At 44.8% G+C, this 988,110-nt stretch overlaps 2 protein-coding genes and 1 long non-coding RNA gene across 5 annotated transcripts; all 3 read right to left on the bottom strand.

Annotated features, from left to right (window-relative positions):
• Window positions 1-122,424: 122,424 nt before the first annotated feature.
• MTNR1B (melatonin receptor 1B) lies at window positions 122,425-157,684 on the bottom strand. The gene is made up of 2 exons (XM_074981502.1): window positions 157,474-157,684; window positions 122,425-123,506 (listed from the first exon to the last, which is right to left on the bottom strand). Exons 1-2 carry the CDS (start codon window positions 157,682-157,684, stop codon window positions 122,638-122,640), a joined length of 1,080 nt encoding a protein of 359 aa, XP_074837603.1. The 3' UTR covers window positions 122,425-122,637.
• A 29,937-nt stretch (window positions 157,685-187,621) lies between these two features.
• LOC142006893 (uncharacterized) lies at window positions 187,622-189,164 on the bottom strand. Its single transcript, XR_012643847.1, has 3 exons — window positions 189,150-189,164; window positions 188,104-188,159; window positions 187,622-187,744 (listed from the first exon to the last, which is right to left on the bottom strand). It is a non-coding gene; the product is annotated as an uncharacterized LOC142006893 (long non-coding RNA).
• Window positions 189,165-297,717: 108,553 nt separating this feature from the next.
• FAT3 (FAT atypical cadherin 3) lies at window positions 297,718-968,562 on the bottom strand. 3 transcript variants are annotated; one of them, XM_074984005.1, is made up of 28 exons: window positions 968,496-968,562; window positions 820,480-823,788; window positions 662,389-662,703; window positions 526,072-526,133; window positions 494,751-495,065; window positions 490,372-490,582; window positions 478,552-478,691; window positions 461,012-461,287; window positions 458,383-458,593; window positions 444,531-448,604; window positions 430,144-430,340; window positions 423,513-423,666; window positions 421,694-421,927; window positions 388,613-389,002; window positions 386,226-386,440; window positions 381,493-381,630; window positions 378,825-378,968; window positions 377,125-377,322; window positions 373,832-374,630; window positions 362,691-362,825; window positions 361,740-361,897; window positions 346,305-346,773; window positions 326,233-326,386; window positions 324,422-325,077; window positions 322,172-322,285; window positions 306,999-307,058; window positions 303,884-303,919; window positions 297,718-303,254 (listed from the first exon to the last, which is right to left on the bottom strand). In XM_074984005.1, exons 2-28 carry the CDS (start codon window positions 823,769-823,771, stop codon window positions 302,635-302,637), a joined length of 13,767 nt encoding a protein of 4,588 aa, XP_074840106.1. In that variant the 5' UTR covers window positions 823,772-823,788; window positions 968,496-968,562; the 3' UTR covers window positions 297,718-302,634. The 3 variants fall into 3 exon arrangements, with proteins under 3 accessions (XP_074840106.1, XP_074840113.1, XP_074840121.1); XM_074984020.1 differs by lacking the exon at window positions 306,999-307,058 and adding an exon at window positions 307,386-307,458 and having other exon boundaries at window positions 303,100-303,254; XM_074984012.1 differs by lacking the exon at window positions 306,999-307,058.
• Between the last annotated feature and the right edge of the window lie 19,548 nt (window positions 968,563-988,110).

The following is a 988,110-nucleotide window of genomic DNA, read 5'->3' as shown; positions in this document are numbered from 1 at the left end:
CCACCTCCCTGGTGCTTGGTGAGCTCCCAGAAAATGTGATGTGCAGAAGCCTTCAGCCCACACAGGCCAGGGCATGCTACTGTCTGAAAGCATGGTCCACACTGCACAGCAGGTGGGTGGGGCGGGGGCCAGCCTGCCAGCCACGTGGCGCCTGTGGGGGAGGAGGGTTGCCCCATACAAATGTGAAGCATACAAAAGAAGTTTTTCAAACTTTCCTGCTAAATCCTGTGCAGGGAGGAAGCCTTCAGTCCATGCAGGGCAGGACATGCCACCCAGCTGTCTCATGTGCTGCTGCCTGTTCCAAATAGCCAAGCCACCATATGGTGTGGTGGTGTGGGGTGTAGCCTACCAGCCAAAATGAGACCCTGGCTCTCCTGATGGCTCCATGCTGGGGTGCTCTTTCATGGCTAAATGTACTCGCCATGCTGAGCATAAAGAAGTTGATTCAAACTGCCGGGCTTCCTTTTCCCTACTTCCAGCACAGCTGGAGAGCAGGGGAGGTTGAAAGCAGCCAGAAAGTACACATTCTGGGCATTGTGGATATGTCCGGAGGCCAATAAAATCAATGTAAAGAAATGTTGTTTCTACATTAATCTGACCTTTTAAATTCAAACTTGGCATTATGCTGCATTGGATGGTGGACACAAGACTGTCGACCTTAGCACGCTTTAAAAATTGACCTAATAGGATTTGCAGCGAAGCCAGTCACATTATAAAAGCAAGCTAAGTGCTTTAAAATCAACTTTCTGCTCAAATGTAGACATAGCCATAGTAGGACCCGTATTGTTCAAAGGGATGCAAGAAAAGGCAAGATAAAGGCTCAGCTGTCTGAGAACCCAAAGACTGTCGGCAGAGCTGTCAGTTTAAACAAGTGGAGCTAAGTAGGGTAAAATTCAATAAGCACAGACCCTGACAATGGCATATTTATGCAGTCACTATGCAAAACAAACTAGGTTTTAAAGATACAGGGTTTCAGGTGGAGGGTGGGGTGTGGTCCCCTTGTAAAACCCTCTGGAGACAATGCAGAGGAATCACCATATCACACAGTTGCTAAACTGACAGGGCCAGAGTCTTAGCCCGTGTAAGCAGGCATAGCTCCAGTGAACTCACTGCTTCTGTGCTCCAGTTGAGACTCTGGCCTGCAATATTTAAAGAAACTGATAAGTAGACGCCAAAAGAGATGGCTCAGTAGCAGATGGGAATGATGAAGTCATCCAGAAGGCTAGAAGAGATGAGATTCCATCTGGGAGAGTTACAGGCCCCCAAGACAGAGCCAGCTCAGCGCCAAAGCAGCATGCCTGATCTTTCAACCAGAACATGTTTTTGCTTCTATTCTCCTAATAAATTCCCTGGAGTCACAGATCTCCACTTGGAGAATGACAGCCAGCCAGCACAAGGCTCCAAGGATTTTTCCATTGATGTGTACATGATTTTCAGCGCAACAGATATTTTAAAAACAGCTAAAAATCAACATCAGAGATGTTTGTTCAGCCTCTGGTCTTTTATTTTGTCAGATTAAACAAATGTCCTAGCTGATGTATAATTTTTGTGATGACCCTCAGATACTCTAGAAGAGTCATGAACATCTTCAGTTTATCTCTTTAGACCTAGGAAATACTGAACTAGAGTGAACATATTTCCCTCTGCAGAATATGGGACGTCTGGTAAAATAACTCATATTCAAGCAAGTTCAATAGCAATTAGAACTGTGCAGCATAAATGTTCGAATTAAAATCAAATTGGCTGATCCCTAGTTAAAAAAAACCCTGTGTAGTTGAAACAAAAAGCAGTCAAGTAGCACTTTAAAGACTAGCAAAATGGTTTATTAGATGAGCTTTCGTGGGACAGACCCACTTCTTCAGACCATATCCAGACCAGAACAGACTCAATATTTATGGCACAGAAAACCAAAAACAGTAAGCAAGAAGGACAGATCAGAAAAAGATAATCAAGGTGAGCAAATCAGAGAGTGGAGGTGGGGGGGAAGGTCAAGAATTAGATTGAGCCAAGTCTGCAGACGAGCCCCTATAAGCTGTGTCTACACGTGCACGCTACTTCGAAGTAGCGGCACTAACTTCGAAATAGCGCCCGTCGCGGCTACATGCTTCGGGCGCTATTTCAAAGTTAACTTCGACCTTAGGTGGCGAGACGTCAAAGTCGCTAACCTCATGAGGGGATCGGAATAGCGCCCTACTTCGACGTTCAACGTCGAAGTAGGGACCGTGTAGACGATCCGCGTCCCGCAACGTCGAAATTGCCAGGTCCTCCATGGCGGCCATCAGCTGGGGGGTTGAGAGATGCTCTCTCTCCAGCCCCTGCGGGGCTCTATGGTCACCGTGGGCAGCAGCCCTTAGCCCAGGGCTTCTGGCTGCTTCTGCGGCAGCTGGGGATCCATGCTGCAGGCACAGGGTCTGCAACCAGTTGTTAGCTCTGTGTATCTTGTGTTGTTTAGTGCAACTGTGTCTGGGAGGGGCCCTTTAAGGGAGCGGCTGGCTGTTGAGTCTGCCCTGTGACCCTGTCTGCAGCAGTGCCTGGCACCCTTATTTCGATGTGTGCTACTGTGGCATGTAGACGTTCCCTTGCTGCGCCTATTTCGATGTGGTGCCGCGCAACGTCAAAGTTGAACATCGACGTTGCCAGCCCTGGAGGACGTGTAGACGTTATTCATCGAAATAGCCTATTTCGATGTTGCTACATCGAAATAAGCTATTTCGATGTTGGCTTCACGTGTAGACGTAGCCATAGTGACTCAGAAAATTCCCATCACGATTTAAACTTTCTAAGTCACTATAGGGGCTCGTCTGCATACTTGGTTCAATCTAATTCTTGACCTTCCCCCCCACCCCTCCACTCTCTGATTTGCTCACCTTGATTATCTTTTTCTGATTTGTCCTCCTTGCTTACTGTTTTTGGTTCTCTGTGTCTTAACTATTGAGTCTGTTCTGGTCTGGCTATGGTCTGAAGAAGTGGGTCTGTCCCACGAAAGCTCACCTAATAAACTATTTTGCTAGTCTTTAAAGTGCTACTTGACTGTTTTTTGTTTTGATAGTGTATAGACTAGCACGGCTTCCTCTCTGTTACTATTCAACCTTTGTAGTTGGATTCTTTTATTTTTCCCTCTTATCTTTAAGGCTTTGGGCTTCACATGGGAAGGCATAAGCCACCCTCCCCTCAACCCTACATACACACAAGGGGTGTGGGGTAACTATCTTCTCTCATCCCTCTCTGGCATTCTCCAGCCTTCCTGCCTGGCAGGCCCCCAGGATGGGTCCACTTCACCTGGTATCTGGCAAAGTGTCTTCCTGAGGCAACACATGGGGGAGAATGCAAGGTCGCATCCCCCCACTAACAAGATCCCTGGAGTGCAGCCTGGGTCAATGGGACCACTGTGCTCCCTTCACTCTTTAGCTCGAGCTGTCTCACAATGCTTTGCTAGTGGCAAACCTCTTCAGGAGCTGTTCTCACCCAGCACAACCTCATGGAACCCCCACAGCCAGCTACATCACACGAATGCTCTCAAGCACCACTCATGACTCACATAGAGAAAAGCACCTGCCAAATTCCGCCCCCCCTCCCCCGCACTGTACCTCAGGAATATAACATCTTGCCCTGCTCAAGATGAGTTGTGCAAGTTTATTAATTGGTTCACCACTTCTTCAGTGGAAAGTGGATATACTCCAGCCTTTGTAAAGCTGAGCATATTTCCCAAGCAGTTTAGGCAAATTCCTCAGCAAAGATAAATAGTAAAACAAGTTTATCACCTGCAAACGATAGCTACGTCTACACGTGTATGCTACATCGAAATAGCTTATTTCGATGTAGCGACATCGAAATAAGCTATTTCGATGAATAGCATCTACACGTCCTCTAGGGCTGGTGCCATCGACATCCAACATCGACATTGGGCAGTACCACATCGAAGTAGGCGCTGCAGGGGAGTGTCTACACGCCAAAGCGGCCCACATCGAAATAAGGGTGCCAGGAACAGCTGCAGACAGGGTCACAGGGCGGACTAGCACTTCCTGGGCAACAGCTAGCCATTCCCTTAAAGGGCCCCTCCCAGACACACTTGCACTAAACAGCACAAGATCCACAGAGCCGACAACTGGTTGCAGACCCTGTGCATGCAGCATGGATCCCCAGCTGCAGCAGCAGCAGCCAGAAGCCCTGGGCTAAGGGCTGCTACACAGGGTGACCATAGAGCCCCGCAGGGGCTGGACAGAGTGTCTCTCAACCCCTCAGCTGATGGCTGCCATGGCGGACCCCACTCTTTCAATGTTGTGGGATGCGGATCGGCTACACGTGCCCTACTTGGACGTTCAATGTCAAAGTATGGCGCTATTCCCATCTCCTGATGGGGATACCGACTTCGACGTCTCGCCGCCTTATGTCGATTTCAACTTCGAAATAGCGCTCGCCACGTGTAGATGTGGCGGGCGCTATTTCGAAGTTGGCACGGCTACTTCGAAGTAGCCGGCACGTGTAGACGCGGCAGATAAAATATAAGTGATTATAGTTGAGATACAAAAAGTCAGTGTTACCAAAAGGAAGTAAAATGTAAGCATGCCGTCTAAAATCTCAGCCCAGTTACACTGGGCAGAATCTAGAGCAAGCAGTTCTTCTCACCCCACTGGTTGTTGCAGTCAACAGTACACAGGTTTCACTCTTGAAATCTGGGCCAGTCTCCTCTGTTGGAATGTAACAGAGAGAAAGCTGTGCTAGTCTATATACTATCAAAACAAAAAAAACAGTCCAGTAGCACTTTAAAGACTAACAAAATCATTTATTAGGTGATGAGCTTTCGTGGGACACACCCACTTCTTCAAGTGGGTCTGTCCCACGAAAGCTCATCACCCTAATAAATGATTTTGTTAGTCTTTAAAGTGCTACTGGACTGCTTCTCTGTTGGAATATTTAGTCATGTTGGTGTCCTTCTTGCTTGCAGCATAGGCAGGGGAGGAAGAGAGGCCCAGTATGGGGCTCTAGTGTTGTGTTTTGTACCCTTAGTCCATGCGCTGGACCACAAATCCAGGTGTGTCTGGTGAGCATTGCTGAGCCCAAGGTAAGCAATGCTCCTGGTTTGTCTCCTGTATGTGAGTCATTGAATTGTAACTCCTCTGCTGGCCATTGGCTGGGGAGCTCCGTACTGCGTCCGCCCAGGCATTAATCATCTCCCTTGTTGTTGTCTCTGGAGCTCTAGTAACTGGGCATTTCCCAAACTCACAGCATATGCTAGTGAAAACCATACACCACACTTTTTATACTTTTATGTGCACGAATGGCTCACGTGCTTGATGGGAGTGTGGATTTCAGCAGCTCATAACCTTTCCCATGATACCTCACATGCCAGCTTTTATGTGCAATATCAGTTATCTGTAAATGGGGAATATGGGGGTTACAGGGTACTCCTCCAAGATCCACACACGCCTCCCCAGATTTGTGTCAGGGATACTACCGGCATGTGGCCAGCCTCAGTTTTCTATCGCTGTGCAGGAGGGAAAGGCTGAGAGCTGCTTTGAGCCACAGAGGAAAGGAGGGGGAATGACCAGGCCTGTGTGCTGCCAGAGCTCATTTCTCCCCCACACCCAGTCCCTTGTGGCTGGAAGCAGTTTCTCCCATCCTGCTTGCAAGGTGTGAAAGGCAGCTGACACATCCAGATTACTGTTGGCCACTGATGTAACCCAGCCATCTCCTGTGCCCTGGCTACAGAATGGAGAGGAAGGGGTTAAGCCCTCAGGATGCACTGTGCCCCAGGGCCCAGGGAATGTTCGCAGTGTGACAGCTCAATGTGTGTGTGTGTGTGTGTCCTGTCAGTCGACCCACAGCTTGGCCTGCTCTGGCGCTGTATGATAGACTGACAGAAGGCGCTGAGGGGACCCCAGCCAGTCAGTCAGAGAGTCCCTCACCCACAATAGGAACACAGCCAGCTGGTGTTTACACCCCTCTTTTAAATGGGTCTAACTGCCCAAAGAGTGGAGAGCAGCCAGCGTCAGGCCATTCATCTGGACACTGGAGCAAAGATACTACTGAGCAATATGGAAGAGGGCCCAACGCTCCATAGTGAATGTGGGGGCTCCCCTGAACCAGCCGGTGGTGACTGACACTGAAAATATTTCAACACAGCCCACAGAAGTGAGCCTCCCAGCCTGGGAGGACAGACTCAGGTTTGTGCTGGTGTCTGAAAAGAGCCAGCTAGAGAGTACGGCCAAGCTGGCGCTCAGGCTCTGGAGCTAGGGGCGAGGCCAAAGATGCTATGCTGAAGGATGAGAGCTTTCCCACTGGCGTATTACGACTGTCTCTGAGTCAGCAGGATATGGTCTCCCATGATCACAGGACTGCCTGCACTGGTGTAAGGTTGGTGCTTGCGGGCTGGCGTATTTACACCCTGACTGATATAAGCTAAAGTGACATAATCTGTCTTGTAGACAAGCGCTAAAACCGAGAGTTCACCTCCTGTAACTTAGCAGAAAAGCAGCTCTAACTTAGCTTGCATTGAGGTGTCAGCCTGGAGGAGACCAAGTAGGTCTGTACGCTGTTTGTTGTTGTGAAACTCTGTTTTTGTAATGCTTTGTTCCAGTGGCTCAGTGATAGAGGTTTAAGAAGGCTGTGGACCTCCCAGTATCAATGCTTCAAAAGGAGGCTCAACCAGGTGCCCAGGGTAAGCCAAGCACATGTGGTAAGAAGCCCTCAAGTGCTGGGCTAAGAGTGGAAGAATGGCAAGATTCCACCCTAAAACAGCTAAGACGGGGAGGGCAACTATGGCCCACAGCCTAAATCCAGCCCTCCAAGCCTTTTAAGACAGCCCATGGCCACAGAGTGGGGAGAGCTTCGGGTGTTGTCCCTGCCCCCAACAAAGTCTTTCAGTGCCCATTGGCTGACGTCGTGTTCTGCCTCTACCCCCAGCAAAATCTCTCAGCTCCTATTAGCTGGAAACTGGCCAGTGGGAGCTGAGCGATTTTGCTAGGGGTGGGGAAGTGCAGCATAATTTCTTCACTCCCATTGGCTGGTTTCTGGCCAATAGGAGCTCAGAGAGTTTTCTGAGGGTCTCCCAGCCTGAGCCTGCCTCTGGTAGTGAACCCCAACTCCCTCCCACACCTTGCACATCATCCTGTACCTCTGCTCCCAGATCAGAATCCTCTCCTGAACCCATACCCTCCCCCAGAACCTGGATGCTCTGCCCCGGGTCACCACCCAAGCCTGTGCACCCTCCTCTCCTGTGCTCCAGTTGACAACTCCCTCTCAGACTCTGCACCTGCTCCTACACCTCTCCTCCAGGTACAACTCTTTTCCTGCACCATATCCCTTCCCAGACCCTGCACCCCAATGCCCTATCCCAGCTTCAACCAAACTCCCTCTCAGACTCCACACCCTATCCTACACCCAAGTAAAGTACCTTACCCAAGCTCCCTTCTGCACTCAACCTGCATCCTAGACCCAGGCCCCATCTATGAAACAATGCAGCCCTTGACTGACCACTTAAAATATCTGGGAATGCCCCCGCAACAAAATTTATTGCCCAGTTTTGATTTAGCTTATCCATCTGCCAGCAAGACATTTTTGCCTGAGAATGTGTTTGCCAGTGCTTTGTCCAGTTTAGTTTTAAATATCATAAGCAATAAAACTCCCAATTTCCTTGAGGGACCTAGAAAAATGTATTAGACTGTGTGTCAGAATGTTGATCCAGATTAAGGCTGATTGAATTAGTCATTGCAAATAATATTTTACTGATGAATTGAGCCTTCCCTATGCCTACTTCTTCTGAATTATCCAGTGTCAATGAACAATGCTTCTATCGACAGCATTCTAGGTGGCATGTTCATTGTGTTAATGCAAGTAGAACTGCTATGTTAAATCTCTCCTGCAGGAATAATTTTTGTATTGAGTTGTAATGCTTACAGCTCTCCAATCTACTATGGATTTTAAACTTTTCTATCAAGTCAATTTAGATTACATTTACAACCTGCATAGGTACAAAATACATACCGCCTGTGAGAAATGTTATGTCTCAGAATGCCAGCATAGTGTTTCATAAAAGCTTACAGACAATATGGAAAGAAACCTCTTAGAAATATATTTCGGGAAAATGCTATGTAAACATCTAGCAAATATTCTTCTGCTTAGTTGCTTTCAGATCATACCTTGTGGGGCTCGAAGGACACCAGCAAGAAGATACAGAAATATTACCCATAAAGCACTTACTTATTAGTCGATTTTTGCCAACCACTGAAGTGCAAATGGATTGTATAAATAAAACATGCTTTGCTTGGAATAAAGCTAGGTAAATCGTTTGCATTCCTTCTCAGCTTAGCTGGAGAATGAAACAAGTAAGAGGATGCCTTTAAAAGCTTTAAAACAGAAAGAGGTAATAGATTCAGAGCTTTAAGTCAGAACTTTAAGCTTTAAGTCATTGCACAAGCAAATCTGACCTCCTGTATATCACAGGCCATTAAATGTCATCTAGTTACTCCAGCATAGAGTTCCCAAAATTGCATTTCACTAAAATCTATGTTCCAGAAAGGTATCTCATTTTGATGTGAAGACACCAAAATCTGCTGAATACACCACGTCCTATTACAGCTTTTTTCAAAGATTAATCACCTTCACTGTTAAAAAAACATGCCTTATTTCTAATTTGAATTTGTCTGGCTTCAGCTTCCCAGTTCTCATTAGATTAAAGAGCCTTTTATTACCTAGTATTTTCTCCACCTTACAGTATTCTGTAACTAAATCACTTCTCAGTCTTCTTTTGGGCAAACTAAACAGACTGAGCTCATTGGAAGGCTTTTTTTCCAGTCCTTGAATCAGTTTTATGGCTCTTCTCTGCACCATCCCCAATTTTATCAACCCTTTAAAAATGCAGAGACATCCATAGACAGTTAAAATCACCTTACCACCCTAATGTAAGCATCTAAAGGTCTTACTAGCACAAGGTGCCCACCGTTAGGTTTTTGTTTCTGCTGGTGGTGCCCCTTTGCACATGACTCAGAGCACATAAAAATTTATTCTGCACATGGATGAAAAAAATCCATACATGGCTGGGAAAGATTAGAGGGAATATTGCATGTCACTTAATATTTTCTCGCTGGTGGTGGTTTCATCCAGAACTTTCCAATATTTTAGAAGTGGCTATCAGCATTGAAAACTGGGCTGTGATTCCCTTATTTTACTTTGTGCATTTGACTGCACTGTATAAATAGTGTCACTGCTCTCTTCACCAAGCTGTGTCCCTGATGTACTGACAGTTTGGTCTGTTGTTTCCATGTGAGAGACCTATACAAATGAAGGAGACAGGAACACTTGAAAATATGAAAAGGCAGTTGTAAAGCTATAAACATTGGTGAGGGTAGGGGGACAGAATCAAATGTACATAGTACCAGTATTATAACTCCTCATTTTTTCCATCCATGGGCAGAATAAATTTTGTTATGTGTAACACCAATAGAAACACACGCTGCTGGCTCTGGGAGGCCGCAGGTGCTCTGCTAATCAGCTGGGCAGCACCTGAATCTCTGTTGGGCAGCTGCTCAAGTGCTCAGCTTATAGGGAATATTGTAGGGTTCCTGAAAATTCTTTTATCTATATCTTAAAAAAAATGTCTAGCTCTGCTGATGGTGCCCCTTGAACAATTTTTGAGGGAGATTTTTTTTCTGAATTGCAAGTGTGAAGTAAATGAATTATTTTACTCCATTCAGTTTCACACAACTGGTACAGAGAGGTTCCAGCGTTCCTTCTACTAATATAGAATTTGAAAAACATTTCTATCAGCGCCATAACTGCAACACAAAGTTGTGGAGTATCTCTGAAGCTGTCCCTTTGACTGCAATGCTCAGGCCTTTGAGCTTTTGGAAGGCTTGCAGTTATCTCATTACAGGGCAGTCAGCGTATTAATTGATTTATTTTTAGAGAACTACATCATTCACGTACTATGTGGGCAGTCAGAGAGCAAATATATTCAACCCCATGACCTGGCAGGCAGTGTCATCTCAGATTTAAATTCTGTGGCACTTATTAATTTTTTAGAAATAGGGAGTTTCACACTACATCTATCTTCTTAGGAGCAAAAGGAGGAAAAAGCAATTCAGAAATGTGGTATGGCTTAGAAGCCTTTCATTCATGGATGATAGTCATTCCTTAATATTGTGAAATGGGAACTGGCATTCTCAGACGTGTAGGAATGGTCTGCGAGTGAAGGACAGCTCACCAATTGTTTTCCGAACTACTTCTGCAAACATGTCATGTACGAAAAAGAAAAATCTCTTCTGCTGGGATTCATATACCACAAAAGTGATACATTGCATGAGATCTAATTTATTGCATTGATTTAATTTTTATTTTATTTGCAGAGGCTGAAGCTGGCTTGCATCTTAATGAACACTGATGCACTCTGGCTGGATAAGGAGGAAAACAAGGGAATGGAGATAAGTTGGTGCTAGGGTATTCAGCATTCACTGGCTTGCTCTTTTTCTTTGTCCTCCTTGTCTCTAATCAAGATGGTGTTTATACCTCTTGGTCTTGTAATAAATGTATTCTTCAAAGCTGCAGCTATAACTGATTTCACCCTTTCCTAGCTGTTGCTCTAGAATTTCCTTCAGATAACATTCCTGCACAGGCTGCATGCCTACGAGCCCTCCCTACTTTCTCCCTTGCTCCCCGCTACACCTGGATTAAAGTCCCCCGGCTTATTAATTTAAGTAAGTTTATTAGGGTAGTGCATAACAGCCTTTTGATGTCATCGTCAGACACAATGGACTACCTATATATGTGCACAAGAGCCAATTGAGAATGTGGTCCCAGTTTTCTTCTTCTTCGTGGTCACTCGATAACAAGTAGGACGTCTTCATGTCACCCTCCTATCTGTGATTCCTTTGATGGCTGATCAGCCCAGTTCTGGAGCCACAGATCTTATCACAGAAGAGGCAGGTGTTAGTAGCTGTTGGAGGGGTGCGAGGCAGTTTTTGACAAACTTTTCTTCTTCCCTGTCTCTCCTCAGCTGCACTGCCGTGGGACCTCTCAAATTGTGCCACCCCATCATGGATTACTGTTCTCCACTGGGGACAGTCTTGGGCAAGGTTCTCCAAAGTGTCAACACCAATGCTACACTTTTTCATGTGTGCCTTCAGAATGTCCTTACATTGCTTCTGCTGGCCCCCAACACACCTCAGTCCTTCCTCCAATTTGGAAAAATAGAGTCTGTTTTGGGATGCACTGATCAGACATCTGAACAACATGACCAGTCCAACAAAGGTGTAGATGAATAATAATAGCTTCAATTATGGTCATGTTTGACTATTCCAGGATATTAGTGTTCATGCACCTATCCTTCCAAAAGATATGTAGGATTCTTCTGAGGCAGCGATGATGATATTCTTCAAGTGCCGTCAAATGACGGTTGTATGTTGTTCAGGTTTTACATGCCTATAGTAGTGTTGGAACAACCACTGCACAGTATACAAGGAGCTTTGTCTTGGTATAGATGTCCCATTCTCAAAGACCCTTTGTCTCAAGTGGGTGAAAGCACAGCTTGCATGGCTCAGATGATGAATTTCCGCATCAGTGCTGACTTTAGCAGAAAAATGACTTTCAAGGTATGGAAGTGCTCCACATTTTCCAGCAGTTCTCCATTGACTTCAGTAAAAGGTACATGAGATTTTTCTAGGTTTTGTAGACACTGGACAAATATGGAACAAGGAAAGGCTCTGCCCTAAAGAACTTACCTTCTAAATAAATAATACAAAGGCCTAACAAGAGACTTAACAAGATGTCGATGTTACATAAACTTCTGAAAAATTTTCAAATTATACATTTTCATTACTATTTATGAAGCTAAGTAGTAAAGTAAGCGAAATGCAGCTTGAGAACTTAGAAGATGATTCAAGACTATTTACTTGGCATATATTTGACATGTGATATTGATGTTTTGTTTTTTAATTATTATAAAACTTTGACTCTCCAACCTTTAATATCCGATCCCCCAGTAGTTTTCCGTAGCTGTGAAAATGCAAATTGATAAAATTGAAAAAAATGCTTGAAATAACCTAATATTATGTGTCAAGTGACATACATTTAAGAATTCTGCCAGGCCTCAGTATAAAATGCCAGTAGAGTGAACAATGTGATGGTATCATATCAACTCCGATTGTTTTCCTATTTAGCTCTTGAGGTTATTTTGGAAGATGAGTAACTAGCTGGAAAGACAAAGTAACTGCTGGGAAGCTCTGGAGAATCAGGTAGGAGGGAGTTACAGCAAACAGCCAATCAGCTCATGGCAAAGAATGTTTAGAGTGAAGTCCTGCTGACATCATCAATGTCTCTTGATCCCTGCATTTCCAGCAGCTGGGCTGTTTTCATTCCAGCAGGCTTCCCCTCAAGGTGTCTTTGGCTGAGTCTCTGCTCGCTGTAGAAGATCAAATGCTTAGGTTCAATCTTCTGGGGGGCAGTTTCACGCAAGTGCGAAATGGCATGTTCCGGGGTCGGTGTCAACCCTAGAACTCCTTGCTAGCTGGCAACGATTAAGAAATGCCAATGGGAGGAGCACTCCCATCGGCATTCTGAAGTGAGGACAGGGATGAATATTGACGGCTGCTAAATCGATTTTTGGCACGCAATTGGCGTATCTAAAATTGCATAGCAGCCATCAATATTCAAGGTAGGGGTAGACACAGCCCTTTTCGAAAACAAAACATGTCAAACCAGCCTAACAGGTTTTTCTGATAGAGTAACAAACCTTGGGGATGGTAGCTCTGATATGTCTGACTTTAGTAGGATTTTGATACTGTCTTGCAAGACTCATTCATAAATAAATTAGGTAACTATAGCCTAGATGCAGCTACTATATGTGAGTGAATAAGTGTTTGGAAAACTGTTCCCACAGAGTAGGTATGGTGGGTCACAGTCAAGCTGGTGGGGCATATTGAGTGAGGTCCTGGAGGGATTAATCCTGGGTATGGCTTTGGTCAACATCTTCATCAGTTATTTAGCAAATAGGATGGATGGTACGCATACTTTGCAGACGATACCAAGGCAAGTGCTTCGGAGGGTAGGCTTAATATTCAAAATGATCTGAACAAAATAATACTCTGAAATAAATAGGATGAAGTTAAATGACAACAAATGCCAAGTCAGCTGCTTCAGGAGGAACAGAGTTGTGATTTGCAGTTTCTATAGACATCTCCTGAACTAATTCTATCTAGATAGCTTGGGTACCGGAACTGTGAAATGGCAGCACAGTACAGCAAGGTCATGACATTCATGACACCGTAGTGGCGCTGCTGTTGCCACTGCACGGCACGAGGCGCTGAAGCCGCCCGTGCGGTACTTCTGGAGCTGCCATGAGGTGCTGTAGCCACGTGTGTGGTGAGCCCAGATATTCGTGAGGTTCAACATTCATGAGGGTTAACACTGAACCTTTGTGAATGTTGCAACCCTACTGTATAGCCACCCAGAGTAATTACCCGAGGTTCTAAGCAGGTAGTCCAGCCTGTGCTGCCATAGCTGGTCCCATCAGATACCCATGCTAACCAAAGCAGCTACAATCTGGTTATATCTACAAGAGCTGTGTTTTCATCTAATGACTGCTGTACAGATGTATCCTGAGTCTTCAGAGTCTGAAGCAATTTCTCCAAGAGGTGTTAAATGTCCCATTCACCTGAACTGCTGCTACTCCTAAGCAAGGCACAGAAGTGGGGCCATGAGGCACTCCATCTGGGTTGGGTCTAGAGTGCTGTATTGCCTTGTTTTTGCCCACGCAGGGCCTGAGCTTGGTTGGGACACTCAATGTGCAAAGTACTGTATGTAAGCACAGAAGCAGTCCCTGCTCTTAAGAGATTACTGGCTAGGAACCTTTTATCTTGCAAGATAAGAACAGGGTTCTGTGGAGAGTCAGCAGTGCACCTACATGCACCAAATTGCAGAGTCAGACCTAAGTAGACCAGGCAGGAGAGAAAGTATCATTCCTGTCTTACTGGTGGGGAACTGAGGTAGAAGTACGTCCCTGATCTTGCAAAGAAGCACACAAGCAGCCCCCTCAGTTTCAGTGCAACTTCTCATGCACTTGATATTCAGTACTTTTTGTGCTTTCCCAGATCTGAGCATAAAAGTCTTAGTGGAGGTCACAGTGGTAGTCAGAGGCAGAGCTGAGAATGAACTGAGGTCTTCAGGCTCGCATTCTAGTGCTTAATGTACAAAAATCCCCTTTTCTCTAATGTCTGATCACACAGGTACATTGGCTAAATGCTATTGATGTTTGGATTGTCCAGTGTTCAAGAGCTCGTTAATAAAGGATTATCCACATTTCAGCTACAGTTGTTGGTTCAAATCTCATGCAACAGCCATGTTTAATAATCGTAATAGAACAGGTTATTGTTCTTTCATATTCTGTAGTGGGAGATAAGTAAATGAATGGGGCTGCCTGTCTGCAGGCATTAAGAGGCATTTCCCTCTCCCTTCATCTGACTATGGATGAGGCAGGAAATTCAGAATTTAGTGATATTGGCAGGCACTGTATGGAGGCAGGTACCAGACAGTATGGAGCGATGAGAATGCAGCATGGCAAATGTTACATTTTTTCTTGAAGAAAAACTTTAAAAATAATATTTTATTCTCTTTGTGTAGCCAGAGCAACTCCATTTACTTATATCCTGCCAGGATAACAGAAGCCTGAGCAATAAATTGCATGAGATTATGAAGGCTAAAGCTTCCCAGATTAATGATACCTTTTAAAAGAATGGCCAAATTAATCACTGAAAGCAAATTTATAGTGGTAGTATATTTGGATATTAGCAAACCATTTAGTTAAGCACTGAGCATGAGATAGTGTCATAAAATTTTACATTCAAAAATAATTCAGATCATTTTAAATATAAGCAATAATGTGAATGAAAAAAGAATAAAGGACATAAAAGGTTAGACCAAAAGGGAGCATAATGGAGCAGAGGGAGATGTTCAGCCAGGACTTCTATACCTTCTGATGTCATTTAATGTCTACATTTGTGACCTAGAAGAGAAGGGCGCATGCGCATTTAATGAGATTGTCAGATGGTAGTAAGGTGAGAGCAGTTGTCCATGCTGGAAAGACGGAGGTAGTGCCAACAGCCAGCAAGCACTCACAAAATAAAACAATTTCCTTTGGATGCACGTACATCTGGAGAAAAGCAGAGCATTAATATGGATGTTTAGTGGGAGGGGAAAAACTTGTAATACTCGAATCCTCGCTCCCAATTAGCGTGATGCAGTAGACACAAGGCCAGTGCCATTTGGGGCTGTACACAATGGCAGTGTACCACAGAGCAAAGAGACAACCACTCTGGCTACATCTACACAAGAGGCTTTTCCTGGCAAAACTGGGCTTTTGTCAGGAAAAGCCACAGAGAGTCTACACACAAAATACGCTTTGTCGACAAAACCCGGCACATCCGCTGGCAGCGTTGTACCTCTTCCTGTTAGGGTATAACACCTCTCTCAACAGTGTTCTGTCAACAAAACAGCTGTGTAGATGCTCCGGGGCCCTTCTGTGGACAGCGAGGGCTTCTACTTCACCAGGCAGCCCTGTTTGCAAAGCTTCCGGTCAGCCATTGTGTCGAGAGGGGCCAGGCAGTCTGACTTCTCTCTGTTGACAGAGTGGATTGCTCTTTCGATCTGCTTTTATGGGTAGACACAATCTGTCGACAGAAGTTTTGCCGGGAAATCCCTTCTGACAGTGACTTCTGTCGACAGAGGCTTCTCATGTAGACGTAGCCTCTGTGTATTGTTCTGGGGCAAACGCTCCTGGAACACTGAGTTAATTTCTGGGCAATAATTATCTGAAAGATGTTCAAAAGTTTGGAAAACAACAATGACTGAGTCTGTAGAGGTTTAGGGTTACGAGGTCTGATATTTGAAAAATGTGAACCCTGAGCAAGGAGAGGAAGGAGGAGCTTGTGGTTCATTTAGTGGCCTGATGCGTGAGACCTAGCATCTGGCTTTGCTACAGTCTGCCTGGGTGATCTTGGGCAAATCCCTTAACTGTGTACCTCAGTTTCCTTGTCTAGGATTATTTGTTTTTAATTCCCACCTGGTGGTGTGAGCCTAAATTCATTGTTAATAGACTGGGGCCCTATAACCCTAGCTCAATAGTGAGCAACCTGTGGCCCAAAGCCCACCGGTGGCCCCTTGAGGTTTTGCGTGTGGCCTACAAAACCGTTTGTTTACTGTTGCCCATGCGCAGGGTTGCCAGATTCCTCTGGTTTTCATCTGTGTTGTTCTATTTCCTACCTGTGTTAGTTAAGTGACACACACGGAGCAAGGGCATGTGAAGTGAGGTGTGCGTTGATTGCACACAACACTGACTGGAAGAGTGGTGTGCTCCTTGTCTGTCCCATCAAAGCATTATTATTCTTCAGTTGGTTCATCCAGCAAATGTCAGGTACACAAGTGCAGTTAGCAAAACTACCCTGTCCCAGGAGACCATCTTGATTACGACAATACTGCCACCCACTGAGATGGAGGGCCACTCATGCGGCCCACTCACCAGCCTAGGTTGCCTCTCACTGCCCTAGCCCCTATGTAAAGTTGCAGAAACACTGATGAACAGCCACTGCCTCACTGAATTCGTACTCTAAATACTTTGGTCTAATTTCCCTTGTTGGGTTTGGGTGTAGGTTTTGCATGGGCTGGGTGGCCTGTGATATGCAGGAGGTTGGACTGCAGGGTCTGGTCTTCCCTTCAATACTTTATCCAAAGTTAGCACATTGTAGAGCAAGCCAAAGGCCAAGCTGGGATTCTGTCCTGGATAATGGGAAGGATGAGAGTGGAGCCTGCGAGCTGGGACATAGCTTCTTGTGCTGCCACAGAGCTGCTTCCTCCCCCTGCTAAATGGAGTCTGCAGGCCGGATGCAGCTGGCAGCTTGCCTTGATCTGACCCATGAGGCTCAGGACCACGGGGAAGAGGAGCAAACATGCTGCCAAGTGTGCTCTGCTTCCTTGTGGCTCCTGACACCACAGGAAGTGCAGGGGGCCCTGACCACTGTTAACACCCCACCTCAGGCCTTGCCTGTAATGCCTGATGCTGCACCCCTGGGGGACAGAGCGCCATGGGTGGGAGGGAGTGAGGTGGTGGCAGGAAGAGGCGGGGTTTGGGAGATGATGACAGACAGGCCTACACCGCACAACTGCTCTGCTCGGGGATGGCCTGGGCTGGGCGTCTGAGACCTCTACACTAGAGTATTCCCAGGGCAGAAATGCCAGTCCCATGAGGTGGAAATAGAGAATGTGTATCGTATGTAAATAAGTGTTATGCTTTTGGGAGGAGAAGGTGCCAGGGAAGTGGAGGTAGGTATAGAACTTTCTGTACCTGCAGTAAAGGGGAGTATGGCAGCCAATGTCTCCATGTTTTTTTGCTTCATAAGCTGACATTTTTCCCGCTATATTTCTTGCCAAAGAAGCAGCAGTTGCTGCTGGTTAGTTCATTTAACATCCATTGTCCTAGGTACTCCAGCTGATTTCAGCAGGTGCTTGAGGAGGCGCTGTCTCCTGCGTACCCTAGTAATAAAACTAAAGGGGTTTGTCTGTGCCCAGGCAAGCTCCAGGAAGCCGTAATTCCTGCCCCATGGCTGTGCAGTTCCCTGGTTAGGCAACGGGATAACACAGAATGGAGTTTGACCCACTGGGTTTGCACAAGGTATAAATCAGGTCAGAAGTGAGTGTAAGACTGCGGTGGGCCACTTGCGGGAGACACTTTGTTCACCATTGCCAGTGCATGGGGTTGCCAGATTCCTCTGGTTTTCGTCCACAGAATTTTTTTTTCATAACACAATCACTGAAGTGACATGAACGTAGAACCAGGGCACTTGAGGTGAGGTGCATGCTCATTACACACAACAACGACTGTGAGAGCCACATGCTTCCCTCTGCATCTAATTAAAGCATTACTACAGCTCAGTAGATGCAACCTGCAAATTCCAGGTAAGCAAGTGCAGTTAGCAAAACTACCCCATCCCAGCAGACCACCTTGATTACAACAATCTTGCAGCTCACTGAGCCAAAAGAGGGTCACTCAGGCAGCCCACTTTCTAGCCTAGTTGCCTCCCACTGGTCTAAGGTGTCCAACATCCATTCAGATTTGCCAACGGTTCTTAACCAGAGCCATTCAATTTATCCAAAAGTGTCCATCAACCCGATTTGAATGGAATTCCACTTTTATCTTGCATCATTTTGAACCAAGCAGGGGTTAAAGATAATTTGCTTTTTGGGCAAATTAAAATAATTCTCTCTTGTGATGACACAGCATACTCAAAAACCTTTGCTCCCTCCTTCCATTTTTCCCCATTCTTCCATTATAATTCACCCTCCTACATCTTTTTTCACATTTGTCCATGAATAATTTCCCTTTATCTGCATCAGCTGAATTTAATGCTTCGTAAATGCTGGAAACGGCTTCTTTTATACTGTAGATGATATTAATAACCCTTGTTATGGTTGACAATTCTCTGTTCCATTTGTTCTAATTTTCCCCTTGTGCAATGTAATGTTTAATTTGTAGAAAATGGAAGAGAGATTAATCAGGGACTTTTGTACTTTGCCATAACTCGAGGGAGACTTCAGATACACCCTTTGTTCTGCCAGTTATTGGAAGGAGTAGATTTGAGCCACATGCCCTTTCTTGAAGTGACTTCCCACGTATTGAGAGGGATAAAGTTTTGCATTCTGCCTTTTCTTTAGCAAAACATATTTTCCCAGGCTCTGGATTGGGGATGGTCCTTCCATGCAACATTTATTTGTCTAAATTTGGAGCCTAACCTGAAAGAGCTTTCTTCAGTCCCCATCAGTAGTAGATGTGGGAGAAGGCTAGTGTTGTTGGCCTTTGCCTTTGCCTTGTGCACAACCATACATAGGTGCTGGACTCCCTGGCTTGGAGAGGTTTCTGTCATATAGAGGGTTTACAGTTTGGTTAAATGGCTCTCAGCACCCTCATTGTAGAATTTGTTCCAGCACTCCTGCAATCAGTATTACCCGGATGAAATGATACAGGCTCTAAATGGCCCAAATAGCAATGTTCAGTAAACATACACTGCATCTCAGGCCTGTCTATGTATACACAGCACTGCTCTGGCTGGCTTCCAAAACATAGAGCACACTGAATATCGGAGGGCTAACTAATTCTTTAAAGGGAGTCAACCTACTTGCTATTCCCCATAGTGAGGCATCCCCCTCCTGAAATAGACTGTGTTCTTCCCATCCACTTGTTTTTCTTATGTCTCAAGAAAACACTTTGGACTTTCTCACATTATCTCTCCCACAGGAATATGGCCTGCTTCTGTCTTACTCTCTGAACGAAACTGACACATTCCACACTTCGTCTGAGAGCATATCGACCATGGAGAACATCCGAGGGTGCACAGACCATTTCTTGGCCATGGACCTCTTTCAGCTATACTTCCACATCCTGTGAGACACCTTAGCTGGTTCCTACCCCAGCATGGAATGAAAAGACAGACTGACTGAACTAACTTTCCTTTGGATTGTCAGCTGGTGTCCGTTGGAGGCAGGGGTGCGGTGGGGTGAAGGAATTCTACACATTCCCCTTCTGCTGGGCCCCAGCCTCTCTTCACCCCATGCACTGATGTCCCCCACACTGATGAGGTCCTAGGCAAGGGGGAAATAGAGCCATTAAGGTGGAGGTGATGCACGTAACCCACAATAGTATGATCCATGCATTAGTTAGAGTGTTCTGGGATTGTTTAAGATGGTCGCAAATCTCCATTAATCTTATTTGTTAACCTGAAATAGTACATCCAATTGGAAGTCCTCTCTGCTGCTGAATACACCTCCAAGCATTTCAAGGGACTAGAAAACTCTATAGAAAATTAAGGGCCAGATCATGAAAATGAGTGAAAAGCCTGAATACAGAACACGTACATTTGTGCTCTCTGGCAGGAGCAGCCGCTCCTCTGAGATGGCACAGACATTCTGTGTCTAAACTGTAGCCATGGCTTTGCCCTGGTTCCTGAGGCTCTGGCATCCCTGCAGCATATGAGGTACTAACTGGTGACTCCACATAGGGGCAGAACCTTTGGCCCTCTGCTTCCCCCAGACCCTGTCTCTTTAATGTGATCATAGCTAGGAAACCTGGAGTGCTTGCTTCTGCTATGTGCAGGGGAAGCCTAACTGAACCTCATATCGCCTCCTGGCTCTCATGGACTGTGAGCTGCATTAGTTCTGCTGAGTCTGGGGTCTTCCACTTACAGAAGCAAGGAAGGTGGTTATCTTTAAATGTATATAAACCATGTGTTGCATGTCCTACTCCTGCAAACTATTCAAAGTTTGTAAGAAATGCAGCTGACCTAGAGCAAGGACAAACTGCAAACCCCACAGTGTATGAAGAGTCACATAGCCAGCCCCTCTCTCCTGACTGTTTCACACGAGTGTTCTGTCAGGGCTTGACTGTATAGAACTTCCAGGGAGATACCAATCAACCTTAACTCCTAATGATGTCACTGAGTGCTGAGGGTGCTCAGTCTTCTGCCTCAAGAGGTGTCTGTTTTCATGCAAAAGTGAGCCCATCGGAGCCATTGAACAAAGATTGTCATCGAATTCTGTGGGGGTTGATTTGGGCCCTTCATGAGAAAGGAAGGAAAAGATCCACTCAACAGGAGACAAAAGAAGCAGAAGTTGCTTTCCAATTTCTCTCCACTTCTCCTCCTGTACAGGAAAGCTAAAAATCAGCAGGGGCATTCGGCTGCCGACTGGAGTCCCAGGTGAAGAAGATAAGCAGTGCTACACTGCTGATTGTTCAGTAGTATTGAAGCAACGACAACAGAAAGGAAAAGGCTGTTACTGTAATAATTACAGGTTTTTTTGCTATAGTGAAAAGTTTATTTTAAATTGGAGGTTCCTGAAAATCTATTTTTATCATAAAATTGTTGCAACATAAGTTATGGCTGATAATGTTAAATCATCTATAGGGTATGTGGTGACCCACTTGGCACATTGCCTTTAAACATTAATGTCAGATGTTTGCTAATAATATAATTATCTGGGCTAGGACCAAACTGATGTGCCCTTAAAAACCTGCTGAACCCTCAAGGAGAAAGGAGATATAAGGATTGCCCTTTGTTTCAGGGGATTTCCTGTGCAACCTTGGGTCAATCACTTCTTAAGCTCTTGGTGCCTCAGTTCACTATCTGTAATCTGGGGATACTAATAATTAGGCCTCAGCTACAGCATATTTTCATAGAATCATAGAAGCATAGAACACTAGGACCGGAAGGGTCCTCGAGAGGCCATCGAGTCCAGTCCCCTGCCCTGACGGCAGGACCGACCACTATCTACACCATCCCTGATAGACATCTATCTAATCTGTTCTTAAATATCTCCAGCGAGGGAGATTCCACAACCTCCCTTGGCAACTTATTCCAATACTTGACCACCCTGACAGTTAGGAACTTTTTCCTAATGACCAACCTAAACTTCCCTTGCTGCAGCTTAAGTCCATTGCCTCTTGTTCTCTCCTCAGAGGCCAAGAAGAACAAGTTTTCTCCCTCCTCCTTATGACACCCTTTAAGATATCTGAAAACCACTATCATGTCCCCCCTCAATCTTCTTTTTTCCAAGCTAAACAAACCCAATTCTTTCAGCCTTTCTTCATAAATCATGTTCTCCAGAACTTTTATCATTCTAGTTGCTCTTCCCTGGACCTTCTCCAATTTCTCCACATCTTTCCTGAATTGGGGTGCCCAGAACTGGACACAATATTCCAGCTGAGGCCTAACCAGCACAGAGTAGAGCAGTAGAATGATTTCCCGTGTCTTGTTCACAACACACCTGCTAATGCATCCCAGAATCATGTTAGCTTTTTTTGCAACAGCATCACACTGTTGACTCATATTTAACTTGTGATCTACTAGAACCCCTAGATCCCTTTCTGCTGTACTCCTTCCTAGACAGTCTTTTCCCATTCTGTATGTGTGAAACAGATTATTCCTTCCTAAGTGCAGCACCTTACATTTATCTTTATTAAACCTCATCCTGTTTACTTCAGACCATTTGTCCAATTTATCTAGATCATTCTGAATTTTGACCCTATCCTCCAAGGTAGTTGCAACCCCTCCCAGCTTGGTATCATCTGCAAACTTAATAAGCGTACTTTCTATGCCAATATCCAAATCATTAATGAAGATATTGAACAGAACTGGTCCCAAAACAGACCCCTGCGGAACCCCACTTGTTATGCTTTTCCAGCAGGATTGAGCACCATTAACAACTACTCTCTGGGTACGGATAGCCAGCCAGTTATGCACCCACCTTATTGCAGCCCCATTTACGTTGTACTTGCCAAGTTTGTCGATAAGAATATTATGCGAGACCGTATCAAATGCTTTACTAAAGTCTAGGTATACCACATCCACTGCTTCTCCCTTACCTATGAGTCTCGTTATCGTGTCAAAAAAAGCTATCAGGTTGGTTTAACATGATTTGTTTTTTACAAAACCATGCTGGCTGTTCCCTATCACTTTACTACCTTCCAAGTGCTTGCAGATGACTTCCTTAACTACCTGCTCCATTACCTTTCCTGGCACAGACTGACTGACTGACTGTAGTTTCCTGGGTTGTTCTTGTTCCCCTTTTTGTAGATGGGCACTATATTTGCCCTCTTCCATTCTTCTGGAATCTCTCCTGTCTCCCATGACTTTCCAAAAATGAGAGCTAACGGCTCAGCTACCTCTTCTATCAGCTCCTTGAGGATTCTAGGATGCATTTCATCAGGCCCTGGTGACTTGCAGACATCTAATTTTTCCAAATGGTTTTTAACTTGTTCTTTTTTTATTTCAAAAACTAACTCTACCCCTTTTCCACCAGCATTCACTATGTCAGGCATTCCTTCAGACTTCTCTGTGAAGACCGAAACAAAGAAGTCATTAAGCATCTCTGCCATTTCCAAGTTCCCCGTTACTGTTTCTCCCTCCTCACTGAGCAATGGCCCTACCCTGTCCTTGGTCTTCCTCTTGTTTCTAATATATTTGTAAAAGGCCTTCTTGTTACCCTTTATGCCTGTAGCTAGTTGGAGCTCATTTTGTGCCTTAGTCTTTCTAATTTTACTCCTGCATTCCTGTGTTATTTGCCTATGTTCATTCTTTGTAATTTGTCCTAGTTTCCATTTTTTATAGGATTCCTTTTTTAGTTTGAGATCATGCAGGATCTCCTTGTTAAGCCAAGGCGGTCTTTGCCCATATTTACTATCTTTCCTACATAGGGGAATAGCTTGTTTTTGGGCCCTTAATAACGTCTCTTTGAAAAACTGCCAACTCTCCTCAGTTGTTTTTCCCCTCAGTTTTTCCTCCCATGGGATCTTACCTACCAGCTCTCTGAGTTTACCAAAATCTGCCTTCCTGAAATCCATCATCTTTATTTTGCTATTTTCCCTCCTATCAGTCCTTAGAATGTGAATTCTATGATTTCATGATCACTTTCACCCAAGCAGCCTCCCACATTCAAATTCTTGAACAAGTCCTCCTTATTTGTTAAAATCAAATCCAGAACAGTTTCTCCCCTGGTGGCTTTATCAACTTTTTGGAATAAAAAATTGTCTTCAATGCAGTCTAAGAACTTACTGGATAGTCTGTGCCCCGCTGTATTAGTGTCCCAGCATATATCTGGATAGTTAAAGTCCCCCATCACCACCAAATCCTGGGCTCTGGATGATTTTGTTAGTTGTTTAAAAAAAGCATCATCCACCTCTTCCACCTGGTTAGGTGGCCTGTAGTAGACTCCTAACAGGACATCACCCTTGTTTTTTACCCCTCTTAAACTAACCCACAGACTCTCAACACGTCCATCTCCTATGTCCATCTCCACCTAAGTCCAAGTGTGTACATTTTTAATATATAAGGCAACACCTCCCCCCTTTTTTCCCTGTCTATCTTTCCTAACCAGGTTGTACTCTTAAGTACCAATATTCCAATCATGTGTATTATCCCACCAAGTTTCTGTGATGCCAATGATATCATAGTTGTACTTATTTATTAGCACTTCCAGTTCTTCCTGCTTATTACCCATACTTCTTGCATTGGTATATAGGCATCTTAGATATTGATTTGAACTTTCCCCCCCGTTTTTTCCTGGCTCTCTTTTTACTCTGACATTGTTGCCCATGCTCCCTCCTACTTCCGACCCATCTCCCAGGTTTCCATGTTCTCCACTTACCTGCGGGCTTTGCTCCCCTGTCCCCGGCAAACCTAGTTTAAAGCCCTCCTTTTTTATTCTAAATATGTGGGATATTTGTACAGAAAAGAGGATGTTCACTTCTAAGAACTCCCTTGTAATGAGTGGGATGATGTTGCAAATGGAGTGGTATGCCAAATGATCGAGGAACAGGAACCAACAGAATCTAAAACACAGGTGTGAAGATCCAGAGGTTCGGTTGATTGAGAGTGGTCTGTTAGTCATGACTGGTCAGCAGCCTATTGTAACTGCCTACAGGTAGACTCAAACCTGGGACCTCTAGAGCTTAGTTCAGGTGCTTCTGTAATTTGAGCTGAAAACCAGCTGTTGCTCAGATTAGGCTATAGAGAACACTTATTTGTGCTCTGTGAAGTGGTCTAACTGTGACCGCATGGGACAGTGAGGGTTACACTATGAAAAGGGCTGATGGCCAATATCTAGATCAGAGGTGGGCTTTTGTATTAAATGGAACAGCTGCCTTGGGCTATTCAGTGGTGAAATCCTCTACTACCCAATATATTTCTTTCCCTTCTGGGCTGGGTGGGGCCTGGGATCCATCCGCATATATCCATGGCCATCTCAGTGAATGCTTCCTTGATTCCTGGTTACAGATGCAGTGGCAACCTTAAGGGCCTTTTCTGCCCAAACCTTTCTCTGCTTTGGACAAAAGTCATCAGACCTGCAATATTTCTTTACTTGATACTGAATATTTGACCCATAAACATTCTTCTTTAACCTCTCACACATTCTCTTTAATGCCAAGGGCTCTGCAAAAAGACAATCATAGGCTAACAACACTAATAACAAGCAACTGACTACATAGGTGCTGCAGCTAGGGATGCAGGTATATGTGTGGGCTGCAGCACCCTGACTTAACAGGTGTCCATTATACAGCACCCCAGCATTATAAAAATTGTTGCAGCACCTCTGACTGACTGTGCCCGCAAAGGTTCACCTGAACTTTGATTTTCACCGCCCCCCCGCCATGGGCCTCTCCATACGTTGTTCTCCACTGATATAACCTTCACCTGTTTTCCTTATTTGAATCCTTGTTGATGGTGTGTCTGCCCCTACCTAAGGCAGAGCAGATTCAATTAGGCTGATTAATCTGATAAGCTACGTATGGGGGATGAATCCCTTCTGGCCTGGGGCAGGTAAAGTGTATATAAAAACAGCTAGGCCCTAGATGTAGGAGAGAGAAGGTTTTCAACTTACCAACCTTTTCATCCTGTTTTTTGGGAAGTAGCAGAAGAATTTATTAGAGAGGGAGACTATAAAACTAGGGAGACAAGACTAGAAGCAGAATCAGGTAATAGCAGCAAAATAGGGAAAGCTTGGGAAGAAATAAACCAAAACATCATCCTTGTAGCAAAAGCATTGTCAAAAAGGGCATCAGTTCATGGAAGAGAGTTAATGAAATTACACTTTTAATAAGGGCAGATGGCTATACATAGAGCAGGAGCTCAGATCCCAGTGCGTGTTGAGCTAACAGAGAAAGAAATGGCAGTCAAAGCAGCTGAAAACACTGTAAGAAATGGAGGATTGACATAGAGCTAACCTGGAGGAAACAGGAATTCAAACACCTAATACAACTAAGGGAAAGTAAAATAATGAAAAAAGAGGAAGACGTGTTTTGTTTTGTTTTTTGTTTTTTTAAATTATGCCCTAGAATTGTGAATGACAATGTATATTAGCCTGGCTGAGACTAGTGAAGTGTTTTTGTGAAGAGTACTAACTGACCATTGTGACTTAAACGATAATAGACTATGCACACTCTGTAAGGTAGAAGGAAGAGCTGGTCTGCTTTTATGCCTTAAAATAAGCAAGTTGATATAAAGAGTACTTTGAGTAAACAGAATTTCAAAACTTTGGTTGAGAGAGTACGTGAGAAAGAATGGGGACTGCCATGGACTAATGATTTAACGGTAATTCATATTTGCAAAACAAGCACAAAGAAAGGGTGCGTGATACCTGCAAAGCCCGTGAAACATCTAACCATCTGCCATAGCAATGCAGGGAGAATTGCACAGGAAGAGAGAGAGTATAGTGAACTGAGACTGCACAAAGTGAAAGAATATAGTTAGAAAGGATTGGTGAGACTAGTGGTAATGTGGGGTTGCGTTAAAAAAAATTGCTTATTTTTTTTTTAAAAGGCTACAGACTTAGAACTGGAAATGATTTCAAGAAGTCACTGAGCCCAGTCCCCCACACTGGGGCCTATCACCATCCCTGGCAGATGTTTATTCCAGGTTTATCTGGAAGCTTGTTTGAGGCCCTAACAAGGATTGAACTCACAACTCTCAGTTTACAAGACCAGTGTGCTAAGCTTTCTTATGTGAAAGCTGGGGGAGGCAGCAGTTACAACCTCACATGCTCAGGCTGCTGCATCCTAAAACTGCAGGAGAAGAAAAATAACAGAAAGGAGCTGTAGGGGAAGTAGTCTGCAGTCAGTCTTGTGGAGAAGGGAGTTTGAGCTGGTAAACCCAGAGAAGTGCGTGACAGGGAGAGGGGAGACCAGAAGAATTAGTAGCGAATTAGAAAGGAGTCCAGGGAAATTGCAACAGGGTCTAGGAAAAAGCAGACCACGTATACTGAACGTAGCTCTCTGGACTGGAAATCAGCATAGTGGGTGGGTCTGGGTTCACCTGCTACCAGTTGCTGGGGATGTGGCACCTTGGACTGGAAGGCTGTCTATTGTGGCAGGATGAGAGTTGATCCTGTGGGATGCTAATAGCCCAGAAAGAGAGACAAGGCCAGAGCACACTGGGGAATGTCCAGATTCTCAAGTGGTTCTGTCAACAGTAAATTGATAGAATGCAGAACTTTTGTGGACAGTGTTCTGCTGTTCTCCCAGGAAGCAGAACACCTCTGTCGACAGAGATCTGTTGAGAGAAAGCCAGTCTGTATGTTCTGGGGAGTCCTCAGTCAACACACAGGGCTTCTGGGACCCCAGGCAGTCCCGTCTGCTGTACTTCCAGTTGGCCATTTTGTCAAGAGAGCAGCCAGGCAGTTCGGCCACTCTCTGTTGACAGAGTGGATTGCTCTTTTGATCCACTTTGCAGTCTGGCTGCTATCTGTTGGCAGAAGTTTTGTCAGATATCTTCAGACAAAAACTTCTGTTGACAAATCACTGTAATCTAGATATAGCCAAAGAGAGAGAGGGCACTGTGAGTCCCAGAGAGCCACAGGGGATGTGGAGTGAGCAACTGCAAGAAGGAAGCACCAGACCTAAGTGGTGGTAATTCCACAAGGCAAAAGTGAATTATACTGCAAGCTCCTGGCTTCTGCTAGCAGGGACTATGGTCTCAGGGTTGGGAGGGGTGACTCCTCACTCTCATCTCTGAGAAACATATTGCTATTTTCTGCTGAACAATGGGTAAAGAGGTTCTCTTCCTTATCAATTGCTTTTCTCTCCCCACAGGTCACTTGTGGGAGTTCAAAGCCACCTTTCTTTTTTACTGTAGGTCCCACATTAACAGCTCTGTATAGATAGCAAATCATTACCAATGAACACACGTCAGCAGAATGCTATTCGTCATGCCAACATTTAAAGTACCTTTTAGACTTGCCTATTCTGCTTCTGTTTGAGCTAGAGGCACTGTCTCAGAGAGGTAGCTGTGTTAGTCTGTATGGAGGACTGCTTGCTTTGCAGAGGCACCGTAGTTTCCAATTTTCTGACTGTACATCTTCACCAGGGACCATATGGCTTCCCTAGTCATGCCTGTTTTGACCACAGAACTCTGGACTCCTGGCATACTTTGTGATGTAGACTGACAATTTATTAAACTCTTTATCAACCTCCAAAGGGTCAGACCCTACAAATGTCCAGGGGTACTGTCCCTCTGGATCCTGAAATCAAAGTAGTCTCTTTAGGTTGGACTGGATCTAGGTTTGTATTTGTATTTGCTTTGCTTAGGGCAGTCACTTCTCGTGGTTCAGCAGAGCTAGACGAAGAACACTTTCTTGGTTGTGTGATAGAGATCTATAATTATGATTGAGTAAGAGGAGGCACACAGTGGTGGGTGCCTGGACTCTATCCCTTAACTCACAAGCTTAAAGTAACTTGGACTTCACAGAATGGATCATATTTTTATTCTCTGTGCAAGGCTTATTAAATACAAGGTTTTTGGTGTATAGTAAAAAGTGTGTACATGCACACAGCCACGTAAGGTCTAAGCAACTGCTTAAGGCCCCCAGCAGCTCAAGGCAACCCCCATTCATTTTTTTATTACAACTTATCTGCTTTTAGTATACTATGTGGTGAGGACCCCCATAAATATTCCAGGCTGGGACCCCCAATGGGCTCTGTGTATACACCTAACAAGTTAAAGGTATAAGATTAGACTTACCCCATGTATAAAGATGGAACCTCTCAAGCTGATACTGAAACATCTTTAAGAGGAAAATAGATAAGAAAGCATGTACCTTTCAGTGTTTATACAGGATTTCTCTCAACTTTATTGTTGTGTTACATCCTGTATCCCCTTTCACACACACACAAACTCCATTCTTACTCACACACAGATTGACACTTCCAAAAGCTATGACTACTTTTACCACACTTCCAATTTGCCAATGGACTCTTTGTCTGAGAACTGGAAAATGTTCTCATTAAGGCTATGTCTACACTAGGACACTACATCAAAGTAGTCTATTTTGAAGTACCAACATTGAAGTAGGCTACTTCGACACTTAGTAGGCATCCTTCAATCTGCATAGACTATGGATTGCGCCCTTTAAAGTTTCAATTGAGGACTTAATTTACAGCATCTATTGTGACTATGAAGACCCACATGAGAGTGACAGTCCTTGCTGCATCTTTTGCAGATATAGTGGGTGTCTGGCAAGTCCTTAGTGTGCTTTCTGTGCGCTCGCTTCTCCTCTGCTAGCTGTCTGATCTTCATCTCGCCCTTCTGAAGGCCTTTGTGTAACCCGTCTCCATCTGCTGCTGTCGTCTGCTAGTTCTTCCCAGTTGTCCAGCTCGATGTCTACCTCTCTGAGGTCTCTCTTGCAGACATCTTTGTAGCGCAACTGGGGGCATCCGGGAGGTCTTTTGCCAGAGGCTAGCTCGCCATACAGGATGTCTTTTGGAATCCTTCCATCACTCATCCTGTGGACGTGGCCAAGCCAGCGGAGCCGACGCTGCATGAGGATGGTGTGCATAGTTGGGATTTCAGCCTGGCCTGGGTCAGGTCAATGAAGACTATGTAGAGTGGCTTTCTCTGCTCCCTGCACTTCTCCTGCAGCTGCATTAGAGAGAAGACTTCGACACGTATCGTCCACACATCCTCTGGGGCTGCTGCTGTCGATGTTCAGTGTCGAAGTAGCAATTGGGAACGTTGGAAGGAGCTGCCCTGGAAGGAAATGTGGAGCATCCACACACACAAGTGCTCCCTGTCGAAATAAGGGACCAGAAAAGCCCGCGGATGGGGTCACAGGCTGGACTAGTCCTTCCAGAGCAACAGCAAGCCGCTCCTTTGAAGGGCCCCTCTCAGACACACCCAGCCTATACAGCATGAGTTCTGCAGAGCGCAGTTACAGAGGGAGAGGTGTAGGTTGCATATTAGGAAAAACTATTTCTCAGGGAGGGTGGTGAAGCTCTGGAATGCTTTACCTAGGCTACGTCTACATGTGCCCCAAACTTCGAAATGGCCAAATGGCCATTTCGAAGTTTACTAATGAAGCGCTGAAATGCATATTCAGCGCTTCATTAGCATGCGGGCTGCCGTGGCGCTTCGAAATTGACGTGCCTCCTTTTTGAAAGGACGCCGCCTACTTCAAAGTCCCCTTTTTCTCATGAGCTCATGGGAATAAGCAGACTTTGAAGTAGGTGGGGTCCTTTCGAAAAGGAGCCCCGTCTGGACGCGCCGCATGGCGGCAAGACGCGTCAATTTCGAAGCGCCGCGGCTGCCTGCATGCTAATGAAGCACTGAATATGCATTTCAGCGCTTCATTTGTAAACTTCGAAATGGCCATTTGCGTGGCCATTTCGAAGTTTGGGGCACGTGTAGACATGGCCCTAGTGAAATAGTGGAATCTCCATCCCTAGAAGTTTTCAAGACCCAGCTTGACAAAGTCCTGCCTGGGATGATTCAGTTGGGGTTGATCCTGCTTTAGGCAGTGGGATGGAGTCGATGACGACCTGAGGTCCTTTCCAGCTCTATGAGTCTGTGATTGTTATTCTTCAGACAATCCCATTGCAAAACACTATGGCCTAAATTTCTGAAAAATCTTGTATTGGACTCTGGGTGAAATCAACTGAAAAACTGACATTGATTTGAATAAGTCTAAGATTTGCTCCATAACATTGTTTTATATTATAGATTCAGCAAATGAGCTTCCATGCACGATTTTAAAATTCAGGACCTAAAATTAACTCTGAGTCCTCATCAGGCAACAAATAGCTGTCTGATTTTTGAAAGTCCTGAACAACCAAGAGCTCCAATGAATTCATAAACCTTATCTCAGACACCTACTTTGGATAACCTTAGACTTGTTGTCCACAATTTCCACAAATGCCTCTCCAGCACATCATCAGTGATCTATAACCCATTCTGGACAATGATCCTTCACTCTCACAGACCTTGGGAGTCATGCCCGTCATCACCTACATACAGCCTGCTAACCTTAAACAAATTCTCACCAGCAACTATAGACCACAATACAGTAACTGTAAACCTGGAACCAAACCCTGCAACAAACCTCGCTGCCAACTCTGCTCATGTGTTTACACCAGCGATATCATCACAGGACCTAATATCAACCATACTATTGGGGCTTTTTCACCTGCACATCTACTAATGTAATATATGCCATCATGTACCAGCAATGCCCCACTGCAATTTACAGTGGCCAAACTGGACACTCTCTACATAAAAGAATAAATGGACATAAATCAGACATCAGGAACGGTAACATACCAAAACCTGCAGGTGAACACCTTCAATCTCCCTGGACACTCAGTAAAAGATTTAAAAGTAGCAGTCCTAGAGCAAAAAAAAATTCCAAAAATAAACTGCAAAGAGTAATTTCAGAGCTGCAATTCATTTGCAAATTTGACTCCATCAACTAAGGATTGAACAGAGACTGGGAGTGGTTGGCCCATTACATAAGCAGTTTCTCTGGTCTTAATGTTCACACCTCCACATTAGCAACTGACAATGGGCCCCATCCCCCTGACTGAACTGTCCTTATTTCTCCTCTCTTGATGTTCACAACTCCACCTTAACTGCTGATAATGGGCCACACCCACCCTGACTGAATAGACCTTGTCAGCTGTGGCCGTTCCCTTTACTGAGACTTCCTCTTTAAATCCTCCTCTGAAAGCCCCCCACTCATGCATCTGACAAAGTGGGTCTTTGCCCATGAAAGCTTATGCTCCAAAATATCTGTTAGTCTATAAGAACATTTTGTTGTTTCTAATTTTTAAATGGATTTGATCAGAAAACATAAGCACTTGCATTCTTGGGAACAATATTAAACCAAAAACAATTACCCTCACTTGCTTCAGGCATTCAACCACTTACAATAGTAAATAGCTGTCAGAGTCTAGTACTTTAATTATCATACCATTAATCTTGCTCAAATGTATCCTGTGCAATGTCTGGTGGCCATAGCAGTAGCTTTTTGTGTATGTTATTTTTCATCATACAATACGAAATATACTGATCAGTGGCATACATTTGCACTGTAAAAGGCCAGAACAGTTGTTGCACAATGGTTGACTTCAGGCAAACCTTACCAATATCTCACCTTCTGAAGGACATCACTCATTTTAGTCTTAGAATTGCCTATGTTCCACACATCTGGTGTTCCATCATTACTGATGTAGTAAACTTGACATTAGGTAATGTATAAGAATGAGATATTATCTCTTCAACAGTCTGAAAGACCTAGAATGATGCTCACTCTGTCCTAAATTTTAGAAGCTAGGAGAAACAAGTCAGAATCTATAGGTTAGACATTACAGACGAGTGTGTCTACGTGTGCATATTTAGTAAACATGGTTCTTTGGGACCCAGCTGTGCCTATATGTTTTTTTGTGTGTATTTATGTTGTGCAAAGAGCAAAAGATATTAGAATCAGTAATAATCATTGCATTGACATTACAATGTTATTTATTATTACTGAAGGTAAAATTACCATGACATTTTATGTTTCCTGCAAGAGTCATTTTTGTGTCCTTGTCTCACACTGTCCAATTTGGGATTTGGCAGCATAAAAGATGTAGATTTTAACCACACTCATATTGTTTAAATTTGATTGTCATCTGTTTCCACAGCATTTGAGTGAGTGACTTCCAAACATTTGAACATAGAAATGACAGTTAAACACTTCTGGTTCCTCTGTAGCCCGAAGGGCTTTTTATAGGAAACATTTTGTTCTTTTCAAAAAATTGGGGGGATGGTAGTGCTGTTTGAAGGGGCAAAAAAAAAAAAAAAGCGCACGCACACGCGCGCACACACACGCCCCTAACTCTAAATCCTTCCAACTTCTGCTCCAAACCAAGCCATATAGCAAGCCGTAGTTCTTCTTTTCACCTTCACTTGCCTCCGATGTCGCCTATGTATATTTAAGGGGAAAAGAAAGCAGCTTTTTTGACCACCCTAAATTGCAAAATAGTTTTATACGTAACAGAAAGTTGATCCAACTGTAACACAGAATCACCGAATCCTGGGGCTAGAAGAGCCCTCAGGAGGGCATCAAGCCCAGCCCCCTGCCCAAAGCAGGATCAACCCTAAAAAGGAAAGAAATAAAATAGATCAAATGACATAAATAAAGGCACCAAGACAGCCCTTGTCAAAGAACTCACCCACTACCAGATTGTAATCACTGGTATCACAGAGGCTCAACTGCTGCAAATTGAACAAGTCACGGTCCTCTACTGTCCTCAACTTTCCTCCACTCTGATAGTTCACACCAAACTTTGGTTGTGACACTTATTATCAGACAGCCTCTTGCATAGACTTTAACCCCATGGAACCACATCTCTCTATGGCATCCCCATGCTTTGCTTCAGCAGCATCATAAGCACGTATCTGTCACTGTGGTCTACCTGCCCATGAAAGTTGTCACCTGTGGAAAAGTAAGTATTCTCCCACCAGCTAGAACCAAGAATCCAATCAACACTGCCACATGCTGTACGTTAGTGCTCAGAGATTTCAGTACCATAGCTGTCTGCGATCAAATGCAGAGTGATACCATAATGAAAATCTTTAGCTTCAGGTTTCCCAATGACCCCACCACTTGACTTTTGACACTGTGCAGTGGAGAGTTTGCCTGTCATGGGCTTCTTGTTCCAGCATCTGGGTAACTTCTGCAGGATCTGGATTTCAAACACTGTGCCATGAAAAAAATTCACCACATCCTCCTCATAAATCACTCTGTAATGAAATCTCGACAGGTCTTCAGCAGTGCAGAAGAACCAGTAAATTCAGACTACAGACAACTTTTTGCTCAGCTCTGGCTTAATTTCGAATTACTCGTAAAGCAGACAGCTGTGAACAGACGAGTCTCTAGCATCTTGCTGAGGATTCTGCTGATGCTGTGAAATACATACAGGCCATCAAAGATCATACACAAGCTCTCTCTGGCAATGTGGAGATCGTCTGAAGAGGTATATGTAATGCTGCCTCACATACCACTACTGAAATGATCCACTTCAGATGATCATGCAGAAAAACAGGGCTTTCTGAAGAAGCCTGTGGTACACTAGGAAAAAAGACATAAGCACGAAACAGGAATATGCCTATGAAATTAATTGGCTGAAACATGACTGAAATCTGCATGGACTTTCTGGTCAACAAAGCAGAGGAGGGCCAAAGGCACAACAGTCTGCCTGCGCTGCTGTCATACACTGGCCAGGTAGTCATAAAGAGCTTTCCGTCATTCCCATCACAAAACCAAATGGCTCTCCCAGTTCACCAACAGAGGTGGTCCTGTACAAATAGAAAACACATAATGGAAACTGACCGAACCATTCATTTGCTGATGACTGAGCAGAGCTACATTACATGGCAAGCCATGAAATTTTAGACGCAGGGATAAAAATTGATCCTTTGTCACTTAACAGAGCATGAAAGGCATTCTGAAAATCACAGAATGGATGACCAGCTTTGTAGTATGCAGCTGCTGCTTAATAGACCTTATCATTTGCAGCAATCAGGTTTCATCACTGGGACATGGGCAATGGACATCATCCTTAATCTCTGGCTTCTGGCTGAGTTGCACAGAATATTTAATGCCTGCCGTTAGGGTTGATCCCCACTCTGACACTTGTAACCTCTCTCTTAGGAGAGAACATGGAATCAAAGAGAAGAAATTAAGCTGCCGTCTGACAGCTGGTCCTTCAGTTTTAGGCATAGATATACACTGACGTTTCTCTAAGACATGGTAATCAAGTCTTGCCTTAAAAAAGTAATTGATTAACAAAAGATGCCCAGAAAATGATAAACCATACTTGATTGCCATTATTATGAAGCAATTAAAAAAATCAAGGTTAGAGCACAGAGAATTACTTCCCTGGGATTCAGTTTAGCCATTACAGAGTAGAGGGGAAACATCAACCAGCCTAAAAAGTTCCATGCCAAACCTAAAATGAAAATAACCTGATTGCACTTAACTAAATGCTTCCTTTCTACTTACATCTCTGCATGCCTAGATTAGGTTGTGGGCAGGATATCTACTGGATTCATTAGCCCTGTTTAGGATTAAGCATTTTGGACACTCTCTCTCTCTCTCTGCTCTGGCCAGAAAAAAAAGACACTTCAGCAGGCAACTGCTTCAATTCCTCTCTGTTCCCATTGGCTCATCGTTTTAGCAAAGCAGCTCCACATGCTGCACAGCAGCGTAGAGCTCATCACTAGATGCTGGGGACAGGGGGTGATCTCTGCTTATATCTAGAGCCAGCAGTGGATTCACCCCAGGCCAAAGGGTCCCATGCCGAAGAGACCCTGGACAACTGAGGGTCCCCCCTGTCTTGACCCACTCTGCTACCCTTGCACTCCTGCCAGTGAGCAGAGTCAGGGAATGGGAGCTCTTCCCACTCCACCTGCCTGCCAGGGTGTGGGGCAAGAGCACTGGGTTGGCTGAGCAAGACAAGCCCTTGTGTCCTGACCCCATTTCCCCAGCAGAAGCACCCAGGGAGATGTGTGTGTGTGGGTGGGGGGATTTCAGATGGAAGGAAAACCAAACTGCCAGCCCTATGGTTATTTGCTTGTATGGTATTCCATCCAGATTGGTGGACCTCAGTTTTTATATCTGTAAAAGGCGGGTAGTAACGTTTACTGGTGTGAAGCTTAATTAAGCTTCCTAAAGCACTGTCAGATCTTTGAATAGCAGGTGCTTTATAAGTATAAAATGGGCCTTGCAGAAGTGCTCAGTGTTGATCTAACTATGGCCATGAAAGTCAATGGAAATTTTGCCATTGGTTTGAGTGGGAACTCATTCTGAGTGCTTCTCAAAATCCCAAAATCTCAACCACAAATGTTAATTGGATCAGCACTTAAAGGGCCATTAATTACCATTATGGTAGAAATTGCACTTTATGGACAACATTGTTTGAGCAATAAAAATATTGCGTGTAGCTGGAGATTAGAACCCATGGCAGAAATCTCTTTAAATATGAATGATGCCTACCGACTGCCAGGCACACATTCTAATAGGTGGCATTCTACGACTGCCTTAGGGCAATATTAGGGTATAGTCATGATCAGGAGTAAAGGGGTTGCTGCTGTGAGGTAAAGGAGCTGCTCCAAGTCTCTTGGCATCCTGTGGAGAGAAATGACTGAATACTTCCTCTTCCCAAGCCCTGCATTCATGCAGTAAGGGGGTAGGACTGTCACTAGTCATGCCCCTCCCTCTTTCTCCCCAGAGACACTTTTCTGGGAATGAGTTGTACAGCAGGAACAGAAGCAAAAATAGGATGAAAGGGAGGTTTTGTGTTGCCTTATTCCTGTGTGCGGTACAAGGGGACTCAATGAGCAGCCACAGAGCTCTCATTTCACAAGGCGAGGGATCTAGAAGCAAATAAAAATACAATGGGAAAGAATGAATGTTTGTGGTACCTTGGCTCAGTGAAAAGCTAAACTTAGCTCTGTCTACATTTTGTGCTATTTGTTTTGTTTTATTTTAGCCTTTGGTAATGTGTGGGCTCCCTAAATAGCATTATTTACTTATTAAGAAAAGTGAATTGTATCACTCATCAAGATAACTTGGATGCCTATTGGCATTAAGATAAATCCATTTTAAAATAACAAAATATTAAGTCTTTCAATTTACAAGCTCAATTAAGATTCATTTTGATTAATAGGAAGTGAAACTTTCCTAATTACTGAGCTAAGCTAGAGGCCAATAAACAGCTTGTCTGGACAAATAACTCTTGCAGTATGGCCTGATGGATGGTACTTGAGCTCTGGAGTGAGTAGTTTCCCATGGCCTGTTCACTCTAATGTGCAGTTTCTGTCCCCCAGCTATTAAGAGTTTAAAGTAATGAGCCAAAGAGAGCAATTCACCAGACTGTGACCTAGCACGCTCGTTGCAGGAAGACAGACAGAACTCAGGAAATGGGGTGTTCGTATAGGCACGGGGTAATAGTTCTGCTACAGAGGGTGCCTCATGGCCTGTTCCCACTGCAACCTCCTCCCCCTCTGTCCTTTCTCTCCAGACTCTTTAGCTGTGTCTACACTAGAGAGTTCTGTCGACAGAAGTCACTGTCAACAGATATTTCTTGACAGAACTTCTGTCTACAGAACACATCCATACCTAATAGAGGCTCCCCGCTGCCAAGGCCTTTTGTCAACGGAGCAGCCAACCAGAAGCTCTGCAAACAAGGCAGCCTGGTGAAGTGGAAACCCTCTGTGTGCATCTACATTAGCATGTACATTCGAAATTCAGATTGGAAGACCAAGTTCTTTCAAAAGAACCCGCAGAGTGTCGACACTGACACGGTGCTCTTTTGAAACCAACTTAGAAAGAACTCCCCAGTTCTTGTGAAGTTGGTCCTCCATGCCCAGGATGGGAAAAATGCCCTTTTTTGAAAGATTATTTCGAAAGAGAGCAAGTGTAGATGTTCCGCGGCCCACTCTTTTGAAAGAGCACGTCCTCCGTGGCCGCGATCTGTTGGCAGGCAACGGCATCACTCACAGCACAAGTGGAGCTCTATGGCTCCAGCGTCCAGCTGCATTTCAGCACGCAGGCCCAGAAGCCCTCAGGCAGGAAGCTGAGAGTGTGCAGGGAACCCACGCTGCCGCTCAGCCCACTGCCAGCCGCGAGGCCCCAGCCAGCCCGCCTTGCTCTCGGGGGAAGCCTCAACACCTCCGGCACCATGGCCAGCAGCTGGGACTCTCGCCCACCACAGGGGCCATCTAGGGACTGGGGGGAGTCCTCCCAGGAGGGGAGCCAGCCCTGCAAGTGCCGGGCCCCCTCCTGGACAGAGGCCAAGCTTCAGGACCTCCTCACCCTGTGTGAAGGTGAGGAGGTCCTGCAGCAGACAGGGGTCCGACTCTGGAATGCTGCGGGGATTGAGCACCTGGCCAAGGGCCTCACCGGCTGGGATCATCCCTCACGGACCCTGGACCAGGTGAGGTCCAAGGTCAAGGAGCTCTGGCAGGCCTACTGCTGGGCTCAGGACTTGGCCGGGCGGTCAGGGCAGCACCCATTAGCCGCCCCTACTTTAAAGAACTTGACTGCCTCTTGGGCCCAAGGAGGCGGGACCCCCGGCTGTGTACCTAGACACTGCCAACCCCCTGACCGAGCCGGAGCTGGAGGAGACAGGGACCAAAGGGGAGGACCACCCTGAACCACCAGCCACTCACAGGTGCCCCCAATGGATTCAGGCCAGCAGCAATGATGAAGGCTCCAGCGAGGGGGCCCTCATCATTGACATCTGGTCTGGGTCATCCAGCCTGGCACCCTCTGACAGCGCCTCGCCCAAGTTCCTAGAGGAACCCACAGGTAGGTACCATGCACTCCAGTGGATGTGGGGCCAGGGGAGGGGGTGTGCAGTCCTGCACAGCTGCAGCACACCCACAGGGATATCAGCCCCAGGACATGGGCAGGCCAGATGGCACCAGAACCCCAGTCCCCAAGGGCTGATGTGTGGCACCCAGCATCATATAGGCTGGACAGCACCATGGGCCACCAGGCTGCGGAGGGACTGAGGGAGGCGGAGGGGAACTAGCGCTCCCGCAACCCTGGGGGGAACCCTGGATGTGGTCCATGCGGGGCCCCTGGAATTGGGTGGGAGGGACGGGGGAGCTCAAGGGGTCCCTCACTGGGACTAATGGCCTGTTCCTGTCCCCTTTTGTCTCCAAAGCTCCAGCAGCCGAACCAGCCCAGGGACAGGCCTGGGGAGCCCGACCACTGGGGAAGCGGAGGAGTGTCCCAGGCCTCAGACGGGGCCAGCGCGGGGCCACCACCTGTCCCTCCACCAGCCTCACCAGGGCAGGGAGGAGGAGGCAGGAGACATGGCCCCATGGCCGCCTTGAGGGAGCTGACAGGCATTGTGTGGGAGTGGCTTGCCATGGAGGCGTCCAACCTGGACACCCTCACTCAGGCTGTGGTCGGTCACCTGGCCTCTGCTGAAGCTCCATTGCGGGTCAGTCCTGCACCCATACCCCCCAATTGCCCAGCGGTTTTCCCCTCCACCCCCATCCCCCTGCCTCCCCTACAATGGCCCCCCTGAGGAGGCCGACTTCGAGGTCCTGCTCCCTCCCCACCTCCCCCCCGGCCAGCCTTGTCCACCTGGCCCACATCTTGCTGGCCAGGGCTGGCCAGATGACAGCCAAGCCCCTAGACCCCACTTCCCCCATGCTGAGCCTGGCACAGGCGTGGGGACTGTGCCCGAGCCACACCCCTACCTCCCTGTGCTGCCAGCTTCAGCCCAAGGAAGGGGCTGGCATGGGTGATGGGGCTACGGGATATCAAGCCCTGTGGAGGGGTGAGGCCCCACACCCCGGTTCCCATTTCACCCTCTCCCCACACATATATATAGTTCCCCCCCTAGAAAATGAGGGGCACAGTTTTGTCCAAGTAAATAGTTTATTTTTATGGTTTACCCTTTGTCCCGCATGCTGGTGGGTGTGCATGTTTGTGCAGGGTGCAGGTGAGGGGCTGTGTGTGAAGGGTAGGGTGGGGTTACCATGGCCCCTGCTCAAAGGCCTGGCACAGGGCCTCACTTACATGCACCCCATCCTGCTGGGCCTGGTGGCAGGGAGCTGTTTGTACCAGTGCCCTGCCTTGGCGGCCCACCCCTGCATGCAGGGCTCGTGTTTCACCTCCACCAGGGTATGGAGGGTGCAGCAGGCCCTGACCACTGCTGGGACATTGGGGAGGCCCAACTCCAGCCTGGTGCAGAGGCATCTAAAACGCCCCTTGAGGCAGATGAACGCCCACTCCACGGTGTTTCAGGCGTGGTTCAGCTCCTCATTAAAAAGGTCCTGGCTCAGGTGCGTGTGGCTGGTATATGGCTGCATCAGCCAGGCCTGCAGGGTGTAGGCCACATCTGCTGCGATGCAGGGTGGCATCGTAGTGTCCCCAATGGGGAGCTCCCACGGGGGGGGTGAACGTCCCCTTGGCCATACGACGTCCCAGCCCTGAGTTCCGGAAGACCCTTGCATTGTGTGTGTGGCCGGACCAGCCCACACAGATGTCCTGGAACTGGCTGTTGGTGTCAACCAGGGCCTGCAGGACCACCAAGTGGTAGCCCTTGCGATTTACATAGGCCCCGTGGCTGTGCTCCAGGGCCTGGATGGTGACGTGGGTGCCATCCAGGGCCCCAGAGCAGTTGGGAAAACCAAGCTCCTGGAACCCCCAGATGGCATTGTCCAGGTCTCCGACATGCACCAGCTGCCTCAGGAGCACCTTGTTGATGCCCAGACGACCTGCAGGGCATAGAGGGGTGTGCTTGTGGGTGTGGGGTGGGGTGTGGCTTGCCTGCCCATACCTGTCCCCATCCCCGCCCCTGTCCCGGGGGTTCCTGCCCGTGCCCATCCCTGCCCCGTCTGTAGGGTGCCCGCCTGTCCCCATCCCAGCCCCTGGGGTGCCTGCCCTTCTCCCGACAGTGCCCGCCACCAGGCTGCCCTCTGCCTCCTTGCATGCAGTTTAGGTGTGAGCTGGGCACGGATTACCCTGATGATGATGGCCCTGATGGTGGCTTTGCCCACCCCGAACTGGTGGCCGATGTATCAGTAACTGTCCGGGGTGGCCAGCTTCCCCAGGGCAATGGCCACCCTTTTGTGCAGGGGGAGCTCCGGCCTCAGGTGTGTGTCCCAGTGCTGGAGGACTGGGGCTAGCCAGTGGCATAGCTCCAGGAATGTCCCCTTGGTCATCCTGAAGCCTGTAGCCACCAGTCATTGACCCAGTTCTCCAGCACCAGCCGGTCCCACCAGTCGCTGCTTGTGAGGAAGTTCCACAGGCAATGGATGACCCAGGGGACTGTCTGGGGAAGTTGTGCCCTGAGGATGGCATCCAGGAGCATGGCTATTGTGCTGGCCACCCAGAGCCGCTGCAGCACTGCAGCCAAGACTGTGGCTAGGGCGCTAGCCACGGCTGCGATGGAGGGGGGATGCTGCTCCGGGTCCATGGGGGAACGATATGCCACCTCCGATGTGTCTCTCTCTTGCTCTTGCTCTGCCTGGGGACAGGGTTGCTGACCCTCATGTATGCAGGCTGAAGCAAGGAGGGGCCCTTTAAGGGGATGGCAGGCAGTAGCCCCAGAAGGTCTCATCCACCATGCTACCCTGCCCGTCGCACATCCTGCCCCTGCTCTTTGGAAAGAACACCCTGATGTGTGCGGATGCTCTCTTTCGAAATTGCGCTTGGGGCCTTTCGAAAGGACAGACCAAACCTTCAGTCCCCGCTGGTGTGTGTGAACGCTCTGTTTCGAAAGAGCAGCTTTCGATGTTCTCTTTCGAAAGACATTCTTTCAAACCAGAACTCTAGTGCAGACGCAACCTCTCTGTTGACAGAGGGGCCTCCAGAGCATCTACGCTATTTTTGTTGACAGAATCTGTTGACAGAGGCCCTATACCTTATACGGTCAAGACAGAACTCTGCCAGGAAAACTGCTGCGTTCTGTTGACAGCTGCTTGACAGAACGCATTTGTAGTGTGGACACTCCCTAGTTTTGTTGACAGAAGGCCTTTTCTGCCACTTTTGTCCGCAGAGCTCTGTAGTGTACCCACCATCCAGTTGGGACTGCAGGCTCTTCCACATACTCCTTCATGTCTCAAAGATAACATTCAGCATTGCAGCCCAAAGGAGGGATTGCATGTGCCTCTGGCTCTTTGGCCATCCACACAGAGCTCTTCTGCCAGCATCAGTTCTTTGCAGTCACCTCTCCTGGTCATTTCTATCTGGAGCTCAGCCATTCAGGCACAGCTTCTCTTCTGTTCTTTTCATAGTGCAGCAAACTTGACTGGATACCAGAACTTCTCATAGTGTTGGTTGGGACTCCAAAATGGGTCATGATCCCATTTAATGGGGTCAGTATAGCTGTTGTTGGCCGCGGATCCCAGCCCAAGCCCTACGGCCTAAGACTAAGGTTGTGAGCCTGCTTCCCAGGGCAGCAGTCTCTGGGCTTCAGATTTGCTGCACTCTAATCAAGGAAGGGGCATTCGAGTACTGGGGCTCGGGCAGGCTTGGTTTTTGATCCCGTGCCCCCCACTTGGGGTCATGTATAAGGGTTGTGGGTTTTTTCTGTTTTGTTCTGGGTTTTTTTTTTTTGTCTTGTCAGAAGGGAATCATAGTGCAGTGAAGTCTGAGAACTAACAGAATAGTCGACAGCCATCACCAACTATAATTTCTAAATGTCTATTCATTTCTATTCTTTCATTCTACACTGTGCCTTTCTGGCAATGTAACACAACTGTTCTGGCACTGCCCCACTTCCATAATAATTTTACTAAATAGCAAAAAGTATGTTTCATTTCCTTACACCATCTGTTCTCAAACTTCAACAATCTGGGAAAGTCCCATTTTGATTTTTTAATTTTTCATGAACCCTCAAGCCTACTGATGTCTAAAGAAAAAAATTCCATGTTTGTGAAAATCTGTTAATTTTTTTAGTTATAAACTGTGATACCATTAACATTGCTATTTATTTTGTTGTTGTTTATTTTTGACAGAGGCACCTCAATATATCTGGTAAGGAATTATTCTTTACTTTTTATTATCCTAAAACCTAAACATCTAGACACTCCATAAAAAGGACTACAGGCCACTGATGCGAAAATGTTATCGATTTGCCTGAACATGTTTGGCACATATTCTTAGCTCTGGTTCCACGTTCAGTTGTGGGAAACACACTAAATACTTAAACGTTTTGGTTGACAGTTCAGCATAATCAGTTCTCAGATATAACCAAAAGTCTGCCAGACTGCACTGGCTGAAAATCAATTTCAAAGAGGTATCACACTATAGAGCCACAACACTATTTTCTACAGATGAAGTTACCTTTTTGGTGGCATTGATATCTATGCTGAATGGATTCCTGATCCAATTGTTACCAGAACTGGGAAGACGAAAATAATCCCTGCAGTTTTGTATCAAATCATACAACTTTCAATGAAAAGCTCTACGGTGAACTATGAAACTTTCTCATTAGACATTTCGAGATCATTATTCAACATTGGAAATCATTCATACATACAGTTCTAAAGATAATTTCACCATAAGCCTCATTTTTAATGACTGCTTACACTTTGTCTTCAACTTTAAATATAGTTAGAGCTACCCCTTCAGGGCTCATATTTAGTCCTTTCAAATAATTGGCTAAGTATGCTACCATAACTAAGCAGAAAATATCATCAAAATGCTCACTCAGTTGAAACATCATACCTGAAAAATAAGAACATAAGAATGGCCATACTGAGTCAGACCAAAATACATCTAACCCAACATCCTGTCCTCTGATAGTGGCCCAGGTGAGGTGCCCCAAAGGGAAAGAACAGAATGGGAATCATTGAGTAAGTCAGCCCTTGTTGCTGAGTCACAGTTTCCGACAAACAGAGGATAAGGACACCATTCTTGCCCATCTTTCTTGAACTGTGGCACTAAGTGTTACACAGTTAGTTCATATTTAGCTTTTCGTCCATGACCCCCAGATTCCTTTCTCCTTTACTCCTTCCTATGACATCATTTCCCATTTTATATGTGTGCAACAGATTGTTCCTTCCTACAGGGAATATTTTTCCTTTGTCCTTATTGAATTTCATCCTGTTTACTACAGACAATCTCTCCAGTTTTTCCACATCATTTTGAATTTAAATCCTATCCTCATCTCCCACTCAGCATAGACACTGGCAGCCAAGTTTTCAGGCTTTGCGGGTGAATGGAACTGAGAGAAACAATGGCATCATGGACCTGGGGAAATCTTTGTGGGTGCTACCTGAATGCACACAGATGAACGGCCAACAGACAGTTTGAGAAGCCCCCGTTCTAGAAATATGAGTAATATTGAATTAAAACTTGTAGTTCAATGGACACCACTTGAAAATCAGATGTTTATTCTCTTCTCTAGTTACTTTCCCCATTGTATGTATCCAGTAGCCTGTCAATACTCTGATAAGAGTAAAAACAATGGCCAATATTGTACTGTTTCCTTTCATGCCACTGTCTGTCTGTATCCATATCTCGTGTTCTGTCTTAAAATAAGATTCTAAGCTCTCTTTGGAGTAGAGATTATCTTTTTGTTCAGTGTTTGTACAGAGCCTAGCATGGTGAAGACCTTGTCCATAACCCTTAGTGGTATGGTAATAATAATTAATACAAAAATTAAAGTAATTTTCAACGGTATCCTAGGTGAGTTGATAAAAATTTACATATGCCCATTTTCACAAATAACTTTACTAAATATTTGTTTAGATGTGAGACTTTATCCTTTGCATTTATGGGTTAATGCAGTAATCTGACATGTTTTTTTTTTCCATTTCCAACTCCTATGATCCTACATAATAACCAAAATCAGTTTTTACATTTCCTTGGGGGTTTTTATTCAGACAGTTACCAGATGCTGCTGTACAACAGAGCCAACAAATTGTTGTTGTTGTTTTGTTAAAAAAAAACTTTACAATAAAGTTTTAGCTGTGTTATATCCTTATAAGCCTAATTGGTAAAGTACGTCAACAAGATTGACAAACTGAGTTATCATTCTAAAACACACTGGTCCCAAGATGCCCTCTATGTTTACAGGGACCTTAATCTTCCACAGGTAATTTGGACAAGTTTCTACTGTGTATTCCTATTGAAAACAAAATGTAGCTTCTAATTTATTTTCTACAAATAAGTTGCTTAAAATGTTGACAACTGTTATAATGTCACCTTCTTGAGATGTCCACTGTGTATAGCGAAAATATGGGAAATTTCTTTATATAAGTTTTCAACTTCTAAATAATAATCCTAACTCCATGGAGGTATCTTAGCAAACATATGTTGTTGTTGTTGTTGGTCATGGTGACAGTGGTGTTTTTTTTCAAATATGTTACTGCGTCAAAACTTTTCTTAATTAAATAGTATTGGCAAGAATCCAGTCATAACAAGAACATCGGCACACACTCCCATGTAAGTGGGAGAATGGGCAGTCAAGATGCCAAGGGCCTATTTCAATGTTCTGTAAGTTCTTAACGTTAATTAAAAATCAGCAAATTCCATTTTAAGTTTTTGCTGCAAATCTTTCTTGTACTAAGACTGTACGCATGAGGCCTAATAAAATTATTGCCATGTCACTGGAATTCAGTGAACAAGCCAACATTGTTTTCTGTTGATATGTAAGCCTAGACTTGTAACTTTGTACCAAGAGTAACAGGCCACTCTTTATCTATTTTACCATAGGTGTTGCTCCTCCATGCCCACAAAACTGTGTAATTGCTAAGGCTGAAAAACTATTTGTGTACATATTAACTCTCTTCCAGTCAACATAGGATCTTCCAGTTCCCTACCTTCCTTTCGTGGTGACATTTTGAGATACTTCATTTCCTTCATTGAGCTACATTATTTCCACACATTTGTAGCATTCAGTTTATAGCCCTTGTGAATTCTGTTGTATGATATAAAGCCTGAAATTAAAGATGTTAAAATTACCTGTATGAGATGGTGACTGTCTTTTAAATACATCTAACTTACATCTACAGTGAATCACAGAGCAGGGTCAGCAATAGAGCAATGAAAAGAAGCCAGGTATTGCAACTCCTGATTCAATAGTGACATAGTCATTTGTCCTTGCTGCTCTATACCTGTGAACGTCTCAGTTATTAACCTTCTGTCTCTAGTCTGGAGGCATGGCAGGGGTGGGAGCAAATCATAGATTTGAAAGTCATGGCATTTTTATGCAAAGAATATCTGATACTGACACAAGACTGGATATTGCTCCTTTTGGACCAGTGTAATTTCAGGCTGTGAATTCTACACTTCTCTACAAAAGCTTGTTTTGCTTCAAATTACATTTTTTAAAAAAATGCATTTCCTCTTTGAAGTTATTCAGAGGTTTGGAATGTTAAGACTAAATCCAGATGAGAGGAGTTAGTGAGTGCTAAGTGAAGTAAATGAAGGAGCACATAAATACAATTTACTATATATAGCTTTGTGATGCCCTTTCAGCTTGACAATGAACTAGTGAGAACCACTTTCTGGGAATGGTTGTCGAACAAGTTATGCACTCCGTTCTAATAACTATGTTGTATTTTTCCAGCTTGTTTATCAGAAAGTCATGTGAGACAGCATCAAATGCCTTACTAACATAAAGATGTATCACGTCTATCACTTCCTCCCATCTAGGTTTGTTATCTTATCCAAGAAAGCCATTCGGTTGGTTTGACATGCTGTGTTCTTAACAAATCCAGGCTCAATTACTTTTCACCTTATTAATTTATTAGGTATTTGAAAATTGATTGCTTAATTATTTGTTCCATTTTTCTTTCCAGGTACTGCAGTTAAGCTGACTGGTCTGTAATTTCTTGCTTCTCCTTATTCCCCTTTTGACAGATGGGCACCATAACTATCTTTTTCCAGTCCCCAGGAATTTCTCCTAGTTTCCATGACTTATCACAGTATTTTAGGATGTATATTATCATGCCCTGGTGATTTGAAGATATCTAACTTGCCTAATAATTTTTAATTTGTTCTTCTACTATTTTAACTTTTGAACCTGCCTCATTTTTTTCAGCATTCGATATATCAGACAACCAATCACCAGCAACCTTCTTGGTCGAAACCAAAAAAAAAGATGAAATTAAGTACCTCTGATATTTCCACAGTTTCTATTATTGCGATTCCCCCCCGCCCCAATTGAATAATTGTTCCACCCTGTCCTTGATCATCTTCTTGTCGCTAATATGTTTGTAGAACATTTTCTTGTTACCCTCTATATCTCTAGCTCGTGTAGTCTCATTTTGTGACCTGGCTTTTCTACTTTGCCCCCCATACTTGGGTTATTTGTTTATCCTTTCTAATTTAACTTATTTTCCACTTTCTGTAGGATTCTTTTTTGATATTTAGGTCAGTGAAGATCTCCTGCATAAGCCAGAGCGACCTCCTGCTATACTTCCTATCTTTCTTGTGCAGTAGGATAGCTTTCTCTTGTGCCTGTGATAATGGCCCTTTGAAGAATTGACAAATCTCTTGATGTGTTTTTCCCCTTAAACTTGCTTCCCATGGGATTTTACCTACCAGACCTCTGAGGTTATACCTACACAGCCAAGTTATTTTGAAACAACAGGAGTTGTTTCAAAATAACTTTGGCAGGGTCTAACTGATGCACATGCTATTTCAAAATAAAATCAAAATAGCAAGTACATTATTCCAAGTATGGTAAACCTCATTCTTTGAGGAATAACAGATATTCTGAAATTGCTATTTCAAAATAGGTGCTATGAAGACATGGAATAGCGCTATCGCAAAATAAGCCATAATGTGCTCTAATGGAACTATTTCAAAATAGTGCTATGTGTCCAAAAATGCTATTTTGAAATAGCTGGGTGCTATTTTGAAATGCATTTTGTGTGTGGTTGTGTTATTTCAAAATAAGATATTTCAAAACAGACATTCAAGATATCTTATTCCAAAATAAGGCTGTTACGTAGACATAGCCTGAGTGTACTAACGTGTGTTTCCTTAAAATCTAATATCTTTATTGAGCTGTTTTCTCTACTACCGGTGCTTAGAATCATGAGCTTCTCATTTCCTGATTACTTTAACCTCAGATGCTTTCAATTTCAAATCCTCAGCCAGTTCCTCTCTATTAATCACAATCAAATCTAGTACAGCCTCTCCCCAAACTAGCTCTTCCCACCTTCTGAAATAGAAAATTGTTTCCAATACATAACTCCGCCATGAAGCTTCTAGGGGTTCCATGCCAGTCCCAAGCCTGGATAAAGGAGGAGGATTGGTCAGATGAGTGACAGTGCACTGATTGTAAAACAACATGAATGAAATCTAATGCCAGTATGACTCTGATCTTCCCACATACTTTGTGCCACCCACATCTGATACTGGGCCCTGTGCTGCCTGTAGCTGGGGCTGTCCCTTCCCAGAGCTCTGTACTCCCTGGAGCTGAGGATAACCTCTCCCTGAAAGTTCTTTGGAACACTATGCCACCTACCTTTGGGCTGAGCCCCTGAGCTCCCCACTGCCCATGGCTGGGCTCTCCCCACCTCCAGTCCTGTGCCACCCATGGCTAAGTCTGGCAGCCTCACCCCCTGCTACCCACAGCTGAGGCTAATCACCCACTATCCCCTGCAAGTTCTGTGTCTCCCTGGGCTGAGGCTGATCCCCCTCGCCCTCCGTCCTGTGCTGTGCGCCTCTCCCAGCTGAGGCTGATCCCAACACCTCTGAGCTCTGCATCTTCCCCGGCTGAGGCTGATCCCTCCCACATTCAAACCCCCATCTCGTGCTCTGTGCCTCTCCCAGCTGAGGCTGGTCACCCCACCCCTGCTTTGGACCACCCTAGGGAGAGGGGTTAGATCTGAATCCACTGTTGCTCGCCAGCAGCAATTCTTTCTGCTTTCCTGCTAACAGGACCACATTCTGCTCTGCCTTGCAGTCAGGCAAATGCCCAGTTGTGACTATTTGTAGATCCAGCTGGGACAGAGCTAACCAGAGGAAAGGATAGCTTGGTGGTTTGAGTATTGGCCTGCTAGACCTAGGGTTGTGAGCTCAATCTTTGAGGGGGCCATTTAGAGATCTGGGGCAAATAGGAGAAAAAGGGATGGTGCTTGGTCCTGCCAAAAGGCAGGAGCCTGGACTCAGTGACCTCCCGAGGTCCCTTCCAGCTCTGTGAGATGTGTGTCTCCGTATACCCTGGCAAGCTGGGATAAATAACTACCATAGCCAGCCTGTGCTCTATTGTTGTCAGCTGGGACTAACTCCAGTGCATCAAGTGCCATTATCCCAGCCAGCTGCTTTCTCTGGGGGTACCCCATGGAGAACATGTGACTGGCAAGCTCAGTATCCCCAGATCAGCCTCTCCTCACCTGTGGTATATGTCCCTGAGATAAAATCCACCCACCCTTGCAAAGAAGAGCTCACTCAGCCGAAAGGAGCCCCTCTAACTTCCCTTCCTGCAAGGCAGACTGCAAAGAGATGGAAGAAATCAGCTCTATGTTACTGTAGTTCAGAAAAATGATGACATCTGGTTTGATGTTTACAAGAACAATTTCCAGCTGAGAACAGTTTTGCACTTCTCCTGCAGTCTCAGCAGGTAGGTTGATTCCCCATAACTCACCTGATAAAGATGCTGCTTGGCTTAACCACTCAAGCTCACAGAGTGTACAGTGAGCAAACCCGGAGAGGACTGACATGCTGCTAATTGGTTAAATTCTTTCCAGTGGCCTGGACACTGGCCAGCACAGAGGATGTATTAATTGGTAATGCAGGGAGAATCACATGCAGGCCTGAAAGACAATAACTAGTGATAGTAACAGAGAGGAAGCCGTGCTAGTCTGTACACTATCAAAACAAAAAGCAGTCAAGTAACACTTTAAAGACTAGCAAAATAATAGCAATAAATACATAAAATAAAATATTTTGCTAGTCTTTAAAGTGCTACTTGACTGTTTTTTGTTTTAATAACTAATGATGTGTGTGAACCAATTTCCAGCTGAAAGAAATTTGGTACAGATCCTGAACTGCCTCTACATAGGGGATGTGTTTCCATTTAGTTCTCCTATCAGAGCTGCTATCGGTGGACCAAGGAGTTGTAGCACTAAACATCGGCTGCATTGGTTTGCAGCTCACAAAGACGGTGGGTCTGATGGGGCAGTGATATAAGTGAAGAGGAGTTCCACTGCTGTCTGTGTGCAACAGCAAATCACCCCACAGGGCAGACCAAGACCCCTTTTAAGTCTGATGGTGAAGAGGGGATACAGAGGAGCTGGAGCCTGGTTGGCAGATGGAGCTGGTTCAGAAATCTTTGTTCTTTCCTATTGTAGTTTGACAGATTTACTGCCATTGTGTCCTCGTGGGTCTTTGTCTCCGTTGATGATAACCAGAAGGCTGCTCGCACGCATGTTCAATTATATGGAACCAGTAAGCTCAGCAGACCCTGCGAGGTTCCCCAAAGACCTTAGACCAGGTAAGGATCAAAGGCACTCGGCCAGGGTTTGTTGCTAGTCAAGGCACAAATAACAGTTGTTAGGTACAGTGTACTGTACTGATACCTGTACAATGGACTGACACAAACAGTGGGAATTCCACTGCCCCCCTAGGTCATACAAAGATGATCCCCTCCAAGACCACTTTATATACAGGTACAAACAAAACACAGTCTACTGCTGACATTTGTCAGGTTTCAGAGAGGTAGCCCTGTTAGTCTGTACCTTCGAAAACAACAAGAAGTCCTGTGGCACCTTATAGACTAACAGATATTTTGGAGCATAAGCTTTCATGGGCAAAGACCCACTTCATCAGATGCATGAATGGGGGGCTCGGGTCCAGAGGGGTATTTAAAGAGTGGGGTCCCAGTAAAAGGGACGGCCAGAGCTGGCAAGGTCTGTTCAGCAAGGTGGAAATGGCCCATTATCAGTAGTATGTATCAAAAGAGGAAAAAATAAGTTAGATCAGATGGGGATATGGCCCATTGGCAGAGTCTAATGGGGAGATATTAACACCCAGGGCAGAGAAGCTGCTTTTGTAAGGGGCCAGCCACATCCAGTCTCTGTTCAATCCTTGGTTGATGGAGTCAAATTTGCAAATAAATTGCAGCTTGGAGATTTCTCTCTCCGTTTGATTTTTGAAATTTCTTTGTTTTAAGACAGCTACTTTTAAATTTGTAACTGAGTGTCCAGGGAGATTGAAGTGCTCTCCCACAGGCTTCTGTACATTATTGTTCCTGGTGTCCGATGTATGTCCATTTATTCTTTTACAAAGACGTCAGGTTGCCACCCGCTAACATTATCAGGTTGCCACCCATCTCCCTGTACCTCGTGGTTTGGTTAGATCATCTCTATCCATCATTCTGTCATTTTAGACCCCTTCCTGAACCTGGATCTGTATCTATGAGGAGTTGGTATCAAGGTATTTTTAATGAGCTGGTGAGACCTTGTGATTTCAACTTATACTATTTATTGTTCTGCACCTGGACCAATTACCAATCAGTGTTTTGTACTGTCAGTCCTGTCTGTGTCAAGTTTTGTTAGCAGGGGCCTGCCATGTTTTGCTTTGCTTTGCTTTCAGCCATGTTTTGTCCATTGTCACTAGGGCTCACATCAGGCCTGTGTTGTATGGGCTTAGGCCTACCATCTTACTACACCTATTAAAAAGTTTAGCTATCAACACAACAAAGAAACAAAAGTAGTAGAGATTTGTCTTTGGCATTTTTTTGGAGTGGGGGGGTTCATTGAAAGACCAAAAATTTTGGTCAAAACTGGGCACTTCCATTTCAATAACAAAGCTGTTTTTCCTGAAAAAAAGAAAAAAAAGATGGAAATTTTTGAGCAGCTCTGTCAGTGGATATAATTTTCCTGAATAATTCATGACTGAACAAAGCTCCTGGAAATGTTGAATGAGCAGCATTTTTCTGCAAATATTCATTCGAATTGAAAACAAATCTCTATTCCGGCAGTCTGTGAACCAGCTCGTGTTTAAATATTCACTGTAATCAACTTTCGGCACAGGTCTGAATGCTGCTGCATAGCTGGAGCCAGTGGTTGTTGGCACAGCACCTGGCTGTCTGCTGTACTGTTCTTCTGGCCTCTCTAAGTGCTTGCTGGATACTCTGGCTTGGTGAGCATTTGTACTCCAGGGCTACGTCTACACGTGCAGCCAACATCGAAATAGCTTATTTCGATGTTGCGACATCAAAATAGTCTATTTCGATGAATAACGTCTACACGTCCTCCAGGGCCGGCAACGTCGATGTTCAACTTCGACGTTGCTCAGCCCAACATCGAAATAGGCGCAGCGAGGGAACGTCTACACGTCAAAGTAGCACACATCGAAATAGGGATGCCAGGCACAGCTGCAGACAGGGTCACAGGGCGGACTCAACAGCCAGCCGCTCCCTTAAAGGGCCCCTCCCAGACATAGTTGCACTAAACAACACAAGATACACAGAGCTGACAACTGGTTGCAGACCCTGTGCCTGCAGCATAGATCCCCAGCTGCCGCAGAAGCAGCCAGAAGCCCTGGGCTAAGGGCTGCTGCCCACGGTGACCATAGAGCCCCGCAGGGGCTGGAGAGAGAGCATCTCTCAACCCCCCAGCTGATGGCCGCCATGGAGGACCCAGCAATTTCGACGTTGCGGGACGCGGATCGTCTACACGGTCCCTACTTCGACGTTGAACGTCGAAGTAGGGCGCTATTCCTATCTCCTCATGAGGTTAGCGACTTCGACGTCTCACCGCCTAACGTCGAAGTTAACTTCGAAATAGCGCCCGACGCGTGTAGACGCGACGGGCGCTATTTCGAAGTTGGTGCCGCTACTTCGAAGTAGCGTGCACGTGTAGACGCAGCTCAGGAGTGCAGCGCGCTTCTTTTCAATGACTGGAATCATCTCATCGGAGTTAGCTTCGAACCAGTCGTTCGTGTTTCTAGCTCTTCTTCCAAACACCGACAAGGCCGTGTTGTAAACTGTATCCCTCAGATGTTGCCATTTGGATGTTGAATCGACGCCCCCAGGGCCGCTGCGCAGATTTTCCTGGAGGGTCTCTCTGAACTTTTCAGCTTTCTCCAAGTTTGCCGTCTTTCTAGCATCAATGCGGGGCCTTCCAGCAGGTTTAGAGCGGTACGGCTTCTTGGGTCTCAGCTTGAACTTGGAGCAAACTAGCGAGTGATCTGTATCACAGTCAGCACTATGATAGCTGCGTGTCAGAAGGACGTTTTTGAGGTTATTACGCCTAGTGATGACCACGTCTAGTTGAAGCCAGTGCTTCGAGCGTGGGTGTCTCCACGACACTCTGTGCTGTGGCTTCGTTTGGAAGAATGTGTTTGTGATGCACAGATTGTGGTACATGCACAGTTCAAGGAGACGCTGTCCATTGCCATTCATTTTTCCCACACTGAAGTGTCCTAAGCACAAAGGCCATGAGGCCCAATCAGCTCCATCTCTTGCATTGAAGTCACCCAAGATGTACAGTTGTTCATGAGCAGGTATTTGTGCTACAGAAGCACTAAGCACATCATAGAACTTGTCTTTTACTTCTGGTGTGGCATACAGGGTTGGGGCATAAGCGCTGATCAGGTGGACAGGACCGGCGCAAGTTTGAAGCGTGATCCGAAGAAGTCTTTCTGATCTGCCCATGACTAAATCCACCATTTGTAGAAGGGTGTTTCTGACAGCAAAGCCAACACCATGCTCTCTGGGTTCTTCTTGGGCTTTACCCTGCCAGAAAAAGGTGTAGTCCTTTTCCTTTAGAGATCCCGAATCTGCGAGTCGCGTCTCTTGCAGTGCAGCAATATCAACTCTGAGCCTCTTCAGTTCCTTGTTGATGACAGTGGTCTTTCGGGTGTCACTGATGGCCTGAAGATTTTCAGTCAAGCCGGTCAGCATGGTCCGCACATTCCAGCAAGCAAGCTTGACTTGTTGATGTTTCTCATTTCTTGTTGATTTTCTTATTGGCTTGCCTGGTGCCCAAATTTCAGTCACTTGTCAGGTTCAGGAACATCTGTTAAAGTCATCGCTGACAAAGCCAAACAGATGGAGCGCTGGGTTGAGCACTACTCCGAGCTGTACTCACGTGAGAATGTTGTGGTTGACGCAGCCCTCGATGCCGTCGAGCTCCTACCAGTAATGGACGAACTGGACCAAGAGCCGACTGTGGATGAACTGAAGACAGCCATCGACAGCACTGCAGCTGGAAAGGCCCCTGGTCAGGATGGTATACCACCAGAGGTAATCAAATGTGCTGCGGACATACTCCTGGAACCCCTGCATGAGCTACTGTGCCTGTGCTGGAAAGAGGGTGAGGTTCCACAGCATATGCGTGACGCTAACATTGTAACGTTGTATAAGAACAAAGGAGACAGAAGTGACTGCAACAACTACCGTGGAATCTCCCTCCTAAGCGTCACTGGTAAACTGTTTGCTCACATCATCCTTGGCAGACTCCAGAAGATTGCTGAGAGGGTGTACCCCAAATCGCAGTGTGGATTCCGTGCAGAGAGGTCTACCGTTGATATGGTCTTCTCTCTAAGGCAGCTGCAGGAGAAGTGCAGGGAGCAGAGAAAGCCACTCTACATAGCCTTCATCGACTTGACCAAGGCTTTTGACTTGGTCAGCAGGGATGGTCTGTTCAAACTGCTCCACAAGATAGGCTGTCCTCCACGGTTGCTGAAGATGATCCAGTCGTTCCACGAAAACATGAGAGGAACCATCCAATATGACAGCGCATTATCGGATGCATTCAGAATCAGGAGCGGCGTCAAACAAGGATGTGTGCTTGCTCCGACATTGTTCGGGATCTTCTTCGCACTCCTCCTGAAGCACGCCTTTGGATCTTCAACAGAGGGCATCTTGCTGCACACAAGATCCGATGGGAAACTGTTTAACCTTGCAAGGCTGAAAGCTAAATCTAAGGTGTGAGAAGTCCTCATCAGAGACATGCTGTTCGCAGAAGATGCTGCTGTAGTGTCTCACACAGAAGACCAGCTTCAAAAACTGCTGGATCGGTTCTCCAAAGCGTGCAAGGACTTTGGGGTTACCATCAGCCTAAAGAAGACGAACGTACTCGGTCAGGATGTTGCTGAATCCCCATCAATCAGCATTGACAACTATACGTTAGAGGTTGTCCACGAGTTTGTTTACCTAGGGTCCACCATCACCGACACCCTGTCATTGGACACTGAGCTAAATAGGAGGATCGGAAAAGCGGCCACAACTCTGTCCAGACTCAGCAAGAGAGTGTGGAATAACAACAAGCTGTACACTCACACCAAAATGCAAGTCTACAGAGCCTGCATCCTCAGCACCCTCCTTTATGGCAGTGAGACTTGGACCCTGTATGCCCGCCAGGAAAAGAGGCTGAACGTCTTCCACTTGCGCTGCCTCAGGCGCATCCTTGGAATATCATGGAAGGACAGAGTGACCAACACTGCCGTCCTCAAGCAAGCTGAAATCCCAACCATGCACACCCTCCTCAGGCAGCGTCGGCTCCGCTGGCTTGGCCACGTCCACAGGATGAGTGATGGAAGGATTCCAAAAGACATCCTGTATGGTGAGCTAGCCTCTGGCAAAAGATCTCCCGGACGCCCCCAGTTGCGTTACAAAGATGTCTGCAAGAGAGACCTCAGAGAGGTAGACATCGAGCTGGACAACTGGGAAGATCTAGCAGACGACCGCAGCAGATGGAGACAGGGGTTACACAAAGGCCTTCAGAAGGGCGAGATGAAGATCAGACAGCTAGCAGAGGAGAAGCGAGCGCACAGAAAGCACAATAAGGACTTGCCAGACACCCACTACATCTGCAAGTGATGCAGCAAGGACTGTCACTCTCGTGTGGGTCTTTATAGTCACAATAGACGCTGTAAATGAAGTCCTCAATTGAAACTTTAAAGGGTGCGATCCATTGTCTGTGCAGACTGAAGGATGCCTACTAATCAACTTTAACTTGTATATTCAGGAGAAGAATTCATTCTTGTGGGTATGGAGCAAACGTCTTCACAGACCTGGCAGGCATGGCTAGCCCAGAGTGACTTCGTCAAAGAGGAACAGAAATGCAGAAGATAGGTCTAGGGCAAGGGTGTGCAGGGCATATGTAGCTACATGCTGCAATGAAAAGCAGACGGAGGTAGGTGCAGCAGTGAAAGGCTTCGGCCATGAGAAAAGGCTGTAGTGAGGGGGAGGGGCAGAGCAGAGCATTTTCTTACTGCCACCCTATGCTAGAGCCTGTCTCTCTTGCAAGGAGAAACTTTGGCTGCAGAAAGGCGGCAGAACAGTATGCTAAAAATAGCATGGCTGATGGGGGAGGGAAACATGGACATGCAGGGAAACATGCAGTGTACATACTCTAAAGGTTTGGGCTGGTTTCTACTCATCTAACCAGGGCCTCTCCACCTAAGCTGCAAATAAGAACTGTTTGGGGAGCTGTGTCATTTACGTACTCGACACACCATTGACGGAAGTATGCAATGGAGACAAACTCAGGGAATTAGGGCCCAATGCTTGCCATCTTGGAAGAGAAGGTTAGAGGACTTGAGGCGCAAATATCAACCCTCCGGTCCATCAGAGATGGTGAAGAGTTCCTTGACAGAAGGGAGCATTTAGTACCACAGGCACAGCAGGCTGAGCAGCCAGTGAAGGCAGTGCTAAATAAGGAAGAAAGTTGGAAGCCTGTAACCTCCAGGAGAAGAAAGCCAGTTCAGGTATTTCCAATTCAGTGAAGGTAAGCAACTGCTTTCAAGCTCTCTGCATGGGTGATAAGGTGGAGAATGCTGTGGCAGAGACCTCTTAGAGAAGAGACCTGAAGAAGACCCCACTGACTGGAATACATGGGATGCGTAGTCTTAGGGATGGCAGTTCTGTGACCATCACCCCCAAGAGAAGAAGACAGGTGGTGGTGGTCAGGGACTCCCTCCTAAGAGGGACTGAGTTATCAATCTTCCATCCAGACCTGGAATCCTGGGAAGTTTGATGCTTACCAGGAGCTAGAATCCAGGATGTGACAGAGTCTTTTCAAAAAATAATAGAACCTGCAGATTATTACCCCTTCCTCCTACTCCATGTAGGAACCAATGGCACAGCCAAGAATGACCTTGAGCAGATTGCTGCAAATTATGTAACTCTGGGAAGAAGGATCAAGGAATATGGAGTGCAAGTGCTGTTTTCATCCATCCTTCCTGTTGAAGGAAGGGGTCCAGGTAGAAATTGTCAAATCGTGGAGGCAAATGCGTGATTGCACAGGTGGTGTCAGAGAGAGGGCTTTGGTTTCTTCGACCATGGGATTCTGTTTCAGGAACAGGGATTTCTAGGAAGAGATGAGCTCCACCTAACAAAGAGAGGAGAGAGCATGTTTGTGGGCAGACTTGCAAACATAGTGAGGAGGGTTTTCAATTAGGGTCGTTGAGGGACAATGACACAAGCCCTGAGGCAAGTGGGAAAGGAGGAAGCAACAAAAAAGGAAAATGCCTGATTTGAAAGGAGAATGTAGGCCAATCAGCTTATTATCTAAGGTGTTTGTATACAAATACAAGAAGCTTGGGTAGCAAACAAGAAGAATTAGCATCCCTGGCACAGTCAAAAAAAGTATGAGGTGGCTGGAATAACAGAGACTTGGTGGGATGACTCGCATAACTGGAGTGCAGTCATGGAAGGGTATAAACTGTTCAGGAAGGACAGGTAGAGGAAAAGAGGTGGAGGAGGAGTTGTGCTGTATGTGAGTGAGCAGTATGGTTGCTCAGAACTCTAATACATGGAGGAAGAAAAGCCAGTTGAGAGTCTTTGGGTTTAGCTTAGAGCAGAAACAACAGAGGTAATGTTGTGGTTGGTGTCTGCTATAGACCACCAGATCAGGTAGATGAGGATTTCTTCAGACACCTAAGAGAAGCTTCCAAATCACAGGCCATGTTTCTCATGAGGGACTTTAATCACTCAGCCATGTGCTGGGAAACCAATACAACAGCACGTAGACAATCCAGGAAGCTCTTGGAGAATGTTGGGGATAACTTCCTGGTACAAGTGCTGAAGGAACTGATCAGGAAATGTGCAGCTTGACCTACTCCACACAAACAGGGAAGAACTACCAGGAGACATAGAAGTGAGTGGTATGTAGAAGTGACCAAGAGATGGTAAATTTCAGGATCCTGACAAAAGGAAGAAAGGTGAGCAGTAAAACACAGATTCTGCTACTTAGAAAAGTTAGATGTACACACATCCATGGGTCTGGATCTAATGCATACAAGGGTATTGTGGGATTTGGCAGATGTCATTGCTGAACCTTTGCCCATTATCTTTGAAAACTCGTGGAGATCAGGAGAGATCCCAGATGACTGGGAAAAGGCAAATGCGGTGCCCATCCTTAAAAAAGGAAAGATGGACTATGCAGGGATCTATAGACTGGTCAGCCTCACCTCAGTCTCTGGAAAAAATCATGGAGGGGATCCTTAAGGAATTCATTTTGAAGCACTTGGAAAAGGAGAAAATGATCGAGAGTATTCATCTTGGATTCAACAAGGGCGAGTCACGCCTGACCAATCTAATTAGCATGTGTGATAAGGTAACTGGCTCTGTGGACATGGGGAAGTCAGTGGATACAGTCTTCCACAACATTCTTGCCCCTAAGTTAAGGAAATATGGACTGAATACATGGACTGTAAGGTGGATAGAAAGCTGGCTTGACAGACAGGCCCAATGGCTAGTGGTCAGTGGCTCAATGTCTAGTTGGCAGCCGGTTTCAAGTAGTGTGCCCCAAGGATCAGTTCCAAGGCCAGTACTGTTCACTATCTTTATTAATGACCTGAGTGCACCCTCAGCAAACTTGACAATGACACTAACCTGGGGGGAGAGGTAGACACACTGGATGGTAGGGATGGGTCCAGAGTGACCTAGACAAATTGGAGGATTGGGCTGAAAGAAATCTGATGACGTTGAGCAAGGAGAAGTGCACAGACCTGCACTTGTGATGGACAAATCCCAAGCATTATTTCAGGCTGGGTATTGACTGGCTAAGTAGCAGTGCAACAGAAAAGGACGTGGGGATTACAGTGGATGAGAGCCTGGATATGAGTCAACAGTGTGCTCTTGTAGCCAAGAAGGATAATGGCGTATTGGGGTACATTAGGAGAAGCATTTCCAGCAGATCTAGGGAAGTTATTATTCCCCTCTACTCGGCACTGGTGAGGCCACATCTAGAGTATTGCATCCAGTTCTGGGCTTTTCAGTATAGAAAGGATGTGGACACATTGAAGTAGGTAAGGGCCTGGAGCACAAGACTTATGAGGATAGGCTGAGGGATTTGGTTTAATTTAGTTTTCAGAAGAGAAGACTGAGGGGCGATTTGATAGCAGCCTTCAACTTTCTGAAAGGGGGCTCTAAAGAGGATGGAGAGAGGCTGTTCTCAGTAGTGATGGATGGCAGAACAAGGAGCAATGGTCTGAAGTTACAGAGGGAGAGGTGTAGGTTGGTTGTTAGGAAAAACTCTTTCACCAGGAGGGTGGTGAAGCGCTGGAATGCATTACCAAGGGAGGTGGTGGGATCTCCCTCCATAGAGGTTTTTAAGTCCCATCTTGACATGGTCCTGGCTGGGATGATTTAGTTGGGGTTGATCCTGCTTTAGGCAGTGGGCTGGACTAGATGACCTCCTGAGGTCCCTTCCAGCCCTAGAATTCCATGAATGCTGCATTCCTCATCCATGCAAAGAATCCTATTGAAAACAAGGACCCATCCCGAGCGTCTTGCCTAATGTAACACAGTAAGTCTGTGACAAAGCACAGTGTAGAACCCAGCTCTCATGACTCCTGGCTCTTTAGTTATTGATCATGTTCCCCATTTTTGTTGTCTTAGAACCTGAGAGGGAGCAAGGTGTTTAGAGAGATAATTCAGGGTCACACATAGGACAACAGTATTTTATTGATCCCTGTATTCAACAGCTGTCTAGAATATAATAATAATGAGGAAGAGACAGAGAGAATTCTCCTCTCATTCTGCCCTGCAAATTTATTTCTTAAAACAAATTTAAAAACATATTATGATAGCAATAAGATACTCCAGAGCACATTTTAAGGTGCATTAGTACTATATGCTTTGGAGCCTTAAAATGATCAAGACCACACAATGCAGCTGAGTCTGTATTAATTAAAATAAAACATGACTACCTGTGTCTGATAGCTTAATTGAATGCTACATAAGCTACTGACATACAGAGAAGTCACTGCAGAGAATTTAAACAAGAGGATAGAACAGGAAACTATCAGCCCAAACCAGCTGTCACAGGCCATGGATCAGCTGACTTTTTTTTTCCAGCTGATGGGAACTTGAATAAAGGATGAATGGGGAAAGAAGAGTCTAGCTGAAAGATACAAAAGCAATGTGCCTGCTAATCCTTCCGCCTATGTGCAGATCTTTTCTATTCATAATTTTATGTGCCCTGAGTTATGTGCGAATGTGCACCCCAAGTAGAAACACACAGCCAAGCTCTGAGCACTCTGCTAGTCAGCTGGGTGGCATGAATTTTGTCTGAATGTCTGCACCAGTACCTTTTTTGTGGCAGTCCCTGTTGGTACTGAGTACAAACGCCTCTGCCATAATAAATCAATGTTCCCCTGGTCAGTGATCCCACAGCTGGTGCTGCTGGCAGGGCCCTGCACCCCAGCCAGTTCCCAGCCACAGGGCTGCCCAGGTCCCCTCAACCCCTGGCCAAGGTTCCTTTGGCTGGGGCTGCTGGTGGGGCTCCACATGCCAGCCAGCTCCCAGCTGCAGAAGTGCCAGAGCCCTGTGCTCTCCGGCTTAGGTTCCTGCAATTAGTGGGGCTCTGTGCTCCAGCCAGCTCCCAGCCGTGGGGCTGTCTGGGTCTCCCCATCCCCCAGCAAAAGAGCCCACTGACAGCCCCAGCCATAAGAACCCCAGTGTCGGGGGAGGGCAGGAGGATGGGGAGTTGGCTGAGTACTGGCTCCTCTTTTTTGACAAAGAAAGAAACAAGCCACAGCTTACAAGGAACCCTGAAAAAAGCAGTAGGTTTTGGTGGTTTCTTAAATGCAGGAATATTCTGCTGTAGAGAATCCTTTCTGTGCCAAAAAGAGGTTATTTCCAAAACAGATCAGTCTCAACAAGGAAAAATCCTTTGCATATGAAAAAGGTCAGCGAAGTACTTAAGCCTGTGTAAGGTCCCATTTACTTCAACGTAACTGAGCCCTGTACGTACCCTACAGAATTGGGATTTAAGGGAGGCTCTTTTGCAATGTGCTGAACTGTCAGAGACAGATTGTGACGGAGAAGATCATACACTGCTGCTGCTTCTGGATGGACTGCTGAAGTCAGCTTTGGTAGCAGAGAGTACAACTTGTCAGTGCCGCAGTCATCCTTATTGTTTAGAAACAAAGACTACAGGCTCAGTTTAGTAATAAAGGCATGTGGCCAGGTTTATTTCAAGGTACTAGTGCCCTAAAGAAGCTATATGAGCTTGTACCATGCCAGGGACAAGGTACAAGCTCAGTTGGGACACCGGGACCATGGCCCCTGACCTAGCACAAAGATACCCCTCCTATGACTTCTCCTTTCACACGGATACAAACAAGTTATGTATTACACTCCAGGTTTTAGTCACAACAAGAAGTCCTGTGGCATCTTATAGATTAACAGATATTTTGGAGCATAAGATTTTGTGGGCAGAGACCCGATTTGTCAGATGCACCCTTATCCTTGTATCTGGCAGCTCTAACAAAATAGCTTCACTCACAGCAGGGCCAACAACTACTGCAGGCCCCACGGCAAAGTGGGAGAGGGACCAGCTCCACACCCTGGAAAGGGTAGGGCCAAGAGTGGAAAGGGCAGGGCCAAGGGCAGTTGCCCTTAGTGCACTGGGCTCCCCCAGAGCCATGTGGAGCAGCAGAGTAGCACTACCAGCACTTCAAAGGGGCCCAGCACTCCAGCTGCCACTGCTGCAACTGCGCCCTTTGATTGCTGCCTCAGTGGGCCTGCTCGTCTATCATCCTGTCATCTCAGCCTTGTCTCATGAGGGATCATGGAATTATAGAATGCTAGGACGGGAGGGGACCTTGAGAGGTCATTGTGTCCAGCCCCCTGCCCTCATGGCAGGACCAAGCACTGCCTAGACCATCCCTGATAGCCATTTATCTAACCTGTTGTTAAATATCTCCAGAGATGGAGATTCCACAACCTCCCTAGGCAATTTATTCCAATGTTTGACCACCCTGACAGTTAGGAACTTTTCCCTAATGTCCAACCTAAACCTCCCTTGCTGCAGTTTAAGCCCATTGCTTCTTGTTCTATCCTCAGAGGCCAAGAACAAGTTTTCTCCCTCTTCCTTATGACACTCTTTTAAATACCTGAAAACGGCTATCATGTCCCCCCTCAATCTTCTTTTTTCCAAACTAAACAAGCCCAATTTTTTCAGCCTTTCTTCATAAGTCATGTTCTCTAGACCTTTGATTATTATTGTTGCTCTTTTCTGGACCCTTTCCAGCTTCTCCACATCTTTCTTGAAATGCGGCACCCAGAACTGGACACAAAACTCCAACTGGGACCTAACCATCAATGTGCCCTTGTGCCATCTCTTCAGAATGTGTTTCCATAGTTACTTGAGAGAGCTGTGTGTCTTTGAACCATCCACTCTAGTGAGGAAAGTGCTTTCTTGGGATGTGTCCTCATTATGTACTAGATCGATAGGCAGTGATCGATCCAGCTGTGATCAATTTAAATCAACTGCCAAGTGCTCTCCCATCAATTCTGGCACTCCACTAAAATGACTTCAGTTTCTAGCTGACAGAGGAAATAGGGGCATCTGTTTGTGGCTAATCAGTAGTGTTTTGGCCTCTGACCAGAATACAGGCTACTGAATACATAATCTCACTGACTTTATCTAGGAAGCACTGCAATACATCTTCTTTCTAGATAAAGCATATCACAATTCAGATGTCATGAAACTGTGCAGACATCCCTTGAGAATGAAGTGGAAATTCAGACAGGAAAAATAAAGTAGTTAAAGTCTGATGGTGCTAAGCTGGAGAAGAAACCTGATGCATGCTCTAAGGGAGCAGGAAGGATTTATAACGTGTATAGCACAAGGCCACTGAGCCCAGAGCAGGAAAAGCTCATTGAGGGTGAGCCACTTCAAAATGACTTTGCCAGCAGAAGAGTGTGCTGGCTCTCTGGGGTTTGAGAATTGGCCACCAGAGAGTCAGTCTTTGGAGGAGGATGTACATTGACCCTTCCTGCACAGGTCCATTGAGAAGAGAAGCTGATAGACAGAACAAAGCCTGGGATAGTGTTAGTTGGATGCATGAGTGGAAAAACCTGTAAATGCTGCCAGGGAAAAAAGGTGCATTCTATCTCCTGAAAATGGGCTCCTCTTTCTCTGACCTCTGCTGAGTATTAGGCAGAGGAAAGGAAATGAATATCATTAAACAGCATTTCCCCAGTGTCAGAACAGTCACTGCAGCCACTGTCTTCTCACAAAAGCCTGGTGTTGTCTGTGAAGGCCAGAATGATCTGTTCTGGAACACTGACTTTGTAAAAGCCTCTTTACTAGAAAAAGTTGGGACAGATGAGAATAGAAATAAATCTAAAGCAAGGCAGCTGGGAACACAAGGCTTCAGATAACTGTTAGGGCAGTGTATGACAAATGATTCTTCATAGCGTGAGTTCAGTTCACATTATCTCTGACATAATTTTATTCTCTTTAGAGGCTTTGTGTGTGAGTCTTTTGTTTGTTTGTGATACAATGAAGATTTATTATTTCTTATGAGCTCAGGTATAATGAGAAACAATAAGTGGCTTATTACAACATCCCTCATTATCACTGAACAAGTACAGACTGTACATTTCATTGCTCTCTTCACCCCATCCCCCAAGGAGAAGACTAACTGTATAATAGATTGGTATTCTAGTGCAGTAGTTCCCAGCCTTTTTAGTAACCCAGCATGCTTCAATGAGACAAACAATCCCACGGCAAGCCCACTTTTCTCAGCTGAATCAATTGCTCATAAATGTCACATTTACTTACATTTACTATGGTTACAGTCTTACTAGACACATTTGCAACATAGTAGCACATACAACAAGCTAACCAGGATCAAATGGGATGTAGAGTAACTGAGTTACTGCTGAAATTGTCAAAGTTACTCAATGGCTATGTCTACCCAGCATGCTGCTGCCAGCAGGGTCATGCAAATGAGGGTGCTTAACAATGCAAATGAGGCAGTAATTTATAAAACATGTCCCTCATTTGCTTACTCTCGCATGATCTCTGTCCCAGCAGAGGCTTCTGTTGCCACAAAACAAGGCGTGTAGATGGAGTTCTGTTGACCAAACCCCTCCTTGTTGACAGCCCCTTGTCCCTGAGGGCTGTTGACAAGAGGTATTTTGCTGACAGGATCCAGCTCCCTGTACTCACGGGAGACAGGAAACTGACCAGCGCTGATGCTAGTCATTTTCCTGGTTCCTACAAATAGAGTGAAGCCAGGAGCCAGGCTGGTCAGTTTCCTGGCTCTCACAGTGAGCTGGGGAGCCAAGAATCAGGCGGCAGCCTGGATCCTGGTTCCTCTCCACTGGTGGGAGCCAGGAAATAGACCAGCTCATTGCCGGTCAGTTTCTCAGCCCCTGCCAGTGGAGGGGAGCCAGGATTGAGGCTGCTGCCTTGTTCCTGGGAATCAGGAAACTGCTCCTGTCTTGGGTGGCAGCCTGACTCTTGGCTGCCACCACAAACAGGAGTGGAAAATCCAAGATACGTGCAACTCGAGTGTGTGTATCTCAGTGTTTTACTGTATAACTAACAAATGAATAGCCAGTTTTTACTACATCACTGAAAATCCCTTCAGCAGCTGAGGGGTTCTCATGCAGGCCACATCTGAGGGTTCTTATATCAGCCCTGTATGTACTAAAGGAGTTTAAAAATAAAAAGTCAGCTGAACCATTCTGACTTTCCTTAACATTTGCTCCCAGACAAATTGTCAAATTCAGAAGTAAATTATTGAAAATGTCAGTTGCAGCTAAAAGTGAACCTTAAAATGGAGGCACTTGTATTATTTTAGCTATAGGCATTCTTCCATATATGTACTTCTGTGTTGTAGTAATAGGTTTGTATTAGAAAGGAAAGAAGCAGAGATCACTGTTATTATTGTAGTGACTAGGGCTATGTTTACACTGTGCACTTAACTCGAAATAAGATATGCAATTTCGAGTTAAGTTTGAAGTAGGCTAATTTCAGCATTTGGCACTGTCTACTCAGTGCCAAATGTTGAAATACTGCACTATTTCGAGGCATCCCTTACTCCTCCTGCAACAAGGATGCTGAAATGGCATGCCTGGTATTTTGAAAAATATTTCTAAATACTGGGCATGTTTCATAGCTGCAGAGTAGCTGTTTTGGGATACCTCAGTATCCTGAAATAGCTCTGCAGTGTAAACATAGCCTAGGGGTCCTAGTCACATACCAGGACCCTACTATAGTAGGCCCTGTACAGATATGGCTGGTGGAGAAGGTTTCTGCCTCAGGAAGTCTATAATCTAAATTTGGTCAAATTAGGAGGGGTTCCTCTTAAATTCTATCGTACTAAAGAATGAATTTTAGTGAAACCGTCTTTGGCATCCAGGAGTAAGATGGAGCCTGGATAGGGATTTCAAATTTTTAGTCCCTTCAGCTGTGTCTACGCATGCATGCTACTTCAAAGTAGTGGCACTAACTTCAAAATAGCGCCTGTCATGGCTACATGTGTTGGGCGCTATTTCGATGTTAACATCGACGTTAGGTGGCGAGACGTCGAAGCCGCTAACCCCATGAGGGGATAGGAATAGCGCCCTACTTCGACGTTCAATGTCGAAGTAGGGACTGTGTAGTTTTTGCGCGTCCCGCAACATCGAAATTGCGGGGTCCTCCATGGCGGCCATCAGCTGAGGGGTTGAGAGACGCTCTCTCTCCAGCCCCTGCGGGGCTCTATGGTCACCGTGTGCAGCAGCCCTTAGCCCAGGGCTTCTGGCTGCTGCTGCTGCAGCTGGGGATCCATGCTGCATGCACAGGGTCTGCAACCAGTTGTCAGCTCTGTGGATCTTGTGTTGTTTAGTGCAAGTGTGTCTGGGAGGGGCCCTTTAAGGGAGCGGCTTGCTGTTGAGTCCGCCCTGTGACCCTGTCTGCAGCTGTGCCTGGCACCCTTATTTCGATGTGTGCTACTTTGGCGTGTAGAAGTTCCCTCACAGCACCTATTTCGATGTGGTGCTGCTCAGCGTCGAAGTTGAACATCGACATTGCCAGCCCTGGAGGACGTGTAGACGTTATTCATCGAAATAGCCTATTTCGATGTCACTACATCGAAATAAGCTATTTTGATGTAGCATTCACGTGTAGACGTAGCCTTCATGTTTCTGTCGTTGCAAGTAATTTCCTGTTATATTTTAATCTTGCCTTATAAGATTTCCTAATTCCCTCTGTTTATATGCACCATAACTAAAAAAGGTATTGCCTGAGAGCAGTAATTTGGACTAGCAGTCTCACTGGTAAAGAGCTGCCTGAATGCAGAATTTTATTACATAATTCATTATAAAGATATACCTCTGATATTAAGAAAGTGATAAATTTTAGGTTTGGTATGATTACACAAATATGATATTTACTCCCTCCTAGTGTCATGAGCAACTAGGTATGATTTAAGCCATGGGAGGTTAATTTTAGGAGAGCATGCAGTCAGTGGGATTTTTATTTTCATTATTGTTTCCAGGCCAGCTACAGATATAAGGAGTATTGACACCTGAGCTGTGTCTACACGTGCACGCTACTTCGAAGTAGCGGCACTAACTTCGAAATAGCGCCCGTCGCGGCTACGCGCGTCAGGCGCTATTTCGAAGTTAACTTTGACGTTAGGCGGCGAGACGTCGAAGTCGCTAACCTCATGAGGGGATCGGAATAGCGCCCTACTTCGACGTTCAACGTCGAAGTAGGGACCGTGTAGACGATCCGCGTCCCGCAACATCGAAATTGTGGGGTCCTCCATGGCAGCCATCAGCTGGGGGGTTGAGAGACGCTGTCTCTCCAGCCCGTGTGGGGCTCTATGGTCACCGTGTGCAGCAGCCCTTAGCCCAGGGCTTCTGGCTGCTGCTGCTGCAGCGGGGGATTCATGCTGCATGCACAGGGTCTGCAACTCATTGTCGGCTCTGTGTATCTTGTGCTGTTTAGTGCAAGTGTGTCCGGGAGGGGCCCTTTAAGGGAGCGGCTTGCTGTTGAGTCCGCCCTGTGACCCTGTCTGCAGCTGTGCCTGGCACCCTTATTTCGATGTGTGCTACTGTGGCGTGTAGACGTTCCCTCGCTGCGCCTATTTCGATGTGGTGCTGCGCAACGTCGATGTTGAACATCGACGTTGGCAGCCCTGGAGGACGTATAGACGTTATTCATCGAAATAGCCTATTTCGATGTCGCCACATCGAAATAGGCTACTTCGATGTAGGCTTCACGTGTAGACGTAGCACTGCAGAGCTGTTTGTGCCTTTAAGATAGCTAGCTTTATTTTGTAAGTTAAGTTAATGAGAAAGAGGATTTCAGAAGACAGGCAGATTATAGTAAAGACAAACAATCTGTTGAAGAGAAAAAAAAATCACCTTGCTGCATTACATTCAGGACATAGAGATGGGCATTTCATATGTGACCAGTCCAGGCATTTTTGTTGTTTTTTAATCTTGTTGCATTTATGCAATTTGAACAGCTACTAATCATCAGATGCTAAAAATTGGTAAAAATCAACCAGTAATAAAAATATGTAATAAGCTCCCCTACTCTCTGATGGACCGTCAGCACTTAGCTTTTGCCTTGAACAGATTAGGTCTGGAAACTCTTATTTCGCTGGGAACTGGAGGAGTAGAGCAGACGGGGCTGGGTTGCTCTATTTCCTGCTGCCAGTGAGTGTGGGGGACCTGATCCCTGCAGCTTACACCAAGCTTCCTGCTAATCCTCCAGGCCGTATCACTGGCAGGCGGAGCTTGGAAGAAGGGGTGGCGAAAAAAGTTTTCAGATATTAAAGTTGATAGACAGGGACTCTGGAGATCTAGGTTCATCTTCTAGTTTTGTCACAGGCTTTCTGTGTGGCCTTAGACAAATTAATTAACCTCTCTGATGATACTTCCTTCTATCTTGGGTTTTGTGGGACTTCCTTTATGAATGTTTCTCAGGTATGATAAACTGAATACCATGAAAAAATCTATACAATTAAATTCAGCATTTGGATTCTAGTCTGACAACTTTAATTTGCTCCTCCTTTAATTTATTCATTGTGCTCCATAGCCGTGTCTACACATGCAAAAACCTTCGAAAAAAGAGGCCCTTTTTCAAAAGAGTGGATGGAGTGTCTACACGTACAAACCCGTCTTTTGAAAGAAAATTGAAAGAATGGGGCTCCGAAATCGAAATCCAAACCCCAATCCCGTATCAGGAAGATCTCTCCCTTTCGAAATAATAAATCGAAAGAGTACACATGTAGATGCTCCACAGCCCACTCTTTCGAAAGACAGGTCTGCCATGGCGCCAATCAGCTGGAGCGCAGGGCTGCTCCAGCCGGCAGCAGTGGGACTCTATGGTCCCTGCTTTCGGCTGCCTTAAAGCCCCACGCACACAGGAAGCCTGTGGCAGGAAGCTGAGAGCGTGCTCGGAGCAGGCTGTACACGTGCTCCAGCCACACGCTCCAGCTAGCCAGCTCCCTGCGAGCCCCATGGCCCCTGCTCCGAGCCCTCCACAGCCTCCCAGGGCTCCCAGGGGAAAAAAACAAGCCCCCTCCTGGATGGAGTGGTAGCTGCGGGACCTTCTCGGCCTCTGGCAGGATGAGGTGGTCCTCCGGCACATGGGGGGGGGAGCAGCAAAATGCCTTCACCCCCCACCTCAGGCCTATTCTGCCTCCCTCCCATCCGGCCCCTGGCCTGTGCAGGCCCCCCCATCTGGCCCCTTGCAGGGAAGGGTTCTCCTTGCCCCAGCCCCCGCAACCCCTCCGGCTCCACCTTACCTCCATAAGGACAGCCCTGACAGTGGCCTTGCCCACCCCGAATTGCTGTTCCACAGAGCGGTAGGAGTCTGGGGTGGCCAGCTTCCAGATGGCGATAGTGACCCATTTCTGCAGGGTGAGGGCTGGCTGCATGGAGGTGTCCTGGTGTCGGAGTGCGGGGGCGAGCCAGTGGCAGATCTCCTCGAAGGTCTGCCTCGACATGCGGAAGTTCTGCAGCCACCTTTCCTCGCCCCACTCTCGTAGCACCACGCGCTCCCACCAGTCGGTGCTGCTGGGGTGGGTCCAGAGGCGTCGGGGCACCCCGGGGGGGCGTGTGGCAGTGGCCCGGGGGGGGAAAGCCCCATGGTGCCGGAGGGGACCTTGCAGCTGCTCGATGAGCTTGGGTGCAGCTGCGGCGAGGGTGCACAGCACTGCCAGCAGGGCGTCCACAATGATACCATCCGCTGGCAGGAGCTGTCGCTGGGCTTCCATGAGCACGAGTGAGTGGGCTGTGCTGGGCAGGAACACGCTGGGCAGCACTCGGCTCGTGTGGAGGGGAGGGCGGAGGGAGGGGCCCTTTAAATGAGGCGGCTGGCTGCTGCCCCGGAAGGGCTTGACGGCCATCGGACCCTGTCCGCGGCGTTTCTTGCCTCCCTTCTGTCGAGAGAGAGCTTGGAGCCGTGGTGTAGACGTGCTCTTTCGAAAGACCAGGACGGCACTTCGAAAGAGCGGATCGGAACACCGATCTGAAACATGGCGGCGGGGGCTGCCTTTCAATCGCCTCTTTTTCGAAAAATGAACTTCGATTTTTGCCCATTTGAAAGGGTGCTTACGTGTAGACGCAGCTTATGTGATTCTATAGACTGGAAACTCTTCAGGGTAAAGACTGTCTTTACTTTTGTATGTTTTTGGAACAAATCAGAATACTATCATCTGCTCTAAATATAATTGGCTGGTTTGTAGAAGCTTAGAAATGTAGGTCTGGAAGAGACCTGGAAAGATCAATACTCTTCCCTGGTGCTCTGAGACTGTTCCAGGAATTCATTGATCACTTGAACAGGTGTTTATCTAATCTGGTTTAAAAAAGTCTCAGGTGACAGCGACACGACTACTGCCTTTGGTAACCTTATCCACTGCTTATTATCGTTAGAGTTAGCAAGCTTTTCCTAATATCAAACCTAAATCTCACTGGTGCAGATTAAGCCCATTAATTCATATCACTCATTCAGTGGACATGGCAAATGATTGATGTCTTTGTAACAGACCTCAGCATATCTGAAGACAGACATCAACCGTCAGATTCCCTCTCCCGAGTCTTCGTTTCTTGAGACTAAACATGCCCAATTCTTTTAACTTTTCCTCATCTTTTGTTCTTATACTTTCATCTGAGAGCCGGCCAATAGGCAGGTCCCAAGGTGGCATACTGGCATTGGGATCCAGCCATTGGTTGGAGGATCTATAATCAATTGAAGTGTGAGGCCCTGCAGGTGCAGGGATCAAGGCAAACAGGGATCAAGGCAACTATCTTGTTTGCCTTACCCAAAGGCCTGGCCTGGTTGATCTCTATCCAGTTTGTTCACATCTTTCTTAGAGTGTGGCACCCAGAACTGAACACAGTACTGCAGCTGGGATTTCACTAGTACCAAGTTGAGTGGAACAACTCCTGTCTGTGTCTTGTGCATCTATTGTGGTGTGCCAACCCCACACTGGGCAAGAAGAGGTTAACCATATATTGTGGCAAAGAAAGCTCCCCACTCACTATTGCTGGCCAGATTGCAACTGGAGCCTCAGTGTACAAGGGAGCAGCCCAGATGAGTTGGGGTGGTGAACAAAGAGAGAGGATATAATTTGCAAGCTCCGTCCCAGGATCAGCCAGAACTCCAAATAGCAGAGGCCAAGCATGTCACGACCTTGGTGGATACCCAGTTGCCTGTGGAATCCTGAGAGTGGATGGAGTAGCTGGGTGTTACACATGCCGATGGCCCCAGAAGCCTGGGAGACCTGTAGACAGCACTGCAGAAAAACAGAGCAGGCAGTAACCCATTGAAATGAGACATTGATCCTGTTGTGGAAGAGGCACAAAGGCCGTGTGTTTTAGATGGATCCTGGCTGACCTAGTGGTGAATCTGTTCACTGCTTTTAGGGGCCCTGGGCTGGGACTGGTGGAGTGGGGCGGCCTGGGTCCACACTCCTGGCCACCACCCGCTCCAGCCATTAAGCCACACAGCCTTGACTAGTAGGGTAGTCATATTGACCCTTGCAATTAGGCAATGCAGCCCACCTTATTGACCCTGAGCATTAGACTACACTGCCCTAAAACTACAGGCAATTACCCCAGTACAACCTTGGTTGTATAACACCCTGCCAGCTACTCAAAGGGTGATGGGGTGTTCCAGGACCACGACAATGCATCTCTCTTAATTTGTGGTTGAGAAATGCGCTACACAGTCACAAAAGGTTGCCTTCTGTTGGAGCCCCTTGCACATCTGGACATATCACACAATGGCTTTTGATAACTCATTCACTGGTACTTCAACAACTCAGAGACCTTACAGGTTTGAAGCCTATCCACACCACCTCTTCTCGCTGCCCCAGGAAGGTGTGTACCCAATCTGGCTGAGTTCAGGAGAGGGACCTACAAAGAAGTTGCTGGGAAGAACCCAGAGGGAGAGGCGCAGTGTCTGCAGGGAAGCTGATGAAACCTTAGGCCTCAGAAGAGGGCATATCCAGAATAAGTTAGAGCTGGGATAGGTTTTGGAGGAAACACTAAACTCTAGTTGAAATAACGCATGTGAGGGTTCCTGTGTTGTTTTAATGCTTTTTTCAGATTGCTCTGTTCCTATGCATAAATATCACTTTGTGGCTACGTCTACACGTGCAGCCAACATCGAAATAGCTTATTTCGATGTTGCGACATCGAAATAGTCTATTTCGATGAATAACGTCTACACGTCCTCCAGGGCCGGCAACGTCGATGTTCAACTTCGATGTTGCTCAGCCCAACATCGAAATAGGCGCAGCGAGGGAACGTCTACACGTCAAAGTAGCACACATCGAAATAGGGATGCCAGGCACAGCTGCAGACAGGGTCACAGGGCGGACTCAACAGCAAGCCGCTCCCTTAAAGGGCCCCTCCCAGACACAGTTGCACGAAACAACACAAGATACACAGAGCTGACAACTGGTTGCAGACCCTGTGCCTGCAGCATAGATCCCCAGCTGCCGCAGAAGCAGCCAGAAGCCCTGGGCTAAGGGCTGCTGCCCACGGTGACCATAGAGCCCCGCAGGGGCTGGAGAGAGAGCATCTCTCAACCCCCCAGCTGATGGCCGCCATGGAGGACCCAGCAATTTCGACGTTGCGGGACGCGGATCGTCTACACGGTCCCTACTTCGACGTTGAACGTCGAAGTAGGGCGCTATTCCTATCTCCTCATGAGGTTAGCGACTTCAACGTCTCGCCGCCTAATGTCGAAGTTAACTTCAAAATAGCACCCGACGCGTGTAGACGCGACGGGCACTATTTCGAAGTTGGTGCCGCTACTTCGAAGTAGCGTGCACGTGTAGACGCAGCTTGTTTTGGTTGAACTGTTCTCTGACACTGCAATTCAGCCCCTCATTAGTAATCTTCAAAATGGCCATTTGCATGGCCATTTCGAAGTTTTGGCCAACTGTGACCACAGCCAAAGAGAACAATGCAATTCCTTCCATAGGGGAAAGGTATAAAGGGACCCTGGAGTTCCTTCATCTTTTGTCTCCAGCCTGGCCAACACACCTTAAGGAAAATATGCTAACTTTACTGGAGGCCCAGGTTAGGAGAAAATAATTTCTGACCTGAAGATTTTACTTGATATAAAAGCTACTGTTTAGGGTAAGATTTCATAAGTAACTAGAATTCTAATGAGGTGCTGAATATTCAGTTCAGCACTTCATTAGTAATCTTCAAAATGGCCATTTCCATTTCCAAAATGGCCTTTGTGTAACAGGATACTCCAACATGGAGACAGTCACATGAGCAGGTCACCTGCCCAAGTCCTTTTTAGGCAATCAGCCATTGTTTGTTTGCTGGATTGCATGTTCACAGCCATTCTCTATTTCTTCCTCACCTATCCTCACCACATCTTTTCTTTTCTTAAAGTGTGTCTTATACTTTCTCTTGAATTTCATCTGGATGTTTGCGATAACTAGACTGTGGTCTGAGTCTATATGCACTCCTTGGAAAGTTCAGCACCGCTGTAGTTATGTTACCTATCTTCTTCTTATCAAGATCATATCTATCATATTCTTGGACTTCCTATCATTCCATTGCCATGTGCACTTCCTACAGTCCTTTTGTTGGACTTTCATGTTTCAGATCACCATCAACTGCTCTGTACCAAATTCTAGTAGTTTCTCGCCTTGTTCATTTCTTTCTCTATATCCAAAACTTCTCATGACTCTGTCCCAATCGTTGTTGTCTGTTCCAACCTTCACATTCCAATCTCCTCTGATGATCAACACATCTCTTTTTGGTATCTTCTCCAGCAGCTTTGTCAAATCTGAATAGACTAGAATAGCTCAATCTCTTCTTCCATACTGTCCGACGTGGGTGCATACACGTGAACGACCAAGATGTTGAACTGTTTTGCTTTGCATCTCACTATTACCATTCTTGCACTCACTGGTTTGTATCCTAACAATGCTCCTGTAGCTCTTTTGCTAAGGGGGAATCTGACTCCTGCCTCATGCTTCATTTCATTCCCTAATCACATGATCTTACAGTCGCACATCTCTTCTGATGCCATCCAATGCATCTCTACTAGTCCAATTATATCACATCTGTATCTCTCCATCTTCTGCTGAAACAGCTCTAACTTTCCAGTCACCCACAGTGTTTGAACATTCCACATTCCAATTGATAGTATGTGTGTCAGTTGTAATTTTCTTTCAGTATCCAACTTATCAACCCAAGCCCACTCGCTTCATTGGTATTGCAGACCTTGTTTATCCAGGCAATGTCTGAGCTAGCATCTTTTATCAGTTAGTCATACTGATCAAATTTCAGTCATATTTTTGTTTTACAACCAGCACGTCATCATTCATCTGACCAACCCTCCTTTATCCAGGCTTGGGACTGGCATGGAACCCATAAAGGCTTCATGGCAGAGAGGAAATATAAGACACAGTTTAAGAAAAGAAGAGATTGGTGAGGCTAGGTGAGGAAGAAATAGGGAATGCATATAAAGCAATGCGCGGACAGAAGATCGGGAATGCAGCCACAGAGAAATACCTAGATCAGAGAGTCGAAAAGATAACCACAGCGATAGAAGAGGCAATTGAGTAGATGGTTTCCAGACGAAGAGAAGATCATTAACAGGTGGATTGCACAGGAGATACTGAAGCTGGTCCAAGAGAAGAACACACTGAAGATCAGAAAGTGTGGAACAGCAATATAGAATGAAATGCAATGAGATAAGGAAAGCGGCCAGATTGAATAAGGTGAAATGGTTAGAGGAGCAAAGTGGAGATATAGAGAGGTGTTATGGTGAGTGTAAGACCAAGGAGGTGTATAAAATGATTACAAATATTAATAGGAAGTGGCAGCTGAAGCAGATGGAGATCAAAGATGAGAACAATGAGGTGCTCATGAACAAGGAAAAGGTTGTGCAATGGTGGATGAGATATTTCACCAATCTGTCCAAAGCACAGTTGGATCCGAGTGTCTCAGAGAGACTGATCAAAGAACTACAAGAGCTATCTCTGCTGAGCATTGAGAGCGAGACTGATATTTTGAAGGAGGAAGTAGTAACAGCAGTGAGATGATTAAGGAAAAACAAGAGCCCTGGAAATCATAAGATCATGGGAGAGATGACGAAATACAGCAGAGAAAGCATGGTTCAGGAAATACACTGAATATATCATATAGCATGGGAAGAAGGGAAGGAACCTCAGGAATGGACAAAATCCATACTAGTCACAATACGCAAGAAAGGAAGCATGCTAGAGTGCAGGAACTAAGAATGATTGCCCTAATGAGTCATCTAGTCAAGGTGCTGACGATGATACTGATGGATAGATTAGATCACAGATACAAGACCATCCAATGGATGAGCAAGTGGGATTCAGGGAAGGTAGACATACCATACAGCAGATATTGGCACTAAGATTGATAGCAGAGAAAGCTCGAGGAAAGAACAAGAACATCTACATTTGCTTTGTCAATTTTCAGAAGGCATTTAACAGTATAGATCAGAAAGTGACTTGGACGGTATTGGAGTCGTACGGAGTGGATAGCAGACTGATGCGGTTGTTGAAAGATATCAGTGAAAATGTGGAGGCAGTGATGAGAACGTGCAGAGACTTGGGAAGCTGGTTTAGAATGAGTAGAGGTATGAGAAAAGAAGACCTGATGTTGCTGAATATCTTCATCATGCACTTAAAGGCTACGTCTACACGTGAAGCCTACTTCGAAGTAGCCTATTTCGATGTGGAGAATAACGTCTACACGTCCTCCAGGGCTGGCAACGTCGATGTTCAACATCGACGTTGCGCAGCACCACATCGAAATAGGCACTGCGAGGGAATGTCTACATGCCACAGTAGCACACATCGAAATAAGGGTGCCAGGAACAGCTGCAGACAGGGTCACAGGGCGGACTCAACAGCAAGCCGCTCCCTTAAAGGGCCCCTCCCAGACACAGTTGCACTAAACAGCACAAGATACACAGAGCCAACAACGAGTTGCAGACCCTGTGCCTGCAGCATGGATCCCCAGCTGCAGCAGCAGCAGCCAGAAGCCCTGGGCTAAGGTCTGCTGCCCACGGTGACCATAGAGCCCCGCAGGGGCTGGAGAGAGAGCATCTCTCAACCCCCCAGCTGATGGCCGCCATGGAGGACCCAGCAATTTCGACGTTGCGGGACGCAGATTGTCTACACGGTCCCTACTTCGACGTTGAACGTCGAAGTAGGGCGCTATTCCGATCCCCTGATGAGGTTAGCGACTTCGACGTCTCGCTGCCTAACGTCGAAGTTAACTTCGAAATAGCGCCCGACGTGTGTAGCCGCGATGGGCGCTATTTCGAAGTTAGTGCCGCTACTTCGAAGTAGCATGCACTTGTAGACACAGCTAAAGAGAGTGATAGACAAGATCAAGAAGGAGGTAGAAGAGATATCGGTGCCTGTGATAAGAATTAACAACTTGAGGTTTGCGGATATCATCAGGGAAAAAGAAGAGAAGCTAGCGAGAATGGTGCAGTGCTAAACAAGGAAGGGAAGCGGTGCAGACTGATTCTGAACATCGATAAAATGAAAACAAAGACATTTGGAGATAAGGAAATGGGAAGGAAGATCAGTGTAGATGGGCTCGAACTAGAGAATGTAGAGAAGTCCATATATCTGGGGAGCAACATGATGTATGATCTAGACTGTAAGAAGGAATAGTGACTAGAATAGTAAAAGCAAGAGTGAGTTTGAAGGCAATGATAAGATCTGGAAAAGCAAAGCGATTAGCTTAGGAATGAAGCTGAATATCCTGAAAACGTGTGTATTCAGCAACATGTTGTGCAAACGTGAGACATGGATGATAACAACAGATTTGAAGAGAAGGATATTGGCGCTTGAGGGAACTTATTATAAAAAGATCATGAGAATAAGATGGATGCAGAAGGTCATCAGCAAGAAATTATATAGGAAGATGCAGATGAAAAAGAACCTACTGCAGAAGATTATACAAAGGAATTTACAGCTATTTGGGCATATCTACAGAATGAACGATGAATGAAAAGCCAAGACCCTGGTATTCAGTATTATAGACAGTTCAAATACAAGAGGCAGACCCCACAGAGAATGGGTAGATGATACAGTAGATTAATGCAGAGCTAGTCTACAGAAACTGAGCCACTCCGCAATGGACAGGGAACGATGGAAGGAAATAGCGAGAGAGGCACTGGACACCCATGGGGGCTGAGCCCATGGTTGTTGATGATAATATTCAAAGACAAGCTCCTCAGATGTAGATTGATATCCATTAAGTGACCAAGTACTGGTATATCCTCCCAAGCCTTACTCTTTCAACAGGGTAGCCACACCTCCTGCTGAGGTTTTTTCAGAGGTAAACATTTGGAATACAAATACGTATGAACAAAAATAGGTTTGCCAGATCCAGCAGGTTATGCCATTAAAAGTGATAGGTCACAAGCCATCTTTTGTTTAAAGCATTTCTGAGTTATGCGTATTTATATTCATAACCCATTTTCCATAAAGCACAGGGAGATCCGTCACACCCGTCTGAAATTCACAGATATTGTCTTCTCCCAGATTTTCTATGTGTAGTATAGTGAAATGGTTTGTCCTTCACATTTCAGCTTTACTTTTTTTGAATGGTGCTATCATGTAACATATTAATATTGAAAAATATTTGGTGGAATTTGTATTTTGCTTGGTGATTTCATATAACAATGCAAACCACACAGCTCCACATGCATTTATCTTGGGGAAAGAGAGAACCTTAAGGGCCTCTGTAGTAATGAAAACAGTGTGTGCTGATCTATAAATGAGATAGTAGGAGAATGGGTACAACTAGCACTGCTTCTGTGTGGATCAGTATATAGTATGTAAGAAGAAATTGTGTTGCAAATGAGAGGATGAGAAGAAACCTCAGCAAACTGGATGCTGTAATAACTGCTTTATGATTTCTTTTGTGGCTCTTTTGTTTCATTGGGTCAAATCCTCAGCTTGAGTAGCTGGACCAGGGGCTAAAGGGGAGTAATTGTCCACCTAAGCAACAGAAGCTACAGAACAGGCTGTGGTTTGGATAAAGACCAGAGGCAGAAACAGTCCTTATGGCACTGTTTGTTCTGAGAGGCTTGAATCTATTAAATATAGATGAAATAAAGCACCCAAAGAGACAGAGGTTGACACCACAGTTACCCAACATTAAGCAGGGGTGAATGGGGTTTGACATACAGGTTGTGTCTATGCTTGCATTCCTCTTTCGGAAGAGGCATACAAATGAGGGAAGTCAAAAATGCAAATGAGGCACAGATTTACATATCTGGTGCCTCATTTGCATATTTTTCTTTCAAAAGAGCTTCTTTCAAAGGAAGAAAAGCGGTGTAGATGTGGCTTTTTCAAAAATAAATCCCACGTTCAAAAGAATCCTTCCCTTTTTTTAATGGGAAGAAGGGTTCTTTCAAAGATGGGGTTTACTTTTGAAAGAGCTGTGTCTACACTGTTTTTCTTCTTCCGAAAGAAGCTCTTTTGAAGGAAGAACATGCAAATGAGGCACCAGATATGTAAATCTGTGCCTCATTTGCATTTTCAATTTCCCTCATTTGCATGCCTCTTTTGAAAGAGGAATGCAAGTGTAGATGCAGACACAGAGACTTCAGCACCATGGCAAATACTACACAATTCACGTCAGGTTAGAAAGTTACTGATTTAAAACACACAAAAAGAAAAGAAATAAACCAGGGCAAAAAGGATTGAAACTGAAATGGAGGGCTGATACAAACGGTGGAGCAAGTGGGCTGGTACGCCATATGGACAAGTCATTTGTAGCTGGTATGGCATATCAGACAGACTCCTTGCTCGCCATCCCCGGTTGCTCTACTAGCTGCCATATATCTGTGTACAAGCCTGGGGCCAAGGGAACTGGGAGCACTACGACAGTGGGAGGAGCAGAACAGCCAGAACTGCCCTCCAGCCCTGTACGTGGATGCACCAGCTCCATGGAGGGCCAGGTGGGTGGGGACAGCTGTTTTGCTTCTTTCCTGCTGGGGAAGGGAGTGGGAAAAGCACCAGAACTGCTGGCAGCTTCTTTGGCTACAGCACCACCCCCAGCCCCTCAGGTAACCAGGGAAGGAGTGAGGAGAGGAAGAACGTCAGGGTCCCAGGCAGGGGTGGCTTTGTATTTGCACATTAGATAAAACCCCTGTTGTAATACAAGTCACCTATTTTGTCTTTAAATGGTTTTCCCCCTTACCCCAAGCCCAAGCGGGAATCCACAGTTTCACAGCTAGCTTCACAAGTAAAGGCTGCCCAGAGTTTCTGATTTAAAAACTTCAGTTCCTAGCCTACCTTTTTAAAAAGCTTTCCTCCTGCCCTCTCCTCTTCTTTTTCCTCTCAGAACCTGGTGACTCCTGGTTACTCAGAGCAGCAGGAAATTCCCCTTTGAAGGCTGGGATGGCTAAATGTGTTCCCATTACCTATAATAGCTCAACATAGCTGGGATTTTTTTCCCAGACTGGACAATGGGTTTTTACTTGGAACTGGTGTTTATAAACACTTATCTTGGAAGGAACAAGAAGTCCTGTGGCACCTTATAGACTAACAGATATTTTGGAGCATAGGCTTTTGGGGGCAAAGACCCGCTTCATCATATGCAGCTGATGAAGTGGGTCTTTGCCCATGAAAGCTTATGCTCCAAAATATGTTAGTCTATAAGGTGCTACAGGACTTCTTGTTGTTTTTGAAGATACAGACTAACATGACTACCTCTCTGATATTTATCTTGGAAGGAGCTGCTTAACTGCTCACACCCTGTTGTGAGGTGTAGCTGAATATATCAGCACAAATTGTGCTCCATATACATACTGCATAATGCCCATTAAGTTCTGAACAATAAAAGCTTTATAAAAGATCTTACTGGTGTACTTTTATAGTGCAATAGTGCAGTATGCAATCAGTTGGTTCATCTGCTTAGTCTGTAGCATGTAAACACCTTGTGCTGTCTGGTCTGTAGTTGTCATAGTGGAGGAGACAGATCTGAACAATCAAACTAAGCCTGAGTGGAAAAAGATAGTTACTATAAGGTGTTCATCAAAGCTGACAATGTGAAAAAGAGGGTAGAAATATGGCTTTTGTTGATAGTCTTAGGATAAGGTCAGGCATGGGTGGATGCTTTAAGCTGGCACACTGGCCACAACAGCTGTTGATTTGGACCCCAGCTTGGCTTCCCTCCTCCACCTCTCCTCTCCCCTGCCCCTGGTTAGTACGGATCCCACTCCTTCGCTGGTCCATCTCCAGCAGAGCTGGGTGGGTTACCTCAGTACACCATGTTGGTGCTATGCAGTACTTTAGAATTCAGGGTAAGGTAAAATACAGAGCAAGGCCAAGAAGAAGGTAGCGAGGAATGAAAAGAGGCACATGAAGGAGGTAATGCGAAGCAGGGTCTTGCATTTACAAGGCTGGGGTCCTCACTGATATAGCAATGACAGTTAAGAATTCCTATGGGCATGTCAAGTCTGATGTCCTGGCATCATTCCATGTGCTACAGGGTCAATCAAGCATCTTTTTTAAAGGCCCCCAAAAGAGTAGTGGGAAGAATGACCATCATCTCGTAGGTTTGCCTGTCAATTTGGCTTAATTTCCAAGGCACCAGTTTTGCTCAGTTGATTCCCTATTCCTCTTGGCTCCCAGTCACAACTCAAGGACTGTGTTAAGATTTTATCAGTAAACCCTCCTATTTTAAATGAACTGTCTCCTTCTAATATATTTCCTTAAACAAGTGTGCATAGCTGGTCAATTGCAGTTCATGGACCGCTACCTATTTTCCATGGGTTAGACTCACAGTTATTATAACAGTGCTTGCTGCAGAAGTGTCCCTGACAGCCTGGTGTGTAATTGCACTTCAGTGCATCCCTGCCTCAGTTTCCCCTATGGTCTTTCAATGCAACTTTTATGTTGTGAACAGTAACACTTCAATGGTCTCATTTATTTAACCAAAGACCAAAGCATGGTAGACAATTTTACCCCAGTTAAGGGCTACGTCTACACTAGTGAGTTTTTTCAAAAAAGTCTGGGCTCTTTCAAAAAATCCCACAGAACACCTATACAAGAAATGTGTTGTTTCAATATTAACTTGGAAGAATGCAGCACTTTTTCTGGCAGCCCTTTTCTGCTCTTGGATGAGGAACAGCACCATTTTCCGAAACATTCTTTCAGAATATATGTGTGTAGATGCCCCAAGGGCCCTTTTTTCAAAAAAGCAGTCTTCCATAGTGCCATAATATTTGATCTGCAGCATTTCCTGGCCCATTCTTTTGAAAGAGTACCTGAGGTGTGGCCGCTGTCTGTTGAAAGGGCAGATAGATTTTTCAATCTGCTTTTCCATATGTGGTTGCAATCCATCAAAAGAAGATTTTTCAGAAGAGATCTTCCAAAAGAACTTCTTTCAAAGGACCGCAGTAGTGTAGCCCTAGCCCATGTGACCAGATTTCTTGATTCTATAGGGACAGTTCTGATATGTGTGGCTTAGTTTTATATATGGACCAATTACCCCACCATACCACCAGTCACAATTTTTCACACTTCTACATGCATGTGAAACCTGAACAACATACAGGCGTCACTTGAACAATATCATCAACGCTGCCTCAGAAGAATCCTAAATATTTCTTGGGAGGACAGATGCACAAACACTAGCGTCCTGGAAGAGTCAAACATGACCAGCATTGAAGCCATTGTCATTCACCAACAATTTTGATGTCACCAACATCACATGGTTTGGATGTCTGATCAGTGTCTCCCAAAACAGATTCTGTTTTTGGAATTGGAAGAAGGACTGAGGAGCGTTGAGGGCCAGCAGAAGCGACATAAGGACATGCTGAAGGCACACATGAAAAAGTGAAGCATTGGTGTTAACACTTAGGAGAACCTTGCCCAAGACTGTCCCCAGTGGAGAAAGGTAATCTGTGAGGGAGTGGCACAATCTGAGAGGTCCCACTGCAGTGAAGTTGAGGACAGGAGGAAAAGAAGAAAAGAACATCAAAAACTGGCCTAGGGCCCTCCAACAACTACTAGCATCAGCCCCTTCTGTGATAAGATTTGTGGCTCCAGAACTGGGCTGATCAGCCATCAATGGACTCACAAATAGAAGGGTGACAAGAAGACGTCCTACTTGTTATTGAGTGACAGCCAAAGGACTGTGTAGACAAACCATTAGTCTGTAGGCCTCAATTGCGTCCTGCCTCCTCCATCCAGGATGTGCAGCTCCACATAGGTCAAATCACTGCAACTCTTTAATGTTTACTTTTATTATCTGTATGATCTTCTGCTGTCTGCTAAGGGCTTCTGGCAAGGGCCAGGTCTTGCTATGGCCGTGGCATTCACTGTTCTGTTTTGGAATCTCTTCCCTCTTAAGTTTCCTTTCTTGGTAGGCTCCCTTCTAGCTCCCCTAATAAGTCCCTTGGCTCAGGAGTTTTCTCTGAGTTATGGATTTTTGAAAGAGCCCTTGTTACTCTATTATTTTATTAGGCTCTGGTGTTTCTTGGCTAACTGCTGTGCAGCTGCCTAGATGGGTTCATTCAGAAGTGGATGTGAGTTGGTGCATTATCCTAGGTGCAACCTCTCACAAGAAGGCTATGTGCCTATATCCTGGGCCAGCTAACCTGAGACAGTCATATGTCCTCCTCCTAATGGGAGAGAGAATACCAATGCTCTCTGGGCCTGCCTGGCCTCCAGTGCACCAGTGCAAAATCAGGTATTGAGAAGCTGAGCTCTGTGCACCACTAGAGAGGGTCCACTACTTTGAGCACAGCAGAACTCCACCACTTCTACTCTCCAGAATCTGCTTCTGGCCATGAGGTAAGGATGGGTTTTTCCCCACAGGAAACACTTTCTAATTACATCAGTCTCCCATCCCTCATACAATGAACAAAAGTGCCAATTGGTTGAATTAACTGACAAAAGGGGCTTTTGGAAGGACTTAGGAAAGGAAACACAGCAATCTCCAAAATCAGTGTCTCATGTCATGAAACTGCCACTGGGTGCAGCCCATTAGTCTGATTGGGCCTACAAGTCATCTCCATGTTGCATCTGTATAATAAGCTTCCAGTGGTGTTACTCTGAAGTGTAAGAAGTCTGGTCCATGTCAAGTAATGGAAACAGATCCAAGTATGGCAGGAAGTTCTTTGTTTGAAATGCCACTGGACCCAATGAAAACAGGGTGCAGTGGTGGAGTCTCAAGGTTTGTTGGCAGTTGGAACTTGACAGTTGGTCAGAAAAGGTGGGAGTAACAGCTACATTGGGAAAAAGGAGGTGGTCGTGCCTCCAGCCAAGAGGCAGCTCTATATATAAGCTCCAAACACACAAACCTGTCAGCCTGCACTTTAAAGGAGTGGGCCATTCTGTTGATGAACTGAAAGTCTGTATTTTACTGAAAAGGAACTTTAACGACCATTTGCAGAGGGAATTCTCAGAGCTGTCATTTATATTCAAATTTGACACATTAACATGTGGTTTGAACCTGGACAGCAATTACCTGGCCCATTATAAGGATTTTTTTTACTTACTTTGATGTTCTATCTAACTCTTAACTTTCCCATCCCACATCCCCTTCCCACTGCCCCTCTGCTTTTCTGATTTGCCAACCTTGATAACAATTTTTGGACCCTGTGCTTTATATATTGTGTCTGTTCTGGTAAGGCTATAATCTGAAGAAGTGGGTCTGTCCCACAAAAGCTCATCACCTAATACATTATTTTGTTAGTCTTTAAAGTGCTACAAGACTGCTTTTTGGTTTTGGTAGCCCTAACTATATGTGTACAATCATGGGGTCTGAATTTGCTGTTGGTACTCAAGAAAGAGATGTTGGAGTCATTGTGGATAGGTCTCTGTGAACATCTCACTATGCAGCAGCAGTGAAAAAAAACAAATAGAATATTGGGAATCATTAAGAAAAGGATAGATTATAAAACAGAAAATATTATATTACCTCTATAGAAAGCCATGTAACATCAATACGTTGAATACTGCATACAGATGTTGTTCCCTCATCTCAAAGAAATACACTGTAATTGAAAAAGGCTGAGAAAAGGGCCAACGAAAAGGTTAGGGGTATGGAATGGCTGCCATCAGAGGAGCGATTAAGGAGACAATGACTTTTCAGCTTAGGAAAGAGATGACTAAGGGGGAGATATGATAGAGGTTTGTAAAATTATGAGTGGTGTGCAGGAAGTAAATAAGGAAGTGCTATTTTTTCCTTGTGCTAACACACACATTGGGGGGGTCATGAAATGACATTGATAGTCAGCAGGTTTAAAACAAACAAAAGGAAGTTTTGTTTGGTTTTGTTTTGTTTTCACAGAACTCACAGTCCGCTGGTCGAACTCTTTGCTAGAGGATGTTGTAAAGGCCAAGGCTTTTACTCAAAAAAGGTTTAGTTCATGGCGGATGAAACATTAGTCAGGATGGGCATGGTTGGTGTTCCTAACCTCTCTTGTCCCAAAAGCTAGGATTGAGTAACAAGACATGGATTACTGAATGATTAGCTGTTCTGTTCAATCCCTCAGGGGCAGCTGACATTTGCCCTTGCCAGAAGAGAGGGTGCTGGGCTAGATGGACTGAACCAGTATGGCCGTTCCTATGTTCTCCTAGCAATACATAGCATGGAAACAAGAGTCCCATTTTATCTTACGCATACATGTCACTTTATGAATTACACCAATCTGAGAGAATAGGGTTTCAGTGACCAACAAAGAATACCATTGGCTCTCATGCATACCTGGATCATTGTGTACAGTAGTGTTCCAGAGCTTATGTATGGTTCTGGCAGATCCAGCTCCTTAACAAACTCATAGATTTATAGAATTTAAGGCAAAAATGAAGTGTAGTTCGACCTTTTGAATTTCTCCCTTCTACTCTCCCCGAGTCCCATATGTTTAACTAAAGCATGTCTCTCAGAAGGGGGTAGCCAATCTTGACTTCAGAAGATGGAGAATACACCATCTCCTTTGGTAGTTTGTATGGTGCATCTACTTTTGATATACTCTTCCCTCCCTCTTCCATGCACGCTTGGCCCTGGGAAATAATAGACTGAAGATGTGATCTAGGAGAATCATGTCACATGTTAAGTCAGCAGCAAAGCTGGGAATAGAATCAAAATCTCTTGATTTCCATTCCAGTGAATTATTCACTAGAATGTGTTTCCATGTAGATCATTTAAGAAGGAATCAGAGAGAAGGCAAGACATCATATGCTGTAAAATAACTCATCAGCTATAAGTTCTTTGGTTAGAAAATGGATAATTAGGCAGTTTACACCCAGCAGACTAGGGAAGTCCTTTCAGTTTTGCTTTGTTATTTATTACAATAGTGCAAAAGGACTGGCCAAGACGGGGTCCCACTGTGCCACACACTGTACAAATACAGAGTGAAACAAGTACCCGCCCAATATTTTAAGATCTAAACAGATAAGGTAGGCAAGGGCATGGGGTAGGGATGCTCAACCATTGTCAAATTCAGCAGTGACTTTGTACGATCCTGTTCGTGGTCCACAGGGCAATATGGTTAAGTATCATCCCTTGAGTCCTCACTTACACACTCTGCATTTTACTGTTAAATACACACAACAATTGGAAATTAAAATGAATACATTGAACAGCATAATTTGATAATTCCACAAAAGATAATTTATCATTTGTTCTTTTTTTTTCCATTGTGGAGATGTATTAATCACTTTTAACAGATTACAGAGATATCTGACACAGACAGCAAAGGACGTGTGCCTCTGTGGTAATGATATATAATGATTATTGTAATCCAATTAACTGCAGCAATTATATCCCTCTTCAATAAGGAAGCAGAAGGTGTTTGACTTAACAGCATCAGGTGACAGGTTTTTATTTAAAATTTATTATGCCATGAAATTAAATCATTGGAGGTGGGGTAGAGAAAAGATTATGAAAACAAAAGGAATCTGAGAACTGAATGAAATACTACATGGAGAGTTATTGTGTAAATCGTGTGTAAATTGCACAGGAAACCAAAGAATAATAATTTTGCATAAAAATGAACAATATTGCTAGTAGTGTCTCAGGGTCTGATTCTTTCATCTTTACTCACTGTGAGTAGTACTCTGATTGGTTTCAATACAACTACATTCCCTTGCTTACTATGTTATTCCACTTTCAATCAGGAGTATGTTTTATCAATTCTTTCTTTTCTGGCTGACCAGAATGCCCTTTACGTGTACATCTATCTATCTCACAGAGCTGGAAGGGACCTGGAGAGGTCATCAAATCCAGTCCCCTGCACTCACAACAGGAGCTATCAACATCCCTGACACATTTTTTTTTCAAATCTAACCTGCCCCAGAACCTTGAAATTCCCCCCTCAAGGCTGAACTCATAGCCTTGGATTTGCAAAGACAATGTGCTAACCTCTGAACTATCCCTGCCTCCTTTAAACTAATGGAAATAACATTTGGGCAAGGCCAACAGACCTGAGTCATCAGCATAAGCCATTTACCCTGCAACCACATGGGCTAAAACCCTGTGCTCCACCACATGAGCTAAGAGCCTTGGAACCCAAGGAATCATTAGCATAGCTATTACACTTGCCATTAGCTTTTAATAGACTGATAAGCGAAGTGCAAAGTAAGCAGAGAAAGAGTAGCAGAATCAGGTTCTGAGTAAGGCCTTCTCCAGTCATAATGTTTTTTACATTAATCTTCTTCCCTTTGTAGACTGTTCCTAATGAAGATCTCCATAAGCAGAATAACAAGAATTCCTGTGGCACCTTAGAGACTAACAGATATTTTGGATAGTAACAGAGAGAAAGCCTGTTCTGGTCTGGCTATGGTCTGAAGAAGTGGTTCTGTCCCACAAAAGCTCACTTAATAAACTATTTTGTTAGTCTTTAAAGTGCTACTTGAGAGATATTTTGGAGCATAAGCTTTCTTGGGCAAAGACCCAAAGCAGGTCTTTGCCCACGGAAGCTTATGCTCCAAAATATCTGTTAGTCTACATGGTGCCACAGGACTTCTTGTTGTTCTAGAAGATACAGACTAACACGGCTGCCTCTCTGATATAAGCAAAATAAGTATTTTAAAACCGTTTGATTTAAGGAGCTCATCGTGACAGCTAGGTAGTGGAGACTCATGCTCTACGCACCCATGGTTTTACATCTCCAAGTTCTGGGGTGCAAATTAGGTAACTGAGTTGGACTGTAATTAGCAGCCTCAGTGTGCATGATGTACTGATTTATCACAAATACTTCAAAGACCTCAGTCGCCATCTTTTTGTACATTATTGTATTTCACCAAATAAGCCGCAATTCCTGTCAGGCCACTAGGTGGCACGTGACAGTGAATAATTGAAAAAAAAAAAGTGAAATCCTAGTTACAATGTATGCAATAGAGAAATTTATATGAGCCATTTCACAATACAGAATTGCCAGTTACTCCATTGCCATCTGTCTTTCATTTATTTGATCAATAGTTTGGACAAAACATTCTTAAATAGGGAGTTCAAAATACTTACCCTGGGAATTAAATACAGATTGCACCTCCCTGGTCCACTATCCTCAAGACCTGAGTGATCCCAAATGAGGGATTTTGCTGGACCAGAGGAGTTAAATGTCCCCCACCCCCAGCACCAATCCCTGTGCCTGACTACCATTGCTGTCTCCCTGGCCCTGGCACACAGCTGATGAGAGATGCTCTCCAGCCCCAGCCCAGGATCCGTTATAGCTGCTGTGGGACGCTGGTGCTCTGGCCCCAACCCCCTCATAGGGTGGCTGAGACACCAGCTCCAACTTGCCCGCCTGCCCTGGCTCTCAGGTCCAGGAGCATCCCTGGTCTGTCAGGACTAGGATGTTGCTGGACCAGAGAATGCAGGCTTTAGGAGCTGCAACCTGTAAAACATTTCAAAGTAGGTAACAGATATATTGAACTAAATATTGGACCCGTCCATTGCACACAGTGCATTGTCCATTCAGAATGCAGCTGCCAGCATCCTCTCTTCTGCACACAGACATGTCACTTTACTCCTTGAGACCTAAATTAAGCAAGGTACTTATACACGGGCTTAAATCCATCCCTGTTCAGCAAAGCACTTATCCATTAAGCTGGTAGAGGAATGAGTGGCTTGAGGGGAGGAGCCAAGGTTGGGTTTGGGGAGCAGCCTGCCAGCCAGGGACGGGCTGGACAGGAAGAGTCCAAGCTGTAGGCAACAAGCGAGGGAACCCTAAACCCCTTGCAGCGCCCCCCCCGGATACAGCATCCTGAGCATGGGCCCAGTTTGCTGAGCCCTAAGGCCAGCACTGCTCCCTCCTGGGCAGATCCCACACTTCAGCCCACTCTTGCACCTTGCTTTCTACCCAGACCCTGTACAACCCTGATGCTTCTACACTCTTTCTCCACCCAGACCCCTTAAGCCTGGCCCACGACTGCATGCTGCCTCCTGCACAGATCCCAAAACCCCACCCTGCTCACACATTCTACCTCCTGCCCTGACCCTGAAACCCCACCCTAGCCCATTCCTGCACCCTGCCTCCCTCCCAGACCCCTCACCCCCAGCCCACTTCCCAGCAGCCCTCTCCTGCACACTGAAATGCTTATTTTTGGTCCCACCTCAGAGCCCGAGGAGGGGTGTTTATTTATTTGTTTATTTATTTAGCTACTTAGTTAGTTATGCTTCTCATTTGTGTGCGGCTCCTGACTGGATTTTCTGTGGATAAATGGCCCCTGATCCAAAAGTTTCCCCAGTCCTGACTTAAATACTAGCTTCTAACGTGGTTTGCAGCTAAGTAAGCTTAATGCATGCAGCAGCTCCCACTCATTTCAGAGTGCAAACCCAAAACGCTGCCTTAACTTTACATCTGTTTTTAGAAAGCTAACTTTAGTTGAGTCAGACTGGTTTCCTGCTGCGCCTGGGCATGAGCTGGTACCTCCTCTGACAGCATCACAACAGGCCTGAAGTGTCTAAATATTAAGTGTCAGGATAAAGGCAGGAGTTTATTCATTGGAACTACCTGAAAGCTATTGTGTCAGTGACTTTACTTGCCATTGTCATTTGTAGGCAGATGCTTTAAAAGAACCCGCACTGTATTCTGGAAGCTTACACTTCCATTCATGTTAGATTATGTGTGGGGCTTGGCTGGAGGGTGGGAGACTCTAATTTTAATTACTTATACTATTTGACCAGTAATAAGTAAATGCCTGTAAGTCCTGACAGTGAGTCTGCGCTGGCAATCGGGGGAAGGTGCTATACCATTTCCAGCCACCCACCTCCCTGCAAAGACGCCACAGGAAATCTCGATGTATCCAGTGGAAACCCTCAGGAGAACAACTGTACTCAAGGTAATTTGGGATTTTACCTTTTATGTCAATTATCATTGTTCTATGCTGGAGGTTATAAGAGCCTGGAATCAGTGGTATTACATGGACTCTGGATGAGGATATTATCAAACTGCTGCTGTTCAGTGAAATATGCAGGTATGTATCTGCTCCCACATTACATCCCCCCAGTTTCTCATAGGACCTCCTAGAAGGAGCAAACCAAAGCCCCATTTTGGGACAGTATAGTGATTCTTCTGCTTGCTGATTTGGGGCTTGGAACCGCCGTTCAAGTCAATGGAAATACTCCCATGGATTGGAATGGTGCAGGAGACAGAGCCAGAACCCCATACCCTGTCCGAAGTGGTCATGGGGCAGTAGCCAGAGGTACAGGCTATGGTTACGTCTACACTTACAAAAAACTTCAAAATGGCTTTGCTAATGGCCAAATCGAGGAATCCTAATGAGGTGCTGAACTGAATACTCTGCACTTCATTACCATGCCACTGGCCATGGCACCTCGAAAGTGCCGTAGTTTGCTTGCCCAGGGCTCGAAGGGGATTTTGACGTTGGCGGGGTCCTTTTGAAAGGGACCCCCCATGTAGACAAGCCACAGGTGAGCAAACCGTGGCACTTTCGAAGTGCCACGGCTGGTGGCATGGTAATGAAGTGCTGAATATTCATTTTAGCGCCTCATTAGTATTCTTCGATTGGGCCATTAGCAAGGCCATTTTGAAATTTTTTGTAAGTATAGACACGGCCTATGTGCCTCAATGAGTTTCTGCATAGCGCTGTAAGAAGGAAAATGTATCTCCTGAATGGGCCTATGCAGCCAGATTCTGGCTCATGATAACTTCATGTCAGCACGTGGCAGGTGTTGAGAATAAATTCCTGAGTACCCTATGGCCTGATTGAATAGCTGGAAGCATTGGCCGCCATGGACCCTTAGTATTTTAATATACAAATTGTTTGGAAAGGCAAAAGTCTTAAATTCTTACAGGAAACATAGAAGTTACCTGTCAAATGTATTTTTCTCCCAGACTATATTCATTACCAAAACTGTTATCTATTTCCCCATTTTGCCCACTGATTTTGGACAATACAGGCTGTATAAAGAAAGTTATTCCATTTTTTAAAATTGGAGAATGTCTTCTTATAGTTCAGGTGCACTTTCAAATGGATCAAAGTGGGAGCATAAATTTGCATGTTTCACTGAATAAGATCTAGAGGGTTATCATCCCATGCTGCTTATCTTGGATTTCATTGTATGCATAGTAGTCAAGCAAACATAACTTTGTTATATATCTTTTTTCAGGAAGTGTGTACTTTTGATCCATTTGACATGGCATTACTTGGCAAGATGTTACATTGATTTTTTCTCCATTCTAGATCAGAATGTCAGTGCTAGGCTAAATCCATCACGATCAAAACTTGAGTCCTTGGATCCTTACGCTAAAGAGCCTGAAAGGGATTCTGTTGACGTTATAGAAGCAAGTATTTGATGTATGATGGAAGTTGATAGATAAACTATCCTCTCTCGTCTTTTTTTCCCTCAGCCTATCATGTATTATCATAATCTCTAATTTCCTAAATCATTAAATCAGAAGTCATTCTTACTTTCACTGAATATTCTTCTCTCTACCTACTTACCACCCACCCAGGTGGAGAAGTTTAAAAGAGAACCAGTTTCCTAATGGAAGCTATTCGCTTTATCATTTGTGGGTTAAAAAAACAACCAACCAACCAAACAAACAAACAAAAAATGCCTGCCACTTTCCTTGCATTTTTATGATTCCATTCTACTAGTTCAGGAAGTGTTGTGTTTAAGGTCATGGTCTGAGTTATAGACAACCTAGATTCAGTTTTTTCCTTGGCCACAAATTGTCTGTGTAATCTTAGTCAGGTTTCTTTGCCTTGTTGTGCTTCAGTTTCCCCTTCTGTAATAATAATTATACTTCCCATCTGTCTGGTCAATGTAGATGTATTCAGATTTTTCAGGACAGAGATCATCTCTCACTATACATTTATACAGCACCCAATGCAATGATAATTTTCGAGGGACTGCTGAGTTCTTATTTTAGCTGTGCACAACATTTCCTAGGTTTATTATACCACCTACAACATTCAAACTGAAAAACTAAGCCATCTGGGTGGGTGGGGAATGATGAGTGGTGAATGAAGGGTATTCTCAGTTCCTGGGGACTGTTCCACACTACATTGTTATGTCAACAGCTGACTTTAGTTGACAAAACTGGAGGCAGACACACACCAGTTCTCCTCCTGTGACTTAATTTTCCTGCTATTCTAACATAATGAAGCAACTGAGATGAGGGGCATAGAGCTTTTTGCAATGAAGTTAGAAAAACACAGTGTCAGTGGAGACACTGCACTTGCTTACATTGCCCTAATCCTGTTTCCACACTATCACGAAAGATTGATCTGTTCAGAGTCGATCTTCTGTGGTTTTGTTTCATGCACGCATGAAAAGGTGCTTTCCGGGGTCATTGTCAACCCTGGAACTCCTTGCAAGTAACGAAGATTGAGGAATGGCGATGGGAGCATTTCTCCCATCAACCTTCTTAAGCGAGGACAGCTCTAGCAGTTGACCACTGATAAGTTAATTTTAGCTACACAATTGGCGTAGCTAAAATTGCATATCAGCGGTCCACTGTTATATCTAGTATAGACATAGCCTCAGTCATCTCTGGGAGGTGTCCCACAATGCTTATCACGACCACTCTGGTCAGCAGTTTTAACTTGGTTGCCCTGCAGCCAGGAACCCAGGCATATGTCTTCCCCCTTTAAAGCCCTGGGAGTTTTCAAGATTCCACTTCCTGTTTCCTGAGTGTGCTGCATTTACATTGCATCTTCCCAGCTGACCATGTTGACTTTTTGCAGCAAAAGTACTCCTGCCTGGAGTACATCAGAGTTGTTGGATCTAGCCAGCCTGTATCCAGCTATAGCACTTTGATACCTAGAGGGAGATTGCTCAGAGGACGGAGGAGGAAAGGTATGAAAGGGACCATGGTAAGATCAAGCTGCTGAGGCAGGGGCACCACAGGCCAACAGATGCTCTGGTGCAGCACCAAAGGCATGCTGCTTTTACAGGTACCTACACACCCTCCTTGGCAGCATCCTCACATCCTCTGCCAAGCATTTCATGGATACTGTGGAGGAACTGGGGTAAGCAACCACTGAAGTCAATCCTGAGGACAAAGTCGTAGATCAAGCAGTCAGATTGGAAGAGCAGGTGGCAGGATCATCTGACGCCATGGTGAGCCAAGATCTGTTTGTGTCTCTGAAGGGGTCTAGCCAGTCCCAGTCCTCTGGTGCACCTGAGGCAGGAGAGCGGAGCTCTGCTAAGGACTCATTTTGCTTTGATACTGCACAGGGACATGTGATCAAAGTCTCCTTAATTTTGTTACATGGTGCAAATAGGAGAAAAGATAGAAACTACACATCTTCCTGCCCTCCCAGCAGGCTATCAGGTGGTCATGTCCAGCGAGGAGGCTTTTTATGAGTTTGTGACAAGAGTCAGATGGACCCACAGTGAGTTCCCAGTGTGTTTAAAATCAACCTTACCCAATGTTCAGGGTTACAATCTTTGTGGTCCCTTAGCATAGTGTGCACAATTATTTTCTATAGTGCAAGGCTTTACCATATCCCATTCTCCTTGCAACTTTAACCCTTTAACTCTGAACACATCACTTTTGTATGCTAGCAAAGAACCAGCAATAGAATTATCCAAAAGTGAAATAATTGTCTCTTTTTGAAGTTGCATATCTCATACATTTAAAAGAGAAAATATCTCTTATTGTGTAATTAAAACTGTGGTTGAAATTGACTTTACCAGGGCATGTTTGTTAAAGATTGAACTATGGAGTAGCTACTAAAGCTTCATGTATCAGGAAACACAGTTTTGAAAAAATATACACAGATGCCTCTGTGCCTACACATTACTATTTATTTCTGTACTTCTTTTGAGTAACAGGTTATGTTGTATACAAGCCCTTGGTACAAAATGTTGGAAGCCTCTTGTTCCCTATTTTAGAGCTTGGCCAACCATACTCTATTTCCACAGTCTGAAATTGACCTTGGCTCAGCCTTTTTCATAATTAATTGTATTGCTGTACATAATTATTGCTGTCCAAAGCAGTTATTCAATTACAAAACATGTTTAATTCCAGAATCAAATATTTATTTGAAATCAGTGTTGTGAACTTTAGAGCTATGGAAAGAATGAGTTTTAGCATATAAAATTCTGGAGTGTCATCTTATGAAGGGAACAACCAATGATGAGGGGTCTCAGTAGATGGAGTTCTGCTTGTGTGGATTTAGTAACCATCAATAATGCTAGATTCACTGCCTCAGAGACTGAAACTACTTCAGAAAAAGTAGTTCTACAAGCTTCCCCATTTGCCTCACTCTTCTGCCTTAAGGGACAGTCTTGATGTCTAGATATATGAGGGTAGTTTACTCTGTTCCTACCCAGCCATTAGGTTCTTTAGTTAGTATCTGCCATGTTTTGAACATCTGCCACTAGGAAATAGACTGAGACAACCATTGAAGTGGTCACTGAACAACCATAAGATGGCATTGTCTCTCAGCCTTTGCTAGTCTAAGCCACATGTGTATATTTCTGTGTATATGCTACAACACAGACACATTACAAAATGTTATGTAAAATATGCTTATTAAAAGCCAAGCTGTATAGCTCCAGTACACCCGTAGATCTCATTAGAGAAAAGGCTATCTTCTCCGAAGCCCCAGCACCAACTCCCTTCAGTTACTCCTAACCAGGTTGCACTTGTCATCACAAAGATAAAGCCTTGGAAAACAGGTGCGTATGAAAGTCTGTAAGTTGGGTCTGTCAGACAAAGAAAGGAAGCTAGTCCCAAAGTGAAAGACTCCTGACTAAGGCGGGGTCTATCTTAAAGGGGAAAGTTGAATTAAGATATGCAATTAAAACTACATTAATTGCATAGCTGAAGTCAATATACCATATTTCAAGCTTCTGTGCCACCTCCACTGCAAGAGCAGGGGTACTGGCACCAATGGGGGAACCGTCTGAGTTCAATTTAGTATGGGCCTACCAGGCATGCTAAATCAAACTCTAGAAGATCAACCATGGCAGCATTGATCTTCCATGCTGATCTTCCACTTAGTGAGGCTGTACCCTAAGAATATTCTGTGACCATCTCCCTTTGGTGAAAACTAGTCTGGGGCTGTTAGCATGAGAGGCTGAAGGTAGCATGCACTAATGGGTGTGTGTGACAGTAAACAGGGGATTAGTTAAACCTGTGAACCCCAAGTGGGGCATAGGTCATCCACAAGGCTCCTCCACCTGGTTCTATCTTGGGCAATGGCTTCAATCTGGCCGCCTGAATATCCCAGTTCTTGTGCTTCTGTGACCGTAGAGCTGTGTCTACACGTGCACGCTACTTCGAAGTAGCGGCACTAACTTCGAAATAGCGCCCGTCGCGGCTACACGCGTCGGACGCTATTTCGAAGTTAACTTCAACGTTAGGCGGCGAGACGTCGAAGTCGCTAACCTCATGAGGGGATCGGAATAGCGCCCTACTTCGACGTTCGACGTCGAAGTAGGGACCGTGTAGACGATCCGCGTCCCGCAACGTCGAAATCGCTGGGTCCTCCATGGCGGCCATCAGCTGGGGGGTTGAGAGATGCTCTCTCTCCAGCCCCTGCGGGGCTGTATGGTCACCGTGGGCTGCAGCCCTTAGCCCAGGGCTTCTGGCTGCTGCTGCGGCAGCTGGGGATCCATGCTGCAGGCACAGGGTCTGCAACCAGTTGTCAGCTCTGTGTATCTTGTGTTGTTTAGTGCAACTGTGTCTGGGAGGGGCCCTTTAAGGGAGCGGCTTGCTGTTGAGTCCGCCCTGTGACCCTGTCTGCAGCTGTGCCTGGCACCCTTATTTCGATGTGTGCTACTTTGGCATGTAGACGTACCCTCGCAGCGCCTATTTCGATGTGGTGCCGCGCAACGTCGAAGTTGAACATCGACGTTGCCAGCCCTGGAGGACGTGTAGACGTTATTCATCGAAATAGCCTATTTCGATGTTGCTACATCGAAATAAGCTATTTTGATGTTGGCTTCACGTGTAGACGTAGCCTAGATCTCCATGTTATTTGGGGTCTTCCTCGGCTGCGTGTCCCCTGAGGATTCCATTTTAGGGCATGTCGAACAATGCTGGATGGGGATTTCCTCCAAGTATGTCCCAGCCATCCCCATTTTCTCCTTTTTATTTGGATCCCCACTGGCTCTTGGCCTGTTCGTGTCCACAGATGTTCATTTGTGACTTTGTCTTGCCATCTTATTTGTAATATGTATCTCAGGCACCTGTTCAAAAACGTCTGCAGTTTGTGTGTTGAGGACTTTGTGGTGCGCCATGATTCACAGGCATACAGCAGGACGGACTTTACATTTGAATTGAAGATTCTCAGCTTTGTTTCAACAGAGATGATGGGTGATCTCCGTACTGGCCACAGAGTTTGAAATGCTGCTGTGGCTTTGCCAGTCCTGGATTAGATGTCTAGGTCAATACCACCATCTTTATTCACAATACTACTGAGATAAGTAAATTGTTTGACGTCTTCGAGGGTCTCTCCCCCTAAAGTGGTGTTGTCTTGTTTAGTGTGGTTGACCCTCATAGTTCTAGTTTTACATATACTGATTTTCAGGCCTGCCTTTGAGGCAGTGTTATCCAGTGCTGCAAATTTGCTGTCCGTATGCTCATGCCAATGTGCCAGGAGAGCAATGTCATCAGCAAAATCGATATCCTTTAATCGACGAGAGACAGTCCACTGAATACCTCTCTGGTGTCCACTTGTTGTTTTTAGCATAATCCAATCCATAACTATAGAATCATAGAATCATAGAATAACTATAAGAAAAAAGAATGGTGAGAGTAGACATCCCTGTCTCACACCTGTTCGGACAGTGAAAGATTCCGTCAGAGTGCCATTATGTACAACCTGGCAAGTGGAGGGTTCGTAATTGGCTCGAATGAGATTAATGATCTTCTGGGGAATGCCATGATACTGCAAGTCTCCACAGTGTATTTCTGTCTACACTATCAAAGGCCTGTTCAAGGTCTATGGAAGTTATATACAGTGGGGAGTTCCATTCCAACGACTGTTCTATGATGATCCTCAAGGTCATTATCTGGTCTACACATGACCTCTCGCTCTGAAAACCAGTTTGTTCATCCCTCAACAGCCTGTCAGTCTCTGCTTTCATTCTCTCCAACAGGATCCTGTTAAAGACTTTCCCAGGAATAGACAGCAGGGGGTAGTGATGCCAAATCCAAGTAAAAGTCAGCATAGGTACAGATAGGTGTTTCTCTCTGGGGCTGCGTCTGCACTATGAGATAAATTCGATTTTTAATAAATTCGATTATTTAACCTCGATATTATGAATTCGAATTAAGTGTCTACAAAGCTTCTTGAAATTCAGCCCACCTTTTCTCTGTGTTGAGTCTCCACATCCCCATTGTCCCATGCAAGTTTGACAGCTTGAGCAGTGCACAATGCCTTAGCCTGCTTTGCTTTTGGGTGTTTCATGTTTGAATCCTAGAATTCCAAGCACTGTCTCAGATTTCACAGCAACAGTAACCATGCAAAAAACAAACTGGAGATTGTACAATTTCCTGCTGCAGCATTCCAGTGCAAGCATGGATCCCCAAATGCTCCAACTCACAGCACACATCGTTTTGGCAACTACACTGGCTGTTGCGCAACTTTTCCTTTAATTACAAAGCTCAGTGACGGTTCAGTATCATGATAGTGCAGATGATGACAAAAATGTTTTGAAAGAGCAAATGTCCCAACTGCAGTCCAAGAACTCACAGCTGCTGGCTGCCGTGAATACATTGCTGATAATGGATCTGTGGTTTTAGACTTGTGAGACTAGCACACACTGGTGGGACCACATCATTTTGGAGTCCTGGGATGACCCACAGTGGGTGCAGAACTTTCACATGCCCAAGTCCACTTTTATGGAACTTTGTGATGTGCTGATGTCCACCCTGAAGCACAGCAACACAAAAATGTGGCCAGTTTTAATGGTTCAGAAATGAGTGGCAATCAAACTATGGAAGTCTGCAATGCATGACAGTTATTGGTCAGTGAGAAATCAGTTTGGGGTGGGCTACAGAGGTGTCTGTGGTGGTGGAGCTGTCACATGCAATCTGGTGACATCTCCTCAGGAAGACCATGACCCTGGGAGATATACAGACAATAGTGGATGGCTTTGCTGCCTAGGGTTTCCTAACTGTGGTGGGGCAATTGATGGCACACACATCACCTTCATGGCCTCGGACTATCTGGGCTCAGAGTATATAAACAGAAAAGGGTATGTCTCCATGGTAGAGTAGGGGTTGGTAGATCACAAAGGTCATTTCACTGACATCAACACTGGCTGGTCAGGGAGGGTTTACAATGCATGCATCTTCCAAAATTCTGGACTGTACTGAAAGCTCCTGGATGGGACCTTTTTCCCTGATCATAAAATCAAGGTTGGCAAAGTGGAGATGCCTATTGTTATACTGGGTGACCCTGCTTACGCTCCCTTGCCTTTTGAAGCCCTACACAGGAGCCCTGGACCCCAGCAAGGAAAACTTTAATCATAGACGCAGCAGGTGCAGAATGGTGGTGGAATGCACCTTTGGCCATTTCAAAGCAAGGTTCAGATGTTTATTGACATGTTTGGACCTTTCTGAATGTAATGTCCGCACCAGGATTACCGTGTACACTATTTTGCACATTTGTGAATCCAGGTGGGAAATTTTCCTGTCAATCTGGAATCCCGAAGCTGAGGCCATGGGCAGGTGCTTCCACAGCCATCCACCAGTAGCCACGCTGAGGCAGCAGCAATAAGAATCGCTTAAAAAATAGCTTCAAGAATGATCTGAAACACACATGCTACCCATATTTTTCTGTGACATAATGCCAGAAAATCTGTGACATAATGCCAGCAAATCATACCACATCTTAATGAATGAATGCTTTTACTTGGTGGGAGGGGTCAAGTTGCAGTGAGTAGAATGCATGTGGCAGGCAGCTGTGCCTTCAGCCTTCTCCCAACCTGCCCGGTTCTCCCAGCTGCACTCCTGCTGCAGACCAGTGGGCAGACATGCCTTCAGCTCTCCCCCAGCTGCTCAGTTTGATTTGTGTTTCCCCCCAACTCCTGCACCCCATGAAATCACACCAACCTTAAAGGAATGATTTTGTTTTTTGGGGGAGGAGACATTTAAGTTGCTGGGAAAATAAACCTTATCAAGGGTGCTTGAACAGCCTTTTGCAGTGACCTTTGGGGCTGGAACAGCAGGCTGTCCTTGCCCTCCCTCCCCGCGTGCAGGGACTGTGATGACAGGGTTGAGCGACTTCTCCTCAGGGGACTCCAGCCAGCACATATCAGCTGCTGCACTGCTGGGTTGGGAGTTCCTCTGCAGCTGCAGCAGGGAGCGCAGGACCTCCATTTGCTCTGTTACTGCCGTTATGAGCTTTGCCGTGGCCTCACTCTGCTTTGCCACTTGCTGCTGCTGGAGGTCAATCATTCTCTGGTTAAACTCTGCTTGACTGTGATGCCACTCAGCTGTATTATGATACCATTGAGCAGCATCCTCTGTCAGCTTGGTTTGCTCTACCTCAGTCTTTTCCATATGCTGCAGGATAAGCTCTTATTTGCATTTCTTTCATCTTTGGTTCTCCTCTGCTATGCTGGACATTGGCTCTGAAAAATGAAGGTCAAAATTAAGATACAGTTCAAGTAATGTTCTTTGAAGTGCAATGAATGGGTCTCTGTGTCTACTATCAGGGAAAGTTAACTTTTTGAAGGACATTCATGGCTTATTAAGGATGGCACAGTAAGCGTGCATTTTCCTATACATCACTTGCCCACCTATCCAGCACTTTTCTTTGCAGATATGGTAAGCTATGAGCAATTGTCAACTTTTCAGGGGAAGGGGAGGGCTGCAAACCAGGAGAAGCCTCCAGGTGTCCTGGCCAGGTGTCTTAGGGGGTGTACTGTGGAAGGGAAAAAAAATTGGCCATTCCTTGAGCAGTCCTCCCCAACAATCAAACCACATGTAGGGGATGGTGGGGAAAGCTTTGATTATAGCCACATGGATGGAGGGATTTGATGTACAATGAAAGAAATGTAAAGAAAAATAAAATAAATAATTCAAGGAGAGGCTGGATGTAAAGGAACATGGGAGAGGAAATGCCCAGCAGCTCTCTGAAGTTGCTTGGCTCTGGGGAGTCCTGAAAAAGAAAAGCAGTGCTGTGGGAAAAGGACATGGGAGGGGAAAAACCCAGCAGAGCACAGCAACCTTGTGGTGCTGGGGAGTCCTGAAAAGCAAAAAGAAATGCTGGGGGAAAAGGGACTAGCAGGGGAAATGCCCAGCTGAGCCTGGCAGCTGCATGGCACCAGGGAGTCCTGAAAATCAAAAGAAATGCTGGGGGAAAGGGACATGGGATGGGAAATGCCCAGCAAAGCACAGCATCAGCGGGGTGCAGGGGAGTCCTGAAAAATGAAAAAAAATGCTAGTTGGAAAGGGACATGCCGGGGGGGAGGAAGCCCTGCTGAGTCTGCAAACCGCATTGAGGGGTGGGGAATGGAGTGCCCACAGGTTGCTGCAGACAAAACTAAAGGGGCAGGAAGCATGTTAAAAAAATAAATAAAAAACAGATGCAAATTCCTGTTCTTCTGCAGGTTGCCAAAGAAGACATCACCGTGCTAAAACTAACAGATGTGGAGAAAGAACAGCTACTCCTGCTGTGTGACCAAAAGCCTGGAAAATTTGCTAAAATGCTGTGTGGCACTGTGACACTAGATCACTCTCAGGTTGCCTGACATGTGCTACCATGGAAGCTGCAACAAGTCAGGCCAACCCAAGTACATAATGAAAAAAAATACAAAAGTGCCTGGATGAGGCCTTTGAGGAGATCTTCAAAAAGGAGAAGTGCCCCATCCCAAGAACATTAACATGCTGTTCTGAGAGGCACAGAATCACAGCTAGCAAACCTGTACCCATACATAACACTCACCCGAACCGCTTGCTCGTAGACGATCTGAGTCCCGCAACATCGAAATAGCGGGGTCCGCCATGGCGGCCATCAGCTGAGGGGTTGAGAGACGCTCTCTCTCCAGCCCCTGCAGGATTCTATGGTCACCCGTGTGCAGCAGCCCTTAGCCCAGGGCTTCTGGCTGCTGCTGCTGCAGCTGGGGATCCATGCTGCATGCACAGGGTCTGCAACCAGTTGTCGGCTCTGTGGATCTTGTGCTGTTTAGTGCAACTGTGTCTGGGAGGGGCCCTTTAAGGGAGTGGCTTGCTGTTGCCCTAGAAGTGCTAGTCCGCCCTGAGACCCTTTCTGCAGCTGTTCCTGGCACCCTTATTTCGATGTGGGCCACTTTGGTGTGTAGACGCTCCCCTGCAGCGCCTACTTCGATGTAGTGCTGCCCAATGTCAACGTTGAACGTCGACGGCACCAGCCCTGGAGGACATGTAGACGCTATTCATCGAAATAGCTTATTTCAATTTCGCTACATCGAAATAAGCTATTTCGATGTAGCATACCTGTGTAGATGTAGTTAGTAAGATCCAGAATCTCCGGGTGCATCCAAGCTGGGGCTTTCTTGGAAGTCTGAGAAGTGCTATGCAGATCACTACCCTGAGTGCTCACAATTGTAGTAGAGGGCCACTGATAATTGCTTCCAGTGCAGGCAATGGCTACCAATAAGTGCGATGCAATGGGCAAAGGAATTTTTTCATAATGGCAGCCCTTTATATTTGCAGGCGAGGCTGCTGAATTCCAATTCCAGTTCAAATCCCAATTCAAATTCAAATTCAATCAAACCTTTGCAGGCTTCCTTTGACCTTCTTCCTGCACATCTGGATGGAGAGCAGCACACAACAAAGCGGCCAGGCATGGAGGGTCACCGTGTAGCTTTGTGGGATACATATGAGATACTTCTGGAGGCTAATACATTCAAATGAAGGACATGGTGCTTCCACGCTAGCCTTGATTTGAGAGTTTAAATTCGAATTTGATGCTATACCTGTCCTGTAATATCGATATTTTGTAACCAGGATTATGGCTCAATAAATAGAGACAATAGTATTACCTGTGAAGACAGTGACATTTTAATATCAAGCTCATGCCTTGAAATTCGATTTTATCTTGTACTGAAGATGCAGCCTTGAACATAGCCTTAATCTCTCCTTAGATGGCAGCTGTTCCATACCCCTAATAATTTTTGTTGCCCTGCTCTGTGCCTTTTCCAATTCTAATATATCTTTTCTTAGATGAGGCAACCCCATCCGCACATATACAGAAGCTATATGATATTTTCTGTCTTCTTATCTATCCTAGTCAGATATGGGCTTCTTCAGCATAGTTACGGTGCAGTAAAAAATAGTTGATGGCTTGGAGACATGTAGCAAGATGTGCCTGTGGAACGAGATCCTGGACCCACTAGACAGTGACCCCTAACATAAGGTAGAGATATATGCTTTGTTATTTTTGGTGTTTTTCTTTAAAGCCCCCACTTCTGGAGTCAGGTGATTACAGCAGATTCTCAGTTTTCTTTTTCTTTAAAGTAAGTTTTTAGCCCTGTGGAGGAAAGCTGGAAAGTATGAACTCTAAAGACACAAAACCAAGAGGCAAATAAAAAAAGAACTCTAAATATTATGATTTTTAAGCCAAACTCATGACTTTTGGGATCTGATTTACGGTTTTTAAATGCTTGAAGGCTGGCTACTCTTGCATGACCTTTTGTAGCCCCAAACCACATCAAGTGGAATTAATAGCCACTGACTCCCATGACTACTGGCACCCTCCCCTATTCTGATTGTTCTCTGGTGCCATGTGGATCCTACTTCATTCCTCCTCTTTTTTTTGTCTGCAGAGAGATGGAGGGGGCAAAGCTGGGATTCAGGCTGTGTTCCACATGCAGCACAGAACAGGCAGTTGAGAGGTATCTGTTGCACCATGCTCCATGTCCCCCAAGCTGCAGAACTGCCAGGTGAAAAGAGAAGACACAATTTATGCAGGAGCAAGCTTTTAGAGAGTTAGGGCAGACTAGACACTTCCCCACTTGCCAGATATTTGCCATGTCAGTGAGTTTGAAAGACAAAACAGTCTCTTTTTTTCCTTGCTGCAATCCGTAATAATGACAGTGGTGATTTTGAAGCTTGCAGTTCCTGGGTGCGTCACTGAAGGTTTTATTTAAAAGTGAGGGGTGACAGTTGCAGGAGACTATTTGATCTTCTCAATTGCTGCAGTGGGAGGGAAGTTCAGTTTTGTCTGGTTTGAAAGCTCATAATATGTGAGAGGATACTCTGGCTTATGGATATAGTCAGGCAAGATAAGGGAGATGCACATAAAGTGGCATTTTTGTTTGAAGGAATCTAGGCTGAATGTCCCCAAATCCAGCCATCTTCAGGAAATGGAATAATATTATGACACTTCATATAATTTCTAGTGGCAGAATTTCAGGCTGCTGACTCGTGGAGTTGAATCACATCCATAGACCACATGAGTTAGCGGTTGAGTGCTTAAAAGCCGGTTCAAGTTCTCAGTAGCACCAATCACTGTGAAGGAGCACATTACTGATTACATTGCCTTTTCATTCTTGTCACATTTTAGGGGCATCAAGGGCCTTTTGGAGGAAATAGAGAGAGGTGAGAAGAGATGGGCAGCAACAACAGCAGCTAATGAGGGTATAAGAGGACATAAATTAAAATAGCTTGTCCCCTACTTTAACTCGTAGCCTCTTGAATGTTCTTCTGCTTAGCTCCTGACCCCATCCCCAGCCTCAGCTCATGGAGCAACTGTTAGATGGGCTAGATTTGCCAGGCATATCCCTGAGCATGGTTGTTCCCACTGAGCTACTGGGGTCTGGCTTTGTGTCAGGCTGTGCCAAAGATCACCCCCCCCCCCGGCTCTGATTCTAAAGAGTTCCCTTTTTGTCCATCAGGAGGAGAGCTTCATCTCCACCTTAGCCTGAACTGGGGAGGAAGAAAGGGACAGTAATTTTTGTCACCCACTGCAGCATGGTTTTTCCCTCCCATCCTGCCATGTGCTATGGGGGAGGGTTTTTCCAGAGAAGATTATACTGGTGTTTGATGGATGGATGGTGGATGATGATGACTAAATATTATGTTTCCCTTGGGTCACACAAGAATCCTACCCAGGTGTCCCATCATTATTTTTGTCTGTTATTTGTATCACACTTCAGTCTGTTACAACTCTGGGGCTGACACAGACTCTGCAGAGGTACCTTTATTAGGGCCTTTGGTTCACAGACAGAAGGGTCTTATATCTCTCAGGGCAGTGGGATTTACAGTGCAGCTGGGACAGAGTACACTCAGCCAGTAGTAGAGGCTGCCTTGGTGTCTGTCTCAGTGGCACCCCGACACTCTCTCTGGGTGTGGAATATGGCTTGTGAAACAAGCAGGCTGGTCAATGGGGAGGTGGGCAAGGGGGCAATTGCCCTGGGCCTGGTGATTCTAGAGGGCCCAATGCTCCTAACCACCACTACTGCTACTGGGCAGCATATTCCAGCACCCAGCAGCGTGTGCTCCAAGAGGCTTTGAGGGTCAGTGCAGGAGGGGTGATGGTGCAATCTGGGTGGCACTAAGAGGTGGCTGCTCCAGCACCCTCACCCCCCGCCGCCCTTCCAACCAAGGCCATGTCCCTTCCAGGAATGTGGAGCCAGAATACCCCCTCCACTCCGCACACATGCACATTGCCTGGGGAGGGCCAGTAATCCTGTCAGCCCCTTGGGAACAAGACACATGTACAGGCCTGGATCATCTGCATGCTGTTGGAAGCTGGATAGCAATTTGGCCCTGACATCTACCAACTGCAATGGGTATTGTATTCATCCTCCAACTGAGCAGCTGCAGCCACCCTTTTGCTGCTACATTCACTTTCCTCCTTTATTTCTTTACATTTTTTGCTCATTTAATAAAGTTGCAGCCACAAATGCCACCAATTTTTCCTTTGTTTATGAGGTTCCCTTTGGGGATCCCCAAGGCAGTGGTTCTTCAGCATGTGAGACTTCCTTACACAGCAGAAAGTGGTTGTGAGTATGCTGTGTGAGATAGTCTAGTTTCCACCACTTCGTGCATGGCCCTGGATTTAGTTCAGATGCTTCTGAGGGACATTTGGATGTCAAGCAATGGAATATATTTTGCAAATGCTTATCTCTGAGCATTTGCCAGGGTGTTGAGCTGTTTTATTTTTGGCAGTATAGCTAAGATCCCCATTCCTCTTTGATTTTATGGTTATGTAAGTGTTAAGCATTACTAATTTAACCCTACAGTGATTGCCAGTTTAATATGTGTTCTCAGTAACACAGGGCATCTGAGATCAGTTATAATTTTGCTCAGTTTTGATACTAAATTAGATGAAATGTCAGGCAGAATTCTGCTGTTTTCCAATATGCATTTCACAATGAAACTCCAACAGAAATTTATGATCCATGAACTCCCATCACCTGGAAACTAAATTAATATAATTACAGGAATCTCTGAGCTATAGCTTCCAAATGTGCATGAACCTACAAGTCCTGCTGCAGGTGCTCAATCCTGTGAGATACTCAACACCTGACATTTAGGACAGAAACTACATTGGTGGTTTTTTTTAAAACAGTCCTTAGGGAAATGATAATTTAACTGAAAGTGAATGAGCTATGGAATAGTTATTAACTAACACAACCTAACAGTCTATATCTTTGTAACAGAGAGGGAGCCGTGCTAGTATATATACTATCAAAACACAAAAAGCAGTCAAGTAGCATTTTAAAGACTAACAAAATAGTTTATTAGGTGAGCTTTCGTGGGACAGACCCACTTCTTCAGACCATAGCCAGATCAGAACAGACTCAATATTTAAGACATAGAGAACCAAAAACAGTAATCAAGTTGACAAGTCAGCAAAAAGTTATCAAGGTGAGCAAATCAGAGAGCAGAGGGGCGGGGCGGGGTGGGGCAGGGTGGGGTGGGGAGTCAAGAACAGATTAAGCCAAGTATGCCAAAGAGACCCTATAATGTCCCAGAAAATTCATATCCCGGTTCAAACCACATGTTAATGTGTCAAATTTGAATATGAAAGAGTTCAGCAGTTTCTCTTTCCAGAGGAGACTGAAAATTCTTCTTCAATAAGACACAAACTCTTGAGTCATTAACAGAATGGCCCACATCTTTTAAATACTGCCAGTTCTCCTAAACTCCTTTCCCGTTCATATTAGTTTCTTATGGGATCCTGCCCACCAGTTCTCTCAGTTGTCTGTTTCATACCCTCCCTCCCAGGGCTCTGCCCTGTGCCCATTCCGGTCCTGCTCTGGGATCCCAACAACTACACAGGGTCCTGTTGTGTACCCCCCACCCCTGCATGCTTTTAAATGGGGCGACACTGTCTGCCTTCATGCTTGGCTGGGATTATGTCTAGATTACAGGGATTTGCCGACAGAAGTTTTTGTCAGAATATAACTTCTGTTGACAGAATGTGGCCAAACTGCCAAGCAGATCACAATAGTGACCCACTCTTTTAACAGAGTGCAGCTGGACTGCCTGGCCACTCTGTCAACAAAACGGGCAACTAGAAGCACAGCAGATCAACCTGCCTGATGTCATGGAAGCCCTGTCTGTTGACAGAGGGGCCCCCTGGAATGTCCAGACTGGCTTTGTTGACAGAGGCATTATTCCTTGTGGGGAACAGGTTACAGCTGTTGACGAAAGTGCTGCATTGTGTCAATTTACTGCCAACTGAACCCCTTGGGAATATGAATGCTCTGCAGTTTGTGGGTCAGCAAAGTTGTCATTTGCTGACAAAGCCCTCTAGTGCAGACATAGCCTGGGTGTGAGTGGGGCATGGAGGATCACAAGCTGAATATGTGTTTAGGGAAGTCAGGTGAGTAGCAGGGTCACAGTGCAATAGCTTGAAACTCTTGTAAACTGGTTGTGAGTTAGCGTTCATCTTTCTAAATATGAAATAACTCCTTTCCAAAAGAAATTTTGCATGCTCTAATGTAGGTATTTTCTTGCTTTTAAACACATTCACCCAGTTCCTCCTTCAGTATAAATTGTTTATTGCTTTGGAGCAGTGCTAAATTCCATCAGCTGAGGATCTGACTTTTGGGTAAAACCCCATGACACCACTGAAATCATTAATAATTTTGGCTTTTTTGGGGTCAGGATTTCATCCTGTGGGGATTTTCATTCTGAAATCCTTAAGCAAAATGCCCATTAAGATCAGTGATAGTTATGACTTAATTGGAAATTCTTTTTTGTAGAAATCCCAGATATTTTAAGATATTTAAAAAACCCAGATGGAGATTTAAAGACTGAAATGGTAAAGCTCTGCATCTTAGTTTATTAATTAAGTTGTTGTGGGTAGGACTATTATTGACTTTAAAAAGCATCACCAACACTTGGACTGTACATGGAGGTCAAAAGGTCAAATTTCAGCACTCCACTTCAGGAAAATTGCTGACACCTGATCTAAATCATCCCTGTTAGATATTTATCTAACCTATTCTTAAATACCTCCAATAACGGAGATTCTGTACAACCACCCTAGGAAATTTTATTTCAGTGTTTAACCACCATGATGGTTAGGAAATTTTTCCTAATGTCCAACCTAATCCTCTCTGCTGCAATTTAAGCCCCTTGCTTCTTGTCCTATCATCAGAGGCCAAGGAGAATAATTTTTCTCCCTCTTTCTTGTACCACCCCTTTAGGTATTTGAAAGCTTTCAACATTTTCCCTTCTGAGCCTTCTCTTTTCCAAACCAAACAACCTCAATGCTTTTTATCTTCTGTCATAGGACATATTTTCTAGACCTTTAATCATTTCAGTTGCTCTTTTCTGGACCCTCTCCAATTTCCCCACATTGTTCCTAAACTGTGGGGCCCAGAGCTGGACACAGTTACCCAAGGTTTAATCAGGTCTAATCTGTACAGAGTAGAGCAGAAGAATGACTTTCTCGTGTCTTGCTCACAACACTTCTGTTAATGTATCCCAGAATCTTGTTTGCTTTTTTATTTTTTTTGTAAAAGTATCACACTTTTGACTATACTGTACTTCTGCTGGTGCCCCTGTAGCTCAGGCTTCCCTCTTATCTTGTCAATATCCTGCTACCTTGACCCTGAGGTTCTGTCTTTAGTGATGAGTGTTCTATTGGTGAGTTCCATTTCTATGCCCCTTCAGTCCTTTTCTGAGCTGGCCAACAAGGTTTCTCATTAATGTAAATTGCAATGTGATTTATTGTGAAATGAACACTTGACAAATAGGGACTTGAAAAAAGTCCTTCATATGTCACCTTTGAGCCATCAGATGAAAAATAGCTTTAAGAGCAGGTACTTAGTGCTTGCATAGTACCAAAGTAAAGTATTTACTGCAAGTTATATTGTAAGAATCTTGAACTTCTCAGTTTGTACAGTTTCATTCTTCTTGAGTTTAATTTATTTCACTAATACAAATTCTGTGGGGCAATTTGATAGGAACCTTCAACATCCTGAAAGGGGGCTCTGAAGAGGATGGAGAGAGACTGGTCTCAGTGGTGACAGATAGCAGAATAAGGAGCAACAGTCTGAAGTTACAGAGGGAGAGGTGTAGGGTGGATATTAGGAAAAACTATTTCACAAGGAGGGTGGTGAAGCACTGGAATGTGTTACTGAGAGAGGTAGTGGAGTTTCCATCCCCAGAGGTTTTTAAGTCCTGGCTTGACATAGTCATGGCTGGGATGATTTAGTAGGAGCTGACCCTGCTTTAGGCAGGGGCTGGGCTAGATGACCTCCTGAGGTCCTTTCCAGCCCTAGAATTCTATGATTTGTTCTCTGGTGTACATCAGGGATCTTCAGGCTTGCACTGATGTCCCTTACTTAGTGCATGGAGTACCAGGGTTGACGGCTAGTGTTGGGAACTAACAGAAATTATATGAGGACATGCTGAAGGCACATATGAAAAAGTTTCGCATTGGTGCTGACACTTGGGAGAACCTTGCCCAGGACCATACCCAGTGGAGAACAGTAATCTGTGAGGAGGTGATGCAATTTGAGAAGTCCTGTCACAGCACAGATGAGGAGAGGCAGAAAAAAAGAGCATTAAAAACTGCCCCATGCCCTTCCAACAGCAACCAACACCGGCCCCTTCTGTGATAAGATCCGCAGCTCCAGAACTGGGCTGATCAGCCATCTATGGACTCACAAATCAGAGGGTGTCGTGGAGACGTCCTACTCATTGTCAAGTGACCGCCGGGAGAGAAATATGCTCAGAACACTTGACAGGCAGGTTTCTCATGTTTGCAGAAATCAAAATAAATAAATTAAATGAAAAAAAATAACCAAGAAGACCGCAGGCAATTTTGTGTTTATTTACTGAGAAAATAAGAGCAAGATCAATTCACAAGCGGTTCTAGTATATTTAATTGTGGGACTGCATGGCAAAGTACCATCACACATTTCTACATATTTCATTCAGACTCCAAAATACAATATCACTTATTTCAAATAACTTGAAATTGCCTCAGGCTTCCACAATTACAGGCCTGGTCAGATGTTTTCAACTCCTTTTTGTTCCTCTAGTAAAAAAAGATTTTGCATCTCCCTGAACATACATTATATTCTATTTTCTCAAAGGGGTCTGATACGAACTTACTGACACTTATGTAACTGTACTGGCTTCAGTGGGATGCCTCCTTTTACTCTGGTATAAGTTAGGACAATGTCAGCTTCATTGATCAGAAAAGAGTATGAGAGTTGTAAGTGCCATTCTTATTTCTATCCCTGACTTGTTTTGTGACTGTAAGCAAATTACTTGACTTATCTTTGCTTCTGGTTACACATAAATAAAATGGTTGTAATAGTGAGGTAAAAAATTGTTCCATCAGAGATTTCCTGTGTGACCTCAGCCACATCACTTAGTCTCTCTGTTCCTCAGTTCCCCATCTGTAAAATGGGGATAATAGCACTGTCCTGCCTCAAAGGCTACACCTACACGTGCCCCAAACTTTGAAATGGCCACAAAAATGGCCATTTCAAAGTTTACTAATGAAGCGCTGAAATGCATATTCAGCACTTCATTAGCATGCGGGCGGCCACGGCACTTCGAAATTGATGCGCCTCGCCACCACGCGTCTCGTCCAGACGGGGCTCCTTTTCGAAAGGACTTAATTTATGTCTTTGGGATGGGGTGGATCGAATTTCCATAAGGGCCAATGGTAAGGCCGCTGGCCAGCTTAACCCTATACAGTCACAAATTTTTGCAAGCTTATTTTTTAGCACGCCATTTTGTCTTTCAACTGCACCTGCGCTCTGTGGGTGGTAGGGACAGTGCAACAGGTGTGTGATGTGTAATACACGATCCAGGTGCTGAACAAATTGTCTGGTAAAATGTGTACCCCGGTCACTGGACAGAGTGGCAGGAATTCCTTTGGCAGGCATAATATGATTTAACAAACCTTTGGCGACAGACAGTGAATCAGCTTTGCGACAAGGAAAGGCTTCAATACAACCCGAAAATAAGCATACCATAACCAAAATGAATTCATATAGTTGACACTTAGGCATTTGTACAAAATCAAGCTTCCAATGCAAGAACGGTGTTTGGGGCAGGCCCTGGAACCCTTGAGCTACCTTTACAGGTTTGCCAACATTGTAGCTTTGGCAAATGGTACAGGTGGCATAGTGGTGGGCTGCAAAAGAGCTAAAATGGGGGGGCCCACCATCCTGCCTTAGTTACAGCAGAGACCATCCCCTCCTTTCTGAAATGCAAAACATCGTGTAGTAGGGTGGCCAGAGACGGGTAGAGTGAAAACGGGGCCACAAAAGCAACAGTTGGCGAGTGCCAAATCCAGGAGTCTTTTTCTGCTTCTGAGGCAGAGTCTTGGGGCAGGATGAGGTCAGAAAGGGACAGTGGTGGTACAAAAACAGAAAGGGAACTGAGAAACGCATCTGGGGAAGGCTCTATGGCATCAGCAAATGCATTACCCTTAGCAACTTCAGTATCTGCTGTCAAGTGACCAGGGCAATTAACAATAGCTAAGGCAGATGGGAGTAAAACTGCATACAGGAGAGCAGCAATGTAGGGGTCATTCTTGACAGGGGTACCAGCAGAGGTAAGGAAACCCTGAGCTAGCCAGAGGGTGCCAAAGTCATTCTCAACCCCAAAAGCGTACTGGGAGTCAGTGCAAATGGTGGTGGAGCGTCCCTCAGCCAGAAAGCAAGCGCGGGTTAGGGCTACTAGTTCAGTGACTTGCGTTGAGGTCACAGAAGGTAAAGGTGCAGCTTCTAGGGTTTCGGAGAGTGACACCACAGCATATCCTGCAAGGAGACGACCTCGGTTGTCTCAAAAACAGGAAGCGTCAGTGAACAACACAAGGTCGGAATTAGGGAGAGGGACATCAGAAAGGTCGGGGTGTGGGATGGTGACAGCAGAGATGGTGACAGCAGACAGCAGATTGGTGCGGGGGAGCACCTGGATCGGACGGAGACTTCTCTTACACGAGGCTCGATAGACAGGGATTCCCTAGAAGTTAGTCAGATAGGGAACGTGGGAAATAATATATGGGCAAGATCAGATGTGAAACAATCGTGCATAAAAAAATCCACCACGTCTGTGAAAGGCGGACATATAAATAGTGGTAGTTTTCTAACATGCTTTTACACTAATGCTAGGAGTCTGTCTAATAAGATGGGTGAACTGGAGTACCTCATATCAAAGGAGGAAGTTGACATAATAGGCATCTCAGAAACATGGTGGAATGAGGACAATCAGTGGGACACTATCATACCGGGATATAAATTATATCGGAAAGACAGAACAGGTCGTGCGGGTGGCGGAGTGGTACTATATGTGAAGGATAATATAGAATCAAATGAAGTAAAAATCCTAAAGGAATCAAAATGTTCCATAGAATCATTATGGATAACAATTCATTCCTCTAATATGAATATGGCATTAGGAATATATTACCGACCACCTAACCAGGACAGTGATAGTGATGCTGAAATGTTAAGGGAGATTAGAGAGGCTATCAAAATAAAAAACACAGTAATAATAGGAGATTTCAATTATCCCCATATTGATTGGGTGCATGTCACCTCAGGACGGGATTCAGAGATTAAATTTCTTGATGCCTTAAATGACTGCTTCTTGGAGCAGCTAGTACAGGAACCCACAAGGGGAGAGTCGATTCTCGATCTAGTCTTGACTGGAACGCAGGATCTGGTCCAAGAGGTAACTGTTACTGGACCGCTTGGAAATAGTGACCACAATATAATAACTTTTAATATTCCTGTGTTGGGAAGAACACCGCAGCGGTCAAACACTCTGGCATTTAATTTCAAAAAGGGGAATTACACTAAAATGAGGAAGCTAGTTAAACAGAAACTAAAAGGTAGAGTAATTAAACTAAAATCCCTGGAAGCTGCATGGAAACTGTTTAAAGACACCATACTAGAGGCCCAACTTAAATGTATACCCCAAATAAAAAAACACAGTAAGAGACCTAACAAAGAACCACCATGGCTAAACAGCCATGTTAAAAAGGCAGTGAGAGAGAAAAGGGCAGCTTTTAAAAAGTGGAAGTCAAATTCTAGTGAGGAAAATAGAAAGGAACATAAACACTCCCAAATTAACTGTCATAATGTAGTAAGAAAAGCCAAAAAAGAGTTTGAGGAACAGCTAGCCAAAAATTCAAAAAACAATAGTAAAATGTTTTTTAAATACATTAGAAGCAGGAAGCCTGCTAAAAAAGCAGTGGGGCCCTTGGATGATAAAGGTATAAAAGGAGCGATCAAGGAAGACAGTGCCATTGCGGAGCGATTAAATGATTTCTTTGCTTCAGTCTTCACGGCTGAAGATGTTACAGAGGTTCCTAAATCTGAGCCAGCCTTTTTAGGCGACAAATCTGAGGAACTCACTCAGATTGAAGTGACATTAGAGGAGGTTTTGGAATTAATTGATAAGCTGAATAGTAACAAGTCTCCAGGACCAGACGGCATTCACCCAAGGGTTCTGAAAGAACTCAAATGTGAAATTGCGGAGTTATTAACAGTGGTTTGTAACCTATCCTTTAAATCCACTTTGGTACCAAATGACTGGAAGACGGCCAATATAACACCAATATTTAAAAAAGGCTCTAGAGGAGATCCTGGCAATTATAGACCGATAAGTTTAACATCAGTACCAGGTAAATTAGTAGAAACACTAGTAAAGAGTAAAATTGCAAGGCACATAGAAGAGCACGAATTGTTGGGCAAAAGTCAGCATGGTTTCTGCAGAGGGAAGTCGTGTCTGTCTAATCTATTAGAATTCTTTGAAGGGGTTAATAAACATGCGGACAAGGGGCACCCAGTGGACATAATATACCTAGATTTCCAGAAAGCCTTTGACACGGTCCCACACCAAAGGCTTTTATGTAAATTAGGTGGTCATGGGATAGGAGGAAAGGTCCTTTCATGGATCGGGAATTGGTTAAAAGACAGAAAACAAAGGGTGGGAATAAATGGTAAATTTTCACAATGGAGGGGGGTAACTAGTGGTGTTCCCCAGGGCTCAGTCCTGGGACCGATCCTGTTCAACTTGTTCATCAATGATCTAGAAAATGAGGTAAGCAGTGAGGTGGCAAAGTTTGCAGATGACACCAAGTTGTTCAGGACAGTCAAAAGCAAAAGGGATTGTGAAGAACTACAAAAAGATCTCAGCAAACTGAGTGATTGGGCAGCAAAATGGCAAATGAAATTTAATGTGGGTAAGTGTAAGGTAATGCATGTTGGAAAAAATAACCCAAATTACACGTACTACATGATGGGGTCAAATTTAGCTACGACAGATCAGGAAAGGGATCTTGGGGTTATAGTGGATAGTTCTCTGAAGACATCCACGCAGTGTGCAGCGGCAGTTAGTAAGGCAAATAGGATGTTAGGAATTATTAAAAAAGGGATCGATAATAAGACAAAAGATATCATACTTCCCCTATATAAAACTATGGTACGCCCACATCTCGAGTACTGCGTGCAGATGTGGTCTCCTCACCTCAAAAAAGATATATTGGCATTAGAAAAGGTTCAGAAAAGGGCGACTAAGATGATTAGGGGCTTGGAAAGGGTCCCATATGGGGAGAGGCTAGAGAGACTGGGACTTTTCAGTTTGGAAAAGAGGCGATTGAGGGGCGATATGATAGAGGTATATAAAATCATGAATGGTGTGGAGAAAGTGAATATAGAAAAATTATTTACCTTTTCCCATAATACAAGAACTAGGGGACACCAAATGAAATTGATGGGTAGTAGGTTCAAAACTAATAAAAGGAAATTTTTCTTCACACAGCGCACAGTCAACCTGTGGAACTCCTTGCCCGAGGAGGCTGTGAAGGCCAGGACTCTATTAGGGTTTAAAAAAGAGCTTGATAAATTTTTGCAGGTCAGGTCCATAAATGGCTATTAGCCAGGGATAAAGTATGGTGCCCTAGCCTTCATAACAAGGGCAGGAGATGGATGGCAGGAGATAAATCACTTGTCTTCTGTTCTCCTTCTCTGGGGCACCTGGCATTGGCCACCGTCGGCAGATGGGATGCTGGGCTTGATGGACCTTTGGTCTGACCCAGTATGGCCATTCTTATGTTCTTATGTTCTTATGTTCAGAGACAGTTGCAAGGCAGTTGTGGGGTTCACCGTCATCAGACAAAGGAAGGAGAGTGGCAAGGTTCAACTGAGAACAGCGCTTTATGGTGATATGCGAAGCCAAAATCAGTAAAGGTTTGTACCTAGTGAGGTGGGTGGAGGAAAGGTGAGCTGTATTATGTTGTAGCAGGAGAGTTTCTACAGAGTGAGGGACCATGAGAGTAAGAGGAGAGCAGAGCACAATGGACTCAGACATTTCGAAGAGACGTGCCACAGCAGCCACAGCACGTGGGCAGGGGGTAAACCCTGGGCAACAGGAGCCAAGATGGCAGAGAAATAAACCACTGGATGATTTCTGTCACTGTGCTCCTGAGTAAGAACCCCAAGTGCACAGGTTGCTCATGGCAGAGAAGGGTAAAAGGCTTACAATAGTCAGGTAACCCTAAGGTGGGGGCAGAAGCTAAACTCTGTTTGAGAGAAATAAAAGCAGAGTCGGCCTTTGGGGGCCACGGCATGGGGTCAGGTACAGAGAACTGAGTGAGTTCCTGGAGCAGTTTAGCAAGAGAAGCATATTGGGGAATACATTGTCTGCAAAAACCTGCCATGCCCAAGAATTTTCTGCCCTAGCGTGGAGAGCGAGGTCAGGGAAAGCTAAGGATGGCTTGGACGTGGGTGGGAGAAAGCGTACGGAAACCCTAGGAGAGAAGAAAGCCAAGGTATGTGATGGAGGCTTGGCAGAGCTGTAGCTTAGAGTGACAAGCCTTGTGGCCTTTGTTTTCTAGGGCAGTGAGGAGCACTAAAGAGTCAGTTTCTGAGGCAGAGAATGAAGGGGAACAGAGGAGTAGGTCATCTACATATTGGACCAGCATGGACCCTGATGGGAAAACCAGGTCAGTGAGGTCTCTGGCTTATGCTTGGGAAAAGTAAGATGGGCTTTCTGTATACCCCTGGGGAAGCGTGGTCCCTTCGTAGTGCTGCCCCTTGTAAGAAAAGGCAAAAAGATACTGGGACTTAGGGTGCACCGGGACAGAAAAGAAAGCAGAGCACAAATCCACAACAATAAAATGAGTTGCATCTGGCAGGATAGAAGCCAGAAGAGTAGCTGGGTTAGGGACTACAGGAAAGGTGGGTATGACAATGCGGTTAATGCCTCAAAGATCCTGAACAAACTGCCACGATTTACCATCAGCTTTTCGAACTGGGAGGATGGGGTGTTACAGTGGCTGGAACAGGGGACAATAATGCCTTGTTCCTGCAGTGTGGTTATGACCAGAGCAATGGCAGCCTCTGCTTCAGGGTTTAGAGGGTACTGGGACAGGTAAGGCAGGGGTTTGGAGTTATCAACAGTAATGTGAATGGGGTCAGTATTTAAACGGCTCACTTCAGATGGGTTTGATGGCCATAGAGAGGATGGGACCTGCAAAATTAGATGTCCAAGGGATGGGACCAATGGGTAACAGGGAATCGGAGTGGAAAGGGAAGTTTCAGACAGCAGGGACGCTGCAAAATCACACAGGGAGCACTGGGGAATTTGTAGGCAGACACCATCCCGGGGAACAGTAGATGGTATAGCCAAGTTTACATAACAGATCCCTACCCAAACCATTTATCGGAGTGGAGTCAGAGAGAAAGAATGCATGATCCGCGGAAAGGGGACCATCCTGGACCGGTAGAGATTTTGAAAGGGGATAAGGGGTTGGGATTCCCGTAATGCCCAGAGCGAACACGGTTTTTCCAGAGCAGGGAACCGCAGGCAGGTCGGTAGTATGGACTGTAGAGAGCAAAGCTCCAGTATCAATGAGGAAAGGGAGAGAAAGATCATTGATAGTTAGGACACATTCCCCAGCGGGGGAGGGAGGTAGTAAGGGAGCTAAAATTTCCTGAGGTTCCCCGGCATCCCACTATTGTTGCAGTGCAGAGTAAGGCTGGGGACCATCCAGCAGGGCTGGCAGAGAGTCTATCTGATTGCGTGCAAGGTTATTAGGTCAGTGCGGGCACTCGTTCTTCCAGTGTCCAGGCTGCTTACAGTAATTACAAACACCTCCAAAACCTGAAAATCCAGTTCCACAGCCTCCCCCCCCCCGACCACATCCCCATCCTTGGAACCCTCCCTGTCCCCGGTACTGTCTGCACTGCCCTGAGTAATACTGTATTTGCAGAGCCATTAACTTTTGGGAGGACTGTTCCTCTTTCCCTTTTAGAGTGCGGTGGCAATGCTCTGCCACTGCTTGCAATTTGTTCATAGACCATCAACAAACGCCTGCGCCAGGGCCCCCTGTCCATTTTCATTGGGCTGTTGTATTCCTGAATGTTGTAAGAAAATGTCAGTTAGCTGAGTTCGATAATCTCCCGGACTCTCCCCTTGTCTTTGTTTACAACAGTGTATGGTGGCCCAGTTCTGTTTTGGGGACCACACTTGGGGAATGGCTTCATGTAGGCATCGCCAAATAACCCTACACTGGTCTCTATACGTGGTGTCAGGGCCAGTATCGTTCATGGTCGAATGGCGTGCCGCAGCTGGCCAATTTGCTGCAGTCAGCCACTTTTCATACTGGCTGGTACAGACTAACAGTTTATACAACTGGAAGAGGTCTGTCTCAGAGGGTTCATAGGTTTCACAGACCAGCAAAAATTCCTCAGCAAATTTAGTAGGATTTTCCTGTGGTTTAGGAAAACCTTTAATTACTGACAAAAGTTCTGCATGAGTCCAGGGTTTATGACTCCAAGTGGGGCCACCCCCTTCCATCTTAAGGGCCTGCAAGAGTGCCAGAAGAGGTTCATCACGGTTCTTTTCCCACCTTCCATCAGGGGTTCTTCTCCAGAAAGAGGAGGGAAGAGTGCAAGAGAGTGACGGTGAGATCATTAAATTGGGAGTATCTCCCTGGTTATCTCAATTACTTCCTGTCTAACATCTAATGTTCCTTTTTCTGTTATCCCAGACACACCTGGCTCCACTCTGATCCATCCTGCATACCTACAAACAACGTTAACATAGTCTTCTTGTTCCTGTTTAGGGACAAACAGTATTCCTTGAATACTATTATTACAGTATAATTCATCTTTCTCTTACAATATAGTTCTTTCTACTTTCACAATAGATTTAAATCAGGATCAAAATCTTAAATTACAGATCATTTCAATCTTGTGCCATATGTGTTCAGTATAACTCAGACTATGGCACTGTCTGCCATGTAGGTTTCATGCAGTGTATTAAATCGCCATTTGGATATTCACATTTTTGTGGGGGTGGAGGGAGGTCTGGTTCTGTCTTTTTTAATCTCAACATTTAAAATCAATTCAATTAAAAAGAAGCTGATGGACTCGTCAATCCATGATTATGATGCAATTTTAATTGTGTTTAATAAGGCAAACAATACTAAAGCTTAAAATAATTTTTCCCTTGTTCAAAGAGACTAAGCACATAAGATAGAAACTGGAAAACATTACAGAAGTGATAGACAGATTTAACAAAACAGTGGATGAAAGCAAACTTGTAACGAAGTATTGGTTCTTTACTTTTGAATGAAATGTTGTGACAGTCATGCACTGAACTCTTACAAATAATACCACTGACAGGCTTCAATTAAACCCAGGAATCTTTATTTGTGCAGGTTTAGTTCATTGAATAGAACAAGTTATTCAACAAGTAGAAGTACCTGTAGAAAAATAGATGGAGAAGGAGATACAGCATTTAACGAATTAACTCACTGAGCACATTTCAGGATTGCTATACCTTTGTCCCCATAAGTGATATGGCACTTGTGGCGGTATGACTGGTTGTACATAACGGCTGCATCTACGCTACATTCCCCTTTCGGAAGGAGAATGCAAATGTGGCCAATCAGAAATGCAAATAAAGTGGTAGTTTAAATATCACATGCTTCATTTACATAATGGTGGCCACTCCCTGCGCTGGAAGTGCTGTTTTTGGCAAAAAAAACAGTGTAGATGGGTTTCATTTGAAAGAAAACCCCACTTTCGAAAGCACCCTTCTTTATATTTTCCAGAAAGAAGAGTGCTTTCAAAAGTAGGGTTTCCTTTCAAATGAACCAGGTCTACACTGCTTGATTTTTTTTTTTTCCAAAAACAGCACTTCTGGAACAGTGAGCGCCTACCAGTATGCAAATGAGACATTAGATAAGAAAACCAGTGCCTAATCTGCATATTTGTTCACTCTCATTTGCATTCCACTTTCGAAAGGGGATGTAGTGTAGATGCTGCCTACTTGCTATAACCAATGGCACTAGACTATTCAGATCCCATAGGCTCAGGAGCTTTTCAGTGGTTCTTAGCTGCTAATTGTGCAAAATATTCAACAGCATTGACCATGTCCTTGAAATTCTGCAATGTGGCTGGCTTTCATTGTACTTCAAGAGTGACACATTGTTTTGGATTAGTTCCACTTTAGATTGAAGTGGTGGAGAGCGAATTTGATGCTATATTTTAACTACGTTAATCTTCCATGTACTTTAGTGTAAAGCACTGAGGAACATAAGCGTAATTAAACTTTCATGTGGCACACTCCTGCTAAAGGGTCCGATCCTAGCTAAGTTCAGCAAAAACCCATGCCGACTACAGCTGCTACAGTGATAAACCACTGCATAAATACCTTGATAGAAAAGACAGATTAGATAGGATTATGGTTTCAATTTTAAAAAGCATTTGGATTATTAACAAGTGATTGTATGGGATATACAGCATCAGCTAGGGCAGTGTTTCTTAAACATTTTTGAGACCATGGAGTAATTTTTTATGTGGGCCACCTAGGAATATGTTCCTAAAGAAATTGTAGTCAAACCAAAACAAACAAGCAAACATCAACATATAAAGCAAAAACAAAATGAAATAATTTAATCAGGTATCACAGCAATGATGAAGCAACATTGTGTCTGGTTTTAATAATAGACTGTATATACCGTCAGTGTATTTTCCCAAATTCTTGAGGCACCCTGGCAAGTTGCTCACAGTATACCAGTGTTCCACAGAACAGTTGAAGAAACACTGAGCTGGGGCATGTGGGTCTAGTAAACACATTGCATTTTGGGAAACCTAATGTTATATCTGAAATAATGCCTGATTAATTACATTTTAATCAAGGGGATAAGAGAAACTGTTCAAAAACAGATTTGCAACAATAACTTTTGGCAGTCAGGCTGTAAGTGAAACAGGACACAAGAGCCCCTGCTTGCCCCAGAGCAGTTGAAAGGGAAACTCTGACTGGCCCTCTTTTATGGAGACCATTTAGAGGAGGATATAAAAAGTGTGGCTGAGATGAGGGCCAGGAACAATTTCAGTCTCTTGACTCAGAAGTATAGGGACTGTTTCCTTCCTAGTCCCATGGGATGCATTGCACCCTGAAGTGGGCAAATATGAGGCTGAGCTATGCTTCCTCCCCATCATTGTACAACATTTAGTTGCGGGAGGAGTATGAGTAGTGTAACTCAGAGATGCGTAGTAGTACATACACAGCCTCCACATACCCTAGAGCTGTGGGGATAATGAGCCAGTGGTTGGCAGCTGCATAACAATTTTTCTATGGGGTGTAACTAATTGGTACAATCTACTCCATTGCAATCTGACTGGGAACAACTCAGGAAGAATTTTGCAAGCTCAGACTATACGTAACTGGATAGTCTGGTAGCAAGGGTGCCAATACCTGAAATGACAGGGTATCTGGGGTTTCCAGGTTTGTGGATTTTGGGAAGTAAATAGAATGATCCAGGTTGGGGCTCAGATGGTGTGTCTGAGTGAATAAGGCCCTGAGTAGCAGCAGGGAGTTCCTTAAGTAGTTGTAATTTCTTTTGGAATTCCAAAGTGGGATCAGAGGAGAGAGGTCTGTAAAATGTGGTGTTGGAGAGTTGTCTGGCTGCCTCCTGTTCATAGTCTGACTTAGTCATGATGACAAAAGCACCCCCTTTGTCAGCTGCTTTGATTATAATGTCTGGGTTATTTTTGAGACTCTGGACAGCATAGCATTCAGCGTAGCTGAGATTGTGTTTCATTTGGTATTGTTTGCATATAATATCAGTCTGTGCAGGGTTGCGGAAGCATTGTACATAGAAATGCAGACTTTCATATGGCCAGCAGTGGGAGTCCACAGAGTTCTTCTTGTTTTGGTGGTGGTGGGGGGCGAAGGTGGAGCTGATGTTCAAACATGTATTGGAAGAATTCCTTTAGACGGAGACAGCGTGGCCATGCCAGAACAGACTCAGTGTGTGGGGCATGGAGGTCTGGGAATTGTTGTCAGGGTTGACAAATCAGAGAACCTATTGTTGGGGTAACAACACTAGTGTAACACCACTAGTTACCCCCCTCCATTGTGAAAATTTACCATTTATTCCAACCCTTTGTTTTCTGTCTTTTAACCAATTCCCGATCCATGAAAGGATCTTTCCTCCTATCCCATGACCGCCTAATTTACATAAAAGCCTTTGGTGTGGAACCGTGTCAAAGGCTTTCTGGAAATCTAGGTATATTATGTCCACTGGCTGCCCCCTGTCCGCATGTTTATTAACCCCTTCAAAGAATTCTAATAGATTAGTTAGACACAACTTCCCTCTGCAGAAACCATGCTGACTTTTGCCCAACAATTCGTGCTCTTCTACGTGCCTTGCAATTTTATTCTTTACTACTGTTTCTACTAATTTGCCTGGGACTGACGTTAGACTGATCGGTCTATAATTGCCAGGGTCTCCTCTGGAGCCTTTTTTAAATATTGGCATTATATTGGCCGTCTTCCAGTCATTGGGTACCGAAGCGGATTTAAAGGATAGGTTACAAACCACTGTTAATAACTCCGCAATTTCACATTTGAGTTCTTTCAGAACCCTTGGGTGAATACCGTCTGGTCCTGGAGACTTGTTACTATTCAGCTTATCAATTAACTCCAAAACCTCCTCTAATGTCACTTCAATCTGGGAGAGTTCCTCAGATTTGTTACCTAAAAAGGCTGGCTCAGATTTAGGAACCTCTGTAACATCCTCAGCTGTGAAGACTGAAGTAAAGAAATCATTTAATCGCTCCGCAATGGCACTGTCTTCCTTGATCACTCCTTTTATATCTTTATCGTCCAAGGGCCCCACTGCTTTTTTAGCGGGCTTCCTGCTTCTAATGTATTTAAAAAACATTTTACTATCATTTTTTGAATTTTTGGCTAGCTGTTCCTCAAAATCCTTTTTGGCTTTTCTTACTACATTATGACAGTTAATTTGGGAGTGTTTATGTTCCCTTCTATTTTCCTCTCTAGGATTTGACTTCCACTTTTTAAAAGCTGCCCTTTTCTCTCTCACTGCCTTTTTAACATGGCTGTTTAGCCATGGTGGTTCTTTGTTAGGTCTCTTACTGTGTTTTTTTATTTGGGGGTATACATTTAAGTTGGGCCTCTAGTATGGTGTCTTTAAACAGTTTCCATGCAGCTTCCAGGGATTTTAGTTTAGTTAGTCTACCTTTTAGTTTCTGTTTAACTAGCTTCCTCATTTTAATGTAATTCCCCTTTTTGAAATTAAATGCCAGAGTGTTTGACCGCTGCAGTGCTCTTCCCAACACAGGAATATTAAAAGTTATTATATTGTGGTCACTATTTCCAAGCAGTCCAGTAACAGTTACCTCTTGGACCAGATCCTGCGTTCCAGTCAGGACTAGATCGAGAATTGACTTTCCCCTTGTGGGTTCCTGTACTAGCTGCTCCAAGAAGCAGTCATTTAAGGCATCAAGAAATTTAATCTCTGAATCCCGTCCTGAGGTGACATGTACCCAATCAATATGGGGATAATTGAAATCTCCTATTATTACTGTGTTTTTTATTGTGATAGCCTCTTTAATCTCCCTTAACATTTCAGCATCACTATCACTGTCCTGGTTAGGTGGTCGGTAATATATTCCTAATGCCATATTCATATTAGAGGAATGAATTGTTATCCATAATGATTCTATGGAACATTTTGATTCTTTTAGCATTTTTGTTTCATTTGATTCTATATTATCCTTCAGATCTAGTACCACTCCGCCACCCGCATGACCTGTTCTGTCTTTCCGATATAATTTATATGCTGGTATGATAGTGTCCCACTGATTTTCTTCATTCCACCATGTTTCTGTGATGCCTATTATGTCAACTTCCTCCTTTGATATGAGGTACTCCAGTTCACCCATCTTATTAGACAGACTCCTAGCATTTGTGTAAAGGCACTTTAAAAAACTGCCACTATTTATATGTCCGCCTTTCACAGACGCCTTGGATTTTTTTATATGCAATTGTTTCACATCTGATCGTGCCCATATATTATTTCCCACGTTCCCTATCTGACTAACTTCTAGGGAATTCCTATCTATGGAGCCTCGTGTAGGAGAAGTCTCCGTCCGATCCACGTGCTTCCCTGCACCAATCGGCTTCCCCCCACCTCTTAGTTTAAAAACTGCTCTACGACCTTTTTAATGTTTAATGCCAGCAGTCTGGATCCACCTTGATTTAGGTGGAGCCCATCATTCCTGTATGGGCTCCCCCTACCCCAAAAGTGTCCCCAGTTCCTAATAAATCTAAACCCCGCTTCCCTACACCATCATCTCATCCACGCATTGAGACTCTGAAGTTCTGCCTGTCTATCTGGCCCTGCACATGGAACTGGAAGCATTTTAGAGAATGCCACCATAGATGTTCTGGATTTCAGTCTCTTTCCTAGTAACCTAAATTTGTCCTCGCTGAAGTCAGAGGGAATCAATAAAGCAAATGAGAGTTTTACCCCTGACTTCAATGGAAGCAGAGTTAGGTCAATGCTGAGCACTTTTGAAAAGTGACATCATTAGCGACTCCCCTTCATTTTGCCTTATTCTATTTGGAATTCATTGTTCCATATAGTTTTTGGAGCATCCAGCTCTAGCATGAATTATGTATACACAACAAAATTTAGAAGGCAACAGTTATACTATACATTTTATATCTATTATTCCTGTACAGTTATTATGTATCTATTGCCCTTCAGTATACACACAACATCACCTAGTATTAATGGGAATTCTGAGCACATAAGAAGAATCCTTAAATGAATACAAATGTGTAAACAATTGACCAGTTACATTATATCATCCAAAGGAGGGGGTGGGGCAGAACATATACAGAAGACAAATGGAATAAGTAAACTGAAGTGGATGTATATGAAAATCTCTGTCAGGAAATGGATTAGTGTTAAAAATTTCTTGCAGGACAAAATTCTCGTCTTCAGTACACAAGGAAAATATATTTCTGTATCAGTATATGCACAGAAATGCCAAGTTTGGCATACAGAGGGAAAGCCAAATACCTACCTCAATCTTCATGTATAGATATGACAGGAAATATTTGCCCACAGCCTTAACTTCTAAGCCTCAAAGAAAATATAATGAATGCACTTGCTACGAGTCAAATTCTGACATTGGATAACTGCATGACTCCCACTGAAATCAGTTGAGTGCCTCACCCATATTTGAAGGGCAGGATTAGTTTTTCAGACATAAAGCAGCTGGCGTTCATGTTCTACTTTAATTCTGAAGCTCATTTCAAATTGGTATCTTATATAAACTATGAATTTAGAAGAGCAGTGTGTTTTATCAAGATGACAGGATTCCAATCACTATGTCAATAAAATAAAAAGCCACAGAAAAGAAAGCAAGAATGACTAATCTTATAACGACACCATTGAAGTCCTCAATGGCACTCCTTTGACTTCACCATAACACATTTAGAGGGTATCAGTTTTGACTTGGTCATTGTTATTTAAAGCAGGAGAAGGCCTGCTCTTCTGACCTTCAGTCCCTCCTTTGGACGTGTCCTGAAAGAAAAGCCTTGGCATCCACAGTGACATTAGGATTCGTTTATATTCCTTCCGAAAATTCTGGTTAAAAAGTCCATATATTATTGCATTAAGGCAGCTGTTGAAGTAGGCCATGAAATAGCTTACAACAAACAACCACTCAGGAATTTTTTGAGCCATTTCCAAAGGACTGATAGCTACAGCAAGTCCAATGAAGTTCAGCGGTGCCCAACAAAAGGCAAAGATTACAAAAACCACAAACATGGTAAGAAAGTTTCTGAAGTCACTTGGCTTCAGTCTTGGTTTTATTTCTGATTTGACTCTTCTTCTTACTTGAATTACTAAGATCCAAATCCGAAAGTAGCAGAAGCTCACAATAGTGATAGGTACTATGAAATGAATTATGACAACAGCAACGGTGTAATAGGAGCTAGCAGTCTGAACAAACGTGCATGAATAAATACGTGGATCATACTCTAAAGAGCCAATGAAAAAATTTGGAACAGTTGCAACAACTGTTAACAGCCAAATTAGGCAGACGTACATCATTGTGTTCCAACAGGTATAAACTTTGTCATAAGCAAAGCTGTGGCATATGTAACAGTATCTGTTTATTGCAATTGCAGCAATGTTGAAGATGGAGCCTATTACACTTAGTCCCATCACAAAGCCACTCAGTTTACAGTGCACTTCACCCAAGGACCATCCATTGCGGAAAATGGCCGAAAGCACTAGTGGATACGGATACAGGGCCACCATCAGGTCTGCCAAAGCCAGGCTAACCACAAATGCATTACCTACAAAAAGAAAAAAAAGAAGCAATTAAGTATAGTCACACGTAGGAAAGTAAAGAAAATAATTTTAAACATTTGTAACACATGGGTTCAAGGTACCAGCAAAAAGCAACTATTTCAACAGCAACCTGTCTGTACATAAGATCTAGCTTTTTATCATACAGAATAAGCTATCATTCAAATGCCAGCTGCTGAGCAGCTGTTTATTGTCTTATAGCTATTAGTGACTATGCTATTAGTGACAGGTCAACCTTTCTTACAGTAAATACGCTACTGCCAGCATCAATTTACTACTCTATCACCATTTATAAATGTAAACATCAATAGTGAATTATATATAAATTAAGTCAGTAAAGTACAACTGACAGTTGTTAGAGAGAACCTGGTGAAAAAATGGAATTGAAAAAGCAGCTGGGTAAGTACATACTTATGTAAAGGATCATTACAAGCTGCCACTGACACACCGAGCGGTTTAACAAACAGCAAAGGGAAAAATGACAAAATGAGCAGGACTGATGTTAGCAGGATGATGCAGCATAGATTTATTTCAAGTAGCTACACAACAAGGTGAACTACAAATTTTTTTGTTTGGATATATTATCTACCCTTTTCCAGCTATTTTGCCAAATAACCAAAAGTGAAACACCTCCACCATCTGCTATACAAAAGCATACCAAACTATGCAAAATCAAAAATACAGGAATACTTTGGAAAGAAAAAGTACTTAAATGTACACAGGTTTAGATTCTTTTCTACTGTTGATGTTAAAAGAAATTTCAGCAATAAAAGTGAGGCTTATTTTCTCTCTTTAAATAATAGTCTTTTCCACTATTTGATATTTCTGGACTGTATCTATAAAGTTGTTCTGTATAAAACAGTAGGATATCAACATTTATATTTCAAAAGAGATACAATACTTACAGTCAATAGTGGTTACACTGATTTGTGGGAAGAATACCAAACGTCTTCACAGCATCTTCCCAAAAATAATATAACAGGAGAGTCACTAATATTAGGTTTCTGGCATTCAAGAAACAAAAAAATTTTTTAAAGCTTGATTGTGTTGTTTGCTTGTTTTTTTATTGGTGACAAGTATTAGAGGGGTAGCCATGTTAGTCTGTAAATGCAAACACAATGAGAAGTCCTGTGGCACCTGTGATATGGTTAGTCTCATTTCTAGGCTCCAGGACTCTATTCAGTTCACTGGCCCCACAGCAAGGACACCGTTGCTCTTGTTGGGACAGGGTGGTGGTGGTCTGGGGAGAACCCAGGCCCCATCCACTCATTCCAGGTTCCAGCTCAGGAACCCTGTGTGGCTGCTACTGGCGGGGAATGTCGCCCCTCACCCTTGATACCAGAGTTCTTCTCCCTGGGCCACTTCCCCAGATGATCCCCCTGGTACCTCCTCCAGGTCATGGCAGCAGCAGCATGTCCTCTTGAGGTCCCCTCCAGCCCTATGACTCTATGTCTGCCCTCCTTGATTGGCTCCACTGGTGATCAGTTCTATCCAGCCTCCAGTTGAGTCTCAGGGTCACCCAGCCAAAAGGGACCCAGCCCCTTGCTGCTGAAGCTCCTTGCCTCCTCTGCTGTTCCTAAAACTCTTCTTGCCTCTCTACTTACCTCCTATGCTCTCCTCAAATCACCTCTCACACTCTTCCTGCCCCACTGGGGAAAGGGCTTTTAAAGGCAGTCTTAAGTGGGCCCAGCTGGCCCCAGTTGATTTAGGGCATCCTTCTCCCCAGCTGCTTCCACGCTGTCTGATTGTCAGTTCAAACAGCCATGCTTTTCCCTCTTGTACTTTCTCTTCTGGCCTCACTCTGTCACACACCTTGTACACCAAGGGTGCGGCTACACTAGCTGGCTACTCTGAAGTAGCCAGCACAACGTCGAAATAGCATGCTTCGTGTCTACATGCACCATGTGCTATTTCGATGTTGAAATCGACGTTAGGCGGCTAGACATTGAAATCACTATTCCCTTCCGAAGATGGGAATAGTGCCCTACTTTGACGTTGAGCGTCGAAGTAGGGCGTGTATAGATGATCCGTGTCCCACTACTTCGAAATAGTGGGGTCCTCCATGGCGGCCATCAGCTGAGGGGTTGAGAGACACTCTGTCCAGCCCCTGCAGGGCTCTATGGTCACTGCACACAGCAGCCCTTAGCCCAGGGCTTCTGGCTGCTGCAGCAGCAGCTGGGGGTCCATGCTGTGTGCACAGGGTCTGCAACCGGTTGTTAGCTCTGTAGATATCATTCTGTGCAGGCTGAGTCTGTCTGGGAGGGGCCCTTTAAGGGAGCAGCTTGGGGCTTCGCTGGCCCCTTATTTCGATGGGGAGCACTTGTGTGTGTGGATGCTCCGCATTTCCTTCCAGAGCGGCTCCTTTTGACGATCTCCATCGCTACTTCAATGTTAATGTCAACGGCACCAGCCCTGGAGGACATGTAGACAATATGTGTCGAAGTAGCCTATTTCGATGTTCTTACGTCGAAACAGGCTACTTCGATGTAGTGTGCTAGTGTAGATGTAGCCTAACAGATATTTTTGGAACATAAGTGGGTCTTTGCCCACGAACGCTTATGTTAGTCTATAAGGTGCTGCAGGACATCTCTTTCTTGTTTCTATTGAAATCCATATTGTGCTATGAAAAAAATCCTTTATACTGTGAACATAATTGTAAAAAAGACCAGTGAGCGATCACTCAGGAGCATAGGCCTGGGACTGGATGCACAAGCTTTGTATCCAGGGAACAGAGCATGCCCCATCCCCAGAACAGCTCCCAAAAGGGGAACTAACAGTGCTAAACTACAGCTAACTATCCAACTATTTACAGGTACGTAACAAACAAAGAACTATTTAGAAGTGGCAGAAATGTAGCACTTTAAAGGCTAACAAAATGATTTATTCTGTGATGATCTTTCCTGTGACAGACCCACTTCTCCAGAAAGCTCATCACCTAATAAATCATTTTGTTAGTCTTTAAAGTACTACATTTCTGCCGCTTTGTTTTGTTGGAGTACAGCCTAACATGGCTACCTCTCTGTCACTATTTAGACTTGAAAAAGGAAGGAGGTCTATTCTGAGACTAAAGCCTAACCTGAGCATACAGTTCCAGGCACCCTCACTGACTGCAAGAAAGGACTGAGGAGGCAGGAGGCACCCTGTATGTATGTAGGTAGTCTGTTGTGTCCAACGATGATGTCTTAAGCTTGCACAGGCTCATCGGTTGAGGACTTGCATGTGGCTGAGGAGTCCAAGCTTTGAACGGCATGGGCGTTCACGGTGGGGGCAAGGAAAACGTCCTGGCTCTGTTGGTGCAGCTGCAGCTGTTGCTTTTTTCCTCTCACAAGCATCAATGAAGCGTACGCATCGCTGCTCCTCAAAGTTGTCATATGCATGTCGTACGAGAGCACACCAGCCTGTTTGGTCTTTTGCATGCTGCTCTAGCTGATCTGGTTTTAAACCAGCATGAGCAATGTTGGCCTTCACACAGTTTTTATATCTCTTGCGAGGCCTACCTTGATTCCTTTTGCCCTGGGAGAGTTCACCGTAGAGGAGTTGCTTAGGGATTCTTGACTCCTCCATTCATATGACGTGCCCTGTCCAGCAAAGCTGGGCTTTCAGAATCATGGCTTCAATTCTCGTGGTTCCTGCTCTGTCCAGGACTTCCAGCTTTGTAACTCTGTCCTGCCATTGAATGTGCACTATTGACCTCAGGCTGCATGTGTGGAAGCACTCCAGCAGTTTTATGTGTTTTCTGTACAAGGTCCAGGTTTCACAGCCTTACAGGAGACTGGTCAGGACTACAGCCTTGTACACTTTCAGTTTAGTGGACTGTTGGATATTGTGCTGATTCAACACTTGCACTCTCAGACATCCTGGTGCCCAGCTGGCCTGTTAGATTCTGGCATTGATTTCTTTGTTAAGGGAGCCATCATCGGCTATCACACTGCCAAGGTACTTGAACTCCTCTATTGTTTTTAACTCTGTTCCTTCAATAAAGATTGAAGCGGGGAGAGCAGCAGATCCTTCTGGCACTTGTGCACGTGGCAAGCACACACGCCTATGTTGGATGGACATGCATAATCATTCAAGAAGAATTACCTAAATTAGGCCAACAATCATGAAAATCAGATGGAAGAACTCCAATTGACTTCAGTGGGCAACGGATCAGACCATTAATAAACAGAAGTGATAAAGGGCACTTATTCTCACAGTACTTGCAACCTGACCTAAAGCAGATAGAACAGGAAATCTTACTAGCAAAATCTGGCAATTTCCTGCCACGTTTCGCAGCTAAAGAGTTCCAGGAAAGCACCTGAACTCCAGAATTGCATAGAATTGAGATTCACTAATTTAAGGGAATGAGACTTTCACCAGCAAAATGCACAGTAACAAATGGGTTTAGGGAATTTTAACAGGCTCTTACTTCAGTGAATACTGCTAAATCTTTAATAAGACTGTGAAAAACTGAAAACATATGGCATAGTTAACATGCACTAAATTGAGAAAATCAAGCCATGTGCATAAAGATGTAAACAAACAAAGAAAAATTCCAACACATAGTTTCTATCCAATCAAAAGTTTCTACATTTTTTTTCTATATTTTTTTAAAAAATATACCTCTCCTCAAAATAGAGCAAAAGAGTAACCCAAGAGCAACCTTGGGTACAGAAAAACAGATTCGACAGATTTTGTTGACAAAAAAGCTGTGTGGATGCTCTAGAGGGGCCTTCTCAGCAGACAGGGCATTCTGAACAATGGTCAGCCCTGCCTGCTGCACTTCTGGGTGCCTGCTTTGTTGAGAGAACAGCCAGGCAGTCTGGTTGCATGGTCAACAGAGTGGAGCATTCTTCCAACTGGTTTGTGTGTGTGTCTGGACTCTAACAGTTTTGTCAGGAAATCTCTTCCGACAAGGACTTCTGTCAACAGATCACTGTAGTGTAGCCATAGCCACTGACTGCAGTAAGAGCAGTGCTCCTGTGTTTTGATGGTCTTCCGAAATGCTTATTAACTCACAGAAGGGTGACCTGCTTCTAAAGAAATGTATGCTTGTCTGGCACTGGTTTGTAAACATATGCAGTATGAGTCAAAGTTTGTGACAGGTGGATCTCAGAATACTGATTCAGCACTTTATTTTAGAATGGGGTCCCCAAAAGGAGATTCTTATTGTCATGACATTTACCGTTAGGCAGGGACATTGCCAAAATGGCCAGTAATGCAGGTTGTCTTGAGGAAACTAGAGTAGTTTAAATCTACGGTTACCATATTTGAACTTTCAAAAAAGAGGACACTCCTGAGAGGGAGTGTGTTTGTATCCATACCTACCAACTCACATTGTTTTAATGTCAAAAACAAAAAAAGCAGTCAAGTAGCACTTTAAAGACTAAGACAACAATTTATTAGGTGAGCTTTTGTGGGACAGACCCACTTCTTCAGACCATAGCCATACCAGAGACCATGGTATGGCTATGGTCTGAAGAAGTGGGTCTGTCCCACAAAAGCTCACCTAATAAATTGTTGTCTTAGTCTTTAAAGTGCTACTTGACTGCTTTTTTGTTTTGATAGTACATAGACTAGCACGGCTTTCTCTCTGTTACTATTGTATTACATATATAACACATTCATACAATACTTTTTTCAAACTTCAAATATGGTAACCCTATTAAATCTATAAAAACACAAAGCAGTCAAGTAGCACTGTAACGACTAGCAAAATAATTTATTAGGTGAGCTTTCATGGGACAGACCCACTTCTTCAGACCATAGCCATACCAGAACAGTCTCAATATTGAAGGCACAGAGAACCAAAAACAGTAATCAAGGAGGACAAATCAGAAAAAAATGATCAAGGTGAGCAAATCAGAGAGTGAAGGGGCGGCGGGGGGGAAGGTCAAGAATTAGAGTAAGCCAAGTACGCAAACGAGCCCCTGTAGTGACTCAGAAAATTCCCATCCCAGTTCAAACCATGTGTTAATGTGCCGAATTTGAATATAAAAGACAGCTCGGCTGTTTCCCTTTGAATAGTGGTGCGAAAATTTTTCTCCAGTAACACGCATACTCTTAAGTCATTAACAGAATGGCCCACTCCATTAAAATGTTGACTAACTGGTTTGTGGATCTGAAGTGTTTTGATGTCTGTTTTGTGCCCATTAACCCTTTGTCCAAGGGAGTTAGAAGTCTGTCCAATATACAAAGCATCTGGGCATTGTTGACACATGATGGCATATATGATGTTATTTGAGGAGCATGAGAATGTGCCCGTGATTCTGTGAATAACCTGGTTAGGTCCAGTGATGGTATTTCCAGAGGAGATATGTGGACAAAGCTGGCAGCAGGCTTTGTTGCAAGGAAAGGTTCCAGGACTGGTATTCCTGGGGTATAGACTGTGACTGTTGGTGAGGATCCGCATAAGGTTGGGAGGTTGTCTGTAGGAGAGAACAGACATGTCACCTAGGGCCTTCTGGAGTGTGGCATCCCGAGTAAGGATAGGTTGTGGGTCTTTAATAATTCCTTGCAGTGGTTTGAGTTGGAGGCTGTAGGTGATGATCAGTGGTCTGTTCTTGGCTTTCTTGGGCCAATCTTGGAGTAGCTGGTCTCTGGGTATTTGTCTGGCCCTGTCAATTTGTTTTTTTTTTACTTATCCTGGTGGGTAATTCAGGTTTATGAATATTTGGTAAAGATCTTGTAGTTTTTGGGTCTCGGTCAGTTGGATCAGAACAAATGTGATTGTATCTAAGAGCTTGACTCTAAACAATGGATCTAGTTATGTGCGCAGGATGGAAGCTAGAAGGGTGTAGGTAAGTAACGTGATCAGTATAGTGATCCTCATAGGCCATGCGCAAACCACACATAGTGGTTTCTGGCATGGCCCAGCCATAAGCGAGCCACCCAGAGCAGCTCCTCAGGCAGCATTCCCCCACCCGAGAGCAAAGGTGATGTTCTGGCAGAAAAAGAGCCCTGCTCAGGAATACCATGTGTGTAAATACATACGGTTATTGTATTTTTGTCTGTCCTTTGCTTCCCCCTGCCCACAAAAATATACATGCTTTCATGTGCTCAAGGACTCCAGAATGCTTGCAAATGGGGAAGACCAATTTAGGAAGATGGCCACGGAGGTTATGATTTAATTTCCCAGGGCCAGATATAGTGATACAGCTCTGGTTGGGGACTTGTTGCTTTTCAGAAAGAACCTGTTCACAGCTATTATGTCTGCCCTTGGCACCTGGCAGAAGGGTTACACTTTATCTGAACAGACCACCAATATTCATAATCTTGATGACTCAACTAGATCCTGAGTTACCAAAGGTTCTGCAATAGGGCTCAGTCATGAAACTATTTGTGTAAGGTGCTTTCTTGCCCTTGTCTATGCCAGGTTGACAGACCAAACCACAATACATGGCCCTGTTTTTGTTTTATTTTTCAGTGCATTAAAGATGATAAACCATGGCAGCTGTGTTGAGGAAAACTACAGTTTGAGTAAGAAAAAAAGACAGCAAGATTGGCCCCAATCTGTCAGGAGAGAGTAGAATTAGATGTTTCATACTTCACAATTTAGATTATTGTTGTTTAAAGTGGATATATCATGGAACAATAACTAAGGTATTTGGAGCTATTCTGGACATGAATTAATCTTTATGTTACGTAATACAGTGTGAATACAAGAGTTGGCAAATCCTCTGAGCAAGCAACTGTCTCCTGCTCATAATATATGTTTAACGGTGAAACAGCAGAAGACTGATCCTTATGTAAAGTGACCATCTAGATATTTTCACTAGGAAAGCTGCATCACACCTGAGCCTTTGTGAATCAATAACAAACCCTCCAGGATATTTCAAAATTAAGACAGAGGTCTTTGTCCTTGATCCATGGACTACTGAGGGTATTTACTGTTAGTAGAAGCATGTCCTGAGAAGAAAATGCAAAAACTTGGGGAGCATAACTCTTCCTTTGATCTCTCCATTGAAATCCCTCTGATACAGCTGGTAGTTCTGTGTGCAGAACAAGGGAGTAAGCAGGGAATAGTTCTCTGAGAACTGATATTGCATTTGTTATTTATCATCTTAACTGCTTCAGTGGGAGTTTTGCATTTATGAGGAGCACTGGACTGGATCTTTAATGTTTTGAAAGCCTACCTATGACACAGAGACAACCTTACAGCATTTTTAATATGATTGGCTGAGCAGAGTTCCTGCTCTAACCTTAATTACAGAAAGTGAATACAGTACTATAGGTGGGAGTTGTTTGTCCATGCTGGTTGTCATGTCCATGACATTTTTATAATGTACCTCAGGTATAAATAAAAACCTTCTATGCTGCTCCATTGCTAAAAAGCTAATCAGGCACAAGATATGTGCCCCACTTAATGTACAAGATCACCTGGATGCGGTGCCCCATAGTGAAATCAGTCAGTATTAATAATGAATGTGACTCTCTATTGCCACCTTGTGTTTCAGCTAAAAAGGGCATTATACATGGTACTAACTGAAAAACAAACACATTTAAGTATTAGAGAGGGAGCCGTGCTAGTCTATATAATATCAAAACAAAAAAGCAGTCAAGTAGCACTTTAAAGACTAACAAAATAATTTATTAGGTGAACTTTCGTGGGACAGACCCACTTTTTCAGACCATAGCCATACCAGAACAGACTCAATATGTAAGGCATAGAGAACCAAAAACAGTAATCAAAGTTGACAAATCAGAGAAAAATTATCAAGGTGAGCAAATCAGAGAGCAGAGGGGTTGGTCGGGGTGGGGTGAAGTCAAGAATTAGATTAAGCCAAGTATGCCAAAGAGCCCCTATAATGTCCCAGAAAATTTGCATCCCGGTTCAAACCACATGTTAATGTGTCAAATTTGAATATGAAAGAGAGTTCAGCAGTTTCTCTTTCCAGAGCAGACTGAAAACTCTTCTTCAATAAGATGCAAACTCTTAGCCACAGTCTACACCACAGGAATACTAGTCCTGGGACATTTCCTTGCAACAAAGCCCACTGCCAGCTTGGCCACATATCTATTCTGGCAATACCATCACTGTACCTAACCAGGTTATTCACAGAATCACAGGCACATTCTCAAGTTCCTCAACTAACATCACACATGCCATCATGTGCCAACAATGGCCAGATGCTTTGTATATTGGACAGACTTGAAACTCTCTCAGACAAAGAGTTAATGGGCAGAAAACAGACATCAAAACATTCCTGATCCACAAACCAGTTAGTCAACATTTTAATAGAGTGGGCCATTCTGTTAATGACTTAAGAGTTTGCGTCTTATTGAAGAATAATTTTCAGTCTGCTTTGGAAAGAGAAACTGCTGAACTATCTTTCATATTCAAATTCGACACATTAACACGTGGTTTGAACCGGGATGCAAATTTTCTGGGACACTATAGAGGCTCTTTGGCATACTCTGCTTAATCTAATTCTTGACTCCCCCCCACCCCTCTGCTCTCTGATTTGCTCACCTTGATAATTTTTTTCTGATTTGTCAACTTTGATTACTGTTTTTGGTTCTCTGTGCCTTAAATATTGAGTCTGTTCTGGTCTGGCTATGGTCTGAAGAAGCAGGTCTGTCCCACGAAAGCTCACCTAATAAATTATTTTGTTAGTCTTTAAAGTGCTACTTGACTGCTTTTTTGTTTTGACATTTAAGTATGAGGTGTTTTGTGTTTCCAGGACAGGCAAGCAACAATCTGATCTAATCCTGAGAGGTAAAGGGTTTCCACATCTCTCAATGCCACTGAAAATTTAGGACACACCCAAGAGGTGTGAATAAATTTATTCAAGCCAAGTTTAATACAAGAATCTTTAATATATTTATTGTTATTGTTTTGTAGAAATTCAGTTTATAAGCACGTAATCATTCTTGGTCTAATTCCACAACCTTAAGTCATGTAGAACAACTGTTACTCATGAGCTGTAGGAACTCTTGTTGGAATAAGTGTCACTCAACATGATTAAGAGTGATAGAATTGGGCTCATAGAGACACATTATGTCCATTTGTCTCCATCTAAATGAAACAATAATTGTTGCAGGACCTGCTTATATTTAGCTGTATTATTATCTATTATTTAGCATTTTTCTTCGGTACATCTCAAAACAGATTCCTTTGCCCTCCTGGCCCTGGCCATTTTATAAATGAGAAGCAGAGGCATGGAGATGGAGTGGTTTTTCTCAAGTTCACCCAGCAGGCCTGTGGTAGACCTGGGAATTGTACTCTGGTCTCCTGCACATTTTTGCCATCTCCAAACATTCCAGTGTCAGGCCCCAAAAAGTCACAAGATTTTTTTTTTAAATAAAAATGTTTGGTTTTGCTTTCCAATCTTTAGGGTACACATGGGTCACATTTTCAAGATTTTTCCCCTCATCCGGGTGAGCTAGAAACCTAGGCCTGGTCTACACTAGGAAATTAAGTTGAATTTAAGGGTCCAAGTTCGATTTTGTAAACTATACTTTCACACCTCATCACTCAACATGTCAATTTTAAGGGTCTCTAAGGCTGAGTTTTTTAATGCTGACTTCGCCCCAAAGTAACTTGAGAAGTCAAATTTGCAAAGTAGAACTATACAAGTGGAGATAGCAGCATTATTTAAATCAATTTTATTAGCCTTTAAACTGTCCCAGAATGCCCCTCAAGGGTTCTTTCCAGCCATTGCTCCACCTCTGAGTTGTGGCTCAGGCTTTGATGCCCGGCAGATCACTAGGCTTCAGACACCTAGTGGTAACATCTGGTCAGTCATCTTTGGCACAGTAACCCAAGCCCAGTAAATTCAAATCTGTCAATCCGGGCTAAGAGGCTCACGGCTGCAGGTTCTGTAAACATACCAATATATTAAGACTTCATTATTTTCACATGGTATATTACAGAACATTGACTCCAAAGCACTGCAATAAATAATTAAAACCAAAACACTTGTTCAAATATATGAAAACAATGCATTATCCATGTTTTCCTATTGTGTTGGTTTGCTTACTTGTTAATTCAACAAACTAACTAATGCAAAACGGGTTTCCCAGCAATGTGAATTAGCAAGATTCAGTTATAATACAGAGTGCATAAAGATGATCTGGCTAATTTTGTATTAGAGATTATTTTCTCAAACCACCTCATGGTGTCGGCCTCGCCCCACGTGGAGACTACATGCGGGTGTTGGAGTGGGTGGTGGGGCCCGCGGCCGTGGTGGCAGCCTCTTGAATATTTGGGAAGATCATCTTCTTCCTGGCATCGGAGGCCGCCTCGCAGGAGGCGGTGAAGAGGGGCTTGGCAGTCGGGGGCATCTATGTGCTCCTGGAGCTGCTTGAGGACCTGGGCCTGCGGGTGGTTTTCTCCTCTGTCCCTCCCATCCTTCCCAATTCTGCCCTTCTGCATTTCCTCACCTCCCTGAGCCGACCCTTGTCGGTCCTGAGTCCCCTCCCTCTTGGCTGCAAAGACCCCGCCCTACGGCACGTGCTCTCCTTCCGCTGGCAGGTGCGAATCCAACTGCCGCCGGGGGCAGCACAGGGTGGGGTGGCCCAGGAGGGGACTATACTGGTGCCTCATCAAGGGGCCCAGTACCGGGTCTTTTACACCTTGGGGAAGGCCCAGTGCTTCGTGTGTCGGGCGGCGGGGCATGTCCGGAGGGATTGCCCCCTGGCCCGGCACGAAAGAGAAGAGCCCGGGACCTCCTCCGACCCGGGAGGTGCCAGCCACACGACCGGCGACACCCTGACCGTGACAGGCCCTGGGATCGCCCCTCCTTTTCCTGTCCCAGAAGGAACCATCACTGCTCGGATGTCGGAGGATGCCCAGGCACATGGTGAGGGGCAAGAAGAAGCAGGCGCCGGCGCCCAAGCAGGCATTCAAGCCAGGTCTGTGGAGGACAGAGAGGCAGGGCCGGCGGCAGGACCCGGACAGGGCCCACCCCAGGGCGGGCCGTCCCTTTCCCTCGCTGTCCCGTCCTCCTTCTCCTTCCCTCCCTCCTCGTTGCCTCCATCCCCTGGTCCTTCCTCCTCTACCACTGAACCCACCTCTCTGGAGGACTGGGTATTGATAAGGGGGAAGCGCAAGAAAAGAAGTGCACGCGCCCAGCACTCCACCCTGTCGGAGGACAGGGTGGATGTGCCACACAAGGCATTAAAGAGAGCCACCAGCCCTGATCCATCTGTGGATCCCCTGGCTACTGACCATCTGCCGGGGGTGACTGAGGCCGCCGCGGCGGCAATGGAGAATATCGCCCCTCCTGTCCCAGATCCTGAGCCCAAAGGGACAGAGAGGGCTTGTCCTGAGCCTGTGCCCTCCCCCGACACCCCTCCAGCCGCTGCCAAGACCACTGTCGCAGGGTGCCCGGAGGAGATGAGCCTTGGCCTCGCCCTCCTCTCGCAGGAGGTCGAGGCCCTAGGCCTTACGCTGGCTGCTCTGGACATAGGGGGTCTGCTGCTAGAGGCCTGTGGGCCAGCCACCCACACCCAGCCACCCCCCTCACCTTCTCTCTCCCCACCTGCCAGTGATCCCCCAACCATTATCCTCCCTTGTTCTGCGACATCACAGGGTGCAACCGCCCCCACAGCTGAGGATCACCTCCCAGCTGTAGCTGTCCTGTCCCCCGATATCCCAGAGGGATTTGTGTTCCCCTCGTACCCTGCCCCCTCCCCTGGATCAAAAACCCCAGCGCCGACCCCTCCACCTCACTGGTGCCTGCGGTTAGATGCAAGGGCACCTCGCCCTTATCTCCCCCTCCCCTCTTGCTGCCTGGAAAAGCCCCCCGTCCCCACACCCCTCTTACTCATACCCCCACTTCCACCCACTCTTCCAGTCAAAGTCCCGTCCCAGAAACTGCACCCCAAACCCCTCCTCCTCCTCTCTCTCCCCCACCCCCTCTCCTTCTGCCTTCCCCTTCTCTCCACAACACTCCCCTCCCCGCAATTCATTCATCACCTTTGCCCCATTTCCATCCTTCCTGCACCTCCCCTCGACCCTCGTCTGCTCATAACTGCTCCCGAGGCCGCAGTCCCTTGGGAGGCCCCCTTTGTCTCACCCTCTCCCAGCACCTCTGGGATTGCTCTCCCTCTTCCACCCCTAGTCCTCCCAAAACCAAGCCCCAGCCACTGCATGACCTTCCCTGCCGGCCGCGGAGCCCAAAGAATACGAGGCCGAGGGGCACTCAGGACCCCAAGGCCTTGGCAACCCACGTGCTGGCGGACGAGATGCGCAAGTTCTTGGAGGATGTTCGCAGCTCCAAGAACAAAGTAGCTCTCACCCTCCAGTGCTGGGGTGACTTCCATCTCATCCTTGAGTCCGTGAGGGCCCTTCTGAAGGAGGGCAAGGGGACCAGGAGGAGGGACGCCACGGCCTACCAACGGGCCCGCAGCTTCCGTGATGCCCTAATCACTTATGGCGTTGGCCACAGCTTGCTGCGCGGCCCCACAGGTACCGCTGGCGTTCCCTCCGGCGAGGATCCTCCCCAGCCCTCTAAATGCCGCCGATCATCTTTGCCACCTTGAACACCAGGGGCTGCGGGTCGGGTCTCCGCAGGTGCCGGGTGCTCTGCTTCCTCCAAGAGGCGGGGTACTTGGTCACCTTCCTCCAGGAGACCCACACTACTCCAGCCACCAAAGCCAGCTGGCGGCTGGAGGGGGGAGATGGGTCCACCTTAGTCAGCTCTCGGCCCATTGGGCTGGGGTGGCAACCCTGTTCTCCCCAGACCAGCAGCCCGAGGTGCTGGGGAGTGTCGAGGTTGTGCCAGGCTTTCTGCTGTATCTCCGGGTACAGGTGGAGGGGCTGGAGAGAACATCCTTCTTCCAGCAGGCGGCGGCCTTCCTTGACTCCATCGATCCTCACGAGTGCCTGGTCCTTGGTAGGGATTTCAACTGCACCCTTGAGGAATGGGACCATACGGGGACGGAGCAGTGCCTGGCCACTGCGGACGTCCTCAGGGAGCTTATCAATCATCGTTCCCTGGTGGACGTCTGGCGCAGCCACCACCCGGATGAGGACACCGTCTTTACCTACGTCCAGGTGGTGGGCCACAAATCCATGCGCTCCCAGTTGGACTGCATCTACATCTCTCACCACCATCTCTCGCGGGCCCACTCCTCCAGCGTGCGGCCGGCCCCCTTCTCGGACCACCACTTAGTGGCCATGAAGGCTTCCCTCTCACCGGAGAAGCGGGGGTCGACCTACTGGCATTTTAATAACAAGCTGCTGGAGGATGTGGGCTTTGTGGCATCCTTCCGGGAGTTCTGGCTGGCCTGGCATGGGCAACAGTGTGCCTTTCCCTCGGCGCGGCAGTGGTGGGATCTGGGAAAGGTGCGCGTGCGGCTCTTCTGCCGTGACTATACCCGGGGGGGCCAGCCAGCGGCAGGATGCATTGATAGGACAGCTGGAGCAGGAGGTTCTTGAGCTGGAGAGGCACCTGGCCGCCAGCCCCGGAGATCCATCCCTCTGCAGCATGTACCAGGAGAAGCAGGACGAGCTCAGGGACCTCGACGCCCTCCGGGCACAGGGGGCCTTTGTGAGGTCGTGGATCCAGCTCCTTCAGGAGATGGACCGCGGCTCCTGCTTCTTCTATGCCCTGGAGAAAAAGAAGGGTGCCAAGAAACATATCCTCTGCCTTCTTGCGGAGGATGGCACCCCTCTTAAGGATCCGGCGGAGATGCGCAAGAGGGCTCGCGCCTTCCGCGCCACCCTTTTCTCCCCGGATCCAACTGACGCCGACGCCTGCAGAGTGCTTTGGGACCAACTCCCTTCGGTCAGCACGGGCGACCGGGACCGGCTACAGCTTCCTTTTACTCTGGCTGAGCTCTCGGAAGCCCTCCGTCTCATGCCCACCAACAAGTCCCCGGGCACGGATGGGCTGACCGTGGAGTTCTACCGCGTGTTTTGGGACGTCCTCAGTCCAGACCTGCTCAGCATCTGGGCCAAGTCCTTGCAAAGCAGGGTCCTCCCCTTGTCGTGCAGGCGGGCCATCCTCACCCTGCTGCCCAAAAAGGGGGACCCCTGCGACCTTTGGAACTGGCGTCCCATCTCACTCCTCAGCATGGACTACAAGATTATCGCTAAACCCATCTGCCATCATTTGGACCACGTCCTGCAGCACGAACCCCACCCCAACCAGACCTACACCATCCCAGGCCATACCATCTTTGACAACCTCTATCTGGTCCGGGATCTCTTGGAGCTCGGGTGTAGGGATGGTCTGTCGTTCGCTCCCCTGTCCCTGGATCAGGAGAAGGCGTTCGACAGGGTAGACCACGGGTATCTCCAGGGCACTCTGCGGGCCTTCGGCTTCGGACCCCGTTTCATCGGGTTTCTCCGGGTGCTGTACACTGCCTCAGAGTGTTTGGTCAAGCTCAACTGGATCCTGACCGCTTCGGTCAGCTTCGGGCGAGGGGTGCGTCAAGGCTGCCCGCTGTCAGGCCAGCTCTACGCTCTGGCCATCGAGCCCTTCCTCTGTCTCCTTTGACGAAGGTTGATGGGGTTGGTGCTCGGAGAGCCAGAGCTGCGGCTGGTTTTGTCAGCATACAGCGACGATGTACTCCTCGTGGTCCAGGACCCGGGATACCTGGTGCAGTTGGAGGCCTGCCAAGCCGTTTACTTGGCAGCCTCCTCTGCCCGGGTCAACTGGGTCAAGAGCTCTGGCCTGGTGGTTAGGGCTGGGTGGCAGGTGGGCCACCTCCCACCCGCGCTTCAGGCCATTCGGTGGAGCGCAGGTCTGCTATCCTATCTAGGCATCTTTCTATCTGCCACGCATCCCTCTCTGCTGGAAAACTGGCAGGGTTTAGAGGGCAGGGTGGCTGAGCGGTTGTGGAGGTGGGCAGGGCTGCTCCAGTGCCTCTCCCTATGGGGGAGGGCACTGGTGCTTAACCTACTAGTCCTGTCCGTGCTCTGGAACCTTCTCAACACCCTTGTCCCACCCCCAGGTTTCCTGGCCGCCATCCAGAAGGTAGTTCTGGAGTTCTTTTGGCCAGGACTGCACTGGCTCCCTGCGGGAGTTCTTCATCTCCCCCCGGAGGAGGGAGGGCAGGGCCTGACCTGCCTACGCACTCAGGTCCATGTCTTCTGCCTCCGGGCCCTGCAGGGACTCCTTAACAGCAATAGTGCAGATAGTCCGGCTTGGAGCACGCTGGCGCACGCTTTCCTCCTTTGCTTCTGAGGGCTCTGATATGACTGGCAGCTCCTTTATTTGCCTTTGAGAGGCCATCTGCGAGACCTCTCAGAGCTGCCGGCCTTCCACCAGGACCTCCTCCGCACCTGGCGGCTGCTGTCAGTCTCCAGGTCTTTAGGGGCCGCCGCAGGGGAAGACCTCCTAGCGGAGCCCCTGCTACACAACCCGTACCTCCGTGTGCAGGCAGCAGAGTCCCCCACAGTGTGCCGGAGGCTGGTCCTCGGTGGAATCACCAGGGTCAGAGACCTCCTGGACTATGGCCAGGGAGACTGGATGGAGGCCCCAGCGCTCGCCCAGCACATGGGGCTCTCCACCCTACATTCTCCCCAGCGCGTACTCAAGGAGGTGAAGGCCGCCTTGCCACCTGCTGCTCACATCTACCTGCGCTGGGTCTTGCAAGAGGGTGCACCCCGCCCCTCTCTCACTCCTGGCCCTCCAGATCTCCCCGTGGGCCCCCGGGTCCATGGGCCTTCCCGCCCCCCTCCCCTGCATCATCCCAGCCGGCCGCACGCCTTGCAGCCGGTACCCTTTCAAACCACGCCCAGACATCATCTGTACACGCTCGTGCTTCACACGCTCCACTATCCCACTTACACAAGACAAGGGATATTAAGATTTTAATGGCTGGGTCTACACTAGAGAGTTTTGTTGACAGAAGGGACCCTTCTGTTAACAGAGAGGGCATCTGGTTGCAGGACAGCCCTCTTTGCAGATCTGCCATTAGAAGGCAGTGCAGTCTGGCAGTTCTCTGACAGACCAAGTTGTGCGTAGATGCAATCTTTTGACAGAGGTTCTGTCGAGATTTCCCTCTCGACAACAACTTCTGTTAACAGATGCTTCTAGTGCAGACATAGCCAATATCATCTTCTCCCTTTATTGTAACTTTACCTTCAGATTTATTCATTAAAAAGGAACATCTGTATCCAGGAAAGGTAATATTAGTTGCTTAGGAAGTCTGCTTAAGAACGTCAAGCACTGGGATAATAATACTATTATTGGGTTGGCCAAAGGGAAATTCCCGTTTGACTCCTCTGGGAAAGCCATAGCTTATATATGTGACTTTATCCTGATAATATTTTACTCAAACAAAATTTTTCCCACTGATATTGCTATAGCTAAAACTGAAATTGTTACTTGTTTGGGCCCCATCTTTGTAATACTGTCTTTATGAATCTCTTGAAGAGACTTGTTTAAACTATACATTGGGAGATAGACTCTCCAAATGGCTGAATTGACTCTAGCATTCAACACTACTTTACAAAAACTTTAGTTGAAATCTTGATTCCAATGAAGCTGGTATCCAACCCTTTTTTTTTTTTTTGAGCAGTGTCTAGAGCTCTCTGCTGTCTACTCCAGTCTGCTAAGGTTATATTGCCAAGAGCAGGAGGTTGACTGGCAGAGCAGAACTCTACTGTACCCTTAAACCTTACGCCAGTGGTAAAAGTTAAACACAGTTCTTGGTGCTCTAGTTTGGACTGGTAACAAGTGGCTTTGACTGAAGGGGCTGCAACTGTTGCCCTGTAGCTGCCCTTTTTGTCTATCCCCATAGTGAGTGAGCTCAATCTTAGTGGAGATTCAGAGCTTAGATTATTGTTATTGCTCAACCAGCCAGAATATTTTCAGTTTCCCTGAACACCTCTGGAGATCTAATATTCTAAGATCTAGAGTGGATTTTACACAGAAATATAAAAGAATAAGCATACTAGGTCAGACAAAAGGTCCATCTAACCAGTATCCTGCTTGCCAACAGTGGCCAATGCCAGGTGCTGCAGAGGGAATGAACAAAACAGGAAGTCATCATTATCAATCTCCTCTTGACCATGCCCAGCTTCTGACAGAGGCTAGGGACACCATTTCTGTCCATCCTGAAAAACAGTTATAAATCAGAACGGCCAAGACTGTTATAGCAAAACCTATTTCTACATATGATGACAAGTTACACATTCTGCTCCTAATTGCAAAAGGGAAACATGGCAATCAATGCAGGAAACAATGTCTGTCAAGGTGTTCACCATTTGTAATTATGAGGGCATTTTTGCAATGACTCTAGCATACACTGTGTGTCGTAATCTGCCTTTCACAGAATGTTCTACAGTTTAGAATCATTACCAAAGACTGTCTGTCACATGAACTAGCTCATGGCAGGACCAAGCACCATCTAGACCACACTGATAGATGTCTATATAACCTGCTCTTAAATATCACCAACGATGGAGATTCCATAGCCTCTCTAGGCAATTTATTCCAAGGTTTAACCACACTGGCAGTTAGGAAGCTTTCCTTATGTCCAACCTAAACCTCACTTCTCTTTTCTAAGCTAAAGAAGCCGATTTTATTTCAGTCTTTCCTCATAGCTCATATTCGATAGACCTTTAATCATTCTTGTTGCTCTTCTCTAGACCTTCTCCAATTTTGACAGATGCTAGTGTAGATATAGCCAATATCTTCCTGAAATGTGGCACCCAGAACCGGACACAATACTCCAGCTGAGGCCTAATCAATGCTGAGTAGAACATAAGAATGACTTCTTGTGTTTTGCTCACAGCACTCCTGTTAATACATCCCAGAATCATGTTTGCTTTTTTTGCAACAGCATCACACTGTTGACTCATATTTAGCTTGTGGTCCACTACGATCCCTCAGTCTTTCTGCAGTAATCCTTCCTAGACAGTCACGTCCCATTCTGTATGTATGAAACTGATTGTTCCTTCCTAAGTGAAGTACTTTGCATTTATCCTTATTAAACTTCATTCTATTTACCTCAGAACATTTCTCCAGTTTGTCCAGATCATTTTGAATTGTGACCCTATCCTTCAAAACAGTTGCAACTCCTCCCACTCCACTAATTTACAATGTAATACTAGGTCATTGGCTTAATAATGAATCATTAAGAGTAATACCTACTCTTCATCGCAGGGAAGAGTAATGTTAATAGCTTGTTGTACAGAATCCTGCATTTTCCTTAGCTGTCACCTATCTACACACTGATCAAGCCTAATCATGGTAGTGAATCAAAGGCATGAAACTACTATTTAAAGTTTCTTCTAATCCAACGAATGGAGGAATTATAGTTGACACTAGCACTTTACCTTTAACTGGCACCATCATGGTATTGCAAGACTGCCCACTATTGTGTGACCATTTCCAATATATAAACAAAATAGATTAGATTTCAGGGGCTAAAATGACCTGTTAGTTTTAGACAGCCTTGGCAGCAGCTCTAAGTTATGGCATCCTCCTAGTGCTGTCTGTCCTTTGTGCCAGAAGACAAACATTATAGCTGCATTAACAGTCGCTCTACCACTTTAGTTCCTCGAATTGGTGCTCACAGGATCCATTGCAAGCCCACTCACAATGGTTCAACGGTGCCTGCACCCAGGGAATTCTCTTTCAATCCACGCAGACTATTTACAAGCTCTTATATTCTGCCTGAGCAACATATAGGAGCAGAGTCTTTCCCAATTACGTGCAACATCATTGCTTTAAATGGAATTACATTTAGGATGAAGTTGAGTATTATTTTATTATTCATATGGATCTCAGGCAAGATGTTTAGTATTTCGCTCCCCTCCTCCCCATCCTTTGCCCCCTTTCAGTCCTATGCATCTGATTGGTCAGTTTTTATTTCAACATTTTTTGGATCTCTGTGTTATAAAACTGTCAGTGCTCTACTACGTATCTCCAGGTCTGAAGAAGTGGATCTGCCCCATGAAAGCTCATCACCTAATAAGTTATTTTGTTGAACTTTAAGGTGCTACGTGACTGCTTATTTGCTTTGTTAGACTTTAGTATGTGCATCAAATACTGCCAAAACTAGTCTTGAAGGACAGAAAGACCAAGCCCCAAAAGCATCAGTTCTGTCAATGCCCCACACTTTCCTCACTTTCCTCTTTTGAGGAACGTGAATACCAACCCACACTTTTCTATATAAAAGCTAATGGGATGTTTTATTTCACTCAATCCTGCAAGCACCACATTATATGAAGGCTGGGAAGCAGAATTGCTTTTGATCATGCCTTAATTGTATTACTGATGATTCATAATTAAATAATTTGTAATTATCAGATACTAGTATAAAACCTGAGACAGAACAGTGTGTCTAAATCTGGGGGATATGACAATGATGCTCTGATTCCTAAAGAGATTTTAATATTAAAATAATTAAGATTTTGATTTTGCCCCCTAAAACTCTGTCATCACACAAGAGCTCACCTGCTTCTTTAGAAGGAATATAGTCAAGATCCGGAGTAGTCCCTCTGCTTCATAGAATTATAGGGTAGGTCTACACAACAAAGTTATTTCGAAACAGCGGTTGGCTTATTTCAAAATTGGTAAACATCATTCTGGCTGTGGCCACACTACCCCTCCCTTTCAGAAAGGACATGTAAATGCAGCCATTTGAAAATGAACATAAGGTACATATATGAATATTCAGCACTTCATTTGCATAACCACCACCACCTGGCCTGTTGAAAGTGCTAATTTCTAAATAAAAATAGCTGTGTACCTTCTAAAGGAAACCTCAATTTCGAAAGCACCCTTCTGCCCAAAGACATTGGGACAGACCTCCTGACTTCAAAAGCCCCTTCTTCCTATTTGGTTTTAGGAAGAAGGAGCTTTCAAAGTCGAGGGGTGCTTTTGAAAGGCACCCATCTACACGGGCAGTGTGCATTCTGAAAGCAGCACTTTCGAATCATGCACGACTGATATTATGCCAATGAGGTTCTGCATATTCATGTCAGTGCTTCATTAGCATCTTCTGAACTGCCTCATTAACATGCCCCCTCCAAAAGCAGGGGGCATGTGTAGACACGGCCTCTATGAGGCCATTTCTACACAGGCCACTTTCTTCAAAAGTGGCATGGTAATACACGACCTGTAATATGCTAGAGGCATGGATGCACATTCCTTATGCCTCATTAGCATATAGCCATGTGATTTGGAGTCCGGAAGACCGTTCTTCCAGACTCCAAAATGCTGTTTAGAAGTGAGGCCCCTGGGGGGTCTTCCAGCTTCTAAACGGCATTTTGGAGTCTGGAAGAATGGTCTTCTGGACTCCAAATCACGTGGCCATATGCTAATGAGGCATAAGGAATTTGCATCTGTGCCTCATTAGCATATTACAGGCCATGTATTACCATGCCACTTTTGAAGAAAGTGGCCTGTGTAGAAAAGACCTGAGGAATAAAACCTATTTCAAAATAGGTATTTTGAGATGATGCTGTTAGGATAGGCAATAGAGCCTATTTTGAAATAAGCAACAGTGCATCCAATGGCTGTATTTCGAAATATGTTGTGTGTGTGTACATGCTGTATTTTGAAATAGTTAAGTGTTATTTCAAAATGTATTTTTGTGTTTAGCTGTGTTATGTTCCAAAATAACTTATTTTGAAATAGCTGATCTCTTCTGGAAGATCATCTTTTGAAAGAGCATGTCGACATTTAAAAGGCCTATCTGCTCTTTCAAAACAGAGCCTCCACACTGCCGCTGCTCTTTCAAAAGAATGGCCATGGTAAAATCCAGCATCATGAGGACCGCTCTTTCGAACAAAGCATCACCTGAGTGTCTCTATGCTTTTTTCAGAAAGAATCTTTCAGAAAAAAGCATCGTTCCTCATTTGGAGAGGAAGAGGGCCTCCAGAAGAAACACTGTGTTCCTTTGACAGGAATTGAAAAGAGGGCATTTTGTGTGTGGAGGCTCCACTTGTTCTTTCGAAAGAGGGCCGGATTTTCCAAAAGGAGTTGCTAGTGTAGACATGGCCATAGGGTGAGTTGTGCCATAAGGGTACTTCTAGTCTAACTCCCTGACAAGATGCAAGATTTGTTATGTCTAAGCCATCCAGGACAGCTGTTTATTGAGCATCTCTTTGAAAACCTCCAAGCTCAGACTACACTTAAGTTTCTATTTCGGGGAACATTTTTATCCCAAAATAGAAACCCTGAGGCCAAACAATGCACTTGAAATAGCAGGGCTATTTAGATTGTGGCATTTCATTCCTGCTACCCCTCATTGTGAGAGGGACATGGGACATTTGAAATAGGCACTTATTTCAAACTTCGGTGCCATGTAACCAGCACCAAATTTGAAATAAGTTACCTAAAAATAACTTAAGCCATTTGCACAACACAAAGTTCTTACATAAGTTATTGAGATAGAGCTTTATTGTAGCCCTAGCCCCAGTGCAAAAACTTTCACAACTTCTCTAGGCAATTTATTCCATTATTCCACTGTTTTTACAGTTAGGATATTTCCAGGGATTTTACATAAATCTGCTATGCCATAGTTTGAGCCCATCGCATCTAGTCCTGCCCCGTGTGGCAAGAGAAGCATTTTTCTGCATTGTTAAGGCAGCCTTTCAAGTATTTGAAGACGGCTATCGTGTCCTCCATTAATCCCTTTTCCAAACTAACTATACCATTGTCCTTCAGCCTTTGCTCATTTGGCTTGCTCATTTCATCCCATTGATCATCTTTGTTGCTTACTTCTGAATCCTTTCCAGTTTCTCTGCATTCTTCCTATAAATTGGTGACCAAAATTCATCCAATTCATTCAGTTTCCTCTCCCCTATCATCATCTCCTCTCCCATGTCACCGAAACCAAAGTTTTGGCCTTCTCTCCTCTCCTAAACCTTTTACTGTCCCAGTGAGCCCTGTCCCCTCTTGTCTGTCACCTCCCTCTTGATGCGCCTCAATATCTGACTTTCCTCTGCCTTTTCCCAATTACAGACATGCTCAAGATGACATTCAATAAAGACACACGCAAAGTACTACATTTTGGAAGGAAAAAAAAATCAAATGCATGACCATAACATGGGGTGGTTAGGTAGTAGTACTTCTGAAAGCAGGAGCTGGGAGTTGTAGTGGATTACTAATGAATATGCATTAATGTGATTGTGAATAGTTTGCACCTGGGCCCAGGTGGCCTAGTGGCTAGGCCCCCTGGCCAGGGCCTGTTGGGTGCATCCGCAGCCCCCAGCCAAGCATCTATGGGTTGAGTCTGGGGCGTGGCCCCAAGCATCTAGTTCCCTCTTTTGGCAGGAGTGGGGTTCCCCAGGGAGGGGCTGCTGCTCCCCTTATCCTGGGCTGCATCCTCTGGCAGCTAACCCTGTGGCAGCTCTGGCCTGGGGCCTCCTGCCTCTTCGCTGGTCAGCCCCAAACTGAGCTGGCTTCCCTCCCTTTATACCGCTCCAAGCCTGACACTGGCCACAGGTGAACCAGGGTGGGGCTGATTGGGCTACCAGGCCTTGTTAAACCCTTTCCTTGCCTGGCCTCCCTCTTACACATCCCCCCACTCAAGACCCCCCACAGGGGTCTGCCCCTCCCCCAACTGTGTTCCTTCTCCCCTGGAAAAGAAGTCTGCATTTGCGTGATCCTTTCCTGCCTGATGCTGAATCTGGAAGGAGAAGGGTTGGAGGGATGGGTACCAGCTTATGATTCTGGTGTTTGTCTCTTTCATTGCCTGTAGCCAGAGCAGGGGCGGCGTGGTCAGTGAAGGGGGTAAAGTGTCTTCCCAGTAGGTAGTATTGAAGGGAGTCTATGGCCCATTTGACTACAAGGGCCTCTTTCTCTATTACTGAGCCAGCCTTCTCCCTTGGGAAGAGCTTACAGCTGATATAAAGAATTGGGTGCTCCTTGCCTCCCACGATTTGGGAGAGCACCACTCCCACCCTGATATCTGAGGCATCCGTCTGCAGCAGGAACTCCTTTGAGAAGTTGGGGCTGTAGAGGACCGGTTTGACAGAGCTGGGCCTTTAGGGCCTGGAAAGCTTCCTTGCAAGCTGGGGTCCATGGGACATGGTTGGGAACCTCTTTCTTTCCTGAGGAGGTTGGTAAGAGGAGCAGCAATGGAGGAGAAGCCCAGGATGAAGCGACAGTGGTACCCTGCTAACTCCAGGAACTGGCATATCTGTCTTTGAGGATGGAGGGGTGTACTGCTGGAGGGCTTGGAGCTTCCCACTAGGCGGCATACCATGCCCTTCCCCAAGGTGTACCCTAAGTAGGTGGTCTCATCCCTTCCGAGGCAGCATTTTGCTGGGTTCACCATCAGTCCCGCTTCCTGGAGGAACTGCAATACGACAGACACATGTTGTAGGTGAGTCTGCCAATCGCGGCTATAGATCACTATGGCTACGTCTACACATGAAGCCTACATCGAAGTAGCCTATTTCGATGTGGTGACATCGAAATAGGCTATTTCGATGAATAACGTCTACACGTCCTCCAGGGCTGGCAACGTCGACGTTCAGCATCGACGTTGCGCAGCACCACATCGAAATAGGCACTGTGAGGGAACGTCTACACACCAAAGTAGCACACATCGAAATAAGGGTGCCAGGCACAACTGCAGACAGGGTCACAGGGCGGACTCAACAGCAAGCCGGTCCCTTAAAGGGCCCCTCCCAGACACAGTTGCACTAAACAACACAAGATCCACAGAGCCGACAACTGGTTGCAGACCCTGTGCATGCAGCATGGATCCCCAGCTGCAGCAGCAGCAGCAGCCAGAAGCCCTGGGCTAAGGGCTGCTGCACACAGTGACCATAGAGCCCCGCAGGGGCTGGAGAGAGAGAGTCTCTCAACCCCTCAGCTGATGGCCGCCATGGCAGACCCCGCAATTTCGAAGTTGCGGGACGCGCAACGACTACACGGTCCCTACTTTGACGTTGAACATCGCAGTAGGGCGCTATTCCCATCCCCTCATGGGGTTAGCGGCTTCGACGTCTCGCCGCCTAACGTCTATGTTAACATCGAAATAGCGCCCAACACGTGTAGCCGTGACGGGCGCTATTTCGAAGTTAGTGCCGCTACTTTGAAGTAGCGTGCACGTGTAGACACAGCTTATATCATCTAAATATGCTGCAGTGTATTGGCTATGGGGATGTAAAAGCCGATCCATCAGGTGCTGGAATGTTGCTGGGGCACTGTGAAGCCCAAAGGGCATGGTACAGAACTGGAGGAGTCCAAAGGGAGTGCAGAAAGCTGTCTTCTTGTTGGACTCAGGTGTGAGGGGGATTTGCAATCTTTGCGAGTTTGATTGGCACCGGCGCTGGCAGCCCATCCAGGGTTCGGGGTTGTATCAGGGAAGTTACTCGCTGCATCAGCTGTTGCTGGTGGGCTGCTACTTCCCCAGTAAGTTGCTGCTGCTGCTGAGCCATCTGTTGGCTGCTGCTGCTGCTTGCTGGCCTGTTGCTCCACCTTAAGTACTTGGGGGAGGGTCCTGGGCTGCACCCTCTGGTGGCTAACTGTGTGGCAGCTCTGGCCTGGGGTGATGCAATAGTGAAAAGGGCTTACATCAATCTGGATTTTATGAACAGGTCTGTTGTATATAGGACACAGGAGGCAACTGTTCCACTCTACTGGCCCTAGTGAGGGAACAACTGGAGTACTGCCTCCAGTTCTGGTCAAACTTTCAGATAGATGTGGACAAATTAGAGCAAGACCACAAAAGAGCAACAAAAATAGAAACCCTGACTTGTAATGAAGATTAAAAACAATAGGCACATTTAGACGTGAGACAAGAAGATAGGGGAGGAGTGTTGTGAAGAGTCTTAATACATTTATGGCTGCTCTCTGCAAGGAAATTGCAAAAGAAGACTACCTTGGACATTGTGGAGAAGATCTAATGAGACTTAAAGACAACTTGGATACTCCTGGGGTCAGCTAGAAGTTTCATCCTGAGATAAAGTGAGGAGGAGGAGCCTTGTAGATGCTGTATGCTCCATCCGGAGTACAAGGATTTGAAGTAGACAAAGAGGATAGTAACAGAGGTAGCTGTGTCACTCTACATTCTAACAAACCAAAACCAAAACAGCAGTCATGCAGCACTTCAAAGACCATCAAAATGATTTATTAGGTGATGAGCTTTCGTGAGACAGATCCACTTACCCAGAGCTACAGAATTTCTAAGAGGATTGTGATCAATTGTTCTCCATGTCCACTGTGCTGCAGTCTCTTCAAAAAGTCACTTCTTGACCAACCTGCCTTTCCAACTCCTGCGTCTTCTCTTCTTTGCTTTACCTCCAAAGTCATTCGTCCTTAGCATTCTTCATCTTCTCCACCTCCATTATTAGTGCTGGTCTTGAATGCCCATCTTCACATCTTCTTCCACTCTGCATTCTACCCATGTAAACCCCTGAATTAACCTATAAGCCTGTAGCTAGTTCAAGCTCCTAGAAGGGCTCCTCCCCTTCCAGGTCACTGGGCAGCCATCTTGCCTCACTGCCATAAGTACTAAACAACAACCCCTAAGTCAACAATTTGGGGATTCCCACCTTGCCTCAGGTGTGAGAGAGGCAACAGTTCAGGGGTACAGCCTTACCTCAGATGGGCTCTGGGGAAATTAACTCAAGGCAGGGCAGTGCACACGTTCTCCAAATGTGCCCGGGACCTACCTGAGAGCAGGGCAGCAAAAAACTCAGTCTCAGAAAAGCTGGGCCCTTGCTCAGGGCAGCAGCAAACCACCAGTCAATGAGCCCCAGCCCTAGCTCAGGGAGAGAACACACACAGTTCAGCTGGAGAAATTAGCACAAGTCTTTCAGAAGTGAGCCAGATCCGGGTGGCACAGCACACAAGCAGTCTCAGATGGCCCAGGCCCTAGCTCAGGGCAGGATTGCCAACATTCAGCCTTAGATGTCCCTCGGCCCTAGCTCAGGGTGGGCAACAAACACACAAGACAGCCCAGACCCTGGGCCAGGGCAGGGCAGCAAACATGTTAGAAAATAGCCCGAGCCCCGATGCACAGTAGGGCAAGCCCAGGCCCTGGCACAGGGTGGGGCAACACACAGACACAGTCTTAGGAGCCCAGGCCCTAACTCAGGGCAGTACACATTTGAGAGCGTCCAAGCCCTGGAACAAGGCAGGGCAGACCCAGGCCCTAACTCAGGGCAGGACAAACACACACTCAGGAGAGCCAAAGCCCTAGCTCAGGGCATGGCAACAACCCAGTTCACAGTTCCCACCAGGCACAGACACTTAGCTTATGTTGGCCAGTGAGGGGGGAGACTTCCACCTGTGAAGTGGGTGGGTGGGGGGGATGTGGGGACCACCCACTCCACCACATCCCTGCCCAAGGCCCCTGGTCATAGCAGCGTGTTCTGCTGCACAGGTCAGCAGGGAATCTGGACAGCAACACACTAACCTGAGGTCCTTCACCAGTCCCCTCTACGCCCTGGGCTATGTGCTGGCAGATACCATGTCCAGTTGACCTTCTTGGGCTCAAAGGGTTCCAGGTCCAGCTGGGGTCTGGGTGACCTAAGGGTTTTCCAGCCTCAGGTTAGCATGGGGTGCAGGCTGAAGCTGGTTCTCCCACTGTCTCAGTCTGGCTCAGGGTGCAGGCTGAGGCCAGTCCACAGGTCAGTCCTCCAGGGCCAGCAGGTCTTCTACAGGCCCATTCCACTGGGGTCCACAGGGCATCAGGATCACCAAGGGCCCAGGTAGACCAACCCAGGCCTCAGCCCCCCTCAGCCAGTCCTCAACCTCCCATGCAGGGACCCCAAAGCTGGCCTCTGGCAAAGTCCTCAGGCTGGGCTTTTATAGCCCTGGCCCCACCTTCCTGACTTCTGGTCAGGTGACTGGGAGGGGTCAGACTCCACACAAAATGGCTGCCAGAAGGGTTCTTCCCCTTTCAGGTAATGGGTGGGGGCCACTCTACCTCATTATAAGCCACTTTCTCCCCCCCCAAAAAAAAAATCCATCCTGAAGAGTTATTTTTCCATGATGCCTACAAATGAATTTGTGAGACAGTCATCTGCAGATATTTAAGGTTAAGAGGAGAATATGAATATTAAAAATAACTTATTGTGTCCCTCTCCCTGTTCTTCAGCATGTTGCTTGGTCTCATGAACTGTACACTGTGGCTAGCACATTGTGGGCACTATTGGATCTAATAATGCACTTTAATGATTCTATTATGAAATGATACTTGTCACTGGTGACATCTTATGATACTATCATGCACTTGAATAATTAAATTTAAGTTTATTCTCACTATCCTATCAGCTAGTACCTTTTCTCCCTTGTAAAATGAATGAAGCAAAATATATCTGCCTATCTAGACAGTCTTAATCATGCTTCCTCCACTATGATTTGATACCTCTGTTCATGTGAGCTTTTCAAAGATGAATAAACAAAAAGTCCATTCATTTTCATCAATCAATAGGAACTAATCACACCAGGGTACACCCAAACCCCCAGGGCTTATTCACAGCAGAACTGATACAGTCTTTGGGTCATGCAGAGCTATAGTGATTCATATATATATAGGGTTTGGTAAGTGAAAGACCTATTTTTCTGAGGATTTGTAGGTTGTTATGATTTTTTGCCTCCCCACCCACCTCATTTGCATGTCAGCAGAGGTGCAGGTGCCCTCAGTGTAATAAGAGAAATTTTTAAAATATGGAGGATTGTCATCTTTTTTTCTAATTTGAGTTCCACCTGGATTAAAGTCCAACAAAAGCATATTGTTTTAACTACACTTATATAAAGGAAAACACAAAAGAGGAAAACCTCAGTCAACATGGAAAAGGTCTACTGACATTGAAGAGCAACAACTGGGGTACTCCTGGAATCAGCTAGAACATGGTTTCCCAAACTGGGGGGTGTGCCCCGCTGGGGGAGCATAAAGAAATTCCATTGGAGGCATGAGGTGATCCAGCCCCCACCTGAAGAAAGAGCCAGCCTTTGCTTCTGACTCTCAGCTCCTGACATTTTATATGGGTGACCTGGCAGAATCTCTACAAAAAGCAGGCAGCTGGTGAAGACCCATGTGGAGCTAACTGCCTCCTGCAAAGGAGAGTGAGTGTGGGTTGCGGGGGGAGGAGGAGGAGGATGGGGTTAGATGGAGGTGGGGGGTGCCTGGCTTGGGTGAGGTGGGGACGGAATAAGAGCGGAGGGCTGGTGGTGCCTGGCTTTGGAGGAGGGGCTTGGGTGGGTGGCTCAGAGGACTTGTGGGGCTTGGGTGGCTGGCTGGCTTATGGGACTTGTGGGGCTTGGGTGTCTGGCCCTGGCATTGCAGGGTTCAGGTGGCTTGGGGTACAGGTGGGCAGACAGCCCCAGTAGTGGAGGGGCGGGGGTTGGGTGGCTCAGGATGGCAGGCAGGCAGCTGGCCCTGGCAGTGTGGGGCTTGGGCAGGCAGCTTAGGACGCTGGCCCATGGCTATGGTGGGTGGTTGGTAGATGAGCAGCTGGTCCCAGCAGCACAGGGTTCAGGTGGCTGGTGGTTGGGCAGCCCACTGGCGGTGCAGGTCTCAGGTGAGCAGGCAGCTCTAACAGCTGGAAGTCTGGGGTGCACCAGTTACCCACAAGGGGCCAAGAAAAAACTATTTGTGCTCATTTTTAATTTTAAATAATATTTTTATATCAAGTTATGTTTATTTTAAATTACTAATTGAATTTTTTGTTAAAAGGGGAGTTGGATGATGGTAAACAAGTGCTGGGGGGCATGAGAGTTTCTCAAAACTCAAAAGGGGGGCACAATGCCAAAAAGCTTGGGAACTGCTGAGCTAGAAGTTTTTCTGGAGACAGAGTGAAGTGGAGGAGACTTGTAGATGACCTATGCTCCACTCAGAGTACAAAGGTTAAGTAGTAGTAGTAGCAATATATTGTACAATCTTCTAAGCTGCATCTTGCTTTTAAAACGCAAGACCAAGTTTTTAAGTTAGGAAGCAATTGAGGGCTAAACACGATCATTTGCTAAAATAAAACTGCTTTTAAATGAAAACTCAAAATAATCCTGTTTCAGTTAAATACCTTCTTTCATTCCCATATTTTTCATTGTTCTGTTCCTTTGACTTGTTTGTGCGCTGAAACTGATAAAGGCTAGAATTGGGGTTTTTTATTACAATAGTATCTAAATATTGACCAAATGGTAACAGAAGAGTAATTATAGTAATTTTATCCTTTCCAACTTCATTTATCTCAGCGTTTCTAGAGAAGCATTTATCTTTGAAAAGCAAAAGTAGATTGTAACCTAGTTCTCAGCTCCTCCTACTGTTAAATTCAAGCCCAATTAGTATATATGTTTGTAGAAGTCTCAGGCTTCAGCTGAACTATTAGACATATACTTTGTAACCAGGTATTTTAATAAACAAAATAAAGAGATATTTCAGCCTTTCTTGTAGCAGATGAAATCTCCATCTTAATGTATTTCACTCTCAGCTGAGAAAGGCTTATAGATAATTAAAGCACCAGTAATAAACATTTACAAAAGGGTGTCCTATCTCTTTATGCACTACTTCACCTTTTGTAGATTTCTATTTTAATACGGGGACTGAATTTTCCTTGAGCCAGCCTTTTTTCCTAAATCTGAGCCAGCCTTTTTAGGTGACAAATCTGAGGAACTCTCCCAGATTGAAGTGACATTAGAGGAGGTTTTGGAGTTAATTGATAAGCTGAATAGTAACAAGTCTCCAGGACCAGACGGTATTCACCCAAGGGTTCTGAAAGAACTCAAATGCGAAATTGCGGAGTTATTAACAGTGGTTTGTAACCTATCCTTTAAATCCGCTTCGGTACCCAATGACTGGAAGACGGCCAATATAACGCCAATATTTAAAAAAGGCTCCAGAGGAGACCCTGGCAATTATAGACCGATAAATTTAACATCAGTCCCAGGCAAATTAGTAGAAACAATAGTAAAGAATAAAATTGCAAGGCACGTAGAAGAGCACGAATTGTTGGGCAAAAGTCAGCATGGTTTCTGCAGAGGGAAGTTGTGTCTAACTAATCTATTAGAATTCTTTGAAGGGGTTAATAAACATGCGGACAGGGGGCAGCCAGTGGACATAATATACCTAGATTTCCAGAAAGCCTTTGACACGGTCCCACACCAAAGGCTTTTATGTAAATTAGGCGGTCATGGGATAGGAGGAAAGATCCTTTCATGGATCGGGAATTGGTTAAAAGACAGAAAACAAAGGGTTGGAATAAACGGTAAATTTTCACAATGGAGGGGGGTAACTAGTGGTGTTCCCCAGGGGTCAGTCCTGGGACCGATCCTGTTCAACTTGTTCATCAATGATCTAGAAAATGAGGTAAGCAGTGAGGTGGCAAAGTTTGCAGATGACACCAAGTTGTTCAGGACACTCAAAACCAAAAGGGATTGTGAAGAACTACAAAAAGATCTCAGCAAACTGAGTGATTGGGCAGCAAAATGGCAAATGAAATTTAATGTGGGTAAGTGTAAGGTAATGCACATTGGAAAAAATAACCCAAATTACACATACAACATGATGGGGTCAAATTTAGCTACGACAGATCAGGAAAAGGATCTCGGAGTTATAGTGGATAGTTCTCTGAAGACATCCACACAGTGTGCAGCGGCAGTTAGTAAAGCAAATAGGATGTTAGGAATTATTAAAAAAGGGATAGATAAGAAGACAAAAGATATCATACTTCCCCTATATAAAACTATGGTACTCCCACATCTTGAGTACTGCGTGCAGATGTGGTCTCCTCACCTCAAAAAAGATATATTGGCATTAGAAAAGGTTCAGAAAAGGGCGACTAAGACGATTAGGGGTTTGGAACGGGTCCCATATGGGGAGAGGCTAGAGAGACTGGGACTTTTCAGTCTGGAAAAGAGGCGATTGAGGGGTGATATGATAGAGGTATATAAAATCATGAATGGTGTGGAGAAAGTGAACATAGAAAAATTATTTACCTTTTCCCATAATACAAGAACTAGGGGACACCAAATGAAATTGATGGGTAGTAGGTTCAAAACTAATAAAAGGAAATTTTTCTTCACACAGCGCACAGTCAACCTGTGGAACTCCTTGCCAGAGGAGGCTGTGAAGGCCAGGACTCTATTAGGGTTTAAAAGAGAGATCGATAAATTTTTGCAGGTTAGGTCCATAAATGGCTATTTGCCAGGGGTAAAGTATGGTGCCCTAGCCTTCAGTACCAGATAAATCACTTGATCATTGTCTTCTGTTCTCCTTCTCTGGGGCACCTGGCATTGGCCACTGTCGGCAGACGGGATACTGGGCTGGATGGACCTTTGGTCTGACCCAGTATGGCCGTTCTTATTCTTATGTTCGATTCCCTTGACTTCGAGATCTGTCCGCAATGAATGTGAAAGAAGAAAATACAGAAATAAAGAAAAGTTGTGCAAAAAAAGCGAATCTCGGTGAAATATCCCTCCATTCTTAAAGTACATAAATAATTATACGTTGCTGAGTGTATTTTATTAACATAGGGCGGATTCGTAATGAGATTTCCAATGTAGCTCTTTGATCTAAAATTCGTCCGAAATCTTCCAGCAGCAAAGTAATCTCTCACTTAACATAGGTATGTTATGGGACATTCTGCATCTAACTTAGAACTGCTCTTGATTAAGTTTTGTGATTTTGGACTGTGTTCCTTCATGTCATAAAAGGATACTACTGAAGCTCTGAAGTAACAGTTCAATTCCGAGGACTGCTTGTAATGGAAACTCTGACGAGCTCGCCACTACTCCTCGCTTCGCTGCAGTTAGTGGGTGTAATCGCACCTCCCGTTAGCTCCAAATGCCTAACAGTCCACTGCTGAGTGCAAATATCCTATAAACAATCTTACTTTTTAGTGCCTTATTAAGGAACAGCTGCTCGGTTGAATCAGGCAGCAGGAAGCCCTATAGCTGGCATAACAAAAGTCTACACAACAGAGAGTGTAATACAGCAACGGGAACCACTTCTTCAAGATGCATGGACAGCAGTCCCATCTGAGTACAGTACCACCTATTTTGTCACCCTCTAGGGCAAACAGATCTCTAGCCACCTGGATCTTGTGGCCAACCCCAAACTGAGAGGCAAATCGAAAGTTGATCCCTTACACAGCCTCAAGACACACGCATGCGACTGGACAATGAACTTCTGGTTTGTTTCCTGGTATAAAAATGACACATCGTTTTACAAAAGCGAAGACTACTGCGAATTTGAGAAAGCTGCGGACAGTGAACTAAGTCTGTCACGCATATCTGTCAAAAGTACCCTTGGGCCCATATGGATCTCTCCAAAGAGACTTCCCTCCTGCTCAGCGTTGGGGAAAGCCTTAAGGTAACCGCTCAGAGGGGTAACCTGGTTAGTTTGTAGCGTCACAAATACAAGCAGTCCTGTAGCACCTTACAGGCGAACACATTCATTAGGCAATGACCTTTGCGGGGTAAGACCTGTGGAAATGGGTCTTACCCACGAAAGCTCATTACCTAATAAAGTTGTTAGTCTTTAAGGTGCCGCAGCTCTGCTTGCTATTTGTTCAGGTAATCAGGACACTCTATTGTAGTAGCCCGCATCCTCAGAACATACACCGCTGCACGGAAGCTCCCCCGTGCCAAGAGGCTCCCGGGCAGGGTTTTGCACGGCTTGCGGGTTGAGTGTAGTGCTAGCGTGCAACCTCGGCACTGGCCAGGTGCGGGGGCCAGCAAGAGGCAGGGTTTAGCATCGCTGTGGGACTGAGTGTAGCGCTAGCGCTGTGCGGGGCGGAGGGGAGGGGTTGGGCTCAGCACGGGACGGGGTTAGCATCGCTGTGGGGATGAGTGTAGCGCTAGCGCTGAGTGGGGGGCCGGGCTGGGCTCAGCACGGGACGGGGTTAGCATCGCTGCGGGCAGAGTACAGGGCCCGGCGTAGCTCTAGCGCGCAGCCTCGGGACTGGCCCAGGTGTGGGGCTCGGGCCGCGCCGGGCCAAGCGTCCAGCACTGGGCTGCAGGTGCAGCGCCCAGCGGCGGGCTGAGCACTGGGCTGCCCCCAGCCGGAGCGCTGGGCGGCTTTCTGGGCACGCCCCGCGGGGCGGGACGGGGCTGCGGAGCGGGAACGCGCCCCTCCGCGGCCGGCGCCGGCCCTCGCCCCTACCTGAGTTCCGGAGCTTGCGGTTCTTGAAGACGGAGGTGACGACCAGCAGGTTGCCCACGATGTCCACCACGGTGGTGAAGATCAGGACGCTGGAGAGCGCCGGCACCACCCAGGCCGGCCGCCGCGCCGCCGCCTCGCCCAGCGCCGCCAAGCCGAAGCGCCCGCGGCCGCCCAGCTCGCAGCAGTTCCTCAGGGAGCCATTCTCCAGCATCGCGGCCGCCCGGCCGGCCCGCCAGCTCCGGGCATTCCCGCCTGCCCCGTGCCCGGCTCTGCCGACTAGCCCCGCTCAGCGGCGGGCCGGCCTTTAACCGGCGCCTCTCCCCCGCCCCGCGCGCACTCCCCCGCTGCCTCCCCGGCAGAAGGCGCTGCGGGGCGGCGGGCGGGCGGGGCTGCCGGAAAAGCTCCACACCCCCCATCTCCCGCCCGGCCCCGGCCGGCAGCCCGCAGGGGGAAAGGGTCGGCGCGGGCGAAGCGGGGAGGAGACTCGGAGCCGCTGGCCGGTCCCGCCCCTCTCTCTTCCCCCCCGCATCCAGCGCTGACAAACTTTCCCGCGCGCCGCGAGCCGCCGTGGCTGGGGGAGGGAGCTGAGAGCAGCCCGCGCTCCGGGGAGCTCCGCTGTGGGGAAGCGCGTCGGCGGGGGAGCGGGGACGCACTGCGACCGTGGGGGAGTCAGGAGCGACTGAGCGTGGGGACGGGGCAGCCGGCGCTGCAGGCGAGAGGCGGAGGAGCTGGCGTGAGGAAACTGGATCCCCGAAGTGGGAGGGGAGAGTCGCAGAAGAGGGGAGGTGAAGTGTGCATGGGGGGGGGGGCGGGAAAAATCACAGAACGGGGGAGGGGCCGCATCCATGGAGGAGGGGGGTCGCTGCGGGGGGTATATGCCCAGTGAGGGGGATTGCTGAGGGGGTATATGCCCAGTGAGGGGGATCGCTGGGGGGTATATGCCCAGTGAGGGGGATCGCTGAGGGGGGTATGTGCCCGGGAGAGGTGGAATTGCTGAGGGGTAAATGCATGGGGGAGGGGGATCACAAGGGGGTATATGCCCAGTGAGGGGAATCACTGGGGGGTATATGCCCAGTGAGGGGGATTGCTGAGGGGGTATATGCCCAATGAGGGGGATCGCTGAGGGGTATATGCCCAATGAGGGGGATCGCTGAGGGGTATATGCCCAGTGAGGGGGATTGCTGAGGGGGTATATGCCCAGTGAGGGGGATCGCTGGGGGGTATATGCCCAGTGAGGGGGATCGCTGAGGGGTATATGCCCAGTGAGGGGAATCGCTGGGGGGTATATGCCCAGTGAGGGGAATCGCTGGGGGGTATATGCCCAGTGAGGGGGATCGCTGAGGGAGATATATGCACAGGGGAGGAGGAATCGCTGAGGGGGGTATATGCCCAGTGAGGGGAATCGCCGGGGGGGTATATGCCCAGTGAGGGGAATCGCTGGGGGGGTATATGCCTGGGAGAGGTGGAATTGCCGAGGGGTAAATGCATGGGGGAGAGGGATCACGAGGCGGGTATATGCACAGGGGAGGAGGAATCGCTGGGAGGGAAATCACCGAGGCGGGTATGTGCCCGGGGAGGGGGATTGCTGAGGTGCGTATATGCCTGGGGAAGGAGATCGCTGAGGGGGGTATATACACAGGGGACCGGGAATTTCTGTGGGGGGTAAATGCATGGGAAAGGGGGATTACTGAAGGGGGAGGTGCACAGGCGAGGGGATCACAGAGTAAAGTGTCACAGAGCAAGTCAGTAGACACAGGGGAGGCATATCATGGGAAGGGGTACACACAGAGGAGGGGAATTACAAGGGGGAGGGAGCATACAAAGGGGAGAGGGCCTCAGGGAGGGTCCTGCATGTGGAAGAGGGCTCACAAGGGGCCATGCATAGGAGAGAGGATCACAGGGAGAATGTGTATGCCTGGGGATGGGTATCACAGGGGGAGAGGGGCCATACATAGGGGAGGGAGATCACAGAAAAGGGCATGCATAGTAAATGGGAATCACAGTGGGGAGGGGTCATGGTTAGGGCAGTGGTTGCGAACTTTTTTATTTGTGAACCCCTAAGATACATCAACTGGAAATGTAGACAGACCCCTTTGGAAATCTTGGACATAGTCTGCAGACCCTTATAGTTTCACAGAACACAAGCTGGAAACCCCTGGTGTAGAGGAATGGGGGCTATGGATAAGGGGCAGAGAGTGCCAGAGAGTGTGAATAAAGGAGGCATCAAGCAAGACAGACTGGCATACTGTAGAGTAGTAACACACAGCTGGGCACAGGGGACTGCATGTCACAGGATTGGCACAGGAATCGTGGCCATGGCCATGTTAGGAGTGCAGGGGATGCTGCTCCTGTAAGTGGGGCAGGCCGGGGTCACTACCGCTACAAGGGATCCACTTCTGTTGCCATGGCTGCCTGAGGTCTGCTAGCAGTGGTCTCACCAAGCACTAAGCTCACCTTTGCCAAGGGAGGTTTTCAGTTTGCAGAGCTCATCTTTTGACTCAGATCCAGAGTCCTTGCTGCAAAGAAGTAGAGTAGGGCAGCGGGGCCAACAGCTGCCATGGGTCCTGAAATAAGGTGGTGGGAGGGCATGCTCTGTGTCCCAAAAGGGACTGGCACAAGACCAGAAGGGGCATTCAGCTCTGAGTGCCACTGGGACTGTGGTACTGAGCCACCCACACAGTTCCTCACAGCCGCAGGCAGTGGGACAGCAATGCTGCCGCAGCACTTTAAACAAGCCTGGACATCCAGCCACTGCCAAAGTAAGAGGGGCAGTGGCTGTATCTCCTGGCCCCTTTTGAAATGACAGACCCAGGGGGCAACAGTACCCTTTACCTCCTCCATCTTCCCGTTGGCAGGCCTCGTGAAGTGCCAGATCTCTCATGCAAGTCCTGGGTCCTACACTGGAGCAGAGTTAACTTAATGTTCTGCTCTGTACCTGACAAGTAATGGCTGCAGGGAAAGGGACAAGACCTGAGGAGGGTCCATGACCACTCACTCACTGCAGGTAGAAGAGAAGGAGTTTAATGATTGTACTTTTCAGCAATAAATCCCAGAGGTGTGGATGTCTATGCCTCTTTTCTGGCAAAGTGCTCTAACTGCATGGTACCAGTCAGAAATCTGAACTCAGATATTAGGAGACACCAGCTGTGATCCATAGGCTTCCAAAAGACTCCCAAGAAGAGGGACGGCAAAAGGAGCTTAGCTGCTTAGGGAGCAGCTCCTCCTTGATTTCACTGCCTTTGACTCACTGTTTGAATTACCTGACTAACCAAGATAAGGTAATTAAGGAGAGCAAACAACTCTTGATTTCCTTAAAAAAAAGGCAGAGCTTCGGTTTTAGAGTTTAGCTTAATTAAGAGGTCTGTGTAATCCAGCTCTATCTAGCTGAACAATCTCAGGCTTGGAGTTTTAGAACTGATTTGGGAGGAGGTGATTTTCTAAAGCAAGTCTTCCTAATATAAGTCAATAACTATGCACTCAGGGGGAGAACTTTGTTTTCCTCAGGATCAGACTAACAGCTACAGTGAGTGCTTGGCGATCTCTCAATAACAACTAGGACATATTTATGTCACCTTCCTATTTGTGAGTCCATTGAGGGCTGATCAGCCCAATTCTGGAACTGCAGACCTTATTACAGAAGGAGCAGGTGTTGGTAGCTGCAGGAACAGCACAGGGCACTTTCTGACCCTGTTTACTTCTACTCAGCCTCTCCTTGTCTGCAGTAGGGTAGGACCTCTCAAATTTGCATCAGTCCCTCACGCATTACCATTTTCCACTGGGGATGGTCCTGGACAATGTTCTCCCAAGAGTCAACACAGATGCTGCACTTTTTCATGTGTGGCTTCAGTATGTCCTTATAACACTTCCACTGGTCCCCAACATTCCTCTGTAATTCTTCCATCTCAGTAAACAGAATCTGTTCTCCGAGGCGTTGATCAGACATCCGGACCATGTGACCAGTCCAACAAATGATGAATGGTAATATCTTCAATGATGGTCATGTTTGACTCTTCCAGGGCGCTAGTGTTCATGTGCCTATCCTCCCAAGAGATATTTAGGAGTCTGCTGAGGTAGTGTTGATATTGCTCAAGTGCTTTCAAATGACACTTGTATTTTGTCCAGATTTCACATGCATAGCACTGGAATAACCACTGTGTGGCATACAGGGAGCTTTGTCTTGGGTTAGATGTCCCTGTTCTTGAAGACCCTTTGTCTCAGGCAGGTGAAAGCAGAGGCTGCACAGCTGAGATGATGCTGGATTTCTGCATCAATGTCATCTTTAGTGGAAAGGTGACTTCCAAGGTTTTCCAGCAGTTCTCGATTGACTTCATTGAAAGATACATGAGCTCATCCTGGCTGTGAGGGTTTGTGGAGCACTTTGGGTTTTTTGGTGACAAATACCAGACAGGTAGCTATGTTAGTCTGTATTCACAAAAACCAGTGAGAAGTCCTATGGCACCTTAAGTATTAATAGATTTTTTTGGCACATAAGATTTTGTGGGCAAAGACCCGCTTCATCGGATGCATCTGATGAAGCAGGTCTTTGCCCATGAAAGCTTATGCTCCAAAATATATCTGTTAATCTATAAGGTGCTACAGGACTTCCTGGGTTTGTTTGTTTTTTGTTTTGTTTTTTGTTTTTTGTTTTGGTCTTTTTGATGTTCAGTGTGAGGCCAAGATTCATGCATGTGAATTAGTAAATTTGGTAAATAGTAAAGCTAATTAAGATGATCTGAAGGACTGTGGGAGAAAGAACAGCAACCATGTTGTCATCGATGTACTGGAGCTCCATAATTGAGGTAATGGAAGTTTTGCTTTTAGCCTTCAGTTTCCTGAGATTGAAAAGCTCCCTGTTCATTCTATAGACAATCTTCACGCCATCTGGAAGCTTGCCATCAAAGAAGTGAAGGGTCATCATGGTGAAGATGAAGAACAGTGATGGGGCAGCCTTCTTTGCCTCCTGTTTTGACCTCACTTTGGGAGCTGTTGCTGCTTAGTACTCTGGCAGTCATATTGTCATGAAGTAGCCTCAAAATTCTAATGAATTTTTTGGGCAACTGATCTTACAATTTACACGTGTGTAAGCAGACAATGCTACACATAGAAACACCGTATTTCAATACATATAAATCAAGCTGAACTTAAAATATAAATCAATACATCTGACTTAAAGATTTACTAAAATATATAAAATCTGTTTGGTCCATATGGGGTTGTGCACAGGTTTATGTGGACCTCCTGTATAATAGGGTTGGGTACCACTGACCCTGATCATTTGCTAAACATAATACAGTATACTATTCATTATTATTTGTGTTACATTTGTTCCTAGAGGCACCATCTCTGAGCAGGGCCTCATTTTGCTTGGTGCTGCACATACATTAGTGCTCCCAAAGACCTTACCACCTCCAGTTGGCTCACAGAGCATATAGTGACAATTACTGCTGTTCACATCAGATGTAATACAAAAGGATCAGGGGCCCACTTTACATCATTTTCTGTCAGGATCCTGACACAGGTCCCTGTCTGCTTGTGTTCTTGCTCCACTAAGGAGAATTTTTGTAGGGCGGGGTGACAGCTGTACAGTGTAGGGAAACTATCTGTGTCATATTTCTCTTCTGAATGTCTCTTTTAAGCTCCTTTACATGTGATTAAGGGTTGCATAGTAAAGGGAGCATACAGCCCATATATTTTTTCCCATACTTCACTGAGCAGCGAGTCTAGGGTTAGCATTGCAGTAGTCAACTGGTATTAACAGGCAAACTCACGAAAAAGAAGATGCAGATTTCTGGCCATTCCAACAACAAAATGGTAATTTCTCCCTTATGGCCTGTTGCCTTTTTGAGGCACTATCACCACAGAAACTTGTACTGATTAAACTAGTGCACGGCCCTCCTACTTCTGCTTTTTAGTGCGCTCTTGGTTTAGTTATGTTCCTAATCAACTTACAATTAATTGAAATAAGGCTAGTTTAAATTCAACTGTCCATTCAGCTTTTTGCATTAATTTAACAAAATAAGTTTTAAAAAATCTTGCAGTAAATTAAAGTGGGCAACTTTGTATTTAGACAATCTCTAAGGCAGGCTAATCATAAATATCCGTTGCAAACTGCTCATAAAAGAATGTCTCAAAATCTTGATACAGGTTGAACACCACTTGTCCAGCACCCTGAGAAACTGACTGGTGCCAAATGAGAGAATTTGTCAAACTATGGGAAATTAACATTACTAACACTTCCACTACTTATTGGGCTCTTAGAAAATATTTAGGGGCAAATGAGAACTAAATAATGGCATAGAGCACTGAGAGCCAGGACTGGTGGCTGTAAACAAACTTTATGGGACCATGGGAAACTTGGCCACACCCATGATAAGTGGACATCTGGCTAACTAATAAAATCATATGAGACTATGGATGTTGCCGGATGAGAGTCTGCTGGACTAGAGAGGGTCAGTCTGAATTTTGAACTAATCCATGATACCCAATAGGAGTTCCGCCCACAAACGTATCACTACTGAGTGGACTTTCCTTAACTCCTCTAAAATAAAGGAGCATTTTATCTGTGAGATTCAAGACGACCACAAGTACAACTTTTCTTTCACTTTACCACCGATGAACAAGTAATGATACATTTAAAATGAAATTATCTTTCTTCAGGTATTTATTTTTAAAAAGTAGTAACAAGGATAAGCTGTTCCTGAACATAAACATGATGTTTGAAGATGTTTGGCTTCTGGTATTCCTGCTGGCCAACCAACCAATAGAAATGTTTTTCCTGCTAAATACACTCTGTTATTAATTAATTGTTATTATTAACCTTCATACAGCTCCTAAAATAGTGTTCCATATCTTGAAACTGGCCCAAATTATGGCTTTATCACAGGGAACTGTGAAGAGCAGGCTCTTTATCTCAGTTGTGTCCCCAGGCCCTTCATTCATGTCATAGACTCACAGAAATGTAGGGCTGGAAGAGACCTCAAAAAGCCATCGGCTGTGGCCACACTAGAGAGTGATTTCGAAATGGCTTATCCCTATCCGTTATTTCAAAACAAGCCATTTCTGAATAAGTGGCATGGAAATGACTACACATGAAATGCAGATCGACATTGCAATCTGCAACATCGAAATGACTCCCAGTCATTGCAAAATGGAGTGGCTACACAGCCACAGCTTCATTTCAAAATAACAGGGCAGGGAATAGTGAGGGCAGGGTCAAATGGCTGACAAGCCCTTCCTGGAGCACAGGCAAGCCAACCCCTGAAAGGGCTCCTCCCAAACACATCCCCTGTGCACATGCTGAGGACCTTGACTGTTTGCAGCATGCAACCTCCAGTACAGCACTTGGCAGAGCCTTAGTTAGCCACCACACCACTGCCTGCCATGGACCCACAGCACTTCACTGAAGGGGACACTTTGGACATCGTGGCCAGCCTGATGGCCATTCTGACAGCATGCCATATGAGACTACATGCTGCCCGACATGTGGCCAACTTCCTGCAGGCTGCCCCCATGGTGCATCCAGAGCACCCCCTGTTCCAGCTCCGCCATCGCGTCTGGTGGTACCCCACCAGTGGAGAATGGTGGGACAACATCGTCCTAGGAGAGTGGGACGATGACCAGTGGGTATGCAACTTCTTGATGACTCGGGCCACCTTCATGGCATTCTGCCATTGGCTGGCATCAGCACTTCGCCACCAGGATACCCACATGTGGCCCGCACTCCCACTGGAGAAACAAGTGGCCATCACTCTGTGGAAGTTGGCCACCAATTCGGGGTGGGGAAGGCCACTGTTGGGGTCATCCTCCTTGAGGTAAGGCACCCAGGGCCACACACCCACAGTGGGTTCCTGAGGAGGGGATCCCAAGGTGTAAGGCTCCAGGGAGTGGAGTCCCAGGGAATGGGGTCCCTGGGAGGTGGTTCTCAGGGAGCAGAGCCCTGGGGAACAGGGCCCCCACATGCTACCACACACTCATGGGCGCCTGTGCCCTCTACCCTACAGGTTGTCACCTCCATCAACAGAATCCTGCACTGCCTGATCCGCCTTGGGGACGTGGATGCTGCCATGGCCAGCTTCCAACAGCTGGGATTCCCCAACTGCATCAGTGCATTGGGTAGCACCACATTGCCATCCAGGCCCCACCACACAGCTGGGGAAGGTACATCAACCACAAGGGCTACCATTCCGTTGTCCTCCAGGCCCTCATGGATGCCCGAGGACATTTCACTGATGTCTGAGTGGGCTGGCTGGACAGCGTCCATGATGCCCGCATCATGCAGAACTTGTGGCTTGGCCGCAGGATGGCGGAGGGCACCTATATCCCCCCACATGAGCTGCCAGTGGGGGATGTGACCATGTCCCCATGTATTGTTGCCAATGCTGCCTACACACTCCAGCCCTGACTAATGCGCCCCTACACGGGACACACCAGTGAGAGCCAGGACCTCTTCAATGCCTGCCTCAACCACACCAAGAACACCGTGGAGCTGGCATTCAGCCATCTGAAGGCACGTTTCCGGTGCCTCCTGATGCACCTGGAGGTAGGTCTGCCCAGCGTGCCTGCAGTCGTGGGCACCTGCTGTGCACTGCACAATCTTGTGGAAAGCAAGCAGGAGCTCTTTGTGGCACACTGGGCAGCTGAGGCCTTGCTGCACTATGAGGGCCAGGTGCGGTCCTGTGTCACCAGGTGAACCGGGATGCGGTGCGTGTGCGGGAGGCCCTCTGGGAGACCTTTGCCCAGGCGCCCCCATGACCTGGCCCCGTTCACTCCATGCAATCTCCAAGGCTGTTCTCTGTGGACTGTTCTTTTTTCCCCCTGAAAATGTGTGGCTGATTCCTGAAGATACATCCATGTTCCTGTTTTCTGTGTTGTGTTGAGTTTTTTTAAAAAAGGGATTTCTTTAACTTGTTGTCAAAAGCGTACACTCTTCACAAACATGAATGTAATTTTAGAAGACAGAAGTTGCTACTGCTGGCCCCTAAATTTTCAGTTTCCTATTAGAAGAAAAGAAAAGAAAAATAACTCGCAGCACATTTGTTATGTTATCATGTGTCTCTGTAAGTTTTACAGTGCAATTTGAACTAGAACACACTGTCTCTTTTAACTGTCAATGGTGTAAATTTCATGGTAATTTCAACTCTGCATATCCAGGTAGAAGCCAGAATCTGGGCTGCTGTCCTACTTGAAATATGATCCAGGTTTAAATCTTTCAAAAAAATGCTGTACTTACCTTTCAGTCAAATCAAGCCAAAATAACAATGTTTATATGAAAGCTTCTTCTGCACGTCACTGCTTTTCTATCTGTTAAGAAACAGCACAAAACGCACTATCTCCTTGCAGAAAAAAAAGGCTGTACCATCCCAGAAATAGAGTTGGTTGACTGACCGACCTTTTCCTACTTGAGCAGCCTATATTTTGCTCTCACAGTACAAGAAGGTACTTACCTAGTAATCAAAACCACTATTTTAACTTTGTTATGTATTATTCCAGCTTTTGAAAATGGCTTTTATTTTCCCTTAGAACCATATATACAAGTCAGTGGGATCTTTCAAAGAGGTGACTGCCAGTCAACTTCCCACCACAAGAACAGATATAATTATTATTTACTTGTATTAAAGAGTCCTAAGGTTCCTCAATCCCACTGACAGTAAATATGAATGGGACATCTTCTAACTGTCCTTAGTGCCATTGACAAACCTTTGTTACTGCTAGCGTATGGTGAATTGAATGCTCAAAAAGGGACCTAGTGTCTTGAGCACAGCAAAGTGTCAGGTGACAGTTCCATGCACATTCCTGCTGATGTACCCCAGTCCTAACCTTAGACCCTCCTATGCTAGGCCATTCTTGAGTGTCTGCTGCTGGTTTGTGCAGAATAGGGGGTCCCCGTTATACGTCCAGGTTACTTTCCTAAATAATGCAACTTATAGGCCGCGTCTACACGAGCCCCAAACTTCGAAATGGCCATGCAAATGGCCATTTCGAAGTTTACTAATGAAGCGCTGAAATGCATATTCAGCACTTCATTAGCACGTGGGCGGCTGCGGCACTTCGAAATTGACACGCCTCGCCGCCGCGCGTCTCGTCCCGACGGGGCTCCTTTTCGAAAGGACCCCTCCTACTTCGAAGCTGGGAATAAGGGGACTTCGAAGTAGGTGGGGTCCTTTCGAAAAGGAGCCCCGTCGGGATGAGACGCGCGGCGGCGAGGCGCGTCAATTTCGAAGTGCCGCAGCCGCCCGCATGCTAATGAAGCACTGAATATGCATTTCAGCGCTTCATTAGTAAACTTTGAAATGGCCATTTGCGTGGCCATTTCAAAGTTTGGGGCTCGTGTAGATGTAGCCATTGTGATACGCTTTTTAAAGAGGAATTAATATCCATAAGGAAAAAGGTAATTAGCTTGAGATACGTTCCTCCCTTCAACCTGGCATGCAGCCTGCTCCTGCCTCCAGCTGTCTTTGCTGGGCAGTGCAGCTGTCTCCTCTGCCTCCCCCTCCACTGCCTGGCGACACTTTGCACAGCACACTACCTATACAGGTTGTACGTCTCTTATTCGGAACCATCGGGACCTGACCTGAGCCAGGTAAGAGAATTTTCTGAATGGGGGAAAGTCACCGTCCCTCAGCCCCGCACCTCAACCCCCAGCTCGGTCCTGAATGATCGTACATCCTGGCAGCTAGTTCCTAGCTTTTTACTGCTCCTGGGTCCTAGCAGCTGTCATCCATTGTGGCTCCCCAGTGCCCACAGATCCAGACAGCCTGCAGCTTTCACAGCCACCAGCCTGGCTCCCCACTGCCCCAGCTTTCCACATCTCCCTGCAGCACCCTGAAATTCCCCCCCCAGCTTTCTGTGACTTCCTGCTGCCCCTACCCCCGGCCTCCTGCAGCTCCTTGCCAGTTCCCACCAACTCCCTGGGCTCCCTATCATTCCCCTGCTGGCTCCCTACAGCTCTCTGCTGCCCTTTGGCTTCCTGAAACTCCAAACTGCTGTCCCAGCTTCTCATGGCTCCCTGTCAGTCCCCACTGGCTTCCCTGCCTGTACCCCTGGTCCCACCTGACTCCCTGAAGCTCCCCCCACCAGTTTCCCACTGGCTCCCCACAGCTGCCCCCACCTGCAGCTTCCCCTACCTTCCTTCAACTCCCTGCCAGTCCCACCGACTTCAGAGCTTTCTTCCAGGGCCCCTGCACTGCAGTGCCTGCCACCTGGCCACCACACACCACAGCTACATTCCTAGCTTTTGATCCTTAGGCCCCCCAAATGTTGCAAGTGTGGATCAGTGCAACATACAATGAATTTACTTTCCTGAATTAATTAACAATGTGAAATAACTTATAGTGAGGCAACTTATAATGAGGACCCACTGTACTTTCATGGCATTTATAAACCCAAGGCTGAAATTAAATAAACTCATGACCTAAACTAAGATTTGAGCTTGCATTCCAACAGGTGAAAGGTGAATTCCATTACACCACATAACCCCATAACTAAGTGCATTTAACATGGAAAGCAGAGAAACAGAGCTCATAGCTTTATATTGAGTGACCATAATGCCCTGCTCATGTAGCATTCAGGTGCTGTTATCTCTGCGTGTCAGCTTGTACTAAAAGCAATTGTTAATTTTATCACAGCTAGAAAGGCGGAATAGGCTGGGAGGAGTGACCGGTGAGTGGTAAGTTAGCTATCCCCACACACAACCTTGGGTAAGTCATTTCACTGTCTGAATTGCTCTGATGCTAAAATGGAAAAAAAACCTGCCCATTTGCCTCTTAAGTGCATAGTGAGGATTAATTAGTTAATATGATTAAGATGGAATTTAATTTTACCTATGCCACGACGCTAATAATGTTTAGGTTCAGTGCCCACAAGAGATACACAAATAGATTAATGGCTATAACACATTCTGTAATCCTCTGCCACAACCAAATACTTCCACAGTATCTCTGAAAAATTCTCTGCATTGAGGTCAGTGTGGTTGACTGTGAAACTGAGAGAAGAATTGCGTCCAGTAGGTGGAACAGGGCACAGGTGTGTGCTAGCTAATGGTTAAAACAATCTTTGAAATAAGCCAGGGGCTTGAATTTTCTCCTTGACAGCTTGATGCCCCAGGCCACAGTGACAATCCAGAGCAAGAATAGCTTGTGGAAGCTTGAGTCCTGTCATACCGGAGCAGGAAAGGTAGAGTACATGACAAGATTGCGGCATCTAACATTGGCCTCACTGGCTACACCTGCCAACTCATCTTGGGTTAGCAGACAGTGACCCTGCCTTCTCATCTTGTGCTGCTGAATATAGGACAGGTGGCTAATGTAATTGCCATACAAGATGTAGAATATGGATGGGGACTCTTACTTTGCATGTATAACTGAAACCCAGCCGGTCAATGCTGTAGGCTTAGATGATCCTAATCAAGGACTTGGTTCAACCTAAGCCAAGAGTTGGAGAGGTGGTGAGACTGTGAGAAACCGAATAACAAAATGTACACTAGACATCTTCATATAAACTACAGGCCTGGCTGCAGCACCACTTGTAAGCGAAATCTGGGCTTGAAGAAAGTTCTAGAGAGAAACCTGTTGTAATACAAATCCAAAGTGTATGGCTGGGGCAGGAGCGCCGTTGGGGGGAGGGATGGGGCTGGTACAGTGCTGGGTGGGGGATTCATTCGGGTGGGTCAGGGCTAGGCCCTGCACTGGGTGGGAGAAGGCTTGGCATGATGTGTGAGGGCCTCTGTTGGGGGGACTGGCATGGGCCCCATGTTGGTTGGAGAAGGATTGGGTCTGGCACAGTACAGGGAGTGGGAGGGTGCAACATGGTAGAACCTTGCCTGGACAAACAGATATACGGACACAGTAAAAATAATATATATGATGGTGCATAGGTTGCAAATCTCAGATAAATTTAACCATGGGGATGAAATAACAAGGGAAAAAATGTACCCAGCTTGTGTTCAATATTCAGGATTTACACTCAGGAATGTAGACCAAATATTGGCATTCCAGGCTGCCTAATGCTGTCAGCAATAATGATAGAAGTGCAGGGCATTTCCTGAAGATTAAGGCTGTCTGAGAATTGAAGGCCTAAACTGCACCAAGGGACATTTGCCCAGTCTGGCTATTAATCCCCAGGAAACGCTCTGCACCTCAATCATTATTGCTTAAAATTAATATGCAGCCTTGGACGCTACATCTATGTTCCTGAAGATAAAATAAAAAAAAAAGAACAAAAACAAAACCATGATGCATGGCTTTTTTAAAAAAATGCCATTTCAGCTGGCACCATGTGTACAGGGCATTTCTAGAGAACTATTGGCCTGGAGTTTACCCAAACAAATTCCTTAAATCATCTGTCAACATCATTACATGAAATTATACTGTAGAATAGAACATCAGTAAAGAACTGTAGAAATAGGGGAGCTGAAGGCTCAATATGATGAGTAGATACACCACTTGCCACTCTGGTTATTCATAGAATCCTAGAATATAACAATGCTTGGGATTCTTCCATACCAAGTGCAGGACTCCTGCACTTTTTCTTGTTGAACTTCATCAGATTTCTTTTGGTCCAATCCTCCAATTTATCTAGGTCACTGTTGACCCTATTCCTACCCTCCACTATATGTACTAGACCTCCTAGCTTAGCGTCATCTGTAAATTTGCTGAGAGTGCAATCCATCTCCTCATCCAGGTCATTAATAAAGATGCTGAACAATCCTAGTCCTAGGACTGATCCTTAGGGAATCCCACTTGAAACTGACCACCAACTAGACATTGAACTATTGATGATTATGGTCTATGCATCCAATCCATACTGCCTTAACTTAGGGGCATGAATGTTGTGGGATACTGTATCAAAAGCTTTGCTAAAGTCAGGGTATATTACATCCATTGACTTCCCCATGTCCACAGAGCCAGTTACCTCATCACAGAAGCTAATCAGATTGGTGAGACATGACTTACCCTTGGTGAATACATATTGACTACTCTTGATCTCTTTCCCCTCTTCTAAGTGCTTCAAAATGGATTCCTTGAGGATCCCCTCCATGATTTTTCCAGAACTGAGGTACAGCAGACCAGTCTATTGTTCCCTGGATTGTCCTTATTTCATTTTTTAAAGATGGGCACTATATTTGCCTTTTTCCAATCATCCAGGACCTCTCTGCATCTCCATGAGTTTTCAAAGATAATAGCCAAAGGCTCTGCAATGACTTCTGCCAATTCCCTCATATGCTTGGATGCATTACATCCTGACCCAGGGCTTTGTGTGAATCTAGCCTTTCTAAATAGCTTCTAACCTGTTCTTTCCCCACCGAGGGCTGTCCACCTCCTTCCCATACTGCATTGCCCTGAAGAAAGGGGCAAAAAATCATTGAGTACTTCAGCTTTTCCCACATAATCTGTCACCAGGTTACCTCCCTCATCCAGTAATGGCCCCACACCCTCCATGATAACCATCTTATTGTTAATATGCCTGTGGAAACCGTTCTTGTTACTCTTCACATTTCTTGCTAGCTGCAGTTCCAATTGTGCTTTCACCTTCATAATTACTCCCCAGTATTCTCCAGCTATATATTTATATTCCTCCTCAGTCATCTGTCCAAGTTTCCACTTCTTATATGCATCCTTTCTGAATTTAAGTTCATCAAGGATTTCCCTGGTAAGCCAAGCTGGTTGCCTACCCTATTTGCTTTTCTTACTGTTCATCAGGATGATTTGTTCCTGTGCTTTCAATGTCTTCTTTAAAATACAGCTGGTTCTCCTGAACTTGTTTCCCCTTCATATTAGCTTCCCAGGAGATCCTGTCCATCACTTCTTTCAGGGAGTCCAAGTCTGAGTGGTGGCTGGAATTGCAGGAGCGGGCACTGGCCTGGCGCCAGGAGGCATGGGGGCCTTTACGCACACTTTTGAGTGCATAGCGGACGACTTGGCTCCCCATATGTGCCGGTCCATCCGTACCCCAGCCAGCCCCAGCCAGGGCTGAGGCCGAGGCGCGGGTCGCGGCCGCCCACCCCCAGCGCTGGACATTAGGGGGTGCGGGGCCCAGGACATGCCCCCCCATACATATCCCCTTTTACTTGTGTTGTATATAGTTTGTATTAGACCCGTTATTTTATGATACCTGACCCCCCGTGTAAATAGTTCTCCCCTTCCTCATGTTCCACTGTTTTTTGCTTATCATAATCATATAATATATAATATTTATGTTTGTTGTAAATAATATAATAATCAGAATTCAACGTTTGGTGGTTTCATGAACAACAGGTCTATTTTTATTTGCAAGAAAATTGCGGGGGGTGTGCTCTTGAGTGCTCTGTGGTGTGGGCGTAGGGGCAGGGAGTGTTGTGGAGGATGGGGGGGTGCAGTGGGGGGCCTGCCAGCATTCACCCCGTAGCCTCGTCGAAATGGGCCCCACCCTTCTGCCTCTCATCAGCTACCATCACCCCCAGATCTTCCCTCCCTGTCCCCTTTTCCCCCATCCACTCCCATGTCTCCCGACTGCACCACACTGCCCTCTATCAGTTCTCGTTGCCCCCAGGTCCCCCTTCCCCTGGCCTCTCTGCACCTGGCCACGCACTGCTGAAGCCCCATGTCCTCCAGGAAGGCGCCGATCTCACAGCCCAGCCGCACCCTGGGTCCCAGCCAAAGCTACCAACTCTTCATCTGGCTACGGCTGTCCCTGGAGCCCCACAGATCTGGTGCGGTGCGTGTATGCAGGGAGCGCAGGACTGGGCCTGGAAGCCATGCAATCTGGGTCAGCACGCCGCAAGCAGCCTGTGTGGGTGCTGCCATCCTCACAGCCGTACCAGACGCCCCCAAACCACTTGCCCACCACTGACATCCCTTGATCTCGCCCCCCGCCCCACTCCTCAAGCTGCAGCGGGTCCCTTAACTCTCTCTAAGCTCCGCTCTCAAAACTCCCTCCTGTTAGCAACCACCCCGGTCGCATGGTCCCTGGTCGCTTGCCAGCAGGGCTTTAGAGCTCTGGCCTACCTGAGTGAGCCTCTCCCTCTGACTACCGTTCAGCCAATCGGCACGCAGCCTGAGCACATGGCCTTTCAAACAAACAAACAAACAGACAGCTCAGCACTCAAACACCAAATAAACAGACAAACCCAGGCCCAGAACCCCCAAACCCAGGCACCCACACACTCCAATGAATAATGATGAATTTACAGCTAAGGAAACTCAGACCCAGTTTCTTAGTCAGTCATTAAAAGAGCTAATGTTTCCATCTATGCTTTAGCACTTGACGGTGCCAATGGGAGAAAGCTGGTAGTGGCAAATCTGCATCAAATGGTCTAGGGCAGTCCTTACACCCATGAGATCTCAAGAGAAGGAAATATTTCCCTTTATTTTCTGCGGCCTAACAGAAGCAATACAGCAGCACGTACACAGTGAAACGACAATCATTTCTGGGGACATATTTACTTCATGTGAAAATGGGCACGAGGCTGCCAAAATACATTTAGAATGCTATCATTTTATTTTTTTCATATTAGACCTCTGACGCTTGATAATCAGAATAATTATGGATGAATGATGTTATGTCCAAAAAACCAACAACAATGTAAATACACAAATGGAATGGTGCTGAACTAAAAATATGTACAGCCAGAAATAAAAGTTATGCTGTGGGAAATGAGGAGATCCATAAAGTTCACTATCATTTAGTTTACAAAAGCAACGAGGGGTCCTGTGGCACCTTATAGACTAACAGAAATTTATGAGCATAAGCTTTCGTGGGCAAAGACCCACTTCGTCAGATGCAGGAAGTGGGTCTTTACCACGAAAGCTTATGCTCATACATTTCTGTTAGTCTATAAGGTGCCACAGGACCCCTCGTTGCTTTTGCTAATCCAGACTAACACGGCTACCCCTCTGATATTTTGTACAGTCTCTCTCTTCTAGCTACTCTAGCAATATAATAATAAGTAAGTTATATTATCTCTATAGAAATCTATGGCACTTCCACATCTTCAATACTGTGTTCAGATGTGATCACACCAGGTATGTGTAGCAGCCTTATTTCAAAATAAGCTATTCTGGAAGAGATCTTCTGGAATATCTTATTTGAAAATACACAGCTACAAACAAAATGCATTTTGCAATAGCTGAATACTATTTTGAAATAGTACATCTACACACAATAGAGCCTATTTGAAGAAGAGACATTGGACGCACTATGGCTTATTTTGAGATCGGCTCTATTCCCTGTCTACACAGGCCCTAACAGCTATTTCAAAATAGGCGCTATTTCTCATGGAATGAGGTTTACCGATTTCAAAATTAGCCAACCGCTATTTCAAAATAACGTTTACTTTGTGTAGACACTAGCAAAGTTACTTTGAAATAAAGTAAAGTAAAGCAAATAAGGAAGTGTTATTTAATACAGTGGTTCTCAACCAGGGCTATGTCTAGATATTTGCCTAGTTTTACTAGACTGCATAAAAAGCACTAGTAAAGTCAATGCAAACTGAAATTTCACAAACATGGATTATTTTAAACCACTCATTGAAATGTAAGCACAATAAATGAAATAAGCCATAGCACATCTAATGGCTCTATTTCAAAATGGCTCTATTGTGTGTAGACATTCTATTTCCAAATAGTGCTCCTGGAAAACAGAGCCTAGGGACACTGTCTTGGCTAACAGCCATTGATGGATCCATCCTCCAAGAATTTATCTAGTTCTTTTTTGAACTCTGTTATAGTCTTGGAATTCACAAAATTCACCTGCCCAATGATCTACTGAAGACCAGTAGATGAGCTGACTACATTCCATTAAGTTTCACTTTGCTGCTTGAATGCTATGGCAAGCAATAGCCAGGCCTTACTCCTCTACTGCTACTAATGGGTGGAAGGCTCTCTAGGCCAGTGTTTCTTAAACTATGTTCTGCGGAACATTGGTGGTCCCCGAACAACTCTCGCGCGCGGTGAGCATCTGACACATTTTTTGGTATCAAACACTGATGGTCTATATTTTCTGTTATTAAAACCAGATACAATGTTACTTCTTCATTGCTATGATACCTGATTAAATTACTTCATTTTGTTTTTGCTGTATATGTTGCTATTTTTTTCCCCTTTTGGTCTGACAGCAACTTCTTTTGGAAGAAAATTTTCATAGGTGTTCTACATAAAAAATATTATAGTTTGGTGTTCTGTGATCTCAAAAAATTCAAGAAACACTGCTCTGGATCCACTCCTTCTTTGCCCAGCAGCAAGAGCCGCTTACAAGAAACTTATGAGAGTCTTCCCTGTCTCACAGCTGTTGCTCAGGAGATATTAGGAAGGAATGAAACTACGCAGATCCTTGTCCATTTGACTCCACTACTAAAACCTCCCATGTACTAGCCAGACAGATCTGCTGACTTGCCACTAGCAAGTGCCTTTTTTCAATGATATTACACATGATTTGTATTATTGCAGTGCCAAGGACCAGCCATGGACCAGGACTCCATCAGGCTGTGTACTTAACATCCCCCTCCCCCACCCTTCAGTCCTATGTACTTGATTTGTCAGTTTTTATTGCAATTTTTGTGGACCTCTGTACTTATAGATGTCACTCTGTACTGGTAATGCAACTGATCTGATGAATTGGGTCTGTCTCACGAAAGCTCAACACCGAATAAATCATTTTGTTAGTCTTCAGAGTGCTACATTTCTGCTTTTAGCTGTGTGTGTTGTACACGTTAAGAAGACAGAGTTGTACATGAAAGGAATGATCTTACCCCTTTGACAGAGAAGCCATAGTTTTCTTCCCTAAAGAGTGAAACACCTATTATAGAAATGATACAAACTCAAATACTGAAGTTTTTACCTCTGTATTAGATTTCAGTGGTTATAACTTAGCAATGAGAATTGATATGATGATAAAACACACTGGCCAAAATATACAATTTTATGATCAATCTCCTCATTCTGACAAGTATCAGAGAGGCAGCCGTGTAAGTCTGTAGCTTCAAGAACAACAAGTAGTCTTGTGGCACCTTATAGACTAACAGATATTTGGAGCATAAGCTTTCTTTGCCCACAAAAGTTTATGCTCCAAAATATCTATTAGTCTATAAGGTGCCACAAGACTTCTTGTTCTTCTCATTCTGGACTGCCGTATGTCTCCCTTCCTCTGCCTGCCTGGAACAGTTGGCTGTGGCTTCCTCTCTACACCTTCCTCCCAGTGACTCAAGCATGGAATGAAGTGTGTGGCCTCCTTCAAGGGAGCCATCAATGGCATTTCACAGGTAGACTGGCAAAGAACAAAGAATGCTGCTGACTCTGACCTTCAAGCTTATAAGCGAAAAGGATCTGTAGCGCTCAAACATAAAGGCTACGTCTACACGTGAAGCCTACATCGAAGTAGCCTATTTCAATGTGGTGACATCGAAATAGTCTATTTCGATGAATAACGTCTACACGTCCTCCAGGGCCGGCAACGTCGATGTTGAACATCGACGTTGTGCAGCACCACATCGAAATAGGCGCTGCGAGGGAACGTCTACACGCCAAAGTAGCACACATTGAAATAAGGGTGCCAGGCACAGCTGCAGACAAGGTCACAGGGCGGACTCAACAGCAAGCCGCTCCCTTAAAGGGCCCCTCCCAGACACACTTGCACTAAACACCACAAGATCCACAGAGCCGACAACTGGTTGCAGGCCCTGTGCATGCAGCATGGATCCCCAGCTGCAGCAGCAGCAGCCAGAAGCCCTGGGCTAAGGGCTGCTGCCCACGGTGACCATAGAGCCCCGCAGGGGTTGGAGAGAGAGCGTCTCTCAACCCCTCAGCTGATGGCTGCCATGGCGGACCCCGCTATTTCAAAGTTGCGGGACGCGCAACGACTACACGGTCCCTACTTTGACGTTGAACGTCGAAGTAGGGCGCTATTCCCATCCCCTCATGGGGTTAGCGGCTTCGACGTCTCACTGCCTAACATCGATGTTAACATCGAAATAGCGCCCAACACGTGTAGCCATGACGGGCGCTATTTCGAAGTTAGTGCCGCTACTTCGAAGTAGCGTGCACGTGTAGACACGGCTAAAAAGACACTAAAGAGTCAAACAGGGAATGAAATGAACAAACAGAAATGATTTTCAGGAAAAAAAAAAAGACTGATGTTACCTGAAGCTCACAGTCTGTCTCAAAGTCCTGATTGACTCTGGGAACAGAAAACCCTGTGGTAAAATGGGAGTGGTAATTTTGTACAAATAGGAAATATTAATATACTAATGACAAAGAACAAGGAGGAATGTTGGTTTTGTTTTCTGCTTTCTAATAAAGTGCATTGTTTACAAACACTAATAGCCTCGTAATGGAGTGTGACTCACTGCTGCAGCACCTCCTGTGGGTTACCCTGGGAATGAGCTCAATCACCTGCAGAGCACTTCCTCCCCCTGCCTTATGGCCAGTGTGTCACTTGTTTGTCACTCCATGCTCTCTCCATGCTCTGTTATGGACCTGCACACTCCTAGGATCACGTTATCCTCTTCTGGATACAGTCGTCCAGCAGTGCCTGCTACAGTCCTTTCCCCCTTCCAGGGAGTCCTCCATCTGCATCCATCTGCATACCTCAGCCTCAGTCTAGCCCCTCACCACAGCCACTCTTAGGTGTGGCATGGTCCAAGAGGGAAGGGAAGGGAAGGGATGGGACCCAGGCCTGCCCACTACTCTGGGTCCCAGCACAGGGAACCTTTGAGACCAGCCTTGTCCTGCCCTCTTTCTCTTCACCCCATTACTGCTTCTTATTCCCTGGGCCACTTACCCTGTGACCCCTTACACTTTACTGGCCTTTGAATCAGCAGTCTGTCAGCTGTCAGGCTGGAGCCTCTCCCTAGCTCCCCTTAGCCTGCCCAGCACTGCTCTAGCTAAAGTGCTCTTTGCCTGTGGAGAAACCAGTCCTACACCATCCCTGGTCAGGACCCCTACTGACTCTGCTCTGCTGAGCAGCTCCTGATATACAGGGTGGCCCCTGCAAGATGCCCTCTGATTGGCTGTTCATAAGCCTCTCTTCAATTGGTGGGGCACTCCACAGCCTACTTTAACCCCTTCCCTGCAGGAGTTGGACAGCCGTTCCACTACAACTTCATAAGAATTGATACTGATCTGCCAGTGTATTTAGATCCCTAGCAGAGTATGACATTGCACATTTTAAATTCTGATTGTTAATTTCACCCTCTTGTTTTTCCCCTTATTTTAAATCAGGCACAATTTTAATGCCTTAAAAAAGGCTAGAGACAGAGGGTATTACTTTATCCCATTTGAAGGCACAGAGTCCCACATATTCAGATGGCATAAAACTTTAGATTACAACTCTAGTGGCACTTTGGGCCTAGGACTGCACTATTGAATTTAATGGGAATTTTGCCATTGATTTTAATATTATTATTCATATCTTATATAGTATACTCCGAGTTATCCAACTAGCTTGGGGATAAACAGATTTTATTCAGATAATTCCAGGGCACCAGGGCTGCAGAGGGCTCCCTGCACTGACTCTTCTGCCTTTTCAATTATTGGAGGCACAAGGTGCAGGGCTGGAGGTGGTAGTCCTGGTGGGGCAGAGAAGAGGGGACCCGAGAAGACATACTGACCTCAGGTTTTCCACCAAATCCCCAAATCAGCTTCTACTATTCTATAACCAGCCCATTTGTTAGGCCGTTGCTCGCTACAACTCCCTAGAAAGGGGTTTCCTGACACTTTAAGCTTAAAGGGACCAGGACACCCTGTTACACCGCATTTTACAGATGGATAACAGATCCTTGGTCTACACTATGGGGTGACATCAGTCTACTTCAGCTATGCTATTATTTACTGCTAGCATCATTAGGAGCGAGCTCGGAGATTGATTTTTCATGTCTACATCAGATGCATTAAATTACTGGGTGGTGGGTCAATCATGGTAGGGTCAATCCCTGTCTTAGTGTAGACAAACCCAGTGAGAGATTAAGTGACTTGCCCAAAGGGGGACAGGAAATGCACTGTGCTGCAGCCACAAGATCACTCTTATTTTCCTAGGGTGCATGGTTACTGCACTGTTAGCTGACAAGTGACATAGACAAGGCAGAAAGACTGGGATGGAAAACAGAAGCACAGAGGTTTGCTCACAATCACCCAATAAGCTCATGGCAATAACAAAACCCAAATTTCACAACATATAGCCTAGCATACTACTTCCCCTCTCTCCTATAAGGCTTCCATTTAAGGTAAATCTGCTAACTGAAACATTTCTGCTACCACCACTGATTGAGATTAGCACTCTCTCCATGATTATTGGTGGGGGAGGGGTTGTATCCTATGGCTATTCAATAAGCCTTCACTACAGCCTTTGACATTAATGCTATATCTTCATTGTCCATGATGTATTCCAGTAGGAAGTCGTGAGTTTAAATGTTTTGATTTAAGGTTAGACACATTTGCCAGGTTCCATTCCTTTTTTAATTACTAGTCATATTGTTTTATACATTGTGTTACAATCAAGCCAAATACTTACACTGTGAGTGGCTATGTAGACATGCGTTGCTGGATTTAGGGATTTGGGGCATGATCCATCCAACACAGAGATATGCTTTGTGTCAGCTGACTGAAAAGTTGATTTCCAAGGTAGCTAAACACAGGGGTACTAATACTCCTTTCCAGAATGTGCATTTTCTACTCTTATTGCTGTACTTTTACCAGACTCAAACCAATTAAGAGTTTAGAAATAAGAAGCTGGTTCCATGAGAACCAGACTATCCAGTCTAATCAAATATCCACTTTGTTTCAGTAATATGGGAAAAACAGCAACTGAAGCAAAAAAAGTGATGATGGAAGCGAGATTAGGAGACAGAATGACTGACTCTCCCATAGGGAAGCATGTTAGTAATTTTCAAATTGCATTTCCCACTTTAGTTTTCGGACACACATCTTCTGATCAAGTCATTAGAAACAGGATCTTTCAGAAAAAAAACAAAAAACCCACCACTCTGAGCCCCTCATTCACCATTGTAAAAAAAAAGAGCAAAAGGCAGCAACAGCAAAGGGGAGCCACACAAGATGCATCCTTTAAGCAGAGGGTACATTGATTGCTTGATCACAAGTTAGACTGATGGTACCTTCCACTTGTGACAGAATCAGCTAGCCATGGGTAGAAGTGGAAGGAAGAACAAAGCTGGGAGAAAAGGATAAAGTGTATGATTGAAGGCCCAATGGAATCAGTGAAAAGGGTCCCTTTTAAGGGCTTTGGATGAGACCCAAAATCTTGCTCATTATAGGTATCTTTCCAAATAGAAACTCTTCAGTCACAAAGGAAAATGAGAACTTTATCCTCACAACAATTAACGGAGAGGAAAGGAAGCAGAATTATTCATTATTGTCCCTCTTTTACAGATGTGGATAAAGGTGCAGAGAAATGAGGCTGAAGACAACACAAAGTCCATGGCAGAGCCAGTAATTTAATCAGGTTTGAGCCCCAGTTCAGTGCCTTAAGCAAAAGACCATAACTCAAAACACAGATACTCAGGAATGTGGCTAATCATTGTGTTGCCCTATCGTGCATTCAGAGGACACCAGATTTAAAATCATATTTAAAAAAAAAGAAAATTTCTTTACTTGTGGTGCTTAAATTATAATTGAATTTTTTAATTTCTGTTTCACCATTGCTGCTGGCTGTTCACTAGTGCACTTTGCTGTATTTGGCCAATGGGCATACATTAGTACAAGGTTTCACTTTCAGTATAGTCAGTTTCTCTTTATAGCGTTCACGCACCAGCTTGATGGTGTAGTATGATTAAGTAGTGCATGAATTGGAGGGAAACCTGGGACAACAATGGGTGCCCAAAGTTGGAGCTGCACTGTCCATTAGGGAAGTAGGAACAGGACCAGATAATTTGGTGGGGTGGAGGGGGGATTGCTCTGCCACTCAGCTGAGGTTTTGGGAGCAGGTTGTAGTGGGGTTCCCTCTCCGCTCTGATTGTCTGGCTGCTTTGGTTTTACCGATTGACTTTTGGCTGGCCCTTTGGTTGGTTGGCTGTTCAGGGGTCAGAGGATACCAAAAAGGGAGCACCACGACCATTTTCTGCCCTAACCTACAAAACAGCTCAGGCCGTTCCTGGTTAAGGGGGAAATTATGCTTCAGGAAAGCAGCGTCTAAAATGAAGGCCTCCAAATCACTGGTCAGTTCTGAAAGTTTCAGTTTGTGGGACTCATTTATCAGCATCACTGAGCTCTCACTACTCCCACTGATTTCAGCAAAATGGTAGGTGTTCAGATCCTCTGAAAAATCCCACTCCAGGTTACCATTATCATGCTGAAGTTTCTTGCTTGCTGTAGTCTTAAGTGCCTAAGAATTGGTGTCTGCAGAGATAGGCAGCCATACTGGCAAACAGAACTGCTGCAGACAGGCATCTGTATTGAGGTTACTGAACAAATAGAGACACCAACTCTGCCTCTCTCTCTGGCTTGCAGACTGAGGCAAACAGAATCTGCTGAACAGGATTACTGTATGTCAGCTGCCTAAACCAGCTTGGAGCAGAGAATGGTTTGCTGACCTCAATACCAAGTTTACACTGAGTTCACTCATGGAGAATTTACCGTTATGTCTTATCATGTTCCTTAGTCTAAAATAAGCATCTCTGGGCAAGTCTGCACAAGACCTGAAAGTCAGAACTAGACAGCAATTTCAGCTAAGACAGAGGGGAAGCTGGAATCACCGTATCTACAATCAACTTATCTGGCCATCCTCACGAAGGGAGATCGACAAGAGACCCCCTCATTACTCCTTGTGATACTGAGTATAGAGGTCAAGTGTCAAGCCCTGATAGTTCAATTGTTCATGTCCCCATGAATGCAAGCCCCCAAAGACTGATCCAGACCAGGCTGATTTCTCAGTCAGTGTAGATCAACCCTCTGAAACTGAGGGTATATAGTTGTTGTTTGTGCTTGGAAAAGTAACATCATTAGTATAACTGAAAGCAGAGTTTGGTCCACAATTGTCTGTGCTCTACTTGAGTTTGGTTTTGAACTGTGACTGTTTCATTTCAGAGTGAGGGATCCACCTATATTTAAAGTTAACTTAAATTTCTGTGAGTCGGCTGTCACCGATTAGCTCTTTGGTACATGGATTATGGTTGCAGATGTTTGTATCACACATAAGACACTGAGATTCTGCTTTTGATTGGGACGCCTGGATGCTACTTTAATCTAAATAGTAACTAATTATACAGTTAAGCCTCTAATGCTTTGATATATATCTGGACCGGGCAGTTTGCAATAGCAATTACAAAATATTTGATTTTTCTTTGCTGAATGGAGTCAAAGTATAGACAAGCCAGTTAATCAGAATACATGTAAACTCACTTTGTTCATGGACAGGTTGAGGTTAATGCTGCATCTCAATACACTCAGCAAGCTCAGTGACTAACAATTTTTTTTCTGGTGTTCGAATTGTACCCATTGGCTAGATGGATATGATGCATTTTGCAGATGTATGCTTCCATTGCCCATGAAATGGAAGTGACTCACTGATGCGTGGGCTGACCAACGCAGCTGAGTCTTCTAGCACCGAACCATTTCTTAACTGACTTTGACAAGACCATATATCTCTTTTCCTATAACATTAGGTAGGTTATTTTCCTTTGTGTAACTATTTACTGCTATACATTTTAAACAGGAATAAAATAGCTTAGCCTAGAAGCCACTTAAGACCAGAGTTATGTAAGTAAGATTTTATTCTGTGCTAAATAACTAAAACCAGGACTAACCAAATTACTAGCATCACTTCTTAATTGCAAAGCTGGTCAAATATTTTTCCACAGCTCTCTTGTAGGGGGTATCTTATTGGCTAGAGAAGTCATCAGGCATATGGATATGAAACAGCCAGTTTTGTGTAGGTCATTTTTCTGTCATGCATGGGTGCCCTCAACTTTACAGAATAATTTATCTGTTAAGACTGTTAAAACTTGGTGACACTGGAGCTTTGTAGCAAAAATCAAAATGATGATTTAAAAATAAAGTTTTGTTTATTAGTAGAATACACCCTTTTAAGGGAATTGCATATGCTAACTAGCCAGAGCATTATTTAAGAACAATTCTTCTGATTTTCCTGTTGATAGCATCACAGGAAAAGTCAGTTAATGGTAACTATAACCCATTCTCTGCTTAAACATCATCTGTTCTGGATTGTGGTCAGCATTAAATCTGGTACATGGAGTGGCATGCCAGTCACAATCATTAATCACTGGGCATGTCAGACACCTCTCCACTTATATCTCACTTAAGTCTCTTGTGCTCCTTTTTTGTTCTGTGTTTGCACCTAGCCCAGCTGGGCTGTGCTCCATGACTGGCACTCCCAGGTGCTAGGCAATCTAAATAATAAATAAATTGCTCTCCCTTTGTGTGGGTTAGCTATACCCATTGTTGCTCTTCAGTGCTGTTGGCTGAACAGTAAAATAATGTCTTACACTAACAGATAATGTAATTAGCTTGTGCAGGAGTAAGCAGATGAAGTAGACAGATATTTGAAGACTTGAATCAAGCTGGAAGAAATCATTAGGTGTATGTAGTTCTGCAGAAGAATACAAGAGGGAGAATTTCCATCATTTGTAGCACCATTTACATGCAGGAAATTTTCAGCCTCTGAAGCCTCACACTGACTTCCTCTCTAGCTAGGGGTTGCTTAACCCACCCTGTCCATGCCAAGCCCTTCCCCCACCCCATCCTTTCCCCTGACCACCTGCCCCATCCGACCTCTTCCTGCCCTTGTTCTGCCTTCATCCCATTCCACCCTTACACCCTCCGTGCCCCAATCCTGCTTCTTTCCAGCCTGCACCTGCACTACTTTCCCATTCTTCTCCCTCACAGAGCTTCCTGGAGGCCACAAATCAGCTCTTTGTGGCACTCTAGATGCAATGGGAGGGTGAAGGAGGAGTTGCTCAGCAGGACCACCAGCAAATGAACGGCATTGGGGGAGGAATGAGACTCAGGGAAGCTTGGCTACCAGTGCGTGCTCAGCAACCAATAATTTTTCTCTGTGGATGCTCCAGCCCTGAAGCACCCATGGAGTCAGCAGCTTAAGAAATGAAACCCACATAAACATTTCATTAGCATGAAGTTATCCCTCATGCAAACAAATGTAAAAGTTCAGTGGCACCACAGAGAGATTTGTAAGCATGTACCAGAGCTGTCTCATCCATAGGATGATTCATGGCAGCTGCCTCAGGCCCAGCACTTTGGGGAGCCCAGTGGTGGCCAGCTCCACCCTGTGGACAGGATCCAGGGGATTATCTCGGAACCTTCTGCAGGTCCCACTCCAACCCCTCCCACACACACTCTTTCTGATGGGGTCGGGGGGATCAGGAGTGACACAGCAGCCTGCTCCACTCTAACCCACTACCCTCCCCCAGCCCATCGTGTTCAGCTTCTCCATGGCAGCAGGAAACAGTGTGCCTTGGCCCAGCCACCCTGGTGAGTCCAGTGGGGGCACCCTGCTGACCCCCTGCACCAGGCCCCCAGCTAACCCCCCAGGCTGCATTGCTCAGGTGATGGAATGAGGGGGTGGAGCGGGGGGGTGGGAAGACACTTCTTCAAGGCAAGGAGCACATCTCCGGACTGAGCTTTAGACCAAGTATGTGATTTAGGAAAAGAAAGGGGGCAGGGAAAATTCCTTCAGCCAAGAGTGCCAGCTTGGATCCCTAGGTTATTAAAAAGTCATATGGGACCACAGAGCTACGTCTACCCTGGTATGCTACATCGAAATAGCTTATTTCGATGTAGCGAAATCAAAATAAGCTATTTCGATGAATAGCGTCTACACGTCCTCCAGGGCTGGTGCCGTCGACGTTGGGCAGCACTACATCGAAGTAGGCGCTGCAGGGGAGTGTCTACACACCAAAGCGGCCCACATCGAAATAAGGGTGCCAGGAACAGCTGCAGACAGGGTACAGGGCGGACTAGCACTACCGGGGCAACAGGAAGCCGCTCCCTTAAAGGGCCTCTCCCAGACACACTCAGCCTGCACAGCACGCGGTCTGCAGAGCCACAGGCACGCACACCCCATGGAAGCAGCATGGACCCCTAGCAGCAGCAGCCAGAGGCCCACACACCCACCCCTGGAGGAGCAGTGGATGCCCTGCTCAGTGCTATGCAGGAGGCAGCTGACCATCTTTTATTTCAGGAAGATGAGCTGTCCTCAGGGGATGAGGAAGCAGCCCCAGACCTGGCTGCCCTCCCAGCACACCCGACCCCACCGCACACACCACCGGCTGTGGAGATACCCCACTAGCACAGACTGGTGGGAGCGGCTGGTGCTCGGCGAGTGGAACAATGACCGCTGGCTCCGGAACTTCCGAATGAGCCGGCAGACATTCCTGGAGCTGTGCCAGTGGCTCACCCCTGCCTTACGGCACCAGGACACCCCCATGAGACGTGCCCTCACCGTTGAGAAATGGGTTGGCATCGCTGTCTGGAAGCTGGCCACTCCAGACAGCTACCGATCTGTAGGGCAGCAGTTTGGCGTGGGTAAGGCCACTGTCGGGGCTGTCCTCATGGAGGTAAGAGGACCCAGGGGGAGGGGGGGGAGCCTGGGGGGTAGGCCGGGGGAGAGCCCGGGGGGGCCCTGGGTGGGAGTGGGGGAGCCCGGGCGGGGGGGAGAGGGCCAGACACACCCTGCACACCCCTCACCGGTGCTCTCTCATGTCCTTCCCCTGCAGGTAGTCCGCGCAATCAACGTCCTGCTCCTCCACAGGCTCGTGCGGCTTGGGGACCCGGATACTGCCATTGGAGGGTTTGCCAGCCTGGGATTCCCAAATTGCTTTGGGGCTCTGGATGGGACCCATATCCCCATCCGTGCCCCGGAGCACAGCGGAGGACACTTCCTCAATAGGAAGGGATACCATTCCGTGGTCCTCCAGGCCTTGGTGGACAGCCGGGTCCGCCTCTTGGACATTTATGTTGGCTGGCCTGCCAGCACCCATGATGCCAGGTTTTCAGAAATTCGGGCTTGTGCCACCGGCTGGAGGTGGGGACCTACTTCCCCCAGGGGGAGATCTCTGTGGGGGACACCACCATGCCCCTCTGCGTCGTCGCAGACGTGGCATACCCCCTCCGGCCCTAGCTAATGCACCCTTACACGGGCCATGTCACAGCCAGCCAGGAGCGGTTCAACACGCACTTGAACCATGCGCGCCAGGTGGTCGAGCGCACCTTCGGCCACCTCAAAGGGTGCTGGAGGGGTCTCCTCACCCACCTGGATGCGGGCCTCACCAACATCCCCCAGGTTGTGGGCGCGTGCAGCGCACTCCACAGCCTGGTGGAGAGCAAGGGAGAGGCCTTCTTCCAGGGCTGGGCTGTGGAGGCTGGCAGGGCCGATGTCCAGCCACCCGCTGCCCCCAGTCGCCAGGTCGACCCTGAGGGGATCCGGGTCCAGGAGGCCCTGCGGGCCCATTTTGACCAGGCAGTGGGGTGAAAGCTGGCAGGGCCAGCTGCGGGTGAGCCACCCACTGCACCACCCCCATCCTCCACAACACTTCCTGCCCCCACACCCACACCACAGAGAACCCGAGAGCACACCCCCCCCCACACTTCTGTGCAATAAAAAAATGGAATTTTTTTAAACAAAACCCTGCAACCCTTTGTATTATTAATAATATGAAAAACAGAAGAATAAGGGGGGGAACTATGTACATGGGGGGCAGTTACAAAACAGGGGTAGAACAAAAACTATTTACACAAACATGGGGGGAATGAGTCCAAAGGAGGGGGCTTTGGGGGGCAACATCCTCGGCCATGCACCCCTATTGTCCTGCGCCTGGTGTTGGGGGGCGCGACCCATGTCTCGGCCGGAGGCCTGGTCGAGGCTGCATGGGGTCCGGGAGAACCGGCAGGTACGTCCAGGCAGTGTCCGGAGGCCCATGGTCCCCTTCGGTGGCAGGCCCCAGGACAGCCGATGGTGGAGGGATGGCAGGCGGAGCGGTGGGTGGAGCAGCTGGGGGGGGGGGCCAAGTGCTGCGTGATGGCATCGAACGTGCGCATGAACACCCCTCAAGCCTCCTGGCGCCAGGCCAGCGCTCGCTCCTGGAGGTTGAGCCGCCGCTCCTCCACCTGCAGGCGCTGCTCGGACACCTCCAGCTGACGCCGGAGGGTCGCGAGCAGCTGGGGGTCCGTGGATGCCTGCAGATGGCCCCACCGCTGTTGGGCTCGTCCTGGGGCTGGTCCGTGCTCCGCCGAGGGGCTGGCCTGGTGGGATGGCCCCGGTGGGCTCTCCGGGATGACAGATGCTGCACAGGTGCTCTCCGGGCCCTCCGACGGTGCAGCTGCGGAACAGAGGGGGGAAGAAGAGTGGAGACAGTCATTAGTCTGGGCCCTGACCTGTGGCCCTTGTCCCCCCACCCGTCTGCTGCTGGTTCCCCATCCCCATCACCCGGAGATGCTGCTGCTGCTGCTGATGGGTGTCCAACTCGCCACCCCCGGGGGGACCCTAGGTTCCGCTCCCTCCATCCCCAGGGATGGGGCATGGCGCTGTCCTGCTGGGGGGCAGGGGCTTATGGACTCTTCTGAGGGACATGCCACTGCTGTCCTCGGGGTGATGGTCATCTGGGTGTGTGGAGGGCCCTGGTCATGTCTCTTGTCCCCGCCCCTTAACCCCGGGGGTGTGCACCGGGGGGGTACATACCTGATGCTCCGCTCCCACTGTCGGAGGACAGCCATCGGGCGGAAGCCCTGGTGGAGCTGCGGGAGGAGAGGGAGATCTGGAGCCCCTCGTCACTGGAGGCCTCCTCCTCCTCCTCTGGTGTCCCAGGGGTGGGCTCCTGGGGGGCCCCTGGGGTGCAGGGCTGGCCTCTGGGGTGGACTCCATCTCCGGGGCCTGCTGGGGCTCGTCGGCTGAGGTGTCAAGGGTGGCCGGGGGAGGAGGTGTACTGGGGGCCCAGGATTTCCCTGAGCTCCCTGTAAAAGGGGCAAGCAGCAGGGGCGGCCCCAGATCGGCTGGCCGTGTCCTGGGCCTGGGCATAACCCTGCCGCAGCTCCTTCACCTTACTTCTGACGTGGTCAGGAGTGTGGGCAGGGTGACCCTGGGCAGCCAGACCCTCGGCTAGCTGAGCGAACGCATCTGTGTTCCGCCTCTTGCTCCCTATTACCTGGAGCACCTCCTCCTCGCCCCAGAGCCCCAGCAGGTCCCAGATCTTGGCCTCCATCCAGGAGGGGCCCCACTGCCTCTTCCCCCTCTGGCTGACAGGCTGGGAGCCCTGGGTCCCCTGGGGGGGGTGCCCTGTGGGCGCTGGGGGGGCTGGCTGGCTCCCATGGGGTGCAGGATGGTGGGTTGGGGCTGCAGAGAGACGTGCAGGTTGTGCTCGTGGCTGTGCTGCTGCCTGCATGAGCTCTCAGCTTCCTGCACAGGAAATAAGGGGGCGGGGAGCTTTAAGGGGCTGCTGCACGTGGCGACCATAGAGCTCAGGGGCTGGAGAGAGCATCTCTCAACCCCTCAGCTGATGGCCGCCATGGAGGACCCCACTATTTCGATGTTGCAGGACGTGGATCGTCTACATGTACCCTACTTCGACGCTGAACGTCGAAGTAGGGCGCTATTCCCATCTCCTCATGAGGATAGCAACTTCGACGTCTCGCTGCCTTACGTCGATTTCAACTTCGAAATAGCCGGCTAGTGTAGACACAGCTCAGATGTGTTTGACATTGCAAACAACAAAAAAAGCCAATGGTTACCTGGGCTGAAGTGTTTCCATTGTAAGGCCCTGATTCTGCCAGGAGCTCTGTGCAGATGGACCCTATACCTGTACAGCTCCAAGACCTAAATTCAACACAGTTTGTAAAATGTAGAGTTCACGAGATCTCAGCAACAAAGAGTTTTCAAAGGCTAGTTTCCCAAGTACTTAGTCCAGGTCTACACTAGACATTAAAGGCGATTGTAGATACACAGTTCTAGTCTGATGAGGTGGGTCTTTGCATATGAAAGCTTATTCTCCAATAAATCTGTTAATCTACAAGGTTCCAAAGGATTTCTTTGTTTTTGCAGATACAAACTAACATGGCTACCCCTCTGATACAATTCTAGTCTACACTATATGAACTTCACTCTGGCTGCCTGTGAACTATTCAGATCCTGAAAGACGCTTCCACCCATTCCTCTAATGAGCTTGAATAATGTTTTCAAATGACATTTTTACATATAGTTCACCTAATTGGAACCTAGTAGATTTGATGACTTGCAATTACTAGAATAGCCTCATCTGCTGGTTTCCACTGGCACTAAACAAACTACTTCAGCCACATGAACTGCTATATAACACATTTCAAGCCGGTCTTTTAGTTGGTGAATACTCACATAACACTATGGAAGTGTGCCTTCAAACACAGCTTCACCAAGCCATAAGTTTGCTTCTATGCAGTGTTGAAGATTTAAGGTCTTCCATGAAGCTAGCCTTGCTCAGGAACGAATAAAATAACTTGTTCTGAAAATGTAAATAATGACATTTTATTCAAAAATAGCAATATAAGAGTTTGTGGCTGTATATCATGTGATCAGCACTGCCCTTTGCTATTGTGAGTCCATCTTGATTCTAGAAAGATTGTTTACAGTATTGTAAACAGTGTCATTTAAACACGCTACAAGCATGATGCTCAGAGAGCAATGCAGAGACATTTTACTGAAGCAGCTCATATTGATTTGTGTTTATTTTAGTCACAATAAGGTGGCCATGAAATGGTTTATTTCTTTTTCTTGTACCTCTTTAAATATATTGAGTAATTAAGGCCCAGATCAACTAGAGAGGATTTTCTGGGCAATTTGGTGGTGAAAAATGTAGCCCGAACTAAAACTGAGACTTAATGGTCCCTTTGCCCTCCAGGAAATACCATTGGCATACAGGGATTTTCTGACTGGCACAGAGTCAGAATAAAAGTTCTAGGCCACCTTGAAGCCCCAGACGTACCTGGTATAACAGGGAACATCTGAGGTCAAGAGGATAGCCCCCTTGGAACAGCAAATTTGGAGCTATTGGCAGGCAAGTGTAATTTACAGCAGCTCTAATTTAATCCCCAAATCAGCATGAGAATGCAGGACTGAACTAGCTGGGTTGTAAAGATGTTAATAAGGGCAGAATTTGGCATTTCATCTCTAACTTTTCATTGGTTACTTCCTTCCAAGGTCACGCTCCTGACCATTCACAGGCATTAGAGGGCCTCTGGCAATGTAATAAGGTACCACTAACTCTGAGGACACATCCTCTTGGATGCTCTAGGAATTAGCTCTTTCCTACACCATTAGCAGTAGCCCCTGTGTACTCATTGCCCTTGCAACTCAGGGAGATCCTTTTAGCCTGGTCTACACTAGGGGATAAAATTGAATTTAAGGGACTTAGGTCGATTTTATAAGGTATCAGTCTTCACTGCGGGGCTCATTAGGTCAATTTTAAGGGGCTCTTAAGTCAACTTTTGTAAACCTCCTTTTCACGAGGAGTAATGCCAAAATCAAATTTACAAAGTCAAATTAAGGCCAGTGTAGATGCAGGATTATTAAAATAGATTTTATTGGCCTCCAGAAGAATGCCCACATTGGCTACGTCTATTCTACAGTGATCTGTACTGTTACTGTCCAGCAAAACTTCCGTCAACAGACCATGCCCACACACTAAAGCAGATTGGAAAAGTGATCTGCACCATCAACAGAGAGAGTCCAGACTGCCTGGCCACTCTCTCGATAGAATGGCCAACCAGAAGCTCAGCAAACAGTACTGCCCCATGCACTGGAAGCCCTGTCTGTTGACAGAGAGCCCATGGGAGCATCTACATAGCTTCCATGAAACCTCTATAAATTCTGCTCTCATTTATACTGCTATGAATCCTGAGTGACTCCATCAAACTCTGTGCACGGGCTCAAGATTTACACTAATGTGAATAAGAGGAGAATTTGACAGCTATAAAAAAAAAACATTGTGGTTAAAAAAGCATCTTTGAATGAAAGCTGCTGTATAAATGCTGTCAATTGTTAGACTTATTATTTTCATTACTATAATGTCAACAGTTCTATTACCATACAATAAGAAATCCTAGGGCCAATCTATGGGAATTTATACTATCTGATGGCCTGGCCCAAGTTTCTTTTGAGTTATCTTTATAAGGGAAGCTTTGTCGTTGAATAGAACGACCATCTGTCCAGTTTTTACCCAGACAGTCCCTTATTTACGCTGTCTCACAGGTGTCCCAACTTTAAGAAAATAGACAAATTGTCCAGTATTTTGCAGGGCTTCTGTTCCCTGGCAGCCTGTGTCTTGGGCTGGCAGCCTCTCCTGCCAGGAGTTCCTCCATTCAGTGAGTGTCCTGCTCCCCAGAGCTCTGCACATTGTGGCAGCAGCTTCTGCTGCAGGGAAGCTCCTCTGGGGGCAGCTGCCCCATTCTCTGGCACCCCATGGTGACAGCCCCCGCAGTCAGTGAACTCCAGAATGGGGTGGCTGCCTCGTTCCCTGGTGCCCTACACTGAGGGGAGGCGGCTCCTGCTTCATTCCCTGCCCCCTCCCACCCATGGGAGGCTTTGGAACTGCCACCCATTAGGGAGTTCTGGTGCCCCCATCCTCCACTCCCCTTCATCCCCGTAGGTTCCCCATTGGAGGTTGCAGAGCTCCCATCGCTGGTGACTCACCCTGCAGCAGCCCCCATTGCCAAGGAGCCCTGACATGGGACACCAGCATCACCCGCATCCTCGGAGGCCAGTGTCCTGTATTTGCCATAGGGTAACCACATTCCCCTATCTTTCAAACACTCATGTCTCCAAATATTTGTTCCACCCTTGGAGGTGCAGCTGATAGCCAAATTTGGTCAGTGTCCTCTTTGCAATACGCAAAACATGTGAATTCTCTGTGTGCATGTGATCATTTCCCTGTTTGTTGTAATGACATCTATGAAATATACCATATTTTCATAAAGATTATTTTAAAAATGAATTTCCAAAAAGGGGTGAATGCATAGAGGGATGACAAATAAAGTCTTTGAGATGTTCAAGCCATTTCCCAACTCAGTGTACTTTTTTCTCAAAATTCATCATTCTCACTGAAGTGTCAAGATAAATTATTATTAGGTGTTCACCTGTTACTGTTTGACTTCTTCAGTGCTGAGGTTGTTTCATGACCTAAACATGAGTCAGGGCATTCACTGACCAGTCACTCCAGCGGGAATGATCACCTTGCCTCTCCTTCAAAGGGCAGATTAAATTCCTCACACATGCATGTTACTGGCCTTTCAACTGGGTAAAGTAATTAGTCAGCCTTCTACAGAACCCAACAGCACTGTTTAATTCCTTAAAGGTACAGAATCAGCATGCTGTTTGCAGAACAATATTAAAATGTGGGCATTATGAATTCAAGCTTAAAATATGAGCTTGAGAAATATTTAACTAGTTTCTTATTTATGTATGTCTTCTATAGGCACTTTCTTATTCAGACTGGAATACTTCCCGCAGCCCATAACAACACATGACACTGTATATAAACACCACTCCATAGCTCAAGCCAAGTAACTAATTTTATGCTAAGTTCTGTGGTCTACAGAATTTACCTGCCCACACCTTTTATGTGCCTCTCTTGAAATATTACCTATTCTAGTCAGGTCTGTAAGCACATCCTTCGCTGTAGTCTCTGCCTGGTCAGTATAACCCTTGTATCAATGTTCATAGCCACCTGATCCAGGAAATAAGGCAATGGAAAAGCCAGCCTCAGACCTATCTCCCTTGGGCTACGTCTACACGTGCATGCTACATCGAAATAGCTTATTTCGATGTAGCAACATCGAAATAAGCTATTTCGATGAATAACGTCTACACGTCCTCCAGGGCTGGCAACGTCAACGTTCAACTTCGACGTTGGGCAGCACCACATCGAAATAGGTGCTGCGAGGGAACGTCTACACGCCAAAGTAGCACACATCAAAATAAGGGTGCCAGGAACAGCTGCAGACAGGGTCACAGGGCGGACTCAACAGCAAGCCGCTCCCTTAAAGGGCCCCTCCCAGACACAGTTGAACTAAACAACACAAGATCCACAGAGCTGACAACTGGTTGCAGACCCTGTGCCTGCAGCATGGATCCCCAGCTGCCGCAGCAGCAGCCAGAAGCCCTGGGCTAAGGGCTGCTGCCCACGATGACCATAGAGCCCCGCAGGGGCTGGAGAGAGAGCGTCTCTCAACCCCTCAGCTGATGGCTGCCATGGCGGACCCCGCTATTTCGATGTTGCGGGACGCAGATCGTCTACACGGTCCCTACTTCGACGTTCAACTTCGAAGTAGGGCGCTATTCCCATCCCCTCATGGGGTTAGCGACTTCGACGTCTCGCCACCTAACGTCGATTTCAACTTTGAAATAGCGCCCGACGCGTGTAGCCGTGACGGGCGCTATTTCGAAGTTGGCGCCGCTACTGCGAAGTAGCGTGCACGTGTAGACATGGCCCTGCTTTCCTTAAGAAGAGAAAGGGGCATGATTTGACTAATTAGAATGGTTGTCATTTAAAGTTACAAAGGTTTATTAAATTGCTGGCTGTGGTCTGCTGGAAGTTGTACAACATGTGCTGGAAATCAGACATTCTCTCAGCTACCTAGGGAGCCTACTGTCATTTTAAATGTCAAAAGGGCTCATTTAAAAGGCAATTGGCTCTTTTTAAGTATGCCTAAGTATTTTCTGTATTCACATAGAACTTATAGATGCCCATATACAATATATTTAGGTCAAAATTAGAATAAACAGATGCTCAATCTGAGAAGACTTGAGCCTGATTTCAGAAGAGCTGAGCACCCATAACTCTTGATGAACTCAGCAGGAGCTGCAAATGTAGCTCTGGATATGAGCTCCAAGTGGGTCAAAATTGGGCATTCAGAACCAGTGTCCTCTTTTGAAAATATTGGCCTGTATATACATGTGTGATGTTGGCCTGGACATGAGCACCAAAGCTGAACCTCTTCAAACAACTGAGGAAGTTTGGATCCATGGCCAGACCTCTCTCTGCCAAGCCTAGAAGAGAACCTCACATCCAAACCCTTGGAATTCTGTGGAAACATGGATTAATACCTTAGCCCCATGTCTGGAATAAATTCAGATATTCATCATAAACCAGGGGTGTACAATAATTTTACAGGGGGAAGCACCTCAAGTACATTGGTAAGTGATCATGAGCTGCACATTTCTGTTATATTAATGGAGGAGATGCAAGGCCTGGGAGCCAGATAGGGTGCATGGGAGCTTGGGACAGGGACTGGGGTGCAGGAGGGTGATGCAGGCTCAAGGAGGGAGTTTGGATGCAGGAGGGGTTCTGACCTGGGGCAGAGGTGGGGCAGGGGGGTGCTGTGTCTGGGAAGGAGTTTGGGTCCAGGAGGGGGTTCTGACCTGGGGCAGAGAGTTGGAGTGCAGAAGGGCTACCGGGTACAGACTTTGGCCCTGGCTGGGAGGTGCTTGCCATAGACAGGTAAGGTGTCTGCAGGCCATCATAACCCCAGGCTGCTCAAAGTGGCCATGCCACTGGCAAGTGTCTGCACACTCCTGGGAGGGAGAGGGGCAGCAGGTCTCTGCACACTGCCCCTCTATCCCCCAGGGGGTGCACTGAGACATACTTGTCAGAGGCAGGTGTCTGCTTGCAGAAGTAGCATGGCTGAAGCACAGGTAGGCAGGGAGATTGCCTGAGAGCCCTGCTTGGCCACGGGTCATTTTGCTCTGGCCATGGCCCAGAGGATCAGTGTGGGCTGGAGGAAGACATATGGTGGGGGATGTATTATGCCCATCCCTGTCATGAACCCTGCTCTACTTCCTGGCCTGAGCACCTGATCTCAAATTTTATTGATTGAGACAGACTAACAAAATGCACAAGTTGACTGAAAACAGGTGACTACAGGTCACCCTTTCAAGAAGAGGGACTATCCCATGGCCTGCAGCTCTCAGTGGCTGCAAAGACCAAGGCTAGATATACAATTAAAACATTCAAACATTGCCATGGCAGTGCTTTAAAGTGAAAATATGGCCACAGCACCAGCTTCTGGAGAAAGCCTTTTCAGAGCCCTATATAAACTCCAGGCATGGTATAATTCCCGACTCTGGGAGCCTGTTTACACAGTCACTTTACAGCACTCTAACGTACTGCACCCAGGGTGGGTAGGAAGTGTTTTTGAAGCCCTGAATGAGAAAGTTGCAGCACAGTAAAGTTCTCAGTGCAGTGAAGACACAATCTAAGAGGGATTATGTGATTCTTGGCTGCATATATGAGAGAATACCAAGACAGAGGTAGTGTTCTCTGGTATACTATTAGTGAGATCACTGTTGGAATACTGTGTCAAGTTCTGGTGTGCATCCTTCACAAAGAACTTGGAAGCTTGGTAAGGATTCAGAAGAGATCTGCAAGAATGATTCAAGTTTGGGAATGCCTGTTTTATGGTGAGAAACTAAATTAATTATGTTTAGTCTATCTACTAGAAGCTTAAGAGATACCAACCATGGTCAACAAGAACCTACATATGGAAAACATATCTAACAGTAGAGGGTGATTTACTCAAGTAGACAAAAGCATAACAAGAAAGACTGGAAGCTAAAGCTGGATACATTCACATTAGAAATAAGGAGCAAATTTTTGATGGAGATGAGGTTATTTAATCATTGGAACCACACAGAATCTCCAGTACTTGAGAATTTTAAAATCAAGATTGCTGGTCTTTCTACTTCAGCCACAAGATGCAACTGGGGCTCTTGCAAACAGGGTGACTGCTAACAGGAGAGAGTTTTGAGAGGGGCTCTCCTGGTGAAGGAGGGGGCAAACTACAGCACCTTCAGGGAAGTGGCTGTCTAGAGTGTGTGGGTGTTTGTGTTTGGGGGTTCTGGGCTTGTGTTTGTCTGTTTGTTTGGAGTTTGGAGTGCTGAGCTGTCTGTCTGATAGGCCACGTGCTCAGGCTGGCAGTTGGAAGCTGTGAGCCTTGATTAGGTTTGAAACCAAAAACCTCTGTGCTGACTGGCTGAGCTGTAGCCAGAGGGAGGGGCTATCAGGAAGGCCAGAGCCTTTAAAACCCTGATGGCAAGCGACCAGGGGAGTTTAGAGGGGCAGCTTAGAGGGAGCTAGTTACTTCTAATATCCTTAAATCTTTTATAACATCCCCATCTGAAACTTTTACTTAAAAACCCCACATAGAATTAAATTAAATTAGAGGAGGAAATGGAGGCAGAAGACCAGCAGCAGAGTGAGGGCTATCCTGTTTATTGCGTCGAGTGTAATATGTATGATTACCTACCCTGTGGGCGGGTGGCATATGTGTGCACTCGATGCAAGGAGCTCCTGGCCCTCAGAGACTGAGTGCGATCTTTGGAGACCAGGGTGGCTGAACTGGAGGAGCTAAGGGAGGCAGAGAGCTATGTTGATGAGGCTTTCCGGGATGTAGTAGGGCTGTCCCACCTCCAATCTGACAGCCCCGATGCTGTTAAGGAGGATGAAAGGCTCAGGGAAGGAAAGCAGTCAATGGGGGCAGAGGGAAACCATCCCATAGTTAGGACCCTCCTTCCAGAGGGTGCTATGGTATCCTCTCGTGCCAAGGATACCTCTCCGGGGGAGGGAACACCAGTTGTTAGGAAGAGGCAGGTGTTAGTAGTGGGAGATTCGATCATTAGAAATATAGATAGTTGGGTTTGGGATGACCGGGAGAACCATATGGTGACTTGCCTGCCTGGTGTGAAGGTTGCGGAACTTTCAAGGCATCTAGGCAGACTTATATGAAGTAGTGGGCAGAAGCCGGTGATCGTGGTACATGTAGGTACCAATGACATACGGAAGGGTAGGAGAGATGTCCTGGAGGCCAAATTTAGGTTGCTAGGAAGGAGACTGAAATCCAGGACCTCTATGGTGGCATTCTCAGAAATGCTTCCAGTTCCATGCGCAGGGCCAGGTAGGCAGGCAGACCTTCAGAGTCTCAATGCGTGGATGAGACGATGGTGCAGGAAAGAAGGGTTTAGATTTATTAGGAACTGGGCACACTTTTGGGGTAGAGGGAGCCTGTACAGGAAGGATGGTCTCCAAGTAAACCAAGGTGGATCCAGACTGCTGGCATTAAACATTAAAAAGGTCGTAGAGCAGTGTTTAAACTAAGAGATGGGGGAAAGCCGATTGGTGAGGAGAAACACATGGATCGGACGGAGACTTCTCTTAGGCGAGACTCCATTGATAGAGATTCTCTAGACTTCAGTCAGAAAGAAAAGAAGGGAGATGATAAAGTATGGGCGAGATCAGATGAGAAACAATCACATATAAAAGAATCCAATACATCAGGGAAGGGCAGGCATATGAATAGTGATAGTTTTTTAAAGTGCTTTTACACAAATGCTAGAAGTCTGTCAAATAAGATGGGTGAATTAGAGTATCTCATATCAAAGGAGGAGATTGACATAATAGGCATCATGGAAACCTGGTGAAATGACAATCAGTGGGACACAATCATAACAGGATATAAAATATATTGGAAGGACAGATTGGGTCGAGCGGGTGGCAGAGTGGAGCTATATGTGAAAGACAATATAGAATCAAATGAAATAAAAATCCTAAACGAATCAAAATGTTCCATAGAATCACTATGGATAGCAGTTCCTTCCTCTGATGGGAATATAGCACTAGGGATATATTATCGACCACCTGACCAGGACAGTGACAGTGATGCTGAAATGCTAAGGGAGATTAGAGAGGCTATCAAATAAAACACTCACAAATAATGGGGGATTTCAATTATCCCCATATTGACTGGGTACATGTCACCTCAGGAAGGGATCCAGAGAGAAAATTTCTTGATGCCTTAAATGACTGCCTCTTGGAGCAGCTGGTACAGGAACCCACAAGGGGAGAGGCAATTCTTGATTTAGTACTGAGTGGAACACAGGATCTGGTCCAAGAGGTAACTATTACAGGACCACTTGGAAACAGCGACCATAACATAACAACATTTAATATTCCTGTGTTGGGAAGAACACCGCAACAATCCAACACTCTGGTATTTAAGTTCAAAAACGGGAATTACACAAAAATGAGGAGGTTAGTTAAACAGAAATTAAAAGGTAGAGTAACTAGAGAAAAATCCCTGCAAGCTGCATGGAAACTTTTCAAAGACACCATATTAGAGGCCCACCTTAAATGTATACCCCAAATTAAAAAACACAGTAAGAGACCTAAAAAAGAGCCACCATGGCTAAACAACCATGTAAAAGAAGCAGTGAGAGATAAAAAAGCATCTTTTAAAAAGTGGAAGTCAAATCCTAGTGACAAAAATAGAAAGGAACATAAACACTGCCAAATTAAATGTAAAAAAGTAATAAGAAAAGCCAAAAAAGATTTTGAGGAACAGTTAGCAACAAATTCAAAAAACAAGAGTAAAATGTTTTTTAAGTACATTAGAAGCAGGAAGCCTGCTAAAAAAAGCAGTGGGGCCCCTGGATGATAGAGACATAAAAGGAGCAATCGAGGAAGATAATGGCATTGCAGAAAAACTAAATGCTTTCTTTGCTTCAGTCTTCATGGCTGAGGATGTTAGAGAGATTCCCAAATCTGAGCCATCCTTTACAGGTGATAAATCTGAGGAACTGTCCCAGACTGAAGTATCATTAGAGGAGGTTTTGGAACTAATTGATAAGCTAAACAGTCACATGTCTCCAGGACCAGATGGTATTCACCCAAGGGTTCTGAAAGAACTCAAATGTGAAATTGCGGAACTATTAACGGTGGTTTGTAACCTATCCTTTAAATCAGCTTCGGTACCCAATGATTGGAAGACAGCTAATATAACACCAATATTTAAAAAGGGCTCTAAAGGAGACCCTAGCAATTACAGACCGGTAAGTCTAACGTCAGTACCGGGCAAATTAGTAGAAACAATAGTAAAGAATAAAATTGTCAGACATGTAGAGGAACATGATTTGTTGAGCAAAAGTCAACATGGTTTCTGTAAAGAGAAGTCGTGCCTTACTAATCTATTAGAGTTCTTTGAAGGGGTTAACAAGCATGAGGACAGGGGGGATCCAGTAGACATAGTATACTTAGATTTCCAGAAAGCCTTTGACATGGTCCCTCACCAAAGGCTCTTATGTAAATTAGGTGGTCATGGGATAGGAGGAAAGATCCTTTCATGGATTGGGAACTGTTAAAAGACAGGAAACAAAGGGTAGGAATAAATGGTAAACTTTTACAATGGAACAGGGTAACTAGTGGCGTTCCCCAAGGGTCAGTCCTGGGACCAATCTTGTTCAACTTATTCGTCAATGATCTAGAGAAAGGGGTAAGCAGTGAGGTGGCAAAGTTTGCAGATGACACCAAACTGTTCAGGATAGTCAAAACCAAAGCAGACTGTGAAAAACTTCAAAAAGATCTCAGCAAACTGAGTGATTGGGCCGCAAAATGGCAAATGAAATTTAATGTGGGTGAGTGTAAGGTAACGCACGTTGGGAAAAATAACCTCAATTACACATACAATATGATGGGGGCAAATTTAGCTACAACAGATCAGGAAAGGGATGTTGGAATTATAGTGGATAGTTCTCTGAAAACATCCACGCAGTGTGCAGCGGCAGTCAGTAAAGCAAATAGGATGTTAGGAATAATTAAAAAAGGGATAGGAAATCAGATGAAGAATATCTTACTTTCCCTATATAAAACTATGGTATGCCCACATCTTGAGTAGATGTGGTCTCCTCACCTCAAAAAAGCATATTGGTGCTAGAAAAGGTTCAGAAAAGGGCAATTAAAATGATTAAGGGTTTGGAATGGGTCCCATATGAGGAGGCTGGAGAGACTAGGACTTTTCAGTCTAGAAAAGAGGAGACTGAGGGGCGATATGATAGAGGTATATAAAATCATGAATGGTGTGGAGAAAGTGAATACAGAAAAGTTATTTACTTGTTTCCAAAATATAAGAACTAGGGGACACCAAATGAAATTAATGGGTAGCAGGTTCCAAACTAATAAAAGAAAGTTTTTCTTCACACAGTGCACAGTCAACCTGTGGAACTCCTTACCAGAGGATGCTGTGAAGGCCAGGACTCTAACAGAGTTTAAAAAAGAGCTCGATAAATGTTTGGAGGTTAGGTCCATAGATGGCTATTAGCAAGGGGTAAGGTATGGTGACTAGCCTTTTGTCAAAGGCGAGAGATAGATGGCAGGAAGCAAATCGCTTGATCATTGTCTTCGGTTCACCTTCTCTGGGGCACCTGGCATTGGCTAATGTTGGCAGACAGGATACTGGGCTAGATGGACCTTTGGTCTGACCCAGTATGGCCGTTCTAGTGTTCTTATACAGGTGTAGTACCCAGAGGTACTGAGACCTCATCTGGGGTGAGTGAAGTCCCTGTGCTACAGCTTCAGCTGAGAGCTAGCTGGCCTTTAGCTTATGTGGCTGAGTGCAGGGCTTTACACCCTATGCTTGCAGGTTCTATCCACGGGGCCAGCAACCCAGGTCTGTCAGCATTACACAGGCTTGATGCAGAAATTACAGGGCAGACTGCTGTGACCTTTTTTGTGCAGGTCAGACTCAGTCTAGCCATGAGGTCTCCCCTCTCCCAAAGCAGCAGTGGTCTCTGCAGGGCATGTGTGGGGGTAATGGTGTCCTCAGGCATCTTTTGAAGAAGGGCTCTGGGAAGCTCCAGGACTTGTCGTTTCCTTATGATGGGAGGCTGCAGCTCAAAACTCAGAACATTTGGCATTGATTCTTGCCACAACTAGCATCACTCCAAACTAGCATCCAGGGGCTGAGCATGAGCTCTGAGAACATAGATTTTTTTTCCTCTGGTGAGGCTCTTAGTGCTCAAGGGCCCTACTCATTTACCGCGAGGGCCAGAGTAAGTCCCCTTGATGTCAGCAATGCCCCTGGAGCCAGTTGTACTGTGCATCAGAAGAAGACAGTTATGGGTATCTGCCATGGACCTTATCCCTGCTAACAGAACAGTTTATTGCCCTGTGTGTCAGGTGGGTGCTTTCCATGAATTAGCAAGTGGGCTCTGCACACTCATTATTGCAGATTATGCCCTTGTTTGACAGCAAGTCTACAAGGCATTAAAATAAGCTTCTCAAGATTACAGCAAAGATACAGTTTGCACAAAACCCCTTCTGGTGTTTTAGCAGTTCTTTATTTCCAGAATTTTAATTAAGAACATTGCGAAATATAACGCCCACCTCAAAGGGCAAAAGACCAGGCATTCAGAACAGCATAATGTCGATAGGAGCATAATGAGTAACACTACTCAGAATTCTTCAGTGTCACCTAAATGTAAGAGGAACTTCAAGCAATTGGAACAAGCAGAGTCCCAGTTTCCCAATAAGGGACACAGCCTTCGTTCTAGCCATAAGAGGTCCCAAGATATTTATCCTTGAACCACAAGCATTTTTAGAGGCAAAATGCATTTAAAATTGTTTCTAGAATTTTTTGATGGTTCCCTCTGAGCCCTATATTGATGGATTAATAAGGTACCTGTCCATAGCTGTGTCTACACGTGCACGCTACTTCGAAGTAGTGGCACTAACTTCAAAATAGCGCCCGTCGCGGCTACACGCGTCGGGCGCTATTTCGAAGTTAACTTCGACGTTAGGCGGCGAGACGTCGAAGTCGCTTACCTCATGAGGGGATAGGAATAGTGCCCTGCTTCGACGTTCAACGTCGAAGTAGGGACCGTGTAGACGATCTGCGTCCCGCAACGTCGAAATTGCCGGGTCCTCCATGGCGGCCATCAGCTGGGGGGTTGAGAGATGCTCTCTCTCCAGCCCCTGCGGGGCTCTATGGTCACCGTGGGCAGCAGCCCTTAGCCCAGGGCTTCTGGCTGCTGCTGCGGCAGCTGGGGATCCATGCTGCAGGCACAGGGTCTGCAACCAGTTGTCGGCTCTGTGGATCTTGTGTTGTTTAGTTCAACTGTGTCTGGGAGGGGCCCTTTAAGGGAGCGGCTTGCTGTTGAGTCCGCCCTGTGACCCTGTCTGCAGCTGTGCCTGGCACCCTTATTTCGATGTGTGCTACTTTGGAGTGTAGACGTTCCCTCGCTGCGCCTATTTCGATGTGGTGCCGCGCAACGTCGAAGTTGAACATCGACGTTGCCAGCCCTGGAGGACGTGTAGACGTTATTCATCGAAATAGCCTATTTTGATGTTGCTACATCGAAATAAGCTATTTCGATGTTGGCTTCACGTGTAGACGTAGCCCATATGGTTAGGGGGATGCAAGAATAACCTCAATTTTTTTTGAACAAAAAAAAAAAAAACACAACACACACACTCTGGAACATCCCAAACCATTTTTGTTTAACATATCAGACTATATGATTGTGGGATTTCTCATAAAGTTAGTTAGCAATTCAGGATTCAATCCAGAGATTACAAAACATTGTCTCTGAAATTATTAAAGGACAGAATTCTAGTACTAGTATTAGTTAGAACTTTCAGTAACTCCAGTTAGAATCTTGCCTGAGAAAAGATTGCTGGAGTTGACTCATGGATTTTAATTGTTCCATGCCTAAAGGAAAATGAAACAAGCAGATGTGGTAGTCTCTGCTAAATCATGAGTTTAGGTTAGATAATGCAGAGAAATCTCTGGTTCAGATCTTAATGTAAACAGCTTGTGTGACAGCATATGGAAAATAGTCAAGAATGCCAGACTGCCAAGATCATGCCTTCTCCCTGGTCCATTCCATCATGATCAGGGCACTTTTGAAAGAGACGAATTTCTGCATGTTTTGTTTTTAGTCATAAATACAAGACAGGATTAACTTCCCTGGACATTTTCTAGAGGAGAATCTTTCCACCATGCCTTGGGAAATCAGGTAATAAATAACTCCTGTCCAAACCACACTATGAAAAAAGCAGCTACTTGCTGGAATTGTAATGGTACAAGTTTGTGACTGTATGAATAGCAGGATTCAGATGATTAGATAAACTTGATTCCCATGAATAGTGACAGAGAGATAGTCATGTTAGTCTGTATCCTACAAAACTAAAAAGCAGTCATGTAATACTTTAAAGACTAACAAAATAAATTTATTAGGTGATGAGCTTCTGTGGGACAGACCCACTTCTTCAGATCATAGCCACACCAGAACAGACTCTATATATAAAGCACAGAGATCCAAAAATTGTTAGAGGTTGACAGATCAGAATTTTTTTTGCCAAGGTTGGTGAATCAGAAGAGCAGAGGGATGGGGGGTGTGGGGGGGAAGTTAAGAGTTAGAAAAAACATCAAAGTATGTAAAAGAAGAGTCCTTATAATAAGTCAGATAATTGCTGTCTCTGTACAAGCCATGTGTTAATGTGTCAAATTTGAAGAAGATGAATGTTAATTCTGAGTATTGCCTCTGTAGACTGTTGTTAAAGTCCCTTTTCATTAGAACACAAACTTTCAGATCTTTAACAGAATGGCCCATTACTAGACCTAACCAGGTTAATTACAGAATCACGGGCACATTCTCCTCTTCCTCAGCTAACATTCATTTATGCCATCATGTGCCAACAATGCCCACACACCATGTATATAGGACAGACTGCGAACACTCTTTGACAAAGAATGAATGGGCATAGAACAGACATCAAATTACTCCAAATACACAAATCTGTCAGCCAGCACTTTAATGAAGTGCGCCATTCTGTTAAAGACCTGAAAGTTCGTGTTCTAATGAAAAAGGACTTTAACAACAGTCTACAGAGGGAATGCTCAGAACTAATATTCTTATTCAAATTTGACACAACACGTGTGTTGAACAGGGACAGCAATCACCTGACCCATTATAAGGACTCTTTTACATACTTTGATGTTTTATCTCACTCTTAACTTCCCCACCCCCCGCCACATACCATCCCTCTGCTGTTCTGATTTGCCAACCTTGCCAATAATTTTTCTGATTTCTTAATCTTGATAACAATTTTTGGACCTCTGATTTATATATTAAGTCTGTTCTTGTAAGGCTATGATGAAGTGGGTCTGTCCCATGAAAGCTCATCACCTAATAAATTATTTTGTTAGTCTTTAAAGTGCTACATGACTGCTTTTTTGGTCTGATTCCTACAATGTTTCTAAACTATTTCCATCCATCCATCCATTGCATACTATTGCTGTTGGCACATCTCTGAACAAAAACATAGTAACTTAATAGGCTCATGATAAAAATCAAGGCATCTCCCTAGAAAGCAAGTGTCCCTACAGGGCCATCTGCTCAATCTTCTGTTCTGAGCGTAAACCAGGTAGTTCTACAGTCAGGCAACATGTTGCTAGGATTTCAATATCAGAAGCTGCCTGCCTTCTGTGATGCCAGACAGACTTCTGTCTGTTCAGTTCACTGAGCCTGCAGAAGTGTATAAAGAGAAAAGAGTATTCAGCTGGTGCTGCACCTGCTGCGTTCCTAAATGCTGAATAGCTCTGTAGACAACCACTGTGTTCTAAATCCCAAATCATTCGCAAAAATGATGCAGTAAAACTGACAAGCCTAGTTTGTCCCAAACTCTTCAGGGTCCCAGTTAAACGCACCTGAAAAACAAGCTGGGAAAGATATTGTGAGTTTAGTGCTTAGCGCAGAAGATTGGGAACCTGGTGACTGTTCTAGTCCCACCTTCAGCAGATATGGCTAGATTCCCTGCTGCAGGGCAATGGACTTACTAGACCCCTCAGGACGGAGCGAAGGGTGGCTTGGGGTGTTCAGAAGGAGCAGGCCACAAGGGGCAGGCCTTGGGCAGCCAGCTCCCAGCCCCACCTGGACCACACCATGCCCCCTAGTTCCTCAGGACTGCCCAGAGCTAATCATGTGGTGCTCCAGAAGCAATTTAAAGGGCCCAGGTCTCCAAGCACTGCCACAGTAATAGCAGCAGATGGGAGTCCCAGGCCCTTTTGAATTGTTGGGCCCTAGGGCAGCTGCACCATTCACCCTCCCCCCTCTGTGTGCCTGCCTCCTTATCTTATGTCATATGGGTGGGAAGCCAGGTTCAGTGAGTGTCAGTACAAAGCTGGTCTTGGGGAAACCAAGCAACATGGTCCTCTTCTGCCAGCTGATTTTGGAAAATAGCCGGGGATATTGACTTCACTCTGTGTGCACACAGGGACAAGCACAGCAGAGTCCCCAGGGAGAAAGCGATCCTTATTTAATCAAGGCCATTGATTAACTGGATTTGGTGAAACAGGGCATAGGTGACCCGACTGTTTGGAAAGCAAATTACTGGCTTGGAAACCTGGTTCCTTGTTCAGTCACTAGGCATGTTCTGCCTTCAAAATTCTATGTTTCTCTGCAGCAGTTAGCAGAGAGGACCTGACCCATTGACTGCACTGGGAGCTGCAAGTACTTCTGGGCAGAATTTCATACACATCATGAAATGAGGTTCCTGCTACTTAGTCGTTTTTCATTGTTAGTTGTTAATAGTGCTGTCAATGCCTCCAAAAGAAACCAGCACACTGACCTCAAGTCATCACAACAGGTAAAATACTCTTCAGTTCACCTTTCTTTTTGCCCCACAAGTTATACAAACGTTGTAAACCAGAACCTCAATAACAGGTCTGATTTTTTAAAAAATATTAGCATGCAGTGGCATACCAAATTTGCATGTACACTTACCATTATTGGACATGCACATCAGATAGTCAGAAATGCCCCCTTCTGGCCCAATGGTCCTAGCTGTCCTGGGGCACATCTCTGGATCCTTGCTGCTGCCCATGGTCATGCTGAAATATAACTGTCCCTCCTAATCAGGCCCCCCCCACCCCACTTTCCACTGTATGAGAAACAATCGAATTCCAGGCACAACCAAACTTTTGCTTTGCTTTAAGTTATGGTAAGAGGAAGCAGCATAGCAAATTTGATGGTCCTAGCTCTTATTGTTTAGGAGCAGTTTTTGAACAAACAGACTCATGGACAAATAGATGCACAATGTTTCTAAAATATATTGTAGATAATATGGCTGCACATAATCTCTTCCCTTTTCCAGTGGAAGACATTTGTGTTCAATCCTCTTAGCCATACACCGCCAGCATTCGCAGCTATTCAATCCCAGAGACTTCAGCTGGGCTCCGCAAGAGTAACTGATGGCAAAATTTGAGGCACAGTGCCAAGTTTCCCTTCCTCCAGTACAGAATTACAGCTCTCCTTCAGCATTTAATTTCTTGTAATGGCATTTAGTCAGCACCTGGATGACATCGTGTGCTCTCCTTTCTTTTTGTTCATTAGCTTGTGCATGGACAAATCTTCCCTGCTTCATGCCAAGTGGTCTTAGATGAGCCTGGCAAGCCTCCTCCCTCACTTCCTGTTCCACTAGATTAACAAAAGTTCTCTTTGTTGTTTTTCTGATCTAATTTTGTTTTACAAAAATGGCAACAGTTAATTGCAAGTCACACTTCACTCACCAAGTTACACAGTTTTGTATTGCAGCTGTAGGAATGAATGGGTGTTAACCAGGCTGGGAAGCAGCTCCTCTGCGTTTCCCCAACCACAGCAGAAACATGGAAAGAATGACAACTACAAAATCAGACAGTTTATTTTGCCTTTTGCTCCTTCAATTACCCAATGGGATGCTGAGTGTAGTGGGGAATCTCACTCACCATTGGTGCTTCTCCTCATGTCTAGACCTGGGGAAGTAGCTCATTACAGGATGAACCTCACTCCTGCTGTCAGCTCCCTCTCCAAGTATCTGTCTTTTGTTAGTGTGGTCAAGTCCCCATTTTGTTCACCTTGTGGAGTGAAGATGGCTGACAGAACCCATTACATTCTCCAGATGGCTTTCAGCCCCAGCTAGCTGCTTTGTGCCACTATACCATCAGCTGGCAGGTGAGCCTTGGCGTGCCTCCTGTTCTGGGGCTTGGGACAGAGACGGGCACCTAGCAGTCTAGGTCTCTTCTATCCCCAGCCCCGGTGCTCTTTTCCTGGGCTGCTTCCTACTCGGCCTTTTATTTCCCTTTCCAGTTTCTGGGTTTCCCACCGCACGCAATTCCCTATGGCTACTCCACTCCCTCCTAGCCTCTTACTAGACTTCTTGCTCCAGACAGGCTGTCAAGATTTACTCTCCTCCTGGACTTCCTCCTTCTTTCTGGCCTCTACCCTCACCTCTAGGGTAGACAACAGCCACTTTGCACTGCAACCCTTTGGCTTTGAGCTTCAGGGCAGGCTTCATAGGGCTGACCCAGTCATTCCCCAGCTGGGCATTGTTCTACATTAATCCCAGCCTTTCCTTTCGCAGAGATGCCCCAATGAGTCCCAATAGTACTCTGGAAAATGGTTAAAAGGAAGTGACATTTTACTGGCACAGGCACAAGGTGGAAGGTTGCAAATACCAATTTGCCATGTGGCCACTGCTTCCACAAAATGAAGTTGCTTCCTCTTCAGATTTCTGCTCCTTCCCATAGCAGCCAGAGAAGAGGGAAATTTCACCTGTCCACCTGGAGGGTTGTGGGTCAGTGGGGAGGGGGTTAATGGGAATGGTAGTTTTCTGCTTAGCAGATCATCCCACCATTCTTTCTTGTGTATCTTCTGTGGTGTTTAGTAAGTTCCAGTCTGTGCATCTGTACAGAAGGCAACCGGTCTCACTGAAAATAGCATCTGGCCTGCCTGACCTTTATTATTGTCAACAGTACACGGGAAGGTAAGAACCCAGTTTGACCTTCAGATCTTAAGATGAATTTGCAGGGCTGACAGTTAAGAAAAATAAATATTTGAATTCATAGAGTGAGTTTATTTGGGACAAACTTAGATCCCAGTAATCTTCTCTCAGTTGCAACAATTAACTACTATTATTAATCATTTGGATTGTGGTAGCATCTAGACACACCCATTGGTTCAGCTCCCCTTGTACTATTGCTTGACAAACATTGTAAATAATATGCTTCTCTCATAGAGCTGGAAGGGACCTTGAGAAGGTCATCAAGTCCAGACTGGGTTCTTACCTCACTATCATTCACATTTGTTTGTTTTATCTATTTGCCCCAGACCCTGAAATGGCCTTGCAGGCTACTTGCTTTGAGGAGCAGCCAGTCCTGCCCCTTATACAGTCCAGACCTGGTGCTCAGTGCAGGCCTCAGTGGGCCCAAGCTGGCTCCCAGGAAGGCAACACCGTGAGTCCAATCCCAGAGTCAAAAGGGCCTAAGCCCTGGTGCAGGGTGGGGGCAACAAACAAAGAGTCACTACAAAGTTCAGAATATACACCGAGGCCCTGGCACAGGGCAGGGTGGCAAACAAGTGGGGACAATAAAGTCAATAAACCCAGGCCCTAGTGCAAGGCAGGGCAGCAAACAGTCAATATAAAGTGGGACCTGGTACAGGCTGGAGCAGCAAACAAACAGCAACAGTCAGTATAAAGTAAGTCCTGGCCCTCACAAGCCGAGAGAGGGCTAAGCACCCCAGATGTACTCCTGGACTAGTGAGAGGGGGGGAGACTGCCACCCACAGGTTAGGGGTGGCCGGGGTGGGCACACAGGCCTACACACTCCACTGTACCCCAGCCCAGGGCTCTTTACCAGCAGCAGACTGCCACCAGCATCAGCACAGATCCACGACATGCTGACCCTGTTATCCCTGGGCCACATCCATAACCCCTTCTCTTCATACCTGGTGTAATGCTGGTCGGGGCTTCTCTGTGTCTGGTGGGGTGAGTAGTTCCTCCTTGGGATCATCTAGCAGGGGTACCAGTGGTCCAGGGCAGTCCTCAGCCTTCTGAAGCAAGGGAGCCTCCTCCCAGCCTGAGTACTCAGAGCCTATGACCAGCTTCTCTGGTGGCTGGGCCCCCACTGAGCTCTGGGCTGGGAGTTTTATACTGGTAGCCCCACCCCTTGCCTTCCAGTCAGGTAAGAGGCTGGAGCTAAATTCCAGCCACTAAGGTGTAGGGAGGGGTTCTTCCCCTTCTAGGTCAGGGAGTAGCCACTCCTGTTCCTTATAGGCCCCCTCAGGAATTGAGCTCATAGCCCTGGGTTTACAGGGCCAGTGCCCTAACCACTGAGGTATGTCTCCTATCGCAGAGACCTTGCCAAGTAAAATATAAGGTGTCGGGGGGGTGATGAGGCAAACAAGCAAGATGAGGAAAATGAAGACCTGCAGAGTGAGAAAATATTTAGGATATTTTTGCACCAACCACATGCCTCATACTTAGCCCAGCAGTGGCAATAGCAACAACAAACTACCTGCTAACCCTCTGTACGGCTGTCTGCCTGAATTTTTTCTTTCCATTTTACTCCGCAAGTCCTGGCCATGAGTTTTCAGTTTCATCCATACCTTGGCTTCAGCAGCATTAATCATTCTTGCAAGACACTGCCAATTTTGCTCAATTTTTCATTTCTACCCCCTTCTTCTTCTCAAATCATTTCCATTGTGTCGGGTGTTTTTTTCCGCCCGTAACTATTTCATTCTCATGAGTAAAATGTGATTTTACTCCCTTGGACAGTAGTGCTTTCCCTTATTATATGCGGCAATATCACTTCAAAATGTACATGAATGATTTAGCCCATATATTGCAATTGAATGAGCAAGTCTGTGAATAACATGAATTTTTCTGCCTTTAACTGTTCCACTTTCTGACCTCAGCAATTCAAATGGACTGAGATATGCAGTGCAAAAAGGAAAGCAACAATCACGAAAGGTGGGGGAGAGGGGCGTTGCAAACACCCAATTCAAAGCCCATTTCATTTAAGGCCAGTTTTAACATCTACTATTTACCTTATGAGCAGAGAGCTGCTAACTTTATATAAAGGTCCAGAGACTCTGCTGTGCAAAGCACCAAGGACCATCATCAAACCAGTTACAGGTCCTTGATTGTATGCCCAATCACGGGTGCAGGTTGCAGTATCCTTGGGGCTGCTCTGCTGTCCACCAGTTAGCTGCTAATGCGTAAGGGACAATCCTGTAGCTGGGAACTGCCCTCCAGGTATCCCCTATCCCTTCTGACACCAGGCAAACTTCCTGCTCTGAGAAATATGGTGGGAAGAGAACTGTTGGAATCAACTCTGCTGCCTGGGTACTGGTAGAGTCCATGCAACTAAGCAATCCCCACACTGGCCTTGCAGCCTGTCTGTTCTTGAATGGTTCAAAGGAAGAGGAGCAGGGCAGATACTTTATCCAGAAAGCTATGAAAGTCCCTTGTATTCCTGTATCATTTAAAACACCATGTACACCTTAACTGAGAGCTGTGAGTCCCAGTCTGGCTAGAAAGTCAATGTACATGTAGCAGCACAAGGAGGTGGCTTGAGCTAGCCATCTGAGCCCAGGCCTGCTGAAACCCCTGGATCAAAACATGGGTGGCTAGACAGAGCTGCACCCCTGATGTTTTAAAGAGCACACAGTTATTTTAACTACATTAGCTTGAACAGAGCTAGCATGTGTCTGTCTATCCACACTGGAAATCACACCTCCCAGCCACAATCTAGACATTCCTGTAGGCCTTGCTGGAGCCCTCAGCTTAGCTAACAGTGTGAACCAAAGGCAGTGAACCAGGGCAGGCCCGGCCTTGGCAAAATAACAACACACTGTGTCTTAGCTAACACCACAAAAGCTGACTGGAAAAGAGAGTCCAACACCACAAATATCTCTCAAATAGTCACGTACAGATCTTAAGGGGTGGCACAGGAACATCTTTATCCATTGTCCTGTTCTAGCCTTATCTTCTGAGGGCTCAGACTGAGGATGTTCTGTTTAGCAGGCAGAGACATAAGGGTAGTAGCCAGCCATGTCTACAGTATAATATTTAACTTGTTGCCATCAGTGTATAAAAGTAAAAGTCGTAGGAGGAGCATTTTTGGCCAGCCAAGCACTTTGGTTTGCTGAATGAGCTGACACCATCATTTCAGGCATACGTGGCAGTGTATTTGCTCCCATTGTGCATAAGTGCTGTGCTTTGTCAACAATAAACTTGGAGGGGACCTTCACCACAGAGCCAGGCCTGTTGTCTGTCTTGTGAATAACACTGAGGTCCTGCTGAATCAGCAAGCTGTGTCCTCTTATCAGGCAGCTAACACTGGAACAGCAGCAACTATTTGGCAGCAGTAATAATATTCTCAGCTCTAAACAATTACCAGACTGTGTAAATCTTTCTGCAGACCTAGCCAGTTCTTCCACCCATGTGCAAGCTGTCTCATTTACTTTACCTCTTCCCGACTCACCATGATGGCTACGGTAACAGGAGACCTGGTTGCATCCCCTTCCCTCCCTGGCCATTTCAGAGGACATATGAACACGTAATGCCCTTAGGAGCCTATAAAAGTCCCATCCCTAGAGGGTAAAGGAAGCCATAAAAATATCAGGCACCTACAAGTGCCAGAGGGAGGGTTATGGAAAATGACAAATGACCCACAGACAAAATGTGTACCTTATTTCCTTGTAATAGTCGACATACCCAGAAGGTAACAACCTACTACCACTATCGGTTATTATGTTAGCTGAAGTCGCAGAGGACTGTGCTATGGACCTGGCTATATAAGTCTGGCTGATGAACCACGTGGGAATCAATATGGGTTCATGTGATCAAATGGCTACTTTTTCAGTTAGCTTTTATACAATCCTGGGAAATCACAGAGAAAAAGTACATTAAAAGAAGATCAGGTTTGTAAATTCAAAAATTCCAGAGACAGGAAACACCAGATTTAAAGTTACCTTGGGTACAAATGCAAAAATGTGCAACATTGCACTGAAATATCTCAGACCTTCTTAACCTAGCTTCATAACCACAAATCTGTTGAAGTGTGATAGGGTGTTTACCTCACACTTGCCCGGAAGGGGTTAATGGTGAGTGAGAAGGGAGCTAATTAATTCAACAAATCACAGTTGTGGGGACCCTGACTGAATGAGGAAGCCCAGCTGAGGAGGAGTGAGCTAGGCTGGGACTATAAACACAAAAATCTGGAAGCAGAAAGGGGCTGATGGAAAAAGCTTCAGTCACTCTCTGGGAGAAAGGAGTTGTCTTTGGAAGCTGTAGGAACAGAGAGTCCACAGTTACTCCCTGGGGGCACCAGCTGGCAAGGAAGTGGGTCAGGGAAAAGTAACAAGGTCTCAAAAGCTACGTCTACACAGGGATGCTACATCGAAATAGCTTATTTCGATATAGCGACATCGAAATAAGGTATTTCGATGAATAGCGTCTACACGTCCTCCAGGGCTGGTGCTGTCGACGTTCAACATCGACGTTGGGCAGCACTACATCGAAGTAGGCACTGCAGGGGAGTGTCTACACACCAAAGCGGCCCACATTGAAATAAGGGTGCCAGGAACAGCTGCAGACAGGGTCACAGGGCAGACTAGCACTTCTGGGGCAACACAAAGCTGCTCCCTTAAAGGGCCCCTCCCAGACACACGCAGTCTGCACAGCACATGGTCTGCAGAGCCACAAGCATGCACACCCCGTGGAAGCAGCATGGACCCCCAGCAGCAGCAGCAGCAGCAGCAGCAGCAGCAGCAGCCAGAGGTCCACACACCTCCGCCCCTGGAGGAGCAGTGCTTGCCCTGCTTAGTGCCATGCAGGAGGCAGCTGATCATCTTTTATTTGTGGAAGAGGAGCTGCCCCCAGGGGATGAGGAAGCAGCCCCAGACCTTGCTGCCCTCCAACCCCCCGCCCACCACACACACTGCCAGCTGTGGAGATACCCCATGAGCATGGACTGGTGGGAGTGGCTGGTGCTCGGTGAGTGGGACAACGACCGCGGGCTCCAGAATTTCCGCATGAGCCGGCAGACATTCCTGGAGCTCTGCCAGTGGCTCACCCCTGCCTTATGGCACCAGGACACCCCCATGCGGCGTGCCCTCACCGTCGAGAAACAGGTCGGCATCGCTGTCTGGAAGCTGGCCACTCCAGACAGCTACCGATCCATAGGGCAGCAGTTCAGCGTGGGCAAGGCCACCGTCGGGGCTGTCCTCATGGAGGTAAAAGGACCCGGGGGGAGGCCTGGGGGGGAGCCCTGCGGGGTGCCGGGGGGGGGAGCCCGGGGGTGGAGGGCCAGACACAGCCTGCACACCCCTCACTGGTGCTTTCTCATGTCCTTCCCCTGCAGGTCATCCGTGCAATCAATGCCCTGCTCCTCCACAGGCTCGTGCAGCTTGGGGACCCGGATGCTGCCATCACGGGGTTTGGTAGCCTGGGCTTCCCAAATTGCTTTGGGGCTCTGGATGGGACCCATATCCCCATCTGTGCCCCGGAGCATAGCAGAGGATGCTTCCTCAATAGGAAGGGCTACAATTCCATGGTCCTCCAGGCCTTGGTGGACAGCCGGGGCCAATTCCTGGACATTTATGTTTGCCTCTGGGCAAAGTGTCCTAGAGGAGTTTGGGTGAGTGTGGGATTTGGGGGGCTGTGTGGTGAGCTGGTGGGTGAATGTCTGTCTGTCTGCAGCTTGATCAGCTGCCTAGGTACCTGAGCTTGTACTGTGCAGAGAAGAGCAGTTTGCAAGGTGTGAATTGGAGGAGTTCCCTGCCAGGTGAGCTTTCAAGGGCTGATTAGACTAGAGGCAAGGCTTTGAGCCAGGCCTGACCGGCTGGGAGCTCTCCCTATAAGAAGGGAGCTCCCAGCGAACAAGGGGCAGCAGCTAACAGGGAAGGGAGTTTGCCTCTGGGAGTTCGCCGAGGGAGGAGCACCGTGTTTGTCCTTTTCAGGTATGGTGTTCCCCTGTGCCCTGCAAGGCAGCACTACCAGGAAAAGGAGTCTCTGAAGAGAAGAGCCTGAAGAGTGATGGGGGAAGGTGGACCTGGGGATGCTGAGAGCAGCTGAGGGCAGAGGGGCCAGTGCAGTGAGGAGGGCGGACATGGGAGCAGATGGGGGTAGTGGGTTGGGGAGAGTCCTATGGTGATGGTAGCTGGGGGTAGGGACAGTGAAAGGTGGGGAGGAGGGTCCTGGGGATATGAGGCCATTGCTCTGCAGGGAGCTATGGTGACTCGTGGTAACAGGGAGGCATGAAGTAATTGGATCCTTAACCACATTCTCCACACCCCACTGCCTTGCGGGTTATCCTGGAAAGGAGAGAGGCTAAGGGAGTAAACCCTGACAGAAAATCCGGAGTGGAGTCCAAAGGCAGTTCGGTGTCAACTTCTGGCACTGTCCCGGCAACTCCTGCAGCTGAGCTGGTACCAGACGTGGAGGTTATCCTCTCCTTTGGACTATATTGGTAAAGCTGAGAGGGGGACACTGGTGTCTGGGCAGCCCAGCGTCTCCATAATAAGTGCCCAGGCTCGCGCCCGGAGAGGTACTCCGGCATCGCTGAACAGCGTTGCATTAACACGGGAGGCAACAGATACCGGTTATAAGCTCTTGCTCAATTGGCGTAGAGAACGAGCGCCAGGGGTTGCCTTCGACAGTGGGAGAGATCCTCGCATCTCACTGGACAGTCACTGCCCGCCTTAAGCTGGGCAGCCCCCAGCCAATAGGGTACTGTCCCGCCACAGTTCACCTGCCTCGCTGGGTGCGTGAGGCTTAAGGTTCCTGAACATGACAAGTGACTGAAATTTGGGCACCAGGCAAAACAATAAGAAAATCAACAAGAAATGAGAAACATCAACAATTTAAGCTTGCTTGCTGGAATGTGCGGACCATGCTGACCGGCTTGACTGAAGATCTTCAGGCCATCAGTGACACCCGAAAGACCGCTGTCATCAACGAGGAAGTGAAGAGGCTCCGAGTTGATATCACTGCACTGCAAGAGATGTGACTCGCAGATTCGGGATCTCTAAAGGAAAAGGACTACACCTTTTTCTGGCAGGGTAAAGCCCAAGAAGAACCCAGAGAGCATGGTGTTGGCTTTGCTGTCAGAAACACCCTTCTACAAATGGTGGATTTAGTCATGGGCGGATCAGAAAGACTTCTTCGGATCACGTTTCAAACTTGCGCCGGTCCCGTCCACCTGATCAGCGCTTATGCCCCAACCCTGTATGCCACACCAGAAGTAAAAGACAAGTTCTATGATGTGCTTAGTGCTTCTGTAGCGCAAATACTTGCTCATGAACAACTGTACATCTTGGGTGACTTCAAGGCAAGAGTTGGAGCTGATTGGGCCTCATGGCCTTTGTGCTTAGGACACTTCGGTGTGGGAAAAATGAATGACAATGGACAGCGTCTCCTTGAACTGTGCACGTACCACAATCTGTGCATCACAAACACCTTCTTCCAAACGAAGCCACAGCACAGAGTGTCGTGGAGACACTCACGCTCGAAGCACTGGCATCAACTAGATGTGGTCATCACTAGGCGTAATAACCTCAAAAACGTCCTTCTGACACGCAGCTATCATAGTGCTGACTGTGATACAGATCACTCGCTAGTTTGCTCCAAGCTCAAGCTGAGACCCAAGAAGTTGTACTGCTCTAAACCTGCTGGAAGGCCCCGCATTGACGCCAGAAAGACGGCAAACTGTTCACTTGCGTCATCCTTGGCAGACTCCAGAAGATTGCTGAGAGGGTGTATCCCGAATCACAGTGCGGATTCCGCGCAGAGAGATCTACCGTTGACATGGTCATCTCTCTAAGGCAGCTGCAGGAGAAGTGCAGGGAGCAGAGAAAGCCACTCTACATAGCCTTCATCGACCTGACCAAGGCCTTTGACTTGGTCAGCAGGGATGGTCTGTTCAAACTGCTCCACAAGATAGGCTGTCCTCCACGGTTACTCAAGATGATCCAGTCGTTCCACGAAGACATGGGAGGAACCATCCAATATGACGGCGCATTATCGGATGCTTTCAGAATCAGGAGCAGCGTCAAACAAGGATGCGTGCTTGCTCCAACATTGTTTGGGATCTTGTAAGCACTCCTCCTGAAGCATGCCTTTGGATCTTCAACAGAGGGCATCTTGCTGCACACAAGATCTGATGGGAAACTGTTTAACCTTGCAAGGCTGAAAGCTAAGTTTAAGGTGCGAGAAGTCCTCATCAGAGACATGCTGTTTGCAGACGATGCTGTTGTAGTGTCTCACATAGAAGACCAGCTTCAAAAACTACTGGATCAGTTCTCTAAAGCATGCAAGGACTTTGGGCTTACCATCAGCCTAAAGAAGACAAACGTACTCGGTCAGGATGTTGCTGAATCCCCATCAATCAGCATTTACAACTATACGTTAGAGGTCGTCCACGCGTTCGTTTACCTCGGGTCCACCATCACTGGCACCCTGTCGTTGCACACTGAGCTAAATAGGAGGATTGGAAAAGCAGCCACAACTCTGTCCAGACTCAGCAAGAGAGTGTGGAATAACAACAAGCTGTACACTCACACCAAAACGCAAGTCTACAGAGCCTGCATCCTCAGCACCCTCCTTTATGGCAGCGAGACTTGGACCCTGTATGCCCACCAGGAAAAGAGGCTGAATGTCTTCCACTTGCGCTGCCTCAGGCGCATCCTTGGAATATCATGGAAGGACAGAGTGACCAACACCGCCGTCCTCGAGCAAGCTGGAATCCCAACCATGCACACCCTCCTCAGGCAACGTCGACTCCGCTGGCTTGGCCACGTCCACAGGATGAATGATGGAAGGATTCCAAAAGACATCCTGTATGTTGAGCTAGCCTCTGGCAAAGACCTCCCGGACGCCCCCAGTTGCGCTACAAAGATGTCTGCAAGAGAGACCTCAGAGAGGTAGACATCGAGCTGGACAACTGGGAAGAACTAGCAGATGACCACAGCAGATGGAGGCAGGGTTACACAAGGGCCTTCAGAAGGGCGAGATGAAGATCAGACAGCTAGCAGAGGAGAAGCGAGCGCACAGAAAGCACAATAAGGACTTGCCAGACACCCACTACATCTGCAAGGGATGCAACAAGGACTGTCACTGTCATGTGGGTCTTCATAGTCACAACAGACACTGTAAATGAAGTCCTCAATTGAAACTTTAAAGGATGCGATCCATTGTCTATGCAGACTGAAAGATGCCTATGTTGGCTGGCCTGGCAGCACCCACAACGCCCGGGTGTTCAGAAATTCGGGCCTGTGCTGTCGGCTGGAGGCGGGGACCTACATCCCCCAGTGGGAGATCCCTGTGGGGGACACCACCATGCCCTTCTACGTCGTCGCAGACACGGCGTACCCCCTCCGGCCCTGGCTCATGCACCTTTACCCTTGGCCATGTCACAGCCAGCCAGGAGCGGTTCAACACGTGCCTGAACCATGCGCGCCAGGTGGTCGAGCGCATTTTCGGCCACCTTAAAGGGCGTTGGAGGGGTCTCCTCACCCGCCTGGATGCAGGCCTCACCAACATCCCCCAGGTTGTGGGCGCGTGCAGCGCACTCCACAATCTGGTGGAGACCAAGGGAGAGGCCTTTTTCCAGGGCAGGCCCATTTTGACCAGGCAGCGGGGTGAATGCTGGCAGGGCCAGCTGTGGGCGAGCCACCCACTGCACCCCGCCCCATCCTCCACAACACTCCCTGCCCCCACGCCCACACCACAGAGCACCCGAGAACACACACTCCCCCACTTTTCTTTGAAATAAATGGAAATGTTGTTTCAAACCAAACAGTGCAACCTCTTATTACTAACATAGAAAAAAAGGGGGGAACTATTTACATGGGGGGCAGGTAGCAAAACAGGGGTCCAACAAAAACCATATACAAGTGGGGGATATGTACAAAGGGTGGGGGGGCACGTCCTTGGCCCCGCACTCTAATGTCCAGCGCCCGGTGTTGGAGGGCGTGACCCTCACCTCGGCCGGAGCCCTGGTCGAGGCTGGGTGGGGGCCAGGAGAACCGGCAAATATGGCTGGCCGGTGTCCGCAGGCCCATGGTCCCCCTCGGCAGCAGGCGCCAGGGTGGCTGATGGTGGAGGGCCAGCAGGTGCAGTGGCAGGCAGAGCGGCGGGCGCCACGGCGGGGCGGGCCAGGTGTTGCGCTATGTGCTCAAAGGTGTGCATGAAGGCCCCCCAAGCCTCCTGGCACCAGGCCAGCGCTCGCTCTTGGAGCTCCAGCCACCGCTCCTCCACCCGCAGGCGCCGCTCCGACACCTCCAGCTGACGTCAGAGGGTCGCGAGCAGCTGGGGATCCGTGGCTGTCCGCAGTTGGCTCCACCGTCGGTCTCGTCCTGGGGCCGGTTGGTGCTCCGCCGAGGGGCTGGCCTGCTGGGATGGCCCTGGTGGGCTCTCTGGGACGACGGACACCTCGCCGGCGCTCTCCGGGCCCTCTGATAGTGCAGCTGCAGAACACAGGGGGGAAGAAGAGTGGAGGCAGCCGTTAGTGTGAGCCCTGACCCGTGGCCCTTGTCCCCACACGCCTCTGCTGCTGGTTCCCCATCCCCATCCCCGGGACATGCTGCTGCTGCTGATGGGTGTCCCCCCTGCCACAGGGGACCCTAGGTTCCGCTCTCCCCATCCCCAGGGATGGGGCATGGCACTGTCCTGCTGGGGGCAGGGGCTGATGCACTCTTCTGAGGGACATTCCACTGCTGTCCTCAGGGCCATGGTCATCTGGGGATGTGGAGGGCCCTGGTCATGTCTCTTGTCCCTGCCCCTTAACCCCGGGGGTGTGCACCGGGGGGGTACATACATGACGGTCCTCTCCTACTGTCGGGGGACACCCACTGGGCGGACGCCCTGCTGGAGCTCCGGGATGGGAGGGCAATGCGGAGCCCCCCCCGTCGCTGGAGGAGTCCCCCTCCTCCTCCTCCTCCAGCGTCCCAGGGGTGGGTTCCTGGGGGGGGCCCTGGGGTGCAGGGCTTGCCTCAGGGGCAGACTCTGTCTCTGGGGCTTGCTGGGGCTCGTCGGCCGATGTGTCAAGAGTGGCTGGGTGGGGGAGGAGGTGTACCGGGGGCCCAGGATGGCCCTGAGCTTCCTGTAAAAGGGGCAAGTAGTGGGGGTGGCCCCAGATCGGCTGGCCGCATCCCGGGCCTGGACGTAACCCTGCCGCAGCTCCTTAACCTTACTCCTGATGTGGTCAGGAGTGCAGGCAGGGTGACCCCGGGCAGCCAGGCCCTCGGCCAGCCGAACGAATGCATCCGCGTTCCGCCTCTTGCTCCCCATTACCTGGAGCACCTCCTCCTCGCCCCAGAGCCCCAGCAGGTCCTGGATCTCGGCCTCCCTCCAGGAGGGGCCCCCCTGCCTCTTCCCCGTCTGGCTGCCAGCCTGGAAACCCTGGCTGTCCTTGGGTGGGGTGCCCTGGGGGCGCTTGGGGGACTGGCTGGCTGCCTTCGAATCAGGGTGTTGGGCTGCGGCTGCTGCGGGCGTGCAGGCTGAGCGCGTGGCAGTGCTGCTGCCTGCACGCGCTCTCAGCTTCCTCCACAGGAATGCAGGGGGCGGGGAACTTTAAGGGGCTGCTGCACGTGGCGACCATAGAGCTCAGGGGCTGGAGAGAGCATCTCTCAACCCCTCAGCTGATGGCTGCCATGGCGGACCCCGCTATTTTGATGTTGCGGGACATGGATCGTCTACACATGCCCTACTTCGATGTTCAACGTCGAAGTAGGGCGCTATTCCTATCTCCTGTTGGGGATAGCGACTTCGACGTCTCGCCGCCTTACATCGATTTCAACTTCGAAATAGCGCTCGCCACACGTAGACATGGCGGGCGCTATTTCAAAGTTGGTGCGGCTACTTCGAAGTAGCCGGCTCGTGTAGACGTGGCTAAAGTGAACAGACCTTGACTGCTGGCTTGAGCCGTGTCTACACGTGCACGCTACTTCGAAGTAGCAGCACTAACTTCGAAATAGCGTCCGTCATGGCTACACGTATTGGGCGCTATTTCGATGTTAACATCGACGTTAGGTGGTGAGACGTCGAAGCCGCTAACCCCATGAGGGGATGGGAATAGCGCCCTACTTCGAAGTTGAACGTTGAAGTAGGGCACGTGTAGACGATCCGCGTCCCGCAACATCAAAATAGCAGGGTCCGCCATGGTGGCCATCAGCTGAGGGGTTGAGAGACGCTCTCTCTCCAGCCCCTGCGGGGCTCTATGGTCACCGTGCGCAGCAGCCCTTAGCCCAGGGCTTCTGGCTGCTGCTGCTGCAGCTGGGGATCCATGCTGCATGCACAGGGTCTGCAACCAGTTGTCGGCTCTGTGGATCTTGTGTTGTTTAGTTCAACTGTGTCTGGGAGGGGCCCTTTAAGGGAGCGGCTTGCTGTTGAGTCCGCCCTCTGACCCTGTCTGCAGCTGTGCCTGGCACCCTTATTTCGATGTGTGCTACTTTGGCATGTAGACGTTCCCTTGCAGCGCCTATTTCGATGTGGTGCTGCGCAACGTCGATGTTGAACGTCGACATTGCCAGCCCTGAAGGGCTACGTCTACACGTGCACCCAACTTCGAAATAGCTGATTTCGATGTTGCGACATCGAAATAGACTATTTCGATGAATAACGTCTACACGTCCTCCAGGGCTGGCAACGTCGATGTTCAACTTCGACGTTGCTCAGCCCAACATCGAAATAGGCACAGCGAGGGAACGTCTACACGCCAAAGTAGCACACATCGAAATAAGGGAGCCAGGCACAGCTGCAGACAGGGTCACGGGGCGGACTCAACAGCAAGTCGCTCCCTTAAAGGGCCCCTCCCAGACACACTTTCATTAAACAGTGCAAGATACACAGAGCCAACAACTAGTTGCAGACCCTGTATATGCAGCACGGACCCCCAGCTGCAGCAGCAGCAGCCAGAAGCCCTGGGCTAAGGGCTGCTGCCCACGGTGACCACAGAGCCCCGCAAGGGCTGGAGAGAGAGTATCTCTCAACCCCCCAGCTGATGGCCGCCATGGAGGACCCCGCTATTTCGATGTTGCGGGACACGGATCGTCTACACGTCCCTACTTCGATGTTGAACGTCGAAGTAGGGCGCTATTCCCATCCGCTCATGGGGTTAGCGACTTCGACGTCTCGCCGCCTAACGTCGATTTCAACTTCGAAATAGCGCCCAACACGTGTAGACGTGACGGGCGCTATTTCGAAGTTGGTGCCGCTACTTCGAAGTAGCGTGCACGTGTAGACGCAGCCAAGGACGTGTAGACGTTATTCATCGAAATAGCCTATTTTGATGTCGCTACATCGAAATAAGCTACTTCGATGTAGGTTTCACGTGTAGACGTAGCTTTGATGGTCCTGAGCCAGGACCCAGGATGGGCCTGGGTTCCCCCGCTAGCCTCAACAGGAGTGGCAATATGAGACAGTGAACGGGAAGACCATCGGAAAGGAAAGGTTGATACTCTGGAAGGAGTCAATGCAGCTAGTGACCAGGCAAGAGGACTGTCACAGAGGCCAGAACAGCTCCTGAAGCAAGAGAAGGTCTGAAGACAGACAGAGGTGGAGGGAGAGTTTTCAACTGTGAGGAGAGGTGAGAGCTATTCCCCAAATGGCTAAATGACAGCACCAACCCTACAGTGAGTAAAGCCCTATCACACGAGAAAATTTCAATCATCCTCAGGATGGCATATAATCTGAGGATGGAAGTAGGTGAAATTCCTATTCTGTGCCTACCAAAGCCCCGGTACACCCCTTCTCTTCCACACGTGCGAATACATAGACACACACACTGGACATGTCATTTCAATCTTAGTTAAAAATCATACACTTCAGGCTGAGTTCCCAATTGAACTTGGTTTTTCCTAGTTCCTTCTCTGTTCCTACTACTTGATGCCTCTGGGCGACACTGAAACCTTTTATACTGCTGTGGCAAGGTCACTCCAACTCCTGGGCCCCAGCCTCCGTTCAGTCTTACAGATAATTTAGGTGCTGGGATGCAAGTCCTACTTGCCCTTGCCAGGTTTGGACTTCCATCCTGCAGTTAATAGGACATTCGGGTAGGCACCCCTTGGTGCTCTTCTGCTATAATGTTCTTACTCCAGCCTCATCTTCCACTCTCTACCCCCTCCCTACTGGGGGCAAAAGCTTTTCAAAAGGCCCTGTGGTAGCCTCAAGTGATTCATAGCAGCCCCATCCCCACTTGTGCCCAGTTTGCCTGTGATAACTCCTGATTATCTGGGGTGGTTTCTGCTTTTCAGAGCTGCCTCTCTCCCCTTCTAAGCTAGTCCTTTGGTCTAACCCAGTCACACTTCTGAGACCGAGCTAATAAAAGCCATATGGAATGTGTATACCTGTCAGTGGGAAAGGATCTTTAGAGATGCAAATAGGAAGAGTTGTGTGGATGTGAACATGTAAATATAATTTGGGGGGGGTATATATATAAATTGCTTGTTCTGCTTTTTCCCGCTACTTGGCAGTTTTTGCAATTGTGTTTTGCCTCATGTAAACGACATCTTTTTGTAAAGACACAAATTAAGCAATCACCCAGTGTAGGAATTGTGGAATATCACCAATGCTTTAAATTATTGTGAGGGTACAGGGCACTCATCATTCATATTTAGCCACCACTGTGGAACCCACAGGGCTCCCATCAGCAGAGCCCTGTGAAGTAGAAGAGTATAGGTGACACTGATTAAACCAGCTGGTTGGGAGCCTTTTGGCTATACAGTCATAAATCTGGTTTGGCTTAGTCCCTGCCCTCCCCTGCAGCATTGTTCAAAGATAGAACTAAACCTGTAGTTATTTTGTGAGAGTCCATCCTGGCGGATATTGAGATTCTGTGGCCAAGCCCAGAGGTGAGGCCTCAGAGTTTTGCCTAGAGCCAAACCCACAAAGCTGCAGACAAGCAGCCAGCAGAATGCAGCAGACAGGGGCTGGTGGAGCACAGCAGATGGCAGGGTGCCCGTGGAGCGCGATGGATGGATGGATGGCTGACAGGAGCAGTGGATGAGTGGCTGGCAGGTGATCTTGCCCCTTTGGGGCAAGCAACTCCATGCAGATGTACCTGTGAACTGTGGATTTGTATGGACCAGACCATGCTGTGAGAGGTACACTCTATAAGTGGGGATGTATGGGTAAAGAACTCCCAGCAAGAGACTTTGTGGACAGTGCCTTGCTTACTGGGGTTCTCCTTTCCTTTGTTTAGCAATATTGCATGTATCACTGTGTAAATTTATGTTAGGCGACTGTTATTAAACAAGCTGTGTCTGTCTCAAACTCTGTGCTTACAAGAGGGGAAGAACTGCCTTACAGGCACTCAGCAGGTGGGGTGAGATTGTCCTAGGTTACTGGGTAGGGGTTCAAGACAGTTAGGGTTGATGGAATCCCTAAGAACTGAACCCGGCCCTTCTGGCGGTCACATGCCATTGATAGAAGGGTTATACCTGTCCTGAGGAATATTTTACCTTTGAAATTTTGGTTGGGTTTAAAATTATTTTCCATGCTTCCTAAATAGAGTTTAGAAGTACCTAAATTGCAGTCTCTGATGGGAGTGTATAAAAAAGAAAATCACTCTGATAGATGTGAGGACTAATAAGCTGAGGGAAAATTTGCTATCAAATGTATTTTCCCTCCAAGATTTTTTTCTTAGGTTTGAGAAAGGCTACATCAGCTGTGAATTTGGTAACTGATATAGAAAAACTGTGGGCAATTTTAGAGTCTGATCCTGAATTTAGGCCCGTATGGTTAAAGGAAACCTTGTGGGAGCGAGAATTGCTATCTTTCTCATTTGATAGTAAAAGATTTCTTGGTAATGGCTGAAGAAATCTGGGATGTGCTCAAGCTGTGGCACCATGGCCCACCAAAGGACTTAAATGCCTATTCTCACTTTAGGCACCTGAGGCCAAATTTTAGGCACCACTGAGAACCTCAAAACCTCTGCTCTTCTGTCTCAGAATCATAGAATCCTAGGGCTAGAAAAGACCTCAGGAGATCAAGTCCAACCCCCTGCCTAAAGCAGGACCAACCCTTCTTGTAACTCTGGAGGCATCTACAATCCTTTGTTGCCTGAATCTGTGTCATTCAAGTCCCCAGGGCACCTAAGAATATCTCTATATAACAGCTGAGAGGTTTAATTCCCAGCTCAGGTGGCTGTACACCTGCTACCTAGGCTTGAGCTTGCATCTAAAAATATCAGTGAGGCACAGGCTACATCCTAGTGCATTCCCAAGGTGTCAGGTGGGACTGGAATCAAGTAGCTAGCCTTGGGCACTGCAGCCCTACTCTTGTTTGTAGCACACTAATTGGAGCTGAGCTAGCCTGTGTATGTCTACCCAAGCTAAAAACACGCCTCCATTTTGCTGCAGGACCTACCCTAAATTTCTGCCTCTGTCTTGATGCCCAAGTCCTAGTGAGGTCCTCCAACTCAGTAAAGCTAAGCATTGTCTCACCTATCTCGCCTGCGGAGAAGGCCCTTTCAAGCTTGAGTTCTGTGGTTATGGTACTTACCTAGGGCATAGAAGACATGAATCCATCCCCCAGTGTTGAACTGCAGGAATTGACCCAGAAGAGTGCCATAACCACTGGGTTACAGAGCTTTGTCAAGCGCTTCCTAAACTAATCCACAGTGAATTATTTATACTCAGTGGAACAGCTTTATTCGGAGAAACTGACAGAAACGGACCCAGGATATCCCGCCAGGTGGTGATTATGGTACCCACCTCTGAGGTGAGAAATGCAAGTTTAAATCCCTGCTCCTCATCAAGCAGCAGGAGGAACTGAACAAGAGTCCCTCACACCCTGGGTGAGTTCTTCAATCACAGGGTTAAAGGTGACAAGGAAAGTGGTCTGCTATTTTGTGTGGTCTTAAGTACCGGAGGCCAGGAGAGAGTTCCCAGCTGCATGTGCCAAACAGAGATAGGCACCTAACTCCTGAGAAGTCTGGGGCTTAAGACACACCCCATCCTTGTGTCTGTTATTGGGTACCACCCCTGGCTTCCTTAGACGCCTCTAACTCTCCCCATACACTGTACAGGGAGCCCAGGCCACCCCAGGGTTGTGGATTCCGCTGCGTGTCCAGCTGGCTAAAAATCAGGCTCTGTCTTCCTGAGCGTTTGCAATATTGAAGTCCCTTTCTGGATTTGGCTCTGGGAGACCAGAGTTATGCAGGAGTTGGGGATAGCAAAGCTTTGTCGTCATCAGTGATAAGCCATTTGTTATGTGCCACAGCATGCTCAGCAAAGCTCTGCACACGTCTGTGTCCCAGTGCTTGTTGTTGAAATCAGGTTGTATTCTTCAGGCAGTGAAGAACTGATGCATTGTATTCTCTGATTGGAAGCTGAGTGGGATTCAAGGTAAAGACATGGGCTTTGTGTGGGAAGAAGTCTAGGTACTGATAGAATCACCTCCTACACTTTGGCTGATGCATGTCATATTTTGAAAAGGGTATTAAACCTTAAGCAAGGCAACACATAAACCTTTTAGTCAGACATTTTATTCTGTTCTGACTGCATTACCTATGTTCATCTACGTGCTTTCTCCTAACTGCTCCTTTTGGACAAAATTCCACTGGCTGTTCAATCTTCCACTCACTTCAGAGAAGTTACTGCAGATTTATATGGGGGTAATTGAAAGCAAGAATTGACCTAACACATTTCCTCCTCCTTTTATCTTTCATTCAGATTTCACACTTCGGACAGCCTGCAACTTCTCATACATCAACCACTCTCTCTCCTTTCAAATCTCCACTCAATGCCCGTGTTTTATCCAGGCTTCTCTTACGTCTCCCCCAACAATGTCTGAATAGTAACAGAGAGGAAGCCGTGCTAGTCTATATGTTATCAAAACAAAAAGCAGTCAAGTAGCCCTTTAAAGACTAGCAACATAGTTTATTAGGTGAGCTTTCGTGGGACAGACCCACTTCTTCAGACCATAGCCAGACCAGAACAGACTCCCCCCACCCCTCCACTCTCTGATTTGCTCACCTTGATTATCTTTTTCTGATCTGTCCTCCTTGCTTACTGTTTTTGGTTCTCTGTGCCTTAAATATTGAGTCTGTTCTGGTCTGGCTATGGTCTGAAGAAGTGGGTCTGTCCCACAAAAGCTCACCTAATAAACTATTTTGCTAGTCTTTAAAGTGCTACTTGACTGCTTTTTGTTTTCCAGCAATGTCTGTGCATCTCCTTCTGCCTGAGCCATTGACCTGTGTAGCTCTCCAGAGCACACACCTTGTCTCTTCATATATTCTGTAATGCAACAGACATGTTTAAAGTGCTTTGTAAAACAGTCTTATTCACAGGGAATAAGTTTTACTACCCCACTCTACAGATGAGCAAACTGAAGCACAGAGAATTTAAGTGACTTGCCCAAGATCACATGGCAAGTCAGTGGCTGAGCTAGGTGGTGGGGACAAGAATCCTACCTCCCAGTCACCTGCTCTCACTACTAGATAACTGTGCCCTCAGTCTAATGGAAAGAACTGTGGAAGTTCTACAATTCTAATTGGTCCCTTTTCTTTTTAATGAGAGTCCCTTGTGGTAATCAAGACGGACCAGCATACCATAGACCATGGAATTTTACACAAGTTGCTAGATGGAGACCAATATCTTTAACTATTCAACATGCAAACAATATTATTTGACCTTCTACTTCTCTTCTGTGCCCCAAATCCCCTGAGACTGGCTAATACCCTCTGCTGCACTGGACAGAGATGTTAGTGACACTTCTTTTAATTATACTAATAGAAAATGCTTTGAAAAAGTAGAATACACCATTTAAACTGCAATGATTATATGGCATCCAGCTTTTCCCATCTTTTCCTACCAACACAATGTAGCCTGCACAAACAGCCATCTGGGGAGCTAATATCCAAAGGGTCAAATCTTCAATTGATGTAAATGAATACAGAGGCCATGTCTGCACTAAACCCAGAAATCGGTTTAAATTACACTAGTTAAACTATGTAACTTAATTTGATGTGACTTGGACCAACTTGCAGAGCTGTCTGCATCGTGCTGTGTCAGCTGGAGATGCCCTTTTGTCAAGACAGCTTCTGCCTCTTTCATTGACTTATCGTGTCTTCACTAAACCTGCTAAACTGATGCCCACTGCAGTGATTTCAGCAGCACTCATTTAGTGCAGAGCCGCTCGAAGTCACTGAAGCTTCACTGATGTAAAGCGGCTAAGAATCTGGGTCTAAGCACTTTCAAATGACTATAGTGAGGGAATTAAGACTCGGTGGGCCATTCATTAGAACACACTCTCAAAATACTGTAGATCAATTCATTTTAGAGCAAATTTAGTTCTAGTGCAGTTCCTTTACTGTACAAATGTCATAGGAATTTTCTTATGTCAGGTGAACAAGATAATCCTCCAGCAAAGGAAAATCTCATGTAATCACTTTGTCTCAGATTGGCGAACAATTCATTACACATAGTTCACGTGGGCTCCCCATGCACTGAAGTGCAGCCAGAGGCAGGGTTATGCAGATGACTAACCTGACCTGGAGGACAGAATGTAGTACACTGTCATAAATATGTCCATTGTGAGTGTAATATCACTCAAGAGCCGTGTCTACACGTGCACGCTACTTCAAAGTAGCGGCACTAACTTCGAAATAGCGCCCGTCACGGCTACACGCGCCGGGCACTATTTCGAAGTTAACTTCGACCTTAGGCGGCGAGACGTCGAAGTCGCTAACCCCATGAGGGGATAGGAATAGTGCCCTACTTCGACGTTCAACGTCGAAGTAGGGACCGTGTAGACGATCCGCGTCCCGCAACTTCGAAATAGCGGGGTCCGCCATGGCGGCCATCAGCTGAGGGGTTGAGAGATGCTCTCTCTCCAGCCCCTGCGGGGCTCTATGGTCACCGTGGGCAGCAGCCCTTAGCCCAGGGCTTCTGGCTGCTGCTGCAGCAGCTGGGGATCCATGCTGCAGGCACAGGGTCTGCAACCAGTTGTAGGCTCTGTGTATCTTGTGTTGTTTCGTGCAACTGTGTCTGGGAGGGGCCCTTTAAGGGAGCGGCTTGCTGTTGAGTCCGCCCTGTGACCCTGTCTGCAGCTGTGCCTAGCACCCTGATTTCGATGTGTGCTACTTTGGCGTGTAGACGTTCCCTCGCAGCGCCTATTTCGATGTGGTGCCGCGCAACGTCGAAGTTGAACATCGACGTTGCCAGCCCTGGAGGACGTGTAGACGTTACTCATCGAAATAGCCTATTTCGATGTTGGCTTCACGTGTAGACGTAGCCAAGGAGGCCAACAATCATGTCCTCTAATGACAAAATGCTGATTTTTGACACTGCCTAATACTGCCATGCTGAATTGGACCAGTCAAGTTCTCTGCTTTCCACAATGATATCAAACAAAAGACAGATTCTATAAAGTGTTAACAAATTTGCTCTCTGGGCTTGGCAAATGATAACGAATCGCACCATGGTTACAGTTGCTGTGAGAGGTAACTCTGCAGCTGAGTGGGGGGTAGAAATAGTTCAGTAATTTGAGTATTAGTCAGCTACAGCTAGGGTTGCAAGCTCAATCCTTGAGTGGAACACTTAGGAATCTAGGGCAAAATACATTAAAAGCCAAGCAGGGGGCTGGACTCAATGACCTTTCAAGGCCCCTTCCAGTCATAGTATTCTATGACCTCATTAGTCCCATTTCTGCAAGCAGTAGAGCACTGACCTCAGTGGGGCAGCCCAGGAAGTCACTGAGAGGCTCATAGGGGGAAATAGCAGCTTCATCCCCTTTTGGGACTCTGAAAGAGACCCCTTGCAACAGCAGTTCCCAGCAATGGTCAAGCTTTCTACTGCCACTGACCTATCACTTGGTGCAGCAGCAGAGGTTTCTTTGTCAAAGTCCCACAAAAGTATGGATGCCCAGGCCCAGCCATGCTTAGCACATGAAATCTTTACAACTGCCAGGTTAACTGCAGAATAATACATGTCTTTTGCAATGGATTAAAAGAGTTCAGTCACTCACGTGACCGCATCCAGACATTCCTCCATGTTCTCTGCAGTTCGAGTCTCCCTTGTGAGTTTGATGAACTAGTGTCTGTCGCAGCCAATGTACTTTCCCTAATGCTGCTGCTTTCTGTCAGACCTACAATGTTCTATCAGCAATGATACCACGCTGGGTGGGAAAACTGTCAAACACAGCTTTGATAGAGAAAATAACTACATTAGGACAATATTAGCAATAGAGTGAGGAAAAATATATTGATGGGCGACACGAAATCACTATCATCATCGATAACCATGGGCTCAGCGCCCTTTGGTGTCTGATGCCTCTCTCGCTATTTCCTTCCATCTTTCCCTGTCCAGTGTGGAGTGGCTTAGTTTCTGTAGACTAGCTCCACACCAATCTACTATAGCATCTATCCATTCTCTGTGGGGTCTGCCTCTCCTATTTGAACCATCCATTATGCTGAATACCAGGGTCTTGATTTTTTGTTCATCATTCATTCTGCAAATATGTCCAAATAGTTGTAGCTTCCGTTTTATAACCTTCTGCAGCAAGTTCTCTTTCGGCTGTATCTTCCTATATAATTCCTCATTGGTGACCACCTGCATCCATCCTATTCTCAGAATCTTTCTATAACAACTCCTTTTGAACACCAATATTCTTCTTTTTGAATCTTTCGTTATCACCCATGTCTCACATCCATGCAACATGCTGCTGAATACACACATTTTCAGGATGCCCAGCTTCGTTCCTAAGCTAATTGCTTTGCTTTTCCAAATCATATCCATTGCTTTCAAACTCGCTCTTGCTTTCGCTATTCTAGTCGCCATTTCCTTCTTACAATCTAGATCATACATCATGTTGCTCCCCAGATATGTGAACTTCTCTGCGTTCTCTAGTTCAATACCATCGACAATGATCTTCCTTCCTATTTCCTTATCTCCAAATACTACTGTTTTTGTTTTATCGATGTTCATAATCAGTCCGTACTGCTTCCCTTCTTCATTCAACACCCACACCGTTTTCGCTAGCTTCTCCTCATCTTCCTCAATAATAACTATATCATCTGCGAACCTCAAGTTGTTAATTCTTTTCCCGTGCATAGATATCCCTTCTACCTCTTCCTTGATCTTGTCCATCGCTCTCTCCAGATGTGTGATGAAGATACTTGGTGATATTGGATCTCCTTATCTCGTACCTCTACTTGTTTTAAACCAACTTCCCAACTCCCGACATATTCTCACCGCTGCCTCTGCATTATCATTGATATCTTTCAACAACCGTATCAGTCTGCTATCCACTGTGTATGACACCAACACCGCCCAAGTCACCTTCTGATATATACTGTCAAATGCCTTTTGAATGCATTAAATTAGTTGTGATGTAATGCAGCACAGACCCTAGAGATCAGGTCAATTGACCTGTGTCATGCAGGTGGTTGGCTCTTTCAAACCTCCGACCAATGTAGCTGGAGCACCCTAATTTTTATTTTTTTAGCATAGACCAGGTCTTACATGGTGACCTGGTGCACAGCACATGCAGATTGGCTGTGTCTACACGGCAGTTCAATTTCAAAAGGCAAACTTTCAAAAGCCACCTTTCAAAAGCTGGGCTTTTGAATCATGTGTCCACACACCAAAAACGGATCAAGACTGAGATCCGCCATTTTGAAAGACTGTTCCCCTCTTTCAAAAGGGAGCATCCACATGTTCCAGGGTGCTCTTTTGAAAGAAAGGGCCAGGAAACACCGTGGATGGTGTCGCATGGTGGACAAACCTTTCCAGGGGCTGCAGCCCATTGATCCTTTAAAGGCCGTCTCCCTGACACCCTCATTCTGCACATGCTAAGGGCTGGCTTGCCACCCAGAGCAATGCAGACCCTGACCATGCAGAGAAGCCACTTTGGGGCACACAATGGACCCCCAGCAGTTCCCCGAACCCTACCCCTCGAGGCCATGGGCAGCCTGCTGGCCATGCTACTACCTATTATCCTCCAGTGGCTCCAGGTGGCTACCATGACGGCCCCCCCAGTATCAGCTGCCCTTGTGGGGTGACACCTGCACCTTCTCTCCCTGGGAAGTCCAGTGCCTGTGGGGCTATCCCACCAGCAGTGAGTGGTGGGACAAGCTGGTGCTGGGGGGCCTGGGACAATGACTGCTGGCTCCAGAATTTTTGCATGACAAGGAGGATGCTTCTGGAGCTATGTCACTGGCTCACCCCAGCCCTCCAACACCATGACACACTCACTCCTCCTGCAGAAGAGGACAGCCATTGCAATATGAAGGCTGGCCACCCCATACAGCCACCAGTCAGTTGGCCACCAGTTTGGGTTGGGCAAGGCCACTGTCGGGAGCCATCCTCATGGAAGTAAGGCATGCTCGGATCACTCACCCACCATGGGGATAGTGGGGGTCTCCTGGGCAAGAGGGACCCTTGGAGAATGGGACAGAGTGAGTGGGAGAGGGGATGGGGTGACAAGGGAGGGGATAAGGGAGGGGGGACAAGGGAGAGAGGAGGGCATGGAGAAAAGGGGGACAGGGGACAGAGAAGTGAGAGGGAAGGGGGACACAGAAGCAGTGCGGGGGCTGGGGCCAAGTGGTGGGGGAGGGGACAGGGATGCATGGAGCACCCTGCCATGCACTTGGGCGTGTTCTGCCCCCAGCCCCTGCAGGTTGTTCGGGCAATCAAGGATGTCCTCCTTCACCAGGTCATCCTTCTCAGGGACCTCAGCATTGCCCTCATGGTGTTAAAGGAGCTGTCCTTCCCTAGCTGTTCTGGGGCTCTGGATGGGATCCACATCACAATCCAGGCTCTGGAGAACAGCTCAGGACCCTTCATAAATTGCATGGGGTAACACTCCATAGTGTTCCAGTCCCCTGTGGACCCAAAGGAGTGGTTTGTGGATATGTGGGGGAGGGGGTCTGGGTGAGCCCATGATGCCCGCATCTTCCACAACAAATGGCTTGGCTGCAGGATGCAGAAGGGGGCATACACACCCCCACAGGAGCTCCTGACTGCAGACACTACCATGGCACCTGCATTGTGGCCAATGCTGTATACCCGCTGCACCCATGGCAAATGCAGCCATGGGACAGACTGGGCCTAGCCAGGATGTTTTCAATGAGCACCTAAACCGGGCTCACAATTCCATTGAGTGAGCGTTCGGGCAGCTGAAGGGGCACTTCCGCTTCCTCCTCACCAGGCTGTAGGTCAGTCTCCTCATGCTGGATGTGGTGAGTGCATGCTGTACCCCCCACAATATTGTGGAAGTGAAGCATGAGCCCATCATGCACGGGTGGGCTGCTGAGACCTGTCATGGTTTTACAAGCAGCTGGCTAATGCCCTGTGCCACCAGGTGCAGGGGAATGGGGTGTGAGTCAGGAAGGCCTTCTGGGAGGCATTCACCCACTAGCTCCTGTGACCCACACACATCTACGTCAACCACCACAACCCCTTCCACACCCACCCCTCACTGCTCCGCCACCATGAACCCACTCCCAAACCCCCATGCCGTACCACCCCACTAACATACACCAGGGACATGGGAGTGGTGACAAATAAACTGTTTACTAGAATGATAGCAAATGAATCCAAACTGTTTAAACTGAATAATAAACTATTTACAATGGGGATGGGGCAAATATATACAATGGAGTCCTGGGGAGGGGGTGGGGGCCATGGAATTTGGAAGAGGTCTTGAGGAGTGGGTGGAGGCCTTACTTCTCCACTGGGGTGGAGGGCCAGGACTTGCACTGGGCACAGGATCCCTTACCACCCCAGGTCTGGTATCCCTGTTGGGACTGGGATGGGGCTGGGACCACAGGGAGGTAGGGGCATGGGAGGGATCCAACAGGCTCGGGCTCACTGGGGGCACAGAGAGGGGCAGAGGTAGGAGGGGGAGCCGGCTTGCCTTGGCCAGCACTGGTCATCAACCACTGGGCCAGCATCAATCAGTCAGGAGGCTGGGGAGAGGTTGGGTGGGAGCATGGCAGCAAGGTCCAGGACCATGGGGGGAGGTGTGGGAGAGTTGCCGGGGGGCTGCAGGAGTGGCTGCAAGGGAGCAGGAGGCTGGGACAGGCTGTTGGTCACATCCTGGGCAAGGGTGTCCAGGCTGCCCACCACTCAATCCCAGGCCTCCTGCTCCATCACCAGCTAGTCCCACATGATAGTGGTCATGTTCCGCAGGGCAGTGGCATCCTCCTCCCCATGATGCTGCCAGCACGCACCCTAGTAGTGGCCCCATGTGGGCACTGGTAGGGGTGCAGTCCTGGAAGGTTCTACTCCAGGATCAAGTGGTAAAAGTCTAAACTGCTATGACAGGTCTGGAGATAGAGAAGTGAGCTGCCTGTTGACTTAAGCCCACACTTAACAATAGATTTGTTCTAGATTTAGATAATTGTTTCATAGGTTCTAAGGCCAGAATGGCCCACTTCGATCCTCTAGTCCAGCAGTTCCCAACCTTTTCAAGACGGCAAGCCATTTTAACAATTCAGAAAGACTTTGTGACCCAAGGTAATTCAAAAGCGGGGCTGAGGTTCCCCCTGGGAAAAAAATATAAATCTTGATTCGGCTCCCCCCACACCCCCATACTTACCCTCACAGCCCAAAAACGCTCCTCCACACCTATCTCACACAAGTGCTGCTGCTGCACCCCACTGCTCCTTCAGTGGACCACCACTGCTGCCTGCTCTGCACAGCTCCCAGCTCTCCTACTCCCTTCTCCAAACTGCAGCACAGTCGTTTCCCTGCCCTGTCACTCTAAAATGGTTTAATGGCCAGATCCCTCCTGCTAGATGTTAAAACAATTAAATTGAGCTCCATTTCAGTGCAGCAGGGCAAGGACTGGGTGCCAGAGGACTGAGTGGTAGCAATGGCAGGAGCCACAAATGGCTCCTTAATGAGTCACATGCAGCTCAGAGCTGCTCAGCTGGTGACCCTTAGAAAATCTAATGGCAACCTATGTTTGGGTCCCAACCCATAGGTTGGGAACCCCTGATCTAGTCTGACTGCATAGATAACACAGGCCAAAGGACTTACCTGAAATAATTCCTGACTGGACTGCAGCATATTATTCTTTTGCCATGTGCTAGTGTCTGGGGATGACAGCTATTTTGAATCATTATCCTCTGCGGTAATGTCCTCATTAAAGAAAGGCAAAGTCTTGTAACAGCAAACAGCAGTATTCAGTCAGTCCAAAACCACCATATGTCACTGAGTGACTTGAAATGACAGCATGTGCCTGGCAGAGCGTTCCTAACCTGAACTTTCAAATATTCTTCATGTTCACAGGTTAGTAAATGAGCTTGGCAACTATAAATATCCATAACAATCCCTACCCTCCTCAGTTTTCTCATCACATTTCTCAGTCTCCTCCAGCATGAGGCATTAAAACAGATAAAACTGGGTTCAAAACAATCTAATGAGATTAGATCACATCAATTTACCTTGAGATTTAATGTACAGTCCAGTATTTTGGTTAAAAAAAACAATAATCCGGTGCTGGAGAATTTTCTCAGAACATTTTTGATCATTAGTGGAGCCTGTGAAGGAGCTTTTCAGAATCACAGGTAATCAGCAGGGTTCTCCAGGGTGAGAAGTATTTGGATTCTGTTCTACTGAACAAGAATACAAATGTTCTGAGGCCACCTACTGTTAATTTTAAGGGCCTACACATTAAGCTTTAGTACAATATCCAAGAGATCTGACATTTCTTAATGATTGAAAAGTAGGCCTCATAATTTATTTATGAAGTCAGAAAACAGAAGCCGCATGAGACTCACCTGCATTGCTTTATGCAATCACTAGTTCATAGATAACATTTTTCAGAGGAGATACCCAGCTCTGTTTATTTCACTTTGTCATAATGAATGCAACATATGTTCTGGGGGCAGGCAGAACCTTGATAAGGATAAAGTGAACAAAGCTCGGAGTCTCCCAAATATTCCACTTTCAAACATTCCTTCCACCCTGCTCTACAGCATTCTCAAGACATGGGCTGAAAGCTGGGGGCCCATTGTAGTCAGTGGGAATTTTCATCTCAACTCTAATGGGGCCAGGATTTCACCCATGCTTTTTCTTCCCCATCAGTTCAACAGTGCCTGAATTTGCTGACTTCCGGGTCATACTGCAAAGACCACTTGTTCTCCCAGCCTTTTGCAATGGGGAAAGCTGATCCAAGAATGAAGAAATGATGGCTGCAGTGATTCACACCACTTCAGAAACTGTTCTGGACAGAAAGCCTCAGGTCACTCACAAGCCAACCGAAGCTGCATTTGAACACCTGTCTGCTCTGCAGCACAAATAAAATTGAACCAGAAACTCCAGCGCAGCATGATCTAACCCTTCTGCCAAGTATACTTAGCAGTAGCAAGGACTAGGCTCAATATAATGCTTAAGGATTCCTTTTAAATAAACTCTTGGTTCAATCCTCCCCATTCACAAGACACTAGAACTGGGGTCAGCAACCTTTCCGAGGCAGAGTGCAGAAATTTGACCTTTTGACCTCTACATATGGTCTGAGTGCTGGTGATACTTTTTAAAGTCACTAATAGTCCTACTTAAAACAAGTTTATTAATAATTAAAAATTAAGATGCTGTGCTAAACCATTTAGGTGGTGGTGAGTACTATTAGCTTATCTTTTGTTAATCCACAGGCGGCATGGCTTTGACCAGCCTCCCAGTTGCATGGGGAAGAACCTTCCACATCCCCCATATTAATATGTTTCTGTTGCCACCACTGCGGAGGTAACAAAAGAGAAACATGATTACTTGTATTTAAGTAAAATCATCTCCACCAGCTCTGCTATGGTAAATCCTAGCTCCAGAGAGTCAGTTCTACCAGATGTTGTGCATCAGGCCTATTTGTGTAGTGTCATCTGTGCTATGGTGGTACAAATTACAAAAAGAGTTATAGGAGCAACAAGAGGGAAATCTGCTCAATGAGTGAGATGTCTACATAGAAATGCAAGAAGTATGTGGAATAAACAGCAGACCGGCAAGTATTACTACATAAGCTAAATTATTAATGAATTGGCATCACAGACTCTTGGTGGGAAAAGTCCATTAACTGGACTACCAATATAGATGGTGTAACAGGGTAAGCCTGAGGGTGTGATGAGTACAGGAGGGAAAAGCAGAGCTGGCAAACAAGCAGAGTGTGAGCAGCTGGGGAAAAAGCTGCCCTGGGCCAGTTGGGGCCAGCTGGTCCCACGTAAGGCTTCCTTTAAAAGAACCCTTTGCCCAGTGGGAGGGGTGAGAGTGATACAGGAGAGTATAGGCGGCCAGAGGAGAGAAGCAAGGGGAGTTTTGCGAAACAGCAGAGGAGGGGAGGAGTACTCACCAGCAAAAGGCTATAGCCCCTATCCAGGCAGCCCTAAGATTCAGCGGGAGGCCGGAACAGACTGATTGCACGGTGGGAGCCAGTCCAGGAGGGGGAAAGTGCTGCTGCTACTGCTGCTGACACTACCTGGAGGAGGTACGGTGGTGGGAATCCTCTGGGGAAGAGGCCCAGGGAGAAGAGCTCTGGTGCCCATGGTGGGGGAACCCTTCCCCACAAGTAGTAGCCACACTGGGTCCCTGGACTGGAACCCAGAATGAGTGGGTGGGGTGGGTTCCACCCAGACCACCATCCCCCATCCCCCATCTCAAGAAGGCCAACGGTGTCCTGGCTGTGGGGCTAGTGAACTGAACAGAGGCCCGGAGCCCAAGAATGAGATTATCCATACCACAATGGCAACAGCTTTCTCTAGGAGGACTAAAATAATAAAGATGGAGGAGTTTTTGCATTATACATCAAGAATATATACATTTGTTCTGAGATCCTGAAGAGAGTGAGAGGAAGGTCATGTGTTTTGGATATTTCTGTTGTTTATTCTGTTAGGAATGCCCCATTCACCTATTCTCATTTGGTCTATAGTAAACCAGTACTATGTCACCACTATTTTTTATCTCTTTGATCTTTCACCAGAGACTTTAGAAAAGTAATATGGCACATCACAAAATTTCCAATAAGTTCTTGGAGTGTATTGGGCTCAACTTCTTGTTTCAAAGAGTGGAAGATGTAAGGAGGGTGACAACCATTTTAGACTTTATTCTGACCAATGGGATGGAATTAGTCATCGATCCAAAGGCGGAAAGCAGTTTGGATGAAATCGACCATGAAATGACAGAGTTTATGATTCTCACGAAAGGAAGATATTGGGAGAGCCAAATAAGGTCAATGAACTTTAAAAAGCAGACTAACACACTCAGAGAATGGGTAAGTAATGTCCCATGAGACAAAAATCTCAAGGAAGAGGAGTTTAGGAGACATGGCAGTTTCTCAAGGAGACAATATTAAAAATACAATGGCAAACTATCCAATACTAAGGAATGATAGAAAAGAAATAAGAAGTGAGTATGACTTCACCAGGAAACCTTTAGTGATCTGAAAATTAAAAGGCAACCTCACAAAAAGTGGAAACATCTAAATTGCTAAAGTGGAGTACATAAATTAATACAAACAAATAGGAACAAAATTAGGAAAGCTAAAACACACAATAAGTTACCGCTTAGGGAACATAAAAGGTAATAAGAAGAGGTTCTTTAAATACATTAGGAGCAAGAGAAAGATGAAGGATAATGTATGTCCTCTACTTAATGTTAATTAAGTAGTAGTAGTGGAATACCATAATAACACAAAAAAATTAAAAGTGCTGATATTGTGCCAATATTCAAAAAGGACAGATGGGATTATCTGATTTTTTTTTCCTTGAAATCCTTTTATATTTTAAATACTTGTATCCTGTGTAATTCAAAGCAAATGTCTGATGCTGCCCTTCAAGAATATTATGTATAAAAATGCCCTAGCCAGTCCTTATATTTTACAGCTCAATCTATACTAAATTCATAATATTCAAATCTGGACCTCAAGTTGCCCAAAAAGTGATGGAGTGTGCTTCTGAATTTGACAAAACATCTTTCTGGCTGTGGCCACACTTGGTCAAAACTTTGAAATGGCCGTGCTAATGACCAAATTGAAGAATACTAATGAGGCTCTGAACTGAATATTCAGCGCCTCATTAGCATTCACATGCTGCCCTCCGCAGTGCTTCAAAAGCACTGCTTTGGAATGCGCGCAGCTCGGCTCGGCTCAGCTACACGGGGGTCCTTTTCAAAAGGACTCCGCACATTTTGAAATCTCCTTGTCAGCTGAGGCATCCCCTTATTCCTCTCAGCTTTCACTTAAAGACTGAACTCCCAAACTCCCAAACCTGGGTTTACAAGGCCAATGGTTTAACACTGAGCTAACATCATCATCAATAACCATGGGCTCAGCGCCCGTTGGTGTCTGATGCTTCTCTTACTATTTCTTTCCATCTTTCCCTATCCAGTGTGGAGTGGCTTTGTTTCCATAGGCTAGCTCCGCACCAGTGTACTATATCATCTAGCCATTTTCTGTGGGGTCTGCCTCTCCTATTTGAACCATCCATCATGCCAAATACCAGGGTCTTGACTGTTCGCTCTTCATTCATTCTGCAGATATACCCAAATAGCTGCAACTTCCATTGTATAACCTTCTGCAGTAGGTTCTCTTTCGGCTGTGTGTTCCTATACAATTCTTCATTAGTGACTTTCTGTATCCATCCTATTCTCAGGATCTTTCTATGACAGATCCTCTCAAATGCCAATATCCTTCTCTTTGAGTCTTTCATTATCACCCATATCTCACATCCATACAACATGTTGCTGAATACACACGTTTTCTAGTTGCTCAGCTTCATTCCTCAGCTAATCACTTTGCTTTTCCAGATTTTATCCATCACCTTCAAATTTGCTGTTGCTTTTGCTATTCTACTCGCTATTTCCTTCTTACATTCTAGATCATACTTCATGTTGTTCCCCAGATACGTGAACTTCTCTACATTCGGTAGTTCAATTCCATCTATGCTAATCTTCCTTCCTATTTCCTTATTGCCAAATAACAGTCTTTGTTTTATTGATGTTCATAATCCGTCTGTACCACTTCCCTTCCTCATTTATTATCTTCACCTTTCTTGCTATCTTCTCCTCATCTTCCTCAATGATAACTATATATATAGTTATATAACTACACTTATATGCTCAAATCTCAACTTGTTAATTCTCATCCAGTGCATCAATCTCCCTTCTATCTCTTCCTTGATCTTGTCCATTGCTCTTTCTAGGTGTGTGATGAAGATACTCGGTCATATTGGATCTCCCTATCTCATACCTCTATTCGTTCTAAACCAACTTCCCCATTCTCCACACATTCTCTCCAGTGCCTCCGCATTGTCATTGATATCCCTCAACAACTGTATCAGTCTGCTATCCACTCCATACAACACAACACTACCCAAGTCACTTTCTGATATATGCTGTCAAATGCCTTTTGAAAATCAACGAAGCAATTGCAGATGTTCTTGTACTTTCATTGAGTTTTCTCCACTATCAGGCAGTGCCAATATCTGCTGTATGGTACTTCTATCTTTCCTGAATCCTGCTTGCTCATCCACTAGATGTTCTTTTATTTGTGATCTCAGTCTGTACAGTATCATCATCAGAACCTTGCCTAGATGACTTGTTAGGGCAGTAGTTCTGTAGTTCTTGCACTCCAAAGTGCTTCGTTTCTTATGCATTTCCACTAGCATGGATATTGTCCATTCCTTCGGTGCCTTCCCTTCTTTCCACACTATTTCACAAGGTTGGGGTATTTCCTGACTCATGCTTTCTCTGCAATATTTGATCATCTCTCCCATGATCTTATCATTTCCAGGGCTCTTTTTGTTCTTTAGTCATATCACTTTTTCTACTTCCTCCTTTAAAATATCAGTCTCACTCTCAATGCTCGATGGTGATATTTCTTTCAGTTCTTTGATCAGTCTCTCTGAGACACTCAGGTCCAACTGTGCTTCGTACAGATCAGTGCAATATCTTGCCCTTTGCTGCAAAACCTTTTCCTTGTTAATGGGCACCTCATTGTTCTTGTCTTTGATCGCCATCTGCTTTGGCTGCCACTTCCTATTAATGTTCCTGATCATCTTATACACCCACTGGTCTTACATTCACTGTAATACCTTTCTATAGCTTCACACTGCTCCTCTAAGCATTTCACCTTATCCATTCTGGCTGCTTTCCTTGCCTCAATGCATTTCACTCTAGTTTGCTGTTCTGCCCTCTCGGACACATCCCTTCTGATTTTCAGTGCTCTCTTCTCTTGGAGCACCTTCAGTATCTCCTGCCTAATCCACTTCTTATTGATCTCTTCTAGAACCATCTGCTCAAGTGCCTTTTCTAACACCATGGCTATCCCTTAAGCTCTCTTAGCTAAGTCTTTCTCTGCGCACACATTCCTGATCTTCTCTTTGAGCACTGCTCTGTACGCATTCCCTATTCCTTCCTCGCCTAACCTCGCCACATCTCTTTGTTCCTTGAACTGTGTCTTATACTTTTTCTTGAGTTCCATCTCGATGTTCGCAATCACTAGACTGTGGTCCGAGTCCATATCCACTCCTTGGAAAGTTTGGCATTCATGTACTGGTGTTACCCATCTTCTTCTTATCAAAATCCTATCTATCATGTTCTTGGACTTCCTTTCATTTGGTCACCATGTCCGCTTCCTATAGTCCTTTAGTTGGAACTTTGTGCTGCAGATCACCATCTTATGCTCTGTAGTAAATTCTAGTAGTTTCTCACCTTTTTTGTTTCTTTCTCCATATCCAAGTCTTCCCATGACTGTCTTCCAACCTTCATTATCCATTCAGACCTTTGAGTTCCCATCTCCTCCTATGATCGACATATCTCTCATCGGTATCTCCTCCAGCATCTTTGTAAAGTCTTTATAGAATAGCTTGATCTCTTCCTCCGTACTGTCCGACGTGGGTGCATACACCTGCACAACCAAGATATTGAACGGTTTTGCCTTGAATCTTGCTACCCTCATTCTCACACTCACTGGTTTGTATCCTAATAATGCTCCTGTAGCTCTTTTGCTCCTGCCTCATGCTTTGTTTCATTCCTTGACCAAATGACTTCGCAACCACACATCTCTCCCAATGCCATCCAACGCATCTCCATCAGTCTAAGTATATCACATCAGTATCTCTCCATCGCCTTTTGAAGAAGCTCTGACTTTCCAGTCACCCACAATGTTCAGACATTCCACATTCCGATTGATATATGTTAGTTGTAATTTTCTTTTGGTAGCCAACTTATTGATCCAACCCTGATCACTCAATTGGTATCACTGACCTTGTTTATCCGGGCTACATCTGAGCCAGCATCTTTTATCAGTTAATCGTACTGGCATCAGATTTCATTTGTATTGTTGTTTTAGGCTTAGCGCATTGACGCGCATCTGAGCAACCCTCCTCCTTTATCCAGGCTTGGGATAGTATGGAACCACTAGAGGCTTCATGGCAGAATTAAAAGCTTATTATCTAACTACAGATTGAGACTGTGATAAAGGAACAGGGAAGCATGAGCTAGAAGAGAGATAAGAAATGATGAATGGGTGGCAGCATGCAAGGGTTATCCTGTGCCATGGAATGCCAGAGTTATAATTAATTTTCATCCAGCCCTAATCCCTGCTTTATCAGGAAGTGTGAGGCACATCCACAGAGGTAGCATGGGAGTGCAAGAAATGTCTCTGTCCCCAGGTGACATACATGTGATCCTGGGGAAGAACTGTAAGTTATAGTGCTATTGGGAGTAAAATGTTGTTTACTGCAATTCCAAGAAGTGGTGTGTGCACAGGCTCACGGTGATGCAGGAGTCATCAGTGAGAGCTGGAATGTGAAAATGGGAGTTTGAACAGCAGGTAATAGCTTCATTTGCAATGTATTTCATCTTCAAATGCAAGCAGCACATAGAGTAGAAGAGACAACTTTTGCTGATAAGTAACTGAAACAAAATAGGTGAGGATGTGTCCTACAATGATCAGTATCGTGAGATCGTAGGGAAAACCCAGAAGGAATCCCCTTTCTCTGCATAAAATCTTAGAACTCAAAATATTCTCTTTATGGCAAAATTCCCTTCTGTGGAGAGGGCTAGCACAAGACATAGGCACAGCTTTAATCCTACTTACATCCATTAAGACATCTGGCTAAATACACCAGAATCAGCAAAAACATAATGAAAATGTACAAACTCATCTGCATCACCCTGATTGCAAAAGCCAGAGCTCTTAACTTCTTCAGGATGTCAGAAGGTTCCTAGCTCTGTGATGGAAAGAACAAGCTGAACAGTGACAGAGCTGTAAAAAAACAGAATGGGTTCATTTAAGATGAGTTTGGCATAAAGGACATGCTGCCTCTGTGCATTTCCTCTGGCAGCTAATTATAGATAGACCAGACGGGAGGATATTTTGACAAAAACTTTTTGTTGTTCAAAAAGTCAGATTTGGCATGACTGAAACATGTCACACATTCATGTTGATTTCAGTGAACTGTTTCTACCATGCAACAATTGGAAATTTTGCAACAGTTTGTTTTGACAACAAAATATTTCAGTTCTTCAGGCTAGATTCACAAAGGAGCCTCCGTGGCCATCTCCTCACCTCCATTGAGCAGTTGTTGGTCTCTGTGAAAAATAAGCCTCAGCCTATAAGACCAAGCCACTGCACCCACATTTGCTTTGCAAACAGCTAAAGAGGAAAGATTAGTATTAAGACAAGCTTTATGGGACCAGTGAGGTAAGAATAATGCAGCCACCATGAGCTAGTACACTGAGCACAAGCTTATGCTTCCGTAGCATCTCAGCTGTTGTCCCATATTTGGTTGGAGTCATTGGGCAAATCACCCATCACAGTGGACTTTCACTTTGCACAACTTCAGTTTATGAGATCCCAAATGTAGACATTCAGAGCTGCTAAATTCATGAAACCCACTGAGCTTATCTGGGATTATATACACTCAGCAACACTGAAAACCAAACTCTACAGTAAGTATCCAAAGAATGCCCCTCACCTCACCCCACCCTACCCCACCCCACCCAACACCACCTCCACAGAAGTACTCAAAACTATAAGCCTCTTTTGAAAAGCTAGGCTTTAACTTCTCTGTTTTTGCTTTTGCTTTCAGTAAAATGGACATGATACTTATTTGCCTCCTTGGGGTATCATGAGGGTTTATCAATTAGGCTGAGTCTACACTACAGCATGATTTCACAAGGCAAACTTCCAAAAGCCACCTTTCAAAAGATTGCCTTTCGAAAGTGCGCGTCCACGCGCAAAAAGTGGATCAAGATTGTGATCTGCTCTTTTGAAAGACCGATCCCCTCTTTTGAAAGGGAGCATCCACATGACTTTGGGTGCTCCTTTGAAAGGAAGGGCTGGGAAATGCCACGGGTGGGGTCACATGGTGGACAAGCCCTTGCAAGAAAAGGGGATGGGGAGCGGGGAGACAGGGGAGACAGGACAGGGGGAGCGGGGACCAGGGAGAGGGAACAGGGAAGAGGGGATCAGGGAAGGGGGTAGCGGGGTAGGATGGGGGATGGGGCTTCCTCAGGGGGAGGGGAGGAGATCTTGTGGAGCACCCCATCACGCACTCATGGTTGTGTTCTCCCTCCAGCCCATGCAGGTTGTCTGGGCAACCAATGACGTCTTACTTTTCTGGGTCATCCGCATTGGAGAGCTTGACATTGCCCTCATGGTGTTCAAGGAGATGGCTCCCCCGACTGCTTCAGAGCTCTGGATGGGACCCACATCACTATCCGGACCCTGGAGCACAGCACAGGTGCTGTCATAAACTGCAAGGGGTACCACTCGGTGGTGCTCCAGGCCCTTGTGGACACCAAGGGGTGGTTTATGGACACATACGTGGCTGGTCTGGGTGAGCCCACAATGCCCACATCTTTCGGAATGCATGGCTTGGCCCAAGATGCAGGAGGGGACCTACATCCCCCAACCAGAGGTCCTAATCAAGGACACCATCATGTCCCCCTGCCTCGTGGCCCATGCTGTGTCCCTCCTGCACCTGTGGCTGATGCAGCCCTACATGAGACATACCGAGCCCAGCCAGGACAATTTTAATAAGTGCCTGAACCAGGCTCACAACACTGCTGAGCAGGTGTTCAGGTGTCTGAAGGGGAACTTTCACTGCCTCCTCATGCAAATGGCATGTGCTGGACATGGTGGGTGCATGCTGCCTCCTCCACAATATTGTGGCAGCAAAACATGAGTCCCTCATGCAGGGGTTGGCTGCCGAGGCAAGCCACAGCTACAAGCAGCCAGCTGCTTCCCTGTGCTGCCGGGGGCAGTGGGACAGGGTGCTGGTCAGGGAGGACCTTTGGGAGGCCTTTGCCAGGGGGCCCCCTGTGACCCCCCCTTCCACAACTACAGCCTCCCTTTCACACACCCACCCCTCATTGCTCCCCCACCACAACCCCCTCCCACACCCCCATACCCCCACAGCATACACCAGGGACATGGGAGTGGTGACAAATAAACTATTTACTTGAACCATGGCAAAAGATGACAAACTGTGTAAACAGAACATAAACTATTTACAAGGGGGATTGGGGTGAACTATATACAATGTGGTCCCGGGGTGGGGGTGGGGACAATGGAACTCAGAGGGAGTCCTGGAGTGGGGGTGGGGGTTTTACTCCTCCACTGGAGTGCAGGGCCGGGACCTGCGCCACATGTCTGAGCCCCTACCATCCAGGGTCCCTGTCGGGGCTGGCATGGGTGAGGGAGGGGTCCAGCAGGCTCAGGCTTGGACTCACTAGTGGGACACAGGGAGGAAGGGGGGGCGGGGGAGAAGAGGGCGACAGCTCACCCTGGCCGGCAGTAGCCATCAGCCACTGGGCCAGTGCCAGTCAAGAGGCTGGGGTGGTCAGTTGGGAGCAGGACAGCAAGGTCAAGGACTGCGGGTGGAGCTGCATGGGGGCTGTGGGGTGGCTGGTGAGGGAGTGGGAGGCTGGGTCAGGTGGGCAGGCACAGCCTGGGTGCGGGTACCCAGCTTCCTGCCACCCTATCCCAGGCCTCCCACTCCTTTGCCAGCCACTCCCACAGGATGGCGGTCATGTCCTGCAGGGCGGCAGTGTGGGTGGCAGTGGCTTCCTCCTCCTCCCTACGGTGATGCCAGTGCATGCCCCGGTGACAGCCCCGCGTGGGTGCTGGTAGAGGTGCAGTCCTGGCCCCCTCACCTTCCAGTGCAGGGCTCCCCAGTTCATGCACAGGACTCATCCAGCCCCTGGATTGTGCAGCTGTGGAGACAGAAGGGGACGGAGGGACAGGTCATCAATACCACAACTTAACCCCAGGGGCCATGCTCCCCCCTTCCCATGTCCCCCCACTCCTGTATCTGGTGGCCCAGGGCCTTTGGGGATCCTGGGCACTGGCAGTCCCTGCAAGAGTGGGGCATGCTCCCCCTGGGCACACATCCTGCAGTGCTGTCCATGGGGGCAGATGCTGAGTGCTGCACACAGCCCCTGCTGAGGCCCAGGGAGTGCAGCCATCCAGGGTGCATCTTGACTGGAGCTGGCGGCCCTGTGAGTGGCCCGCTGCCAGCTGTGGCAGAAGCAGGCACCATCTCCCCACATGCAAGGGCATCCAGAACTCATGGGAGGTACCCGGGGGTCCCTCCAGAAGCTCAGGGGAGGCCCAGGTGGAGGGGGCCCAGCTGGAGATCATTGAGGACAGATCGATGATAAGGGTTTCATTGCTGGAACCCCTGTAATCACTCTGAGCTGCGGTTTCCATGCCCATTGGGCGTAGGATGCTGCCTGCCGCAAGGCCGAACACCTCCTTGGCCCACTGTCAGGCTCCGTGTTTGGCCCAGAGGTGTCCAGAACATGGCTGGGCAGGGCTGCCTCTTTGAGCCCCAGGAGGAAGTTGAGCTCCTGGGAGTGGGGGCAGGTAGTAGCTGCTGCCCCCAAGTGGCTGGATGCATCACAGGCCCAGCAATAGGCCTGCCTTATCTCCTTCACCTTGGAGCACATTCGTTCTGCTGCGAGGACTGGGTGGCCCCAGGAGATCAGGCCAGTCAACAGGCAGCTGAAAGCTGCGGCATTCCAGTGCCAGCCGGTCAAGTGGAGAAGCAGTTCCTCATCCTTCCAGAGCATCAGCAAATCCTTGACCTTGGTTTTGCTCCAGAAGGGGGACCTCTTCTTTGGCCCCTGGCTGGGTTCCAGGGACCCCCACAGATGGGTTTGAGGAAAGTTCTGGGAGGGAGGACATGTGGTTCCTGGGTGCTGGCCATGACTTCACTGGATTGAGTCAGGAAGCCATAGGGTGCGCTGGAGGGCATGCTGGTGGGAGCTTGTGCTGTCGCTGTTGCCAGCACATTCTGAGATTTCTGCCACAGGATTTCTGGGTCCCTGCATCTTTAAACACGGCCAGATGCAGAGCCCATAGAGCCCCAAGGGTGATGGCAGGGGCACCGCTGTGCTCCGGCTGGCTGGCTCCATGGAGGAGCTCCTCTTTTGAAAGAGCTATCTGTGAAGCATTTTTCTTCCCACAGCGCACAGTCAACCTGTGGAACTCCTTGCCAGAGGAGGCTGTGAAGGCCAGTACTGTAACGGACTTTAAAAAAGAGCTTGATAAATTTTTGGAGGTTAGGTCCATAAATGGCTATTAGCCAAGGGTAATGTATGGTGCCCCTAGCCTTTAGTCAAAGGCTGCAGACAGATGGCAGGAGACAAATCGCTTGATCATTGTCTTCGGTTCACCTCCTCTGAGGCACCTGGCACTGGCCACTGTCGGCAGACAGGATACTGGTCTGGATGAACCTTTGGTCTGACCCAGTATGGCTGTTCTTATGTTCTTATGTACTTGTTCTCTTGTGACAGAAGGTGCTTTTCCGGAAATGGAAAGGAAGAAGTGATTTAGAAAGGAGTGCTGTAGTCTTTCAGAATTCCTTTTGAAAGACCTTTTTTTGTGTGTAGATGCTCCACAGGATTGTGGAAAGAGCCCCCTCCTTTTGAAAATCATTTTGAAAGCGCACGCTAGTGTAGACACGCCTTTGTGTCTGTGCAACACTTTCAAAATATAACATTGTAAAGTGTTAAATGTTATAGAGAGAAAATACTTTGCATTACAAACCTGATTTTGAATCCCTCCACCCAAGATCCAGCCAATCAGGCTGAAATTTTTCACACAGGGGCTACGTCTACAAGTGAAGCCAACATCAAAATAGCTTATTTTGATGTAGCAACATCGAAATAGGCTATTTCAATGAGTAACATCTACACGTCCTCCAGGGCTGGCAACGTCGATGTTCAACTTCGACGTTGCGCGGCACCACATCGAAATAGGCGCTGCGAGGGAACGTCTACACGCCAAAGTAGCACACATCGAAATAAGGGTGCCAGGCACAGCTGCAGACAGGGTCACAGGGCGTACTCAACAGCAAGCCGCTTCCTTAAAGGGCCCCTCCCAGACACAGTTGCACTAAACAACACAAGATACACAGAGCCGACAACTGGTTGCAGACCCTGTGCCTGCAGCATGGATCCCCAGCTGCCGCAGCAGCAGCCAGAAGCCCTGGGCTAAGGGCTGCTGCCCACGGTGACCATAGAGCCCTGCAGGGGCTGGAGAGAGAGCATCTCTCAACCCCTCAGCTGATGGCCGCCATGGCGGACCCCGCTATTTCGAAGTTGCGGGACGCACAACGACTACACGGTCCCTACTTCGACGTTGAATGTCGAAGTAGGGCGCTATTCCTATCCCCTCATGGGGTTAGCGACTTCGACGTCTCGCCACCTAACGTCGAAGTTAACTTCGAAATAGCGCCCAGCGCGTGTAGCTGTGACGGGCGCTATTTCAAAGTTAGTGCCGCTACTTCGAAGTAGCGTGCACGTGTAGACACGGCTAGGATGTCCTTCCAGTGGAGACTTTCTTGGGGTGAATAAGACAAGGCTTCTAGCATTACCTGGTGTCCTAGGGCTGAAGATTACCAAAGGCCTGTGATCTCAGAAGCACAGCAGAAATTATGTTACAAGAGTGTCTGCAGTCCTGGAGCTTCTGGAACACTTGAGGTAGGATGTGAAGTTCTGTCACTAGAAGATGGTTGGCCACAAGGAAGTAACAGGACAATAGATACTAGTGACTTCCTGAGGAAATTATGAAACATTGATAAGTTCCTGACAACATCATTCTTGCCACCATGGATGGAGAGGCTCTGTACGCTAATATTCCACACGAAGACAGATTACAAGTGATCAGGAATACTATCGCTGATGTCACTACAGCAATTCTGATGTCTGACCTCTGTAACTTTGTTCTCATCCACAATTATTTCCGATTTGGGGACAATTTATACCTCCAGATTAGTGGAACTGCTATGGGCACCCGCATGGCCCCACAGTATGCTAATGTATTTATGGCTGACTTGGAACAATGATTCCTCAGGTCTTGTCCCCTATTACCCCTCATCTACCTACGATACATCAGTGACACCTTTATGATTTGGACCCACGGTATAGAGACTAGAAGAATTCCACAGAGACTTTAACAATCTGCACCCCACCATCAACTTATGCCTTGACTACTCCACGCAAGAGATACATTTTCTGGACACTACAGTACAAATCAAGGGTGGCCTGATCAGTACCACACTCTACCGGAAACCCACTGATCACTATACTTACCTACACGCTTCTAGCTTCCATCCTGCACACATAACTAGATCCATTGTTTACAGTCAAGCCCTTAGGTACAATTGCATTTGCTCTGATCCTCCTGACAGAGACCGAAAACTACAAGATCTTTACCAAATATTCATAAACCTGAATTAGCCACCAGGAGAAATAAAAAAGCCAAGAACAGAACACCACTGGTCATTACCTACAGCCCCCAACTCAAACTACTGCAACGAATTATTAAAGACTTACAACCTATCCTTAATCAGGATGCCACACTCCAGAAGGCCCTAGGTGACAGGCCTGTTCTCTCCTATAGACAACCTCCCAACCTTACGAGGATTCTAACCAATAGCCACAGTCTATACCACAAGAATAGCAGTCCTGGGACTTTTCCTTGCAACAAAGCCCGCTGCCAGCTTTGTCCACATATCTATTCTGGAGATACCATCACTGGACCTAACCAGGTTATTCACAGAATCATGGGCACATTCTCATGTTTCTCAACTAACATCATATATGCCATCATGTGCCGACAATGCCCACATGCTTTGTATATTGGACAGACTTCAAACTCTCTTAGACAAAGGGCTAATGGGCATAAAACAGACATAAAAACACTCCTGATTCACAAACCTGTCAGCCAGCACTTTAATGGAGTGGGCCATTCTGTTAATGACCTGAAAGTCTGTGCTTTACTGAAGAGGAATTTTCACAGCAGATTGGAAAGAGAGGCTGCTGAACTCTCTTTTATATTCAAATTTGACACATTAACACATGTTTTGAACCAGGACAGCAATTTTCTAGCTCATTATAGGGTCTCTTTTACATACTTTGCTTTATCTAATTCTTGACTCTCCCCCACCCCTTCTGCCCCTCTGCTCTCTGATTTGCTCACCTTGATAATATTTTTCTGATTTGCTAACCTTGGTTACTATTTTGGTTCTCTGTGCCTTAAATATTGAGTCTGTTCTGATATGGCTATGGTCTGAAGAAGTGGGTCTGTCCTACAAAAGCTCATCATCTAATAAATTATTTTCTTATTCTTTAAAGTGCTACTGGACTGCTTTTTTTTTTTGATAGTAAATAGACTAGCACTGCTATCTCTCTGTTACTATTTTGCAGGAAGGTAATACTTCTCCCACACTGGAAAATAAATGGCTAATCATCTGACACATTCATAGCAGTAGGTGATAACTTTTTTAGTTCTTGTCAGTTCTTTTCTCAGATGAACTGAGATTCAGTAACACTAGAAATCAATGGAACCTCCTGAGTGATCCAAAAGAAGTATCCCTGCAGCTTTATATTCTTTCATGTTTTATTTTGTTTTCAAGTTCCTCTTAAAACTGTTTGTTCCGTTTTTTTCAATTCTCCCTTAATGGAGCTCTTAGCAAGGCTTCTCTGTCACTCCTTGTTTAGAAGACACAGGGGTTCCAGTGGTATGAAATGCACAGATGGGGGAGCATCGCCTCCTGGCACAACTCAAAAGGGTTTTAATAACTGGGAAGTTGGAGGGATGGGAAAAAGCCTGCATCTTTGCTTTCCCTGTTTTCCCCCCTCTCTCCCTTCCAGGGTCTGCCGACACCAAAACCACTGCAATCCACCCTTCTCTTACTAATATCCTTAAAACCTTAGCTTCTGCTGGGTGCTGGTACTATCATAGTATCCTGTATCTGGAGCTTTCTGAATAAGGATGGAACTGATTTCAAACCTTCAGTCTAGATCTGAGGGTCACACTGCGATAACAGGTTGCACGCTGAACACATAACTAGTGCTCTGAACAGACCCAGTCTGGAGTTCAAGCCACAGCTTGGGATCCACGCTTTCCTAAATAATATCAGAGAGGGAGCCACACTAGTCTATACACCATCAAAACAAAAAAGCAGTCAAGTAGCATGTTAAAGACTAGCAAAATAATTTATTAGGTGAGCTTTCGTGGGACAGACCCACTTCTTCAGACCATAGCCAGGCCAGAACAGACTCAACATTTAAGGCACAGAGAACCAAAAACAGTAATCAAGGTGGACAAATCAGAAAAAAATTGATCAAGGTGAGCAAATCAGAGAGTAGAGGGGTGGGGGGCAGGAGGTCAAGAATTAGATTAAGCCAAGTATGCAAACAAGCCCTATAGACATGCCTCCTGCTGCCAGACCAGGTCAGCCTGATCCAGCACCAGCCACTCCACTGCCAGGTCATTCTGGGAGTGGAGGGTGGCAGTGTACGTGGCAGCTTCTGCATCCCAGCCATAGCAACAGTTCCTCTGGCCTTGGGCCCCCTGAGCACTGGTGGTGGGGGTGGCTTAACCCTCTCTTCCGGTGTTTCTAGACTTCCTAGATCCGGTCCCTGGACAGGGCTGGCCATCCCCGGGGTGTGCTGGGGCTTGCCCAGCCCTCGGATGGCACAGCTCTAAGGATGGAAGGGGAGAGACTCCCACAGCCCAGCCCTGAGGCTCGTGCCCCCCAACCACTGTAAGAATCAGTCCCCACCCCTGGGCCAAGGTTCGGGGATATCCTGGGAGTGGTGGTATGTGTGCCCTGAAGGGCGGGCCCTGTCACACCAGAGCTCTGCAGTGCCTTGGGGATGGGGCTGACTGTTGCAGGCCCCCCTCCCCATACTGCCCCCCCCCGCGAGGAACGGGCTAGCAGGCAAAGAGGGTGTCTGGGCACAGAGAGGTCCCTGCATGTGTGGCAGGTGAGCTGGGTGCAGCCTGGCCCTCCCCAGCCCCCCCCTGAAGGAGTTTTGCCTTCTCCCTCCTACACGTTTCCCAGGCCTGGCTTGGCTCTTGGCATCTAGACGGAACACCTGCTCTCGTGTAGGCAAGCCGCCGGGAGCTGTGTTGTTTTGATTAGGTGTTTTTGAGAGTCCATGTTCAAGGACTGGGAGGATTGATGTGGCTTTTTTAGAGATAGAAGTGCTGAGCCAGTTATTGTAGCTGATTGTAGCTGACTGCTTTTCTCATAATAATGTGCTCTCACTTGGTTATAAAAGCTGTGAGAATAATAAACTCAGGGCCTTCAGACTATAGAACTGTTGGCCCCCTGCTGTCTATGTTCGTCTTTGTCTTTCATCCCTCGCGGTATCGCACCTCTGGGACCTGTCACTAAAAAGAAATACAACATCTGGCGCCCGAACAGGGACACGGAGGTGAGAAGCGTCCATGCGGCGAGGAAGGTGTATCAATACCGGAGGGACCGAAGAGAATTTCTAGACCGGGTGAGTCAGACCTTCGGGATTTGGGCAGGGTTAAGATGGGGAATTCTCCATCTTCTTACTCCTCTTATATTGAATTGCCTCAGACCTTACTGAGAAGCTCAGGAGTAAAAGTAAAACAAAGTACATTTCAGAAATTTTTTGATCTTATTTGTAAGCATTGTTACTGGTTTACCCCAAGTGGGACAAATGCTTTGAATTTGAAACAGTGGAGATTGATTATGAGAGCCCTGCGTCGAGCGCACCAAAAGGGGGAAGTTATCCCGCTCCCCGTTTGGTCTCTTTGTAATCTTGTAGTCCGCGCCTTAGAGCCGTTGCAGTCTGGCTCTGAAGAGGGTTGTTCCCTCCCCCCGGACTCTTTAGCAGAAAGAGGAGCCAGACGCAGGGTTCCCAAGGGAGATGAGGCCTTATCGGAGGAATCAGAAGATTCCAGTGAGGAGGGCCAAGAGGGTCAGCCTATTATAGGAGATGAAAAGACAGGGAACTCTGAACAACAGAAAAATTATACTGCCCGTGAAACATCATCGGGCTTTTTCCCTGTTAGTGTTTGTGTGGCTCGGCCGGAGCCCGATCTTCCTCCCCCCGCGCCTTCCCCACTTTCACCACCTACCAAGGAGGAAGGCCCCAATGGGGCTTTATCAGAGGAATTATGGTTGCAGCTCTGTAAGCAGAGAACTGATTGTAAACTAAAAGAGAAAAAGGAATATTGGAGCAGTTGTATCTGGCTGTTAGAAACAGCTCCTTGGACAAAAGCCCAGATTATAAGACCTTGAAGAAACTGCCCAAGTTTGAAAGCTTTAGTTCAAGTCCTTAACTCTTTGTGGTATAAAGTGTAGTTGTGTAAACATTTATGTTGTGGTGTATGTGTATGTGTCATGGAGTTTTGTTCACATTAATTGTTTTGCTAACACGTGTTTGTGTTTTGTTATGGAGTTTTGTTCAATGTTGTCTGTCTGTTTGTCTGTTTGTCCTGTTGGTGCATCCAGAAGGAGGGGACGCCTTCCGATATGGGCACCTTTCAATTTAGGTATAAAGGATCTAAATCCCTTTAGTAATACTTAAAATGGTAATATCCAATAACATGTCACTTTGGAAAATAAGCATGTGATTTGAGGTTAAGAGTAAATGAGTAAGTCCTTAACTCTAAAGGGTCTGGAGAAAATTCAGAGTGACTAACTTGCAGAGTTTAGAAAGAACTAAGCATATTTGTAAATGGAATATTCCAATATGCAACCTGCCACCCCAAAGGGGGTAGAAAAGTATTCTTTTGTCTTTCAGAGACACAGAGAAAAGCTGGTAGTTACTGAAGAACAACTTAAACATCATGAATCTCTTTTTAAAATGAAGAATGTGGTTTTGTATTTTATGTTTGTGCTTATCTTATTAATAGTATTATCAAATTGTTTATGTGGGTAAGCTAAAATATACATGGGCTTATGAAAGCAACATGGTCTGTATATTGCTGCCTTATTAAATGCCTTGGCTGACACAGCAGCTAAAGCTGCAGACCTTTCCCCCCCTTGGGCCGCTTCACTGTTTCCCATTTTTATAGATTTCCAGTCTCCTATTGTAACCCTTATTGATATTGTATTATTTTAAGATCAGGCCCTAAATTCAGAAGAAACTATTTGGAGACTGGGTGAATGTCTTTTGCATCTTGAACACCTTCGGTGCTCCCCGGACGGCCGCCTGGTTGCACCCAAGGTCCTTCTCCTTTATTTTGCTTGCATGCATTACAGCCTGACTCATGTAAGCGAAGCAGGGAAATGATTATTGTTGTTTAAGCAAATTGGTTTGCTTCTAAATTCTTTTAAGTGGCCCAAACAACTGTCTGGCTTGCCCTGTCTGCCAAGCCCATGACATGGGCAAACCTGTAAAGACAGTTTTGGCAACCAGATTTTTGCCTTTAGGACTGTTTTTGAAGTTATAAATGAGCTTCATTTAGCTACCCAAATGTAAATCTTTTAAAAGTTGTGCTGGTTATTGTTTGTTTGTTCTCGGGATGGGTAGAGAAATGTCCATGCTGGAAAGCTGATACCGCATAGAACTCCACCTTAATTAAGGAATCCCTATGGAAGGTGGGAATGCCTAGTGAGTACCACCATGCCACCGAGCAACCCCTAAGTAGAGGGCATGCGTTAGCCCAGCAAAAGAATAACACCCCGGCTGCACAGCTAAATAACCTGGCAGATGCAGCAGCCCAGATCTCTGCCACCCAAGTAAATTGGAAACGTTTGTATCTATGGCTATAAGAGACCCTGGGGCATACAGGGAGTGATGAGCTGGTATGGCAAGCACATTTCAGGGGGTGGCCTATCACCCACCAACAGGCTAGAGACCTGTTGCAAGTCTGTACTATCTGTGCTATAAACCTGAAAACACACAGCTGAAGGACAGCGATTTGCCAGACTAAGAGATGGGAAAACACTATGGGCAACCTGGCAGGTTAATTACATTGGTACACTTCCTACTACCAGGCACAGGTGTAAGCACCTCTTGACTGGAATGGAAGTTGTTTCAGAAATTGGTTTGCATACCCTGCCCCATTGGCAACAGGACTGTTTACAATTATGGGACTAAACTGCTTAACAGCAATTGTCCCAGCACCCCATGAAATCCAGTCTGACAACAGCTCACATTTTAAAAACAAACCCCCTATCCAATAGCATAGTCAAGCGCTGGAATGGGCTATTAAAAAGCCACTTGAGGCCCACGGCTGGCACTTGGGAAAACAGGCTGGATAAGGTGGTACAGCGACTAAACAACGAGCAGACCCTTATGGGCAGTCCAATCAGCAGAGGATTTTTCCCTACTGGGAGAAATTTCTCAACTTCGGCTGTGCCACTCAAGAACTCCAAATCTAATCCTGGAGATACTATTGTAATTAAACACCCTAGCCTGGGAACACAGACTCATGTACTGCACTCATACAAAGGTGGGGGTGTAGACTGCTTTAGACTCTAAAAGGGAACCAATAACCATTACCAAGGCTTGGATCACATCCAAGACCGGCTGACCTTGTGTTTTCTCTCCAGAAAAGAAGGAACCACCTGGAATGCACATTTCCCTGGGAGGAAGCAAGGCAATGGCCACCTGTAACATCAGTACACACCAAAGAATTTTAATGTATATAATATATGCATGTTGCTAGATGCCATATTAATATTAATAGACTTTTAGTAATTGTTATAGATCTAGTTGTGTTGTAGCTATTTTTAACTCAGATGACAGCATTGCACCTGAACTTTTCCTCATCTTCCTGACTACCTTGCTGACTTTTGCCACGCTCCAGGAAAACCCTGATCTCAACAGTCTTCAAAAATTGTCCATTGAAGCAGAGGCTGAACTTAAATGGGTGGAACAACAAATCCACTCAGCGCAATTACAACGCGTGCAGCCAACGCAGCCGGTTATATTGTTAGTTTTTCCCACTCCTCACAGTTCATCAGGAGTTTTGGCCCAACAAGATGCTATATTAGAATGGATTTTTTTTTTTTTTTTTTTTTGCCAAGCAAGGTGGCAAAAACTTTATCCACCTATTTGAATAAGATTGCTGACATAATCTATCGAGGCCGCTCCCGCTGTAAACAGCTCACAGGATGGGACCCTCATTCGATTACAGTCCCTCTCACCTCAAATCAGGTTAACCAAAGCTTTGAGAACAATATGCAATGGCAAATTAGCCTGTCTAATTATGTGGGAGAAATTGGTAATCATTATCCTCACGCCAAGCTGTTTGCCTTTCTTAAAAGGACCCCGTTTATTTTATCTACCATAGTCAGGCACCAACCCCTTGTTAATGCTGCAACATTTTTTACTGATGCTAGTGGGCCTGGCAAGGCCGGTTATACCGGCCCAATTACCAAGGTATGGCAAACCCCTTATAATTCCGTATAAAAGGCTGAACTTGCTGCTGTTATGCAGCTGCTTATTGATTATTTGCACCCTGTCAATATAGTCACTGATTCCCAATATGTTGAATTTACTGTCCGACAGATAGAAACAGTTACCATTTTATCTTGTTTTGAATTGCATGAAATGTTTTTGCAATTGCAATCCCTTGTTAGATTTTGCATGCACCCTATCTTTATTATATATGTTCGTGCTCATTCTAGCCTACCGGGACCAATAGCTGCAGGAAACCAGAGCATTGATCAGCTATTGGTAGGCACCATCCAGCAAGCAAAGGATTACCATTCCTTAACTCACATTAACACATCTGGCTTGACTCGTAAGTTTCATATCACCAAAAGTCAAGCACAGCAAATTGTGGGCCCATTACTGCCCCTACCTTTCCCCCGGGAGTAAATCCCCGAGGATTCAATGCAAATGATTTGTGGCAGATGGATGTTACACACATCCCCTCTTTTGGGAAATTAAGCTTTGTACATGCATCCATTGACACGTATTCTGGATTTTTATGGGCCACCCCGCTAGCAGGGGAGACCACAAATCATGTGATTTCAGCATTTATTAGAGACGTTCAATATTTTGGGCGTCCCCAAACACATTAAAACAGATAATGGACCAGCTTACACCTCACAGCGGTTTGCCGCATTTTTAACACAATGGGCCATTCAGCATACCACAGGTATTCCTTATAACCCTCAGGGTCAAGCAATTATTGAAAGGGCCCATAGAACACTTAAAAACATGCTAGAAAAACAAAAAGGGGGAGTATGGACATCACATTTAGGAAAAATAACACCCAGACAGCAATTACATATGGCTCTCTTTATTTTTAATTTTTTAAATAGTTCCACTATAAATGATGTGTCCGCTGCAGAAAAACATTGGTCTATAAACAAAAGAAGGAACCTGAATCAACCCATATACTGGAAAAATGATGAAGGACAGTGGGTCCCAGGAACGGTTAGGATCTGGGGCAGAGGGTTTGCTTGTATCTTTACAGATCTTGGAGAAACACACTGGGTACCGGCTCGACACATCAAGCCAAGATATGACAACCCCCAAGCGAGCGAGGATGGTGCCCCTGTTTGATATCGTTCCCCCCGTGGAAGAAATGAGAGCGCTGAACGTGGGAGAACGCGTTCGAACCCCACTGGCTCGAACGCGTCGGACAACCCCACCTACCTGGGGACAGATCAAGAAACTTTCTCAAGAAGCCGAGAAGGTACTGATTGAGATCCAGAAGCCTAAGACAGCTGCTTCGCTGTTTCTGGCCATGCTGGCGGTACTGACCATAACCGTAAGTGCATCAACACAAAATTTCACATACTGAACATATGTGCCTAACCCTCCCCTTAACCGTGCTATTTATTGATTGGAGCCCTGTTGGCTCGGCTCGGCGAAAGAATATCGTGTTGGACCTCAAATGGCATAAGGCAAATAATAGTATATATACAAGTGCCCAGGGAAATATTGTTTGGCATTGGAGGTGGTATGTCCCCTCCAGCCCCTTATTTACCTTTTGGCCCCATCCATGACTCATTATGGAAATTAGCCACAGCCCTATGACCTGTGCGAGCATGGAGAGGGATGTATATCCAAGGAAAAAATAATACCTTTTCAAACGTCACATTTCATCTTAACTCTACCCATCATATCCAGGCTTGCGTTCGCATGCCGTATTTGATAATGATTGGCCCTGCCATATGGAATGAGAGCGATTTTTTTGTTAGTTGCTATAACTGTTCTTTTTATACATGTATTAACCATTTTATTCCCTTTAACCATTCACGAGATAGGATGTATTTACTAAAAGCACGGACTGAAGTATGGATTCCTGTTCGAATGCCTCGGTCTTGGCAGCAATCTCCTGAGATGTATCTTATCAACCAAGCCCTGAGCAGAATTTTTAAAAGAGCCAAACGATTTGTTGGTCTGCTAATTGCCGTGATTATGGGACTTATTGCCGTCACCGCCACAGCAGCAGTAGCTGGAGCGGCTTTACATCAAACGATTCAAACCACCGAGTTCATACAAGAATGGCATGCTAATACAGATGGACTTTGGACTTCTCAACGCCAAGTTGATAGCCAGCTAGCCTCTCAAATGGCTGATCTCCAACAGGCTGTCATAATGCTTGGCGATTAAATAGTTAGCCTGTAGAAATAACTAAGAATGCAATGTGATTGGAATGTATCTTCTTACTGTGTTACCCCTTTACCTTATAATGATACCCACTTTCCGTGGGCAAATGTGAAAAAACACTTGCTGGGTCAAGGAAATTTGTCAATTGAAATACAACATCTGCAGAACCTAATCTTTACCACTTTTGATAAAAAATTAGAACTATTCTCTGGATCGAAATTGTTGGACGGCCTAGTGGATGGCCTGAGTTCTTTGAATCCACTCAAACATATTAAGCTGTTAGGGGGCTCAGCGCGAGTATTGTTAGGCCTGATTTTGATTCTTTTGCTTTTGCTCTGTGTTATTTGGAGGAGAAGCAGAAACCTATCCTCCAATTGCAAGCAGCAAGCTGCTGGTTTTTTTTTCTGATGTTGCATAGAGTAGCTAGAAAACAAAAAGGGGGAGATGAAGGAGTTTTGCCTTCTCCCTCCTACACGTTTCCCAGGCCTGGCTTGGCTCTTGGCATCTAGACGGAACACCTGCTCTCGTGTAGGCAAGCCGCCGGGAGCTGTGTTGTTTTGATTAGGTGTTTTTGAGAGTCCATGTTCAAGGACTGGGAGGATTGATGTGGCTTTTTTAGAGATAGAAGTGCTGAGCCAGTTATTGTAGCTGATTGTAGCTGACTGCTTTTCTCATAATAATGTGCTCTCACTTGGTTATAAAAGCTGTGAGAATAATAAACTCAGGGCCTTCAGACTATAGAACTGTTGGCCCCCTGCTGTCTATGTTCGTCTTTGTCTTTCATCCCTCGCGGTATCGCACCTCTGGGACCTGTCACTAAAAAGAAATACAACACCCCCCCACACACACATGTGTGGCCCATAGCACCATCCACAGGGTGAGTGCTGACTGTCGCCTGTGGGTGTGCCTGCATGCCTGGGGCGTACTCCTCAGTTGGGCATGTAGGGACAGACCGTCACCCATGTGACTGGCCTGCCTCAGGCCATGGCAGGGGCCAGCACCCCTCCCCATGCCTCAGGCTTGTGACGTGCTGGGTACTTACTTAAGGGTCCCTCAAAGACATCAGGGATGCCTGGCTGCAGGTGGTACAGCTTGACAAGCACAAGGGCACTGCTATCACGAGGGTCCCATCCATCAAGTCGTCCTCAGACGAAGCTTCTGACTCCAGCACTGGCACACTGACCTGGCTGGATGGACCAAGCTGATCCCTCTCTGGACCTGGCTCATTCTCAGGTGTAGTGGGGGCACCTCGGCTCTTTTGTTGAGGACAGCATGAGATGGGAAGCTGTCCTCACCAGCAAGGAGGCCATGCAGCTCCCTGTAGAAGGAACAGGTGGCCGGCTCTGCCTCTGCATGTCTGGTGGCATCCATGGCCCAGATACACCTCTGGTGTAGTTCTTTTACCTTGGAGTGCACCTGCTCCAAGGTCTGGGTGGGGTGGCCTCAGGTGGCAAGGCCAGTGGCCAGCTGGCTGTACACAGGGGTATTCCGCCTCTTTCCTGTTGTGGTCCTGAGGATGCCCACCTGGTGCCAGATGCCCAGCAGATTCTGGCTCCATTCATGAGGGCTCCCTCCTTTTTCTGTCCAGAGTGGGCTCCTGGGACCCCCTAAGCTGGTTCCTATGTGGGCCACTGGGACTCGCACAGCAGCTGGCTGGTCACCATGGGGCATATCTCAGCTGCAGTGGGTGGCCACGAGAGTGCGGTGCTGCTCAGGGTCTGCGTCACTGCTTCCATTGTCTCAGCTTCCTGCCACAGGATCTCCATGCGCCTTTAAGGCTGCCGGACACAGGGAGCATAGAACTCCATGAGCGCTGCTCAGGGTATCTCCATACTCCAACTGGCTGTCACCATGGAGAAACCACTTTCAAAAAAAAAGGGCCTGTGGTGTGTCTACACATGCTTTTTTTTTTACAGGTACTGTTGAAAAACGTGCTGTTCCTGATCCAGGAGTGGAAGAGGGCCACTGGAAGAAGAGCCACTCTCTTTTGATTTCACATCAAAAGAGCATTTGGTGTGTAGACACTTTTGTAGACCTGGGTTTTTCAAAAGAACTTGCTAGTGCAGACACAGCCCATGGGACAGAAAAAACTAGGGTTGAGCTTGACAGGAAAAGTGAAGGAAATTTCCAGCCCGGAAAGCCTTCCCTGGTTTTGGTAAGCAGAGGTCTGGCCAGAAAGTTTGTGTGGCCCAAGGCAGAGTGCTGACAGCCAGGTACATCTGGTTGGAGCACAAGGCCCTGAAGGCACAGGGTTCAAGGCAACTGCCTTGCTTACCCTGCTATAAGGCCAGGCCTGGGTAGGTACAGCCCCTGCATCATTCCCCTCTAAGGAACCTGGGTTTTGAAGAAATAATAGTTACCTATATTGCTGTTGATATTCTCATTTTTCCCCTCAAGGTTAGTCCCAGTACCTTTGTGTTTTCAAACATCTCGAACCCTAGTGTAAACAAGCCTGAGTGTTCCAGGGCAACCCAAGCAACAATAAAAATGAGTCCTACATAATACAAAAATTCCTAATTTGGTACAAGTTGAGCCCCTGTAATCCATTGCCCTTGGGACCTAACTGGTGCCAAAATGAGAGATTTTGCCAAACCACAGTGGGTCAATATTCTCTAGTGCATTACCAACACTTCCACTGCTTACTGGGCTCTTAGGAGACATTAAGGGGTAAATCGGAGCTAAATAACAGCACAGAACACTGAGAGCCAAGACTGGTGGCTGTAAACAAACTTTATGGGACCATGGGATACTTGGTCACACCCATGATGAGCGTACATCCAGCTGAATAAAATCATGACGGATGACGGATGTTGCTGGGTGAGAAAGTACCAGAGGAGAGAGATGTTCAACCTATGCTTAAAAGTTAGACTCAGGCTGATTTCCGCATTGTTTCCAAAATGCTTCCCACCTTTCTCAAGGAGTTAATTGTTTTTTAGGCTGCTTGGATAACTGTCCTTAAATTAGATCCAAATCTCTCTCTCTCTCTCTCTCTCCATCTCTCATGCACACATCGCCTAGTGCAAAGTCAGGGTGTACAGAGCATTGCATTGTAAACAACACCTGTAGAATTAGCCAGTAGATAATGCAATCTTCCAGGGTATAAAAATCACCATTTACTATAGCAGCAGCTGTAACATACAGTTTGTTCCCTCATGCAAGTGTTTCGGCTGCTGTGTGAGTGCAAGTAAAGGCTGAGACTATTAATTTCATATGAAATGAAATGAATGAATACAATAAAATTCTTCTCAGGCAGTATAGACCTGAGCAGAATTCAAAACAATGATATAGTGACATTGGTTGCGTCTGCAAATTTACAAGTGAGATTTATTTTATGGCACAATTCCCTGTATATTAACCTCCACTATCAAATTGAGGTTTGTGCTTCCTGTGCTTGCGGGAGGCTTTGCATTTTTAAAGTTAAATTGACTAATAAGGACTCCCGCTGATTGATAGGGTATCACTGGGAGAGATAATGAGTTTACCTTACATCTATGAGCAGGAAGCATAGTTCTGACAGCATTCATCTAAGTATTTAGGTCAGCCTTCTGACATTTAACTATTCGTCAGGTGTTTGGAAAGCACAGAAGTTTGCCATCCTAAGAATCACCTGACTAATTTTCCTGCTATCAAGAGAGGAAATAATCCTATTGCACTCCAACCCCTTCAGTAACACAGGTATTAATGAATGCCTGTCCATAGAGGCATGCACATTCTGCCACTCAGTAAAAGATCTCCCCTACCACAATAACAGGAACTACAGTAAAAAGCAGCCCAGGGGAAATTGATAGGGGCTACTTAGTGAATGGGAATTTAGTCAACGTGCTTTGGTTGGAATCCCCTCCCCCTGCTGATTCAGTAGCATGTGCCCCAGCCACCACCAGGACCCTGGACTGGGGTCTGGTGGAGAGGACAACCCACCCCTATCCTACCCTACCCAGGCTGCTAGTCCCCTTTTTTGTGTATGGTAGTCTGCTTCCCAACTGACTCTGGCTGCCAAATCTTACTGTCTGGTTGACTGACATGGGCGAATTTATCAACCTTGGCCACTAAGTATTGCTGCCCCACTGACAATGGCAAATCTATTGACTCTGGCCATTGGGCAGTATTGCCCTGTCTCATGGGGTGACTTTTCTAACTGTGGCTGCTGTGCTTTACTGCCCTGCCAACTCAGGCAAACTGATTAACTCTGACCATTAGCCCATACTGCCCAGCTATTAGAGATGAGTATATTGACTTTGGCTATTAGTCCTCATTGCTCTCTTAAGAAGGGCAACTATAGACAAAGGATATATCTGCCGCATCCTCTATATTCTACAAGAGACAGGGTGCATTCATGCCATATGGGGTGGAGTTTTCCCCAACTTCTTACAAGTGCCTGGCACTGGTTACTATCAGAAGACAAGATACTTGGTTAGATGGATCTTTGTTCTGACCCAGTATGGCCATTCATATGGGAGAAAAATATGATATAAAATAGAAAATGGTAAACCAGGAGGAGTCTGAACAAGCTAATTTTATGCCTTTCTGCCACCTTTTGGCTGTGTCTCCACTAGTTCCCTACTTCGAAGGGAGCAAGGGAAGTAGGGAGTTGCAAGATTATTAGTGAAGTGATATGATTAAACTTCGAAGTTGCCGTGGGGGAGAATTAGCTTAATGAAGTGCTGCATATGCACCACATCACTTCTTTAATAATCTCCCTCCACCCTACTTACCATGCTACCTTCAAAGCAGGGAGCTAGTGTAGACACAGCCTTTGTCTTTTCTATTTACGACTCAGTTGTAAATGGCCTAAAATGTTCATGCAGGGGAGTAGAGGGCAAAAATTGCCCTCTTGTTCTTCTAGTTGGGCTATATATGTTACTGCTCGATACACTTGGGGGATTACAGATGTCATCAAATTCCTGCTATTTCCATATGTGGGGGAGGGTAGTAAATCTGGGCAGGAAAGGACATTTCTGACCATGGGAAGTATGAGATTTTAGGAAGATTTATCTTCTCAAATGGAAAGGAAAAATCAAAATTGCTAACATTTTCAGGAACCCAAAATCCAGAAAAGACTTTGGTTCAGACCAACCAAAAGGTTCCATTTTGGTCATTTCAAATTACTGTGCTGTGATTTGGACCTTTTGAAAAATCTTTTTTTCAATTCAATTAGCTTACATTTGTAAATGAAACCATTTCTAAATATCTCAAATAAAAATGAACTTTTCATTTCAAACATGTTTTGAAACATATTTTTTAAAATTTGTTAAAAGTGGCCCTTTCCCACAGAAACATGGGGTTTGGCAGCTCAGCATTTTCTGCCCCCCCAAAAAAAAGGTTGTTGAAAAATTCCCAACCAGCTGCAGGGGTGAGACAGCAGAACCCTGGTTCCATTCAGTTTTCCCTTCCTACAATGCACTGTGCACTACTCCTGCACCAGTACAGCTGCTTGTTAATCCTCACATGGGGTTGGCTGTACAATTATGATTTATCCCTTTTGGCTGGGTCTACACTTGCCCCCAACTTCGAAGGAGGCATGGTAATCAGGGCCACAGGAGACTACTAATGAAGTGCTGTGGTAATTTTCCCTTGCGGCAACTTCAATGCATCAAACTTCGAAGTGTAAGCATGCTTCAAAGCTGCTGCAGGGGAAAATTAGCCTAATGAAGTGCTGCATACTCACCTCAACACGTCATTAGCAATCTCCCATGGCCCTGATTACCACGCCCCTTTTGAAGTTGGGGGCAAGTGTAGACAAGCCCTTAGATTGTCTAGTCTTTGGGACAGAGATGGCCTTTTAGTTCATGTTTGCACAGTGCCAACCATATTGAAGTCCTGATCTCAGTTTGGGTCACTAGACCCTACTGACGTAAAAATAATAAACTGACAAAGAACAAAAGCAAATAAATAAATAAATAAAAATCTGTGGAGTCAGTGGCATTTTCCTGTCTGTTACAGTAGTCTCTGGATGGAAAATTTTGAAAAAAAAAAGCTACTCAGAAGAAGTCCCAACCACATAGAATAACTAACCATTGCAACAAAACCTCCTGTATGGGCTATGAACGAGGAATGTCGACCAAAAAAGCAACAGATTCTACTTGAAGACATGCCCATGAGAAGTATACTTGCTATTAGCCAAATTGGTCAACTCTTCTCTATCCAAACATGGTTTCTGCCACACCTCCACCACACCAACTTTTTTAGAAGCTTTCATTTTTGATAAAATTGGACACAACATCAAGAGGTGGAGAAGGAGACAAAGCTCATGACAGTGAGTCTCACATCCCCAGTCAACTGAATTGGGCTCACACGACAGGCTAAGAGTAGACATTCTTGCCTGGACAAGAACCCAGTCTCTGAAACACAGCAAGAGGTGGGAGTCTCAGAAGGAGCAGCTGCAATCACTGCTTTTAGCATCTGCCAATAGCCTGATTCAAAGGACCTGAGTGCTGAGCTGTTTTTGATTTTTTGCCATGTAGATGCACCCAAAGAGACAATCGTGATGCAGGTATGAGTACAGTCAAAGAAGGATGAACTCTGGTGTGATTTGAAGACAAGTAGGAGAAGCTCTGTCTTGCTGTAGAAGATGGCACTGCAGGAGTTAACAACAGACGGGATCTTGCTAAGCACTGAGTGCCCTCACATCCCCTTGACTTCAGGAAATGTGGAACGTCAAGCCTTTTGTTGACATGACAGAAGGGGAAGCTCAGAGAGCTATGTACTGCATGGGTATTGGTACTTCTTTTCATTGCAGGCATGAGAGTCCCCCATCTGGGGAGGCCAGCCCCCCTGCCTGAACCTTTTCCCTCTCCTTCTGCACCACCTTGCTCACCACAGCTGGGGGAGACCCCAGCCCCAAATGCGGCAGGAGGAGCCCCAGCATGGCCACTGGCTCAAGCCCCAGCCATCCTGAGACCCCTCAAGAACCACACTCAAGCCTCCCCAGACTCCAGCCCAGATGCTCAGCAGTGCAGTCTACCTGCTGGCTGTCACCCCAGTTGCCCTGACCCTCAGCCCTCTGGCCTGCCCAAACCCTTGCTGACCTGAGCCATGCCAGCTCCCAGCTCACTGGCCAGGCTGAGTCACCCCAAAGTTCAGCCCAAGCCACTCTACCCACCCCGAGTTCCAGGCTGCTGGCTGGCCCTTGCCCTAGCCACTGGTTGCCCTGGCCACCAACCAAGCTAGGCTCCACTTGTGGGAAGAGCAGCCTTTGGATAGAGCATGGGCAGGGATGCAGCCTGGCTGTTCAGGTGCTTTATCCTGCCTGGCCCAATATACCCACTGCCTGTGCTTCTTTTCAGCCTTTGCTTAAAATTCACAAGAATAAATTCAACATAGTATCTCCAGTTACTGTTTTTTCTAAATCTCAAGCTCCCATGTCCTTAAAGTTCATTTCACCCCAGTATGAACTCTCTTGGGAAAACTGAAAAAATAACTGCTGAGGGCATCTTAGTCACATCATTATTATTGTCCACACTAATGGTATAAAGGGTGATTGCATTTCCATCACAGTACATTGGGCAATTTTTCTTTCCCAGCATCAGGAAACACACAGCACAGCACTACGCTTGGAACCAAAGCACACAGTGCTACAGAAGTTGCAACACGTAGCTGGCTTATCTCCATTTTCTAAGGCATGGGCTGTGCACAAAGCTATGCCAGTGCAAGCAGAGGTGTGATTTTATGCCAGTTACACTAAATCAGTGCACATTTCATGTGTGGACTCTTAGATGTGTTTAAAACTGGCTGTAATGGTTTAGTTTGCACTTGTACAGTTTTAAACCAGTATGAAAGAGAGAAAAGTTTCATCTGTTTACCTAACCTGATGTAAATTAAATCAGTGCAACTTTTGGTGCACAGACAACATCTTAGGCCTCATCTACAGAAGGAGTTATTTATGAATAGCTGCTGCACTTTAAATTCACACCCTACCTGAAGCAGAATTAACTTTCAATCATAAGCACCACCTTAGTATGATGTTTTTGTCATCTGTGCAAAGACTGACCTCAGAACTGAGAGAAAACAAGGAGCCCATTGAATAGGGGGAGGGATAGCTCAGTGGTTTGAGCACTAGCCTGCTAAACCCAGGGTTGGTGAGCTCAATCCTTGAAGAGGCCATTTAGGGAGTGGGGCAAATAGATGCCAAGGATGGTGCTTGGCCCTGCGAAGAGGGCAGGAGACTGGAATAGATGACTTCTCAAAGTCCCTTCCAGCTCTAGGACATGCATATCTCCATAAACCAAAACCTCCCACAAAAGAAGAGCAAGGTGCAGGCACCTGGTAGGACCATGTTGCATGTGGGGGGGGATCTCTGTTCCCAGAGATATGTTGTAGGGAGAAAAAAATGCAAACTCACTGCCGTACACTGCTCGTCAGCTAATCCATTCACAACACCTCGGCTAGCTAAAAGAGTCCCCCTGCCTGACACTCCACACTCTACTACTACAGATTTTCAGCAAACAGATGCATTTTTCTGGGTTGAGCTGTATTCTCTGTTGGTGAAATCCACCTGGGCAGATGGCTAGAGCAAGCCCCATGCACCATCTAAATCAGGTTTACATGGGGATGTAAGCCACAAGCAGGACTTCTCTTGGCCTCCATCAGGGACAAATTCGTGCCTAGGAGGTGAAGCATTCTGGTTAAAAATGGCAACATCTGAGCAAATCCCCAACAGCAAAGAGATTTTCAAACAGCGGTGTGGCCCTCAGGGACCCTGCAGGCACACCCACTTTGGCAGTGTACACACTGTGAACCACAAGCAGCAGGGATTTATCCTAAATGGTGGGTCAATAACACAACCCCTCCTTTACAAAATTTCTGCAGGAAGAAAAAGCCAGAAAACCCCAGAAATGGGCAGATACAATTTCTAAGAGAAAATTGTCAAAATAAATGCTAAAGGACTTAATACTAGTCCCATTGCAGCCAATGGCAAAACACCTTTTGGCTCCATTATTTCTCCTTCTTTCTCTTTGTAGTTTGCAAAGGCCCTTGACTTGACTGTACTTCCACTGGCATAAACCTGCTGTATGTCCACACCTAGAAAGCATATGAAGCCCATCACTGACCATATTCAGTGGAGAACTGCTAGAAAATGTGAAGCATTTGCCATACCTTAGAAGCCTTCTTTCTGTTAAAGTTAACATTGATGAAGGAAATCCAGTATCGTCTGAGCTGTATAAGTTCTGTTTTTGCCTGCCTGAGACAAAGGGCCTTCAAAAACTGGGACATCTGTACCAAGACGAAGCTCCTTGTATACCATACAGTAGTTACTCCAACGCTACTGTACACATGTGAAACCTGGACAACACACAAGCATCATTTGAAGACACTTGAACAATATCATCAACACTGCCTCAGAAGAATCCCAAATATCTCTTGGGAGGATAGGCGCACAAACACTAGCATCCTGGAAGACTCCAACATGACCAGCATTGAAGCCATTATCAATCACTAACAACTTAATTGGACTGGTCATGTGGTTCAGATGTTTGATCAGCGCCTCCCAAAACAGAATCTGTTTTCTGAGTTGAAGGAAGAACGGAGGAGCATTGGGGGCCAGAGGAAGTGGCTCAGGACATGCTGAAGGCACACATGAAATAGTACAGCATCAGTGTTAACACTTGGGAAAACGTTGCCAAAAACCATCTGCAGTGGAGTGGTAATCTGTAAAGGGGAGTGTAGCGAGGTGCCGTGACCTCCCCCGACTCAGAGGTGGAGGAGGCTGCTCAGAAACCCTGGTGGGTGGGCCCAGAGCAGGAACACCTGTGCCCCGCCCCTTAGAGTGCAGCACCTGGGGCCAGAAGAGCCAGGGGTGGGGCTCGAGGCTCATTAAAGGCCTGGCCTCCAAGCAGGGCAGAGTGCTCTGACCAGGCTCCTGGGCATCAGGACCGGGGGACCTGCCACCTACCGGCCCGCCTGCGAGAGCTGCCCCCCAGTAGCCCAGACCAGCCTGGGCAGCCGCAGCCAAGCCTGCCACTGGGCCACTGCCCTCACTTCCCGGATCTATCGGGGCCCTCATGCTGGTGGGGGGCCCCCTCCCCAAAGGCCCTGCCAGGACCAGAGAGAGACTGCCTTTGGCTAGTTACCCTGGGGCTCCAGAAGACCACAGTCCCGGAGTCCTGCCTGACACCTGAAGTGCTGAGGCCCCCAACTGTCCAGAGCCCATGGTCCTGTCACCGGTGGACTACCTGAACGACATGGAGATGTCTGACTGGCCGGACCTACTGAGGGTGATCTACCCAGAGGAGACCCACCAGCCTGGACCAGTGGACCAAGCCAACTGATATCCAGTGCCAATGGAGGTTGAGGCAGGAAGTGGCCTGGGGAATGCTCCCCCTGAGCCCATGGTGGTGTGTTGCAGTGTGAATCCCCACTACCGAGCTCAGGGTGTGAGCGATCAGTAGGGTCCCAGGCCAGGACACAGTGGAGTGGGAGGACCTGCATACCACTACCCCACCTCCCTGGAGGGGCAACCCCCTCGCCTCTCCCAAGCCACCCGTTTGGTAGATCACTGCTTACCTGCTGCCCCGCCCTGAACTGAGAGCTGTGCTCCCAAACTGTTGCTTGTCTGTTGTCCTGCCCTGAACTGAAGGCTGGGCTTTCTACCTGTAGGCTTGCCTCCAGCCATCCTTTAAAGGAGACAAGGCCCCAGGGTTCGCCATACACGGAGGGGTGAGCTGTGTTGGCCTGCGCTGCATAAAGGAGGCGACTGCCACGGGCCAAGGCTGTTACAGGGAGGCACAGTTGGAGAAGACCTGCCACAGTGCAAATAAGTAGAGATGGAGATGAAGAAAAACAATGGCAAAAACTGCCACGTACCCCTCCAACAGTTATCAACACCTGCCCCTTTTGTGATAAGATCCTTGGATCCAGAATTGGGCTGATCAGCCATCAATGGACTCACAAAATAGGAGGGTGAGCTGAAGACATCCTACTCATTATTGACAGACTGCCAAGAAGACATCCTACTTGTTATTGAGTGACCGTCAATATGTGGGGGCGGGGAATGACACATAAGTGATTTTTAGTCAGCTGTGGATTCAGTTTTCTACTGGCCACAGGTACATATGGAAGATAAGGAACTTCTGAATTTGACTGACCTGTTCACTCTCTGCCTCTCTCCAAGCCCAGAGCCCTCCAATATACAGTTTTTATCCTTTCTTGTGAATTTAGGAGAGAAAAACCAGATTAGCAATATACTGATTTTTAGACCATGAACTGAACATTCCCAGGGGACAATAGCTGTTCAACTCAGTGCATCTGAGCACCTGAATGGAGAATCAATGAGCTAAACTCATGGGAATAGCAACATTTTTGCTGCCATTCTCTGAACCCTAAACATTATACATTCTGGCCATGTTTACACTTAGGAAAAACTTCAAAATGGCCATGCTAATGGCCAAATCGAAGGATACTAATGAGGCACTGAAAGGAATATTCAGCACCTCATTAGCATGCTGCCGGCCGCGGCACTTCAAAAGTGATGCGTTTCGCTCATGCATGGCTTATCTACACAGGGCTCCTTTTTTAAAGGACCCTGCAAACATCGAAATCCCTTTATTCCTATCAGCTGAAGGGATTTCAATGTTTGCAAGGTCCTTTCGAAAAAGACCCCTGTGTAGACGAGGCATACGTGATCGAAACACAGCATTTTCTAAGTGCTGCAGCCAGAAGCATGCTAATGAGGTGCTGAATATTCCTTTCAGCTCCTCATTAGTATTCTTCGATTTGGTCATTAGCATGGCCATTTCGAAGTTTTTCCTAAGTGTAGATGTAACCTCTTTGTGTCCAAGAATTGGCAGCAAAACCTCACTCCATTTTGCAAGATTCAGCTCAGCTCTCTGACAGATGCTGAGAACAATGGGAGTTTCTGGATGCTGAGCAGAATTGAAAAATCTGGCTGCACTTATGTACATTGCAGTATGTATTGTCCTTTGAACTAAAAGAGAAGGCCATTCCTTGGCTAACTATGAGGGTGGCAGTGTTTCCTGTAAGCTGTGCACTTGGGTGGCCACCCACTAGTGATTCAAATGCCACTCAGCTTATTAGCAGATTGCCCAAAACCACCCAAAGGCTCCCGCAGCTGGCAGGCTGTGTTTCTGCTGGAGCTACACATCTGCACATTTCCATACACATAACCTTTTTTTTTCTACACATGGATGGAAAACATTAGAGGGAATGCTTAATGGGGATGCAGTTTAGCTAAGGGAAGAGCATATACAGGTTAAAGTGTAGGAGCGTGTGTATGTATCGGAGAGGTAGCTGTGTTAGTCTGTATCTGCAAAAACAACAAGAAGTCCTGTGGCACCTTATAGACTAACAGATATTTTGGAACATAAGCTTTCATGGACAAAGACCCGCTTCATCAGATGCATGAGATGAAGCGGGTCTTTGCCCATGAAAGCTTACGCTCCAAAATATCTGTTATTCTATAAGGTGCCACAGGCCTTCGTGTTGTTTTTGTGCATGTGTGGGAAGCAATCCTTCATGGATTTACCCTCAGGAAAAAGGGTTCCAAGTGTTAGGATGCACAGAGGGCTGGTTGCAAGAGCAAGAAGCCTTTGCCCAGGGTATTGGGACAGCGGCTCTGAATCCCCAGGATCCAGGTTAGATTTTTTCTTTCTCCAGCTTCTCTTCAGATATGAAAAAAACAAAACAAAACAAAACAAAACCTGAGTCTCCTAATCAAACCAGCTAGGGAGAAAGCCAAGCTTTAGGTCATATGAGATACAGCCCATTAAAAGGACATATAAACAAAGCCCTACAGGGCACTAAGAGTAGGAAGGAGACTAGCATTATAATGAAGCTGTTTAATTCAGACAACACCGCTGTTCAGGCACCAGTCTGAAACAAACCCATACGCTCCTGACATCAGCCACACTATTAGTAGACAAATCCCACATGTACCTAGCAACATGGGCTAAAATGGTGGTCTTTCAGTTTCAAAAAGGCGGACTGCTAAGCTAGAGGGGAACATGCCTAGATAATACTGTGCTCTGCAGAATGGGGAGTGCTGGAAATTAATGACTCCAAACAGTGATCGCAAATAAGCAAATGAGCATGAGCTCCTGGTGGGATGCTGGGACCAAAGGGGCTACTGAGGTCCTGAGGTATATAAAGAAGGGACTAGGTGCAAGGAGGTGACTTTACTTCTGTGAATATTGTTGTTGAGACCAATATTAATTTGAACACTGCAACTGATTCTGGTATCTGCCTTCTAAAACGAGGCTGAAAATTGCAAGAGGGGCAAAAAGCAGTGCAAAAAAAATTCAAAGAAAATACCTTACTGTGTGGCTGTGGCTACACTATAGCCAGGGTGCTGCAGTGGTGTCACTGTAGCGCTGTTGTGTAAATGCTTCCTACAGCAATGGGAAAAGTTGTTCCATCCGTGCAGTTAATACACGTCTTAGAGGCAACAGCTTGGTTAGCCAAAGAGTTTTGCCTCCAACTAGCCAGGTCTCCAGTGAGGGCTAGGGTTAATTTAACACTATTGCACAGCTTGCAACATTTTTCACAGGCTTGGCCACTGTAGCTATTACCCTAACTTTTAGGTATTGACCAGGTCTGGTTGATTTAAAGAAGTTGATCTGTTTAGCTTGTCAAAAAAGAGGACTGAGAGGTGACTGGATTACAGTTTTTAAGTGAGGGTGATTAATCACTGAAAGCAATTCTCAAGAGAAGTGGTGGATGCTCCATCTCTTAATACCCTCACATCAAGACTGCACACCTTTATGGAAGACATGCTTTAGTCAAAAACAAGTGATTGGGTCAATACAGAGACAAGTTGGTAACAAAATCTTACATACAGGAGGTCAGACTAGATGATGTTGGTCCCACATATCACTTAAACATCATGAAATCATTTAGTTATACACACATTGAGATGTAGGATCCATGGCACTATCTTACAAGGTTCTTAACAGAAATATAACATTGTGCTTAGACACTGGCCACTGGTAGTTTGGGGACCTTAATATTAACTGGAGTTACTGGAGTTTACTAATAAATCTAATTCTTCTACTCAAAACAAATAAGGTTGGAGTAGTGTGTCCATTAATGGGTGCCACATTTCGGGGAAGTTGTAGACAAATTGGAGACCAGGACAGCTATAAAAATGATTCAAGGTCTAGAAAACATGACCTATGATGGAAGATTGAAACACTTGGCTTTGTTAATCTGGAGAAAAGAAGACTGAGGAGGGACATGATAACAGTTTTCATGTACACAAAAAGAGTGTTAGAAGGGAAAAAATATTCTTGTTGAGCTCTGAGAATAGGACAAGAATCAATGGGCTGACAATGTAGCAAGAAAAATTTAAGTTGAACATTAGGAAAATCTTCCTGTCAGGAGGGTTCAGCTTTGGAATACATTGTTGAGACAAGTTGCGTGCAATCTCCCTTACTGAAGATTTTTTACTAGCCAAACACATTAGGGATGGTTTAATATTTAGTCCTACCTTGAGTGCTCAGGACTGCAACAGAAGACTTCTATAAGTCTTCTACAACTGAGGGCTTGATTTCCTGAGCTCTTCATGAACACTGATTGAAATATGTCTGTGTAATTATACTGCTCACACACACACCTTTCAGAGTGGCACACTGAAGCATGAATATATATTTAGCAATTACATTTACTCTTTGATATTTCAACTGCTCCTGTCAAATAGTTTCGGTCTAAACTTAAAGTTTTGTGACAAGTCTTTTGATAGAATTGGTTGTTGTGATTGTATGTGTGTGAGGTTTAAAAATGAGCCATTCTAAGTAACAAACACTTTTGCTATGAGTCCATGACTGAGGGGGGAGAAAGTCAAGGCAAAAAAAGAACGAACACGTTCAAGAACATATTGTAAACAACTGCATGGAATAAATAGTTTTTTCAGAGCATGCAGCATTCACTGACGCACGCCGTCTCTGTAAGCCCACTTATTACCCATAATATGGTGTATTTCCAAGGGGAAAATAAAACAGTGTATCTCTGCCCTCAGAAACCCACTGCAGTTAACGACATCTAATCAGTGCAGTTGCCTGAAAGCAAACATTTATACAGAAGAGGGGCTTTCTTTCCAAACTGGTCACTGCTATAATAGAACCCGGATAGCTCACTTTGTCTTTCTTGCTGGTTCCTGCTCTTTTGTCATAGAAATAAGTAGCCAGCTCCTTTGAAAAATAAAACATTTTGGCTATATCTACACTAGCCCCAGAACTTTGAAAGGGACACGATAATGAACCAAATTAAATATGCTAATGAGACACTTTCTTGAATATGCAGTGCCTCATTAGCATAATGGTGGCCACAGCACTTCTAAAGTGCCGCTTTCTATCGCGTGCAGCTCATCTACACGGTGCTTTTCGAGAGGACCCCCGCACACTTCGAAATCCCCTTATTCCTATAACCAAATAGGAATAAGGGGATTTCGAAGTGTGTGGGTTCCTTTCAGAAAGGACCCTGTGTAGATGAGCTGCACATGATCGAAAGCGGCACTTTCAAAGTGCCATGGCTGCCATTATGCTAATGAGGCACTTCATATTCAAGAGAGTGTCTCATTAGCATATTTAATTTGGGTCATTATCATGTCCCTTACAAGTTCTGGGACTAGTGTAAACATAGACTTTTTGTCTTCTTCTCTTCACCTACCCCTTATGCAGGAGTGTGTAGCTTTTGACTCAAAACTTGGGGCATGTGTGCACAATGGAGTTAACATAAGGCAGCTCATATCAACCAAACACGGAGGTGTAAACTATTGAGGTGTTCATTTTGGAAGTGTGCACCACTTTAACTGGCCTCTTACACCAAACCAGTAAAACGACCCAGATGAAAGGCCTGGAGCTTTTAGTGACATAGGCCTTGGCTATACTTACTGGAAGATCAGAGTTGCAGAGATTGATCCCCTCGGGCGGGGGTAGGGGGGAGTCGATTTAGCAGCTCTATTAAAGATGAACTAAATCAACTGCTGATTGCAGTCTTGTCCACTCCAGTACTCCACCAGAACAAGAAGCATGAGAGGAAGCTATAGGAGAATTTCTTTTGTCAACCACCCACAGTGGAGATGCCATGGTGATTCAATGTATGATACAGTGACTCCAGCTACGGTATTCACGCCCCTACAATTGCAGACCTTAGTTAAATATTGCCCCCTAGTGTAAATCTGGCCATATTATAGTGATGCAGAGTCAGTGTAGACACTGTGTTGCTTACTTTGCTATAAGTGGCATCCAGGAGCGGTCGCTGTTTTGAATTCTTCTGCCTTCCAAGAGAATTGTATGCACATGCTGAATTCATGCCCCCCCCAGGTTTCCTTGCGTCCCTTGAGAAAAATAACATTCTGACTGGGAAGCAAAGGGAAACCATAAGAGCATCATGCAGCCCTCCACAGAATGGATGCATCATTTCAGGTACCTGGAGCAGCAACCAGAGAGATAAATAACCTGGGGGTGGGCAGTGAGGTTGGGGATGCCAGAGCCAGGCTCAGCTGCTAGTCCCAGCTGGGGAGCTGGGGTGCAGGTGGGACAGGACGGAACTTCCTTTTCCCCTCCAAGGAGCAGTCAGAGCTGGAGCCAGATCACATCCATCCTAAGAAATCCCCCCACCCACCCACTGCAGGAAGCTCTGGAGCCCTCCTCACTCCCTGTCCCATTCGTCTTCAGCTACAGAGATGTCTATTCTGTTGCCTGCCCAACTACCCATGCATCCAGGACCACCTTACCTAGAGGCCCCATGGGAGATTTTTTTAAGATCCTGTTATACAATCTCCCTAAGCAATTTATTCCAGTGCTTAACCATCCAAACAATTAAGAAGTTTATCCTAATATCCAACCTAAAACTTCCTCGCAATTTAGGCCCAGTTTTCTTGTACATAAAATGTTCCTTCAAGAAGAAGGAAGAAAAATTGTTCTTATTAAACTCTGAGGATGGAGCTATACCTATCTCATAGACCTGGATGGGACCTTGAGAGGTCATCAAGTCCAGTCTGCTGCACTATGATCATCCCTGACAGTTTTTTTTTCTATTTGTCCCAATCCCCTACATAGCTGCCTCAAGGATAGTGGGTTTACCAACCAATGCTCTGACGACTGAGCTCTCCGTCCCCCACCCAAGGTTTGTGGGGATAGGACAAGAAACAGGCTTTTCTCCTCCGAACTAAACAAATCCCTTTGTTTTTCAGTCTTTCCTCATGAGTCACATTTTTATAGACCTTTAATCATTTTTGTTGCACTTCTCTGGACCTTTTCCAATTGTCTGTATCATTCCTGAACTCTGGCATCCAGAACTGGACACAACACTCCAACTGAGGCCTAATCACCACGTAATAGAATGGAAGAATTCCTTCTTGGCTGGCTCTACATGAAGGAGTATTGCTGGCAGCTTCATGCTAATGAGCAGTCTCGCTATTGCAAATGTCCAGTCATTAGCATCAGGGGCTGGAGACAGAGGCACATCTACATGGCCTGTTTCCTGCCAGCAGCAGCTTCTGCCAGCAGGGAGATCTTGCACAGCTATGTTAATTAGCCATGCAATTATGCTAATGAGCTGCCATTTGCAATTGCAAGACTATTTATTAGCATGAAGCTGGAGGCAATACACCTCCATGTAGATCCCGCTCTTGTGTCTTGCTCAGAATACCGTTAATACATCTTGAAATGAGGTTTGCTTTTTTCTGTTGTGTTGGTGTTACAGTTGGCTCATATTTTTTGTGTGTGATCCACTGTGACTCGCAGATTATCATACAGTGCTCCTTCCTGGTCAGTGTGTGTTACACTTAGTGACTGCAACTCCTGGATCTGCACCCAACAATTTTGCAGTAGCAGTCATTGTAGACCAGGGGGCATTGCTCTACTCTGAAAAGTTACTGGAAGAGTGACATAGTGAAATCCTAAGTTTACTGTTGCTCAATGATTTCAATATTTCCTGTGCTTAGTTTACAAGTCTAGCAGCAGATGACTGCTAGCCTTGTAAAGTCATACTTGGCTTTTAAAAGAATCTGTGTTCTTTCAGTCTTCTGTCTCATCAGACAGCAAAACAGAGCTGGATTAACACTTCTGGGGACCTGGGATTAGTACATTTTTGTGGGACCCACCTAGGCTCTGGGATGGGGCCAAAAAAGAGGGGTTCAATATGTGGGAGAAGGCTGCCAAGAAGCATGCTGGGGAGTGGGTATAGGGTCTCTGTGCAGAAGGTAGAAGAGTGGGCTGAGATGTGGGTGCAGGGCCAGGGTGGGAGGTGAATGTGCAGGAGCAGGCTGGGTATGGGGGGCCTGGGAGGTAGTGGCAGGGAATTGGGGAGCTTACCTGGCACAGCTCCCTTTTGGTAGTGGGGAACGGGTGGTTCCACAACAACCTGCACTTGCAGGCACCATTCACCAGTGCTCCCATTGGCTGTAATTCCTGACCAATGGGAGCAGCAGAGGAAAAGCCCACAGGCAAGTGCAAGGGCAGAGAGCTTCCCTATGCTCACTGTGATGTGACTCCAACCAAGTGAGGAGAGGGAATGACAGTGTGCAGAGCCCCCTCCCCCACCCCCACCCCCCCACACACACCAGGCAGAGCTGTCCAGGAATGTTCTTCTCGGGGCCATGCAGGTACTATATATTTTGTGCTGAGGCAAGCTACACAACACAGAGAGAGAGCTGCATATGTGGGCCACAGTGGTAAATAGGCTGAGAACCATTGGCCTAGAGTCAACCAAGACCTCCACAGGACTTCAGCCCAGCAGAGAACTCTGTCCCCGTCCCCCCCGCCACATCCAAGGGAGAGTACACAGTAAGGGAACCCCTTTCTTTTTGCTTAAACCAGCCAACATTCACAGCACTGCAGAACTCATCATGGGACTTATCCACTGCCTGGAATGGTGCTAAAGGAGGAGGTGGGTGTTGGTGTGCAAGGGTGAATGCAGGGAAGTGGGGAACTTGGTACATTGGTGATGTTTTCATACCCTCATTTAATCTTACTCCTGTCCTTCTGTAGCACCTGGGTTTCCTGTTCCCTGTAGTATTGCCTGTGTTGTACTGCTCTTTTGAGTGTGGTTTTTCATCTATTAGGGCTGTATTAATACATTATGGCTACACTAGCCTCAGAACTTCAAAAGGGGCTTGATAATGAACGTAATCAAAAGATGCTAACGAGGCACTGCTATGAATATGCAGTGCCTCATTATCATAATGGCACCCGCGGCACTTTGAAAGTGCCACTTCCAATCATGTGTGGCTTGTCTGCACAGGGACCTTTTCAAGAGGACCCCGCACACTTCGAAATCTCCTTATTCCTATAGACATAGCCAATATGTTTGTATTCCATAAAAACTGAGTATTTGGCCTTGTTATCTTCCCAATGGACAGTGATCACGGCAGGTGGGGGAGGGTGGAAGTACCAGGCACCAAAATAAAGAACCCAGAGCCCAACCTATGTAATGAAGAGGAAGTAGTCACTCCAGCAAGCAAGTACCGGAGAGTAGACTTAAGCTTGCAGCTCCATGCACAGCTGTTCCTTCTCTTCAAGAGTGGAAATTATCTTAAGAACCATCTTCATCAGCTCCTTATCACAGTGTGACCTGTGCAGCCGATTGTATGTACTCCATCCATTTTATTTATATACAACATATCTTTTTCAACAGGAAGATAGATGGGGGAGTGGGGAAGCTTTCATTTTTGGACCAGAAAAACGGCACTGCTTTTGATAAAACCATTGTTTTGTTTCCCAGGGAAGCACACACACTTTTGTACTTTTCTCTCTCTGGAACAAAGAGATGGGGGGGTGAGGGAGGAAAGTAAGTTAAAAAAGAGAGTTTTATGTTGCCCCTCATCAAAGATCTAGTCACTCTGCAGCACCCCGCTGGGGACTGAGAAGCTCTTGCACCTTTCTCAGGCTCACCTCTGTTTCGGGGCAGTCAGCAGCCACAGCCGCCAAAGAGCAGAAACTGGTGTCTCCAGTTGAATCCCTCGAGTTTACCACTTCCAAGGTTCAGATGAAACAAAAATAAAGGTGAGGGCGGGGAAGGAAAGAAACAAACAGTTTCAAAAGAGGCAGCAGCTGCTCTTCCTTCTGGTGGGCTTTGGGTAACCTCCAGTCCACCTCAATGGCCTTTGGTCCACCCCCATACAGGGTTTCAAGGTGATTGTATGTATTCCAGCCCAGTTTTCTTTCAGGGTGCTGAGAAGTTCGTAGGCAAAGGAGAAGGCTGTGCCAGCCATCAGGTCTCCTCCAGGGAGATGGGAGAACTAGAGAGCTGTCGCACTCCCACAGTGGCCGCTGCTGAGCTGGCTTTCTTCCTGTCTGAATTCTTGCTCCAGTCCTGGCTCATTAGGCAAAAGAGGCAGAGTTCCTCAGGCTTGTGGCAACTACTTACTCTTTCTGTCTGTTGTGGGTTCTGTGCACCCTGTCACATTTACACACACACACACACGCACACACCCCTGAACAACTGTCTTCGTTGAAAAACATTGGTCCATTCTTCTTCTTCCCCACCACACCCAACAACCCTTCTGGTTCACTCCCAGGCTTCTTCCCAACAATTACTTCTCTCTCCCTCAGATCCTCCTTTATCCCTGGAACTCCCCATGAATCTTCATTAATTAGTGGCGGGAGGGAATAGGTTGAATAGGTTTCTATAGAGATATTGTAGTTTAAATTAATTCTACCTCAAAGACCTGTATTAATAATAATGAATTAATAATAATTAATATGCCATGTTTGGCCAAAAAAAATGGCATAAATCTTTGGCATTGTCTGTATTGTTACAGACATACTTACTGGCAGGTATCTGAAAATAAATTACCAAAATAATTGAAACTGGTGAGATTCTACTGTGTTATTTTGACAAATAAAAGATGAAGACTTCTAAAGAACTGTTAAATTTTTGACACAGAATATTTAACTATTTAATTATTTGACACAGAATTCCCTTAGGGCTATACAGTAGTCCCTCGAGTTATGCAAGGGTTGCATTCCCACACACCCTCGCATAACTTGAATTTCACTTAAGCAGGGGGGTGGCTTTTTTCTTGGGCGGAACACATGTTCTGCAGCCAGGTAAGCAGCAGGAGCACCTGAAGCTTCTTTTGAAAGGTTGGTCCTGGGGTTGGGGGTCGGGGAGAGAAACTGGGGAGGGTTAAGCCTGGCCGTGGGCTGCGAGCTTGGGAGGGGGTGCTTGGGGCTTGGGTGCATTAGGGCTGCAGGAGGAGGATGGGGAGTGGAGTTGAGCTTGAGTTGGGCCCCAGGGGTAGTGAGCCAGAGCGATGTTTGGGGGGGGCGTTGAGCTGGAGCCACTCGGGAGAGGTGAGCCACGGCCAGGCTGAAGGAGCTGGAGCCATGGGGGGTGGGGTTGAGCCAGAGCTGTTGGCGGCGGGAGTTGGGCTGGGCTGCAGGAGGTTGGACCAGGGCTGGTGGGGGTTGTTGAACCGGGGCCACATGGGGTGGGGGTGGGAGTTGGGCCAGGGCTGGGAGAGCCGGATTTTGAGTTGCACTTAACTTGCATTAATACGAGTTAAACACCTCTCAAACTCATGTACTTTGAGGGTTTACAGTGCATACACATGCAACCTGCTGTGCTAATTTAGTTGCAGTGTAAATTCTTTTTTATTTTTCTTAATACATTAGACTCAGAACAGCCAAATCCCAGTGTAGAGAGGAAAATTATCGCAGACCAATATTTTTGTTGCAAGAAACAATCATAACATAAAAGCAAAAGACACCACTATTACCTCTGTGACTAACCTCTTAAAACCAACTGTCTGAGGCAGCACCATACTGAGGCACTGCTTGACACCAGCTGTGCTTGGGCAATAGCTTTCCCTTGTGCAGCAAAACTTCTTCACATGTCAAATTAACCAAATAAGGCTTTCAGGTCTCTTTGTATGGAGTGTTTTTTATAACAACAGAAACGTCTTAATGGTTAAGACAGAGAATACTGTGTGTCTGAGATTTACCTCTGACTGGTGCTCTGCTCCTTGACGTGCACAGAAGCAGCAAAGTGCTGCTGATTCAGCAATACTACAAGGTGCCCAGCAAATCAAACTGCACAAAGTCCTCAAGGGCAAAGCACAAGGAGAAGAAATGGCACTGTTGTAGCCAAACTCCTTTCCGTCGTATTGGACTCATGAGGGCACTGTCCCAGAGAGAGTTTGGTGTACAGCCATTTGCAGCCAGCTTTCCTCGGCAGTGTGTGTCCCTCAGAGTAGAATGTGTTCCTATATCAAGACGACAGGGAAAGGTGAACTATTAAAGCCCTCAATTTCCAAAATGTGTTCTCTATGAAAATAGTTCTGCCAGTTCCAGGGCAAAAAGCCAGCAGGTCCTAACCTATCACGGGCACATGTACCATGACGGCTGCTCTCTCCCAGCCTCACATACAATCTTGCAGGGCTGCAATAATGCACAGTGGGAGAAGCTTCCGACAAGTTATGATTCTGGTGTGATCAGAGTAGGAATCTTCTGTAATATTTTTATGACCAATATGCATGTCAGTGGACCCATTTGGCCTGGTATTGCTCTGCATTGGGACAGAATGGGACAACTGCTTATCCTTCAGGAGAGGGAAGACATGAGGCATTCAGCGTGTTCTGAATGAGCCATCAATACATGGAATTGTCACAGGTCAATGGAGGGCCCAGAAAAAAACACTGGTGCCACAAATGAGCATCGCTAAAAAGGGAGCCTCAGGCAGATTGAATGTGCGACTTTAGCATGTTTTGGGAACAGAACAATGGACCATAGGTATTGGGAACCTGTGGTAAGATCTGGGTACACAGACACTCAGCAGCTCTCACTTGGGACTGAGAGAAAAGCTAAAGAAGTGCTCACTTATCTTTCTCACCAACAGTGGCAGCTCCAATAGCAGATATTACCTCATCCACTTTGTCTCTCTAATAGCCTGGGGCCTACATGGCTACAACCCTGCACAGATCAGAGCTAGTATTAGGATTACTGTTTCCCCAGACTTGACTTTTCTTCTGTCCTCTTTGTTTACATAGTCTTTTGTTTATTTCAAACGAGCAGGAGGGCTAAGGCTAGTCATAACACACACACATGGAGCCAGCAAATAAAGCAGGGACTGACACAGGCTCCATCTGCCCAGGCGAAGGAGATGGGAAAACTGAGGAGGGAATCGGGTGAGTAGGCTGATGTCTTTGCATTGGACAAAGCTGACAGTTCTTCCTGCCTCATTTCTTCCTGGTAGGCAGAGACGTGCTGCTCCCTGTCAGGACTGCTGCGCTCCCTGGTGGGATGAGAAGCAGCTCATGACAGAGAAGGAAGCTAGCACACCTCAAGGATTCAATTCATAGTGACTAAGGGAAGGGAACCCTTCCAGCACTCTTTGGGAGCCAAAACCTCCATCCACACCTTCATTTCCAGACATCCCACCTAGTGTATTGCCCAGACATCCATCCCTGAATATGGCGAATGTCTGTATGAACACCTGAGGGAAGATCAGAAATCAGCCGGGAGTACAATACCAGCAATGTTGCACAGGTGAAGGTTAACTGTTACCTACACATCAGGGGCTAAACGCAATGGTGGGCACCACGTTAAGAATCACAGTCAGTCAGACAAAAACAGATGGCAACTGGTTTCATATTCGGAGGCAATTTAAAAGTGTCAAATAGCGGCATTGAGGGGTGTTGGGGGCCCAGGGGCAAGGACAAGGGTGGAAGAGGTGGAGCTCAGTACAGTTGGCCCTGCCTCTGCCCCTGCCTCATGCTCCCTCTGAGCCACCTGCAGAGCAGTGCACAGCTCCAGACCCCTTTGAAACGCCGGGCCAGGGGGAAATGCTTTTGGAACAGAACAATGGACTGTTGGTGTCGGGAACCTGTGGTAAGGTCTGAGCACACAGACACTCAGCGGCTGTCACTTGGGACTGAGACTTTGTCAGCGTCAGTATCTGGAGCCCTGGACCCTTTTGAAATGCTGCAGCAGTGGTGTTTTGGCTCTGTGCAGCTGTGAGGAAGTGTGGGGTGAGCACCACAGTCCTGGTGATGCTGAGGGATGACTGCCCTTGGCCCTGCTCCTTCCACTCTTGGCCCCTCCCCCTCGGGGCCTCCCGGCAGCTGTCAGCACAGCTGATCATGCCTGAAATCTCTTCTTTATATAAGGTTTTTATGGACTCCTAGCACCAAAATGCACTGAAATTCAATGGGACTCCCCTAGCAACTTTGTCAGTCTCAGCCTTGGGCTCTCTACTGTTAAAGGAAATTAGATAGTAAGTGATTATAGAATCATGGAACCATAGGTCTAGATGTACTACAAGGGTCATCTAATTTAACCCTCTGACAAGTTGCAATATTTGTTATATCCCATCCAGCTAAGACAGATGATTAGCCTGCCTCCTTTTGAAAACATCTTGTGAGGCAGTTTCCACACCTTTCCAAGGCAGTTTGTAGCTACTCAAGTGTCTTACTGTGTGTTGTAGAGCAGTAAATACAGTGGGGCCCCACACCAGACTAGGACATCCGGGTACCATCATAGTACAAATAATACTAATAGTAGAGTTTTAAATACCACCAGTTTCAACACAACTTTTTTTCAATATTCAAACACCTCCCCCCCCCCACCCAGTTGTATAGCTAAAGCTAAAAACACCACATTGAAACTCGTTGGTTAACCTGTGCAGTTCCAGGAGTCTAAATGTTATTCCATTTTTGAGTGACTTACCTGTGTATACAAATATGGCAAAGCTACTTTCTGGGGTGAAAAGCATGACAGGTTTCAGCGCCTTTTGAATCAATTCTTTTGACAATTCAAAGTTTTTGTTCTTCCCTGAGTTACCATGATTAATTTTCCTCCTGCAGAAAAATTCCATTATCTTTCCCTCTTTAAAATAAGTATCCTCTGCAGAAATCACGTCACAACCTCTCAGGTTCAAAGTGAAAAAAACAAGCCACCTTCCCCAACAATTTAGAGAAGAGTTTCGTTCAAGCTGCCAAAAGCACGATGAGTAATTCCATTGTGAATACTAAATCCTCTCAAAAAGCATTTTAGAATAATGTTTTTGAATAAATGCAATGAATAACATGGGAGTATCACACATTATAAACTAGCACTCACAATCAGAAACAAAGTTAGCGTCACTTACGAACACCAGATTATTAAAATGATCCTTTCAAAGTGCTCTCATGCAAAGGCACAGTCCTGGGCAATGTTTGTGGGAGTGGCCACAGTGCAGTCTACGGGTCGGGAACATATCACATGGGGTTATACATTTGTGTCAGTCCCCATCATTAATATCAAAATTTCACATCCATATTACACTGATAGATTCATAAATGTTTAGGCTAGAAGGGACCATTATGATCATATAGCCTAACCAACTACATAATACAGGCCAATCATCTAGTCATTTCTGCATCAAACCAATACTTTCTATTTGATCTAATCCATCTATTTAAAACAAAAATCCAGAATTTAAAGACTTAAAGTGATGGAGCATCAACCATGTCCTCAAGTAAGTGGTTCCAATGGGTTGAATGGGTTCAATTATTCATGCCTTGATACAAATTTGCACTTTATGTCTATTTTGAATTTGTCTAGTGGTAGCTTCCAATCATTGGCTTGTATTGTGTTTTTTTATTTCCAAATTAAAGAGCTATCTGCTATCAGAAACCCATCTCCAGGTAGTTATATGTAGACTACAATGAAGTCAAATCTTAACTCTGTCTTGGATAAAGTAAATAGATTCAAATTATTAAATCTCTCACTATGGCCCTGTCTACACTGGCACAAATCTTCGAAATAGCCATGCAAATGACCATTTCGAAGATTACTAACGAGGCACTAAAATGCATATTCAGCGTCTCATTAGCATGCCGCCAGCTGCAGCTCTTCGAAATTGCCACATTTCACTCCCGCGTGGCCTGTCCAGATGGTGGTCCTTTTCAAAAAGGAACTTCTGAGAATCTGTATATTTGTCTTAACATAGTAAAATCTGCTAGCCTAAAATACAATTTTTAGTACTTCTAAAAATAATAACCCTTTCTTAGCAATTCTTGTACAAGTTGGCAGATCATTTCTGAGCAATTTGCAGACAAGCCCCTTCTGGTCACTCTTGGAGTTTAGCTCATAAGCATGCAATATGCCTTAGAAAAGTCTGGCCTAGAGGTCAGTAATTCTCAGCACCTGCAACTCCCACTGAAGTGAATGACTTGTGATTCCAGTGGGAGTTGTGGCTGGTCAGCATCTCCTCTGAGGATCTGATAAACACCCTATTAATTATTGATTTCTTCTTCAGCAGGAAGTTGGTGAGTTAATTGCCACAGGTCTTGGTTGTGGTTGGTGTATGGCCAGTGGATCTAGAGATGTTTATCAATAGCTGCCTCCATAAAATCCTCGGGATCCACTGGCAATACACCATCAACAACCAAGACCTGTAGCAACTGACTCACCAACTTCCTGCCAGAAAAGAAATGAGGAAGAGAAGATGGTGATGGATTGGATGTATCCTCAGAAAAACCAACCACCAATATCACAAGGCAAGCCTTAAGTTGGAACCCACAAGGAAAAAGGAAAAGAGGGTGGCCCAAGAAACACCTGGCATAGAGACCTGAAGGCAGACACTAAAAAGACAGGATACAGCTGGTCAGAACTGGAAAAGATCACCCAGGATAGGAGAAGCTGGTGATTGGTCATCACTGGCCTATGCTCCAAGAAGTTGGCGTGGACGTGGCTTACTGTTAAAGTGACATACACATGTTCATTGCAGGTGAGCTACTGACCATGATTTCTTTCCATGATAAACACCCGTGAGATTTTCAGATGAAACCCATTAGAGGATTGTGTGGCTTTTTGTGTTTAACAGCAGCATTTTGAGTGATCAAAAGCAGTTTGTCTCTGAGACAATTACAACAATGAGCAATGGGATTGGCAGTTGAGTGCAGTTCTGGCTATATAAACAGCTTGCAAAAAGTATCAGCTTGTCATAAAAGAAATCAATGCTTGTTTTTAAAAATGCCCTTTTTTTCTCTAAATACACGGCTATAAGTTCTTGTCTTTAATGCGTCTGTTTTAGGGTTGAAGGGCGATTATCAGAAGGCAATAAATGAGCGTAATTTTATTCTATTGATCATAACAATGCTCACATGCTGATCACAACAGGTAATGTTGTAACCAATAGCAAACCCATTGATCACCCTTGTACATTTCTGTAGCCATTAGCTTACCTTCTGCTTAATGTAGGAAGCCATGTATGCTGTTGTAAGCTGACCAGAAGAAGGCATTGTAAATAATTATAAGCATCCTGTAGATCTAGTAGGCTCTAACAATTTATTAGTGCTTATTAAAACATCTATTAATTCTGTATTAACCCTTTACAACATATAACATAAAAAGTGCCCAAACCAAGATTTCTTTTTTTCTAATTCGGCACAAATATACAAAAGAGCCATTCAGTTTAAGTGGAGATTTGTGCAAATCAACCCATAGATGTGTAAGAACATAAAAGGTTAACAGTTCAGAATTATGTCCAGCTGTAAATGTTTTGTCCAGAGTATTTTACCTAAATGTAGAAGCCTCCTGTTCTTACATATCAGTGTTTAGAAATGATATATGCATTTGCTCCTGTAAAATATTGTAAGTTGCCTTATCTTCTAAATTGCAGAGGCTTCACTTCTAGAGGTCTGGCTTTTTAAACCATCAACCCATCTCTTCAGTGCAAATGATTAGGTACATCAGTTCCAAGCACAGAATGTAACCAAATAATTTGTATAAGTGGTTCTCAAGCATTTGCGTAAGCCATGTCTATTCTAGGAAAAAATGGATTGCTCCATAACAGTTAGTCCATTGTAAATCCTAGCCTGAGTGACGTTAATGACAAAACTCCTTTTGACGACAGTGGCTAGGATTTCACCCTAGTATAGACTTGGTAAGTTTTAATCACTGCAGCTATTAAAGTAAATTTCAGGGGGGAAGTCTAGTGTTGATTTTAACAAATTATATTGAGGTAGACTTATAGCTCACCTCATCAACACTACTCTACCCGGTTATAAAATCTCATCTTCTTCCCAAGTGCATGTGATTAGATTGTGGACCACATCTTAGGAGGTAGATTGTCTTGTGGAAGTTCACTTTCAAGGTCATCGAAGCTATCTCCCCTCTCATCTGTGATCACATGAGGGAGGCTGACAAAAGTGTCATCCCCCTGGGTAAGCTGGAGAGCCCCAGCTTCACAATCCTGACAGGGGTTGAATTTTGGGGACACAGAGTTGGGGATAACCAGCTCTCAGCATCACCTGGACTGCACCGTGCCCCCTGAGCCAGCCCTTGGCAACCCCCAGAGCACGCCACATGGGGTTCTGCCAATGGTCTAAAGGGCTCAAGCTAACTCCACTGCTCCAGTAGAGGTGGCAGCAGCCAGGAACTCCAGGGTCTTTTAAATCACTGGGCCCTGGGATATCCGCCCCCTTTGTTCTCCCGTTGGCAGCCTGATCACATGGCATCCCAAATGCTACATGACATTGGCAACTACAGCAAATGCTGACTTGTGAAAATAACATCAGGAAATTATTTAATGATTCTTTAAACAAAATTGAGCAGATGGAGACAACGTGACAAGCACATACTTCATGAGTCACCAACAGGTGCTCCACAATCCAGAGATTTGAGGCCAACTGTTCTATGTGCTATTACACTAAACAGAATCTTCCACTTTGCAAAGTCAAATACTCAAAAATTAGGAATTTTGATTGTCCCGGTAACCCATAGCTCAGCCTCAGAATTGTTCATTACCTGGTCATGTGCTGTTTGCAACACAGGAGCCCAGACTCAGAAGGGGTGGTTTTGTCAAGTTTTGTAGACAGACGCCTGCAGTCTAAACATAGCCTGAGAGACCTTGGAGGACAGGGAGTCAGATCCTGAGGTGAGTAAATCAAAACAGAGGGAATTTGGTAGTGGCTTTTCATTTTCAGTATTTTAGGGCTTGCTTCTGCTCTCCCTTACACCAGTGTGAATAAGAAGGGACTCCTCTGAAAACAACAGAGGATTGAGAGTTATCCTATCAGGATTCTATGTTTGGCCCACAAGCCATTTTGTTTACTGTTGCCCATATTCAGGGTTCCTAGATTCCGCTGGTTTCCATCTATGTAGTTTGTTTTTCTCCTACCAGTATTACTAAAGGGACACACGGGTAAAGCAAGGGCACGTGAAGTGAGGTGCATGCTGATTGCACACAACATTGACTTTGAGAGCCATGTGCACCCTCTGCATCCACTCAAAGCTCTGCTATGGTTCAGTCATCACACCTCACGAATTATAGGTAGGTAAACACAGTTAGCAAACTACCCTATCCGGGAAGACCGTCTTGGTCACAATGCTCTTGTGGCCCACTGAGATGAAGGAGGGCCACTCATGCATCCTACTCACTAACCTAGGTGGCCCATCACCACTATAACATCTAATTGAACAGGACATCTCAGCCATGAAACTACTGGGAAAGCCAGAAGTACACTCTCCTGGTCTCTTACAATGAACCATTGTACCATATTGGTCTCTGATTCTTAGACGAGATGCAGCTGATGAAGCGAGTCTTTGCCCCCAAAAGCTTATGCTTCAAAATATCTGTTAGTCTATAAGGTGCCACAGGACTTCTTGTTGGTTTTGAAAATACAGACTAACACAGCTATCTCTCTGATTCCTAGCGCAGATGGAATTTAAAGTAGGCTCCTATCCCACGATGAACTCCACATATCAAGACTGAATGTTTTTGTAAATGATATACTCTAGCACAACCAGGAATTTTGGGTTTGATGAAGGAATCACTTGGTGAAATTTTATGGCTTATATAAAATGGCGATCAGATCAGGTTATCCTCTATTGTTTTCAGTGGAGTCCCTCCTGATTTACACAGGTATAAGGGGCACAAGCAAGCCCTAAAATATTGGAAATGAAAATCCACTATCAAATTCTGTCTGAGAAATGGAAGGAGTTGGTATCAGCAGACATATGCTGTCCAGGAAACTGCAAGTGAGAGAGAGGCCTTCTCATGTCAGGGGAGAAAATACGACCCCGGAGAGCTGAACTACTGTAGAAACTAGTCATAAATGAAGCTGTTTTGTCCCGCTTCTGTTAGGCTGTTCTTTCCTTCCTGGCCCCATGGATTCTGCTCCCTGTGGTTTGTAGCCCTTATTTATGAGAGAAGAACTGGGGCTCAGAAGTCTATCTTCCATACAGCATCTAACCACTGGTAAAGAGCAAGCAGGGGGCTTCTGAAGTACTCTTCCCATGCTGCAGAGCGAGTCCCAGTTACAGGAGTAATTTATTTTAACAGCTGGGGGCAGGGGGAGAGGGGAAGAGAAGCAGGAAATGATGCTATCAGGAGTGGCAAGTCTTCAGTTTGAAAATTGGGACACTTATATAAGTTTAATGACCTTCAAGCCTCTATCTTTTCACTACTCTTAGAGACAACAGAGTTTTCTGTGGGGAGCAATCAGTGGGATACTACTGATACTACAGCCATGGAGGCCAGAAGAGCATTGTTAGCTACACAGCTACTCTTGCTGAAAAGTAATTCTTACTCTCGCTGTAACTATTGTTCCTTCAGGGTGCATTGTGCTTGTTCATTCCAATCAGGTGTGTGTGTGTGTGCGTGCCCACATGTGCACAGAAGCCAGAAGATCTTTAGCAGCGATCTGTAGGGTTGGTCTGGGCAACCCCTGAAGTTGTGCCCCCATGGTAATCTATATAGAGCTCTGCTGAGCATTCCCTCTTCCCTGCCACATTCCTTCTTGCCAGCTATTCCAACAAAGAGGTGTGTGTGTGTGGCGGGGCGGGGCGGGGCGGGGCGGGGTTGGGGAGATACAGGAATGGATGTGAACAACACATCTCCAAGAACAAGGTGAGTAACCATTTTTATTCTTCGAGTGCTAGACATGTGCATTCCAATCAGGTGACTCACAAGCTGATGTTTAGATGGTGGAGTCAGTGTTTCACTGACTGGAGAACAGCTTGTCCAAACGCTGGGTCATCCACACACAGCCTGGTAGGTCATTGTTTATTGTGTGCAGGTTGTGTGAATGGAAGACCAGGTTGCTGATCTGGTTTTGTTCTCTTGATGTAAAAGGCCAGTACCCTGCAAACATCCAGGCAGTGGCATTCCTGGCTACTAGCGTGTGACTTGGGCAGGATACCAGAAGGAAAATATCTTGGTTAATGTGGAACTGGAACACCACTTTGGTGGGGGGTGGGGTAAGAAACAGGTGGGGTTACAGCTGCACTTTGTCCTTACAGCGTACAGTAGTGGGGGGCTCTGATGTTAGGACCCTCAGCGGAGATACTCTTCTGGCCAAAATTATGGCAACCAGGAATGTCACCTTGTAAGAGAGCTAGAACAGGCAGCATGTGGTTCAAATGGCAGTTCCATCAGTTTAGGGAGGACTAGGTCGAAGTCCCAAGCAGTGATAGGCTGACAGACCTGAGGGCAGAGTCTGTGGATACCTTTTAAGAATTGGGTGGTTTGTGAACATCAAACAGCCCCGTGAGCCCAGGTGGAAACCTGATATAGTATCTAGATGAACCCTTGCTGATGAGACAAAGTTCTTGCTGCTTCAGATAGATGAGGTAGTCCAGAATAAGTGGCACTGAAGCCAATGTTGGGAATGAGCTGTCTTGCACTGATCAGATCAAAAAATCTCTTCCACTTAATAAGGTAGGGGGCTCTCTTAGAGGGTTTCCTGCTGCCAAGGAGGATTTGCTGACCTGGTCTGAGCATGAATGCTCCATTGGGTTCAGCCATGGAGTATCCACAGTGTGTGGTAAAGTCAGTTGAAGTTCAGATGTTGGAAACACTCATGGTCTTGTGTCAGACGGTCTGGGAAGAGTGGTTAGGCAACTGGTACTTAAGGGGCTAGGCTGGTGCTATAAGTATGAACTGAGCTCTTTCTGGACCTTGAGAGTGCTTTGTCATGAATTCCCCATGGGAGGAGAAATGTCTCTGTGCTGGAGCTTGGGCTATGGTTCTGGAAGGAGCAGAATTGCTGGCACTTTCTGTGTCTATCTTAGGAAAGCCCCACCTGGGGAAGATTGAATTTATGATACCCAAGTAGAGGGGTCACTTGTGGCCATGAAATAAATTGCTGAAATGGTCCACAGCTTGTTCTGTACCCCGGGGAGATACAATGCTTGCAGGCACATGGAATGTGCTACACAGAAGTCCCACAGCACATGGGCTTCTTGACATAGAGGAAAGAAGTGTGCACCCCCTCTATTTGTTGACATAGTACATTGCTGTTGTATTGTCATGACTGATACAGAATACCCCATTAGGTGTTTCCAGAAGGTCTGGCACTCCAGGCGTACCATGCTCAGTTCTCTGATGTTCATGTGGAGAGTCAGGTTGGCCTGAGAACAAAGGCCTGGAGTCCTGAGGTCCCACAGATGAGCTCCCCAGCCCAAGTTTGATGTGACAGTTGCAGAGCAGTGAAGGGGACCCCTGAGCAAACTTTCTGCGGGTTTAATCACCACAGAAGGGAGTTAAATAGCATGAAAGTCATGGTCATAATCTTAAAATGTTTTGGGTTGGGCAATACACTAACACCAGCCAAACCTGCAGTGGTTGTGGTAGTGAGAAAGTGTCCGAGCCCTTGAATAATATTGACTTGGGCCTGAAATCTTGCTTCCATCTTGAAGGTCGTGGCTTGTATCAAGTCCATTACTGTCCTTACAAACCCATTCATCAGGTCAAGAGTTGTACAACACTCTGCTGGACACAGAGAGGGGACATAGAAGACAAGGAGTCCATCCAGAATTTGAACTGCTTTATAAACATGTTGAGTTCTTGCAGGTCTAAAATGGGTTTGAGGCCACTCTGGGCTTTTGATATTAGGAAATACCAGGATATTAGGAAATACCAGGAATAAAAGTCCTTGTCCCTGTGCTCCTGAGAAACCTCCTCCAAGTTGCTCATGAGAAGGGTCCCTGAAAAGGAATGGGGAAAGCGGGTGAATGGGTGGGAAAACTGAATGAAGTATCCCCTCTTGAGCATGTGGAGCTCTCGTTTTGAAGTGATGCAGGATAACAAGCCTCATCTCGTAGCAACCCCTGTGAATAAGACTCACTTGTAGCCACCCCTGCTGATGACCTCGAGATCAGTCAGCTCTCCTTGACCAGAGCTGGGAACTAAGTGTGTGAGTCCAGGGGATCAGTGCTGCAAACAGTCATCACCAAACAGGTACTGGATGCATAGAAGCTGATGGTGGCCTGCTGATTAGAGATGCAAAGCTGCTGGCCTCCCATGGAATAGGTTTTTCACCCAAAATAGGCACAGCTTTATCATGTCCCTATTCTTGTTTGCATTTATTACTTTTGAGGGAGCAGGATATTACTATTCCCTATGAACAGCTGCTTACATGCAACTGACAGTGGTATAGTAGAAAACTTGGAGCTATGACTCCCCTGATGTTATTTATTTATTTAGTTAGTTATTTATTTATTTGGAAACCCTGCCTCTCCCTCTGGTTTGAAGCATTCACCACTAAGGAACCAGACTGTGGGTGGATATAAAGATGCTCATAGCCCTTAGAGGGTAAAAAGCATGTGTGCTTCGTGCTGGGAGACTGGGGTCTGCCACAAAGGCTTGGTCATGTCCAAAATTGTTTTAATAGGGTAGAACAATAAGAGAGGGGTGCGGGGACAATAGGATGTCTCCCAGGGTGCCTGCATCTTCTGCAATCTCCTCTGCATTGATCCCAAGACCTTGGAGCACTGTGCGCAGTAGTTGTTACAGTACCCCAAAATCCTCCAGGATTGAGGCAAAGGTACAGCCCGCTAACACCTCATTCAGGAAAGATGAGGAAGAGGCCGTCAATGGGGGTGGACACTCCTTTCCGTCTCTGTTGGAAGGGTCATACTGGCCAGTGGGGATGACAATTGGGTGTGGTGCTGAAGGAGGCGCTGGTAGGGGTGTCAATGTTGGGCTCCACATCAGTGTTGAAAGTGCCATCAGCTGATGAATCTGCACTGAGGCAGAGGTCAGTGCTGGTGTGGGTGCTGAAGTTGGTGCTGGTGTTGTGTTTGGTGCTGTAGACTGAACTGATGGAGGCAGCGCCCAACTGCCTTTGTTTGTTGAGAAATCGAAGGCTCTGGAGCAGAATGTGGCAGTAAGGCAGGTGCAACCATTGGCCATGGACATGGATGCTGGTATCAGTGCAGGAGGCATCTGCTAGGTTGACAGGATAAAAGTGTCCGACCCCACCGAAGCGCAGTAAGAGCCCTGGCTATACCTAACCTCTTCTTTTTTCTCCCTGGAGTATATTATATTTATAGTCAGTGGAAACTCTGGTATGGTCACATTTATAGGAAGGTTTTCACAAGTTCAGAAGGCACATGCAGAAAGGTCAATTTTACTCACACATGCTGCTTGTTGGCAAAGCACAAGGAAGAAATAAAGAAGTTATTTTTGTCACAGGATGATATCACTTCCATTATATCATCTTTAACATTGACTGCATGAGACTATTACCCCATTTGCCACCTACCCTGCATACTGTTTTTTTTTTCTCCCTGCCAGAACAATTCAGCTCACATTTCAGACCCACTGGAAGTTAGGGATGGACAAGAGCTTTCAGTTCATTTCATCCAGTGGTTCTCAACAAGGAGTACGAGTACCTGTGGAGATGCTGTAACCATGTGGCACTCATCTCCTGTGAGTGCCCCCCATCTGGCCAAGTGCATGTGCCTGCATTTGCTCAGTCTTTTTTGGCCACTCATCTCTCTGGCTGGCTAACACTTCATGAGTCTTCAAATCCCTTCCGGGGTCCACGGTTAGCAGGGGGCCCCCCTGTTGCCCTCTCTAAAGCCTCACTGGTTGTTTCCTCACTAATAGAGAATAGTGCCTCAAGGGCTTCCTCTCCTGGAGCCAGGTCCTGGCCCCCAGCTCAGGGCCTGACCCTCTGTTCACCATTTCTCATTCCACTTCCCACTATGGACTGAGTGGTGCCTCCAGGGCTTCCCCTCCTGGACCAGTGTCCCAAGGCCCTTCTACTTCCAGCCCTCTGGCTGTGTCACTAGTAACCAGTTCTTTCAAGATCAAGGTGATGTCCTTCCAGGGACTACTGATAGGGTACTGGGGAGAGTTGCAGGGTGTGTGTGTGTGGGGGGAGGTCCTGCCCTTGACTCCAGGTGCCAGCCTAGGGACCCTATAGAGGTCAGCTATATGTCAAGTCCAATTTTACACCTATAAAAATCTATCATCTATTGACAATCCTCAGTGTCTCCCCTTCCCTCAACATGAAACTCTCTGAAGTGCTGCTTCGGCTCCAGCAGTTAGTCTCATCGGTCCTCTCTCCTAGAGGACTTCCACCACACTAAGCTGGCACTGGTGCTGCTGCTCTTCTTATAGGGCATGCCTGATCCCTGATTGGTTGCTTCCTCTGGTCAACACACTAGCGTCCCTTGGAGGACTTCTCTATGGTCACTGGGCTTAGGTGTGGCAAGACCTCAAGCCTCTAGCTTCAGGGCCCAGTCCACCCTGTCACAGGTACATAGAGATCTTCCAGCAGGTACATCAACTTATCTAGATGTTTGCCTAGTAACAGAGAGAAAGCCGTGCTAGTCTATATACTATCAAAACAAAAAGCAGTCAAGTAGCACTCTAAAGACTAGCAAAATAACTTATTGGGTGAGCTTTTGTGGGACAGACCCACTTCTTCAGACCATAGCCAGACCAGAACAGACTCAATATTTAAGGCACAGAGAACCAAAAATAGTAATCAAGGTTGACAAATCAGAAGAAAAATTATCAAGGTGAGCAAATCAGAGAGTAGAGGACAGAAGGCTGGGGGGACTCAAGAATTAGATTAAGCCACAATCTAATTACTTGGCTTAATCTAATTCTTAACTCTTCCCCGCCCCCACACCCCGACCCCTCTACTCTCTGATTTGCTCACCTTGATAATTTTTTTCTGATTTGTCAACCTTGATTACTATTTTTGGTTCTCTATGACTTAAATATTGAGTCTGTTCTGGTCTGGCTATGGTCTGAAGAAGTGGGTCTGTCCCACAAAATCTCACCGAATAAATTATTTTGTCAGTCTTTAAAGTGCTACTTGACAGATGTTTGCCTAGTTTTACAACAGACTACATAAAAACACTAGTGAAATCAGTACAAACTAAAATTTCATACAGAAGCCTGTATTGCATATGTACACCATGCTACGTACTATACACTGGAATAAAGTACAATATTTATATTCCAACTGATTCATTTTATGTGCTTAAAAAGGAGTAATTCAGCAATTTCAGAAATGATGTGCTGTGACACTTTCAATGTTAGGTCTGATTTTGTAAGCACGTCATTTTTAAGTGAGGGGACACGTGTGCAAAGGAAAAATCAGACTTCTGAAAGGGGTACGGTAGTGTGGAAAGGTTGAGAGCCAGTCCTTTGGTCAGTCTAGCCAGAGTCATGTCCCACTACCTAATTGGGATACTATTTTGTACTGTAACAGAGCTATCAGGAAGATTTTTGGCCACTATTGGAAGACAGGATACTGGTTTAGATGGACCTTTAATCTGATCCAGTATGGCCATTCTTACATTCTTATTTTCCTCACATTCTTTACCCTCATCTCATTGCTCATCCTTATAGCCATAGTTTTATTGTCCCACATCCCTTAGTGATTTAAAATTAAATGTCTACCAAGTCCTGAGGCACCCATTCGGGCAGCATAATGGAAATAAAGAACCAGGAGTTTAAACCAGAAAACTGAATGGAATAAAGATCTGTTTGCTACGTTTGGGGAATAGAATTTTACTTGAAGAGTGATTCTTAAAAAGCACTCTCTGTATTAGCATTTTTAAACTGCAAGTGATTTGTTTTGCCTGAAAATATTTGCCAGAATCTTCCCAAATGTGTTGCACATCCTACATTTCCAAACAGGCAGATGGATCTTCTAATGACTGAATTTTTGTCTTGGAGTCTTGTGAGCAGCTTGCCCACTTGTGCTCCAGTTCTAGAGTATTCATATCTGTTTACGCTACAACTGGGTCTACACTACAAAGTTCTGTTTACAGAAGTCACTGCTGACAGAGTTTTGCCAACAGAACCTCTGTCTACAGAACACATCCACACCTAATAAGGTCTCTCCCATCAATGCACTCTGTCGACAGAGAGCAGCCACACTTTTCGTCTTCTGTCGGCAGAACAGCCAACTGGGAGCTCTGAAAACAGGGCTGCCAGGTGAACTGGAAGCCCTCTATGTTGAGAGAGGGCCCCCCCCCCAGAGTGTCTAGACTATTTTTCTGTTGTCAAAATCTGTCTACACAGGCACTATGCCTCAAATTTTCAAGACATAACTCTGCTGGGAAAAAGGCTGTGTTCTGTTGACAGATTCTTGACAGACTGCATTTGTAGTGTGGACGCTCCCTAGTTTTGTTGACAGAAGCCTCTTCTGTAGACAAAACTTTGTAGTGTAGATGCAGCTTACCTGTTTGGGGAAGCAGTGTCCTTCTACTCCCAGAACAAGGAAGATGTGAACTGAAAAAAAATTAATATGATTCAAATGAAGGCCTTGAACTCTAATAAAAACTTTGTGCCATTGAAATATACGGACACTTTGTTTTCTCACTGTGCAATTTTAAATTTATGTTTCAAGGAGGCCAAGGAATACATCTGAATTCTGATTAATGGGTTTATTTCAAAGATTGTTCTAAGTCTCCTAGGCTATGGTTATGCTACAGGGCTCTGTTGACAGAAGCCACGGTCAGAAGAGATTCATAGAATCATAGAATACTAGGACTGGAAGGGACCTTGAGAGGTCATCGAGTCCAGCCCCCTGCCCTTATGGCAGGACCAAGTACTGTCTAAACCATCCCTGACAGATATTTATGTAACCTGTTCTTAAATATCTCCAGAGCTGGTGATTCCACAACCTCCCTTGGCAATTTATTGCACAGTTTGATCACCCTGACAGTTGGGAACTTTTTCCTAATGTCCAACCTAAACCTCCCTTGCTACAGTTTTAGCCCATTGCTTCTTGCTCTATCCTCGGAGGCCAAGAAGAATAAGTTTTCTCCCTCCTTCTTATGAAACCCTTTTAGCTACCTAAAAACCACTATCATGTCCCCTCTCAATCTTCTTTTTTCCAGACTAAACAAGACCAGTTCTTTCATAGATCACGTTCTCGAGACTTTTGATCATTCTTGTTGCTCTTTTCTGGACCCTTTCCAATTTCTCCATATCTTTATTGAAATGCAGTGCCCACAACTGGACACAATACTCCAACTGAGGCCTAACCAGTGCACAGTAGAGCAGAAGAATGACTTCTTGTGTCTTGTTCACAGCACACCTGTTAATGCATCCCAGAAACTTGCTTGCTTTTTTGCAACAGCATCACACTGTTGCCATACTTAACTTGTGGTCCACTATAGCCCCTAGATCCCTTTCTGCCATACTCCTTCCTAGACAGTCGCTTCCCATTCTGTATGTGTGCAACTGATTGTTTCTTCATAAGTGGAGCACTTTGCATTTGTCTTTATTAAACTTCATCCTGTTTACCTCAGACCATTTCTCCAATTTGTCCAGATCATTTTGACTTTTGACCTTAACCTCCAAAGCAGTTGCAACCCCTCCTAGCGTGGTACTGTCTGCAAACTTACTAAGTGTACTTTCTATGCCAATATCTAAATTGTTGATGAAGACATTGAACAGAACTGGTCCCAAAACACACGACTGCAGAACCCCACTTGTTATACCTTTCCAGCAGGATTGAGAACCATTAATAACTACTCCCTGAGTGTGGTTATCCAGACAGTTTTGCACACCCCTTATGGTAGCCCCATCTAAGTTGTATTTGCCTAGTTTATTGATAAGAATATCATGCAAGACCATATCAAATGCCTTACTGAAGTCTGAGTATACCACATCTACTGCTTCTCCCTGACCCATAAGGCTCATTATCCTATCAAAGAAAGCTATCAGATTGGTTTGACATGATTTGTTCTTTACAAACCATGCTGGCTGTTCCCTATCACATTACCAACTTCCAAGTGTTTGCAGATGATTTCCTTAATTACTGGTTCCATTATCTTTTCTGGCACAGAAGTTAAACTGGCTGGTCTGTAGTTGTTACAGACCAGTCAGGATTTCCTGACGAAACTTCTGTTGATAGGGCGCAAAAGCAAATCAGAAGAGCACTCCACTCTGTCAACAGAGAAGCTGGACTGCCTGGCTGCTCTCAACAAAACAGGCACCCGGAAGCACAGCAGACAGGTCTGCCCATTGTTGTAGATGCCCTGTCTGGTGAGAGACAGCCCCCCAGCGTGCCCACACAGCTTTTCATTATGCCTTATGCCTGACAGGCAGAATGCTGATGGCAAAAGTGCTGAGTTTTGTCAACAAACTGCACTTGTGTGCGGACATTCCAACAGTTTTGTTGACAAAACTGGGGGTTTGTCAGCAAAACTCACTAGTGTAACTGTAGCCATTTAGTTTTAATGTGATACCATTCTGTAAACATCACCACTCCTCCAAACTGTTGGTGTGAGTGGTCCAAATGCATTCTGCAAACAGTTTTGTATGGGAGTTACTTTTTAAAAAACGGCCTGCTTGTGTGAATTAAACATGATTAAAATGTGTTTGAAGGGCTCTGAAATAGTCTCCCTCCTTATTTCGAGCTGGTGTTTCTTCTCAGCGCCTGGGGGTGGGGAAGGGGTCTGATCTGAGCAAACGTGTCTAGAGTCAAGTGAATGTTTTGGGTGGAAGAATCCTTTGAATTCTTCTGTGGTGAACACCAGTACACAAAACATAGAGTAGCACATTGCCTGCTACAATGTGGTCTCAGTCTGTTATTGTACTGTAACAACATCTGAAGAACTGGAAGAGTGAAGGGCAGTAAACTCTACTGTACATGGCAATGTGAATTTTCCCTAATCCGAATCCTTCTTCTCAAAATGTGTCCTAATGAAAAAACAATAAATAGTAAACACAGGTAAGGTTTTTTGTTTTTTACTTAAACTTGTTTTAACCATCAACTTTAGCAAATTTTGGCAGTTACAAACCTGTACACTTTTTTTTTTCTTTTTTATAGCAAAAGAACACAAGACAATACTGCCAACAGCAATTATGAAGGAACAATTAATCTTCAGACGGGGGCTGAGATCCATGCAAAGTGACTACCTTCTCCTTTGCATAAGTTTTTTTTTGTCAGTGAAGAAATGATGCCTCTTAACAGCTACATAATATGGCATAAAAGTCATTTCTCTAAGTCTTTGTGCAAAACACACCGATTTAAAAAAAGTCAATAAAACATCTTCTTAAAAAGCAAAAAAGTTAAATGAAAAGAGCTGAACCAAAAGGACAGTTACAGTACATTTGAAATGATTAAAAAGTACCTTTTTTTCAAATCTAAAACTTTTTTTGTTTTTTCTTTTTGTTTTATCGTTACCTTAAAAGTTTAAACCAAATTGGATGACTCACTTTTAATTAAATCAAACAAAATTTTAAAGTGACCTGACTGGCATCAAATATCTACAAAAGCCTGGTAACTTGAAATCATTATATACATTATTTTATAAACTTCTTTTTAAACACCAAAACTTACATCTTTTACAAACCAGCCTGCTTGTAACAGGTAAAATTTACAAGACAATCCTTCTGATACAGTGCTTTAAAGAGAACTGCTTCCGTTTCCCAAATGCATTTGTCACTTCCTGAAAAGCAGTAGTATGGGCTCATAAAATTGTTAATTAGTAGCAATTCAGGTATTCATATGCCAGAAGAATAATTACAGTACTGAGGCTTCCAATCTCTTTCCCACAATCAAGTGCATCCTTAACACTGGAAAAGATAAGTTATGGCCTTTGTGTAATTCTACATAGTTGTAATTATTGCTTTTTCTTATTACATAAAGAAATAAGTTTTTATTCTTTCCCCATCCACCCACCTGTTCCTCCCCTATGAGATGTGTCTAAAAGTAAATTAATGACCTTTCTCTTAATGGGTAACTTTATAGGTCTAGTTTACAGAATATAGGCTCAAGGCAATAATAATAATGTGAATACTGTTAATTTCTAGGGCTTGTACAACTGACGTGTACCGAGAGGACAGAGAAGCAAACTGGCAAAAATGAAGAGAACTATAGAACATCATCATGAACCTAAAGAAATCTCTCTCCCATTTAGAATCTTTCAATTTCCATAATTACTCATGCAATAATTTAAAAAAAGGCTAAAATGGTAATATTGATCTAACAAAGATTCATTTCCTCTACTGATTTCAAACAGCTGTTTTCCTTAATTAGTAATGATGCCATCTTTTTAAAGAAATCCTGGCAGGAATCAACAGTAATGCACAGGCTCACCAACTGGGGGAGCAAAGAGAGCAATTTCCCAACAATTCAAAAGGATGGGGGCTTCTGGCCATCACTGCCGCTACTGCAGAAGCAGTGACAGTTGGAGCTCTGAGACCTTTAAATTGCTGCTGGAGCATCGGAGCTGAGGTCCAGGCTGAACTGAGGGCTGGCTTACCCCAAACCTACCCCTTCTGCCAGAGAGCCTGCCCCTTCCGGAAGCGTGGAACCAAGCCTCTCCCCCATCTTGCCCAGAGGCCTAGCAAGTCTGTCAGTCCCCTGGTAATAGTCCACCACAGCTTTAGTGACTCCTACATTGGTGAGTTAAAATTCATGTCATGATTTTAGGAATATAACAAGCCACACAAACACACATGCACACACTTACAGCATTCCTTCTGAACCTGTCTTTCCTCCTGGAACTTGTATAGAGACACAACAACGTTCAGGTAACATCTCAAAGGTTTCAGAATGGGCTAGAATTTTTTTTTTTTTTTTGTTGAGGACCAACATTTAACAACCCTAAGAAACATACTGCATTTGGATTCTGCACTGTATCTCTGTAAGGTGCAGCCCAGCTAGAGCTGGGAACTCTACAGCACCTTGTGTCTCCTTGACCATGAGCTGCTCCCAATGGCATGTTTTCCCAACCTTTCCTCGAGAAAGGACCCTTGGAAGGGCAGCAGCCTTCTGTGTCTCTGCCGTGCTTGTGCCAAGTGAATCCTCCCCTACCTGTATGTGGGACTTTTAGGGCTCCTACACACCAATTTGGCCTTTTTATTCAGTATAAAGGAGCCAGAGCACTTGAAGTCTTTTCCCTCAGATGTTCAGAACCTGGTGGCATAATAATAATAATTAAGAAAAACAGTCTGGCCAGATTGTCCTTAATGCTAAGGCCACTTTCCAGGGTTCTGGAAGTGTAAATAGCATTGACATCAATGCTAAGATCCAAAAAGGAGCATTGGTGTAAATCAGAGTGTGACCACTTATTAAAAATACAAAATACGCATCATGGAAACGAAACCAATGAACATGTTGGAAGTGTAAGACATTCTGATAAAGATATGAGTCTATTTCCTGACCAGATGCTGCATTTTTTTAACAAATAAAAAGCAAAGAGGGTGTTCATCATTGCCAACTGTGGTTTTGCCTTGGAATGTCATCCTCTGATAGCCCAATACATTTGGTGGAAATCCTCTATAGAGGAAGCCAAAGGGAAATATCATATAGTGGAGCTGTCTACTGGAATGTGAACTGTGATACTGCACAAGCACAAATGACAATTAAGTCAAGACTAGCAGGGATTCTGAGAAAAGGCCTAACTATGCAGTTGAGGAGACAGTGACTGGAAAAACCCCATCACAGGACAGAGTAATATGCATCAGATGAAACAGTGCAAACAACCTACATGTGCACTCAGTTAGTTGACTGTAACTTTCCAGGTGAAAAAAAAAACAGGGTTAATCAAAGTACACCATTAACTAAAAAAGCAAATAAGATACTGAGTTGTATTACCTAAAGCAAAATTGTTATTGCATGCTGTAATGCTTGGGAAGGCTGTCACCTTGAGATCTGCATTCAGGTTTGGTCACTGAAAAGAACTGGAAGTGAACCAGAAAGGCCACAAAAGTGGGACTAGCCATGGAGGGACTTCTGTTTGAGGAGAGATTGAATACAGGACACATATTCAGTTGAAGAGGAGGAGATGTTGAGGTATATAAAATCATGAATGATATGGAAAACATTAACAGGTATTCCTATATCCCCTCCTCATAGCACATTAACAAATTGGTGCTTGATTAAATGAAATGGCAACAAAATTGAAGAAAGAGAAAAGGAAGTATCTATTGAAGTTATGTGTATTTTACCAGCGAAACTTGCTGCCCAGAAGGAATTGTTGAGGGAACAAACTTAGTAAGTACCATTGGTCTCTCCTAGTATGGCAATTACTATGTTACCAATTATGTTTCTCTTTGTGACACTTTTGATACGTCCTTGCAAGGAAAATAAGCACAGATTACAGGTGTCTCAAGGATCCATTACCCAAAGTTTTTTTTTCTTGCAGAAGATGATCGTCGGGCAAAAAAGAGTTAATTGCATAATAGTGCAAAATGCAGGAGTTCACAGCTGACTTGAAGCAAACCCCATGTATTTCACAGCCATGTGTTAAATGTATTAAATCATAGAAATTCGTATCAATATTGAAACTTTTGCAAGAGAGCTAAAGTTGCAGCTTTTATATTTAAAAAAAAATCAAATATTCCTGTCCTTGAAGTAGCACTAATCTATTCCTTGCAACCACTTTTCTTCAATGTAAACTTTATGAGCAAGTCATAGTCATGCTGCATAACTGAATCTGTGCCTTGGACTTAGCCAAACTATTTTCCTGGGTTGCAGGGAAATCCCTCATTTTCCTTGCAATCGCGAAAGAGTTAAAATCTGAATTTTTTAAATGGTGGGAGAATGGGAGGGAAAAGGGATCAAAATGTACCATGAACATACTTAGAACATATCACTCTTACAGAAACATGTCTACTATAAGGAGACCAAGTGACATTCTTAAATTCAATGAACAGAAACTATATGCAGGCATGTACTTCATAATACTCGTATATGTGCAGTGCATTCTCTTGCCTGGAAGTCCACTTTATTTATTCATGTACCTCTACATACCGTAACTGGATTGTTTTCTAATGATGAACTGTTGCATGATCCAAAGTAAACCAATCTTCCACCAATATAAGATATTCTGGAGGGAAGCACTGAAACATCCAGTTTATACTGCACATTTTAGAGATCATGTTTTATTAAAAGTGTCACAAGCTTAACAACTATTTAAGTCACATTGTCAATAACCTATTTTCTTTTGGGGCAACATGTGAACAATCATCAGTTGGATGATAAGAAATAGCCAGCGACTGGCTTATGACAACCCAATGGTAAAATTCAATTCAGTGAAGAATCTCTCTTCCCAAAAGCTATCCAGTTAATTTATTTCACCAAGAAACAGGATAAGGCAGCAGCGTGGGAAACCTGTTGGAGCATCCATTCATCCAGAATTCCTACTATTGAGGAAACTTTCAGAATGACTGATAAGTTGACTTTTAAGTGCCTCTTTCTATAAAATCAGGGATCAATACTTTTTGCCCTTTAGATGACCTAAAATGTCATGCAACAGTACCTCTTGCAATAATCCTCCCATTTGTTAACGATGCAGGGAGAGATGGTAACACTTTTAATAATACAATACCATAGAAAATAGCAGGTGAAGAAAGGGAACGTAAAAGGTGAAATTGTTTCCTCCCTCAGAAGCTCTGTGAGCGTACTCTTGGTAATAAATAGAAGGTACATACTCTTCAGATTGTCTGTAACATTTCTGTGGTATAGAGCTTAACACAGAGGATCTCTTAAAAGTTGCGTCTGCACATACGGTATCAGTTCTGAACAAGTTAATAGGTTATACTGTACTTCTGCCTTGCCCAATATACATAGATAAGATCTTTAGCAAAATGTCTTCTCAGTATTTACGACTGTTAATTGGACCAAATGACCACACACAAAAAAAGTCTCCTTTACACTTGCGTCTGATGCTGGCTCTCCACAAATGGAATGTGAACATTGTCGAGGATGAGCTCCTCCACGCTTTCAAAGTCACTCATGGCTATTTCAGAATCATCAAAGCCACAGCTGGCGGAGACGTCAGATGAGGAGGCATCCAGGGAGTTGTGCAAAGATAAGGACATCTTACCTGCACTAACATTTTCTGCGCTCTGGCCCGGGGCAACAGCAAAAGTACTAAAGTCATTCACAGTCTGAGACCCAGCAGTGTCCGTCTCATTGGGGAACTGATGAGGAGGGAGGTATTGGCTAGGGTGGAACTGTGGCCGCCGTCTGCAGTCTGAGCTGAGGGTGCTAGCCATTGAAACTGGCTGTGATGGCGGAAGGGTTTCATATTGGTCTGGATAATCCTCTGGGAGAGGGGGCGGTAACTGGTCCTGACTTAAAAACTCCTCTTCATGGGGAGGAGGATAGTCACTGTCAACATCATAGCCGCCAAGGTAGTAATCTGTTTCCAGCTCCCTGTTACTTCCATGATGCACTGATCCACCATCTGCTGTTTCGTAATTGGGCACTTCCTCAATGTCAGACAAACGAGTGCTTGGCATCCAGTCAGAGGTGTCCCAATGATAAGCTGCAAGGGGGAACAAACTCTTTAGCATGGAAAGAAACTTGTAAGAACAAAACCTATTGCATGCACCAGCTACAGAGCAAACCCTCTATAGTGACAGCAATTTTCAGCCAGATGCAAATATAATCAGCATGCTCCACAGCCCGCTAAAACCCACCGGTCATGCTCTCCCCTGAGGGGGAAAACCAACTTTATATCATGATGCCAACACAAAGATTACAGGAAAAAAAACAAGACTGTCAGAAAGAGTTTCACACAGAAGGATGCAAGTAAGTGTATTAGAAATTATGAGTCTAAGAAACCAAAATGCTAGAAATCTGTGAACAAATATTTCTCGTGAGGGATTAAAAACAATTCAGCATGCTCAAAATAGCACATCTGTCAGCACCCAGTTTTATTTCTGGAGAGAAAATATACAGGACACACAAAGTGAATGCCTGAGGGACAGAAATGTATCAACGGCCCCTGAAGTAAATGCTGGATGGCAAAATTCCTACACATGCAGAATCTGAATATAGCATAATCCAGAAGAGGGAAAACAGATGAAGCATATCAATACTGAGAAAACACAAACCAATGCCCTCCCCTCCCTGACACAGTCCAACAGGCAGAAAGCATCTCAGAAAAGTCACCTCTGTTGTAGTTCTGTCCTTGATCCATAACAGACACTGTCAGATATAAAGTGAAAAATAAAAGCTGGTAATTCAAAGCTTGCTACCAGCACAGTGTTACAGGTGAATATACAACTCTCAGCATGCCTGTGTCTGAAACATACCTGGCTGTACATGGTTTCAATAGCATTTCTTAATTAACCCTTAGTTTAACATAGCAGGTAAATTTGGCCAATCAAACACAGGTGTACATGGAAACATTTTGTTACTTGTATCAGTAAGTCATATTCCTTTACTTTCATCTTCTCACTGCTCTATACTCCCACAACAAATATGGAATTGAATTAAAGCTGGAATTCTTAATATGGAAGGACCACCCAAGGTCTGAAAGGTTTATAACTATATAAACCTTATCTCTTTCTCTCTCTCTCTGCCTGACTTTGAAAAAGAAAAATGAAAATCTACCATGCTCAGGGTCAGTTCAAACTAATCTGGTCCACCTGAGCTCAGATACCAGGGTGATGGGCACAGTATAAGAACCTGAATAGAACAGATAGCCACTCAGTGGGGTCAGCAGCTAACCCCATCACGTGTTTCTCAATCTCACATGCTTGATCCTCAAGCTCAGAATAAATCATCATAAATCTGGCCTTACCATTTATTGATCTATGGGAGGCAGGGCTGAGATAAAGTGTGTGCACATATGTGGGGATGGTGGTGGTGGTGGACCATCACACACTCCCTGGGGGTTCAATTTATTAATATCACACAGAGCTCTCAGTCAGCTCCAAGGCATTGGTCCAGTTGACTTAGCAATGTAGTACGGTTAGTAAACAACATGCTAAATTTCCAGCTAGGTCTGATAATGCCAGGCTGGCTGGGGACATGCTTGCCCTGCCTGAACAACACCTAGCCATCCAAATATTGTCCAAAAAGAGGTTGCCATGGTCCCCAAACTTTTTACCTCGTGGCTTCCACCCCAAACAGGGCTGAGAGCAAGGCTGGGGCTCTTGGAGGTGAAGGTCACAGATGGGGTTGGGGGCTGAGGCTGGGACCATAGCTTGGAGTGGGGCTAGGAGCAGAGCCAGCAGCCAGGTCCAGGAGTGGAGCTAAATGGTGCTCCCTCCTCACCTCTGTGGGGGCTGGCCTGGGCCCAGCTGCATCCCCTCAAATGTTGTTCCAGAGGTGTCCCCCACAGTTTGAGGACTTCTGGATTACACCAACAACATTCTTTGTTTTGAACCAGTGTTATGCTCTCCCACCAGCTGTCTTCAGTCAGTGCAGTTTTACTGTACCCACCACATACCAGGTACCTTAGCAGCTGCATCTTTGCACTACCTGCTAGAACCTCAATAATTTGCTGACTTGGATCACCCACAATTCCCACATGAAATAGTGATCTCTGCTTCGCTGGCTTCCCAGCAGGGAGGTAGCAGCACCTGTTGTTGTGAGCTATCATGTGACTAAGAATCCGTTGCTTTTACCAACACCACCACAGAACATGTTGGTTTCACATCAGAGGTTTGGAGGTGGGCAAAACATTTGCAGTGGAGGCTTGCGAAATTGACTTCTCTATTGGCTTGAATCAACTGACCTTTAGGGCATGGTGTGCAGCTAGTTTGTTTTTCAAGTTTTTGTCTTGGGACGCTGAGGTATTGGCATATTTTCTTGTTTTCTTAATTGGGAACACAGCCTATTTCATTAGCTAACATTGATTATCTCATTGTATTGGTTTTATAATATGACAAATGTTAGACAACTGTTATGCATATATCTTTAGATCTGAAGAAATAAGTAAGTGTACAAGTACAGGTTGCACCTCTCTAATCCGGCACTCTCAGGGCCTGACCAGAGCCAGATGACAGAATTTGCTGGACCATAGGTCAATATTACCTAGCAGTATGACCAACACTTCTGCTGCTTACTGGGCTCTTAGAAGACAGTTAGAGGCAAATTAGAGCTAACTAATAGCACCAATCACTAAGAGCCAGCACTGGTAAGTAGAAACAAACTTTTTGGGATCATAGGAAACTTGGCCACACCCATGACAAATGGTCATCCAGCTAACTAAAATCCTGCCAGGTTACAGATGTTGCCAGATGTCAGGGTTTCAGATTAGAGAGGTGCAACCTGTGCAGTTAAGTATATGTCATAAAAAATTCAAGCTAAATGAACCCTCAAAAACTGCCATGAAAATATACTAGCCTGGGCACACAATCAACTAGCTCACCATTGACTGCCATTATAATGAAGACACCAGTATTTTATTTGCCCTTCCTTAAACATTACTAAAACTGGACTAGCAGCAATCTGTAAGGCTGGATCGAACTATATGTGACAAATAAGGATGAAATCCTGAGCAAGCTAGATTTGATGGACTTTACAAATCAACAATAAAGCCCAGCTTTTACACAGCTCTGCAATTCATTAGACCTTTGTTTCACAAAGGCGGAGAATAAAATTATCTCCATTTTACAGGTGGGGAAACTGAGGTGACATGACTTGCCCAGCAAGCCAGTGTTCCAGCTGGGAACAGAACCCAATTGTCCTGAGTCCCAGTCCAGTGCTTTATTCAATGGAGAATGAGGAAACCATTACTCTAATTGAAAGCCAGGACATGTTTCTGTAATAAGATCCATGGCTTTCTGCACAAACCCATTGCTGGCATTGAATCATTTGGGATCATCTTGCTATGCCCATGCTTACCTTTGGACCCTACCCCTTCTTCTCCCAATGTGATGAAGTGCAGAGCTGCAGGACTTAGCTCTATTGTGATCAGGGGTTAAACGATCCCCATGCGTGTTCCCTGAGCATCTACTTGTAAGATAGCCACAGCAGTTTGGCTGCATTGTGATCTCAATCCTGCTCTGATTCAAGTCAACAGAATAACTCCTATTGACTTGAATGGCACATGTGTCTTTCTGTATCCTGGATATCACCCAGAATTACCAAAGTATATTTTGTTATGCATCACCCTAGCTCTTATCTGCTGCGTGTGTTTGTGACTTTGCTAATTTGAAAAGCTGTCATCTGTAGTGGGTTTTCCAGTCAATAAAGATTAGTGAGGTTCAACTGTAGTGTTTCAACAAAGAACAAAGAAGGTAATTTGCAGAATAATAATAAAAAAAATAAATACCTTCATTTTCTATAGTGTCAACTACATTGTTGACAAGCTGTATGACAGTCACTATGGAAGCTTGTGGAAAAGGGAGAACAGAAAGAAAGGGAGGGGAAGGACAGCTTCAGGTTAGTATTTAAAAACACATATAATATGTTACCACACATTAAAATTTCTCAGACAGAATTGGCGTGAAAAAGGCTGCCAAACAATTCATGAATTATGCAGTGGCTTGCAACACATTTCATTTCAGACAATCCTGTATGTTTTTGAATGGAAAAGCACAAGGCGATAAATTCCAACGCAGCACTTCGAAAAAGGCACATGCAATGATGAATGTTCACTCAGAAATTCAAACAGGACTGTCCAGCTGATTCAATTAACCAAAGTAATATCTGGTTTTACCTGACACTAATCTGTAATAATTCTTGCTCAAAGGCCTCCAGAGACACTGCGGTGTGTTCCAAGGAATCATTATCTTTGGGGCAATCACACAGATATGAAATGATGTTAAGCCTTCAACTTAATCTATTTCCTAATAAAGATATTTTACTTATTTACTGTGTGAACCCTGCAGTATAGTACCTCAAGAAAATTAAGCAGAGCTGCTGTAATTAGGACTCTGTCAAATAGTTTTAATCCAAATTTTGACATGATTTAAATAAACTACTATGTTGAATATCCTGCAGGTTTGACAAGTTTTACCAGTAATTAATTAAGAACAATCAACTTTAAATACAGGACGAAACAGCATTGTACAGCACAGACGTCTTGACAGTAGCAATGAGTGGAGTCCAAAAGGTCCGCGATTTTGGATGAGCTACCCCAAGTTCAGACGCTCATCTGAACTGTCACCAGATCTCACAGGCTGGGAAAACAAGCCTTGGCATTCATTGAGCATAAGCTTTTAGAGGAGGTTTCTGAGTGTGCAGCATTATTTTGATTAATATCCCATTCCTTTCCTGCTGAGAGGCTATGCCCCTGCACTTAAGGCCTGATCGAAAGCCCACTGAAGTCAGTGGAAAGACTTCCATTAAAATGGTGCCACATTAGGCCCTTCATAACTAATAGTCCTTCCTATCTCTAATTGCCACCACTCAACTGAATGCTCCTGGGAGGGCGCCCCCGTACTGAGCCAGAAATACCCATCTCTTACGGGCAGTCATTTAGCAGAGGGAGTCCTGGTTAACCAAATACACCATATGCTTCAGCTGTGCTGACCTCACAGAGGGCACCAATGATATGGATTATACTCGTATGAACATGCAAGTGTCACATCTGTTAATGAACCACGAGGAACAGAAAACTCCTCCATGACCGTAAACCCTCACTTCAATGGACCCTGATATAACGGACTTCAGAAATAACAGACGCTGTCTGCCAGCCCCTTGACCTCACCCCAAATAAATGCGGAGACTCACCAGAGTCACCGTCACGGCTGGAGGAGCTGCCGGAGTGACTAGGGCTGCTGGGGCTGGAGGGGCCACCACAGCAGCTGGGGCCACTGGCTTCAGAGGAGCCGGGGGGGGCCTGCAGCGGGGCACAGGAGCTCTCCTCCCCTCGACCTGTGTGCATGGAGCATGTGGCTACCCCGCCACCGCTGCCTGCAATGGTGCTGAGCAAACAGGGTGTCAGAGCCCACTGCCCACTGGGGCAGCCATGCTCTACCTTCACATGGGTGACTTGCAGGCATGAGCTGGAGGAGCTGCAGTGCTGAGAGCTGCAGGAGTGGAAGGAGCCAGGCCGGCATTCAGCTCCTCCCCTGGGCTGGGTATACACATGCCCCTTCCTTTTGAAAGGGGAATGTTAATGAGCAGGTTTGAAATATGCTAATGAGGTGCTGCAATGAATATGCAGCACTTCATTAGCATAATGGCAGTCGTGGCGATTCGAAAGTGAGGCTTTTCTAATCGCGCGCCGCCTGTGGAGACGGGACCTTCCAAAAGGACCCCCCCCAGTTTTCAGAAGCCCTTTTTCCTATCTGTGATCGGAAGAAGGGCTTTCGAAAACTGTGGGGGGTCCTTTCGGAAGGTCCCATCTCCATGGGCAGTGCGCGATTAGAAAAGTCGCACTTTGGAATCGCCACGACTGCCAGTATGCTAATGAGGCACTGCATATTCATTACAGCACCTCATTAGCATATTTCAAACCTGCTCATTAACATGCCCCTTTTGAAAGGAAGGGGCACGTGTAGACTGAGCCTGGGTAACTGGCAGAGGGAGACGAAGGTATGAGGGGAAGAACGGGGCAAGAGCGAGGAAGGAAGGGGGCAAAGGACAGGAGTGAATGATAGGCTGGGAAGGTCAGTGCATCATCATACAATGTAACCCTTGGTATAACAGACTTTCAGCATTAACGGACACCCCTTCCCCCATTAGTCTGTTACATCGAGGGTTTACTGTATATAGTTAGCTACCGCATTACTGGGGAAGGAAGCATTGACCAGAGGCCTTTCCAGAGACAGAGACTCTCCAGTTAGCCCAGCACTGCCGACTAGACCAAGATTTGGTCATACAGAAGTTGGGAACATACAAAATCGTGTCCACCCTGCTGCTGATGCAAATGCTTGCCAACCAAAACAAAGGCAAAAGCTGAAGAGAATGTGAAGCTGGCATGAAGCATCTGTGAGCCAAGACTGAGGTGAAAAGAACTGGTTAAAAACAAGGGTCAGCCCAGCACGGCAGTGGGAGGAATTACTCTTCCCGTAGGATGTGAGTTTGGGGTCTAGAACCCAAAAGCAACCGGGACTGTTTGCAGAGACTGTACAGTGTGCTCTTAGGCTGGGCCGAAGGGAATCCCTCTGACTGATTCACTAAGACAGCTTTTGTGGAGAAAACCAGTGATCCTGTGAATGGTGCCTCTGCAGTTCATCCACTCGAGGCCCCACAATACAATAGTAACGTGACGGTAATGTAACAGTGTCCATCTTAAATTTGCTTTTCTGCCTGTCCATTGAAAATTCCTTCTCACAGGAAACAGTGACTTGCCTTCTATGTGCATTCTCAAAACCCTTGTGCTGAGAGCAGGCATTCTCTTCCCATTAAGACTAATACCAAATTTTAAGACCTCATTTGCCTTTTAGTCACAAAAAATAATGTAAATTATTCTGCTCTCAGCAAACTGAAACAAGCAGTTTAAACGCATTGAAAACGACTTGAAGACATCTTTAACAAAGCCAATCACAGGAAATGTTCTCAATAAAAAGCATTCAGAAGAAATATTAGAGTTGTTAGGTGAACCCACCAGAGCTATGGAAATCCACAGAGTGGGCCCCCAACCAACACACAGGGGGAAATAAATGGTGCCTACCAATGGACTGCTACAAAGCAAACAAACAATGTGATGTCTCTTAGGGGGAAGCAGCACTGCCTTGTGTTTGTAATGGTACTTTTAAGGGGTCTATTCCCAACTCCAGCAAGATAAGCTCTGTTGCTTGTATATGCTGAATAAGCTTCCGAAGTCAGTGGAAAATGAAAACCCTATATGCTTTTGCTAATCATTTTCACAACACAATGCAACACATTGCCAAGTCCTAGAACAGGATGGTCAGTGTTGCAGCAAGGATCCTTTGTGAGCTTGATGGGAAGGAGTACAATAATGACTCCTCCTTCATCTCTCTTTGAAGACATGGCCAGTGAGCAGCTATTCAGGTTCAGGGGTAACACCTTTGACCCCTGCAGGACTGATTCATGCACTAGCTTTAGCACGGAACAACAGTGGGGGTAATGTGAGAGGATGAGTCATCCCAGAACTGCAGCCTGCTTGATTAAGCCACTCACAGTGATGAGTCATTCTTCTGTTAGGCTCCAGTCAATGCACAAGCTACCAGGTGCTCTGGTGACAATCAGGTCACTTATCTAAGCCTTACAAGACAGACTAACTCAGTCTGCCTAATGTCACCTTATGTCATGGAATGCTCCTGGCCCTGATAGTAGTGATGGGCCCCACAGGCCCTGCTCATGCTCCAGCCTTGTTTCCAGTCACAAACGTGCAATTCAGCTCCCAATAGGAATTTTGTACAATTGACTTAAAGGATCAGGCACCTCTTGGAGGAACACTTAATTGCTTTAAAAGGAGAGTGTCTCCTTATCCCTGTGTCCATGTATGTCTGCCTCTTTGGGCATCTATGTGGGGTGTGAGGAAATCACAAATACCAGGACACGCAACCCTCCACTGACCTCTGTGGGATAACTCAGGTGATTTAAAGGGCCTATCTGTTGTCTCAGAAGCTCTCTGAGCCTCGTTTATAGTAGATACTGAATTAGAATTCTTATATTTAAGGGACATATTTTAAATACGGCTTCCATAAAATTTGTGCACACACACAATCCACCTCCCAATAGGAATTGTTACTATTGTATTAAAGGACCAGGCACCTGAAAAGCCTGCATGTAACACTAGTTAGAAGTTGGCTAGTGTAAAATGTAATTGCTTGTACATACAAATGCTTGATTTGCAGATGCAACAGAAGTGCATCAAATAATGCAGGATGTTGTGAAATTTTAGTGTTAGAATCATAGAGTTGGAAGAGGTCTCAGGAGGTCATCAAGTCTCACCCCCCGCTAAAAGCAGAATCAACCCTGACTAAATCTTTCTTGCCAGGGCTTTGTGAATCCAGAACTTAAAACCTCCAGGGATGGAGAGTCTCCCACCTCCCTAAGTAACCCATTACTCTACTTCAGCACCCTCCTGGTGATAAAGCTTTTCTAATCATAGAATCATAGAACACTAGCACCAGAAGGGGCCTCGAGAGGCCATCGAGTCCAGTCCCCTGCCCCGACGGCAGGACCGACCACGATCTACACCATCCCTGATAGACATCTATCTAATCTGTTCTTAAATATCTCCAGCGAGGGAGATTCCACAACCTCCCTTGGCAACTTATTCCAGTACTTGACCACCCTGACAGTTAGGAACTTTTTCCTAATGTCCAACCTAAACTTCCCTTGCTGCAGCTTAAGTCCATTGCCTCTTGTTCTCTCCTCAGAGGCCAAGAAGAACAAGTTTTCTCCCTATATTTAATATCCAACGTAGATCTCCCATGCTGCAACTTAACTCCATTGCTCCTTATTCTGTAATCCATCACCTTTAGAACAGCTTCTCTCACTCCTCTTTGGAACCCCCATTCAGGTAGCTGAAGGCTGCTATCAAATCTCCCTATGTCTTCTCTTCTATAGACTAAAGGAGTCCAAATCCCTCAGCCTCTCCTCATAGGGCATGAGCTCCAGCTCCCTAACCACTTTTATTGCCTTCCACTGGAGTCTCTCCAGTGCATTCACATCCTTTCTATTACATCTAGAGTAGGCCTGTATGGAAGCTTGGCCTTCTTAACTTCAAGGAAACTCAATCGTTGCTCTTTCTGTTTTAAATGACAAGGTGCTTCCTTTTTTCTTCTTCTTTTACTTATTTTGAGAGGAAAGAAACAAATGATCAATTGGACAAGAACATCTGAATGTGTTCCATTTATTCAGCTACAAAGGAAAAGGAAAACAATCACTTGCTTGATAGGTACTGTTCAGCGACAGTCAGGTTTTTTTCTTTTTTTGGAACCTTCAAATTAAAAAGAGAGTCAAATTGCTATCCTGTCTGTGAAAGGAAATAAAAATTCTCCCCTTCATTCCATGATTCAGACATTATACACTGCACATGCATTCCATACTGGGGTTCGGATTGAAGAGGAGAATTTCATAATGTATGGGAAACATAGAAATAAATCTCTAACAAAGGTGCTTTACAGAAGTCTGGGGATGTGGGCATACCACTCAAAGAGATGGCCTAGTTGTTGTTTGTGCTCTGGTAGAATGAGCTCTTATCCCATATGCAGGGAGAGGAGAGAGGTTCAAAGGCTGACAGAATCAAATGCAGCAAGATATCCGTTTGGTGACTCACTGGTGAAGATAGCATGCATGACCTGTGTCTTTTTCTGCTATAGTGATGAACCTTCCTGAGGACTTCCAGATTGGTTTTGTTCTCTGCAGGTAAAAAGAAAAGGCCCACTGAACATCTAGGGAGTGGAGTCTTTGTTTCTCCATGCAAATTTGAGGTTTTGGGAAGAACACAAATGAGAGAATGGATTGGTTAAGGTAAAATTCCAAACCATTTTAGGAGTGAATTTGGAGTGTAGACATAAAGAAGCCTATAACTATGGAATATACCATACGGAGGATCTGCCATAATTTTGCTGTCTGTTAACCCTTCTCAATGAGGTGATATCTACAAAACAAGCGACTGCCCAGGAAAGGAGGTATATGGAGCAAATAGGTAACAGCTCAAAGGACAGGCTTCTGAGTACTGAGAAAACACAACTCAGGTTCCACTGGGAGGTAGGCTTTGAGGACATGGTAAGATCCTAATTAGGTCTTTCCAGAATCTACTGGTCAGTGACTGTGCGAAGACCGAGCAGCTCTAAGAGGTGGATGGCATGTACTGACTGCTGCCAAATGGACACATGAGGAGCTGATGGACAAACCTGATGTCTTCAAACATAGGAGACAGTCCAAGATGAGAGGAATGCCTGTAGTCTCTGGAAGAACACCTCTTTTTTTGCCTAAGAAGACAACATTTTCTAGTAGAGTGCTTTCTTCTGTTAGAGAGGATGTTATGACTGTATAGCATGAACTTTCTAAGGATGATGCCTATTCAAATACCAAGCCCTCAAGTGGAGTGTACGCAGATGGGTATGACTGATCACTGTTCCACTGGATCAGAAGCTTGGGGAACAGTGGAAGATGATTGGTGGTTGGAGTGCTATGTGTAGGAGGCTGAAGAGGAGACATATTCTGTGTAAGGGATGGGTGATAAGCTCTTTCCACTAGTCAGTTCTGTCAGAGGTGATATTGTTTCCCTGGAGACTGATGTGCCTGATGGAGGAGGGGACCTAGACCCAGGAAATGTCCTCTGGGGCAGCAACAGATTCACATCTCCCCAGTGGGAGAAGGGTCCTGCTTGTCAGGGTATTTGGAGCCGGTGAGGAGGTGGCATCTGAGGTTGGTTGTGATGCCAAAGGATCGCAGAGTTTGGGAGGAGCTGAGGTTGACAGTACGAAGAGAACAGAGTCTGATACCAGTGGAGCCCAATGTTTATGGACTTTCTAGAGCACGGGTTCCCAAAATGTGGGGCACACCCCCGGGGGGGCATGAAGAAATTCTAGGGGGGGGCAAGGCAACTCAGCCTCCCCCCCTTCATCCCTCCCACCCCAAGAAAGAGCCTGCTCTCAACCACAGACTCAGTTGGTTAACCACCAATTAAGTCATTCTTCCTTCAGCACACAGGGGCGCTGTGAGCAGCCCCTGCTGTTTTATGTGGGTGACCCTGCGGCCACTATAAAAAGGAGGTGGCTGTGAAGACCCACATGGAGTGCCCTCCTACAAACCTGAGTGAATGAGTGTGGGTGGGGGAAAGGGACGGAGGAAAGGAGAGGATGATGGGGGGCTTGGGATGTCTGGCTGGGTGGGTTGGTGGTGCCTGGCTTGGGGATAGGCTCTGGCAGCTGGACCATGGACCAGGTGGCTCACTCAGCGGGGGTGGAGGGAGACTCTGGCAGCTTGCACTTGGCCCAGGGTCACTGGCTCAGGTGGCTCACGGGGGGACGCTCTGGCTTGGGTGGCTCGTGTGGCTCAGGCAGCTAGCCCCAGCAGGGGGTGGACTGTGGCTTGGGCAGGTGGCTGGCCCACGGCTCGGGAAGCTGGCCTGTGGCTTGCAAGATTCCGGTGGCTCAGGCCAGAGACTCGTGGGGCTCAGGAGGTGGGTCCATGGCTTGAGTGGGGGGGCCCACAGCTGGTGGGGCTCAGGTGGCAGGCCTGTGGCACGGGCGAGGGGGCCTACGACTGGTATAGTTTGGGCAGTGGGCCTGCGGCTGGCGTGGCTTGGGCCTGCGTGTCAGGTGGTAGGCCTGCAACTGGCAGGGATTGGGCCCGTGGACCCATGTCTTGTGGGGCTCAGGCGTTGGGCCTGTGGCTCAGGCGGCTGCCTGGGACTCCAGCAGCGGGCCCGTGGCTAGGTCAGCTGGCTGGGTCTCCAGCGGCTCAGGCCTGCAGCTGGCAGGTCTCCGGTGGCTGGCTTGAGGGGCTTGGGCCCATGACTGGCAGGGCTCGGGCTGGGGTCCTGCAACTTGGGTGGCTGGCTGGGGATCATCATTCTTCACATTAAGTTAATTTTGTTTCTGCTGTTTCTGATATTAAATTACATTTGCATTAAATTTTTGGGCCAAGAAAACCCATTTGTGTTTATTTTTTTTTAAATAAAATTTTTTATCAATTTTTGTGTTTATTTTAAACTATGAATTGAATTTTTTGTCAAAAAGGGGATGGATGATGATAAAGAAGAGGTGGGTGGCATGAGGGTTTCTCAAGCATCAAAAGCGGGGCATGATGCCAAAAAGTTTGGGAACCTCTGTTCTAGAGGCTCTGGGGTATAGGGCACACTAAATCCTCAGGAGCTGACCTGGTGGGCTTGCTTATAGCAGTTTTTAGGTGGACTTAGAGAAAGACTTAGGATAGAGCTACAAAGTGAAGTTATTTAGAAATAACATCTGTTATTTCAAAATAACTATTCTAGCATGTACACAATGCAAACACTATTTTGAAAGAGATGAAATAGCAGTTGACTTATTTTGAAATTGGTAATCCTCATTCTATGAGGAATAGTGCTTATTTCAAAATAGCTATTTTGAAATAGGTGCTGTTAAGACAGCAAATAGAGCCTATTTCAAAATAAGCCAGAGGGCATCCAATGGCTCTATTTCAAAATAGGCTCTATGTGTTTAGGGCTACATCTACACTAGCCCCTTCTTTTCGAAAGGGGTATGGTAATGACATATTTTGATTATCTAAGTGCTATTTCAAAATGCATTTTTGTGTGTAGCAGTGTTATTTCAAAATAAGATATTTCGGAATAGCTATTCTGGAATAGCTTATTTCTGAATAAGGCTGCTGTGTGTACACACTCTTAGGCTACGTTTACTCTACGAGATAAATTCAACTTTTAATACATTTGATTTTTTTAACCTCATTCTTATGAATTCAAATTTAAGGGTCCACAAACCTTCTGTAAATTTGACCCTCTGCTTCTCCATGTCGAGTTACCCTGTTCCCATTGAATTATCCAAGTTCAACTGTCTGAGCAACGCATTGTGGGTACCTTAGCCCCGGTTGATTGTGGGTGTTTGATGTCACTATCCCAGAATGCAAAGCATTGTCCCAGAATTCAGGGCACCCAGTAACCGTGCAAAAATGAATGGGAGATCATGTCACTTTTTCCATCACTGTGCTAGTGCAATCATAGATCCTCAAATGCTTCAATTATTGGACACACCGTTATGACAACTTCTTGGACTGTCGTGCAATTTTTCTTTCGATTAAAAAGTACGACGGTTGTTGAGTAAGATGATGATCAAGTTTTTGAAGAGGAAATCCTTCTACTGTGGTTCAAGAACTCACAGCTCCTGGATGCCCTGAATGTACTGCTGACAGTGGAATGGTGGTTTTGGACTCACAAGATCAGCACACACTGGTGGAACCACATCCTTTTGGAGTCCTGGGATGACGAGCAGTGGCTGCAGAACTTTCGCATGTGCAAGTCCACTTTTATGGAACTTTGTCATGTGCTGACCCCCCACACTGAAGCACAGCACTGCAAGACTGAGGCTGGCTTTAACAGTTCAGAAATGTGTGGCAATCACTAATTTGCAACACCCAACAGTTACTGGTCAGCAGCAAATCAATTTGGGCTTGGCAGATCTACAGTGGGGGCCATGGTCATGCAGATAGCCAATGCAATCTGTTGGTGTCTCCTCAGGAAGACTGTGACCCTGGGAGATGTACAGGTCATAGTGGATGGCTTTGCTGGCCAGGGGCTTCTTAAATGCAGTGGAGCAATAGATGACTTGCAATCCCCATGATGGCCCCGGCCCACCTGGCCTCTGAGTATATAACAAAAAGGGGTACTTCTCCATGGTTTTGCAGGCACTGGTAGATTCACAAAGGTCTTTACACCACCATCAATGTGGGATGGTTGGGGAAGGTTCATGATGCACACATATTCAGAAATTCTGGGCTATACAGAAAGCTCATGGATGGGACTTTTTCCCCATATGGGAAAATCAAGATTGGTGACGTGGAAATGCCTATTGTAATATTGGGCAACGCTTCATACCCTCTGCACCTTTGCCTTATGAAGCCCGATATGGTAGCCCTGGACCACAGCAAGGAAAACTTCAATCAAAGATTCAGCAAGTGCGGAATGGCGGTTGAATGCACCTTTGGCCATTTAAAAGCAAGGTTCAGATAGCTATTGACCTGTTTGGACCTTTATGAAACTAATGTCCCCACCATGATTATAGCATGCATTGTTCTGCATAACATTTGTGAATCCAGGTGGTAGAATTTCCTGAATGCCTGGAATACTGAGGCTGAGGTCATGGGCAGGGCTTACTCGCAGCCACCTACATTGCCATTCACCGATAACCACGTGGAGGCAGCCACAATCAGGGAGTCTTTAAAAATAGCTTCATGAATGATCTGCTACAAGCATAATAGCAATGTATTCGTATGTTGTAATAACAACCCACCCCCAATCACCAAACTGATTTGTGCTCCCTACCAAATGTGAAGCAATACATCAGACCGGGTTTTACATTAGTGCTTTTACTTGGTGAGAGGGGATTAAGTTGCAGGCAGAACAATGGATGTGGAGGGAGGGTTATTTTCCTAAAAAAAGGGCAGCTGTGGTATTGGCCGTCTCCATGCCCACCCAGGTCCCTGCAATGATTTGTGCACCCCACTACTGGTGCATGTCATGAAAATCACACCAAGCTCAAAAGAATAAGTTTATTTTTGGGGCGAGGACAGGTTTAAGTGGCAGGGAAAAGAAGTCTAGTCAAGGGTGGTGGAATAGCCTTTTGCAGTGGCCCTTCGGACATAGTGGCAAGCTGTACTTGCCATCCCTTCCCGTGTTTGGGGACCACAATAATGGGGCGCGGGCATTCTGTCTTCAGGGGACTCCCAGCTACTGCATTTGGAGCGCCTCTGCAGCTTCAGCATGCAGCGCAGGACCTCCGTTTGGTTCCTCACTGCCGGTATGAGTTTTGATGCATCCTCCCTCCAGTTTGCTGCTTGTTCTATCTGGAAGTTAAGCACATTCTGCCACCACTGTGCTGTACTCTGCTGCCACTGTGCTGTCTCCTTTTTCATGTCACTGGTTTCTGCTTCAGACAGCTCCATGTGCTGCAGGTTCAGATGTTGCTTGGACCTTTTGCACTTCCTCACCCTGTCTCCCACGCTGGCCATGACAGCTGGAAAGTGATGGTCAAAACTGAGATACAATTCACACTAAGCTCTTACAAATGAATGAATGGGTCTCTGTCTCCACTACCACAGAAGATTTTTTTTTTGCAAGGCTGCTTAAGGCTTATTAAGGATGAGATTCAAAGCGTGTATTGCACAAGCCATCATTTACCAACATTTATCCAGAACATTTCATTGTGGACATGGTCAGCTATTGTCCACTTTCAGGGGTGAGGGGTGGGCCGCATAGAAGGGTAAGCCATCTGGTATCCTGAAACAGGGAAAAAACCTTTTTTCATCCTTTCCTGGAGCAATCCTCTGCAAGGCCCAAGGCCCACAGAGACCGGCAGCTGCACAGCAAGTGCCAAGTGTGGGGAAGCGTTCAAATCCAGCTGCATGGATGGCTGGGTGCAGAGGGATCCCTGTAAATTGAAAAAAAAAAAAGCTGGGGAGGGGGTTTCCAGCTATCTGATGGGTTGAAGTAAAAAAGTTTCTTGGCAATCACCAGAGAAGCCCTCCTCAGTGAAAAACAGCCATGCAGGTTTGCGGTAGCAGCGTCTGCAGAGCCTGGCAGCCATGCAGTGATGGGGAAGGGTGGAGAAGGGTTCAATTCTAGCCACACAAATGGCTGGGTGCAGAGGGATCCCTGTAAACTGAAAAAAATGCGGGGTGGGGGGGAGCGGGCATTAGGGAAATGGAAGGGGAGAAGGCTCAGAAAGCCTGCCAGCCTTGTCGAGAGGGGGAGATGGAGCGTGTACCAGCCACATAGTGCGGCTATGCACTCCGGGGAAATGGAAAGTGCAGGAAGCGTTGCAAAATAAATCCAATCCAAATTTCCGTGCTTCATTAGGTTACCAAAGAAGACATCACCATTCTAAAATTAATAGATATTGACAAAGAAGAGCAGCTCATCCTGTACGACTACAAGTCTGGAAAATTTGCAAAAATGCTGTGTAACACCATGACACCAGATTGTTATCTGGTTGCCTGACATGGCAAGGTGCGCTACCATGGAAGCTGCAAAAAGTCAGGCTTGCCCAAACACCTGATGCAAAAAAATACAAGAGTGCCTGGATGAGGTCTCTGAGGAGATCTCCAAAGAGGATAAGCACTCCATCCCCAGAAATATTTACACACTGTTCTGAGGAGCACAGATCCACAGAAAACCTATACCCATACCTATACTCACCCACAACACACTTCTAGCATTCAGAAAAAAATACTCACCAGAACAGCTTGGTCCCAGGGGTTCAGCAGGGGGAACCAGTTCCAGCTCGAGGACAAAGAGCTCCAAGCTGTCAGGAAGAGCTTCATTGGTCCCCTGCTGGATTCTCCCATCCTCCTCTCCATTGGCCTCTTCCTCCTGCCCCTCCAGCTCCTATTGGCTCAAATCAGACTCCCAACCAGGGCCTCCACAACTGTTGTAATGAAGCATGGGCAACATGGCAGGGACCCCCCAAGAAACAGTTGCAGATGTTCATAATAGCGGCAGGTCTGTGTAGATGACCTGGACCATTGGTTGGCTTCCTGGACTCTGTGATAGTCCTGCAGGAGTTTTTTCACCTTCACCCAGCATTGTATAGAGCCCTGGGAGTAACCTCTGGCAATCAACATCTCTGAGATCTTTTCATAGATGTTCACATTTCTCTTAGACATCCAAAGTCTGCTCATCACTGATTCCTCTCCCAAAACTGCAAGAAGATGCATAATCTTCCGATGGCTCCAAGCTGGAGCTCTCTTGCAGCTACGAGGCAGACCACTACCCTGAGTGCTCATGACTGAAGGAGACGGCTACTGATGCAGTGTGATGGCTGCCATTGCAGTGCAATGTGATGGGTAAAAGAATTTTTTCATTATGGACATCCTTTATATTTCCAGGCCTGAGTGCTGATTAATTCAAATTCACGGGCTTCCTGTGACTTCCTTCCTGTGCACCTGAAGAGCAGTGGAAGAGGAAGCAGCTATACCTGGCAGGTTACCACGTAGCTTTCTGGGATACATATGGGACACTTCTGGAGGCTAATAAATTTGATTTTAAGACATGGCACTTCCACACTGGCCTTTATTCAAAATTTTAAATTCGAACTTTACGGTACACCCAGCCAGTTCCAACAATATTATACTGATATTAATGATCCCTAATTTGAACTAATCATATTTACAGTAAGAAAAGTGGTGCTTCAATATCGATTTAACTGCCTTAAATTGGAATTTATCTTGTATAGTAGATGTAGCTTTAGTCTCATGCTTCTGAGTGCTTATTAGCTTTCCAACAAGACCTCATTGTAGGGTCTGTGAAGGGAGATTCTCCCATATCAGAGACAGACTTTGCAGAAGGAAATGCAAGCTTGCTGTATCAGGTCAGTGCATTGAGGGGATGGTCCTGGGCCTGGGTCCACCCAAGGCCTCATGGTCTCCAGGAGGTATGTGAAGAAATGAATTTCCCGTCCTTCTTAGGTAGGGCTGGGAACAATCAGCAGATATTGCATTTGGTCCAATGTGAGCTTCCCCAAGGCAACATAGGCATGCTGGTGGTTGCTGCTGACTAAGAACTGTGGTGAGCAGGAAACAGTGTTTGAAGCCTGGAGGCCTGGGCACAGTCCAGTACCCAAATGGGGTGGGTTAGTAGTTTTACACATTTTAAAAACTATTATGACTATGAGAATGGTTACACTATTTACAAACTAGATGATTCTTATTTTGTAGAAAGAAACTGAAACCATGGACACTCAAGTTTCCTACTTGTGCATGGGGGTGGTGGGTGAGAGGAGGCTGGTGAGCGGATCACTTCACCCCATCCTCTATCCCGTGGGATGGAAACACAAGCTGAGCAAATGTGCATTCATAGACCAGTGGGCACCGCTTTCAAATTCTATGGCTCAGGGTGCATGGTGTGTGCATCTAACCCACAGTGGAACAGAGTAGGGACCATCTCTCAAAGAAGAATCTGTGTGACTAATGAGAAAATTCTTTCCCCTAGGAAAAACACTTACGAGCACAACAAAACTAAGTGCTGTTCTGCTTGTCAGTAAATGGCCACACCTTAACTAAAAGGAGCTGTGAGGGCATTTCACTTGAGGTGCTTTTTCTAATATTTAAGAGCGTTTAAAAAGTTATATAAAAAGACTGGGGAACTAAATCTTCAGATGATTCATTCATTATTGTTAAAGATTGTAAGAACAATTTTGTTGTGATATCCATCTGAATGTATTTGAATAAGGCATCTACTTTCATGGCAGAAGTCTCCAGTCTTTTTTGAGACCACTGCTTAACATACCCAGTCCTTACAAACAGAGATTTGATCACCTGCTTAATTTTAGATCCCCTATATTTATCCCTTGCATAACCTTATGTCAACCACCAACTCAATATCTGACGACATGAGATCAGGCAACTAACTTCTCTGAGTTTGGATATAATGGCTTTGATCATTCATCCAATAAGTGTCATTATTAGCGTAACAGTCACAGGACTGTCCACTAAAGGTAGTACAGTGTTTTTTTTGTCAGGAATCCTAAATGAGACTTTGCAAACCTTATAGGATTTCCCTTTAAACTGACTCATGAGACATGAAAAAGATTGCTCCAAGTCTGAAAGATGCTGCTGCTTTTGAGTGGTAGAAATTCTATACCCAGCTCCATTAACCTCCTTGTATTCTGGACCTCTGGCTCCTTTGTGAAGCTAGGTCCCCCAAAGAACAACTCAGGGCACCAAGATTTTAATTATCCTTCCTTCAATTTAAAAGAAAAAAAAAGAAGACTGTACTCAGACTTCCACAGGTCTTCCACCAGATGCCAGCTTTCTGTATTGGCTGTGGATGAGCTGACAAGAGGTGGAAGTAACTGAAAGTGGTGGGGACCTCCACTGCTCATTCATTTCCTGTACAATAATGCTTGAATCAGTTCTTACCATTATCATCACCTGAGTCTGACTGGAAGGAGCTGAGTGACTGAACTTCAGAGTTGCTGCCTTTATTGCTTCCTGCAAAACAGGTCATCTCTTCAGCGTCATCAACTTCTTTACCTTCATTGACAGCAAAAAACAAAGCAAAATGGTACTGTGTAGATATGTACATGTCTAGTTATACCACTGCAGACTGAGTTCAATGTTGGAAACAAATAGTTCCGTCTTGCTTTTGTTGGAATACATTTATTTACTTAAACTGTAGGAAATGACCTAACCTATTGGTCAAGAGGAGAGCCAATCAAGACATATAAATCAGGCTTTTGAAACAACTGACCAATACTAAACAAATTTTGAAAGGTCTAATGACAGCACAATCAACAAAGTAGCAGCTGTTTTAAAATTTCCCATTTGAATGCTGTGTGGGATCAGATACAGTTAAAATCATGATTTAGAACAGTCCTATACACATCTTATACAACAGATCACTGATATTTACTATTCCCTGTCATGGGGCAGAATCACATGCAGGGCTTGCTCCAAAGCCACTAAAGTTAATAGGAGTCCTTCCATTGACTTTAATGGCCTTTGAATAAGGGTCTAATTGCGCTGCCCTTGGACAGTAATATCAGTGATGACAGTTTCCACTTACAGAGCCTTTGCTCCAAGGATCTTCAAGCACTTGATATTTTTTCCTAACTGTTGAACTGTTCAAAAACGTACTTAATTTAACTGATTAGCTATATCCTCTTTCCTCCATGTAAAAGTACAAACACACCACAAGCACAGACAAATATATATATATTACAGAATGTAATTATGACACTTCTTATAATGGCCCAGATGATAGCTGTTTGAGTGTATATGCGTATATATATATATATATACACACACACACTCAAACAACTATCATCTGAGCCATTATAAGAAGTGTCATAATTACATTCTGTAATAACGATATTTAGCTCTGTATTCTTTTGATAAATGAAACCATGTTTGTAGGTAAGAAAATATCTGTATCTGTACAAGCTGTTGTCCAGAATATTAGTGGCAAGTGGAAATTAAAATACTACCAGAAAGTTTGAGAATTACATCCTGAGTAAACAAAGGTTATTCTTGTGCAATGCTAGACATGTATTTGGGCAAAATTCTGATCTCATATACACCACCCTATTGAACTTAAAAGGGTTACAACACAGGTGTAAGTAGTTCTGAATATGCCCCTTTGCTCTCAATTAATAAATACCAAGCTAATGGACCTTCCTATCTCAAGAGAGAGGTTGTAGTATAGTCTCTTTCCTTTGGGAGATTTAGTTTAATCTACACAACATGGGGGTTTCAAGAGGCAACACAATAAAAAAGATTAGATTATTCAGAAGAAAAAATGATAAGAAACAAAACTTTGAGGCCAGGCCCTCATACAAAGCACCTGTCAAGAACTGCCTTGAGATAAAAGCAGAAGGACATATAGCCTAACATATGAACCTTGGAAACTGCTATTTCTAGATGTAATACCTGTATTATATCCCTAAGTCTGGAGAGATTGTGCAGAAACAGATGTGCTTTGCTATCAGGGAAAAGGTAAGAGAAGCAATGTGAGCACAAATGGTTTAAATATGAAGATAACAGATTGTACATGGTTTTAACATTTAAAGAAAACGAGAAATAGATTGAAAATGTGGTTATAAGAGCAGCCTGCATTCCTTCAATTAGCACTATAAATATCAGAGATAAGGAATACTTATTAATTAATTTCCAGGCATTAATTTTAAGTGGTTTGTCTAGTCTAGTTCTAAATACCTCTTATGTGATTGATTGCCCAAGCTAAAAGAGCTCACAGTTGGGAAACGTAGCCTAGAATTTTCCTTTCCAGTAGAAACACACTGCATTATGCAACAGGAATTCTCAGACCAGTCTTCCTCAATAAACTTTCTGAACTTATTTAAAAAGTAGGTGGTTACTCATATTTTGATGTATCTAAATAGTGCACTTTTATACCTATTCTCATCCTTAGTACATCCTTTCAGAACTAACCTGAATCACCGTCTCTGTGAAATGTACCAATTATGACGTCTGCAGTGCTTTCAACAATGTTCATTAAATGTTTCCCATCAAACGTACATTGTGTTAACCAGACAGCCTACCCCGGTTCATTCTGTCCCTGTGAGCTCATGTAACTGCTGTAGTCTGACAAGAGCTGTTAGAATATGCAGCAGAAAATGAACGTAACACCCTGCATCACACGGCACTACTCACTTTCAGGACCGGCGTCCCAGGTGCTCTTTCTGATGGAGTCACAGTCAGATCGGCAGGGAGACACTGCTGGCAGGTTGGGAGCCACACTGCATACTACCACCCCTCGCCTTGCTGTTAGTATCCTAGGAGACTCTGGATGAAACGTTGTCATTTCCTGATGCTCAACTCCAAGTCCATCTGCTATCTTGTCTAAATTATTCCGCGACTCACTCTGGAAGCAAGGGGTGTAGGCCATGGGCCTCACAGGGACCTGAGGTGGTCCTACCTCCTGGTAGATATTGCGACTGTCCCCACTGTTCCTCATGTTCTTGAACTGGATCCCATTGCTCTTGTTGAGCAGAGCGGCAGTAGCCGGGTCCTGAACCAGGGTGATATTGTTGCGTGAATAATTTTTCCTGAACACTTTTTTGCGGAAAACTATAAATAGGATGATCAACACAAAGATGACAAAAAGGACAACTGCTATTCCGATGAGCTCTTCTTTGCCGACATAGGAATGTCCAGCTTGTATGTTGGGTACCACCACAGGCCTGAGGCCACAATACTGCCCCACATATCCAGGAGTGCAGTTACAGAGAAATGAGCCAAATATGTTGACACAAGAGCCACCATTTTCACATTCCTCTCTTTCACATTCATTGACATCATCTTCACACCTTAAGAGAGCAAGACATAGATATACATTTCAGAGGAGAAACCTCAACAATTATTTATTTAGGCAGTCCAAGCAGCAATTGTGTTTTGTACTCTGCCAGTGATTGGCAAATGATCATATTATTATCCAGCCATGTTACAACATTTAAAATCTTCTGAAGACGGAAACAAGTTCTGCTGCTTTTAAGTCAATGACATACTGGAAAAAAAATTGATCAATCTAGTCCTACTCTTCAGGAAAAGACTGATTGAACTTTGCGTAACTCCAAAGTTTTATGGTGGTGCAATCAACTGATTTCAGTGGAGTGAAACCGGTACAAAATTCAACCAATGCAGTGATGACTCAGGCTCACAGACTAATAAAAAAGTTAACTTTTATGTAAGCATTTAGGCCCATCACAGGAGACTCAATACCGATTCATATCCTTGCTGTACAATTCCACAGAATAGTACAAATAACCTCTGAAAAGGTCATCGCTGACTACTAAGTTCCAAAGTATGTTAGATGGCTTGGAAAGAAAAAGAGAATGCAAATAGCAGAGAATAAATATGGGGAGAGGAGATGCCAAAATTGTACTAATATGTGAAAGGAGTCAGTAATGGGGAGGATAAAAAGTCATTTAGGACTGAAGACAGAATTAGCAAATGTTAGAGAAAGCTGGAGAATTTGGAACCAGAATCTTAAAAACAGATGGGAATTGGTAATCAGTGAAGCTGAAAGAATTATAATATGAGAACGGACAGATAGTATGGGCAGAAAACTGAGGCGCAGGCTGGGAGATTTTTCTGTTCAAAAAATGAATGTATTGAGTTAGGCTTCTAGGTCAAGACTTAGCTGTCTACGTAATCTTCCTAATTTTCAAAACTGATGAGCACCCAATAGCTTCCGCTGCATTAATGGGATTTTCGTAGGAGTGTATGGGATTTAGGCACTCAAATTCCACTGATATCTCAGCTCCAAACAACTTAGGGAACTAACCTCAAATATTCACTTTTGAAAATCTGGCCTCATGGATTTCTAGGATTATGTTAATTTGGCCTCTTGGTAAACCATGTGATTTGGCTATACTTTGTTAAGTAACCAGAGGGTTTTGAGTACAGGATGTCCTATGCAAAATGATTGAAAAATGACAATTTCCCACTGGTAGCTCACTTACGTGACTCCTGTCAGTCCATTTCTGCAATTGCAGATGAAGGTGTTGCCTATTGGGTCACACGACCCTCCATTCCGACATGGATTTGGAAAGCAGGCTGTAATCTCTGATTCACAATTTCTTCCTGTGAATTGAGAGACGCAACTACACTGATAACCTGAGAAAGTAAAAACAAAAGCAACAGGAACCTATAAATACAACTGCAAAAACAGGGTACAATCTGATAATATAAGTGGTGGTTGGGTAAATTGGAAGAGAGTCACTCAGGAAGGAGTACTGCATAGGAATTCTGGCATGCATGAGTGACCCACATTAACAGTTATCTGGCCTTTGGCTGGTGTCCAGACTTTATAAGAAGCTTATACATCTGCAACTGACTGTGCCTAATGGAGCCGATCTTTTTGCCCAAGGAGTGCAGCCACATGCTCTTATATCTAGAGCCTTGGTTCAATCCCACCAAAGAAATCAGTGACAGTCAGTAACCTATCCTTAACTTTCAGATATCACAAACTGGCCTCTGCATGAGCCTTTTTAAAAACAACAAGAAGTCTTGTGGCACCTTATAGACTAACAGATATTTTGGAGCTTAAGCTTTCGAGGGCAAAAACCCGCTTCATCAGATGCATGAGTGGGGGGTTGGTTTCAGAGGGGTACTTAAAGAGTGGGGTCCCAGTAAGGGGTGGGGGCAGAGCTGACAAGGTCCATTCATCAAGGTGGAAATGGCACAGTATCAACAGCACTTATCAAAAGAGGAAAAAACAAGTCAGATCAGACAGGGGAATTCTACCTACATCATTGCAGCATTTCTTACTCTTTGGAAAGAGACTGCATGCAAAAAGAAACGCTCACATTTCTCTGAGGGCTTTGATGCCGAATGTGTCCAGGCTTTTAGAAAATATTTTTAATTCAGCCATTTACAAGGATGGAACAACAAAGTTTACTAATCTCATCACTAGACTGGAAAACTGCATCCCACTAAATTAATAATAGACCAAAGGGTGCTTAACATAGCTATATAACTTGTCATACAAGAGACTTTGTTTGCTTTTCAAACAGCACCTGACCCACATAATGCTTAAGTGTGGTGGAAAAACACTACGGATGGGTCTACACGAGCCCCTTCCTTTTGGAAGGGGCATGCTAACGAGCAAGTTCAAAAGATGCTAATGAGATGCTTCCGTGAATATGCAGTGCCTCATTAGCATAATGGCGGCTGCAGCGACGTGTGCCACCTGTGAAGATGGAGACCTTCCAAAAGGACCCCACGGTTTTTGAAAGCCCTTTCTTCCTATCTGGTGTTAGGAAGAAGGGGCTTTCGAAAACTGGGGGGTCCTTTTGGAAGGCTTCCTTCTCCACAGGTGGCACACAATTCGAAAGCTGCACTTTCAAATCGCCGCGGCCGCCATTATGCTAATGATGAGATACATATTCATGGCAGTGCCTCATTAGCATCTTTCAAACCCGCTTATTAACATGCCCCTTCTGAAAGGAAGGGGCTTGTGTAGACACAGGGTATGCATGCATCTACACTTGCATTACTCTTTCAAAAGAGGTATGCAAATGAGGTAAATCCACACTGCAAATGAGGTATTAATCTGCATATTTGGCCCTCATTTGTATATTCTAATTTCGAAAGAGCTTCTTTCGAAAGAGGAAAGCCAGTGTAGATGCTGCTCTTTCGAAAGTAAACCCCATCTTTGAAAGAATCCTTCTTCCCATTAAATAAAGGGAAGAAGGATTCTTTCGAAGATGGGGTTTACTTTCGAAAGAGCAGTGTCTACATTGGCTTTCCTCTTTCAAAAGAAGCTCTTTCGAAATTAGTATATGGAAATGAGGTACCAAATATACAAATCCACATCTCATTTGCATTTTTGATTGGCCTCATTTGCATAACTCTTTCGAAAGAGGAATGCAAGTGTAAACGCACCCTAGGACACCTAAACTCCTAGATAACCTGGAACAGCATATGGTCAACAACCTGAATAATCACACCTAGATATAATTCAGGATTTACATCACTGAAATTGATGGAACAGTGTGGATATACCATACACCTCAACTTTCCTCCTCAGTCTCAAATAGAAGGTCAAAGGCAGTCAAAAATTATATCTAGCACTTTCTAGGTCTTCCAATTCTCCTGCACAAATCTAGTGGTGTTAATGACTTTGTTAGGCCTGTTAGACAACTGTAGGGCTGTGTTTACACTTGCATTTCTCTTTTGAAAGAGGTATGCAAATGAGGTAAATTGAATTTGCAAATATGGCACATATTTGACACCTCATTTGCATACTCTTATTTCAAAATCGCTTCTTCTGAAAGAAGAAAACCACTGTAGACACTGCTTTTTCAAAAGTAAACCCCATCTTCAAAAGACTCCTTCCTCCCATAAAAAAGTGGAAGAAGGATTCTTTCGAAGATGGGGCTTACTTTCCAAAAAGCAGAGTCTACACTGGTTGCCTTTCAAAAGAAGCAATTTCAAAATAATAATATACAGATGAGGTGCCAGATATTTGCATTTTCGATTTACTTCATTTGCATACCTCTTCTGAAAGAAGAATGCAAGTGTAGACCCAGCCTAGGTGTCACAGAATCACACATTTTCTGTGTTATAGTGTCAGTACTGTATGTGGAAGGGGAAGTGGTGGTGGGTTCTCTTTTGTTTCAATTCTGTCATTTTGAACGACTTTCCGAGCATTTAAAGATTTGGATACACACACGGTGGCCTGAAGAGATGCAAAATTGACAATGCCATTGGAATTGTATCACAATAACAGGCATTGAGGAAGATTTTTTTTGTTAGCTGGAAAAGGTACATGCTTACAAATAGTTTGGAAAGGAATCATTGCCAGTCAACAAGATTTTGTCAGTATTCTATTCTGTGACTCAATAGTGACATCTATTGACCAAAGCACTACAGCATATCTGCTTTCAGATGAAGCATTATAATTTGTGTATTTAACTTAACCAAAATATTTAATACAAAACATCTTATCCAGAAAGTTGTCATGTGACAATTGCTGAACTCATCTTTTCAGTAGACTCCTGTCCGAATCGTCATCAGACTGTGAAACTAAATACAATTTTTTTATATATAAATTAAGTTGTGATGTTAGGATTCCTAAATCACAGAGTTTCATCTGTCTCTCACTGAAGGACAGAGCAAGGGTGAAAAGGTCAGTTCATGGCCACATGATTAAAGCAGCCTGTTGCTCCTGGTGTAACTCTCACGAGTGTTCTGAGAAACACCTAGATCATGGGTTAATGTCTCTAAAATGAATCAAAGTTTAAAACAAAAAAACAGTCAAGTAGCACTTTAAAGACTAACAAAATAATTTATTAGGTGATGAGCTTTCGTGGGACAGACCCACTTCTTCAGACCACAGCCTTACCAGAAAAGACTCAATATTTAAGGCACAGAGAACCAAAAATAGTAATCAAGGCGGACAAATCAGAAAAAAAATAATCAAGGTGAGCAAATCAGAGAGTAGAGGGGCAGACGGGGTGGCGGGAGTCAAGAATTAGATCAATCCAAGTATGCGAACGAGCCCCTATAATGACCCAGAAAATTCCCATCCTGGTTCAAACCACGTGTTAATGTGTCAAATTTGAAAATAAAAGAGTGTTCAGCAGCCTCTCTTTCAAGACTGTTGTGAAAATTCCTCTTCATTAAGATGCAAACATTTAAGTCATTAACCGAATGGCCCACTCCATTAAAATGCTGGCTGACCGGCTTGTGGATCAGGAGTGTTTTTATGTCTGTTTTGTGCCCATTAACTCTTTGTCTAAGAGAGTTTGAAGTCTGTCCAATATACAAAGCGTCTGGGCATTGTTGGCACATGATGGCATACATGATGTTAGCTGAGGAACATGAGAATGTGCCCGTGATTCTGTGAATTCTCTCCTATAGACAACCTCCCAGCCTTATGAGGATTCTTACCCACACTCCCAGTCTATACTGCAGGAACACCAGTCCTGGAACTTTTCCTTGCAACAAAGCCCGCTGCCAGCTTTGTCCACATATCTATTCTGGAGATACCATCACTGGACCTAACCAGATTATTCACAGAATCACGGGCACTTTCTCATGTTCCTCAACCTAACATCATATATGCCATAATGTGCCAACAATGCCCAGATGCTTTGTATATTGGACAGACTTCAAACTCTCCTAGACAAAGAGTTAATGGGCACAAAACAGACATAAAAACACTCCTGATCCACAAGCCGGTCAGCCAGCATTTTAATGGAGTGGGCCATTCGGTTAATGACTTAAAAGTTTGCATCTTAATGAAGAGGAATTTTCACAACAGTCTTGAAAGAGAGGCTGCTGAACTCTTTTATTTTCAAATTCGACACATTAACACGTGGTTTGAACCAGGATGGGAATTTTCTGGGTCATTATAGGGGCTTCTTTGCATACTTGACTTAATCTAATTCTTGACCACCCTGCCCCCGTTTTCTGCCTCTCTACTCTCTGATTTGCTCACCTTGATATTTTTTTTTCTGATTTGTCTACCTTGATTACTATTTTTGGTTCTCTGTGCCTTAAATATTGAGTCTTTTCTGGTCTGGCTATGGTCTGAAGAAGTGGGTCTGTCCCACGAAAGCTCATCACGTAACAAATTATTTTGTTAGTCTTTAAAGTGCTACTTGACTGCTTTTTTGTTTTGATAGTATATAGACTGGAACGGCTACGTCTCTGTTACTATTCAAAGTTTAAAAGTATAATATAAATCAGGGGTGGGCAAGATATTGAGTGCCAAGGCTTTTAATCTGGCCCATGGCCTGCTCTTGTGGCCTGCGTTAGGCGGGTACCTACTCTCTGTGGCACTCTGTGCTGCGGGTGAGAGAAAGGCTTCGCATGTTGCCCACATCCCCTGCAAAATCTCTCAGATCCTGTTTTCAGTGGCTTATATTTTTTATCAAACTGCAGTGGTTTGGGCTGAAATTTTCCATGCTGAAAGTCTGCCTCAGACTGATTATCTGAGGAAACATTCAACTGAGACAGTGCTTCCACCCCTCACCTTACCCCTCCCTCCACTCGCACAGGCTCAGGAAGAATACATTGTTTTTAGCCCGTTAAACTTTTCCGACGATTGTTCTTTGAACAGCCCCGCTGTCATCATAGTTTGAAGCAGAGACTTGAAATTTGAGAGGAGAGACCTTTGTGTCAGGGATGTGCATTTTGTGATCCCTGTGAAAATTCAACCAGTCATGGACTGGTTATATGCCATAGAATAACTGGAGTTTGCACATGCTCAGTAGATAAGATGACCAGACAGGAAGAGTGAAAAAATGGAAGAGAAGGTGAGGCGGACGGGGTAATAGGCACCTTTAAAAAAGAGAGCCTCAGATATTGGGACTATCCCTATAAAATTGGAGCAGAGCATCTAAGGAGCTAAAAATCTCATAAGATTTTGTCTTTTATTAAATGTGTGCCACCTCCTCATAGCTTAGCGCTCACCAAAGTGTGCATGTCCTGTTTCCATGGATCATGGCCCTTTCAGCCCAAGGCTACGGGACTTCTGTGTAAGAGCTGCTCTGGGCTGGGGTCAGTCCAGGCACTGGACTTGAGAGTGGGGTGCCTGTATCTTCTATGCTCTCAGTGTTTTTCTATCCCAATGACTCCAAGACAGCATGGAGGAAGAAACCGTCTGATCTGAATGCGAAGGGTGATAAGCTGGTATGGGGAAAGGGAAAGGAGTAGATTGGGACAAGGAATCTGCTCAGACTGGAGTGGGGGTCATTAGGACTATCAAGGCAAGGAGAGTGATACTGAGAAGTGGGGAGACAAGGCTGGGACTGTCTGGGCAAGGAGCCTAGTAACTGGGAGGTAGGGACCCCAGGAAATGGTGAGGGAAAGAAATGCATGGGAGAAATGGGAGTGATTTAGCTAGGGAGTGGAGTGCTGAGACTGAATGAGCAGCTGGGGAGAGGGGAGTGCAAATTCAGGATGTTAGTGATTAACCGGTTACCCTGTAAGCTGCACCCTAAATGGATGAGGCTTACTGGTTATGGTTAACTGGTGGGAGGTCCAGTCTCTGGGGGCCTGCCATGAGTGGGGGTTGCCCCAGCATGGCCTCAGCAGCCTTTGTGCATGGCAGGCCCAGCCTGGGAGCACTGCAGGCAGGGATGCTTCAACCCACACAGAACATCTTGGGTCTGCGGCAGACTGGTGCGCTCCGTGGGATGGGGCTTTCAGCCTGGTCGGAACAGCCCCTGGTCTATGGCGGAGTGGGAGGGTTGCTCCAGTGGCAGAGCTGGTACCCCGCCCCACCTCAGCCACCCCCCACCATTTAATTGGTTAACCAGTTAAGCTTAATATTTAACTGGTTAGCTCATTAAATGGGATTCTACACCCCCAGAGGAAAGTGGGAGAAAGATACAGGAACTAGGAATCAGCGTAGGGAATAGACTCTGGTCTGACAAGGAGCTAAAATGGGAAAACTGGGACTGGCTGGGTGAAGACACAGGTATAAGGAGGGCAGGGAGGGAAAAATCTGGGGTAAGGATCTAGAGGAAGAGGTTGGATCAGAGCTCAGAGAGAGAGACTGGAACTGAGACACATTGGGCAAGAGCGGAAAGACAGACTGGAGGAGGAGGCAGGAGTAGGACAGCTAGGACAGGGTGGGGAATGGGACTGGGTCAGGGACATGTAGAAGTTGGGACTAAAGGATTCAAGCTTGGGGGAAATGGGCACAAGAGTCTGTGTCAATTACAGATCTCTCCCCCCAGAACATGGAAAGGAACCAAACAGTCCTCACCATATCTCATCATGTCTCTGCTGTCAGATCCACTGGAAAAGTCTCCAGTCTTCCTCGAGTCCCAGTCTACATAGCAGTGGTAGGTAGTTATCCATTATCAGCTACTCTATTAGTGCGCATGGCAGAAGTCTGTGTGGTAGATATAAGGGTTCCAAGCACGCTCGTGAGAATCTGGCCTTTTTTTAAAAAATATAATCTGGGAAATTTCTCTCTCTTTCTCCATTCCCAAACCCATCAATAAAAGAATATTACAATTGCAAAGTGAAACACTCATAATTTAGGAAATGCCAGAATGATTTAATTTAGCCATCTTGTACTTATGCATTATGATAGTATCTTTAATGAGATGACCACGGGCTACTTTCTTCCATAGGATCCTTGCTTCATTCAGTTCATAGGATAACCCCGCACTGGGGACCAATCAGAATGGTGTAACAAAGAATTACTGTTGTGTGCGGGATCCCTGCATTTTTTGTGTACTAATGAGATAGAGCTGCAGGAAGAGAAAGGCAGGTTTCATAGTTAAGGCAGCAGAATGGTTCCATGGAGAACTGGATTATCTTTGCCACAGAATTCCTATGTGTATCTAGGCAAAGCATATAAGCCACTTTTTAGGGACCGTCACTGAGCATGTATTCCTCATTTTCTGAACACCTGACCTAAGACTCTAGAGTCTGAACTGGGGAAAATAGGGATGTAAAATCCTGTTTAATTGGATAACTAGTTACACACGATGTTTAAGAGGTTAATTGGTTAAAGGGGGAGTGAGTGGGTGCAGGAGAAGGGGCTCACTGGTGACAGAGGCTGCCACAGCTGCCCAGAGCACCGCCCATCCTTGGCGGGCCCCATGAGGCTGGATGCTTCAGCCCCTATCGATTAACCGTACTCAGTAAGCATCAGCCATTAAGGGTGATGCTTACTGGTTAATCCTTCACATTCCTAGCGGAAATGTGGAGCTGCCCATCAGCTGTGTTTTGAACATATATACACAGCGTGATACATAATGCTAAGTACTCTGGCAAATGAGGTCATAGGTGTCTGAAATCGGGCACTCGGAATTAATGGAAACTTTTGACCTTAATTTCTCTGTGCCTCACTTCCCCATTTGTAAAATGGGGACAATACCACCTCTTGACCTCACACGGGTTTTGTGACAACAAATTAATGTATGTAGAAAACCCATCTACTCTAGATTCATAGACAAGGCCAGAAAGGAGCTTTGGGATCATCTGTTCCAACCCACTGCATAACACAGGCCAGATAACTTCTCTGAATCAATTCCTGTCTGAATTAGGAAAACCCCCACACAATATTGATTTAAAAAATTAACATTTTATTTCCAATCTCAATTTGTCTTGCTCCAGCTTCCTGGCACTGTCTCTTTATTTACTTGTCTGCTATATGTGATGTATGGAACAGAAATGCAATGAGGAAATGAGTAATTTTGTATTTAGAAGAGGGTTTGAATACACAGTGTGCAGTAAATAAGGCATGCAGTCACATGCTGAACAAAGAGAAAACGAAAACAAAATACTGAATAGCGGCTAATTAAGTGAGCAGTATCTAACCTGTGCACTCAATGAGCCAGGAATCCTGTGGAAAATATAGCATGTGATCACGTATTTAAAGACTTATGATAATATACATGCACAAGGGAACCAAACTGAGGTTCCAGAGCCAATCTTTCTGAGTGTTTGGCTTTGCATTTTAATAACGTTATTATGTTGTTTTTGGAGTATAGGTCAACACCACTGCAGTCTCTCTGAAACATTAATTGAATCTACCCTCATAATGCCCCTGGGAAGTGTTGTTATTGCCATTTATTTAAACTGTTGGGAAACTGAGGTTTGGGGAAAGTGAAAGTAGGCCTACACTGCAGCTGCGAGTAAGCCTCCCAGTCTAACACCTACTAACTTTGCTTAAAATAGTGTACTAAAAATAGCGTACTAAAAATAGCGGTGTGGACAGTGATCTATGGTAGGCTGCACGGCCTAAAGGTCTCAGCAGAAGGCTAGACACCCCTAGCTCTGTAGCCAGGTATCTCCCCTGCCCATGCCACATTGTCCATTCTGCTATTTTCCAACATGATAGCGTGAGAAAAGCTAGTGCAGGGGTCTGCAACCTGTGGCTGTGGAGCCATATGCAGGTCTTTAGGGACTTGTGGCTCCCAGTGTGAAATTGCAAAGTGGAAAAAAAAACCCATAAAAAGAAAAATACCTCATTTGATAAATGATAAATGTCTGAAAGTCCAAACCTGAACAATTCATATATAAACAGAAAGTGATATGTGATCTTGAAACATTGGATAACTCCCCTTTAATCTGAGCAGTGCATTCTGGGATATGATTCTGTATCTGTGTTTTGATCATTTTGCTAATAAAGTGTTGATTTTGAAAAGGAAAAAGAAGCTTGTGGCATTCCTAATATACAGGGTAACATGCATTTTAAGGAAGAAAACTGAAATTCAGCATAAAGGAAACCTGGCATAATTAAAATAAGTTTGAGAGTGAAAGTCCAGAAGATAGTGGTACAAATGCACAATACAAAGTGTGAGGAAACAGAATATGGAAAAAGTTTGTGAGCATCCTGCAAGAAACATGTATCGCATTACAAATCATTGTGTGTGAGCTGTTCTTAAAAAGAGAAGTTACTCACCGTAGTAACGATGGTTCTTCGAGATGTGTCCCCGTGGGTGCTCCACGTTAGGTGTCGGGCTCGCCCCGGCGCCGCAGGTCGGATCTTTCCAGCAGTTTCTGCCGGACCGCGCATGCGCCGGCGTGTGCCGCTCCCTTGCGCGCTCCCGGCCACGTGCGCGATCCGGTCCCCGCCAGTTCCTTGACCAACCGCCTCGGATGCTCCTGAAAAATACTAAACAGAGATCCGAAGCGGGGAGGATGGGCGGGTGGTGGAGCACCCACGGGGACACATCTCGAAGAACCATCGTTACTATGGTGAGTAACTTCTCTTTCTTCCTCGAGTGTCCCCATGGGTGCTCCACGATAGGTGACTACCCAGCAGTAACCCAAGATAGGAGGTGGGTAATCGGTTTATGTGCAGCTTGTCCCCGAGAGGACCGCTGTCGAGAGACGGGTATCCTCTTGGAATACCCTGTGAAGGGCATAATGCTTGGCGAAGGTGTCATAGGATGACCAGGTTGCCGCTCTGCAAATGTCTTTTAGCGCAATGCCCTTGAAAAAGGCTGTTGATGCCGCCACCGCCCTAGTGGAGTGAGCCCTAGGTGGGGCCAGTAAAGGAGTCTTTCTAAGTTCGTAGCACATTTTTATGCAGGATACGATGTGCTTCGAGATTCTCTGCGAAGAGAGACCTTCTCCTTTTGATTTGGGAGCGAGAGAGACTAGGAGTCTATCCATTTTCCGGAAGGACTTAGTCCTGTCTATATAGAAAGCCAGCGCCCTCCTCACGTCCAGGAGGTGTAGGCACGCCTCTTTGTTGGAGTTATGAGGCTTTGGATAAACTAGGGTAAAACTATAGGTTCGTTAATATGAAACTCTAAAGAAACTTTCGGAACAAAGGCTGGATGCAGCCGTAAGGTTACCGCCTCCTTGGAAAATACTGTGCAGGGTGGCGTTGCCATAACTGCTGCAAGCTTGCTCACCCTGTGAGCTGACGTGATTGCAAGAAGGAAGGTCGTCTTTATCGTAAGGAGATGGAGGGAAACCGTGGCTAAGGGCTGAAACAGTGGTCCCGTTAGCGCATTAAGCACCAGGTCCAAGCTCCACGAAGGTGGAAGCGGTTTCTGAGGGGGGTATAGGTTTACCAGCCCTTTGAGGAACCTGGTAACCATGGGATGGGCAAACACCGTGTGCCCTTCCTCTTCATGTCTGAAAGCCGATATAGCAGCAAGGTGGACCTTCAACGAGGATAGGGAGAGTCCGCCTCTCTTGAGGTCCAGTAAATACTCTAGTATTACAGGTATAGGCGCAGCAAGGGGGGCTAATTGCTTGGTAGAACACCATGCAGTGAATCGAGTCCATTTTTGCTTATAGGTCTTCCTGGTGGAAGTCCTCCTGCTACTTTCTAGGACTTGTTGCACTCCCTCTGTACACATGCTCTCAAGGGAGCTGAGCCATGGATTAACCATGCTTGCAGTCGCAGGCCTCGGGGGTGTGGATGCACTATGGACCCCTGGGCTTGCGTGAGCAGATCCGGCGCCACCGGGAGGGGCATCGGTGGACGGTCCGACATGCGCAGGAGTAAGGGGAACCATTGCTGTCGATCCCACATTGGGACTACTAGGATCATTCGGGCTCTCTCTCTCCTGGCTTTCTGCAAGACTTTGTGGATAAGCACTGTGGAAGGAAATGCGTAGAGCAGGGGGCCCCTCCACGAGATCGCGAATGCGTCCCCCAGGGACCCCCGTCCCAGTCCTGCCCTGGAGCAGTATTGTGGGCACTTCTTGTTGTGTTGAGTGGCAAACAGGTCTATCTGGGGAAATCCCCATGTGTGAAAAAACGGTCATAGCAGATTGGAATGGATCTGCCACTCGTGTGTGAATGCGAAGCGCCTGCTCAGCTGGTCTGCCTTCACATTGTGAGCGCCTGGTAAATACGAGGCTTTCAAGGTTATATTGTTGGCAATGCACCAGTTCCACAATCGGACTGCTTCCGCACATAAGGCACGGGACCGAGATCCTCCTTGCCGATTTATATGAAACATGGTGGAGGTATTGTCTGTACTGATCCTGACTACTTTGCCTTGTATATGGTCTCAAAAGTGTTTGCAGGCATTGAACACTGCTCTGAGCTCCAGTATATTTATGTGCAGTGACTGTTCCGTGGAGGACCACAGTCCTTGCGTCACCTTTTCGCCTATGTGTGCTCCCCACCCTATGTGGGAGGCGGCGGTAGTGAGAAAAAAAGATATTTGTGGTTGGTGAAAGGGCACCCCTGTTAGCATGTTCTTGGGATTCACCCACCATTGCAGGGATCTGCGCACCTCTGTCATGGGCGACACCACCCTGTGGATGGTGTGTGCTGCCGGTTTGTAGACGCTCGCTAGCCAGTGCTGCATGCTGCGCATATGCAATCGGGTGTTCTGTACCACAACTGTTGCTGCTGCCATGTGGCCCAGCAGCTGTGAGCACGTCAGAACTGGCACCGTAGGGCTGAAGGTGATGACTTGCACAAGGGAACCAATGGCGCGAAAGTGGGCATCTGGTAGATAAACCCTTGCTGTGATGGAATTTATACGTGCCCCTATGAACTCCATGTCCTGTGCGGGGTCTATCTTTGATTTTGCCAGATTGATGACCAGGCCCAGCGAAGAGAATGTGTCTGCTGTGACGTGTATCATGCGAAGTACCTCCTCCTTCGAGGCTCCTTTCAGTAGGCAGTCGTCCAGATATGGGAATATAAACACCCCCTGTCTGTGCAGGTAGGCTGACACCACTGCCAAGGTCTTGGTGAAGACTCTGGGGGCCGAGGAGAGGCCGAACCTTGTACTGAGAATGTTCTTTGCCTACCATCAACCGGAGAAAACGCCTGTGAACCAGGTGAATAGTTATGCGGAAATACACGTCTTGTAAGTTGAGGGCTGCGAACCAATCTCCATCGTCCAGTGCCGTAAGTATAGAGGCGACTGTGATCATCCGAAAGCGTTGCTTCCGCAAATACCGGTTGAGGCCTCGAAGATCTAGGATGGGCCTCCAGCCTCCTGTCTTTTTCTCTGTGAGGAAGTATCTTGAGTAGAACCCTTTCCCTCGGAGTTGCTCCGGCACTCTTTCCACTGCCCCTATAAGCATAAGATGGCCTACCTCCTGCTTGAGTCTCGCTTCGTGGGAGGCGTCCTTTAGGTGGGAGTGACTGGCAGGGAATCGCGTAACCCGTGGCTATGATCTCCAGTACCCATTTGTCTGTGGTGACCTTTTGCCACTCGTCGTAGAATGGTTGGAGGAGATGGTGGAATAGTAGCTTCGGATGACATTGCGCGATGGTAGTGATAGCGCAGCCTTCGATCTGTGTGTCAAACTTGTGGCCTTTGGCCCTGCCCCGAGGATGCACGGCTCTGTTGAGAACGTCACCTGGGAGTTCTGTACTGTTGGTGCTGTTGATGTCGCCCTTGCTTGTAGCCCCTGTGGTACTGGGGACGCTGTGGCTGATACTACAAACAGCTTCTGTGTGTCAAAGGGGAGATCAACGATCTTCGCCTGCAGATCCCTTGGGATACCCAATGTCTGGAGCCAGGACTCCCTGCGCATGACCACTGCCGTAGCTGTTGAGCGTGCTGCCGTATCCGCAACGTCTAGGGCAATCTGAACTCCTGTCCTCGAGGCTGCGTAGCCTTCCTGCACGATGGCCTTGAGCACCGGCTTCGTGTCCTCTGGAAGCGAGTCCATGAGGGAAGTCAGCCTGGAGTAGTTGTCGAAATTATGGTTCGCTAGATGCACTGCGTAATTCGCCATTCTCAACAGTAGGGTAGAGGAGGAGTAGACCTTTCTGCCAAACACCGCTAGTTTCTTGGCATCTTGTCCGTTCCCCCTGTCTTGTACTGAGAAGTTATCGACCTCTGTTGAGACGATTCCACCACCAGAGAATTTGGTTGCGGGTGGCTGAACAGGAACTCCATGCCCTTTGTCAGGACAAAGTACTTCTTATCCGCTCTCTTGTTTATAGGCGGAGTGGACGCAGGGGTCTGCCATATTGCGGTGGCGGACTCCATGATTGCTTCATCAGCAGAATAGCTATTTTGGAAGAGGCCAGAGGTCTCAGGTTTTTAAGGAGCTTATGGTGTTTCTCCTGCACCTCTGCTGTTTGGATGCCTTGCGTGAAGGCCACCCTTTTAAATAGCTCTTGGAACTGTTTGAGATCGTCCGGAGGATGGACGTCCCCTGGGGCCGTGACCTCATCAGGGGAAGATAGCGAGGAACCGCTAGGGTAAGCCTCTCTGGACCCCTCTGGGTCCTGTTGACGGTGATACATCCTCTCGCTAGATACTTGTGAAGGAAAATCTCGGGGTTCCAGAATCAACTCCCCCGAGATATCTGCGTTTCCTTCCCTGTCCGCGATTGCCCTCGGGGATATTGAACCATCTGGGGGGATCTGTCCCTGGGAGTATGCCTATGGTGTCTATGGCCCGTGTGATAGGGGCGACCATGGCAACACGGGCACTGTTCCGGAGATGGAGACCTGGACCACTCTGGAGGCGCATACCCCCTGCATCTGGGGGAGCGAGATTGTCTGGGTGATTGAGATAATGGAGAGACTGATTTGTGGCAGTACTCCAGGGGTTCAAAGCCCAGGAAGGGCGATGGTGGTCCGAGCCATGGTGATGCTGGCTGTAGGAACGGGGACGGAGGCTCAGGGTATACTGGAGGTGACCCCTGCTGCCTCGTTGGAGTCCGCAGCATAAGTGGAGGGCTTAGAGCGAGTAGCCCTGCAGCCCTGTCTGGAGAAGGGCTGCGGTGCTGGGTTTTCTGTGCTGCCTTTCCCCTCCCCTGTGGGGCTGGCTCCGCCCCTTTCCGCGTCGGGGATCTCGGCCCTGCTGTCTGCGCCGCGCTCGGCACGCTCCGCTGCAGTGCCGCGCGGGTGGTCTCCCCTGGTGCCTGCAGGCTGCGTGCCTGCGAGCTCTGCACCGCCGGTTCCCCGGGGGTCGGTGCCACTAGCTGCGGTGCTGCTGGTTCCGGCGCTTGCCTGGCCGCCACCCTGCCCGCGGTGCGGGGTGGCTGTTTGATTATCGGAGGCTCAGCCTCTGCCACGTGCGTCTCTGCGCCGCCGCCGCTCAGCTGTGACTGTGGCTGGGGGCTATGTGCTCCACCCGTCCCGCTCGCTGTGGCTGCCGGCAGGGATCGGGGTGGTGAAAGCTTCCTCCGTTTTTGCGCTGATGGGGTTAGGGAAGCAGCTTTCCTTTTATGGGCCCCTGCAGGTCCCTCCTGCTGAGGCCGCTCCCGCGTGTCTGGCTGGAGGGCCTTGTCAAAGAGCAGCATTTTCAGCCGCATCTCTCTGTCCTTCCTTGCTCTGGCTGTGAGAGCAGAAGGAGCATTTCTGGGTGACATGAAATTCCCCGAGGCACCTAATGCACTGACTGTGCCCATCGGAGGCCGGCATCACTTCGCGACATGACTCACACTTTTTGAATCCTGAAGAGGACATTGTGGTGAGTCTTTGAGTTGTTAATAGGGTACTTAGCACCTTCTCTGTGCCTGTTCCCCTCTCGGACTCAGCCTGCCGTGGCAGGAGGCCTAATGGCCTTACGTCCCCGGGCCTCCGCTGCTCCGCTTGCTACTAAGGCTGTAAAACTTTACTTTTTACTCTCTTTTATTTATTTTTTTTTTTTTGAAAACAATAACAAGCTAACTTAAGCTAAAAGACTGAAAAAGAAACTCTAAACACTTTAAAAACATTAAATACGCTAACTCTGGCCGTAGCCTGAGCGGATTCCGTCTGCAGCCGATGGCGGTTAAAGAGGAACTGGCAGGGACCGGATTGCACACGTGGCCGGGAGCGTGCAAGGGACCGGCACGTGCCAGCGCATGCGCGGTCCGGCAGAAACTGCTGAAAAGATCCAACCTGCGGCACCGGGGCGAGCCCGACACCTATCGTGGAGCACCCACGGGGACAGTCGAGGAAGAATGGGGGTTACAAAATGTATGGTTTGACGTTATTTAAGTATCCTCTTGTATTCACATATGTTGTGGCTCTTGAATTACTGAGTTTTTACCACATCTGAGAAAAATGGCTCTTCTTGCTATTTTGGTTATCGACCCCTGAACTAGTGTTCATCTGTCTGCCTAGGAGGCACACTCCTGACTGCAGTGGACATGCTGCCTAAAAGGCATGTAAGAGGGCAGGCATCAATTCGCAGCAAAGCCAGGAATTTAACTGAGGGCTCCTGAGTCCCAGTCCAGCTCTTTACCATGAGCCATCTTTTCTCCTTGCCATGATCAACGTAGCTGATCATACTCCTGTGTGAGCCATTGCTTTGGCTCCTGGTACCTTATGTCAAGGACTTGATGTTCAGGTTCTAAATTCTTTTGCAGAGGTAGTAAGAACTTTCCTGGTTAGCATGATCCTATGGACCATCTGCCTATCCTCCATGCATTAGCAGAAAGCCCACGCAAGTCAACCAGAAGCAGTTCCCTGTATTGCTGGAAGTCCCAGATGTGAACAACATGTGGTCTCTTCAGTTTCTGAGCTGCTCACATTGTACAGTTCTGTCTTTAGGGTCCTCCTTACTTCAATTTGGAGAACCCCTTGCAAAAGGCCACTGGTCTCAACCCCCTCTGTACCTTAGCAATGAACTCTGATCTGTGGGAAATTATATTTTTTCTCTTCAGACGCATCATCTCTCTCTCTTAAGGGTGCCCAAAGAATGACCTGAGTTTCACTGCAGCTTGTCAAGTCCTACCATGCCTCTACAGCTGTAATGGCAAGGGGAAGCCAAAGATAACTAAACGCAGCAGTGAACAGAAATAACCAGAAACTTCTATTCAAAAAAGAAGGTATCAGCTCAAGGATAGCATTATGGATGTTTGCATTTATTTTACATAATTTATGGAAATTATATGTAAATCAGGTTTGGCCCACAGAGCTCCTGATATATTGCTGATGACTCTCTGACACTACAATATTTGGTTGTAGCTATAAATCTGAGCTCTCTTGTTTTCCTTTTAATTTCATTGTAAATCATAGCAGGATTATCATCAGAAAAGGGACCTTACAGTTGTACGCAGGCTACTCTGGAAAATTCATATTCAAAATGTATCAACCTTAATTCTGCTCTTATGATGAACTCTGCAAACTTTGGGACAGACTCCCATGCTCTTGCTCGTAGCAGTTGCTGTTACCTCTGTAGTCCTTGACTAAACAGGACCAGCTTTGGGCCCCTTTATCAGTAAAATATATTTTTGTGTGTTTTTCTCCCAAACAAAAGCTGCCATCTCCTCTCCTAAGATAAAAATGAAGCTCTGTTTTATTTTAAATCCATTGTGGGTTCTACCATCTGCATCAACAAGCACCATGTTCTGCTATCCTTAGAACCATGTTATAATTTGTGGTTACATAACTAACATTTGACATGCTGTAGGGTTCTCCTTTCAACTCAGTTTAATTATATGCTCTTTTTATATCCTGAGGATGGCTTAAGAGTAACAAGATTGTTTTGCCTAGTGGAAAAAAATGACCATGATTTGTCATAGCGGGCTGGTTTATAGAGTCATTGATGTATAGTTAGGGCCCACTGGTTTGAAATTATGGTACTATAACAATCCTTTATTTACATATATTGCTGAAACGGGACAAAAAAAAATCCAAAACCACACAGATTTCTTAACTAGAGACAGCTGAAATATCCCCTCTGGGCACTTGCCTCCTCATTCAGACAACGTATGCAAGTCTAAATAACTTCACTCCCTGGTTTCCAGAAGTAAATTATCTTGCCTTGAACCATTTATGTTATTCTAATAATAAAATGGACTCAACATGTGCAGCCGCATGCATTGCCCCACATAAATTGGCAATACATAAAGGGCTGGGAAAAAGAATTACTATGAAGTAATTCGTTAGGTAGATTTCAATTTCCTCACCATGCAACTGCAAAGCAATTCCCTAAACAGATACAAACAAAATCAATACAAGGCGCAGATCTGACGCTTCCCATCTTGCTTAGCTGGTGAATACTTGACCTATTTTATTGTATCTGAAATCAAAATTCCAGTTTCATCTTTACAACCTGGGAATTTAAATAATCTTGTTTAGTCGTTTCTCAAAAGCCACTGTGCCTCTTTTTGACTCTGAATTATTTTCTTTCCCACTTGCTCCTTATTGTCCGCTGTTGATTTTCTTTCCTTACAGTCACAGGCAAAGACCTTACGTGTGCATAGGAGCTGCAAAGTTTGTCTGGCTACGTCTACACTAGCCAAAAACTTTGAAATGACAATGCGAATGGCCATTTCAAAGTTTACTAATGAAGCGCTGAAATACATATTCAGCACTTCATTAGCATGTGGGAGGCTGCGGCACTTCGAAATTGACGCGGCTCGCCGCTGTGCCGCTCGTCCAGACGGGGCTCCTTTTCGAAGGGACCCTGGCTACTTCGAAGTCCCCTTATTCCCATCTGCTCATAGGAATAAGGGGACTTCGAAGTAGGCGGGGTCCTTTCGAAAAGGAGCCCCGTCTGGACGAGCTGCGTGGTGGTGAGCCGTGTCAATTTTGAAGTGCCGTGGCCGCCCACATGCTAATGAGGCGCTGAATATGTATTTCAGCGCTTCATTAGTAAACTTCGAAATGGCCATTTGCATGGCAATTTTGAAGTTTTTGGCTAGTGTAGACACGGCCTCTATGTGCTGCACCTCCAAGGTCAATTGCCATGCTAGGTGTTAATGTAAATGCAGGGGATTCTTTTCTTTTAGTTATCTTTGCACTTTTTTCTACTGACCATAGGTCTATAGCTTCCCCAACTCAGCCTTGACCTTACTTGCTGAAAATCCAGGAAACTAGGATTAATTATGAAAATACTGGGATGTCAGCTAGGTGCTGTGGGTCAAATTAAAACTCCCATGAGCAGAGCTGTGAAGAAGGTACCTTGCACAAGCAAGGCCATTAAGTGTGCCTCTTGCTCATGCCCATGGAGCATAGACATACCCATTATAGCTGCCTTCTGCACAAGAGCTCTATGGAAAGAGCTTATGCAATTTTTCCCTGTGAAAGCCAAAACCTCGCTCCAGGTTTTTCTTGCAATACTGCTGAAGAACAAACTGGTTTTTATAGCGAGAAGGACAGTTTGCAAATTTCCTGTATCTTTCCTTCCATTTCTAAATGTGCAGTTTAGTTGAGTTGAACTATTTAATATCTGTGCAGGGCTGGACATAACATTGTTACTTGCAGGTGCTTGGGGAAGATGCCAGACTAATAATCTTCATCAGAGATCACAAAGACAATGAAGGGTTCACTCTCTCATCTGAGGGAGGTGCCAGTGAACTTTGAGGTCGATTGATTAAGGGAAAAAATGAAAAAGCAAGGACAGGTGTGCAGGTTAGAGGATCAAAACCAGGGCTCCTGAAAGGGCTGTCAAGCAGAGGACCTCAGGAGACACCCACATTTCCAAGGACTCCAAGTGGATGCTGCACAGACAAACCCTGCTTAGGTGTCTGAATGGATGAAAGACTGGAAATAAGGCCCATAATCTGACAGAGCCATATGGATAATGCCAGGAGGAGAATGATGAGAAGGTCCTGGGACTTTGTAAGGCCACAGACAGGGCAAGCGCAGAGGTGCTGACCTGACAGATACGGAAAACGAAGCACTGAATTGGGCACAGCAGAAAAATAAGCTTCCTCGTTCCTGGGAGGCAAACTCTGATTGGGAGGGCCCAGCATTAGAAATGGGGCAGACAGCTCTATCTTCATTCCCATGCAACACTCTCTCTCACTGACAGGACTGGTAATGCTTCCTGTGTTTTGTGATTTGGGCAACAGCTCATTAGGAATTAGCTTGATACTATGAAACTCACTTCAGACAAGCTGTCAAACTGCCACAAGACGAGAACAGTCACCTCCAATACAGGTAAGAGTCAAAAAAATGACATAATGGCTCTGCCCCATATCAAAACCCTAACGTGTTTGGTTCCCTGGAGGACTATAATGCACATGGGTTTTGTCTGTAGTTTTATAATGCTATGTACCCACAATTTAATAATACATACGCAATTAAATTATATACTTAATAGTGGAAATCTACGTAACAATCTGCGTCGTCGTACGCAGAGGACAATTGCACCGTTCAATCAGTGATGGATATTAGGTATTACCATTTTTTTTTTAGAGCTTCTCTTGCTGTAAATGGATTTTGGATGGCTCAGCTGAGCACTTCAGTAATTATTATGCTGTAGGTGTCTCTATAAACAGGATTACAGTAACACCTAGTAAAAGACAATCTCCTCCTTGAATACTAACACAGTCTGAGTGGGTGAATGCCATTTAGGTGTTGTTTATGAAGCAGCTTTTATTAACTTTGACAAACATAAAAGGCTTTTATAGAGTTTATGAAACTTTTCCCAACACGTTTCTACATTGAAAGACTTGCAACGCAGACTAAACAAGAGACAAGGCGGGTGAAATAGTATGTTGTATGGGATTAATTTCTGCTGGAGAAAGAAACAAGCTTTCGAACTTTTCTTTAGCTCTGTGTAGTACAACAGCTTGTTTCTTTCACCAGCAAAAGTTGGCTTAATAAAATATATTACCTCACCTACTGTGGCTCTCTAACATACTGGGATGAAAGACACGGCAATAGACTGAATGCGACACAGATACTGTCCGCTCTCCCCAAACTGTAAAATGTAATTTAAGACAGTTACCACCAGATGGCAAAGTAGTACAGCTCCCTCCATTCTGGCATGGATTCCTCTCACAGGCATCAGGGTAGAGAACACAGCCAAGCTTTAATTCAGTCAGGCCAACCACTTCTGCAAAGCTGCTGCGCTTGTTCTGGAGCGGCAGTTCGTTGTTATTCAGGACCACAGAATCCAGGCAGCCCTGAAAACCACTCAAGACCTGGGTTGTCCTCTTGTCCGTTAGGCTCCGGACATTATCCACCTGCACCTGGGCTCCAAAGTAGACAGAGCTGTCTGTACTCAGAGTCTGGAAGTAGAGGGGAGCTTTACGCCGCTCCACGTAACTATCATCAAGCGACAAGCTTGTGAAATTCCGATTCAGCTCCAGGAAGACCGAGTGCCAGTTCCCATCATTAACAGTCCTGCCCGAAATTCCCAGGATTCCCGGGCCACTCCCACAGTCCAACTGGAACCACAATTTGCCCTCAACAACCTGTGAGGGTAAAAGTAAAAAACAAATGGCTTAAAACATTGATCTTACAACCCTTCTCTAATGTGAGCCCTTTAAACTGGTTTGACACATTACGCGCATTATGGTACACTATAGCAACCTCTCACCCCAGCACAAGGCCACAAGGACATACAGTGTTACTACACATTAGTGGTAGAAGTACAAATAAATTTCACACTCTCCCCTCCTGAGGGTCACGAGGAGAGAGAGAGAGAGAGAGAGAGAGAGAGGGTGTAAGCCAGAGAATAAGGCAATAGGCATGGACACCTGGCTTCTATTCCTAGCTTGTCACGTGACTTTGGGGAAGTCACCTTCTCTCTCTTTTCCTAGGTCTCCTCCCATCATGTGTCTATTTTGACTGGCAACTCTTTGGGGCAAGGCCTGTCTTGCACTGCATGGTAGTACTTTGCCTGTGCTGAGGACAATGGTGCTCCAATATCAGCAGGAGACTCTGCGTGCTAATACAAACAAACACGATGAATGGGTCTGTTAAATCTCAGGAAGTGGGTCTTACCTATGAAAGCTCATTACTTGGTAAATAAATTTGCTAGTCGTTAAGGCGCTACAGGACTGCTTGCTTTGTTCTGTGAGGATACAGACTAACACGGCTACCCCTCTGAGGACTAATGGAGTTTACTTTAGTCGGGTGTCAGATTCTGCTCCCTTGTAGCTTTCAGGGAGGAATAGTGTTTCTGTTGTTTTGCCTAATGTCACAAGTTCACTCCCTTCTATCAACAGTGAAATCCTGGTTAACCTGAAGTCAGTGGTGTCCTATGACATTTCCTTCCCTACACTCCACCTCCCACATGGAAAATACAAGACAGAGACTTTATACTTCTTTCTTTCCCTCATATTTGTACAGAGCTCATCACTGCGGTGTCTGAACCTTTAATTTAAACACTGTCAACATCACAACGTAAAGGTCACACCTGGGTCTTCCCTCCTCCCTCCTCCCCGGAAGCAGCTGGGGATTCATTGATGGTGCTTGTTATTATTTATTACCATTCCTCTTGCTCCTTGTCTAGCTTCCTGAAGATGAATGGAGGTGCCAGCTAGACTACATTAATGTTTAGGGATGAAGGATAAGGGTGGACAGGAGACATGATGAGAACTCAAGAAACCTGGGTTTGATTCCTCCCTCAGATTCCCTTTGTGACACAGGAGAAGTCACTTGATCCACCCTGTACCTGAGGTCTCCACGTGTAAATTGGAGTTAATGCTCCACCTATGACAGGGTTGTGAAGACTGTGAGACGGCCAGTGCAAGTACAATCTGTAAGTCTATACTTATCAGGTGATTGACCCATTCAGGGTCGATCTTCTAGAGTTTGATTTTGCTTGTCTGGTAAAGATGTGTGAAATCGATCTCTCTGGGGTCGGCAGTTGATACCCTGCACCCCTCTTATTATGAGGAGTAAGGGAGGTCGATGGGAGAAATGTTGACCTCCCTCAGTGAGGACAGACCTCACAGTCAACTGCAAATACATCAATTCTAGCTACACAATTGCTGTAGCTTGTATTGCATATCTGCAGTTGACTGTAAGGTCTAGGGCAGCCCAAGCCACAGTCACATGTGGAAACTTATACCCGGGTTTCCCTGCACCTAATGCTCTATGAGGAGAGAGTCATTACCAGCAGTGTATAAAAGGCAAAGTTCTTGATCCACCAAATGCAGAACATGAAGACTGGCTTCCTGGAGTACCTGTTTACCTAAAGGTTGTAAGTGTCACCAGAGGACCCTTCATGGCTGACAGATTTGGGGATCATCCACATGCTTTTAAAACCCTTGTAATTATTTTCTTTCTTGATACTTTTTGTCCTCAAGGGCACAATCTTTTAGTTTGTGAGAGGACAGGCCCACCCTCCATCTGGAGCACAATGACTGACACAAGTGACAATCCAGCCTCTGATTTAACTGCTGCCAGTATTTTACTTCTTCCCTTAAAAGCCACACAAAATGGGCACACATGATAGAGATGTCTCAGCTTTCAGCTATAGTGTAGCACAATGAAAGGAAAATGGATATCGGGTCTTAACTAATGCAGCATCAGGTATGAAACAGACATTTTGGTAAAATGAGGGTGGTAAGAGCTATTTTTTTAGCCCTAGAAAACTACATTAGAATACTGGTGAACATAAGTTTTGAGGTTTCTACTGGTCATAGAATCATAGGGCTGGAAGGGACCTCAGGAGGTCATCTAGTCCAGCCACCTGCTTCAAGCAGGATCAACCCCTACTAAGTCATCCCAGCCAGGACCTTGTCAAGACCTGGTCCTTATTTTGTGTGTTGTAGATTTTTTTAATAACATCTGCACTGTGACCTGCTCTTAAATATCTCCAGCGATGGAGATTCCACAAATGTGTTATCACATTCTCAAAGTAGTATTTATCCCACTAGTCCCATTTTGGAACAGTTCTGTCCCAGGGTTTATCCCCTACGTAACATGCAGATCCTCCATACTTCCACAACATTCCATGCAGCGGATGTTCAACTGAGGGGACTTTTCGTGTCAATTTACACTGGCAGAAGTTGGCATCAGCCCAGGTTATATCTAGTCCATATATCTGGCCCATTATATCTATTTTATACCTGGGGTAAACTGAGCAAAATAACTAGCTGGGTTGCCAAAGGTCCCACTGCAAACCAGGGCAGAACATTGACTTCAGGTTATCTGCTCTACGCTTTCCCAAACCCTGGTCTGTGCAGCTCATGCCAGAGAGCTGGCAAGTCACGTGTTGTTGGTGCTGCCTCCTTGGGTCCAGTCACTTCAGCAGGGCTATTATTAGGAAGAAGAGCACAGAAGCCTTTGAAAACAAGATGGGAGGATAGTTAATATGATGCCAATTTTTAAACAAGACTCCAGAGGCAATCCTAGAAATTAGAGGCCAGTAAGCCTAACTATATGACCAGACAAACAGTTTGAAAGAAGAGAATCATCAGCCACACAGGTGAACTGCTGATTTGTTGGGAAAGGATCACAACATCTTTTCTAAAGGGAAATCATTTATTATAATTCTTTGAGGGGATCAACAAACATGTGGACAAAAGGGTAATTCAGCAGATAGTTACTTAGACTTCCACAAAACTTTTGATCAGGTCCTTCATCAAAGGCTTTTAAGCAATGTATGTTGTCATGGGATAGGAGGGAAGATTCTCTCATAGCTCAGTAACTGATTAAAACACAGGCAGGAAAAGGTTAGGAATAAATGATTAGTCTTCAGAATGGAAAGGTAAATAGTCGTGTCCGCTAGAGACCTGTAAAGGGATGGTGCTGTTCAAAATATTCATAAATTATATGGAAAAGCTGGTGAACAGTGAGGTGGTAAAATTTGCAGATGACACAAAATTATTCAAGATTTCTTTCTTCTCTGGACTTAGCTAAGAGTTATAAGGAGATTTCACAAAACTGTGGGTGACTGGGCAACAGAAAGGCAGATGAAATTCAATGCTGACAAATGCAAAATAATGCACACTGGAAAACATAATCCCAACTATGCATACAAAATCTGAGGGTCTAAATTAGCTGTTCGAACTAGAGAAAGTGATCTCAGAGTCACTATGGATAACTCTTTGAAAATAGCCAGTAACTGTGCAGTAGAACCCTTGCAAAACACCAAACCAAACCAAAACCAAAACCAAAACCAAAAAACAAAAAAACCAACCCCCCAAAACCACACACCTAACAATGTTAGGAATCAATAGGAAAGGAATAGATAGGCAGAAAACATCACAGTGCCTCTATATAACTCCATAGCACAACTATATTTGAACACTGCATCCAGTTCTGTCACCTCATCTCAAAAGAGATATATTGGAATTGTAAAAGGTACTAATAAGGACAAAAATAATGGGGGGGGGGGGTAGGGAACAGCTTCCATATGTGTATAGATTAAAAAAACAGTGACTTTTCAGCATGGAAAAGAGACAACCAAGAGGAATATGACAGCAATCTATATAATCATGACTTGTGTGGAGACAGAGAATAAGGAAATATTATTTAGCCTTTCACATAACCCAAGAACCAGGGATCACCCAATGAAATTAATAGACATCTGTTTTAAAACAAACAAAAGAAAGTGCTGCATCACACAATGCACAGTCACCAGTGGATCCCACTGGTGTGGGGTGTGAAAGCCAACACTGTAATAGGATTCAAAAAAATTAGGCAAATTAATGGAGGTTAGGTCCATCAATAGCTATTAGTTAAGATGGTCAGGATGCAGCCCCATGGTCTGAGTCTCCATAGCCTCTATCAGCTAGAAGCTAGGACCGAAGTACAACCAGGTTAAAAAAAAAAAAAGAATTGGATAAGTTCATGGAAACAAGGTTCATCAATGGATAGCAGCCAAGGTGGCCAGGGATTCAACACTATGCTCTGAGTGCCCTAAGTCACTAACTGCCAGAAACTGGGAATGTATGGCTTGGGACAGATCACTTGAAAATCGCCCTGCTCCATTCAGTCCCTATGAAGCACCTGGCCCCGGCCATAGGTAGAAGATGGGGTATTGGGATAGATAAACCATTGGCCTGACTTCGAGCAGCTGTCCTTTTGTTATGTCCCTGTTCTGCTACAGACATCCTGTGTCACCACAGTGCCTACGTTGGCCATCTGGGAAATGGGGATAATAACCCTACCTTCAATGCACTAAAGACTGAGTTGGCCAGATATAACAGGAATAGGGGCCAAAACCACATTAGAAAGGCAAACACACACAGATAGGTACAGCCTGCAAGGAAGGCAATGTGTCCTGCTCAAATTGAGACTTCAGCTGCAGTGGACGGAACAGGAGCTACATGCCATGATGAAGTGGGTATACAGAGACTGAGAGCAGGAGGAAGCCTAACCCCACTCATTCCACTTGCTGGCTATAGGAGCTAAGTAGACGCACGGGGGTGCATCTACACTAGCAAGCACATTCGAAATCCAGATCGAAAGAGCGAGTTCTTTTGAAAGAACCCGCAGAGCATCTACACACACACGGCGCTCTTTCGAAATTAACTTCAAAGGAACTCCCCCGTTCTTTCAAAGTCGGTCCTCCCATCCCAGGATGGGTAGAGCGCCCTCCTTTGAAAGAGCTCAAGTGTAGACGCTCCGCAGCCCGCTTTTTCGAAAGAGCGGGTCCTCCATGGCCGCGATCAGCTGGCAGGCGGCGGCACCGCTCACAGCACAATCGCAGCTCTATGGCTCCAGCGTCTGGCCACATTTCAGCACACAGGCTCCCAGAAGCCATCAGGCAGGAAGCTGAGAGCATGCAGGCAGTAGGGAGCCCACACTGCTGCACAGCCTGCTCCCTGTCATGATGCTCCAGCCAGTCCAGAGCCCTCCTCGGCACCATGGCCAGCGCCCCCAACTCCCCCCACCCCAGGGGCCCCTCAAAGAAACTCGGGAGCCCTCCCAGGAGGGGAGCCAGCTCCCAAGTGCCGGGCCCCCTCCTGGACCTACGCTGAGGTGAAGGACCTGCTTGCCCTCTGGGCAGACAGTGAGGTCCTGCAACAGACGGGGGTCCGGCGCAGGAACGCGGTGGCATTCCAGTGCCTCACCAAGGGCCTCACCAGCCGGGGTCACCCCACCCAGACCCTGGACCAGGTGAGGGCTAAGGTGAAGGAGCTGCGCCAGGGATACTGCAGGGCCCGGGATATGGCCAGGCAGTCAGGGACAGCGCCCACCAGCTGCCCCTACTATAAAGACCTGGACCGCCTCCTTGGCTCCAAGGAGGCGGGACCCCCGACTGTGCTGCTCAACCCAATGGTCCTGGCGTCAGAGCGGGAGCCCGAGATGGCGACAGAGGGGGAGGAACGTCCTGGACCTGCACCCAGCACAAGGCACCAACAGAGGCTGGACACCACCAGCGATGACGAGGGCTCGAGCAAGGAGGGCCCTCACCATTGACGTCCCATCTGGGCTGTCCAGCTGGGCCCCATCCATCCGCACCTCGCCTGACTTCCTGGAGGGACCCACAGGTAGGTTGCCCACACACCAGCCACCTTGGGACTGAGAAGGAAGCATCCGGTCTCGCCCAGGGTTGCCGCAGCCCCTCCATGTGCCTGCCACCCTGGAGCTTGTGAACTCCAGACAGCCGTGTTCTCCAGGCCCGGACCGGGGATCAACACGCGGCGCTCAGCACCACATGGGTGAGACAGCACCACAGACCTGTGGCTATGGAGGGACCGGGAGGGGCAACATGGGGCAGCCCATGCCCTTGTCACCCATGCAGGGAACCTCGGGACATGGGCATCACAGGGCACCTGGTTGGCGGGGCATAAGGTTCAGTGCTTGGGACTCATGGCCCCTCCTGCTCTCCCCTTTTGTCTCCACAGCTCCTGGAGCCAGCGGTTGGGCCAGCCCCACCACCGAGGGCGAGGGGGAGCTACCTGGACCCCGCGCTGTCCCTGCGTGGGCCTGCCACCGGGCTGTCCACCGGCACCACCTGGTGGGAAGGCATGGGGAGGCTGCCCACACCGCAGCACTGTGGGACCTTTCCAGCGTGCTGCAGGAGTGGCTGGAGATGGAAGCGGCAGGCCTGGGACTGGGAGGTGGCTAATCTCAACACCCTGACCCAGGCCATGGCTGGCCGCCCAGCCCTGACCGCCACCCCATCGCCACCCACTCCCACAGCCACCCCTCCTGCCCCCACCCCACCATCCCCTGTCTGCCCATTACCCACTCCCCCACCATCTCCCTTCTTACCTCCCCTGTCCCCCGCTTGGCCTCCCACCTTCCAACCTCCCCTCACTCCCCAGTCTGCCCTCTGACCCCACCACCTGCAGTGAACCCCCCCAAATGCCTGACCTCGCTGCCCTGGTCCTGACTCACCTGCCCCGGCTGACCTCGACCAGCTTGCCCACATGCTGCTGGCGAGGGCTGGCCGGGGGAGGCCACAGCTCCCACCCCCTGCTACCACTGCACTGACCCCACATAGCCCACAGAGGCCTTGCCCCAGGTGTGTCCCTACCTGTCCATGGCACCAGCCCCAGCCTGGTCCTGAGGGGGCCCCCAGACATGGGGGGGACGGGCAGGGCATGGGCAACAGGGATCATGCCTGTCGAGCCCCAGGAGCACTAAGCTGCATCCCTCCTGGGAGCCCGCCCGGGGCCTCTCCACCTGTAAATAGTTACTCCCTGCCCCCATCACCCATTCTGCCCCACCTGTAAATAGTTGTCAAGAAGACTTATGCTTTGTTATTTATATAAAATGTTTATTTTTGTGTTCTACCCTGCGTCCCCTGTGCATGTGTGTGGGGGGGGGAGTGTGCGGTGTGGTGCTCTGTGTGCCTGTGTTTGTGCGCATGTGCAGGATGGTGGTGTATGTGTGCAGGGTGAGGGGGCACACCATGCGTCGCGCTCAAAGGCCTGGCACAGGGCCTCCCGGATCCGCACCTTGTCCTGCTGGGCCAGGCGGCACGGGGGACAGGGGGCTGTTTGTACCCATGCCCCAGCTGGGCAGCCCACCCCTGTATGTAGGGTTTGTTCTTGGCCTCAGTGAGGTTATGCAGGGTGCAGCGGACCCCGACTACTGTCGGGACATTGACCAGGCCCACCTCCAGCCTCGTGTGGAGGCACCTGAAGCGGCCCTACAGGCAGATGAATGCCTGCTCCGTGGTATTGTGGGCCCGGTTCAGTCGCTCATTAAAACGTTCTTGGCTTGGCTGGATGTGCCCCGTGTATGGCCTCGTGAGCTAGGCCTGCAGACGGCAGGCTGCATCTGCCATGATACATGGCGGCATTGTCATGTCCCCGATGGGCAGCTCCCGCTGGGAGAGGAAGGTCACCTCAGCCATGCTGAATCCCAGTCCTGAGTTCCAGAAAACCCTGGCATCATGGGTGCAGCCGGACCAACCCACACAGATGTCTTGGAACCGGCTGTTGGCATCGATGAGTGCCTGCAGGACCACTGAGTGGTAGCCCTTCTGATTCACATAAGCCCCATGACTGTGCTCTGGGGCCCTGATGGCGATGTGGGTGCTGTCCAGGGCCCTTAAGCAGTTGGGGAAGCCCAGCTCTTGGAAGCTCTGCATGATGTCGTCCAGGTTCCTGACGCGGATCAACTGCCGCAGGAGCACCTTGTTGATGGCACAGATGATCTGGGGGGTGGTGAGGGGGGCACACTCATGAGTGTGGCCTGGGCTACATCCTGCACACTCAGCCCCCACCACTCCCCACCCCTGTCCCCGGCAGGGGATGCCCCACCACTCCCCTATAGGGCCCCTTGCTGGGGCGCAGCCTGCCCCCTGCTCCCTGCATGCAGTGTGGATGTGACCCGGTCACACCTTACCTCGATGAAGATGGCCCTGATGGTGGCCTTGCCCATCTCGAACTGGTGGCCGACAGATCAGAAACTGTCCGGGGTGGCCAGCTTCCATAGGGTGATGGCCACTCTTTTCTGTAGGGGGAGCGCCGGCCTCATGAGGGTGTCCTGGTGCTGGAGGAGTGGAGCAAGTCAGTGGCGCAGCTCCAGGAATGTCCCCTTGGTCATCCTGAAGTTCTGTCACCACTGGTCGTCGCCCCAGTCCTCCAGCACCAGCCGGTCCCACCAGTTGCTGCTTGTGGGGAAGCTCCACAGGCAGTGGGTGACCCAGGGGACTGGCTGGGGACATCGTGCCCTGAGGACAGCCTCTGGGAGGGCGGCTAGCAGAGTGGCCACCTAGAGCTGCTGGAGCACCCCGGCCAGGACCGCAGCCAGTGAGCTGGCCACGGCTTCAATGCTGGAGTGCTGCTGCTCAGGGTCCACGGGAGCCCGGGATGCCTGCTCTGCGCTCTTTCTCTCTCTCTATTCTCTGCCTGGGGACAGGCCTGTGGGAGGGGCCCATTAAGGGGACAGCGGGTGGCAGCTCTGGAAGGGCTCATCTGCCATGTGACCCTGCCTGTGACGCTTCCTGCCCGTGACGCTTCCTGCCCCTGCTCTTTCGAAAGAGTGCCCTGGTGTGTGTGGGCACTCTCTTTCAAATTGCGCTGGGGGCCTTTTGAAATAACGGATCGAAACTTCGGTCCCCGCTGGCGTGTGTGGACGCTCTGTTTTGAAGGGGTATCTTTCAATGTTCTGTTTCGAAAGATGTTCTTTCAAAACAGAGCTGTAGTATAGATGCACCCAGGGAGGAGTGAAGTGGCTCCACAAAAGCAGGTGAAGCAAGTTTCTCCTGCCCCCAGAGCAGGCTCTGAGTACAGGAGAAATTGTGACTCATTGGCTACGTCTACATGAGCCCCAAACTTCGAAATAGCCACGCAAATGGTCATTTTGAAGTTTACTAATGAAGCGCTGAAATGCATATTCAATGCTTCATTAGCATGCGGGCAGCCGCGGCGCTTCGAAATTGATGCGCCTCACCGCCGCGAGTCTCCTCCAGATGGGGCTCCTTTTTGAAAGGACCCCGCCTACTTCAAAGTCCCCTTATTCCCATCAGCTCATGGGAATAAAGGGACTTCGAAGTAGGCGGGGTCCTTTCGAAAAGGAGCCCCGTCGGGACGAGCCGTGCGGCGGTGAGGCGCATCAATTTCGAAGTGCCGCGGCCGCCCGCATGCTAATGAAGCATTGAATATGCATTTCAGCGCTTCATTAGTAAACTTCGAAATGACCATTTGCGTGGCCATTTCGAAGTCTGGGGCTCGTGTAGACACGGCCACTGAGTCACAATTCAGCTGTGCTCTCCCCCTGGGCTAGTGAAGCTAGGTGCTGTCTCTTACTTAGGACAAGCTGCCAAGTCAGAATCTAATTTCTGGTACTGCATTGAGATAGATGAGGAAAAGTTAAAATTTTATCTGAAGACAGTAAAAGGTAGCAAATGTTATGACAGTCAAATTAAAAGCTAGTTCTCAAGTCCAGGTTCTGCCAAGTCCCATGGCAATAGTCTTTACAACTTTGGACATGACGGGATGACTTTGGCTCAGATCTGAGCCTCTGGTGCTATTTGTACCCAAACAGTCAGGTATAAGATGTCCCATCTCATAGTAGAACCCCCTGGGATAGCCCAGTGGAGACAAATTAAAAGGTGATGCTATAGATTTATGGCAGGGCAGGCAGGGTTTCTTCAATTGGTTAATTCCTGAACAGCTGAGTGTTTCCTACCTTAGAACACAACTTCACTCACAGCCTCTCTCCTCACAGCTGCTGCATAGGCTGCATGTAAATATATATTTGGATTCACATGTTTGCCATAGCATACAAATATATACAACTCAAGACATATCGGAAAGGAGCAGAGAGGTGTAGAGGTGCTTCCCAAGGGTGAGGCAAATTGGCATGCTTCAATTGTTCCATTCAGTAAGCAAAATGAGCAGAATTAATTTTGTATATTACATTAAAATATTAGCCTCATGGGGGGTGAAGAGGGGTGGCAGGGAAGGCTGAACAGCATCCACATTTGTACATCAATACAGTAATAAAATGATCAAATGGTTCTTCTGGGACCATTGCAGGTTTCCACTGGTCTTTTGCAATTGCATACCCTGCATACAACATGGTGATTACTGATCTGTCCTGGGAAATGCTTTGTTACTGGGGTTACATTTCAGGTTCTTGTGAGTAAATGGGACAGTTGATACTCAGATTTGACTTGTTTCAACTCTAGCAACACTTGGAATTGCACCCCAAGCTTGAATCTTGTTCTATATAAGGCAATGTTGTAATAATATGTTGTTATATAAATTCACTTAACTAAGCTATGCAAAGTTTCACATTAACTGCCTAGATTGAAAAACATATGATTGCCTTGTACAATTCAACAGCTATATTTATTGCATGATAGGAACATCTGTATTTTGGGGTCTTTTAATCTTAGATTTTATAAACCAGGTAGGACTTACATGAGGATTCCCATCCAAAATGCTTTAATATTGATTAACCTCATTAGCCTTCACTAATGCTATACAAGACAAAAGAATGCATTATACAGTTCTCTGCATGAGTAATAATTCCCAGAACATAAGCAAGTCCATAACTGGGTCAGACCAAAGGTCCAGCTAACCCAGTATTCTGTCGTCCGACAGTGACCAGCGTCAGGTGCCTCAGTGGGGGTTAACTGAACAGGTAACCATCAAGTGATTCATTCCCTGTTGCTAGGGCAAATGCAACTGAACAACATCTCATTCTGCTCCCTTATCTTAAAATCAGGACGCACAGATCTGAAAGCATTTACTTTTGTAATGGCTCTCCTCTCTAAATCAAGGGATATATTGCTTCATTTGAAGCAACAAAATAAATAACACCTCTTTTATATTAATGTATTATAACTGGTAAGCTTGGATCAGGATCTCAGATAAGCACTTTGTTCAATTAAATTGCTTATTCAGTGAATAAAGACCCTGTGTAATGACTATGAAGAATTTCCATCCCTGAGATTATCGTAAGTGTATGAGTTTCTAAAATTAAGCTGGTCATTTAAACATGAAAGACCATACAGTGCTCTCATTTTTAGCAGTGGTGGTGGAAGGCCTGTTTAAAAATCAATGGTATGATATGCCTTAATTATCTTTTTTTGTGGCCTCAACAGAGTTTCATACAAAGCCTTAAAATTGGTAGCCTCAATACTGCTCCATTTTGGACACTCATATAGGGCTTGATTCTGTGATGTGCCGAGCACTCTGTCTCTTATCTAGCAAAGCACTGGAGCCTGTGCTGAAAACTAAGCATATATATAGTCTCAATGACTTCATATACATGAAAACAAGCAAATATTTCAATCCATCCTCCAAGAAGATGAAGCTAGACTATTCTCACTGGTGGCGCATGACAGAACAAAAAGCAATGGTCTCAAGATAGGAAAAAAAGCAATGGGTTTAAATTGCAGCATGGGAGGTTTAGGTTGGACATTAGGAAAAGCTTCCTAAATGTCAGCGTAGTTAAGCAGTGGAATAAATTGCCTAGGAAGGTCATGGAATCATTAAGAACAGGTTAGATAAACATCTTTCAGGGATGATATAGATGATGCTTGGTTCTGCCGTGAGTGCAGGGGACTGGACTTAAGGACCTCTTGAGGCCCCTTCCTGATTTAGTTTTCTGTGGTTCTGTAAGTTGCAGCAGGGTAGGTTTAGGTTGGGTATTAGGAGAAACTATTTCACTTGGAGGGTAGTGAAGCACTGGAATGGCTTGCATATGGAGGTAGTGGAATCTCCATCCCTATAAGCTTTTAAGGTGAGGCTTAACAAAGCCCTGGCTGTGATAATGTGTTTGAGGTTGGTCATGCATCGAGCAAGGTTTGGATTAGATGACTTCCTGAGGTTTCTTCCAACCCTAATCAACCGTGATTCTATATTTATTACAAATGGGGCTGGTAGAGCCAACTACTGTTAAGGTTGCCCAAAACTTCTCATCATAACATCCTATTTTCATTTTCTTATAAACATTACCAAAAGCCCTTCGTCCCGAACTCTAACTCAGAGCATGCACTCCCAGCTGGAGCACCCTCACCCCATCTCACACCCCAGCCTTCGGGCCACACCTGGAGCACCCCCTCCCATATTCTGAACCCATTATTTTTCTGCTCACCCTAGATCCTACAGGGCCCCACAAAATCTAATAGTCCTGACCTCCAGAAAAGTTAATCCAGCCCTCCTCCATGACTCACCTTCCTTGTGCCCTTCTTGTTCCCTTCTTCCTGCTTCTGCTCCCTCCTGAGCCCTGTCCCCCATCTTTCAAACCCATGATCCATCATGTAACCCCTGGCCTTGGTCAAACTGCCCTTTACTTCAGAGACTTGCCTGTTCATGCTACCTGTGGGCTACCAAGCTAAGTGCAACCCCCCAGCAGCTGTCAACATTTCCTCTGAGTGGCTGCCCCCCTCAACTCCCCTTCATAGGGCCCTGCCTTCTGTATTCCAATCCTATCACCTGCCAGCAGTACTGGCGGATGTGTGTGTGTGTGTGTGTGTGAAATATGTGAGTCACACCCTCTCCTGTCTTTCTCAGGCAGTGTGAGCAGAGTGCACAAGCAGCCACACAGACCGACCCCTTGCCCCTCTTCCATCCCCTGCTCCAACACCCTGGGGGCTGCTGGCAACAGTGTGTTTAAACAACCTGTTTAAAGAGCCCATGCAACTCCTCCATCCTCTTCAAGCAGCTCTTTAAACAGATGCTGCCTGATGCTTAAAGTGCTGTCTCTTTAAAATTCAGGTTCCTGTTTTGCAACATAGGGGACAATTAGCTTGTGTTTTAAAAAAGTTGGGATGCTTTCCAGGGTGCTAAAACAGGGGAGAGTCCCAGCTAACATGGGATGGATGGTCACCTTGTACAGTCATTATGAACTTCTTATGAACTATATCACTATGGAAAAAATAGAACAGGAAGAAAAAAGAATTGTGCATCCAATTCAAACTTCAAAGCTATTCTTGTTCAGTTAAACACATCTGATATTGACATATGGACAATGTCTTTGGACATTGTCCATATGGACACTAACTTCATGTCATTACTCTATGAAGATTGCGAGGCAATTTTAAATAACTGCATCAATCATACAATTTCACATATTTTTTGCTGGACACAATTTAAGCTTAACTTATTAAAACAGGTCCAAATTTATATGCTAGTCATTATTTTACAGAATCCAAAAATGTGGTAGGTCTCTTGTAAAACAAACATTAGGGCCTGTTCTATGTTACACTACTAGAATGACACCTTCAACAAAGCGCAAACTACAGCCTTATCCCACCAAAGTGAGTGCCCTACAGCACAAACATCATAACTCCAGTTGCACAAGACAGTGTAAGAGTTATCTTAGGCTACGTCTATACTACCAGATAAATTCGATTTTATTAAATTTTATGTTATAACACTGGGTTTTATAAATATCTAGATGAACTAATGTACCCCTAGAAGATACTTGGTGTACCCTCCCCCAGGGTACTTATACGCCTGGCTGAAAATCACAGCTCTATAACATGCAACACCCATGCATGCGACAGGCAACCATGATGATGAATTCAGACCAGGTCTTCCAAGCTTCATTTTTGTTGGACAAAGGACACATTTGAAAGTTCAAGTAATGGCTATGATTACATCACCAAAGGCTTAGGACTCAATTAGGTCTCACACAAGTCTGAGCTGTATTAATATTTCCCTACTCTCCCTGCCCCACACATGGCACAATACTCCTGAGTGGTTTTTTTATTAATTAAGCGTAACAGCTAACAATATATTTGTTGTACATTTAAAATTGCTATAGTTGTTTTAAAATTACCTGAACATTCACTCAACATAATTAAAAATTGCAACCACAAATAGAAAAGGTTTTGTATCATTCCTTCAACAGCTGAGTTACAGTACGTGGAAAAGACACAATCAATCACACCATTTTCATTCAAAGCCTTGAGGATTCCAGTAGCAATATTATCCACAGAAGCCGCAGAAACTGTTTATTCTTCTCACACAAGCAGCCCAACATAAATCTGGCCATTCCGTAAAACCACTTTTTAATTTAGGCAGTTCACCAAAAAAGTCAAAAGTCATGGAGACGTCATTAAATATAATAGGTGTCTCCACATAGTTCCAGACTTGTAAAAGAACAAACCTAACTTACTGATTACAGGAGCAACCAGATTCAACCATAGCAGTGCTTTTTTTTTTTTTTATTACATTAAATGTGAGTCAGGGCTGTGAGGGCGTATTTTCCAATCATACAGCTGCAAGGGGAAACTAGCCATTTCAACAAGCGTGGTTTAGAATATATGAATGGTGAGGTCTTACATCTCAAGTAGATTAGCTACAGCACCTTGTGATATATAAGACACACAATGTTCATATAAGACACAGTTCCCAATAGATCTTATCTACAACACTTATCAAGTTGCTTTTTGTTTATTGTTTTTGTTGAAATGGCTGTTCTCCCTTGTTATCACAAAACAGCTCAATCTTCATCTTCTCAACCAGAACTGAAATAAGAATAACATTCCCCAAATCAAGAGCCCAACGAGAAGCATATAATCAAAACATGAATGTGGGAAAGAGAACATTTTAATTACCTTCAGAATTATACAGGGATTTGCTCTGGTGTACATTATAATCCCATTGCTTTGCAAGGTTCGCAGACGTAGAGCCAGCTTAAATTCTTCTTTCTTGCTGTTCTCAGAAACCCGGTATTTGATGTAACTATTCCCAGCAAAGCTAAGGGAAGTGTGTCCTGAAATAGAAGATACATATTTGTTTAATGTTCTGAAATGAGCAGAGACACTTGAAATTATCCTACAATTGCAAATGAAGTTAATTACAGAATATATCCAGCTAGTGAAGAACCTTTTGAATGAAATCCATCTCTGAATGATTAAAAATTTGTCTCCATTGCAAACCACACACCTCAGATTTGGGGGGAATAATTGTCTAACACAGGGGAAAATTCAGCTCACCCTTTTCACAGAAGAAGCCCTTTTGAGTTCATTAGAACTATCGACAGGTACCAGGTGAGAAGGATTTAGCTCTAACAAAGCACTAAAAAAAATCAGAGTTCCTTATAAATCAGCAACTTCTGGTTTGAGTTTGCTTCAGGACCCTGGTTTCTGGGTGGTTACAATAAATTGAACAAAATTTACACAGTTGCAGAAACATGCCATTCAAGATAGTATGGTATTCTTATCACAAAAATTCCAAACTTCATGAATGCTACTAAGAAGCAAAACCTTAAGGTAATAGCCTATGTCTTGTAACGGATCCCAAAGAGCTTTGCTGCTAGCAGGGCCATAGCCAATGATAACAGTTCTCTAGAAAGAACTGACTTCTCAAATGCCACCTGGTTTGGGGCATCATCCTGATGAGATTCACCCCAATGAGAGTTGCGTTTGCAGAATCCTGAGAGAAGCTGTGCATATACAGCTCCCATTGAGTTCAACAGCAACTCTCTGTATGACGATACCACAGAGACACTCCTCATATAAAAAATCACATTTTTTTCCTGGTTACTCCTCTGGCAGAATCTGCACCTGAACATTCTCCAAGCTTCCCTGGTGGGCACTGGCAGATGAACGGCCTTCGACTAGCTTCATATCCCACGCACTGCATGTCCCCTGGACATGGCTTCTCCATACAGGGATCGTTGGACCCAGGGCACAGCCCTCCTATGATCAGTTAAAACACACAGTTAAGAATACCATGGAAAACACATGCTTTGGCAACAAGAAGCAAAAAGAGACTTAAAAATTGTTAAATAAATATAAACCCAGACTGTAAACTTCCTGTGACATGGATGTCCTTTGAATAAGCATATGTAATACGGCTTGCACCATGGGGTGCAGGTCCTTCACTGGAAACTTCAGTGTTGCCCTAAGACAAATCACTAAACAATAATAAACAATTATGACCAATACAAGTCTATTACATTACTTGTATCACAATGGCTTTGACAATGTTTTCATTCCAAGCTCCCTCTCTGGCGAGGATCCAGAGATGACCCATCAAATACATTACATCTTCCTTCTGCCTTGCCTAAAGTCTGAGCTGTGCTTTGGGCATGGAGAGTTCTAGGCCCGAAGGATGAAATAGCCACCCGCAGGGAGCCGTGCAAGGAGAGCCCCTTGTGCAGCTGATAATGATGTATCCTCACACTTCAAACTAGCAAACTGATCACGGAGCAGAGGACCCATTTGCTGAGATTCCATTGTTCTTCCTCTATCTCCTAGAGGCTACCAGAAATGGAAAGCAATCCCAATAAGATGGATTCTGCATACACTGCCAGCAACCACAGATCCTGCTCCCTCTTCCTCCCAAATGTGGCTGCATAAATTCCACTACATCTGGGATCCTGGACATACAAGGAGGAGTGGACAGGATTTTCTGTCTTTGAAGTTAAACATTATCCTGAAAAAGATTCAGGGTGCAGAAATTTTTTAAATTAAAAATAATCAGATGCGCTAATTTAAATTATGTATTTTTTAAGACAGGAGGCATTTAACATTCTGAATAGTTCGCTTCAACTTACACACTTAAACTGGTCAAAATAATCTTTAAAATATTCAAACTGCATTTAATACTTAGAGAAGTGTAAATGGCTCACAATTATTTAAACTTTGAAAAGTCATGACAGCTGGTGCTCAACAGTACTTTCATAAGGTTTTGACCAGGTTTGCCAACATGGGACATAATTTTCATCTGACCTGTACCCATGAAAGTCTCCTGCTGACGGCAGGGGTGAGTTTGGAGGCAGAAATGAGCCCATGATTTCTAAGCCTTGCTTAAAATATTTTTGTACAACACAGGCACTGCAAGTACATCAAAAAAAAAATCCCTAAATATATGAAACAAACTCAGATGGCTACTAAGGGCTTGATTTAAAGCTGATGGAAATCAGTGGAAAGATCCAGTTGAATTTAATGTATTTTGGATCACAGCTTTATTTTAAATTCTTTTTAACAGCCCTTACACTCATATATATTTAGATTATCTCAGTCTGATAAGGCCTATAAACCAAATGCAAATAACCAGCTACCCTTTCAGCCCATTTTATCAACCCTCAAATACTTCTAGAAAATGACACTTTCTTTTTTAGTAACCCCACAGAAATGCAAAGGGAATTAATATACACTGGGCAAGCTCTGCCCTTGGATGAGTTTCTGGGACGTTCTAGGGGAATACATGTGGTTGTGCAGAGTTGTAAAACAGCATGTCTGCCTATGCTTTGATTTCTTTGCTTCCGTTGATTTGTATCCAGGGTTTGAACAAAGAGGGCCAGTGGTGGGGGATGGATCAGCACTTTCTTTTCTGACAAAACATATGTTAACGCCTGTCAGAGCAGATTTAAGAACAGAAGAGTCCCCTTTTACTACATTTTTGCTTTTCCTGCTTTGTGTCCCAACCTTAATGACATTTGTACATGTGTATCATTACTGAGCATATTTTTTGTAGAGTGGATAAAGAAAGTAAAGAATTTGTAATAAGGCAATCCTACCTCTAGCAGTTATGAAAGAGACTATATTACAGCTAATATGCTTCTGTAGAAGCCAAGCACAGCTCAGACTAAGCACAGCTCAGATTACCTGGGACTGTAGGTATTTTTGGGAAACAGAAAAATTATTACTGTTGTTTTTGAAGCAGATATAATCGCCTATAAATATGGCAAAGTCTATGCTTGAAGTGCAACACAGCCAGTTTAGTCTTAATATTTCCCCTTCCTTTGTCAAATATTTGTTTGACAGATGTATGCAGTAAATGATATAAAATGATGCATCTTTATTAATCAGTGTAATGCAAAATAATAAAGAAAACATCTGTGTAAGCAGGGAAGTGCCTTCTTCACCACCAAACTGGTTAAATAAAAAATATTATTTTGCCTACCTAGTCTCTGAGGCATAATAATAGTAATATATTATCACTTTCCAGCTCCTATAGACACCAATAGGGAGGAAATCAACAGGCTTCCTGGAAATTTAATTTAATAGAGTTTTACAGAAAATATTGTAAAATTACAGAATTTAACTGAAAACACAATGTTTTCCACAGGCGCTTTTATTTTCTTAAATAATGATCTTATAGAATTTTAAAGAAGAGACATAATTCTCTAGAGAGAATGGTTTTATAGAAAGATAATAATTTACTGTTCAATTCCCTCAGCTATTTCAATTCTTGCTAATGATTCTTGTTAGTGTGTGCTCAATATGCACAGTATACCTGTTTTTTGAATACACACAAACCTTACAGAAGGCAGTAATTTAAGTGGCCCTCTCTGTAGCTGACAAATAGACAAGTAATTTGGGTAAAAGCTCCAGAGCTTATGAACATGCTGAGCTCCTGAGATTTCAGAATGTGGCACTGTACATTTTCTCAAACCTTTAACCTTTGATTAAAATCTCTGACATTAAGCAATAAATCAATACTTGGCTTCTCTATCAGTCTTTGCTGCTTTTTAGCTGATTCTAACTCTTGATTTGTAGCTAAGATTCATCATTCCACCATCCAAAGGTATATGGAAAGAATCCAATATATTTACCACCACTGTAAGGACGTAAGCTTACCCTGGCAGACCAAGAATGGTTCTTTTAGGTAAACTACAAGCAAATCAACTTTGTATTCATTCCACCATCCAAAGGTATATGGAAAGAATCCAATATATTTACCACCACTGTAGGGGCGTAAGCTTACCCTGGCAGACCAAGAATGGTTCTTTTAGGTAAACTACAAGCAAATCAACTTTGTATTCATTCCACTGCAGGTGGATTTCATAGCTCTGACAGAAGTTTTAAAATATTCAAACCTGGGAGAATAACTATTTTATGCCTATCTCTATGGTTATAGTGCCTTGAGCTACAAATAGTGCACTATTACATTGCTTTAGCTAACATGAATTTTCAGGAAGATTAAATAACCACAGAGTAAAACTGTAAAATAATTCAAAGATATGATATTCACTGTCAAAGATTTACAGCCAGAGTTGAAATACCATAATTTAGATAGATGGGACATTTCCACTCTCAAGTCCAGCATTTTTACTATTCTTTATAATCTTTCCAAAAGGGATTCAACAACATGTGTTAGGATTGATTCCCCCCCACCCCAACTTGGCAAATCCCCAAAATCCACAGCATTCCTGTTGAACTCTTGCTGGTATTCTAAAGCTGTTTCCAAGAAGATATTTTACAAATATGTGAGGCTAAGGTAAACCAGTGAATGTCAGGAAATTTTGGGAAAGGTCTGCTTGATTTTGACTGATGATCTCTGTTTATTGATCTAGAAAGAGAAAAAAAATCTATTCCTGAACCCCTGCCTGTATGATGAAAAAGAAAATACTTTCGTGCTCCTAAATGAAGCAATCCCTTCATCCCTGTACATCTAAGCAAGAATCAGCCCAGACCACACATCCCCTTTGCAGTGTTGCCAGACGTCCGTGTTTGGTGTTATTTTAAAATTCCAGATCCTGGAGGGATACACAGGCTTACCTAACAATCTCAGATTTCATTTTAAAAAAGTAAGTGTTTAAGTCTCTTAGTTGCAGAGGAAAATCTGAATGTGACTCCTCACGGCTGCAAGTACCAGAAGGCAACTAAAAGCCCTTCATGACTTAAGGCAATCTCATGACTTTGGGGGTGGCGAGTGTCTGACATGTTGAATGTTTAGGCATGGCCATACTGCAGTTGTACACTTGGATTAGGGTGACCACGTTGCTTTGTCTTTTCTAACATAACTGGGAATTAGTCCCACTGTGACTAGAACTAGCTGGGATGTCTGACTACATCTGCCTGCTCCAAATTTTCTCCCGCTCCTTCCAGTCTGCAGCAATTTCAATTCTACCTGTCCTTATTTGCCTCACACACCTTTGTGCTTCATTCCTCATGTTGTAAACCAACTCTCTGCAACATCCCCACCTCAATGCCCCGAGAATCAACAGCAGCGTCTATTCATTCATACCCATCATATGACACATACGAATCGATATCTCCTATAGCAATATTTCCCAAGTTTATTTGGCCATGGAACCCTTTTTAACTCAAAAGAACTTCTAATAACAGTCTTATATATGGCTTAGCCCTTCTCAGCCCCAAACCCGCCTCCCCCCCATGATTAACCTGCCCCGGACCCAAACCAGGCCCTGGGACTAACCCACCCACCCAAAAAGGCCCCCAGCCTAACTCCTCCTGAACAAACTCCGTCCAAGTTAGTTCCTCCTGTTAGCTCATCCAGCATGGCGGATGAACCTATCTTAGTCCCAGCTGCTCCTCCGACTCAACTCCTGAGGGCCCGACTTCATTGTCTGCCCTATGGCAAAGCGAGAGGCCATCTGCAGCCAATAAAAGGCGAGGACAACTCAGGAACTGCAGGACCTGTGTGGCTCCACTTCCAAATGGTCTTTGGCTCCCCTTACCCTGCCCCCACTGTGCAAGTGCTGGCTACTTTGTGAGTGAGGGGCTCTCTGCGGCTCCCTGCCCTGCTGTTGCTAAAATAATAGAACTATGTTCAGTTGGTTTAACAGCCAAATCCCTCCAGCCACCCTACCAGCTGTCAAACTAATTAAATTTAGTTTTACTGTTTCAGTGGGGACAGGGCAGCAGCCACAGAGGAATCAGTGGTGGCAATGCCCGGAGCCACAAATGACTCCTTAGAGCCACATGTGACTCTGGAGCTGCAGGTTGCTGACCTCTGATCATTTTCTTGCAGAACCCTTATTTTCACTTATGGAACCCTGGGGTTCTGCAGAACACCATTTGGGAAACACCGTCCTACAGCATACAACCAAGTGACAATTCCTTTCTTCCTCTTAAAATCATGCCCCTTTTGTTCCACAGATAAATCTTTCTCATACTATATCTCTCCTATAGTTTGATTCTTCTGATACCTTGAGCGTCACAGAATTCTGAAAGGTGACTCTTCCTGATCCAGGAGTGGAAGAAGGCTTCCAGAAGAAGAGCTGTATTCTTTCATTTTTGGATCAAAAGACCACATTTGTGTGGATGTGCTGTGTGTTCTTTCAAAAAAGAGCCTGGTCTTTTGAAAGGAATGGCTAGTGTAGACACGGCCCAAGAAACACCTCTTAAAATACTATTACAAGAATCAACAATAATTTTTACCTTATTTAAGCTGCAAAAAACTTTCTAAGATTGGAGAACTGAAAACTTTTAAATGAAGAGGAGTGCTTGGATTTTAAAAACAATTTCATATTCCATCAAACTGTAATGAAGTTGAAAGAATATTTTAGAAAATGGATCAAATAAAAAGAAACAGCTAAAGCCAGCTTTGAAAATTATCTGATGCTTTCATCCACAAAAACGAAAAAGGCAATGAAAGAAATGTTGCATATTCATTAAACAGATTATATATTCAGGAGCTGAAGGTGTTACTTAAGCCAACCCTGAAGGATTCTAGACAATGAAAGGGTGACAGCAACTAACTCTGAATCTAAACAAGGCAGTGTTTTCCAGTAAATTCATAAAAATAGGACGTAGAGGCATATAAAGAGACTTCAGAGTGATACCCCTCACATGCAAACCCCTCATCTGTGTAATTTTATCTAAAACTTTGCTCTTCTGTCTTTAATAGTAAAATTACCATAATTAACATATGTGCTTATTTTGGTTGGTCTTGTTCATGGTGTCCCCTCAGATACCTAAAAGAACTTATCTGACTTAGCAGTGGGAGTCACAACTGTAGCATGGTAATCAGAGAAAAAATTAGCAAGAGCTAGCTTACCGTTTCTCTAAAATAAGTATTTCTGGTAATGTTTAAAATAAAATTATGTGACCTCCAATGGTGACCCCCACCGTGTACCACACAATGTGTTCTGCTCCTTGGAAAAATCAGACAACTTTTATTTAATATCTAGGTGCAGATGGAATGGGAAGATATTATCAGCTTCTCTCATTCAGTCTTCTTAGCTGTAATACCAGGATGGCTTAACAAGGGGCAGAATCTGTGGGATGCATGGGAGCGAGGGGGGTCTTGTGAAGGAATGTGAATGACCAGAGAGTGGGAATCTGGAAACTTTGATATGCGGATTTGACTTCAATGGGTGTAGGACTGGACCCAGCTGACCCAACATGAGAGGCACTGAGCACCTCTTAGCAAGTGCAGTGTGCTCTCAACTCAATGGGACCTGAAGGGGCAAAGGCCCTCCCAAAATTGGGCCCTTTTATTTATTAGTGGCAGAGGATCTCAATACATTATATTACGTCTGTCTTCCTTCAGGGTGTCAGCAGAATGGACAGTGCGTAGCTCCTACAAGACCTCAAACCTGGATTCTTTCTTTCCTTCCAAACATTTAGATTTTGGTACACGACAGAAGAATCTATTCCTGCCTCTTCATAGATGCAGCTGATATAGACATGAGACTTTGCACTTCAACAGAACTCTTTTGGGCACAGTGTTTGCAGGCTTTCTGAGCGTTAAGTCAGAACCATATTCAATCCTCTCCCTAACAGAAATATGTTTGTAACCCACAGTTGCAAAAACTGCCTACTAAAATGCAAAGTGTGCCTCTCTTGACAGTTCCTTAATTAGGAACAAGAAACGGGATTGTGAACAAGATGTTAATGGAGAAATTGGTTCTAACAAAACTAACTCAGCTTCCCCCTAAAATTAAATCCAAACCAAATCTTTTCTTTTTTTTTTTTTTAATGGATAATGTCACACACGTTAAAATTTTTGCTTCTGAAACCCATCAAAAGATCACGGGAATGGTGGTCATCCCAGTCTTTTCCACATGACTTGAAGCAAAAATGCCAGCAATCTCGGAAGCTAGCTTGTTAGTGCAAGATTTTTTTAATTATTGACTCTAAAATTTCAGACTGAAACAGATGAACTTTTGGACTTTATGCTACCTGAACTGAGCTGCTAATGTTTAAAAGGTCACAAATTACCTGCTTTAATAGTCTCTCAGCATATTGATGTTAGATAGCTCAGTTTGCTCATAAAGGTAAACTACATTATGCACAGCTGGCATGCATAATTTGTGCAGATTTGTGACATCTGCCAGTGGGAATCACATTCCAAGTCTGATACATATTTCAAGAATGTGTGAATTATCTCAAAGTCAGGCTTTCTGAGTTATAACTGAATCTGATCAGTAAAAACATATGCATTATTTTAATGGGTTTGTCATGTTTCAATCTATCAATATTTATTGGCCTAGATCATTAAACTGCTCTGGAAATAAATATAATACAACACTCATTCTGCTGAATGTATCTTGCCAAAGTGATCATGTTAAAGGAACCATGAGGAAATTCATCCCAGTATTTTGTGTGCTATTTTTTCACTTGCTGTATTTATATGCAAATAAATATGCAGACACGCACATTATGCTTTACCATCCAGAACACATGCATAAGGAAAGAGTAATTAAAAGAGCTATTTACAGTTTGCTTTAACCTAAAAAGAATGAAGCAGGTTCATTTTCTTCAAGTATCTGAAGGAAGCAAATGCCCCTGAAATTAAAAGTTAGCTGCTTGGGGTGGTAAACGAGGGGTATGGTTAGCAATAATGGAATGAAATTAAGAATAGGAAAGCAAACTATCAGGAGAAAATTCCTGTCAGTGACATCTATCAGTCTCCCAAGATAGGTATGGATTCCCCTATTGATTGGTACAATTAAAACTAGACTTGACAAAGAGAGTTTCAAGATAGTACTGAAACTACTCTAGCTCAGGAGTCGGCAACAAAGTAGCAAGAAGAGCCATTTTTTTCCAATTCAATAAAAAACTCAATACTTCAAGAGTCACAATGCATGTAAATATGTCCTTAATAGTCCTTAATAAATAACATCAATAACAATACTTTTTGTAATCTCTGTTTTAAGAACAGCGCGCACAATGATTTGTAACGTGATTCATGTTTACTGCAGGATGTTCACATTTTACATATTTCTACTTCCACACAATTTACATGTGTGCTTGTACCACTATCTTCCTGACTTTCACTCCTGAACATTCTCTCTCTCTGGAGGACATTGACGGAGTTATACAGTGTTTTAAGATTCCACATTATTTGTTATTATAGATATAAGTTGTTTGGTTTTGGGCTTTTAGACATTCACAGTTTATCAAAAATAATCAGGAGTTTTTTTGTTTTTTTTTAACTTTGCAATTACAGTGTTGACAGCCGCAAAGAATTCCTTAAAGAGCCACATGCCCTCCGGAGCCGTGGGTTGCAGATCCCTGCTCTAGATCAGCTACAACATAGCTTCCTATTAAATCCAGGGCTAAAGCAGGGAAAGATCTCTCCACAAGCCCTGAAGTTGCTGGGAATGGTGGGGAGGAGGGTTGGGAAGGGTTGCCTCTCCCCACTGGCCCCAGCACAGAGCTGCCATGGTTGGCAGATGGGAGACCCTCCCTGCTGACCTCAGCATGGAGCTGCCAGGGATGGGTGGGGCCGGCCACAGCATGGAGCTGCTGCAGCCAGTGGTGGGGGTGTCTCCCTCACTGGTCTCAGCAGGGAGCTGCCCAGGTGAGCCCATGCCCCAGCCCCTGTCCCACCTTGAGCCTTACCCCCAGCTCTGAGCCCTCATCAGTGGCCCTACCCAAAACCCCACACACCCAGTCCAGAGCTTCTACCTTCTTTTGCACCCCAAACCCAAGCCTGGAGCCTGTACCTCCAGCCAGAGCCATTGCACCCCGACCTCTGTCCCAATCCTGAGCCCCTCAACCATAGCCCCACCCCAAATCTGCACCCCCAGCCAGAGCCATTGCACCCCTACCCTCTGTCCCAATTCTGAGCTCCTCAATGCAAGACCAAACTAGAGCCCACACCATCACTGCAGCCCTCAGACCCCTACATCCCAACCCTCTGCTCTAGGCCTGAGCCCCGTCAGGCACTCAGCACCCTTTAGCCCCACTCCCACCACATGACTTTTGTTAGGAGAACCAACATGAAGGCGATGTTTCGCACATCTCTTCTGTGTCACACATCACCCCCATACTGCTGCGCATTACAAAATTCATTGTGCTCAGGGGTGGGAAATAGAGGGAACATTGGTCAGTGGCTGTCAAATTGTACCTTGAGACCCCAAAGTGTGGTTAATAGGGTTGGCTCAGACCTGCTGCAGCCTGGGTCAGAAGCCAAAGCCCTACCACTGAAGTCAGAGTCAGTTTACAGGCCACCCCGCATCTAAAGCTGAAGGCTCTGGCATTCAGCTGTGCCCCACCCATGGCAGCAGGGCTTATGGGGCCTCAGACCTGTCCTGTCCTGAGTTGTGTAGCAATTTTTATTATCAGAAGGGGGGGGTCCTGGGTCATGGTTGAATGAAGTCTGAGATTCCCTGATATAGGTAACAGTCTTGCACTAGCGTGGGGTGTGGGCTAGAAGATATTGTAGCACTGTTTCAGTCTATTCTATTAAAGTCTTGACTGCACAGCTTTGTATAGCTGCTAAGAGCAGGGACTGCCGCAACACGCATCTAAAGCCGTTTCCAGCACTTAACATGATCATTTAACAATCAGCCAGGCAAATATTTGGCCCTTAAATGGGTATAAAAGATTTTATCACTGGCACTTTACTTACAAGCCCTATTATCTCCCCTCTGCAGGACTCATGCCGCTTGGCTCAAGTTCCAGGCACTGGGGCCTTCTCACCTTCCCTGTGAAGTCCAAGGTAAGATACTCATTGACAGTTAATGGGAGGAAGAGCAAACCCTTAAGGAGCCCAGACTGCTGGACTGAAGATTTTCCCTATAGGTCTAAGGATAAATGTGGTACACAGTCATTACAGGCCACTTTCTTTGCTAATCTGTTGCAGCTCCTTGATTTCACAAGAGTTTTGTCCATTAACAGTAGCAGAAGGTCCTGTATGGCGTACGTGTGTGTGGGGGGGGGGGTGTCAAAACTCCTTTCTTGTCATGTATTGATTTTTACAGGAGTTTTTATTTCACTCTTGAACCAAGTGGAATGAGGAAATAACTGGGCAAACAGAAGGAACGATCTATTATTATAACTGCTTGAGGTTTTTTTTACCTAGTATACAGAAGCAGAAGGAAAATGTGGAACCTAGTGAATATGTTGTATGTTCCTGTTTGAAATCCCTTCCTAACTGTGGAACAATTTCATGAACCAAGCTCACAGAGGTTAAAACAAAAACTAACCACACAAAAAAAAATGCTTACACCTGGATGTCTGAAAGTAGGTCAACAGGTCAGAAGAACTACTTGCTCCCAATTACTTAATGAAATACTTGATTGGTTTTCATTCCCTTCACCCACCCATCTACTCTCCCTCCCTTCCCCCACCCCTAAAGAAAAAGGCTCTGCCACCTTTGTCAGTTAAGTCAGAGATCATCCTCACTTGTAAAATGCTTTGCACAGTCTGTAAAGCCTCACCGGGCAGCTTCTAACATGACCACACTTCATGTACATTTTAAGTGCTGTCACAGATTGGGTGGAAAAACATTGCTGAAGGTTTGTTGATGGGTCTGATTTCTATGCCTCCAGAAAAGTGGTCCTTATCACAGCAGGTGAAAGTTCACCATGTTCCATTTACAACAATAAATATGAACAATTCTTAACCAGACTCAGAAATCAATTCCCGCCGTGCATTTGCCAAATGCTCCTTAACTAAATGAATTGAACTGCTCCTTCCAATCTGCATCAGAGAAATAAAAACTACCCTAACTCATAAGGTGGGACGACTGAGGGTGACGAGGAAGTAGCACTCACCATTACATGTGCAGCGTACATTTCTGTAGAAACGGGGACACACAAAACTAATTCGTGCTGTGCTATAGGTCATCAAGGAATGGGAATCAATAGACAGGCTTTGTTCACAGTGCTGCTCCTGACAATCCAGTCCAGAACAATTCTTCTCCACAATAGCCAAGATGTGAATCGCATTTTCTAAGTGTCTCCTTGCATTGCTAAGCTTCTGAATCAAATAAGCAGGCTTGTAGAATCCACTGTTGTGCATCTGAACCGCGAACAGCATGTCGAGCTGACTGGTCCCAGCTACAGGCTGAATACTGATAATGTGCAGGCTGTCTTGTTTCTGTGAGACTACGGCGTTTCGCAAGGTGCGCCTGAAACCATGCATGTGGAGCCCCACAAAATCTTCAGGGGAAACGTTCTCAAATCGGATGGTGACTGTGTTCTGCAGCATTTCTTGTACCAGCTGCTCCACATGGACTATGACATCGATGGGCACTTGGAACCGGCCATCGCTGACTGAAACATTTAGTATGTACTTGCCATTATCTAGCCCTCCCAGGGCAATGATCTTGCCATCATGGCTGTTCACCTTGAACAGACTTTTCTGCTCTGACTTCAGGGTGTAAGTGAGAACATCATACACATCTTGATCTGTGGCATGAATCTTCCCAATGACACCACCGGGAAAGTCATCTTCCATGGTGACTATAAAGATCTCCAGTGGAATGGCTGTGGGTTTGTGAATGCTTTCTTCTATAACACGCACTTGAATGTAAGCATGGGACACCTGTTGAGGCTTCCCTGAATCTTTTGCCTATTTAATTGGGAAAGAACAAGTAAACACGTAAATCACAGTTAATAATAGCAAATCCTCACTCTTTCTCCTTCTTCCTACTAGTATATTAATATTGTCTTGCATCTTGAGACTTTTACAAAGAACTTCACAAGCATATTTACTGCTATATATATACACAGGAACAACTTGCACCCACACTGCAGTGCTGCCATATCTGATGTGGAATATAAATGAAGGGAAATGAAGAAAACTACATGTACGTGAACAGCTGGGGAAATACACAGGAAGACTCAAATGAAACCAGAATACCACCAATAGAACTCTAGTATGCAATGAGCTGTTTAATTACCACAAATGGTCATTTTTCTTTTAATTTTAATCCTACTCCCATTTGAATGATGGCTACTTCTGAGCATATAATGGAGTTTTGTTTCAGTACTAAGTGAAAGACAGTGCCACCCAGGGAATCTTCAAGAGCATTTTCTGCAGCGGCTGGGCATGCTTCAGAAGTTCCCAATCCACCTTGACCCTGCTTAGCATATAGGGATCTTCAACAGTTAGGGCATTTTTAACATTGTTTTCTGTATTGCTTTATCTAAATCACTCAAAAAACATGCTTGAAATAGCGAAATTTTATCACCCTCCGAAAATGAAATAAGATGCATGGTCTATTTCTAACAAAAAAATATTAGAGCAGAACTGAGTTTCAACAGCTGAGTCTGTGACCCAGAGCACATATGATAACATCATTTGCACTTTTTATGGAGCGTATTAGAGCAGGTTTGACAAAAAACTCAAGGCCCTCCTGACAAAAGGCTCTGCAAACTTGGATCAATGTCACTTTCCTGCAGTAATAAAAATGTTCCCTTCAACTTTGCTATTAAGATTTACTACTCATTCTAAAGGGGAACAGAACAAAAGAACACAGATCTGCCACTTGATCTGAAGCTCTTTATTGGAGAATTGAATGTGGTTGTAAAAATCAACAAGGAAAAAGAAAAAATACAAACTGCTAATAAGAATTACGTTTATATTTTTAAACAGAGGAGTGGATGTGGAGCGCCTCTGCAAATTACTTCTTCTTACCCCGAATAAGGCTGTAAAACCAAGAAGATAATTTTGTTCACCTGTACTGCCTCCAAATTTAATTTAAAAAAGAAAACAACAAAGGGAGACTAGTTGTAGAGGGGAGAGACAGGCTCTTCCCAAGGGTGCCCTGACATGTCAGACATGCTGATGAGGTTCAAACACTCCAACATTAAATAATGGTTTAATTGTAGAATCCTTTAAATAAGAAAGGAATGGAAAGGATCTATAAAGCCTTCAAAAGTCAGCCTTCATATTTTTCTACACATTCTGATATGTTTTGCACTGCGATGCTGGTGTTTTATTCCATTTACATCACTGTGAGTGGTATGCAGCTAAAATTGCAGCCATGTTTCAACTGTATACACTATTTATGACCACAGCACAACTTTGCTTTGAAAACTTCTTTTGGCCTGAAAACTGGAAGTTTTATAATGGAGGTTGAGGAAAGGGTTTATTTTTTCCCTAAAAGGCTCAAATATAATTGGTTTCAGTGCTTATGAGTTTTCGGTCATTAAAACAATAACCACCACCATCACCACACAGCTTGTAATTTTAACTGTCATAAGATTACTTTGAGTTCTTTTAGCTCAGAGCTAACACAACCCCTTAAGACTTTCCATAGCATCACATCTCCTTACATAGGCTATATTTAAAGAAATTAAATAGAACAAGTCCGGGGCAGAAGCCTGTATTTTTGGAGTTATGGAACTAGATTCTTTTTCCATTGCTGTCTGTGTGGGTCAGACTTGTGCATTTGTTACAATGATTTGCTGTAGAATGACACCCAACTTTTTCCCCATGAAGAGAAACAGACAATATACTAGAATTAGATGTTGCAAAAATCACTCTGATTAAGAATCAGAGGGGTAGCCGTGTTAAGAAGCTTCTCAGTAATGACTTCTAATATTAGTTCTGGGTTCACCTCCCTTATAAACTAAACAAACCTAGAAAATGTTCATGAATTCTCGGTCTGTTTCTGCCAATGTATTGCTGCATTTATGGACTTTGGAACTGATGTGATTTCCTTCCCCACAATCATATTTTGTTGTTGCTCTTTTTGCTATTTGTTTATACATGCAGAAAGTAGTTTTTTCTCCTGGATAGTCTATTCCTCTACTTTTCTTCTTTAGCTTTATAAAAACAAATGAAAATCTTCACGTATAGGCTTGCAAGTCACAAATCCCATTCCATACAAATACAATCAGTAAGGTGGCTGGTTCCTGATTTATACAAAATTGGGTTTGTGAGCAGTGAAGGAAATGTGCTGTTTTGTGCATTGTATACTGCAATGCATTATATTGACTCATTGAATAAAATCACTTAAAACCAAAACCAAGAGGCAACATAAAAATGGGCAAAAATGAGATGACACTAAGAGAGTTTTCTTGGCTTGTGCTGAGGTGCAATAATAATAAAGCCATACCTGCACGCAGAGCACATATTCAGTTGCTACCATGTGCTTGAAGATAACTGCAGATCTCAAAACTCCATGTGGGTCCAGCATAAATTCCTCCTCTTCATTGCCAGTCAGAATAGTGAAGGTAAAGGGGGGGCCATTGTGAAAAGAATCGTTGTCTGTCACTACCAGCTGCAAAATGCTTGTGCCCACTGGTTTATTCTCCTTTATGCATATACACCATGTATAAAGAGAGATTACAGTGATATATCTTAACAATGTTACAACTGCAGTTATCTATTTTAAAAATGATATTGTTAAAATAACATTAAAAATACACCAGCAAATGGATTTACATTCCTGCACACTGTGCTCCTGATGCAACACAAGTGACTTGGTGGGAAGCACAAATGTGACTGAGAGCAAAATTTGACACAGCTTCTCTACTGAGGTGTCCAGGCTTGGTTCTGGTTTTTAACCACTATTGTATCTATTTCACATTACCATGTACACATTGAATAGCGGAAGAAAACTTTAAACTCTTGTCTGCTCATCATCTAGCTTAGGTTTGGACTACCACAGCTGGATTTGGCAGGATCAGCTTGCATGCACCATGGTGATGTTGTGCTCTGCTAGCCAGAACATTTAACTACCCCCAGTACCATTAAGGTAATCCTATCACAATGCTGCTTTAGGTAATGTGGGAACATCACAGATTTAGATCCTCTCCCAACTCCTCCCTGCAAAAACCTACCCCAAAGAGAGCTCTGAAACTGTAAAGGGAGACATGCCAGAGACTCCACGAGGTTCACAGGGGATTTTCCCTTAAAATTAAGACAGTTTCAGATGGGCATCTGTGGTAGTCTGTTGCTAGGTCTTACCCACAAATGCTCACAACCTAATAAATTTGTTAGTCTTTAAGGTGCTAGAAGACTGCTTGTTATTTATAAAATCAAGAGTAATTCCAAACGCACAGAGGTAGCACGGACCTGCTGGTAGGGGCAGGGGTCGGGCAAGGGTGCAACTGCCCCAAGGCCAGGTGATTCAAAGTAACCTGTGACTTCCAGCCACTGCAGCACGAAAGGTGGGCTGGCAGTGGGGAGGGTGTGGTGCTGAGGGCTGAATGTTGCAGCCCTGTCTTTCCCTCCCAAAGTCCCACACCTTCTGGGAGCATTACACTGACTCTCCCCCACCTAGTCCAGGGGCTGGACAATTCTGTCAGCCCCCCAAGACAGATGAATCTGTCTTCACCATACCAGCCAAGGGAATATATTAGTAAGGTTGAAGAAACATATTGGAAATAAAAATTCCAGAACTTCTTCCATTTTCTTCTCTCCTCCTCTCCAAAGACTCCAACCTTTCTGATCAAGGGGGGCTTGATGTCTTTGTTTATAATGTGAGCTAATTCTTTGTCTAGCTGTGGGACAGGCAGAAAAGACACAAGACAGGAGCTGGAAGAACTATATTTGCAGAAACAGTATAAGAAGGACTTCTAAGAAAAGGGGAATTTGTTTGTAGCGCTCAGATAAATGCTAAAATTTGTGGCAGAATCTGAGGAATCTCAGCAAACATGGAGTCCTGTCAAAGAGTTAAGAAAAACAGGCTTAGCCTGTGCTGGAATGGAGACAGCCCCTCAGGCCGATAAATCACCAAAAGTAACTTAACGATAACCCAATGCTTTCATGCTTAAAGGTCAGATAAGTTTTTCATGTGTAGGATAAACTTACTTGAATTACAGCTGTATAGTTGGCGGGTGTAAATACAGGGCTATTGTCGTTCACATCAGATATGTCTATGTTGACCGTTACAGACGATGACAATGGAGGGTTGCCACTGTCACTTGCCTGAATAACTAATGAATAACCAGATACCTGCATAAAGGTGAAAACATTAAATCAGTGCAAAAGGGGTTCTAAATTACAGATGTCATTCCTTCTGCCTGTGTGCCACATTCTGTGGAAAGTTGTCTGGCCTAATTACTCTTCTTGCCCTTTGTATAACATTTCCCGTTTTACCATTTCACTGTGCCCCAAGCTCCACTTTATAGGGCTATCAATAATCTGAATGGCTTCACCATATTAAAATAAATTCAACGGACAACGCATACTGCAGACTATGGCACACTTTGAAAACAAGCTGCATGGTACCTTGTGTATAATATGCAAAATTGGCCATTACAACTTTAACTTACAAGCATGCAGAGAAAATACTTCGAGTTTCTTAGGTTAGCTGCAACACTGTACCCAGATTCCAATCACACTGGAATTTTAGGAATGGTTTCCAAGATACTTCTGAGAGCATGTCTGGTTTTCTATTCAATATGAAGCATTTCTAACAGAGCATTTGGAAAGTACCCAGGTGAGTCTCATAGAGAGATGACCTAAATGTTTTGAAAAACACTTTGGATGGCTAATAACACTGGTGTCTCTGTACCCTGAGCTCAAAGAGGTAGCTTGCAGGTGGGTATGGTACAAATGCCACCAAGAAGGACAGATTTTTCTGGGTACATATTAGAAACGGCTATAAAATACCTGTCATTAGAGGAGCGGTTATATTTATGCTTCTGGGACATGGCTTTACCTTAGACTATAGCACAGGTTACAAGGTGCTTTTAAACATGACAACAGCACTGGGTGAATGGCCTTTCTTATTTCTCTCTACCCTATGACAGGTTTAGGCTGATTTAGAGTTGGTTGCTGTCTTCAGGCTTCTTCCAACAATATAATACTGTATCGTATTGTATTGTATTGTATAAGAGATGATCTATTATATTTTATTGTTTTGTCTTCGTATACCCTCTCTTATTCACCTTGGATTTAATTACTGAATCTGTCTGTATGTGTGAAATGAACACTGTTTCTCCTTCCAAAATTTTATCCAATACTTTCTTTTTGTAGAAGAGGACGCCCTACCCTGATGTCCTAGAGCACCCTACATTCTATACATTTCAGAGTTGGGCTTGCTGTATTGTCTCCAAAGAACATCAGAGCCAATGGGACAAATTCATTACAGTCGGGTGGCAACATTTGCGAAAGTTCGGTGTTCAGAATCCTCGTGTGTGTTCATTTCTGGGAATAGCAGCGGGGGGGTGTGTGTGTGTCTCAGAGCCTTGGGGAAGCTGCAGCAGCTCCCAGTGATTCCCACTTGGACCCCAGGAAAGCCACAGCAGCTGCTGGCGCTCCCCGGCTGGAGCCCTGGGGAAGCAGCAGTCGCCACTGGAACTCCTGGCCATGAAGCCCCGAGGAAGCCGCAGCAGCCACTCGTGCTTCCGGCCCTGGAGAAGCTGCAGCAGCCACTCGTGCTTCCAGCCTCGGAGAAGCCGCAGCAGCCGCTGGTGCTCCTGGTCGCAGAGCCCCAGGAAGCTGCTGCTGCCGGCGCTTCTGCCTGGGTCCCCAGGAAGCGGTGTGTGTGCTCCCCGCCCTGGAGCCGATTGCGAATAATTGAATTTGCAAACATTAACTTTGTGAATGTAGGGACCTTACAGTACTGATGTAAGCAGGTGCAACTCTGCTCACATTATGGAGTTGCTTCTTCTTGTACCAGTGGTGAATTTAGCTCTATATACATGCTTATAAAGTGTGTGTGTGTGTGTGTGTCCTTTGACACTACAGTAAACACAGACATTGAGTTAATGCAAATTCAGATATTATGTACAGTTAAAACATACAGCACCTAGCTAGCCTACAGACCACAGCATGTCAAAGAACAAACACAGGCACTGACCTCATGACTTCTCTGTTTTTAGCATTCTTAGGGCTATCTGCACTGTTTGCGCTGTAAGAGAAGCATAACTTTTTCCTATGCTCACATTAACACTAAGCAAACAACCTTTGATTGTCAGGTGCTGTTATTTGAGAGGCATGTGAAGTGGTGATAAGTCATCTTTGGTGAATATGTTTGCTGGGCTAAAGGAAACAATGAAGTCTGTCAAATACACCTTCCCAACTTTACCTGTATAACTTGGCCCTACCACAACATATCCTTGCTAATAATCTTTTTCACACATTCCCACTTCAAAGTGGAGGTCTTGGTTCTGTGTGTGGTGTTACTAGCTATAGGGTGTTATAATCATTGTTGTGTGTGTTTGTGTATGATCAAACAGGATGGCAACTATTAACACGAGAGCTTTCTGTGTTGTCACAAGTTTGTTTCTTTGATCTGTCTATACCAGTTTAGAAAGGGGAACCTTTCAATATCAGCTTGCTTGAAGACAGGCCTGGGGTAGAAGGAGTGGATTGACCAACATTAGAAATAGATGACAGTCTATTTTGTTGTTCTTATTACAGACTACATATACGAGAAGCCTGCAGTCTTGCAGAAGCCAGCAGACAGCTGAGTTATTATACAAATGCAATTTCTAGTAAGTTTAGAAGAAAGTTCAGGACATGTTCTTACCCTTTCTCTGTCCAATTTCTTTTTCACCTTTATAATTCCCAGAACAGGATTGACTGAAAATTCATTGTCCCGATCACCATTCACAATAGAAAAATGAATCTGGCCATTGGTAGGACTATCCTGGTCTTCTGCTATCAACTTTTTGAGAGAAAAATAAAATTAGCTCTACAGATTAGGAAATATTTCTATGGCACAATAAGATATCATGACTGCAGACGAATAAATTTACATTATGTTAGGCTAGTAGAAATAACTTAACTGGACATTGATATTGATCTAAAGTTTTCTTACTGTGAGTTTGGAATGGGATGATTATCTGTAAGGGTCACACCTGTTTGTTACGTAAGTCATATGAAACAAATAACCCTGAGAACCTCCATATTGCTACATTTTGTTTGGGCCACATAGAATTGTAAGCTGTGTCTACACTAGGAACTAACTATGAAGTTAACTTCACAGTTAGGCACTAATTCAAAGTAGCCAGCAGAGAGTCCACACACATTTTCCTTTACTCTGACGTTAACTTCGAAGTAGGGAGCCCAACTTCAAAGTCCTTACTCCATTCCCAGGAATGGAGTAGTGCCCTACTTCAAAATTTAACTTTGAAGTAGGGTGTGTGTAGACACTAAACTTTGAGGTTGCTTACCTTGAAGTTGTACTTTGAAGTAAGCAACTTCAAAGTTGTTTTTGTAGTGTAGACATAGCCATAGCATTAGAAAGGACTTCAAGGATCATCTTATCAAACTGCCTGCCAACATGAAGGATTTGTTATGTCTAAACCGCCCAAGACAGATGGCTAGCAACATTTTAGAGAGAAGTTACCTTAGAAAATTTCACAAAGAACAAACATCCTGTTACCCATGAAAGCTCGCTGCCTAATACATAAATCTGTTAGTCTTTAAGGTGCTACAGGACTACTTGTTCCTTTTTTCAGGAAATCTGTTGACAATCTAGATTAGGATTTTCATAGGCATCATCATCACCATCATCAACAACAACCATAGGCTCATTGCGTGCTGGTGTCTGGTGCTTCCCTCTCTATTTCCTTCCATCTTTCCCTGTTCAGAGTGAAGTGGCTTACTTTCTGTAGACTAGCTCTGGACCAATCCACCATATCATCTACCCATTCTCTGTGGGGTCTGCCTCTCCTATTCGAACAGTCCATTATGCCGAATACCAGGGTCTTGATTTTTCGTTCGTTGTTCATGCTGAAGATATGCCCAAATAACTGTAACTTGTGGGCTACGTCTACAATAGCCAAAACCTTCAAAATGGCCATGCAAATGGCCATTTCAAAGTTTACTAATGAAGCGCTGAAATACATATTCAGCTTCTCATTAGCATGCGGGTGGCCACGGCACTTCAAAATTGATGTGGCTCGCCGCCGCGCGGCTCATCCAGACAGAGCTCCTTTTCAAAAGGACCCCGCCTACTTCGAAGTCCCCTTATTCCCATCTGCTCATAGGAATAAGGGGACTTTGAAGTAGGCATCCTTTCGAAAAGGAGCCCTGTGTGGACGAGCTGTGCGGCAGCGAGCCGCATCAATTTCGAAGTTCCACGGCCGCCCGCATGCTAATGAGGTGCTGAATATGTATTTCAGCGCTTCATTAGTAAACTTCGAAATGGCCATTTGGATGGCCATTTCGAAGTTTTTGGCTAGTGTAGACACGGCTGTGATGTATAACCTTCTGCAGTAGAGAACAACAAGAAGTCTTGTGGCACCTTATAGACGAACAAATATTTTGGAGCATAAGCTTTCATGGGCAAAGACCCGCTTCATCAGACTTTTTGTTGTTCTCAAAGCTACAGACTAACACGGCTACCTCTCTGATACTTCTGCATTAGGTTCTCTTTCAGCTGTATCCTCCTTTATAATTCCTCATTGGTAACCTTCTGCATCCACCCTATTCTCAGGATCTTTCTAGAACAACTCCTCTCAAATACCAATACCCTTCTCACATCCATACAACTTGCTGCTGAATACACATGTTTACCAGGTGATCAGCTTCATTCCTAAGCTAATTGCTTTGCTTTTCCAGATCTCAGCATGGACATTAGGTGACTGTTAATGTGAGCTGGATACCTAACACCCTTAGGAGTCTTTGAAACTCTCAGCCTTAAAATCTTTCCATGCAACTGGTACATGTAGCCATTCCCTACTAAAGCCAGATGTCTCAAGATACAACAGAATGTGGGGTGATTCTGAGGTATGCTACACTGCACACCAGCGTGGCTAAATTCCAACACGTTTCGTTTGATTGGAAAACCATAAATTCTGCCTCAACAACAAGACACTGTACTTTTTTCTAGCTCTGATGAGCAGTGACACATGTGATGTTACCTACCACTGGTCTAGGGCAAAATTATACCTAGAGTGGAGTGCAATATTGAGAGGGAAAAAGAAAGCATTTTGTCTAGTGCAGTAGTCTGCAACTTGCGGCTTTGGAGCCACACGCGACTCTTTAAGGACTTCTTTGTGGCTCCCAATGCTATAATTTCAAAGTAAACAAAAAAACTTCTCCTAATTATTTTCAATATTTTCACAGAATCACAGGGCTGGAAGGGACCTCAGGAGGTCATCTAGTCCAGCCCCCTGCTTCAAGCAGGATCAACCCCAACTAAGTCATCCCAGCCAGGACCTTGTCCAGCCGGGTCTTAAAAACCTCAAGGGATGGAGACTTCACCACCTCTCTAGGCAATGCATTCCAATGCTTCACCACCCGCCTGGTGAAGTAGTTTTTCCTAATATCTAACCTACACCTTTCCCTCTTCAACTTTTGACCATTACACCTTGTTCTGCCATCTGACACCACTGAGAACAGTTTCTCACACGCCTTTTTAGAGCTCCCCTTCAGGAAGTTGAAGGCTGCTATTAAATCACCCCTAAATCTTCTCTTCTGTAAACTAAACAAGCCCAAATCCCGCAGCCTATCCTCATAGGTCTTGTGCTCCAGACCCTTAATCATTTTTGTTGCCCTGTGCTGGACCTTCTCCAGCAAATCCACATAGTTTTTATACTGGGGGGCCCAAAACTGGACACAATATTCCAGATGTGGCCTCACTAGTGCCGAATAAAGAGGAATAACTACTTCTCTAGATCTACTCGAAATGCTCCTCCTAATGCACCCTAGTATGCCGTTAGCCTTCTTGGCTACAAGGGCACACTGTTTACTCATATCCAGCCTTTCATCCACCATAACCCCTAGGTCCCTTTCCATCATACTACTGCTGAGCCAGTCGGTCCCCAGCCTGTCACAATGTTTGGGATTATTCTGCCCCAGGTGCAGGACTCTACACTTCTCCTTACTGAACCTCATCAGATTTCTTTTGGCCCAGTCCTCCAATGTATCCAGGTCACTCTGGATTCTCTCTCTACCCTCCAACGTATCTACCTGTCCCCCTAGTTTTGTGTCATCCGCAAACTTGCTGAGGGTGCAATCCAGTCCCTCATCCAGGTCATTAATAAAAATGTTGAATAACACCGGCCCCAGAACTGAGCCTTGTGGCACTCTGCTTGAAACAGACCGCCATCCAGATATTGAGCCATTGACCACTACCCGTTGGGCCCAACCATCAAGCCAGCTTTATATCCATCTTATAGTCCAAGGATCCAATCCATATTTCCTTAACTTATGGACAAGAATGTTGTGGGAGACCGTATCAAAAGCGTTGCAGAAGTCAAGAGCCTTGCTGAAGTCAAGGTATATCACATCCACTGACTTCCCCATGTCCACAGAGCTTGTTACCTCATCATAGAGGCTAATCAGATTGGTCAGGCAGCACTTGGCCCTGGTGAATCCATGTTGGCTATTTTTGATCACTTTCCCCTCTTCCAGGTGCTCCAAAATGGATTCCTTGAGGATTCCCTCCATTATTTTCCCAGGGATTGAGGTAAAGCTGATGGGTCTATAGTTTCCTGAATTGTCCTTCTTTCCTTTCTTACAGATGGGCACTACGTTTGCCTTCTTCCAGTCATCTGGTATCTCCCCTGATCTCCAAGAGCCTTCAAGGATAACGGCAAAAGGTTCAGCAATGACCTCTGCCAATTCCCTCAGTACCCTGGGGTTCATTAAATCCAGACTGCTGGACTTGTGCACATCTAGTTCTTCTAGATAGCTCAGAACTTGTTCCTTCCCCACAGATGGCTGCCCTCCACCTTCCCATTTTGATGAACGTCAAAAGCTGAACAATGAAGAATTCACAGCTAAATAGCAAAAAATATATGATCTTGAAACACTGAATAACTCTCCCTTTAATATGTACGGTTCAGTGCATTGTGGGATATGTGTGCGCAGTTCTTAAAATAGGGGGTTACAAAGAGTATGGTTTGACTTTATCTATTCAGGACTGCCTCACAGTCACATGCATTGCAGCTCTTGAATTACTGAGTCTTTTACCAAATTTTGGAAAAAAAAAAAAAAAAAGCTCTCGCTCTTTTAGCTGCTGACCCCTGGTCTTGTGGGTTCTCTCTCTCTCTCTCTCTTTTTTTTTTTTGGGTGGGTGGGGGAATAGCAGTTGCTTTGAGAGTGGTTTAGCAATTTGGAACAATAATAGTACTTCTAGAAGACGGAAAACCAGATGTACTGGTGAGCTGGGCAAATGTGCAGCAGGTACTACAGTTTTTCATCTGCACAGCCACAGAACAATTTTTTATTATATACTTATACAAATAGAGTTATTTATTACAACACCTTGTCTCAATTTTCTGTCTGAAATCATAAATATACACTTACTATAATCACAGAATCACCAACTGCAGCATCTTCACTGATGACTGCATTGTAGGTCTCTTGAGTAAATTTTGGTGCATTGTCATTAACATCCGTTACATTTATGTTCACTGTAGTAATGGCACTTAGGGCAGGTGTACCACCATCTTTTGCTTCCAGTATTAGGTAAAAGTCCTTACAAGTTTCATAGTCCAGAGCTTCAAGTACAGAAATGGAGCCTTTGAAAGAAGAGAGAGAAGATTAAGTATAAAGAAGCAAACTCTGTGAACAGTAACATTAACATTAATGAAAGCTGAAAAATTTTGTAATAAAATACGTTATTTAGCACCATAACAAAATACCACATAAGGATACTCAAATGAAAATGAAAGTAAATCCAAGGGTACAATTAGACATCTGCTTTTCTTCTTGTACAAATATAAGAAAGCTACAGTAACTTGAGCTTATACATCACTTTTCAAGATAGGACTTTCAAGTAGTTTGGAAAGATTAATAGCCCCACTTAAAGGTAGCTTTTATTACCCTAGTGCTATAGAGGGTAAACTGAGGCAGTATAGTTTAATGACTTGCTTGGGCTCACAGGAAGTCAGTAGCAGAGCTGGAAGAAGACTCCAGAAATCTTGATTCACAGGTCAGTGTTCTGAACCCAGTCAAAATTCCGGCCAACATTTTCAAACCTACAGGGCCAAAGACACCTAAAACTATCTTTAGGAGCTTAAATATAATTGATCTGATTTTTCCAGAGCATTACATACCCACCAACTCCACCTGAAGTGGGAACTGTTGAGTGATCAAAAGCCTTGAAAATCAGGCTATTTTTATTTATGTACCCAAATATGAATTTAGGAGCCTAACTTCAGGCAACTAGACATAACAATGCTGACCTCTATCTCACAACAATGCAGGAGGTGGGTTTTTTTTGTCCAAGTGTTTGAATACATTTACATCTTATTAACTTCATGGCCAATAATACCTTTGGTAGACACTCACTTTAAATACAAGCCATTGGCTAGAAGTTAGTTTGCAAAGAGTAAAGGGGGCTTCATTGCTACCCCTGCCAGATCAGCATTACCACCCCTTTGTCCTGACTTGATGAGAGCAGGAGCACTTGAAAATTACTGGTGGAGAAGCTCCCACTGATAAATGGCATGACCAAAGGGAGCTATTTTTCGAGTCCTGATCGGCATGTAACATCAGTACATGGTTGTTCGGAATCTTGGCTCCTGCATCTAAACTGTTGATAATGAAGCCGTCACACATTAATGAATAATGAATGCCTTTTTTTCCTTCCTTCTGTCTTTTATTGATTTCTGTCCTGGACTCATTGTCACATGTAAATTTCACAATAAAGTATCTCTTTCCATGGTGCTTATGTATAAATTCAGCTATTCCTTGCTGAAATAAACAGCTGTTAAAACAAACTCTCATTAGTTATTTTTAAAAGGCTCTGTAACCGTAAGTGAAGAATTTCCGTGGAGAGAAGGGGAATTTATTACACAGAACAGCGTCAATGAGATAACACGTCATTCTGAGACTTTCTAGGTAACTGGCTATGTTTACAGCTGTCCCTAAACAACTGTTTCTTTCAGCTCTCACATGACAGATCAATCAGGCAAGAAGCTCAGGTGGCAAATCCATATGGTTCCTCCTGAACACTGCAGGATGAGGGAATCCTAACTGGGAAACGTACACAAAGAGATGACAGCTCACTTCTGTTACTGAATGGGGATGAGGAATAGATCTCAACCAGGAAACTGAAACAGCAGAAGCCTTTTGGAATACCCTGAGTTTCTGGGTATTTCTTTGCAAAACCCAAGCCACCTGTATTTTTTTAAAAATGTGACATAATAAAAGCATAAAGGGTCTAAACCTACTTTTGCAGAGCTATAAATAAGGAGCAAGCTCACTGAAGCCAGTACAGTTCTATTAATTGCAATGCCAGAGACAGGCCCTTAAGTGCAGGTACTTCTCTGTCCACTGATCAACCTTCTCCCAATTTACTGAGCATCATCAGCAAGTCACATTTGGGTAGAGCATCATGTACAGGCTAGCAGAGCCTGGCCACTTGAGCTGCTCTACTGCAAATAAATATTTGTGCATGAGAGTAAGGGTTGCACAGTTGGGCCCCAAGGACTAGGTTCAGCTTTCTTCATTAAGAGTCTACAATACCCTAGGCCAATGATTCATGGAGAAAGGTACGATCCACATAAGTACCAATGGCTTAATCTGGCCCTAAATCACACCGTTCCTTTTCATATGGAATTTGTTGGAAACTGATTCCATGGTGAAATGATCTATAGAGCTGTCTTTGTAACTCATTAAGTTCGACAGATTACCCCAATGCACTGACTTAATTAGAGAGACTCTTTGTGTGGTGTTGTATTGCAAACCTGTCTTTGAATTGATCCTGAACTTCCCTTTCTCGTTTCCAGACCTGATGAGGTAGGTTATCTCTGCATTGGTACCAACATCTTTGCTTGTTGCAAAAACAGACAGAACTTTGGTGCCAGGTGAGGTATCTTCAGGTACTGTAACAAGATAGTCTCTTCTCTCAAACACAGGAGGATTGTCATTAATATCGAGTACTGTAATGGTAACTGTAGCAAATGAAGACTGGGTCAACACCATGCTCTGGTCTGATGCTTTTACAGTGATGTTATAAGAAGACTGCAGCTCTCTGTCAAGCGCGTGCTCCAAAATAATGATCCCTGATGACCTATCCACAGAGAAGTAACCATCTGCAGAGTCCACTAGGGAATAAACCACCTTTCTGTTCACACCTGAAAAAGAAGCAAAGATGAATTTACAACAAATGCTTGAAAACAAAGCGGTTGAAATCTTGTTTTCTTTTTCCAGCCGTCTGTTGGATGTGATGGTTGGGGAGGGGAACAGAACAGCTTTTTTTATTTCAAATATCCCTGGTGAGCAATCTGTGAAATCCTTTACATGACCATAGGGGGCTGATTTAAAACCCCTTTTGCATAACCAATGGGCAATGCAGTCTAAAAGCAAGACCCAGAACGGAGAACCAGTGACTCCCAAGATCTAACCCATTCTCTGGTGTTGACCCATTCTCTGTGGCCTTCAACAAGTACATAACATTTCCATCTCGTTCTCTATTAGTATAATCGTGATACTAATACTTGCTGCCATCACTGGCCTTGAGGGATTAGCTAAATATTTGTACAGAACACTGAAATGTTAAAAGTGATGAGAAAAGAAGATTTTGTCATACTGCTATGATAAATCTTTAAGGACCAGTCCTTACTAAGGTCACCTCAACATGAGCTTTGCCTGAGTAAGGATGGGACCTTATGCTGGGCATAGTAGATTTCCCATGAATAACAACAGGAACTGTTGTGAAATCTCTCTCCCCTTTTATTCCATGCTGTTAGCACACTATTCCAGTAGCAACTACTTAAATCAAGACTAGGATCTTTGCTTTCTGCTATCTTTTGTACGAACCTTGGGAGACTTAGTTGTGCCCTGAAGACTTCATAATTCAAACAGGTAAGACAGACAGAACAGTGCATTGGCTGAGAGAACACTGTGAAGAAACTGCAGTGTACAAATGGAAGAAAAAATACAGCAGCACCCTTTAGCCTTATTGAATTGGGACTGGGGCCCAAATGGATAATCAACAATCTATATATGCTTAAGCAGGGTCAGGCAAACTACAGCCTGCGGCTGCACCCAGCCCATCAATGCTTTTAATCAGGCCTTTAAGATTACCACTGCGGCTGCACAGGGGGCTAAGGCAGGCAATGCCCTTTGCCACTTCTGGAAGTGCCTGGCTTGTTAACTGCTGCTTTTAGGAGGGGAGTGCAGCAGAGGGCTCTGCATACTGGCTTAGCCAGCAGGTGCCATCCCTGCAGCTTCCATTGGCTGGGAACAGGGAATCATGGCCAATGGAAGCTGCGGGGGTAGTGCCTATAGGCAAGAAACACTTGCTGCATTACCCATGAGCTACTGTTAGACATGCTGGCTGCTTCCCGGAGTGACATGGGGCCAGAGCAGATGGGAGGAGAGACAGCTTTTAGTTTCCTTGCACCACTGCCCAGAAATCACCTAGGCTAAGCAGTGCTTGGCTGGAGCCTGCACCCTAAACCCACTCTTGTGGCCTAAACCCCTGTCCCAATCCTATTCTAAGCCCCCTCCAGCAACTCTCCTGAACCCCAACCCTCTGCCATGAGCCCCTCCTGCACCCCAACTTCTTGCCCATCCCTTCATTCATGTCACGCTACATTCTTTCACTACCAACTTTGCCTTGATTCCATTGTGCACACAGTATGAAAGTTAAAAATGCGTGCTGAGGAACAAAACACTGTCTCTATGGGTTGAAATCAGTCAGATGGAATAGTTACAACATGTAGTTCCAGCAACAAGTCTTTTTTCAGGTTGAGAACAGTCACGGAATTGTGCAATGATGTCTTTTATTTTTCAAACCCTAACAGAGAGGTACCTGTGTTAGTCTGTATTCTAACAAAACAAAACAGCAGTCACATAGCACTTTAAAGACTAACAAAATAATGCATAAGCTAATGAGTTTTCGTGGGACAGACCCACTTCCTCAGATCTATAGAATTTCCAGTCCAGACCCAGATATATAGTACAGTGGTCCACAAAAATTGCAATAAAAACAGACAAATCAAATATATGACCTGAAGGAGAGGGGCAAGGGATGGGGGATGTTAAGTGTGTTGCCTGAGATCATTACGAACATCAAAGGAAAGGAAGCTGTCCTTGTAATGCATGAGATAATTGCTGTCTTTGTCCATACCAAGTGTTAATGTATCAAATTGGAATATGAAGCCCAGTTCACAAACCTTCCTATGTAATCTGTTTTTAAAGTCTCTTTGCTGCAGGATGCATATTCTCAGGTCTTTAAGAAAATGTCCCACTCCACTGAAATCCTCGCTGACCAGCTTATATGTACTGAAATTCCTGATCTCTGCTCTGTGTCCAGTCATTCTTTTCAAAGTGTTTGCCGGGTTTGTCCAATGTACATTGTAGAGGGGCATTGATGACACATGTCATTATGTGATTTGTAAACGCTTGCCAACCAGTGCTGCAGGCTTCGCATATGCAGCCTGGCATTCTGTACCACGAACGTGGCTGCCACCATGTGCCCCAACAGTTGCAGACATGTTAGGATTGGCACCGTGGGGCTGTACATCATAACTTGTACCAGGGATTAGATCGTGCGGAAACGGGCATCAGGTAGGTATACTCTTGCTGTAATAGAGTCTATGCGTGCCCCTATGAATTCTATATTCTGTGTGGGCTCTGTCTTTGATTTTGCGAGGTTGATAACCAGGCCCAACGAGGTGAATGTGCTCGTGGTGACATGTATCACGCGTAGGACCTCTGCTTTCGAGGCCCCTTTTAGTAGGCAGTCGTCCAGATATGGAAAAATGAATACACCCTGCCTGTGCAGGTACGCTGATATCACCGCCAGGGTTTTGGTAAAAACTCTGGGTGCTGAAGAAAGACCGAACGGAAGGACTCTGTATTGAAAATGCTCTTCGCCAACCTTGAAACAAAGGAAACGCCTGTGTGCCGGGTGGATCGTTATATGAAAATAAGCGTTCTGTAAGTCGAGGGCTGCAACCCAATCTCCATCGTCCAGTGCCGTAACTATGGAGGCAATTGTAGTCATCCTGAAGCGCTGTTTGCGCAAATACCGGTTGAGGGCCCGTAAGTCCAAAATTGGCCTCCAGCCTCCTGTTTTCTTCTCTGTTAGGAAGTATCGTGAGTAGAACCCCTTCCCTTGGAATTGTTCCGGTACTCTCTCTACCGCTCCTATGAACATGAGATGATTCACCTCCTGTTTCAGCCTGGTCTTGTGGGAAAGGTTCGTGAGAGAGGACTGGGTGGGAGGTTTCGGTGGGGGGGAATGACTGGAAGGGGATCGCAAAACCCATGGCTATGATTTCCAGTACCCATTTGTCTGTCGTGATGTTTTGCCATCAGGAATAAAATGGTTTGAGGTGATGATGGAACATGTGTTGAGAGTGGTATTGGGAGATGGTCTTGATATTGCAGTCCTCGACATAGCCGTCAAACCTGATGTCTTGGGGCTTGCCCCGAGGTTGCGCGAGTTTGTTGAGGACGTCGGCTGGGGGCCTTATACTGCTGCTGCTGATGGTGGCGCCCATGGTCGTAGCTTCGTTGATATTGTGCATGCTGCAGTTGATAGGCGTAGCGCCTTTGCTGGGGATAGAACTTTTTCCTCCTGTATGGGGAGGTATATATACCCAAGGTCCTAAGTGTGGCCCTCGAGTCCCTGCTGGAGTGTAGGACTGAATCGGTTGATTCTGCAAATAGCTTTTGCTTATCAAATGGAAGGTCCACAATTTTTGTTTGTAGATCTCTGGGAACGCCGGACGTCTGGAGCCAGGATTCTCTGCGCATGACCACTGCTGTGGCCGTTGAGCGTGCCGCTGTGTCCACCACGTCCAGGGTGATTTAAACTCCCACTCGCGAGGCTGCATAGCCCTCCTGAACAATTGCCTTCAGCACTGGTTTCTTATCCTCTGGGAGGAAGTCCATAAGCGGGGTCAGTCTGGAGTAATTGTCGAAATTGTGGTTGGACAGGTGCGCCGCATAGTTCGCCGTTCTTAGTAATAAGGTAGAGGAGGAGTAGACCTCTTTGCCAAACAGGTCTAATTTCCTTGCGTCCTTGTCTAATCCTCCTGATTTATATTGGGGTGTCTTACACTTATGCTGTGATGATTCGACCACCAAAGAATTTGGTTGTGGGTGACTAAACAGGAATTCCATTCCTTTGGCTGGAACAAAGTATTTCTTATCCGCCCTTTTATTTGTAGGCAGGATGGAGGCTGGGATCTGCCATATGTTGGTGGCTGATCCCATAATGGCTTCGTCTAGCGGAATGGCTTTTTTGGATGAAGCCGGGGGTCTCAGATTTTTCAGGAGTTTATGATGTTTCTCCTGCACCTCTGCTATTCAAATGTCCTGTGTGAATGCTACGCTCTTGAACAGCTCCTGGAATTGCTTAAGGTCGTCCGAAGGAGAGATGTCCCCAGGGACACCTGCCTCATCCAGAGAGGACGAGGAGGCACTGCTGCGGTATACCTCCTCTACTTCTTCTGACCCTTGAGTTTGTTGGTATACCTGCTCTTTTGCGGGTTGTGAAGGAAGGTCCCTGGACTCTAGACCAGTGTCTGTCTGGGGAAGCTGTGTTCCTCCCACGGAGCGGGACTGTATGAGGGGGTGTCAGCGGGGTGTGAGTGGGGATCTGCCCCTGGATCTGGACCCTGGATGCCGGTGTTCAGTATGATAAGGGCGGCCATGGCAACATGGGCAAGGGCCCGGAGATGGAGATCGGGACCACGATTGGGATGTGTACATATGGTGTCTGGAAGAGTATGATCTCTGTGATGACACTGAAAACGGCGGAGATGACCTGTGATAGTATTCGTAGGGGCCCACGCTGGAAAAAGGTGAAGGTTGTCTGAGCCATGGTGATGGTGGCTGAAGGAACAGGGAGGGAAGTCCGAAACAGGCTGTTGGAGTGGCTGCCCAGTGTGGCGTGTGTATCTTGGGGGGTGGGGCTGGGCGATAACAGCAGTGCAATGACGTCCAGAGCCGGACTGCAGTGCTGGGTTTTTGTCTTTGCCTTCCCCCGCCCCTGCGGAGCAGGCGCTGCTCCCTCCGGTGCCGGGGTCCTCGATGCTGCTGTCGGTGCCATGCTCAGTGCTGCTGCACACGGTGCCGCGCGGATAGCTGCCTCCAGCACTCTTTGGCTCCATTCCGGGTGCCCCTCCTCCAGTGGCATCGGTGCCGCAAGGGGTGGTGCTGCGTGAGTCTGCGCCGCCGGCTCCAGCGCGTGTCGCTTTGGCGCCTGCGGCACCCTCGTTGCTGACTGCTGATCAGTCGGAGGCCCAAGCACGCTCCTATGCGCTGCTGTATCCCCGCTATGAGCAGCCAGGGGGTCAGGGCCCTGTGTTTCGCTCGTCCTGCTCACTGGTGTTACCGGCAAGGATCGAGCTGGAGAGAGCTTCCTTTTCTTTTGCACCGAGGAGGTTAGGGAGGCCACCTTCCTCTTGTGCAATCCTGAGGGCCCCTCTTTCTGGGGCTTCTCCGGTGGTTCAGGCTGGAGGGCCTTATCAAACAGGATCATTTTTAGTCTCATTTCCCTGTTTTTCCTGGCCCTGGCTGTAAGCCTAGTGCAATGAGAGGACTTCTGAGTAACGTGAGCCTCTCCAAGACAATGAATGCACTCGCTATGCCCGTCTGAGGCAGGCATGGTCTCACGGCATGATGCACACCTCTTAAAGCCCTGCGAAGACATCTCCGCCGCGGCTTGTAAGTCTTTAAATGTTAATAGAGTACTTATCGGTTAATGAAGTCTTTAACCAAATAACGTTCACGGCCTCCAGGGGTAGAGGACCGCCAAAGGCAGCCGCCTGTGTCCGCTCTTCTCCCCTTTGTTCCTGTAGCCAGACAAAGTCTCCCCCCCACCGAGGAGCACACAGGGCACGGAAATGGTTGCTGACAGCACAGTCTTTGATGCCCTCATTGAGGCCCAGATATGCTAGCTTATCGTGACCCTGAGAAGCAGAAAGTACAGATGGAAGGCTAACAGGCCAGACTGTCAACATGAGGGGGGGGGGACCCTCAGAAATCACCCCAGCTGGCATTGATCGATATGATGCACACACACAATCACCCCAGAAGGGGAAGTGCCCCGCCCACACAAAAAGAATGTCCTGTACTCCTAAATTGCTTATCTCTTGTCTTACAAGTGCAAACTAAGTAAGAAATGCCCTTGTAACAAACTGGCGTCACAAAGACAGACCAGTATGATCTGGCACCATAGATAAGAAAGAGAATACGTAACCCAAAGGGGTATAAAAGATGGGCCCAGCAGAACTCTAACTTTGAGTGCATTCCACCAACTACCTGCTGGTCGGGTCAGGTGATTGCCTCCCGAGGTCCACTACTGGGGACGCCCAACCTCATATTCGTCTTTCCGCGGAATTGAGTGACCGATCCGGCTTGGCTACGCTGGTATCGAGAGACGCAGAGAGGGTAAGATACACCCATGCTAGGTCTCCGACTTTTTTGTGCACAGCTAAAGAATTAGAGCTCTGTGCCAAGATATCATTGTGTTAGATGGTAACAGATATCTTTGTATTGGATTGTAACATAACTTGTTAACACCTGTACTTTGCTAGCATATAAGAAGTAAACAATAGCCTTTGTAACCGCACGCTTATAACTGTAGCTTAATAAACTTGTAACTAGTTAAGATCCAAGCCTAACCATTTTGTTAACCCTTTTGTCACTGCAACGCAGCTGGCACAACAAAAGAACTTTAACCGTTTGGTTACTACAGCCTGGCCGTGGGTGAGAGTGCTAGGAGCTGCCTGCTCTAACAGTAAAAAACTGGGTTGCTTAGGACCCAGGGGAGTACCTCACCGCACATTACCCAGCCACCGGCTAACAGTTCCTCCCTTCTTCTTCTTTTTCTTTTCTTTTTTTTTTTTGCACAATGGTTTGAACAGTGAGAACACAACTAACTACTAACAACTAATAACTATCAACAACAACAACCACAGTTTCTCTTTTTTTTGTCTCAGGAGTTGGAGCCGGAGCAAATTCCATCTGCAGCCACTGGTGGTTGAGAAGGAACTGGCGGCGACCGGATTGCGCACGTCGCCGAGAGTGTGCCGGGGAGCGGCGTGCATCAGCGCATGCGCAACCCGACAGACAGTGCTAGAAGTTTCCAATCTGAGGCGCCGGGGCGAGCCCGACACCTACAGTGGAGCACCCACGGGGACCACTCGAAGAAGAAACAGTTTTCTTCTTCATTCTTTCAGTAACAACAACAATTTAGGGGCACTGTTCTGTGAAGATAGCAGGCAAAAGCCCTGCACATATCCAGGGACTGGAGTATTGTCTTCTCTGTGCTTTGGTGAGGCTTAGGGTAAAACACTGGAAGGTGAACAGTCTGCTTTAGATGGCACTCAGAAGGAACTTTAAAAGTGAACGTAGTTACAACAAAACCTTCTTCTTATGAAAAACTGTACTACGCAGATTTACCTAAAAGGGCTTGAGATTCCCAAACCTTCCAGCACAGTTGATCATCGTTAAGAAGGCCACTTACAGAGGTGCAAGAAAGAATGGGAGGTGGAAGGTTCAAAAGAGTGTTCTCTTGTGAAAAGAAGGGACAAGGTTCAGATCAAGCCACGTGTTGAGTGACAGAAAATACTCCAGTATGAGGGGACTTCCTGGAATCTCAGCATTAAACAGGTGATACTGGCATCAAAGGCTTGGTCTACACTACGGAACAATTAGTGTAGCTAGAATCAATGTATCAGAATCGACTTTCTGCCCTGGTGTTGATTGAGGCTATTAGGGATCATGCCAATGTAACAGCATGAAGTACTAGGGTTGACAGCCAAGCCCAGAGAGATCACTTTTGCTTCGTCTTCACACACATGGCAAAATTGACTCTGGATGATTGATCACAGACATACCCAAAGAAACAATTCTATTCCACTTAGTGGATTAACGTATGAACACAAATGTCTTCAGCCGTAACTGAGGAACTCTTTGAGAGGAGTCTCTCTGTATGTCTGTTGTCCATCCAATACTCATGCTGTCAGAAGAAGGGATGCTGGCCTGAGGTGGTTCTTCTTGGCTATGATCTGGGACAGCAGGCCCAGGAATGGTTGCAGATGGATGGATAGTGTGAAACTTGGTATAGAATCATTGTAAACAAAATTTGCCTCAGACACTCACATGCTACCAGGATTGCTGTTGTTCCATCAAATTTGAGCTGCCTCAGTAAGCAAGAAAGCAGAGAGGTGGGTGATTAAGCATATGTCAGGGGTTCCAACCTCTTCCCCAGGAAGGCATCCCCTCTGGAGTGGAGGTCTTGGGCAGCACAGGAGCAGTATCTGGGCACTTGTATTGCTAAGTAATAAGGAGATCCCAAGATGGGATCCCCTTCTGGTGCTGGAAGATGGGTGGAATTCCTTCTGGTGGTCTTCATGTAAATGCCTGCTGAAGGTGTCTGCCAGGAAATTTATCAGCCCAGGATGTGTAGGGTGATTCTGTGCCTAACACACCTGAACTGTTGCTCTGCAGAGTTTTAAGGATCTTGCTGCTCTCTGCTGGTTTATATGGTACAAGGTGGTCATGTTGTCTGCTCTGACCTCGGTGTGTGTGGACCAAATGATGGGTATAAATGACTGACACATCTTGCCTACGTCTACACGTGAAGCCTACATCGAAGTAGCCTATTTCGATGTGGCGACATCAAAATAGGCTATTTCGATGAATAACGTCTACACGTCCTCCAGGGCTGGCAACGTCGATGTTCAACATCGACGTTGCGCAGCACCACATCGAAATAGGCGCAGCGAGGGAACGTCTACACGCCACAGTAGCACACATCGAAATAAGGGTGCCAGGCACAGCTGCAGACAGGTCACACGGCGGACTCAACAGCCAGCTGCTCCCTTAAAGGGCCCCTCCCAGACACACTTACACTAAACACCACAAGATCCACAGAGCCGACAACGAGTTGCAGAACCTGTGCATGCAGCATGAATCCCCCGCTGCAGCAGCAGCAGCCAGAAGCCCTGGGCTAAGGGCTGCTGCACACGGTGACCATAGAGCCCCGCACGGGCTGGAGAGACAGCGTCTTTCAACCCCCCAGCTGATGGCTGCCATGGAGGACCCCACAATTTCGACGTTGCGGGATGCGGATCGTCTACACGTTCCCTACTTTGACGTTGAACGTCGAAGTAGGGCGTTATTCCGATCCCCTCATGAGGTTAGCGACTTCGACGTCTCGCCGCCTAACGTCGAAGTTAACTTCGAAATAGCGCCCGACGTGTGTAGCCACGACAGGCGCTATTTCGAAGTTAGTGCTGCTACTTCGAAGTAGCATGCACGTGTAGACACAGCTCTTGTGAACTGTCTGAACGCCTAATAGGTTGAGATGTACCCTGGATTCCTATGGTGACCAGAAGTTGTGGACTGCCTGTTTGTCCAGTGTCTTTGTAAGTGGGGTAGGGACAACAACTTCCTTCCCCTCCCCCCCCAGTCACACATAATGTGTCTCTGCTCTGTCATTAGGTGAGAGATGTCAGCATGCCCTGAGGAAGAGAGACCTTCTTGTCCAATGGATCCCTGGTTGGAGCTTAGCCTGACTGTAATCAGATTTGAAGGGATTGTAGATACAGTTACATAAATGGAGAGATATAGGTGCATTCTACCATGTGGCCTTACAAGACTAAGAAGGATTGGGCAGGAATCTGATGGCTGAGCTGAAGCTCGTTCATGAGATCCCTAGTGGCAAGGAGTTAGTCTTCAGGCAGAGTAGGGTCTTAACGTGACTAAGCTCAGATCTATCCCAAGAAAGTGTATGGTCTGTGTGAGCCTGAATGTGTCTGAACTGACTAAGAAACTGAAGGAATTTAAGAGGTGGAGTTGGGTGGTGGCTGTTGTTTGTACCCCCGGTATATGACAGCAGGACCAACAGCCACTATGGGCCCCAGGAAAAGGTGGGAGGCAGGCCCATCTCCATGCCCCCTACTAGGGGGTGGAGGCTTATGGCAGTCAGTCCTCAGCACCACTCAAAATGCAGCACTGGGCTTCTCTACCACATGTGCACAGCTGCACCGCATGGCAGAGCAGCACTCCCCCAGCAGTTCAAGGGGGCTGGAGCTCCGGCCCCTTTGAAATGCCCAGCCCCTGTGCAACTGCCTCCTTTGCCCTCTCCCTGTCAGCAGGCCTAATGCAATAATTTTGTGAATACCCTCAGGGTCATGGAGAGGCCAAAGGGGAGCATCCTGTATAGAAAGTGTCCTTGGCTGACTCTGAAGCCCAGGAACCTTCTGACAGCAGGGTGAGTGTTCAAAAGAAAACATGTGTCTTTTAAACTGAGGACCACAAAGCAATCACTTGAGTTGAGGAAGGACATTATAGATTTCAGAGCAGTTTGGCTGAACTTTTAACATCAGATGAATTATTATCTGAGGTCCAGAATGGGTCTCCAGGTCCCCTATATTTTTTTAGTGGGGGAGTAGAAGTACATTGAGTACAAACCCTGACCTCCAGGAGAAGTCAGTTGGGGCTCTATTGCTCCCAGTTAGGGAAGTGAGTCTGCTGTTTTGTTAAGAATCCTCTGGTGAGAGAGGCCCCTGAAAAAGGCTAGGATGTGGTGGGCGGAAGACAATTTCCAGCATGGAGACTTCTGACAGAAATGTACAGAACCCATTTGTCTACTGTGAAAATGACCCAAGTGGCCACTGAAGGAAGTACAGTGTTGAGGTAGCCAAGGTGTGTAACATTATGCTCCACTGGCAAGATCCTAAGACTAACTTTTCTTCTTCCAGGATGGCTTGAGGATCTTGAGGTAATGCTGACATTTTGATGTAATTCAGTATCTAACCATCACAGAATGCTACCAGTGGAAGGAACCTCAAGTAGTCATCAAGTCCAGTCCATTGTGCTCACAGAAGTCCATTGTGCTCACCCAAGCACCCTCTCAAATGATAGGTGTTTGAATAACCTGCTCTGAAAAATCTCCAGTCATGGAGATTTCACAACATCCAGAGGCAATTTATTGCAGTGCTTAACCACACCACCCTGAAGGGTTGCTAATTTATCCCAATGTCCAAACTGAACCTGCAGTGTAAGTCCATTGATTCTTGTCCTATCATCAGAGGTTAAGGAGAGTAATTTTTCTCCCTCCTCCTTTTAACATTTTAGGCACTTGAAAGCTGTGATCATGTGCTCTCTAAAGCTGCGTCTACACGTGCACGCTACTTCGAAGTAGTGGCACCAACTTCGAAATAGCGCCCGTCGCGTCTACACGCGTCGGGCGCTATTTCGAAGTTAACTTCGACGTTAGGCGGCGAGACGTCGAAGTCGCTAACCTCATGAGGAGATAGGAATAGCGCCCTACTTCGACGTTCAACGTCAAAGTAGGGACCGTGTAGACGATCCGCGTCCCACAACGTCGAAATTGCCGGGTCCTCCATGGCGGCCATCAGCTGGGGGGTTGAGAGATGCTCTCTCTCCAGCCCCTGCGGGGCTCTATGGTCACCGTGGGCAGCAGCCCTTAGCCCAGGGCTTCTGGCTGCTTCTGCGGCAGCTGGGGATCTATGCTGCAGGCACAGGGTCTGCAACCAGTTGTCAGCTCTGTGTATCTTGTGTTGTTTAGTGCAACTGTGTCTGGGAGGGGCCCTTTAAGGGAGCGGCTGGCTGTTGAGTCCACCCTGTGACCCTGTCTGCAGCTGTGCCTGGCATCCCTATTTCGATGTGTGCTACTTTGATGTGTAGACGTTCCCTCGCTGCGCCTATTTCGATGTTGGGCTGAGCAACGTCGAAGTTGAACATCGACGTTGCCGGCCCTGGAGGACGTGTAGACGTTATTCATCGAAATAGACTATTTCGATGTCGCAACATCGATATAAGCTATTTCGATGTTGGCTGCACATGTAGATGTAGCCTAAGTCTTCTCTAAACAAACCTAATACTTTCAATCTTTGCTCATAGGTAATGTTTTCTGGACTGTTAATCATTTTTGTGGCTTTTCCCTAGACCACCTTCAATTTCTCCACATTTTTCCTGAAACGTGGCACCCAGAACTGGACACAGTAACTCCAGTTGAGGCCTATTCACTGCAGAAAGGAGAAAAAGAATTATTTCTCATGTGTTGCAACACTTCTGCAAATACAACCCAAAATGATGTTTTGCTTTTTTTTTGCACAATGTTGTACTGTTGACTGATATTTTATATGTGGTCCACAATGATCCCTAGATCCTTTTCTGAGGTACTCTTTCCCAGACAGTCATTTTCTGTTTTATATGTGCATAACGGATTGTTCCTTCCTAAGTGGCATACTTTGCATTTGTCCTTATTGAATTTCATCCTATTTACCTTTGACCATTTCTCCAGTTTGTCCAGATCATTTTGAATACCTTCCAAAGCACTTGCAACCTCTCCCAGCTTCGTATCATCCACAAATTTTATAAGCATGCTCTCTATGCCATTATCTAAACTTTTGATGAAGATATTGAAAATAACAGGTCCTAAAACTGATCTCTGCAGACCTCCACTTATTATGCCCTTCCAGCATGACTGTGAAACATTGATAACTATTCCAACCTTATAGTAGCCCCATCTAGGTTGTACTTCTCTAGGTTATTTATAGGAAGCTCATACGAGACTGTATGAAATGCTTTACTAAAGTCTAGGTATACCACATTTACTGCTTCCTCCTTATTCGTAAGACTTGTTATCCTGTTAAAGAAAACTATCAGGTCTGTTTCACATGATTTGTTCTTTAAAAGTTCATGCTGACTATTACCTATCACTTTATTATCTTTCAGATATTTGCAACTGGATTCCTTATTTATTTGCTTCATTATTTTTCCTGGCACAGTAGTTAAGCTGACTGGCTTGTAGTTTCCTGGGTTGTCCTTATTTCCCTTTTTTATAGATGGGCACTGTATTTGCTCTTTTCAGTCTTCCGGATTACCTCTGGTCTTCCATCACTTTTCAAACATGATAGCTAATGGCTAAGATACCTCCTCTGTCAGCTCCATGCCCATAATAGATGGTGGAAATGATGGGGGAAACCCTCATCTCCAGTTCCTAGCTCCCTCACTATCACTACAAGCCAAACTAACTATCCAAATTAAAAGTGCAAGCTACAATATTTAGAAATCTGATAAAGGAATTCGCCCAAGAGCATAAATGGACACAGAAATGGAGGTTCTGTCCTAGACTATGTGTGGTAGAAACGTAATTGGAGAGGCACGTGGTCTGGACCATCCTTTAGATTTTAAGTTGGGTGTACAATGGGGGGATATGGTATGGCCCAGTGGAGACTGCTGTTAAGGAATTTCTCTTCCCGGGCACTCTTATGCAGCCACAGTGAATATCCTTAGGGAACAGCACTAAAACATCACAGAGATGTGTTTGCTAAAGTTGTCTGCAGTAACGAAGTCAGAAGGGAAGGTGCCATATGGTTGCCTGTTCTTCCTACAGTTTAACAGGATAGCTATTTGAAATCTTTGTAAAAATGAATGGAGAAAGAAGCCCACACACATTTCCCTGGCTGCTGATTTATTCTATGTCCAGGTCCTAGGAATTCCAACCAGAGATTATTATTATTAAAACACAAAGATCCACTAAGTTGGCAATTCCACCTGTGTAGCATTTCTCAGCTGAGCGTATGTTGCCCTTACTGTCTGAGAACCTTACAAGCCTGACTTTAATCGAACACACAAGAGCTACTGATCCTTCTAGGCATATTTTGTTAATTAAAAATTTATGATAGTATTATTCTGCTTTACCTCAGCAGCAAAAGCATTATACAAATGACTGATCAAAACCCACGCAAATCACATCTGTTTTCCACTTGACATACCAGGAGCACGGTATTCACACCAGGGGGAGCTGAGGGACTCTGTTTGCTCCAAAGTAGGCTAACATAAAAACAACAGCAAGAACAAAAGCTGTCCCTATTTAAATTGCATGAGGATCAGATGGCTCTCCAGAGAATTAGTTTTTCTGCATTGTGTTTTAAACATTCAAATGTAATTAAAAATAGACATTTAATTGCCAAAATTATAATTGTTATTGTTTTTGTGTTACTGTATCCTCTAGGTGCTCCACAGTAGTAAACCCCACTCAACACCTGAGATTAGAGCCCTATTATGGAAGACAAAGTACAAAACCAATCCTCACCCCATCTAAACAGACACATTGTGTTTTCCTTGCTGACTTGAGTTCCTCATCTGTAAAATGCAGATAATACTGCTTTTCTTCCACAGAGGCACTTGCTAAAAATCACACAAGATATGTGTTCTGAACCTAGAACTGAACACAGATCACCTGCCAAAGTTCCAGTCAGTGTTTTATACACAACATACATGGTTTAAACAGTAAACTCCTTGTGGCATGGAATATACTATATATATTTGTGTATGCATAGCACCTAGCACAACAAGATCCTGATTTTAGGCACTATGGCCAAATGTGGCCCATCAGCCATCTTAATCTGGTTCTTGAGTTGCCACTGGGGTGCAGGGTTGGGAGCTTACCATGTGCTGTGCTTGCTGTGGCTTCATGCACTTCCTGGAAGATGCAGCATATCCCTCCTCTGGCTACTGCATCTAGGGGCAAAGTCAGGGGACTGCACATTCTATCCCTGGACCAAGTACTGCCTCTACAGCTCCCACTGGCTAGGAACCACAGTCAATAGGAGATGCTGTGGTAGTACTTGCAAATGGAGTAGGGTGGTTCCTGCAGATGGAGTAGAGTGCAGAACTGCTTGTCAAAGCCTGCACATTGGAGCTGGGGGGATATGTAGCTGCCTTTGAGCACCAACTGACGTAAGTGCTGCCTGTAGGCCTGAGCTCCCCTTCCCCACACAGACCCTTGTGCCAGCCCTGTTCCCCCTCCCACACGCTCCAAACTTCCAGTCCAGTCGAGTCCAGTCCTTCTCTGACACTCCAAACCTCTCATCCCCAGGCCCAACCCAGAGCCCTCACCCCAAGCCATCCTTCCCTGACATTTCCCGCCTTCGGCCTGATCCCCCTCTCACCCTTCAAAGCCCTCAGCCCCAGCTCAGAATGCCTTCCATAGCTTAAAGTGGACCTTGGGCCAAAAAGGTTGCCCAGCTATGGCAATACAAATAAAAAAATGCAACAACAACAATTAGACGAACGCGAAAAACAATTCCACTGTGCACTAATGTGCTAAGACCTTCTGATCAACCAAATTGTAAGACGACAAAAAAAGGGAGGATACTGTATGCATAGGGAAAATGAGATTGTACTTATAAAAAGGATGGACAGAGAGATGATTTTACGTGTTTTATAATTGTAGCCAATTGCAGGCAAAACATTAAGGCTGCGTCTACACGTGCACGCTACTTCGAAGTAGCGGCAGTAACTTCGAAATAGCACCCGTCACGTCTACACGTGTTGGGCGCTATTTCGAAGTTGAAATCGACGTTAGGCGGCGAGACGTCGAAGTCGCTAACCCCATGAGCGGATGGGAATAGCGCCCTACTTCGACGTTCAACATCGAAGTAGGGACGTGTAGACGATCCGCGTCCCGCAACATCGAAATAGCGGGGTCCTCCATGGCGGCCATCAGCTGGGGGGTTGAGAGATACTCTCTCTCCAGCCCTTGCGGGGCTCTGTGGTCACCGTGGGCAGCAGCCCTTAGCCCAGGGCTTCTGGCTGCTGCTGCTGCAGCTGGGGGTCCGTGCTGCATATACAGGGTCTGCAACTAGTTGTTGGCTCTGTGTATCTTGCACTGTTTAATGAAAGTGTGTCTGGGAGGGGCCCTTTAAGGGAGCGACTTGCTGTTGAGTCCGCCCCGTGACCCTGTCTGCAGCTGTGCCTGGCTCCCTTATTTCGATGTGTGCTACTTTGGCGTGTAGACGTTCCCTCGCTGTGCCTATTTCGATGTTGGGCTGAGCAACGTCGAAGTTGAACATCGACGTTGCCAGCCCTGGAGGACGTGTAGACGTTATTCATCGAAATAGTCTATTTCGATGTCGCAACATCGAAATAAGCTATTTCGAAGTTGGGTGCACGTGTAGACGTAGCCTAAAAGTGGCGAATTACAGAGCCAGCAATGGTCTCTAAAGTTCTAGATCACTCAAGCTGGGTCTACCCATGCCCCCTCCTTTCAGAGGGGGCATGTTAATGAGGCAGTTTGGAAGATGCTATTAAGGCACTGACATGAATATGCAGCACCTCATTAGCATAATGGCAGCTGTGCACAATTCAAAAGTACCACTTTCGGAATGCTGCCACCCCTGTAGATGGGTCCTTTTGAAAGGGCCCCCTGTCTTCAAAAGCCCCTTTTAAAGAGCACCCTCTAAACGTGTGCCATGCATACCGAAAGTGGCACTTTCGAATCACGTTCAGCCACCATTATACTAATGAGGTGCTGAATATTCATGTCAGCACCTATTAGCATCTTCCAAACTGTCTTGTTAACATGCCCGCTCTGAAAGAAGAGGGCACGTGTAGACCCAGCTTAAGTGTTCCAGATAACTGTGATGGGTGAGAGACAGAGAGGTGGTCCCAACAGTAGCTTGGCCAGAAGTCATTTAGAAATTTGTTGATTTTAAACGGTACCTGTAACATTACCAAAAATTTGCAGGCAACTAACACAGAATAAGGACAGTTAGAATACACCCTTGTTCTCCCACGAAGCAGACTGGCAACCTAGAAATCCAGCACTTGCTGATATTTCTTAATGGCTTTTGTGACTAGCTCTAGTCTAGAAGTATTTTGCAAAGGCATGGAGAAGCAAAGTAAGATCTCCATTATGGGTGACACACTCCAATCTTTTGGAAAGTTGAAGATCGAAATGGGGATTTCTGGTCACTGGCTATTTTGGAGTCTAGAAGCAGAGATGTACTTAGTGAGATCGCAACTTTCTTTGACAGATTGAAGAGACAATCTTAATTTATGAGGTGATTATATAGATCCTGTACCCCAATTCCCTGCCCCAGGTCAGAACCCTGTCTTGCACCCAAACTCCCTCCCAGAGACAAACCCCTCCCTCTCCCTCTCCTGCATCTCAATACCCTGCACTAGGCCAGAGCTTTGTGTGTGATGTGTCTCTCAATTATTTTGTTTGCAGTCAAAACAAAATGACTCTTTGTCTTTGAAAAGTGGCCAACTGCTCAATTAGCCACAGAAGAACATATTGAGGGTCCAGAGAAGGCTTGTACTTGGATATCTAGCCCATGCCACTGATTTTTTGGCAAGCTTGATTAAAAGCTAGCTTGAGTAGGCTTATCTGTGGAACAAACCTCCCAAATGCAGGATAGACATACCCCCAGGTGCATGTCATGGGAAGAAGTGGGTATGGCCACTGCTAAATACGAGGGGAGATGATGCCTAAGTGCTGATGGAAGGAGTGATGACTTTCTGAGAGGAGAAGCCCTTCAAAATTTTTCTGGAAAATAAGAGAAGAACCTGAAAATCCAAATCGTATTAAATTTTAGCGGCAGATTCCCTGGGTTCTTCTGGCATTAACTAATGGTATCTGTGTCCCTTCTCTGCAGTGTAAGACAAAGGTGATCCCATGAAGACGTGCTAGTGTTGCATGAGAAGATACTGCAGAACTGCTGTTTGTGGAAAGCAGACCAGATGACAGTCAGGCTGCCAGATTGCAACAGCAGGATTGCATTATAAGGCACAGAAATCCAAGTAGAACACTGATGGATACTGTTCCTTGGTGGGTCTCAGCCCACATGTACACGCAGAACAAAAGGAGCCTGCAAGCAGTGTACTTGCAGCCCTTCTGCCTCATCTCTTCCGTGGATCCAGATCTTGATGCTTGATTTTGTGAGGAAAATAAACGTAAAGAGAAGCTGCTGCACAAACAGAAAAAAATATGGACCATGAAGAAAGTTTCACAAAGTGCAATAGAGGCTGACTCAAACTGGTTTCCAGTCTGAGGCAGTAAACCCACTGGATGGGGTATGGGCAAAAAACGGGTGAGAGATCTGTTGACACGGTTCATATTTCTAATGCCCTTAGCACCATTGTACATAAACTACTGGAACATAGAAGGCTCTGCAAGTGTTATTACTACAATGAGAGGATTCCACTGTGTTTTTTAATAAAGGAATAAGCCAAGACATTTTATACTTAGATTTTGTACTAGCATGTGATGGACTATAGCCTTTTGCTATGTGAACACAAACCAAGTCTCTAGAGTGGAGACTTGGTGTAATATACAGCCTTTTCATACATCAAATGTCATCCTTTAAGTGGTTATTCTTTCCTTCTCTACAGCACTGAAATAAAGTAGCATATAGCTGAATGCTGCTTATGTTGTTGGTCACTAATCATTGCATTAAGGACAGACACAAGAAACATTCCACTGTAAAACCCCAGGGTTCCGAGTGTGACTTCTGTTATGGGACATGCTCCCATTGCCCTGACTGAAAAACTAGCAAACATCCTTGCACTCAGGCAACACCAGTTAGGAGCATCTGCAGACCATATTTCACCTGGAAAAGGGACACCAAAAAGGGTGACAGTCTCCACAGCAAAGGGCAGAAATATGCATTGCAGCAGAGTTCGTTAGGGAGGACCAATGAGCACCAGTTGCAAACCAGACTGGGGAATGATACAGCATTGGAAGGTATTGCCAATATGGAGGAGGACGGGAATAGGATATTGGAAGATCTGGATGACTCTGAAAATGGCAACAAGCAAGATCATGCACTGAGGGACTTAAGAAGAATTTTTGCTATAAATTGGGGATGTAGCAGTTGAGAAGTGAGAAAGGAAGGAAAAGACTTGGGTGCGTCATTTGCTCACAAGATGACTTATAAGTTATTAATGTGATGCAGCTGTAAAAAGAGCTAATGCAACCCTAAGATACATCAGGTAAGGTATCAGCATTAAAGGTATGGAAGTGTTATTAGCACTGTATAAGGCTCTGGAGAGCTCTCCTCTGGATTACTGTTTGCAATCCCGGTCTCCCCTGTTTTAGAAAAATGAATTCAAACTGCAAGAGGTAAAGAAAAGGGCTACTAGGATGATCATGGGAATGGAGAATCTATCTTACGAGAGGAGACTTAAGTAGTGTCAATTGTTGATGGGAGAAAGGCCTGCTCTCTCTAAATTCATCAGAGCGGGGATCAGAATGATTAAAGTTATGGGACGGTGTTTGAGCAAGAACAACATAAACTGGGCATCAACAAGTTTAGGTTTGAAATCAGATGACGATTTCTAATCCTCACAGGAGAGAAGTCTTGGAACAACTTTCAGAGGGGAAGGATGATATGACAAGGTAGCATAGAATTGCATGCTACAAATATCACAAATGTTATTACCAAATATCTCCAAAAGCCACAGATGGGACACTAGATGGGAATGACTCTGAGCTACTACACAACCTTCTTTCCCAGGTGTCAGGCTAGTGTGTTTCACCCACATTCTTGGTTCCATGATTGCCAAATTTGAATCAGGAAGTCATTTTCCCTCAGGCCAGACTGGTAGAGACCCTGCAGTGTGGGATACAAACCACTTTCAGTTTGACCTAAAATAAATGGTGGATTTTCTGTAATTAGAATTCTTTAAGTAAGGGTCTGAGGACTTCTATAAATCAGCCAGAAGTCAGGAATCTATTACCGGAGTAAGTGGCTGAAGTTCTGTGGCCTGCAATGTGCAGGAGGTGAAACCATAAGAACATAAGAACCAGAGGATTGTGATGGTCCCTTCTGGTCTTAAACCTTCTGAATGAAAACAGTATGACACAACTTTTAGGTATGCCTTTGGAGAAGGGGCTTACGTGAATAATGATGCAATGGACCCCCAGCACCTGAGACAGTCTACCCCCACCTTATGCTAGGGAAAGAGCCACTCTACAGAGTTAAGCAAAACTCAAAGTTGGGAGTAGTAGGAAGTCAGTTACTCATCTCCCAAAAGTACCCGCAATGCAGCTAGTTCATTATATTCCTTGGATGGGGCATCTAGGTCGGGAGAAGACTTTGGAGTTGTTACTGGCTCTGTTTTTCTGCTCAGGGGCACACCATGAGGTTAGGAAATCTTGCTGTTCCTGCACTGTGCGTATGTATTCAGCAGCTAAGAATGTCCTGAAGGCCCACTGGTACCATTGCCATTAGCGGAAGCCCCATAAGAAAGAACAGGGGCCTCTAGAAAAGGGTAATTGAGAAACCACTATTTACTTTGAGTGGTGGACTATGCCACGCGCTACCTGGAAGCCAGACTGTTGTTTTCAGCTAAGGTGACAGTCATCACTTCTGAGCTGATGAGATGTTTTGCCTGGACAGGTTTCCCACAGGAAATGTTGACTGATCAGGTCTCCAAGTTCATATCTCAGGTGATGCAGAAACTATGTTACCTCCTCAAAATCCAGGCTCTGAGAACATCAATGTATCATCTGCAAATGGCCTCACTGGAAAATGTAACAAAACTTTGAAGAAAATGTTGAAGCAGATTATTGGGATGAAACTTAGTTAATGGGACCAATTGCTCCCACTCCTGCTATTTACCTTGTGGGAAGAACCCGTGGATTCCTCAAGGTTCTTGCCCTACGAATTGTTACACAGATTCCTGCTCTGGCAAATCTTATGAGAAGGTGGGAAGGCAAGAGGCAAACCCACCTGGCACAACCTGCTGAATCACACACCTACTGCAGCATTATGAGACACTGAACACGTCTATAAAAAAATCACAACTGCAGAGCTCCCTCTCACGTTTTATGTCCATGCACGGAAGGAATTTCATTATGTACATCAACCTGGAGATAATGTGCAAAACATCTCCTCCATGTTGGTGCACATAACAAAATTCATTCTACGTACGAACGATCAGTGTTGGGGAAGGAAACGAGAATTTTGGATTGAGGCTTGGGGAGGGAGTGAGGGCTCTGGGGTGGGGCTAAGGATGAGGCATCTGAGGTGTAGGGAAAGGGCTCCAGGCTGAGGCCAAGGGGTTTGGAGTATGGGAGTGACTCAGGGCAGGAGGCTGGTGTGGGAGTGCCAGGTCTGGGTGGTTCAGAGTTGGTGTATACGACCTAGGAGGGAGCTAGACTCGGTGAGTAGCCTCAGGGCTGGGGTGCAAGGTCTGGGAGGGAAGTAGGAAGTTAGGGTGCTGGAAGGGATGCAAGGCTGGGGTCAGGACTGGGCTGCAGGGCCACAGCTCCTGTTTGGCGGTGATCAGGACCATGTGGATACATAGAGTCCATGCTGCCCCATTCTCACCTGCAGGCACTGCTCACCAACTGCTTCCATTGGGCATGATTCCTGGCCAGGGAGAGTTGTGGGGATGAGGGTAGCCTCAGACAAGAGTTTCCTGGCCCTTACAGTAATGTGGCTCCAGCTGGGGTGCAGCCACCTTCCCCTTGCTGCTAGGAAGAGCTGGCTGAAAGCATATGGGTTTATGAGCGGCAACCCCTAAAGCTCCTTTTGTAATCCAGCCCTGCTACTGCAGCTGGAGGAATGTGCTTCTGCACAGGGAACTTCTGCAGTGGGGTAAGAGGTGTGTTCCTCTGACCTCAGCAGGGACCTGTCATGGCTTGGGGAGAGGAGGCTGCAGCACCTCTCTGCACAGCAGCCCTGAGCCATTGCACGGGGTTTATTAGGCAGCTGCACAGATGCGCAGCTTAGAGGGGATCCCGACTGGGACTGGCCTGAAGCTTGAGTTTAAAAAAGGCCCCAGAAGGAAGGGGAACAGCAAGTCTTCCCTTTCCGCTCCCACCACACTTGGGGGCAGACAGACATCTCAAGCCTGATATACAGAAAGGCCATGAAAGGCTGCTACAAGCCAACAACCAGTAGCTGCCCCAGGGGAGCTCTGCCAGCTGTGAAGTGACTGAACTCAAAAAGGACCCAGGGAATGAGCTGAACTCCTGCCAGGAACACTGTGATTACGCATGCACGGTGGGCTCCCATAGGGATTCAGGGGCAAGAAACTGAGAGAGATTATAGATGAGCTCAGGTTGAGGGACTACCAGCGTCAAGAGAGCTATATGTAGGATTGACCTGGACCAAAATCAGTGAGGAGAGATTATCAAATAATGTCTTGAGCAGGTTGCTTTCTGGAAAGGACATTGATCGGCTTTCCCGCCGCTCACAATGTCTGCTGATGACACCACACAACCATTTTCTTTTTAAATATCAAAAATTTGCAGCATGTTTCTCTTCCTGGTTTTCTCCAGATAAGTTAATTTACTTTAGTTTAATAATTGCTCAGTCTCGGCTGGCTGAACGCCACTTGTCCCTCTAAGAAGCTGCGTACAAAGGGCAGGGACAAGTTTAATTGAAATTTTAAAAGAGTTCTTCGCTTTCTTGCTAGTGGTTTTTCTTGTTAAATAAATGAGACTGCAAAAGAAAATAAAAAAGAGGGTTGAAATATTTTCTTTACCACATTAAAAAAAATGACACTGCTAAAGCTTGGCAAAGAGACATGGCAGCCCGAAGAAGAAAACTACTCTATGGATGTGAAAAAATAAAGAAAGCTGTGATATGAGGAGATCTGTGAAATTAGTGGTGCCTTTTCAAGTTACCAATTACATGTAAGCAAACGAAATTTTGTAATGGTTAACTGTACAATGTCTCCTCCGGCCTTTCCTGCTCACTCACATTTTAATCAAGATCAGAAGCAACGCACAGGAAAAGGGGGTCATATAGGGTCATGTGCCCTTCTCCCAGATTTGTGCCGTCCATCTAGCGACGGCTTCTTCCCCATCATTTTCAACCTGTATGATGCGCCCCCTTGTGTGTGTGTTGGGGGGACAGGACAGAGGAGTATTGGAAGGGTGAGAAGGAATGTCCTACAGCTTAGGGAGGGAGTGCCCCCTCCACACTCTGATTCACCACCATCGGCCACCCAGCCTCAGTGAGCTGGGTGAGGAGGGTACAACCAAGAACTGAAACTCAAAGGAAAGGTTGAGCTCAAAAAGTTTGTAAGCATACTCTACAATCTGAAATGGCACAGATTGGAGAAAGACACCATTCAAGTAAAATGGATGGTGGGGGAGTGATTGACATTCATCTCGTTAACTTAATTCTTTAAACACACACACAGAAATGCATTCTTCCCCCACCCCACCCTTCTGCTCTCTGATTTGCTCATCGTGATGATTATTTTTTTTCTGATTTGTCAATCTTGATTACTATTTTTGGTTCTCTATGCCTTAAATATTGAGTCTGTTTTGATACAGCTATAGTCTGAAGAAGTGGATCTGTCCCACGAAAGCTCATCACCTAATAAATTATTTGTTAGTCTTTAAAATGTTACTTTGCTGCTTTTTTGTTTTGATAGATATGCGTCTTATTAACATAATTCTTTATCCGTGTACACACACACAAACATCAGAGATATACAGATAACTACATGTACAAATTTAACATATCTAAACAAAGAAAACAATAGATAATAAACTTGATTCATTCTGTTTGCACAAGCTGAGTCAAATGTGTGAACAGTGTTGGCATGCCAACTTCAAGAGGGCAGCTATGACTTACACAAAAGGGTCTATGGGATGCCCAGCTAAAAGTGCCTGTGTGAAAGAGATGTGCTGAATTTAATGCATTCTCTGAGCTACTTGGACACCCTGCCTTATGAGCACTGCTCACTTTTTGACAGCTGGAAGCACACTAATGCTGCTTTAAGCCAACATAGGCAACAGTTACGGTTGCCAGCCCCCTTCTGCAGAGTGCCATGGTAATATTCAGCCAAAATCTTAAATGAATCAAACCTAGGATACAGAATCTGAATATAAGTAAATCAGATACCAGAGAATGTTGAGCCACAGGAGTCATACAAGATGCAGAGAAATAAAAGTCATAATACAAAATATTCCACTGGATAGATATAATCTTGAATCTGACAGATACATCTCAGAGCATTCTGCGCTTCAAAAAGCAGGAGAGATCTGCAACTAAAATCACCCCTTCACAAACTGAAAGGGATATTTGAAAATGTACCGCAGAGCTTATTCATTGTATGCATTGCTTTATCATTATACAAAACTTTTCTTTATGTTCGCAGAATTCCTTCCCAAAATTGCACTTACACTCTACCTATGAAGTTTCATCCATCCCAGCACAGACCATTCTTAGACTTGTCTTTACCTCAGAGGAGAGGGACATATGCTCATGGTACAATTTGTTCTGCATACTCCCAGACCACATGCTACCTGAATCCTTTTCAGAGTCTCTGCTGTCTGCATATAGCCTCCAACTCTGTAGTTCTCAGCTGAACTTTTGTTCCTAGATGCCGAACTCAGCATTCAGGTGTATTAAAACACATTGGTTTTGCATGGGTCCAGTTTATCAAGTGATTCGGATTACTCAGATGATTGCCCTGTCCTCATCATTATTTACCACTCCACCACTCTTTAAGTCATCCATATATTGTATAAATTGAAACGATCGAAAATGAATGAAAATGAAACTAGTAGAAGAGCTGCACTTTGTCGATGACATTGTGCAACTGAGTGATACCCTTCCAAAGAAACAAAGAGAGTCAATCTGGCAAATGCACCAGGCCATATAAGGCTCAAATTCACTTACGCTTAAACAAACATACTAGAAACCGTAACAGCAATGAACGGTCCTGTGGCACCTTATAGACTAACAGAAAAGTTTTGAGCATGAGCTTTCGTGAGCACAAACTCACTTCATCAGATGCTGGTCTTGGAAATCAGATTTCCAAGACCAGCATCTGATGAAGTGAGTCTGTGCTCACAAAAGCTCATGCTCAAAACTTTTCTGTTAGTCTGTAAGGTGCCACAGGACCCTTTGTTGCTGTTACAGATCCAGACTGACACGGCTATCCCTCCGATACTTGAAACTAGAAACCAAGAGTCATCAAGCAGTAACATCACAATAGATGGCAGAAATATCAAGGAAGTAGAACAGCTTCCCTACCAGGGCAGCACCATAGTGGCCAGAGACCTCAAGAAGAAAGGACATCTAATATACAAATGACATTTACTGTAGGACTCAGCAACATATGGAAATCAATGCTATCCAGCATCAAACCAAATCTGTTTTGGTTTTGGGAAGAAGGGGCTTTTGAAGTCCGGTGGGTTCTTTCAAAAGGCCCCATCTATATGGGTGGCATGCATTTCGGAAGCAGCATTTTTGAATCATGTGCGACCGCCATTATGCTAATGAAGCACTGCATACTCATGGTGGTGCCTCATTAGCATCTGCTGAAATCCATCATTACCATGCCCCTTCCAAAAGGAGGGGGCTAGTGTAGATGCGTCCCCTTTGTATCAGAGGTCTGTTTTGATGCAGGACGTGCTCATAGAGTCTAGCAAGAATGGGGCTGATATTGAAGAAATACACACTCAGAAGAAGTGCTATTAATAGAATACTCACACTAGTATGTCCTGCTATCAAGTGGTACCAGAATTTCCTGATATCAGTCATGGTACAAAAACATCCCCCAAGGATAACAGGAACATGGTGACACGCCATGATCAGGAAGAAAATACATTATAGACAAAACAAAAAAGCAGACACTTTAAAGCACTTTAAAGACAAACAAAATAATTTATTAGGTGATGAGTTTTTGTGGGACAGACCCACTTTTCCGGATCTGGAATGAAAGTTCATCACCTAATAAATTAATTTGTTAGACTTTAAAGTGCCACATAACTGTGTTTTTGGTTTTGTGATGATACAGACTAACACACCTACCTCTCTGTGACTATTCACCATATCTTATAGAGATGTTTTAATTGACACAAGATGTACAAAATGACATTGGGGCAGCAGCTAATGACATCAGAGGGCCAGTACTAACTTGTCTGTATCTGGGTATAAAGATATATCTCAAACGGAGTATCTTTGTCCAGATGAGCAAGGAACAGACAGTCCTACCATTCACTGCCCTGCAACCATTATCAGGAGAATATATATCTTAGTGTCGTGGTAGAATCTGCCAGGTGTTATTGCCATGCCTCATTGATATTCATTGATAATAAATCTGGCCTGGTGCCTTCATCCCTTAATGAACCTTTGGATGGATTGCTTGAGGCCTGCTGTGCCAGCTTTCTGCATGAGGCTGGGGTGGCATACAGAGGTAACACACACACACACACACAGACAAACATCTATGAGTATCTCACCACACTGATATAACCCACAATTGCTGATCTGGCAAGTAAACAAGATCAGCTCTTCTGTAGGAATTACAATCTAATGTGACAAAAAAAGCACAAGCTACAGAACTCTCTTATCTTCCTCCCTGCAAGTCTCCACAGATGCATGCCATGGTGCTTTCAAATAACTGATATTTTCAAGGACGAGCTAGGAGAAGGGAGAACTCCATTGGTTGGAGTGTTAGCAGTTCTAGAAGTATTAAAAGGATAAAACCCAAACTAAAACAATTATTGGTATTCTAATTATGTTTAAAAAGCTACCATCTTTGTAAACATAATCATAGAGCCAGTTCTTAATCCATTTAAGATGTGCTTTATTGATATGGTATAGTCTGAATTTTTGATCATAATGAGGGCTTTTGAGCTATTAAAAATTGTTCAAAGATTTTTGGATGTTTTCTACAATTTTCAAATATATTGACTTCAATAATAACACAGAACACCATGTTTTCAATTGATATTCTATTGTTTAAAAGTGTGATTAAAACCGCAATTAATTATCATTGGCTACGTCTACACTAGCCCCAAACTTCGAAATGGCCATGCAAATGGCCATTTCGAAGTTTACTAATGAAGCGCTGAAATGCATATTCAGCGCTTCATTAGCACGCGGGTGGCCGCAGCACTTTGAAATTGACACGCCTCGCCGCTGTGTGGCTCGTCCCAAAGGGGCTCCTTTTCAAAAAGACCCCACCTACTTCGAAGTCCCCTTATTCCTATGAGCAAATGGGAATAAGGGGACTTCGAAGTAGGCAGGGTCCTTTCAAAAAGGAGCCCTGTTGGGATGAGCCATGCGGCCGCGAGGCGCATCAATGTCAAAATGCCGCGGCCGCCCGCATGCTAATGAAGCGCTGAATATGCATTTCGTCGCTTCATTAGTAAACTTCGAAATGGCCATTTGCGTGGCCATTTCGAAGTTTGGGGCTAGTGTAGACACGGCCATTCATGTTTTTATCATGATTACTTTTTTAAAGATAGTTGTGTGAGTTAACTGAGTGGCAGCCTTAATCAGAATACTGCACAGTCATAAGTTAAATGCCTTACAGATGTCTTATCAACCAAACTTGTAATCTCACCAAAGAATTAAACCAGGTTTGTTTAACATTGCCTATGTTTCATAAACCATGTTGGCAGTAATTATATTATTTTAGTTCTTAATCAAGTAAGTTACTTATCTTTTCCATTATTTTGCCCAGGATATAAAGGTCAACTGCCCTATAGGTTACTAAGCCATGCTGCATGCCCATTTTGAATAATGGCACAATATTAGCATTCTTACAGTTTTCTGGCCTTCCCTTGATATTCGAGATTTAATAAAACTTAACTTCAGCAGGCCAGAGATGCTGTCAGAAAACTCCTTTAATGATCTTAGTTGTTCTGGTCTGCTGAGTTCAAAGTGTTTACCCCAGTAGAGGTTGTTTGATATCTTCCTATGTTAGTGATGGACTGGAAAAGTATGTCGTAGCTCTCATTTGATACCAGAACATCATCTGCCTTCTTTTCAAATACAGAACAGAAATATTTATGGATCACTTCTGCCTAATCTGCACCATTATTAACAGTCACCTATCCATTAATGGGCTGCAATGTTATTAGGATTTCTTTTGCTCCTAACATACTTAAAAAAAAAAAAAAAAAACACCCGCTCACTGTCCTTAGTCCTGGCAGCTACAGGCATTTCCCTGATGTATTTAGTTTCCCTTATGATTTTTTGCTCTTCATTATTTCTAATTTATATGATTTCCATTATTCTCCTTTTGTACTTTTAGCTGCCGTTTTTATTGCTAATTATTGTCTTTGCCACTGATCTGGGATGGGTTCTAGGAAAAGTCATCTTCTTTTTTGATTGTGGAAACAGCTTTTCTAAACATTTAACATATTCTTCTAAAATACTTTGAATTTTCATATCTGTATTTTTTATCTCAATGAATTATTTTCAGCTTGCAGAAATTAGCCCTTTTGAAGCACCAATTGTTTATTTTACTTATTGGGACTGTCTTCTACTTCTCCATATTCAGTGTTATCCAGTCACGACCACCACGCCCTCTGCACTTATTAACCTCCAGTCCCGTGATTAATTCATCTTTGCCCATCACATGTAGTTACCCTGTATTGGGTACAATATCATTTGTGTTGGAAAATCATCATGTGCAATTTTTAGAAACTGTAATGATGGCTGAATGGTACCCCTACCATATGTCTCCCATGATGGATTGAACAAATAAAAGAGTGACTAAAAGGAGCTTACCAGTCTTCAATAAGTTGCCAAAACCACTAATACTGGGTAAAGGAAATGGAGAGCTGTCTCAGCCACCTGTCCACCACAAGTGTTAAAGCTCTAGGGGCCAGAATTCTAAAGGGTGTAGGCACCTTAAGATGAAGACAAGTGCCTGCCTAACTGGAAGAAGTAGATTTTTTGAAAGCTTCCAGGAACCTAATTCCCATTGGACTTATGCACCAGATCTCCCTGTTAGGGTAGGTTTTGATCAGCAGACTTCATATGTGAAATTGCTGTGGTATCCCTGGGAGTCTCTCCGGCACACTGTACAACCAGCTTGAGTCCCAGACCCTCTATACTCTATAGCAGTGGGATGGTGGGTTATTTCATTAGCTTGCAGGACACAGGGGACCTCTGTGAAAAATCAGGACTTGCCAGTAAATGTAGCAAGGATTCAATGTGATATGGTTGTCTTTTAAACAAATCAGTAATTTTAGTGTAGAAAGGAAGTTGTGTAGCCCCTTCCCTTTCTTTCAGATGCCCATGTAATTCAGTTTAGACCATCCATCTTTGCAGAGGTATATGTCAATTGAGCCATGCACTGCATTTGAATATGCACCTGGTTATCCAAAGCAATTCTCTTTGACTGAAAGTTGTGAAATTGCAAAGCAAAGACCTCCCCCTCCTGTCCCTCTCTAGCCTGTGTGTGTGCAGAGTACAGTTCATAAAATCATAGAATACTAGAACTGTAAGGAACCTCAAGAGGTCATCAAGTCCAGTTGCTTGCCTGCACAGCAGAACCAAGCACCATCTAGAATACTCATCCTTGTTAGATATTTATCCAAATTGTTCTTAAATAACTCCAGTGATGGAGATTCCACTACAATCGTAGGCAATTTATTCCACTAATTAACCGCCCCGACAGTCAGGAAATTTTTCCTAATATGCAACCTAAATCTCCCTTGTTGCAATTTAAGCCCATTGCTTTTTGTCCATTGTGAGCTACCAGCTGTGTACCAAAGAGTTCAGAAGAACAACAGAGGTTTGATTAGCTCATTATCATGCTTTCAGACCCAGCCATGTGAAACAAAAGCAATGAATGTGTTACACATAAGTTAGACAATTTAGGTTCAAATCCTGCATAGTGCTGAACACCCTCGGTGATTCTTTCAAGCAGGTTGCCAGCTCTAAACAAGGCAACAGGTTATTTCACTCGCATGCTAATAGAAATCAAAGGAGTGTGAAAAGGCATTCTAACATGGTCAGGCCAATTCTCTTGTGTGCTGGCACAATTAAAAAAGGAAATAAGATGGTGTGGTCTTCATTTACCTGTTGAATGCTATTTTATTTTATATTATATATCACTGAATTTAATTAATCCTAGATGAAAGCATGTATTAGCGTTTAGATGAGAATTTACTTAATGGGTAAAACTGCATAAAAACCAAAGGAATGTTTCAGGCTAGCCCATTGTTCATGAAAACTAACGAAAGATTGGCTGGATGGCTCTAACTAAATGCAGGATGTCTGCCTCTGTAACTGAACTCCTTATTCACCAGGACTGGAGCCTTAGAACTGTAAATGAAAAACATACTAATTTCAAAGCATGGGCCCTGCATCGAACAAAGGGAAATCTATGGACCCATTCTGTGATGGGAACACATGCAGACAGCTTTCTGAGGAAAACAGCTACTTAAAATCCACCTTGGGAGCAAGGGGGTCAACAGATTTAGAGGAGGAGGGGCCAATCCAGCTGCAAGCGACACAAGGGCTGGAGCCAGTGTCCAAGGCCAGGGGAGGGGAGCTACTCTGGTCCCAGAAGTGGCAAGGCCTTGTGTGGAAGGAGAAGGGACAGTGGCTAGATTTCCCCAGACAGCCCTCAGCTCTGCCTGGAGCACACCATGGGGGGCTCCTGTGGCTATTTAAAGGATCTGGGGCTCCAGTCATTGCCACTACTGCTACTGTAGTGGCAACAGATGAGAGCCCCAGGCCCTTTGACTTGCCAGGCCTCAGGTAAGTTGCCTCCTTTGCCCTGTCTGTTCTCCTGCATTTGGCAGGCCTGCTTGGGACCAATCCTGTATCCCTGAACTGTTTGAACGCTTTCAGGAAGCATTCCAGATACAAAACAGAGATACCCAGCATTGTTTTGGGTAATCCTGACAGACTTACAAAAAACCGAAGGAGATTAGTATGCCTCTGCTGAGCATTTGGACTCACAATCTCTGACTCACTTGGAATATATTTTACCTATATTAACCTCTCAATAACTCTCACTTCTTTTTCTTAGATAATACATCTCTAGGTAGTTTACTAGAGAAATTGGCTACAGTATTGTCTTTGGTTCGAGACAAGAGAATCCTTTGACCCAGGGTAAGTGACTGGCCCTTTGGGATCAGGAGCGTGAGGTGGTTTTTGGTTTTAATAACCTTTCCTCATTTAGTCCAGTTTCTTGGGGTAGCAAGGTGCATTAGAGAGACTAAGGAGACTAAGGAGTCTTTTGTTCCACAGTACAGTTAATCGAGCAATGCCCAGTTGGCACTGGCTTGGTGAAATCTGGAGTATACTACCAGTTTGGGGTTGGCACTCTGTTTTTTAACAGGGTGAGCTAAGACTGGCACTCTCAGTTGTGAGCTACTCCAGACAGCATGACACCCTCAACTCCCATAGACTTCAAAAGGCCTCTTAGGAAATGCTCAGCACAATTCATGACCAGGCCCTTAACAAGCAACCAAAGGCACATCCCTGTTTTAAATAAGTTATTGAGCCGCAGGTACTAGACAACAAAAGCCTTCAGTAACTTGAGGGTGGCACTGAATCTTCCTACTGACTGGAAATTGCCCTACCTATTCCACGAGTATCTGACCAACCAGGTATTCATTTTTATGCCAGTTCCCCGCTTTGCTTTATTACATTTAGTGGGAAGAGTTCTTGGAGCTCACAACATGGCTTGCTTTTGAAATCTCTGTGTTTTCCATCCTGGCAGTCCTTTCTTCATTCTTCTGAAAAGTCTGTAGAGTACAAGCTCTCTAAGTCAGTGTTTCTCAACCCAACATTTTGAGGAGTAAAGGGACTTTGAAGCTGCCCGGGCACTTTGAAGTACCAGCAGGTGAGCCACGGCTAGACGTGTGCCGGTACTTCAAATTTTAAAACTCCCAAGTTGCCATGGGGGGGAATTTGCTTAATAAAGTTCTGTGAATGCAGCGCAGCACTTCTTTAGTAAACTTCCAACACCCTCATTACCATCCTTCCTTTGAAGGAGGGTGGTAATGTAGACAAGCCCATTATGTGAAGCTGATTTTTAGCACAACTTTTATTCTTAATTGCTTGGTGTCTTTTGTTTTTAAATGACACTTCATAAATGAGAAAAATGTGAATTAAAACAGCAGTGGAAAATAAAAGCATTGGGTTTGCAACACATGCAGTGGCTTACTAACAGTAATTGAGTTTTTCACTGTAGGACAGTACAATGAACTCTAACTGTGACTTTTCCACCAAGGAGCATACCATGTTCTTTATAGATATAGTAATGAATGTTTGCAGCTCAATCTTTAACTTTACTGAATGCAACACATTTAAACTAGAAACCTTAACAACAGAGAACACTACCAGCACCTATTATCAAAAAAAAACATGAACAGAAAGCATTTTTCATTCAGTGGAAGAACTTGATTTGCATGTAACATCATTCATGCCATGATTTCATAAAACATCTTCCAAAAATAAAGCGGGGGGGAAAGGTCAGATTTCATATTTACCTACCTGAAACAAATCAGATGAAAAATAGCAAGACAAAAGATTTGTGTCCAGATTTAATTAAGTTCCTCACATAACTAAACTACAAATAAAAAAGATCAGTAAAAAAGTAACCAGAGTATCTCTAGTGTGTGTAAAGACCAACCATAGTTTCATGCTGGGAAAAAAACAGGTATTACAGAAGAATACAATTATAACCCAGCTGTGATATATCAAGCTAATGTTCCCTGTAAGTTGAGAGCTCGGGTGGCCATCCAGGAGAGATTCAGGTGCTACCTAATTGATTAGCAGAGCGCCCACAGCTGCCGAAAGTATGAGTTTCTACTGGCAGTGCACATCTGCACGTCTTAATGTACATAACAATATCTACTCTGCCCATGGATGGAAAAATAAGTAGACGGAACACTGATCAAGACCTGTATTTCTCTACCCAAGTACAGATTTCTACAGGCATATAGCTACACAGCTTGCATACTATCAAAGCAGGCATAAGGACTTCAGTGCTAAAAGAACTCGAGACTCTTGTAGCACAAAAGTTTACACTTCACCCTAAATTCATTGAAACAACTACCAAAAATCTCAACAACAAGGGTATGGTGACTACAGTCTTCCCTGGCCACTGCACTACTTATACGGGTGTGATACCATCTCACACTCACCAAGGGGCAGCAGCAAATGGGGTTACAAAAAGGAGAGGAAGGAAGAGCAGAAAAGGTGAAAAGGGGATGGGGGGAAGGAGGCATCATCTTTGTCACAGTTCCACTCTGCATTTGCCCTGAGTATTAGTTTTTCTTAGTAACATTGCTCACTTACCTACATCAGGATCCATGGCCTGGACTCTTGTTAACAAAGCTTTTGTGGCTGTATTCTCATAGACGCATGCAGTGTAATGATCAGTTGAAAATATTGGTGGATTATCATTAACATCTTCAAGAATAAGGTGGATTTCTGACTGGCAGAACCTGCCCCCTCCATCTGTTGCCCTGGCAATCAAGTTGTACACAGAGATTTTCTCTCTGTCTAAAAGGGCCAAGGTTTTCAGCTCACCTAAAATGGGGTAAAAGCAGCAATCATCATTATTAACATAACAAAACATCAATTTTTAGATATTCAAAGTACTGTAAAGAGCACATATTTTTCAGGAATTAAGATTTAAAGAAAAAGGGAATAAACAAATAATAGTATCCAGCATCAAACGAAAGATAACAGCCTGTAAGTTTCATTATTATTTCTGTTTATCCACCATAGTTAACTGCCAGTACAAATGCAGATGGGTAAGCCAATCTGGATGACCTTCAAAGCCCCACAATTTCACCCCAGCTGAGAGTATGATAAACAGTATTTTTCACGTCTGCCTTCTGGTTACTCTCAATCTCCATGGCTCTCCAGATTTTTAAACACATAAATGCACCATAAATCTACTGATGACAGCAGAGATAATCAAATGTAAAGGTTCATAATGCTGATCTTTGCCAACAAACAGCTCAGAGTCTCAGTGGGTGCCTCAGCCTTCCAGTTTAGATCTGACCTCTCATTCTCAGATATACCCACACACCCACATTATAAGCCAAAGAAAGGACAAAGATCTGACCATGAGCACCAAGAGCAAACCCAAGGTAGCTTGTCCATACTCCACAAATTTTAAATATTTTCTACCTCTTATAAAGCAGAATAAATAGTCTTCAGCCAGTAACATATCAGCAAAACATCCGATGCCAATTAACAGGACTGATTTAGTCTTTTATATGCCAGATCCCATATTTAAATGAATTACACTTTGCTCTGATAGAGGACAATAGCCCTTTTTAACACACTAAAAACACCTTCCACCGCTTCGATCTCTGTCCTTTATGGTGTCAAATAGCATCACCAGATGCAGTGCTTCCTGGTAGGGAGAAACAGCACTGTTTAAGAAAGGAGTTGGTTTAGTGTGATACAAGCCAAGAGCCTATTAATAAAAAGGGGCTGGGAACCAGTATTAGTAAGTAATTTTGTACCTCTCATAGGTCAAGAAATGATCCTGGACTTCAAAAAAGTCAAATTAAGAAGCATTTTAAAAAGTCAAATAAAAAAAGACCAACAATTTCCCACAAACCACATACCAAATCAGCAATACCACATAATACTCCAACATGCTAATAAATGTACTATCCCTGCCTCTTCCTCCCCAAAAGCCTGTGTATAAAGATAGCCCCTGATACATGTCCTGAAGATAAACACGTTCAGGCTACTTCAGACCCTGGTGGAGGAAATTATTTTCAAAGCAGAAGGCCCTGTAAACATTCAGCTGGCGGCTTCCTCTTTCATACCCAGTGGGCTGCAGTTCAAAGCCTCTGATGCCCACAACTGGTTTGAAAGCCTTGCTGGGAAATGGGAAGGTTAAATTTCCCCCACTGCATTGAATATCCATCATAGCTATCAAAGGGATTCCTTCCTCTCTACTGTCCTACCACCATCATCTTCAGAGTGGACACAGAAGCCTGCAATAATACAAATAGACAGCAGGAGTTCAGATGTGAGTATGCGGCACTTCAGTGGAAAATGCATTAGCAGTAATTGTTCAGAACTTTGGCCTTGACAGGAGGGCTGGGGTTAGCAATCTCATTTGAACACAAAAATTTTGTCCCCTTACCGCTTTCTGGATCTAAAAAAAATTTATTGTTCCCAGGACCAAACAGCGAATAGCGAATTTCACCATTGGACCCGATGTCTGCATCTTTTGCGCTGATTTGAAGGATGACTTTGTTTGATGGAATGTCCTCAGGAAATAATGAGGTGTATACAAACTGGGGACGGAAGCAAAAAAACACATGGGATACAAGAACAGCAGTTTCTCTTATTCTTGCAGAATATCATTTTGCATCATTACTCTCTAAGACTATGTCTAGATTACAGGATTTTGTCAACAAAACCCATAGAGCGTGCAGGTTGTGAAGTGCATTGTGTTGACAGTAAGTTGACAGAAGACAGCACTTTTGTTCACAGCTGTACACCATGCACCATGAAGAAACGCCGCTGTAAACAGAGATATGTCGACAAAATGTAGGTGTGGATATACCGGGGGGCCCTCTGTCAACAGAAAAGACCTTCGGGATGCTCCGCAGGGGCAACCAGCACTCTATGGCTCCTGCTTCTGACCATTCTTAAAGCTGCAGGGAGTCCAGGAAACTGAAGCCGCGTCTACACATGCACACTACTTCGAAATAGCGGAACCAACTTCGAAATAGCGCCCGTCACGGCTACACGTGTTGGGTGCTATTTTGAAGTTAACTTCGACGTTAGGCAGTGAGACGTCAAAGTCGCTAACCCCATGAGGGGATGGGAATAGCGCCCTACTTCGATGTTCAACGTCGAAGTAGGGAACGTGTAGACGATCCGCGTCCCGCAACATCGAAATAGCGGGGTCCTCCATGGTGGCCATCAGCTGAAGGGTTGAGAGACGCTCTCTCTCCAGCCTCTGCGGGGCTCTATGGTCACCGTGTGCAGCAGCCCTTAGCCCAGGGCTTCTGGCTGCTGCTGCTGCAGCTGGGGATCCATGCTGCAGGCACAGGGTCTGCAACTAGTTGTCGGCTCTGTGTATCTTGTGCTGTTTAGTGCAAGTGTGTCTGGGAGGGGCCCTTTAAGGGAGCGGCTTGCTGTTGAGTCCACCCTGTGACCCTGTCTGCAGCTGTTCCTGGCACCCTTATTTCGATGTGTGCTACTTTGGCGTGTAGACGTTCCCTCGCAGCGCCTTTTTCGATGTGGTGCTGCCCAATGTCAACGTTGAACGTCGACGTTGCCAGCCCTGGAGGATGTGTAGACGTTATTCATCGAAATAGCTTATTTCGATGTAGCATGCAGGTGTAGACGTAGCCTGAGAGTATTCAAGCAGCAGAGTTACCATCTGCGGTCTCACAGCTGCACCTCTGTGAGAGCACTGCCAAATGGCAGAATGCCAGGCACCCTGAGATCCCCCAGGCCCTCAAGGAAGCAGCCTGAGAGTTCCCAGGATCCACCTCTGAACTGCAGAGGCAGGCCTCTCCTGGAGTGGGGCTGAGGTCCAGTTCCTTTTGGACCTGTGGGGAGAGGAGAAAACCCTCCAGGACCCCAAGGCCAGGCAACAGAATGCCAAAATATATGGCAGGATAGCCACTGCCCTGACCAAACAGAGCCACCACCATTGCAGCATGGAGCAGGTCCAGGCCAAAGAAGTTTCACAACGGTGAGGTCTAGGCTTGGGATGCTGCCCATCGGTCTGGGGCAGGATCATTCAGGAGTTCCATGACATCATGGTGGTGGACACATACCCCCAACAACGCAACATCAACACAGCGCTCAAGGCCCCTTCACCACAGTGGGTGCCCCCTGCAGAAGAAAGAGGAGGAGGAGCCTTTCCAGCCACAAGCCACACAAGGGCTAGAGCCAGAGTCCAACTTGGAGAGCCAGCAGCCTTATGCTGGTCTTGGACCTGGTCCCTGGCAGCCAGGCCACCAGACATCCTTGGAGCTGGGCGCAGGTTCCCCCGGTGAGTACCCCACATGTTACACACCCCAGAATGCAGTTTGGGCAAGACTGTGTGCTGACGTCCCATCATGTGGAACCATGTACAGTGTGAGTGAGTGCCACCCGGACGCAGGAGACAGTTCCCAGACATGGGCGGCACCCTGCTGCCAGCCTCATGAGAGCCCCAGTCACCCTGGAGGGCGGGGCCCTCCCAGCACCTTCCATGGCTGGAAGTTGGCTAGCCACAAGGGCATCGGCCTGACCACAGACACACTGAGGAGTGCAGCACCTGGCATAGGGGCATACCCCCAGGCGAGAGGCAGCATCTGCTCCTGCAGATAGTACTGCAAGCAGCAGGTGTGTGAGTGGGCCCCAGAGAGGGCCATGCTACTTCTGGCTCACCTTCCACCCTCTGTGGCCAAACACCGTCCCCCTTTGCCACTATCCCATTGCCCAGGGGGATCTGCAGTGGTCAGCATGGTCACAGAAGCACCGTGGCACCCTCCATATGGCAGAGACCATTATGTAGGCAACACATGGCTTTCCTCTTGGGACATCTGTGTCTCTTGGCCTGGCAGGTGTTGGCAGCTGCTCATGGTGGGGGCATGGCCTTAAGGGGGCTGTGTTGCATGAAAGACTCACCATTTCTCTTCCTTGTCTTACAGCTGGAACCACACTGACTGACAGACAATCCACCCCCTTATTGCCATCAGGCTGAGCCTGCAGCTGGAGGGGCCACTGGCTGGTGTATGAGGATCTGCAGCACAACCACAATGATACCCTGTGGGCCATGCAGGGGATGATGGAACACCAGTTCAGGGCTGACATGGATGGCGGTCATGGGCCTGGGACCAGCACATATCCCACTTAGATGCCATCTCTGGTATCTGTCAAGACATGATGGCCCAGGCACCCCTGGCCAGCCCCACCCCACATCAGCCCTCTCTCAGGGCATCCTGGACCCCCATCTGCTCCAATGGTGATGGCCATGGCCACCCAGACTCTGCTGCAGACAACACTTCCCACCCAGACTCCACTTCAGCACCCCTGACTCTGCTGCAACCTCTCCCCCCTCAGCCTCTCCCACCTAGTCCTGGCCTCAGCACAGCCCCAATGAGGGCCCCTAACCTGTGGTGGGAAGGGATCCCAAAGCCAATGCTGCTGGAGGTCTCACTCTCCCTTGGGTTCATGGCCTCCCAACACCCCATGGTCTGAGGCCCCCAACCTCTTGTTCCAAGGCCCCCATCCAAGTTCTGAGACCCCCCCACCCTTCCTCCCCAACCCTCCCCCAAATGTAAATAGTTATGCACGTCACTTCCCTGTAAATAATTTGGAATGGCATTGTATCTGCACACATTTTGTTTTGAGTAAAATCCATTTATTTGTTCACCACACCTGCGTCTGAGTGCAGGAGTTGGGGAGGGATGAAAGGAGGGGTCGTGGTGGGAATGGGGTAGGGCAGTAGGCCTGAGGCTTTCACTGGGGGTGCACTGGGCAGACTTATAGGGCTGTGGGAGAAGCTCTCTCTCAGGGACTCATGGATCTGCAGCCCATCCTGATAGGACTGGCTGAAGGCAGCGATGGCTGGCTACTCATACGCACATCTCTCATGGGTGGCAGCCATTCCTCACCCCAGGAGGAAGGCCTCCCGCTTTCCCTCCACAAAGTTGGGCAGGACGCAATATGCGGCAACATCTTGGTGGATGTTGTGCTCCCCCACATCGAGATGGTTGAGTAGGCACCTGAAACGTGCCTTGAAGCAGCCAAAGGCGCACTAGGCCTGCATGCTAGCAGATGTAGCATTTCATCAGCCAGGGAATGAGGGAGTAGGCAGCATCCCCCATGATGAAGAATGGCATCTGACCACCAGCTCATGGCAGGGGACAAATGTGTCCGCCTCTAGCCTCTGGCACAGGCCACAGTCACAGAACTCAGTGGCATCATGTGTCCAGCTTGCCCACCTGACATAAATGTCCATAAACTGTCCATGGTGGTTAACCAGGGCCTGCAGCACCATGGAAAAGTAATCCTTGTGGTTAATGTACTTGGCCACTCTCTGCTCTGAGACACAGATTGGGATGTGGGTCCCACTGATGGTCCTGACACAGATCGGGAACCCCAGGGTGGCAAATCTGGCTATGATCACAGTAAGGTGTCTCATATAGATGACCCTCCACAGCAGCAAGATCAAGCATCATGACCTGCAGAGGGAAGCAACCAAATACACATGTTGGGGACTGAGTGGGGGAGTATCTGGGCCCTGGGGGTGGGGTCCTTGGCTCCCTCCTGAGCTCTCCAGGAGCCCCTCTGTGAGACTACCCCCCAAGCATCAGGGCTCTGTGAGGGTGGGATGGCATGGTCACCCAAGGACATGGCTTCCCCCCACACCACAAATCCACCCCTTGCATCCCTGACCCCACTTCCCAAGGGCCCCCCTTTGACATGACACCTCCCCATGCAGAGACTGGAGCCCAAGAGTGTGTTACCTCTATGAGGAGGGCCCCGGTGGACTTCCCCATGCCAAACTGGTTGCCCATTGACTGCTAGCTGTCAGGCGTGGAAAACTTTCACATGGGAACTGCAACCTGATTCTCCACAGGGATGGCGGGCCGCAGCTGGGTGTCCTGTCTCTGGAGGGTAGGGGCAAGCCAGGTACAAAGCTCCAGGAAGCTGGCCTTCTGCATTCTAATATTCTGGAGTCACTGTTGGTTGTCCCAGTGCCCCTTAACCAGCCAGTTCCACCAGTTGGAATAGGTGTAGTGCCTCCAGAGCCACCTGTGCATTGCAGCAGGGGTGCACATGTGAACATCCTTTAGCCATGGTGACATCATTGCAGGTGGTCTCAGCCTCACCCTCCATGCGGAAGAGGAAGACAACCGTCAAGAAGTTCTGCAGCTGATGCAGCATTTTGGTGTGGGGCCACTGCAATCCCAGGGGTACTTTGGCAGCATGGCTCCCAGCGACCAGCTGTGTCACCCATCAAGACACAAAGCCCTTTGCTAGCTGTGCTGTCTCTTGAGTCATGCTCTCAGCAGAGGCAAGGACTGGGTGTCTGGGGGTGTCCCCTTAAGGGGGCATCTTGCTTTGGCTCCTGGAAGGAACTGGTGACCTGTGACCCTCTCTGACAGCGTTCCAGGTGGGCGTTTGCTGATAGATTGGCCGGGCAGTCCAGCCACTCTCTGTTGACAGAGCAGATCACTCTTTCAATCCGCCTTGTGGTCTGGACACGCTCTGTTGACAGAAGTTTTGTTGCAAGGTACCTTCTGACACAAACTTCTGCTGATATCCCTGCTGAAATCCCTGTAATCTAGACATAGCCAATGGTGCATGCACTTACAAGTATCTTCAACATTTCTGTACAAAAAGAAACCTTTTCTTAAGGATCTTTTAAGTCATTAGTACAACTTCTTAAGTTTTTAAGTAACATAACAAGAACACAAATTAATAACATTAATAGGGCTTCAAAGGTGTCAGGAATAAAATGTTGATACACCTTATACTTTGTCTTCCTTACTTTTCTTTAAACTCTCCCCTCATTTCACTGCTATAGCAGTACAACTGCTCTCTTGAACGTGAGTGCACAAGGACAGGGCACAGGTAACTTTATCATTTCATCATCTGTGCTTGCAGTAGTTCTGGCCGGGGGTGGCCAGCATGTGGCCCATGGGCCAGATTCTGGCCCATGAAGCCTTTTCGCCCAGCCTGCAAAGCCTTTTCATCTGGTGTGCGAAGCCAGCAGCAGCAGCATTTTATCCAAGCCCCCCAAAGTGAGTGTGGGGCATGACGTTGGCAACCTGTGGCTCCAGAGTTGTATGTGGCTCTTTAAGGAGATATTTGCAGCTCTGAACACTGCCATCACTGACTTCTCCTCCAGCTGCCTACCCTGCCACGCTGGAATAATGGAACTCAATTGAATTGGTGTAATGTCCAGCAGGGCGGCAGCAGAGATCTGGCTGTTAGACCAATTCAACTGAGTTCCATTATTTCAGTGTGGCAGGACTGGGAGCTGCCCATGCTATATGTGGGGGAAGGGAGTAGGAGAGCTGGTGTGGGGGAGCCAGGAAGCTGCATTGAGGAGGAGGTGGTGGTAGTGGCCATCGTGAAGGAGCAGCAGGGGGCGGGGGTAGCAGTGGCAGCTCATTGTCTGAGGTAGGTTAATCTTGGGTTTAGGGCTGAGAGGGTTTAAGCCTGAGGGTCATGGGCAATTTGGGGCTGAGAGAGATTAAGCCTGAGGGTGGGTTTGGGGCTGAGAGGGGTTAAGCCTGGGGCAGGGTGTTGTGGCTGAGAAGGGTTAAGCCTGGGGAGGTGGGGTGTTGGGGCAATTTTGTGTTCAGCTCCCAGAACATGTAAAAAATTGCCATGTGCCCCCCCAATGAAAAAAGGTTGGCCATCCTTTGGCTAGACATCACTGTCATTAAAATGCCAGTGACTACCTGTGCCCTGTCTATATCAATCCCTTCCGTTGTTACCTGTAGATGAGTTGCACCAACAATAACCCAACCTCACTGCACTATCATAAAATTACCGGTGTGCAGAAGATTTAGTTTCTGTTGTTCCACTGCTGTGTTCTCTAAAACACTATCCTTTCATTTGCTTTAGTGAAACTGACTCCCATCAGTGCCTCCCAGAACACTTCAGGCTACTGAACTAAAGAGCTTACTGTAAATGAAGGCAACAAATGAAAAGAAATGAAACAGGAACCCAATGGTAAATAACAGTGAACTTCACAGGAAAACTTAATGTCCAGTTAAATATTATACAAATGAAATTTGTTGGCTAACCTTATCACAGACAGGACTATTATCATTAACATCAGTGACTGTCACTTCCACAGCAGCTTGAGTTACAAAGAGACCATCAGTAGCAGTGATGTTCAGAAAATAAATATCTTGTTCTTCCCGATCTAGTGGTCTCTTCACATAAACCTTCCATTCATTCTGAACCAATCCCAAAGCAAACTTCCCTTTGGGATTCCCTCCTACAAAGAAGCAAGCAACAAGAAATGGTTTATGGAGACCTTTCAGAGCTTTGCACTCATTCAGTCATAAACACATATACAGCTTAAAGGTGCCACAAGTAAGCAACTACCATTTCTCCTCAGAGAATAATATAACTTCTTTCAAACTAGCAAACATTTGGAAATCTATAATAAGATTATGCTGCCAAGCATTTGCAGTCCCTTGTATGCAAGTAAAATCATAATATTCAAACAAAACAACAGCGTGTTTAGTTCTCCTTCAGGATAATCAAATTCAAACTGGGAACAATCAATAGTCTTCTCAGGATGGTACAATTGTCTTTCCACTAAATCTCAGGAGAGGATGTAATACACTGTAGCTCTTGTTACTACGACAATTTCATTAGCTGTTGATTATGCAATCAAGGAATGGCAGTAGGTTCTATTAAGGAATTCTTTAATGAACACTTTATCATACAGTTGGGCTGTTGTTACACTCATTAGGAATCTAGCTTAAAAAAAAGTTTACATGACACAGGAAGACACATTAGTATTAAATAGCCCTAACGAGGGGTCATTTAAGGAGCAGTTCAAAGATAAGAATTACAATTAGATCAAATTTATCAGAGAGTGAAAGCTAGCAAAAAGCAGTTAGGAGTGAAGGAGATGAAGCAGAACAGCTTTTTATTATGCTGAAACACTGACACTGAACCTGGCAATATTTTCCGCATCATTAAATTGCATGGAGACAAAAAACAGCTTGTAGAGAGAAAAACACGTCCCTATCATCCTCAGAGAGGGAAATAATGTCATTGCACACTCTGAAGGCTATAAAGAATTAAAAGTGACGTGAAAAAGGGCATGATTCTTTGTCAATAACATTTCTAATAAGTATTTACACCTGCATTTGAAAAGGAACAATCCCCTAACTCTTGTATAAAAAAGATCACTTTCAATTACCTTCCTTTCTTGTAGCCTGTTCTCCAACCTTTGCCTTTATGTTGTCAGACGACACTAGAAATTCTACAGATCAGGTTATCATGACTTCCTATTTGTGCACACAGCCCCTAGAACATCTCTGGTCTGTAAAACTAGATGTATACATTTACAATGTTCAGGAAAAATGGCATCTGTCTACAATAAACTCAGACACTACATGAACTGAAGGAGGAGATGGAAAAACCCTACACTGTTTTAATGAGTAAATTAAAACTTAGGCTCTCTCTGTATTTAAGCTTTTCCCACTAAGCTAAGTTTGATACTGTTCTCTTAAAGGAAAGGCTGCAAAGATTTTTTTAAAAAGCGGGGTACTTCTTTCTGATTTACAAAAACAGCTCAAATGGTGGGTTTTTTTCATTTTTTTCTCCTTATCAATATCAAGAATATAAAATCTGACGTTCCTCGGCTTTGCTGGAGGGCTCACTCAGTATCTTACATATGTGCTATGAGATCTCGTGGTCCCCTAGTAAGAAAGGTAGGTTTTTAATTTTTTTCTCCTAACCACTTATGTGCAGTATTTAAGTAAATAGGTATTAACAAAGACACAGAACAGAGAAAAAGTTATGAACAGCCTGGTTTAAAAAAAAAATCTCCCCCATGATCACACCACTTAATTAGTTAGGATTACCTAGCATCTTGGATACCATAATTCTGCTAAAAAAATAATTTATTAGGTGAGCTTTCGTGGGACAGACCCACTTCTTCAGACCATAGCCATGGTCTGAAGAAGTGGGTCTGTCCCACGAAAGCTCACCTAATAAATTATTTTGTTAGTCTTTAAAGTGCTACTGGACTGCTTTTTTGTTTTGATACTACATAGACTAACACGGCTCCTTCTCTGTTATAATTCTGCTAGTTCTCCACAAAGTTTTTTGGGGGCCTGGCCTACCCCAGGAAATCAGGATGGTATAACTACATTGCTCAGGGATGTGAAATAGTCACACCCCTGAGTTACATACTTTGGCTGACATAACCGCCTGAGTAAACAGGCTAGGTTGACAGCAGAGTTCTCTCACTGACCTAACTAGTACAGCTTGGGGAGGAGATACAGTAAATCCTTGAGATACATACAATCAAGTTGCGCATGTCTTGGGTTAACATGACTGCCGCCCGATAGGAGTGGTTTCCTGATCCTGTCAGGGGAGGCAGCTGCTCCTGTCAAGGGCAGCAGCCACAAGTCAGGCTGCCGTCCTTGACAGGAGCGGTTTCCCTGTCCCCAGAGTGGTGGGGACCCGGGGAACCAGGCAGCAGCCTGTCTCCCAAATCCCCACGGCTTTCAGTGCCGAGAAATTGAGCAGGGAAGCAGCCCTGGTTAATTTCCTGGCTCCAAGGAGCAGAGGGGAGGTGGGTGCCAGGCTGCACCTGGTTCCTGGCTCCCCTCTACTGGCTGCAGCCAGGAAACTGACCAAGGCTGCTGTCCTGCTCAGTTTCCCCTCTCTGAAAGTGGAGGGGAGCCGGGAGCCAGGCTGCTAACTGGTTCCCAGCTCCCAGCTGCTTGCAGGACCCAGGAAACTAAGCTGTAGTTCTTGGGTTCTGCAAGCAGCAAGGAGACAGAAACCAGGCTGCCCCCTGGTTCCTGGCTTCCTGCCACTCTGGGAGCCAGAAAACTGACCAGCCCTCAACTTACACAAAAGTCTGAGTTATGTGTGGGTTGCAGAAATGCAACCCCCATGTAACTCGAGGGTCTACTGTGTACCTATGCTGACAAAGTTTTCCTATTGGCACAGGCAGCATCTTCACTGAAGTACTACAGCAGCACAGCATTTCACATGTACACAGGCCTACGAAAAGAGGGCAGATGCGGAAACATTTAACACATATGTTAAGTCTCATGTGCATATCAGACATTATAAAAGGAGGAGACACACAGTCCCAGCACCCTTTTGTCTTAAATATCAAAGACTTAGGTACCCAAGCTTTGGCCAGTCCATTATCATTAATGGAGTGAGGTCTGGCCCTAAGTTTTTATTGATAGATAAAAGTATTTGCATCAATCGGTTATAGATTTGAGAAAGAATTTTGTGACTTAAAAGTTGCTCAGCTTATTAATCAGTCACATATTTTTAAAACCTGTGGGTGGAGTGACTGTTCATTTACAAGTATAAAATTGAAACCCTTCAGCATTTTCTGTTTATAGCGCAGCATTGTCTGAAGGTTCCAATCCTGCAGGATCCTCAACTCCCAGTGACTTCTCTGAGAAGCTGAAGCAGCGTGGTGACAAAAAATGGACTTCCCCAAAGGAGAATCCATTGTATTTCATTGTGCAACATGGGCTGGATGCAAAGTCTTGTCAAGTCACTGACAGTGTGTCTACACAGCAAAGTTATTTTGTAATAATGGCTGCAATTCTGAAACAACTTTGGGAATGTTTACACAGCAAAACCACTATTTTGAAAAAAAATTCAAAATAGTAGACAGATTATTCAAATTCTGTAAACCGCATTCTAACAGGAATAGTGCCTATTTCAAAATAGGTATTTTGGAATAGGAGTAGTGTAGATAGAGAATAGGGGGCTATTTTGAAATAAGCTATAGTGCCTCCAGGGGCAATAAACCAAAATAGGCTCTCTTGTGCATGAATGCTCCATTTTGAAATAGCTGAGTGCTATTTTGATAATCATTTTCCCTGTGTCTATACATGCCCTTTCCTGTCGAAAGGGGCATGTTAATGAGTGGGTTCGAAAGATGCTAATGAGGTGCTGCAACGAATATGCAGCACCTCATTAGCATAATGGCGGCCATGGCGATTCAAAGGTGCGGCTTTTTGAATCGTGCGCCACTGGTGGAAACGGGACCTGCTGAAAGGTCCCCCCCCGGGGTTTCGAAAGCCCTTCTTTGGAAGGTCCCGTCTCCATGGGCGGTGCGTGATTTGAAAAGCTGCACTTTTGAATCGCCGTGGTTGCCATTATACTAATGAGGTGCTGCATATTCATTGCCGCACCTCACTAGCATCTTTTGAACCCACTCATTAACATGCCTTTCAAAAGGAAGGGGCACATGTAGACTCAGCCTTTGTGTGCAGATGCAATATTTCAAAATATCTCTTCCGGAATAGCTTATTCTGAAATAATGCTCCTGTGTCGAAACAGACTGAGAGACTGTTCACTGATGGGTCAGAACTATGAAGCACATCCTAACTGAGCCATCAAGAAAGGCAGGCACATATTGGTTAATATTAAAAGATCACCATTTAAGTACAGCATTAGGGTAAAGAAGATTTTTTTTTCCCACAGCTGGTTGAGAACCAGCCATAGCAAGAATTCTGTTTAATATAACAAGACATCCTTAAATAAATGTGTGCAACTTTCATGGTCGCTTTCAATTATTTTCTGCACTATACTGGAGAATTTTTTGGTTCAAGAAAATGATTTATAAACTTCAGTTAACATGAAGCACAATAACCAAAACATGTATATCTCATTGCTAAGTAAAGAGGAGAGGTAAAATCTTTAATCATTTGGGTGGCTGGTACTGCTAGTAATAACATCAGCCTTGTACTGTACAATCATTACCCCTGTATTGTTCATGAAATAACTTTATATCATGCACTGAAAATTACGATAGCACATATGAGATTTTCGAGTCTTTAAGAGCCCACATTTGTTTTCCTAATGCTAGAAGACTCATCTGAGTGACCAGCAAAACCTCAGTGATAAACAGAAAACATACAAAACAAAGGGTTGATTCATACATCTCTTCCTTTTTTGTTATCATTATCCTTCCTTTCACCCTGGCTGAGCACTGGTGCTACATTTTGCAGATGAAAGACTGAAGGCATATGATAAAGTGTTTCAGAAATAATGAGATGTAAACAGTAAAAGGCTGTCAGGGAAATAGTCTTAAAAGGGGAGAATAAAAAGCTGTGGAACAGGGAACCATTGCTAGCACTCATATGCATGCCCTACTACAGATCTCATTCTGCAATGATTAATTAACTTTTCCTCTAACATATTTAAGCAGATTCTGTGTCCTAAGGGTATTCTAATTAATTAGTTTTTCACTCTGAATAATATAGAATTTCTAAATGGAAGCCTCCTGACTATGAGTTTTAATGGATTCTTTAAAATCTGTTGGCAGTCTTCTTATGTTCTGCTTTCAATGTCACAACACTGAAGTGTTAGCTACAAATAAAACCAACTTTTTAGAATGACTTTGAGGCTAAACAAAATCTGCATTATCTTTCATCTTTTGTTATTTGAAGTTTGACTAATGCTCTGTTCCCCCATCCTCCAGTCAACAAATGATACAAAACCAGCTTGGGCTCACGTTTAATGAAAGTGGGAAGAAAAACAGCTCGACACAATTAATTCCCCAGACGTGTTGATCCAAACTAATTTTGATACACATCAATATTAAAATGCACCTCCAAAAGCTGTAACTAAAAGGCCAGCTGAAAACCAAAGGCTGACCATGTGAGTTTCCATTGTGCTTTCCCCATCCATAGCGCAAACTCAAGTGTTTATTTTGTTTCTTTCTTTCGAGTTCATATTTATTTATTTCAAATTTTTCAGTGCCTATTTAGAACTGTGAGTGTTTTATGCAACAGTGTTTACAAAAAAATTAAGGCAGTGCACATAGTTATTGAGCAGCCCAAATAATAAAGACAACCCTTGATGTCATAGAATCATAAAACAATAGAGCTGGAAGAGACCTAAAAAAGCCATCAAGTCCAGTCCCCTGCTCTAAGCAGGAACAAACCCATCAGATCAGCCCCGCCAGGGCTTTGTCGAGGTGAGACTTAAACACCTCCAGGGATGGAGACTCCACTACTTTCCTGGGTAGACCATTCCAATGCTTCACCACCCTCCCAGTGAAAAAGTTTTTCCTAATGTTTAACCTGGACATTTCCAACAACAACTTGAGACCATTGTTCCGTGTTCTGCCATCCATGACCGCTGTGAACAGCCTCTCTCCAGCCTCTTTGCAGCCTTCCTTCAGTAAGTTGAAGGCTGTTATCAAGTCCCCCCTCAGTCTTCTCTTCTGCAGACTAAACAGTCCCAGTTCCCTCAACCTTTCTTCATAAGTCATATGCTCCAGCACCCTAATTATTTTGGTTGCCCTCCACTGGACCCTCTCCAGTGTATCCACATCCTTCCTATAAATGGGGACCCAGAAGTGGAGACAGTACTCCAGATGCGGCCTCACCAAAGCTGAATAAAGAGGAATAATCACTTCTCTGGATCTACTGGCAATGCTCCTCTTGATGCAACCTAATATGCCATTAGCTTTCTTGGCTGCAATAGCACACTGTTGACTCATGCCCAGCTTTTCACCCACTACAACTCCCAGATCCTTTTCTGCAAAACTACTACCGAGCCAGTCGGACCCAGCCTCTAACAATGCTTGGGATTCTTCTGGCCCACTTGCTGGACTCTGCACTTGCCCTTATTGAACCTCATCAGATTTCTTGCAGCCCAGTCTTCCAGTTTGTCTAAGTCAGTCTGGAACCTGTCCCTACCCTCCAGCATATCTACCTCTCCCCCTAGCTTAGTGTCATCTGCAAACTTGCTGAGCGTGCAATCCAACCTCTCATCCAGGTCACTGATAAATATGTTGAACAGAACAGGACCCAGAATCGAACCTTGGGGCACTCCACTAGACACCAACCGCCATCCCGACATCGAGCCATTGATCACTGCCCTCTGGGCCCAACCTTCTAGCCAGCTTCCTATCCATCTTACAATCCACTTATCCAATTCACATTCTTTTAACTTGCTGACAAGAATACTGTGGGAGACCATATCAAAAGCTTTGCTAAAGTCAAGATGAATCACATTCATTGATTTTCCCCTATCCACAGAGCCAGTTATCTCATCGTAGAAACTAATCAGATTGGTCAGGCATGACTTGCCCTTCATGAATCTATGCTGACTATTCCTGATCACTCTCCCGTCCTCCAAGTGCCTCAAAATGACTTCCTTGAGGAGCCCCACCATGATTTTTCCAGGGACTGATGTAAGACTGACCAGCCTATAGTTCTCTAGATCATCCTTCCTCCCTTTTTTAAAGATGGGCACTACATTTGCCTTTTTCCAATCATCTGGGATCTCTCCCGATCTCCATGACTTTTCAAAGATAACGGCCAAGGGCTCGTCAACAACATACGCCAACTCCCTCAGAACCCTAGGATGAATTAGGTCCGGGCCCATCAATTTATGTACATTTAGCATTTTTAGGTAGCTCCTAACATGTTCTTTCCCCACCAAAGGCTGTCCACCTTCATCCCACAATTCATCACTTATCGCATTACTCCAGGAGCTGTCTTTGTCCATGAAGACAGAGGCAAAGAAAGCATTAAGCACTTCAGCTTTCCCTACATCATCTGTCACTGGGTTATCTCCCTCATCCATTTGGGGCCCCACGTCCTCTCTGATCACCTTCTTCTTGGTAACATGCCTGTAGAAACTTTTCTTGTTATCCTTCACCTTCCTCATGAGTCGCAATTCCAGTTGCGCTTTCGCCTTCCTGATAACTGCCCTACATTCTCGAGCTATACGTTTATACCCCTCCCTAGACATCTGTCCCAGTTTCCACTTTTTGTAAGCTCCCTTTTTGTGCCTAAGTTTTCCAAGGATTTCCCCATTAAGCCAGTCTGGTCTCCTACCATATTTACCTCTCTTGCTGCGCATCAGGACAGTTTCTTTCTGCGCCTTCCATAGGGCTTCCTTAAAATACTGCCAGTTTTCCTGAACTTCTTTTCCCTTCATGGTAGCATCCCAGGGGATTCTGCCCATCAGGTTCCTGAAGGAGTCAAAGTCTGCTTTTCTGAAGTCCAAGGTGTGTAATTTTCTGCTCTCTTTCCTTCCTTTGGTCAGGATCCCAAAGTCTACCATCTCATGATCACTGTTTCCCAGGTTGTCCCCCACCTCTACCTTCCCTATTAGTTCTTCCCTGTTTGTAAGCAGCAGGTCAAGCTGTGCATGACCTCTGGTCAGGTCCTTCAGCACTTGTACCAAGAAGTGATCCCCAACATTCTCCAGAAATTTCCTGGATTGCTTGTGTAACGCCGTATTGGTCTCCCAACAGATGTCAGGGTAACTGAAGTCCCCCATGATAACGAGAGCCCGCGATCTGGAAACTTCTCTCAGTTCTCTAAAAAAAGCCTCATCTACCTCATCATCCTGATTTGGCGGCCTGTAGTACACACCAACCACCACATCTTCAGTGCTGCCTACACCACTAAGCTTGACCCATAGATTCTCAACAGGCTTTTCTCCCTCTATGTACTGGAGTTTTGAGCAATCATAGTGCTCTCTTACATACAGTGCAACCCCTCCTCCTTTTCTCCCTTGCCTGTTTTTCCTGAACAGTTTATACCCTTTCATGGGAGCACTCCAGTCATGCGAGTCATCCCACCAAATCTCTGTTATTCCAATCAAGTCATAGTTCTTGGACTGAGCCAGGGCTTCTAGCTCTTTGTGCTTGTTACCCAGGCTTCTGGCATTGGTGTACAAACACCTTAGATAACCAGTCAATCTCCCCGCGCTCACTATTCAAACCAAGGGTCCACTTTTGTTGTACATTCCTCTTTGCATTTCTTCCTGGCCTCCAAGTTCCTTTCTACACACAGGGTTTCAGTCACCTTCCCCCAGCAATCCTTGTTTAAAGCTCTCCTCACTAAGTTTGCAAGCCTACTTGCAAAAATGCTCCTTCCTCTTTTGGTTAGGTGGACCCCATCTCTTCCCAATAAACCTTGTGCCTGGAACAGCGTCCCATGATCAAAGAATCCAAAGCCCTCTCTCCAACACCAGCTGCATAACCATTCATTTACTTCCTCAATTCGACAGTCCCTACCTAGCCCTTTCTCTTCGACAGGAAGGATGGATGAGAACACCACTTGCACTCCAAATTCTTTGACCCTTCTTCCCAGCACCACATAATCTGCAGTAACCTGCTAAAGGTCATTCTTGGCTGTATCATTAGTTCCCACATGCAGAAGTAGGAAGATGTAGTATTCCGAAGGCTTGAGCAGTTTTGTAAGGCTCTCAGTCACACCCTGAATTCGAACTCCCAGTAAACAGCACACCTCACAAGATTGCAGGTCTGGTTGGCAGATGGATAGTTCAGTCCCTCTTAGGAGGGAGTCCCATACCACCACCACCCGTCTTTTTCTTCTAGGGGTGGTGGTCATTGAACTCCCACCCCGAGGACTACATATCCTCTGTCCTGCAGTAGAAGCAGTTCTCTTGTGATTTTCTTCCTGTGAGGCTCCTTCCAAAGCATTCACCACCACAGAATGAGTGGAGAGTGCCTGAAAGCGATTACTTATCTCTATATCAATGGGGGACTCATGTACCGGCCTTCTTTTTCTTCTAGAAGTTACATGCTGCCAGTTCTCTGCTTCATCCCTTACCACCCTCCCCAGTTCTTCCACCTGCTGTGCTTGCAAGATTAAATGCTCCCTTCTGTCAAGGAAATCTTCATCCTCCCTGACTGAGTGTAGGGTCAACACTTGAGCCTCCAGCCCTCTATTTTTTTCTTCTAAAATGGAGAACAGCTTGCACTTAGTGCAGGCGAAATCCCTTCTTTCCTCAGGGAGGAAAACACACAGGGTGCATCCCAAACAGGTAACAGCAGCAGACCTGTCACTATCCATGCCTGCCATCCTAGAACAGTGATTTAAAAGAAAGGCAAGGGTCCCTGGCCCCTTCCACTCCCTTCCAAACTCCCTCTCCAAACTCCCTGTTTGCAGTCCCCTGTTAACTCCCTCTCCAAACTCCCTGTTTGCAGTCCCCTGTTAACTCCCTCTCCAAACTCCCTGTTTGCAGTCCCCTGTTAACTCCCTCTCCAAACTCCCTCTTTGCAGTCCCCTGTTAACTCCCTCTCCAAACTCCCTCTTTGCAGTCCCCTATTCGCAAGCTCACCTGTTCGCTAGGACACTGCTTTATAAAGCCCTGAACTGCCTCAAAGTCCCTCCCCTTACTGAGGCTCAGCCAATCAGCAGAGGCTTCTAGATAACAAGCTTATTTAGAAGCCAACAGATTCCAACTGCCAGTCCCAGTCCACCCTCCATGGAGGCAGGGAAAAAAAACAAAAAAAACAACCAACAACCACACGCCACAGAGCAGAAAAACACCACAGCCACAGCCAGAAGCCCCAGACACAACACACACCCAGACAACCTCTTACTTAAGAATCCTGTTTTCAGTGGACATCTCAGATGCCTAAGCTTAAACATAGTGACTCAAGTGTTGTGCATGCTCCTAACAACCTCAAACCATGGTTATGTCCAGTTATTCTAGTCCACATCCACAGGGGAACACTCAGGAAAGTTAAGATGGTTCAAACCAGAGGTGTGATGTAAATGAACATGGTGTGAGGTGCTCTCATTAAAGAGTAAAGTGGCCTTAATTTACAGTAGCTTAATCTGCCTTAAAAAGCAGTCCAGTAGCACTTTACAGACTAACGGAATGATTTATTAGGTGATGAGCTTTCATGGAACAGACCCACGAAAGCTCATCACCTAATAAATTATTCTGTTAGTCTTTAAAGTGCTACTGGACTGCTTTTTTGTTTTGACAGTATATAGACTAGCATGGCTTTCTCTTCATTATTAATCTGCCTTGAATCAGCCCCCAGCCTCTCCATCTTGAAGGTGACTTCACACCTTTTCATTGATTTGCCTTAATTTTCCTGAGTTTCTCTGAGCAGACATGGTCTCAGATATCTAAATACTTTCACAGGACCTGCAATATTTGCACTAACAAGGGCATTCCCCTACAGTAATTACGTGGTGATGTAGGGGATATTGCAAACACCAGAAAATCTTACTTATTTTGTAAAACAATCCTGACAAGCAGCATTCCCTCTAAGATGAGCATGCAGTGGCTGCCCAGGGGAGATACAAGTGCTGCCAGCCGATAAGCAGAGCACCACAGCAGAGAACATGTGTTTCTAATGGTGATACACCTGCACATGCCTCTGTGCAGAAAACAACTTTTATTCTGCACATGGATGGAAAAAATTAGAGAGAAAACTGCTAAGTCTTCGCTAACCCACAGAAAAGGACTCCCATGGTTTAGTGCATGCAACTGGCAGAAAGTATGGTCTCCCACGCAAAATGGCACTGCTGCTCACATATCCAGCTATCACTGCCAGGAACATGCTGATATTTAACCGCCAGCTCTTTTATTGTACATTTTACTGGTATGGATCCCAAATTTTTTATTACAAGCAGTGTCAACAAATGGACACACAGGCATCACTTCATAAAACAGTGACATGCAGATGGCTCTGGGTTAGAAACTTGCAGGTGTTTACCAGCACACAACAAGCTTAAAAAGCAGATTTGAACTGAAGAACTGTACTGAAGTTAAACTACAAGTGAGAGGGGTATGTTAGTAAGACAGGGTGTTATTATCCATATTAGAAGTTGGACAGAACCCTGAGAATAATGACTATTATTGGAAAAAGTACCATGGGATCTTTAGTCATCGTAAGAGGCTAGAGCTTTGACTTATGCCTCATCTAAAAGGCGATTTTTCAACACATTCTGTGTGTTGATGTCCTCAGGGGCAGGTATGAAAGGCTGTTCTGAGTGCAATGAATGTCATTTACTTTCTTTTCCCTTTAATACAGTGATCCATACTTGTTGCAAGTGTGTAGTGATCGGCTCAGGTGTGACTATTTACAGAACAATATTCTGGATTTCAAAACATCTTCAAAATGAGACAGTCACTGAAAAAAATCTCTAGCTAATTTAATCTCATGAAATGTGCAGGTCCACTAACTGAGCTCATTTTGACTTCAAGGTATGAAATAAATGTTTCATTAGTGAAAATGCAATTGTATTTTAATGTTTGTTTTTTGCCTATGCAGTTTACCTTTTTCTGGGTGACTTTCATTCTACAATTTCCCATGTGTAAGAGGATGTCTTAAAAAATTGACATTACAAAGCTTCATTGCTATTATGTTCTAGCATTTGTAATGGTATCAGATATGCCTTTTAAACCTGTTATTTTTAAAGTAGCCGCATTTTAGAATTTACTATGACAGCTTGAAATCAGAAAAGAATAGTTTTGAAACTTTTAGACCTTATGGGAAGAGACTGCTCTTTAACTGGTATATTTTTGTCAAATAGTGAATGTGGATACCTAATACATCTGTATGTACATTAGAATAAGAGATTTAAAACTCCAGGACGTTTTACACAAATGGAAAAATATGCTCGTTCAGTGTCCTAAACTGCTCCTAATTTCAATATTACTGATTTGCTGTTCTACAGCACTTTCAATCTGAGCACCTCAACGCTCCGTACAGACAATAATTAAGGTTTCAAATACCATCTAATAGGCTGGCATAATTAGTCCACTTTTACAAGCAGGGACAATGAAGCACATAGAGCTGAAGTGTCTGACCCAAGCTCACACAGGAAGTGTGCAGCAGGGTCAGGAATAGAACTCCCGTCTTCCAGTTTTTTTCCGCACTCACAAAAGATCCTGCATCTCCTGTCCTTTATACATTGTTGTATGATGCCCTGTTAATATACTAGTTTACACAGGTTTGGAAGAATTTACTCTAAATCTAAAAAACAACTTTTTCCAAAGGTGCAAAATTAATTAACAAATTACTTGAAACCTGTGATATTTTGAAAGTACTCTATATGATGACAAATCTGTGGTAACTGAGACTTCACAATTGGTACAATATCATATGCCAAAGCCATTCTGCATGTGACAGCAAAAGCAGGGACAGATTTCAGATCCTCCAGCTCCAGATACAGAAACCCCTGTGTCACTTGACTAAATGAGACTTTTTATTTCTACCTATTACTTGTTAGCTGTATTGAGTTTTTGATAAACCTCTGAGTAGTTCTGATTCTATCCAGAGCAGATAATGGTGCACATCCACAATAACCAGGTGATTACAATATATTAGCAGTTCTGGCAGGACGTGAGCTAGGGAGACCAAAACTTTACTCACAAAATGGACTGGAAACTGCAGACAACAGACATAGACATAGACATTGACAAAATAACCACACCCATTTCCCCCTCCACCTTCCCCAACATACACACTCATCTAACTCTGCTCTGGAGAAAACAATGACACATATTGTATGACAGGAATAATACTACCACCTTTGGAAAAATATTAGTAATGAAATAACGTTTTCATCATACTATATGTAGCTACTGCACATCAGTGAGGAGGGTTACTGACTTCCTGCTTTGTGATATGATGTTTCTGGTAAGGGGGAAAAGTATAGTATTCTCTCCCCTCTCCCCACCCCCAAATTAGAGTGCACATAATTTTTCCATGGGTAGAGATTTTTTGAATTGATTTTTAAATGAAATTTCCTATCTAGAAGGGGAAGAGTTTAATTTAAAAAACTGCTTGGAAAGGTAAGGTTTTCCTTCTGAGAATAAATGCTGTTAATTTCCCCTGGTTGATGCATTAAGCTCTGATCCTTCCTATGCTGACACATCAGTCATGATGGCTATGTCTACACTAGCCAAAAACTTCGAAATGGCCATGCAAATGGCCACTTCATGTTTTACTAATGAAGCAATGAAATACATATTCAGTGCCTCATTAGCATGCAGGCGGCTGCGGCACTTCAAAATTGACGCGGCTCGTCCAGACAGGGCTCCTTTTCGAAAGGACCCCGCCTACTTCGAAGTCCCCTTATTCCCATCTGCTCATAGGAATAAGGGGACTTTGAAGTAGGTGGGGTCCTTTCGAAAAGGAGTCCCATCTGGACGAGCTGTGCGGTGGTGAGCCACGTCAATTTCGAAGAGCTGCAGCCGTCTGCGTGCTAATGAGGCGCTGAATATGTGTTTCAGCGCTTCATTAGTAAACTTCGAAATGGCTATTTGCATGGCCATTTCGAAGTTTTGGGCTAGCGTAGACACGGCCAATGGGTTACATTTTGTTATGCTGCAGCACAGCATGGTGTAGGGCTGGGAAATTGAGGGTACCTGGTGGAAGGGGATGGTGACAGGGGAGAGACGCACACATCTCTCTCTCTCTTTATACCCACCCCCCATCTAAGCTTCACTAGCTGCTGCAAAATTCTGGTCAAATTAAGAACCATACATCCAGGAGAACAAAGTCAAGAGAAATGCAACTGACTTGCTTGCAAGCTTATGATGTACCTGAAATCCTACTAAATCTCTAAATCTTTCTTGCTGAAATCCTGATAATCTGTACTAAATCTTAGTTCTTAGATAATGGAAAGCTTCAGGAAGAAAAGGGTTTGCAGTTTCTTACCTGTGATATGGTAGCTAACCTGCCGGTTGACTTCAGATGTGTCCTCATCCCATGTGCTGAGAACTGCCACAACTTCCCCTGGAGGGTCACTCTCTTTTACAGATCCTCTGTACACCACATGTTCAAAGATTGGTGCATTGTCATTTATGTCTGTGACAGTGACAGAGACCATGGCAGTAGATGAGAAGGAGAAAACTTCTCCCAGGTCTGAAGCCACCACTGCAAAAGTAAAAGTGGGATTCTTTTCATGATCTAGATCCTTCAGTGTGCTGATCCACCCACTGTTGCTATCAATTGTGAATGTTTCCATGATTTTCTCCAGCTCCGATTCAGCTGAAAGAGTATATGTGACTTGCCCATTTGCACCTGAGTCTGCATCAATTGCTTTAACCTGGATAAGGTTAATCCCTATTGGCATCCCTTCCATTATTACAGCTTCATAGTTGGCAGCTTCAAACACAGGCTTGTTGTCGTTCACATCCAAAACTTTAACCTCTACATCCACAGTTAATACAATGTCCACTTTGTCCAGAGGTATGGTGGCTGCAGCTTTAAAGTGAAAAGCAGGATTTGTCTCATGGTCAAGTCTCTTGTCTAGCTTAATAGTTCCAGTGTCTTGATCTATGATGAAAATCCCTTCTTTGTTGTTTTCAGCCAATTCACCGTTAACGGTGCTATACACAGCATCTTGGCTTGGTAAAACATGCAAAATGTCAAGGGTTTTTCCTATGAGAGCATCTTCTGTTAAGGTAAAAGAATACTGGGGTTGGGTAAAGGAAGGTAAAACAGCTTCTGAAGGTAAAACATGGATATAGACAGGAATAAGGGAATGCTTCATGGGAATGCCACCATCTACGGCTTTGACGAAGAATGACAGAACAGTGTTCTTCAACTGGTTAAAGTTACCTTTGGTGACCATCCATCCATTGTCAGGATCAATTTCAAGCAGATCTGCCACTGAAACAGAGGCTTCACTATACAATGAATAGGTGATCCTTGAATTTGTTCCATCGTCTGGATCTAATGCTTGCACTTGGGTGACCAAATGACCTTTTCCAACATCGGCTTTGACACTAGCTCTATATTCTACTGCCATAAACTGTGGAGTATTGTCATTTTCATCCACTACAATCACTCTCACTGTGCAAAAAGTCATCCTCCCACCTCCATCAAGAGCCCTCAAAAATATACTAATATCCCCTTCCAAAGGATTCTCTCGGTCCAATTTCTCAGTAGTTACGATCTGTCCATTGTTATCAATTAAGAATCGGTCCCTGGCAAAATCATTTATTATGGAATAATTTATTTGGCCATATATACCAGAATCTCCATCTGTTGCTTTTACATGGATTACCTTAGTTCTAGGGGCAGTATTTTCTCTAACCTCAGCCACATAAATACTCTGTGAAAACACAGGGTTATAGAGGTTAGCCCCAAGGACCCGGATATGCACCTGAGCTGTGCTAGTGAACAGCCCATCAGACACAGAGACATTTAAGCTATACATTGGCTCCATCCTCTGTTTCCGATGGTTAGACAGCGTTATAATGCCACTCTTGCTGTCCATTACAAAGCTAGTTCGATCATTTCCAGAGAGGATACTGTACTCCAGTCTGTCAAAATCGGAGCTGTCAGCATCAGAGGCTTGGACACAAGTCACAAAATGACCCCGAGGGGCCAGTTCGCTCACATACGATTCATATATTAATTGGTTAAAAACCGGTGGATTGTCATTCATATCTGTCACATAAATACTAACAAGAACTTCACTGCTCAGGGGTGGGAATCCATTATCAGTTGCTCTGACTTTTAAGCTGCACTGCTGTAACACTTCATGATCCAACAAACGCGCAGTTAGGATTAGGCCGCTTGTGCTATCTATGTGAAAATAATCAGTGCTGTTAAAGGAATCCTGGACAATCTGATACTGTATCATTTTGTTATTGTCAGAGTCTGCGTCAGCAGCAACAACCTGCAGCACAGGAGTCCCAATCAAAGATGCTTCGGATAAGGTGGCATCATAGGCAGAGTGATCGAAAATGGGAGGATTGTCATTGACATCATTAATGATTAAGTCCACAGTGACCTCAGCCCGAGCACCAGTAAGAGCATCGCTGGCTCGTACTGTCAGTTTAAAAACCGAATTTACTTCATAGTCCAATGGGCTGATGACACTCAGAACACCAGTATCAAACTCAATATTAAATTGGTTGTAGGGATCTCCATCGACAATGATATAAATGATACCCTGGCCCTCTGGGCTGGTTGCATTTATGCTAAGAACTGGGGTGTGCATCTCTATGTCTTCATTTATAGAAGCTGTATAAAAGGGTTTGTCAAATACAGGCATTGCTTTATTAACAATAGTAATAGGCAGTTCTACTGAAGCAGACAATGATGGATTACCACCATCTTTTGCAAGGATGATAACTAAATATTCTATATTAGATAAGTCAGAGTTGAAGGCTTCTCTTAAAGTGACACTACCTGTTTGTCTGTCAATTTCAAAATGCCCATAGTCTTCTTTCAGCAGATAGGAGACTTCTCCATTTGCACCCTTATCTTTATCAATGGCTGTCACTCGATATATTAGGGCACCGGGCTCAGCATCAACTTGTACGGCAGCATAATAAGGCAGCCCTATAAACACTGGAGCATTGTCATTGATGTCCTCGATGTTCACTCTTACAACTACCCTGGCCACACGCAGATGATCTAGTTCACGACTTGCCTCAACAACTAGCTCATATAGCTCTTGTTTTTCTCTGTCAAAGGGGATGCCGGTTGTTTCAATGACTCCTGAGGTGGACTTGATTTTGAACTTGTTCCCTGGGTTTAATATACTATACTTCAAGGGCTCATTGAGCCGGTTTCCAACAGCATTCACAACAGCTACCTTTGTGATATTAGTGCTATTCTCCGAGATGGAAGTTGAGTAAAAGCTTTGCGTGAAATGAAGCCCGCTATCCATGGCTTCTTTCACCATTATGGTCACCATAGCAGTGCTATGAAATTTCCCATCAGATACTCTTACCATAAGCATATAATGATCTTTGGAAAGGGTGTTATTTTTTATGGTGAGTACTCCAGTACTTGAATCAACCAAAAAATGGTCAACGTTGCCTTCAATCAGACTGTATGTTAGCTCAGGTGGAACCTCTGAATCTGGGTCTGTAGCCTTGACCTTAAGAACCTCTACCCCAACGTAAGTGGGCAGAAGCAAGACTGTCTCAAACACAGCCTGACTAAAGACAGGAGGATTGTCATTGACGTCAGTGACTTCAATGGTAACTTCAACTGGACTCTCCGCTGTGAGCTGTGGATTTCCACTGTCCCTAACGTGCACGTGAAAATGGAAGTGGGCTATGGTTTCATGGTCTAAATTTGCAATCGTTCTGATTGCACCAGTGCTGGAATCTACAGTGAAATATTTCTTAGCAGTAGATTCAACAATCTGATAGACCAGCAAGGCATTCTGATTACTGTCAGCATCTGTGGCTCGTATGACCAGTGGGTTGTTGGCTGAGTTCCGAACAATGCTGTTTACAGGAGCAGCTTCACTTATGCTGCCTGAGTATTGGGAGAAGAGAAAAACTGGCAGGTTGTCATTTTCATCAACAATCTGAATGTTGACAGTGGCATTTGATGCCATGCCTGCCATGTTAGTTGCTTGAACAATGAGATGGTAAGAGGAAGTGTGTTCATAATCAAGTGTCTTTTGACTGGTGATGACTCCAGAATATGGGTTTATTGTAAAGGCTCCATCCACATTCCCATCCTTGACCTCATAAACTAATGTAGACTGACTGATTGCAGAGATCAAAATGACTGAAGTTCCAAAATCAACATTTTCATTAACTTCTGCTTGGTACTCCTTGTGTGAGAACTTCGGATGGGAATTATCAGACATGGTCACAGAAATGCGTACAATTGCTGTTGCAGACAGTGGTGGGGAACCCTGATCAGTAACTTTGACTGACAAAACAAACTGCCCCATTGTTGTCAAGTCTGGTTCCTTTAAAACTGTGATGATGCCTAAAACTGGTTCGATCTTGAAGGTGTTCCCAGTGTTCCCTGAAACATAAATGTTGGAAGATATATTAGAAGTGAAATCTTGAAAATTCAGAAAATTATATATTAGAAAACTAATTTATGATGCTGTCACATTAAACCACAAGTGGTTGTCAGTAATACTAATGACTGTATAGAATAAAAATCCATGTGCCTAAATCTGTGCTCTTTAATCTATATTTAGACACTCAAATAAGTAGCCAGATTTTCAGAAGTGCTGAGCATCCAGCAATTTCCACTTATTTCTGAAAACTGGATGACTTATTCAGGTGCCTAAATATGGCCCTAAGAGCCCCTTTTGGAAAATCTTAGTCTACACATTTATTTCATATTGATTAAAACAAAATCTTTGTCTTTAAAGAATTAAAAGTGTCATACCCAGTTATTGCAGGCATTCAATACTTCTGAAATTCACAATATTTCTGTCTAGGTGTCTGCACATGAATTTAAGAACCTAACTTTAAGATCCCAGGTTTAAATACCTGGGCAATGTCCAGCATGCAAAAGTAAATTGTGGGAAAATACATCACATTATTATGGAATTAGATAGTCAAATATTTGCATACCTGAGACACAAAAAAAGGATCAAAGGATAACAAGTCAATTCCAGAGGATAAAAAAATCACACCTTGATATAAATAGGCTATTAAGCAACTACACAGTAAATTACTGTAGCTCTATGCTACAAAGAACAGAATATAGAGTGTTAGTATAGCATTTAGAAAAATTACAAGGAACAATAAAATAAAATAGATAAAAGTATCCTGTGGCAGAGATGTTTATTATTTGATCTCTGGGGAAAGAAAAATCTATATTAATTGGATTTTGTAGAAAGTGTTTTGAGATCAGCATTGGAATGTGTATACAGAGAGGTCACTGACTGCATACAGGAGTAAATAATGTGCTTGGATCACAAGGGTTTATTTGAACTAATATATGATATACTCAAGGCTGTTCTTCTGGAAACATGCAAAACTTTAAGGTCAGTGCAAGGTTTTACTTTTTATTACAGGTCACCTGTATTAGGTAATATTTTTGTGCGGCATCTTAAGTGATTGCTTAAGATGTTGTTGTGTGTGTGTGTGTGTGTGTGTGTGTGTGTGTGCGCGCACACACATATAAGCTTTTAGCCCCTTTTTCTCATTTTCATTCCAAAGCCAAACAGCCCATATTGATCTGTATGATTCTCATCTTCATTTTCAACCCATTTTTGCTAGCACAGTGGAGTATCATTGAGACTATTCCCAGGATCTTCTTGACAGAGTTAAGGCCCCATGACCTTTGTAAGAGCATTTGTAATACACAACTGCATCCATTGGTAAACAGAGGTGCAGCATGTGTGAAAATTCTACTGGGAGAACGAAGTATGTGGCTACCCCAGAAGTAAATAAATACAGATTTGCTGAAAGATATAACTGACTGCTAAGACTACCAGTACTTGCTCCAGGTTCTGAGACATGGAGGCTAGTCCAAACACTAGGGCTCAGTATGATAGTGGCTCTCTTTTTAGACAGATATCATCTATACATACAGAGGGGGCCTTGTTATAAGTCACTTCGCTATAAGTTGTTTCATATATATGTCGTTAATTCAGGAATGCAGATTCATTGTAAAGTCACTCTGATCAACACTTACGTCATTTAGGGGCTGAGGGACCAAAAGCCAGCAACAGAGCAGAGCTTTGTGGTGCCTGGGCAGCAGGCGCTGCAGTGCAGGAGCCCTGGAAGTGAGCCCTGAAGTCATGCGGGACTGGCAGGGAGCTGTGGGGAGCCAAGAGGAGTCAAGGGGAGCTGGCAGGTACGCAGGGGAGCAGCCAGGAACTGGTGGGGAGCTGCAGGGACAGACAGGAAGCTGCAGGGACAGACGGGGAGGTAGGCAAAGAGCTGGCAGGAAGTTGGTGGGGAGCCATGGGGACAGGTGAAGACAAGGCATGCAGCTGTGAGGATAGGATGGGAGCCATTGGGGACAGGCAGGGAGCCAGCAGGAGCTATAGGGACAGACCAGGAGCTGGCGGGGACAGGTGGGGAGCTGGTGGACTGCTGTCAGGGAGCCACGGGGAGCTGCAGGGACAGGCAGGGAGCTAGCGGGGATAGGCAGGGAGCAGGCAGGAAGCCGGCAAGCTGTGGGGAGCTGACAGGGAGATGGAGGGCAGCCGGGAGGGACTGGTGGGGAGCTGGTGAGCTGCAGGGAGCTGGCAGGAACTGGCGGGGAGCCAGTGGGGACTAGCAGGGAACTGGCTCACCTTTTTCTATTTATTTATTTATCTATATTATTATTATTATTATTGGATTAATGTTTATCTATTTATTTATTCTATTTACTTATTTCTACTCTATTTCTATTTATTGTTTTTGTGGGTTATAGGTAGACTATACGTACCACACGTATGTGAACTATATATGTTGGGAACGTATCTCAAGCTAATTACATTACTCCTTATGGATATTAATTCCCCTTTATAAGTCATTTCATTAGAATTTGCATTAGTTAGGAACATACCTTGGACTTATAATGAGTACATCCATGTGAGTTACAGAGGCTAAAGGCTGTGCTAGCTAAACCAAACTTTGTACTGCTCACTGAGATACCATGCGTGTTGATGACAAACATTGTTTATGATGGAGCAGTTTTATTTTGTTACTCTTTCCTAGCAGGGATTGGTTTCGGTCACAGATTGATCCAGGTAGGGTTTTGGAGGCAGTGAGGTGTGAGGAGTTGTTTTTCACCATTAGAACTACAGCAACTGCAGCCTGAATATTCATATATCTAGGATTGGAACACCTGTAGATAATGAAACCACAGAAGTTCACAATTTTGTAGTAAACAGAGGCTTAATGCCTGTAATAGCACACCAAGCTCATGATGAAACAGAAACAGGCAGCGATAGAAGACAAACACTTTGCAAGACAGAGCTAAAATTCGAAGAGATCTTGACAAATTGCAGAAGTTGGCTACTGATAAAATAAAATTCCACAATTACAAGTGTAAGGTGCTACATTGAGAGAAAAATAACCAAAATGCACAAACATAGACTGGCTTGGCAGCAGCACAGCTGAGAAAGATCTGGGGGGATATGGGGTATTAACGTAAGTCAACAATGAGATAGCAAATGTAATTTTGGGTTGCATTAACAGAGGCATAGCATGCAAGTCACAGGAAGTGACAGTGTCGCTCTCCTCAGCATTAGGTAGGCCTCAGCTGGAGTACTGTGTGCAGTTTTGGTCACTGCTCTATAGAAAGTATGTAGAGAAATTGGAAAGGGTTCAGAGATGAGAGATGAAGGTAGTCAAAAGGATGGAATGTAAGTCATATGAATAAAGGCTGGAAGAACTGAGTATGTTTAGTTTGAGAAAGAGGAGACTAAGAGGGGACACAATAGTGGCCCTCAGATACTTGAAAGGCTGTGTGACGGAGTGTAGTTGCCCTGTATTGAAGAAGGAGCAACCCCATGTTTTTTGTGGAGGAAGCCAGACCCCTTTGCCACTGCTGGGCATGTTCCAGCTGGAGCTTCAGTGTAAAAGGGAGCAGCCCACCTCAATTAGGGCTGACCTCTGAGAAGAGAGGATATGCACTACAGGCACCCTCCCAGGAGCTGCTGGAGCCACTGACTGTGGAGGCCAAATGTGGCAAGACCCAGGAAGACACCCAACTGCACACAGAAACCCAAGAGAGCATAGCGCTGATGACCTGAGATGCTTAGGAGGCTTGTAGACAGCAACCTTGGAAAACAGGGTAGGAAGTAATCCAGGAGAAGTAGAGATTGGTGTGTTGGCTGGATCCTTGTTGACTTGGTAGCAAATCCATTTTCTGCTATCAGGGCCTTGGTTTGGGACCCACTGGAGCAGGGAATGGTTGGATCCCTCTACCCTGGCCAGCACCCCTCCAGGTAGCCACCCCACTTCCCCACTGGCCAGTCGCTGGCACAGCCTTGATTAAGAGGTCAGCCATATTGACTCTGGCCAGAAGGTCACATAGCCCTGTTAAGGAGGGCTTCCAATACTGACTCCAGTGATTAGGCAATACTGCCCTGAGGTTCAGGGTCATCAAAGGGACTTAGCTGCAGGGCTGTAATGCCCTTCCTGCACCCCAAAGGTTGCACTGGCCCCACAACAAGCTGCCACAAATATTATGGAGAAAAATTGTTCCTACAGAAGGCGGACCAAGAAGCAAAGCATTCAAACTACTGCATATCTGATTTAGATTAGTAGTAGTAGTAGGCATCCTTCAGTCTGCATAGACTATGGATCGCGCCCTTTAAAGTTTCAATTGAGGACTTCATTTACAGTGTCTGTTGTGACTATAAAGACCCACACGAGAGTGACAGTCCTTGCTGCATCTCTTGCAGATGTAGTGGGTGTCTGGCAAGTCCTTATTGTGCTTTCTGTGTGCTCGCTTCTCCTCTGCTAGCTGTCTGATCTTCAACTCGCCCTTCTGAAGGCCCTTGTGTAACCCCTGCCTCCATCTGCTGCGGTTGTCTGCTAGATCTTCCCAGTTGTCCAGCTCGATGTCTACCTCTCTGAGGTCTCTCTTGCAGACATCTTTGTAACGCAACTGGGGGTGTCCGGGAGGTCTTTTGCCAGAGGCTAGCTCACCATACAGGATGTCTTTTGGAATCCTTCCATCGTTCATCCTGTGGACGTGGCCAAGCCAGCGGAGTCGACGCTGCCTGAGGAGGGTGTGCATGGTTGGGATTCCAGCTTGCTCGAGGACGGCAGTGTTGGTCACTCTGTCCTTCCATGATATTCCAAGGATGCGCCTGAGGCAGCGCAAGTGGAAGACGTTCAGCCTCTTTTCCTGGCGGGCATACAGGGTCCAAGTCTCGCTGCCATAAAGGAGGGTGCTGAGGATGCAGGCTCTGTAGACTTGCATTTTGGTGTGAGTTTACAGCTTGTTGTTATTCCACACTCTCTTGCTGAGTCTGGACAGAGTTGTGGCCGCTTTTCTGATCCTCCTATTTAGCTCAGTGTCCAACGACAGGGTGTCAGTGATGGTGGACCCTAGGTAAACGAACTCGTGGACAACCTCTAACGTATAGTTGTCAATGCTGATTGATGGGGATTCAGCAACATCCTGACCGAGTACGTTCATCTTCAATAGGCTGATGGTAAGCCCAAAGTCCTTGCACGCTTTGGAGAACCGATCCAGCAGTTTTTGAAGCTGGTCTTCTGTGTGAGACACTACAGCAGCATCGTCTGAGAACAGCATGTCTCTGATGAGGACTTCTTGCACCTTAGACTTAGCTTTCAGCCTTGCAAGGTTAAACAGTTTCCCATCGGATCTTGTGTGCAGCAAGATGCCCTCTGTTGAAGATCCAAAGGCATGCTTCAGGAGGAGTGCGAAGAAGATCCCAAACAATGTCGGAACAAGCACGCATCCTTGTTTTGACGCCGCTCCTGATTCTGAAAGCATCCGATAATGCGCCGTCATATTGGATGGTTCCTCTCATGTTTTCGTGGAATGACTGGATCATCTTGAGTAACCGTGGAGGACATCCTATCTTGTGGAGCAGTTTGAACAGACCATCCCTGCTGACCAAGTCAAAAGCCTTGGTCAAGTCAATGAAGGCTATGTAGAGTGGCTTTCTCTGCTCCCTGCACTTCTCCTGCAGCTGCCTTAGAGAGAAGACCAAATCAACGGTAGACCTCTCTGCGCGAAATCCGCACTGCGATTCGGGGTACACCCTCTCAGCAATCTTCTGGAGTCTGCCAAGGATGATGCGAGCGAACAGTTTACCAGTGACGCTTAGGAGGGAGATTCCATGGTAGTTGTTGCAGTCACTTCTGTCTCCTTTGTTCTTATACAACATTACAATGTTAGCGTCACACGTATCCTGTGGAACCTCACCTTCTTTCCAGCACAGGCACAGTAGCTCATGCAGGGGTTCCAGGAGTGTGTCCGCGGCACATTTGATTACCTCTGGTGGTATACCATCCTGACCAGGGGCCTTTCCAGCTGCAATGCTGTCGATGGCTGTCTTCAGTTCATCCACAGTTGGCTCTTGGTCCAGTTCGTCCATTACTGGTAGGAGCTTGACGGCATCAAGGGCTGCGTCAACCACAACATTCTCGTGTGAGTACAGCTCGGAGTAGTGCTCAACCCAGTGCTCCATCTGTTTGGCTTTGTCAGTGATGACTTCAACAGATTTGGATTTCAGAGGTGCCATCTTGTTCTGGGTGGGTCCTAATACCTTCTTCATACCCTCGTACATTCCTCTGAGATTACCAAAGTCAGCACAGGTCTGAATGCCAGCCAGCAGTTCTCCCTATAAGAAGGGAGCTCCCAGAGAACAAGGGGAGAGCAGCAAACAGGGGGCAGCAGCTAACAGGGAAGGGAGTTTGCCTCTGGGAGTTCGCCGAGGGAGGAGCCCCGTGTTTGTTTGTCCTTTTCAGGTATGGTGTTCCACCTGCGCCCTGCAAGGCAGCACTATCAGGAAAAGAAGTCTCTGAAGAAAAGAGCCTGAAGAGTGATGGGGGAAGGTGGACCTGGGGGCACTGAGAGCAGCTGGGGGGAGAGGGGCCAGTGCAGTGAGGAGGGCGGACATGGGAGCAGATGGGGGTAGTGGGTTGGGGAGGGTCCTATGGTGATGGTAGCTGGGGGGGGGGCGAAAGTTAGGGAGGAGGGTCCCGGGGATATGAGGTCATGGCTCCACAGGGAGCTATGGTGACGTGGTGACAGGGAGGTATGAAGTAGTAGGATCCTTAACCACATTCTCCACACCCCACTGCCTTGTGGGTTATCCTGGGAAGGAGAGAGGCTAAGGGAGTAAACCCTGACAGAAAATCTGGAGTGGAGTCCGAAGGCGGTTCGGTGTCAACTTCTGGCACTGTCCCAGCAACTCCTGCAGCTGAGCTGGTACCAGACGTGGAGGTTATCCTCTCTTTTGGACTATATCAGTAAAGCCGAGAGGGGGACACTGGTGTCTGGGCAGCCCAGAGTCTCCATAACAAATGCCCAGGCTCGCGCCTGGAGAGGTACTCCGGCATCGCTGAACAGTGTTGCATCAACACGGGAGGCAACAGTTACCGGTTATAAGCTCTTGCTCGATTGGCGTAGAGAATGAGCACCAGGGGTTGCCTTCGACGGTGGGAGGGATCTTCGCATCTCACTGGACAGTCACCGCCCGCCTCAAGCTGGGCAGCCCCCAGCCAATAGGGTACTGTCTCGCCACATTTCACTTGCCTCGCTGGGTGCGTGAGGCTTAAGGTTCCTGAACCTGACAAGTGACTGAAATTTGGGCACCAGGCAAACCAATAAGAAAATCAACAAGAAATGAGAAACATCAACAATTCAAGCTTGCTTGCTGGAATATGCGGACCATGCTGACCGGCTTGACTGAAGATCTTCAGGCCATCAGTGACACCCGAAAGACCGCTGTCATCAACGAGGAACTGAAGAGGCTCAGAGTTGATATCGCTGCACTGCAAGAGACGCAACTCGCAGATACGGGACCTCTAAAGGAAAAGGACTACACCTTTTTCTGGCACAGTAAAGCTCAAGAAGAACCCAGAGAGTGTGGTGTTGGCTTTGCTGTCAGAAACACCCTTCTACAAATGGTGGATTTAGTGATGGGCGGATCAGAAAGACTTCTTCAGATCACACTTCAAACTTGCGCCGGTCCTGTCCACCTGATAAGCGCTTATGTCCCAACCCTGTATGCCACACCAGAAGTAAAAGACAAGTTCTATGATGTGCTTAGTGCTGCTGTAGCGCAAATACCTGCTCGTGAACAACTGTACATCTTGGGTGACTTCAATGCAAGAGTTGGAGCTGATTGGGCCTCATGGCCTTCCTGCTTAGGACACTTCAGTGTGGGGAAAAATGAATGACAATGGACAGTGTCTCCTTGAACTGTGCACATACCACAATCTGTGCATCACAAACACATTCTTCCAAACAAAGCCACAGCACAGAGTGTCCTGATTTAGATTAAATCACACGAAAACTTCCTGACAGTAAGAACTGTAGGACAATGGAAACAGTGCCTAGGAAGTTAATGGAATCTCCTTCCCTGGCTGCTTTCAAGAGGCTGGATAACCATTTGTCTTGGATGGTTTAGATATAACAAATCCAGCATCTCAGTAAGCGGTTACACTAGATGGCTACGGTTACACTAGCGAGTTTGGCTGGCAGAATTCTGCCTCTCAGCCATGAGGCCTAACATAGCTGTCAACAGATTCTGTCAACAGAAAAGTTATGTGGATGCTCTGAAGAGGGCAAGTATCTTCTCTCAACAGCCAGGACTTCCAGAACAATGGGGAGGCCTGTCCTCTGTGCTTCTCGATGCCGATTTTGTCAAGAGAGTGGCCGGGCAGTCCAACTGCTCTGTAAACAGTGATTTCCAACAGTGACTTCTGTCAACAGATTGCTGTAGCATAGCCATAGCCAATGACCCTCGAAAGTCCCTCCTAACCTTAAGGTTCTATACTTCTGACCTATAACATATAAAAAGAAGGAAATCATACAACCTAAAAAGGGTCATGTAATAACTTTTAAGCATCAATCCTAATCATCGTATTTGCCATCTCCGTTATGTACTATATTCTGAACCATGGGTTAATAGGTATGCTTAGCGTTTGTTTATTAACCTGTTCATGCTACTAACAATAATGGGCAAGATCCCTGGCTACTGTAAATTGGCATGACTCCATTGAAATTAGTGGGTTTTGGGGAAAGTGTAAGTGTCACCTGCATCGATCAACCTGTGAGAATAAGACAATGTATCACGTCTGTGTCTTGATTAATCATTGGGACCATCACAGAGTACGGAATTCCTCCTCTTCATGATGCACAGTCGGGAAGTGTGATATTATTGCAAAGTGCAAGAATAACACAAAAGCAATCAAAAAGATACCATTTTCTATTTTCTCACTTTTTCCAATTATCTCTATTGAATGCATATTTCCAGCTTTGAAAACTGCTTCTAAACTCAAAAAGCAATCAAATATTCACTTCTTACATATATATGCATTCACACAGAACTGCATTAGTGAAATTAAATCATGAAAAATATATGACTGACAGCCTTGGCATGTCACAATCACTATTCGTCCTCAGCAGCAGCACAGAATGAAAAAAGGCAACGCAAGTTTTCAAAGTCTTGCTCAGCCCAAGCAATATTTAACATTTTTGCCAATATTGATATGCCAGCAAACCTTTCCCAGTGTGAACATATTTTATTTGCATAATAAAATGGTATTGCTGGGGTAGCGTATACCATTTCATGGAAAGAGAAAAACTGTTTCAGCCAAACCACTTTTATCACTTCCTAAGGTGCCTCCATACTTGGGCCTGTCCATGCTCAGAATATCATACCCTATCCTAGCAAAAGAGGTCTCAGTCTCTCAGATCCTCTCATTAAAACATCAAAGATGCCAGTTAGCATCAGCTGTCACTGTGCTAGTTTATGATGAAGCCATCCTATCTACTGTACTAGAACAAAGGCAGGAAAACAAAAAAACTAAAGCAACAAAAAATAGATGTCAGCTGGAACAACTTTCAGTCACTGATTTGTGGGTGACTTGAACCAACTACCTAGGTATAAAGTAGGTTCCATAGTCTTCTAATTAAATAGAAGTCAGCTCTCTCTGACCAGTATTAAAATGTTGAAAACAGCAGACAAAAATGAATACTCTTTGTCCACTTTCATCTGTGGACAGCAAGGATTAAGAACTCAGAAAGATTTCCTAGTGTTACCCTATCTCTGAAATAAAGCCAACATAATCCCTCGTTTTGGTTTTCAGAATGTTTTATGTACCAGCCTTTTCAGCCCCTGTGCTCTAACCTGCTTCTATAGTGTAGATAAGCTCTGCATTTTCTCCTTTGTCTTTGTCCAAAGCCGTGACCTGCAAAACAGCAGATCCAACAGCTGCTGATTCATACACTGAGGCTTCGTACAAAGGACTGGTGAAGTAGGGACTGTGATCATTGGAATCTTCCACATTTATGATGACTCTGGCCAGGTTTCGTCTGTAAGGAAACTCCTGATCTCGAACCTGTAGGAAAAAAAAAAAAAGGATAAAGATCTTGAAATATCTTTATTAGCAGTAATAATAATTATCTGAGAGCGAACAATGTGCTCATTGCTGTACAAGACATAAAATACAGATTTTTTCCCCACTCTAAAAGCCAGAAAATCTGACAAACAGAAGAGGTGGCACAAAGGGACAAATCGAGAGGAGAAAAGGACTTGGACGGTTTTATTTTTATTTAACTCATTTTAAATTTATTCCTGGTGCCCCAGCACTAAAGATGTGGATTTTAAACTCTCAAAAAATGTCCTAATATCTCATTTGACATTTGGTTTTGTGTTTGTGCCAAAGGCTCTCCAATGTTGACAAACACAATATAAAGGGTAACATACAGTGAATCTCGCTGTTACCATGGTGTGGGGACAAAGCTGCAGCATGTAGAGTGCACATCGCCTTAACTTTGTTCCTTTGTTTCTGATAATGTATGTGATGCACACACAATAAATGGTTATGTGGCTGTCTAATCATTTGCATGTAAAAACCTGACTCGGGCATACAGGTGTATGTGAATTTTTGTACCAGCAAATATGTGCATAGCTTTCTGAAGACCACAGTACCCATGGCGAATGGAAACCTGAGCACTTTTCACTTAGGCTGCGTCTATGCTCTCATTCCCCGTTGGAGGTGCCAATTTAATGAGGCAATTGGAAGCAGGCTAATGAGACACTAACATGCATATTTAGTGCCTCCTTAGCATAATGGCAGCCACACAAATTTCAAAGTGCAGACTTCGAATTGCAGATTGACAGCGTAGATGGGCGCAGCTTCAAAATAAGTGCCCCACTTCGACATTCCCTTACTCCCACAAAACTAGATTGGAGTAAGGGAATGCCAAAGTGGGGAGCTTATTTCAAAGCTGCCCCATTTACACTATCAATCTGCAATTTAAAGTATGAACTTTGAAATTTGTGCAGCTGCTGTTATGCTAATGAGGTGCTGAATGTGCACATTGGTGCCTTATTAGCATGCTTTGAATTGCCTCATTATCATGTCACCTCCGATGGGAGAGTGAGAGTGTAGAAGCAGTCTTAGACTGCTATCAGTGGGAACTGATCAAACCTCGCATGAGGGACTCACTACACACACCTAGGCCTATCATTTACTTCTGTAGCTTCTTCCACTCCCACATGCAAAAACTCAGCACTGACTAGACTGAAGGCCCTACTGTCAGACACAAGACAACCCTGGATATTTTGGTTATTCTCAAATAAAACAAGCAAACTTCAAATCACATGGAGGCCAACCACACAGTCCCAGCAATGATTTTCATACCCATTTCTCTATTGCTATATCTGCACTTAGCTTCTCTCACATCCTACCATCACAAGCCTGCCTTCTCCTTGGGCTCTGCTCTCCTGAAATGAGCAGAAGTATACAGGGTAGTTCCTGAAGACATGCCTATACTTACCGGAAGATCAACACACGGAGGTTGATCCTCCGGAGTTCAATTTTGTGTGTCTGGAGAAGACAAGGCAAAATCGACCTCTCTGGGCTCAGTCGTTGACCTCTGTATCACATGGAGTAAGGGATGTCATGAGACTCTAAAGGCTCGAACCTCACTCTGAAAATAAGTTGATTCTGATATGTCGAGTCTACCTATACAAGTGTCCTAGCTAGCATTACGTGCCTGATACCGACTTTTTTCTCATGTACAGACTTACCCTAAGTTGTTTCCTCCTAAAGCTTGCTTTCCATCTAACTAGCTACAAGTGGCGTTTCAATGGGCTTATCGTTCAGGGCTCTTAAGATCGCTAAAGAAAATTAGGAGATTAATGTGTTTAAACTAATTGAGGTTTTCATTTTGAAATTAACCTGTACTTCATAATATTCAACCTTCACATCAAAACAGAGCAACTTCAGGTCTACAATTTAAGCACATTGAACACACAAACCAACCATTATTTTTTTTCTCTGCCTATTCCAATGTCTGGAAATGTACCTGAAAGCTATTTGGTATATGACTATCTACTCCTGTGAAATAAACTCATATAAGTAAACAATAAATCATGCTGCCATGCTTCCACAGGCTGCAGTATTGTGAATGTCAAGAAAGCTATTCTTCTGTGCCTGACTTCTCAAACAACTTCTTTGCTTCTCTTCAGGATCTCTAAAAATTGTCTCAAATGATGTTGAGACAAAACTTTTCTTGCCTGTTCACCCTCAAGATAGAAAATTATTTCATGTTAGATAAAATGATTTGGTAATAAGTCTTGCAGAGCTTACATTAAAAATATAAAATCAATGCATATCAGCGCAGGAAAAGATTACATTAATTACATCTTAACAGACCAAAAGTTCTTTGCTTATCCAAAGACTAAAGCAAACAAAGAGTTTAAACAGCATGATTGTGTTCTAGGAACCCCGCTTATATTCCGTTCTTACCATTACATTAAGGATGTGCTTATCTTGAGCTTCATGGTCTAATCTCTCAGCCGTGTATAGTACTCCTGTGCTGGGATCAATTCTGAATTTTCTCATGCTGACTGCATCAATGCTGCTGTGAATAGTGTAGCTCAACTTGTGTTTCTCATCTCTGTCTATAGCTTCAACCTGCAGTATCTCTGTATCAGGGAGAATGTCCTCTGAGATTGTGACATCATAATTTGGGTGAGAGAATTCCGGGCCATTATCGTTGTTATCCAATACTTTGATAAGTACCTACAGTCAATATGAAATAAATAAATCAATAAAGCATCTGTGACAAACAGCTGTTGAAGTAAAGTCAGTTCACTAAACAGGCACCCAGAAATATATTTTGCTTTACAGAAATGTACATGCTAGGAAGAGAATTCCAGAGGCATTATTTGATGTTAAAATCACCTCCACAATCAAAATAAATAGTAGGTGCATCTATGGGAAAGCAATTTGATCTTAACTAAAATGATCTACCCTAGAGAGGATCATTCGTGGTGTAAACAAGAGATCCACAACATCTAGGTTTCTGGCAGTAATTGGAATGACTTAGTATTTTTGAATTTGGGATTTCTATAAAGACCTTAGCTTCGTGGATGTTACCAGAAAGTTTGATTTCACACACCTGATGGAGCAAAATCAACTTATCAGGGTTGTCAGTCAGTGACAGCGAGGAATACAAGAGATGGACAGCACAAACTCTCCCGACCTTCCTTAGTGAGAACACCCAGGTAAGTTGACACCAGATAAGGCGATTACAGTGACACAACTCCTATAGTTAGAATTGTGTATCTGCAATCGACTTACCTGCATAGTGTAGACCAAGTCTCATGCTTTTTGTTTTAGTGGAAGAAAAATTACTTCATCTATTACACCAGTGTAACATGAAAAGATGTTGGGCTGAGAGGGATATGAAACTTTAGATTTCCACATTTGGAAGCAATGCTTTACCAGACGGAACACAAGCAATTGCAAACTCCAGTCACAATGAACTAGCTGGGGACTAAAAAGCAGTTGTGATGCATTGGTCTACAACTTAAAGCAGGGATGAGCAACCTGAGGGGGTAAGAGCATGAAATTTCATAAGGGGAAGTGCAGCACGATTGGCTATGTGTCAGACTCATTCATCTCATTATACATGTTGCAATATATTACTGTTTATTTATTTATTTATTTAATTTATTTATATATTAATAAAGTTTTTATATTCTACAGACTTATTTTCTTACACTTGCCAAAAAATGTTTTGTTTTTTTTTCATATGAACATGACTGAAATTTCCACAGGTTTGGATTGCATTAGACAGATGCTGGTGGTGGTGTGTTGGGGGGAGCTGTTAATTGCAGGGACCAAAAGCGGAGCCCAATGTAAAAAGTTTGTTGACCCCTGACTTAAAGCTTTTAGAAAGGATTTAGCATGTGATCATGTATTTGGGAAAGTTCAATCTTTGATAGATTATGGAGATATGAAGATGTATTATGTTATTTGTTGGTGGGTGAGAGAGAGAGAGAACTATAGTAGGGGTAACATATGGAATGAGACCTACAACGATGACAAATCTCCCATACTCATCACAGTTTTATTTTTGTTAACATACATGATATATCGGGGTATGTTTCTAACCTTACCGAGATAAATGAATCCTTAAAAATGATGTAGCACTTAGGGGTTTTAGATGTCTTAAAGCACGGGAAAACGTTTGGAATTTAAAAAAAAAAACAAAAGATGTGTTCCCAAGTTCTGCTACACACACACATACACACACAGTATAAGGTTAGCTGCCCAAAACTTACTCCTTTTTTTTTAGCAAAGAGACACTGAAGCAACTTGAATGTAGAAGAAGATAATGGGAAAATGATCTTCACCGTCTAACACTTAATATGAAAACTATTCAAATAGAACATTCTAACAACCATGACACTTCAACCTTTAACACATTCTACTGCAAAGCAGCATAATTATATTATGGTGCAATGTTAACACAGACTATAAGGAAAAGTGATTTATTTTGATACTGATTTAATTAGTGGGCAAGAGATTTGTCATACTTCTGTAAGGAATGTGCCAGCAGGAACTCAATGCTGTTGAAGGTTGGGAGGAATGTGTCTCCCAGAGATCATTTGCATGAGAATGCAAAGGTGTGCATATGTGATACCTTGCAAACAAAGCCTGATGGGTAGCAAGGAAGCAATGGAATTTTGTCTATTGTAAACACATTGTTGTAAAATCACAATTTATGCTAATACTCAGCATAAGAATTGTGAAATCTCACCAATGCTCAAAGTCATTGTGGGAGACAGGGCAGTCATCATAACTGCATAACACATGGATTGTACAGGGCTCCCCTGGTCTAAAGCTTTGCAAAGCAGAGTGTGTGCCTGCCTGATTTGATTAGCCTTCTCTTGCTGCTAAAATGATAGAGTTAGATGCTAGTGTTTGTATTTTTTGTGAGACTCTACTTCCATAGATGCTGAGAGCTGAAATTGCAGGATGGTATCTGAGGCCTATAGGAGCTGAAATCACAGGGTTTTGCCTCAGGCCAAATCTACAGCAGAGAGTGTGACTGGTGGCTGGCTGGTAGGAGCAGCAGCAAGTGGCTAGCAGTTGGTGGGAAGCTGTGGACAGGCAGCCAGTAGGTGGCAGTCATCATGAGGCAGCCAGCGGGAAGCTGTGGACAGCTAGCACTGCCATGGTGATGTACCTGTGGACTCTGGAGCTGTGTCTACACGTGCACACTACTTCGAAGTAGCGGCACTAACTTCGAAATAGCGCCCGTCGCGGCTACACGCGTCGGGCGCTATTTCGAAGTTAACTTCGACGTTAGGCGGCGAGACGTCGAAGTCGCTAACCTCATGAGGGGATCGGAATAGCGCCCTACTTCGACGTTCAACGTCGAAGTAGGGACCGTGTAGACGATCTGCGTCCCGCAAAGTCGAAATTGCCGGGTCCTCCATGGCGGCCATCAGCTGGGGGGTTGAGAGATGCTCTCTCTCCAGCCCCTGCGGGGCTCTATGGTCACCATGGGCAGCAGCCCTTAGCCCAGGGCTTCTGGCTGCTGCTGCGGCAGCTGGGGATCCATGCTGCAGGCACAGGGTCTGCAACCAGTTGTAGGCTCTGTGTATCTTGTGTTGTATAGTGCAACTGTGTCTGGGAGGGGCCCTTTAAGGGAGCGGCTTGCTGTTGAGTCCGCCCTGTGACCCTGTCTGCAGCTGTGCCTGGCACCCTTATTTCGATGTGTGCTACTTTGGCGTGTAGACGTTCCCTCGCTGCGCCTATTTCGATGTGGTGCCACGCAACGTCAAAGTTGAACACCGACATTGCCAGCCCTGGAGGACGTGTAGACGTTATTCATCGAAATAGCCTATTTCGATGTTGCTACATCGAAATAAGCTATTTTGATGTAGGCTTCACGTGTAGACGTAGCCTGGGTCTTGGACTGCACTGTGAGAGGTATGCCCTATACGTGTGTGTGGGGCAGAGGCAAAGAGCCCTCAGCAAAAGACTTGTTTCTAGAAAGTATTGGGATGGTACCTTGTTAAAAGGGTTTCTCTCTCCTTTGTTTAGACATATTGTGTCACTGTATGCGTCACTGTGTAAACTTGGGATAGGCTATTGTTATTAAACATGCTGTTTCTGTCTCAGACTCTGTGCTTGTGAGAGGGGAAGAACTGCCTTACAGGCACCCAGCAAGTGGGGTGAGATTGTCCCAGGTCACTGGGTGGGGGCTCGAGCCGACTAGTTGCATCATTGACAGAAAACCCCTAAGAACTGAACCTGGCCCTTCTGGCAGGCACCTGACATTAACAGAAGGGTTACACTTCAGTAACGTTAGACATTCTAATTGACAAGCAAATACTTTTCAAACGTTAAACAGAATTTCAATGAAATGTTGACTGTATCAGATTGCACAGCTATTATTACAGCACAGATTACATTAATTTTGGGATCTCTGCATGTTGCCGTTTGAGTATATTTTGTAATAAGGCTACAGTTTGTTAGCTCACTCCATACTCTCTGTTGGAAACAATGGTTATGTAAATGTGGTTAACAGCACTGAATTTATTTGCTACAATAGGGATATTAACCACTAATACCATTGTGACTATGTTGTATAACAGGGGTCAGCAACGTTTCCAAGGGAGAATGCTGAAATTTAACCTTTTGAGCCCTATGTACAGTCAGAGTGCTGATGATACTTTAGAGGACCACTAACAGTCCTCCTTACAACTGCTTCATTGGTAAATGAAGTAAGGTGCAGAGCTTTACCATTTGGGTGGTGGTTGGTATTATTACCTGGTCTTTTGTTTATGCACAGGCTGCATGACTTTGAGCAAGTTCCTGGCTGCACGGGGAGGCAGGGCAGGACTGAGCTCCCACCTCATGTGCCAACGAAAATTTTCTCATGTGCTACCATGACACCCATGCCAGGGGTTGCTGACCCCTGTTATATAAGATTATACAATACGTATGGTTATTTCCCACTCAGCATTTATGTGCAGGATTTCTGATTCCACTGAGGTGAAAGTGGTTGTGATATCCCAGTCCAATGATGTGTACATGCCTTTGTTCACCACCTTGATTGTAGAATTACAACTCTCTGATCTCTCTCAGTCTCATAAACTAAGCAGTGCTGAGCTGGATCAATATCAAAAGAATAAAATGGAAACCAAGATGCTACAGTAAATCATAGCAGTGATTTATTCAGTCACATTTTCTCTAATACAGCAATGAACCAATGATCCAGCACACTGTTAGGAAGCATTGACGTGATTGCCTTGGCTAAGAAATAAAACTAAGATCCTAATTAGCTGTGGTCATTAAAAGTCCCATGAATTTTTTCACTTCAAATGTTCATGGTAGTTTTATGGATAAGCTGGTTGTCTTTTCACTTTCTGCCCTGAACTGTTATGAAATCTTGATAGTTGGCATTTAATTGTTGCCATCCTCTTACCTAGAGATGGCTGCATTTTAACAGTGTGTTAAGTGATCCATAGTGCAATAGGTATTTATTATTATGTACTTTGTATTCCTATACACCTTCCCATCTGGAGAGCTTAAAGTGTATTACCAACATTAATGACTGAAGACGACATAATTTACTTGAAATTTAGTCTATTAAAATGGAGTTAAAATAAATTTTGAGTATTATCATCTGCCCCTTTATATACCTGCCAAGGTACTGTGGATTTATAATCAATTGTTCCTACATTATTTAAAATCATATTATCTCCCACATTGCTGTGTGAAAGTCCTCTCCCCACCCAAATAAAAACAGCGGAAACTCACTATGCAAGGGAAAAATTGTTATACACAACGGCTAGATCTACATTTGCCTCCTTCTTCAAAGGGGGCACGGTAATCAGGGTGATTGGAGATTACTAATCATGCGCTGCGATGCATATGAAGCACTTCATTACTCAAATTTGCCCCCGCAGCAACTCTGAAGTGTCAAACTTTGAAGCACTGGCATGACGTGTAGCTGCGGGCACTTTGAAGTGCCTTTACTCCTCAAAATGTTGGTAGTTTGACTTTGCCACAGGGGAGAATTAGCCTAATGAAGTGCTGCATATGCACTGCAGCACTTGATTAGTAATCTCCCATCACCCTGATTACCATGCCCCCGTCTAAGAAGGGGGCAAGTGTAGACACAGTCAAAGAGTTTACCTGATCCCCACATGGGACAAGCTATAAAATGTTTTTTTCCAAATTCTTTACATTCTAGTAATCTTTGGAGTTACTTATTAAAACCACATATTATGATACTTAAACTGACGGTACCCCATTAAGCCTCACAAAACTTCTGGGGGGTAGATAACTAATATTAAACTCATTCTACAGATGGGAAAAAACAGCAGGTAGAAGGGTAGTGTGCTGTGGTATGATCATTTATATAATTAATATTGCCACGGTTAAACCACTGCAAGAATTCATGTTCCAAGTATGTTATGTGGAAAAGTTGCAATCTATCAAATATGATTATCCTGTTAGTATGCATGCATCATCTTTGTATATAAAGTTATGAATATTGACTTTGTACCAGTATTTCAAGTATGTTTGATCCCGGGGCAACACCCACAAAACAATTAACACTCAGTAGCCGTGTCTACACGTGCACGCTACTTTGAAGTAGCGGCACTAACTTCGAAATAGCGCCCATCACGGCTACACGCGCCGGGCGCTATTTCGAAGTTAACTTCGACGTTAGGCGGCGAGACGTCGAAGTCGCTAACCTCATGAGGGGATAGGAATAGCGCCCTACTTCGACGTTCAACATCGAAGTAGGGACCGTGTAGTCGTTGCGCGTCCCGCAACTTCGAAATAGCGGGGTCCACCATGGCGACCATCAGCTGAGGGGTTGAGAGACGCTCTCTCTCCAGCCCCTGCGGGGCTCTATGGTCACCGTGGGCAGCAGCCCTTAGCCCAGGGCTTCTGGCTGCTGCTGCGGCAGCTGGGGATCCATGCTGCAGGCACAGGGTCTGCAACCAGTTGTCAGCTCTGTGTATTTTGTGTTGTTTAGTGCAACTGTGTCTGGGAGGGTCCCTTTAAGGGAGCGGCTTGCTGTTGAGTCCGCCCTGTGACCCTGTCTGCAGCTGTGCCTGGCACCTTTATTTTGATGTGTGCTACTTTGGCATGTAGACGTTCCCTCGCAGCGCCTATTTCGATGTGGTGCCGCGCAACGTCAAAGTTGAACATCGAGGTTGCCAGCCCTGGAGGACGTGTAGACGTTATTCATCGAAATAGCCTATTTCGATGTAGGCTTCACGTGTAGACGTAGCCAGTGCAGCCATAAAATTATGAATAAATCTTTTTGGCCATAAAACAAGCTTTTCCCCACCCAGTGAGCTTTCCTTTAGATCATGGGTGTCCAACCTTTTGGCTTGCCTGGCCTGCACTGAGTGAAGAGGAATTGTCTTGGGCTGCATATAAAATATATAATATAGTTAATGTATATAAATCACATAACAATGTTAAAAGTTTACGATCTTGTGGGGCCGCATTACTAGCTGTCCAGGGCCACATGCGGCCCGCAGGCTGGACACGCCTGCTTTAGATAGTCTAGCCAGAATATTGGTAATGGCTACTCCTATGAGTCATCAAAGCAAGCAAGGACTTGACTTGTGACTTGCTCATGTGACCCTGTATCCATCTGGTGCCTGTAACTTTCCACAAACTAAGACTAGGAACAGTTCTTCCTACTAGGAAAATGGTATAAAGGATCCTAGAAGCATCTCCATTTTGACCTAGACTTCTACAACTATGGAGCATCCCAATCAATGGTTTGAGAACCTTCCAATGTGCTGGAAGCTGCCAGGGACTTTACCAGCCAGCAGTTGTAATATCACTGCTACAAACCTGATCCAAGAACTTTAACTATGTTCACTCTCTCCTCTTTCTTTTTTTCTTATAAATATTAGGTAGTACAGGATTGGCAATAGCATAGTTATTAGATAAGATCTGAGTTTTATCTGGATCTGGCTATGAGACCATATTCATTATTATAAGACAGATTAAAAGGACCCTTTGAGGAAACTGGTTTTAAACAACTCATCCTCATAAAGTCTACTGTCTGGGTAGTGAAATGAGTGCTGGAATGTCTTAGCAAACTACAGTCTGGACTTCTTATTAACCAGTGAGGTGAGACAGAAATTTACTTTTGTTACTTGCTTGGTATGTGTGATGGAAAAATAACCACCAGACCGAGGTATCTGCCCTGTATCTCAGCTGTTCATCCGGAATGTGACATCTTCAACTATGACCCATTGAGGCATGGAACAGGCTGTTAAATTACTTATTCATTATCATACAAGGGACCTGGGGCAGGGTTGGGAACAGAATCCAGATCATTCAACTCTGAGGTCTATTTTTGACTCAGTTCCTTATTACTCCTGTCTCTGTATAACGTTCTTTCCTGGCAGATTTCCGGCTATTCTGGGTGAATTTTATAGAATAAAAATTAGTTGGGCACGGGGAGGAATCCTTTTGAAGAACGGAGAAATGTTAAGGTGACATGAACACCGCATATACACAACGGGTTCTTGATTATACATATGTGGATAACATGAAATGAGCTGAACTGAATTCAATCAGCATACTTGTGTGAGTAAAGTTACTCAAATACACTGGTATTTCCAGAATTGCGTTGAAGTCGAGGAGTGAAATCATGACCTTGCTGACAAACCTCCCATTGACTTCAATGCAGCCAGGATTTCATTTTTGAAACCTGAAATCCTAACCATCTTGCAGTAAGGGAAGTGTCTTGTATTTTTATAAGAATTAAGTCTTAAGTCTTACCAACAGAATTGGATCCAAGGCTAAACCTGTGTGTGTGTGTTTGTGTGTATGTCTGTGTTTCGAAACCTTTTATTTTTTTCCAAACTGAAAATCTGACATGAATAAATCTCTCATTCATTACTTTCACTTCATGGGTCAAGGAAGATGGTAGTCAGACAAACATTCCCTGGTACACATCAGGTCTGGCTTTTAAAAACATGTATATACTAGCAGCAGTTGCCCAAAGCTGTTGTCAGTTTGGAAGGAGGTAAACGTTAATGCTGTAGGTATTGTGCAGTCACAATACCTATTATCTAAAATGAAAGTCTGATTTTCAAAGTTCTATGTTCCATCTTCTCAGTGAGAGGCAATGAAAATGTTTAATGCTTGCTTTCTGTTAAGCAGTGATGGCCTCAGGCACTCCTCTTTACTGAGATCACCAGTAAAAACTCTTCTCATATGCAAACATTAGCTGGAAGACTTTATCCCCCCTCATAAAACAAACTTCCAGCATAGCGATCCTTGCCCAGATACCCTTGACAGCTAATATCTTTTCCAATATGTAACAGGCTCTACAAAAGCCTGCCCGTTTCTGGCCACATTGTCTGCTGTCTCATTGACAGTCTGAACAAGCGTCTTGCAATAAAAGATCTCCTTCTCCTTCCTCACTTCCTATTTCCCACAGTTAAAGCAAATTTCAAATAAAGGACCTTGCAGAGCTCCAAGCTTATAAATTAGGCAAAGTAACTCTCAGAGCATTACCAGAGACTTTGTATTCAAAATGGCAAGTGACAAGCCCAGAGAAATACAATCAAATCAAAGCTGAACAAAGCCCAATGCAGGAAGTCTCTCTAAAGCTGTTTTTAATGTTGCCCATCACAAATACTACTGGTCGAAGCAAAACATAGCTGAATAAAAACTGGACATATGCCAGGAGCTGCTTTGCAGATATTTGAGGCTGGAAGAATCCTCTTGGGCTAATTTGCTTGGTCAGGGCACTATGTTGTTGTACAACCTATTAAGTGCTTGAATTGCTTCAACTCAGCTTATGCTTTTGTAAGTGTTTCGAGAACCTACTTTGATTTAATATTGCTTTCAAGAGTGTTACCACACAGGTTTATTTGCTACATCCTGAAAAGCACCCCTCCCCCTTTTCTAAACTTTTCATACAACAACAAGCACTTCCTCTGCCATCCTCCATGGCCAGTCATTCTCACTCTAACATGTCTCTGAATTTATGTTGAAATGGAAAAAACAAATCACACGCAGGCTCCACTTTATAGACTGACATGAGACAAGTTAATGCTGGGGTTGTGGCATGAGAAGGTTGGTGATTCTGGGGACTGTCACACTCAGAAATATAAAGAAATGCATTAAAACAAAACAGTTGCCTCTTGGATCTGTATACTACTCATAGCTACTAACTTAACAGCACAGCTAAGTCTTCCGGAACTGTGATTCATATGGGAAAACCTCTGACTGTGATTTCGACTATGCACCACCCATGCCATTAGGAGACAGCGAGAAAAAGGGATTTAAATAAAGGCTCAGTTTGTTTAAAAAACTGGCACTCTGATAGCAGTCTGAAAGACATTTTAAGAAAGTCTCTAATTAATGTGAACATGCAGAGCTATAGAGTGATGATGCCTCCCCTACCTTTTGACCCAGAGCCACTGCCGGTTGAAGGCAACCCTTTCACCATTTTGCCGCTACAACCTCCTTCTTGCGTGAAAGAGCACTATGATTTATTAGGCATTTGCTTCAGAAAAACTATTTCCTAAAATAAACATGTGCCCTGCACAAAGAGAAGTTCTACATCCTGAAGGTGCCATCTAAAGGATTCTAATGAGCAGAAAAATTCCAAGGCTTTCTGCAGAGAGGAGGGAAAAGACCATGAACAACAGCTCTGCCGAGGCTCATTCAACCAGCAGACAATTTGGCTGGACTAGGCAAAAGTGTTTTTGACAGGAACTACAAATATTGAGCAAAGAAAACCGTGTAGAATAAGGAAACTGTAGTTTTGCCAGCCCATAAACTTTCTGAACCAAGCCCCTAAACAAAGTCTGAACCAAACCACCCAAAATCATGACATTGTTATATAAATAAAGTGATTTATTATTTTAAAAAAATATAGACTTTTTTCCTGTACTGTTGGGTTTTTGACCCTTCTGAGTTTTCATTGTTCTACGAATCACAAGAATAAAACTTTCATTACAAATACCAAAATGAAGCTGTGTTTCTGAAATGCCAGCAAGCTGCAAGGAAATGGCTTAAAACCACCGCACCAGAGGCTCAAACTAAATATATGCCGTCCCAAAAAAGTAAGAGGACCCCAAAATGTCACCATGGTTAAACAGGAGGGCAAAAGAGGTAGTATGGAACAAAAAGGCAACCCTTAAAAATTAGAAGTCAATTCATTCTGAGGAAAATAGAAAGGAACATAAACTCTGGCAAGTCAAGTGTAGAAGTATAATTAAGCAAGCCAAAAAACAAGAGGAGCAACTAGCAAAAGGGACAAAAACTAAAAGCAATGTCATAAGAACACAGGAACAGCCATATTGGGTCAGACCAAAGGTCCATCCAGCCTAGTATTCTGTCTGCCAACAGTGGCCAAAACCAGGTACCCCAGAGGGAGTGGACCTTGCTTCATTCATACCTGCTATCTCTCTCCTGCCATCCATCTCCAGCTTCTGACAAAGAGAGGCTAGGGACACCATTCTTTATACATCCTGGCTAACAGCCATTAATGGACCTAACCTCCATGAATTTATCTAGTTCTTTTTTAAACCCTTTTGTAGTTCTAGCTTGCACAGCCTCCTCTGGCAAAGAGTTCCACAGGTTGACTGTGCTGTGTGAAGAACTTACTTGTTTTGTTTTAAACCTGATGCCCACCAACTTCATTTGGTGTCCTCTAGTTCTGATATTATGAGAACAAGTAAATAATTTTCCTTGTTCACTTTTTCCACACCACTCATAATTTTATATACTGCTACCATGCCCCACCTTAGTCTCCTCTCTTCTAAGCTGAAGAGTCCTAGTCTCTTTAATCTCTCTTCATATGGGACCTGTTCCAAACCCCTAATCATTTTAACTGCCCTTTACTGAACCTTTTCTAATGCCAATATATCTTTTTTGAGATGAGGAGACCACATCTTTATGCAGGATTCAACATATGGGAACACGTTGGTGTTATATAAGGGCAATAAGATATTCTGTTTTATTCCCTATCCCTTTCTTAATGATTCCTAACATCCTGCTTTCTTTTTTGACTGCTGCTGCACACTGCGTGGATGTTTCAGAGAACTATCCACGATGACTACAAAAACTCTTTCCTGGTGAGTTATAGCTAAATTAGTCCACGTCATACTGCATTTGTAGTTGGGGTTATTTTTTTCCAATGTTCATTACTTTACATTTATCCACATTACATTTCATTTTCCATTTTGTTGCCCAATAACTCAGTATTGTGAGATCCTTTTGAAGTTCTTCACAATCTACTTTGGTCTTAACTTTCTTTAACTATCTTTATTAGGCCAATTCCCCCCATGGCAACTTCAAAGCATCAAACTTGGAAGTGCCCGCATGGCTTGGTTTGTGGTGACAGAAGCCGCTGCTGGGACAGCGAAAACATAAGAGTATGAAAATGAGGTGCACGATTTGTAAATAAGTGCCTCATTTGCACTCTTGAGTGCCCCCATTTGCATGACCTTGCCGGCAGCAGCATGCTATATAGATGTAGCCATAGATATTAGCATCTTAAGGGAGATCTGACAATAGATTTGCTACCCGAAATATTGGAGAAGTGTGATTCCTGATTAGATTTTTATAAATCTAAGTGATTTTCTGATAGATTTTTACAGTTTAGAAAGTTTTGTTGGAAAACGAGGCTCTCTGGCTACTTGCAGTGCCTGAAAGGTTTCCAGAAGGGCAACCAGGCTGGGCACCCTGATTCTAGTCTCTCCCCAGGGGGCCTCTGTTACCAGAATCTATAGCGCTTCATACCCTGTACTGCAGGAGAAATAAATAGGGAGGCTGAGCTCCCCCTTTCTTTGCTTCTGCAGCATTTGGGTTGTATGGTTCTTGTACAATTCACAAGACATTTCTAGGTAGGTAGCCAAAAACCATAACCTTTCTTCTTTAGTTCTAAAATTATTTTTTTCTCAAAATCCCTGATTAAAAAATACCCCCAGAAATAAAAAAAACTGAACAAATAAAAACAGGAAACAAAGGGAAAAAAACCTGACATTTTGTTCTGATCTCTGATGTTTTTTTTTAGATGCCAAATTTTTCATGGGAAAGAATTTCTGTTTTCCGGCCTGCTCTATTTCATCACAACTTGTCATTACTGAGAATGAAGTTGGGAAGAGGGTACATTAAATTGATACCCTGCCAGCAGAAGCCCCTCTTTGTTCAGCGGTGGGCAATATATTCTCCATTATCAAGATTAAATCTTATGACCTATGTCTGAAGCAGAGTCTAAGGGTCATGGCTTCCTGGTTTCATCCAAGTGTGGGGACAGCAGATGTTCCACAAGGACCAGTGACCAGGCAATACCTTCAATAAGCCCATTTCTCATGAACTCAGGCATGATGTACAACGTCAGATTTAATAAATTATCTCACCGCCTTCAGCAATGATGTTTAAAGCAGAGTTTAAAAAAAAACAACCAAAAACAAATCTCCTCCCTGGCTTTGCCTTCCCAGAAGTTAATCAATCTAATATGTACCACCTAGTCACAGTCCAATACTATATCAAGTAAATCAATATTCCTCCCTCACAACTACTGTGGCCACAATGCTCAGATGGTAGCAAGAATGAATTAAAATAGATCTTTACTGCCATAAAATGTGGAGGTTGCAGCCTTGATGAAGGGGCAACATGGTTACTCGGAACAGTATATTAACACAAATAGTGTCTCACTCACAAACATACATGGATTTCTGTAACTTGACATCATTTCCCCCTCCTCCCACAAACATCCTTTAATTTTATGTGGGAAGCTTTCAGCTCTTCTTGGATTTTTAAGTGCTTTCTCTCGCCTCCACAAAGACTAATCTATAACACAAAACAGATTTTTCCCCACCCTCTTACTAGGCTGCTACACACAGTGTGCAGAGAAATGGGTTGAAAAAAGTCAGAATAGTTTATCCAAACTTAATAAATGCATGGTACTACTACTGAACAAACTGAAGCTGTTATGCAGGTCTTCATTCCTGACCATATTACTGAACTGAAAATCTTTGGTATTTTTACAATGTCTTTTACCATTTCTGACAGTGTAACACACCAAATGTAAGAAAGATAAAGGAAGAACAACTACTGTGGAATAAAAGGAAATATGGTTCCATTAAGCATGATGAAAATCATCATCAGTCCCTTGACCGAGGTCATTTGGGCGTCTTCATGACAATGTTCCTTACAGTGTCTCTAAATCTTTGGTGGTCAAGTGCCAATTCTTGAGTTGCAGCAAAGCTCATCCCTGTCCATTCTTTAATATTGTCTATCCATTGCTTTTTTCTGTCTGCCACATCTCCAGAAGTTTTGTACTAAACCACAACACGACTGGGATGAATGGGTGGTGGAAGTTTCCTGTACAGTAGACCCCTGAGTTATGCAGAGTTTACATTCCTTGCAACCCTTGCTTAATTCAAATTTTGCACAAGCTGGGGGAGACTGGAACCAGGCTGGTCAGTTTCCTGGTTCCTAGAATGGCGGGGAGCAGGAACCAGGCAGGAACCATGTGCTAGTCAGCTTCCTGGGTCCTGCAAGTGATGGGGAGGTAGAAACAAAGCAGCAGCTTGGCTGCCAGCTCCCCGCCTCTGGCAGGAGCCAGGTGTGGCTTCTCCCTGGCTGCCCCAGCTGCAGCAGCTCTCTCCCCACCAAGATCCCCCACCGGGAGCGGGCGGAGGGGGGGCTGGGCGGGTAGAGAGATGTGTTGGTGTGGTTTCTCCCAGCTGGGAGAAAGTTCACTCTAGAAGCTGTCTGCCCTCTTGGATCCCCCAGCTGGGGGACGCCGGGGGAACACACAGCCATGGTTGGTGTGGCTTCTCTCCAGCTGGGGAAAACTGGGGAGAAGCCCCACTGCAGCAGCTGTCTTCAGCTTCTCCCCTGCTTCCCCCAGAAGGGGGAATGCAGTGTTTTTGATTTGCACTTAACTTGTGTTAATGTGAGTTAAGTGCAAATCAAAATCGTGTATACTGGGGGATTACTCTATCTTTTTTTTAAATGAAGTGAAGGGTTTTCTAAATGCTTACCTCCTCCCCACTTCTTCCAGAAAATATATATATATATATATATTTAAGTCACATTAAAACCCAAGTGGTTCTATTGCTATAATGTAATGTCCTGGGGTCTCAGAATAAGACTTCTGAGAACTCTGAGTAGTTTTTATTATTAATACTTTTTATGAGATATATTTGACTTAACACATGGGACTTGTTTTGTTCAATAACCAAAGGGGAGTTATATAGCGCAGATCTTTTTATCAGTTTTATGTTTGCAAATTCAAACTTTTAAAACAGATAAAAACCCTCACACCAGTTTATTTATGAGAATTATAGAACGTTACTGTATGGAACATTCTTCAGTTTTTCTCCTATTATAAAGACATATTCTTACTTCTAACATTATTCCACACCGTCTAAGAGAAAACAATTTTTATGGTTTTAATTCCTATGTTTACGCATGAAAACATAACTTCTGGGGAAAAAACAGTTAACATTATATATCACACAGGATATTACAGTTATTGCTCTATCTTATATCGTTCCTGTCAATGTAGTATCTGAACACCTCACAATGTTTAAACTTATCCTCATAACATACCTGTGATTTAAGGAAGTTCTACTATCCCTGATTTATAGATGGAAAACTGTGGAATAGAGAAGATAAGTGACTTGCCCAAGATCACACAGGAAGCCTGTGGCACAGCAGAGATTTTAGTCAAGGGCACCCATTCATTATTAGTATTATTGTTATTATTTGTATTACTGTAGCACCTAGGAGTCCCAGTCACAGACCAGAACTATGCTATGTTAGGCACCGTACAAGAACAGAAAAAAAATTAAAAAACTGATCTTGCCCCATGATGTTTACCAAGACCAATGTTCTAACTACTCAGCCATACATCCTGCATATTAAACCAGGGGTTTAGTTGGACAGCCACTCAGAAGCACAGTTTACATTGTGTGAAGCAGTTTTGTTTGTGTTTCTTGGTTGTTTTGGTTATTTATCATGCATTTTAATAACCTACTGTTCTATATCTAAATCAAATCACAGAAACAGCATAAGTGATTGCATTGGGAATATAATGTGACATGTCTGGCCTGCAGAGATTATGGTTATATTTAGGGTTGGGATAAAGAACTAGCCAATATAGGTACAAAATTCAGTCTGCTTCCTAGAAGCCTCTATCAAAGCTTCTGTTTAACTGTCACCGAAGGGTCCAGATATAAATCAAAAAGTACAAACTGGAAATATTGTAAATGGTGAGGGTTAAACAGCTCATAATTCTTGGAAGCTTGAGGCTTTGATTAGCTTTCCAAATAAGGCTGAGAGTGCTCCAAAACTATATACGACTCAACCAACCAAAATCAGACATTTGTGATAATGGTAAGATTAAAAAAAAATTAAAAAATCTGCCATGACATCTATTTGCATTCTGAAGACACAACACTACAAACCTAATTTTTTTTCATTCCCTCTGCAGGTTACCTTTAATCTGGATGGTGCTGTATAGAATAATTCCTCTTGTGTAAATTTCATCCTAACAGTTAAAATGTAGGCTTTGCGCACACTTCACTCTTGCTGTTGTTCTGAGCTTAAGGCACTTAATTAGTTCATACCTCTCATCTATACCTCACGTTGCCAGACATCTCTCCTTTTACTCCCAAAGTTGTCTCTGCTTCACACAATTCATCCCCTTACTTTTATTTTTGCAAATTACTGACATTAGAAATAAAGATACAGAGAACTGAGGTTAGACTGTCATTGGCAGTAAAAGAAGGACTCCCACAGCACAAGATTCCTGCTTGAATAATTTGTGCATATCCCACATTAGGGCTCTTTATCACATACTAGCTGCGTCTACACGTGCACGCTACTTCGAAGTAGCGGCACCAACTTCGAAATAGCGCCTGTCGCGGCTACACGCGTCAGGCGCTATTTCGAAGTTAACTTCGACGTTAGGCGGCGAGACATTGAAGTCGCTAACCTCATGAGGGGATCGGAATAGCGCCCTACTTCGACGTTCAACGTCGAAGTAGGGACCGTGTAGACGATCCGCATCCCGCAACATCGAAATTGTGGGGTCCTCCATGGCAGCCATCAGCTGGGGGGTTGAGAGACGCTGTCTCTCCAGCCCATGTGGGGCTCTATGGTCACCGTGGGCAGCAGCCCTTAGCCCAGGGCTTCTGGCTGCTGCTGCTGCAGCGGGGGATTCATGCTGCATGCACAGGGTCTGCAACTCGTTGTCGGCTCTGTGTATCTTGTGCTGTTTAGTGCAAGTGTGTCTGGGAGGGGCCCTTTAAGGGAGTGGCTTGCTGTTGAGTCCGCCCTGTGACCCTGTCTGCAGCTGTGCCTGGCACCCTTATTTCGATGTGTGCTACTGTGGCGTGTAGACGTTCCCTCGCTGCACCTATTTCGATGTGGTGCTGCACAACGTCGATGTTCAACATCGACGTTGGCAGCCCTGGAGGACGTGTAGACGTTATTCATCGAAATAGCCTATTTCGATGTCGCCACATCGAAATAGGCTACTTCGATGTAGGCTTCACGTGTAGACGTAGCCACTATGTTCCATAGTTAGGCCTTGATAGGTTGAGAGGTATGAAGTACATTTAAAAAAAAGAAAGAAAAGGAAAAGAAAAAAAGAAAAGAAACAGCAAATACTCCACAGCATTCCACAATAATATCTACGCAAATGGAAGAAACACTGTTGTAAGTAGAAGTCTTCTGGACCATTTCTCTATGATACGGATCTGTGCTGTCAACATCTGTGCCTATTTCCCATCTGATATGGGAAACCTCAGGCCTGGGACAGAATTTTGGTTGCAGTATTAAATATTCGTATCTCTGCAAAGCAAGTGGAAATATGTTTCGAAATATTAATCAAATGCCAAATCATTTAACTTGTCCCTCGCTGGGCATTCTTTTAATGTGGATGGCACAGTTATTTTATAAAATTGCACAAATTCCACAAGCAAATTAAAAACATGTACATAAAGAACATGATTGAGTACCTGAGTAGTGGCAACATTTGTTCCATCGGTGACCTCCACAGTCATGTTATATATCGACCTCTGCTCTGCATCCAAGGGCTTTGCAATGACAATAGTACCTGCGCCCTTCTCGGCGTCGAAAGAACTATCGAAATTCCCTCCTAATCGTCCACAAAAACACAATCAAATTAGCTATCTCTGGAAACATTCCACAGACGACCTGTCTAGAGGTAGGCGCATCTGTGCATTGACAACTGTGTTTAGAGCCTTCTTTATGCATACCCAGTCAATTTAAGTGATACTTTTTGTTCCAAAATAATTTCTTTTTTAAAGCATAGTTATGTACACTGTAAAAGAAATATTTATAAAAAATATCCTGTAAGCAAAAGCTCTAACAGTATATTTAAGTGAAGCATAATTAACTGAATTTGTAAAAAGAATGTATGGGTTATAAACCCACAAGAGATGTGTGCCCATAATTCCTGGAATGAGCAAGCATAAGTTTTGGTTTAATATATTTATTTTATGGGGCAGAGGGTTAGCTGCACACATTTTTATGTCAAAGGTGCAAGCATTAGTCTGGTCTTTCAGAAGGAGTATGGCCTATTACAAATTGTGGAAAAAACAATTAGAGAAAAGTACTGCTAATTTCAAAGACATGTAACTATCTGTCAGAAGAGGTCAAATAATATCTGTCTTTCAGAAATAATTTAACAGATTTGATAAGAGAGACATCAAAAACATTCTCAAACCAAAATAAATCTCTAAAATTTGTCTTTGTATTTTACATCAGAGTTGTCCCCAATACAGACAACCAGTAAACTATCCTGCTAAACCAAATTACCTACAGCAGTGCAAAAAATATTCCAGCAGCTCATAAAAAAACAAAAAAAAAATAAAATAAAATAAAGAAAAGCCATAAAGAGCTGAAGCTAAAAGGTTTACCAAGAATATTCTACCACAGCTACGCTACTTAAGTTAGGACTGCACAAAGGCGTCTGATTGCCGGAACTGCAGCTGTGCTTTCCCCCTGTTAAGGTGACCATTTTAAATATCCCAATTTCATAGGGACAGTCTCCATATTTGGGGCCTTGTCTGGTACCCATGCCCATTACTCCCCAGTTTGCCTTCTAGACATCGTGCTCAGTTATACAGAGGAGTTTATTATTGTTCCAACTCTGATATTTTCTGGGGCCTGGGGTGAGGGAGGAAGAGGAATAAGATGAGGCTGAGAAAGAACTCTAAAGCTATTCTAGTTAAGTGTCAGTAACTGCCATTCTAAGAGTGCCGCACAGTAGTGAGATCCAAAGAAACCTGTCTCCTGTCCTGTTCCACCAGAGAACTGAGCCTAAGAGGCACACCCTTTCTGCCTAGCTGAACCAGCTACTGTTCCCAGCCATTATGGATACTTAATACTTTTTAACTGCTAGTGGAAGATTACCTGTCCTTGACATTTAATTAAAAATTATGGTGTTATCAAGTTATTTGAAAATGGCTATAAGATCTTAACTTTGTGGGTATTTTTAAGCTAACCCAAAAAAAGAGAGAGGTCATCTCCCAATTAAAGTTTTGAATTGATTTACTTGGTAAAAACGGTGGAAAAAAAAAGTCACGCATGGGGAAAAAAATCTTTTGAAGAAGTGAATTTACAGACAGTTTCCAGGAACCTGTGCTGAAGAGAAGCTTGCCTTGGGACAGTCTGCACTTTTCAAAGGCAAGGTTTCACGGTGATAACCATGAGAAATAAAATGAAAGATTTTAATTTAAAATGTTTAATAATGATCTTAATGAGCAATCAAAAATCATCTGTTATCAGCACACACTTCCAAGGAAACTCTGCCTCAAATGCTTCAAAGAAGTTAAAACTATGAGATTAACAATAATGCCCTTTCCTTGCTTGCTAAATATAGTGTTGAGGATGACGACAATGCAGACTGCTCAATGCTGCGCCACAAATAACACCCATCTCTCCTTGGTCTATGAGTCACAGACAACTTTGACCAGCTCCATAATCGTAACCCTAAAATTAAGAATTTTAATTCAACTGGATTAATAGCAAGGGCTCCAATATGGCTTTCTATATTTCTCTCCAGCTGGATCTACATAATGAGATAAATGTGAATTTAAGGCACTTAGCTCGATATTACCACGTAACTGTCTTTACTGTAAATACCCTTAGCTCGATTTAGGGAGCACTCATACCGATATTACAATATCATTGGTAAGTGCTGGGTGCAGTGTCAAGCTCGAATTCAACAGTTTGATTAAAGGCCAGTGTGGACACACCACAGGTTAAAATCAAATTTACTAGCCTCCAGAGGTGTCCCGGATGTAACCCACAATGCCCCACAGTGCTCTGCTCTGGCCGCTGCTCTCCAGGTGTGCAGCAATTAGGTAACAGGACGACCAAGAATTTCAAAATGGGACCAGTAAGCCTGTGGCTGTGGGCTTATGTTTGTATGAGAGCCTGAGCAATGTCTTTCTTTCTTTGCTATCAGTGCTGTGAGCACATCTACCCATCACAAATAGCCCCTGCAGGGAGTTTGTGGTTCTGTCCCTACACATGGTATTTTTTTCTGCACTGCCTGGTGACAGCCGCTGCCCTGCCACCCCACATGGCAACAAGGCTGTTGTGGAAGTTGTGCTTGCATATCAGGCCGAGAAACTTCTCAGTGGTTTACATTTGTGTGCGAACCTCTCTCCCTTCTCCACAGGTGCCACACAGTCGGGGTCTTTCCTGAGCTCAGTCACATCACAGGTGTAGCCCTGGACCAAATAAAAGGACGTGCCTGCCATTCAAGGCTGACCATACTGCCAGGCAGCACCACGTCCTGGCTTGCATGAGGATTAGGGCTCCAAGGGTGGGGAAGAATTTCAGGGGCCTGCAGCCGCAGGGGGGAAGTCTCTCCCGGAGGCTAAGAAAGATTGGTGGGGGGACTACTTCAATTGGCCCTCATCCTAAATATACATTCGGGGCTTTTCCGAGGCACAGGGGGACTACTCCAACTGACACCCTGCCAAAAATACTGTCTGGACCTCTCTGCCACCAGGGGGAAGTCTGTCCCAGTGGCTAAGATCTTTGGGGGCTTGATACCAATGGGGGAAGTGTCTTCCAGCGACTCAGATATTCAGGAACTTGCAGCCACCGGTGGTGGGAGGGCTGGGGGAGGTCTCCCCTGGTAGCTGGTATACTCGAGGGCTTGCAGCTGCTGGGGGAGATGCTCCCTTGGCAACTAAGATATTCAGGGGCCTGCAGCCACCAGGAGGAAGTCTCTCCCAATGGCTAAGACGTCCAGGGACTTGATGCCGACAGAGGGAAGTCTTCCCCAGTGGCTAAGATATTTCGGGACTTGCTGCTGATGGGGGCTGGGGGAGTAGTGTCTCCCAGTGGCTAACATACCCAGGGGCTTGCTGCTGCAGGAGGGAAGTCTTCCCCGGTGGCTAAGATAGTAAGGGGACTACTTCAACATTTTAACCGGCTCTGCAGCCGCAGACCACATCCCCACTTCCAAAAATAGTTTTGGGGGCTTGCTGTCCATTGCAGACACCTGCTGGTTTGATAGTGCTGTTATAACACCTTTTTCCTAACATTTTCTGTCTTCATGCTTTGACACCCTAGAAACACAGGGAGGAAGGCCAGTTGACGTTCTTGTTTCTGTTGTAAGTTCAGTGTATGAGATTTTGCTGCCATCCCCCGTGCTGGCAATGTCTGTGCAGTGAAGAGGGAAGACAATAATATTTTTTCCTACCCTTTTCTATCCTCTTTCTTCTAACTTTGTGAATACAGTCTGCCCCATGTTATTTTCAGGGATCGGATGCAATCCTGGGAGGGGTGATGGTCAGCGGATGGCCAGTTGAGAACACGTGCACAGAAGCCTTATAGTGCACTGGAAAGGCCAAGACCCTCCCCCTCATCAACTCTCTTTTCTCAAAAACCTTCCTATCATCTCTTTCTTCTCAGGGTTCCTGTGTTATTTGCAGGGATTGGATGCAATTATGGAAGGCCAGTTGAGAGTTAAGTTACAGAAGAGATTTCTATGAACTTTTTGCCATCTCTCTGGAGGCCCTACTTTTCCTTCCTTCTGACTGGAAAAAAATGGACATTTGCTTAACACAGGAGGGGACAACGCAAGGTGGGAAGATGATGTCAAAGATCAGCAAACATACTCAGAATGCTATGGGGACGAGGGACCTGTGGGATAGGCTCCCACATTGCAGTACTGCAACTGTCGATGTTTGCTAATTGAGGGTGGCATCAATAAGTCGACTTTGTAAGGAGCGCGTGGGGAGGTGAAGATAGTCAAAATCAAATTTATAAATTCCAGAGTTACAAAATCAGTATTAATATATTCAATTTTATCTCATTTAGTGTAGATGCAGCCTCCCTCTCTCTCTTTCTCCTGTCCCTCCCACCACAGGCTGGGCTGTGTTTAAAAGTTTGATATGAAATAGTGTGCTACTGAGGTCCAAGAGTTTGGTCAAAGAACTGAGTTTGCATTTTGGCATGAGGTTTGCTATCAACCAAATCTCTGGTGGGTTTGAGGGCCAGATTTAAGATTGTTTGTATTTAGCATCAGCTGTAGGCAGTGGAGAATTTGTCACTTGATTATTTAATTTATGGGAATGACCTCTAGGTAGCCCTGATAATTTTGAGATGTTCCTCTCTTCTTGCATACACCAGGGGCAAATCAGATTAGTCTCAGAGAGTTTTAGGGCTTGGCTGCCCTGCAAACAATGAGGTGTTTCCAAAAGTGTATTGAAATGCTGAAGCCTTCCTAGTAAAATAGACCCTATATTCTTAATTGTAACAGCTTGTGTAAACATATTGACTGCATAGACAGACTCCCAGGAGGCAATGACAGATGAATCCAACAGGGAACAGGTGTTTCCCAAAATCAAAATCATATCAAGATTTTTACTGCTGGAACCTGCCTCTCCCCAGTCCAAGACATTAGGGACATAGAAAGCAAAGCGGAAGTGATGCAAAAACTAGGGAAAGAAGGGATAAAAAATTAATGGAATTAAATTATTTTGTGACAAGTGCTTGTACCAACTTCCTTCCAAAGGATACTTTGAGAGCTGGGGGGTGGAGGGGAGAGAGGCAGGACCCTAGACATGCAGAGGGGGACGGAGCTTCAAGCGCTGCCCCTGCCCACTTAGGAAATTTTCTGTGTCTATTGGCTGGAAACTGGTCAATGGGAGCTGAGAAATTGGACTGGACTGTCCCACACCCAGGGAACTCTCTCAGCTCCTGTTGGCTGGATGCACAAAACTGACCAATGGAAACGGAGAGATTTTGCTGGGGGTGGGGGCAGGGCAGAACAATTTCTCAGCTCCCATTGACAGGTTTGTGGCCTAGCCACAGACAGATTTTGCTAGGGGTGGGAGCAGGAACCCCTCCCTGCCAGGACAGAGAGCCACATGGAAGCCTGTCCGAGAGTGCTGCTGACCAGGAGCTGCAAAGTGCCTTCTGGCCAGAGTCTGCTTCTGGCACCTCACCCCAACTTCCTCCCAGATTCTGCACCCCCTATTATTCTCCCAGCCCAGAATCCTCTCCTGCACCCATACCCTCTCCTGGAGCCTGCACCCCCATACCCTGCCGCAGGTCAAAACCTCCTCCTTCATCCAAACTTACTCTCTGACCTTCCACTCTCTCTTGCACCCCAGTCTTCTACCACGAGCTCCCTTCTGCACCCAACCTCCCTTCGGTGCCCAGCCTCTGTCCTGTGCTATAAAAATGTGCAGCCCTTGACCACTTATCAAAATCTTGTCATACTCCCCGGCATCAAAAATTGTTTGCCCACCCCTGCTTTAGAGGATGGCTAAGGAGGTGCAGAGTTCGTATGTGGTCTCCCTGCAAGCTGCTGGTGTAGAATGTACTTAAAGGGCTATTTTATTTGCACCTGTGTAAGCTTCTGTAATGCAGAGTTTCACACACAGCTGAAGGATATTTGGAAGGTTTCAAGAAGGGTGATTAAGGATGAAAGGAGTTGAGCAAGAATGACATCTGCTTCAGCACTTCAGTTCTATTACAAGACACCACTAAGCACGTGGGGGTAGGGGGAGCCACACACTGCTAAGGTCCTGGAACAGCTGGTTTACTCTGGCTGTACCTGGTTCTGGCAAATTAGAACTCAAGCTTTTGGTGGCCTTTTGCTGCTTTTTACTTCACCTTCTCTGACTGCACCAGGAAATGGCTCTTTTCTCACTTGGCCCCTGAAGCGCAGTAGGGTCAGCCTGACCATTTCTATCTCTAGGGAGCCTGTGTCTGTGAAACTCTCTGACTTTGTCCCTGATCCTTGTGTACTGTGGTTCCCTTAGACTGGGGTGGCAGAATCCTCCTATCACATAGGCTGCTTGTCTCAATTGCAGGTCCAAATCTTTAAGGTCCTGGATTGTGTCCTTCTCCTGCTGCAAACTCTTTTATGAGGAAACGGGAAGTGTGAGTTTTGTGAAATTTTGCACATGGGGTAACCTCTGTGTGGGAGACTAGAAGACATAGGAGATACATTTAAATCTGGATATGTGACACTTAGTTCTGACACTCTTGGAGACTGGCTCCTGAATCTTGCTGAATGAGACTCTCTTGTATCTGGAAGACTGACCACGCCCCTCATATCTCTTTTGAAACCTTGCTACTTGATCATGTATGAGAGAATTGGGGACATTTTTAAACTGATGCATGGAGGGGAACTTCTGGGTTGCTGGCTTCTTGTCATGGTGCTCCTACACTAAGAACAGACACATGTAACTTTCTCGATGGAATTAGCCTGGCTAATGGCCTCATCAAAACCATCATAAACACTCTTGAGGCAGGCTGACCAAAAGAATTTATAGTACTAGAGATAATTTCTAAAGCTGAACATGAGAAAAAATGCCCATTGCAGGGCCCAGTGGATCTGTATACTCTGGTGCTGGTGAGGAAATATGGCATGCTTTCTGTCTTCTCTTTTACATTCTTCCTCTGATTCTGTTCTGAAGTTTTACTTTCTGTTTAGAGCGTAAAAGTGCAGTCAAGCCCCAGGCAAGAAAGAAGACTACAGTGAATTTAAGAAGGTCTCTACAGATGACATCTGGCTGAAGAGGGCACATTTCTTAGCTCTTTCCCCTGGCACCCACAGGTTGAATGTGCCAAATTCAGCTACTTGGCAGGTCTCCTCAGAGATGGTGCAACTCTGAGTGTCCAGGTTTGCCATGTTTGTGAGGGAAATAGAAAAGGAGTTTGGTAGTTGCTTCTGTTTTGAGGAGCAGAACCCCAAATCAATATTTGTCCTGAAAGGACAGGGAGGGGAAAATCTTGCTTGGTCCTGCCTCAAAATGAGTTAAAATCCTAGGAGGCTAATAGAAAAAAACAGGATGACTGAACCACTGCTCTGAGGCACAATAATGGAAAGGGAATTGACAGATTCCCAGGCACAAAGGAAGAATCCAAACTGCATCTGGCATTTTAGAGAGAGGCCACCCAAATTACTGAGACATGGGGAGAGGTTGGGATGAGAAATTTATCTTTCTAGTATTGATGGATCTACAATAAATCTATATGCTTCCAAAACAGGTACCAAGTATCTGATTTCAACTGCAATATTCAGTTAAAACATTGCTTATGTTAGAAATATTAGTAACATAACATGCAAAGCAAGACTTCGTATGTAGCACATTATCTTAGAGAGAAAAGGACACTGCAGAGATATTTTGAAATTTTAACAAAGTAACTGTTAGTAGCAAATTCAAGCCTGTGATTCTACTGAGAACCTGAGAAGGGGTGGTGGGGAAAAGATGTAGGGGAAAATATTAAGAAATATTTTACACAATTCTCATAGCAGATGATTCAAAAGAGGCTGGGGAATCACATGTTTTTGGCGTTCAGCGAAAATTGGTGCAATGAGTTTTAAAAGAAAGGAAAGGAGTATATATTATTATTAGCCAGGGATCCTGTTATTTAAGTACAGTGGGGAAGGCAGGTCCTGCTCTAGTTATAAAAGGTATCTGTCTTTTTAAAAGTGTACCATAAGGAGTAGAAGGAAGGGATGGAGAGAGACCTATTGGGAGAGTGCTGGAAGGGTTTTGTGCAACATGCTACTCAGGCAACAATCAGCACCGTGCAGCTCAGCTAACGCAATTAAAGCAGCATCCTAAATAGTGTACAACTCCCTTCCCCAGTACTAAGGAGTGAAAGGACAGAGAGAGGGCTCAGTTTAAGTCAGAACCAAAAAGAACCTCAACTTTCTTGGAGCTTCTATTCCACTGAAAACAAATTCCTTCTCAAACAGTGATTAAATATAACACAAATTGAGAAAATGGGCTCTTGGGTACAGGGCCTTTCCAATGCAGTGCTGTGGGCTCTGTATGACCTGACTGACATATTGAATACATGCTGAAAGCAGAAATCAGGTTTCACTTTTCAACACTTATTGATCAGAAGGCAGCCTCACAAATTAAACAAACAGGCAAGTGGATATCAGAAAGAATAATAAAGGGAAACCATTACCCAGGGACATTGTGCTTCTCAGTTGTTTTATGAAGTCCATAAACATAAAGGTTGAACTCCAAACTCTGGGTTAAATCAGGAACTTCTAGAAGCATCCAGGACTCCATGAGACATTCATGGAGTTACAAGTGCCAAATTCGGTTCAGGGCCTGGTAGCTGCTATCTTTTAGTATTGCTCATAAGCAGCTGTCTGGAGCCATCAGTCCCTCAGCGCTTCCCGTATGGTAACTGACATGCATTACAAGCAGCTAAAATAATCTAATGTAAATTACATGGATTGTTAGCTCTTTGTGGAAGGGACTTTCTTTTGTTCTTAGTTTGCACAGCACCTAGCACATTGGAGGTCCTGGTTCATGCCTGGTGCTACTAGGTACTACTGCAGTACCACTAAAGTAGATGGCCATAGATGCAGAGTAGGGAATGATCCTGCAATGCACTGAGAAGAACTGAGTGCCACAACTCCCATTAAAGTCAACAAAAGTTAGGAACTCAACACCTCTTGACACTGGCTCAACATCTTCCAGCATCAAACCCACGAGCAGTTAGAGACAATGTTACAGTGATGTGCTTTTTTGTTTTTTGGGTTTTTTGTTTTGTTTCAGGAGGGAAAAGGGAATGAACTAAAACCTATTTAAAAAGTATTTAAGTGATTCTAGCTTTAGGTACCATATTAAATTACAAACTTAGGGCTCTAATTACCATGCATGCTCTTCATCAGCCTCTGAGCAGGAAACTTGTTGAGCACCATTCCGAGTAGGTGCTGGAGGAAAGGAAAAGTTATAACAATGCATAAGAATGTAGCTGGAAAGCAGCGGCCTTCTCTCAGACTTAAACTTGGGAGCATTATAATGGCAGAATTCACTGAGCCAAAGACAAAGTGTGATAAAGGGCAGAGTTCAACAAGAAGTCTGAATTCAAAAAGTGGCAATAAAATCCATGATGGGGAGGCTAGGGGGTCTTCCCTGGGGACTATAACTAAGGTCAGCAAGAGGAAAGGAATGTAAACATGATGCTGATATGAAGTATCCATACTGTGCTAAAACTATCACAGAATGCTAGTAAAACATGTCTTTTACTCCTCCCAAAGGGCTAACAGGAACCTCAGAGCACAATGACAGCACTGTGTTTAACTTTTAGGATGTCTGGCATCTCAAGAACAATGAGAAGTCCCATGGCACCTAAAATACTAACAAACTTATTAGGGCATAAGCTTTTGGAGGCTGCAGCTCATGTAATCAGATGCATGAAGTGAAAGCTTTGGTTGGCAGGTGTTTACATATACATACAAAGATGGGAGAGTTACATCACTGCTAGTGAGGCTAATTCAATAAGAATGGATGTGACCCACTTACAGTAGGGATAAGAAGGTGAGACTATCTAAAGGGAAAATTATTTGTAATGAGCTACCCATATGCAGTGTGTATTCAGACTCATATAGTGTTAATATTGCATATGAATTCCAGCTCTGCAGTTGCACACTGCAGTCTTTTTTTAAAAACAAGAGCCCTGTGGCACCTTATAGGCTAACAGATATTTTGGGGCATAAGCTTTTGTTGGCAAAGACCCACTGTCTGATGAAGTGGCTCTTTGCCCATGAAAGCTTATTCTCCAAAATATCTGTTAGTCTATAAGGTGCCACAGGACTCTTGTTCTTTTTGAAGATACAGACTAACTCAGCCACCCCTCTGATATGAGTCTTTAGTTGTTGTTGTTGTTGTTGCTCAAATATGGTAACTTTCAAGCCTGTAATTGTATGTCCAAGGAAGTTAAAGTGCTCTCCTACTGGTTTTTGTATGTCACCATCCTTGGTGTCTGATTTTTGTGTCTATTTATTCTTTTGTGTAGAGACAGTCTGGTTTTCCAATGTACGTGGCAGAGGGGCATTGCTGGCGCATGATGGTATATAACACATTAGTAGAAATTCAGGTGAATGAGCCCTTGATGTTATGGGTGGTGCGGCTAGGTCCTATGATGGTGTCATTAGAGTAGACGTGGACAGAGTTGGCATTGGGGTTTGTTGCAGAGATTGGTTCCTGGGTTACTGTTTCTGTTGTGTGGTGCATACTTGGTGGTGAGTATCTGTGGCAGATTGGGGGCCTGTCTGTGAGGGAAGACTGGCCTGCATCCCAAGGATTGTGAGAGCGAGGGATCATCATCTAGGATACCTTGTCAATCCTTGACGATATTTACCACAGAGACACCATCGGAAGATGTAACTACATCAGCTGTACTATCAAGGGCTCATTCACATGATATACGCCACCATGTGCCAGCAAGGTTACAAATATGTTAAATGAGTTGTCCAAACCCAGAAAATAAATCAGTGGCAGAGCCATGAACACACCTCAGGAATGCTGATCCCTATTCCTCTGTTCCAACTACTGAGCAATATGCCTCTGTCCCTCATTTTCTGATATCCACAGATCTACTTCATTTACTGTTGTTACCATGCTTGCCTTCTATTCCCCTACCTTTATAAAACAAACTACGGAAAGCAAACGAGGCAATTTTGTGCTTGAAATCTCACATCTAAACTTATTTCTCTTTTTCAGCCTGCATTCAAAATGATCATTTTGGTGGCTCCATTTGCAACCCGCATGCCAATGCCACTCACACCATTTTTTTTCCTCATTCCCCATTTTAAATGGACAGCATTGAACTGTAAAACATTAGAATTCTCTTTTTGTACTAAACTGTGAAAATCTGTGAATACAGGGATAATAATTGGATATGATAAAAGCTGTCAGGAAAAAAAGAGTGTTTCATGTCCATCCTGTCACAGGCACTTAAGAAAAATGTAATATAATTTGCTTCAAAGAACTTGTTAAAAAAAGGCAGCTTGGATAGTTGTATTTTAGCAAATGTGTTTGCACTAAGGGTACCTTCTGTTGAACAGTTCTGCCCACAAGCTGTCTGTAGAATATAGAACATCTCTCGAGCATGCTTGCCACCTTGAAGCAGGGCAGTCGGAAGCAGAAAAAAAAGAACAGAATGCAGAAAAAAGGTGAAGAAAAGAGAAATGAGGGACAGCAAGTCTAAGTACCATAAATACATTTAGAAATGAGATTAGCAAAGTATGACAATAGAATTTAAATGACAGACAACATTAAAATTGCAGTAAATAACATACTATGAAAAAAAAAACGATCCAGCCATACAGCGCTTTCTTTTCAGCTTAGCTAAGGAGTCATAACCAAAGCATGAGTATTATTATTCTATCAAATTAGGCATCTTCAATGCAGCATTTCACATTTTTAAGTTGGGGGATAATTCACTACTAGTTTTCTCACTCTCAAAACCACACATTATGAGGTGTTTTTCTTCATATGTCATAACACTCATTTCAAACTTACCAACTACATCAAACCACAAAGGTATATTGGAGGGTTGCACCGAGACCACGCCCACAATTTCTGTCACTCTATCGCTTTCCATGACAGTGAAGTTGTAGAAGGGCTCATCGAAAGTCAGTGATACTGGCGAGGGTACAGGTTTCTTAATCCACTCAATATGGAGGCGCGCAGTTGAAGACTTCTGGGGCCGTCCATTATCTACTGCTTTTATCTGTTACACACAGAGAGAACACATACATTGGCTAAACCTGCTGCTCTGCCGAGGCACCTTGAAGATGTCAACCCAGAGTAAAGATGGGTGTATTTCTGTGAAACCTTTCAACAAATCTATCTATCTATCTATCTATATACATACACATATATATTTGGTAAAAAATATTATTGTAAAAGTTCTGATCTTTCAGTGAAAATCTGAACACTTGGAAAAGCTGCTGGCCTCCTGGGAATTGTATTCTGAGGCTCTCACGCTCCCTATTCTCCAATTTCGTCCATGCAACAACCCCCAGCTGGCAGCACAGTTATTCCTCCTGGGGAGGGAGCAGTTGGACCATCAGAGCCCTGATGAATGATGGGGGGAGATAACCCTGTCATGGGAGGACTAGGGGAACATGAGGAAACTGAACAACTGTTCCTGAGAAACTGTCACAGGATATCCAACTCAAAGTATTTCAGTTTTAGCCTAAATATGTAAGCTTGCTACAGTTCCGTAGCGTTGTGGCCCAAAGGGACCTCCTGTGCGTTTAAAGCCAATAAATGCCACACACACCCCACACCTGCCTGCAAGCAGATACTTTTCACTTACCAAAGTTTCATTTAGTTATAAACTTAATTGACTACAGGTTGTACCACCCTTATCTGGCATGCTTGGGACCTGACAGGTCCTGAACAAAAGAATTTGCTGGATGAGGGGAGATCCAGAACTTCTGCACCCTGACAGCCCTGCACTCCAGGGCTACTGGCTTTCCAGCCTTCCTCCCCTGGGACTTCAGCCCCAGCCTGGGTTCCCTGGGGCTGCCAAGGGCCTCCAGCTCCCAGCCCTACCCTGCTGTGAAACAGGAGGGAACTGTGGCTGCATGTCCTGTGCTGCTGTGGCATAGGCAGGGGCTCTGGCTTCTGGCCCCCACACTGCTGTAGGGCAGGCAGGGTCTCCGCTCCCAGCCCCACTGGGGCTCCTGCACTGGTCCGGTACTCTCTTGCCCAGGAACATCTGATATTGCTGGATTGGGAGAGTACCAGATTTGAGAGGTGCACCCTGTACCAATTTTTGTGTTAAATTAATATACGTGACCCTAATCTCTGAGACAGACTTTAACTCTGAAGGGGTTGTCACTGCTTATTGGTCTTCTCTGCAGTTCTGAGACAGATAAAATTGTGTCAGGGGTTTGAAGAGATCCTTTTTATGCAAACGAGGTAGAAACCACTACAAATGGCACTGCCAGATAACCTCTGCAATGCTGTAGGGAGGTATGACCTCACAAAATACATACTGAATACAGAGGGATTTCAAAATGATAGATCAGTACCCACTCTGCCCCACAGCTTAACTCCATAGACTTTACATACGCCGCAATTTTGTGATATTGGGCATTACTATTTTGTCATTCAAACATGAGAAAAAAGCAAGAAGGCTTTTACATTAAAGAGATGTAAAGATCTATATTTGCTTGTCAGGCCATGTTAAGAAGATATGCTACAAGCAACAGACAGGTAAGAATCTCAGCTTTCAAACTATGTCACTTGTTTCCAGTCAAATAATTCATCATTTTAACCTGTTAATGGCACTGTCTAGAATTGGAGTAATGTAATTCTCATTATCTTCTCCAGATGACCTGGGTTCTGTGCCTGGCTTTGCCACTAACCTACCAGGTGACTTTTGGCAAGTCACATCACCACTCTATGACTCATTTTCCACATCTCTGAAATGGAGATACTGTAATGATATTTACCTTAGCACTCTGAGACCTGCTGATGAGAAATGTTACATGGGGTAAGTATTATTAAAAATCTTCTCAAAATTTCCCTTAATTTCACCCAATTATTCCTATTTCCAGTTGAAATAATTTCTGTATTTTGGTGTTTACACTGTTGTTATTTTCTTAATTATTTGTATCACTGTAGTCCTACTCAGAGGGCCCAACTGAGATAGCAGACCTACTGTGGCAGGCACTGTACAAACACAGATGTGATATGACACATATGTGGACACAAGTTACGTTGCCCTATTTTGCTATCATACTAGAATGGCAAAAATGTTAACTTTTCTGTACGCTACCACCCTTCAGTCTCTTAGACTGTGTCTCCACTTGCATTCCTCTTTTGAAAGAGGCATGCAAATGAGGGAAATCAAAAATGCAAATGAGGTGCCAGATTTACACATCTGGTACTTCAGTTGCATATTCTTATTTCGAAACAGCTTCTTTCGAAAGAAGAAAACCATGGTAGACACTGCTCTTTCGAAAGTAAACCCCATCTTTGAAAGGATCCTCCTTCCCACAAAAAAGGGAAGAAGGATTCTTTCAAAGATGGGGTTTACTTTCGAAACAGCAGTGTTTAAACGACTTTTCTTCTTTTGAAAGAAGCTATTTCAAAATAGGAATACGCAAATGAGGTGCCAGATATGTAAATCTGGCAGCTCCTTTGTATTTTTGATTTCCCTCACTTGCATGCCTCTTTTGAAAGAGGCATGAAAGTGGAGACACAGCCTTACAGTATTGTTTTGGGTTTTTTCAGCCCATTTTCCAAACAATTACTACCTTCCTTCACTTCAGTTTCTCTAGATTTATTTATATTGTTTATCTGCCCTCAGTGTTCTTACTTCCTCCCAATTTAGCGTTATTGGTTCTTATTATTTATATTATACTACGAATAGGTGTGGTTACAATCTAAGGGCTGGTCTATCTCAAAAGGTAGTGTGTGACAAACTGGAGCATAAATGTACAGCACTCTAGCCTGCTATGCACGAACTGGCTGTGTTGCAACTGCTGCTGCGCACTAAAAGTTCCATCTACATTTTGATCTTCTGCTGTTTCAAACTGCAGTAGGTCAAAGCATATTGCAGAACTGCTAGTGGTTGGCAGCTGGGTTCATGTGGTGTCTTAGTGTGCAGCAGCCATCTAGAGGGATGTTGATTTATAGCTCAGTTTAGTGCACAGTAGCTCTCCAGGCAGACAAGCCCTATGTGCAGGAAAAGACATGGGAGAACAAATATCTGGGTTAGAGAAGGGAGGGTGGGGGTTACAAATACAATTTCATGTGAGTGCTTTGGTCATTTATGCCAACAGCCTGAGAGTTTGGTTAATGTTCCTTTATTTTACTGTGTTTTCTAGTTATACACTATAGGAGACATTCATATATGACTAGCACATAAATTAATGGGAGTAACACACTTTTTAAAAACGTTGGCAGTATTTGCCTGTCATGTTAGCCAGTGTTGATCTTGCTGGGAAACAGATAAAGGTGGTCTGGTGAACTGTAACAAGTGGCTTGTTTTTCTGCTTGGTTGAGCAGTCTTGGGGTATGAATCTTAGTGGGAAGGTGGCCTGGGGAGAAGACTTGAACTGAACTTTACATCACAGTATTTTATTATTAATAAAGACAGCTCCTAGGAAGTGAGAGAAACCTTGCTTGCAAGACGCATTGTGAGATCTGAAAGGCACCTGGTCACAGTGCTGTTTATACTGAGACCCAGATCCCTGATGAAGATGTGAAATAAAACAGGATAAAACATCAATACTAGCAGACACCTGCACCCACTCAAAACTTTGCTGCTTATCATTATCTTTTGTTGAAGTGCCTACCACAAATTGTTTCTATCACATAAGACTGTTTCAATACATATGGATTTATAGAGTTCATATGCCTGTACATCTGATTCTGTCAATAATACCAGACATCTGCATGCAGTTTTTGTTCCCCATAAATAGTTCAGTGAGGGCCATGTTTTTTTTTACTGAAATAATTATTTCAGTGGAACACGTAGTGGGATGAAGTTACATCAGTGTAAAAGTGGTTTATACTACCTACCACAGATTATTCACTTTCACTTAGAAGCATAAACAGAGGTAGCACAATTGTGTGTATAGACAAGATGTCAGTCTGCATTTTTCCCTTGTGCATTGAAAAGACCAACTGATGCTCTGAAGAGCTACCAATCGAGCAAGCTGAACAGAACTCACTGTGCTACAGAATGCAAACATTCAGGGGAAAAAGAGCTCAATTCTTTTTATAGTTATGTCTAAAGACAGAATTTCCTAATGGGTTAAAATTTGGCTTGTAACTCCTAAATTAGGTAAATCTCATATGGGATTATTTATGCTAACTTAAAAAATATTCTTGATACATCAGATGCTGTGTGTTTATTCTGGTTAATGAATCCTTACTGTTAAGATGTCATAATTCCCTGCTGTGAATTGTTTTCTGGAAGAAACCATCCCGGTTTTCGGGTCAATAAAAAATTTCCCATCATCATTTCCATCCACGATGCTGTAAGATATTTCTGCATTCGGTCCTTCATCTTTGTCAAATGCAAAAGCTCTGTAGATTGGCTCCCCTCTTTTCTTGCGGTCCCTCTCAGGCAATTTGATCTGGTAGACTTTCTCTGGAAACTGAGGCTTATTGTCATTTTCATCCAGGACTTGAACCACCACCCAAACAGTAGATTGCTTGGGAGAGACGCCACCATCTGAGACTATCACCTGGATCAAACAAATGTAAGAAAAAGAATTATGGAATCTAAAACTAATAAAACGTTATAAATACATGAAATGATCCAAAACAAAATAATTCTTTTGCAATCAACAAGGTCCTTTAAGGAGGAATGTTCATGATAACAAATCCAACAAGTTCATGTAAGCAAAAAAGGGTACACACCAAATTCCCCAGTTGAGGGGTCAACTCAGTATTGAGCCCCACATGTAGAAATCTATTACCTGTTTTCCAAACATATTCTCCTTCTTTGTCTCTCAAACAGTGATGCCAAAAGAGACAGAAATGGAATTGGAATTAACCACTTGTTCATCAGGGGATCATGTAAGGCCTTTGCACCATTGCAATTTTTTGCTAAGAATTTTCTAGATTCATAAACGGAAGAAGATATGTTGCTTTATAGCATTTATGACAAATTGAACACATTTCTTCTTAAATTCTGAAAGGATAGCTGTCATTTTTTCATTCATTACCCAGAATCTGGCAGCTCATTAATCCCATGATTTGTATAGCTGCAGTGGAAACAGAGATACATATATCAACATAACAAAGCCAGAGACATACTTAGTCAAAACTTCTGGTGCATTGTGTAAACTGTACAGCAAGCTGACAGTAATAAATAAGCACCGTAATCTGAGGGGGAAGAAGAGTTAATTAGGAAGCTGACAGAGACTTAAAACAGAATTAATGATAATTTAAATTATGAAATATTGTGAAAATGAAATGATCCATGATCAGCTAGAACTAAAATAAAAAATCTGTAATATGGCTAGCTTTCTAGAAAAACCTATACACTTTTCAAGCCTTCCCCCTATCTTTCAAGTACAATTTTAACAAGTTAAGTAATAAGGCAGAAAGAGACTTCTGCTGGCATAAAAGAAACTTGGATTTGCTTTCAATTAACTTTGATAACATGCCAATTCCCAAAGTAGCAATTTTTGAGGGTGGACAGCCAAGATATTACATGCTTTCTAGTCTGGCTGTAGTGACCATTAGTGGTGATGGCTCTGGCGGTTAACTGCTCAGCGGATTATCTTTGTCTCACTGGTTCTCTTTTTATTTTTCTCCACAGAAAACGAAGTCCCATCTCCCAATCCTCAAAGAAAGCAAAGTTGTTCTCGAAACCCTATTCCCTGACATGGCTCACTCCCTGCAATTATTTCGCATCCCAGATTTACAGTAAATGATGAAGTGGCCTTGGGATCAGCAACAGAAGCACAGTGTTTTCTAGCAAGGAGGCAAGCTGGGGTTTTTTAACCACAGTTTTAAAGACTGAAACCATGGAAAGTGCTGAACTAGTAGCTGTGGAGTCACAACCCTCTATTTACAGGCAACAACTGGTAGAGCAGCACACATACATCAGCAATATAAAACTGTCTGCGTCATGCAATTGACTCATTTGAGGAATGGGACCTGCTCTAATCAGAGATGATCAGCCCTGGGCCTCTCTCTTCAGAGGCTGTCAACATGGGTGCCAATTAGCACTGGTTGGGAATGTAGTGTTATGATGTGCACTCTTGTATGCTGAGAAATGGACTGAGACCATCATATTTTTCACAGGCCACTAGACCACGATCTATCGGTCTCTAGTGGAGCAACAAGCAACTTAGCGATGAAAGACACTGCTCATTGCTGTTCAGCTCAGCCAAACAGTTCCTCAACACCACACTTTTAAAACAGCTATTTATCATTTTAAAAAGGTGGCACGAGTGGTAGCTGGTCTTTCCCTCCCATCCTGTGAAGTCAGTACCTCTGGAAGGAGCAGTTTCTCTCCTCAATAAATCCATGAATGCAAGACAATTTTTAAACAGAAAGCAATAACCTAATCTATCACTAACATAAAGTAAGAAAAAAATCTGCCATCATTAAGGATGATCCCACCCTACTTCTGCTTTTTCGCTGCAGAGCAAGACAGGCAGTCGGTGTGAGCACAATTTAAAGAAATCCTCTTGCAGGACTTCTGCTGTTAGTTAAGATAAAATAATCTACAATACTGGCAGTACAGCAAGAGTTTAGTATACCAAAACGAAAATGAGACATGCTAATTTCAACCCCAATCAAAATACAATGCAACGCTGTTTCTTATTTCCACAGCATCTCTAATAGACTGAAAATGCCAGACTGAGGGGAGAAATGTCTGCATAATGAAATATGACACTACTACCAAGGAAAGATACATTTTCCAAATCTCTAGAGGAGCACTGCAAACAAGGCAGAATAAAAATAGTATCATAGATGTTATTGTATCTTGTTTTCTCTGCTAATGACTTTGCTACACTTTAATTGTTTGGGCTGAAGTTTGCCATGACAGGTGTCTGTCTCAGGTGTTGGGGCTGGAGTTTTTTGTTTCATTTGGGTTTTCTGGGCAGTTTCAGCCAAAATGGTGCAGCAGTTTCTGAGAACATGGCTGGGTTGGGGCACATATGTCGTTTTGCCCATTTCAAAACATTCTGGGGCTCTTTTCTGAGATCGGCTCTCGTGCTTTGGAGCAGGGATACAACATGTGGCAGAAGTATACCCTTTGCATCAGGGATGGACCTTGTGCTGGCTCCATGAAAACCTGCCACATTTGGCTAGGTTTATTCGGGCTATGTCTACACTACAAGACACATTCAAATTTATTAAAATTGATTCTATAATGCCGTTTTTTTAAATTTGATTCTGAGTATCCTCACTTCCCACACGCTCCCAACAAATTCAACATATTGCTTCCACACTAAAATCACCAGGCATCAACTGTTGCAGCAGTGCATTGTGGGAACCTATCCCACAGTTCCCTCAGCCCCAGATTTGAGCCAGGAGCCAGATGCAGCAGCGCTGTCAATTTCCTGCGTCTGGCATCTTGGGGTACCCGGAAACTGACAGTGCAGCAGCCCTGGTCAGTTTGCCGGCTCCTGCTAGTACAGTAAACCCTCCCTTTAATGGAGTAATTGGGTGGAAGGGGTGTCTGTTCCTTCCAATAGTCTCTTAAATGTGAATGTTTGCTCCCTCTCCCCACTGACTTCCCCTGCCCCAGTCCCATTCCCACCCTAACTTCCCCTCCCCCCAAAAAAACACCCAGAAACACTCCCCTGCCCCGAAACCCCTCTCCAAAAAAAACCCACAGCCTGCCACTCACTGGCTCTGGTGGAAAAGCTGCTGCATCCCACTGCTGGGGGCACCTGGTCACAGTTGGCCAAGGGCGCCTGTGGGGTGGGAGCCTGCCCATGGGCATCTGGCCCCCTGTGGCAGGAGCCACATGGTTGCGGGATGCCTGGCCCCGCGCCACAGGAGTGCAGCAGCCCTGGTCAGTTTCCCAGCTCCTGCAAGCAGTGGGGAGCTGGGAGCCAGGTGCAGTGCACAGCTTTGTGGGATACATAGGGGACATTTATGGAGGTTAATAAATTCGATTTTAAGACATGGCACTTCCACAATGGCCTTTAATTGAAGTTCTGAGTTCAAGCTTGACTCTATACCTGTCAGGTAACTGTAATATTGTAATCTCAATATTAGTGTTCCCAAAATCAAGCTAATGGATGGTATTTATAGTGAAGACAGTCATGGTAATATCGAGCTAACTGCCTTAAATTCAAATTTATTTCATAGTGCAGACACAGCCTAAATCTTTGAAAAATTACAGTTCACACTTGCTCAGCAGAGGCTTAGATTTTAGCAGATAACTACTCAGAAGGATCCATGCACACAGGGTAGATTCAAGGGTGGGGAATAAAATGACTTTCTCTGTAACTGCAACAGGCTGTGATGTCTCTAAGCAAAGGCTCTTGAATGCGATCTTGGAAAACTGGCTTCTACCTCAGCCTCTGCCACACAGTCCCCATGTGCTGCCATCAGGTCACTCAATCCAAACTCTTTGTAAATGTTAATTAATTGTATGGTCCTCCTTTTCTGGGTGACTGACTTGAGACCTTGAGGAGGATCTGCAGAAGCAATGAACCACTGAAGTCAATAGGAGCTGTGTTTTGAACATGTAAAGTGCCATATAATCAGGCCCTGTGCTTTTCCCATCAGGCACCCCAAATTAGTGGATACAGTACTTTTGACTTTCATCTTTTTGTGTCTCTGATTCTAGGAAAACGGGGATGATAATATCCCCTCATTTCACAGAAGTATTGTAAAAATAAATCCATTAATCTGTGTGAAGAACTCAAGTTAAATAATAATGAGACCTACAGAAAGACCTCAAGAAAATTAGTGAGTCTGTCTTTAGAAGAGGCTTTGAAAAGCGTGCAGTCAACCAGGCATGGGGCCACACATTGACCAAAAAGAGGAGAACAAAATTCTGAATAGCTGCTCATTAAGGGAACGCCACCCAGGCTGCATTTCATGAAGCAGGAGTCCTGAGATAAAAATAGTGTATGATCACATAAGCAAGGCTGTCAAAATGAATATGCACAAGGGCACCAAATGCTGGTATTTTCTAACTTTTCAGAGCTTAACTTTGCAACCTGCTCATGTTCTATTCATGTAGGGAGATTTTGTGCACATAGACAGATCTAGATACAGATGAAGGTGCCCTTTATACCAGAAAGCAGTGATTATGAGCTCAAGTCTATCTTTTGGAGTTGATACAAAATTCAAGTTTTTCACTCCCTATATTTTTTTTAATAAAAAAGAGAATTTTCCAGTTGCTTAAATTTACTAACCTAGCTTTCTCCTATTGTGAAGGTTCTCAACAGTGAATTAAAATCCTTTATTTTTCTTTTTACTGACTGAATTTAGGCTCCAAACTTGGAACAAAAACTTTTCAAAGTCAAATTGAATTTTCCATGAAATATTTGCACTAAAATATCAAATGTATGGAGATATACTTATCTCATCTGTAACTCAATACAGAAACCTTTTTAGAATACTCCGTTTCTGAATTCTGGAATTCTTTTGAAGAGACTATTTTTAAAATCCATATAACAGAAGAACCAGATAATATGGGCTTCACATTTTACTAATGTGGAGCAAGTTGCAGAACTGGACTCCATCTCATTTTCAGGGTATTTTAGACACAGTCTACATACTGGGGCATGTAATGCATACATTTAAAAGTTTTTTCTAAAATTTGTGGGAACCAAATCTATTCTGCCAATGGCAGCTGACACTTATGACAAATTACAAGGAACCCCTACCAGCCTCATGGCTAACGTGCTCATGGAAATTCCTAACACAGAAGTCCCCTACCAGCTGTGTGAGTTCAAGAGGGCGCAAAACCATTAATAGGTGCCCGTGGATGGTGTAAGGCTGGTAGTGGCCCCCAGTGTGCCGGTACCAGGTCTTCTTGGAGTTGGGTTGCTTGGGAATGCAGCCCAAGGTGGGTGGCAAACTCCATCTGGGGCTAAATACTGGCATGAGACCAACAGGCATTTAGATTACCAGGTACCGTAAGGGAAAGTTGAAAAGAACTTTACTACAGATTGTATGTAAAGCTTCCCTCTTGTACTTACACCCAACATAGCTTTAAATAGTATAACACTTTTAATAATATCATAAATATTTAGTCTAGATATTGTGATGGAATGCACCTCTATATTTACACCATACCCTACAACATATACCTTGTAGGGAATCATTTAAAAATGAGTATGTCACTAGGCAATAATATTATGATGAAATGTGTGTAGCTATAGTCTATGCAAACTTATAAACATACCCTGAAATTAGATCTGAAATGTGTTTACCAGATATGCCTGGGCAAATCAGTATCTCAAAGACAGAAGACAAGCTGATGCCCCTAGTCAGGTCTGATCAAAGTTGATGGGCAAATCACCTGTCACATGGCCCTTCCTTGATATGGGGAGGAGGCAAGAACAAACATCGCTGTGTCTTAGCAACAATAGCATGGAACCTCCTTTGTCACAAGACTCTACAACTCCAATCTCACAATGGGAATGAACTTTATGTAAAGGTAAACCTCAGGAAAGTGCTTTCTAAAGGGGGACTAGACTATAAAGTGAGGGTAAAAATATCCCAAGATCTCTCTCAAACCATCTCTCTGTTTCACCTAAGATCAAATAAACAACCTTTGGAAGTGGATCCTGGCCTGAGAATTTAGTCAGCAATATTATTGGAAACATATTTTAGGGGACTTTACCTTGAACCAACTCTAGTTTCTTAAGTTTCAGTACTAAAAAACATTTTATTTTCATTTCTCTTGTAACCGTAGCTGGCTTTAATGCTTTGTACTTGCACTTACTTCTATCTTCTTGAAGTTAATTAAAGTTGCTTTATTCTCTAATTAAAAATAACCCAGTGTTATCTTTCATGTGAACTGGGTGGGAACTTCTATTTATGGTCAGAAATTGTTCTACATTGATCCCCGTAGAGGGGCAATTGCACTAACATGTGTGGACTGCCAAATGTTGAACATGTGTCTGGAGAAAAACCAAGGACTCAGAGTGTGCTGGACACCAAGGCCGGAGGAAGCCTGAATGTGACTCTTGTAGAGTTGGCAGGCTGCAGCTATACACAGAAACTCAGGGCAGGACCTGCATGCTGTCTAGCTCTTTGAGAGTCTGAAGTGAGTTATACAGCAGAGCGTTTTGAGGCACAAGCTTGCAGGGCAAGGGTGCCACAGTCCCTTACTGGTCTGACTGCAATCTGGAATATCATAGAAACGGAGTTCTGGAAATGCTTCTGGAAGGGCCAGTTTTAATTATGAAAATGCTCAATAGCACATAATTTATTAGCCAGGGATAAACCCAATAATCAAAATAAAAAACAGCAGCTGTGCTATTGGTCACAGTAGGAATCATATCTTTAAGATGTGCACCAAACCTTATGTGGACATGTGGTACTGCGGAGCACTCATCCTGGATGTGAGAACTCTGGATTCAAATCATCTCTTTGCCTACTGCAGTGCAGAAGTTGAACCCAAGTATCCAACCTCCCAGTGGAATCTTGGCCATGTCTGTGTGTCACCCTACCCTCCTCTCTCTCTCCTGTTGAGGCTGTTCTGCTTTGTACAAAATATTTAAATGGACATTGGGTCAGAGGGAGAATGAGACAGGGTTTATATACAAACTGCACACAATTTTGTTGACCTTTTATATGATCTCTTATATTATTACCCTTGAAGAAATGTTCAGGCTTTACACACTTATGTTTAGTGCAAAGGCTCCCTGCCAGTCCAGCAGTTCTTTCCCTAATGGAATATCTACTTTAGCCATTTGTGATTCTTCCTTGTCACAGGCTGAGGCAGACTTATGACCATAGAATAATAGAACACTAGGGCTGTGTCTACACTACAAAAGTAACTTCAAAGGTGCTTACTTTGAGATACAACTTCAAAGTAAGCAACTTCGAAGATAAGCATGTACACACACCCCACTGCGAAGCTGAACTTCGAAGTAGGGCACTACTCCACTCCTGGGAATGGAGTAAGGACTTTGAAGTTGGGCTCCCTAATTCAAAGTTAACTGTGAAATAAGGGAAAATGTGTGTAGACTCTCTGCTGGCTACTTCGAAGTCGTGCCTAACTTTGAAGTTAACTTCGAAGCTTGTTCCTAGTGTAGACACACCCTAGAACTGGATGAGCTTTCGTGGGACAGACCCACTTCTTCAGACCATATCCAGACCAGAACATCTGGATATGGTCTGAAGAAGTGGGTCTGTCCCACGAAAGCTCACCTAATAAACTATTTTGAAGTCTTTAAAGTGCTACTTGACTGCTTTTTGTTTTGATAGTGTATAGACTAGCACGGCTTACTCTCTGTTACTACCTAGAACTGGAAGGGACCTCAAGAGGTCATAGAGCCCAGTTCCCTGACCCCTTGCCAGGACCAAACACCATCTAGATCATCCCCAATAGGTGTCTGTCTAACCTGCTCTTAAATATCTCCAGCGATGGAGATTCCACAACCTCCCTAGGTAACTTATTCCAGTGTTTAATCACTCTGACAGCTATGAAGATTTTCCTAATGTCTATTCTAAACCTCCCTTGCTGCAGTTTAAGCCCACTGCTCCTTGTCCTATCCTCAGAGGCCAAGGAGAACAATTTTTCTCTCTCTGCCTTCTAACCCTCTTTGAAGTACTTGAAAACTGCTATAATTTCCCCTCTATATCGTCTCTTTTCTAAACTAAACAAGCCAAGTTCTTTCAGTCTTCCCTCATAGCTCATGTTCTCTAAACCTTTAATCATTCTTGTTGTTCTTTTCTGGACCTGTTCCAATTTCTCCGCATCTTCCTTGAAACGCAGTTCCCAGAACTGAACACAATACTCCAATTGAGGCTTGCAGAGCGCTGAGTAGAGTGGAAGAATGACTTCTCGTGTCTTGCTCACAACACTCCTGTTAATACATCCCAGAATCATGTTTGCTTTTTTGGCAACAGCATCACGCTGTTGACTCATATTTAGGTTGTTGTGCACTATGGACCTTAAGTCCATTTCTGCAGTACTCCTTCCTAGACAGTTGTTTCCCATTCTATATGTATGAAGCTGATTGTTTCTTCCTAAGTGGAGCACTTTGCATTTGTCCTTATTAAACTTCATCTTATTTACCTGACCATTTCTCCAATTTGTCCAGATCATTCTGAATTATGAGCCTATCCTCCAAAGCAGTTGCAACCGCTCCCATTTTGATATCATCTGCAAACTGGTATCTGATCAAATATTGATATTGAGAGCTGTTCTTCTGCACCCTTGACTAGTTCCACTTTTGCAGATAATAGTCTCCTTCAAAACTCTTATTGTTAAACCTCAGAAAATCAAAATAGTTCTCAAGCTGACACTTCTTAAGGTCCTCATGCCTGCAGAGAGGTATGCATCAGCTACTAAATTCATCACATTACCATTCTCACAGAGATTCAGCTACCCTTCATTTTCTGTTCAGAAAGCTTCCTTGATTCCAGTCTTCACTATCAGCAGGAGTTAAACACCTTTTTCAAAGTTTCCCTAAAATTATGATTGCTATTCAATTCTAATCTCCTCCCTTTCACAGAGGCTAGCTCAATCTCTCTCATCATGTGAGCTATTTAGAACAATTGTGCCATGAACAAAGACACAAGATGTTATTACTGCTGCAAAAGAGTGTTCATCCCCCACACTAGTCCTGAAAGGGCTAACAGAAGCAAGGGAGGCCAATTAGCCACAAGCTGCACCTGCAGGAGATGTAGACTGCAACTGGGATAAAGCTATAAAGCCAGGGAGCTGCAGTCACAATCGCTGATACAATGGGAGAATGTAGGGGCCTGTAATATGAGTGCACAGAGGTGAAAGCAAGTGGGGGCACCCTTGTGCGCAGCTCTGGCAAGAGCTGGCTGAACTGCAACAAAAGCCAGCTGGGAGCTATTTAAAGAGCTGGCAGGGACCCAGGGTGCAATAGGACAGTACCTGTAGGAGATTTTAAGTTATTTTCACCGCAGGAGTGCAGGAAGCAGTCCGGGGAAGAGCAGTAAGGGCTGGGAGAACAGACACGAACTACATATTCAAGAGCACGTGGACTTGAACCCAGGGTAAAGAATAATGGACCCAGCTTCCCCTACAAGTCACTGCCAGCGTGGCGTGGTCATTGCAGTGCAGATGGAGACTGCCAGAGACTGTGTGGAGAGACTCTGGTGAGACCCTAGAAGGGGAGGAAGACAGGGAGTGGGATGGTGGGCTAAGCCATAAAGGAGACCTGCCACTGCTCCTTATTGGCAAGAGAATGGCTGGTGAGTGAGAAAGCAGGCTGAGTGACTGCTGATGGGAAATTTTCCAGGTGGGCCACTAGGAGGCACCAGAGCAGTGTAGAGAGCAGTGCTCTGTCACAGCTGCTATCAACAAATTGCCTCAGCTGCAGTTTGTTTTATGCTTTACTGGCCTCCACACAGGAAGTGTTCAAAATATGATTCAATGCACCAGCTGGTGGCAGTTAGGGGCTGGAGGTCTGGAGACAGGGGACCTTCCTTCTTCAGGCAAATTCCCTCATTCGGGACTGGTCAGATCTCAAGGGTGCTGGATGAGGGGGATGCAACTTCTGCTGCAATTAGCGAACAGTTGCCACCTCTCACTTCAGAAATAATTGCATTCTAAAATGGAAGATGCAACCTTGTCTGTTATGGATCCTCTGACATTTAAAATGAAGCTGCTAAAGATTTTATGTAAAAAAAAATCTGCCAGATAAAATGATTTATCAACATACAAATTAAAATGGAAAAGGCCTCTCAGGTCCTTAGTCCATTCCCAGGAGAGGTCAGAATTGTTACCTCTAGCTCCAGTTACCTCTACTTGTCTATGTCCTAACTGGATGCAGAGTTGTGTTACAATATTTTGGAGACTATTCCAAAACCTACAGCACCCAAATCTTCAGAGTTTCCCCTGCAATTCAGTTTATTCACTTTCTCAATTGTATTCTATCACTTTAAAATAAATATTATTCAAGAGGAATGAGGGAAAATCCCTACATGTAATCTATACTATTCTGGATCATTGTACAAACTGGTGGTCAATTTTACTAGATTATTTCAAAATCAGCATGGTGTTGGTAGTAGACAGGACAATTTTTTTTAACTCCTTTAAATCTGAGGTGCTCATCTTGAAAACCCAGCCTGGGAAATGAAAGGCAAACTGTGTCTTTTCTGGCCTGCCTGGTGTGCCCAGCACAAAGATTCTGCAACCAGAACTCCATTTACAATTCTGTGGATGCCAGCATGAAAGCCAGCTTTTCTTTCCCGTAGTGCATCAGCTCTCCAGCTCTCACCTGAAGTAGCAAAATCATATATTTTTTTCATTATAGTGAGTAGATGTGGCTCTGAATACATTTAGGAACCAACACACTGTTGCCCTGAATCATGTGCAGTCATTTTATTTAGTTTTTATCTGAGCATCCTAGATATGGTAAGATGTATGGGCTGCCAGTAGTATACAGAGAGAGGTGACAGGTTAGCACACACTTCCCTGCTGAACCAAGTTGTCTAATGAACCAGATTTATCGCAAGCCACTCAGTGGAGGAGAACTATATCAGATGTGAAGTCCAGGCCCTTTGAAGGTGGTGGAATTTTTACAACTGATTTCAGTGGGGCTAGGATTTCATCTCTAGAATTTACTAACTTTACTAGAGCACAGACATAGCTTTTCCCTAACCTTAGGCTCCAGGCTGCACACCAGGCCTTACAAAAGCCTGAGGGATCCAGGTCTTTGTCTAAAGGAATGGATACAAAAGATGTATAGCACTGCCTACATACAGCAGAGCAGGAGAGGGACAACATAATATTTACACTGCTTGAAAAAGCACCTCTTTTCTGAAGAAAAAAAATATGTATTTCTTTTATACAACATCAGTGATTTGTGATTAATTAGCTATGCCTGCTGGCTCATTCCTCCCTCTTACAGGAACTTGCAAGTAGTTATGTGTGCAAGTGACTTTCAGCATGTGTCCAGTCTGATGCTACTTACACACAAATGTGTGGGATCAGATCCTCTTTTTTGTTTTACTAATACAGGCAATACTGTCCTAAAGCCTTAAAATTCCAAGTGTCATGCAAGAGATTTCATGTCCTGAAGGAAATGTCTTTAAGGTCACATAAAAACAGGGATCAGGACAGGAGGTTATAAGTACACTCCAGTGCAGAGTGCTCAGGAACGGCATCTTTATAAACCTGAAATATAAAGAAGGAATGACCCAGCTCGCCAGCAGGAGAGGTGGATTTTAAGAAGACAGAGCTAGAAATCTTTGGATTTTTGTAATCCCCTTATATTTGTACACCTTGGTTCTATAGTGGGGTTTTGTCAGTTATTATATTTACAAGGATGACTAAGACTTAAGTAGTGCGTCATCAATGTAATGTGTTAGCCCTCTGGAGAGAGGTGAAATAAGCCCATAATGATGTAAATATCCATTTACTGCCTGACCTGTAACCATTGATGCCAATAGTAAAGCATCCGCTGACTTCAGTGGAGCAGGAACAAGTCCTTCCCATCTATAGTTATACTGGTTCACTGCCTAGCAATCAAGATATGTAAATTCTCAGTAGGTATCTGCACTTGTCTGACTTCACTAAATCAGCACTTTTCAACTATGGAGAAAATAATTCCATTCTGGGATATTAGCAAATACATAAAGTGCTCAAGATTCACTCCTGTAGTTTATGGAGTCGCTATAATCCTGTGATGGACTTATATGGCCTCATCATTCGGCTGTCTAGTCTCCCTCCAGTGTGCCAATAGGAGAAGCTGGTTACACATGGGACACCAGTAGGGGATAGTCAGAAAGATCAGCCAAGGTGAGTGGTAATTGGATTCCAAAAGTCATAGGATGTGGCTGATGTGTAGGGAGTATCATTCCACCTCAGCGTTTCCCTCTTGTGAAATGAAAGTTAGGAGCAGAACCATTTACATGTAGCTCTGATTTATAAGAGGAGGCTGGAGGGCCATAGTGAGCAGCACCCCAATTATCTTTTTAGTACAAGCATCTAATGCTGTCAGTAAAAGACTGGATCTTACAATGATGAGGAGAAATGTCAGACAGAGACAACTTCATCATGCTATTAGCCTTTTGAAAGACTGCCATCAAGCACATGCGATCCAAGGAGCAATAAAATACTGCCTGAGAGAGTGTCCCTAATTTGATAATGCAGCACTGACACAAGGGAGAAGAATCAAAATGTACCTTGACTCATTTTAAGGGCATCCAATTAATTTTTTAACAGGACGAAGAGAGAGAATGGTCAGGGCAGAATTAATCACTCGGAAATGAGTTGGTGCATTTTTTAGCATGATAATTTATAGAAGAAAACATTCCAGCTGAGAATCTTCATGACAGTCTCTGTTGGCAGAGCCTGGGCAGCAACCCCCTTCACTAGGTATTTGGGTCATAGGCAGGAGGTGCTAAGCCAGAGCTCCACTACCTGGCACTAGATATTGCTTATGAAGCACCTTATGTCAGAGATTCAACAAAACTTTGTAGCTGGAGTTGGCCTTCAGAATCAAGGAACTTTAACTGCCTCCCTGTTCTCCCTGTCCCACCTGCTGTGTATAACAGAGTGCTGGCACAAGAGTACAGTAAAACACATAGGCTACGTCTACACGTGCCCCAAACTTTGAAATGGCCATTTCGAAGTTTACTAATGAAGTGCTGAAATGCATATTCAGCGCTTGATTAGCATGAGGGCTGCTGCGGCGCTTCGAAATTGACGCGCCTCCTTTTCGAAAGGACCCCGCCTACTTCGAAGTCCCCTTATTCTCATGAGCTCATGGGAATAAGGGGACTTTGAAGTAGGCGGGGTCCTTTCGAAAAGGAGCCCCGTCTGGACACGCCGCGCGGCGGTGAGGCGCGTCAATTTCGAAGCGCCGCAGCAGCCCGCATGCTAATGAAGCGCTGAATATGCATTTCAGTGCTTCATTAGTAAACTTCGAAATGGCCATTTGCGTGGCCATTTCGAAGTTTGGGGCACGTGTAGACACGGCCATAGGCACATATTTGGGTCTGCATAACTATTATTGAGTGTTTAATATCACAGGCCAATGTGATGTCCGCTTTCAAAAAGAGGCCTTCATCCATGGACTACTGAACAGGTAGACTACAACAGTCTCTTGGGGTTGTGTTCCATGCCACCCTCGCATATCCCGAATTTCAGGGAAGTTGTGGCGGGGGAGGGGGCTGGGTGGTGGGTTGGGGCCGAGGTGTTAAGCCTGGGGTGGGAGGGTGGAGTTGAGCCAGAGCGTGCGGGGGTTGGAGCCAAGTCTTCAGAGGTTGGAGCAGGGTTTGTGGGACTAGTTGGGGGGGAGGGGAGGTCAGAGCCCTGTGTGGGGGCTGTAGTGCACCGGGGGCTAGGAGCCCCATGCACAGGTTGGGGCTAGAAGCTGCCTGCACAGGTTGGAGCTCAGCTGGGACCGTGGCGGGGGAGCTGATTCTGGAGGGGCCAAGTGGGTTTTAGCCCACCTCGGGCCACGCTGGGAAGGCAGGGAAGGGGCTCTTAGCCTGCCTAGCTGCCTGCAGCTGCGGGAAGATAGGCAGGTTCACAGCCACGCATCTTCAAGCTGTGTGAAACTCACCTTCATGTGAGTTTCACGCACCCTGAAGACACGTAAAGCGAGAGTTTACTGTGTTTAAATCTCATTCAGAGACAATACAGTAAAAGATAGGTTGTGCAAGTCAAGGAGAGTTTAAATGATCTGCCGCAAGGGAGAGCCAGCTTAGAGATTATGAAAAACTTTTAAAATGTCTAACTATACCAGTAGTTAAGTACTGGAATAGGTTAGGAAGGAGGGCTGTGAAATCCCTGTCATTGAAAGTATTGAAGAAAGGGCTGGACAAACATCTGGCCTAAATATACATTGAATTGTGTCCACATGGGAGAGCAGGCAGACTAGATGACTTCTTGCAGTCACTTCCAGCCCTTCGTTTCTATGAGTTTATGAATATTCACATTTCAGTTCTCATGCATGGTGAATGTGTGTGCTAAAAATGCTTGGGAAACAGCGCAGAAATCTGCATTTTAAATCAGCCATTTAAATACCCCAAGGCAAGACTATATTCTGAAAGGCAAAAGGCAGAAATATACCCCAATTACCAAGTGAGAATGTAGATTTGTGTTACTGCCAAGATTAAAGGATAAAGATACAATGTTACAGTTGTCTTCTCCACAACAATGCACATTCAAACTCCTCCCCTCAGAAACCAACAAATCTCCTTGGATTAAAAAGCACAATAAAACATCATTCTTTTTAACCCTTTATTTCCAACACCTCCCCCTGCCCTTCTTCCCTTCCCTCCCAATAAACAAACAGTCAAAAAAAAAACAAAACAAAACATGGACATTTGATTTGATCCCTTCATAGCCAGGCAGATTTTCCAGGAAAATGGATACCTGAGGATAACAAATTAAGACCAATTTTATTTTATTATTTTTAAATGGTACTCCTTTGCTCATACTTGGCCTCTCAGAGTGAAGTGAATTTGTACAGTCTCATAGCTAGAAGCTTGTAACAGAAATCTGGAAAGATCCTTAACTACAGCAGGACCCAGTAAATGTCACTGGTATATGCAGAGAAGACACACTATGCTTGGCTTTGGGTATGGCATTAAATTCCACAAAGAAATCATTACACTCAGCTCATAGCACTGTGGAGAGTTCTTTGCTTGTGATGATTAGTCCATGATCAGAGGTGAAAAAACGGGGGTCTCACCCGTTTATGTCCTTTGTCCATCTCCAGAAACACAGCAGATGCCACCTCCCTTCCTGGCCATACCCAAAGAAGTAACAAGGAGCAGCCTTGCACCCATTATCTGCATGGAAAATAACGGGCTAAGAGATCCTGTTTCCCCACCCAAGAGGAAAGCCCTGGCTGGAGTCCTCATGCTGTGAGCTGGTGAGGGGGGTAGCACTTTCTTAAGCGTGTATCTCCAGTGGGGCAGGAGCAGGAAGAGGATGCCTGGAGACCAGACTTCAGGGCTTTCCATGGGGACTGAAGGTGCTGAGAGCCTGTGCTGATGATCTCTGCCTTGGCAGTGGGCTCAGCGTGTCCCAGCATTTCCTTCTTTGCCTGCACTTTGCTATGCCCTCTGCAAGCCATGTGCCAAGTTCAGCCAGGCCCACACGCCAACGAGTACCCCACTTTCTTTCCCCAGGGAGACACACCCTATTGGTTTGCTCCCTGGGAGCCCTCCAGAAAAATTCTGGTCACATCTCTGCTCAAGACAACATGGTATTTGAGCTGCCAGGGGATGGAGGAGAGAGCACTAATACTCGGTAATATTTGAACTTACTGGTTTTACACTTTGGGCTCATCTTTCATCCTGAAAAAGAGCAAATTAATCCAAAAGCCTTGAGTCTCTCCCTCAGTCAACAGTTTTATCACGGAACTCATGCCATACTCCACTTTTTAATGCACCACAGAATAAAACACATGTTCGCACCTCTGCAAAAGGGTGCAGAATGCCAAAGATGCAATTTCATGGGAATTATTATTTGTAGGATATTTTTGCAATGAATAAAGCCATGATTTTTTTTAAATGTGTGCCCACTGCAACACCACATTTTCAGTTACTTTATGTTTGTTGTTTTTTTCTTTAAAATTCAAAAAATACTTGTTGTGGCAAAACAGGCTAGGTGCTCAATGACTAATGTGATGATTTTGAAATTATCTGAAAAAGATGGGGGAAGAAAATAGAATACAATGGGAAAATAGAGATGTTTGAGACTATGGAAGAAAGTATTAAAATCCTCACTGGTGAATTAATTAGAGATAAAATGCTGTTTCCATAGAAAATAAGAAGCTGTAAAGTACTCGACCAAGATGTTTAATGTTCACATCTGAAGTTTTCCTGTATTATTTGAGGGAAAGAAACTGATTAAATCTGCAATGACATTTTGCAAATACTTAGCTATGTTAATACATTCCTTCAATTACTTGTATTCCAAATAAGTATGTTGGACTTGTTTATTTACAGAACATCTCTAGTTTGGCAGAGTTGGGACGTTCTTGGTGGTGAATCAGAGAATTTGCCAGACCAAGGGAGGTCAACATTGCCAGCAGTATTACCAACATTTCCATGGCTTATGGGGCTCCTAAAAGATATTTAGGGGTAAATTAAAACTAAATAAAAGCACAGAACACTGAGAGCCAGGACTGGTAGTTGTAAACAAACTATGAGAGCACAAGAAACTTGGCCACATCCATGATAAGCAGGTTATCTGACCCACGAAAATCATGCCAGGTTATGGCTGCTGCTAGACGGGAGAGTTCTGAATTAGAGAGGTTCATCCTGTATTTCTCTTTGCCAAATCCTTCCATAAAACCCTCTCTACAAACTAACAGGGTAGCATTTTCAATATCTCTAGATGATGAGAGATTTCCAAACAGCACTATTATGTTTTAAAAGGAAAAGATTCAGCTACTTCTTGACAACTCAGAAGTCTTCTGGCTAGCAGAAAGAAATTATTTTCAAGTTAGATTTCATAGCACTTGATGCTTTAGGGCTTCTGTACTTTTCCACCTAAATTATATTTCAAGAAAGGCCACTGTTTGCTCTATGATTATGATCAAGATAAAGATTTTTTTATCCTTTCTGATGATGAATAACCATGACAATGAAGTAGATACCAAAGATAAATTAACCCACAAATTTTGATTTTTCCATAATTTCTCAAGTCTGTAGCATATAACTGTTTTAGAGATAATCCATTATGTCAGAGATAGCAAGGCAATAGGATTCTTATACCTCAGGGTAGTAAGTTTAGGGCAAAATACTTGTATCTAGTATATTTATTAAACTGTGACTCCCGAGATGATTAGATGTCTTCTTCTACCCAAGCTTCTAGTACATACTTTATTTGTGTCATGTTACAAATTATGCTTGCTATCAGACTCTTGTCAGTGAAAGGTGTATTTCTTTGACATGATAAATTATTTCTTTTTTAAACTAAGAGAGAAATAAATCTTGTAGGATCCTAGGGTATTATGTGATGTATTCTACCTTTTCTTGTATGTCTTGTCTATGTCTACTTACTTCATAGTACACTGGCAGGAGAGCTGGTAGTTTTGTAAGGTAAAAGAACAGACAAGTAGGGAGGGGCTTAGCTGTGAAAGAACTCACAGGCAAGGACCTGTTGTGATGGAGAAGGGGGAGTCATGTTTGATAGGTGAGGAAGTGGAGCTGGGTCAATGACAGAGTCCCAGGGAACATCCAAAGGATGTAGGATAGAGAGAGTCCCCCCCATGAAAAGGGGGAGGAGAGCAAAGCGTTTAAGGGGACCAAGAAGAGGGCAGTATTGCAAAAGCCAAGAGGTGATTTCAAGGGGTATGATACAATAGATGGTGCTTGGTCCTGCTGTGAAGGAAGGGGACTGGACTTTATGACCTCTTGAGGTGCCTTCCAGTTCTACTATTCTATGATCAGTGGCTTCAATAGCAGTTAAGGAGGCTGTGGATGGAGGCAGAGGTGCTGAGACTGAACTATGAAGAGGTCACTTGAGGCTTCAGGGAGAATTGTCTCTGTAGAGTAGACGACAGAAAGCAGAAAGGGCCAAGGGTGGCACTGAGGCTAGAGTCACACTATAGAAGAAGATCAACCTGCTCAGGGTCGATCTTCCAGGGTTTCATTTCACACATGTGTGAAATGATGGTCCCCGGGGTCAATGCTGAGCCCTGTACTCCTCGCAAGAAGTAAGGAATAAGGAAGGCTGAAGGAAGGTTGACCTTGTGCCATGTGGACAGACTTGGAAGCTGACCACAGATAAATCAATTTCAGGTACAAAATTGAAGACATAGCCTGCAAGAGAGACATTTGTGACAACAGTTTTCAGTACCACACTCAGTGAGTTAAGAGGTGAAGTGGAGAAGGGAAGCGTGTGGTACATGGAGAGAAAGGTGGTGTTGCTGTAGTATCTGGAATGTCACGGAACGACATGCCATCCAAGAATGAAATTATCTTTTATACAAAATCCTTATGATACCTGTACACTGACTTTTCCCAGGAAAAAGTGTTCCCAAGTAAGAGTGAAACAGAAGTGCCCACAGAGAAGACAGTGGTCTCCTAAGCTGTTCAGGTGGCAGAGAGAAGCTCGGGAAATGTAAGCAGTGGCTGTCATTGCTAAGGACAGCCTAGAGTTCCACCCGCTCAGAGAACAAAGATGATGTCCATTTTGAAAGAAGGAAATTCTTTGTGTGGTTCTCTGACAGGGAACATCAGTGAAAACATTATTGTCTAGTCACAAGAGAAAAACTTCCAGTTCCCCAAGGTGCAGGTGTTAATGAGGTTTGTGGATGCAAGGGGTATATTAAACCTAACAAACCTTCACAAAATATATCTATTGCAGCAGATTTATTCAAGACTGATCTCTCTACCAATTCTGAATTGAATTTAAGGGCTTGAGCCAAAATCAGGAAAAGAAATGCCTTCAAACTGAGTGCTACAATTCTGAAGGAGCCCATTTTAAAATTAAATGATTAAAAGCTTTACTTGTAAATTTTCAGAAAACTGATTGTGTACTCATCAAGTAAGTGCGGTAATTTTCAGGAGGACACAGAGTATTTCTCATACATAATAAGGAAGTGGAATCCATGATTTAAGTGGAATTCTCAACTCAACCTTAACTATGAAGCTGAAGTTGGAAACCTCCACAATGACTGCATGTCTGTCTGTGTATTATACACAGTCTCAGATCAGGAATCCCTGGCAGCAGTTAGGTACTACAAATGGTACAAAAACATGACATAAGACTAACACAGATGTGTTTCAAATAACACAAAGATGCTGTACATTCAAATAGATTGAAATCATGTGAAAGATTCCTTGCGATTTCTGTAGAAGATTAAACCATTGATACATGGTTTATAGAAACAAATATGAAGATTTAGTAGACCAGTATGTCCTTCACAAGGGCTTTTTGTTTAGTAAAGCATGGAGTGCGGCAAGAGGTTCTGGAGGATACCTAGTAAGGGGGAAAAAAAAATCAAACCAATGTAAGCCTCGTGGGTGGGCCCCAATCAATAAAACAGAATGGCACATCTTCAGAAATGTACAACAAAATAAAAACCTATGAACTCTGAAGTAATCTCTGAGCTAATTCATCAAAATGAAAGCTACAGCAGACAGGACTCCAAAATTACGACAGAGAACAAGATATAAATGAACTACAGAATTTGCCTACATAAACTTACTGTCAAGAAAACATTTAAAATATGCAGAAGGAACAAAAACATTATAGAATGTTCCTTTTCATTTTATCATGCATTTAACACACACCTAACAGACTCATTTGCATAAGGACACAGCAATGTTGGGTGTTTAAATAATAAAATGCCCACCCAGTCTGTTTACAGTAAGGTAATCCCATGATCTCTAAGTTCTCCAAACACAAGGGATGACATAGGACTTGTCCATGCCAGGATAAAAGATATATTTTAAAAATGCGTTAGTGAATACATGTACAACCCTAACATTAGGGTGACCACACTGCCCTGTGGCAAATACGGGGCATCGGGCTCTGGTGATGCAGGGCTGCTGTCCATGTCAGGGCTGCTCAGTGATGGGGGCTGCTGTCCCATCATGAGGCACTGGGGATGGGGGCTTCATAGCCTCTCGATGAGAAGGAGAAGAGGATGGGGACTCTGCAACCTCCTGGCGGGGGCAGTGGTACTGGGAATATGGGCTCTACAGCCTCCTGGCAGGGTATGTGGGATCAAAGAATGTGGCAGCTGCCCTGCACCAGGGTTCCTTGTAGTGAGGGCTGCTGTGCCAGGAAATGGGGCAGCCACCTCATGGAGGGGATTTCCTGCAGCAGGAGCTGCCTCCCTGAGGCACAAGATCCTAGGGAACAAGGCAGCCACACCATGGAGGGGCTTCCTAGCAGTGGGAGCTGCCTTCCCCAAGTGTGGGGTGCCAGGGAATGACGCATCCACCCCCAATGGAGCTTGCCGGAAGTGTGGGCTGCTGCCATGGGGTGCTGGAGAATGGGACAGCTGCCTCACAAAGGAGCTCCCCTGCAGCAGAAGCTGCTGCCCCAAGGTGCAGGATGCCTAGGAACAGGGCAGCCGTTCTGTGGAGCAGCTCCCTGGCATCAGGGGGCTGCTCCCCTGAGGCAGGAGGCACTGGGGAACCGGGCAGCTGTTCTGCAGTGGGGCTCCCTGGTAGTGGAGGTTGCCACCTTGAGACACTAGGTGCTGGGGAAGAGGAGCTCTGTAAAATATGGGACGATTTGCCCATTTTCTTAAAAAAGTCAGGACACTTGTGAGACAGCTTAAATAAGGGACTGTCTCAGTAAAAACGGGATGGATGGTCATCCGACGTAACATGGACAGCCGGCCAAGATAAACTCAAGAGGGGATTTTAGGCTACAGCACAACTGACTAATACATGTGTAAAATACAGCTTGCCCCATGTAGCTAGTCAGGTTAACTAATAAGTGCTAGAAGCCAAACTCTTCCCCCTACTGTGCATAAGCCCACACTCACTGATGAGCGGAGAGCGTGTGAGCTCTCAAAATATATATCAGAAATACAAATGGAACTGCTGCGTGTTCCTACCTCATACCATGGAAATGCAGGAATAATGGAGATCAATGGATTTAAAACTGGCCTCAGTGGTCCAGCGTTAGTTAGCAAATTAGGTTGCGTGACCTAATTTGACCCGCTGACGTTATGATAAATGTGAATTGGACCTAACTACAGCACCTGTATTATTCAACGTGACAGTTAATGGAAAGGTCACATTCCCACCCTATCTCGTTCAGTAAGATCCGAATCCAGCTCCAGGTGATGCTCGAAATGTCACAAAACCAGACTCCTCACTTTTATAAAGCTACAGGGGCACTCTCATTAGAAATGTGACCAAACTTACAGCATTATTAGTATATGAAATCTGATAAGCGTTTCTGAATCAAACACAGTTTGCAAATGAGGCCCCTAGTCAGATAACACAGCCAGTCATAAGGGCAATTAAAACAAACATATATCTACCAAAACAAGACACTCCACTGCCCATGCTTATCCCCCTGGGGACTGGAGAACAAATGAAACTTGACATATGTTAGTTGCATTGCTTAATGCATCACAGAAAGGAATGCTGACAGCATGATAATGAGCATGGGATGAGAACCTATGTAGGATAGAAAAAGACTGCTGTATGTATTAAAGAGGCATCTGAACAAAAATGCTGGACCCGAATTACCTTGATCGTTGGAAGGTGGTGGGAAGGGGTATTCCAAATCTGAACCCAGATTAATATTTTGCAAATGACCCATGTCTTTATAATGGGTCATTCTGAACAACTAGACCTGATGTCCACCGGTCATCTCATAGTATCAATTCTGGATCAGAATATTTTGGTCTGAGTTCATTTCCCAGAGTCTTGTTGCCTGGTGAAATTTGATTTAATGGAAACGCACTAAAGCTAATATTCCACTGAGGAAGTGAAACCCAGGGATCTCTTGACATCAACCATCAGAGGACACGAGGAGGTGCATAAGGTTTTACAATCCCTCCTGGGCCAGAGATATGATCAAAGGATGGTACATAAGGGTTCTACTGAGAACCAGCAGCCCATTGGTCTTGATAATCAACACAAAATGTAAGTATAGACAACGTAAGTGTTATTTTTAGAAAAATACATATTCTTAAGGACTCAGAGTTAAAGCAGGTCACCTGGAGGTGACATACCTCAGAGATGCTTCTTTCAGGCCGGAGGTAACACACACTAGTGTCTCTGCTCATTTGTGCATGGTATGCTTCACAACACACCTCTATATGCATTCAGAGTTACAGGCTAAAGAAGTTGTGAAGTTGAGAAGGAAGGACACCTACAAGATGAAACAAAGAGCAGAAGGGTGTCCTGTTTCTGAATAAAGACAAAGGATTATTCTGACCTGCCCTGAGATGCCAGAAAACACCAGCGTCCTACACCTCAGAAGCCAGGTGAGAGCATGCTTGTCTCACAAAAGGAGGATCACCGCCCAGTCTGGCTGTAAAGCATTTTGCAAGGATTTTAGGTGAGCACTCTTTAATTATGCAAGAGAGCATCTTGTTAATTAAGTCTAGATTCTAGAATGCATGTAATGATTTTGCTTTATATGAAACTATTTGCTTCCAACACCACTTCTTGTTGCAGCATGAATATCTGTAAATATCTGTTTTGTTAAATAATTGTATAAAAAATTAAAATCCAGCACAGACAAACCATAAATGAAGTAACTGGTATCTACTTTAAAATTAAAGATTAAGATCTGCAAAAGACATGAATGAAATAAAATTCCTCTGAGGCACCCCAATTCCACAATTTATGAAAATATCACACACAAGCATATTTAGGGTTTATGGGCTTTCTCATCTAATTGATACTGGCTAGCTAATCTGTAATCCACTGTGGATCACAGTCCACCTCCTAAAACAGGGGTCAGCAACCTTTCTGAGGCACAATGCTGAAATCTGGGCTTTGGACCACCGTGTACGGTCCGAGCGTGGGTGATACTTTTTAAAGTCACTAATAGTCCTACTTATAACAGCTTCATTAATAAATAAATAAAGATGCAGAGCTTTACCATTTACTTGGTGGTTGTTGGAATTAACTGGTCTTTTGTTAACCTACAGGCAGCATGGCTTTGAGTAAACTCAGACTCCCAGCTGTGTGGGGAAGAGGGGTGGGACGGAGCTCCCTCTTCATGTGCCAATGAAAATTGACTCATGTGCCACTCTTGGCACCTGTGCCGGGGGTTGCTGCCCCCATCCTAAAAGATACACATACAGTCTCTTCCTGGCTGGGATAAAAATTATACCCTGAGCAATGTGCACACACCTCCCACTGACTATGTTCATGATCCACAGGAGCCTAAAAAAGGCTGTTCATTTTTAGAAATAGTCACATTCATTTACATTTTCACACTTTTTTTCCTTAAAAAAAACATTGCCTTGTCTAGTCTTCCTGCTACTTTGGTCTCATATACAGTCTAACTTCTCCAGTCTTTCTGTAAGGGGATCACAACAGTTAGAAGCCACTGAAAGTTGCAGTAATCAAGGAAAAAGAAAAATATCTGCAACAATGCCATGTCTTACTAGTTTGCAGTTTTAAGTTCTTGTACAGCTCTTTTGGACAGATCCCACTTGGTTAGAAAATGAAACAATGTTTCCAATCAAGCACTTGATAACTCCTTGTGTTATCTGGTGGCATTAGTAAGAGATGATGCTGTAGTCTGTCTAGGAGCCACTTATCATGGCAGACAGATGTAATCGCAGCCAGATTTCTTTCACATTCTGCTCTGTGACATTTTATGCCTCAATACTTCTGAGAAGTAGTGTCCAATGTCATATGTAAACCTGGCTCCAGTGCAATGATTTTAACCTCCAAAGCCAGTCCCTGTCTTTGGAAAATTCGTTGACTTTTGATAACGGGATCTTTACAGAAATGGAATTTTTAAGTGTGTGCTACATTTTGATGCTATTCAGTCTTCTGTAAAGGTTCAAATTTAATTCCTTAATCATGGGGCGTGCACATATCAGCAATTTATGATGATGATGATGATGATGATGCCTGGGAGCACCATTCATTGATCAGCACCCATTGTAGTTGGCACTCTACAAACACAGAACAAAAAGATAGCCCCTGCCCCAAAGGGTATACAGTCTAAGCATAAGACAAAAGTCAACAGATGGAAGGACAGGACAGTACAAGGAAATAATGTGACAATAATGATCAGCATAATAGGCTGTGACCTCAGCACACAAGGAACCCTGCAACTTCCTCTAAGCTGCTTGGCAGCTTGGACAAGCATACTACATGCTGGGAGCTGTAGTCTTAATGAGCTGTACTACTACATCGTAAGTACTAGCGTTTGAAATCTGCTCCGCTGCACATAAATAAAGCTGGCAGACCTGCAAAGTGATCCACCTGCAGAGAGACTCTCCGGGATCTGAATGTGGTATGCCACTTCCCAAGAATTAAACTACTGGCTGGGGAAAGTCTGGGACATCCTCTTGTCAGTTTCATAAGCACAACTCAAAAACACATTTCAGACTCGTTAACATTACCTTCTGTCCATTTTGAAGCATTTTGTGCAATGCTGACACTATAAAGCCGCTCTTATGACCTTTTTAATAGGGACTCTTGAACTTATTTTGCTGTCCGGATGATTTTAGCACATTCTAGCAATAACCAAAATCAGCCCACTACATTTCTCTCTCTTTCTCTCTCTCTTCCTTATGGCAAACACAGCAAAACCATTCCAGACAACTGTTGACTAAACACTTTAAGCTGTAAGTAGTAGTTTGCCTTCCCATATTACTAGTTTCTCTTGCATCATCTAATGGTCTTCCTTTTCAAAAAGGGAAAGGCATGTGCCCTCTTAGCAATATTTAAACCTCAGACTAAAAAAACTGAATTAGATATATTGCTTAGTTTATACTCCCAGTCACTAGTATGCCACCAAGAAATTATACAGCACTTCTTCATCAAAAGTGGACACAGCTAAAGATACATTAATAATAAATATTTACACAAATTCATGATTTAGGATTTAAATAATAAATCTTCTTGATGATATTAGCTGCATCTAAGAACCTAAGTAGGGTTTAGGTGTGTAAGTATATGGATGGGAGGCTTCTAAGGAAACCCAAGGAAACTTGAGAAAGTAGTGTTAGTGAGATGAGATTTTTCCATATAGATCTGTAACCAGCCAAGCTCTGGCCTGGTGCTAGGAGAACACTGTGCTATTTTAAGTGCCATCTTTCTAATCGGATGTCAAAAAGCAAGATGCTTACCTGTTGTGGACATTAAGCTCCAATAACACTCTTCCCCAACTTGATAGTCAGGACAAATTTCAAACTAGACAACATTCCAAACATCAAAATTCCCCTTAAGGCTTCAACTTTCCATTATGGATAAAAACTAACTTTTTAGGAGGATGTATTTCTGACTGAATTGCAGGGGCAATTATGCTTCCCTCTGATTACTGCACATAAATACACACTATGTAACACAGATTATAGAGTGCTCTTTGCTACTGTACTCACAGTAAATGGTAACCGACACGTTTCACTGGACCCTGAATTTTTGGCATTTACATCAGATCTGCCAATTTATCTTCATTACAGCTTCTTGCACTGTTACTGACATCCTCGTCAGAACTATACTAAAGGAGCACAGGAGCAAGATTGATGAGGCTGGCATTTCTACAAAAGCAAGGCATTTCAGAGGTCCTGTTACAACACTCTGATTGAACGAAGTTGGATAAAAATAAGCATGGAGTCAGCCATGGCACTCTTTTCCCTTTATGAATAATGACCTTGAACTGAAACTCCAAGGGCCAAGCCTGTCACAACAGCTTGTTATAAAACCATTAAGTTACAGTTAAACTTTTCAGAGAGTTTACATTTCATCCAGGCTTATCTGAAATGGCAATAAGCCGCCATTTTTTGTTCTTTATGGAGACTTCACTGAAACGAGTTTTTGATCAATCTTTTAGTTAAAAAAAGTACTATTGACCAAGAGAAGAAACTAGAGTCCTTGTCAAGAATTTCACTGTGGAAAGACCGTAGGTAACTTTCTAAAAGTGACTGAGAGCATGTCCACCCTGAGTGGAAAACGCCACAGCACTGTGACTCAGACTAGGGGTTCAGTGACTCAGGTTTAAGGATTTGGTCTGTGGGACTAGAAATAGCAGCCCAGGGGCTCCTCCTTGGGTTGGATTCTGGTCTTTGAAACCTGGCAAATTGGAAGGTTCTGGGGGCCTGACCTCTACTCAAAGCAGAATGTTCTCTGCTGCAATTTTTAGCCCCCACAGCCCAAAGGCCAAGTCAACTGACTCAGGCACTGAGACATACAATCACAGAATCACAGAATTATAGAATAGGAAAATAGAGATGGAAGGAGCTTGAGAGGTCATTGAGTTCAGTCCCCTGCCCTCACTGCAGGACCAAGTACTATCTAGACCATCCCTGATGGATGTCCGTCTAACCTACTCTTAAATATCTCCAGCGATGGAGATTCCAGAACCTCTCTAGGCAATTTATTCCAGCATTTAACCAACCTGACAGTTAGGAAGCTTTTCCTAATGTCCAACCTAAACCTCCCTCGCTTCAGTTTAAGCCCATTGGTTCTTATCCTATCCTCAGAGGCCAAGAAGAATAATTTTTCTTGCTCCTTCTTGTAACCCTTTTAGGTACCTGTAAAACACTATTATGTCCCCTCTCAGTCTTCTCTTTTCCAACCTAAACAGCCCAATTCTTGCAGTCTTCCCTCATAGCTCACATTCTCTTGAATGGACCCTAAGTGTTTAGGAAACTCCTGGCCATTTTCAAAATTGTCTGAGCTACTCAGGCACTTTTGAAACTGCATTCTGTAACTACTAGTAAGGCAAAGGGAGGAAACAATGTTTTACTACAGATTGTGTCACGCTTCAAATCATGAAGTTCTCAGGTTTTGGAGCACCTACTGAGAACTGGACACTGAAACCTGAATCTTCTCTACAAAAAAAAAAAAAGGGGGGGGGGGGTTCCCCTTGTTAGATGCAGTGCTTCCAGGCCAAGAGAGTCCTAGCAAAAAAAAAAAAAAAATTCGGGAACATGTAAATTTCACAGATGCCTGCTGAGAATGGGTTGAACTAACATTTGTAAGAGCTCGCTTTGAAACCACTGAAATTGAGAACATATCTCTATTTAACAGAATGAAAGTGCAACTCAATGAGCTGTAACCTGGATTCAGCAATCTCCCATCAAGCTACATATGTACACAACAGAGCAGAACAAGAATTATTTATATGCTGGGTGTTTCAGAGCAAACTGCAAAGAACAAGACTGTAGAGCCTTAATAAAATTGTTTACTTTCAGCCTCTTCCTGATCCAGGAGCAGAAGATGGCTTCTGCAAGAAGAGCCACATTCTTTTGATCCCAGATCGAAAGAGCGCATTTTGTGTATGGATACTCTGCTTGTTTTTTCAGAAAAGGGCCTATTTTCCAAAATAACTTACTAGTATAGACAAGGCCAAAATGTGTATCGAGATAGCACTCAACTAGTCTGAAATAGAACTTCCAGACACAACAGAGCCTAATTTGGATTAAAGCCCCTGGAAGCTCTACAGCTTATTTCAAAACAGCCCCTATTCCCTGTCTACGCAGCCCCTATTCTGAAATATCTATTTTGGAATAGGTGCTATTCCTCATAAAATTAAGTTTACCAAACTAAAAATAAGCCATCTGCTGTTTCAAAATTATTTTGAAATAGCAGTTGCGTTGTGTAGATGCTCACAAATTTATTTCAGAACAGTTGCTGTTATTCTGCAATTACTTTGCTGTGTAGCCATACCCTTAGAAAATAATGTAAGAAGTTGATAATTTCCCCCCCCTTAAATTACAACCATCCCATTAGCAAGTATACTGAAAAATCATAAACCATGCAGTCTGTGATCCACTGAAGTTTATTTACACTGGCCACAAAAAAATGCTACTAGACAGTTGCCATGTAAAAGCACCTAGACCCTAAAATTATTACATAACTTTACAAAGCATGTCAAAGTCATTATACCTTTATTTTTCTTTACCTGTAAGATTTAAGAGGCAACTCTTTTCAAAGAAAAAACAAATGTACCTCCTAAAATTGCAAACAATTTGAATATTTTAGTCAGGAAGCTAGATAAGAATTCAGGAAGAGTAAAGTCTATTACAAAAGCAGGGTCTGAAAGTTAATGTCTTCCTTTGAGTGTATTATTTGACTTGTGCAGAATCCTCAGGCATGGGTGTCCATTACAAAAAGACAAACACTGAAATACAGATAATTAAAAAAGGCTCAGGATACAAAAGGAGCATACTAGGTGGGGTTTGGAAGTTCTGAGTTCAATATCTGATGCTACCTCTGACTATGGGTGTGACTTGGGCAAGTCACTTCATGCTTCAGCTCCCCATCTGGACAATGGGGATCATAACAAATAGCCTCATGTCTCACAAGTTCTTGAGAAGATCAACTGGCTAAATATCGTGAGGGACAAAACTCTGGTATGAATCAGGAGACATTTAATTACCTAAATTAGCTTTACAATGGGCAGGTGTGGCAGAGTGGAACAAGGATGATTACTGGAATTAGAAAGCCAACACCTACCAGTAACTTACTCCACTTTGGGCAAGTTACACCTTAGGCAAGTTACTTGACCACTTTGTGCCCCATTTGCTCTGCCTGTAAAGCATCAGCATGAAGCACTTGGAGAGCTCTGAAAGAAAATGTGCTACAATACTGTGAAGTATCACAACAACGAGTCCCCACAATCTCATTTTGCCTTGTTTCATTAAGAGCTATTGTGAACAGGGCGGAGACAGACCTTTTTACCAACGGAATTTGTTCTGTACCTATGTTGTTGTCTTCAGCCAACGTCCCAATCCAATTCAAGCTGAGAAAAAGGCACAACTATTTAAAAATAATTAAGAGGCGTTCTAAACAGGAAACGTCTGTCAATGCCTCATACATGCACCGTGCAAGCGGAAACAAGAGTTTGCTAGGTCAAGTTCTAATAAGATCCTTTCAGAAGGAGCCAGTTCTACTCTTTTTTTATGCCCGACAGCCTCTCTTGGAGAGAGGGTGTGAAACAAAGCCGGAAGGGTAATCATCATACTACTGGGAGACCATGGTAATCTTGGCAATTAAGGACTCCCTAGGAGGTTAATTAAACACACTGAGAGTCAAACATTTCACAAAATGCTTCAAGTGTGTCATAAAATGTGTCCACCTCAGACAGCTCGGTTCTGAACCATCAACAGCCAATTTATTTTTACCATGTTGAACTTGCCTCCAAGTATGCTGGAGACATGGCAAATGTTAACTTTTCATTAACAAATGAAAAAGACCTATTGGGTCATCTAGTTGCCAATACATGTTTCTCTTCCTGACAGCAAATTTTTGCCCATTTGGCCCAGTTTAGTTTAAAAGTCTCAAGTGACAGGACTCCTCCAGTCTCTCCAAGAGGCTGCTTCAGACTTCGCTGTTTGCATTTCTACTTCCCTGATTGCCTACATTTTTCTTGGCTCAGTTTCATCCGATTAATCCCAATTCTAAACCTTCTGGCTCAGCCTAAACACTTCATCTCATTTCTTTACATATGTACCCTTCAAAAACTTGGTAGGCCCATCAATATCTTTCAAACTGGACAAAATCTGAGTAAAAGCATCCAGCCCTGAGGGCTAAAACCTAACTTTTATATAATATGAGAGCATTTTCCTCTGCCCTCAACCATTAAAGATGTATAAGGCTTCCTTTTTCAGGGGTGAATCCTTTGGAAAATTGGCATCTGGTGTGTTTCATTCAGATCTCCAGAGAACACAGGTGAAGCGAAGACTTACAGACCTGTCAAATCTGTTGAATAAAAGATATTACCTCACACACCTTGTCTAAAACCCAAGCTTCTCATTAATATATGCACTTCAAAATCTGGACCAAATTCATTTCTGCTGGCTATCGCCCTCAACAATAAAAGCTAAAAAATCTCTAGTTATCAGAACAAAGAATTACTTAGCTATCATTCCAACAGAAGAAGTCCCCCTAAGGAGGAAAAAAATCCCTTCATTCTTTTTTCATTTATTTCTAACCTCGGATGTTTGGGATTGTATAGAAATGTACAGAGGGAAAAAAATTAGAATGTCAGGTATGAAATTAACCCTTGGTCCTTGTTGCTCTGCACTAAACCCAGTGCTCTGGAATTTCCCTCAAGCAGAACTAACAAAGGGAAGGAATATCTGAAGGCAGAGATTATTACACTCTTCTGCCAATAATGATTGTAACAAAAAACAATTCTGTTCTTATAAGAGTGCTTATTATGTCCAGACATTCTTTAGTTCACAATGCTGTGACAAGGGTTTCTGAAAACATTATATGGATGGCTGTGTATAGTGCGTGATTTTACACAGGGACCCTGGTTTTCCACTTGCACCGAAATGAAGCAGAAGTAACTTCAATAAAGTCCAGAGTGTTACAACACGGTAAACTACAGAGTCAAACCCAGTATGTTAAAAAGGATGGAAAACATCTGATCATATGCTTTTTAAGTGATGAGGTACAAACCACATGTAGGACTATAGACTGGTACAGTTTTTGGAGAGTTATGTATCTTAGAGATACCTATTCAGATGAGAGGACACATATTATGGAGAAATAATCATAATAATCACAGGGTCCAAATTATTCATGTGCTGAAGTCTTTGCAGAATTCAGGGCCTTAAAAATAATTAGAAGTTCATTAAAGGAAGACAGCCAACTGAAATATCAAAGTCTTCACTAAAATATTTTAACTTGTTATTACAAGCAACAAAATAATACTATTATTGAAAGAGATTAGATTGTCTATTTCTACCGTTTGATTGTTTTGTGAATTGCTGACTTAATTACTTCCCCTGTATAGCTAATTGAGTTTCTCCTTTCTGCAACTCTTTTGGACAACAATTGAGGGTAAAGCTTTGCCTTAGAAATGCAGGGTGCGGGGGGGGAACTGATTTTACTAAGTGTTGACAGGAAAATTAGACAATGGGTGTGGTACCAGAAACAAACTTTAAACACATTACTTGAAATTGGTAAGATTTGAAGACAGAGGTCCCCCTGTAATATATATTCTTAGTTAGAATTTACCTCAAGAAAATGTTCTGACTGCTGCTCTCGATCCAATTTTCTTGATGTTGTTGTAATCAGACCTGTGGAGGGAAAGAAGAATATTTGATTGTCAATATCTGATGGAGCTACATAAGTCTCTCCACTGACCATAACAAATTCATTTGCTGAATTTTCCAGAAGTGGAGGTAGTGGTGGGAGATGATTTGGAACAATATCATGCCTAGTTTTCTTGATGTCTGTCAGATACCACAATCCATATTTGCCAGAAAATAAATCTGTAATGGGAAAAAGTGTACAATATAAAAATTGGAAATTGGTTACGATTGTGGCTACACAGTTAAGTGTGATAAATTCAAAAGCCTCAGTAAAGAATCAATAGCTATCTTGCAATTAGGAATTCCAATAATTTGCATATGAGTGAAATCTTACAGTAAGAACCTCATTAAAGATTTTACACTTCTTGAACGATTGATGGGAGAGGCAAGATTTAGACGAAGCAAAGAAAAAAGACACTCACAGGCTTTCCAAGATTCATTAAGCTTGCTATTTTGTTAAAAAACAATTAGAGCTTTTATGTTTCCTCATTAGCAATTAAAAGGTTCCACTTCTACCTCACACAAAGTGGGGTTTTTTTTGAATAGCAGGATATACTGTGTTATGTCTCGGATGTAGAGACCAGAATCACAGAGGCATACATTGTCAGAGCTATATATTTTATTGAAGATAAAAGTACCATGTACTTTGTAAGAATTCTTTCTTCATGTTTCCTAGAAAAACAGGAGCAGTAATGTCCCATTACTGAGCTAAAAGACTCACCTGTTTTATATGAGAACTTCCCCCTCATGATGACCTTGATTTTTTCATAATAATAGCAATGATTATAACCATTACATCCTACATTTATATAGTGCCTTTAATCTCAATACATTCTAAAGCCCTTTATGCGCTGTCATTTTCTACTTAGGAGGAATCACTTCACTTACCGCTAAAAAGGGGGTTAGACGTAGGAATAATGGGATTGAACATAGGAGTTTTTCCTTATATTTCAGAGTAACTGCCAGATCTAGTAGACTGAAAAATAGGCTCCAAGTGTAAATGACATAAACTATGCTAGATTTGACAAAGCAAAAGAACAAACTGTACACTGTTGTTATTGGGAATAATCCTGTGCTGGCAATGGGATGAAAAGGAAAACTGCAACAGACCAAAAGGTTACCTACCTTTTGTAACTGTTGTTCTTTCCTATGTGTTGCTTACGTCCATTCCGACGGGTGCATGTGCCGCATGCATGATCTTTGAAATGTTTTCCCTAGCAGTACCCAGTGGATCAGCTGTGGAGCACCCTGGAGTAGCACTGGTATAGCAGTATATATATGCCGCTGCCAACCTGCCTGTTCAGTTTCTTCTTGCTGGATCATGCCAACAAAGGGGAGGTGGGCAGGATTTGGAATGGGCATGAGCAACTCATCTTGAATGAGTTACAAAGGGTAGGTAGCTGTTCTTCTTCTTCTAGTGCTTGCTGAGGTCCATTCCTATAGTTGACTCTGAAGCAGTTCTCCTGGAGGAGCGGTCAGAGTTCAGCAGGTTGCTTATTGCAGGACTGCTCTACGGAAGGCAGCAGCATCCCTAGGATGCTGGGTGATGGTGTAGTGGGCTGCAAAGGTGTGGAGGACCACACTGGTACCCTGAAGCTGCCCTGAACAGGGATGTGCACAAGCAAAGCTGCTGATGAGGTGTGAGCTCTCATGGAATGTGCCATCAGCGGCAGAGGAGGGACATTCACCAAGTCATAACATGACCATACACAGGATAAGATCCATGCTGAGATGTGCTGTGGGGATATGGGAAGACCCCTCATCCTCTCAGTCATGATAACAGAGCGTTCAGGAGATTTATGGAATGGCTTTGTGCATTCAATATAGAAAGCCAGGGTGCATCTGACATCTCGGGAATAAGGCACTTGGTTTCTGTTGTTCGCATGGGGTTTCAGGAAGAATACAGGGAGGAAAATGTCCTGATCACCATGGAATTGGGAAACCACTTTTGGGAAGGAGAGTGCGGTGAGGGCACAGCTGGGTCTCATCTTTGTAAAATTTGGTATACAGGGGCTCAGAAATAAGTGTCCCTAGCTCAGAAATTCTCCTAGTGAAAGTTATAGCTACCAAGAAGACAATCTTTCAGGGCAGGGAGGTGAGAGGGCAGGGTTCAAATGGAGGGCCCAAAAGTTTGGATAAGACCCATCAAGGTTCCACTGGGGAAAGGGCCGTTGTATCTGCAGGCAAAGACCATATAATCCCTTCAGGAAGCCGCTGACCACCAGGTTAGCAAATACTGACCCTCCCCCGATGCCTGGGTGACAAGTGGAGACAGCTGCCAGGTGTACTTGCACAGATGATGTTGCTAGGCCTTGTTGTTTGAGGGACAGTAGGCAATCCAGGATCGTGGGTATGTGTGCCTGTTGTGAAAGGTCCCTGATGAGGGACAGGGAAGAGAGGTGGGAGGATAGGTGGGTACAGAACTGGGTAGAACATGCCAGTTCCACCCTACTCAGAACCTAATGATCAGATGTAGTCTGGGTCCAAGCATGGTAAAATTGGGACAATCAGTTCATGAAAGGGTAAGGACCTGGGTAAGTAAGTGGTACACCACCCTCAGAAGCACTCTCAAAAATTGGGTTTTGAACCATGTGTTAGCTTAGTGCAACTCTGCCCCGGCAGGAGGATGAATAACATAGCCTCTTCCTGCAATACCTGCCTCTACACCAACTGCTGTCCTGTCCAGGTGGGCCAGCATAAAACAGGGACAGGGTTGTGGCTTAAACTGTTTCCTCAGGGGTGCAAGTGTATGAATCCTCAGAGAGTTGAGAGTTAACCTTGAGTCCTTCAAACTGTGTAAGTGGGAATCCTTACTTGCCATGAACAGTCTTGCATGGTCCAGGGGCAAGACCTTTATCATATGCTGGACTTTGGGGGGCTGAGGAGTGGGGGTGTCCAACAATTGTAACCACGCACCGCGGCACATGAAAATGCCAGAGGCCATGGTACGGTCTGCAGAGTCCAACACTGCCCTGAGTACTGGGTCCTCCTGGTCCTCCAACTCCTGCACACCTGACCCTGGTTACGTTTCTGGATTAGGGTCTATGGGCTGCACGGGCATGCACACACAACTATCAGAGTGGACCTGGACAACACATCTTGAAGAAGTTTTTAATCTCTGGAATGTAGAAGGACTGAAGTTGTATGGGTTTAGTAATGCATCACTGTGGAAGATGGGTTTGTGGTATGCCTGAAACTCTGTTCTGTGTGAATGTTGATCATCATACATGAGCACAAGGAAGAAGTCACTACAAGCACATGCTTGTTTGCAGCAATGCTTTGTAAAAGCATCCACCCCTCAAGGAGCAACATTTCTGCTGGTAACATGATCCCTACTGTGACTTATAGACATGTCCCAGAACAGCAACAACTGGTTAGGAGCAGAATAGCAAAAGGGCACTGATATGTGGGCACTAATGAGTGTCTACGGTATTTAAAAAACATTTAAGTACCAAGTGGAGTTCATTAAGTCCTTTTGTGGCATTAAGACACCTCTACAGAAACTTGTGCTCAGCAAGAGCATGTGTCAATGGAGCTCACACCGTTGCTGAGGATATGACTCATCTCTTTATATGCCTTCCACTCTCTTTTTGCTGAAGTACTGCTTATAAAGGGTACCCAACTTCTTTGTCAGCCAGAAGTGCACCTGTACAAAATGTATGGCCCAAAGGTCAGAAAGTCAAATGCACCCTCCCCAAACGGTTTTGCTTTCACGTATGCTGTACCACCAGTCATTACAATGAGTGATACAGGTTTGCCAGCTTTCTAAACACACAAAATCCAATGCCCTTGCCCTGTCCCTCTTCCCTTCACCCCCCTCCCTCTGTCGCTCACAGTCACCCACTCACACTCACTTTAACTGGGCTGAGGATTGAGGTACAGGAGAGGGTAAGGGATCTAGCTAGAAATGCAGGGTCTGGGGTGGGGCTGAGGGGTTCAGAGTGCAGGAGGGGGTTAAGGAGCAGGACAGAGTGTGGGTTCTGTTGAGGGAGTCTGGGTGTGGAAAGACTGGGGGTTCACGTATGGGCTGGGTGTGAGGGGGTTCCAACCTGCGACGGAGGGTTGAGGTGCAGGATGCTCTGTGGGGTCTGGCAACTCCCAGTCTGTGTCACAGCAGGGCTAACGCAGGCCCACTGCCTGCCCTGGCTCCACGAGGTTCCTGGAAGTGGCAGCATGTCTCCCCTCTGGCTTATAGGCAAACGGGTCAGGGGGCTCTGTACACTGCCCACATCCACAGGCCCCATCACCACATTTCCCATTGGCTGCAGTTCCTGGCCAATGAGAATTGTAAAGTCAGCAGTCGGAGCAGGGGCAGCGCGCGGAGTCCTGTGGCGACCCTGGTGCCTAGGCACCAGACATGCTGGCCAGAGGAGCCATGCAGAGTCTGGGCCAAAAGGGAGCATGTCTAACCCCTGCTGTGCCACCAACTGGACTTTGAGTGGCTCAGTCAGCACTGCTGACCAAAGCAACCAGGGCTTCTCTGCCGGGTATTCCAGTTTTCAACGTGGACATGTGGCAACCAAGACAAGATTTCTGCCTCAACAGCCCGAAAGGCAGAGCACATCGTACTCCCCTTTGAAATGAAAGAGTCACAATGACTATTCAAACTGAAGCTTTCAGTCTGTAGAACACCGCAGCACCTGCCAAGGGACAGGCAAAATTGCCCGTCACTGTGAGCAATTCTCACAAGTTTGCTTTTGTAAGGTTGTTGGGTGTTTGTTTTTTCATTTCTTTAAGCTACAGATATTTGTATTCTAGTTCTACCCAGAGGCCCCAAACACATCTGGCTCTCATTCTGCTACATGTTCTTCAGAGCAGGACCCTTTATGTCTTTGCTCCATTCTTGGCTGGTGCACAGGCACTACTGTAATAATAATGATTGATGATATAATAATAAATACTAATGCATAGCAAGACCTTACTTCACAAATGGTTCATATGATTTCAAAGGAATGGCTGCAGAAAGAGAATAGCTGCCATCTGACTCCATATGGAGCCAGGCCGAGTATAGGCTCTTCAATCAAATAATCTTCTGACATGGAGATGGTTATAAATGTTCCCTGTAAAGATTGTTGATGTTCAGCTAGTTACCTCAGCCCCACGAACGACTTCAGCTGAATTTCATGGGCTTTACTTAGAGCAGAATTCAGTCAATGGTGTTGTAACATTTTTCCCTTGCTACGTATATTAATGTAATAAATAAGTGAAAGTAAAAGCACTCAGCACATGACACTTTAAATGTTTCAAGCACCGTACACACACAAACCAGTCAAGCCATCTGTACAACGTCTCAGTGAGTGTCATCCTTATTTGATTGGGATTCGGGTAGACTGATGTAACTTGACCAATGCCATTCAACAGGCCAGTTGTAGATGTGACATTAAAGCTGTATCTGTTGATGGCTGGTGAGGCTGGAGGGTTTAGGGCTGATGCCGTGCTCCCCCTCCCACACATCCAGAGGATAAGGAGCTTTGGGTAGATAATTTGCTGCTTTGTCCAAAGGTCAGCCCCATTTCTCAGCTGTTAATTGTTCAGTTCAGACTCTCCCAGGCCATCTGTCAGTAAAGGAGGATGCTGTTCCTGATGTGGAGATGTCAAGAGGAGTCATCATAACCCTCCCCCCCCGCCGGACAGGGAGAAGGTCCCCTCCTCAGGTTTGGAGAGTGCTTTGTAATCACAGAAATCTGTTGGACCAGCCAGCTTCAGAGGCTCAGCAAGGGTCTTGGCTATACATGAGCATGGGCAATGCCGTGAGATTTCCTGCTTCCATTCAAACCAGCCAAGAAAATCTCATCAACTGATCTTCTCGCACATCTGATCCCAGACAGGTGCTGAAAGTGAGGAGTCAGCTAAACTCTTCTGAATGTCCAAAGAGTAACTTGACTTCATGTCTGCTGTTCTAACCACTGAACAATGGTACCTTTTTTGAACAGTTCATTAACTTTTGGTGTTAATGGCTACGTCTACACGTGCAGCCAACATCGAAATAGGCTATTTCGATGAATAACGTCTACACGTCCTCCAGGGCCGGCAACGTCGATGTTCAACTTCGACGTTGCTCAGGCCAACATCGAAATAGGTGCAGCGAGGGAACGTCTACACGTCAAAGTAGCACACATCGAAATAGGGATGCCAGGCACAGCTGCAGACAGGGTCACAGGGCGGACTCAACAGCAAGCCGCTCCCTTAAAGGGCCCCTCCCAGACACAGTTGCACTAAACAACACAAGATACACAGAGCTGACAACTGGTTGCAGACCCTGTGCCTGCAGCATAGATCCCCAGCTGCCGCAGAAGCAGCCAGAAGCCCTGGGCTAAGGGCTGCTGCCCACGGTGACCATAGAGCCCCGCAGGGGCTGGAGAGAGAGCATCTCTCAACCCCCCAGCTGATGGCCGCCATGGAGGACCCAGCAATTTCAACGTTGCGGGACGCGGATCGTCTACACGGTCCCTACTTCGACGTTGAACGTCGAAGTAGGGCGCTATTCCGATCCCCTCATGAGGTTAGCGACTTCGACGTCTCGCCGCCTAACGTCGAAGTTGGTGCCGCTACTTCGAAGTAGCGTGCACGTGTAGACGCAGCTAATATGTACATACAACATAGTGAACACATAAGCCTAGAAACAGTTAAGACCTCAACAAGGAGTCTAAAACTGTGCAATGGTAATGTATGGAACTGAACTAACTAACTAACAATACAATGAGCAGGCAACAGAGTGTCACAAACAGCCTTTTAGCTTTTTCTTTTGGCTGATTTATGTCATCTTGGGTATTTTTGTGATATGCAAAAAATAGGTTTCTTTTTGACATAAAATGATTCCTTTGCAATTTGATTGTTTTAAAACAGTAGTTTTGCCTGGGTGATTTATCGTGTGTTTATGCTGCTTTTTATTGGTACCTGGGGAAATACATGTACTTATTTGCTTTATGGCCTGATGCCAGGTAGGTTTCAAGACAGAAAGCTAAATTTGCAGCTGGTGTAAATCAGTGTAGCTCCAGTGAAGTCAAAGAAGCCACATCAACTTATGGTAGCTAAGGATATAGCTGAGACAATATCTGTTCACTTTAAGCATGAGTACAAGAAACCCCCACTGTAAATCATTATTTATTGTGTAATAAGAAAAACATATTTTTAATAAATTTAGTCAAAAGTCAATCTAGGCAAAATATCAAAGGCCACCTCCAAGCTCAGTATCCCTTATTTTATTTGTATGCCCAACACAGGTGTCATTTCTGCAGAGCTTGGGAGGAGGGTGACTACAACTGTGCATACCAGGAAGCTGCTAGCTCTTCTTCCCATTCCCCTCACTGGCAGGGATCAAGAGGAAAGCACACAGCATGTGTCACATACTCCTCTGCCCCCTCCCCTCATCAACTGGGAGTGACAGAAATGCAGGCAAGCTGAGCACTTGTCCCTCTCAATCAGATCGTGAGGGAAAGGGCAAGAAGAGCAAGCAGTGTCCCGACACGCGGTAGTCTCCCCCCACACCTACGCCCTCCTGAGCTGGCGCCCTTGCTGTCCAAGTTGTGGTTTCTTCGAATACATTAATTCTCACTTAACTTCTACCAAAGTTGCAAATCTAAATCAAGATCTGCCAGTTTTGCCAACCTTTCTGATGGTTTACCATGTACAGACCTGGAAATGTAAGCATGTTTTCTAAGCTAGTGCTATGCTAACACAAAGTGTGTGTCTTTTGGCAGCTTATGTGATTAACTTGTTGAGGGATGTGGGTCTGACATGTAGGCTGAGAGACTATCCTGAGTAAAAGCAGACTGATAACGGGGAAGCCAACACATGACTTTTCACTCACACCGAATGTACCCTGTTAAGTCTCAAATGGAACTGATGCTAATTAAAATAGAAGATGAGAAATAAGCAAATGAGGAAATAATACTACCACTGCACTCTTGGAAGATGTTATCCCAGAGTTCCACATTTAATGGGCAAAGTAATTAAATATGGGTCCTAAAAAGTATCATCCACAGCAGACAGGCTATTGTGCTGGGTACAGGTATTCCTGACTTGCACTCTTGGAAAGCCCAGCTGTTCCTAACTAGTAACATCTGCGTTGTATAGTTCAGTATTTCCATACCTCTTAAAACACAATTACTTTGTTGTACCAAGAAGTCGGGAACAGGCTATGCAGGATTTGTGATGAGAAGTACATATGGAATTATTCTTCCTACATCTACCGTCTGACGCAACTCAGTTGTAAACTAGGTGCAATTGCAGCACAGCACTAGTATTACAAAAACAAAGCCAAACAAACAAAAAGCACAGGGACAATCAGACTAGCTTAACAGGATTTGAGAAACCAAACTGCAAAGCAGTAAGTTATTTGTTTCCATCATCCTCCTACTACATCAGCCTGGGCAAATGGACATTTCAGAGCAGTTGTTCAACAGCAACATAAGTGATGTGCATGTCCTGCTTTTCATCTTGGCAGCCAGCAGCACCGATTTTCCAAAAATGTTTTGGTACCTGCTGTGACAAAGTCAGGCCAGAGGGCTGCAATAAGAGTGGGAAAAGGCAGCCATAGAAGAGTAAAGAGGCCTACTCCCCTATGAACTAGAAGTGGATTTTACTGCAGGTCAATCAGGATCAGCTAAAAGGGGCACAGATATTTTTTCACACAGAATATCTGAGTTTTCCTAATAGGTTTAATTCCAGTATTAATCCTGGGGAGCTCAAAAGTGTCTTCCAGTGGAATTATATTATTTTGATTCTAACTGTAGGGCTAGGTTCTGATAACCTTATTCAAGCTGAGCATCAATTGACTCCACTTGATGTTTCTGATTTCAACGGACCACTTCTCTCAGTAAGTTACTACTCAACATGAATAAGGTGTCAGAACCTGGCCCAGAGAAAGAGTATACAACAATATCACGTTGCTGTCCCTGGAAGCTGAGCAGATTTTTAAATGATCTGAAATAAAAGACAGAAACTGCAATCTAGTTATTTGGTTAGCTTCTCTCTCCAAATGGTTTAGTTAGGAATATGCAAAAGCCATGTGCAAGGCAACAAGCCAAGCAGGACAAAAGAAGGGCAAGTAGCAGCATGCTCCTATATCTCTAAGCAGAAGGCAGCTCTATTTTGACTTTCAATAACTGATAAGGCATTCAAATGTGTTTGCTTCAAAATAAGATAAACAGATTACAATACAGATGTGAAGTTGGTTGAATAGAAAACTGTCAGGCAACAATTTATTTCCAGTTGTATCATCTACTTTTAAAACTCATGCATGTTGAGTAGTAACAGAGAGATAGCCACATTAAACTGTATTGTATCAAAACAAAAAATCAGGCATGTAGCACTTTAATGAGTAACAAAATTATTAATAAATCATCAATAAATACATAATAAACAATAATAAATTAATAAACTAATAAATTATTTTGTTAATCTTTAAAGTGTTACATGACTTCTTTTTTGTTTCTTTAAAACCCATGTTCTTCTCCCATCACATATGTTAAAATCCCATGCATGTAATTTAAAAAAAAAAAAATCCTTGCAACTTCATGATGGTTAGAAATATGAACAAAGAGCTTGTGGTAGGTTTCGTAGGTTTAACTTGTGGTATGTTTACTCAAAGGTACAAGCAATACATTCTCAAGGGTTCTTTGAACTTGCAACATAAAGAATCTTCACCAGAACACAAAGCCAGACACAATTAATACTGAATTGCAAAACCTGCATGACAAAGCCACAGGTACAGATACTATATGGATCATAGTTGAGGTCTTGGCCCCAAAGCTCTGCTATTCCCTTGTTATCGAGGAAAGCATTCCTCTCACTAAGGTACTGATTCTGACCTGCAAACAAGTTGACTTAGAAATGATACCCAAGTATAAAACTAGGAAGCTTTTGTCAGAGTTCTTGCCCATCCATGCTTGTCTAGGAATCTTCACCCCTTACATGTCACAAATGCTATATTCTCATATTTTTAACTGTTGGTCTCAGGTGCTGCAATGAACAGGAGTAGAAATAGAGGAGAGCTCACAGGTTAATGATGCAAGCTCCAGAGGGTAGCTTTCAAAGACTAAGTCCAGGCCCCAGCAATCAGATGCCAAATGGCTCTATGCCTAAGCAAAATAGTGAAGCTGACCCACAGTTTGAGAGCAAGAGGAAATGGACAACATATGAAGAAGTGGGTCTTACACATGAAAGCTCATGATGGAACAAATTTGTTAGGTTTTAAGATGCTCCAGGACTGCTTGTTATTTGTGAAGCTACAGAGGAACACGGCTACAGCTCTGAGATGATAGGCTCCAATTTTCATATCGATCCATACGTGGGGTAGGATTCTGACTGACTAGGACAGAAACTGTTTGGGCGAAGTGACACTAATTCCTGCCTGCTCTAGAGAATCATATTTCTTATTCCAGAAAACTTCCTCAGCTAAAAGAAAACCGGAAAACAGATCCTACCATAAAGGGAGAGTAATTAAGGATATTTTAGCTGTGTTAACAGCTGACCAAATTCTGAGACACTTATTTCCCAGGGCCAAAACGAAACTACAATCTCTTCTGTCTGAGAGAGCATTTAGCTTTAAACAGTTTTGACGCAGAATCTGTACATTAGTACACCCCTATTTGTTCTTTGCTCAGAAGAAGGGCACTCTGGAAAAGTTCAGGTATCCTTCCTAGGACCTCCTAGCCAAGCAGAAAATCATTTTTTTTTAAATTTTCCCAATGGCCTCTCAAATACATGCACGTTGTCCCCTTCTTCAGGGAGGAATGGCCAACCCTATGGACATCTTTTTTCAAAAGGGCTTGAACTCTCTTGATTGAGAGTGAAATGTCTAAAAGTGCCTAAGCCCCTTCCAATGGCAATTGTGCTTCTAAATCACTTACACGCTTGTGAACTGGTCAGTCTCAGTTCAAGAATAAAGTTTACCCTGGCTATTGGAGATCTGTCGCTCCTAACAAAACAAAACAAAACAAAACAATTCAAAGGTCCATCATAGATAAGGTGACCATCCATCCCGTATTTGATGGGATGGTTCCACATTTGACATGCCAGAAAGGCATCCCTACTTATTTTATAAAAGGGACTAATCGTCTTGTATTTGGGCCCTCCCCCTGCTAACCTTTTTTGAGGCGAGCAGAGGGAGCATGGGTGGCTGCCACGTCCCTGCCACTTCCCTGGGGCTCCCAGGGAGTGCCAGCAGGTGCTGCTTCCCCAGGGCTCCCAGGGACCACTGGTGGCTGTCACCGCCTTCCCAGCCCCCTTAAACTTAGTGGACCCAGAAGGAGCTGCCCCATGCACCCATATCTCTCTGTCCTTTATCTGGGACAGGGAGATATGGTCACCCTACTGATAGGAGACTGAAATAACTCTCTTCATCTATGTACACCCCAAAGTCCTGAGGAGTCTCATTTTATGGAACCTAATCTCTAGTTGATCACAGAGCTCGATTCTCCTTCACAGGATATGAGTATTCTGCCTCTGACTTCTTTAAGGTAGTTCAAACGTGAACACTAGACCAGGATCCAAGCTCTGACCTGTAAAAAGAGTGTACCCAAAGGCATCTGAAGTCTTCAACACTGGACTCTCAATCATCAATGAAACTGAGTTTCAGAGAGCTCACAACTTATATCCTGTAGCCCAGGAAAGCCTTTATTTTAACCTGCCCCCTACATGTGAGATGTCAAAATCTGTCTGGCCATTTAAGGCTAAAGGAACTACCCAAGTTCTGCTAGGTTGGCATCTACAGCAAAAGTTGCTGCGGATTTAGCCATTTGTGAAATTGTCCCAACATAATCCATCTAGCAGGAAAGATGCTTCATTAAAGAAAAAATCACCTTTTTTAAAAAAGTGTTCTGAGGATGTTCTAAATAATTCAAGGTAAGATGTTCTTAATAAGCAGGAACCAACACTTGTTGGCCAGCTCCTATTGGGCACTGGTTCCTAAAAGATGTGACAAGCGCCTGAAAATATCTGGCATAGCTTATCTGGAGATTTCAGCTGAAAAGTGAAATAGAAGAAAAAACTGAAGAAACTAATGCTTGCATTGAGGACCATCCTTACTATTTACGGTGCCTTATGCAGCACTATTAAAATGATGACCCTATTGCCCGATGGCAGCCAGGGATGGAGGATATGACAATTTTTAAGAGATGTGATTTTATAATATCCAGCAACACACTAATGACATTTTTAAAGGAAAGTTTAAACTAAGACCCTGTAAACAAACAAAGCAAATTCAGAAACTGACAGTATATACCTGGGGTTGGCAAATACCTGTCAAATGGCTTTACTGACTCCTGAATAAATCTTTCACAGGTTCACTGTCTGTTACTAGGTCTGGCAGCTTCTTCCTTTTAAGTTTACTAGGTCCTGTCTGGAGGAAGCTGAGCCATAGAACAGGGATAAGAAGAAGCAGTTGGGTGGAAATTAAGACCCAGTGGTGCCCCAGATTTTCAGGCACGCTATGCAGATGCATATTCTGCATAGGGGTAAGCATGACTCTGCTTGTGTTCCCAAGAAAAGTGTTCCTGACTGAATAAAGTCAACAAAGAGGTAATATATATTGCCAATAAACAGGAGCTCACTAATTCAAATGATCAGAAACTTATTTCTCAAAAAGATGACCATGGGCTTCTAGAAGGGCCACATATAGAGCCATTTTACTCACAAGTCAGCACTGGAATTTCTCTCCAGAGCTGTATGCTGGAAATGGTATAAAGAGACAAGATACTTCAGTTCTGAAGTACAGCTATCACCTGTAAACATTCTTTTTTTCCCCGACAGCACAGAATTAAACTACAAACATAGGTTGATACAGGAGGTCACAAGAATACGTTATGACTTTGAAGAGTGTATGCTGGAATATAAAATTGCCCACAATCCATGCAGTGGAAAAGCAAAAATGGACAGCAATAATCATGGCATTTTTATTAACCACAATGAGTGACAGGCATTTTAAGCACTCTACAGCTCATTCATGTAGCATCATAAATTAGCGATTGACATAGTGAAACTGCATATCAAAGATAAATAAGAGAATATAATTTAAATTTGACTTGGAGATATAAACAAACATATCATTTAATATAATTACACACGTAAACCTCTAATTTAGAGAGAATGTATTCTGATCCTGAATGAATGGTACCATATAAAAGAAAATATTAGGAAGAACATACAATTACTTTAAAGATCATTGCATTAGTGGTTTTGCTGAGATGGCAATGAGAATGCAATGACCTCTCAAATATAAAATGCTAGCATTTTCAGAACATTTAATTTTTCTTTTTAGCATGTGCTTATATTAAAAAAAGAAAATGAAAAAAACAAAAGAAAAAAAACCTGAACAATTGACTAGTACCTTTTCCTTTTGCTTACCAGTCCCTGATGCCTTTCTTGGGCCGTAATTCTTGGTTTTATTGACAAAAATAGATCAAATTGACAGTCCTTCCAATATTTATTAAGAGACAGAATTTGGCTTTTTTTTTTTTTAACTATTGTCAGAACTGTGGTGCCTACGTGGTTATGGAACAGTGTTCTATTTTCCCTTGTGCTTCACCTGTAAACTTTCCAGTCATATTCTCATCCCACAATTCTCATAACAGCTCGTGGTTGGGGGAAAAGAGATACTTTTAATTTTTGACTCACCAGCTTCTGCTTGTCATGCTGGCAGCTTGAAAAATTCACAAACTGAACAATATTGATATGGACGTTACTGATGGAGATTAACTATGCAAAATCAAGATGTGTCTGTGAGAAAGAATTCTATTACCATAATATTCTGAAGTGTGGAAATAAAATTTACAACTGTTTTATAGTTACACAGCCTAGAATCTAAATTGTACTTTTTTCAGAGCAGAGACTGTCTTTTGTTCTGTGTTGGTAGACCACCGCGGACAATGGTTTCCTGGTTTATGTCTAGTGCTCTTAGGTGCTGCTACAATATTAAAACTAATATTAATATTACTTTTACGCATACTACTCTCAGATTCTAGGCAAATACCAATTAGTTTAATTATGATGTTTATTTAAGTCCATTATGCAGTTTCAAATGAATATGGTATTACTATTTGACTATTTCTTGTTAGCCGTGTCTACACGTGCACGCTACTTCGAAGTAGTGGCACTAACTTCGAAATAGCACCCGTCACGGCTATATGCGTTGGGCGCTATTTTGAAGTTAACTTCGACGTTAGGCGGCGAGACGTCTAAGTTGCTAACCCCATGAGGGGATAGGAATAGCGCCCTACTTCGACGTTCAACGTCGAAGTAGGGACCGTGTAGTCGTTGTGCGTCCCGCAACGTCGAAATTGCGGGGTCCTCCATGGCGGCCATCAGCTGAGGGGTTGAGAGACGCTCTCTCCAGCCCCTCAGCTCAATGGTGGCCGCATGGAGCGGCCCCAAAAAGGTCCCCTCCCCCTCCCTTCCTGTGCAGGAAGCTGAGGGAACGTGCAGGCGGCAGCCCAGACACGCGGCCAGCCTGCACGTCCCTCAGCCAGCACAGCCACCCCCCCAGCTGCGATGGCTGCCCGGTAGCCCCCCCAGCGGACCCCCCCAAGGGGAGCCAGAACAGCCAGCCCAGCCAGGCGGGCAGCCAGGCTGGCAAGCGGCAGTGGGGCCCCTCCTGCACAGAGGCCGAGCTGCGGGACCTGCTGGGGCTCTGGAGCGAGGAGGAGGTGCTCCAGGTAATGGGGAGCAAGAGGCGGAACGCAGAAGCGTTTGCTCAGCTGGCCGACGGCCTGGCTGCCCGGGGTCACCCTGCCCGCACTCCTGATCACGTCAGGAGTAAGGTGAAGGAGCTGCGGCAGGGTTACTCCCGGGCCTGGGATGCGGCCAGCCGATCTGTGGCCGCCCCCAGATCACTTGCCCCTTTCACAGGGAGCTCACGGACATCCTGGGCCCCCGGCACACCTCCTCCCCTCCGGCCACCCTTGATACTTCGGCCGACGAGCCCCAGCAGGCCCTGCAGCCGGAGTCCGCCCCGGAGGCAAGCCCCGCACCCCGGGGGCCCCCCCTGGAGCCCACCCCCGGGACATCGCGGCAGGAGGAGGAGGAGGAGGAGGAGGGGAGCTCCTCCTCTGCAGAATCCGGGCTGCAGATCCTCCTCCTGCCATCCTGGAGCAGCAGCCGGGTCTATGTCCCCCCGGGATCTCCAGACCGTGGGAGTGGACCGACAGGTATGTACCCCCCTCTGGTGTACACCCCTGGGCTTGATGGGCGGGGGGTAATAGATATGTATCCAGGGCCCCCCACATGCTCACATGGCCATGGCCCCAAGGACAGCAGGGCCATGTCCCTCACAGCAGTGCATCAGCCCCTGCCCCCCCCCACCCCGCACAACAGTGCCATGCCCCATCCCCGGGGCAGGGGGGAGCGGAACCTCGAGGGGCCCCCGGGAGGAGGGGGTGGGACACCCAGCAGCAGCAGCAGCAGCAGCATGTGATGGAGTGGGGGGAGTGCAAAAGGGAGACTCAGGCTACATATGAGCAACAAGAGCCGAATAGCTCCCGGGGGCAAAGGATGATCCTGGGGCTACAGCTGGCAGGTGACACCTCTGCCCTGAACAAACAGGAGGGAGAAGCCGAGCTGGCTTGGAATTGGGGTGGGGAGGGCGGGGGCCACAGGTAGAGGCTAGGGGAAGGGAGAGCTGGAAGGCAGCCAGCCTGAGAAGGGGGAAAGCTGCATCCCAGAGGGGCACCCCTTGGGGTCTTCTCCCCACGACGGGTTGGAAGGACTGTCTCTTCCGACAGCTGGTGCTGTCACTCCTGGGAGAAACTGCGCATCTGTGGCCTAAGAAACCTCTCCTGCTGTCAGACCCTGCGGAGTGAAGTGAGAGTCACTCCCACCAGGGGACGGGGTGCAGGGCAGGGGGACCCCTGAACCCCATCCATCACAGCAGCATCTCCCGGGGACGGGGATGGGGAACCTGCAGCACAGGGCTGGGGGGACAAAGGCCACGGCTCGGGGCCCACACTAACGCCTGTCTCCATTCTTCTTCCCCCCCTCCTCTCCTGTGTCCCGCACCTGCACCATCAGAAGGACCGGAAGAGAGCGCCAGCGAGGCGTCAGTGGTCCCGGAGAGCCCTCCGGGACCATCGCTCCAGGCCAGCCCCTCGGCTGAGGACCGACCGGTCCCACGGCGGGCTAGACGGCGAACCCCGCGCCACCACCGGCCGACGGCGACGGACCCCCAGCTGCTGGCCATCCACTGTCGGCAGCTGGAGGTCGCGGAGCAGCACCTGCAGCTGCAGGAGCGGGCGCTGGCCTGGCGCCAAGAGGCATGGGGGGCCTACATGGACACTTTCAACTGCCTGGTGGACTACCTGGCCCCCCATGCTGTGCCGGCCGCAACATCGCCCGCCCTGCCTACTCCACCAGCCGCACCACCAGCTGCTCCGCCCGTCGCCGTCCTGTCCGCCGTCGCCCCGCCACCCACCGCCGAGGGCCGGAGCGTCGAGAGACCCCTGGAGCCACCTGAGACTCGCCGGGCATATCTTCCGGTCCGGCCTGCCCCCAGCCAGCCCCGGACAGGGCTGCGACCGCGGCGGGGCTCCCGGCCGGCCACGCCCAGTGCCGGACTGTAGGGGCGAGGGGCCCAGGACGTGGCCCCCCCCCTTGTATATAGTTGGGACTTATTATTTGGTGCCCCCCGTTTGCCCCGTCCCCCCCATGTAAATAGTTCTCCCCTTTATCCTCCCTGGTTTTCTTTTTATTAATGAGGACACTTGTTTCTTAGTATTGTTTTATTTGTACATATTAGTTTGTTTCCACATGTTGTATATAGTTTGTTCTTGTTTTATATATTTACAGTTAAAAAAAAAAGTTGTCAAAGAAAAACCAGTCTAAGTTCAGCCACAAGTGCGTGCTGTCATTTGTCCAGGAAAAGTGGGAGTGGGGTGCGGTGGGGTGCTTCATGGTGTGGGCGTTGGGGCAGGAGTGTGGTGGAGGAAGGGGCGGGCAGTGGGGGGCCTGGGCAGAGTTCACCCCGCGGCCTCATCATTGAAGTGGGCCCACAGGGCCTCCCGGACCCGGGTCCCTTAGGGGTCCACCTGCCGACTGGGGGCAGCAGGTGGCTGGAAGTCTGCCCTGCCGGCCTCCACAGCCCAGCCCTGGAAAAAGGTCTCCCCCTTGCTCTCCACCAAATTGTGCAGGGCGCAGCAGGCACCCACAATCTGGGGGATGTTGTTGGGGCCCGCATCCAGGCGAGTCAGGAGACATCTCCAGCGTCCCTTCAGGCGGCCAAATGAGCGCTCCACCACCTGGCGCACGTGGTTCAGGCGCTCGTTGAAGCGCTCCTGGCTAGCGGAGAGATGGCCCGTGTACGGGTGCATGAGCCACGGGCGGAGGGGGTATGCCGCACCTGCAATGACGCAGAAGGGCATGGTGGTGTCCCCCAGAGGGATCTCCCGCTGGGGGATGTAGGTCCCCGCCTCCAGCCAGCGGCACAGGCCCGAGTTCCGGAAAACCCGGGCGTCGTGGGTGCTGCCAGGCCAGCCCACATAAATGTCCTGGAAATGTCCCCGGCTGTCCACCAAGGCCTGGAGGACGACAGAATGGTAGCCCTTGCGATTCAGGTATCGTCCTGCACTGTGATGTGGGGCGCGGATGGGGATGTGAGTCCCATCCAGAGCCCCGAAGCAGTTGGGGAAGCCCAGGGTGGCAAAGGCCGCGATGGTGGCATGTGGGTTCCCCAGCCTCACGAGCTTGTGCAGGAGCATGGCGTTGATGGCACGCACAACCTGCAGAGAAAGCACATGGGACAGCACCAATGAGGGGTGAGCAGGGTGTGCGTGGCCCTGCCCTGCCCTACCCTCCTCTGCCCGGGCTCCTCCCCTGCCCTGCCCTTCTCTGCCCTCCCCCGCCCTGGCCTCCCCTCCCCTCCCCTCTCCTGCCCTGGCCTCCCCTCCCCTCCCCTGCCCTCCTCTGCCCGGGCCCCGCTCCCCTGCCCTGCCCTCCCCCCGTGGGTTCTCTTACCTCCATGAGGACAGCCCCGACGGTGGCCTTGCCGACACCAAACTGCTGTCCCACGGATCGGTAGCTGTCGGGAGTGGCCAGCTTCCAGACAGCGATGCCGACCCGTTTCTGCACTGTGAGGGCACGCCGCATGGGGTGCTGCAGGGTTAGGGTTTGAGCCCTGCTGCCCTGGGGGCAGCTCTTCCTCCGGGGTAGCAAGGAGGTGCTCAGCTGCCTCCCGCATGGCATGGAGCAGAGCAAGCCCTGCTCCTGCCGGGAGGGCTGGGTGGACCTCTGGCTGCTGCTGCTGCTGCTGCTGCTGCTGCTGCTGGGGGTCCATGACTGCGGCGCCCGGGGTCTGTGTGCCTATGGCTCCTCAGACCGCGTGCTGTGCAGGCTGAGTGTGTCTGGGTCTGGGAGGGGCCCTTTAAGGGAGCGGCTAACTGTTGCCCCGGAAGCGCTAGTCCGCCCTGTGACCCTGTCTGCAGCTGTGCCTGGCATCGCTATCTCTGGAGGACGTGTAGACGTTATTCATCGAAATAGCCTATTTCGATGTAGCGTGCACATGTAGACGTAGCCGTTATGTCATGTACTATTACTATGTATTGTTAAAGAATTTTATCATCCGACCCCAAAGACATCAACATTTATTATTAGCGCTTTCCAAGTTCCTCAGAGGGTGCAAGGAACTTAAGAAAACATGAAAAAGGCAGGTTCCAAGAACAAAGGGAGAAAAATCAAAATTCTAGAGTTAGGGAGGCGAAGTGTGAGGATGGACAATACAGGTTTACACTTTCAGCACATTTGTTACTTGATGGTATTGCTTCTCTATTTCTGTGGAGGTCATGACATCTGTGTGTGTAGAGTCAGGACCAAGTTTTCAAAGGCAGATGCCTGATTTCTACTAACAAAGTCGACACATACACCCATTCTTTGTACAATGCCTGCAATTGACACACAAGTCTGATATGTCCACGATTCCCTGTTTACACAACCAACTGCAGTTTTTTACAGGCAGCAAGGATTGAAAATTTGGCCCCTGTAGTTTGAGATATTTCAGGAAGCCAGTTAGCATAAAAATGACAGTTACTGGGAGGTGCTGTGGCAAAAATTACCGTTTGGGCTCTTCAAAATCCTAACAGTATGCAACTTGTATAGAAAATAGTGGTTTTTCATATTTCATGCTGGGGCTTGTGATGTGCATCATTAATTAAGATTAAAGGAAGGAGAATGGATGCATGCTACCATATTCACTGTCTATTCTGTATGCATTGTACTAACTCTAACTTTTAAAAAAGGCACAAATTATTTCACTTTAAAATATGTACCACTTATCCAGGCCAAACATATACACTATTTTGCCCTAGAAACTCTGAACTGAAACAAGCCAACCCTTTTTTCTCTAACACAATCAGCAATATTCCTCACTTTCAATATCAGCATGTTATATGTCCACCACCACCACTTAACTGCAGCTCTGAACACCAAATTCAAAAGATACATCTATAACTGTTTAAAAAAAGGTCTGCAAAAAGATATTTACCTGACAGTGCAGAAATTTTACTGAGAATACTAACATATACTGCACAGATGGACTTTGGAGTCATCTCAGCTTCTGGTAGAACTATATTCTGACATTACAAAATAATCTTGGAGCATAAGAACAGTAGGAGGAGATAAATAATAAGGTAAATAATAACTACCTCTGTAATAAGTGGTCTAGCAGTCAATCTTGCCTTTTCAAGAGAGAAAAAAAAATTGAGGAGGGTTGTGAATACCAGGCCATTGCTTGTATACTAAAGTGTTGTCTGAATTATACAGGTATAACAGAGCAGAATATGACTTTTATCTACATAAACTGACTCCCAGTATTATTTCTCATTCTTCTCCTTGATGTCTTGGATGATAAACCTGACATTTAGAAAATGATATGCAAAAGGAAACACATTACAGATTGAACCTCTCTAATCTGGCACCCTTGGGATCTGAGCAGTGCCGAACCAGAGAATTTGACAGACCACAGGTGGTCATACTTCTAGCAGCACTGACAACACTTAAACCACTTACTAGGCTCTTAGAAGACATTTCAGGGTAAACTGCAGTTAAATAACAGCACAGAACACTGAGATCCAGAACTAGGGGCTGGAAGAAACTTTATGGGACCATGGGAAACTCGAACACGCCCATGATAAATGGTCATCAAGCTAACTAAAATCATGCCAGATTACGGATGGTGCCAGTTGAGAGAGTTCTAGATTAGAGACGTTCAATCTGTACCAATATTCTACTAATGAACTCTAACATCCTCATATACTGCCAACATTTGTCTACTGTTCTATTTGGGATCTTACATTTATTTATGTCTGGTACTTATGTTTTCCCCATTCCTGCAGTAACTGGGCATCTCACAATGTATTTATACTTACAGCACCCCTGTGAGGTAAGAAACTGCAACGAGTCCCATTGTACAGACTGAAACATAGAAAAGCTAAGTCACTTGCTCAAGGTCACAGAGAAGTTTGTGGTACAGCAGGGAACCGACTAATGGCATCCCAAGGTCCCGGCTATCAGCTAGCTAGTGGATCATCCCTTTTTTCATCAGTCTAATAACCAAGAGAGTTCCAAGAATTATAAGGGAGTGGTAGCAATGTCATAGTTCAGGTTGCCTCAGAGATCTGTATTTACTTAAACTATGAAAACAGTAATATACCCTTTTTTTCCTTCCTTTCCAGTTAGTAAGAGCTTCAATTCACTGTCAGCAAGAAGTCCTGTGGCACCTTATAGACTAACAGATATTTTGGAGCATAATTCATTGTGTGTGTTTTGTGCACAGAAGAGAAAGACCAGATCCTACTGAGAGCCAGTTAGTTCCACATGGTGTGAAGTTTATAGTTAGCCTGATTTCTTCTAAGCATGAGCTCAGTTTGGTTCAGCTTGGAAGCCAGGGCCAACCTCATGGATGGTTCTGAGCACTGGGGGAGAGACTTTGATATGGACTCCCTGTTCCACAAGAAGCAAGAAGGACTTGTTAGTTGCTTTGTTTTGCACCACTTAAAACCTTTTCCATGATATTCCTTCCTAGTTTTGAGCTGCAACTAACAAGCATGGACATCATACATGCATGGATCACGGGGGGTAAGTGCAGAATCCAGTAGAAATGTTTTAATTACTTATATACATAAGAGGACAGTGAGGTTTTTTAATCGTCTCTCTCCCACCCTCTCCATGGCTGGCTGGCCCTCCATTTAGTATTGTTACTAAATAATATGTATATATAACATAAGACCCCATAGATCCCAGTTAGACTGGCGGCCCTCTTGCGCTATGTATTTATGCACACAGTCCCTATCACAAACAGCTTACATTCTAAGGAGATAATTGACACATGAGGGGTAGGGAAGTAGAATATTAATCAAATACATATAATTAATCTGGTTATATCTCACTAAGTTAATTAGCCGCCGCTACATTGTTTCACCTTTTCCCCTCCTCTTCTTGGCCTGTGGCCCACCACAGTTTAATCTCCAGAGAGCTGTAATACTTTGGTTTAATTCTGGTGGTTTGGCTTGACCTGGCAGTGCTTAATGCCCTGTGACATACAGGAGTGCTGGTGAGCACTGCCAGCCTACAACTCTATGATACTATACAGAATTTGCATGTGCAATAGCAATATTAAAATTATAAACGTACATTGTAAGTGTCAAAATCTCCTTGGCCTCTCACCTCACCACGCCATCATTAACAGATGATTTCTTATAGGTGTTAAAGCATTCAGTAGCTCAAAGGAGGCCATAGCAAGGAAGGACTCAACAAGCACCCTAGGAAGTGTGGGGGCTGTCATACGGGATGCAAGTTCGTAGCAACGCTTCCCCCACAGCCACTCTCAGGTTAAAGGTTTTACAAGTTCCTCATTTAAAGATAAATAAATAAATAAATTAGAATAGAAACATTTGTCTCCGTTGTGGTTTCCCTTCAGAAAAAGAAAAAAAATCAGTGCCCCCTAAAGAACTAATTGTTAATACGATGGCGTCAGTACAGATTTTAACAGCTCCCTAGGTCACTCTTTCATTTTCAATGAGAAATTACCGCTTTCCATTCTGGTTGTAATTAGCATCTAATTAGCGCTCACAGAAGTAGCTATAAATATATCTAACTCCTGGCTAGTTTAGTATCCAATACACATGGTCATTACATAATTTCCTATAATTTTTCTATACACAAAGGCCTGCTAATTTTGTAGAAAACTGACCGAGTCTCGCTAGCCCATGGTGCTAATTTATGCCAATCAGTTTCACGCATTTTGGGGGGGCAGAGGGGAACGGGGGGAAGCAAACTTGCATAACATGAAAGACAGGAAAGGGGTGGTGGTAATGTTCTCAGCAGCAAGGGGGTGTACAGATAATCCACATGCCACGCTGTTTAATTTATTACCAACCATGGCTTGATTTTCGTTTCTAACACATGATGACGCTATAAGAAGGGTGGGGGATTAAGTCCTCAGTCACTGCTTTTGTTATCCGTATACATAGGTCCCAGCATGGTGAAGCCTTGGGATTTTCTTTTATCAATTGTAGGGGAGGAGTAGACAGTTCATTCCCTAACAAACAGAGTTGTCGCTTCTGCCTCCTAATCCAGACTCTTTTGTCACCTTTTAAAGGAAAGTGATTTTACATTTTTCCACCCACATTATGACTGAGCACTATACTTGACAATGGGTAAACACCTCCCCCTTCTCCCAACTGTGATGAGAAGAAAGGGATTGATTCCCTATTACAAGCAGCTGTCTGCATCCTAGCAAAGCCAAGGTTTATCTGGGCTGCAAAGCACCATGTTAGCTGTGCCCTTTGCTGACCGCTATTATTAGGATCAGGTAAATCCCATCTTCTTCTCTAATAAAAATGCTTCCTTGATGGTGTCAGCTTCCCTGAGACAGACGCATAAAGCAAAGTTGCAGAATGAAGCCTCTTATCAAGATTTATGGTCTTATTTCATGACATATTTATCTCAGGAACAGACCTAATACCCTGGAGCTGTGATGCTCTTACCATTCACAAAGTGGTTCATGGGCTAGTGAGCAACACAGGGAGACCCAGGTTTCCTTGTCGATGCTGCCACTGTCCTACTCTGTGACCGTACAATGAGTCACTTTGTGTTTCTGTGCCTCAGCTTCTCCTACTGTAAAAGGGGGTTAACAATATTCTTCTTTAAAAAGTGCCTTAAAACCTATAAAGAAAAAGCACTGTGTGAGAGCTAGATATTATTACCTAACAGTCCTGAAGAGCACCAACGTAATCTGCACTATTTGTTCTCTAAAATAAATTGTTAAATGGCTGGGGGAGCGGGGGGAGAGAAGTTTAAAAAAACTCCTACAATTACTGTTTTTTTTTTCTTTTCCAGGGGTTTCTGCATTCACTTGTCTAACACAGTAACTTCTCCAATGACACAAACTTATTTCAACCTATTTTATCATACCATCCCAGATGTCTCGATAAATAATAAAAAAACATAATTGAATTTGAACATGAACAGCAGCAGCAGGAAACAGACTCTCCCCTTAAACTTAGCATGTCCTCATCAAAGGTCCTACAAAAAAGTCAATTTCCACCCCATCCAAATGAAAATCCCCCGCCTCAGCCTTTCCAGACCGCTAGTCAAATGAGTGAACCCTCCCAAGTGCCTACAGGTCAACATATTATGGGGAGGGTGCAAAAAGCAGAGGTAAATTAAGGAGAGATAGTTATTGTGTCCCAAACTCCAACAGGGTGGGGGAGACAGATGAAGTACATCCACACTATAAGAAAGGGAGATAACAGCATGACCCTTTGTCCACACAGCCTTTCCCTCAGCACTCAATGTCAGACAGGGTAAGAATGTTCTCTGGTCAGTGGTGCAAACACAGTAGTGGGGGGCAGGCGAATATAGGTAAGTGGGTGAGAGAAGGGCAACTAGGCCTCCCTTTCCCTTGCCCACCTGGGCTTGATCCATGGTGCCAGGTGTACCCTGAGGCTTCCTTAAGCTGTTAAGTTTGATATATCGCTTACCCAGTATGAGAAATTACCAAAGGGAAGAGGAAATAAGAAACTGAATGAGGGAGGTGGAAGGGATGGAGAAATGAGATATGTGCAAAGGGAGTAAACGTGAACAGAGGGTGGGGAGCAAGGAACAGGAAGAAGTAAGGATCAAGAGGATTCAAATTCATAAATGTTAATGCCAGAAAGGACCATTAGATCATTTATGCTGATCTCCAGTGAAACATGGGCGGCTGGTGGAGGTGAATGCAGTGTTGCCTGTGATGGTAGTGCAGGAATGTCTTCAAGCTGAGCTAGAATGCTGCTGGGGGCTGCTGCAGTGACAAGGACACACCTCTCTCCCTCTTCTTTATAGTCTCTTCTCTGGCAGCCCATCACCATTACTTTCAGCCGTCTCTTTTACAGAGCCTAAATAGATTTCCTTTCCCTGCCTCCTTCTTGGCCCTCCTTCTTTTTTGTTTAAGATCCTCCCCCACCCTTTGACCTCTTCACCCTGTCATGGTCACACGTAATGATCACCTCCATGTGGAGGAGATGAACATGGTTCTCACCGGAATTCATCGATGCTGCTCTTTCAGGCAGACAGCAGAGCCATGATGTGCCCTCCTGTGCACTGCACTGTTCCCATCCCAAGAACCAAGTGTCATTTCTATAAGCTGTGATTACTTCACCCATATTCCTTTTTCCATTCTCTCTAGCTGTGCAATTATCTATCTTGTTCAATTATCTGTCTCCCTCACTTCTCTCCTAACTCTGTTTTGATTCCAGTGAGGTGCAGCTGCTTGTGCATTTTTTTAAAGTATAAATGACCCTCACCTTCAAACCTTATGGCGATGGCAAGCTCAAAATCAGCATCAACAACACTTGTTGCCCAACTAGTCTGGGTAAAACATATTCAGACTCATTTGCAATACGTCTTACTGAGCTACTAGATACAATGATTCTGAGGCAAAGTGGGATGCTTAGTTTACTCATCTGCATCTCATTACCCAGCATCCTCTTCTTCCTCAAAGCTATTTTCATAGCACCATTGTTGTCTAAGCCCTGTGAACAAGCAGAAAGATTTGGGCATGCTTTTGGATTCACAGAGTTCTTTTCTGCATGCTTTGCTTCCCCTTAGCAATTAAAGGCTTTGCACAGTGGTCAACATAATCCAAATTTTCCATATTACAGTCTGTGGGGTTTTTTTTTTTTCAGTAGTTTCAATTATCAGGAACACATCTTGAAGAAGAAAAAAAATTACAGGTATATGAGCCTAATATTCCTCTTTGTGAGGTGCTCAGGCCAGAAGGTTTTGCTCAGCTAGTAAGAAATAAGTTTAAATTCCATAAGATTTCAGTTAGTTTGTATGAAGAACACATTCCAGCAAAATGGGATCGCAAGCCTCTTACTTAGCAAAGGCAAATATCTTCAATTATAAACACATTACATACTTCAACAGTCAGCACGGAACATATCTGCTCCTGCCACTATCTACTTCGAAAGACTGAAATGATTTCTGTCTGTCCATTTCATTTCCAAGTGTGTAGCTACGAATTAGAAGTTTACCATTTCTGCTAGTATGAGATTCTACAGTTTGAGCTACTGCAGTAAGTTTCTGCTTTCTGCCGGTATTACAGTATCAAAAAGTTTATTTAAGACCAGCTAAGCACTATTAAAATCCCATGTCAAACATAACAAAAGTGCATCAGACGTAGGACTCAAATCAGCTCATAAATCACTTAAATTCTTTATCATTTTCAATATCCTAGAAACTTGGACATAAAATTCCACTTGTGACTGTTTTGTACCTTTTCAATTAACACTTTGAACAAAGAAAAGAATAAAAAAAACAGACACATCAGTTCTGTCCACTTGGATAGAACCTCTCACATAAAGATCACACAGCACTTCATAATTGTTAACGGGCCTCAACATCCCCTCTGAGGCACATATCTTCCCCATTTCCTAGAAGGAAAAAGCTCGGGCACAGAGGTAATGACACAGAACATTTCTGCCAGACCCAACATTAAATCCTGTATCTTCAGACTCCAAGGCTTGCACTTTCAACACAAGCTTGGGACCAAACTTGTTCTTTCAAAATAGAGATACATAGATAATGTGGGTTATAATTATATGCAGCAAGTTGCAGAATCTGTGGAAACACAAGACTCTTGCTGCTGTGAATCAGTTCCCCCTTAAAATCTTCAGACTGACAATTCCTCAGGCCTTATGGAACATGCCTCTCCAAAACAGCGCCACGGGACCGTGCTCAGGAAATTGTTGTCTTTATATCCTTCAAACAATTATACTGTCCCAAACATCCATATTCTTCTTTTTTCTAGCAGTATATCCATTCTGAAGCAGTAATATGGTCCTACTGTAGGGCTTTTTCCATGGCAGGCCAGCAACTGGCACACTAGGATAAAAATACAAGACCAAAGGTCCATCTAGCCTAGTATCCTGTCTTCTGACAGAGGCCAATGCCTGATGCCCCAAAGGGAGTGAACAGAACAGGTAATCACCAAAGCGGTCCCTCTCCTGACATCCATTTCCAACCTCTGATGGAGGCTAGGGCCACCATCCCTACCTATCCTGGCTACTATCCATTAATGGACCGAACCTCCATTAGTTTATCTAGTTCTTCTTTGTGCCCTATTAAAGTCCTGGTCTTCACAAAGAAAGCTATCAGACTGGTTTGATATGATTTGTTCTGTACAAATCTATGCTGGCTGTTCCCTATCACCTTACCACCTTCCAAGTGTTTGCAGCTGATTTCCTTAATTACTTGTTCCATTATCTTTCCTGGCACAGAAGTTAAACTAACTGGTCTGTAGTTTCCTGTATTGTTCTTATTCCGCTTTCTACAGATGGGCACTATACTTGCCCTTTTCCAGACTTCTGGAATCTCTCCTGTCTCCCATGATTTTCCAATGATGATAGCTAAAGGCTCAGCTACCTTCTCTATCAGCTCCTTGAGTATTCTAGGATGTATTTCTTCAGGCCCTGGTGACTTGCAGACATCTAATTTTTCTAAGTGTTTTTACTTCTTCTTTTTTTATTTTATCATCTAAACCTACTCCTTTCCCACTAGCATTCACTATGTTAGGCATTCCTTCTTCAGAGCTCTCAGTGAAGACCAAAACAAAGAAATCATTCAGCATCTCTGCCATTTCCAAGTTTCCTGTTACTGTTTCTCCCTCCTCATTGAGAAATGGGCCTATCCCATCCTTGGTCTTCCTCTTGCTTCTAATGTATTTATAAAAAAAGTCTTCTTTTTCCCCTTTATGCCTATAGTTAGTTTGAGCTCATTTTGTGCCTTTGCCTTTCTAATCTTGACCCTGCATTGCTGTGTTGTTTGCCTATATTCATCCTTTGTAATTTGTCCTAGTTTCCATTTTTATATGATTCCTTTTTTATTTGAGATCATGCAAGATCGCCTGGTTAAGCCAAGGAGGTCTTTTGCCATATTTTCCATCTTTCCTACACAGCAGAATAACTTGCTTTTGGGCCCTTAATAACGCCCCTTTGAAAAACTGCCAACTCTCCTCAGCTGTTTTTCCCCTTAGTCCTGCTTGCCCTGGGACTTTACCTAACAGCTCTCTGAGTTTACCAAAATCTACCTTCCAAATCCATTGTCTCTATTTTGCTGTTCTCCCTTCCTCCCTTCCTTAGAATTGTGAACTCTATCATTTCCTGATCACTTTCACCCAAGCTGCCATCCACTTTCAAATTCTCAATCAGTTCCTCCCCATTTGTTAAAACCAAATCTAAGACAGCTTCCCCCAAGTAGCTTGTTCAACCTTCTGAAATAAAAAGTTGTCTTCAATGCAGTTCAAGAACTTATTGAATAGTCTGCGACCCACTGTGTTAGTTTCCCAACATAAATCTGGATAGTTGAAGTCCCCCATCACCACCAAATCCTGGACCCTAGAAGATTCTGTTAGTTGTTTAAAAAAAGCCTCATCCACGTCTTCGCCTGGGTAGGTGGCCTGTAGTAGACCCCTAGCAGGACATCACCCTTGTTTTTTACCCCTTTTAGCCTAACCCAGAGACTCTCAACACATCCATTTCCTATGTCCATCTCCACCTCAGTCCAAGTGTTTAGATTTTTAATATATAATGCAACATCTCCTTCCTTTTTCCCCTGTCTATCCTTCCTGAGCAAGCTGTACCCTTCAATATCAACATTCCAATCATGCGTATTATCCCGCCAAGTTTCTGTGATGCCAACGATGTCATAGTTGTACTTATTTATTAGCCTTTCCAGTGCTTCCTGCTTATTACCCATACTTCTTTCATTTGTATAAAGGCATCTAAGATATTCATTTGATCTTGCCTCCCAGTTTTGCCTTGACCCTCCTTTTACTGTGCCCCTATAGCCCGTGCTCCCTCCCATTACTGACCCATCTCCCAGGTCTCCATGTTCTTCACTTACCCATGGCCTTTGCTCCATTGCCCCCGTCGAACCTAGTTTAAAGCTCTTTTCACTAGGTTAGCCAGTCTGTGTCCAAACAGGGTCTTCCCTCTCCTCAAAATGTGAACGCCATCTCTGCCTAGCATTCCTGCCTGGAATAGCATCCCAGGGTCAAGGAAGCCAAAGCCCTCCTGCCTGAAGGCTCACATCCCCTACCATACAGAGCAAGCTGCATCCACACTGGAGTTGGTGGAGCTGGGAGTACAGGTCCAGGGGGTGGGGGTGGAAGAGGTTATGCAGAAACACTGGAAGGGATTTCTTGGAGGCTGGTCCATGATGTGGAATCCTCATGCAGCTGAAATCAGGATGATGACAAATTTTCCCACTTTCAGAATAAACACATTTTTCTCTCTAAGTATAATGGCATAATGATGGAGTGATAGGATAGGAAATGCAACCCTGCACATTGCAGTTTTATGTAATTTTGTCTGTGCCCAGATACATCAGTGATGGTCCCAATAGCTACATCTCTCTCTGTTGTACACTTCTGACATTGTCCAGCCCTCTAAACTTACAATAGCCATGAGGGATCAGAGCAGTGGTCCATCCAGATCAGAATTTTGTTTTTTGATGGTGCCCAACGTCAAAAGCTTGAGAGTGAATGAACAGAGATCTGTCCCCTGTCATCCAGTCCCACCCACAGGCAGTCAGAGGTTTAGGGACACCCAGAGTTTTCATGACAGACCAGAAACTGGAAGATGGGTCAGAGACCCAGAGGGTTGCATCCCTGACCATCTTGGCTAACAGTCATTGCTGGTCCAATCTTGTATTAATTTTTCTAATTCTTTTTAGGTTCTGGCCTGTGCAACATCCCCTGGAAACAAGTTCCACAGGCGGACAAAGCATTGTGTGAAGATACTTTTTTTTTTTTATGAAGGCTCATGTGGAATATGCCATGCACTGCACTTCTATTTCAAACTAGCAGTGTATTTAGTATCAAACAAAGCTGGCAAGAAAAAAAAACTGTAAAGCTACTGTTAAGAGGTATGTGAACGCATTATGCTATTTAATATGCAAACAAACTCTTTGCAGAAGCTGGGTAAGCTCACGATTCAACCAATTGCTCATGCATTCAGGCAATTCCAGCAATGTTCTACTGAACACCTTTCCTTGTGCTTCATTTGTGAGGAAGCACTGAAGAGTGCTGCAGATGTAGGCCTTACGAAGAATCCTGTTTCACTGGCAAGATGAAGGCACCAAGTCAAGAGTGAATGACAGACAGGCAAGGTAACAGTGTAACAGTTAACAAAGCAATTAATGTTCACCCATCTACTCACTGTCTGTGTTACATCTTAAAACTCAAACTATTATTTTTGTCCATCAAGGAAATTAAAATCAAATGTATTTCTTTTCCAAAAGGGAAATATTTAGCTACCTACAAATCTTAGCCAAGATTAATAGATGGGGTAAATTTCCCCTGAAGTCCCACCAGTGCAAATCATTGGGTATCACTGGATCAACAGAGCGCAGAAAAGAGCCTTAGGAGACTTGGCTGTGAATCCTAGTGGGTACAGTACAGAGGATGCAGCCTAGGGGAAGGAAGAGAATACCAAGGAAGCTGTGTGCAGTCTGAGGTCTCACTATATTTTGGGCAATTGCAGTCAGTAAGACCTCGGGCATAAATCACATCAGTCCCTGGGTCAGCCATGGGCTGACAGAGCAGCTCAGATTCTCTGGTAGCAGGTTACACATCCCCTCCTGCTGTCACCACCCCACCTTGTCCCTCTTCTGGCATCTGCCACATGCCAAGCCCTTTCCGTGGCCCTCTGTGAACCATAGCCTCTTGCAACTTTCTTATCCAGTATCTAGGGCTAGAGCTGAGGCGGAAGAGGTCAGAAGTGGTTCCTGTATCTTCAGCCACAACAGTGTAAATTATACATACAATTCCATTTATACATACGCAAGCCTGATAAAAATATTAATAAAAAAGTCTGAAAGTTTCCATGCCACATTTTAGGCTTTACTGACATAAAATTTGTACCAGTATAACTATGTCAGTTAGGTGTGTGACTTACAAAAAATAGTTATACTGGGACAGCCCCTAATGCACGCAAATCTATTGGCATAAAGGTAGCTCTTCCAGTTATAGATTGTCAGAAACAGTTATACAAGTGCAAACATGTTATACTACATTCACACTAGGGGGGGTTGTACTGCTTTAAATAGGCCAGTGTCATTAAAGCGGTACCACTTCTGTGTACAGATAGTATCTTAGCCTAATGGTAATTAACACTGACATTGTCAACTACCATGAAGAGCTGAGGCTTACAATGGAAAGAGCCACTGACCTGTAACAATTTGCCGGACTGTCAGAAGCCTCTACAAAACAACTCCACTTCCAACTGGTTTTGCCACATTTGCAGGGAAAACAGTTTACATGCTATTATTCCCCATTTAGCATGAGGTCCCAAGAGGTAAAAGTTGCTTGTGATTTTTCTGTTAGAACTCTGCATTTGGACAGCAAAACAAAAAATAATTAATCGATTCAGCCAATGACGTTTCTAATGAAAGGGCTAAGCCAACAAAAAGGCGCCGATAAAAGCGGCAGTTAACCTCTCGGTAGCCTTATTGTTCTTTATTCACAAACACTGAACTCTTGAGCAACACCAGGAGAGAGAGAAGGAGGAGGTCTCCCATCTGTTGCTAGGGGTGACATCACCCCTGTTCGCTCAGCCATTTCTTTTCAGGATTCTGTCTGCATCATTAATCAGTACCGTGCTGAGGCTCCCCTTTTCAGTCAGGCCTAAACTGTCAGCACTTGAGCTCTTTGGTTCAAAAGGGATCTGCCAGAATGCTTGGCGTCATTTTAAAGAGACTTGGACTCACATCAGGATTACTGTGGAGAGTGTACTCGTCAACTAGTATTTGGTAGAAATATTGCATCTGATGGTGTGTAATCTGAAGGATAAAGTGATCCAGGATTAAAGCCACCACCAAAATATATCAAACTATCTATTGGTTTTCTTCTGTGACTTGGGTAACCAAGAACAGTGCTAAGTGCACAATAAAAAGATCTGCACCCATTCTAGTTACCTTTATGCTATGAGTGTTTGTAGCTTTCCAGATATGCATGCTCTTGATAGCATGTCTTTTTGCAAAATATTAGAACCCTTTGACTTGCATGATTTGGTGGGCTTCTCTAGATCTGGCGGCCCCTGAATTAAGCTTGGAAAATGGCCTGCTACTCACTTGAGTCTCCAGGACCAGACGGCATTCACTCAAGGGTTCTGAAAGAACTCAAATGTGAAATTGCGGAGTTATTAACAGTGGTTTGTAACCTATCCTTTAAATCCATTTTGGTACCAAATGACTGGAAGATGGCCAATATAACACCAATATTTAAAAAAGGCTCTAGAGGAGATCCTGGCAATTATAGACCGATAAGTTTAACATCAGTACCAGGCAAATTAGTAGAAACACTAGTAAAGAGTAAAATTGCAAGGCACATAGAAGAGCACGAATTGTTGGGCAAAAGTCAGCATGGTTTCTGCAGAGGGAAGTCGTGTCTAACTAATCTATTAGAATTCTTTGAAGGGGTTAATAAACATGCGGACAAGGGGCACCCAGTGGACATAATATACCTAGATTTCCAGAAAGCCTTTGACACGGTCCCACACCAAAGGCTTTTATGTAAATTAGGTGGTCATGGGATAGAAGGAAAGGTCCTTTCATGGATCGGGAATTGGTTAAAAGGCGGAAAAAAAAGGGTGGGAATAAATGGTAAATTTTCACAATGGAGGAGGGTAACTAGTGGTGTTCCCCAGGGGTCAGTCCTGGGACCGATCCTGTTCAACTTGTTCATCAATGATCTAGAAAATGAGGTAAGCAGTGAGGTGGCAAAGTTTGCAGATGACACCAAGTTGTTCAGGACAGTCAAAACCAAAAGGGATTGTGAAGAACTACAAAAACATCTCAGCAAACTGAGTGATTGGGCAGCAAAATGGCAAATGAAATTTAATGTGGGTAAGTGTAAGGTAATGCATGTTGGAAAAAATAACCCAAATTACACGTTCTACATGATGGGGTCAAATTTAGCTACGACAGATCAGGAAAGGGATCTTGGAGTTATAGTGGATAGTTCTCTGAAGACATCCACGCAGTGTGCAGCGGCAGTTAGTAAGGCAAATAGGATGTTAGGAATTATTAAAAAAGGGATCGATAATAAGACAAAAGATATCATACTTCCCCTATATAAAACTATGGTACGCCCACATCTCGAGTACTGCGTGCAGATGTGGTCTCCTCACCTCAAAAAAGATATACTGGCATTAGAAAAGGTTCAGAAAAGGGCAACTAAGATGATTAGGGGCTTGGAAAGGGTCCCATATGGGGAGAGGCTAGAGAGTGGGACTTTTCAGTTTGGAAAAAAGGCGATTGAGGGGCGATATGATAGAGGTATATAAAATCATGAATGGTGTGGAGAAAGTGAATATAGAAAAATTATTTACCTTTTCCCATAATACAAGAACTAGGGGACACCAAATGAAATTGATGGGTAGTAGGTTCAAAACTAATAAAAGGCAATTTTTCTTCACACAGCGCACAATCAACCTGTGGAACTCCTTGCCCGAGGAGGCTGTGAAGGCCAGGACTCTATTAGGGTTTAAAAAAGAGCTTGATAAATTTTTGCAGGTTAGGTCCATAAATGGCTATTAGCCAGGGATAAAGTATGGTGCCCTAGCCTTCAGAACAAGGGCAGGAGATGGATGGCAGGAGATAAATCACTTGATCATTGTCTTCTGTTCTCCTTCTCTGGGGCACCTGGCATTGGCCACCGTCGGCAGATGGGATGCTGGGCTCGATGGACCTTTGGTCTGACACAGTATGGCCATTCTTATGTTCTTATGTTCTTGATCCAGAGAACCCCATCAAATCATTCAAGTCAAGGGGTTCTAATCTTTTAGTCTGTTTCAAAAATACTCATGAGACAGCTCAAACTATCAAGGGCATGAATATCTGGACAGCCACTAAGTACTTTAAGGATGTGACCCTAAAAAGCTTTATATTATAAGTCTGTCTCTGCAACCTACAAGGAAAAATCCATATGGGAGTCATGGGAAACTTCTTGTACAGAAAACTCCAGCTCTGAAAAGAAAGTAGAGAATCCACTCATTTATTAGGGAATTCTGCCTTTTTAAAAAGTTAACTTATCATAATTGGGTAAAAGAAGAAGAATCCCCCTAACCTTTGGAACAGTCAGTAAACCCAATCTCCCATACTGTGATCTTTCACGTTACCATTGAGTATTTTGGTAGCACGTCAGAGTCAGAGTTGTTAACTAGGAGCACATTTGAAAAAACAAATCTTTCTAACATCGTACTTATGGCACACTGTCCCAGTTATTTCAGTACCTAAGTAGGTCTCAAACGAATGTATTTATCCACAGAAAGTAATTTTATTCCCACTTTACAGATATGAGCTGAAGCCCAAGGAAGCTAAGGCCAGGTCTACATTAGACCTTAAAGTCAATTGTAAATAAGCAATTGCAGTTACGGCTCTCCTGTCAACCTCCCTTATTCCTCACAATATTGAGGAGAAGTACAGGGGTCAACTATCTACTCCCGATAGTTCGGCTTTACGTGTCCCAACCAGGTGTGAAAAATCAAACCCTGGAAGATCGACCCTGACTGGGTGTATCTTCTGGGTAGTGAAGACATACCTTAAGTGATACGCCCAATGTCACACAGGAAGTTTGTGACACAGTAGGGACTTGAAATGATGTCCACCTAGCTCTAGGCTAGTGCCCTAGCCAACAGACCATTCTTCCAGAAATATTTTTATGTCATGAAAATTGTTAACATTAGATATATAAACAGTAATAAGAAGGATAGTCCCTAAAGGACATTTATGAAATGACACTTTATGAATCTGGTCTATTAGAAGTCAGTATTTGGGGCTGGTAAAAATAAATGAATAAATTACCCATAACATTGGTTTATTTTTCCCCACAAACTTTCTCAAAGGTAAAACAAATTCTCCTGACTCCCACAATCTTTGTGGTTCCAGCCACAGTATTGTGCTGTGATCAGTGTTATTTCTCTGTCAATTCCTCCTGTGTGACCAATGCCTAGAGTTCCAGGATTCACAGAAACACAAATAACGTTGCCACAGAAGTGGAGAGAGTGAAGTTGCCAGAATCGTGCATGCAAGAAGGAAGAGACAGCATTTTTTTTTCTGAATCAGCTGAGAAAGAGGAATTTAGTGTAGGCAAAAACAATTTCAGAGGAAAAAGCAGCAAATCAATAAATGATTTGACGGTTGGTCAATTTCTATCCTAATTTCTGGACTCATTGTCAGGGCGTTGATTTTGGCCAAGTGTATCATCAGGCAAAGTGTATCATATGGCCATGCAGGGAGGATGGCATGGTTTCATTATATACAGGATTATCGTCAACTTGGAAATGGCATTCAGAACAAGGAAACAGAAAGGGAGAAAATTTCAGGCCTCACTCTGAATGTGGGATTCATTAAAACACATTTAAAGAAGAAAATGATTTTAGATTTCTGAAGGTCTTCTGTGGTCCACATCAGTGCACTATCTGACTGCCAGATAACTGTTTGCCTCCCAGTATTCCTGTGAGATAAAGTACTATTATTTTCACTATACAGATGCCTGCCTGTACCACCCTTCTATGCCTGTGGAAAGAATTTGATTACAGAGGCTAAAAGGAAGAGAAGAAAAGTTTACTTATAAGGATCACAGAAATTGTTTCAAACTATAGAAAAATAAGAAAAAAAACATATATAATGAGAAGCTGTTGGCAAACCTTGGTTTATGGCATATGCAGAATCCCCAAGTTTTCTGTTTGTGAAATTGAAGAAAGCACAATATTTTTGCACTGTTTAGTTATAAAAAGGTTAAGAATATTGAGAATAGAAGTGTTAGGGTATTCGCTGAGCAATTCCAGATATGAAACATTATTGCACAATTCCCAAGCTTGCTTCAGTTCTTACACAGCTATGCAACTGCCAGTGTCCAAGGAGGTATAGAAAAGCAAGCTTGTTAGCTTAAAAAAAATCGCGCCTTCACAAAGGAAACAACAGATATATATTTAAAGAATTTCCATATTTAATATGACTAGTGCAAGTGGCACTTCTATGACAAAACCTGTCACAGAGATTGGAATTGGAGATTCCTCATTGAAAAATAGCCCAGTCCCAGTTTGATTTACCATAAGCTGCTTACAGTCTGGTACAGACTGTCCTCAAGAGGTAGTAAAAATATGCCAATTCACACTTTACTATTCTGCCCTCCAAAAATGGCAGCCTGCTTTCCACATCTCAGCAGAAATTTCATATCATAAAAATCTTGTCATCAGTATGGCTGGTTGAAAATTATGCATCAGTACTCTTTCAATTGACAACTGGGTTTTACGTCTATTTTTTGTTGAAAATCTGCTTTCCAAAAAAAAAAAAACTTGAAAAGTTTTCATTTTCAATCCAAAATACGTCAATCAAAAACAAAAATGTTTAGATTTGGATATCTGAGTATCCATGGAATCTCATGGGAGCTGTAGTTTGGTTTCCTCTTTGCCTCATTTGCCTATATGGGTCAGTCCTTCCAGATGGAATACTTTGCTTGTGCTGCCCCACAGCTGGGCACTTCCATGTTTCAACCACCCTTCCCTACCCATGAGAGGATACTGTGGCATATCGTAGAAGATGTAGCCCAATCATTGGGCTCAACATACAGAAAGGAAAGGGAGCATAAGATGCTAAACAGCAGCTCCCATGAGGCACCACGTAGCAGCATTCCCAAAACAAAATATTTCACTTTTCAATTTTTCAGTGAAAATTTCAGAAAAAAAACCATGTAGGGACAGAGTCTCAATCTTAGTGCCAACCCTTCTGTATCACCTGAGTGGTGCAAAGAGGACATACTTTGGCTCTGTGTGGCAGCTCAGAATTCACCTGGCAGAGGGAAATCCTGCTGTTACAGGCAGCACCATCATACCATTCCCCACCTAAACGTAAGAAGCTCAGAAGTAGAGCCCTGTGTGGATATAAAATTTGTATCCACATCTGCTTCTGTTTCCACAAAAGCGAGTCACAGATACCGGCACAGACACCTGCGGATGTGGATACCCACAAACATGAAGCAGATATCTGCAGATTTGCAGGGTTCTAGATACAAAAATTGGATCCGCCTCTGTATCAAAAAAAAAATACAAATATCTGCATCCGCATCCACATCCACAGGTGAGTTTTCCATTCCTTGGTTCATCCTAGTTGCTTTTCTCCGCACCTGTTCCAGTTTGAGTTAATCTTTCTTAAACATGGGATACCAGAACTGCACAAAGTATTCCAGATGGGGTCTCAGCAGTGCTAGGTGTAATGGGTCTTACACTTTTCTGTCTCTATTGGAAACATCTCACTTGATGCATTCTGGGCTGCATTTGCCTTTTTCACAGCTGCATCACACTGGCGACTCATAGTCATCCTGTGACCAACAAATACACTCAGATCTTTCCCCTCCACTCTCTCTTTCAACTGCTAAGTTCCACGCTTATAGTGAAGATTCCTGTAGTTAGTCCCTAAATGTATGATCTTGCACGTTACACTATTAAATACATAAGGAAAAATATTCTTAAAAACAATCTCTAATGAGGTTTCAAGCACCATTTTCTCTCACTTGGCCTAGCCGCAAATTTCAGTTACTACTGACAGAAATATTATTTGTTGATCTGTGTGTGGATAGTGAAATTGACATATAACAACTTTAACCAAAATAAGCCACTCCTTCCAAGCCTAGCTGTATAGCACGGAGCTATTTTTTGCTATTTGGAGCAAACAGCTTTTTTGGAAACTGTGGAAAAGAGCCCATGCAAGCTACCATCACTCAGACACAGTAAAATACACAAAGCCACCCACTGGGTCCTATTCTTCATCCCTCATTTCCACTTCACTCGACTCCCACAAAACATCCATGTGCACCCGCACATCGGTATTCACAATTCTTTTCTTTTGGCAATGGTGTCCTGAAGTTTTACTGTTTACAAAATCAGACAATGATTATTACTGCTGGTGTGAAAACATAGGCATCTGTGGCTCTGATTGTGGCTAAATTCAGTTTGCAACCTCAGCTGTCGACAGTTTAATGCCTCTAAACAGCAGCCTCTAATTATAGAAGAATTATTTTGAAACACGTCTGGAAAATGTGCACTGGACCTTTCCAGTCGGCAGTACTTCTCCATGACCTTCCTGCTGCCCAAAAAGCAGTGAAGCAGAAATAACTGGGAAATTCCTTTCTATGTCACTTCTCAGATTGCGCTTGCTGCTTCTCAAACCTGTCATCACCCTCATGCCTTCTTGCAGTAATAGCTCCTGGCACGGAGTGTTCTCATCTCATACTGCAATATTTGCCAGCTGTCAGATACTGGCAATTTGGAGTCTAAGTACCAACAGAGACAGAGATGAAGGTAATAATGTTGTTAGTTAGGGACACATTATTTGACTTCTCGTGCAAACCTATACCCCACCTTCTCCTCAAAAGTCTAAGTCTGCATATGTTTTTTCAATCAAGCACAGAAATTGTGGTTATGAGACAAACACCATCTGATTTTAAGAATTTGTTTGCAAAGATCCTTAATGTGACCACAGTACATTTCAGATAGATTGCTATGGCCTGGATTTTTAAAGGTATTTAGGTGCCTAACCTGCATGGATTTAAATGGGATCTAGATGACTGCATACCATTAAAAATCTATGCCTACGTCTTTAATTGGTCATTAACTTCACAAGAAAGGGATCTTGTCTAATCTATACCACAGAAGGGATAATACAGGATTCATTGTGACTCACAAATACACCTCAGTTACAACTGCACCCCAGCTTCTTGCTTGCTTCCAGAGATGAGTAACTTACTGTTGGTCTATGCCAGTAGTAAACTACTACACAAGTCCCTTCCCCAGCTCCCCAGTGTGGCTATCATGGACAGCAAATGGAAGGGGCAGAGCAAAGGTCCCACTCATATGCTGCCCGCTTGCTGCAAGGATTGGGTATGTGGGTAAATAGGTCTGCTTATTTTGTCATGCCCAGATCCAAGTTTTTGGTAACCTGCTCAGAGACACAATGGAAGGAGGGGAAGCATTCCTTGTGCGAACATGTACTGTGAGCCACCGTCTAGCCCTAACTCAGTTTAATCCACATTTACCATCTACCACCTAATCATCAGAGGGCTCAGGGTGCACAGCAGCCTGACAATACAAGCTATGGGACAAACAATTTAATGTGTAAGAGAAAGACGGACAAATTTAGAAATGTGATTGCATGATAGTGGTGTCTTTGATGGTGGAGGACAGGGCTCAACAACCCTGAGCGCTCCTGATCATTATCAGATGTTTCCAAAACCTCATACATTCAGAGCTCCAGCCAGTCACCTGCAGAGATCAGGAAGGAATTCTCCTCCTCCCCTCCAGCAAATATATTTTGAGTTTTTCTTTTGTTTGTATTCTTCCTCGGAAGCATCAGAGATGTCTATAGCTGGAGGTGGGACAATAGATGGGATAGGTCAGGGGTCTGACAAGGTACTGTGCACTTTCTCATGTGTTGGGCTATGTGGTTCTAATTTGCATGCTCAGGGTCTAACTGATCACCACATGTGGGGTTGGAAAGGAATTTTCCCTTGGGTCAGACTGCCAGAGGTGTTGGTATACCCCTGCCAGCTCACATACACATCCTCTGCTTCCTAGGTTATTTACCAGATCATCTATCTATCTATCTAATCTATGAAATCAATTCCCTGCCATTGCCTCAGGCACTGGTGCATCTTACTCACTCCTGTTCTCTGCCTGTAGCACATTACCTAGTCTCCTGTGGGCTGTAATACTTTGGATTCATTTTAGGTGTTTGGTTTCAGGTGAGTGTGCTGGGTGGTGTTGGTGTTCTGTGATAAACAGGAAGTCAGATTGATGATTTGATGGTTTCTTCTGCCCTCAAGTCCTATGACTTTATTGTCCTCTCAGTTCCTCAGACCACTATTCTCTCTGCATGCAAATGCCACCTGTAAGAGTCTTTTCCCACAAAAGTCAGGCATTGGTAAAAATCTATTTCAAAAGAAAAAAATCAAGCTATTCCCTCCCACGAACTTCTCAACATACCATGCTTTCTTTGCTCATCTTGATTTGCTAATAAGCTCCTCAGGGCTGTGAAAATTCTTTGACTTTACACATGAACTGTCATGACAATGCTATATGAAACAAAAAAATGAAAAAGCACTCCTGTAGCCCTTTAAAGACTAACAAAATAATTTATTAGGTGATGAGCTTTTGTGGGGCAGACCCAATTCTTCAGACCTAGAAAATTCTGATAAATGAAAACTGAAACAAAGGGAATTTAACAGAAATATAGGAAAAAAAATCAAATAAAAATTGACAAATCAGCTTGATAGGACAGAAAGGGCACATCTACACTACCCCACTTCTTCGAAGAGGGAATGTAAATGAGCCAGTCTGGGGAGTAGAATGAGGTGTGTGCTGCATATGCAGCACCTAAATAGCCTAATTCCTGCCATGTGAATGTCAAAGCTCCAGCAAGCTGTGTAGCCGCCGGCACTTCGAAGTATCCGCACAACTTCCAAGTGCCCTTACTCCCAAAACATTTTGTGAGTAAGGGCACTTTGAAGTTGTGTGGGTACTTCAAAGTGCCCACAGCTACATGGAGTGCCGGAGCTTCGAAATTGCTAACTTTGAAGTTCACATGGCAGGAATTTGGCTAATGAGGTGCTGCATATTCAGCACAGCACCTCATTGCTATTCCCCAATGTGGCTTGTTTACATGCCCCTTTCGAAGGAGGGGGCTAGTGTAGACAAGTTCAAGCAGTGGGGGGAGGGTGAAGAAAAGTACTGCAAGTGTCTATTAAGTTAAGTGGGCTACCTGGGATCACTAGGAATATTAAAGATGGGGTAACTGTCTTTGTAATGTGTAAGGTACTTGATATCTTTGTTGAGTCCAAAGTGTAAAGTGTCAAACTTGATAATGAGCTCCAATTCAGATGCCTCCCTTTGGCCATGTCTACACAAGCACAAATCTTCAAAATGGCCATGCAAATGGCCATTTCAAAGATTACTAATGAGGCGCTGAAATGCTCTTCAAATGTCACATGTCCATACAGTGCCTATCACATGAGTCTCAACTCGCTTGTGCCCTTTAGACAGCACTGCAATCAATTTAGGCAGTTCTACAATTCCTATCGATAGGAATAAGGGGATTTCGAAGTTCCCGGGGTCCTTTCGAAAAGGACCCACATCTGGCCGAGCCACATGAGAGCGAAATGTAGCAATTTTGAAGAGCCATGACTGGCAGCATTCTAATGAGGTGCTGAATATGCATTTCAATGCCTCATTAGTAATCTTCGAAATGGCCATTTGCAGGGCCATTTTGAAGATTTGTGCTAGTGTAGACGTAGCCTTTGTAATCTGGTGTTAACGTCTCTTTGTTTTAGAATGTAGGTTTTTAAGTTTTGAATGCTATGACCTGCTAGGTTGAAATGCTCACTGACAGCTTTTTGTATGTGAAGATTCCTAATGTTTGATTTGTGTGCATTCATTCTTTGGTGAAGTGATTGTCAAGTTACTTGACTGTCCAAAATATTTAGCTCCCAAACTCCCCCATAACTACAAAATTAATTTCCAAAATTTCCCCTCCAATAATTATTGTTCAAGGAAGTGAATGCCAGATGTTTGGTTTGATGTGGTCCAATACCCCAGAGTTGGGTGCATTTCATTTGCATTGTATAAGCAGAGTGTGTAATTTGTTTTGTAATTTTTCAAAATGAGATGTGCTTAATTAAAAACAAAATAATTCCTATTATTCTTTTCTTGGAAGGCTGATTGTGTGATTCATTTCTATAGTAACATGTCTCAGAAAATCTGAAGGTAATCTGAGTAACTCAGACATGTATTTCTTGGGCATGTGAACTTTCTGCTTAAACTGATGGACAATACCTGTTTTGAAGAGAACAAACAAAAACCACAGTCTTCCAACTGGTACTTACAGAGCTAAACCTAGATGGAACTGTCCTCTCAAGCCACTACCAAATAATCAAACACTTGAATAACAGTTGAAAAAATTGATTGCAATACTGCCTAAAGGGCACAAGTGAGTTGAGACCCATGTGATAGGCACTGTATGGACATGTGAGAAATGATCATCTCTGTCCCAGTGAATGTATGTATGTATCTCTAATTGCTGAGCAAAGAAATTGGGAACAAGCTGTTGCCGGTACAACTGACCGCTGCCAAAATCCCACACCTTTGCAAATTGGACTTCAACCAGAGTCATGGCCCACTAGCAGCACTAGTTGCATCAGCAGGTAATCCAAGGACAATGGCTAAACATCTGCACCAATGTATATGTACCTCTGTGAAGCACACAGCACAGGCAGTAACAAAATATTAGTGGCATGCCTCAGAGAGCTAGCAGGAATAAGATTCAATGTGTCAACGTGGTACTAATCTAGTGATACTCAGACAGAGTTGCCAGATGTCCTCCATAAAAATATTGTACACCAGCAGCCAGGGTGGGAGGAGGGGTAAAAAAGTGTATTTTCTTCATTACTTGCGAATCAGTTCATTAGCTGCTTTATAAAATCAGTTAATTATACAGATAAATAACACTTTAACTGGAAAATAATATTGCAACCGATTTACAAATAACCTTGAAAACTTTTCGGTATTAATGAAACCTACTTGATCTGCGTTTAACTTTTATTCGAACAAAATTACATAACATGCACAAAATTCCAACCAATTCAGCGCTGTGAAACAATCCAATTTTTTACCAGATCACAATAGGAAAATGTGTAAAATAATTATTGACTTTAAAAAAAACAACAGAAATTATGGATGTTCTTCCATCAGCGTACCACTAGTCTTGGGAACTCCTCGCTGGAGGGCGCTGTGAAGAGCAAGTCTTTATCAGGGGCCACAACAGAGCTAGATCAGTCTCTGGAGGATAGGTTCCTCCGTGGCCATCAGCCAGGTTAGGCAAGAGTGGTGTCCCAGTTGCTGTGTGCCAGAAGCTGAGAATGGGCGACAGATGGGATCACTGCCCTATGTTCATGTCTTTCTCTGTCACACAGCTGAGGAGCCACTGTAAATGGCCCAGGCACTACAGAAGGTGAAGACTGAGGTGAACAAAAGTGGCATGAAAGCCTTGTCTGCCACAGGTAAGAGTCCCTGGCCTCCTGGGGGGCGCAGGATGCAGGGGTTTGCTGGAACTGGCCTCTGGAGGTGCACTGGGGCTTGGCTGGAGAGCCCCTCCTCTGCTTGAGAACTTAGAATAAAATTAAAATACCGGACATTTACATCCCCAATATTCTTTGGTTTTTCTTAACTGAACAAAAAGCCCAAATACTGGACTGTCTGTTTCAATACTGGACACATGGCAACCCTATACTCAGACCCTGGAAGTTCAGAAGTCCCCCAAACTTCAGTCCGAAAATGACTGCTCTAACACATCCTCCCTGACCTAAGACATGATGGTCAATTATCAGCAGCCAGGGCTCCCAGCTGTTGGATTGGATGGAGAAGATGCAGTTCAATGAAGTTCAACATTTAGATCAAACCACTGATGGAGAGGGCAGGAGGTGCCTCGCGTTGAATACCAGTGATCTGATAATGACACACAGCTCCATATCACAGTCACATCAAATGCAAATACCACCACACCATAGAGAATGTATCACCTGGATAAATCAGCAACTTAATGAGAGCAGATAACTAAAGCTCTACCTGAGAAGAAAGTGGCAGTACTGGTGAGGCTAGTAATACATGATCTAGGACCTATATTAGGACCTCAGGTGCATTCTTGGAATATCATGGAAGGACAGAGTGCCAAACAATGCCGTCCTCGAGCAAGCTGGAATTCCTACCATGCACACCCTCCTCAGGCAGCAGCAGCTCCGCTGTCTTGGCCATGTCCACAGGATGAATGATGGAAGGATCCCAAAAGACATCCTGTACAGAGAGCTAGCCTCTGGCAAAAGACCTCCCGGACGCCCCCAACTGCACTACAAAGACTTCTGTAAGAGGGACCTCAAGGAGGTAGACATCAACCCAGATAGTTGGGAAAAGCTGGCAGACGACCACAGCAGATGGAAGCAGGAACTACACAAGGGCCTTCAGAAGGGTGAGATGAAGAACTGACGGCTGGCAGAGGAGAAACGAGCCCGTAGAAAGGACAGCAAGGACCTAACAGACACCCACTACATATGCAGCAGATGTAGCAAGGACTGTCACTCTTGTGTAGGCCTCCACAGTCACACTCAACACTGTCAATGACAATATTAAATGGAGTTATGAAGGGCGTGATCCATAGTCTAAACGCAGAGTGAAGGATGCCTAGGACTAGGATCAGGACCTGTATTTGCAATAGGAATCAATGATGTTGAGATTTGTCCATTTTTGGGTTCCCCACTTAAGGGACTTTAAAGGGGTCTGGTTTTCAAAAAGTGGGGGATCAACATTTTCTGAAAGTAAATTACTAAATTACATTTTATATATGGAAATTTAGTGCTTGTGTTGACAGCCCTAGTCAGTTAAGTCCTTTCTTTATCTTCTGGGCAGAAGCTGTCATTATCTGTGCTGTCCACACGTCCCCACGCTGCTCCAGGAGTACATTCGCTTAATAGGCTTTGGGCTAGTGCCTCTAGCTGTGAGGGTCACATTGTGAAGTCACAGTGACAGGATCACAGACAGTCTGGAGACCATGAGCAGAGACTGTCTGCTGCCTCAGACCATCGGCATCTCTGGCTGGGCAGGGCTACTGCCCTATTGCTGAACTGCCTGCCACCTCTGCTGTGAGTACTTCATGTGCATGTCCACACGGGGCTGCTATAGTTCCCCACAGAGTCCCAAGGGTTCCATCCAGCTCATGGCTGCTACTCTTTGAATGTCACAGGAAGAAAAGTGCCTTGAGTGTGCCACCCTGATGCTTGCTTTACATATGACCAGGCAGGGAGAAGAACTGTCGGTTTCCACTCTTTAGGCAGCTTAGGAGGTGGGTAAGATGGGCTGGGGTCTTGTTGTCATACCTACTGTTCCTCTTTGGGCAGCAAGGAGGGGAATCTAGCCAAGATAAATATGAACAGAACTGGTAATTGTACTTGGAATACTGTATCTTCCAAACAGCAATGAAGGGTCCTGTGGCACCTTACAGACTAACAGAAAAGTTATGAGCATGAGCTTTCGGGAGCACAGACTTGCTTCATCAGATTTCCAAGACCAGCATCTGATGAAGCGAGTCTGTGCTGAGGAAAGCTCATGCTCAAAACTTTTCTGTTAGTCTAGAAGGTGCCACAGGACCCTTCATTGCTGTTACAGATCCAGACTAACACGGCTACCCCTCCAATACTTGTATCTTCCAAAGGCAGCTTAGCGGTCATAACCTTCATTCAGCCTTGCTGACAGGCACTGGACTTCAGCTGAACAGCAATGGGAAGACAGCACCTTCATTCTATAGTGACAGGTGCTGCATCTATGCCACAGGAAGATGATAAATTAGCTACACCTTCCAGGCTCTTCCTGCAAGTGTCAGTTAAGAAGATGTTGTAACATACCTACCAGATAGAGCTGTCAGAACGTAAAGCATCCAGATACTCAGTGATTAGACTGACAACTGTATCAGCTTGTCTTTTGCCTGGCTAGCTCCAGAGATGAATCAAAGACTCTGTCATCCAGCAGCCATCATTAAAATTTTGTGATAACGAACATCTTTAGTCAATAGCTTCACAGTCATCCCTTTGAGTTCCCGCTTCTATACCAAGGAAGCCAAAGTATCAGTCACATTTTTCTTTTGACAAATTTACCAGAGGCTTGGATTAGTGCTCACCCATTTGCTCTGACGACAGTTTTGAGCATCCTTCATGGTCTCCACACCACTAACACAGTTCCGGCTCATTTAACAAAGCGTATGTTAAGCTGCAAGCACCGAATGAGCCAATTTGCTTGCTCTCTCACAAAAAAGGGATTTTATAGCAACTTGGTTGTTCCTATAAGGATGCTAAACTCTTCTTTCTCAGGTCAAAAGTAGTAAAAGGCTGCAAAAAATTCCATGGCATAAATGCACACTCACTAGCTAAATGGCTCTATGCATACACATCCAACAGCAAATCAAATGGGTAAGTCACTGAGTGAACCTCCTACCCCATAATGTTAGAACACCACTCCAACAGAGCTGGGTCCCACGGGTCAGTGCTTGGCTGCTAGAAAAGGACAGTTTGAACAGAAAGCCGATCAAAAGTCTACTCCCTATTCTTGATTACCCATTCCAAATTTGCTGCCCTTTTTTTTTCATGTGAGGTGCAATTTGCATTACTGAGCAGAACAACCTAGTATGTATTAATGTACATTAAGAGACGCTGTGAACTGCATTTTGCATATAGGTACACAATTTGACCTACCAATACATAAAAATAAAGAGGCAATATTTTAACATTCAGAATGCACGTCTGCAGGTGGGGGAGGGGGAGCAGCAGGGGAGGGGAAATTCACTGCAGAATCTGTATTCTGTATTTCCATGGTATTTCAAGTACATCATTTTTCAATCTTAATGCTGCACAAAGATTTGCATGGAAAACATGCATTCAAATGCAGCAACATGGCCTGTGTTTCCAACAATGATTCTGGAGGCCTCACTTTCTGAGTTCCATACTCAAGACACTCAAAAATGTCTGGCCTTCACTGAACCTCAGCCCCCTGCTTAAAAGTTGTTTCAAAGAAGCATGGGAATTCTCCATGCTCCTTTAAGCAGCTTACTGCTCCATGTAGCTCTCTATGCTGGCCCCCAAAGCGGACAGGGTGGCTTTGGATGTGGTCCCTGCCCCCACAGCAAAACCTCTCGGCTCCCATTGGCCTGTTTCTGGTTTCTGACCAATAGGAGCTCATAGTAGTGGCATCATTTTGAAGGGGAAAAGGGGGACAGCAGGCCCCCCAGGAACCCTGCCACTGCAGGACATTGACTCCTACCTCCCCTCTAACCAGGAGTGTGAGGGCACTTTATGCATCTCTGGCTCTGCTGTTTCTCGGAGGCTCCCCACCTGCCCCCAGCCACACTAATGAAAAGCTTGTTCACTCTTCTCTCCTCCTGCTCTCCCTGGGCTGGCTAGTCTTTGCTCTATCACCTAAGAACCTTTCACTGTAAGAGCAGGAGAGCTGAATAATGACCACCTACAGGGATCTTTCCCTGCTGTCACACCACAAACATTGCTTACATTACACTTAAAACTTTACTATTTTTTTCCAAATCTCCAATGGTGGGGGAGGCATGCCACCAGCCTTCTCAGAGCTGGGGGCTCCATGCTGCCCCACCACCTATGTTGGTGGGGAGGGAAAGGACACCTATGGTTACCATGAAAAAAAGGGAACACCCCACAGGGGAGTGTCTCTGTATCAGTATCTACCCAACTTGCATTTTATCAGTGTGCAATGGTACATATAGTAGAATAGAATGTAATGGAAGTATATGCCTCTGAGGACTGGAAGGTCATCTAGTCCAGTCCCCTGCCCTCTTGGAAGGACCAAGCCCTATCCCTGACATCTATTTGCCCCCATACCTAAATGATCCCCTCAAGGATTGAGCCTACAATGCTGGGTTTAACAGTCCAATGCTCAAAGCAGTGAGCTATCCCTCCCCACCATTAATGCAATGTGAGCTGTTAGATCCTGATACAGAGACGCTCTGTCTCGGGGTGTCCTCTTTTTGAAAGGTCAAATATGTTAACCCTTGGGGCACCCATCCCCATGCCGTCTGCCTCTCTCCATGCTCCCTTCTCCTATGCTCAGGGAGGAGGGAAGAAGCTGGGGTCACATGTCTCCCACTAGGGAAGATGGCCTGCCCTTTAATCTTGGGGGGAGCATGGCTCATATAGGGCCCTGGGTGGCAGGGATGGGGCCTTGGTAAGAAGGGGCAAGGTGAGGTCTTGCCACCCCCAGTCATAGGTTCACCCACCACCCATGGACCTGAGGGCAAACTGTATAGGTCAGTCACAATCTGAGCATATAGAATGACTATCTCTGACAGCAGTGTGATCCTTTCAGCACAGGACTGAGGCTCAGTGCGGGAGTAGTATGGGGCAGGGGAGTAGGAATGCTATGCTAATACAGGCTATCCTCTCCCTATAGTTGGGACAGGAGGATTTGTTCTCTAGAGCTGTCTTTGCAGCAGAAAGAGAGAAATTCTGCTCAAAACATATTTGAAAAGGCTCTATAGGCTATCTCAGTCTTAACAGACTGAAACAACTTGCCTTAAAGAAGCAAATGCACCAGTTTTGCCACCTGGCTTCAGAAAATGGGCTTCACAGATTCTGTTACCTGATTTAGATAAGTGAATGCAGGCATGTAAGATCAGCTTTCCAATATTCCTCTGTTTCCAGGCTTGCGGTGACCAGAGACAGATACTTACACCTAGTTTTACTTTATCAGCATCTGATTATTGCTCTAGCCAACAAATCACAGAATAATACATAGCACCTTCTAGTCCACCCCCGCTTCACTTAGGATCAAGTATGCTTAGATTATCCAGTGCTGCATAGACAAAAAATAGTATACTATGGATGGGCTCTGAGAACACACTTAGAACAGCGTCCTTTCCACAGATCGTCAGACTTGCTGTTGTCATCTCTCCATACCCACTCCGTTACAATATTAAATAAATAATTATCTATATAAATGAGCTCCCCTTCCCCCAGAGCCAGACACTCCCAGCCCCCCCTAAATAAATGTATTCTCCCTCCCCGAGAGCCAGGCACCCCTAGCCCTCCCCCATGCCCTAAATGAATAGAAAAGGGTAGGGAAAAAGATCATTGTCTTCCCTCTATAGTACACAGAAATTGCTAACACGGGGGAACAGCAGCAATGCCCCACAAATCTTAGCTGCCAGGGGAGACTTCCCCCCAGTGGCAGCTAGTCTCCCAGGTCCTTCTGGGGCAGGGGTGGAGGGGCTTAGTGGGGGGCCAGTTGAAGTAGTCCTCCCATGTTGCAGAAAGGTCCTGAAAATCTTGGCCATCAGGGGAGACTCCCCACCCCCCACGGGCAGCTAGCCCCCTAGGTCGTTGTGCAGGTGTGGGGTGGTACGGTGGTTTCAGTAGGGGCAGCCAGTTGAAGTATTCCCACCCCGCCATGCATCAGAAAGTCCCCGAAAATCTTAGCCGTTGGGGGGAGACTTCTCCCCAGCAGCTGCAAGTCCCTGAAATTCTTTCCCACCCTTGGAGAACTAACTACGTGCAAGCCAGGACATGGTGCTGTCTGGCAACATGATCCGCACCAAACGGCAGGCACATCTTTTTATTCAGTCGGGGGCTACCCACATGATGAGGTTGAGAGCGGAAAAGACCAAGACTGAGTGTTGCTTTTGGGGGAGGATGGGGGGTGTGTGCACAAATTTAAACAACTGAGAAGTTTCTAGGCCTCTTAGGCAAGCATGACCCCCACAACAGCCTTGCTGCCTCATAGTGTGGCAGCCAGCAGCTGGCGTCAGGCAGTGCAGAAAATATACCAAGTGTAGAGAAAGAACCATGAACTCTGTGCTGGAGCTATTTGTAATGGGTAGATGCACTCACAGCACTAATAGCAAAAATAGAAAGATATTTTTCAGGCTCTCATACAAACATGAGCCCACAGTCACAGGCTTCTTGGTACCGTTTTGAAATTCATGGTCCTCCTGTTACCTAATTCCTGCACATCTGGAAAGTAGTGGCCAGAGCCAAGTACTGTGGGTTACATATGGGAGACTTCTGGAGACTAATGAATTTGATTTTAAGACATGGTGCTTCCACACTGGCCTCTATATGAACTTTTAAATTTGAACTTGACACTACACCCAGCAGGTTCTGACAATATTACAATATCAACATTAGTGGTCCCTAAACTGAGTTCATGGTATTTACAGTGAAGGCAGTTACATGGTAATATCGAGCTAACTGCCTTAAATTCAAATTCATCTCGTAGTGTAAATGTAGCCTCAGTCTCTTTCACATGCATCAGCACTTTCAAAACTCATCTCAAGCAGTTTCACACAAACAGCTCTAACCCATCCCAACCCCAGAAGTGAACCATAAAATGATTTCACATAAACTCCCCAAAACAATTTTAGTTAATAACATAGTGTTATTTTCTGGCAGTCATATATTAGGGATTAAATTCACACATTTTCTTGTAGGCTTTTCTTGATTATCTTAAGTTTTGGGATGCCATACTCTTTGCTATGGCCCAAGGCAATTTATTTTCTTTAGACAGGATAAGATTGCCAGATGCTTATAAACCATAAAATGCAGCTTCACTGTATATATTGTTTTACCTTCCTTCCAGGGAGACTTTAAAAGGCACAGGTTCACCAGTACAACCTGGTAGTTCTGCAGTGATGCAGAGCTGCTGCAAACCCTATTTCACTGACCTGCTAAACAAGGTTTACAGCAGTTATGCATGACCAGAACGACACAAAGCAGCTGGAGAGAGAAGTTACTCACCATAGTAACGGTGGTTCTTCGAGGTGTGTCCCTGTGGGTGCTCCACGTTAGGTGTTGGGCTCGCCCCGGCGCCGCAGGTCGGATCTTCCAAGCAGTTTCTGTCGGACCACGCATGCGCCGGTGCACGCCGCTCCCTTGCGTGCTCCCGGCCACGTGTGCGATTCAGTCCCCACCAGTTCCTTGACCAACCGCCTCGGATGCTCCTGCAAAAGACTAAACAGGGATCCGAAGCGGGGAGGATGGGCGGGTGGTGGAGCACCCACGGGGACACACCTCGAAGAACCACCGTTACTACGGTGAGTAACTTCTCTTTCTTCTTCGAGTGTCCCCGTGGGTGCTCCAAGTTAGGTGACTACCCAGCAATAACCCAAAATAGAAGGTGGGTAATCAGATCATGTGCAGCTTGTCCCCGAGAGGACCGCTGTCGAGAGCTGGGTATCCTCTTGGAATACCCTGTGAAGGGCGTAGTGCTTGGCGAAGGTGTCATAGGATGACCAGGTCGCCGCTCTGCAAATGTCTTTTAGCGCAATGCCCTTGAAAAAGGCTGTTGATGCCGCCACCGCCCTAGTGGAGTGAGCCCTAGGCGGGGCCAGTAAAGGAGTCTTTCTAAGTTCGTAGCACATTTTTATGCAGGATACAATGTGCTTCGAGATTCTCTGCGAAGAGAGACCTTCCCCTTTTGATTTGGGAGTGAGAGAGACTAGGAGTCTATCCGTTTTCTGGAAGGACTTAGTCCTGTCTATATAGAAAGCCAGCGCCCTCCTCATGTCCAGGAGGTGTAGGCATGCCTCTTTGTTGTAGTTATGAGGCTTTGGATAACGAGGGTAAAACTATAGGTTCGTTAATATGAAACTCTGAAGAAACATTGGGAACAGAGGCTGGATGCAGCGGTAAGGTTACCGCCTCCTTGGAAATTACTGTGCAGGGTGGCGTTGCCATGACTGCCGCAAGCTCGCTCACCCTGTGAGCTGACGTGATTGCAAGAAGAAAGGTTGTCTTTATCGTAACGAGATGGAGGGAAACCGTGGCTAAGGGTTCAAACAGTGGTCCCGTTAGCGCATTAAGCACCAGGTCCAAGCTCCACGAAGGTGGAAGCGGTTTCCGAGGGGGGTATAGGTTTACCAGCCCTTTGAGGAACCTGGTAACCATGGGATGGGCAAACATCGTGTGCCCTTCCTCTTCATGTCTGAAAGCCGACATAGCGGCAAGGTGGACCCTTCAACGAGGATAGGGAGAGTCCGCCTCTCTTGAGGTCCAGTAAATACTCTAGTATTACAGGTATATGTGCAGCAAGGGGGGCTAATCGCTTGGTAGAACACCATGCAGTGAATCGAGTCCATTTTTGCTTATAGGGCTTCCTGGTGGAAGTCCTCCTGCTACTTTCTAGGACTTGTTGCACTCCCTCCGTACGCGTGCTCTCTAGGGAGCTGAGCCATGGATTAACTATGCTTGCAGTCGCAGGCCTCGGGGGTGTGGATGCACTATGGACCCCTGGGCTGCGTGAGCAGATCTGGCGCCACCGGGAGGGGCATCAGTGGACAGTCCGACATGCGCAGGAGTAAGGGGAACCATTGCTGTCGATCCCACATTGGGACTACTAGGATCATTCAGGCTTTCTCTCTCCTGGCTTTCTGCAAGACTTTGTGGATAAGCACTGTGGGAGTAAAGGCGTAGAGCAGGGGGCCCCTCCACAAGATCGCAAATGCGTCCCCCAGGGACCCCCGTCCCAGTCCTGCCCTGGAGCAGTATTGTGGGCACTTCTTGTTGTGTTGAGTGGCAAACAGGTCTACCTGGGGAAAACCCCATGTGTGAAAAATTGGTCGTAGCAGATCGGAACGGATCTGCCACTTGTGTGTGAGTGTGAAGCGCCTGCTCAGCTGGTCTGCCTTCACATTGTGAGCGCCTGGTAAATACGAGGCTTTCAAGGTTATATTGTTGGCGATGCACCAGTTCCACAATCGGACTGCTTCCGCACATAAGGCACGGGACCGAGATCCTCCTTGCCGATTTATATAAAACATGGTGGAGGTATTGTCTGTACTGATCCCGACTACTTGCCTTGTATATGGTCTCGAAAGTGTTTGCAGGCGTTGAACACCGCTCTGAGCTCCGGTATATTTATGTGCAGTGACTGTTCCGTGGAGGACCACAGTCTTTGCGTCACCTTTTCGCCCATGTGTGCTCCCCACCCTATGTGGGAGGTGTCGGTAGTGAGAAAAACAGATATTTGTGGTTGGTGAAAGGGCACCCCTGTTAGCATGGTCTTGGGGTTCACCCACCATTGCAGGGATCTGCGCACCTCTGTCGTGGGCGACACCACCCTGTGGACGGTGTGTGCTGCCTGTTTGTAGACGCTCGCCAGCCAGTGCTGCATGCTGCGCCTATGCAATCAGGCATTCTGTACCACAAACGTTGCTGCTGCCATGTGGCCCAGCAGCTGTAAGCACGTCAGAACCGGCACCGTAGGGCTGAAGGTGATGACTTGCACGAGGGAACCAATGGCGCGAAAGCGGGCATCTGGTAGGTAAACCCTTGCTGTGATGGAATTTATACGTGCCCCTATGAACTCTATGTTCTGTGCTGGGTCTATCTTTGATTTTGCCAGATTGATGACCAGGCCCAGCGAAGAGAACGTGTCTGCTGTGACGCGCATTATGCGAAGTACCTCCTCCTTCGAGGCCCCTTCCAGTAGGCAGTCATCCAGATATGGGAATATAAACACCCCCTGTCTGTACAGGTAGGCTGACACCACTGCCAAGGTCTTGGTGAAGACTCTGGGGGCCGAGGAGAGGCCGAACGGCAGAACCTTGTACTGAAAATGTTCTTTGCCTACCATAACCTGGAGAAAACGCCTGTGAGCCAGGTGAATAGTTATGTGGAAATACGCGTCTTGTAAGTCGAGGGCTGCGAACCAATCTCCATCGTCCGGTGCCGTAAGTATAGAGGCGACTGTGATCATCCGAAAGCGTTGCTTCCGCAAGTACCGGTTGAGGCCTCGAAGATCTAGGATGGGCCTCCAGCCTCCTGTCTTTTTCTCTGTGAGGAAGTATCTTGAGTAGAACCCTTTCCCTCGGAGTTGCTCCGGCACTCTTTCCACTGCCCCTATAAGCATAAGATGGCCTACTTCCTGCTTGAGTCTCACTTCGTGGGAGGCATCCTTTAGGTGGGGTCTGGGTGGAGGTCGTGGCGGTGGGAGCGACTGGAAGGGAATCGCGTAACCCATGGCCATGATCTCCAGTACGCTTTTGTCTGTGGTGATCTTTTGCCAGTGGTCGTAGAATGGTCGGAGGCGATGGTGGAACAGTAGCTTCGGATGACATTGCACGATGGTAGCGATAGTGCAGCCCTCGATCTATGTGTCAAACTCGTGGCCTTTGGCCCTGCCCCAAGGATGCACGGCTCTGTTGAGAACGTCGCCTGGGAGTTCTGTACTTTTGGTGCTGTTGATGTCGCCCTTGCTTGTAGCCCCTGTGGTACTGGGGATGCTGTGGTTGATACTGCAAACAGCTTCTGCGTGTCAAAGGGGCGATCAATGATCTTCGCCTGCATATCCCTCGGGATACCCGATGTCTGGAGCCAGGACTCCCTGCTCATGACTGCTGCCGTAGCTGTTGAGTGTGCTGCCGTATCCGCTACGACTAGGGTGATCTGAACTCCCGTCCTCGAGGCCGCGTAGCCTTGTTGCACAATAGCTTTGAGCACCAGCTTCTTGTCCTCTGGAAGCGAGTCCATGAGGGAGGTTAAGCTAGAGTAGTTGTCGAAATTGTGGTTCGCTAGATGCGCTGCGTAATTCGCCATTCTCAACAGTAGGGTGGAGGAGGAGTAGACCTTTCTGCCGAACAGCTCTAGTTTCTTGGCATCTTTGTCCGTTCCCCCTGTTTTGAACTGAGACGTTTTTGATCTCTGTTGAGACGATTCTACCACCAGAGAATTTGGCTGTGGGTGGCTGAATAGGAAATCCATGCCCTTCGCCGGCATGAAGTATTTCTTGTCTGCTCTCTTGTGGACAGGCGGAATAGTCGCAGGGGTCTGCCATATTGTGGTGGCGGATTCCAAGATTGCTTCGTCAAGCGGTATGGCTATTTTAGAGGAGGCCGGAGGTCTCAGATTTTTAAGGAGCTTATGGTGCTTCTCTTGCACCTCTGCTGTCTGGATGCCTTGCGTGAAGGCCACCCTTTTAAACAGCTCTTGGAACTGTTTGAGATCGTCCGGAGGATGGATGTCCCCCAGGGCCATAGCCTCATCCGAGGAGGACAACGAGGAACCGCTGGGGTACGTCTCTCTGGACCCCTCTGGGTCCTGTTGACGGTGGTACATCCGCTCGCTAGAAGCTTGCGAGGGAAAATCCCGGGGTTCCAGAACCAACTCCCCCTGAGATATCTGAGTCTCTGTCCCCGTTCGCGATTGCCCTCGGGGATATGGAACCGTCTGTGGGGATCTGTCCCTGGTAGTATGCCTATGGTGTCTATGCCCCGCATGATAGGGGCGACCATGGCAACACGGGCACTGCTCCTGGGATGGTGACCTGGACCACTCCCTTGGTGCATACCCCTACGTCTGGGGGAGCGAGATCTTCTGGAGACCTGGAACGCTGGAGAGACCGATTTGTGATAGTACTCAAGTGGCTCGAAGCCCAAGAAGGGTGAAGGTGGTCCAAGCCATGGGGAGGCTGGCTGTAGAAATGGAGATGGGGGCTCCAGATAGGCTAGGGGTGACCCCTGCCTTCTCGTTGGAGTCCGCAGCACGAGCGGAGGTCTCAGAGAAAGCAGCTCTGCAGCCCTGTATGGAGAGGGACTGCGGTGCCGTGTTTTCTGTGCTGCCTTTCCCCTCCCCTGTTGGGGTGGCTCCGCCCCCTGACGCGTCGGGGATCTCGGCCCCGTAGTCTGCACCATGCTCGGCACGCTCCTCAGCGGTGCCGTGCGGGCGGTCTCCCCCGGTGCCTGCAGGCCGCGTGCCTGTGCGCTCTGCGCCACTGGTTCCCCAGGGGTCGGTGCCGCTGTTTGCGGTGCTGCCAGTTCCAGCGCTTGCTTGGCCGCCGCCCGGCCCGCGGTGCGGGGCGGCTGTTTGATCATCGGAGGCTGAACCTCCACCACGTGCGTCTCCGCGCCACCGCCGATCAGCTGTAGCTGCGGCTGGGGGCTGTGCGCTTCACCCGTCCCACTCGCTGTTGCTGCCGGCAGGGATTGGGTTGGGGAGATTTTCCTCCATTTTTGCGCTGATGGGGTTAGGGACGCGGCTCTCCTTTTATGGGCCCCAGAGGGCCCCTCCTGCTGCAGCCGCTCTGGCACGTCTGGCTGGAGGGCCTTGTCGAACAGCAGCATTTTCAGCCGCATTTCCCTGTCCTTCCGTGCTCTGGCTGTTAACTTGGAGCAGAAGGAACATTTCTGAGTGACATGGGATTCCCCCAAGCACCTTATGCACTGACTGTGCCCATCAGATGCTGGCATCGCCTCGCGGCACGACTCACACTTCTTGAATCCTGAAGAGGACATTGTGGTGAGTCTTTGAGTTGTTAATAGGGTACTTAGCACCTTCTCTGTGCTTGTTCCCCTCTCAGATAAAGCCTGCCACGGCAGGAGGGCTAATGGCCCTAGGCTCCTGGCCTCCGGTGCTCCGCTTGTTACTAGGATTGGAAGCTTTGAATTCCTTTCCTTTCTTTGTTTTTTTTTTTTTTTTTTTTTTTTGAAAACAACAGCCGACTAACTTAATCTAAGACTGAAGAAACTTTAAAACAATTAAAAACGTTAAATACGCTAACTCTGGCCGTAGCCTGAGCGGATTCCGTCTGCAGCTGATGGCGGTTAAAGAGGAACTGGTGGGGACCGGATTGCGCGTGTGGCCGGGAGCGCGCAAGGGAGCGGCGCGCACCGGCGCATGCGCGGTCCAGCAGAAACTGCTTGGAAGATCCGACCTGCGGCGCCAGGGCGAGCCCGACACCTAACATGGAGCACCCACGGGGACACTCGAAGAAGAACTTCTCAATACAGTTGGCCCATGGGAATCAACATTCCATAGGAAAATGTTATGAGATTTACTGTTGTTCCATCAAGGGCACCATCAGCTTTTTGAAAGCACGAACTACAACAATAACACCACTTAGCACCTTAAATAAGTAGATCTTGTAGTAGTGAAGAGTTGCTCAAATTACTACACCTACCTAAATCCTCCTGCCACATGTTCTGCTTTTTCAGACACATTTTTTAAAATATTTCCCCCACTTCCTACTGCATGAAAGATGTGCACAAAAAGACCACCACACCACAGATAGCAGGCTTGTATGATTGCTTTCCCCCGGTTGGTATGATATTTTTTTCCAGATAAACCTATCATCCTCAAGTGCACTTCGCATTTATGCTGTAACTGAAAAAAGCAACGAGAAGTACGGTGGCACTTTAGAGGCCAACAGACATTTTGGAGCATAAGCTTTCTTGGGCAAATGCTCCCTGTTTCTGTCTTTTTATGCTGGAAGGCCAATGAAGTAGAATCAGTCCTTTGTGATATGCTTTTGTGATATGTTAGGGGCAGCTAACAGAGCCCCTAATCCTGATCCATTCCATGGTTCCCCACTGCAATAAAAAACAATGAAACTGCACTTGCAAGTACAGGAGATGTTAAATCCCATCCTTTAAAATTAGTGAACATTTTGTGGAATAAAAACTACTCCTCTTCACAATCAGTGAAAAAAATCAGTATTTGGCATTGGAATGCCATTTATAAGAGCTGTCTCCTTAAGCAGCACTGGTTGGTTTAGAATAAACATTAAATAACTTTTTAATATGACAAGAATTTGATGGATGTAAACACAAAGATGTTTAAGTTAGTCAACGTATAAAAAGTAATAAGATGAAGTCAAAGAAAAGAAACATTTGGCGAAATCAGAAGGATTTTCTTAATACTGATTAGGCCCAGTCACTCAAAACTGAACTAAACAGAGCACTGAATAAATGGCAGGGAACAATCCTGTCCTGACTGTGGGGAGTGGGAAGGGGGAAGTAATAAATGACCTAATATAATCCTTTCAACTCCAACTGCAGAGGGCAAATCTTGAAGTCCCTACTTTGGCCCCCTTCCTGCAACTGCATTCACAGAGGTGAATTCTTGCACCCAAAAGTCTCCTTGACTTTTCTTGGGCTCCCAGAGATCACAGATTTAATCCCTGTTCAACCATTACTGAGGAAGCTCTCGCTAAGTAAGTGCCTCAATGAGAACCTTCTTGAATTATGGTCTGCCTAAGCACGAGATCTTGTTCTAATGGAAAGAATTTCAAAAAGGAAGGAAACTGCATGAGATTTCCCTTGTTGAATTTTCTTCAGACTCTGATCTGGAAATGGAAGAGTTTCCATGCTACCTTTCCAACAAATCAGCTGAAGGCTTTAACTCTAGAAACTGCCAAAAACTTCAAGAACCGTTTGTCTCTGCGATGATTCCAGAATCGTTTTCTGCACTTTATTGTTTATTATCCTATCCACTACTGCTGATGGATCTTCCCTGCCCCTAAGGGTAATTTATTATACGATCAAGGACTCTTGCTGCCAACTGGCAGAGAAGTTCACAGGTGTACACAGATTCCATAAATTCACCATAAGAGGTTATGTAAGGGTTCTACTGGAAGCCTGTGTTGCACTGGTCAGGATCATTTCTGAGAGATGCACTGTATGTACAGAAATTATGTGAGGAGTTTTGTGTTCATACTAAAAATCACGTTGTCTATGTTGGTAGTGAAAAGGTCACAAAGTTAGAGTGTCTTGAAAAAAAAAGTCTCTAGGCCACGGTGGAAAACTTCTCTCTCCAGTGGGTCATTGTGTATTTTCTGTCATAGAACAGAAGTCTATTAGTGTACTAAGCCAAATGCTGGCAGAGACTTCAGGAGATCATTAACAGGAAGAGGTAAATGATGAGGAAGAAGGGGAAACCTATTTTCGGGTGAAGGTCTGTTCTGTTATATTTGGATGTCCAGAGATACAGCTTTGTCATCCTTCCCTCTATGAAGACAAGCTGCTAGTGACCTTAATCTTATGAATGGATCTCCGTGAATCTGGTTTACAACACTGGGAAAAGGACACAGGGTCAGCTATCCTGTAGACTACAAGGGAATCTCTTATTAGGTTAATTCAAGTTGTAGAAAGCATGGCATGATTTTGTTTTTATGAAACCATTTGTTTCCATTATAGTTTTACTTACCATCACTTGAGTCTCTGTTCTTTGATAATAAAGTTATTCTAGCTTTCACTGCAAACATCGCAAAGTACTGTGTGTCGAGCAGAGGGATGATCCAGAAGTGAAACTGGTGTGTAATTTTCCTTTGCAACTTAAAGAATCCGAGTTCTGTGAGTGGTCAGTGGCACAGAGGCTGGGCAACTTGTAGGGTTATTTGAGGATTGTGGAGGTTAGTATGTACCGATCACTAAACTCTACAGAGTGAGCAAGAATTGAGAATGGGGATGGTGGTGTTTTTGTTGCCATAGGCTGGCAGAGTCAAGAACTAATCCACAGCAGAATAAACAAGGCTTCCTCAGGCTAAGGGCATGTGGTAGTCAAGTGCAATACACAATCCTGGGAGCCCTGGTTAGTCTGAAAGACACTGAGAGAAAAGTTTCAGCTAAAATGCTGCTTCCTTAGAATTCAGTAGATTCTCAGCAGGATTGGTGTCGGCAGTGCTTTTTTCTAGAAAAAAGGGTGCCGGAACTCAAGTCTGATGATTCCTCATAGGGGTTAGGCTCTTCAGTTTTAATAAAAATATACTGAACCCTCCATTTAATGGACTAATGGGGGGAGGGGTCTCCATTAAAGCCAAAAGTCCATTAAATAGAGGGTTTACTGCCTACCACCCCTGCCAGGCTCCCCCAACCGCAGTCCCCTCCTCCCAAATTGGGAGGAGCCACCAAAGGAGCCACCGCTGCTGGTGGAGCCACCAGAGCCCACTGCCACCAGAGAAGTCACTGCAGCATACCGCTGCACAGCTGGGGGAACCCTGCCACGGCGGGGACTGCACAGTACCTGGGGGGAGCCCTCTGAGTGCGTCTGGGAAAACAAGATGTTGGCACTCCATTCTGGTGCAGTCTGCCAGAAAAAAAAGCCCTGGATAGGGAGGGGACACATGACAAACTTCTGCCAGCCCCCCAGCTTATGTGTGGCTCTCCCTAGAAAGTAGGATGGATGCCACAGACACAGGAGTAAATGCACACGCATAAAGTCATGCTCCAGTCCTGGATAAGGACTGCAGAGCCACTTCCTATAATTCTAAGCAAAATCTCAAAGACTTTAAAACTCTTTTAAGGCTGGACAAACCCTGCCTCACGTATTTAGAAATATTTGATTAATGTTAGAGTATTGCAGAGCCCCAGCTAGAACTCAGTTGACACAAACAGTTGTGTTCAGTTAAGAATAATGCCTGGTCTGAAGATCAAAATATTAAAATACATATGTACTTCAAACAAAATACAGACTCTTCCATAACACATGTAGACCCAGCCAACACCTTGAAAAATTAAAAGAAAACATCCAACAGAGCTTTCCAGCAGGACAGGTTATTCCCTAACCAGGACTGGATGGATTGCACTATAAAATGTCAACATCAAAACAATATCACAAAAATAATTACAGACAGTGTTAGTGTTGTAAGCTGATAAGGACCAGATGGTCTTTTGTATTTATGCTTTGCCTTGTGCATACAAATGCTTTTGGGATCTAATTAGCCTCCTACAAAACTCAAACTGGGTAATTACTATCATTATCCCCTTTTCAAATAAATATGAAGTCTAAACTGCAATTAAGTTTTTTTATCTTACAATTCATATCCACAGATTTTACGAATTATTCTTTTCACAAAATGTCTTTCAGTGACTGATGTAAACAAAGTGCAAAAACTTAAAATACAGTTTTAAAAATGGGCTATATTTTGTACTAGGGAAGATTGGGTATATGACTGAAGTGCCTTCTAAATAAGTGCAGCATTAATGGTGGAGACACCTGATTCTGCCAATCATTACTCATGGGGATCGATATTTTACTCTTATTGGTAAAATCCAGAATCAGGTTGTAAGTTATGTACTGTTTTTAAGTGCTGTAAGGGAAAGCTGCTGAAGAATGTATATGGAGAGCCATATAAATTACTTATACACATGGTACAATAATCCTTTACAAGAGATGAAGTGGCAGTGACTGTAATTAACTTTTGACTCTGCCCCAAAAGGCAACACACAGGTTGATGACAGGCAATGAAAGAGTACTGGTGCAAATAATAAGCAAAGAATATTACTTTTATTGGTTTCTTGCCCTCAGGACAGCTAATCACATGACAAAGGTATCATACTACAGAAAAGCTCGACATTGTAATAATATGCACCAATGAACTCACTGCACAGCAAATTAATCAAAATCTGTCCAAAATAGATAGTAGATAAGATGACAATATTAGAAGTTAATCACATAAAATTATTACAGGTCACTGAGGGGTCTGAATCCTTCCTTTTGCCTGGCCAAAAACCAGCAAGGGGTAATCATCAGAAGCAGTTGTTCTGGCCACTAACGTGATCAGGCATTTTCATAGCCACAAAGTATTTTGCTTTTGCTGCTGAAACATATACACTTTACACTTCTGCTGCTGCAAAGAGCATTTGCAGTCTGAATGCTGAAATCAACCAGAACACTGAGCTAAAGTGATACCATATGGTTCACTTTACCGTACCCTTTCTTCTCACATTAGCCGTTATTATAACCGTTTCCTTAGCGTCTGAGTTTTTGTGTGCATTCTCCTTTCTCCTATTTTGAGGGTGTATGTTAGAATTATTTTTTTTTTGTTCCTGGGGAAGGGAACTTCTTTTAAATATTATTTCTTATCTGTTAAGTGCTGACAGCATACATGGTGTCAACATGGAGCAATTTAAATCAAAACAATTTAAAATAATTAAAAAAATCTTTATGTGCGCTGTTGTCACATTAGATTCAACTATATACCAAACTAAGTTATAATTGCTGTGTTTTTTCAAATGCTACTAATAGACTGCAGTATCTTATTTGAATTTCACACACCTACCATAGTCAAAAACCAAAATACTTAAAATTAAGCCCCTGATCAAAAAAAACAAAACAAAACAAAACAAAACAAAAACAAAAACAACACTTAAAGCAGATACCTGAGTTTATACATATGAATGACCCCATTCGCTTCAACTCCTGGTTAAGGGTAGTTAAGCTATGGAATAGGCTTCCAAGGGAAGTTGTTGAGCCAACACCTCTGGACGTTTTGCAGACCAGGCAGAGAAACACCTGTCTGGGATGGTCTAGGTCTAGGTTTATTTGGTTCTGCAGTTAATGACTTTTGGTGGTCCCGTCAAGTCCTACAATTCTATGAGCTGCTGTATGAGCAGTAGATACAACTGTATTTGTATTGATGTTTTCCCTTAGTGTCATAAAAGCTTTGACACTTCAAAACAAAATTCTGTTAGTGTTAACAGGGAAAGTTAATAAGACTTTGAGCTCTGTGTCAAAGTTATTGGGAATTTTTCCATTTTCTTTCTTTTTTTCTTTTTTTGTAATGCGTATAGGCCATTTAAAGAGCCCCTAAATCCACATTTAAGGCATCTATGGGTGAGAAAGCACCTTGATGATGTACGAGCACAAGTACCCCAGTCTTCAACTAGAAACCCTGCTTAGGGAGGACAGCCTGGTCAAAACATTTCAGCTTTCCTAGCTTGTGAGAATTCAGTTTTTGGATGAGGTGTTTGATTAGGGAGGTTAATGGTTAACCGGTTGACCAGTAGGGGCTGGAGCAACTTCCTGCTTGAGACAAGCAGGAGGTAGCTTCAGCCCCATGGGGCTGCCATGGATCAGGGCCACTCGGGCTGGGCTGGAGTGCTCCCCGCTGCAGCATACCTGAGGCACTAGGAACCGGGCTGGAGCTCTTTCACATGCAGCGCACTGGGGCCTTTTGCTGTTCTGGCCATGCTGGAGTGCCCCCAGCTTGCAGCAGCACCATGGGCAGGGAAGCCTCCAGCCGGGCCAGAGCAGCCCAGGTCCTCAGCTCACCACAGGGAAGGGGAGGGTAAAACCCAGCCAGAGCAGCCCTAGTCACTGGTGTGCCACAAGCCGGGGGATGGCTTGGGAGGCCTCCCCAGCTGCCCACGCTCTTTAGCTGGTTAACTGGTTAAATGGTAGCCTACCAGTTAACCAATAAATGGGATTTTACATCCCTATTGTTGCTGCAAATGTAGCACATGGTGTTTCCTTATCACTGTGTGTCGGTTTGTACTCTTCTCACAGTAAGAAGGTTAATGAAAACCTTGAACTTACCTTTGTCATCAGTGATGAGCATTTAAGTGTGAAAATTCTTAGGTGAAGAAATCTATATCCAATATATAAAACAATAAAATAAGCCTAAAAAGAAGCAGCAGTAACAGCCTGCACCCAAGGAACCAGAATCTCTGAACTCAGCAGACAACATCCCCTATTGCTCAGCAGCAACAGAAACTCCTTCTATGTGCCAACAGGTCTTTTCCTGTATTGTGAGGAGGAAAAAATACATGTTGCTGTCTACCAGTGCATCATGCATCTTGCTTTCTTGATGTTTTTGGAGGGTGAGGGAATTTCTTTCTACGTAAAAAGGGATTTCTTGTTATTGGAAATTTGTAGCTGAAAATCTTTTTTTTTTTTATAACATCAAACTCACCTGCCTTGACAGTGGCATGGCTTGCAGCCGGCACTACAACTGAGCTGTGCCTAGAACAATAATTGACTTGACAGTCCATTTTTTAACTGGGGGTTAAAATATCAAATTGGTTCAGCTATTAGTGCTGATGCTGCAGCATTCTGCCAGCTCTGCCCGCTTCTTTGGATGACGGGGATTTGTGATCATACGCGTGTTAATCAGGGCCTCAGCTGCTGCAAGAGATTGCCTGTGTCATGGATTCAGGAACTTGTGCTTCAGATAATAATGCAGTATAAGAGGGAAAAAAATGGGTCAAAAAGACAAGTGTCAGAACAAGGAATGACAGGTGCTCTTCTTCAAAGATCAGAGCTTTACCACTTTCACAGATTCAGTTATCCAAAAATCCCTGCCTTAACTCTCCATTCAAACTGTTGCTGCTGCTGAACTTCAGATACGTAGCTATTGAGAACTGGAGCATTAAAAGGACATGCCTTTCATGAGGTTACATTTGACTTAATAATAAAGATTACATTTAACTGATAGTTTTTCATCTAGAAGAGTCCAAAATGTGTTTAGGCCTTGAATCAGAAAAACAGCACACATACCGAAGTCCATCCACAGACAGCAAAGCTGTCTAAATATTAAATGCTAAATGTTTCACCAAAGAGCTTTCTGAAGAGTGGCTTAGACTGACAGAAGCAAATAGGAGTAGCTATTACTTAATGTTGCAGTTCTCCTACTAAGGGGTGATTAGACAAAGAACATGTTACATAGGATATGTTAGATATCAGCAAGTTCCAGGATACAGCTTAAGGAGTCATGCTTCACCTTGTAAAGCCATATATGGGTTAGATCCCAATTGCTTGAGATACTACTTCTCTCATACGGTACTTCAATTCTATAATCTGAAGCAACTGCAGGACCAACCCGAAATAAATCATCCCAGAGTTTTGTCAAGCCTTGCCTTAAAATCTTCTGGGGTGGAAATTACTCCACCTCCTTAGGTAACCCATTGCATTACCTCACCATCCTACTTGAAAAATAGTGCTTCCTAATATCCCACCTAGACCTTACCTGCTGCAACTTTAGACCATTGTTCCTTGTCCTGTCAACTTCCATCACTGAGAACAGCCTGTCTCCATCCTCTTTGGAACACTCTTCAAGTAGTTGAAGGCTGCTATCAAATCCCCACTCCCTTCATTTTTCTCTTATGAAGACTAAATAAGCCCAATTCCCTCAGCCTTTGCTCAAAAATTACACATCCCAGCTCCCTAATCATTTGGATAGGAGATTTATTTTTAGATTGAGTTGTGTGAACATGATAGGATGTTGGTCATTCTGCAGAGGGGGTGCTATTTTTTCAGAACTTTTCCCCTTATCTGTTTTAAACCTGGTGTTGAATACTGCTTTCGTAATGCATCTAAAGAACATGTTACATAGGATATGTTGGATATGATGGGTACCTGTGGGAGAAAAAATTAAGAATTCTTCCAAATAAAAGTAGCTTTGTAGTTTGTCATTAATAATTCTAAATCATTAATGAAATTATTAGTACATGTATGTGTTATCAACAATACCGCCTAACAATTTAGAAGTAATGAGGAATGCTCTAATCAGTAAAACGTAAGTGGGGAGTTTTAGGATGGCAACACAATTACCCACAAGATACAAAAGACACTTCAGCAACCTTTTTCCTGAAAAATATAACACAGGATGTTTCATGATCATGTGTGGGAAGACTGTTATGTATAACTTTCATGTAAACTGGAGAGGTAGAGACTGAGTCCGATGGATTCTATTCCCTCAATTATTATTATTGTTATTATCATAGTATCTAGCACTTGATTCTACAAGATCCTACCATGCATCATTTTTCTTCAGCTGGACAGTGCTGACTGACTTATGAAATGGGACAGAATCAATGAATGGACAAAATAAAGAAGTACTATTTACTCCTTCCCATAACAAAAGAACTAAGGGACCACCAAATGAAATTAATACACAGCAGATTTAAAATTAACAAAAGGAGGTATCTCCTCACGCAATGCTCAGTTAACCTGTAGAACTCTGCCAGAGGATTTTGTGAAGGCCAAAATTCTAATAGGGTGCAAAAAAGTAGTAGATAAATTCATGGATAGTAGTAGATAAATCCTATTAGCCAAGATGGACAGGACTGGTGTCCCTATCCCCTATTTCCCAGAACCTGGAAATGGGTGACAGGAGACCCATCTCTTGACAATTATCTGCTCTATTCATTACCTCTGGGGCACCTGGCATTGACCACTAATAGAAGACAGGATACTGCGCTAGATGGACTTTTGGTCTGACCCAGTATGGCCCTTCTTATTATGACTATTGTAACTCTTTAGGAAAAACTTGGTCTTGTGTTCCATAGTGATGACATTTACAGGGCTGACAAAGTTTGCAACCATGCAACATAGATGTCCTGATAGGACTGACAGTGGGCAAAAGAAAGGTGCCACAGGACTTCTTCTTGTTTCATCAACTGATATTTTCTGAGTTTTCCCTGTTAGAGGTAGTCCACGAGTTCATTTACCTCGGGCCCACCATCACTGACACCCTGTCCTTGGAGACTGAGCTAAATAGAAGGATCGGTAAAGCAGCCACAACTCTGTCCAGCCTCAGCGAGAGAGTGTGGAATAACTACAAGCTGTACACTCACACCAAAATGCAAGTCTACAGAGCCTGCATCCTCAGCACCCTCCTTTACGGCAGCGAGACTTGGACCCTGTACGCCCGCCAGGAAAAGAGGCTGAACGTCTTCCACTTGCACTGCCTCAGGCGCATCCTTGGAATATCGTGGAAGGACAGAGTGTCCAACACTACCATCCTTGAGCAAGCTGGAATCCCAGATATGCACACCCTCCTCAGGCAGCGGCGGCTCCGCTAGCTTGGCCATGTCCACAGGATGAATGATGGAAGGATCCCAAAAGACATCCTGTATGGTGAGCTAGCCTCTGGCAAAAGACCTCCCGGATGCCCACAGCTGCGCTACGAAGATGTTTGCAAGAGAGACCTCAGGGAAGTAGACATCAAGCCAGACAGCTGGGAGGAGCTGGCCGACAATTGCAGCAGATGGAGGCAGGAACTATACAAGGGTCTTCAGAAGGGTGAGTTGAGGATCACACAGCTAGCAAAGGAGAAGCGAGCCCACAGAAAGCACAGCAAGGACCTGCCAGACACCCATTACATATGCAACAGATGCAGCAAGGACTGTCACTCTCGTGTGGATCTTCACAGTCACAGCCAACGCTGCAAATGAGGATGCCAAACGGAATTACGAAGGGCGCGATCCACAGTCTACGTAGACTGAAGGATGCTACTACTATTTTCTGACTTTTAATATATGGCGACTTTATTTTCTCCATGTCTGTTTCTTTGCTCCTTCCAGATAAGACACTCAATAATATATAACTCAATTTATTGCTTCTTTTGTTATGGTTCATTTGCCTAATAGAGGAAACTAAATCATCTAAAACTGAGTACTTGGAGTGAGCAGATGGTCCAGATGGACTAATAACAAATCAAGGATTTACTCTGGAGTGGGAGCAGGCAAAATACAGACCGTTGGCCGATTACAGTCCATCAAACATTTGGATCCAGCTCACCACAGCCCAGCAGGACCCTCAGGCAGACTTCCTTGCTGAGCTGATGTGTGCCTACACGCTGTTCATGGCAGCTGGCTGCTGGGGCCAGCATGTGTGTCTCTGCACAGGGCATGCCCCTTTGTCTGAGAGAGGTCTCTGCCCATCCCCAGCACCATCTCTTACGTTCCTATTGGCCACAAGGACAGTGGTTGTGGCTGTATGCAGCATGCAGAGACCCGCTGCTCCCCTCCCCTAAAGGGGTACGCAGCACAGAAACACACACACTGGTCACAGCCCACCCTCCACCCCACCATTAATATCACAGAAAAGTGCAGTGCGTGAGCACTTACCAAATTATTGGGAATGCTCCCTCCAATCACAAATTATTGCCCATCCATGCTCTGAAAAAACCTGTGAGTTAGTTATCCTGTCAGAAAACTCAGTAACAAATGTTTTAAACTATCATCAGCTAGTAGTGAAGCCTGTCACCTAAATCTCAGAACCACACAACTGAGCTCTGCCTAGATGCGCCCCTGGATGTTGAGAGAATCAGTAATGAATAAATATAATTTGCTTAAAAACTTCTCTGGTCCCTGCCACTTCCACACGATGCGTTGTCCCCTCTGGGACGCAGATCTGGGCTCCCCGCACCTTGCCCGAGGCCCTGTGGAAGTTGTTGGCTCCCCGATCATCTCTAGCCTGCCAAGTAATGGCCTAATGTGAAGTAAAAATGTGGACTGAGGACCACAGTGCAACCTTGTGAATTTCATGGGTTGGTTGGAACCTGGGCCAGGAACACTCATGGAGTGCATCATTGGCACAGGGAGAGATACTTTCATCAGACTGTAGCATGTCTGGATGCATAATGTAACCATGATGAAATTGTTTGAGAGGAGAGTGAAAGCCCCTTTATTCTGTCTGCAACTGTGATTAACAGTGGAGTGGATTTTCAAAAGGGCTGGGTCTATTCGATATAGAAGGCTAATTAATTCCCAGTGAACCTCCAAGTAGAGTGTTTGTTCCCAGATGTTTGCAAGCAGCTTTTGATAACAAAACAAAACAAACTGGAAGAAATATCCTGATTAACCTGAACCTGTGAGATAATCTTCAGGTAGGAAGCCAGGGGCAGCTGAAGCTGAACCTTGTCTTCATAAACCACTTTGTAAGGAGGCTCAGATATTAAGGTCTTGCGTTCAGAAACCCTCCTGGCAGATATTATTGCCACCAGCATTTCTGCCTTCCATGAGAGACAGAGCAAAGAGTGTGCCATAAATGGTACAAAGGGGTGCCCCATTAGTTTGGAAAGAACTAGGTTAAGGTCCCAGGCCAGGATTGTCTGTCATACTTCATGTTATAGCCTGCCAAGTCCTTTAACAAAGTGTCCAGCTAGTGGGTGGGTGAAAATCAACCATCCCACCATGATTGGGTAAAAGGTGGAAATGGCAGCCAAGTGGACTTTTATGATGCCATAGAAAGCCCTTGCTGCTTCAAGTGTAAAAGGTAATCCAAGGTAAAGGTATTATTGAGAGTGTAAAACACGTTTCTACGATGGCAAAATTATGAATCTGTTCCATTTGTCTAGGTCGGTGTCCCTGCTACAGGTTGAACCCCTCTCCCCCGACACCCTCAGGACCTGACAGGTGCTTCATGAGACAATTTGCTGGATGATGGAAGGTCAATATTTTCTAGCACATTACCAACACTTCCACTGCTTACGGGGCTCTTAGAAGACATCAGGGGTAAATTACAGCAAAATAACAGCACAGAACACTGAGCCAGGACTGGTGAGTGTAAACAAACTTGATGAAACTTGGCCACACAGGAATCATGGCTACATCCATGATAAATGGTCATCCAGCTAACTAAATCATGCCAGATTACAAAATTTGCTGGTGAGCGAGAATGGAACATGGCCTCCATCCGAAAGATCTTACAGTGTTGGTCCCTGTCTTTTTCCCTACAGATCTTGCAATGGTCCTAATCCGATTCCCCCCAGACACTTGAAGCAAGAAGTGTGAGGGTCACTTCTTGTTTGGGCATGGGCTTGTTACAAGCTGTGCAAGTTTTAAGCCTCAAGGACTGCGGCATGTCCCAGCACCAAGGGAGGTGGAGGAGGAGGAGGAGTGGGGAATGCTGGATACCCCCAGAAAAATTCCTTACTGTAATTCTAACTACATAATGACTAACTATATCTACTAACTACCGATCTAACTACAGGAAAAAAACAACCAACCAGCCTGCAAACTACTAAAGGAGAAGGCTTGCTGAAGGGAAAGAAAACAAGTGTTTTGGCTAACATCACAGGCAATGAGAAAGAAATTAAGGGGCAGTGGGTCAGCCAAGCCTCACATATGGCACCTCAGCCAGTTTGACTCCAAGGGATGTCTAAGCTGATCCAACGGGTTCTTCAGTGGGAAGAACTATCTGCCTACTGTGCACGTGGCACACATACATCTAATGGGAATCAATATGAGCAAATACCCAAAGAATATATAATTCTGCAAAGAAAATAATCCCGTTCTCCACAGTTATTCTGCTATCACCCTTTGTGCAGTTACTCATGGTGTGAGAGCACCTGGCCATTACTTCCACTACCCATTCATATTTATTTTACGTAAACAATTAAATAATTTGCAGCATTGTTGATGACCTGCCAACAATGGCCTGATTGCCAAAGGCCTGGACACAGACTTGCAATAGTCAGAGTTTCTGACTTCTCCATTTCTTTACAGATTGTTGCATGGAAAGAATCAAGTGAGAGCAAGCCAAATGACCAAGAGACTAGTAATGCGGGTGCTCTGTGCAATATTTTCCACTAGACAATGCCTAACAGCATTTACTCAGGCTCAGGGCACTAAAACACCAATGCACACTTCAAACATGAAGGCATATGATCAGATGTTCACCCAGGAAATGCTGGAATACTTGCACTTTTCTTGGAAGTGTTTGTTTACAAAATCATATGTACCAGGGAATGCAGGTGCTCAGTGTTTCCATCATAACAAGGATTTCTGAAAAATCATTGGTTCACATTTGTGAGTGTGTGCTTTGTCTAACTGTACTGTTTAATTAGTTCTCAACAAGTATAAGGCAATGGAGCCTCACAGTTACAAGGATGAGAAGCAGATATAATTACGAAAATATGAACTGCACTCTAGAGAGCAGTGAGCAGACAAGGTCCTGACCTGAGGGGTTTATACTCTGATACAATGAACACTGCTATCCAAGAACGGCATTAATTATACCACTTACACTTTGTGCATTTTGTCACAAAGCTAACATTCTTCTGAAATGGATTTCACTAAGCAGCAAAAGTTCCACCAACGCTTACATAGTGCACACGTTGTATCAAAACACTCTTTTAAATTCAAATTAACAGCTAAGTACCATCTGAAACCATTACCTTCACAGGGTTTACTAGTTGCCAGATGAGCAAAACCAACCTAGTTCTCATAGTTCAGAATGTGGGTGGTGTTAGAAACAGAAAGGATTGAACGTTTATGGACATACATCTAAGGCTACGTCTACACGTGAACGCTACATCGAAATAGATTATTTCGATGTAGTGACATCGAAATAGGCTATTTCGATGAATAACGTCTACACGTCCTCCAGGGCTGGCAACGTCGACGTTCAACATCGACGTTGCGCAGCCCCACATCGAAATAGGCGCTGCGAGGGAACGTCTACACGCCACAGTAGCACACATCGAAATAAGGGTGCCATGCACAGCTGCAGACAGGGTCACAGGGCAGACTCAACAGCAAGCCGCTCCTTTAAAGGGCCCCTCCCAGACACAGTTGCACTAAACAACACAAGATCCACAGAGCTGACAACTGGTTGCAGACCCTGTGCATGCAGCATGGATCCCCAGCTGCAGCAGCAGCAGCCAGAAGCCCTGGGCTAAGGGCTGCTGCCCACGGTGACCATAGAGCCCCGCAGGGGCTGGAGAGAGCGTCTCTCAACCCCTCAGCTGATGGCCGCCATGGAGGACCCCGTAATTTCGATGTTGCGGGACGCGCAACGACTACACGGTCCCTATTTCGATGTTGAACGTCGAAGTAGGGCGCTATTCCTATCCCCTCATGGGGTTAGCGGCTTCGACGTCTCGCCGCCTAACGGCGATGTTAACATCGAAATAGTGCCCAACACGTGTAGCCGTGACGGGCACTATTTTGAAGTTAGTGCCGCTACTTCGAAGTAGCGTGCACATGTAGACACGGTCTAACACTGGTATGTCACCCATTTCTGTCGTATCTGAGATCCTCACAATCTTTTTAATGTATTTATCCACAGGAGTAGTATTATACCTAGATTACAGATGGAGTACTGGAGATAATACAAGAACATAAGAATGGTCATACTTGGTGAGACCTAGGGTCCATCTAGCTCAATGTCCTGTTTTCCAGTAGTGGCTAACGTCAGATGCCCCAGAGGAAATGAACACAACAGGTAGCTAGCAAATGATCCATCATCTACTGCTCGTTCCCATCTGCTGACAAACATAGGCTAGGATACCTTTCTTTTTTTTTCTTTTTTTTTCTTTTTTTCCTTTGGCCCCTGTTAAAGTCCTGGCCTTCACAGCATCCTGTGGCAAGGAGTTCAAAGGCTGACTATGCATCATGTAAGACAATACTTCCTTTTCTTTGTTTTAAACTTATCAATTAATTGCATTTGGTGACTCCCAGTTCTTGTGTTATAGGAACAAGTAAATAACTTCTCCTTAGTTACGTTCTCCACACCAGTCATGATTTTATAGACCTCTATCATATCCCCTCTTAGTCTTTTCTTTTCTAACCTGAAAAATCTCAGTATTATTAATCTGTCCTCATATGACAGTCATTCCACACCCATAATAATTTTGGTTGCCCTTTTTCAACTTTTTTCCCAATGCAAAGGCATCTTTTTGAGATGAGGCGATCACATGCACATTGCAGTCAAGATGTGGGCACACCATGGATTTATACAGAGGCAATATGATATTCCCTGTTCCCTTTTAAATGTTTCCTAATATTCTGTTTGCTTTTTTGACTGCTGCAGAACATTAACTGGATGTTTACAGAAAACTATCCATTATGACTCCAAGATCCCTCTCTTGAGTAGTAACTCCTAATTTAGTCCCCATCATGTTATACATATACTGATGATTATATTTTCCAATATGCACATTACTCTGCATTTATTAATATTGAAATGCATCTGTCATTTTGTTACCCAGTCACCTAGTTTTGTGAGATCCCTTTGAGGCTCTTCACAATCTGCTATGGACTTAACTACTTAGAGCAGCTTTATATTATCTGCAAATTTTGCCAGCTCCCTGTTTACTCATTTCTCCAGATCGTTTGTAAATATGTTAAATAGGATTGCTACTAGTATGGACTGCTGCAGGACACCACTAATTACCTCTCTCCATTCTGAAAAACTCAGCATTCATTCCTCTCTTTGTTTCCTGTCTTTTAACCATTTATCAGTCCATGCAAGGACCTTCCCTCCTATCTCATGACAGCTTACTTTGCTTAATAGCCTGTGGTAAAAGACACTGTAAAAGGCTTTCTGGAAATCAAAGAACACTGTATCCATTGGATTTCCTTTGTCCACATGTTTTTGACCCCCTTCTCTCCCTCCCCACGCCCAAGAATTCTAGATGATTGATGAGGCATGATCTCCTATTACAGAAACTGTGTTGACTTTTCCCCAACAAATTACCTTCATCCATGTGTCTGACAATTCTGTTGTTTACTGTAGTTTCAACCAATTTGGTCAGTATTGAAGTTAGACTTATCAGCCTGTAACCGCCAGGACCATCTCTAGAACCCTTTTTTAAAAATCTGGTGTCATATCAGCTATCCTCCAGTCATTTGGTACAGAAGATAAATTAAAGGATAGGTTACAAACCAAAGTTAGCAGCTCCACAATTTCATATTTGAGTTCTTTCAGAACTCCTGGGTGAATGCTATCTGGTCTTGGTAACTTTTTACTGTTTAGTTCATCAATTTGTTCCCAAACCTCCTCTAATGACACCTCAATATGGGGCAGTTCCTCATGTTTGCCACCTAAAAAAGAACAGCTCAGGTTTGGGAATCACCCTCACATCCTCACCTGTTAACATTAATTCAAAAATTTTACTTCATTTCTCCTCAACAACTTTATCATCTCCTGTAGCACTTCCATTGTCCAGTGGTCTCCCTGGTTATCTAGCAGTCTTCCTGCTTCTCATGTACTTTAAAAATGGCTATTAATATTTAGTTTTTGGCTAGCTGTTCTGCAAATTCCTTTTTGGCTTTCCTAATGAAATTTTTTTATACTTCATTCAACAGAGTTTATGCTCCTTTCTATTCTCCTCACTAGGATTTAACTTCTGCTTTTGAAAATCATGTCTTTTTACCTCTCACTGATTCTTGATTAAGCCATAATGGCAATTTTTTGGTTCTCCAACTGTGTTTTTTAATTTGCAGTATATTTTTAACTTGAGTCTCTATTATGGTGTCTTTAAAAATTTTCCATTCGTCTTTTAGATATTTGACTTTTGGCACAGTACCTTTTAATTTCCAGTAACAGAGAGGTAGCTGTGTTAGTTTGTATTGTAACAAAATTTTAATTTCTGTTTAACTAACCTCCTCATTTTTGTGTACTCCCCATTTTAAATTAATTGCCATAATGTTGGGCTGTTGTTGTGTTTTTCCTGCCACAGGGACGTTACATTTAATGATAATATGATCACTATTTCCAAACAGTCCAGCTATATTCACCTCTTGGACTAGATCCCATGCTCCACTTAGGACTATATCAAGAATTGCTTCTCCTTGTGGGTGCCAGAACAAGCTGCTCCAAGAAGCAGTCATTTAAGGTACCAACAAACTTTTTATCTCTGCACACCCTCCTGAGGTGAGGTGTTCCCAGTCAATATGGGGATAGTTGAAATCCCCCATTATTACTGAGTTTTTTTTATTTTTATATCCGCCCTAATTTCCTTTAGCATTTCACAGTCACTACCATCATCCTGCTCAGTGGGTCTGTGATACCTCCCTACCGCTATCTTCATATTATTAGAGCATAGAATTACTAACCATAAAGAATCTATGGAACAGTTTGGTTCATTTACGATTTTTACTTCATCTGATTGTACACTTTCATTCACATATAGTGCCACTCCCATACCAGTATAACCTGTTCTGGCCTTCTGACATATTTTGTACCCTGGTATTACCGTGACTCATTGATTATCCTCATTTCACCAGATTTCTGTGATGCCTATTATATCTATGTCCTCATTCAGTACAAGGCACTGTGGTTCACACATATTATTCAGACTTCTAGTATTTGTGTATAAACACATTATAAAAACTTAAAGTGGTGAAGAGGTAAAATGCCCTGGGTTACACAGGAAGTCTGACAAAGCAGAGAATGGAATCCAGGTCTCTCAAGTCCTGCAGTTATGGTCTAACAACTGGGTCATTATTCCTCTTCAGTCTACATGATCCTTCCTATTAGAGGTTGTTTCTTTCCTGGTCAGTGCTGAAGCCCATTGGCAAGGCAACATGGTGAAACCTCACTTTATTGCAATTCGTGCTGTACATTTTCTGTGAATTTACAGAAAGCTTAATTTTCCCAGGAATACCAATCTGGCACCTATTACAAGTATTACATATTTACTCAGAATAAACCAAACTGAATCCAGTGTTAGAAGATCTGTCCGCCACCAAGAACAGATGCAACAACAATGATTTGGATAGTCATTAAAGCTGCCTCCTCTGCTTGAGTGAAACACACTCTTTTGAAGGGAAAATTAAGTATTATTTTCCCCCATACTTAAAAAAATATTCACCTATAATTTGAGCAGCCAAGACCACTTATCCTTCCTTGGAACGATTCACACCAAGTAAAAAGGCAACTGATGCTTTTACAGCAAAGAGGGGCATAATCATCTGCTTCATGCTGCCTCCTATAACAACACAACCTCAGGATCATCCACCCCAACCTAAAAAACACCTTAAACAAACAAACAAAAAACAACAACTCTGTCCCTGCTTACAAGCACCACTGTAGAAATTAGCATACTATTGTGGGCAATCCCACAAAGGTTACCAATGTTGATCTTACTGAGGTTGTCATTTTTAATGCTGCACTGATTTTGTTTGCATGTAACTGTGATCATCTTTGCTCAATGATAATTCTTTACAAATGCCCAGAGGAGGTGGATCAGAGCAGCTACAGTAAAAGAGTTCAAATAAAATATTGATCAGCTTCTACATTTAATAGACCTTGTTTCTTTTTTGTCTGCTGCTAATTAGGTGATGATAATCTCATACAAAGTGGTAGCAAACAAAAGCATTTGCAATTCTGCATTACATTTTATTTAACAGGTGGGTTAAGAATTAGCATTCTTCTTACTTTTTGAATAAAGAACTGTGAGCCAACCCGTAGTCCTCTTCACAATTGCCTGTCAAAATGTAATCGTTTTTCATTTTTCCAAATGTTTCATAGTGCACAGAGGGCAAGGTAGCAATGAAATAATCCTCTGGAGTTTTGTTCTTAGCCGGTTTTTGCAACTCTGCATAATTTAGTTATGTTGAAAATAATATAGACACTTGCCCCTGACAGATTTAGTTGGGGCTGTAAAAGGGCGTCCATTTTACAAAACCTATAATCATCACTTCAGTACACATATTGCTACCATTAATTAAGTCCAGAGATGTTAAAAGAGAGTAAGCATCATCTTGCAATTGCTATAGAAAAGACAACAGCAAGCAACACAGTGGTGGTTGAGTTAAACAGCAGCTCTATGTCCAGAAAGTTAACCATGTCACATGTTAGACAGAAAGCAGCAGGCACTCCTCAGTTTCACGTATTGAAGAAATTGCTTCAAAATGATGCAGGGTCAAAAATCCTTTAAAATACAATTCAGCCTAGCTTGGAATTTAAAACTTCTTGCATGCTGTATATAGACAACTGTGAAGCAATGCTGAAGTCATGCTATATATAGACATAATGGAGTGCTGGAATCCTATAGCATAGTGCATCATTTTACAGTGTTTTGCTTTATTATGCTTTTTGGCTTTGTGCTTTGGCTGAGTCCCATTTACACATTCTCTGGTCACTATTTCACCTGTTTCCTGGTACACATCTCACTTCCTGCCTCCCACCATAACACACTTCTCTCTCTCATTTTATTTATTTATTTATTTTTAAGATGGGGAATCATTACAGAATGAACAATCAGTTTAATGCCCACCACATCTTCAACTATATGGTCACAAAAAACTGGAACAATGTTGCTGCCTAACAGTATGTGATCAGAATCTCTATCCTTACATATAGGATTCTCATAGTAATAAATGATTGCCCTACTGGATCAAAATTAAGGCCCATACAGGCTCTGGTGACCAGACAGCAAATGTGAAAAAGCCAGGCAGAGGATGGCAGGGATGTAATAAACACCTACATTAGAAAAAGCCACAAATACCAGGACTCTCCTTATAAAATCTGGATATTTGGTCATCCTAATGTAGTTCACCCAGACTGCCTCCAACAGTGACCAGTACTAGCTGTTTGTGAAGGAGTTCCAAGCAGTCACAAAGGTCATCCAAAGTAGATTTTTTTTTCAGAACCATCACCCGTTAGTTGACTTGAAGCACGAGGGTTTATAGCGCTAGCAAATAAATATTTGACCCTCTCTAATGCCACAAATTTAGGTAATCTCATTAACAACATCAGTGTCTAATCCTTTTTTTTAAAATACTCCTGAATTCAATACCTTGTGGCAATGAGTTGCACATGTTCTTTATGGGTTATTGTTTCTAATGCCCACTGTGTATTGCTTGAAAAAATAAATAAATAAACAACAAAACAATATAAACAATTTTATGTGGTTTGATCTTGTGTGATTCCTCCAGCCAAGTGCTAACCTCCATCAGCTTCTATGGAAATAAGGGCCTCTCCATAACACCTTGTACTTAGCACCCATCGTATAATAAACCCTACACTGAGGAACTACTCCAACATGTAGAATCAGAGAACCATATAATTCTAGGGCTGGAAGGGACCTCAGCAGGTCATCGAGTCCAAGTCCTTCCTAAAGCAGGATCAACCCTCTCTAAATCATCCCAGCCAGGACTTTGTGAAGCCAGGACTTAAAAACCTCTAGGGATGGAGACTCCACCACCTCTCTAGATAACACATTCTAGAGCTTCACCACCCGCCCAGTGAAACAGTTTTTCCTAATATCCAACCTACACCTCTCCCTCCACAACTTGAGACCACTGCTCCTTGTTCTGCCATCCCTCACTGAGAACAGCCTCCCTCTTATGTTTCCATGTTCCCCAAATCTCCATTAAATATTTATGTGGATAAAACTTCTAGCCCAACAGTTCATGGAACATATTTCAACTTTTAAAATATTAATATCCTTTGTTCCACTCTTTTTACTTTTTTGTTTCCCCCAATAGAGCAGCAATTTTAAACCATGCATCAGACCCAATGAGGAACAAGTTGATTTGCATTGAAAATGCTCTGTTTCACAACAAAAATGATGAGCTCACTTTCTGAACTGACAAATTGTAAGTAACTGTGATGAAATATTTAATAACCACAGATTTCTTGCAGTTCACTTTTAAAGTCACTGACTCCTTTGAGAAAACTGTGGAAAACATACTAAAAATTTCTGCTGATACAGTATATACTCGGATTTTTTTTTCTTCCTCTGTTTTCATTTCTAAGGAGGTTAGCATGAAAAATCGATTGGTGTTGCATAGAAAGTCATTTGCTTCTGTTGCTTAGCCCTCTCATGCAGGCAGCCATGGGCCTATGCTAGTGACTTCATAATGACCTCCATAACATTTTAAGTAGAAGCCCTGGCTGGAAACTAATTGGGGATTGAGGAGTTCATGAAGGTGAGCATTTCAAAATAACAGTAGGAATTCTGCATACATTGCAGTATGATGCACAGAATCCCTTTCTCCCTATCCATAAAACAACTGCAAACATACTTCCAGAAGATTGAAGGCATTGGAATGAAAGAGATTGTGAACTGGTTCTTCATCAGCATCACTTTCACAATAGGATTGTTTGTTTTCCTTAGGGATAAATGGCTTGTATAAGTCAGGGTTTCCAAACCCTGGCCTGCAGGCCATCCACAGCCAGAACAATTGTGCAATCCAACCCAGGACTCCTGTTCTATACCAGGTCCTGAGCCTGGTCCTTTCCTGCCACTGCCCCACCCTCTGCCCTTCTGGCATCCCATGGCACTAACTCGGGCAGCAGTACAATTATATGAAGAGGTAGAGCACAGGTAGAGTCCTAAGATGAGCAGAAAAGGCAAGATGGAGATAAGAAGGAGGATGAGAGTTCCTGGAAGTAGACTGGCCTAAGGGCATGAAGGGTTTTATTTAAACAAGAATTCTAAAAAGAAGAGAGAGCCTGTGAAGCTTATGATGGATGACTGAAAAATCACACTTGTACTGTATGTGCATTCAATGTTTCCAACCGCACACATTTTCCAGATGTCAGTGGGTCTTTAGAAGTAACATATCCTCATTATGTGAATACTCACATACTCAATCTCAAACACTAGTGAGTGCAACCTACTGCTGAAAAGCTTCACCACAAATTATTAGACATGTTTACATAAATATGGGACACCTGGAACCCAACTGCACATCAGTAATACTGCACAGTCCAGTTTCAACACCCTGCATGCACTAGATGCTAACAACAATCCTTAATGAAAGTCTAGGCCAAATGCTCACAGGCAAGCAGCTCTTCACACACATTCAGTTAATGCATACATCCTATAAACACAGTTTCAGTAACCATTTCTCTACGACTGTGTCTACACATCCTCCTCTAATAAGGCAGTTCAGAAGATGCTAATGGGGTGATGACATGAATATGCTGCACCTCGTTAGCATAATGGCGGCCGCACACGATTCATAAGTGCCGCTTCCAGAACGCACACTGCCCATGTAGATGGGGGCCTTTCAAAAGGACCCCTCTGACTTCGAAAGCCCCTTTTTCCTATTTGGTTTTAGGAAGAAGAGATTTTTAAAGCAGGGGGTTGTTTCAAAAGGCCCCCATCTACCTGGGTGGTGCGCATTCCAAAAGCGACACTTTTGAATCGCATGCGGCCACAATTATGCTAATGAGGCACTGCACATTCATGTCAGTGCCTCATTAGCATCTTCCAAACTGCCTCATTAACATGCCCCCTCCCAAGGAGGGGGCTTGTGTAGATACAGCCTACAGGCTTAACTTCTCTAATACAACAACATCTGTAATCCATCATGATTTTAGTTAGCTGGACAACCACGTATCATGGGTGTGGCTAAGTTTCCCATGGTCTGGTTCCATACAGTTTGTTTACAGCCATCAGTCCTGGCTGTCATGGTTCTGTGCTCTTATTTAGCTCCAATTTACCTCTAAATGTCTTCTAAAAGCCCAGTAAGCAGTGGCAGTGTTGGTAATGCTGCTAGACAATACTGACCTCCCATGGTTCAGCAAAGTCTTTTGTTCTGCACCAGTCAGGTCCCAAATGTGCTGGACTAGAGAAGGTCAACCTGTTTTGTGATTCTGTCAATGCCTTCTAAATGAATCTGATTTACATAGCTGTTCCTATTGTTCCATGCTGCCTTCATACTCAGAGCATACAGTGTGTTTACCAGAACTCTTTTATCAACAACTATAATACGACATTTTTATCAGAAAATGTGCTGATTCTTGCCTGCTGACCACATTTGGATGGGTGGGTGTAAACTAGGGTCCATAGGTGAGCAGCTCTCCTGAAGCATGTTAATGTTACAAGTCCAAACAAAATCTAAAGCTGAAATGAATGGAATAAAGGAACACAGAATTACAGATTCCTAGAACTGGAAGAGACCTCAGGAAATCATCAAGTCCAGACCCCTGCCCAAAGCAGGACCAAACCTAACATAAATCATCTCAGCCAGGACTTCAGCAATCTGGGATTTAAAAACCAGTAGGGATGGAGATTCTACCACCTCCCTGTGTAACACATTCCATCCAGTGCTTCACCACCCTCAAAGGCTATGTCTACACTGTGGTATCCCAAAATAGCTACTCCACATCTCTGAAACATGCCTCGTATTTCTAAACAGTTTTCGAAATAGTGCATGTGCTATTTTGGCATCGCTGTACACCTCATTGCAGGAGGAATAAGGGATGCCACAAAATAGCACAATATTTCAGCATTTGGTGCAGTGGAGACAGTGCCAAATGCTGAAACAGGCTATTTCAAAATAAACTCAGATGGGACATGCAATCTGTACAGCACAAATTGCGTTTTTTTTTTTTTTCTTAAGTTTAGGGCACAGTGCTGCTGAGGGCCTGGTGAAATAAGGAAAAGCAGAGGGAAAGCACAGAGGAACTACCTGAAAGGACTACAAGAGTCTGGCAGGCACAATGCCCCCTTTGCAAAGGGGTAAGTGGGATTAGCAAAAGCTCTGTTTTCTTGTCTTCCTCTGCTGGAAGGAATTATACATGACCCACGGTCTTCACTGCAAGAGGGAGGAGAAAGGATATGCACTAATAATGAGAGGTCCACACTGGAGACAGTACAAAGAGTTCATGAGAAGCAAAAAAGAGCCAAGCTCAGTAGCTAAGAAAGGCAATAGTGCAGAATGAATCCACCCTGACAGTTCTAATAATAGCAGTCTTACATATGTTCTGTACTTTATCTGTTAACCGTTTATTTGAACAATAGAACCAAGCGTCTTAAAAATCACAGGACTTGTGCTATAGGACATCTGCCAAAAAAGCTGTTGTGACAATATTTTTAATTTGCCTCCACCAAAATGTGGTATCTCAAACAGCTCTCTCAGAGATCGAAATAGAATGCCTTTTTATGTGAACCTGCTGCCCAAGAATGTATGTTCTTAAGGGATCTGACAGTCATTTCAGGGACTGCAAGAACTAAGAGAACCTGAAAGCTTGACACAGAAATAATTCACAAAAAGACTGGCTTCCAAGTCAGAAAGAACGCGGCTCTTGCTCATGGTCATTGTAGAGCTGGGAGGTGAGATGGTGCTGCCTTTCTGCTTCCAGCTTGGAACTTGCATTAAGAGAGAAAAAAAATTAAACATCTTCCGATTGTCACTTTTCCAAGAAACTGCTGACTTAGCAACAGGCATGTTGTGTGACTGTGAATGAAAAGGGCAACGTGTCCACAGGCCAACACTCTATTAAAACGTGTTCCACCTAATTACAAAGAGAATTGGGAATTAATGACAGATTTTTTTTTGTCTGGAAAACAACCTGCAGGGGGGTACTGTGAGGCAGCAGCAGTTGTTCTCCAAAGGGAGATGCAATCATTGACAATAGTTGCAGTAAAAGAAAAATAAGAGTGAGTACGGTATCTAAGTGCATTTATCTTCTACATTTGACAGGAACAGCTCTGCTCTCAGTCTGAGACTTATGAGGGCTCAAGTTGACAACATGATGGTGGCAAGTTTCAAGATACTTACTTCACTAGCCTCAGGTGTCATTTGTGGTGATGACAGCAGCTGTCTTGGAGGGTGGGTGGGAGAAGGTTAAGACACAAATGTCAACATCACTGACTTATTGTGTGGTGCTAACAGAGAGCAAGTGCTGGCAGACAAAGCGTATGAATAGGCTCCAGACAGCCACCTCACTGTAAACGCTGACAACATAATGTGCCAATAACAGAGGCTGAAACTATGATGCAGAACATAGTAAGAGAGAAATCATAAAGATCAGTGAAATGACTATTGATTCTATAACTCTCTAAAGAAGATCTACACCTCCATTCCACCTTGGTTTATAATCCAGAGACTCCAGTGGGCTTGTATGTTGCATATGCCAGAAAAGCATCTGCCCCTGATGTTCTTGGAATGAAATTCTCCAGGAAGAGAGCCCCTTTCAAACCTACCTGGACTGTGCAAATGAGGGGTCTGCATCGGGATGAGAGAAGCAACACAGGGAATTTCTACCTGTTCTGTGTAGGGTAGTGTCTCTGAATACAGTGATGGGAAAGGGACCACTGTGGTAGATCAAGAGAGAAGGACCAAGATCTGCCTTTAGGCCCAGATGGTGAGCAGCTCTCATGAGACTGTACAAAGGCAGATGGCTGAGCAAGAGGCTTCCCACTGTCTCTTCCCCAGAGAAACACGTAGGACATTCACAAAAGCAGTCCCTGAATTTGCAGGGACCAGAGAAACTGATAAATCATGTTCTCGCTACCCCCACCACGCCCCAGGGACTAGGACACTCGACAGGAAGTGAAGAGGTGAGATCATGACCAGTTCCCACACTGGGACACAGAGTAAGCCAGTATGCTAGGGGAAGTGCTCTGTATGACAGTAATGGCCGGGTCACAATTACTCCTGGGGAGAATGACGCATTGCTCCATGTGCACAGAATTCATGTTTCTCACTGACTTTGCTTTCCCTACAGGAAAATTACTTCTGACAGGGAAGCGAAGGGAAGTCACAAGAGCAGTCATGCACCCCATCCTGGCAGCATGCTGAGGTTGGTTTTGGTGCCTGGGGCAGCCAGTAGAGATGTAATAAATCATATCAAGGGGGTTGAGGATGGGCAGTCCTCCGTGCGTGAGAGAGAGAAGCAACCCATCCCTCTCACTCACTACTGTGGTATACTTGGTGGGGATGGGGCAGGATTTTGAGGTGCTTCTGTAGACGTAGGCATAGAGCAGTATGTAGTAGCTTGTCTGCTTAGTGCGGTTTTTCACACTATCTCTGTGAATTCCCCAAAGAGTATGAAACAAGTGTAAGACTCCTAAGGCTCCTTTACATCGCCAGAGTGGTTTAAAGTACTTTATGGTCTTATAAATGTTTGTGGTGATTGAGTGACAAGAAGTGGTTAAAAATTTCAGACTGAAGAAAATTTCCTATTAAAATGTGCTCCATGAGCTGTCTGCTAGAGATGGTCAATAGCCAATATAAACTGTGAGTTTGCTTCCTCAGCCCTCTTTGCTGTTCATTTGCTTATAAGTTAGCATTGAGTTTATGGCTGTATGCATTTGTTGACTAATGACTAGAAATAAAGGGTCAGATCAACCACACTATCATTAAGGCAAAAGGGATTGGGGATTTTTCCTGTGCTCTCCACTCCCATCCTTCATCCATCGAATTGCAGAGTAAACAAATTACCAAACTAATTGAAACCAGTGGGATTATACTGCATTATTTTGAGAAATTTTAAAATCGTGTATGAAGAATTTTTAATTTTTGGCACAGAAGTCATACAGGATTACACGATGTCACTTGCGCAGAAAGGGTAATATCTTCCCTGGCAAAAAGGTGTACTTACCAGATGACAGCTAATACGTAAAAGCTATCCCACTGTAAACTTACAGCAGAGACGTAGCACTTCAGTGGGAAGTGGGGGAGAAAGGGAAAGAGTGCTGAGCTCATCTACTACTGTGGCTTAAGCACTGCAAGCACCTTGTCTCCCCTCACTGTGTTAGTGAGACAACTGATGTGACAATTATCTTGCTCTTAAAACCAACACACCTCCATATTAGTGAAGACAAAGTGTGGGTCTCTTTTGTGGTCTTGCTGATTCACTGTGGCTCTGCACCAGGGATTGTGTCTAAATGCTCCAGTCCTCCCCTTCCTTTTACTGTGACCCTGTATCAGCAAAGCAGTTAAGCACACATTTAAGCCTTTCCCATTCATGCCACTTCTCCACTCTTTACATAAGGATGTACATAATTCAAGAGCCAATTCCCAAAACTGAGATTTGACTATAATCTTTAAATACTCTTTTATATTCAGTAACTGACTTTCCTACAAGTCCACACTCTGCAAGCTTTCGAGGTCTGACAGGAAAAGTACTACATACCGAGCACCAAAGAATTCTGCTAGCATTTAATACCAGGAGGGTTATTTTTAAGATATAAATTTCTTTTGAAACATTTCTACTTTCTTCAGAGCCACAAAGCTAACCTTTAGCAAATTAGCACTAGCATAGTGCCTGAGATTGCACCCTTTATTAATCCTAGTTTGTTACATGCAAATAAAACACAGCAAGGTTGCCTCACGGATATCATTACTGTGGACTATATAGATGACAGCACAGCAGATCTTTAAAGGTAGATAAACAGACTGATCAGATTCCATGTCTACTGAAAGGAAGAAACTTGGAAGTTCTATGCCTTTCCTATTGAGAGCTGTAAAAAGGTACCTTGTCACTGCCAACTGTGAGCAGCTGAGTGATTATCCAAGGTTTCAGATGATCACAAATGCCACGAGTGACCTACCATTATGGGGAACAAATGATGCCGTGATTGTTACGGACTGACAATTGCCTTTTGCTCAAAAAATAACAGTTAACTCCTCAAAACGCTATGGGACATGCTGTCTGATACCCATTTACGTTTAGTCAGCATGCTCTGGCTTTAAATTCTATTCTCACTAAGGCCTGACCAGAAGTAGGCTTTTCAGCCACCGACAGAGCTACAGCTGTGCAAACTTCTAAAGCAGGGGTCAGCAACCACTCCCAGGCAGAGTGCAGAAATTTGACCTTTTGCCCTCTATGAAAGCTCTGAGTGCCAGTGATACTTTTAGAAGTCACAAACAGTCCTACTTACAACAGTTTCATTAATAAATAAATGAAGATGCAGAGCTTTATGGTTTAGGTGGTACTTGGTAGAATTAGCTGGTCTTTTGTTCATCTGCAGGCAGTGTGGCTTTCACAAGCTCCCAGCTGCATGGGGAAGGAGGGTCAGGGCTGAGCTCCTGCCCCACATGCCAATGAAAATTGGTTTGTGTGCCTGTCTTGGCACCCATGCTCGGGATTGCTGATCCCTTCCTAAAGTGAAATCCTGATATTATTGGAGCCAATGGGCGCTTTGGCATAGACTTCAATAGCACCAGTATTTCACCCTAAAGCAGACACTTTACATCAGTGTACACCTTGATTTACTCCAATGCTGCACTCCTATAACGGCTATTGGCAGTGGTCCAGTTACTCGAGTATAACTGCATCAGTGGCTAAAACCCCAGTCTAGACTGGCCCTAACAATGGTATAAAATCCAAGAATCTCAGTGCAATCACACCTGATTTACACCAGCATACGTGAAAAGAAATTCCAGGCTTCCCTGCCAAGCTACTTTTAACAAACCTGAAACTTCCGATGCAGATATTACGAATGCACTGCCAACCGTGCTCATTGCCTCTCTCTCTCTCTATATATATATATTGTGCTGAGATTTTGGTGTGTTAAGAAACAACTTCTGAACTCTCTCACTTGACCTTGGTGGTCACTTGATAATGAGTAGGAAATATCGATGTCACCCTCCTATCTGAGTCTTTTGACAGCTGATCAGCCAGATTCTGCTCTAACCACTAAGCCCATGTATTCTGCTACCCTGTACCTTGCATTATCACTTACATAGGTTCCAACTAGGATAAATCATCACATGCACTGGAATCAGTGCAATTCAGAGGAATAAGAGCCCCACAGTTACACATTTGGGACACATGGAGTGGATGGCAGCATTGCAGTCCTGTTGGTCCCTTGTGGTTATAGAAATGCTGGTTTAAAGGGTCACTGTCAGTTTTAATAATAAAACCACTCCGTTGTCTGAACAGAGTTTAGTCCATTCAAGTAATGCCTAAGATTATTATAAATGTATTTTTCTTCTGATATCTTTCAGTTTAGTAATCTCAGTTGTTAGCTGAAACAATACCATGCAACAATGCTGCAGACATACAAGTGAATCATAAGCATTCCAGTAGGGACACACTAAAATGAACTTGTCTGCGTCAGCACCAGTTCTCCCACCCCTTGTTAGGAGCAAGGGAAGTCGATGGGACCTCCCTTAGTGGAGACAGCGTAAAAGCTTGAATTAAGGTATTTTGGCTCCAGCTATGTAATTAATGTAGCTGGAATTGCATACCTTTGTTCAACCTTCTGCTGTAGGGTAAACCTGTCATACATATAATCTTTTGAAAAGTGCCTAAGTCATTGAGAAGCCAGTATCTCAAAGATTCACATCTGGAGCTCAATGAAGTAAGCTACAGTGGAAACGTGCAATGTGGTCTTATGGTGATCTCTCACTAACCAAAAGAAATGGATCACAGATCTGTCATGGAAAATGATGAAAGAATGAAAGGTACTCAAACAACAAGCCAACCAAACACAAACAAGAGGCCAGAAACAAACTGCATCATACAGACACCACGAAAGCACTGGGGAAGTAAAGAAAAGTTTTTGCAGGGATAAGAGAAATTTCATAAATTAGACTGCAGAAAAAGCAGAAGTAGCATCTAAACAAGGGGACTCGAAAACCCTGTACAATACAACTCGAGTATTGTGTAAAAGGAAAAAAAACCCAAACACATGGTCAAAAACAAAGACGGTCAACTACTTACCTCAGACGATGAGCAGCAAGACAGATGGAAGGAGCATTTTGAACAAGTGTTAAACAGACCTCCACCAATAAACCCACCACAACTAGAGGCAGAAGAACCCCTAGACATCAACAGTGAAGCAATTACAAAAGAGGAAGTCTGCCAGGCAAGAAGGAATCTGAAGAATGGCAAAGCAGCAGGACCTGATAATATGACGAGAGCTAGAATAGGAATGAGGAGAGTTTGCCACTAATGAGGTGAAGACTCAGATTGAAAACCCAATGGGCTTGTCTACACTACCTTCCTTCGAAGGAAGGATGGTAATTAGGGTGTTGGGAGTTTACTAATGAAGTGCTGCCATGCATAGGCAGCACTTCATTAAGCAAATTCCCCCATGCAGCAACTTTGAAGTTTTAAACTTCGATGTACTGGCACGAGTCTAGCCACGGCTCACCCACCGGTACTTCAAAGTGCTGCAGCAACTTCACACGCCGGTACTTTGAAGTTTAAAACTTCAGAGTTGCCACGGGGGGGAATGTGCTTAATGAAGTGCTGTATATGCATGGCAGCACTTCATTAGTAAACTCCCAACATCCTAATTACCATCCTGCCTTCAAAGGAAGGTGGTAGTGTAGACAAGCCCAATGTGTAGCAAGTCCCCATTGCCCCGATTGTTTTAAACACAGCAACCCAAGGGAAGTGTCGTTCTATTTCACGTACCTATATGGTCCCAAATGGAGAACTTTGCAATCTTTTCTAAATGCATATTTTCTCAGATAGAGCTAACTGTTTAGTTGACATGCCCATGTCCAAAGCCCTAACCACGATCATTATCAAAATGGATTGAACTGTTTCTCCAGCTACAGCTAAATGTTACTTTGATAACTCCAGAAAGAGCTATATTAGGAAGGAACTAATCACTGACATGATCAAGTGTAATGGGGCACACCAGGACTAATACGGTTCCCTGCTAGGCTCAAAGACGAGCTGCCACATATAGGTTCATGAACCCAGAGAACAGACCAATTCATTTTAGTTGTAGTTTGCTTAATTTGTTCATTTGACCAGCTAACATGCTTCTAATAGGCAGTGTAAATCGGTGGACTACGAGCAAAACCAAAATGCAACTAGAAGAGAAGAGCCTGCATGGCAGGAGGGAAAACTCAAACTAAACAAGGTTACATAAGCAAAAAGCATTCCTCCTCTGTGCATTGACCCAGTCTTACAGTGTCCAGCAGGGATTTGTCCTCCTTCTGCCTCTTCAGCAACCCCTCTGACTACTCACCTCTTAAGCACTTGAGTAAGGGGAACTTCACAGGTTGGCAGCTGGAATTAAGCCCTAGGGAGTGCTTCAGCGCTATGCTACAACCTGTTTTAAGTCACCAAAATTTGTGAGTCCCTGCATCATTCTTTTTCCGACAGGTCCTCCTTTAAATGCTTTGGTGCAGATATGGGCTTTCTGAAAAGATTCAGTGTTTTACAGAGAACCAGCATTATCTCCCTTAATTTATGGTTTGCCAGCTACCTACATTAAACATGAAGCAGGAAATAATTGCCCAACTAACACAGACAGATCAGAGGAATGGATCAAAGATAAGTTCCACTACAGCCAGTCAGATCAGATTCTAGATGGGCATCTCACAGAATTTGTACCTACAACTAAAATTTTTAAGGAGCCTGGAACTTCACTGTTGGGGCTAGTGTGAACAAGGCCTTTGTATAAATGTTAAACATGAAGTCGTTCTTCAATTTGTCAGAACCTATCCAAAGAACAGACATGACATTACCATTCCTGACTTTTGAAAACTATTAAGAGCCTGTCTTATTAAAGGTGACCTACAGAAGCTCAGAAGACAATCCAACAGCTTGAGAATCGTACACTCAACATCCTGAGTAGCAAGGCTAAGAGGGAAGTCAGCCCATGAAATATATGTGCAGCTATTTTTTTTCCTTTGTCACTCTGAAGGTTCAAAATGTCACACCTTTCCTAGAACCTGACTACAGACTAGACATCACTATGACGAGGAATGGAAAAATACTGCAAGGAGGATAGACATGCCAGGGCAGAGAAAGAGGGGTGGATGAAGGCCGAGTGAGAAAAAGAAGGCAGCCTTGAAGGAAAGCTTATCAGAAAGCAGCCTGAGAAAGATGCGCTTAGCTCAGCATGACAATGTAACTGCAAGACTGGTTTAAGCCAGAAAATTCAGGTTTCCGTATCTGTGTAACCCATAACAGAACAATTGTATGGGGTATATAAGGAAGTCTGTTTTTGTTGAGAACTGGTTGCCCCTTGCCTTTTCTCCTGTGGCCATGCAATGAAAGCACTTCTGTTAGCCAAACGATGATCCTGTCTGAATTTCTACATCAACTACAAGTTCATGGAAGAATGTAAACTTTTTTTTTGATGTTTTAATACAATAGTATGTAGCTAACTGATTTTGTAAAATCACTGAAATTTTAGAACTATTATTTTCATATCATCCTTAAAATATTTAGACTACAACACTAAATAAATAAATAAATAAATAAAATAAATTAGTTTTCATCCTGATGAAATCCAATTACTTCAAAGCTATATTCAGCCCTCAAACCTTCAAATTCCATCTGTTTTATATGAAAAAGTGTTCTGTCACATGTCGTTATTATTCTCAGTTATTATTCTCAGGAACTCTCTGTCATTCAATGGAATTTATACAGCAGGAGAGGTATTACCCTGAAGAAAAATTATTATTTGAAAGCTCCAGTACAGGGTAGAAGGCAGTAAACAGAACATCTTATACATGGTGAAATATTGTGCTAAGTGGCTTGGCAAATTCCAACTATTAGAGAAAAATACAACGGACTCAAATGTCCGTAAAGATCATGCAGAGTTTTCATTTTTAAAATCTCATCTGAAAAGGAAAACACCAAAAGGTATGTGGTCTGCAATTAATTTGCCAACAAATGAAAAAAAAGGATCAAGTTGATTGTGCCAAGATCAAACCTGTGGTTGCAGAGAATCAAAGCATTTTTATTCTAATGCTTAGACCACTAATTGATCTCTCCTGGCTATTCGTGTGTCATCCTAAAGTACTCCAAAGCATCTGAAGTATGCAGATCATGGCACTGAAGTGCAGCCACTACTGCACAATTAATGGTTCATTGGCAATACAGGCAACAGCCTCTTTATTTTTGTCATTCACCTTCCTTCTTCCTATTAAGTATATGCACAATCATTCCAGTTCCATCCATGAGGACCACTTATTATGTACATGTTGTAAAATATTTTATAATAAAATAAATTTTATATTTATTTTGCTGGAGAGTTCCAAACAGATAAGTGAATCCAAATCTGGCCTTTGGAGTCAAATAGCCATCTTTGTCTTGCTAGTGCTACAGGTAACAATCAGAATGAAGGCAGATACTGAGATTGGTGGTTGCGGGAGAAGAGAGAACAAGACTTCTGTCGATGATAGATCAGAATGAGCTTTACCGAATCCCTGTGACTTGTTTCTATCTCAGGAAGAAGATAGCTTCTCCGATAAAACTATCAGAAAAGGGATTGTGATCATCCAAAAGGATTAAAAAATATAATTCCTTTGACGGAAATGCTTGCTATTTCACTAACTATGGCTTTTGTGACCTCGATGTCTGGTACGTTCCACAAATATTGCTAGACCAGATCCAAAACCAATGTGAATGGGGACACAGACAATGAACTCCAGAATAAATTATAAATCTTGCATTCCAAATCATGTATATTTTTATTCATTCACATATTCATGTCCTTCATCAATTTCTTATTAGTTGCCCTCCTTTGATGGAGAATATCTCCCCAGCGTCACTGTTTAGAGGATAAGAATCTCTCTTTCTCTATAAAATATCTTTCCTCTCAGGCAACATAATGACATCAGCACGACACCCCAGCTCCCCAGGAACAGATGGGGGATGTTGAGCATAGCGAGCAGAGGCTGCAGCCCCCTAATAGCTTTGAAATATTGAAATAAACAAGTGGTTCATTTATAGTTATTCAGTATGTCTCCACTGTCAATGTGGGATGCTTCCTAAATAGGCATAAACCCCTTAAAATGTACCCATCTGTGCAATACTAGACATCTGGGAGGAAAATTTCAAGGGTAAAATGTTTCCCTCTCCTTCCCCCCCAAAATAAAGATATGTATCCCTTATAACTTGTGTATAAAAAACATCTGTGCAATTCTTATTAATATTTGTGTCGTCTTTGTTGTTGTTGAGAAATAGGTGTCTCATACAATACCAGGTCTTCTGAATTTGGCTTCTTGGCCAATAGGGAGCTCTAGCGATGTAGCCCCTTACCTCAGCTGGGGAAGCTACACCTTAAAGTAGAGATGATTAAGCAGTGCTACTGTAAAGCTGAGCCAATGCTCTGCTACTCTCCAGTAAGGGAAGACAGAAACCAGCAATCTCTGTTCTGTAAAGCAAAGGCAAAAATAACACTCTGGGGCTGTGCCTCCAATTTCTCTATGTCACATTTGCTCAGTTTACAAGTGAAAAGGGGAGTTTTTAACTGCCAGTCCTATAAATCTACCTGGGTCATGCAATGGCGCCAGGAATGAAGAGCATGTGGGTCATGTTTTGCCCTCAAAATATGTGTCTGAAATCCTGCTCTCTGGAACAGGACTGCCAGGCTGTAAGTGAGGGAAGAATCTGCCTCCCAAACCAAGTAACATTAATGTGAAAAGAGAAGATTTTGGCTATACAAATGGAATTTAAAGCCAGATCTATAGAAGAAGTCCAATGGCATCATGACTGAATTCTTACTCAACAATTCCGTCAACGAAGCCGAAACCACAACTGAATCTTATTATAATGTGCAAGTAAGAAACAACAGAAACCTGCCTTTGGAAAATGAATTTTTCCTTTAAACTGTTTCTTTTTTAACTTGCTCTTTTAGTCAGAGACCATGTCTACACCTGGGCGTTTGTGCAACAGGGATCTGACACTGACTGAGGTTTCTAGGCATTACCATACAGTACTGTAAGTAATCCATAATAACCTTGAGATGCTACAGTACCGAGGAGCTTATAGATCAATTTATTTCTGAGTCTTGCTGGAAAAGGCCTGAAGAGAGAGAAAGCAGAATATCTAATATTCTCCTTGCCTTTCATGCAAATAAAGGGGAAGTCAGCTCACAAATTTAACACTATACTTGGCAGGTTGCAGGTAGTTTAACATTGTAATAAGTCTATGACTACTATGGGATGATTGGCTGTCCCTCTGCCACACACAGTTGCCCTTTGTAACTTCATGGTGGCAATGAACATATATTTTAGAGGCCTGTTTGCTTTTTTTGAGCCCTCCATATGAAGGGATAGAGACACTAGCAAACACTACTGGGCTGAGGCCACCTGGCTCTCCTTGCCTGAGTCTTGCATGGTCCCTTGCCAGCAACAGTCTGTGTGGATGGACATTTCTTTTTTTTTTTTTTCAGAATAGGCAAATCACTTCACTATGGGAAGAGAAGTTTTTTTACCTAGGTAGTACATCTGCCTGGCTCTGAGAGGAGCTTCAGTTGTGGCTGCACCTCACTAGTACAGAGAAGAGTGTTGTATCATAGTCCAAAGAGCTAAGAAGGTTGATTACATGGGTCAGACAGATCTGTTGATTTAACCAATTCATAAATCTGACAATTTCTTAATTAATTAAGAATTTATCTGGAGCCAGAAGGCCTGCAGCTGAGCGAAGAGGATGTCACAGGAGTGGTCCTCAGTAGCTGGGTCATTCTCACTCTGCCCCTATGAAATCTAGCTCCACTTTATAAATGTAAGTATGTGAAAGGCTCTCCCTGCAGAGAAAACACTGACATTTACCTGCACTGAGAGCTGACAATATAGTACTAGTAGAGGAGACTGCCCATTGCATGCTATTGTAACTCTGTTGGGACAGTTTCATGCTTTGAAAACACTAAGATGCACTCTCTGAGTTAATCACCCATTAGAAGCAGATCTCCTTTTATTGCCTACATCTAAGACCTAAGCCGCAACATAGCATCAGGAAAGTCGCTGTGAGGAGGCTGTATGCACTTCATCTGCTCAAACTCGTCGAGCTGGCTTCTTGAGCAAGATTGATTTCTTTTATTTATGCATCCTTGCATGACAAATTATTTTCAGCAGTGGAGCTAATGGAAATGTGAATGGCCCCTGTTAAAAGATTCTAACCAATGTCGCCTCTTTATTTCTGAAATGTGAAGAAATTCCTTAAACTAGACAAAGGATGACTAAATTTCTTCAAGCACTTTAAAGTGAAAGCCTGACTACTATGTGGATCTGCTTCGTTAAATCAGAAACCCTCTTTGGCAATAACAACTTATTTTAAACTCTGTGGATTTGTCAAGGCTGCCTCCTGACTCCGATACTACAAGTGCGGAAAGTGGGGGCCCACAAAAACCTAAAAATTACCTTGTCTTTACAGATTTCGTTTAAAAAAAAACCACTCTCCAAAGTCACAGATTCCCTGACCCTAGGAGATAATTGCCACCACAAACAAATGATAAAGGACCCTGGAAGACCCTGGAAGACATACTTGGATGGGATAACCCCCAGGCTTCACCCTTTCCTTAGGAGATAGCTTGGAAACAAAGAGCTGTAATCTGAAAGCTGGCCTTGTTTAGGCAGACATTTACACAGATACTTCTCTAGGACACAGAAAATCAAATCATTTCCTTACAAAGGTAATTTATTCACAAAACTAAAGATGGAAAAATACTAAGTAAATTACTTCATTGCTATATGTAATCAAAGCACTTAAATATTAGTAATACAGTGGGGTTGCAACATTCGTGAGGGTTCTGTGTTCAACACCCTCGCAAATGTTGAATTTTGTGAATAGGGCAAATAGCCCGGAGTCCCAGGGAAGCGGAGGCAGCCACCAGCACTCCCCATCCAGAGCCCTGCGGAAGCAACGGCAGCTGCTGGCACTCCTGACCCCGGAGCAGCAAGGCTGTTTGCGAATAACTTAATTGGCGAATGTGGCACTTGCGAACGTCGCAACCTTGCTGTATTAGAGCACACAGAGAATTACTTCCATGGGATTCATCAAAACAGAGTACAGGGGAAAAAATATCATCAAACAGCCTGAGAAATTCCACATCAAACCCAAAATAAAAATAGCCTGATTGCATCTAAATGAACATTTCCTTTCTACTTACATGTCCATGCTCTGATTATAATGTGGCCAGAATATTTACTGGATTTACCAGCTTTTTTTGGTCTCTCCCTGTTCCAGTCCCAGAACTCAAACGAAAAACCCCTTAGCCTGCAATTTTTCCCATTCAAAAAACGGATTTCTCTCCCCCTATTGGCTTACCTGGCTATCCCCCACTGAGATGCCTCTTAGGGTTAACTCTTTACAGGCATTCATGCATGACATGTTTTGAAAGTTTTTTTTTTTTTTTAATTATTTTGCCTACATAGCCCCACTTTTTGCTTATAGAGACTAGACCTTATCTATGTCAGGTCTATAGAAAGTCACCACTACCATAGTAATGATGAGTCATGATTTTCAAATATATTTTTTCCCCTTACAACACTCTTGTAAGGTAGGGGAGTGCCCCTGTATTACCCACAGTGGGGTGGTGAAGCAGAGAGATATTATGTGACTTGCCGAAGGTTGCCGAACAAGCATCTGCAGAACAGAAAACAAACTATCATGCCACCCACAGAGCCACCCTTTCACTATATCCTGTTCAGCCAGTAAGTTGGGGCCAAGATTGCAGTTCTAACAAGGGCAGTTAGTTGCAGCTATGGGGACCTGAAACCTGCAACCTCTTCCACAGGAAGATCCAGATCCTCTGAGGCTCTAGTGCTGTTCGCTCTAGAGCATGGGTGTCCAACATTTTGGCTTGCCTGGGCTGCACTGAGTGAAGAGGAATTGTCTTGGGCCGCATATAAAATATATAATATAGTTAATGTATATAAATCACACAATAATGTTAAAAGTTTACGATCTTGTGGGGCCGCATTACTAGCTGTCCGGGGCCGCATGCAGCCCGTGGGCTGTGGGTTGGACACGCCTGCTCTAGAGAATCCACAGCATATCCTGCAACAAACTTAGAGAGCACCCAAACAGCATGGCTTACGACTGGCTGCATATGAAAAAACAAACAAACAAACATACAAACAACCAACCCCCCTCCCCAATTCTTTAAAACCTAGAAGCCATTATTTTCTGGGGGATCCAAACTGTGGCTTGTGAGCTTCACGCAGCTTATTTACAGTTAAAGGTGCAGCTCACAAAGCCGTCTCAACACACCCCCATTCTCCACCTATCAGATTGTGGGGAGAAGTAGGGACCTTTGCTTTCCAAGTGGAGTAGAGGCCTCTGCCCATTAGGAAGAGAAGTCTCAGGACTTCAGCTCCATAGGGAGCATCTGTCCGGGCTTGAGGCTTCTGGAGAACTGTGGCTAAAGGGCCAAGTTCCAGGAGGTATATCCTGAAGAGCTGAAGCCCCAGCCCTGGTAGTCGTGCCTCTGCTCTTGAACCTCTGAAAATTGTCCTATGTAGCTCGGAGGGTCAGTAATGTTGGACAGCCCTGTATTACCCTATAGCTACGTCTACACGTGAAGCGTACATCGAATACCTTATTTCGATGTAGCGACATCGAAATAGGCTATTTCGATGAATAACGTCTACACATCCTCCAGGGCTGGCAACGTCGACATTCAACATCGACGTTGCGCAGCCCCACATCGAAATAGGCGCTGCAAGGGAATGTCTACATGCCAAAGTAGCACACATCGAAATAAGGGTGCCAGGCATAGCTGCAGACAGAGTCACAGGGCGGACTCAACAGCAAGCCGCTCCCTTAAAGGGCCCCTCCCAGACACAGTTGCACTAAACAACACAAGATCCACAGAGCCGACAACTGGTTGCAGACCCTGTGCATGCAGCATGGATCCCCAGCTGCAGCAGCAGCAGCCAGAAGCCCTGGGCTAAGGGCTGCTGCACACAGTGACCATAGAGCCCCGCAGGGGCTGGAGAGAGCGTCTCTCAACCCCTCAGCTGATGGCCACCATGGCGGACGGTGCTATTTTGATGTTGCGGGACGTGGATCATCTACACGTGCCCTACTTCGACGTTCAACTTCGAAGTAGGGCGCTATTCCCATCCCCTCATGGGGTTAGCGGCTTCGACGTCTCGCCGCCTAACGGCAATGTTAACATCGAAATAGTGCCCAACACGTGTAGCCGTGACGGGCGCTATTTCAAAGTTAGTGCCGCTACTTCAAAGTAGCGTGCATGTGTAGACACGGCTTATCTGATACCTACTTGGAGGACTTGGTTAAGTTCTCAGTAATTTTGTCACTACATCACAAAATTAACCACTGTCAAGTTTCTTTCTGGCAGAGAGCAAAGCAAGAAGAGACTGAAGGGACACAGTGAGTTTACTCTTGCTCCTAGGGGTGGGTTCCTCCACATTTCAGCAATTAGGCAACTGGATTCTGTACAGGTAAGAAACCTTATAGTACCACTGTCTGCCAAACCTATTCTGTGGGAAAAGGAATCTCTGGGACCGTTGCAGCTGGAACCTGTCACCAGCACTAAATTTATATCAAGCAGAGTGAAAAAAATTCTGATTTAAAAGTGAGATTTAGCTGCAACTGTAGAGTACAAAATTGACTCTTTAAAGAAAATAAAGTGGGAACAACACATCACCTATTACTCTGTTCATGCTTCCTTTGCATTATGCATGACCCACTTTTACTTACTAGGTGAAGTATGTACTTTCAAAACAAATAAATAACCCTGAATGTCTAACTGGACAGAATCTATGTGTTGTCTTACATTTTTAAAGTCTGCAAAAAGCTTACCACACCAGCTCTCCCAAGAGACAAGTGACAAATACACAAGAAAAGAAAAAAGAAAAAAAAAACCTTTGTGATCTCTTCTATATTCTGCAGATGCACAGTAGAGATTAATGTAAGGAATGTATTGTAATTTCTAGAGTCTTCTCTATGCAATGAGTAAAATGATAATCTTCTTATGTAACTGAACTCCTTAAGCACAACTGAACAAAACAGAATCTCAAATCACACACAACCAGTTCCACCACACTTACTAACACTGAGCAGGAATCAGCGTGAAAATGTTTAGAACCATTTGCTGTGAAAGGTACTACTTGGTGTGAGTAAGGGCAACATTTAGGCCTGGAAGAAGTATACTAGTTGAAAAGCTGTGTAGGAGGGAGAAAAATATAACTGTGTAAATTGAAGAACTATTCCTGAGAAAATACCAATAATATATGCTATTACATACATGTACTTTGTTTAAAAGGAAGTGAGAAGGTACTGGCATGGGGAGGACAAAGCACAAATGTAATTTCTGGCTTTACATATAAGCAATACTCATTCAGAAAGTGTGAACAAGACCTTCTTAAAGGAATGTGACAGATTTGTGTGGAATTTATTCTCTGGTGACCAGAATGATGATAAAGTAGAATTAGAATAAGTGGAAATCCATGTCTGAATCTTAACAATTCACCCTGGGTATTGGGCTCATTTCCCATCACATCTACTGCCTTCCCATCAGAGAAAGAGATTGCTTCTCCAGCTCAGAGCATGTCAATGATGCTTGGGAAAATAACTGAAAATGTCTTATGTTTAAAAGGCACCTGTCTCTTTCACTTTCTTGCAGTAGGAGAGCTGGATCAGGTGCAGCACTCCTAGCTCAATAGCCTGAGAACAAGGCACATTTTGGGTCTCAAACCTCTATGCATACTTTAAGGATAGATAAAGTCGTCTTGCCTAATTTCAAATCTATTGAAATCTCATGGATTTGACAGTCCAGCTCCAACACAAATCATCCAAGAGACACTGCAAAGAAATGAGCACCAAGCTCAGTTTATAATATGAATTTGAATTTCTGGAATTCATGGCACTGTCACAGCAATAAAGGAAAAAGCAGTCAAGTAGCACTTTAAAGACTAGCAAAATAGTTTATTAGGTGAGCTTCCGTGGGACAGACCCACTTCTTCAGACCATAGCTATGGCCTGGAGAAGTGGATCTGTCCCACGAAAGCTCACCTAATAAACTATTTTGCTAGTCTTTAAAGTGCTACTTGACTGCTTTTTGTTTTGATAGTGTATAGACTAGCACGGCTCCCTCTCTGTTACTATTCAGCAACAAAGGAATTTGTTAGTGCTATATCACTGCTTCTCATTCATAAATGTGCACACAAAGAAATAATCTTTTAAGCACTTCTGATGTAGCTGGTGTTGTACAGATAGAAAAAGATCGCACGCATATCCCAAGAAACATTCAAAACTATCCCAATCCTAAATCAGACAGACAAAGTTCTTACACACTGCAACACACCAAAGGCCAGATACAGGTCCATTGTCAAAAACAGTGAAGATATCCTTCAATATCATCTTTGACTTCCTTCACTTTGGTAGATGGCCACTGAAAAGTTTTGTGGAAGAAACAATGGGGTGCTGATAAATTCAGAGTAGTTAATTTTGTATAAGCAAATTGCCATTTTTCAGCAGGTCTTCAGTAAGAGTAAAAATAAAAACGCCTTTTGTTCCAATTTCGCCACATCTAAGTGTTTTCTGAAATGTACCAGCCCAAAAGTGTAATGAAAATAAATGAATGAATGAATGAACGAATAAATAAATAAATAATGTAGATTAGCAGTGTTACTTAATGAAACATGGTAGTTTAATTTGAAAATGTACAGAACAAGTTCAACCTACTTAGCATTTGATACTCCAATTCTGGGTACCCAGCAAATGTAACCAGTGAAATATAGGTGAAACAATGGAGTTGTCACACAGATTTTATCCTCCTTTTAATATATGCCACTGAACAAATGTTATCTAATTAATACTACTAAAAGAATTATCTGCTTCATTATGAAAAAGCGTACTACTTTTCTTTCACTCATTCCCTCAAGTTAGGGAATATTAAATGGATGTTCTATGTTTGTGTTAGGGTTTTAGTGGATTATGTGAGTAGGCAAGGAATCAACATAGCTCTAAATCCATTAACAAAAAAAGATACAAAAATACAAAATATGGCTTACCATAAGCTATTGCAGAGAAAACAACTGACATACGGAAAAAAACCCACAACCATAATAACGAAGGGATTTAACAAACTGATGTTCCAAGATAGAGCCTACTGAGAATTCAGATCTATTCCATTGTAGAGTTACCCTTGACAGTCAAGACTAGCCAACTTCATGGAAGCAAACCTGTGGAAGATCTATTTGCAATACAGATTTTATGGAGCATTACACTTATTAGTTTAGTCCCATATATCCTGGAGCAGGGGAAATTGGCAGGCACAGATCACACTGTGACTTTTAAAAACCCGTCTCACTGACAGCTCCTGCTGCAATGCCGTCCATTTCAGAAGACATATGGCTTTTTGTTGATCACAGTATCTCTCTTCTCACCATCATTCCAACCCCCCAAAAGGCTTTTACAGGAGCAGTAACTTTGAATGACCCTTTCCTATTTTTGCTATCTCATTCTCCATGTGGAGCCATTTTGGTGACATAACTCTACCAGACCAAACTTTTGCACTGATTCCAAAATATGAAAAGCCAAAAGGAAGGAACTGTGCTGTGTGAGAAAATAAAAGTTTAACACCATTGACAAAATGAGTCATTAGATAACATATTCAGTGCAGCTTAAAATGTGATTGAATCACTTACTCCATTCCCCATCAGAAACACCATCTACGTTAAAGAAAAAAAAATGAAATCCTGCTTCACCTGATTAGCTCATACAGTTTAAAACCTGATTTCAAGGCTGCTGGTTAGGAATGGATGATAAAAGTAAAAGTGTAATAACTAATTTACATTTAATTTAGAGGAACTGACTAAGGAATAAAAGAATTCCCAGTATCTGACACTTTCCCAGTCCCTATTTTTAGTAGAACACCTGCATTCATAAATGCTGGAATTTATGATGCAACGTTGCTGTAGCACCCCTGGCTTGAAATGGTTTCCATTATATCCAGTGTTTACATGTGGGTTCAATGGATCTCGGCACCCCCACTATAAAAAATGTTCCAGCACCCTGGCCTGCATCATCCAAATGACAGGTTTTCATTTTCCAATCCCTTTGAAATTCATCGGCAGTATTTGGGTGTATTTAATTTCAGTTAGCAACTTAACACTGACACAAACTGCTGACCTATATCAGGTAGGAAAATCGCCAATATGTGTCTTTCCCAATATCTGTTTTATTATCATTTTGTGCTTCTAGCTAAAACTAGAAAGAAGTAAATTGCACATAGGATAAATTTATCTTTTTTCTCTCTTTAATAGTCAGTCCTTAGCAATGTAAAGGGCAAATTCTGTAAAGATTTATAGCACATCTGAGCTAAACTGAATCAATGAAGTTATAATGAACGCCAGTATGGATGTAATTTGGCTCCCTGGCACTGAAGTCAGAATTTATTTTACACCTTCTCTTTGCAAATCTCTGTCCCAAAACGTAAAAAGCATGGGAGTGGGGGGAAGTGGTTAAACTAGAAAAACTGTCCATACACATCCAGCCACTTTCCACAGAGAGTATTTTGCTTTCCACGCTGGGTAGAGTTACAGCTTTCTCTGGAAAGTATCTTGGATATTGTGGTCATTTGGTTTTTTACACACTAACAGATATTTTGGAGCGTAAGCTTTCATGGGCAAAGACCTGCTTGCATCCCAGTATCCTGCCTGCTGTCAGTGACCAATACCAGGTGCTTCAAGAGAGAGAGAAATAAACAGGTCATGATCAAGCATCTTCTCTTCTGCCATCCATCTCCAGGCTCTGACAAAGAGGCTAGGGACACCATTCCAAAAGGCTTTGGAACACGCTGTCTGCTCTCATAACTTCACTGAATGCAACAGAGTTATGCCAACAGAGAAGGCCCCTTGACTCATTCTGAAGTGAGCTTTGGCTTTCAGTATGACTTTTTGAATCGGAGCAAGCACAACTGTGGTAGAAGAACTTTATTTCCATTAATGTTTTCATAAAGTCAAGAATTTTAAAAAATATGAGTTGCCATTCTGAAGCTGTTTCTCTTTTTATTGATAAATTTCCAGAATTAATGAATGGAGATAGAAAAAAAACTGAACAAACAAGGATTGGGTGAGGTAACAGCTAAAGGTTTTATTGGATTCCCTACTCTAATTGTTACAGAGGTAAAAGTAGGATAGATTTTTCCTGTTTCCAATAACTACAACTGTAAGGTGTGTCTCCAGGACATATATTTCAGACAAAAACACTCCCAAAATCAAGCAAAAATAGTCTTAACTAACCAAGATAGGTTCTTTCAATATAAAAATAGTATATTTAAAAGACAATTGCCTCATAAGAATAAGTTTCATCTTTTTTTTTCAATCATACATGCCATCTGCGTTAACCTGATAAATTCTTTAAAATCTAGGATGGGTCCAGGAGGAATCAAATACATATTACATTAACAATAAAATATACAAGAAGGCAATAATCCAAATAAACTCCCCCACTCCCCCAATAAAATCCATGGCTAAACCACTAGGCTACTAAAAAGTGAGCAAACATAATGCATCCAAAATAATGCACTTCCAGGCTTGTGTCAGGTATTGCAAAGACACCTCTTGACATATAACGAATATCTAAGCATCAGTCAGAACTTTGGTTGACTACTGTAAGTGGGCTGGCAGCCCTGACACTTCCCACTATAGGCACCCTGCTTTCAGCTGCTTATGCTTTTGCCAAACTTTAACAACTTGGGCTGAAATTTAATGCACCAGGTGTCTGCCTTAGGCTGACTTTTTGAGAGAGTGGGAAAGGATTTCAGATGAACAGGTTCAACTGTTTCTGAAAATGAGGCTATGCTAAAACATGTTCATAGAGAGGTAGCCGTGTTAGTCTGTACCCTCACAAAACAAAACAAAACAAAAAAACCAGTCCTATAGCACTTTAAAGGCTAACAAAATAATTTATTAGATGATGAGCTTTCGTGCAGCTGATCCAGTTCTTCAGATCTGGAAAATTCTGATCAATGTAAACTGACATAAGAGAATTGAACTGAAAGATAGAAAAAAAATTAAATGAAAACTGACAAATCAGCTACATAGGACAGAGGGGGGTGGAAGGTAGGGAAAAGAAAATTACTTACTGCACAGTGTCTATTAAGTGAGCTGCATGAGATCACTATAAATCCCATTGCCAACTCTGTCCACATATTGACTCTGGAGACTCTATGACTGGACCTAACCATGTAAGTTACACAATCGGGGGCGCATATTCCCGTATGTCCACCAATGTGATATATTGGACACTCATTCCACCAAAGAAAGAATGGACACTAATCAGACATTCGGAATCTGAACACACACACACCTGCCAGTAAGCATTTCAACCTTGTGGGTCATAGCATTCAAGACTTGAAAGCCTGCATTCCAAAACAAAGGGACTTTCACACAAGATTACAAAGGCAGACATTTGAATTGGAGTTCATTCTGAAGTGTTATACTTTACACCTTGGTCTCAACGAAGATATCAATTACCTCATGCATTACAAGGACAGTTTCCCCATCTTTGATATTCACATATATCTCAGGCAGCCCACTTAACTTAATATTCCTCTCAAAGGCCGTGCCTATATATGCCCCTCCCTTTTGGAAGGAGCATGTTAATGAGGCACTTTGTAACAGGTTAATGAGGCACTGATATGCACATTCAGCACCTCATTAGCATAATGGCAGCCAGTTGTGCTTTGAAAGTGCTGCTTTCAAAATGCAGACTAGCTGTATAGACACAGATGCTTCGAAATAAGGGCCACATTTAGGAATTCCCTTATTCCCAGAACAAATTGGGAATAAGGAAATTTCAAAGTATGGGGTTTATTTCGAAGTGCCCACGTCTATACAGCCTTTCTGCATTTTGAAAACAGCACTTTTGAAGCACAACTGGCTGCCATTATGCTAATGAGGCAGCCAATATGTATGTCAGTGCCTCATTAACATGTTATGATGTGCCTCATTAACATGCCCCTTCCGAAAGGGAGGGGCATGCGTAGACACAGTTACCCCATATTTATTTAAAAATAAAAGACACATTAGCCTCCATGTGAAACTCTTTGGCCGTTTCTACACAGGCCACTTCCTTCAGAATACAGGGAGCAAAATATGCCAATGAGGTGTGGATGCAAATTCCCCATGCCTCATTAGCATAACATCATGTGATTTGCAGTCCGGAAGACCGTTCTTCTGGACTCCAAAACGCGGTGTAGAAGCACAGCCGCCAGGGGGGCTTCCAGAAGAAAGTCCTTCTTCTGGAGGCCCCTTCTTTCGCAAATTTTTCGGAAGAAGGGGCCTCTACAAGGAGGACTTCCTTCCAGAAGCCCCCCTGGGGCCACGCTTCTACACGGCATTTTGGAGGCCGGAAGAATGGTCTTCCAGACTCCAAATCACGTGATGAGGCACGAGGAATTTGCATCTGCGCCTCATTCACATCTTTCGCTCCCTGTATCAGCATGCCACTTCCAAAGGTAGTGACCTGTGTAGAAACAGCCTTTGGGAATAGCATAAATGACAATGTACAATACCAAAACAAAAAGCAGTCAAGTAGCACTTTAAAAACGAGCAAAATAGTTTATTAAGTGAGCTTTCGTGGGACAGACCCACTTCTTCAGACCATATCCAGACCAGAACAGACTCAATATTTAAGACACAGAGAACCAAAAACAGTAAGCAAGGATGACAGTTGATTACTGTTTTTGGTTCTCTGTGCCTTAAATATTGAGTCTGTTCTGGTCTGGCTACGGTATGAAGAAGTGAGTCTGTCCCACGAAAGCTCACCTAATAAACTATTTTGCTAGTGTTTAAAGTGCTACTTGACTGCTTTTTGTTTTGATAGTGTATAGACTAGCATGGCTCCCTCTCTGTTACTAATGTACAATACATACTTTCTACCTTATCTCTTACTAAAAGAAGTTTCCAGGATTGGTAATTAAGCAGAATCTACATCCTTTGGTATATGATCATAATGTCTGAGTTTCTTAAGCAGTATTACCTCACATGAAAACTTGTCTGGGCAGAATTGAGACTCAAATATCGGCTTCAAGACTCTTTTCTAAAGAACTAAAGTTAATCATAACAATAGTGTCCAGGTGACTTTCCCTGCTATTTCAGTCGTATCAAAACAAAATTATCCTTTCATTCTGCTCCACCTTCCTCTCAAGTATATACTTGCTCATCTCTGACAAGAGCAGAGTTAAAATAGCTGTGCACATTTATATTGTATCTACTTCCTCATTTAAAATTCTTTGGTATTTTCCATGTTCTCTTGCATATGGAATATTTTTTCAAAAGCCTCAGGCAAACCTGTCTCTAAGATTTACACATTCATTTTATATTAAAAGCCACGTGTCTCTTTTTCAGCACTTCAGCTGCAGTATAAGTTGTGTCTTTCATTTGCTATTTCTTAGCAATTCTCAGAAGTCAAATACAAAAACCTTAATATAAATATGAGCTTCAGAATTAAGAAACAGCCAGAGACAGAGAGAGAGAAAGAGAGAGAGAGTGGGAAATGGGAAAATAGCAGGTCTACGTTTCCCCTACATGGCTGTATCTACACCACAGCACTCTTTAGAAAGGTGATCTTCTGAAAGGCATCCTTTGAAATATTGGACTTCAAAACCGCAGGCATACCCACAAAAGTGGATCGACCTTCCAATCCATCCCTTTGAAAGAGCGAGGCGTTCTTTCAAAAGGGAATGTCCACACAGCAACAGGTGCCCTTTCGAAAGAACGAGCCAGGAAATTCCACAGACAGGCTCACACGGCGGATAAGCCTTTCCGGGCCCCACAGCCAGCTGCTCCCTGAAAGGGCCCCTACCAAACATCCCCATCCTGCACACACTGATGGCTGCCCTGCAAGATACAGCACTGCAGACCCTGTGTTGAAGCTAAGCCAGGATCCTGAAGACCCCCGTGGATTCCCTTCAGCTCCCCAACGGGGATGCCACCAACGACCAGGTCAGACTGCTGGCCACGATCATCACTGCCATCCTCTACCTCCTCCAGGGGTTGACCCACCCCACCTCTGCTCCTTCAGGCCCTGGCCGTGAGGCATCAACGAGGCCCTATCCTCCGTGCCATCCGGCCCTTGTGGCGCTACCCCACCAGTGCCGAGTGGTGGAACAAGTTGGCGTTGCTGGAGTGGGACGATGAGTGATGGCTCCAGAACCCTCAGCACCAGGATATGTGGATGGGAAGGAGGGCCTTGGAGGGGACAGGGATGGAGACAGGGGAAGGGGGCCCAGTGGGATGGGGGAGGGCATGGGGGTGGGAGCGGGGGCCAGGGATAGGGGGTTCCAGGGCATCCCACCCTCACGCACAGTGTGCATGCACTCCACTTCATGCAGGTTATCCAAGCAATCAGTGCCATCCTCCTGTGAAGGGTCATCCAAGTCAGGGACCTCGATGCTGCCATCGAGGGTATTTGCCACTGGGCTTCCCCAATTGCTTTGGGGCCCTGGATGGGACTCATATCCCCATCTGGGCCCCGGACCACAGTGCAGGGTGATATATCTCTAGAAAGGGGTACCACTCCATAGTAATCCAGGTGCTCATGGATGCTCAGGGCCAATTCATGGATGTCTGCATGGGATGGTCCAGGCAAACTCTCAATGCCTGGGTTTTCTGGAACTCCTGGCTCGGTCACAGGATGCAGGAAGAGACCTACGTCCCCCCGTGGGAGCTTCCTGTCACGAACACCACCATGTACCCCTGCATTGTTGCCATTACTGCCTATCCGTGGCTGCAGGTCAGCCTCAGGAACATGCCCACAGTGATGGTGGTTTGCTGTGCTCTCTACTATATTGTGGAGAATAAGCATGAGCAATTTGTGCAGGGGTGGGCCACCAAGGCTGTGGCCGGATCTGAGCAGATGGCCCATGCCCCGTGCCATCAGGCACACTGGGATGGGGTGAGGGTCAGGGAGGCCCTCAGGGCAGCCTTCACCATGGGCCTCCAATGACCCTCCCCACTAGCAACCCACATACCCAGCCACCCCTCCCATTGCACAGGGCATGAGGGTGTTTGTAAATAAACTTGTTAACTGTGAAAATGAACCTCCCCTGAACAACAACACGAATAATGCAGGGGCTATATACAGAGGTGAATGGGGGGAATTATTGGTGGGAAGGGTTGGAGGTACCTGAACCTGGAGGTGGGAGGGGGTGGAGGCCTCAGTCTTCTGCAGCAGTGGGGCCCATTAGCCACGCTGGCCATGGGCGCCTCTAACATCCCAGGTCCAGGGTCCCCACTGGGGCTGGGATGGGGCTAGAGGAGTGGCGGGTGTGCTGTGGCCACAGGCTCGGCAGCAGGGGCCAGGGGAGCTGGCTCAGCATGGCCTGCCCCAGCCATGAGCTGCTGGGCCAGGTCCAGCAGGAGGGAGGTCAGCCAGGCGGGATCAGGGCAGGAAGTTAGGGGGCATAAGGGGTGGTCGTGGGTGATGCGGCAGAGGGGGGTGGATCCTCAACAATGGCTTGGATGAGGGCCTCAAGGACAACAGCAACCTCACCCCAGACCTCCTGCTGCCACCCCATGTCTATCTCCTCCAGCTCTACCCACTGCCAAGGTATGCCAGCCTCCTTGTCCTCCTCCTCCTCCTCCTCACTGAGGTGACAGGGCACAGCATCTGGGCACGGGCCTGCCCAGGCACAGGGGAGTGAGGTGCCCTGGCCCCCTCAGCACTTGGCTGGGGGCTCACCTGCCCCTGTAGAGCACTTGCCTGGCCCTGGCCAGCAGTGCTGTGGAGACAGAAGGGGAGAGGGGCCAACTCATCAGCCCCATGATCTGGCCTCGGCGGCTATGCCCCCTACCTCCTGTGACAACCCCCCCACCCAATGGCCCAGAGGCTCTGGGGGATCCTGGGCACCATGGGATCCCTGCATGCATGAACCACGCATTGGGTGCCGTCCCTCACCCTGATTCTCCTCCATGGGCTTGTGGGTTGTGGTGCTGTCCATGGCAGGGGGTGCTGAGTGCCGTGTGCGGGCCGCTCTGTGGCCCAGGGTCCATAGCCAGCTGGGATGCTTCAGTATGGGGCTGGGGGCCATGCAGCTGGCCCACTGCTGGCTGTGCTGGGGCAGCTTCACCCTTGCCCCGGAGTGTCCTAATGGATGGTTACCTACCTGAGGGTCCCTTGAGGACTTTGGGGGTGGCTGGGTGGAGGGGGCCTGGCTTGAGGAGCTGGAGGGTATGGCTAGCACTATGGCCCCCTCCTCATCTGAGGACGTCTCCAGCTCCGGGTCCCGGGTCTTCGCTGTGGCTCCTGACCAGTCATCCAGCAACAGTTGGGGCTCTGCCTCTGGCACTGCCATGTCCAGCACAGTCTCTGGCTTGGCTGCATCTTTCAGACCCAGTAGCTGACCGAGGGCCTTGCAGAGGGTGAAGCTGGTGGGCGCTGCCCCCGAGCGGCTTGCTGTGTCCCGGGCCCAGGTGTATACCTGCCGCAGCACCTTTTCCTTTCACCTAACCTGGTCACCCATGGGGGGGGGAGGGGTGATGCCCCCAGATCACGAGTCCCTCTGACATCTGGACAAAGGCTGTGGTGTTCTTGCACCAGCCACCGGTGTGGAGGAGCACCTCCTCATCCCCCCACAGTCCCAGCAAGTCCTTTATCTCCCCCTCACTCCATAAGGGGGCTCTGTTCTTCCACCCCTAGCTGGCCTCCTGGGATCCCTCTGGTGCATGGGTGGGGGACCACTGGGGGGCATGGGAGTCTTGCGAGCAGGCCAGCTAGGGACCGAAGAAGAGGTTCTCCTTCTGGAGTGAGAGGGAGATAAAGGACTTGCTGGGACTGTGGGGGGATGAGGAGGTGCTCCTCCTGGTGCACCTTGCTGGGCTCTGGCATCACTGGTTAAGTGTGCTGCTGGAGGCTCATGGGGTTCCTGCAGCCATGACACTCTCAGCATCCTGCCATGGGGTTTCTGGGTCCCTGTATCTTTAAATGCAGCTGGATGCACCAACCACAGAAAGCCGCTTGTGCTGGCAGGGGCGTCTCTGCACACCAGCTGGCCGGTGCCATAAAGGAGTGCTCTTTCGAAAGAGCAGTCTGTGGAGCATCTACACATGCTTTCTTTCGAAAGAAGATTTCAAAAGAAGAGGCTCTTCCAGAAATGGGACTAGATGAGCAATTTCAAAAGGAGTGCTGTGTTCTTTTAAAATTATTTTCAAAGAATGTGTTTTGTATGTAGATGGTCTGCAGATCTTTCGAAAGGGGCCCTCTTTTCACAAACTATTTCAAAAGAACATGCTAGTTCTAGTGTAGAGGCAGCCTACATCCTAGTGTAGAGGCAGCCTACAGACGGCTAATATGACACAGTTCTGAGGCACTGGATGCTGAATTTCACAAAGATTTCTTGAAGACGACATTTACAAAGTCAAAAGCTCTTCCATAGTGACCTTCTACAGCCCCTCCCCACACATTATCAGGTTAAATTTAATTTGAAACAATTACTCCCTTTCTTTTATCATTCAATATGCCTACAAAAACCCAACAATGAGAATATATCACAGTTTAATGCCTGACATCTTCTGTGGAGGTTGCAATAATCAACCAATAAGTCTTTTCTGTTTCTAGTTTCTATGGTCCTAGCATATTATTATTTAAGCACTTTAGACATAGTAGGCTCCACATAAGCCACAAAGCACAGTTTAAGTGAATGTTGTATCACTGACTCTTTGTTTTTGAATATCCCCAAATCAACGTCTTTTAAAACCAGAATCTTTCATGTGCTCTCACCCAAAGGCAGTGCCAAAAGACTATCCAAAAGGGAAGAATCTGAGTTGCAGTCACTTGCAAGTTTATTTGTCATCCTCTTACAAAGTGCAAGTGATGGGAAATTGTTTGAACTCCCCATTCATGTGGTAGCTGCCACAAGAAAGGAACAATGAAACCACCATAACAGTACTTTGCACACTTCAAACCAAGCAAATGCATTTTTATTTCCAGATATTCTCTAAGTATGCAAACTCAACCATGTATTTAACTAGGAACTCACAAGGTGAGAATGCCCTGAACAATGAGTATGTATGTTTCCATACCATGTCATAATGGTACAATGACAAGCAGTCTCACCTTCTGCTAAACCTCCTTCAGCTTGTCAGACAGACATAAACCAGATTTTCTTCTTCTTCTTCAAGGACCTTTGATCAAGCTCAATTTTGTGAAGATGAGAAATTTGCTCTTCTGTTAAACTTGCCTTGAGAGACGTCTTCCCCAATTATATCTAGAGATTATTTGGGAAAATTCTACTGTATGTGGTTTGTGGTAAGGTACTTGATAGCACGGACAAATGACTGATAACTGCAAGTGACTCCTTTTCACCGTATCATTATGTCCTAGTTTAAAGTACTATGCAGAGCTACAACTCCACATCATCAGTCCGGTTTTTAACAGAACAGCCAGGCTAGTAGGGAGGTAAGGAAAACTGCAGGGGGCACTCAGGTGTCATACTAGCAGTGCTTCATGCGCACAGACTAGATGTGATTAAACAGAGGTGTGATTTAATATCTGAGTTCAGGTTCTAGGCACACCTTTTGGATTTTAACACCACGCAAAAGTGTGATGTTGGCACGTAGCGAATCAGTGGAAAAATCCATCATGTTCTCTAGCCAGTGTTATCAGTACTGCCAACACAGTTCAAAAATTAGACATTTCAAAACCATGAGACTGGCATAAAGATCTTGAGTTTTTGGTTTTGCTGGTGTTTAATTGGAGGGAAGAAATCAGGTTAGTCTGTCTTTTTAACTATGTCAGGCTACTGGTCCTTATTGCCCAGCTCCCAATTCCTTAGAAGACTCCAACAGCTATCTCCTATGTCCAGCTATGGCTTCCTCTGGTGTTGTGCCTCTGTTAACTCCCTCTTCCTACACAATGATGGAGGATGAGGCTCTCCCACACTGTGCCTGCTCTTACACTCTGCCCAGCTTAGAGTGCACCAGGCCAACCAGCGATATCTGCAGATGTTATAGACACAGACAACTCTGTGCAGGCAACTTAGCCCATACCAAAATCAGTGCAATACTATTACGTTTGCTGGATGATGTCTGAAAATTCTAGGATCAAAATGTGCCCATTTAATCAGATTCCGCATTCTTGCCCATACTGATATTTCATTGCTCACTGTCCAACCAAAACATGACTTAAAACTTTATAGATTCATCTATATATATGTCCCATGTAGGTGGAAGGATATGCCTTTATTTAAATTTGTGGCAATGGAGTTTTGGGGAGGTAACCAGAATTTGCCCAATAAATATAAGACACAGCACTTAAATATTTGCTTTAAGCATATGCTAGCTTGAGACAGAACAGGCAAAGATGAGGAGGAGACTCAAGGCAACTGAGAAGCAAGAATATGCTGGGATTTCTACCAGAGTACTTTCAGGGGGCTCAGCCGGAGGAGGGCAATTTTTCTTTTACACGGTATCAGGATCTGGTTAGGAAAGCTGTGAAGGTCTGCCTTATAATAATTAGCTACCATAAAAGTGAAGGAGATTTAGTATCACTTCTCCAAAGCCTCATGGCTATTGCAAGGAGGAAACAATGGATGCTCCCTGCTACTCCATTCCTTCCCAGGCTTTTGACTGTTTTATTGGGAAGGAGCACAAGGTTTCTGAGATACCTCTCTCTTAGCCTCCTGGCTCCTGCAAAGAATGGGGCTGGGAGTAAGTCTCTAAGTTTATGGCTATCCCTCTCAGACTTCCCATTATTTAGGTCATTCAAAAAGAAGGAGCCTCCAGAACCTATTGTATTATTGCTCATAATCTTACATGCAGCAAAATCATGAAGGTGATAGAATCCTGGATGGTTTCGCAGCCATCTGGAATACTGGAGAGCAGAAATGAAACTGAGCATAGTGTTAAGAACTCTCTCAGTCTGCTCTGAACTCATCAATGCTGCCATCTGCAGCAGAAGCACCTGTATTGAACATGTGCAGAATTGGGAAGGCCGCATAATTTCAATTTGCATTCAGCCACATTTCAGAAGCTTACAATGCCTGTAAGAGTCACATTAAAAATGAAACCTTTAACTAATAGTTTAAGTCCCCATGCTGGTTGAGAGAGCTCATCATTTGTCACTCATGACGAGTGATGAATGTAACTTTCAAGCATGGATAATATATACATACGAGTTGAGAGCAAGAGTAAAAAAAATACTGAGTTTAAAAGTGCACTTTCAATGACAAAGTTACCTGCATTAATGCATGAGATTCTAAATCTCTGCGCTTGATTAATAACTGCAGGTCACTTTTCAGGCCAACGGGCAATAGTTTTTTGCTCTAAAACCAGAGGGCAAAACTCAGTTCTCAAATACATGCAGTGACTCTCAACAATAATACTCTGTTTTATCTACACACTTTAATCTCCTGTTTCCACTGCCCTGTGAGTAGAGCACATGGAGAGAACAAAATACCACAGAGCATTAAGATGTGGATTTAAATGGAAAATTTTGGACTGAGATGGCACTTCCACTATTTTACTAGATTCATTAAAAAGAAAGGGAGAAATAGTAAAGCACTGTTCTCTTCTGGCTCTGCCTCCCTTCAGTTATTAAACCTAATCACTAGATTTCAGCTGGCACAATTTATTTCTGGGCACTATCCCTTGAAAGGCGGAGTTAAAATAATAATTGTATTTGCTGTATTAATTAAATCTTGGTAAGTCATACACATCTTTTTTCATGTAACCTCTTCAGAGAGACATTCTCCACGTTACATTTTCATTAACCTGAAACAGTATAGAGGTGGAAAGGTTAAAGATGTTTAACTGCTATTACGTGTCAATCAGCATAAAAATGATATGCTACCATATCAATGCTGACAAAGATATTCTGTTTTCAAATACAGGCCTGTATACGCTCCTTTTTTTCAATTAAGCTACATTCACATGTGTCACATGGCATATATTAGGGATGTCAACCTTTAACTTGTTATCTCATTAACAGGTAAGCCTCATCCTAAATGGGGCTGGAGCACCTCCACTCTTGGCACACCAGGGACGGGGCTATTCCAGCCTGGCTGGAGCATCCCTGCCCATGACACTCCTGACCATAGTGCTTCCGAGCCAGGCCACTACAGACAGGGGCTGCTGCGACTGCACCAGAGTGCCCCCATCCACTGTGGCACCACAGGTGAAGACACTCCAGCCAGGCTGAAGCAGCCCCAGTCACCAGCACACTGCAAGCAGAAGCACTTCAGCCCTGCTGGAGCAGCCTCTGTCCATGGCCTCCCCAGCTGTCCTCCCCCCACATTTAATCAGTTAATCAACTAAACATCAGATTTAACCAGTTAACTAATTTAACGTGATTTTACATCACTAGCATATATACCTAAGATTTAAAGAATAGAATTTATTATTATTCCTATAGACAAGATAAGAAGCAGCCCAAACAAACGCAGTAGTTCGGGATTGTTGCCTACAGACAATATACCCAATACCAGGTACGTACTCAAGTGGCCGTCTCAGCCAAATGGTCCCTCTCCTGAATACACTTGCTCGAGCAGAGCTAGCACATGTCTGCCTACCCCAATGGGCACTGGAGCTAAAGGTACTGGGGAGCAGGCAGTGTCCCCTCACTTAAAGCAGTAGTAACAACCAAATGCCTGGCTTCCTTCATATACCGCATATAGCATTTCATTCAATGGCTCTCTGTACCCCCCCTATAAAAATTGCTTGAGTACTCCTGCTACTCAGGTTGGGACTCATACCTCCCAGCTCCTGTGTAGCTATGTGATTCATATAGGGAATGTGTATGCTGTGTAGACAGGCAGCTCATGAAGAGGGGAGGGCTAGCTCAGTGGTTTGTGCATTGGCCTACTAAACCCAGGGTTGTGAGCTCAATCCTTGAGGAGACCATTCAGGGAGTGGGGCAAATAGATGTTGGGATGATGCTTGGTCCTGCCAAGAAGGCAGGGGCTGGGCTGGATGACCTCCTAACGTGCCTTCCAGCTTTAGGAGATGTGTATCTCCATTATTTAATTTAATCTCTCTGGGTCTCAGTTCCCCAGCTGTAAAATGGAGGACAATAGCACAGCCCTAGAGGTGTTGTGAGGAGAAATGCATGAATACCATGAGACAATCACATACTTCACTATAGTAAGGGTACCAGATAAGTATCATGGAGGAGAAGTGTGTGTAGTGATGGCAGGGCTGGACTGACCATCAAAGATTAACATATGTGGCCAAGCTTCTAATAATCACCCAGACTGCAGGAACTGAATCAAAATGACTGCCATAATACCCGAGGTTAGCCTAAGGCTGTTTCTGATGCTGACAGAACTGGGTTCTATGAGAGTAAATGCTGAAAATTAATTAGGATCCTAGGCAAAAAGAACTTTGGGACTCCCTCTCCACTATGGGGCCTTGTCCCCTGTTCTTCCCTTGTTCCAAGGCCTGTCTGATATCCTGGCGAGAAGCTGAAGAGTGGTAAGACCTGCCCAGAAAGCCTGGGCCACTGTAGCAAGTCCTGGATCCTCCATCTCCCTGAGAGGTAGGGATACAGACCAGCGGCTGTTTTCAGACACCTTGGTCCCCTGTCCAGTGCAGGTGTAAGGTCATGGGCTCCCTGGATGGTCCTTAACACAACCTAGGCCAGTAGTTCCCAAACTGTAGAGGTGAACCCCAGTAGGGGGAAAGATATGGTGGGGCCCAGGTCAGCACCTACAGGGGGTGGTAAGGAAGCACCACCCAGCCCTGCTCTGCCTCCAAATCAGTTCTGGCACCATCACAGCCTTGCCTCCAGCTCCAGACATGGCTTGGCTCTCTGGGTGTGCCCCAGCTGCATCTCCAGCCCCACTCATGGATATGGTCCCATGCCAGCCCTCCCTCTGCCATAGTCTCACTGCAACCCATGCTTCTCACTCTGAGCTCTGGCCACAGCCCCGGTGGGTAGCAGGAGTGGACCAGATAAGGGAGGGAGGGCGAGACAATCAAAGAAGTCTGGGGACCCTGGCCACGGGTAACCATACATCTCATTTTAGTCTCAGACGTCCTAACTGTTTTGGCAAAATTGGGCATTTGTGCAGTTTGCTCTCGTGACAGTTGGAGGAGGGGGCTTGAGTAAGTGTTTCAGGCTGGCTTTACATCGCAGTAGGGAGAAGGGAAAGAGGGCTCAGATCAACACCACACAGGGAACATTGGGGGAAATCTTACCCTTACACTGGCTTTGTCCAGCTGGTCTGGCCAGGGATGGGGCCTCCAGGGAAAAAGAGCAGCATAATGCAGGAGCAGAGATGAAGGGTGGGGAGGAAGAGTGACAGGGAGGGAAGTGGAACGCTGGTGCACCTGCAAAGCCCCCAGAATGGCCAGGACCCCTAGGATAATCTGCCACCAGAAACTGTAACTGTGGAAGAGGTGGAGGAAGGAAAAAGTGATTGAAGGAGAAAGCAAGAGTGAGGCCTCCGCTGAACGTGGAAGTGGAATGACTAGAAAGACTTCAGCTATGAACTGTCGGGTCCTGTGAAAGTAAAAAAAAAAAAAATATTTATTGAGGCTGGTGCCCTGCAGAACGGTCCCAATCAATGGATAGCTACAGAAAATGACACACCCTTCTCCCTCTAAAATCCCTGCCTAACTGGCTTCAGACTGCATTTCGAATAGTGTCTTCTTTAAATGCTAATTAGATGGTGAGTTTTTTAGGTCAGTGACTGTCTCCATAGGCCCCAGTCTTGCTCAGGTGTGGAGCAGTAGAATATTAATAATTATGCATAGCAAGCAAATACCTGCCTAGAAGTGCTATTTAATGCACCCCTGAAAGGCGTTCAGGTGGCACAGTGACAGGTATGGGATAAAAACTTGAAAAGAATTTCTAAAGTGCCCATCATCACAGCATCTGAGGCACAAATTTAGCAACACATTTCACTTGTGAATAAATCTAATTGTCTCTGGAACTGACAAATGCCTCACAGTATATCTTGCAATCTGCCCAGCATGTAGGGGTAGAGAAAGGGAATTCCTCTTTCTCCCTTCAAGGCTGGGGAGGAGCAGTCCCAGGGGATGCACTGCTCTGTTCCAGCACAGGTATTGCACAGAAGGAAGAGGGAGTTACCCAGAAGTTGTCCCATCCTTGTGCTCAGAGGTCAGGAAGGGAGCAGAGAACCTACCCGTCTCTCTCTCCGCAACCCCAATCCAGTGAGAATGGTTTCAAGCTGCAGAAGGCAAGCAATATCTCTGCCTACAGCCACTCTCAACTTTTTCTGATACAAGAGAAGATCACAGAGCCACTCAGTCAAAGGGGGTTCTCTCCAGCAGGGCTCAAATTCATCGGATGTTGGATCTCCTCATGTCACTGTCAGACCAGGCTCCACTCCTGGGCAAAACCCTCTCTCTTGAGAAACAACTGTGAGCTGAGAGCACTGTGCCTCTGCCTGAAGGTGCAAGCATTTAGAATGGAGGTGGGAACATATGGTCCATGGACCAGATATGACGCACTGCTTAAGTTCACCCAGCTCACAGCAAGTCTCTGTGCTGCAGGCTGGAAGCCCTGAGCCTGCACACCTGCCTGCGGACGAGGGGAAACTAGGGTTGACGAACTCTTGAAATGCTAGTCGGCTTTCTGCAGCCACATGTCCCGGCTGCTGCTAGGGGCAGGGCTAACTGGGGAAGCTATGTGTTCTGCCCCCTGCTGCAGCGCTGGCTGCACAGCTGTCAATGACCAGGAAATGCAGGCGCGATTGATTTTTTTTTTCTGTGAGTCAAAGGTGCTGTCAGAAAAAAGATTCCCCACACTGGTTTAGTAAAGGGTTTCAGCATGAAACAGAGACAGAGAATGCCTCCTGCAGTCATTGATCCTGATCCTCCTCTCTCATTGACACCATTTTTAATGCTGGTTGTAAGATCATTGACTGATGTTAACGAACAACCCAGGGCAGCGTTTTCCAGTGATATCAGCACTATTCTACAACAGTTGCCTGGTTTAGTGTCTGCAGCAACAGCAGCAACCTGGAACCTGATTCACTGAGTTTTACGCTGGAAGGAACCATTAGGTCAGCTAGTCAGTGAAACACAGACATAGACTCTCACCCATATAATACCTAAAATTTCAATTTTTCTTTCATTTTAATGATTCCAGTGGTACTGAATCCCAACCATGCACACCCTCCTCAGGCAGCATCGACTCCGCTGGCTTGGCCACGTCCACAGGATGAATGATGGAAGGATTCCAAAAGACATCCTGTATGGTGAGCTAGCCTCTGGCAAAAGACCTCCCAGTTGCGCTACAAAGATGTCTGCAAGAGAGACCTCAGAGAGGTAGACATCGAGCTGGACAACTGGGAAGAACTAGCAGACGACCGCGGCAGATGGAGGCAGGGGTTACACAAGGGCCTTCAGAAGGGTGAGATGAAGATCAGACAGCTAGCAGAGGAGAAGCGAGTGCACAGAAAGCACAATAAGGACTTGCCAGACACCCACTACATCTGCAAGAGATGCAGCAAGGACTGTCACTCTCGTGTGGGTCTTCATAGTCACAATAGACGCTGTAAATGAAGTCCTCAATGGAAACTTTAAAGGGCGCAATCCATAGTCTATGCAGACTGAAGGATGCCTACTAGTAGTAGGGGAAAAGACAACTATTTTAATGTACCACTTTTAAGTCTACAGCATCGCTTTAAGAAAACCTTTGGAAGAGAACTGAAACAAAGTTTGTGGTAAGTTAGACAGGGCTTACAGCATAAAAATCAGAAAATCCCCCTTCACTTATTAGTGCAAACAAAAAAGCATAAGTATTTTGAAAACGTATATACAATATTTCCATCTTAACCACTCATATACTGGGGGAAAAATATTATTCTACACTTCTGTCTTTCCCAATTTTGTAGACCACCATACCATTAAACACATAACAGGCTGCACTCCAAAGGCAGCAGCATTTCACAAATAAGGCAGATATTTAGTCATGGGTATTTTTAGTAAAAGTCATGGACAGATCAGTCCGTAAACAAAAATTCAAAGCCAATGAATTCAAAAGCTGGGAGTCTTTGCTTATTGATTGTGACATTTCCATGACTTTTACTACAGACACCCAAGACAAAATCCCTGGTGCTTTGGGGGCATGTTGGGGGGCACTATTCATGCTCTGGAGGGGGCAGTTCAAGGGTGTTGCTGGTGCTAAGGGGTGAGGGAACCCACCACGGCAGCTCCTGGGGTGTTGGGATGTCCCAGGATGTTTGCTGCTGTGGGTGAGAGTGTGGCCCAGTCCCTGAGGTCAGCTGCTGCAGAAGTTACAGAGTTTCTGGAATGCCACAGAATCTGTGATTTCTGTAATGGACTGTCAGTGATATTCATGAGTAAACAAAGCGTTCCTTAGGGATCATATGTGCAAACTTTTATTGTTTGGAAAGTGCTTTTAGGAATCTTTTGCATTAACATGATTGAGTACACTAATAAGCGATCAGCATCAGCAGTGCTGATCGCAGAGGTAACACCCTGAACACCATACTGTAAGCAAAAGGGAACTAATCCACTATTTAAAAGAACTAGCATCAGCAGCCCCCATGGTTAAACTCTGACAGCTAGCCACATGACCACAGGATCAAGGAGACAGATTAGACTAGATTGGACTATTCCTTTTTGTGCATACAACATTACTCATCAATTATGACTCAGTAACAATTGTGTTGCTTTGCATTGTACATAGGTCTGCAACTCACTGGCAGTGGGGGGGGGGGCATATATTCTCTCAGAGTCTACCTTGCAGTTATAGAACAATACAAAAATTCAAACTACCAGAAGAATGGGTTTGATCCATTCTTTGGTAGCCCGAGAGAGGAGAGAAGTCTGGAACCTTACATCAAATGGCTCAAAGTTGATGTCCCCAAAGTACTGGCTATTATTGTTCATTTAGACAAGGCATTAATCTTCCTTGGCTTTTCCCAGTAATAGCAGCAATTGATAGTGAAAGTCCATGCAGGATGACAAATCATTAAGCCAAACGCACCCATACTTTGAAATGAAATAAAGTGTCCAATCAGTTCAGTTTGGGACACATGGTCACCTCATCTGGACAAACGCAATCATTCACATGTTCTATAACTCTTTGGGTTTTCTCTGTCTGGATATCAGCCATTAGTGAAGGAATTATGGAGAGGCTGCAAAACCATTATAGAGTTCTTGGTCCTCCACAGTTCCCAGTGATGGCCAGGAGGACACACGGGTTGTGTCTACATTCTGAGATAAAATCAAAATTATTAATACTGATTTTGTAACTCTGGAATTTACAAATTCAATTTTGACTGTCCTCACCTCTCCATGTGCTGCTCACAAAGTCGACTTATTGCTGCCTCACTAAATTGGCAAACATCGACAGTTTCAGTAGTGCATTGAGGGAACCTATCCCACAGTTCCCTCATCCCCGTAACATTCTGCGTATGTTTGGTGGTCTTTGATATCATCTTCCCACATTACATTTTCCACATTAAATTTTCCTCATTCCCCTCCCGTGTTAAGCAAACATTCATTTTTCCAATGAGAAGAAGGAAAAGTAGGGCATCCACAGAGATGGCAAAGTTAACAGAAATGTCTTTCTTCTGTAACTGAATTATCAAGGATTAAAAAAAAAATCAGCAAGCGTGTCTCTTCTCAACTGGCCATTCACTGACTGTCCCCATTCCTCTCATGGCATCCAGTACCTGAATAACACAGGGACCCTGAAAAGCTTGAAGAAATAGTTGATAGTGAAGTTCTGGAAAAAAGAGAGTTGCTGAGGGGAAGTTATTTGGCTTTCCACTGCACTATATGGCTTCTATGCACAGTCTGTGTTCTCAACTGGTCCATTGCTGGAATATGGAGGGGGTTCAGTGAGGGGCCAGTTGGAGGAGTCCTCCCGAATATCTTAAATGCTGGGGCAGACTTCCTCCCAGTGGCAGAAAGGCCCCAAAATAGTTTTGCTGGGGGGGGCCAGTTGAAGTAGTCCCCCTAAATATCTTAGCCACCAGAGGATACCTCTGTCTGGCAGCTGCAAGCACCCAAAATTCCCTTCTGCCTTGGAGCCTAACCAAGCACAAGCCAGGACATGGTGCTGCCTGATAGAACGGTCAGCACCAAACAGCAGGCACATCCTTTTATTGGGTCAGGGGTTAACCACGTGATGTGGCTGAGAGCAGGAAAGACCCCGAATGCATGGCATGTGCGTGTGGGGAGATGCACAAATGTAAACCCCTGAGAAGAAGTTACTCGGCCTCTTATGCAAACATGACCCCCACAACAGCCTTGCTGCTACATGGTGTGGTAGGGCAGCAGCTGTCGCCAGGCAGCACATAAAAAAATACCAAGTGTAGAGAGAGAACCACAAACTCCGTGCTGCGGCTATTTGTAATGGGTAAATGCATGCACGGCACTAATAGCAAAGAAAAAAAAGACATTTCTCAGGCATTCATATAAACACGCCCCCCACAGCCACAGGTTTCCTGGTCCCGATTAGAAATTAATGGTCTTCCTGTTACCTAATTCCTGCACACAAGGAGAGCAGCAGCCAGAGTAGAGCACTGTGGGGCATTGGGAGTTACATATGGGATGCCTCTGGAGGCTAATAAATTCAATTTTAAGACACTGACACATTCACACTTGCCTTTAATCGAACTTTTGAACTCAAGCTTGATGCTACACCTATTAGGTACCAACCATATTATTATATCCATATTAGATGGGGCTACTATAAGGTGGGTGAACAACTGGCTGGATAACCGTACCCAGAGAGTAGTTATTAATGGCTTTCAATCCTGCTGGAAAAGTATAACTAGTGGGGTTCTGCAGGGTTCTGTTTTAGGACGGGTTCTGTTCAATATCTTCATTAACGATTTAGATATTGACATAGAAAGTACACTTATTAAGTTTGCAGATGATACCAAGCTGGGAGGGGTTGCAACTTCTTTGGAGGATAGGGTCATAATTCAAAAGGATCTGGATAAACTGGAGAAATGGGCTGAGGTAAACAGGATGAAGTTTAATAAGGACAAATGCAAAGTGCTCCACTTAGGAAGGAACAATCAGTGTCACACATACAGAATGGGAAAGGACTGCCTAGGAATGAGTACAGCAGAAAGGGATCTAGGGGTTATAGTGGACCACAAGCTAAATATGAGTCAACAGTGTGACGCTGTTGCAAAAAAAGCAAACATGATTCTAGGATGCATTAACTGGTGTGTTGTGAACAAGACACGAGAAGTCATTCTTCCACTCTACTCTGCGCTGGTTAGGCCTCAGCTGGAGTATTGTGTCCAGTTCTGGGCACCGCAGTTCAGGAAGGATGTGGAGAAATTGGAGAGGGTCCAGAGGAGAGCAACGAGAATGATCAAAGATCTAGAGAACATGACCTATGAAGAAAGGCTGAAAGAATTGGGCTTGTTTAGTTTGGAAAAGAGAAGATTGATGGGGGACATGATAGCAGTTTTCAGGTATCTAAAAGGGCAGAGGGAGGGAACTTGTTCTTCCTTGCCTCTGAGGATAGAACAAGAGGCAATGGACTTAAATTGCAGCAGGGGAGGTTCAGGTTGGACATCAGGAAAAAGTTCCTAACTGTCAGGGTGATCAAACACTGGAATGAATTGCCAAGGGAGGTGGTAGAGTCTCCATCACTGGAGATATTTAAGAAGAGGTTAGATAGATGGCTTTCAGGGATGGTCTAGAAAGTGCTTGGTCCTGCCATGAGGGCAGGGGGCTGGACTCGATGGCCTCTCGAGGTCCCTTCCAGTCCTACTCTTCCATGATTCTATGATTCTATAAATCAAGCTAATGGTATTTACAGTGAAGACGGTCACAGGGTTGTATCATGCTAAGTGCCTTAAATTCAAATTTATCTCACAGCTTAATAAAGGAAGTGACTGTCTAATCGCATGGTGTACAAAACTCTTGCCACTAGCCAGATGTGGTATTTGGCCAGATGAGTGTGACTAGTTGGCTTGAATAATAAATATACATTTTTTAGAATAATGTGTCTAGATTGCTATAGTAGCTACTGCTTGACAACTGTTTGGGCACCATGGGTCTAGTCTTCGTGTTTATTGCATCACACTAGGGAGAGGTGCTTTGGCAGCCTTATTCCTCCACAAGCAAGTTGGACCCTTGTCCTTCATGTCTTGGAAAGGCCAATAGGAAATTACTTGGGTTTACAGCAATGTAATCGTCATTTCTTGCTCTGAGGAGGCAAAATGATCTACATGTTGAAACTCTCTAATTCAGCACTCTTGGGACCTGTCCGGTGCTGAATCAGACAAGTTGCCCAACCATGAGACATCAATAATGTCTATCAGCATTACCAAAACTTGCCCTATTTACTGGGCTCTTAGAAGATAATTAAAGGTAAATTAGAGCTAAATAACATTCCAGAACACTGAGAGGCAGGACCAGTGGCTGTAAACAAACTTTTGGGACCACGGGAAACTTGGCCAAACAAAGTGCATCTTGGGCTAACTAAAATCATGCTGGATTATGGATGTTGCTGGATGACTGTGCACCAGACTAGAGAGGTTCAATCTGTAGTGCTTCATATCTAGAGATCACTTGTGGTCTGGCTCCATTTAACATTGGTGTGGCTTTCTCTATCCTCTGCTTGACAGTCAAACATTGTACCCTATGTAATGGGTTAACTCTGCTGGCTCCACTACAATGTCCAAGTTCTTTCAAGGGCAGAAATTATCTGGTACTAAAAGGTTCTTTAATCTATCAGAGAAAGGTTTAACCAGATGCAATAAATGGAAGTTAAAACCAGGACAAATGCAAATGGGAAACGCAGTACAAATATCCCTATGCTGAAATAGGCCCAATTAGCCTGGTGCAGTCTACATGTATTTATCACTGACAAAGTGCTGCATGGTTTCCAGTGGCATGGAATTACATGGAATTACATGCTAGCCACTTCTCAGGAAGAAAAAAAACAAAACCAGAATGAGTATCTACATCACACAGTTATGTACGGTATGTTAACATTATGATGCCAAATATTCGGGGGGAGGAAAATCCTTTTTAACTTTCTGTTAATAAAATCAGTTTGCAAGTGCTGGAAGCAGTGAATTTGTGACTTTTATAAAGGCAGCTAAATATTTTAAATTAACTTTTGTATTTTAAGGGTAATTTCTAATTACATGCACAATTACTCATCCATCTGTTTACTACATACTGTAAATATCTGTGGTTACACATGCTTGAATAATTATTGAAAATGCAATATTGTGAAGAGTCAAATTAATTTCTCTGAGCATAGCAAATCACAGGATGGCTGCAAGCTGATAAAATGTTGTGTGCCCCACAAAAAAGAACAAGCTGGTCTTATCACACAACTCATGACATGTATCAACAGATGTTTTGTACCTGATAAGGAACTTTTAATTCCAAATTTGTAACAAGATTCAATACATTCTGCTACCACTGAAAAAACGATTTAAAAATACTGCCTGCAAATGTTTCAGTATCACAACAGAAACCACTGTGTTCCCACATGAGGTAACTTGTCATTAAGACTTTTCTGTTCTTGTTCAAGCAGAAACATCAGAGACACCATTCTAAAAAAGTTATGAATGCATATTTGCCCAGTGGCAATGTAATTCTATATTAAAGAAAATCATTATTTGCATGAATGAGATGTTAAGCACAATGAATGATATAAAATGAAGAGCATGCCGCATGCATCATTGATTTACACATTTCTAAGGCCTGAAAGGACCATTACAATCATCTGGTTTGACCACCCACAGAAAACAAATGGTGGAGTTTCACCAGATTGTTCTGGTATCAATCTGACATCTCAGTGAGCTAGAACAGAGAATCATAGAACTGGCAGGAACCTCGAAAGGTAATCAAGTCCAGTCCCCTGCACTCATGGCAGGAACAAGCATCATCTAGACCTGCAGTGTCCAATATGTTTGCTACTCACCACATGTGGTGAACAGGACACTGCGTTGTGGCGAATCCATACATTCCTAACTCGTAAGGGCAATGTCTACACTTGCCCTCAAAATCGAAGGGGGCATGTGTAGATGTAGTCAAGAAATAATAATTCTTCAAATCCATCTCATCTGCTCAAGACAATTAGCTCAGCCAGAGGGGATTCCCTGTGGGCACTGACGACGCCCCTGTTGAATGGAAGCATTTCAGAGCATGGCAAGGATAGGGACTTAGTATCACACCCTCCAATGCGTGGGGCAGTGCTGCTGTCTGTGCGCTGCTTGCAGAGAACAGCGGGAGCCACGCCACCCCCAAGCCGTGCCAGGGGCTGATTGTTATAGGCTACACAGAGTTCAAAGCCTTTCCACAGTTAGCCATTCTTTGCTGCAATGAGATGTGTTGCCTCACTTTTGTCTGAGATTACTATGTCATCTCACAGTTTCATGAGAATTCAATGGCCAGAAGGTATTTAGTTTTCTAATATTATTCATAAAGTTTTGTATAATATACTGTGGCGAATATGGAATGACGACAACCGTAATTGTGGGCAGCTTTGAATTCCTATTGAGCCTGCTGATCTAGACCATCTCTGACAAGTATTTATCTAACCTGCTCTTAAAAATCTCCAATGATGGCAATTCCACAACATCCCTAAGCAATTTTATTCCAGTGCTTAACACTCCTGACAGCTCCAAACTTTTTCCTACTGTCCAACCTAAACCTCCCTTGCTGCAATTTAAGGCTATTGGTTACTGTCCTGTTTTCAGAGCTTAAGGAGAAACATTTTTCTCTCTCCTCCTTGTAACAAACGTTCAGGTACTTGAATGCTGTTATCATGTCCCTCTTCATTTTCCTTTTTTTCCAGACTAAGCAAAACCAATTGTTTCAATCTTTCATTGTGTAGCTGGAATCAACTTATCTAAAATCAATTTTTGCCATGATCCACAGAGTGGGATATCAACAGTAGAAACTCTAACGTCCACATCCCTTCCTCCTCACAAGCCCCAGGAGTAATGGGGTCAACAGTGGTGTCATGACAGTTCAATTTAGTGTGTCCCCACTAGGCAAGCTGAACTGAACTCTGGAAAATCGACTGCCAGCAAGTCAATCTTCCTGTAAGTGTAAACATATCCAAAGAAAGCTATCTGGTTCATTTGACTTGTTCTTTACAAATCCAAGCTGACTACTATATAGCACCTTATTATCTTCTAGATGCTTGGAAAGTGATCCCTCAGTTATTTGCGCCCTTATCCTTCCTTGCACAGAAGTTAAGCAGACAGGACTGCAGTTTCCTCAGTTGTCCCTATTTCCGCCTCAATAGATGGACACTATACTTGCCCTCCTCCAGTCTTCAGGAATCTCTCCTGTCTTCCATGACCCTCCAAAGACAATACCCAATGGCCATAGTATCTCCTCAGTCAGCTCCTGGAATGCATTTCATCAGGCCCTAGTGACCTGAAGACATCTAACTTTTCCTAAGTAATTTTTAACTACAGTAGTACTTTCCTTATTTAAACTTCTGAAATTACTTCATTTTACCCAGCTTTCACTATTCTAGGTATCCAAGTGCTACCAACCTTCTTGGTGAAAACCAAAATGAACAAGTCACTAAACATCTCTAACATTTCCATATTTCTTGTTATTGTTTTTCCCTTCTCATTGAGTAATGGTCCTATGCTGTCCTGGGTCTTCCTCTTCCTTCTAACATATCTGTAGAGTGTTTCCCTGTTATTCTTTATGTCTCTAGCTAGTTTGAGCTTTCAGGAAGACAGTTGGCCTAGCTAAATTAATGGTTAATCAACAACACTGTTAAAGAGGAGGATCCTTTTTTTCTAGACTAAATTTGCCTACCTTCCACTTCAACCCATTGAGTTTTGTGTCTCTTTCCACTAGTAAAAGGCTCCAATGCTACCACAGGTTTTTTTTTGACCATGAAGGTAATTGTAAGACCATACAGACAGCCCCAGCCAATCCCATGGCTGGGGCTGCCGAAGTGCCGGTATCCAGTACCAGCAAGTACCTGCACAAAAAAAGCACTACTTTTATCATATGCCTTCTCAGTCACCTTATTTTCAAAACTGAACAACCCTAACCATTTCAGTCTTTCCTTGTACAGCAGCTGTTTCATATCACTGATTGTCTTTTCTCTCCTTCCCTGAACTTTTTCTATTTCCAACGTAACTTTTCTGAGATGGAGTCACCAGAACTGGACACAATATTCAGGTATGTGGGCCCATCATGGATTTATCAAGTGGCATTGTGCTATTTCTTTTCTCATGTATCTACACCTTTCCCAACAGTTCCTAACATCCATTTAGCCTTTTTGACTGCTACTGCTCACTGAGCTGAATTTTCAGAGGTCTACCCCTATGCATTTGAGATCTCTTCTTTAGTAGTAAGAGAGAATTTAGAACCCATCCAGTTGGGATTAATTTTTCAAATGAGCTTTACCTTGCACTTTTCAATGTTGAATTTCATCTACCATTCTCTTACCCAGTCAACCCAGTTTTGCAAGATCTAGAGATGCAAAATCACATTTAATCGGTTAAGCAGTTGAATGACAGGTTGAACTGGTTGGCTGTGTCTACACTAGCCCCAAACTTCAAAATGGCCACGCAAATGGCCATTTTGAAGTTTACTAATGAAGTGCTGAAATACATATTCAGCACCTCATTAGCATGCAGGCGGCCGTGGCACTTCGAAATTGATGCGGCTCATCCCGACGGGGCTCCTTTTCGAAAGGACCCCACCTAGTTCGAAGTCCCCTTATTCCTGTGAGCAGGTGGGAATAAGGGGACTTCGAAGTAGGTGGAGTCCTTTCGAAAAGGAGCCCCATCAGGACGAGCTTCGCGGCGGCGAGCCACATCGATTTCGAAGTGCTGCAGCCGCCCTCATGCTAATGAGGTGCTAAATATGTATTTCAGCGCTTCATTAGTAAACTTCAAAATGGCCATTTACATGGCCATTTCGAAGTTTGGGGCAAGTGTAGACACGGCTGTTAAGCAGTTAAACGGGTGGGAAGCAGCTGGGTAGGCTGCTCCAGCTCAGCTGGCCTGGAGCAGAAACCCTGCCAGTAGACAGGAGCTGCTCTGACCAGGCTGGAGCATCCCTGCCCATGGCGCTGATGCAGGTTGGGGGCACTCCAGTTGTGCCAGAGCAGTCCCCATCTGAAGTAGACACAGCAGGGGCACTCCAGCCAGGTCAAAGCAGTCCCAGTCCCAGTGCATTGCAGGCAGGGGTGCTCCTGACCATGGCCTCCCCAGTCACCCTGGGGCTGCCACAAATGGGGCTACTCTTTGACAGCTGGAGTTCCCTAGCCCACAGTGGCCCTGCAGGACTCAAGCAACTATAGCCCATACAGATTAACTGGTTAACCTTTAACATCCCTAGTGTGATCCCTTTGGAACTCTTCACAGTCTGCTTTGCATTTAACTACCTAAAATAATTTTGTATCATCTGCCATTCACTGTTTTCCACCTAGCTTCCGTATGCCAGAGGCTGGTCCTGCCACCAGCTCCACCAGCCCATGTCCTAAACTCCAGGCAGCTCCTCCAGGGTCCCCATGTCCCCAGGTCCCACCCTCCAGGAATCTTCTCTAGGGCCCCACTGGCCTCGCCAGCTTCAATACCACATGGGGTTCCACTGCCCATGTCCTCATGGGTTCTGCAGCCCACTGTCACTGGTCCTGAATGCTGTGATGCGGCTACAGGTCCTACCACCAGCCAAAGGCTCTGCAGCATTCTCTAGCTACAGCTAGGTTGCCAATAGTTTAGTGGTTTGAGCATTAGCCTACTAAATCCACAACTGTGAGCTCAATCCTTGAGGGGGCTGTTTAGGGATCTGAGGCAAACAGATTTTTTTTTTTTTTTAAAAAAAGAAAGTCTGTCAGGGATGGTGCTTGGTCCTGCTGTGATTGCAGGGGACTGGACTCAAGGACCTGTCAAGGTCCCTTCCAGCTCTATGAGGAAGGTAGATCTCCCACATGGGATACCATTTGGGGCAATGGTGTCTGTTCCATCCAGTCTGGGAGACTTGGCACCCCAGGCTGGGGCAGTGAATGGTGAAAAAGGGTATGGGGAGGGTGTAGTTCAGCATGCCCACCTTAGCAATATCTCCGGCACTACTGTGGCTCAAGCTTTTTAATCCCTCCTAAAGCAACTTCAGAAACTGGGGAAATACACTTTTCTAGCTTGTTCCTGCACCAGAATGAGAACACTTGGCAGCCTCTGCAGCATACGAAAGAAGTTGCATTATTCAGGAACATAGAAGAATATATCCAGGTGCTTGTTTGAGAAATCTAGCCTTGATAGGAGGATCCCTCCTAAACTAGACACAAATTTGGATGCATTGTTAGGAAGAGCTGGGACTGAGTACAGAAGGCTTGAACTTTTTTGGAGAAGGAAGTGTTCATTCTTTATTTTAATCAGAAATTTACTGCTTTTGTTTTAATATTTTTGGATTTTTCAACAAAACAGGCATTTCATTTCAGCTGAATTTCTATTACTCAAATCAAACATAAGTACTTTGTTGTTGTTTATCTGTTAAGTGATTCCTCCTTCTCCTTCCTAATGACAAAAGGGAAGAAAGTTGGAACAGGTTGAGGGAGTGGACAAATAAAATGTGTCATTCAGCATTCAGTAGATTTGAATTGACACAACACTGAATTGTAAATTATTTTGTTGAAAAAAAAATCTTTTAAAAGGTCAGACAAAACAAAATCCTTTTGGTGGACAGCAATTCCCATTCTTTTAACCAGTCTTAAAGAAAAAAAAAAAAAAAGGAGAGAAGCCTGTAGGCATACCTCTGCTGCTAGCTCAGGCAGCAGACTAATGAGAAGCTGACACCCAGGGAGAAAGAGAAAGGGGATGGTAGGCAAGAATATACTTATAGGATACAGCGTATCTGCTTTCTAAATAATTATCATTACAACATATATATCTATATATACACACACACACACACACACACACACCGATTGACCTAAAAGGCACTGAAGAAGAAGTGGTTCTGGGAGATAAAGATGCAGCAAGGTAACACAAGACATTAGCCAAGCCCTACAGCCTTCAAGCAGCCAAAGAAAACAGCAGCATCCTCCCAGCTTGTGATGCCTTCCTCCAAATATTTGCACTTTTCTAACAATCTACGTTAGAGGTCAAAATGGTCAAATCTGGGTGCCTAAAGTTCAACTTCAATGAATACATAAGCGCCGCAGTTCCACAAGATATTTCAGCACATGGCTAACTTTAAGCACGTGAAAATGTGCCACTGAGATAAACAGATTGACGCATATGCTTAAAGTTAGGTACATTCTTAAGTACTTTACAAAATCAGGGATGCAGACCCAGAAACAGAATAGGACTTACTTCAAAATTTGCTGTGAGACCCCAGCTCCAAACTAAATGCTGAGGAGCTACGTGCTCAGCAGCTCTGAAAAGGAGACCACTTTCAACTTGGACAGACACATTTGGAATTGGGAGCCCAACAGTGAAAGTATAACTTTGGCCCAAGCTTAAAAATACTAATTTCAATTTTGATAAATGTTGCTATACCATGACCACAGGTAGCGACAGAAACATCCAACTTCAGCATTGTCTCTTCCGCCAACATCATTTGTCTGGAAGGACCACAGAACTTGCAGGATAGAGAGTCCTGGGGCTGGGAGTAGGAGAGACCAGCAAGATGAGAGGCAGGAGCCCAGGGCAGGGTAGTCACAGTGGCAGGTGGCAGGGCATGGGGGGAAGGGCAGCAGCATCCAGGGAGCCTGGGCCAGGAGCAGCAGCAGGGAGCAGGGCCCAGGCTGGTAAGCTGGCAGGCCAGGCTGAGGAGCAGCAGCTCACAGCAGCTCATCCACGGGGCCGGGCAAGAAGCCGTGTCCCTGGGAAGCCACAGCCCCAGCCCCAGGAAGGTGCAGCTAGGGAGGGATGGATGGGGCTGGGGAGCCTAAGGGGGAGGACAGGGGGTCGGGAAGACATGAGCAGGGAACCCAGGAGCAGGGGCTAAGGCCAGCAGAGGCGCAGAAGTGACCACCCCAGTCTGGCAAAATCCATGGTCCAGGAGCACTCTGGTCCCAAGGGTGCCGGACCAGGAAGGCTGAACCTGTGCTAAAAGGCAAGATAGCAACTAAGAAAATAACCAAAGTGGAGTTGAAAGGGAGACAGATTCTAGCTCACTAACCCTTTGAACAGGACAAAGCAATTGACATCCTGTACAATATTTACATTCGTAGGGAACTAGTGTGAAAACTTCACATCCTAATGGCTCTAAGATACCAGTTCTGTATGGGCAGGAGGACAGAAGGGAATTATTTACCTGTGGGGGAGTATGTGGAGCGTGTCCCAGTATTCAGAGCACTGCTCTTCCTTCCTGGAAGGGACTGCTCCAAAGTCCCACAGCAGTCAATAGAAACATACTCACTGACGCAGTGAGAGCTGGCAATAAAGGTCTGATTCTACCAACCTTGTTCCTACTGAACTGCATCATCTTGTGGAAGCAGCATCAGCCCACTGGGCCATATTATACCAGGCTTTTTGAGCTGAGTTCCCCTCTGAAGCAATATTCTGCCTGAAAGCGGATGGTACAATTAATGAATGATGGCACAAAGATGCAATGAAATCAATAAGAGTGCTCATGGAGTTTACTGCTACCTAACAGGAACAAAAGTGGCATCGTTGAGGCTTAAATGAATGTAAAATGTTCTGTGAGCCTGTTAAAATGTGCTGATTACAGAAAAAGAGAGCTGGCAATTACAATGAGTAACAGCAGAGCTGTCGGTAAAAAAAATTTGAAAGAGAGACTCCTGCTATCTGGAACTTCCAGCAAGCTGAACTGCCTTTGATGTTTAACAAAACAAAACTCAGTCAGCAGAAACTACTCTAATCAGAGGAGATGGAAATGTTTTATTTATGACTGTATTAAAAGCAGTATTACATTAGCACCACCTGAGATCAGGACAGCCCTGTACTCGGTGTTACACACACACAGAAGCCCTGCATGCCCTGGAGAGATTTCAGTCAATAGATAAACGGAGGCAGGGATTTTAGTCAATAGATAAAGTGAAGTGTCTTGGCCAAGAATCATACGGGAGGTGGAAAGTCAAATTGAGAACAGAACCCCAGACTCATAACTCCTGCTCCCGTGCCCTTGCTACTAGACTACACTGATTCACTCTAGTGAGGCTTGAGGTGCATCTTGCTGCCTCAGCAAACAGCCACTTTTTTATTTTTATTAGCTGTCATTTAGGTAGCAATGTTCACCTTCCGAGCATTCCATGGGGATTGTCTGACCACAGTCACAGGAGGTATGTAAACACCATTCCTGTTTTGGGTAATAGAGAAGTTACATGGCTGACTCCAAACCAAAATCTGGATTGGCCTGGAGGACACAAATGGAAATGTATATATAATCTGCGTCAGTCTAGAGATGGGCTTGATGCCTTGTGTCTTTTCCATTTGCTATGTTCACAGGTGTAGGCTGCAAATGTCTCAAAACAGGGCCTGTGCCTTGTACAGTGTCTCCAGGAGTTACTACAGCAACAAATAATACTGATCTAAGGATATTATACTATAGAAAAATATCTTACTGTTCCATGCAATATGCATACTTTGGACTAGACTGTGAAGCCCTTAGTCATGCTGATGAGCAGTTAGACAAACAGCTTCAGTGGCTGGAAGAGGAAGGACAGCCCTCTGCTTTGGGCACTAGCCAGAGACCTAGATTCAATTCCCTGAGCAAGCACAGATTTCTTGGGTGATTGAGGACAAGTCATTTAATCTCAGTACCTCAGTTTCCCATTCTGAATGTAGCAATCAAACAGCTGCACAGACATTTTCCCCTCTTGGTGGGAGATGGGGTTAGAGTTGCTAATACTCACAAGCCAAAGAAATGAGCCTTAAATGTAGCAAAATATGTTCATTCCTGAGACTTATAACATGCAAGCTTTATAAAAGAGTGGTTTACTTGAAAATCTAATGGAATACAGAATGTCTCTTCTTCTTTCAGATTGGATTGATGAAGAAACTTATAAATGTTTATTATGTCACAAAGAGAAAATGCAAGAGCCTTATTCTTGCAGAAATGGTGGACATATGAAATAACTTCCAAAAAATCAAGAGCAACAAAAGCACCAAAATAATTAAAACCTGCCTTAGGCATTATTGATCCAGTGTTCATTAGAAAAGAAAAGCAGGTCTGTGTAAAAATAACTTTCTGTAAACAGTTTCATCACTTGTAATTGTTCCACAGGATAGGGAATTTTAAAATGAATTGCACCAAACATTTACTGGATGCTGCCACAATGCAATAGTCTAGTCCTACCCAGGCCAAACAGGGACTGACTCTCCAAGGTTTAGAATGCTTCCTGGTTGGAGCTGAGGGCCCTCTACTCCCAATGACATGAGAACTTCTCAGCACCGTTGAAACAAGGCCCACTTCCCCGAGCAGTTCTGTATGACTCTCAGAGGATTTCCACTAGCTGTAGACTGAAACAGCGATGACATGCTCTGGAAGGCTCCACACACAATCATGGAAAAGCCATCATAATGCTGGGTTATCCAGGGGCAAGCAAAGAAAATTACAATTTACTCAAGAATCTCAAGAGAAAGCTTCACTGACTGCACATCTTGGAATGACTCACCATACAAATGCCACCTCTTCTGGGTCAAAATGAGGCAATCCTTGAAAAGCATCAAGCTGCACTGCACAGGCACTTAGGACATAGGCAGCATACCATATTCAACTCAAATTAGGGGGGAATTTATGTCGACAGAATTTAGAAAATGTGGGCGTGTAGAGAAGAAAGGGTGGTTTGGCAGAAGAAACTCTCCCATCAACTTACCTTTTGCATCTTCTTCTAGTAAGAATACTGGCGTCAACAGGAACACATTCAACAGTCAATGTAGCAGGTCCCCAACAGACCGCTAAATTGACCCAGTGGACCGATCACAGCATCAATCCCCCTGGTGGTGGAGATGGGCCCTTAATCTTGTAAAACACCTTACCACTTGCCCAAAACTCTTCCTGGTTGGTTGGAAACATTTTATCTTGAACCCAGCAATTAGTTTATGGCCTTCATTAACACTATGCTATCTTGCATAGTCATGAAATTAACCAAACTTTCTTAAAGCTCTCAGCAGTATTTGAAAAGCCAGGTAGTTTCATATCGAAGAAGAACTAAGCTAAAACAAACACTGGGTTACATGTCTTGTTTCCAATTATGTTAATGAATCTACTGTTACAATGTAAGGACACATTACCTTGGGAGCCTTGTTGTTCAGACATTGTTAAATTAAGTAGAAGACAATAAACTACTGCTAACACACCAGGCAAGCTTAGGCCAAATTTAACTCAGACACATCAGTATTAATCTGGAGTGATTTTGTTAAAATCAATAGTTAATTTTGATTTGCACTAGTGTAAATGACAACGGACTTTGCCTGTAATCTGTTAGTCAAAATATGTCTTAATATAATCCATATTACACTGAACAGAAGCCTATTATGGTTTTCAAATGTATCTGGAACCACTCCTGCCCCCATCTTTCACCCCCCAAAAAAAGTAATGGTTTGAATTAAATTTCAGTATTTCCTTTGGAGGACTAAAACATAATAAATCAGTGTAGTAAATTACTGCTATGCTGTGCTGTGAAATTAACACCTACATACATGATATAAAAATAAGAATTTATGGCCCCAATCAATCATTTTTTATAACTCCATTGTCTGACTTATTTATCACCCTCTACCTTCCCCCTCCAGATAATTGATAGTAGCTTCAGTGCTAAATCTTTAGCATGGACACAGAATTTCCAACAGGCTTGACAATTCATGGAGCACTAAGATTCTTCTCTGTTTTCATCTCCCCCACCCCACGATTTTATATCCATATATATATATATATATATATATATATATATATATATATATATATATATATATATAAACAATCTGTCCATGCAATTTATTGAGCTGCTCCACATTCAGTGTCAGGGTAAGACTGAGTTCTCCTGTTGGCAGGGAGGTCAAGTGAAGAAGAAAACCTGCACCAGGGTGTGATAAATCTAGCCTTGAAAAAGGATGACACTATGAGTATTTTTTTAAAGTGCTTGAGTGTCATAGAAGCCTAAGTCCCCTAGCAGTTCAGAACCTTAATGCTTCAGAAACAAATTTACCAGTGCACTTAACTTAAATTGACAGGTTTTACCACCACTTCTACCTGCATTTTTAGAGGCGTTAATACCTATAATAAGTTTGGCCCTTTGTCACTTCTGAAAATAAGACTAAGGGACTGAAATTGGAATAAATTGGAATAACGTGCTGAGGTGCTTTTGAAACTTTTACTTTACATCATCTTCATCATACATATGCGATCGCCCTGGATGGGCAGCACTAATAATGGAAACATATCTGTTGTCACTTTAAATAGAGTAGGTGTCTAAAAAACAAACTGTAAACCGAGATTTTCTTATTGTGGCTATACCCACACTGCAGCCGCCATTTGTTCTTTCTTATTTGAAGTGCACGTCTGTCCATAATAGAAAAGGTCAATTTTGAATTTAAACACGCCTTCCATAATAAATCAGTAAAACTCAGAGATGTCTTGTTAGACTTGCTAAATTAAGAAAACACTATTCATTGTTCTACAAGAAAAGGCAACCTTTCGTAGCCCCCTGAAAGAGAGCACAGATGATTTATGGTTTCATATGCACTCATGTACTACGTTATCTGCTCGCTTCCTGTACTCATGAATATCTGCTCAACACAGCCGAATGGCTGCCACTTAGCTATACAATATAACAAAATCTAGGACACGAAAGTAGGAGTATACATATGAGGAAGCATTTTTCCCACGTCTGTTGTCCTAGAAAGCTCAAGGATGCTAGTAGTGTGTTTTTGACAGTTTCTCTTGTCTTTCTCCTCTCAGGTTTTGAAACAAGGGGAGCCAGCTATGACATCCACATAAAAACACAGTCTGGAGCAAGGACCTGGAAGAAGCAAGTTTTCATGGTCAACATTCTCCCTTCATCATCCTCAGTCAGAGCAGAATCTAGACAAGGAAAGAAAGGGTTGTGTCTCATGCACCAATACCAGAAAATCTTAACCTAGGAAACGAAGGCACTAATGGTTTCCTATATTGCCAGTATCATCCGGATGGATTCTTCAGACTGGAATTCTTGCTGTGATGGACATTTCCTCATCGAGGGACTGAAAGAATCATTTTAAAGTGAACTGAACTTATAGTATTTGTTATTTGTACTTCATTAGCACCTACAGCCAAGAGAAGAGCCCCATTTTGCAGGGCAGTGCCTATAAACTTAAGAAGAGATAGCTTTTGCCTTAAAGTGCTACTGCTCTACAGAAACATGGGAGACAATGGGAATACTATCACGAAGTAAGGATTAAGGATTAAATATTAAAGATATCAAGGCACCTAAGGATGCAGATAGGCAAGGCACAGGATATTCAGAAATGCCTGAGCCCTAACTCACATTGATTTCAATAGGAGTGAAGAGCCTAGGCACTTGGAAAATCTCTTTAGTAACTATCTGCATATTGAGGCAGCACCAAAATACCCCTTAAAAAGTCTCACCTTAAGTCATATGCCAAAAGTCTGGGGCACAGTCAGGAATCCAACTGAGTTCTCCAGTGGCCCAGTGGTGTACCCTGACCAGAGGGTGATACATTCTGGTGATGAGTATGTGATCTTAAAACATGCATAGGTAATGAAGCTCTCAGAGAGTTTGGATGGCTCTGGAGGGAAATGGCTGAAGCCTCCAACCCAGCCATATAACAGTTTTGTCTCGTAAAACTAAGCAAAGCCAGCTTCAAAATGCACTCCCTTCTGAAAAGAAAGGAGGCACAGCTATTTTGATTACTTTTTGTACTAGTGTAGCCCTGTTGCTGAACCTGAATGTCCCTGTACGTGTTGTCATCTAAACAAAGGACAAAAAGATGGACAATGCTCCTAGGAGCTTGACATTGGAGGGAGTGCAGTTCGCCTGAACCAGCTAGGCTGGAAGATTTGGGGAGCCAGTGCAGGTGAAGCTCACCCATCATCACAACCCAACTCAGCTGAGGCTCCTTTCACAATGGGAATAGGGCTGGAGGATTAATCCTCTCCTTCCATCTCTTATCATGGGCAACAGTGTGATTTGGGCTTTAGGCTGTGGATCTGGAGCTGATTCAGTGACAGTTCAGTCTGCTGGGCTATGCCAGAAAAGAACTCGGCCAATTCTTTTACTACATATAGTAGCTGGGCTGCCTAGCCAAATACTGTAAGTTATTTACTGCCTGTTATTACCCACAACTGTTTGCATTTACATTTTACTTCATACACCTTCTCTTTTTCCTTCAGTTCTATTTAAAGCTAACAGCTATAAGTTTTTTTTACAGTGAGGTTTATTTAAAAGCTAACAGCTGTAACTCTTGTAGAATGAGGTTTATTTAAAAGCAGTGCAAGAGGCATTAGAATGAATGGGGGAATGGACAGGGAGGTGGAGGTGTGAAAGGCCCACACTGCTTTGTAAGATCTCTACCTAGTGCTTTGAAACGTCCCACCACCTACTTGGCTACAGAACGTGCTGTCAAGTGGATGTCATGTTGATGAGGTTTGCAAGGCAAATAATAGATGGTAGACAATTTGATAAACACAGTACCATGGCCATCCTGCAGCAGTACACAGGTATGCATGCAGGATACAGGTATGCATGCAGGATAACCTACGCAGTCAGACTCAACCACTCTTTACAATTCCCAGGTGTTAATTCTTGATCTTCCAATGAACGTATGGTGCTTATAACACCTTGCACTCAGCAAAGCTTTAAAACACATACATAGGCCGGCTGAAGTTGATGTGTATGTGCTTAAGTGCTCTTCTCAACTGGGGCCCAGGCAAGTTAACAGGTAATTGCAGTGAAAATCAGAAGACTAGCCAGACAGCATATCTGTAACATGTCACACACATGCCCATAACTCCAGCTGGTATAAATCTGTCTAAATTCAGTTTAAGGCCCCAGAAATCATTAGATCAGATAGTCTGAGCTATTATATACGTCATAAAACTGCATCCAGTTAATTCTTGCATTAAGCAAAATAACTTGCACTTGACAAATTTTGAGTCCGCAAGTCTACATGCTATAGGAATTTGTCCCATAAATAGTAGTGCCCTATGCAAATATACAGTTTGTATCCTTATCCACATCTGTATCTGGAAAAATGAGCTGCAGATATTCACATCCATGTCCACAGATACAGCTACCTGTGGATATAAAGTGGATATCAGCAAATTTGTAGAGTTTTAGATATAAAATTTGTATCCACCTCCATATATGCAAAAATGAACCATGAACTTCTGCATCCATATTTGTGGATGCAGATACCTGCAGCTATAAAGCAGATATCTGTGAATTTGCAGGACTCTACCCATGAATTACAACAGCTCTAATCCAGTAGTAAATCTTCCTGTAGTGAGTCAGTATGGCCTCCTGCTGACTCAGAGGCAGAGGAGGCTGCATAGAGGGCCTGGTGGACGGGCCCAGAGCTAGAACACCAGTGGCCCGCCCCTCAGAGGGCAGGGCCTAGGGCTAGAAGGGCCAAGGGCAGGGCTCAGGACTCATTAAAGCCTGGGCCTCCGGGCAGGGAGGAAGGGCCTGCGCGAGCTCCCTAGTGCCAGGGGCAGAGGGCCTGCCACTGCCTGGCCGAGCCGGAGGAGCAAGCCCCCAGCGGCCCAGAGCAACCCCAGATCCAGATGCCCCAGGGGGACTACCCAGACTTCCCAGACCTGCCAGGACCCTCACGCCAGTGGAGACCCCCCACCTTGGAGGAAACCCCGGACGCGGCCAGACCGGCGACGGTGAGCGACCACGAGACCCCAGGAGCGGCCTGGCCCGGAGTCCCGGCGGACCCCTGCAACCCCCAGGTCCAGGATCGCCTCGGGCCCACCGTGCTACCGCCGCCAGACTACCCCAATGACGTCGACATGAGCGACTGGCTGGAGCCCCCAAAGGTGGACGATCTGGAGGGGGCCAACCCCGCGGGACCCCCTGACCAGATGGACTGGGACCTTCCTCCGGTGGAGGTAGAGGTAGGAAGTGGCCCGGGGAACGACGCTCCTGAACCCATGGCGGTGTGTTGCGGCCTGGATCCCCACCACTGTGGTCGTGTGTGAGCGACCCCCAGGGCCCCGGGCCGGGTCACAGTGGAGGGGGAGGGCCTGCGACCCCCTACCCCTCCCTGACGGGGAAAGCCCATGCTGGGCCTGTGCTCAAACCCTTGTGCTGCTGCCCCGCCCCAAACTGAGGGCTGGGCCTGTGCTCAAACCCTTGTGCTGCTGCCCCACCCTGAACTGAGGGCTGGGCATGTACTGTGTTACAACTGTGAACTGCTGCCCCGCCCCGAACTGGAGGCTGGCTGATGCTATAACCCTTTCTTTTGGTTGCCGCCCTGCCCTGGGCCAAGGGCTGGGCGTCCTCGGACTCCTACACTTCCCTATCAGCATTAAGTATATTTTGTCCAGCAAAGCCCCATCCCTTCAGCCAAAATTGATGGGTTAATACTGAAAAGCTATGAAAAGATGAGCAAGAGAAAGATCATCATGAAGGCACACAGAATACACTATGTTGCATCTTCTGTCAGTGCAGTTGTTTATGGGCACAAAGGTGTACACAACAATATCATGATCCTTACACAGAGGCTATGGGCACTGTCATGCTATTTAATCAGCTGTGAAATTGAAACTTGAGGGTCAGAAAAAAAACAGTCCACAATTTTCCCAAAACATTCAAAAACAATGTCTGCAGAGACCAATGCAAGAGATACACAAAGAAAAATGGCCCTGTACAGAAGATGAATCAATCAAGAAACAAAAAGTAGTTGGAGCTCATTACCTGTTTTCAGATTCATAGCAAAGAAGTTCTGAGGGTTTCCACTTGTAATCCTATATGTCAGTTTCTCACTGGTGCTGGAGTCAGGATCTTGGGCCTGGATCTGAATGACAGATATATCCTTCGGGGAGTTTTCCATGACAACCGGATAATAAATAGGTTCAGAGGTCAGAGGGGCATTGTCATTCACATCTTCGACTTCAATATAGACCTCAATGGTAGCATAGAGTGGAACGACACCACGATCAGTTGCATAAACTGTTAACCAATAGGATTTGGTTGTCTCTCGATCAAGGACATCTGCAGTATAGATAACTCCTGCAGGAAAGAAAATAAAAATGGTATTGTATGTTACTTAAAGATAACAAGGTGCATCTTTTCAGTGGGTGTTTACTAACTCATTAAACATGCATATGGATACTACGACACCAGGATTCTATCCTTAGCCATATCCTTGCTCTAAGAAAAACCTGGGAAAATAGATGGATTTAGCAGATTTGGGTAGGGGATGTTTCAGAGTAAATAACATCACCAAAAATGCCGTTGTCAACCACTGCATCTTCTTTAAACCTTGGGACTTAACTATACCTCAGGCCCGACTGCATTCACAATCATGAAAAACAAGACATGAGCTGCGTCTACACGTGCACGCTACTTCGAAGTAGCGGCACCAACTTCGAAATAGCGCCCGTCGCGTCTACACGCGTCGGGCGCTATTTCGAAGTTAACTTCGACGTTAGGCGGCGAGACGTCGAAGTCGCTAACCTCATGAGGAGATAGGAATAGCGCCCTACTTCGACGTTCAACGTCGAAGTAGGGACCGTGTAGACGATCCGCGTCCCACAACGTCGAAATTGCTGGGTCTTCCATGGCGGCCATCAGCTGGGGGGTTGAGAGATGCTCTCTCTCCAGCCCGTGCGGGGCTCTATGGTCACCGTGGGCAGCAGCCCTTAGCCCAGGGCTTCTGGCTGCTTCTGCGGCAGCTGGGGATCTATGCTGCAGGCACAGGGTCTGCAACCAGTTGTCAGCTCTGTGTATCTTGTGTTGTTTAGTGCAACTGTGTCTGGGAGGGGCCCTTTAAGGGAGCGGCTGGCTGTTGAGTCCGCCCTGTGACCCTGTCTGCAGCTGTGCCTGGCATCCCTATTTCGATGTGTGCTACTTTGACGTGTAGACGTTCCCTTGCTGCGCCTATTTCGATGTTGGCTGCACGTGTAGATGTAGCCATGGACTGTAAAATCTGCTCTCTTCCCATTAAATCTGGTCTTTTGTGCGCTTCATCCCTTGTACAATATATTTCATGGGGAAGACCAGCATTTCTCATGTTTGGAGTTCTGATCCAAAAGGAAGTTGCCAGGTGGGGTGGGGTGCAACATTATTTTTGTGGGGCAACAGTATTGCCACCTTTACTTCAGCACAGCATTCAGAGCTGGGTGGCCAGAGATCATTGCTTGGTGGACAGGTGCCCAGCCCTGAAGGTGGTGCCCCATCAGCAGCAGTGCAGAAATAAGGGTGGCTATACTGTATCATGCCATGCTTAATCTGTGGTGCTGCTGGCATAGCTCTGCCATCAGAGCTTGTTTTACAGCCAGCAACTGCCACTCTCCAGCTGCCCAGCTCTGAAGGCAGTACTGTCACCAGCAGCAGCACAGAAGTAAGGGTAGCAATACTGCAACACCTTTACAATAACTTTTACACTCCTCAACAACTCCCTCTTGGGTCAGGACCCCTACAGATACACAGCTAAATTTTAGATTGAAAAAGCTGAAATCATGAAATTTATGATCTGTAAAATCATATGAATGTGAAATTGATCAAAATGTACAGTGAATTCGGTAGGACCCTAACTACACTCCAGACAAACCCTTCTCCCAAAGCCATCCACCCACCTTAAATCAGCCTAAAGTGATGCATGGACCCATCCTTCTCCCAGTGAAATCAACAGCAAACACCACACTGACTTCTGCAACAGCATCACATGGCCCTTAAATCGTACAGTCCTTGCGTCACAGAAAATTTCTTACATAGGTCCATTTCTAATTTCAAAATTTAAGTTTCTATTGATTTCAGAGCAGACTCTGTGTTTGAAGACTGAAAAACGTACAGTAACAGTGCACAAGTAGCAATAATACCAAAATAAATGCATGTGTCTGTTTTTCCCACCACTTTGGAATGTATAGAGAGCCAATTCAATGACCCTAACCTAATGCTAAAATTTTGGCAGAAACACCAATACAGCTGAACTCAAGGATGAGCCATATTAACGCAGACAGTCTGGAGAAAGGGAAGTCAGGCTGCTAAACAGAGATAAATTAATGAAGAAGCTGTAGGGCAGGATCGTAACACAAGAAACTTGGATTTAGCCATAGATGCATTTTGCACAAGATAAAGAGTTCAAATGCATCAATTTATCATCCAGGAGGCAGATCTGCTCATCAGCCAGCACTAATGGGCTATTTTTATTATATCATACAGCACAGGATTCTTCCACGGCAGCTCAAAGTCTTACAAAACCTTTAAGCTTATCAGAATAGAGATGAGTCCTCCTTTATAAATCCAGGGCTGTACTTGTGCTTCAGAGGCCAAGGCAGCCATTTGGGATGGGTGGTCCAGCGGAAGCCTGGAGTTAAAGACTGGCTCAGCCAATTTTCCTGCCTCTCACAGTGAGATATCTATAAATCCATTTAAATGGGTTATATCCAGCTCCCCAGTTCTCACTCTAATGTCTTGTGTAGAATGGGGCAAATCCATGGTCCCACCCTCACACCATTCTGGATAGACTAGCATTGTGGCAAAGAAGTAGTTCTGCTCACCCACTTCATTGTGTGTGGTGCTTGAGGAGGGGAATAAGAGTGGGGGAGCAGAGAGAAATTTCAGGTGTATGAATAGCTTAGGTACCAAAGCAAGCCTGGGATTGTATGTACTCCACAGCAATTATCACCACTTCCTCATGTAGTGGAATCAGCAGTCAACGACTCAGGTGAATCACTCATAACACCTCCAGAGAGGTCCCATCTCCTGAGAAGGCTGACATATTCTGATTCTAACTGGATTATCCAGAGAACAAAAGACAAATACCTTTTGTATAAATAGGTTAGGTGTAAACTGACTCAGAGCCTTCATTCTGGTTCCTGACTGAGATGAACTGGCAAGCATAGGCAAAACCCAGTTGTGGGGTATGCAGAAATGTCACTTACCAGAGCCCTATGCTGGAGTTGAGGGTGATGTCAAATAATCTTTCTAATATGCGCACAGGTTCTTAATTGCTTTTATATACTTTCTAAGTAATGCTTTTACCTTAAGAATAAATGTGCTTGATTAGATGCATCTGTGTGGTAACTTGTAACAGTAAGCAATACACTCGTCATTGCCCCTAGAGAAAACAAAATGTAGGCACTGGGCTTTTTGGTAGATTGGTCTGCTGGACATATCACTGTAGATCTGAGAACTGGGCAGCCTTAAAATCCCTGGTCAGGAGGGAACCAAAAAAAAAAAAGAAGCAGAAAGCAGTCCTGTAGCACTTTAAAGACTAACAATAAGACTAATAATATGTTTTTTTAGGTGATGAGCTTTCATGGGGCAGACCCACTTCTTCAGATCTGGAAAATTCAGATAAATGATAACTAAGACAAAGAGAATTTAACAGAAAGATAGAAAAAATAAATAAAAAACTGACAAATCAGCTAGATAGGACAAAAGGAAGGGGGAAAGGGGAAAGAAAAATAGTTTTTGCAAGTGTCTTTTAATTTAAGTGGGCAGCCTGGGATCACTAAGAATATCAAGGGTGGGGAAACTGTCCTTGTAATGTGTAAGTTGATTGATATCTTTGTCGAGTCCAAGGTGAAAAGTACCAAACTTGAGAAAGAACTCCAATTCAGATGTCTCCCTTTGTAATGTGGTATGAAAGTCTGTTTGTTTTAGAATGCAGACTTTTAAGTTTTGAATGCTATGACCTGTTAAATTAAAATGCTCACTGACAGGTTTATGTATATTCAGATTCTTAATGTCTGATTTGTGTCCATTCATTCTTTGGCAAAGTGATTGTCCAGTTTGTCCAATATACATAGCAGAGTGGCACTGCTGGCATAGGATGGCATATATTCTATTGGTGAAAGTGCAGGAATATGAGCCTCTGGTCATGGAACTGACAATGTCATGACGATGTCATGATGCAGCACTCTCACAGGACCTGGTGACAGACTTGTCATTTCCTACAGACAACCGCCTAGCCTCAGAAAAATTCTCACTAGCAACCACAGGTCACATCACAGAAATACCAATCACAGAACATTTCCTTGCGACAAACGCCCTTGCCAACTCTGTCCACATGTTTACACTGAAGGCACCATCACTGGAGCTAACCATGTCAGTTACACAATCAAAGTTATAATTTATCAGAATTTTCCAGATCTGGAGAAGTGGGTCTGTCCAACAAAAGCTCATCACCTAATAAATTATGTTGTTAGTCTTTAAAGTGTTTAATAGACACTCAGATGGAAATACAGTTGCGGGTAACCTGATATGGCAAGAGAAGTCATATCCTGCACCCTCCCCATTGATTTCTACTCAGCATTGCAGAGAATGTAGCGCCTAAGCAGTCAATTAGCAGAGGCTTTCAAAATATTTACACTTATGCACTAGGAAGTATAGTAAGGCTACCTACTCATATAAAAGCAAAAAAAAATCTCTTCTCATGTGACCAGTGTATATGATCGGCACTCCCATGCACTACAATCCAAAGCACAGAGGCAAAGCTGGTAAGGGAGCAAATGGCATGCATTCCAGCAATATAAAACTTTTTGCAGCAACATCAAGTCCATATACTTCCTGGTCAGATATATTAGTCATCTAACACAGGGCAGAAACACAATGCTTTAGGACAAAGTGAAAGTGTATTCTAAACATCCCTGGTCAGCAGGCTCTGCCGCAGAATGGCTTTCAGTAGAGACATGCATGAAATACATAGCAAAGAGTGATGAAAATCCATAGAAGCCAAGAAGAGAAATGACTTACTGAGAATGAAAAGAGCCAACAATAAACAATGTAGTCTGTTAATAAATACATAAATCCAACCAGGAATGGATAACTCAAAGAGATGTAGAATAAATAGCTACAGATATGCTAATTTATCAAAAAGTCAAGAGGAACTATTTTAGATACCGATTTTTTTCCTTCCCAGGGAGAACATGGAATGTTCTGGGAAATTAACAGCTGTTTATGACGCTGAATTCCACTAGTATTGAACTGACAATAAATATATGTTCTCAGATTTCATTTTATGACTGCTGGCAACAGTTACTTTGCACTTCTGCACTTTGGAGGAACAGGATCACAAAACAAGTGTTGGCGCCTGCCAACAGGTCTTTCACAATGGATTTTAAAAATGATTTATTAAGATGCTCAAGTTACAGATTAATTTCCCTTACTCGGTATTTATTGTCATGTCACCCATCATGAAACAAAAACTTGATAAACAATTAAAATTTTATCTACTTTCATTTGGATGTTCTCTAAACAGGGCTCTTCCCCACATATTCTGCTAACATAGGTTTTTGGAACCCTCTACAAGAGTGCTCCTGAGTGAAGCACAATAATTGTGTCCACATTCGTTTATTATTGCCATACAGCAGGGGTCTCAAATTCATTTTACCATAGAGCCAGTGCCAATCCTCAAATCCTGCTGGGATTTGGGCCACCAGGTACCCCTCTCTGGCACGGCTCCAGTGAGGGTTGTCTCTGAGCATCCTCCCCTCCCCCTTGTATCTGCCTTTCCCCCTTGCCAGGCCACACACTTATCCCCACCGCCCCCGATGTGTCCCCTGTTTGGTGTCCTAGGTGATTTAAAAAACAATCGGGGGGTCCCTGCCACCATCACTGGCAATACACTGGTGCTAGAGCAGCTTCCGGCTGCTAGCTCTGTGCCATTGCTGGCACATCCCTGTGGCCTGGAGGAATTCAGTGCTGAACTATCCTGCACATAGTCTGTTTGTTGCTGCTGCCTGGGCCCCTGCAGTGGCTGACTCACCTATGGAAGGGACAGTCCCCATACTCATGGTAGCCAGCAGGACCCTGGGCAGGCTGGCACTGGCAGCAGGGACTGCCCCTGCTCCCCCATAGCAGCAGGAGCCACAGAGAAGTGGCACCGTGCAGCAGCCCCTGCTCTGCTCTGCTGCCATCTCACAAGCAGGCTCACGCTGGGTCTCAGATGCTCTGCTTCCATCACCATGAAGCGCACAGCCAAGCTGGCCTGGAGATGGCAGCTGAGCAGAGCAGAGACTGCCATGTCATTCTGCTTCCCTGGGACTTCCGCTGCTAAAGTGAGTGGGGGAGACCCAACCCCTGCTGCCACCTCACATCAGGCTCCCTCATAACTCCTGAAGCCACACCCCTTGTGGAAGGGGCTTGCAGGAAGGGGTGTAAAGAGGGGAAGAGGGCAGAGCAGGGGTGGGAAGAGGTAGACTTGGGGAAGGGCATGGACAGCCCCCTCGGCAGGGCTGCAGAGACTCACCTGCCAGCTTCCATGCATGGGCCAGATTGGGGAACTGCTAGAGCTGCAGATGGCTGTGTATTTGAGACCCCGATCTTACAGGATCAACTACTATCTGATCCAAAGGCCAATGAAGTCACTGTGAGCCCTTTGACTGATTTCACTGGGCTTTGGATCAGGGCCTTAGCTAACAACCAACAGACCATCTGATTTTTCCTGAACTCTCTTGGTGCCCTCTCCCACTCCAGCTTTCAAGGTTGTGAAAACATATCATATGTGAATGAATGCTTCATTGTCTAACTGAATATCTAGATTGAACTCCTCTTAAGAAAGGTCTTAGACATCCTCATTCCAGGGGTGAGCAATTGTTTTACATTGGACCCCACTTCTTGGCCCTGCAATTAGTTGGGACTCCCCCCAACCTGTGGGAGGACCACAGGAAGGGGGTGGGATGCTCAGGAAGGACGTGCTGAAGGTCTTCGGGGAGGGGCAAAAGGAGGACCCCAGGAGGGTATATGGGGGATTCAAGGGGTGCCACAAAGGGGGGGATGGTGCTCGGGGGGATGTCTCAAAGGGAGGACCCTGGGGGCTCAACTGCATCACCACCTCCACCTCATAGGTGTTGCCCTTGCTGAGCTGATGATCATAGAGCTTGGTGCTGCTGTAGAGCAGGGAGGTGGTGACCTCAGGCTGCACTGTGTTGACGAGCGGTGGCAGCACCAGGCTGAAGGAGGACTTGCACCCCCAGAGGCAGCACTCACTCTACACCAGCATCTCAGCAGGTTCCTGAGGACCAGCGTGATACAGGCTGAGAGGATCAATGCAACTGTGCCTTAGCGAGCAGGGAACTCACTGGCTGCCCAGGCCAGCTGGCTCAGGGCTTCTGAACGTTCCAACTGGCCCAGGGGCAGGACAGTGTTCCCTTGGCAACAGCAGCAGTGGAGGCCACAGGGGAGAAAGCTGAGGGCTAGGGAGGCAGGAGAAGCCATGGGGGGAAGGGGGTGAGCCAATCGCGCTACGCCCCCCCCTTACAAAATGTTGTGTACCCCACTTTGTGCACCCCTGCTCTAGTCACTCAGAAGGCTCAAACCTCAGCACAATGAGGTGTTAGTTCTGAAACCTCGTGACGGCATTTCACCACCAATCCCTGCTGTACATCTCATTGGCATGCAATCAATGTATATATCACAAAGCGGCTGACATAATATCATCGCAGACATTAGGGCAAGGAAAAGATTTTATTAGATAATCCACACTCTGTCTTAAATATATCCCTGTAGCAGCTGTGTATCAGTGAGAATGAATAAGGAAGGAGAGTAGAGAATGCGTGTGAATACAGGATAACCAGAGGTTCAAGAAAGACTCTACCCTCTTCAAAGCAGTAGCCAATATTTTACTGCCAAGTAACAAAATATGTTAAAGGTAGTTACAACTGTGAAAGTACTGTATTTACAGAATAAAAGAACCTTACTTGCAGCTGCCCCAAAAATAGTCAAGATACAATTTCAGCTGCAAACTTTTTCACGGATGTAGAACTACCTTCTTCCTGTCTGAGCTGGCAATGAATTTCAAGAAGAATACAAGTGAGACAGTCATCCCAGTTGTGAGCAACTCAAGAAATATCAAAGATCATCATCAGTAATTCAGAACCTTTTCTTTTTGGTGGGGGAAGGGACAAAGTTCCGAGTTATTTCCAGACCCTTTCACAGCTGAACATGAAAAACATGTTGATGTACAATGTTCCAATCTATTGTCACCATATTTTATGAAAGACCCTTAGTACATTTCTACAAGTGAGACAAGGTTTCCAGATAGGCATTATATAAGAAGGCTGTTCCTCTCACCCTCTGTGGAAGGATTCAGATTTGCAACCAAATTTTTCCTAAAATGCTTGTATAGAAATCAAAACTCTGAAACCCCCTAAACGCCTGAAATTTACATTCCCTAGTGCATGTTGCAGCTGCAGAGAGAAAAATCTCAGCTATCAAGAAACTAGTCAGAAAAATACCGCCTTTATCTACCTTCCACTACAGCTCTCAAAGAACATTTGGCCTGTGTGATTTGCAAATCGCTATGTGCACTAACTTTATAAATGAAAAACAACAACAGTGTGTATTTGTCTCGATTAAAATCCTGCACACATTTTGCTGTAAATTAAACACAGCCCTTGGGCTCCTGGCAATATGCCAGTGAAGCCGTCAGAGCTACAAATATTATGTGCAACTTTCCTCTACGCTCTGGCTAAACTACAGACAAACGTCGGAAAAAGATACACAAATGGCGCACCACAATTTTCTGCTTTTCTCTTGGGAAGGACTTTTCCGAAATTTGCCCTGTCTACACAGTGCCAAATTTCAGAAAAACCTCCTCTTTTGGGCCATCCCTTCATGCTCATAGAACAAAGTTTACAGGGATGGCAATAGAATGCGTTCCCACACTCCCTGTCAATACCTGGCCCAAGCCAGGGAAGCAAATGATCCAAGCATTGGACCACATTTGGTGATGGATCTTGGTCATCTGCTGCCTGCGGCACATATGCTAAGAAGGGCCATACAAGCTACGGTAAAAAGAAATCTGATGGGTAGACAGACAGACAGGGAATAGCAGTGAACAATGTGAACATATGGTCAACATGAGAAGCAGCAGTTTCAGCAGACCAGCAGCCTAACCACTGTCAAGATCTTTGAAGCCGTCACAGCAAAAAAGAGTTTTAATGAAGGATGCAAAGGCAGATAATGAAGTCGCTTTGCAGATTTTTCTCATGAGATTCACAAATACAATCCCAAAGGTCAGGTCCGGCTCCTATGCCTGGCATTAAACAATTATACTATTTTTAGAGGACTGGAAAGTAAAGGTTAGGTTGAAAAAATATTACAAGGTGCCTTACTCTTTAAAAAAGTAAAGAGTAACATAATTTGTAGATATGATTTTTCTTTTAAAGATTAAGGAAGAAAATGTAGGGTTTTAAAGAGAACTAATATTATGCCCAACCTGTGTACTTTTGGCTTGGGTAGGCCTTGATGTTTATAAAGATAGGATCAACACCACCTTCAGTAGATGTTTGAGTATTTCCATTACAGATAAACTGTCAATATGACATAAAAGAGTAAATAATTTCAGTCCAATTAATATGCTGACTGTTCTCAATAACCAGTGCAAGAGCTGGTTTGCATGTTTGGGGACTCATTCAAAACCCCTTGAATTCAGTGGGCTCAGGGTACTTCTTGAACTGTATCCCACCCCTCTTAGGCCTCTTCAAGTCATGAATCCCTAGCTACTCCTCTGAATGCCAGTAAGGTCACTGCATTCACAGAACCAAACCTGAGCATACAGGTGGCTTATAGCAAGCAACAGCTACCACTCTCATTTCAGCAACTTTGAATATCACGCCACTTATTTAGGTGCTTAAAGAGGAACTGAATTCTCTAGGCCTAGGCTCCTGGCTGACAATCTGCCCTCCCCCCATTTTTTAATAAACCACATCTTCTGTAAAAGTTACTGTAAATTAAAATGTCAACACATCTGTCACAGAAATGAATGAAGAAAATTCCCTTAGATTTAAACAGGAGTCAGATAATGCCAAGGAATGGTTCCAAAAGCAACTTTACCTCCATGCAGTCACACATGAAGAATTTTCTAAGGCTATTTTTCTGTTTAAATGCAGAACTTACTACTTCATTAGTAACAGAGAGTAAGCCGTGCTAGTCTAGATACTATCAAAACAAAAAGCAGTCAAGTAGCACTTTAAAGACTAGCAAAATAGTTTATTAGGTGAGCTTTCGTGGGACAGACCCACTTCTTCAGACCATAGCCAGACCAGAACAGACTCAATATTTAAGACACAGAGAACCAAAAACAGTAAGCAAGGAGGACAAATCAGAAAAAGATAATCAAGGTGAGCAAATCAGAGAGAGTGGAGCGGTGGGGGGGAAGATCAAGAATTAGAGTGAGTTAAGTATGCAGACAAGCCCCTATAGTGACCAAGGAAGTTCCCATCAAGATTCAAACCATGTGTTAATGTTCCGAATTTGAATATAAATGTCAATTCGTCCGATTCTCTTTCAACAGAGGAGCGATAATGTCTTTTCAGTAACACATATACTTTGAGGTCGTTGACAGAATGACCCATTCCATTAAAATGTTGACTAACTGGTTTGTGGATCTGAAGTGTTCTGATGTCTGTTTTGTGCCCGTCTGCACACTTAACTCAATCTAATTCTTGATCTTCCCCCCCACCCCTTCACTCTCTCTGATTTGCTCACCTTGATTATCTTTTTCCGATTTGTCCTCCTTGCTTACTGTTTTTGGTTCTCTGTGTCTTAAATATTGAGTCTGTTCTGGTCTGGCTATGGTCTGAAGAAGTGGGTCTGTCCCACGAAAGCTCACCTAATAAACTATTTTGCTAGTCTTTAAAGTGCTACTTGACTGCTTTTTGTTTTACTATTTCATTGTTTATAATGTAAAATCACCATCATCATCATCATCAACAATAACCATGGGCTCAGCACCCGTTGGTGTCTGATGCCTCCCTCACTAATTCCTACTATCTTTCCCTGTCCAGTTCAGAGTGGCTTAGTTTCTGTAGATTAGCTCTGCACCAATCCACTGTATCATCTACCCATTGTCTGTGGGGTCTGCCTCTCTTATTCAAACCATCCATTATGCCGAATACCAGGGTCTTGATTTTTTGTTCATTGTTCATTCTGTAGATATGCCCAAATAGCTGTAACTTCTGTTGTATAATCTTCTGCAGTAGGTTCTCTTTTGGCTGTACCTTCCTATATAATTTGTCATAGGTGACCAGCATCCATCCTATTCTCAGGATCTTTCTACACCAGCTCCTCTCGAATGCCAATATTCTTCTCTTCAGATCTTTAGTTATCACCCACGCTGCTGAATGCACGTTTTCAAGATGCTCAGCTTCATACTTATGCTAATTGTTTTTGTTTACCCATCACCTTCAAACTCGCTTTCGCTTTGGCTCTTCCAGTCACTATTTCCTTCTTACAATCTAGCTCATACATTACGTTGCTCCCCAGATACGTGAACTTCTCTATGTTCTCTAGTTCAATCCCATCTACACTGATCTTCCTTCCTGTTTCCTTATCTCCAAATAACATTGGTTTTGTTTTATCGACGTTCATAACAGTCCATACTGCTTCCCTTCCTTGTTTAGCACCTGCACCATTCTCGCTAGCTTCTCTTCATCTTCTTCAATGATAACTATATCATCTGCGAACTTCAAGTTGTTGATTCTCTTCCCATGCAGAGATATCCCTTTTACCTCTTCCCTGATCTTGTCCACCATTCTCTCCACGTGTGTGATGAATATAATCGGTGAGATCAGAGCTCCTTGTCTTGTACCGCTACCTGTTGTAAACCAACTTTCCAACTCTCTGCACATTGTCACTTCTGCCTCCATGCTGTCACTTATATCCTTCAAGAACCTTATCAGTCTGCTACCCATTCTATATGACTCCAACACAACCCAAGTCACTTTCTGATCTATACTGTCAAATAGCTTCTGAAAATTGATGAAGCAATTGTAGATGTTCTTTTCTTTCATCAGCTTTTCTCCGCTAACAATTTTAGTGTCAATACCTACTCTATGGTACTGCTACTATTTCTGAATCCATGCACAATAATTTTTGATGGAAGACCACTCCAAAAAGTTGGTAAGTGGTCAAGGGCTGCACTCTTCCATGAAGTGCGGGTTCTGGGATGGAGGTTGGGTGCAGAGTCTTGTAGGGGGTGTGGGTGCAGGAGCTGGAGTGCAGAGGGTTTAGATTGTGACTGGGACAGGGGTGCAGAAGGGGGATCAGAGGATTGGGGGAAGAAAGAGCTCTCTCTGGCCAGAAGGCACTTACTGATGCTGCTGCCAGCCAGCAGCCCAGAGGGATCTGGACTTGCAGCACAGTTGAACTGTAGTACACTGCCCACCTGGCTATATGTCTAACTGGTCAGACAAGTCAGTTATTCAGCTCTTAAGCTGAAGCTCGCAACTCTTAAGCCCAGTAGTAGCAGAAGCTTCAGTTGTTGCTGTGGTAGCTCCCATGTCTGCTTATTCCCACAATTGCACCCCACGTGGCCCACTCCACACAGCCAAGAGTTAGAACTGGGATAATTTCCTGACCTCTGACTCCAGCTCTCCTGTTCTAAACAGCAGACAGGATTCTTGTTGTGACCATTGGGGGGAACACCTGATTCATACTCCGACCACTAGACATCACTGCCTATGCACCAGTCTTGTGACAACAGCAGAAATTAGACAGATGAAATACAATCATTAGGATGAAATTTGTCCCAGACATAATAGTCAGCTCATTCTATCAATAAATAGATAAGTTCCCATGGGCTCTTTAAGGATCAGATCAGATGAGAACCCCAGCTTCATGTTTTAACTGAATGAGAGAACCTCCAATAACTGTGTGCTCTCTGGAATCATGCATTGGCTTAGCACAGATTCAACACTGCAACTGTCTCACAGTGAATCAACAATGCCGTTTCCTGCAGGATCTGGGTTTCCCTGAGGCTCTCCCACTGAATTACTGGGCCCAATTATAATTAATTTGGGAGGTCTCATTACAAAACACCAAGGTTGCATGGCTGCTGATACTAATTATTAACTTTACTGAGGAAGTTTCATTTTTGTAACATTTGAAAAATTGTGTGTATCCTTCTGAAGCCAAATTAGGTTTTCTACTTTCCAAGGTTAAATATATTCCTAACTAACATCCCATCCTTCATTATCCTCAAATAACTCAATTGTGAAATTATCAATTCCCAAGCCTTGGCTTTATCTTGTTGTACATATATGAAACAATTTCAAATCAAAATTAAGTAACATTTGAAAATGACAAATGCAAAGTCACATACACATCAATTCCAAAGCAATTTTCCAAGCACGTTGTCAACACATTGAATCAGACGCTCAAGTCAAATAATTTTTTTTGTTTTCTTCCCTGTATGGATGAAACTAGATGATTTTTGCCAGTGAGAAGATTTGCCAATGTTTTCACCTCACTGTAGTTTTTCATCGTTGCTATATTTACCATCACAGTCCCCTACACAAGGAAATTCTCATTATCAACTTGCCTTAACGCAAATAGCAATTTCTTGAGGCTCACTGGAAAGAAACAAACAGAATTTTATCTGGATCGATCAATTGCCTCTTTCTTAAAGCACATTTGATTCTGAGAGCCAGGCAAGAAAAAACCAAAGTAGCTTTACTAAGATCAACTTGAATGTAGCTCTAAACTATATCAGCACCAGTGCATGAATAATCTATTCCAAATGTAAAACAGCAGAAATGTAGCACTTTAAAGACTAACAATATCATTTATTTGGTGATGAACTTTCATGGGACAGACCCACTTCATCACCTAATAAATCATTTTGTTAGTCTTTAAAGTGCTACATTTCTGCTATTTTGTTTTGTGGAAGTACAGACTAACATGGCTACCTCTCTGTCACTATTCCAAAAGTGGCAACCCAGCACACTTCCTCAGCACTCCGAAGTACAGCAAAAATTGTAAAGCCTCCATCAGAGAGGACACCAGGGTAATTCTTAAATGCTAACACCCACTATTTCTTCCTCAATATTCTTGGTTAGTGAACAAGCAATTGTAAAACTACCCTGACAAATCTGATGTGTAACCAGACTGCACTGCCATAGTCATAACACCATATTGCTTAACCTGTAGAGCCAAAGATCATTACTGTCTCCACTTCCAAGCAGACCTATTTCTCTTCATCATTTTCATACCCTGCTCAGTGACAACATAAATACTTGCTTTATGACACCTATTTATTTATGATCAACTTTACACTATTTGCTGAAGACTGCTAGGCTGAAATTTGTAGCCAAAATGACTGATAGGAGGAAGCAGGGGAGGACCTGCCGTTTCAGAAACTATTTATCTGGAATTTAGGAGCAACATAATGTACAACTTCTTAGGGGAAATTCAGCCTGGTGGAACAGAAGTATAAAATAAACAAACAAACATAGCTAGTTTTCTAATTTGATGTCAATTGTATATATGTATTGTTAGCACCCGTGTAAGCCATATTTTAAGTATTTCCTCTTTTATCTGACATTCAGAGATGTTGGTAGGTTCCTAAAACCACGGTGACAATGTCAAGCAAGTCCCCGACCAAGAGACATGTGTATCCATGTGTCTGTGTGTGTTCTCTCTCTCTTTCTCTCTCCAAATAATTAAACATGGTTCAACAGAGTTGACGTAAAACAAATATTAACCTAGAGATGAATTCTAACACTGCAAAAGCAGTGATTGTGAAAGAATTTATGGGCTGTGGGCCTAACCAATGCAAAACCTTAGAACCGATAAGTCAAAATACGAAGGAGCAAACAACCTTTTAGCATACCTGGCTCAAAAAATACCTTGCAAAGCTGACTACAGTAGTGCCACATGAACATCTGTTTTCACTTCCAGGTGAGATTGTACATAAAAAGTGAGTAATTTTATCTCTTGTAAATGTAAACAAACTTGCCTGTATTCACAATTAGCTGAACAAGAAGTGGGTATGAGTGGACATTTAGGCTCTAAAACAGAGGGTCAGCGACCCCTGGCATATGGCATGCAAGCTGATTTTCATTAACAGATAAGGCGGAGCTCAGCCCTGTCCCTCCTCCCCTATGCAGCCACGAGCTTGCTCAAAGCCATGCCACCTGTGGATTAAGAAAAGACAAGCTAATGCTACCAACCATTCTGCATTTTCATTTATTTATTTACAAAACTTTTGTAAATAAGACTATAAGGCTACATCTGCACTTAGGAAAAACTTCGAAATGGCCATGCTAATGGACAAATCGAAGAATACTAATGAGAAACTGAAATGAATATTCAGCACCTCATTAGTGGGCCGCATTTTGCTCATGCGTGGCTCATCTACATGGGGGATCATTTAGGAAAGGACCCCCATGTAGACGAGCCACGTATGAGTGAAACGCGGCACTTTCAAAGTGCCATGGCTGGCGGCATGCTTAAGAGGCGCTGAAATGAATATTCAGCGCCTCACTAGTATTCTTTGATTTGGCCATTAGAATGGTCATTTTGAAGTTTTTCCTAAGTGTAGACGTAGTCTTAGTGACTTTAAAAAGTATTGCCAGCACTTGTGTCACACATAGAGGTCAAAAGGTCCAATTTCAGACCTTAGAAAGGTTGTTGACCCCTGCTCTGAAGTTTTCCTTTGTTTTGTTTTTGAGTATAGTTATGTAACAAAAAAATCTACATTTGTAAGTATACTTCCATAGTGTATTACAGCCCTTGTACCAAGCGAATTAAAAAATATTCCTTTTTGTTGATTTCTTTACAGTGAATTTATTTGTAATCAAAATCAATAAAACAAAGTGAGCACTGTACACTTCTTATTTTCTGTTGTATTTTAAATCAATGCATTTGAAAAATACAGAAAAACCTCCAAAATATTAGTGATAAAGTCTAACTGGAATTATGTTACTGTTCAACGATACAAATAAACATACGGTTGAACTTTGACTTTAATTTAGTTAATCTGTTTTGCATTAATCACTGTTTACTGACAGCCCTAATTTACATGCTTCATACAGAAGGACTGTTTGCAAAGAGAACACTTAGAAACACAATTAACAAAATAGCACTGGATACCTAAATTGCTCCAATGAATGGGAGGGGTACTTTGTTATACTTAAACCACTATCAAATGTAGAATGGAAACACTGGAGTCTGAAGTTCTTTTCAGACAATTTTCAGCTTCTCTTCAATGCTAGACAGCTAAAATTATTTCCCTATATCATTTTGTGGATGGAGCATGGATAAAAGAGTCTGCAATGTCCTGCATGTTAATAAATGTGACTCTCAAAATTAAAGTGAAGAAAACCTGCTTTGAATCAGGGTTGCCAGGCTTCTCTTTTCTGACTGAAGACAGGAGGGATTTCATATATGTGAAGTACACGTTGATGGTGCTGTCAGAGGAAAAGATTCTTAGATTTGAGGGACAACCTGAGATTCTACTGAGAACCAGACAAGTAGAGAAATTTGTAGATTGCCAGCCCAGTACCAGGAACCACAGTAGTGCAAGTTCAAGGAAGAATGGAACAGTCCAGGAAGGAATCAAAGAGTGAGAAAGATGGATAGGAGGCCTGGTGGTACTCTACACAGCTGGAGAAAAATGAGAAGAGCCACCAGAGAGGAGAAGACCAAGAGAAATTCCACACCTTTAGAAGCTTTAAACAGATACCAGGTCCTCAACATGGAGTCTTGGAAGAAACTTCCCAAGATCCAGCATGTCCAAGGGAAGACAGATATACTTGAAATATGTGTGGACAGTGTTGTTTTAAGTCCCCACTATGTCTAGAACAATGCAGATGTATGTCCTGTAACTTTCAGCCATTGCTGGTTTTAAACCCTGTAACTTTCTGTAAGCTTTGTTTTGTAGCAACTACTAGGTCTATATTAAGTTAGTAAGAAATTGTCTGCAGATACCATAAATCTGTAAAAAATCCTGCCTCTTCCTTTGCAAAAGAAATTGCTGCATCTGAAGTGAGCTTTCCTTTGCATGAGTGGGGAAGGTGTGAACATGTGTGTGTGTGCAATGGAATGAGTCAGTCCCGGAAACCAGCATGCCTGGATGGCCAGAAAACAGGAGCTGAGCCCTGCAAAAGACCCACCCAAGAAAGAGAAAGAGGCGCCATGAAGAGAAGATCAAAGTCTCACTTGCTATCATACATTTTATTGGAGCAGTGTGACAGAATATGAAACATGGACTGGAACATATAAAAACATAAGTGCAAAGCTATAGGGCAGTTCTTCCTGACATCACCACACTACAGAAGTTAGTCTCAGCTGGCTGCAGAGGCAGGAGGAGATGCAGGGCCCAGGCCCTCGCAACACCCCCTCTCCCAGGATGCATAGTACTGATTGCTCCTGAGTACTACACTGACAAGAGAGAGAAAGCTGAGCAGGGGGTCTCACAATCAGCTCGCTGCACTAGATTCATGACTGCAAAAAGACACAATATGCCTTGGCGTCCTCCACTGTCTATATGCCACTCTTCACCTTCATGAGTTTGCTTGTGTAAGTACATGAGCGCAGGAGGATATAAGTGTGTGTGGGTGTGTGCTTGAAAGCTAGTTCCTTTTTCCTTCAATCCAACAGGAGCGTTTAATGAAATACATATGAGTGTAACCCTGGGGTGGTCTCTAGTGAAAGTACAGAACAGACAGCAGCTCAGTACAATCTGAAAGAAAACAGAGCTTGCTCACAAAGAGTTTTCCAACCATCCAAGGAAGATGGATTGTTCTTGCTCGAGAGTTAATACTCACAGAAACTCAAACAATGAAATGCAAGGAGCGTTCAAACAACAGGACAATGTGATGCTTTTCCAGAGCCAAGATGTATCACTCTAAGGCTGGATAGGCTCTTGAAATTAACAGGCAGTGACTATGTCTTGTGGGAAATCTCAAAGTGAGTAGATGATTCCATGGAACTTGGAAACACGTTGAGGGAGAACATCCAAGCAATTTTCTCTGAGATCCCTCTTGTCCCTCAAATGTACAAACACAGAAGATTCTGGAAGTGAACTTCTGGTTGTACAAGTGGTGTAGAATGGAGGGGTTTGGTTTTATGGAACACTGATACACCTTTCAAAGAGAGTGGGGGCACTATAATTTGGTCCCACTTCTTCTGAGGCGAAGACCATCAAATCTCCTCAGAAACTGGTTGGCTGAACTAGTCAGAAGGGAGTAGAATTAATAATAAAAGATGAGGGCAAAAAGAGGAGAGATATGAGCACTCTGCACATAACTGAGATGATGAGAACAGAAACAACCAAGGAACCAAAAAAAACAAAAACAAAAACAAAAACAAAAAACAATGGAAGAAATTCTTAAGCTGCCTATAAGCTAATATTGAGAGCCTGGGTAACAAACAAGGAATTGGAATTTCTCATTCAAGAGCATACATTCGGCCTATCTAGTACAACTGAAACCTGGTGGGATGATATGAATGACTGGAATGGAGGTTGACCACCCATCCTGTACTGGGCAAGAGAGTCCTGTATTTAGGAGCCAGAAAGGCATCCTGACTTATTTTTTAAATGGGATTAAGTGTCCTGTATTTGGCCCTCCCCCTTCCTGTGCTGGCCAGAGACTCACAGAGCTTTTTTTTTCCAGCCACCGCCATTTTAAAATATAGCTCTCTGGCTGCTGCCCCACTGGGACGCCACTGCCAGCCCCAGCCTTGCTCAGGTGCGTGGTTGGGCTGGGGACAGAGCTGGGGGGGCGGGAAAGTGGGGGCTGGAGCCGGGGAGCTGGGGCTGTCACAGTGCAGGGCCATTGTCAGAGCTCCCTTTACCCCCAGTCCCCATTGCGCGGCTGTGGTGGAGCCATAGCCCTACTGCAGCCCGAGCCCTCCACAGCATGGGTGCAAAGTGCACCCCCCCCGAGCACCTGCCACATCATGGGGCCAGACCTGGAGCCCTGTATGGTGTGGGGCCAAGGCCCCCCTGGACCTTCCGCAGGGCTGAAGCCCCCTTCCTGGAGTCCCACCACAGGACTAGGGCTGGAGCTGGGGCCGGAGCCCTACTGGGGCAGCCCCAGCTACAGACCTGGGGTCAGAGCTCTGTGTGGTGTGAGGGCAGAGCCACCTCCCTCTCAGCCCTCACCACGTCACAGGGCCAGGGATGGAGCCTTGTACTGTGTGGGGCACAGGTCCCTCCAGATGTCCTGGAAGGCTGGAGCCCCAGGCCGTGGAACCTCTGTGTGGCATGGGGCTAGGGCCAGAGCCCCCCTGGAGTCTGCAGCACTGAGCCCTGAAAAACCTGCTGCAGGTTTGTTTGCAGGGTGTGTGGGGTCTGGATGGGAGGGAGGATGAAGGATTAGGCTGGCGTTTGGGTGGGAGGTAAAGTGCAGCAGGTGGGCGGGGAGTTCAGAAGAGGTCTGGGCGGAAAGACGGTTGCAGCCATCGCTCGACCAAGGTGACCATCTGTCCCGTTTTAGCCAGGACACCCCATGCCCCCAGGGTGTCCCATATTTAGGCTAGGGGAATGTGGTCACCCTACTGGAATGGTAAAATTAATGTTATTACTAATTCCTGAAGGCTCAAGTGGGCAAAAGGAGAAAAGAAATGGCACTCCACGTTTCTACCTATTTCCAAGTCACTGATAAATCAGACAAAATTGATCACGAATGCTTATAGATCAATGTTTTAATAGATCAAGCACAAAGTGGAATATTTACCAGTGTCTGCTAGAGATCACCAAATCACAACAGGGAACGGAATGACCATCGCCAAATGCATCAATCTATAACATGTAGACTTACGAAACGAGCATGGAACAATCCTAAGTTTACAGTGAAAACAAAGATACTAATATACCAGGCATGTGTACTGAATATTCTACAATATGGATCTGAGACATGGACCACCTACTCGAACCAGGAAAAAAAAACTACAGCTTCCATCTTCGCTGCCTCTGCTGAAATATGAATACCAACTGGTAAGATAAAATTTCAAATATGTATGTCCTGTCAAAATCTGGCATACCCAGCCTCATAGCAATCCACAACAGCAGAAGACTACTATGGCTTGGTTATGGGAGAAGAACAGGTAACAAATGGCTTCCCAGAGAAATCCTCTTTGGTGAACTGTCATGTGGGTTGAGAACAAGAGGAAGACCAAAGCTAAGATTCAAAGATACATGCAAAAACGCCGCAAAAAAATTCAACATCAGTCTGAAATCCTGGGAATCTACATCATCAGCTCAAAATACCTGGCAACGATTGCTACGACAGGGCACATCATCCTTTGATTGTACATCTGATAGTCATGCAAAAGATCTTCATCTTAGAAGAAAAAGCTCTCAGGCTTAAAATTATGGAAATAGACTGACAGGCCGTTACTGCAATTGACGGCACAACCAGGGCTGGGTTCAACATCTAGGGGTTCCTTTTCATCCATCCTACACAGAACCATCTCAAGCCCCCACCCAGTAGCCTGGGAAATTCACATACCCCTGGGCGCCTCTGAGAGGCAACGCTTCCCCACTCACAAGCACAGAGTCTGAGTGAAGAAAAGAACTTTCATGAAAGAGGCAGAAAGATCAATTGGCATAAGCTTGGAAAAATACCACACCCAGAGTTCATAACCAATCCTCAAGTAACTGCCCCAGCTCAAATGGACTGAGCAGTGTCCTGGGCTTTTCAGGCTCACCAGTCCAATACTGTAAACAGCCAATCCACACACCCAACTTTCTCTGTACCCCCACTTCAAGTGTCCCACTTACAACTCAGTCCAGTCCTTGCAGGCCCTGACACCTCACACTGATGCATTCCCTTATGGAACCTGAGCAATGCCACCTTTGCCCTGGTCCAGCATTCTGCTTGCTCCCTGCCAGCTGCCATGCTGGCCATCTGCCAGTCACAGTGTCTGCCTGCCACCAGTCTTACCAGCTATCCACCAGTCACACTATCTGCTGTGGGTTTGGCCTGAGGCAAAGCCCTGCAATTTCAGCTCTAAGGGGCCTTAGCTGCCAGCCAGTGATTTCAGCTTGTCACATCTACCAAAGTAGAGTCTCATACAAACACTAGTACCCAGCTCTATCTTTTAACAAGTGAGGAGGTCCAGTTGAACCACACTTAAAGCTATATAGCCAAGCCTTCAGGAGAGCCAAGGCACTCAGCTAGCTAGATAAACCAATATCCCTCCCCTTCTGCTTTACAATGCTTTAGACCAGGAAGCCCTGTGTAATCCATGTCTTATGCAGCTATGATGATTGCCCTGTCCCGCACAACAACTTGGCGCATTGGTGAAATTTCACAATTCTTATACTGAGTGTTACCATAAATTGTGATTTTACAACGTGTTTACAATAGACAAAACGTCATTGCTTCCTTGCTTCCCATCAGGCTTTGTTTGCAAGGTATCACATATGCACACCTTTGCATTCCCATGCAAATTATTTGGGAGACACATTCCTCCCAACCTTCAGCAGCATGGAGTTCCTGCTGGCACACTCCTTACACAATATTGGACAGAAAAGCCATGAGAGAAGCTGAAGACTCAAACACTGCCCATAGATCCTCACTGCTGCCACTAACCACCATCTCTCGAGATGAAAAGGGAGCCAATACCATAATGTGTAGGAAAAAACCTGAGTGATCACAGGGAATTTCAATTTGAATGATATATGCCGGAGGTCTTTTGCTTCCAGTACTAAAACAGCCTTATAATTTCTAAACTTTATAGAGGAGTGTGTCCTAACTTGACAACTGTTGCAGCCAACATGGCAAAATCCTTTAATAGATCTTGTCCTAACACATAAAGAAACTGACCAGAGGACTAAAAATTAACGGTAGCTTAGGTACAAATGAGCATGACTTGATCACATTTGTAAGTTGCCAGCAGAATGAAGTCCTGACCACTAATAGACATACTGTACGTGGTGCACCGTTAACGGAACAATTTCAACAAATCAAGTGGGAAGAAGAATTTCATCCAAAATGTAAATGGTAATGGGGAATCATTTAAGAACATGTTAGCAGCAACCCCAAAAGCCATAGTCGCATAAATGATGAAGAAGGCTGCTTTGGTAAACAAAGCTATAGTCTGTTTTAGAGTACAAGTGAATGCAGCTATAAAAATAAGAGAATACAAATGGAAAAGCAGAAAACCAATAGTAAAACACACCAATAGAACTTAGAAATTATAGAAAAAGTGATGAGGAAAGCCCAGGGGCACAAAGAGAAAATTATAACCAGCAGAGTTAAGGAGAACAAAAAAGTTGGTTTCTTTTTGCTTTAAAAACAAAGGCTACTATCAGTCCATTAGTAGATGCAAATGGCAGAATTATCGATAATAATGCAAAAAAAGACAGAAGTGTTCAACTCTGTAGATAGTATTTTGTGCATTTGGGGGAAAAAAACATATGACACAGAACTATTCTATGGCAACGATAACACTTTCCAAACCACTACTATCCCCGAAGTATGCTAAACAGAAGCCACTAAAGTCAGACATTTTTAAATCAAGAGGTCCAGATAACTTGCATCTGAGAGTTAAAAAAAGCTAGCTGAGGATGTCACTAGACCATTAATGCTGATTCTCAGTAAGTGTTAGAGAAAACTGGGGAATTTCCAGAGGACTGGAAGAAAGCTAATGTTGTGTCATTTTTTAAAAGGACAAACAGGAGAACCGAGGATATTACAAACTTGTCAGTCAGAGATTGGCCCAGCGCAAGATAATGCATCAGCTGGTACAGGACTTGTTTAATAAAGAATTAAAGGAAGTTAACATAATTAATGACAATCAATATGGACTTCAGGAAAACAAATTCTGCTAAACTGATTGGATTTTTTCTTATTTATGAGATTACCTGATAGAGCCTTGTCCTTCATCCCAAGCTCATCTGCACCCTTCCCCACCAAAAAACCCATTCCCCCTACCTCAGCTCAGAGACCCTTCCTACACTGCAAACTTTTAGTTAACCAGAATATTTGACTAACTGGCTCCCTTCCCATGCCCCAAACATAACAAATAACAAAGCTTTTACTGTATACGGAAATAGTGCTGGGTTCTTGTATTGAGTTAATCTGGTGGGTTTCTGCATGGAGGACTAAAAAGGTATATAAATGTAGAACCGAAATCTCCCTGAGAAAAGAGAATTAGAGATGTAAATTTGTCATTGGGAAGGTAAATTTTTAATCAATCTAAAATGTTGTTACTAAACTGCATAGACCTCAATGCCTCTTACAACATTCTTTCCCTTCTCTATCTTCTGAAGAGATATGTGAAAGACATCTCACCTTTAATGCATTACATTAGACCTCCACTGGTGATTTATATTGCTCTGACCTGAAGCTCTTGTGGCTGCAGAGGGAAATGACTCAACTGGAGGGTAAAAGTGGGTTCGGTGGTGTGAAGGAAATAACATCTCCACACACATAACAGTTATAAGTATGTGCATCCATCCACTTCAGTAGGATTAAAGTTCTCTTGGGCTCATGCTAGTCAAAAGCTTAAGAATACAGTGGTTTTCTAGACTCATTTCTGAACCTAGGCAAAAGGGATGAGCCATATTTTCCTTCAATTGCAGTCAGGGACCCCTCCTTGTGTACCTGTTATTTTGTGCAGGGATCATGAATCCCTCATCATTCATTATAGAGATCATCTGATAGAGTCCTCAATACACTCCAGCCGGTAGAGCCACAGTTTTGGGATAAACTGTCTCCACTTACCTCCACACAGGGCGTCTCTAACAGGAGTTCTTACAGGGGTGATGGGGCCACAGTAATAGGACACAAGACAGACCTTACTGAGTAGCATTTGGCAAGCTACTCACTCCTGTCTGAGTTGGCAGCCATACTGGCTGCTGGGGAAAAAAAAAACTGGCTTCAGTCTTTTCATTAACTAACTGTTGGATCTGCAGCGATATAGTTAGTTAGAAGGCACAGGGCCAAATGCCACTCTTGGTTTCACACATGTGCCTTGGCTGGCGCCCTGCATATGTACCAGCAAAAGTGGGTCTTTCACTTACAGCCAAAAAGATGGTGATATCGGTGCCTGCTTAAAGCTTGTCAGGCCCCTAAGCCCCTTTTTCAGCAGCCTTGCTGGCCTAAGAATACTATCAAGAATAACATTTTGAATATTTTAAGCACTTAGATCTTTTTATAAATGTCATTTTAGAAATACATAATTTCATGTGGGAGAAAAGAGTGACCTGTGAACCTCCTTTTATCACTTCCAACAGCCTTATCCCCAGTATGTATCCTCCCACTAAAAAGTGACAAAAACACTTGAGAAACATCCTACAACGTACCTGAAAGTAATATCCACTTCCCCTGAGTATCACAACAAATAAGCAATTCAGCATTTTCTAATGATGATGGCTTACATTTATAAGCCTCCTTCTCCCAGAAAGGCCACAAGATTGATTTACAGACTTTACACAGGAACTACTTCATCTATCATAGAGAAGCAGTAACCTCTATGATTGGTGGAAAGTTAGAGAAGTATGCAATTATCGCAATTGGAAGTTGGCCAATACACTGCTGGCTACCATACATATTCCTGGCGAAAAATGGTATGGGACCTATAAAGTCATGAAACTTTGGCTGGTACAAGCAGCAATTTAATTGTATTTCTCTTTCACTCCCAACAGTCTCTCTAATTCATGGAAATAACTGGAAGGTTCAGGAAGACAAGGCATAAGAAAGTTTACGGAGGCAGTGTTCATTTTATCTTCTTACAGCTTTGCTTTGGATATTTGCTCTGATAATATCCTACCATCAAGATAATACTCCCAGACACTCTACAAACAAGAGTATGCAAAGAAACACAAAGATGAGAGACAGAACGAACAGTGGCAAATAAGAACATAATGCCCATGACATGCACAAGCATATGCTGTGATCATCCAAGATCTCAAATCCTAAAATAGGGAATGCAGAGGTGAGAGTAGGCTAGTAAAAACACAGTGAAACAGCAAGAGGTATCACTGACTCAGTAGGCTGTACGCTTCCTTCTGACTCAGAAGGGAACAAATCAAATAATTGCACCCTTGCACTTAGTTGCACTGTGTTGTTGGAGGCTCCACCTTTACAGGAGATGCCTAAACAAGTCCATGACCTTTTATACACCTTCAAGATCCAATGGTAATTTTTGGTAGTTCTCTTTAAAGAACACTTACAGGCAATCACACAACACAAATTTCACTTTGGCTAGAGAAGTCACTTCCTTGCAGAGATTGTGGCTTTACCTAAGTACTCCCAGTAGCACAGAGCATGCTGTAGGATCTGAAAGCTCCAGAGAAGCTTAAGTGCAAGTGGCTACTGCTTCTTTACTTTGACCAATGCCCAATGTAGCAAGACAGCAGGAAAATAAAAAGTATTACATTCCCCATAGTCATTCTCTCCCTCTCTCTCTCTCTCTCTCTCACACACACACAGCCCTGTCCGTACTGTAATTTCTTGGGTCAAGAGAGCAAATGGAGCAGCACAGCTTGGCAGCTTGGAGCTGCCTCGCAGGGGTTGTTTCTTTGTTTTGTTTTGTTTTGTTTTGTTTTGTTTTGTTTTTTTAAAGAGAAAAGCCCAAGCCACTCGGGGGGGTGGGTCTCAAGAGCTCAAAGGGTTCTAGGCAGTTAAAGTGGGATGAACTCATACCTAGGACCTCCACCTCTCCCAGACAGATCTTTCTGAAAGACATGGCATCTATGACATCTCAAAAGTAAATAATGAAATGTGGCGGTACGAATACTCATTGTATTATTCCTAGAGAGTGGCTGTGAGGGCCAATGAGAAATAAACCACAAAAAGGAGGCTTTCCACCATGGACGCCCAGATGTGCTGCTGCATATGCTGTTCAGTGGCTTTTGTGGGTGTACAATGCTTATCTGTGTCAGTGAATTTGTATAGACACAGGTGTGTAAATTTTACACAGATGCAGACTCACATACTAAATAAAAGGGGGAAAAAAGAAAGTCAAAATCAAAGAAAAAACAATGGCCAGTGCACACACAAGTCCGCACTTCTCTTCCCTACATGGGTTGTCTTACAAACTCTTATTCCTATTTAGGATGACGCTTGGACAAACACCTGGCATTAGAATTTGAATTCTAGAATACTTCAACTTTTAACAGCTTCTTGTATTTTGTTCTTCACAACCCAAAACACTATTGCTTGCGCTCGGCCAAGGACTAAACTAAAGGCCACATTTAAACCAGCAAAACAATGGTATTGGCAATTTGCACAGTATTTTAGGTGAGAGTTTCTTTTTGTAAAAGGAAAGGAAATATGAGAAAACCATAGCATGCCATTAAATGTTATTTTATTGTTTCATTTCAAAATGCAACTTTGCCCACTACAGTAGCAATAAAAAAGGCAAGAAATTATCCCAAATCCAAGAGCAAGAGAAAGCATGGTTTCCTCCGAGTTTCCTCCATTCTTATCTCCTATAGATCCCATAGATTGTTTTCCAATTTCATTTCCATTTCTTCCATTAAATGGCTCTAACCTATGACCTCCATTTACCACTACACATTTATCTTCTGTTCTTAATTGAGAGGTAATGTGTCCACTTCTCCAGTTCTGAGCACCAGAGACTCTGACAACAGCTTGATAAATACTAACTCAATTCAGAAAGTTCACTTTGACAAGGTGAAATGCCAAGCTATAGTCTTGTGTAGTTTTGTTCCTTTAAAACATAATTTATCTTAAAGACCTACCAAGCAGAAGATCAAAAAAACAATCAGTTACGAGAAAAGGCAGTTATCACTGGAAGATTTTTTTTTCTTTGCTTTATTGGTGAACCATGGAGGTACATTATTTTTATTGCTGTCGAGAGAGGAGTTCGTATTAGTAAAATAGTACAGCCCGTTCATTTATATTTTTATGCTGAACCATTACAAATTTCAATTTTGTGGATATATTTCAGAAATTGCAAACAAAACTTCTGCCTCCCTGTGAGGTTTTACTTTACAGTAAGTGATGCAATTTATATCTTTAATCAGAAATAACATTTTGAATTTACACCTATCATTCCTTCCATCCAGTGATCTTGTACCCTTTTACAAATGTTCATTAAACCCACAAGAAGTGTGCATTAGTGAGCCCACTTAATAACTGGGCACTTCTGTGGCAGAGTCCGAAATACAAGAATTTCTGAGTTCCCTTCTTTGTCTTCTAAAACTTTGTCTGACAAAGATAAATGGAATATTTTATGTGAAGCAAGATTTTATGAAGTTGGAGCAATATAGTTAATTTAATATATGGTACCCTATTCAATAGTGAATTCCTATGTGTGTACAAAACATATGGTAGCCAGGCATTCAACCCTGCCAAGTAAGTAAATAAATTGCTGCACGGTTTTTATAAAAGGCTCTATTTATGACAACGGTACTAAGTGAAACAGGAATGTATATGCATCCTGAGGGCCAGAGCCTATACGAAACCTTTTATTCAAACCTTGTGCACCACAATTTTGTGCATCTATGGTTCTCCCCCCGCCCAAAAAAAAAGTCAGAATGGTGGTCTCCAACCATTTCAAGCACAAGAACACCTTTTGAATTTAAGTCAATCCAGAATCTATCTCAAACCCACATACCCATACCCCAGCTCCTTCCGAGCCTCTTCTCTGAATTCTGCACAGATAGAGTACAGGGCTGATGAGAGGGGGACAGCATAATATCAGTGCTCACCTCCTTTGTCTCCCCCTCCCTGTAGAGGAAGCATTAGGCTATTGGGAGGCAGCTCCAAGGCAGAGGGAAAGAGAAGCATAAGAAAGTGCTGCATTTCACAGCCTGCTGCCAAAACTAATCAGGATGAAATTGTCAGGCTCCACCATCTATCTGTGTGGGTCTTGATCTACTGGTTGGTGACCACTAGGCTAAAAGGTTCTGCAGTGAAATCACCTGAATGTAGTCTCACTTTCCTGGCCAAACAACATTGGGAGTATAGAGACAATATTCTTAGCTCCAGAGCAGAGAAAGAAAGGGAGGGCACAGCTTCAGACAGCACTGTGTTGTTGCTTTGCCGTAATTGGTTCCAGAACATATCTTGTGCCTGTTCTTCAAAGCCACAGTGATGGAACCAGCATTGTGCACGTAAGATGTCTGGTTACAAGCCCCGTCAAAAATGTAACATGGTGGACAGATTAGGGAGAATTGGAGAACAAATGACAACCCTGAGATGACAGGTCTTTGGACTACTGACTAGCATGGTAATGAGCGAATACCGGTAAGAGGTCTCCAATGCAGAACTGAACTTCCCCATCTAAACGCAATCAAAATGTAATCCACCAGGTAAGGGCCCAAATATAATGCAGACTACCAAAAAGGAAACAGCAGTTATGAGACAACATCACGGCAGGCAGCAATGGTACTAAAGAGAACAATGCCATTCTCAGCATGAGTGCTTTTTAACATGCGCAGTAACAAACAAGCATCTGCTGCCACCTAATTAAAGCATCAGTTCTGTTCAGTGACATCAAGCAACATGAATCAAATGAAACATCTGCTAAGTCTTCCAAGAGGCAGCCAGAACAAGTTGAAAAAGACAACAAACACAGACACACACAGAGACACACACTTACATGGCTAACTTTGGCACAGAGAACTTGCAAAACGCAAGATTCTGATATCATTAACCTAGTTGTCACATTGTATCTGACGGGGTAAATGTGACTCCAACTTTTGCTTGTGGTCCTGCAAATAAAATGAGAAAAGTTCTGCAAAACTAGGTAAAGACATAACATCACACAGCAGTGGAATTTACCAGTGGGCAAACCTCCCACAAGTTCATAGGATAGAGAGAGCAAAAGCATGCAGTACTATTCATAGAAATGGTTACAGCACTAGAGAAGGCAGAAATCTCAATATATGCATGTCCCATAATAGCAAAGCACACGGTGTGTTTTCCCCCCCCCAAGGACAAACATCTGCTTTATTTTTATTTCCACTATAAATAATTGTTTTACTTTAATAGGTAAAGATAATCAGGCATGTACATGGTTTCCTGCTGAGCTGCAATATTAAACCACTATGTTGCAGCCATTCATAAACTGATCGCATGCCTGGAATTGCTTTTTGCCGTCCTCATTATCAAACCCGCACTGCAACAGTAAAATGATGAGACTCAGAAGCACTTTTGGAACTCTAAGTACTGCCATACCAGGCTTGTAAAGCATTTAAAGGATTCAGATCTACTCTTTCGGATGGCTGCTGCGTTATGGAAGCTGAAATGGTTACAATTAATGCATCTGATTCTGGTCTCAAACCACATCTATTTTACAGTCATGAAATTTCATTCTCTTCAACAGATTTATCTTCCAACATTCATAGCCAGCACCCAATATGCCAAGGGCACATGATATTGCAAGTAAAAACAAGATCCCAGTCCCACAGAGATTACATTCTGATCTGAGTAAGAGAGAACCAGAGCATAGGAGGCAAATAACCATATGGCAAAGAGGAAGGAGTATATTCATAAAGCCATGGAGTGAGAAGCTAACCCATCATGCAGCATGTAATTTTTTTCTTTTAAAAATGCATTTGTCATTATCAGAGGGAATACTGGCAAAGGGGAGCTTTGTGTGGGGATCTGAAGTATAGGGCCACTACAAGGTGTTCAGACACAATGAGGTAATTCCAGATGCAGAGGTTAGCACAGAAGAAAGCACTGAGATACTTGTGCAAGGAAACAACAAAGCAGGTGTGTAAGAAAAGGAAACTGGAGGCTCACAGGCTTAATATGTAATCTTATTGCTGTTTCCTTCCTCCCTACTTCCACTTCCCTCCTAGTTCTCATTACACTTGTTACCTGTTGTCTTAAATCATAGTGAAAGCAATTAAGGGAAGAGACTACAATCAGTCCCCACTACAACTGTGATCTCTTTGTATTTCTAGAGTACAAATTATAAAAAGGTGGGGAAGATGGACTGTGCAGGTATGTTCTTAAACTGAAATAGGCGAATAACAGGCAAAAAGATGGAGGTTTCTGTAGTCTATCTGGGGCACATTTTGGCACAAGGATGGATATCACAGAATGAATTTTGGAGTTAGTGCAGAAGCACAACAACCAGCCTGCAAGAGATAACAGACAGAGAACTCATCGGGGACTTATACTGTAGGTCCAGGTAACAGGAAAGAAAGCAGAGTTACCTACTGTTACGGAAAAGTAATGTAAGAGTTGGGGAGGGCACAAACTGACACAGAATGTTTCCATAATATTGAGAACAAGCTGATGGAAGGGCATTTAGGAGCAGAAGTAGGCTGGTACAAAGAGGAAAGGTTCAGTGTGTGAGAGAGAGAGCTGTGTAAGTAATAAGTAGAGATACAGCAGCTGATGCCATAAATGCAGATAAGGACACTCTGGTACAAGAGAGTAAATAAAAAGAGAAAAAGAAGGAGAACAAGGATGGCCCCTGTGGGATAAAAGCAGAGCGGGAAGGAACAGGAAATGAGGCAGTCCAGGGAAGCTCTGAATAACAGGTGGAAAGATAGGAGACAAATTAAACATGGACTTACAAAGTCCTAAAGAAAAGAAAGCAATGAAGAAGGAGGCATTGATTGCACTGGAAGAAAAAGACCAGCCACAGATGATGATGGGAAAGATGATCTGGGATATATGGCCAGGAAACAACTGTTAGTGATTTATTTAATTTAATCTCAGTGGACTAAAGGTGGCAGAAACCAGACTGGAAAGGAGAGAGCTACGGGGGCAGCAGGAGTAGCAAGCAAGCATACAGAACTTGGACCAGAGGATGAGTATAAGATGGGGTCATAGCCCGAGACTTAGGAAGGCTTCAGGGCAGATTTCCTTTTTCCAGGATTGGGAGACATTTGAAAAGAGATGAAGAAAATAAGGGTCACAGGGAGGGACAACAGGAAGAATGAGGGAGATGAAAAGACATGTAGGGAAGAACGCAAGAGGAGCAGGAAAAGGATCTGGAGAGTAGGAAGAATTCTTCTGTATCAGGATCACTTATAGCTCTGCAGAGAACACTTGGTGCGTACCACTTTGGGCCTGATAAAGGGTTTAACATGCCCTGCGACTAGACCCTGGAGCCACTGAGAGACTTATCTGACACACCACCTGTATAGGAAACCGGGATCAACATTTGTCAAATCACTTTCCACCCTACCTACAGTTTTCAAAGATAAATGGTATCTGTGGTCAGTTCCCTTCTATGAACAAAACTTGAACGAATTAAATAAATCATCCAGATAAAACCAAGATGGTATATCTATTTCTCACATTTTAGCACTATCTATGGTTAGAAACTGGACAGGCAAGGAGGAGCTAGAAGACTGGGAAGATTTCACCTACACAAACTATAGTTACAGCACTTCCTTACCTTTCACTGTGACCACCATTCAATTCTCCTGTCCTGAATTTCTGTCCTAGAAATAGCAACTAGCCTGTCTGTGCTCTATATTACACTTTGGATACAATCTTGACCCAACTGAAGTCAACGCCAAAACTCCTACTAACTAAAAAGCAATCAGGATGTCTTCCTTTATTTTTAAAACTCACCTACATCATAAAGAAAAGACCTCACCAGATGTGTACTGCTGAAAATTTCTAGAACATTTCTATGACATTCATGCATCAGTCAGTTTGTTTCCTGACTCCATATATATTAACAATCTCCCTTAGGACACCACTAGTTACAGAATAGAACATGATTTCCCAACAGTTTCTCGTTATTAACTGGAAAAAGGTGCTTTATGAATGTATGAGAAAGACAGTGTCTCAGCCACAATTAAATTACATGTGCTGACCTTGAAGTGAACAAAGGAAGTGTTGGGGGGAAACTCCATATAATGTTTTATGTTCTGAACTAATTAACCATCACACTCCCCAAACAGCCAGCTAGCAAAAATGAGCAGCACCTCAAGATGAAGAATTCCTATTTTGATGTTTCTGTAATGAGCACAGCCTCAAAGGAGCAAGTCAATAAAATGCATCTCCTATCTGGAGGATGTTGAATGAAATTTGGACTTTTCTTAATTTAAGAGCAATTCCTTATTGCATCATTGCAACCTCCTGCAATAGCCTCAGTTCAATTTTTCTATAATGAATTTGGAGACACAAAAAAATAAATAATTCTGTCTCATTTTAGTCTGCTAAATTCTTTTCCTTCACTTAGTGCTGAAAATGATAAAGAACAAAATGTCAATAATACACCTCTGCATGCATTTTAAATTTAATTTATTAACTTGAGAATATCACAACCAGACAGTAGAACAAAAATACCTTTTATTTTGTTATTAAATTAATGTTACACAGAATGCCCCGGGCACATCGCATTGTTGCTCAATTGCCAAGAGATAAATAAAAGTGATCTTTCCTCTTCCTCCTCCCCTTCTCCCATTTCCAACCCTTTGTGAACATTGTGCTTCAGGCAAAGAGATTATACTATTGCCTTCTGCAAAACATCATACCTGAATCTCCTATAGCACATATGGCTTTCCTTAATTACATCATTCAGGAAAGAGATCACTTTTCATAAAGAAACAGATCCAGTTAGAATCACTGAGCTAGGATATTTGCCTAATTATCTGAACAAAAGCAGAAATCATTAACATTTCCAGCCAGATTGTGGCAAATTAAGCTTTGACCCAGATTCAGGGGGAAGAGAGATCAAAATGAACTCCAAGAGAAATTCTGACTAACTTAGGAGTTACTAGCTGGCAAGAGGTAGTTACAGTAATAAGAATAAGTGGGATAATGGGGAGAAGGAAGACAAACTGGGAACAAAGAACAAACTCTGAAAGACTATAGAGGACTACGTTTAAAAGAGGCTTCAAGATTTCTTCTAGTCAAACTCTCTGCTCCAAACAGGACCAACTTTAACTGAATCATGCCTGCCAATGCTTTCTTAAGCCTGGCTTTACAAAGGTCTACAAATGGAGATTTTACCACCTCCCTAAGAAATCCATTCATTCCACTGCTTCACCACTCTCCCAGTTAAGTAGTTTTTTCCATATATTCAACCTATTCTTCCCACATTGCAACTTGAGGACCTTGCTTCTTGTTCTGCCATCTGCCACCGCTGAAAACAGCATAGCTTGTCCCCTCTGAATCCCCACTTCAGGTAGCTGAAGGCCGCTACCAAATTTCCCCGTATTCTTCTCTTCCAAAAACTAAGCCCAGTTCCCTCAGCCTCTCCTAAGAACTCATGGACAGGACAGAGACGGACACAAGATCTGATTTCTCTAGTCATCTCTCTACTAAGTCTCTGGGTACTGCTACGGAAGAATAAGTAAAGAACTGAATGAAACTGCAGAAATGTAGCACTTCGAAGACTAATTAAATGATTAAATCATGTTGTTAGTCTTTAAAGTGCTACATTTCTGCTGTTTTCTTTTGTAGGAATGCAGACTAACATAGCTACCTCTCTGTTACTAAAGAACTGAAGAAAAATTAGATTTCTTTCTTTCAGTGATGCTTTAGATTTTCTGCAGCTGAAAGAAAGATAAACTATAAACATAGACAAAATCTGAATTAGCTTAGTTAGGCTACAGCTATACTATAGTCCCCTTTTGGAGGAGGAATACAAATGAGGGAGATCAAAAATGCAAATGAAGTGGTGATTTGCAAATCTCACTTTTCATTTGCATAAGCTCATGCAATTTAGTTTCTGGAAGAGACTTATCCAAAAGCAAAAACAGCCATGTAGACGGGGTTCCTTAAGTTAAGGTATTACGGATTGGATACATGGACTATAAGATGGATAAAAAGCTGGATTGACCGTCAGGTCCAACGGGCAGTGGTCAATGGCTCAATATCTGGATGGCGGTCAGTTTCAAGTGGAGTGCCACAAGGCTTGGTTCTGAGGCCCGTGTTGCTCAATATCTTTATTAATGACCTGGATGAGGGACTGAATTGCACCCTCAGCAAGTTTGTGGATGACACTAAGCTAGGAGGAGAGGTAGATAAATTGGAGGGTAGCCTAGGATCCAGAGTGACCTGGATAAATTGGAGGACTGGGCCAAAAGAAATCTGATGTGGTTCAACAAGGAGAAATGTAGAGTCCTGCATGTGGGGCAGAAGACTCCCAAGCATTGGTACAGGCTGGGGACAGACTGGCTAAGCAGCATTTCAGTGGAAAGAGACCTAGGGATTATAGTGGTTGAAAGGCTGGATATGAGTAAACACTGTGCCCTTGTAGCCAAGAAGGCTAATGGCATACTTGGGTGCATTAGGAGGACCATTTTGAGCAGATCTACAGAATTTATTGTTCCCCTTTATTTAGCACTGGTGAGGCCACATATGGAGTATTGTGTCCAGTTTTGGGCCCCTGCAGTATAGAAAGGATGCAGATGTGCTCGAGCAAGTTCAGTGGAGGGCAACAAAAATGATTAAGGGGCTGGAGGACATGACCTATGAGGAGAGGCTGAGGGACTTGGGCTTATTTAGCTTGCAGAAGAGAAGACTGAGGGTGATTTGGTAGCAGTCTTCGGCTTCCTGAAGGGGAGCTCTAAAGAGGATGGAGAGAAAGTGTTCTCAGCGGTGACACACAGCAGAACAAAGAACAATGGTATGAAGATACAGAAGGACAGAAGTAGGTTAGATATTAGGAAAAACTACTTCCCCAGGAAGGTGGTGAAGCACTGGAATGCGTTGCCTGGAGGGGTGGTGGACTCTCCGGCTACGTCTACACGTGAAGCCAACATCGAAATAGCTTATTTTGATGTAGCAACATCGAAATAGGCTATTTCGATGAATAACGTCTATACGTCCTCCAGGGCTGGCAACGTCGACGTTCAACTTCGACGTTGCGCGGCACCACATCGAAATAGGCGCTGCGAGGGTACGTCTACACGCCAAAGTAGCACACATCGAAATAAGGGTGCCAGGCACAGCTGCAGACAGGGTCACAGGGTGGACTCAACAGCAAGCCGCTCCCTTAAAGGGCCCCTCCCAGACACAGTTGCACTAAACAACACAAGATACACAGAGCTGACAACTGGTTGCAGACCCTGTGCCTGCAGCATGGATCCCCAGCTGCCGCAGCAGCAGCCAGAAGCCCTGGGCTAAGGGCTGCTGCCCACGGTGACCATAGAGCCCCGCAGGGGCTGGAGAGAGAGCATCTCTCAACCCCCCAGCTGATGGCCACCATGGAGGACCCAGCAATTTCGATGTTGCGGGACGCAGATCGTCTACACGGTCCCTACTTCGACGTTGAACGTCGAAGTAGGGCGCTATTCTGATCCCCTCATGAGGTTAGCGACTTCGACGCCTCGCTGCCTAACGTCGAAGTTAACTTCGAAATAGCGCCCGACGCGTGTAGCCGCGATGGGCGCTATTTTGAAGTTAGTGCCGCTACTTCGAAGTAGCGTGCACGTGTAGACACAGCTTCCATCCCCAGAGGTTTTTAAATTCCTGCTTGACAAAGTCCTCGATGGGATGATTTAGTTGGGGTTAATCCTGCTTGAAGCAAAGGGCTGGACTGGATGACCTCTTGAGTTCCCTTCTGGCCCTACGATTCTGTGATCTCCAGACTGAACACCAGAGTTACTGCTGGAGAGTGAGTTTGTAGGGCTGGTGGTTAGTGGGGGGAAAACACAAAAACTGAATCCAAGTTTACACTTATAAACTGTGTTTATTTGAAAGGGGAATGCACTCAGTTAAAGTGGAAAACCACACAGCTACTCTTACAAAGTCAGTTTTTCCAACAAAAGAATTCGTAACAGTGTTTTCAGATATGTGGATGTGAACACCCACAGCAACAAAGTTTTGTACTGGCTAAATGATGCTCAAAGCCTGCTTTTAAGATTGTATGTGAACTCTGTTGGTTGTTATCCCATAACCAAAAATGACTGTCCTACAGCTTTCATAAGGAAAAAAACAGAAGTGAAAGAAATAACCAGCAGTTTCCTCACTCCCATCAACAAGACACCTAAATTCATTTTATCATTTTATGACTCCACAGACTCTCGATAATCTCTATTATGCAGGGTGGATAAAAATAGACTATTTACAATAAAATAAAATACTGATTTTATTTACACTGGATCTTTTTATTTAAACTGTAACAGTTGTTTTTTTTAAATAAACTATTTAAACTGCAATTCTGAATGTAATACAAAGTACGCTGAAGTCTAAGTTATTATGACCTCTTAAAATATTTAAATAAATGCTGAATAATTTAAATAAATATGCTGAATTCATGAGCCTCTATTAAAAACTTTGAGTTAAAGGCTGCTTTTCTTTATAAAGAAAATTTGCAGAAAACCATTTAACTTTTGAGATCAAGCTTTATAAATATGACACAATAGCTCATACACTGTATTACATTTTATGTGATGTTTTCTGTGTATAAATTCCAGTTATGATCTTAATGCAGCTTGACACAAAGAAGCCGTGTCTACACGTGCATGCTACTTCAAAGTAGCGGCACTAACTTCGAAATAGCACCCGTCACGGCTACATGCGTCGGGCGCTATTTCGAAGTTAACTTCGACGTTAGGCGGCGAGACGTCGAAGTCGCTATCCTCATCAGGAGATGGGGATAGCACCCTACTTCAACGTTCAACGTCGAAGTAGGGACCATGTAGTCATTGCGCGTCCCGCAACTTCGAAATAGCGGGGTCCGCCATGGTGGCCATCAGCTGAGGGGTTGAGAGACGCTCTCTCTCGAGCCCCTGCGGGCCTCTATGGTCACCGTGGGCAGCAGCCCTTAGCCCAGGGCTTCTGGCTGCTGCTGCGGCAGCTGGGGATCCATGCTGCAGGCACAGGGTCTGCAACCAGTTGTCAGCTCTGTGGATCTTGTGTTATTTAGTGCAACTGTGTCTGGGAGGGGCCCTTTAAGGGAACGGCTTGCTGTTGAGTCCGCCCTGTGACCCTGTCTGCAGCTGTGCCTGGCACCCTTATTTCGATGTGTGCTACTTTGGCGTGTAGACGTTCCCTCGCAGCGCCTATTTCGATGTGGTGCTGCGCAACATCGAAGTCGAACATTGACGTTGCCAGCCCTGGAGGACGTGTAGACATTATTCATCGAAATAGCCTATTTCGATGTTGCTACATCGATGTTGCTACATCGAAATAAGCTATTTCGTTGTAGGCTTCACGCGTAGACGTAGCCAGAATGAACAAAAAGCCTAATCATCTGGTAAATAAGCAGTATTAATAAGGACCATTTTCTAACATACTAAAAATGTACAATTACTTCATAAGAATCTCAACATATTAAGCACTTAAACAAACGTATATAGGTATAATGCCTTGGTAGGAAAACAATTTACAAACTCTAGTATAAAGACACTATTAAGTTGTAAACCAATATTTCAATAGTTATGGCAACCAAATGAGAATGCATCGCTTGCTAGAAAATAATTGAAGTACAAATGGAAGAAGTTCATAAAACTGATTATTAAATTGAGGATTTCTACTTGGGGGTTTAAATGATTTAAATCATATCAATTTAAGTCAATCCATCCTGCCACCAAGGCTCGTCGTATGAGGAAAAGACAAAAGGAAAGAAAAAAGAAAAGCAAAGAAAAGGACACACACACACACACACACACAAATAAAACTTCTCTTGCCTGGCTGCAGCTGTGAAAAGCTAAGGCATTATTTTACAAAAGTGAAAAAACTGGTAACTGTAACTTTATATGGTACTAGCAGTCTTTCCCTTCAAGCTGACAATTTTGTCTTCCTTCTCCCACAGAGTGTGTGTTTCTCCTCTACGGATCACTAAACTAAATAGCCATCTGACTATTACAATGTCTGAAATAAGAAACAAACATCTACTCTAAATATAAAACCAAAATTCAAGATGATTATCCTCTAAATACAGGTTACCTAAGAATTAACAGTGAACTCAAAAAGCTGGCCTTTCATCCAAAACTGATTAATTAAATTCCTAAGAAATGAATTTATAGCTGCCAAATCAGATGGAGGAATCAACAAGGGTATACATATACGTCTTCCATAACTGCGCTCAAAATTCTAATTAAGACCAGAAACATAAAAGTGATTATGCAAGGAAGGGTTATAGAAGATGAAGAAATCTCGAGAGAAATCATGCCAGATTTTCTATCCCTAGTTTTTGCTACTCACTTTTAACTCCATATGCAAAAACACGCAACATATACTTTTTAGCATAAATAACAAAGATGCAAAACCATGTATGTGCATCCCCCCAAGACGTATAAGACACAAAGTAGTTTTGTAATCCCTATTCCTTACTGGTAGTCAATAATCAGATCTGTCAGCAAGCTTTCATCCCTGGCCTGGTTGAGGGAAAAGATAAATAATAAATTCCATAATCATTATTTAACTGAGCATGCAACCTTCCACCTAAACACCCTGATGCCAAGTGGTTAAAATCCATGTGAAAGACTAAAGGTAAGCATGCTGGTGGCAAACAAGGAGTTAACACTGGTTAAGCTTTCAGTTTCCTTTTGAAGAGATGCTCAGGAAAAGAGCTATACATAGGCTAGCTCTGGTGAAAAGGAATTCTTACGGCAACACAGCTCAAATTCTCACATCTCAATTATTATCTTTACCCATCCCTCTAGAGGCAGGAGGACTAGGTATGGGGATCTTTTTACTGAGCTCCAGAGTCCTGAATTCCACTAATTTTAAGTCTTCAGAAGATCTTCAAAACTTGAACTGAGCATAACCAATGTTACATAACCTCATCCCTCTCAGACATGTTCCACTAAACCATGCATGACCAGAAGGTATCATCCAGGCACCACTCTCAGGCTATGGCCCACTCCCTTTTCGCAAGTATCTCTTTCTCTCTCTCTCTCTATCTCTCTCTCTCCCTGCACCCTTATCTCTCTCCAGAAGCATAAATGAGCCCTAAGCTCACTGCACATCTCCAGATAATTAAAATAATACTTGTTTCATTTGTCTCTTCTTGAAAATTCTAATTCCATTTATATACAGATCAACTACTGCACAGGTCTAGCAAGCTGATTGAGATGGGTTTATGGTTTTAGGCAGAGATGTTTTGAGGGGTGCATGTTCAGGACTATTTTATATTTGCCTCCTTCTGGGTTAATGGAAAAGGTTCCATCCTTTCTTGTAGAAGGTAAACTGAACCTTTGCAGATCAAATAATTAAACAGCCTCTGTCTGCATTATGTTTAATTTAAACCCAGTAAAACTGATAAATTGTTGTCATTGGCTTCAACCCATAATAACATTTAAATCAGTAGATTTTCATTCCAAGGTTGTAATGAAGGGCTTGTTCCCAGGTTTTAAAGTAATTTTTCAATTTACATCCATTCCTCTTTCCTCTCTCTTGCAGATGTGTGCCTTTTTAGGGTTTCATCTTTACAACCCTATTTCCTTCTATTGGTGTATTGCAAGTTGGTTTTCTAGATAACACAGATATTCATTTGTCACCTACTGGCCTTACCAAATTCAGTGTCTATTATAGGCGTTCATTTTCTTTCTAACACTAGTCTACTTTATTGACGACAAAATCCCCTGTTCCAGAAATTTGACCAAAAAGCAACCATGTGTCCAGTTTAAGGGGGAAAGCTCATGTCGTTGCTCTTCATCATGAGCTCTCCTCCTGAACAAAATATTGTTAATGAAACACATTGCGAATGACTTAAAAATTTCACTTCTGTGATCACAAATATTAAGACCTTATAAGATCACAGAATCACACAATACTAGAACTGGCAGGGCCCTCGAGAGGTCATTGAGTCCAGTCTTTGGTCCTCATGGCAGGATCAAGCACCATAGACCTGATAGATATTTATCTAACCCACTCTTAAATATGTCCAGTGATGGAGATTCCACTACCTCTCTAGGCAATTTATTCCAGTGTTTAACTGCACTGACAGGAAGTTTTCCCTAATGTCCAAACCATACCTCCCTGGATGCAGTTTAAGCCCACTGCTTCTTGTCCTATCCTCAGAGGACAAGGAGAACATTTTTTCTCCCTCTTCCTTGTAACCCTCTTTTAGGTACTTGAAAACCTCTATTATGTCCCCTTCAGTCTTCTCTTTCTAAACTAAACAACTCCAGGGCTTTCAGTCTTCCCTTATAGCTTGTGTTCTCTAGACCTTTAATCATTCGTGTTGCTCTTCTCTGGACCTTCTTCAATTTCTCCACATCTTTCTTGATTTGTGATGCCCAGAACTGGACACAATACTCCAATTGTAAAATCAGCATTTAATTAGGAGGTTGACCAAATCCTGCAATGACAGGAGTTATTTTTTTCTTTATTCTTGGTATTCTCTTAAAAAACTGAAGCACTGGAAAAACTCAAGTTTTAAGTAGAGGATTAAAAAATTGGCATATCTGATAATGGTTGGTGGGGAAAAATCTGTTAAAATTCAGTGTTTGACCAAACGATTTTTCCCCAAAATGCTTCTTTTTATGAAAATTTCCATTTCATATAGGAAAAAAGTGAATTCTCAAAAGCTAAAATTTCTTGCCAAACATGTACACTTTTAATTCATAGCTGCTACAGTGTTTTCTCATTTCCTCAGTCTCTTCTATCAGCCAGCATCCTCACCTAGATTTTATCTTTCCTAGTTCATACACTTCTTCTAAGCATAAGAACAGACTGTGGTGCAGCCCGGAGATGCAGTCTGACAACTACACCTGGTACCAAGAGGACAATGGAAGGATTAGGTGCTGTGGCAGCATTTCAGAATCTTAAGTATTTCACTGAAATATTTTGCTGAAAAAATCACAATTTTTCCACTGGGACAGGGAGAAGAATATTTTCTCACCAGTTCCCACCTTTCAAAAAAACAGCACTTAATGAACATCGTATCCTACTCTGTGTCTTGACCTTGAAGAGCTTTGGATCAGACCTTAAACCCTTCTTGCAATTTCCTTCACACAATGCTACACACATTCCAAACAGCAATGTAAAGACATATGGTAAACTAGAATCAGCCAATACCCTTAATAAAGACACCTCTGCAAAAAACAGACCCACACAATTAAACACATTCCCTCTCACACTGGTGTATTTTTTCTTTTGTTTGACAAATGTTGACTCTAAACTTATGGGGTGCGTCCACACTAGCCGGCTACTTTGAAGTAGCCAGCACAATGTCGAAATAGCACCCATCGCGTCTACATGTGCCAGGTGCTATTTCGATGTTGAAATTGATGTTAGGCGGCGAAACGTTGAAGTCACTATTCCCATCCTTGGATGGGAATAGCACCCTACTTCGACGTTCAACGTCGAAGTAGGGTGTGTGTAGACGATCCGCATCCCGCTACTTTGAAATTGTGGGGTCCTCCATGGCGGCCATCAGCTTAGGGGTTGAGAGACACTCTGTCCAGCCCCTGAGGGGCTCTATGGTCCCCACGCGCAGCAGCCTTAAAGGCACCATGGACCCGGATTTCCTTTGGCAGGAAGCTGAGAGAGTGCAGGCAGCAGCACAGGCACATGCTAGCCCTGCACGCTTCTCAGAGGCCCCGATCCCCACTGCCTTCATCCATGGCCTCAAGCCAGCCCCCTGAGCACCTCCAGGGCTCCCCTCCTGAGGGGACCCAGGCACCCCCAGCAGCCAGACGGGTGGCCAAAAGGATGCAGGGCCCCTCCTGGTTGGAGGCTGAGCTCCGAGACCTGCTGGGGCTCTGGGGCGAGGAGGAGGTGCTCCACGTGATGGTGAGCAAGCGGCGGAATGCAGAAGCGTGCACCCGACTGGCTGAGGGCCTGGCCTCCGGGGGTCACCCTGCCCGCATTCCGGAACACGTCCGGAGTAAGGTGAAGGAGCTGCGGGAGGGGTACGCCCGGGCCTGGGACTCGTCCAGCCAGTCTGGGGCTGCCCCCACCACTTGCCCCTATTACAGGGAGCTCAGGGCCATCCTGGGCCCCCAGGACACCTCCTCCCGCCCAGTCACCCTTGACACCACAGCTGATGAGCCCCAGCAGGCCTCGGAGCCGGAGTCCGGCCCGGAAGCCAGCCCCACACCCCAGGCCCCACTAGAGGAGCCCCCCCTTGGGACAACGGAGGAGGGGTCCAGCAGCGGGGGGGGGGGCTCCTCATTGACCTCCCCTCCCGGAGCACTAGCCGGGCATCCACCCACCAGGCTTCCCCTGACCATGGCAATGGATGGTCAGGTACATACCCCACAGAGCACACACCCATGGGACACTGGGTGGGGGCACCAGCCACTCCCGGGAGCCTCACACACCCCCAGCGGACCCCAACCCGTGAATGCCCAGCCACAGTACAGTCCCAGGACAGCGGCACGGCCATCAGCGCCCATCAGCACCTGTACCCATGGACAGAACTCAGTCTTGACCCCGGGTCGGGGGGACAATGCCATAGCAACAGCCAACAGGGACATCAAACCCACCGACAGGGACAGAGACCCAGCACCCAAGAGGGAGCGGGGAGAACGGGCCATGGGCCAGGGCACTGTACTAACAGCCTTCCCCTCCCTCTCTCCCTCTCTCCAGCTGCAGCATCTGATGCCCCAGGCAGCCAGGCACCCTCTGTTGTCCCCGACAGCCCACCGGAGGCCAGCCACCGCCAGCTCCCGGAGACACCCCCAAGGCCAGCGGGACGGTCCCGCCACTGCCAGACTCTGGGGATGGCCCCGGTGGACCCTCAGCTCCTGGCAGCTCTCCAGCGGCAGATGGAGGTGGTGGAGGAAAGACTCCATTTCGAGCGGGAGGAGTCCACCCAGCGGTAGGTGGTATAGGAGGACTTTATGGGAGTTTTCAGGGACATAGCCAGGTCGATCCGGGAGGCCGTCGCCCGGCTCCCGCCCCCGCAGTGCCCTCCGGGCCGCCCTCCCCACCGCCCCACCCGCCTCCCCACCTGCTGCCCCAACCGCTTCACCGCCTGCTGCCCCACCTGCCGCTCCACCCTCCTCACCACCTGCTGCCCCGCCTGCCGCCCCACCCGCCTCACCACCGGCAAGCTCCACAGAGCCCACTGGGGCTGAAGACCGGCCAGTGGAGGCATCCCAGACATACTTGCTGGTCCTCCCAGCCCCCAGCCAGCCACACCGGGGACCGCAGACACGGGGAGGGGGGTTGCGAGCCGTACCCACCAGGGCTCGCGCCCCTCTACCCCCACCCCGGACTGATGGGGGCCCGGCGGATGGTTCGGCTGTTGGCCCATGTACATAGTTGTTCCCCTTTTTGTATATAGTTGTCCCCCTTTGTGTAGATTAGTTGCAGTTTCTTTGTTGAATCAAACAAGTTATCCGGTTAAAAAAAAAAGTTTTATTTTCCAAAAAGCTGGAGGCATGTTCTGTTGCGGGGGTGGCGTGAGGGTGTTGGAGGCAGTGTGCGGGCACTGAGGGCTGTGTGTGGGGGGGGTCTTCTGGGGAAGGCCACAGAGCTGCTCAGGGGTCTTCCTGATTGAAGTGGGCCTGCAGGGCATCGCGGACCCGTACCCCCTCATGGTGGGCCTGGTGGCTGGGTGCAGCGGCCAGCGGGGGGAAGCCCATGCCGGCGTCAACTGCCCACCCCTGGATGTAACCCTCCGCCTTGCTCTCAACGATGTTGTGAAGCATGCAGCACGCGCCCATAACCTGGGGGATGTTCTGGAGGCTGACCTCCAGTCGGGCAAGGAGGCACCACCAGCGGCCCTTCAGATGGACAAATGTTCTCTTCACTACCTGGCGGGCGTGGTTCAGGCGGGCATTGAACTGCTCCTGGCTGGCGTTAAGGTGGCTGTTGTATGGGCGCATGAGCCAGGGCTGGAGGGGGTAGGCTGTGTCCACCATAAGGCAGAGGGGCACAGTGGTGTCCCCCAGAGGGATCTCCCTCTGGCGGATGTAGGTCCCCGCCTCCAGCCGGTGGCACAGACCTGAGTTCCTAAAAACATGGGCATCATGTGTGCAGCCAGGCCAGCCCGCGTACACTTCCTGGAAGTGGCCCCGACTGTCCACCATGGCCTGCAGGACCATGGAGTGGTAGCCTCTGCGGTTGATGTATCTTCCTCCGCTGTGGTCCGGGGCACGAATGGGGATGTGGGTCCCGTCCAGGACCCCGAGGCAGTTCGGGAACCCCATGGAGGCGAATCCAGCGATGGCTGCGTCCAGGTCCCAGAGTCGGACGACCCTCTGGAACAACATGGCGTTAAGCGCATGGACCACCTGTTGGGAGGGAACACAGGTGCCCATGAGGCTGTGCAGGGTGACCCAGGGCCCTTCCCCCAGGCCCCCCTCCCAGGCACCTCCCCAGTATCCTTCCCTTTCCAGCCCCACACCTGGCCCCTCCCTCCCTCCCCAAGCCCACACCTGGCCCCCCCGCCACCCAGTGGGTGCGTGCCCGGGCCTCCTTACCTCCATGACGATGGCCCCGACCGTGGCCTTTCCCACTCCAAACTGGTGTCCCACAGAGCGATAGCTGTCTGGAGTGGCCAGCTTCCAGACGGCTATTGCGACCCTCCTCTCGACGGGGAGGGCGTGCTGCATCCGGGTGTTGTGGTGCCTCAGTGCTGGGGTGAGCCACTGGCAGAGCTCGAGAAAGGTTTGCCAGTGCACGCAGAAGTTCTGGAGCCATATATCATCGTCCCAGTCCCGTATGACGAGCTGCTCCCACCACTCGGAGCTGGTGGGGTAGCTCCAGAGGCGGGGCAGCAGCCGGTGAGGGAGGAAGAGGGGAACCCGGTGGTCAGGGGCGTCCCTGTCTGCCTCTGGGGTGGGCTCCTCTGGCAGGAGCCACTGGACAGCCTCCCGGGCAGCACCTAGCAGGGCGCTTGCCCCCTGGATGACTACCTGGAGGACCTCTGCTTCCTGCTGCTGCTGCTGCAGCTGCTGCTGGGTGTCCGTATCTGCTGTGACTTGGTCTGCGAGAGAGTGGGTACTGCTCTGCAGACCTCGTGCTGGGCAGGCTGGGTGTGTCTGGGAGGGGCCCTTTAAAGGAGCGGCTTGCAGCTGCTCCAGAAGGGCTAGTGTGCTCTGTGACCCGGTCTGTGGTCTTTCCTGGACCCTTATTTCGAAAGAGGGTGCTTGTGTGTGTGGACGCTCTGCATATCCTTCCAGGGCAGCTCCCTTCGACGTTGGAACATCGACGTTGCCAGCCCTGAAGGACGTGTAGACGATAATCATCGAAGTAGCCTATTTTGATGTTCTTACTTCGAAATAGGCTACTTCGACGTAATGTGTAATTGTAGACGTAGCCATGGTGCATGTCTTTTTGTGATTAGTTTTACTGAAGATGATTCTTGTCTGCATTACAACAGTGACCCATTTTCCTACCTGCCTGTGTATAAGCATAACATAGAACCATAGAACTCTAGAACTGGAAGAGATGTGGAGAGGTCATCGAGTCCAGTTCCCTGCGCTCTAGCAGGACCAAACACCGTCCAGACCATCTCTGATAGGTATTTAACCTGCTCTTAAAAATTTACAGTGATGGAGATTCCACAACCTCCCTAGGTAATTTATTCCAGTGTTTAACCATCCTGACTATTAGGAAGATTTCCCTAATGTTCAAACTAAATCTCCCTTGAGTTAGTTTAAGGCCATTGCTCCTTGTCCTATCCTCAGAGGACAAGGAACACAATTTTTCTCCCTCTTCCTTGCAACCCTCTTGAAGGTACTTGAAAACTGCTATCATGTCCCCTCAAGTCTTCTCTTTTCTAAACTAAACAAGCCCAGTTCTTTCAGTATTCCCTCATATCTCATGTTCACTAGACCTTTAATCATTCTTGTTGCTCTTCTCTGGGCCTTCTAAAATTTCTCTACATCCTTTTTGAAATGTGGTGCCCACAACTGTACACAATACTCCAATTGAGGCCGAATCACAAAAGGCTGTACAAGAGCTGCAGAGCTCAGAGCCTAATAGACAAAACAAACAGAGGAGGAAAAAGGCTGTGTCTATACTACAGTGATCTGTTGAAAGAAGTCACATACTCATCAGGATGCCACACTCCAGAAGGCCCTAGGTGACATGCCTGTTCTCTCTTACAGACAACTTCCCAGCCTTATGAGGATTCTAACCAATAGGCACAGTTTATACCGCAGGAATACCAGTCCTGGGACTTTTCCTTGCAACAAAGCCCGCTGCCAGCTTTGTTCACATATCTGTTCTGGCGACACCATCACTGGACCTAACCAGGTTAGTCACAGAATCACGGGCACATTCTCATGTTCCTCAGCTAACATCATATATGTCATCATGTGCCAACAATGCCCAGATGCTTTGTATATTGGACAGACTTCAAACTCTCTCAGACAAAGAGTTAATGGGCACAAAATAGACATCAAAGCATTCCATATCCACAAACCAGTTAGTCTACATTTTAATGGAGTGGGCCATTCTGTTAATGACTTAAGAGTTTGCATCTTATTGAAAAAGCATTCTCAGTCTGCTCTGGAAAGAGAAACTGCTGAACTCTCTTTCATATTCAAATTCAACATATTAACATGTGGTTTGAACCAGGATGCAAATTTTCTGGGACATTATAGGGGCTCTTTGGCATACTTGGCTTAATCTAACTCTTGACTCCACCCCCCCCCGCCCCCTGCTCTCTGATTGCTCACCTTGGTAATTTTTTTTCTGATTTGTCCACCTTGATTACTGTTTTTGGTTCTCTATGCCTTAAATATTGAGTTTGTTCTGGTCTGGATATGGTCTGAAGAAGTGGGTCTGTCCCATGAAAGCTCACCTAATAAATTATTTTATTAGCCTTTAAAGTGCTACTTGACTGCTTTTTTGTTTTGATAGTACATAGACTAGCACGGCTATCTCTCTATTACTATCCAAACTTATGTAGGTCCTGATCCTGAACAGTTGAAGTCAATGGGAGCATTACCATTTGCAACAATGAAAGACATTCAAGTAACTTCACGTCACCCCTTAGGAATCATTTGCCAAATTGATTTAGGGCAGTGATGGGTAACCTAGGCTAAAGAGCGAGCCACATGAGGGGCCCTTCATCATTTCAGTGGCCCACAAGTTGGTCATAACCAAGAGAGTCTCCTGGGATAGGGTAGTGTTGCTAACTGTGCTTGCCTATCTATAATTAGTAGTGCATGCGAACTGAACCATAGAGTGGCCTTTGGATGCAGAAGAAGCACACAGCTCTCACAGTCAGTGTTGTGTGCAATAAGTATGCACCACACTTCATGTGCCCTGGCTGTGTGTGTGTGTGTGTGTGTGTGTGTGTGTGTGTGTGTGTGCGCGCGAGTGTATGACTTTAGTAATACCATTAGGCAACAAACTATGCAAATGGCAACTAGTGTAATCTGATAACCCTGAACATGGGTAACAGTAAGCAAAATGCCTCATGGACCAGAAACAGAACCTCAGTGGGCTGCTGGTTGCCCACCACTGATTTAGGGTGTCAGAGAGGAGAGCATTGAAACAGCAGTCTGGTATATGGCTTTTGTCCTTTTCTCTACCATAAATGCCAAAATGAAGTATCCCTCATCACAACTGTCTGAAACAACACAAAAAGCCCACTCGCTGGTCAGAGTAGCTTAATGTTTCTTCTCCAGCTTGGCATTAGAAAGCCAGTTAAAATAAGACTTATTTTGATTAACCCCCTTCTGTTGCTTTCTCATCAGGGAGTCACATACACACACTCTGCAAGGCTGGAAAGAAATCGCTTTTATTAAATCACATTCAATTACAAGAGTATTTATTAAAACCAATAACTGCAAATGGTAAGAATCCCCTCGTGCTTGTTTCTTGGTATTTAAATTCCGTTAAATGCACAATAAACTTTGCATCATTTGAATTTACATGACCCCAGTGTCTTTCGATATCCCAAAGGAAAGATTTGCATACCGATAAACTGCTATTAAATATGAACATATGGTGGACCAGGATGTCCTCCACCCCACACCACTCTTGTAGGAGTGCTGCAAATGGCCTTGCTGCCTCTAAACTCAGCCTAACACAAAGGACAAAATCATCCTGCAGGTCAATAATGGGGCTTTAGTTCCAGCAATGAATCAAATGAACAACTCATAAACCATTGTCTGCATAAGGAGGGTTCAGCCTCTCATGTGCCAGCCCAGGATTCTGATAACACTCATCACCTCTCAGGAACCAGAATTTCTCACACAGGTGGAGTCATAAATTTCACAGCCAGGTGACACTGTGTTAATCTAATGTGACCTGCTGTATGACGAAGGTCATGTAAGTTCACCAAGTGGCGTAGATGCCAAGGGAGTACAGTGATTAGTTTAAGGAATACAATTCCTCTATCTGCAGAATATTTCCTAACAAAGTCCTCTTGTAATTTCTTTGTAAGTAATGAGTAATAAGGCTTGAGACACAACACTGGACTAGATGTGCCACCAGAGTGATTGAGTGGGGCATGCTCTGCAAAGGAGACCTTCTCTCTTGTTTTATTGTTTCCCTATGGAAAAAAAAAAACAGAAAGAAAAAAACTGAACCCATTAAGACAGATAGGTTATTAATATTAACAGATTTCTTATTTATGGATCACTTCTGCCACCCCCTTCAATCCTGCTGTCAACACTCACTATCTTTAACCTTCGTTTAGCTCTTTACCAGCTTGCATCCTTCAATTATACAATCCATCTGGCAGCACACATTCACAATGATAAATGGTCACCAGGAACTGCAGTCTATCTTCTGGTGCCTGGAAACATAGCTGTGCACTTTGGTGCCCTTCTTCACATTGGCTGTTTCTACACAGTCCACTTCCTTTGGAAGTGGCATGTTAATACACGGAGTGAAAGATGCTAATGAGGCGTGGATGCAAATTCCCTGCACCTCATTAGCATAACATAATGTGATCTGGAGTCCGGAAGACCATTCTGCTGGACTCCAGAATGCCGGGTAGAAGCATGGCCCCTTCTTCCCAAAAACTTCCAGGAAGAAGGGGCCTCTGGAAGAAGAACTTCCTTCTGGAAGTTTTCCCCTGGGGCCGCGCTTCTACATGGCATTTTGGAGTCCGGAAGAATGGTCTTCCGGACTCCAAATCATGTGACGTTATGCTAATGAGGCATGGGGAATTTGCACCTGCACCTCATTATCATCTTTCGCTCCATGTATTAGCATGCCATTTCCGAAGGAAGTGGCCTGCGTAGAAACGGTCATTGAGTCCAGTGAAATAGTGTTCCATATGCTAACATTTTTTCTGGACATCCAAGACTCAGTTTATCTTGTGTACCAAGATTCACAGAGGGCATATGTACCTTGTGGTACATTGTCCTCCCAGCTGACTGCTAACTCAGTCAGTCTCCATTGTTTCTCTCACTAATTACTATGATATTGTGATGTTCACCTTTAAGACAAAAAAGGAGGGATACAATTCCACTGCTGCATCTTGCCACTGCCTCCTAGCTCCATCTGCACGCCAAAGCTGGAAACTTCATCTTCTTTATGAAGAAAGCACCTCCTCTGTTTCACTTGTCACCATCTGTTTTCTTACTCTGGCTCCTGATACGACAAACACCTCCATTGGATCTCTTCTTGTATCACTAAAAGCTGCTGTTACCTGCTAGAAGTCTTATTTTACCTTTCTTGGATCAGTCCAATTCCAACCTTTCTTTTCTCACTAAAGCACCCGTTTTCCCTCACTGCTTCTTCCAGCACAATCTCACTAAATGCTTTTAAATCTGCCATCTGCCATTGTACATTTCCTACAATACCTTTCCAGAGGTGTCCAACAACTAATTCATCACCACAATCATGAAGTCCTTCTTGTTCTCCATATGGCTTCGCACTCTGTCTCTGTATCCTTCTCCAGTGAGAAACAAGAAGCTGATGCCTGCTGCATGTGGTTCTCTTTGTTTACATTTAAGCTATCAAAGCACTGAACTCCACCATGAAGCCTCTAGGGGGCTCCATGCCAGTCCCAAGCCTGGATGAAGGAGGAGTATTGGTCAGGTGAGTGGTGATGCACTGACTGTGAAACAACAATACGAATGAAATCTGCTGCCAGTAGGATTAACTGATAGAAGATGTCAACTCGGACGTCACTCAGATAAAAAAGGTCCATGATACCAATTGGGTGATTCGGGTTGGGTTGATAATTTTGGCTACTGAAAGAAAATTAGAACTCACACACTGTCAATTGGACATCATCCAAACACCGTGGGCAACTGGAAAATTAGACCTGCTATGGAAGAAGATGGAGAGATACTGATAAAATATACTTGGACTGGCAGAGATGCATTGGACGTGATCAGGACAGATGTACAGTTGCAAAGTCATTTGGTCAGGGAATGAAGCAAAGCATGAGGCAGGAAAGAAGATTCCTTCTTAGCAAAAGAGTTGGAGGAGCACTGTTAAGACACAAATCGGCGAGTGCAAGAATGATGGTAGTAAGATTCAAAGCAAAACATCTCAGTCATTCAGATGCATGCACCCACGTTGGACAGCACGGAGGAAAAGACTGAGCTATTCTATAAAGACTTGACAAAGACTCTGGAGGAGATACCGAAGAGAGATGTGTTGATCATCAGAGGAGACTGGAACACGAAGGTCGGAAGAGATAATGAAGATTGGGAGAAAGTCATGGGAAGGTTTGCATACAGAGAAAGTAATGAACAAGGTGAGAAACTACTCAAGTTTGCAACAGATCATGAGATGGTGGTCTGCAACACAAGAATCCAACAACAGGACTGTAGGAAGCAGACATGGCGATTGAATGACGGGAAGTCCAAGAACATGATAGGTGTGATTTTGATAAAAGATGGGTAACATCAGTACATCAGCACCAAACTTTCCAAGGTGTGGATATAGACTCGGAAGACAGTCTAGTGATTACAAACATCAAGATGAACCTCAGGAGAAAAATGCAAGACACAGTTTCAGAAAAGACATGGCGAGGCTAGGTGAGGAAGAAATAGGGAATGTGTACAGAGCAGAGCTTGAAGAGAAGATTAGGAACATGGCCACAGAGAAAGACCTAGATAAGAGAGTCAAAGGGATAGCCATGCCAATAGAAGAGGCAATTGAGCAGACTGTTCCAGAAGTAGAGAAGATCAATAAGAAGTGGATTACGCAGGAGACACTGAAGTTGGTCCAAGAGAAGAAAGTGTTGAAGATCAGAAGGGATGTTGCTGTGAGGGTGGAACAGCAATATAGTATGAAATGCAATGAGGTAAGGAAAGCGGCCAGAAAGGATAAGGTGAAATAGTTAGAGGAGCAGTGTGAAAATATGGAGAAATATTACGACAAATGTAAGACCAGAGAGGAGTATTAATAGGAAGTGGCAGCCAAACCAGATGGTAATCAAACACGAGAATGAAGAGGTGTTCTACAGCAAGGATAAGATTGTGCGGCGATGGATGAGATATTGCACCGATCTATACAAAGCACAGTTGGACACAAGCGTCTCAGAGAGACTGATTGAAAAATTGAAAGAGATATCTTGGGTGAGCATTGAGACCATAACCGATATTTTGAAGGAGGAAGTAGAAAGAGCAGTGAAATTACTAAAGAACTAAAAGAGTCATGGGAAGGATAAGATCACCGACAAGATGGTTAAATATAGTGGAGAGGGTACAATTCAGGAAATACACTGGCTACGTAATATAGCATGGAAAGAAGGGAAGGCACCTAAGGAATGGACAAGATCAGTGCTAGTGACAATACACAAGAAAGGAAGTACATTGGAGTGCAAGAACTACAGAACAATTGCCCTAATGAATCATCTAGGCAAAGTGCTGCTGATGATACTGACACAGAGCCTAAGATCGCAGATAGAAGAAAATCTAGCGGATGAGCAATTGGGGTTCAGGAAAGATAGAAACACCAAACAACAGATATTGGCACTAAGAACAATAGCAGAGACAGCTCGATGAAAGAACAAGAACATCTACAGTTGCTTCCTCAATTTTCAGAAGGCATCTGACAGTATACATCTGATTTGGGCAATGTTGGAGTCACATGGAGTGCATAGCAGACTGATAACGGTTGTTGAATGACAATGCAGAGGCAGCAGTGAGAATGTGTACAGAGTTGGGAAGTTGGTTTAGAACTAGTAGATGTACAAGACAAAGAGATCCAATATTGCCGAGTGTTTTCATCAAGCATCTAGAGAGAGTGATGGACAAGATCAAGGAAGAGGTAGAAGGGATAGCTGTGCACAAGATAAGAATTAACAACTTGAGGTTTGCAGATGATATAATTATCATTGAGGAAGATGAGGAGAAAATATTGAAAACAGTGTACCTGCCAAACGAGGAAGGGAAGTGGTATGGACTGATTATGAATATCGATAAAACAAAACCAATGGTATTTGGAGATAAGGAAATAGGAAGGAAGATCAGTGTACAGGGGATTGAACTAGAGAATGTAGAGAAGTTCACATATCTGGGGAGCAACATAACATATGATCTAGACTGTAAGATGGAAATAGTGACTAGAATAGCAAAAGCAAGAATGAATTTAAAGGTGAGGGATAAAATCTGGAAGAAGCAAAGCTGAGCGTTTTGAAAACATGTATTCAGCAGCATGCTGTACAGATGTGAGCCATGGGTGATAATGAAAGATTTGAAGAGAATAATATTGGCATTCCAGAAGCAGTGTTATAGAAAGATCCTTAGAATAGGATGGATGTAGAAGGTCACCAATGAAGAATTATCTCAGAAGATACAGCTGAAGGACAGCCTGCTGCAGAAGGTTATACAAGACAAGTTACAGCTACTCAGGCATATTTGCAGAATGAATGAAAAACGAAAAATCAAAACAATGGTATTCAGCATAATGGACAGTTCGAATAGTGGAGGCAGACCTCACAGAGATTGGTTAGATGATATAGTAGATTGGAGCTAGTCTTCAGAAACTAAGGCACTCCACACTGGACAGGGAAAGATGGAAAGAAACAGTTAGAGAAGCATCAGACACCAACAGGCACTGAGCCCATGGTTGATAATGATTATATCAAAGCATTTGTTTCTCACTCTGCGTGGATGTATATCATTTCTACCAATGCCATTGTCCCTGCATGACTCTCCTCTTCTTTACATCTTTCTTATCCCTTTGGAATTTTAACACTAGATTCAACCTTGGACATCAATTCTGTGTAGACACCCAACCCTGCATGTTAATCTAATCATTCTATCACTAACACGACTGCCAAGATCAGATATTTTGAAGTCATCTTTAACATCAGGCTTTGGGTTTGGCTTTTTTTTATTTTTACACATTTCCTACCAGTCACTGTTTCTCTGCATAAGGTTGAGATTTGCATGTCAAAAAGATTCAACAGCTTTGTCACATGGGAAAAAACAGCATATCCTTCCCACAATTCCAACTCCTAGTCTTTGAATATAGAATGGATTTTCTGAGACTTTATAAATAGGGCCATTACACATATGAGTTGAAATTAATCCAAACTGAGTCATTTAAAATTCCGTGCCTGACCATAAACTATATCACCTCCGTGTAGAGACATCATGAGAGAAACCAATCAGTGGTCTTTAAATGTCAGTTTATTCTAATGTGTAACTAAAATAATTATTATTGCCTAATCATAATTATACAGTTATTACATGGGGTACTCCAGGGCAAGCTTCCAGTTGTTTGCATGCATTAATTATACATTTACATACCTTAATGTGTTTGAATTTCTTTGAAGGTTAATGTTAACTCTGAATATACAGGGTTTTACTATGGTTGCTTCAAGGATAATTCCAATATCCTGGTAATAAGTCTTATTCTAAATTCCAGATATATACTCTCAAATTTATTCCATCTTAGCGTTGTTTTTATCTGGTGCCCCAATTGGAATGAATCATCTGAGCCAAAGTATGATTTTTTTTTGTCAAAAATAGAAGTTCAGAGAAAATTTTCAGAGGAAATCACAACCAATTTTCCACAGCAGCCATCAACCCACAATATTTTGTTTCTGCTTATTAATTTTAATGGCATTTCCAATTGATCCATGCCAAACAATAAAGTGCTTATGCTACACACAGGCTATCTGCTTCCTGTATGAAGTGGTTAATGGCATAAATTCAGTCCAAAAGGAGCGATTAGATCGTCTAATCTAAATTCCAGTATATTACAGATGTGACTGGCACCTTGAGTCAACTTTGAGATGCTGCCTCCAAGCAGGGGGACTCTTTCTTGTGGTAATGGCATCAGGTCCTTGACACCAGCAGCCCATCAACAACTCATACCCTTTCCTCTGGGCTATGCCAGCCTTCCATTGCCTTGCATGTTAAAACAGCACCCCAGTCCCTGCAACCTTTTGAATCATCCCTTTGCACCAACCCCACCAGATCTGGCTGCCGACACTGGTTATTTACATAAATTCCAGAACCTGTGCATCCAAAGGTGCAGTGTGCCCCAGTTTATCAGCTTTACCTTAAACCAACACTTCTGTCAGTTATACAACACCTACAGGAACTTATAGTAAAATATAGGTAGATTTAGTTAAAAAAGAATAAAAAGATTGAAAAAGAAACAAAAGAGAGTGAAGGAAGCAAGTGGAAACAAAACAAAATCATGAAATTTTTGCAGTTACTTCTCCTATATAATAAAGTAGACAGAAGCTTCTTGCAGACCTACCTGGTTTCTCGATAACCAGGATCCAAAACACTCATGAAATACTCTTTCTCTCTTTCTCTCTGATAGTTCCCATTGATCCTTTTGGGAGTGAAAAGGTTTGTTCAGCAAAGTCCTGTATTACATTCCAGGCTGATTCAGGAGCCATGACAACTTCCTCTTGCTCAGATATACCAGCTCCAGGCCCACTATGTCTCAATTAATTTCTACTCCAAATTCCAGAAAGCAGACTTTCAAGATGCATACATTGTTGCTTAAATAGAACCTGTACATACATCTGTGACGGGGTATATCAACCTGGCACTGGGCTTGAAGGGGTTAACCTAGCTTACCCTGTTGAGGAAGCTCCATACTCAGAATCCTGCTGTGTTGGTTCCTGGTGGAAGATGGCTACAAAACTCTGCGGAGCTGCTCGGTCAGGGCTGACTGCCACAGGCAAAGAAGGTTCTGCAGCAGCTCCAGGAGAGGGAGCGTGGATGGACCAATCCAGGAGAGCCAGCCCATGGGAGACAGACAAAGAGGTCCCAGACTGGAGCAAAGAGATGGAGAGGACTACTCCAGGAGACTGCTAGGAAGCCACCCAGGGCAGGGAATTGTAACCCTGGGAGCTCAATGTGTTGCTGTGAGATTCCCCACCAAGACAGCAGTGGACCGCTCCACTGTTGACAGGGCCCTGAGCTGGAACTGATGGAGAGGGAGGGCCCAGGTCCTCCTACCCCATCTTCATCAACCCCATATGGGGATTTACACTTACCGGTTGTTTGCTGAACACTAGGCCATACAACCTGAGGCTGCAGAGGGAACTGAGTTAATGGACTCTGGTCATTGGGCTGAACTGCCCAATGGGTTGGGGGAGAGTTGACAGACTCTGGCCATTGGGCCACACTATCCCATGGACTAGAGGCGGTGCGAGTTGATTGACTCTGGCCATTGGATAGCACTGCCTCAAGAACGGGGGGTGAGTTTACAGGCTCTGGCTGGTGGCCTGCACTACCTGATGAATGAAGGCAAATTTACTCATTCTGCCCATTGGGATACACTGCCCTGCAGACTGGGGATGATTTGACGGGCTCTGGCTATTGGGTTGCAGTACCCCATGAATGATGGTGTATTTACTGACTCTGCCCATTGGGCAACACTGCCCCGCAGACCGTGGAAAAACTGACAGACTCTGGCTATTGGGCCACACTGCTCCATGGAGTGGGGAAAAGTCACCTGCCCCAGCCAGTGGGCCACAAAGCCCTGAGAGGAAAGCAGTGAATAGAGTGAGAAGGGCAGCAGAGGACAAGGTGCCCTTCTACTTCTCTCAAAAATGTGAGTCATGACAAGTTGTAAGTTTTCTATAGATATCTAACTGTATTTATTATGCAGAAATGCCCTGCCAGATGTACATTTGGCGTAATTAATTCGTCAGGTCTGACCTAAGGACTCTTGGCAATCCTTGGCCAGAATATCTGTGTGTCACAACAGGCCCCTCAATTTCACTCAGTTACTCCTACATTGAGCCCAATAATTTATTTGACTAAAACCTACATTGCATCCGCCATGACATGAAGACGTTGTAAGATGGAGAATCCAATACTTCTTTGGTAATTTGTTGTCACGAATAATCACACTCATTGTGTCATGGGCATTCCCCATTCTGGCTGTATCTAACTCTGCAATTTATAAATTCAATTTTGACTATCCTCACCTTCTCACATGCTCCTCAGAAAGTCGACTTATTGCTGCCCAACACAACTCGCAAATATCAACTGTTGCAGCAGTGCATTGTGGGAACCTATCCCACGGTTCCCTCATCCCCGTAGCATTCTGGATATGTTCACTGGTTTTTCGCATCATGTTCCCGCATTGCATTGTTGTCATTCCCCTCCCATGCTAAGCAAACATCCCTTTTTCTACTCGGAAAGAAGGAAAAGTAGGGCATCCACGAAGATGGCAAATTTAACAGAAATCCCTTTCTTCTGTAACTGAATTATCAAAGATTTCATAAAAATCAGCAAGTGGGTGTCTTCTCACCTGGCCATTCACTGATTCTCCCCCCTCCCGTGATTGCATGTGATCCCTGAAAATAACACAGGGACAATGAAAAGCATGAAGAAAGAGTTGACAGTAAAGTTTTGAAAAAGAGAGAGCGGCTGAGAGGAGGGTGTTTGGCTTCCCAGTTCATTATACAGCTTCTGTGCAGTCTGTATTCTCAGTTGGCCCTCCACCCACTCTTGCCTGAGTGAATGAGTGCAAAGTTAGAAGAATTAGGATATAAAAAGCTAAGAAAAAAAGATTTTAGTCTTCCCTCTTCACTATACAGACATTGCCAGCTTGTAGGATAGCAGTGAAACAGGAAATGGAAAAAGGAATCTCAACTGGCCTCTTGCCTGTGTTTTGGGGAGGTCAAGGCATGAAGAAACAGAACAGGAAAGGTTCGGAAAAAGATGTTATAAATGAAATATGAAAGATTTTGCAAAAAGCAGCAGATGTCTGCAATGGGCTGCAAACCCTCAAAAATATGTTTAGTGGGGGGCCAGTTGAAATAGTGCCCCCTTGCAGCAAAAAGCCACTGAAAATATTATACACCGGGGAGACTTCCCCCCAGCAGCTGCAAGCCCCTGAAATTCTTTCCCACCCTGGGAGCCCTAACCACTTGCAAGCCAGGACATGGTACTGCCTAGCAGCACAGTCAGCACTGAACATCAGGCACATCCTTTAATTGGGCCAGGGACTAGCCACGTGATCTGGCTGAGAGTGGGAAAGACACAGACTGCATGGAGCCTGGGGGGGAGTGAGGGGAGGGGGGCGCACAAATGTAAATGGCTGAGAAGAAGTTTCTCAGCCTCTTATGCAAGCATGACCCCCACAACAGCCTTGCTGCCTTGTGGTGCAGCAGGGCAGTGGCTGGCGCCAGGCAGCACAGAAAAAATATTAAGTGCAGAGACAGAACCACAAACTCAATGCTGGGGCTATTTGTAATGGGTAGATGTGCTCACAGAGCTAATAGCAAAGAAAGAAAGACATTTCTCAGGCTCTCATACAAACGTGAGCCCACAGCCACAGGCTTCCTGGTCTCGATTTGAAATTCTTAGTCTTCCTGTTACCTAATTCCTGCACACCTGATGTGCAACAGCCAGAGCAGAGCACTGTGGGGCATTGTGGGTTACATAAGGGACATCTCTGGAGGCAAATGCAGTCAATTTTAAGATGTCACACTTCCACACTGGCCTTTAATCGAACTTTTGAATTCGAGGTCGATGCTACACCCAGCAGGTACCAACAATATTGTAATATCGATATTAGTGCTCATTAAATCAAGCTAATGGTATTTACAGTGAAGACATTCACAGGGTAATATCAAGCTAACTGCCTTAAATTTGAATTTATCTCGTAGCATAGATGCAGCCTCTGAGTGCAGAAAGTGGGGGCCCACAAGAGAGCTTTAAAATTCCTTGCTTCTGTAGGCTTCTTCTTAAAGGCTTCCCCAGGTCACAGATTCCCCATCCTTGGGAGGTAGCTGCACCACTCAAGTAAGAAATCCCCCTCTTTAGAACCCAAGAAGACACACTTGGGATGTCTCTCTGTGGGGTAACCCCATGCTTTTAACCCTCCCTTAGGAAAGAGCTTGGAAAAAAAAAACAAAGAACTGCATTCTCTGATACCTGATCGTTCAGTCTTTCTTATGCATACACACACACAACCCCTTCTCTAGGACACCAGAATCAAAACATTGCTCTGAAAAAGGTGATTTTTAACAAAACAGAAAGATATATGTAATAAAGCACACTTGGTTGTGAGATGTTACAGAGCAACCAAAGAAAAAGGTAGATTAAACACAGAGAATTACTTCCCTGAGATTTCAGTTTAAAAATTACAGTGTACAGGAGGTACATCAGACAGCCTAAAAAGTTCCATACCAAATAAGAAGAAGAAGAAGAACATAAGAACATAAGAATGGCCATACTGGGTCAGACCAAACGTCCATCCAGCCCAGCATCCCATCTGCCGATGGTGGCCAATGCCAGGTGCCCCAGAGAAGGAGAACAGAAGACAATGATCAAGTGATTTATCTCCTGCCATCCATCTCCTGCCCTTGTTCTGAAGGCTAGGGCACCATACTTTATCCCTGGCTAATAGCCATTTATGGATCTAACCTGCAAAAATTTATCAAGCTCTTTTTCAAACCCTAATAGAGTCCTGGCCTTCAGAGCCTCCTCCGGCAAGGAGTTCCACAGGTTGACTGTGCGCTGTGTGAAGAAAAATTTCCTTTTATTAGTTTTGAACCTACTACCCATCAATTTCATTTGGTGTCCCCTAGTTCTTGTATTATGGGAAAAGGTAAATCATTTTTCTATATTCACTTTCTCCACACCATTCATGATTTTATATACCTCTGTCATATCGCCCCTCAATTGCCTCTTTTCCAAACTGAAAAGTCCCAGTCTCTCTAGCCTCTCCCCATATGGGACCCGTTCCAAGCCCCTAATCATCTTAGTCGCCCTTTTCTGAACCTTTTCTAATGCCAATATATCTTTTTTGAGGTGAGGAGACCACATCTGCACGCAGTACTCAAGATGTGGGCGTACCATAGTTTTATATAGGGGAAGTATGATATCTTTTGTCTTATTATCGATCCCTTTTTTAATAATTCCTAACATCCTATTTGCCTTACTAACTGCCGCTGCACACTGCGTGGATGTCTTCAGAGAACTATCCACTATAACTCCAAGATCCCTTTCCTGATCTGTCGTAGCTAAATTTGACCCCATCATGTAGTACGTGTAATTTGGGTTATGTTTTCCAACATGCATTACCTTACACTTACCCACATTAAATTTCATTTGCCATTTTGCTGCCCAATCACTCAGTTTGCTGAGATCTTTTTGTAGTTCTTCACAATCTGTTTTGGTTTTGACTGTCCTGAACAACTTGGTGTCATCTGCAAACTTTGCCACCTCACTGCTTACCTCATTTTCTAGATCATTGATGAACAAGTTGAACAGGATCGGTCCCAGGACTGACCTCTGGGGAACACCACTAGCTACCCTCCTCCATTGTGAAAATTTACCATTTATTCCAACCCTTTGTTTTCTGTCTTTTAACCAATTCCCGATCCATGAAAGGATCTTTCCTCCTATCCCATGACCACCTAATTTACATAAAAGCCTTTGGTGTCGGACCGTGTCAAAGGCTTTCTGGAAATCTAGGTATATTATGTCCACTGGGTGCCCCCTGTCCGCATGTTTATTAACCCCTTCAAAGAATTCTAATAGATTAGTTAGACATGACTTCCCTCTGCAGAAACCATGCTGACTTTTGCCCAACAATTCGTGCTCTTCTACGTGCCTTGCAATTTTATTCTTTACTAGTGTTTCTACTAATTTGCCTGGTACTGATGTTAAACTTATCGGTCTATAATTGCCAGGGTCTCCTCTAGAGCCTTTTTTAAATATTGGCGTTATATTGGCCGTCTTCCAGTCATTTGGTACCAAAGTGGATTTAAAGGATAGGTTACAAACCACGGTTAATAACTCCGCAATTTCACATTTGAGTTCTTTCAGAACCCTTGGGTGAATACCGTCTGGTCCTGGAGACTTGTTACTATTCAGCTTATCAATTAACTCCAAAACCTCCTCTAATGTCACTTCAATCTGAGTGAGTTCCTCAGATTTGTCACCTAAAAAGGCTGGCTCAGATTTAGGAACCTCTGTAACATCCTCAGCCGTGAAGACTGAAGCAAAGAAATCATTTAATCGCTCCGCAATGGCACTGTCTTCCTTGATCGCTCCTTTTATATCTTTATCATCCAAGGGCCCCACTGCTTTTTTAGCGGGCTTCCTGCTTCTAATGTATTTAGAAAACATTTTACTATCGTTTTTTGAATTTTTGGCTAGCTGTTCCTCAAAATCTTTTTTGGCTTTTCTTACTACATTATGACACTTAATTTGGGAGTGTTTATGTTCCTTTCTATTTTCCTCACTAGGATTTGACTTCCACTTTTTAAAAGCTGCCCTTTTCTCTCTCACTGCATTTTTAACATGGCTGTTTAGCCATGGTGGTTCTTTGTTAGGTCTCTTACTGTGTTTTTTTATTTGGGGTATATCATCATCATAATAATCATCATCATCATCATCATAAATCACCATGACCTGATCACATCTGATTGAACATTTCCTTTCTACTTGAATATCTGTATTCCCAGAATTTTTATAAGGCCTGAATATTTATTGAAATCCTCCAAGCCTGCTTCAGACTTAAACCACCTCTGTGTTTTCCCCTCTGGCCACACAAAAGACTCACCCAGAAAGTAACTGCTTCAATTCAAAAATCTCTGTCTCTTCCCATGGGCTCACCTGGCTTCTGGCTAACACAAAACCTATCATCTCTGAGTTTAACCCTTTACAGGAATTCATTCTGAAAAACTTTTACTTCCAGCCATGTTTCTTATTACATAGTTCTCTGCAAGATTGAACACTTTAATATTTGATATTTTCTCCCTATGCAGATATTTATAAACTGTGATCAGCCACTTCTCATTCATTCTTTTGATACACTTAACAGGCTGAGTTCTTTTAAGCCTCCCACTGAAAGGCATTTTCTGTAGCCCTTAAGTCAATTCAGGTATTTTTACCATTTTCTTCTCATCCAGGCAAAGGACTCCAAATTTCTTCTGGGAACTCCCTACTGCCCCCACATCTGGATAAAATCACTAAAGACTCTCTTGTCATCTCTATTCTGGTTGTTTAACTAAAGAGGATTAAACCTAAGACCTGTAATATCCATATGTCTTCCAAGGAGCATTAAACAAATAAAAATAACACTATACTATAAAAAAATCAGTGGGATTTACCAGTGGTAGAAAAAGGATATTAAAATCTAGCTAAACAGAACACTGCATCCCTCCTTACAACATACGGTGCATGTATCAGCCCATGACCCTTCATGCTTGTAAACCTCATTTTCCTGTTTGGCTCTTTATCACCAATGTCTTGGCATACCGAGTACATGCAGCAAAATGCAGAAAAAGAAGCACCGCTATTTGCTTTGGATGACCCTACCCACCATAAAAACAGAAAGATGCCCAAGAAGTTTGCCTCCTGTAACAACAATAGTTAGGACAAAACTTCCCTGAAAAATCAAAAGAAGGAAAAGTTGGACCAAAGCTAAAATAGACTATTTAAAAAAAAAGAAAAAAAAAAGCTTGAAACATCCCAAACTGTTGGACTTGTTCTTTGTTTCATAAAATTGGTAAAGCTCATGAAGCAGAGCAAGGGAGAGAGATACCAAAGTACCCATTTCAGAGGGAAGGATACAGTGACAACAGTTGGCATTAAAATCGGAAACGTTGTGGCACAGTTGCTAGAACAAATGATTGCACCAGAAAAAATAATCATTTGATGTGTCAGTGCTTTTCATAACTTACAGACACACACCAAATTTCAGAAAACAACTACGGTTAGCAAATGGTGACTGGTCAGCAGAGACGTTACTCCTAAAGACTTCTCAGCCCTCCTATTTAGAAGAGGAAAGTCATGGGGTTATTCAGGAGGAAGAAAACATACTCAGTTAAAGAACTGGATTGGGACTAAGGAGATCTCGGCTCAATCACTGACTAATATCACACACTTCCACATGAGCTTTTGCAATTCAATTAGGGCTAAAATTTTAAAGGTATTCATGCATCTAACTCCCATTGATTGCAGCAGAACTTAGATGTCTGAATACTTTTAAAACAATCTAGCCTTGCATGTCTCAGTGCTTCAGCTTACCATCTGGGTTGGTGTTTCTGGTTTGTTATCAATTAAGATTGAGCTTGAAAGACACCATTTAAATTGTATGAATTAGAAGCACCTTTCATGTCTCCTCACAAGGTAAGAAATCAGCATCCAGTGTCACATTCAGGGATTGGTCTGCTGAGGACCATCTCTTGTCACACACAGACTTTCCTGTCTCTTCCAAAATGCACATTCAAGCTCAAGAAAGATAAATATTTTATATGCTTCTTCTTCCTAGGCAGAGAATTTATTTTTTCCTTCTCTTGTGCATAGTAAGCCTCTTTCTGGAAAATTAACTTGCTTTTGGATAGAAGCAAAAGAAACAAGACTAGCAGTCCTTTAGCACTTTGAAGACTAACAAAATGATTTATTAGTTGAGGAGCTTTCATGGGACACACCCAGAATTTCTAGATTTGAAGAACTGGGTCTGTCCCATGAAAGCTCCTCACCCAATAAATCATTTTGTTAGTCTTTAAAGTCCTACAGGACTGCTTTTTTTGTTTTGTGAAGATACACACTAATACAGCTACCTCTCTGTGACCAGAAGGACTACTGTCTATCTGATGCCTCCTTCTACTGGTTAGGTGAGCATAGCCAACCTAGTCCAAAGGTGGGGGGTTTGCTTTCTTTGAGTTTAGGACAGAAAACTTAAGGGCCCATCTACTTTCTTGTCTGGTCTTAGCTGGTTCAGAGATATCCCATGCACATCAGTGAGAGGACATCTGCAGTTGATAAAACACAATGAAAACTAGAGTACAAATGTTCCTTTTTTCTTTTTTTCCTAGCTATCTCCTTCTATGTTCTTTCTTTTTACTTCCATAAGCCAGAGTGGCTGCTAGAAATGGTTGGCCAACACTAAGGGCAGATGAAAATCATGTCCAATCATACGAGAAATGGCCCAGGGCTCTGCTGAACTGGTGAATCTCAAGGGCAAAATCAACGAAGTTAAACTGGTGGAAGTTTTAATCACAAACACACCCAAACACACTTTGGCTATGGTTACAGTACAGCGATCTGTCAACAGAAGTCACTGTCAGAAGAGATTTCCCAACAAAACGTCTGTTGATAGAGTGTGGCCACACAAAAAAGACAACTGGAAGAGCACTCCGCTCTGTGGACAGAGTGGCCCGATTGCCCAGCTACTCTCTCAACAAAACAGGCACCCAGAAGCTGCCCATTGTTCTGAACGCCCTGTCTGCCGAGAGAAGTTCCCACCCCCTAAACATACACACAGCTTTTCTGTGGACAGAATCTGTTGACAGCATTAAGCCTTATGGCTGAGAGGCAGAATACTGTCAGCAAAACTGCTGAGTTTTGTCAACAAACCACATTTTGTGTGTGGGCCTTCCACCAGTTTTGTCGAAGAATAATGGGGTTTTGTTGGCAAAACTTGCTAGTGTAACTGTAGCCTTTGTGTTTGCTGACTGGAGTTTAAAAAAATGAGAAAAGTTTTCACTGCCGGAACAAAATATAAACTCCGTGAACTAGATGGAGGGCAGAAATGCTGAGAAATGACATTTAGGTAGATGTTGCAGAATTTAAACTAAACAGCTTTACTAAATAATACTTTGGAAAACTGGCTAAAAACTTCTCACTGAGCATAGGACAGACAGGACCTCCAGATACTGACTCTGGCCTCCCACTATTTCAGGCTACCCCTTCACATGCCAGGCCTAAATTAACCAAGGCCTTCCTTAAAAAGAGTTAGGGTGTTACCCCCATTACTCCTATTGGGAAGATATTCCAGAACCTCTAACCTCCCCTGGTTAGAAACCCTATAATTTCCAGCCTAAATTTATTCATGGTCAGTTTATACCCATTTGTTTTTGTGCCAGTAATGTCCCATTATCTTAAACAGCTCTTCACCCTACCTTGTGTTTACCTCCTGCTGTATTTACAGATACTTTATATTTACGTTGCATCAATCAGAATAGTGCCTAGGCACACAAGTTATTTCGGAATATCAAGCATCGTTACATTAAGATTGAAGTATAATAGCATGCTTGGTAAAGTGACCCTGAATCAGTAATGGTTATTCATTAATTTCATGCTGCAAAAATTGAGTGTTGTTCTTTCTCCCAATTAAAATCAAAACACAAAACATATTACTAATGCAAATGAGAAATAAATGAAAACTAGGTATTTCATTTAAAAAGTAATGATTTTTTTGTAAAAAAGATGTACTATACTTTTTGAGAGTTATGTAGATTTTTCTAGGATGATGGCACCTGCCTCATTCAGGAATTTTTAAGTACAAAACACTTTCAGAGAGTTTGCAGAAGGTTTCATTTAGTATTATAAAATGCCTTGTGAGGAATTCTCAAACACATGGTCACTAGTAATTACAACTGCCCCGACTCATGCAAAATATACAATTAATATTTCCTAAAATCTTATAGTACAAATTCTTCTTTCCTCTGTTTTGGCAAAGACAGACAGATGGCAAGTCAGCTTAAAACAAAGCAAAAAATTCATCAGGAAAAATAAGTGCACAGTACTCTGCTTTATAAACAAGCGATTTTAAAGAGTTTTCATTTTTATCAGGTTATTTAGAAGCAATCTTTTTTTTCCTATTATCTCTATAAACTATAAATAGGAATAATTTAGAAGGTCCCAAAGTTTTGGTAGGTATTCTTCCCTTTCCAAAATGTGCATAAAGTTGCATCATTTTAATGAGTGCACTGATATTGATGAATTAATGTGAAAATAAATAATTCTTAAATATTCACACACATGTGTATACACATAATATTACAGACTGAGAAGGCCAGGTCACCTAAAGTTAAGGTTGCCTGACACATCCATTGTAAATTGAGCCCAACCAAATTCGCAGCTGTGCAAAGAAAGACATGGACCATGAAAGCTGGTCTCCTTCATGAAATATGACTATTATTGTGGGCAGCAGGTCATGGTACTGCCACGTTCAGTTCTGTGCTGCCTTCCAAGCTCTGTGTGCAGAATGCAGCAGCTACCAGCACCACCACCAGCAGCACAGATGGGTAGCCTGGAATATACTGTATGGAGACAGCTGCAAAATTTGCCATTTATGCTGTGACCAACATGTGAAAAAATGTATGATTTCTCTGCGATTTAAGTAGATCTTTGCTTGTAAGACCCTTTTTCTGTTCAGGATGACATTTTTTATGCAGGATTCCTGCTTCAGACTGAGGGTTGGTATTTTTGGGAGGGAGGGGGTAACTTGTTTTGAAAGGTCAGCAAAAAGGCTTCAGCCATTTATCAGAACTCAATTAGAGAACAATATGTAGTTTTGTTCCTGTGCGTAGACTAATGTCAGGTTCCACATGCTTAGGCGATAACTTGGTAGTGTTCTGCATCTCCATTCTCTGAAGACTCTATCAGCTTTGAGTATGCTTTATCCAGGGCTGCATGAACTGAGCAGGATCCTTCCAACAGCAGCTCTGCCCAGGTACTGTGGGCCACTGTGCTGAACACAGGAAAAGAAAACAGGAAGTTGCTCCTCTACTCTCAAAAGTCTCCCTACTACTGCCCGGGCAGCATGGTGGAGAAAGTCACCAAACAGTCAGCTTTGACAGCAGGCTGAGACAATGGCCCCAGGAGTATGGGAGATTCTGGGATGAGGAGCTGGGCAGACAGGAGGTAAGAGAGACAGGATGGGGACAAAGACAGGCCAGAGGAGGCAAAGGAAGAGGGCAGTGACCTCTAGAACACACTCTTCTCCACTCCCCAAATATCTTGGGTCTCACCACCCCCCTTCTACCATCACATTTCTATGAAGCCCACAAGCAAAGAATGTGTGTCATCCCCTCAAAGTGCTCGTCCACCCAGAGTATGACAACCTAGATTAAGTGGCTGTGGATCTGAAGATTCCAGCCCTGCTGACGAACCACATGGGTCTCTTCATAGCAGCATATAATAATTTTTTCCCCATTGTGCTTTTAAAGTTATAGGAAATTACATATAAAAACTGTACTAAAGAACATTAACAGTTGCAAAGTATAGCGTACAAAGGTTATGTAATACCAGAATAATGCATTCTTATTTTAAGAGCCTCATTTTACTAACAGGGGTTTTAAAAGATTGATTTGTGTCTTAACACACAATTCATACAAGCAATCCACATGAGCAAACCCCCTGCATTTGTTTGAAGCCCTACTGACTATTACTATGGGAAGACCTCTTCCCCAACTTCCCAACACACACACAGGCGCATGTGTAGCTGCCCACAGGCACACTCAAACCTTGGACCTCTGGAGCTTCATGCAGGTGCCTCTACAGTTTGAGCTAAAAGCCAGCTGGCGCTCAGCCTAGGCTGCAGAGGGCACTCATTGTACCTCCGTGAAGTGGTCTGGATGCCACTACATGAGACAGTGAACCACACCTAGATGTGTGTGTTACACATACACACACAAAACAACAAACATGAAGTTAAATATCCAAAACACAGTGAAGTATTTTAGAAAATACATGACAATTAGCAGATTTGAGTAAAAGGGTGCTGAACCACTGGAATGGGTTACCGAGGGAAGTGGTAGACTCTCCATAGAATCACATGGCTTGAAGGGACCTCAGGATCCCCTCCATCCCTATTAGTTTTTAAGTTCCCACTTGACAAAGTCCAGGCTGTGATGATTTACTTGGGGATGCTCCAGCTCTGGCCATCGGGTTGGAACTTGATGACCTCCTGAGGTCTCTTCCAGCCCTGAGAGTCTATGACCTTCCAGTCAAGATTTGCAAAGACTTCCAATCACAATGTGCACTGAAGCAGCTCTTGATGCATGTAATACCTGAGGAGATGATATGTGGGATATGCACACAGATGGTAATAATCAAAAGTGAGATAATGAAAGGAACTGATAACCTTGTGCTCCACTCAACAGTATTTAATAACCTAAGCTTGTGCCTATTTCAACTCCACAGTTTTACTCTATTTTTATATGCCTCATACTCAGTGCAACCCTGGCCTCTGGGCTTAGCATAGTGCAAATAATAATAATTTAGAAACCCATAAAACCCAACAATTCAAACATGGCCTCCTTTTGAAAATGCATCAGCATTACATCTTAAGTATGTCGCAATATTTGTCTGATGTTCAACAAAGAGTACTGACACCCATGCAAAAAAAGCATGACAGCAGCTTACCCATAGGAATCAGCTGCACGCTGAGAATTTAACAAAGAGAAACCAACAAAAAATCTTAGAGAAACAGCATCAAAGAAAGATTTCTCCTATTGCTTTGCAACTTCAATCCATCCGTTTTTGTTTTAATTCCTTTCTTCCATCTGCATTTATTTTAGGAGCTATACTGTAAAATGCTTCTGTGTGCTGTGGTAGGAAACTAATGTTTCTTTAAAAAATCCTCAGCACATTCCTAGTTTTACTTGGTTTTTTGGCATAAAGCAAATGGGGGGTCTCTCAAGACTTTCAACAGCAAGTATAATTTCATTAGTTTTCAATCAATAGTTTGTACACGTACAAGCAAAATAAATTGATTTAGCACCTTAGTCCTGTGATACTGAAGTCTAAATGGTGGGGGGTTTCTCTCTTTATTGTATCCTGTCCGCAAATATTAGTTACCATCATGGAATATCACGGAAATCAAATAACGGACTCTTTTTTTCATAATCACACCAGCAGCTGCAGTGGCATGTTTCAATGGCTATCCACTGGAACTCATTAAGAAAGCATTATGTATAGTAAATTAAAATGCAGGGTCTATGATCTGCAGACAAAAGAATGACAAATCTTATCAAATGTATGCCTCTTAGAGCAGGTGACTGTGCTCTAGGATATTTCTGATTGCAATGAGCAGACTAGAGCCAGAAAATCTGTATCTGACTTTAAGGAAATTGCTCTAAAAATGCTGCATTCTGTAATCCAGTGAAACAAAGATTTAGGTTGGGGCTGAACAGAATTTTAGAACACCTAGGCTATGTTTACACTAGCCCCAAATTTCAAAATGGCCACGCAAATGGCCATTTCAAAGTTTACTAATGAAGCGCTGAAATGCATAGTCAGCGCTTCATTAGCATGCGGGCGGCCATGGCACTTCGAAATTGACACGCCTCACCGCTGCGTGGCTCATCCCGACGGGGCTCCTTTTCGAAAGGACCCCACCTACTTTGAAGTCCCCTTATTCCCATGAGCTGATGGGAATAAAGGGACTTCGAAGTAGGCGGGGTCCTTTCAAAAAGGAGCCCTGTCGGGACGAGCCGCGCGGCGGCGAGGCACGTCAATTTCGAAGTGCAGCGGCTGCCTGCATGCTAATGAAGCGCTGAATATGCATTTCAGCGCTTCATTAGTAAACTTCAAAATGGCCATTTGCATGGCCATTTCGAAGTTTGGGGCTAGTGTAGACGCGGCCCTAGACAGTGTCTTCAAGGCACATAAAATACAGAACAATAAATCACAATGGCAATATTTGTGGTAATGTAAAGTTAGCAGTTGTAATAAACACCTGATTTTGCAAAACCCATGTTGATTTCAGTGAAGTGTACCCAGTTTAAGGAAAGCAAATGTGGAGACAACAGGCCAGAGAGCCTGTTCCCACTGAAGTGAATGAAAAACCTCTGATGGCTTCAAACTGTTACTTCTCGCATTTACAGTGCTGTACACCTAAGGAGAATTTTCCCTTGCACATCTGCTTTATGAAAGGGCTGTCTCTCCCTTGTCTAAAGAGCTTCACATTCAAGAGTAGGCTACACTACAGCAACCGGACGGGTCAGGGGGAGGTGTTAACAGCCTCCACCAGACCCTAGGCAAAGTCTGAGTGGAGGCTGGCTCCATCATCAAAGGGGCAGGGCCTTGGGTGGAAGGGGCCGAGCAGCCAGCCCTCCACATCACCCTTACCCTAAGAGATGCAAAGAATTCCAGCAATAATTTAAAGGACTCAGGGCTCTGGCTACCATCCATTTGAATCACCAGGCCCTGGAGCAACTGCCCCCTTTGCCCTTCTATCATGAATGAATGCAGGGAAGGGGTTAATCTCGTGAGATAACCTGAATCCCAGTTGAGCCAATGGGAGTGAAATAGCTTTGTTTAAACTGAGAACAATTGCAGTTTTGGGGGCTTTCGTTTTCCACTGACCAGCAGAGAGGAGGACCTGAGGAAGATGTCTCCCAGGCATTCAGAAATATTCAGCCCGTCGCAAAATCAGCCATAGAGGTGTAAGTAAAAGGGAAATGTATAGTTACAGGTGATCAGGTTATGGTTATTTTGAATTTGGTTGGACTAGATGTTCTGTTTTTCTTGTTTGTGTTGTTGTTTGACTTGATGTTTTACAAACTTGGGGCATTCACCAGTGCAGCTACCTGGGTTAAAGGGGTCTCCAAGAACTGCGGTGGTGGCAGCTATCTTCCACAGTCAAGGGGATCTATGACCCTGGAGAAGTTTTAAAGTCAAGCCTGTGTACAGGCAAGGTGTTTTAAGTCTCTGCGAGGCCCCACTTCCTGCACACTGAGTGTCAGAGTCAGGGGAGGATCCCTGACATCCTCTTTCTCCCTCCCTCCGCAGGCCTGACAAAAGCATAGATGAACTGGTACAATTCTCTGTTTATTGGAAAAAGCTCTTCCATCAGCATAATAAAACCACCTTCACAAGCTCTGTGGCTGACACAGCGCTGTCCACGTGGACACTTAGTTCAGTGAACTTACATTGCTAAGGGGAGTGGCTTATCCCCACCCCTGAACATCATAAACGGCTAATCAGGAACACAACATTCAATCACTACAGAATAAATCTTTGTTATCATTCAAATGAATGAAGACTTGAACAACACTAGAGTAATGGACAGATGCAAGAGGCTTCCAAAGCAACAAAAAAAAGTTAGCAATATATTCTGTCCATACATGAAGCCCCACACTCATCTTACCAACTGCCAGTTCAGTTTAACAAGTCATGACAGTGTGTGTCCTTTGTTTTTTATGTTATGGATTATTTCTAGGTATATGACATGATAAAAGGCTATTGTAAAAACAATTTGAAATCCAAAGCCAAGGACATAAATTGTCGCAAGCTAACAGAGGAACACACGGACACGGAGCATTCATCAGATGGTTTCAGATGTATAATTAGCCTCGCTGAAAAGCTTCGCTTTTGTGCTGAACTTGCACTGAACATGGCACAGTTACGCGCCAGTAGATCTTTGATTTTCCAGCGTCAGCTCCCATCCAATATCATCACTCATTTACAGCAAAATAAAAATAAATCAAGAAACAGCCCAGAACTAGAAAGCCGCTTAACTATTTACCGTCTCTCTAATGCAACTATGGTGTCAATGTTTATGCTCTTTCTCTAACCTGTGAAAGGAAAATACAAAAATCTCTGCCCCGCTTTATAAACTGTTATCTAAAAATTAATTTGGTCCTGAAAATCCACATGTGGCAAAATGTAGACAGGACATAACGACCAGGGCACAGAAATTTGGATGCTTCCCTCCTCTATTTCTCTTCCTTCTGAGTCCTTTCCTTTTCTGCATTTCTTTTCCTGGAGCAATCCCAGTTTCATTTCCTAGTCGGGTTCACTTCCACCCCTTTTCCTTCCACTGAAATAATCAGCAGTAAAATAATGGTGACATTGAAATGTCCTCATTGTTCTTTAGAGTTGACAGTCTAATGTAGGGGCATTTACACCATGCCCCAGCTCCAAAAGGCTCCCTCCCTCCCTCTTGCCACAGCAGAGAGTGGGTGCAGGCTTCCTGCCTGCTCATTCAGGCTGCAAAGAAGTGTTTCACCTGCCTCCTGGTGCAAAGAGGGATCTGTGGGGTTGACATTTCCTCTCATTGTGGCTCTGCAAAGAACCACAGCAAAGGCAAATTGATGAAATTTCATGGTACCCAGAATGCGTCTGACAAAGCGGGTCTTTGCCCACGAAAGCTTATGCTCCAAAAAATCTGTTAGTCTCTAAGGTACCATAGGACTTCTCGCTGTTTTTGCGGATATAGACTAACACAGCTACCCCTCTGCTACAGTACACTTGGATAGTTCTCCTGGCACACCGGTTGAAAACCACTGCATGAGAGTCAGTAATTTAGTTAGGGTTTGTCCTGCTTTGGGAAGGAGGCTGGACTCGATGCCTGTCTGAGGTCTCTTCCAGCCCTTGGATTCTATGAACACACTCAAGTGAGTACCTGCGCTGCTCTCAAAATGCACCCAGGCTCCATGTAACTACTCAGAATGCTGCAGCCTAACGTTCTCTGTGTTCCAGAGACTAGACAGTGCACAATGACAGTCTCGGTAATTCTGAATATTATCAGAGTCTTACTGAGATTCATTCTTCTGGAAAACACTGGTACATTGTAAGAGAATGCGTTACACAGCTTGTCAGTAAAAATTAGCCACATAGGGAAAGTATGCCACACTCAACCACACTGGCCATTTACACCAATTACGTTCTGTTTGATCTTCCTCAGGCCGACAAAGTCTAGCTCTCCTATTCTTCCTGACAGGACTTAATGTTTAGAATTTATTTTGCTCTCTTCTCGACCTCCCACTGTGAGAATTAGCAGCCCTCTAAAGTGAATAAACTTGACAGAGTGAAGCAAATAGCCTAGTACATGAAAAGTAAAATGATGCTTTCAGTTACTGGGCGCTGCTAGGAGAGCGAACTTTGAGTAAACCATTATAGTTTTTTATGCAACCACCAACTACAGAATTACATTTCAAATAGGTAACTCAGTTTTTAAATGCTCATACAATAGCATTTATTATTGGCTGAGCTCAGACCGGGGTGAGCAGGGAAGCCTATAGAATGATGAGACAGCTGGAACCTGTTGTAAAGAAACATGCAGTCTAATGCCCTGATCCTGCAAATTGTAACCACATACAACTATTTATGACAGAGGTGGGCAACCTATGGCCCATGGGCCACATGCAACCCACTGGGCTTTTATGTGTGGCTCATGAGATATTTTGTTTACCATTGCCCATAGGCAGGTTTCCAGATTCTGCTGACTTTCATCGACATGCGGGTTTTTTTGCTACCAGTATTACAAAAGTGATATGCTCCTCTTACAAGGCAATGGAAAGAGAGGTGTGTGATGACTGAACACAATATTGGACAAGCCATGAGCTCCTTCTGCATCCAGCTGAAGAGAGGGTTACTCTCCTGTGCAGAAACTGAGGTCATGTGAGATGAGTGTCCCTTGGGTGCTCCACACAAGGGTGTTTTCAGGGCCTTGTGTTTATGATTGGAGATTTTTCAGCAGCAGTGCTCCCAGCAGAGGTGCACGCACAGTATGCGGTTCATGCCTGTGCCACCGGCTATCCCTCAGGTCCTTCTCTATCTCAGAAATTATCTAAGTTTTAGCTATGTGGGAAGTTTGAATACTCTGTACTATTTCATTATCATCATTTGGGGTCCTCAAAATAAAGGGGGTTTAAAGAGCTGCATTTTTTAAAGGACCCATTTTTCAAATTTAATTTTAGTTCAGAGCAGTGAAGAGGGTTACCAAAATTCTCAGAAACGTCACTGTGCACTCAAGTAGCACATACTGTCATTTTGGCTAGAGAACGTTCTTTCCTTTACACAGAATAAAAAACCCTGCGTTACTTGGAAAACTCAGATCTAAATACGTGCTATGTTCAGCACCTCCACACTTTGCTTTCACTCTCTCTCACACACACGCGTGTACAAACACAAAGAGCAATTCAGTGCAATCTCCAGTCAAAAAGGACATATTCTTCAAAATAAGCAAAATCCTGCTGTGCATATCTCCTTGGGTACTCTGTTTATTTACATTTATTTTTCCAGTCACAGTCTGCAAATTATTTAGATTGGAAGGGATTTTTTTTCCCCTGGAAAGTAGTTTACTACTGAAAGCTGTCGGGAAGCCACAACTGTTTGAGTCTCTTGGAAAGGCAGAAACAGGCAATTGTTACTCAGAAATATCTTTGTCATTTATCACTCCCTTGTCCATCCCAAAAATATTTACACAGCTTGGGGAGATTTATTTTTCAGGAAATTAAATCTCTTTAACACCCTCATCTCATTAGCACACGTGCCAGTTACTCCCTCCTTCTGACTCCAAAGATAAGCAGTGCTCAGAGAAACAAAACGAATATATTAAGTTTGGCAAAGCTTTGAGTGTCTACTGTAACCAAAAGTCCATTACTACCTCCTCTGTGGTAAGTGAAATCCACTATGTGAAGAAACATTTCTCTTGCATGAACATCGCCTGCTGGGGTGATGGGTATTGCCGATCTAGTTTTATTACTATCTTTCTAGATGGTTTGAGAAGTAAAGATGCCAGAGAGACTCTTGAGATAGAAATACTGTACTTCATCCCCCTTATCCTACAGAGAGGGTATAGTACAGGCCGCAGTAATGCTTCCCTATTTCCCTGACAGGGCCTTTCAGTGCTTACTGGGACAGACCTCTCTTAGAAGCTTGAGAGCATTACTGTTCCTATGTTTTATTTGGTCCTTGTCTTCACTGTAGAGCAGCGGTCAGCAGCCTTGGCATGCAAGGCAATTTTCTGTGGCATGCAGTGGGAACTTAGCCCCTCCCCTCATCCCCCTATGCACCTCCACACAGCCTCCCAGCCTTGCGGCAGCTCTGCACCCCTGGTCAATGGATCATGTGTTGGCTACACTCTGCCTGGCCACCAGGGCTCCGAGCCCAGGGCTGCCAGCGGCTCCGGGCGTGAGGCTGCTAGGGCTCCCCAGCCAGGGGCACCAGTAGCTCAGCACCCCAGGCTGCCTGGGCTCCCTGCCCAGGGCCACCAGTGGCTTTAGTCCCAGCCAGTGGAGTTGTCTGCCAAACTGGCTGAGCCCTTAGCCCCGAGCAACCTCTGTGGCTGGGACTCCCTGGTTCGACAACATCCTGCAATACCACAGATGTTGCCAAAGCAGAGAATCAAGGATGAGAAAGGTTCAACCTGCATTAAAATCCCACACATTTTCATATATTTAAAAAACCTGGCCAGATAGAGATTTAAAGACTGAAGCAGTAAAGCTCTGCATCCTAATTCATTTATTAATGAAGCTGTTGTAAGTAGGGCTATTAGTGACTTTTGAAAGTCTCAAGGGCACTCGGACCATACACAGAGATTAAAAAGTCAAATTTCAGCACTCTACCTCAGAAAGGTTGGTGACCCCTGCAATAGAAGGTGCCAAGGAGGGGGTCCACTCAGCCCAACTCCGGCCCATTCCAGAGAAATGAAAGCGCATACGGAATCCCCTTGCAGCTTTTTTGGACTGGGCCACTGGGTCACGGATCGAGTCCCACAGAAGTATCCAGAGCGAAACAGTGTTCCAAGGGACCAATTAGGTTCAAAACATCTCCCCAGGCACCTAGTGCACTGGAGTATTCCTGCTAATTGCTTGGCCTGGTTTCATTTGTCACATGGCCCAGAAGTTCCTCTGCTGCCAAAGAGACAACAGTAATGTCCTTGGCCAGTAATTGTTTCCTGGCCCGTGTGGTTTCTGTTGATGGTCATGCAAGGAGTGCTTGGCTCTCCCCTTTAGTCTCCCTCAGTTTGTGCATGCAATTCTTTTCCAAGGCTCTTCAGAAAAGCCTGTTAATGGCTATTAAGCACATAAATCCCCCAACCCTTCCAGAATGGAACAGCCTCTTGAATATGAATGACACGTTAGTACAGGAGCAGCTCTGGAGGACAACTGAGCTGCTGACAATATCCTGAAGCCAACAGGCTGTAGCCACTGCAAAAAGGGCAAGTGCAATTAAGCAGTACATTCAGCATATGACCACCCCATTGCAGCCAGCATGCCAAGAAGCAGCTGCATTTGCCAAGTTTGTTTTGTCAAGAAGCAAATCTCATGACAAGGGAAATGCTTAGTGGATTCACAAAGAGAGGTTGATCATTTCATCTCGTGGCTGCTGGTGACAAAAACCACCACACCAGAAATGGCATTGTAAATGCTGAGAGAATACAAAGAATGAAACTTCCCTGTGTCAGGGCTGGAACCTTGTGAGGAGAATGCGCTATCACTATTAGGCCTGGATCTGTTCCAGGGACAAATGGGGACTTCAGTCTTTAGGGCTGTCAATCCAGCACTTTTCACATGCACTGAAATTTATTCATTTTCATTATTTTAAATATAAGCCAAAAAAAGAAAAAAAAAAGAACTTTCACTAAGAAGCAACCCTCAAAGCTACTCATCCAATATGCAGATATGCTTTGCCAGAACGGATTTTTTGCACTGATTTCCTACAAAAAAACATGATTTGTCATCCCCATTTCAGGTGTTACAAGAAAACTTCCAACGGACCTCACAGTCTTGGACAGCATTCCTCTACGACAGTGTTTCCCAAAGTGCGGTACGTGTACCACTGGTGGTTCATGAAAGGATTTCAAGCGGTGTGCAACAGAAAATAAATTACTAAAGATCAGGAGATAAGCAATTATTAGCCAGTCATCTGCTAGTGGTGGTCATCACTGAGGTCTTGTACCCAATTTGCCATGTATGCTCCAATCACACACGTCACAGCAGACATGGGAACTGCTTATACCACAATAAAAATGAACACTTTATCCAAGACATCTCTTTCCGTTTGAAAGGACCTAAAATTTGGATGCTGTTTTTAAACAGATGTTATTAAAAGAGTAGGTTCTAGGGCAAACAAATCTGTCAAAATGTGAATTCGCTAATAAATAATAGACTAATAGTAATATTTTAATTTTCCAGTCCACAGACAAATTGAAAAAAAAGTGAGGTTAGATGTTTGAGCTGAAGCTAAAAGTTTTTCATCACAAACAAGCTGTAATTATTTTACCAACTGCTCACTTGGCAAAAGGAGATTCATAAGTCTTGCTGGAAGCTGCTGAAATGCCCAGAATTTCTTCTAATTTAATTGCTTTGAAAGGCTGGTGGCCACTATCACTAAAAAGCTACATTAGTTCAAAGATGAGAAAGGTTTGGTGGCTTTGGTCATTAAAATATTTTAAAATACTAGTATTTTGCAGGGGGTAGCGTAATTGAGAACAGATTTTGTCTCAGGCTTCGTAACTCTAGCGCTGATCAATTCATCTGCATATAAAGCATGCAACTGCACAGATCAGTGGTTAACTGAAATTTGTATCCATCTCCTTATTCCCATAAGTGAGAAGACTTTTTCTTTCAATGGAAAGAAGGCTGTCAAATGATGCTTGCATAACAGTCTCAGCCCAGAATCCCTGACCCTCTTTACCTGGAATAGAAAGACAGCACTAAAGAACAATTCAGTCCTATACCAACTGCTATGTTTGGCCCATGGGAAATAAAAGAATACACAATACACTTATTCTAGAGATACAGGGCCAGATTCTCATCTTAATCAAATTCCGGTAGCTCCAGAAACCAATGGAGTTAGTGGAGTCATTGGACACTTGTCAAATAATCCACCCCAGGCTTAAGCCCACTGCCCCCCATGGTCTCAACCCACCACCTGGCTTAACCCTCCCCAACTGCCCCCCACAACCAATCCCAGGACTTACCTATCAAAGGGAGCCCCCAAGTGCTCCTGCTGCTTTCCCGACTGCAGAACATAAGCTCTGCAGGGGAAAAAAGCCACCCCCCGCAACTTACATACTTACATGAAATTTGATTATACGATGGTACAGGGGAACGGAACCCTCACATAACTCAAGGGACTTCTGTATTTGGATCTTTAAAGAATTTCTGAACTTCTTTCAGAAATACTTGCAAAATATTAAGGGGCATATTTTTGAAAGACAATCCCTATGCTGTAAATGGTAAATATGTACACATGGGTAAAAGCTGCTAATTTTACAATTATCTAATTTGTACATGCAGCTACTTCATTTACTTATTCTATTTCTTGTTTGAACACTCCTACGCATATCTGTGCATCTATGGGTATGGCTATACAGCAGCTTTAAATTGAAAAAAGTGATTCCAGAATAGCTAACTTTGAATTAACGCAGCTACACAAAAAATGCATTTTGAAACACCACTTAACTATTTTGAAATACAGCATCTACACACATGGAGCCTATCTGAAAATTGATCCACTGGATGCATAATGGCTTATTTCAAAATAGGCTCTGTTTCCTGTCTTAGCAGCACCTATTTTTAAGTAGGCACTATTTATTCCTCATGCCCTGTGTCGACACGTGCCCCTTCCTTTTGAAAGGGGCATGTTAATGAGCCTGTTCAAAAGATGCTAATGAGGCACTGCAATGAAAACGCAGCAACTCATTAGCATAATGGCAGCCGCGGTGATTCGAAAGTGCGGCTTTTAGAATCGCGCGCCGACCGTGGAGACGGGACCTTCCGAAAGGACCCCCCCAGTTTTCGAAAGCCCTTCTTCCTATCTGGTGATTGGAAGAAGGGCTTTCGAAACTGGGGGGGTCCTTTCGGAAGGTCCCATCTCCACGGGTGGTGCGCGATTCGAAATTCCGCACTTTCGAATCACTGCGGCCGCCATTATGCTAATGAGGCACTGCGTTTTCATTGCAGTGCCTCATTAGCATCTTTTGAACAGGCTCATTAACATGCCCCTTTCGAAAGGAAGGGGCACGTGTCGACACAGCCATGAAGTGAGGTTTACCTATTTTGAAATAATGCAATTACTATTTCAAAATAATTTCAAAATAGAAGATATTTTGAAATAACTTTGCTGTGTAGACTTACTCTATGTTTTTTAAAATAAGTTCCTAAATTAAAGAAGAAAATCAAAACATGAGAACATATATTTATTAATTCTTATATAACCATTATTTTAAACAAATTGAGATTGTGCATGTGTGCATGCATGGACATGTGCAGGCAGGCATGTGCATATTTCTATTATGCTATGCTGGAGGCAGCTTTTTCTAATATACTTTCTTTTGGTGAAGGATATTATACTCTTGCTATATTTGTTCTTCAATTATTTATATTTCTCCTGATTTACTGTAAAAATCATGCTTCACATTAGACATCTCGGCGTAGGATATGAATGTTTTAATAAATTTTCCTAGAAATTCAATAACAAAAATCTAATCTTGTAATTTACATACTACAGCTATTAAAAAAAAACAGTGACCCACTTTGATAGAATACAGACTAACACAGCAATCGCTCTGTCACCACTTTGAATATCTCGCAGGATAATTACCTTACCTGCTTTAATTTAATGCATATGTGTCCTACACAATACAATGCATTTTTCAATCTGTGCCAATGCTGGAGAGAAGGCAGCGTACCGCAAGATATGAGGGATGCTAACATCGTTACTATCTACAAGAACAAGGGTGACAAAAGCGATTGTAACAACTATCGCGGCATCTCCCTTCTCAGTACGGTGGGGAAGCTATTTGCACGTGTTTTTCTGAAGAGGCTCAATGTTCTTGCGGAGGGAGTCTACCCTGAGTCTCAGTGTGGGTTCAGAGCTGAATGGTCCACCATAGACATGGTTTTCTCTGTTAGGCAACTACAAGAAAAGTGCACGGAGCAGAACAAATCTCTGTATATTGCCTTCATCGACCTGACCAAGGCATTTGACCTCGTCAGCAGAACAGGTCTGTTTGCGATTCTGGCTAAGATCGGCTGTCCCCCAACTCTGCTCAGCATTATTAGGGCCTTCCATGAAGGCATGAAGGGGACCGTCGTATACGACGGATCCACATCCGAACCCTTTGAGATTATCAGCGGAGTGAAGCAGGGGTCTGTGCTGGCTCCAACACTGTTCAGCATCTTCTTTGCAGTTTTGCTCAAATATGCCTTCGGAACTGCTACAGAGGGCATCTCTCTCTGCACGAGAACAGACGGCAACCTCTTCAAACTGTCAAGGCTTAAAGCGAAGACCAGGGTGCTTATGAAGCGTCTAAGGGAGTTCCTTTTTGATGACAATGCAGCTATTGCTGCTCACACTCAGCAGGAACTGCAGTCACTCATAACTCGCTTTGCTGATGCAGGTATGGAATTTGGCCTCACAATCAGCTTAAAGAAGACCCAGGTGATGGGCCAAAACGTGGGTAATGAACCATCTATCAACGTGCTAGACTACGAACTGGAAGTCATCCATGAGTTTGTGTACCTAGGCTCGATGATCTCGGACAACTTGTCACTTGATAGCAAGATCAACAAGCACATTGGAAAAGCCACCACAACATTCTCCAGGCTGACGAAGAGAGTATGGGCTAACAATAAGCTCACTGTACACACCAAGGTGCAGGTCTACACAGCCTGTGTTTTAAGCACACTGCTGTACGCCAGTGAAACATGGACTTTGCGCTCAAAACAAGAGCAGCGGCTCAACACATTCCATGTGCGCTGCCTTAGGCGCATATTCGGTATCTCATGGCAGGACAAGGTCCCCAATAGCGCAGTGCTTGAAAGGGCAGGCACTGCCTCCATGTTCACCCTTCTCAAACAGAGATGTATGCACTGGCTGGGCCATGTCTCACGCATGACAGATGGCCGACTACCGAAGGACCTCCTCTTTGGCAAACTGGCATGTGGAAAGAGGCCGAAAGGGCGACCTAAATTGCACTACAAGGACACGTGCAAGCATGACCTCAGTTCTCTCTCTATCAGTGTGAACACCTGGCATTCGCTCGCCTCAGACAGGCATGCCTGGAAACAGGAAGTGAAGGAAGCTCGTGTTATGTATGAAACTACCTTGGTGAAGGAAGCGGAAGGCAGGACAGCCCTCAGGAAGATCCGTGCCTGTGATACCAGAGCGACATCTGCCTACTGCTGCTCACAGTGCGGAAAGGACTGCCACTCCCAGATTGGTTTGCACAGCCACAGAAGACACTGCTCGAATCAGTCCAACTGGGGCGCAAATCCATGATCCCTCAGGATCGAAGGATGCCTACTACTATTCATTCCCAAGCAGTTAATCAATGGTCTATGTTCTTAAACTGCTGCGTATTTAGCACTAACAATGCATATACTGGAAATAGACCAAGATACAACAATAGCATTAATAGTCCATGGTGTTGCCTACACTTGCCCCCAACATCGAAGGGGGCATGGTAATCAGGGTGATGGGTGATTACTACTGAAGTGCTTCTCTGAATATGCAGCACTTCATTGGGCTAATTCTCTCCCACAGCAACTTCGAAGTGTCAAACTTCGAAGTGTCGGCAGGTGTGTAGTCATGGGCACGAACACTACTTTGAAGTGATTTTACTCCCTTTGGGAGAAGGAGGAGAATTAGCCTAATGAAGTGCTGCATATTCACGGCAGCACTTCATTAGTAATCTCCCATCACCCTGATTACCATGCCCCCTTTGAAGTTGGGGCAAGTGTAGACCCTTCTTATGACAACTACTTACACAGTGAAAGACAACCAAGTAGGTAAAATTAAGAGAATATTAAAAGCTCAAATATAGCAGCACCATAATTTAAAAAACAAAGTTAAAAGAATGCAAAATCCTATCACTGAATGCCATCTTACATTATGACTGGATTTAATTGTGGTTGAATGTGTGATGATTAGGAAATCTATAGATTAAACTCACTGTTAAGTAACAGATAGAGCAAACTGTAGAGTATATGGCAGGAAGCTTGGTTCTCTTTACCATGTTTTTCTATCAACACATCTCAAGTTCTTACCAGCAGCAATCCAGTCTTTGGTCACCTATGAGAAGATGCTGCTGATTGCAAAGAGCTGTGTAAGATTTGTGACAGGGAGAAAAAGACCGGCTAATAACTTGGCTAAGGTGTCCAAATTTCCTTAAACCTTTTTAATTTCATTCACATATGAAAACAGTGAAAACCACAGTGCAAGTGCTCTACCTCTAAAGGTCTCAGACAAAGCCCACTGAAGTCAACATGAGTCATTCCATCATCTTCAGTTGACAGTGGATCAAGATCCTTAGCAAACCGCAACGGTCCTATTTGTTCTGTATGCATGCACCAATCCCATAACACATTCCCTAGAAAAATTTCCTCTGGTATTTCAGCAGTCAGCTGACTTTTCCCATGATTATTCTAGCCAATCACCCATGACCTACCAGGGCTTGTGTAGCCTAGGCTATATTTCTGCTACATCAGGCTATTTCTGTTTAAAATCATTTGGCTAATGTGTTATCTACTCCTCCATTGTTCCAATTTTCCATTATCTTAAAAGCTAGATTTAAATTCTCCTGCTGGTAACATCTAGCTGTGTAAGTTGTCTGACTACAATGCATGAGCCATAAACATTCACTAGAACAACACAGCATTCATTTTCAAAGGCAGCAAAGTGTGTGCTTGGGGAATTTCAGTTACTGACATCTTCTGAAGGGTACCTGACAGACAGGCTAAATCAGGAAGGTTATTTTAAGGAATGAAAAAATTGTTATTCCTCATGTTGTTACTAAATCTTATAATCAGATATTGGTTTGTGTGTGTGTGTGTTTAAAGAAAAATACTGCTTATACAAAACCTATTTACTTATTACCTGTTTTCAATATAAGTTTCCCTGACAGAATATTGTAAGTTTTGGTGCAGTAAATACATGCCTCTCCATGCGAGCTTGTATACAATTGCAGTGAGTTCCATTTAAGGGATGTTTGCTACACAAGAGCTATTTACCTTTACTACAGTATTTGTGGTAGTTCCTCCACCTGAAATGGGAAAAACACAATCTTTACAGCAAATGCAGTATTTATCAGCGTCTCCCACACAGACAAAGAATGTTGACAGCTTTCCCAAAATCATATTCATATTTGCATCTCATGAAGCAGATCAGAGGCACCCTTCCGATGAGGGTGCAACACACAAAGGCAATAGGCAGTAACTGTGAAGCAATGGATTAAATAAAAGAGTGCACAATGGGAACTGCATAGTGCACCCCTCTGTTTTGTCTGTGGAGCACATTTTAGAAACCTGCTAGACAGAGATCTTATTTAGGTCAATTCTGATTCAGGTTTGAGTGCAATTCACATTTGACACTAGTAAACACTCTTTTAAAGTGTTCCATTCCTCAGCAATGATTTCCTACTTTTGATTATCAATCTTTCATTACCATCAAAAGAGAGGTTACGATGTTTCAGAGGCAACTGCTCATATTAATCTCTCAAACACATGCTCAGAGTAAAGCTGTCAGTGAGAGAAATTGATGTCATTCCAGCTGCCAAATAGCTATGGAAACAAGTAAAGATTCATTAAAGGTAAATACCTCCCCATAAGATAGGCTACAGAAAGGGAGAAATATGGCCAGCCAAGAAGATTTCAGAATAACAGCCAAGACATACAGATGGGGCCAAGATTCATTGGCCATATTACATTCATTTCATTTACAAAGGAAAACACTTAAAAGAAATAAAACAATATCAACACTTCATACAACAACAGTAAATACAGGGATTTTAAAACAGGGTATTTTTAGCCCTCAACCTTCCCATACCTCCGAGCCTAATAAAGAACAATAATCAAGATGTGGTAAATTAGATAAACTAGATCAAAAATTACTTCAGTGAGGGACAAAAGGGGGTTTAGCTGCTAAATATGGAACTGTAAGATGTATGGAGCCACAGTGTAGTGGGGTGTGTAACTTTATCTTCTACAAACCAGTTTCTGAATAAAGAGATCTGTTTCTTAAGGAGTTCAATTTCGGAATGTTTCTTCTCTTTTGGAAGTGGGAGGTAGGAGGAGGAGATCAGATAAACTGTAACTTCTCACTAGAAATCACACTGCATGATAATATCCTTTCCTTGCAGGGAAGAACCTAAAATGTTTGATTCGTTATTTTGAGATATTTTGCAAATCCAGCACAGTCGTGCTTATTAATAGTAACTGGAACGGAAGGCATGATGTGCCAGATGGAGAAATACAGCCTTGCAGGGAGCCCAGCATGCTGGACACCGAAATGAAATAAAATTTATGCATATATTACTTTTACTTAAATTAACAGGCAAGATGGTTCCTTGTCCTGTTGCAAAGCAATTCAGGAGTTTATATATGCCTAAATATGGATCCCAAGGATTTCCAGCCATTTTTCTTCTAAAAAACAAAAAACAAAACAAACAAACAAAAAAGAAAGAAAAAACTTTCATTGATTTACAACTGAAGTTAGAATATATATTACAGCGGTGATGGTGACATCATTAGAAGGGATATAAGAACACACAAAAATACTTCTTCTTTCTAAACCACTCTGTATTTTTTAAGCACATCATAAACAGGAAGCCTGCCAAAAAATCAGTGGGAACAGCAGATGATCACGGTGTTAAACAAGCATTCAAGGAAGACAAAGACATTGTAGAGAAGCTGAATAAATTCTTTACACGTCTTCACCACAGAGGATGTGAGGGAGATTCCCACATCTGAACCATTCTTTCTAGGTGACAAATATGAAGAACTGTCCCAGACTGAGGTATTGATAGAAGTGGTTTTGGAACAACTTGATAAATAAATAAGAACAACTCACGAGGACCAGATGGTATTTACCCAAGAGTTGTGAAGGAACTCAAATATGAATGTGCAGAACTACTAATAATGGTATGCAATCTATCAGTTAAGTCAGCTTTTGTACCACATGACTGAAGGATTCCTAATGTAATGCCAGTTTTTAAACAAGGCTCCAGAGATGATCCTGACAATTACAAGACAGTAAGCCTATATGCAATACTAAGCAAAATGACTGAAGCTATAAAAAAGAACAGAATTGTCAGACACTTAGATGAACATAATTTTTTAGAGACAAGTCTGCACATCTTTTGTAAAAGGAAATCACGCCTCATCAATCTATTAGAATTCTTTGAAGGTGTCAATATATATGCTGACAAGAGTGATCGAGCGGATATAGTAATGTTCTTGAACTTTCAAAAAACTTTTGCAAAATCTCTTCAGCAAAGTAAACAGTAATGGGATAAGAGGGAAGGTCTTTTCATGGATCAGTAACTGGTTAAAATATAAGGAAGGGTAGAAATAAATTGATAGATTTCAGAGTGAAGAAAGGTAAACAGTGATGTCCCCTAGAGATCTGTACTGGGACCAGTGTTGTTCAACATATTCATATATGATCTGCAGCAAACAGTGAGGTGGCAAAATGTGGAGAGACAGAAAACTACTCAAGAGAGTTATGTCCAAAGTAGACCATGAAGAGTTCCAAAGGGATCTCACAAAACTGGGTGATTGGGCAACAAATTGTCAGATGAAATTCAATGTTCATAAATGCAAAGTAATGCACATGGGAATATATAATCCCATTTATACATGCAGAATTATGGGATTTAAATTAATTTTTAATACTCAGGAAAGATTGTGGCGTCACTGTGGATATTTCTCTGAAACATCTTCTGGAAGTGCAGGGGTAGTTAAAAAGCCAGCAGAAAGTCAGGAATCATGATGAAATGGAGAACTAGTAAAATAAAGGCTGAATTTCTCTCGTCCAGCACCGTCAGGACCTGACCGATGCAGGACAAGAGAATTTGCTGGATGGGGGGTGGGAGCGGGGGTGGGGGAGCTGTCAATATTTTCTAGCACATTACCAACACTTCCACTGCTTACTGGGCTCTTAGGAGACATTTAGGGGTAAATTACAGCTAAACAACCTCAGAAAATGCTGAGAGCCAGGTCTGGTGGCTATAAACAAACTAGATGCGATCACAAGAAACTTTGCCACACTAATGATAAGTGGCCATCTGGTTAACTAAAATCATGCTGGATTATGGAGTTTGCCAAACAAGAGCATTCTGGATTAGAGAGATTCAACATGTAGTAAATATTATAATACCACTATATAAAAACACTGTTATACCCTCATCTCGAATACTGTATGCAGTTCTGGTTATCCCATCTCAAAAATAATATATTTCAATTGGAAAAGATACAGAGAAGGCCAATAAAAATGGTTAAGGACACGGAACAGTTTCCATATGAGGAGAAATTAAAAAGAGTGGAAATATTCAGTTTGGAAAGGAGATGGGTAAGGGTGGATATCATACACATCTACTAAATTGTGAATGGAGGGTGGAAGATGAATTCAGAAATGTTGTTTATCCCTTCACATAACACAAGACACAGGGATCACCCAATGGAATTAATAGGTTGCAGATTTAAAACAATCAAAAGGGAGTTTTTCTTCACACAATGCACAGTTAACCTGTGGAACTTGTTCCAGATGATGTTATGAAGGCCAAAAGTATAACTGGAATATTAAAAACTAATTAGATAAATTCATTAAGGATAGGTCCATCAATGCCTATTAGCCATAATGGGCAGGGATGAAACCCCATCACCTAGTTGTCCCTAAGCCTCTGCCTGCCAGAACCTTTTGAAGCACCTGATATTGCCCACCTTAAGAAGACCAGATACTGGGATAGAAGTACCATTAGTCTGACCCAGTATGGCTGTTCTTATGATGTGCCATTCCTGCAAAGACTGGCTTTCATCTTTTTCTAATTATAGGTCTGTACAGACTTGACACATTTGTCTCTCCCAGATGTCCTTAATACCAGACTCTCCTCTGAACCCATAGGAATAACAAACAGGAGATGAAAAATCCACTTTCCTACTTACCAAAGCCATCTGTAGAGTTTAAACTTTCATTTAAACATAAAAAAATATGCTTCTAGCATTTAAAGGTTGCAAAGATAACCTTGTGCCCATTAAGTGATCCAGAGCCTGCCTTCCACATCTGCCAAGAGATTACTCCCCTGTCCAGCTTCTATTGACAGTGTTAACTTTCCCACAGTCAAAGGTAAAGGGACTAATCTTTAGCCAGTTTCATAAGTAATATCCAGAACCCTCTGGCCTTGAGTGAAATTGACACAAATGGTGTCATTTTTCTCCCTGCCACATCATGAAAAGGAGATGCATCACAGCAAAGGCAGGCTTTGAGTATTCACAGGGGAAGAGAACAGAAACTGCAGGAAGAGGCACAGCAGCAGTCAGGACATTGTGACAGAAGACATCCCTCACAACACACATTACCAGCAATGAAGTCAATGGTGGGCAACAGAAATTAACCTCTGCCAGACAATCGGTAGGCTCTGGTGTGAAGGAGGAAGGAGGTGATGAGGAGAGTGAGATCCCCAATGTATCAATTATTCATTACACAGCAGACTCTGGGAAAGATGTAGCCCTGAAGAGGCTGGAAAGAGGGAGAATTCGAGTAGGAATCCCTAAGAGGACACACCTCTAAATAATATATTCTGGCTAGTAGGTATAGTCTTCTGGCCAGTTAATCACTGTGACATAGAGGGACACTGATGACAAAGGGGAAAGCATTCACTCTCTATTTTTTTTTTTTTTTAACAAGACACTTGTGACTCAGACTCGACAGACTCACAATGCTTAATACACCAATTTCAGGGTCTTTATCCAGGAGCAGTAATGTGTGGGGTCTGCACTGAAAGCTTGTAGTTCATTGACATACATAATCACTGTGATACGTGCATGTAGGTAACATACGGAATAATGTAACTACACTGAAAATTACACTCTTACTGTCTTGAAGTATAAGAGATTCACCATGAAATCATGTGTCTCAGTGACCATTAATGCAAGCTGAAAGGGCTCTCGCCCCTTCCTGTCTAGACAGCTATGTAACTTATCACTCAATTGTCCATCACTGCACCAACAGGGAAAAGTCAATAGAAAACTATCCAAATAAACAGTAAACATTTGGAGGTACAGTAAACCCCTGAGATACGTACAGTCAAGTTGTGCGTGTCTTGGGTTAATGCAACTGCCGCCTGACAGGAGTGGGAAACCGCTCTTCTCAGGGGTGGCAGCCGAGAGTCAGGCTGCTGTCCCTGACAGGAGTGGGGAAACTGCTCCTGTCAGGGGATGCAGCTTGACCCTTGGCTGCCATTCCTGACAGGAGCAGTTTCCCGGTCCCGGGAGTGGATGGGAGATGGGAACCAAGCGGCAGACTTGAGCTGGTCAGTTTCCCAGGTCCTGAAAGCAGCAAGGAGATGGGAACCAGGCTGCCCACAGGTTCCTGTCTCACGCCCCCGACTTGGACAAAAAATCTGAGTTACACAGGGTTTGCAGGAACACAGCCCCCACATACCTCGAGGGTTTACTGAATAAAAGAACATTGATACAGACAGAAGATTGGCTTGACTGTGAATAATGAGACAAAGACTGAATCAGCATATCACAGAATGAAATAAAAAGCAGTCTACATCTTTTCACAGAGAAGCCACCCTGTTGAATAAGACCGTGTTATGAAAAAAATCTCAGGGTGTAGGGGGTGTCCAGGGAGGGGTAGCACCTCTGGTGTGGGGACCTCTCATGTCTCTTCGGGGCAGTTCGTGCACCTTTGGTCCCCACCTGGCACCCAGCTCTCACCTGTGGCTCCAAGAACCTGTAGCATGCAGCGGCCACAACCCGATAAACCGCTTCGACAGGACGGCCAAACCAGGTGAGGGTAGCCAGCAGGTCTGAAACCTGCAGTGAGATAGGGAATTGCCTATCCCAGCATGCAAAGTCAGCCCTGGTGGACTGGGTGGATGAGATCAACAGCAAGATCCAACGACCAGGAAGGCAGTTCTGCAACGCTCTGTGGAGAACGAAGGGCAGGACAAGGCACCAAAGACAACGTGGCCATCCACTGCAGCCTAGGAAGTCCCAGGCGTGACTATTTTTTGTACCACTGGAACCAGGCTTCTGAGGTTGAGAGCGTGGAACTGCCCCTGTGCAACGACTTTTTCACTTCAAACATTCTCCCACACAGGTTCTTTGCACATTCTCTTCACTTCTGTCTACCTCAAAGTCCTATGGCGATGGCGGAGGGGGTGAAGCGACAGGTGGAGACGATCATGGGAGTCATAGCTCCAAACCTGAACGCAGGTGGGCTGTGGATGTTGGTCGCTCGACCCTGGGATGACAGAGGAGTTCAGCAGCATCCCAGAAGACTGAGCAGGCCTTTTTAGGAACAGCACTGATCACCCTCAAAATGAGGAAGGGGACTAGAAAAGGTGTCCCAAAAATGGCTTGTCCCAACCAAAGAGGCCAGCATGCCACAGCTGGCAGTTTTACCCTCACAGTGGTGGAAAAATAGTGAAAAGAAAGATGATATTTGCAGCATGGAACATTCGCACCCTCTTGGACAGAGAGAATGTTATGAGGCCCAAAAGAAGAACAGCCCTCATAGCAAGAGAACTGGAACGTTATAACATTGACATAGCTGCCCTGAGCGAGAGCAGACTGGCAGAGGAAGGATCCATCTGTGAACCAAAAGGAGGTTACACCTTCTGCTGGAAAGGCAGGCCAGAAAATGAAGACAGAATCCACGGGGTGGGATTTGCCATCAAGACATCACTTCTGCACCAGCTTCCTGACCTACCAACGTGCATCAGTGAGCATCTGATCAAGCTCCATTTTCCCCTCAACAACTCTTGCCATGTTACAGTCATCAGTGCTTACGCCCCCCCACTGACTAGCAGTGAAGAAGCAAAAGGAAGTTTCTATGAGGACTTTGACCATCTTGAGAAAGCAACTCCTCCTAGTGACAAACTTCTCCTGTTGGGTGACTTCAACGCCAGGGTCAGCAAGGACTGTTGGACCTGGAAAGGGGTGCTGGGTCATCATGGTGTTCGTAACATGAATGCCAATGGTCGCCTTCTGCTGACCTTGTGTGCAGAAAACAACCTGACGATTACCAACACTCTCTTCAGGCAAGCTGATAAATACAAGAACACACGGATGCATTCAATATCAAAACAGTGGCACCTGACTGACTATGTCATCAGTCGCAGATGTTAAGATCACCAGGGCAGGGCCATGAGGGGAGCTGAGTGCTGGACTGATCATAGACTTGTCAGATCTGTCCTTATGTTGCACTGCACACCACTGCACTGCAAGAAGCTCAAGGTTGTCAGACCCTCCTTCAACATCGGAAAGCTGCAACATACTGGTCATTGTGAGAAATTCGCAGCCTGCCTTGACAAAGTGCTGACATCCCATGGACCTCTGACTGGAGACCTAACACAAAAGTGGGACCAGTTCAGAACCCTGGTGACAGAGTTAGCCAAGTCAACACTAGGATTGAAAAAGAGGGTTCACAAAGACAGGTTTGATGAAAATGACGAAACTATCATGAAGATTTTAGAGGAAAAACAGAACGCATTTCTGCTATGACAAAAGGATCAGTCCTCAGTCTCCAAACTTGATAGTTTCAAACACCTTCAGAGCCAGGTGCAAACGGTACTTCGCAAGATGAGTGGTGGGAGAGTAAAGCTGTTGTAGTTCAATACTACACTGACACCAAGAACTCCAAGATGTTCTTCAGTGCTATCAAAGCTATATATGGACCTTTCAAGCCAAGAACTAGACCTCTCCTGTCTTCAGATGGCATGACCCTTTTGAGGGAGAAGAACAGCATCAACAATAGGTAGAGAGAGGACTTCAACAACCTTCTCAACAGACCCTCCATTGTCAACCCTGTGGCTCTAGACCAGATCCCTCAGAAACCCACAACAGACAGTCTTGAGCTGCCCCCTACAATGGATGAGGTCAAAAAGGCAATCAGCCAGACCAGCCCTGGCAAAGCCCCTGGGATGGACGGTGTCCCTGCTGAAATTTTCAAAGTGGCAGGACCAGTGTCACTTGAAGCCTTTCACGACATCTTGATCAGCATCTGGGAAGAAGAAATTTCAAAAATCAAATGGAGAGAGAAATCATAGAATCATAGAACACTAGGACTGGAAGGGGCCTCGAGAGGCCATCGAGTCCAGTCCCCTGCCCCGACGGCAGGACCGACCACTATCTACACCATCCCTGATAGACATCTATCTAATCTGTTCTTAAATATCTCCAGCGAGGGAGATTCCACAACCTCCCTTGGCAACTTATTCCAGTACTTGACCACCCTGACAGTTAGGAACTTTTTCCTAATGTCCAACCTAAACTTCCCTTGCTGCAGCTTAAGTCCATTGCCTCTTGTTCTCTCCTCAGAGGCCAAGAAGAACAAGTTTTCTCCCTCCTCCTTATGACATCCTTTAAGATATCTGAAAACTGCTATCATGTCCCCCCTCAATCTTCTCTTTTCCAAGCTAAACAAGCCCAATTCTTTCAGCCTTTCTTCATAAGTCATGTTCTCCAGACCTTTTATCATTCTAGTTGCTCTTCTCTGGACCTTCTCTAATTTCTCCACATCTTTCTTGAATTGGGGTGCCCAGAACTGGACACAATATTCCAGCTGAGGTCTAACCAGCGCAGAGTAGAGCGGAAGAATGATTTCTCGTGTCTTGTTCACAACACACCTGCTAATGCATCCCAGAATCATGTTTGCTTTTTTTGCAACAGCATCACACTGTTGACTCATATTTAACTTGTGATCTACTAGAACCCCTAGGTCCCTTTCTGCTGTACTCCTTCCTAGACAGTCTTTTCCCATTCTGTATGTGTGAAACAGATTATTCGTTCCTAAGTGCAACACCTTACATTTATCTTTATTAAACTTCATCCTGTTTACTTCAGACAATTTCTCCAATTTATCTAGATCATTCTGAATTATGACCCTATCCTCCAAGGTAGTTGCAACCCCTCCCAGCTTGGTATCATCTGCAAACTTAATAAGCATACTTTCTATGCCAATATCCAAATCATTAATGAAGATATTGAACAGAACTGGTCCCAAAACAGACCCCTGCGGAACCCCACTTGTTATGCTTTTCCAGCAGGATTGAGCACCATTAACAACTACTCTCTGGGTACGATTAGCCAGACAGTTATGCACCCACCTTATTGCAGCCCCATTTAAGTTGGACTTGCCTAGTTTGTCGATAAGAATATTATGCGAGACCGTATCAAATGCTTTACTAAATCTCTGAGCTGCAATCTATTTGCAAATTTGACTCCATTAACCAAGGATTAAACAAAGAGTGGGAGTGGCTCGCAGCTTACAAAAACAGCTTCTTTGCCCTGGGTGTTAATAACTCCCCATTAGAGTCTGACAAAGGCTCACATCCCCCTTCCTGATCTAACTTGTTTTTTCCTCTTTCGATAAGTACTACTGATACTGGACCATTTCCACCTTTCTGAATAGACCTTGTCAGCTCTGGCCCTCCCTTTAACTGGGACTCTGCTCTTTAACTACCCCTCTGAAACTGTCCCCCGCCACTCATGCATCTGATGAAGCAGGTCTTTGCCCACGAAAGCTTATGCGCCAAAATATCTGTTAGTTTCTAAGGTGCTACAAGACTTCTTGTTGTTCTAGAGGAGTTCAAGTACCTTGGCAGTGTGATAGCCAATGATGGCTCCCTTGACAAAGAAATCAATGCCAGAATCTAACAAGCCAAACGGGCACTAGGACGCCTGAGAGCATGGGTGTTGAATTAGCACAATACCTGACAGTCCACTAAACTGAAAGTGTACAAGGCTGTAGTCCTGACCAGTCTCCTGTATGGCTGTGAAACCTGGGCCTTCTACAGAAAACATATAAAACTGCTGGTGTGCTTCCACCCACACAGCCTGAGGTCAATACTGCACATTCGATGGCAGGACAGAGTTACGAACCTGGAAGTCCTGGACAGAGCAGGAACCACAAGCCTCGAAGCCAAGATTCTGAAAGCCCAGCTTTGCTGGACAGGGCATGTCATACAAATGGAGGAGTCAAGAATCCCTAAGCAACTCCTCTACGGTGAACTCTCCCAGGGCAAAAAGAGTCAAGGCAGGCCTTGAAAGAGGTATAAAGACTGCGTGAAGGCCAACATTGCTCATGTTGGTTAAAAACCAGATCAGCTAGAGCAGCATGCAAAAGACCGAACAGGCTGGCATGCTCTCATACGACGTGTATGACAACTTTGAAAAGCAGTGACACGTATGCCTCATTGATGCTCATGAGAGGAAGAAAGCAACAGCAGCAGCCTCACCAACAGAGCCAGGACAATTCCCTGGCCTGCACTGTAAATGCCCATTCCGTTCAAAGCTTGGAGTCCTCAGCCACATGACAGTCCACAACCTATGAAACTGTGCAAGCTCAAGACATCATCATCGGACACAACGGACTACCTACATGAAAAAACTCCTAAGTATTATGCATAACACTGGAGTTGTGATTTAATGTAAAACTGGGTAAACTGGAGCACACTTTTCCTTTGGGAGTGGATGGATATCAGAAAAATGCTCATGAGGGACTTGGTATCAGGCCTGGCCTCTGATGATCAGGCCTAGGTGATAGAACATGACTCAAAAGCGTAGACCCGGTCCAAGGGTGATTGTCCTAGATTAAAGATCCAGGGCAGGGTTAATACTGAGATCAGAGTCCATAGTCAACCTAGAATCAGAACCATAGCCAGAGTCCAGGTGCAGGACAGAGGTTGAAGTCAAATGCTCTGAGTCTAGACATAACCCAAACTGATACTGAGGCTGGAGTCCAGATTCCCACTGAAGGGCTAAACTGGACAAGGAGAGTCTGAGCACGTTAGGGTGGGAGGAATCAAGAGGCAGAGGTAATGTTGAACTGAGTTGGTGACAAGGCTGGCATAGGGTAAGGACAATACTTGGACAGGACTCAGGCCAGCCTGTTATCAGCATTTGTACAGACCGGGACATTAAAACACATCAGGGTTAATATCCTTGCCCAAAATCACAGAGGCCCTGGAGGAGACCTTATGGGTGATTGAGTACAGTCTCCAGCTATGAGCAACAACCCCCTCATATAATCCAGTGTTAATGACATCACCAAGCTGTAGCAAACTGAGTAATTGGGCAGCAAAATGGCAAATGAAATTTAATGTGGGTAAGTGTAAGGTAATGCACATTGGGAAAAATAACAAATAATAAAAAAAAAACCCTAATTATACATATAATACGATGGGGCAAATTTAGCTACAACAGATCAGGAAAGGGATCTTGCAATTATAGTGGATAGTTCTCTGAAGACATCCACGCAGTGTGCAGCGGTAGTCAGTAAAGCAAATAGGATGTTAGCAATAATTAAAAAAGGGATAGAAAATAAGACAAAAGATATCATACTTCCCCTATAAAAAACTATGGTACGCCCACATCTTGAGTACTGTGTGCAGATGTGGTCTCCTCACCTCAAAAAAGATGTACTGGAGTTAGAAAAGGTTGAGAAAAGGGCAGCTAAGATGATTAGGGGTTTGGAACGGGTCCCATATGAGGAGGCTAGAGAGACTGGGACTTTTCAGTCTAGAAAAGAGGAGACTGAGGGGCGATATGATAGAGGTATATAAAATCATGAATGGTGTGGAGAAAGTGAATACAGAAAAGTTATTTACTTGTTCCCATAATATAAGAACTAGAGGACACCAAATGTAATTAATGGGTAGCAGGTTCAAAACTAATAAAAGAAAGTTTTTCTTCACACAGAGCACAGTCAACCTGTGGAACTCCTTACCAGAGGACGCTGTGAAGGCCAGGACTCTAACAGAGTTTAAAAAAGAGCTCGATAAATATTTGGAGGTCAGGTCCATAGATGGATATTAGCAAGGGGTAAGGTATGGTGACTAGCCTTTTGTCGAAGGCGGGAGATGGATGGCAGGAAACAAATCGCTTGATCATTGCCTTCGGTTCACCTCCTCTGGGGCACCAGGCATTGGCTACTGTCGGCAGACAGGATACTGGGCTAGATGGACCTTTGGTCTGACCCAGTATGGCCATTCTTATGTTAGCTTAAGAGAATTTTGTCCCCACTCATCCCACTGAAAGAGTGTTACAAAACCTCACTTCTCCAAGGGCTAGAGATCATCTGATTTCTCACTTAAATTTATTCCAAACTATTTTTTGATACGCTCTTGTTCTTTGCCTTAAACTGTTCTCCCTCCCTCCCTGGTGTTTATCCCCACTGATGTATACAGTTCTTTACTTGACATTTAAAGCTGCTGTTCTCTTTCCAAAGCCTCTCTCATTCCAAATTTCTTCATACCTAAGTTCTTTTCACACACAAGAGTCCAGAAGAAACCGCACAGGAACCAGGGATTCCTTATTTCCTCTCCCCACCACATCTGTATATGGTAACTCATGCATTTGATGAAGCAGGTCTTTGCTTACGAAAGCTTATGCTCCAAAGTATCCGTTAGTCTATAAGGTGCCACAGGACTTCTTGTTGTTTTTGAAGATGCAAACTAACTTGGCTACCCCTCTGATAATGATAACTCTGTGTTATTTTACTACTAACGTATGTATTACTTACTTAGGGAAGATTATATGAACTGCACAAACAGAGAGAGATTACGTTCCCTATCCCAGTTTGCATTGCAAAATGAACAAATAATATGGCCTTCACAACTAAGTCAGAGTGTCTCTAGTTAGGTACCCCAAATCCCTAGTCAGCCACCTAAAGAGGTGTCCTGATTTTCACAGTCAAGTGGAGATGGGAACATCTTTAAAAATCATGTCTGTTTATGCATTTAGGTACCCGCTAACGGACACCCTCATTTGAAAGTACTGGCTAGAATGCAACAAATAAAGGCCCAAACTCAAAACACCCCAGATGTCCTTTTTGTTCAGTGGCTTACAAGGAAGCATCAGTGCAGAAAGATCAGAGCAAAGTGGAACTAGAAAAAGGTTTGCTATTGGACTCATGGGAAGATGAGGGTCAGAGGTGGTGATACAAGCGCCTGTGAGGAACTTAAGCATAGTCAGGGTGGGGGGAGGAGATCAGAACAGTAAAATCCAGACTAGAAATTAAATGGTAAATTTGTAACAAGGAGAGTAATTAACCATTAAAAACAATTTAACTCGGGACACAGTGGAGTTTCTTTCACCTGAAGTCTCAAAATCAGGAATGCATCTCTAAGAATTTGCCCTTCTAGAAATTATGACTTGGAATAATCTCGCGTGAAATTCTATGGCCTGTGTTACACAGAAACTCAAGTTAGATAATCATTATGGTCTCTGCTGCTCTAAAAATCTATGAATAAATCAGACTTACAACCAAGGAAGAGAGCTGCATGGCCTTGGAGATGAGTACGAAAGGATTTTACCAGAATAAGAAGGTGAGCAAAAATCAAAAAGGGAACCATCAAGTTCTAAGAGGCAGAAAAGGAAGATTTTACTAATTCAGAACTTTGAGTCTGCTGTGAGTAAATTCAGAGGTGCAAAGATCATTGTTATTTATTTTTCACTAGTACCTATAGACCTCAGTTGGTGCTGGATGCCATTGTACGAGACACTGCACAAACACATAGAGACAGACAGTCCTTTTTTCCAAGATCTTGCCATGGAAATAGACAAAGAACTGGAAAGGAATGTATAGATGGGTGAAGCAACCTTCCCCTACAGCATTGACTAGGATTTGTTGACAATAGTTTTCCATCAACAAAATGTATTGTTACCACCGTGTGTGTCTGCTTTCTATGGAAAATTAAAGTTGTCATCACAAAAACCTGAGCACCCAAACTCTTATGTATTTCAATTTGGATATTGTTGCCTCAGTGCCTCCTTGGAACTGCAGTTTGATATATCATGTTCCCTTTCTTCGCTATAGGCCACACAGTCTGAGCAGACCACTCTGCTTATGATGCCCTGCTTTCCTCTGTGAGAGCTGAAGAAATAGCATATTGTAGGATATATAGTCCAACCCAGGAACTGATCCAACAGACAAGAAAGAGCATGGCATATTTGAAATAAAGCTTCTGCAAGGCACTGTGACAGGATTTCTTAAGTGAAATGTTCAGTTCTGACAAAAATTATTATTTTTTCTTCTTCTTCTTCCAGTTAAATGTTTCAGTATTTAAATGTGAACCAAAAATGTGTGTTCTCCATGCAGGAGAAAATGTGCATTTTCCACCCAGCTCTCCCTGTGATAGAGGTGGGACTAAAACACAGCTTTTCCAACATCCAGTCCAGTATCTTATCTACTACTCACTTGCTCTCCAACCGCAGACATTCATCACTCTTCAGTCATTAGAGGTGTTTAATTTATTGTCATATTTATTTTAGGACTGTCAACACATGTTAATGCCTGAGATAAATGCAGAGCAGAATTAACATGTTAAAAAATTAACGCATATTACCGCTTGTTAATTGAAAGGCCTACATTATACACCTCCCAGCACCTAAGGCTGTTATAATCCAAAGCAGAGATTCCACTTTGTTTTTTACTGCAGCAGAAGTTGCTTTGGATTCCCTTAGAACAGTGGTTCCCAAACTTAAAACATTTGCATACCCTTTTAGAACTTTGGCCTTATGGGATACCCCCTATCCCAGTACCGTCCCCATGCTTATCTCCTGATTTTTAGTAATTTATTTTCTGCCATGTACCCCTTGAAATCCTTTCACGTACCACCAGTGGTATGCATACCACACTTGGGGAAATACTGCCTTAGACCACTGAAATGTTAATTTTGCAAGCCTTGACTTGCAACAGGTTTGCTATGCCATTTAAAAGGTGACCACATTGCCCTATGGCAAATACGGGACAGTGGCCTTCGGGGTTGGTGGACTGCTGTCCAATGTTAGGGCTTCTCAGTGATGGGGGCTGCTGCCCCATGGTGAGGCGCCAAGGATGAGGTCTCCACAGCCTCCGATGGGGACGCACCAGGGATGGGGGCTCCAAAGCCTCCCGATGAAGGGGAATGGAGCGTGGAGGCTCTGCAACCTCCTGGCAGGGTGTGTATATGTGTATGCCAAGAACAGGGGCTACTCAGACTCCTGGCAGGGGTGGGGGAAGGGAAGGCAGCAGTTCTCTGAGGCAGGGGTCCCTGGCAGCAGGGGTTTCCATGCCAGGGAATGGGGCAGCTGCCCCACGGAGGAGCTTCCCCACGGCAGGAGCTGCCTCCCCTAAGCATGGGGCACTAAGGAACAAGGCAGCCACCTTGCGGCAGAGCTTGCCAGCTGCAGGGGCTGCCACCTTGGACTGCCAGGGAACAGAGAAACTACGCAGCAGAGTAGCTCCCTGGAAGTGGGGGCTGCTGCCCTAGATACTGGGTGCTAGGGAACAGGAGCCCAACAAAATATGGAAAGTCAGAACACCTATGGGACACCTTATATAAGGGAATCTCCCAGGAAAAACAGGGCAGATGGTATTCCTAGCCATTTAACACCACATAACAAAAAGCTGGTGTGTTAATTGGAAAGTAATTCACTAGGTGCTGGAGGAGGGGCAGCATGTGAAAAGGTGGAGGTAGTGGAATTACCTCTTGGATAAATGTGGGCTTGCAGAATGGTAGCCATGTGAATACTTTGGTGCAGGTGCAATATATTGTCTAGGGAGTTAGAGAGAGCTCTCAATAAACATAAAGGTGGTGATTACATTTTTCAAAAGGTCTGGAGCATACCAATATCCTTTGTAAGGAGGGTTAATGGAATGTCATGCGTCAGGTCACAGTCTGACAGCTCCCAGGTAGGAATTCATACAATCATAGAATCCAAGGGCTAGAAGGGATCTCAGGAGGTCGTCTAGTCCAGCCCCTGGCCCAAAGCAGGGTCAATCCTAACTAAATCATACCAACCAGAACTGTGTCAAGCAAGGACTTAAAAACCTCTAGGGATAGAGACTCCACCGCCTCTCCAGCTAATGCATTCCAGTACTTCACCACCCTCCTGGTGAAACAGTTTTTCCTAATATCCAACTCACATCACCAGAGTCCGTATCTTGAGACCATTGCTCCTTGTTCCACCATCCATCACTACGGAGAACAGCCTCTCTTCATCTTCTTTAGAGGCCCCCTTCTGGAAGCTGAAGGCTGCATTCAAATCTTCCTCACTCTTCTCTTCCACAAAGTAAATAAGCTCAAATCCCTCAATCTCTCCTTTTAGGTCATGTGCTCCAGCCCCCTAATCATTTTTGTTGCCCGGGACGCTGGATGCTCTCCAATGCATCCACATCCTTTCTATACTTGTGGGGGAGGACCCAGAACTGGACGCAATACTCTAGATGTGGTCTCACCAGTGCTGAATAGAGGGGATTAATAAATTCTCTAGATCTGCTCAAAATGCTTCTCCTAGTGCACCCCAATATGCCATTAGCCTTCTTGGATACAAGGGCACACCGCTGACTCTTATCCAGGTTCTCTTTTACTGTCTTCCCCAGGTCTATTTCTGTTGCACTGCTACTTTGCCATTCGGTCCCCAGCCTGTAACAATGCTTGGGATTCTTCCATCGTAAGTGCAGCTATCTACACTTGTCCTTACTGAACCTCATCAGATTTCTTTTGGTCCAATCCTTCAATTTATTTAGGTCACTCTGGACCCTATTCCTACCCTCCAACATATCTACTAGCTAGCTTAGTGTCATGTGCAAATTTGCTGAGGGTATAATTCCCCTTACTCCTGTCTCCACATAGGGGTCAAGTTCATGCTAGCTGGTTCACTTTCCTGTGTCAGAAACTGGCCTCTGCTGGAGGCACAGTACCAAATATAATCCTGGTCCTGCCATGAGAATGGCTCCTGTGGATGCCTTTTTCCCATCTTAGTACTCTGCATGGGTCTATGTTAGCAGATCTCATTGTAGGATTAGCATTTATAGGTAATCCTGCGCACATTGGGAAAAATTGCATGCTGTACTTCCTGCTGTATTTCTAACCCCAAGCATTCAAAAACCAGGAGGTTTGCAAAAAAACCCACAAACCTCGGGTTCTGTTTGCCTTCCGGGTTCTGATCCTTACCCTGTGTCTACATGAGCCCCTTCCTTTTGAAAGGGGCATGTTAATGAGCGGGTTCAAAAGATGCCAATGAGGTGCTGCAATGAATATGTAGCACCTCATTAGAATAATGGCAGACGTGGTGATTCGAAAGTGTGGCTTTTCGAATCACGCACCACCTGTGGAGATGGGACCTTCCAAAAGGACCCCCAAGTTTTCAAAAGCCCTTCTTCCTATCTGGTGTTATTCATTGCAGCGCCTCATTAGCATCTTTCAAACTCACTCGTTAACATGCCCTTTTGAAAGGAAGGGGCTTGTGTAGACCCAGCTTTAGTATTCCCATGTTATTTTTTTTCCTACAACCATAAAGGCTATCTTTTAAAAAAATAAAATATTGTTTAACAGCATGATTAATTACATGATTAATCTTGATTTTTTAATCACACAATCATGATTAATTTTTCAATCACTTGACAGCCTTAATTTACGTCAATATTAACTTGTGTGGGGTAATACTTCCCATGCTAGCAAAAAGCACAATGAGTTGCAGAATATAGAATCTAGCACAATGTACTGCACTCTTGATTTGTGTTGGCATACCATTTAAAAGTCCAGCATGCTAAAGTGCACACAAAACCTTTCTTCATTTCATAGAATAAGATGTACTATTATTATTATTATAATTTTAAGTGAAAAGTCAATGTTAAAGAACAGGCTTGAGTTAGTAATAGAGTTGTCATGTTTTGCCTAACATAAAATCTCAAGGGGTATCCTGGGGAGGAAATTGGGATTTGTCCTGTCTTTAGTTCCATTCTATGCTCTGACATATTATACTGGGACAAGGTTTTACGTGCGCGCGCATGCACACACACACACACTCTATGCTCTGACATATTATACTGGGACAAGGTTTTACGCGCGTGCGCACACACACACACACACACAAAATTTACCAAGGAGAAATGCATTGGACCAAAAGAGAACACAAGGCACTCCATAGCTGATGCACAGCAGGAAGTCAGAGGTTTGTTTTAGTAGGACCTTGCTGCTGGAATTCACCATAGATTTAAGCCTTTGACCTTAAAAATGGATGCATCTACTGTCACAAGAATCACTGGTACAAAGACATCTGGAACCTGGTCACCCTAGTGACCTGGTCATCCTAGTCATGTACTTTGTGGCAAGATTTTATGATCTGCAAGGTATGGCCACTGTGAATGCCAGTGGCCACGGAATTTCCTCTTCTCCAGAGACATAAATGTTCTTGTGTAAGGAGGTGTCTTGCTGTAGGGCTTAGGTATACTATGGTGCAGAATCATCAAAATCCTACTGCAGTGGTTTGGAATGCTCTTACCTCCCCTTCCCCAGCCCGTGGTATTTGACAGGGGGGTTCTCAGACAGCTAGCCAGAGCAGGAGCAGCATTTTCTGCCAGACGCTTGCAGAGGAAGTACACCTGGGCAAACACATGGCTACGTGAGTGGCTGCAGAATCCTTGAAAGCTTAGGTTTGTGTGTGTAAGGAACATATAAAAATGAAAATGTTGCAGTGCACACTGTCATCGCTGTGATGGCATTAGCAAGAAAAGGCTGAAGGAAGCAAATTAAAAAAAAAGACAGCCTTAGTCTGAGCTCAGCTCAGAGGTCAGGAGAGCCCCTAAAGTTCTAGGAAGAATACCGAGGCTGACATTTCCACTCCTCTGGCCCAATGGAACAATCTGCTCTAAGAGTGATGCTGGACTGACAAGGAAGCAGAATCTCCTCAGGGTCTGAGCCGAGAATGAGGAATGAACTCTATTAGAAGCTAAGGACAATCTACAAACCTTACCACTTTCCCCTCTGTTTGCCAGGTTTGCTTGCTGGACTAGCCTCCTCTCAGGTAAACACAGAACAGCGTAGGCATTCGAAAGCAAAAGCCTGTCAAATAAAACACCTTACTGTACACACAGTTTTCCCACTCTGAATAAAGAGTGAGGATCAGACCAAAACATACAATGACAGATTCTAGTAACATTGATTAGTTACACTACTGGAAGGTGCTCAGATGGTGTAGTCAGGAGGGAGACATAAAAAAGCTACATATATGGAACAGAACTGGACCAGACCATAAAATGATAAATTTTCAGAGAATGAGCACTGAAAGTCTAATGGGATTCATATAAACAGGAGGGAATTAATGTCAAAGTACATTTAGATTAGATAAAATGCAGCCAGATGGTCTCTTCTTGTCACCAGGTGAGGATAAAGCTTGTCTTACTTATTTGGAGTTATTTACTTATGTACTGGTTGTGTGTATAGTACTTGCTGGGGTGAGGATATGTTATTGTCTTGAACCTCTTCAATCCGATTCAGGGGAGAGGAAACTTTTTGTTTCAGGCCCCACTTTTCACCCCTGCAATTAGCAGAGCCCCCGACCTAATGTCTAATGTAATCTAAACCAAAAGAAATTTTGGTTATTTTCAAATAAAAAAAAAAACTTTTTGGCACATGTAAGAAAATAAGTATACAGAATGTAAAAACTTTATTAATTGGTATATAAATGTGAATACACACACCTAAAAACAGTAACATATTTCACCTTTTTTAATAAGATGGATGAGCCCAGCAGCCAATCATGCAGCAAGCGTGTTTTGAAATTTCATGCTCCTGAGTAAGGCCCCCGCCCCGCACTCTAAACTCCATTCACCCCCAACTAATTTACTATTTATGCTTGATTATATTTTAAGCCCTTTTTTTTTTTGTGAAGGTACCTAGTTGCCTGTGGTCACATGCAAGAAAAAACTGGTTGTATTATCATCATTCATAAATTTCTATCTTAACTGTTCTTTGGAATGTGAGAAACAGATTTTTTAGATTAAAAAGTTGTGGCTTGTAGCATGTGGAATAAGGCCATTATCTGGGAAACATTGAGCAAAACAGCTTTTGATGAGTAGAAGTTTCACAAGAGATTTTCTCTGTTACAGATCTATGCAAAGGAAACTCATTACACCAAAAGAAAATGAATGTATTACTATCTCATTTGAGGCAAGAGCTATTTCATTCTTTAGCTAGCATCAATATGGCATGTAAGCTCACCATTAAAGTTATCATCCCTTCCAGGAAAGATTAAGAAGCGATAGTTGATTATTATAAAACATGGTTAGTAACAGACCTGCTGTTTGTTTCCTTAGGTAATGAGAATCAAGCTTCACAGGCTTTTTTTTCTTTTTGTAAATAGCCCTAAAACCGTCAATATTAATTTTCTGCTAAGTGACCAGGGATTCATTTAACATCATCTGCTACAGGGCAAAGCAGCCGTGCGATTGGCTTGTTGAAGTTTAGTGGGCTTCCTATCAAAGCTTCCATTGATTCCCTTCTCACTTGGAAAAACATTCACAGTTTGTCCTGGAGCAGTATAATTGGCAAGTGGTTTAGTACTTACACAGTTGTTTTCAGGAAGAGGACTGCAGTAAATGGGCACTTGCAAAGAGCCTGCCTGCTTAACATTTTCCTCAAAATTCCTACCACTGACATTAATAAGCCTTTTACAATATACATGCAGTGTATTCCCACTCCTGCCCCCTTACTTACAATGCCACATCAACCCAGTGTGTGAGCATGTCAAAACTTCCGTATTTTTAGCAGCACACACAATCCCAGTCGGACAGTATTGTCAAGCTAGCCATTCATATGTAAGAATGAAAGAAGACTGTGAGGCAGATCCATGGTGTAACCAGCTGAAAGCTAAAAACAAAGAAACAAACTTTAGCTCAGCATCAGCGGTCAATCAGCCAATATTTGCTGTTGTTCACCTACTACACACACCCCACAGAGCCAGAGCTGAATGTGCATTTTGAAAAACAAGTAACTTGCACTCCCTATATATATATATAATTAATTTTATAGCCTCCCTCACCCGCACAAGAAAAGTTATAGGCCTGGTGCTATTCACTACTCAATCTGATGTTAATGCCCTTAACCTGATTAATGACTGCCCCAGTCCTGCTCTCATGGAAACAGAATCAAGGCCTAAATGTACAGTATATAAATGTACAGTATATTATCATAGCTAGGTCCCTCTTACTGTGGTATCTGAACACCTCACCATCTTGAACTCATTTAGCCTCATAACACCATTGGGAAGGGGGAAGTGCTATTAGCCCCATTTTATAGGTGGAGAAATGAGGCACGGAGTGCCTTAGGCTCAGCCTCAAAAGTATTTAAGTCTGTAATTCCCACTGAAATCAATAGCCTAGGAATGTAAATGCCTTACAGGATCTGGTCCTAAGTGATTTGCCTATGGACAGAGGGTCCCCCATCTCAGCCATGCTGGCAGGGCCCAGGGCAGCTTGTGGGGCTTACTGGGCGGGGGTGGGGGGTCTGGCACAAGGTGGCAGCAGGAGGTCAGACCTCTCACACTCTCAGGAAATGGAGCGACCCCATGGTCTGCTCTGCCCTGCCACCATCTCCCAGCCAGATCATTCCACTTCAACATGGCGGCAGGAAGTGCAGTGCCTAGGCCTCGGCCCCAGCCTGCTGCAGGCCCCCAAGCAATGCAGGGCTTGTGGGAGTGGACTGGGACCCAGGGAGTCCTGCTCCCCACTAGAGTGGTCACATGGCTGGGAGATGACTGCAGAGTGGAGCAAGCGTCTGGGTCCCTCTGGCTTCTGCTACCATGGTGATTGGGGGAGGGGGACAATCTCTGCTACTCCATTTCTGGGCTCCCAGTAATTGCCTGGCTCACATCACTTGGGGGAAGGGATGCATGGGTGGGTGTTGACAGAGCAGGGGCAGGAAGAAGCGGGGCCAGGGTACAGCAGGGTCAGGGCTTGTGGGAAGGAGTATAATGGGGCACGGTCTGTGGCAGGGTTATTGCCCCAGGCCCTATCCCCCCCTACCTCTCCCTCCCCAGGGTTGGCCCTGCCCTGCCTGATGTACACGGTGCATGGTGGAGCAGGGAGACAAGCCCAAGTCTCCCAAGTACTAAGCCAGAAACCTAAGGCGTGAGCCAACCCTCTTATCCCATATCCTTTCCCTCTTCCCCACAGCAGCCCTGTGAAGATGCCCAGGGTAGTGCTCTGGCGGGTGGAAGGAGCAGTCATTTTTCACACCATTGCCCTGCCTCCCAAATGTATATGCAACCCCCTGACCTACCGGCCTCATACTGCCTCAGTGGCAATTAATGGGGACTTCTTCCCTTCACAGTGTGAAGCAGACTGAGACATACTGCAGCAGAGGTCTGGGGGGAGCAGCCGGTCAAAGACACACAGGCAATGTGCCTGCTGTGTGGGAAGGAAAGTGTCAGAGGGCAAAAAGGCATAAAGCAATGGCTATTTATCATGCCATACTTGGGCTAGAACCTTCACTTGGTAAGTAGTGTTAATGAATTTGATGGTTTCATCCTTCTCTCTGTTTGCAGACTTCATAAAGCCACCAGTCCCCACTCCCCACACAACTGGGCATTTCTCCTCAAAGTCTGGAACAACTGGGTGCAACGGAGCAAGACAGAGCCGGGGAAAATGTGGCCAGCTTGCTTTGTTATTGCTAGCTCGGTAATAAGCACACAGGATTACTCAGGAGCACTGTCAGCCACTCATGCCCATGAAAGAGACAGACAGGTTTTTTTTTGAAAAAAAGTAAATACAGAATGTCTATACATTTAAAAAGGTGCTGGAAACACTATCCAGTCAAAGAACAGAACACTAAGGGGCAAACTGTAACAGTCCAGCTTTTGTAGTTTGGGGATTAAAAAGGGAGGGGAGGAAATGACAGGTGGTCCAGATTCTGAGCTCAGGTAATTCAGATAGGCCGACTTATACCCACTGAGGATTTGCCCAAGTACATGTAGAACACATGTGGGTGTAAAGTACAGACATTACTCTCATTTTGGTAATTTCACAACTTACACATTAGTTATTGGAGTTCCAAATTCATACTAGCTGCTTTAGGAAAGGGGTCGACAACCTGTAGGTCAGTCTGGAGTCATTTGCAGCTCCAGCTGCTGCCGCCACTGACTCCTCTCATAGCTCCCTGCCCTGCTGCTGAAATAATGCAACTAAATTTAATTGGTTTACTGGCTGGCAGGGTGGTGGGAGGGATCTGTCTGTTAAACCAATTAAATTTAGTCGCCGTTATTTCAGTGGCACCAGGGCAGGGAGATGCCCACACTGCACGTGGGGGAAGTGCTTAGCCTGCAGGAGAACTGGGGGTGGGCAGAGCAGCCGAGTCTGCCTCTGCTGAAGCCACACAGCTCCGCTGAGAAGGCAGTGGCCAAGGAGCAGTGGCAGCATGCACAGCTGGAGGAGCTCGTCAGCTGAGGTTGGTTAATCCTGGGGATGTAGGGGCAGGTTTGGGGCTGAGAGGGGTTGAGTCTGAAGATGGGGGTTGGTTTGTGGGCCGCGGGGGGGAGGGGAGAGCCTGGGAATGGGTGGACGTGGAGGGTTACCCCTTCCTGCTTAAAAGCCTATGCCCAGGCGCAGTGTTTTCCTTGTCCTCAATTGTTCTCCAATCCAGGGGTGAAAGTAACTTAAACTTTGTAACAGGTACAAACCATTGTGTGTAAGCTGTTCTTAAATAGGGGATACAAAAAGTATGGTTTGATGTTATTTCTTAAGGACTGTCTTGTATTCACATGCACTGCACTCTTGAAGTATTGATTTTGTGGTTGCAGATCTCTGCTTTGCAATTCACATTTTACAAATCCAGGATGACATCTGTTCTCAACAATCTCAGCCTTACCAAAGCCTGTTGAGTAAGGCCCGTTGTGTTCTCCACCATTGGCAAGCTTTAAATTCAGGTTGGATATTCTTCTAAAAGCGATAAGTCTGAGAATTATTTGGGGGCAGTTCTACTATTGCCTGTGTTGTACACAATGCCAGACTAGACGACCACAATAGCCTCTTCTGCCCTTGGAATCAACGAATTCCCACAGTTATCCTTTGGGAGGATAACCCAAAGCCCACTGAATTCAATGGAAAGATTCGTACTGGTTTTAAAGAGCTTTAGATCTGACTCTGAAGACAGAGCTTGTTACCTATTTCTCCAACCTAGCACTGCCTCCCATCCAGAAATTATCAGTTTACAACTCAGCATTCACTCCAAAATTATAAACTCAATCCCTAAAATAGTAAAGATAAGTAACCAGTAAAATCTATTCAAAGCAAAGCCCACATAGTTCCTAGTTATCTGTGGAGCACGCAGAGGAAGTAAAAGTTGTAATGCAAAAATGAAATATTAGATACCTTATGGAGAAACTGAAATAAACTACACACCTTACCGACTACAGATCCCTTCATAGCTCTGTTTATTTACAGAGCAGTTAAGACATCCACAATGAATAGGAACTAACAATTCACAGATCCAATGAAAAACTGTTAAAAACAGTAAATTTCTTTAGTATTATCTGGGCCCCGGTACAACAAACCCCTCAAACTTAGAAGCACAGAACCATAAGGTTACAAGAGAGCACAAGGGTTATCTGGTCTGCCAAGATGCAGGTTTTGTTGTGCCTAAACCCTCCAAGACAGATGGCTACCATGACGCTCTGAGTCAGTCTGTTCCATTGTCTGACTGTTCTTATAGTGAGAAAAGTTTGTTTTTCTTTTCCTGAGATTTAATCTTAAACTGCTATGCAGTAGTTTGGGGATAGATTGCAAATTTGTGGATGGCACTAACCTAGGGGAAGAGGTAGATATTTTGGAGAGCTGGAATAGGGTAGAGTGACCTAGATAAATTGGAGGATTGGGCCAAAAGAAATCTGATGAGGTTCAACAAGGAGAAGTGTAGAGTCCTGTACTTGAGATGGGAGAATCCCAGGCATTGTTACAGGCTGGGGCTGACCAGCTAAGTAGCGGTGCAGCAAGAAAGGACCTGGCAATTACAGCGGATAAGAGGCTGGATAGGAGTCAACAGTGTGCCCTTGTACTCAGGAAGGCTAATGGCATTCTGGGGTGCATTAGGAGAAGCATTTCCAGCAGATCTAGAAACTTTATTATTCCCCTCTACTCGGCACTGGTGAGGTCACATCTGGAGTATTGCTTCCAGTTCTGGGCCCTCCAGTATAGAAAAGATGTGGATGTATTGGAACGGGTTCAGCAGAGGGCAACAAAAATGATTAAGGGGCTGGAGCACATGATCTATGAAAAGAGACTGAGAGATTTGGGCTTATTTAGTTTGCAGAAGAAAAGAGTGAGGGGAGATTTGACAGTAGCATTCAACTTCCAGAAGGAGGGCTCTAAAGCGGATGGAGAGAAGCTATTCTCAGTGGTGACAGATGGCAGAACAAGGAGCAGTGGTCTCAAGTTACAGACAGAGAGGTGTAGATTGGATATTAAGAGACACTATTTCACCAGGAGGGTTGTGAAGCACTGGAATGCTTTACCTAGAGAGGTGGCATGACAGAGTTCTGGCTGGGATGATTTAGTTGGGGTTGATCCTGCTTTGGGGTCCTGAGGTCCCTTCTAGCCCTAGGATTCCATCACTCAATGACACCATTACCATTTGTTCTGTCCTTTGTGGTAAGAAAAAACATTTTTCCATCTTTCTTATAGCAGCCTTTCAAATATTTTCAGACCACTGTTATGTGTCACTTCCCCAATATCCTCTCTTCAACAGTGAACATATCCAGTTCCTTCACTCTTTGCTTATATGGTTTGAATTCCATCCCTTTAATCATTTTCGTTGCTTGCCTCTGGATCCTTCCTATAAATCTGTGACCAAAATTGGACACAAGGATGCCAGCTGAGGCCTATCTAGCACCAAGGAGAGCAGTTCTATCACCTCTGTGGACTTGTACACTATATGTCTGTTAATGCAACCCAAAACTTCATTTGCTTTTTTGCAAGAGAATATTTAAAAATTAACAAACTGGCAGAGCCCTCTGAGTTTCCCCCTTCTCATAAAAGCACCTAGTATACCATTAGCTGTCTACAAAGAAAACAAGAAAACAGGTTATTATATGATCTACACTAGATTGTTAAATTTTACATTTCTAGTTTATTAGATTTATAGTGTTATAGCTACATTGGTCCAAAGATAAGAAACACACAGGATAGGAGAGGTCATGGACTCTTTTGTTTTTCTTTTTCTAGACTCAGACACACAGCTTCTTCTTCCATACCTGAAGAGCTCTGTGTAGCTTGAATGTTTATGTATCTCATAAAAATAAGTTGGCACAATAAAATACATTACCTTACCTATCTTGTCTCTCTAGCATACAGAAAACTATATAGTAAGTACAGTATGTCTGTTACAAACAACCATTATATTAACCTTGCAGAATGAGGGCCAGATATGATTTTAACATCTGTCCTAATCTCAGCTGATGCACTCCTAAAATTGTCTTTTTACAACATAGAGGTTCTTCACAATTTTGTGATGGGTAAAGTAAAATCAGGTGGTGGGGGGAGGGACATTAAAAGGATATTGTCTTTTACCAAGTAAATAAAATATACCAACATTTAGCCATAAAAACATATATATATCTTTTCCTTTTCCCTATATGAGCTTCAGCAAACAAGCAATTTTTTTTCCATAGAATGGAGCCAAGAATTCAACATGCCACAATAACTACATTTCCTTATTTCCAGCTCATATCTGTAGCAACCTGGCAATCCTCCTCTCATGAGCCCAGCACGGTGTCCAATCTGTTCCTAATTATCTGGGTCTCATGAGCTGTAGAAGGTTAGAATACTGAGCAGAGAAAGGGACGAGACAGACAATGAGCCAGGATGCAAATGAGTGGAGCAAGAAACAGCACAAAAAGAATAAATGTATGGGGGAAGATATGACTTCATGACCTAAGTAATACTCAGGGCTTTAGAATAAATATCATGGAGGTAAATGGAAAAGGGGATTTAACACAACCTGGGTTTTCCAATGGTAGATCATGCCAAAATAACTTGGTAGCCATATTTCAGAGAATAACTGATTTTTTTTTAGATTACGGAAATACAGTAGATCTAATGTACAGGGATTTCAGGAAAGCATTTCACACAGTATCACTTGGGAAACTATTAGTAGGAGATGATGCATAGTATACCCAGTATGCTAGTAAGGTGGAAAAGGAACTGGCTAAAAATGAGCAAAGCAGTGAAACTTTCACTCTAGAGGGAAGTTATTATTGGCTTGGTCTTGGCAGTGATCTTATCTCCATATTTTTTATTAATATTGTAGGCACAAAAAGTAGGAATGTGCTAATGAAACGGTAAGTTGTGTGTGTGTGTATGTATGTATGTGTGTGTGTGAGAGAGACTGGAGAGGAAGACAATGACTAGAACATAAAGTGGGGAAAGGCAAGAGAAGGAGTGAGATTTATAAACTTTTGGCCCTCAGTTGCAAAGACAGCACCTTTTACCCAGACTAGGGTATCTTAAAACTAAATCTTTTTCCTTACTGTAATGGTCAATTGCGGAAAAACTTTGTATGTGAAAGCTCAGGGGTGATGAGGCACGCGCTCCCCACCCCATGTCTAATGAGCCATGAACAAGCCCCAGGGGAAAACTACCAAACAAGATAAGCAGCGGCATTGTAGCAGAACAATCTGTAGCTAGAGATAAGAGGAAGGGCACAAACATGCAACGATCTTGCATGATGAGATGTGGTAAGCAAGTAAACAGGGTTAAAGAACAAGAAGTAACAGAACCAATAACAGATCAATAACTGACAGCTAAGGAAATACCGTAAAGTGCAATGAGTGACCTAATGGAACTGTAAAATGAAGCAGAAAAACTCTATATAACCAATATAGAAACCAATGCAATTTGGACCTCACCAATGGACCATAGCGCCGGTGCCTTGGAAGACTAGAGAACTCCCACTCATCTGCAGCTGACTGGGGTCCCTAGCTTGCCGAAGGGACATGAGATGCCGCTGTCCTATCATGCTTTTGCTTTTTAGTTAAGGATTTATTGCTAAAGCTGGTCAGAGCCACAAACAGCTCGCGGTTAACAGATATCTCATCAGCGTGTTTTGTACTCAGAGAACCCAGTATTGAACCTGAGATAACTTTTGACTGCAACAATTGGAGCAGTGAGGTTTTAGTACATCTTGCTCAGCATGTGGAAAAATGGAAAGCAGAAGAGCAAGGGAGAGGTTAGGGGAGAGCACCAAATTTCGAGCCAGCTGTGCACATCAGCCTGGGATTTGGTGGCTCAGTTTTGGTATGATGTAATAATGCCTGCCGTGCAGTTCAAGGGGGAGCTAACTGATAGGGTCAGTCCCACTGGCATCCAAAAGGTGCTGGAGGAGTTGGAAGTGCAAAAGAAGGATAAGAGGGTACATCAGGCTGGATGCCTATTCCTAAGCGCGCTCTGCTGTGTATGTGAAGAAAAGCAGGGATTACAGCAGAACGTGGCACAATTTATGATTCTCCAGTACTATGGAGGTAACATAGCCAACAAATCACAGGAAAGTGCGAACCCTGCGGGCAGGGCAGCAAACATTCTAAACAGATAACATTTTCCTCCATTAACTGATTGAAAACAGCTTTTAAGAACTTGCAAAGAAGAAAAAAAAAGTGTGTATGCCAAGCAACAGACTGCCGATTTGATAATGCTGGCAGAAATGAGATAGATACGGAAATGGTAGCCATAACAAAGCTGTGGGATGGTCCATGGGGGCATATGGAATGTCGCAGGTAAAACCTCCTCCACTGACCCATGGGTAAACCGCACTGCAACTGTCACTTTAAGAAAAGAACCAGGTTGTGGAAAAATATCTGCCAAAACCTAGAACAAATCCAGTTAAAATTGGAAGCATACCTGCTGAAGGAGAGAGTCAGCCTCCTCACAATTACCACCCCAACTTACTCCTGAAGGTTCCCCCATGAATAGACTACTAAAAATATACAGCTTACTGCCCAGGAGAAAGGGGATGTCTTTAAAGAACTGCTTTAAAAAGGGGGAATGCAGTAACAAAGGGCTTGAAAATAAGTCAAGGACACCTTGAGCCAGAGGGTTAACAGACAAGCTCGATGTTTAAAAAATAATAAATCAACTACTGTTGGTTCCCCTCCCTGTAAAATTTTAATGAGTTTTGGCATGTTTGCATGAATGTGCACTATTATTAATGGCAGTAAAAATTAATACTGCCCAGGAACTTTATTGGACCCGTTAAGTAGCCATACTCTGAGTCTTGATAATAATGTTGCTCAAATGCTCTTATGTTGCTCAAATGGTTCAATGTGCAGCTCAAAATGCATGCATGATTAGCAAAAATCTAAGAGGTCAGCAGGAAAAGGCTCTTCACGAAGCAATAGTGGCAGTAGCTACTGCCCTAGCCCTGGGACCATGCGAACTGGGTCCTGTAGTTTTGCAGGTCTCCACCCAAGGAAACCAAGCCACCCAGAGCCTGCAGCAAATGCAGCAGGGTCATCGGGTACCTCTGGGATTCTGGAGTAAGGCCCTGACGGGGGCCAGTGCTAACTATACACCCTTTGAGAAACTGGTGCTGGCTTGTTATCTGGCATTGCTGGATATTGAACATGGCATGCAGAACTGGGAGGTGTTGCAGCTCCCTGAGCTCCCTATCATGAGCTGGGTGCGAGATGCAGCAGCCCCTCAGCTGGGATGAGCCAATCCCAGTGCTCTGTTAAAGTGAGCTGGTACATTCCGGAGAAAGCAAAGCCTGGACCCTTGGGGATTTCTCATTTGCATGAGCTGGTAGCACAGTTCCCAGAGGGAGATAAGGCTGATCAACCCAGCCAGCAGCAGCCACCCCCTCTGTGCGGGATCGCAGTATGCCTCCCCCGCAATACTGTGACCCCCGACCAGAAATAGTTTGCCTGGTTCACTGACAGATCTGCCAGATACGTGGGGGGTTCCCTGAAGTGGGGAGCTGCTGCTCTACAGCAGACTCAGAGCACACAGATAACAAAAGAAAGCACAGGGGCATCCAGTCAGCTAGCTGACCTACCAGCCCTTCATCTTGCATGCAAATGAGCCATACAGCAAGGGGATAAAAGTGCATCCTTTATGCTGACTCTTGGGCACTGGCTAATGGTCTGGCTGTTTGGCCACATTGCTGGGCTCAGAACAATTGGTAAATCCATGGATGCTCAGTCTGGGGTGCCACCATCTGCCAGGAATTGTGGGACTTCCACCATCTTATAGCGATGCAGGTGTCCCATGTAGATGCCCACACATGAAAGCCAGGAGAGGAAGCAAAGCTAAATGCAGCTGTGGATGCTCTACCAACTGTGAATTCAGTAACAGCTGCATTCAATCAAACTGAACTATCCCTCCCGGCCACACCAGCAGTCAAGACATGCAGGGGTGGAAGCTGGTGTTGGGGCAAGCCTGCTGAAACCTGAACTCGTGTTTAATAGCAGGTAGTACGCTCATGAGCACTTCAAGAGACAAGGTGGCCCTAGTGCTCTGCTCCCTGCTGGAGATGCATCTAAGGAGCTAGATGGGGCTGGTCAGTGGGTCTGGATACCGCCCCAACCTGGAAACTCCGCTCCTTTGGTGGCTGCAGAAACTATCGCTACATGGTGGGTGCTCCTTGCTAATGGTACTATTTTACAATGTCTTCCTCACACACATTTGCACAAGGGAGAATAAGCCACCCATGCAGTTGTGATGGTGGGTGCTCCTGCTTCCCAGTTTGCTGTCAGCCTACCCCCGGGGAAGGTGGAAATCAACAATATAGGTGGAAAAGTCCTCCCAGAGCTGGCCAAATGGGCTGTGCCCCTCGCTTGTGCAAGTGGGATTTGTATCTGAACACCTGATCCTTCAGTCCTGGAATGTCAGTATCCAGTCCAGACCTTGGACCAAGCAAGACAACATCATCACTGACTACAGTGTCTATTGGTGTGTATGGTTCAACACTGTGCGGTGACCCAGATCTCCTACCAGGACTGGACCCAGCAAGGCATCCATATCTCAGATTCCTCCCACAAAGTGACTTTCCACTACCAGGTTGTTGTGAAACTAGGGACAAATTGGACATTGGCAATAGAGGACAGTGAGTTTATAACTGAGGAACATGGAATTGAGGTACCCAACCAAGGTGGCTCCTACATCCACAATGCCACAGATGAACTGCAGGTAACATTTGTGTTAATACTTATTGGATGGTGGGCATGCAGACAACCCACCAAGCTGAAACAAATTCTCACCAGCAACTACACACCATACCACCATCTAGCTCAGGAACCAATCCCTGCAAGAAACCTCAGTGCCAACTCTGCCCACATATCTATCTACACTTTAACAATCTGCACCCCAACATCAACTTATGCCTCGATTACTCCACGCACGAGATACATTTCCTGGACACTAGAGTACAAATCAAAGATGGCCAGATCGGTACCACACCCTACCAGAAACCCACTGATCGCTATGCTTACCTACACCCGGCTAGCTTCTATTCTGCACACATAACTAGATCCATTATTTACAGTCAAGCCCTTAGGTACAATCGCATTTGCTCTAATCCAACTGATGGAGACCAAAAACTACAAGATCTCTACCAAATATTCATAAACTTGAATTAGCCACCAGGAGAAATAAAAAAACAAATCAACAGGGCCAGACGAATACCCAGAGACCAGCTACTGAAAAATAGACCCAAAAAGCCAAGAACAGAACACCACTGGTCATCACCTACAGCCTATAGAACCCAACTCAAACCACTGCAACGAATTATTAAAGACTTACAACCTATCCTTAATCAGGATGCCACACTCCAGAAGGCCCTAGGTGACAGGCCTGTTCTCTCCTACAGACAACATCCCAACCTTACGAGGATTCTAACCAATAGCCACAGTCTATACTGCAGGAATACCAGTCCTGTGACTTTTCCTTGCAACAAAGCCCACTGCCAGCTTTGTCCACATATCTATTCTGGCAATACCATCACTGGACCTAACCAGGTTACTCACAAAATCACGGGCACATTCTCATGCTCCTCAGCTAACATCATATATGCCATCATGTGCCAACAATGCCCAGATGCTTTGTATATTGGACAGACTTCAAATTCTCTCAGACAAAGCGTTAATGGGCACAAAACACACATCAAAACATTCCTGATCCACCAACCAGTTAGTCTACATTTTAATGGAGTGGGCCATTCTGTTAATGACTTAAAAGTCTGTATTTTTGAAGAAGAATTTGCAGTCTGCTTTACAAAGAGAAGCTGCTGAACTCTCTTTCATATTCAAATTCAGCACATTAACATGTGGTTTGAACCGGGATGCAAATTTTCTGGGACATTATAGGGGCTCTTTGGCATACTTGGTTTAATTTAATTCGTGACTCCCCCCACCCCTCTGCTGTCTGATTTGCTCACCTTGATAATTTTCTTTTTTTCTGATTTGTCAACTTTGATTTCTGTTTTGGTTCTCTATGCCTTAAATATTGAGTCTGTTCTGGTATGGCTATGGTCTGAAGAAATGGGTGTGTCCCACGAAAGCTCACCTAATATATTATTTTGTTAAAGTGCTACTTGACTGCTTTTTTGTTTTGATATCTACACCAGTGACACCATCGCAAGACCCAACCACATCAACCACACCTCAGGGGCTCATTCACCTGTACATCTACTAATGTAATATATGCCGTTGTGTGCCCACAATACCCTCTGCCATATACATTGGCCAAACTAGACAGTCTTTACATAAAAGAATAAATGGGCACAAAACAGATATCAGGAACAGTAACATGAAAAAGCCTGCAGGAGAACACTTCAATCTCTGCGGACACTCAGTAGCAGATTTAGAAGTAGCCAGACTTCAAAGGGAAACTGTAGAACTACGATTTATTTGGACAACATCAGTCAAGGATTGAATAATGAATAGGAATGGCTGTCCATCTACAAAAGCGGTTTTTCCTCTCTTGGTGTTCACATCTCCACATCAGCTGCTGGAGTAGGGCCACATCCTCCCTGTCTGAACTGACCTTGTTAACTCTGGCCTACCTCTTGATTGGTACTCCCTTCTTTTCATGAGCCCATATATTTAAGAGCTGCCTCTGGAATCTTTACTACATGCATCTGACAAAGCAGGTCTTTGCCCATGAAAGCTTATGCTCCAAAAAAATCTGTTAGTCTACAAGGTGCCACAGGACTTCTCACTGCTTTTATGACATGATGCTTTTGAACCATGATGTATCAACAGGCAGGAAGAGCTATCGGAAACACAGCTCATGTACACTGAGTAAATTAATATATGAATACATTGTGAGCAACACTGAAAACACAGTTCATGGGTAAAACACCAACATAAGGCTGAGTATAATAAACGGATTGCTTGCGTAACAGGCTATGTGGGATAGAAATCGTTTTAAATCAACTGAGTTACTGTTTCTTAGCAATTTGATAGGAAGGAGAAATAGTATAATTGGTAATCAAGTGCTCCTATCCGAGCTTCAAAAAGGCCATCTGGATTTGTAATCACATGTTTATCTGTTCAGCCCAAATCCTGAAATAATAAATGGTGCTGGAAGGTACATGCTGGGTGAGACATCAGTCAAAAAACAGATGCAAATGAAAATGCATTGGAACTAGCATAGTGAAGGAATGCACAATTTGTCCACAATGCAATTATAGTCCTGGTTCTGCTCCCCAGCGAAGGCAGACTACACGAAATTTAATCAAGGGCCAGTCTACTTATGTGTTATTCACTATGCAGGAAACAGATATAATTTGGAGAGAAATATGTTTTCTGTATTACTAATTAGCTTGTTTATATTTATCCAAGTTTCCTCTTTGCCCTGTACACTTTGCATATAATTAAGTTATAGCACTTAGAGACAAATCAAGCTTTTTAACTTCTATGAAATGTCTGTATATGGACTAGCTTTCAGTGCAGAGCCAAGGAAAAATGTTGTAGGTCAACAGAAAAATTAATTTCTGGGGAAGGTGGTATATTGATTATTGTTACATTAAATACATTTTATTTTACTTTCTATTAGGCCAACTACTCTTCTTGATGTTTGAAAATATCTCCCTAGCCCCATTATCAACACCTCCATTTGGTAAAGGCAACACGTGTTTGTTCTCCTCTGTTGTGAGCAACGATGGATTTGTTACAACCCTTCTGTTCGCCAATGAACAACTTTTATATTTTGTTCAATTGTTAAAGTGCATCTCCTATGGCCCCCAAAAAGTCACAACAGATTAATCAGCTCTGAAAAGCAATTTTTGAGGATTGTACATTGCTGCAGAGATATATAAGAAACAACCCGATAAACTTTTGCTGAAATAAGGAATTTGGCACGGATTCTGAGGGGTTTAGCTACAAACTCTGCACCCACACCAGTATCACAGAAAGACTCAGAAGTGTTCTTGACACACTCTTTGCCACAATAAAACCTATTCTCTTAAAGGCTACGGACCCTCTCAGAAGTAGTGGGAAAGGGTATACAAGTCCTCTTCTGAACAGAGAACGATAGACCAAAATGACTGCTACAAGATTTTGATTCTGGGGGCCCTGGCCACCAAGTTGAAAGGTAGAGACAGAAGACAGGTCTCACACATGCACCAGAACTGAGGCCAGAGTCCTTATAGGCCCAGGACTGGAATGACTAATTCTTGAAATGTAGCTTTTCCAGACAATCCCTTGTGCAGTTAAACAAGTCTACTTCTTGGGATGGAACAGACATTTAGCCCTTGAGGGAATACTGAGATCCTTTGAGGCAACAGCAGGACATGGCTGTGGCCTCTTTCATGTATGTTGTAACCTGGCAGGAAAGCTGGAGACAGGGCAAAGCATGGGAAGTACTTTGCCTACAGACTTAGGCCAGGGGAAGTCCAAGGAGCCTTTATGTTTAAGCCTGGAATGCTGTGCTCTTCCTGGAAGGGAGAGCTGAGCTGTAGTTTAGATTGGTCCTACAGATGTGGCAAAAAAGAGGGGGCAGGCTCCTGAAACACTCATGAAGTCTATGGAAAGATAACAGGTCCATCCACGTCCCCCTGCTGTGTCCCCTCCCCCATCAAAATAGATTAACCAGAGCTACAACAAATGGGGGAACAGAAGAAGTCCTTAGCTTACAGTGTTAACAAAGACAAGGAGTTACATTTGGTTAAAATGATGCAAATGACGGAAAAGGTACAGCACACAAAACTTCTCAGGAATCAATGGCTATGTTTAAAAATACACAAAAAGGTCAGAACTTTTCCACCTGCATCTGAACATCTAAAGATAATGTTACAGCATAAACTCTTCAAATAATCCTTTTACAGTCACCTATCTTAGCTTATTTGTTAGCAAGGAAACACGTGGCAATTACCAACAGGAAGTTTTGGCAGGGAGTGAAAAGCAGAAGTGGTCAGAAATTTTTGACAGTAAGTTTCCTTATCAGAAATACTAATTCATCAAAACCAAAGCTTTGCAGAAAACTGTCAGCCTTGATGAATTTCTTGTTTAAGAAAAAAATTAAAAAATGTTTCAAATTTGCCAAAATACTCCATTTCAACATTTTAGGAAAGTTTAATTTGTCTCTTCAAAAAACTTCTAATTTTTAATTTTAAGTTAATTTGTAGTAAAAAAAAGAGAAAAAAAGAGGAAACATTTCAACTCATCTGATCTAATTATTTTTCCAGTCTTTTTTAACTTCTCCAAAAGTTATGATTTCCTATTTGCCTCACTTTGGGGAAAATCTATCATGACATCAAAAATTCTGGATAAGAAAATTCCGGATGAGAAGACTACTTGCTGTCAAACTCCAGCAGAAATTTAGATGTCTCCAATCAACTGTGACAACCTTGACCTGGCAAAACTAAAAATAAAGTTTAAGGAGAAATAATCTTTGTGAGCCATTCATCTTGTCAGCAGCTCACCTTTCAGTTTCTAAAAACTACTGCAGAGTGACAAAAGAACCAAAGATCTAAATTGTATAATGTGATGTAATATCAGATCTTCTTATTGTCCATCATTTGAATGGACTGTGAAATTACTTACACAAATGGACATTCCCAGTTTCTACTGGGAAAGGCACAGGAACTAATGGACGTATCACGTAAAAATACTGACATTCAGTTCTGTCAACAGTTGTTCTTTCAATTCTCTTACAGGCTGAGAAGCCTGATGTTGCTTGACTGTAAATGCTGCCAATATTTTAACTTATCAGTAAAGGTAATTTTTTATGCACCAGACTGGAACACTGTTTTGATGCACTAAAAGAGTACAGCCTGATCTGGAACAGCCATAATTTCCCAATTCGCTGTCCAACGAATTGCTTCAACTCTGTACTCGGCAGGACCATTTCTAGTCAACAGCAACCAGGTTAGTTTCTGTACCCAATGAGTCATTGCATTCACCACTGAGACTTACTGACTTGGGTGGCACTTAGTCCCCACTTGACTAGATGTGGGCAATAAGCCAGAGGCAGTTTGCCAGGTTAGCCCCTAATGGGCTGCCAGCACATTGCCTCCGTATCTGCAGGTTACAGGCTCCTTACAGCTCCCGCTGGCTGCAGATTGCCATTTCTGGCCAATGGAAGCTGAGGGAAGTGGCGTCCTGGTCCACGCTGCTTCCTGTACCTCCCATTGGCTGGGAACGCCTATCACTGCCAGCAAGAAGAGCTGTTAGCAGCCATATCAGTGGACACACAGGTAAATAAAGTAAATAAATAGCCTGTCAGGGGCTAACCCGGGGTAACCATGTCCATCCTCCAAGCTACTTATTGCCTATCCCTGTACTAGACCATGAGCTCTCTGAGGCAAGGACTCTCATTTTCTATATGCTTATAAGTTCCTAATACAATAGGGCCCTGACCTTATTGGCTCCTTTGGTGTTATCATACTAGAAACTGTAGGAATGGGAACAGAAACATAGCAACACTCATCAGACCCACAGTGCATCCAATCCAACTCTGATGTTAACCACCATCAGATGCTTCAGGAGAAGATATAAGATGACTCCAGACAGAAGAGATGCAGAATAATATGCCACTATTGAGCTTGTCTTCAGCTCTAATAATCAGGAACAAGTTACCATTCCCTCCAACATTTGTGTTATCATTAATCACAATAGTTCTGCACAGCCCCATTAAAAAGTCGATGTGCACATGAATGACCATCTCCCCCAAGTTCCCAAACTGCTGTCAGATGACAGCTCAATGGATCTGGGGACAAATCAGCCTCTGGTGAAAAATTTATCTCCATTAACAATTATCCAGTGCTTACCTTGCCCCTTGAAAATTTTCTTTGGTAATAATGACAGAGGTAAATGTACAACACAGCACAGGAGACGACAATTCTATTCTACGAGCCATGGCCAACTTCCTTACTTAAACACTTAACAAGGAGATAGCAAAAGACTGTTTTTTAGATTTTGCGTTGGGGAATTGGGGAGGCAGAGAAAGGAACCTGCAGGATTACTGGAATTGCTATAAATATGAAATGGATAAAGTACAAGTGAGCTACAATGGATACAGTGGAGAGATGGCCTCTGGGGAACTCACTATAGGCCTTTTCCAACACAAATTATTCTCTGATTCTATAACCATCCTGACTTTTAAATGCCAAGGACATACGAACATCAAGGAATATCACACCCTGAGATATAATGAATTAAGAGAATGGCTGTTTTTATATATCATGTAAATAACATAAATGTTAACCTCTGACTTCTGAAAAGAAATGTTCAAATCCAAACGAATTTAGAAAGGAAAAGTTAAAGCCCCTGCTATTTATCCTCTTACAATTTATACAAACAATCTCTATTACAGCTCTGAGCTATCCTGCAGACATTGGCCCTAAATCCATCTCCCTCTCTCTTCAAAGGGAAGGATTCTAATTTGATTTCAAATGGAGCTGGATCAGAATCTAAAAAAAGGCTCCCTCTAACAACTCATTCAAAAATATGGCCATTTTGTGTGTACGTGGATGAGGGATGGGCTGCCTGCTTTCTCAGACAGTCAAACTTTAAAACAAATCTTAATTAAAATCATAGAGGAACACTACAAATAGACCAAGTTTATGGGAGCAGGGGAAACCCTTTACCAAACCAAGTCGTTGTTTTTGGGTTTTTTTTGTTGTTGGGGTTTGTTTTTTGTTTTTGTTTTTTTTGGATTTGGGGTTTTTTTGCGCCCTTTCCATGCTAGCAATATGGAATCTCAACAGTCAATAATTGCTACATATTTCACCAAGATTAGTAACAAAATGAACTACACATGGAAAATCAGACCAAAGAAAGACAAAAAGGGATGAGACTTATTACACATGGAAATCAGCAAGCTGAAAGGGGGAGCACGGAAAGAAAGCTCAACGGATCGTAAAAAAGGGATTTTTTTTTCCAGCCCAGACCTTGAGAATTAAGATCTATTGTTGATAAATGTGAAATTTCACCAGTCAAACCAAAGTACATACAGTGCCAAGTAAAATATCATGTTCCAAGGCCCATTTTTCTAGGTGTGTCCTACTGCCTTAAACATGTTGCCAATAAATCATAACTTTCTAAAACATTGCTCATCCTGATTCCAGATCTGGACTTTTCCATTTAATTAGTAAGACATGCTGCTTTCTGCTCAGCCTGGATGATCAGGGCAGAATGAGAAGGAAGCAGAGATTCAACAAAAGAGGAGCAAGTCTCAGAGCACAAAACTGAAATTGACATTGGCCAAAGGTTTCTAATTCGAGAACCTATAGTAAAGCCTCTAAATCAGGGCCTGCTCAAAAAGTTCATAGGACATTGATTTCAATGGCTATGTCTACCCTTGTGATGGGAGATTACTAATGAAGTGCTGAGATGCATATGCAGCACTTCATTGGGCAAATTCTCCCCCGCAGCAACTTTGAAGTGTCAGACTTTGAAATGCCGGCAAGCCGTGCAGCTGTGGGCACTTCGAAGTGCCTTTTATTCCCCAAAATTCTCTTTCCCTCTTGGTATGACTCGAGCGAAACACGCATAAAGCAAGGGTACATGAAGAGAGGTATGGGTTGACTGCACATAACGTGGATTGTAAGAGCCAGGTGCTCCCTCTACATTCAATTAAAATGTTGCTACAGTTCAATCTACACACCCTACAATTTTAGGTACACAAGTACAGTTAGCAAAACTAACCTACCCTGGAAGACCCAAAGTTGACAATTGTATGCCTTGCACCCACACCGGAAAGTGACAGTAGTAGAAGTGATGGGGACCACAAGAGAGAGTGAACTTAAAAAAAAACCTCAGGAAGGGAGCTTGATTCAAATTCATATATGACTATACTAAGAGTATGTCTACACTGCTCAGCAATTCAGATTAAAAGGGTGCGAATGGCACTAGACCCTAAGTGCTGTGTTGTAACTCCCCCGTGTGGACACCGTTAGCAATACTGAAAGGTTTCTACTGGCAGGGTGTGAAAAGCAGTAAGAAAAGAATCTAGCTAATAATGAACATATGCTGACTCTTCTCACATTACAGGCTCAAAACTGCTTTTAAAAAAAATCCACACTATACAGCCACTTCTACGGTTTGCATCTTCCCTCCCCCGACAGGTCCCAAACAAGAGGATCTGCCAGACAAGGCGAGGTCCAGGTAAGAGGTAAGATCTAACCAGTTAAAAATGTATTGATCATGCCTCTGGAGCAAGCAGTGTCCCAATCACTAGGTGAACTGACCTCCATGGAGCAGAGTTGGAGCCCAGCTAGTCGTGGTTAACTGTTGGCAGCCATGAAATGGATAACACCATTCCTGATCTATTATTCTTTAAGCTCTAACCTGAAAATAAAACTGTGTTCAAACAAGAAGCCTGGGACTCAAATTTGGAAGAATTTTCAGTAACAACCCAGGACTCTGATATACACCAACATATTAACACTCAAGTGTCCAGCCTGAAGCATTATATTCCATCCAAGAAGATGGAGCAAGTGTCACCCTTGTCAACCAGGATGATGAACTTGTTCAAATGTATACTAACATGCCAGAAAATAGCTCCTCAAACCCTTTACCATTAATCTTTGGAGCTGGATTGAAGAAACTAAAATTGGGGTTCAGGATTATGAAGATTTTATGACCTGAAAATATGTACCAAAACAGGGAAAGTTAATAATAGTTATCTAAGGGTGGGTTAATTTTTCTGCTTAGACCAATACAATATCCAAGATCACTGCTGGCATATATTGGGCAGGAATTTGCATAGCTTTCCAAGACTCAGATAAGTAAATTTGGTCAAACTCTATTAGGGTAATTGTTCATGTCCTGCCAAAGACAAAAATCCAGAATTTGCCAAAATCAGTCTTCACCCCAGCTTTGCACATCAATGAATTTGACATGTTATAGATACTATAGGGGAAGAGACCACCTTCAATTATCAGCTAACAGGGGTGACATCACTGCCTTCTAGTGGCTGCAAAAAGTTTAAAATCTTCAGAGAAGATTCCAAGGCGGGGAGGATGTAATAATTTTATCTTATCCTTAACCAAGATTCAGTACCTTGAGTGCATGGACTTCCTTTAGGTGCATAATCCTTAGCAGATAATAACTACGTCTACATGTGAAGCCTACATCGAAGTAGCTTATTTCGATGTAGCGACATTGAAATAGTCTATTTCGATGAATAACATCTACACGTCCTACAGGGCTGGCAACGTCGATGTTCAACATCGACGTTGCGCAGCACCACATCGAAATAGGCGCTGCGAGGGAACGTCTACACGCCAAAGTAGCACACATCGAAATAAGGGTGCCAGGCACAGCTGCAGACAGGGTCACAGGGCGGACTCAACAGCAAGCCGCTCCCTTAAAGGGCCCCTCCCAGACACAGCTGCACTAAACAACACAAGATCCACAGAGCCGACAACTGGTTGCAGACCCTGTGCATGCAGCATGGATCCCCAGCTGCAGCAGCAGCAGCCAGAAGCCCTGGGCTAAGGGCTGCTGCCCACGGTGACCATAGAGCCCTGCAGGGGCTGGAGAAAGAGCGTCTCTCAACCCCTCAGCTGATGGCCACCATGGCGGACCCCGCTATTTCAATGTTGCGGGACGCGGATCGTCTACACGTGCCCTACTTCGACGTTCAACTTCGAAGTAGGTCACTATTCCCATCCCCTAATGGGGTTAGCGGCTTCAACGTCTCACTGCCTAATGTCGATGTTAACATCGAAATAGCGCCCAACACGTGTAGCCGTGACGGGCGCTATTTCGAAGTTAGTGCCGCTACTTCGAAGTAGCGTGCACATGTAGACATGGCTTATGAGTGTCTTTGCCTGTGTTTGATTCAACTAAGGATGTGTATGAATAGTTGGTTGTGGTCCACTCCATAGGTCACCTCAGAGACAACATCCATAAGGAATGCATGGATTTGCCTCCCTTGGTAGTCTGTCACACACCAACCTGAATATGGAGAGTACCAGAGATGACCTGCTGCTCTGAAAAGGGGCCTCAGTTTATCTGTAGGTGTAATGTGTTTGAGGCCTATAGAGAGAGCGCCACAACTGATCATTATCATGTGCAGTCCGGCTGACCCCAGATGAAAGGGTCTAACTGAGAGGATAACTTATGCTGAAAACAATTTTGCGTAGTTACAAATTGGAAAATGTTCCAGTATGACTCCTTGGAGCATCTGGTTACAGATCCAAATTTCTGCTTTTCTTCAAAACATGTCGCCTCAGTTGGTAATCAAGGAATCTCCCCAATTCCTATCTTTGAAAACAAGATCTGATAGTCCAGAACACAACAACTTTTTTGATTCATATTCCTCCATTGGGATTTCAGTTAAACCAGCTACTAGCTCAAAAGGACACCCACCTCACTGAAATCACCAATGATATGGATGAGGCACAATAAGCAGTTATTCAGTTGTTAGAGGGAGGTGAGCCAGAAACAGATGTTCCTGGAAAGACCTTCGACCTAAGGGGATACTTTGAAGGGAGAATTCTCTAAGGTTTCTAAAGACCATCCAAGGACTCTCTAAAATACTTCTTTTCTCACTAGTGCTCGTTCTTCTTTAAGTCTTTACATTTTCCTCTGCTATAATTCTTTCTCACTTCCCACCACCAGTGAAAGTTACTTTGCCGGATTACAGATGTTGCTGGATGAGAGAGTACCAGATTTCAGAGAAGCAACCTGTATTTTCACTTAGTTGAGATGTGATCAGTTAAAAGTTATTTGATTTTATATATTGTGTACAAGAAAAATTGAAATCTGTAGACTACCATTCAACATTTCCCCACCCTCAAATGATAAATACAAGCATGAAAAGGGCCACAAGCAATGATTACAACTTCTCAGACGGGAATATGTAATTTTATACATATAATTTTATTGCAGTCAGTGTCAGTAGCATACCTGTTACTAAAGTTGCGGACCACTTTTTTTAGACACTGTTTTTAAGTGGTTATACCTTTGCCAAACTTTTAACTGTTTAAGCTGAAATTTTCATATCAATTCCCTGTCTCAGAATGAGGCTTTCTGGTTTGGTTTTGGTTTTGAAATTGTAACCAAAACAGTTCAGCCATTTTTGAGTGTGGTTCTGGGGTCTGATCTGCAATAATGTTCAGCATTCACATCTGCGAATGAAATCAATGGGAGTTGTGGTTTGAACACTCACAGTGATATATGGTCTGCAAAAATCAGGCCCTGGGTTTCTGAAATTGAGCACTCAACATTTAGGAGGTACTTCTGACTTTAAGCTTCCTGCACCTTGTCTCCCCATGTATACAATGGGTATAATATATGCTTATTCCACGGGGTGCTGTGAAATCAAGATAATATTTCTGAAGCACCCATATTGTATAGTGATAAGCACCAGATAATAGCCCATAAGCAACTCAATAATTCTGACTTCAGAGCCCAGTTTGAATCATGTGCGATAGATAAGCCCTAAGAGGCCACTCATTTTTCAACAAGGGTAAAACAAAATCCATCCTGTGCCCCAAATGAAGCAGGAATCCTGCAGAAAAAAATGGTACATTAACATATAATTAAAGGCTGTATCATAATGAACATACACACACAAAGAGGCCAAATTAAGGTTACCCAGGAAACCTTAATTCTGCAACTTCCTAACTTCTGAGTGCTTGATTTTGCAATCTCAATAATGTTCTGCTAATGTATTTTTGAGTGTACTATTGTACATACATGTATGATTATATCAAGTAGAAACTAGAAAAAAAGAGATTCCTTGCTGGCTTTATTCTGCTTCCATTGTAGTTCTGCAATTTCACTATGCTTTTGAAAACTCTCATCCCAGATTTATAACATAATTTTATACAGCCCTCCAGTTTCTTCTTGATATCATTCCTGCAGCTCCAACAATTATGTCCATAATATCATGCCCTCAATACCTATGTTAAAGAGTTTCCTTTGTCCTAAGAGTTCATACACAAAACCTGCCTGAAACTGGCAACCATCCAGCATATCCCAAGTTCAGTTAATCCATTTTTTTAAAAAAGTGGGTACTTCTGAAAATGAACTACCCTGCAATCTAAACTGGCAACTGTGAAATACAGTCATTATCTTACAGCGCTGATCTAATTTTCTACTGAATGCCCTAAAATGAGGGGTTTCTTTAAAATACAAAATATAAGGACTGTGACTTAAAAATGATAATTTGACAGCACTTAAAACAGAATTTACTTTTTTACTCCCATCACACCAACTGACAACAGCTCCACATGCTGCATGAATGAAGATGCATTTGCTGAGTGTAGGAAATCTCAGAGATATAATGCAAAGAGAGACTGGCATTATGCTCATTAGATCACTAGGCAGCAGCACGTATAAACAGAATATTTAACTAGAATCCTCAAAGATATTCTAATGCAGCTGCCATAAAGTACTTTGAAATTTCCACCTAATACAAAAATGCAGGAGATAAGAAATAATTTCCTTTTTAAAGCATGCAGGCCCAATGTGAATATTGCCTGATGAATTCACTTTGTTATTGATTTAAATTAATAAAGAAAACAAATATGGTATGCTCCCATTTATTACTATAAATGTTGAGGTCATGCAGAAAGAACTTCATTTTTCATTTGGCTAGTAGATTTCTGTTGGATTTAGTAAAATATCACAGAAAAAAGATCAGGGAGTAAGATGATGGGGAAGGCATATTTCCTTATGGACATTATAAAAGGTCAAGAAAACAAGACAACCATATTATATAACGTACATAATGTATAATTCAGTAAGACCCGACAAGATTATTAAAGGGTGAAAAAACAAAATCAATTAGTGATTTGCTTCTGAATTCAATGAAGAGAACACTTTTCTGATGTACTCCCTATTTTAATTCCCTGCCAGATTTAATTCTCTGATTCAGACCTGTCATTCCTACCCACATCATATCATACACAAGCAAGACTCATTAACAAGGAATGTGAATATCCCATGAGGCAACTTGCATGACATTAGACAGTAAACTCAGTCTAGATCCTAACATAAGTGTGGTATCACATTATGGTATTGGGAAAGCCCAGCACCAATACAACTCAACCCTTTTCTCAAAGTCTCAGTATAAAGCCCAAAATCTGACTGCATACGATAACTGGACAGTACCATCCTGCTCATATCCAGAGGAGGTATGGCCCTATAGGTCAAAACTGAAGCTCACCACTGGCTGAGCAGCCTGGGGGAAGCCATACTGCAGCTGACTATGTCAGACCTCATCTGGGCATAAGCAGACGATGGCAGTCTCCATGGCTGTCAAACCAGCTTCTTTCACCAGCACTGAAATTACCTTAAAAAATTAAATCATTTGCAAAATCAGGCAAATAAATTGGAAGTTAAATTGTCTGAAAAAAATCTGCAAAAGCTGGGAAGCAAAGATACATTCCCAAGAGAGAGAAATCCACAGTATACAGACATTCCTATCATTTCCTCTGGTGCTCAGTGTTCTAGCATTATGATGAGGATGCAACTCTCCAGATATTTGCCTGGCTGTAATAAATAATTCAAAAGGAATCCCATCATAATTTTGCTGGAATTAATGTCCATTTAATATAAAGCATTTACCAAATCTGCTGTTTAAAAGACAACTATAACTGGAATTAATTGATGTCATCTGTACATGAGGAAGAATCCATTTGTGACCCAAATGTTGTGGAATTTAGCATAATTACACATTTTATCATTTGGGTGATTTTTTTCATTAAATTAGGAGTTCACAGTGTAGTTACAGTCTAATCATTTGATTACATTTACCTCCTGGTGCGCATTTCCCTCCAACTAACCCTGAAAAGAACAACCTTGGCATTCCAGATATATGCACAAGTTACGAAAAATATAAAGGACATTTCAGGTATAAAAGTCAGGCTACCCGAGGCAGGTAGATAGGCGAACACCCACAATGCACCAAGGGAATCATTAAAAGAGAATACAGTGTGAGGTGCATGACAAATACACAGACTGAGACAGTGAAATAAGACTAAAACAGGTATGGGTCCACAGCCTTAGCAGCCCACTGCATAATAGAGTGCCACCTGGTGCCCCACCCCCCACCATGCCTCTCATGGACCAGGATACCAGAGCCCCACACTTATCTGCTCCTACTGAGCATGCAAACCACCAAATTCATGCTCTGCCCCCACTTCTCCCCATTCCCAGAGCTGGCATGCCACAAACAGCTGATTTGCAGCATTCCAGCTGTGCGAAGGAGTGGGAGGAGTTGGGATGGAGCATGAATCAGGCTCCTCTGAATGTGCTGGGAAGGAGTATGAAGTGTGGGGTACGGGTGCTCCGGTGCACAAGAAGAGTGTGCAGGTTGTGGTCGGGGGTCCATGGGCTGCAGGTGGAGCCCCAATGGGCTGCATGATTGCCTCCTACTGCTCTACGAAGACCAAAGGAGCCATACTGGGGTATGTGGGAGGTACTCTGCTCTAATCAGCCCTTCAATGAGATCATGATACATCCACAAATAATATACACACATAAAAAGATAACTGATGTAAAATATAAATACGTTCCCAGCTGAGCAGCCTGTTCAGTTGAAAAGGAGGGACAAGTTCACCATGTCCATGAAACAGGTTAAAACGGGCTGTCAGATTCTGTTCCCTTTCAACACATGTCATTGAGGAAGCACTGTGGTGTTTATTTAGGGAATGGCTAATTAGGGTCTGAAGCCAATACAAACAAAAGCCCTCTAATGTGCTAAAAATATAATTAGGAAAGAAACTGCAAGAACTGCAGCTAAATACTGGGGAGCCACCGGACACCTACGGCTCCAGCTCTAGGTCCCTGAACCTAGAGACTCATGAAACCGTCTATCTGTCCCCATGCCAGACAAATTTCCCACGAATATAATGATGAAGCTACGACTACAGGGCCAGGTGGGTCAAAACCAAACTCTTGGTTAATTGTCTTGACACAGTTCTGCAAGTTTCATGTCTGGACATGGAGAGCCACCTGAAGAGAAAGGCATGGGGAGAGGAAGGAGTATGGCTTTTTTCATGCCATGAGGTGAAAATCTGCATCTGAAACACCAGGAGCATTGAAACTTGCTTTAGAGAGTATAAAATTACCCCAACAATGACAGAGGAGGGAAAAGGGACGGCTGAGGCTTAAGAGCTATACAACAGTATCAGTGCACAGAGATTCTCACAAATTAGACAGGGCAACATGATGGCTAAATTCCGCTTTCCCCTCACTGACACACACTGGCAGGAGGGGAGTAGAGATGCACCCATCAGCTGGCAGTTCTCCAGCTCTCCACTAGCACAAGGCGGCCTGCCTCGGAGGGCTCTGAAGTCAGGCAGAGTGCCATCAGGCACAGCAACATTGAGATGCTAGTCAGAGTCAAGCAGGACCAGGAAGCTAAGCGGGAATGGAGCAGACAGATATGAGCTGCCTCAAGGAAAAAGGGAGCCCTAGAATTGAGCTATCAGAAAAAGGAGAAAAAAGCAAGGGAACGGTTTAAGCAGAGCTGCTGCTGATCTAAACTGCCACTCAGACACAGTGAGAGGAGAAGGGACTGAGCAGAGCAGCACAATGTAGCTGGGGTCAGAGGAGCAGGGGGAGAATGGGCTGTGCAGAGCCAAAGAACAGGGAAGCCAGTCAGAAGGAAAGGAGCAGGGGCTGAAGAATCATAATAATCCTATTAAAAATTCTTAAAAGTATCAAATGAAAGTGTGGTACAGGTCTCTGGCACCTGGCAAATTGCAAGCCTGGTTCTCTTCAAAAGCAGCACCCACCTGTGGTGGAGAGTGCAATAAATATTGCAAAGAAATTCAAAGAAGTCCCAGCACTAGAGACTTTCAACACTGGATTTAACAGAACACTCCAGATACACAGCAAGGGAGATATTGCAGTGGGCAAAGGAAGGGACACTACCACCAACTTAGTGATTCCTAAGACTCCATGAAGTCCTCCAAGTGATCATTATAAAAGTCTAGAAATGGATTTATTTAAATAGATTAACCTTTAAATTCCTTTAAATATATTAACACAAAGTCTACAGTTGCACTAGTGAGTTTGGTAGACAAAACTGGGGTTTTGTAGACACACCTCATGGAGCATGAACACACAAAATGTGTTTTGGCAACAGAAAGTGACAAAAAGTCTGTGTAGATGCTCCAGGTGCCCATTTGTCGACAGAGTGGATCAAAAGATCAATTTGCTCTTATGCATAGACGTAATCTGTCAACAGAAGTTTGTTGGAACATCTCTTCCGATAGCAACTTCTGTGGACAAATAGCTGTAGTGTAACTGTAGCCAAAGTGTTTCACAATCACTTATTTACTCCCATCCCGGCATGTAATTGGTGTGTCATAGAGGGTGACTAAAACAGAATGAAACCATATTTTAAAACCCTGTAAAAATCAAAAGTGAAATTCCTCAGTGGACATCATAATCTGAAAACCTGCTCCTTCAGTGAACAAAGAAGACCGGCATCCCCTGAGATAACTACTGCACAATCTTGCCAGGCTCAGACTTCACTGGTTTACATTCAGTGACAAATAAGAAGAAAACTCATCCTTTTCAGAGTTCTGCTGAATCCCACTGCATTACCTAAAAACATGACCCAGCCAAATCACCTTCCAAAATCCCAGAAAATCTTTTCATTCTGAGGTGTATATTCTAATTTTCACATGCTTGGTATTACTTGAATAATGGGCCCTAACACGAATTAGGCACACAAATATTCTGTGCATAAATATTCTGTACATTAAAACAGAAATAGCAGCAGTATTATTTACTCATACTGCAGGAGCCCCAGTCAAAGACTCCAGTCCCATTACGATAGGAGCCGTACAAGCGCAGAACAAGATGGTAAGATCCCTAAATTACACCGTTAGGAGTGCGGCACAATCTGTTTTGGTAAAGTATTTAATTATATGCCTAACTATGCACACGAGTAACTCATTGACTCCCAGCATTTTGAGGATTAAATGCATAGGGAACTTTTTACTTTCATAATTCAGGAACTAACATCAGTTCCCAAATCACCTCCTTACATCTGTTCCCAGATCAATCTACTAAAGCAACAAGAGTTCTCAGGCGCAACCATACACATTTGAGTATGTGTTGCTTATGCAGATAGCACTAGGCACAGTTTGAGTTGTAGGGATTAAAGCAACTGGGAAGGGGTGTCAGCTACTGAACTCTGATTGCATCCCACACACAGTACCTCAACCTCCCAGTCAACCTGAGGCTCCTGCACCAGCTGCTCCTAAGTGTAAATGAGTGGAGGGGAAGGGAGTCAGAAGATTTTGCAAGGGATGTAAACAAATGACAACAACCCCCAGGTGGATAACACAGTCTGCGGGCAGGATTTGGCCTTCCAAACCACTGGAGCAGAGTCCCAGGGAAAATGCAAAGACCCCTTCAGGTCGGCTGTCATCCCATCAGCCAGCCCTGGAGAAGAGATGGCAATGTCATTAAGAGAAGTAAGACATGGTCACTATAAAAAACAATTTGAGGATCTAATAGCAAACTGACAACAAGAGTTAGAATGCATTGTAAGTGAAGGGAGAGGCTGTCCTCATTCTCACTGCAATGCCCCACTGCTCTACAAGAACTAAACACACAACACCTACTTTACAGTCAACAAAAGACAGGAGAATGGGAGACATCAAAAGCTCCTGTGACGGAGAAAGGTTTGAAGATGGAAGTCGTTCTGAAAAGAACATTCTTCTGGTGAGGTCCTGTGAACAGAACACCGACATGCGAAACAAAGCCAAGTAGACCATTTGCTACTGCCTGCATCAGTCAACGTGCGTCCACTGAAGATCAAACAACTACATTAACTAAGTAAAAAGCAATAAATGGCAAAGAAGAAAGAAAACAATGGATCAAAATGCACTTGGAAGGATTCTCTTGGGCTTAGATTTCAGGACTTCAACTCCAGAGATGTAACTTCAAGCCTCATTTCTGCCACAGATTTTTAGGTGAACTTGCTAGACAAGCAACTTTGTATACCTCATTACACCATCTATAAATTAAAGATGATTACACTTCCATATCTCATACAACAGTTATGAAGGCAAATTCATGAAGCAAATCAAATAACTAATCTCATCCTTGTTTAGCAAAGCACCTAAGTGTAGACTTATGTTCCATTGACTTTACTAAGGTTTAAATGTTTTGCTGAATCAGATCCTAATGTTTGGGAGATGCTAAGATACCAAGGTGATGGAGAGGACATAAAACTGCCTGCAGCAGATTGATAGGGCTGAGGACACTAAAATGTATATGAAGTGACCAAAGAAGATTTTAGGAGGGGAAGGGTAAAAGAAATAGCACTACAAATGGCAAGATCACTTTCCAATTAACTGAAGATCAGAGGTAGTGGAAACAGAAAATAAATAGGACCAAAGGTATGTGAGGTTCACAGCAGAAGGCAGGCGATTACTTAATATTCTTACACAATTAAATTATTTCTTTTTCATCTTTAGATACACAACGCAAACAAGATCTCAGTATCCCCTGAAAATTACCTTTTAAAATCTGGGTAAATACATTAACTAATCTTGAAATCCCAGAAATCCCAGTTCAATTTTTTTTTAAACCAAAGCCAAGCGGGGAAGAGCTCTGTAAACAGTTTTGACCTTTAGAAAGCACTGTACTGTATACATTTATTCCAAAAATGGAAAACCATTTGAAATTGCTAGGAAAAAAATGGTCACTTACATGGCATTGGCTGTATTATTGCTACACTTAATTTACAGCAATCAAGAGTATGCACCCTAAACGTTAACAACATTACACAGAGGAAAAAAGCAAAACAACTACAGTATTGCCAGTAGCTAGAAACAGAGTAATTAGAGGGATAAAACTCACTCCTAGTTAAGGGTGTTTAAGATTAACCAATAAGCCTCATCCTAAATGGCTGAGGCTTACCTGTTGTGGTTAACCAGTACAGGCTAACACAGTCCTTTCTGCCTGCTGCAGACAGCGAGGTGTTCTTGCTCTGCAGGGCCGTGGCAGAATAGGCCTGTCTGTGGCAGGACTGGAGAGGCCAGTCAAAGCAGACCCCCACTGCAAACAGGAACTGCTCCAGCCAGGTTGGAACACCTCAGCCTGCAGCAGCACTGCAGGGTGGTGCACTCCAGCTAGGCTGGAGCACTTCCAATCCACATCACGCTGTGAGCAAGGGCACTCCAGCCTGGACAGAACAGACCATCCTAGTGTTTAACTGGTTAACTTTTGGTTTGTGGAGTATGTTCTGAATGGAATGTAAAGCCCAAACTAAAAACATTCAGGCCATTTCTACACAGGCAAGATCTTCTGGAAGAACGGTGCCTTCTTCCGGAAGATCTGAGGCGCGTCTACACATGCAAAGTGCTCTTTCGGATTTCTTCCGGAAGAAGGTGCCCCCTCTTCCAGATTCTGTACTCCGCTTCAGAACGAGGAAGAGGACCTTCTTCCAGAAGAATGTTCCGGAAGAAGGCATGTGTAGACATTCCTGGACTCCTTCTTCTGAAAGAAGCAGTCCTCCATAGCAGCAGCCTTCTGGAAAGCAGGGCTGCTCTAGACACCCCAATGGGCCTCTATGGTCTCCAGGTCCTTGAAGCCTTTAAAGCTGCAAGGACCCAAAGCCCCATGGCAGGAAGCTAAGAGTGTGAGACAGGCAGCACGTGAAGGGCTGCCTGCCTCATTCCCCCAAGGCCCTGCAAGTGCCCAGCGAGTGCTGACCTGCAGGGATGGCTAGGAGGCCAGAACCCCGCACTGTCCAGGGGAGCCCCAGGAACCTGGCTGAGGGCAGCCAAGACCCCTGACCAGGGTCCAAAACAGAGGGCCCCCTCCTGGACTGCACCAGAGCTCCAGGACCTCCGGCGCGATGAGGAGGTCCTCTGGGACACCAGCAGGCACTGGAGCAATGCCCCAGCATTTGCCCGCCTTGCCCAGGGCCTGGCCGCCCATGCCCACCACTCTCGGACACCGGAGCAAGTCACGTGCAAGATAAAGGAGTTGCAGCAGAGGTACATGCGGGCCCAGTATAGCACCCCACAGATCCACCTATGTCCCTGCCAACTGCCCCTTCTACCGGGAGCTGTGGGACCTCCTGGCTGCGGATGATGCCTCCCAACCCCGCGCCACCATGGAGACAGCTGCATCCGAGCCCCCTGCCACACCAGAGGAGGAGGAGAAGAGACCCACCACTGTGGACGTCCCATTTGATGGGGAGTCCACAGACGGGTCCCTCGTCATCGTGGTGCCCTCCACCGCCAGCAGCCAGGCCCCCTCCAGTTGGGCATCACCCAACATATATGAGGCCACCTTGGGTAAGTGCCCGTTATGTAATGTTAAGAAGGATTCTTTCGAAGATGGGGTTTACTTTCAAAACAGCAGCATCTACACTGGCTTTCTTCTTTCGAAAGAAGCTCGTTCAAAATTAGAATATGCAAATGAGGGATTGAATATGCAAATTTACACCTCATTTGCATTTTCAATTTACCTCATTTGCATGCCTCATTCGAAAGAGGAATGCAAGTGTAGACACACCTTCTAAGTCTATTTTTTTTACTTGTATGCTGCTTTAATAATGGAGTGCTGCACATACAGGTGTATGTGATACCCTGAAGTTACTGTGTATATCACTTACAAACACCTGCTTACTAGAGTAAAATCTGCTTCTGGGTTAAAGAACATGACTAGGCTTCGTAGTTTCATACTCCAGTACAAAAGGCAGTAAGTAAACCAACAGGATATAATAAAACCCTACTAGCTAAGTAAGCAGCCTTCTTTAAAGGAATAATTACAATTTTTCATTATTACATAAAGGAGACGGCTGTGACAAGTCAACAGAACTTTGCCAGAAACATCCCTTTACTAGCCTGGAGCCAAGACATCAGACACTATAGGTAGAAATCCCTGCACGGACACAAAAAAGTGGACCCACATCCAATTTGCATCTTCCAGAATCAACATGCAGCCAATCTGCAATCTGCTAGCATGCTTTTATGTGCACCTGCAGCCACAAGCCATCTTGTCACAAGAACTAGCAACCCAGGGAAAAAGGGAGGAGGGGAAATGAGGGTGTGTGGGAGGGTGATCTTGCAGGGAAGGGCAGTGTGAGGGCAGCGGCTGCTGCTGCATGCTGCTCCCAGGGATTCATGAGTGGCAGCAGCAGTGTTTCAAAAGGGTGGAGCACCAGGGCTCCAACTATGCCAATCACCACAATGGGGGGCAGACTACACAGCCCAGGAGCCAGTGGGCTGGGAACACAGTCTGTGCTGCTGGGCCAGGACGTGGCACAGCAAGTGGGTGCTGGACAACCCCAACTCTGGCCTGCCGCCCAACCCCAGCTACTGACTGCTAGCCCCAGGCACACTGCTTCCCTAGAGCTGCCTGAGCTGGACACAGCGGGCCAAGAACCACTGGCAAGTATCCACATTTGATCCACTATCCACAAAAATGGCCCACGGGAATGCAGCAGACATCTATGGATTTGCAGGGCTCTAACTACAGACAATACTGATCTACCTTCTGCCTTAATAATCTGGGCAAAAGCCCAAAATATGAAAATCAGTTGCTCCGATTCCCTCCCATCCCAGAAAAGTTCCTTGTATTGTATTTAAAATGAGAACATGTCTTTTATTGACAGGACAGTTACTCTAAGAAAACAGCACTTGACATAAACCGATGGCTGCTGAAACTATTTAATGGGGTAAGTCAAGAGATAAATGTTGACCTAAAGTGTCCCAGTAGAGCTACAGTGAGAGACAATTTCTTCTGTGTTTATACAGCAGCTAGCACAACAGGGTCCTGGTCCAGCATTGTGGCTCCTGGGTGCTAATGCAATACAGTAACAAACCATCATAATTACACTGGAAATCTGAACAAAGAGTTCCAGACAATGGCCTGGGGGAGTTTGCAAGGTAAAAGCCCATTCACACAACAAGGTTTGTGCATGCCACATCCTACAGGGTCTGGGCTGATATGAACAGGCAAGTGAAGTCCAGTTTTTAAAGTAAGACAACAGGAAATCAGGTGCAGTCGGAACAACTCGAACGATTTATAAAAGGGCCATGCTGGATTCTCCATCACTGGCAATTTTCTAATCAAAATTGGATGATTTTTGGAGACATGTTGGAAAATTATTTTGGGGAAATTCCATGGCCTGGCTCCAGTAAATGACAACAATGGTTCCCTTCTCTGGCAAACTGACACCTCAGGGACCACTGTCAAAAGGCACCAAAAAAGCAAAATGTGACCCAATAAAGATTGAAGTTGTTTTTCCCAAAGCATCTAGATGACAGAGAAGCACAAATCCCTGATTTTGAAAGCATCTGAGTTGTTCCAAAGGCAGCAGGCAGCATAATCCCTGCTGCACAGGAAAGACTTAACATTAAAATTAATGTGTTGCTTTTTTTTTCTGAACACCACACTAAGTTAGATTGTTGGAATATCATTGCTTCCCAGAAGGCTGAAAGCATAGAGTGCCTCCAATTTAGTTAACTGAAAAAAAGAGTTAATTATTTAGAATTAAAATATGAGTTTAAAAAGGTTGCTATGATCCAGAAGCCTTCCTTGGAAATAGGAACAGCAAAGAAGTAGGTCCTGAAGGAAATTCCTTTCCTTTAAAATCCTCTCACTGCAAGCAGCAAGCCACTGTTTTACATAACATTGGGCTTGTCTACACTACATTAGGGTGTTGGGAGTTTACTAATGAAGTGCTGCCGTGCACAGGCAGCGCTTCATTAAGCAAATTTCCTCTCCCCCCGATGGCAGCTTCGAAGTTTTAAAAGGAGTAAGGGGACTTGGAAGTTGCCCCGGCACTTTGAAGTACCGGCGGGTGAGCCACAGCTAGACGCAAGCTGGTACTTCGAAGTTTAAAACTTGGACGTTGCCGCAGGTGGGAATTTGCTTAATGAAGTACTGCCTATGCACAGCAGCACTTCATTAGTAAACGCCCAACATCCTTCCTTCAAAGGAAGGTGGTAGTGTAGACACAGCCACTATGTATTTGGATACTGACTTCCTTCATAGGTGCTTCCAGCACTTCACAACCATTAATCAAGCAAGCCTCATAACACTCCTGCAAAGTGGTAATCATCAGACTTATTGTATAGATGGAGAGAGAAACCCATGAAGAGGTTAGGCTCATTGTCTAGGGGATGTATTTTCCCCTATGTAATTTACTATGTTATCCTAAATTTTCTGTTTTTGTTTTAGAAATCACAATAAATAAAAGCAATAAAGCCTGACCAAAGCCCTAGGGGCCCTGCTGTCGTATATATATCACATATGAAGTAAGTAGTTCTATCAGCCTATGCTCTTAGCAATATCCAGCCATAATCAGGAGTAAAACAAATCAATAACCCATTCATCCATAGACCCTGCACTATTCCATCTTTGTTCCCCTCTTCTCCAAATGCCTGGTAAAAACAGAAGTCATTGCAATCTGTCATAACTTCCAGCCCCTTCTTTGATCCAGGATCTTTATATGGGTAAAACCTTAAACACAGACAAGCTCTTAGGGAATCAGACACCCTCCCTGCTTGATCTGCCAACACAGAGAAGCAAAGCCAGGTGTCACCAGCATAATAAAAAAACTGCTTAAAGCTTTCTTCATAAAGGAATCAAATTAGAGCTTGTAGGGGAAAAAAAGGAAACAAATCCTGCAGAACCATTTTCAAAATATTTCATATGTTCTTAAATCAAAATGTCCTAAATTTTCTGACCATTCAAACCCAGTAGAAAAGCAGCACATGCCTTTCACAAAAAATGCAGAAAAATCCCAGCAAACCTATTTTCACTGAAATTTTTAGAAGTCAAACATTTTGACCAGCTTTATTTCAAATACACTTTGAATAAGAGGGAGTCCTTTAGCAGTAGAAATTGTACCAGCACAGATGACATATGTGTGTGCAGAACCAAGAAGGAAAAGTACATCTTCAATTGTCTAACCAGCTGTTTGGCCAAGGAATAAAATGACTACTTATACAGCTACTGCCATTCCATCCTCATACATTTTTGTCTAATTGTTTAATTATCACCTAAGCTTCTTCTGTGATGCAGTTTGGCTGCTGAATAGCTTGAGCCTACACTACTGAGTTTTTTTGAAAAAGCCGTGGCTCGTTCAAAAAATCCTGTGGAGTGTCTACACACAAAATGTATTCTTTTAATATTCAATTGTAAGAATGCGGCACTTTTCCCAATGGCCCTCCTTCTCTCCCAGATGAGGAAAAGCGCCTTTTTCCGACAGACTCTTTTGAGAAAAAAACATGTATAGATTCCCCCAAGGCCCTTTTTTCAAAAGAGTAGTCTTCATGAGAGATTTTTTGATCCCTGGCCCATTTTTTCAAAACAGCAGAGGCTGTGTGGTCACTATTGAAAGAGACGATTGATTTTTTCAATCCACATTTGTGTGTGGACGCGCTCTTTTAAAAGAATTCTTTTCGGAAGAGATCTTCTGGAAGAACTTCTTTCAAAGGATCACTGTAGTGTAGACGTAGCCTTACTTTCTGTGCTCTTTTTCAGGGCTTATTTGAAGCTACAAAAATTGCAATTCTCTAGTGCTGCTTATATTTTGGAGTGGTCTCTGATCAAATCAGTGGGTTCTGCCTTGTGATCTCTTTCAGGAACCCAGTGTCCCTGGATGGCATCCAGCCTTTGAGGACATGGAAACTTTCCACCTGGCCACATATTCATTTCTGTATAATGAAGATATCCAGATATCTGCATTACCCAAGCATCTGCTGACTACCAGAGAAACCTCTGACAACATTCAAGTTCTAGCTAGAGCTCACAAGGGTGAGACCCCTGGGTCGACTATCAACTCTTCTAATGAGGGGGCTGGACAAAGACCAGAGGAAGAAAGGAAATTCCTAGTCCAGACTCTCACACAGAAGATCTGTGCAGCTTCATACAAATCTGTTTCTTTCTGTGGCTCAGTTCCCCATTCACACAGTGGAGCTAACAGGGCATTCTGAAGATAAACACAATAAAGATTGTGAGATGCTCAGATAGTAGGGTAACAGGCCCAAGAGGTATGGAGGAAGACATTTTTCTAGAACTGGCTGAATTTTCTCTATGTCCAAGCTATCAAACCAATGGCAAAAGAAAGTTAGTTTAGACAGGACAGAGGGAGGGCAAAAAATCCCATGAAACAGCTGAGCCAACCTGAAAGAATTTCTCAGTTGGAGATTTTTAGTGATGACAGGAAGAAGACAAGTATCTCCCCGGCACCATAATATAGCAGTTCAGCAATTTGTCTGCTATCACAGCCTGTGACCAATAAAAAGTAAAGCTAATAAAACCATGTCACTATCCTTCGTGTTGGTCTGGCTACTGCTCAGTTACTATAGCATGAATTTAAAGCTCTGCTAGAACCAGCAGCAAATCTGAGCAGGGCACAGAACCCCATGTGATCCCCAGCCAGAGGGACTTTCAACATTTCTTTGGCTCATTATTTCGAAATTTCTGTCTCTCTCAAGCTCTCTCTGTCATACAACAAGCTCCTGGGAACACTGGAGAAAAGCTGTCTACAAACCATCTCTCCTTCCCCACTACCCAAACGCACGTAGTATAAACCAGTCATTGAAAGGTGGTGAACTACCTGTCGACAAGGAAATACGTTCTCAAGCTGCTCTCCTCATTGATCAGCCCAGAGAAGGTAGAATTCCAAGCCACTCTCTCTGAGAATACAACTTAACTTTCCCAGCATAATGCACCCTGTGGCCCAAATTATCATAGCTCATTATTTCACTCACAGTTTTAGCAACCCAAACTGTAACTTTGTTGACTAAGCAACAACCTAAATAGTTTATTTTCTTTCCAGTGGCACATGTGATGCTTTTAGAGTGTCTATAAACATGCTGAAGGCTCCAGTGAGTGCTCTGCACTAGGAGTTATCAGTAGCTTTTATGAAGTCTCCTTTATTTAACAGTTTTTGCCTTTTATCTAGCTCAGCAAAACACCAGTGCCACTCACTCTCTGCAAATAGCCACAGTATCCTTGCAAACTGCCTGGTTTTAAAGCACATTATTTCTTTTCAGTCATTTCTTCCCTTCTTTGTGAGGCTATTTCACACCACAGGAGGTGCTCGCTCCTGAGACTGAACTACCTGTTAAATATAAAATAGCAACAGGCTGTCAAGGAAGCAGACACTAACACACAGCCCCAGATCTCATTAGTATACTGGGGATTGCTGTGACTTGTAGGTGGCGTGAGGAAATGCAGTCCGTTTGTTCTGAATGTACATACTGAAGGCACATACTTTTCTATTTTCAGTACCGCTGGGAGGAAAGAATGTATTAAAAATTGTCATGTCCCTAATGGGGGATATATAAGTAGTTGGAAAGACACAGTCTGGCCCTGTTAAGGATTCCCCGCAGGTGGGAGTCCACCACTCACCAAGCAGACTGACTGTGCAGCCGTTGGCCAGATCTGGATATTAATCATTCCTACTGGTGGCAAGTACAAAGAGAGAGAGGCTGCAGATTATCTGGGAAGAAGTCCATGGAAATTAACAGCCTTTAGCACATCTCCAAAGGGGTCTACCAGTGTTACGGGTCAGACCTGACACTGCCCTAGAAAGGCATTTAGAACAGCTGCCATCTGTTGACAGATTTGACAGAAGTCTCAGGGCCTTATAATCTGCGTAACTGGATCTCTTCGTGAGAGTTGTGGCTCTACAGTGTTCTCTCCTGCTCTGTGTAAGGCTCACAAAAGTGCATAGGAGGAGAGAGCTTTTTGGACACACTGTGTGAAATCCATTCGGCTGCGTCTACACTGGCAAGTTATTTTGGAAAATCCAGCCCCTTTTCAAAAGAACACACGGAGTGCCTGCACACAAAACGCACTCGTTCAATCCAAAACCTAAAGAACAAGGCTCTTCTTCCGGAAGCCCTCTTCTGCTCCGCAATAAGGAAGAGCGCCTTCTTCCAAAAATTTCTTCTGCTAAAAAGAAAAAAAAGCATATGTAGTAGACACTCCGTGAACCCTCTTTTCAAAAGAGCAGTTCTCATAGTGCCAGATTTTTCGATCACTGGCCCGTTCTTTCAAAAGAACAGGCGCTGTGCAGACACTATCAAAAGAGCAGATCGACCTTTCGGTCTGCTTGTTTGCATGCGGATGCACTGTTTCAAAAGACGTTTGTTCGGAAGCAATCTTCCAGAAGAACTTCTTTCGAAAAATCTCTGTAGTGTAGAGGTAGCCTTAGTGTTATTGCTTAATAACAACTGGCGTAAAACAAAAACAATATTAACAGAGCTTCCAGAGATGCTGCATATTACAAAATGTAAACTAACTGATCCAAACTGAACAGCGCATCTGCCCCAGGAAATGTCTTACTAATCGCCAGTCCCCATCAATTTGTGGAAGGTTTTTAAAGCATATATTCTCTAATTTAATGTAAAAGTCGATGACTGTGTGATATTTATGTGACTCCTGCAAAGCTTCTGGTCTCCTGTAATATACCACAGGAATAGCTTCTCAAGGTTAATTACAGGCCCCAACATGTGAAGTGCTGAGAAAGTCCCCTCAGCTCCCTCTGAAGTCAGTGGCAGTTGAACGTAGTCTGGACCCTGGAGGAAATTCTCAGTGCTTTGCTGGACAGGGTCTTAAATAAGGTAATGCACCAAACAGAAAACATAAATAAACTGCATGCGCATGTATAAGTAATTTGGAGTTTTTGGATTCTAGTCTTCCCACAGCCCACTGCAGATTTCCACTGACTTCATTCGTCTTTGACTCAACTCCCTTCTTAGCACCAGGATTTTCATTTTTTAATTTAGCGACTTAACTTCATCATTCTTCCTACAAATTTAAATAGGTTTTTCGCACTGTGGCTTGAGTCAAGTGATCGTGTATCCCCTTTTCAACTGAACTCCTGGTCAAAAGGGACCCTCCCGCAACCCCAGTGAAAATGAGCGCATGAGGATGGGGAACAGCAAGTGAGGGACGGGGATAGTGTGAGCAGGGTGGGGCCTTAGAGAAAGGAAGAGGCAAGGGTCTTCCATTTTGTTTGGTCAGAAAGTTGGCAACCCTAGCTGGAGGGCCAGAGGAGAATGGACATTTAGCCTTACAGAAATGAGTTTTGAGAATTGATTAAATGAGGAGAAGAAAATGAAGCTTCTTCCAGCTTATGGCAGGAGGGTGAATAACATGCACACAGCCAAGGGCAGATGCAGGGGAGCATAAAGATTTAACACAGTATCCACCAGGACTCAAAAAACAGCAAGAGCAGGGACATGAGACATTGGTGCAGGAGGCACTGTGCAGAGCCCTCACTAAACTGAATATAAGGTTAGGCCCCAATTCAGCAAGGTGTTTAGGCACTGAAGTCATGGGAGTACTTGTGTGCTTACAATTACACGCATGCTTAAAAAAACTCTGCTGAATCAGGGCTTTCGCTGGTACAGTAAACTCTTTCACACCCAGCATTCGCTCATCCAGAACTCTCAAATAACCAGCCGTTTAAGCATAAGTAAATTTTAGTTATTTTTTCCTAACACACTATAGTGACAGTAAATACAAAATAAATAGGGCAAATACAGTATAAGTTTACACCGTACAATACTACTGTTGTTGGCAAATAAAGTACTCTGCATAAATTTTTGTTTGTTTCTTAATATCTAATCTTGTGTTTCTTTAGTGTTATGCATTGCTAGGTATATCTCTCTATTATCCAGAAGATATGAATATCCAGCAACCTCCGGGTCCTGGGGCTGCCAGATATGAAAGAGTTTATTGTAGCTAGTGGAGAGATATGAAGTTTGGTAGAAGATAGGCAGAGAAGGGAAGACTGAAGCCAAGGACAAAGAAACAAAGAAAACAGTTCTGGATGCAGGTTTTTTTTTTTCTTCCAGATTGAAGAGAAGACTGGGAGTCCTAAAAGAAAAGACTTTTTGAAAGACTGGCAGCACACACACCAGAGCACTGGGAATCCTGAGGAAGGGATGGGCTTGGGAGACAATGAAAAGATTGAAACAACAGGATTTGGTTGCAATTTATACATAAATACTTACAGTGATATAATCTGTAATCGTTTCAGAGAGAAATCTTACAAATGGCAACACACAGACATTTTATCCAAGAAAAAACAGACCTTTTTTTTTTCCCCCTCCGTTTAGATATACAGCTGCAAAGCTACACAGGCATCTTTTTTACTGGCCCTCCTAATTTTCTTTCAATTCAAAGAGCTGTAGCTTTTAACCTGTGAACTAAGATATCTGGCTCAACATCAAATGGAAAAGTCATTTAATTAGTAGAAGTGCATTGGCTAACACAAGGAACTTCTCCTGGCTCATTACCAGATGTAGTCCTACTCCAATCAATCTGAATTCAATAGCATTACAGCTGACAGTCAACACAGTCGCATTTGCAGGGCCAGGCCTTATACATTTGCCTTTGTCTTCCAATGAAATAGAGTGGTGTAAACTACAGGAACATTAATGTGCCCAAAATAATTGAAATTGAAGTTTGAAAGTCTTTATTGTTTTTTTAATTCCATATCCCAGTCTCACAAAAGCAGAACATTATTACTGTGTGTGGTGTATCTTAACATCTCCATTAGTTTAATTATATGTAAAACTTTAGTATCTAATCCTATTTAAATTACAGATTAACTGGATATAAAAAAGACAATACAAAAAGCTACATAGATAGGGATTTTCATACACGGATTACTTTCACGTGAAGAAAACAAGACTAAACGCTGGGCATAATCATGTGAAAAAAGTAGGATCATCTTAGAAAGTAAGGATGTTAAAGGTTAATGAGTGCAAACAACCAGTGCAAAAAAGTGCCTCGGGTATCTCTACTGAAAGTCATAATTTGCTGAGAGCTACGTCAAGCTGTACACTCACACCAAAATGCAAGTCTACAGAGCCTGCATCCTCAGCACCCTCCTTTATGGCAGCGAGACTTGGACCCTGTATGCCCGTCAGGAAAAGAGGCTGAACATCTTCCACTTGCGCTGCCTCAGGCACATCCTTGGAATATCATGGAAGGACAGAGTGACCAACACCGCCGTCCTCGAGCAAGCTGGAATCCCAGCCATGCACACCCTCCTCAGGCAGCATCGACTCCGCTGGCTTGGCCACGTCCACAGGATGAATGATGGAAGGATTCCAAAAGACATCCTGTATGGTGAGCTAGCCTCTGGAAAAAGACCTCCCGGACGCCCCCAGTTGCGCTACAAAGATGTCTGCAAGAGAGACCTCAGAGAGGTAGACATCGAGCTGGACAACTGGGAAGAACTAGCAGACAACCGCAGCAGATGGAGGCAGGGGTTACACAAGGGCCTTCAGAAGGGCAAGATGAAGATCAGACAGCTAGCAGAGGAGAAGCGAGCGCACAGAAAGCACAATAAGGACTTCCCAGACACCCACTACATCTGCAAGAGATGCAGCAAGGACTGTCACTCTCGTGTGGGTCTTCATAGTCACAATAGACGCTGTAAATGAAGTCCTCAATTGAAACTTTAAAGGGCGCGATCCATAGTCTATGCAGACTGAAGGATGCCTACTACTAGGTCCTGGTAGTTACCCAAGTAACATCTTGCTCCATGAGTCATCTCACTGACTTCTGTGGAACCACTCATGAAGAAATGCAGAACTAAACAGGAGCAATGTTACCAGACTCTGCCCCTAAACAACTACCACAGCCTTTTGAAAACAAAGTAATTTCCACATGAACAGAGTGCATGACAAACATGGGGCTGTGCTGTGGTAATTAATGAATGCAGTAAATTGACCTGATTATTGAGATGTCTGTTGTGGGCATGTATAGGTTTAAGTTAGTAGGAGAAGGCGGAGAAAACCAACCAGGAAGAAAAGACAAGGGGTACAGATACCTAGAGGCAAGAATTGCAACTGCCAGATCTCAGTCAGACTTGTGGGATAATCATGATTGATATGCATGGTACTGTACCACAAGACTTAGTCTAAGAGTGGAAAAACTGCATGATTCCCCTATAAGACAGATGACACTGAGGGGGTGCATCAAAGAAGTCTCAAAGAAACAAAGTATCAGAGAGGTAGCCGTGTTAGTTTGTAGCTTTGAGAACAACAAAAAGTCTTGTGGCACCTTATAGACTAACAGATATTTTGGAGCATAAGCTTTCATGGGCAAAGACCCGCTTCATCAGATACATGAGGAACAAAGGAACAAAGGTGTAGCTAGCCCTAAAACTAAGGCTGCTTTTATATTGTCACTCTCCCATCAGAGATGGCATGGTAATGAGGCAATTCAAAGAAGGCTAATGAGGCACTAACGTGCATATTCAGCACCTTATTAGCTTAATAGCAGCTGTGCGAATTTCAAAGTGCAGACTTCAAATTGCAGATTGATAGTGTAGATGGGGGCAGCTTCGAAATAAGCTCCCCACTTTGACATTCTCTTACTCCCAAAACACTAGCATGGAGTAAGGGAATGTCAAAATGTGGAGCTTATTTCAAAGCTGCCCCACCTACATCATCAATCTGCAAGTCAAAATCTGCAGTTCGAAATTTGCACAGCTGCCGTTATGCTAATGAGGTGCTGAATATGCATGTTAGCACCTAATTATCCTGCTTCAAATTGCCTGATTACCATGGCAACTCCAACAGGCGAGTGACAGTGTAGATGCAGCCTACAAGAAGTTGTGCCTTCCACATGCCAGGGACAAAAACACTTGGCCACAATTGGCCACACCCTTTTGACAATCTAATTTTAAAGCACTAAAAATTCCCATTAGTGTGAACTTCCAACAAAAGCAAAATCCAAGCTAACCTTCCTTCTTGCACCCAAAATATCTGGCTTCCTCTCAGTCTTTTTTTTCTTTTTTTTTTTTGCCAATACTTTCATGCTAGCAAGATACACTAAGTGATGACAGCTGAGGAAAAATATAGGTTGTGTACTTTTACCACTTAAAATTATTTCAGTGATCTAGAATTAATGTTTTATCAGCAGGCACATTCTGGGTAACAAATGTGTTTGCAAACAACAGTGGTTTTTGATGGCTCTCTAGTGGCATATTCCAAAGAAGAAAAAACATGTAAAATTACACACAGCTGTAAAAGTTGTGCATTATAAACCATTTTACATGGTATTAAACTGTGAGTTGAACAGCTTGACTGGAATAATTCTGTGCAACTTACTCCGCACAAGTGAACTTTCAAAATATGCCATAATTATATGAGGGCACCTTTAACATAAATATTTTAAAAGCTGATGTATGTTTTCAAGTTTAAATGATTAAGATAAAATTACCCCTGTCAGATTCAGACAAATCTCATGCCATTAGTAATTTGCAGTCAGAAGGCAGCAAAAATTTTTATTTATTTATTTTTTAAAAAATACACACCATTACATCAAAGACAAATGGGTTTTTGCCACAATGAATTTGAACAACAAAACGATTATATTCACATTTGTTTTACAGGTTGGATGCCACCAAGGGGAAGTGACTATATTCTAAAGCTTTGCCGGAGGCTGAGTCTACACTACAAGATAAAATGAAATGTATTAATATTCACTTTGTAACTCTGGAATTTTTAAATTTGATTATCACTATCCTCACAGTCAACTTATTACTACCACACTCAATCAGCAAACATCAAATGTTGCAGTAGTGCATTGTGAGAACTTATCCCGTAGCTCCCTCATGCCCGTAGTATTTTGGGTATGCTCGCTGGTCTTTGCAATCATCTTCCCACATTGAGTTTTCCTCATTCCCCTCCCATGTTCAGCAAACATCCATTTTTCCAGTTGGAAGGAAGGAAAAGTAGGACTTCCACAGAGATGGCAAAGTTAATAGAAATCACTTTCTCCTGTAAGTGAATTATCAAGGATTTCATAAAGATCAGCAAGCGTCTCTCTTCTCAATTGGCCATCCACTGACTGTCCCCCCTCCCGTGATTTCATCGGATCTCTGAAAATAACACAGGGAACCTGAAAACTTGACGGAAGAATTGATAGTAAAGTTTTTGAGACAAGACAGTTGCTGAGGGGAGGGTATTTCTCTTTCCAATGCACTATTTGACTTCTGTGCACAGTCTGTGTTCCAAACCGGCCATCCCCTGCCTATTACCCATCACCTGATTGCATCTGATCCCTGAAAACAGCACAGGGAGAAGACTGTATTCTGAACTGGCCCTCCACCCACTCTTCCCTGCAGGAAGGAGTGAAAAGTTAGAAGTAAGAGGATAGAAAAGGGTGGGAAAAAAGATTTTTGTCTTCCCTCTTCACTGCACAGACATTGCCAGCACGGGGGATGGCAGCGAAATTTCCTACACTGAACTTACAACAGAAACAGGAACCTCAACAGGCCTTCCACCCACGCTACCCTGTGTTTTGGGGGCAGGTCAAAGCATGAAGAAACAGGATAGGAAACGTTAGGAAAAAAAGAATTTTGTATCTGAAATATCAAAGATTTTGCAAAAAGCAGCAGGTGTCTGCAACGGGAAGCAAACCCGCCAAAATATGGCAGGGGGCGCTGGGGTCTGCGGCTGCTGAGCAAGTTGAAATGTTCCACCGTTCCTAAATATTGTAGCCACCAGGGGAGATTCCCCCACCCCCAGTGGCATCAAGACCCCAAATGTCTTAGCCACTGGGGAATACTTCTCCCCGGTGGCACCAAGACCCTCGGGTCGTGGCTGGGGTGCGGAGGGTTTCAGTGAGGGGCCACTTCACTGCTGAGTACGTTAGCCGCCAGGAAAGACTTCCCCCTATGGCATCAAGCCCACTAATATCTTAGCTGCCAGGGGAGACTCCCCCCCCCAGCGGCTGAAAGGCCCTGAAAATACTTTTGATGTGGGGCCAGTTGAAGTACTCTCCCATGTGCCAGAAAGGCCTCACATGTATGTTCAAGATCAGGGGCCAGTTGAAGTAGTCCCCCGAAATATCTTAGGCACTGGGGGAGATTTACCCCTGGAAGCTGCAAGCCCCTGAAATTCTTTCCCACCCTTGGAGCCCTAACCGCGTGCAAACCAGGACATGGTGCTGCCTAGCAGCATGGTCAGCACGAAATGGCAGGTATGTCCTTTTATTGGGTTGAGTTCTACCCACTTGATGAGGTTGAGCACAGGAAAGACCCCAACTGCATGGTGCCTGTGGGGGAGGGAGGAGGGTATGCACACTTGTAAACCACTGAGAAGTTTCTCGGCCTCTTATGCAAGCATGACCCCCACAATAGCGTTGCTGACAAGGGGCATGATGGTGGAGCAGCACCTGGCGCCAGGCAGCGCAGAAAAAAATACCAAGTGTAGAGACAGAAACATGAACTCTGTGCTGGGGCTATTTGTAATGGGTAGTTGTGCTCACAGTGCTAACAGCAAAGAAAGAAAGACATTTCTCAGGCTTTCATACAAAAATGACCCCACAGCCAGAGGCTTCCTAGTCCCGATTTAAAATTCATGGTCTTCCTGTTACCTAATTCCTGCACATCTGGACAGCAGCAGCCAGAGTGCAGCAATTTGGGGCATTGTGGGTTACATATGGGACACCTCTGGAAGCTAATAAATTTGATTGCAAGATGCAGTGCTTCCACACTGGCCTTTAATACATCCAAGTTACTGAAGGAATTGGCAGATGTCATGTCAGAGCCTTTGGCTGTTACCTTTGACAACTTGTGGAGATTGGGAGAGGTCCTGGACGATTGGAAAAAAGGAAATGTAGTGCCCATCTTCAAAAAAGGAAAGAAAGACAATCTAGGCAACTATAGACCAGTCAGCCCACCTCAGTCCTCGGAAACATCATGGAGGGGGGCCTCAAGGTATCAATTTTGGAGCACTTGGAAGACAGGACAATGATCCAGAGTAGTCAACATGGATTCACAAAGGGCAAGTCGTGCCTGACCAATCTGATTAGCTTCTGTGATGAGGTAATTGGCTCTGTGGATGTGGGAAAGTCCGTAGAAGTGATATACCTTGACTTTAGTGAAGCTTTTGATACAGTCTCCCACAACATTCATGCCCATAAATTAAGGAAGTATGAATTAGATACATGGACTGTAAGATGGACAGAAAGCTGGCTTGACAGATAGGCTAAACGGGTAGTGGTCAATGGCTTACTGTCTGGTTGGTGGTCAGTCTGAAGCGGAGTGTCCCAAGGATCAGTCCTAGGGCCAGTACTGTTCAATATCTTTATAAATGATCTGGATGAGGGAATGGATTGCACCCTCAGCAAAGCTGCAGATGACACGAAGCTAGTGGGACAGGCAGAATAGAATAGAATTGGAGATGCACATCTCCTAGAACTGGAAGGGACCTTGGGAGGTCACCTAGTCCGGTCCCCTGCCCTTTTGGCAGGACCAAGCACCATCCCTGACATCTATTTGACCTAATCCCTAAATGGCCTCCTCAAGGATTGAACTCACAACTGTGGGTTTAGCAGGTCAATGCTCAAACCACTAGGTGCATTAGAGGGTAGGGATAGGGGCTGGAGTGACCCAGACAAATTGGAGGTTTGGGCCAAAAGAAGTTTGATGAGGTTGAACAAGAACAAGTGCAGAGTCCTGAACATGGGAAAGAAGAATCTCAAACACTGTTACAGCCTGGGGACTGACTGGCTAAGCAGAAGGGCAGCAGAAAAGAATCTGAGGATTACTGTGGATGACAGGTTGGATATGAGTCATCAGTGTGCCCTGGTAGCCAAGAAGGCTAAAGGTGTATTGGGGTGCATTAGGAGAAGCATTTCCAGCAGATCTAGAGAAGTTATTCCCCTCTACTTGGCACTGGTGAAGCCACATCTAGAGAATTGCATCTGGTTTGCCCCCGCCCCCAGTATAGAAAGGATCTGGGCACATTGCAGAGGGTTCATTGGAGGGCAACAAAAATGATTAGGGGGCTGGAGCACATGATCTATGAGGAAAGGCTGAGAGATTTAGGCTTATTTAGTTTGCAGAAGAGAAGACTGAGGAGTGATTGGATAGCTGCCTTCAGCTTCCTGGAAGGGGGCTCTAAAGAAGATGGAGACAGACTGTTCTCAATGGTGACAGATAGCAGAACAAGGAGCAACGGTCTGAAGTTACAGGAGCAGAGGTGTAGGTTGGGTATTAGCAAAAACTATTTGACCAGGAGGGTGGTGAAGGACTGGAATGCGTTACCATGAGAAGTGGTGGAATCTCCATCCCTAGAGTGTTTTAAGTCCCAGCTTGACATAGTCCTCGCTGGGATGATTTATTTGGGGTTGATCCTGCTCTGGGCAGGGGGCTGGACTCAATGACCTCCTGAGGTCCCTTCCAGTCCTAGAATTTTATGATTCTATGATTTAACTGAACTTTTGAATTAGCTTGATGTTATACCCATCAAATATTGACAATATTATTATATCGATAGTAGTGCTCCCTAAATCAAGCTACTGGTATTTACAGTGCAGATACATGCATAGTAATATTGAGTTAACTGCCTTAAATTTGAATTTATCTCATAGTATAGACACAGCCAGAGAGAGTTTAGAGCTGAACTAAAAAGCAGTCCCACAGGCACAGAAATGTCTGTGATTTACAGGAATGCTGTACTCACCACTGACACAGGCAAAGCATTTTTGCAATGTTGTTGCAGCTACATTAGTCTCAGGATATGAGAGAGATGTGAGTGGTGATGTTTTATCTTTTACTGAACAAACTTCCACTGGTGGAACAGACAAGCTTTCACAAGTTCAGGAGGCAACTGTGCACGCTCTCTGAACCACACAGTAGATTTCACCTCTGATATTCTTTTCTATAGGACTTCCAATGTAGGCAATGACAGCAGAATATCACAGCTAAGATCAAATGTATAACCCAAAGAACAGAATTTTGCCATAACAAGCATCCTATCGTTACAAGGAGAAATGAGTCTTAGATGGAGATGTACAGATACAAATGAACACTTGTTGCTACATGTGCAATAGTGAAAGTAAAAAACAGCTGCTATCGATCCCAATATCACTAATGAAGAACGAGGTCAAATGTTGATGTTCTCACAGCGAAGGGGTGGAAAACTTGCATTGTTCCTAGAAAAGGGTCAGCAACATTGGCCTCTACAAATGAGGTTTGCAAAGTAAGCACATGATTTTGTTATTACTTTATGCAAAATTAAAAGCTAATAGCAAGATAGAAACATAGAATGACAGGATGAGAAGGACCTCCAGAGTTCATCAAGCCTAGTACACTAGAAAGGTACTACAGAAGAAAATGCATTGAAGGAAAAATAATTAATTAATTTTAAATATTAATTATTTCATAAATAATTAAAAATGTAATCACTGCATGCTGTCTTTTTGTGTTATCAGCAGAATCCTCAACTCCTCAGCAGCAGGGCTGGTCAGAAAAGAGGCTTTTTGTGAACATTTTTATATATTTTAGAGGAAAAAAAGAATACCAAAATTTATCAGCTCAAGACTGAAGATTCCAGAAAAATCATTCTGGAAACATTGCACCTGTGACTCATGGTGGTTGTAGTTCAGGGGCCCCCTTCTCCTCATTCACCCACACATGCTGGCTGGACTACATCTCTCATGACGCAGCCCCACCAAGTCTCAATGAGACAGACTTCTGTATACCTAATCTCACTCTTTCAAATGGAAGTTGAAAATCTAAATTAATCAGATGCTTCCATACATTTTGGCCCAAGTAAATTCCTTAATTTGACAGAAAAACTAAGAGCTCACCATTATGCCTAAGATGCAAATACCTGAACAAAGAATTTAACATAAATGGGATTGAATTCTTGATGCGACTGTATATAAGAACAGCCATACTAGGTCCAGATCAAAGGTTCATCTAGCCCAGTATCCAGTCTCCCAACAATGGCCAATACAAGGTGCCCAAAAGAGAATCAACAGAACAGGTAATCATCATGTGATCCATCCCCTCTTGCTCATTCCTAGCCTCAACTCTTTGTAAATGTAGTCAGTAAACATAACATGCTTTCATTAATAAAAATGAAGACAATAGTCCATTTCTGTTTTATTTTCAATGACACATTATGCTGGCATCAAATAAATGTTTATCAAACTCTATACCTCGTCCAACTGTGATGATAAATGATAGTAACCTTCAACTTGCATACATGTTACTTATAAAACTATTTTAGAAGGTCGCAGTGAGATGGAAGTACAGTAATACCCCGGTATGTGTGATTTCAATTTGTGCTTAACTCGCACTAACACAAGTTAAGTGTAAATCGAAAGCACTCCAGCTGCGGAAAGCAGCGGAGAAGCCCCACTGCAGCAGCTGTCTGACCACTGGGCTCCCCCAGCTGAGCCCACTGGGCTCCCCCAGTTTCCTGGCTCCCAGAGCGGCAGGGCATGGGAACCAGGCAGCAGCCTAGTTCCCATCTCCCTGCCATTTGTGGGACCTGGGAAACTGACCAGCCATATGCACCCACAGGAGCTGGTCAGATTCCTGGTTCCTGCAAGCCCAGGGTATCCGGGCTGCCACCCTGGTTCCCATCTCCCTCGACTTGCGCAAAATCTGAGTTAACTCGGGGGTCTACTAGTCTAAAGCAATACATTTATTCCCTTCTGCAGACAGAGATAAGAGGGGCAGACTTATTTCATTGCAAACTGTATTTTTCCTTGTGTTTCATACTCCCATTGCAAGTACATTTAAGCCATGATTAAGATTTTCCAGGTATGACTGGCTTCTTTGTTGGAGTCTAGCAACAGTGTGTCCATCGTTCTTGAGGTAAAGTTGATTATTTCCATCACTCCTAAGGTAAAATTAAAGACTTCAAAACTGTGCATCAAATTGCTGTATGAGTGACAGTGAAGCACTACATGTAATTTGTAATCATTTAAATCTCCATCTCCATTTAACGGCATCCTTTTTTTTTTTTTTTGTTTTATATCATTTAGGAAACAAACACTTCCTAAAGCTGAAAGCTTGGCTTTGTTTGGCTAAAGCTTCATGATTACAAAAAGAAAATCCTGGATGACAGTTAAAATCTTGACAAGGTCAACTTAGTCTTTCATTTTTCTAAAGGAAAAAAAAATAGAGCCACATTATTTACTGGGTGTGGAGGGAGTGACTTAGGCTCTTAAGTGACCTCTGAAAATAGGATTTAGGGTCCTAAGTGAATTAGCAGCTTTTGAAAAAATTGTCCCTGCATTGCATGGATATTAAAAATCTCAGAGGATTTTTAATGACGTTAGGGTTTTACCCATGTCTGTGTACAGCTGTGACTTCAGTGAGATCTAAGCACATCCTTCAGTGTTTCCCTGGACAGGGCCCAAAAACTCTATGCTTCAGTTTCCTCATCTGTAACTACGGAGATGGTTATTCTTTCCTGCAGAGGTGTTAGGAAGCTACATTAACTGATGCATATAAAACATATTGAGAGCACAATACCAGACGAGACTATATATCTCCTGTTGTTCTACCACAAAATCATTTTCTTCTATTCCTACCATACCCAATCCATTCCGTTTCAAATGCAAGATTATTACTAAGGTTTTCATGACCTGGCTACATTAGTGTGAGTGTATGCAGGAATGAAAGAGAGAACTTGAGTTATAAAAGCTGTTTCATCCCATCGCAAAAACATAAAAAGAGTGGGGATCTGGGAGAAATACTCCCATATTTACTCTCCAGATAAAGGACAATGGAGGGTTTCTGATTCAGCGTACTTTAAAAAGCTGCAAATACCCTTCTAAGACTAAACTAACACAAGAAACCTAGATGACAGTTAAAACCTTGACAAGGGCAACTCAGACTTTTATTCGTCTGAAGCGAAAAAGAAAACAGAGCCATTTTTTTTTCCATCCACAGGCAGAATACGTTTTGTGATGTGCACCACCAATAGAAACACATGCTGCTGGCTGTGGGATGTTCTGCCAAACAGTTGGGAGGCACCTGAATCTCTCCCAAGTGGCCACCCAGGCATCCACTTGACAGGGAATACTGGTCTTCTAGTCTAACCTCCCTGCTAATGTGCAGGATTTGTTGTACCTAAGCCATCCAAGAAAGACAGCTTCGAGCCTCCTTCTGAACACCGCCCCCCGCCCACAGTGAAAAAGCTTCCACAACCTCACAAGGCAGTCTGATACACTGTCCTATTATTTTTACCACTCAGAAGTTTTTCCTGAGATTTTGTCTATTTTTGCTATCCTGTTGTGTGAAACCATTGCCTCCTGTCCTGTGACAACAGAGAACAACTGTTCTCCATCTTCTTTATGGCAGCTTTTCAAGCATCTCAAGAATGTGATCATATCCTCCACTTAATCTCTTATATTCTAAACTAAACATATCCAGTTCCCTCAGCCTTAGCTCACACAGCTTGCACCGCATCCGTTTGATCATCTTTATCATTTGCCCTTGGCTCCTTTCTAGTTTCTCTGCATTGTTTCTATACACTGGTGACCAAACTGGACCCAGTATTCCAGCTGAAGCCTAACCAGCACTGAACAGACCAGCACAATCAGTTCCTGGGTCTTGCATGCTATGCCTCTGTTAAAGCAACCTAAAATTTCATTTGCTTTTTTCACAACAGCATCACGTTGCTCACTCAGGTTGAGGTTTTGATGTGCCTCAAGTCCTAGATCTTTCTCAAGAGTGCTGATGTCAAATCAGCTTTCACCCAGCCTGTATTTGTGCTTTTGTTTTTGTTTTTTTTCTTCTCTACATGTAGCACCTCATATTGGTCTTTGATAAATTTCATTTTGTCCCTTTAGCTCAGCTCTCAAATCTATCAAGATCCCTCTGAACTTTAACTCTATCCTCCAAAGTACTGGCAATAACCACCCCTCACTCACCTCTGCAAACCTGATCAGAATGTTCTCGATATCTACAACCCAGTAGAGAGGTGTATGCATAGAACTGCATCCATAACATGAAATTCTTTCACATGCAGCCAATAACATTAGGAGATAAACAGCTTGATATTTTCTGCCAACACCCTTACAGTATAGGATAGATTACATTCATCTTGAGATGTTAACTGATTCCATCTACCCGTAGAGGAAAATAAACCCACTTGCTGGGCAGGCACAGAATGAAGTTGGAAAAAAGCTGAAGTCTGGCAGGGGAAGTAGGAGGGACATGTATGTAGGGAGGAAGGCATGAGTGGAGTCTAGTTACAGTAAACCCTTGATTTAATGGACTAATGGGGAGCAGGAGTGTCCGTTAATCCTCAAAGTCTGTTAAATCCAAGGGTTTACTGTGGCTCCTCCAGGCTCCAAGCCACCCCCACCAAGGCAGAGTGCAGCAGCTACTCTGGGTTCCAAGGCGCATGTGTAAAGGCAGAGCGTCGCAGCTCCTCCGGGCTCTGAGCGACCCATGCCAAGGCAGAGCACAGCAGCTCCTTCAGTCCCCGGTGGTGGACCCAGTCGCAGCAGTGGTCCCAGCTGCTCTGGTGGCCCCAGCCGCTCCGGGGGACCCAGCGGCAGCAGCTCCAGAGACTCTGGTGAGTACGGTACAGTGTTTTCTTGGGGAAGGAGGGGAGGTTGTTCCCAAAGTCTGCTGAATGAAGATCTGCCAAATCAAGGGTCTACTGTATTTGAATTTATTTAATTAGTAATTAGTTTATTTAATTTATTTAATCAGTAATGGGAAGCACAGCCAGAGTTAGCTGCTATAAATCTGACTCCCTAGATTCTGAGGTGATGAAGTCTACGTTTCAATCACCTGCAGCCACAAAGATGTCCACCACACAGGCCAGAGAGAAGAGCTCTGGGATGAAATCCTGGCCCCACCAAACTTCCGCTGATTTCAGTGGCTTGGAATTTCACCCCTCAATTTCTCAGTGTGGCCATACATAGTTTTGCTAGCACATGGAGCAATATAGACAAGGGAGAGCAAAGCTGGAATTTCACCCTCTTAAACAAGGGTTGGATCTGGCCTCAGTGTATTTAACAATAATTACAATGGATATTGCAGTGTTCTCATTAAGGCAGTAGCCAAAAATACAGATTTTTTTTTTGTACTTTTCCCTTTTGCTTCCCAGTTTCAGGAAAAAGACAATGGATCAGTAGCTCAGTTTAAAAGGTGACAAACTAAGTATATAAAATGTAAACAAACAGCTATCTACTTGTACATTAATTCAGTTTGGGGCTTCAGCTCTTCATTACATCTAGAAAGCTGAATAATCTTTCAACAGCATTTCTGCCTCCACTAACCCATTAGCAAAGCTCTAAGGATTTCACTCATTTAGCAAACAGACCAAATTCTGCATTCGGATTTACAAAGGTGCAAAACTGAAATAACTTCCAAATGATCACATCCTTGCCGGCAACTGCAGTCATGCTCCTGCGGAACAGAAAGCACCCAATTTCACGGAAGTATTTTTTTTTTAAAGTATCCATACAGAACAACGAAATAAAAATGTTTTTTTAAATGCTTTGCTTTGAAGTCATCTTATAAAGAAGTTTAAGGAAATGCTGACTATAAGGAGGTTGTAAGACTGCCATTTAAAATATATTTTCAAATGTGAAAAATATTCTTCCATATTTATTTTAAAGGATCCATCTGAAGTTTAATTAATTTAGGCTTCATTCAGGAAAGCATGTGAGCAGACACTTTAACTTGGAGTAGATGCTTAAGCCCCATTGAAATCAAGCACATGGTTAATTAAGTATGTATTGTATTTTGCTCATCTAGACCCATAATCCACAACTGGCTGTCAAAACTTTTAAACTCACTGGGCTCCAGGATAACAACTTAGATAGTCAGAGAAAGTCTTCAATGGTGCAATAATTAACTCTTGTGTAAGACAGTTCTCTAATACAGGTTAAAGCTCTCTGTTCCAGCACTCTCTGGTTCAGCAACATCCATGGTCTGACAGCTCCGTGGATGATTCTGGTCCAGATGGCCCAGCCACAGAGGCTGCCAGCAGATAGGAGCTAAGTCAGTCTAGTGGCAAACATCCCTGCTGGCTGAGAGGAGAGCTACCCCTGGCCCTGGACAGAGAACATAGCGTGCAAAGTTCCCATGAACAAGAAGCCCCACAGCCTGGAGTGGGACAGTTCAGGGTGGCCTGACCTCCCCGGTCCAGCAAACTTCTTGCTTCAGGATGGCTCTGGTCCTGAGGGTGCCAAACCAGGGAGGTTCAACACTGTAATTCCTTCTAGTTAAACAAATACTAAACCCCTCTTTTTTTTTTTTTTCAGAATTTCACCAGGTAACTTCCATTGCCTTTAGCAGATTTGTTAAGCTCAATATTAAATGTGACATTTGTGAAAATATGTCTATGCACCACTTATGAATCCTGCTTTGTATTGGAGGTTCTTTACAGATATCTGTGTCAGGCTGCAAACTGGCATTGCTGCCTTTGCTGTTTTTAACTCCATATTGGTCTGAAATTTCAAGGGGCAGTGGTAGAGATAATAACAGAAGGCTATGGAGCCTTGAGGATCTACTATTCAAACAGAGGCACCACCAGACAAAGGATTAGCTGAAGAATCAGTCTGGGCAGATTATCTGGTGAGGGACTTTGATCAAGTCAAACAGTGGAGTCACTAAACAAAGGAGATGGGAAATTATAAAAGAGAACATCTCTCAGCAGTCATTTCAAGAAAAAAAACCACAAGTAGAGGGAGCTCGGGAAGGGCTTTCACAGAAATGCATTACTGAAATGAGGAAATGCATACAAGTGGATGTCTAGATCTTTTATAGATTCTCAGTTGATTTTATCTAGATCAGATTTTCTAGATTTTTGTCTCCATTTTATCTAGATCAGTGCATTTCTCATGCTACCCAAAGACAGGGTAATTATGTTTAGAAGCTTGTGCAAAGCCTGGCTGTTTGTATGTTAGAGTTTACTACCATGCACCCTTGAAGAGATGAACTATAAACTGAGAGTGCCTACGCTGCTGGAGTTCTGAGAGATGGTGTGTATAACCTACGGGGAAGCCTGAGGGGTTAGCACACGTCACAGGGACTATGCAGTTAAACCAGCTACCAGGAGGGAGCGCTAGACAGAGCAGCTGCACCCCATGGTGCAGAGACACCCTTGGCAGGGGCAGTGCCTGGACTCTGTTCAGAGTCAAGAGAGTTAAAAGCACATGGGGCCCAGTGATGGGGGAAGTCTAACACACAACCACTTGGCAGGTGGTAGGTCTGAGGGAGCTCTGCCAGAGCTGTGTGTGTAACACACCATGCAACTCAGTTAAACTGTACACTGAACTTTTCAAACCTGCACATCTAAAACTGTGTTTCTAAAGCAATGATCATTTACCTAAATCATTGTAGGCCGAGCACCTGCAGCTCCCATTGTCTTCACCTGGGGAACTCAGTGCTTATCAGAAGGCCATTTTTGATGATGGCCCTGAATATGGATTCAGGCACCCAAGTAGTTTGAATTTTTTGGCCACAGGCTTATAAACAGCTGGTGCAAAACTACGATATATAGACTATAGTTCAAATAGCTTTAAGATGTTTTCAGTGATTTTTTGTCAGTGTTTTTATTTCATACTAAACCCACCGTCTGTTTTTCACAATGTTGAGGTTAAAATTTTGATATTTGATTGAACAGTTTGAATTAATCAAAACATACATTTTTAAACTAACACTTTAAAACCACATTCAGAATTAAAAACTTTTAAAACAAAGAAACACGTGATCCAGTTAAACCACAGCAAACCAACGCATTTAATGTAATTTCTTAAAATGCAAACTACTGTTTTCTAATTTCCACATTTAATCTAGTATCACAGCTGCACTGTTATTGCTAAGGGCTATTAGATACTTAAACAGCCAGCTCCTAAACTGTGTTTTACTACACAGCTTCTTTGACTTGATTTTTTATGTTTTATAATGGTGGTGGCTTTGCAGTTAAAACCTTTAAAAACAAACTTCTTAATCCATATTCTAATACTGTTTTCTAATGTCTATGTTCAAAATGTTACTGTTACAAACAGAATCAATACTAGCACAACATGAGCCCAGGATTATCTCAAAGCATCTGATATAGTGTGACATATTGTTTCAAACTGCTCCATGGCTAAGAAAAACAAGAGCAAGCCAGAATTATGAATCATAATACCACAGAAATAGGAATTCTTTCATCCTCAAACCCATTTCACAATTTTTCATTTACTTTACTGGGTTCAACCTTTAGTTAAGGTCAAGAGAGCAGGGACAGGCTGCAGGGGTGACCTGATTAATTTACAGTTATCAACAGATAAAAGGATAGCTATAATGGAATCACCACATAGCCACCACTGCTTTTCTGTGGACCTGTATGATGCCTGCAAAGTAATGTGTATTACTGCACACCCACCGTGTGATGGAGTTATCCAAGAGACGAACTCTTGCCATATATGCCTGAAACATTTCTTTACATATGCACATAGTTTGCCTATTATTAACTGAACTTATGTTACTTTATCAATGTAAATGTAAAAACTCCTTTGAAGGATAAAGTAAATAAAAGTAATGAAGTAATGTTCTAAACTTACCAGTTTCTTCGTCTATGCTAAATCTTCCAAGTCCACTGCCATCTCTAATGGAGTACTGGATCTCCCCATCCCTTCCAGCATCTTCATCCTGAGCTGTCACTTGTAACACACTTGTTCCAATGCGTGAGTTTTCCTTTACAGATCCAATGACTGCGAAGTCAGGAAAATAAGGAGTGTAGAGATTTTCATTAACATCCACCACTTCAACCTCCACAAAAGAAACTGAAGAGAGGGAAACTGGGCGCCCTTTATCTTTAGCACGCACAGTCAGGTTATAAAACTGCTGTTTCTCATAATCAAGTTCTTTGTTCAAGCGAATGGTGCCACTGGCTTTGTCTATTTCAAATCGTCCATTGTAATCATTCACCAAAGAGTAACGCACTTGACCTCCCAAACCAAGATCCGGGTCTTGAGTTTCTAGCCAAGCTATTACAGTGCCAACAGGAAGATCTTCAAGGACCTTCACACTGTAGCTGGATGGTATGAAAGCTGGAGAACAATCATTCACATCGTCCAAAAAAACCTTGAGAGGAACAACAGAAAATTGTTGATGGCCATTCTCAGATTTGTCCCTGGCTTCTATCTTTAGTGTATAGTTTGCTTTTGACTCCCTGTCTAGTTGGTCAGCCACATAAACTACTCCAGTCGAACTATTGATGGCAAAGTGCTGTGTGTCTGTCAATACTGAGTAAGTTACTTCACCGCTAGCTCCTAGATCTTTATCTCTAGCTTCTACTTGGATGATTTCTGTACCAATACTTGTGCTTTCTAAAATATTAACTGAGTAACCATCCTGTAAAAACACAGGACAATTGTCATTTGCATCTTCTATGGTTACAGTCAAGAGTCTCCATGCTGATTTCTGGGGATTACCTAAATCATAAATTGTAATGTTAAGGATATACAGCTCTGTTTTCTCCCGGTCCATTGGCATAAGAACTTTAAGCACCCCTGTTTCCATGTCAATATTGAAGCAACTATCAGTATTACCATCAGAAATTGTATAGATAACCTTTCCATTAAATCCTGAGTCCACATCATAGGCCTTTATTTTCAGGATACTGGCACCCACTGGAAGGTCCTCTCTAACAGTTACATCAGAGGGAAAGGATTTGTCAAAGTGCGGAGCTTGTCTGTTTATTGAATAAAAATCGAGGAAGCCATCTTCCAGATTCAGCTTCACATTCGCTTTGGCCTTCTTGAGCAACTTCTCCGCCAGCTTCTGTGCAACTCTGGTTTCTCTACAGCTAAAGGTCTTTGAAGACACTTTCCCATGTACTACTGAAATGTTAACAAACATAGCATCAGCAAAATTCTCTCCATCCGTAGCTGTGATCTTAAGGCCAAAATTGCTGTTCTTTACACCAGAATTAACAAGAGACTTCTTAAGTTGCAGCACCCCCGAGTCAGGATTTAAATAAAAAATCCCAAGATCATTTCCAGAGATTATTTTGTATTTCACCAGTTCTAGCTCATCTATATCTATTGCAGATATAGCTGTGATGTGACCACCAATGGGAAAGTCAGATGAAATCACACCTTGACAAGCCACCTTCTCAAACAACGGTTTGTTATCATTCACATTGCCTATGTATACAGTGACATTAACCTCACTTTCATGACGGTATGGTGAACCCCAGTCTGAAGCTCTCACAATAAACCTGTAGCTCTCTGGAGAGGACTCAAAGTCCAGTTCTTCAGAGGTGCTAATAACACCAGTAAACTGGTTTATAGTAAAAGGTAGTGAATTCAGACTGGCAATGCTATATGTTATATATCCATTTTCTCCCCTGTCATTGTCAAATGCTGAAACTGACAAAACACTGGTTCCTACAGGAACACTTTCATTGACAAAGGTGCTGTACGAAGGCTGTGTGAATTCTGGAGTGTGATCATTAGCATCTTCTAACCTGACTATAACTTGTGCTTTTAAATCACCACCTTTGTTTATTACTTCTAACTCATAGAGTTCTTTCTCCGTGATTTTCAAAGGGCAAGCGGTGATGATAAGACCCGTCCTGGGATTAATCTTAAAATACTCAGCATCCTGATTGGGAGATATTTTATATTCCACACCCTGTGGTTCAGGCACCAACTTAACGATAGCAACTATCACTCCAGGAGGGGAAAATTCACTGATTGACACATCATAAACTTCCTTTTCAAACTTTGCTGGGACACTTCCTCTCTTGGGACTAGCAATGTGGACCAGCTTGACAGCAGAGAACTTCTGAGGTGACCCTTTGTCCTTTGCTTGGAGAGTAAGGTTGTAACCATAGGGGAAGCTGTCCCAGTCAATAGGTTTTCTTTCTTTGATTTTGTACTCATTCATCCATTTACCCTCCTTAGCCAGAAAGAACTGTTCTAAGGGATCTCCAGCTACAATGGAAACAGATTCGATCTCCCCATTAGCTCCTTCATCTAGGTCATCAATGTTAACAACAGCATACGTAGGCTCCTTGTCTAACGGAAAGGGTATGTGGGTTACCACACTTATGGTTGGGGCATGTTCATTTATACGTTCAATATGAACATAAAGTTTGGCAGTGCTGCTAACTCCGTTGTTTCCATACAGTTTCATCCCACGATCCACAGCCAGAACTTCAAGGTCGTATCTGTTTTTCTCATCGTAGTTTAACCGGCCACTTAAAGAGATAACTCCACTGGTGGGGTGAACTGAAAAGAGATCAACTTTGTTTTTGAAATAGTAATAGAACTCACCATTGGACCCAATATCTGCATCAGTCGCTGTCACCTGTGCAATACTAGTTCTTAAAGGAGTACTTTCTGCTATTGTTACAGAGTAAGTGGTTGGTGAAAACAAAGGTCTTAGATCATTCATATCCAAAACCTGGATATTCACTTTTGTCCATGCTTCTAAGTCCTCTCCTCTGACAGATCCTTTCACAACCAATAAATAATTATCTTGAATTTCTCTGTTTAGTATAGCAGAATTTCCACCTTTAGTTCTTATTCTGAGAAAGCAGAAGTCGGCAATTATGACTTCCTCTGCTTTGAAAAAGCCTTCTTCATCACCAGACACTATTCTGTATTTGATATCCCATGAAAGATCTGCCAAAGTAATGCCCATTCTACTGGGACTGTTGACATAGGTCCGGGCTGCAGAGTTCTCGTACACTGTAGCATTGTAAATGGAATGTGTAAAGTGGAAGCCGAGTGGTAGTGTCCCTGGAAACCCCTGGCAAACCCCTGCCAAAAGTTTGACAAGCAGAAGGGTGAGGCAAGACAATGGGGGCCGCGTGCTGGACCAGCAGCCCATATTCACCTCCATCACATCATTCTTTCATCCTAAAATAAAAGAAGAGAAAAGAATAATTAATCAAACTTAAAAAATGAGGACTGAAGAAATTGGCACGGAAGTATGTCATTATTTCAAATAAAGTATTCAGTAATTGCATTATTAAAAACTAATACACTTAATGGCAGCTGTCACTGCCAAGTAAATGTGGTAGAACTGAAGTACAGAACTTTAATAGTGAACTTGTGGGATGACTACGCCACTGTATCAACTACAGAACTACAGGTTGCACCCCTCTAATCCAGTACTTTCCCCTACGGCAACATCCAGCATAGTTTTAGTTAGCTCAATGACCACTTATAATGGGTGTGGCCAAGTTTCCTGCAGTCCCATAGGTTTTATTTACAGGCACCAGTCCAGACTCTCAGTGTTCAATGCTGTTATTTAGCTGTAATTTACACCTAAATGTTTCAAAGATACCAGTAATTATGGGAAGTGTTGGTAAGGCTGCTAGACAATATTGACTGCCTATAGTCTCCTAATTCACTAATCCAGGTCCCAGGGTTGCCAGATGAGAGAGGTTCAACCTGTGTTATGTTACTGGCTTATAGGAAACAGAAAAGCACCAACCACACACAAGCATACCCCATCAAAATAATATCCACTGTGATAACTGAAATACCCACAAAACCCCAAACAGGATAATACAAGTCCAGATAAATGGCACACAGTGACTACAGATGAAAATCACTACGAAGCCTACCACAGACCAGACATTTTTACTTCCATGCCATGCTACCAAGCCCATCTATTTGCCCTGGTATCTGAGCTTGGAACAAACTAATCACAGTTTCCACCGTTACCCCACAGAGGAACTAAAAATTAACAGTAGCTTAGGTACAAATGATCATATTATGATCACATTTATAATATGCAAACACAACAGTCATTTCTATACTTGGTGTTTTAAAATAGCTAATTTCACAAAACTGAAAACAGTTATGAGTCAAATCAGTTGAGAATAAGAATTTAATCGGAAAAGTACAAATGATAATTGGGACCTGCTTAAGAACCTTTAATTATATGCCTAATATTTTATGGAAAAGACAGCACGGTGAAAGAAATTAGCTGGTTTAGAAAGGTGGTGAAGGCAACTATGAAAAATAAAATATATTTACACACAATAATGAAAGAAATTGTAATTTGAGAATAATCAACTTAAATTAAAAATCTAAAAATTATAGAAGATTGATCAGGAAAGCAAATGGGATACAAGTAAACCTTTATGGCCAGTGGAATGAAAGGCACAACCTCCTTCTTATTAAACATATTAGGAACAAAAAGAGTCTTAACAATGGCATTAGACGATATAATTATCAATAGCAAAGCAGAACACAGAGAAATGTTCAAGAAATATTCCATCCTGTTCTGCATTTGTAGGGAGAGGGCTGGGGAAAACAAGATATAGTCATATCACATGATAACACTCTTTCCGTTGCACGGGTATCTCAAGAGAATGACAAACAGCAACTATTAAAATTAGTAATTTTTTTTAAATTTAGCATGCCCTGGTAACACGGGGCATTGGAGAAGGTCCAGAAGACTGGACAAAAGCTAATATTGTGCTAATATTTTAAAAGGGTAGAGGAGATAGATGATCTGGGTAATTTTATGCCTGTCCACTCACATAGATCCTGAGTCAAATACTGGACAGGTTGATACAGAATTCAATAAAAAATTCCAGAATAGTAATATAACTAAGGACAATCTATGGTATGCCTACGTCATGAATACTACATGCAGATATTGTTGCCATATCTCAAAAAGATATATTGGAATTGGAAAAGGTTCAGAAAAGGGCAACAAAAATGATTAAGGGGGTGGAACAGCTGCCATCTTAGAAGAGATTAAGAAGAATGGGACTTTTCAGTTTGGAAAAGAGATGACTTGGTAGGGAGGGGGTTAAGATACAGGTCCATGAAATCATAACTGGTGTGGAGAAAGTGAAGAAAGAAAATTATTTACTCCTTCCCATAACACAAGAACTAGGTGTCACTAAATGACATGAGTAGATGGCAAGTTTAAAACAAACAAAAGGATGTATTTCTCACACCATGGGATGTTGTGAAGCCCAGGAATATAACAGGGTTAAATAAAAAAACCTAGATAAATTCACTGAGGACAGATCCATCAATGGCTATTCTGTTCGTCACCTCTGGGGCACTTGTGATAGTCCCTTTTCAAAAGGTATGACACTGGGCTAGAAGAACCCTTGGTCTGACCTAGTGTGGTTGTTTCTATATTCTTAGTAAACACGGGTTGCATAAAAAAATTGATCCTAACTTGACATCTCTTTGGATGAAACTAAAGTTTGATTGATAAAGGCAATAGTCACAATGTAACTGACTTTATGGTTAAAAACCAGAATGATATAAATTAACTTGACACACATTACATGGATTAAACACAGGCTAACCGTCAGATCTCAAAATGCACTGTAAACAGGGAATCATCACTGAACAAGTTAGGTCCACAGTGATCAGTTCTTGGCCACACATTATTTAATATTTTTATCAATGACCTGGAAAAAACAAAATCATCACTACAAAAATTAAAGGAGTGATAAGTAAAGAAAAATTACAAAAGTATAAGTAATGATACAGAGTAACCCGGATCAGATAATAAGTTGAGCACAAAGCAAATAATATGTGTTTTAGTACAGATAAATTTTAACATACACATTTAGGAACAACAAATGTAAAAGCCAGGCTTATGAAATGTGTGACTCTGTTCTGGGAAGCAGTGACTCTGAAAACAATTTGGGAGTCTTCACAGATCATAAGCTAAACAAGAGCTTCCAGTGCAACACTGTGACCAGAAGGGCAATAAGGGGATCTCAGGCGGGAGTACAGAGGCATTCAGCATTGATGCAATTGCTGCTGGAAGACTGTGTCCAGTTCTGGTTTCTAAACCTTCAGAAGGATAGTGAAAAATTGGAGAAGTTTCAGTGAAAAGCCATGAGAATGATTAAAGGATTAGAAAACCTGCCGTATAGTGATAGACTCAAGGAGGTCAATCTATTTAGCTTAACAAAGAGAGACTTATGGGGTGAGGCAGTCCTGACTGGTCTGTAAGTACATACACTGGGAAGAAATACTTAATAATGGGCTTTATAAGCTAGCAAAGGAAAGTATAATAGATCCACTGGCTGTATACTGAAGCTAGGCAAATTCCAACTGGAAATATGGTATACGTTTTTAACAGTAAGAGTTCCTAACTCCTGGAACAATTTACCCATGGCTGTGCTTGATTCAACAACGCTGACAATCTGTAAATCAAAACTGCACTTTTTTCTACATATCAGTTCTAGGATCTATTCTTGGGGGAGGGGAAGGGTGGAATTCGGTGGCCCATGTTAGACAGAAGGTCTGCCCAAATGACCACAATAGTCTCTCAGAGCACTGAAATGTGTCAGAGTGAGGCAGAGGTACTTCCAGACTTCTGCGCAGGTTTGCCCATCCCCTCCACCAACAGCCTAAATGCATTCTCATTTACTATACAGACCAACTAGCACAAACTTTCTTAGATACAGATACTAGGGAAATTACAAGACTGTGTGTCTACAGTAATTAGTTTCCTTGATTTGTCTCCCCCCTCTCCACAAAAATAAATAAATAAATAAAACAAGCAAAGGTGCTGGAACTAGGGATGCTAGCACATGCCTTGGTTTGAAGTGGTATCCATCATAGACAGGGTTCAAGGTTTGGTTCAATGCTTTTCAGCATCACCACTATACAAACATTTTCAAAAACAATCAGCACATTTCTTCTACAAATCTGTTTTCTAATAAAATCATTAAACTTCACTGTAAGCTCAGTACCAAGATATTTCAAGTATGTTCACTTAATTACCACCCTACCACTCCATATTATGAATTTCTACAAGTTTACAAAAGAAACCCAGAAAAATGCGTGGAGGTTAGGTCCATAAAAGGCTATTAGCCACGGGTAGGAATGGTGTCCCTGGCCTCTGATTGTCAGAGGCTGGAGATGGATGGCAGGAGACAAGCTGCTTGATCACTGTCTTCGGTCCACCACCTCTGGGGCACCTGGCACTGGTCACTGTCGGCAGATGGCAAGCTGGGCTAGATGGACCTTTGGTCTGACCCAGTATGGCCATTCTTATGTTCTTCTATTCTTCTGTTCATATTGCTAAAATATATTGAGAGTTATCAGACAATGATAATATTGATTCTACTTGATCCTTTCTTCTTTTTAATAAGGTTTAGTTAATTCATTAGAAAGTTTCCAAAATAAAAATGAAGTAAGAATTATTTCCTGTACATAGAGCCTGATCCAAAAGTTATTTAAATCTACTGGAATCTTTTCTCTCACTTCAAATGTCTTGGAGTTTGCCATTAATGAACACAAAATTGTTAACATTAAAAAAACTGATTGTTTTTCAGGCATCTTAAGAGGTTCTGTTGCCAATTACTTTCATAGCTAGGAGTAAAAACCCTAAAAGTTCCTTTTAAAAAGACAATTATTTTACAGCCCCACTGCTCTTATTTTCACAGAAAAGGAAACATTTCAAAGCTGCTTGAAATTGTAATAAGGGAAACGCCAGAACGTAGCACAGAAATGGGATAAGAAGAGTTGCTGATAATGATTAGTTTCCAATGTGAGTTCAATACCCTTTGGGAGATGCACAAATTGCATACGAGTTTTAGAATATGAATTCAAGTCAGAGTTAATGCTTCCAGCATAATAGTATGATGACTGCAGTTTTAAGCACTAAGGGCAATCAATTTATTTCACTGATGTTATGTTCATACAAAGCACTTTAGCTTCCTCATTCCAAACTCTCTCTTCTACTGCCTAACAGCTTAATCAATAATATTTGATCAACTCTCCCAAGTGTTTATCAAGAGAGTTATCTTCATGGGCGACTTCTTCTGCCCACCCCACCCACGCCCATCAGGTTGTCTTTTGTGTTATATAAACGAGACAACAGGAGTCTCATTTGCTTGAGATGATGCACCCACCGGCTGGGTCTGTTACTAGATAAATGGTCCTCCGCAGTTAGATCAGCTTCATTCTGTAATTTCAACATGGATGTGATTTTATTAGGAGCATATCAAGTGATTGCAAAAAGAAGATAATGCTGTTCAGCCCTGGATGCAGGCAGTTATACACAGGGTACAATTTCTTCACAGAAATGTGCTTTGGGTATTTGCAAGCCCTGTTTTATTAAAAGTCAATAACCTGGGTGAAAAGTTACGGCGCCACTTTCTCTTCTGATGGGGAAACATGGGGTTTTAGTGCCATCTCATGTACCAAAAATGTCTGAGCAGTTGTAGTTCTTTGAAAACAGCAAACCTGTGAAAACTTAATACAACAGGAAGACAAAATGATGCTCCCTTATTTGTTTTCATGGGACTTACTCTGATGCATTTTGGGCGCTGCTAGTGAAAACTGCTGCTTCAGTCTAGCATAAGAAACATTATACCACAGAAGATATCAACAATAAATTCTGTGCCACTGAGAAAAAGCTGTCATGGGGGCTGACTTACAGAAACAGTAATTATAACGTGACAACAAATTAATGCCAAATTAAATACCAAAATACCAATACCAAAATTAAAAAACCTGTGTGGTTGTGTGCAGCATTCCCTGTAAGCTGAAAGCCTGGTGGGCCATGTCTACTCTAGCCAAAAACTTTGAAATGGCCATGCAAATGGCCATTTCAAAGTTTACTAATGAAGCGCTGAAAAGCTGTGTCTACACGAGCCCCAAACTTCAAAATGGCCACACAAATGGTCATTTTGAAGTTTACTAATGAAGCGCTGAAATACATATTCAGTGCCTCATTAGCATGCGGGCGGCCGCGGCACTTTGAAATTGACGCGCCTCACCGCCGCGCGTCTTGTCCCCACAGGGCTCCTTTTCGAAAGGACCCCGCCTACTTCGAAGTCCCCTTATTCCCATCAGCTCATGGTGATGACTTTGACCAGCATCAAGGGCGCACCTGAGATAGTGAGCAGTGGTAAGATGATGATCAGTGCCAGGATAAATATAGGTACAGGGAAAATGAATGGCATCGAGATGATGAGCTGCACTGGAACCTTGATCTACACCAAGAGTCGGCACAGGGTCAGGACTGACTTGGGAAGTAATGTTCCCTCAGTGAACCACTACGCTGCAGCGATGATCGGCGCCAGGAGTGACTAGCACAGTCCGATCAGTACTGTGACCCATGATACATAAACAGTATCGGTGTCGAAAGATTCGGGTTCTGACAGAACATCCACATCCAGATGCTGACTAGGAGAGGCTGTCCAGAAACACATGGGAATCGCAGTGGCTCCAGTGGGCCCGACTTTGTGACCTTTGCTGTGAGTCAGACCAGTGCTGCAAGTCCTACTGATAATGCTCACAGGATCGGTGTCAAGGCTCCAAGCAACACTGGTAGTCCAAGTAGGTGAATGCATGTGCCAGCACTAGTGGGCCCATCACGTCAGACTTCCTTTTGGAAGACTGATGGGAAAGTGGCTGTGATAGCAGGGGATGTGGGCACCATAGCCCCTATGAGGCTGTGAGCCTCAAATATATCTACCATGGAGGACAGTCCAAAATCCACCACCACCATCTGCGGAGAGTCCAGCGGAATTGAGCTCAACTCCTGAGAAGGGTGCAGCAATGGAGGCCCCTGATGCTTGAATGATGAGGGACCTTCTGGCACCACTGATGCTGGAGCAGGCAGAAATGCAGTTGGTGTCATCACTGGTCTCAATCTGGCAGATTTTGTCTGGGAGTGAAATTGGTGCCAGAAGGTCAACAGCAGTGCCGGGGTGAGTAAGTCTTCTGTGTTGGCTCAGCTTATGGTGGTGCACTGAACACCAAGGCTCTCATTGCCAAGAGAAGACCGGATACCATAAGTAGCTGTTTGTTTAAGTCTAAAGTCCTACTTTTTCCTTACTTGAAGTTTGAATGTGTTGCAGAACCCACACAAGTCCACCTGATGGGCTTCCCCAAGAAACCATAGACATGAGTTGAGGGGAGTTGCTTGTAGGCATAGACTTTGCACAGGAACTGCAAGGCTTGATGCCTTGGGAAATGGGCATGCCCCCAAGTCTGAGATGGTATGGGAAGGAAGGGAGGCATTTCCTCCGCACAACTGCTAACTACTAAACCAACAACTAAATACATAAACAAAACTCTGACTGCTAGGGACACGTGGATCACTTTCAAAGCAAGGACCTGCAGTTCCAACAGCTCTCATTGGCAGTAAGAACAAACTGAGGGGCAGTAAATTCCACAAGGTTATATGCAGTGTGCTACATGGGCGCCGCTCAAGGGGGCTCCACAGCAGTTCCTGCACGTAGCAGCAAGAGATCAACTTTCTAGCCATTGTGCATGAAGCATATACACACTTAATTGGAACTGACAGGAGCAAGCACTGGAAGAACAAGTGTGGTGTGTTTTTCCTGCCCCAAACACACACAATGAGGGTGTGGTGAGGGACAATACCATAAATGTGGCTTTTGTGATTTTTAATTACTGGGTGGCCCATTTTCAGCTGATGATGCATTAAGATTGAAAACTCTTTAAGCAGGGTCCAGCCTCATGTTTTGTGTTTCTACTGAATCTAGTACCAGGGTAAGCAGTAATTTTTGCAGAGGAACCACTCGAATAATTTTGGGAAGTGGTCACAGGCTGCATATTTCTATCACAGAAATTGATGGGGTATGGTGGCTGGGATGGAGATTGGGTGCAAGAGGAATCACTGGGCACGTGGTTGTGGGGTAGAAGGAGGAGAAATGTCTGGGAGGGAGTTTGGGTTTAGGAGGGGATCTGACCTGGGAAAGGAGATGGGGTCAAGGAAGGCATGACAGGTTCAGGCTCTGGCTGAGAGATGCTAGCCAGCAGCACAGTCAGGCACTCAGGCTGGAAGTCTGCCCACAAGCCACAATGGTCTCACACCATTCAAAGCCGCTGGTGCTGTTGGGAAGTTTTTTTTTTCTGTGTGCCACTTGGAGAGAGTGGGGGAGCACATCTCCAACTCTGCACATTGTCCACACCCATAAGCACCGACCCTGCAACTCCCATTGGCCACTTTCCAGCCAATGGAAGCTGTAAGGCTGGGGGTGGGTGTAGCAATGTGGAAACCCACTGTCCCCCTTCTGTCAAGGGGTACACAGGGACACACTTGCCATCAACCTCCAGCCATGGCAATTCCAGGAGCAGCGTGGCTGGGGCCACTGCAGGCAGGCAGACTAACTGAGCACCGCACTGCACCATGGGATGTTCTCCTTTGGCCCAGTCCAGAGGATCTTGGCAGAATGGAGGAAAACATTTGGAGGGTTGGATTTTGCCCACCCTTGTCTAGTACAATGGTGGAGTGGAAAAGTTCCTGAACCAGGACTACAGCTCATAGGCAGTACTGCAATAGAAAGAAACAACAATAACAATAATCAGAGGCAGCCTCTTACTGTACACAACTGTATTTTGAGGTTTCTAACCAACAGAAGAGCCCACAGGGGAATGGACAGGTATTCAACAAACTGATATGCGCAATTTTTTGAAGAGATTAATTACTTTAAAGTCAGTCCAATAGTTATGGAATTAGTATTTTGTGTTCCTATGACAAGAACCCAGTTATGGAGGAGGCTGCATTGTACTAGGCATTGTACAAAGAGAAAGGGGAATACAATCCAATAGATGCATTTGCATATTTATTATTATTCTACGTATATACAGTAATCAAAAACTATGTCTGATCATCCGTCCCTTAACCCGGCCACTGCTAACTGCCTGTCTTGAGGAGTACACTTCAAAGAAGGAATTCCGTGCCGATGCAGATAGACGGAATGTGCAAGACATTGCGTGAGAGCTGACAATCACGTAAATGAAACAAAAAGGAGAGGAATGCGGGGAGGGCTAGTGCTCTGAATGGTCTTGAAAGTGAAGACTACAGCCTGGAGTACGCTGTGGCAAACCACTGTTCCACAGCAGCTCTCCAGTTAACGGACACCTTTACTAATGAGACCAAAACTTCTCTCAAAAACCATATAATCCAGACTGCTGGAGCCCTTTATAGGAATATAGCAGTACAATGTCAGAGTGAAGTTTCCTTTCCCTCTTGCCTCCAATAATCTGGGCTATGTCTATCATTAGTCCAGATAAGACTGGAGGAGGGGGTGAACTTGGCAAGTCTTCTCATGCACCTGAGTAATGCTGCTAAAGCAGCAACATCATCAACACACAATAAATGCCATGGAAAGGTCTGGATGAGTGTTCAGAGACCACTGGGTAATTTTGGCTGCTGTGGCCAACTTTTTTAACCCAAAGATCTCCCTACCATTAAAGAATGAGGCTTTTGCTATTTGTGGGGAGTGACAGACATGCTTCTTGGATGAACTCTGACTGTCCTTAACAAGTGCAAATCAAGAGTCAGTCTCTGAGATCCTTTAAGCCAAATAAAAAGTGCATCACATTAGCTTCTTTAAACAGACAGCTGTAGTAGCTCATGTCCTTTTAATGCAGAACACCCACTAGAAGGGGACAAAGAGCCACATGGTCCTGGACTGAGATGCCATTTCTACTAGCCAGCTGGCTGGGTAAGGTCATTTGTGGAACCTGTCAGATTGGAAGACAGCTGCCACGAGACAGAAGGACAAAGCAGCATATTAAAAGGAAAGTAGAAACTGATCTGTGCCTCAAATTCCAAACAAACCTCAAGAATCAGATGAACCCCCATCCCCATGTGCCTTCAGAATGTGCTTCCATTGCTGAGAGAAGCTTGCCCTGAACAGTTTCTGTCCAGCTTTGCCAATGCAAATTTGTTTCTTTTCTTCAGACTCTGGGGAACTGGACTTGAAGTGTGATCTGCTGCGAGAGTGGTCTATAACATCAGCTATCTATAAAGTTTTCTTTCTAGTGTGTGTGTTTAAGCCCTCACGTTCGCATTTTAATAGTGCCACTTTATGTTCTGAGATCATGCTCTTTAAGTCAATAGTTTAACAGGCTGATGAGTGTGGACAGGAACAGGGCTTTACTGCCCTACACTTTCTAATGACAGCATGTAGGAGGTAGCAGAATTCTAATTCCTTACCAATGCAGAAGTCCAAATAGCTCCCACCAACGTGACATGTCCAAAGTACGAACAGCAGCTCAGGATTCTGTTAGAGAGAATCAGCCTAAACCTTACTGATAACTTGTTCCTGGAACAAACGATTGACGATGACTCAGTTACATTATCTGTTCAGACACTGTCACCAACACCCCAATTCTGCAGTTTCACTGAGGCAGATCTCTGAACTCATCAGGTGCCCTATTGATTGCAATGGAGTCTCCACACTGGCTGTGGGGGGCCATCTTGCTTCTGGTAGAATTGGAAACCAGTTATGTGCATTTCCCCAGAATAAAGCAGGCAACAAAACAACAAAGGAGACAGCAACAGAAAAAGATTTCTGTCATGCTCTGTTGTCTATATTGTAATGAACTTGCTAGTCTGCATGTATATCACTGTCCTCAGCTGAAAGGAAGCTACTTAACTGGGGTGTTTAGGGTCAAAGCCCATTTTTAGCTTCAACAGGAATAAACTGATCTGGAAGCAGAAGGACCAGATTTCTATTCCTGTCACCAAAGTATCAGAGTGTAAAACTGTGGAAGTTCTACTGTGGGTTGCCAAGGCTTCCTTAGCAGCATTTACCTACTTACACAGGCCCGATAATCTGCATTTTGTCAAATACAGTATAGTGTGATCTGCAAAGCTGGCAAATTAAAGATGTCTGGCATGGGAAGTAAGGTATATGTTCCTTTCCTGACACCCCAAAATAGCTCAAAACACGTTAACAAGAAGCTATAATGCTAGTGGCTGTGAAAAGTAATAAAACTGAAATCTGGAATACATGTTGTACCACAAGGCTTTGGAAAACTAATGTTTGACCCCAAAACAGCACAGAGAGGAAGAGGGAGACTGATGGTAGATATTCTACTGACAAGAAAATGACTTTTGCAGAAAGTAATCCCTTTGCAACAGGCGCGGCTCTAAATTCTAACCTCCGTCATAGCAGCAGCACTTCTGTCGCCTGAATCTAATCTTGCAGGAGAGAAAGCCCACTCAGCACGAAGGAAGTGTAATTCAAGACAGCCCCAAGGAAGTGAAGATTCAACCACACAGTGATGTGTTATGAATACCTTGCTTTGTTTCATACCAGGTGCCAAAGGGTATTTCCATACAACACCAGTTAATATCAAGTATCAGTTCACCATTAAATGGAAAAAGGACACAACACAGAAGCGAAGTGATCGGGGTGATGATCAGTTCAGCTGGGATTTGCAAAGGTCTATGGTAATGAAGCACCTACCTACCTTAGGTCTTTCAATAATACCCACCGCAATCTTGTTTCTAATACAATCGTGCATATATGTATCCATTTTATGGATATGGGGGAGGGACTCGATGATACAGTTTTCCAAGCATGGGAATTTGGAGTTAAGAGGGAGAAAGAGGGCTGTTGGAGGAAAAGAAGGCTATGGGAGGAAGCCAGACACTAGGGATGGGGCAAGAGGAAGTGACACGGTCAGTGGATCAAGACTGTGAGGCTTGGCTGCTCAACACATGCAGAGTGGTAGGAGAGTCCTAGAATGGAGGAAAAGGAAAAAGCCACATGATGACATGATCCCCCTACCCCAGCCCTTCCAGTGCCCTTTTATATAGTTATGATGGGGTTCACTAGGTAGTGCTGTTACACCATTTTATAAGTTCTTTTCCTGCCATTGGTGCTCAGTCTTCAACCAAATGCTTGTACTGCTCCTAGAAAATGTGTCACGAAGTTGTCGGGGGGGAGCTGTGATACATGGCACTGGGGTGGCCACTGGGACTGCGCCAGAGCCAGAAGAGCCTGTGGACTTTTGACACGGTCTTTTGAACCCTTTGACACGGTCCCACACCAAAGGCTTTTATGTAAATTAGGTGGTCATGGGATAGGAGGAAAGGTCCTTTCATGGATCGGGAATTGGTTAAAAGACAGAAAACAAAGGGTTGGAATAAATGGTAAATTTTCACAATGGAGGGGGGTAACTAGTGGTGTTCCCCAGGGCTCAGTCCTGGGACCGATCCTGTTCAACTTGTTCATCAATGATCTAGAAAATGAGGTAAGCAGTGAGGTGGCAAAGTTTGCAGACGACACCAAGTTGTTCAGGACACTCAAAAGCAAAAGGGATTGTGAAGAACTACAAAAAGATCTCAGCAAACTGAGTGATTGGGCAGCAAAATGGCAAATGAAATTTAATGTGGGTAAGTGTAAGGTAATGCATGTTGGAAAAAATAACCCAAATTACACGTACTACATGATGGGGTCAAATTTAGCTACGACAGATCAGGAAAGGGATCTTGGAGTTATAGTGGATAGTTCTCTGAAGACATCCATGCAGTGTGCAGCGGCAGTTAGTAAGGCAAATAGGATGTTAGGAATTATTAAAAAAGGGATCGATAATAAGACAAAAGATATCATACTTCCCCTATATAAAACTATGGTACGCCCACATCTCGAGTACTGCGTGCAGATGTGGTCTCCTCACCTCAAAAAAGATATATTGGCATTAGAAAAGGTTCAGAAAAGGGCGACTAAGATGATTAGGGGCTTGGAAAGGGTCCCATATGGGGAGAGGCTAGAGAGACTGGGACTTTTCAGTTTGGAAAAGAGGCGATTGAGGGGCGATATGATAGAGGTATATAAAATCATGAATGGTGTGGAGAAAGTGAATATAGAAAAATTATTTACCTTTTCCCATAATACAAGAACTAGGGGACACCAAATGAAATTGATGGGTAGTAGGTTCAAAACTAATAAAAGGAAATTTTTCTTCACACAGCGCACAGTCAACCTGTGGAACTCCTTGCCCGAGGAGGCTGTGAAGGCCAGGACTCTATTAGGGTTTAAAAAAGAGCTTGATAAATTTTTGCAGGTCAGATCCATAAATGGCTATTAGCCAGGGATAAAGTATGGTGCCCTAGCCTTCATAACAAGGGCAGGAGATGGATGGCAGGAGATAAATCACTTGTCTTCTGTTCACCTTCTCTGGGGCACCTGGCATTGGCCACCGTCGGCAGATGGGATGCTGGGCTTGATGGACCTTTGGTCTGACCCAGTATGGCCATTCTTATGTTCTTATGTTATGACTTACGAAAGGGATTCAGAAGGGCTTCCCGAGGTGGGTGAACAAGGAGACGAATGCAGCTCAGATGCCTACGTCCTGCTGGGCCAGAGACCAGTGACGCATTAGCCAGCAAGGGCTTCCACGCCTCTGGCACAATGGAAATTCTGTTCCTACGACAGATGGGAACGCACGTGGGACATGAATTTCTGATAGGGGATAGTTAAAAAAAAAAAAAAGTTTGAGAAAATCTCTTAAGCCACCTAAGGTGAGCCAATCCAGTTCCTGTGAATGGAATATTTTACCATACTATTTTTGATATACAGTTAAATCTTGAATGATCCTTGTCACTCGTGCCCTCACTGAGCAAACCCATCTACAAACAAATTCCACACTCCATCAGTAGTCAATCAGCATCAAAGGCAAGCACTCAATTCTGCAGTTCTTCTGAATGCAGGAACTTCCAGGAACGTGAAGCACACCACATCCACTCTAAGAGGAGTATGTCCCTTTGCCCCTCCCCCTCACCTCGGGCCAAGACTATGAATGCATTTTTATAAATAAGCTATTGCCTTCAAGCTAATGTGCAAGGTCCTCTCACTGATGCTGCAGAGCCCTAGCCTCAGAAACACATTTGGCTCCTGAATAAAAATACAAAGGATTAGAGCTTTGTATTTCAAAATGTATTTATTACTTGGTCAGGTTTTTAAGCTGTAATTCATTAGTTTGTTTGGGGGGAAAATCAATATTTCCAATTTAATTAATATTTCCAGAATAGTTCATGAGACCAGGAGCAAAATATAAAGCATAACGTTAATAACAAAGACATTATGATTTCAACAGAAGGTAGAGACATTATTTTTCTGGAAAATATAGTAAGGGGTTACCTTTACCTTTACCCTCAGCAAGTTTGCAGATGACACTAAGCTAGGGGGAGAGGTAGATATGCTGGAGGGTAGGGATAGGGTCCAGAGTGACTTAGACAAATTGGAAGACTGGGCTGCAAGAAATCTGATGAGGGCCAATAAGGACAAGTGCAGAGTCCTGCCCTTGGGCCAGAAGAATCCCAAGTATTGTTACAGGCAGGGGTCCAACTGGTTTGGTAGTAGTTCTGCAGAAAAGGACCTGGGAGTTGTAGTGGACGAGAAGCTGGACATGAGTCAACAGTGTGCCGTTGGCTAACGGCATATCAGGTTGCATCACGAGGAGCATTACCAATAGATCCAGAGAAGTGATTATTCCTCTTTATTCAGCTTTGGTAAGGCCGCATCTGGAGTACTGTGTCCAGTTCTGGGCCCCCAGTTATAGGAAGGATGTGGATACACTGGAGAGGGTCCAGCGGAGTGTGACCAAAATAATTAGGGGGCTGGAGCATGAGACTTATGAAGAAAGGTTGAGGGAACTGGGACTGTTTAGTCTGCAGAAGGGAAGACCGAGGGGGAACTTGATAACAGCCTTCAACTTACTGAAGGGAGGTTGCAAAGAGGCTGGAGAGAGGCTGTTCACAGTGGTCACGGATGGCAGAACATGAAACAATGGTCTCAAGTTGCACTTGGGAAGGTCCAGGTTGAACATTAGGAAAAACTTTTTCACTAGGAGGGTGGTGAAGCATTGGAATGCTCTACCCAGGGATGTAGTGGAGTCTCCATCCCCGGAGGTGTTTAAGTCTCGCCTCAACAAAGACCTGGCTGGGCTGATCTGATGGGTTTGGTCCTGCTTAGGGCAGGGGGCTGGACTCAATGGCTTTTTTTAGGTCTCTTCCAGCTCTATGATTCTATGATTTACAAAGTCAGCTAACCAGTGTTATTGAGATCCTGCATTTATTTCTCTCATGGCAGTATTCCAGATAACACCATGTAGTATACCAGTACTTCATGATGACCACTGCCTGTGACAATAAATAAGACATCTCTTAAAAATATCTCAGAGAATTACTGTGAAAAAGTGTCTTTAAATTACTTCACATTAAAGGATGTCCTCTAAAACAGTGTAATTTCACTTGTGGCCAGTTTTATCTCTTAAAATAGTACCAATTTTCTTTTATTTCTTATAAACAGAACCTTATCCTCCCTTTGACTGAGGGTTGTAATTTTCTCAGCTACCAACAGGAGTACTTCATGACAAACAAGCAGAGAACAGCATGACTGAGCATCACTGGTTGCAGAAATTAAACAACACACAGTCTTTCTCTTGGCAAGAAGCGTTTTGCTCTAGTTAAATATGCTAAACACTCGGGAAGGTATGGAAAGTTTCAAATTTAACCATGCTGGAGCACACTGATTATTGCAAAACACGCTTTTATCTGTCTCTTGAAATCGTTACAGAAAATGGACACAGTTTCCAGAAGTATTTATGTCCCATTAGCTTGCTGAAACCCAGGACCTAGGGCAATTTTGAAAATGGGACTTAGCACTTCTGAAAATATCTTCCACTACTTCATAACCCCTCACACACCATTGGAGAGAAGGAAAAATAATTGTTTTCCCATTTTAGGAAACAAAGTCAATTGGCTTTGAAGTTAGTGGCTGACTCAGGGTTTGAAATCAGGACCTTCAGGCTCTCAGAAATGTGCTCCATCTGCAAGATTAACCAGCTTCTCTACAATTTGTTCTAACGACAGTGAAGTTCAGTTCAGAAATGTTTTGCAATCCAATAGCACTCACACATACTACAGGTGTAAGCATTTCAAAAGAGAGGGTCATGCCCTTATTCCACCCCTCAATCCTTTTTTATGGTGGCTGCTATTCGACACTCAACATTTATCATTAGTATGGTATCTGTGAAACCACATTATCAGTCTCCTGCACTCAGAGCAAATGAAAGCTACAGTAGTATCTCAGACACTGCTGCATGGGAAGTACTGCCCATGCAATGACAACCAGTTTAAGAACATAAAGATTGTAGTCTGACCCCATAACACCTGTGATAAAATAGCTGCAAATTACTAATTCCTCTCCTCCATTGCAAATGGGCTCATCTCCTAAATATACTATCACTTTCCAATGGCCTTCCTAGGCTTGGTCTGTATTAGGAAAAAAAGTTGTTTTCAGATACGCAATTCTAGCTACTGCAATCGCGTAGCTAGAATTAATGTATCGGAAATCAACTTATTCGACAGTCTTTACTAAGGAAGGCTGACAAGAGTGTTTCTCTCGTCAACCTCCCTTCCTTCTCACAATAGTGAAGAGTACAGGGGTTGACTGCCAACCCCTGAAAGTGTGAATTTCACACTTCTTTACCAGACACACAAAATCAACCTTCAGAAGATCAACCCTGACCAGTCAGATCTTCACAGATGTGTAGACAAGCTCTAAGAGTCAAGGGTTATCTATGACCAAAGGTCAAATTGGGGAAAAAATTTGTGATGGTGGTACTTTTACAAGCTCTGCCCATGAAAGACACCTCACCTACCCTAGACACTACTCACAGCAGCTTTTGCAGAAGTACAAATATGAGCACACGTGGTGTCTGGATTCAGCTCCTCATTACTGCTGTCCAAATACTCTCCTGCTCTCTGCTGCCCTTGAATTTCCCAGTGAGTTATTGAATTCTGCTGACTGAGGACCCTATGTGGTTTCTTTTCTGGTGCCACTAGCAGACAGTGGCAGAGCAGACCTCTATCTGCTCAGCCCTATACCAGAAAGACCATACTCATGCACAAGCGCCCAGAATAAAGGCAAATTCTTACTTTTACATAGCCTCTAAGGCAAACCTGTGTCATGTGTTCCTAGCCGCAGCCAATGGTTTGTCCTCCAGTTTTTTTGAGAAAAGGTAGGGGAGGGGGAACAACTGGTCTCTAGGACTCAGCTATCCTATAACAGATAACAACTTTTGTTCTTGCTGTCCATGCCTGTAGCATGTGGGACACAGAAAACCCAGATGAAAAGGATGGTTCACATGTTAAAACACAGTACAGCTTTACAGAAAAAAAGTGCTCTACAATGATTGGTTGTCACTTGTACTATTTCTCCATCCAGACCTTATCCTGCAGGCCTTATGCAGGCTGTGCTCCGTAAAGTTAACAGTAACTTTACCCAAGTTAAGGTACAATATCATCTTCTTTTATCTTTAAAGGCACGAACAAAGAACAAAAAATAAAGGTTAAAAATGTAGGAATATTAAGTGCTGTAAAACAAATCTTGCAATATTATAAATCCATGCAGAAAAAAAAACATGTATCAATTGTGATGCTAACTCTTACCGACAAGAAAAAATCTTGTAAGCATAATATATGTCGATACATCCTTTACAAAGAAAGGCTCTGAACAGCTTTTGGCATTTAAAAGCTACCATGAAGACAATTTCAACAGAGCAGAATGTACTGCAAAAACATCATCTTCGACCTGCCCTACAAATTTATGTCCAAATGCTATTGTTGTATTATTCTCTGCATTTTGTGTGTGTCTGGAATAATGACTATATTTTATTAAGTGTACTGTGATATATTATCTCTAAAGAGAAAATACAGAAGACTAAAAGAGCCTATATAATGCTCAGAGGAGCTGGCTCCCACTTAAATTACCCTTTAGGCAAGTGACCACTTTAAACAGATATATTGAAATAGAGATTAAAGATATTGTGCATTTCATCTGAATCCAACTGCAGAAGTGCTTCACCAAAATACACAGTATTTGTCAGCTGAAGGCATGTAAATAGAACCCTGCAAGGATATAAAATTTGTAGTCCGATCCACAATCTGCAAAAATGATCGACAGAAATCGCAGGGCTCAAGATACCAAATGGATGTCTGCAGCTGATCTGTGATCCTCAGAAACGGTCCACAGACAGCCACATCAACATCAATGGATGCACATATCTATGGATATAAAGCAGATATCTGTAGATTTCCATGGGTCTATAATTAACAGTTTAAATCTTTGTTGTAGCAGGAAATTCTTAAAGCCTTAGCAGTCACAAAAGAATGGTTACACACTGATTTTATCTGACATATAAACTTATCCCCCCTCAAAAAAGTGTCCTCAATATGCATCAAGTACCATTTCCAGTAAACATAACTGATGTGTATAATATGCATCACAGTGGTATAGTTCTATCAAAAATCTAGACACACAAACGAGGACAGTGGATACTATATATTCTAACCAAAATGACACAGCAGTAATCAGAGCTTATTACAGAATAATTAGCGCACAGTAGCAGGGTCCACAAGGCTAATACATGCATATCAGGAGACACTTTTGTCAATTTTCAACACAGCTTGCCTCACACTAACTCTCAGTATGGATATGATGGCTTAGATGGCTATAGATTGCCTGATCTTAGCACAGGGACCCAAGTTTGAAAGCAAAATGATTCTCACTAAATTCTTTACAATAAACAAAATATGATTAAAAATGAACTCTCTGAACTTGATATTCTAATCATCAATCAGGCATCCATGCAAGACCCCACAGAACGAGGCTTTACTTGTACTAGACAAAAAATTTATAAAACACACTTCCACTTCCTACACAAAAGAAAAAAGAATAAATTTTCTAAATTACTTCATACCTCAGGATACTACAACTACAATAACGACAGCTCCACTAACAATATTGTTAACCTTTCGAGCTACCAACTCAGCCCAGAAGAAGAGTCTCTCTTATCACGGGGTCTTTCCTTCTGCCCTACTTCCTCCACAAACCTAATATAATTCTGTGGTGATCTTGAAGCCTTCTTACGCCGCCTCCGTCTAAAAGAATTCTTCCAACACTACTATGAACAACAGTCTGACTCTCTTAACCCTCCCTACCAACACCAAAAGAAGAAGAACTCTATGTGGACTCCCCCGATGGCCGAAGTGCAAGTCTGGATTTCTATGTACAATGCTTCCGCAGCTGTGCTCAGACTGACATTATACGCAAACAATGCCAAATGAGACACAATCTCAACTATGCTGAACGCTATGCTGTCCAGAGTCTCAAAAATAACCCAGACATTATAATCAAACCAGCTGACAAAGGGGGTGCTGTGGTCATCATGAATAAATCAGACTATGAACAAGAGGCAGCCAGACAACTCTCCAACACCACATTTTACAGACCTCTCTCCTCTGATCTCACTTTGGAATTCCAAAAGAAATTACAACAACTACTTAAGGAACTCCCTGCTGATACTCGGGACCTTATTAACTCAGACACACCGTCCGAACCCTATCCTGGATTATTCTATTTACTTCCCAAAATCCACAAACCTGGAAACCCTGGATGACCTATCATTTTGGGTATTGGCACCCTTACCACCGGACTATCCAGTTACATGGACTCCCTCGTCAAACCCTATGCTACCAATACTCCCAGCTATCTCTGAGATACCACTGACTTCCTGAGGAAATTGCAAAACATCGAAGAAGTTCCTGACAACACCATCCTTGCCACCATGGATGTAGAGGCTCTGTACACTAATATTTCACATGAAGGTGGATTACAAGCGATCAGGAATACCATCCCTGATGTCACCACAGCCAATCTGATCTCTGACCTCTGTAACTTTGTTCTCATACACAAAATTCTTTCCAATGTGGGGACAATTAATACCTCCAGATTAGTGGAACTGCTATGGGCACCCGCATGGCCCCATAATATGCTAATATATTTATGGAGGACTTGGAACAACGATTCCTCAGCTCTCATCCCCTATTACCCTTCCTCTACTTAAGATACATTGATGACATCTTTATGATTTGGACCCATGGCACAGAGTCTCAAGAATTCCACGGGGACTTTAACAATCTGCACCCCCCACCATCAACTTATGCCTCAATTACTCCACACAAGAGATACATTTCCTGGACACTACAGTATAAATCAAGGACAGCCTGATCGGTACCACACTCTACCAGAAACCCACTGATCACTATACTTGCCAACACACTTCTAGCTTCCATCCTGCACACGTAACTAGATCCATTGTTTACAGTCAAGCCCTTAGGTACAATCACGTTTGCTCTGATCCTACTGACAGAGACCAAAAACTACAAGATCTTTACCAAATATTCATAAACCTGAATTACCCCCAGGAGAAATAAAAAAAAAATTGACAAGGCCAGATGAATACGCAGAGACCAGCTACTCCAAGATAGGTCCAAAAAAGCCAAGAACATAACACCACTGGTCATTACCTACAGCCCCCAACTCAAACCACTTCAACGCATTATTAAAGACCTACAACCTATCCTTAATCAAGATGCCATATTCCAGAAAGCTCTAGGTGACATGCCTGTTCTCTCCTACAGACAACCTCCTAACCTTATGAGGATTCTCACCCACAGCCACCGTCTATATCGCAGGAACACCAATCCTGGGACTTTTCCTTGAAACAAAGCCCACTGCCAGCTTTGTCCACATATCTCTTCGGGCGATACCATCACTGGACCTAACCAGGTTAGTCACAGAATCACAGGCACATTCTCATGTTCCTCAACTAACATCATATATGCCATCATGTGCCAACAATGCCCAGATGCTTTCTATATTGGACAGACTTCAAACTCTCTCAGACAAAGAGTTAATGGGCACAAAACAGACATAAACACTCCTGATCCACAAACCAGTTAGTCTACATTTTAATGGAGTGGGCCATTCTCTTAATGACTCAAGCGTCTGTGTCTTATTGAAGAAGAATTTTCACTCTGCTTTGGAAAGAGAAACTGCTGAACTCTCTTTCATATTCAAATTTAACACATTAACACATGGTTTCAACCGGGATGCAAATTTTCTGGGACACTATAGGGGCTCTTTTGCATACTTGGCTTCATCTAATTCTTGACTCCCCACCCTACCCCTCTGATTTGCTCACCTTGATAATTTTTTTCTGATTTGTGAACCTTAATTACTGTTTTTCATTCTCTATGCCTTAAATATTGAGTCTGTTCTGGTCTGGCTATGGTCTGAAGAAGTAGATCTGTCCCACGAAAACTCACCTAATAAATTATTTTGTTAGTCTTTAAAGTGCTACTTCACTGCTTTTTTGTTTTGATAATATATAGACTAGCACGGCTTTCTATCTGTTACAAGGTTAAGGGCTGATGCTTGGTCTACGCTAGATTTTACAGTTGACTGCAGATACACAATTCTAGCTACAGCAATTGGGTAGCTAGAATCAACATATCTGCAGTCGACTGTAAGGTCTGTTCTCATCGAGGGACCTCCCTTACTCCCCACAAGAGGAGGACTACAGAGGGTCAAATGTCAACATCAGAGAGACTGATGTCACATGTCTTTACCAGACACGTGAAATCAAACTCCAGAAGATTGACCCTGATTGGGTCAATCTTCCTGCAAGTGTAGACAAGCCCTGAGAGAGAAAGGCTTTGTATTTCAACAAACAGTAGTTAGGAGAAACTTAACTACAAAAGTGCCATAAAACTACAAAAGTGCCATAAAATATATGTAATACCTTTTATAAAGAAAAATTAAGTAAAAGCTACACTTCACATAAGTTATTTAAAAACATGGCAGATTTTACTTGTCACCCAGCATTTAAACAGCCTCTTGTCACTGCTGTTACAGCCTACACCAAACAAAACAAAACAAAACAAAACAAAACAGCATGGATTTGAAGATGAAATGAATAGTGAGTTTTAAATGCCTATTTAAACCCCATTCAACAATATCACATCACTATCAACATAACAGGTTTGCACATATTATGAAACATAACCTGCTCTGGGTTCAAAGTGAGCTGCTCAAATTAACTGACAAAATAATTTTCCCTTTTTTTTCCTTCTCTCTGGCAAGGAGAATAACAATCTCTTATGAACTAAGGGAGAAACCTTTATTAAAACCATTAGAACAACCAAGCATCTTTAATGTTTGTCTTGTAATGATATGCTAAATGCTTAATATCCAAGGAAACAGTGTTGTAATGAAGTTGGAAAGTACTGTATAAATGTACCTCCTTAATCACTACATAGAATGTAAATTCCAATATTGCCGGACAGTTTCTTAGCATGAAAACTGTCAATTCATCTGATGCACTGATAACTTAGACTTGCTACAGTTTGAAAAGAGCTAACAAGCTACCTTTGAAGAACGGACTATTTTGTCTGCCATGTATAAACACTGCCTCTTAACATATTGCTAGAGAGCATCCCCATGAAGTTTCACATAGCTCATGCATTAGACAGTGTTAGCCAACAGTCTGAGTTGTGTGAAAAATAAATTTTTAATGTTGAACACCAATTAATTCTCACAACCAGCAACAAATAACACAAAGACATTATCCTTCACATACAACTTCCAGGTGCTGCTGAAATGTGCATCAATAGAAATTTTACAACTTTCCACTGGCGTGCCAAGGAATCAAGTGGTCTGAACTGTATTTCTTTAATGCTGAGAAATCCACATATTTGTGGGCTGAGCTACAACTGCATTACTGGAAGTAATTTAAAAACAAATATTTATTTCCCATCATTTTTATTCCACACACAGTGCCATTTTCTAGGCCCATGGGCAGTTTTACGGGCAGGAAGCCAATCTGAAACTGATTAGCACTTTTCATGGTTTGCACTTGTACCCTCCCACAGCATTTCTATTCTTGAAACATTTCTCAGATTTAGTTTAGGAAAATGTTTGCTTGCTCTCATCACTGCCTGAGTAGCTTACTCTACATAACCACCTTAGTTTAAAAAAATGTCATTACATTCACTGACCCAGGCACTCTTTCACTGAATGTACTTTTAGCAGCTGATACACCTCAGAATCCCAGTGTCTTCAGTTACCTCATCTTTCATCATGACATTTACATCTTTGTAGAACTTAGGTTTCCTCTTGATGCATTATTTCCACGGCCACAGTATCTTTTACAGAAGAATATATCCAAAAATCCCATACATTACTTCAAATGTTACTTCCAAAACATATAGCAAAGAGCTATAACAATCTGCCCAAAACTCCTATCCAAAGAGCTATTCTGTCGGATAACTATCTTTTTGTTGCTATTATGTTAGAAGGCTACTGTACACATGTGAAACCTGGACAACCTACAAGAATCACTTGAAGGCATTTGAACAATATCATCAATGTTGCCTCAGGAGAATCCTAACTATCTCTTGGGAGGACAGGCATAAGACCACTAGTATCCTGGAAGAGTCAAACATGCCCATCACTGCAGCCATTATCATTCACCAACTTCGCTGGACTGGTCACATGGTTCAGATGTCTGATCAGCGCCTCCCAAAACAAATTCCGTTTTCTGAGTTGGAGGAAGGACAGAGGAGTGTTGGGGGCCAGCAGAAGAAATATAAGGATATGCTGAAGGCACACATGAAAAAGTGCAGCATCGGTGTCAACACTTGGGAGAACGGTAATCCACAAGTGGCACAGTTTGAGAGGTTCCGCTGCAGAATAGGGCTGATCAGCCACCAACGGACTCATAAATAGGAGGGTGACATGAAGACGTCCTACTCGTTATCGAGTGACCACCAAGAAATGTTATAAGTCTTAGCACCCTTTGCCCCATATCTTTTCTCCTAGTTAGTGTTTTGCACAGTTCTGAAGGCAACTTTTTCTTCTCTCTGTTTTGGTCTCTTCTGATTTTTAAGGATGTTGTTCTATTAATTTTGAGGTCAATAAATTTTGTCTTCCTACTGAACATTTTTTGTTTCAGACTACTGATATATAAATGTAAGAATCCAACCCAAACGCTGAATCTTGCAGCAATTCACTATTCTCTTCTCTCTATCACAAGCTGTTCCGTATCACAAATATTAGTGATCTGGCCTCTGAAACTCAGCTTTTTGTCACACTAGTTGATCCTTCTAGATTAATCTTTTTAGTAGGTTGCTATAACAAAGAAGTTTTGTTAAAGGTCCTAGAAATTATTATACCCATAACTTTCCTTGCAATTCCCTTTGTCCTCTAACTTTCTCCAGTACCTCATTTCTTACATATGCCCTATTTGTTTTTCCTGTGCTACATCTGAATTGATGAAGTCAGGGTCATAGTCCTATGATTACCTGATTTTTCCAAAAAAACATTCCTAAACATAAACACTATTTATTTCTAGCTAGCTGGGCTAGCTTATCACAACCTCATCCACATGTCTATGTCGCTCATCCTTTTCTCCAGCATTGGCTTCTTCTTTTGTCTACCTAGCAGTCAGAGGCAGAGTCTCAGACAATTCCACGCAAATCACTATCTTCCTTACTGTTCAGATGACTCCAACATTAAAACACAGCAATTGTCCATAACTTCCTATGCTCTGAAGGCAGTGACCTAGTTCCAGTTTCACAATAAGATGACATACTGCAGGCATCTTACTGCCAGCAGCTGTGCCTCCTCAATATAATCAAAAGAGAAAGGAAGATTCCAGCTTAAGAACCCACCCAGAACTATCTGGAAAGTAATCAATGATGGTGTCTTATTTTCCAATAATCTACACATGCCATTCTGTTGAAGCTTTTTCAACAGTGGTCCTTAACAGATCATTTAGGATAGCTGTTCAAAGAGCCTCTTCCATAATGATAATCACAGAGACTACAGGTTAATACAAAAAGAGAAGGTTGACTCATTGAGACTTACTTCTTTGCAAATGCTGATTTTCTTTTCTCTTTTGAATAACGATGAGACTTCCAGGGAAAACTCCAGATTCTACTAGACCAACAACATGGACTTTATCAGCGAGGTAGCCATGTTAGTGTATATCTTTGAGAACAACAAGAAGTCCTGTGGCACCTTATAGACTAACAGATATTTTGGAGCATAGATATTTGGAGATATTCTGGAGTGTGTGGGTGCCTGGGTTTGGGGGTTCTGCGCCTGGGTTTGTCTGTTTATTTGGTGTTTGGAGTGCTGAGCTGTCTGTTTGTTTGTTTGAAAGGCCATGTGCTCAGGCTAGCCATGTGCTCAGGCTGCGTGCCGATTGGCTGAGCGGTAGTCAGAGGGAGGGGCTCTCTCAGGTAGGCCAGAGCTCAAAAGCCCTGCTGGCAAGCGACCAGGGAGTATGTGACCGGGTGAGTGCGAACAGGGTGGTTGCTACAAGGAGGGAGTTTTGAGAGGAGAATTTAGAGGGGGAGCTTAGACGGAGCTAGTTACTAATTCTGGTGTAAGAGGCAGCATCATCCCCATCTGCTGGCTGGAGCTGAGGGACCTGCTGCAGCATGAGGAGCAGGGGGGGTGAGATCGAGGGATGTCAGTAGTGGGCAAGTGGTTTGGGGGCATCTGGTATGGCTGTGAGGATGGCAGCACCCACGGAGGCTGCTTGCGGTGTGCTGGCCCAGATTTCATGGCTTCCAGGCCCAGTCCTGCGATCCCTGCATACACGCACCACACCAGATCTGTGGGGCTCCAGGGACAGCTGTAGCCAGATGAAGAGTTGGTAGCTTTGGCTGGGACCCAGGGTGCGGCTGGGTTGTGAGATCGGCGCCTTCCTGGAGGACGTAGGGCTGCAGCAGCGCGTGGCCAGGTGCAGAGAGGCCAGGGGAAGGGAGACCTGGGGGCAATGAGAACTGATAGGGGGCAGTGTGGTGCAGTCAGGAGACATGTGAGTGGATGGGGGAAAAGGGGACAGGGAGGGAGGATCTGGGGGGGTGATGGTAGCCGATGAGAGGCAGAGGGGTGGGGAGGAGGGTCCTGGGGAGGCGAGGTGGTCGTCACAGGGAGCTTTGGGGACATGTGGCGCCAGGGAGGTGCAAGAGGTAGTGGGACCGTACCCACGTTCTCCATGCCCCACTGCCTTGTGGGTTATCCTGGAAAGGAGCAAGGCTAAGGGAGTAAACCCTGACAGAAAATCCGGAGGAGAGTCCTAAGGTGGTTCTGTGCCAGCTTCTGGCATTGACCCGGCAACTCCTGCAGCTGAGCTGGTACCAGACGTAGAGGTTATCCTCTCCTTTGGACTATATCAGTAAAGCCGAGAGGGGAACACTGGCGTCTGGGCTGCCCAGGGTCCCAATAATCGCCCAAGCTCGCGCCTGGAGAGGTACTCCAGCATCACTAACAGCGTTGAACCAACATGGGAGGTAACAGATATCGGTTACAAGCTCTTATTCGATTGGCGTAGAGAACGAGCACCAGGGGTTGCCTTTGATGGTGGGAGAGATCGTCGCATCTCACTGGACAGTCACCACCCGCCTCAAACTGGGCAGCCCCCAGCCAATAGGGTACTGTCCCGCCACAGTTCACCTGCCTCACTGGGTGCATGAGGCTTAAGGTTCCCAAACTTGACAAGTGACCTGAAAGCTGAGCACCAGGCAAACCAATAAGAAAATCAACAAGAAAAGGAAACCATCAAAGTTTTAAGCTTGCTTGCTGGAATGTGCAGACCATGCTGACAGGTCTGACTGAAGATCTTCAGGACATCAGCAACACCCAAAAGACCGCTGTCATCCATGAGGAACTGGAGAGACTCCAAGTTGACATTGCTGTTCTGCAAGAGACATGTCTCGCAGATTCGGGATCTCTAAAGGAAAAGGACTACACCTTTTTCTGACAGGGCAAAGCCCGAGAAGAACCCAGGGAGCATGGTGTTCGCTTCGCCATCAGAAACACCCTTCTACAAATGGTGGAATTAGTCATGGGTGGATGAGAAAGACTCCTTGAGGTCATACGTCAAACTCGCGCCGGTCCTGTCCACCTGATCAGCGCTTACGCCCCAACCCTGTACACCGCAACGGAAGTAAAAGACAAGTTTTATGACGTGCTTAGTGCTGCCATAGTACAAATACCTACTCGCGAACAACTGTACATTCTGGGTGACTTCAATGCGAGAGTCGGAGCTGATTGTGACTCGTGGCCTTCCTGCTTAGGCCACTTTGGTGTGGGAAAAATGAATGAAAATGGTCAGCGTCTTCTCGAACTTTGCATGTACCACAATCTGTGCATCACAAACACATTTTTCCAAACCAAGCCACAGCACAGAGTGTCATGGAGACACCCACGCTCAAAACACTGGCATCAACTAGACGTGGTCATCGCTAGACATGATAACCTCAAAAACATCCTTCTGACACGCAGCTATCATAGTGCTGACTGCGATACAGATCACTCGTTAGTTTGCTCCAAACTCAAGGTGATTCCCAAGCAGCTGCACCACTCTAAACCAACTGGAAGGCCCCACATCGATGCCAGAAAGACGGGTAACTCAGAGAGAGCTGAAAAGTTCAGAGCGACCCTGGAGGAGAATCTGTGCAGCAACCCTGGGGGTGCTGATGTGACATCCAGATGGCAGCATCTGAGGGATACAATGTACAACATGGCCTTGTCGGTGTTTGGAAGAAGAGCAAGAAACACAAATGACTGGTTCGAAGTTAACTCTGATGAGATGATTCCAGCCATCGAAAAAAAGCGCGCTGTGCTCCTGGAGTACAAACATTCGCCAAGCCAGAATACCCTGCAAGCGCTCAGAGCAGCCAGAAAAACAGTACAGCAGATGGCCAGGCACTGTGCCAACAACCACTGGCTCCAGCTATGCAGCAGCATCCAGACCAGTGCTGACTTTGGTAACCTCAGGGGAATGTGCGAGAGCATCAAGAAGACATTAGGACCCACCCAGAACAAGATGGCACCTCTGAAATCCAAATCTGGTGAAGTCATCACTGACAAAGCCAAGCAGATGGAGCGCTGGGTCAAGTACTACTCCGAGCTGTACTCACGTGAGAACATTGTGGTCGACTGAGCCCCCGATGAAGTCGAACTCCTACCAGTAATGGATGAACTGGACCGAGAACCAACTGTGGATGAACTGAAGAAAGCCATTGACAACATTGCAGAAGGAAAGGCCCCGGGCCAGGATGGTATACCACCAGAGGTAATCAAGTGTGCCACGGACACTCTCCTGGAACCCCTACATGAGCTACTGTGCCTGTGCTGGAGAGAGGGAGAGGTTCCACAGGACATGCATGACACTAACATCATAACCTTGTATAAGAACAAAGGAGACAGAAGCGACTGCAACAACTACCGTGGAATCTCCCTCCTAAGCATCACTGGTAAACTGTTCGCTCGCGTCATCTTCGGCAGACTCCAGAAGATTGCTGAGAGGGTGTATCCTGAATCACAGTGCGGATTCCGCGCAGAGAGATCTACCATCGACATGGTCTTCCCTCTGAGGCAGCTGCAGGAGAAATGCAGGGGGCAGAGGAAGCCACTCTATATTGCCTTCATCAACCTAACCAAGGCCTTCGACTTGGTCAGCAGGGATGGACTGTTCAAACTGCTCCACAAGATAGGATGTCCGCCATGGTTACTCAACATGATCCAGTCTTTCCACAAAGACATGAGAAGAACCGTCCAATACGATGGCACATTATCGGATGCTTTCAGCATCAGGAGCGGCGTCAAACAAGGATGCGTCCTTGCTCCGACATTGTTCGGGATCTTCACACTCCTCCTTAAACACGCCCTTGGATCTTCAACAGAGGGCATCTTTTTGCACACAAGATCTGATGGGAAACTGTTTAATCTTGCAAGGCTGAAAGCTAAATCTAAGGTGCGGGAGGTCCTCATCAGAGATATGCTGTTCGCAGATGACACTGCTGTCATGTGACACACAGAAGACCAGCTTCAGAACCTGCTGGATCGGTTCTCCAAAACATGCAAGGACTTTGGGCTCTCCATCAGCCTAAAGAAGACAAATGTACTTGCTCAGGACATTGCTGTTTCTCCATCAATCAGCATTGACAACTATACGTTAGAGGTCGTCCACGAGTTCGTTTACCTCGGGTCCACCATCACTGACACCCTGTCCTTGGAGACTGAGCTAAATAGGAGGATCGGTAAAGCAGCCACAACTCTGACCAGACTCCGCGAGAGAGTGTGGAATAACAACAAGCTGTACACTCACACCAAAATGCAAGTCTACAGAGCCTGCATCCTCAGCACCCTCCTTTATGGCAGCGAGACTTGGACCCTGTATGCCCGCCAGGAAAAGAGGCTGAACGTCTTCCACTTGCACTGCCTCAGGCGCATCCTTGGAATATCGTGGAAGGACAGAGTGACCAACACTACCGTCCTTGAGCAAGCTGGAATCCCAAATATGCACACCCTCCTCAGGCAGCGGCAGCTCCATTGGCTTGGCCACATCCACAGGATGAATGATGGAAGGATCCCAAAAGACATCCTGTATGGCGATCTAGCCTCTGGTAAAAGACCTCCCGGATGCCCCCAGCTGCGCTACAAAGATGTTTGCAAGAGAGACCTCAGGGAAGTAGACATCAAGCAGACAGCTGGGAGGAGCTGGTAGACAATTGGAGCAGATGGAGGTAGGAACTATACAAGGGCCTTAAGAAGGGTGAGTTGAGGATCAGACAGCTAGCAAAGGAGAAGCAAGCCCACAGAAAGCACAGCAAGGACCTGCCAGACACCCATTATATATGCAACAGATGCAGCAAGGACTGTCACTCTCGTGTGGGTCTTCACAGTCACAGCCGATGCTGCAAATGAGGATGCCAAACGGAACTACGAAGGGCGCGTTCCATAGACTGAAGGATGCTACTATATTTTGGAGCATAAGCTTTCGTAGGCAAAGACCTGCTTCATCAGATGAATGAGTGGGGGGTTGGGGTTCAGAGGGGTATCTGAAGAGTGGAATCCGAGTAAAAAGGAGGGCCAGAGCTGACAAGGTCTATTCAGCAAGGTGTAAATGGCCCATTATCCGTGGTATGTATTAAAAGAAGAAAAAACACGTCAGATCAGACAGGGGGATGCAGCCCATTGTCAAAGTCTAATGGGGAGACAATAACACCCAGAGCAGAGAAGCTACTTTTGCAAGGGACCAGCCACTCACAGTTTCTGTTTAATCCTTGGCTGATGGAGTCAAATTTGCAAATAAGTTGCAGCTCAGAGATTTCTCTGGCCTTTTGATTTTTGAAATTTCTTTGTTTTAGGACTGCTACTTTTAAATCTGTTACTGAGTGTCCAGGGAGATTCAAGTGCTCTCCCACAGGTTTCTGTATATTACCCTTCCTGATGTCTGATTTATGTCCATTTATTCTTTTACGGAGAGACTGTCCAGTTTGGCTAATATAAACTGTAGTGGGGCATTGCTGGCACATGATGGCATGTATTATATTAGTAGATGTGCAGGTAAAGGAGCCACTGATGGTATGGTTCATGTTAGGTCCTGTGATGATATCACTGGTGTACATATGCGAGCAGAGTTGGCAGCAAGGACCGTTGCAGGGACTGGTTCCAGGTTTAGAGTTACTGTGTTGTGATCTACAGTTGCTGGTGACAATCTGTTTAAGGTTGGCAGGCTGCCTATAGGTGAGGACAGGCCTGCCTCCCAAGGTCTGTGAGAGTGAAGGATCATTCTCCAGGATGGGTTGCAGATCATTGATGATGTGTTGCAGAGGCCTTAGATGGGAACTGTATGTGATGGCAAGTGGTGTTCTCTTATCTTCCTTGTGAGGCCTGTCTTGTAGCAAGTGGCTTCTGGGTACCCGTCTGGCTCTGTCAGTCTGTTTCCTCACTTCCTTAGGTGGGTATTGTAGTTTGAGGAAAGCTTGATAAAAGGTCTTGTAGATGTTTGTCTCCGTCTGATGGATCAGAGCAAATACGGTTGTACCTTAATGCCTGGCTGTATACAATGGATGGAAGCTGGAGGTGTGTAGATAAGCATAGTAGTCCATGGATCTTCGGTACAGAGTGGTATTTATGTGACCATCACTTATCTGCATAGTAGTGTCCAGCAAGTGGATCTGTTGCGTGAACTGGTCCAGGCTAAGGTTGATGGTGGGGTGGAAAAGAGAAGTTACTCACCTGTAGTAACGGTGGTTCTTCGAGATGTGTCCCCGTGGGTGCTCCACAATAGGTGTCGGGCTCGCCTGGCACCGCAGATCGGAAATCTTCCAGCAGTTTCTCCTGGATTGTGTATGCACTGGCGTGCGCGCCGCTCCCCCACATGCCCCCAGCCACATGCGCGATCCAGCCCCCGCCAGTTCCTTGACCAACTGCCTCGAATGCTCCTGAAAAACACTAGACAGAGATCTGAAGCGGGGAGGATGGGCGGGTGGTGGAGCACCTACGGGAACACATCTCGAAGAACCATCGTTACTACAGGTGAATAACTTCTCTTTCTTCAAGTGGTCCCCGTGGGTGCTCCACAATAGGTGACTACCCAGCAGTAACCCAAGTAAGGAGGTGGGTAATCGGTTTATGTGCAGCTTGCCCCCGAGAGGACTGCTGTGAACAGACGGGTATCCTCTTCGAATACCCAATGTAGGGCATAATGCTTGGCGAAGGTGTCATAGGACGACCAGGTCGCCGCTCTACAGATGTCTTTTAATGCGATGCCCTTGAAGAAGCCTGTTAACACCGCCACCACCCTGGTGGAGTGAGCCCTGGGCGGGGCCAGCAAAGGAGTCTTTTGAAGCTCGTAGCACATTTTTATACAGGACACAATGTGCTTTGAGATTCTCTGTGAAGAGAGACCTTCTCCTTTGACCTGGGAGCGAGAGAGACTAGAAGCCTGTCCGTTTTCCGGAAGGACTTAGTTCTGTCTGTGTAGAAGGCCAACACACTCCTCACATCTAGGAGATGCAGGCGTGCCTCCTTGCTGGAGCTGTGAGGCTTCGGGTAAAACGAGGGTAAAACTATTGGTTCGTTAAGATGGAACTCCGAAGAAACTTTTGGAACAAAGGCTGGGTGCAGCCTTAAGGTTACCGCCTCCTTTGAGAATACTGTGCAGGGCAGCGTTGACATCACTGCTGCGAGCTCACTCACCCTGCGGGCTGACGTAATTGCAAGGAGGAAGGTTGTTTTCATCATAAGGAGACGTAGGGGAACTGTGGCTAATGGTTCGAAAGGTGGACCCGATAGCGTGCTGAGCACCAAGTCCAAATTCCACGATGGTGGAAGCGGTTTTCGAGGAGGGTACAGGTTTACCAGCCCCTTCAAGAACCTTGTAACGATAGGATGGGCAAATACAGTGGGCCCTTCCTCTGTATGCCAAAAGGCTGATATAGCGGCAAGGTGGACCTTTAGTGAGGATAGAGAAAGCCCGCCTCTTTTGAGGTCCAATAAGTATTCTACTATTACAGGTATAGGAATGTCAAGGGGAGCTAACTGCTTGGCGGAACACCAGGCTGTAAATCAAGTCCATTTCTGCTTCTAAGTCCTCCTGGTGGAGGTCCTTCGGCTACATTCCAGGACTTGTTGTACTCCCTCCGTGCACACGCTCTCTAAGGAGCTGAGCCATGGATTAGCCATGCTTGTAGATGCAGACCCTGAGGGTGCGGGTGCACTATGGACCCCTGAGCCTGCGTGAGTAAGTCCGACGCCACCGGTAGAGGAAGCGGTGGGCAGTCCGACATGCGCAGAAGCAAGGGAAAACCATTGCTGCCAATCCCAAGTTGGGACTATGAGTATCATGCGACCTCTCTCCCTTCTGGTTTTCTGCAGAACCTCGTGGATAAGCGCTGTGGGGGGATACGCGTAAAGTAGGGGGCCCCTCCATGAAATCATGAATGCGTCCCCCAGGGACCCCCGCCCCACTCCTGCCCTGGAGCAGTACGGGGGACACTTCTTGTTGTACTGGGTGGCAAACAGATCGATCTGGGGAAACCCCCATGTACAAAAAATGCGCCGTAGCAGATCGGAGCGGATCTGCCATTCGTGTGTGAGTGCGAAGCGCCTGCTCAGCTGATCTGCTTTCACGTTGTGAGCACCCAGCAAATACAAGGCTTTCAACGTTATGTTGTTGGCGATGCACCAGTTCCACAATCGGACTGCTTCTGCACATAGGGCATGGGATCGTGCTCCTCCTTGTCAATTGATGTAAAACATAGTGGAGGTATTGGCGGTATTGATCCCGACTACTTTGCCATGTAGGTAATCTCGAAAATGTTTGCAGGCGTTGAACACTGCTCTGAGCTCCAGTATGTTTGTGTGCAGTGTCTGTTCCGCAGGGGACCATAGCCCTTGCGTCACCTTGTCGCCGATGTGCGCTCCCCATCCTATGTGGGAGGCGTTGGTAGTAAGAAAAATAGAAATTCGTAGTTGGTGAAAGGGCACCCCACTAGCAGATTCTTGGGGTTTTCCCACCACGCCAGGGATCTGCGCACCTCTGTCGTGGGCGACACCACCCTGTGGACAGTGTGGGATGCCAGTTTGTAAACGCTCGCCAGACAATGCTGCAGGCTTCGCATGTGTAACCTGGCATTCTGTACCACAAATGTCGCTGCCGCCATGTGGCCCAGCAGCTGTAAGCACGTTAAGACCGGCACCGTGGGGCTGTATGTGATGACTTGCACCAGCGAACTGATGGCGCGGAAGCGGGCGTCAGGTAGGTACACCCTTGCTGTGATAGAGTTTATGCGTGCCCCTATGAACTCTATATCTTGTGTGGGTTCGGTCTTTGACTTTGCAAGGTTGATAACTAGGCCCAGCGAAGAAAATGTGTCCGCTGTGACGCATATCATGCGTAAGACCTCTGCCTTTGAGGCCCCTTTCAACAGGCAGTCGTCCAGATATGGGAAAATAAACATCCCCTGTCTGTGCAGGTAGGCTGACACCACTGCCAGGGTTTTGGTAAAGACTCTGGGGGCCGAGGAGAGGCCGAATGGAAGAACCCTGTACTGGAAGTGCTCCTTGCCGACCGTGAAGCGGAGGAAGCGTCTGTGTGCCGGGTGGATTGTTATATGAAAGTAAGCATCTTGTAAGTCGAGGGCTGCAAACCAGTCTTCATCGTCCAGTGCCGTGAGTATCGAGGCAACTGTGATTATCCGAAAACGTTGCTTGCGCAAGTAACGGTTGAGGCCCCGAAAATCTAAGATGGGCCTCCAGTCTCCTGTTTTCTTCTCTGTTAGGAAGTAGCAGGTGGTACACCTCCTGCTTGAGCCTCGCCTCGTAAGCAGCGTCCCTGAGGTGAAGCCTGGCGGGAGGCTTCGTCGGTGGGAGCGACTGGAAGGGGATCATAACAGAGAGTAAGCCGTGCTAGTCTATACGCTATCAAAACAAAAAGCAGTCAAGTAGCACTTTAAAGACTAGCAAAATAGTTTATTAGGTGAGCTTTCGTGGGACAGACCCGGAAGGGGATCGTGTAACCCATGGCTATGATCTCCAGCACCCTGGCGCCCTTGGTCATAGCCCCGTTGATATTGAGCACGCTGTGGCTGGTAAGCATAGCGTCTTTGCTGAGGATAATTTTTTTTTTCCTGTATGGGGGAGTATAAATGCCCAAGGTTCTAAGTGTAGCTCTCGAGTCCTTACTGGAGTGGAGGACCGAGCCGGTTGAGTCTGCAAACAGCTTTGTGTATCAAAGGGAAGATCCACGATCTTTGCCTGTAGGTCCCTAGGGATACCAGACGTCTGGAGCCAGGATTCTCTACGCATGACCGCTGCTGTAGCCGTTGAACGTGCCGCCGTGTCCGCCACATCCAGGGCAATCTGGGCTCCTCTCCACGATGCTGCGTAGCCCTCTTGAACAATCGCCTTTAACACCGGCTTTTTGTCTTCCGCAAGTGAATCCATGAGGGGAGTAAGTCTGGAGTAATTATCAAAATTATGGTTTGCTAGGTGTGCCCATAATTTGCCATTCTCAATAGCAGGGTAGAAGAGGAATACACCTTCCTGCCAAACAGCTCTAGCTTCTTAGCATGTTTGTCTGATCCCCCCGATTTGTACTGAGAAGCCTTCGACCTCTGCTGGGACGATTCGACCACCAAAGAATTTGGTTGTGGGTGACTAAAGAGGAACTCCATGCTCTTTGCCGGGACAAAGTACTTCTTATCCACTCTCTTGTTCGTAGGCGGGATAGAAGCTGGAGTCTGCCATATGGTAGTGGCTGACTCCATAATGGCTTCGTCCAGCAGAATAGCAATTTTGGACGAAGCCGGGGGTCTCAAATTTTTCAGGAGTTTGTGATGTTTCTCCTGCACCTCTGCCATTTGAATGTCTTGCGTGAAAGCTACCCTTTTAAATAGCTCCTGAAATTGTTTAAGGTCATCCGGGGGGGAGACATCCCCAGGGGCCATGGCCTCATCTGGGGAGGGTGAGGAGGAACCACTGGGGTAAACCTCCCTCGAACCCTCAGGCTCCTGCTGTCGATGATACACTTGCTCCCTGGAGGATTGTGAAGGAAAGTCTCGGGGTTATAAAACTAACTCCCCTTGAGACAGCTGTATTTCCGTCCCCGATCGAGAGTGTCCACGGGGGCATTGAGCAGCCAGGGGGGGACCTGCCCCTGGATGTAGGCCTGCGGTGTCTGTGTCCAGCATGATGAGGACGACCATGGCAGCATGGGCAAGGGTCCGGTGGCGACCTGGATCACCCACGGAGTGTGTACCCCCGATATCTGGGAGAGCGAGACCTCCGCGACGACACAGATAGAGGTGAAACTGGCTTGTGATAGTACTCCAGGGGATCCGCTCCCAGAAATGGTGAAGGTGGCCCAAACCATGGTGACATTGGTTGGAGGAACGGAGAAGGAGGTTCTGGATAAGCCGGTGGAGACACAGGCCTTCGGTGCGGAATGTGTATTACAGGGGGGAGGGCTTGGTGCTAACAGCAGCGCAGCCCTGTCTGGAGATGGGCTGCGGTGCCAGGTTCTTGATTTCGCCTGGCGCCTCCCCTGCAAGGCTGGCACCGCCCCCTCCCGTGCCGGGGATCTCGGCCCTGCTGTCGGTGCCGTGCTCGGCACAATCAGCTGCGGTGCCGCGCAGGTAGCTTCCTCCGGCGCCTGCAGGCTCCGTGCCTGCTGCCTCTGCACCATTGGTGCCGTGGGGGCCGGTGCCGCCAGGACCGGCGCTTGCCTTGCTGACGCTCTGGGCGCTGCGTGTGCCGGCTATTGTGTAACCGGAGGCTCAGCCTCTGCCATGTGCGCTGCCGCTTGCCTGAGTATGCGGCTGGTGGCTGTGTGCGCCGCTCGTCCTGCTCGCTGAACCCGCCGGCAAGGATCGAGCCGGGGAGAGTTTCCTCCGTTTCTGCACCGAGGAGGTCAGAGAAGCTGCCCTCCTCTTATGCAACCCAGAGGGGCCTTCTGGGTGAGGCTTCTCCGGCAAGTCCGGCTGGAGAGCCTTATCGGACAAGAGCATTTTAAGCCTCATCTCTCTGTCCTTCCTGGCCCTGGCTGTGAGCTTAGCATAGTGAGAACACTTCTGGGTAGCCTGTGATTCCCCCAGGCAGCGGATGCATTCGCTATGCCTATCGGAGGCCGGCATAGCTTCGCGGCATGACTCACACTTTTTAAAACCTGAAGAGGCCATTGCGGTGAGTCCTTTACTGTTAATAGGGTACTTAGCACTTAATCCGTGCCTTTCCACCCCAAATAGTGATCATCGGCCTGCGGGGCAGCGGGCAGCCTAAATGGCTTTCACGTCCGCTCTTCTCTTCTCCGCTCCTCTCTTTTTTTTTTTGTTTGTTTTGCTGATATTCTCTTTGTCTTTGCTTTCTCTCTCTCTCTCTTTTTTTTTTTTTTTTTTTTTTTTTAGTAACCAAAAACAACAAATTACACGTAGAAAACAACTATCTAATCTGACTCTGGCCTTAGCCTGAGTGGATTCCGTCTGCAGCCGATGGCGGTTGAGAATGAACTGGCGGGGACCGGATCACGCACATGGCTGGGGGTGTGTGGGGGAGCGGCACGCGCCAGCGCATGCGCGATCCAGGAGAAACTGCTGGAAGATTTCTGATCTGCGGCGCCGGGCGAGCCCGACACCTATTGTGGAGCACCCACGGGGACCACTCGAAGAAGAACAAGGAGATACCTTTCCTGCCTGGGGTGCTTCCCCAGCTGGTAAAAGCGTTCTGGTAATTAGACCTCAGGACTGGTAGCCTGGACTTGAACATTTTCTTCCTAGCTCTGCAACTGACTTTGTGTGTGACCTCAACCAAGTTACTCATGACCCGATTACAGAGCGCTTGTCTCTCCTGTTCACTCCAGTGGGAAAGTTAGGCACTCAGTTCCATGAAAAAATCAGGCTACCAACCTCTATGCGTTTCATCTTATTTATCTGTAAGATGTGCTTACCGCTTATCTGCCTCAGAGGCATGTTGTGAAGTTTAATTAATTTATGTCTGCAAAGCATTTTGAGATCCCTTGATGAAATGTGCTGTATGTATTCACAGTATTATCTTTGACTGCTAGACAATCTACTTGCTGTCTGAAGGATAACCAATCCTGGCAGCTGAAGGAGAGTTCCAGAGGGACAGTATTCTTTAATCTGCTGCTCCACTCTCTGTGTTAAAATGTCTGGGATTCCTAGATGTTTCCAAAAGATAATATGTTTCAGAGGCAGAGTTTCAGCACAATGTGCTCTGGATTAGACATGAGAGTTAGCATCAGTTACTCATCTAATTTAGCCCTGGGATGGAAAATTTGCTTATCTGGTTATTTCAACTTAAATAACGAATAAGTCAAAACAGAGATGAACAACAACAATGAAAGTACCACAGAGAGTTTAAAAACAAAAACCTAAAAAAGCCCAAATGGCTTAAAGTAGTTCACACTTCTGTATTCATTAATTGCTCATGACACAGATTTATTTATTTATGACTCAGAAAAGAATTCACAGTTCTTAGGATTTCCACACAAGTACTCCCAGTTCTGCAGGGCCACCTTAGCCAATTCACCATGCAGTGTTCCATTATAATGTTAATGCAGTTCAAACAACTAAACCCTGCATATTTTACTTACGCAATAAGCTGGCCTTAAGGTCACTTAGTTGTGTCAGTTTAAACTTCAACTTTCCCATGAAGAAAAAAACTGTTCTTTTATTTACTTGTGGGAGGAGGGACAGCAGAGAAAAGCACTTCTTGATAAAAATGTTGTTTCGTTTATTGGGCTTGATCCCATACCCACTGTAATATATGAACATTTTTCATTAACTTTAGTGGGTAGGGGATTGGGTCCACAGTCAGCAAGTGTTGAATACTTTTTATTTAGTAATTTTACATTTTCTTCAAAATATAAAGCTGCCATCATATTTGGGTGCACATGTGTGGGCACATACAAATATACGCATTAGTAGAGGCTAACCCAATATCTACTTAAGTCAGTTCAAACAACTGACTTCAATGGACTTCGAATCAGTCTCTTTAAGTGAATTTAAGGCTTGAATCTACACCGGTTATTCTTGCAAACACCCCATATTTTCAGAAGGACTCCTGTCTAGATTAAACAGAAGTCAGGTTATTGGTGCTCATGAATGGTGCTGAATGCCCAGTAGACAGATATTTGTGCAATTAAATTGAAAAAAAAAAAGGGGGGCAGGGTAATTTCCTGCTTCACTGAAAAATATTCCTTTATTTTTCTCTCTCTCTCTGACATAGACATACACACACTAAGAAAATCTCATTTTGAGCCCAAATTTGTAACATCTTAAAAAATATAGAACAGGGAGAGTTTTCAGCTCAGCTAGACCCACATTTGAGCAAAGATGATGGCACAACTGTAAATGTAAAAAATCAGAGCTCAAGATTCCCACACTGTCCTTGCAATGAATCTCAATTCTAACCTGTTGGAATGGCTGCATGGAAGTTCTACCATCTCCAGTCACTGCTTTGCCTCTCTGTATGGAACCCTGAGCAGAGAAACCATTAATGTCCACTAGTGGTAACTGTGGGATATGGACTTCTGTCCGTTAAGAACCAGAACAAGATCAGCAGCTTAAAACAGTAACAATTCTGGCTAATTACCATCGAGAACTACATTCAAGCCAACAACTGAGAAATGAAAGCACCACAGCCCTTTATCAGCTGCTTAGGTCAGGGGTCAGCAACCAAAATAGCAAGAAGAACTTTTTTTTTTTAAATTGGTAAAAACTCAGTAACCGAAGAGCCACAATGAATGTGAATATGAGACAGTGCTTAATAAATAACATTAAATCATACTTTTTGTAACCCCTATTTTAAGAACAGCGCACACACAATGGTTTGTAATGTGATACATGTTTACTGCAGCATGTTCACAAATTTTTTGCCTATTCTATTTACTCACACTTCACACATGTGTTTGTACCACTGTCTTCCTGACTTTCACTCCTGACCCCACTTCAATTATGCCAATGTTACTTTACATTTCACTTCAGATTTCTTTGTTAAAAAGCATGTTGCCCTTCGAAGCAGGAATGCCACAAGCTTCCTTTTCCTTTTAAAAATCAAGACTATATTAGCAACATGATCAAAACACAGCTACAGTATATCCCACAGTGCACTTCACATATTAAAGGAGGATTATCCAACTGTTGGACTTTTAGACGTTAGCCGCTTATCGAAAATAATCAGGAGGTCGTTTTTATTTTTTCTTTTTACTTTGCAATTATAGTGTCAGGAGCCACAAAGAAGTCCTTTAAAGAGCCACATGTGGCTCTAGAGCCTCAGGTTGCTGACCCCTGGCTTAGGTCATAAAGCCATGGCTCATAATCTACCTGCCATACCATGTATCACTCCAGACAGGTTGAATGACAGAAACAGCCATCCTCTGGGGGTTTCCCCTTAGTAGGTGGCACATAATATTTTTACAGCTTTAACTAAAAATGCTCCCCTAATCTCTCAAGAGCAAACTTTTCTGTGATGGGAAGCCACCCTACAGCTAACAAAGGAGGAGTTTGGAAGCACTTAAATACTTGTGGCCCAGGATGTAAGGTATGCCTGTGAAAGACAGATAATGCCCTGAACTGAACAACCCTAAAAGTTCAGAACTGGTAGTGATGACATACAACCTGAGCAGAGTGGGGTGAAGGACAGCAACATACAGAAAACTAATCCTTCCTTCAAAGAAACTTAATGTTCAGCTACAGCCCACGCTAAAATAGTGTGGCTCTTTCCCCCCCTCTAGTGGCTGAACCACACAAGAGGTTTATGAATCTGCTGCTGCTTCAAAGAGATGGACATGGTCCTTTACCACAAGCAATGGGCATCTGTAGTTATATATGCATGGGTCCACATTCAATCCTACAGACTAGGGCTGTTAGACAGTGAGTAAGCAGAGAAGCAAATCATGACTTCTGAGGTAGATAGGATACTCCTGTTTGCACTTGCAGATTTTGGAATTAGTCATCAAAGGGACACTATCCTTTGAATACCTGCAGATGAGATAAAAACAAACCATTTTTCCCCTTCAAGAAGCGCAAATGAATCAAATATTCAGAGACCAAGAACATCTAAAATCCTCAACTTTTAACCTAGTTTGAAGACTAAGTTTCATGCCTGAAAGTTATGTGTTTGTCAGTACGGGTCACAAGATGAATCACTAGGATTCTTTAAACAGTTTTATGTCTCAGTGCCTTTTAATCAATTGCCCCAGAGGCACACACGCACATGGCCGTAGGATGCTCTTCCATCTCTGAGAGAGAATCCAAACAAACAAACAAACAACCTTCACATTTCTCCACCAGACATCATTTTTATATGGGAACATGCAAGCCACTTTTCCTTGGTTGCCAGTGATAAAATATGCTAACAACATTAAAGCAAGAGACGATGTGCAAAGAGCTCACAATCTGTATTCAGTATAATTAGCAGATGCCAATTTTTAACTTATTACTGCTTTTTCATTCCTATACTCTAAAAAGGACTTCAGTGGAAACCTGTTATCTAAATGACTGTTTTCTTTGTATTGATATAAAGCAGCAATTATGGGCAAATACAGCCACAGAGCATGTGTTAGCAAATATCCATTCCATTTGGTAATTACATTAAAAAATGGTTGTAAATGAAGAAATTCATGCCTTTAGATGGGCCTTATGTCTCTTTCATCACATCTTGAATTTTAAAGCGCTACAAAATAAATGTATGGGACATTTGGCAGAATTTACAGTTATTTAATATGCGCAGGCAAAACTCAAGACAAAGTACGATCAGTAAAGGAGCTTGCTCAGCTGAATCTACTACTGATCATTTTAAAGCAGATGAAACAAAGGCACTTAAAAGGATGCATTTTCTATGCAGAAAACCGAAAACTATAAATGAGTAAGTAGGATGGAGCCTTTTAAATGCAATACCTAATAAAGCAATGCAACCTTTAAAAATGTTACAGCCAAACCACCAAAATAAACAGAATGTGTAATAGTTCAAGGGACTGATCAATACTGAGTATATGCACTTTCATTTTGCACTGCCAAAATATGTTTCAGAACATAGAGCCCTCTTAGAGCTAAAGGCTTTTGAAAGGATGGATATGTACAGAAAATTTTCTTTGCTTGTCATGGTTATGAATTTATCAGGTTTCTACAATGAGTCAGTCCAAACGGTATCTTCTGCTGCTCTTCTGCTGCTTTGTGGTTAGTTAAGGTTTCTTTCCTCACATTACATTTGCATCATACACAATTATTATTACAAACCTGATTATGAATATAAAGGATAAACTTAAAAGCCCTGTAGGATGTTCTTGTGCGGATGTATTCATTTTCTTCTGATAATCTTCAATAAAAACAGTCAATAACTAGACATAACTGGACATAAAACTTTTATCATTATTATGCACAATACATAAGAAGGAATAACATCTTATGTGTTTCTCTAAGTCCCTATCCATGCACAACTTAGGATAGCTTCAATGTAAACATATCCTTCCCCCCATACATCCAGCTATACTGGTCTCTGTGGAAACTAATACCTTTCCACAGCATTCACTGTAATGCAAGTAATTTTAAAACAGACACAAAGCTGCAGACTGCTGAAATAAGGCGTTCCTACCTTGCAAAAAGTGTCTGAGTATATTTAATTACTTGTAAAAGGAAACAATGAACATGCTGCCAAATAGAGAGAAAAAGTTTATGTGTGTGTCTATACACATCTCTCTGACACAATGTATGGCTTAGTTGGAAATGAGTACTAGAAAAGACTAAGATGCAAAGTTAGTATCTTGCCTTTATACATTGACCAATGTTGAACCAACAGGGGTGAATTATTCACAATGAAAAAGAAAATTTCCAGGACACAACATTTTTTCCCCTAGATTTAAAGTTCTTTGACTGGGTAATGTAAATCAAAAAAACTCTCATATGGCTCCTCCTCATGGGCCAATTAGTTGCAAACATCAAACATAAAATGCACAAAACAATGCACAAAGATTTTTATCAGAACATTACAGAAGTCCTTACCTTTTACCCAGAATAAGTGACCAATAAGCATAATAAACTCAGTGGGCACAGTTGCTGTTCACACCTCTCTGTGGACTTCACTGTTATGGTCCCAAAAGCACTGAATATAAAAAACTCATGCCTGCTTGCTTCATTCTTCAGCAACAGAGATACATGCTACCACGGTAACAAGGAAAAGCAAAAGGAATCACAGCTCTTAATTTCCTAAAACCCTTGTGCTTATATAAGAATAGAGGCAAAGATAGAGCGCACTTTCTCTGAGACGAACTGGCCATGGACATATAGCTAACCCACAGCAGAGGATCATTAAGTTTGAATTTCCCTGCTTGCAAGCTTTCTGGAAAAAAATAAAGTCTGGCTTGGGGGGGGGGCGGGGGGAGAAGGAGCACAAATGCCTGGATTGGGGGAAGGGGAGCAGAGGAGGAGGAGAGAGCTTCTATGTGACATACATATGGAATGAGCATTAGAACAATGCTAACAGGATAGCCAAAGAACTGCTCTCTAGGGCAGCAGTTTTCAAAGCAGAGCTCCGCAGTTTTGCAGGAAGGAGAGAAGCCAATAAAACATATTATTTTTGACTCCACAAAACAAAAACAAAAACAAAAAGCTAATTCTAAAAGTGAACAGGATTGAAACAGTAAGTTTCCAAATTCTGCAAAAAATCACTTTCTCCACTTTCCAGCAATGTGGGCAAAAGCCTGGGTGTCAAATGCAGTTCCATTTTATGCAGCTCACCAGGATTTCGCCCTTCCCCCCACAACAAAGCTTTGGGTCCCAGTGGTGTAAGAATTCCAGTGGACCCAATTAACATGGTACTTTGCTAGCTCCTAACTATTATGGATCTAAAATAAGCTCTATGTTAGCAGCATTGAACAATAAGGCAACCATTGAATTTGTGACTGTTAGAGTTTGGGGGGGTTTCCACCTCACCTATCCTTCTCAGGATGATCCAACAGGACAGAGAAAAATCCACCAGAGCGAGTGAGTGGCAAGCTATGTTAACCATTCGTTAGAAACTTGTTCAAAGCATAAGGTTAGCTATTCATTTCGACGAGGGCTCCACAGTACAGTAAACCCGCAATTTAACGGACCCTGATATAACAGACTTCCGAAATACCGGATGCTGTCTGCCAGTTCCTCCGTCCCCACCCCAAATAAATGCCGGAGACTTACTAGAGCAGCTGCCGTGGCTGGGGGAGCTGCCAGAGTGGCTGGGGCCACCAGGGATGGAGGGGCCGCCACTGGGGATGGAGGGGCTGCTGGGGATGGAGGGGTCACTGGGTCCAGAGGAGCTGGTGGGGAGGCTGCAGCGGGACACAGGAGCTCTCCAACCCCAGCCCCATGTGCGTGGAGCATATCGGGACCCAGACAACGACACCTCCAATGGTGTTGAGCAGCAGCCACAGTGTCAGAGGCTGCTGCCCACTGGGGGCAGCCACGCTCTACCTTCACACGGGCAGCTCGGAGCCGGGGGCTGGAGGAGCCGCAGCGCGGAGAGCTGCAGGAGGTGGAAGGTGCCAAGCCAGCATTCAGCTCCTCTCCTGGTAATTGGGAAAGGGAGATGGGGGTGCGACGGAAAGAATGGGGCAGGAAGGGGGAAGAGAAGAGGGGGCACAGAACAGTGTGATGGGCTGGGAAGTTCAGTGCATTGTCATACAGTACAACCCTTCAGCTATAATGGACTTTTGGCATTAACGGACACCCCTTCCTCCCATTAGTCCATTAAATCGAGGGTTTACTGTGTACTCAAATATAACAGCTCTTTCAAATCAACGGTCATTTATTTTAAGTGGATTCCTCACACTATGATTGCATAAGTCAGTAAATGAAATGCACTAACAACTTTGTTGCTTTAAGGGAACTCATCACTAATGTGTTCACTGGCTCCTTCGAAGAGCACGTGCCACAATGCACTCTTCAAACTGCAAATTATTTTAATTTGAAAGGGAAGCTGGGAAGGAAGCAGTAACCCTCTCTGGTCCTATTTTCCCTGAACTATCAATCACAGCGTGCCATGCAAAAAAAAAAAAAAAAAAAAAGCCTGCTACAGCCTTCCACTATGGAGGAAAAGCAATTATTAGCCTTTACTCCTTCCTTTGCAAATTGATACAATCCAGTCGACAGCTGATTAATTCCAATTGCACGAGACGCATTAATATAAGAATGATCTAATGTTATGTTTAAATCTGATTCGTTTGGGAGTGTCAAATTAAGAGCTCTTCTCCCCGGCACATATTTTTATCCATATTTTTCAACCAAGAGAAATGAAAGACAGCCACTTAAGCAAAGGCAGACATTGTATTTCTTGTGGACTAGTGCACATCCAAGCTAACAAACCCCAGAAGTGGACTTGCACACAAATATCAACCTGCATCATCACTTTTTGCTTCTGCTGTGGCCCTAACCTACAAGCCAACTGCAATGAAAAACACTGAGTTAGTTCATTGGCTGAACAGCTGGGTTTAGAGCAGCAGACTCAAATCCATCCTGTTAAATTAAGGGGAGATCGCATTTCCATAAGAATAAGGTCAAGTCAAAATATTCAGGAAGCGAGATGTGCATGCACAAGTGCTACTGAAGATTTAAATAACAGAACAAACCAGCCATAATTAAATAATTTTAAGGTTATGACACTAACCAAAGAAAGGAAAAACAAAGTAAAATATTGTGATTTAATGGCTGCCCTGCATTACTTCTGAATTCCCCTCTTTTGGCAGTTTCTCCTACATTGTGTATGTTATTTAATAAGGTTATTTGCATTATTTTCTTTATCTTCCTGTGGTTTCTTCCATGTTTCTAAAGTTTCTTCAGACGTGAGCCACCTTACACAGTTTGCACCACTCTGGTCCAGCACAGTGAGGACCTGACAAGTCCAAAACGAGAGAATTTGCCAGACCAGGGGATGTCCCCTGTCACCGTCCCCCAAGCACCTGCTTCACCCAACCCCCACCACCCCTTGCCCACGTTCTGTGCTCTGGGTGGTCCAGGCCTGCTGTGGAGCTCCAGCTAGGGCCCTAGCTGTGTGCTGTCCTGACCCCAGGCCACCACAGGGCTGGCATGGAGGTCCAGAGCCTGCACAGCTGCTGGGGCTCCAGCCCTTTGCCCCACAGAGATTCCAGTTCCAGACTTGGCCCCTGTGATACCACAGGGCTCTGACTACAGCACCAGTGCTGCTGCCATGGAGCTCTGGCATTGGCCCAGCGCCGCTCTACCTTGAAGATTCAGCCCTGGCAGGGCTCCAGCCCCAACCCTGGGCTCCATGGGGCGTTCATGGGGCTCTGACTCAAGCTCCCAGTCCTAGATGTCCCAAGCTCCAACTTCCAACCCCAGGTCCCATGGGGCTCCAGCCCTGGCCTCTTGCTCCCATGGGTTGCCCCAGGGAACTGGCTCGGAGCTGCCCACTTCCTTGCAGTTGACAGCCTATCTTTCTGCTCAGGGCTCTTTGGTCCAGGAGCACCTGTGGTCCTGCCAGACCATGGATGTTGCAGGAGCAGAGAGTGCCACTATTCAGAGGTGCAGCCTGTAATGTTATCCCATAAGATATCACATTCTGCTTAGTGAAACTACCTCTGCAGTTTCAACTGGAAGTTCATGTCTTTCCACAAATGGCAATGTAGTGCTAACTCCTGCTGTTCAAAAGTTGCTACATTCCTCCTCAAAAGTAGCTGCACTTGAGTGGTTCACAAAATAAGCTCTCTCTGTATACGGTGTATCTCAGTTTAAGTCTATGAAAAGCATTGGGATCCATTCCAAACAATTATTTGCCAAGCTATCCCATGGAGGAAGCCCACAAAACTTTCACCTTCCTTACATGAGGTAGCAACATGTAAGACACCAACCTCTGGATAAAGAGAACAGATCAGGAGTTCCCTTTAAGGCTGGCAAATGCAGCACGTGAAAAACCAGGCATAAGGAACATGAAAGAGTGATTTGCTCTTCTCCCTGCGTCTATCTGCCCTAGGTTTGCTGTGCTCCAAGTTCCAGTTGACTGTAGTTAGCAAGAACTGAACCCAAGTGACAAACTAAGGCGTTTGCACAGAAGGAGGTCTAATTTCAACAAAATGCATGTTATTTGTATGGATTTATTCATGCATTTGGGAAGCGTAAGTATTCACTACCTTAATGGGAGTCGCAAAATTAAGCCCCTCCTCTCACAAGCAAAGCATCATGCTCTCCCAACACTTCTGTACAACAGAACAGTGTTAGCACCTGCATTATACTGACAGGGAACTGAGGTGCAGAAAAATCTGGTGATTCCTCCAGACACACAGCAGAAAGTCTGGGGCAGAACAAAGTACTGAATCCAGATCTCCCAAGTCCCAGTCTGGTGTCTTATGCATAAGATGGCTCCCCTCATATGTACAGAAATATTTCAGATTTTACAGTAAAGTTGAAAACGCTTAGGCCAGGTCTGCACTTGTGGGGAAGGTCAAATTAAGAGACACAACTCCAGCTACGTTGTGACATAGCTGGAATTGACATATCTTACTTCCCACTTCCATGTGGTGTCCACCTTGGGAGGAAAATGGGAGCAAACAACAAACTATATATCTGCTGATCCTGATGAGCAAGAAGGCAGCTTGCCTTTGTCTATCCTGGCTTGGAGCCAGGGGTTCCTACATGTTGGTCTCCCAGGAAGAGGTGCGCAGAGAGCTCCGGTGCTTTAATCCTGCCCTGATTGCAAATTCTTCTACCTTCTGCTCCCCTTCAGAGGAACCTAAATGCCTCACTGGCTGCCTGTAAGCACTGGCCAGCACACCCCATGGAGGCACGACATGCCCTAGTAGACCCTATTCTTTAGTACCCCTTGCTGACTGCTCTTCTGATTCTATGGAGGTCTGCTTCTTCTTGCAAATCGACACCTTCTCTCTCCCTCTTCCCCAGCCAGGTAACTCATATTCCTACCCCTCATGGGATAAGCCAACAGTTCAACAACAAGCAGTCCATCAACATTCATGCTGGACCCTCAGCCCAAGCCTGAGCTCAAGTTCATCTCCGTGGGACCAGGGATTTCCAGTTATCCTTACCCCCTAGTCAGAGAGAGGGAGTTTCACTCCACCGTCTTCAACGGGTTGGTGGGAGGAAACCAGGTCCTCCCTCTCCACCAGATTTCAGTCCATAGACTACAGAAAAAGCAGACAAGGATTGACATAAAGCACTAGTTGCCTCATAGACCACCTTCCCATCTTGGGCCTTGCCTCAGCCCCTGCCCTGGCTCTCAGCGTGTCAGCTCCCCCAGCTCTTAGCCTCTTCCACAGGCTCACAGCAGAGCTTCCCAGGACTTTCTGCAACCCAGCTGGTTCTGTTGCAGGAGTTTTCTTCACCTCCCTGGCACAGCAGTCCATAACTCTGCAGTCAGCTTCCTGCAGCTCTTCCACAAGCACACTGAATCCTGGGCAGCCTCACTTCCAGCCACTCCTTCCCAACTGCCTTGGGTTCCCTACTGGAGTTCCCTCCCTTCCAGGAAGCTCCACCTGGCAGCAGTCACACTCCGCTCTCCATCTCTAGCCACGCTTCTCTCACTAAGAGCCAGAAATCTGCTCTCCTCCCTGGCCAGGCCATACGTGAGCCAGGCTCAGGTCTGTTAACCCTCCAGGCCTGACCCTTGCTGCAGATGAGTGGGGTGAGGCTGACTGCACCCACAGGCCCTCCTCAGGCCAAGTGTAGGGTTGGTACATGCCACCATAGTTCCCCTCCATGGGACTCAGAGAACCCCAGAAGTGAAACTAACTTGAATTTCTTACAGGTACTATCCTATTGTGACCCCTCTGGGTTGGGGTGGGGGGAAGACGGCTCTCAAGGCAGGGGAGTGGGGGTGGGAGTTGTAACAGGACAGTACCTGTACGAAATTCCAGTCTGGGGTGAAGCGTGGAGAGTTCCGCACCGGGGGTTGGGATGTGTGTGGGTGTGGGGGGAGTTCAGGACAGGAGGGCTGATGCTGTGGGGGGATGCAGGAGTCATGGCAGAGGTTTGGAGGTTGTGGGAGGGTGCCAGAGTTAGCACAGGGGGTTGTGGAGTGTGCGGGGAGGCTCAGAACTGGAGGCTGGGGGAGGGAGCTTGGGGTTCAGAGAGCAGCCACCGTGCTGTCCAGCTCGCTCATCCCTGGGGCTGGCCAGGCTAGCAGGGACTGTGCTGCCAAGTCGGCAGATCCCCAGGGCTGGAGTGGTACGGTGGCTGCAGTGCCTAGAGTGTCGTGACAAAAATGACTTATGTCACTCCACGAGCAGCATCCAGAGCCCTGCCCCCCGCTGGCTCATCTTACCAGTATGCTACACCAGCTTTCTTTCACCTCGGGAGGATCTCTGCCCAACAGTTCTGGGGTCAGATGAGGGGGAAGACAAAATCATGACACCCTCCCGACGGCTACCACTCGTGACACCAAACTGAAATGCCACTGAATAGACCAGGCAAATCTTAGTGTTTGGTTTAATACAGTTAAGGGAAAGGAGTGGTAATACAACATGAATCATCCTCTTCCGCTTTATTAAACAGAAGCCCACTCTACAAGAGCAGTAATGAGCACCTCAGTACAAGTCCAAGGAAAAGAGATTTTTCAAAGAAGTAGGGCTGCTACTAAAAGAGAAAAGACAATCAGGATTCAGAGCAAGAGCTAATGACCAATGCTAATGAAGCAACACTGTACAGCACAGAACTATAATGCCAATGTTCTGGAGATTTTCCCTCTTCTTTCCATAGAAGAGAAGTTATATTAAAAAATGTTGATCTGAAGGAGTGGGTCTGTCCCACAAAAACTCATCACCTAATAAATTATTTCGTTAGCTTTTAAAGTGCTACTGGACTGTTTTTTGGTTTGACTGAAATAAACGTCAGAGTTCTGCAAAATATATACATTTCCTCAACACCTTTGACTCCAATTACAAATATGGGAGATTAAAACAGTAAAAAATGCAAACTGTTTTACACTATGTAACAGCTAATTCACTTTATTACAAGCATCGTCAACTCTGCTCATTATGTAAACCTTGCAAATTAATTGCTGCTGTTCTATAAGAATTTAAAGCCTGAGGCAGTATTTGTTTAGGTTGTTTAGACTGATTTTTAGAAGATACTGTTTCTGATGATTAAAAGCCAAATAAATTAGCAATTTTCCATTTCCCTTTTCTCTTTCAATTCCCTTTAACACCATATATCCAAAACATGTACAGCTACATAGCCAGACTTACACGCACACACAGACACACACACAAAATCTTAAATAAAAAAATAAAATAAACCCTGACTTCAAAGCAAAGTACTTCAAAAGAGGAACAATGGAAAATACATGCTGATTGGGTCTTTGTAAAAGAATAAGAGAAATGTATGAACATTTTAAATATTTACTAAATGAAGGGGTTGTATTGTGTTTCAGAGTATTGGTATGCACATACTTGCCACAGAGATGATTCACTGAGATCTATAAATCTGGATTTTTTTTCTTTTTCTTTTAAAATTTATTTTAATAAAGGAATAAGCTGAATGAAGAAGATGTAATGGTAGATTTTATATATATATAAAATATATAAAATCTATATATGTAAAAAGTATAAAAACAACCTTTCACAGAGTTTAACATCGGAGATGGTTAGCTAGATAATTACAATTTACAACTGCACAATAAACCACCATGGAGGTTCAGCTGACTAATGCTGTGGTCTATTATGTAGCAAGTATCAAAGATAAAAGGCCAATTTCCTATTTAGAAATTGCATTTCAGTAACTTGCGGCCACCAGCTGATAGACTGGGTTATTAGACTCCCACTCTCATTAATCACAGAGGCCCACCAAAGTGCTGTTGGGAAGTGTTTGCACCTATTTCCACTCGCCTTGCCCTCGCCCTGCTCAGGCATTCACTGTTGAAATCTGTACTTCACAATTCCACTATACCATTTCCATATTTGTGGATTAATTTTGTTTCCATTCTACTACAGAGTCTGAACTCAGTTACCTGTCAAACAACAATGGCCGCAGAGCAAAAATGGTCCTGCAGTTAAAATTGTGAACCAGAATTCAGGAAATCTAGGTTGGTATACTGCCTCTGACACAAGACTTAATTTGTGACCTTAGGGAAGTCACAGTCTCTCGCTGTCAGAGCTCTTCTATGAAATAGGACCATCCTCCCTGCTTCATCCATTTTGTCTATTGAGATTATATTTTTTTGAGGCAAGGACTATATCACAGCATACATATGCACAGTGCCTCGTACAATGGAACATCACTCAAACAACCACAGGGGCCCACACAATGTGGAAGAAAGTGAGGAGAAGGAAAGCAAGCAGACATAGAAACACCAATAGTAGATGCACAAAGTGATATGTGGCATGTAAATGAGCACACAGTGGAGCTGGCCAAATCACAAAAGGAGGGATAGCTCAGTGGTTTGAGCATTGGCTTGCTAAACTGAGGGCTGTCTGCTCAACCCTTGAGGGGGCCATTAAGGGATCTGCGGCAAACAGATTTAAAAAAAAAACGGGGAGGGAGGAGGACTATGCTCAGTCCTGTCAACAGGGCAGAGGACTGGACTTGATGGCCTCCCAAGCTCCCTTCCAGCTCTATGAGATGTGTATCTCCATATATTTAATAGCTGAAAGTCATCAGGCAAAAGGAGACCGAAACAGATGGCTCCTTAGATAATCCCATGCTTTTTCCAGACTAAGGGTGCTAATCTTTGATCAACACCCCTCCCTTGAGCATCTAAGTTTTGCATAATTAAGGTTACGTCTACATTACATCTTATGTCAGCATAACTTATGTCACTCTGAGCTGTGAATGAATCCCTCTCCTGAGCAACACAAGTGACACTAACAAAAGGGCTGGTGTGGATGGTGCTATATTGGCATGAGAGCTTCTCCCATTTGCTTAGAGCAGCTACCTTAGAAAGCTTAGGACAGCACAGCTGCACAGATGTGCCTGCATCACTATGAACTCTCTAATGTAGCTGTGTCCTACGTTTCCCCAGAGACGTTGGAGGAGATTCTATGCTGCACTTCTCAGGCATGCACTACAGAATTCACAGCTCGGGGGAAAGGGCTCACAGTAGTTTTAAGATCCCTTTGTGTTCTCGTAACTCTGGGTTGCTCTGGAGACCGGAAAGAGGCTTAACTAACTATACCATCCTCCACAGTGTGCCCTATGGACAGCAGCACTACCTCATATCTCTCTCCTGTGTAACATGGCTAAGGTCACATCTTCAAACCACCCTTCCTGCCCCGATCCGATAGTCAGGCATATGTTGGGATCCACAGAGGGCAGCCTTACAGCTATCGCCCACAGCCCTGTGTTGGGGCAATCCTCCTCTGGCCAGAAAAAAGGGCTTTTAGAGGCCATGTTATGCTTCTCTAGTCATTTTACTGAGAGAAAAGGGGTCAGAGCAAAGTTGAGATTTTACTCCCTCACATACCAGTGAAGAAAGGCTACCACAATCCATCCGCAAGGTGGCAACACTGGGTGATGAGCAAATACTGATGAATTAGGAATTAAATGAGATATCCCACAGCACATTCATACAACACACAAACAAGGGTCAAGGAAAACCTAGAATGGTAATAATACCCATTAATATAGTCTGCAAACTCAACGGTGTTACACAAGATGGAAGCAGATGGGAAATGAGGCTCACTGTGCGAAAAAAATATGTTTTTGTTTAATTGTTAAATTCATCCCCACACCATGAGAATAATTAAGTTTATGGAGGTTTCATGGAAGAGACGGTGATGGGGCGATAAGTAGATCACTCTCAGGGTAGATAAGTGATGGCAGTTTCGTATATTTTTATATGTTTGTTCAACGCCTAGACACTACAGGCACTTAGAACCCTTTAAATAAATAAAGCATGTTGGAGTCATTCAGCATGAAAGGCACTATATAAATTCAAGTTAGCAGCTATTGACGGAAACTGTTATGGAAGATTTACACAGGATGTGAGGATAATTTGAACAGCCAAAGAAGAAACTAATAAAAAAAAAAAAACTCTATAAGGCCAACAACCATTCAGCAAGCAACAGATCAGGCCAAAGATCTGAGAATAACTCAAGCAGCTACTGAGGGAGAAAATAAGCCACCACTCCTGGCTGAGATTTACACATGATAACAGAAGAACATACGGCCCATTACAGGGAGGCTGAAATGGGCGATTCTGTAATCACGAGCCAGAACACTGCAGTAATATAGAATTAATATAAGGTATTCTGAAAATAAGCTCAGAATGGGGCCAAGAGCTTCCCTTTTAGGAATCCTTCTGTGGTATTTCTGATATGCCTTACTGGAGAAGCGAACGTTGATAGAGAGGACTTTTAATACAACAGCTGTAAGTTTAGGTGCAGAGCATCTATCCAGGCATTTCTACAACATCTTAAAGGTAAAAGGAAGTTGCAAGCAGTAATTTTCTGAGATTTATTCCCACTGATTGCATGCTTGAATTACACTAGACTATGATGCAGCATTATTAAGTGACATCAGAAATCAAGGGACATTAGAGGGTTTGTCATCAGATTCTAGTACTGTATTTAACACCTCAGGTAATTAAGAGTGGCCCTAAGGAAGGTAGATAGTTAAACAGCCTTCCATTTTAAAATATCTAGTGTTCTTTATTTCATGTCTGTAGTTCAAAATAACATTAAAGCCGAGTCTACACGTGCCGCCGACTTCGAAGTAGCGGCACCAACTTCGAAATAGCGCCCGTCACGGATACACGTGTTGGGCGCTATTTCGAAGTTAACATCGACGTTAGGCGGCGAGACGTCAAAGTCGCTAACCCCATGAGGGGATGGGAATAGCGCCCTACTTCGATGTTCAACGTCGAAGTAGGGAACGTGTAGTCGTTGAGCGTCCCGCAACATCAAAATAGCGGGGTCCTCCATGGTGGCCATCAGCTGAGGGGTTGAGAGACACTCTCTCCAGCCCCTGAGCTTGATGGTGGCCGTGCGGAGCGGCCCCTTAAAGCTCCCCGCCCCCTGCATTCCTGTGCAGGAAGCTGAGAGAAGGTGCAGGCGGCAGCCCAGACATGCGGCCAGCCTGCATGTCCCTCAGCAGCCCCACACACACACACCGCTGCAATGGCCGCCCGCCAGCCCCCCAAGCGCCCCCAGGGGACCCCCCCCAAGGGGAGCCAGGGCTCCCAGCCCAGCAGCCAGATGGGGAAGCGGCAGCGGGGCCCCTCCTGGACGGAGGCCGAGCTTCGGGACCTGCTGGGGCTCTGGAGCAAGGAGGAGGTGTTCCAGGTAATGGGGAGCAAGAGGCAGAACGCGGATGCGTTCGCTCGGCTGGCCGAGGGCCTGGCCGCCCGGGGTCACCCTGCCCACACTCCGGATCATGTTCGGAGTAAAGTGAAGGAGCTGCGGCAGGGTTACGCCCGGGCCCGGGATGCGGCCAGCCGATCTGGGGCTGCCACCATCCCTTGCCCCTTTTACAGGGAGCTCAGGGCCATCCTGGGCCCCCGGCACACCTCCTCCCCTCCGGCCACTCTTGATACCTCAGCCAAGGAGCCCCAGCAGGCCCCGGAGGCGGAGTCCGCCCTGGAGGCAAGCCCTGCACCCCAGGGGCCCCCCCAGGAGCCCACCCCCAGGGCACCGGAGTAGGAGGAGGAGGAGGGGGAGTCCTCCTCCAGCGACACCAGCCTCCAGATCGTCCTGCCATCCAGGAGCTCCAGCCGGGCGTCTGCCCCCCGGGTGTCCCCCGACCGTGGGAGTGGACCGTCAGGTATGTACCCCCCAATGCACACCCCCGGGGTTGAGGGGAGGGGGTAATAGATATGACCAGGGCCCTCCACATGCCTAGATGACCATGGCCCCAAGGACAGCAGTGGCATGTCCCTCAGAAGACTGCATCAGCCCCTGCCCCCCCCAGCACAACAGTGCCATGCTCCATCCCCGGGGCTGGGGGGAGCGGAACCTCTAGGGTCCACCAGGGGAAGGGGATGAGACACCCAGCAGCAGCAGCAGCAGCAGCAGCATGTGATGGAGTAGGGGGAGTGCAAATGCGAGACTCAGGGTACACATGAGAAACAAGCAGAATAACTCCCAGTGGCTAAGGATGACCCTGGGGCTACAACTGGCAGGTTACACCTCTGCCCTGAACAAAGAGGAGGGAGGAGCCGAGCTGGGTTTGAATGGGGGCGGCAGTTAGAGGCTAGGGGAAGGGAGAGCTAGAAGGCAGCCAGCCTGAGGAGAAGGAAAGCTACACCCCAGAGGGGCACCCCTCGGGGTCTTCTCCCCAGGACGGGTTGGAAGGACCATCTCTGACTGCTGTACTGTAGCTTCTGGGAGAAACTGGGCATCTGTTGCCTAATAAACCTCCTGTTGTACATGCTGAGTGAGAGTCACTCCTGCCAGCGGACGGGGTGCAGTGCAGGGGGACCCCAGAACCCCATCACAGCAGCATCTCCCAGGGACGGGGATGGGGAACCTGCAGCAGAGGGGTGGGGGAACAAGGGCCACGGCTCGGGGCCCACACTAACGGCTGTCTCCACTCTTCTTCCCCCCCTCCTGTGTTCCGCAGCTGCACCATCGGAAGGACCGGAGAGTGCCGGCGAGGCGTCAGTGGTCCCAGACAGCCCCCCGGGACCATCACTCCAGGCCAGCCCTTCGGCGGAGGACCGACCAGCCCCACGGTGGGGAAGACGGCGGACCCAGCACCACCACCCGACGGTGACAGACCCCCAGCTGCTGGCCCTCCACCGTCAGCAGCTGGAGGTCGCCGAGCAGCAGCTGCGGGTGGAGGAGCGCCGCCTCCAGCTGCAGGAGTGGGCGCTGGCCTGGTGCCAGGAGGCATGGGGGGCATTCATGCGGACCTTCGATCGTATCGCCGACTACCTGGCCTCCCATGCCGCGCTGGCCGCCGCTGTGCCCACCCTGCCTGCTCCACCCGCTGCTCCACCCGCTGCACCGTCCACCGTTGCACCGCCACCAAGGGCCCTTCCGCCAAGGGGGACCTGGGGCCAGCTAACACCCTCCGGCCGTATCTCTCAGTCTGCCCGGCCCCCAGCCAGCCCCGGTCAGGCCTGAGGCCGAGGCGGGGATCCCGGCTGCCCACCCCCAGCGCTGCACATTAGGGGATGCGGGGCCCAGGACGTGCCCCACCCTCCCCCTTTGTATATATTCCCCCCCAGTTTTAGGTTATTTTGTAAATAGTTTGTATATTTGACCCCTGTTACTATGCTGATCCTTGCCCCCCCATGTACATAGTTCTCCCCTTCCTTGTCTTCCCCTTTCATCTTATCCCTATTTATAATACATATATATATGTAAGTTAGATTTTGCCTGTAAATAGTTAGTCTTGTTGATCATAATCATAAGAGTTCTACAGATATTTGATTTGACGAACAACTGTCTGCTTTTATTTATAAGAAATAGGGTTAGGGTGTGCTCTTGGGTGCTCTGTGGTGTGGGCGTAGGGGCAGGGAGTGTTGTGGAGGATGGGGGGGCAGTGGGGGGCCTGCCAGCGTTCACCCCGCGGCCTCATCCAACTGGGCCCGCAGGGCCTCCCGGACCCGGGTCCCTTCGGGGTCCACCTGGTGACTGGGGGCAGCGGGTGGCTGCACATCGGCCCTGCCGGCCTCCAAAGCCCAGCCCTGAAAGAAGGCCTCCCCCTTGCTCTCCACCAGGTTGTGTAGGGCGCTGCACGTGCCCACAATCTGGGGGATGTTGGTGGGGCCCGCATCAAGGCGGGTGAGGAGACACCTCCAGCGCCCTTTGAGGCACCCAAATGTGCGCTCAACCACCTGGCGCACGTGGTTCAGGCGCTGGTTGAAGTGCTCCTGGCTGGCAGACAGATGGCCCGTGTACGGGTGCATGAGCCAGGGCCGGAGGGGGTATGCCGCATCTGCGATGATGCAGAGGGGCATGGTGGTGTCCCACAGAGGGATCTCCCGCTGGGGGATGTAGGTCCCCGCCTCCAGCCAGCGGCACAGGCCCGAGTTCCGGAATACCCGGGCATCGTGGGTGCTGCCAGGCCAGCCAACATATATGTCCAGGAAACGGCCCCGGCTGTCCACCAAGGCCTGGAGGACCACTGAGTGGTAGCCCTTCCTGTTTAAGTAGCGTCCTCCACTGTGTTCCGGGGCGCGGATGGGGATGTGAGTCCCATCCAGAGCCCCGAAGCAACTGGGGAAGCCCAGGGTGGCAAAGCCCGCGATGGCGGCATCCGGGTCCCCAGGCCTCACGAGCCTGTGGAGGAGCAGGGCGTTGATGGTGCGGACGACCTGCAGGGGAAGGACATGGGAGAGCACCAATGAGGGGTGTGCAGGTTGTGTGTGGCCCTCCCCTGCCAGGGCTGCCTCCCCCTACCCCCGTGGGTCCTCTTACCCCCATGAGGACAGCCCCGATGGTGGCCTTGCCGACGCCAAACTGCTGGCGCACGGATCGGTAGCTGTCTGGAGTGGCCAGCTTCCAGACAGTGATGCCGACCCGTTTCTCCACGCTGAGGGCACGCTGCATGGCGGTGTCCTGGTGCCTCAGTGCGGGGGTGAGCCAATGGCATAGCTCTAGAAATGTCTGCCGGGTCATGCGAAAGTTCTGGAGCCAGCGGTCGTCGTCCCACTCTCCGAGCACCAGCCGCTCCCACTAGTTGGTGCTCATGGGGTCGCTCCACAGCCGGCGGCGTGTGCACCGGGGGGGGAGGGGGGTGCTGCAGGGTTGGGGGTTGTGTCCTCCTCCCCTGCGGGCAGCTCCTCCTCTGTGGCAAGGAGGTGCTCAGCTGCCTCCTGCATGGCATGGACCAGGGCGAGCACTGCTCCTGCAGGGGCGGCTCTGTGGACCTCTGGCTGCTGCTGCTGCTGCTGGGGGTCCATGACTGCGTCGCTCGAGCTGTGCGTGCCTATGGCTCTGCAGACCGCGTGCTGTGTAGGCTGAGTGTGTCTGGGAGGGGCCCTTTAAGGGAGTGGCTAGCTGTTGCCCCGGAAGCGCTAGTACGCTCTGTGACCCTGTCTGCAGCTGTTCCTGGCACCCTTATTTCGATGTGTGCTACTCTGGCGTGTAGACATTCCCTTGCAGCACCTATTTCGATGTGGTGCTGCCCAACGTCGACGTTGCCAGCCCTGGAGGACATGTAGACGTTATTCATCGAAATAGCCTATTTCGATGTAGCGTTCACGTGTAGACGTAGCCTAAGTGGGAGCCAGATATTAAAATAGCAGATCAGAGAACAGACTATCAAAAGCAATGATGCACAATGTGATCGAGAGAAACAAATTCTATAAACTGTAGAGTACAGACTACCAATACGATAAAACTGCTTAAAATGGACTATGTAATAATGTATCTGGGATATTTTTCCCAGTTTGCAGCATGGTGGAGTAGAGTATGATCATTTATAAGTGCACTTGTGATGTGGTACACAGGCCCCAGATCCATAAGGAAGGCATGGGAGAAGCCCAGTGTGTGGGACCAGCCCTGCCTCTGCAGCCCTAGCAGTCATGTATGGTAGGGAGGAGACATTTTAAAAGAAGGAAACAGCAGTCAGCTGGGGGAGGGATAATCCTAAACAGCAAAGGGCTGGTGTGAATCCCATACAGGAGATATCTAACAATTTTGGGAAGTACAGCAAACCCCAAGGATAAGCCTGGCGGAGTGTACCCCATAGCTACCCAGCCAGAAGAACTCTTACACATACAGCTTAGAAGAAAGAAGAAACTGCTGGCTTTCCCCTTTGAGTTGCTTTCAGGAAGTAGTTATTCTCAAATCCATTGGAACATTTAGGCTACGTCTACACGTGAAGCCAACATCGAAATAGCTTATTTCGATGTAGCAATAGCGTCTACACGTCCTCCAGGGCCGGCAACGTCGATGTTCAACTTCGACGTTGCGCGGCACCACATCGAAATAGGCGCTGCGAGGGTACGTCTACACGCCAGAGTAGCACACATCGAAATAAGGCTGCCAGGCACAGCTGCAGACAGGGTCACAGGGCGGACTCAACAGCAAGCCGCTCCCTTAAAGGGCCCCTCCCAGACACAGTTGCACTAAACAACACAAGATACACAGAGCTGACAACTGGTTGCAGACCCTGTGCCTGCAGCATGGATCCCCAGCTGCCGCAGCAGCAGCCAGAAGCCCTGGGCTAAGGGCTGCTGCCCACGGTGACCACAGAGCCCCGCAGGGGCTGGAGAGAGAGCATCTCTCAACCCCCCAGCTGATGGCCACCATGGAGGACCCGGCAATTTCGACGTTGCGGGACGCGGATCGTCTACACGGTCCCTACTTCAACGTTGAACGTCGAAGTAGGGCACTATTCCTATCCCCTCACGGGGTTAGCGACTTCGACGTCTCGCCGCCTAACGTCGAAGTTAACTTCGAAATAGCGCCCGACGCGTGTAGCCGCGACGGGCGCTATTTCGAAGTTAGTGCCGCTACTTCGAAGTAGCGTGCACGTGTAGACACAGCTTTACTGTCCTTTTGATCCTGCGCTGGAAGAGACAAGGAACCCCACAAAGAGCAGGGTCTCTCTTGCAAGAACTAAGAAATGGGGTCATCCAACATAAGCTACACAATGCAGATAACTGGGTGTTGCTGCAGTCTCCCACAGTCTGGGAGAAAACCTTTTGGGCTCTTTTGGGCTCTGAAAATCCAATTTTGGGCTCTGCAATAAAATGGAAACAAAATCAACCCCAAAATATGGAAATGCAGATCAGGTGCAATTATGATACTGCATGTGCAAAGCTATGTTTTCAGAGACAAGCAGGAAATGCAGAGCTGTTCCATAAGACAAATAAGCATCACATATTTAAAAGCTGTTAAAACAAACACTGTCAATTGAAGGGACTTCCTGTCACAAACATTTCTTTAACTGTGGCATAAAAAACAATGAATTTAAAGTCAAACACAATAAATGCCTTAATATTTAGAAGGCTGACCACTTTATTAGATTGCCTTGAAAGAGTTAAGGGTTTCCCTGCTTAGATCTTTTCCTTTCCTGTGTCTCTTGGTAAGCACTGGAAGATTTATGTGCAATGAATTTCCAATTACTGACGTCCACCAGCTGGGCTGTCAATCAGACTGTCTATACACTGATGTCTTCACCTCCCCATTTTCTTGTTATGCACAAATGCTCACAAAAGCATGTAATTCTACACGGAGATTCCCATCAACTACAGTAGGTTAAATGTCTTGGCCAGCCCAAGCTTCTGCAGTCCTCAGTCTTTGTCTTAGTTTATTTTCTGCTCTGCCTTAGTTATAGAACCCAGAAGAGCAATTCCAGTGATGGAGCTGAGAGCCCAAAAAGAATTTTAAAAGCAGAATTAAGTTTTCTTTGACATTTCTCCCACCAGTAGCCCCCTCAAATAGGAATGGATGGATTGAGAGAGGAAACCAGATCTTTATTCACATCAGGAATCTCCTGAGACAGTTTTAAACAGTTACAATGTATCTTTGAACTCTAGGATACCAAAAATCCCCATAAATTGATGCCAAAAAAAAAACAAAACAAAGGGATTTAAAGGGAGAGCCAAAACTACTGTCCAGTGCTCAAACCTCACTTCATTTTATCCAGGCAGAAGTGCATGGAACTTTCAAATCAATTTAACAGGCCTTCACTGGTAACTAACAGGAACTCCAGAAAAGCATCCTAGGATTATCTTGGATTAGGTGGTTTTAACGGCCATGTACCACTCCCATGCTCTGTCTCACATCCACAGATACAGATGCGCACATAGTGGTAAGTCTGGACCTCCAGCTTCTTTTTACTACTCCTTTTCCTCTCGCAACCCAGACAAAGGAGTCATTTCCCTTCACATGAAGTACAGCAGCAGTCACAGCTGGAAAGGGCCTTCATGCGCCCCTCAATGGGATCACTTGTTTATTTCTGAAACAGGCACGCCGGATTTCTCTTGCCACGTGTGTTGCATCACTACTAGCAGCTGGACTCCCCTCTCTGCACTGCCACTCTGACCACAGCCAGCTCTCAGATGTCCAACACTGCGTTAGAGATCCCTAAGTTTACTGCATCAACTACCTTCCAACACTCCACAGTCTCTCGTCCTCTAACAATCTCCTCCATTCCTACATTTCAACTCCGATTGCCCCCCTGAGAACTAAGATTCTGTACCATAAACAATGGTCCTCCCACAGTTCTGGAGAACTGTTAATGTTGCTCTGACTATGAGAGATGAAGAATTACCCTCTAAGGTGGCAGAGCGGAAGCCCTGTATCCTACAACCACCACTCCCAGGAGGAAATGTAGGGTAGTGGTGGTAGAAGATTCTCTTCTAAGTAGAACAGAGGACCTATCTGTCACCATGGTATGACATCCTAGAAGATAAACTGCCTGCCAGGGTGCCGTATCTAAGACTTTACAGATGGATTACCCAGGAGGATCCAGCTATCCCATGCTACTCATCCATGTGAACACTAATGATAGTGCAAGGCAACACCCTGATCAGATCAAAAGTAACTACAGGTTGAACCTCTCTAGTCTGGCACCCACGGGGCCTGACCAGTGCTGAATGAGAGAATTTGCTAGACTATGGGGAGGTCAACGCTGTCTAGTACATTATCAACATTTCCATGGCTTATCGGGCTCTTTTGATATTTTAGGGATAAATTACAGCTAAATAACAGCACAGAACACTGAGAGCCAGGACTGGTGGCTGAAAACAAACTTCATGGCACCACTGGAAACTTGGCCACATCCATGCAAAGTAGCTGTCTGGATAAATAAAATCATATCAGTTTATGAATGATGCCAGATGAGAAAGTGCCAGGTTGCAGGGGTTCAACCAGTACAGGGCTCTGAGAGTAGAGGTGAGAGATTTTGGAGTAAAGCTGGTCTTCTCTTCAATAGTTCCAGTCAAAGGTAGAAGCTCAGGCAGACACAGATGCATCTTGGAGTGAATGCCTGACTGTGAAGATGGTCTCGCCAGGAGAGCTTTGGCTTCCTTGACCATGGGATGCTATTCCAAGAAGGATGGGTAAGCAGAGATGTGATCAACCTATCAGAGAAGTGGAAGAAAGTATAGAAATTGTGGGGGTGGGGGGTGGCACAGGCTGTACTAGCAAGGATAAAAGGACAGACAAGACTGAATTGGGGGACAAAATTAAATCGGTATCTTAGTTGCCTAGATACCAATCTGAGATGTACGACAAATAAATAGGAAGAATTTGAAATACTAGTAAATAAACACAACTATGACATGGTTGGTACCACAGAGATTTGGTAGAATAATACACGATTTGAATATTGTCACAGATAGGCACAACTTGCACAGGATAGACAGGCAGGGGAATAAAAGGAAGAGGTGTTGCCTTATATATTAAAAATTTATATACTTGGACTGAGGTTGAAATGGACAAATGAGACAGACTTGTTGAAAGTCTCTGTGTAACATTAAAGGGGTATAAAACAAGGTAGATGTCAAGGTAGGTGTTTATTACAGACCACCTACCCAGGAAGAAGAGGTGGATGAGGTTGTTCTTTTATTCGTTTGTGTTTGTTAGTTAGTTCGTTTGTTTTAAACATCAAAATCATCTAAAGCACAGGACTTCAATTATCCAGACATTTGTTGGGAAAATAACACAGCAGGGCACAGATTATCCAACAAGTTTTGGAATGCACTGGAGACTTTTTTTTTATTTCAGAAGGTGGAGAAATCTCCTGCTGGGAGGCTATTCGTGATTCTAAGGAACAGGAGGAGGGAGAATGGCAAAATAAAGACAATGGATTTCAAGGTTGGTAGGTAAGGTCCCATGGAAAGTGAATATAAGAGGAGAAACAACTGAATACAGTTGGCAAGTTTTCAGAGACATTTGTAGGGGTGCAAGAGCAAACTCCTCCACTGCATAGAAAAGAAAGGAAGTATGACAAGAGACCACCCGGGCTTACCCAGGAGATCCTGAATAATCACAAAATCAAAAAGGAGTCCTACAAAAAGTGGAAACTAGGTCCAATAAAAAAATTAACATAAACAAACAACACAAGTATGTAGGGACCAAATAAGAGGCCAAGGCACAAAATATGTTCAAATTGACAGGGACATAAAAAGTGTAAGCAGAATACATTCTACAGAATGTATAGCAGAAGCAAGAGGAAGAGCAAGGACAGGGTAGGCCCCTTATTCAATGAAGAGGCAGAAACAACAGTAAATGTGAAAATGGCAGAGTTGCTTAACACTTTCTTTGTTCCAGTTTTAGCCAAGAAGGTGATTGGATATCAAGCATAGTGAATGCTGGAGAAAAGGAGGTACGTTCTGAAGTTAAAATAGGGAAAAAACAAAAAATATTTAACTTTGAGTCACCAGGGCCTGATGAAATGCATCCTACAATACTCAGGGAGCTCACTGAGGAAATATCTGAGCCATTAGCTATCACCTTTCAAAAATCATTGAAGACAGAACAGATTCTAGAAGGCTGGAAAATGGCAAAAACAGTACTCATCTATAAAAGAGAAAGTAAGGACATCCCAAGAAACCTCAGCCCAATAAGATTAACTTCTGTGCCACAAAACATAATGGAGCAAATAATTAAGGAATTAATTTGCAAGCATCTGGAATGTAATAAGGTGATACGTAACAGAGAGCACTGATTTGTAAAGAACAAATCATGTCAAACAAACCTGAAAGTTTTCTTTGATAGGATAAGAAGTCTTATAGATAAGGGTGAGCAGCAGACATACTATACCTAGACTTTAGCAAAGCATTTGATAGAGCTTTGCATGATCTTCTTCTCAATAAACTAGGGAAATACAACCTCCAGGGAGCTACTGTGAGGTGGGTGCCTAACTGACTGGATAACCATTCCCAGAGAAAACAACATGAAGTCCTGTGGCTCCTTGTAGACCAACAGATTTTTCGGAGCATAAGCTTTCTTGGGCAAATGCCCACTTCGTCACATACGTCTGATGAAGCGGGTCTTTGCCCATGAAAGTTTATGCTCCAAAAAATCTGTTAGTCTATACGGTGCCACAGGATTTCTCATTGTTTTTATGGATACAGACTAACACGTCTATCCCTCTGATATTTCATTCCCAGAGAGTAGTTATCAATGGTTCACAGTCATGCTTGAAGGGCATAACGAGTGGGATCAGTTCTAGGACTGGTTCTATTCAATACTGTCAACGATTTAGAAAATAGCATACAGAAAGTGCTTATAATGTTTTTGGATGATACCAAGCTAGGAAGGGTTGCAAGTGCTTTGGAGGGTGGGATTACAATTCAAAATGGTCTGAACAAACAGGAGAAATAGTCTCAGATAAATATGATGGACTTCAATATGGGCAACTGCAAAGTATTCCACTCAGGAAGGAACAATCAGTTTCATACGTAAAAAATGGGAAACGATTGTCTAAGGAAGAGGGCTGCAGTCAAAATATGAGTAAAAGGTGTGACACTAGCAAAAAATGCAAACCTCATTCAGGGATGCACTAACAGGGAGTGTTGTAAGCAAGACAGCAGTAGCAGTTCTTCCACTCTTCTCCGCACTAAGCCTCAGCTGCAGTACTGTGCCCATTGCTGCACACTACAATTCAGGAAACATGGACAAATTGGAGGTGGTCCAGAGAAGAGCAACAAAAGTTATAAGAAAGCACGAGCTATGAGGGAAGGTTAAAAGAATTCCATCTGTTTTACTCTGGGGGAAAAAAAGGAAAATTGAAAGGGGTCATGATAACAGTTTTCCAGTATCCAAATAGGTGTTACAGGAAGGACAAAAACTGTTCTCCTTAACGTCTGATGATAGGACAAGCAGAAATGGACTTTAAATTACTGCATAGGAGGCTTAGGATGAACATTAGGAAAAACTTCCTAAGTTTCAGGGTGGTTAAGCACTGGAATATATTGCCTAAATAGGTTGTAGAATCTCCACCACTGGAGATTTTGAAGAGCAGGTTAGGCACACATCTGTCAGGGATGATCTGGGATGGTGCTAGGTTCTGCCATGAGTGTTGGGACTGGACTGGACAACCTCCTGAGGACTCTTCCAACACGAGTATTCTATGATTCTTTCACAAACAAATGGCATGTAACATAAGGACAAGTGCCCATAATCCAGCTGATCGCCATTCTGTGATGTACCCCTCCCCCCACTCCTCTGGCTGTTATTTTTTTCATTTTCTCTTTCAAGCTACTTGGGCTAGGGATCAAGACATTCTGTACATTCATACCCAGATCCCTGATCTCTGCTTAGTGGAAACATAATGTACATAAATAAATAATGCGGAGAAAATAGGCCGCACCATGCTGTGGTTTTAAAAGGATCTTAGAGGCCACTGTGGGCAGGAATTCAGAAAGGCTGAAGGAAGGCCATTGTACCTCAATTTAAACCAAATGGAGCAGCCTGCACTACAGATCAGCAATAGCTCACGCTACTCCCTTGTAGCAGTCACAGTGGCAATGAGGAAACCAGTCTAAATACCACTGTACAGCTTCTGATCTCGTGTTTTCTGAAGGACATTCATGGAGGCCACAAAGAACTACAGAGGTGAGCTGCCAAGGCATTACAATAAGTTTTCACCTCTCTCCAGGGGAGCCAACAGCCTCTCCAGGTACCTAGGCAAGATGTGAGGAGAGGCCAACTCCATATTCTCAGAAGGGGAAAAGCCTCAGGTGGAAAGGGCGGGGTTGGGGCAGACGGCCCTCAGTGCTGCTGGGACCGCAGTGTGCCCTGCCACCCGGTTCTGAGAGGTCCCTGGAGCTCTGAGTGCAGTGCTACTGCACCAATTTAAAGCGCCCAGTGCTCCAGCTTCTGCAGCTCCTACAGTAACAGAAACAGCAGCTAGGAGCCCAGACCCTTTAAATCACCAGGCCCTGGGGCAACTGACCTCTTTCCCCCCCCATACGTGGACATGCCTCTTTCACATGAGCCAAGAATTTTGCATCCACAACCTATCCAGGTTCTAGCAGCCTAAGGCACAAAAGGCTAGTTTGATTCATTTTATTTTTAAGTTACCAAGATGAAATCTGAATTCTTGCCACCTATTTGATGTACCAACGTGAGAGCATATTTGTATCTTTGCCCTAACCTATATTGTGTAATCTATTTTTTCTTACATTTGGGCTGAACTCCTTTTCAAAACAATATTGTTTTGGCTGTCCAGGAAGGCAGATTTCACAAATAAAGTCTAGAGCATGATCAGCTCCTTGAGAAATTGGGCCTGCTTCAGTGTTTAGATTGAGGACCAAAGAAAACTTATGTGGAGATCTGGCGCTGACACAGCAGATTTCCAATCATAGTTTCCAGAGCCCAGTGAAGATCAGGGTTCCGGTGTGCAAGGCATTGCTCGAAACACAAAGAGGTACAATCTCCTGCATTAGAAAACATGAAGGAGATTTTTAGAGCCCTGCGCAGATAAAGAAATTTGGATCCTTATCTGGTGTCCTCATCCCATCTGCGATCCACAATCCAGATTTTACCTCCATCCACACACAAAGCTGGAGGGGAGAAGGGAGAGGGAGCACAGAGGAGAGTGGCCGGTGCAGGGTTGTGCAGAGATGAGGCAGGCGGCAGTAAAGCAAGATGGAGGTAAGGGTAGGCAGGGAACCAGGGCCAGGGCTCCGCATGTCTGTGCTCGCTAAGCAGGAGAAGGTAGTGGGCTGGGCAGAGGCAGTATTTGGCCCCTCTGCAGCTTCTTGCTGGCAGTGCAGGAACCTGCCCTGGGTTCCTCCTGTCTGCTGGCAGGGAGATGGGGAAGAGCCCTGTGCAGGTGTCCACTCCGGTATCCGCCTCCCGACCATGAACATGAAGGCCTCTTGACAGTCTTCCCTTCGAGTCAGTAGGGTGCTAGAAGGCACCAAGCTCCTAGATGTTCTGAATAAGACCCTGAGGAACGTTTGGCCATAAAAGAAAACCTTGTGGCACTTGTACGAGAAAAGAAAGTTAACGATGGACTCTGGTTCAAATGCCAGCTGAGTTCGATCCTACCCGTAAATACCACTCAGTGTAGCTCTAAATCCACGCTCATGCTGGTATTACATAACTGCCAGGGCTTAGGGAAAGCAGAAACAGCAGAAAGTGGCACTAGCTGCCCAGCCAGCCATTCCCTTCGCTTAGCACAGGTGTGTCTGTTGCAACACAGCTGACAGTAGGAAGCCTCCAGGTTTAGGCCATCAGACTCAGGGCTCAAGCTACTCACACTGAGGTTCCCTCCCTTCAGAGCTGGGGCTGCAACTAGAGATGTAAATTCCCAATTAATTAGTTAACAGATTAACCAATTTAAAAGCCCACCCCGACGAGGACTGCTCCAGATGAGCTGGAGTGCCCCTGCCCCTGCCCATGGTGTGCCCTGGGTCCACTGCAAATTCTGCTCAGGCCAAGCTGGAACATCCCTGCCCCCTGTGTGCCTCAGGCCAGCGAGGACAAGGACTGTTCTGGCCAGGCTAGTGCGACCCTCGCCCCACGGTGGGTGGGGGGCTGCTTTAGCCCTCACCAGTTAACCATTAACATCCCTAGCTGCAATGTCTGCACAGCTATTTTTAATTTGGTAGCACAACCTTCTGAGTCCAAGTCTATTAACTGGGAACATGCAGCTTGCTGCCATGTGCTGCCACGGCATGTGTAGATACACCCTGAGTCTCACTGACAACAATTTCCACAGGATGCCCAGCAGGAGCTCCAGTGCAGCAATGCAGGTCCTGCTTTGAAAATACATGCATCAAACACATCCAGAATTTGCTGGGCCTAAGACCAAGTCAAACTGAAACAACTGAATCAGCACAAAAACTAGAAACAGATGAAGCTGGAAGACAAATGTGAGTGTGGAAAAAACAAAGGTGGAGGGATATGTGAGGCAGTACTAATGCTGAGGGAGGGTGTAAACATATATGGGAGGTAGCTGACAGTCAGCCAGTACAGTTTTAATTCTCCAAGCACTGGCATTTCCAGACTATAAATCAAATAAATCCTAGAGAAAACACCCAGCATTCCCCTTGGCAGCTATAAATAGACAAAGAAAAGCAGCCAGGCTAAAATAATATTTTATAAAGTAAGATCTATACCTAGGTTACTATGGAATCATACAACATCTTAATTATTAAAACAGTTATATACAAAGTACATCAACTCAAACAGGGAAAAAGAAATTAGATGTTTATTCCTCATACCTGAATTAATGCAAACTAGCTAATCCGTTTCACCCCTGTTTAAAATCAGTTTCACTGGTAAATTCTCATTCAAGCATTCTGCAGCAATGTTAGTTCAGCCACATTGTAAGGATATGTTTATGTGATGCAACAAAAGTTTCCCTGAATTAAAATAACAAAACAAAATAAACTATTTCTAGGGGTGTCAGGTTTTCTAGGGGCAAGTTTTACAAATGCTAAATTTGAGCCAGTTTTGAATCAACATCATCTCTTCACATTATCTTTTCTGCGAGAAGCCAGGAACAGTGGCAATACACACTTCCCCTATACTGCCCAGCTACCATGGAAGGGCTATTCGGAGAAGCAATGGGTTTCATTTTTCGTGAAAACGGGCCCACAACTCTCTTTTCAAAAGTTTGTAAGTAGAGCTGCAAAGGGTTAAATACTGTAAAGTGTTACGCTAATCTGATACAGCATTGAAAATTAGCTTCTACTCTCCTCAGGTCCATGAAGTTACAATGGTATAAGACCAGTGTGAAGCAGGGTTAGACCAAAAAACACTTAATTAAGGATTTCCCAATTTGAACTATTTTTGTATCAAGACATCATCTGTATGTATTTTTGTTTAACCTATTTTAAGACATAGATTTTGATTTCCAACTAGCATACACAGTCAACAAGATTAGCATCACTGAGTAAACATACAGGTACCAAGGAGAAAGTGGTATTACCTTTCTTGAAACACTTGCTTTGCCAGACTTTAATAGTCTGAAAAAATAAGTTTACCTCCCACAGAGTTAGATCAATGTTAGCTGTACCTTTAGTGACAATAATATCAAATAATCAATTCACTTACCACCTAAAATTGTTACAAGCTAAGAAACTGAATTATTAAAACTTAAAATACATCTCTCCTCTGCCAGTTCAGAGTGCCTTGATTTCAGCTGCAAATAAGAGTCTGATACAATCAGTCTGATCTGTGGTTCACTTGGGGTTAAAGTTTGAAAGCCATCCATCTGAGTTTGTAGTCTGTAGTTTATTGCCACCATGACCAGCTGTGAGGCTTAGGCATTTTATCAGGAATTCAGTGGCACAAAGGTTTAAAGTGTACCCATGCATTTTCTGATTCCAAGTAAGCAGGAAGCATGCCAAAAAAATTATGCCATGACTAACCATTCCCATCATACCACTGAACTTTCTTCACAATGAGCTGAATCAAGAATTTAAAATGGTCGCAAAAATCACCAGTTTTCCCTAAAGAAAAGAGAAAACAGAATACATAGCTCTGATTTTTCTGGTTAAAAAAAACATTCATTTGTATTAATATTTGCAGAGTGGTTCAAAAATGCTACAAGCCTTGCAAATACTGCTCAAATTTTCCTTCCCTGCATTGCTGTGAGGTCACAGAAAAGTCAGTATCTAATCACAAGAATAAGCGGCAGCATATTTTCCTTTTTGAAATAACTGCCACCTGGGGGCATTAGATGTGTTTGAGCAACACAGTTCTGTTAAGCCAACACATTCCTGTGCAGTAGCATCCTGGATCTGTTCTGTACACACTGCTTGTGAGAGTTGTGACCTAAAAATCCAGGCATAAAAATTGATCAGAAGGAGGAATGCATAAAATTAACATCAGGGTATTAACAATGCAGTTTGCCAATAAAAGCATAGTTGAATATACTTTTTTAAATACACTCTCACACATGTATAGCTATAAATCTTCTGTTGCTTTACACTTTTTGAGCAAAAGTGAGAGAAAACAACTGGGACCAATAGAGTGGCAGAGTGAAGAAATAAAATTTGAAGCAAGCAGAAAGGATGAAGTGCCTGAACACGTCGGAAAGATCCATGCTCCACAGATGCTCCTGTACCCTCCTGACCTCTGACCCCAACAGTTCCCAGATGGTGTTGCAATGGCACGGAAGACAGCTTCACATGAAGTGACAGGGTCTCTTTATAGAAAGGGGTTGATTGGACACTGTCCCACTACTCACAAAAAATAGGGTTTCAAATGTGAAAAGTGGGTCATGGACTAACACAAATAAGAAAAACTCAGTGCAACAGCACAGTACTGCGGGAGTCAAGACACTATCTGTGCTAATGGAGTAGTTACTGGCACAAAGCCCGAGACACTTCTTGGTGCTTTCATTATTACACACATTTCTGAATCAGCCCATCACTGCTGTGTTTGAGGGCTGACCTAGGTGAATTTCAAAATACGTGCCCTCCCCTCCTTAGCCCAGTCTATGTCTGTTTTCTTTCAGTCTTACATTTCTATGCAGTGCAGTGATTTATCACTCGTTTGTCCTGTTCATCCACCAGCCTTTCTTCCTTTCATGGCATTGTGCAGTTGGCCTTTCAGTTATTCTCCAGCTTCTCTCCCTAGCCCAACCCCTAGCAGCCCAGGCTGCCCTCTCTCCCTGTTCCCTCCATAATGTTCGACAAACACTTACTTGCTCTCAGCCCCCTGCCCAGGGTCTCTTTCTCCCAAGTTAACCACACTCTCTTCAGAACGCCTTTCTCCATCCTGCCCCCTTTAATCTCTCATCCTCCCTTCCAGGGTTCCCTGTCCCCGGCACACACTTTTACCCTGCCTCTCACCGAACAGTGGAGGTGATCTGGGGCTGGGGAAGCACTAGCAGTGTCAGGCTGCACGAGGGGAAGGGAGGCAGAAGCATTAGTGAGAGAGGCCAAGGGAAGGTGAATAGGGTGGGAGAAGGAAAACTGACAAGATCGGGCAGCTGCTGCTGAAAGATGGGCGTGAGCCTGGGGGCTGGACGAACCTGTGCTGTGAGCAGCCCAGAGCCTCTGCCTCTCTGACATGCCTCTGTTCTCCTCAAGCTCAGAGTGAAGTATCAGCAGGTATCACCACCTGGCTCCAAGGGTTGGCCTCATTCGCACCTCTCTCCGTAGGTGTTCAGATCCTCCTGTCTGCAACCAGCCGAAGGCAGACTATTCCACAGAGGCAGTGGGAGCTTCCCCAGGCATTGAACAACTTCCCTCAAGGGCCACTTGTGAGCAATTTGCTGTAGCATCTGGCCTCCAGAGAAAGGGCAGGGCTGGATGGTATCCGCTGAAAAAGGAGGGGTGCAGAATCTGGTCAGCAGCCCTGGAAGAGGGAAGGAGCAGCTGTGTGCCAGTATCTCTCACAGGCAGGGCAAGGGGAGGAACAAAAGCACTGGTCTGTGAGCTCAGGGTGTGGTTCCGTGCCCTGAAATAAACCACAGACTTCCCCAACCACTCCCTAAGATATCATTATAGATTTTAATATCTGAATGCTTCAAAATTAGGGGAAAAAATCAGACTGCTTAAATATTGCTTAAATTATCCTCTCCCCCAAAAGAGTTAAATTAACATTTATTGCCTATTCTTCTTATTAAAAATTTATCAATTTATTCATCACGTCTAGAATACAGACCTTTCATTTGTTTTATAATGAAGAAACCTTTGATCTGCAATTCTCTACGGCTAGTATTTTTTATTCTTCAGTTCTTCTCATTAAAAATATATCTCTCTGTTCTCCAAAATGCTACCACAGAGATTTCCTAGTACCCACTTTAACAACAATGAACTAGGTTTAGCCTTATCTTGGTTACATGTATTGAAGATGTTAGAGGATTTTTTTTTTCAAATGGGAACCGTACTCTTCTTCAGTAGAAAAGTGATACTCTATAATATGCCAAAATCACTGAGATCGAAGGTTTGCAACTAACCACTGTTTAGAAAGGGAGTGAGAATAGCAGTTTCTCAATATGTGCACACATAATATCCTTGTCCGAGCATATCCTTATTCCAGCCTAGTACAACAGGGCAACTTTAAGTCAATTTGATCCACTGAGTGTTCTTAGTTACACCGCTAGCATTTACCAAACCATCACAAATACCCAAAGCCACAGCTTCCAGAGAGAACTCAGAGACTGTGTTTTAGACAGATTTTTCCCCTTCACCTTGTTCACAATGGCCGGATGCACAAGGCACGCTCAGCAAAACAACAGTGCCTTACTACTTGGGCATGGTTGGCCACAGAACTACATTTATTGTGGACACTTACTCATAAGCAAACAACCCAGGCTTCACTTAATATAAAGGACCTGAGTCTGTTCCCACTGTGAAACTCCTAGCAGGATCGATCAGCCAAAGTCTTCTACGGCATTAAAACCCACTTTCTGACCAAGTCTCCCTGGGACCAGCAGAAGTTAGAATTGGCCACAGAACAGAGACAGCATAATGATGGTAAAGCCCCACACTGACCCATTCACATCTCTGTTCTGGTGCTGAAGCCACTCAGGTTCACTCTTGGCTAAACCTACAGAAGTTTCTGAAATATTTCAAACACCAATTTAGCAAAACTCACACAATGTGTGAAGATCCTCAGTAGTAATGAAGTAAACAGAGAGCTAATTTTGTGGAACACCAACAATATATTCCACCCCCAAAGTTAAGAGAGTGTATCTCAGGAATTGCTTAGATTCCGTCTCCACCCAGTGAAAGACAAACACTTAGTGAAGGCAAGTCACTGAATTTCTCGGGACAGGCAGAGTTACCAACAGACCTACCCATGTAGGGAATCCCAGCATTGATCCCCACCCCCTCTCTGGGCAGCTGCCAAGCTGCTTACCAAAGCTGTCTTCCCCACCTCCTCAACAAGAGTATAGCAAGTAGCTGCTAGAGATACGGGGAAGCAGAGGAAGGGCAAACAGGAGGCACAGAAATCAGGCAAGCGCATTAAAAATGACTACATAAAAGACCCCATTGCTAAACAGTGTTAATTACATTTTTGGCACCAAATGCAAGATGAACAGAAAACATACCCTACCTTCTCCACAAGGAGCACGCAAGAGTGCAACCCAGAAATAGAGCGCTGTGCCAAAACAATTCATCTAAACCTAAATGGATTAATTTCAAACTTTTCTGAAAATGAATCATCCTTAACCCAACCGATCTATAACTGGGCATCACCAGATGTCACATGGATTACAAAAAACCCACTTAAGTACACTCTTCACATGCACTGCACAGGATCCGCAACTGTTAGATGAGTGTCCTGAATAGGGTATTCCAAGCACTTATCAATCTGCAATACATTTCATTCCTGTTCGATACTCTAACCCAGTCTCTTATTCCTGGGTACATTAATGCTTGCTCAGCATGGTTCAGTCTGGTATCATTCTTATAGCCTAATCATTTGGCAAAAGGAAGCTGCGTTAAAAGATAACAGCTTGCCCTCTCTACAAACAGGAGGCCTATACTAATGCATTGTTAACTGGAAAAGCAAAAAAAAACCACCCCAGAATGTTTCTTTTTATAATATGACAGTTGCACTAAGACAGACACCAGTTAAGTTCAGGATCCCTCTCCGGTGGTACTGTACAAATAGCTGCACCTTATCTGAAGCAGGGTGGGACGGAGGGCAGGGTGTGTGTGAAATGGCTGGGCTTACTGGACAAAGGTAACAATTCTTTATAGGTTGGGTCAGAAGGTGCTCCCAAGAAGTAGATGAGGGTTGGCATAGTGATGCTGACTCATCTCCTGTGAACATAAGGGTGGAAGGTTTTAAAAGATGCGAGCACAGGTGTTTGAAGCCCTTTCTCTAGGCTGCAAGCAAGGCAGCACTCACCCTGCCTCCCCTCCAGCTAGTAAGCAGTAGGTTTGATTAGGACCTGCTGGAGGCCCCTAGTCTCTCCTTCTGCTCCTTTTTAGGGTGGGGGCAGGTGAAAGCCTGGGAACCAATTTTCCCCTTACCACAATATTGGCTTAGGTAGCGAGGGAGGGATTTTTCCATTCTCCACTATTATGTGAGCAGGAAAGAGGGTGAGGCTGTATGTCACAACTCATTTTGTAAGTGTGAGGCAGATGTCCTGTGTGGGTAGGGAAGGCATCCAATGGCCAGATAAATGGTCTAGTAAATGACTTAAAGAGAAGGTGCTGGTTAAAGGAACAAAATGGGAATGAGGGATTCAGGGTTTCTGTGATTGGTACTTTAGGGAGCCAGTCGCCATCCTTTCTTATAGCCCACCTTAACCGTGCAGTGAGGGTGGATGGATGGTAAGGCCCAAGCCAAGGACTGGTTGGGGGAACTAGATAGAAAATAGAGAGGCTGTTGGACACCCTGAATAGTTACTTGAATGAACACGGAACTGCCTGCACAGGACACTTGTATCCACTGGGTTATCCCAGACATCTAACAATAAAGTTGTGGCTTAATTAAATCCATAAAATGTCACCTGTCCTTCTTTCACCACAGCCAGACCACACATAGTAAGAAATCTTTTCAGCACTGCCATGTTTATAATCTAGGGGAAAAAAAAACAAAGAGCAGGGAAAAGAAGTATCTTTCCTATTTAATAGATGGAGAACTGAGGCACATACAAGCTTCCAAAGTGCCTGACTCTCTTGCAAGATACCTTTGAGGCTCTGAGACACAAGCAAGGTCATACATAAAGTCTTTGATGAGCAAGAAATTCAACGAAGTCTCTCAAATACCAATCCAGTTAACCACCATTCCATCTGTACTGAACCTGAATGTATGCAGGTGGATATCCAAATAGTCCATTCTGGCCTTAAAATGTGTGGGCCTATGAACAATCTGTGCATTTGCATGCTTTTTGTATTCTGAATCTGGGTATTCTGGGAAATTACTTCAAATGCTGCCTTCTGGAGAGGCTTTAAATGCAGCACCCACTTTTCTGACTCCTGGGTATGCTAGGCATGCATACTGAGCAGTCGGCAGCAGAGAGGTTGCCCGTTCTGTGATTAACTCTACCTTTTGCATATTCTGCATGACTCTCATTCTTCTGTGTTATTGCTCACAGTGATCCTGTAAAGGCCTAAGTTTCTTACAGTGGCCAGTAAAAGCAACACATGTACTCTATCACTCTCAGTTTGGGCTGCATATTGCTAGTTTGTACAGAAACCAAAAGCCCACATTTCCAATGAAAGGTCTGGCAGATGCTTCAGGGCAGCATATGGAAAGTGTTTTAAATATGCAGGGCAGTAGGTCAACAGGACCTGATTTTATGTTTTCCCTAACCTTAAAATAGTAGTTCTCTAACATTTAGTAAGCTGTGTAAGCTGTGGGGTATTAGTGAAGGAGATTGTCCCAAGAGATGCAGTAGCAACATTGAGGCGGCTACAATGGAGTTTACTCTGAGGGAAAGGCACTCGAGATACAGTGATTTAAGTAATTCAAAAAGTGATCCAATTAGTTTTCTGGGAAATACAGGACATGAAGATACATGGACTCCCCTGCTGAAAGTTCTGCAAAAGGACTAGGCACAACCACGAAAAACAAAAGACCAACATGAAAAATTTAATATAAAAGAATGGGTGTAATTCATTGATATAAATGCAAACGACAAAACAGCAGCTAAGAATCAAACCACCAAATATTATTTACAAAAATGCTTACTTCAAAAGTTACTAGATGATTGTCTACAGACTAACCATGGCATGTGGGGATCTGCAGAGTGCAGAGAGCTGTTGGTCACATGGGGCCGGGTCCTCCTTCTTGTCCCAGGCTGCTAACACAGTATTTTCTAAATTTCTTGGAATACATTAAATTCTTTCTTATTGCTTTCCAGGGTACACAATTGCTGCATTTGCCTCAAGGATCAGGCATGAGACAGAAGGTGATCTCCAGGGGGGAAAAGCACTTTACAATATAATCTCTCTGCTAAGATGTGTTCCACATAATAACAAAAAAAGAAAACTTGAGACCCCCCTGGTTTATTGCAATCAAATTACTTCATTTGTCCAAGCCGGCATCAGCCTAGAACATCTCTGTTACTTGCGTATTTAAAGTCCCCAAGGCTCTTCCTCCCTCCTGTGTCACCTCCTAGCAGGGCATTTCTCAGTCATCTGGAATCATCCCTACTCTGTATCCTTCTAAGAGTTGCAGGATCAGGCCCCAAGCAATCTGCAATGAACAACAAATACTAATACTTAGTCTCTTCTATAGTATATATTGCAAAACGCTTTACAAAAGCAGAACACTCTCCTCATTCCAGACATTCACTCCTCTACTTCTTTCTTTTAGGAACAGCCCAGCTGCCCAGCTGGATCCAGGCACCCCCTTAAAAAGTGGCTTCAGTTACAGACGCTTCCCTGATGGAACAGGAATTTCTCTGTAGCTCATTCCAGGCTGGCTCAGTTGGTGGAGTTTGAATGAATGTTTGTTTTCCATACTGCAGGAGTTTTATGCTGTTATAAGAGTGTGTGTCTGGGGTGCTAAGAACTCCTGCATAGGCACCTTCTTTATCACTTCAATGTTAAAAAAAAAAATGGCGAAGACCCATGAATGGACCAACAGACTTTTTGGAGCCCCGCATCAAGGACTGCAACATAGATGAGAACTCTTGTTCTGAATGGAAAATTCACAATCATGATAAAATTTTGCAGCTGTTTGTTGGAAGTGCTATGTCAAGACACTCATGTATTTGGGAGCTATAGTTCTGGGGACTCCGTGACTTCCAAACCTGAGGATTTCTCTACTAAGCTATTCCATCTGGCACTAGATGCAGTATTTATTATTTTTAATACGCTGCCTTCAGGCACAAGCAAACAAAGTAAAAGGGAATGACAAGTCTCCCTTCAAAGTGAGTGTCAACCGAAACAAGAAAGCTGTGTGTGCACTTCATACTTCTCACTTTACAATATGTGTGTGGCTCCTAGATAAAACATTACAGATGCACTACTTCTGACTGACTATTTCTTTGTATTTAAAGAAATACACAGAATGCCATGAGCATTCATAGCTGCTTAATACCAGATTTGAACTGGCCAAAAGAACCTAGCTCAGAAAAATGAAAGGCCCATTTTATCAGAGAAAAAATGGAAAGCTCCTCATTAAAAGGAAAAAAATAACTGTTGAGAGAAAATGTCTCCTTTTAACTACCGACTATTGTTCTTCCTTCCCCAGCTGTGCTTTGGGCAATGCAGATTAAGAAAGTATTAAGCAAGAATGTTAAAGGAAACTTGAATAAAGATTTTTAAGTGGAATTCTCAAGAACTGTAATAGAAGTTTAATCTGATTAAAATATTAATGCAGGTTTCAAGAACAGAGACTTACCTTTTAATAAGGAAGTCTAAATCGCATGACAGTTATTTTCACATTTTTGAGAACTGTAGATTGCTACATAACAGGCTATACAAGGTGGTGTGTACAGTTAGCCACAGGACTTCTCACAGGCTGAAAACAAACAGCCCATAAATTCAGTTGCCACATCAGAAATATTTTAATGTAAGCAAAGTAGACAATTCACTGCTACTATTCAGAGGCCTGATCCAAAGCATACCAAAGTCTAAGTAAGTCTTTCCGTCTTTCTAAATTGAATTTGGATCAGTCCCCACTACATATTCAATAAGATACACTTAAAGAAAAATCACAGTAGTAAGGAGTGGGAGCATGATTCTCCTCTTACTTTCAGCAGTGTAAATCTGTGAATTTCAATCATGTTAGACCTGATTTTCCATGAGTGTAAGCAAGAGCGAATCTCACCTAATTTCATGTGATGGAAGCACAAAGATTTCAACCACTGAAATCTTTTTTTTTGGGGGGGGGCAGTAGGGGAGAAGAGGCAATGCAGACTCAGACTGCAAATCACTGTTAATGGAGTTTCACCCCTCAGCCGTTATACCAGCCTTTCTAAAATCCATTACATCATCCAGATGCCCTCCTCTAACTTTCATTTGATTTCACTCCCAGGGTCTATAACCATGGCACTCATACATTTTGAAATTATTTTTGATAATGTGTAGGCTACTGTACAATTATTTACAGCTAAGTCTACAGGCTATATTATTAGATCAATACTATATTATTAGATCAATACGCTGGCCTAGTATTAATGGGGTTCACAGCAAGTCACAAATCTTTCTTTTATAATAATTCAAATCCTAAATTAGCTCAGATTTTTCCCCAAGAAATCACTACAGGTTTAGTAACTTAAAGGGTTGGGGCGGGGATTAAAAGTGCAAATATTCTAATTCTGTATTTTGCTGTTTGCAATGTGTGTGTGTGTGAATTTAGCTCCGGAGAAGATATCAGAACCCCAACCCTGCAGCCAGAACGGAGACAGAATGAGCATTAGCAATACAATTTTTTCAAAACTATCCTGGTCTGCTGGTCATACAGGAGCCACAAGGCTAGGGGTGTGAAAGATAATTCAGGTTACATACTAAACAACTCCTTGGCCTCCTCACTCAGGCTGCCAACAAAGGAGTCAGCCAGTCTTTTTGTAACACTGATGCCTTTCCACTAGCAAACTGACTGGATTCCCCAGTTCCTATAATTGGGGCCAAATAGCTATCGTGAGGTAACAATATCAGCCAGTGCTTAAATGAACTGGCAACCAAAAACTCGACTGCTCTTGTGTAGATGAGCTCAGTGGACAGGGAAACACTGACAGGTCATGCAGGGTCACACACTCCCTCTTGTCCCTTTATTTATGGCTAAAGGGGAAAAGGGTACTGGACTGGGTAAGGGAGAGATCTCAGGGCTTCTTGCTGTGGTAACATGGATGGAACCACTGCTTTAGTGCACAATCCATGACCTATTTCCTGAGTTAACCAATATGTGACCTTTCTCCACTATTAAAAAAGGAAAGTATGCTACATGAAGTTTTTACACACATCTGATTTTCAAGAACTTTGACATCAGCTAGTACTGACAAGCTATTTTCATCCTAGACATTTATTACACAGCAGCTTATTAAAGCCCTATAAACACAAACATAAGCTAACCAGGAATACTAGAAAGTCACAGTTCAAACCTTCAGGTTATGAACCTTCCTGCCAGATGGCACTGGTAAAAGTGGACTTAGGAAATGCTTAAAAACCTTAACCATGTTCCTCAAATCAAACTCTGACAATTACTTCTAGAGCATCTATGGGCAAAAAAGAAAGGGGAAGACTAGTTTTAGATCAAATTGTTATAGGTTGTTTGAGCAAAGCTGCATTATTGGCTAAAGGGTTACAGACAGATCATTACAGGAAAAAGCTTTCATCATTCTTCTCTGCATTCAGACCAGATCACTACCAAAAATGCTGTCCAAAGGGGAGGCTTACTAATTAATATAAGCCTCTGCCTTCAAATTCCAATTCTCTCAAACTGCAGCCTCAAGCTCCAATATGATCAACATAGCCCTGCTCCCTGAGTTTCAGGTACGTTAGTGCATGGGGTACTTTCAGATAGCGCCTTCAGAATTTTGTCTGCTCTCCATCGACACCAAAGACCTGACTGTACTTTTAGTAATCAGAGGGATATGCTTAGGTGTCCCCAGCCAAAGCTTCCCATCCCCTACAACAATGGGGCCCACATTTCAGTTGTGCCGGACAGGTATACATTAAGTGTTTTAGGATCATTGGAATGAAAGGCTCTAAATATAAACTTTTGTTAATACATAAGAATTATTCAGAAGTTGCCCTTAGAAGTTTGGAAGGAAGAGATGTAGAAGTAGCCATGATCTGGATGCTAAAATCATGCAGACAGAGGTCAAGAAGAAGTAAAATCAGTCAGCTTTTAGATGTGTGAAATCGAGAGCCTGGGGACACACCAGGTTGAGAAAAAAAGGAAAGAAGGAATTTGTTTCCTGTAGATGACATCTATCAACTCAGAAGATGAACTGGATCACTGACTGCCCATAGCAGTGGCAGGACACCTGGGTGGAAGGTGGTCATAGAACTGTTTACAGGCTCTGTGACCTGAATGAAACCCTTTATTAACTGTCGCCTTCTCTGAAGCTGCTGACAACTTCACAGCATTCTGGCAAGCCGACAAAGTCCTCACTCATCCTTCAGAAGACAACTCTGGGAAAAATTATCATTTTAAATGAATTCAATTAATTCTTCTTCCCTCCTCTGTGTCAGTCTAGGAGAGCACTGGCAATTCCCTGCCTGAATCTAAAACCTCCTCATGTGTGCCAGTGAGGCTTGGCTTCATCTGACATCAAAGGCCAGATCCTGCAATGTCAATGAGTGTCCTTATCTGCTGGTTTCAAAGGGAGCTGCTGGCGTGCTGCATTTTGCAGGGGTCACATAAGCTGCACACTGAATCTGGACCAGGCCAAAAGCATCTCTCCACTCATTATTATTAATTGTGTTGTCATAACACCTGGAAGCAACACTGTGCTAGGCACTGCACAACTGCACAGCAGGAGGCAACCTTTGCCTGGAAGAGCTTACAATCGACATAGAGAAGACGTGAAGAATGGGAGTTGAAGTAACTTTCCAAAGGTCACGCAGCAGGTCAGTTGCTCAGTCAGGAACAAAAAGCAGGTTTTCTGACTTTCCATGGACTGCCTGCTCCTTGAGATCATGCTGCTTCAGGGTGTTATGGATCAGGTCCTGAGGCAGCAGGTTAGCAGAACACCAACTGGGTGCAGATCCAGAACTAAAGAAATTCATTTTAGACCAATGCCCAAGCAGAAATCCTTTAAAACTACTCCACCTTCTGCTGCCACAGGACAGCTTTGCCCTCCCCTAGCTGCACAGATGTAGTAAATGGACTATGTGCTCTATCCCAGGTAGTTTGGTTTCTTTTGTTTTTAATTAATACACACCCCATAGATTACATGGTATTAATTTCCAGGTACTGCTTTTTCCAGCTTCTAGTGTCAAAGTATCTTTTTATAATTATCTTAGTCCCCGACCCACCTTTCCTGTGCATGCTGTAGTTTTTATGCATTAATTTTACACGGTGAAATGAACTGATGCTCTTTATTTTGTAGGGATTTTTTCCTGTGACTCTATGACACAAACTCTATTAACACTAAGTCTTAGAACATCAAAGTTATTCAGAGGTCTATCAAACTGACAAAAATGTTCTCTCCCTGCTCAGGAAAACGTGAACCCAGACATCTTTACTGTAGGAAAATCAGAAAGAAAAACAAAAAAATACCGCCCTAAAAATAAATCAAAAGAGCAGCTTTTTGCGACTATGCATTAAAATCCCTCAGGCTGAGGGGGTGGGGTGGCGAAGGAAGTAGGCATTTTTTAGTGATTCATATGCAGTGAAAGGATAGATCAGTTTGAAGTGAGGCCACCTCCAGATGATGGGATGGGAAGGTAATATAAAATAACGGTGGTTCTCTACCATTAAAACAAGCATTTACTGGCCCTTTATATTTCCCTGTCTCCCCCGCCCTCAATATTCTGTCATAGCTGCATAGCTTAACTCATGACCCTCATCTCAGTGAGGATCTTCTCATTCACCCAGTTCAAAATGTTGAATTATTAAAGTAATATGCTCCAACCTAAGGCTGGTTAAGATACAGTGATATCTCCTCCCTGGGGAGATGGGGAATATGACTTTACATTCCATTCCAGCTTCACACATGAAACATACCATAATCAATCTCTTCAGTCTTTAATTTTCTCCCCAAGCAAGATTAAAAAAGACAGAATATAAAAATACAATTACTTCAAAACAAGACCCTTCTACATTCTGTGATGACATCTACTCTTAAAAATGCCCCTAATGTCTCCTTCAATTAAAAAAAGTCCAAAACATACAGCAACTTGCATTTTAGTTGGTGCCTGGGGAAAAATGCAATGCACTAGTCTGAGGAAAATCCCTACTCCCACACACACATCAGCTGACAGAGGGGAAAAATGATGGTTCAGAGCAAATTGAAGATTAAAGGGATGCTGCAGCTAGGTGACCATGCTTCTATTTGAAATGTTCTGACCTATGGTTACAAAAGAAGGATGTGAACAAATCATTATTATATTTCACTGTGTCTATTGACTCTATGAATCGTGTAAATAGATAACACTGCTAGTCTCATTTACTAGACTTACATCACAGTCACATACTGGTCTGGGGCGTGACTTTAAATCTTTGCAGGAATCCATTTACAGAGTTCAGCAGCTGTTCTATGGTCAGAGACATGCATCTAAGCATGAGTGCTCTGCATTGCCAGCCTACCTCAGGCAACAGGGCACCAGACCAGGAGTTACGATACCAGAGTTCTACAGTATTCCCTGTTCTTCCATCGAATTAGCATGTGCGACCTTGGGTGAGTCACTTAACAAATCCTGGTGAAATCCTGCCCCCCACTGAAGTCAATTGGGTAAAGATTTCACATTGTGTAGCTTAGTTTTCCCACAGCCAGTAGAGAGCCTGACACACTTCCAGCTATGTAGCCTGCACATGTCCTGCTGTGAGCCTTTGGGCATGCACATGCCCCTATACCAGCTGAGAGCAAGGGAGAGCAAGAAACCCCCAAAACGCTCTCATATTGATCAAATTTAAAAAAAAAAAATCAAAGGACATGAATAAATGTACTTTAAAAAGTGCATACTTTAAAATCTGCTCATTTTCTCAAATTCAAGTAGATTCAAGTTAGCGCTAGCTGGAAAAGGCACCTTCCTATGCGTGAAATTATTCCTGAAACAAACTTTTTGCAAATTTTTTTTGCCAAGCTTACAATTTTTTTTTAAAGATGACCATTTCAAAAGCTGGTCAAAGAACAGGTAAAGATTTTCCTAAAAATAAATAAATAAATAAATTAGAATAGCAAAAGGGAAGTACTGGTTATCAAATTTTCAGAACCAAAAACTGTGCTAGCCGTATTACCAAATAGGCACAAAGACCATTGCTCCTAAACTACCACAATCAAGTCTTAAACTGCAAGTTTTCCTCTACACATAGGAACAAACTGAAAAACATGAAGCAATAAAACTGATGCTTGTAAAGGCAATTATTTGCAAAATCCCAAACATGGAGTTTCTTACCTCATTTGTGCGCACCATACTCTTAATGTTAATGTATGTCAAACACATACTGATCACTGATACAAAATAAACATTTGCTAAGAGTTAACACACACACCAGTGTCTCCAGTATTGCCTACTGTTATTTCCGAATTTCCACATAGTGGAATATTATAGTAACTGTTGACAAATGTTGAGTTTTTATTGAGATGCACCACACACAGAGAGAGGGGAGAAAATACTGTGTTTATTACAAAAGGTAACCTTATGATTTAAAGGGACATACCAAGCAAGTTAATTCATTTAATCTGAAGAGGTATTTTACCAAATTACTAGCCAAGAATTATGGATGCTACAATGTTATAACAGAGAAAACTTTAGTCAGACTTTCAACAAGGCTTTATTTCCATGTTTTAGTTGTATTTGTCTGACTGTTGCTATGATGCTTAAGGAACAATTCAGAATACTACCTAAAACAGTATACAATGCAACACATGGCAACTTCAGGAGACACCATTACATTTCAAACATGGATTTATAGCTATATCTGCCCACCAAAAAGAGTGTCATGGCATCACTAAGCAGTTAATTACAAAAACTGCATTTATACAGCAATAGATCTAGAGTCCTAAAAATATATAGCACCACTCACTCGAAAGAGTCCCCACCCCACCAACGTGCAGGGTTTTAACCAACTATTCCCCAGTTGTTGTGGGTAATTAGGCAGCAGTTCTCAAACTGTTGCTCAGGACTCCAGCGTGAGTCATGAGCCTTCCGAAAGGCGATGCCAGGGCAGACTTACACTTGATGGGGCATGGGGCTCAAGCCATACTGCCTGAGGGTGTCCGCGTCGGGCGGCAGAGCTCAGGCATTGGCTCACGTTACAGTCCTGGGGCTGATGTTACCCACACACTTTCTGGGTGTGGTGTATTGTCCCAGCTAGTGGCACTAAGACCACTTCCAGAGAGAATAATGACTCTGCACTACAGCCCTAGCTAAGAGGCAGCTGCCTTTTATCACAGGTGGAAGAGGCTCTTACAATAAACTCCAGAGGTCCCATGTTCAATTCCGCCTATCAACATCACACTGATGACCCTGGGCATTGGTCTGAACCCCCTGCTCAGGGCAGTGGAGCTCAAGCTTTGGCCCCTCCACCCATGGTGGTGGGCTTGGGAGGGCTCAGGCATCCATCCCCCTCCTGTGGTTTTGCCGTAGTTATTGTTGCCATAAGGGTGTTGCAGCAGGATAGTTAGAGAGCCACTGCTCTTGGGGGCTTTAAGGAGGTGCAGACACTTGCAAACTCCCAGGGAAATCAGTATGTACCCAGCATCTGACTTAAATATTCAAAAGTGCCCAATGATATGTGTCACCCTCTGGTTTCTACTTGATTTCTCTATACAACTTCCATCCTATTACAGCCTCTCCTGGTTACGCAGTAATGCATCTTTTGGGGAAAAAGTCTTGTACTTAACCTTTTTTATTTTGTAACAATACAGCTCCTGATCACCATTCCCAAAGTGATTTCACCAAGACTCTAGTCACTGCCTACAGCTTCAGAGCTCGATCTCACATTCTAGTGCAGCCTATCGCTTTCTCCTGGAATCCCAGAGCCCTTTTATATTATCCCTCCACCTGGAGTAGGCCCTGCAGCTACTGAGGGGCAAGGTCTCCAGAGTCCAGAGTCCATAGCTTGCTCTGGTTAAGTATGGTGTCTGGAGATGTAAGGAATGTACCGGCAGGAGCTCAGTACTGCTGAAGGATTTGGGGAATGTGTCTTTCAGAGATCACTTGTATGAAAAGGCAGCGGTGTGCATATGTAATGCCTTGTAAATAAAGCCTGATTGGAGAAGGCAAAGCAATGAGTTTTTCTCTATTGTAAACAACATATCGTCGTAAAGTCACAGTTTATGCTATCACCCAGTGTAAGAATTGTGGAGTCTCACCAGTGCTTGAAGTTTTATGGGGGTACAGGGCAGTCATCACTACTGTGTAAGATATAGATTGCAGAGGGCTCCCTCCCTGAAAGCATTGTGAGGGGAGAACAGGGTGGAGGGATAGTGGTTGAACTAGCTGGCTGGAAGCCTTTTGGCTATACAGCTGCACGACTGATTTGACTAGTTCCCCCTCCCACCCCACCCTGGTCAAAGGTAGACCTAAAGATAGGTCTATCGTTATTCTGTGAGATTCCATCTTGGTGGATACTGAGATGCTGGGGCTAGGCCCAGAGGTGAATGCTACTATGAGCTGAAATCACTGATAGCTGAAGCTATGGAGAGCTGCAATCACAGGGCAGTGGGTGACTGGCAGGTGTGACTGGTGGCTGGATGGTATGAGGAGCAGTGGGCAGCTGGCTGGTAGGAGGAGTAGCAGTAGCCAGTGAGGCAGCTGGCAGGAGCAAGCGGAACGCCAGACCAGCGCAAAGGTGGCATTGCCTTATGTTCAATGAGGGAATTCATCAGGGTAATGTCTCAGGGCATGCACGGACTAGACGGAGCTGTAAGTGGAGCATTTGAAGAGGGGTACAGAGAAAGTTTGGTGTGTGGATTGGCTCTTTACAGTGTTAGACTGGTGAGCCTGAGAGGCAAAGAACACTGCTCAATCCATTTGAGCTGGGACAGTTATTTGAGGATTGGTTATGATCTCTGGGTGCAGTATTTTTCCCAAGGTTATGCCATATGACTTTTCTGCCTCTTTTATTAGAAGTTTCTTTTCTGTACTCAGACTCTGTGCTTGCCAGTGGGGAAGCATTGCCTCTACAAGGCACCCAGGGGTGTGTGAATTTCCCAGGCTACTGGATGGGGGCTCGAGCTGGTTCTGTGTGAGATGGATGAAGAGGACCCCCCCCAGATGTTGAACCCGGCCCTGGTTGCTGCCAACTGCTTCCAGCAGAAGGGTTACATAAATACCAGCCACACAGGAGACAAGTTCCTTTAAGTTTCTTCTTAATGAGACAAACATCTAGACACTTCAGCCACGGACAGCCAGTCTACTAACCCCACATCATCAGTCATCCTCGGTATAGGCCCTTCGCACTGGCATAAATTCTTCCATAAAGGTAAAAAGTACCTACAATTTCTTCATCTTTTAGCCCTGTCTGTCTTGCTAATGCAGACAAAGATAACAGCTAAATAGCACCTAGATGTTTGGCAAATGCAAGGCAGGACTGTAATTCAATATTGTCGATCGGACGGTATTTGCACACAACAGAAATAGAACTAGCCACATTACAAGAGAAATGAACACTCTCCAAACTTCTGCCTGCATTAAGAGCAATGCCAAGTTCTATGTAGAGATGCTGTTTAAAAAAGAACCGATTTAGCAAAGAATTAGGAGTGACGGGAACTGGCACGCTACAAGCATTTTTTTTTTTTTGTTTTTGGAAAAAAATAGGACACAACATCAAAATTACATTAAAAACAGAATGTTAAAAATCTGTACTCATTTGTGGGGTGTTTTGTTTGTTTTGGTGGGAGTGCTGCCTTTACTTCAGCTTGAGCAGGGAAACAACCATATGGGTCAGTGAAGGAGTCAGCAACCTTTCTTAGGCAGACTGCCAAAATTTGACCTTTTGACTTCTATGTACAGTCTAAGTGCCAGTGATACTTTTTAAAGTCACTAATAATCCTACTTCCAACAGTTTAATTAACAAATAAATTAAGATGCAGAGATTTACCATTTTCGTAGTGGTTGGTAGCATTAGCTGGTCTTTTGTTAATCCACAGGTGACATGGCTTCGAGTAAGCTTCCAGCTATGTGACAGAGGAGAGGCGGGGCTGAGCTCCCATCTTGCGTGCCGATAAAAATCAGCTTGCGTGCCACTCTTGGCACCTGTGCTGTGGGTTGCTGTCCCCTGAGTTACTTTCTGACAGCAGAGTGGTTCAGGGTCCAGGAATGTGTTTGTATTGCACTGAAATGCTGGCTCCTTCCCCTCCATTCTGGCTGAGTTGGAGGGAGGACGTGATGAGTGAAGGCCACTCCACTACTCAATTCCACATCTAGCTAACAGGGGGCTCCATAATCCCTCCACAGGGATGAGCAACTCAAAGTCACCGTGGCCAGAGACAGCACCCTAAGAGCCAGCTGTGGAGAGAAGGCTAAGCAGGGAGCACATGAGGAGCTGGTACCTAAAGTCATACAACTGGGCAGAGATGGGCCAGCAGTTGCTAAGCAGGAGGATAAAGAGCATCAGCAAGGTGTAGTGAGGTCAGAGACTTACTTTAACACTCACACAGTGGGCTGCCACTAGTGGGGGGCTGGGTTGGGAACTGCTGGTGGGAGCTCTGGGTTGTAGCAAAGTAATTGGGTAACCACCTTGGTCCCTTGTGAACCTTGGGCTGCTCTGCAAAACAGCACTTTGGAAGGTAAGTATTAATGTCAGGCTATGGGACTTAGGCTCCAAAGCGCCTAAGTCATTTTGAAACCCGGACATCAGTACTTTTGACAACATTATCCATTGTGCTTCAGGTATTTGCACCTTTTATCTCTGGCAGTTGCCTGTGACTCAATATCGGTGAAAACTCATTGAGAGTTATAGTTGTAGAGCCTCGTATTTGGAACATCTACAGCAATTGCTTCCACTCTCGTGGCACGTAGACTTTACTAACGGATGGGACGAGCGTAATCCAACACTTCTTGCAATGGGGGCTTCTTATGGTATGAAATCAACCAAGTTCCACCAGTTCTACACAGGCACAAACAAAATCAGTACCAGGCCTTCTGTGCTTTTTTCCATTCACTGCAACGTCCAAAATGTAAGTACACGTTAACAAACACAGCACTTTACAAGCCCTACAGATATTGATCTTGTAAACACAGTGTACGAAATTTATTAGGGCAACCACATCTCCCTGTCCTAAATATGGGACAGGGTGATATGGGGGGGAGAGGTAGCTCCTCCCAGCTCCACCAAGCCCCAGGGAGCCAGGAAGGAGGTGGCAGCAGCCGGTGCTCCCCGGGAGCCCCAGGGAAGCCACAGCTGCCAGTCTCCATGGGAGCCCTGGGTAAGTGGCAGCTGCAGACCATGCCCCAGGAACCCTGGGGAAGCCACAGCTGCCAGCGCTCCCTTGGACCCCGGGGAAGTGGCAGCCCGTGGCACACGCCGGGAAAGCCGCAGCTGCCAGCCCTCCCCCAGCACCCTGGGGAAGCAGCAGGGATGCGGCAGCTGCCCACATTCCCCCTGCTTCCCCGAGGATTGGGGAAGTGACTCCCGCCAACAGCCGCACCTGCGCAACTGCTGGCAGAAAAGATCAGTGAGGGCACAGCTCAAATATGGGACAATTTGCCCCTTTTTAAAAGTAAGTCAGGACGCCTTTTTAGTGTCCCAAATACAGGACCAACCTGCCTAATACAAGATGGATGGTCACCCCGTAATCTATGTCCCCTGAGGATTTCTTAGCCTCCCTGCAAAACTATGTGTTTCTGACAGGGAAGCAAAGGGAAGCCGCAAGAGCGGTCAGGCAACCTTCCCCATCAGTATGTTTTGGGTACCCATGGTAGCTGGCAGAGAGGTAAAACACTGGGGGACAGGAGGTGCGAATGGTGAAGACTTGTCTGGTGGCTCCCACTCTGTGCTGGGCTCGGTAGCTAATCTCAGAGGGGCCTGGGGAAGACAGGACTTCCTCTTCTCCTACATAGCTTACAGAGCTGTCATACCCACCCCCAGATTTCTACCCAAGCTGCAGGAAGCTCTACAAGCTCCCCACTGCCCCTGCTTCCTGCACTCCTCAACTACTGTGGGGTGGGATCCATGTATGGGGAGCTGGTCCCCCATCCAACCCCCCCCATGCATCTAGACCCCCTCACACACAGACCTTCCTGCCGAGCCTCACCCTCCCACACACCGAGAACTCCCCAAGGAGCCCCACTTCCCCTGCATCTGGACCATGACAACATGCCACCTGCACCCAGACCCCCACCTCACCAAGCCCCAACCAGCTGTATCTGGCTCCCCACTGCACTGTGTCCCATTCTCTCAGCATCTGGACACCCACTGAGTCCCTACACCCAGACACCCCCATGAACCCCAACCACCTTTATTTGGACTCACCTACAGAGTCCCATTACCAGTGCACTCAGAACCCCCCTACCAAGCCCCTGTACATCCAGACCCCTCCTGCAGCCCCCCCCCCCACCAAGATTCCCCACTGAGCTATCCACTCCTGGACTGTCCCACACAGAACCTTCTCAACTCACATCTGGATCCTCCACACACCAAGCCCCTCCACTCTTGGATCCTGCCAGCCCACACATAGGGAAAAGGTACTGGAGTGTTCGTAGGCCAGCCCTTGTCCTTGAACTGTTAAGGTTGAGTGCCACCTCACCACTCAGTCCATGACCTGGGGAGCTGCACAGCACTTGCCCACCTCTGTTCAGGCACTGGCCTGTGCTCCCTTCATGCCATGCTGGAGCCTCCACATTTATCTGGCACATAATAGCTGCAGAGTTTTAAAGTACTGGGTGCAGAACTTTTAATTTTTTGGCACGGAATGCCTTCAGGAGTATAAATGGGTCTATACTGCATCCATTTTTCCTAGCCAAAACAGAGAGCTTGTAACTAAAAGCAAAGTCTGACCTAACTCCAGTTGACTTCCAAGGGAGTTAGATCTGGCTCATCCTTTCACAGCTCTTTCTTTATCTGCTAGGCTTTGAGGGAAATACCCAGGTCTTGAAGTTAAACCTGATTGTCCCACATGGCACTGCTGAGTGTTGAATTATGAGGCCTCTTTTCCTCCCCCTTCATTTTCCTTTCATCTTCAATTTTGTTTGCCCGTGCTAACTTAATATACAGTATTAACAGGAGCTAATTTCTTTCCTGACTCAAGATTCCACTAGGGGAATATTGTGTGTTATTGTGCCTGTTGGAAATCATTACTTCCATATAAAAAATTAACCTGTGTCACTATGCTAATCTTTTCTTTATTTTACTCATAGAAAAAATACCTGTCTTATTAAAATCAGAGCTAGCACAATTGCTAATGCAAATAACTGAAGTCCCAACCACATTAAATATGTAAACGTTTCCATTTATGAGAGTCCAAGCGTTTTTCCAAATCAATATAATGAAGAACATGACCCTAGTGCCTCAGCTGAAGGATTAAATAAGAGATCTAAAGCACTGTTCTGTTCACTTGTCAGGGATAGTTTTCTATCCCACCAGCTTTGATGACAAATAAGGCACTCATGTGAAATCAACTCCACAATTAAACCAGCCCTACACAGAAAGAGGATGAGTACTATATATATTTCAGAGTAAGATATGAGACTAAGCCCTAAAGGGAATCATGTTAAATGGATTGAAAAGGGAAGTGATGGACAAAAACAACTGACACTGGGGAGCACACTGAATGGAGTGGTTAGAGGAACTCTGATGCTCAACCTGTTCATCTGTTAGCTCCTTTGTGCTGAAGTACATGCCAAGTCTCACCAGGAAAACACACTAAGCAAGAAACATTGGACAATAAGCTGAGAGAATAAATAATTTTTCAGTTCAGTGTCCAAAACAAAATACCTGGAAAAAATTGTTTCATTTCAATCCTAAACTGATTTCTTTTGGAGGAAAAAAATAAAGTCCTGTAGCACCTTCAGTTCTGCTGGGTTTTTTTTTTCTGTGACGCTACAGACTACCATGGCTACCCCTCTAAAATGGATGTCTTTTGGTTAGTCTTCATTTCCCCCCAGACAAAATGAGCCCAATTTCTTTCAAACTTTCCACACAGACCGGATTTCCTGGACATTTTATAATTTTGATTCTCTTCTCTGGGCTCTCTCTAGTCTTCCCACATCTTCCCTAAAATGTAGCACGCAAATCTAGACACAGTACTTGTAAGGCCTCACCAGTGCCAAGAAGAGAAGAACAGTTACCTCCGGCATTCTGCTTACAAAAATACTTTTAACACACCCTAGAATTATATAAGCATTTTTCACAACTCCATCACACCGTTGCCTCATATTCAGTTTACTTTGTCTTAGCGTATACTCAACCATAGGTGTGGGAAATAAGGGTGAGGGGGCTGCTGCAGCAAACCCTGCTTTCCTAGCTTACTGCCCAGGGTCCCGGCTGCCTCCCTGCGCGCTGCAGGCTCTACAGCCAGCCTGTGTCCAAGGCCCCGGCTACCACCCTGCTCCAGGCCCTGCCTCTCCCCACTCTTGCTCCACCCCGGCCCTGTCTCCTCCCCGCCCTCTCCCTGCCTCTTCACCAGCCCTGCTCCTTTTTTTCTCTCAACTGAGACATCCTAGGGAACTAGTGTGGCCAGGGGCCAGCACTAGTAGAAGGGGTCCACTTCTTCCCCACAACGCGTCCAGTGAGTGCAAGGGAGAAACAGAGCAAGACGGCCCCCTATTTGCACCCTCACCTACAGCGTCTTGCTCCTGCCCCCTCTCCCTGATATGTGCAGCTGGGAGAGCAAAAAGCAAGTAGCCTGTTTTGCTCCATTTCTTTCCCCTGCTGCTACAGGTGAGAGTGGGGGGATGGGGGCAGACCCCTACCGCCAGAGCTGCACCCAGGGTCCTGGCTACTGCTGACTCAGAGTCTGGGGTCCCAGCTTCTCACCCTGCATGCCAGGGGGCTCTGTTGCCAGCCCCATGCCCCAGGTCCTGACTTACTGGCCCCTCACACCAGAGCTTTGCTCCCAGCTCCAGCTGGGGTTTCAGGAGACAGGAGTAAGGGATGGTGTCAGCACCCCCCCATCTTTAAAACATTCCTGTGCCACTGTGCACAGCCTGCCATGGACAGCATGAGACCAGGACTGAGTAACAAATTTGTTTTGTGGGTTGGATCATTGGATTCCCAAGCTTGGGCTGGGTACTGCTAAGAAGTGCATGTGACACCCCAGATTCCCTTTCATAGTATTACTGCCTAGTCAGCCGCTCCCTGTTTTGTAGCTATGAATTTCATTTTTCCATGGCTAAATGTAGTAATTTGCACTTGTCTTTATCAAATTTCATCTTGTTAATTTCAGACCCATTCTCCCCTTTATCATTGTACTTTGGAATTCTAATTCCATCGTCCCACATGCCTGCAGCCATGCTTACCTTGGTGTCAACCACAAATGTTATATTTGTATTCTCCACTTCATTAGCCAAGCTACTAATGAAAATGGTGACCAGAACTACACCCATGACAGACTCTCGCAGTGTCCTTCCAGATATGCCCTCCCAGGCTGACAATAAAGTAGTTTCATGCAGTTGTGCATCTGCCTTATCATAATTTCATGTACACATTTCCATAGTTTACTTATGAGGCTGTCATGTGGGAGTGTCAGAAGCCTTATTAAAATCTGTGACGGAAACACAAAATCCATGATGGGATACCTGTGTGAAAGGACACATACATGTTCCTCCTGAACTCCAAGAATTACAGCCCTGAAACTACGCCACAACTTCCCACTAGCAGGACATTTTGACCATTTCAAAATCCAACACTTAACATCTCATCTTAACATCTCATCTCATCTTGCATCTAGCCTCCAGCCTCCAATGCCAGCTGCAGTGCAGATCTATATATGTCTTCTTCTAATGGGCCAAGTTTGTGAGTGGTCCAGCCCTGGAGCACCCACAGGGAAGAATTAACGGATGCTCAGCACCCACCGGAAGCCAAGCTCCCCCATCCCCCCAGCACCTCCTGCCCAACAGGGGCCCTGCTGACCAACTCCTTCCCTTCCTCCCAGCATCTCCTGCCAGCTGCAAACAGAGGTCTTGCCATGAACAGCTCTTTCAGGGCATTTGGGATGCTCTAGGGGAAAGAAAGAGGAGCCATGACAGGGTGTGCTCTGGGGAAGATGCTGAGCAGGGCCCAGGGATTGGAGGAAGGGGTGGAGTTGGGGTGGTGTCTGGGGCAAAGGGGGAGTTGAGCACCTTACCAAGATATTGCGCTTCATCCCATGCATTGGCCTGTGCTCCTCTGAGGAAACTACCTGTCTTCTGATTGATCAATTCATCCAACTCCACTACTAGGGTGACCAAAGGAACCGTCCCAATATTTGGAGCTTTGTCTTATATAGGCACCTACTACTTGCCATTCCCGGCCCTAATTTTTCACACTTGCTCTCTGGTCACCTACCCGCTACTGACACAACGTCCTCCAACCAGTAAGTCAGACTGCCTATATCTACAGCAAAAAGCACGCTTTATAATACCTGCTTCCCTCCATCCCCTAGGTCAGAAACCAACCCCATCAAAGGAGAGAAACAGATTGCTTTGGCCCAAATTGTTCTTGACAAATCCATGCTGGTCAACCTTGATAATCCTCTGTTCTTCTAGGTGCTTACAAACTGATTGTTTCATCCATCTGTTCCAGTCTCAATCTCCGGGTATCAAAGTTAGGCTGACTGGCGTATAATTTCCCAAATCCTCTTTGTTGTCCTTTTTAAAGACAGGTGATATTGTCTTTCTGCATTCCTTTGGGATCTCATCCACTGACCCTCAGAACTTTCCCAAACAGTAGCAGATTGAAAACTGTTTAGAGTCTCGGAGGTTTCTCCTGCAGCTCTTCAGAACCCTGGGCCTAAGTCAAAGCTTCGGTGTCAGCTGAAAGAAGAAACAGCTTACAGATTCCTGGCCTGATTTCCAAAGGGGTGAGAACCTGCAATTTCCCAAACACTTTACTGGGATTTGTGTTTTCTTCACACTTCTGAAAACTAGGACACCAGGTTTTAGATAATCCCCCACACAAGTGTAACAAATTGGGCCAGATGTTTTAATGCTGCTTTTATTACATGCCTTTCTGTGGCTACAGGCTACAGAGGGAACCCCATTTGTCCATTTCAGGTGCCATCCCAGATGAAAGCTGTGCAATGTTCTTCAGTAGATGCTAACTTCATTTTTCTCCCCCAGGAATAAAGACCTTGGCTGGAGGATGTCAATATCAGACTAAGGGGAATTTCTTCTGTCCTTAGGCACATGATGCAATAGCCACAGGATTTTAAAAGGGGATAAACTGGGCACGGGAAGCAGCAATATACAATCATAACCTTTGAAAATGCTACGTGCTTTCCAAAAATCCCACAGAACCATTGCCATGCTGTGTGCATTGGATCAGAACTGTGTGTGCCTACCCCAAATCAAACAGCTGAAAGCAGGGCAGATACTCTAAGTTGATGATATGTTCTATAATTAGATTTTGCCTTCCCAGTAACAAATGTGAATGCCTGGATCACTTGTACCTTCCTTCAGTGGAGTCACAGACAGTCCATTAGGCTCTCCAGTCTATCTTGCCAGGTGAGCTGCATTTAGTGATAATTAGTCACTGACACTAAAGATCACAAAGGTATTCATATTACTCCCAGTTCAAAGGCACCAGTCACATACCTCAATTCACGTACCAAAGGCAATCCCTGTAGTGAATCCTGTAATAAATTTCCTAAAGGTTTAATAGTTAGAAAAAAGAAATAGAGTTATTGATAAGTTAAAGCAAGCAAACAAGCTTACCTACACACGTGAACTTCAGTCTGTGATTCAACAGTGACAGTATGCTGTGGAGTCAAAGTTTCTTTCAGCACATAACCCAGGCCAAATCGCATGGGGATCTCTTTGTTTATCTTTAGAAATCTTTGCCCCCTCCACGTCCAGACAACATGAGAGAGACCTGGTTTCTCCCGTTCTGGGTTTTTTATCCAAGTCATTTCAAAGTACAAACTGATGGAATGAGTTGATGCACAGGACTCTCTGGCCTGGAGAGAGTTATGAACGCTATCAACAAAATCGCTGTCCTTTGATGCTATTGGTAGTTCATTTGCCTTCAATGTGCTACGGATGAGCGCTTTACCTTAATCAATCCTGATTTTATTGTATGGTGTTACACAATTACAGAGGTTTACAATGCAAACATTCAGTATAACTTTATAGCATGGACTATAGAGGTTATGAGTAAGATCAATACACATCGCAGCTTACAAGCATTTCATAAAGTCGAAACACACTCTTATCAACTTAACATCAAATATCTATTTTGAACATGCCAATGCACAGGTAAGCAAGACTGGATTCCGGTGACGTATTTGGAAATGCTCAATGATGCCTGGGGCCTTGGCACAAGATAATACATGGTCTACCAGCCTCAAAGGCATCCTCTTGCTATACATACTAGTCCTGTGGGAATTTTGCAATTGTTGCATTTGGAATCATAAAAAATTGCAGAACTCCCCCAAAGCTGATAGACAGTGGGGCCACTCAGCATGTCAAATGTCCTCTGCAGAACTCCATTCACAACTGTTTTTCCAACCTCCAGCCATCTGTAGTAGACTTTAGATTACTGAAGACAACTAAGTTCACGTTTTATGAACGATCCTCACGGAAGATACTACTGTGAGCTTTAAAAAAGTGTTCAAAAATCTCAACGATAAGAAGAAAACTCAATACTCCTGTTCTAAAATGTACAGTCTAATGGCATCAATTTTACTCAAGCAAAACTTCTATTGGCTTCACTAGATGATGCAAAACATGAGTTCAAGGTGTGAACAGTAGGGCTGCTGCAGGAAACACAGAAGCTGGGGACTTTCTCTGTTCTGTCTTGCATTCAAAATTGCAACCCAGATGGCTACATGTTGCATCCCTGTCCCTGAGTGCTTTGATAGGCAAAAACCAAACTGGTCAGCAAAGAAAGGGAATCAAAACACAGTGTCAATATAGCCTTCTGCCTGACTAATCTCTAGCCACCCCTGTCTGTCCCAGTGGACAAAGAGAAACCTCTGTTCATACTAAAGCAGCACCACATCTTGGAAAAATCCTACATAACGTATCTCTAGGGTTTCCTTTTTAAAACCTTTTTATGGGATCTGATAGAGAATTATATTCCTGCTATAAACCTACAGGAAGTAACTCATTCTCTAACAGTTCCTAAAGTACACTTCTGCTATTGGGTCTTTAATAGTACTACTACTGTGTCTTTTGTCCTCCAAGACACGTTTGCACTTTCAATCATTATTTGTTTAGCACCAAAAACGTGCTTTTAAATCATTTATAGCTATAGCTGCATCTGAGTAGTCCAGCTGTTCTACAACACTTACCAGAATTACGTTACAAAGAAGTACAGTCACTTCCTATGTTCTCTATAGAAGCACAACCCACAATATGCTAAGCATCCTTTGACAAGCAGGTACTCTGCAACTTATAATTGTCAGTCATAAAAAGGCCTGGTTTGTGTGTAAGGCTCTCCACTGGAATTCAGGGAGTCTGCAATCAACTGTCCATGCTGCCTTATGGGTATGCTTAACCTTAACCTTAAGTTGTGCCCCTACAAACTCTATTGATTGAGATGGGACAAACACTGACTTTTCGTCGTTGATCAAGAGACTGAGACTTACAAAGGTTTGGCAGATCAACTGTACATGATGAATCACCTGCTCCCCAGAACGACTCTTGACTAGCCAGTCATCCAGGTACGGGAACAGCTTTACCCCTTGCCTATGTCAGTGCGCTGCTACTACCACCATGTATTTGGTGAAGACCCTTGGGGCCGCAGACAGACCAAAAGACAGGACAGTGAATTGATAATGGTTTCCATCTGCCATAAACCTGAGAAACCTCCTGTAAAGAGGGTGGATTGAAATATGGAAATACGTTGAGAGCCGCAAACCAATCCACCTGCTCCCGCATCGGGAGTATTAGAGTCAAGGATATCATATGAAATTTTATCTTTTTCACAAACCTGTTGGGACCCCTTAGGTCCAGGATGGGTATCAAGCCCCTCTTTGGTTTCATAATTAGGAAATATTAGGAATAAAACCTCTGTCCCCTGAACCTGAGAGGAACTTCTTCTATGGCCCCAGAACCCCGGAGGGATTGCAATTCTTACCGTAACAGGATCTCAAGAGATGGGTCCCTAAAAAGGGACAGGGCAGGGGCTTGTGAAGGTGGGTAGGAAGAGAACTAAATGGCATATCCCCTCTCTAGTGTACACCAGACTGTGGTGATGCTGTACCACATGTGGTAAAAAGAGGATAGGCAGAACGAAAAATGTGGGGATGCTGGAGTGGGTGAGATCGATTCTGCGCTCCCAACTCTGCCATCGAAACTGCAGCTTGGGTCCCTCTGGGCCCTTCTGATGGCCCTGAGGTTGGTTGTTGGCCCGAATGGCGCCTGGCCATCCTGTTCCACCTTCTACTGCTGTCCCTCTGTGGTTGCGGAAACTGTCTTTGCTTAGGACAGGGGTTAAAATCCCTGCATTGGCTGGCAGGTATATGCAGCCCCAGGGAGAGGAGGGTGGCCCTAGAGTCTTTCAGACTATACAGTCTTTTATCTGTCTTATCTGAAATAGGGTAGGGCCATCAAAGGGGAGGACCTGGATCGTCTGCTGGACCTCATGAGGCAGGCCAGAAACCTGCAACAAAGCCCGCTGCATTTTGGCACTCCGGAGGCCATAACCCTTGTGGCAACAGCCGCAGCATCCAATGCTGCCTGCAGGGCCACTCTTGAAATCAGCTTGTTCTTCTCCACCACAGCTGTGAAGTCCTGCTTGACTTTGGGTGGCACCATCTCAGAGAACCTAACAGGGTGCTGACTGTGTCCTAGGCATATCTGCTAACGAGAGCCTGCTAGTTAGCAATTCTTAATTGCAACCCTCCTGTTGAATAGACCTCCATCCCATAGATGTCCAAGCATTTAGCTGCTCTATTTTTCGGGGAGGGATCCAGGAACCGTTGGCACTGCTATGGATAGCAGTGTCCACTACCAGGGAGTCAGGCGGGGACTGTGTGAACAAATGTTTATTGCCCGGGGATGAGACAAAGTAGTGTGTCCCATTCCTACGGGCTGTAGGAAGGGCAGAAGCAGGGGTCTGCCAGACCGTTCGAGCCGTAGTGGCAAGTGTTTTGATTTTAGGCAGAGCCATCCTGGTGGGCCTGTGGAGGACAAAATGTCTGTGACAGAGTCCATTTCATCCTGGACCTCCTCCACTTGCACCCCCAGGTTTTGGGACACTCTCCTAAGGAGCTGTTGCAAAGCACTGCCATCCTCCAATACAGGCAAGGCTGATGAACCCGCCACCGCCTCATCCAGGGAGGAAGATGATGATAGCCCTTGCACCTCCATTTGGATTGGAAAAGCAGTAGTGACCTGTTCGAGCACTTGGCCCCACATAGAAATTATGAGCAAACCAGGGGGCACCATACATGGAGCTGGCATAGGCACTGGTTGGCCCAAAAACCCCACCACAGGAGTCACAGATGGTACCATTACCGCTCCCAGCAGTTGGGTCAGTGCTGGTGCCTGGCCCATTGCAACAGGAGGTACAATTACAGATTGCATCAGCAACAAACGGGTCCAGTCCCGCTGTGACAGCACTGACGACAGTGCCGAGGTCAACACTAATGAGGTAGAGGCAGGCAACTTCACTATGACCACCGCTTCTTGTCTTTGTTCCAGTGGTGGGGTGCCACAATGCCAATGGTGCCGAATGCAGGATCAGCAGAGCCCCCAGCACCGTAAAAGGCATTCCAACAGCCTGACTCTGCACCTTGTGGAATGCCCATGGGTCCACAAGGGACACTGCTGAGTCACCTGCAAAGCGGCGGCCAACCTGTAAAGTTCAAGCGATGACTCCGGTGCTTGCTATGGCTATGGCGTGACCTTCTCAAGCTCCCACTCCATCCAGAGCTAGAGTAGAAGTAGTCTGACTCTGACATAGATTCAGAGGCAGAGGACCATGGCAGGGGTCATCGGAGTCATTGCCAATGTCATGCGCGCCAGGGATAGTGCCACAGAGTAGGGCACCTGAAACTGAACCACAGTCTGTCAGGTTGGCACCAGAGTGCTCGGCACCAGATACGGTGTCAGTGCCAGCGTTGACATGAGCACAGGGGTTGGCACCCGTGTCGCGTTCATGACCCCCGATTACTCCATTTCAGTGCTACAGGGCCTGTCCTCCATAGACGGAGAGGACCCAGCACCGTCATCTGTAGCAGTCCTTGTGCCACTCGAAACACCTCAAGCGTTAAGGGCAAGCCCGGTGCCTGTGGACTCCCACTCCGCACTGGCTTCAACGGACGTGCCCCCTGCCATTCAGCAGTGTGCGCTGGAGCCTTGGACTTGAGGCCACCCCATTTCTTCAGCGAGCGATGCCTCTAGTGCCTCTTCGTCTTCATTGGAACCAGAGATTGACTCCTATGGTGACAAGAAGGCAACAGTGCCTGCACCTGCTCTCAGTACCAGAAGTCCTTAGGTGGCACCACGGTTGATGGCGCTGGTGCACTTTGCACCAAGGAGGCTCCACTCTCTGATCCTGCAGGAGACTCTTGCGGCTTAAGAGGCACCTCTATTAAGAGGACTTTGAGGCGCTGGGCCCTATCTTTCAAAGTTCTGGACTTAAAGACCGTACAAATAGGACAGCAATCAAGCAAGTGTCCTTCCCCCACACAAATCAAACAGGCTGAATGCGGGGGGGTCACTTTTTGGTATGCATTTGATGCATTTTGAATAAGTCTTAAAGCCTGGGGAGCCAGGCATTCCCCAGTGCCCAGGCGCCAAGGAGGATGGAAAGCCCCGCCTCAGCTATTAGTTAAAACACTAAGACTAACTATCAAGTACTAAACTATTTACACTTCTTCAAGAAATGTTTACACTATAATAGGCTACTAGCTAAAGATCTGAGCAGAGAAAAAGAGAAGTTACTCACAGTAGTAACGGTGGTTCTTCGAGATGTGTCCCCGTGGGTGCTCCACAATAGGTGACGGGCTTGCCCGGCGCCGCAGATCGGATCTTCCAAGCAGTTTCTGCCGGACCGCGCATGCGCCGGCGCGCGCCGCTCCCTTGCGCACTCCTGGCCATGTGCGTGATCCGGTCCCCGCCAGTTCCTCGACCAACCGCCTCGGGTGCCCCTGCAAAACACTAACAGAGATCCGAAGCGGGGAGGATGGGCGGGTAGTGGAGCACCCACGGGGACACATCTCGAAGAACCACCGTTACTACGGTGAGTAACTTCTCTGTCTTCTTCGAGTGTCCCCGTGGGTGCTCCACAATAGGTGACTACCCAGCAGTAACCCAAGATAGGAGGTGGGTAATCGGATTATGTGCAGCTTGTCCCCGAGAGGACCGCTGCAGAGAGACGGGTATCCTCTTGGAATACCCTGTGAAGGGCGTAATGTTTGGCGAAGGTGTCGTAGGATGACCAGGTCGCCGCTCTGCAAATGTCTTTTAACGCAACGCCCTTGAAAAAGGCTGTTGATGCCACCACCGCCCTGGTGGAATGAGCCCTGGGAGTGGCCGATAAAGGAGTCTTTCTGAGCTCGCAGCACATTTTTATGCAGGATACAATGTGCTTTGAGATTCTCTGCGAGGAGAGACCCTCTCCTTTCGATTTGGGAGCGAGGGAGACTAGGAGTCTATCCGTTTTCCGGAAGGACTTGGTCCTGTCTACGTAGAAGGCTAGCACCCTCCTCACGTCCAGGAGGTGTAGGCGCGCCTCTTCGTTGGAGTTATGAGGTTTTGGATAAAACGAGGGTAGAACAATAGGTTCGTTGATGTGAAACTCGGAAGAAACTTTGGGGACAAAGGCTGGATGCAGCCGTATGGTTACCGCCTCCTTGGAAAAAACAGTGCAGGGTGGCGTTGCCATGACTGCCGCGAGCTCGCTCACCCTACGAGCTGACGTAATTGCGAGAAGAAAGGTCGTCTTAATTGTAAGGAGGCGGAGGGGAACCGTGGCCAAGGGCTCGAACGGTGGTCCCATCAGTGTGGTAAGCACCAGGTCCAAGTTCCACGAAGGTGGAATCGGTTTCCGAGGGGGGTAGAGGTTTATCAACCCTTTGAGGAACCTGGTAACCATAGGGTGGGCGAACACCGTGTGCCCTTCCTCCTCATGTCTGAACGCCGAGATGGCGGCAAGGTGGACCTTTAACGAGGATAGCGAAAGTCCTCCTCTCTTGAGGTCCAGTAAATACTCTAGAATTGTAGGTATAGGCACCGAAAGGGGGGCCAGCTGCTTGGTAGAACACCAAGCCGTGAAGCGAGTCCATTTTTGTTTGTAGGTCTTCCTAGTGGAAGTCCTCCTGCTACTTTCTAGGACATGTTGTACTGCCACTGTGCATGTGCTCTCTAGGGAGCTGAGCCATGGATTAACCACGCTTGCAGTCGCAGGCTGTGGGGGTGCGGATGCACTATGGACCCCTGGGCTTGCGTGAGCAGATCCGGCGCCACCGGAAGAGGCATCGGTGGACGGTCTGACATGCGCAGGAGTAGGGGGAACCATTGTTGGCGATCCCACATTGGGACTATCAGGATCATCCGGGCCCTTTCCCTCCTGGCTTTTTGCAAAACTTTGTGGATCAGCACTGTGGGAGGAAGCGCATAAAGCAGGGGGCCCCCCCACGGGACCGCGAACGCGTCCCCCAGGGACCCCCATCCCAGTCCTGCCCTGGAGCAGAATCGTGGGCACTGCTTGTTGTGCTGAGTGGCAAACAGATCTATTTGGGGAAAACCCCATGCGTGGAAAATCGAATGTAGCAGATCGGGACGGATCTGCCACTCGTGTGTGAGCGCAAAACGCCTGCTCAGCTGGTCTGCCGTCACGTTGTGCACACCCGGCAAGTATGAGGCTTTCAAGATTGTATCGTGGGCGATGCACCAGTTCCATAAGCGGATTGCTTCCGCGCATAAGGCACGGGATCGAGCTCCTCCTTGCCTGTTTATATAAAACATGGTGGAGGTATTGTCTGTACTGATCCCGACGGCTTTGCCTTGTATGTGGTCTCGAAAGTGTTTGCAGGCGTTGAACACTGCTCTGAGCTCCAGTACGTTGATGTGTAGTGACTGTTCCGTGGGTGACCACAGTCCTTGAGTCACCTCTTCGCCCATGTGCGCTCCCCACCCTATGAGGGAGGCATCTGTAGTGAGAAAAACCGATATTTGCGGCTGGTGGAAGGGTACCCCTGTTAGCAAGTTCCTGGGGTTTACCCACCATTGCAGGGATTTGCGCACCCCGGCTGTGGGCGACACCACCATGTGAACGGTGTGTACTGCCGGTTTGTATACACTCGCCAGCCAGTGCTGCATGCTGCGCATGTGTAACCTGGCGTTCTGCACTACAAACGTCGCCGCTGCCATGTGGCCCAGCAGCTGCAGGCACGTCAAGACCGGCACCGTAGGGCTGAAGGTGATGACTTGCACGAGGGAACCGATGGCTCGAAAGCAAGCCTCTGGTAGGTATACTCTCGCTGCAACCGAGTTTATGCGAGCCCCTATGAACTCTATGTCCTGTGTGGGGTCTATTTGTGATTTTGCCAGATTGATAACCAGGCCAAGTGAGGAGAACGTGTTTGCTGTGATGCGTATCATGCGCAGAACCTCCCCTTTTGAGGCCCCTTTGAGCAGGCAGTCGTCCAGATACGGGAAAATAAATACCCCCTGTCTGTGCAGGTAGGCTGACACCACTGCCAAGGTCTTGGTGAAGACTCTGGGGGCCGAGGAGAGGCCAAACGGTAGGACCTTGTATTGGAAGTGTTCGTTGCCTACCATGAACCGGAGGAATCGCCGGTGAGCCGGATGGATGGTTATGTGGAAGTACGCGTCTTGTAAATCGAGGGCTGCGAACCAGTCTCCATCGTCCAGAGCTGTAAGGATGAAGGCGATCGTGGTCATCCGAAAACGTTGCTTGCGCAGGTACCTGTTGAGGCCGCGAAGGTCTAAGATGGGCCTCCAGCCTCCTGTCTTTTTCTCCGTGAGGAAATACCTGGAGTAGAACCCTTTCCCGTGCAGTTGCTCCGGCACTCTTTCCACCGCCCCTATGAGCATGAGATGGTCCACCTCCTGCCTGAGCCTCGCTACCTAGGAGGCCTCCTGGAGGTGGGGCTTGGGTGGAGGTCGTGACGATGGGAGCGACTGGAAGGGGATGGCGTACCCCGTGGCTATGATCTCCAGCACCCATTTGTCTGTGGTGATCCTTTGCCACTGGTCGTAGAATGGTCGGAGGCGATGGTGAAACAGCTGCTTCAGATGACCTTGTGCGATGGTAGTGATGACGCAGCCCTGGATCTGTATGTCAAACTTGTGGCCTTTGGCCCCGCCCCGAGGACGCACGGCTCTGTTGTGAGCGTCGCCTGGGAGTTCTGTACTGCTGGTGCTGTTGATGTCGCCCTTGCTTGTAACCCCTGTGATACTGGGGGCGCTGTTGCTGGTACTGGTACCACCTTTGCTGAGGGTAGTACCTTTTCTTTGTGTATGGAGGGGTGTAAATCCCCAGGGTCCTGAGTGTGGCTCTTGAATCTTTACTGGAATGAAGGACCGAGTCAGTTGATTCAGCAAACAGCTTCTGCGAGTCGAAGGGAAGGTCAACTATCTTCGCCTGCAGATCCCTCGGTATACCCGAGGTCTGGAGCCAGGACTCCCTTCGCATCACCACTGCGGTTGCTGTGGAACGTGCTGCCGTGTCCGCAACGTCCAAAGCAATCTGAACTCCCATCCTCGCAGCCGCGTAGCCTTCTTGCACTATGGCCTTGAGGACCGGCTTTTTGTCCTCTGGAAGCGAGTCCATGAGGGAAGTTAACCTGGAATAGTTGTCAAAATTATGGTTCGCTAAGTGCGCTGCGTAATTTGCCATTCGCAACGTTAAAGTGGAGGAGGAGTAGACCTTTCTGCCGAACAGCTCTAGCTTCTTGGCATCTTTGTCCGTTCCCCCTGTTTTAAATTGAGATGTTTTTGATCTTTGTTGCGAGGACTCGACCACCAGGGAGTTTGGCTGTGGGTGGCTAAACAGGAACTCCATGCCCTTCGCCGGCACGAAGTATTTCTTATCCGCTCTCTTTTGGACAGGCGGAATAGTTGCAGGGGTCTGCCATATCGTAGTGGCGGACTCTAAGATGGCTTCATCAAGCGGTATTGCTACTCTGGAAGAGGCCGGAGGTCTCAAATTTTTGAGGAGCTTATGGTGTTTCTCTTGCACCTCTGCTGTCTGGATGCCTTGCGTGAAGGCCACCCTCTTAAACAGCTCCTGAAACTGTTTGAGATCGTCCGTAGGATGGACGTCCCCCAGGGCCGTAGCCTCGTCCGGGGAAGAGAGTGAGGAACCGCTGGGGTACATCTCTCTGGACCCTTCCGGTTCCTGCTGGTGATGGTACACCCTCTCGCTAGAGGTTTGCAAGGGAAAATCTCGGGGTTCCATGACCAGTCCCCCTTGAGATGCTTGAGTCTCTGTCCCCGGTCGCGATTGCCCTCGGGGGTACGAGATAGTTTGTGGGGATCTTTCCCTAGTAGATTGCCGATGGTGTGTATGCCCCGCGTGGTAGGGGCGACCATGGCAGTATAGGCACTGTTCTTGGGAGGGTGACCTAGACCACTCCCTTGGTGTGTACCCTCTGCGTCTGGGGCAGGGAGATCGTCGAGACACTGGAGAGAGCGACTTCGCATAATAGTCCAGTGGTTCAAACCCCAGGAAGGGTGAAGGTGGTGCCAGCCATGGCGAGGCTGGTTGTAAAAATGGAGAAGGGGGCTCCGGGTAGGCTAGGGGGGACCCCTGCCTTCTGGTTGGAGTCTGCAACGTAAGCAGAGGGCTGTGAGAAAGCAGCTCCACAGCCCTGTCCGGAGAGGGGCTGCAATGCCTCCTCTTGTGTGCAGCCTTCCCCCTCCCTGGAGGAGGTGAATCCGCCCCCTGACGCGCGGGGGATCCCGGCCCCGTCGGCACCGTGCTAGGCACGCTCGAAGGTGGTGCCGCACGTGCGGTGTCCTTCTGCGCCTGCAGGCTACGTGCCTGCGCGCTCTGCACCGCCGGTTCCGTCGGGGTCAGTGCCGCTGCCTGCGGTGCCGCCGGTACCGGCGCTTGTTTAGCCGCCGCCCTGCCTGCGGTGCGGGGTGGCTGGCTGATCATCGGAGGCTGAGCCGTTTCCACATGGCTCTCCGTGCCGCCGCCGATCAGCTGTTGCTGCGGCTGGGGGCTGCATGCTCCTCCCGTCCCGCTCACTGTTGCTGCCGGCAGGGATCGGGCTGGAGAGACTTTCCTCCGTTTCTGCGCTGATGGAGTGAGGGAGGCAGCTTTCCTTTTAAGGGCCCCGGAGGGTCCCTCCTGCTGCGGCCGCTCCAGCACGTCTGGCTGGAGGGCCTTATCAAGAAGCAGCATTTTAATGCACATCTCCCTGTCTCTCTGTGCTCTGGTTGTTAATTTAGCACAGAAGGCGCATTTCTGTGCCACATGGGACTCCCCCAGGCACCTTATGCATAGACTGTGCCCATCCGACACTGGCATCGCCTCTCGGCAGGACTCACATTTTTTAAAGCCTGAAGAGGACATTGTTGGTGAGTCTTTGAGTTTTTTTAAGTGGGTACTTAGCACCTTCTTTGTGCTGTTTTCCCCGTCCGATGGCCTGCCTCAGCAGGAGGGCTGATGGCCGTAGCTCCTGGCCTCTGGCGCTTGTTACTGGGACTGGCTGAAGCTGTCCCGCTCGTAGTTTGTTTGTTGTTGTTTGTTCTTTTTTTTTTTTTTGCAAAATAACAACCGGCTAACTCGTAGTAGCCTAAGTATCTGAAAAACTTTGAAAGAAAAACAGATAAAGTCGTTGAATACGCTAGTTGGCCTTAGCCTAGTCGGATTCCGTCTGCAGCCGACGGCGGTTAAGAGGAACTGGCGGGGACCGGATCGTGCACATGGCCAGGAGCGCGCAAGGGAGCGGTGCGCGCCGGCGCATGCGCGGTCCGGCAGAAACTGCTTGGAAGATCCGATCTGCGGTGCCGGGCAAGCCCGTCACCTATTGTGGAGCACCCACGGGGACACTCGAAGAAGAACAAGAGTTCCAATGACCAGCAGCATGGCGAGAAGGAATTAAGCAGGGGTGGGTGGGTGTTGGGTGGGGCATATATTGGTTGCCATATCAGCACCACTCCAGAGGATGTTACACCAACCCTATGCCTACTGGCTAGGGCAAAAAGCTTCCGGCACCTGGGCTCGTGCCCACGCACACCCAGCTTGGAATGGGCATGAGCAATCTCTCAAAGAAGAACTATAAGTTACTGTATTCAACTCTTTACAAGCAAAACCTCCTTGGAACAGGACTAATAATCGGGGAATTTACCAGGAGATTCATATCCTCTAACAGGATGTGCAGAAAATAACTAAACGAAAGCAGAATGGTAAATCCTGGTAAGGATTTTCACACATTTTAAGACTACAAGGGACGCTTATTCTAACTTTATGCATAACACAGGTCAGAGAAATTCGCAAAGAATTCATACATCAAGCCCATACGTTCTAAAGGAGCTACTACATCTCTTTAGAAAGATTCCCAGTTTTGAACTGAAGTCTTTAAGTGACAATGTAGCCAACAAATCCTCTAGGGAAATTTTTCAAACAGTGAATTATACTCCCTATAAAAATAAACAAAACAAAAAAAGAAAGAAAAAAAGAAGTGCCTTGTTTCAACTCTAAATTTGCCTACATCCAGCGTAGCTAGTATAGTGGGTCTTGTTACACCTTTGTCTGATAGATCAAAAAGCACTTAGAATTCTTCTCCTTGGCTATGTGTACACAGCATTCCACTTTCGGAAGAGGTGTACAAGTGAGTGAGATCAAAAATGCAAATGAAGCACATATTTGCATAACCCATGTCTTATTTGCATATCCTCATGTGATCATGCCTCCAGAAGAGGCTTTTCTGGAAGCAAAACAGAGTTCCAAAGGACAAAGTTCCTTCGAAAACAACCACCATTTTCGAAAGAACCCTTCTTCTGGAAACAAAATCCACACTTCATTTGCATTTTCGATCTCGCTCCTTTGCATTCCACTTCTGGAAGTGGAATGTAGTGTAGCTGTAGCACCTATGTAGCCATTGGGAGACTGTGAGCAAATCACCTTTATTATTGTAGATTTCTATTCCTTTCTTAACTAGGATGATTTGTATATCTTAAAATCAACAAAACCAACTTTTGTTTGGGGGCCTCAAATAATTTTTTCTTATATTTTTTTCCTAAAACCTGCATTTTTGTTTTCTTTAGATGTTCTTCCCAGTTTTGCCCATAAGTGTTGCCAGCTGCAAAGATCCCACTTTCACCATTGAAAACACTGCAACTGCAATTTGCTCAGCAACTTGACCGGCTAGGATCAACATGAAAAAGTTAAATGATCCACCATGTGTGTAATTACCAAGAACATAATAGTCTACGTAGCCAACAGTCCTGTCTCTGACAGCAGCCAGTGCCAGATGTTTCTGGCACTTGGAAATTTAGTGACACCAAAGCACTGAGTCACACCTCTAACCATCCTGGCTAGGAGCCACTGATAATTTCATGTAGGATGGCTTTATCTAATTATTGTTAGGGCCTATTTAAACATATAACAACATGCTTATTTTATTACATATAGGGAAGCGAGCAAAACTTACAATGACTTCCATAGAAGATTCACCTTACAGCACAGAATTTGGTCCTCAGTCGTTTTCCGTACCACAATGATTTAACAGTTGGTGTCAGCCTGTTAAAATAGTACAAGGGCTGCAGACAAACCTCTAAGTTCACACTGAAATCTTCATTAAGAAAATGGCAGCTAAAGATAAGGTCATTACTGAGGAGTATGCTGCCAGTGTATTAATATTTTCTCTGCTCCTTGTCTCCCCCTTCTCTTCTTAGAGAATATGTAATTCTTGAATTTGAACATACAAATTATTTCACTCTACCCAATAATGGAGAGGGCAGAAGTACAGTTAAAAAGTGAAGACTGCTTTGTGAGTTTCAGAATGAGGAGCCACACATATAAAATTACTATAGCATTTCACACTCCCAAGTGAAGATTCAATCTAATCCAAATGACACTTGTAACTTTAAAACAACCCTGATTCCAGACTTGTTAAAGCACTCAGAGAATAAATATTCAGACAGGAAAGTTGCACTTGATTTTCCTGTCTTCTCAACCAAGCAACTAGGAACAAAACAAAGAAGTCAAGTATCCTAATATGACACCATACTTCTCTCTCTCTCCCTCTCTCATACACACACGACTCCATTCATCTGATGAAGTGAGTCTTTGTCCCCAAAAGCTTATGCTCCAATAAATTTGTTAGTCTATAAGGTGCCACAGGACTTCTCAATTTTACACACGCACACACACATTCTCAGCTCCGAGAACCATAAACATAGCTAGTTACAAATGCTATTTTTAATGTATGGAATTTAGTCACACTTTTAGACATATTGAAGTCTTTTCAGTAAAGAGTCCACCTTTCAGCCACCTATGGAAATAAGCTGTATTTACCCTTGTGCTTGCTTAGTAACAAACACCAAGCATTAAGCTCACAAAACAGTTTACATGATTATCCAGCAAAGATCCCCTTCCCTGTCGTCACCCACTTCTGCACCTAATGAAAAAGTTCACTTTTCAGACTGGCATTCTCCAGCCTTAATCTCTGGCCAAAAGATAATTTTGTCGGTTTTTTGTTCTTGTTATTTTAGTAAAATTTCATTAGCCTTGTCAGAATTCTGAAAGGGTGTGGTTAAACCCTTGATAAACCTAAACTCATTGACTCCAAGCACCGTAACAGGAGACAGAGGCTGATGCTCTTTTTAGGTACCTGATTCTGCAAACCTATGACTATCTTCAGCCCCCATTGCAGTATTTGCAGTAACATGGGTATTGTAGTAACATGATGATTGTGAGCAATCCAGTTCAAATCAACGGGAGCACTGGCTTGCAGGATCAGGGCCTCGGTGAGAAATATCACAGGACAGGACAGGGATCAAAATGATCAACCCAACACGTGCTACAGAGTTCAATCCCTCTTCCTTATTCCACCTCAGATCTTCAAACATTAGCAACTCCACATTGTCACACCCAATACAGCAAAGGCAGGATTTTGTATTCAGGTTCTCAAGTGTATCTAAACACCCCTGATTTTGAGGAGACAAGTTGGATACAGCAGTATTTTTGGACCAACTTCTGTTGGTAAACGTCCCATGTAGCTAGAAAGCTTGTCTCCTTCACCAACAGGAGCGGGTCCAATAAAAGGTACTACCTCACCCACCTTGTGTTTCTAATATCCTGGTACCAAAACAGTTACAATACTGCAAACATTAATTTTAATGTGAATCAGGCACCTAAGAGTTTTGAGACAGTATGTCTTTGTCCTTTATGCTGCATTCTTTGTATGATGCACTGCACTGATCTGCAAAGTCAAACTGTTTTTGTAGCTCCTGTTTCATGGTCAGGTTTAAAAGTCACTTTGTATGAATGGCTTTGTGTGTCATTACAGTGCCGCATGAAATAAGCTTCACTATGACACCATGGGCATGTCTTCCCTACCCACTGGAAAAATGGACAGCAATCAACCCAGCAGCTATCGAGTTATTATATCTAGTACAGACATGATAAACACCAAGAATGTTCCCATTGATTCTGGTACTCAACCAAAACAAGAAGACTAGGAGGAGTCGACAGGAAAGCTATTGACTTAACGCTGTATAAAACCCACAGTTAGCAGAACTAAGTACACTGACTTCAGCTATATTATTCATGCACCTAAAAATGTGTAACCACAACTGTATAGACAAGGTGTAAGAAGACAAGCAAGGCCAGCTGAAGTTCCCCCTGTCTGTGAGCAGAGTATCAATCTTTCCAGATACCAGAAACAAAAAAACAAGACAAAGTGAAGTAAGAGGCCTCCCGAAACAACATGATTTATGAACTGGTAAAATCCAAGAAGTCAGTCATGAGGTAATGAAGTAAAAATGCTGGTGTGACAGAACGCTTGGTTAATGGCACTTACTGTCATGTCTGGATTGAAGCCAGTCAGCTCATTTACACAGAAGTTCTCCACTTCTGATAACTACTGATTAATGTGTGATGCTCACATGCATTTCAGAGCACAAGTTTGACTTGTTTTTCCTCTTTAATATACCGTCACCACAAGCCATGGTGCCTCTGTGTATGAATAAATTCTTTTTCTTCCCTTATCAGGCTCAGGTTTCCACCAGAAAATTAAATATCTGTTCCTGTTTGCTCCTGTTATTGAACTGCAGTCCTTGTAGGCCTACATGCTTATTGTCAGATTAGTTTAGCCAAGCCATTGCCTATAATGAGACACAATGCACTTCAGGGTCAGCTTAATGTTAGAAAGAGCTTCTGTGTTCCTCAAAATCATTCTACCATACAAGTATATCTCTAATTGAGTTTGAATGAGGGAAGATCTAACGTCCGGACTCTGACATAGTTCAGCTTCAAAACATAATCATTCAGTCATCTTTCCTTTTTTTTTTTGATGGCTGTAAAATATCTGCAATTAAAAGCCAAATCAGTGGGGGCTCATTATAGGACAAAGAAGGTTCAGTAAAACTTGGCAAGATCCAGAGGGATACACCAGAATTAGTATTCCAGTTCATTGTTTTGCAACTATATATACACAATACAGGTATCACTCTCCACTGAAACACAGTCAGCTGTGGGGTGGAAAGGGACAGCCATCCTGCACCAACAGTGCTGTTTTACTGCATTAAACAGTAAATAATATTTCCAACATGTGGTTAGTTCCCTGGCTAAAAGGAGCAGAGGGGAGCCGAGAGCCAGGCTTCCTCTGGTTGCCGGCTCCCCTCCACTGGCTGGAGCCAGGAAACTGAACAAGGCTGCTGCCCTGCTCAGCTTCCCCTCTCTGCAAGCGGAGGGGAGCCAGGAGCTGGGCTGCTACCTGTTTCCCAGCTCCCCGCTACTTGCAGGACCCGGGTAACTAACCAGGTCCCGCAAGCAGCAGGGAGACAGGAACCAGGCTGCCCCCTGATTCCCGGCTCTCTGCCACTCTGGGAGCCAGGAAACTGACCAGTCCTACTGGACTGGTCAGTTTCCTGCTCCTGCAAGCCCAGGGGAAGTGGGAACCAGGCTGCAGCCTGCTTCCCGTCTCTCCTCAACTTGCACAAAAATTTGAGTTATGTGGGGGTTGCAGAAAAGCAGCCCCCACGTAACTCAAGGGTTTACTGCATAAAGAAGAAGCCCAAGCCTGGAACATTCCAGCACGAACAACTCATATTCCTGATCAATCCATGAGGGTTAACAGTGTCTAATACTGTCTTAAAGGATGTGAGTACATACAAAGGTATAACTAGTCCGTGATACAGGTTGAACCTCTCTAGTCTGGGACTCTTTCATCCAGCAACATCTGTGGTCTGTCATCATTGGGTTGCCCACAGGTGTTCCAGGGTTGGAGTACTCCTGGGGGAAAAACAGCATAGCAAGACCATGGATATTGCCAGACAAAAAAGCCTGGTCAGCGTCTAGAAGTAGAGCTCTGGAGCCCAGGGGCCAATGACTGGTAGCAAAGAACTGGCCTCAACTCCTACCCTATCCCTATAACACAGCCCACACCAGTTCATCATCATCAATCATCATCATCAATAACCGTGGGCTCAGCACCCTTTGGTGTCTGATGCCAATCTCACTATTTCCTTCCATCTTTCCCTGTCCAGTGCAGAGTGGCTTAGTTTCTGCAGCCTAGCTCCAAGTCAATCTACTACATCATCTACCCATTCTCTGTGAGGTCTGCCTCTCCTATTCGAATAATCCATTATGCTAAATACCAGGGTCTTGATTTTTCATTTGTCATTCATTCTGCAAATATAGCCGAATAGCTGTAACTTCCATTGTACTGTCTTCTGCAACAGGTTCTCTTTCGGCTGTATCTTCCTATATAATTCCTCATTAGTGACCTTCTGCATCCATCCTAATCTCAGGATCTTTCTATAACTACTCTCGAACACTAATATTCTTCTCTTCAAATCTTTCATTATCACCCGCATCTCACATCCGTACAACATGCGGCTGAATATACACGTCTTCATGATGCTCAGCTTCATTCCTAAACTAATCACTTTGCTTTTCCAGATCTTATCCATCACCTTCAAATTCACTCTTGCTTTTGCTGTTCTAGTCACTGTTTCCTTCTTACAGTCTAGATTATACATTACGCTCCTCCCCAGATACGAGAACTTCTCTAAATTCTCTAGTTCATTCCCATCTATACTGATCTTTCCTCCTATTTTCTTATCTCCAAATACCATTGTCTTTGTTTTATTGATGTTCCTAATTAGTCCGTGCCACTTCCCTTCCTCATTTAGCACCTACACCATTTTCACAAGCTTCTCCTCATCTTCCTCAATGATAACTATATCATTCATGAACGTCAAGTTTTTAATTCTTTTCCTGTGCACAGATATCCCTACTACCTCTTCCTTGATCTTGTCCATGGCTCTCTCTATATGCATGATGAAGATACTCAGCGGTATTGGATCTCCTTCCTGATACCTCTACTCATTCTAAACAGCTTCCCAACTGCCTGCACATTCTCACCGCTGCCTCCTCATTGTCATTGATATCCGTATCAGTCTGCTATCCTCTCCATACAACTCCAACACTGCCCAAATTACTTTCTGATCTATACTGTCAAATGCCTTCTGAAAATCGACAAAGCAAGTATAGATGTTCTTGTTCTTTCATCAAGCTTTCTCCACTATCAATCTTAGTGCCAATATCAGTTGTATGGTATGTCTATCTTTCCCACATGGTAACTCACTGCCCCCGCTTTGAGTCCCACCTCTACTGCAAATGTCATGACCCAACCCTGAGCCTGCTCCTCTACCCAAACCTCTCATCTCAAACCCCACGCCAGAGCCTGCACCCCCAACCAGAGCTCTGACCTCCTCCTGCACCTCAACACCTTGTCCCAACACAGAGCCCCAACTCATGCCCTCCCAACACAGAGCCCCTCATTTCTGGCCCCATCCCAGAGCCTAAGGGAAGCCTTGAGCCCCAACACCTTCTCTGTGTGTGTGGCCCCCAACTGATTTTTTCTGTGAGTCATTGGCCCATGATAGAGAAAAGGTTCCCCACACCATTGAGGAAAAAGCCATTCTTATGCAAAAAGATGACTGTCCAAAATTTTCTTAACTCCTAGGAAAACAGAATGCTCACGAGTTCTCTCACTGCTGGTGTTTTAAAGTCATTTCAACAAACATGCGCCTCCTCATCAGGTGATAGCTATTTCAGCCCACAAGATTTCACAGTTTGAGTCCATATATTATGCACTGCCTGCTATAGCCATTAGCAATCTCCAGGAAGCTTGTTGAAAATAGCAATGCACCTGGGCTATGTCTTCAGCAAAGCCAGTTGGAACATTTCCAATTTTCAAAACTATACTGGTTTTGACAAGGCGCCCATTGAAAATGAAACAGGGGAAGGAAAGAGACTTTCTGGAGCTGAGTGGTCAGGGAGACCAGGGACTTGAACCTAACTTTCCCACACACCCGTACACTAACCACAAGGCCATCCACAGACTTGCAGGGCCATCCTTCATTTTGACCTGAAATGCAAACACATTCTGAGAATTCAGAAATGGACTGAATCAATCTTTCTCCAGTCAGTTGTAGTCTTCTAGTTAGCCTGGCTGATCAGCACCCGTGTTACCATGCTCAAATTACTGCTTCCTCGCTAATGTTTTGCTCACCCATGTACTTTAGTGGGGCTGCTGGGAGCTCTTCAGAGTGCAGCAGTAGATTATGGGAGAAACTGTCTGTCTTTCTGGGAAGATGGACTGGGAAAAGGGCATTGGAGAACATTAGCATCTGAGTGAGCTAGACTGTATCCTCATCACCAAAGGACATTACCAGACCAAGTGAAAGTGTGCCAGGTTTGACACATACATTCCAACTGCTCAGCTACTCTCAACAGAAAGCATCACTAAACTAAGGTGAGGGGGGTTGTGTGCGTAGACAGAAGCGGGGTCAGGATGTGCCCAGGCCACAACCGCAGTGAAGACAAACCCTGACATAGCTGCTGTAGCTCTTCTTACTCCTGGGAGTACCAATCTGCCAAATTCATGTCATCTGCAGATTTTTTTGCCTTTCCTCTCAGAAAAATTACTTCTGAAGGGGAAGCAAAGGGAAGCCACAGGAACTGTTACTCACGCCTCACTGGCAGCACACAGCAGCCAAAAGAGTCAGAATCAGAAGAGGATAGGGTGGTGTGGGGTGAGGTGGTGTGGTGTGTCTCAACATGCTTGTATGAAAAGATGTCAATCACTGCAGGGGTCGGAGCTAGCTAGCAAGCTACAGAAGCGGCAAAATTTTCAGACAACTCTGTCTGTCTAGCTCAGAGGTTCCCAACTTGTTCAGTGACACGGCACACTTCAATAAGACAAACATTCCCACGCCAAACCCATTTTTTTCAGCTGAATCAACAGCTCATAACCATCACATTTACTTACATTTACTATGGTTATGGTCCTACTAGAGAGATTTGCAACATAATAGTACATGCAACAAGCTACATAAGGATCAAATGCATTAATGTTTCAAATCCACCACAGAACAAAGGCTGTGTCTACACGGGCACAAATCTTTGAAATAGCCATATTTTGAAGATTACTAGTGAGGCGCTGAATGGAATATTCAGTGCCTCATTAGCATTAGGACGCTTCCGGCCGCGGCTACACGGGCTCCTTTTTGAAAGGACCCCACACGTTTCGAAATCCCCTTATCCTGATCGATCAGTGGATCGAAATAAGGGGATTTTGAAAAGTGCGGGGTCCTTTCGAAAAGGAGCCCATGTAGCCGTGCCGCGGCTGGAAGAGTCCTAATACTAATGAGGCGCTGAATAGTCAGTTCAGCACCTTATTACTAATCTTCGAAATAGCCATGCCCATGTAGACACAGTCATAGTCTTTGATGTGTCGAGAAAAGGTGGGAAAGTGAACATGGGCCATGCGAGGGATGTTGAGTAAGTAAGTCAATGCTGAAAGTTTGTGTGGGGGGAAGAGGCAGCTCCAGAGAGTAGGAGATCCTCTGCAAACAGCCATGGTGAGGGGAAATTGATGAAATTTTAGGCACACTTGCACAGTTCGCACAGCACACAGGTTGAAAACCACTTATCTAGTTAATCAGATCCTTCTAAATGGATGGTCCATGGACATTTTGCCTGCAGAGAAGGCAGGGATCATAAAATCAAAGTGGGTATACTGTTAGGATTACCATATTTGAACTTTCAAAAAAGAGGACTGGCCCGAAAGGGAGTGTATCTGTATCAGTATCTATCAACTCACCTTGAATTAATGTACTATATATGTAAATATGCAGCTATATAGTGTATATATAATACATTAATTCAACACTGAATAGTAACAGAGAGAAAGCCATGCTAGTCTATATACTATCAAAACAAAAAAGCAGTCAAGTAGCACTTTAAAGATTAGCAAAATAGTTTATTAGGTGAGATTTCGTGGGACACACCCACTTCTTCAGACCATAGCCAGACCAGAACAGACTCAATATTTAAGACACAGAGAACCAAAAACAGTAATCAAGGTAGACAAATCAGAAAGAAATATCAAGGTGAGCAAATCAGAGAGTAAAGGGGTGGGGGGGGTCAAGAATTAGATTGAGCCAAGTATGAAAAAAAGAGCCCCTATAATGACCCAGATAATTCCCATCCCAGTTCAAACCACATGTTAATGTGTCAAATTTGAATATAAAAGAGAGCTCAGCAGCCTCTCTTTGAAGAGTGTTGTGAAAATTCCTCTTCAGAAAAACACAGACTTTTAAGTAATTAACAGAATGTCCCACTCCATTAAAATGCCAGCTAACAGGTTTGTGGATCAGGAGTGTTTTTACGTCTGTTTTGTGCACATTAACTCTTTGTCTAAGACAGTTTGAAGTTGATATTTCTTTCTGATTTATCTACCTTGATTACTATTTTTGGTTCTCTGTGCCTTATTTATTGAATCTGTTTGGGTATGGCTATGGTCTGAAGAAGGGGGTCTGTCCCACGAAAGCTCATCACCTAATACATTATTTTGTTGGTCTTTAAAGTGCTACTGGACTGCTTTTTTGTTTTGATTAATTCAACATGAGTTGGTAGATACTGACACAGAAATACTCCCTTTCAGGGGTGTCCTCTTTTTTGAAAGTTCAAATATGGGAACCCTAGAGTACGTTTCATTTACTAGGTGATAACATGAAGCACTCTCAAAGTGCTTTTGCACTTTTAAACTGAAGAAGTCTATTACAGCCACACACTGGGTAATGAGATGGTTAACTCTTGAACGTGTTGTGTAATGAGTATTTAAGAACAAGTTTTGCCACTGAATACAATAGATGACCTCCCTACATCTCATTTACACATTAATGATCTGTGATAAAAGCATTGAGTCACAAAATACAATTTGGTTCCTGATCCTTGCTTTATGTTGATTCCACTGCAGACACTATTTAATAGTAAGAAAATCTAAACGCTTTTGCAGTGGTGAAAAAAGTTGTAGAATGGCTTATTACTAACAGTGATCGTAAAGTATTCATTTTTCTTCTCTTCAGTCTAGCAGTGCTTGATAAAAAAAATCAAGTCTCTGGAACACTTCCACAATAAGCCTATGTAAATAAATTGCCCACTTAAGTTGATTGATGAGAGTTATTTTAGTTAAAAACAATGCAAGTCACCCCCACTTTACAAAACAATATACATCAATAAAATGAGTCAGACACACTAAAGAAAATATTAGTTGTAACCTGAAGTTGTTCTTACTGAAACTTCAGCTACATTTTTTAGAAAAGGTGTGCCACTTTTGCGCACCCACTACTGACTTAAAACAAGACGTGACTGTCATCAAATAGCCAAGCAGCTAAAATATTAGCTATATTAAAATAGTGGCTATATTAGCTAAAAAATTTACACAGGAAGGTTATGGGAAACATCTTTGTCATCCTTCAAAATTCGAGCAACAAGTGGTGAAAAAAAAAATACAGAAAGCACTCAGAAGTTTACAGAAGTAGCTTTCTACCAATAAATACTTCAGAGCATCAGTTGTCACAGTTTCTCACAGCACGTTCTTTTCAGAATCTACAAACACCTGCAGAAAGAAGGAAAATATAACTCAGTTCAAAAAAAGCATCATGGCAGGTAACACTTATTTTCGAACCAAAGTGGTCACTATACACCACTCAGGAAGCACACAGAGAATGTAAAGCAGTTTCGGAGTGCTAGGGAATAAGGCCAAGTCTACACCATGAGATAGATTTGAATTTATTAATATCAATTTTGCAATGCTGGATTTTATAAATTCTAATGTGACTATCCTCACCTCCCCACATGCACCTCACAAAGTTGACTTACTGCTGCCACACTCAATCGGCAAACATCGACTGTTGCAGCACTGCTTTGTGGGATCCTATCCCACAATTCCCTCCGCCCCATAGCATTCTGGATATGCTCACTGGTGCTCGATATCATCTTCCCACATTGCATTCCACTTTCCACTAAGAAAGAAGGAAAAGTAGGGTATCCACAGAGATGGCAAAGTTAACAGAAATCTTCCTTCTGTAACTGAATTATCAAGGATTTCTTAAAAATCAGCAAGATTGTGTCTTCTCAACTGGTCATCCGCTATCTCCCTTCTCTTGATTGCATCTGATCCCTGAAAATAACACAGGAACAATGAAAATCATGAAGAAAGAGTTGCTAGTAAAGTTTTTGAAAAACGAAAGCTGCTAAGGGGAGGATATTTGCTTCTCAGTTAATTATACAGCCTCTGTGCACAGTCTGTAGTCTCAACTGGCCCTCTTCTCTGTGTGAAGGGGTGCAAAGTTAGAAGAAAGAGGATAGAAAAGTCTAGGAAAAAAGATCTTTGTCTTGCCTCTTCACTACATAGACATTGCCAACACGGGGGATGGCAGCAATGCCTCAAAAATCTTACCCGCTGGGGGAGACTTCCCCCCCGACAGCAGCTAGTCCCCTGGGTCCTTGTTGGGGTGGGGGGTCGAGATGGGGTACAGTGAGGGGCCAGTTGAAACAGTCCCCCCATGTGGCAGAAGGACCCCAAAAATCTTAGCTACCAAGGGGCACTTGCCCCCAGCAGCAGCTAGCCCCCCAGGTCCTTGTTGGGACTGGGAGCATTTGGGGGTTTCAGTGGAGGGCCAGTTGAAGTAGTCCCCTCATGAGGCAGAAAGGCCCCGAAAACCCTTAGAGCCCTAATCACATACAAGTCAGGACATGGTGCTGCCTGGCAGCATGGTCAGCACCGAATGCAGGCATATCCTTTTCTTGAGTCGGGGGCTAGCCACGTGATATGGTTGAGCACAGCAAAGACCCTGACTGCATGGCACTGTTGGGGAAGGGGGGGGCGTGGATGCGCACAAATGTAAAGCACTGAGAAGAAGTTTCTCGGCCACTTATGCAAGCACGACCCCCACAACAGCCTTGCTGCCTCGTGGTGCGGCAGGGCAGCAGCTGGCGTCAGTGTAGAGACAGAACCACGAACTCCGTGCTGGGGCTATTTGTAATGGGTAGATGCACTCACAGTGCTAATGGCAAAGAAAGACGTTTCTCATCAGCATCTTATACAAACATGAGCCCATCACCACAGGCTTCCGGTCCCAATTTGAAATTCAGAGTTTTCTGGTTACCTAATTCCTGCACACCTGGAGAGCAGCGGGCAGAGCAGATCACTGGGAGGCATTGTGGGTTACGTACGGGACACCTCTGGAGACCAATAGACTTGATTTTAAGACGTGGCGCTTCCGCACCGGCCTTTAAACAAACTCTTGAATTTGAGCTTGATGCTATACCCGAGAGGTACTGACAATATTGTAATATCTATATTAGTGCTCCCTAAATTGAGCTAATGGTATTTACAGCCAAGACAGCCATGTGGTAATATCGACCTAACTGCCTTAAATTCGAATTTATGTCATAGTGTAGCCGTAGCCTAAAAGTTCTGGCACAGGAGCAGCACAAGCCTCAGAACAGGCCTCCCTGAGTGTGGCAGGAGACATACATCAAGGTACTCAAAACCAAAACCAGTCCAGTAGCACTTTAAAGACTAACAAAATAGTTTATTAGGCGGTGAGTTTTCATGGGATAGACCCACTTCTTCAGACCATGAGGCAGAAAGAAGAAGAAGTGCCTCTGTCCCACGAAATCTCACCACCTAATAAATTGTTAGTCTTTAAAGTGCTACTGGACTGCTTTTTTGTTTTGATAATATATAGATGAACACAGCTTTCTCTCTGTTACTAATCAACGTACTCAGTGCTACTGGGACTCTGAGCTGCAGAGAAACTGATAGACAACCTCAGGCCGCTTTGTTTTATGTTCAGGAGCCCTTCTAGCCACCACAGCAGCCAACTGTCCAGAGGCACCACACTGGCAAAGTCTTTTATGCTGTGTCTTTGGCAGGAAAGTTATGAATACAGTGAAGAATCTGAAAATACATACATGTTTGGCATCATCTACAGCAGGGAAAGGTAATCTCCAGCCCATATTCTGGATCCAGCCCCCTGCTCAATTTCACCCGGCCCGCAGCATGTCTCTGCACCACAGTCTGAAAATCCTGAGCCTCACTTCCCCGCTCGAGGGCTGGAGCTGTGAGCACTGCCTTCTGGCAATCAGGGAAACTCCACACGCTGCCTTCACCTGCAGGTGCTCTCCCACAGCTCCCATTGGCCAGGAACCACGGCCAATGAGAGCTGCAGGCATGGCATCTGCTGCCAAGGGCCACGCATAAAGCCACTTGCTCCCTGCCCAGGGGCCCAAGGACTGTGCCAGATGCTTCCAGGAGCAGTGCAGGGCCAAGGCTGGCAGGGAACCTGCCTTAACCCTAAAGCATCACCTATTGGCAGCCACCTGAGGTAAGTGTCCCATCCCACATTCCAACCCTTGCCTCCATTCTTCACCCACACCTCAAGCCCCTGCTCTGAGCCCACCTCTGCACTCCAACTTATTACCTATCATATCTCTGTGTTCTTGGGGACCAGGGCATAGTACCCAACCTATCCAACTCTCAAAACTCCCTCCCCTAAGGATGACAGCAAAGTTGCAGGGGTTGCAAGTGCTTTGGAGGACTGGGTTATAGTTCAAAATGATCTGGACAAACTGGAGAAATAGTCTGAGGTAAATAGGATGACGTTCAGTAAGAATTAATGAAATGTACTCCCCTTAGCAAAGAACAACCAGTTTTACACACACAAAATGGGAAATGACTGTCTAGGAAGGAGTACAGCAGAAAGGGATCTAAGGGTCATAGTGGACCACAAGCTAAATATGAGTCAACAGTGAGACACTGTCACAAACAAGCAAAAATCATTCTGGGACACAAGAAACAATCTTATGCTGGGGGCAGCCTGAGAGCCACGCTAAAGCAGGGGTCGTTCTGGGAGCAGAGTGTGGGCAGGGCCAGACTGGCAGTCTGAGGAAGCAATGCCTTCCCCTTGCCTCTAACACCCACTGCCCATGTGAATTATTCATCCATTCCTTCAGCCTCCACTATTGGCTGTTTCTGTGTGAAAAACTCTAGTAGCTGCTGCTGCTCAGAGCCTCCCCAAAACTGCAGCGGCATAAAACGGACATGCAGGCTGTCCCCTTAACCCTCTTGCGCAGCAGTTCTCAGCCCACGGCCAGCAGGCTGCATACAGCCCAAATCAGTAACTGGTTGTGGCCCTGCAGTGTGCTAAAAACCAGTGTACATGGTGGGGTCTGGGTTCCCAGGTACCCTGTGCAGATGGATTTGCACTACCCCACACTGAGACTGCTCACCCGCCTCACACAGCAGGGATGCAGAGCTGAGGTGCTGGCCTGCCCCGTAGGGTCAGGAGTCCTGGGCTGCTGCCTGGCCCCAAAAACTCCACTGCCTAGGGCTGCCAGCCCAATGGGGTCAGGGGTCTGGAGCTCCCTGCCAGCCCCTGCCATCTGGCCTCCACAGCCCAGGTAACGCATTAATGATAAATAAGTCAAGAACCACTGACCTAGCAGCGTCTGAACACCAGCAGTGAAGCAAACTGTACTTCAGGTATTTACAGTCTGCAGCTGCTTGGTAAACCCATGACCACACAAAAGGTAGCAGAGCTCTCTGCGTCATGGACCAAGACACCAGAGTGAGAGGTACTGCACACAGAATGAAAAGACTGCCCTTGTCCCAGAGAGAGCATACTTAATTAATCTAACAGACTGTAACTTCTTTACCAGAACAAGCACTCAGAAATCAGTATTTTTTTAAGTGTAAGCTACAGTTCTGCAAAAATGGAGAGCTCAGTCCTACCCCTTCCTCTCTAGAGAGAGAGAGAAAGAGGAGGCTCTTAATTACAGATAGGGAGTAGATTTTCAAACCTTAATATTTTGGCATTAAAACTCTAAGGCACGTACCCTGTTACACATGATTTGGGAAGAGACTAAGCTACATTTTTTGTAATGAGACTATTATCCAAATCCAGCCAATAGTAGGTGTATAAATCTATGAAACCTGCACCACTTTATGCTAGAAATCTTACTGAGTCTACGTGACACTACCAAAGATCAGAAGAAATGACTTGAGCCAGCTTTCCTCACGGCAAAGAAATTAATTTTAATGAGATGGAAATCATCATACACATCACAAATTAGCTAACAAGTGTGGGGCTAAATTAACTCAGTGTAATGGAAAGGATGCTTTACAAAATACCAGAAAACAAACTTGCAATAATCTCTGATCCATATTCTTTGAACTACAAATATATTAAAAGACATAACCTAATATGTATTTTATTCTTAGGAACATGTATTTTTCTCTCTTAGATCAGAGTATTAAACAACCTCTGTAGATCTTTATTTCCAGAAAGTAATGAAAAAGCACACTTGTTCATAAACTGTGAATAGCTTGAAACTAAACACCAAAGAAAGAGGTACCCAAGGGTGGTGCTTTTATTTTTCCCTTGTGAGACTAGGCAGGCATTTACTGGATAAAATACACACCACAATGCACACCACTGTACATCACAATGATGAGATTACCTCAGAAGATCTTTTAAAGTACCTTCCTCCATAGTCCGGAAGCAATGCAAAGGGCAAAGAGAGAAAGCTCGTATCTCTGAGACCATTATGCTAATTAGAACACAACTATTTATTTTTGGCTGAAATTTTACACACTAATAAACTGCTGCTATTTCACTCGATATCTCTTCATTAAGAATAAATAAGACAAATAATGAGTTTTCTGCTGGTAGAGTTTGAAAATCTGGATGCAGTGACTCACTGAACCTGTAAAAAAAAAACTGAAAAAGGCAAGAACTGCAGAAAGAAAGAAAATCAGTTTCACTGCATATTCGATCTGGAAGTAGGAACATCCCTAATGCAGCAAAATTAGACTTACAGCTTGTGTGACATTATTTTTGGTCTAGTAAACTGATGACTCCTCCTAAAGTGACATGTTTTTTTCTGATGGCATTCTGTACAAATGGCACCGCAGAGTGGTATGAGGTGGTGTTTGGGGAGATTGGTGGGGAAGCCAATTTGTCTCAGAAGCTTTATTATCTGATTTTGAAAATGAAAACATGTACAGGTTGAAACTCCCAAATCTGGGATTCTCTAATCTGGCAGGACCACAGATTTTCCATGACCAGAGAGTCTGGGAGCTGGGAGTGTGAGGGACCAGCTATACTAACTGCCGGAGCCCCTGGTTGGGCAGCCACAGCTGGGCTAGAGGTAAAAGGTGCAAGGGGGGGTTGGACAGCAAACAGGAAGCCCAAGCTGGGAGGAGCAGTGAGCTTGCCTTGCCCCAGGAGGGTAGCTTGTAGCAGCTCATGGCCTGGGTGGGATGGGAAGCTGCAAGCTGGGGCAGAGAAGTGGCTGGCTGGGCCCAGGAGCCGGCAGCCAGAGCCAGGAAACAGCAGCTGCGACTGGAGACCCTGAAGGGTACTCAGTAGGGAACTCAATGCTTTTTTTTTTTTTGCCTCTGTCTTCATGGACAAGGTCAGCTCTGAGACCACAGCACTAGGCAACACAGTATAGTAAGGAGGTGGGCAGCCCTCGGTGAGAAAAGCACAGGTTAAGAGCTATTTAGAAAGGGTAGATGCACACAAACCCATGGGTCCTGATATAATACATCAAGGGCATTGAGGGAATTGGCAGGTGTCATTGAATAGCCTTTGGCTATTATCTTTGAAAACTCATGGATATCGGGAGAGGTCCCAGATGACTGGAAAAAAGCCAATATAGTACCCATCTTTAAAAAAGGAAAGAAGGACAATCCAAGGAACTATAGACCAGTCAGCCTTACCTCAGTCCCAAGAACAATGATGGAGGGGGTACACAAGAAATCCATTTTGGAGCACTTGGAAGAGGGGAAAGTGATCAAGAGGAATCAACATGGATTCACCAATGGCAAATCATGCCTGACGAATTTGATTAGCTTCTATGATGAGGTAACCGGCTCTGTGCACATGGGGAAGTCAATTGATGTGATATACCTTGACTTTAGCGAAGCTTTCGATACAGTCTCCCACAATATTCTTGCCTATAAGATAAGGAAGTATGGATTTGATACATGGACTATAAGATGGATAGAAAACTGGGTATATGGTCGGACCCAATGGGTAGTGATCAACAGATCTATGGCTGTTGGTCAGTTTCAAGTGGAGTGCCTTAAGGACTGGTTTTAGGGCCAATATTATTCAACATCTTTATTAATCACCTGGATGACAGTAAGCTTGGGGAACAGGTAGATACGTTGGAGGGTAGGGATAGGGTCCAGAGTGACCTAGATAAATTGGAGAATTGAGCCAAAAGAAATCTGATGAGGTGTGACAAGTGCAGAGCCCTGCACTTGGGATGGAAGAATCCCAAGTATTGTTACAGTTTGGAGACCAACTGGCTAAGTAGCAGTGCAGCAGAAAGCACCTGGGATTTACAGTGGATGAGAGGCTGGATATGAGTCAACAGAGTGCCCTTGTAGCCAAGAAGGCTAATGGCATATTGGGATGCATTAGGAGAAGCATTTTTGGCAGATTTAGAGGAGTCATTGTTCCCCTCTATTTGGCACTGGGGAGGCCGCATCTGAAGTATTGTGTCCAGTTCTGGGCCCCCCAATATAGAAAGGATGTGGATGTATTGAAGCGGGTCTCCTAGAGAACAAGGAAAATGATTACAGTGCTGGAGCACACGACCTACAAGGAGAGACTGAGGGATTTAGAGTTATTTAGTGTGCAGAAAAGAAGAGTAAGGGATGATTTGATAGCAGCCTTCAACTTGCTGAAGGGGTCTCTAAAGAGGATGGGGAGAGGCTGTTCTCAACAGTGACAGATGGCAGAACAAGGAGCAATGGTCTGAAGTTACACAGTAGGAGGTGTAGGTTGGATATTCAGAGAAACTACTTCACCAGAAGGGTGGTGAAGCACTGGAATGCTTTACCTAGAGAGGTGGTGTTGTCCCCATTCCTAGAGGTTTTTAAGTCCTGGCTTGCCAAAGTTCCAGCTGGGATGATTTAGTTAGAGTTGATCGTGCTTTGGGCAGGAGGCTGGACAAGATGACCAAAGGTCTCTTCCACTCCTAGGACTCTATCATTCTACTATTCTAAGGGTTTGGGCAATGAGCCCAGGAGCAGGGCTAGAATGCCAATGGGGGTACTGACCTGCCCTAGTCTGGCAATCCCTGGCCTGAGACCGCTCAAGTCCCGAGGGTGATGGACCAGGGAGGTTCAACCTGTATTGTAAATAATTTGATCTGCAAACTCTGTCTGGGATCTGCAAATCAAGCTAAAGTCTTTCCTACTAAGACCTTGTCTACAACTACCTTTACCATGGGTCTACTTCAGCTACGCAAATTGCATAGCTCAGAGATCAATTTATTGCATCTTCAATGACACAACAAATCGACACCTGGAGGACTGATCCCTGCCAGGCCCATCTCCAGTTTGGTTGTAGACATACCTTTACATAGCCAGCAGAGCCACCACAGATTTTGCTAACTAAATTCTTTCCCCAGTTACACACCAAACTGGTGCTAATAGGCTTGCACAAAAGCTAGGAAGGGTACAAACTAATGGGCAGAAGTGCAACAGGTTCTGCAGGCCAAATTCTACTTTATTATCAAAGAAACGTGAGAGAGAATGAACTCAAGGCTAAAATCCCAGGGCTGAGCATGGAGGGCTGCCAATAGCGGGGAAAGCCATGCTTATAGTTATACATTCATCATACCAGTTAAGGAAACCACTGAGACGTTAAAAAAAATGTACTCCAAAAAGACAAATCTCTTTACAAAACACACCTGCACTTTAAGAAATTGCTGGAAGATTACAACTGCCAGAAACAGATGCAACATACTCCTAGATTGTTCAGTCTGGGCTGGCTTTGTTTTGTTTGGTGAGGATACTGTGGACTAGAGATAATGCATCAATTCTTTCCTGTTGTCAGTATATTAACGTATGGTGGCTGGGGGGGAGGGCAAGCAGATATCTGTCCCATAGCTTTTCTGTACTTAGGATACTAAGCTTATCTTCTTGTCACTGTAACTTAGTGACTCAACTACAGCTATTTTTGAACCAGTCCCAGTATATTGCTGTGTGTTAAATCAAGAATGGCCTCCTCTCTTGAATTCTCTGAAATGAATGGTTCCAAACAGGAATTTTATAAGGCAGAGAAAGTTAATTACTTTTTGTCAAAGTCCAAAATTTTTGGTCAAGGTATAGTCACAGTCAGGACTACAGAGAAAAAATAAATAAGTAAAAAAAAAAAAAGAGAGATTTCAAAAGCACTTGTGGGAGGATTTTCTTTTGCTCAGAAAGATCACTGATGGCTAACAGATTTAATGCCTTCCTCTTGACACCTATTTCTGCTCCATCCATGCATTGAGATCTGTGGGCTCCTCCTTTACATTCAGCCTAACAATGTTTCAGAGAAAGCAACCACAGAGGATAATCCCAGGACTAAAAACTTCTTTTCTGAGTAATCCAAATTTAACTCCCCTCTCTTACAGCACAGGAACCAATATGTACCATGACTTCCTCTCCAGTATGCACTGAGGTTTGTCTAAATATCTGGCTAGGCTCAAAGAGTTCTCAAGGTCATCATGCCTGATTAATGATATTTCTAACTACAGTAAACCCTCAAAATGTGCAATTTCAAGTTGTGCCTAACTTGCATTAACACGAGTTAAGCACACCTCAAAATCCTGCTCCCCTCTGGCAACCCTACTCAGCACCTGCGCACAGCTCCAGTTGACCCGCCACTCGGCTGTGGCTCACCACCCCTCACACGCAGCTCCAGCTCAACCCTCCCAGTTCTGGTTCAAGCCCCTTGCTGGCTCACCACCCAAGCATGGCTCTGGCTCAAACCCCCCGTGTGCGGCTTTGGCTCACCACCCCCACACGTGGCTCTAGCTCAACCTCCCCCTGCCTGCCCTGGTTCAACCGTTCCCCCCTGCATCCCGTGCACAGCTCTGGCTCAACTCCACCCCCGACTCCTCCGCAGCCCTAACCCACCCCAGGCGTAACCCCCGCCCCATGGTCCCAACCCACTGCCAGGCTTAACCCTCCCCAGCAGCATCCCCCCACTCCAGGCCCAGGACTTACCTTTCAAAAGCAGAAAGAACCTGCCCCCGACTTACACGAAATTCGAGTTACATGAGGGTGTATGGGAACGAAGCCCTCACGTAAACTGAGGCACTATTGTATTTCACTTCCCACTGCTGCTGTCTGAATGGATCTTACAACTGCAACCCCTGCTAGCAGAGTGACCTCCTCATTGTCTGAGGAGTAATCTACGTTGGTCAGAAGAAGAGAATTAGTCCCTTCATTCCACCTTTGTTTCTCTCTCTCATCCTGATGCTGGCTTACACAGCTAGAACTCTGGGGCATCCACATTCTCAAAGTGCCCACTCTGAAGTATGCCTGTACAAGAACAATCTATAAAGAACTCTCTCCCTCTCTGGTCTCAGGTTCACCGGCTCTGGCTTCAGAACACCGGACTTTGGCTCTGAGGATCACAAGCTGCATGCATCAGGCACACACCTACAACCTGGCTGCATGGCCAGTAGCCATATACCCAATATACCCTTTAGTAATCTGGATTGTCCTGACATGACTAATCTGCTGCGGGCCTCTGCTTCCATGACAGAACCAGGGTTTTTGCTCTGCATCTGGATAAACACTTGAGCTGGATTTTATCTTTCAGCTGTAAGTTAGAATTTATGGCCTTCTCAGTGGCTGAGTTTACTTAATGGATTTTCTTAACTCTCAATCATGAACAACCAATTAAACCACACACACCAGCTCAGTACCAAATTCCCCTGAGCCCATTCTGTCAGTGCTGCAGCCTGCCTGGGGCCTTTCTCAAATCACTGAGCGACAAAGCATCAGGACAGAATTAGATGGCTCTTTTCTCTCTGATTTCTACACTGCTTGATAACTACAGACTAGTTACCCCACTCCTAACTTGCTGCATATCTTAAATTCAAAAAAATACTTTATGTAATCCAAACTAAGTTACACCTTCTACAGATGATGAACCCAGAAAATGCATCATCAGCAGCTAAACTCTCTGGCTCTTCAGTGCAAAATAAATCTACATCTGCTTTTCCCTATTCTTTACTCACCCGCTTTCCAAAGCAGACCAGATATGGTATGCGATTAACTCCCCTTCAAATTAAAAAGAAAAAAAAAAAGCACATATACGTACAAGGCTGCAGGTGGAACAGAGTTGTGTAACTTAATAGCTAAAGCCTTCATCTACATATCCATATTATCTCTTCTCTTGAATGACAGCTGTAATATGGTATAACATAGACCCAGCACTTAGAGAGGTCTCCTGACTGCCTTATAGCTTATACACAGGCAACATATCAAAAAGCTCCTTCTCCTAAAGAAGCATAAGTTAACTACCTTTTAATTACTTCTTATTATCTGCATATTATTATTAAGGGTTTCTTAATGGGGGAGAAACACCTAAGTATAATCAATATACGTTGTATGTCCCAAATGATTAGCATAGTTCTTACTTGACTGTCATGCTGGAGACATGCCAAGCTTACCTTGTGCACAATTAAGTGTCTGCTATTGTGCTGCTCAGCAGGCCTTACCAGCTAACAGTAAAAGAACTGGGATTTATGTTTCCTCTTTCCCATCCCCTCCGCATCCCTCTCTCGTCTGTTTCAGCTCACATGCACACTGTGCCTGAAGAAAACAGACAACAAAGGAAATGGCTACAAAGAAAGAAAACAGAGCACAGAACTGCCCTAGTGCTCCTGGTGTGCAGAGCACAGAGCCAGATTGCTGTTCAGGCCAAACTATGCCCAACACTAAATATGAGTGGCAGGAAGTAAAGATGTCCTACACCTTTGCACTCTCTTGATTCTAGATGTAACAAGGTGTTGATGTAACCGCTGTTTTAACATTAGAGGCCATCTCTGAAGTTGCTCTAACATATGCCATGCACAGATAATATTCAATGGGCCTGGCTTGCAATGTGGAAACAGAAATGCCACACTGGTGTGGTAAAACACCTTCCCAAGCCCTTTGCACCACAGCAGAGGAATAGGCCAGAGCCACTGTCACTAGAGCCAGGACTACACTACAAATGTAGGCTGACATAAGCTGCCCTAAGTTGATTTAATAACATATTTGCTTTTTGTGACAGGTTAGGTCACAGAAATCCCTTGGGATTCTCACCCGGCGTGCTGATCAAGCCACTGATGGCCACGTTCCTGATCCCTGGGGCTCCCCCAACACCCTGTCCTGCTTGGCAGAAGCTCCAGGCTCTCCCAGGAAAGGCACAGAGTTGGGGTTACCTTCCCCTGCTCAGAGCAACACAGGTATGGAACCAGCTCAGCTTTGGGAGAACTCAGATACAAGGCCCCGATAGTGCCCAGGAAACCAACCCCCAAAAAGGGACCAAAACCTCAAATGAATCTGTCTTACCCCATGTAAAAGTTTTACACAGAGATAGCTTATAAAGATGTCTGTCCCCTTTACCAATGATAGAGAGACGCACAAAGATTTCTCCCCCTCTCCCCTAACAATTGTTTGCCCTGGGCTTGATAATAAACAAAAGCCATTAAGCTTTTATCTTCGAAAAGTCATGGAAGACAGGAGAGATTCCAGAAGATTGGAAAACAGCAAGTATGATGCCCATCTATACAAAGGGAAATAAGGACAACCCAGGATGTTACAGAACAGACAGCTCAACTACTGTGCCGGGAAAGCTAGTGGAACAAATTATTAATGAATCAATCTGCAAATATTTTGAGCATAATGAGCTAAATAACAGCACAGATTTGTGAAGAACAAATTGTGTCAAAGGAACCGGATAGCTTTCTTTGACAAGGTAACAATTGTGGTGGAAAGGGCAGAAGTAGTAGATGTGGTACATCTTGACTTCAGGAGAGCTTTAGGTGCAGACTCACAGGCCCATCCCATAAACAAGCTAAGCAAATGCAACCTGGATGCAGGTCCTATAAAGGGGGGTGCATAACTGGTTGGAAGCCCTTCCCAGAGGGCAGTTCTCAATGATTCACAGGCATGCTGGAAGAGCCTAACGAGTCAGGTCCTGCACAGATCAGTTCTGTGTCCAGTTCTGTTTAATGTCTTCATCAGTGATTCTGATAACTTAGATAATAGCATGCAGAGTAAACTTCAAAATGATCTGGACAAACCGACGAAATCATCTGAAGTAAACAGGATGTAACTAAATAAGGACAAATGAAAAGTTAGGAAGGATCAGTTGCACACATAAAAAGTGGGAAATGACTCCCAAGGAAGGAGTACTGCACAAAGGGTTACGGGGCTCATAGTGGACCACAAGCTAAAAAAGCCAACTGTGAAACACTTGCAATAAACGCAAACAACATGCTGGGATGTATTAGCAGGAGCGTCATAAGCAAGACATGAGAAACAATTCTTCCATGGTACTCTGCACTGAGTATTCTGTCCAGTTATGGGCACCATGTTTCAGGAAAGATTTGGACAAACTGGAGAAAGTCCAGAGAAGAGCAACAAAATGATTAAAGGTCTAGACAACATAACCTGTGAGGCAAGATAGAAATAATTTGGTTTATTTAATCTGGAATGGAGAAGATCAAGAGGAGACATGAAAGCAGTTTCCAAGTGCATAAAAGGTTGATAGAAGGAGGAGGGAAAAAAGTTGTTTTCCTTAACCTCTAATGGCAGGACAAGAAGTGTTGGGCTTAAAGTGCAGCAAGGTAGGTTTAGACTGGGCATTAGAAAAAACTTCCTAACTCTCAGAGGATGATTAAGCACTGGAATAAAGTGCCTCAGGAGGCTGTGGAATCTCCATCTCTGGAGATTTTTGAGAGCCACTTAGACAAACACCTGTCAGGGATGATCTAGATAGAACTTAATCCTGGTATGATTCCAGGGAATTGGACCTCTTCAGGTTCCTTCCATTCCTGATTCTGTGATCCTTCAAGGACTTATTTAGTTCCCTTCTGAACCCTGTTACAGTTCTGGCCATCATAACATACTCTGGCAACATGTTCCACAGCTTGACAGCCCACTGCATGATGAAACACTTCCCTTTGTTTTAAACCTGCTGCTTAAAGACATAGGCTAAGACATGGCTGTAGGAAATAAAAGAAAGAAGATTACAAAATGATACAAAATAAATCTGTCCTAGCAACTGCACCCAAACCTAATTCAACATTTTCATTTTATATTTAAAAAAACAACATGGCAATGATCCTAATAGAAGAGATTTTAAATATTTTGTTTTTTCTTAGTTACAGGACTTTGTTTTTATAAGACATACTTGATCAAATGCCATTCCATAAGTCATCTTGCTTTACAAGGACATTTTGCTAGCTCTCCCACCGCACGGTACTATAGATAGAGCTAAATTCTATTCTCAGATGTAACCATGCATTGTAATTCCTGTTAATTTCAGTAAGAGTTGCATAACCAAATACAAGATTAAGCCCTTCATTAAACTTCAGGCCAATGTTTTAAAATATACACTATCATTACTGCTAAATATTTTGGTGTGAAACTTAAACAGCCTGCTAAGTACAAAGGTAAAGTCATTCAGCCTCCACTTGAAAGGAAACTAACACATGAAAAGGCAGTCACATTTTCTTCTGTCCAAAACTCAACCAGATTCTAATATCAATTACTCTGTAGTAAATCTAGAGCATCTCCACCAATCTCAAAGCAGCTACTCTACATTTACGTCGGTTGATTGCGACCAGAATAAATTCTAAATCATTCTGCAGTTTGGAAATCCTAAATCTGGCATGCTGGATGAGGGATGTCACTGGACCAGAGAGCCAGACAAAAGAGAGCCTGTGTTTTCTGCCAACCCTAAGGTACAAGAAGGAAAAGGGGGACCGAAGGGGAGCCCACATCTCCCTAGCCACCATAGGGGGTGGGAGGAGGTGCGCAGGTCTGGGGCTGCTGTCTGCTAGCAGCCCCACAAGGCTGGAGGCAGTCTCCCCCATCCCCCACCAGGCCAGAGATGGCTTTCTTCTGCAGCCGGTCAGGGCTGAGTCCAGCTTCCTTCAGCTGTCCTGCTGGGACGGGTGCAGCTGCCCAGGGCTGGAGTTGCATTCTCAGTGCTGGTTTGGAGCTGGCTTCCCCAAGTAGCCCCTTGGGGGCGGGGGCAGCTGCACAGGGCTGGATCTGCATCCCCAGTGCAGGCCAGAGCCAGCTTCCCCTGGAAGCTCTGGGCCATGGGCAGTAGCCTGGCAGCAGCCTCAGGCTGGGCCCTGGGCAACAGCACAAGGTAAGGGAACAGCCAAGTGGCAGGAGAGGGGAGGTGTCATCTTAGAGGCCATGGCAGGGAAACTTCCCTGGTATGTCAAATTCTCTTGTCTGGACCAGTCAGGTCCCAACCATGCTGGAGCAGGAAGATGGAGCCCATACTAACTTTTAGCGAAATTTCAACTTTCAGATACAAATATATGTATACGGTCACTACATGTAAAATGTTCCCCTAATATTCACTCTGTAGATGTTGGAGTGTACCATTAGTGATCTTAAAATCTTTAAGATTTACTAAGCACTGCTTTACTTCATAAAAGTATATTGCAATCATATTTATGAAGCTTCTAGAGATGCTCTGCACACAGAGCTCCCATTCCATACACAAAGCCCTTCAATGGATTGTGCCGTACATTGCTTCTAACAAAGCTCTGATTCTGTAAGCATTAATAAGAATTGTTCCAATTAAGTCAATAAGGCCACTCAAATGAGTAAGGATGTAAGCCTACTCATCTTCCTAAGTGTCTAGCAATGAGGAAATGAATCCATTTTCAACATATGCATGATGCTTTATCTTTCATATCAACATACAGTATTTTTCCAACAGAATTCTCATTCACAGACCAAATATGCACTAGCCTGTGCAAAAAGAAAGGGCGAGGGGGCGGGGAAGGCAGAGATATGCACAAGAAGAGATCATAAGATAATGTTTCCTAAATCATTTTCTTGCCAGTTATCCTTTTTGGGCTGATTCAAAGCATATCACAAAGTCTAACTCTGGCAGGAAGCCTGTGGAGTTCAAGCAAACTGTGAATGATCAGCTATGTCCACGGGAATGATGGAATGCTATTTCTGTTTTAAAAACATTAGGGGTAAGAAACCTATTTATAGAGCAGAGAAATAACAAAACTGAAGATCTCTTCAAAGTGATGGAAAGAGTTAGTTTCCAAATTAACATTTCATTTTTTGAGGTGCATTTACAACTGGACTTTCAAACGTAAGCTATTGTAAGTGAAAATCAGTCTGGGCTTATATGAGAAGCATTTTTCGGTAGTCTTAGTCTGCTAATCTCAATGAACACATACAGTTCCCTTCTTGTGAAGATTCCAAATGGCTTTAAATACAGTAAACCCTTGATTTAATGGACTAACGGGGGGAAAGGTTTCCGCTATTCCCAAAAGTCCGTTAAATCTGAGGGTTTGCTGCCCTCTTCCTGCCAAAACCAAAACCAAACAAACAAACAAAAACCTTGCCACTCACCAGAGCCGCCACCCCTGGAAGAGCTGCTGGAGTCCGCTGCATGCCTGGGACCCCATCAGCATTGCTGGAGCCAACTCGCTGCATGTGGCTGGAGCCATCCAGCTGTGTGCAGCTCAAGGCGCCCTGTTATGAAGCTCAAGGTGTCATGCCATGTGGCTCAAGGTGGCTCCCCATGCATGGCTGGAGGGACCTCATGGTTGGAGCCACCATGTGCTCCAGGGTGGAGCATGTATGCGAGTGCCAGTCTGCCTGTATATGCTTCCCACCACTGGCGGGAGGAGCATGATGGCTCCAGCAGCGGAGTTGGAAGTTCCTCCACGCTGCGGCAGTGTAAGTCTCTTAGCTTTATTGTGGAGGAGTTCAGGAGTGATTTTACTGACCCCAGTGGAATTCAGGAACAACAGGTATCCCCCTGTTGTTCCAAAAGGGAGCTAAATTGGGCCCATAAAATTGAGAGTTTACTGTAAAGCTAGGCAAGCCTTTATAACCCCACTTAGAAAATTAAATAACTGAGGCAAAGAGTAGCTAAGTGACTTGGCCAAGTCACCATCAGAGCTAGGAATCTGAGAATACTCTCAGCATGATTTCCTACCCATTAGACCACATTCCTTCCCAGATATTTTATACACACACACACACACACACACACACACTTTTTCTGCTTGCAAATACAATTAATGACCATGATAGCTGACAGAATATTTTAAACTACCCTATTAATATTCCAAATAGTATTACTTTTGCTACCATGTTGAAAACAGTAGGTGGCTAAAGCTTTAAGTCTGGAAAATTTTAAACTTAATGTGGAAGAGTCTCTCCCTATCTCTGTCCCTCTTTATACCCCACCTAGTTCCTTTCAATGCCCCTCTCTGTAGCTTTGCATCATCCCACCCAAAACTTTGCCACTGCCAGTTTGCTACCCTAATTCCAAGCCCAGGTAGCACCTTATACATAATTAGAACACTTCCTGGACTGCTATCCCTCCACGTTTCTACTCCATCTCCTACCCTTCTAGCCTTCCAACCCGTCTGTTGTCATGGACCAGTCTGCTGACACTTCATAGATATTTACCAATCATTTTAGACTTTGACTGAGGAAGACAACTGTATTCAAGTGTGACCCATGCAATCAATGTGGGGAACAGAAAATGGTTGCAGGGTTGGGGAGAAGGAGTTAAAAAGGAACAAAATACTGCACCCTCCTTCTTTACAGTACACCTATAATTCTGCAGTACATGTCTAAGCCACAGCCTAAAGTACAGGAAATCAAAACTGGTTACAAATAGACACCAGCAAAAATGCTTGTATGAGTCTGAGGGGAACCAACAAGATATTGTCCTTCACAGTTCTTCCCTGAACCTATGGCATGGTTGGGCAAACACTTCATCTAGGTAGCACAGAGCACATACATGTAGCACTAATTATACATATCAAAGTGCTTTTCATTAATCAGATACAGCTATCCTAAGAGGGTCTTTAATGGTGATTTGAAATATTCTACTGCACGAATGGCTCAGGCTAAAATTCCTACTGAAACAGAAGCAGCACCAACTAGCTGGAAACTGCAGACAGAAGGCACAAGGAGATCAAGTCTAAGGCCTAGTCTTGACTACACTCCCCTGTCAACCTAATTCATGCAATTTCAGCCAGGCAAACAGCACAGCTGAAGTCAAAGTACTTACTGTGTTGTCTTCTGCGCAATAAGGCCTGTGCCGGCTGCTCTCCCATCAACTCCAGCTTTTCTTGTCCTGCTGGAGCACCAGAGTTAACAGGAGAGTGTTCGGAGGTTGATTTGTCTCGTCTTAGAAGACATGATAAATTGTTCATCAATAGATCAACAGCTGCAGCGTGGATCCATCGTGTAGTGAAGACAAGCCCTAAGAAAGGCCTCAAAAATGGCAAATCTGAACCAAAACATGCTAACAACATTGCCAAAAGGTTGGCAATTGATGGAAGACTTTAAAAATGCTTCTGAGTTTTAAAAGGTAATTAATATAAGTGCACAAATAAAGAGCCCAATCAAAACAAATTACAGGGGCAGCTAGATTCACTAAGGCTGAGTCTGCACTGAGCCATGTTGCTGGCAGCTTGATGCAAATGAGTGGTCTTGAAAATATCTGCTCATTTGCATATTTTCACAGCTAATTTGCATATCCACACAAGATCACCCTGCCAGAAAAGGTTGCTGCTGGCAGAAAACAAGCTGTGGAGACACGGGTCTGCCAGCAAAAACCCTCTTTGTCAGTAACCCCTTATGTCTGGAAAAAATCAGGGATAAGGCGCTACTGACAGAGGGGCTTTTGCCAGCAGAACCGCATCTACAATGCTTGTTTTCTGCCGGCAGCAGCCTCTGCCAGCAGGACAATCTCAGGTGAATCTGAAAATTAGACACGCAAATGTGCAAATGAGCGTCCATTTTCCACTCATTTGAATCAAGCTGCCAAGAGCATGGCTCAATGTAGAGGAAACCTAATATCTTTACAGGAAGAAGAAAAAAAAAAAAAGAAAGGTCAGCAAAAAGAGTATTTCCTAAATGGGGACTAACCCTATGTGCCAACCATGGATATAAAAGTGGAAAAAGAGGCCCGTCTGTCAGATCAGATGCAGGAACAGATAAGCCCTCAAAAGCTCAGACGTACCTATCCCCAGGCTTCCAGGAAACAGTGAAGACAATGGGATTCTTACCAGAATGCACTACCTTTCATATCAGGTTCTAGCTAGTAAGGTCTCTGATAAAAATTTGAAGCCTTCCTCTGGCCACTAGAAAAAAAACAATTGTATTTTCCTCTGTGTTCCTATCCAGATTTTTGATGAAAAACTTTCAGCTTAAAATGTTTTTGCAGAAGTTGATATTCCTTCCTCCACCTTGTTCACTTGGGAAATTTCATACCTCCTAGCAGAGAGTAAAGTTTTTGAGATGTGGCCAATACATTAGAGATAACATAGTATCAGACAGGTAGCCATGTTAGTCTGTATCTTCAAAAACAACAGGAAGTCCCATTGTACCTTATAGGCTAACAGACATTTTGGAGCATGAGCTTTCGTGAGCTCACACATCTGACAAACTGCGTCCTTGCTCACAAAAGCTGACACTTCAAAATATCAGTTAGTCTATAAGGCACCACAGGGCTTCTTTTGTAGAGATAACATAGACATGCAGTAAAATTTCAGGGGTAACAAGAGCACAGGAAGCGGTACAAACAATATGAAACACTGGCCATACAAAGAAGTCAGCTGAGATTTTCAGAGTGCCTCCTCCTAAGATCACAGCAGAAAACTCTAGTCTTCAGACCTCTAGTACAAAGTACACTAACAAAGCTATAGGGGAAAAGGAGTATACACAAAATCGCTGCTTTGAATCCATATTTATTGTCAGCCTATCCCTAGTATGCATTGCACTGCAGGGGAAAAAATCCATAAAGACACAGCAGCTGACAACCCTACTCTGCATGGATTCATGCCATATGATTCACAGCTTAGATGACTCCACATAACTCAACCAATACCAGCATGAGCTGCTGTTATTTAATCACCATTTAAAGGAAACAAAAAGAATTCCAAATCCCATCCTTAAAAATAGACACGTAAACATCAAAATTATTAGCTCATTATTTAAATCTGAAGAATCAACAGAACATTTCACCCTATGGCAACATACACATATTCTCCTTTAAGACACTCTAGATGCCAAAATTTGTATAAATATAGGAGATAACATCATGTTTAACATTTAAAAGAACAGTGCAACATATGTGATTATATGCACTTGTCACTAAATTTAATCTTCATTACCCTGAGCAGTGCTCAGATGGTAATATGGCAAAATGTATGTTCAACTTTATTTAGGAGTATTAATAACCTCCTTTACTTCAAAATGTGAAGCACTAATAGCTCCTCTCGATATGGCTCACTTTTAACCTTTAACAACATTCAAGTGGTTGTAATTTCTATCGGATTGTTTGGAATTTGATTTAGTACAAGTCCTAAAGCTACAATTAAACTCACAGCTACCTTTGTTAACTAGGCTATATTCAATAGATAGAACAATCTTTCAAATTTGGTGGAAAGGAGAGGCCCAAAATGCTATTTACAACTGGTTTGCACAACACAAATATCAGCAAGTTGCATTATGTATGTTCAGAGTTGGTCGAAAACAAACCATTTCTTACAAGCACTGGAGAAAAATCATCAAAGCTTTCACTCTCTCCAGCCCTGATGCTATTCAGAACTGAAACCAAAGTTGCTGTGTAATTTTCCTGGGAACACATACAAAGGAATTTGCAGAAGCCCTCTGCATTGGCCTAACTGTTCTCTCCCTGCAGTCAATGGTGAAACTTTCCTTTTATTTAACGGAAGGACCATCTAACTCTGAACTTCCGAAAATCCCACCTGGAGAATCCAATACATTTAAGTATCAGGCAACCGATTCTGTAAATAATGATACAACCCTGTTAGAGTAAAAGAAATTCATCACATTAACTGAAGCTGGAAAGGAATTTCAGGTCAGATGAGCCATCTTATGTGTGGATACAGAAAGAGGCTTAGGCACCTAACTCCCAGGTTTGGCTCCACTGTAATCCACAAAACTCCAGCCAAATGCTGCAGGCACCTAAATTCACTTGGTCACTACATCGTCAGGGCACATTCACTGCAGCCTCTCTCCAGACACTGGGTACCTGTCTCCCACCAAAGCAGTGATTCACAAACCAGTGGAAGATGCACTTTCAGCCACCCAAATTGCATGTGGGGCCATAATGGTTGAGCAGCCTCTGAGCACAACTGCTGGAACAGGCCCCATGCAAGCGCTGGCTGCCACAGAGGGTTTGGTCTAATAATTAGCTGGCTGGAGGGAGACCCTGAGACTCTAGGTTCACTTCTCCTGTCTCATCAGAGGGAGGGAAAAGGCTCTGAACGAGAGGATCCTACTGCTCTGTACCCATGGAATCGTGGGAAAGTCTGACATGGGGCTCCCTCAGTCACTCTGACTGAACTTGCTGCACTCCGGGAAAATCAAAAGTGGCTGGAGCAGAGGGACTGGATCCTGGATCTCCCACTGCCCAAACAGTTTCCTCCCTAACCACTGGACTACACAGTCACTCAGGCACTAGCTCTCTGGCCCAGTGAATGCTCAGCTGGGGATAAATACTTAAACAGTCATCGGGTCACAGCAAGACAGACAGCAGGGGAAATGAGTGTGGGGGATGGAGGGAGTATGTGACTCCCCACAAATGCCAAGGGCGGGAAGGGCAATTGGCCAGGGGCAGCCTAGGAGAACAGCCAGGAGGCCTAGTGTCTGCAGCAGAGGTCAGGCCCCTCTGCATTTACCAGCAATATGGCTCTACTCCTCTGGCTGCCAGCAGCATCACTCAGGGGAAGGGCAGAACTGCCCACCCCTCACCAGTGGGAAGCACAGAGATGCAACCAGGGGAGCTAAGTGAACTAATCCATGTCACTCCACTTCGCCCACTGCTTCTGGTGGGTGCACTGGAGCCTGACCCATGCTGCCAGCACCAGGCCCCCACTAGACCCCCCCCAGTCTACGTCACCTGGGGGAGGAAGTTTGGTAGAGAGGTGAAGTGAGGGTGGAGCCGGGGCAAGGCTTAGGGAGGCACCGTCTCTGCCCTCCCCCAGGTCTAAGGGTGGCACAGGGAGCAGTCATACAGGGAGGGCAGGCACATGGCTCTTGCTACCCCCTGCCCCAATGTTCCTCCTCAGCCATTGCCTGAGAGAGCAAGTGGGAACAATTGTGTATTACAGTGGATCTGTTCCCACTACTTCAATCTCCACTCTTGTTATTTCTCCACTGTGCAGCAAGTTCAACAAGTGAGATTAAGGAAGTCCCCGCTCAGAACAGCCCATAGCCAGCAGTAAGAGCTCTGTCCTGGGAGCTGAGAGAATTCTGAGCAAAGCCTCGCCCCCTTTGGCAGAGGGGAAAACTAAACCTGGGTCTCTCACATTCTACGCAAGTGCTCTGAGTGCCTAAAAGCAAGGTGCTGTGACACTGGGCACAGCAATGCCTAAATCCCTTTGTGGTTTTTAAGCCGCACACATCAGTTGCTATCCTGATAAGAGAATGTCCCTTCAGACTTTCTCCCAGAGGCCAGGAGATCATGAAAATCAGAGGAAGGCTGGGTAAGCAGAAAGGATGGTATTATTCGCATGTGTGCGCAGATCAGGGCAACTGCTACTGACGTCAATGGGAGTTATGCTCATGAACCAAGAGCAGTACAATTTAAAGAGTTATAAGTAAGCTGTATGTGGGTGGCTGAGGGTGTTTGTGTTGGAAAATTCTGTTATTGTTAGTTGATACTAAATTTGTTGTTTTCTAATAATGTGACTGGGTGCAAGGATAGAAGTCATATACATAAACTGTATATAATCAGTCAGTCACTTTTCCTTTCTGGCTGCTAAATGGCCAGCCATGGTAAGTGACCTGTCTCCAGAGCCCAGAGCTACAAGATCTAAGACTGAGCAGATATCAGCAATCAGGTTAGAACACAAGGAAAGGAATGGTCTCCAGGAGTCGCATAACCTAAACCACAAAAGGCTTTAGAGATCAGAATCAACGCCCTGCACTTGCACTCAGATGTGAGCTGAGAGTGCAGTCCAGGGAAAAGTAGTGGAATAATGGATCTCATCACCCTCTTTCCATTCACTTCACTACCCTCTTGTCCTTTGTGTAGCAACAGCATGAACATAGTCATTGGGCTAATTTCAAGCCTCTTGTGCAGTGGTACAACTCCAATGATTTTAATGGGCTTACTCCAAATATAGGATTTGCTCCTGCTCTCACTTAAGTTAATGACAAAATTAATAGTGCAAAACCAGGCCCTTCCACTGGTTTAAGTGAGGAGAGAATTAAGATGACTCCATTTTAGTCACTTTTTTTCACAAACACACCTTCTAAGAGACTCTAACGGTATAACATGCATTTTAAAACATACATCTTCATTTTTCTGAAAGCCTCTGAATTTCCATAACTCTACTCAAAGATTTTTAAATGAAATGTACTTTTCCAAAGTGAATGCTGACTGAATTCCTAAAAGCACACTCATCTTTGTGGTCAATTTTGCTTCTTAATCCTTGTGCAAACCCCACAATAAAGCATTATCTGGATTGGATGCACTGTGCAAATACTGTTCAAACCTAAATGAAAAACTCTCTAGATTAGAATTACACCCTTCCACAGTCCCCCACCAAAAAAAGGCATGGAAATGTTTAGTTTTGCACTTCTGCTATTTTTTTCACAAAAGGTAGCTTTACCTTTTAATTTATATCCAAGGTCCCATCACAATTTTTGTTCTACTCTCTCAAAATCTCCTTCCTCCTAATGAATACTGTAAAAACCTGCAGAAACTCCTCATTCCAAATGAAAAAGATAACTCTAACCCAACTTTTAATATACGGTAAGGTCTCAGAGTACGCGAGGGTTCCATTCCACGCACACTTGCGTAAACCCAGATTTCGCACAAGTTGGGGTCTGGCTTTTTCCCCAGCAGAACACATGTTCTACAGCTGGGGAAGCAGCAGAAAGGTAAGTCCCGGGGTTGAGGGGGTTGGGGAGGGTTAAGCCTGGCGGTGGGTTAGGGCTGTGGGAGGGGGATGGGGCTAAGCCTGGGGTGGGTTAGGGCTGTGGGAGGTGGGCGTTGGGGATGGGACTAAGCCTGGGGTGGGTTAAGGCTGCAGCGGGGTGAGGGATGGAGTTGAGCATAGGTGGTGAGCTGGGTGGGGGGGAGTTGAGCCATAACCAGAGCCGTGCCTGGGTGGTGAGCCAGCAGAGGGGTTGCACCAGAGCAGCGGGGGGTGGGCGGGCAGCTTGTGAATTGGGGGGGGGGAGGGTTGCACCAGAGCTGCATGGCATGGGGGGAGGGTGGGCAGGTGGGAGCTTGTGAGCCGGCAGGGAGGATCACACTGGAGCCACACGGGGCGGGCAGGCAGGCAGGCAGGCGGGCAGCTTATGAGCTGGAAAGGGAGGGAGGGGTCACACTGGAGCCATGCGGGGTGGGCAGCTTGTGAGCTGGCGGGGGGTCGCACCAGAGCCATGGGGGGGCGGGGCTTTCACCAGAGCCACTTGCAGGTGGTTTAAACCGGGTCAGGGTCAGCCGCATAAGAGCAGGGTCACGCACTCTGAGTTCACATACTCTGAGACCTTACTATAATCCCAATCTGGAACTGTACTTGTGAAAAGCACAGGCTGCACAACACAAGACTTAAATCTTCTGTGCAGTGTTGTTACTGCCATGTTGGTCCCAGGATATTATAGACACAATATGGGTGAGGAAATCCAAGTTTTGGATCTTACACAGAGCCCTTCTTCAGGCCTGGGTAACGTTCAGAACATGTTACAGCTAAATATAAAGTAGAACAGATTGTTTAAGCATAAGTAGTTAACACACATCTCTAGGGACCATTCAAGGCTCATTCAAGACCCTTTCCAGCCATGAGGACAGAAGAAAAAAAAGCCTGGTTTTAAATACAGTAAACCCTCAAATGTGCGATTTTGTGTTGCGCTTAACTCGCATTAACGCAAATTAAGTGCAACTCAAAATCTCATTCTCCCTGGCCCATGAGGCTCCAGTTCAACTACCCCCAGCCCTGGTCCAGCCCCCTGCGGCCCCAGTTCAAAGCCCCTGCAGTGCAGCTCACCACCTGCGTACTGCTCCAGCTCACCATTCCCAACCTGGTTCAAGCCTCCTGCCCCAGTTCAACTCCCCCATGGCCCAGCTCACCACCCCAGCACACAGCTCTGGCTCAACTCCACCTCCCCACCCCCCTGCAGCCCTAATTCACCCCAGGCTTACCCCCCCAATCTCTCCCAAAGCCCCAGCCCACCGTCGGCTTAATCCTCCCTAACTGCCACCCACCCCCAGGACTTACCTTTCAAAAGGAGCTCTAGGTACTCCTGCTGCTTCCCCGACTGCAGAACATGCATTCTGCCAGGGAAAAAAAGCTGCCCCATGACTTACGTGAAATTCCAGTTATACGAGGGTGCATGGGAACGCAAGCCTCCCGTAACTTAAGGGACTACTGTATAGTTATAATGAGCCATAGGTCCTTTTCTCTATTCAGTCCATGATTTTTCGTATTCAACAAAGTTTTGAATTTAACCTCACACCCCTTTCTTTGGAAGGTATTGGACATATTTCCTTTGAGGGTGAGGACTGAAAGATCAGCGATAAAGTGATAGCTTTGTGAAATATTCTTGCAGTTGATAGGGTGCTTCTGTCTTATTTTCCTGTGTGAGTTTATTCAAGAGCACAGAGATGGCTATGGCTACACAAGTGAGTTTTTTCAACAAAACCAGAGCTTTGTCAACAGAACTTGACACAGGTCCGCTCACAAAATACGTTTTGTTGACGGTCTGTGGACAAAACTCGGCACTTTCGCCAAAAACCTTTTGCACCTCCCAGTTTAGGAAGAGAGTCCTTTTCCATAGATTCCTTCAACAAAAACACTGTTAGGATGCTCTGAGGGGCCCTCTGTCAACAGACAGGGCTTCCAGGACACTGTGTAGCCCTGTCTGCTGTGCTTCCAGTTGGCTGTTTTGTCAAGAGCGTGTCCAGGCAGTCCAGCCAGTCTGTCAACAGAGCAGATCACTCTTTCGATCTGCGTTAGTGTATGGTTGCACTCTGTCGACAGATGTTTTGTCAGAAAATCTCGTCTGACAGAAACACCTGTTGACAGATGCTCTTAGTGTAGCCATAGCCAGACTGTTTGGTTTCACCCATATAGTTGTTACAGAGTATTGAGTGCTCTGGATGAAGTACACCACATGTTGTGATAGGCATGGGTCCTGCAAGATGAGCTGTGTGCAGTATTAATCATTGCAGCAGTGGCGATATACCTACAGGATTTGCAGGCCTGGTCTGTAGGGAGCTTGCTTTGGATAAAGACACCATCTATAACCCCCTTACCCACCTTTATTTCCACCTTGTCCTTTCCCCATATGACCAGAGAAGTATCAGCGGGCCACTTTACCTTGAAGGATCCCTTAAAATGTGCATTAACTATCTACATTCATCAAGCAACTTCACCTTGTATTTATCTGGGACACTGGTAAGAATCAAGTACCTTTCCCAGACCCAAAGAAAAGCTCTGTATAAGCTCAAAAGTTTGTCTCTCTCACCAACAGCAGTTGGTCCAATAAAAAAACATTACCTCACCCACCCTGTCCCCTTAAATCTTCTGTTGAGCCAGGGAACAGGCACAGTATGGGTGGCAGCAGAGAGAGCTTCTCCAGACTACATAGCAATGTGCCTCCCAGACTAGTAGGGATTAAAAGTCAGGTCCCACTGAAGCTTGGGGCAAAACTCCCACCAACTTCAGCGGAAACAGAAGTCTATGACTGGTCTAGTCGTTCCGTTGCCCTTCCCATTCCATCTTTGGCTAGTAGTACAAGCAGCTCTGGTATTGTGAACTAGAGATAAGTCAAGATACCCTTCACATAAACCGTCGAAGTTAGTCAGAAGACAGTTAAAAAACAAAACAAAACTTTTGGTCAGTATCGACCTGTGCTTGATTCCAGCCAAAGGCAGGAGGTCAAATATATTCTGGGACAGCATGGAATAACAAATCCTATGCTACCCCACAGATTTGTTTTCCCATGAATAAAAGAAAACTATTAATCAGACCAACATTTGCACTGTTAGTGTGTTTGTCAGAAACATCTGAGAACTCTAAACACATTTATGTTCTTAATGGAACAAGCGCTACTAAATCATACAAGCAAGTAAATGACTGGACACCCTACTCAGTTAAAATTGCCTACTTCATTCTTTTTCACTTAATCCACTCACTCTGTTACATCAGTTCATACTGCCAAACTGGATAATGGCAACAATGAAAACATAACTTGATCAAATAGCATGCACTTATATCAGGAAACAAGGACTGCACTGAACGAACCTTATGTTTTATCCCACCATCCATCACAGCAGTAAAATAGCAATCTAATACACACGTCAATGGACACCCTCAGGTTGATGCTAGTTAACAGGTGTTACTAAACAGGTATTATGATTCAAAAAGGTACAGCATTTAGCTAGAAAGCAAAGCCCAGGATGCCCTGTTAAAACAGCTTGACATCCAAATGCAAACACAGTCAAGGCAGCCTACTGATTATTTGTGACAACATTAGATGCACAGGCGCCGGGGGGGAAAAAAATAAGCAGCGCTACATCATTGGTTTCTGGACCATCAGTAAAATGGTTCTAATTTCGGTTTCCCAGCCTGCCTGCAACATCTTTCAGGGACAATGATAATGGCACAGTTGTGTGAACTCTTTCATAGCAGCATTCTGGTAACACAGATTGGCTTCAGAGGTATTGTTTGTTCTCTTGCTAGTGCCATGGCCGGGTTTTCCTCAAGGAAACAAGAGTTAAGTTTGGTTAAATTTAAAGGAGAAATTCTGTGCCTGCAAAATAGGGCAACGAGAACTGGACCCATGCTGCTTTGTGCCATCCTGGTTTCCCAGCTAAGGTTTATACCCACTATGTAACTGCTTCAATCCAGATCTAAGCGACCGGTGAAAGCACTCCCTCCGCGGTTAGTGAACAGCGAGAATTTCTCCTCTCTAATTCACAAAGCCCTCTCGCTCGCTTTTGCAGCTTCCAAATCCTCTGCCAGGAACCTCATCATTCATAAAGTAAAGGCTTTGCTCATTGCTAAAGGAAGCTAAATGTCTATGCCTGGGGAGAATACATTGTCTACTGGACAGAGTTAGATTTTGACAAACGCTGAGCTAATGCTGTCGCTCTTGCAGAGGCTGACAGCGATGCAAAGGGACAGAAAAGGAGAACAGAGGGGAAGCACTCATTTCCCGCAGCATTTTCTTTGCAACAAGGTAGGCTTGCTGCTCTGTAGCACGCTCAGAGCGCCGTGGGTTTTCTCTTCTTTCCTATTCACTTTCAGTTATTTTAATTGGATCTGGGACTGAGGACAATGGCCAAACCTTAATCCTCCAAGCAAGGGCACGAAGCCACCCAGAACAAAACACAAGGCACACACCGATACAGCCCTTTAGCGACTGGATTCTCCCTCCCCTCCCCCCATGATCCTGTTCAACATCCAGAGGGGTTCCAGAAGTTGCAAAAGAGGTTCGATTCTCTCTTAATCATACAGGTCAGAGGGGGGACCGCCACATTTACTAGCCCCTAAGAGGGCAGCAGGGTTGGAGCTCTCCGTGCCTAGATTCACCAGCAAGCGGCCACGGGGAACACGGTCATTTGCTATTTGTTTTAGTTGCTCTAGGCTGGCCAATGGAAATTCAGCCCCATTTGCAAACCAACGCACCGAGCATGGAAACTGTCCGAGGACCGGGCATCCTTCCCCCAACCCCCCTGCGGCTGCCCTGCAAAGGCTGAACTAATCATTAACTGCCGACGCAAAGCGAGGTCTGCTCCCTCCGCCCGCGACCGGAGATCCCAGCAGCAGCCAGGGGAGAGGTGAGCGGTTATTCAAGGCGCAACCCCACCCCCAGCCTCGATGCAGAACAACAAACTTGTTTCAAACATGCACAAGCCCAAATGAAAGCGACCCCCCCCCTCGCCCGGCGCGCAGCAATGGAGCCCCCCCCTCCAGCGTTGCCCATTGCAGGCACGTTCCCTGTGCGACCCCCACCGCGCTGCCAGCCCCCAGCCGGGAGCAGCTGAGCGGTTCTCCCCGCTAACCTCCAGGAGCCCGGGCGGCTGCAGTAGCCTCGTCGCCACCTCCCGGGGAAAGCCCCCTCTGCACGCGTGCAAACCGCAGCACTGTCCCCGCACCTCACGCCGCGAGGAGACGGGCAGAGCAAAAGCAACCCCCCTGCCCAACGGCAGCCACTTGGCCGCTCGCAGCGGCGCAGCTCGGCTGGCTGGGGTAGCAACAAATGCAGCCGAAGAGCAGCACAATGCAACACCCCCCCCCCCCCCCAAACACACACACACACCGCACACAGCTCCCTCCAGCTTCCGACTGGATGCTCGCTAGCAGCAGGATTGCACCGCAACCCGGGGGGGGACCCGCTCCCCCCTTAGCAAAAGTACAGCTGGTCCAGCGAGCCGCGGCACTTGCCGCCGAGGTCCCTCGCCGAAGGGGCGTTTCTCCTGCCTCGCCAGGTTTGCAACTTGCAACCCCAACTCCCCTCCGGCGCGGAGCCCCGGCGGAGCGGCCGCACAGCCCTCTGCCCCCCGCGCCAGCGGCAGCGCGGCCCGCACGCCCCGGCAAGTTTGCAAGGTGGAAAGTTTCCACCGTTTCCCCCAGACCCTCCCGGCCCGCTCCTAGAAGCCAAGGCGACGCACCCTTCCCTCCAGCGGCATCAGCTCCGAGGCTTCCCCCGCTGCCTCCGCTGCGCCGTCTCCATGAGCCAGCCAGCCGCAGCCAGGCCTGGGGCCGGGAGGAGCGGGCTGCAGGCGCGGCGCGTCGCGCAGCTCCAAACTCTGCAGCCTGGGGGCGCGGAGTGCGCGCAGGGGGAGCCCGACCCGCCGGTCTCTGATCACAGCGCAGCCTACCGGGAGGAGAGCCAGCTCCCGGGTACCCGCCTCTTCCCCCCACCCACCCCCGCCACGCTGCAACCTCTCCCCCTAGCCAGCAGGGAGAGACCCGCACTCACTCCGCTCCTGCCTCCTGCTCGCGGGGAAGCGCTCAGCCGCTGTGTCCGCTCCCGCCGGGCCACGCTCACTCCCTCTCCAGCGCCCGCCCGCTGCCTCCTCTTCCCGCCTCCCTCCCGTCACAGCAGACTCAGCCCGCTGGTTCTCAGGCTCTCCCAGCCCTTGCTGCCACTCTCCTACCCTCACAGCTGCCGCCCTGAACCCACCCACCGGCGCAGAGACACCTCCAGCTCACTGCAGGAGTACTCCCCGGCAGGCGGGGCGAGCCGCACGGGGCCTGGGGAAAGCCGGAGCTCTCTCTCAGAAGTAGCCAGGACAGAGCTTCCCAGTGCCCGTCTGCCTGTATCCCCTGAGTCTTGGTCCTTAGTGTCTATCCCGGATCCCCTGGCAGGTGAGTTATGTGCGATGAGTCACATCCTGAGGGATGGACCTGCTATTATCTCCATTTTAGAGATGGGGAACTGAGAGACCAGAATAAGACTTTCAGAAGCACCTACGGTAAGGAGAGGTAGGTACCTAAGTCACTTTTGCAGTCTTAACAGTTCCTCCCTAAATGATTTACCTTAGGCCACACAGGTGCAGCAAGGAGCTGAATCGGTCTATTCCACCAACCAGACTAGCAGATGAATTTCTGAACCATCCTTCCTCTTTTCTTCTGGCAGATTCACACTCCCCCCACTCCACTTTTTTCCCCCCATTTGGGCATACATCATCTTTTATCTTGGTCCATAATTACAGGCAGTATCTTTCTCATCATACTCTCTTGTAAGTCAGACGTTGGAGGATGTGTCTCCATTGCTTCCGTGTCCTGTTGGTTCCCATCTGGGGTTGAATGGGCACTTCAGGACTTTCAATTGTCATGCCTAGTTTGTACTCATGGATTCTGCACTTGGTACGAGTCTAGCTTAGCTTTGATAGTTTCACTGTAGTAGCGAGGGGAGTCTGCTCTGATAGCTCTGCACAAGGATTTGTAGCCATCCTAGGGATTGATTTCTTCCCAGTGTTTTGTGTATTGTTATTATGTAGGGTCTATCATTTTCAGATTTATAACTCCATTGTTTGGGATCTTAAGGCAGTTCAGAGTAGGAAATGCAAGAGTGGATTATGCCCCTGTAGTTATTTGGGTTGAGAGCCCATTATTCCCTCTGTTCTTCCCATCCATGTGCCAAATAAATTTTATGGGCGCCAAGGCATGTGTATGTGTGCACTACCACTAGAACAACATACTGGTGGCTGTGGGCTCTCTGCTAATCAGCTGGAAGGCTGCCCAAGTGCTGAGCTTACAAGGAACACTGTGCGAGCCTCTTCATTTTTGAGTACTAGAATAGGCTTTTATGTACCATGGTACTTAATGCTTGTGTCACAATAAGCGTATTCATGTTGCTGAACCGTGGGTCCATTACGGCACCTTTGGTGGGCTAAGGGTAAATATGCCTAAGACACCTTTGTTCCACCATTCAGAACATTTCTATATACTTAGCAGTTTCTTCCCATTTGTGTTGATGATAATGCTCAATTATCCCTGTTTTCACGGAGTGCTACAATAAAGTACATCATTTCTGCATCAGGTTTGTCTCCCTTTATAGATCTGGAGTCCAGTTCCCTGCTGGTACAGTCACTTACGGCTTATACAATACATCTGAGAAAGACGGCTAAAACCATTGCAAGTGCTTTGAAGTGCTAATTTAGTTTATTTTCTAGTCTGCTGCTCTTTCACTCTTTCCTTGCCCAATCCTTTACTGCTGGTCACAGTTGCTAAACAAGACTTCTAACCATAGGACAAGGAGAAGGTTCCCCATGAAACCACCACCCACATCATGCCATCCACTGATCACAAAAAACACTCTGCATGAATTGAGCAAGATGGGGTTATAAATTAGTGTGAAGATGGAAAAAATAAGCAAGCAAACCCCTAGTAATCACACTATCCAACCAGGCAGCAGCAGACAAAATAAAAAAACAAACATCAAATGCAAATCATTTATTTGAAAACCCTGCCAACTCAACTAAAAGTGTGAGTGTCCCATGTCAGAAGTACATAGACAATGTTACCTTTTACTAAAACAATACTATACTATATCATTTTATGTTCATGTTGTTTTTCTCATAATGGGCCATCCAGAAAAATATATTACTATTACTAAAAGTTCATTAATATTTGTGTTATCCTAGTTCCAAGAAGTCACAAATGAGACCAGGAAGGCATTGTGTTAGGTACTATACAAAGACAAAGTAAGGAATAGTCCTGTTTCTAAGCATTTATGCTCTGCTCAGACAAGACTAATAATCTATTAGGGATGGTATTGGGAGAAAGATGAATTTAGGTGAGGTCATGCAGGAAGTGTATGGCAGAGCCATGCAGACACGGATTAGTCACTGGGTCAGTGGGGCCTATGTTTGGATGCTCAGAAAAATTAGCAACCCTGCATGTAAAGAGGTGGTGGAATCTTTATCCTTAGAGGTTAAGTCCCGGCTTGACAAAGTCCTGGCTGGGACGATTTAGTTAGGATTGATCCTGCTTTAGGCAGGGGGGCTGAACTCGATAATCTCCTGAGGTCCCTTCCAGCCCTGTGAGTCTATGACCCCACTACCTCCGTTCATCTGGCACTCCAGCCAGGGAGTGGGGTCAGGCTGTGGGGCTTTGCCCCACTCTGCTTGTTTTACACTCCTGTCAGGGAGTAGTGCAAGCCCTGTGCTCCAATCCTGATCCCTAGGAGAAGTGCTGAGCAGTGGGGGACAAGGCAGGGCAAGCCCCCATACCTGGGCCCATTTACCGTGCAGGAGTCTGTGGGGAGATGGAAGGGGGTTGCAAGGGATGGGGGTAGTGAGGGGCTACCACTTGCTCTGGCCCACAGTCCCACAAAACTCATAATCCCCCACCCCGCTCCAGAGCAGGGAACCCTGATTTCCTCAGTTCCAGTGTAAAAATAATGCCCCTTCCCTTCCTAAAGAACTTGCACATAGACGTATACTATTTTAAGTTGACTTTTTGAAGTACTGTATTGGCTGTTTCTCTTCATGTTTTTGAACTGCCTCAGTGGGTGAATGGTAGCATTATAAAAACATAAATAAAACCAAATTCCTCTAACTATAAATTAAAATACTAGGATAAGACATACTATATTCCAGTGATCCAATGTAACAATCTGGTTAGTGTATGTGTACACCTCTGCCCTCTGCTGGAGAGAATCAGAACTGTGTGTCAAAGTTCTTGTATACTCATCTGTTGTTAAATGAGTGGGAGTACTCGCTTAAATGAGAGACGCATATACCCACCTTTGTTCACTGGATGAGTGAACTCCCCCTGCTAATACAAGGTGAGCTCCAGCCCGCCACAGCCTGAACCCCCGCCAGCCCTGCAGACCCAACCCACCACAGGTTGACCACACACCCCCCACTGGCTCCGTGGCCCTGACCCACTGCAGCCTGACCGCCCCCCTCTCTGGCTCCACAGCCCCAACCCGCTGACACCCCCCACCACCAGCCCCGCAGACCCAACTGCTGCAGCCTGACCACCCCACCGCTGGACTCACACACCCAAACCACTGTAGTAACAGAGAGGGAGCCATGCTAGTCTATACACCAGCAAAACAAAAAGCAGTCAAGTAGCACTTTAAAGACTAGCAAAATAGTTTATTAGGTGAGCTTTCGTGGGACAGACCCACTTCTTCAGACCATATCCAGACCAGAACAGACTCAATATTTAAGACACAGAGAACCAAAAACAGTAAGCAAGGAGGACAAATCAGAAAAAGATAATCAAGGTGAGCAAATCAGAGAGTGGAGGGGTGGGGGGGAAGATCAAGAATTAGATTGAGTTAAGTATGCAGACGAGCCCCTATAGTGACTCAGAAAGTTCACATCACGATTTAAACCATGTGTTAATGTTCCAAATTTGAATATAAATGTCAATTGGTCCGCTTCCCTTTCTACAAAGGAGCGATAATTTCTTTTCAGTAACACACATACCACACAAACCACTGTAGTCTGACCCCGCACCACTGGCCCCGCAGACCCAACCTGCTGCAACCTGACCCCCTTGCCAGCCCACAGACCCAACCTGCAGCAGCCCAAGCCCCCACCGCAACCCCACAGACCCAACCTGCCACCAGGTTTTAACCCTCCCTCCCACTCATCGCTCCAAATTGCCCCCAGCCTTTAACTCACTCCAACCCCCACCCCCAACTCCAGGTTCATTTACCTTTCAAAAGCAGCACCACATGCTGCCACTCCGCTGAATTAGGAGCACTAGGAACCAATCAGAGACTTTTACGTGTATTTTAATGGTAATTTAGTGTCCCTCTTGTGAGTTTTCACCTACAAGCAGAAAGTTGGGAACCAATTGTGCTCGTATAGTGAGGGTTGAGTGTACTGCCTATATTTACCTTTAGCTGAAATAGCAGAAGGCTGTGTTTGTGGAGTAGGAAGGCTGAATTGCTGGCCTCATCATTGCTATGTACTTCTGAATAATAATACATTGACTTTGTTACAGGATTGCATTATCCTTTCTTTAGTTTTCTTTTCAATGTCTCATAGAATAGGGCTTCTTCCACCCCTCCTCAGAAAGCTATTCCACAAGTTTATGGATTTCCCTGTCAGGACGTGTTCCTTCTATATTCTACCTAACCGCCCACCCCGTATTTGGCCTAACTTTTTATTTTATTAATTCTATCCTTTGGTAATGCACCCTTCAGATATTTACAGACTTATGTCTATTGTATACCTCCTTTGCTGTCACTTAGTCAAACTTATACACATCAGATTGGAAGATATTAGAATTTTTATCAATAAATGTCAGTAAGCATTGATTACACTGTACATACAAAACTGATGACAAAATATTTCCACTGATAATAAATTAAAATCTAAGAAAAGTGAGAACACGGTTGCCTGAGAACTTGTTAGAGCTTGATTTAAGGATGTTTATTTTGTGTATTTTGACAAGTGATAATTTGTGTTTTAACAATTTGAATTTCAGTGTCTTGTATTATTATATAATTGTCAGAGCCCTATAATTTCCTGGAACTGTGAAATTTTTAATTGCTAAAAATGGAAAAAAAGGCTTAACGTAAACATTGGTATTTGTCAGAATTATAAAAAAGTCTAGTTCTGCCAAGCTTCCCTCTACCTGTATATTTACCGAATGTTATGGTAGATAAATGCTAATGAGTATTAGTAGTTAATTTGGTTTTTCCTTTTAATCAGTCCCTCAGTTCTGTAATGATTTTTGCTGCTCTTCTCTGAACTATCCATGGTAGGGAGGGAATTCTGTTGATCACCAATAGCACTTGGTATGTAAGTAGCATTTTGCTCATTTGTAGGTTACTTTCTTAAAGGAGGCAAACAGTTTGCATGTGGAGTAACTGAGGCACAGAGGACCAGATTGTCCTTTCATACCAGTGTTACAATGGTGTAATTTCATCAGCCACAATTTACACTGTTCAGTGAGTTGTGTTAGTCAGCAGCTGAACCTAGGTCTCCTGACTGCAAACCCTGTCTCAGTTTACTTGACCCAGCTGACCCTAAGAGATGATCATCTATAGAATTGCTACTGAAAATAATACACAACCATCATGTATAATTTATCATGTTGTCATACGCTATAGTCTACGTAGACTGAAGGATGCCTTCTACATATGCTACAGATACCAGTCTGGGCATAGCTTTGTGCTGCCCATATGCCATCTTCTACACCAGGAAGATGTAACCCCCCACCAGCAACCCCCACTACAGGTGCCAAGAGTGGCACATGAGCTGATTTTCATCAGCACAAGAGACAGGAACTCAGTCCCACCCATCCTCCCCCATGCAGGTGGTGTCTTGCTCAAAGCCAAGCTGCTTGTGGATTAACAAAAGACCAGCTAACGCTACCAACCACAGCCTAAACAGTAAAGCTCTGCATCTATATTTATCTATTAATTATGCTGTTGTAAGTAGGACTGTTAGTGACTTTAAAAAGGATCACCAGCATTTGGACTGTGCATAGATGTCAAAAGATCAAATTTTGACACTGTCTCAGAAAGGTTGCTGAACTGTGTTCTCTACAAACACCAACGAATATCTCGTCACATTCCTGCAAAGATAACCAAATGAATGAAAATTTAAATAAAGCACTATAAGGACATATGATCTTACTTTTAATCTAATTAATGGTGAAAATGTAGCTAATGCTTATTCAGCTACCATAAATAAGAAATAAAACCAAGTGAGAGGACAAAAGGCTTCCAAAAGCTCCAAGAAGGGACAGAGAGACTGGTTTTATAGCTGATCTTCATTGAACCCTCAGTACACTATTAAAATAAATCTCAGCATATTGTCATGAATTATGAAACACTGACATTTCATTTTGAATTAATGCAAAGGTCTACTTGTACACTATTTTAGAGTCACTTGGTTAGGCAAATTAATACACATTTTTACTTCACCAGACCAAATGTTAGCAACGTTGCTATTTTTCAAAACATCATACTACAGTATTTGCATAATGAAAAATATCTTAATAGAAGTTATTCCCCTGAGCTGTTGTGAAAGTTACTTTGAAAAGAGTCAAATCTTGTATGAACTGTCAATTGCTTGATTCAAAATACTACTGATTATTTTCACATAGGTGTAAGAGATTACTCGTTGCCCGAGTTGGCCATTCTGGGTACGTCTGCTAAAAACCTATTGCTGGCTTGTGCACGCTGACTTAGGGTACATCTACACTAGGAAATTAGGTTGAATTTGTTAAAGTTGATTTTATATATCCACATTGGTATGCAGAGTTAGTGGCATGCATTCCTATTAGGGTGGACAGCTTCAACTTTGTCAGCAATGTACTGTGAGCATCTATCCTGTCCTGCTGCCCCCTTGCATTGTGGGTTAAACGTCTAGGGCCTGATAGAACAAAATAGTGCCGTGGATGGTTCTGGGTGTGTGTCATCAGCCTCCCATAATGTACTGCTCGCCTGCCCCTTCCCTTGGAAAACAATGGCAAAAAGTGCTTTTGTGCCCTTTTTTCAGATCCATGCAGATGCCATTGCAAGGTAAGCATGGAACCTCTCCAGCTTCAAACTGCTGTGGCAAGTATTATGAGCATTGTTTTGTGGTATGTGCAGAGCCTAAGCAGCCTTCAGAGCAATGAAGACTCTGAGAAGGACATGGACATACATGAACGTGAAACACTGGAGAAGAGGAACCGGAAGATGCTGGCTGTACTTGATGCTTTTTACACAGCAGAGCACCAGTTCTGGTGCCCTGAAACAAACTCAGACTGGTAGGATCACATTGTTCTGTAGCTATGGGATGATCAGCAGTGGGTACAAAACTTCTGCATGCATAAGGCCACTTTCATGGAACTTTGCAAACATTGCTTCTCCACCCCTCCACCCTGAAGCACAGCAATACCAAAATGAGACCTGCTCGGACAGTTTAGCAGCAAGTGGCAGTAGCTCTGTGGAAGCTTGCAACCTTAGAGAGCTACTCATCAGCGGGCAATCAGTTCAGGTGACCCAGAACCTCTGTTTGCTTCCTTTGTCTTCTGAGATGCCTGCCTGAGCTCCTTTATTTTCATGTGGCAATGCTGGGCATTCCTGGTATATCTGTTTTTCCATCATGCCCTGTGAGATCTTGACATAGATGTTTGCGTTTCTTTTGTTGCTTTGTACTTCTGCCAGTACAGCTCTATCCACCAACACAACAGTGAGGTTCTTGGATCTCCTGCACACTCCATGCTGGAGCTTGTCTGTGACCCCTGGGAATTCATGGCTAGGTGTGCTGCTGAGGTTTGCTGCCTGCACTGCTCACCACATTGGCCAAACAGGAAATGAAATTCAAACTTTTCCTAGGCCAGAACACCAGGGGAGTAGCAGAGCTTAAAGTAGTGGCCACATTGGTCAAAATGGGGCCTGTGGGATGCTTCTAGGAGGCCAAGAATATCAAATTTCACAATGCTCCATCTGCACTACCCTAAATTTAGCCATGCAAGGTCAATTTTGGCATTACTCCTCGTGAAAACCAGGAATACAAAAGTCTATCTTAGGAGCCCTTAATGTCAGCAGAATGGACCCTGTAGTGTAGACTGATTGCTTGGAAAATCAGCCTAAGTCAGCTAAAAAAAAGCAGTCAAGTAGCACTTTAAAGACTAGCAAAATAGTATATTAGGTGAGCTTTCGTGGGACAGACCCACTTCTTCAGACCATAGCCAACATTCCTGGAATTTGCATGAGTCCACAAATAGCCAACAGCAATGCTAACCACTGTTTTAATTTGTCCTTACTATATCTGCCTACATGAGACACCACGATGCCATTCTACGGCTCATCTAGGTCAGATTTGTTTGGTTTTTGTGGGTTTTTGTTGTTTTCTTAAAGAACATCAAGCTAAAAATGCTCCAAGTTGTTATTTATCTCAGTAGTAAGCAAGATTATTTTTATAGATTATCTACTGTTTAAACCATCAATTCAATAAGGCACTTAAAGACGTACTTTCATCACATGGGTGAATACTTTATGAATGGACTTGAGGATGTGTAATGGCTTTGCTGAATAGGAATCTAAAACAGTTATTTGAAAAAGTCATCTAGCAATGTGATATAAAAGAGTCACTTGGGCAACACTCTTGTTTTCAGTTCCAAAAATAAATACCACATTTATTTCTACATCAATTGGCCATCACTTTTTTATTTCTCTCAGAGGCAAAATCACCTACATCAGTAACAGATGTTTGTGGAGTTGCAATCAAGAAACAGAAGCATGTCCTGCAGTTTAATTTCTCATCATATATTCTCAGCCTGTTTGGAAACTGATACAGCATGGTACCCAGTGACCTGGTGATGCCATAGAACATGGTGCAAACTTCCCACACATCTTTCTATTTCTTTTCACATCTGCTGGTAGGAAGAGAGATTTTAATTACAATGCTAAGTCCTTGTTAAGAGTTAACAATTGGTGACAAACTGTAACAAATTGTGCTGCTTTAGAAACAAGATGTGGATGCACAGTTCAGCTAAATGGAGCCCATAGCAGAAGTTTTCCTTAGGAATATTAATCCTCGTGTCTTTATACACATCCTATTCAAAGGCATGGCCTTTTGAGGACGAAGTGCACCACAGGCTGAGTTTTAGTAGTTGCTGCCATCTAACAAGGTACTGGGCTCAACACAAGGATAGCTGGGTGAAATTTGGTGGCCTGTGTAATACAAGAGATCAGACTACACATTCCCAATGCTATCTTAAAAAATCTATGAAACTAACAAGGGCCACAATATGGATGATCTGAGGTGGATCTAGCCATTGAATGCTAAGGATTTAGCTACATACTTAAACTTTAAGGGCTAATGCTCCCTTCTTAAAAGCTTCCAGTCATGATGTTTACAGATCAAAACTGTCTGCCATTGGTAAAAACTGGCCATCATTCTGACCACAGAAGCTATTTAGGTATGTAAACAAATCAGTTCTTACTGTTACTTTTCCCCTCTCCCCAGTACTGTTGTTTATCTACCTGCCTAAGGGTCATCAGGATGGGTACTATGACTGGATTATCTTGCTCTGTAATTGCCATTTAGCAAGAAAGATGCCTGGTTCTAACACAGAAGCTATTGCAATTGAGGTTTATTGTGATAGTAACTGCAGTAACTCTGTAACTCTGGACTGTCTCCTTTTATGAGGGCAATGATATCATGCATCCAAAAATTGATTTTGACAGTTCAAGTCAAAACACTTCTCTGGCATAATGCTAAATTGTGATTTACAGCACAGTACCATTAACCCCTCTTGGAACTATATTAAAGCTTTGACTTAAACCCTCAACACTGAGGTCATTCTGAGCAAAAGGAAATCATAGGAGTTGACCTACCTCCTTAATATATGCCATTGTGAAAAAGGAGACAATGGCACATGGAGGATCAACAGTCAGCTCAAATTTTGTTAGCCTTACCTTTCTGTTTGCTCTCTTTAAATTCATCCCACAATCAATCAAGCATCACGTTAGCATGACTGGGCACACCAGGAATTCTAAAAGGAGTGTAGCTGATCAGCACCTGACCTAGGTTCGAAGAAATCAGACATGCACATTCAAACAACAGATTCTGAGCTGGGTTGGTCTTAGGAGATGCATATTTGTAATATTGGAACACTTTGGAGAGGGTATCCAATTTGATGGATTGATCCATGAATTAATCTTGTTTCAGAGAGTTGAAAGCAGGGTGTTGTGCCTTTTTTTCTTTCAGGGAGTCAGTCACATCTCAGCCACTGATTTTGCTGTGTAATCTTTGGCATGTCCCTTAACGTCCCTGTGCCTTAGTTTGCTTCAGCTGTAAAAACAAAGTTTTCAAATATTGCACTGAAGAATGCTACTGTAAGACCCTGGCTCAAAGGCTGAATGGTTTTGTGACGATATTACCAGCTTGGCATGCAGAGAATCTAATTTCATATCCTGAATTTATTTTGAACATTTTGAGTGTGTCTACACAGCAAAGTTATTTTGGAATAATGGCCACTATTCTGACATAACTTTGCAAACATCTACACAACGCAACTGCTATTTCAAAATAACAGAGGCCTTATTTCAAATTTGGTAAGCCTCAATCTATGAGATATAGCACCTATTGTGAAATAGGTATTTCAGAATACGGTCCATGTAAACAGAAAATAGGGGCTACAGTAGTCCCTCGGCATATGCGAGGGTTGCATTCCACGTAACTCTCGTGTATCCTGAATTTAGGTTAGGGCTGTGGGGGGACGGGGGTAGAGTTGAGCCGGAGCATGTGGGAGTTGGAGCCAAGTTTGCAGAGGTAGGATTGGGGTCTGCGGGTGTGGTGGGCAGGTGGCTGGAGCCCAAGCCCTGTGTGCTGCACTCAGGGCTGGAGCCTGAGCCCCATGCAGAGCTGTAGTGCACCAGGGGCTGGGAACCCTGTGCATGGGTTGGGGCTGAGCTGGAGCCAGATGAAGAGGGGCTGATTTTTTGGGGGAAGGGGGGGTTAGCCCCCCCAGCTGCCTGTAGGAGTGGGCAGCTAGGGGAGCTAAAACCTTCTCCTTGCCTTCCCAGAGCGGGGCTCACCTCTCTGAGAAGAGGGTTTTAGCCTGCCTGGCAGCCCGCAGGGGCAGGCTCCTAGGCAAGCTAAAAGCCTTCCCTCTACCTGCCCAGAGCAGTGTTGTCTGGGAACAGAGGGGGAAGTGGCTCTTAGCCTGACTAGCTGCCTGCAGCTGTGGGAAACCAGGCAGGTTGAAAGCCACGCATCTTCAAGTTGTGTGAAACTCACATTCAAGCAAGTTTTGTGCAACCTGAGATGTGTAAAGCGAGGGTTTAGTGTATTTAGAAGTAAATTATTTTAGAACAGTTTATGCCAAAACAAGGCTGCTGTGTAGACACAATATATCGTATTAGAAGCTATGGAAGCAGCGCTTTCATGGTCTCTAATCCAAAATAGACTCTATTGTTTGTAGACTCACTATTTCGGAATAAGTTTTGCTTATTTTGGGGCTTCCCTGTAGTGTGCACACATTATTCTAGAATAATTTATTTTGGAACAATAACTCCAGAATAAACTATTTTGAAAGATGTCTGCAATGTAGACATATCCTTTGTGTGACTTTACAGAAGTCGTGTTAATCTGCAACACTTTCCCACCTGTAAGATTATTTTGTTTTATCCAATTTATTTTGCCTTGCCTATCTGGACTGAAAGCCCCGTTTGGCAATTTCCTGGAACAAAAAAGTGCAGACACTGCAATCTTCAGTGTTATATTACATCTTACTTTTTACTGGAACAACTCTACATTCATTACCAAATCTCTTACCTGTTGTAACCGTAATTTTAGGCTTGCTGGAATTCTGCACCATTGTGCAATGCAGAAATTTCAGAGTTGATGTTAAGTCTTCAGGAAGAAATAAATGATTTCCACCTAAATGCTTTTTTTCCTCTAGTTTTACATGTTTCAGATGTATTTGTTTCATACAGTAGAACACCAATTATCCGATCTAACTGGGACCAGGTCAGTTTGAATAATCAAAAATCTGGATAATCTGGAGAATAGGCAGGAGGGTGTCTGCTGTCAGTGCTCAGTGACTTGAGCTTCTGTGACACTGGGAGCCCCAGCTGAGCTACATTTCCTGAATCTTTTTTGCTGTCTGTTCTGTTACAGACACACTTTCTGATAGGTATTTTGAAATAAATTACCTAATGAAAACTGGCATGATTATACAAACAAACAGAATATGCAAAATTTGCAAGATATTGTGCACAGAATTTTTCCTTTTTTGACACAGAATTCCCATGCGAATAGAATATTAATTAAAACTAAGTGTAATGTGCATACATTAATGAAGCAAATTTTTTCAATAGAAAATATTTCATCCTGAGGCAAACTAGTTTGTCCGAGAGCGATAAAAACCACTATCCCAGTCCTGCTGGAAGCTGTTCAGGGCAGATTCTGTCTCTTAAGCTTTGTCTACACTTTCAAGTGTAAAGCACTGCCACAGCAGCGCTTTTGCCAGTGGAGTTAGGTCTCCACCGATGGGAGAGACCTCTCCCAGCAATCTAAGGTAGGCCTGCTGATGGGGGGAAATGGTGGGGGGGGCAATTGCCCCCAGTCCCAGTATTGCCATGGCAGTACTGCTGTACATAGTTGTGAGGTGGGACCAGCTCCATGATCAGGGCAGCACTGAGGACTGAATCCATAGTGCCCACCCCGTTTGCCCTTGGCCTTCTCTTGGCCTTGCCCTTCTGCCTTTTACTTCACCTGGAGAACTCCCTCACAAAACTTCTGTTTGCTGCTCCTGTTTGCTAGTTCAAAACTGATAATTATGGCGTATTAGGGATCACAGGTTTTTCCACTGTTGTATATATTCACCGTACCTAGTTTTAAAAAAGGGTATATAAGCAATACATATACGAGAGTCAACATTTCATGGTCTCATTTCATAGCTGTCATCTCCCATTAGAGGAGACATCTATCAGTGGGGATCTATGCATGCCACTTTCTCTTTACAGTTACTGCTGCTCCACTTTTACATATTGAAAGCTGTTCATAAGAGAATTATTGAATTAGAAACATGTTATTGACACTTGGCACAATTATCGCTGTATATTCATGTTCCTTTTTCTATATTTTTATGTTTGTGACCATTATCAGTGACAGCTCGGCAGGTACAATCTAAGTGGTTGATTTTATTTCCCACCCACCTCTCTTTGCTTCCAGATGTGTTTTTCCCTTCACATAACGCCTTCTTTCCTGTGCTGTATGACACTTGGTTATAAGTAGAAATGTTGGAGAGAAAATAAAACAATACAGAAAAAGACAGGAAAAATGTCAACTATTACATGGTAAAATAATAAGCCACCTCTGAAGTGAAATTCAGCAGCTGTTTAATAGCCCACTGCTATTAATAACCCACAGCAATCGGACACTGCGGTATAAAACTGGAGGTGACAAATGGCAGATTCAGTGGAATGAGCCTAAGGAATGTGGGGACTCAGAATGCAACAACCCCAGCTGGGATTTGACCAAAACACAGAGGCTGGATTCCTTAAATCCTCAGAAGGGGTTACAGAATCTTTATGATTCACAGTGGTTAGCATTTTAATTGGACAGCTGCTGAAAGATGGAAGCTCGACCTGCACTGACTGCAGAAGCACCATCCTGGGAGGTTGGTGCAGTGCTGACTTAGCTTATGTCTACATTAGACTAAGAAAGTTACTGCAGATAGGCAATTCTAGCTACTCAAATTGCGTAGCTAAAATGATCAGAGAGGTAGCCGTGTTAGTCTGTAACTTCGAGAACAACAAGAAGTCTCGTGGCACCTTATAGAATAACAGATATTTTGGAGCATAAGCTTTCATGGGCAAAGACCTGCTTTATTAGATGCATGAGTGGGGGGTTGGTTTCAGAGGGGTATTGAAAGAGTGGGGTCCCAGTAAGAGGGAGGGCCAGAGCTGACAAGGTGTATTCAGCAAGGTGGAAATGGCCCAGTATCAACAGTACTTATCGAAAGAGTTAAAAATAAGTCAAATCAGACAGACACCTGGAAATCCCAGATGCCCCATCATCTCAGGCATTGGCACCCTCATCACAGGATTGTCTGGATATGTGGACTCTCTACTTAGATCCTATGCTACCAGCACCCCCAGCTTTCTTTGAGATACCACCGACTTCCTCAGGAAACTACAATCCATTGGTGACCTTCCTGAAAAAACCATCCTGGCCACCATGGATGTGGAGGCCCTTTACACCAATATCCCACATGAAAATGGACTCCAAGCTGTTAGGAACATTATTCCTGATGAGACCAAGGCACAAATGGTGGCAGAGCTTTGTGACTTTGTCCTCACCCACAACTATTTCAGATTTGGGGACAAATTATGCCTTCAAATCAGTGGCACTGCTATGGGCACCCGCATGGCCCCACAGTATGCCAACATTTTAATGGCTGACCTGGAACAACGCTTTCTCAGTTCTCATCCCCTAGTGCCCCTCCTCTACCTGCGCGACATTGATGACATCTTCATCATCTGGACCAATGGGAAGGAGGCTCTTGAAGAGTTCCACTGTGATTTCAACAGTTTCCACCCCACCATCAGCCTTAGCCTGGATGAGTCCACACAAGAAATTCACTTCCTGGACACTGCTGTGCAGATAAACGATGGTCACATAAATACCACCCTATACCGAAAACCCACAGACTGCTATGCTTATCTACATGCCTCCAGCTTCCATCCAGGGCACGCTACATGATCCATTGTTTACAGCCAGGCACTAAGGTACAACCGTATTTGCTCTGATCCATCAGACAGAGACAAACATCTACAAGACCTTTACCAAGCTTTCCTCAAGCTACAATACCCACCTAAGGAAGTGAGGAAACAGATTGATAGAGCCAGACGGGTACCCAGAAGCCACCTGCTACAAGACAGGCCTCACAAGGAGAACAAGAGAACACCACGGACCATCACATACAGTCCCCACCTAAGGCCTCTCCAGTGCATCATCAGTGATCTGCAAACCATCCTGAACAGTGATCTTTCACTCTCACAGACCTTGGGAGGCAGGCCTATCCTCGCCCATAGACAGCCTGCCAACCTTAAACAAATCCTCACCAGCCACTACAAATCACAAACCAGTGATTCTAGGCCTGGAACCAGCCCCTGCAACAGTCCTTGCTGCCAGCTCTGCTCACATATCTGCACCAGTGACATCATAACAGGACCTAACACCAACTATGCCATCAGGGGCTCCTTTACCTGCACATCTACTAATGTGATATATACCATCATGTGCCAGCAAGGCCCCACTGCAATTTACTGTGGCCAAACTGGACAGTCTCTCTGTAAAAGAATAAATGGACATAAATCAGACATGAGGAACGGTAATGTACAGAAGCCTGTCGGAGAACACTTCAGTCTCCCTGGACACTCAGTGGCAGATTTAAGGGTGACAGTCCTAAAACAAAAAATTTCAAAAATCAAATGGAGAGAGAAATCTCTGAGCTGCAATTTATTTGCAAATTTGACTCCATTAACCATGGATTAAACAGAGACTGGGAGTGGCTCACAGTTTACAAAGACAGTTTCTCTGCTCTGGGTGTTGATAGCTCCCCATTAGATGCTGACAAAGGCTCACATCCCCCTGTCTAATCTGACTTGTTTTTTCCTCTTTTGATAAGTACTGTTGATACTGGGCAATTTCCACCTTGCTGAGTAGACCTTTTCAGACTCATGCATCTGTTGAAGCGGGTCTTTGCCCACAAAAGCTAATGCTCCAAAATATCTGGAAGCTAAAATTGACATCTGCACTCTGCTAACTTGTCTGTCTATACAGTGGAAGGTCAATGGGAGAGTTTCTTCCCCCCACCTCCCTTACTCCTTGCATTTCACGAGGAGCACAGGGGTCTACTGAGACCTCTGAGAGGTCAATTCTGTGTGTCTATACAAGACACACGAAATCGAACCCCGGAAGACCGGCACTTCAGTCTCCCTGGACACTCAGTAACACATTTACAAGATGCCATCCTGCAACAAAAAATCTTCAAAAACAGACTCCAGAGAGAAACTGCAGAGCTGCAATTCATTTACAAATTTGATACCATCAACCAAGGATTGAACAGAGACTGGGAGTGACTGTCGAATTACAAAAGCATTTTTCCTTTCTTGATGTTCACATCTCCACATTAGCTATGGATAATAGGCCACATCCTCCCTGACTGACTTGACCTGGTTTCTCCTCTCTTGGGCTACATCCACACGAGAGTGCTACTTCAAAGTAGTATATTTTGAAGTAGCTACATCAGAATATGCTACTTCGATGCATAGCATCTACACACCTGCTGGGGCTGGCGCTGTCAACATGGAATGTTGAAATAGTGATGCGGCACGTCAAAAGGGCAGCAAATGGGAGCATCTGCACATGCAAGTGGCCGCAAAAGCCCATGGACAGGGTCACAGGGCAGGGAAGCATATCTGGGGCAACAGCAAGCTGCTCCTTTAAAGGGCCCCCCCAAATACACTCAGGCTGTACAGCATGAGGCCTGCAGAGCTGCCCCAAGCCCTGCAGACAGCGTGCCCACAGCCATGGACCCAGAGCAGCAGCAGCAGCAGCTTCATGTCCTGCAGTCTGCCACCCATGGAGTAGGCACCCTGCTAAGCTCTGCACAGGTGGTCACCCAGAAGCTCCTGGAAGGAGAGCCCTCCCGAGTGGCAGAAGAGGATGCCCCAGACCATCAAGCCCTCCTGCCCCCCCCCACTCCCGGGTGCTCTTCCAGCTCTGGAGGCACCCCACCAGCTCCAAGTGATGGAAGCACCTAGTCATGGAGGAGTGGGACGACGACATGTGGCTCCGGAATTTCCAGATGAGGCGACAGACATTCCTGGAGCTCTGCCAGTGGCTGACCCCTGCCCTGAGGCACCAGGACCCCTGGATGCAGTACGCCCTGCCCATGGAGAAGAGGGTCGCAACAGCTTTCTGGAAGCTGGCCACTCCAGACAGCTACCGTGCCATTGGTCACCAATTTGGTGTGGGCAAGGTCACAGTTGGTGCCGTCGTCATGGAGGTAAAGAGGCCCAGGCACACACCCGGGGGCGGGGCTGGGAAGGGAGGCTAGGGCAGGGTCCCAGGGTGGGGGGGCTGGGGAGGTAGGCCGGGGCAGGAAGCCCGTCATGGGGGGGCAGGGAAGGAGACCAGGATGGGGACGTGGGGTGGGGGGGCAGGCACCCCCTGCACACCTCCATGGGTGCCTATGTCCCCTCCCCACAGGTGGTGCACGCGCTCAACACCCTGCTTCTCCAGAGGGTCATCCAAGTCAGGGACCTGGACGCAGCCATCACAGGCTTCACTACAGTGGGGTTCCTAAATTGTTTCAGGGCCCTCGATGGGGCCCACATCCCTGTCCATGCCCTGGAGCACAGTGGTGGATGATTTATAAACAGGAAGGGCTATCACTCGGTGGTTCTGCAGCCCATATTGGACAGCTAGGGCCAGTTCTAGGACGTGTATGTGGTCTGGCCTGGCTACACCCACAACGCCTGCATGTTCCGGAACTTGGGCCTGTGCCACTGGCTGGAGGCAGGGACTTACATCCCCCAGAGGAAGATCCCACTGGGGGACACCACCGTGCCCCTCTGCCTGGTGGCAAATGTGGCATACCTGCTCTATCCCTGGCTCATGTGCCCCTACATGGGCCACCTCACTGCCAGCCAAGAGTGCTACAACGCCCAGCTGAACCACGCCTGGCAGTTGGTTGAGCAGACCTTTGGGCATCTCAAGGGTGGTGGTACTGCCTCCTGGCCCTCCTGGACATTGGCCTTCCCAATGTCTTCCAGATTGTGGGCACTTGCTGCACGCTCCACAACCTTGTGGAAGGTAAAGGTGAGGCCTTCATGCAGGGGTGGGCAGTCGAGGCAGGAACGGGCTGCCCCCAGCCAGCCACTGCTCCTAGCCACCAGGCCCAGCAGGAGGGGTTCCAGGTTCCAGGAGGCCCTGCAGTGATATTTTGATGGAGGGCCCCAGTGATTGCTGCCCCAGCTACCCCTGGTGGGCCTCCTGCACACTGCCCCACCACCTGCACACTGCCTCCCCAGTGAGCACAAGTTACACAGGAGTTTGGGGAAAATAAAACTGTAAATATAGTGTTAACCATTGAACAGTGCTGGGTATGATTCAGGAAAAAAATGATCACAACTATATACATGGGGGTGAATAACTATATATATATATGAGGAGGGGATAACTATATACATAAAGGGGGGCACGTAGACGGCTTGGCCATTGGCCCATCACTCCAGGGTGTTGGTGGATGGGCATGACCCCCACCAGGTTCAGGTCGCAGGCCTCCCCCTTATGTGGGGTCCCCAGTGAGGCTGGATGGGAGTCTGGAGGACCGGAACGTATGGCCAGGGCAGCTCCTCAGCCCGGTGATCGGCCCCAGCAGGCTCCTGTCCTGGGGCGCTGGCAGGTGGGGCAGTAGGGGTGGCATCTGGGCCACTAACTCCTTGAAGGAGGTGGCTACCCTGTTGAATGTGGCTATAAAGGCACCACAGGCCTCCTGGCGCCAGGCGACCTCCTGCTCCTCAAAGCACAGCCACCGCTCTGAGATGTCTTGCCTGGTACCAGAGGGCGGCAGCTGCCTCGGGGTCCATGACGGTTTGCCCCTAGCTCCAGCGGAGGCGGGTCCGTCCCAGCGCCGATGGTGCCCCTGGGTGATTGCAGTCCGTGGAACTTGGGGGTGGGGGCTGTCAGGGATGACCAATGGCGCCATGCTCTCCTGGCCCTCAGATGGTGTAGCTGCAGAAATGGGGGAAGAGAGAGGAAAGCCATGAGTACCAAGCCCTGCCCCGTGGCCCATGGCCCCCATCCCCCTATGGGCACCAGGTCTCCATCCCCTGTCGCCCCGTCCCTGTGGGCGGCGCCTTTGTGTATTCCACCCCCCTCCACAAGCCCTTCTCCCAGGGGCTGGGGGCAGTGCTGTCTGCAGGAGCAGGTGCTGACGGGCACTGGTGGCCATGCTGCCATGCGTGAGCCGTGGTCTGCCTGGGCCCTGGTGAGCCAGGGTCTGCTGGGGTGGGGGGCCCCCAGTCACGTGTGGTGCCCCCCCCATGCCCCAGGGGTGTGTGCCCTGTGGGGTACTATACCTGAGGGTCCACTGGTGTGGTCGGGGAAGCCTGTCAAGTGAATGCTCAGCTGGAGCTGTGGGAGGAGAGGTCCATCACCAGTTCCCCCTCCTCACTGGACCACTCCGCTGCCTCGGTGCCCAGCTCCGGCTCTGACCCTGGGGATGCGAGGCTGGCCTTTGGTCCCAGTTCCAGCTCCGCAGTGTCCTGCTGGAGCTTCTCAGCCATGG

This window comes from Carettochelys insculpta, chromosome 1 (assembly GCF_033958435.1).
Source record: "Carettochelys insculpta isolate YL-2023 chromosome 1, ASM3395843v1, whole genome shotgun sequence".
NCBI classification, from domain to species: domain Eukaryota; kingdom Metazoa; phylum Chordata; order Testudines; family Carettochelyidae; genus Carettochelys; species Carettochelys insculpta.
The sequence above is the reverse complement of the archived record's forward strand: the minus strand, read 5'-3'. Positions and strand labels throughout refer to the sequence as shown.

What these genes read in the sequence shown, in the direction of transcription:
- FAT3 (XM_074984005.1), bottom strand. Translation starts at nt 823,771, where the DNA reads ATGGAGGTGAATATGGGCTGCTGGTCCAGCACGCGGCCCCCATTGTCT. An exon ending in AGCACATCCTTAATGTAATG is followed by an intron (nt 458,594 to 461,011) that starts GTAAGAACGGAA and finishes TTTTTCCTACAG; the next exon opens with GTTCGAGATCAGGAGTTTCC. An exon ending in AGGACAGAACTACAACAGAG is followed by an intron (nt 303,255 to 303,883) that starts GTGACTTTTCTG and finishes TCCCCCTTGCAG; the next exon opens with CTTATCATTGGGACACCTCT.
- MTNR1B (XM_074981502.1), bottom strand. Translation starts at nt 157,684, where the DNA reads ATGCTGGAGAATGGCTCCCTGAGGAACTGCTGCGAGCTGGGCGGCCGC. An exon ending in CCGCAAGCTCCGGAACTCAG is followed by an intron (nt 123,507 to 157,473) that starts GTAGGGGCGAGG and finishes TTCTTTTTGTAG; the next exon opens with GTAATGCATTTGTGGTTAGC.